Genomic DNA, 930300 nt, shown 5'->3' on the forward strand with positions numbered 1-930300 from the left:
AGAGAGGGATGGGGCCTCTTGGTCGAGAGACTAATGCAATCTTTGGGTATATAAATAGAAGAGTAGAGAGTTGATTTTACCTCTATGCAGTATGAGTGAGACTTGTACTGAAATACTGCATATAGTTCTGGTGTCCACATTTTGAAAAAGGATATTGAGAAACTGAAAAAGGTACATAAAAGAGCAAAATAATGATTCAAGGGCTAGCAACGATACCTTAGACTAGAGAGAATTAAAGAGCTTAGTCTGTTTAGTTTATCACAAAGAAGTTAGAAGTGATTTGGTTATACTGTATGAGCATCTTCATAGGAACTAAAAGGAATCTTTTTTCTGGTTGCAAAAACTAAAAACATAAATTAACCAATGGCTAGAAGGAGAAGCCAGGCAAATTCAGAATTAGAATTAAAGCACATGTTTTTAACAGTGGGGACAATTCATCATTGGAACAAACTACAAAGGGAACTGGTAGTTTCTCTATCTCTTGCCCAGACGAGAAAGAACTAGCTAGCTCACTGAAATCTAACTCAACAAGCTTAGCAAAAAATAAAGACATAAATCAACTGTGAACCCTGTGGCTCAGAACCTAAATTTTCAAGACACTCCTAAGATGGTAACATGAAAATCAATTTCCTCAGGAATGTACTTCTCAGTAAGGACTATTTCAATGCCAAATTTCAACATTCCAACTTCATTGGTTTCAGTGGTGCTGTTAAAACAAAGAAAGTAGCAAAAAAAAATTTTAAGAATGGGGAAAAAATATTTCCCTGATTCACCAAAGGGATGAATGGTTTTTACTCACATTTTTAAAAATAACCATCTTTAAGAAACAAAGCCTAGAACATTATAAACTAAAAGGTGAATGTTTCAGAAAGTTGAGTTCTAAAAACAGAGATTAATAGTATTAATGTAATAAAGTCTGGAACTACTCAAAAGAAGATCTATATGTTACAATTACACTTTTAAGTGTGATTCTAAAAAAGATCCTTCAGTTGGGTGAGGCCCCAGAAGCAAAACAAAGGGTGAGATTCTCACCCCCACTCTGACACCTTTACGCTGGGCTAAAGAGCCAAAGCAGAGGACAAAGACTCAATCTGGCTGTGGAAGATAGCCTGTATCCATCTTCCAAGGACCCCATCACAAGTCTTGAGGCATGGGGGGTTGCCATGGGTGGTGATGCAACGCACAGCACTGCAGAAATTCCTGGCAGAACTATGGCCAATTGGGCGGCAGAGTGATGCTGCCAACAGGCCATGCATAGCTGTCTAAATTATATCAGGGACAATTCCAGGATCAGGAGAGTTCAAGGATGGTTTAATACTAGCTTAGATCCTCTCTCGCTGGGCCACAAGTTCTGTGTCTCTGACGGTACATCTCCCTGGCTCACGTCTTTGGGCAGCGTCTAGCGTACATACCCAAATAGGTCCCCTAGCACCAGTATAAATAGCAGCATAGCCAGTGAGACACAGCTTAGGCAAGTAGAGTAAAGATAGGCCTGAAGGGCAGGTATGTATGCAAGTACATACCATACACGCTCTCTACTCACCCAAGCCGTGACTCCCCATCGACACTGCTATTTTTAGCACCATAGTGTCCCACTGCAACCCAGCTGTTGGAGCCTTTCCCCTCTGCAGGAAAAGACTTTCCAAGTGGGGAAAGGCTCTGGTATGGAGGAAAGGCTTGGGCAGATCCCTGCTATGGATCCTTCTCCTACCAAAGGGAAAGGCTCTGGCAGCGGAGGTGTGGGGGGCAGGAGGGAAAGGCAGCTCCCTGCCGCTGGACTCTTTCCCCACTCACTGCCTCCCCATGCCAAACCCTTTCCTCACTGCAGTGAACAGCTCCAGCAGAGGGGAGTTGCTGAAGTTGTTTCCCTGTTGCCTCCCCTCTGCCAAAGCCCTTCACTAACGTGTTGCTATGCATGCCAGTGTGGACGCAGCCTGCTTGTCACTGCAGCATGTAGCTACATGCACATTATACACCACCACCACTAGTGTGTAGGGTAGACATAGCCTTAGAGTCTGCAGCTAGTTGCCTGGGTACAAACCCACCTAGACCTCTTAGGTACATACTCAGACAGCTAACCTGAATGGCCACCCACATTACCCCATCAACCCTGCTATTTTAAGCAAGCAAAGCTAGTGCATATGTCTGGCTATGTGTTCCCAGCTGCTAATGTAGATGTACCCAAAGAGATGTGGTACTGATTCTCACCACCCCTGGTGAGAAACATTTTCTTTGTTTGTTTGGAATAGCAGGATAACAAAAGCAGCAAGGAAGGAAATAAAAGAAAGCAAGTAAGAGGGAAAGCAAAGGGCAGACAGGTAGATTTCACAAAAATCCCATGATTTTTTACTGTTCCTTAGCTTAAAATTTTTCAACCCTGGAGATAAGCTCAAAAAATTGACAGGACAGTTACAATTTATCACTCAAATTTGGAAATGCCAGGCTGTCATTTCTAAGATTTACATAAAAACAAAGCTTTCCCCTGGTTTTAATTTCTGTTAGTTGCAACTCATATTTCATTAGTAATCTATTTCTTTAAAAGCAGACAGAAAAGTCGACTCTCAGAGGCCATATCCATTGCCTGAGGCAAATTTGGTTCATCCCATTCCAAAGTATTCTAATAAACAAATCCATAAATCTATTTTGAGAGTGCCATCAGATTAAACAGTGGTTTTATGCATTTTTAGATCAAGAGCTGTCCTTAGAGGAACCATAGGGGTTTAAGTTAGAAAAAGGGGAAGATGGAAAGAAGAGTTGAAATGTTTGAGAAAGCCACTGACATTGCTCCGCTAAAAGCAGCAGAGTTTAATCTGAGGTGGTTACCACCTAGAGCAAATTCTTCCTCATTTCATATGGAAATATAAATTTCTTCTCAACTACAAAACTCTAATGGGTTTTAGTGTACCTGCCCCTTCAGAGAAAGCCCTGCTGGCAGGGAGCTTCTCATTTTCTCATACATACATGTATATGGGGGCAATCCCACAAATTACAGTTTCATCTCTGGGGTCGGGTTAGATGGGAACCTGGACCTCACCCCATGGGGGTTTCCCATAATGACAGCTATCATTCACAGTGCACAGTGATGCTGCATTGAATATTCTGTGCACATGAGTACTATGTGGGTTGCAAAAACGACAATGATGTTTTACTATTTTGGGGGGAGCTGCCTAACACTTTCCATTCTAAAAGATTTGTGCAACTTTTTTTCCTGAGAGATTCCAGCACCTCCATTGTTTGCAGCAGCCTTTTGTGATGCAGCAGGGGAAAGTCCTTGGGCTAGAGAAGAGCTTTTTCTTTGTGCCATGAAATTTCAGTCAGATTTATGTGAGATATGAACTTTTGACAGTCTGTATTCCCTTTCTCTCGTTTGCTTTCCTTTGGAAACTTGTGGCAGCATGACAAAACAGACTAACTAGAAACATTTTAAAGAGCTATGCCCAAACCACCATCAAAAAGGAGGAGAGACTGCTGAACAATGCTAGGCACAACTGGACCACCCTCAGACGCTGCATGTAGCTACAGTAGCTCCTGGTACTTCTGAGTCACAGTAGCTCCTTGAACTCCTGGAGAGAGAATGTGAGCAAGCACAGGTTTGCACCAGGCTGAGCTCCCCTCACCAGTCCTTAGGGCCCCAGCTGTCCATCTTGCCCCCCCACCGCCACCCCCCAACCTTCTTTGCCCTCTACTATAGTTATTCCTGTTACTCAGGTGGTAGAAGCTTCAGGTGGATGCTAAAGGTTCAGGGTTCCAATTCCACTAACAATACATGAAGGGGGAATTGTTACAGCTGTATAATAAAATTTGATTTTACCCTTTTCCTTTCAATAAAAAAACCTAGTTTTTGTACACAATTTCCTATGTTAAAAGAACATTATTTCACTTGTAGAGTGAATCGCTTGAGAGTTGCAGGATTTAAGGTTGCCTGTGCAAATAATATTCTGTATTACAAACATGGACACTAAAACTTCCTTCTTAATCAGTCTCTCCTTCCCTCTTAGATCTTTACTTTATAAAGCTACTTCCCACTGTATCTGTGGGAAGCAAATGGTATTATGCAGTGGCTAGCTAAAGAGTACACACCTGCCATAAATTTAAGAATAACTCAGAGGGGTGTATTATATTCTGTTCCCAATTTACCAAGAAAAGATAAAATGAAAAAATGAATTGTATGTCAACTACCAGATGTTTTCAAGCATCTCTAATTATGTAAAAAAATTAAACAACTGCTATATTGTTTTTATATATATTGTGCAGATGTGTAATTCACAAAAACATACAGAATCTGATTCCCATTTACATTAGGGCCCCTTTACATTGCTTTGGCAGTATAAACAGGCACAAGTTACATTTACACTCATTCCAAAGGGTCTTTTACACTGCCAGAACAGTCTAAAGCAGCCTTAGTGTAAGTGAGAATCATGCCCAAGGTATTTTGAGAGAGACTCCTGTAAGGTATAGAGAACAATTTATTTGCTCTTGCTCAATAGAAGGAAAGGAAAAAGTCCTTAAAGCAACATTTGCACTCTGCATAGAATAAGTCTGCAGATAACAGATTAGGTTCAGTTCATACAAACTATGCACCTTTAAGAATGTCATTGCATATTTAAATTGTGAGTATGGTTCATTTGCTCATGTGGAATGCAAAGTATTCAGTGATGTGTTCCTTATCCAACACCCCACCCCCTTGTCCCCACACACACACTCTAACCCCCAACAGTGAAAGTTTGAGAAAAACAGAGAGTGTTTTCTCTACTCATAGCAGCTGTAGTGTCTCATCCTCTGTGATCAGAGAAAAATATAATGAAAATAAGCATTCAGCTGTAAGAAGGTGGTACTCCAGTGAAGATAACTGGGAATGAAAATAGACAAAGGGCTGATCCTGGTCCCAATAAAGTCAAGAGTCCCCAGGGCTTGATTCTCAGATCCACTTGCAGAATTAAGCAGAGGGAAGCTGGCTTACATGAATCTAAGAATCATGCTTGCCTAAGGGGAATCTCTTGGTGGAAAAGGGATAAAACTGCCATAATGTGTTATTCCCCTCTTGGCCCCTGGTGGAGAGGGTGTTCTCAAGAAAAAGAAGCAGGAGGCCTCAGCAACCCCATACCCAATGGTCAACAGAACTGTGAGCATTCTGCATGGTGCTTATGAAGAGCAGCAGAAAATGTATTTAAGATCTCTGTATGCCCTACCCAAGCAAACTCCTTGCTACTATAGATCTGCAATGAATGCACCTGCCATGAATGCACAGTTCTAAGCCCAGTGAAGTACCATTTTCTAAAAGAAAGAATGTCAGTTTTACAAAGGGTAATAACATGACATCAGTCCTGAAATCTGCCCACAAGCAAGACTGACCTAGACTTCTAGAGGATTAGGTCCAAATACATGTTTAAAATAAGCTATTCCTTTTACAGGGCCAGGACTGTCTTTTTACTGTGTGTTTGTACAGTGCCCACACAACGGGGCCTCGATCCTGATTAGAGCTTCCAAATGCTACCTTATGACAAATAATATAGATTTACCCTGTGTTTTAAAAAGCTTGTACAAAAGATAGTGACAAATAGAATGAAGATTAGGTTTATGTCTAAAGATTTATAATTTTCCATTTTCTCAAACACAGATCCATTTAAGTACTAATTACCATTCACTATTTTCCCCCAAAGTTTCAAAACTTATTTTCTTTTCACCATCTGTACTAATTTTAGACTCTAAAGAGAGGAGCAAGTCTACTGGGTTCTTGGGATAATCATTAATTTTAGTAAAGTTTATTAGCATAAATATTATCTGTGTAAATGATACTATAACAGTTGGTGGGGTTTGCCTGTCCCCCCACCCCCATGTAAGCAAGTGATAAGCCAGCTAGAAACAGTGAAGGGGAGGAGAAGGAACGAGGTTCCTCCTCTGTGTTGCAAGTCATTTGCTACCTCGCCCAGATACAGGAGCAGAGAAGCTGTGAGTGTCACTCTAAAGCAGAGGTGGGCAAACTACTGCCCACAGGACCATCCTGCCCAGCCTGAGAGCTCCAGGCTGGGGAGGCTAGCCCCCAGCCTCACCCCTGCTGTCCCCTCTCCCCCGCAGTTTGGCCAATGTACATGGCAAAGGGGCATTGATGGCAAATGATGGCATGTATCACACTGGTAGATGTGCAGGTGAACGAGCCCCTGATGGTGAAGCTAATGTGATTAGATCCTATGATGCTGTCACTTGAATAAATATGTGGACAGAGTTGGCATCGGGCTTTGTTGCAAGGATAGGTTTCTGGGTTAGTGTTTTTGTTGTGTAGTGTTTGGTTGCTGGACAGTATTTGCTTCAGGTTGGGGGGCTGTCTGTAAGCGAGGACTGGTCTGTCTCCCAAGATCTGTGAGAGTGAGGGATCATTTTTCAGGACAGGTTGTTTGTGAGAAGAGAAAAGTCTTGTGAGCGACCTGATACAACCATCTCTTCCTCCAATGAGGTCATCTGCGCTCTAGTTGTCAAAGTAGTGCATAGCCTCGGGGTCCTTCTGAACACTTCACTGCTCCTGGATGCTCAAGCAGCTCCAGCAGAAAGGCGCTGTTTACAATCTGTGAGCATCTAGGACAGGGATCAGCAACCTTTGGCATGCAGCCCATCAGGGAAATCCGCTGGTGGGCAGGGATGGTTTGTTTACCTGCAGCGTCTGCAGGTTCGGCCAATCGCAGCTCCCACTGGCCGTGGTTTGCCATTCCAGGCCAATGGGGGCTGTGGGAAGCAGCAGCCAGCACATCCCTTGGCCCGCGCCGCTTCCCGCAGCCCCCATTGGCCGGAAATGACAAACCGCCATCTGTGGGAGCTGCGATCAGCCAAACCTGCGGATGGTGCAGGTAAACAAACCGTCCCGGCCCACCAGCAGATTTCCCGGATGGGCCGCGTGCCAAAGGTTGCCGATCCTTGATCTAGGTAGCTGATCGTGGCCAGACTTACCCTGTGAGCCACACATTGGGCACTTGCAGGCTTCACTGCTGCAATACTCTGTATTTGAAGAGGATTAAACTTACTACCACAGTGGAACTCCAGAGGGTGAAGTAAGCTGCAGTCTTTTCTCCTGAGCAACATGGGGTGATTAGAAAAGACCAGCCTCTTGCCTCACACATTGCACTGATTCCCCGTCCAAATTGGATCTAACGTTAAGTCTTGAACTTCAAACCATCAGTAAGCTGGAGCCTGGCTTTCTCAGCAATCACATCTTTCTCTTCATGACTATGATCTTCCATGGCAACTGTGATCATTAAGGAAGCTATTACAAACTATGCCTAAAGTTAGACTCACAAACACAGGGGGACTGGGCTATCTTGTCATTTGGTCCATGGTTGTGGATTCCTTACCATACTATGTTCCGAATGATATACAGAACCCATCTCTTTAGATTAACTTGCTCCGAGTACCAATTCTAGAGTTGGTAGGAGGAAAACAAACCTTTCCAAATGTCAGTTTCACAGCATTACTTGGGGAAAGCAACCACCTGACTGAATGGTTGCCTTAATTCAGCTCATTCAAATGGATATCAAAGAGATAGGCAGGTTAGAACTATCGATCATATAAGTGATCTATAAAATATTTACCAACAAGCAACATAGAAAATATCTTCTTCATGAAGTGTATCTAGTGTGTAACATTGTTGAGTGTAATGGCAACTCTGGTGTTGGTCCATAGTATGCTGTATTTAGTAGATAAAAACATAGAACTTATATAATGTTTTATGTGGGAGGGGGGAGGGAGAGAAAGCAAGCAACAATACTACAGTCTTCAGCAAATCAGTGGCAGAGTCAGGATTAGGACTCCGAAGGAGTTCCAACTCCCAAACTTGTATTTATTAATTAAGTGTAATACCTCATCAAAACTAAACTAGGCTAAGCTAGGGGCTGTAGTGGCATTAATTCAAATATTCCTTGCTATGGTCAATTTATTTCGTGCATAATGTCATTCAAAATAAGTTATATTTGTTTTACTTACAGCAGCTGAACTTGTATAGACATACATTTTGCCATCATAAAAGACGTCTCAAGAGATCTGCATTGACAGCTTCATGGGCTGACCATGATGATGCTACATGTCCTATCCAAGGGACTAGGGAAATGGTGAATTAACATTTTACAAGAAAGCTTATGAGGGGAAAAAAAGCGTCTTCCAATTACTTTTGCAACTTAAATATCTCCACTGTTTGAAAATATTTTTCAGTTTGCCAGACACACTAGTAAAACCAATTGCCTAACATTAAATCTTTAGTGGGTTAGCTATTTCAGCTTTTTTCATCGTTTCTCTCATCCTTCTCCCACTTTATTTTTAATTGTGTGAATTATTTTTAATAGACCGTGCACAAGTTATATGTGGCATGAAAAGAATGTTGGTTAAAGACCTGTTTTTCTTTGCGCATGATGGCTTGCATTATACTGAACTTTAATTTGCTGTATTTTTTTTTTCAAAAAAGAGAGACGGCATCAGAAAAAAAAGCCACTTTTTGGGTACACAATGATTTTACTAGAAAATGGCTTAATCTTTAAAGAATCGTTACATTCAGTCTAGTGAATTATAGTTTAAACTAAGGTCTTACAAAGAAAAAACCAAATAACGTATCCCTAGTAAATTCACAGACACAAAAAATTGTTAACTGAAATTAAAATGGCGAGACTACCATAGTTATAAAAAAAAACATGCATAATAAATCCTGAGTTAAGATTAAAATTTAAACAACTACTCTATGAAATAAAAGTACACAATCAAGACACGCAAATAGCCTTAATTCTGACCTGCAACAATTTCAGATTATAGTTTTATCATACCAAGGTGTAGTGGGGCAGTTACCCTGCTCCTGGGGAGAAAGGCTAGGCTGATTGGGGAAGTGGCCACAGCTGTGGCCACACCCAATCAGGCCACAGCTGGCCCTGATATAAGGGCTAAGGGAGGAGCTAGGTCAGTCTCACTCCAGTTTGGAGTGGGAAGGAATTAACTGCCTGGGAGGATAGGATACCTAGAGCGGAGCTGGGGAAGGGCAAGAGGAGCTGGGGAGCTCCAGCCTCGCAACTCCCCAGGCTGAGGCCTTGTTAAAGGCCTCAGGAGGCACTCGGGCTGCAGAGGTGCAGCGCAGAGATAGGCAGAGGCAGCTGGTCCAACCCCCTTGCCAATGATGAGTGGCCATTACAGACTGCAGTCTGCCCCAGGGAGAGGGGTCTAGATGATGACTGGTAGTAGCCATTAAGGCAAGGTGGGTATAGAAATTAGGGGGTTCCCTGGGAGGGGAGACCCAGAGTGAGGGGTGCACTGCTGCAAGGCAGCACCCCAAGGAAAGGGGCACTGGGTTGTGGGAGGGATTGGGGCCTGGCGCAGGAGGGACACTGGCCAGCAGGGGGTGCTCTGAGACTGGAAAGAGCTAATTCCTGAGGTAACCAGCAGAAGGCCCCATGCCTGTGAGTGCTCAACCTGCTACACAAGGGTTATTCTTGAAAACTCTTCTTCATGCAACTCATGGTTTGCATTCATGGCCTTATATTGTTGGATGTGTTATTTGTGGCTCAATGGATTTTTCTAGAAGTCTGAACTTTTTAGACCCGTGAGTATAAACATTCTTGCCAAAAAAGTGTAAGATTCCAGGAAAGAATTTAAAACATAATATTTAAGTAGCAAATAAACATCCTTATGTCCTGCACTTCCCAAATTATCAGGAAATTCTCTTCTACATTATTTGAAACTTCCCAATGTACAAACAGTTCGGTAATTCCACTCAGAAGTTTGGAGGAAGAAGTTGAAAATAGGGCTTAGAATGGAAGTCCATACTCAACGTGAGTTATGGAATCACAGCTGAATCTTCCATGGGATATTTTTCAATAATGAATTCATTTATATTAGAATACAGTTGCTAGCTCTGGTTTATTAATGTTTAACTCTTATATTTTGAAGTAGGACACCTTCATTCTGAAATATGAGTGGTCACATAAAGATCTGCACCAAAATAACAAAAAAGGTGAATGAATTAATTTAGTTATTTTGATACAAGCTCATGTGTAGACTAGCCCTTGCTTAATCTTTTAAAAGAGATTGTTAAGCAAGGTGCAGCATTTGATGACATCAGGTCAGTTTACTTTTGTTATACAGGATATAATTAACCTTTTTACAAAAATTGTGAGGTGTCCTGGCATTGAAAAGACACAACGATTATTAAAAAAATAATCATGGTGGTATCCTATTGCGTATCTACTGAATGCAGTAATGTGCTCTATCAATAGTGTATACACAGACACACATCAAGTTTCCCCATGCTTACTTCTAAGGAGCTCCTACAGGTAGGGCAACCTGAAAGTGATAAGTTAAAGGAGGGAAGTGATGAGTTAGTTATAATTTTACCTTACCTTGCACATTTAAATGTTTAACCATTTTCTATGAGATATTACCTCTTTGCTTAAGCTTGACATTGTCTAATTATATATTACATTTTCTATTTAGAGTGCTCAATAACTGGACATAAGGAAAGCTCTTTGTATTGTCCGAGCGTTCTACGTGGGAACTAAGAGCAGCTGAAGGAGAGGGAAAGCCAAGAAAGCAAGAGGGGTGGCAGGCACTGGAGCCTATGAGTTACAATACTGTTGTTTCAGAGTAGCAGCCGTGTTAGTCTGTATTCGCAAAAAGAAAAGGAGTACTTGTGGCACCTTAAAGATTAACAAATTTATTTGACCATAAGCTTTCGTGAGCTACAGCTCACTTCATCGGATGCATTTGATTGCCTCTTAGAACGGCTTGTTCTGGAGCATCCACAAATAGAAACTAATACCTGATTGTCCTGAATACCAGATAGGTTTTGGTCCACTCAAGAACAGTGACCACAACATAAATACAATTGACTGACTTTTCAGCAGTGTTCCCATGTACTTAAGTACAAATATACCAAAGTACACTCAAGTATTTCAAAGCCCTCTACACATCTGTACCTAAACACTTTAAATATTCTGTACTTAGTACTTGAATTTAAGTACATTTTAAAAGGTACATAAAGTAAAATACCTTCAAGTAAAATAATTTCTTGAAACTATCACATCCCTCCCAACTCTCCCAGAACCCACTGTCCCGACTTGTCAGGGCTTCAGGTCCTGACTTCTGGCTTTGAGGGCTTTTTCTATTAGCCCTACTGTTGCAGGACCAAGGCCATCTCCCCTTCACTACTGATTGGTCACTGCAACCGTCAGCCAGGAGACTCACTCCAGTCTGGCACAGCCAAGGGGTGAGAGAGAGAGTGTTTATCTCTCTCTCTCTCTCTCACACACACACACACACACACACACACACACACACACACACACACACAAAATGAAATTTATTTACAAGAGATTTTTTCATTGTTACTCCATGCCTATTTGTGTATATGAATAAAATGTCATTGTTGCTCTTTTTCTCTCTCTTCCAACATGGGCTTACATATTTACATAGTTGTCCGTATATTGACCAGACAATTGCACTGAATACTGGAGTTGAAAATACTTGTGCTTTAACTTATATATTTATAAGTGCTATTCCCACATCATGTGTTTAAGTACTTCTGCAATAGTGTACTTGTCATTTATACTTCAGTCCTTTTTATCAGTATTTATGGCAACACAGCTTTTCAGGGAGTAATCATAGCAAGGGTTAATATTGTGAATATTTCATTAGTCAGAGGAGGGGCAAACCCCAGAAAAAACAAGGAAATAAAAAGGCAAAAAACTAGTGCAAGACAATTGGTGTGGTTAAGTAGTAAGGTATTAGTCCTCTTTGCTCCTTTGAGTGCTTACTACTGTAAAGTTAATTGTTATTGATATTGGAAATATCAATCAAGATTTTATGTATGTTCATTATAAGAATCTAGCCATTCAACACATCAGTGGGTGGGGAAGGGCAATACAGACATTTTTATTAAACAAGTCTCAAAACTTTATAAACAAAAATACATAGTCTAGCCACAGGGCTACAAACATTAACATAAACGGGAACCAGGGGTCAGTGGAGAGCTAGAAACGGAGTGTTTGGCTTCTACAGCAAAAACATGAAGGAAAAAAATGTAATGGTACATTTCTCCTCATCTCATGAACCACTTAAAATGATAGCTGTGGTATTTAGTGAGAATAGGTCTGCACAAAAACACCAAAGGAATAATATTCAAAAGTCCTAGTTTCTCCTGTCAAGTTTTGTCTTGGGTAGATAGATTAAAGTCACTCACCCACCTCTCTAAACAAAGCAAGTTCAGAGCTGCAGTATTCTTTCTGAGTGACTAAAAAAACCACAATTTTCTCATTTGATTTTGAAGGGAGAGAAGATCTAATGGTCCAAAGTAGTAGGAGATCAGGTTGAGGGGGTAGAACAGCATGAATGGAAGGAGGAGGGGGGTGGTTTTGAAGCCATTCATGTTATAAATAAAAATAAGCAAGTATATTATTCAAGACATTTCCTGGGGTTCTGGAGGGAATAGGAAACCACAGGTTGCACTCAAGTGGTTTGCCATCAGAACTCCTTAGCAGATGTCTGACTCTATAACGTATGGTTTATAGTAATAGAGTGCACTGTATAGAAACTTCAAATTGGATGTTCCCATGCAAATACTGAAACCCACAAAGACAACTCTGAATTGAAGGATGGACACTATGAATTACAGAACTAGTTGGAACTAATTGACGATACCACCACTTCAGCAGACAGCACCAATTATTTGCCAGTTTACTAAAGGGATTAAGCCAGATACTCCAATCCAGCTGAACACTGGCTGGGGTGGAGGGAAGGTGTCTTTGTGACTCTCCAATCCTCAGACAGCATATGCCATTTAGGGCAGCAAGAAATTATTCCAGCAGGCAGGGTTGCTGTAGTTCTATGCCTGCTTTTCCTCACACATCCTGATTGCTGGGACCAGGAGGGGATGCGGTATATAAGTTTTGCCAAGGGAACTTGTCAGGGAAAAATACCTATTTAACAGGTGAATGCTGCTCCAGCTGCAGTGAAGAGAAACATGGCAGGCAGCCAGTAGGTTACAGTAGTTGTTGAAATGCAGGAGGGGACAGAAATGAGCCAAACTTTTGGGAGACTAAGATTCAGTATGAACATCTACATGCAAATTCAGGACAGAAATCAACGTACGTGGCAACATGGACACACACAAAAATCCTGGCACATACTGAAATCCAGGGTTATTCCAATATTATATGAACTCAAGTTTCATTCTTGTGATTTATAAGGCCTGAGCACTCCGTGGAAACCAGACCTACCGTGGCAGCCCACTGGAAAATGCTGCAGTACTGTGCACATTAGCTGGATTATGCCACTAAAATGATTATCAGTGAAACAATACTAGACATTTAATATTTAACATTTAATATGTCACCTAAGTTTCAGGCATCCACAACCCATTGAAATGAATGGAAAAGTTCACATCGTCCCAAATGATTGTTTCAGGCTGTATAACGAAACTGAGGCTGATGTCACTTCATCAGTTAACCTTGAAAACAAACTGAGTGCATCTTCACAACCTAAGGGCAAGGAGCCATTATTTTTCAAATGAAAGTGGAGATTCTGGAACACAATACCATGACAAATTCTGCAGCTGAGAAAACAGAGATTCCTGTTTATAAAAAAGTAGCTGAACTCAGATGGAGTACCACCTCATAATATTCATTGTTGTTTGTTTATTCTGTATGTTAAATAGGCTGCTTGCCTATTAAATATGTATTTTATTTTCCTCCTAAGAAAATATTTTAGCAATAGATTATCCTAGAAGGTATCACCCTTATGTTAAAAGGTTACAGGTATACTTTTTGCAGCCAAGAAGCCCCAATACTGATAGATTGTACAATTGGGGAAGACGGACTGTGGTTAGTGCACGAGCCTCGGCCTTGGGAGACCTGAGTTGAGGTCCCTGCTCCACCACAGACTTCCTGGGTGACCTTGAGCAAGTCACTTAGCTTCTCTGTGCCTCAGTTCCACATTGATAAAATGGGGATTAATGATACTTTCCTACCTCATGGGGGTATTGTGAGGATAAATACATTGAAGATTGTGAGGCACTCGGGTATTATGGTGATGGGTGTCACCAGGGAGAGAGAGAGAAAGGTAATAATCATGAATATGGGAAGGTAAACATCATGAAATACTTTTCAGGTTCAGAATTTACAAAACTAGTTTAAGCTCATAGAAACCCTTCTCCCCTGCCCCTTCATTCCCCTCCTCCCCAAAGGGGTTTCAACTTAAAAAGAAAATCTTTTTTCTAGTTGGACAGAAGACTGAGCTATACATTAGACAGAGATTAATCATGTATATCATAGTTTGGGCCAGCCACTAGTGCCTTGCTAGTTTTGGGGGGATTATATTCTATTTTTTCATTTTAATTTGTTCTTTCTCTCTCTGCCTGCTCATTTTTTCAATTTTCCTTCAATAGAAATGAAAACACACTGCTAGAATTTTACTCAAACTTTTGGTGTTCAAGTGGGTTCAAAATTAAGCAACTCAAGTTCATCCTCCTTTTTTACCCCAGCTTCCCTGCTGAGAAACTCAGTCACACTCAGTCTGTTTGCCCCTCATCTATCTTGATTATTTGCCTCTGGCCAGGCTCCTTCTGGGCTGTCCATCCTTGCAATGTGCCTTCCACTTAACTCAGGCTACCTGCCCTAGCAGCACACTTGATTGCAGCTCCACAGCTCTAGGAACACAGTTTCTACGTAATTCAGGCTCCCCACCTAGGGAACACAGTGTCTGCCTAACTCCAGTGCTCAGTCTAGACCTTTTATTAAGGTTCCATAGACCTTTTATTAAGCCCAGGTTCTTCCTTGTTTAATTGACTAACAACCTGCTCCCTTCCTACCTGCTCCCAGGTGTAGTTTACAGAGTCATCATGGGCCAAGTGGGCCCTTATTCTCCCTAAAGGACTACTAACCCCTTGAGAACCCCAAATATAGGATCTGATCAAATACTCATTGAGTACAGTGGGATTCTTTCCTTCAGTACTGGTCTTCTTGGTATCATCTGGTACTACTAACTTTTGTCCACCAGAGGTGCTCTGACTTTAGACATAGAATCTCACTTCGGATTATTCCTGCTGAATGCGTATTGCCATCTAAAATGTGGAAGGAAGTAAAAGATCCATGCAAGAATAATTCAGAACCATTGAACCATAACATGCAGAAACTCCTGAACCTCTGGTATATACAAAAGACAGTCACAGAGTCTGAATCTTGTTGGGAAACTTCCAGCTAGGGAATACTTCCTTAGACCCAGCTACTGTTTCCTGAAAGAAGAAACTCCATTAATCAACTCTAATAGCTGACATCTTGTCAGCGAGGGAAACAAGAGGAAGGCACATACTAAAGCAGAAATCTGTCCCTATATGTATATGAGCTATTTTCCTTTGCATGCCTAAAGGTTTACCACTAATACTGTAGTATTTGCAAGGGGCACATTAAATATTATAAAATTAAAGTTGGAATTATTGGAAACTAGAGCTGAACAAAAGTCAGAATTTCCATCCTGTGGGAAATTCTGATATTCTAACATTTGTTTTAGTCCCAAATCAAGATGAAAAATTTAAAACAATTTTATTTCATGGTATGAAAAGATTGACACAATCTGACATTAAATTGCATCTATCTAAAGTTCCATGGTGCCTCATGGGAGTAGTAGTTAGGATACCTTTTGCCCTCATTCTTCCCAATAAGTTGGGCTCTCTGGATAGACAACTCCCATGACGGATCTACATCTTGTATAATCTTTTTCTGGCTACCTAACTTACCACTGCAGTTTTAGGAATATCTTTCTCTGTCTTTTTTCTCTCCTAAACTATTGTGTTGCTATGTGCTGTAGAACAGGTACATCACACTGGAGTGTTAGGAAAATAAAAAATTGATTGAATGACCCGGTAAGGTCTAACTTCTATGACATAATTTGTGTATCAGTCTGTTGAATGCGTAAAGAACTTTGGGATTCTCAGGATTAAAGGTATTATTACAGATGCAAGCTATGCACTATTGAATAACTGCAGTCAAGTCTGGCACCAGAATCTAAGAATCCAACACTCTCATTCACTCTCAGGTGAGGAGGGGCTATGATCTCTTTGCAGATAACTTGGTAAGCCCCTGAGACAGCACGCCTCACATTTTTCTGTTGTTATCCCTCTGGCCATTGGAAGGCGGGCATGCAGTGAAAGGCCACAGAAAGTGACTGACCTAGCCCTCCTCAGTAGAAAGTTATCACATGTGGTATATGGACTTTGTGGATGGAAGGAAGGAAGTGAGAAAGTCGGAAGTAAGGTGGAAACTCTCTGAAAAGTAAATGGGATAAAAAAAAAGGAAAAAAAAATCCAGTGGAGAGGAAATATCTATTTTAGTACAATTACAACCATAATGGTTCAATATGAGGCCATGGAGAAAGCAATGGAATCAAAAATCCACTGTTAAGATTCATTTTCAGATTTGAAAAGAGAATTTTTCTACTTATTGCTCACTGATCTTCTGCATTTAGTTTAGTGGGTTTTCTTTTTTTCGAGGCATCTGAGGTTTCAAGCCTTATTTATTTAATAAAAAGTAAGAACCAAGATTTCAGATGTCTAAAATAAATATCTTCTAAACAGACTCTTTTAAAAAAAATTCCTATTCATATTTTTTGCTGTTCTCATGCGAATGCTAAAGGTTACTGATTTAGTTTAAACATAACATTTTCATGGTTCATAAGAAAATCTGTATTATTTTACATTTTTGGCAACTTTCATTATTCCCCAGTGCTTCCTAGAAGTACTTATTCTTTCCTGCTGGTGAGAGAGACTTTCCATAAAATAACATAGTATAAACATAGTAATTATTAATTGTGTTTTGTTTTGCTAATGTAGAGATAATATCCTAAAGGGAGTAAATCTATTCAACATGCAGCCCTGTGGCTATATTTTTCAATGTGAAATTGTTAAGTTACAAAGTGGAAATTTAAATAGGTATTAAAGGTCTGGCTTTATAAGAAAGAGTACTACTAGTTAACTGTAATGGCTCTTCATCTCTCACATCTGACAGAGAAGTCTGATTCAGCTACTTGGGACTCCAAGGGAGGTTGTTCATTAGAGTGTGGTTATGCTTTGAAAAATAACTCAAAATGGAACTGTGAACTTGAAGGGTCAAGGCTATGCTTTAGAGTACTGTAAATATCAGTATTTACATGAAGTATGTAGAGAGTGACAGTCACTATATATCTAGGTTCTAAGATTTACAATGTTTAGTCTCTTTCATCCCAAAATCTGTACAAAGCATAGACCCTAGTTTGCTAACTCCCACCCATGTGTGCAGTGCACTGTTTCAGGACTGGACCATAAACAAAGAGAGGGAGAAAACCATTCAAATGCAGCTTAGCGGCTGTGCAGAACAACATCTCATTGACACAGAACATGTTGCACAACAGTGGAGTGAAGGGCAAACGATTACTCTGACAAGTACCACCAATGTTTTCAACTCATGGGAGAAGCTGTCATGACCTCCTTTTATGGTCTTGATTGAATGGATCCCTACACCATAAAGAAATTATAGATATTTATTACTTCTCTATCTCAGAAGACTTGAATTGACCTCCTGAGATTTGAAGTGTGTAATGCAGGAAATCTAGAATTTAAAATGAACACTTTAGGCTTAATATACTTTGCCTTCTCCTATCGCAAGTGCCAAAGAGGTCACACAATTTCTTGATCTCATATTTAAAATAAAGCCTAAATTCCATGGCCCTTCATTGAACAAAACTCCCATTGCTGCCAATGTACGTTTTACTCAATTAAAGAGACCACAGAATTTGGCCCAAAGAAGCATTTAATATTTGCTCTAACAGTGGAGTAAAAGGTAAAAAAGTAACTGGACTTTTGCAACAGTGCTTCCTCTGAAAATAAGAAGTTGCTCTTTTGACTGACAGCTCACCAAAACAGTCAGTTTTTAGAAAGATGCTGTCAGGTTAAGAAACATATTAAAACAAAAAACTAATTTCCTTGTTTATTTCATTCTCTTATTTCTTTTATTATTTGCCAGGAGATCTGCTGAAGTCAATAGAGTCTGCCTGTGCCAATAATATTGCAAGACTGGGGCATAACATTGTGCACCGTCTGTTTGTGTAAGGACATGCATCAGAGTAATTTTGTCTGCCAGAATTTTGGGTGTTGGTGAGAAAGAGAATTGCATGTACAGCCAGATCTTTAGACAGGCCTCATCTCAACCACTATTTTTATCTGCACAAAAAATTACACCCACAATTTATCACTAGCACACAATAGTACTTAGATGTAAAATTACTGTCTTTGCAGATATAAAATTAAATACCTGTTTATGACAATTAACATTTTTCTCTAATATTTATTGCTAGGGAAAAAATTGTGGGGGAGCACACTCCCTAGATGTGGGCCCATTTGAAAATATGGGCTTTGAGTCTCAAAGCAAGGAAATGTATTTACATTTTAATTTTTGGTATGTCTAAGGAAGTCTAGCTCAGTCACAGTGGTTACTCTAGGAAATGCTCGGGATGCTAGACATTTATATCCTGAAGTACAACATTCACACAATTTAGTAGTCTACTTTTAACTTATTTCACAACATTCTGAAAGCCAGGTAATTGAACTAGGACATACTAATGGGATTGTTTACAAGACAGGAGGTATACAAAAAATGGTATAGAGAGAGTATTAATATGTAGAGATGGCCACTGGTGTGGCAGTGTGGCAATTCTTATGTTCCTTTTGCAAGTAATGAAATCCACTGTCTTTGGAAGGTATACAGAGTTCCACTTGCAACTAAGGGAGTGAAAGTCCATATAGAATAGGCCTCAGAATGTTTCACAGTGTATTTAGAAGTATTGAGAATAATCTGAAAGGAAGTTAACATTAGAAAAAGTTAGAAAAGGGTTAGCCATTTTTATGGCCAAGTTAAACAAGTCAGCTTGCTTTCCCACCCCAGAGTTCCTGGGGCTTTTGAGTCCTGGAATCTGGGTGAGAGAAGTCAGCTCTGATTATGTCTTGTTTGTGTTGGCCATTTAAAGTAACTATCACTTTTCAGATTGTTATAAAGCATAGAATTCACATCTTTACATAGTTGACCTTTTTTCTTCTTTGACATTTTTGTACATATTTTAAATATTTTATGATTAGATATCACTTATTTCCCTTGCTCTTTAATGTCTACCCATATCACACAAAGATAAACATTTTATTAATAAAAATATCTTAATGGAAACATGGGCAGTCTATATACAAATCAACTTTTTTTATTCATCTTCCTACATAGTGCTTAATCTAAAACAAGAGTAGTCAGTTGTTGCAAGGGAACTCATGTGCAATTGTCATGAAACAAAGATGTAGAAGAAACAATTATGTCTAACTGTTAAAAAAATTAAAAATTTCATATTTCCTGGGTTTTAGAAGTTTGAGTTTTTGCAGAGCCTGACATTCTGGAAGGGCATGAGCTATAACCGGGCAACCTTAACTCTGTATTAACAAAGTTTTTTTGCCATTCAATTTCTTAGGGTTTTTTTTAAACAGAAAGAAATGTTTATTGGTAGGAGTTAGTGGTCATTTAGATAGTTGTAATTCTCACCTAGGTTTGCAGTTGATATGCTAGTATGGCTAGGTAATAAACTAGAGACCTAGCTTTTATATAGTGCTTTTTAGAAGTAGCTCTGCTATAATACAAGAACCTTATCACTGTACTCTCTTCTGAAATGGAGGCCTCAGTCACTTTTTAAAGTAGGTCTTAGTCCTTACAGTTCTGAGCAGAACAATGCCTAAATACTTTTTAAAATCTGGGCCAAAATGATTTACCAAGTCCAAGATGGAAGTCATTCCATACATCTACACTGGAATAAAAGACTCATGGCAGAGCCAGGTCAACTGACTCAGGCTCATAGGGCTCGGAATGTAGGGTTAAAAATAGCCATATAGATGTTTGAGCCCAGGCTAGAGCCTGGGAGCCTGCAAGCCTACACTTCCACACAGCTATTTTTAGTCCTACATCCTGAGCCTCATGAGTCTAAGTCAACTGACCCAGGCCAGCCACGAGTGTTTAATTGCTGTGTGGATGCATGCACACTTTAAGGCCTGAAAGGAACAACAGATCATCCAGTCTGACCTTGTGTATGTCAGAGGCCACCAAACTACCCCTATGCCAACCCCAACAACCAGAAACAAACCAAATATTACAACTCTCAGGAGACTAAATGATCATGTTCCACAGGGAAAGAACAAAAGGAAAGGAACTGAATCCAGGTTCCCCAGCTATCATTTGAGTGACCTACTCAAAATATTGTAAATATTGTAAATATTGTCCAAGGCTTTCTTCAGACAAGCAACAGAAGTTTCCAGAAGGTTCTCATGGGGGACTTCTGCTGGGAGAGCAATACAGCAGTGCACAGACAATCCAGGAAGTTTTTGGAGCGTGTTGGGGACAACTTCCTGGTGCAAGTGCTGGAGGAACCAACTAGGAACTGTGCTCCTCTTGACCTGCTGCTCACAAACAGGGAAGAATTGGTAGGGGAAGTAGAAGTGGGCAGCTGTGTAACCTGGGCAGCAGTGACCATGAGATGGTTGAGTTCAGGATCCTGAAAAAAGGAAGAAAGGTGAGCAGCAGAATACGGACCCTTGGCTTCAGAAAAGCAGACTTTAACTCCCTCAGGGAAGAGGGGCAGGATCCACCGGCAGGCTAATATGAGGGGGAAAGAAGTCCAGGAGAGCTGGCTGTATTTTAAAGAAGCCTTATTGAGGGCACAGGAACAAACCATCCCAATGTGCAGAAAGAATAGTAAATATGGCAGGCAACCAGGTTGGCTTAACAGAGAAATCTTCAGTGAGCTTAAACATAAAAAGAAAGCTTACAAGAAGTGGAAACTTAGATAGATGACAAGGAAGGAGTATAAAAATATTGCTTAAGCATGAGGGGGTGTAATCTGGAAGGCCAAAGCTCAACTGGAATTGCAGCTAGCAAAAGATGTGAAGGAAAAGTTTCTACAGGTATATTAGCAACAAGAAGAAAGTCAGAGAAAGTGTGGGACCCTTACTGAATGGGGGAGGCAACCTAGTGACAGATGATGTGGAAAAAGCAGAAGTACTTAATGCTTTTTTTGCCTTGGTCTTCACAGACAAGATCAGCTACCAGAATGCTGTGCTGGGCAGCACATTATGGGAAGAGGGTGAGTAGCCCTCAGTGGTGAAAAAACAGGTTAAGGACTATTTAGAAAAGCTGGACATGCACAAGTCCAGGGGTCTGGATGCAATGCATCTGAGGGTGCTGAGTGAGTTGGCTGATGTGAATTCAGAGCCATTGGCCATTATCTCTGGAAACTTGTGGCGATTGGGGGGAGGTTCCGGATGATTGAAAAAAGGCAAATATAGAGCCCATCTTTAAAAAGGGAAGAAGGAGAATCTGGGGAACTACAGACTGATCAGCCTCACCTCAGTCCCTGGAAAAATCATGGAGCAGGTCCTCAGGGAATCCATTTTGAAGCACTTGGAGGAGAGGAAAGTGATCAGGAACAGTCAACATGGATTCACCAATGGCCAACCTGACCAACCTGATTGCCTTCTATGATGAGATAACTGGCTCTGTGGATATGGGGAAAGCAGTGAACATGATATACCTTGACTTTAGCAAAGCTTTTGATACAGTAGTCCACAGTATTCTTGCCAGCAAGTTAAAAAACTATGGATTGGATGAATGGACTAAAAGGTAGATAGAAAGCTGGTTAGATCATCGGGCTCAACGGGTAGTGATCAACAGCTCAATGTCTAGTTTGCAGCCAGTATCAAGCAGAGTGCCCTAGGAGTCTGTCCTGGGGCCGGTTTTGTTCAACATCTTCATTAATGATCTGGATGATGGGATGGATTGCACCCTCAGCAAATTCGTGGATAACACTAAGCTGGGGGGAGAGCTAGATACCCTGGAGGGTAGGGATAGGGTCCAGAATGACCTAGACAAATTGGAGGATTGGGCGAAAAGAAATCTGATGAGGTTCAACAAGGACAAGTGCGGAGTCCTGCACTTAGGATGGAAGAATCCCATGCACTCCTACCAGCTGGGGACTGACTGGCTAAGCAGAAGTTCTGCAGAAAAGGATCTCGGGATTACAGTGGATGAGAATCTGGATATGAGTCAACAGTGTGCCCTTGTTGTCAAGAAAGCTAACGGCATATTGGACTGCATTAGTAGGAGCATTGCCAGCAGATCAAGGGAAGTGATTATTCCCCTCCATTCAGCTCTGGTGAGGCCACACCTGTAGTATTGTGTCCAGTTTTGGGCCCCCCACTACAGAGAGGTAGTGCAAAAGTCCAGCAGAGGGCAACAAAAATGATTAAGGGGCTGGAGCACATGACTTATGAGGAGAGGCTGAGGGAACTGGGCTTATTTAGTCTGCAGAAGAGGCAAGTGGGGGGGGGATTTGATAGAAGCCTTCAACTACCTGAAAGGAGATTCCAAAGAGGATGAAGCTTAGCTGTTCTCAGTGGTGGCAGATGACAGAACAAGGAGCAATGGTCTCAAGTTGCAGTTGGGGAGGTCTAGGTTGGATAGTAGGAAAAGCTATTTCACTAGGAAGGTGGTGAAGCACTGGAATGGGTTATCTAGGGAAGAGGTGGAATCTCCATTCTTATTGGCTTTTAAAGCCCGGCTTGACAAAGCCCTGGGTGGGATGATTTCGTTGGGGTTGGTCCTGCTTAGAGCAGGGGGTTAACTAGATGACCTCCTGAGGTCTCTTCCAACCCTAATCTTCTATTATTCTATGATTCTAAATTGAAATAGAGAGCCTTCTTTCCTTCCTAAACTACAGTGTGTCACATTGTTTAAATGTGCTTTAATGTTTTACATTGACGTGTTGAAGCAATGTTTCCTACTCATTAATACAAATAGGAGTTTTGACATTGACCAGTATTGGAACAAGAGCAGGCTTGAAGTATTTTTTATCTGGAATAACAAAAAGAATTAATGCAGACCCATTTCTCTGGTCAAAAAAGATGAAAGAAAAACGTATGGATCTATTGAGATGTTCCAATACACAGTCTGTATTCTAGATTTCTGTTTGCTAGTTAAAATGTTTCCACTGCTCTTAATTTTCTATTGTTCCTTCTTTGGGGACCACTTTGTCAGGACATGTTGAACAAGTTATGCTTATTTATTGACTTTATTATTCATCCTATTAGGCAAATTCTGAATGTGCCAAAAAATTTCAAACAGGTTCATTTAGATATTGTTCCTGCTTCAACATTTTTCAGTGGATTAAAATCTCTCACACGTTATGCTTTAATTTTTGAGACCTATTTGATTTAATATAGAATCCAAACTGAAAGTTCTGCACCTCCCTCCAAAAATTATTTAATCTAATGATTGATCTTAATGTCAAATAGCTGGAGTGGAAAATCACTATTGCACATATTTTATATCATATTACAGTCAACTTCTTTAGCAATGTCACTAGGGAGAAATAAGGAAAAATCTTGGAAATAAAACAATTCAGAAACCTTACATGTTACATTCATAATGATTGCTGTAGCCTAGGTCATAGCACTGGTGAAAAGATAACCCTGTGTATTTAGCTTGAAATATGGTAAAAATGGAAAAGAACTTTGAATCTGTTAAAAATCAATTAAGCAGAAAGTAGTAAACGTGGAGGCCCCAAACATGCATATTACATTGCACAAGTGGACTCCCGCTGTAACCTTTTGTAACTTCTAGGTTGAAATGTTCCCAATTAATATTAAATTGTTAAGATAAGTGTGCAATAAAACCCAATTTCGTTTTCAGGTTCAAGCCTCTAGGTCAAAAATTTAGTTAGTAGAGGACCACTAGGCAACACTCTGAATGATGCGACCAAACTTTATTTTAAAAGAAAATGATTAGTTAAGCAAACAGGAATGCAACTATCACTTATACTATTTCATCTTTGAGCATATCAGTGGATGATCAGTCCACTGACAACAGACTGAAGTATAGTCTTATAATCATGAACCTAAACGTACCCTGCAGATTTTAATTGGAGCTCTCCCCCAATTTAGCAAGGCTACTTCTTTTATAGTCCATTTGTAATATTAGTTAATAATTAAACTGTCCTATGGCATAATTATATTTCCACCACTCCTTAGTGGTTCTTTACATTACACATTATTTAAATTTACATGTGCCCCAATGTCCTTCCCTACTATCAATAAAGATAGAATTTTAATAAAACATTCACAATTCCTTAAAAACACTCAAAAACCATGCTCAAAACAGGTAAAACCAAAACGTAATGGTAGCTTATTCATTTTTTTCTTGACGGTCTACTCATACTTCTGACAAAGCTTTCTTTTTTAATGCTATGAACATTGTTAGGAATGAAAAAAGATAATGGCATACATCAGCCTCAGCCCCCCTGAAGAATTCATCTTTGCTACACCTTTGTGTAGTGTTCCAGCTGAGGTCAGGTGAACTCCAGACATTGGAACCACTATGTTCATGCAATCTAAATGGAAATCAGACATGGAGAAATTGAACTGTGGTCCACTAGCACAAATTCTGCCCATAAAGGGAAGCATTGCAAGGATTGAGAGAAGCCTTCATCTGAACACACCCATGTTACAATTCTTCCTTATCCTCCCCACTGAAAGGTATCTCAGCCTCTCCAGAAACCGATTCCTCTCACATATCCCCAGTAAGAAATAACCCAGTTTGAATCCTGCCCCTGGAAATTCTTCCTCCCATTGGCCAGCTACCAAATAGTGTTGGTTTATTCACCCTTTATTTACCCCACTCCTCTGGATTTTCCCCTGCCTCTGTAGGGAGAGACTAAAAGAATAAGTGCTTCAATAAGGAACTTATTACTGAAATTCTGGACTCTGGGCCTGCATCTGTTAGACTGCAGTTTCTGGTGAGATCATTCAAGCAACTGAGCAGCAACCGAATACTGTCCTTACCAGTAAAAGCCCCTGGAAGCTATCGCACAAATGCTAATGTTCAGCTAACAGACCATCTTCAGCTCCTGTAAAACTGTTAAGTTATAAATCATTTCTCTGTGTGCTGTTATAAAAAGTGGTAATATATAATTAGCGTTACAGTTATAGAATTATTATGCTCCCTAAATTATAGAGCAGACCCTCCGACACACATCCCTACGGGGCTCCAGGGCAGCCAGCAGTTCCTCACTTCTAAAGAAGCAGATATCTCAGGGGAGATTAGAAAGCTTCTCCAAACACAAGATCTTGGGGGGGTTGATTGTGTGCAGCCCAGCTTGTTTGATCTTCTGAGACATCATCCACTGTAGAACGCACAAGTGGCGATATGATTAAGGGGTGAGTAAACGCAGTGAAGTTTAAGTGATGGGTGCAAAGTTCAGTGAGCCTGAACCTGGCTTGCATCTTGATGGGAGGATGTTTGTATTGATACAAGACCACCGGAGCCTGGACAACAGGCAAGAGCTTATCCCTAGAGTATGAGTATTAGAAAAAATGAGGTTCCTGGGGTGGCTGCAGGGCAGACCCCGGCTTTTCTTCATGATCCAATAATAGAACCCCCAGAGTGCAGACTCTTCTTGCTCATCTACTTCTGCTTGATCAGCCCTGTGAGGCAGAGACAGAAGTGATGGGACTTGCCCATGGTCATTGCCACAGCTAAGAAGAGAGTCTCTTGTCCTCTGAACTGTATATATGTCATATCCTATCTACTGGACCACTCTGATTCTTCTAAGGCAAGATGGTTACGTGATTGGCCCAAAGGGAGTCAGCATCAAAGTCAGAATTAGAACTCCGTTGCCCCATCCCATAGGTAGGTAGGCCTCTTCTAGTAAAGTTTACTTATACCTTATAAATTCATTACGTACCTGACAAAAGTACACAATGAGCAACCACTTCTGATCTAAGCAGAGACACTGACACACATAGACACAGTTTTAGAAACTCGATTTCCAGCAAAGCCAAACATGAGGGCGTGGGGATACCTTATACCAAAGGGACTCTTCTGCAAAAATTGACTAAGAAAGGGATGAGTCATTAGAAAGGAATGGGGTTCACCTGAATAAATCCACAAATCTAATATAAAATCTGCCACTCAGCAATGAGCCCCTAAGTGCAACTTTAATGTAGCAGTGAGTATTTCAGAAACAGGTCGCCTCTTACGCCCATCCTCTCATCATGGTATCTGGGGGGGAAATAGCAATCCAATATTCCTTTTTATTTTTTGCCTTTACATTGTTAGGTGGCTGCTGAAATTCATTCTCTAATAATAGACAATCACCACCGTGTTCTGTATTTTCCAACAGAAGCAACATAAAGGCAGACAACAGCTGCCACATCCCCAGCACATTCATAATTTTCCCTTTCCTGCCACAAAAGGTAACTTCTCCACATGTTGGTATCACTATCAAGAAAAAAGGAGGCTGAACAAAATATATTTCAATAATTTCTTACTAGAGTTCAGAAGAAATCAGGTTAAAATATAGAAGGAATGTTGCAGTGGATTATGGATTTACTTCTATCAGAAGGCTCTGTCTCACAGTCTGGAATCAGTTTACCATACAACTTTATACTACAATTACTCAGAGCTATGCACTTATTTTAACAAGTAGCGAAGCAACTGTTAGAGTTGATTAAAGCTCAGGTAAAATGTCAGCCCATAAATTATAGTGATAGTAGCTTGACTGTGCAGTTATAAGTCTTAAAGTGCTTTCTTCACAATTTGCTAGTTATAATTACATTATTTTGATAATTTTATATTACCCCTTTTTACAAGAGTACAAATAATTTTTAACTGAAGAGTTTTACTAGAGTTTAGGCAAAAAAACCATTCAGCACTCACACATTAGCTTCCACGGTGCATTACTATTAAGGACAGTACTCAATTGTTCATTTGCTTGACTGGTCAGACCAGAAGCTGTAGTCTTGCAGAAAGAAACATAGTCTTCCACACAAAACAAATTAAGTGAAGATAAAAAAACAAAGGAATAGAAATTCTTCAACAGCCCCTTTACTAAAAGAACGCATTTCTCCTTGCCATTCTTTGGTATCCTACTGGAAAAGGTGGCTGCCTCAGGTGAACCATCCTAATCTTCCATCAATGTAGTGCTATTTCTCCCCTCACAGTAAGTCCCATGTTATGGTGTAAGGGGTGAATGCTTCCCCATCAAACTATGAGTCTGACCATTGCCCACCCTGACACTGAAGTTTCCACTCTTTCCTCTGTTCTCCTAGGTAGATCCCAACCTCAGAGACAGTTATATGTGTAGTCCCAGGTAGGAAGGTAGATGGATTTCAGGGTCAATGATCTGCCATATAGCAATGATTACGGTGAGTTCAGCACAACTTCCCCTCTGAGGAGATTTCTTTAAACAAACCCTATCCGCATCCTTATGCATGGCCTAGACACTAGTACTGAGACTTTCTATTGAGCATTACCAGCATCCCAAATAGAATACACTGAGCATTACTAATGCTAGCACTTTAGCACTTTGTGGTGTTGAGCAGCTACCCCCATTAGTAGTGACTGATCAAAGCAGCAACCCAAACTTTCCCCAGTAAACAAATCTAAATAAATTGCACACACACTTCTGACACCCTAAGGCAGACGCTTGTTCTTGTTCTTTGCCTTTAAGGCACTCACAAGTTTGCCAAATTAATTTAAGATCGGTAGGATCCAGAGATGAAAGTAGGCCGGTATGCCCCGGTAAGAGCCGGTGCACCGAACTGGGGCAGCCCGGCTTCCCCAGGGGGCAATTTAAAGGGCCTGGGGCTCCCAGCAGTGGCTGGAGCCCCAGGCCCTTTAAATTGCCTCCAGATCCCCGCTGCTAGAGCCTGGGGTAGTGGCTGCAGGGCTCCAGGGGCTATTTAAAGGGCCTGGAGCTCCCCTGCTTCTACCACCCGAACCCTTTAAATAGCCGCTGGAGCCCCGCCACTTCCCCAGGGCTCTGGCGGCTATTTAAAGGGGCAGGGCAGTAGAAGAGGGGAGCTCTGGGCCCTTTAAATAGCCCCCGGACCCCTGGGCTGCTGCTGCTACGCCAGTGGGGGGGGCACTTACCTTACAGGGTGAGCTGGGGCTGGGTCTGACCCCCTCAACCCTGCCCCTTCTGCCCTAGGCCCCGCCCCTTCTGGGGGCCAGAGCTGGCCCCAGAGTACCGGTAAGTCACTCAACTTACTTCACCTCTGGTAGGATCCTAGTATAACATTTAGCATCTAGAACAAAAATAAACCACATCGGTGTATGTGTACAGGCCAAACAAACATAATTAGCTAATGCCTTCCTAATGAAACCACACCCAAAAGAAGTTGTGGAACTAACATGACATTTGCCACCACCACATTGTTCACTGCTCATATGTTTTATCACTTTCCTGTACCCTTTGGATGTCTTATCTATTTAGCTCTTCTGGGCATGGACTGTCTACTACCCCCTAGCACAACAGGGTCCCAATCTTGGCTGGTGTCGAGTCATTACCATAAAAAATATAAATAATAGTACTAATTGCTCAGTTCAGGCAACAAACGCTTCTGTGCCAGGGATCTTTCCGGTACAGCTGAATTTACATAGAGCCATTCGTTCATTCACTATATTCTCTGAAAGGTAATTAAGCCTCACAAGACCCATTGTGGAAGCAGATACCTATTATTATAACCCTTTTACAAAGTGGGTAAACACAGAGGGCTTTTATAGGCCATACCCACAGAAAAGGTGGGTACAGAGGGACACTAACAGCAAAAGTTCCTGGAATCATTCTGCCTTTGCTGAGGTGAGGCAGGAGGAATGTTTCCAGGACCTTGGAGGAAACATGCTCAGGAACTCCTCCTCCTTTTTGGAGCTGCAGTGTCTACAAAACAGAATAGGGTTCAGGACTCTGTCTTTCTGGGGGTGTCTAGAGTTGTAGGATGCACTACAATTTCCCTAATAAGTGTGAGAATCTAGGTAAGCAAGGTGGTGGCAAAGCAAAAAGGCTCACTCTGCTCTATGTCTCCTCTTGTGCACCCACAATCTGGTCCAGAGAGGGTGAAAGACTTACCTGTGTCATATACTGGGTTAATTTCAGAGATCTCAGGAGTCTTGGTATGGGCTTGATACACCCCATCACAAAAACATGCTAAACAGAGAACACACTAATATGTGAAATGAAAATGGATAGCAAAGATTAAAACTATTTACTCATTGGATTTCATGTTATGTTCTATAAGGTACTTCGTAACGTTTATTTAAGGTTAATTTTTTTAAAAAAACCTCTGCTCTTTTAAAAGGACAGATCAAAAATGTGAAAGTGAAGTGGCACATTAAGACATGACATTTTTCAAAAAATGTTGCATAGTAAAGCCCCTTCTGACTATCAAACATTTGAGAAAGATGCCCAATTAACTTAGGGCCAATTCTGTTATTGAATATTACCATATGAAATAGTAACTTACTTCACAAGCACCCCCTTTGCAATCAGCTGGACTATTTGTGGAGTAAGCTGCTATCAGAATCTGCCCCGTCATTACTGAAGCTATGTGGAAGCATGGCAATATCAGCTTGGGTAATCTGAGCCCTGTAAGTCAAGACAAATGGCAAATAGTTACCAGGAAAAATGATTACAATATACACACAGGGAGCTCAGGGTTATTAATAACCTATCAACTAAATCGATCAGCAGTCTTCCACATGGTCAACCATGAAGTACTGCTGGCTGATCTAGGAGGCCTACCAAGACTGAAAAGGTTACAATAAGGGTTTACTCCCCACTAAATGCAATATGACTACCGACATGATCAAAGTTAAGCACATGCTTAAGCACCTTGCTGGATCAGTGCTCAGCGCTTGGCAGAATAGAACCTTAATTTATTTTTGCTCATTTCTCTTGATATATCTTAGGCACTTACATAGCCCCCATCACCCATATTATCTGCGTGCTTTATGATCTTTAATGTATTTATCCTCACAACGCCCTTTGATGTAGGGCAGTACTATTATCCCCATTTTACGGATGGGGAATGGAGGCAGAGAGGCAAAATGACTTACCTAAGGTCAGACAGGAAGTCTGTGGTAGAGCAAGGACTTGATATCAGATGTCTCAATCTGGCTAATGCCCTAACCACTGGGCTATGTTTCCTTTCTTTAATAGGTCATGAAGGATCGTGATGGGAAGCAAGGATGCATCTGATGAAGTGAGCTGTAGCTCATGAAAGCTTATGCTCAAATAAATTTGTTAGTCTCTATGGTGCCACAAGTACTCCTTTTCTTTTTTGAAATAAGATAGCAGTCTTTGAGCAACCAGGACCTATATAACCCACCTCAATGGCTCCGCTCAGCGCAGATGTTGCACCTAACAGGCCAGAGGCTGGAACTCTCAGGAACCTAAGTCTGAGCAGGCCTTGGCAACTGACTTGATGATGCACAAATTTCTCCCACCAGACATAAGGATGGGACAGAGCGCTGCTACTGTCAGAGGGAAATGCAAGATAAACCTTTCCACAACCACCCTGACTACGGCACAGTCAACAAATAAGAAGCACCCTGCTTAGTAAGCAGACACATTATTGGAGGGAATAGAGCATATGAGCGTTTCTGAGGAAACTGAATTTATATGGAATCCATTCCTGAGCATCCTTCACACTCTTTGTCTTCAATAAAATTTGTGGGTACATAGCACCTCAACAGATGAGGCCTGTGATGCCACAGTGTTATCATAAAGAGTGCATTAAATATATAGATATAATTATGACCCACTTTTCTGATAATGCATGCATATTGCAACATAAAAGAACAGTTTCAAATTCAAGCAATAGTTTTGTCTGACTCATTTCTGAGATATTTGAGTGACATTATACATCCTTGTTACATCACTTCTTAGATCACAAGCTTTCAAGGGTGTAAACAACACGAATTGTTCAGGTTTGTAAAGCATCATGAGAAGTGTATTATTGGTATGTTACACATACACACACGAGCGTATTTTTATTGCAACTGCCATCTTAAAAAGTCACTCAGTATAGGGGTTTGAAGTTCACCATTCCAGTTAGGTATTTAAAGTTCTAATCCATGCAATAGTGCCCAATCTCTGAGCCAACACACAGCCCAAAAAGCTGATCTGGGTGCTGAGTAGCTCCAAGGCAGGGAAGTGGGGTGGGGGAAGGAATCCAATAGCTGTGGACTATCACATCCTTGTGGAGCACTTTCATGGTCTGACAATAGCCACTATGATCCTAACACACCCTTTCCATGGGGAGGTGAGAATAGAAATTATTAAGTCTCCCACTAAATCTTCCCTCCTCCCAGTGCAGCAGAACTACAAAGCTGCTCCTACCAGAGGACCCTAATGATTATGTAGGATCAGACAGGATTCACTGTGTATTAAATAACTAGAGGGATCCCAACAACTTAGCTCTCTGTTTAAGACAAAAAAGGGTATTACATTTGGGCCCAATCCTGTAGAAAATCAAAATTTCCATTTATATAAATGGGCACTAGAATAATTCCGGGCAAATCACAGTATAATGGGTTCTCGTTTTCAAAGTAGAAAAAGCATTTCCAATCCATATCAAGCCAGATTTTAAAAAAGTAAGTGGAGATGCATTAAGTTTACATTGAGAGCAGTTTATTTACATGTATTGGAATAAGCATCAGCATTACAACATTAAAAACAGTATATTGCTACAACTGCCTTCAGAGAAAATTTGGGGGTTAAATAACATTTGGCACTTATTATTCTAAATGCAAACTGAAAGAAGGTCAAGACAATGGTTAAAAAATGGGTTATTTTAATTTTTCTTTGGTATATCTCCCTCTGACGAGTGAAGTGATGTATTTTATTTGTAGGTTTATCTTTGTACATTTACTTCAAGGATTATGTATATAGTTTGCTTTTGTTAAATTATTCATGAATATAATTGATGAAGTGAAGACAATTTAAACAGGTATTTTTATGTATTGGAATTACAGAAATCCTGGGTTAATATAAATAAGACCTTTGCCTTAAAGCAGGGTTGGTGGGGTGACAATTAAGAAATGTAAAATAAAATGTAGAACATTTAATATGCAGAACAGCATAATATGACATCTTCAGGGTCTAATCCTGAAAGGTGAAGTGTACTTGTAATTTACTACTGTCAATGCTTCTCACCTCACAGAATCAAGACACTCTGATATTACTGTTTATCTCCTCACAACAATATGCTTTATAATGGGTTACTGTTTGAGTACCATTTTGCTCAGCTAGAAATTGATTTTATGTTTTTAAACCAGGAGAAGAGCTTTCTTTGGATTTACTGAGAAACTCTATTAACTGTCTTGGATTGACTTTTCATATGAGTGAGATTATAGAAGCAATTTGAAAAAACTCTGTGCTGTCATCCCAAAAGTGTAGTAATAGTTCATTAGATATACCATTGAGTACAGCTGCCTTTCCACATTTCAGGGTTTTCATGGCTTTTGTCAGTTCCTCAATATTAAGTTGCTTGTTGTGGACTAGCTGTTTTAGGAGTGACCACAGATCCTTCTTGGTGTTGTTCTGTTTTCTAGGTTGTTTTCAAGGTTGTTTTAGGAGGAGGAGTTGTATGTGACGTTGGGAGACAGTGTGTCTGGCCGTAGGAATCTTGAAGCTGGGTTTGTGGGGTCCTGGGAATCATCATACTACAATCCTTCATCTGGCAGCTCTCAGACAGTAGCTGGGACTGGGATTCATGAAGCCCAAATGGGGCACAATCCTCACCCATACACTTTGATTGGGAGAGCTCCAAGACTTCTGACTGGGCTGCCGCCCCTATTTGAGCCAGAAGAAGAAACAATGAAGTTGACCATACACTTGGGCTTCACTCTGCCAGAGATCACTGGTCTGGTGTTTACCTGTTTCTGCCTTCTTATCCTGATCTTCTGACTCATCCCAACCCTCAGTAACTGACTCTTCATCCCTGCCCTCTGGTTTCTCTCTTGACTGAGGTTCTGGCATTCCAATCCAGCCTGATTCCTGGTAACTGGCACCTGGACCAGAGGCCAACCACTAGGCAGGTCACCTTTGCCTCAGCCCCGACAGACTGGAGCAATGCACTTTGGTTGTTGTCCATCAGGGTTCAGCTTACAAATGGTGCCCCATGGTTTTTTGCTTTTATGGCACAGGTTTGTTGTTTTAATCTGCTCTCTCCAGTAGTTGTGCTGCTCCCTTCCAATCTCTCTCATAAGCATTTTCCCCAAGCCTAGTGGTTTCTTCACCAAAAGGGGCCAGGTCAAACAGTCGTAAATCTCTCTCGTTGTTAGCTGTCTGTTCTGAAAGCCAGGGAAGTGCTTTTGGGCAGTCTTCCACACCAGGGGTACAAATTCCCCCACAGGGCTCATGTGTTGGAGTGATAATACAGATGGATTCATCCAGTTCAAAAACTTAAACCTTCCCAGTCAGCCTTTCTAAAGTTGAATCTCTGCAGGTTCTTTGTTTTCCTGGCTTGTACTGCACCCTCTATTGGTACTTGCACTGGTCTCTGCTGTGATCTTTGGGATCTCTGCCTTGGCCTTCCTTCTCAAGTTGCCTGTATTTTCACAGCTGGCAAAGTGCTACCCCTTGACCAACTGTGCACTTTGGAAGGTACATTTGTCTTTGAAGTCATAAGGTCAAGTTGTTTATTGTTACCCATTCCTCGGCTACTTCCTTATTGTTGCCTTTATTGAGGCAACCCAGTTGGTAGTATGACTGGTAAAGTCACACATGACGGGACATAGTTTTTCTGGCAGAGGAAAGTCAGTTGGTCAAACAAACTGTCGACACTACACTGTACTATACATGACACTATAGCAGAAGCTACTGCTATTTTGATCCATTTCAACCCTGGTAAGTTCCATTGTAGCATGTTTTACAGAAGTGTTTTTCACCAGCCTTATGTCATGTACAAGTATCACACTGCCATAGATGTTGCTTTCAGTGTCTGCAGCAATATACATGACAGGGATGTTTGTGATAGAGAGACACAACAAAACCAACACATCTGCTTTCCTGCCAGATATGTCAGCCTTCTCTGCAGAAAATCCCTCCATACTGAAACCGATGATTGAATGCCCTCTTTGTCTGAAGCCCTGAAAGGAGCTGTTTATGTCAACATCTATGTCTGTCTTCTATTGTAGTCTCAATGCATATGGTCAGATTTGGTCTCTCCCAAGGTTAGTTGCAATGGAAGATTAACAGGAATGGCATTCTGCGCGTATCTACATGACCCATGAAAGTAAGTGCCTATTAAAGATCCTAGGCATTTGTTAGAAAGACTTCATCACCAAAGAGCAGCGTGTTTCCACCACAATCAGAAGGAAGCACTGGATATATTTGGTGCATGAATTCCAAATGCAAACACACAGACTTCCCCATGAAGCTATCAAATGGAAACCAACTCATGTGAGAAAATGAGGGAACCCAAGAGAAACCTTAACCCTCTGAAGGGGGGGGCAGAACAGTGAATCTCAATACTCAATAGAGCAAATAGAAGCAACATAGAGAGGAATGGAAGAATCTAGTTTGTCCTTGTGCACCAACATGGACGCAAGAAGGATGTAATGTCTCTTTTCTATTGCTGAATTCTTGGATTGTCCTCATGGATTTTCTTTGAATCCTCTGCAATATAAAAAGGTTTGTTCAAGAAGATGGGAGAAAGTTAGCGTGTACCCATTGTTGAAGAGGACATGATAGTTCCTAATGTGTCATGGTTAGTTCATCTTAACAAAAATATGAGCCCTGGCTAGTTGTGATGCAATGGCAGAGCCATTACCCATGGAACAAATGTGAAGTGTTTGTAGACAACTGCATACCAATTGTTGAAAGAAGTGTATTCACGGGTAATTTTTTTAAGATAAGTTATAAAAATGTAAGTTTAGATGTGGTGACAAATGAAGTCCATTAATAGTAAAGATGAACTTCCTTTATTGTAACTAGCAGAGCCCATCTTACTAAAATGTCTTTATAACCAGTATATATTACCTGGAGAATGGATCAAATCATAGGGAAACAGTTGTGAATATAGGAATAATTTACAGTTTATTAACAAAGAACAAACCTATTTTCTGTCTCTTCAATGAATCGTTCATTGTAAGTTATAGATTGCAATGCAAAATAAGTAGGAGCACCCCAACTAAATCTGTGAGCAATGGAATGACTACTATACACATAACAGATGGCCACTATGACAAGGGGCACATTAGTTCCACATTTATATTGAGAAAGAGGAGGAACTCAACTGTTTTATATGAGGGAGTTGTGGGAAAGATCTCGAAAAAAGGCTATGGAAAGGTGGGGGAATTGTAAATATTTGCAAGTGTTTATTCAGGTTCCAAGTACAGTACTTTGGTAAAATGTGGTAGAAATGGAAAAGGAAGGGAGGGGAGGGAGAAACACCTGATGTAAGCATTACTGGGTTCATTTCACTAGTACAAGTATTGATTCAGTTCATCTGACTTGACTGACAACAGCACCAACCCCAAAACTTGCATGTTCATTAGCATCAGTTGTACAGATGAGATTTCCTGATAAGAGGCCAGAGGAGGAAGATTACATATGCAATTCCATTCAAATTGTAAACAAAGGTGGCAGTTCGTCTTCGTAACAAGGATGATGAATTTCATGAATTTCATGAATAATTGGGACTAGGGGAGAGGCTGTCAGCAACATACTGTTACCTTTTACAATACATTTATATTTTTAAAACTCTGGCTATGTTTATACTGCAGAGTTAACCCAGGTGACTGGCACTCAGGTCTGACCACGTAGGTTACAGCTGAGCGTGGGTGAGCATCCTTATTGGAATGCCCCACCCAACTTAGTGTTGTTACTGTTTCTGCACTCACCCCTGTGGGCAAGGAGAAATGGCACTGAAGATTGCTTACCTGATAGGTAGACAGTAGATACCCGAGCTTGGCATGTCAAAGAAAAAGAAACTTCAAATAAGTGAAGGGTGAATGCTTAGTGCAGCCAGTAGACTCCCTTCTTTACATAAAATAAAAGGGGGAGAAACACTTCCCGTCTTTCATTTCTTTATCTTTTTCAGGCATTAGCAGTCATTAAAATCTAAAATAAATGTAAGTAATTACAATATGTTTATCTTTATTTTTATTTTAACTATTGCTGAATATGACCCAGGCCAAGTTGCAGGATATCAGATCAGGCCTGCCATATGAAATGAGTTTGACATCCCATCCTACGACAAAAGGGAGGGAGACATTGGTATGGCATTTGCCCTGATTTGAATTAACTGCTGCAGGGGTTTTATAAAAAGAAAAGGAGTACTTGTGGCACCTTAGAGACTAACAAATTTATTAGAGCATAAGCTTTCGTGAGCTACAGCTCACTTCATCGGATGCATCTCTGAAACCAGGGATTTTATACAAGTTCTTGTCACAACTGCCCGGGTCCTGCCTGCATCCCAATTGACATGTGCAATTATTTCTGGTCCTATAGACGTCTAAGTGGACAGCCAGAGGACACAAATTACAGCATTTTCACTCTAATGAGAGAGCCCCTATGTGAGACAAGATCGCTGATTGGCAGGGATCCTAGAAATCTGTTTGCCAAGGGGGGGGGGGGGGAAATGCATAATTTGTGTTTTTACAGAGAATCTTTCATTTTTACATTTTGTGAAAAAAACAATATATTAACTACATTTTATTGAAAGTAACAGTATCATTTATTCAGTGTGCACAACCTCTCCCTTGTGTGGTTGATTTTTTAATGCCCTTTATTGGAGTATGTTTAGCTATGTAAATTTAAACTGCTTCTGGCATACAGAGATTGCTCAATGGCATATAGGGATGCATGTTTTAAGGCATCTCAGATTTCACTTCAGCCTCCAGAGGGAAGTAAATAAAGTTATGAAAATATGCTGAAAACTTTAAAAATCACCCCTTAAGACCATGTCACTAACTTTGGTGAGGACAAATTTCACATTAATGGTAATGTGCTGTTCTGTATGCAGCAAGGCTGTAGAGTACGTTTGAAGACAGACAATTGTAGAACACAATGAAAGCGCTAAACACTGGTAGGCTTCGAACTTGCTTAAAACTGTAAATATGTGAATATATATTGTGGCTAGGGAAACTAAAGTTTAGCATTTCATTTTAATCGCGGAAAAACAGATTTTTATGTTTTATTGGATAATTTTGGGGGTCTTTAATCACAAAACTTGGATCCCTGCTGATCACATGCACCAATGTTATTGTCTGTTAAAATCAGATTCTCCTTTTTATTCCAAGTATATGCATCTGTTGACATCCAGGTGGACTGAAATTCTGGGGTTCCTCTCAAATGCATTCTTTAGCAACATCACATTAGAGCCGTGGTGTCTATTCTTTACAGGCTGAGGGCTGACCATATTTTAAAAAGTCAAGGAGTCACAGTCGATGCTTTGGGACAGTTCCTCTGCCCTATTTTGCTCTACACTGAGCTGCTCAGGTGGTAGAAAAAGGAGTGGAAATCATGAGTAGTTCCCTGCTGAGGATTTCCTTACTGTGGGGATTTCCCTACTGTATGCCCAGTGGGTAACAGTCCCTTGGGGGCCCACTACCAAATAGTGCAAATTAGAGCAGCCTGGGGATTGCTCTAACTTGCACCAGCACACAAAAAAACAAGTCAGAGAGCCATAATTGGTAGCCAGTTCTTAACTTGTCTCCCTCTCCCACCACCCCCTACCCCACCAGCATCAATCCTTCTATCTCCTGGATTGCTGGATGAAAAATGGGAGTCTTCCATTACTAGATGTTCCCCAAGGCTCATACAAAAAAAAGGTCAAGTTGTGATTTTACCTTTCCTGGTGCTGCCTGAGTAGATAGAACAATTTTCTCCTCTCTGTGTATTGCAGCAGACAGTGGGGGAGGGCTACAATTTATCCCCTCAAGGCTGACAAGTAGCCCCTAATCATATGTTGGTACTCACACACACTCTAATAGCACTGTCCATTACCTGTTTACTGGCTACAGATAGTTGATGAACTCTACTTTTCTTACCATAGGCAGTGGACCTTCCAATTTCATTTTAAAACCACAAATGGCTTACAGAAGAATTCACCAAGGAACTCTAAAATTTCACTGTCAGATGAATGAGACAGTAACATCCCAGCAGGGGGAAGAATTTTTGCTAAGAGTTTGTTGTCTGAGTGGCTCCAAATTAGGACAGCATAAATGTAAGTACAACACAAATCTGAGTACAAAAAAAGATTTGTATGTGAAAAAACTCATTGACTCTGACAGGAACACGTTCAGGCCTTTATATTTGACAGGCTAATTTCTAGCCCAAGTTACACTATGATAAACCAAGAGTAACTGCAGTCATTTCAAGGGAGTTACTGATATAAATCTGAAGAACAGTATTCAGCTCACTCTATATAAATGAAAACTGGACTACACAATGTACACATTGGACTTCCAGTAGTCAATGTTTGTCACTTCTCTCTTCCCTCTAAATATCCATGTCAACCAAAATCTGGAAGGTTTATGTACATGTAAGCAGTCTTAGATTATATGTGGCAGTGAAAGTGTATCAGAGTCAGAACAGAATGTATTAGTTTATTCCAAAAACTGCAAAACAGCAGTTAAAGAATTCTAAAACAACGTTTTCCCCTATAAAATCTGTGAAAGATACATTTAAAATCTGAAGCTAATCACACCTCGGCTTTGGTCCTCCAATGTCACAAGAGCAAAAATTAAAACTCATAATAGCAAAGATAATCTTCAAAGGGAGAAGGAGGAGACATATGCCAGCAGGAAGCCATCTTGCTCCATTTCCAGACTCTACACTCACCTCTTCATTTGAAGTTAAAATAATTTAAATGGGGCTCAAAAATCCCATCATAAATGCTAACTAACCTAAGGATGGGCCTCTTTGCTTTCCACAAGAATCCAAGCTAGCTGACTCAACTAAGTCAGAGGCTGAAGCAGCTGTAGTTCTGCAGAACACATCACAACACTGAAAGAATTCCTGAGACTTGAGTGACAGGGGGATTGGATACAATTTCAATACAGATTAGTGGCCTTTCTCGGCATCTACCGCGTTAAATTTCACTTAACAATTACAAAACTAATTACTAAATAAAACTCTCTTGAATCTAAGGAGTGAGGTTACCACTTTGAAAAACAGAACGGACAAATTCAAAGAGACAATCTGTTCCAATTCGTATTGAGCTCAGACACACTGCTTCCGCCATTACAGAAATTGGTCCAATAAAAAGATATTACTTCACCTACCTTGACCCTCAGATCCTGGGACCAACAAAGCTAAACCAAACATTGCAAATACAAAGAGCAGCAAGATAATCTGGAAAACAGATTTAGGAGACTGACTTTGGTATAAGAAACATCATGAAAATTCTTGTTGGGAAAAATATGACTACTTTTCTTCAGAAGTTCCCTCCTGACATACTTCACCCTTAGCTCCCTTTACTTGATCTAGAAAACTCAGCTGGTGTTAGGCTGAAAAGGGTTGGAAATGACAAACCTAGATGCATTGGGCCTAGTTCTCCATCACACTGAATCTTACACAGCCATTTACACCCATGCACATAGAGGCTGGAACTAGGGGCACAGAGGGTGCTGCAGCAAGCCCTGACTTGAAGTTGTTTCCATTATATACAAGATTTACAGTTTGGTTCAATGGCTTTCAGCCTCCTTCCCCCCCCCCCATATAAATTGTTCCAGTGCCCCTGCCCATGCAAAGTGGGTGCAAAATGCTGTTAAACCAGAGCAGTTATGTTTTACATCTATTCTTCGGAGGTATAAATAACTACACAAGCCACAAACCAACGCAGACTAAGGTCTGTTAAATTTCAGATGCTTAAATTAATGATAGAATTAAAAACAGTGCCAGGAAAGTAGGAGAAATTGCCATTAAATCTTGTATCTTCATTTTTGCTGTTTTTAATCTGAACTGTCTCCCCCATCCCAGAATGGAGGGAGGTGGGGAAAGGGATGTATTAAGAAGATAAAAGGAGATTCTCAGAGACACCAAAACTGGACACTGCCTCAAGTATCCAGCTATCATAGTTATTAACCAGGCAGGTTCTGCAAGGTACCAGGACAAGTTGGCTGTTACTTGAAACCGCAAAAACCAATTACACCATAAATAGTACATTTTTAAGTGACATTTAATATTCATCCACAATACTAAATATCTGGAAAATACCAGTGTCCTCATTAAAACCAGAGGCCAAGATTTAAAAGAAATCTTAAAATTTACCTCCCTGTATATGCTTATTTAGCTAATTGATGGATTTCTGGAAGTGCTGAGCATGCATAAGGACACATTCACTTCAATGGGAACCGCCAAACACTCAGAGATTTTAACAGGCATTTTGGTGCCCAACATTAAGGTCCTACAAATCTTAAACATAGGTCACTAGAGCTGTGGCAGATTGAGGCATAACAGAAAGGCCATGCACTAAAAGCCACACACACGTTGTACTCCACCAAAAAAAATTGACAGTAGAGAAAGTCTGCTGCCTCTGGAACTGCTCCAACTCTAACCAGCGCTAATGAGACAAGCCCCTCCCGCCTTCTCAAAAAGGAAGGTATTTTGCCCAGATTGACCACCATTCATGACCATATTTTGGGGTTCATTAATGCTCAAAGATGGAAAATTTACTGTCTTCCAGCATATCAAAAGCCAGTTGCATCCGAATCACCCTATTTAAAAATACATGCTCCACACTTGCAGAAAATGGTAGCGCCCCATTTACTCCACTGTATTCAGAGAATAATGGCAGATTCTTATTAAAAGTGAATTCACAGGACCAATATCCGCAGACGGCCTAAAGCAGGGATCCATTTGCTTTAGTGTAGCTTTCAGGAGTTTGATTGGTCTGTGCATCAAGATGTATTCTCAGTTTAATATTTGGGTATTTGTACATTATAATAAAATGGAGAGTGAGAATATTGCAACAGCAGACTAGACAAACTGCTAAAAGCAGTACCGAATCACAATTCTTAAGCAATAGAAAGCTTATAAAAACATTCCTAAATATATATTGCCAAACAATGGTTGACTATAGCCCAAGTGGTCCACACCCACTTGTGAAATAAACATTAAGAAGTTTTAGCAGCCACTAGGACTTGGAAGCAAATAATGATTCCCCCCCCTCGCCCCCCGGGGCAGTTTATTGAAAATACCCTTAATAGCAAAGGCTGGAGAACATAATGAGCTCAAGACGGGAGCTCACTTGCAGCTATAAAAAATGCTGTAGCTATAGTCAATGTGTTTTCTTCAAAACTACTTTCTACTCCTAACTTCCTAGCTGAATTCTCTCTCTGTACCCACAGGTTTTATTCTGCCACCATACTTTTGTCAAATCTAGAGAACCAGTTCAACACTTCAGAAAATATTTTCTACCCCAACCCATTTGTCTCAATACAATAATATTTTTGGCAAGAGCACAGACATGATTGTTTTCACTAGTCCTCCTTAAGAAGGTCTGTCCAACTTAGGAAAATAACTACAAGAACAAATCTTCACTTAACTGACAACATCTGTGCATTCTAATTTTGGGTTACTTGTTCTAGCATGTTTCATAGCGCAGCTGAAAATGAAGGAGCTCAAACTTATTGCAGCAGGACAACTTTTATATTTGCTATGCCTTAGAGTGGTAGCAATTCTTTGCATTCAAGTGCACAATGGATGGTTTTTTGCATGGTTAATATTTTTATATTTAAACTTTAGGAGCACTTGACTTTTCACACACTGAGAATAGTATGTCATTTAACTAGAGTTCAGAATGCTAAAAGTAAAGGGTTTTTACTGCAGCTGGTGATGACAATTTCAGGTAGTTAGTCTGACAAGTATGAAAAACACCAATTAAATCTAAACCACCTAAGGACACAGTCCTCTAGAGATGTTATCATGTCTTTTGCAGGTGTGACATCCTTTTCCCCAGGAGTCTTCTACACTGTAACATGAAGAATCAAATGTATTTTCTCTGTGGCATTCTGACAGTGAATGTCAAAAGTAGGGAAGGAACATACTCATGAGTGAACCTCAAAAGGTTCAGAGGTATTTCTGGTCTGGATAATCGTCCAAAAGTTTGGGGTCTTTATTCCCATATTGAGTCTACCTATGTGGCCTAAAAAGCTGCCAGATCAGACATGGAAGAGATGTCTGGCACTTTTAATTTCAGAGATGTAAGAAAGTGCAATTGAGGAGGGGAAAACACTTTATTTTTCAACCCTCAACATTTTTATGTAAGTTTTACCTGTTAATAAAGATATGGGATTTATTTTATCTAAACCCACTAACCTTTGCCTTCCATAGGTACTTGAGCATTTCAGATTTTTTTATTCCCATTCACGATAGCACAGTGGTCACTCCAGTGTTCAGAATGGATACCCTATCTAATGATAGAAAATACTTGTGTTTCAAGAAGTTCCTATAACCGTCTTCCACAGAAGCCAAATTCTGTCCTCAGTTATACAAGTACGACTCTATTCAGCAGTGTAAACAAGTGCAAGATTTGTTTCATCATAAAGATATAGGAACTTGTTCTGTTACATAAAGAACCCTCTTCCTCCCCACAATCCTTATCTTCCATACTGAATCTGTCCCAAATGTCTTTGAGGTTCTGAAATGTTTGGATAAGTTAGTCACCCCAGATGTGTGCTTTTTGCTGAACATGCTCACCTCATCATTCTTTGTATTGGTAGGAGATATACACCACTGCAGTGTGCATCTCTTTTTTAAAAAAATTAATAAATAATGCACAAGCACTTAATAGGCCTGATCATGTTTCCATTGGCTTCAACAGCAAGATCTGGCCCAAAGATTTGATTTAAACACTGAGGGTGTAACAAACTGGCTTTCTCTTCAGCTTCCAAAGGACCCCCTGCCACACCTACAGTCTCTTTGCAGATGTGTATTTCCCACAAGGGGGGGTGGAGGGAACCACTGTCCCCTAATCCATGGACTTGCAGTGTTTTTCACCCCTCTCCCTCAAAGGAACTGCCTCCTGCTCCATACAGCTCTCTGGCTCAGTTGCCCTCTTTAAAACCTAATTGGGATCAGCTGACCAGGCACAGGTGCTCTGGCCCTGAACCCTTTTAAAGGGCCAGTGTCATCCTTGTGATAGAAGGATACACCTCTACTTTACTTGGTGTGAAGAGAGAATAGGAGACTTAAACTGGCTTCAGTACACTGCAGGGATCAAGTGGAAGCAACAGTGTAATTTACACACCAACCAGTTAGAAGAGATGGGCTGTAACAGGAAAAAAAATCAACCTGAACAAAGGGCAGTTTAATTATACATCATTGTACAGCCTCTTGGTGGTTATTTTTTGTACCAGCTTCACCCTTCTGACCCCACAGCATGTAAGTTAAACTTTTAGGTGATATAAAAGTATCTTAATTGGGTGCAAAAATATTTTCTGGGGGTAGTGGGGAGAGTTAGGAGAGATACTTCATATTCACCTCTTACAAGTGATCCAGAGAGAGGGGGAAAGAAAATAGAAGTTTGGTATTTTTTCCCCCACTAAATTTGAGTCTAAGCTCTATTGCAGATGGACGCCAACATGAAATTTGACTTCCTCATTCCCTGTATGTGTACAAAGGAGTACAAAACTATGTGGGACTTCAAAGCAGAAGTCATACTACGTTTATTTAACAAATTAAATATAGATACTTAAATGAAATGAAATGATCAGCTCTTTGTTATTGCAGTAAATCCAAACCGCTGTAAGAATCCATAGAATAAATAATCTATATAATCCTCTGGATAAAGTAATTCAGCAGAATAACTTGCATCAACTCCAAGAATTTGCCTATGCTTCTGTGCACAACTAAGTCCTCATCTTTAACTTGAATGGCAAATACATAGGACATGCTGCCTTCTTCCATAGAGCTATGCAATGTCTCGTCAGGATTGTAGACCCAGAGGTCCGTGGCTTCTAAGGGGGTTGTTGCTGTCCCACAGTTCTGTTTACAATTTCAGTTCCCATTTTTAATTAATTGATTTCTTTGCATTAATACATTCAGGAGTTACTTAACCTTTATTCAGAACAGAACGTTTTCCTTGGTATTGTGGGTGCAATAAGTCCTATAAAGTCACATGGCAAATATGATTATTTGCTCCCCAGACATTTGTTAGTACTGGAGTTCAGCCCATTTAAAGCAATCCTGAGCCCCCATCTTTTAAAAAAAAGCTAACAACATTCCCCATTCACAGTTGTGTAGTTTGAGTTATGGACACTCAAATTAGTTGGAAAGTAACCTTTAAATTCACAATTCTGAGAGATGCCAAACACCAGCAACTCCCACTAAGGTCAAAGCAAGATGCTGAGCAGGAATGGGCTGGATCATATTCCTCCTGAAATCAATTGACGTTTTACTATCTGCTTCAGTGAGAACAAAAGCATGGTCATAGAAAGTTCAGAAACAAAAATAGTTTTGCTTTCATCTCTATTGTAACCAGCAACTTAGTTTGAAACAAGTTCCACCTCTCGATAGCCACCTCAACTGCTTGTGAAGAAAGGCAACAGGAACATGCCATCCCATGGATTAGCCATATATCTGAGCCAAGTAGTCTGATACCTAATTAAAAAAAAAAAACTACTGAACACTATGGGTCAGATTCCAGGTCCTGTTCCATTTATACCACATGCAAGTGTATTGCCTTCAGTGGATATGCAGAACCAGCATAGAATTTAGCTTTACAAGTGCATGTTGACAGAGATGTACTAATTCTCTCCAGTTAGCTTGTATCTATCCTTGCTCTTTTTGTTGTTACATGCAGATACCAGGAGATGCAGTACGTTTTAAGAAAAGTTGGCCTTGACTTTGGGGATTTTTTGTTTTGTTTTGTTTTTGAGGAGTGAGCTCATACAAGATGCTAATTTCATTTTCTGAGTTGGTTTATCAAGCTAGTATTCTGTGCTTCCTTCATATTTCTCCCCAGCTCAACATTTTCAAGTCAGTTACCGGCATTTAATGCATAAACTTACCAGACAGCAGTTTTGCTTTAGCATTGACTTAGCATTTGTGAGCTTTGACAGTCTCCTGGTGGACATATTGGGGCACTGACAGTTCTTAGTACTGTATGTACTACATACATAGTACAGTATGAAAGACAGAACACTTTAAATAAGGGACCCTTGTATATTCTGCCCTCACCTTTGATGCATTTTACACACACACACACACATATACACACACACACACAGAGCATTCTGTGTACATCACAGCTCATTAACAAAGTCTGGGAAAGAGTAATTATGTATTTCCCTGATCATGTATTTCCCTCAGTTTGCTCCATTTGCTGTGTGGTAACTCGAAAACCCATTTTTAGAGTGTTTGTCCCAGCTAAAGGGGTGGTTGTACCTGGCTCTGCAGAGTAGGAGAGATTGATAGAGGGTACAAGGAACATTTCCTTTCCTTGTGTCATACCCCTGTACAGGGACCAGGCACAGTCCCAATCTTTGCCCACTCTGCCCCTCACAGAATTGATGGGCAGAGGTGTGAGCATCATCAAGTCTCACTGAATTGTAGTTCTGGGTACTGATCTTTTAAGATGCTCAGGCAGCTTGAGCACAATCACCAAGGGTCTCTACCCACATTGCTAGAAACTCCAAGTTGTGTTGAGTGGTATAAGAAAAGGGGAACATGGCCCAGCCACAGGAGCTAGCCCAAAGCAGATGGAGCTGACACAACATTCTACAAAGTGTTATTAATCAGGTAACTAATGCCTGCGTTCCCCTGGGTACATACCACTTTTCTCAGCACTCCCCCAACTCTGTGCTTTAAGCCACAATTTAGCCGTAAGCAGGTATAGCAACCATAGCAGAGCTTTCTTCTAACACTCAGGGCTTGTCTACATTACTGGCTGGATCGATGGGCAACGACAACGATCGATTCAATGGGGGTCGATTTATCGTGTCTAGTCTAGATGCGATAGATCAACTGCCGAGCGCTCTCCCGTTGACTCCAGTACTCCACCAGGGCAAGAGGTGCAGGTGGAGTCAACAGGAGAGCGTCAGCCATTGACTTACCACAGTGAAGACACCGTGCTAAGTAGATCTAAGTAAGTCTACTAAGTTGCATAACTTAGATTGATCTCTCCCCCCTCCCCACCCCCAGTGTAGACCAGGCCTCAGTTTACACAGCAATTAAACACCCACAGCTGTCTCATGTCAGCTGACTCAGGCTTTTGGGGGTCAGGCTAAGGGGCTGTAATGTTGTGATGGGGGAGGGTCCCAAAACCCAGGCACCAGACCGAGACTGAATGTCTGCATCACTATTTTACAGCCCCACAGCCTGAGCCCTGTGAGCTTGAGTCAGCTAATATGCGTTAGCCACTGGTGTCTGATTGTTGGGTAGACATAACCTAAGTCAGTGGTTCTCAACCAGGTGTACGCATACCCCTGGGAGTACTCAGAGATTTTCCAGGGGGTACATCAACTCATCTAGACATTTGTCTAGTTTTACAACAGGCTATGGAAAAAGCACTAGTGAAGTTAGTACAAACTAAAATTTCATACAAACAATGACTTTTTTATAACCTATATACTGAAATGTAAGTTCAATATTTATATTCCAATTGATTCATTTTATAATTATATGGTAAAAATGAGAAAGTTAGCAAGTTTTCAGTAATAATATGCTGTGACATTTTGTATTTTTATGTCTGATTTTGTAAACAAGTAGTTTTTAAGTGAGGTGAAATTTGGAGGTATGCAAGACAAATCAGACTCTTGAAAGGGATACAGTAGTCTGGAAAGGTTGAGGGCCACTGCCCTAAGTGACTTCTATGCCATAGCCCCCGTTCCAAAATCCTGACAAAGGATAGAGACTTAGAGCCCAGAAGAGCTAGTCATCGACATGCCAGATGTATGCCAAAGCTTGTAGAAAATGACCTGGCTCAGCAAGTCTATGAAAGAGCTTGTCTGCATGCGGAGTGGAGGGCCATACATGGGCTGACAGTGGCAGCGTCCCGCAGTTGCCTTTGACCAAGGCCACAAAGACTCGCTTCTTCCCTCTCATACTAAGGCAACTCTCTGTGGGGATATGTTAGCCCACATCTCATCTGACCTCTTCCACAAAAGAGGAGTGTAGTATAGTGTTCACCCCAGTGGCCTGATGGCTAAGGCACTGGCCTCCTAAGCAAAGGATTGTGGGTTCAAGTCCCACCTGGGGTGCTCTTTTCTTAGATGCTTACAGCCCTTGGCTTGACAAGACAACAAAGTTGGCAACTCCTCTGGCTGCCATGGTTTGGTGGCTACTTGTCAGCCTGTAGGAAAGTGCGTGGCTTCTTGAGGCCCTAGGAGACCCTTGCAGGGAAAGCAGGGCTCTCTTCACAGACATCGCTCTTTTCTCGCTCTCCTGCCTCCACGGACTGCAGACAAGTTGGGCTTTCTGGCTCTCTTGAGTCTCAGGGAAAGATGACCCCGAAGCACAGCATAACCAGCAGAAAGACGAAAGAGCGACTACCACCGTCTTCTACTGCAGGAAGTCCTGCTAGGGAGGGCCAGATGGAACCAGGTAGGAGCACCAAAGGGCCCTTGCGAAGGTCTCTGATATCCGGAGGCCCATCCGCTACTTTTGGAAAACTCAAAGCCGGCAAAAGTCAAAGACGCATAGGGGAAAGAGTATAGTCAGCAAGATTCAAACCTGCACATGCAACAGCCAATGATTTCTGCTCCATCATCTTCACCTCCTGGCCACGACTACAAAAGTGCACTTGCGCTACAGCTTACCCAGGAGAATCTGGAAGGTCTGCCCCTTTGACTATGTTCTCCCTTGGGTATCTTCTCTGAGTTTCTCATTTGTTTTACTGCTCTTCCCTCAAAAAGACAAAGCGGCTTTCAAGCCCCCACTGCTGGCAACCTTTGACAGGCGCATGCTACCCCATTGGAAAGTTGTAGCCTGTCTGTGTCCCTCACATACCCTTCCTCCCTGGCCTCCACAGCTGAGCTGCAGAGAATTCCTTGTTGAGCATTCATTTGGAACAGTGATGGACTCCATGCTCAGGAGGAAGTGTTTAGACAAGACAAATGAAGAAGTCCTGGGCTGCTAGTGATTTACAGTGAGAGGGAGCTACAGTAGAAACGAAGATAGTAAACATTGTTCAAGTAAAACATGCCTTTTTAGTCAACACTCAGCAGGAGTAAAACACACTCTGCTCCCTCCTTGAGCTGTGGTTTTCTGTTACTGTGACCTGCCCTTACTTGTTGCTGCCCCAGCCTGATTCAATGGTTATTACAGAGAACAGAATAGGGAGCCTTCCTCTGATCCATTGCAATAATGCTCCATTCCCTGGCCAGCAAGGTGCACTCACACATCAGGGAATTGATACCGTTGTGGCAGACTGGCCCCAGATACTGAACACACCTTGGCTTTTCTTTTAAAAGACTTCCTATTCTGGGGTAGATACAATTTTCAGTTGTGCCCAGACAGATAAAAATACAGGCCATTTACTGAACAGGTGAAGAGACCAATAGGGAAATCTGCACTGGGTGCAGATCTGGATTTGGGCTGCTGGTGAGATATGCACTGGTGAGGAAATATGTCCCGTGACTTGTGCTTGTCGCATTCTGGGCTGTGACCCAATTCCTGACGCCCTTCTCTACGGTGAGATGTCCATCTAGCCACTATAACCATGACATTGGCATTGTCTCACACTGAAGCACAGCATAATCTGATTTCACAATCACCACAGCCATATACTTTCTTCTGTCTCCACACTTAGGTGTGTGGGGCCTTGCCTGGCCAGAAGTCAAAGGTCATAGAACCATAGGGTTAGAAGGGACCACAAGGGTCATCTAGTCTAACACCCTGCCAAGATGCAGGATGTGTCATGCCTCTTATCAGCTGTCATATCATAGCTTCCCCAACTGAATGTTACTTCCCACCTGGGTCTTATACAAACCAGCCATGCTGCTATAATTCTTCACCTTTAAGGGGGCATAATCACAATTTTCTTGGCAGGATTCAGCAGGAGAAATGATCAGGTATAATCCAATCATAATATTGTATCAGGAAGCAAACAATAATCAATACTTTTCTTAGAAAAATAAAAATCACAATGTAAAAGAGAAAAAACAGAAATCTTACAATCCATCCACCCCACTCCACCCCTCCCCACCCCAAAAAGGCTGTCTCCCTCATATAAAGGCCAGAGAAAGAGTGATTTCTGCTTATACAGAGTCAAATGCTATTGATAGTTCAACTGCTAGATAATCCACCTCCATGGTAAATTCATTCTTTGTTTATACTTGAGTCCTTTTATTCTACAATGTGTCAGTGTGAAAGGCAGCTGTTTATTCTAACCATAGTCTCACTGTGGAGTCATAGAAAAGCACCAGTATACTTTATAAAAAAACAGTAATCCAATTTTATGTCTTTCTGAATATGTTTCATTCTATTAAGTCATTGCAGTATCCATATTTATGTTACAATTATTTTCAGTCCATTTTTTTAAGGACTTATCAATGAGTTTACTTAAAGGTTATATAGGAGGATACTATAGGGATTTAAAGGATTGTGTGAAAATTAATGTGGCACCTACAAGAATCATACAATAGCGTCTATCGTCTATGCAATACCTATATGCAAAAATAAATGCATTATCATTACTCTGTAATATCCTAACTCATAGCAGCTAAAAAAAAAGGGTAGGGAGTGGAAATATGCTTGCTCACCCAGGGCGCTAAAATGCTCTGGTCAGAATGTGAAGACAACCAATTCTTTAGAAGGGAACTGCCCTGTGCATCTCTGTGGTCTACTAACAAGCTCCACTGTTTTAGGGAGCCCCCATCACACCACCCCAGCACATGATAGTTAGAAAGCGGAGACAAATGCAGTGACCCTGCCCCACTCACCCACCCAAGATACACCCAGTATGTTGGTACTACTAAGATAAAGAGTTGGAGGGGAACCGCTGTATTGCCCCTAATGAAGAGAATCCGCTGCTGGCACTTGATGGAAAAAGGGGATCCCCATGCCACTGCTCTGCCACTCTGGGACTGGGTGGGTTTCCTTGCCACCGCCACTCCAAGTTGGGAGAATGGCCCTGGTGTGGGAGCAAGGCCACAGGGGTCCCCCCATTTCATAAAGTGCATAGGGCTTTGCTTGGTCTTAATCTGGCCCAGAGTGCAAAAACTATAACAAATGTAGTGCAGTCGGTGACTGTGTTATTATTAATCATTATTGTTATTATTGCCTTCCCATGGAGCAGCTAGATTCCCTCAACACTGCACAGCACTCTCTGATGAGTGGAACCAGGGGGAGGGAGGAAACTGTGCTGGGGAAGCAGCCAACTTTCCCCTCTGTGTAGGTCACTGGTCCCCAAAATGTTGAGGGTTGTCCCCTCCCCCCCCATTCCCCTTGTCCATACCCCTTTGCACACACACACCCAGAGCCGGGGGCAGGAGCCGGGCCGCAGCTCCTGTGGGAGGTGGACAGGGGGAAGGGGACTGAGGCTGGGGTCGCAGCTAGGGGTGGGACTGGGGCTGGGGATGGAGCCACGGCCAGGCCACAATGTGGGCGGCTGCCGGGCCCAGGGGTGGCAATCAGGGCCCCAGCTGGGTCTGGAACCATGCCGAGGCTGGGGACAAGGTAAGGCACAGTGCCTGGGACCACAGCTGGGGGCAGGGATGGAGCAGAGCTAGGGACAGAGTGGGCTTAGGTGGTACCATAGGGGGGCGAGCCCTACAGTTTAGAGGCCTCTGGTGTAGATCATGAAAGACCCACACTGAGTTCTTTCAATGCTAGTTTTAAAAACATAGTTGTTAGCATCTGAATAGTACAGGAAACCCTCTAAAAGTGTTAGGGACAAAATACATACATTTTCACTAATAACAGTTTCTCTTGCATGCTTATGAGTTTCTATTGTAGGTGCTTTAAGTTATATCTAGGCACAATACAACCAAAGTCACCAATGGCCAGTGGATAAATCTTGATCACCCTGTTTTATGGAAGGACATGTTGCCTAACGCCCCCAGAAAGTGATGTTTAAAATGAAGCAGCCTTACTGTAATTGAAACCATATGCTCTAAGGTATGAATAGGAGCATTCTCGTGCCGTAATCAGGAGGGTAAAGGTAGTTAGCCATTGTATAAATACGGACATGTATTTATTGCCTGAGGAATGAGCAGGCCATTGTGCACTACTGCTCGCAATATGTACACTTGCTTTACCTGTTCCCTTCTGAAACCAGCAAGATTAAAAGTGATCAATATTTTGGCATTTGCTCAAGTGGCACTGTTAGAAGGCTTTCCCTCAACCCTCCCACTTCCCTGGTTCTTGTCACGCAGACAGCATGCAGCAAAAGACCAGAAGTCCAAAGCACAGACAATAGATGTTTATTGGGGTTAATTTCCAAGCAAGCATATTCCAAAGCCCTTCACACCAGTCAGAAATGATAGTGTCTGTTCCCCAGTGTTCCGTTCCCAGCTCTGAAGCTGCAGAGCCTTTACCCCGTGTCCCTGTTCCCCGTTCCCTATTCCCAGTTCCTGTTCCCCCCTTTAGCAAACATGATTCCACTTTCCCTTCCACTTCCTGTTTGACCCCAGTTTATATAGTAATATTCTCAGCTATACCTTAACCAATCATTTTACTAAATTTAACTAACCAATCCTAACATATTGTAACATAATTCTCTAACCAATTATATCCCACTACCCTAATTAACTTACACCTAGCAAAATTAATTATACAGCAGACAGAAACAATTAGAGAACCAGACAGATTAACAATAGAAAAGTGCAGGCCATAAAGATAAAACATACAAAAATGAGGGTTTCACAATCATTGATAAGTGATTTCTTGCCAGACAGGATGCTATCAAACTAAGTTTTCTTTAACCATCTTTCTCTGGTGGTGATGGGCATTATCAGGACAGGATTGTATTCCTAACGGCCCAATAGCACCTTGTTTCAATGTGACTAGTTTGGAATGTGAGGAGGTGACCGGTCGCTTCCCAGTTTATGGCTGCCCCTGCTGCTTAGCCAAAGGCCTTAGCCTAAGAACAAGGCCTCAACTATCCTAGTGAGAGAAGGCCCATACACAGGCAGACTTGTGATTTTGATTCTTTGTTTTATATCTCTATAATTAGCTAAGTGATAAAATACACCTAAGTTTTTAAAGTATAGGCCTTTGCAGGCAGGCCTGAATATCTATTCTAACAGGCACGCTCTCTCACATTTAATAAAATGAAACGGTCAACTTTAAGTGGGTTTGATCCAGCTACCAGTGACTTTTTAACTGCACTGTTATAATGTGAATAGGAAGCACTGCACAGAATGGAGAGCCTTTGGTCACACAATTCTTCAGTTTTCACTTCAGAGCATAGGCACCAACTCTTTGGGTGCTCTGGGGCTAAAGCACCCACACAGAAAAATTAGCGGGTGCTCAGCACCCACCAGCAGCCAAGCTCTCCCTGCCCCCATCTCACCTCCTCCTCCCTCCCAAGTGCATGGCATCCCTGCTCCTCCCCCTCCTTCCTGGCGCTTCCCAACCCCCTGCCGCCTAACAGCTGTTTGGCAGTGCTTAGGACTTTCCCGGAGGGAGCGGGAGGAGCGGGGATGCAGCGCGTTCAGGGGAGAAGGCGGAGAAGGGGGTGAACAAAGAAAAGTTATTTATTTGTTCCCATAATATAAGAACTAGGGGCCACCAAATGAAATTAATGGGTAGCAGGTTTAAAACAAATAAAAGGAAGTTCTTCTTCACTCAGCGCACAGTCAACCTGTGGAACTCCTTGCCAGAGGAGGTTTTGATGGCTAGGACTATAACGGTTTAAAAGAGAACTGGATACATTCAAAGAGGTTAAGTCCATTAATGGCTATTAGCCAGGATGGGTAAGGAATGGTGTCCCTAGCCTCTGTTTGTCAGAGGGTGGAGATGGATGGCAGGAAAGAGATCACTAGATCATTACCTGTTAGGTTCACTTCCTCTGGGATACCTGACATTGACCACTGTCGGTAGACAAGATACTAGGCTGGATGAACAGTATGGCCATTCTTATGTAAGGAGGTGGAATGCGGGAGGGAATGGGGGAATGGGGGTAGGGTGAGGGCGGTGCAGGGGTGGGAAGAGGCAGGCCAGGGGCGGGGCGAGGGGGGGTCGAGCACCCACTGGGCAGAGGGGAAGTCAGTGCCTATGCTTCAGAGCAGTACATATTTTAAACATGTAAACATGATGTCAACAGGTAGGACAATATTATTTAAAGTACTGAACCACAGCCTCTAATGCCTCTTAAATAAATATGTGTGTGTGTCGTTCCCCCCCCCCCGCCCCACAAAAGTCTAGTTTCACTCTTCTATCTCTTCAAGAGCATTATGTTCAAAGAACAAGAATGAAAGCTAAGCAACTAGATTCCCATGGACCTCTGGTCTATGAAACTTTTCATCTGGTAACCTCTTTGTTGAAGAAGTCCCGTACTTAAAAAAAAAAAGAGAGAGAGAGCAAAAGAGTTCACAAGTACTGACATGCAGCAAATTCTTGGATTTTAGATGACCTAGTTATGCAACCCGTGTCCTATTTTACCGAAAGTAACAATATGCTCCCAATTTCAAAGTTGAAATTCTCAATAAAAAGTCCATCTGGATATATTTAAGAAACCCACATAAAACAGATGGGTGGGAAAGTTGGCAGTATTTTTATTTTAGCCATATATAAAGAGCCATAGCAATTTTTGTTTGTTTATTCAATGTAATAATCAAGGCATTCAGCATAGTTCTTGTTGATCCAATTGGAATGGATCAACTTTATATTAACTTAATTGTGCTGTGAGCATAAAATTTTCTAAGTACCAAAAACTTCTCCTTCAGTTGGCAGGCTAGTGCCTTTTGATACTCCTGCCAAATGAACAATGCCTCATACTGGGGGACTGGAAGCAAGAGGAAGAAATTCCAGATACACCATGCTAATCTTTGCTAGATAGGTAATTTTATACTGTATAATCGTATTTCTGTTCTAAATTAACTTCTGCAAGTACCAGACTGTGCCTCCAGATCTAAACCCTCCCATATAGAAGTGGTTGGAAGGGGAGAAAGTCAACTGCCTCTGCAGCATTGTCCTTCTCTGCTTTCCAGGACACCACATAAGGTTGGGAAGTGCCTAGAGCTAAATTACCTTTCCCACAGATCCTCCACTGCAGCAGGGATCCTCCTTTTTAAGAGAAGTAACAGGGGTATCAGTGGCTTGGGGGTGGGGGGTGGGGTGCTTGGTGTTGCCATGGCATCAAGGGGAGGCGGAAGGCATGCTGAGGGGCCAGAGCTAGTGCAAAAGCATGATGCCCCTGTATGAAAGGCCTTCCCTGCCTATTGACCCCTAGCCTGCTACGGTGAACAAGTATACTCCTAATTCCTTATAAGATTTCTGAGGCACGAGACACAAATCAGAGGCCTACTGTGGGTTTGTTTTCAGACCTAAGCTCCAAACCCTAATCTAATTCTAAATTGGATCCAGGGCTGGCTCCAGCTTTTTTGCCACCCCAAGTGGTGAAGAAAAAAAAAAACAAAAAAACCCAGATTGAGTTGCCGCCGAATTGCTGCCGAAGAGGAAGAGAGGGAATGAAGGATTTGCCGCTGAAGACCTGGACATGCCGCCCTAATAACGCATGGAGTGCTGCCCCCTTTCTATTGGCCGCCCCAGGCACCTGCTTCCTTAGCTGGTGCCTGAAGCCGGCCCTGCCTGGATCTGAAGAGGACCATTTTTTAGTATAAATCACTGGAGGGACAAGCACCACTTGCCATCGATTTAGTAGATTATCGTACAAGTGGTTATTTTTAAACAATGGACTTTTTCAGGCTACATATCTATCTGCAATGGTGTGGCTCCCATCACCATAGTATCCCAGCACCTCACACTCTAATCTATTTATCCTATCAACCATGAAATAGGGAAGCATTATTATCCCCATTTTACAGATGGGAAACTGAGGCTAAGTGAGTTGCCCAAAGTCACACAGGGCTTCTGGGGCAGAGCAGGGACTTGAATTTCCATCTCTCAAACCCTAAGCTGGTGTCCTGACAACTGGACATCCTTTTTTGGCACAGCATTTATTTTTTAATTCCCATTTTAGACCTCTGTCATTTCCCTTTTAATCAGGTATTAATCTGATTTGTTGATGGTGGATGCAGAGGATTTTTGGCTCTTACCATTAAACAAAGCTGGGGAATGTGTTCGGTTTGTCTCCTCCTGCTCTCCCTTTTCCTGATGCTTGCTGTCCCGCTGCCATCTCCATCCCCTAACATTCCTTGGGCCTGAATTTAAAGTGATAATCCCCTCCCTCGTAGTCTGACAGAAGTGACAATTACATCTCCTCCCTATACACAGCCTAGGAGGAAAGGCAGGCAATTGTCTGAGGGGATTAAGATTTCTATTGAACAGGAGGGCTGCCTGACTTCCTCAGTCTCTTCACATGGGTCTGTTAGACTCCTGCCATCTCTTCCTTGTGTGGCACTGCTCTGAGCTGGAAGGGATACTGTATTAGTGTCAAGGCTGAGGACAGAATAAAGAAAGGCTTTGTTTTTAAAAAAGTCAAAAGGGCATCAAAGGCAAATCTGGCTGGAAAGTGCGTATCAGTTAAAGCTGGAGTGACACTGGGTCATATTCTGCACTCATTCATACTAGTGTGAATCTGGCATAACTATAGTGTCATATTAACCACAATGAGGTTTTTCAGATTTGTACCAGTGTAACAGAGAGCAGAGCTTTGGGAAGGTCTAAGTACAGAGCTAGTGCAAAAGTCCAGAGGTGGGAGGCACTCATAAAAGCTGAAAAGATGTGGGACTTTTAATGTTCAATTATCCTTTTAAAATACAGACCCTTAACAACAGGATGGGACTTCTGTTCATTGATACAGATACAGCCCCTTTGAGTGCAGTGGAAACTGCACTCCTCTACCCAGGTGAAGCATTTGATTCTGTGCCAGGATTTAAAAAAACAAAACAAAAAAATACATTTTAAAGGCCCATCCCATCATTTTTATCTTCATGTATCTTATAAGACAGGAATGTTATTCATGTACCAGTATTTATACAAAAACTTCTACTAACATAGGAAGGGTTTAAATTCTAGGTGTTATACTGGTACCTTGCTAGTGAGAATTATTCCAAGGAATAGCCTGCTGCCTTCAGCTCAGCTAGTGCTGAACTACTACTCTGTCCTTGCTTCAGGCTAACACAGGCAGCTATTCCCTACCCAGTTGAAGTACTTGTCTTCCCTTCCCTGTCAGTTATTCACAAAGTAATAGGCCAGGTTTGAACTTTGCTGCCCATTTCGCTGTGACCCGCTGACTGGAGAGACACAAAGTTTACTTTATTTAAACAAGAGTTGTCTAGAACTAATAGGGCTGCACTGACGTTTCACGTGTCAAATGTGTGCACCTGACTCCTTAGTTATTCAGGCTGTCTGGGGAGAGTTCTCCTTTTGTCCATGAAAGTGAATTTAGTGCCGATGGAAGGTGCCAGATTGACAGCCTTAAAGGCTGAAGACTCCAGTTCATGCACAGAACATACACTGCATGGGTGGCATCACTGCACGCTTTCCCACACTGCCATGTGCTTCAAGAGATTTATGTTCAAATGTCATGGTGACAAAGGCCATGTAAACCACTTGGCTGGGGAGTGACAACATCTGGGTGTGTGAAGCTAACTTACAGTAATCAGACCTATGATTCTCAAGTTACTCACCTCAAAGTATTCCAGCTTCTTTCATTACACAAAAGCTAAGATCATAGACTTCCAGTTGTCACATCAGGTGTCTGAGCAAGTTTCGCATCATGTCCACTGCTTTATCTAGTCAAATTCAATTCAAACCAGGGTAGAAATTATTCAAGACAATGAATAATTACTCTGGAAATCATTATTGTTTCCTTATTAGTGCTTGCGGTCATGGGGAATCATTTAGTACTCAACAAAGATGTGTGGTCAACATCTTTGAAAATCAGGCACAAGGGCCAGATTTTAAAGATATTTAGATGACTAAAGATGCAGATAAGGTGTCTGATGGAAGTGCTTTTGAAAGTCTCACTAGGTGCCTATCTGCATCTTTAGCCACTTAAATACCGTTTAAAAAAGTTGACCTTAGGTAGCCCAAGTTGGGCATCCAGAAGTGAAAGCACCCCTAAATAGTGAACACTTCTGGAAAATGTAGAGCCTCAACATCACTGGGCCCAAGTTGACCCTTAGTAAAATGGAGATCGCATTTCTTCTACCTCACAAAGCCATTGTGAGGCTTTATGCATTAGTGTTTGTAAAGTACTTTGGCCCGGATCCCCAAAGGTAGGGGCCTAATTACCTTTGGGGATCTGGGCTGCTAGACAAAGAATGAGAAGTGTAAATCATCTATTATCTTCCTGTCCTGACATAGCTTCCTTCTAGCTACCATATCCTAAATCCTCCTCTACAGTCCTTGTTTTGACACCATATTATGAACATGAACTGCATCTACCTCAACATTTCCTCCAGTGCATTTATAACCACATTGCAGCTGCTGTTTGCATTTGCACTCGTGCTTTCACTCTAGTGTGATCATAGCCAATTGTAATCCTATTGTATTTATAGAATTCCACTACTATTCAAGTTAGATTTTTTATATTATGGTGATGGGCGTGGTATAAGAACCTGCGTGAGACAGAGGACTAAAGAAGGTGGGTGGGGGTTTTTTTGGTGCATTTGTTTTGTTTTGGTAATTTCCTAATAGCTTAAATGTTTTGTCAAAGGTTGAAGTGAAACCGGTTGCTTTTGCACATGATCCTGTGAACTACCAGACAGGACTAACCTGCTACTACTATCCACTTTGTAGTGATAACAACAGTAAACTTTTATAAAGTGTTATTTATCAATAGAAAGTCCTAGCAGGATCAGGCCCAGTATTTCATAGCTCTGTTCTGTTTTTAACCTTACTTCGCTCTTTACAGCCTGCTAAGTTGATGGTAGCATTGGAGCCAGGACCATTAGGGTATGGTGGAGGGTCCCAGAGCTCAGGCTGCTGCCCAAGCCAGAACATCTACACTGCAATTAAACAGCCCCATAGCCAGAGCCCCGTGAGCACAAGCCAGCTGGCATGGGCTAAGAACGGGTGTCTAATTGCAGTGTAGACATAGCCGTAGTCTTTACAAAGATTACAAAAAAGTCTACTTACAGCTTTCCTCTGAGGTCCTGAACAGGCCCAATTTTTCCTACTGTCAGGAAACTCAGCCAACAGCTACATTATGGAGGTATACTTTTGCCAGCTGTGGAATCTGGCTGCTTGAATAATGCCTTGCCTGGGTATTTATTACTGGCTATGAAGTAGCCTTTGGGTGTAAAGCAGACTTGTCCTGCACTGAATAGAGTGTTTTTGTGTCAGTAACCCCACTTGGCAGACCATTGCACACATTTATTTTCTGCATGAAAAAGTGCTTTCCAATCCAAAATTATTTTCCCTTTACCTCTTTTGATGCGTCTCCACTGCTCATCTCTGCTAAGTTTAAAATAGTAACTCGGGCTGAGATGGTCTTTCCCTTTGATGAACTAAGGACTTTTTAAGTTTAAATTAAAGCTTCTTTCAAGCATCTTTTTTTAGCAGCAGGATGAATTTAGAATGTTATTAGCAAGACTTCCTATTCGCTGCTTTAAGTACTACAATAAGCTATGAAGGCTGGTACTCGGATAATTTGATAGTAAATAAGGTAGGCAGGAAGGAATTTGCTGTTAGCAACTGGGAATCAGGACTTCTGGGTTCAGTTGCCAGCTCCATCAATAACTCACTGCACAGCTTCACCAAAGACACTTAGCTTGACTGTGTCTCAGTTTCCCCCTCTGTAAAGTGAGCATATTGCCTACCTAACTGGTAGGGTGTGGACAGATTTGGCAATTTCCTGTATAATCTTGGGAGACCTTATTGAATTAAGATTGGGATCCATTATCTTAAATGCAAAGATGATGTATTATTACATTATTTGCATGTAACCTCTCTAGTGGGGAGATGTGATGTGAGGCCTGAGCGTTCAAAGGCTGACACTGAAAATGTGCCAGACATGAATGGACTTCTGGGACACTAAGTGTGAAGTGGATTTCCTGGAAAATACCTAGGGAGAGATTAATGCAAATCCCCCCCCCCAGTTATGAGAGACCCCAGCCTTTTTAAGCTACATCTTGGGAAGTATGTCATTGTCTCAGATTCAGACCCAGGGCATTTCAGTTGTTTCTTAATACAGCTCAGGCCTGTGATCTCATCTTCAGGAACTGGTAATCAGCAAACAAAGAATTTTTAACCATGAGGAAAACCCAACTGAGGATTGAGAAGGACTGACACCTATCAAGAGCATTAAAATTGGGGTGACCGCTGGTAAGATTTTTAGCATGCATGTATGTTCTTTTACTTTTAATATGTTTTCATTATAAAAATGTTTCACCGTAAGAATAAATGTACTTGCTTAAGCCTTGTCTACACTACAGAGTTTTGTCAACAAAAGTTATGCCATTTTAATTAAATCACTGTTGCATGTCCACACTACCTCCCTGTGCTGGCAGAGTGCATCGAAACCAGCAACTCTTGCATCAACACAGAGAGCAGTGCACTGTGGGTAGCTATCACACTATAAAATTGCTTCAGGATGTTTTGGGAAGGGTTTGCAATGCCTCATGGGCCAGGCACAGTATCACATGATGCAGGTTTCTGTGATTCCCTCTGAGTTCTCCCACAGCCTCCACAGCTGCCCGGAGTAGCATCCTCAACAGCTCTGTGAGCTCTCTAGGCTGAGGAATGTCAACACTTCTCACAGCTCTGAAAGGGGAGGGACGCATGCCTGCAGGGCAGCCAAGTTCAAAACCACGAGCAGAGCAGTGACAGTGAGCATTGTGGGATACTGGGGGAGGCCAGTTATGGCAACATAATGAATGGCAGTGTCTACACTGATGCTTTGTCGCTTTAACTTTGCCTTTTGCTGACAAAACCATATATTGTAGCCAAGGCCTTAGAAAGAGCTGGGTGGTAACTTATAACTGTGGACTATACACTGAACACAGGACCTTGGGATTATAGAGGACAAGAAGCTGGATATGAGTCAACAGTGGGCCCTTGTTGTCAAGAAGGCTAACAGCATATTGGGCTGCATTAGTAGGATCATTGCCAGCAGATCGAGGGAAGTGATTATTCCCCTCTATTCAGCATTGGTGAGGCCACATCTGGAGTATTGCATCCAGTTTTGGGCACCCCACTACAGAAAGGATGTGGACAAATTGGAGAGAGTCCACTGGAGGGCAACGAAAATGATTGGGGGCTGGAGCACATGACTTATGAGGAAAGGCTGAGGGAACTGGGCTTATTTAGTCTGCAGAAGAGAAGAGTGAGGGGGGATTTGATAGCAGCCTTCAACTATCTGAAGAGGGGGTCAAAGAGGATGGAGCTTGGCTGTTCTCAGTGGTGGCAGATGACAGAACAAGGAGCGATGGTCTCAAGTAGCAGTAGGCTTAGCTTGGATATTCAGAAAAACTATTTCACTAGGAGGGTGGTGAAGCACTGGAATGGGTTACCTAGGGAAGTGGTGGAATCTCCATCCTTAGAGGTTTTTAAGGCCCGGCTTGACAAAGCCCTGGCTGGATTGATTTAGTTGGGGTTGGTCCTGCTTTGAGCAGGGGGTTGGACTAGATGACCTCCTGAGGTCCCTTCCAACCCTAATCTTCTATGATTCTTTGATACTCCTTGGGTGCTTTGAGAGCGATAATCTGTCTGTGTTTGCAAAGTGCTTTGGATAGAAGATGCTAAACACAATTAACTTGTTAATGCCACGCTTGAGGCCTCCTGCAATGTGGGAGGTCAGTGATACCATGATCCAGTGTTAAAACACCCTGTAGCAACACACACATTTTCCTTTTGTTTCCTTAATCACAATATATGCCAGGAAACATTCTTGACAGCACAGCATGGCCTTCGCCAAATGGGAGAGGTGGAAGGGTGGTTCTCAGGCTGGCCACACTCTGCCCTATTCTTTCATTCTGGAGTGCAAACCTGGCTTAGCTCAGTGTGACAGGGCTAGACTTTCTTGAGCGGTTACAGCTTATTTGGACTCCGTCATTTTGTAGGTACAGTTTTGATTGTGTTTTCCAATGTGCATTACTTTGCACTTAGCATCATTGAATTTCGTCTGCCATTTTGACCCCCAGTTTTGTGAGATCCCTTTGTAAACTTTTGCAGTCAGCTTTGGACTTAAGTAGCCAGATCAGACCCACCTCTGCGAATCTCCCCCAGCTGCAGGAAGCTCTGCACTCCCACCCCACTTCCTGCCCACATCGCTACCCAGCCGCGGCGGGAAGGGTCACTACACAGGGAGCAGCTGCAGACTTTCTTGCAGCAGGGGGAGGTTTCCGGGATGGGTCTGACCCAGCCCCGGGAGCAGTCCCTGCAGGAGAAGAGGAAGTCCTGTCTCTCCCCAGCCCAACCAAGACTAGTAGCTGGAGCTCAGCAAACAGTAGGACCCCTCATCTAGGGCACCCCCAGCCAACAGCGCTGAACTGGGCAGGCCAGAGGGCCATACTCCCCCCCTTTTTAACATAGGCATAGTTATCAACTCCCCCACTGCAAAGCACAGCCCCTGCTGGTACCATTCTGCACTTGCCCGAGGCTTGCAGTCTGGAGGTGGGGGGCAACACCTCCACAAAGTGCAGCCCCTGACAGCTGCCCGAGGATTGCAGTTTGGATGAGCAACATCGCCCCTTTACCCCCCAACTATGCCCATGTTAAAAACTGGGGGGCATGACTCCCAGCTCTCCCCTGTTCCAGTGCTGGTGGCCCCTCACTTTTACATAGGTTCTGCCGTCCTTGTCCCCAACCAGGCCCAGCGCTTGGGGGTTAAAGGGGCCTTGGGCGGGCTGGCTGTGTGGGGGGGCATGACCACAGTGCCCCCTGACCATGGGGCCCTGGCATCAGACTGACCCTGCCCTCCCAAAATGATAATCCCCCCCATGCCATCCAACCCTGTACTGCTGCTCTCTGAGTGCCCAGCTCTGAAGGTAGTGCCTCCATCAGCAGCAGTGAAGTAAGGGTGGCAATACTGCAACACCCCCCCACAATAGCCTTGCAACCCCCCACTACCCTCTTTTGGGTTGGGACCCTCATGGTTATAACACCATGATATTTCAGATATCTGAAACCATGAACTTGACCATTTAAAAAATCCCATGACCATGAAATCGACCAAAATGAACCATGAATTTAGTAGAGCCCTATTTATGAATATGTTGAAGAGCACAAGTCCAAGTACAGATCCTTGTCAGACCCTGCTATCTCACTCCATTGTGAAAACTGACCATTTATTCCTATTCTTTTTTTTCTATCTTTTGATAATTACTGATCCATGAGAGGACTTTCCCTCTTAGTCCATGTTGCAGAGTAGCAGCCATGTTAGTCTGTATTCACAAAAAGAAAAGGAGTACTTGTGGCACCTTAGAGACTAACAAATTTATTTGAGCATAAGCTTTCATGAGCTACAGCTCACTTCATCGGATGCATTTGGTGGAAAATACAGAGGGGAGATTGATATACACACACAGAGAACATGAAACAATGGGTTTATCATACACACTGTAAGGAGAGTGATCACTTAAGATAAGCCATCACCAGCAGCGGGGGTGGGGGGGGGGAAGGAGGAAAACCTTTCATGGTGACAAGCAAGATAGGCTATTTCCAGCAGTTAACAAGAATATCTGAGGAACAGTGGGGGGCGGGGTGGGGGGGAGAAATAACATGGGGAAATAGTTTTACTTTGTGTAATGACTCATCCATTCCCAGTCTCTATTCAAGCCTAAGTTAATTGTATCCAGTTTTCAAATTAATTCCAATTCAGCAGTCTCTCGTTGGAGTCTGTTTTTGAAGTTTTTTTGTTGAAGGATAGCCACTCTCAGGTCTGTAATCGAGTGACCGGAGAGATTGAAGTGTTCTCCAACTGGTTTTTGAATGTTCTAATTCTTGACATCTGATTTGTGTCCATTCATTCTTTTACGTAGAGACTGTCCAGTTTGACCAATGTACATGGCAGAGGGGCATTGCTGGCACATGATGGCATATATCACATTGGTAGATGCGCAGGTGAACGAGCCTCTGATAGTGTGGCTGATGTGATTAGGCCCTATGATGGTGTCCCCTGAATAGCTATGTGGACAGAGTGGGCTTTGTTGCAAGGATAGGTTCCTGGGTTAGTGGTACTGTTGTGTGGTGTGTGGTTGCTGGTGAGTATTTGCTTCAGACTAGGGAGCTGTAAGCAAGGACTGGCCTGTCTCCCAAGATCTGTGAGAGTGATGGGTCATCCTTCAGGTTAGGTTGTAGATCCTTGATGATGCGTTGGAGAGGTTTTAGTTGGGGGTGAAGGTGATGGCTAGTGGCGTTCTGTAATTTTCTTTGTTGGGCCTGTCCTGTAGTAGGTGACTTCTGGGTACTCTTCTGGCTCTGTCAATCTGTTTTTTCACTTCAGCAGGTGGGTATTGTAGTTGTAGGAATTCATGATAGAGATCTTGTAGGTGTTTGTCTCTGTCTGAGGGGTTGGAGCAAATGCGGTTATATCGTAGAGCTTGGCTGTAGACAATGGATCGTGTGGTATGATCTGGATGAAAGCTAGAGGCATGTAGGTAGGAATAGCGGTCAGTAGGTTTCCGATATAGGGTGGTGTTTATGTGACCATCGCTTATTAGCACCGTAGTGTCCACGGCATGCCAACACTTTTATGGCTGACTTAGAACAACGCTTCTTCAGCTCTCGTCCCCTAATGCCCCTACTCTACTTGCGCTACATTGATGACATCTTCATCATCTGGACCCATGGAAAAGAAGCCCTTGAGGAATTCCACCATGATTTCAACAATTTCCATCCCACCATCAACCTCAGCCTGGACCAATCCACACATGAGCTCCACTTCCTGGACACTACGGTGCTAATAAGCGATGGTCACATAAACACCACCCTATATCGGAAACCTACTGACCGCTATTCCTACCTACATGCCTCTAGCTTTCATCCAGATCATACCACACGATCCATTGTCTACAGCCAAGCTCTACGATTTAACCGCATTTGCTCCAACCCCTCAGACAGAGACAAACACCTACAAGATCTCTATCATGCATTCCTACAACTACAATACCCACCTGCTGAAGTGAAGAAACAGATTGACAGAGCCAGAAGAGTACCCAGAAGTCACCTACTACAGGACAGGCCCAACAAAGAAAATAACAGAACGCCACTAGCCATCATCTTCACCCCCAACTAAAACCTCTCCAACGTATCATCAAGGATCTACAACCTATCCTGAAGGACGACCCATCACTCTCATAGATCTTGGGAGACAGGCCAGTCCTTGCTTCCAGACAGCCCCCCAATCTGTAGCAAATACTCACCAGCAACCACACACCACACAACAGAACCACTAACCCAGGAACCTATCCTTGCAACAAAGCCCGTTGCCAACTCTGTCCACATAACTATTCAGGGGACACCATCATAGGGCCTAATCACATCAGCCACACTATCAGAGGCTCGTTCACCTGCGCATCTACCAATGTGATATATGCCATCATGTGCCAGCAATGCCCCTCTGCCATGTACATTGGTCAAACTGGACAGTCTCTACGTAAAAGAATGAATGGACACAAATCAGATGTCAAGAATTAGAACATTCAAAAACCAGTTGGAGAACACTTCTATCTCTCTGGTCACTCGATCACAGACCTAAGAGTGGCTATCCTTCAACAAAAAACCTTCAGAAACAGACTCCAACGAGAGACTGCTGAAATGGAATTAATTTGCAAACTGGATACAATTAACTTAGGCTTGAATAGAGACTGGGAATGGATGAGTCATTACACAAAGTAAAACTATTTCCCCATGTTATTTCTCCCGCCCACCCCACCCCCCACTGTTCCTCAGATATTCTTGTTAACTGCTGGAATTAGCCTACCTTGCTTGTCACCATGAAAGGTTTTCCTCCTCCACCCCCCCCCCCCCGCTGCTGGTGATGGCTTATCTTAAGTGATCACTCTCCTTACAGTGTGTATGATAAACCCATTGTTTCATGTTCTCTGTGTGTGTATATCAATCTCCCCTCTGTATTTTCCACCAAATGCATCCGATGAAGTGAGCTGTAGCTCACGAAAGCTTATGCTCAAATAAATTTGTTAGTCTCTAAGGTGCCACAAGTACTCCTCCTCTTAGTCCATGACTACTTAATTTGCTTACAAGTAGTCAAAGGCTTTCTGAATGCCCAAGTACGCTATGTCAAGTGGATCACACTTGCCCACATGCTTGTGGACAGCCTCAAAGAATTCTAATAATAGAATCATAGGACTGGAAGGGACCTCAAGAAGGTCATCTAGTCCAGTCCGCTGTACTCAAGGCAAGACTAAGTATTATCTAGACCATTCCTGACAGGTGTTTGTCTAACCTGCTCTCCAATGATGGAGATTCCACAAACTCCCTAGGCAATTTATTCCAGTGCTTAACCACCCTGACAGTTAGGAAGTTTTTCCTAATGTTCAACTGTAATGATTCTGCCTCTGGTGGGCACAACTGAGCGTATCAATTCAGGATAAATTGCTTAGAGCAGGGCAGTTACAGCCCAAGGCTGGGGTTTCTCCACTTCTAAGGCACACCAAACCAGACAGACAGAGAGGACTTTGGTTTTATCCCACTGGCTAACCCTAAGTCATACAAGCAATTCCCTTAGACACTCCAGTATCCCAGTATCACCATCAGTGCCACTCGTTATGGGGACAAATGGTTATGAAAACCAATGCCCCAGTAAAAGAATAAAGGTTCTCCCGATCCCAAAGGACCAAGCCCCAGACCCAGGTCAATATACAAGTCAGATCTTACCCACAAATCACACTGTTGCCAATCCTTTAGAATCTAAAATCTAAAGGTTTATTCATAAAAGAAAAAAATATAGATGAGAGCTAAAATTGGTTAAATGGAATCAATTACATACAGTAAGGCGAAGTTCTTGGTTCAGGCTGCAGCAGTGATGGAATAAACTGCAGGTTCAAATAAAGTCTCTGGACTACATCCACAGCCGGGATGGGTCATTCAGTCCTCTGTTCAGAGCTTTAGTGTGTAGCAAGGTTCCTCCAGAAGTAAGAAGCAGGATTGAACACAAAATGTTTCCAGGCCTTTTATATCCTCTTCCATATGCCATGAGGCTTGTGCTTCCTTTGTCTCAAATACAAGCTGGCCAGCCATGGCTTGAAAGCCTTAGAGTTCGGTCCATAGGCATGTCCCTGCATGCCTTCCTGAGTCATAAGGTCTATCTGCCTTCTCTCAATGGGTCAATTGTATAGCTGATGGTCTTTAATGGGCCATCAAGCAGGCTAGGCAGCCAATATTTATAACTTTAAATACAAAAATGATACATGCATACAGATAGCATGATCATAACCAGCAAATCATAACCTCCTCATAGACACCTTACTTCATTCCTTTGTACAAGATTTGGTGCCACTACAGGATCTTGGTTGCAACAGTGGTCTATACGGTCACAGTTTGTGTCAATAACGTCACACCAACCTAAACTGTTCTTGCCCAATGTAAGCCCATTGCTTCTTGTCCTATCCTCAGAGGTTAAGGAAAACAATTTTTCTCCCTTCCCCTGGTAACAACCTTTTATTTATTTGAAAACTGTTATCATGTCCCCTCTCAATCTTCTCTTCTCCAGACTAAACAAACCCAATTTTTTCAATCTTCCATCAGAGGTCATGTTTTCTAGACCTTTAATCATTTTTGTTGCTCTTCTCTGGACTTTCTCCAGTTCGCCCACATCTTTCCTGAAATGTGGCACCCAGAACTGGACACAATACTCCAGTTGAGGCCTAATCAGCACAGAGTAGAGTGGAAGAATTACTTCTTGTGTCCTGCTTACAGTATGCCCACTAATACATCCCAGAATGATGTTTGCTTTTTTTTGCAACAGTGTTACACTGTTGACTCATATTTTGCTTGTAATCCACTATGACCCCCAGATCCCTTTCTGCAATACTCCTTCCTAGGCAGTCATTTCCCATTTTCTGTGTGTGCAACTGATTATTCCTTCCTAAATGGAGTACTTTGCATTTGTCCTTATTGAATTTCATCCTATTTACTTCAGACCATTTCGAATTTTAATCCTATCCTCCAAAGCACTTGCAACCCCTCCCAGCTTGATATCATCCACAAACTCTGTAAGTGTACTATCTGTGCCATTATCTAAATCATTGATGAAGATATTTAACAGAACCAGACCCAGAACTGATCCCTGCAGGACCCCACTCTATATGCCCTTCCAGCTTGACTGATAACCACTGATAACTACTCTCTGGGAACAGCTCTCAGACCAGTTATGCACCCACCTTATAGAAGCTCCATCTAGATTGTATTTCGCTAGTTTGCTTATGAGAAGGTCATGCAAGACAGTATCAAAAGCTTTACTAAAGTCAAGATATACCATATCTACTGCTTCCCCGCATCCACAAGGATTGTTAGCCGGTCAAAAAAAGCTATCTGGTTGGCTTGACATGATTTGTTCTTGACAAATCCATGATGTTACTTATCACCTTATTATCTTCTAGGTGTTCACAACTTGATTGCTTTATTATTTGCTCCATTATCTTTCCAAGTACTAATGTTAAGCTGACTGGTCTGTAATTCCCTGGCTTATCTTTATTTCCCTTTTTATAGACTGGCACTATATTTGCCCTTTTCCAGTCCTCTGGAATCTTTCCCGATTTTCATGACTTTTAAAATATAATTACTAAGGCTATGAGTTTGTTATGGCGGTCACGGAAGTCATGGATTCTATGACTTTCTGGGACCTCCGTGACTTCTGCAGCAGCAGGTGCAGCTGGCCCACGGGCCGCCTGAGGAGCTTGGGCAGGCCCTGGGACAACCACATCAGCCACTGCTGGGGCAGTCTCGGGCCACTGCCCCCGTCCCAGCAGCAGCAGGAGTTTGGGTGTGGGAGGGGGCTCAGGGCTGGGGGCTGAGGCACGGAGTGGGTGAAAGCTCTGGGTGGCGCTTACACTAAGGGGCTCCCTGGAAGCGGCAATATGTCCCTCCCTCTCAGCTATTAGCTCCACTTTGCCTCCACCCACAGGCACCACCCCCGCAGCTCCCATTGGCTAGGAACCACGGCCAATGGGAGCTGCGGAGCTGGTACTTGGGGTGGGGGCAGTGTGTGGAGCCAGGAGCCAAGGGAGGAACATATCACCTGCCAGCCCCACCAACCCTGCCTTAGCACCAGCAAGAGTCCCGGGCCATGTGCCGCCCCCTCCCCCACTCCCAGCATGGGTCCTGGACTGCTCCCCCCGAGCATCTGTGGTGCCCTTTGGCCACCACCCCCCATGAGCACCCACAGCATCCCCGGGCTGCCTCTTCCCCCCCCACCCAAGATTTAGTCTTGGACAGGTCATAGGCCTGGACAGGTCACAGGCCATGAATTTTTGTTTACTGCCCATGATCTGTCCATTACTTTTACTAAAAATACCCATGACTAAAACATAGCCTTAATAATCGCTAATGGCTTAGCTATCTCTGCAGTCAGCTCCTTGAGTATTCCAGGATGTATTTCATCAGGCCCTGGTGACTTGAAGACATCTAACTTGTCTAAGTAATTTTAACTAGTTCTTTCCCTAATTTAGCCTCTGATCCTACCTCATTTTCACTGGTATTCACTATGTTAGACATCCAATCGCTACTAATCTTTTTGGTGGAAACTGAAACAAAAATGTCATTTAGTACCTCTGCCATTTCCACATTTTCTGTTATTGTTTTACCCCCTCATTGAGTAACAGGCCTATCCTGTCCTTGGTCTTTCTCATGTATTTGTAGAATGTTTTCTTGTCTCAAATTAATATAATCTCTTTTTGTGCCTTGGTCTTTCTAATTTTGTCCCTACATTCTTGTGTTATTTTTTTATATTCATCCCCTATAATTTGACCTAGTTTCCACTTTTTGTAGGACTCTTTTTTTGCGTTTCAGATCATTGAAGATCTCCTGGTTAAGCCAGGATGGTCTCTTGCAATACTTCCTGCGCAGTGAGTTTGCTTGTCCTTGTGCCCTTAATAATGTCTCTCTGAAAAACTGCCAACTCTCTTAAACTTGTTTTCCCCTTAGACTTGCTTCCCATGGGATCATAACTACCAGCTCCCTGAATTTGCCTTCCCAAGACTGCCTTCTTGAAATCCATAGATTGGTGAGGCATGATTTCCCTTTACAAAAGCCATGTTGACTCTTCCCCAACAAATCATGTTCATCTATGTGTCTGATAATTCTGTTTTTTACTATAGTTTTCAACCAGTTTGCCAGGCACTGAAGTTAGGCTTGCTGGCCTGTAATTGCCTGTATTGCCTCTGGAGCCTTTAAAAAAAATCAGTGTTACTCTCTAATCATCTGATACAGAGGCTGATTTAAGTGATATGTTATGTTCCACAGCTAATAGTTAATCAATATCATATGTGAGTTTCTTCAGAACTCTTGGGTGAATCTCATCTGGCCCTAGTGACTTCTTCCTGTTTAACTTATCAAATCTCCTCTACTGAAACCTCAATCTGGGACAGTTCCTGATATTTGTCATCCAGAAAGAATGACTTGTGTGTAGGGATCTCCCCCACATCCTCTTCAGGCAAGACTGATGCAAAGAATTCATTTAGTTTCTCTGCAACCGACTTGTCTTCCTTGAATGCTTTTTTAGCACCTCAATTGTCCAGAGACTCCACTGGTTGTTTGTCAGATCTCCCCCACATCCTCTTCAGGCAAGACTGATGCAAAGAATTCATTTAGTTTCTCTGCAACCGACTTGTCTTCCTTGAATGCTTTTTTAGCACCTCAATTGTCCAGAGACTCCACTGGTTGTTTGTCAGATTTTCTGTTTCTGATGTATGTAAAAAAAACCATGCTGCTAGTTTTTGTGTGTTTAGCTAATTTCTCTTCAAATTCTTTCTTTGCCTGCCTTATGTTACACTTGATATGCCAAAGTTTATGCTCCTTTCTATTTTCCTTGCTAGGTTTGACTTCCAATTTTTCAAGGATGCCTTTTTGCCTCTAACCGCCTCCTTTACTCTGCTGTTTAGCCATTATGGCATTTTTGATCCTCTTACTGTTTTTTTTTGTTTTGTTTTGGGAAACACATTTAGTTTGAGCCTCTATTTTGGTCTTTGTAAATAGTTTTCATGCAGTTTCCAGGCATTTCACTCTTGTGACTGTTCCTTTTAATTTGCACTTAACTCATTTCTCATTTTTGTTTAGTTCTCCTTTTTAAGGTTAAATGCTATGTGGCAGGTTTCTTTGGCATTTCCACCCCTACAAGATCAGGCCAGATCCTGTGCTTCACTTAGGACTAAATCAAGAAGGGCCTCTCCTGCTGTAATTCCAGGACAAGCTACTCTAAGAAGCAGTCACTTATGGTGTCTAGAAATTTTATCTCTGTGTCACTTCATGAGGTTACATATTCCCAGTCAAGATGGGGTTAGTTGAAATCCTGTTATCGTTGTTTCCTGTTTTGTAGTCTCTCAAATCTCCCTGAGCATTTTACAATCACCATCATCATCCTGGTCAGGTGGTTGGTAGTATCTTCCTACCGCTATATTCTTATAATTCAAGCAAGAAATGTCTATCCATAGAGGTACTCTGGTACATTTTGATTCATTTTAGATTTTTACTTTATTTGACTCTGTGCTTTCCTTCACATATAGTGCCACTTCCCCACCAGTGTGACCTATTCTGTCATTCCGATGTATTTTATACCTTGTTTTTCCATGTCCCATTGATTATCTTCATTCCACCAAGTTATATGCCTGGAAACTGCATGGAAACTGTTTTAATCCCAGGCACCCATGTTCACCCATCTTAGCATTTAGACGTCTAAGATTTGTGTATAAGGGCACGTTCATTTTGTCTCTATTCCATTTCATGTATTATATTTAAATGGGACTCTTTTATGTTTGACTATTCCTCATTAGTTCTCACCTATAGTTTACCAATGTCTTTTCTATCCTTTTTCCTAAGATATAGAGTTTGCTTGTTAATAAATTCAGCCGTAAGGGATGTCTCCACTCAAACTGTGTTCTGCTCTGCACCTGTCAGTTCTCCCGCAGTGCTTAGTTTAAAAACTCCTCTACAACTGTCTCAATTTTACATGCCAGCAATTTGGTTCCATTTTTGGTTTAAGTGATGTCCAGATTTCCTGCATTGGCTCCTCCTTTCCCATAAGATTTCCCATTTCTAATAAACCTGAAACTCTCCTCCCTATCCCATCATCTCACCCATGCATTGAGACCTTGCAGTTCTGCCTGTCTAAAGGGCCCTGTGCGTGGAACTGGAAGCATAACAGATAAGGCTACCATGAAGGTTCTGGACTTTAATCTCTCACCTAGCAGCCTAAATTTGGCCTCCAGGACTCCTCTCCTATCTTTCCCTATGTCACTGGTACATACATGTACCATAACCATAGGCTCCTCCTCAGCATTGCACATAAGTTGGTTGAGATGTCTCATGAGATCCTCAGCCTTCACACCTGGCAGCCAATTTACCATGAGGTTCCCCAGGTCATCACCAACACATTGATCTATATTCCTAATAATTGAGTCCCTCATTATTATTACCTTGCTCTAGGGTGACCAGACAGCAAATGTGAAAAATCGGGATGGGGGTGGAGGATAATAGGAGCCTATAAAAGAAAAAGACCGAAAAATAGGGACTGTCCCTATAAAATTGGGACATCTGGTCACCCTACCTTGCTCTTTCTTGTAACGGGTTTCCCTCCCCTGGAGATGTGTCCTCAGTGTGATTCAGAGGATACCATGACATCATCTGGAAGGAGGGTCCCAACTATGGGATTGTTTCCCTCCACACCAGCTTGATGTTCTCCTTCCCTGAGATTTTCATCCTCCTCAACAGCACAGAGGCTGTCAGATGGAGGATGGGACTGTTCTACTGAGTTCCTGAAAGGCTTGTCTGTGTAACTCTCTGTCTCCCTTAGCTCTTCCTGTTCAGTCACTCTGGTCTCAGGAGCCCCTACATGGTCTCTGAGGGCCATGAGCTGCTTACACCACATGTTACACCATATGCTACCTTGCCCACAAGGCAGATTATCATACATGCTGTATTCTGTGCAATAAACTGGGTAGCTCCCACTCTGCTGCTGGATTTTTACCTGCATTAGTTTTCCTCTTGCAGGCTTTTTTTTTTTTTTTTTTTTTTGGTGCAGAAGTGCGGAGGGGAATGGAGAAGGAAGTGGATATTGGCCTAAGTTTAGAGTATGTTTGTTATGTATATCTGCTTCTCACACTCCCTCACTAAATTCCCCTGTTTGCTATTGCCTCTGGTTGCTGGTGAGCTGGCTTTTTAAACTCCCCATTCTCCATGAGTTAGCTCCCCCTTAGCTAAAAGGATAACTTGGGCCTAGATCTGCTTCTTAACCCCTTTCATCCCAGGGTGGGGATAATATACCCCATCACACTCAGACATACTGCCAGTTTGGTGGCCATATTCCATCAGAAAAACAAAATACAACAGAATTCAGAATTGGGCTAGGAAAGTCCCTCTCCATGCAAACTACGGGGACCCAGACAGCTCAGAATTGAGGTATTCTAGCAGAGCTACAAGGGGAGATGTGCACTAGGTCTGCCCTTTCTACAATACTTTTGATTTTTGTCCTTCACTTTCCCCAAGACTTGAATTCAGTCATTACCAAGAAGAACAAGGTGTTAAGCTGGCTCCCAGTTGCAGCAGCCGTATAATGAATGGCTGTTCTACCAATCCAGGCAGCAGGAGTCCAACAGTCATTCAGAACCTGGGGCTACCACGTCATGGCTTATGCTACAATCACAACATCAGGCTGACTTTTCCTTTTCCAGTGAAATTCATTGAAGGGTATGAGAGAGGGCGCCTTGCCTTAACTAGGAGCCTCTGCCTCTACTTCCCGTTCTCTTTTACTCGTCTCAACTTGTAGTTACTTGTTGAAATGTTACAATGTAACATTGGTTAGGCCAAGTTTCCCTATAGTTATCAACTCCCGTTTTCCCATCTTCTATTTTACCAATGAATTAGCCATACACTGAAGATGCCAATACTTTTGTAATGGATCCCTCTCTTTCAGGTGCCAATGCAGAGTGGAAGGTAGCCAACAGAGAAACAGATTCACTGTAGCATGGCCTGGATAATAAACTATTTCCCTTCAAAGAATTTTGGCACACCAGGAATTTAATACTTCTCCATAGTGCCTGTAAAAGGGCTGTTTGATGCCAAGCTACAAAACAGTTACCCACTTGTGTAACTGTTGTTCTTCGAGATGTGTTGCTCGTGTCCATCCCATTCTAGGTGTGCGCGCCCCCTTCAGTGCCACACCCATGTGCTAGTATATCAGATGCCGTCAGCCCTATGCCCTCTCAGTTCCTTCTTGCTGACAACTCCGACAGAGGGGCAGGATGGCCGGTAATGGGATGGACATGAGCAACACATCTCGAAGAACAAGTTACAAAAGCTGGGTAACCATTTTTTCTTCTTTGAGTGCTTGCACATTTTGATTCTATTCTAGGTGACACACAAGCAGAATCCTCGGAGGTGGGCTCGGAATTTACCATCTTGCAGTTTGAAGAACTGCTCTGCCAAAGCCAGCATCGTCTCAAGCTTGCTGAGTCAGCGCATAATGCGACGTGAACACGTGGATAGACAACCAGGTCGCAGCCCGACAGATTTCCTGGATCGGCACCTGCATCAGAAAGGCTGCCAATGACACCTGTGCCCTAGTCGAGTGAGCTGTCACTATCGCTGGTGGAGGCACTTTAGCCAGCTCATAGAAGTAGCAAATGCAGGCTGTGATCCAGGATGAAATTCTCAGAGCAGAAACTGGGCGACCTTTCATATCTCCGTCAGCCACGCACGTGGGTGTGCACACACCTAGAATGGAATAGACAGCAGAAAGCACTCAAAGAAGAATATTTAATGTGATGGAATCATTTGCTGTGCTTCTATATTACACAACAGGATGAGAGTTAAGGCATTACATGGAAACAAAGTTAGTCTTTAGTTCAGTTATTCTTTAGCTCCCGTTACAAGAATGGCTTCTGGCAGCTTTATTGTAATCTCCTACATAGGCCTAGTTTTCTCTACTGGCAGGAAAGTGTGCCAACGGCTACATCATGGAATCAAAGGAGCATGGTGGGAGAGAGACTAGAATCACAAATACTGGTCCATTTTCCAGAGGACAACAACAAACTACCAATCACACAATAAGCAGTTCTGGAGAGAAGAAAATCAGAAATTTTGCTTGTCTTCACAAACTCAAGTGCCTAAAATTAGATGCCCACTGTTAGCCTTAGGCATCTAAATAAATATCATGATGCACCTGCAGCCTCTAATGATCTCAATAGAAGCTGGGTTTCTAACATTAAGCACCCAGGGTGACAAATTTGGCTTCCCTCAACTATTGTCAAAGGCAGGGAGCTGTGGCTCCATGACAGGCTCCCCTTTGCTCACAAGAATGTCCAAACCCCACATCCATGGGTTCAGTCTACAGATTAGATGAGACTATATCTGGATGGGAAGAATCAGGAAGCAGCTGTATTCTACAATTATGCCCCCTCCAGGACAGGCATATATATGGAAACCCACAAAAGGATTAATGCTTCTCCAAGCGGTACTAGCCAGCAGAGAATCCCTTCCCTGTTTTATACTGCACAGCTATAAGTAAGATCTAAACAGAACCATGCAGCAGTGTGGGAAAAAGCTGTAGGGGATTGTGAAGAGCAGGTTGCCCTTCAGAGGTCCTGGGAGCAGAGTTCTCCTCACATGCCTTTGGGGGTCAAGTTCCATGCCCCTTCTGCAGCCTTCTGCTACTTCCAAGAAGAACATTCAGAGGAAATGCTTTGAGGTGACCCTCTGTCCCCATCCTGCTGACTTTGCCACAGGAGGTTATAGTAGGGATTTAAGAAAGCTCAGAGCCTAGAAAGAAAACATGAAAGAAATCTAAAGCATTAACAAAAAGATTTGGCAGATATTGATGCAGTAGTTTTATCAAAGGATCAAAGGAAGAACCAACACAGCTATGACTTTGACTTCCTATTGGGAAAGATACAAGAGACTAAAAGATAGAGATTGAATCAGTACGGAAAAAATGAGATTTTTTTTTAAATTATTTCAGGCTAAAATGGCAGCAACCATATCTGCTTCTCCACTGGACTTTGCTAGTGCTGGACCTAGGAAACCTCTATGCCCCAGACTCATTCACCTCTTCATATTGCTCCCTCCCTCCACCTTTGATACGCATTGTATATTTTAGATATTAATGTTGAAACATAACAATTGGTTAGATAGTTAAAATTATTCTAGATTTTGCTACAATCCACAAAAGCTCTGAACAATAGACTTCCATGTGGTAGAATCTGCACTTTGATTGAGTTAAATCAGGTTGATAAAAATTGAGTCTCTCTAGTTTATTTTTTTTCTAACATTGGAACAAGGCAACATGTTAAAGAAAACCAGTGTTTTAATGTTAGTTTTACTAGTTCCTGTAGGCACTTACACTTTATAGTCCTATCGCCACACAGTCTGACCACTTGTTTTAAAGTTGTTGAGATGATTTAGTAGTACCTTATCTGTCCATCACGTGAAGGTAGCTGTGCCTCAGATTTTCCTTTTGGTTTGGTAACTTAGTCCTGCAGCTGAAAATCTCCACCACTTTCAGGGGTAATTAAAGTCCATGCTCTTTACCCAGTCTCTTTCCCTGGTTCTCACCCCGCTCTCTGGAAATCTCAAAATCTTCTCCCTTCAAAGTACAACAGCAGCACCATCCTGTTCCGCTGGAGAATAAAAGGAGCTAGTGCCTTCCCAAGTTCCGGCATTTGGCCCTCAACATTGAAGCAGGTGTCAAGTTGGACTACCAGCTCCCCCTGCTAGTGACCCCTCCTACCTCCAAATACTTCTGGCTACAAACGCTTCTTTCGCAGGGCACCTCAACCAGCTCTTGTGCTTTTTTAGGTGTCTTCACAGGGCCTTTGTCTGGCTTTTTTCTGAAGTCCCTCCTGCAGGTTCTTTTTCGAAACACTTTGGCTAGAGAAACCTAGCCACTTTTACCCCTTTCCTAGTTCCCTTCCAAAGACTCAAAGCAGATCTTTCTCCTTCCCTGATCCCTCTTGGAGTGAGAGGAAAGGAATTCTTTCTAGCCCTGCCCTTTTCCCAGCAAGCATGTCTGTGAAGCCTACAGCTCCTAACCATCCCTGGGAACTAAAACACCCAAAACACATAGTGTGGGAACAGGATACTGTTGGATCTAGGTCTGCTTTTAAGGGAGCCAGCACAACCTGTTATAGCTCTAAACTGTCTCTGTTCATTTTATTCTGCCCCATCCAGCTGCAGTTAATACACAGAAATGAGGTGATCTTGGGCAAGAGTGTTACTTTAAGTCAACAAAATTTGTTCTATATTTATTTTCTGCCAAACAACTGAGTATTGAACTACATGACACCAATGATGTCTTCCAGATTTGGTTTGTGTTGCCATCAATTTGCATCAATTCCAAACACACACATGCAGTCTGTGTGTGTGTGTGTGTGTGTGTGTAAATAAATATATATTTACACACACAGACACACACAAAAGATGCAAAAGAAAAAGTATTTTCATGTGCTTGAATAACCACTGAATATCTTTCTCTGAAAAATTGTGTAAATGTATCTGCTTCTGTATTTGGAAAGGGATTCAAAATGGAGGACTGGATTTCTATAAAACAAATCCCTCTCACAGCATAGATTATGCTATTATTGGACCTGAGCTGAGGTTTCATCTATAGAATACAGCTGACAGCAGTTAAGTGGGGGATGGCTTTGGGCTATCTAGAATTCTTGAATTGGCTGGTTGAAGCCATTTTCCTATTGTGTCTCTGCGCCATATGTAGTCTCTTTTCATATTTCAATCTCTTTCCTATTATTTTTGGTTCACTTCTGCTCACAGTTCACATTTAACAACAAGCACGTGCCCTGTAGCTGCACCCAGTCTATAAGCAGGAATCTGTTTCTATGACCACCTGCTCACAGTTGCAATGCAGTTCGACAGATTGATGTTGTTTCAGAAGGCCTAGTTACTGGAAACTCAGATGTTTTATTTAAATGTAGTGTTCGTGAGAGGAGTCAGCCCGCCTGACAGCATCAGGGATTGCAGTCTTTTAGACATCGCCAATGGATCAAATCTTGCTCACCTTTATTCTGGTGGTGTTACTATTAATTTCATTGGGAATATGCACCTGAGTAAAGATGGGCACTTTGAAAACTACTAATAAAAAGTGCTATACAAGAGCTCGGTATTATTAGGATCAACAGTACAGGGATAGCCCCACACTACCTACGTGTCTTAACCCTGACCAGGTGGCTTCTCTGGGTCTGTTCACAAACTATCAACCCTTTTCCCAAAGAGCACCAACCTACCCATCAGATAACAACTTTGAGTTGCTAATGACCTGGGCTGGAGTCAAACTACTGACTCAGAAGTGAATATTACAGACACATTGGTGGCCTTGCTCCCTCGCACATTCATGGTTTTGTGCCATGTGTACACTAGTTGAGCACCCGCTGAAATACAAGATTCTAGAACCAAAAAAAAAAAAATCATGATTATCTTTTGCAATTTCAGCATCACAGGGTGTGCTTTGATTGGTCACTTAGTTTTACATACATGTGTAAGAAAAAGCCCAAAGTCAAGACCTAATGAAGACAATGGATGTTTTCCCATTGACTTGACTGAGACCAGGAGTGAACCCTCCCTTTATAGTAATGGCTCAAAGCTTTCAAACTTGGGTGCCTAAAGTTAGTACCTTAAAACCATAGTTAGACCTGATCAATATTAGAAAAGTTGCACTGCTTTAATGAAATCTTTTAAAATTGATCTTGTTATAATTATATAAACCTCATATATGGATGTACTTGAACCAGCTTAAACCTTGCATAGATCTGTTTAGTTACACTGAGTTAAGCCAGAGTTATGTGTCGGATTTAGCAGTCTAAAGGTATGTCTACATAGCAAAGAAATACCCATGGCTGGCCCATGCCGGGCGACTCAGGCTCTTAGAGCTTGGGCTGTGGGGCTGTTTCACAGCTGTATAGACTTCTGGACTTGGGCTGGAGCCCAAGCTCTAGGATGTTCTCACTTCACAGGATCCTAGAGCTCAGGCTCCAGCCAAAGCCCAGAAGTCTTAGCAATGAAACAGTCCTGCAGCCCAGGCACTGTGAGCCTGAGTCAGCCAGCATGGGCCAGCCACAGTGTCTAGTGGCTGTGTAGGCATACAAGAACCAAGTCCTATTGATTTTCAATGAGACTAAGTCACTTTTTAAAAGGCTCCTAAGTAACTTAGGTGCTTTTGAAATTTTTACCCAATAATGATGATAAAAATCACTGACATTTGTAGGGTTTTATTATAACCATTTTTATAACAAAAGAGCAAAAAATACTGCAATGCTTTTGCTTAGCTTTTTATTCCATCATTATGGCACAAGATAGAACTTCAAGACAACATCATTGAATAAGTCTTAGCTTCATTAAAATTAAGACTAACATGTTTTATAAAAATCTTTTTATATGATACATTTTCCCTTATATGAAAAAAAATCCTCTTAAAATACTGAAGTACATTGCCACCTGCTGGTCATAAACATTTTTACAGTTTAATAACACCAGAACTTGTGTAACAGCAACATTTAACAATGTAACATATAGTTATTGAAGAAAAAAAAAACATTTCCCCAAATTTTGGCACAATATTTATACACAAAGCTGTGAACTTCTCCAAACGTCATATTCATTTCTAAAACACTGCATGTGACTCCTTTATGAAAATACATGTAAATGCTTATTTCGATTGCTTTGTTTTTTTGTTGTTTAAAAGGAAAAGCCATATTTCTTTTTATTACATGCCTTATTTCATTTTTTTTTAAATTTTGGATTCCAGTTCATTGTTTAAAAATATATAAAATCATACACCTATAAATATATATTATATATTATATATTGTATATATAAGATTGTAGTTGATCTAGAATCGGAGGATGAATTTTTGCATTAGGTCTGTTAGTTTGCTTTAGGCACAACCTTACTCTTGATTGATTAGCTGAACTGCTTCCTAACAGGATCTAAAAAAATATTCTTTTATAACATTGTATCAAATTTTAATTTTGTTCACAAACTTATATTTATAAGAAAAAAATATTTGGTAAATAATTTCCCCTTTAGCTTACTACTATCCTTATAAAATATATGGCTTTTCAGGTTTCATTCTATTTTAGTGTTTTTTATAGGCAGTGAACAGAAGGACAATTCCCCCCATTAACAAGTTGTTTAAAAGCACAGAAACCAGCTTGTGCACTTTCTATAGAATTCCAACGCATATTATGGTAACATAAGTAAGTGCAGTGATTTTTTTTAAAAAAAGGCAGTCCTGATTGATTGTCATCTGTATACGAAAACATACTATATGATTATCATACATAACCCAGACTATACAATCATCAAAACTGCAGACATATAAATACACCTTAGCAACACCAAAGCAATAGTTTTATCTTACACATAGTTTATGCATACAGAATTGTTACACTGAAATGTTCATCTCATTTTTCTCTCTCAAAAGCTTGCTGTGAAACAGGAACATACTGTATTTGTAAATGGACTGCTTGACAGTGCTATTAAAGATTTAAAGTGAACAAAGTTTTTTTAAAAATTAAATGAAATGTATTTGGTATAAAACAAAAAGTTTTCTAACGTCACTAGTCTTTCCCTATTCAAGAGAAGCGTAGGCTTGGTGGCAGTTCTCTGTAAGAGTCTGATCATACAAGGGTTTCAGGCAGAGCATCTGGGTTATCAGCTGATAAAAGCTCCCAAATTTGCCACCGCTCTCTTTGCCAATCATGCCAGTCTGGCTCCGATACATTTTTATTGTTCTGATTATTGGCTGGAGTGGAATAGGTTTTACCCATTTTGTTCTCTGAGGGCTGCCATTGCTCACTGGAAGTGGATTGGTCAGTTGATTCAGCTGCTGATCCTCCTGCTGCTATGGTCCCCAAACTTTTTTCTGATCTTTGAAGTCTCCACAATGAATGCACTGTTGAAGAGACAGCTGGTCGCTGGGACAATGCAGAACTTTGTTTTTTTGGGCCAGGATAAGGGGGTGGTGGCCTCTCTTTTCTTGTTATATCTTCTTGTCTCAGGTACGAAGGTTTAGCTGTTCTTGGCAAACAACCCACATTTGAGTCATGCGCTGTAAGGTCCTCTGCGCTACTTAAAGTCAAATGCTGCTCAGACCTTGAATTGGACTGGTCTGAACTCCTCCTGCCACCTTCAATTTGTGGCGTACTGCAAACACGAGAAACTGGGGGATGAGGCCTACATTCAGGAATGGCAGCAGTAGTCTGACTCCTTCTGATTATTTGCTTTCCGTTGTCCAATTCTGTGGCACTACCCTGCCACCGAGGCCAATTCAGTGATAGGTTCCCTTGGGAAAGAGAGCACCGTCCTGGTCGTAATGAGCTGCTTTCATAAATGTTTCCATATGAACCTGAGGACCAGAATAAGACAGAGAACATCAATATGACACACTGACATTTTACAAGTTACCACTGACTTGTTGCACTATATTGGCAAGGTCGATGTTTGACCTGTATTATCTGAACTATACCTGTTATATAAAGCTGGTGACTTTAATACTTAGCACTGACATAATGCCATATAACTTCAAAGTGCTTTAAAAGCATGAATTATACAACATTCCTGTGAGGTAAGTAGGTGCAGATGGAAGAAAAACTGAGGACCGGGAGTTAAGTGATTTGCCCATGGTATATAGGGAGTGAGTTAGTGGAGTCAGGATTAGAATTCAGGTCCCCTGCCTCCAAGGGCTGTGCTTAAGCCCCTAGCACATACTGCCTTTCAATTCTATTGTTCTGCTTTAAAGGAGATGAATTTCTATTACCTTATCCTGTGACTCACTTTTAAATGCTGCCATATTTGTATAATTGTTGTGCCTCTCTTTACCTTTACCTTTATAGTTGTAAAATAATAGAGTAAAAAACAAAATGGGAAGTGAAGGAATTGTTAAAAAAAACCCTAAAGATGTGTCTAGAATGAAGATTCACCATTTAAAAATAAACAAATGAAAACCGTTGATCTTATAAACATGCATGCACATGTTTTAATTTTATGTACCATGAATAATCCTATTGGCTTCAGTTCATAGTGCATATGAAAGTGCTTAAGCCTTTGTCAGACTGGGGCCTAAAAAGTATCAAAGAAATGTCACACCTGTCATTCCTAGATCTTTGGAGCCACATTTCAGTGTTGAATGCCAGGTGCCCCAGATATTGAAATGATCCTCTGGAACATCTACAGAAGAAGTAAAAGAACATGAAATGATCCCTTATAAGCACTGAATGGAAACACATGAATGGAACAATAAATAAATTAAAGGTAAAACTTTATCCAGCAGCACAAGATGAAAGAGCAAACATATATGATATGGTGGATTTACTGTACATCAGAGACAAAGAGCCAAATCTTGTTCTTAATCATTTAGGCTCAAATTTTTCAATGAGCTCCCTATGGAGAAGACCCGTGAGCTTGTATGGAGCCCACTCTCGGATTGGGGCCTTCCTTAAGTGTGTAACAAAGCCCTCTCAGCAGCCAGGAGTTGGGGAGGCCTAAAGATGCAGATAGATGCCTAGTGGAATTTTTAAAAAGTACCTAAATGAATTAGGGGCATCAAACTCCCATTGATTTCAATGAGAGCTAGGCACCTAACCTGTTTAGGTGCATTTTGAAAATTCATCTGGCCACCTGTCTGCATTTGTAGGCGTCTAAAGACCTTTGAAAATCATTCCCCAGATCACTATATTTCCTCAATTTATCCATTAAGTACTCTGCAATTTTGATGTGAAGAGTCTTCTGGGGTGCTGGCAGCATACCACTATTGTAGCATGAACTGTAGACCTTCACAGAAATAATCAAGCAAATGCAATTTATAACTTGAAAGTATTTAATCGTTACAGCTGAGGGCACCATTTGGTTACAGAAACAAGCAGTAGGGCAAGGCCTGCACTGTAACGAAGTGTGGGGAACACCCCGGGGAAGATGGGAAGGACAGCGGCAGTGCAAGGTTCCCCCACGTTTTTCTGCTAGCATGGCAGGATTGAAGAGTGATGTGTGATGGGTTTTACTTTCCTAAATGGTGGCTTCAGCTTTCAAGAGTTTGGGAAATGCAATATTCTAATGAGCACAAATGCAGCATAATGGTAGGGGTCAGCCAGCAGAGCTCACAACATGGGTTGAGGAGCAGAGCCTTATGGCCCAACCTGGAAGGGAAGATGGCTACTGTTCATTGTAAGATCACTCTATTGCTCCATTATATTAATCTTGAAGCATAGCACTCTTTACCATTCTAGCCGCACAAATGCCATGCTCTCACATATCTAAAAGGCCAACAAATAGTGAATCTTCCATTATGTGGTGGGGAGAGATCCATAGGATCCTATATGGACCTATTTTTGATCACAGCTCAAGTACAGTGCAGAAAATCACATTGCTGGATAAGTAGGTCTGAAGAGGAGGAAGCGATTCTGCCACAAGGGGGAGAAACAATACACAACACGTCCTTATAAATAGCATGTGGAACAGACAGCATTCAGTGAGAAAAGTAAACATGTGCAGGTCCTACTTTACCTTTCCCAGCCCATGATCCAGGCAAATTCTCTCTTGATTTAGATTGCAAATGGCCAACCAACGTGTACTGTTCAGGCACCTTGTACAGCTTATCTGAACTAAGGGCAACATCTTCTTGCATTGCCATCAGCGACCGTTCAGACAATACCGGTGAGTTGTTGTCATAAGGGGAGACATCTCCGCTTGAGGCTTTGTTGGAGTCCGTGGAAGAATGTCTCCCTTCCATAGAGTATGAACCTTCTGATCGCAGCATCTCAGGGCTTCTGACAGAATTTGATAAACAAACATTTGTTCATGTACAGTGCTCTCAGTCCATTAGATAAAGCTGCATTTTGACAACATAAAGAAATGACATGATCACAGCTGCTGAAATGAAAACACTTTACAAGCAATATGGAGGAGACTTTTCCACAAATTTAGGGGATTAAAACTTGCCACAAAATGGCTAGCAGAGATCAATAAACTTCAATGGATGTTGCAATTTAAAATAAAAACAAAAAACTGTACAGCTCTGTCACCACTGGACAAGAAACACACTGAATAGATTCCTTATGTTACCTTGACTACTTTGCCTATAGTGACAGTGAATTTTGAGGGTGACTGACCTGTTCGATATTAGGCAATATGTCACAATCCTCCACCCCCTACCACTCTTAAGAGAAACAAAGAGCTATGTCTTAGGTGATCTCTCTCATGGCATGAGAAGAATTCCATTCTAAACAAATTAAGAGAAAAATAACCTACGCAGAAACACACATGATAACTAGCTCTTCTGATAATTTTTAAAGCTTCTTTCACTATTTTATCTTTATATCATATTGATACATTTTGTAATTTAATTTTGAGAAAAGGTAAAAAAGCACAGCTCAGATTCTCAGATAAACACCAATTTTACAAACATTTTGGGGACACTGAAACCCCAATTTTACGAAGGTTTTCAGTGTTATGATTTATTATTTGTGCTGTAGTAGCACCTGTGGGTCCCAATCAATATCAGTTACCCAATGGGCTAGGTACCACACAAATATTTACCAAGTGGCAATCCTTTCCTCAAAATGAATTTTGAATATGAGATTTTGAGCGTAATTTAGAAAATCAGGATTTAGATGTACAGAAGGGTGACCAGATAGCAAGAGTGAAAAATCGGGACAGGGTAAAGGGTAACAGGTGCCTACATAAGACAAAGCCCCATATATCGGGACTGTTCCCATAAAATTGGAACATCTGGTCACCCTAATGTACACAGGGGAGAGCCACTGAAGCCTCAAAGAAAACTCCAAGATGACCTTGTATACATTTTTGCCTACATACCCTATTTTTTGTAGTTCCCTTTCCTAATTTTTATTACCATTTACATTTACCTGAAAACTAGATCTTTATTCTTTAAAAGCTCATCTCTTGCTGTCTAGGGTTCTCTGTGTTACCCAAAATTGGGCCAGCTAGTAAGCTTAGGGAGGACTAATGACCCACAGAGTCTGGCAGAAAGCAGCACGTTTATTATACTGATAGCTAAGCTCAAAAGAAGGTGGTGGGGGGCAGGGGAGGGTGTCACTGCTGGGTGTCCTGTGCTAGCATTGGATCCAGAGAGAGAGGGGATACTACACTGGACAGGGTAAATGCCTTTTCCTCTTTTTACGTCCCCCATCTCCAACCAAATTATCAATCACATCCACCCCTGTCCAAAAGACTTTGGTCCCCAATGCATCAGATTTATTTTTTGTTAGGTTCTCTAATAATCATTTTGTTGTTGATTTTTGTTATTGATTCATTTGTATTGTTAGTTACATTTTCTTGTATTGTTAATTCCACTTTACAACTGTGGTACTCCTACAGATCATATTTGTTGTGTGTATTTATTGGTTAGGGTTAACTTTTATTGTTTGATGGCTATTGCAGCATCAAACTTGGGACTCATTTTGTTTGTAAGTGTACCCAATTATTGTAATGGTCATGGTTTTATTGTATTCCCAATTATTATGATTGTGATTGTTTGCATTTGTGTTTGTTATACCTGGTGTTTAGTCAATTGTAATGGTTTTAGTTATATTCACCCGGTTATGATTTTTTGGTTTGTTTGCAACAGATCACCTGTGCCCAACAACAACAACTACTGTAATGATCATAGATCAAGGGTTGGAGTGTTGTAGGAGCAGCAGTGATCTGTATGCTTTGTATGACTATGCTATGTATAACCTGTATGCTCAAAAGGTCTGTTACACTCCCTCCTCCCCCTTTTTGTCTCCTCTCCCTCTTTGAATACCTGTGAAGTGGCTTTCCCCCTACCCCTCCCTCCTGGAATGCTTGTGGGATGAATGGGCTGGTTGAACAGCTGGAAGAGCTCCCAGGTAGACACAGTGTCTGACACTCTGATTAGGCAGCGCTCACGCATCCAATACATGGACATTGTCCGAGGTGGAGTGTGACCACCCGATGTGGCCAAATCATCTCTAGTCATAGGCCATGAGAAGCAAAAAGGGAAGGGGCCATGTGCTCAGGAATGCACTCACAAGCTTGTATCTCCTGTGAAGGCCCTTTGCCTGGACTGCCTGGCCAGTGGTTCCCAGCGTTGCATTCCATCGTGCCTCGGGAAGACTTACCTTCATCACATCATCCATTGCTGTGCTGTGGGACACTTACCTTGAAGGTTCCTGACATCTCTAGTGCCGTGCCTGTCCTGGGAGCGTGAGTATGTAAGTGTGATACCCTCTCCCCCCTTCTTCTTTTGAGCTTAGCTATCAGTATAATAAACGTGCTGCTTTCTGCCAGACTCTGGTGGGTCATTAGTCCTCCCTATGCTTACTAGCTGGCCCTATTTCGGGTAACACACTGCTAGCTGCTTCTGTCTGGATCCCTTGTTTGGCCATATGACCTTCACTCCTGTCCCTGCTTTCTTATTTTTTGTCCTTCAAACTCAATTGTGGCTTGGAGTTTGTGGTTCCTCCCCCTTTTGGATGATGGGGAAGCCTTTAGTTTTGGGCAGGCTAGCCAGTACCTACAAAAGGTTCTACAAAGGTAGAAGCTCATCTGTCCCTGTTATTTTTTTTCCACCTGAGATCAAAGACTTTGTGACATCATATTCTTCTCCCCTATAATTAAACATGATGTGACATCAGCTCAATCTTGTGAGGTGCTGAGTTTGTTGAAAACGTTGAGCACCTCACAGGGTCATATCCAAAGAGAGGACCTTGGCTTCAACTGTATAGTAAGCATCAGGAGCACATTGTTTCCAATGAAACAATGATCCTCTTTCCAGACAAGTGACAAATGACAAACTGAAGAAGGAAAACAAAGAAAATACACAACATGCTTTTAGAATGGAAAGACTGCCAGACCATTTGAGACTCTGGATTAATACATAACTGAACGACTCCTATGTTCTGGGTTTATTTCAGGGGACCTGATCTACCGAAGTGATACAGACTTAGTAAAATTTCAGGCTAGATTCTTTTCATGCAGCTTTACAAGCACTAAACTCCAAAACACAAAATAGATACATTAAACAGAATAGATCTTATGTTTTATTCACATTCCATGTCTTTCTCACTATGGAAGCATCCAGAGAATGCTGAGCTTAAATAAATTCAGCTGAATCTAGAAATATTTCCCTGAGTTGATTCTGAACTCTAACTGGGAATTAACTCACACCCAGCCAATAGGGTTGCTATTGGGCTTGGTAGAGTTATCTTAGCACTACTTAGGCAGGGTTCTCCAAAAGATCTGTAAACCTTGCCACCAATACTTTCTAGGAAAACACGTATTACAGATGTACTAAGGAATTATGGGATCCGGAGTACATGGAGCCTGCACCATCAGTGGATACCAAATATTTTTCTTTTTCCTCTCTTTAAACTTTTCTTCCTTCCTTCCTCATGTCTACTTCTTTCTTTTTCAATTCTGAAAAACCTTTGGAGGTGGAGGTGAGAAATAGAATTAGAGAAGTAGCAGAGGATTAAGCAATATTTAAATTTCAGAAGAGGAATCAAAAAAAGCTGAGGGAAATGGGGAACAGCTTGGCTATATTTCCTATCATTGACAGTCTTTTTCTTCCTGCTTCCAGATAGATGGAAGTATAAAATGTATTGTAAGTCATCTAAGGCCCTGATTCTGAAACACTTATGCTTATGCTTAACATGAAGCCTGTGAGTATTATCACTGAAACCAGTGGGACCGTGCACATGTGTAAATGTTTGTTGGATCAGGGTCTAATTAAAGTAAGATATGGGGAAATAGGGGTTATACATCAAGCTAGCTATGGCAAGGTAACACAAGAAACAGCGAGGGGGAAAAGAAAGCAAAATGCTGTGAGAACATAACTTTAGTTATATGTAAGAGTCATATAATGTCTTACCTTGAATGATCTTTGTTATATTCTACCTCTTCTTGATAGTGCCCCTTATAAAGACTTACTTAAATGGAAACTGTTACATTTGGAAAGGTCCACATTTTCACTTCTTAAAAAAATCCCTTCTATAGTATCTGTTATTTACATTATGTAACTATTTACATGTGCTATTACTTTCCAAATTAATTCTTAAAGGATTATTTTTCAAAATTAAAAGAAAATGATTGTAGGCCAGAACAACCCTACACCAAACCAAAGGTATGGACAAATAGAGAATGCGGAACACTTTGGGGATGGAAATTTAATTTTCAGCTTCCAATGATTTATAAAAACAGTTTAAAAATATGATTTGTAAAATACTTTAAACCATGTTCTACATACTATGCTATAAACAAATAGCAAACTACTGCATATTCTTAAAAACAAAACTTCCAGATCTGTTTCACCTAAAATGATTCCATTAGTAAGTGGATGTTTACTGCACTCCAGTATTTACTTTCACTTAGGTAATTGTGGCAGGCTCTATTCTTAGATTGGAAAATGCGGTTATCTAGAACTGGGTGTTCTTTGAGATGTGTGGTCCCTATGTGTATTCCACTGAGGGTTTACACATGTACACCATGCATCTGGAACCGGAGATTTTCACAGTAGTAGTGTCTGCTGGTCCATGCATGCATCCTTTTCTTACCTCCTCGTTTTTTTGGAGGTGATAAAGGGCGGGGCAAACCGACCCCATGTCTCCAGTTCCTTCTCCACTGCGAATCGAAGAGTTCCGCAGCAGAGGGGAAGGGGGGCAGGAAGTGGAATACGGATAGGGACCACACATCATGGTGGGTGTCCATGGTCAAAGGCTGGGCTCTCATGGAATGGGCCCTCACCCGGCGGGGGAGGCACTCCTAACAACTGATCAAGTGCAATACACCCTGAAATTCACTTGAGGATTTTCTGTGTAGACACTTCTTGCCACCTAATACTCTCAGCTATTGCAATAGACAATTTAGAAAATTTCCTGATTGGTCTCCTTCACTGCAGGTGGAAGGCCAAGGCCCGACAGATGTCATGGGAGTGAAGTCAGCATTCCTCTTCCAAAGTGTGAGGCTTCGGAAAGAAAGCAGGTAAGTGGATGGGTTGATTCAGATGAAACTGGGATATGACCTTTGACAGAAACTTGGGATGCAGGCACAGGGAGACTTTATCCTTATGAAAAGTAGTGAAAGGAGGGTCCACCATCTTGGCCCCAAGTTCACCTACCCTTCTCGCTGAAGTGATAGTCACATGGAAGGTGACTTTCATGGAAAGGAGGGACATAGAACACAAAGCCAGTGGCTCAAAGGGAAGTTTCATTAGTATCAACAGAACTAGGTTAAGATCCCACTTGGGGGGTGATAGGTTGTATGGGTGGGAAGGTTCTGATGAGGTCTTTCTAAAACCAAGCAGTCAATAGGTGTGTAAACACAGAGTGTCCTCCCACAGTGAGGTGGAAGGTGCTAATAGCTGCTGCTAGGTGGACCTTGAGAGACTTGAGGGTGAGACCCGATGCCTTCATGGACAAGAGGTAATCCAAAAGAAGGGGAATCTCCACTTCTTCTGGGGAAAGCACTTTCTGTTGGGCCCAGAAGGCGAAGCAGTTCCACTTGGCATGGTAGAAACACCTAGTGGACTCTTTCCTGCTGCTCGAGAGGATGTCTTGCAATTTGGATGAAGTCTAGGGACCATGTGGGGTCCAAAGTTGATTTTCCAATGTTGATGCTGGAGCAGGGGTGAGTTCAAATGGCTAGACCCTGTACTGAAAGTGCTGAGGGACTACCGTGAACCTCAGGAACTGTCTGTGGGCCAGATGGATGTCTATGTGAAAATAAGTGTCCTGCATATTGAAAGCCATAAACCACATGCTTTCTTCTATTGACGGGATAATGGCTGCTAAGGTGACTATATGAAACTTGGGTTTACATATGAAGCTATTGAGATGATGGAGATCCTAGATTGGTCTCCACCCACCCTTCTTTTCTGGGGTATCAGGAAGTAAGTTGCATAGAACCCCCTTGATAGTCCGGAGGAACCCACGCTATTGCCCCTCTTTGTAATACGGAGTCCATCTCCAGGGTGAGGATGCTGTTGTGAGAGTGGTGCTTGAGGAGAGATTGGGGAAGGGGTTGTGGCAGCATAATGAACTTGATTGTATAGCCACAATGGATGACATTTAGCACCCGCTTGTCCATTGTTATTGCACTCAAAGCTGGTAAAAAGAGTGCTAGCCCATCCCCGAAGGAGGTGGTGTGGTGGTATGGCAGCAGACAAGGTCGTTGATGGGTCTCTAGGGTTCCTCAGAAATATCTCTTCTGTGGGAGTTGCATCTGGGAGGAGGAAGATTGTGAGGGTGGTCCTGGAGGATGAGACCTTTGAGTCTTCTGACTCTTCCTTGGTGGATTGTAAGGCCATTGATGGAAAAACTGGGAGGTTCTGTAATGCTGTGCGGGCTGTGAGCAGTGCAACTTATGTTTTGGTGCTGGTGTGTAAATACTTAAGGAACGGAATGTAGCTCTCAAATTCTTGAGGCTGTGGAGGGAATTGTCCGTTTTCTGGTTGAAAAGATGGGATTCATCAAAAGGGAAGTCTTCAATGGTATTTTGTGAGCCCTCTCCCTCCTCATGACAATATCCATGGCCACTGAGCATGATGAGGTATCTGCCACATCTACTGCTGATTGGACCAACATCCCCACTACCAGCTTCTCCTCCTTAAATTATTGACTAGAAACAGGCTCGGTTCTTTTGTGGGAGTTTCTCAGCAAAGTCCTCCAATTTGCTGTCGTTCAGGAAATTATATTTGACAAGTAATGCCAGATAATTCGAAATCCTGAATTGAAGGTTGACTAAAGAGAAGACTTTGTGGCCTAAAAGGTCCAGTTGCTTGCCCTTCCGGTCAGATGGGATGGAGCGTGGATGCTGATGCCTAGCCCATTCTATCACTGCCTGGACCACAAATGAATTGGAGGGGGGTGTAAGAACAGAAATTCAGATCCCTGGCCTGGTACACAGTATCTTTTTTTGCCCCCTTTGGGATAGGTGTACATATCGCCAGCATATGCTAAATCATGCAAGCTGGCTCTAGGATGGCATCGCTGATTGGTAGAGCGACTCTGCCTGGCACCGATGAGTGAAGTATATCCAGCAGCTTATGCTGAATGTCTTGGAGCTCCTCCAAGGGAGTGTGAATCTTTCCAGCCATTCTACGCAGGAGATCCTGGAATTGGTGGCAGTCAGTAGGAGACAGAGGGGACTTGAAACCACTACCACATCAGGTCAGGACAACAGGAATCTTTCCTGCTCCAATTCTCCTACTGGAGCCAGACTGGGTGGCTCACCTTCCATTACAGGACCTGAGCGTCTACTTGAAGGCACCCAAGATGGTGAAATAGGCAAAGCCTTCCCGATGGAACAGATGGGTTCCAAGGGAGAGTATTAGGGCCAGGATCCCCCATAGGGCCAGATTACAGATTATGGATCTGGAGGGTGCTGAGGAGGGTCCCACAGTGCAGGAAACAGTGGCTCCATGGTGGCTGAAGTGAAGGATACTGTCATGATGTAGAAGGCTTCCATTGGTACTTGTATTGGTGGGAAGGGATGGAAAATCCCTGACTCTCGTCCGAGTCCACTGAAGACGTAACTTGGAGACCAGATCCATCAGCAGTACTACTGAAGCCAGCGGAAGCATGTACGCTGCCAAAGCAGGGGTGTAAAGAGTGCCTCAGATGTAGCATGTCTTGTCCTGGAGATAATGTCTCCCTGAAAGTAGAGGCTCCGGAAGGCATGGGGAACTTGGCTCTCCCAGGGCAAATCCTTCCTGGGCTCTGGTGCTTTCCCAACTTTTCCGGAGTCAAGGGCACTTTTTCAGTCCCCGGAACCAGAATGGAAGCAATAGTCTTCCCAGGAGCAGATGACTCTCTAGTTCTGAGGGACGCCAATGTTGACTGTGTGTGCAGGTCTACACTCAGTACCAGTGGATCCATCAATTTGTGCTGATTCTTTTTGTGTTTGTGAGCTTTAGGGTGCGCTCCATCCCCATGACTGGAACTCACTGAAGGACTCTCTCCTTTCTTAGGCCACATCTACACTACCCTCAGGATCGGTGGGTAGTGATTGATCTATCGGGGATCGATTTACCGCGTCTAGTGTAGATGCGATAAATCGATCCCCAATCGCTCTGCTGTCGACTTCGGAACTCCACCAGGGTGAGAGGCGGAAGCGGAGTCGATGGGGGAGTGGCAGCTGTCGATCCCGCACCGCGAGGACACGACGTAAGTGATTCTAAGTCGATCTAAGATACGTCGATTTCAGCTACGCTATTCTTGTACCTGAAGTTGCGTATCTTAGATCGATCCCCTCTTCCCCCCCCAGTGTAGATCAGGCCTTAGGCTTAGAGGAAGACTTACTGCCATGCTACATGCACACTTCCTGACCTCCTGACTAGGCCCCAGAATTGGGTCCATAGTGGTGGTACTGCTGGTGCTGACCTTGGATTCCGTAGTTTAAGGCGCACTCCTGATGTATGATATTGGGCGGGGAGGGGAGGTTGCCCAGCCAGGGTCTGAATGAGATCTCATGGTGACTTCCATTAGGTGCTTCTGGAGATGGAGAGCCCAACCTTCTCGGGTATGGCTGGGGAAGAAGTGGCAGATACTGCACCTGGATGAAATGTGGGCTTCTCCCAAGCAGTAGAAGCAGGGTTGATGTTCATCACTGACTGAGAAGGAACACGGACACGAAGAACAGATTTTAGAGTTTGGGGTTTTCAGAATAATCCAGTATCCACACATGGGTACAGAGGGTAAAGTGTGTGTGGGGGGTGTTCATAGGGAACAAAACTCCCCAAAAAGGAACCCCCATCCTAATCCTAAAATAGCAAACTACTAAAACGTACCATAAAAACAGTAAAAACTTTAAAACAAACTGTACAATTGTATATTTTTAAAGTGCGTCACATGCAGAAGGACACTACTAATTCCAGCCTAGACCATGCAGTGGTGAGAAGGAACTGGAGATGCAGTCGGTCCGCTCTGACCTCTATCATCTTGGATGAAACCATGAGGCAAGCCAAGAGTGCACTACTTTAAAAATCTCTGGCTCCAGACGCATGGTGTGCATGCGTAATCCCTCAGTGGACTACAATAGGGACCATCAATCGAAGAAGAAACCATAAAATATTTTGATGAATTTAACTACTGCTAGTGGTAATTAGCAAAATTTTAATGGTCCCTGCTATATTAGCTTCTCTCCAACATTGCAATCCTGGATATATTACAGTTCCTAAAGTTAAATTAACAGGAAAAACACATTGTCACACACGATAAGTAATTAAACGATTATATGCTTTCATGCCTGATGTTTCAAAGATATTTTTTCTTTTCTTTGTTTCATTCTGAAGAAGGCTTTTAAAGAAAAACACGCAAAATAAGTACGACATAGGTACACTATATGAAAGAAAGGCAGATTATGGGGTATTAAAGAGATAGTAAGAAGAATCTGTATCATTAAAGGAGGATGGGTAATGGGAATCCTTGTAATAATATCCTCTATAGGTTATGAACTAGGTGAAGGAAAGATTAAGAAAAATTAATCATAACAAACCTTGCCATAAAGCACAATGTAGAAGATGTGCTAAAACAATGACACTACAGGCATCAGATTGCAAGCTTTGAAAATCCACTAAGCTTATCTATTACAGACTAGTTCAAAAATACCATTTCAGGTTCCAGAGCAAACATGAAATGCCATTAAGGAGCCTTGTTCATTGCCTTGAGAGAATTGATGTCCTTCTAAATTTATGTAATGCCACCCAGATACTGCTAGGATGGCTGCATTATAAATACTACTACTACTAATAATGAACCATTCTACTGAGGATCCATTCCTATCTTCCCACTGGAATCAAGGGCCATAAAAACATAAAAATCTAGACACCTTGCGGGTCTGAGCAAGGAGTCTCTCTCTCTCTTAATATTTTAAGGCTTCCAAAAAAGGATAATCATCATTCTCTCTTGCAAAAGGCAACACTTATATAGTGCAATGGTGTAGCACCATCTGAGACTGAAATGAACTCCCCCAAGAACTAAGAATCATCACAAACCTCACCATCTTCTGTTGCAAATGCAAGGCACAGTTCTTTGACCTTGTCTTTTCTAACATAAACACATAGCAACAGATATAAAGATACACATTATGAAAACAAGACACGCCACTGCACATGCATCTTTCTTTGGGGAGAGAATGGCAGAATAAACATCAGGCGACAGATGTGTAGTCACACGGCTACTTCAAGGCACTCAGATATTACAATGATGAGTGCAGTATAAAAACCTATATAGAATACAATAGAGAATACAATTGCTAAGTATTATAGGGAAATCTATATTCCAATTCCAGTTGGAGAGGGACTATATGACTTAACATGCAACCTTTCACCTCTGTGTCACAGATTAGTATTGATTAAAAACTAGGGCTGTCAAGCGATTAAAAAAATAAATCGTGATTAATCGTACTGTTAAACAATAATAGAATATCATTTAAGTATTTTTGGATGTTTTCTACATTTTCAAATATATTGATTTCAATTATAATACAGAATACAAAATGTACAGTGCTCACTTTATTTTTTATTACAAATATTTGCACTGTAAAAAACAAAAGAAATAATATTTTTCAATTCACCTAATACAAGTACTGTAGTGCAATTTCTTTATCATGAAAGTTGAACTTACAAATGTAGAATTATGTAAAAAAAACCTGCATTCAAAAAAAAACAAGGTAAAACTTTAGCGCCTGCAAGTCCACTCAGTCCTATTTCTTGTTCAGCCATTCACTCAGACAAACAAGTTTGTTTACATTTGCAGGAGATAATGTTGCCCGCTTCTTGTTCACAATGTCACCTGAAAGTGAGAACAGGAGTTCTCATGGCACTGTTGTTGGCACTGTCTCATGGCCGGCGTTGCAAGACATATATATGTCAGATGCGCTAAAGATTCATAAGTCACTTCATGCTTCAACCACCATTCCAGAGGACATGTGTCCATGCTGACGGGTTCTGCTTGATAACAATCCAAAGCAGTGTGGACCGCTGCCTGTTCATTTTCATCACCTGAGTCAGATGCCACCAGCAGAAGGACGATTTTCTTTTTTGGTGGTTAAGGTTCTGTAGTTTCCACATTGGAGTGTTGCTCTTTTAAGACTTCTGAAAGCATGCTCCACACCTCATCCCTCTCAGATTTTTGAAGGCACTTCAGATTCTTAAAGCTTGATTCGAGTGCTGTTGCTATCTTTAGAAATCTCACATTGGTACCTTCTTTGCGTTTTGTCAAATCTGCAGCGAAAGTGTTCTTAAAATGAACATGTGTTACGTCATCATCCGAGACTACTGTAACATGAAATATATGGCATAATGTGGGTAAAACAGAGCAGCAGACATACAATTCTCCCCCAAGGAGTTCAATCACAAATTTAATTAACGCATTATTTTTTTTAACGAGCGTCATCAGCATGGAAGCATGTCCTCTGGAATGAAGCATGAAGGGGCATACAAATTTTAGCATATCTGGCACGTAAATACCTTTCAATGTCAGCTACAAAAGTGCCATGCGAATGCCTATTCTCACTTTCTGGTGACATTGTAAAGAGAAGTGGGCAGCATTATATTCCGTAAATGTAAACAAACTTGCTTGTCTTAGCAATTGGCTGAATGAGAAGTAGGACTGAGTGGACTTGTAGGCTCTAAAGTTGTGCACTGTTTTGAGTGCAGTTATGTAAAAAAAAATCTACATTTGTAAGTTGCACTTTCATGATAAAGAGATTGCACATCAGTACTTGTATGAGGTGAATTGAAAAATACTGTTTCTTTAGTTTAGAATTTTTCCTCTGCAAAAATCTGTAATAAAAATAGTAATATAGAGTGAGCAGTATACACTTTGTATTCTGAGTTGTAATTGACATCAATATATTTGAAAATGTAGAAAAACATCCAAAAATATTTAATAAATTTCAGTTAGTATTCTATTGTTTAACAATGCGATTAAAACTGTGATTAATCACGATTAATTTTTTCAATCACGAATAATTTTTTTGAATTAATCGCGTGAGTTAGCTGTGATTAATCAATAGCCCTATTAAAACCATTATCTAAAGAGAACTTCAAACAAAAAATCTATCATTTTCAAATATTTTTACTCTATGATGACTACTTAAACATGATAAACCATAAATGGTCTTAAGGAACTATTTTTATTTAGAGATAATTTAGATTTGGTTCACTTTGCAGCTGGAGACCCCAAAATTTCATCATCATTAATGCAAAGTACAAAAATGTCAGGGAAATTATCCACAACATCCAATGTGATAAGTAGTGCAATGTTAATAGTAATTAGCACTTCTCAGTGCCCAACCCTATTACCTTTCCCTGATGTTTCATACAAGATACTCAATTCTTAAGAGAAGTGGAAAATGAGGCAAACTATGTTTTGTCTGCCTTTGAGGAGGAAAACAAAGAGATTGATATGTTATGGCTAAAACAGAGTCAAGAAATTTTTCAGTGGCATTAAAAGCATAGATGTGGAAGGCTGGTCCAGTGCACCAGTTGTAGTACCCTCAGGATAATTTGCATGAGAATAAAATATTGAAGTTGTTCTCACATACTATGCTATGAAACCAACTAATTTATTTGCAGATGAAGCTTGTCTATTTAATTATTGAGGGATGTGTAAAGTTTTCCATCTCAAAGGTCCAAACTGAAATCCATACTCAAGTACATGGTCAGCAAAATCCATTAAGGAATGTGGTTATATTTTGGAGGCTCATTTTGATTAAATCTATATAGACATTTCCCTTGTTCTCTACTGCCTCCTCCTTCTCACAGGAAAAATAACCAAGATATATGTGGCCAAAAAAATGCTCCCACGTCTTTAAATGGAAATTATTTTCTGCAACATACCCATCTCTTAAAAACAGCACATCCCTTGCATTAACACTGAGCCAATATTCCTTCTAATCTCTTAGCTAAATTCTTACCCAAAAGTTTCCAATCACAGCTGAAAACATACGTGCATCAACATATATAGCAAAGAAAAGAGAGTCTTTCATAAATCAGTTGGTAGCCAGGTAAAAGAAAAATGACAACAAATATTTCTATTCTCAGGGACATTTTAATATTCTATTTTTTAAAGTAGAACAAACAGGTAGTACTGCACCTATTGGCTCCTAATGTCACTGAAAATCTTTCCTTGAGGGGTGGGTAGAGGAACTTGTAATTTGCACAAGCTATCCACTGTTTCCTGCATGTGGGCATGTTGGCTGAAAAATAAGGAAGCTCAAGGAAAGATTAATATGCTTTGAGAGTATTCAGAGAAGGGTTTAAGAATAAACCTTCCTGTGCACAACTTTTTGTGACTTAAGTCTATGATAAATCATAACATGTATCCATATCATACATCTCTATATACCATAGATGGTGAGGTCTAACAAAGGTTTTTATTGGCATACATTTGAAATGATGTGACCGTATGATACCACATCCTCACATAGCTTGTATATATCATGATTTTTAACAATTTTGGAAATGATTTTAGAGAGAGTTTTTTAAGAAGTGTTAATGATACTGTTTCCTTGCATACCTCTGCTTATAAAGTCATGGACTCTTAGTACCATAAGTCCTGATGTACAGGCCTTGGAGGGACAGGAAAATCATTGCCGCTGGATTTTAGAAAAAGATGGTTACTCACCTTTGTAACTGTTGTTCTTCGAGATGTGTTGCTCATATCCATTCCAATTAGGTGTGTGCGCACCATGTGCACAATTATTGGAAGATTTTTACCCCAACAACACTTGGTGGGTCGGCTGAGGCGCACCCTGGAGTGGTGCCTTCATGGCGCCAGATATATGTCCCAGCCGACCCAGTGCCCCCTCAGTTCCTTCTTGCCGGCTACTCCAACAGAAGGGAAGGAGGGCAGGTTTGGAGTGGATATGAGCAACACATCTCGAAGAGCAACAGTTACAAAGGTGAGTAACCGTCTTTTCTTCTTCGAATGCTTGCTCATATCAATTCCAATTAGGTGATTCCCAAGCCTTACCTAGGCGGTGGAGTCGGAGTGAGATGTCATGGAGTGAAGGACTGCTGAACCAAATGCAGCATCACCCCTGGACTGCTGAATAATCACATAGTGGGTGGCGAAGGTATGCACTGATGACCAAGTCGCTGCCCTACATATCTCCTGCATGGGTACGTGTGCCAGGAAAGCAGAAGATGAGGTCTGAGCCCGCATGGAGTGGGCGGTAAGGTGTGTAGTTGGGACACCATCCATGTCATTGCAGGCATGGATGCATGATGTGATCCAAGACAAGATGCGCTGGGAGGAGACCGGAAGGCCCTTCATCTGGTCTGCACAGCATCAAACAGCTGCAATGTTTTCCTGAAAGGTTTCGTTCGCTCGATGTAGAAGGTGAGGACCCTGCGAACGTCCAGGGAGTGCAGTTGTTGTTCCCGTCGAGAGGCGTGCGGTAGAAGACGGGGAGGAAGATGTCCTGGTTGAGATGGAAGGCAGACACCACCTTAGGGAGGAAGGCCGGGTGGGGTCGCAGCTGTACCTTGTCCTTACGGAACACCATATACAGTGGCTCCGATGTGAGTGCCCTGAGCTCAGACACATGCCTCACCGAAGTGATAGCTACGATGAAGGCTGTCTTCCAGGAAAGATACAGGAGCAAGCAGGTAGCTACCGGTTCGAACGGGACAGCCATGAGTTTGAGGAGGACCAGGTTAAGATCCCACGTAAGGACCGGTTGTCGAATTCGTGGAAACAGGCGCTCCAACCCCTTGAGAAATCTGCTGACCATGGGATTGGAGAAGACAGAACGCCCATTTTCGCCCAGGTGGAAAGCCGAAATAGCTGCCAGGTGCACTCTGATGGATGATATTGCCAAGCCCTGCTGTTTTAAGGACAGGAGGTAGTCCAAGATGATAGGTACTGATGCCTGTAGTGAGGCCATATGAGTCTGAGCGCACCAGCAGGAAAAACACTTCCACTTGGCTAAGTACGTGGACCTGGAAGAGGGCTTTCTGCTACCCAAAAGGACCTGCTGTACCAAGCGAGAGCAGCACAGCTCAGATTGAGTTAACCATGCAGCATCCATGCTGTGAGGTGGAGAGACTGCAGGTCAGGATGACAGAGTCATCCATGGTCCTGAGTGATCAGGTCTGGCCACAGCGGGAGTGGAATTGGAGTGTCCACAAACAGCTCTAGGAGAGTGGTATACCAGTGCTGCCTGGGCCACGCCAGGGCAACCAAAATCAGACAGGCTCTGTCCCTGCGCAGCTTGAGCAGGACCCTGTGGACTAGTGGGAATGGAGGGAAGGTGTAGCACAGGTGATCCTTCCACTGTACAAGGAAGGCATCTGTCAGGGAACCCAGAGAGCGTCATTGTAGAGAGCAGGTTTCAGAGTAGCAGCCGTGTTAGTCTGTATTCGCAAAAAGAAAAGGAGTACTTGTGGCACCTTAGAGACTAACAAATTAATTAGAGCATAAGCTTTCGTGAGCTACAGCGCATCCAATGAAGTGAGCTGTAGCTCACGAAAGCTTATGCTCTAATAAATTTGTTAGTCTCTAAGGTGCCACAAGTACTCCTTTTCTTATTGTAGAGAGCAGAACACTTCGCATTTCCAATTCTCGCAACAGGTGAATAGATCTATCAGGGGAAAGCCCCACTTTTCAGGAAGACAGAGTGGATGACATCCAGGTGAACCAACCACTTGTGAGTCTGAAATGATCTGCTGAGGTGGTCCGCTAAGGAGTTCTGGACTCCTGGGAGAAACGACGCCACCAGATGGATCGAGTGGGCTATACAGAATTCCCACAGATGAGTGGCCTCCTGGCAGAGGGGGGATGACTGGGCTCCCCCTTGTTTATTGATGTAAAACATGGCCGTTGTGTTGTCTGTGAGGACTGCAACACAACGGCCTTGAATGAGCTCTCGGAATGCCTGACACGCCAGGCGCACAGCTCTGAGCTCCCGTACCTTGATGTGCAGGATAACTCTACTGCCGACCATAGCCCCTGTATATGGAGGACCCCGAGGTGGGCTCCCCATCCCAGGGATGACGCATCCGTGACTAGGGACACAGAGGGCTGCGGGGTGTGAAATGGCACCCCTTCGCACACTGATTTAGGGTCCAGCCACCAGTCTAGAGAGGCTAATATTCCTGGCAGGACTGTAACCACCGTGCTCAAGCTGTCCCGACCTGGGCGGTATACTGTTGATAGCCAGGCTTAGAGTGGACATAGCTGCAGCCTGGCGTGCATAGTCACATATGTGCAAGAGGTGTGACAAAGTTCCTTCTCTACCTTGGTGGGTCTTGCACTTATTGGTGGATTTGCTCGCCTTGGAGCTTCACGGTAGCCCTCAGTTTGGCCATTTTCGTGGACCCACAGTCCAGGTCAACTCCTTTTGTGTCTGACTAGGAGTTGGGAGATTTGGGGGGAACCCGGGCCTGCCTTCTACTCCAGATTCCAGCCCAGGGCCCTGTGGAATACAGCTGTCTAGAGTGCCTCCTGGAACAGCTGTGCAACAGCTTCAACTCCGTCGGCTACTTCCCCATGGCCTCCTCCCAACACCTTCTTTATCCTCACCATAGGACCTTCCTCCTGGTGACTGATAATACTTGTACTCCTCAGTCCTCCAACAGTATGCGTTCTCACTCTCAGCTCCTAGTGCCTCTTGCTCCCAGCTCCTTACACGTGCACCACAAACTGAAGTGAGCTCCTTTTTTAAACCCAAGTGCCCTGATTAGCCTGCCTTAAGTGATTCTAGCAGCTTCTTGATTGGCTGCAGGTGCTCTAATCAGCCTGTCTGTCTTGTCTCCAGAAGGTTCCTGATTGTTCTGGAACCTTCCCTGTTACCTTACCCAGGGAAAAGGGACCTACTTAATCTGGGGCTAATATATCTGCCTTCTATTACTCTCCTGTAGCCATCTGGCCCGACCCTGTCACTGAGTCCATATGTCCCAGGAGGCATAGGCATGTTTTCACGGTCGAGGTTGGAAAGTTTTGCAGGCTGTGGACGATGTTCACCAGGGATTGGAAGCGTGTTTCCAGCAGAAGTGCTCAGGCTAGGCCTGAGTCTAAGACTGCTCCTATGAATTCTATCCTCTGGGTTGGTACCAGAGTAGATTTCATGACACTGAGCAGGAGGTCCAGTCGATTGAACATGTTCATGGTGAGCTGGACATGAGACTGCACCTGATCCCTGGAGCGGCCCCGAATAAGCCAGTCGTCGAGATATGGGAACACTTGGTCAATGAAAGGAGGCAGCCACAACAGTCATGCACTTGGTAAATACCCTGGGGGCCGTAGATAGGCCAAAAGGAAGGACGGTGAATTGAAAGTGCTATTGATTGGCGACCACAAAGTGAAAGAAGTGTCTGTGCACTGGGTAGATCGCAATGGGGATCCTTCATATCGAGGGCAGCGTACCAATCTCCAGGATCTAAGGAAGGAATAACGGTCCCTAGAGAGACCATGCGGAACTTCAACTTTACCATGAATTTGTTGAGTCCGCATAGGTCCAGGTGAGCCGAAGCCCGCCCTTGAGTTTGGGGATTAGGAAATAGTGGGAGTAAAAACCCCTGCCCTTTGACTCTCTTGGAACCTCCTCTATCACCCCCACAGCTAGGAGCGATTGAAGGGAGTAACCCCTTTCCACCGTGCGAAGGACCCAACCGTCTGATGTTATGTGAGACCATGAACGGAGGAAATGGGAGAGATGATCTTGGAAAGGCAGGGAACGGATCCTGAATGGAGACTGATCCTCCATCCTCGGGCGCACCTTCAAAAGTTCTGCTTAGGCCGACAGCTTGGGAGGGCCCTGGCCTTGGTTGGCTTGGTGGCCAGTTTGTCTTCTTCTACCACCTCGGCCACGTCTTTTAAAGAAGTCCTGTCTTGTCCGAGGGGGAGGGTAGGACCTCTGAGGCTGCGGTCTGAAGGGCCTTCTCTGCGTTACTGGGGTATGCATTCCCAGAGCACTCAGAATAGTTCTCGAGTCCTTCAGACTCTGCTGCCTTGAGTCTGTTTTGTCTGAGAATAGGCCCTGGCCATCAAAGGGTAGGTCCTGGAAGGTCTATTGCAACTCTGGTGATAAGCCAGAGACCTGCAGCCATGAGATGCGGCGCATGGCTATGCCTGAGGCCAGAGTCCTAGCCGCCAAGTCTGCTGTGTCCAGAGAGGCTTGCAGGGAGGTTCTGGCCACCTTCTTGCCCTTCTCCACTAGAGCCCCAAATTCCTCTCTGGACTCCTGTGGAACCAATTCTTTGAATTTCTCCATAGAGTGCCATGAATTATATTTGTATCTGCTCAGGAGTGCCTGCTGGTTGGCCACCCTGAGCTGCAAGCCTCCGGCTGAGTACACCTTGTTCCCAAACAAGTCTAGGCATCTAGTATCCTTTGATTTGGATGCTAGGGCCTGCTGACTGTGCCGTTCCTTCTCGTTGACCGAAGCCACAACAAGGGAACATGGTTGGGGGTGCATGTAGAGGTACTCGTACTTCTTTGAGGGGACAAAGTACTTCCTTTCCACCCTCTTGGCCGTAAGTGGAATAGAGGCTGGCGCTTCCCAGATTGTCTTGGCATTGGCCTGTATAGTCCGTATGACTGGGAAGGCCACCCTGGATGGTGCCTCCGCAGACAGAATGTCGACCACTGGGTCCTCTACCTCCACCACCTCTTCTATCTGGAGATTCATATTGCGCGCCTTCGTACGGAGCAGCTCCTGGTGGGCGCGAAGGTCCATAGGAGGAGGGCCCAAAACCATAGTCCCTGCCACTGCCTCATCAGGCGAGGACAAGGAAGATACCCCCGGGACTAAGGGATCCTGTGTGGGGTCCTCATGTGGAGGAACTTGTTGCCCAAGGTCTACAATGCTAGGGGCGTGGGCCTGTGTTGGTGCTGGAGCAGTCCCCTCAGAACCCTCGGGGGGCGAGGAGGGGGAAGACACAGTGGCCTCCGGTACTTGGGGCTCCGAAAGAACCCCTTGGGCCTGATGATATGCCCGGGGTCCAAAAAAGACCACTGTGGAGGTCCTTCGCCTGGGTCCTGGCCATCGTCCAGCCACTGTCCTGCACTATCCTTGCCCTGGTCCTGGGCGTTGTGGTCACCTTGTGAGCATGATGACGTGGAGGCGGAGCGAGATGGCCAAGGTGGTGCCGAATCCGTTGGCCTAGAGTCCCCCGGTGCTGTACGGTACCGTGGACCAGTGGCGAGATGTAGAACGGTACCGAGATGTCGATTGGTGCCTGCGGTCATATCGGTCCCGAGAGCCTGATCTGGATCTCGATGCTGACCTTCGATGACATCGGCGCCAGGATCAGCTCCAGGTCGAGCGCCGCTCTGACCAGTACCGGGAGCAGTGCCGAGAGTCCAATCGGTACCGGCTGTACCGTGATTCGGATCTTCACGAGCCGGAGCGGTGTCGCGAGTATGACTGGCACCGAGAACGGGATCGGTTCCAGGACTGCGAGTGATGCCGTGAAAGTTGCCGGGACCAAGATCGGGACCGGGACCAGTGCTGTCCTGCTTCACTTGGCAATGGCAGTCGTATCAGGGACGGTTTTCCTTTTGACGGCACCGCCCGCACTGGAGGTGCTGCTGGCTGTAGGGGAGTCGGCTCTGTGAGCGCGATCAAGTCCCGCGCTGTAAAGAAGGTCTCCAGCGTGGAGGGCAGCCTTAGCTTGACTGCGGTGTGCACCGGGGAGCTAACATTGGACTTGACGGCCCTTGTGGTGCCGGAGTCAATGGTGTAGGAGCCATTACTTGTCCTGTGCGCTCCAGCAATGGATACGGCTCTGGCTGAGGTGCAGGAAGTGTCGTTGGCTGTTCAACCGACAAAGAAGAGGCAGTCAGCACCTGCTTGGACTGCTGCTTCTTCTTCTGGCCCGGAGACAGGGACCGGCGCCGCGGTGGTGGAGGTGCCGGGGGGGCCTGACGTTGCGAGTCTTTAGCAGAGTCCAAATGCGGTGTCAGACCAGTTGGTGCTGCAGGGGCACTCTGCTCCGAAGACGACGCCCAGTCCCGAAGCGTGGAGGAAGGGACTGGGCTAAGTGCTGCCTCCATAAGGAGCTGCTTGAGTCTGAAGTCCCGCTCCTTTTTGGTCCTCGACTTGAAGGCTTTGCAAATGTGGCACTTGTCCGCTTGGTGGGATTCCCCCAGACACCTCAGACAAGAGTTGTGGGGGTCTCCCGTTGGCATTGGCTTCAGGCAAGCCAAGCAGGGTTTGAAGTCCAGAGACCCCGGCATGGGTCCTGGTACCGGGATGGGGGAGAGGGGAGAAGACCTCGCTCCACCCTCCTAAGTACACTAATCTAACTACACTAACTATAAACAACTATTAACAGGTACTAAGAGAGGTAGCTAGGGAGAGTGGCGATCAGTTACACTGTGCTCCACAGTTCCAACGACCGTCATGGGTGTTAAGAAGGAGCTGAGGGGGCGCTGGGTCATCTGGGCCGGCATCATGAAGGTGCCACTCCAGGGGGTGCCTCAGCTGACCCACTGAGTGTTGCTGGGGTAAAAATCTTCCGACGATCATGCACGCAGCATGCACGCACCTAATTGGAATCGATATGAGCAAGCACTCGAAGAAGAACTTACTATTTATTCTGGAAGCAACCACAATGTGCTAGGCACTTTCCACACACACAGGAAGATATAGTCCAGCCTGTTCCAAATAGTTTTCAATCTAGGAAACTCTTAAAAAATTATCTTAAATAGCTTTACCATAAATAACAATGGTATGATTTTAAGGTCTGATATCCTGGTACCTACAAGGCTAGAAGGAATCCTATTAGAGAACAGGCAGTCTCACTATTCCAAATGTATAAAGGTATAGCATCAAGGCACATGGGTGTAGGTAGGCATAGATCATGTATTTAACAGAGAAGAATATGAATATTTTGCATACCACATTTGCTCTGCTGACTAGCAGGGTGTTTGTTTTTTTTCTTCCTCTTCATGCCTTTCATTAAACACACTGCTAGATCTTTCATCCATTGTCAATACACTTTCTATTATGACAATCAGAGTGTTAGCAATGTTGTATCTACTTTGGAAACTTATGAATGTGTATGATAGGAAGAGGGTAACAGACTGGCCAAACTGCTAGCCATGAATCTGTTAAGGCACTGCAGGGTATGTATCAATGATAGTGTAATATATGTGTTGTATTACCAAAAGCACAAGACCACAACAAACACAAGACATGTACCAGTGGATTAATAGGTTACAGTGCACTGAATATATTTATGTACACCTAATGATATGTTCTCTGCAGCAGTACACAAACCTTCTCAGAAACAGTAAACAAGTTTTGTCTTTAGAACAGAGGTGGATTTACAGTGAAACACAGGGTGCCCTGGCCTGGGGCCCCACAACGATGGGGGCCCCAGGTCTGGGCAGCTGTGGGGGCAGAAGCTTGGTCCTGTCAGCTTCTGGAGCTCCTGCTGCAGGCTCTGCCCGCACTGGCAGCCAAGCTCCCCTCCCCCGAGCGTGCCGCGTTCCCATCCCTCCCCTTCCCAGCGCTTCCCCTGCCGCCAAACAGCGGTTTGCCGGCGCACCTGGAAGGAGGGGGAGGAGCGGGGCTGCAGCGCACTTGGGGGAGGAGGCGGGGGTGGGGCTTTGGGGAAGGGGGTGGAATCGGGGCAGGGCGAAGCAAAGGCGGGGCCTCCACAGTCCCTCTATACATACCACCCCCCGCCCCCAGCCCTCTGCTGTGAGCCGCTCAGGACAAGGGGCTGGGAGCACCCCCATGACTCCAGCCCACACCCCGAGCCCTGACTACTGCACCCCCTCAAATCCCCCCATGACCCCAGCCCTGACTCCTGCACCCCCACACATACCCAGCCCCGCCATACCCCATGTCCTGACTCCTGCACCCCCACAGAACCCCACCCCCACCCTGAGCCCCAACGGGAGCTCCTGCACCCCCCCACATTCCCACCTGCACTCCTTGCACCAAATGGGAGCTGCCCCAAGCGCTCCACACCCCAACCTCCTGCCCCAAGCCTGAGCCCGCTCCCTCACCCTAACTCCTGGACAGACCCTGCACCCCAACCCCCAATCTGCTCCTGCACCCTAACTCCTCCCAAACCCTGCACCCCCAGCGCTGAGTCCCCTCCCACCCTATGTCCTTACCAGACCCTGCACCCCAATGTTTTTTTACTTTTTTTTTTATAAAGCGCTCTTATCCCAAGCGCTTTGCAATCGTTAGCTAACAGTACAAACAATATTTGGAAAGATCATTAAGTGGTCCGCCGAGAATCCAGTGATTTTCAAGTGGTCTGTGGAAAAATAAGATAGACTACAAGGTACCTCACTTTATTTTCATTTACTTGCTATTACTTATAGGACGAGGATGAAGAAAAAAAGTATGAAAAGCGGGGGTGGGAGGGAGATAAGAGAGAATGTTCTTTTTCTTGGCTGGGTCCCAAGGAGGGGACCCAAAAATGAAGCTGAGCACAGGACTCCACTAACTCTAAATCCGCCACTGCTTTAGAAAACAATGTTGAAGAGGCATAATTTCTTTGGCAGAGTCAATGTCATAGGGAGCACACTCTGACTCGTTCAGAGAATACACACAAGAACCTTTTGAACATTTCCAATGGAAAATGAAAATTCCCAGCAGGAACAGAGATAATAAAAAAACAGATTACTCACGATGACTGGGAAGCTTTCCTTCTCAGCAAATAGTCCACAACATCTGGGTCAGTCTCTAACAAACTAATTAGCACTTCATTCTGAAGGTCAGGGGGAACCTACAATGAAATCAACATTAAGAAGTTAGTTGCAGAAGAATAAGCTACAGTGTATTTTAATTTTTTATTATGCCCATTTTAAAACACTAGACTTGAGCATGAAAATAAAATTGTGCACAATTATGTAAAATACTGTGTATACATAAGTTGATATAATAACTATGCATATACACACTCATACATAACAGAAAGATATGTACAACACAGATGTATATAGGACTAAAAACCACCTTGTATGTCAGTGTTAAGTGACCACTATCAAGTATCCCATTGGTTTCCAGTACAGGTCTGGACAACACCTAGGGATTTCAAAGGAACTCCTTGTGGTTGTACAGCTCCAAAGCTCTGATTTAAAGAACTCACATTTCCACTGAAAAAGCCAGTGGAGCTTATAAAATCCCAAACTAAATAACTAGATTTCTTTTCTTTTAGAACCTGGAAAACTAAATGTGAAATTCTACGCTGAAAGGACAGAGTATTCTAGAATGTTTTTCTTATACTGTTCCAAATCCCCTTTTGTCTAGAAATTAGGGTGTGGTTGTTGTATCTCCACACTTGTCCAGGCTCACTCTCGCTCTCTTTCTCTCTCTCGCATGCATGCATGCATGCCATCTACAAAGCAACATTCTCTAGATGCAGTTCTAGGTCCATAAATCATTTCAAGGCCTCTTCTGTGACATTGTGTATTTGATCCAATTCACCTTTGAATCCCTATTTGGGACACTTAGGTTTGGATGTTCTTACCACAGTCACACAAAGGGGAGTCTTTGATTTTCCACTTCTGCATCAAGTGGCTGCGTCTTCTATGGTTTGTTTGGATGCGGTTCAGTGTGGTCCAAATTCTGCATGGCAGGTCAAAACCAGGAGGGCGGATCGTTGGATCAGTAGTAATGTGGTTGTTTAGAATGGTGGATGAGGTGCAGACACTTTGCCATTCCCTGGCCAGATCCAGAGACATGAGGTGAGCATATGGTCCATAGTGGTGTTTTTCAATTTCAGGCATTGTTAGGGTAATGTTATCCATAACCGTCTGGAGGGGAAGTGCTGGGTAATCTTTGGCAGGTTTAAGTTCTCGTGCTATGGCTATATCTCAGTGGATAGCTGGAGAGTCAACATTTGCTAATAGAGGTAGCCACAGTAGAGGTGTTGATTTTAATGTTCTCATGATGATTAGAATGATCCGATTCAGCTGCTTACCCACAAGATGGGTACGGCAGCTTCTTGCCCACCTGATGCACAGTATTCTGCAACTGAGTACAGCAGGGCCAAGACCAATGTTCATAGCACTGGGGCAGTTGATCCCCCACTTGTTCCGGCTAACTTTGGAATAATGTTGATGCGAGTCTTCACTTTAGAAAGGCTATTTTTTGAGGAAGTCATGAAAGGTCAAGAATGATACTGAGATAGACTGGCTTTGGGTCATAATGCAGTTTCATAACAAAACTCGACAGAGTGTTTTGTGCAATTCTGTTGTCTATGTGGAAAGCAGAGACTACTGATTTGCCTGAATTTAGTCTCAGATGCCACTTTTGGAAGTACTCCTCCATGATCTTAATGTCAGATGTAAGGGTCACTTCAAGTTCTTTACAGATATGGGGCAGTGCAAATCATCAGTGTATGCAAACTTCTACGCTATTGTTTCAGGCATACTGCTTGTGTATACATTAAAGAGCGTTGCAGCATGTACAGAACCTTGTGGTAGCCCATTTGACCTATGAGGTATATGAGCATCCTTCAGTTGCTAAGCATGCAGTTTAGCAGCCTGTGAATCCGCATGCAGCGGATCACTTTGGCCAATTTCAGTAACAGACTTTCCTTCCAGGCGGTGTCAAATGCTGCTGACTGATGGATGACGGCAGGACCAGTCTTGAGTTTCGCTGGAATCTTACCTTGATGTTTGTAGTGAGGGCCAGGACTTGGTTGCAGCACATTCTCTGCAGTCGAAAACCAGCTTGCTTCTTGGGTAGGCTGGCATCAAGTGGGCTCGATTCTGTTCAGTTATCCAATTACTTAATTTCAATGGGAGCTGCCGAGTGCTAAGTACTTTTGAAAATCAGGCCATTTATTTAGGAGCCTAAATCAGGATTATCAAAGGGGCCTAAGGTAATTAGGTGTCCAATTTCCACAGAATCCTGATTTACGCTCCTAAATAAATGGCCTGATTTTCAAAAGTACTTAGCACTCAGGGACACAAGTGCCACAGGGCAAAAGTGGGACTTAAGTGGTGCGTAGGCCTTGGAAATTGTGCACCTAACTCTGCCTTAGGTCTTTGAAAATCTCAGACTTTAAGTGTCCATTTTGTTATACAGTATCTTTTGGGTGCCTTTAATACAACTAAGAAAAGGAGTACTTGTGGCACCTTAGAGACTAACAAATTTATTTGAGCATAAGCTTTCATGAGCTACAGCTCACTTCATCGGATGCATTCAGTGGAAAATGCATCTGATGAAGTGAGCTGTAGCTCACGAAACCTTATGCTCAAATAAATTTGTTAGTTGCTAAGGTGCCACAAGTACTCCTTTCCTTTTTGCGAATACAGACTAACACGGCTGCTACTCTGAAACCTTTAATACAACTGACCATGAAGTGCTGCTGGAACTGCCACAGTTGTTAGCAGAGAGAGCTAAGAGTTGTTTTGGAATGGCTCTTGTTGAAATGATACACAGGATAATATTGTGAGCTGGCTTATCTGCCCACAAGGTCCTCCTACATGCAGTGCCATATGGCTCTCTTCTCTCCTTCTCTTCTGTTCAGCATTTGCAGGGGCAGATAGGGTGAGGATCTGAATATTTCTGTCTCATGTTTGTGAATGATAGCTGACTGTCTCTCCATTTCACCAGGGTAATTGTTGACCATCTTACGCAGAACATAACTAAGACTGTGGCTTGGATGACTGTGAGCTAGGTGACAGTCTATCTGGTCAAGACTGAGATTACAGAATTATAAAAACATAGAGCTGGAAAGAACCTTATATTGCCCCTGCACTGAGGCAAGACCAAGTAAACTTAGACCCCCTCTCACAGGTGTTTGTCCAAACTGTTCTTAAATCTCCAATGACAGGGACTCCATAACCTCCCTTGGAAGCCTATTCCAGAGCTTAACTCCCCTTCCAGTTAGAAAGATTTTCCTAATATCTAATTTAAATCTCCCTTTCTGAAGCCCATTACTTCTTGTCCTCCCTTCAGTGGACATGGGGAACAACTGATCATGGTCACCTTTATAACAGCTCTTAACATATCTGTTATCAGATCCGCACCTGCCCCCTCCCCCCGTCTTCTTTTCTCAAAACCAAGCATGCCTGGTATTTTTAACTGCTCCTCATAGGTCAGGGTTTCTAAACCTTTTATTACTTTTGTTGCTCTCCTCTGGACTATCTCCACTTTATCCACATCTTTCCTAAAGGCTTTTTACCCTTTAAGGCTAGTTAAGAGGCTGTGCCATCTTCTTTTGGGCTTGGACCTCGCCAGAGAGATCTATGACCTGTCCCCTCCCACCTGAATTACTGCAAAACACTCTACATGGAGCTAAACCTTAACACCACTTGGCAACTTCAACTGCTGCAGAATAGGACAACTTGTCTTGAGGCGATAGCAAGGGGTCGCTCACTGGGAGCATGTTGCACTAGTACTCGAGGAGCTGCACTGGCTGCCAGTGTGTTTTCCAGGTGCAATTTAACATACTGAAGTTTTATCTACCAAACGTTAAATGGGTTGGGTCCAAATTACATCAGAGAAGTCATCGCTCCCCAATGCTTTAACAGAGAAATCATCTGAGGAACCTGAACTAACCATGTCTGGTTTGTTTGTGATGGGTGGATCAGGAAGCAAAACAGTCTCGGGGGACGTCTACATTGCAATGAAAGCCCGGTAGCTGGCCTGTGCTAGTGGACTTGGGTTCGCGGAGCTTGGGCTAAAGGATTGTGAATTGTGGTGTAGACATTCAGACTCAGGCTGGAGCCTTGGCTCTAGGACCCGGCAGGGGTTTGGGGTGTCCCAGAGTTCAGATTGCACCCCATGCCTGAACATCTACATCTCTATTAAACAGTCCCTTAACCCTAGCCCTGCAAGCCCAAGTCAGCTGGCATGGGCCAGCTCTGGGTGTCAAATTGCAGTGTAAACATATCCTCAGTAAATGACACCGTCTGTTTCTGGCCTCAGTTTGTCAGAGTTGTCAAACGATGTTCAGGTCAAGCTGCACATTACATTTGTTCTCCCAGGCATTTACTGGGAAATACGAATAGGATTCCTAATAGATTCCTTGGGGATGAGAGGCTGTTTGGTGAAGTATTTGGAGAGACATCATTTGTATTTCTTTGGACTATGTAGTAATTATCATAAAACTTTAATATTTACAAATGCACTCAAGGCACAAAATGGGCACAAGCTTGAATAACAAAGGAAATAATTGAAAATAAATAAATGCTCATTAATTAAAATAGATATAAAATCTCTATGTTAATTGTGCATGTCCATGCACAATTTTCTCTTTTGCTTACATTTTGGGTATTTGTTTATCAGTCCTTAAATAATCAACCTTCTTTCTACAGGACTGCCTTTTTGGAATCCTACTACTATAACCTAGCCTTGTGATCTCTCAATTTATGTGGCCTTTGTGAACAATGGATTCGGTTCTAAAGAAAATTTGAAGGGAAAGCAGAGTTTGCTTCCTCCTGCATACTACATTGAGAAAGTAACATCAAGTTGCTACTCATAAAAGTATTCAGTAAACAGGACTTTGGCCAAAATAAAAAAAAGTTTAAAGTGTCAACATTTTCCCTTACAAATATAAAACTAAACAACTCCCTGAAAACTCTAATAGATTTAGCGGGGGGGAGGGGGGAATCTATAAAATGAAAACAGCCGGCTACATAATGTATGTAGAATTTTTAATAGGGTGAATGAAGCAACTTAAGCCTTGATCCTGCAACTGGATTTAGGCTCGTGGACGTCTCATAACAGCCAAGTTTTGTTTTGCTTCTTGTATAACATTTTATGTAAATGTAACTAATTTGCCAACAAGTGAATGATTTGCACACAACCTGCTGAGGGTAGGTCATAGAGCTGCACAAAACCTGGCAGTGGTGGTGGGAATGCACAGAGATGGAAACTGTGGGGTTGCTGGGGCTGTGGATAATGCTGGTGGCTGCTGGGAGGTAGGTGGGTGCTACGGTTCCGGGAAGGCAGGGTACTGTCAGAATAGAAGATACATGGTAGTAGGAGCCCTTCAGGTAACTAGGGATGGTGTAACTGAGGACGCATGGAGCTGTTATGAGGTCTCATCTTGTGCTGTCTCCCAGCTGCTCATTCCTGACTTAGATCTAGCAGGAGGATCATGGAACTGGCCAGTGGGAACGGGACAGGGGGAAAGGGGAGTGTGCCTGCAGGCGAGAGTCATGCAAAGCCACTTGCGGGCCTCCACTTAGGAGCTGGACCTGCTGCTGGCCGCTTCACCCTGGCTGCACCCCTGACCAGGAGCCGCCGTAGGTAAGTCCATGCCCCAACCCCATGTCCCAATCCCCTACCCCAGCCCTGAGCCCACCCCCCCAACCTGGAACCCCTTTCTGCACCCCAAACCCCTCATCCCCTGCCCCACCCCAGAACCTGCACCCCAGACCAGAGCCTGACCCCCTCCTGCATCCCAACCCCCTGCCCCAGCCCAGAGCCCCCTCCCACACCCTGAACCCCTCAGTCCCAGCCCCACCCCGCAGCCCTCACCCCCACATCCCAACCCTCTGCCCCAGCCCTGAGCCCCTCCCACACCCCAAACCCCTCATCCCCAGCTCTGTTAAGTCATGGGCATCAACAAATTTCTTCAGTTGGGTCCCCAGAAAAAAAGTTTGAAAACCACTGCCATGGAGAAATGGTGCCTGGCTACTTGCTCAGTAAGTGCCATAGTGGCCTCTAGCAATGAAAAGCTCTAGCTCACGGCAGCTGAGCTAGATGTGCGAGAATTCACCTGAGATGCAGGAATGCATAACGGGTGTGCTAAAAGCATAACACTTGGCAGCTTGGACTCCTGCACCCATGCAGAACTCCAATGGAGACAATGGGGCACGATGTGGGTCTATGAGTCCACCTACTGGGATCCATTTGCATGACTGGGGTCTTAGTTAGGGGTCTAGAGATCAGCAGTCTTTTATAGGACCCTATCCTATATAATTGCACCTCTAAATTCCACCGTAATCAAAGGGAATTTGGGAACCAAAATAAATGCACAATTGAGCCCGAAATGGTGGTAAGAATATCTCTACTATAGTAAATTCACTTTAAATTGCTGGTATTAATCTGAATTGCTAGAATCTATTTTAGAAATCTATGCAGTTCATAATTATCTGGGTTCCTTCTGACAAACAGAATCTTTTTGACCTAGAAATAACTCAAAACCATTCTGAAGTCTGTGGTCTGGGCCAAATATCACATTGTTTCTATTATTTCACAAACCTTGCTCCACTCTCAACGCTGAAGCCAGTCATAGTGTTAGAAAAAACAAAACAAACCAAAAAAATCACCCTGGCAGTAATGTACTCTATGTTAATACTGTGGCTGCATGCTCTAGTCCAGCTGTTTCTCAATTTGAAAGTAGTATAAATGTCAAACAATAATTATAAACAGCAGTCCTGGCATTCCCCCACTCCCTGGGGTTTGGCTAACAATTTGCTGCTGCCTGATTGGGAATCATCAGAGTTCTGCTACAAATAAATGTTCAGCTCGGTTCCCAGCAACCCATCAACTTTGCAAAGGATGCAGTGTGCTAATTTCACAGAGAACAAAAAAACATTTAATTGAACCCCAATAATGACATTAACAAGATGAATATAGACCCAGGGTGCTCCTATGAAACAATAAATACAAGAAGTTTGACACTACTGTACTTAAAAACAACTACTGACATGAAACGTAGTTTCATTCCTGAAAACAGGCAGAATAAAACAACAACCCACCCTGTGTGTTAAACCCTGGGAAGAGCAAAATCTCCAGAGATGCTTGTGTGCTGTACATTTCTGAATATTTCAAACCAATATACTTTAGTCATAAAAAGATCATTTTGTTAGATATAGTTTTCCCTTGCATCCAGCTATTCATTTAGTCTGGCATTCAGATGCACAGACTTTAATCTCACTCCAAAAACTGAAAAGCTACTCCAGAAAACAAAAGAAAATTATTTCTGTTTTCCCTGCACTGAGTTTAACCTTCAGATAAAAATGCTAGCACTGAAGAGATAAAGGAATAAAACTGTCACAATTAAAAGAGTCCATATGTAGGTTAGTCAATCCCTAAACCCCACCCTTTCCACATTAAAAATCTGAATGTGTGCCTAGAGTGTAATGTGCTGAGATGTGGCTGTTCCATAAAATGTTCGTACAGTGAAACAAAAATAATAATACTTCAACATTTGTTTTATGTAAACCTGCTGTAACAAAATCATTATTGCCAGCAGTGCTCCAAGCAAGCAGCAGCTCTCACAGGAGCACAGTTCCATCATTTTTTTCCCTAGAAGGAAAAATATACCAGAAATGTTCCTGAACTGTAAAAGCAAAAGAAAAACAAATTGCTTAATGTTTCACTGGAACAAGAATAAAAAATAAAGCCCAGGATGTAATGGAAGGAAATACAGTATGAAAGAGAGACAGAGCAGCTCATCTGATGCTGTTATTGGAGCTGGCAGGCCATGTTCATTCTTCCTTTCTCATGTCCTTCTCTCCCCAGCTGTGTCCTACACTGCAGTATGTTCCACATTGTGTTACGTTCCTCAAACCTATGTTACCACATTACAGATTTTCCTATCTTCTCCCCAGCTCCCAACTATGCTCTATCATTGCAGTTCCCTTTCTTTTGTCTTCCTGTTTTGAGAACTGATCACCAATAATACAATGCATGCTGCTACTTAGTTACAATGGAAAACAAAACTGAACAGAACACACAACTATTCTTACCTTCCTAAGACTTAAACTTTTCTTTTTCTTCGAGACATTTGTGTGAATTAGTCTCCGTAAAATGAAGAAAAGATACCACTGACAATTCAGACCTGCACTATCCTGTTATTCCAGTCCAGAGGCTCTCTTAAGCCAAAATCATAAATCATTCTAAACTGAGTGATAGTTTTGTAGACAATAGGAAGAAAGGGAAGACACCAGGAATGTGATTTAACTAGGCCACAACTTTATTAAGTAACACATCTGGGAACTATGCAGCAATAACTTGTCCAGTGCAGGTTGTTCGTTCTTTGTAAGCCAAGCTTTTCTTTACAGACCAGAATGGTGCCGTTGGGCAGAGTAAAAGGGCTTATAACTAAGGCTACATTTTAGTCATGGGTATTTTTAGTAAAAGTCACAGACAGATCTCGGGCAGTAAACGAAAACTCATGGTCCATGACCTGTCCATGACTTTTACTATATACTCCTGACTAAAACTGGGGGGGGGAGGGATAGTGCTCTGGGGGAGAGCAGCCCGGGTGCTGGGGGCATGGCAGTGCATGGCCCGGGAACCCCACTGGTGCTGGGGGAAGGAGAGTTGGTGGGGCGGGCAGGCTCCCTACCTGGCTCCGTGCCTCTCCCCCACAACAGAGTTTGAGTGTGGGAGCGGGTAGGGGCATAGGACAGGGTGAGGCGGGCTCTGGGCAGTGCTTACCTGGGCGGCTCCCCGGAAGCAGCAACATCCCCCTTGCTCAACTGCTAGGCGGAGGCATGGCCAGGCAGCTCTGCATGCTGCCTCTGCCCAGAGTGCTGGCTTTGCAGTTTCCATTGCCCGGGAATCGCAGCCAATGGGAGCTGTGGGGGTAGGGGTGGGGGGGTGCCTGCAGCCAGATGTGGCCATGTCTCCACCTAGCAGCAGAGCAAGGGGGATGTCATCGCTTCTGGGGAGGCCCCGAGTTAAGCACTGCCCAGAGCCCACCTTATCCTGTCTCATACCCCAACCCTGCTCCCTCCCATAGTTAAACTCTGCTGATGCTGGAATGGTATGGGATGTCTCAGGATGGCCCGAGACTGCCTGAGCAGCCCCTGAGAAAGGCTCACCGGCCACTGCAGAAGTCACGGAGGTCATGGAATCCGTGATTTCCATGACAAACCCACAGCCTTCCTTATAAGTTCTCCTTTTGGATGTCTAAGAACCAATAGGCTTATGCTGCATCCCTTCTGCCCAAACAGTCAGCCTACCAAGAGCACCCCCCACATGTGTCTCTCCTCAAGTCAGTGTGGGGTGAGGGGTTGGCACCAATCCTTGAAGGGGCTAAAGGTTTCTCTTTTCCCTCCTGGCTCAGACAAAGTGGGGGATTTTCATTAATTGGATTAGAATAGCGGTCTCCTCTAACCATTGAGTTGCACTGTTTAACTCACAACTTTATAAATAATTCAACCACACAGAAGCAGAAAAAATCATCTAGGAAATAACTTAGCATCTTTCTCTAGATATATAAATATTTTTGTGCAACTTAAGCAAGGTTCCTTCCTAAATCTTTGAGAGGACATGATCAGTCAGGATATATTTGCCCTTATGTACAAGAAGTTTTTAATCTACCCATTTTTAATGCTTAGCCCTCATTACAAAGCTCTTTTCCTAAAGTAAGAAGATGTAGCCTGCTTATAATTGCATTCAATCAATGCTAATCGTTCCTTCGTATAACCATGTTTGCATAATTTATTTGAACATAGTTCAATTCAACTTCTTGGTAACACCATCTAGGATATCCTGATTTGAAGAGTCAAATGCAAAATCAGTTGGTGTAATATTAAGAAACATTCACCTACCATGAAAAGGGTTTCATAGTTTTGAATCATCTTTTGTACAACAGCAATGATTGCAGTACTCTCCTCAGCTCGAGCTGAACTCTGAACTGTGAATTCTTTGTCTGTAGACTTCTGCTTGTGCAACAGGTTAGGTCCAAATATGGTGGCCAGGTTCAGAGATGTCATTTTGTTCCCAATAACCTAGAAGAAAAAGAATATAAATTAGGGACATGTTTTTTCTGGCTATCAATCATTAGTTGGTACTCTCTCTCTCACCTTAAAGAAGTTCATTGCTTTCGCAACATTCTCCTCCCACAAAGCCCGGAAGTAGAAGAATAGGACCTAACATCTAACCTCATAGCCCCAGCAAAGTACTGCCACTTTAGGCCAATAAACTGGTCCCCAGTGCTGCTCCTTTCAATAGGCGATGGTGCTTCCAGGTGGATAGAATAAATACAAGCCCTTATATCCCTCTGTACACAAGATCCTCAAGACACCTAAACAGCTAAGGAACATGCTTATTACTTTTATTAATCTTTCCCTTGTTTGGTTCTTGAACACGAAAATTATTTTTACTTCTACCCCTGTAGTCATCTGATCTTGGCTAAACTAGTAGATACAAAATAATAACAAGAATAGACTAAAAATTCTCTGAAAAAATGTGTCATATGGATTACTAAGGACAATTTTCCAGTGTCAAATTTGCAAGGAGCAGAGGTCATTCAGTTGATCTTCCTCTATGTGCCTCCACCTGGCTTCTATTTTGGGAATGCTGCAAAAGCTGTCAGGACTTCACTAAACAAGACTGCATGTAAATTCCAGATGTTGACCAACTTGGGTGAAGGAGGGGGAGATTTTGAGGTGTAAGAGGAGAAATGCACATATTCATTATTTTTTTCCCACATCTGAACTATATTCAACTAATTCATTAAAACAAGGGGGAAAGGTAAAAAATAGTCTGTAAAACTATTCCAGAAGACTTCTGGCATATAATCATTTTTTCAAATACCATTTTGAGTTTGTCCATTAGGTCACTTACTTTACGTACATGCTAAAGTTCTAAAGTTCTACTCTAAAGTTGAGTAGAATTCTGTTGCATGAACATCTTGGTTAAATATAAGCATTTTCTTTTATAAATAAGATATTTATGCTCCAATCTTGCAAAGACTTATGCACACAATTAACGTTATGCATACAAGCAGTCCTTTGGGATGAGTTGGTTGTATAAAATTAATCACCTGTGTAAGTCTTTGCAGGACTGGGGCTTTAATTAACTTAAATAATTGTTAGCAGAATAATATATTATCTATAACAGATGCCCAATTACATACACTATTCCTGACTCTTATAATACTGACAGGATGGTTTACATGAATTTGCTTTGTCATAGTACCTGCAGCTGAGCAAATGCATTACTAAGGAGAATTCAGACCTTTACCACAGCTACTCTACCAACTCTCTTAAGCAGCTTTGGGATCTAACCCTGCGATTAGTTTCACAAGGGCAGATTCTTGCACCAACACAGAACTCAGTGCAGGATCAGGGTCTCAGTGGTATAGCTCTACACCATTCTTAGCACAATAAATATTATTACACGCCAATTCTTTTTTAAAAACCCTCCATTATTAAGGGTCTACTTAAATCACAGAAAAATTACACAATTTTAGTAGGTTGGTCATGGCATAAATAGCAAATTTTGTGTCTGTGTTACAAAATGTGTTACACACATCCACAAAATTTGCTATTTATGCCGTGACCAACCCATGAAAAATGGTGATTTCTCTGCAGCGTTTCTCAACCTAGGGTCTGGCACCCAAAAGGGCACCGCAATCCCATGGGGGGGGGGGAATAGTATTGCTACCCTTACTTCTGTGCTGCTGCTGGCGGCGGCGCTGCCTTCAAAGCCGGGCGGCCGAAGACCAGATTTCACAGGTAAGACCAGCTTTCACAGTCTGTGACTCGATTTTCATGGCCGTGAATTTGGTAGATACCTAATTATTGTGTCTGTACTTTTCCACCAACTGCTAGCTGAGTGTGCAAATAGCAGTATTTTGGATGGGATTTTCAAAATGCTTAAGTGCTGTAGTACTATTGACTTTCAATATGATTTGTCCTCCAGTCATTTACATGTTCGTGAAAATTTCACCCGTAGTCATCCAGATATCTGACAGTATCAAAAATTATTTAGGGTTCCTCAAGAGGTAATGGCTAGAAGCCATAAATAATTAACAATAAATAATTACTGTGTTTTTCACACAAATGCCTCAAAGTGCTTTACAAAAGTAAGTGTGTCATGGAGTGGGATCCGTGAAGGTATTTGGCATCTAAATACCAGACCTAGGTGCCTAAATCCTGCTTTTGGCTCTACTTTGATGATCCATAAAATTCTCACCAAATGCTGTAGGCTCCTAAACTCACTCAGTACCAAAGTTTACAAAGTACAAGTTCTCTAGGTGCCTATGTTTCTGCCTCTGGACTTGTGCACAGCTGACTCCTTTTAGGTCCCTATATCCCACATAAGCCCCAGAGCAATTCACAAACCAGGGAAAGACAGGCATTCAGTCATATAAGTTGCATGCTGGACCTGATTCAGTACCTGGACCTGGCCTCTGAGCACACCTACTGGATTGGGTCTCATAGATTCATAGATACTAAGGTCAGAAGGGACCATTCTGATCATCTAGTCCGACCTCCTGCACAGCGCAGGCCACAGAATGTCACCCACCCACTCCTATGAAAAACCTCACCCATGTCTGAGCTATTTAAGTCCTTAAATCATGGTTCAAAACTTCAAGGAGCAGAGAAGCCTCCCTCCAGTCAACCATGCCCCATGCTACAGACGAAGGCAAAAAAGCCTCCAGGGCCTCTCCAATCTGCCCTGGAGGAAAATTCCTTCCCGACCCCAAATATGGCAATCAGCTAAACCCTGAGCACACGGGCAAGATTCACCAGCCAGATACCCAGGAAAGAATTTTCTATAGTAAATCAGATCCCATCCATCTAATATCCCATCTCAGGGGATTTGGCCTATTTACCCTGAATATTTAAAGATCAATTACTTACCAAAATCCCATTATCCCATCATACCATCTCCTCCATAAACTTATCGAGTAGAATCTTAAAACCAGATAGATCTTTTGCCCCCACTGCTTCCCTTGGAAGGTTATTCCAAAACTTCACTCCTCTGATGGATAAAAACCTTCGTCTGATTTCAAGTCTAAACTTCCTGGTGGCCAGTTTATACCCATTTGTTCTTGTGTCCACATTGGTGCTGAGCTTAAATAATTCCTCTCCCTCTCCTGTATTTATCCCTCTGATATATTTATAGAGAGCAATCATATCTCCCCTCAACCTTCTTTTAGTTAGGCTAAACAAGCCAAGCTCCTTAAGTCTCCTTTCATAAGACAAGTTTTCCATTCCTCGGATCATCCTAGTAGCCCTTCTCTGTACCTGCTCCAGTTTGAATTCATCCTTTTTAAACATGGGAGACCAGAACTGCACACAGTATTCTAGGTGAGGTCTCACCAGTGCCTTGTATAACGGTACTAAAACCTCCTTATCCCTACTGGAAATACCTCTCCTGATGCATCCCAAAACCGCATTAGCTTTTTTCACAGCCATATCACATTGGCAGCACATAGTCATCCTATGATCAACCAATACTCCAAGGTCCTTCTCCTCTTCCGTTACTTCTAATTGATGCGTCCCCAACTTATAACTAAAATTCTTGTTATTAATCCCTAAATGCATAACCTTATACTTCTCACTATTAAATTTCATCTTATTACTATTACTCCAGTTTACAAGGTCATCCAGATCCACCTGTATAATATCCTGATCCTTCTCCGAATTGGCAATACCTCCCAGCTTTGTATCATCTGCAAACTTTATTAGCACACTCCCACTTTTTGTGCCAAGGTCAGTAATAAAAAGATTAAATAAGATTGGTCCCAAAACCGATCCCTGAGGAACTCCACTGGTAACCTCCCTCCAACCTGACAGTTCGCCTTTCAGTAGGACCCGTTGCAGTCTCCCCTTTAACCGATTCCTTATCCACCTTTTGATGTTCATATTGATCCCCATCTTCTCCAATTTAACTAATAATTCCCCATGTGGCACGGTATCAAATGCCTTACTGAAATCTAGGTAAATTAGATCCACTGCATTTCCTTTATCTAAAAAATCTGTTACTTTTTCAAAAAAGGAGATTAGGTTGGTTTGGCACGATCTACCTTTTGTAAAACCATGTTGTATTTTGTCCCATTTACCATTGACTTCAATGTCCTTAACTAATTTCTCCTTCAAAATTTTTTCCAGGACCTTGCATACTACAGATGTCAAACTAACTGGCCTGTAGTTACCCGGATCACTTTTTTTTCCTTTCTTAAAAATAGGAACTATATTAGCAATTCTCCAATCATTCGGTACTATTCCTGAGTTTACAGATTCATTAAAAATTCTTGCTAATGGGCTTGCAATTTCAGGTGACAATTCCTTTAATATTCTTGGATGAAGATTATCTGGGCCCCCCGATTTAGTCCCATTAAGTTGTTTCAGTTTCGCTTCTACCTCTGATATGGTAATATCTACCTCTATATCCTCCTTCCCATTTGTCATGCTACCATTATCCCCAAGATCCTCTTTAGCCTTATTAAAGTCTGAGGCAAAGTATTTGTTTAGATATTGGGCCATGCCTAGATTATCTTTAACCTCCGCTCCATCCTCAGTGTTAAGCGGCCCCACTTCTTCCTTCTTAGTTTTCTTCTTATTTATATGGCTATAGAACCTTTTACTATTGGTTTTAATTCCCTTTGCAAGGTCCATCTCTACTCGACTTTTAGCCTGTCTCACTTTATCCGTACATGTTCTGACCTCAATTAGGTAGCTTTCCTTGCTGATCCCTCCCATCTTCCACTCCCTGTATGCTTTCTGCTTCTTCTTAATCACCTCTCTAAGATGCTTGCTCATCCAGCTTGGTCTACAACTCCTTCCTATGATTTTTTCCCCTTTCTTGGGATACAGGCTTCCGATAGCTTCTGCAGTTTTGATTTAAAGTAATCCCAGGCCTCCTCTACCTTTAGATCCATAAGTTCTTCAGTCCAATCCACTTCCCTAACTAATTTCCTTAATTTTTGAAAGTCAGCCTTTTTGAAATCAAAAACCCTAGTTGCAGATTTATTTTTGTTAATCCTTCCATTTAGTTTGAACTGAATTAGCTCATGATCACTTGAGCCAAGATTGTCCCCTACAACCATTTCTTCTATGAGGTCCTTGCTACTCACCAAAATTAAATCTAAAATGGCATCCCCTCTAGTCGGTTCAGCAACTACTTGATGAAGGAATCTATCAGCTATCGCATCTAGGAAAATCTGAGCCCTATTATTATTACTAGCACTGGTCCTCCAGTCTATATCTGGGAAGTTAAAGTCTCCCATGATCACGCAGTTTCCATTAGTATTTACTTGATTAAAGACATTAAAAAGGGCTCTATCCATATCCAAATTAGATCCCAGAGGTCTATAGCACACCCCAAGCACTATCGTAGGAGAGGCTTTACTAGTTTTCTTCCCCAATGTAATTTTTGCCCAGACGGACTCTGTCTTATCCATTGCATCGCTTCTTATTTCTTTACATTCTACCTCATCATTGATATACAATGCTACTCCACCCCCTTTACCTTTGTTTCTGTCTTTCCTAAACAGCACATACCCTTCAATACCTGTTGTCCAGTCATGACTACTATTCCACCATGTTTCTGTTATCCCTATAATATCTGGTTTCACTTCCTGCACCAGTAGCTCTAGTTCCTCCATTTTGTTACCTAGACTCCTCGCATTGGTGTACAAACATCTTAATTTTTGCTGTTTGGACTCGCTCACATTTTGTACCCTATTAGGCACAGTCATTCTACAGCCAGTATAACCTATTAGACTAGTATCCACACCGCCCTCGCTCCTTATATACATTCTCCTACCCACGTCTGTATCCTTTCTTACTTCATCTTCTTCCCTCTCAATGCTAAAATCTGGCGTGGAGATTTTCTGGACATCTCCCATCCATCTCCCCCCAATTGCTAGTTTAAAGCTCTCTTTATCAGTTGTGCCAGCCTCGATCCTAGAAGTCTATTTCCTTCCCTACTCAGATGAAGTCCATCCCAAGAGAACTGACCTCTGTCCATGAATGCCTCCCAGTGGCCATACATCCCAAAGCCCTCCTTATAGTACCACTGCCTAAGCCATCTGTTGACAGTCATAATCTTGTCAGACCTTTGTTGCCCTTCTCTAGGAACAGAAAGGATCCCGCTAAAGATCACCTGAGCCTCAATTTCCTTAAGTGTCTTCCCCAGCCTAGCATAGTCTCCCTTGATACTTTCCAGCGAGAATCTGGCGGTATCATTTGTTCCCACATGAAGGATAATTAGGGGATTCTTTCCCGCTCCCTTTAGGATCCTTTTCAGCCTCAGGTCTACATCCCGTATCTTAGCACCCGGAAGACAGCACACCCTTCAATTCTCAGGATCAGCTCTAGTTACAGGCCTGTCTATTCTTCTCAATAAAGAGTCCCCGATCACATAGACCTGCCTTTTCCTGGTGACAGTGCTATTCTCCAGTCTCTCCCCTGTTCCCTCTGGCTGCAAGTTCTTTCCAGTCCTATTTTCCCTTACAATCCTCTTCAACCCATCCTGTATCCTCCTGGGGCTCATATTTGGTGTAGTCTCCCTTGACTCTTCCCCTTTTTCTATAGGACTAGCCTCTCTTCTCTTCTTCCTTACCCTTCCACCTTCAACAAGTACCTGCTGAGCCCCTTCTTCATTTTCCAACTCTGCAAACCTGTTCCTAAGCTCTATTTCTCCTTCACTAGCCCGTCTTTTTCTCTGCCTGGTTCTTTGAGTCACATGTTTCCACTGACCACTTTCCTCATCCAGTCTCTCCTCAAAATTCCCCAGCCCTGCTTCCATCTGCGAGTCTGAGCTTTTCCCTTCAGATACCTCATATCTTTGCTCCATCATCTGCTCAAACCCCTTCCTAAACTCAACCAGACTTTCCACCTGCATCTCCAAACCTTGGATCTTTTCCTCCATCAGCTCTATCAGACGACATTTCATGCAGAAAAAACTCTTACCGGTTCCCCCCTCCAGGATCATGTACATACCACAGCTTCCACATCCAGTCATCCTCAATGTGTCTTTCACTACAGGAGTCACTCCCACAGCTGCCTCTGTATCTGTCATCTCCTTCCCACCTAAATCCTGTTAATCTGGGAAACACAAGCCACACCAAAAAGACCACAACCCCCCAGCAAATGCAAACCCCAAACAAGCACCACAATCCAAACTCCCCTTGCAAACTCCCACTCAAACTCCCCTGTTTAGAGCTCTGTTTGATAGCTCCTGTGCCGCTGCAGCTATCTGTCTCGTTCAAAATCTAGCTGGAGGAGGCGCCCACTTTATAACATTTATCCTAGTGGTTAGAGCACTCAACTGGGACGTGGGAGACCTGGATTTAAATTTCCTCCTCCGATAGAGGGAGAGGAAGGATTAGAACAGGGGTCTCCTCTAACCATTGAGCTAAAAAAATTAGTGGAGGCCCCTATTCCTTGGGCCATTTGATGTGGCAAGCCTAACTCCAGGAGAGTGGTTCAAGTTCATCGATCACTAGCAGAGATAGGCACCTAAGTTCAGACTGCAGGGAAGTGCTCCTCTCTGAGAGAGGTAAGAGGCTTAGCATACACGCCTCTCCTTAGCATCTCCCATTGGCTAGTTTAGGCAGCTCCCTGCATAGCATGCTGGCTTTTCTGGGTTGCACTCTTAGGCACCTATGTCTCCCCATTCATTGTATAAGGAGCCTGGGTGCTTAGCTCAGGCTTTTGGGATTGCAATGTTGCTCTGTGACTTTTCTAGGTGCCGTGACACTCAGCATTGCAACGTTTAAACCTCTTCATGGATCCCACTCATTATCCCTATTGTACATACGACAAACATGAGGCAGAGAGGTGAACTGACTTGCCCAATGTCTCACTGCAAGTCAGTGGCAAAGTCAGGAATAAAAAGCAGGTCCTTTGACTCACAACCTTTTGTTCCATATTATATAATGGGATGAAACTAAACTAGGAAAAAATTAGGCTAGATTGAATTAGCTATTTCTTAACAGTGAAGTCTATTAGGCTCTGAATCTCCCACAGGAAGTGGTGGATGCCTCATTGATTGAGTCATTTAAAAACTAGGTTTCAGAGTAGCAGCCGTGTTAGTCTGTATTCGCAAAAAGAAAAGGAGTACTTGTGGCACCTTAGAGACTAACAAATTTATTTGAGCATAAGCTTGAGCGTAGCTCACGAAAGCTTATGCTCAAATAAATTTGTTAGTCTCTAAGGTGCCACAAGTACTCCTTTTCTTTTTATTTAAAAACTACAATACAAAACAGTCTCAGGAATATACTGTTGTAAACAACTGGATGGCAAGAGGGAGGGCAATATTAAGTCTATTCCATCTTTAATGCTTATGATTCTAGGCTCTCTGTTTCTCATCTTTATAAATATGTCCTTAGAGCAGGGAATAATGGAAGTGAAGGAACATGAATGATCTGAACATACCTCCTGGCCATCTTTGTCTGTGCTGTCTTCTGCATGGCTAGCCACCGTAAAGAGGAACTGCAGGAGTCTGTGTAGGGTGTCGCAGTTACAGGAAGGTAGAAGATAAATAAGAAGCTGTAAGGTGCTTAGTTGTTCATCTGGCTCTAATACTAAGAGGGAAAAAGAAAAATCTAAGAAAAACACTGAAATTAACCTAATGCAATGCACATATACTCGGTAGTGCTCCAGCTAAAAGAATAATATAAGAAAATAATTGTTTAAGGAGTTTACTGATCATGTTTCCCATACATTTTCCAAGGTAGGTTGATACAACTTTAAATACATATCAGTTGCATAAAATATTTCTGTTTTATTCTGTGATCTTGTCTCAGCCAATAGTGGAGTTGTAGGATTAATTGTGTCTGCTATCTCAGATTTATATTTTGCTTACATTATTGGAAACAAACAAAAGTAGGGTTTGGCCTAATATGCCTTACCATCACTTTCTATATATGCTGGATATTGGTGGCTGCATGTTCTGGCATCCAGGAGAATTTTAGTTTTAAAGTATTCTATTTGTATTTATGCTTTAACCATTTTTAATTAGTTTTCTTACAACTTTCTTTCCTAGAGTGTGACTAGGAAACCTAAAAAGCCGCAAGAAAGAGGACATAAATTCTGCACTGTCTGTAGCCAGTTCATACTTCTAAATGCAATGTTAGTCAACAGTAGAGATGGGCCTGAGACAGGATCTCAAGTCTGAAACCCACAAATGGATCTGAGTACACATATGAGTTTGCGGCTGGAACATCTTTCTTATATGGGCTAAATTTAAACACTCAGAAATCTGGTAGAGCTTGAATTCAGATTTTCAGCTTGAGACCTCGACAGGCAGGAGTATTTTGAACAATTGTTCTGAGGCCCATGAATTGCCATGAAGTTTGAATCTGGGGGAAAGATTTGGATCTCGGGTTTCGGCCTGTGTGATGGGGTAGTGTCCAGTGGTCAGTCCAACCAATCACATGGCTTGGCTCTTTAAGGTTTGAAAGGTCCTTATATAGTAGGGGTTATTGATAGAGAGGAAGCATTCATGGGAATAAGTGGTGCTTGGGAGAAAATCTTAAGGAGCCTTGTGGAGGGGGAAAGGCAAGACTCCCCGCTCACTCAACCAACTGGGAATGAGCTAGGAAAAGGGGAGCATTAATGCAACCTCCTCCCTCACAGCAGGAGAAGGCTGCCAAACTCTCTGACTCTGAGCATTAGGTGGGGCCAACTGTGGGAGAAACCGGCTAAGCTCGTACAGCAAGTTTAACTACCGCCTGTCCAGGAGGACAGAGGAGGAGGATTCTTGGCTTAAGGAGAGAGTTGAATTACCCAGCTCCAGGAGGAGAGAGGAACAGGGCTGGCCTTACCATGAGGCGAACTGAGGCAGCCGCCTAAGGTGCCAGACTGGGCGGGAGGGCGCCACTAGGACCCAGAATGTAGAAAATTGTGTCTGCTGCTGGTGCACATGTATTCTCTGTGCTCTAGATGCACAGAGATGTTGGACTGCTGTGCTGGAGGAAGGAGGGCACAAGAGACATAACAGGCAGGCAGGAGAAAAGGTGAGAGGGAATAACAGAAAGCAGCAGAAGCTGCAGGGAGAGAGCAGGAGGAGACTCTTATGTACCTCTCTAGCACTCCCACGAGCCTGGACTGATTAACACCAGCTTCTCAGGGAGCTTCCTGTTTCCTGCTGCTTCCCTGAACCCACTTGAGGAGAACAGGAGCCAGTTAGGCCCTTAGGATGATGATATCTTCCCTCATTCAGGCCCTGCTACCAGCCTCCTTATTTGTCCCCTTCAATTCAGTGTTGAGATCCACTATAGCTGGCACAGAACAGCAGTCATGAGTGAAAGAAGAAAACGCCCCTCTGGGGCAACATTCAGAAAAAGAAAGAAAGCAAAGGAAGCTTTTCTATCTAAGCAGGAAGAAGCTCTCCTGAGATACATAAAACACAAATGTTTGTGGTGAGCCTTTCGGCCCCAGTGAGGATGTGAGTGGTGAGGAGATGCCTGATCTTCCAGTTAGTCAAATTGCAGTTGACCTGGCAGCTACTGCAGCATCCATATCTCCATCTGAAATGAATGAATCGATGCACATTCCTGAAGAAAAGCGTAGATCAGAAAAGAGTGTGGTGGAGGCACAAGAAACAGCTGCTGCTGAGTTTTGTTCCTTATGTCAAGATGATCCAGGACTGTGGACCCATGTGAGCAGTAGCCTGAGGGACTTCCTTGTACTGCATGGGCCACAGCAAGTGAAAAACTTCCCCAAAGACAATGAAAGTAGAAGTTTCCATCCAACACATTACTGGCATGAAATCCCCAATTGTGACAAAGTGGAGAGGCCATGGCTTATGTACTCAAAAATTCAGAATGCTGAATACTGTTTTTGTTGCAAACTCTTCCAGTCTAATGTTCCAGACACATTGTGTTCTACAGGAACAAAGGACTGGAAAAATTCTGGCTAGAAATCTGACATGCCATGAGAAGGCAGCAAATCACAGAGAGCATTCCATTGGTGGAAAGAGCTTAAGATGAGACTAAGGTTACGGGTCACCATAGATAATCAGCATCAAGAGAAGAGTGCATCAGAATCTCTTTACTGACAAAATGTTCTGAAAGGGCTCATTGCCATTGTGAGAATGCTTGCTACCCAAAACCTAGCACTGTGTGGCACTTCAGATCAGCTGTATGTGCCAAACAATGGAAACTTCCTTAAAATTGTGGAGCTGATGACCGAGTTTCATGCTGTACTCCAGGAGCATCTAAGAAGAGTCACCACCCAAGAAATGTACACACACCACTACCTTGGAAAAACTATTCAAAATGAGATAATACAGTTACTGGCAACAAAAGTCAAACAGAAGATTGTGGCAGATCTGAAGTCAGCAAGATATTACTCTGTTATTCTGGACTGCACACCTGACATCAGCCATACGGAACAAATGACTTTAATGGTGCGTTTTATAACAACAACAGAACCTAGTGAAAATGTCCCTGCAATGGTGACTGTCAGAGAGCATTTTCTAGAATTTATTGACATTGATGATACTACTGGAGCTGGTATGACAAATGTGCTTCTTAAAAAGCTGGAAGATACGGGAATTGCGATAGCTGACATGAGAGGTCAGGGCTACAATAATGGTGCCAACATGAGAGGAAAGAACAGAGAAGTGCAGACACGGATCCGACAGTTAAACCCTCAAGCTTTTTTTGTCCCATGCAGTTCTCATTCATTGAACTTGGTGGTCAGTGATGCAGCATCAGCTTCGAGTGAGGCTGCTGAATTTTTTATGTAATTCAAAGCATCTATGTATTTTTCTCTGCATCAACTCATCAATGGCAAATTTTTAAGCAACATCTGGGAACATCCTCTCTGACACTGAAACCACTGAGTGCCACATAATGGGAAAGTCAAGTGGAGGCGATAAAGCCTATCAAACACCAAACTGGGAAGCTAGATGGTGCCATAGTTGCCATTATGGAGGATAATGCTATGACAGGGAACTGTTCATGGGAGAAAGGTGGCAGAGGGAAATGGAATCACCAGAAACATACATAACTTCAAATTTCTGTGTGGCTTAGTGTTGTAGCATGACATACTGTTTGAAATAAATGTTGTAAGCAAGAGACTCCAAGGTGTTGACCTTGATATATCTAGAGCAATGGAACAACTGGACAAAGCAAAGTCATACTTACAGTCTTACCGGTCAAATTAGGGATTTCAAAACATTCTGAAGAGTGCACAGAAGTTGGCAGGTGAACTTCACACTGAAGATATTTTCCCACCCATTCAAGAATACAAGAGTCACCAAAGAAGACATTTTGATTATGAGGCACGGGATAATCCCATAAGAGACCCCAAACAACAATTCAAAGTTGAATTCTTTAACCAGGTGCTAGATTGTGCAATACAGTCAGCTGAAGAACGTTTCATTCAGCTCAAGGAACACAGTAGTATGCAGACAAGAAAAGTTACATTTGCTGTTCAGGAGTTTGAAAGTTAAGAGAACAGGAGGACTTGTGGCACCTTGGAGACTAACAAATTTATTTGAGCATAAGCTTTCGTGGGCTACAGCCCACTTCGTCGGATTACTTAAAATTTTTGAACAAGGCATTTTAAATTGTTAGTTCTCCTTTATTGGGGTACGTAGCAGAGCAGTACCATGAGAGGAGTAGAACAGGAAGAAGGCAGAATTGAGACCTTTCAAAGTTTTGGCCCAAGCAAGGGGGTTTGGGGGCATCATTTGAGCTCCCCGCTTCAGATGCCAAAATGTTGTGGGCTGGCCCCGGGGGAGGAGGTTCCTGTCTTATAGAGAAACAGTGACTTTTGAAGTACTCCCTGCTCCAGGAGGAGGGCTGCGGACTCCTGGCTTAAGGAGAGGAGTGATAACCACTTGCATTACCTAGGCTCCAAAGAAGCATTCCTGAGGCCCAATGCCACACCAGAGGAATAAAGAACTGTGAGCTGAGAAGGCGTGAAAGACTTTTTGTTTATGTTCATGTGGGACTATTGCTGAGGGGACTTTGAGGACCCCAGGAGGGGACTGAACTTTCAAGTGTGAAGGCCAGAGGCTAGGACATGGAAGACCCAGACAGAGGTGACCAACAGGAGGAGGCAACCGAGGGGAAGGCTTGCAATTAGGCACCCCACTGAGGGCACTGGACAGTGAGTTCCTTTTGGACATGTGGGGTTCACTCTGGGCGAGGGCCCCATGACAGTCTGGGTTAATTCCAATCAATAGCTGAAAAAGTTAAAAATCATTTATAATGCCTATAAGCCAAAAACTTCTGCAAGAGGAGGAAGGAGAAAAGGAACATTTCTTTGGCATGATTATTGTTTTAGAGAGGGGCTGTATGAAACTGCTCAGAGGTTTGCAACACTAGAAATAATCCAGGCATTAGTGGATTAGTGGGCAGAGTGGTACCAAGTCCATGAAAAATGTGGCATAATCACATGGCTCTGTCATTTATCTCATTACCCCATAAAGCCCCCAATCCAAAATTTGGATCTAATGAGGTAGACTCTTCCACCTGAGCAAGCCCCATTGATTTTCATGTGACTCTGCATGAGCATAACAATCTGCCTTTGCAGATCCAATTACAGAATCAGGGCTTAATATATTACACGTATACCACCACCATATGTACGGTGTGTGTATGCACGTGGATAGATAGAATGTGATTTTCTATATACACTGAATAACCTCCACGTTGCTGAGAATTTTTTTTCTGTGTTGTATCTATCCAGCACCAAAAGCAAGTAAAGCCCTTTGCAACATATGAGAAAATTTACAAATATTTGTAATGAACTGGAAGTAGAGGGAGCATTAAGGCTCTTAAATAAAATGTTATTAGTGGCCTTGTGGAGCATGTAGAACTGAGCACGTGGAAAAACACTAAAAGAAGAGGTTGTAAAGCTCACAGAGTGTGTTGATGAAGGCAGTGTAAAGTTCTTTGGTGAGAAGTGGATCTGGCATATCTCGTAGAAATTCCTTTAATAAAGCAGCAACGTCATGGATGCTGTGTTCTTCTTCTAGCACAACATCTACACCACGGTCAAACTCTTCCCGTAACTGGAAAAAATCAGGACAAAAGAATAGTCACATCACAGTATACTCATTAATATAGTACATTACCTAAGAGAACATATTTTTAGATATGGATTTACTCACATTAACATTTCATGTTTGCTGTTCCTGGGAAGGGCAGGCATACAACTCACATTTAGTTGCTGACTATTTCCATTATATACAGAATCCCTGGTATGTGCCAGATTCATTTTTTTTAAAAAAAGGGAGGGAGATCTTTTTGTTTTTCAATTAATTTACGATATTCTTTTATCAAAAATAGAGCACCAATGAATGTAATCGTCATGAGAATAAGAGAATAATACACTTTCTGGAATCAGTTATAATAAGAGTATGTAGTAGACACGGTTTCCCCATACAGCCTTGCTCCATTATCCCTACTATTCAGCTCCTGAACCCTTCAGGAGCAGAGAGAGACTATAAGTCATGCTGCATAGTGTAGCAATTTTCATAATAGGAATAAATAAATAAGAAGAGGCCAAAAGTCAAATTTCTCTTGTGACCGGAGATTGCATTGGAATCCAGGTTTCTAGAAGCAAGAAGCCAAGTTTGCGAACACATTGTGGCACTTTGCCCTGATATTTCCTGCTCCTCCTAACCATTTATTTATCTTCACAAAGTGATCACCATTAAAAAGTGAACAAACAGCCAAGTGACTTCATCACAGAATCTGAGTTCTACTGTTGTTTCTAGCCACAATTGCAGTCAAGAGCACAAGAAATGAGCAAGTCTAGCACTGTTAGCAGCAACAGACTTGCCAAAGGGGACATGGAGAGTCTAAGTCACTAGCCCTGCCTCCTACTTATACACTGCCAATTTTGCGTAGGGAATGCACACTGAAATGCACATTGTAAAAGGTTGTCACAGTCTCCTTTCCAGTATGTGTGCTATCCCAGCACTTACGGAATGGCTTCTCACTCACTCTGCACATGCCTTCTTCAAACTGAATGCTCCCCTTGTTAGTCTTGTATTCAAAGTTGAAATAATAATTTATGAAATTATGTTTTCTAGGAGTACAGTACTTCAAAGCTTTGCTAGTATGCAGGGGAATTTCAAATATTTAAATCACCCCAATGACTAATTATAGGTAAATGTGGCTCGGAAGAAAAAATGAGCCCCCCCCCCCCCCACTTGTAGTGGGACTGAGGAGTTTAAAGGCAAATCACAGACACAAGAGCAGGCAAATCACCAGGAAAGTATATGCCTACATTGATCTTAGTCTTGAGCAATGGGAAATCATGTAAATGTAGATGAGTGTGGAAAATGCCACATTTTCTAATGCAAACTTGGTCCCAAGGGTTGACACTTTGGGAGTGTTTAAGGGCCTGGTGTAAGAACTGGGGGTCCCCTTTTCACTGTGAGCCTTGCTATTAAGTGTGGGATTCCCACACTTGAACATGAAGCCTAGATCAGCCAGTTTGTTCTTACTCCATTATTACACTTCCCTGCCCATGAGACCCTGCTTTGTGGGTATTATTTTTTCCAGCTGAGGACTTCAAGGGATTCCATTCACAACCCAATGCCAATCCTCAGATTGGGTGGCAGAGTTACCATTGAACATCATGAATAGAGCTGAGCAAATAACTGATTTTTTTGGTTATATGGCCAAACCAAAAAAAAAAAATCGTCCTTGTTCTGCTTTATTTGAACTGACATTTTCAAAACAAAATATTGAATTGAAATGATATTTTCTAAACAAAATGGACCCCACATGGTGGGACAAAGCGTTACCACTACTTCTAATAATACCTAGCTCTTATATAATGCTTATGGATCTATAGATCACAAAAGGTCACCAGGATGGCCTCCAAAGGGATGTTATAATTAACAGAATATCAGACATACGTTGTCCATGGAATTATTTCAGTTTGAGATATATACAAGCAGTATAAAAAGGCAATATCTTTCCATTTCTCATTAAGAGATCTCTCAGACACATTGCTTTTAATTACAGTCTTTTCATCAGACTTTAGGAAGCATACTTGGTAAGCATTAAACAATGGCTTCCAATTGAGGTTTAAGAGATTACAAGTAAAATGGTTTATATATTTGCAATTGCTCTAATGCTTCCTTCCCCGCTCAACAACCCAAACAAATCCACTGGCACACACATTTCTTTGTTCTTTGCAAAGAAATTCACCTGAAATAGAAAACTCTCACTTCAGAAAACCCTTGTCCATCTTGCATGCAGCAAAGCCTGTGAACAGCTGTAGAAGCACAACTAAAGAAGTGTTTTGCAAAGCCTTCTATGGTACAGAAAATGGACAGATTTTTAATTGAAATCAGACTTTACATATCCCGCACTCTTATGTTCATGATGACAGCATTTATTATTGTTACTGCAAAAGGTCCAGACATTTCCATGTGGTTTAATACAATACATGAGTTAATTTAATTAAATAAATTAGTTAAATTTAATACAAAAATGCCAAACTGTTTTGCCTTGCTACATTTTTGAAAGCTCGGTAAAAGGAAAAACAGGTAGTAACGACTTTCAAAGTGGAGGTTAGCTCATTGCCTAGTTAATGACTGCCCAGCCTCTGGTTCTTTCCACAGGAATGATATGATTGTAGGTTTGCACTTGCCTTTGCTTAAACAACAGGTATTTTGTAGTTAAAGCCTGTAGCTCAAATGGTAACTTATTTTTCCATGATTTTCCCAATTTAGTGGGTGATCTGTAAGCTATCTTGGTAGAATAAAAATGTCTAACTTCTTGATACATAGCCCACGCAGTTGTCAGAACTGGCATACAGTAATCTACATCTCTAAGGGATATTGAATCCTACCTTCCAGAATGCAGAGAGCAGAGCTAGATTACCCATCAGAGTTCACTTTCAAGAGGACCAGCCCAGTGTCATGCAGGACCTCAGGTTTTCAGGATCTGGCTCATCCCGCTCCTTCTTTTTGCTCTTTTGTACCATATTGTTTACTCTGATACCTCCCTGTAACTACTCTACCTCCAAACTTAGTATAACTAGCAGATGTTACAAAGCTATCCTCTGTCACCCATCTTTTAGTGTATGTGGCTGCTGGGAGGGAGAGTGAGTGTTAACTCCCAGCTCTGTCTTTATCATTGGATCCCCATGGGGAAGAATCTTTGCTTTCTCAATGTTCGGCTGAGACTGGGACTTGGATGGGAGAGAACTATTTGAAATTAATAGGGGTAAGAGAGGTGACGCTTAGGAGAAGGAATTTGGGGGTTGATTTCTCCCTATATGAATTAACATCCCGCAACTTCTGTGTAAGAGATTTGTAATTTGGGTTTAATTTGTGATCATCAACTCTTTCTGGAATGTTAGATACAATTGGCAGCCAAAAGTACACCTCCTCCATTCAGTCCAGGTACTTGTCAACTTTTCTTTCAAACCTAAACCTTGTCACTGAAGTCTACTCAAATCTGATGCTTTACACTGCTTCTTCAGGTATGAGATGATCCAGACTATACTGAGATTGCTAACCTGCTGAGACCCTGATACGGATTTCACCAAAGGTGAAGGTGGGCAGTTAAAATTGGGCAGAGGGAGCAATTCTTATTTGATCATTTTTGAACTTGGAAAAATAACCTTATTTCAAGATTTAGGTTAGAATTCTTGTTTTCTTTGAACTGTTTTGCTCCTTCCTGACTGGAAGGGGACTGGAAACAGCCTACTTAGAGCTACCATAGATAATAACCAAATACCATAAAGTCACTTCCACAAAAAGCTCTACTTTCATCTACTGTGAGGTCGGGGAAATAATCACATTACTAGAAATTCTACAGGTGAATAGTCAAAAACAGTCAACTTCATGTAACTAAATGTCTGCTCACCTGTCTGACTCTCTTTTTTGAGCTTCCAACTCTGAATATTCCAACTGTCTGGAGACCTGAAAGCATAGCATATTAGTAGACTGTTTCACTGTTTAAAACTCGGTCAGAAACTGCGTTGAAACAAAAGCAATCTGAGCTATGTGCATTAGTACCACAGTAGAGAATAAAAGCATTTCTCTAAACACGTGTTTACCTAGCTCAGGAGACTTAAGGTGCCTTGGGACAAGGAAAGGAGTACTTGTGGCACCTTAGAGACTAACAAATTTATTAGAGCATAAGCTTTCGTGAGCTACAGCTCACTTCATCGGATGCATCCGATGAAGTGAGCTGTAGCTCACGAAAGCTTATGCTCTAATAAATTTGTTAGTCTCTAAGGTGCCACAAGTACTCCTTTTCTTTTTGCGAATACAGACTAACACGGCTGCTACTCTGAAACCCGGGACAAGGAGTTTCTCAATTTAATAAAACTTTTGGATTACCTAACCTGCCGAACTGCAGCTCAATGCCACTTTTTGTGCCATCTTTTCAATGCTACATCAACAGGCAGGCAGACAGGTGGATGTTGTGGTGGCAATTTTGCTTTAAGGGGCAGCACATCCAGGAGTGATATCACAGGAAGGAGAGAGGCAGGAGAAGTGTCCACAACTAACAGAGCTGGGACACTGGGTGGGGGGGGGGGGGAAAGGGAGTAGGCCGTAGGACACTTCTGGCAGTCTGGGGTTTTGGGATTTCCCCCCTGGTTTTGTGTCTCTCTCTGAAAACAAGGCTGAGTGTTTTCCTGCAGTGGCAGGAGAAAGAGGACATTTAGGTTGAGCAAGAGCTGTGAAGAACTTGAGCTGACAGGTAGACACAGCAGAGACTGGCTGCGGGGGAGGTTTTTATCAAAGGGGAAAATTAAAAGAAGTTGTATTTGTACTTTTGGCAGGTTGCTTTTTAGTTTTTAGTCAGTCTGGTCACTTAGACTGTAAGCACAATGGGTGGGGAGCCTTTATGTGCTACCAGAATACAAATAATTAATAATATTTTGCTGCTGTATGAATATTCATGAGATATTCACTTGCAAGCTAGCAAACATTAATAATCAAAGAACTTGTCAACAGGTCTCACTTTACAAGCAGGTTGTTGTGGAGTGATAAGAATTTGAGGTCATAATAATAGTTGGTCAAATGCCTAGGTAAATAATGCTATTACCATGAAGTGGTTTAAAATATACTATAAATGGGTTAAAAATGTACATCACACTAAACATTATAAGAACATGTATATGTATGCTTCTCTGAGTATATAATGTTTAGTTCTACATACATGAACCCTAATAAAAATGTATCTTTCTACCTAAAGCAAAATTAAATAAACTTACCATGTTTTTCTAAATGCTGGCAGCAGCTATCTACAAGCCGGGGAACCTGTCTATAAATAGGGTTCAGACTTAGTTTCTTATCCCTTGCCTTTTCTTTCTTGCTTTGAGCTTCAGCTGGCAAAGAGAGTTGTAGAGCTTCTAACAGTCGGGATTGATTGTCATCAAGATCTGTAATAGAGTCCACAGACATTGCGCCCTGTAAAGTACATATACATGTACAATCAGTAAGGATGGAATCAACTAAGCAGCTCCCTTCCCTTAAGAGCGTATCTAATGAAGTCTTTTGACCACTGATCTTATATATTAAACAACATACATACAAAGTGCCTCTGATTCTCCCCTTCTTGACACTGTTTTATTCCAATGGAGTTATACCAGTATAAAATCAGTGTTCTGGAGTGGAGAATCAGGCCCACTATATAAAAGAAGCCCAATTCTCTGTTATTCTGCACTTTGTGTAATCACCTATACTAGCGCAAAGAGGGTATAAAACAGTACCAAATGTACCAAAGTACACTTTATGCTTATTTTTACAAGTGTAATTGCATAAAGTGTAGGACAGTTGTAAATCAGGCCTAATGTGTGGGTGTGTGTGTACACATTATCTATATTAACATACATATGCATGTATGGGTATATTCATACTTTTTTATTGGGCCCACATCTTGTGTAATAACCCCAGTGAAAAGGAATGCAAAGTATATTATACACACACATACACACTTTATATACATATACACATCTACAGTACCTCAGATAACTCTGCATGACCCTGCAATGTATTTTTACTTTTGAGTTGTGAAGGACCAGGGATAGGCTCTACATGGAGCTCTTTTTTGACAATCTGTCTTTTCTGTTCTAAATATTTTTAAAACATTTAACATTGTAATAAAATCTTCAAATACATACATTTTTGAACTAAAGGAAGGCACAACCTCTCATGCACTGAAAAAGGAATAAAAGGTAAAACACTTCCAAAATTTGACATCTAAAAATGAAGGCCAGCTATTCCCAAACACAAAAATGATTAATATCCCTATGCAGTGTTGCTGTAGCACGTTGGTCCTGAGACATAAGAGAGAAAAGGTGTGTGAGGTAATATCTTTTACTCAATGTTGGTTCAACAAAAGATATTACCTCACCCACCTTGCCTCACTAATATTCCTATAACATTATTACATTCCATTGACTCATCCTGTTTAAATTCCTAGGCAAAAATCTTTTGGGGATACAGTTAAGCTTGTAGATCACAATTATATTTAAAAGATTTTTTTTTTAGTGTTTTAATTCCATTGACATTTATTGGCAATCTAAACTGTTTCTTAATGAAGGTTGGCATAGTAATTTCCTTTTTTATTTACAGATTTAAAAAACCTTGATATAAAAACATCTACTGTAAATTGTTATATTTCCTTCTATTACAGAGAAAATATTTATTATAACTAAAGATGTGGTGTGAAAGAATTCAGTACATGTTGTTCAAGGGAACATAAGCCACTGTAGAATTCAAATCCAATACTCTGCTGGAAACCCTGGTAACCTCTTTAAATGCAAGATGTTCTGCTGACAGAGTATACAAATTCCATAACCTGTGTTGGTGGAATATGTAAGCACATAGAACCTGAGCAGTTCAGATGACAGAAGTTACTAATTCTGCTGGTACAATTCTCTGTCAGCCCACAACTGAACTTTATAAATATTTCTAGCCCTTGTACAAACTTATAAAGTCCACTGGGAACTGACTGAAAATTAAAATCTTTCGTTAATAACATCTAAAATAACCATATGACCTTATCAAAAATAGTCTTGTTTCCTGGATCTCCTGGAAGACTTATGAATAAAACAACCTCCAAGTTGCTAGACCATTCTTTTTTGAGATTTAGTTTTACAAAAATAATTACAAGACCTTTCACAAAGTCAGCTTCACCTCAATTTTCAGTTTCATTCTCTCAAAAATGCTTTGTCTGACTCCCCTCAATTCCTCCCAAAGGAAAAAAAAAAGATACACTGGGCTAGAGACCACATATGTAAAACTTCACGTGAAAATTACATTTTTTTGAGGATTTTGGACACAGGGGGTTTCAAAACTGGGCTTACAGTGGAGAGCTTCTTTTAAAACACTAGTGATGTAGGATGAGATTTTCAAAACATTCAGATTTGGCTTAATTCTGCTCCTATTGAAGGGCATAATGGAATTCCCCTGGACTGCAATAGGAGCATATTTCAGTTAATGCTGAGAGCTACTGAAAAACCCCACCCACAGTCACTACTGTAGTTCCAGAAATAATACTTGACCCTGCCATCTCAGGAGAAAGTTTATTCCCCTTACACAACTTGATTAATAAAAGAGATGGGACTGTGCTCACATTATTTCAGCGCCTTTTGGCATAGATAACATATTAACGTAGGGCCAGAATAATCCCTGACATAAGCAGGTGAAAATCTATTGAAGGCAATGGAGTTGAACCACCTAATGACAATATCCCTTTTGGTCCACAGACATCTGTAGGATTTCATCGCAAAGTCCACGACCCATTGCCACCACAACAGGCACTAATTGGTGCCCTTGTTAGGAGCCTGAGCTGAGAGACCAAGGATTGACTATATAAAATTAATCACCCTCTCATTCCTTGCGATAGTCCCTCCAGGTCAGGGTTGAAGCACATTAACAGGTGATGTTGACAGGTTTGCACTGCTGCTTTTACCTTCAGTACACATTTGATCATTTTCTTTGATATATTTAATAGGAAAAGAAACTTTGGGACTCCCAGTATACACTGCCCAGGAGGTAAAATGTAAGAGGCAGAGTACCCAGAGTCAGTATTATGGAATGGGACAGTTTCCAATGCTTTCTCTTTTCATCTGTGATGCTGCTAAAATATCTTTTAGGAGAAAGAGTATGGGAGTAATAGGACAAGAACACCTCAAGTGCAAGTTTCCTTCTGCATCGGATCATGTATTTCAAAATCTGGAGTTGGGGGTGCAGCATAAAAACTACCAAACTTATCTGAAGGCCCAAAGAATCTCCAGCCAGAAGTAATATACAATATGTTTCTCTAGGGATGACCTGAAAAAGGGAACGGTAAGCTACTGCCAAATCTCAAGAAAGCAAAAGCACTTAACAAAATTTAAAATATGTCTGCAACATAAATAGATATTTCGAAACTTATTCAAGACTTGGCTAAAATCCAATATATAAATCAATCTATCCCACTTTAAAGGAGATTGAATAAAGAAGAGACAACATAAGGCAGTGTCTTTAGAACACAATCTGAAATATGGTAAACAAGAATACAATCTCAGCAACTTCACAAAAAAAAACCTCCCCAAATACTTCATAGGTTTCTTGATAGTATCTTTTTCATTTTCACTAAGCAGTGACTGAAAGAGGACACAATAGCCAACTGCAGATACCTGTAGACTGTTAACACCAAAGAGGGAAAGGAATTATTTATGTTAGAGGTCATGAGATAAAACTGAGAGGGGATATCTAGACTGAATATTAAGAAAAACTATCCGATAGCGGAAGACCAGAATGTGGAATAGTGTCTCACAGGAAGAGGTGGTAGTCCCATCAGTTGCAACATTTAAAAGTAGGTTAGAAAATGCACTGGAGAATATCCTGTAAGGAACACTCCAAGAATGGCTGGGGAATGGACTAGACTGACCTAATAAAGTGCAGAAGTTAAAGACAGAAGAGAAATGTCAGGTTGTTATAGTTAATAATTCAAACACATTCTAAATAGAAAATTATGTCTGCTTCTACCTCAACTGCTTGCCTTCAGCTTCACTTTTATTTATCTCTGAGGTGAACCATATGATATTATATCACCATGACTTGTACTGAAACTTCAGCCACAATACCCTGCAAGTGGAAGTACTGACTTCCATCTCTCTTGTTCATACCAACAAAGTGTCAAAAACACAGACTGCTAGGAACTTAGCACATCTTTTAGATGAAAGATTAAACCTAGATTTCTTCTGCTCATCCCTGATGGCTGTCCAAGTGGAAATTAAATATTTCACAGCACTTTTTGAAAAAGAATAGGGGATGGCTCCCATCTCCTGGTCAATAATTCTCTCTCTCTCACTAAAACAGATTCCTATACCTATGGCTGCATATAACATACTACTGAATTACTGTACCATTTACTGTAATTGTTTTGTACTACTAGAATCTAACTTATTGCTTGTTGTACTTTGGGATACACTGTATCAAATACTGCATACAATCAATTTTTATTTTGTTAACCCTATACTTTACAGAGTCCCCCACAGTACTTCCCCATAAAAGCTTTGATGCAGGGGAGGTGGAGAAGAGTGAATGTCGCTGAGGATTCCTCGGGAACATTTCTTTTTTCCTTAGCTCCTCTGGTATCCCCAACATTTAGATTAGTTATCAAGGTTTAATTTTTCTCCCCATTTTTCCACATAAAAAGGCAATGTGAGCAGCATTTACGACAGCTTGTTACAGTACCATCTGATTTTTTTTTTGTAAAGAGCTCAAATTGTGACATTATCCTACTGTTATTTTCACTAACTTTTATAGAATTGGTCCTGATTTACTCTGAGGTATGTGACATCTAAATCAGGCCATAGTGATTTTTACTAGTGGATGCTAATAATTAGATTAATTTCTGGTTTTTTGGACTCTAAATTAGAATATGAATACCTATGAACATCAGTCTCATATGTGTAGTCCATCTACCATCACCAGTTGAAAAAAATACACACAGTCAGATCCTGCAGAACTGGACAGGCCAATTTGAACCAAAGTGGAGGAAAACCGAAAGTCTCGTATCCCTTATGGTGTTGTAATAATCATGCAGTATCCATCTTGTTCTCTCCTATCTTGTTCCCAGTTGGGAAAGCAGGCTGACTATTAAGATTACAACTTCCACCATTAACCAGGGCTGGCTCGAACCACAACCAGCTTTATTTAAATGTGGTCAGAAACCATCATGCACAAGTTTAATTTTTGGTGCTGACCAGAGCCTGAGGCCCCAACAGATTCCCCAGTGTGCATTAAGCTGTTACAGGTAAACTTACCCTTCTCCTGGCACGTGGTGCTGGCTCTGGTGTGTTAGGGGAAGTGGATTCATTTGGTGTTTCCGAGGTCGAGCTAAGAGATGAGTTACTGCTTGAGAGTTCTTTGTTCTGTCTTTTAGTTCCAAATGGTAAGAGAGAGGCTACAAAGTCTGACACATCTTTCTGCTCTTCTCTCTGAGAATCCTGCTTAAGTTTGTAGGCCCGGTCATTAGCAATCACTTGGGACAAGGGCATTCCAAAAGCCTGGGGTACGAATTCTGCAACAAGAATAGAATTATTTATTTGTTAAGTTTGTTTCACTTTGTACCAAACTTGTAAAAATAGTGATCATCCTAAGACTCTTGTTGTCTTTGACAACTTTCAACTATATAACAATCTCATTAAGGTAACTGCTCCCTCTCAGTAATAACTCCCAGATAACTAAGTACTAGCTGCACAGTGTAGAGGAAGCATAGTCTGTGGTTAAGGCACTATAATAGGCTTGCTGGGAAACTGGATTCTGTTCCCAGCTCTGTCATGTACTCCCTAGGTGACCTTGGAAAAATCATTTCAGCCTAGTCTATACGCTTAACTATGCCGGTATAGATAAAGCAGTCTGACTGCCATGATGTGGACGCAGTTATACTAGTATAATGGTACTTTATGTTGCTATCGCCATTTCTATATGGAAAGAGGAATAAGCAATACTAGTATAAGGCATCTTTATACCAACATAACTGCCTCTGCACTGTGGGCTTTAACAGTGTGTGAGGGGAAAATATCATCCCCCTAACAAACATAGTCATACTGGTAGAAAAATGGCATAGACCAGGCCTTAGCATGAAATTTTCAAAAGTGCCTAAGATGTTTTGGCTAAAATGATCAGCAGTGAATTGGTTAATAACATTGTCATTTAAAGTGTCATTATTAAGCTTTAGAGCTACGAGCCATTTGAGATTAATGGAGTCAGTTCATTTGTCTATTAGAGCTATTGGTTCAGTCTGGTTTCTTAAGTTCTGTAAAACTGTGCATCTAAACAGAAAGTAAAATGTTTATTAAGTCTTTGAGACCAATTCATCCCTGGTGAAAGTGGGTGCAACTCCACTAAAGTCATTGGCTTTTACCCACATATATCAGAGTTGAATTTGGCACACAGACAACACAAACAGGGATGCAGAGGAAGCAATTCCAGCTTTAGAAACAAAGGACAAGCAGAAATTCGTATAAATGCATTTTCTGTCACATTTTTTAGAAATACCCTGCCTCTACCAGACTTCCTGTTGGGACCGAATGCCCAGCTGTATTTTGTAGAACACCTTTGTAAGTCTTAGCATTTTCACTGAGATTATAACAAGGCACTGGAAAAAAAAAGTGTACTGTCTGAATCTTGAATTGAAGCATTATTGTATTATCAGACCTAAGTAGACAGAGACTCTGTTTTGCTCCGGTTAGAGTCATCATCACTACCCTTTAGACGTAAAGCATGCTAAGACACAAATCAATTTAGTGGCCAGACTAAACCAAAATTGGGAAGCTGATGCACTCACATCAAGTGAGTTTGGAGGAGACCAGTATACTGAATGACATTTCAAAACAACTTGCTTTTAATTTAGAACAAGTAAAAATATCACAACAGAATATTTAAGGGTTAATCAAGCAGTATGTAATGTTACTAATTCTAAGAGATCAAAGAACCATAAGTCAGTCCATCCTTCACCCCTAGATGAATAATAATAAGATTTTAAAAATAAACACATGGTATTGTTTTGGGTTGTCTTCTGATTTTTTCTCATTTAGGGACCCCAATTTGGAGGCAATTATTTCAAGTTGGAAGTTCAACTTTAAAATGCACACACACTAACATGGACCTCCCTTCTGCTGTTTCATGGAGGACTTCATTTAGCCAATCATAACACCTATGGTCGTGGAGCTGCCATTCATTCTTTTCCCGGTTTCTATCCCTATCTCCTGTCTCCTCTTCATTTCCCCAACCCCTTTCCTGCTCCATCAGACTCCTGTCCCACACATTCTCCTTCCTCTCAGTACTCTGTCCTCCTGACTTTGCCACCATGCTGCCCGGGTTCCCTGCCTCCAAATTGTTCTCTCTGCTCCCACAGTGACCCTTACACTGTGTCATTCTACTGTATTTACAGTGTCCTCCTCCACCTTCCAATTGCCTCCTATATTCAACTGTCACTTTTCTGGGGAAGATCATTGAGAAATTGGTGTTAGACCAACTCCAGCAGCAAATGACACTTTCCAATTTGGGCTACCAGTCAGTTACACTTGGGATTGGGATGCAATATGGAAACAGCATTGATCTCTTGCCCAATGATCTCCTGGCTACGGAGGTCAGATGATACTACTAGCTCTACCTCGTCACTGTTGATTATGGAGTGCTACTAATATGAATTTGGGACCTTGGCTGGGCTGGAAAGAATTACCTTAAAATGGCTCCACTCTTTCCTGGTCACAAAAGGTACTCTGGGGCAACACTCTTCCTCCTCCAGGTCTGTCGATTGTTGAGTTTGATCGTCTCACCCCACCTGTTCAACATGTATGTGCAGCTACTAGGGGAGATTCTCAAGAGTTATGGCTATTGTGCCATCAATAAACTGATAGTAGTCTACCGTATGCCTTCCTCTCAGAAGATCTTAACCACTTATCTGATTTCTCAATGTGTGGCAGAGGTGGAGACCTGGATGAAAACCAGCTGGCTTGGGTTCAGGCTAGATAAGAGAAAAGTGATCCTGGCTGGCAGTTGGAATCACTTTAAAGAACCGGCAAAACCAGTAAGTTCACCCTCTTTTGAAGAAATTAACCTGCCTGTTATCAAACTGGCTCACAAGCTCAAGGTCTCATTAGAGCAGCAGTAGTCAGAATATATTTTTCTTTGCTAACCAAGAGATAGTGCCCATTACTCTCAGATGCAGACCCTGCAGTCATCCATGCCTGTGTTACATCCAGGCTAGACTAGTCTAGATAACATGGTCTACTGCAAAAAACTACCTTGAAGATCAATTGGAAACTTCAGCTAGTACAAAATGTGACTGTAGGGGAGGGGAGACTAATGAGAGCTTAGAACATCTGTGCTCTAGACCCTACGACAGCTGCTAATTCCACATTAGGAAGTCGAGAACAATCCAGTGGAACTGTGGGTTACATGTTTTACTCCTATTCTTTGTAGTCTGCACCACCTTCAAGTTTGTTTTCAGTTACAATTCCAAAAGTTTCAGAGTAGCAGCTGTGTCCGTCTGTATCTGCAAAAAGAACCGGAGTACTTGTGGCACCTTAGAGACTAATAAATTTATTAGAGCATAAGCTTTCGTGGGCTACAGCCCACTTATTCGGATGCATAGAATGAAATTCCGCCGTGATTTCAACAATTTCCATTCAACCATCAACCTCAGCCTAAACCAATCCACACAAGTGGTCCATTTCCTGGTCACTATTGTGCTAATAAGCAATGGTCACATAACCACCATCCTATACCGGAAACTTACTGACGGCTGTACTTATTTACATGCCTCCAGCTTCCATCCAGGACACATCACACGATCCATTGTCTACAGCCAAGCTCTAAGATACAACCGCATTTGCTCCAATCCCTCAGACAGAGACAAACACCTACAAGATCTCCATCAAGCATTCTTAAAACTACAATACCCACCTGCTGAAGTGAAAAAACAGATTGACAGAGCCAGAAGAATACCCAGAAGTCACCTACTACAGGACAGGCCCAACAAAGAAAATAACAGAACACCACTAGCTATCACCTTCAGCCCCAACTAAAACCTCTCCAGCGCATCATCAAGGATCTACAACCTATCCTGAAGGACAATTCCTCACTCTCACAGACCTTGGGAGACAGGCCAGTCCTTGCTTACAGACAGCCTCCCAACCTGAAGTAAAGACTCACCAGCAACCACACACCACACAAGAAAAACACTAATCCAGGAACCTATCCTTGCAACAAATCCCGATGCCAACTCTGTCCACATATTTATTCAAGCGACACCATCATAGGACCTAATCACATTAGCCGCACTATCAGAGGCTCATTCAGCTGCCCATCTACCAATGTGATATATGCCATCATGTGCCAGCAATGCACCTCTGCCATGTACATTGGCCAAACAGGACAGTCTCTATGCAAAAGAATAAATGGACACAAATCTGACATCAGGAATCATAACATTCCAAAACCAATAGGAGAACACTTCAACCTCTCTGGCCACTCAGTAAAAGATTTAAGGGTGGCAATTTTGCAACAGAAAAGCTTCAAAAACAGACTCCAAGGAGAAACTGCTGAGCTTGAATTAATATGCAAACTAGATGCTATTAACTTGAGTTTGAAAAGAGACTGGGAGTGGCTGGGTCATTACACATATTGAATCTATTTCCCTATGTTAAGTATCCTCACACCTTCTTGTCAACTGTCTAAATGAGTCTCTTGATTATCACTACAAAAGTTTTTTTCTCCTGCTCATAATAGATCATCTTAATTAATTAGCCTCTTACAGTTTGTCTGGCAACTTCCACCTTCTTTGTATGTGTATATATATATATATATATCTTCTTACTATATGTTCCATTCCATGCATCCGATGAAGTGGGCTGTAGCCCATGAAAGCTTATGCTCTGATAAATTTGTTAGTCTCTAAGGTGCCACAAGTACTCGAATTCCAAAAGTGCTGGTTTTGATCGAAGCAGCCCTATGGTTAAGATCTATTGAGATGCTTGAGCTATCAGATTTAAATACCAGGAATACAGGGCTCATAACAACATATGCTTAAAGATGAGTCTTCAGCTCAGTACTCACCACTTCAGTCAGTCAGCAATTGAGATTAGCTAATGTACTGAGATTTGTGATTTGTGTACTGAGACATACTGTGGTTTGAGTTGCGATTTGGTGTACTGAGATTTCATGTACTCTGGATTGAATCAGCAGTACATTAATGCAAACTAGGGAACTTTTAGTGCACATTTGCAGGGTCCACCAGACACTTATTGCCCAGCAGGCTGGAGTGCTACAGATACACTCCCTGGCTTTTTGCACAATATAGACATGTCCTAAACTGCTTGAACTAAAACATGGCTACCTACCATTCCGTAACTACAGTTCTTTGATATGTATTGCACATGTTCATATCACTAGAGGTATGTGTGCGCCTCATGCACAGTTGGAAATTTTCCCGTAAGTCGTACCTGTCAGGGAAGCATGAGCGCCCTCTAGTGCATTATGTCACTGCATGCAGGTATAAATGGCTATTCTGACCCTGACCCCCCTCAGTTCCTTCCTACTGGAAAAGACTCCAATATAGAGGGGAAGGAAGACAGATCATGGAATGAACATGTGCAACACATCTTGAACAACAACAGTTATGGAAAGGTAAATAACTATTTTTCTTCTCTGATGGCACATGTCCATTCCGCTATAGATGACTCACAAGCAGTTCAAACTGCAGGTGGGTTCAAATTTACTTGAACCGGGATTGAAGGACCACCTGCCGAAATCGGGCATCATCTCTAAATTGATGAGAGATAGCACAGTGAGAGTCAAATGACCAGCTTGGTGTCCTAGAACTGTTTTCTTGGAGTAGATGAGCCAGAATGGCCACAGAAGTTGCCTGAGATCTGTGCAATATCAGTCAATCAGTAGCATAAATGAATACAGCAAGAAATCCAGGAAGAGAGCCACTGGGTGAGTAGCCTTTTATTCTGTCTGAAACTGCAACAAAGAGCTAAGACAAAGACGTGAAAGGCCTAGTCCAATCCCGATAAAATGCCAAAGCTCTTCTAACACTTAGAGTATGGAGATTTTCTTCCCCTTTACTTGAATGAGGCTTTGGGAAGAAGTTGGTACTGCTTGATTAATATGCAAATTGAAAACCACTCTAGACAGGTATTTTGGGTGAGGTCAAAGGAAAACCTTGTCCCTACAGAAAAGTGTATAAGAACGCTCTGATACTGAAGCCCGCAGCACCCCTACTTTCCTGGCTGAGGTTATAGCAACAAAGAAAACCACCTTCATAGACATGCCTAACAGAGAACAAGTTGCTAGCAGCTCAAAGGGGGGACCCATCGACTTGGCCAGAACTAAATTTAAACACTGTGGTACCAGCCTGTGAACCTGGGGGGTATGATCTGAGCAAACCCTTTAGAAATCTGATGGACACAGGATTTGAAAAAACTGACTGGTTATCCATGGGAGGGTGGAAAGCTGAGATAGTTCCCTCAGAGTCCATTTGGCAGCTAAGAGCTAACCCTTGTTGTTTCAGAAACAAAGATAGTCCAAGATATGGTAAATCAGAGCCATAGCTGGGGAGATGCCTCTTTGTATGGGCCAAAAGGAGAAGCTCTTCCATTTAGCAAGGTAAGTGGACCTAGTTGAAGGCTTCCTACTATTTAGCCGAACTTCCTGCACTCCCTGAGACTCTAGAGCAAACTCATTCTGAGGTGTCAGCCTGGAAGCATCCACACTGTCAGATGGAGGACCTTACGGTCAGGATGAAGGAAGCAGACATGGTCCTGGGAGATCACATCCACATCTTTGAGGAGCAACAACAGAGGTCTGACTAATAGTGCTAGCAGAGTCGAAAACCAACCTTGACAGATTCATGCAGGGGCTATCAGAATAAGATAAGCAGAATCTTGCTTGATCTTGGACAAGACTTTGAGCAGGAGCAGAACTTGCAGGAAAGCATACAGCAGACCTTTTGACCAGGATAGTAGGAAGGTATCTGTCAGTGAAACTGCACTATGATTGGCTCAGGAATAAAAAAGATGACTTTTTTTTGTGTTGCTTTTGTTGCAAATAGGTCTACCTGGGGAGTTCCTCACAGATTTAAAATGGACCTGATCACATCTGGTTGAAGAGACCACTTGGGGTGACCTGCAACAACTTGCTCAGGAGATTTGCCAGAGTGTGTTCAACTCTTGGAAGGTAAGCAACTCTCAGGTTGATAGACCTGACAATGCAGGCATTCCAAAGGAGGATCGCCACTTGGCATAACTTTAACTAACGCCCCACCTCCAGCATCGTTTGTTTACACAGAACATGGTTGCTGTGCTGTTTGTGAGTACCAACAAATTCCATCCCTTGATATGTGGAAGGAACACTACACAAGCTGAACAAATGGCCTGAAGCTCCCTGCTATTTATTTGGAGACTTAGATCCTGAGAAGACCAAAGGCCCTGAGTGTGAAGCGGACCTAAACGAGCTCCCCAATCTAGATCCAATACATCTGTGACTAGAGTGGGTGACTGTTGTGGTGGGGCAAAAAGAACTCCCTCACAAACATTTGCAGGTTCTTTGAGGACACCAGTCCAGGGAGAACAAGACCTGAGCAGATGCCTGAACCACCATCTCCATGTGATGATGGACCTGTGAGCACCCCGAGCTGAGCCACCTGTAGTTCTCTGAGCTGTAGCCTGGCATGCTGCACCACGTAAGTGCATGCTTCCATGTGCCCTAGACGTTTGAGGCAATTCCAAACCATAGTGACAGGGCATGCCTTTACATCTTGAGCAATGACCCACATCGTTTGGAACCTCTGCTCCGGCAGGAAAGCCCTGGCCTCTGTAGAGTCCATGACTGCCCAAATGAACTCTATTCTTTGAACAGGTGTCAGAATAGATTCCTCTGTATTGATTAGGAGCCCCAGCATGTTGAAAGTGGACTGAATAGTGGCTATATTGGAGAGTTCCTGCGACCTGGACTAGTCTCTCACTAGCCAGTCATTCAGATAAGGGAACACATGGATTCCTGACCTTTGCAAGAAAGCTGCTACTATACGAATACAAAATGTCTGCTGACAGGTTGAAAGGTAGTACCGTGATCTGATAGTGGGATCCATTGACCATGAATCTGAGAAACTTTCAGTGGCTCTGGTGAATTGCCAAGTGAAAATAAATCGAGAGCAGCACAGCAGTCCCTGGGACCTAGGGAAGGGATAATGCTAGAGTAACAATCTGGAATTTTGTTTTCTTTAGGAACTTGCTTAGCTGCCTTAGAACTAAAATAGGCCTGCGATCCCTCTCTGCCTGGATTAGGATTAGGAAGTAACATGAATAAAATCCTTTCCCTCTGAATAACATGGGAACTTCCTATATGGCCCCCATGAGTAGAGACTGGATCTCCAGAAGTAGCAGACTCTTGTGAGAGTGGTCCTTGGAGAGGGACAGGGAAGAGAAGTGGGAAGGGGGGATAGAAATAAATTGAAGGGTGTATCCCAGTTTCACCATGCTTTAAGACCCACTGATCTGTGGTGATACAGGTCCACACACTTAGGAAGTGGTATAGGTGATTGGCAAAAATTGAGGTGGAGAAAGATGGAAAGATGGAGAAAGATGGTAAAAAGAAAAGGAGTACTTGTGGCACCTTAGAGACTAACAAATTTATTAGAGCATAAGCTTTCGTGAGCTACAGCTCACTTCATCGGATAGTCTGGTAAGTGGTTGACTGTCAACCAACAGGTCAAAATGATTGTTTCGAGGACCCAGTTTGCCTGAACTGACAGTTGCAGAAAAGTGGAGAGGTGGAGGATGTCTTTTATAATTTCTGCTCCTCCTTTTGGACAGATCTTGGGTATGCTGTGAGAAGGACTTCAATCATTGGGACTGCTGTGGGAGGAACTGTTTTCTTTATGTTTCCAGTGTATAAATCCCCAGAGACACAAGGGTCATGCTTGAATCCTTAAGGTTATGAAGTCTCTTATTTGTCATATCAGTAAAGAGTAGGGGGCCTTCAAATGGGATGTCTTGAATGGTTTGTTACACCTCCTGGGGAATACCTGTCCACTGCAGCCAAGATGAACATCACGTAGTGATGACGGAAGCTATACCTTGAGCCACACAGTCTACCACCAGGCTCACTAGCAATGTTGGTTTGGCAACTCAGTTGCCCTCCTCCACCATTGCAATGAACTCCTGATTTGTCTCACCAAGAACCTTGTCTTTGAACTTCAAGATTTATCCCAAAGGTTGAAATCATATTGACCCAGCAGAGCCTCTTGGTTCGCAATCCTAAACTGTAAACCTCCTGTGAAATAAAGCTTCCTGACAAACAGGTCTAGCCTTTGTGCTTCTTTCCCTTTCAAGGTAGAGGCCTGATGTCCCTGTCTCTTTTTTTCATTGGCAGCAGCATCTACCAGGGAGTCTGGAGGAGGATGGTTATAGAAATGCTCAAATCCCTCTGAAGGGACATAGTATCTTCTCTCCACACTTTTAGCACTGGGAGGTAGGAAAGATGGTGTTTGCCATAAAAACTTGACAGGTTCCAGGATAGCCTCATTAGTAGGGAGAGCTACCCTAGAATGTCCTGAACAAGCTAAAATGTCCACGAACCTGTGTCATCTTTCCTGTACCTCTTCTGGTTGAACAACTCCAGCTACAGCCACCCTCATCAGCAATGCTTGATGAGCTCTGGAATTATCAGGAGCAGGACTAGTAGACTCAGTCACTACCCTCTCATCAGGCGATGAAGAAGAGGCTAAGTGTTGTTGAGGAGGTCCCTTCTCCAATTTCTCCACAGGAGAGTCCCTGAGCACACTGTTCCCCCTGCACGGTCCCAGTATGGGGAAAGAGAACACAATGACCTTGATGTAGATGCTCCTAGCACCTAGACGATATAGAAGGGCGGGAAAGGGAGTGGAGAGACTTTAGAATGTGGAAAGAAGACCCAGAGGGCCACTGATATGGAGGCAGGACCCAGCTATGTGCAGGCCATGATCCTGGACATTACAGTGCAAATAAGCAATGGTCACATAAAAACCTACTGACCGCTATACTTACCTACATAACCCCAGCTTTCATCCAGACCACATCACACGATCCATTGTCTACAGCCAAGCCCTCAGATACAACCGCATTTGCTCCAATCCCTCAGACAGAGACAAACATCTACAGGATCCCTATCAAGCATTCTTAAAATTATAATACCCACCTGGGGAAGTGAAGAAACAGTTTGACAGAGCCAGAAGAGTACCCAGAAGTCACCTACTACAGAAAAGGCCCAACAATGAAAGTAACAGAACACCATGAGCCGTCACCTTCAGCCCTCAACTAAAACCTCTCCAGTGCATCATCAAGGATCTACAACCTATCCTGAAGGACGATTCCCCACTCTCACAGACCTTGGGAGACATGCCAGTCCTCGCTTACAGACAGCCCCCCAACCTGAAGCAAATACTCACCAGCAACTACACACCATACAACAAAAACACTAACCCAGGAACCTATCCTTGAAACAAAACCTGTTGTCAACTCTGTCCACATATCTATTCAAGGGACACCATTACAGGACCTAATCACATCAGTCACACCATCAGGGGCTTGTTCACCTGCACATCTACCAATGTGATATATGCCATCATGTGCCAGCAGTGCCCCCCTGCCATGTACATTGGCCAAACCGGACAGTCTCTATGCAAAAGAATAAATGGACACAAATCAGACATCAAGAATTATAACATTCAAAAACAGTCGGAGAACACTTCAACCTCCCTGGACACTCAATTACAGACTTAAAAGTGGCAATTCTTCAACAAAAAAACTTCAAAAACAGACTCAAACGAGAAACTGCAGAACTGGAATTAACTTGCAAACTGGACACCATCAAATTAGGCCTGAATAAAGACTGGAAATGGATGGGTCATTACACAAACTAAAAACTATTTCCCTATGATAATTTATCCCCCTACTGTTACTCACACCTTCTTGTAACTGGTTGAAATGGGCCACCCTGATTACCACTACAAAAGTGATTTTTCCCCTGCTGATAATAGCCCACTTTAATTGAATTGTCTTGTTAGAATTGGTAAGGCAACCCCCATCTTTTCATGTACTTCCACTGTATTTTCCACTCCATGCATCTGATGAAGTGGGTTTTAGCCTATGAAAGCTTATGCTCAAATAAATTTGTTAGTCTCTAAGGTGCCACAAGTACTCCTCGTTGTTTAAACAGCAGGGAAAGCCAGCACCATCAGGTTAAGCAACAATCTAGCTGCCTTGAAAGGCTTGGGTATAGAAGACACCAGAAAGGGCTCTGGGGTCTGTGGTATCAAAAAATGCACTTCAGGGATTGGACTCCACAGATCTTTCCTGGGCTCCAGAGTCAGTAATCTCTCTGGGTTACAGACTGCATCTGTGGATGTCTCCTCTGTGAACACATCTCCAAGTCCTTGCCTCCGCTTGTTGCCTTCACTGTAGACTTCAAAAGCCCTGGTACCAAGTCTTTGGGAGACTTATGCAGTCTCTTCTTAGGTACCAGCGATGAGGATCTGCCTCTAGGCTCAATTAGAAGAGGGAGAGCACTCTTAGCCAACTCATACTTGCTCGGTTCCCGTTCTGAGTGGGAAGGTTCCAACAGCGGGCAAAGCGCAGACTCCTTGAGGTGGTACTTTAGTTTGGCAGCATTGTTCTTTTTCTATTGGGCTTTGAACCCTCTACAAATGTTACTCACATGCACCTCTGTCAGACACTTAAGGAAGCTGAGGTGTGGGCAGCTCACTGGCATAGACTTATTACATGAGTGACAGTCTTTGAAGCCAGGAGAATGAGGTATTAGTCTAGAACCAAGCCCGATATCCAACTAGGAAACCACTCTAGAAAATTAATATCCTAAACTTATTCTTATATCTAAATATGTACAAACACACTACACGAGATCAAAAACTAACTCTAGAGGTACTATATACTGTGACGGGGCAAGGCCATGGATGGCTATGGAAGAGTAGAGTGGGAGATAGATATATTAGCTCCAGGCTAAACAAATCCCTGGTGAAAGTGAAATGGCAGCTGCTCCAGGTCAATTAAGACACCAGGGCCAATTAAGAACTTTCCAGAAGGCAGGGAGAAGGCTAGGTTGATTGGGACTCCTGAAGCCAATCAGGGGCTGGCTGAAACTAGTTAAAAGCCTCCCAGTTAGTCAGGTGGGTGTGCATGTCAGGAGCTGTGGGAAGAAGTTGTGCGATTGGAGAGGCTGAGTAGTACACACCATATCAGGCACAAGGAAGGAGGCCCTGAGGTAAGGGTGAAGTGGAGCTTGAGGAAATGCGGGCTGCTGTGGGGGAAATAGCCCAGGGAATTGTACATGTCATGTTTCTAAAAGGTCAGCTACCATACCTGATACTATTAGGGTCCCTGGGCTGGAGCCCGGAGTAGAGGGTGGGCCCACCTTTGGCCCCTGATTAATCACGAAGACTGGGAGACAACAGAGACTGTGCAAGAAAGGATAATTTCTCCTCACCTCCCTCGCTGGCTTATGATGAAAATGGCTCAGTAGACTGTGACCCTTGTCTCTAGAGAAAGAAGGGTTACGTGGAGGGGTACAGTGAGCCTCTGAGGCTAGCGAAATCTGCCAGGAAACACGGGACCCACAGAGACAAGGACAGAGTTTTGTCACAATACATTATAAGAGGGAAGACATGGAGATACAAAGATCAGAGCTCTAACAACCGTCACTGGTGGTAGAAAGTAACTGAGGGAGATTGGGGTCAGCGCAGCCCTTTATACATGTGTGTCGTGGTGCCAGAGATCAGAGGGCATTTATGCTGCCCGATGGATACTGCTCAGGGAAAAATCTCTGACAACTGTGCATGAGGTGCGCACACACCTACAGTGGAATGGGTATGTACGATCACTCGAAGAAGAATTAAATTAAAGTGTCTGAGGACTGGAGGCAGGTGAAACTCTGGCTTCACTGAAGTCAATAGCAAAACTCCCACTGAATTCAATGGAGTGAAGTGAAGATTTCACCCAAAGTGCTCTCAGTGAGGGATCTGCAACTGGAACTTTTCTTGCTGGTCTGAGATCATAAGGCCTTACACCATGATTTGATTTAGTCAGCCTTTTTCTGTGGGAAGGATTTTGATTTTTTTAAATGAAGAGTCCCTTAAGTTCTTAGTTGACATAAGTCCAAAAGTGACATAATGTGGTTTTTAAAATTGCTCAGATGCTTAGAGATCATAAGAGGCACATTTTAGAAATTTAATAAAACAAAACGTAATAGGGCACAGACAAGATCTGAAACAAAAATACTATAATGAAAAAGAAACTTTTTGTATTTATTATGGAACTCTTCTCTCCTAAGAATATGCCAAGGCATATTGACAACATTAGAGTGAATTATTACTGAAGCAGCTTAAGTGTAAACAGTAAGGAAATACTTTTACATTCACAGAAAATGGGTGGAAAACAAGCATGAAAGAAGGTTTCCAGAATTTCTGGCTGCAAAGACAAATCAAATATTTATTCACAGAAGTGCTTTTTCTCTAGAAATAACCAGCAATCCACCAGGTTCAGCCTCCTTGGGGTTGAGGTGGCTGAATTGGGCCCTAAATGTTTACATTCCACACAGAAACAAAGGCAAATTGGATAATTCTCAGTTGCTGAACAAACCAAGTTTAAAAGTTTCATGGTCCATCTCTAGAGTTTTCTGAAAGCATAAAATATTTAAAATAAAACAAAATGATCATATCATATTCCAGAGACTTAAACTCCTGCAATGATGTCACCATGCACGTACCTTCTGAATTTTATTATGTGGTTCTAGTTAGTGTTCAAGGAAAATACTTCACTATTTGTTTTTAAGAGGAGGCTGTGGGAGAGGGAGCAAGAAATCAGCTCACTGATAAAATCTTGCAGGAGAAATCCTTTCGAAGAGGCATCTATCTCTGGAATGTAAGGGTGCACAGTCAAAGAAGGGATGCTTAAACTAACACCTATATCACTGTCTAAAGACAGATGAACGGCTGTTTCTCCTGTCATCAAAATTAGAAGTGAATTTGTAAGGGAACAGGATCTCAGCTGTCAGCATGCCAGGCATCCCATTCAGATCAACGCTGACATTTTATTACTCCCCCAGACTGAGCACTCTCACGGTCAGCAGCAAAACAGAATGTTTGGAAAATGCTTAGATGGCCAGAGTGACTATAAATACAAGCAGGTGGAGAAGAGAAAGACGATGACATGGTAGAAGCTGAAAACACTGAGTACAATATTTGAGTGGGGTGCTTGCTCTAATGTTTAGTTTTTCACATCCGGCAAGATTTGTTGTACCCTGCTGTGATGAGTCACTCAAACAGTAAAAACAAAGAAAAAAGGTACTTAAGTTTTTGAACCTTTTCTCTTTTAATTAAATGATGACAGATGTAGCTATCAAAATGACAAAACACTGATATAAATCTGACTAAAGAGCATTCTTTTGCTACCTGTGATGACCTTAGAAAACACTGGGATTTATCTGGCTACTGATACTTTCACTTATGCAGAAGTGATAGATAGATAGATAGATAGATAGATAGATAGATAGATAGATAGATAGATAGATAGATAGATAGAATCTGCTGTTAAGTGAGTAAGAACAAGATCTGATCCTGAAATATCAGTGATTAAATCACACAATACCCCCTGTACAATGTGTATTATTATGCCCCTTTGATAGATGACGCTAGACTGTACCTCTAGGGTACAGCAATTTGTTGAGGATAGTGCAGGGATGCAATATCTGGGAGAAATTAAGGAGAGGATGCACCTCTTGGAAAAACAATCCTTCCCAAGCCTGCTTCCCACAGTGTGCCTGCCCTGCCCTGAGGGCTAGCCCAGAGGAAGAAGTACCGAAGGGCAGGGAGCAAGGCCCCCACCTTCTCCCTTCCATTCACTACTCCTTTTCAGTACTGTTCATCCCTGGGGAAACACAGAGGTAACTGTCCTGGGGCACCTCAAAGTGCAGGGTCTGCAACTGAGGCAGGCTCTGCACAGGGCATGCTCCAGGGAAGGGAAGGCTCTTTGCACCAACATAAAGGCCAGCCATAATCTAGCCCATAACGGGTGTTCTGGAAACCTTAACACATTGCTCTACCTTTGTTATTTCCTTACTTGCCCTAACTGTGACCCCTTCCCAGTCCTGAAGAACCGAGTTACTAGCCCAATCTCTTAGGCAAGCCAGCTGGGTCACTAGTCGTAGGAGAATTTGGGACAAGTAACCGTGAATGAGTGAGTGCTCGTGACCCGTTTGTGTGAGTATGCCCACATCCACAGAGCTGAGTGTTTGTTTTGAATCAGTTGCCCGGTACTGGAAGACATTCTCTTTATAAAATAAATGGAAGAAAGGCCTGTTAAAAAAACATCATGCAAGAGATGGGGATGGCTATTGTTCTTGTAGGCTGGGAGGGAGCTGCAGAGCAGTGCAGAGCAGAACCCTTCTGTTCAGGTGAACACACTCCAGAGCTGGGGACCAGGATCCTTATGGTCTCCTGGCCCTTTGCTCCCTTTTTCTACATTATTGCCTATCTATCTGCCACCTCCATCAATCCAGCAGCCTCTGAAGGAAGAAGGGAAAATAGGAACTCTGTGGCTCATGTAGAACAGGATATTTTCCCCACACGTTTGTTCCCCTGTATGTTATTTTTTGCAGGAGTGGAACATATAGGCTTCTGATATTAAACTTCAAGATGAGAGTATTTGGAGGGGTAAAGGGGTGTTAAGAGAGACAAGTTTGAAACATAAGTGCATAAGAATTGTTATACTGGGTCAGACCAAAGGTCCATCCAGCCCAGTATCCTGTCTACTGACAGTGGCCAATGCCAGGTGCCCCAGAGGGAGTGAACTTAACAGGTAATGATCTAGTGATCTCTCTCCTGCCATCCATCTCCAGCCTCTGACAAACAGAGCCTGGGGACACCCATCCTGGCTAATAGCCATTAATGGACTTAACCTCCATTAATTTTTCCAGTTCTCTTTTAAACCCTGTTATAGTCCTAGCCTTGAGCCCAAAGGGAAAAAATAAGAAATTAAAATCCATAGAATCAGCACAGAAACAGGTAAAAATGTGTAGTTAAAGTTATTATAAGTATTACAGAACACCAGGAAGTAAGTAAAAACAAGAAGGAATAAGCAGAAACAATATGTTGCCCTTTGCTTATGGTAATGATTCAGCCCTACATAGCAAGATGCATTCAAAAAAACACATCCAATAAAAAACGAAAATCCAGCCTAAGAGATGCTAACAGAATGGAAATTGTTGGCAGGTAACATGCTACAGCTAAGAAAAAAATCTTAAGAACAAATACCTTATAGATAGATAGATAGATAGATAGATAGATAGATAGATAGAAAAAATATTCGTAAGTATCTAAGCAGTACTGTAAGAGCCTGCCAGAGTCAGTGATTGGATGAAACAAACTTTTACACAATAAAGAAACATTTTATGAGGCTAGAGTGATGCAAAGAAACAAAATGATATTGTTTAAATAATCTTTTTCATAGTGAAATACGGGGGAAAGAGTTATCCTAGGGTAAGCATTTACATGTAACAAAAGTGAGAAGCTATCTTTTCATAATAAACATAAAGAAAGAAAAGAGGCATTGAAATAGCTCTGGAAGTAGAATTCTGGAAAACAAAAGTTTTTGATGGTACTATAGAAGTAATTGAACCATTATCAAAATAGATAATTCATATTTACAATCAGTTATTAAACTAGAGAATAGTACACCGACTAAAGGAGAACAAGTAGGTACAATTTATTTAGGGCTTGTTTAAATGGTGTGTTAATGTGCACTAACATGTCACACTGCTGGTCTACACTAAAAGTTCCCTACTGCACATTGACATAGTACTGTGACGTATATCAACACACACTAGGGAACTTTTAGTGTGCACCGGCAGGGTCCACACAGAAGTGTGCAGTGGAATTTGCATCCCAGCTGGTGCACACTAATGCACTATACAGACATAGACAAGTCCTTAGACTCTCAAAAAAGCTTGTAAATAAAGATTTTCTCAAAAGACTATTAAAGACACTCAAAACCCTAGGATGGAAGATAAAATCCTACCACACATTCAAAACCGGTTAAGAGACAGAAGACAGAGTTTAGGAACAAGTGGTCAGTTCCTTGTGCATAAGGAATTTATAGTAAAGCATGTCACCAATCAGTTCTAGAATCAGTGTTATTTACTATCTGTTTATTAACTAGCTTGAAAATGGGATGAATAGCAAATAGAATTTTCTCAAAAAACTAAATTATTTAGTTTACTAAAGACTAAAGAAGACTGTGGGGAAAAAGCTAGCAAGCTGAGCTACATGATGGATAGTTAAATTTACAGCAGTCAAGTGCAAGGTAGCACACACTGAAAGAAATAATTAAAAATATGGTTATTCTTTGTTCAAAAAGGAGTAAAGTATCAGAGTAAAATAAAATATAGGAGTAAAATATCAGAGTTATGAACACCTCAGGAATGGAGGTGTTTGTAACTCTGAAATGTTCGTAACTCTGAACAAAACATTATGGTTGTTCTTTAAAAAGCTTAAACTGAACATTGACTTAATATAGTTTTGAAACTTTATTATGCAGAAGAAAAATTCTGCTTTCCCTTTATTTTTTAGTAGTTTACATTTAACACAGTTCTATACTGTATTTCATCCCCTACCCCCGCCGCCTCTGTGTGTTCAGTGTTACATCTGTTCCCTTAGTGACAAATGTAAGGTTTTACTAATTTTCCTTCTCTTATCACTCCAGAGCAACACAGCTGCAGGAGAGTAAGCTGGATTCTATTCTGCCAAATGAATCGTCAACAGAATTTTTTTTTAAACCAAGTTCCAATTACAAGTAGTTAGCTCTCAAGAGCCTAAGGATGTTTGCAGGCAAGTAATCTAGTCTTAGGTTCATGCTGTTGAATGCAATAGTTTATAAAGCATCAACTATCCATGATTCAGTGGAATATGAGACCCCTCATTTTCCATGTACCACCAAGACCTTGTTGGATGATAGTCTTTTGGCGCAACTGCCTCCACCTGGGTGCTGTATTTAGTGTGTGTGCAGACTGCTTCTATATGGTGCTGAATAGTTCAATGAATAGAAGAACTCCAAGTCTGTGAAGAAGTCATAAGAAAAATAAAACTGAAATAAATTAATACTTCACTCTATTCTAGCATGTAATAGTCTCCATTGCACTATAATCTGTTCAATTGTATTTTAAAGCTGAATTTTGGTTTTAAGAAATTTCTGGAAAAGTATGGCAATTAAAAATATGGGTAAATAAATAAGGCCAAAAGCTGGAAATTTGATGTGAGATGAGGAAAATTAAGTGTATTTGTATTAACTTATTCAGCAAATAATGTTCATAATTTTGTTAGGCTATTGAATCACCTAAATCAATTGGAAAAACTATTACAAAAATATTTAAAAATAAACATGACCACAGGCATTTAATTTTTTTCCTGAAATATATCAGCAATCTTAATGTGATAAAGCTTAATTATAACATTTATTCACACACATTTCAGATCAACATGGAGCTTTATTGATGAATCATTAAAAAACGAACAAAACAAACTGAAAGAAACATGTGCCCTTTCTAGAAATGCACAAACAGTCAAAAAAATTACACTGGCTCAGTAGCTATATTAGTTACAGATGTCATTTCAAAACTCCATTCTTGCAGTTAATTAATATATCAACATTGGTGTCAGAATGCTAAATGCCATTAATGCTCGTTCATAACTATAGTTTTTGATTCCAGGCCAACTTTTCTGGAGCCTCTTCTAAAACGGTGACTACAATCTTTCTTTCTGATAATCTTAAAAACAAAACAAAAAATCCATTTTTGTTTTGTGCCCTGTCCACACCTAATGGCAAACTTGCATGCTTTGGGCTACAAAGCCTGTCCATCCTGTGATGGACTCATCCTGTTAGCTGCCAGCCACAGCTGGTCTTTTTTGCCTCAGGGAAATACATATACCTGGCCGGTGCTCAGTATGAATATGAAAATCCCATGATACCTGCCTCAAGTTTTACCTGCTGGAGAAATCCATGTGGATCATCTCCGTTCCAGAAGAGAGAGGATCTTCCTCTAGATTGAATCAGGCTCCCATGAAGTCATCCTCTGATAGTGCCCATACTTGCTGGCGCACCACTCCTATAACCACTGTGGACAAGAAGTTGATACCAGAGAGAGACTCCGCACTAGTGACCTCTGCATTTGTGACCCTGGTTTCAAATCCAGCACCAAGAGACGAGGGAAGTCGGAGCACAGAGGCAGACACGGATCCAGGAACCACTCGGTGTCCTTCCATAAGGAGAGGTGGAGACAAGGATCAGCCCTCCAGGGAGAAGACTACTAAGCTCTCTACAATTGCAAAGGCTAGTGAACCTCTCTCAGTCATAAGCTTGGCTCTGGAGAAACATGTCCCAGTACCGATCTTAACACCATCCATAGGACTGGTACTGACATCAGCAACACAGTTGTGAACGGAACCTGCGGGCTCCTTATTAGAGGAACCAGTACTGACGATGTCCCAGGTACCACTGCCTCAATTGGCACCAATGGATACTCCCAACACGGCACTGAAATAGCTGAACAAGTTGGCACCAATCATTGAGGACATTTCTTCATCATCCCTATCTCCAGGGCACTCATGCTTGCTGATCTCATAGAGAACCCTTTCCTCTGAAAACCAAGGAAGGCTCTATAGAATGGTCTAGAGGCTTGTCCCTCAAACCTCTCTATGGGTGGCACTAGACTGGCCAGCGACAAGCAAGCTAGCCATACTGATATAACATGCCACCATGGACATGTTGGGGACCCCTATCCCATGCCTCTGGGAGCTGTTCTTCCCACCCTACAAAGAGGAAATTAAGGTCCACCTGTGCACCCATAGTCAGATTGCTATCACCTTTCTTGGGAGAAAAGAAGCAAGGAGTTGAGGTGAGTGCATCTGAATGGGGGCACCCTCTCTTCATGTCCAGATGAAGCTGTCATCTCTGCCAACATCAGCTCTGGACAACTTCAGGGCTTTCCAGGAGCTGCTTTCCAGAATTGCAGAGACCCTGGATACAGAAATCTCTTTAGAGGTTTGACAACCTGTGCTCAGCTACACCAACCCGAGTCACCCTTCTGATTAACGAGAGTATCCTAATAGTCACAAAGTCACTGCGACAAACACCTGCCACCGTACCCCACCCACAGCCAAACAAGCAGAAAGGCATTGTGAGGTGCCACAAGAGGGTTTTGAACAGTACTTTACGCACCCAGTGCAGTGACCCGAGCCTCAGCAAGTCTATGCCTACTGTGAGGTAAGCGAGGCAAACCAACACACTGGAGGTTACCTTAAATTTTAAACTGTCTAACTGAAAAATCCCAGAAATTTGGCAGGAACAGTAATAGAATATAAATAATATAAATAATGTAAAGTAGCATCAAATACTTGCTCAGGAAAATAAGAAACATTAAATTACCATCACAATAAGTTTTTTTACAACATGCTGTGTCACCCCAAGAGGGAATTGATGACTCCTCTCCCTGGCGGCAAAGTCCAGCTTCACCCCAGCTATCCCATCTTTTCCTCTCTCTGGCTTTTGATGCTCCATTACTTGGATGCTACGGGGACTGCATTTCTTTCCAACAGATGCACCAGCGAACAACAGCTCCTCAGCTGGAGGGCCATACACCTTCCCAGGCACCCAAACAGTACTAATGTGGACACAAGAACAAATGGATACAAACTGGCCACCAGGAAGTTTAGACTTGAAATTAGATGAAGGTTTCTACCCATCAGAGGAGTGAAGTTTTGGAATAGCCTTCCAAGGGAAGCAGTGGGGGCAAAAGATCTATCTGGCTTTAAGATTAAACTCGATAAGTTTATGGAGGAGATGGTATGATGGGATAACGTGATTTTGGTAATTAATTGATCTTTAAATATTCATGGTAAATAGGCCTAATGACCTGTGATGTGATATTAGATGGGTGGGATCTGAGTTACCCAGGAAAGAATTTTCTGTAGTATCTGGCCGGTGAATCTTGCCCATATGCTCAGGATTTAGCTGATCGCCATATTTGGGGTCGGGAAGGAATTTTCCTCCAGGGCAGATTGGAAGAGGCCCTGGAGGTTTTTCGCCTTCCTCTGTAGCATGGGGCACGGGTCACTTGATGGAGGATTCCCTGCTCCTTGAAGTCTTTAAACCACGATTTGAGGACTTCAATAGCTCAGACATAGGTGAGAGTTGTTTTGCAGGAGTGGGTGGGTGAGATTCTGTGGCCTGCATTGTGCAGGAGGTCAGACTAGATGATCAGAATGGTCCCTTCTGATCTTAGTATCTATGTATCTATATTAGACACACAATTATCTAAAAGCACAAAACTGTGGGTGCAACTTGAGAGTCTGGTTTGAGGTGTCCTCAAAAATTTGGCCATACATGTGTCACCCTGAACTTATTTGAAACTGATTGTATAGTAGCAATGATAGTTTGCCATGTTTTAAAGAATAACAATAATTTCCATTTGCTAGGAAAAAAGGTTGCTTCAGTTAAAAAAGTTAATGTTGCACAGTGCAGCTTGATTATGGCAATGACAAAAAAAATACAATATAAAATATAGTATTTTTTTACATTGGGGAATAAATGACTAGGTAATGTATTAGTTTGGGTAACACAGTCCTATTGCAGAAGATACACATTTCAGAATACAAATCTCATAAAAATGTGCAGCTATTAGATAAATATGTACTTCTTTAATCTTCACTGTACCTTTATCTCTGTTTTTCTCCTTCCCTAATGAGTCCAGTTTCTTTCTTAAGGATTTTTTCCTCTTTTGTCCATCTATAAGAGAAAGAAAAAGAAATATGTGAGGAGAAAGAATAGTTAAAATAGCATTTTCCATAAACTAGAATATATAGGGTTAAATTGTCAATCGCACATGATTGGGCATACTGAGAAAGGAAAGGGTATAAGGAAGTGTAAGTGTGTGTGTGTGTGTGTGTGTGTGTGTGACAAATGCCAGGGACAGTCACAATCCTTGAGTTCAGGGGAGCACTGAGACTCTTTCCGTTCTGTGCTCCTAAGAGGGTCTATGGAGGAGGTGGGTCCATAGTATGCACATCCACCCACACACCAGTTTGCACAATGGAAAGATCACAAATGATACATAAGTATTAGGTTTCAGAGGGATAGCTGTGTTAGTCTGTGTCAGTAAAAACAAAAAGGAATCCTTGTGGCACCTTAGAGGCTAACACATTTATTTGGGCATAAGCTTTCGTGGGATATAACCCACTTCATCAGATGCATGGAGTGAAAAAAAGTAGGCAGGTATAAATATACAGCACATTAAAAGATGGGAGTTGCCTAACCAAATGGGGGGGCTGGGGGGTCAGTGCTAACGAGGCCAATTCAATTAGGGTGGATGTGGCCCATTCGCAACAGTTGACAAGAAGTGGTGAATATCAACAAAGGGAAAATTACTTTGTATAGCGCTAAAAAGGCCAATTCAATCATAGTGGATGTGGCCCATTCCCAGCAATTGACAGGAAGGTGTGAGTATCAACAGAGGAAAAATTATTTTTTGTAGTGACCCAGCCACTTCCAGTCTTTATTCAGGCCTAATTTGATGGTGTCAAGTTTGCAAATTAATTACAGCTCTGCAGTTTCTCTTTGAAGTTTGTTTTTGAAGTTTTTTTTGTTGAAGAATGGCCACTTTTAAATCTGTTATTGAGTGTCCAGGGAGACTGAGGTGCTCTCCAACTGGTTTTTGAATGTTACAGTTCTTGATATCTGATTTGTGTCCATTTATTCTTTTGCATGGAGCAGGGATCTCAAACTCAAATCACCACGAGGGCCACATGAGGTCTAGTATATTGGCCCAAGGGCCACATCATTGACACCGTTCCATACAAAGGTGCAAAAGCCCCCCCATCTGCCCCCGGCCCTGCCCCCACTCCACCCCTTCCATGAGGTCCCGCCCCTGCTCCACCTCTTCCCATCCCTTCCTGCCCCAATTCCAACCCCTTTCCCAAAGTCCCCACCCCAACTCCACCCCTCCCTGTCCCTATTCCAACCCCTTCCCCAAATCTCCACCCCTGCCCCGCCTCTTCTCCGCCTCCTCCCCTGGACACGCCACGTCCCCACTCCTCCCCCCTCCATCCTGGAAAGTCCTAAGCACCGCTAAACAGCTGTTTGGCTGCAGGAAGCGCTGAGAGGTAGGCGGAGGAGCAGGGATGTGGCACGCTTGGGGGGGCAGGAGATGAAGGGAGCTACGGCGGACCGCAGGAAATAACTCTGTGAGCTGCATGTCTGAGACCCCTGATGTAGAGACAATGTACATGGCAGAGGGGCACTGCTGGCATATGATTGCATATATCACATTGGTAGATGTGCAAGTGAACGAGCCCCCGGATGGCATGGCTAATGTGATTAGGTCCTATGATGGTGTGATTTGAATAAATATGTGGATGGATTTGGCATCGGGCTTTGTTGCAAGGATAGGTTCCTGGGTTAGTGTTTTTGTCATGTGGTGTGTGGTTGTTGGTGAGTCTTTGCTTCAAGTTGGGGGGCTGTCTGTAAGCGAGGACTGGTCTGTCTCCCAAGATCTGGATGAAAGCTGGAGGTATGTAAGTATAGCGGTCAGTAGGTTTCCGGTATAAGGTGGTGTTTATGTGACCATCGCTTATTTTTACTGTAGTGTCCAGGAAGTGGATCTCTTGTGTGGACTGGTCCATGGTGAGGTTGATGGTGGAATGGAAATTGTTGAAATCATGGTGGAATTCCTCAAGGGCCTCCTTCCCGTGGGTCCAGATGATGAAGATGTCATCAAAGTAGCGCAAGTAGAGTAGGGGTGCTAGGGGACGAGAGCTGAAAACATAAACATGTTGGCATATTGTGGGGCCATGCAGGTACCCATAGCAGTGCCGCTGACTTGAAGTATAAATCATCCCCAAATCTGAAATAGTTGTGGGTGAGGACAAAGTCACAAATCTCAACCTCCAGGTTTGCCCTGATATTATCAGGGATACTGTTTCTGACAGCTTGGAGTCCATTTTTGTGTGGAATATTGGTGTAGAGGGCTTCTACATCCATACTAACTAGGATGGTGTTTTCTGGAAGATCACCAATGGATTGTTGTTTCCTCAGGAAGTCAGTGGTATCTCAAAGATAGCTGGGTGTGCCGGTAGCGTAGGGCCTGAGGAGAGAGTTCACATAGCCAGACAATCCTGCTGTCAGGGTGCCAATGCCTGAGATGATTGGGCGTCCAGGATTCCCAGGTTTATGGATCTTGGGTAGCAGATAGAATACCCCTGGTCAGGATTCTAGGGGATGTGTCTGTGTAGATTTGTTCCTGTGCTTCTTCAGGGAGTTTCTTGAGCAGATGGTGCAGTTTCTTTTGGTACCCCTCAGTGGGATCAGAGGGTAATGGCCTGTAGAATGTGGTGTCAGAGAGTTGCCTAGTAGAGAGTTGCCTAAGTATTAGGTGTTACTGTTAGACAAGTGGAAAGCAGATTCCACAATCCTACTACTTATGCTTCACCTGTAGTCATGGGGCTATATTTCAGTTACACTGATATACAGCTAATATCTTGGGGACAGGTGGGGAGAAAAACAAGACTCAAGTAAGAATTCTGATAATCATGTCAGATGGTTGCTAATTGACCAACTTCAAAAACTGGATTCCTCAGACAACAAGCTTTCCATCTGTGTATGGCATGTCCAGATCAATTCAGATGGATAAGAATTTTAGAAAAACAATTGTTTCAACATAGTACATTTAAAAAAAAATCTATGGGGTATTAGGCACTGAAGAGTTCATGTAGCAGGGTAGGCAGGTTTCTTCTTGACTCAACTATTTCAAACGGTTGGCTGCCATTATTTTCTTAAGAATATAATGAAAAGTCAACAAAAATGACATTATAACAGGTATAAATTCAATACTCTAGGTTAAGTTATGCGCCTGCTTTAACATGTCACTTTTTGTTTTCTAATATCAAAGAAATATAATAGACTTATATTGAATGTATGAACTACCCTGCTTAGTGATTAATGCATGTTTATGCTTAATATGCTGTTTTTGTAATACACAAAAGAAAACTTATATTTGTTTCATTGTATGGTAGCAAGAGCAACAAATATCGCCTCAGCATGTTTTCTTATACAAAGCAATTTCACAAACAGGCTTTATGATTAGGGTTATTCAGCAGACATGTTACCATATAACAGTATTATTCATACTACCATTAGTTAGACAGAGCTATTTTTATACACTTTCAAATAAGTCTGAATACTGTTCCTGTTAAGAACAAAAAAGTATAACATATTTTAGAATAAAATGTAAAATTCTGCTCTCAATTACACTAGTGTAAATCAGAAATAATTCAACTCAGGTTCAGAATTTAGCCCAGATTTGAAGATATCCCCCATGTGCATTTCTTTTTTCTTTTATAAATGTCCACAGTTTTTAGTATCTCTACATTTTAGACATTCTATAATAGCATTGCAGACAACCTAAAGACACACTCCCCGCCCAAATAACATTATGAGCAATGCTGTTTAGAGCAATGCTGTTTTACTCCCAGTACACTCAACTGAAAGCAGTGTCAAGCATTGGCATAAGAAATATGAGCAAGATTCTAAAAAATGCACGAGTAACACCTGCTGCACACAAAAAATCAGGATTGAACACATGCAAATGTATGTATGCATGCAAAGCCCCAATTTACACAAGAGTGAGCCATAGCTTCTACATCTTTGTGCATGTCCCTTTGCAAGCTGGGACATAGTGCACAAGTTGTCAGGACCAGAAGAGGGGTTTGCAGCAGAATAAAGGACCAGTATGGCGGGGGAAAGAGAATACAGAGCAGAGTCCTTAGAAGACTGCATCCTTGGAGAACAGAAAGAAGCTTTAGAATACCAGGGGAAAGATACTCATCTGGTAGTGTTGGTCATAGGTCCATTCCTTTCCTTTGAACCTCAGCTTTGAATTGATGAGGGACAAAGGAAAACCCATGAAATGAAGAACAAGTGGTGGGAGATCAAAGAGAAGGAGATTCAACAACTCGCCCACACCCATGACATATGCGGATTCTTCAATGCTATCAAAGCTCTCTACAGATGCTGCACCCATGGGCTCTCTCTCCAGGGATAGAACCAACATTTTCAAGGACAACAAAATCAATCAATGGATGATGAAAGGAACACTTTGAAGACCTCCTGAATTGTAACTCCAATGTTGATGAAACATCTTCGATTTAATCCCTCAACATCCCATCAAGGAGAACCTTAGAACTCCATCAGTGCTGAACAAGATAAAGAAAGCCATCAAACAGATGAAAGGCATCTGGAGCTGACAGAATCCCGGCCGAAATCTTCAAAGGAGAAAAACTGGCTCGTCAGCTTCATACCGTAATCCTCAAGATCTGGAATTTAGAAGCAATCCCAGCCAACTTTAGGGATGCCATGATTGTGACCATCTTCAAGAAAGCAGACAAATCAGACTGTGGAAACTATAGAGAAATCATCCTGTTGTCCACCTCCAGAAAGATCCTTGCCAAAATTCTCCTCAACTGACAGTTCCCTGTTGCTGAGGAAATCAGCTTCCAGAATCACAATGTTGATTCAGACCATCTTGGAGTACCAGCAACATGATCTTCACTGCCCGCTAACTTCAGGAGAAGTGCTGTAAACAACACTGTCCTCTATCCCGGGCCTTCATCAGTCTCATGAAAGCATTTGATTCCACCAATCATGAGGTTCTGTGGAGAAGGCTCCTCAAATTTGGATGCCCGCCAAAATTTGTTGCCATCCCCCGACTCCTCCAAGACAACATGTCTGCAATGGTCATCAGCAATGGATCCAAAATGGACCCCTTCTTAGTTAAGACAGGAGTCAAGCAAGTCTGTCATCGCTCCAACCCTCCTCATCACAGACAAGCTTCCCTGCAGACTTGACATCCAGTATAGAATGGATGGCAAGCTCTTCAACCTCAATTGCCTCCAATCCTAGACAAAGATTTTCACTAAATCAGTCACTGAACTCCAATATGTGGATGACTGTGCTCTGTGCACCCACTCAGAAGATCTTCAAAAAAACAGTCAACATTCCCTCCGAGGCCTATAACCAATGAGGCCTTATACTCAACAAAACTAAAACAAAAAGGAGTCCGGTGGCACCTTAAAGACTAACAGATTTATTTGGTCATAAGCTTTTGTGGGTAAAAAACCCATTCTCACCGGACTCCTCGTTGTTTGTGTGGATACAGACTAACACGGTTACCCCTCTGATACTTAACAAAACTAAAGTGCTCCACCAACAAGCTCCAAATCACCATCAATGCTTCCACTATATCTTCTGACTTAAGAGGGATGACTCTTTGTCCCAAGTCAAAACCTCCAGCATTGAAGTTATGATCATTCGCCACAAACTCTGTTGGGCTGGTCATGTTCTTTGAATGCCAAACAATTGACTCTTGAAGCAGGTCATGTTCTCAAAACTGAGTCAAGGCCAATGGATGAGGAGAAGGCAAAAAAAGCACTTCAAAGACACCCTCAAAGCCAACATGAAGAAATGCAACATTGACATAAACTCATAGGAAACCCAAGCCTTCATCTGATAAAAATGGAGAAGGATCTTGAGAAAAGGATCCCAACATTTCGAGAGCCAACAAAGAGAACAGGAAACGGAGAAATGGGAAAGGAGGAAAGAACAGGCTGTAGCCCAATTTAGATCCTCAACAATCTAGATCCTCACCATCCACCAGGAAATGTCTGTTCCAACTTGGATAAGATCTGTGGATCCCAGAATGGCCTCATTAGTTACCTGCAGATCCACCAATCATAACTGGCTATCATTTTATGGAAGACAATCATCCTCAAATTTCGAGGGATCACTGACCATAGATCCATCATCGGACCTATGAACATGTACAATAGCTGAGGATCTGCCTCAAAGACAAGAAAATAAAATGTGAAAGTTCAAGTGAGACAGATGGAAAAGACACTTGAGAATCTTATTGAAGAATCTGATGCTAGTCGCTCTGTGCAACCAAGACGACGGAGAATCAGTTTTTCCCCACCAGAACACATGATTAAATCAAATCTATTTAATATGTAAATATTTTTGGTAGCGATTTCTGCTGCATGCATTTTGGTTATGTCAGGCATAAGGCATTCTGGAAATATTTGTAATTACTTAAGGACTCAGCACATTTAGGCAGCTTTGCAAATCTTAACCTTAAAATTTTCCAATCCAATAACAATAAATAAAAATGTTTTGCATTTATGTAGTACTTTGCTTATTTTCTGTATAGTGCTTTGAGAATAGAATTAATCCTCAAAGCACTCCTGAGAAATAGGCAAGTATTATTATCCTCAAGCAAAATTTACTCATTCTCCTCACTGTAATGCTTTGAAGATTAATTAGCTAATATTTGCAAGTGTAATGCTATGTATAATGAAAAATCATTTAGTATTCTAACCTGTGGTTAGAAGGTGCTTAAACCACAAAGCTAATCCCACCCTCACCCAGCCTTCAGCATATATAATCAACATTTTATTTCTATGCTCCCTTTGTCTATGATATATTAATTTAAATTAATTTAAAAAGCTAAATTAAAAGAATACTAGAGTTGCAAGGTGAAGTACTTAAAAAAGTCAAGAAATGACAAAATAAAGGATGCCTGCTTAATTTTATTTCCATGTGCTCTTGCATTATGAGAGTCATTAATTATACCACCACTTTTTTGCGGAATTCCTACCTCATATGCAGGTCAGAAAGTGCACACAAATGAATCATTTGTTCAATATTTGTTATTTTTCATCTTTCTGCTTCATTCACTACCCAATTCTATGTTGTTCACTGTCCAACATACATGCTAAGGCCACCATTTTGAAAAATAAGAGACTAAGCCAGGCTGACTAGTGCATATTGAAACATCTAAATAAGTTACCTCTTTATCAAAAGTGCTTTATCAAAAGCAGCTGCAATTATAGCCAATGGGTGCTGTGGGGTTCTTGGCATTTTTGAAAATCAGGTCACCTATGATTCTGAACCAAAGCCACTGCAGTGAACTGGAGTCTTTCCATTGAAGTCAATGGAATTTGGACTAGGCTGTAAATAAGGTTTTAGAAACCTAACTTCAGGCTCCTATTTTTGGAAACATGGGAAATTTATGCCTAAAAAGTGAATGTTAGACAAAATTATAAGCATCTGAAAAAATTGTAGACTACAAAGTTGCTTAAACAACTTTATCTCTGGGTATCTGTGACAGAGTGCATCAGCCCCACACTGGCGAGACAAGGGTTAAGGAGCTGCTCTGGACACAGGAAGACATGCCTCCTCAGCTCTGTTGGCAATGCTCCCACTAGAGGGAGCATTCAAAAGGGAGTGGCTCAGCTCAATCTGGGCTGACCAAGGAGGAGAAAGCTGTGTACAGCAGCCTCCTGTCGAGAAGCTGCCAGGACTCCAAATAGCCAGAACTGGGCCTCACAGCCAAGCCACTGAGAGCCAAGAGTGATGACTCGCTATTGCCAGGAGAAGGGGTTCCAGAGACAGACCAGAGAGGAACCCAGGAGGGATCCCAAGACCTATTTGTGGTGACGACAGAGACTGGAGAAAGGGTAGAAAGTGACCCAGGGAACACGCATGAGAGTACCAGAGGCCATACATAGATCTACTGTTTTGAATGGCCCTAGGTTGGAACCCAGTGAAATAGGGTGGTCCCAGGTTCCAGGATGTTTGGGCTGACACTGGCCAGCCATAGGTGTTTTATTACAATGTAGACATACCCTAACGTTCAGATTCTGCTACTCTTACTCAAATTGAGTAGTACTTTACTCTTGTTAGGGAAATCAATAGGCCTTTTTGAGAAGTAAGATAGAGTGGTTAGATGTTGATAGGTGTTTGGCTATGTGCGTGTGTTCCCTCTGCGAACCGCCCAATGACCACAAGATCTGTTAAGAGACAAAGGCACCCAGCCAGTTTATTGTCAACAAAGCATGGTACTAGTATCCCATAGACTGTGCTGGACCACTAAGACATGTATGCCCGTAACAATGGACCAGCTCAGTGAACAGCAGGACTTTCCGTTCCTCCCTAAGGCCAGACAAAGATACTCCGTCTGAGATACATCTTTATACCCCAGCACAAACAAGTTAGTACTGCCCCTTTGACATAGTTAGTTACTGCTCCCTGACATCACTAGTTATCACCCATCATCTTGGACATGTTGATTCGATCAAAACATCTCTATTATGTACTGTCATCCTGACCTTATCTTTTACGAAGGGTCAGTGCGTTCCGGTTATCCTTGGGGAAGGGACTTGCCCAGGATGATACAGCAAGTCAGTAGCATAGCTGGGGTTAAAATCCAGGAGGGCTTGGCTATTGGAGTTTAGGTCATTATACTATACAGCCTTAGCACAGCCCTCCATTATATGAAATTAATTTGTAATTAAAATAATATACAGTAAAATGATAACAGCATTAGTGCCTGCCATGTCATGTTACTGAGAAAACAAACTCACTACTATTGTATGATATTTCATATGATGGAATTATTCCCATCATAATAAGCTTTCTAAAACAAAAATATGATCCTACAACTCCTATTATTCTTATGCAAGGTCTGTATGAATAAGCCATATGACAAATCTTTCTCAGTAGGTCACATGCAAAGAACTTGCAGAAAAGGAAGAAGTGCATTTTTCCTTTATGAGCACAGAATGCGACAGAGCCTTTCAATTATTTTAATTCTTAGCTGTTTTCAACAAAGGAAATATTCTCTGTTCCTTATGGGGTTACTGAGTGAAGAAATAAACTCATTTATTTGGCATCTTTCTTTTTCTGTAAGACGTGTGTTTCTTGTCCATTTATGGAAGAAAACAAGGTCTGTTCTACAACAAAGAGTTATTTTCATACAGTGCAGAGGGGACTTATCTGGGAGATAAATATCATACCCATGGCTTATTCAAAACAGAAGATAATGATAAATCTGTAATTGAAGGATATGTGATTTTAAAAATATGGAAACTCAATTTAATATTTCTCTATAGGAGCTGTAAGCATCGTAATTTTCATTTAATGGAATATTACTAAACAAGTAAATTTATTTGTAAAAAAAAAAAATAGGGTGGATGTACTTAAAGTGCAGTCCTACTCTGAAAAATGACTACAAATGGTTTCATGAAGCAAGTTTGTTGTCTTATGGATTTCCATACCAAATTTGCTCATTAAAAATCATTCTGTTTCCATATGCCCGCCCTGAATACCCAGCCATGGACCAAAAGTCTTGTGGTTTGTGCATCATCACCTAGAATAAAGATTCTGAAATCGAAAGTTAATTAACAATTCTGTTGACAATGCATGAAAGAGAATAGAGACTGCCACACTTTCCCATAGCTGTAGTGTTTTTGGAGTGAGAAACTTTTCTGTTGGTCACTAAAAAAAAAAGCAGATTTGCTTCTGGCTACACACATGGATCTAATCTGATGAGTAAAATGGTGCAATTTTTACATTGTCATTTTTCTGACCTTAACTGCACTTTAATAAATCCTCCTTGTAATCTTTATTTAGATTAATACTGCTGAAATGCAAAGTCCCCATGTAGTAGTTTTCAAAGCTCTGCCAGCTGTAACACAGATGGAAGGTGAATATTTTCATCTAGAGGGCCCTGGGCTAAAGTTTTGGGGATGTGGGGTATAAAGTCATGAAAAAATCAAAGCTCTGAGCCGGATGTCCCCAGGCTGTTCCTCCTTCTTCCCTCCACCAACACAACCTCAGAACCTGAATTCGTTGCGTGGCCAACATAAATCTGCACACCCTTTTGGCCTGCATTGTTCTATGTTTACTTTGTGTTGAGTCTAGTCCCCCTCCTCTGTGCCTATTAACCTGGGGCAAAGGGAAACTGGTTCTTGCAAACTTTCCTTTTACAGTGTAAAACAGCTGTTAAGCAGATAACTGTATTTAATGCCTTTTGCTATGCTCTTACACATGTTCTGTTGAAATATTTAAAAAATCCTATAAAATCAAGCCGTGTTGAATACTGAAGGGCTGCATTAGGACCATGGGAGAGTCACAAGTGGATTTTCAGGGGAAGGGACAACTCAGTGGTTTGAGCATTGGCCTGACCCAGGGTTGTGAGTTCAATCCTTGAGGGGCCATTTAGGGATCTGGGGCAAAAACTGGGGATTGGTCCTGCTTTGAGCAGCCGGTTGGACTAGATGACCTCCTGAGGTCCCTTCCAATCCTGATATTCTATGATTTTTAATGCTTTGTGCCAGTCACTAAAGTCTGAGTTTGCACTCTTTAAGCAAGCAAAACTCCCGAAGTTTTCACATGGAATTTGGCTCATTAAGTATTGTAGGACTGAATCTTAAATTATTAAAAAGTTCCACTAAATACTAATACTGACTGGCAGAGTGACTAAATGCCAGATTTGTATACCTTTACTCATGCTTGTAGCACCTTATTCTACAAGTAGCCCTGTTGTAGTACTGCATAGTGGGCAGTAAAGGTATGGACAGAGGACCAAGTGGCTGCTCAGCAAATCTCCTGCCACGGGATGTCTGCAAGGAAAGTCAACATGGCAGCATGAACTTGCATGGAGTGTGTCATCACCAGGGCAGAAGGGAGGGAGACCATATCTGTTCACAATACAAGAGATCCAGTAAGCTAGATTTGTTAGTCTCTAAGGTGCCACAAGTACTCCTTTTCAGTAAGCTAGATGTTGCTAGGAGAGAGCTCAGCCTCGATTGCGGTCAGCGATAGTGAGGAAGAGATGAAGGGAGGCACAGAAGTCACAGGTGCACTGGAGGCAAAAGGCCAGTGCTCAGCAGACATTGAGGGAACGCAGTGTGCACTCTTTGGAAGAGGTGTATGGTTTAGGGTAGAAGGCGGGTAGGTGTATGCCCTGGTTGAGGTAGAACAAGGAGACCACTTTGGGAAAAAATTTGGGGGGAAAGCATAGGGAGACCTTGTCATGGTGGAAGACAGTGAAAGGCGGTTCCACCATCATGGCCACTAGTTCGTTGACCAACTGTACAGAGGTGATGGCCACCAAGAAGATCATCTTCATGGAGAGGTGGACGACAGAGCAGGTTGCCAGGGGTTCAAGGGGCAGCTTAGTGAGGGCAGAGAGGACAAGGTTGAGGTCCCAGGGGTGGGTAGGTTACCGCACAGACAGAAAGGCATTGGGAAGACAGTGAAGAAAGCAGGCAGTAGTTGGGTGAATGAAGATGGAGAAACCATCCACAGATGAAGGAGGTCTGGGAATCAATACTGGCAAGGCCGACCAGGGGTCACGACAAAAATCATCACCCGATCCTTCCAGATTTCGTGCAGGACCTGGAGAAGCAGGGGAATGGACAAGAAGACATAACAGAGCTCAGAGGTCCAGGCAATGAGAAAGATGGAATGGAGTGTGGGATCATGGAGTTCACACTCATGGCTGGTACGGAAGGAGAGACTGAGCTGATCCATGAGAAAATTCCTTGCCCCCGGGAAGTGTACAGTGTGGAGGGTGATGCCATGCCAGAGGCACCAATTCCAAAGGAAGATGACCTCCACACAGAAGGAGGGGGGGGACCAGGCCCTGCCCTACTTGTTGACATAGACGACCACTGCCATGTTATCAGACAGCACCTAGATGTGGCGGGAGTGGAGAAGTGACAGGAAGGCCAAGTAGTCAAGGTGAATGGCACATACTTCCAAGATGTTGATGTGCATCCTTGCCTCCTGGGGTGACCAGAGGCCCTGGGCCATACGGCTGTCCAAATGGTCTCCCCAGCCTGCAAGTCAGGCATCAGTGGTTAGAGTAGTGTAAGGCGTGAATGGGACACCTGTGAGGATCATGGAAAAGTTGTGCCACCAGGCCAGGGAGGCCAGGACGGATGGGGGAAATGAGAACAGGCTTGGTGAGAGTGTCCCTTTGTGGGTTGTAGGCCGAATGGAGCCACAGTTGGAGGTAACGCATATGCAAGTGAGCAGTGTGACCACAGTGCAGGTATTCATATGGCCAGGAGGGAGTGGCACTGATAGACATGCATGCATGGCTGGCGGCAAAACTGCGCGATAAGAGCATTGAGGGTGGCCAAGCGGTGCAAGGGAAGAAAGACACAGGCTACTACAGAATCCAGGCATGTCCCAATGAAGGTGAGGGTGCATGTGGGGACAAGCACCAATTTCTCCTCGTTGATACAGATACCTAGGTAGCCAAGCAGGGCATGCAGGGTCCGGATACTGGTGAGAAGGTGGGCACAGGGGTATGCAACGAGGAGTCAGTCGTCAAGATAGGAGAAGAGGGAACGCCCCAGTCAATGCATGCAAGCTGCCACAACCGCAAAAACCTTCATGAAGACACAGCGGGGGGCAGTGGTGATCCAAAAGGGAGGACACAGAACTGGTAATGGGAGGTGCCCACCATGAACCATAGGAATCTGTGATGAGCAGGGTGGATGTCTATGAAAGTAGGCATCTTTCATATCGACAGCCCTGAACCAGGTGCCATGGGGAAGGCCTGGAAGGATATGGGGAAGCATGACCACGCAAAAATGGAATTTGCAAATAAATTTGTTCAGGGACCGGAGGTCCAGAATGGGGCAGAAGCCACTCCCCTTCTTTGGCATGAAGAAATGTGGGGACGGAGGATAGAAGCCATGGCCATGATAGCACCATGGGTTGTGTTCTATGGCACTCTTCTGGAGGAGGGCATCTGCTTCCTGCTGGAGAATATGATACTGGGAGGGCTCAAGAGAGCGGCTTGGACAACAGTGGTAAGGAGGGAAAGAGGAATTCGATAAAGTAGCCATGATGAATGATGTCCAGTACCCAATGATCAGTGGTAATTTTGCCCCAGTGTGGGCGAACAGGGCAAGATGACCCCCAAAGGTGATGGGTAGCATAATCGGGAGAGTGAAGGAGGATTTGCAATTCTCATGGAAGGAGTCAAAAGTTCTGCCTGGAGGTGCATTAACGGAAGGTAGAGGCAGAGGAGGTGGAGGCAATAGAATGCCATAGATGTTGAGAGCAAGGATGGTGGCGAGACAGCTCAGGTTGGCGTTGTGAGTAGGGCTGGTAGGTTGTGCAGGGATAGAGTCGGAAAGAAGACCGATGCTACCTATGGGTTGGGACGGGGTATAGAGGCCCAGCAACCGGAGAATAGCATGAGAATCCTTAAGAGAATGGAGGGACTCATCAGCTTTGTCACTGAAGAGTTTCTGGTTATTGAAGGGGAGGTCCTCAAGCATGGTTTCGACTTCCTTTGGGAACTCACTGGACTGCAGCCAGGAGTCAGGATGGAGCACCAGTCTGGGAGCCAGGGAGCCTGAGGTGGTGTCAGCAGCATCGTCTGCAACTTGAAGGACCATCTTGGCGAATTATTTGCCCTTGTCCATGAAGTGCTGAAAGTCCTGCTGCTTAATCAGAGGTCAGGAAGGCCTAGAAATCGGTGAGCTCAGTATAGGAGAGTCATATTTTGTGAGGATAATATGATAACTTGCCCCATGCATCACCACTGCTGTGGAAATGGAACAGGGTATGGTATTGGCAGCATCCAGAGCTGCCTGAAGAGATGTCCTGGGCAGTAAAACTGCCCCTCAGCGATGCTAGCCTGAAATTGCTCCCTTTGGTCTGGAGAAAGGTGTTTAATAAAAGAACCAAATTTTGCATGATTTGTAAAATTATATTTGGCCATCAGTGCCTGGTAATTCACAATGTGGAATTGTGGGGTTGCCAATGAGTAAGATTTTCTCCAGAGAAGATCTAGGCACTTCTGGTGTCTATCAATCGGAGTGGACTTATATCATTGCTGTTTGCCCTGTTCATTCACTGCATGAACTACCAGAGAGTTGGGTATATGGTGAGAAAATAGGAAGTCAGAGTCCCTGGTGGGAGCATAATACTTTTCACTGGCTCTCTTACATTTAGAAGTTACTGTGGCCAGGGCTTGCCAAATGGTTGTCACAGGTTTCATCAGAGCCTCATTGATAGGAAGGGTAAGTTTGGATGGCGTCACAAAGTAAAGACAATCCAACAGTTTGTTGATTTCTTTTACATCCTCAAGAGATATCTCTAGGGAGTTTGCCATCTGTTTAATGAGGTTTTCCAATTGCCGAAAATCCATCGCCCGTAGATGGAAGAGGAGGCCTCATGCAGTGATGAGGATGACATGGTAGTCTGAGGGGTAGCTTTTGTCTGCCCTCATCTCCTGATCCTCAAATGTTTCCTCGTCTTGCTGGGGAGGAAAAGCTTGAGTCTCCCTAACATCTTGATGGAAGAGGGTTGGGGCCCTGGAGAACTCTAGGTGAGGTTGTGGTACAGTGGACCGATAAATTTGTCCCTGCATGACGGTACTGAGGGTTTTGAGCACTTCACAGCCAGTGCTGATGTAGATGAAGGCTTAGTCTTGCACAGTACTGAACAGCTAGACAGGAGTACTGAGAAAGGGGTTAAAACCGTTGGTACTGGTTTTCTCTGTTTGCTATGACCATCTCTGCAGGATGGTATTGGGGCCTTCTCACCTCACCACTACTGAAGGAGCTCTTAATCTCTATAGTACCGAGCCTCGTGGTCAAAGTCACTGGAGGCTGTTGACCTGCTCGGAGGTGTATTTTTGAGGTGGATTCCTTATGAGGTGAGTTAAAGCACCTCTTCTTGGACTCTTTAAAGGAGATCTCTGAGGCTTTCCTCTTTCTAGGAGATTATTGCACCGAGGTGCTGCAGAGTCTCAGACTGGTGTACAGGGAGTTAGCCTGACCTGGCTCCAAAATGGCCCAAAGGGAGCGTTTCATCATTAAGAGTCACGGCTTCATTCTCCAGCTTTTCCATGCCCTGGATTTGAAGGCTAAACTCAATTCTGTGGGAATGCAATTCCCCTAAGCAACAAATGCACTTAGTGTGTCCGTCGCTGAGCAGGATTGCCTGTCTATATGTGAAGCAGAGTTTAGATCCCGGTGAATCGTGTATGGCCCTCCCAGGTGGGATTTCCCTGGAGGAAATAAAAAGTCCAAATAGCCAGTAACTAACTACTACTAACTAAACACAAATAAACTAAGCTAGACTTAAGTCAGCATGCAGCCGAAGCACACACAATGTGGACCTGCTAAGCTCTGTCTCAGGCCGACGTGGTTGAGAAGGAACTGCAGGCAATTTGCCTGCGCAGCCTGATATAGCCTCACTGTGGGGCATGAGGAAATCAGCCGCGCATGAAGGTCAAACAGACACCGCTAATGAAAATCTCCCTTCAAAGGAATGTGAGGTGCACATGCACCTGAAGTGGAGCAGTCTAGGGACACTATTCAAAGAAGAACAGGTTTTTACAGATATTGAAACCAATGGGGGGATGTAATAAATGAAAGGGAAGTGAAGAGCTCCCTTTTATGGACCTAGCCAGCCAGTTAGCTATAAAATTCCTCTTAGTAACTGTTCTTTAATTGCTCTACCTGTAAAGGGTTAAAATAAGTGAGTGGGCACCTGGCCAAAAGAGCCAATGGGAAAGCTAGAACTTTTTAAAATTGAAACAAGACTCCTCTTTTGTCTGTCTGTGGTTGTTCTCAGAGAGAGGCAGACAGGGCTACAGTTATGCTGGAGGAAACTTGGGGCTAGGTATGAAAAAATTATGTGTATCATACATCATATCCGTGATCAGTGGCAATATAAAAACCCAGGGACAGATAGAACACCATCTTGTGCTTGCAGTGCTCTCGTAACCAGTAATATGAAATGTCAAAGCTGTGTACAGTACTGCATTAAGACAAATTGCTGTACAAGAAAATATTTCAGTTGTGTTCACAATAAGGAGGAGCCTTGCTTCTCCAGATGGATTTAAGAGGTATACAAATTACAATTCTAAAACAGCTCTCAGCTCTTTATAAACAAAAACTAAAACTCATAATTGTCTGCTGGTTGCCACCGACTGAATAATAATAAAAAAAAATTTACAAATCCTATCATGACTAGAAATTATATTATATTAAAATACAAATGAAAGCAGTGTTTAAAGTGACTCCCAGTTTGATCATAAGAAGGTACTTAAAATATATTGAACTGATGCAAACATTTATTATGTCTCCAAATTTCTTTCAGTTTTGTGGCTTCTAGAATGAGGCTGATCTGAATACAGTTTGCCCTCTCCCTTGGAAAATCCCACAGCAGAGGTTCAGGTGGAGAGGAAAACTCCATGAGGTTTCCCTTGCAGATTTTCCTCAAATTCTTCTCTTCATGAACAGGGTTTCCTGTCAGAGAGTCTCCAAACTCTCTGGATCTTGGGGGATCTGCCAGAGGTTAAAGATTGTCTGCGTCCAAGAGCAGTTCCAATCCTCCCTTTTCCCCCTGCCTGTGGCTTCAGAGTTTCATTGGCAGAGACTCCTCACCTGCTATTGCTTTTGGAATCTCCCCTTAAAGAAAGAGCTCTATAGGAAAGATAATGCAGCCTCAGGCTTGTTCCCTGCTGGTCTGATGTACATCCCACAAAACCCACCCTATTCTTTCCCAAGGTACAGATTCCTTCAGAGCTCCCTTGGGCATGGGGCCCAATGAGATAGTAGCACTTGCTGCAGGCAAGGGGGAGTCATGTACAGAAGGCCCCTTCTGTACACAGGTCTAGGGACACATTACAAACCCTGGCAATTTAGATATTATTTTTAAGGATGCTTGTTGGCATTTATTCTTTTTATCAGCATTTAATTTCAGTCCTCCGTAGCATCCATCATAATAAATAATGCGCTTGGAAGAGACCTCGAGAGATCATCTAGTCCAGTCCCCTGCACTAAAATATTACCTAGACCATCCCTGACAGGTGTTTGTCCAACCTGCTCTTAAAAATCCCCAATGATAGAGATTCCACAACCTCCCTAGGCAATTTATTCCAGTGCTTAACCGCCCTGACAGGAAGTTTTTCCTAATGTCCATCCTAAACTGCCCCTGCTGCAATTTAAGCCAATTGTTTCTTGTCCTATCCTCAGAGGTTAAGAAGAATAATTTTTCTCCCTCCTCCTTGTAACAACCTTTTAAGTACTTGAAAACTGTTATGTCCCCTCTCAGTCTTCTCTTCTCCAGACTAAACAAACCCAATTTTTTCAATCTTTCCTCATTGGTCATGTTTTCTAGACCTTTAATCATTTTTGTTGCTCTTCTCTGGACTTTCTCCAATTTGTCCACATCTTTCCTGAAATTGGACACAATACTCCAGTTAAGGCCTAATCAGCAAGGAGTAGAGAGGAAGACTTACTTCTCATGTCTTGCTTACAATACTCTTATTATCTCTTATAATTCTCACTTATGGGGCTTTTTTTGATACACAGAAATCTGTATATGGATGACACACACCTCATGAGCGCTTCCAAATCCTGGTGCATTTGCTATTGGAATTGCTGTGGGCCATTTTTATCCTGAGCCTTTCAACTGTACTTTCACTTTATAGTACTAAAATGTTTGTTGCAAAAATGATGGCACAGAGGCAATGCTAATTTCTGATTAGTTTGATAATACTGAAAAGGTTAATTCACAGAAAATGTCACTGACATACATAATTCAAAAATATTAAGAAAAAATGGTAACTCTTCTACCAGATCTCTTCAATCATCTTATCTTCACTAATCAGCATTTACAGTCTAAATTCAGACTTACGGCACCAACTAAAGCTCCTCCGCTAAAACTGCCCAATGAAGAAACTTCAGAAATTACTCATATACAAGGGATGCAAGAGAAATCCTCTCCAGGAATATTTAATTTATGTACTTAAGACAGATGTTTAGAAGTCACATATAAAGATAACAGAAATAAAATTGGTATTTCAACTAAATTACACTGCATAATACGCACTTCAAAGCGGGAGAACTTGGCCATCAGTAAAATAGAACATGTAGAAGAGTAGTCAAAACGCTTCTATAGATGGAGATGCCAGTGTTATTAATACAACTTCACAGGTCTCCAATGTGTAGTATATTTATTTTTGTTTTATTCTTTGGCTTTGAAGATAAAGAAGAGAACTATTACAAACAACAGTAATTGAATAAGGAGGTCACTAGAAAGATCACCACACCTTATATGGATTACTCTGCAAGGATTGAGTCCACAGAGATTAACGTGTCTATGATCTCAGTCCTTTCTCAGATTGTTAGCTTTATGCACGAGTAGTATCATTGATTACTGACAGACAGCATGTAAATATAAGCATGTGTGCAAATCTTTTTAGAATCAGGCCTACATCAAAAACAAAAGACATTTCCTCTGACTGCCTAAGTCTTGGAAGACAGGGAATGAAGAAACACAGATCTCTCATTTGCTGTACAGCCAACACCAAGGCTTTAAAAAAAATCACAGATCATGACTTAAAAAATAAATAAAAATCCCCAAACCATCCTTTGGAATCCTTGTAATTTGCCTTCTGCCTTTCGAATGCATTCAATTAATGTTTTCAAGCTTTTCTCCACAACCATAGAAACTTTTTTTTAAATGAAAGTTGAGATTCTCATGTAAAATTCTAATAATGAAATACTACATTTATTTTTGTTAACTTTTATAAAATGTAGATGTATAAAATCTACCTTAAGTGCATTATTAAGGAATGATGCTGGAGAGAATTTCCCGTGTTTACTACAAGAGACAATTTCTAAAGTCAGTGGGCTCCATGCAGTTATAAAAGCTTGGTGTCCAGAGATCACTTTGCAGGATTAGGATGTACATTTGCACTACTCCACAAAATCCAACCTCTAAATGAACAATAGGAAGATCCAGAATTCCCCTTGCCTCATGGTCATGATATAATCTCATGCAATTAGGTTTCACAAGACAGCGAATAAACCTTTTGTATGGAAACTTGGATCATCATACATCTATTATGTATATTTGGAGCATCAGTAAGATCTCTTCCTGCAGTAGCATGCCCACTGTAGGGTAGAAATATTTCATAAAAGTCATTTTTGAAAGCTGCCAGTCCCACTCTCACAGCATATCCCGTATTTTATCATCTACATGAATGTTCTCATGACCATGTTAAATAGTCCTCTGACATCTCTATCCATTCTGTATTTGTACAGTGCCTAGAGCAATACAGTCCTGGTCAATGACTGGTGCTCCTAGGCAATACCACAACACAAATAATAGATAATAATTAGAAAGACAAAGGTTCCCCTTCAGGTAATGAGGCAGAAGACATTTCTCATTGTGAACAGATAAACAGAAAGAGCTTTGGATCTAAAATGCTGAGTCTATCTCTAAGGCCTGAAGGCTTGACCCTGTATAGGGCTGGGAAAAGTGTTGCTTGCGTAAACACAAGGTTAAAAGTGATAAGTGGGACAGGGAGAGCTGGGGAAGTCAATCTGATGAGCACGGCAGACAGTGCTGCTGTCCAGCCTTCAAGTTAGACCTGCCTAGTAGTGGGAGTAAGACTTTAGCATGTAGCTAAACACCTCATTAGCATCATGAAGATAATGATGCCCATATCTCCTCAGACAAGCCCATGCTGCCCATCCCACCTTTAAAACACTGCACATTAGCAAGTAGAGCTGGCTGGAAAAAGGAAATCTAAATTTTCAAGGGAAGGAATTTCAAGGAAAATTCCAATTTAGCAGAACCAAAACTGAATTTTTAGCATTTCAGCCTGTCTGAAGGGCTCTTCTTAATTTCACTGTTCGCAGAAAGTGAAATTCACAGCCTTACAGGCAGGCTGCCAGAAGCTGAAAGCCCAGGCTCTCTGTGTCTCCCCAGACCAATTGCCAGAGAGACTGCCGGACATATGGACAGCCGGGGCGCTCACCCTCCCTGCCTCCCCTCAAGCTCAGCTGCAGCTCCCCAACTGCCCGCCTGTCAATTTTTCTCTCTCCCTAAAGGCAAAAAGGGAAGCTGACCAGAGCCTTCCAGGTGGGCAGCAGTTTCCTGACAGAAAAAAAATCAAAATTTTTCATCAGAATTTAAATTTCCCCCCAGAGAATTTAATTTTCTATCAAAAATAATTCTGACAGAAAATTCCCAACCAGCTCTGTTCACAAGTCTGACAGGTGAGGAGCAGATGTGAGCTAAATCTGGAGGACTATGCTTAGTTCTTAGCCTTGTGTCTCCGTGCATAGCTTCCATTAACACTTGCACTAGAGTGTAACAAGCTTACGTGCTGCACAAGGACTTACAAGACCTTGGTGCAGATATTTGTATAAGATACAAATAGGGGCAGACGGTAGCATTAATGAAAAGGTGGTCATAAGCATCTGCATTTACAGTGCATTGGTTATGCTATCACAAATGCATGAATGTCTTTAAAGCTGTTGTCAAATTTCAGAGTACAGTTTACTTAGATGCTTCCATTGTTTTAATATTTTAAAAATACATAATTCCGCAGTCAATGATTAGAACACAATGACCAAGTTGGAGCACTTACAAAAATGCAAGCAGAGATAAAAATCATGGTCACTCTCATGTTAAGGAAAATGTGTAATGAAATACAATGAACAGCAATGTAAACAAAAAATTGGTTCAAAAACCTACTCCTTGCCAAAATAAACAAAAAGCAGAGAACATATAATTCTGAATTCTTATTTTTATTCATAGCTGAACAGAAACATACTGGACACAAAATGAAGCACAGCACAATAAAAGTTCTGAAAGCTAATCTACCTTTGCTCCCTTTTAATGGCAGGGTCTTGCTTCAAAATTTATGTTTTATTCTTATAGTGCCTTTGATTCAAAGCAATCTAAAATACTCAGTCATTTCATAGCTGCCTTATTCCACCCTAATTAAAAAGTTCTATAAGACTCCATAGTACTGATTTTCTGTGAGAAGAGATGCAGCACCTCATAGCTTCTGAAATCAGTTAGCAAACATGCATGCAAAATTAAGGTTGTTTAATTTACAAGTTACTCAGCCATGTGCAGCTGCACATACAAGAGCAGGATACGCTACCGTCTCCCTCTCAGAAACGCAGAGGGGTTTTTCTTTAGATTTCCAAGACAACTTTAAATGCTTTCATTATGTCAAGGTTAATTTTAATGATGATTAATTTGGTGATCTGCAGACAATATTTTTGTAGGCGTTACTCAAAACATCAAACATGGTCAATTTTCATTAGCAACCAGGCTTGCTTCCCAATCTCCATGTCCACGGTATACTACTACAGTATCATGAGAAATTTGCTCAAAAACCTGGTATTATTTGCTGTAATTACTGAAGCTATTATACGCTGCACTAATTTTTGATCAAGTACATAATTAATGATGTTGATAAACATGCTTATCCTATGCAGTGGTGATACTGCAAAAATATATTGGTTGAGACAGTTTGTTTTTTTTGTCATCTTGATATTGACAGATAATTTGCAGTCAATTTTGGAAGCATAAGAAAATTCTACAGCTCACATTGGTACTATTCTTGCATTTTTGCCCCGCATATTTAAGATACACTGAAATGAACCCACAAGTACAAAGTAAACATATGGTACTATAAGTATAATGTAAATATACTTTGGAAAGCAGTGCATGTTACACAAACATAACATGAAGGTTCTGACACAAGCCAACAGAAGCAAGAATATTCATTGTTGAGACTGACATTCTGGTCTTAACCCAACCTGTTGCATCCAGGTATAGAAGAAATCCAAATATTGGGCTACCATACAGGGCTCAAAATTAAAAACTGGGTATATCAATCTCATATTTGAGTGATCAGATTGGTCCTTAAGTGTGCAACAGGTGGAATTAAACACCTAAATACTTGATTTGTTTGAAGACTCGGCCCTAAACATTTGCTGTAATGCTTCCCTTGTAAAAAGGAAATCTCCACATAATTATAATAATAATAATTTTTGTTGGCTTGTAATCTTAGAATGATATTGGGTTGTTAATAATAATAAATAATAATGCATTTCAATAACAACCTTCTGAAGGTCTTTTATTTTTATGAACTCTAAACTGAGTGAATCTAGTCCTTTAAAATACTACATTGTGCACAAAAACAAAATTGTTCTCAGGTAGACATCCTATGTTCCAGGTGTTTTGTGCCAGAATGCATTTTATAAATGCCTCTGCATTTAAAAGAAGGTGTTTAATGAAAACACTGACACAAGCTTAATGAAAACTATGCCACCCAAAAACTACATTTCTGTAGCTGATCCAAATTTTGGACTGTTCAAGGTAAATGTACATTTCCAAACAATCAGAAGAAATCAGGGGTCAGTAGTTGGTTTATCCATTCACTTCCCTCAAACTCCTATCGGGGACTCTTTCCCCTATCCTAGACTCCATGATCCTTCTTACCCACTACCCCTGGAAATCTTCATTACCTTAAAAATCTTCTAGGGGTTTTGCTTAGACAGCTGCAAATTGATTCCATATAGGGTGACCATATTTCTCTATGCTGAATACAGGACACCTGGTAAAATTACTCATATTCAAGTGAGTTCAACGGCAATCAAACAGAACTATGCAGTACAAACGTTCAAACTAACATGAAGTTGACTGAGCCCGTTAAAAAGAAATACTGCGTAGTTGGATTCTTTTTATTTACCTTCTTATCTTTAAGGTTTTAGGGTTCACACAGGGAGGGGTGACACACACACCCCTACCCTCCCACACACACACGGGGAAAGGTGACACACACACACTCCCGTACACCTCTCTCACACGAGGGGGGAGGTGACTGATCGAGCCAAGCTTCACTGCCCAGCGCTCTCTGCCCTCCATGCCTGGCTGGGCCCCGGGACAGACCCACCTCTCCTGGTACCTGGAGCCATGTCTTCTCAAGGCAACATGTAGGAGGGGGGACCCATGCAGGGTCACATGCCCCTCCTCCCCAGATATCTGCCAGGGTTCACACCAGAATGCGGCCAGCAGCAGCCTTTTGGCACTATGTGGGAGGGAAGGGACGGGACCTGTTTCCCACAGCGGGGGGAGAAGGGGCGAGGAAAGACCTGGCCTGTGTCTTTGCAGAGTTCCTCTCTTCTTCTCTACTCCCCTCCCCTCCCCTCCCCACCCCACCCCCTTGTGGCTGGAAGCAGCTTGTCCTTTCCTGCCCGCACAGTGTCGAAAGGCCGCTAACATGTCCAGGCTACTGCTGGCCACCAACATAACCCAGCCACCTTCCATCCCACTGCTACAGCGTGGACAGGAAAGGGTTAAAGCCCTAAGGATGCATTGTGCACCAGGACACCTGACTGTGGAGCTTCAGCAGCCTCAGAGCCTGGCCAGAGAGGTGGCTCAACAGGGAGGGGATGTCCAGGGGCCAGAGCAGCCCCATGCTCCCTGGGGGCAGGACCCAGGGCAGGAGAGAGGGCAAGTGAAGAGGGTGCTAAGCCCCTGCCCTGGGGGCTACTGTGGAGCCTGCAGGTTCAGGGCTTGTACAGGTTGGGAATCACTTCGGCCCTGCCATTCCAGAGTTTAGCTGAGGGGCGGAGAGGCTTCCCTGTGCCAGTGCTGTGCGGGACTTTGGCACATGCAGGTCTCAGCTCCTCCTGGTCAGCAGCCCCCGGCCAGAGGGTCTTGGGCTTTCCTGGGGCGCTAGCCCAGCCAGAGGCAGTGAGGAAAGGAAGGAGCCTGCCGGCCAGGCTGCTGATGAGCTGATTGCTCCGATCAGGGGCTGGTTCTCCGCACAGCTGTGGGAGTGGGATGCCCCCCCGTGGGGGGGTATATGGAGGAGTGACACGTAACCAACTCGCAGCCAGCGCCAGCCAGAAACAGAACGGAGGGCAGGGCCCTGCTGACCAGTCTTGCACACCCTCCCCTATTGTCAGCACACTCCCCAATGATGGGCGGGCGGCTGGCGAGCAGGGATCCGGCCAGCAGCAGGACCTGCCGGTACTTACGTGGGTGAGGCAGAATATACGGGACAATTTGCCTGTTTTTAAGAAAAAGTCGGGATACCTGCAGGAGGGCTTAAATATGGGACTGTTCCTTTAAAATGGGACATCTGGTCACCCTAGTTCCATATGCTTTGGGGCCTTCTCTTCTCTGACCTCCAAGGTTCATCAGCTGCGTATGGATGACTTTTGTCATGAGTGGCAGATATGATAGGCTGAGGGGGGCTGTGCCTCCCCAAGCAGCCTGGCACGGCCCCACTCATGCTCCACCCCCAGGCTCCCTCCTGCAGTTCCCAGTGCTCTGCCCTGGCCCAGGCTGGCTGGGGTGGGGCTGGCCGGCCTGCTGCGGGGACTCGGGGAGGCTGACGGGGGCCATACTGCCCACCCAGCCCTCGGACCGCGCCCCGGGGCTGGGGGCGCTGCTGTTGCGCCGCCTGGGGGCCGCCCAGCTATCCGCTGCTGCGGGGGGGGACATGGCTCTGGGCTCTTGTGGGGGAGGGGGCAAAAGGGGGAGGGGCGGGGCTTTGGGCAGGATGCCAGGGGCCGAGGTCTAACCTCCCCCAGTGGCCAGGTCTCCAGCTGCCCATGACTTTTGGGCAACAGGAGGCCTATACCCATATAGCAGGCTGATGTTACCTCAATGGCTCTGGGGATGCCAGGACCATACACGCCCTTGTGTTTAGTTGCTATGGAAACCTGAGGGTTTACCTAGCTACAGACTAAGCCACTTAGTGAATAACTCTTTTCACTGACAACTATGCACAAGAGTCCAGGGGGCATTTCCCATTCTCAATCCGAACCTCACTGGAATACGAGTTTCCTCTACAATAGATCTATTTCAAACAAGTTATTACAAAACTAATTATATGTGCTTTTCAAATAAACCTGATATGTTTAAAAAAAAAAAACATTTTACTTAAGGGATTGTATTTCCCTACTGAATGGGACTCCCATAAACATCCATAAAACCACCACCCACCTTAAACTCTCCCTTCCTGTGACGCTTACAAAAACGTTGACAAAAGCCACTGGCTACTGTGCTAGTTGGTATTGTTTTCTTGTACTCTCCCATCTGTGTGGCTGTGTCTATCTGTTGTCTCTTATATTTAGGTTGTAAAATGTTTGGTGTTGGGACCATCTTTTTCGTAATTTATTTGTACAGTGCATAGCACAATGGGGCCTTCATCCATCATTGGGTGTCCAATGTGCTACTACAATATAAATAATAATAATCAGAAGAAAAAATTGCCTACAACAATATAAAGCTTTAAATTCATTTAGAGCACAGAAGAATAATGAGCCTATCTGCTTATATTTTACTATCAACTTACAGATTTCTAGGACAAAGGCATTGTCCTAGACTTTCAGCAAGGTCATTTCAGCTGTGCTGCTATGAAAGCACATGGTATTACTCGCACGTTCAGCTGCAGATTTAAAGCAACAACCACTCTCTAGGCATATATAAAAAGAGAACTTATTTTTCAGTCTCAATGCAATAATCATAGGCTGCCTCAAACTGTCAAAACTAATCATAAATGAAACCAATATACAAAAAGCCATTAGCTTTTGTGTGCATTGTTGTTTTATTCTCAAGTGAGTTTTCAGCTTGTGAAATGTGCCAAACAGAACTGTAAAGCATGGACAAAAGCAGTATAAATGTCTCCACAGTGGCCTGCTCATACAGCTAAGTCCCCACACAGAAGGGCCACCTTTACAAGTGACAAAGCCATGTGCTCTTCATGCTCATTCAATTCTCAGGCTTTCTGCTCTGACTGTCACACAGCCAATGGTCTGCCCTACCAGGGATGGGTTGAAATACTAGTGTGATGCTTATTGATCATGTTCCAGTGCTGTGTGTTGTGGAGGAGTGCAAGCCGTTTCATGCTGCTGAAGAGATCGATGCTGATAGCCACTTAAGCTGTCCCTGGGGAGATCTGGATGTGGCAGCACTCCCTTGAGCAGCTGCAAATTCCTCTCTGCTCTTCAAAAGGAAGCTTCCCTCTGCTATTACCCTAAACTTCCTCTGCACTCAATTGTGGACTCAACCTGTATTTCCTCCCTCTGGCACTCCACCCAACCGCTCAAGGGCAAGAACTTCCAGATCTATCTAGTTTGCATAGTAATTTGAAGACGATGACGGGGAGAAGTCAGTCCTGGCTGCCATCAAGACTCCTAGATTCACAGAATTTAAAATAAGATGAGACCATTAAATTGTCCAGTCTGACCACTTGGTTAACACAGGACATTAAATTTCACCAAGACACTCATGTACTGAGATCAATTAGTTGTGTTTGACTAAAAAGTATCTTCCAGAAAGGCATCCAGTTGACATCAAAAGATGCAGAATCTACTACTTCCCTTGATAGTTTGTTCCAATGATTAATCACCATACTGTTACTGTTAAAAATGTATGCCTTATTTCTAATTTTGAATTTATCTGGCTTCTGCTTCCTGCCATTGGTTCTTGCTTTCCCTGCTAGATTTCAAGAGTGCTTTATAGTACCATATTATCTCCCCTCAATGGTGTCACTTCTCAATCGTCCTTTATATAAACTAAACAGACTGAGCTCTCCAAGTCTTTCACAGGAAGACATTTTCTCCAGCCCCTGATTAATTGTCATGGCTCTCTCTTGCACCTTCATTTTTTCAATATCGTTTTTAAAGGACAATAGAACAGTATGCAGTATTGGGGTCTCCAATGCTGTATAGAGAGGTAAAATCACCTCCCGACTCCTACTCACTACTCCCCTGTTTATACATCCAAGGATCGCATTAGCTTTTTTTGCTACAGCATCGCACTGGGAGCTCATGTTGAATTGCTCTGACTCCTAAGCCTTTTCAGAGTTGCAGCTTTCCAGGATACGGTCCCTCATTCTGTAGGTATGGCCTGTGTTCCTTGTTCCAAGATGCATAATATTGCACCTGGCTACATTAAAACGTATTTTATTAGAAAAGACCCAGCTTATCAAGAGATCCAGATCACTCTACATCTCCTTCAATCTTTATGTCATTCACAAAGCAACACTGATTTTATATTTACTTCCAAATAGATACTGATTTACTTGATAAAAATACTAACTATTGATCCCTGCAGAACCCCACTAGAAACACTCACTAGAATCAACTATGATTCCCCCCGATAACAACTTTTTGAGATCTGTCAGTTAGCAAGTTCTTAATTCATTTACCATGAGCTCTATAGATATTGTATAGTGCTAATATTTTAAATCAGAAAGTGAAACACCTTACCAAAGCAGTTTCAGGACTTTTGGTAGTGCTGTAGCAGTAGGTATCATAGATGATACTTCCTTTGTGCAACTGGAAAAGTGGTGTTGAAAGAGACTAGAGGAGCAAAAAGAGATGTGCCCTGTTCATATTCCTTTAATGGTAATAATAATGGTAAAGGAAGATGGCAACAGGACTGTCCAGAACTGCTTGAACTGGCTCTAGTGATCACTGCTTTGTTTCTACTGTGAAGCCCCTTGCTTTACGCTCTGCCTGGCAGAATCGTGGAATTCAAGGCCCTATTTGTATGCCATTGTTGATTTTTCAAACCACAAGCCAATAGTTGTATTAGTTCATCTCCAGAATACTGGAGGGAACACTGTATGTGATGGAAAGTATGATACACGGTTTACATTTTGCAGCACATACATACAGAGAGAGGGTGGTTTTTGTCTCCCAGGATCCCTCTTTCGTTTTGTAACATGAAATTTCAAAACTGACTACAATCAGCCGGATTGTAATCATGGTAATACTACTTGCCTAATTGCACTAAGTTGTTTACTCTGCTGTTATGTTGCCTATGTGATTATGGCATGCAGCCACATTATCAATAAGAAATATAATTGAGCAATTTTGGGGCAGGAAAGGGACTTATTCATCTGACTCTGCACACAATTCTGTGAAAATATCAACTATTTTTCATACCACAGTATTGTTTGTAGACTATAAACAAAACATTCCCTATTTGTGATGTCATAGATTTAGTTTAGGGGAGAATCAATGGCATAGAGGAAAAAGTATAAGATAAAATATTTTTGATACTATGCCATTTGCACATGGCCATTTCTCCAAAAAAAGCCGGATCCAATGCCATTGAAGTCAATGGAAAGACTCTCACTGACTACAGTGGGCACTGGATCAGACCCAAAGATGACAAGTTTATGCCTTGCTCTGAGTGATGCCTATAAAAAACCTAAGGCCTGAACCTAGTAGTCTCCAATTCGACCCTTCCCCCAACTCAATATATTGCCATATATCATAAGCCTTCATTTACAGGCCTTCAACTGGCATTCAATCCATGTGACAATGCACACATCCAAGCCAAATGGAATTCTTTATGTGATTTTTATGTGACTTTCAAATGTTTTACTAAAATTCAGCTAACTCACATTCTCTTCAGTTTTGAACGTTGTGACTACATGTAATTTTTTTCCATTCCTCTGGTAGGAATCTCCCCAATTCTCCATGACTTTTCACAAAAAAATTCAGAGAGTGTTTCAATACATTAAACAAACAATTTCCATAATGCCTCAGAATGCACATCATTCGGATTTGCTAGTATGCACACAGTATTCCATTTTTCCAGGATTCTCTCAGCTGAGGATTTTCCAGCAGCTGTATTTATGCAAGCTTCATTAGTTCCTAATTGTCCATATATTTCCTCCTTACTTATCTTGTTAAAGACAAATTACAAAAAGTATTTCAATAGCTTAGTCATTTGTGCTCAGATTGCACACTGATGGGTGCTTTATAAATATATAGATAGTTTTTAGAATTAGCATCAATTTCATCTTCTTAATGTATTAATGGGCTTGCTTTCTCTCCATTAATTATGACATGTTATCTCTATTGCTTTAGCTCCCAGATTCCCCTTTAAGTTTGGAGCCCCTTTGTGCAAGGACTACACAGTCACTGTCCCCAAGGAATTTACCATCTACCATAACATACTCAAGTGTTTCCATTCCCACTGATATTTGTAAAAGTCCTTTTTATTCACCTTAATCCACTTGACTATCATTTAATCATGTGGCTGTCTTGATGTACTCTTTAATCTGTGAGCCTGAACGGTCTTTGTATATTCTTGGTTAGCTCCCTCTCTCTTTTCTATTTGCACAACAGGTTTGTTTGGCTTTTTTAACTTCACATTTGACCAATGTCACATGAAGCCACCACATTGGCTGCTTCTTGTTTTTGCATTTTCCTTTTCACATGAATTGTTGATTACTGTGCACCAGTGATAGTTACTTTAAGACCATTCAAGATACCTTTCACACTCATGCACTTTAAAGTGATTTTATGCTTGTCTTTCTTCCCCTCCCCCCCATTGCATCCCTTCTCCCTCAGCATACAGGACATGGAGGGTCATTGCTCCCCACTGTGGCAATCAGACCATGGAGGTCCTTCATTGCCCCTCACATCTCAGGTATCTGTAAGGCCCCAGTTTAGGAAAACAGATAATCACATATTCAAGCCCATCCCTATTCACCAAAGCACTTATGGACAGGTTTAATTTTTACCACGTGTTAAGTGCACTGCTGAATAGAGATGATTTACTGCAGGCTTAGTCAATTATTTTTTGTCAAAGTCCAAATTTCTTGGACAAGGTATAGTCAAGGTCCAGACCCCAGAGAAACATTTTTCAACCTACAAGTGCCCCTATTCAACAAACATATACAATGCTGTGCAATGTACCCAGGGCCTATTGCTTATATTTTTAGTGCATTAAATGAAAAATAAAATCAAACCACTGTATAACCTAAAAATAACCTCCAAGAAAGATGTAATAAATTACATCTGAGACTTTGAGAAAGAACATATATAAATCATCAAATAGATGGAAATATTAGTATTAAAACACTTTCCTACAACTTTAAGCTTTGAATTTGTTTTGAGTTTACAAAAAGTATTAATTTTGATTTTGTCAAATAAAATTATTATAGGCACATTACCCCCCATGCAACTAAGGGTTACTATGTTTCAAGTTCCCCAATAAAGGACACTGTCGGCCGGGAGGAGAGTTGGGGAGGAGGGGAAGAGCTGAAGGGAGAGTACAGTTGGGGGAGGGAGGTGCTGGAGGGGATATTTGGGTGGTGCTGGAGGAGTGTGTATTGGGAAGGGTATTTGGGGGATGCAGGAGAGGTGTGTGTGTACTGGGAGGGGGCATTTGGTGGGCATTGGAAGGGTGTGTGTGTGTATTGTGAGGTGGCACTTGAGGGGTGCTAGCGGGAGTACATGCAGCCTCACTCTTGAGGTAGAGGGAAGTGTTCCTCCCTGTCATGGTGGCAAAGCGGTTGGTGCAGCCTGCGGTCTGCATCTCCCAGCAGGCCTCTCCCCCTCCCCAGGGCAGGGAGCCAAAGCCTGGCTCTGTCACCCCTCCCAGCCAAGCTCTGAGGCCCTGCAGCAGGGCAGGCAGACTGGCCAAGAGGCACTTGGCAACACTGCTTCCCTGATAGGCCAGGTGACCCAGCTCCCCCCAAACCACCGATCGCCCACCAGCTTCCCGCCACCTCACCAGCACCTGCGTGTTTGCCCACATGGCCTACTTGCTCCATCCCCGTGCTGCAGCCTGCAGGCCAGCGGATAATGGAGCTGATGGGGATTACCCCCGAGGGCATTCTGCACCAAAAAATTAAAAAGTCTGTGCCAAAACATTTAAAATTCTGCACAAAATATTTTAAAATTCGGTAAATTTTATCTGTCAAATAAATGTGGAGGCTCCAGCATGGCACTGGGGAGCACAGGCAACTGGCTGCACAGAGGTGGGAGATCACTCTGCAGCTCCCAGAGGGTCACAGACTCAGCAGTGGGGCTGCACCCAACCCTGACATAGTGCAAGGATTGGAGCTGCCCCAGAAACATCCAAGGGCCCTGCCCCTCTGTGTCAGGTGCACCAGTGTGGGCAGCCAGGCTCAGCCCGGCAGGATCCAAGTGTGGAGGGGCTTAGTGTGGGAGGATCCAGGTATGGGTTGAGAGAGTTCTGTGTGGGGCACCCTGGGTGCAGGCAGCTCAGTGGGAGGATCTGAATGGACAGGGTTTTGGGGGGGCGGTTCTAGGTGCAATGGTAATGGGACTTTGCAGGGGGCTCCAGGTGAAGGTGGCTGGCGGTCATGGGGAGAGGAGGTCTGTGTGTGGGAGGACAGAGCTCGGCGGGGGGGGTGTCTGGGCGGGGGGGGTTTACTGGGGGAGTAGGGCTCAGTGGGGTGGGGATCCAAGTGCAGCTGGTTGGGGTTTGGTGAAGGGTTAGTAGGGCTCGGTGGGTGCCACCAGACTCCTCATTGTTTTTGTGGATACAGACTAACACGGCTACCCCCTGATACTTGATAAACAAACTAGGGAAATAAAACCTAGATGGAGCTGGTGGGTGCATAACTGGTTGGAACACTGTTCCCAGAGAGTAGTTATCAGTGGTTCACAGTCATGCTGGAAGGGCATAATGAGTGGGGTCTTGCAGGTATCACTTCTGGGGTCTGGTTCTGTTCAATATCTTCATCAATGATTTAGATAACGGAATAGAGAGTATGCTTATAAAGTTTGCGGAAGATACCAAGCTGGGAGGGGTTGCAAGTGCTCTGGAGGAGAAGATTAAAATTCAGAATGATCTGGACAAACTGGAGACATGGTCTGAAGTAAATAGGATGAAATTCAATAAGGACAAATGCGAAGTACTCCACTTAGAAAGGAACAATCAGCTGCATACATACAATATGGGAAATGACTGCCTAGGAAGGAGTACTGCAGAAAGGGATCTGGGGGTCATAGGGGACCACAAGCTAAATATGAGTCAACAGTGTAACACGGTTGCAAAAAAAGAAAACACAATTCTGGGATGTATTAGCAGGAGTATTGTAAGCGAGACACGAGAAATAATTCTTCCACTCTACTCTGCGCTGATTAGGCCTCAACTGGAGTATTGTGTCCTGTTCTGGGTGCCACATTTCAGGAAAGATGTGGACAAATTGGAGAAAGTCCAGAGAAGAGCAACAAAAATGATTAAAGATCTAGAAAACATGACCTATAAGGGAAGATTGAAAAAAATGGGTTTGTTTAGTCCGGAAAAGAGAAAACTGAAAGGGGACATAACAGTTTTCAAGTATATAAAAGGTTGTTACAAGGAGGAAGGATAAAAATTGTTCTTCCTAACCTCTGAGGATAGGACAAGAAGCAATGGGCTTGAAATGCAGCAAGGGAGGTTTAGGTTGGAAATTAGGAAAAACTTCCTGTCAAGGCAGTTAAGCACTGGAATAAATTTCCTAAAGAGATTGTGGAATCTCCATTGTTGGAGATTTTTAAGAGCAGGTTACACAAACAGTTGTCAGGGATGGTCAGACTCTAGATGGTCTAGTACTGCCATGAGTGCACGGGACTGGACTAGATGACCCCTCAAGGTCCCTTCCAGTCCTATGATTCTGAAAACCAGGATCTTTTAAGGTCTCTCAGTTGGATATCCATAAACTCAAAATCAGTAGTTACTTTGAAAATCTTGATAATTTACAACAAGGTTATGATGATCAAGGAAAAATGTAATATATGATCATGCCAAGCAGTGACCAACATACTATATTTTTCTTCCCATGTTACTGTGACATGTAGTTTGTGGTTTACCAAACAGACGTTTAAACTTTCACCATTCTAAATAGAAATGGTTGATGGAACCTTACCTTTGGGAATAGTAATCTGACAACCTAGGTCACAGTCCTGCTGCAACTGATAAAAGGCCACTTCCTGTAGTCGGGCACGCTCCAACTCTGAAAGGCTTTGAACGGGAACTGACTTCAGCCGAACACTGCGCCCGGACATGCTGTTCCACGTGAAGTCACCCTACAGGAAATCAAGTGGAAAAACATGAAGCATCATATGCACAGTTTAAACAAACATACCCTTCTCTTTCATTGGTAAGAAAAACAACACAAGCCCCTTTCCTTAAAAATTCACTTCTTGGACAGTCCTGATCTTTGAAATGTCATCATTGTTTTCACGGAATCAATTAATCTATGCAAAAAACTAGGGCTGTAAAGCAATTTAAAAAAGTAATCGTGATTAATCGCACTGTTAAACAATAACAGAATACCATTTATTTAAATATTTTTGGATGTTTTCTATGTTTTCAAAATATATTGATTTAAATTACAATACAGAATACAAAGTGTACTGTGGTCACTTTACAGTTATTTTTTATTACAAGTATTTGCACTGTAAAAAACCAAAAGAAATAGTATTTTTCAATTCACCTAATACAAGTACTGTAGAGCAATCTCTTTATCATGAAAGTTGAACTTACAAATGTAGAATTATGCATCAAAAAAACTGCATTCAAAAATAAAACCGTGTAAAATTTAGAGCCTGCAAGTCCACTCACTCCTACTTCTTGTTCAGCCAGTTGCTCAGACAAACAAGGTTGTTTACATTTGCAGGAGATAATGCTGCCCACTTGTTGTTTACAATGTCCCCTGAAAGTGAGAACAAGCGTTCTCATGGCACTGTTGTAGCGGCGTGGCAAGGTATTTATGTGCCAGATGCACTAAAGATTCATATGTCATTTCATGCTTCAACCACCTTCCAGGGAACATGCTTCTCACTTTCTGGTGACATTGTAAATAAGAAGAGGGCAGCATTATCTCCAGTAAATTGAAACAAACTTGTTTGTCTTAGCGATTGGCTGAACAAGAAGTAGGACTGGATGGACTTGTAGACTCTGAAGTTTTACATGTTTTGTTTTTGAGTGCAGTTATGTAACAAAAAAAAATCTACATTTGTAAGTTACACTTTTACGATAAAGAGACTGCACTACAGTACTTGCATGGGGTGAATTGAAAAATACAATTTTTACAGTGCAAATATTTGTAATAAAAATAATATACATTTTGATTTCAATTACAACACAGAATACAATATATATGAAAATGTAGAAAATCATCCAAAATATTTAATAAATTTAAATTGGTATTTTAACAGTGTGATTAAAACTGCAATTAATCGTGATTAATTTTTTTAAGTTAATTGTGTGAGTTAACTGCAATTAATCGACAGCCCTATAAAAAATCCAAAACAAAACAAAAACCCGCCGCATCATTTCTACCCTGAAAACATTTACCTATTATTGTTGCAAAAACATTAGGATTCCTAAAGAACCGGGGGTGTGGGAGGGGGGAAGGATGATCTTCCCAAGTTTTGTTTCTTTGTGCATTTGACAGCACTTTTTGTATACTCAGTTTCACACAATTTTTCCTGTATAATCAATTTAACATACAGAGATTTTACTGGACTCTTTACAGTACACAGTTTATTTTCCATAAGTTCTGATCCCTTTTTGTGGGTCTGAAGAGGTTGTACCAACAAAACCCCAACTCTTCCCTACGTACCCCTCTCCTCCTCATGTATGTCATGCCTAGATTTATCCTGATTGAATGACAAGTTGCTAAACATTTGTCTAAACAGTCCTAATCAACATGTGTTAAAATAAATACAATATACAACATGAGATGCTATATATTCAATAAATACCCACTGAGTTAGGAAATCTAATCAACAGATTTAGCTATTCTGTCTCCCAGCTTTGGAGAGGAATATAAAATCTTACTCGGTAGGTCAATATTTCATTCTGATGAGATAAGTAATTTTTTCTGTCGATCAGTAATAGTGAAATATACATATTTGCTTCAAGGCTAGCCATGAAATTCAAACTAACATTTCACAATGGAAGCAAAATCTAAGTGGACGTTTTTGTGGCATTGGGGAAGAAAGAATTCCTTTGGTTCTTGAACAAATTCTGACCAAATTAAAAATAATGGTCCAGTTGCTTGAGCTGAGACGAGATGATCACAATGGTAATTTCTGGTTTTATAGTCTCTAAATCTTTGCAGGCATAATTTGAAGTACATCAAATTGGAGACAAAGGAGCTACTCCAGCTGACATGTAAAACAAAAGATACTACGCAACCATATCTTGTCACAACATGCTGAAAATAGAACTGTCATTACACAATTTTATTCTCATCATAAGATATTTTGCCCATTTTTAACATGAACGTAAGCATCACCATCCTTTCTTCTCCTTCATTTGTTAATGAGTCACTAGGATTCATCTACTTGGCTGTCCTTAAAAGTGAGATTCACAGACCTAAAGTGAGATTCAAGGCCAAAGAGTAAGACTTTCCAGGTGGTGTATTAGGTCATTGCTTAAGAGAAGGACTCTCATCTTTGGTCCTGGGCGACACCCAATAGTCCAGGTTTTTAATCCACGACTCATACCTGAGGTCCCGGATGTATTGTTGTCTCTAGCAGTGCCTGAGTAAAAATAGTTTAAATCTTTATATATTTACTCAAAGTGAGTGAGATAAGCTTAGGAATGTGTGTGAGAGTGAAATAGCATGCTAATGAGCGAGTCTCACCTCACAATGAGTGAGACTTGACATGTAAAAGACCTAAAGGATACTCAGTGAATTCAGGAGACATTGGATCAAGTCCCTTATGTAAAATATACAGTAAAGTATACAGTATACGTTCTGCACTGTGTTAGTGAGATACACATATATATTACATAAGAAAACTACATGAAAAGAACATTACAGTTGCAAAGTCAAGCACCCAGAAGTTAGGAAATGCCAGAATTAAAGTAGCCCGTGCAACCATATTTCATCGCCCTTGTCTGTATGCATTATGAGACATTTTTTTCATCACAAACTCTCATTTCCTTAGGACCCCTGGCTCATTCAGTGCACAAGATAGACAGTGCTCACTGAATGAGCAGCTGTTCATTATTTGATTTTCTCCCCCTTGTTCAATGTGAGGTCCAATGCCTTATTTACTGCACACTGCAAACTCTGTTTTGAAGACAGAATCATTTATTTCCTCACCAGTTTTTCTAGAATGCTCAAAACTATAGCTTTTGAGTTGTTCACAACATTAATTAATGTATCTCCATAACATCCCTGTGAGGTGATGGAATACTATTACTCGCATTTTACAGATGGGCAACCTAGACAGAGATTAAAGCGAAGTTATAAGCAACTAAAAATAGGGTCTTATAATAGGAAGTGTTGAGCAACCTCAATAACAGACGGTGCTACCAAACACAACCTATTACACACATACACACAGCATGCTGGTACTTATAAAGTTTATCTCCTTTGCATTAAATGTGCATTCATGGTGCATAAAAATTACATAATATGTCAGAGCTTATCAAAAGGCACTTCTTTACAATAATCTTTTATAATGGAAAGTGTTAGGCAACCTGGATACAGGGGAAACCACAAGCTCAACTATATGCTAAATACACATCTTGTAATATATTTACATAAATTACATTGCACGTATATAGATTATATACCATAGAATTATGGAAATGTAGAGCTGGAAGGGACCTTAACAAGTCATCAAGTCTGACCCCCTGCACTGAGGCAGAATCAAGTATACCTAGACCACAGCTGTCAGGATGGAGATTCCACAATCTCTCTTGGAAGCTTATTCCAAAGCGTAACTACCCTTAAGATTTTACTAATATCTAACCTAAATCTCCCTTCTGCAGATTATGTCTATTGCTTCTTGTCCTTAACTTTAGTGAACATGGAGAACAACTCATCACTGTCCTCTTTATAACAGCTCTTAATATATACGAAAACTTATGAGGTCCCCCTCATTCTTCGTTTCTCAAGTCTAAACAGTTTTTTATACTTTCCTCTTAGGTCAGGTCTTCTAAACCTTTTATCATTTTTGTTTCTTTCTGTTGGACCTCTCCAATTTGTGTGTGTAGTGTGGTGCCCAGATTTGGACCCAGTACTCCAGCTCAGGCGTCACCAGTGCCAACCAAGAGCGGGACAATTACCTCCATATCTTATAAACATCACTCTTGCTAATACAGCCCAAAATGAGATTAAACGTTTTTGCAACTGCATTGTATTGACTCACATTCAATTTGTGATTCAGCAGTATTAGCACCTAGCCAGTTAATCCCCATTTTGTAGCTGTGCCTTTGATTTTTCCTTCTTAAGTGAAGTACTTTCCACTTTTTTTACCGAATTTCATCTTATTGAATTCAGACCAATTCTCCAACTTGTCAAGGTTGTTTTAAATTCCAATCCTGGTCTCTAAAGTGCTTGCAACCCCTCCCAGACAGGTGTCACCCACAAATTTTATAGCCATACTCTCCACTCCATTATCCAAGTCATTAATGAAAAAATTGACTAATACCAGACCCAGGACTGACCCTTACAAGACAGCACTAGATACGTCTTCTCAGTTTGACAGCGAGCCATTAATAACTGCTCTAATTATAATCTTTCTACCAGTTATGCACCCACCTTATACTAATTTCATTTAGACTACATTTCTCTATTTTGCTTAGAGAATGTCACGTAGGATTGTGTTAAACCTTTACTAAATCAAGATAGATAATTTTTTCTGCTTCTCGCACTAATGTGTGCTAGAGGTTTGCACACTCCTGAACAGGAGACGCAGATCTCTGCATGAAAGGGACACCTGTCCGGTACCATGTGAGCTGCTTGAACACACTAGTGCGACCAGGGACAGCTGCCGGTGAGCTTGGTGCCCACCCCAGTTGGTAGGGCCGGGGGCAGTATAGGCACGCCAGAGGAGCTGCTTGAGCTGGGCGCTGGTTCCTGTGAGCAGCAGCCTGACATGCCATTGCTTTCGCCGCTGCGGTTCCTGGTAGATCCCTGCAACTCCACAGATATCCGCTTTATATCCATGGATATCCGCATCCACCGGTATACATTTTGTATCCATCCAGGGCTCTACTAATAATAATGAGAAGTACTGACCACTGTCTTCTCAGACTTCCTACAAGTCTATCAAATGTAATGGTCTCCTAGGACCAACTTCTGCCTCTGCAGAGACAGACCTTGGCAGGAGAACAAGAGCAGGTCTGCTGTGCAAGGAGGGGAATAAGATTCTTGGGGTTCACACTGTGCAAGGCACAACTCTGGAAGCAACTCCTGTGCTGCAGACAGGGGCCATGGAGGGGAGAGGCAATGGACAGGCCAGGAAAACTGCACATATAACCTATTTTACTCCCATCCATATGGGGAGGGCACACTTGAAGGGATCAACGGTCTACTCTAGCCATTGGGTGAAGTGCCTCCTTGGAGAGGCACCACAGCCAGCTACTGTGGACAATTCCTGTCCCCTTATCCTGAGCATCTTCCAAGCACTTAGCTCAGTTACTCGCTGTTGAATATGTATACCTTACACATACAGGTGGAGCAAAGACATGAGGTATCTGAAGGGAAAAGCTCAGACTTACAGATGGAAACAGGGCTGGGGAATTTTGAGGGGAGACTGGGTGAGGAAAGTTGTCATTGGAAGCATGTGACTAAAAGAACCAGGCAGAGAAAAAGACAGGCTAGTGAAGGAGAAATAGAGCTTAGGAACAGGTTTGCAGAGTTGGAAAATGAAGAAGGGGCTCAGCAGGTAGTCGCTGAAGGTGGAAGAGCAAGGAAGAAGAGAAGAGAGGCTAGTCCTATAGGAAAAGGGGAAGAGTCAAGGGAGACTACACCAAATATGAGCCCCAGGAGGATACAGGATGGGTTGAAGAGGATTATAAGTGAAAATAGGAATGGAAAGAACTTGCAGCCAGAGGGAACAGGGGAGAGACTGGAGAATAGCACTGGCACCAGGAAAAGTCAGGTTTATGTGATAGGGGACTCTTTACTGAGAAGAATAGACAGGACTGTAACTAGAGCTGATCCAGAGAATAGAAGGGCGTGCTGTCTTCCAGGTGCTAAGATACGGGATGTAGACCTGAGGTTGAAAAGGATCCTAAAGGGAGCAGGAAAGAATCCCCTAATTATCCTTCATGTGGGAACAAATGATACGGCTAGATTCTCGCTGGAAAGTATTAAGGGAGACTATGCTAGGCTGAGGAAGACGCTTAAGGAAATCGAGGCTCAGGTGATCTTTAGTGGGATCCTTCCTGTTCCTAGAGAAGGGCAACAAAGGTGTGACAAGATTATGACTGTCAACAGATGGCTTAGGCAGTGGTGCTATAAGGAGGGCTTTGGGATGTATGGCCACTGGGAGGCATTCATGGACAGAGGACAGTTCTCTCGGGATGGACTTCATCTGAGTAGAGAAGGAAATAGACTTCTAGGATGGAGGCTGGCACAACTGATAAAGAGAGCTTTAAACTAGGAATTTGGGAGAGATGGTTGGGAGATGTCCAGGTAATCTCCACGCCAGATTTTAGCATTGAGAGGGAAGAAGATGAAGTAAGAAAGGATACAGCCGTGGGTAGGAGAATGTATATAAGGAGCAAGGGCAGTGTGGATACCAGTCTAATAGGTTATACTGGCTGTAGAATGACTGTGCCTAATAGGGTACAAAATGTGAGCGAGGCCAAACAGCAAAAATTAAGATGTTTGTACACCAATGCGAGGAGCCTAGGTAACAAAATGGAAGAACTAGGTGCAGGAAGTGAAACCAGATATTATAGGGATAACAGAAACATGGTGGAATAGTAGTCATGACTGGACTACAGGTATTGAAGGGTATGTGCTGTTTAGGAAAGACAGAAATAAAGGTAAAGGTGGTGGAGTAGCATTGTATATCAATGATGAGGTAGAATGTAAAGAAATAAGTAGCGATGCAATAGATAAGACAGAGTCTGTCTGGGCAAAAATTACATTGGGGAAGATAACTAGTAAAGCCTCTCCTACAATAGTGCTTGGGGTGTGCTATAGACCTCCAGGATCTAATTTGGATATGGATAGAGCCCTTTTTAATGTTTTTAATAAAGTAAATACTAATGGAAACTGCGTGATCATGGGAGACTAACTTCCCAGATATAGACTGGAGGACCAGTGCTAGTAATAGGGCTCAGATTTTCCTAGATGCGATAGCTGATGGATTCCTTCATCAAGTAGTTGCTGAACTGACTAAAGGGGATGCCATTTAAGATTTAATTTTGGTGAGTAGCGAGGACCTCATAGAAGAAATGGTTGTAGGGGATAATCTTGGTTCAAGTGATCATGAGCTAATTCAGTTCAAACTGAACGAAAGGATTAACAAAAATAAATCTGCAACTAGAGTTTTGATTTCAAAAGGGCTGACTTTCAAAAATTAAGGAAATTAGTTAGGGAAGTGGATTGGACCGAAGAATTTATGGATCTAAAGGTAGAGGAGGCCTGGGATTACTTTAAATCAAAGCTGCAGAAGCTATCGGAAGCCTGTATCCCAAGAAAGGGGAAAAAATTCATAGGAAGGAATTGTAGACCAAGCTGGATGAGCAAGCATCTCAGAGAAGTAATTAAGAAGAAGCAGAAAGCATACAGGAAGTGGAAGATGGGAGGGATCAGCAAGGACAGCTACCTTATTGAGGTCAGAACATGTAGGGATAAAGTAAGACAGGCTAAAAGTCGAGTAGAGTTGGACCTTGCAAAGGGAATTAAAACCAATAGTAAAAGGTTCTATAGTCATATAAATAAGAAGAAAACTAAGAAAGAAGAAGTGGGGCCACTAAACACTGAGGATAGAGTGGAGGTTAAAGATAATCTAGGCATGGCCCAATATCTAAACAAATACTTTGCCTCAGTCTTTAATAAGGCTAAAGAGGATCTTAGGGAAAATGGTAGCATGACAAAAGCTAATGAGGATATGGAGGTAGATATTACCATATCTGAGGTAGAAGCGAAACTGAAACAGCTTAATGGGACTAAATCGGGGGGCCCAGATAATCTTCATCCAAGCATATTAAAGGAATTGGCACCTGAAATTGCAAGCCCATTAGCAAGAATTTTTAATGAATATGTAAACTCAGGAGTTGTACTGAACGATTGGAGAATTGCTAATATAGTTCCTATTTTTAAGAAAGGAAAAAAAAGTGATCCGGGTAACTACAGGCCAGCTAGTTTGACATCTGTAGTATGCAAGGTCCTGGAAAAAATTTTGAAGGAGAAATTAGTTAAGGACATTGAAGTCAATGGTAAATGGGACAAAATACAACATGGTTTTACAAAAGGTAGATCGTGCCAAACCAACCTGATCTCCTTCTTTGAGAAAGTAACAGATTTTTTAGATTAAGGAAATGCAGTAGATCTAATTTACCTAGATTTCAGTAAGGCGTTTGATACCATGCCACATGGGGAATTATTAGTTAAATTGGAAAAGATGGGGATCAATATGAACATCAAAAGGTGGATAAGGAATTGGTTAAAGGGGAGACTACAACGGGTCCTACTGAAAGGTGAACTGTCAGGCTGGAGGGAGGTTACCAGTGGAGTTCCTCAGGGATCAGTTTTGGGACCAATCTTATTTAATCATTTTATTACTGACCTTGGAACAAAAAGTGGGAGTGTGCTAATAAAGTTTGCAGATGATACAAAGCTGGGAGGTATTGCCAATTCAGAGAAGGATCGGGATATTATACAGGAGGATCTGGATGACCTTGTAAACTGGAGTAATAGTAATAGGATGACATTTAATAGTGAGAAGCGTAAGGTTATGCATTTAGGGATTAATAACAAGAATTTTAGTTATAAGCTGGGGACGCATCAATTAGAAGTAACGGAAGAGGAGAAGGACCTTGGAGTATTGGTTGATCATAGGATGACTATGAGCCACCAATGTGATATGGCTGTGAAAAAAGCTAATGCAGTTTTGGGATGCATCAGGAGAGGTATTTCCAGTAGGGATAAGGAGGTTTTAGTACCATTATACAAGGCACTGGGGAGACCTCACCTGCAATACTGTGCGCAGTTCTGGTCTCCCATGTTTAAGAAGGATGAATTCAAACTGGAACAGGTACAGAGAAGGGCTACTAGGATGAGGAATGGAAAACCTGTTTTATGAAAGGAGACTCAAGGAGCTTGGCTTGGTTAGCCTAACTAAAAGAAGGTTGAGGGGAGATATGATTGCTCTCTATAAATATATCAGAGGGATAAATACAGGAGAGGGAGAGGAATTATTTCAGCTCAGCACACCAATGTGGACACAAGAACAAATGGGTATAAACTGGCCACCAGGAAGTTTAGTCTTGAAATTAGACGAAGGTTTCTAACCCTCAGAGGAGTGAAGTTTTGGAATAGCCTTCCAAGGGAAACAATGGGGGCAAAAGATCTATCTGGCTTTAAGATTCTACTCGATAAGTTTATGGAGGAGATGGTATGATGGGATAATGTGATTTTGGTAAGTAATTGATCTTTAAATATTCAGGGTAAATAGGACTAATCTCCTGAGATGGGATATTAGATGGATGGGTCTGAGTTACCCAGGAAAGAATTTTCTGTAGTATCTGGCTGGTGAATCTTGCCCATATGCTCAGGGTTTAGCTGATCGCCATATTTGCCGTCGGGAAGGAATTTTCTTCCAGGGCAGATTGGAAGAGGCCCTGGAGGTTTTTCGCCTTCCTCTGTAGCATGGGGCACAGGTCACTTGAGGGAGGATTCTCTGCCCCTTGAAGTCTTTAAACCACAATTTGAGGACTTCAATAGCTCAGACATAGGTGAGGTTTTTCGTAGGAGTGGGTGGATGGGTGAGATTCTGTGGCCTGCGTTGTGCAGGAGGTCGGATTAGATGATCAGAATGGTCCCTTCTGACCTTAATATCTATGAATCTATATGCATGCACATGCACACTTTACTTAATTTGTTATAAAGAGTTTGTCTACATGGAGATGTTAGTGCACAGTGAGCTATGGTGTGAATTTAAAGCAAACTAGCTACTCCATACTAATGCCCCAAATGAACACTCTTCCGAACACTGAAAGTACCCTCAGATGGTTTAGCTTAGCACATTTCCAAGGTGCATTAAGCTGATACATACAAAGGGCACTCTTAGGGTATGTCTACAGAGTTGCAGAGTTTTGCGCTCTAAGTTTCACCGGTGATAGGGAACTGGTGAAAGTAAAGGGTTGGTTTTGTACTCATTTAATTTCTCAGGTGTCAGAGAGCGTTTACATTAGCAGCACTTATATCATGGATGAAAGTAGCACTCTAGGGTACCTATCCCACATGCAGCTCTCTCTATTTTGACTATGGGTCTTGTGGGAAGGGGCGGGGGGTGATCGCGGGGCATCCTGGGTCCCTGCACAGCCTCCTCTTCCCAAACGCTGATCAGCTCCAATAGCTCAGCAATGCTCCAAGCAGGGGATAGTTTGCTCCATGAAGCAGCCACTCTCACCTGGTCAGATAAGTGAGCATTTGCCAAGAAAACAGGAAGGGGAGTTTCAAAGTTCCCAGGGCTTTACAGTGGGAGGGGTGGATGTTTGTTTACCTGGCATCAGAGCAGCAGAGCTGCTGGCCAGAGTGGTCACCTAGGCATTATGGGATATCCTCAGGAAGCTAAAAGCTCTATAAACAGGAAGAATGTGTCTTTCATGCAAAAGCATCACCAGGAGGAGCTGTACGCCTCTCATGGAGGTGGTTTTCTTTTTGCAATGAAACTTCTCTGCAAAAAGTCATTGGCAAGTGTGGACACTCCCATGGTTTTTGCACAAAAAAGGGACTTTTTCTGCTTTAAATGGCAAGTGTAGACATGCCCTTAGGAGTTATGTGAAGTAGCTAGTGCACACTAGGTACTGAGGACTTTTTCTTTGCATAGACAAGCTCAATTGTAGTATTGCCCAAAGTGTGCTAGACATTTTCTAAATACAGAAGAGGACAAACTTAAAAGGCAAAGGATACAACATAGAAGGAAAGTGATCAGGGTGATGATAGGACATATCTTGTTAGTTGTAAAGTTTTTCTGTTGATTTTTTTAAATCTTAAGCACACTGAAACCCCATCTCTATATCCTCCACCCATTAATCACCTTCATTTCCTACCAGTCCCCAGCTTCAATTATATTTTCCATTTTGGCCCTTCAACCAACATTCAATCCATTTTGTCCTCATAAATGAGCAATTTGTCAGATAAATCAATAAATCAGAGTAGATGACTTACTTAGCATAAGGAAGACGTGCCTAATTCCACTTTCTGCTTTTCAAAATCTGCCATCCTTCCCAAGTTCATTGTAAATATTATCCCAACCTCGAGCATAGCCTTTTAACAGGAAACCAGTTTCCATTTTGCAAAGATGTTTTGAATAAATTTCTATTATGGGTAAAATTTCTGAAAGCACTTAACTGAAAAATCAATGGGACTTAGGAGACTGAGTGCCTACATTACTACTGAAAATTTTATCCTATATCTTTTAACCTCTCCTCCACAACCCCTGCCCTGTCCCCACAAGTCAATGTAGGCAATCATTAACCTAAGTCCTGATCCTTAGAGCCCTGTGCGGATGAAAAATTTGTATCTGCAGCAGATCTGTAAACATGGTCCGTGGATGTAAAGTGAATAACCGCAGATTTGCAGGGCTCTAGATATAAAATTTAGACCCACATCTATCCACGATCCACAAACCTGGTCTGCGGATAGCTGCATCCGCGGATGCAGATTTCTGCACATATAAAGTGGATATCTGCAGATTTGCAGGGCTCTAGTGATCCTGTTCATTCTCACTGACAAATTCTTCAAGGGATCCAGGATCAGGATTTAGGTTACTAATTACCTACAGCGACAGATTGAGGGTTTAAAACATGTAGCAGGTGCAACCATCAGGAATTTGAGGTGTGCACAGAGTGCAGGATATGGCCCCAGTCATATTAGAAACTGTAAATAATAATTTTGATATAAGATTGGAACGATGATTTTATACTACAGCATTATTTGTAATAGGGAATGGCTTTACTCCCTGCCATGTTTATGTTACAGGGTATACAACAAAGACTGTTACTATTAGCTGTACTTTTAATTAGTCATTTGTTCAAGTCCACTTGAGATACTTAAAATCAAAAGCCTGCTGGTTTGGTTTTTCTCCTGAACTAGCAATGCTTAGCCAAATGTAGTAGTGTTTAGAAGTGTATTCACTGTAAAAGAACTAAATATTTTTGCACATTATAAAAATTATACTGTGGAAAACATGGCACATACTAGTAGATATAGCGTTACATAGATTTAACTTTCTTTGCTTAATTACTTCTATAAACTTGGGAAACTAAGTATACAACTGCCACTTTGTAAACCTTTCACTTACATTGGTCATTTATTTCAAATCCTTCTAAAATTGTTTCCAGGCCTCTCTCAACCATAGGAACTTTAGATTTTGACAGTTTATATCGCCCCAACTCAGCTTTCACGTCTGAACATCTAATCCCTCTTTTCCTCACTTTCCAGTTGTTGCCATTTGTATGGACCAATAAAAATATGTAAAAGAAAGCTATTAATTCCAGTACAACTTTAGTCCTACCACATAAAATCAATACAGAGAATACTAGATGTAAAATAGGAACTGAATGAAGAATTAAGAAAAGGGAGGAGTAAATATCACTAAATGTCCATTATAGCACTAAATGAACATTAAGGACCAAATCCTCTGTCCCACTAGGTACTCAAAGCTATCATAATTTTTCCTTTTGGGATTCTCCAAGTGTGCAGGAATGACTGCATGGTGTAAAGGTGGTGTTCTTTTTTTAATCACTCTCTCTTACTTCCCCCTGCATAGGGGTCAAGGAGGAATGCTCAGAACTCTGGGTATCCCCGGGAGTTGTTACAAGCTGGTGCACCTTAGAGCACTGACGCTGCTCTCAATTGCACAGGGTGCCAAACTGGCCCCAGCATAGCGGGAGATCAAGAATGATGGAAACCCTTCTGAATGCTGAGACTGCATTATAATAATAAAATGTGGGAAACTAAGGGCTACTACATAGCCCAGAAACAGACCTGGTAAAAAGTATGAAAACCAGTACACTAAGCACTGGGATGCTTAATTATTATTCAATATGAAAGTCTGATTTTACTAATGACTTCAACACACAGGGTGAAATCCTGACCCCGTTGAAGTCAATAGCAAAAATCCTGTAAATTTCAATGGAGCCAGTGTTTCACCCACAAAATTTAACATTGTGTTATAAACATCCTAGTACAGAGTCTCCCATTATGATCAGAGTCTTTGCAGTCAATACCTTTCTTATGACATTATTACATTTTGAAGTTGTGTTGATATTGATTTATCTCACCTAATAGAGCTACATAAATACTTTATCTAAACACAATACACAGACTCCCATTCTGTACATTCAGCTAGGGAAATCTATTAGATTTGGCAAAAGATCACACTTTACAAACTATTGTTTTAGTTGTCAATAGTTTTCAAACAGTAATTAGTTTGAATGTGACAATTTTAAAATACACACACAGTTATCTTCCTCTCTTGCTAAATGCTCTGAACTGCCAATTGGAATCAGATGAACACGTTGCTAAGTTCTGCATAGCAAGACAACATGTGTAGAATACTGGAATGCTGACATCACCCACAGAGGACAATGAATTCACACCCACACCAGAAATACATCACTAAGTAAGACGATACAACCCAGCCCCAGGGAAGATAAATATCATAGTTGTTGGCTTTCAGTCATCAGGAAAAAAGTGCCCCACTAACATTAGTATAAGGATAAAGAAGGGATTTGGGAGCATACTCCCAGAGGTTAGTATTAGTAGCCCAGACAAAGTGGAAAGTGATTTGCCACCATCTTTGTCAATGATTTCCCGAAGTTGTCAGACTGCCCCGAATTGTTTCTTCAAGTTTATAAGTAAAAGCATTTTTATCACAGAGGGAAATTATGGGCTAAATGCATAATGGAGAAGTCTTCTGATATGGTCCTTTCATTTCCAGACAAAACTGTTTATCATGTAAAATAGATACAACCTGTATCTACTACTTAGCATAACGATCATAGGCTTCTGAAGACCCCATCTGAACTGTCCAAATATTTGTGACCCTCATTAGATCTAATATTTGTTTGTAATAATAAATTTCAAAACAATGAGTCAAATTCAACAAAGCTGGCTCAGCCAAAAAAGCCCATTGCAGTAGATGGAAGAATTCATCTGTCTGTAAGACAGCCCCCTGTTATGAATGGTTATTCATCATTATTATCTGAGTCACTTTTGTAACAACAGAATTGATGTTTTTCAATACATCAAAGTGATACATTATCTGATGTCCATTTTCTTATGCTTGAATCTGGTCCTATACAACTAAAGCACATGCTTTATTTTCAGAACAAGAGAGAGTGGTCACCATTATGAAAGTCAGTATTTACCTATCATCTCCAAACAGGGGTATCTGAGATACCATTGTTATGTCTTTATCTTTAAAACAGGAAAACAGCTGTAGTGTCTTAGGGCTAGTCTACATTACCACGGCACTCAGGGGTATGAAAAAACACCCCCCAAGTGACATAAGTTACATCGACAGAAGCGCCAGTTTAGACAGCGCTATATCAGTGGGAGAGTTTCTCCAGCTGACTTAGCTACTGCTGCTCATGGAGGTGATTAAGCTCTCTCCCATTGGCATAGAGCAGCTACATAAGCAATCTTACAGCAATACAGCTGCGCGCTGTACGCTCACTAGTTTAGACATGGCCTTAGATCCCCTCTGTTTAGAAGGTGTTGGCAAATATTGAATTTTTAATGGCACTCTTGTCTATATATAATTGGGTAATAGTTCTTTATTAAATGTAAAAGTGGTGAAGTTTCCATTTTAAAATGTTAGTAATGTGAACTCTTCAACCTCTGTGGGTCCTGGCTCATCATAAGAGCAGCCCTACTGGGTCCTCTAGCTCAGTATCCTGTTTTCCAACAGTGGCCAGTGCCAGGTGCCCCAAAGGGAATGAACAGAACAGGTAATCATCAAGTGATCCATCCCCTGTTGCCCACTCCCAGCTTCTGGCAAACAGAGGCTAGGGATACCATTCCAGCTCATTCTGGCTAATAGCCATTGATGGACCTATCCTCCGTGAATTTATCCAATACTTTTTTGAACCCTGTTATGGTCATGGCCTTCACAACATCCTCTGTGCATTGTGTGAAGAAATATTTCCTTTTATTTGTTTTAAACCTGCTGCCTATTAATTTCATTTGGTGACTCCTAGTTCTTGTGTTATGAGAAGTAGTAAATAAAACTTCCTTATCTACTTTCTCTACATCAGTCATGATTTTATAGACCTCAATCATATCTCCCCTTAGCCATCTCTTTTCCAAGCTGAAAAGTCCCAGTCTTATTAATCTCTCCTCATACTAAAGCCGTTCCATACCCCCTAATAATTTTTGTTGCCCTTTTCTGAATCTTTTCCAATTCCAATATATCTTTTTCAAGATGGGGCAACCATATCTGCACATAGTATTCAAGAAGTGGGAGTACCACGGATTTATATTGAGGCAATATACTGATATTTTCTGTCCTATTATCTATCCCTTTCTTAATTATTCCCAGCATTCTGTTCACTTTTTTGACTGCCACTGCACATATAGTGGATGTTTTCAGAGAACTATCCACAATGACGCCAAGATCTCTTTCTTGGAGCAAGAAGGTTAAGTATGATCTCCAATACTATTATATTCAGTGGGAAAGAATTGGCAACCCATACAAACAGGACCTAGCTAACCTGCTTTTATCATATGTGTGCACAATATTGCCAAAATCAAGTTTTAAAAGTCATGAGATTTTAAAATTAGTACAGGTTTCAGAGTAGCAGCCGTGTTAGTCTGTATTCGCAAAAAGAAAAGGAGTACTTGTGGCACCTTAGAGACTAACAAATTTATTAGAGCATAAGCTTTCGTGAGAAAATGCATCCGATGAAGTGAGCTGTAGCTCACGAAAGCTTATGCTCTAATAAATTTGTTAGTCTCTAAGGTGCCACAAGTACTCCTTTTCTTTTTAAAATTAGTACATTTAGAGTTCTTTATTTACTTTTAGGCTTTTGAGACTAAGGGTTCTTATTTTCAAGGTTTTATCTGAAATCACTTGGATTAGAAACTTAATTTAAAAAAAAATGAAAGCTGAGATTCTCATGTAATCTCACGACTCCAACTGTTGGGCCTTTATAAGAAAAACATCAAATATCACAAGACTCACAATAAGATTGGATGAGTTAGCAATGTGTGTGTACTTATATACAGGGATATCTGTGCACTGTTCATGCATCTCTATTTAGCAGAATAAATTTATAAATGAAAACAATCCGCATTTGCCAGTTTAATCCCTGCTATATCTCAGTTGCATTAAAATGATTATATCTACACTATTCATGTCCACTTTTTCTCTTACCTGATCCATTACAATAAAATGTTGGATCACTCAACTTTTTAGCAGCCTTTGAAGCCTATAATTCAATTTAAATCACTCTTTGTAGTGTATCAGTGACAGCTCCCCTGATTCAAAACAATACTTTATGTAAAATCTGCCATCGCCTAAAGAAAAGACCTTTGGACTTAAAATAAAAATTAATTTGTTGGTCAAATGAAAAAGCTATAGTGCTAATCTATATGTTAGGGATGGCTGGAAAACAACAATTCTGTTTCATGGGGGGTGGAAAAAAACAGATTCCAAAATTTGTATTTCTTCTAAGGCACAACAAAAATGAGACCTTCTGAAATTTTTTGCAAAAAAGCACAAGTGCAAGAGACCCACCCCAAGAGCTTGGTAGTTCAGGCATTTGCCTGGGATGTAGGGAACCCAGGTTCCTGCTATGATTCAGGAAGAACAGAGACTTGAACCTCCCACCTCTCAGGTAAATACCCTAGCAACCAGGCTATTCTGGTGTCTCTTGCATTCTCATCTGCAACCTGAGACCCCTTCCTGACAACCTTTGGTTGAAACCCGCATGTTTCACAAAATACATTGGTTTCAACAAAAGAGCATTTTTGGATGGGAAAAAGTTTCATCAATTTTTAACTAGATCTACTATACCCCAACATTACAGGTTACCCATTCCGTTGAGGCTGGATTTCTGCAATGCCCTGTAAATGTGGCCAATTTTCAAGATAACTGGAAACTTCAGCTTGCACAGTACATGGCTACTCACTTACACTACTTCTCACAAGGAGCATATTATATCAGTTGTTCTGCAGTTGACTAGTTTCCAGTTTTGTTTCCAGCTGCAACTGAACTCCGCAATTCCTCTCTGAAAGATTTTAAGTTTTGCTGACCTTCAGGCCTGTTGCAAGGTCTATCTATTGCATCAGGCTTTTCTCTGAGTTGTGGGGTGGAGGTGCTGAATTTTGTGGGAGGTTTTTATGGTAAGGAGAGTCTTCTTTGAGTCATTTGAGTTTGTGTTGTTATTCACTCATGTTGCAATTATTTTACAACAGGTGTACAGCATAGACACTTAGAACTGGTAACAGACATACTTCATATATTGAAAAATAAATAAATACCTCTTACGGATGAAGAATTTTTCAACTCATGTGCTACATAACTGCTCCACCCATTCATCTTTGTTTCACTGACTGTCCTCACACCTATGCTGCTCATGCGTTCTCTCTCTTTCTCTGGATAACAATTCAGAATTGTAACACTCTGAATAGTCAGTTGCAACCTTTTGACAAGGACCCAATGTATTCCAATATTTGGCAGAGTGATATCTTCTGTACTCCAATTCCCAACCACAACAAGCAGCTGCTTTAATGTTTACTCTACTCAAAAAAAAACCCTGCACAGTTCACTCTCAGAGCAGAACTTAAATTGAAAATCATAACAGTGGCCATTAGCTCAAATGTATGCAATATAGAGTGAAGGCTGATGGGCACTCACAAGTGCTCCCTTTTATCAGTTTGCCCTTGTTTACGCATTGAATTGGCGTGCTGGCTCCTTTGGGGCTGATTTCTCCTGCATTTGGGGATCATGAAGCACATATGAAAGGTCACCACTTTCATGCTACTTGGTGAAAACATGTTTACAAAATTGTATCTGCTTATTTGCAGTTATGGACACATGATGCTAAACTAGATTGATGGCTCACTGTACAAATATTTGCTCTGACACTAAAGCCGATATAGTATTCCTTGATTTTCTTTTCAGTAAATAGGTTATAGTTCCATAAAAACAACATGGAAAAATTAAAAATAAATAAAATTTAAAACATATACATCAGCAGGAAGTATCAAGAGAGGAATCTTTTATAAATTACCCACTAATCTCAGGTACCCCAAATTAAGACTGTATGCCTGCTAACTCGGCTGCAATTTCATTCTTTGCTTTAAGCAGCTCATTTATTTTGGACAGGAAGAGAGAAAACTAGCCCATAAGTTCCCAATGTTATGAAAAACAGAAACAATTGCTAGAGTTACAAGCTCCTCCAGGACTGAGCCAACAGGTGAAAAGCTCTTATTCTACACTACAAATCATTGCAACTAACTGGAATTTAGAGAGACGTGAAGGCAGTTTAGCTAGTCTATAAAACACAAGGCTTGCACGATATGGTGTTTTGCACAACTGAATCTATGCATTAATAATTGTATATTTTGGGGTTACACAGCCTTCACGCACACTTAGAAAAACAATAAACTTGCATAGATTTCAAAGCAGCTCAACATCTGATTAAGCCATTTAAACAAAATCAACCAAAACATACGCCACTGATCATTACATGGATTTTGCTCCTCTCAGTCTAGCTATGAAAACATGCAAGATCATGAAACTAGTCTAAAAATAAAAGGTCTTTGAGAGCCTTTAGTTTGTTGAGGGAATAGATTTCAGAGCCTGCTAAGTGGTAGGCACAAACTAAGCGCCAATTTTTTTCTTACTAAGCAAGAAGTGTTTGTTTTCTTAAAATTTAGCTAAAGCAAATAAAAATTAAAATGCAGTTAAGTTATAGTCATTGCACACACTCCATTACAGTTATCTCTAGCACATACATATATACAGATTTTGTTTGCTTACCCATTAACTAAATTCTGCTGCCTCTCCGGTGTCTTTTCTAATTTGATCAAACCACACTTGGAACAAGAACTCAATTTAGAATTTTTGTAAAAAATATAATGCAGTTTTCCTGAAACTATGTATCAAGTGTCTGAGAAATAGTCCAGCTGGAGCAACTATGACTCCCACAATACCTTTTGTTCCAGAGACTTCTACTATCATTAATCTTAAGAAACCAAAAATAAAATAAAATAAAACAATCTTTTCATTTGACTGCTTCTAAGTAAGCTCAGCAATTTCAGGGAGTTGTGTCATAAAGTGAGCATGTGTGTGAAAGCAAGTGACATAGGGAGAGAAGCAGACAAATTGCAACTGGATTCCCTGCTTCTTATTTCAATGGGATTGTTTTGAAGAAGTACAAGGAGTGGTTAAGAAGGGGCATGTTTCCCTCCTCTCCCTCCCACATTAAAAAAAACAAACCTTCTTCCACATGGCTGTACAAACTCAAAACTGGACTGTAACTGTGCAAGCTTTCCTTATTAGGAATAGACCAAAGAATGTTGGACGCATCTGGTAAAATCACTTTGAGCATGTTAAGATGCATTTGATGTTTTCTCTGTCCTTCCAAAAAATGTTTTCTAAACCTCCTCTGTCCTAACAAGCAAAACCTCCACCCCAAACATCTTTTAAACAAAAGCAACACAGAGGCTAAGTATTTTATGGTTTGCAAGGGGAAAAATTCCTTGATAAAGATTTTGCTTCCTAAATAAAGTCTGTTGTATTCACAGTCTATGAGTACTATACTACCATTTATAAAATGGAAGTGGGAGAAGGAGGAAGTCTAATTAAAAACAAACTCTGAATCACCAGTTATGTTAATTGCAGTTCTATTCCATGTGGCAACTTACCAAATCACCATGATAAATGACATCTTTGTTTCTCAGCTGATATGACTTTACCTCATAAAACTGCTCTCCCAACAAAAGGAAGACAAAGATTCCAGTTCACAGGGATTGACTGTATATCATCGTCAAGTTCACTGGTATTGAAATAAAAGGTTATTTGTATGGCTCCTAATCAAATTCAGAGCCCACCCTAGGCAAAGCCACACCGTTAAGACTGTTAATGCACATCAGCAATTTCAGGGAAAAAGAGATTAAAATAACACTGAAGGATAAAATGACATTTTAAAATTGGAAACCCAGGATACTTTAAAACTAAAGTAAAATATTTTAAAAATAAACAACATTGGAAAAGATGGAAATATACCCAAATGTGGTTAACCCTATCCTCCAACACTGCCTTGAGAACACTAGAAAATGTGAAATCACCTTATCCATACAGAAAAAATAGCTTCATATCATCAGTGAACTTGTAAAAATATATCCTTCTTTTTGCTGTAAAAGAACCATGCCCTTTCATGAAGGCAATTTGACAATTCAGACATTGAAAAGGCAGCGCAACAGAGGCAATAATGCCTCACTGTTTGCATAGGGTAAAATTCATCCCTGTGCAGCACGAGGCCTATGCACCACTCAAGTCTCACTTCAGTCCTGTGTTGTGAGGCCCAAGCACCAACATCCCACTTGAGCCCTTTGGGTATTATGCAACCAATGTTAATCTGTCATTATGCATGCAGTCATAATTCATATAAAACCTCAGACTGAGAGTATAAATCATTATATTAGAGCTGGCTCAAAATCTTCCAACAGAACGTTTTTCTGTCAGAAAATATCAATTTATTGAAACTGAAATGGTCCGAAAAAACCTAGCTATAGTGCTAGCATCCTTTACACCTTAGTTCTTAACTGGTTGTGCATCTTACATATTTCTTTTATTTAAAGGATATCAACATAAAGTTTGACTTAGGATAGGAGAGGAGGCTGTTTGAAAAATTAAGGAACTGATTACCTTAGAAAGATGCCTGACCTCTCTGCTCTACTATTAATGCCAGCTTCAATCACCTCATTCTCCACTTCTGCCCCAAGCATCTTCATGCATCCTTCCATGTTCCTCTGTATGTGTGGAACATTTCTCCCAAACTTATCAATAAAGACCTGTCCTCCTTCAGAAGGCCCAAGCTAGGTCAACATTTTCAAATCTGCCATGTGCTTTCCACTATAAACTGTTTTCCAGTAAATTACCTTTCAACTTCACTAAGTATTCTATTGTAACAGCCTACAGAGTCAGTTAGGACTGCATGGTTTTCACTATGCTGCATTCTATGGTAACTAATTCATGCTCATTAAACATTAAAGAGAGAAACAGATCCTTCCCTCCAAGAGCATGATCCAAAGCCCATTGAAGTTCATTGACTTCAAGGGCTTTCAGGCAAGCCCCAGAAGCATATGGTCCTACAACTTGGTTTAAAGGAGACTGTGCTATATCTATAGCTAAATGAAAGCCTTTGAAACACAGCTGAGCAGTTCAAAGACCATTCAGTAAAGGAGAGTAGTATATGTGTACACAAACTAGCCAAGCAACGACTTAATTCCACTGCAATTAAGGTTGAACACCAATCTTTTTGAAATATGCCCTAAAAGACTGTTTAAACCTCAAACTCAGCCAAAATCATGGAAGTTTCAACTAAACAATTTAGTCACTCCTTCAGATTATTTTCAGAGTAGCAGCCGTGTTAGTCTGTATTCGCAAAAAGAAAAGGAGTACTTGTGGCACCTTAGAGACTAACAAATTTATTAGAGCATAAGCTTTCGTGAGCTACAGCTCACTTCAAATGCATCTGATGAAGTGAGCTGTAGCTCACGAAAGCTTATGCTCTAATAAATTTGTTAGTCTCTAAGGTGCCACAAGTACTCCTTTTCTTTCTTCAGAGTATTGTAGTCAATGATCACAACCCCTGATTGTTATCATTTAGCTAAGCTATAAGTATTTAGTGTTTTAAATCTTTCAGAAAAAGCCTTCTCCATCTGATTCATCTTTTCTTGTTAGTCTTCGAATTTTCTCCAATTTCTATAATTCTGTTATTCAAATATCCAGAACTGGGCACAATATTCCAGCTAAGGTCATATATACTGGAACTATCATCTCTATGGTGCGTATTGTGGTGCCTCTACATACAGAGCCCAATAATTACACAAGATTTTTATGCTATCAACTTTTCTACAGTGATTGCAGAAAGATAAAAAACAGACTTGCAGTGAATCATTCAATTTTGCAACCCTTACTGAAGTAATTAACTATGAAAGCTATCATCTTCACCTTGAACCTGTAATCCAGTTACTGGTAGCTGGAAATAGATCTTAACAGCAAAAAAACCAAACAAACAAAAAAAACCCTCCTTCCTAATCACTCACGGGTTCCAATGTATTAATACCTTTTGGCTTAAATAAAGATCCCATCACACTCAATGGCTAGCAGTCTACATGTTGAGGCATTTTTTGAAGAATGTCACTATATTTAGATGAGTTTATCATTACATTCCTTATTTTAGACATCATATAAGGTTCTTCCACTTCAAACTGCTTTTTTTTTTTTTTTTTACAAGTGGTTCCCAGCTTCTGAAAAGTTTTCTATTTGGGGTGAAATTTTACCAGCACAGTCTAGCCCTAAAGTTTGAGCAAAATCCAACCAGTCATTTACGTGTTCTGTGAACAAGAAAGAAAATACACTTTCCCCACTATTTAGATTTGGTTCTTTTGCATTCAGACTCAAAATTATTTACCCTTAAGACTTGAAACTGAATATGTGGCTAGACTCAGTAAGTAAGTAATATCACTGTAAAATTATTAAACCAGTCTCATTAAAGTTCTAACAGTTGAAAACTTCATTTTTGTGAATGTGCTCTATATAATTTTTCCACTAATTTTGAATTGTGCAAAATTCCAAGAACCAGTCCAGACCCCCACTGTGGTTGCCAACTCTCCAGAATTGGCCTGGAATCAGCACTGATCTCCTGGTGAGTATTGAAAGAAATCTGGGAGATTTTAATAGGATATTTTAAGAAAATGACATGTCATGTTGGGGGGAAAAAATCTCCCAGAATAGCTTTAGTCAGAGTTGGCAACCTAATCCCCTCACCAGAGAAGTGAAGGAGATTATGCAAAGGGTCAACACACTCTCCAGTGGCCCTAGGGGAATAAAAGAACAGCTTTAGAGTTGTGCTGGTCTAAAAATTTCCATCAAAGTTGTTTTACAATGGGAAACTAGGTTTGCAACTTAAAAAAAAAAAGGGGTGTGAAAAGTGCCTGCTTTTCATGAAAAAAATTGGTATTTTGTTGAAGAAACAGACAGTTTTTGGTTGAAAACCAAATGTATTTTGATTCAAAATGGCTCTGCCATGCCTCATGGGACTTGAAGTTCAAACACCTGATGCTAGCATACTCCTGAATGAGCCTGGCTCTCCGACCAGCCTACTATTCCCATGATGAACCACAGGCAGGGATTCCTAGGACGTATCCCCATCCTTGACCAACAGGGGAAAGAGTGGTGCATCACTGAAGATGCAGCCTCGCCAGAAAGCCTGGCCCATAGGAAAGACCGGGAGCATAATGAACCCAAACTACAACTCCCATGAGGTATGACAGCACCATTTTGAACAAAAATATTTCAAATTGTGATTTAAAAAGCCACCATTTTCTGACCAGCTCTATTTTAGAGCTACCTTAGTGCTTAGTGAGTAGTGGTGAAGCTGAGGATCTGGCCTAAGGGTGCACAGGAAAACCATGATCACACTAAGTTATACACATTTAGTTCTGATGGAGCTCACAATTATTACATTCAGTCACTCATTCAAAAAAAAAATAAAAGCATTATTTGTGGGTGAAAATACAAGAGTGAAAGCAACTTGTGCATACAGCAGAAGCAATTTCAAATCCAGTTAATATAGCTAATCAGTTGAAATGTTTATCAATTACTTGCTTTCAGAATATATACTGACAAATTTATGAAAACTGTTAAGTAGTATAGTTACATATCTTTGTCAAAAAGAGAGCTTTTCTTTGAGTGTACCTCAATACACTTCAGTCAATTGATACAAAAAAGATGAATAATGTGTACAATGTTTGATTTAAACAAGTGCTGCAATGTCATCTTGGCATCAGTGAATTTGCATATGGTAGGCTGGCTTACTCTACAAGATAAAAGAATAATTTACTGAGTCATATAACTGCATACATTGCATAATAAAGCACTCACTTGTTTGTTTCAAAATCAGCAATTACTGGAAAATACCAACTACCCTAGATTAAATACTGAAAACACTGTATTTTTCATCTGTCCCAGGACACCTCTCAGTAGGAAATATTATGATTCAGTTGATAATGTTTAGTAAAATATTTTAAATTAATAAGTGAATTTGAGAGAAGTCTTTATCTCCTAAGTAAACCTCTGCTACACTTCAGGTTGCTACCTTTCTAATTGCAGAAAACTGAACAACCTTGCCCCAAGTTCCCACCCCTTCTCTGAGGCTCCGCCCCCCACTCACTCCATCGCTCGCTTTCCCCAACCCGCACTCACTTTCACTGGGCTAGGGCAGGGGTATGGGAAGGGCTGCAGGCTCCGGTAAAAAAGTCACAAAAATTAGCAATTGCTTATGTAAGACTCACAGAAAGGCAAAGTTTTGTGCTCTTGTACTCCTTTTGTCATTTCTGCAGTAACTGAGTAACATGTGCTAAAGTTCCTAAAAAATACTTATACACAGTGTTGCCAGCTCTCATGATACCTGATTTGTTCCTTAAAGTTTTAGCTTCTGGAGTCATGTGATTATGTGAGACTCTCAGCTCTGATTAAATGATATAATCTTCATGGCTGCTGAGAAAAATCTTGAAAACCTGACTCTGAAAGGCTCAAAAGAAAAGAAAAAAGGGAAAAAAAAAGGCAAATTAACCACACAGCCCAACAAAAAAGCTAATAATTTTTAAAACAAAGATTGATTTTTTAACTTTTGTAGTTGGGAATAGTGAAGACATGAATGACAGTGATACAGGTTCAATATAGCACACTGAAAAGTAATTAATTTCAAAGTCTAATGGAGATAAAGTTTATGGGGCAGGAGGAGCGAAGGAGAGAAATCTGCCCTTGCTAATTAGGGAGAAACATTAAATGTATGCATGGGTAACAGTGCTGTAGAAACTGTGGAGGGGAAATAGAATGGGATAACCGGAGAGTTAAAATTGAATAATCAGTTCTATAGTCAGTGAGCGCCTGGAGGAGGGGAGGTTCCAAAGAGGATGGAGCTAGGCTAGGGGTTCCCAAACTTGGTTCGCAGCTTGTTCAGGGTAAGCCCCTCGCAGGCTGTGAGACACTTTGTTTACCTGAGCGTCCGCGTGTACGGCCGCTCGCAGCTCCTGGTGGCCGCGATCCGCCGTCCCTGGTCAATGGGAGCTGCGGGAAGCAGCAGGGGGAAGGGGTGGTTGCATGGGGGAGGGGTCCCGGGGGAGCAGTCAGGAATGAGAGGAGAGGTTGGATGGGACAGCATGGGGCAGTCAGGGGTGGGGGTCCGGGGACAGAGAGCGAGGGGGTTGGGTGGATGGGGCAAGGGTTCCAGGGGGGCCGTCAGGGGCAAGAAGCAGGAGAGGTTGGATAGGGGGCCGGGGCTGTGCCACGCCTGGCTGTTTGAGGAGGCACAGCCCCCCCGAACTGGCCTGCCATACAATTTTGGAAACCCGATGCGGCCCTCAAGCCTAAAAGTTTGCCCACCCCTGCCTTAAAGTCAACACTGCTGAATGAAAGGATAAGCAAATAGGATGGCCATATTCACAAAGCATTTGAAGCAGAAAAATTATAGTCTCCAATATGCTCCCAGCATTGACACCAACATAAACTCGGGGCAGACTGAAAATTTGTTTTTGCATAAAACAGCATGAAAGCTTTCTGATGTTCTCTTCTCTCCCTTCTACAATTTGCTGTTGCTGGTGTGCCCACTAAGAGCCCTCTGCTCCTATTTAAACTCTCTAATAGCAAACTAACAGCTTTTTTTAATCCAATTATTTTAATCTGCGTGAGGCAGACACAGCAGCTGCTTTGCTCCTCTTGCCAATTTTATTAATACCCTAATTAAAACATGCATTCATCACCATTGAAACCTCTTTAAGTCTTACTTTCCATTATGGCTTTATTAAGGAAAGAGCTTAGTAAAAAGAAAAAAATCAACATCCTGGATTTTAAAAGTTTGAGAGTGTCTTGGGGCTCAAAATAGGCATGCAAGGACAGGAAGCTGAAGAGGTTTGTTGCAATAGCCTTGTAACAATTAATTTTCTGGAAGAAGAATACAATTTGTCTCCATGTCCTGCTGTGAGGACAGTAGAACCGGCACAACAACACAGCAAAGTGTGAAAACTGCTGTCAAAGCTCAATTGCATCAAAAAATATAATAGTTCAGTACAGCCCAATACTTCTCTTAAAATACAAGACTACAAAACGCTATCATTTTGGAGATTATAAAAGCTATATATTTCTCATCAGCATTATGTCCTTTACTAAGGAGATTAATTTATATACTTAATTGATGTAATATATTTTATTTAAGATAAACGAAGGTAGTAAAGTATTTAAAGTAGTATAATCATAATGCTGTCTATAGTTATGTAAAGTCACCATTGCTACATGCCTATAGTGCACCAGGAACGGTTATGCTGCTTTTAGGTCCCATGCAGCTATTTTGCATACACAGGACCACCATGGATTTCTGTGGGAGTTCCATGCATTGGAAGGCTTGCATCATTTGGCCTTCTGTCTATGTAAAGTATACTCATATTCCTTAGTGTGATTAGTATGCTAACATATGCAAAAAAGATCATTTAATTCCTGTCCAGAAATGTAGTTTCTGCAAAAACATATTGTAGGGCCAAATTCTCTGTTGGTGTAAACTGGCTTAGCTCTATTAGCTTTAATTGGCATAGCTCCATAGTTCCATTAGCTCCTCCTTCTGAGGAGAGTGTGGTGGCCCTGGGCTGGGTTGGGGGGATAGACTGATGGGCAGGAACACATGACCCCCACCACCAATTGATGGGGGGGTCACGTGACATCCCCTTTAGATCGTGCCCCCCCCAGTATGGGGAGGCACCAGTCAACTATGGTGGGGCATGCTTGGGGGAGGGGGCAGAATGGGACAGGAAGAGGTAGAGTGGGGGGGAATAGGCGAGGTGGGATCTTGGAAAGGGGTGGAGTGAGGGCAGGGCCTGAGATGGAGCAGGGTGGAACTCCCCTGGGAAATCAGAAAGTCGGTGCCTGTGGCCCTAAGTTTTATTTATTCACATTGTTCAAATCCTGCACTGAATAAAGAATGTCTTTAAAAAAAAATTCTGTCTCTCTTCTCACTATAATATAATATATATAATATAATATAATCAAAAAAGTTAATGAATTTTCCTCACAAAATCTCCATGAGGCTAGAAAGTTTTATTTCTTCCATTTAACAGACCCATGGCAGGGAGTAAGTAAGGTAAACATTTGCAAGTGTCCAATAATTCTGAGCTTCTCAGTTACTGGCTGACCAAATCGAGACACGGAGGACTTGATTTTTTAGAGCAGCTGAGCACCTACAGTTCCCTATGGGACTCTGAACTTCTGAGAAAAGAAAAGGAGTACTTGTGGCACCTTAGAGACTAACAAATTTATTAGAGCATAAGCTTTGGAAATGCCTTCTGAGGCGTCTCAAGCTGGGCACCAACAACATGAGAAAAATGCAATTAGCGGCCACCTCCAAACATTTCAGTTTAAATTCATTGCACAACATTAAACAGGAACTCTGTGACAGAGCCAGAAACATAACCCATTTCTCCTGGATTCCAACCCAGTTCTTTAAACAACATCCTCACTCTTTTTTGTTATTGTTGTTTGGTTGCTTTAAACAGACTCACACCTTTGTGCCTCATTCACACTTTTCAATTTGTGAAGCAAATGCAGCAGAGATTCAACCAGTGCATTCAATGCCACAACTCTGTCTCAATCAGAGTCCATCAAGCAGATAGAGAAATAGCCCTGAACTTTCCCCCCACAGGAATTTACTTAATTTTATTTCTGTTGCTGAAAATGTCAGTTGGAGAAGAATCTATCCTTGCTTAGTGCATCGCTTGGTATAATACCCTTAAATCTAATTGTCATCCATAGAAGTCAGGCTGCGTGGAGTCATGGACTCTATCCCTGAGAAGAAGGAAATTACAAACTGCATTCTTCAACGACTGCAGGATTATTCTCCCGTAACCACTGTGTGAAGACTCTACAGCTTCACATCCTAACAGGCTCATAATTTCCAGAAGTGAACAACTTTACAGGCTCATTTGGGCTGGATAAGCCTCTTAAATGATAAAGAAATATGCTAGGCTGTGTGTGTTTATCTCAATTTTTAATTATGCTAATACTTCTTCTCAACCTTGGTCTATTTTGGTGCCAATCTCTGGAAAGTAGTTCACAGCATCATTACAATTTAACCTTTAAACTGCTTCCTGGTGATCTCTGGTACTAGAAGCATACACTCGCTCCCACTGAAGTGAGTGGTATATTTGTCATTTATTTCAATGGGAGGACGATCAACAACAAGAGCCTTTGAAGTAATAACATGCAGCAAAAAATACTTTAACAAACATTAATAAGCTTCAGGCAGGGAACATGTGTTAATCTATTATTGTGAAGCACTGTGTTGTTAACAAATGACATTATTATCTTAAACTACTCTCTTGTCCTTTTCTGCCTTCCACTTTCCTCCCACCCAAAAATTATTCCTGAAGCAAAGCTTCTGTAACCCCAAATGGGAGAAGAGCCAGAGGCTGCTTTAAATCCTCTAGGGAGTATGCTATTGCCAATCTATATTTTGTGGAAGGGGCTTTGATACTATGGTGATGGGCAGCATACAGTACAAAACAGAATCAGATACCCCCTACAGAATGCAAAAAATATGGTCAATATTGCCCCATCCCCAAACAGAACATAAAACAATAATAAGAATAGCATACTTTCAAGAGCAAAATTAATGAATTTAAAAGAAATTATGCTTCTCAGGTCTTACTTACCATAATAAGTTCCATTTTTTTCAACTAGAAAACAGATTCTGCAGAATTTTCTCAATTTATTGGCGATGAGAAAGAGAAACTCAGTTCTAGCCTTATTTTCTTGTAATAGAAAAGTGAAATAACACTTTTTCCAGATTTCCACAGAGAAGTAAAGTTTAGTGGAAAAGTGCCCAGTATCCAGAAACATTCTCTCTTTGGAAATCAGTTTTACTCTTTCCCTCCCAAATAGGGTCTTCTGTAAATGTACAGAAAAGAATTGTTTGCTTTTAACAGTAGGGTGCACTCTTAAAATATTTATTAAGACATTCATTTCGAGGGTTTGAAATGTATATGTTTCAGGACAAAGTGTATAAATAAATCCATTATACAATATTCCAAGCTTGCACGAAAATCTCCATCAAATGAGAAAGTGTTTGGTATTTGACTCTCATGAAAATTAGAATCAATAAGGTGCAGTTCTGCTTGGTCACATGCTAGAAAAATAGAATGGATGAGCTCAGTATCCTATTTTTATTATGTATTATTTGTATTGTCCTATACACAGATTGACTGTAAACAAAGGGGCGGCGATCTGCAGGGGGAAAATTTCTGCTCCACAGAACCAGAGCTATGAAGTACATAAGAGACAAAGGTATCAGCTATGTGTAAACTTGCGGGTTCTAAGTATGAACGTTTGCCCCAAATTCCTGATTCTATTAAACTCTTCCAGCAATTACACAAGTACGCCTAAGCTCTGTACATCATGTTTCATGCATACTTTCCCTCCAGGATCTCTCTGAAAATGTGCATACTTTTGTCATTCTACCATAAGTGTGAGAGTAAGAAGCAATTCAGTCTGAAAAACAAACACTTTTAAAAAAAAAAACACTTCAGATTGGCCCGTTCATAAAACATTCTTGCACTATATATATATATATATATATATATATTTAAAAAAAACAGAAAAGCCACATAAAAGGAACTGGTCCAGCTAACTTACCCTACCAGGAAAAAAAGAAAATTGAGTGGGTTACAGATTAGTGGGTCTAATATTTAATACACAAATTGCATTGTTTTCTGCTCATTTAATCCAACAATCTGAACTAATTTAAGAGAAATGTTATTTAATTTAGCAGTGATTTCATGATCTTGTAAAACAAAATTCTAACATATTGTCAGTGTACCTTTAAGAAAGTGCCATTCCATAGATACAGGCCTCTCTGGCTGAAGTGAAGAGTTGAAAAAGGTTGTATTTCAGGCCAGAGTGCTTAGTTCAGGGAAGGCCTTTTTCTTAAAGGAACAGCAGTTTCCCACGTAACACGTCCTGGCTCATGAAATTATCAGCCAAACTCTTTCTGCAACCCATGCAGATTCACAGCCATATGTAGAGTGCTCTCTACTTAAAAAACTCTCATATGAGAGATGAACTGTAAATCATTGCTTCACGGGCTTGCTCTTAGCGTACTGTGATTGTATGACTTCACTTCAACTGCTTGAGTTTGTTAAGTTAGCCTTCCCAAGAACATGGAGTATGTTTAGATAATTTCCCCCTATCTTCCTGACCAAAATAGTTAATTTACTCATTGCCCATTTGCTAGTTACATTTTATATTCACCAGAGGCCTGCAATAATTTTACTGAAATAAACATATGTGGGTGTACATAACTTCTGGGAGAAGAGGGTTATTTTTGTTTGCTTTTGAATATACTCCATGTGTTCTCCATTTTCTCCTCAATCTTTTATCCTAGGAACTCAGAAATAAAATAAGGGGAATATGTTGAAAAGTTATTATCAACTTGAAATTTCATCACCTTGCAGGTACCAACCTGCCCTGAGGACTCAATTTTTGAGATTTTAACATTTTCCTATTGTTTTAAAATATTTTTCTTTATTCCTGTTGCTGTGTGCAAAACCCAACACAAACAGAAAGGGAAATTGACTGAGCATCCACAGCAAACAGTAAAACTGATTATTCTCAAAGACCTGCCAAACACACAGAAAAAAACAAAAGGGAAAAAATAGAAAAAAAGTTTTTTTTTAAATATCGCAGTTATTTGAGATGTTTCTTGTAACAATAGTTGGTAAAGGATTTCAGAGAGCATTATGATTTTTAAGATGACAGGGACCCTAGAAACAGTGCATGTTTTCTTTGACCCTGCAAATCTAAATCATGCTGTCATCTCTTTGTAAAGTGTTGGAGCATATTCTAGAGAATAAAACAGAAATATTAATTTTCAAACCCCACAAACTAGGAATATTTCATTCTTTTTTCATTACAAACAAAAGCTGCTCAGATAGCCTTGATTGTCTGTTAATCACTTTACAGCATACCTACAGCTGCTTCTGTTTACATTACCTTGGTATAAAATACACTCAGTTATTCTTGAAGTAAATATTGACTGAACAGCAAAGAATTTTAAAAACAGTGCTTGAAAGGTCAACTGATACATTACAGTTAAAGAGATCACGTTATTAATGAAGATGGTATTGAGCATTGCATTTGAGCATTTCATTCCATATTTTAGATATATGTTTCAAATTTACTATAAAAAAATATAGGGCTTTCATTTTCCATAGTTCTTATCCCAGATTTGATCTCAGTTATACTGGTTTGAATCCAGTGTAATTCTGTTTTAATAAATGAAGCTATTCTGGATTTGTGCCTGTGTGGCTGAGGTCAGAATTTAGTCCTTCATCTTCTGAGATACTGCAGAATATCTCAGAGCTGCCAGAATTGGTATAAACTCTATCAGGTAGACACCTACCTGGCCAAGAGCATTTATCTCAGGTTACGCCCAGTTCAAGAATTTATATACCCTGTTGACAAATACTATAGATTTTTAAGCTTCAAAAGCCAAACAACTTCTGCCAATATGTATATGTAAAACATCAGATACACTCCCGCCCTCCACAGATCACCATTGTGTCTGAGCTTTGGAATTCTATTTTGTAATTTTTGAGATTTTGTTTCCCCAATAAATTAGCCTTCTGGTTCCTGAGACTTTTGGATACATGCTTTCTGGCTTTTCTCCACAACCATGAGAGCTAAAGATTTTTTTTTTAATGGAAGTTAGGATTCTCACTTAATGACCTCTCTACAGGAACTGGGGATTTAAGGGAAAAACCACCAAATACCAAGCCCGCAACCCTGTGTTAGTATAATGTAAAGTCTGAAATATCAAATAGTCCAAAAAATAAGGTTGTTCCTGCAAAATTAACTTGGTCACTGTGAAAGTCTGTATCATTTTCTATTTTTGTATTCCTACTTAAATACAAACCTTGTTTGTATTATTAATGTGTGTGATGGAAGTGGAGCTGCTCTGTAATTATTTATCAATATTATACACTGATGTGGTTATTGAGCAGTTTACTGTATGACTATATTGGTTTAGTTTAATAGTGGTCTGTAAGGAAAAATAAGCAGGACAGAAAGCACAGCTCAAAACAATCTTCCCCTTAGTAAACATTCAAGGGTTGTTATGGGACAATGGAAGACCCACTGACTCCAAAGACTCTGGTCTGGCTGCTGCTGATCCTACCAAACTGGTTTTGACAAGCAGGACCAAAGCCCAGGAACTGACAAGAACAAAGAAACTCTGTTTGGATTAAAAGGGTTTCCACTCTTTCTCAAATAGTTGTTGGGGACCCATTCAGGGAAGTCAGACTGATACACAGGCAGTTCATTGGCCAACTTGGAACAATTACTCTCCCACATATGCAAAAAGAAAAGGAGTACTTGTGGCACCTTAGAGACTAACAAATTTATTTGAGCATAAGCTTTCCTGAGCTACAGTTCACTTCATCGGATGCATTCAGTGGAAAATACAGTGGGGAGATTTATGTAGACACAGAGAACATGAAACAATGGGTTTTATCATACACACTGTAAGGAGAGTGATCGCTTAAGATGAGCTATTACCAGCAGGAAGAGGGGGAGAAGGAGGAAAACCTTTTGTGGTGATAATCAAGGTGGGTCATTTCCAGCAATTAACAAGAACGTCTGAGGAACAGTGTGGGGTGGGACTGGCATCTTTGAGTTTAGTTCACTTGCTTAAGGCCTTAATGGACCCTCCTGTTGGGTTTGGTAGACCCAAGCCTACCCACTTCCTGGATCCCAGTGGTTGGCGCCAATCTCTCAAGTCCCAGCCTGTTTCCTATTATGCTCCTCTTGCAGGGCATTCCTCAGGTTCACTCTGTGATCCTCCAGAGGGTTTGGTTTCCTGGGCAACTTCTCACTGATCTGTTTCTGAGCCCCTGATTCCAGTAGCTCCTCAGCCTCTCTGGCACTCACGGGGCTAGGGTTGTGGTTGTGGATCTGGTGGTTAAGTGTCCCCAGTTCTCCTCCATGAAGCTGGGATTGTGGTTTAAGCCAACCATATCTTGGCCTTCAGCTGGGCCCTTCCCTCCCCACCCCCAATTAGTCATCTAACTTGGACAGTTCATCAGGCCAGCATTCTGCTGATATCTGCCCAGTTGAATATCTCTTGAGGAATAGAAGCCGCTGCTAGATACCCCTTTCTACCACCTGACAGGGGCAAAAGGATCAACCCGTCAAAACGATAAAATCTGAAAGTTCTGTATAAGTGATGCAGAATAGGCAGCTTGTGACATGTAAGGATTTTCTGAACTGTTTAGGAATGTTGGCCATTATTGCTGGTGATTTTGTTGTCAGTTAATGCAGATGAGCATTTTTCATTCCACGCTTTTACCATAGCTAATTACCATCTAACCAAATGACCATCCATCTACATCTAGTCTCACTTGCTTACTGGAGAAAACTATTCTCAACATCTAATTAGTGAATGCTTACAAAACTTTGAAATTACAAGCTACACAAAACCTCTGGTTTCATTTACATTACTATTGCATTTTCCAATGGTAACATGCATCAACATCTAGGCTTCAGGAATCTTTATGTGGTCTCTGTGAATGAAACTGCTCATATTGCACTTTCATATGATGAACAATACTATATCAGACAGATACATTTTTCTTCTGGTTTCCATATTTCCCCTCCCCACCGTAAAATTTGGCTCTGGCTCTGTGGGTGCCTAATAGCGTTGCCAAGCACAGAACTCAACTGTGTCAGATACTTGGAAATGGAAAGCTGTTTGGCCATGCACTGATATGTTGGGCCATCTGCTCTGGCCCTTCTGAATAGATTCCTTGGAACAATCTCCACTTGCGTAGCATACATACAGCTCAGCATATCCTCTTGTGCCATTTACAACCAGAGTGGGTAAAATGGCTGACTGATAACTAGGACTGTTCCATAAACCAGTGGTGACTCACTGTGATTATACTTGGGAAAGTAACAATCTTAAACTAGAACACTTTTAGTCAACCTTTTTGTTCAACAGAAATCCAATCCAGCTACCATTGAAGTCTATGGCAAAACTCATATGGACTTCAGCTGGAGTAGGATTGTCATCAAAACTATGTTGGAGTCATATCTGCTCTCTTTTCATAATCAAAGTCCACATACCATAATCACAATATTCAGTTTAATAATGTATTCTGACAGCTGAAATTTGATGACAGAAGGGATTTTTTTCTGAGTGCTGATTGGGTGCTTTAGATGTGAAAATGGTTTAAATTGTGCAGAAGTAGGAAGAGTTCTAAAGTATGAAGATCAGCAGAACCTGTACTGTACACAGAACTTATTCAGAGTATTCTAAAGGTAAGTTTGATCCATTCATATAATGTTATTTTATAGCAAATTTAAAACTTAAACCTTCTCATAGACCAATTTAAATCCGTTATCTCTTGTTCTGTATTTTTTTCTGTGGTCATACTGTTAAAATAGAGCAATAATAACAAAAGGAAAAATATTAGTATGTTAGTTCAGTGACATTTTGGGAACAATACCAACCCTGGATTCTGGTGTCTGACAAATTAGAAAGCACAGGTCAATGTCTTTGATTAGTAAGAAGGCCTGTGGGATGTATCTAAAATATTTTACAATTGAAGATTATTATCCTTATATTTCAAAATAAATTTTTAACTTAAGATCGTACAGTTTAATTTGGCAAAATGAATTATAATAATTATTCTCTTATGCATTTTTATTTGCCCATCGCTGTGGTATAAGCCTTTACATAGCCTAAATTGGGTTCTTTAATTATTTCAAATAAGAAGAGCGAAACACTGCTCCTCTGCAGCTGTTAACTGTAAAGGCAAGAATGAAGAAAGACCTAACCATTTAGCTAAGTGTCCAAGATTTCACAGTGGAGTTCACAGTGAATGTAGTCTGAGAAAGTAGATGCATCTTGCCATTCTTTTTAAATGTGGCCAAATTCATCCTTTAATGTATTTCATTCAGAACTGACTTTCATTGGAAAGTGTGAAATAGCTTAACTGGGGAAGAAATATTTTATTTGAAATCCCTATTATTAATGTATACATAATGTATAAAACACGTTCTAACATTGAAAACTTCTATCCTGGGGAAAAAAAAACAAAACTTTTCAGCATCTTAATTCTGCATAAGGAAATACTTTCAGCTCATGGAATTCTGAATGATTTGTGGTAGAGATGGCACAGAATCTAGTACAGGGGTCCACAATGCGGTTCCCACGGTGCCATGGCACCCGCTGTAGGACACCCCACCGCCAAAATGCTGCCGAGAAGCATCGCCATTTCTCAGAGGCATTTCAGCGGCGACGCTTCTTGCCGCTGCCGCTTCTGAGTGGCGGCATTTCGGTGGCAGGGTGTCGCCTGCCACAGTGTTCTAGGAATAGCAATATGCTATTCCCACAAGAAAGGTTGGGGACCACTGATGTAGTACTAACAGTAGAAATTGTTTTTAGGATAAATGGACATCAACAAATTCTAAAACAATGATTTGGCCAAAAGTTCTCTATTCTAGGATAAAACATAAATGAGAAGATTGAACAAAAATAAAATAAAACAACTAGAAACAACAGAAAAGATTCTAGTGAGGGAGCAGTCCCACAGGACAGCTCTTCAAGAGAAATAATTATATCATTTTTCCTCAAAAATCTCTTGAGGGGTTTGGAACAACACAGGAGCAAAAATTCAGAACAGCAAACATTCGACTTTAAAGCTTTTTGTACATTCTCCATTTGCTAAAACCTGCTTTGGTCTTTTGGGGGTTTTTTGTTTTGTTTTGTTTTTTATTTTTTTTAAGGCCTGACTACACCAGCACTCTTGTCTGAGAATCTTTTAAAACTGTGTTGGCAAGTTCTGTTACATTACTTTTGAATGACATTCAGCCCTTATGCCTTTAACTATCATGAATGAGCCTTCAAAGTTACCAGGAAGTGCCTTCAGAGATCACAGAAGTATTGCAGGAGACAAAAAAGGTTCAAAGAATCATGTTTTGTCTCAAAATGATATACAAGATCCAAAGGCATTATATCACTGAGAGACTGTTCCACCCAATGCTTAAAAATGATTGACTGTAGAAGACTTGCCCTTGATAGTTACTGATAGTTTAATGTAAAACAGATTCAGATGCTAATATGTTTGCACTGGTCTTTTCTAGAACTAACCAGGGCAAAACACTTTCCCTTCATATTTCAGGTACTGTACATTGAAAAAGATGGAGGGTTGCATCTTGGTCACTTGCCTCCTAGGTGCAACATTTGCTGTACTAGTGATCAATATCTTAATTCAGTGATCAATTCCAATAACCTTGACAACAAACAATATCTTGAACTTACAGACAATAAGTACAACATTAACACAAGTATAATTACATATGTACAGGCTTTATACCGACAAACTTCACAGAACTAAAGATTATTTAGTTAATTTTTTTAAAACATTTTGGAAAAAGTCTGAAGCACATAAGTCATACATATTATTATTACTACTACTACTACTGCTACTACTTCTGGAAGAAAATCCTGCTTTCCAGTGGATTACTCTATCAATCCTGATTGAACTGCTAGAAAGAGACTGGCATTGTAGTTAAAAATCCAACCTCAGAATGCCTGAAATACAGCACGGTGGTATGGAGTGTCATGGAGGTATGCTGAGGGAATTGGCAGCTACTCCAGGCCAAAGATTTGGATTCCTTCCACGTAAGCTCTCAAACCCCACTTCATGTGGTCTTTACATGTGAACGAAGGAGAGGTGGCAGCACTGAATTAAACCCTAATAGCAGGAGGGCTTGATGTAAAAATAAGCCATCTGAACATGATTGCTGATAGAAGGCAACTTTATAATTCAGCAAATCACTTACACACATGCTTAATGTGACTTGTTCCATTGATTTCCATGGGACAAGAACAAAAGAAAGAAAGACTGTCCTAGTAGTACAGAGTACTATTTTGCATGTCTGTGTATAGCAACATGTAACAAATTACTGAATACTTGAAAAGGAAGATCTATTCAAGAGAAAATTTGATCATGGTATTAGGAAAAGAGAATCACAACTTTGCAGTTTCCTATCTCTTCTTTTTCTTAAAAGTATACAAAGTATATTGCAATTCCTCTGAGACTCACTTTAAGTTTTAACCACAGATTGCAGCATAAAAATAGGAAGGCTGGGGACGCAGACTTAAATGATCTTCAGTATGCACAGTGTATTTAAATCTCTATCTGCAAGATGACCTCATCCTAAGTAATGGAACTAAACAGTGACACTACAGCATATTTAAGCAGAATTCTCAATGTTACTGTCTCTTGTTTCAGAGCAGTAGCCATGTTAATCTTTATCAGCAAAAACAACGAGGAGTCCTTGTGGCACCTTCGAGACTAACAAATTTATTTGGGCATAAGCTTTTGTGGGATATAACCCACTTCATCAGATGCATGGAGTGAAAAAATGTAGGCAGGTATAAATATACTGCATGCGAAAAGATGGGAGTTGCCTTACCATCTGGGGGGGGAGGGGGTGTCAGTACTTATGAGTCCAATTCAATTAGGGCGGATGTGTCCCATTCCCAACAGTTGACAAGAAGGGGTGAATATCAACAGAGGGAAAATTATTTTTTGTAGTCCTAACGAGGCCAATTCAATCATGGTGAATGTGGCCCATTCCCAACAGTTGACAATAAGGCGTGAGTATCAACAGAGGGGAAATTATTTTTTGTAGTGACCCAGCCACTCCCAGTCTTTATTCAGGCCTAATTTGATGGTGTCAAGTTTGCAAATTAATTCCAGTTCTGCAATTTCTCATCTGTTTTTCACGTTTTTTTTGTTGAAGAATGGCAACTTTTAAGTCTGTTATTGAGTGTCCAGGGAGCCTGAAGTGCTTTCCTACTGACTTTTATATGTTACCATTCCTGATGTCTGATTTGTGTCCACTTATACTTTTACATAGAGACTGTCCAGTTTGGCCAATGTACATAGCAGAAGGGCACTGCTGGCACATGATGGCATATATCACATTGGTAGATGTGCAGGTTTATGAGCCCCTCATGGTGTGGCTGATGTGGTTAGGTCCTATGATGGTGTCACAAGAGATCCACTTCCTGGACACTACAGTGAAAATAAGCGATGGTCACATAAACACCACCCTATACCGGAAACCTACTGACCGCTATACTTACCTACATGCCTCCAGCTTTCATCCAGACCACATCACATGATCAATTGTCTATTGTCTACAGCCAAGCCCTAAGATACATCCACATTTGCTCCAATTCCTCAAACAGAGACAAACACCTACAGAATCTCTATCAAGCGTTCTTAAAACTACAATACCAATCTGGGGAAGTGAAGAAACAGATTGACAGAGCCAGAAGGGTACCCAGAAGTTACCTACTACAGGACAGGCCCAACAAAGAAAGTAACAGAACGCCACTAGCCATCACCCAGAGCCCACAATTAAAGCCTCTCCAGCGCATCATCAAGGATCTACAACCTATCCTGAAGGAGAATCCCTCACTCTCACAGACCTTGGGAGACAGGCCAGTCCTCGCTTACAGACAGCCCCCCAACTGAAGCAAAGACTCACCAGCAACCACACACCAGAAACACTAACCCAGGAACCAATCCCTGCAACAAATCCTGTTGCCAACTCTGTCCACATATCTATTCAAGGGACACCATCATAGGATTTAACCACATCAGCCACACCATCAAGGGTTCGTTCACCTGCACATCAAACAACGTGATATATGCCATCATGTGCCAGCAATGCCCCCTTGCCAAATTCAGAATGAGGTCGAGCCTGTGGAACGTCGTCTGCACCAGGATCATGTGGTCCTCCACTTGGGCCTGGGAGCGGCTCTTGATTAGCCAGTTATCTAGGTATGGGAATATTTGTGCTTGCCGCTTCCGGAGGAAGGCTGCCACAACCGACATGCACTTGGTGAACACCCGAGGGGCCACCTAGAGGCCTAAGGGGAGGACCGTACATTGATAGCGGCTGTTGACTATAAAGCAGAGGAACAGTCTGTGGGACGAGATTATGGACATGTGAAAGGATACATCCTTCAAGTTGAGGGTAGCGTACCAGTCCCCCAGATTCAGGGAGGGAATAATGGAAGCCAGGGAGACCATGCTGAACTTCAACTTCTTCATTAAGGGACTCTCTTACCGAGGTCGGCGCACTCCAGACTGAAGTGCTGGGCTTGGGGTCAGACACCTGTGCTGGCTGAAGATGAAGGACTGACTCCATGAGGAGTAGTTTCAACCTAAGTCCCTCCCCTTCTTGGTCCTTGGGCAGAAGCCTCTGTAGATTTAACACTTATCCATTTGATGGGCTTCCCCAAAGATCTTCAAACAGGAGTCATGTAGGTCTCCCATTGGCATAGGCTTCAGACAGGACCTGCACAGTTTGAAACCCTGAGACCAAGGCATGCCCCAGTCCCCAGGACCTGGGGTAATTTTTGTGCTTGTGTGCATTTCCTCAATAAGCCATTAACATTGTTTGGCCTTTTTACTGTCATACTTGAAAGGCTGCTTGTAGGTGTTTTCAACCTCAGGACATGTTTCAGCAACACAAACAGCCAAACTTCACATACGACGATAGCACATACAATCCAACAAGATATTATTGTCTAGCAGATCAAGACTTTTAGAATGACACCTCACAAGGCATATTTTGTATAAGACATATCCCAATTACATGACAGTGGCGAATATTGTGGTGCCAGGGTGTTATGCCTATTAAAGGAATTGTGAAGGGAAATCTCTTGTTAATGGACAGAAGAACTGACCCACCAGAATTCAAAAACTATGAGCTAAATGTCTGTATAGCCTGCAGTGAACCACAATAGACTCTAATGTGAGACACCGGCCTTATGTCTGAACAGAAGCTGCACTGGTTTGAAGAACTTTAATTAGTTATTTAAGCCAATAGAAACCTCTATGTGGTCACATATATCAGTTTACAACTGGTTTACATTCATTTACCTTATATCAAGCTAGATCATTGTCAGTTTCCAAATAAATTTTAAATTAAATGAAGGCAGTTTGTATGAAAGACCAGATCATAGTGCCATAAGACACGCCATACCAGATAAGGCCACTCATCTAGCCTGCCCATGGCTGGTGACATTAATTGGTATTTCAGAGGAAGACCATGAAATCCCATCGTACATCTAGCAAATTGTGCAATACTGTACCAAGGGGAAGAATATATTTTCCAGGACCTTGTATCTTGGATGAAAATGTAAACAAACTGACAACACAAACTTTGCAACAGATACAGTTAATAACATGCTGTCCTAACATGTTTTAAAAGAATAAAATATCATCCAATACAGTATACTGCTTCAGAAGGACAAAAGAAGAGAGCAGTCACCACAGAGTTGTTTACAAATCTATCTATCTATAGATGATTGACATTCTAATTGTATAGCAGGTTTTTGCAATTTATACTTAGTTTAAAGTTGCATTAATTATTTTTTTCCAAATGTGAGAGTTCCACTCTTGTCATGCCTTAGAACCATTTCTAATCATTAGCATTAAAAAAAAAACCCTAAAAATAAAACAAACAAAAAACACGCACACACATAATCTACTACTACTGTGTTTATGTATGAAGCTGGTTTTAATTTAGTTATTTTCCCTTTTCTTTCAGGATTAAAGAGACCAGGAAATCAGAAAAAAGCAAAAGTATTCTAGGCATTTTCACTTGCTTTCAAGAATCCATCATTCCACTGCAGTCAATGATGCATGCTTCCATTAACTCTACTTCTTAGTGAATGCTATAGTCCCCCAAAAAACAAAGAAAAAAGTACAACTAGCAAACAATAAAATGTTTAAAAAAATATTAAAGTGCTTCTGTGTCTTTTTGTTGAAGCTGGAGCTTAAAAAGATGAGGCTCTTGACACACACTTATATCAAGAATAATGTAATTATTCAATGTCACTTTCTACAATTTATATAAAAAGAATGGAGTGCAGCATAAATATTAACACCTAGAAAAAAAATCTACCTCTGTTTTGCAAAAATAAGATACAGCGCTCCAAGTTACATAGAATGATCTGGTAAAGGGTAACTTATAACTTCAAATAAGATGCAGTTAAAACAGGGGTGTTTATCATATACACAGTAAATGTCCTTTATATGAATTTGAATTGCACAGAGTAATTTTATACAGAGAGAATTCAACACACACTGCTATGAGGCAGACTGCTTAGAATGCAATTATGATAAATGCAGCATGAGGGTTGAATCTTTGGAGACTGTTTTCATAGTTTTGTTTTTGCAAATGATTTTAACAACCAAGGCCAGATCACATGAATTCCCTTGAGAATAATATGCATTTCTGAATGCCTGTTTTCTGGAACAATCAAAACCGGAGGGAAGTAAAATCAGTGGGTTAAAACCACTGGCTTCACTCACTCTTTTTCACAAGAGACCGTGATTCCCATTGTGGTGATCTAAAGCTTAACGTATAAGTTGAATATTAAAGTAAAAGATGCAGTCACAAAATGGTTTAATGATTCTCCAAAAAGCCAATTAAGGTTCCTGCAGTATTGCCAACTCTTGTGATTTTATTGCGAGACTCATGGTATTTGGTGAGTTTCTTTAAGCCACAGCTCCAGGAGACAATGAGATTTAGCACTCATGGTTGCGGAGAAAAGCTTGAAAATGTGATCCCATCATACCCTTAAGGCTCAGAAATTAGAAGACATATCAAAAGAATCAAACCAGTTATTTTGTTTTTACATCTTTTGATTTTTAAGCCAATCTTGTGGTTTTTGGGACCTGACTTACTATTTTCAAAGGCTTGTGTTTGGCAATACTGTTTATTATCCTTTAGATATACATAATCACAGGTAGTTTTAAATACTGGTGTTGTAAGTGCCTTTCACTAATCATAGAAGGGTAGATTGTGGTCCTGTTTGCTAGCACAAGGGAGTAAGGAGACATAGCCCTTAAATCAGCTACCATTACTGCTGTGCTCAATGCAGAAAGGGAAGAACTGCTACATTCCCCCACAGAGGTGAATGGGGAGGTTCAGGGGATAGGAGGAGCCTTGGCTCTACCCCAACATGCCAAGCAGCATAACTGCTCAGCTGCTTTGATGCATTGGGCAACATATGCTACGCCATGTATAGACCCATCAGAATTTACTCCCTCCCAAGAGCAGCAAGAAAGCCAGGAGGAAGATTGCAACTCTGAAAGTTAAAATCACCCACCCAGGCAACTCCTGAGCAGTGCAACACCACTTGTCTCTTTACTCTAGGCTAGTAGCAAAATTATGACTGAGCTCTAAAGAGAGTGGACAACTAATGGGCAGCATCTGCCCTGACCAAGAGCCAAGAACTCTTTAGTTCTAATCCCAGCCCTGGCTTGGGCAATCTTAACCTCGCTATGCCTCAGATTCTCCTTTTATCAAATGAGGATTAAAACATTTACCCACAATATGGGGGAGTTTATGAAGATTAGTTACTCAGTAACAAATATTTAAAAGTACTCTCCCAATGTTATTTAATACGATGAATGCATTACTTAAGTGCTATCTTTTCTCCATCTTGGGGTGGAGGGAGCCAGCATTCATCAAAGTGAATGGAAAGGCCCCTGTTGACTTCAGTGGGGATCAGGCCAACCCAACTTTCCATTCCTATTTGCTAAAGGTTAGAAAAATTTCCTTTCATGTCGAAACTAACCCTTTGTACTTGCTTTTTTACCTGAAAAATGCCATGACAATTTCAAAATAATAGTTACCCTGAAAAAGAGTTAACTGCAGTTGCTTCAAAACAAGTCGTATTTTTCCTTATCTGACCAAGTGGACACATGATCTTTTTGTATGTTTTGAGAAAAAACAAAACATCCACCCCAAACATATTTTTTTTTGTTACTCATGATGATTTTTTCCCCTATACATTGAAAAAGTCTATCTGCACTGCAAAAAAAAAAAAAAAAGAGCAAGGAAACAATGTTCAACTGTTTTAAAAACAACTGCACCTACAATTACTCCTACTCATCAAGCTCAAAATTTACTAACAGAAGACAACGTACAGAGTCAAAGGTATCCTTTCAAAGCACAGGTGTATAAGCCGTACAAACGAAACAGAGTCAAGCTCTGTAAAATGCCAACATGATGTAGGAGCCTACGGCCCTTTGGAAAAAGTGATTTCGGCCCGATTTGTATAGGTATTGCTCTACTTAGCATTGCAGCACCTAAGTCTCATTTTCAAAAGTGACTTGTGCACTTGAGAGTTTAAGCCTCACTGAAGGTCAGTGGTCTGCAGGCTCTAACATGCTATGTCACTTTTGAAAATGAGCAACGTTGCAATGCTGAGGAAACTAAAACCTAAATACCTTTAAAAATCTGGTCCTTAGGCTCTTAAGTCACTTCAGGACTTTTGGAAAATGTTACTTTGTATCTTTTAGGAGCCTATGCCCTCCCATAAAGTAATTAATATACATATTCAAATCCTCAACATGCAATTCATACACAGTTATACAACCTAAGGTATGCAAGGTGCATATAGGACCGTATTTGCCAACTGTGCCCAATTTGGCCAGGTATGTCCTTGGTTTGGACATAACGAGGGAGCCAGAAAACACGACAGCCAATTGTGGCCACCATCCAAAGTTTACTTTTTTAAAAAAACTGTCCTGCTATCAGTAGGGAAGGTAAGTAAGAATCTAGAACTCTGCTTACTACCTCTACTGCTCTACACTCCTGTTGAAGTCTAAATACTGCACAAGATGGATACTGGCAAAGACTGTGGGGGAAGAGGGTGGAATCAATCAGCCATTGCCCTGCTCTCTAAATAGAGTGCATGAAGAGTTAAAAATCTTGAAATTTTCCTTTTGGTTGTCTCCAGGATACACTCTTCTCCCCCCAGCACTTTTAGAATAGGAAACAGAGGAAGACACAGAGGAACATAGGGCATAGGGTAGGGTGGGACAAAAAGCCACATCTTTCCCAGTTGGAGAAAAAGAGGGGGAAATCCCAGAGACTATCACTAAGAGAGGGAGAAGTGCCTCCTGAAGGGAACTGGAGAGGTGCCCGACTGGAAATCTATCCTCTACTGAAAGCCATCCGAGGGCAGAACAGGCCAGCTGAGGTGTCCTAGAGATGTGAGTGGGGTAACGAGCAGATCTGATGTCTTCTCTTACAGACACAATGAGGAACGGAGCCGGCAGTTGTCCATTGAACTATAGGGGTAGCAGAGTTGGGGCCTCTTTATAAAAGCAAACACAATAATGGGTGCTTTGGAAATGGGGGGTTGTGTGGCATTTCAGGACTGTTGGGCTTTGTGATGAACAGCCAAGCTTGAATGCTTTTCATCATATTGGATGAACTATACATCCTGGATGTTTCTCTGAGTCACAGTGTTTTTCGGACTCTTATTAAGGGATTCTTATTTATTCACAAAACAAAAAGCACTACTTTAATGTCAATTGAAGACACAACCTCCAGCAGCCAGGGACCTGTCCCTACCTTCTCAACACAGCTTACTTGCAAAATTGTCCCTGAAATTTTTTTAAAATGTTGGCAACTATGCCTGAAATTTTGTTTTGCTCAGGATGTCCCTGCTTCTTTTCATTCTCTGCTGTCCTCTTCCCTGCTGCTCTACTTCTGAGCAGCCTAGCAGGATGGTAAAAACCATCTAGAATCCTGATCCTGATTTGATCCTGTTTGGTGCCAGCATTCCAAGCTCATTTTTTTAGTTGAATTCATTTTGCTGCTGCTAGTCTATGTTGGATCTGAGATAAAGCCAACTGAAGATGTGGGAGGAGGCTTCCATTGACTCAAGGGAGAGAGCAAAACATGAGAAAGTAAAAGGGAGGACAATATATGTGGCATGTAGCACATTGTGCATAGAAGATACTTTCAATTTTCATAAGGACAGCTGCCAACTCCCAAGCAGAAAAAGTAGGGGCAGGTTTATAGACTTCAAGTGCAAAATATTAAACTTAGTTTGTTTTCAAAGTTTGACAAAGACATACTTCAGTTCAAGACATGCTCTAGTAAGTTCAAAGAGCTGAAAATGACGCATACTGGGCTGAGCTGAATTCAGTTTACAATTTATTTAAATAACTCACTCAAAATCAGTAAATCCTGGAAGATCTTTGAATCAAAAATAAATATTGGAGGGATATGAGAATCATTACATCTTTGGTCAGGAATTGATAATACAAATTGCAAACATGAAAGGAATTAGGTTTCTTGGAATTCAGGCTGGGTTAAATTGTGTAATGCAGAAAATTCAAATGATCAAGCTCTGGTTTAAAGGAACCGCTTCAACTTAACTATTATCTCTATCCAATTCCCTTCCTACTCCCTTGGTTTATCTGGGAGACCCTGGAGCACACAGCCTTCATTCCCCTGGGCTGGTCAGTGTGGAGTGGAGTGGAAGGAAGACCACAACTCTTTCATGTCCTGTTGGCAGAGGCTAGCACCACCATGTGGACCAAACCTGCAGAATCCTTGGACTCTCTGAGCACACAGAACCCCACTATGCTGGCCCTCACTACGGGTCACAAGGGAAAGGAGGTTACTTGCCTACAGAGCTATCCAACCCTTTCTTTTACTCACTACACTAGTCTAATAACCCACACACTGAAATTTTCATGCCAGCCTTTTACTTTAAGCAGAATGACAAGTCGAATTTCACCTAGCACGAAATATACAGACTGAATCTCTCCATTTGTTTTTGTCATCTAAAAATCACAGCAAGGCAAGATCTGAGTACTCTCAACTCCAAACTCTTCTCTTACCTTTGGTCAGCATCACCCAGATCAGTGAAATATGGCCAAAAAGCAGCGTGGATTATTTCTATATTTGTTTCAGAGCTTTCATTCTATAGTCAAAAAAATGTAAAACTGTATTCTTTAGCACTGGGAAAACAACTGACTTGAATATTTCTGTTAGCTCCAGATAGATTCCCAGTACTTCACATCTGGTTATGAAATACAATCACTGTGGGGTCCCTTCTTCATTACAAAACAGGAATGTTATGATACTGATTGGTTACAGCTAAAGCAACATGATTCTTAAACTGCAAGAAGGGATCAGATTAATAGGGATGTAATCTACGGATCAGAATACCAAAACATGGAAAGCCATGGAACAGTTTAGCTACATCTAGACTTTATTGTATATTCAATAGCTGCATTAAAGGAGAGTGAATATCTTCCATGGTGCTGTTAATAGAGTCTCCTGAAGCCAAAGAGCAGTTCCTACTTTACAATTAATCCTGCATTCCTTCCACCTGAACTCTTACTAATCAAGGCCTCCACGCTGTGGGTTGGGCCCTGTGCCTGCCTAGAACACCATGGAGGTCAGTGGCACTCCATGTAAGCTAAAAGGTCTCCCTGGGCAGAAACCAGGATCAGTGCCATGAAGACTTTTAGATTCAGAAGGACAGCAAGATCAGCACTGTGTGCATGTGTAAGAAAATGCTTATATAATGTTCATTATTAAGGGCCCTATCCCGCTCCCCCATAGTCAATGGAAATTTATATAACCGAAGCAAAACCATGCCTGTTATTATCAAAACCACACTCTTTCTCCTAACGGGACTGCGTCATCCATCTGCCAACCAGACCAGGAAACTCGAGAAGTGTGCTGCTTGCCCGGAGCTAGAATTCAGGATGTGACGGAAAGTCTGTCGAGATGATCAAATGCTCAGACCACTACCCCTTCCTACTTCTCCATCTGGACACCAATAAAACTACCAAGAATGACCTTGAATGGGTCACTGCAGACTATGTGGCTCTGAGAAGAAGGATAAAGGAATTTGAGGCTTAAGTCATCTTCTCGTCCATCTTCCCTGTTGAAGGAAAAGGCCCAGGTAGGGACCACCGAACTGTGGAGGCTAAATGTGTGGTTATGCAGGTGGTGTTGTTGTGAGGGCTTTGGAATAACAGAGACTTGGTTGGGTAACTCACAGGACTGGAGCACTGTCATGGATGGGTATAAACTGCTCAGGAAGGACAGGCGGGGGAGAAAAGGTGGAGAAGTTGCACTGTATGTAAGGAGCAATATGATTGCTCAGAGCTCCAGTATGAAACTGGAGAAAAGCCTGTTGAGAGTCTTTGGGTTAAGTTCAAAGGCGAGAGCAACAATGGTGATGTCGTGGTGGGCATCTGCTATAGACCACCAGATCAGGACGATGAGGTAGACAAGGCTTTCTTTGGACAACTAACAGAAGTTTCCAGATCACAAGCCCTGATTCTCACGGCGGACTTTAATTACCCTGACATCTGCTGGGAGAGCAATACAGCAGTGCACAGAAATCGAGGAAGTTTTTGGAGAGTGCTGGGGACAACTTCCTGGCACAAGTGCTGGAGGAACCAATTAGGGGCCGTGCTCCTCTTGACCTGCTGCTCACAAACAAGGAAGAATTGGTAAGGGAAGTGTAAGTGAGTGGCAACCTGGGCAGCAGTGACAATGAAATGGTCGAGGTCTGGATCCTGACAAAAGGAAGAAAGGAGAGCAGAAAAATACGGACACTGGACTTCAGAAAAGCAGACTTGACTCCCTCAGGGAATATGAGGGGGAAAGGAGTTCAGGAGAGCTGGCTATATTTTAGAGAAGCCTTATTGAAGGCGCAGGAACAAACCATCCCAATGTTCAGAAAGATTAGTAAATATGGGAGATGACCAGCTTGGTTTAACAGAGAAATCTTCGGTGAGCTTAAACACAAAAAGGAAGCTTACAAGAAGTGGAAACTTGGACAGATGACTAGGGAGGAGTAGAAAAATATTGCTCGAGCATGAAGGGGTGTAATCAGGAAGGCCAAAACACAACAGGAGTTGCATCTATCAAGAGATGTGAAGGGTAACAAGAAGGGTTTCTACAGGTATGTCAGTAACAAGAAAAAGGTAAGGGAAAGTGTAGGACCCTTATTGAATACGGGAGGTGACCTAGTGACAGACGATGTGGAAAAAGCTGAAGTACTCAATGCTTTTTTTTGCCTCGGTCTTCACAGACAAGGTCAGCTGCCAGACTGAGGAGGAGGAGGAGGAGGTGAGCAGAGCTCAGTAGTGAAAGAACAGGTTAAGGACTATTTAAAAAAGCTGGATATGCACAAGTCTATGAGGCCGGATCTAATGCATCTGAGGGTGCTGAGAGAGTTGGCTGATGTGATTGCAGATCCATTGGCCGTTATCTTTGAAAACTCGTGGCGATTGGAGGAAGTCCCGGATGATTGAAAAAAGGCAAATATAGTGCCCATCTTTAAAAAAGGGAAGGAGAATCTGGGGAACTATAGATTGGTCAGCCTCACCTCAGTCCCTGAAAAAATCATAGAACAGGTCCTCAATGAATCCATTTTGAATAATTTCCAACGGAAATTATTAGGGGGCTGGGGCACATGATTTATGAGGAGAGGCTGAGGGAACTAGGTTTATTTAGTCTGCAGAAGAGAAGAGTGAGAGGGATTTGATAGCAACCTTTAACTACCTGAAGAGGGGTTCTAAAGAGGATGGAGCTAGGCTGTTCTCGGTGGCAGACAACAGAACAAGGAGCAATGGTCTCAAGTTGCAGTGGGGGAGGTCTAGGTTGGATATTCAGAAAAACTATTTCACTAGGAGGGTGGTGAAGACTGGAATGGGTTACCTAAGGAAGTTGTGGAATCTCCATCCTTAGAGATTTTTAAGGTTCACCTTGACAAAGCCCTGGCTGGGATGATTTAATTGTGGTAAGTCCTGCTTTGAGCAGGGGTTCGGAGTAGATGACCTCCTGAGGTCTCTTTCAGCCCTAATCTGCTATGATTCTATGCTATGTCTCCTGAGAATTACCGTTTGCACAAATTCCATTGATTCTGATTAAAGTTAATATGCTCAGAATTCAGACCTATGGGTGTCTGAGTGCCTGAATAAGATATACAGGCCCAATCCTGCAGCTCAAGATTTTAAATTAATATCTATCTGCAATACTTTTAAATGGGGCTTAGTCTTTTTTTGAACTCTGTCCACATCATAGGTGGGAATTCTGACAAAGTTACAGACAACGTTGAAAATAAGATACACTTTTAATCGTGAATCCCGTAACAGGAGCTTTATGTGGTCTATTATGTCTTTAAAATGCATTGCTAGACTACATTTATTGGTCTGGAAATCATTTAAGTTCTATCTTCACTTTCTTCTGTTCTCAGTGTGAGTAGGGTCTAGGCAGCAGGTTTTCTCTCTCACCATAACTGCATAGATAGTATGACAGCTCTCCAGATTAAACACACACAAAGTCAGAATGAAAGAATTTTCTTAGTTCTCACTATTTAAAAAGCACAATACCTATTTTTAAAAAAAGCTTTGCTACAGAGAGGTTGACACTCACTGGAAATTCTATCTGCAAAACCAGATGACCAGAATTGGCAGGAAAAGATAATCTACAGTTACGCTTTGAAAACCTCTTGATAAACAAATCCAAGTCCTGCTACCCACATGTGAAAATGTTAATCATGTAGGGAGAAATAGTACGTAGCCATAATTAGCTCAGCCATTCTCAGATACCATGGAGCCTGTGTTTCCTTGCTCTCTCTTTCTGTGTTAACAAAGCTGCGTTCAATCAATCTCCACTTCCAAATACTCTTTTGTGAAGCCTTTCAAAACTGTTCATTGCTACTTTATTGCACACCATGAACTCATACTGATACCACTGTATTAAATATGTCTGAACTAGGTTGAAAGCTCTTCAAGGCAAGGACCAAACCTATTTTAATGGAGTATATTAGCTCTTTGAAGCTTGTGAAGGAACATCTGTGGGCCAGTACTACACTGTTTCAGATTTTGCTTCTTAAAATATACCCGGGGTCAGGAGGGTGTTGGCAGAAAACCATTACCGTTGACTCTACTTTTAGGCCCCCAGGGTTGGGGTTCCATGAGCAATGTAGACTGCAACTCCCCTTCTGTCATTGGTATGGGACAAGGCTAGCTCAAAGTCATTCCTGGTTGTCTCTTCTCTGGGAGCCAGGGGAGCACAGTTGCTGGGGACATGTAGTTTTCCCAGCAGCGAGGGTATAGAGACAAGAGAAGATATAAATCTTGTTCTCCTTTTCCCAGATGAGGAGGGACCTGGTCTTGCTGTTATTTTATTAAATCTATGTATGGACACACAGTTTTGGGTTTCTTTAAAACTGTTTTGAGGAGAGAACCTCTATGGAGGTTCTGAATCAATTTCTAAAACCAAAAAAGGATTGTAGTTATGAAGAACTGCCTTGTTCAGTGAATTGAAACAAGGATCACAGGAAGGAGAAAGTGTTTTCCTGTTTTAAAAAGTCCCCAGCTATGGTCCGTTTTTAATTTGACCTTCCTCAGATATTTACAGTTTTGTATGGCACAGAGCACTGTTTGTGTTAAATAAATAATAACTCCGGCTTACTCTGATGTCAACAGAAAAATAATTAAAATGATGGTTTAAGTTGATGATGGGAGTCTCTGCCACTCCTTTTGGATTTCTGTGACATGGAAAGTAGCACTTTCTTTATACCAGCCATCCTGTCTGGGCCTTTCCCTTCCTTAAAGCTTTTGGAGAGGACTCTCTCTGCCCTCACAATCATTTGGAGAGTTTCGGAGTATCTGGGCTGTTACTGTTTTTAATAATTTAATATGAAGGCTAATTATTTACAAAACATAGCACAAAAAGTTAACATGGTGTCTTACAAACCTTCTCTGCCTTGAGAAGCTTACTATCCAAGAAATGCAAGAGATATTGCAAATGCCCTTATTTGACAGGGTTTATATGGAAGGTTAAGGGTATATTCCTAGAAGCAGTGAGTGGTAGAAAGAAGCCTCTCTGTTACTTTGATTTGCTGGCTGAGTTAATTTTGTACCAATTTAATGATTATTTTATGTTATCTGTAAAAACCAGGCATGATCATACATGTGTGGGGAGTGTATTATTTACCTTGTGGTAAAAACTACAGGAGTCTTATTTCCACTAGGATTTTACAGTGAGATAACTATCGCAAGTTAGTGATCTTCCTGTAAAAAGTCACCTTGATATCAGTGAAGACAGAGCCTTTGTATTGAGATGGGGCCTCAGAGGTGGGTGAGTGAATTGCATCTCAGTCAGATAAGATATAGTATTGGTGGACTGAGGAAAGTAGCTAGAAAAGATGATGATATTGATAAACCCGACTGAAGGAATGTACTCATCACTTGCTATGCAGGTTGGCCGTCTGAACAGGATCTTCTTAGACACACGACTGCTTATGGATAATCAGGTAGCTGCAGTGGCCAAGGGCATTTTTTTGCCATATACATTTGTTAAGAAAATGGTGTCCTTTTCTTTTGCTTGCCTGTCTACAGGTATTTTTGCTGTTGTCACTTTTGAAACTAGACAAATGCCATGTGCTCTGCACAGAGCTACCCTTAAGACCATTAGGAAGCTGTAAATAGTGCAGAAGGCAGTTGTCCACTTATTAATTGGAGTTTTGAATTCAGAGGTCATTACAGCAGTGCTCTGTGATCTCATGTGGCTATCAGCTTGTAAGTGAAATTTTAGAGGTTAGGTTAAGAGCTAGCATATAAAGAACACTTACTGGTTTGGGACCTGGTTATCTGAGAGACCACTTCTTTCCTCATGCAGTATTGCTTAAGTGGAGCTGTTTGACTTGGAGCTTCCTCAGAATAAATGGAAGGAAGTATGATCCAGTGATTTGGACACCAGCTTGGGACTCAGGCGTCCTGGATTAAATTCCCTGCTCTGCACAGAGCTCCTGTGTGACTTGGAGGACTTAGTTTGGGAATAATACCTGCCTCACAGGAGTGTTGTAAAAACATATACATTAAAGATTGTTATGTGCTCAGATACTACAATAATAAGGGCCATATACTTATCATAGCCTGGATCTGCGAACCCTCGGGGTCTATGTCCCTAATTTACAAGTCCATTATGGCTCATGTACATGACTGTGGCAGCATAAAGGGGCTATAATTGACTGGTTTTGAGAAGTACCCTAGTGTAAGGGGGTTCCTTGGTTGACCCAGAGGTGGCTCTACTCCTCCCATCCCACACGATAGTTAGTGTACTTTGGAGAGGGATGGTTGAAGTGCTGTCCTGTTGCTCTTGCCTGCTACAGCAGAACCTCAGAGTTATGAACACCAGAGTTACAAACTGATCAGTCAACCACACACCTCATTCGGAAGTGGAAGTACACACAACAGGCAGCAGCAGAGATTAAAAAAAGAGCATTCTGCATAGTAAAGTTTCAAAGCTGTATTTAGTCAATGCTCAGTTATAAATTTTTGAAAGAACCACCATTATGTTAAGAGTTACAAACATTTCAGAGGTGTTTCCGAGGTGCTCACAACTCTGAGGTTCTACTGTATAAGGATTCTTTGGGGCTGGTGCAGCAGACTGAACTTCAGAGTTGCTTTAAAATAACACAGACTTGGTCAGAGTCCACATTTTTTTTTAAGCTTTATGTTTAATTCTGCTGTATGCCCAGTTCCTGGACTTACTTTGCCTGTTAAGCATGCAACAACTTCTCTCTGAAATACAGTAATGTCATGCTTTACCCAGAATAGATTCCAGAGAATTGTCTGTCTGTTGATGGGGTTTATAGCTAGAAGTTCTGGGAAAAGCCTGCATACCCTAAGCACTTTTGAAGCAGCTTTTTCCGCTGTCAAGCAGATTCTGGCTCTGGGTCAGTGGCTGCTTCCTGATTCTCCCCCAACATCGCCTTCAACCAGAGAGATGACATGACCTAGGGATAAAATTTTATTGAGTGGTAAAATCAAACATATAAATTAAACTCTTACTATGCACATTTTAATTTCCTGTATAATTCTGAAAACAATCCTATATTAGCATTCCCTTCTTTCTTTGTTCATTGATTAGCTAATGCTTGTACAGTGCTTTGAAGATGGCAAAGCTATGTAAATTCTTTTGATTAACTGATATAATACATACTGCTGGAAGCATTTCATGGTCAGTCTGTACATATTCTGCTAATAGAGATATACATTTATCACAAGAACAATGAAGCTTGGAAAAGTTGAGATTTGACAGTCAGTTGTGAGTGTTAACAGATGAGTTTTGCACGATGTTCTGGAAGAATTAAGATATTTACTCACCCTGCTCCCTTGGGCAGTGAGTTCTAGTATGAGGTGACTTTCCTCTTCCCCCACCTTTTCCCTAAAATCTCCATCTCCAGTTCTGGTGAACCATAGAATCATAGAAGATTAGGGTTGGAAGAGACCTCGGGAGGTCACCTAGTCCAATCCCCTGCTCAAAGCAGGACCAACCCCAACTAAATCATCCCAGCCAGGGCTTTGTCAAGTCAGACCTTAAAAACCTCTAAGGAAGGAGATTCCATCATCTCCCTAGGTAACCCATTCCAGTGCTTCACCACCCTCCTAGTGAAATAGTTTTTCCGAATATCCAAACTAGACCTCCCCCACTGCAACTTGAGACCATTGCTCCTTGTTCTGTCATCTGCCACTACTTTGAACAGTCTAGCTTCATCCTCTTTGGAATCCCAAAGTTGAAGGCTGCTATTAAATCCCCCACCCCCCACTCTTTTCTTCTGCAGACTAAATAAGCCCAGTTTTCTCAGCCTCTCTTCATGTGCCCCTGCCTCCCCTCTGCTGGACTCTCTCTCCAATTTGTCCACATCCTTTCTGTAGTGGGGGGCCCAAAACTGGACACAATACTCCAGATGTGGCCTCATCAATGCCAAATAGAGAGAAATAATCACTTCCTCGATCTGCTGGTAATGCTCGTACTAATGCAGTTCAATATGCTGTTAGTCTTCTTGGCAACAAGGGCACACTGTTGACTCATATCCAACTTCTCATCCACTATAGTCCCCAGGACTACAGTGCAGAACGCAGACAGAGGGAGGCAACTTCTGAAAATGTGGGCCATAATCTGCTTTCATAAATAACATTTTCTCTACCCTTAAAAATGCTGAAAAATAGAATGCTGCTTATTTATAAACCACTGTACTCCCCAGGTCCTTTTCTGCAGAACTGCTGCTTAGCCAGTCGGTCCCCAGCCTGTAGCAGCTCATGGGATTCCTCCGTCCTAAGTGCAGGGCTCTACACTTGTCCCTCATCAGATTTCTTTTGGCCCAATCCTCCAATTTGTCTAGGTCACTCTGGACCCTATCCCTCCCCTCCAGCATATCTACCTCTCTCCCCAGTTTAGTGTAATCTGCGAATTTGCTGAGCGTGCAATTCAGATCATTAATGAACATTTTGAACAAAACTGGCCAAAGCACCAACCCCTGGGACACGCCGCTTGATACCAGCTGCCAATTAGACATCGAGCCATTGATCACTACCCGTTGAGCCCAATGATCTAGACAGCTTTCTATCCACTGTGACAGGGTCGGGCCAGATGGCTACAGGAGAGTAATAGAAGGCAGATATATTAGCCCCAGATTAAGTAGGTCCCTTTTCCCTGGGTAAGGTAACAGGGAAGGTTCCAGAACAATCAGGAACCTTCTGGAGACAATTAAGACAGACAGGTTGATTAGAACACCTGCAGCCAATCAAGAAGCTGCTAGAATCAATTAAGGCAGGCTAATCAGGGCATCTGGGTTTAAAAAAAGAGCTCACTTCAGTTTGTGGTGCACGTGTAAGGAGCTGGGAGCAAGAGGCACTAGGAGCTGAGAGTGAAAACACATACTGTTGGAGGACTGAGGAGTACAAGCATTATCAGTCACCAGGAGGAAGGTCCTATGGTGAGGATAAAGAAGGTGTTGGGAGGAGGCCATGGGGAAGTAGCCGAGGGAGTTGTAGCAGTCGCACAGCTGTTCCAGGAGGCACTCTAGACAGCTGCATTCCACAGGGCCCTGGGCTGGAACCCGGGATCCCCGCAAACCTCCCAATTCCTGGTCAGACACAGGAGGAGTTGACCTGGACTGTGGGTTCACGAAAACGGCCAAACTGAGGGCTGCCGTGAATCTCCGATGTGAGCAGATCCGCCAATAAGCGCAAGACCCACCAAGGTAGAGGAGGAACTTTGTCACACCACCTTATCCAATCCATACTTTTTAAACTTGCTGGCAAGAATACTGTGGGAGACCATATAAAAAGCTTTGCTAAAGTCAAGATGTATCACGTCCACCACTTTCCCCATATCCACAGAGCCAGTTATCACATCATAGAAGGCAATCAGGTTGGTGGGGCATGACTTGCCCTCGTGAATCCATGTTGACTGTTCCTGATCACCTTCTTCTCCTTCAAGGGCTTCAAAATGGATTCATTGAGGACCTGTTCTATGATTTTTTCAGGGACTGAGGTGAGGCTGACCAATCTATAGTTCCCCAGATTCTCCTTCTTCCCTTTTTTAAATATGGGCACTATATTTGCCTTTTTCCAATCATCCGGGACCTCCCCCAATCCCCACGAGTTTTCAAAGATAATGGCCAATGGTTCTGCAATCACATCAGCCAACTCCCTAAGCACCATTGGGTGCATTGTATCTGACCCCATGGACTTGTGCATATCCAGCTTTTCTAAATAGTCCTTAACCTGTTCTTTCACCTCTGAGGGCTGCTCACCTCCTCCCCATACTGTGCTGCCCAGTGCAGCAGTCTGGCAGCTGACCTTATCTGTGAAGCCCGAGGCAAAAAAATAAAAAAAAGCATTGAGTACTTCAGCTTTTTCCACATCATCTGTCACTAGGTTGCTTCCCCCATTCAGTAAGGGTCCCACACTTTCCCTGACCTTCTTGCTGCTAACATACCTATAGAAACTCTTCTTGTTACCCTTCACACCTCTTGGTAGCTGCAACTCCAATTGTGCTTTGGCTTTCCTGATTACACGTCTGCATACTTTTTTATTTTCCTCCCAAGTCATGCCCAGAGCAATATTTTTATTCTCCTCCCCAGTCATCTGTTCAAGTTTCCACTTCTTGCAAGGTTCCTTTTTGTGCTTAAGCTCACCAGAGATTTCTCTGTTAAGCCAAACTGGTCACCTACCATATTTGCTATTCTTTCTGCACATCGGGACAGTTTGTTCATGCGCCCTCTATAAGGCTTCTTTAAAATACAGCCAGCTCGCTTGGAATCCTTTCGCCCTCATATTGGCTTCCCAGGTGATCCCGCCCATCACATCCGTGACGGAGTCAAAGTCTGCTTTTCTGAAGTCCAGGGTCCGTATTCTGCTCTCCTTTCTTCCTTTTGTCAGGATCCTGAAATTGACCATTTCATGGTCACTGCTGCCCAGGTTGCCACCCACTTCTACTGCCCCTACCAATTCTTCTCTGTTCATGAGCAGCAAGTCAAGAGGAGCACAGCCCCTAGTTGGTTTCTCCAGCACTTGCACCAGGAAGTTGTCCCCAATACTCTCCAAAGCTTCCTGGATTGTCTGTGCACTGCTGTATTGCTCTCCCAGCAGATGTCACTTGGTATCTGTAACAGGGTGCTGGCCAGGAGGTCCTGAGCCAGCTCTCTGTTAGCCCAGCTCCAATTAAGAAGCATTATTTGGGGCTGGCTGACTATGCCACACTTAATTGCTAGAAGAGATTCACCTGCGGGCCTCATTAGCCAGGGGGCTAGCAAGAAGGAAGTAAGGGGGGAGAAAGGAAAGGGAGGAGCAAAGGGCTCTGCATCCCTGCTGTCTGGAGAAGCTCGCTGTCCCCCAGGTTGCTAGTTTGCAGCGGTCTGTAAATAGAAGGTGGTGGGAGCTGACACTATAAATAAAAGGTACTGGTGATTGCACTCAGGAGAGGTCTCTGGCTGTTTTGTTGCAAGGACAAATGAACACCTTGCTATGGTATCTTGCAGGTTATCAAATTCATAGGGCCTGATTCCCCACTGCATTGTATCATATTCATCTGTGCAAAGCACATTTAAAATTCCACCACTCACCCACTTTGTATGTGAGTAAATGAGTACTGTACACCTACTGCAGGATACAGGAAAATATGGTCCATTTTATCACAATTAGCAAGTGCACCTCATTCCAGCTTCCCTTTGTATAAGCACAATGTTATACCTGCTAAAAATGGTGCTTGCAGAAATTGTGCCTACTGACCCTGCCATTAAGACAACTAAGCACATGGTTACACATGTAAATCAAATACTTGGTCATCTAGTGGTAGAATTTTGATTTGCAGAACGCAGACAGAGGGAGGCAACTTCTGAAAATGTGGGCCATAATCTGCTTTCATAAATAACATATTTTCTACCCTTAAAAATGCTGAAAAATAGAATGCTGCTTATTTTTAATCAAATAACATCAGCCTAGTAAATAAAGATTATTTACATTTTAAAATATGTAATTCAATCAGTATTAGAATAGTCAAACCCCTGTTTAGTGCTATTTTGAAAAAAGTCCTGCTAACTATATTAAGCCATTCAAGATGCATCAGTTTTTAAACACAACTGTAAATTTCTGCAATAATTTTGATCTGGAAAAAGGAGAAGAGCACCTCTCTTTTATATTCCCTATGACAACATGTGTATATAGTATTGATTATCTTAAATACTGTCAAGAGCTAGCCCTGGGTCACAAAGCGACTTGGGCAAATCCAGTCACTATATCCTTGTGATGAGATTCCCCCATCTCCTGTAGAGAATGGAAAGAAACCCATTAGAGACATGCTCCATGCCTATAGGGTGATTGACTGGCTGCCTCCCAGCCAGAGAGGGCAGAACTGTGTGATGATCCATTAGACATCTGGGCCTTATAAGCAGGCTCAGGAGCTCAGGGAGAGGAGAGACAGCAGAGAAAGGAGGACACTTTTGCAAGGAATCACAGGAAACAAGACAGGCTCTTATGAGGAATGTCCTGTGGGAGGACTGAGAGCAAGCCAGACTTGTGAGGGAAGAATTGAGAGGGAAGTTGGAGATCTGGATGTAGCCCTGCGAAGGGGCAGATGACCTCCTTGTTATGGTCACTGGAACTTATAAACATATTAGACTTTTGACACCCCAAAAGGAGATCGGGCTGGAAAAATAACCTAGCTGGAGGGTGAGGCCACAAAATGCAAATACAGCAGACAAACTGGTGCACTATATAGAAAGCAGCCAAAAGGGGGAGCCAGAGATGCAGACCAGTGCAATACCATATCCTGATTGAAGGAGGTGCTACACCTGAGCAGAAACAATGATAATCATCCTTTTTTAATCTCAGATTTCCAAAATTATCACCAACATCAGTATTTCCATCTGCTTCATTTGACGAGCTGCAAGTAACTTCCCTTTTTTTTAAGCTGTTGCAAGACTTCTTGACATGGACCTTCAAGCTAGAAGCCTCGGTGCATCCTGGGAGCAAAATAAAGTTGGACATGGATGGCTTAATTGGATACTGCAATACTAATAAGTTAAATAGTCCGCATTTTATTTATCTCAATGTTTGGCTATCCAGAATGTTTACAAACACATACCATATACCTGCAACTTCCTTAAATGTTGCTGCCAGCACACTATCATATGTCCAGCTGGCTCAATATATGCTTTGTTCAACTGATTCAATCAATGCTTTGGAATTCCATACAGTAGGGGTCACTGGACTTTTCATTATAATGAACTTGTTGATATGATTGAAGCCCAAGAGTCAAACCAAAGACTGGCATGGCTCATCAAACCCACCTTTGAAAGGGACCAAATATATCCCAAATTATCTAAAAGTTCTCCCCGATACGAGTATGCCCTACTCCAAAAACAGTATTAAAGATGTGGAAGGCTTTGTCTAAAAGACATGTCAGAGCAGTTGAGGAAAGTTTACATGCCTTCAAGGAAAAAAGTGCCCCTACTGTATTTGTAATCTTTATCTGATCATATTCCTTGCACAAATATTAGGGTAGCTCAAACAACCTATTCAAAGAAGCTTTTAAATTATAATTAAAAGGAGGTTGGTTTCACAAACACCTTTTACATTCTAGGTACCCTAAATTGCTTTCCAGGCAACAAAATATTTACTCTTCACCTTTAACCCAAGGACTAAGACTATTAGTTAAAGAGAAAAAAATATATTTAATGCAACTTGCTATTAGGGCAGGTTGAACAGAAGAAAAAATATTCATTGAATATATTCAGCAAATCCTGCTGGTATTCATCTAATAATACACTTGCCAAATAGTATTTGACTAACTATATGGCTGGTTAAATACTGCAAAGTAGTATTTGTCAGATGACTTACCTGATGACCTGTGAAGTTAATCAAAATGCTACATTCAATGACTGCTACTTGACAACTTCTATTTACACCTTTCCTGGTTTTATTACATACTTTCCCATTCTGGCTTGACTCCAATTTTTCTTTTTCTTTCAGTTCCTGAAAACAGAATGATCTTCAGTGTTGTTTAATATCCTCTTTCCCTTCCCCTCACTCTTTCTATCTGTTCTCTTTCTCCCTTTTCCTATTCTCCCCCACAAAATGTATCTGTTCATATTTCCCTTTTCTAATATCACATCATTTCTTCCTTTTCTCTTGCCTAAACACACACATCCACAGACCCACTCACACCTAGTGCTATGAAATTTTAACAGACACATAATAGTCAAATGAACAAATACACCAGCCACAGATGGATACGTAGGATTGGGGACTCTACTGTCCAAGGGCAATGTGAAAGGAGGCAACCTCCATTCCTTCCTAAGCTGCTGGAAAGGGATGGTGAAGTTCTGAAGAAGATGCTGTCCCTGGATCCTGTTTTGGATCAGCCTTTAGGTAGCAGATGTCTGAAAAAACTTGGACATCCCCAACCCAACTTCCTCTGGCTGCTGGAGAACAAAAGGAGCATTTCTCTCTAGCACTAATCACACTTCTGGACACTCAATGTTTTCTCTCATTATGCAGTATGGATCCAATCCTGCTTCCCACTGAAGTCATAGCTTGACTTTAATGGGAGCAGGATAGGAAACATCATGGATAAAACTAAAAGGTTCTAATCTTGCTGGGGCCTGGGTAGAGGTCTCTGCCTCAGACTCTCCTTGCTGATGGCTCTTCATTCCTTCCTCAGTGACTCATCCCCCCTCTTCTTCTTACTATATGTTTCATTCTATGCATCTGATGAAGTGGGTTTTAGCTCACGAAAGCTTATGCTCAAATAAATTTGTTAGTCTCTAAGGTGCCACAAGTACTCCTGTTTGCGGATACAGACTAACACGGCTGCTACTCTGAAATCTCTCCTTTAATAGTTAATTAATGTATAAAATTCCATTAATCACTTCTAATTCCTTAATTTTTTCCCACTCACACATTATAGATGACATTTACTCACATGTGAAGTTTGGAATTTTAAAGCACATTGGGCACCTTCATCATTTCTCCCTTCTATATATGTCTTCCTCTCTCCCTGCCCCAAGAGGTCACCTAAATCTATAACAGATTTTTCCTTTATATTTTACAAAACATCTCACTTTGTGGCTGAGCCCAAGCATAAACACTTTGAGCCCTAAAGGAGAATTTAAGAGAAGTCTCTCACAGAAGTTATCCTGCAGCTTTAACATGCTCCCTTTTGCAGAATTTTGGGCAATAAAAGAACAAACACAGCCTGCTAAGTTTCAGAGTAGCAGCCGTGTTAGTCTGTATTCGCTAAGTGAGGTTTCTGCTGCCTTAATCAATCTTTGGCAGATTAAATTATTTTACCAACACTTTTTTAAAAAATTTGCATTCAGATTTTAGGAAAAGTTACTATTATGGCCACAAAACACAAAGAATAAAATAGAGAATGGGAATTACTTTTCAATTGAAAAGTAATCCCTCTGGACCAGACAGATCTGGGACCCAAGTAAGGTTTTCAGTACCTTCCTTCAGAAGTTACGTTTATCTATAGAATAGTTCCACCTTACTGAATGTCGATGAAGTAAGTAGCTAGTCATCGGGAGTAAGGGAGCCTTAAAAATGCTTAAAATTGTAAATGAATGTTCCTTATTTTCTCATTCTTGGAAAAAAAATTGTATGCTTCATGAACTGTTTCACAGAAACCTGAGTTGGGGGGGACTTATTCTGGTCAAATACCAGTGTCCCTTACTTGAAAAGCTGGTCACATTTCAGTGATAATTGAAAGTTGGTCACTTTGGAATTATTTATATAAAAACCCCCAAAAGCATGCTAGCTGCTTTACATACATGTAAGGATGTAGGACCTGTCATGAAGAGCTTAGGCTGGGATTTTCAAAAGCATTAGGGTTGGCCTAACTCTGCCCCACTGAAATCAATGGCAAAACTCCCATTGAAATCATTGAGAGCAGAGATAGCCCAATGCTGAACACTACTGAAATCCCACCATTAAATTCTAAATACTCCACTATATGTTAGATATAGACAGGCCTGGTATTCATGTATTTATACTTAAAAAAATATAGTGGATTTACGTATATGGGACCTGATTCTGCAATTCCCACACTAGCAAAGCTGCTATGCTGAATAATTGTAACAGTTTTCATTGAGCAAGGTCAGATGTCAATTCAAAACATAAGGCTTTCAGAATTTCTGTGCCTGTCCATCCATTCAAGCCAGTGCTGACATACAACTTTTGTGAGCACACGGAACTTGGAAGGGCTTGCAATGCTCTAGTCCCAACCCAACTCTCTTCAAGTGGGGTTTCATTACTCCTCATTTGCCACATAATGAACAAGAAATGATACACAAAATGTTGTTTCACAGTAATAGAGAAGAGTTTCTAAAACTTGTGTAGAACACACACAAAGGGGAAAGGGAAAACAGGAAAAGGGAATCACATTTAAAAAAAAAACAAAAAAAAACCTTGGCCCACTTTCATTCAATTCTAACATAATTTACTCAGGCAGAGCAAGGAATGCATTTTTTCCTTGTAAAGTATGCTTTTTAGAGATGCTTGAATCCTAGCCTTTTGGTGTGTAAATAGATCCCACTCTGCTATATCCATAAAGATCGCACAACTTCACTGATATGGCTGAGTTGAACAAAAGAAGAGCCATTTCTAGGTTGATCTCAAATTATCTATTGTATTTAAAAAAATTGAAAAAGTGGCAAAAGGGGAAGGTGAACAACTTACATAGGCTTCTTACCATTATTTATCCTAGCATTCCATAAAAAGTGTAGTTGCCTTAGCAACTATTACATCATATTCTACATTCCCTATCTCTAAGACACAGAGCTTTCTCCTAAACATACACATGCAGATGCAGCAATCAGCCATTTGAATCACATGAAATTTGGTTCTTTTACAATGTTTAAAAGGAAAGACGTGTTAGAATAAACTGACAAATCCTCCTCCGTGCTGTTGCTCAGTTTATATCTTCAGAGAGATATATTTATTAAACTGTACATTTCAAACAGAAACAAGTATCTGAAACCCTAGCAACATGCAAGCTTTTGAATACTCAAAAAGCACTCAATTTCTTCTTGCCCTAGCTTTAAATTTCTTTCTCCATTACTCTTTTACTATCTTAGACTTTGTAGCAAATTCTAGTCTATATAGGTTCTTATACTGCATTCATAACTGTAGAATCTGAGCACCTTCCAGGAGTTCATTAAGTGCTATGCCTAACATCTGTCATGTGTTTGTTCTCTCATCCTTTTCCCATGAGAGAAGTGTGTGCAGTGGAGTATTTTGTTTTGAAATTTTATATCTATATACACACACAGACATATATACTTATGTTAGAGAAGGCCAGGTCAAAGAAATGTGCACTGCCCTTAGAGTAGAAGGCAGTGAAGTTTGCAGTGGTACCTAGCTCCTCCGGGTGTTCATTCCATAGTTTTAGGCTGGCTGCTGAGAAAGCTGAAAAAAAGCTATAGGGCAGATCACATTCTCACGAAGCAAGTCTCATGAGAGGATTAAAAGATATTCTTCTCCACTGTGTGACCCTCCAACACCACGGGTAACCTGAGATCCACTGGAAACTATTACATATGCCAGGACAGCACTAAAGGCTGCAGCATCAATGTTAAAATTCTGATCCCGCTCAGTACTCTAAGTAACCACGATTTCACCCAAAATATTTTAGCATGTTCCCCACCCCACCCACCATGGAGCCAAACTGGAGCTGATCAGTAGTATTACATCTTACTTCAGAAAAAAAAATAGAAGAGAAAAGCTGATAAGCTTCCTGTCTACGGAAATGGGTGAGACCATTTGGCCTGAAGGAAGGAGAAAAATTAAACTGTCTGAAGCTGGCAGATGGGCTATTTCTGGATACATATCAGGGCATAGCAAGTTCCTCCTCAGAAAGACAAAAAAAAGAAAAATGTTATGTGTCATTTGCTCAGGCATAAGCTTACAGGCTATTCTCGCTGGGTATTCTTTTAAATTGTTCCTGCAATAAGTGTGACAGCATTAAAAGAAGGGTTAATGACTTAGGTCTGAAGCAAGGAAATGTAAGAAAACCTCCCAAAGAAAGTTTCCCCTTCATGGCCACCTGAGCATAATTCAATTTTAAAAGCAATGAAAGCCAACTGCTTTCTCTTTATTTTGCTTCTTAAAATTTCAATTCCTCCAGTTTCATCAGAAGCAGCTGCTCCTCAAAGCTCATACACTGGAATTACACAAGTTCCTGATTCTCTGATAAGGTTCAGCTCTGAAGGAGACAAAAATATTAAAGGCACAACAGCAAACTATCCCGTTGCAAAGGAAAGATAGGAAGAATAGTAAGAGGTCAATATGGCTCCATCAGGAGCACTTGACTGACCCAAAAATCAAGAAGAAATCCTACAAATAGTGGAAACATAGATAAATTGCTACGGATGAGTATAAAAGAATAGCACATGCATGTAGGGACAAAAATCAGAAAGGCTAAAGCACCAAATGAGTTAGACCTAGCAAGGGACATACAAGGCAATACAAAGAGTCTATTAATATATTAAGAGCATGAGAAAGATGAAGGAAAATGTAGGTCTTCTACTTAGTGGCAAAGGACAGTTAATGGATGACATCAAGAAGGCTGAGGTGTTTAATGCCTATTTTGCTTCAGTCATTACTAAAAAGCTTAATTGTTTCCAGATACTAAACACAATTAATATTTACAACAAGGGGTAAGGAACACAATCAGAATAAGGAAAGAACAGTTAAAGAATATACGATTTCTCCAAGAATAAGTCTAAGATTGCTTTCATCAAGCCCTGCCGACTTGAATACATCTAACATGTTATAGCCAATATGGATTTGTTGAGAACAAACCATTCCTAACCAACACAATTTCTTTTTTGACAGGGTTACTGGCCAAGTGGATAGGAGAAACGCAGCGGAAGTGACATCTTGATTTTAGTAAGGCTTTTTGCACAGTCCCACATGACATTCTCATAAGTGAACTAGGGAAATGTGATCTAGATCAATTACTATAAGCTTGGTGCACAACTGATTGAAAGACTTACTCAAAGATTAATCATCAATGGTTCGCTGTCAAACTGGGACGATGTTTCCAGTGGGGTCCAGCAGGGCTCTATCCAGGATCCAGTACTATTCAGTATATTCATTAACACTTGGATAGTGGAACGGAGAGTATGCTTTATAAATATGCAGATAACCTCAAGCTGGAAGGGGTTGCAAACCTTTTGGAGGACAGAATTAGAATTCAAACTAACCTTCACAAATTGGGAGAATTGGTCTGAAATCAACAATTCAATACAGACATTAGAAAATGGGGAATAACTAGCTAGGCAGTAGTACTACAGAAGAGGATCTGAGGATTATAGCAGATCACAAACTGAATGAGTCAACAATGTCATGCAGCTGCAAAAAAAAAAGGGGGGGGGGAGGCAAACATAATTCTGGAAGGTATTAACAGCAATGCCGTATTTAAGACATGAGCGGTAATTGTCCTGCTCTACTTGGCACTGGTGAGGCCTCAACTAGAGTATTGTGTCCAGTTCTGGGTGCCACAGTTCAAGAAAGATGCATACAAATTGGAGAGAGTCCAGAGGAGAGAGACAAAAATGATAGGTTTAGCAACCCTAACTAATGAGGAAAAGGTTAAAACTGGGTATATTTTGTCTTGAGAAAAGGCAATTGAGGGGGGACCTGATAATAGTCTTCATATACGTTAAGTATTGTTATATAGAGGAGGAGGATCAATTGTTCTCTACTGAAGGTAGGACAAGGAATGATGGGCTTAATCTCCCTTGCTGAAGATTTAGGTTAGATATTAAGAAAAAAAATTATATGGATAGTTAAGCATTGCAATTCCAAGTAAGTCTGTGGAATCCCCATCATTGAAGGTTTTCAAGAACATATTGGACAAATCTGTCAGGGATGGTCTAGTTATACTTAGTCGTTCTTAAGTGCATGGTAGCCGGATTAGATCACATCTCAAGGTCCCTTCCAGCCCTACATTTCTTGTAAAACTGCCTTCCCCAGATTGTAATAAAAAGTTTACATTCAAACCAAAAAATTCTAATAATAAATACAATTTAGATTAAAAAGAGAGCACTTTTATAACTAAAAGCAAAGTAGAACATATTTTAAATTCTACAGATTTCCAGCTACAGGCATACACTGTCTATCAGAATATCTACAGAGTATTCCAGGAGCCTTCAAAATAAAGAATTAACTCAAAGTAATATTATATAACTTATATTTTTGTAATCAAAGAACATTATACTCATATTAATGGGAAATGCACTAAAACCATTATGTGGTAAATTTTTGTATAGTTATTGTAGCAATTAATATAAAAGAATATAAGCTTGCTTTGATCAAACTTTCTCTTAAAAAAATAAAAGGGGGTGTGGGGAAAATCTATTCTACTACCTATGAGCAGAATAGAACCATAGCTTCACTTAGAATTAATAGTGAATTTCCCAAGAAACACTACTATATGTTGATAGGAAAGCAGATGACTGTTGAGCACTGTGCATCATGGGATGCCGATGCAATGTTCCCATTCTCCCCTATGACAATGTTTTGGTCCCATGAGGCATTGCACAAACTTCCCAAAACACACTGCGGCAAGTTGCACTTTGGGATATCTACCCACGATGCACTGCTTTGTGCATCGATGCAGGCACTGCTAGTGCGGATGCACTCCATCGAGACAATGAGCATGCACAATCAATTAAATTAATTCAGAGGCTCAAGGTTGAATTAGATAAACTCGACTTAATTTTGTAGTGTAGAAAAACCCTAAGTCTGGGCTGGAAGGAAGCACCTGTCTGTGTTTGGGATCAACAGTGGGAACCCTCTCCTGCAGTCAGGCACCTAAACTGTTTATTTCAAGAATGGTGGCAGTGCATATCTAACTCTACTCAAAACAAGGGGGTGGGGAAAGAAAGGAAGGCAGAATGTTTTCTTGTTGCCACTAGCCCACTAGCTAGGACATAATGCTGCCACATAGTACAAGCCACACTGAGCACGAGACTGGGGCATGTGGACACCTCCCCGCTGTTGGGGGAGGGAAAAAAATGTAGCAACAGAAGGGACCTTGAGAAATCATTTTGCTCTCCTCTAGACTCTCCCCAATTTGTCCATATCTTTCCTAAAATGCAGCACCCAAAACTGAACACATTATTTCAGCTGAGGCCTCATCAGTGCCAAGTACAGTGGGACATTTTCCTCCCATGTCTTACATACCAGCACTCTTGTGAACACAACCCAGAATAATGATAGCCTTTTTTACAATTGCATCACATTGTTGACTCACATTCAATTTGTGTTCCACTATAATACCTCAATCCTTTCAGCCATACTACTGCCTAGCCAGTGATTTCCCCATTTTGTAGTTTTGCATTTGGCTATTTCTTTTATCATTTTTACAATGCAAATATTTGTAATAGAAAATATATACTGATTTCAATTACAACACAGAATACAATATATATATGAAAATGCAGAAACACACTGAAAATATTTAATACATTTCAATTGGTATTCTATTGTTTAACAGTGCAATTAAAACTGTGATTAATTGTGATTAATTTTTTTAATCAAGATTAATTTTTTTAGTTAATTGCATGGGTTAACTGCAATGAATCAACAGCCCTACTTCAACCAATTGTGCACCCTCTTACTGTAATTTCATCTAGACCACATTTCCTCAGTTTGCTTATGAGAATGTCATGTGGGACTGTGTCAAAAATCTTATTAAAACCAAGATCTATCATGTCTGCTCCTTTCCCGCATCCATCAAGCTAGTAACCCTGTCAAAGAAATTAGGTTGGTTTGGCATGATTTGTTCTTGACAAACCTATGCTGGCTATTCCTTATAACGCGATTATCCTCTAGGTGCTTACCAATTAACTGTTTAATAAATTTATTTCAGTATCTTCTCAGGTATCAAAGTTAGATCAACTGGTCTATAATTTCCTGGGTCCTCTTTGTTCCCTCTTCTAAAAGATAGTATAGTCCCACTGATGTTAATTGGACAACTCATATTGGGTAAAATTAGGTACATGCATGTGTCTTTGCAGGATTGGGAGCCTATGTTTGCATAGTGTTTGAATGGGCTCTTATCTGGTTGGCCTCTAGGTACTACTGTAATCCATGTCTACTTTGTGTGACACTCTGTCCCCCTCTAGCAGTAGCTACACCACCTAGATATTGATGAGTCTGCTGCAACCTTGGGTAAGAGCCAGGTATGACGAGTTGCTCCTCTCCCCACGGCGTACCACCCGATGTACTGATGTCCCACTGAACCCGCCCGGTCCACCCGCCTGGGCTTCTTCTCCCTGTCCTGCTGTGCCAGGCCCTCAAGCCTCCTCTAGCACATACACAAGTAGACACACACACAGCTGCAAAGGCACACAGACACTGAGATCAGCTCTGTGTGGGAAGACTCAGCTCGGGGATTGCCCAACATTCAAGTGCACTCCTCCTTTGGGATGCAAACCCAAAATTGCATGGTCTTGTGCTGCACAAAAAACTGTCTAGCATAAGCTCATGAAATTCGCTCCTTCCCTCAATGTGAAGGAAGATATGTACAGCTTCTCCCCATCCCCCACCCTGTTATGAATTACACACCCTGGTTTTAGAATGAACAAAAAACAAGGTTTATTAACTACAAAAGTTAGATTTTAAGTGATTATAATGGATAGCAAACAGATCAAAGCAGATTACTGAGCAAATAAAACAAACATGCAAACTAAGATTAATACACTAAAGAAACTGGCTACAAATAATAATTTCTCACCCTAAATGTTGTTTTAAGCAGGTTGCAGAATTTCTTTGGGGACAGACAACTCTTGCTTGCAGCTTAAAACTCCAGGTATATCCTTCACAGGCCAGACACCATTCCAAGCTCAGGTTCAGTACTTCCCTCCATTTCCTTTTGTATTTGTTTCTTAGATGTCTCCAGCAGTCATCCTGGGTGGGGATTCAGTGAAGCTAATCCCTGGTTAACTCACTCCCTGGCCTTAAATAGGATTTATATATGGGGGAATCCTTTTTTTCCCCAGTTTGACCCTAATCCCCTTCCAGTGGAAAAATACCAGCAGTCTAAGATGGTATCCCGTACCAGGTGACATTATCATATGACCCTGCAGTGTCAAAGCAGCATCACAGGAAGCTTCTCATGAAAGTGGGAGATTAGTATCTTCAAAGTCCTATTGCCCTTCCTAATGGCTCCTCCATGCTGATTGCCTACTGTCTGGTGGGCGTTCCCCAGGTGCAAACACTTTTGTAATTGATACATAGTCCATATTCCTAACTTCAGATACAGAAATGATACATCCATATAAATAGGATAATCACATTCAGTAAATCATAACCTTTCCAATGATATCTTACATAACCCATTTTACATAAAACTTATCTTAGTTATGCCATATTCATATCACAACAATAACACTATGAAAAGTATGGGGGTGTAGTGCCACACCAGGTCACTTTGAGTTCATGCAGTAGAGGCTCATACATTTAGCTCCAGAGGTCCCAGGTTCGATCCCACTCACCAATGACAGAGGTCTGTCAGCATTATACTACCACAACACAAATGTTCAATGATAGTTTACACCAATTTATCTGAGAGCAGCATTTGGCTCATAGAATTAATTACTACTGAAGTTACTTGAGAAATTCAAATACCAATAGGATTTATTAAACATAAAAGAGGGAAAGAAAGGGAAAAGTTCTACAGCTGTGCTACAATATATTTAATATCAAGTTATGATGTTGCTATAGCATCTCACTTGTGAGTGCATAGCAACATAACATTCTGCGATTTGGCTTGATAAGTTTTCTTTCACGGTTCAGAAAGGAAATGATCTCATCATAAGCCTCTGTAAATATTACTCAGACAGCCATAAATTCATTGTAAAACTGTATGTGACAAATATTAATTCTTATATATAAAAAACCACCTTCAATGGGGAATATGCTGTAAATGAATTTCAAAGAAAACAGTCTATTAGCAAGATATATGTACGTATACTTCTGTGTAATTCCAACAACACACACAAGAATATGTGCTTCTCCGTCCATTGGCACACATCAGAGGAATGAATGCTGGTAAAAAATAAATGAACTCATCTGTAGAGTTCTATAACTTTTTAACAAAAAAAAATTATTTTAATAGCTTGCCTGTAATGAAGCGACTCCAGATTTACACCAATGTAGCTCATAGCCGAATATCACTCTTTTAAAAAAGTCCTTTTTTAAACCATAATAGTTTTCTACATGTTGTATGTTAGACAAAAATAAGCCTGTGCATATTTAAGAAATATTGTGCTTCCCTGTTCTCCTCTAGAGCCTAAAATACTGCTGATGCTACTGCTCCTTCTTCCTTTTTGGGGAGGAAAAGAAGTGTGTTTGAGTAGCCAGAAGCCCAGTGCTGCTTCCCTCTTCTGCTTTGACTACTGCAAATTGAAACTTACAGTGCTCCCATTCTGGATGGGCCTTCATTGCTAACTTATTTCAATCAGGTCCTTGAATAGCCAGAGATTTGAACTGGCAAACTATTAGTGGAAAGGCTAAATGTCCCATTAGGAGATCAGTGAGTCATTCAGTCCCCATTCAGTGGTTGTGTTGTAACATTAGCTTGAATTGTTTCTGTAGAATAAAAGAAAAAGAGTACTTGTGGCACCTTAGAGACTAACAAATTTATTTGAGCATAAGCTTTCATGAGCTACAGTTCACTTCATCGGATGCATTCCTTTTCTTTTTTGCGAATACAGACTAACACGGCTGCTACTCTGAAACCAGTAGTAAGAAAAGCTGCGGTATCAGGAAAAGCCCTAAACCCAGTGTTAACAGCTGCATCTATGCCAACAGAAGGGTGTGGGTAGCTGCAAGTACTGTAGCTGCATCCTTTTGGCAGAGCTTCAGACACAAAGGCATGCTTTGAATCTTTAAATTCTTTGATCTACCAAGCAGCTCCCAATGTACCACTAAAGTGGAGAGGTTTCAGAGTAGCAGCCATGTTAGTCTGTATTCGCAAAAAGAAAAGGAGTACTTGTGGCACCTTAGAGACTAACAAATTTATTTAAGCTTATGCTCAAATAAATTTGTTAGTCTCTAAGGTGCCACAAGTACTCCTTTTCTTAAAGAGGAGAGGCTGACCTAACAGGCCTGGAAAATAAGAGCAAATGGACTGGAACATATTATGAATTGGAGCTTATTATACTTATTAGAAACTAAAAATTTCAAAGAGTTCAGCTATAATTGTTTTTATTTATTGGTGCCCATTTATAACAGTTCAACATTTTAGAAAAAAGTTTTAGACTTCACTTAACTCAGACTTATAAAAAAATGCAACATAAAAACCCATTTCTGGGTTGGGCTTCAAGTGTTAACTATGCCAAATTCAAATCATTTTGAAAATACACTGTCTAGATAGGATATATGCTTTTAGCAATATTATTTTTAAAAAGCTATTAGGGATCAGCATAAGAACAGATTCACAATGAATTTGATTACTCTGTTTATTCACTGTGACCAGTGCCCAGAAAAAAAGGAGAGACACATTTAGGAGGATTGTCTAGACAGTCAAAAAATAGCTCCAGTAAGTGACAGGTGCAGGGAAAACTGCAGAAATAGGAACAATGTTGTCATCATACTTAGTCAAAACAATAGCCTCCTTTTACTATCTTCCTTACCCCGGAAAAGAAAACCTCAACATAAATACTCATTGCTAAACAGACCCCAGATAGCCACAGTTCACACCAACTTTGTAGATCTCTATAATAATCTAGTTCCTGTAACACAGGAATTATGCCTGATTGTTTTCATAAAGTTTGAAGTCCTACAAATAAAGAAAAGGAGTACTTGTGGCACCTTAGAGACTAACAAATTTATTAGAGCATAAGCTTTCGTGAGCTACAGCTCACTTCATCGGATGCATTTGGTGGAAAAAACAGAGGAGAGATTTATATACACACACACAGAGAACATGAAACAATGGGTTTATCATACACACTGTAAGGAGAGTGATCACTTAAGATAAGCCATCACCAACAGCAGGGGGGGGAAGGAGGAAAACCTTTCATGGTGACAAGCAGGTAGGCTAATTCCAGCAGTTAACAAGAATATCAGAGGAACAGTGGGGGGTGGGGTGGGAGGGAGAAATACCATGGGGAAATAGTTTTACTTTGTGTAATGACTCATCCATTCCCAGTCTCTATTCAAGCCTAAGTTAATTGTATCCAGTTTGCAAATTAATTCCAATTCAGCAGTCTCTCGTTGGAGTCTGTTTTTGAAGCTTTTTTGTTGAAGTATAGCCACTCTTAGGTCTGTGATCGAGTGACCAGAGAGATTGAAGTGTTCTCCAACTGGTTTTTGAATGTTATAATTCTTGACGTCTGATTTGTGTCCATTCATTCTTTTACGTAGAGACTGTCCAGTTTGGCCAATGTACATGGCAGAGGGGCATTGCTGGCACATGATGGCATATATCACATTGGTAGATGCGCAGGTGAACGAGCCTCTGATAGTGTGGCTGATGTGATTAGGCCCTATGATGGTATCCCCTGAATAGATATGTGGACAGAGTTGGCAACGGGCTTTGTTGCAAGGATAGGTTCCTGGGTTAGTGGTTCTGTTGTGTGGTGTGTGGTTGCTGGTGAGTATTTGCTTCAGATTGGGGGGCTGTCTGTAAGCAAGGACTGGTCTGTCTCCCAAGATCTGAGAGAGCGATGGCTCGTCCTTCAGGATAGGTTGTAGTTCCTTGATGATGCGTTGGAGGGGTTTTAGTTGGGGGCTGAAGGTGATGGCTAGTGGCGTTCTGTTGTTTTCTTTGTTGGGCCTGTCCTGTAGTAGGTGACTTCTGGGTACTCTTCTGGCTCTGTCAATCTGTTTCTTCACTTCAGCAGGTGGGTACTGTAGTTGTAGGAATGCATGATAGAGATCTTGTAGGTGTTTGTCTCTGTCTGAGGGGTTGGAGCAAATGCGGTTATATCGTAGCGCTTGGCTGTAGACAATGGATCGAGTGGTATGATCTGGATGAAAGCTAGAGGCATGTAGGTAGGAATAGCGGTCAGTAGGTTTCCGATATAGGGTGGTGTTTATGTGACCATCGCTTATTAGCACCGTAGTGTCCAGGAAGTGGATCTCTTGTGTGGACTGGTCCAGGCTGAGGTTGATGGTTGCATCCCACCATCAACCTCAGCCTGGACCAGTCCACACAAGAGATCCACTTCCTGGACACTACGGTGCTAATAAGCGATGGTCACATAAACACCACCCTATATCGGAAACCTACTGACCGCTATTCCTACCTACATGCCTCTAGCTTTCATCCAGATCATACCACTCGATCCATTGTCTACAGCCAAGCGCTACGATATAACCGCATTTGCTCCAACCCCTCAGACAGAGACAAACACCTACAAGATCTCTATCATGCATTCCTACAACTACAGTACCCACCTGCTGAAGTGAAGAAACAGATTGACAGAGCCAGAAGAGTACCCAGAAGTCACCTACTACAGGACAGGCCCAACAAAGAAAACAACAGAACGCCACTAGCCATCACCTTCAGCCCCCAACTAAAACCCCTCCAACGCATCATCAAGGATCTACAACCTATCCTGAAGGACGAGCCATCGCTCTCTCAGATCTTGGGAGACAGACCAGTCCTTGCTTACAGACAGCCCCCCAATCTGAAGCAAATACTCACCAGCAACCACACACCACACAACAGAACCACTAACCCAGGAACCTATCCTTGCAACAAAGCCCGTTGCCAACTCTGTCCACATATCTATTCAGGGGATACCATCATAGGGCCTAATCACATCAGCCACACTATCAGAGGCTCGTTCACCTGCGCATCTACCAATGTGATATATGCCATCATGTGCCAGCAATGCCCCTCTGCCATGTACATTGGCCAAACTGGACAGTCTCTACGTAAAAGAATGAATGGACACAAATCAGACGTCAAGAATTATAACATTCAAAAACCAGTTGGAGAACACTTCAATCTCTCTGGTCACTCGATCACAGACCTAAGAGTGGCTATACTTCAACAAAAAAGCTTCAAAAACAGACTCCAACGAGAGACTGCTGAATTGGAATTAATTTGTAAACTGGATACAATTAACTTAGGCTTGAATAGAGACTGGGAATGGATGAGTCATTACACAAAGTAAAACTATTTCCCCATGGTATTTCTCCCTCCCACCCCACCCCCCACTGTTCCTCTGATATTCTTGTTAACTGCTGGAATTAGCCTACCTGCTTGTCACCATGAAAGGTTTTCCTCCTTTCCCCCCCCTGCTGTTGGTGATGGCTTATCTTAAGTGATCACTCTCCTTACAGTGTGTATGATAAACCCATTGTTTCATGTTCTCTGTGTGTGTGTATATAAATCTCTCCTCTGTTTTTTCCACCAAATGCATCCGATGAAGTGAGCTGTAGCTCACGAAAGCTTATGCTCTAATAAATTTGTTAGTCTCTAAGGTGCCACAAGTACTCCTTTTCTTTTTGCGAATACAGACTAACACGGCTGCTACTCTGAAACCTACAAATAAAGAGTATTCTCAATAAAAAGTGGTGAGATGTGTAAGAGTTAAGGAGAGGTCATCAGGGCTTAAAGTCCCTCTCCCCTCACATCACAAATCAGGAAATAAACCTCTTTAAAAAAAAAAAACCCTACGTTTATCTTTTTGTTCAATGCTTGAGTTGAAAAAACCCAACCCTAGGTCTCTTTGCATGTTACGTAATGGGATACGTGCTCAGTCCCTTATTCCTCCAGTTCTCAGAGAATATGGTAAGGAAGGAATGCTTATTCTTTCAAGTCAAGCTGTGTGTGTGGCTATGCACTCAAAACGACATTCCAATGGCGGAGACGTGCACAATTTGACAATATTCAATTATGTTAAATAATCTTAAAATAGAATGAGAAACATGCAGTGCTGTTTTTAGACTCGTTTGATAGTGCTTTTCCATATTATGGCATTTTTGTTTTTTGTTTTTTCAATGTGGGATGCATTAGTTCATGTTTTAATGGATCTGTGGTCATTTTTGGTTCCATAGCCAAGTTTACAAAAGAGTTGCAAACTCTATTCCCTGCCCCCTGGGTGGTCAGCTTCCCTTTAGCATCTGGGGCCAGCTGGGAGGCAGCGGTGACTGGTGTGGTAGAAGATGTTTATAACCTCCACTCTGCCAGGGAGCCTTCATAACCCATAAAATGGGTGCCACTAGCTGGGGTCCAGGCATGGCCTGGGTAGCCAAAAGAGGCACTATGAACCCCTCGACAACCTGCACTGTAATCTTAACAGAGCTGCTAAAAAAAAAAAAAAATGTTTTCACACACAAAAGAAGGTTTGCAAGTTTCAAAAATGAACTTTAAAAAAAAGACAAAAACAAATGAGGAATAGATTCAGGTTTTGGTTTTTCCTGCCTTCACCCTTCTCTCTCCCCCACACCCAAATACTTTCACTATTCTGCTTTCTCCTTGGGGGCGGCAAGAATGCAAAAACAAAATAAATAAAAAAAATACTTAGCATTCCAAAAAAAATGTAATAAAAATTAACAAAAAAAGAAATTAAATATTTAATGAAAAAAATCTGACACCTTTCTTCTCCAGTTAGTGTGAATCAGGCCTAATGACTATAAGTAGGCCATTAGAAAGTGAGTACCATGCATTTTCAGCAGCTAAACTGCCATTTATTTTTATAACAATGTGCTGAGTTATGGAACTACAGATAGGAACATATACAAGCATACGTATATCAAGACTTCCTCACAGTATGTAAGCTGGTGGAAATGGATCCTTCTCAAGCTTGCTCTACATGGATCATTCCCACATGCTAGCCAGCACTCCCATCATCTTCCCCTTCATTCAGCTTCCACTCTCCCCCACCTCATCCACCCTTAAATATCTTGTGTATTTGTCAAACAGTATACAATAAAAAAAACAAACGGTGTGGAACAATATAGAGGAGTAAAAGCATGTTTGAAACTGGTGATGTAATTGATCCACGAGAAACTGCAGAGGATTAAACTGGGTTGTTGACTTTCCTATTATAGTTCCCTATTTCAATATTTTTTTTCTAATAAAGGAGGAGAAATTTAAGCACAATAGATGTAACTACCATTTCACTTACACAAGGGAGCCACGAATCCTTAGGGCTGCCAGGAACAAGTTTTGATTCTTGCATTTAGGATTGCATTCTTCTGCTCATCACCTTCATATTTGAGCATCTTACTTCTACCATTGTATAAATACCCCCTCTTGGGCCTGTCCACTATCCTGAGATTGTTGAAACACAAAGAACTATGCCCACACCATCTCTTGCCACCCACATGCTCCCTACATTGGCTCTACATCAACTGTGTGTTCCAAAGGTTAGGATCTGGCTAAATCCAAATAGTGCAAATCAGGCCTGTTTGAGATTATTGGAGGTGGAGACATAATGGCAGATGGATAGGGTTTTCAGCCGGAAAGGCCGATCAAAAAGGGGACCTGGCAGTGTCTGGTCAGCAATGCTGATGGGACACTAAAAGTCTGGTTACCGGAGTAACCACAATCAGGCTCCCCACTGAGAGGGCAGGAAGAGCAGCAGCTGCTGCTGGAGTCTGGAGGAACTGCTTGCTCTCTCTTCAGCTGCTGAGGGAGAGAAGTGATTGGCTCCTAGACCCAGCTCCAGCCTCTTCAGCAGAGAGGTAGGTACCAGTGCTGTCACCGCCTGGATCCTGTCCACCCCACCCTGCTGAGCCCCCACCTCATTTTGGGGGGTCAACCCCCCCATGACCCCACTGTGCCTCCGCCCCCTCGCTCTGGGGACCAACTCCCTCCTCCATCCTGTGCCCCAATTGGGATGGCAGACAGGCAGGCTCTACCTCAGCTTCACCCAGCCCAGCTCTGCAGGCGAGTCCTGGGACAGGGAGGCGGTGAGTGATGGGGGTAGGAGGGAGTGATGGAGGGAGCTGGGGAGAGGAACGAGCAGGGGCAGGGCCTGGGGAAAGGGGCAGGGGTGTCCAGCGTTCAGCAATTAGAATGTTGGCAGCCCTACAGATGTAGTGATGATAGAACCATAAAACTTCACCTCAATGCTCACCAAATTTCTTCATCTTTTAATAAAAAACAGTGATAAACAGGAACTACTATGCTGTTCAAGAGACTGGAAGAACATACATATAATGCTAGAACATCGAGCAGATCCTCAGCTGGTGTAAATTGCCACACAATTTACATCAGCTGAAAATCTGCCTGCAACTGCTTTACTTTATATAATAATTCTGAGGCGTCACATGAAGTAGAAAAGGTTAATTAAATGCTATTGCCAAAGTGATTTGTTCTTTTCATGATTTGCTCAGTCTTGAAGTCTTACATTTCTGCTGCTAAAATATGATGCATTTAGCAAACAGCTGAAGAGGCTGTCCAAAAGGGAAGGAAACAGAATGATCAATTTAATCCATCTTCCTCTTTTCACCATACCCCTCAGAGGATGGGGTGTAAACAGAGTGCCACGGCTATAAATATACCTGTTTTATAAAATGAAAACACTCTTTTACTGCTTATGATGAAATTCCAACAAGAAAAGAGTTAGAGAGAGAAACAAAGCAGCAATGGAAAATTATTTTAGTAACAAAATATGTTCTGGTTCCTTAAAACAATATAAGAAACTATGATCTTTTATTAAATTACAATTGTGGTTGTATAAATGTTAATCCTGAGTTTTGATCTAATTAATGTAGTATTTTTATTTTCTCAATGTTAGGTTTTTATCAATTATATTTGCAAAAGGAAAGCAATATAATGAGTTTTCAGCTCAAGCTGATTTAACATCATATCCATCAGCTAGGCCAGATAAGTGGAAATAACTAACTTGCCAATTAATTTTTTCAAGTTGGCAACAAGCTATACAGCTAACTTTATTCTTAAATTACAAATCCTAGTATTGATAGAAGGTTTGTTCTTGATATAAGGCGCTATGTCATGGAAACAGTTTGATCTGTTTAGCTCATATAATAAAACCTGGGGCAACAGCATTTCCAGAAACAGAAACTTAGAGAACTTTAAAATAATGCAGCGAATTCTTTCCATAGCTAAAGTGAGGTAATAAAGTAGTGTAATGTTGAAAGGACTGAAGGTTTTAATCTTCTAAAAGAACCCTTTTCAGGTCAGTAAAACCCTACACTAGACCAGGGGTCCCCAATGTGCCATGGCACCCGCCGGGGCATTTTTGTGCGCCCGCAGAACATCCCACCGCTGAAATGCCACTGAGAAAAGCTGCCATTACTCGGCGGCATTTCGGCAGTGGCGCTTCTTCCCGCTGCTGCTTTTCGGCGGCGGCATTTCGGCAGCGGGGTGTCCGGCGCCCGCCACAGTCTTCTGGGAATAGCAATATGCAATTCCCACAAGGAAGACTGGGGACAACTGCACTAGACTAGTAATCTATTCCAGAAGCATTAAAACTTTCTTGAAAGGCTGACATTCATCATCTAGAGCTCACTTAGGCCAGAGAGAAACATACACTGTAAAATGAAAAGGAGTACTTGTGGCACCTTAGAGACTAACAAATTTATTAGAGCATAAGCTTTCGTGAGCTACAGCTCACTTCATCGGATGCATTTACTGCATCCGATGAAGTGAGCTGTAGCTCACGAAAGCTTATGCTCTAATAAATTTGTTAGTCTCTAAGTGTCACAAGTACTCCTTTTCTTTTTGCAAATACAGACTAACACGGCTGCTACTCTGAACACTGTAAAATGTAAATGTTCTGATGCCATTCCTGGAGAGAAAACAGTTTGTGTTTCTGAGACAAGAGAAATATACTGAAACAACGATTTCCCCATGATCCAGTTTAGTTATGAATTTTGCAAGGCACGGAATACAAGGATCTTAACTATTGCTACTGTATTTCCACTGGTAATTATTAGAGAGAGAGAGAGGTTGGTTTTGGCACTCTGTATGGAGAGCCACAACTGACATTCCTTTTTGCTTCACAGAATGAAAATGCCATTATGCAGGCTCTCTCTGCTTAAAGACAATACAGGCTCATTTGCAACCATAAACTGTTTTCCCTTCAGATATTATGCTGCAATACTAATTTGTAAGAATCACCAATGACAGAGGGCCTGATTTTACAACGCTTACTCACATAAATAATCCTTATGCGAGTAGTCCAATGGACATTAGTAGAGCCACTCACACAAGCCAGAATTAGAACTGGGCCCTAAAAATCTAACAAGGAGATCTGATAATTTGATAGATCTTACTTTAGTGCAATACACAGAATCAGAAGTCTTTGGCAATCCAACTGGCTCACTTTCAGTCAAGGTTAGCAGGCCACACTTGGAGCGGGGGATGAGGAAAGGCACAAAAAAGCTCCATTCAATGCACAAATCAGTTTCTGTGGAAGCAGCTGAAAAAGAACAGGAGTCAAAAGTAAAACACATATGGGGGGATGCTAGGAACAGAGAGAAAGCACTCCTTTTTCGGGGGGAGGGAGGGATTATTAAACACTCAGATATCACTGTGATTACGCTGTGGTGTAAAAATCTTGGTGGGCAGACAGAGGAAAAGCCTATTCTGATGGGATAGAATTCCTCTGCCTCTCTATTACTCTGTTTCCTCTTCTCCTTTCTTGTCTCTTACTATCCTCATTGTGCTCATCTTTCCTCTGCTTTTTACATAGTTTTTTCTCATATATAAGCATTTTCTCTTGTTTCTGCCAGTCCTGATAATGTGTTATCATGAAGAAATGAAGTACATCAGCTGGAAACAGTGCCCCCTTGAACTGGAGAATGCACTGCATCCAAATGACTACATAACACAGAGAAAGTTATGAAAATTGCCTGTTATCATGCTTCACTTTTCTAAGAATGATTTGCTCATAAGAAGCTCTAGCAAGGCCGTTGGAAAAGAGGTTATTTCTGGATGTGGTCCAGAAAAGGAAAATCCAACATATTGCAGGCATTATGCCCTGAGGTTTTTTTCCTCCTTTAAAAACTTTAGCAAGAAGTTCTTGAGATTTCAAGAAGCCCCAAGCTCCTGGCTCCCCCCACCAGCCTTTTAGATTTATTGCTGTTCTTTAAGTTTAGTTTTCTGCTCTCAAGGGCACATTTGCTGCAGGATACCAGGCTTTGGTAAGATATAAACTTTCCAGTATATGGACAGGTAGTTGATATTTTGTTTGATGTGAACTGCATGTTCTCAGAAACCATATTGCACACACCTGACAGTGTATATAGCACATCCAAAACGTTTGATAATGCTGCCTAGCTGAATGTACTTAAACATTTGTATTATACTGGTTCTACCTCCTTTCTTGTGTTTTTTTCAACCTCTTTTCTCTCTTCTTTTTCTTCTTATGTTTGTATATCTTCCTCCAGTCCTCTCCAATTCATAGATGACATGAAGGTAAAACAAACACTACAAAATCTGACAGCACAGGGGACTAGATTATGGCCCTTCCTGTGCAATGATAAAAGAAAGTAAAAGAGGAGGCATCCCCTTATTCCACTGAGGGAATGTACTATACCACCACTTCTTCACAGAACTGCCATGTCCCTCACCATACAGGGAAGGGGCAGGAGATTGGAAGTGGGGGACATGACCCTGTCCCCATGAAGCTGGTGGCATAATTACACCAGTGCATTGGAAAGGGTATGCTATAGCAGGTCTATACCAGACGTGGTTACTCTCTCCTCAGAGCAGCAGGAAGACTGGGAGGCTACTCTAGGACAGCATAACAACATACTACCTCTTATTCTAGGCTGCATCACAAACTAAAAACCTAGCCCTGGATTCTTAAACTGTGTGGCCAATTTTAGGATCTCAGCACTTAGTTTTTCTCTTATTGACACAGCGGCTTTGTCACCATGTCCACTTAAGACTACAGTACAGTAAATATGTAAAGGAGCACTCGTCTCTTGAGTTTCTCTCAGCAGCAGCATGCGATACCACTCTCCTTTTCTTGCCCTGGTGCCCCCTGCAGGCTGCTGGCCAACCTCGGTGGGTCTTGAGTGGTTGGCCCTCCAGCCAACTCAAGAAGTCCGAACAAACCCCTTCCAGGTATTAACGAGTCCTATAACTAACAATCTATTTGCCTTTGCTGGGATCTTCTGTCCTGGCTCTGGGCCCTTTAAACTCAGCTCTTTGTTCAGGCTTCCAAACAAGTTCTGTCTCCTTCTCGGGGGTTACACCACTTTGTCTATGGCCGGTGGGGGAACCCAGGCCCACACGCTACCTTGAGTTCCAACCCAGGTATCCGACACACAGCAGCCATGCACTGCTGACCCACAACCTGTTGCTGCTGGTTCTCTGGGCCTCTTCCTACTGGGCCCTTTTTATCTCCAGCCCTATCTCAGGGTCAGCATCATCAGGTCTCCTCTCTCTGCAATCCCAGTGTAAGTTCAGACAGCCATAAATTCGGGCTAATTTTCAGGCTCCTTTGGCCAGAAAGGAGACTCTACCTCCTCCACGCCCAACCATAAACTGTCCAGCTAGGCCCTGCAACTCCTTTTATCTGAGGCTGCTGAGCTCCGATTGGTTGTTACTAGATCCTCTAGTTGTTGGAGAACCAGATCTCTGTGATTTTTAAGATGGCTGCTCCAGAGAATCCTCTTTAAGCAAGCTTGGCAGACTCATGTTTGTTGCTCTTTTCCTCTCAGCTCAATGCTTCTTTGCGTGGGGTGAACTAGGATTGCGGGGCCCCCACCAGGGAGCTGCAAAAGCTGAATACCCCTGTCACAGCATTAAAATCTCTGTGATAGAAGTGGCCCAGACATTCCACTAACAATATTACGTAGCCAATTTTTTTTACAATTGTTAATTACAAGAATTTTTTTAAGATTATCCCAGTGAAGCTTCCTGATGCTCAGTAGCTTTACAATGGGTGCCAGCCTAACATCAGCTTACTTGCATTACATAAAATTATAATACAGACATGACACTACAACAATACATTATATGATGGATCCGTGTGCTCTTGTTAATAGTTCACAGGTTATTGGAAAGTACACATTTTGGCTGTAATACCTTTAATTATAGATTATGTACTATCCAAACATCACAAAATATTCCATGAGTATGGAAACAGCTATACCATGTTTGTCTTACTTTCACATCACATTTACCCCATCACTATTTTTTTTTTGATAGAAACAGGTTTGTGTGTACAGGAATATATCCTAGACCATAATCTTCCATCAGCTGTATGGTGTACAGGGTTGCCAACTTAATTTTATATTTTATGTTTTCCTTCAAGACTCATCTCCTCGAATCCTGTGACTATATATGAATCTCAGCTTCCATTTAAGGGGAAAAAAGGTTTCTAGCCCTCGTAATTGTGGAGAAAAGCTGTGACCTGAGTGCACTCTACAGGCACAGAAACCAAAGAGCAAATAAAAATAACCTCCAGAATATTTTTAAATCTCATGATCCTTATGTCAATCTCATGATTTTTTGAGGTCTGACTTGATTTTTGAACACGAGGTTGGCGGTCCTGGATATGGAGGTGAAAAGTTTATAGTAAATTACAACCAATAAATACTGCAGACCACCAGCATAGTTTAAGTGTACCTGTGTGCACACCTTCTGTTATTGCATAGGATGCATTATGTTCCCCTTGGTTTGAAAGGCTGCTGGCAAGGGTCTTCTCCCTAAGGAGTTATTAGTGGTGAAATTCATTCCCTAGCTTGGTTTCCCATATGTTCATCTTCTATGGATGCTACAAAGTCCATCTTTCCTACCAAGCATTGAGCGAGAAAGAAACTGAGGTTGACAGGCTTTTGTTATGACGACGACTAATATGGAGTTCTACCATATTATGTCTGCAAGTGGATATTTATGTATAAAATTAATTAGATACTTTTTTCTATGGATGTTACACAATGTAAAAGCAATCCAGATAACATGGGTTGGGTGCTTAGGTATCTTTTATAAACTGAAATACACATGTATGTATGTATGTATGTATGTAAGTAATCATATTATTTGAACAAAAAACCATATGCCTTTATCTACACATTTCTGAATGCTTATTAGGATTTGTTTACTCTAGAGACAGGGTTTACAGTATACCTGTTTGAAGTAAGATACTAAGGCCCTGATCCTGAAAACATTTACATATATACATATATAAATAAATAACTTCACTCATATGAGTACTCATGTTTATTTCAATAGGACTACTCTTGCATAGTTGTAAGTTTCTCCAGGATGGGGGCCTACATTCCCCGTTATAGATTTCAGAATATTTGTATTACAGGCACAAGGGTGTAATATAAGCCATTTTTACTTCAGAGCATTGTATACCAAGGCAAAGAATAGCAAAGAACTAAGAACATATTAATAAATTTTAAAATTCTGCATCTTCAGTTCTACACCAGCTCTGCCACTTATATTTTGTAATGGTGGGGAGCTAGGGGCAGTTCAGAATGCTTTAATACTCGGTCAAGTAGTTATTCATGAGTTCTGCTATGAATTACAATTATATACCATGGCTGCATTTGAGGAAAATATTGTCATAATGTCTTTAACTCTTGCAGTTAGAAATGCACAAATCTAGTATTATATACATATATAAAACAACAACTAATTCTCTCAAATAACTGCACAAGAAGCTTTCCATTTCTTTTACTGGCATAGGTTTCAGGATATTTGGAGGACCCTGATCCTCCTACACTTTCTCCCCAGTTGTGCATTCAAGGGTAAACGGATGCTCTTTTGGATTTCCAGATGCTCAAATAATATGGTAGTATACCTGGCAGAAATTAATAGATGGGATAGATGCACTTAGGATGAGATTCAGGCAATGCTGGATTCCACCCCTGGTTTATATTATACAAACTTCAAGCTTCAGGTCCCAAACAGAATTCTAGCTCAGGGTTCTCAAACTGTGGATCATAACCCCAAAGTGGGTCGCGACCCCATTTTAATGGGGTCACCAGTGCTGGTGTTAGACTTGGTGGGGTCCTAGGCTCAAAGCTGAAGCAGGGCTCAGGCTTCGCTTCAGCCCTAGGCAGCAGGGCTCAGGTTAAAGGCCTCAGGCTTCAGTCCCATTTCCCCCCCCCCGCCCTTCCCCCCGGTCCTAGGGTTGTGTAGTATTTTTTGTTGTCCAAAGGGGTCGCAGTACAATGAAGTTTGAGAACTGTTGTTCTGTTTCAAACTCAAGCTGTCCTCAGACAAGTTAAGTGTATCTTCTAACCACTCCTCTCTAAAAGCTGTTAGCTTCTAACTGGACAGCTTTCTAGCCCTTGAGGGGAACGATGGTTCAGTGGCAAGGATGCTAAGCTGGGTTCAATTCCTTGTTCTGCCACAGACTTCCTGAGAGTCAGTCATTATTCTCCCTGAGCATCAGCCCCACTCCCTTTCTCTCCCCCGCCCCCGTAAAATGAGGATAATAAATGCTGACCTCTACAAATGATAATAAATACATTCAAACATGCGAGTAGCTCACCTACCACGGTCATGGGGGCCATGGAAGTACTTAACATATAGACAGAACTCTCCTCTAAAAAGACATTAAAATCTGCATCCTGCAACTATTTGATACATTCTGAATGTACCAGGACTATATTTATTACTTCTGTCATAAGGATATTAACCTGTGTTTGTGCTGCTAAAATTCCTATTCTGGTTAATCGAGTCTACCTACCTACATTCTCCCATGGTTTCAACTCAATTAAATTATTTTTCACATCTCCCTATAAACCCCATTGTTGAATGTTATGACCTACTCCATCCAATACATGGGTAAAATAATCTTTGCATATGTTGGACCAAAGTAACGTGTGATGTAAATTCTTTGAAGCCCAAGATTAATTTAGCTCCTTAGAGTCTTAAGGTCATTCAAGAGAAAAGTTGCACTCTGTATAAATATATTGTATGATTATTATTGTGATTTCCCTTAGCAAAGAATGGAATCTAAATAAGCACATACAGTTCAATGAAAAGCTATTTCATAATAGCTAAAGCAAAATCTCCACATGTACTCTACAAATTACATTAGCTAATGAGAATCAAACTTATTATATTTCTCTGACAAAGGTCTCTGTGGCATACAACTGCTTTAAGCATTTTAGTAAATGCATACAATTTCTATTTCTAGTTATCAAAACCATTCATGCATCTCATAAAACATTAAATGATATTTTATGACAGCAGATGGCATCATTTAGTTATTTTTAACTGTGATGTTTGGTCTGTTTACAGTTCAGCATAATTTGTTTTTGGAAGGTTGGCAGATGTGATGTCGGCAAACAGTATTCTGTCCCAATAAAAAAAATATGCATCAAAAAAAGAAGAAAACAGTGATTAAATCATCTCATTGGCTTGCCTTTGGTTTAACTTCATAAAATCCTTACAATCAATATTATTTATCTCAGTCAACCTGACATTCCTTGAGGCATCCTAATTTTCTGATCCTGTAAGCAAGCCCCCTAGAAGCCACCAGCTGATTACATTCATATCTTGACATGATCAGTTTGAGTAATGTCTGTTTTACCGAAACATAGCAGACAAGACCGCATCTCAGTGGTAATTTATGGTTTCCTTTTGCCAACTGTTCCCACTGGGATCATTAACTATTAGAACCACATCAATCTAAATTGCTTTATACTACTACATTTAAACTGCCAGTTTCTAGGTAATTCTCTTTAGAAATATTCACAACATTTGGTCTGGTTATACACTAAGCAGAGCAAATAATGTGCTATTAAGACATGTTTAAGAAATTTGTACGCCCCAGCTGGAATAAAAACTTTAATCTTTGCTCACACACACAAAAAATAAAGCTTGTGAAACTTCGGGAATTAAAAATGACACTGATTCAGATTTAAAACAACAACTGCAATTCACATAATGGTAGGAAACTGTCTCAATTCTTTGTACTCATTCATCGTTAAGATGGAAAAACAACTTATGAAAATAGGGAACTGGAGACCACGGCAGCCTCACAAGTGGCTGAAAAACAAAATCTGTTATTCAACTTATCTTTTTATAACTTCTCTCTTGGTATCTGACCACAGTGATGTGAAAAAAGGCAAAAAAGATGAAACACATTTTTGTCTTTTCACGGCTAAAAAACTTTAAAAGGGGGAGCAATAAAAACAGAAATCTCTGCACAGTCTCAGACCGTTTTGGAAGAAACAGGGATTGAGACAAGGGAATGAACTGAGCTATTTTCCTTTTCAGAAGAATACTAAAAACATTATGATCCATCCCACGGTATCTCTAATGTGCCCATCACTGTGGTTTCCAGGATCTCTCTTTCTCTATACATAACATAGTTATATTTTTTCCAAAGGGTTCTGTTACTTTTTCTGCATAGTTATACAACAAAATGAATAGAGTGGTTAGTGGGTGCTTTCAGCATAGGATTGTTTTCAGGTAGCCCTGCAAGATTTGTAAGAGTTCTGAGACAACAGTCTTCGTAGGTGTTGCAGCGTAAGATACCACCCAGAAATTTCTGAATGTCCGGCTACTTATTTTGGTGTTGGTGACTCTTAGGCCAGGTCTACAGTACAGACCTATATCGGTATAACTATATCACATGGGGGCCTGAAGAATCCACACCCGTGAGTGACAGTTATACCAACCTAACCCTCTGTGTAGACAGTGCTGTGTTGATGGGAGGGGTGGTGGATTAACTATGCCAATGGGAGAAGCTCTCCCTTCGACATAGTAGCATCTTCACTAAGGTGCTATAGGTGGTCCAGCTGTACCACTGTACATGAAGAAAAGACCTTAATCCTTGCTCACCAGGGATACTTGGGATGTTACTGAAAGTTTCTGCCTTCTTCAGCCTGCATGCTAACAACTTGTCTGGCCTTCTTTCCTAGCTCTACATAATTCTGCTTTTAACTCAAGAGCAAATTCTCTTTCAACCATCAATCCTACAAACAGATATGTGAGTACACTCTATGACCCACATGGAGTCCCAATGAAATTAATAACGCTGCCTGGATGAGTGAGGATTCACACCCGTATAGCTGTTTGCAGCAGAGGAGCCTTCATAAACTCAAATTTATGATGAATTAGGCCATGTTTACACTACGAAAGTACTCCGATTTTACAGAAGTCGATTTTTGGGAACAGATTGTATAAAGTCAAGTGCATGTATCCACACTAAGCACATTAATTTGGCGCTATGTCCTCACAGTACCGTAGCAAGCGTCAACATTCCGAGCGGTGCGCTGTGGGTAGCCTTCCCACAGTCCCCGCTGCCCATTGGAATTCTGGGCTGAACTCCCAATGCCTGATGGGGCCAAAAATTTGTCACAGGTGGTTCTGGGTAAATGTCATCAGTCAACCCTCCCTCCCTCCGTGAAAGCAACAGCAATCATTTCGCACCCTTTTCCCTCGATTGCCCAAGCAGACGCCATAGCACAGCAAGCATGGAGCCCGTTCAGCTCACCGCAGCAGTTATGACCATTGTAAACACATCGTGCATTATTGTGCAGTTTATGCAGAACCAACACCTGAAAAACCAGGCGAGGAGGCGACAGCAGTGGGGTGATGAGGACATGAACACAGATTTCTCTAAAACCGCGGTCCCCAGTAATTTGGAGATCATGGTGTTACTGGGGCAGGCTCATGCCATGGAATGCAGATTCTGAGCCCGGGAAACAAGCACAGAGTGGTGGGACCACATAGTGTTGCAGGTTTGGGATGATTCCCAGTGGCTCCGAAACTTTCACATGCGTAAGGGCACTTTCATGGAACTTTGTGACTGCCCTGAAGTGCAATACTACCAAGATGAGAGCAGCCCTCACAGTTCAAAAGCGAGTGGCAATAGCCCTGTGGAAGCTTGCAATGCCAGACAGCTACCAGTTGGTCGGTAATCAATTTGGAGTGGGCAAATCTACTGTGGGGGTTGCTGTGATGCAAGTAGCCAATGTAATCATTGAGCTGCTGCTACAGGAATGGATCAAAGGAGTGACTCTGGGAAATGTGCAGGTCATACTAGATGGCTTTGCTGCAATGGGATTCCCTAACTGTGGTAGGGCTATCGACGGAACACATATCTCTATCTTGGGACCGGACCACCAGGGCAGCCAGTACATAAACCACAAGGAGTACTTTTCAATGGTGCTGCAAGCACTGGTGGATCACAAGGGACGTTTCACCAACATCAACGTGGGATGGCCAGGAAAGGTTCATGACACTCGCATCTTTAGGAACTCTGGTCTGTTTAAACGGCTGCAGGAAGGGATTTACTTCCCAGACCAGAAAATAACTGTTGGGGATGTTGAAATGCCTGTAGTTATCCTCGGGGATCCAGCCTACCCCTTAATGCCCTGGCTCATGAAGCCGTACACAGGCACCCTGGACAGTAGTAAGGAGCTGTTCAACTATAGGCTGAGCAAGTGCAGAATGGTGGAAGAGTGTGCATTTGGACACGTAAAGGGTCGCTGGCGCAGTTTACTGACTCACTCAGACCTCAGCGAAACCAATATTCCCATTGTTATTGCTGCTTGCTGTGTGCTCCACAATTTCTGTGAGAGTAAGAGGGAGACGTCTATGGTGGGGTAGGAGGTTGATGCAAACCTCCTGGCCGCTGAGTATGCGCAGCCAGACACCAGGGCAGTTTTAGAAGAGCACAGATGGAAGCACTGTGCATCAGAGAAGCTTTGAAAACCAGTTTCATGACTGGCCAGGGTACTGTGTAACACTTCTGTTTGTTTCTCCTTGATGAAAACCCACCCCTTTGGTTGCCTCTAAATTCCCTGTAAGCCACCCACCCTCCCCCCTTCGATGACAGCTTGCTTGCAAAGAAAATAAAGTCACTATCATTTAAAAAACATGTATTCTTTATTAATTGATTATAAAAATAGGGAGATAACTCACAAGGTAGCCCAGGTGGGGTGTGGGAGGAGGGTAGGAGGGAAGGAAAAGGCCACTTTAAAACTTCTTGAATGACAGCCTTCTGTTGCTTGGGCTGTCCACTGGAGTGGAGTGGGCTGCCCAGAGCCTCCACCACCCGCATTCTTGGGCATCTGGGTGAGGAGGCTATGGAACTTGAGGAGGAGGGAGGGCGGTTAAACAGGGGCTGCAGCAGCAGTCTGTGATCCTGCTGCCATTCATGAACCGCCACCAGATGCCGGAGCATAGAATCATAGAATCATAGAATATCAGGGTTGGAAGGGACCCCAGAAGGTCATCTAGTCCAACCCCCTGCTCAAAGCAGGACTAAGTCCCAGTTAAATCATCCCAGCCAGGGCTTTGTCAAGCCTGACCTTAAAAACCTCTAAGGAAGGAGATTCTACCACCTCCCTAGGTAACGCATTCCAGTGTTTCACCACCCTCTTAGTGAAAAAGTTTTTCCTAATATCCAATCTAAACCTCCCCCATTGTCCGGTTTGATCCCGCAGTAGCCCCAGCGTTGCCTCATGCCTCCTCTGATCTTCCTCCCACCACCTCTTCTCACGTTCATCGGCCACTTTCCTGTACTCTACCTATTGTGTCCCTCCACACATTCTGCTGAGCTCTGTCAGTGCCAGACGACTGCATGAGCTCAGAGAACGTCATCATGCATGCGTTTTTTCCGCCGCTTTATCTGACAGCCTTTGGGATGGAGGAGGGAGGCTTGAAACATTTGCAGCTGCTGGAGGAAAAAAAAGGAGTGAAGTATTTTAAAAGATACATTTTACAGAACAATGGCTATACTCTTTCACGGTGACCACCACTATTCACATTACATAGCACATGTGATTTTGGTACAAGGTCGCATTTTGTATCTTATATTGAGTGCCTGCGGCTTTGGTGTTAGAGATCACACATGCAGTGCCGGGCAACAGAATTCGGCTTGCAGGTGGCCATGGTAAGCCATAGTCTTTTGGTTTCTGCAACCTTCGTAACAGCAGCGCCCTCCTCTCCCATACCAAGAAAAGCACGCTGAGTTGGCCATTTAGTGCTGTGGTTTTCCTGTTAACATGCAGCAGCAGAAACCAAACTAACCCCTCCCCCCCATCCAATTCTCTGGGATGATTGCTTTACCCCTCACCCCACCACATGGCTGGTATCAAGGAAGATCCCTGCTAGCCAAATGCGAACAGCTCAGCGCCAATGGCCCCTCTCCCCCACCACATGGCTAACTGTGTGGAGGATTTCTTTTTAGCCACAGGCAAACAGCCCAGTAGGAACGGCCACCTCTGAATGTCCCCTTAGTTAAATTCCCTTATTTCAACCAGGTTACCATGAATGATATCACTCTCCTGAGGATAACACAGAGAGATAAAGAACGGTTGTTGCTTGAATGCCAGGAAACACCGGGACCATATGCTGCCAGGCTTTGTCATGCAATGATACCAGATTACTTGCTACTAGCATGACGTGGTAAAGTGTCCTACCCTGGAGGCCGGAATAAGGCTGCTCTCCCCAGAAACCTTCTGCAAAGGCTTTTAGAGTACCTCCAGGAGAGCTTCATGGAGACGTCCCTTGAGGATTTCTGCTCCATCCCCAGACATGTTAACTGACTTTTCCAGTAGCTATACTGGCCACGAATGCATCCCAAGTCCTCAGGGCTACTTAATCACTTGCTTTTATAACATGTATTATATTTAAAAAGGTACACTCACCAGAGGTCCCTTCTCCAGCTTTGTTGGGTTGGGAGGGTATTTCAGTCAGGGTGATAAAAAGATCCTGGTTGTCGGGGAGAATGGTGTGCTGTGTGCTCTCCTCAAGCTCCTCCTCCTCATCTTCCCCATCCGCAAACTCCTCAGGCATGGTGGAGAGCACCCCATCATCGGAGTCCACGGACAGGGGTGGGGTAGTGGTGGCAGCCCCCCCTAGAATTGCATGCAGCTCATCGTAGAAGCGGCATGTCTGGGGCTCTGTCCCGGAGCGTCCGTCTGATTATTTGGTTTTCTGGTGCGCTTGTCTGACCTCCTTAAGTTTCACGCAGCACTGTGTTGCATCCCTGCTGTACCCTCTGTCCCTCACGGCCTTAGAGATTTTTTGAAATGTTTTGGCATTTTGTCTTTTGGAACGTAGTTCTGATAGCACGGATTCCTCTCCGCATACAACAATCGGATCCAGTACCTCCCATTCGGTCCATGCTGGAGCTTCTGGGACTGCATGGTCACCTGTGCTGATGAGCTCGCCTGGCCAAACAGGAAATGAAATTCAAAAGTTCCCGGGGCTTTTCCTGTACGCCTGGCCAGTGCATCAGAGTTCAGAGTATTGTCCAGAGTGGTCATAATGGTGCACTGTGGGCTAGCTCCCGGAGGCCAATACCTTCAAATTGCAGCCACACTAACCCTAATTCGAAACGGCGATGTCGATTTCAGCACTAATCCCCTCGTTGGGGAGGAATACAGAAATCGGTTTTAAGAATTCTTTATGTCGAAAAAAATGGCTTCGTTGTGTGGACGGGTGCAGGGTTAATTCGATTTAACGCTGCTAAATCCGACACAAACTCGTAGTGTAGATCAGGCCTTAGTTTCTGCTCTGTAGATTTATAATTTGTCTTTTCAAATGTGCTGCCCCTCAGAGCTTTAATCTCTTATTCCCATAATTGAATGCTTTGGACTTGTTTCTCTCCCTCTCCCACCCCCCAAAATGAAGAGAGGCTAATAATTTTTCCCCAGTGTAGGACTTGAATGGCTCCCATATCACGGCCCAAGAACAGTCAGATTATAACCTGTATTTGGTATTCTGATATCATCTGTATATGCACAAGTGAAGACACTAGTTAAATGGTATGTACTTAATAGCAGCTGTATTCATTGGCTTACATATCTTCTGCCTATTATATGAGATCTTTAATAAAGATTTAATTATTAAAACCAACAAAGTAAAATAGCTTAGTTGCACAAGTTATGGATTTCAACAGAAGAGTGAAAACGACTGAAGAGAGTATCAAATACAAACATTTGAATTAAGAAAAAAAATTTAAAAAATCAAAAATTGTCTTAATTTTTTTTTTTTTCAAATCACAATGATAGCTTGAAGCTCACAACCAAAGCATTCATCCTTTATCTACTCAGAGCTGGACAGGAAATGTGCTTTTTCAGCCATTCTCAGAGCATACTGTTTTACTTCTTTCAGAGTAGCAGCCGTGTTAGTCTGTATTCTCAAAAAGAAAAGGAGTACTTGTGGCACCTTAGAGACTAACAAATTTATTAGAGCATAAGCTTTCGTGAGCTACAGCTCACTTCACATCCGATGAAGTGAGCTGTAGCTCACGAAAGCTTATGCTCTAATAAATTTGTTAGTCTCTAAGGTGCCACAAGTACTCCTTTTCTGTTTTACTTCTGAAAGACAAGCTAGGAAGTTTGAAAAAGAAAGAAAAAAAAAATCAATCTCTGGCATGCTTTATAGCCATACTAAATTACAGAACTCCCTTTTTTTTCTTTCCTGTTCAGGTTCGTCATTTTAAAAGGAGTATCAGCAATTTGTTTCTAATATTTCTTATTTGCTGGTCTGGTGACATATTCAGATTTTTTCCCTAAACTGGCAGAAATGGGAAGTGAACTCCCCTATTTATCCACAGCTCAATGAATGGTACTTCACCCCCACCATTATAGCAACATGTCTGAACCCAAAATTGGAGGGACCATTTCTAAGGTACAAGGTAGTGTTCTTTACCCATTTAAACCATGTATTTTCTGCTGAGTCAAGTTTAATGTGGCTACTGCTCCAAAAAATAATGGATAAAGATTATAAACTTAACTCACACAGCCAGTCCTCAGAGGTCATCCACATTGGGTATCACTACAATCATAACTGTAACCAAGCTAGACAGTTGGCATAGACAACTGTATCACTTTTCATCAGTTCTCAAACTGTGGGTCAGGACCCCAAAGTGGGTCACAACCCCATTTTAATGGGGTCACCAGGGCCAGCATTAGACTTGCTGGGACCTGGGGCTGAAGCTGAAGCACGAGCTCTACCCCCCACCCAGGGTGGGGGGGCTCAGACTCTTGCCCTCTCTCCCCAACTTGTTGTCAGAATGGGGTCGCAGTGCAATGAAGTTTGAGAACCACTGACGTAGGTGCTTTAGAAATTTTTACTTTTTGTCTCTAAGTTCCATAGAGTTTCACTGAGATATATGCTTATCTCACATTCTTGCCGAGTCTTACTTCAAGCTCTTATAGCTGGTTTATGAGGTGTCACTTGCAGCAGCTCCAGAAAAAGTAATTTTCTGCTCACCTCTTCTAGCACTTTGCCACAGTGACATTTTCTCCCTTCTCCCTGCTTTTAGACCTGGTGTGGGGAAAGGTGGAATGTCTCAGTATCCAGCTGTATCCGTACAAGCCAGAATCCAAACCAAAACCAGACTCAATGACATTAATCATACAAATCAAACTAAAGGGCCCAAGAACCTTTTGGCTGGAGCCAACCGCCAATTAAGCAAATCACAATAGAAAAGATGCTCAGCACAATCATATGTTTTTAGCTACTATATCTGCCCAACTTTCTAGTCTAAGGTCCCGATTTCCAGGACTAAACTTGTCTAGAGAAGTGCTTTGGAACTTTTGGTAAACACAAACGGCTGAAACAACAGTTTTAATGCAACTAGTCTCATTTTAAATCCCTGCAAATGCACCTTAAGGATATTTGTATGAAAAACATACGGCTGTACTTACCACTTGATCGGTTCATGAGAGTTACAGATTAATAAAATTCTTATTGCTTATACAAACAAATGGCATTTAAAATTCTTAGTAAACATATTACAGTACATTGCTATTTATAATAGGTGGGGTTACTATTTGCTTTTTACCACTGTACTTTTTATTAAATGGTATTAGCTCCAACGACCAAAACATAAAGGATATTATTACATTAAGATTAATCATGAAACCTCAACCTTAAAAAAAAATTGTACCTAAATCTGATCTTTTTAATGGTAATCTGGGAATTAGAAGAGATTTTTTATTGGGAGTAAATGGCAGACTAAATTACAAAAAAGTCATGTTTGAAAACAAAAACAGTGTTTTTCTAAGAGAATTTTCTCAGCCAGCTTACATATTCTATACTGTTCAATATTTGTCATATAAATATACACAGCTTTCTTGCTTTCAAATTTTCCTCATGATCTTCTTAACCTTATTTGACATTAATTTCACTGAATATTATAAACATATAGAGCAGAATATTTAACGTGGGGTTTTCCCTAGTAGCAGTAAAAAAAAAAAAAACTCCCCACTTGAAAAATGTAATTGACTACCCTTTGGTGTCTTGGCAAGCATCCTAATGTCCAAAGGCCAGACTAAGATCTGGTACAGTGCTGTAAATCCAATTTAAATTCATTTAGTCTGGATTTAAATAGGCGTAACAGAAATCAGAATCAGGCCGCAAAGCTAAGTGTTGAGCACATAATGGTTTCTGGTCCATTTGTCTATATTTTATTTCCAGAAGCTGATCCATGTTTGTAAAACCACTTGGGACACCTTGAGAAAAAAAAAAGCTGTTTTACAGTGCACACATTTTATTCATGTTGCAATGTAACTAACAGAAAACCTTTAAACATGATACTGACTGACAAGGAAGCTTTGACTTGGGTTTTTAATTTAGCTAGTCATTTACCTACCAGAAAATAACCAACCCAGCAATCACTACTGTTGCTATAAACTGTGAAAATATAAACAAAGTAAATCTTTTAGTATGTTATGAAGTTAAAAGTGGAATAGTCCAACCATATTTTGGGTAGATACTTAAATACCAAAGCTACAGACAGTAGATATACATTAGCTATGCTTTCTCCATTCTCACCTTACATAATTAAAATGTTTATGCAACTCCAAACAGCAGTCTGTTCTATTTCCTCTTCTCAAACATCAAAAGGCATGCTAGATTGTGTGTTGCATCTGACATTTTTCCATTAAAGTTTTAATAATGACAACTTCAGTGTTGAAAAAAAGTGATTAAAATGGTTAACTGTGATTAATGAGCCAGCACATGGCTCCTGTACACATAACTTTTCTTCAGATATACAGAAGTCTATGTATGAATTAGCTTTAAACTATTTGCACAATGAAGTTTATTTGAAATATATTATTCTGAGTTATTTAGAAATTACTGAGCATCCACACTCTAAAAATCAGGCCCCTTTAAAGTGAAGTGAAATTGGGCACTCAAAAATGGAGGTGCCTGAAATCCCTAGACACTTTTGAAAAATTTAGCCTTAATGCATACCACCCTGGCGTGGCTCCAGAGAGTAGAGAAAGACCCTGGCTATGGTACCACACTTTAAGGGTCCACCATCCGGTTTCTTGTGTGCCTGTAAAATTCTATGGCTGGTGTGGAGGGGTTGGGCAGGTTAGCCTCAATGCAGCCCTTGTGCTACCCAGCCATGAGATCCAGCTTCCACACACAGTGACATCTTATATTTTTTATCCCCAGTGTGAGAATTCTCCCCTTAGAGAATTCTGTGTATGCTACTTTCACTTAAAGGAAATGATGTTATCAGTGGCAGGACCAGCAGTACAACTCATTTGTTCTAGTTCCATGCTTTATTCACCACCAAGACTCATGGCCTTCTTAATTGGCTGGAGGGCTTGATGATGAGTGATGGGAAGAACTCCCTGCCAGAGCTAAACAGGCTTTCTTCAGGTTCACTGCTTTTCTTATATAGTCTGTGAAGGTATTTATATTGGAGAATCAACCAGCACTTCATAATGCCTCCAAAGAGCAACACATTTCCAGATTGCCTGTGGTCAGGTTCCTGGGTCTTTGTGCATTTACTAAGGCTGTCAAGCAATTAAAAAAATTAATTGCACAGTTAAACAATAAGAGAATACCATTTACTTAAATATATTTTGATGTTTTCTACATTTTCAAATATATTTATTTCAGTTACAACACAGTGCTCACTTTATATTTATTTTTCTTACAAATATTTGCACTGTAAAAAAACAAAATAAATAGTCATACAAGTACTGTAGTGCAATCTATCATAAAAGTTGAACTTACAAATGTAGAATTACACCTCTACCCCAATATAACGCAGTCCTCAGAAGACAAAAAAATCTCACCGCGTTATAGGCAAGACCGCATTATATCGAATTTGCTTTGCCCCCCCCTTCCTTGTTCCCCGACCGCCCCCTCCAGAGACCCTCTTCCCTAATCACCCCCAGGACCCCACCCCCCGCTCCCTGTACCCTGACTGCTCCAACCCATATCCACACACCCCGCCCCCTGACAGGCGCTCACCAGCAGCAGGAAGTGGAGCAACGCGGCCCCAGCCTGCTCCACTCCGCCACCTCCCAGCCGCGGCGCTCTGCTTCCCGCCGCCGGTGAGCGCAGGGAGGTTGGGGAAAGGACCCCCCCCACCCCGTACTCACCTGAGGCGGGAAGCGGAGCACCGCGGCTGGGAGCTGGAAGAGTGGAGCGGGCTGGGGCCGGGCTGCTCCGCTTCCTGCCGCCGGTGAGTGTGGGGAGGTTGGGGAAAGGATGCCCTCTGCACTCACCAGTGGCGGAAAGCAGAGCGACGTGGTCCCAGCCCACTCTGCTTTCCTTGCCCCGGCCCCAGCCATGTCGCTGGGGGCGAGGGAGGTTGGGGAAAGATCCTGCACTCACCTGCGGCGGAAAGCGGAGCGCTGCGGCTGGGAGCTGGTGGTGTGGAGCTGAGCTGCTCCGCTTCCGCCGCTGCCATTCAGTGCGGCGGGGGATCCCTTTCCCCAAGCCATCTCCTCCGAACAACACGGGCGGGGCCGCAGCGAGGGAAGCAGACTGGCCCCCCGCTAATCCCCTGGGCCACTCTGGGACTGCAGGGCCCCCAAAAGTGCCCCCCACAGCCCCTGACCGCCCCCGAGACCCTCTGCCCCTTATCCAACCCTTCGGCCCAGCCCGGCACACTCAACACGCTGCTCAGAGCTATGTGTCGGAGCTTTACCCCATTGTATGCGAACCCATGTTATATCAGGGTAGAGATGTATGTCCAAAAAAACCAATGTTCAAAAATAAAACAATGTAAAACTTTAAAGCCTACAGGTCCACTCAGTCCTACTTCTTGTTCAGCCTATCACACAGACAAACAAGTTTGCTTACAATTTGCAGGAGATAATGCTGCCCATTTCTTGTTTACAGTGTCACCTGAAAGTGAGAACAAGTGTTCGCATGGCACTGTTGTAGCCAGCGTCGCAAGATATTTACATGCCACATTCACTAAAGATTCATGCTTCAACCACCATTCCAGAGGACGTGTCCATACTGATGATGGGTTCTGCTTGATGACGATGCAAAGCAGAGTGGACCGACGCATATTCATTTTCATCATCTCAGTCAGATGCCACCAGCAGAAGGTTGATTTTCTTTTTTGGTGGTTCAAGTTCTGTAGTTTCCACATTGGAGTGTTGCTCTTTTAAGACATCTGAAAGCATGCTCCACACCTCATCCCTCTCAGATTTGGGAAGGCACTTCAGATTCTTAAAGCTTGGGTCGAGTCCTGTAGCTACTTTTAGAAATCTCACATTGGTACCTTCTTTGCATTTTTTCATATCTGCTGTGAAAGTATTCTTAATTAACATGTGCTGGGTCATAATCCAAGACTGCTATAACATGAAATATATGGCAGAATGTGGGTCAAACAAAACAGGAGACATACAATTCTACCCCAAGAAGTTCAGTCACAAATTTAATTAACGCATTATTTTTTTTAACGAGCATTATCAGCATGGAAGCAAGTCCTCTGGAATTGTGGCCGAAGTATGAAGGGGCATACAAATATTTAGCATATCTGGCATGTAAATACCTTGTAACGCAGGCTACAAAAGTGCCATGCGAAAACCTGATCTCACTTTCAGGTGACATTGTAAATAAGAAGCAGGTAGCAGTATCTCCTGTAAATGTAAACAAACTTGTTTATCTCCATGATTGGCTGAACAAGAAGTAGGTCTGAGTGGACTTGTAGGCTCTAAAGTTTTATATTGTTTTGTTTTTGAGCACAGTTATATAAACAAAAACATCTATACTTGTAAGTTACACTTTCATGATAAAGAGATTGCACTACAGTACTTGTATGAGGTGAACTGAAAAATACTATTTCTTTTATCATTTTTACAGTGAAAATATTTGTAATCAAAAATAATAATACAAAGCGAGCACTGTACACTTTGTATTCTGTGTTGCAATAGAAATCAATATATTTGAAAATATAGAAAAAACATCCAAAAATATTTAATAAATTTCAATTGGCATTCTATTGTTTAACAGTGCAATTAATAGTGATTATTTTTTTTTATCGCGATTACTTTTTTTTTTTTTTTTTGTGAGTTCATCGCATGAGCCATAGCATTTATCCTACAAATGTGACTCGACTCTAAAAAAAAATCCAGAACATTCAAAAATAGCTCCAGTCACAGGTGAGGGGGGATTATGAGCAATTCCAAGCAGGCACGGCCTCTTTTGGATAAAACCTTGAATTCTTACGATAAAGATAGTAAGTACCATACATCGGCACACAGTAAGTACTAAATGACAGGTACTATTCATGGGCCCAATGCCTTTATACTGTAGATGAGTCCACTGAAGAATGCAAGACCTTGAAAAGTCATATTAACAATGCAGAAAATAAGCTTAGACCAGGGGTGGGCAACCTACAGCCCGCAGGCCAGATTCAGCCCATCAGGGCTTTGGATCTGGCCCGCGGGATTGCCAGCCCCACTCCCAGAAGCAGCCAGCACCACGTCTCTGCAGCACCTGTGGGGGGGTGAGAGGGGGCAGAGGGCTCCACACTCTGCCCTCGCCTGCAGGCACCACCCCCCACAGCTCCCATTGGCTGGGAACAGGGAACCACAGCCGATGGGAGATTCGGGGGAGGTACCTGCAGGCGAGGGCAGTGCACGGAGCACTCTGCCACCCCCCATCTCCCCAGGGCCGCAGGGACATGGTGCCAGCTGCTTCTGGGAGGGGAGCAGGGTTACGGCAGGCAGGGAGCCTGCCTGAGCCCCGCTGTGCACCACTGCCACCCCAGAGCCACTCAAGGTGAACAGTACTGGGCCAGAGCCTGCACCCCGAATCCCTGCCCTGAGCTCCACACCCCAACCCCCTGCCTTGAGCCCCTGCTGCACCTGCACCCCTTCTGCACCCCAACCCCGAGCCCCCTGCTGCACCCCACACCCCTCCTGCAACCTAACCCCCTGCCTTGAGCCACCTCCTGCACCCCACACTCCTCCTGCACCCCAACCCCTTGCTCTGAGCCCCTTCCTGCTTACCGCACCCCTCCTACACTCCACGCTCCCTCCCACACCCCAACCCCGTGCCCCAGCCCTACATTCATGGCCCTAAATGCAATTTTCCTATGCAGATGTGGCCTTTGGGCCAAAAAGTTTGCCCAACCCTGGCTTAGACTAAGGAATGTCAGTTTGGTTAGGAGAAGCTAAAACAATCTTTTCTGAATAGATTTTTGAGGGTTTGGAGAATACATACGTTTGATTTTCCTTTAACAATGCATTTCTGCTGCTATTTGTGTAGGTATTAGAATCTCTCAGCTTTTGTGACATGAAAACATGTCTTCCACGTCTATTTTGAAGGCCAAATTATTAGTATAATATTTAGCATTTTTTATCTCCAAAGTGCTAATAAGATGTCACCTAATACACCAACCTGCCTACACACACCTGTGATGTAGCTTATTACCACCCTCAATTTACAGGTGAGGAAACTGAGGCAGAGAGGTTATGTAACTTGTTCAGTGTTCTAAAGAGGGTCAGTGTAAGAGCCAGGGCTAGAAGGCAGGAACCACTGACTACCAGTCCTATGCTCAGACAACACCTGCTTCTCGCTGCAGAAAAGGGAATGTGGTTTTCAGGGTTCAAGACTACATTCCTATTCTGCTCCTAATGCTTTTAAGCAACTTTTCAGACTTGTTGGGGTGAGCTACAATATGCTAGGTTATACAATATTTGTATAGGTTTTTTATGTTACGTTCAGGGTTCATTTAAGCGACCATATGATTATGATTCTTTCCCTCTTGGCTGCTTAGAAATGGATTGATGTTAGTAATGGCTACAACAAACAGAACAACAAATTTGTTTGAAGGCTCAAATGCTCAGGAAGCCTTTTGCTGTTTGTGGCTCAATCTGTTTCCTCTTGAGGTGTAGTCTAATATGCAGACTTCCTTGTTATAAACTTGGGTGCATATGGAGTTTGATATTTTCAATTAGCCTTACAAAGGTTTTGGGGGAAGGAGGGGAGGGAGAATATCTCCTTTCATGAAATGTGGAATTTATCAACGGGCAAGTCATGAGCTGCTTAATGCATACGCACAATGCAAGAAAACAGGAGACGATGTAAATAGGAATGGCCAGAAATAATAAGGTTTTGATATTTTATTCTGTTTCGCTTATAAAAGAAGTCACTAGAAAACTAGGGTGAACTTTATGCACAACTGAAGTCAATACGAGTTTTGCCATTGACTTTAATGGGACCATGATGGTATCCCATCATGTTATTTCTGTTATATTCTGTATATCCTGTTATTTCTTAATAATTTCTGGCATGGTTTGCAGATCACTGAAAAGTATATACCTTTGCCTTCCTTCCGAATTAAACAAGGACCTTGGGGAATTACTCTAATGAAAAAAAGTTGATTCCAATACAGCAGCATTTGTCAAACAGTTCCGTGGACCCCTGAGGGTCCCCGAGGGGACTCGATGGGGTCCGTAGGCCCTGCTGAGAAACTCCTACCCCTCCTTCCCAGGTGCGCCTCCAACATGCTGGGGAACAGGCTTGTGTGTCCTGGCTCCCCGGTGCTCCCAGAAGCAACGGGCATGTACCCTAGGGCCAGGGGATCTCCACACGCTGCCCCAGCCCCGAGCACTGACTACACAGCTCCCATTGGCCAGGAACTTCAGCCAATGGGAGCTGCAGGGGCGATCCCTGCAGGCAGGAGCAGGCACCCGAACTCCCTCCCAGAGCTCATACCCGCTTCCACACTCAGACTCCCTCCCAGAGCCTGTACCCCACAACCCTTCTGCACCCTGATTTCCTCCCAGATCCTGCATCCCACAACCCTCCTGCACCCAAACTCCCTCCCAGAGCCCGCTCCCCCTCCTGCACCCCAACCCCCTGCCCCAGCCTGGTGAAAGTGAGTGAGGGTGGGGAGCGCGAGTGAGCAGTGGCGGGGCCTTGGAGAAGGGGCAGGGCATGGATATAGCCCTGGGTAAGGGGCAGGAAAGAGGGCGGGGCAAAGGCTGAGCAGGGAGGTTTGGGGGTTCCTGAAAAATTTTAAATCAAAATTTGGGTCCTCATATTGCTAAAGTTTGAGAACCATTGCAATATAAATTTGAAAGAACTAAAAGAAAAAGCTTGGAGAAATGTAAAGTAGTGTGTGTTGGATGTATGCAGGAGGCCACAGAAATAACATAAGCAGACAGAAGATTAAAGAGGGAAAATATTAAAGATAGGGAATGGAGGAACAGCAGAGAACGGACGTGAGGTGTTAGCTGTGGAGAGAGAGGAAAAAAATAGGAGTTGAACATTATAAAAATAAGGAAGTGCTTCCACATAAGTGAATGACAACATAATATATAAACATCAATCCAAACTAGCCAAAATTTTATATATATGCTTTTTTTTGTTTTGCTGATTGGAATTAAAAACTTTGGCAATCCCTAACTGTGTAACAGCCTTTAGATCATACTTACCATAATTAGAGAAGCCCTGAAGCTGGTAAAACTTCCACTCGGTGTTGAATTGGCCTCTGGCTGACTCCAGGGCAGGAGAAGTGCAAGGGTGGTATACCGTGACTTCTCCACCTACATCCATTTAAGTTATGCACAGAGCATTACCTCTGCGCTATGCAGAAGAAATCTTTCACTTCTGTGTTGTTTGTTATGGCTTTGAACTACACTCTGTGTGTTGGATTTCAAAGAGAGATAAGAAACCATATTTTTACCTACGAAAACATGAACTCATATTTCTATGAAACATTGCCCTCACTGAAATTACACTCACAGGTTGCTGATAATATTGGGTGAGATTCTAAAACCTTTATCCTCAAAATCAACAAGCATATTTGTGAAGTAAGGTACTATTCAATGTGAGCAATGGTGTCAGAATCTGGCCCACTGTAAATTCATGAATATCAAAGGATCACAGGATGAGATTATAAATGCCTATTCTGGAGTAATTCTGGGAAGCATCTTCTCCATTCCCTATCCCCAATCCGATTGCTTGTTTTTACTCTTGTATGTACAAGCAAGTTCTCAGTATAAAAAGAGTTCCTTTGAATGGTCTCAAAGCTTAATTAGGGAGGAAGGCAGTTATCCAATTCCTTTACTGAACCCATCACTAAAAACAGAGGTCATTTCAGTACGGACACTGTAATATTCTACAGCAGGGGTTCTCAACCTTTTTCTTTCTGAGGCCCCCCCAACAGGTTATAAAAATTCCATGGCCCAGCTGTGCCAGGCACAGCGTTAGGAGGTAGCAAAGAGAGCAATTGCCTGGGGCCCCATGCACCGTTAAGCTGCATTACTCAGACTTTGGTTTCAGCCATGGGTGGTGAGCTCGAGGTCCCGGACTGCAGTCCCGCACGCTGGGGCTTCAGCTTTCTGCCCTGGGCCCCAGTGAGTCTAATGCCAGCCATGCTTGACGGATCCCCTGAAACCTGCTTATGGCCTCACCGCAGGAGGCCCTGGACCCCTGATTGAGAACCACTGCTCTACAGGTAATTAACACTTGGTTGCAGATGGACCAGATTCTATGTCCATTACATTGATATGTTATCAAGATAATGTCACTGAAGTTAAATGAAGTTATTCCAGATTTACACCATTGTAACTGAGAACACTATTAATTGCTATTTAAATTGCAGTAGTAGTAGTACCCTTTATGTGTGTACTCTTTTTTTTTTTTTAAATCACAGAGAGGCACCAAGTCTCAGAGACCAGGTTAGTTGAATAAGAGCTCACAGGGCTCTGGCTGCAGAGCTATAAAAATTGCAGTGTAGATTTTCAGGGTCCAGCCAGAGCCCAGGTTCTGAAACCCTGCAAGGGGAGAGGGTCTCAGAACCCAGGCCCCAGCTCAAACGACCCAAGCCAGCCACGGCTGTACCACAAAAGTCTTTTATTGCAACATAGACATATCCAAAATATTCTTGGAAACAAACACAGAAAAAGGCTCAGTCTCTTGCTCTGCAAAGCAGAGTCTAAAAAAAATGTTGATCTAGTGCTAACCACTAATAGGAGATTCTGGAGGAAAAATAAATAAATAAAAATCAGAATTTGCATCTATCTAATTTCCAATGAATACTAATAGTTCTGGAGCACCTGAACTTTTATTTGAAATAAGAGGAAGGTTCAAAGGAAGAACAATTTCCATTTCTGCAACAGTACAGAACACAGTGACAGAATTCATCTGGTGCATTAATCTTAACATTCCTTACAAGTGACTCAGGACTGCAGGAGAAAACATTCCCACTATCTGATCAGAGATACGTCATGTTTTTTAAACAGAATGGCCGACAAACGCGCTAGTTCCACAGTTTTACCATTCTCACTCTCTTGATACCTCTGTTTGCAGACCTCCAGCTGTTCAGAATCTCAAAACAGCCAAGGAAAATAATGTTCCATATACCAGGAAAATTAAACTAGCCTACAGACAAATAATTATTATAAGCCAGAGAACTCAAACAATTTAATGATTTATAATCATAATCCTGAGTAAAAGCTTTTTAGAGCCACAAATAGCAGCAAAGTAACAGAGAAAATGTTTTTTCTATAGCAATATTGGTTTAGACACTGAAAATCCATAAATATATGTTACATTGGGGCAGAGCTTGAAAAAGCCACTCAATAGAGAATAGGAAATTTCCCTGGTGATTGGGGGAACACAGAAGTACAAGAAGCCATCAATTTCTGCAGCAATTGAGTTTTCACAATTACTTGCATAAATGCTAAGTATTTTGAATTAAAGCTCAATTTTATAGAAGTGCTGAATATATGCAATTGTCATTAACTTTAATGGAAGCTGAAGGTGGGTATCAACTGTTAAAATAAGTTTCTAGCCCCTCTAAATACAAATGCAAGTTTGAAACATGAATGTGTGGCACTAAGATGAAACTGACAAAACTGGATCTGGTTTCACTGCAGCTAGTCATACCTCTAGGGGCAGCTCTGAAATTGACAGGAATCATATCAATTTCATGCTGCAGCTTGCAGAACCAATTAGCAGCAGTAAAGGGAGGGACCGGAGCTACATATGGTTCCTAAGTGCTCAAAAATTAGAGGCTGGGGGCAGGTTAAATATTCAGAGACCTTTCCCCAAGGCATTGCAGCAAAGAGAGGATGAGCAACAGTCAAAAGGCTGTGGAACGGCAGATAGAATGAGCGCTGTGGCTATGGCACTGACTAGGTCTCAATCCTGACTCTGCCACTAAGTCTCAATCCTGACTCTGCCACTAACTTCCTGCTGCCCATTCTGTAATATGGGGAGGAGATTTCCCTACTTCACAGGAGTGTTGTGAGAGTAAATCCACTGATGTCTGTACACAGATTAAGAGAAGAGCATCTATACATCTGGGTATAGTGCTTATATTATCCACAAATACCAAGTTTGTTTTAAAAATCATAAGATACATATAGCCCATAATCAGCAGTAAACCAAATCACAGGATGCAGATTACGAATGCTTATTCTGAAGTAATTCTGGGAAGCATCTTCTCCATGCCCTATCCCCAACCTGATTGCTTGTTTTTACTCTTGTATGTACAAACAAGTTCTCAGTGTAAAAAGAGTTCCTTTGAATGGTCTCAAAGCTTAATTAGGGAGGAAGGCAGTTTATCCAATTCCTTTACTGAACCCATCACTAAAAACAGAGGTCATTTCAGTACGGACACTGTAATATTCTACAGCAGGGGTTCTCAACCTTTTTCTTTCCGAGGCCCCCCCAACATGTTATAAAAATTCCATGGCCCAGCTGTGCCAGGCACAGTGTTGGGGGTAGCAAAGAGGGCAACTGCCTGGGGCCCCATGCCACAGGAGGCACCATGAAGCTGCATTACTCACACTTTTGCCTGGGGCCCCACACACCATGAAGCTGCATTACTCAGGCTTTGGCTTCAGCCATGGGTGGTGGGCTCAAGGCTCCAAACTGCAGTCCCGCACACTGGGGCTTCAGCTTTCTGCCCTGGGCCTCAGTGAGTCTAGTGCCAGCCATGCTTGGTAGATCCCCTGAAACAAGCAGTAACCCAAATTTATGTGCATAAATTTAACAATACAGTTTAGATATTAGTATCCAAGTATTCAGGTACATTTACTACAGTCAAAAGGCATCTAAGCAAGTAGTAATGGAACAGCCAGTTTACAAAGCATGTTCCCTTTAATAATGAGTGTAATTTACTCTAGAAAAACCTGCAGAAGGATCACATATGACAGGTGCACTCACCTAGGAGTGATTAGGAGAACTTCCTGTGAGTGCCTGAGGGAAACGTGGGCATTACAATAGTTGGACTAAGATCCAAAAGGTCTCCATTCCTTTTCCTATAGGCCAGCTCTCCTCTTACCATCTGGCTCTCCCTGGTATTTTCAGTTTTTATGATTACTATTATGTATTATTTGTATTACAGTTGCGACTAGGGATCCCTACTCTTGACAGGGGCCCCATTGTGAAGGGCACTGTACAAATGCTCAGGCTGAAATCCTAGCCCTCCTAAAGTCAATGATAAAACTTCCCTTCACTTCAGCTGGGCCAGGATTTCACTTTTAAACAGTGTCTCCTCCCCTCCCCCTGAGGTTTACAATCTCCGGGCAGAACACATAGATGTTCTGGAATGGAACACAATGGAAAGGTTACTGGGAGAATGGAAAAAATGGCTACAGCAATACACACACATGGTTACATAGACTAGCAACATGCAAAACGTACAGTTATACATTTGTTTAAGTTAATGAGAGAATAGAACTACTGCAATTGCCATAAATCACTTCAGCATTTAATATAGGTCTAGAACAGGAACTTGTGATTCTGAGATGCGATTTGAAGGGCAGGCTACTAGCACTAGCAAATAATTTGCGGGTGCATACCATGCCTAAGGAGTGCCATGGAAGTAGGCCCAAATAGGTGATGGCAACATTCAGCACTAGTAGGTCAGAGGGGACAGTTCACAAAGCAGTCAGAAATAGGCAGGGAGATGCTAAATTAAGAAGGGATTGAAAATAAGGGCAGTCTTGCAAACTTCAGATGGCAATTTAGTCACCTTAAAATATTCCACAATGCCATTATTTGAGTGAATGGCTCTGTTCTGGTTTTATTCTTCTGAAATGATAATTTTCAATTAAGAATGATTTCCTCTACTTTATATACATGGGTGGCATTTACAATTCATGTTATTCCCAGAACGTTTTTCTCCTCTATTGCAATCGGTGCCTGAATGGAATTTGTCATTTTCATCCAAACAGGATTTCTCTACAATCAATCTTTTCAGTACCACTTTTAACCATGGACCAACATTTACATCATGTAGTCTACTGAGACTACCAGATAAGGATGAATTTTATCAATAATTTTAATTGCTACCAAATAAGACAAATTATAAAAACTAAAAATCTTAAGAATCATAAAGCCAGTTCCTTCCACTATCAACATTATTCTTCTCTTTTGTATATGTCTAAGCATTTTGCCACTTAAAACTGCAACAGAACAGAAATGTTTACAAGCATACAGTGTTCTTTAATTGTTTCTCTTGCCCCGCACATCACACCAACAACTCCACTGCTCAAAATTTCTGCTCAAAATTTACACTCAAATCAACACACACCAAATTGAAAACACAACTCCAAGATGTGACACATTTTGCTATTCCAAGGAAACTCACACAGCTCTCGTGCCTGTTTCTCACACTACAGCTAATGACCTAAGACAAAAGGATGAAATTTGAGCAACTAACAATGTTTTTCATTTATCTTCAATCTGTCATTTTGGTTCACTACGCCTTTAATCTTTTTTTTTTTTTGGTTGTTGCTGTTGAGTTTGGCACAAGAAAAGATGAAGTATCCCCAAGCCATGGCTTATAAGCTTTCAAAGAAAACAAGAAAGCTGCCTTAAAAAAAAAAAAGATGGTATCTGAAGCAGACATTTAAATGAGAAAAGAAAATGCAGGTACCCAGCTGGTAGTCATGTTAATAATCTCCCTGTCAACAGATAAAAATGAGAGACAACATTATAAAGTACATCTGCATTAATTAGACTATGTAGTTGCCAAGGTGATTTTCAAAAAGGCTAATTAATGCCTTTTTTACACACAAATTATATCGATAAAAAAAGCTAGTGAGTAGGTATGTGTTAATGAATTAGTTATGATGAAGTTATTCCCAGGTAGAATGAAACAAATCAAGTATTGTCTAATGTTGTTCTAACAAAATTAAGGAAGATGAGGAGCAGAAACCTGAAGGCCTCACACACCTGCTCCTCTTCATGTTCTCTGTGTTCCCAACAATTTCACTGGAAAGAGAGGAGAAAGAGAGACTATCCTGCTCACTTTATTCATTCTACTGACCCCTTTTCTTCTCAGATCCACAACAAACAAAACACGACACTGATTCACTAGTATCCGGAATAAGGTAAGCCCTTATATAGAGGAAAGAAGTTCAAAATTTCAGCACAAGGGAAATTTGACTTTCACATCATGTCAATTTTAAGGAAAAGAAAGTATCTAACAAAATAAAGTGGTATGTATCCCCGATACAACTATTTTGTACTTTTAATTGCCTATCCTGAACACTGCTCATTAATCCATCCTACCCAGAGCTACTATTCATCTTTCAAATCTCTGAACAACTTTCATATATAGGATAGTAATGGTCAGACATGGAGACCGATTAAATAGAAACTCCCACAAATAAGATTTACTTCTTTCATCAAGGCTATGGCTACACTAGAGAGCTTACAGTGGCGCTGCTGTAAGATCTCTAGTTTAGCAGCTCTAAACTGAAGGGAGAGAGCTCTCCCATCAATTTAATTAATCCAACCCCAACAAGCAGCTCTGCCGCCAACATTGCAGTCTCAACACCGGTACCTAGGTTGGCGTAACTTATGTCGCTCAGGGGGGTTGCTTATTTGCACCCCTAAGCAACATAAGTTATACCAACATAAATGATAGTACAGACATAGCACAAAACATCACACTGTTCGGTTATTCAGAAAAGACAATATTCAATCCTGGACAAGTAATAATTTTAAAGTCAGATTGTACATAACCCATCACGGTAGAAACACAAACTGTACATCAATATAATGTTTGGAGTTCTCACTTTTCTAATTGTTTAAAGAATCTGTACTGCATTCTGGTGGTTGGCAAAGATACCTGAACTTCAAGTCCTCCTAACGTATCATATAGAACCATGGTCACCATCCCGTTGATCGCGATCGACTGGTCATTCCTGGAGCCTCTGCCATTCAATTGCTATCTCTGGGCTGCTAAAAGTCCAGCGATGCAGCAGGACTGAAGCAGGCTGGCTGTTAGCATGTCTCTGCAGCTCCTGGAACCGGCCAATGGGAGCTGCGGGAGTGGTGCTTGTGGGCGCAGGCAGCATATGGAGACCCGCTGCCACCACCCCAAGGGCCGTGATTTGCCAACAGCCAGCCGCTTCCAGGAGCGGCATGGGGCCACGGCAGGCAGGCAGCCTGCCTGAGCCCCGCTGACCAGGGGCTGCCTGTGGTAAGCGCCTCCCGGCAGGAGCCTACACTTTGCACCCCCGCCCGCACCCCAACCCCCTACCGCACCCAAACTCCCTCCCAGAGCCCAGACCCCTCACCCTCTCCTATACCCAGGGTGAAAGTAAGTCTAGGGACTTACTGGTATGGGGCTGAGCTGGGGCCGGCTCTGGCCCCTGGAAGGGGCGGTGCCTCGGGTGGAAGGGGCTGGGCTGGAGGTCAGAGCCAGCCCCAGCCCATCCTGTACCAGTGAATGCCTCCCCCGCCAGGGTAACAGCGGCAGCTGGGGGCTCTGGCAGCAGTTTAAAGGGCCTGGGGTGGTAGCGGTGGCCGGAACCCTGGGCCCTTTAAATCGTCCCCAGAACCCCACCGCTGCTTCTCCAGGACTCCGGCAGCAGGGCTCCGGCCACTGCTACCGCCCCAGGCCCTTTAAATCGCCGCCCCAGCCCCGCCACCGCTATCCCAAGGCTCTGGCAGAAATTTAAAGGGCCGGGGCTAGGAGCCGCACCCTGGCATGGTGTGCTGTACCGGGACATACCGGCTTACTTTCACCTCTGCCTGTACCCCAATCGCCTGCCCCAGCCCAGTGCCCCCTCCCGCACCTAAACTCCCTCCCAGAGCCCACACCCCTCACTCCTGCACCTCAACCCTGTGTCCCAGGCTCAACACATGCATACCCCATAGTGGAGAATGTTGCACTGATTTGTGACACTCCCTGAAGGATTTTGGGTCTATAAACCACAAATGACACTAATAAAAAGTAAAATTCATGAAATGTCCAGTGGATTCTATGAGATTAGGTGCAGTGTGACGACATGACCTCTGAACCCAAAGTCCCTCCCAGAGCTTGCACCCCTCACTCTTGCACTACAAACCCTTGCCCCAGGCTCAGCCCAGAGCCCCTCCCACACTCCAAACCCCTCAGCCCCAGGCCAGAGCCTGCATGCCCTCCCGCACCCCAATCTCCCGCCCCAGCCTGGTGAAAGTGAGTGAAGGTGCGGGAGAGCAAGCGACGGAGGGGGGATGGAGTGAGCAGGGGAAGGGCCTCGATGAAGGGGAGGGGTAGATCCTGGGTTGATCTTAAATTAAAAAAGTGATCTTGTGCGTAAAAAGGTTGCAGACCACTGATATAGAAGAATTGCTATAGATAATTTATGAAGATTTGTTTTTAATTTACTTTTTCCTGTCCCTCCATGTTTTTTTCATAGAAAATATAGAAACATAGCTTTCATTGGCTGAAGAAAATGAAAAAAAAATGCCAAATATTCTCGTCCTTAATTTAAAAGATAGGGGAAATTTTCAGCACTGAAAATTAGATGATGTGCCCACAGAAAGTCTGGGACGTTGCCAGAAAGAGAACTCTGGTCTCCTTACACCTCACCCTGGCTTCTCCACAAGACCCTCAGCCTTGAGCTGAAAGTAGTAAAACTTTGTATAGCTGCTACAGTTTTTTTCACTCTGAATTTAATTTTAAATTAACAGCTGTCAAGCAGCTGTTACTTATGCTGGAAAAGCTGCTTTTTCAATAAAAAATTTATTGACTGAATTGGAGCTCTGAGAACTTTAAATCTTAACTAACTGGCAGGTGTAGTCCTTTAAACATGACCTATTTTACATTCCCTCTCAAATCACAGCTCATCCAACATACATGCATTGTGCATGTTCCTATAATGGTAAAGAAGCACAAACTGAGGGTGAAATCTTGGCCACATTGAAATTAATGGGACTTTTGCTATTAACTTCAATGGGCCAGGATTTTACTCTTAAGATTCCCATTATACTCCAGATCACTTATAGTTTGGATTGCCCAGTATGATTACTTTCATGCAAAATAAATAGTATCGTCCTTTATCACCTTCATTGGCTTCCTCATCTCTTTGACTCCATTCCAGACTGCCTTCCTGCTTTTCAAACTCCTCCCAGAGTCGCTTTTCAAAGTGACTCAGAGACCCAACCCTAAACCTACTTGCTCCACTGCTTGCTCACTGTGCTACCCTGGGCTTCTTCTCTGTCATCTCCCAGTGATTCACTTGGGCTGACCAATTGGTCTAGAATGCTCTTTCTTTCTCCCTCATCCCTTCTTCATTCAAACCAAGCTATCTGCCTGCATGCCTCTTTTGTGTCCTTTTCCCACACCAACATCTGCATCTATCCTTTCCCTGGAACTCCCTTCCTAACCCTGTCCATGTCTGTCATGCCATCTCCCATATGTCATATAGGCCCTTATTAAAACCCACTAGAGGGTTCTTAAAAACTATAGCTTCTAATATATAGACATAAACATGGTTAGTTTCAAGATGCCTGCATTGCCTCCCAATTGCCCTCACTGTTATATTGCCCGTGTCCTTCCCCTCTCCTAACCAAGCATGTGTTTGTCATGGCCTCCATTCTCATCTTAACCCAGAATGTAAACTCTTCTAGGCCTCGTTCTCATTTACACTACGGACCCTTTTACACCACTCATGCAGTGTAAATTTTGTTCCGGTGGGAATTCTGTGACACTGCACATGCTCAGAATTTATGACTCCTGCAGATTTCTCTGCAGAAAAATGATTTTCAGATGGGGAAGCAAAAAGAAGCCACAAGAGCAGTAATGCATCCCTCCCCAGCCAGCAGAGACATAAATCACTGTGGGGCAGGAGGTAGGACTGTGGAAGATGCCGATGGTGGCTTCTACCCTGCGCCGGGCTCGGCTGCTAGTCCCGGCTAGTCTGGGGAGGACAGGACTTCCTCTTTCCCTGAACAGCACCCGGGGAATGGGGCCGTCAGACCCACCCCCAGATTTCTCCCCCAGCTGTAGGAAGCTCTGAAAATCCCCTTACCCGCATGCTTCCTGCGCCCATCACTCCTCAGCTGCAGGGGGAGGGATCCCTGTACAGGGAGCTGCTCCCCCATCCGCCAAACCCCATAGATCCAGATCCCATTGTACCGAGACCTTCCTGCCAAGCTTCACCCCCCCACACACACCCAGATCCCCCAAACAAGCCCGACTCCCCCTGCAACTGGACCACCCCAATGAGCCACCTCTACCCTGATCCCCACTCTACTGAGCCTCAACCAGCTGCACCTGGATCCCCACCCCTGCAGCATCTGGATCCCACACACACAGACCCCCTTCTGACCTCTATCTCCCATCACCCAGACCCCCCCCATTGAGCCCCAACCACCTTCACCTGGATCCCCCTACAGAGTCCCATTACCATTGCACCCAGAATCCTCCAACAAGCCCCTGTGCATCCAGATCCCTCCCACACCCAGATTCCCCCACTGAGTCACCTGCTTTCTCTCACCCCGCACCTGGATTCCCCCTGGATCTCCCTCCACATTTGGATTCTGCCTTGCTGAGCCAGCCTGCCCACAGCTGGTGCACCTGGCATGGAGGAGCAGGGCCCTCGGGTGTTTCTGGGGCAGGACTGGTCCTTGTGCTGTGTCAGGGTTGGGTACAGCCTTATCGCCAAGTCCATGTCCCAGGATAGGGGAGCTGCATAGTGCTCTCCCACCGCTGCGTAGCCAGTGGCCTTTGCTCCCCAATGCCATGTTGGAGACTCCACATTTATATGACAAATGAAATGTACAGAATTTTCAATATTGTGCATAGAATTTTTAATTTTCTGGCGCAGAATGCCCTCAGGAGTAAAATTTACATTCACTTTAAGGTCACTTCACACTGCCAGAGCAGTGTACGCTGCCAAAGTAACGTAAAGGAACCTTAGTGTAAATGAGAATTTATATGTATTCTAAAGTGCCACTCACCTATGTCACCACATAAGAAAATACATAAACAAACATCAATAATACTAATCTTCCCCCCTGAGCCAGATTACTTTCCTTCCTTTCCATCTCACATGAACACCTTTTTCCATTTAGCTTATAGCACCATTCTCACTCTTTGTGAAGTATTTATTTTTGCTTTGTAGGAAGGAGGCTACAGAATACTCTTTGTCCTGTAATAAATGACAATCCACTCCGACATTTATATTTATTTTATTTTACTAAGAGCGTCAGAGCTGTTTCTCTCTTTCCAAAATTCTCCTTTAAATTATGCTTTTAAAAGCAATACAATGCTACAAGAACAATAAATTAGTTTGAATGCAAACACACTGAACAATGAGGGGTAAAAAGCAGTTTCTGTGCTCCCAATAATTGCAATGAGAGCTACATAGCCCTAAAGAACTTTTAATAGAAAAACATTACTACTTTTGTTTATTATAAAGCAGACATTTCCACATGAAAATCCAGCCTCTGTCTGTCTTTGTAAAGGAGATAATAGCCTTCTTAGCAAGGAGATGCGAACAGAGCAAAAATGAGATTTCCCAAGGAACAAAGGCTCAATCTTGCAAGGTGCTGAGTGCCCAAAGGCTCCGAGTGCTGTGGTTGCTGAGCACCCAGCAAAAATTCTCAGTACCTCCCAGGACCACGCCCCAAAATAACTTTCTTTAGTGCCAGCATTTTTAGCATAATACTGTCTACTTGATTATGTGTTTTCTGGGAAGTGAGTGTGGTGTTCTGTCTTCGAATAAATCTTGTACCTTTCCAGTTCAAATAAAACTTTTCAGTCATAAACCTGAAGATTGCTTTTCATGAATAAAATGTAACTTTACAGTAAAAGCTAACTTGATCAAAAATAATTGACTAGAGTTAAATAAACTCCTCAAAACGTAAAGCCCAGAATTATATGGAATCTTTCAGTGATTGCTCCATCTCGCATTGGGACTGTGTCATCCTCACAGCCACAGCTGGTAATGCCTATCATTTTAAGAAACAAATGAGAAAATTCCAAGCAACTGACTAAAAAAATATTTTTAACATTATGTCCATATGGATGAATATAACAAAGATTTACACGATTGGGTATATTAACATGGTAAAAATTACCTGAAAATGTGTATGACTAACCAAAATGAACATTTTGGGCTAGATTCACAAGGGGGACACCAGGACAGAGAAAAAAAGCATGTGTTAATTTCTCCATAGCCTGGTGGTTCGAACACTCATCTGGGAGATGGGAAACCCAAGTTCAAGTCCTTGAGTCAGTGACTTTTATACAAAGTGGAACAGTTTCAACAGGAGGAATTCAGAGCCACCCACCCTAGAATACCCCATAGCCTAAGGCAGAGGTGGGCAAAATATGGCCCACAGGCCAGATCCAGCCCATATAACATTTCTGTCCGGCCTCCTCTGCTCGCTCGCGATCTCCGAGTCCAAGCTGCTAAAATCCCACAGCACAGCAGGGCACTCCTGCCATGGCCCCATGCTGCTCGTGGAAGGGGCCAGCTGCTGGCATGTGTCTACATGCCCCGGGGGGGGTGGGGGGGAGGACCTCCACAGAGAGGTAACAGGTAAATCTATGGAAACAGGCCAATAGGAGCTGCGGGGGCAGTGCTGGGGGCAGAGACCCGCTGCCCCCTCCCCACAAGGGACATGCCGAGACGTGCCAGGAGCAGCCGGCTCCACAGCCGCTTCCAGGAGCGGCGTGGGGCTATGGCAGGCAGGCAGCCACCTGTGGTAAGCACCTCCTGGCCAGAGCTTCCACCTCACACACCCTCCCGCACCCCAACCTCCTACCCCAGATCAGAACCCTCTCCTGTACCCAAACTCCCTCCCAGACCTTGTACCCCAATCCCCTGCCCCAGCCCAGAGCCTCCGCAGAGAGGTAACAAGTACCTCCTGTACCAAACTCCCTCCAAGAGCCCACACCCCTCACCCTCTCCTGTACCCGAACACTCTGTACCAGCTGGGAGCTCCCTCCTGCACCCCCTCCATTAATATAGCAGAAATGTGGGGCCTGTGACAACTTACCAAAATTCATGGAGTGGCCCCCCTGCAAAAATTATTGCCCACCCATGGCCTAAGGAATAGGACACTCACCTTGAAAGTGGAAAACCTGGGTTCCAGTCCCTGGTCCAAATCAGGCAGAGAGGTGTGATGTGAACCTGGATATCCCACATCCCAGGTGAGTGCTCTAATTACAGGGCTACTAGGTATAAAAGGACCAAACACCATCGTTTTTTTATGGGTTATGGCATACTCTGAGCATACCTACCAGATACGCTGAGGTAGGTGGGGAAATGCCTAGTTTGTGAATCCTGCTGGCATGAGTTAGGCACTGCTCTGCCCTGTCAGGCAGATTGTGCATGCCCACCAGCCGAAATGGAGGTGTCTAGGGACTGTAGAAGCCTACAGGGTTAGGCAGCAGCTGAAGCACGGGTTTTGTGAATGCCAGTGGCACTTAAATGTTGGACTTAAGCTCCGTTACTGGTATATAGCCTAATTTTCACAAGAGGTCTTATTTTGAGGTGCACACAAAAATGGAAGTACGGGCAGTTCCTCAATACATCTGAAAACTCTGGCTAAATTAACTGATAGTTGTGCCTCAGCTTTCCTCACAAACTGTATCAAAAGATGAAAATGTTTCTCTTGAGCAAGTGGAGCATCTTCAAACACCACCTCTCTCTCTCTCCCCATTTCCCACTTTCCATATCTATGAGCTTTCCTTTTCCTCCTGCACCTCACGTGAGTGTAAATATGCCTTTCACACTATTTCTATCATATCTCATCTCTACCTATGCTGAAACCCTCATCCCCTCTCTCCTTTTGAGGTTAACTGCAGAGCCACCACAAGTCTAAGCTTTTTAGCCTCCAGCAGGTACACAATAGTGCTTAGTAGCAGGAGAACTCATCTGCAGGATGGAAGGAGATCAAGGGTTTATAGGGAACAGTATCATCAAGGGACATTTGCAAAAGAAGATTCGGCAATGGTCTCTCTCAGTATGCTGGGAAACCAGCATATCTCATCTGTGTAAGTATTTACCAAGTCCAGGGCAGATAGTAAAGAACCCCCATGGGGAAGAATTTCTCTTGGGCTGGAAGGATTGTCAGCAGAGGATTTAAATGGTGCACTTCCCTTTGGTGCTGGGAGTCTGCCAACTCATAGGGCAGTCAGGATGTGACCTCAGTATCTGAGCCGTAGGATTAGTTGAGCTTCTTAACTTTTTGTACAAACGTAATTGTTTTCATTGTGGTTTATCGTGGTGCTGACCTTTAATAAAACTTAACCCCCCTCACACCCCAAATCCATAGCATCATCCTTCCAGTGTGACTTGAGGCTGTGTCTGCACTTTCCATGTGAGCTCTTGCTCTGCTGTGGCAGTTAACTAGCAAACAGACTTATTTTCTACTATGGAGAAACAACTAATATACTGTTAGTGCACAGACAGGTTCCCTGAAGCATATACTTTCTTGCCGATACCATCCATGATGATGCATCGACAGAAACAATCAAAAAGGCAAATATATTCTTACCCACAAGAAAGTTCAGTACAATAAAAACCTCAATCCCCTAGGCATACTAGGTTACATTTCAAAAGCACATAAGGGATTTGAGCTCCTAAGTCTTGTTTTCAAACACTCTTAAGGTTCCTAAAGTGACTTAGGTGTTTTTGAAAATGTTACCCGATATGCATAGAACTCTTCAATGAAGCCAATGACAGCTTTATGTGTGGAGTGGGCCGAGGACTAGGCTCTAGCACTTTTGCTAAAGAGAAGACAAAATAAACAAGTGAATGGTAGGGTGGGGAAAGCTACTTTGTAGTTTCAAGGGAGATTTTACACAGCAGATAGCAAAAACAGAATCAGAACTTGTAATGCTAACTGATGGAACGCATAAGATTTTGCATCTAAAGTAGTAATAGTTATAGCCAACTACTAACTCGTGTCACTTTCACAGTTAACTGAAGTGTCTGGTTTGGGCCCACTGGGGGAAGTTCTCCCAAAGTTGCTGGCTGCAGGCCACACAAGCGCTCCACTCCAGGTTATCACAAGACCCATGCTTTCTCACTGCAGGTTAGCACTTTACACATACCACCATCCAGTTACAATGAGTGCCCAGTCCCTTGTCCTCAAGACATCTGTAATGTACACCAATCTCCTGCCTCGGTGGAAGCAGTGCACCCATTTGCTGACTTCAGCAGAGTTCAACATTCTCCTTAGCACAGGGCACTTAGATGTGTCAATAGTAAAACCAAACTGAAGTTTATTTAGCAAAGCTTGAGTTAAAGATTCAAATAAAAGGATCTGGAAACAAGTTTCCAGGTAAAAAAACCATAAAGTGCAATCTATACCTACACTTAAGTTATTTTTCTGTCAATAAGGTAATTGACCCAACTGTCAATCTGAGTAGCGCTTGTCCAATCCAGAGAGCTTGGTTCTATTTCATGAGATACACTGGCAGAGTGTCCCCTCAATAATGAACAATAACTTGTGCCCTTTTCCCTTCTTTTATATAGTCCCAGGAATAGCCCATCCTTCATCTGTTGAGTTGGGCATGATCCATGTTAAAGCAATTTGTGCCCAGAAAGCACCACCACTTTGTTCACTAATCTGTAATGTTAATATTATTTAAATAGTGAGCTGTATTGTAATAAGATTTAGTATTTCAAAGCCTTCGGGTTTTTTGGAAATAAATCTCATTCTCAAGAAAAATGTAGCTGCATATTTATAAGCACCAACAGATCACTTGGGAACCTCTCTATTTTATTCCTCATCTATTTAATACAATGAAGGACTGCCAACTGTAGATGGAGAACATGGACTAAATTTGATTCTCAGCTCCACTGATGAAAATCTGGAATAAAACCTGTGTGTTTACTCTGAATTTTCACCAAACATAACAGAGCCAAGTTTGAACCCACATGTTCCCACCCAGTTCTTCAAAATTACACTATCACCTGGAGTCTAAAAGTGGCTAAACATTTTAAATACAGTACATCCTAATACAGAGGGCAAACTACAGCCTACAGGCCACATCCGGCCCACAGAACCGTCCTGCCTGGCCCCTGAGCTCCTGGCCCGGGAGGCTAGCCCGTGGTCCCTTCCCTGCTGTTTCACCTCCCTCTTACCATGCCACCAGGCTGGCACCGCTCTGGGTGGTGGGGCTGCTCGCTAAAGAGGCCGGGGGTTGGATAAGGGGCAAGGGATACCTGAGGAGCAGTCAGGGGACAGGGAGCGGTTGGATGGGGCGGAGGTTCTGGGGCAAGTGCCAGGGGATGGGGAATAGGGGGCAGTTGGACAGGGCGGGGGGGGGCAGTCAGGGGATGGGGAGTGGAGGGAAGGGTCCCTGGGGGCAGTTAGGGGATAAGGAGCAGGAAGGGGTTGGATGGATTGGGTGTTCTGAGGGGGGCAGTCAGGGGGCGGGAAGTGGGAAGGGGTAGATGGGGGCACGGACCAGGCTGTTTAGGGAGGCACAGCCTTCCCTACCCCCTCCATACAGTTTTTTCCCCAATGTGGCCCTCGGACCAAAAAGTTTGCCGACCCCTGTCCCGATAAGATACAAATATCTGATGGCATCAAGTCAGGGAATAAAGTTTCACACTGGACTTTTTAATACAAGACTCCTAATTTATTTGGCTCCTATACTGTTGTGCTATTAACCATTTTCATTACTGACACATGGGTATACACAAGGAAAATGGTACCAAATTTGGCTGTTCTCTTAGCATCTTCTGTCACTTCAAGCTTGGATTCAAGGTTTCAGTTTAGAAGTACTTTCATATCACAGTAATAAATTTTTTCATGTACCATCACTATATAAAAAACAAATTTTTTCCTCATCAAAAGGATGAAATCCAAAATATTCAGTGCATTTTCTGGACAGCCATGATATGATTGCGATAAATCCCTCCCCCGCCCATCTTTAGAAAAGATGGAACCACATAATTCCATTTGACAAAAAGGGAATATTTAATGCTCTTCTAAAAGCATTTTAGTGTAAAGCTCAAAAGGAAATGTCACAGAGAGCCTTTGATTTATTTGGTTTTGTTGCAGAACATCATTCCAATTTGATAAAGATTTCACAAACATTCATCTTTTGCATCTGCATGTAGGATTTGGTACTAATGAAGCACACTTAGCAAATATTTCATGTTTCTTTATTTCATAAACATGAAGTTCTTAAAGAAAATTGTTCTAAAACAACTTCTGTCCCCAAAGTGCAGTGTCTCGTAATAAGATTTTAAAAACACAGGAGTTCTCAAACTGGGGTTGGGACCCCTCAGGAGGTTGCAAGTTTATTATATCGGGAGTTGTGAACTGTCAGCCTCCACCCCAAACCCCACTTTGCATCCAGCATTTAGAATGGTGTTAAATATATTAAAAATACTTTTTAATTTATAAGGCTTGCTAGGTGAAAGGGATAACCAGTACAAAAGTTTGAGAACTACTGTTTTAAAGGGACTGTGTCAAACTGAAATCCAAATTACTCCAAAAAAATGAGTCAAAAATGCTCCTGAATGTTGTTAGTTTTCATGCTTTTACAGCCAAATTTTTGAGTTTTAAAATACGTCTTCTCCCCTATTGTGACTGAGAGGCCCACACAAACAAGGAAAAAAAAAGGGAGGTGACCTAGAGAATGAAACGGAGTATACACAAACTGCTGACAAACGCACAGATAGGAGGGAAAAAAAAAAAAAAGGATCCTCCAATCTCTTTCAGTTATAAGTCATCTTAGATACTACATGTAAGAGTGGTAGGTATATTTTATGCAAAATTGTGATTTTGAAGTTGTGCCCCTTATTGATGAGTTGTCCATTGCTTAATAGTAGAATATTATGCAAGTTATTATTTTTATTCTTTGCTCCTCTCGACTGAAGGAAAATAAAATGCTTCATACCTCTTCCCCCCCAAATCAGGCAAAGAGAAAATTTCATCTACCATATTCACTAACAGGCACAGAAAATACAAGTAGCAACTTTTCCTTCCGAAGAAATACATTAGTTTTTTATGCTACTTTTTCCAACTCTTCACTATTGTTGCTAGATTTTTAAAAGGCTATCAACATTCAGAACAATGTGTTTTTAAAAAAAAATGGTAAAACAATCATATCTTTATGATAAATAAATGCCCTGAGGGACTATTAAGGAAACAACTTTGAGATGTTCCAAATGATAGCATCTTTTTTCATTAAGTGTTCTTGCAACACAAGAAAATGCGCTGATCATTTTCAGCTATTATACCTCATTTGAGGTGTGGCCAATAAAAGATGCTGCCAAAAGCAAAAAAAGTCTCATTCGGCGGGTGAACAAAATATGAAAGACACTACATAATAATGTTGGTCTGGGCTCTGAAATCAGCTTAATATACTATATAAATCATTAAGTCTTAAGAAACTGCTCCCTCATATATAGAATATTTTCTTCTAAAGTTGGGTCCAGCTCATAAAACTGGGACTCAGATCTGAATATGAAGTTCCCTAAAATGTGTGGATAGGAGAGGATCCAAAGCTTTAGTTCACTTGGGTTACTTATTTCAGGAGGCGGCCCAACAGACTTTCAAGTTGTGGAATCTGGAGTTCTGGTTCAGGACCAAACCTAAATTTATTTATTTAAAAAAAGGAAGCTATTTTGGAAATACCAAAAGATCTTATACAATCATGAAATAAAAGTGAGCTAGACCATCTCATTAATGGATTCTCTGCATAGGTACAAAGAAATTACAGAAGATGGGGTTTGCTGTATTTCCTTGGAAATCTTCCACGGGGGGCTGGGTTTGTCTTCTAGTCTCTCAGTGTAACTAATAGGAGGCTTCACCCCCTACTCCTGGGAGGATTCTGTGCCACTGTGTGCATGCAGAATTCTTTGCTTCCTTGCAGAAAAATGACTGACAGGGAAGTAAAGGGAAGTCACAAGAGCAGTCATGTGCCCTTCCCAGCAGCGTGAGCATATCCTTTTGGGTGCCCGGAGTAGCCAGCAAAGAGGTAAATCACTGCAGGGGCAGAGGGCCTGGGACGCCCCAGCCAGTGCCAGGTCACACCCATCCCCACATCTGCCCAATTCCTGTGCATCCAGACCCCCTGACAAACCTCCTTCCGCCACATCCAGAAACCCCTACCACCAACTTCCCTGAACCCCATGCTGCCGAGCCACACCCCCTACATGTGGAGCTGCGCCCCCCCACACCCAGACTCGCCCAGAGGTTCCCCCATCCACCCACACACACACACGGCCCTCCCCAGCCCCACTCTGGCAAGTGGGTCCTACCCTGCGCCAGGCTTAGCTGCTAGTCCCGACTGGGCTAGGTTGGGCATGGGGGGAGGAGCGCACTTCCCCTGCACATAGCAGCTGGGAGGGGGCCAGGTCAGACCCACCACCAGACCCACCACCCCTGGCTCCACACCTCCCCACCCTGCTTCCTGCCCCCATTGCTCCTAAGCAACAGGGGGAAGGGTCACTGCTCCCCCACCCACCAACCCCAAAACATACGGACCCCTCATAGCCAGACCCCCCCCCGACCAAATCTCACCCCGTCGAGCCCCACCCCCTGCATTCCATGAATCCTCTACAACTAGACCCCCACCAACTGAGCCCCGACCAGCTGCACCCAAGCCCCCGCCCCCCACCAAGTCCCATTCTCCCAGCACCTGGACCTCCCCCCCACCCGCACTGAGCCACCCAGCCCCAGCCCAACTCAATCCTCCCCAGACCCAGACTCTCCCTGTGAGCATCCACCCCCCCCCTGCACCCAGAACCCCCCGAACAAGCTCTTGTGCATCCAGATTTCTACTCCCCTCCCCACCCCGCAGTTAAATGTAAAGATTCCAGCATGGCAATGGGGAGCACAGGCCACTGACTGCATGGAGGAGGTGGGAGATCACCCTGCAGCAGCCCCTCCCATAGACCTCTAGGGCAGGCCTGGCTCTTAGGTGCAGCCTCATTGCCAAGTCCCTGTCTCAGGCTGGGGCTGCAGGGTGATCTCCCACCTCCATGCAGCCAGTCGCTTGCGCTCCCCACTGCAATGCTGGAGCCGCCCACATTTATTGACAAAAATGTGCAGAGCTTAAAAATATTGTGCAAAGAACTTTTATTTTTTGGGAGCACAGCATTCCCTCAGGAGTAACCCCTAGAACTGCAGGCCACTGGGGAAGTGGCACCACTAAGGGACAGTGAAAGGGAAAAAGGAAAAAAAAAAAAAAAAAAGAGTACTTGTGGCACCTTAGAGGCTAACAAATTTGAGCATAATCTTTTGTGAGATAAGTGCATCCAATGCAGTGAGCTGTAGCTCACGAAAGCTTATGCTCAAATAAATTTGTTAGCCTCTAAGGTGCCACAAGTACTCCTTTTTCTTTTTGCAGATACAGACTAACACGGCTGCTTCTCTGAAACCAGCGAAAGGGAAGACTGCCTGGGACAAGTGGGTCCTGTGAGACTTTGACAAACGCATGCCCACATAAGAGAAATTACAGTGAAACGGCCAGAGGGTTGTGCCACAAAGTGGGAGCAGTTGAGTTCCAAAAGAGTGAAACAAAGAGACGGAGTGACTGCAGGAGGGGACATCAGAGTGGCAGAACTAATCCCAGATGCAACCAGAAGGAGGCAATCCAGCAGTCAGTAGAGACCCCATGACAATCATGCTTTTCAAAATCCACAGAAAGTGTCTAAAAGAATAAAACCCTTATTATATGTAGATTAAAAAAACACACCATTATTTTATAACATGGTCTGTTGTTCCAAGGCTTGATCCTGCAAGGTATCCTGTGCTACAGCCCCAGTCTGGCAAAGTATTAAACACATGCTTGCTGCTCTGTAACAAAGCCAAATGAACAGGAATGGTGCTAAACCTAGGCGATTCATTCTAGTTTTTCAATTCTTAAACCGAGAGCTTGCACTTAGTTTTCCTTCTGTTCTGTTGCCTACCGTATGGTCAAATGTCACAACTAGTGATGCAAATAACTGGCAGCTGGAAGGAGAGCTAAATGCAGGAGGGATAGGAAAGACAAGCTTGTAAAGCCCAGAGAAAAAAATTCAGCACATGCAAAACCAACAGCCAAACTTTTCAGTTTGTTCACTAGCTCAGACAATTTCACTGCTACAAAATAGCTGTGAGCTAAGAGAGCATTCTGTGTAATGACAGGCAAATGAGCATTATACTATGCTACACAATTATCAGTTATCAAATCATAGAAACAAATCTAAATAGCGTTAATGATTACTTTCCATTAATAATTCATGGTAGCCCATTAGTGCCTATAACACCTTCAGGTCTTTAAGTGACTGCCTTCCCAGCCTTGCACAAATGGGAATATATTCGACTGCTACTAGAACCCATTTTGAGGCAAAGAAACTATAATATGCCTCAGTTTTTCTGGCTGCTTTCCATGCTTTCTGGCGCTGTGCTTCTCTGCTCCCTTTCTGTTCTCCATTCCCCTCCAGTCCCTCTTGCATTATTCCATTTGTGTATTTAATGATTTAAATAGCACCTATAGTCTTAGAGCAATTCGTTATACTGCTTATATCGCCTTAAAAGGACGTGTTTACATTTGTTTTTTCCCCCGTGCTCACTATGTCAAGGTTGTAAGAAGCCAGCATTTCTTTCCCACCTGTTTTTTAAGTGTGAATGATTAAAAAAAAGTCCAAATGCAGTTTCTTATTTAATTCAGATATTACATTTGAAGTTGTGAGACAGAATACGAATTTGGTAAGACATAGCATGTGAACTATTCTATAATTTTCACTTAAAAGGATTTGGGGGAGGGGAGGGGAGGATTCGCTGGCTCCTTACAAACTTGACATATTCAGCACACATACAAAAATTTAAACAAGTCCTTTTAAGGCTGCATAGCTTCTGTCTTTAAAAAAAAAAAACTTGACATATTTGCTAAACTGGGTTGCTAGCGCTCTCCAGCACTCCTCGTCAAGAGTCAGGCTGTACTCAACACTCCCATGCATGGGGACAGAAATGCTCCACTCATTCCTCAGCCAGGGTGCCAGGGATGGCTCTCTGCTCGACTGACATTCCGTCTGCTCAGCAGGAGCCCTAAAACAAAATAAGTATGCTTTCAAACCACCATTTAAAAAACAGAAGAGGAAAGAGCGTGAACTGGATTAATTACAACAATGAAGGAAGACTATTTTCAGCCCATTTTCTTTTTAGTGCCAGTGACTCTCAAACTAAATTGTCTGGTGACCATCTCTCTCTCTTTTCTTTACACACAATGACTACCATCTAGTGGCAATCTAACCCCTGGATTGCCAGCATATATAGTACTCACTAAAACCCAGGACCCTGACTATAACATGCCTTGGTATTCTGTAAAGGAAACCGCTGTTAATGTGAACAAGCATGTAACAATTGCTGGAGGTGAAATACAGTTCCCTATTTTCCCTTTCTTGCCATATTTTTGTCTCCAAGGGACATAGAAGGCTTTACTTTCATGGGGTTCCCATTGATTTAGAGTGTACACAGAACTCTGGGTACTTACACAGCACAACACAATATCTATAAATATACCATACTTGAACTACTTAAATGCAAGACCAATTCTTTAGTATTTGTGTTTTTTCATAGCTTGTAAGCACTCATCACTTCCCAGTGTATGGTTGTTTTTATAAAGGAAGTTTTCAAAAATAATGTCTTTCCAGTATCTATCCCCAACCTATATATAGTCTCACTGCATATAACGTATAATGGGTAGGTATTGTAATGCAAATCCTTTCTAAGAATGAAGTCCAGTTTATCCTTTCTAAATTACCATGGACTCAAAAATAAATAAAATAAAACACATTGCATTATATTCTAGCACAACTGCCAGAATGGCACTATTTTTGTATAATTCCACCGACTACATTAGGCTACCATTACAGTACAAGACCAAAAAAAGCATCTAATGCTCTGAAAATGAGCAATAGTCTTGCAATTTGACAGAGTATTCCAAATCTAGTAAGTGCTGTAGAGATCAAATATGCAGCTAATTCGCTCTTCCTTTTGGCAGTTTGGCACCCTGCTAAAAGGTATAGAAAAAATGAACAAAAGAAAAAAAAATGCACAAATTGCATGTTCCCTACAAAGGGAGTGCTGCTGTTTGCTTTCTATGTTTGACTCAAAGAGGTGATGATGCCGTCCTGCAACAAAGATTATTATGACTTCACGAGAAAAACAGGAGCAGATGAATTCAAACAAAATGGTCCCCTCCCTTCATCATACTCCCCTTTCCTCTTGCAAATATCTTTAGTAAGAAGTTTTTAATCAAAAGTTTTCATAAGATTTCAGACATTTAAGTATCTACAAATCTTTACAACGTCTCTCTGAAGTTAGAGGATGAAATTCTGGTTCTGTTGAAGCCAATGGCAAAACTTGCGCTGAATTCAGTGGAGCTACAATTTCACCTCAAATCCTCACCAATCCCAGTAAGCATTAGCCCCATTTTAGAGACATGGAAATTGACGTAGATATATGTACCAGAATGGTCCCTTGTGACAGCTCTGGACAACACTCTCAACTCCGATGCACTAGCCAGGTAGGCAGTAAAAGCCCCAGGAACTTTTGAATTTCATTTCCTGTTTGAGAGTAGCAACCGTGTTAGTCTGTATTTGCAAAAAGAAAAGGAGGACTTGTGGCACCTTAGAGACTAACAAATTTATTTGAGCATAAGCTTTTGTGAGCTACAGCTCACTTCATCGGATGCATTCGGTGGGGAAAAAAAAAAACAAAAACAAAAAAAACCACACACCACACATTAACCCAGGAACCTATCCTTCCAACAAAACCCGATGCCAACTCTGTCCACATATCTATTCAAGTGACATCATAGGACCTAATCACATCAGCCACATCATCAGGGGCTCATTCACCCGCACATCTATCAATGTGATATATGCCATTATGTGCCAGCAATGCCCCTCTGCCATGTACATTGGCCAAACCAGACAGTCACTACGCAAAAGAATAAATGAACACAAATCTGACATTGGGAATCATAACATTCAAAAACTGGTAGGAGAACATTTCAACCTCTCTGGTCACTCAGTAAAAAAGATTTAAGGGTGGCAATTTTGCAACAGAAAAGCTTCAAAACCAGACTCCAAGGAGAAACTGCTGAACTGGAATTAATTTGCAAACTAGATACCATTAACATGGGCTTGAATAGAGACTGGGAGTGGCTGGGTCATTACACAAATTGAATCTATTTCCCCATGTTAAGTATCCTCACACCTTATCAACTGTCTAAAATGGGCCATCTTGATTATCACTAAAGTTTTTTTTTCCCTGCTGATAATAGCTCATCTTAATTAATTAGCCTCTTAGAGTTGGCAACTTCCACCTTTTCATGTTCTCTCTCTCTCTCTCTCTCTCTGCGCAATATACACACACACACACACACACACACACACACACACAAACCCCTTCTTACTACACGTTCCAGTCTATGCATCCGATGAAGCGGGCTGTAGCCCACGAAAGCTTATGCTCTAAGTTGTTAGTCTCTAAGGTGCCACATCATAGGGCCTAATCACATCAGCCTCACTATCAGAGGCTCGTTCACCTGCGCATCTACCAATGTGATATATGCCATCATGTGCCAGCAATGCCCCTCTGCCATGTACATTGGCCAAACTGGACAGTCTCTACGTAAAAGAATGAATGGACACAAATCAGACGTCAAGAATTATAACATTCAAAAACCAGTTGGCATATATCACATTGGTAGATGCGCAGGTGAACGAGCCTCTGATAGTGTGGCTGATGTGATTAGGCCCTATGATGGTATCCCCTGAATAGATATGTGGACAGAGTTGGCAACGGGCTTTGTTGCAAGGATAGGTTCCTGGGTTAGTGGTTCTGTTGTGTGGTGTGTGGTTGCTGGTGAGTATTTGCTTCAGATTGGGGGGCTGTCTGTAAGCAAGGACTGGTCTGTCTCCCAAGATCTGAGAGAGCGATGGCTCGTCCTTCAGGATAGGTTGTAGATCCTTGATGATGCGTTGGAGGTTTTAGTTGGGGGTGAAGGTGATGGCTAGTGGCGTTCTGTTATTTTCTTTGTTGGGCCTGTCCTGTAGTAGGTGACTTCTGGGTACTCTTCTGGCTCTGTCAATCTGTTTCTTCACTTCAGCAGGTGGGTATTGTAGTTGTGGAATGCATGATAGAGATCTTGTAGGTGTTTGTCTCTGTCTGAGGGGTTGGAGCAAATGCGGTTATATCGTAGCGCTTGGCTGTAGACAATGGATCGAGTGGTATGATCTGGATGAAAGCTAGAGGCATGTAGGTAGGCATAGCAGTCAGTAGGTTTCCGATATAGGGTGGTGTTTATGTGACCATCGCTTATTAGCACCGTAGTGTCCAGGAAGTGGATCTCTTGTGTGGACTGGTCCAGGCTGAGGTTGATGGTGGGATGGAAATTGTTGAAATCATGGTGGAATTCCTCAAGAGCTTCTTTTCCATGGGTCCAGATGATGAAGATGTCATCAATGTAGCGCAAGTAGAGTAGGGGCATTAGGGGACGAGAGCTGAGGAAGCGTTGTTCTAAGTCAGCCATAAAAATGTTGGCATACTGTGGGGCCATGTGGGTACCCATCGCAGTGCCGCTGATTTGAAGGTGTACATTGTCACCAAATGTGAAATAGTTATGGGTGAGGAAAAAGTCACAAAGTTCAGCCACCAGGTTAGCCGTGACAGTATCAGGGATACTGTTCCTGACAGCCTGTAGTCCATCTTTGTGTGGAATGTTGGTGTAGAGGTTTTTTCCACCAAATGCATCCGATGAAGTGAGCTGTAGCTCACGAAAGCTTATGCTCTAATAAATTTGTTAGTCTCTAAGGTGCCACAAGTACTCCTTTTCTTTTTGCGAATACAGACTAACACAGCTGCTACTCTGAAACTTGTCATTACACAAAGTAAAACTATTTCCCCATGTTATTTCTCCCCCACCCCACCCCCCACTGTTCCTCAGATATTCTTGTTAACTGCTGGAATTAGCCTACCTTGCTTGTCACCATGAAAGGTTTTCCTCCTTTCCCCCCCCCCCCCCCCCCGCTGCTGGTGATGGCTTATCTTAAGTGATCACTCTCCTTACAGTGTGTATGATAAACCCATTGTTTCATGTTCTCTGTGTGTGTATATAAATCTCCCCTCTGTTTTTTCCACCAAATGCATCCGATGAAGTGAGCTGTAGCTCACAAAAGCTTATGCTCAAATAAATTTGTTAGTCTCTAAGGTGCCACAAGTACTCCTGTTCTTTTTGCACATACAGACTAACATGGCTGCTACTCAAAAACACAAGTAGTAATTCTTCCGCTCTCCTCAGCACTGAAAAGGCCTTAGTTCGAGTATCACATCCAGTTCTGGGTGCCACGTTTTAGGAAAGATGTGGACAAATTGGAAAAAGTCCAGAGAGTAACAAAAATGGCTAAAGGTCTAGAAAACGTGACCTGTGAGGAAAGATTGGAAAAACTTGGGTTTTCTTAGTCTGGAGAAGAAAAGACCAAGGGGGGACATAAGTCTTCAAGTACGTAAAAGGTTATTATAAGGAGGAGGGTGATAAATTGTTCTCCTTAACCACTGAAGACAAAACAAGAAGCAATGGGCTTAAATTTCAGCAAGGGAGATTTAGGTTGAACATTAGGCAAAACTTCCTGGCTCCAAGGGTAGTTAAGCACTGGTACAAAATAACCTGGGGTTAGGATGGAATCTCCATCACTGGAGGTTTAAGAACAGGTTAGACAAATACTTTTCAGAGATGGTCATAATAGTTAGTCCTGCCTCAGTACAGGGGATTCAACTAAATGACCTGTTGAGGTCCCTTCCAGTTCTTCATTTCTGTGATTTCTATGATTTAAAGAGAGCGCTATCAGAAAATGGATTAATTTTAAAAAGTCATTAAAATATAAATTGATAGTGTCCCTTTAACATATACATCTGATATTAAGACATACAAATTATAACCATTATACTGTATAGTAATAGTGCTATGTACACACAGGAGGGATAAGTTTCAGTTACTGTGGGAACCATAACTTGTACACGTAAAATCTCAAGTAGGATATTGTTTAATATAATCTTATGCTTTTAATGAATCCAAACCGAAAACCAGGAACAGATCTATGCCTTATTGTTTAGAGTATTAGTATCTCTCTTTGCTATACCCTCTTCCCTTGGGCATTAGTTTTAGTACCACTTAGCATTTATTTCCTTTGCACATTTTGCTAACATGATTTCTGGATACAACATTGTAAGTATAGCATGAGCTATTTTGAAACAGTGACTCATGCAAAGTGTTAAACTTGTACAAAAATTGCTTGAAACTACTTTAGTTGAATTACAAAAGTGAAGAAAATTTCTTAAACGCTGGTTTCATTCAAATCAAGATTAAGTGGGTCTATAAACAGCTTATTCGTTTGTAAAAATCTCTTAAATAGCAATATACTTTCTATTAGGCCAGATTACCTGGTTGTGTATCAGTTTTCTGATGGTACAAACTACAAAAGACTTGAGTTTAACGACGAGTGTGAAGTTCGAATTTTACTTTTGCTAAGAAATTTTCAAAGTCATTGCTAATAGATTCTGAATTAATTATAAATCAAATGTGTTGTAAATTGTGTGGTGTTTCAGAATTTGTTTGCATGGAGCCAAAATGGCAGTTTTGGAGTATGGGAATTTTTTCCAGAATATGAATACACAAAACTGGTTTCAGATTAGCAGCCGTGTTAGTCTGTATTCGCAAAAAAGAAAAGGAGTACTTGTGGAGGCTGGAAGGCCTCTTGCTTAAGAGACAGGCCTGGGTGCCAAGAGACCTGAGTGCAATTCCTTACTCTATCAGATTTCCTGCATGATGTCAGGCAACCCACTCAGGCCTAATGTACAAAAATTTCCACTATTTTTGGAAAAAAGAAAAGGAATACTTGTGGCACCTTAGAGACTAACAAATTTATTTGAGCATCCGATGGAGAGTGTAGCTCACGAAAGCTTATGCTCAAATAAATTTGTTAGTCTCTAAGGTGCCACAAGTCCTCCTTTTCTTTTTGCGAATACAGACTAACACGGATGCTGCTCTGAAACCTATCACTATTTTTGGGCGCCTCTATTCATTAAGATGCCTTGAGCCTGATTTTGAGAGGTGCTGAACAGTCACAGTTCCCATTAACTTCATTTGTAATTGTGGGCACTCAACACCTCTCAAATCAGGCCCAGTGTGTCTGAATCAGGCCCAATGTGACCAAAGCTAGAGGCACCTAGAATTCTTTCCCTCGTTGTTTGGTAATGGGCCTATCCTGTCCCTTGTCTTCCTTTTGCTTCTCATGTATCTGTAAAATGCTCTAATTACCATATCTCTAGCTAGTTTAACCTCATTTTGTGCCTTGGCCTTTCTAATTTTGTCCCTATATGCTTGTGTTGTTTTTTTTAAATTATATATATTTTCATCCTTTGTAATTTGACCTAATTTCCACTATTTGTATTACTCTTTTTTGGAGTTTCAGATCACTGAAGATCTCCTGATAAAGCCAGGGTGGCATCTTAACATACTTCCAACCGTTTCTATGCTTTGATATAGTTTGCTCTTGGGCCCTTAATTTCTCTTTTAAAAACTGCCAACTCTCCTGTACTCTTTTTTCCCTTAGACTTGCTTCCCATTGCATTTTGTATACCAATTCTGACTTGTTAAGTTCGCCTTCTTTAAGTCTTTTTTTTTCTTTTTTTAAATCAGGGTGGATAAAAATCAATGATTTAAAAAAAACTGGATTTTTGATAAAAAGCTTTGTTTTAATTAAGATAGGATTTTTCCTCAAAGATATCTCATCATGGAATAGGGATTATAAATTCTAAAGTATGAGACAATATGTTCATGTAATGTTTAAAAAAATGTAAATTAATTCCAACAGTTCATGGATTAGGGACCCAATCTTATGGTGTTCCAGAGACTTCTGTATAGATTTAGGTTAATCTTTCTACCTACCCAAGGGACTTAGTGCTCAGTCTAGAAGATACCATCAGAGATGCTTAGCTTTGCAGTTCTCAGACTGAATCTGTGTCTCCAAAGATAACATGCTTATTAACAGCAAAAATGTTTTAAAACAAATTAAATAAATAAAGAGGTGAGAAACAGATCTCAACTGTATTGTCCCTCTGCAATTTTGTGTATACAGAGTCAATCCCTTACCTCTCTCTAAAAGTTCGAAGTTTCAAAGAAGAAGATTCAAATAGAATCTTCAAATAGAAGATTGTTGGGGTGGGGGGGAGAGAACAGATCTGGACAAAGAGAAGTCTGGAGATAAATATGAGAAGGGAGGGACAGGCAGTAGAAACAAAAGTAAAACTGTTTGAGCAGCATATTCCAGAAGTCTTGTGGTCTTTCTGCATGTAGCCTTCATTGATTTGAGATCTACCATACCTTTCTCTCACTAGAAGGGAAAACCTATGACAGCAGGCTATAAAAGAGACCCAGTTTGGGAATAAGAACCATTCAAGAAATACATGTTTGCTGATGATATTTTAAAGAAAGTCACACCAGTGAACTGGTTGAATCCATGTGATTAGGTGACTTCCGAGACTGCTAAAGTGATAATCTCATTTTAACAGCAGTAGCTTCTTCTGCCCGTCTAGAAAGAATATTTTCTTCCTTTGGACTAATTCATTCCAAACTGAGAAATTGTTTTGGGACCTGAAAAAGCAGGAAAGCCAGATTATGAACAAACAGGAAAATGAAGGTGAAGACAACCGAGTTATTTGCAAAAGCCAATATTTTAAGTTTTTCATGCTGATCTGGTTTACATAGTCTATTTAATTTCATTTAACTATTTCAGTAAAAACAATTTTAACAAAAACAAACCTGATTTTAAAAAGCTTTAATGTCTAAATTCAAAAATTCATATGCTTCTTCTGTTATATTATGTGTTTGCTGTTGAAGAAAAAAAAAAATCCAGAATACATAATGTTGTTTTAGTTAAATAAAACAATTTAAATGTCTGTTTGGTGATGTTCTCCTCCTAATACAGCATGGCAAGAAAATCCTCCAAATATTAATGATTAACCTGTTGAATTGGAGATGGTTCACCTCCCAATGACTTCATAAATATCTGCTTTGATTACCTTTGGTAAATTAAATAACCAAACAATCATTCATTTTCTGATATAGCTGTAAAACTGATCTGAAAAGTTTTCAAAATGAAACCTACATCTATTTCTGGAGTTGTGAAGAGTATGTATTAAGGTGATAAAAAAAAATGCACTTTTATGTAGAAATCCATGATTAAATTGAGTTTTCCTGACAAATTGATTTAAATCATTATTTAAATCACTAAATTTAAGTCAGATCCACCCTGGTTTTTATTCTGTTTCCCCTCCTGCAATTCCTTAGAATTATGAACTCGAATAATTTCAACGTCACTTTCATCCATGCTGCCTTCCACCCTCAGATTCTCAACTAGTTTCTCTGTTTGTCAGAATCAAATCCAAAATAGCCTCTCACCTAGCTGCTTTCTCCACCTTCTGTAATAAAAACTTGTCTCCAATACATTCCCAAGAACTTGGATAATCTATGCCTTGCTGTATTATTTTCCCAACAGATGTCTGGGTAGTTGAAGTCTCCCACCACCAAGTCCTGTGTTTGATGATTTCATTAGTTGTTTCAAAAGTCTCATCTACCCCTTCTTCCTAGTTAGATGGTCTACAGTGCACCCCTACCATGACATCACCCTTTTTTTTTTACCCCTTTTTTCCTTACTCAGGCTTTCAAAAGGTCTGCCCTCCCCCTTCTATCTCAACCTCAGTGCAAATGTATATATCTTTAATATACAAGGCAACCCTCCTCCCTCTTCCCCTGCCTGTTCTTCCTGGACAAGCTGTACCCTTCTACACCAATATTCCAGTAGCGTGACAAGTCCACATTTGTATGTTTATCTCCAGGATGGGTGTGTCTGCCTGGACCAGAAGATTCAATGAGATCACTATGTGCACACAACTCCTTCACCCTTACTCACAAAGCCCTGTAGTCATTTTTGATCTGCTCAGGGTCATACCTTGCAGCATCATGAGTGCCCACATGGATGAGCATTGTCAGCAGATCGAGGAAAGTGATTATTCCCCTCTATTCGGCACTGGTGAGGCCACACATGGAGTACCGAGTCCAGTTTTGGTCCCTCCACTGCAGAAAGGATGTGAACAAATTGGAAAAAAAAAAAAAAAAAAAGTCCAGCAGAGGGCAATGAAAATGATTAGGGGGCTGTGGCACATGATTTACGAGGAGAGGCTGAGGGAACTGGGGTTATTTCATCTGTAAAAGAGAAGAGTGAGGGGGGGATTTGATAGCAGCCTTCAACTACCTGAAGGGAGTCCCAAAGAGGATGGAGCTAGGCTGTTCTCAGTGGTGGCAGATGACAGAACAAGAAGCAATGGTCTCAAGTTGCAGTGGGATAGGTCTACCTTGGATATTAGGAAACACTATTTCACTAGGAAGGTGGTGAAGCACTGGAATGGGTTACATAGGGAAGTGGTGGAATCTCCATCCTTAGAGGTTTTAAGGCCTGGCTTGACAAAGCCCTGGTTGGGATGATTTAGTTGGTGTTGGTCCTGCTTTGAGGAGTGGATTGGACTAGATGACCTCCTGATGTCTCTTCCATTCCTAATGTTTTATGAGCAGCATGGAACAGCAGTCAGAGCACCAGCTGACCCTCTGTAATATCTCAGATATGAACCCGACAGGCCATACACCTCTCAAGATGCCAGGTCAGGCCTGCAGATGCATACCTCCATCCCACTTAAGTGGGAGCCACTGACTTCCAAGAAGAAATGAAGGCTGGTGGGAGTGCTGGATAAGATTCTCCAAACCTTAGCGGGTTCATGGCTGCTTCTCGTCCTCCACCTTTTGGGGGGAGATTCCTCATCCCTCGTTGCCTGGGCAGCATACCAGATTTTTCTCTCTATGAATGGTTGTGCAAAGATGGAGCACTGCCTGCTGCCAGAGGAAACCAGCAGCCAGGTTCCTCCCAGTGAAGGAGCAGTTTACTTCTTTCCTAGGGGTGCTACTACAATCCTCTCCAGCTGGATTTCTTCCTTAAACGTGGAGGTCTTCATATGCATATTTTCAATTAATTCCTCATATGCATGCTCTTCAGCCTACCACCTCCTCCTGAGAGATTCTACCAGTATGCACTTCTCACACTGCACGATCTCCCCCAACCCAGCTTCCTATGACAGGGAAATGCAGGCCACAGTTTCTGCAAATCCATATCAGGACCTGGGTAGAGAATGGTGGGTTCTCTGTCTGGACATAGAAGGAACCAGGAGCAAATTGGCATTGGTGATGCAGCCTTTCTGAACCATTCTGATTTCATTCTGTCTCTCTCCTTCAAACTGTTAGGTAGTATGTCCTGATTTAAATAAAAAAAAAAAAGCTACGTTTTTCTGCTCCACTGCCTATGTTTATAAGGGATGGTAAAGGGGAAACTGGGAAACTGACAAAACAAACAAATGGCGGTGGGAGAGCAGTGAAGTTTATGTAATTTCTTCCAGTTACAGTCTTCTTAGGTTGTACTTGTAAGTATGATGGGTACAAAACATAAGCCAGAACTGTGAATTTTATGTTGAACATGTTCCTTTTACAGTTGCTGAAGAAATTTTAAAATTCCTGACTTTCATACATACAACGTGCAGGATTTTAATTCAATTTTTGTTTGCTGTAGGGCAAAGAAGATGGGGGGAGGGGAAAATCTCTCCCACATGAGTGGAAGATTCCAAAATGTTAGAGTGTTGTTTTAAATTAAACATTTTTATTTCAATAAAAGACAAATATGTACCTGTTCCCTTAGGCTGAACACTCTGACTTCCCCAAAAGCAGTGGAGAATCACATCTGAGGTTCTGCTGCTCCTGCAATGACACTTTCTCCAAAGGAGCAGCAGGGTGACATGGATTTAGAGCTAAATTCCATCTAAGCTGCGTGGCCGAACAGCAGCCTATTAAGTGCTGTGCGGGCGCTCAGGGCTGTGGCAGGGAGAGATGCTACTCCCCCAGCCCCGGACCTGCCGCGGCCAGGAGAGGCAGCTCTCCCCACCGGCTCCAACCCAACCCAGCCCTGGACCTGCCACAGCTGGCGAAGAGGCGCCTATCCTGTGGCCCCAGCCCACGTGCTGCTGTGGGGAAGAGAGCGCTAGGGAGAGTCCTCTCTCTCCACTGTAATCCTGGGCAGCCTGAAACCCAAGCCCTGCATCCTCAGCTCCACCCCAGAGCCCGCACCCCCTGCTGGAGTTCTCACCTCTCCTCCCAACCTCCTGCCACCACCCACACTCTGAACCCCTAGGCCCTGCCACATGAATTTCCTGCATGGAAATGTCAAATGAGACGGGGTGACAGGGGGAAATGTGGAATATAATAAAATACTTAACACTACATTTTTCACAGCACTTTACAAAGATTAGGCTCAATCCTAGAGCTGTTCTGTACTTTTAAGTTCTTACTGAAATTAAGAGGCTGATTCTCCAGTGAAGCCGCACAACAACATTCATTGAACCTTCCCCATTTTACAGATGAAGAAATTGAAGAAAGGAAGTTAAGTGATTTATGAAAAGGTCAAAGTACCTTATAAAAATATTTTAGAAAGTATCACTCTTTGTGGAATTCTTCATAATCAAACGCAGGTATTTGAAGCCACGATTACATTAAAAATGTAATCACCTAAATACCTTTAGGAATATGGCCCTATGTTCACAGCGATTCTCAAGTTTTTAAAGGAAGTCATCCAAGCATAAAATAAATGACTGGATTTTATCCCCATCTCCAGGCTCTGATCTCTCATAAATATTGGTCAAATGGAATTTTGCTAACCTTTTCAAGGTAATGAACAACTGACTTTCATCCTTAGACCCAGTATGAAAAATTCCAGCTAAAAGTTTTTTCTGCCTTTTTTGAGGAAAAAACTGAGACATAACAGAAGTGCCTTCTGAAATCACTGGGAGCAGGACAGGCCCACTAATCTGCAAAACACATGAGTAATAATTGCACTAGTTTGTTTCCAGAGTATTATATTACTGTGTGCTACGGCCATTCTTCCCAAAGAGGAAAGAGATTCCCAGGAGAAATAATAAATACATCCAGTCAAGAGGTCACTTCCCTTGGTCTAAAGAGCCCTGCTAATAGCTGTAAACCTCCAAGAAACAGAGTAAGCTGCTAAATATGCTCCACACAGAGGTGCTTAAACTTTATAAACAAAATTCAGATAGGATGTGTAAAAAGGTGTAATTTAAAATCTACATACACCTACTTACATCGACTCACCAACATGTGAGCATGACAGCAGTTTAAACTAGTATCAGTAAAAGTGGGACAAAGATGTATATTAAAGCAAGGGCTGACTTACTGGAGAGTAATATGTTAATTGATTTTCTTGCTGTGCTTCACTCTGTGTCTGAGTTACACCAATTTAGACTCTAAGGGTATGTCTACACTTTGAGCTGGAGCTGTAAATTCCGACTCGAAGGAGACATCCACCGTAATTCTGACAGAGCTAGCATGCTACAAATAGCATCCACCTGCGGCACAATGAGTAGCAGAAAGGGGCTAGCCACCCCAAGTATGTAGCCAGTGTCTTGCAGAGGATCATACTCTGGTGTCTAGTGCTTCCTGCTGCTTGCGCCTATGTTGATACACTCTAGTCGTCGCATGCTGGCTCAACCAGAGCTAGTGCAGATACATCTCCTTGAGCTGGGAATTACAAGCCAAAATGGAGACATCCCCTAGAATCAATGGGCCAGATTCAAGGTGGTTTGGGAAAGACTGTAAATTCCCTAATGGTAAGTGGGTATAAACTTGTGTAAGCTAGGGGAGCCAATGAACATACAATGTTTGATATCCAAACATGCAGGTCCCTATGAAAGAACTAAACAAAGAGAAAGGGAGAAACTAGGAATTAACAGGAGTGAAATCCATGGGGTTGCAAATTACTGTAAAACCTACATTTAGTAGGCAGATTGATGTTTTTGTAGAGTTTTGAGCCATCCTTCAGAATTCTATTGCAAAGATGTATCTATTAAATTACAAATACTAATTGATGGGTGGATACAGAAAGATTATTGTTTACTATTATATTTTATAGGAATTTTCCTTAAGGGCTAGCAAACATTGTACAACCAATTCTATCCTCACTAACATCTTTGTAGAACTGACTGTAATGAAGCTGAATAATGCTGAGAACCCAATGTATAGTGAGTATTGTAATTATTATTATTTACGATTTGTATTACTGTAGCACCTAGGATCCCTAGTCATGGACCATTGTGCTAAGTGCTGTACATGCAATGGAGCTGACTGTTGATTTGATGCTTTGGGACCCGAAATAAGGCACTGTGCATCCATTCACCAGTGGAACAGTTGACGCAACACCTACTGTACCCCTACCAGTACATCTTACACCAGTTTTCTCCTGGGTGATTTACTTTGTCTGAGACTAGACAACGGTGTGTCCTTTTTAGCTTAACTACTTCTGCAGCTACCACCATTTTTTAATGGTTTAAATACACTATAAATGAGGTACTTGTTCTTAAAGGATTTTAGGGGAAAGAATTTCACAAAACCCAGAGCTGAGGTAAAATACTACATGTACCGAGTGTAGCATAACTTAGAAATTACAATCAGGCATTATACTGACAAATCTAGTTTTGTCTGAGCACGTCACAAGCTTCTATATTGTCAAATATAAGTAACTTAAGATAAACAGGAATTTCTCCCTCCATTGTCCTTTACAAGTTGTGATACAGGAGAACCAGGGAGCAGCGTTAGAGGGGAAATATATAAGCAGAAGGCTAATTAAGGTGTGGTTCTCTATAGACTAGGGAGGGTGGGCTACAGGTTAATTGGAGCACCTGCAGTCAATTAAGGCCCTGTCAGGAATCTAATAAAACCCCCCTGCTTCAGGCAGACAAGGAGAAGAAGACAGGAGAAAGGACTGGAGCATGGAGGTGTGCTGTAAGACTTGAAAGATCAGATAACTGAAGCAAGATACCCCACCCAAGGGGGAAGAGGGTAAGAACCTGCAGGGGTTGAGGCTCAGAGTAAGGAGCAAACCCAGACCCCTCCCCCCGCTTCCCACCTTTACCACCTTCCTGGGCCACTAGCGGGGCCCTTGATGCCCCAAAAGCAGGGGCAAGGGGTAGCATCTTAGCCCCCGCCAAGAAAAGTGCAGGACCCACCATACTAACATCGGCCATTTTGTCACAAAGAAGAATGCTGCAAAATTACACAATTTGCTCTCAACAAGATAATTTAAATACCTTCTGACAAGAGCTTTTTAACTGTTATACAGTCAAGGAACCATTCAGCCTCATCTCTCTCAGATGTGGTGGTAGCTATGTAGCTGCCATTACTTACAGACCAACCATAATGTGGTCATTGGGTAATCTTGTGGATAACCTCAAGAGAAATATTTCCAAACAAACAAGAAAAAGGCACAGCACATAAACATGCATCAAAATGAACACAAAATCTATTACAGTGCATTACATATACATAAGCTGTAAAAAAAAAAAAAACCACACACACAACTTCTTAGCATGGGTCCTAACTAGCAAGAAATTTGTAATCACATAGACAATAGGGATATAAGGAATAGCCAGCATGCATTTGTCAAGAACTAATCATACCAAACCAATCTAATTTCCTTCTTTGACAGGGTTATTGTAGATGTGATAGATCTTGATTTCAGGAAGGCTTTTGACACAGTCCCATATGACACTCATAAGGAAAACTACGGAAGTGTCTAAATGAAATTAGTATAAGGTGGGTGCTGTTTAAATCTGTTTAAAGATCATACCAAGAAATTTATCAACTATTCACTGTCAAACTGGGTAGATGCACCTAGTGGAGTCCTAGTGGTCTGTATGGGGTCCAGTACTAATCAATATTTTCATTATTGAAGTGGAGAGTACTCTTATGAAATTTGTGGATGACACCAAGCTGGAAGGGGTTTCAAGCACTTTAGTGGACAGGATTAGAATTCAAAATGACATTGACAAATTGGAGAATTGGTCTGAAATCAACAAAGTTAAATTCAGTAAAGACAAATGCAAATTACTACACTGAGAAAGGGGAAAAAAAACAAAACGAACTACAAAATGGGGAATAACTGTCCCTCAGATGTTCTTGTCAACTGCTGGAAATGGCCCACCTTGATTATCACTACAAAAGATTCCCCTCTTCCCCCCCCCCCCCCCCCCCCGGTAATAGCTCACCTTAAGTGATCACTCTCCTTACAGTGTATATGGTAACACCCATTGTTTCATGTTCTCTGTGTATATAAATCTCACCACGTATTTTCCATGGAATGCATCCGATGAAGTGAGCTGTAGCTCACGAAAGCTTACCTCAAATAAATTTGTTTGTCTAAGGTGCCACAAGTACTCCTTTTCTTTTTGCGAATACAGACCGACATGGCTGCTACTCTGAAACCTGTCTAGTCAGTAGTACTGTTGAAAAGGATCCGGGAATTTTGTTGGATCACAAATTGAATACAAGTCAACAATGTGATGCAGTTGTGAAAAAGGCTAATATTATTCTGTGGCATATTAACATCAGTGTCTAAGACAGACATAGGAGGCAATTGTCCTACTCTACTTGGCACTGTGGGGCCTCAGCTGAAAATGATACAAGGTTCAGAAAACATGACCTATGAGGAAAGGTGGGGGAGGGGGAAGAACTGGGCTTGTTTAATCTTTAGAAAAGACGACTGAGAAGGGACCTTATAATAGTCTTCAAATAGGTTAAGGGTTCTTATAAAGAGGACAGTAGGACAAGTAGTAATAGGCTTACTCCACAATAAGGGACATTAGATATTAGGAAAAACTTTAACTATAAGGATAGCTGAGTTCTGGAATAGGCTTCCAAGAAAGGCTATGGAATCCCTATTATTGGAGTTTAGGAACAGCTTGGCCAAACACCTGTCAGGGATGGTCTAGGTTTACTTCGTCCTGCGTCAGCTCAGGGAATGGGATTTAATGACCTCTCAAGGTCCCTTTCAGCCCTACATTTCTATGATACCATGCTGCTATGAAGGTAGCCCTACATTCTGGCCTGGTTTCCCTTTAGGGCAGAATGCAACTTCCAATAGGCTTTTCTTTGAGTCATGCAATATAGGCCAATACAAATCAACATAGGGGATCTAGAGTTTAAGAACTGCCCAAAGTGTGTGTGTGTGGGGGGGGGGGCAATGCAAAGTACAAGTGTTGCATGACACTACATTCTGTACTGAAAGAAGCTTCCAGGTGTTTTTTGTGGGTAGGGCCAAGCAGGCAGCACTGCAGCAATTTAGCCTTGAGATTACAAGGGCATAGATCGATGAAGAAAGGTCTCTATTAGAAAGGAATGATTGCTGCTTTTAAGCCAAAAAGTGGCAAGATGGACTGCATGACTCAGCTCTGATAAGAATCTAGGAGCAGGAATTAATCCAAAGTTATCCTGATACTGCAAACCAGGTTGACAAATATGCCTTCATTGAAGTGGTATACTTGGTAGCCACGTACTTCTGTGTTCTCTGTATCTGAGCAGGTCAGAACCCTTGTTCAGTCTTCTAGATACTTCCTATTTAGAATAGCTTCCTTCTTATTTGGCTTGAACCTAAGCCTATTTTTTGCTAGGCATGGGGAAGAGCACAAGAACTGTGATATTCATAAGTTGTAACTCTGACATATATACATACTGGTGACAGTGCAGGCCAAATCACATCAGTCTCCCCTAGCATCTATTTGTATTCACTTAATAGGGGGTGATGACAAGCAGGAATCCTATGGAAGCGTGATATGAAAGCCCTCAATGAGAAAAAATACCACACTTTGGTATGTTCCTTCCTCTCTGACATAACTAGTGAAGGGGCTTCCCCAACCACTCACACCAAACTCTGCTAGCAAACATACAAAACCTCATTAAATTATGTGGCCACTTCCCCAGTACTTACACTTTTTAATCTAAAATAAATCATTCATTTATTATTTAAACCTAGTTTTTGCAGGAAAGCTTCCAAAGCTCAAAATGAAGTATCCATTAAAGGGAAATTTAATTATACAAATACTAATGCCAGTGTGATAGGATATACAAGGTGAACCATTTACCATAGAGAAAACAAGGAAATATCTACGGTCATGGTATAAATGAAAGGCAAGAAGTCAGGTTGTTTCATCCAGAGGGTCACTGGACACGAGATAATTTGCCAAAAGGAAGAGGGAGTGGCAAGCATTACAGAATTTAAAAGTTGGCCTGAATACCCATTTGAAGACCTACAACATACCTTGGCAAGACAAGGGATGGACTCTATGGGGCTATAGTTCTCAAGGTCCCAATGGGCTGTTTTTCCATGTACATGCATTAATATATCCCCAGTGCTTTAATCAGCTTAATATTTCTCTCAACTTTTCATCTTCACATTTTTACTTTAAAATGCGTTTAAATATGAAATTACTATGCACAATTTACAAAATGGACTGGAAACAAAAAAAAAGACTGCTCTGTTCAGGTAAAAAAGGGTCCAGCCTGCATTGACATGGAGATGTACAATACACACTTTATACTCATCCCTCAGTACGTGATCAGGGATTTGTATACACTGATGGGGGGGAAAAAAAAATTTTACTCTATTCAGTTTTATTCAGGCTTAACAATGTATCCTGATAACTCTTCATGATGTGCTGTTTAAATAGAAACTTGAATAATATTACATTTCCATGTATTACAAAATAATACATGTCAGGGTTTGTGTTGTTCTGCAAGAATACTGCATGCTTCCAGAAATGTAAACATTCAAGCCAAAATTTTCAAACTTGGGTGCCAGAAGTTTGGTGCCTCAATCCATATTTACACATTTATTAAAGTGCTTAATTTCAGAAGTTCTAATCAACTGCCACTGATGTCAATATTCATGATAGTTTGTATTACAAGTTGATCAGTAAAATTATACTAGATTGAGATGTTATGCCTATGTAAAAATCTTAGTCCTGCAGTATATCAGGTATGACATGGATTCAGGCACATAACTTCAGGTGCCTGAATTCTGTAAATATTTAGGCACCAACTGAACCAGCCTGCTTTTCAGAGATACTGAAGTCAGAGCTAATCTGGTTTTACACCAAAGTAACTGACACATTAATCAGGCTCAGACTCTACAAAGTTAGCACATTCCAAAACAAACAAAGCAACATACAAAATCTTTGACAAACAAATCAAGGTGGTCATGAAGTGGCAGATACCATAGGCTCCTGGTATCACTTCTAAGTAGGACTCAGACATGTATTACAAAAATGCAAAGACACACACTTTTGGAGCAACACCAAACTCCATTTTGTATAGTTATGACACTTACACTTCTCATACAACTGCAATAAACTTAATTCACATTGCAGTACTGTAGAATTGTTACAGGCAATCTATAAAAAAAAAGCTGCTTTAGTATCCATTTTCTCATCAGCACTTTCTGAACACCCTCTTTTTTGATTTAGTACAAAATATATGCAGGAAATCCTTTACTGTGTAGAGTCGATAAAGTTTTACATAGCAATCATTACTAAGGAAAACAGTTCTTATTTTTCTTTTTTAAACCAGTTAATCCTGATAAGGCACAGGCTATTCCCCATGGGAGCTTCTGGAGGAGACACTCCCATACAGCTAGTGAACACGAACATGGATGTGTCAGCCTGACTTCACTTATAAAGGATTTTTTATTCCTTTTGTGATGAGTACATTGCGTGTGCACCTTCTGTATTCCCTGGATAGATGAAGCACTTTTATTTCCATTCTTGTATCCTTAAATACCGTTAGAAAATGATGAACATGACCAAACATGAACTCTAAATGTACCTCATCGACCCAATAAAAGTTCAGCTGGCCATCACTATGGAAACAGGTATTGCATTCAAACACAAGAACAGAACTGTATTTCCACAGAGGACACTAAGCAATGAACAACCAGAGGTGTATATTGGTAGTCAAAACTGAGGAAACCCAAACTATGAAATTAAAGTTTTCAAGAGACTTAGCTAAGCATATCAAATAGAACTGCTTTGTTTCTTAAGGGGACAGTATCAGGTCAATTTTGAGTCAAAATTAAGATTTTGTATCAATAAGCTTTTTCAAAAGCTGCAACAAAAGAAATACATCCTGACTTTACATATGTTTGTTGGAATTTATAAAAATATTCTCCTGCAGTCTATGCATTGCAGTATTGTGTTAATAAAGCATGAGATTAGGGGCTTGTCTACATTTAGGTTGTGTCTACACCGGCACTTTCATCACTAAAACTTTTGTCACTCAGGAGTGTGAAGAAGAAAAAAAAAAAAAAAAAAAAAAACACCCCTGAACGACAAAAGTTTCAGTGGCGAAAAGCACCGGTGTGGACAGTGTCTTGTCGGTGGGAGCCATGCTCCCGGGGAAGAAGCTACTGCCCCTCATTGGAGATGGTTTTATTTTCTCACCAGGAGTGCTCTCTCCTCACAATAGAGCATGGCTACACAGTGCACCTTACAATGGCGCAGCTACAGTGGCACAGCCATGCTGTTGTAAGGTGCATAGTGCAGATGTAGCCTCACAAAGCTGCAAGAGCATAGCTGCACTGCAGAGCTTAGTGAAGATGCTACCTATGCCGACAACAGGAGAGTTTCTCCCATTGCCGTAAGTGTAGGTTCTTTACCTCCCTGAGAGGTGGTAGCAATGTCTACATGGGGGATTAGGTCAGTATATCTATGTCGCTCAGGTGTGTGGATTTTCCACACCCTTAAGAGACTAATTATACCAACATTAAAGTATAGAGTAGACCAGGGCTCAGAAACTGAAAATAACCAGCAACTAACAAAGAAAAATTGCACTGACTATCTAAATACTTCTATCAGAGTAGCAGCTGTGTTAGTCTGTATTCGTGGGGCCATGCGGGTACCCATCGCAGTGCCACTGATTTGAAGGTATACATTGTCCCCAAATGTGAAATAGTTATGGGTGAGGACAAAGTCAAAGTTCAGCCACCAGGTTAGCCGTGAAAAGGAGTACTTGTGGCACCTTAGAGACTAACAAATTTATTTGAGCATAAGCTTTCGTGAGCTACAGCATAGTCTCTAAGGTGCCACAAGTACTCCTTTTCACAGCTAATCTGGTGGCTGAACTTTGTGACTTTGTCCTCACCCATAACTATTTCACATTTGGGGACAATGTATACCTTCAAATACTTCTATGGCACTGATAGTCATAAGAGTGACTAACTTCATTCTCCAGGCTGAAAGAAATGTAAAAACTAAACAAAAAGGTCGCAGCTCATGCTGACCCAGATGCAGATTTAAAAAGTTTGAGTTCCAGAGGAAAAACAACCTGAAACACAGGACCATCAAATCATTAGATAAAACACACCAACCCCACAGATTCTATTATTTTTATTTCTGTTACATCACCTTAGTATCTGAGCACCTACCAAGCATTAATGAGTTAATCCACAAAAACAATTCCCTGAGACAGGGAAGTATGTTCACAGGAAAACTGAGGCACAGAAAGGTGAAGTGACTTGTCCAGAGTTGCATGCGGAATGTGTGGCAGAGCCTGGAATAGAACCCAGATTTCTCAGCATTACCTGTGCATTATCTACAAGGCAAACTTTCCTTCCAGGACTAAGCCTGCTACTGACCAACTGCGTGAGAATCTGCTACTTGCACAGACTTCCACAATATTGTGCTATAAAGTTCATTCACAGAGCAGCTGTGTTAATGCAGGTTGGCCAAATCTCCTATTAGAGATGAACTATACTGGAGTTTCCTTATCACACCGTCTGGAGTGGCCCATGACTGAGTTAGGGTGACCAGAAAGCAAGTGTGAAAAATCAGGACAGGGAATGGGGGTGAAAAACACCTGTATAAGAAAAAGGCCTGGATATCAGGACTGTCCCTACAAAAGTCAGGACATCTAGTCACCCTACTGTAAGTGCCCACCTCAGGGCAGACTGCCAGAAAACAGGGCAGATATCCCAAACAGGTGGTGTGTTCCATAATTAGATTTCACTAACTAACTCATGGATCACTGTACCAGTTCACCATGGAGTCACAGACAATCGCCCTCGACTCTCCAGTCCATCCTATCACCCTTACAAACTGGACCTCACGATAAAAAAGGTCATTCAAACCAAACATCACACACACCAGGCGGTTCCCAGTCCCAAGAAACCAGTCACTCACCCCAGATTAACTGGCACTCTAGATCCCACACCAAAGACAATGCTGATAGCCAATTCCACAGTAAACCAACCAAAAGTTCGCTAGCCAAGAAAAGGATACAAGAGTCACTGAGAGGTTAAAGCAGGCAAAACACATGCACAGATGAGTCACCGTTTACAATTCCAAATGGTGGCAGCGATGCAACAAACAGCCAGTTTCCCAAAAGTCCCCTCAGGGTACCCAGATTGTCTCTGGGGAACTTCAACTTGCATCTGGTACACTTCTTTATAAGAGTCCAAACAGTCCAGAGATGCCAAATCTTTCCTTGAATCCATACTTATAGCTTCTCACAGAGAACAAGTAGACAACACCACTACCCACCTGGGCATTTCCTTTGATGACAGAGTGAGGAATGCATTTTGAGTCTGTGACCTCCGATCATCACACACAACGACCACTTGTTTTGAAATTAGCACTTTCTGTTAAAGTTCTTCATTTGCATTACACAAGGCTTCTTTCTCATTTGATGGGTTATTTAGTTACAGGGGTATACACAGTGTAAATGTTTGCTATTACTTTATAACAGGATACAGATAAGTGAAAACAATGCAAACATCCCATTTGTTTTCATGAAATTTAACCACCAAATATACTCTTAAACATTTTTTTAAAAAAATTAAATTACTTTGACCTATACAGTCAAACCTCAGAGTTACAAACTCCAGATTTATGAAATGACTGGTCAGCCACACACCATTTAGAACTAGAAGTATGCAATCAGGCAGCAGAGACAACAAAAACATACAGTACAGCACTGTGTTTAAGCATAAACTACTAAAAAATAAACAAAGGTTAAAAAAAAGATTTGACAAGGGAAGGAACAGTTTCTGTGCTTGTTTCATTTAAATTAAGATGGTTAAAAGCAGCATTTTTCTTTGGCATAGTAAAGTTCCAAAGCTGCATTAAGTCAATGTTTAGTTGTAAACTTTGAAAGAACCACCATAACGTTTTTGTACAGAGTTATGTACAACCTCCATTCCTGAGGCGTTTGTAACTCAGGTTCTACTGTACTAATACACAAGTGAATTGACTTGGGGCTTCAGCATTTTACTAAAGTCCTAGACGGTTACATTAAAGTTAAGAACTCCTGTGCCTATTTGAATTAATATCCTCAAGCTCAGCTCAGAAACAGATTTATTAAGCAGTACCTCAGTAAGGACAATTCTTCAATCACAAAGATTATAAATCCCACTGCAATGATAAATTATCCAGTATAAGGGCAAGAAAAATCAGTGAGTTGTGTCTCCTAATATCTATACCACCAAGAGGTACAAAATTCATACACAGGCATATGCAGAGCCAAGACTATTTAGCATTTTTACCACATGGTACAAATATTAACTCATTTGAACTGAATTGTACTTTCACTCTGCAACTTTCTAAGAGCTTGTGACATAGTAGAATAAAATCTTGTGTCTTTACAATAGAGGAGACCTCTTCTTCTTTCAACCTGGCTTCTTAATGGTCAGAGTCACTGAAACTTTCCATTGTTGATGAAACATGAACAGACTTCAGTGTCCATAAACATCATTCTAAGCTTGACATAGGGTTCATTGCTGAGTGGGACAAAGTTCTCATTTCCTCACTTTAAAAAAAAATAAATAAATACCCCATAAAGTTTAGCAGAAAAGCCACTTCCCAAATTCTTATGATTTTATTTTGTGAATCACTGCTGTCAATGGGAATTCTGCCCCCAAGTAAAGAATGCAAGATTGGGCTCAATAATCTCAAATCATGATCTATCATTTTTCTCCAGAAAAAAAACAACCCACATTTTTGCAGACAATAAGATTTGTTAAATTGGTAAAAACTAGAAGCTCAGGCCCAGAAAAACTGTTGCTAATTGGGCTAGCTAATTTGCTCATGCAATGTAGCTGAAAATATTCCTTGTATCCTGAAATTCTATTAAATTTGAAATAGCAACATGAAAACAGTTGAATACACCTTTGATTATTTGAGTAATTGAAAAAATTATCTTTTTTTAAAAAAAAGTTATCATTCCACTAAAATAAATTACACTTGGGATCTACCATAACCATTGAAATAAAAGGGAGATGTCTGTAGCACACAGTTCTATTGTTTCAATCTGTGAAGGGCTTCAGACACAAGACATCAGATAGCATACTTTCAAACCAGAAGTACAAGCAACTCTGTTTAAAAAATAAGTCTAGGATTCTGCAAAAAAAATTAAGTACTTCAATTTTCCTCAACCATGGATTTTTACTGTCCTAGCTTAGTTTTAAAGAACCCTTCTAACTTAAATATCACACTTTTTTTTGGAAAGCACTATGTGCATAGTCATTCTCCCCTGTGCACGGCAACAGGAGAGAGAAATATTTAAAAGTACAAAAGTTAGAGAGTCTGTGAAAGTGCCACAGCAATTGAGTGTCAATTGACCAAAGACTGGGCCGGAAAGAATGTCCCTGACTATTGCTGGGGGAACCACCTTCTTTTCCTCAAAAAAAAAAAAAATGCAATGAAATAACTAGACCTTCTCTTTTCCTCAGGTTGAGAGAGTATGCTCCCTCGCTCTCTCCCTCCTAGCTAGTTGAACAGTGGGAGTTTTGCTGATCAGGGAAGCCACCTCCAAGGCCTGCCTGCCCCTTTTATCTCTTGTCCCTCCTGATAACTCCAACCTCTCCCTCCAGGCTGGCCACTTCTGGCATATGTCTCAGGGCAGGGCTGAGTTAAGTCACTATCTTCAGGCTAGACCCTGGCCCATTGGAGGGATTTATGCTCACCACCACGGGAACTTAACAGGTGTAGTGCCTAAAACTACTTTTAAATCTTCAATTGACTCAATTTCAAGTTGGCAATGACCTTTTAAAAATAATGTAAATATTATAATGCTGCTTAATAAGTATTTAAGATAAAAAACATGGAGCTGTAGCATTTTTAAAAATTGCTATTAAAGATTTCAAAAGTGAATATAAATTTAAGAATGAGTAGGCAGAGGCTTCCCATCCCAGATCAGGTAGGTGACAATCCCCCTTTATTCTGCTCTTGTGAAACAGCACCTGGAACACTGTATTCAGCTCTAAACCTCCTCAATACCAGAAAGAAATTAAATAAGAGGATTCCGCAGAGAACAACAAAGATGATTAACAGGCTAATGGGATTGGCTTCGGAGGAAAGATTACAGCGTCCTACTTGGCTAGATAGCAACTGGCAAGGCGAAATAAGCATCTTCAAGTATTTACAATACTGCAATGATGTAAACACCAACTAGGGAGAGGAATTATTTGGGGTGGTCCAAATCATATAGTTAGGAGGTAATAATGGAATTAAGTTGAAACAAGAAAACAGGCTGAAAGAACAATTGTAGAAAAAACATCAAAATTTCCCATTAGCTGACTTTTAAAAAATAGATTTCAAAATGGAAAGATGTTCCAACTAGTTGATAAGAATAAACTGTTCACCAGTTGAAGTGTTTTTTCAGTAAAAAGGCTCCACCATTCAGTTCAAAGCACAGCTGTGAAATAAGAAAATAGTTGGTAATCTTGCTCCCACAGAAATCCCCACCAATGTCAAAAGGAGAAGGATCAAACCCAATGACAGTCATGTGATCCCAGAAGGCAATCCCACTTTCCATATTATAATATTAATTTCAACTAAATACAGTAGTTACACCTGATTCTTTATGGACAACAGCACTTTGGTTACATTTTTATACCTAGCACATGCTTAGAAATATATCATCAACTTTGTGAGTTACAATGATATTCTGTGTGTTATTTTATTCTCTTATTTTTTAAAGAATGGCACGCAAGTAAACAGTCCTAATAAAAAACAGAAATATTGTTATATAGTCCTAATATAAATATTTGTGGCTAAATACTGTAAGAGCACAATTTTTATTTTGCATCATCATTAAGACAGTCCAAGAACATGTTTTTTTTATTTAGTCCACACAACTATTTAAAATTAAAAATATCAATAAGTGACATTCAAATAGCAGTGACTAAGCCCTCAATCCAACAAAATACTTATGCTTGTGCTTAAATGTTAAACTCCTGAAGTCAACTATTATTCACAGGCTTAAAATTAAGCACATGCATATGTGCTTTGCTGGATCAGGATCTAAATCTTGCTCTCAAACTGTTATCCCTCCTTTGCATTTTTCATACAGACAATATAGCTCAATTAGGTCTTTTAAAAGGGAAATTAGATTTATTGATAACTTTATTTTTATAATTAAATTTTCTCCTCTACCATGATGCAGAATAATTCAAACAAAACACCACAATTACAACAGTTGTCATTCTTGCCACTTTTCTGATGTAGCTGATCCTGGAGCCTGATTCTTTGCAGGACAGCAGACTTGAACTTCATGGCAGCAGTCCGCAGACATAAAAAGGAACTAGTGGCAAACCAAGAGCAACAACATGGTTGTTGCTGGTAGCTTCATGGTGGGCTTACAAACATGATCACAGGAAGCAACAGAAGTTCTAGTATGAGACAAATTTTATGCATACAGTGTTGTAGCTGTGTTAGTTCCAGGATATTAGAGAGACAAGGTGGGCTGAGCTAATCTCTTCTTTTATACAGAAGTTGGCCCAATACAAAATATTAGCTCACCCACCTAGTCTCTATAAATTGTGTCTGTTTGAGAAACTTCTCAATATTACTGGGGCAATTGTCCTACCAAACCAATAGGATTCTGTATGTATCATGGTAAACAGGTACTGTATATACAGTTCTCAACCAAAGATGGAAAAGCAAAGAAAAGAGTGGAATATCAGATTTTCAAAGGGATTGCTCATTTACTGACAGTACCGAATAGTTCACCAGATTTATTACCACTACAGAAAGCCGGGATAGATTTAAAGTATCCCTATAGAAGAAACCAGCTTTTAGAATCTTCTTCATTAGCTGAGTCTACTATCTGTGGTGGAGCAATACTGTGATTGAGTGGTTATGAAAATATTTTCAGAACCCCACACTCAGTATAAAAGTACATACTGAAGAAAGTTGCAAACACTACTTCACTCCTGAATGTTCACTTAAACAAGTGTGCAACATAAAAGTTGTATAATGACAACTGCTGAAATAACGTGGAGGTTGAGCCCTAATAGTTCAAGGTGCCACATTCTGTCTCACGATTGGACATCAGACTACATGGAAGAGGGTGTCCCTAGTTTTCCTAGCAGCTGAATTCCAACACTGATAAAAGTTACAGGCCCAATGCTGCTGTCAGTTGTACATGATTTACATCTATGTGATTCTACTGAGGGCAATAGAATTATTCCTGATTTACACCAATGTAAATATGAGCATGTTCTTAATTCTAACTTTTGCATATGGCTTCAGGCAATAAACAGTGGTGACAGTAGCTTTTTTCACCCAAACAGAGAAAATGCTCCTAATAAGGCTAGTAAAAAGGAAGCGTTTTCTCAAGAGCTCAGCTCTTGTGAAGTAAATGATACAATATGGTCTTATCACATAAAATGCCAGAGAAGCAGGAAAAGAATCAGTAACTGAAAATGACTTCAAGTACTGGCAATTCATTCTTTCATTCAACTTGTTAGGAAAAAAGGACAAAATGCCAACGTGACTGTGAGGAAGAGTCGCATCACTTCTTTAAAGTACATTATATAAGAACAGCCCAGTTCTAAAAGTTGCCTTACAAAAAGAAATGAACTGGTTATGGCTTGTATTATACTAACAGTTTGTACTAACACAGCTAGCTTTTAAAAATGTCCTGGTGTTATTTAAAAATAACCAAATCTCACCCTCTCCTCAAAAAAGGCAGCGTTACCCCTCCCGCAAAGAAAAAAATCCCTAGTATTTTAATCTATTTAAGCTCTTATGCCGTACACCATCATCATGCTATCTGAGTGCATGTTATGGTACAGCATATTTACATAATTCTCACCACCAAGTCCCTTAGTAAGTAATGCTTTCTGCTGGTTTCCATTCTACGGAAAGAGCCAGGCTAGTTGTAAGGCGATGCATCCTCCCTCCCCTGCACTTTAGTCTCGGCAGACAGGAGAGCTGACAAAGTCCAGTGCTGTTGCATACAGTGCCGGCCTCTCAGCGGGGAGGAAAGAAAGAGGGAACCGGGAGGGATCCCATGGAATCCCACACCACAACCCCCTTCTTAAGTGCGTTCATATGAAAAGTGGCGCCTGGAAAAAACAAAAACACCACCACCAGCCCCCTCCCTGACTACCCACTGTCCAAGCAAACGCTGGCCCCGCTTCCTGACCCCTCGCAGATCCTGAGGAACTGGGGAGTTTTCTTCCCGTTCTTCCAGCCTGCCTGACCCAAGGCAGGCAGCGGATTAAGGAGGTAAAGGGACCGGTCCCCCACGCGCAGCCCCTGGGCGCTCAGCCGAGGAGCCTCATCCCCACTCTGGCTCCAGACGCTGCTCTTGCAGCCCGCGTGGGCAAGCTCGCGGCGCTGTTTGAGCCGGGGGGGGGCGCCCTGCAGAGAGCCCCACGGGGGGCACTGGCGGGCCGGGACCGAGCAGGGTGCCTGGCTGCTCCGCGACCGCTGGCGCTGGCGGGGGAGTCGGTGCCTCCCTCTTCCCCCGCCCGCAGCTGCGCCGGCCACCCACCCACCCACCCAGGCAGGCAGGCAGCGACCGGCGGGAAAGGGGCCAAGTCCCTGCCGGGGGAAGGGGGGCGGCGCCCTACGGGCGGGAAGCCCTCCGCGCATCCCCGGAACGGGCCCTGCCAGCCCCTGTGCCCCGCCCGGCTGCAGCCCCGGGCGTCCACTCACCGCGTAGCGCAGCGCCGGCTTCTCGCGAAACACCGAGTCTCCCATGGCGGGGGACAGTCCCCCCCAGCCCGGCAGCAGCGCCCGCGGGCTCCAACCCCGCCGCCTCTGGCACCATCCTACGCCCAGAGCCGCCCGCAACGCCTCGCCTCGCCCCGCCCCCGCCTGCTCCCAGCGCAGCCCGAGCGGGGCGGGGGTTGACTCCTTCCGGGCTCGGCCACACAGCGGCTCGCCCGCTCCGAGCCGGCCGCCGGGCCTGCCCCTGGCGCTGGGCGGGAGCGGGCGGGGCTGCGCCCGCCTCCACCTGAGAAAGGGGGGGAGGGGCAAGAGACCGTCACTTGCCCGAGCCCGGGACTCCCAGCCAGCGGGAGCCCATTAAGCCACGGTGCAAGAAGCGCCCGACAGAGCCCTTTGCCTGCAGCAGCCGCTGCTCCCAGCCTGTCTCCCTCCCTCCCGAAGGCTCAGTCCTAGCAGGTCCTGCTACCTTGGGGAGGCCGGGAAAAGAGGCTCCTTGCTGCAACGGGGAGGGGGCAAGAGAAAGGGTTTGGCGACGCAGGATTCAGCAGACCCAAGAAAAGGCACGTTAGAAGGGGGGGAAACCAGCCAGGGGAGACCCAGCTCAGACACCCAGACACCAAAAGCATCTGCTCTCAGTTCAACTTACATTTGCATGAGGCCTGAACTCCATCCATCCAGCAGTGTTTAAAGGAGAGTGACCATCTGACTTTCTGCTAGAAAGCGGGACTCTGGAAATCCCAACTGGGGGCTACTCTAAAACTCTGGAAGTATTAGTTTTAAGAGCCACTCACCCACAATTTTCAGAGTGGTAGCTATGTTAGTCTGTACCAGCAAAAACAAGGAGGAGTCCTTGTGGCATCTTCAAGACTAACAAATGTACTTGGGCATAAGCTTTTGTGGGCTATAACCCTCATCAGGTTGCATCTGATGAAGTGGGTTATAGCCCACAAAAGCTTATGCCCAAATACGTTTGCTAGGGTATGTCTACACTGCCCACATTACGGTGCAGCCGCACCAGTGCTGTGACATGGGCAGTGTAGTCACACTTTATCGCTGGGAGAGACCTCTCAATTTAAAAAACCCAGCCCGAACCAGTGGTGGTAGTTTTAATCGCTGAGAGTCTAAGGTGCCACAAGGACTCCTTGTTGTTTTTGCTGATGCAGACTAACAGTGCTACCCCTCTGAAAGCTTACAAAGAGCTCTTCTTCAGGTCTGGGAAAGGTAGGTACCCACTGTCATTGCTCAATACAAGAGGGAAAGGATTGTTTAACATAAGTAATTCACATATTTCAATAGACAATTCAAGGTGAAATAGCTAGTTAACAGCCTTCCAGTCATAGGGAGAAAAGGATGGGGGTGGAGCTACTAGGAAACTGTTAATGGGTTACAAATTGTTGTAATAAGCCATACTTATTACAACCTACTTCCTCTACAAACATTCTTGCCATGTCACCTCCCTCTACAGCAATCCTCAAAATGACAGCTTAGCTGCCTGCCTCAAATATTTGCAATAAAATGGACAACCATCAGATATCCACCCCAAACACATTGCCAAACTCAGCCATTTCATCCTCACCCATAACAATTTTACATTCAACACCACACACTTTGTCCAAACCGTAAATACTAGGATGGCTCCTCAATATGCCAACCTCTTCATGGACCACCTTGCAGGAGAATTTCTGGACAAATGCATCATGGAAGCCAGTGAGATACCCGAGATACATAGATGATATTTTCATCCTCTGGACAGACTACTTAAACTCCCTCAGACTGACACCACAAGTTCAACCACCACCACCCATCCATTAAACTCCCTATAAAACACTCCCACACCAGCATCAATTTTCTGGACACCACAATCAGCTTCAACAATGGAGCCCTACAGGCAACTATATACAGGAAACCTACAGATCACCATACATATCTTCATAGATCCAGTAACCACCCAAAACACACCAAGAAATCTGTTATCTACAGCCAGGCACTCAGATACCACAGAATATGCTCTGAGGAGAAGGTCTGGATATAAGCTTAACACACAAAACCACTATCACTTTACCAGAGAAATAGATCATATCCTGGAATGGGCCACCCAAATACCCCAAGAGACCCTGCTTCAATACAGAAACCACCCACCCGAGCTTGTCACCTACACCCCGGACTGGAAACCATATGGGGTATCATCAAACAACTAAAACCTATACTCAATTAGGGTTGCCACCCATCCGAGTTTTACCCAGTAGTCCGTGTTTTGGCTTCTGTGTCCAGGTGCCATTTAGGGTTGCCAGATTCCCATTTTTGACACCCAGAGTCCGTTATTGTGGGGCAGGGGGAGGCATGGGATCATTAACCTGTGACAGCCCCTGCTCAGCTGGGGCCACCTCCTACCTGCTCCTACTTGGCTACAGCAGCTCCTGTCCCGGCTCCAGAGCAGAGGGAGCCCAGCTGGAAGAGGAGAGGGAGACTATACAGCAAGTAGCAGGGAGGGAAAGGAGCAAGAGATGGGGGTGGGGCCTTGGGAAGAAGAGACTGAGCAAGAGCAGGGCCTCAAGGGAAGAGGTGGAGAAGGGGTGGGGCCTTGGGGGAAGCAGGGTACAGGGCAGAGCCTCAGGGGTCCAGCTAATAGCAATTAGAAAGGTAGCAACCCAGTATTCAGTAGGGACCCTATCCTGAAAGAAATCTTTCCTGAACCTCCTCTTCTGGCCTTACATCAACCCTGACCTGTCCAAGCTCATCATCAGAAGCAAGCTCCCCACAGACCAGGACACACCAACTCAAAGCAGCACCAGACCCTTCCAGAACAGATACAAAACCTCCACACATCTCCACTGCAATAGAGCAACAACCCCCACAACACACCTTTCAAGATCCATGGGTCCTACACAACATGTGGTGTACCTCATCCAGTGCACTAAATGCCCCAATAGCCACTATGTGGGTGAAACCAGACACTGACTATGCTCTCTAATGAACTCAGACAGAAAAGTGATAAGACAGAAACACCCCATCACCTGTGGGGGAACACTTTTCACAAAGTGATCACTCTACATCTTCTCAGCCCTCATCCTCAAAGGAAACCTGCATGCCACCTTCAAAAGATGAGTTTGGGAGCTTAAATTCATAACTTTCCTAGACACTAAAAATCATGGACTGAATAGAGACATTGGATTTATGGCTTATTGCAACAATCTGTAACCCATTAAGAACTCCTCACAGCTGCTCCTCCCTCCCTGCTTCCTTCCCATGACTGCAGAGGTGTTAATGGGCCACTTATGCTCTAATAAATTTGTTAGTCTCTAAAGTGCCACAAGTACTCCTTTTTTCTTTTTGTGAATACAGACTAACACGGCTGCTACTCTGAAATCTCCATCCTTCATTGTCCTTCTGACTAAGGTGCATACCTCCTCTAGGCAGTCAGAGGCTCAGGGCTTAAGAGGCCATACTAAATGAGGTCAGAGGGTAGTTCTCAGACCAACTCTATCTTTCTATTGTGGAGGTGATATGGTTTAGTCCTCAGAATAGTAAACAGGGCTCAGAACTTCTTGGTTCTTCTCCCAACTCTCACTGTGTGACTTTGAGCAAATCTATTAGGCTTACTCAATAACTTTTTTTGCTCCATCTGTAAAATATGGGTTGTAACACTCAGTAGTGGGATCCTCAGGTGAAAGGCACCCAACAAGTGTAAAGCATTATATGCAATTTTCTCCTTGTACAATCCCTTCACTTCGCTGGCTATATACCTCTCCTGTGTCATCAAAAAACTAACTCCATATCTTGGAGGGTGAACAGAAGCTTCCTTTTTGCCTGCTGGACAGTGCTCAAGAGCGATATTGTCTGCTTATTCCTTCCTCAGGGCATTGGCACATTTCTCTTCTAACCAAACTTTCATACTCTTAGTTACAGTGTATGTACATTCCACAAAAGGAAGAGAGCTCAAAGATAATGGTTATGTAACTCAAAAACAAAGAGTTAAAATGCAATTTTATCAAGTTAGAGATCAATATTTATGGGTAATGCTGCAGAAATCCTTTGTTTTTAACAATCTTTCTTTTTGAAAAGTTACAGTTTATGTGCTGGCCTTTGTGAAATGGATTGATGGTCTCCATCTAGTTCTTAATAAACATGTACCTACACCACCGAATCCACCAATACTATTCAGATGCCAAGGACTCAACAATTATGGAGAGAAAGCATCATCTCATCCCTGGAGGTGTTCTCTCACAGCGTTGAGGAACATTTTATTAGTGAAATAAAACTCCCCCATGAAAAGGAAGTTCCTGCCCACGGTAGTTCCCCTACAGAAGTCCTTGCTCCTTGATCTGGTGCACAGGGAGAGAATACCATTGCCACACATAGACATTGTGTGAGTCTTTCAAGATCACTAGAAGTGGGGGGGGCACCAGTACCCAAACCGTGGCCCCCATCACAAGGCCCCAGCCCCGCTTGGCTTCTTTCCCCAAGACCCCACCCTTGCTCCACCTCTTCCCCTGAAGCTCTGCCCACCACTTACTCCTCTCTGCCCCCTCCCCTCACCTTAAGGCGGGAAAAAAGTGGGAGGGTATAGTGTGTGTGTGTAGGTGGGTTGTTCATCAGGGTATAGTATGCGCGCATGTGTAGTTGTGCAGGGGGTATAGTGTGTGTGTGTGTGTGTGTGTGTGTGTGTAGGTAGGTGGGTTGTGCAGGGGGGCATAGTGTGGGGGAGTGAGTGCTAGCTAGACAGTCACGTAATCTGATACCCTCTCCAACCCACCTCCATTTATGTCCCTGCAGAGTCTGGCTTGGGGAAGTGCACAGCCTCGCAGGTGCCCATCCAAGAGTTCTGCACTGGGGCACAGAACAAAGGCTGCCATTCTCCCCCCCCCCAACCCTCCGGGGCACTGCACGGGGGGAACAATCCACTGGTTTGTTGGGTTCATGTTGCCTGGGGGCTGTGGCTTATGCATCCCAAACATGCCCAGTGCCCCTGTTCTGTGCAGCCTGCCCAAACAGAGACGGAGAGAGGGCAGGGCCTCAGGGCTAACCAAAGGCAGAGTGCAGGCAGGGGTAAAGTCTGGGCACCAGTGGTCCCCGCCACGTCTGGGGAGTTTCCAGTGCACCTGCACAGGGTGCAAAGGTGGCAGGCAGGCACACCTCCAAAGGAAGGTGTCCCATGCCTCATCCAGCATTTGCCCACTGCATGGCCAGCCTCCCCAAGCCTCTTATACATGCTGCCCATGTTGCCACACCATCTGAGGGAGTACAATTTATTTCAGCACTGCACAGGTTCTGGAGCAGTGCACAGAAGGGCAGCACCGAGCTTCCCCAGGTAAACAGATTTGGAACTAATTTGCAAACTGGATACAATTAATTTAGGCTTGAATAAAGACTGGGAGTGGATGGGTCATTACACAAAGTAAAACTATTTCCCCATGTTTATTTCCCCCCCTACTGTTCCTCACAGGTTCTTGTGAACTGCTGGAAATGGCCCACCTTGATTATTACCACAAAAGGTCCCTCCCCCTCCCCCCCGCTCTCCTGCTGGTAATAGCTCACCTTACCTGATCACTCTCGTCACAGTATGTATGGTAACACCCATTGTTTCATGTTCTCTGTGTATATAAAATCTCCCCACTGTATTTTCCACTGCATGCATCCAATGAAGTGAGCTGTAGCTCACGAAAGCTTATGCTCAAATAAATTTTTTAGTCTCTAAGATGCCATAAGTACTCCTTTTCTTTTTGAGAAATGGAGCAAGCTCTATGCATCCTCAAATACAAACACGAATATTGTAACCTGGTCATTACTTGGTCCATGTACAAAGTGCAGGACAAAAGGCACTTCGCACCCTTTGCACACCTGTAGAAAGTACACATAGATTCATAGATTCATAGATACTAAGGTCAGAAGGGACCATTCTGATCATCTAGTCCGACCTCCTGCACAGCGCAGGCCACAGAATCTCACCCACCCACTCCTACGAAAAACCTCACCTATGTCTGAGCTATTGAAGTCCTCAAATCATGGTTCAAAGACTTCAAGGAGCAGAGAAGCTTCCCTCAAGTCACCCATGCCCCATGCTACAGAGGAAGGCGAAAAACCTCCAGGGCCTCTCCAATCTGCCTTGGAGGAAAATTCCTTCCTGACCCCAAATATGGTGATCAGCTAAACCCTGAGCATATGGGCAAGATTCACCAGACAGATACTACAGAAAATTCTTTCCTGGGTAACTCAGATCCCATCCATCTAATATCCCATCTCAGGGGATTAGTCCTATTTACCCTGAATATTTAAAGATCAATTACTTACCAAAATCACATTATCCCATCATACCATCTCCTCCATAAACTTATCGAGTAGAATCTTAAAACCAGATAGATCTTTTGCCCCCACTGCTTCCCTTGGAAGGCTATTCCAAAACTTCACTCCTCTGATGGTTAGAAACCTTCGTCTAATTTCAAGTCTAAACTTCCTGGTGGCCATTTGTTCCTGTGTCCACATAGGCGCTGAGCTGAAATAATTCCTCTCCCTCTCCTGTATTTATCCCTCTGAAATATTTATAGAGAGCAATCATATCTCCCCTCAACCTTCTTTTAGTTAGGCTAAACAAGCCAAGTTCCTTAAGTCTCCTTTCATAAGACAAGTTTTCCATTCCTTGGATCATCCTAGTAGCCCTTCTCTGTACCTGCTCCAGTTTGAATTCATCCTTTTTAAACATGGGAGACCAGAACTGCACACAGTATTCCAGGTGAGATCTCACCAGTGCCTTGTATAATGGTACTAAAACCTCCTTATCCCTACTGGAAATGCCTCTCCTGATGCATCCCAAAACCGCATTAGCTTTTTTCACAGCCATATCACATTGGCAGCTCATAGTCATCCTATGATCAACCAATACTCCAAGGTCCTTCTCCTCCTCCATTACTTCTAATTGATGTGTCCCCAACTTATAACTAAAATTCTTGTTATTAATCCCTAAATGCATAACCTTGCACTTCTCACTATTAAATGTCATCCTATTACTATTACTCCAGTTTACAAGGTCATCCAGATCCTCCTGTATAATATCCCGATCCTTCTCTGAATTGGCAATACCTCCCAGCTTTGTATCATCTGCAAACTTTATTAGCACACTCCCACTTTTTGTGCCAAGGTCAGTAATAAAGAAATTAAATAAGATTGGTCCCAAAACCGATCCCTGAGGAACTCCACTGGTAACTTCCCTCCAACCTGACAGTTCGCCTTTCAGTAGGACCCATTGCAGTCTCCCCTTTAACCAATTCCTTATCCACCTTTTGATGGTCATATTGATCCCCATCTTCTCCAATTTAACTAATAATTCCCCATGTGGCACGGTATCAAATGCCTTACTGAAATCTAGGTAAATTAGATCCACTTGCATTTCCTTTATCTAAAAAATCTGTTACTTTTTCAAAAAAGGAGATTAGGTTGGTTTGGCACGATCTACCTTTTGTAAAACCATGTTGTATTTTGTCCCATTTACCATTGACTTCAATGTCCTTAACTAATTTCTCCTTCAAAATTTTTTCCAGGACCTTGCATACTACAGATGTCAAACTAACTGGCCTGTAGTTACCCGGATCACTTTTTTTTCCTTTCTTAAAAATAGGAACTATATTAGCAATTCTCCAATCATTCGGTACTACTCCTGAGTTTACAGATTCATTAAAAATTCTTGCTAATGGGCTTGCAATTTCAGGTGCCAATTCCTTTAATATTCTTGGATGAAGATTTTCTGGGCCCCCCGATTTAGTCCCATTAAGCTGTTTCAGTTTTGCTTCTACCTCAGATATGGTAATATCTACCTCCATATCCTCATTCCCATTTGTCATGCTACCATTATCCCTAAAATCCTCTTTAGCCTTATTAAAGACTGAGGCAAAGTATTTGTTTAGATATTGGGCCATGCCTAGATTATCTTTAACCTCCACTCCATCCTCAGTGTTTAGCAGCCCCACTTCTTCTTTCTTAGTTTTCTTCTTATTTATATGGCTATAGAACCTTTTACTATTGGTTTTAATTCCCTTTGCAAGGTCCAACTCTACTCGACTTTTAGCCTGTCTTACTTTATCCCTACATGTTCTGACCTCAATAAGGTAGCTTTCCTTGCTGATCCCTCCCATCTTCCACTCCTTGTATGCTTTCTGCTTCTTCTTAATCACCTCTCCAAGATGCTTGCTCATCCAGCTTGGTCTACAACTCCTTCCTATGAACTTTTTCCCCTTTCTTGGGATACAGGCTTCCGATAGCTTCTGCAGCTTTGTTTTAAAGTAATCCCAGGCCTCCTCTACCTTTAGATCCAGAAGTTCTTCAGTCCAATCCACTTCCCTAACTAATTTCCTTAATTTTTGAAAGTCAGCCCTTTTGAAATCAAAAACCCTAGTTGCAGATTTATTTTTGTTAATCCTTCCATTTAGTTTGAACTGAATTAGCTCATGATCACTTGAGCCAAGATTGTCCCCTACAACCATTTCTTCTATGAGGTCCTCGCTACTCACCAAAATTAAATCTAAAATGGCATCCCCTCTAGTCGGTTCAGCAACTACTTGATGAAGGAATCCATCAGCTATCGCATCTAGGAAAATCTGAGCCCTATTATTATCACTAGCACTGATCCTCCAGTCTGGGAAGTTAAAGTCTCCCATGATCACGCAGTTTCCATTAGTATTTACTTTATTAAAAACATTAAAAAGGGCTCTATCCATATCCAAATTAGATCCTGGAGGTCTATAGCACACCCCAAGCACTATCGTAGGAGAGGCTTTACTAGTTATCTTCCCCAATGTAATTTTTGCCCAGACAGATTCTGTCTTATCCATTGCATCGCTTCTTATTTCTTTACATTCGACCTCATCATTGATATTCAATGCTACTCCACCACCTTTACCTTTGTTTCTGTCTTTCCTAAACAGCACATATCCTTCAATACCTGTAGTCCAGTCATGACTACTATTCCACCATGTTTCTGTTATCCCTATAATATCTGGTTTCACTTCCTGCACCAGTAGCTCTAGTTCCTCCATTTTGTTACCTAGGCTCCTCGCATTGGTGTACAAACATCTTAATTTTTGCTGTTTGGCCTCGCTCACATTTTGTAACCTATTAGGCACAGTCATTCTACAGCCAGTATAACCTATTAGACTAGTATTCACACCGCCCTCACTCCTTATATACATTCTCCTACCCACAGCTGTATCCTTTCTTACTTCATCTTCTTCCCTCTCAATGCTAAAATCTGGCATGGAGATTACCTGGACATCTCCCATCCATCTCCCCCCAATTCCTAGTTTAAAGCTCTCTTTATCAGTTGTGCCAGCCTCGATCCTAGAAGTCTATTTCCTTCCCTACTCAGATGAAGTCCATCCCGAGAGAACTGTCCTCTGTCCGTGAATGCCTCCCAGTGGCCATACATCCCAAAACCCTCCTTATAGCACCACTGCCTAAGCCATCTGTTGACAGTCATAATCTTGTCACACCTTTGTTGCCCTTCTCTAGGAACAGGAAGGATCCCGCTAAAGATCACCTGAGCCTCAATTTCCTTAAGCGTCTTCCCCAGCCTAGCATAGTCTCCCTTAATACTTTCCAGCGAGAATCTAGCCGTATCATTTGTTCCCACATGAAGGATAATTAGGGGATTCTTTCCCGCTCCCTTTAGGATCCTTTTCAACCTCAGGTCTACATCCCGTCTCTTAGCACCCGGAAGACAGCACACCCTTCTATTCTCTGGATCAGCTCTAGTTACAGGCCACATATAAAGGCCAAGCAGTCTGGTCATATGTGAGCAAAGTGTGCAAGACCCCAAATTGCTAATTTAAGTCTACAACCATTCAGCATAAAGAACAGTCAAAATATGAGAACACCACAGGTAAAATCCTAGCCCTAATATAGTGAATGGGAGTATTCCCACTGAATTCAATAGCACTAGAATTTCACTCCCATATATGTACATTCAGTAACTATATCCCTATTTTTCCATCTTACAAATACAAGAGTTTTATGGTCTGTTAGTCAGTGTATGTTGCCCTCTGTGTGATGATAAAAATTGTCATCAGTAGGTTTGGCAAAGAAATTTAATTTTGCAGGCTTGTATTACAAAGTAAAGTTAAATTACTTCACATTCCTATTTGTTTGCATAATGTTCCCTGTCTCCTGAATCTGTGAAATGTCACTATAAAAATCTTTAAACTCAAACTTCTAAATATCTTCCGAGTCAAGAAATCACACTACCACGCATTTTGTGCATTGCATTCTAACTTAAATTTAGCTTTTATCTTGTGAATTACTATAAATTTTTCATTTTTGAAAACTGAAAAGAAACATAGATTAACAAGAAAATTAAACAGGGTTGATGCACATGCATGTGTGTACTTCAATTCCTTTTTGTTTCTGGAATAATCAAGGAATTGATTTTCACTAATTTACAGCCTACTTGCAAAAATCCAGGGTTTGGAGAGCGCTTTTTGTTTTGTTTTGTGTTTTGCCTTCTAGTGGCTTTTTTTTTTTTTTTTTAGTTTTTAACTCTTTGAATAACATCTCAATGAGAATTTGTGAAATATTTCAGATTCACTTTGACAATATGACAAAGGTTTCCAGTCAAAATTCTCTCTCTCATATTTTCAATTAGTTCCAAACCATCCTTGATTATACCAAGGACAGATGTTATGAGTAGAGCTAAAGGGATTTTCTTAGAGTGCTAATTACATTAGCCAAGTTTCATTTGATAATGAAAAAAATCTTGAATACAGCAATGCAAATATTAAGCCTGAATTTGCCATCTTTGCATTGAGGCATACTTTACTCCACGAAAGGTCCCATTGACATTAATGACACTACTCACGGAGGAAAGTACTGCTCCATAAGAGTATCAATGGCAGAATCAGGCCCTCAGCTTTTTCCTTTTAGGTTTTCCTTTTGGATTCTTTACTTCAGTTTGGTCACTGAGGGAATCAATCTAAAATGCAACATTTAAGTCAGGAAGAAGCTGAGAACGACGAACAAATAAATAATAAACTAACAGTGCATGAAGTGTATGGAAGCAAAAGCAGCTGAGGCCAAGAAGTAACTTCCAGACAGACTTTCAAAGCTGCCTAGGGGATATGGACACACATTCAAATATCCTAGATAGTTTTGAAAATCTCAGCCCTACTTCATTTGCAGAAGTGAGATTTAATTGTGAAAAAGCAACTCTTCCCAAGGTTTCCTCTAGAGCCCTAAGGGGTCAGAGCTCTCTCATGTATTTCCTTTCCTGATTTCCTCCTCACACCTTTGCTGTTACCTTATTCTAATGCAGTGCCTAAGTACCTTATTCTGCCAACACTGGTACATGAGCAGGCTGTAAATAAATACTGTGATCTTTTTTGTGTTAAATCTCCAAATTGTCCCCACTTTGGAAACCATTGGATGACTTTCCTTGCACTGTCCTACCAGAAAAGGGAAACCCTGTTATAAATTCAAGGGATGTGTAGGACCCTTCCATGTGTAAACAAATATAACAATTTCAGAGTAGCAGCCGTGTTAGTCTGTATTCACAAAAAGAAAAGGAGTACTTGTGGCACCTTAGAGACTAACAAATTTATTTGAGCATAAGCTTTCGTGAGCTACAGCTCACTTCATCGGATGCATCCGATGAAGTGAGCTGTAGCTCACGAAAGCTTATGCTCAAATAAATTTGTTAGTCTCTAAGGTGCCACAAGTACTCCTTTTCTTTTTGCGAATATAACAATAATACTGTTTCCCGGTGAAGAATGTACAAACAGATTTCTCAGGGAGAAAATATTGAGATAAATATCACCTGTTGTTAGGAGCGCTGTGAATAGAATGTCAAATAAGGTCTTTCCAATTCAGAGAAACAAATCACACTTTCTGATGTGAAGATTACAACAAATTTAGGCCCCACCATGAAAAGAACAATGGCGGGTGGGACTACCGCACTCACAAAGTGCCCCTTCAACAGCAACCTGGCTCCATGCAGCCAAAGAACTCAAGTGCTGTTAATTGTAGGATGAGAGCCTATTACCAATTACTTTATTACTTAAAGTAAGGTTTGGGGAGGTGAGGAGAGAACCACAATGTTGTTTCACTCAACTGATACTGAAAGAAATCACAGATGCATAACAAGCAATACAACCTTAAAATGAAACCTTCAATTGGCTACAGAAATGTGATTTGTAATCCTTTCTGAATAGGAGAATGCCTACCTAAACAGAAGGACTGCATGATCAACAGCTAATTGATGTCTTGAACTATTGACAATATTTGGACCAGCATCTTAACCTACTATGTGGATGTTTAACAAGGACTTGTTTTTGGTTTTTTATTTATTTAATGTTAAATCAAGATTAACACTACTGTAACAATACTATGTCGTTCAGAAAATAAACTGTTGTATCATCAGAGAACAAGATAAGTAATGAATGTTTAATGCAATGGAGCAATTCATATTCAATTTTGTATTAAGTAATGAACAGGGTAAAGTATGTGGTGACCAATAGTAGTCTTATTCCTATGTAAATAACTCACAAACGATGTCATTTTTAATCAGTATGGCTTGTGTAGGCAGTGGCTGTAAATGTATAGTTCTCATAAGATTTGGGATAACGTAAAACAACTGAAACATTGTCCTTGTATTCTAGAAGTTAACTGAAAATTAGGTGCAGAATGTTACTCTTGGTATTCATGGCAATTAAAACTTCCACCCTTATTTTATTTAAAAAAAACAGATTCACATGTCAACAATTTTCTAACATATACTGCATATATTCCTCATGAACTCTCTTACATTTCTCAGTCTTTGCCACTTGTCCAAGAGCTATATATTGGCCTTCCTGCCACTGGAAGTTGTGTGCACAGATCTAGGGCAATGTCCAATTACTGAGCATTTGCCTGTTTTACTTCCTTGTTGTGTTACACTAATGAAACAGTAGATTCTTGGCCATGTTTTGCCCTCGGACCACAACTCCAATTGCGAGCAGTTAGACTTGCACAAGTAGACTGAGGGAATGATATGACTCTCTTTTTGTAATTTGGAAACTAAAGGGACATTTTATTTACTTATATACTTTTTGGTATTTTACAGTATATGTGCACTGTTAAGTACTAAGATTCACGTGACTGGGTCCTACACAAATGCCCGAGATGTCTGGCTTTATTCACTCAGGTAGTCCCACTGAACTTAGTGGGACTACTTTTGGGAGGAAGGAAGATTTCCATGAGCGAGGGTTGCAGGACCGGCTACTATATTTACTATATTAGTAAATTATTAAAGGACAAAATTTCCTCCCATGGCAATTGTGAGTGGGGTTACATGATTATAAGTGATGGCATACACTATGTCACTTACAATAATTTTCTTTCTGTAAGTCATGTTATGCTATTTACCCAGCAAAGCAGGATATCAAAGAAGTGAATCAAATATGGAAAGAAATGCTATTTTTTTAACCTACTGGATCATCCTGTAGGGCCCCTAAAACGGGAGGATAGTGGATTTGAGTCTCTCTTCTCCTCACACAGACCTAATACTTAGTTACTGATGTGAACAGGAACCAAGCCATCAGGAATCAAGCCCTAATATTCCTTGGAGGGATTTCACATTGTATCAGTTAGGGATTCAAGTTATATACGGATTAATTTATAACACTGTGTCTATTGTAACCTTTAAGCACATGAAGCAATAAAACCCTGTAAAACTACATTTACGTCAAAAAGGAAAAGGAGTTCAGTTACTACAGGAGCAATTCTTTTTCTTATGTGCTCCAACAGCAGAACCTGAAAATCTGCCAAATCATATGTCCAACAGCTTCTTTAGATTAATACATTAATTCACAAAACTTGTGTATGACCCAATACTGCTTTTATTAAATCATTGGTAAACATCATGAAAAGAAAATACATTTGCAGAACACTCGTTGTCTCCTACAAAAGTCATGGTAACAGTCCCTGAAAACTGCATCAGCCCTGACTAATGCTCAATACAGATGGCTGTGACAGATATGGCAATTTCCTGAAATATCCTTAGGAGACCTTATTGAATTAAATGTAATTATCTTTGGAGTTCATTGTATTAAATGCAAAGTTTCTGTATTATTGTGGGCTGGGATTGCATATAATCTTTTAAGGGGCGAGATGTGGTGGTTTGAATAATGTGACAGTCAGGAATGGACTTTTGGAACAAAGAATGTGACATGGTTTTCCTATGGAATATCTAGGAACACAAATTCCCCACCTCAAGTTATGAAAAATACAGCCTTTTGAAACTACACCAAGAAGAATGATGAGCTATTGTCTGCTGATCACCTGTTATAGGAGTCCCAAACTGTATAAAGGAAAGACTCAAATATTTCTGGTTGTTCTGATTCTGAATCTGAGTCAGTTATGAACTTGTAACCATGGGGGAAACCCAGTGATAAGTTTTGAAGGACTGAAACCTACAAGAGCCGGAGGTTGGAGTTGAGCTGGCCTGTGGTAAGCTTTTTATTATGTGTATAGGTTCCTTTATTTGTTTTGATATGTTTTATCTGTAATGTTTACATCTTAAGAATAAATGTACTTGCTTACAAAGAACTGTGTGGTAAATTTAACTGCTGGCAATTACAATGTTCATAATCTCTGGAGAGAAAGTAAAGTGCTAATCTTTTAAATGGTCTGGTTTGCTGGGGATATCACAGTGTGGGCAGGGAACAGTGCAGCCTGGAAAGCCCCTGGTCCAGAGAGAGAGATGTGGGTCTCTGCCCAAGCATAAAAGTTGGTGCCCTGAGTCAACTAGGGAGAGGGAATGCAGGTGCAGTTGCCCGGAACTGTGACAATAGCCACTTCACTCCCACAGACTTTGGCCAGAGCTAATGGAGGATGAGGGATTTGGGGTGCAGGAGGGTGCTCCAGACTGGAATCAAGGGGTTCAGAGGCTGGAAGGGGGAATCAGGGCTGGGGAGAGGATCAGGGGTACAGGCTCCAGGTGGCACTTACCTCAAGCGCCTCCCAGAAGAAGCAGCATGTCCCTTCTCTGGCTTGTACAGAGAGGCATAGTCAGGCAGCTCTGCCTGCTGCCCCGTCCGCAGGCACCACCCCTGCAGCTTCCATTGGAGCACTGGAGGGGGTAATTGGAGCAGGGCTACTGGAGCATGTAGGAGCTGGAGGGGGGGCCATGCTGCTGCTTCCAGGAGCTTCATGCAACAATCCCCGACCCTGCTCCCTTGCTGGAGTGCCAGAGAGGGGCCATGCCATGGTTTCTGGGAGCCACATGGAGTGGCTCCTGACCCTCTACCCCCACTGGAGCTCCAGAGTGGGGCAAGCCCCAGACCCTGCTCTCCAGCAGAGCTCAGGGGGCTTAAAACAGCTGGCAGGCCAGATCTCACCTGCAGGCCATAGTTTGCCCACCCCTGTTCTAAATTTACATATAAACTTAAAACATGGCTTTAATTGGTATTTGTATATTTTTTCTTCATATATGAACTAGATACAGTGCCCTTGTCAGCTAATTTCTAAGTTACCTGCAAAAAAACTAGAGTTTTCAGGCACCTAAGAATCATGGTTAGAGTCCCCCCTCACCCTCACAAATCTGAAATGGCATCTCTGGTGTAATTTCATTGATATCAGTGAATTTATACAAGCATAAAGCTGGTATAATGCAGTGGTAAATTAGGCCTCTTCTGTTTTTTTTTCATCCTTCTTCCTGGTGTGACAAAGCTGTGCCCATCTCTCCGTGGGTCCCATGTTTCCTGGCAGATTTCACTAGCCTCAGAGGCTCACTGTGACTCTCCACGTAACCCTTCTTTCTCTAGAGACAAGGGTCACCATCTACTGAGCCATTTTCATCATAAACCAGCAAGGAAGGTGAGGAGAAGTTTTCCTTCCTTGCACAGTCTCTGTTGTCTCCCAGTCTCAGTAATTAAACAGGGGGCAAAGATCGGGGCAGGGGAAGAGCCCAGGCCCACCCTCTACTCTGGGCTCCAGCCCAGGGACCCTAATTGTATCAGCTATGGTAACTGACCTTTTAGAAACATGACATGTACAATTCACTGGGCTACTTCCCCCACAGCAGCCCTCACTTCCTCAAGCTCCACTTCACCCTTACCTCAGGGCCTCCTTCCTTCTGCCTGATATGGTGTGTACTACTCAGCCTCTCCAACAGCACAACTTCCTCCCACAGCTCCTTACATCCACATCAACCTGACTAACTGGGAGGCTTTTAACTAGTTTCAGCCAGCCCCTGAGTGGATTCAGCTGTCCCAATCAACCTAGCCTTCTCCCTGCCTTCTGGAAAGTTCTTAATTGGCCCCAGGTGTCTTAATTAACCTGGAGCAGCTGCCATTTAACTTATCCTGGTCCCAGGGATTTCTTTAGCCTAGAGCGAATCTCTCTCTCTCTCTGCTCTCCCATAGCCTTCTAGCTTGGAGGGAGATGGGAAGCTGCTACTCCTGCTGCTACTAGGCCCTAAGCTCTCCCTGCTGCTCCCCTGGCTGGGCCAGACAACCCCCATTCTCTGCTACTTGGCTGCTGGACCCCCCACTCTTGGGTGCTGCTACTGCTGCAACTGCAGCCCCGGGGGGGGGCTGCTAGCCCACTCCCCAGAGAGGAGAAGTGAGGGACCCCAGCCACTGCTGTTGTGGATACCACCACCAGCACCACCACCTGAGAGGGGTCCTCTCTGCCTGCCTGGATCACCACCTGGAGTTCCTGGAGCTGCTGCTGCTGCAGAGGCCGCTGCCTGGAGCTGCTGAAGCCCGAGGAGGAGACGAAGAGGATCATATGCCAGTGGGGCAGCACCTAGAGACTTTGCAGACCACCGTGGAGGGGGCCCTAAGACTGAGTAATTTTCAAACTGTGCTCTTGTGATGGGGGTTTTGACTGTGTTTGTAGGGACACCGGGGGTGTGGTGTGGAGCTGCCCCCGATCCATCTGTGTGTCCCCCCCAACCCCCACCACTATTACTACCACCGCTGCCCCCTCCCCCACCCCCACTGGCTGTATACCATCTGCCTCAGCTCCTGCCTCTGGACTCAGCTGCTTGCTTGGCTTGCCACGCCCTATTTCCACCCTTTGGGCCAGAAGCAGCAGCAAGCTAAAAAAGACTTGTGCAAGTGCACATGGGCACATGTGCCCCCCCTGGACTGCCTACCCCCCAGCTTTGCCCTTTACTACCTGCCCCATTTGCCACTTGCTTTGCCTCCTCTTTTGCTCCAGCCCCCCTTACTAGCTTCAGTTTGTTTGCCTGCCCCGCCCATTTCCTTCTGCAGCCTTTGTTTGTTTGCCCCGCCCCAGCCTCTTAAGCTAGCCCCTTGGTTTCCCTGTTCTACCCCCAGACCGCTTAGCCCCTCGCTCCGTGTGCCCATGCCCCCTCCCAGGCGCTTGTGCAATTCCCCATTTTAGTTGCAACCCTCTTCACTGCACCCGCAATGTTGTTATATCCCCCCTCCCCTAGTACACCAAGAGGAGCCGGAATTCCACCTTGTGTCGGTGACTGACCCCTAACCCCTGATTGCCCCCCGTCCAACCCACCCCTTTTGGCGCCCTCCTCCCCTGCCTGCAGCCTAGCGGGGAGGAGTGGTCGACCTGCTTCCCCTCTCCCCTCCTCCTTTTGGTGTCCCCCTTTCCTCCTTGTTCATGATGGCGGGGGATGAGACGGGTGAGACCTCTCCAGTAGCCCGAGCTCCCCCTCCTCCGCCTGCCCCTCTGTCACCCCCCCAAGCTTCTACCTCCGCTGCCAAACCATCTGCCATCGCCCCCGCTGGGGCACCAGCAGTGACGGGCACCGGGGTGACCTCCACTGCTGCCACGTCTATCACCCCCTCAGATTTGGGGGGAGTCCCCCCAGCCGGCGGGAAGGGCCAGGGGAAGAAGAAGGGGAAGGGCCCCGCTAGGGGCTGCCCCCAATGTCCTGGCCCCATCTCCAGCTGGGGCGCCCCTCCCCGCTGTTCCCTCCACCAGCTCTGCAGGTGACCCTCCCCCGGCCCCCAGAGCATACGCCCAGGTGGCGGCAGCCCCCCCGCCTGCCGCTACGTCATTTCTCCAGCCCACCGCCTCCGCTACCATCTATAGCGGCCGGGGCCCCTTTCCCACCATGATCAGGAAGCACGGCGTCCGTTGCCTCCTGGTGCCCGCCTCACCCCACGTGGAAACCTATGTGCGGGCATTGGCGAGGGTGGTGGGGCCCACGGCCATTGTGGCGGCCTCCAAAATGTATGGCAAGGTCGTCTTCTTCTTAGCATCGGAGGCCGCCGCCCAGGAGGCGGTGGAGAAGGGCCTGGCGGTGGGGGGCGTGTTCGTCCCCTTAGAGCCGCTAGAGGACCTGGGCGTCCGCCTGGTCCTGACCTCCGTCCCTCCCTTTCTCCCCAATGCCGCCCTGTTACCCGCCCTTTCTACCTTGGGGAAGCCCATCTCTGTCATCAGCCCTCTCCCGTTGGGCTGCAAAGACCCCACCCTCCGTCACGTCCTCTCCTTCTGCCGGCAAGTGCAGCTTCAACTGCCGCCGGCGGCACGCGACGGAGAGGCACTGGAGGGGTCCTTCCTAGTCACCTACCAGGGGACCCCTTACAGGGTGCATTATTCCACGGGGGAGGCCCGGTGCTACCTCTGCCGGGCGATGGGGCACGTCCGGAGGGACTGCCCCCTGGCCCGGGAAGAAGGGGCATCCGGGACCCCCGAGCCCCGGCAGGGCACCGGCCCCATCATCGCTGACGCCCCTGGCTGCCCGGCGCCCGAAACCGCCCCTCCTCCTTCCCAGTCCACCATTGTTCCCGCTCGGGCCCAAGGGGCACCTCCCCAACTATGCCCAGACGAGCGGGAGAACCCCGCCCCCGCTGCTTGCAATCTAGCGGGGCCTGTGGAGGAGGGTGCGGCAGGGACACCGCCAAGCATGGGAGAGGGCCCGCCCCAAGGGGAATCTTCCTTCCCTTGTGCTGCCCCACCGTTACCCCCTCGAGTCCCTGAGCCATCGCCTCTGCCCCCTGACACAACCCCTGCTAGCCAGCCCCCGGATGATGCCATGGAGGGCTGGGCCCTAGTCCAGGGGAAGCGGGGTAAGCGGAAGGCTCGAGCTCCGCTCCTCCCATCTGACGCGGAGGCCCCCCGGAAGACCAGGAAGGGGGGCACTGATGCCGAGCCTTCCCTTCTACCCATGGGTGTGTTCCACCCACCAGAGCCGGCTGGGGAAGACATGGCAGGACTGGAAGATGGTATCTCCCCTCCACGGGAGTCCCTCCCCTCCAAGACCCCCGAGGCACCATTTGAAACCCCAGTGTGCCCCGAAGTAACCATCGCGTCAGGTGCCGGCGGGGAGAATCCCGGGGTAGCGGAAAACAATTTCCCCTCTATGTATGAGGAGATCGAGGCCCTGGGTCTGACCCCGGTCACCCAAGAGGAGGACGATCCTATGCCAGCGGGCCTCGATCTGGGCGACTTCTTTCCAGCCCCCTTTTCCCAATACTCCCTCCCCGTAACCGTTGCTTCTGCTCCCACCTCCGAGGAGCCCCTGGACTCCTCCATCAACCCGGCTGCAGAGGGCACCCTGCTGAGAGCCACCGAGCCAGTTGAGGCGACGGCCAGTGCCACGCGGCTGGAACCTGAGCCACCAGGGGCATCCCTTGCTGGTGAGGAGCATTCGACCTCCTTTCCGGGAGAGGACCCTACAGAAGAAAGTCCACCTCCTGATGCCGTGGCTGCCAAATCCACCAGAGAGCTTGCGCCCGGCATCAGTGAGAGCCCTCTCCCGACCCAGACTCTCACCTCTACCCCTGCCCCTGCCCTTATCCCGCCCACCTCCCGAGATATTATTGCCACCCCTGGGACAGTCTCCTTCGCCTTTTCAACAGATGACTCCCAGGGAATGGCCTTTGTGTTTGCCCGTCCCGACCCACCAGGAGCTGCTATTCTCCCTCCGCCGCCCCCTATCGCCCCAGCATTCAGGTCAACCCATGAAGAGCCCCGTCGGGGGTCCGCACCCTGTCTGCCCATCTCGCTGGGCCAGGGGGCTGTACCAAGGGCCCCATCGGGGAGCAACCAGACCATAACCCCAGCCCCCCATGCGCTGCGAGAGGAGTTGCGGGAGTTCCTAGAAGACGTCCGTGGCTCCCGCAACAAAGTCCAGCTTGCCCTCCAGCGATGGGGGGACTTTAATCAAATCCTCCGGGCCGCAAGGGCCCTCATGGGGGAGGGGAAAAGGACCGGGAGACAGGGCGCCGCGGCCTACCAGCAGGTCCGCCACTTCCGTGACTCCTTACTCACCTACGGGGTGGGTCACGGACTGCTGCGCGGCCCGCCGGGAGCCACCAGCATCCCTGCCGGCGAGGATCCCCCCCAGCCCTCCTCATGGCACCCTTTACCATTGCAACATTGAACACCCGTGGCTGTAAGATGGGTCTCCGCAGGTCCCAGGTGCTCTCCTTCCTTCGAGAGGGGAGGTACTCTGTGGTTTTCCTGCAGGAGACCCATACGGATCCGACCGCCGAAGACAGCTGGCGGCTGGATTGGGGGGACAGGGTCTACTTTAGCCACCTCACAGTTCATACGGGTGGAGTGGCAACCCTGTTCTCCCCCGACCTACGGCCCGAGGTGCTGGGGGTCGCCGAGGCTGTGCCGGGTCGCCTGCTGCACCTCCGGGTCCAAATGGAGGGGCTCGTAGTCAACCTCGTCAACATCTATGCCCCAGCAGCGAGCCCGGAGCGGCTGCAATTCTATCAGCAGGCATCCGCCTTCCTCGGCACCTTGGATCCTCAGGAGTGCCTGGTCCTGGGAGGGGACTTTAACATCACCCTTGAGGAACGGGACCGCTCGGGAACCGAGCAGAGCCCGGCCGCCGTCGCCGTCCTCCAGGAGATAGTCGAACACCACTCCCTGGTGGACGTCTGGCGCGACCACCACCCGGATGACACTTCCACGTTCACCTTTGTCCGGGTGGAGGCCCATCGGTCATGCCACTCCCAGTTGGACCGCATTTATTTATCACGCTTTCATCTTACACGAGCCCACTCCTCCAGCATCCGGCCGGCCCCATTTTCTGACCATCACATAGCCACCGTGACAGCCTCCCTCTGCGCGGAGAGGCCGGGGCCGGCCTATTGGCATTTTAACAACAGCTTGCTGGAGGATGCGGGCTTCGTGGCGTCCTTCCGGGAGTTCTGGCTGGCCTGGCGAGGGCAGCGGCGTGCCTTTCCCTCGGCACGGCGGTGGTGGGACGTAGGGAAGGTGCGCGCCCGGCTCTTCTGCCGTGACTACACCCGGGGCACCAGCCGACGGAGGGATGCAGCGATAGAGCAGTTGGAACGGGAGGTCTTAGAGCTGGAGAGGCGTCTGGCCGCCAGCCCCGAGGATCCACCCCTCTGCGGAGCATGCCGGGAGAAGCGGGAGGAGCTCCGGAGCCTCGAGGACCATCGGGCCCGGGGTGCCTTTGTTCGATCCCGCATCCGTCTCCTTCGGGAGATGGATTGCGGCTCCCGCTTCTTCTACGCCCTGGAAAAAAAGAGGGGGGCTAAGAAACATATCATCTGCCTACTGGCAGAAGATGGCACCCCCCTCACGGATCCGGTGGAGATGTGCGAGAGGGCGAGAGCCTTCTACGCAAGCCTTTTCTCCCCGGAGCCGACCGATCCTAACGCTTGCAGAGTGCTGTGGGAGAAGCTCCCGACGGTCAGCGTGGGCGACCGAGACCAGCTAGAGCTGCCTCTCACTCTGGCCAAGTTCTCGGAAGCCCTCCGTCGCATGCCCACCAATAAATCTCCGGGCATGGACGGGCTGACCGTGGAGTTCTACCGCGTGTTCTGGGACATCCTGGGCCCAGACCTAGTCACCGTCTGGGCCGAGTCTTTGCAGAGCGGGGTCCTCCCTCTTTCGTGCAGGCGAGCCGTGCTCGCCTTATTGCCGAAGAAGGGGGACCTCCGCGATTTACGAAATTGGCGTCCCGTCTCGCTCCTCAGCACGGACTACAAAATTGTGGCAAAAGCCATCTCCCTGAGGCTAGGGTCCGTGCTCGCGGACGTGGTCCACCCAGACCAGACCTACACCGTCTCGGGCCACAGTATCTTCGACAACCTATATCTGGTCCGGGACCTATTGGAACTTGGGTGTAGGGATGGTCTGTCGTTCGCCCTCCTGTCCTTAGATCAAGAGAAGGCGTTCGACAGGATGGATCACGGGTATCTCCTGAGCACTCTGCAGGCGTTTGGTTTCGGACCCATGTTTGTGAACTTTCTCCGGGTGCTGTACGCTTCCGCAGAGTGTCTGGTAAGGCTCAACTGGACCCTGACCGAACCGGTCAACTTCGGGCGAGGAGTACGGCAGGGGTGCCCCCTCTCAGGCCAGCTGTACGCTCTGGCGATCGAGCCCTTCCTCTGTCTCCTCCGAAGAAGGTTGACAGGGTTGGTGCTGAGGGAGCCGGAGCTGCGGCTGGTCCTGTCGGCGTACGCTGATGACGTGCTCCTCATGGTCCAGGACCCGGGCGACTTGGTGCGAGTGGAGGCTTGCCAGGCCATCTATTCAGCAGCCTCCTCTGCGCGGGTCAACTGGGTCAAGAGCTCTGGCTTGGTGGTAGGGGACTGGCGGCAGGCGAGCCCCCGCCCACCCGCGCTTCAAGCCATCCGGTGGAGCACGGGTCCGCTGCTCTATCTGGGCGTTTACCTTTCTGCCACGCATCCCTCTCCGCCAGAGAACTGGCAGAATTTAGAGGGCGGGGTGATAGAGCGGCTCCGGAAATGGACAGGACTACTCCGGTGCCTCTCCCTTCGAGGGAGAGCGTTAGTGCTTAATCAACTAGTCCTGTCCATGCTTTGGTACCGGCTCAACACCCTGGTCCCGGCCCCGGCTTTCCTGACCAACCTGCGGACATCGATTTTGGAGTTCTTTTGGTCAGGACTGCACTGGGTCCCTGCAGGGGTTCTCCATCTACCTGTGGAGGAGGGAGGGCAGGGCCTAAAATGTCTGCTTACTCAGGTCCATGTCTTCCACCTCCAGACCCTGCAGAGGCTCCTTTATGGTGCAGGTAGTCCGGCGTGGAGCATACTGGCGCACGCCTTCCTGCGCCGCTTCCGAGGGCTCCGATACGACCGGCAGCTCCTTTATCTCCATCCGAGAGGTCTTCCGCGAGACCTCTCCGGGCTGCCGGTCTTCTACCAGGACCTCCTCCGGCCCCTCCCCGCTGTTCCCTCCACCAGCTCTGCAGGTGACCCTCCCCCGGCCCCCAGAGCATACGCCCAGGTGGCGGCAGCCCCCCCGCCTGCCGCTACGTCATTTCTCCAGCCCACTGCCTCCGCTACCATCTATAGCGGCCGGGGCCCCTTTGCCACCATGACCAGGAAGCACAGCGTCCGTTCCTGGTGCCCGCCTCACCCCACGTGGAGACCTATGTGCGGGCATTGGCGAGGGTGGTGGGGCCCACGGCCATTGTGGCGGCCTACAAAATGTATGGCAAGGTTGTCTTCTTCCTAGCATCGGAGGCCGCCGCCCAGGAGGCGGTGAAGAAGGGCCTGGCTGTGGGGGGCGTGTTCGTCCCCTTAGAGCCGCTAGAGGACCTGGGCGTCCGCCTGGTCCTGACCTCCGTCCCTCCCTTTCTCCCCAGTGCCGCCCTGTTACCCGCCCTTTCTACCTTGGAAAAGCCCATCTCTGTCATCAGCCCTCTCCCGTTGGGCTGCAAAGACCCCGCCGTCCGTCACGTCCTCTCCTTCCGCCGGCAAGTGCAGCTTCAACTGCCGCCAGCGGCGCGCGACGGAGAGGCACTGGAGGGGTCCTTCCTAGTCCCCTACCAGGGGGCCCAATACTGGGTGCATTATTCCACGGGGGAGGCCCGGTGCTACCTCTGCCGGGAGATGGGGCACGTCCGGAGGGACTGCCCCCTGGCCCGGGAAGAAGGGGCATCCAGGACCCCCGAGCCCCGGCAGGGCACCGGCCCCGTCATCGCCGACGCCCCTGGCTGCCCGGCGCCCGAAACCGCCCCTCCTCCTTCCCAGTCCACCATTGCTCCCGCTCAGGCCCCAGGGGCATCTCCCCCACTATGCCCAGGCGAGCGGGAGAACCCCGCCCCCACCGTTTGCAATCTGGCGGGGCCTGTGGAGGAGGGTGCGGCAGGGACACCGCCAAGCATGGGAGAGGGCCCGCCCCAAGGGGAATCTTCCCTCCCTTGTGCTGCCCCACCGTTACCCCCTCGAGTCCCTGAGCCATCGCCTCTGCCCCCTGACACAACTCCTGCTAGCCAGCCCCCGGATGATGCCATGGAGGGCTGGGCCCTAGTCCAGGGGAAGCGGGGCAAGCGGAAGGCTCGAGCTCCACTCCTCCCATGTGACGCGGAGGCCCCCCGGAAGACCAGGAAGGGGGGCACCGATGCCGAGCCTTCCGCTCTACCCACGGGTGTGTTCCATCCACCAGAGCCGGCTGGGGAAGACGTGGCAGCACTGGAAGGTGGCATCTCCCCTCCACGGGAGTCCCTCCCCTCCAAGACCCCCGAGGTACCATCTGAAACCCCAGTGTGCCCCAAAGTAACCATTGCGTCAGGTGCCGGCGGGGAGAATCCCGGGGTAGCGGAAAACAATTTCCCCTCTATATATGAGGAGATCGAGGCCCTGGGTCTGACCCCAGTCACCCAGGTTGAGGACGATCCTATGCCAGCGGGCCTCGATCTGGGCGACTTCATTCCAGCCCTCCTTTCCCCATACTCCCTCCCCCTAACCGTTGCTTCTGCTCCCACCTCCGAGGAGCCCCTGGACTCCTCCATCAACCCGGCTGCAGAGGGCACCCCGCTGAGAGCCGCCGAGCCAGTTGAGGCGACGGCCAGTGCCACGCGGCTGGAACCTGAGCCACCAGGGGCATCCCTCGCTGGTGAGGAGCATTCGACGGCTTTTCTATAGCCATCTGGCCTTGCCCTGTCACACTGGATTGAAAAGTTAAGGGGGCAAATCCTGGAAATGGCTCTGTGTATAATTTGTGTCCACAAGCAAAGCCAGAATGCAGACAGCAGAGTGCCAGAATCTTGAGAGTTGTACTGTTTATACTGAAGCCTGTATTCTCTGGCTGCAGCGTTTCGGGAGTCCTTTCCACACAACAGCTGTAAAGTATCAAGGCTCTTGCAAGCTATCCGCCTATTCATCTCCAGTTAGACCAACTAGCTACAAATGCTAAAACACCACAAAGCGTTAAGGGAAGACTTTCTTCACATTAGTGCAAAGAATGCAAGCTGTTTACAAGTTTCTGGTCTCTGCCTAGCAGTACTGCCCCCATCCTTGGTATCTTGTGGTGATAGAGTTAATGAAAATCCAAGAAGCATTCCAAAGATAGCCATGCAGAAGGAGAGTAACCTTAGCATTGTTTTCTTAAAATCTCAACTTGCCAATGAGGCAAAATGAAGTAATGCACTCTGTCAACATGTAGCAAGCAGCATAAATGGGATCACTTGTCCTTCTGTTAGTGAAATGTGTAAAAAGCAGCTATTTGATCAATGTAAGATAAAATACAATTCAGGCACAATCAGCTTGACTTTTTTTTAATATAGTTCTTTACATTTATTTCAACCAAGAAACTATTTTGAGATTACTGATGAAAAAAATCCAAGTGAGTAAAAATTGCAATTTAATGCAACTCATTTATATATCACCATCTCTTTACATAGTCAGTCTTGGATTAATGTCACTCTTGATGGAATTAAAATACTGGTGAGCTAACGCTTTGAATGGTGAAAAAAATTCATTTCCTTATGCTACTTCTTGTTTCAGTCAATAATATATTCTTTTTCTTTTATAGTCAGAGGTGTCTGGATTAGCTAACCTGGTACAGATCAGACAGGTGGTAACAAATTTACTGACAGCTTCCAAATTGAATTTTGTTGATCCGGACTTGTTAGACAAAGTTTATGGAGCCAGACTGGTTATATGAGTTACTTCTACAAGCCTCAGATAAATATTCACAGGATTCATTTTGTTTGACAAAGTGCTTTTCCTTTTCTAAAGAATTTTAAATTAATCTTGAACAAAAACAAAAGTTCATTCAGTACATTTCACGTTTGTTGTTTCTGATCCCTTTTGAGAAGCATTTTCCTTCCACTGCTCTGCACTGCCCCTCCCTCTTCTCAACCCTCTCATCTCCTTTTTTCCACACTCTTCTTCACGCCTTCTATATATACTGTCTCCTGTACCCATAACAGTCTCTTTTCTTGTCCTCTAAGGACCATCTCCCTGTCAAATCTCTCCTTAAAACCCAAATCTTCGAGCATTTTGCCTCCCTTCCTCCCATCAGTATTAATCCTCACACCTCTGTTATCCTATATTTGGTGTTGTGACTATCTAATTTAGGCCTGGTTTACACTTAAAATTTGTACCAAAATAATAACTACATCAATTAAGGGTGTGTGGGGGTTTTGTATTGTCCTACTGAAACAGTTTTATAATGATTGCTATTGTACTGCTGCACAATTCCTTATGCCAGTATAGCTTATTTCTCCTTCCTGTATGGGAACAACCATATCTGTATAAGGCACCTTTATAACACTATAACTGCATCAACAGTAGGATCTTTGTACTGCGTTAACTATTGAAAACCTACAACTTTCTAATAAATTTGTTAGTCTCTAAGGTGCCACGGGTACTCCTTTTCTTTTTGCGAACTTTCTAGTGTAAACTGTAAATTCCTCAGGACAAGGATCAGAGTAGCAGCCGTGTTAGTCTGTATTCGCAAAAAGAAAAGGAGTACGTGTGGCACCTTAGAGACTAACAAATTTATTAGAGCATAAGCTTTCGTGAGCTACAGCTCACTTCATCAGATGCATTTGGTGGAAAAAACAGAGGAGAGATTTATATACTCACACAGAGAACATGAAACAATGGGTTTATCATACACACTGTAACTTCAGCTATGTTATTCAAGTAGCTGAAGCTGCGTAACTTAGATCGATCCCCTCCCCTTCTCCCCGTAACATAGACCAGCCCTAAGGCTTAACCATACCCCAGTCTTCAGCACAGTGAACATAAAGGTCTGCCTATGCAAATCAGGTTGCAGGATTGACACCTATGTTTGTAAAGCACCACAAACATTTCCAGATTATCACAGGTTTCAGAGTAGCAGCCACGTTAGTCTGTATCCACAAAAAGAAAAGGAGTACTTGTGGCACCTTAGAGACTCATATTTACATGTAAATGTTTGTTACTAATGGTACTATACATTACAACAACATCTTTATTTTGCATAGCATCTTTCAAACAAGAATAACAAAGCTTTACACAGTTAAATAGCAACAAAATAAAAACAATAGCTGGGAGAGAAGTTAAAATATATTCAAGGAAATAGTAAGATGTTTTCAGATGAGAGTTGAAAATTGATGGCGATTTGAAAGGGAGAAAGATGCAGCTGAGCTGATCCAAATGGCAGGAGAAACAGAAAAGATAGCTATGGTTGCAGTGGTGGTCAGAATGTTTGAACAGACAGATAAAAAGCCAGTGTGGATAAATAAAGGGGAGTGGGGCGCATACAGTAATATAAGGTCTAGGAGACTGACTGTGACAAGTTCGTAGAAAGCTCGTGTGCCCCTGATTTAAGAGAAGGATCAAGCCCTGAATGTACCAGTTGTCTTGTAATGTCATAGTGTCCATTTACTAAATATTAAAACAAGCATTGTTTGTTCTTCTGTGCCTCCAATCTCTCACCTATAAAACTAGACAAAATTACTAAAAATAGCCATAGGGTATCTGTCATAGACTCTTGGAAAAGCAATTCAAGTTTACTAGTCTAAGGTCTTGTCCACACACAGTTGTACCAGTAAAACTGAATGTACAATTTTATACTGACTTAGTTAAACTGACAACTGGGGCAGGAGGGAGAGGGGAGGCAGAGTAGACATGGCTGAAGTGTGTGTTACTGGATTTTTTCCCAGTCTGGTCCTTTGTGAAATACTAAGGCACAGTGGTTAGTCTCACACTGAGAAGTGAAAATGGTGATACTAGGACTCCTTCTGCTCTCCTATCTCCCCAGAGCCTTGAGCTGAGAAAGCTCTACATTTATCTGTTCCTCAGAGCTATACCTGCATGCTTTAAATAGTGTTTTGTCAGATAGTCCCAGCTGCAGTTGTGGGTCCTGGAAGAAGCTGAGATGGTGTAGGCATATCCCATATTCTTTGTATTGTAAATCTTTCTCTTTATCTCTGTGTAATGTCCCTTTTATCAGTTACTTCCTGTTCAGTCCCTATTATTTCAGCACTGAAGTACCATCCAAGGGCAAAGTGCTTTGCTCCTTCTCCATGCACTACATAATTACACTGCATTTGTGCAATATCAGATGTTACAGCGAGTGACAAAAGTAGCATGAAGCAAGATAACCACTTAATACAGGGGTCAGCAATCTTTCAGAAGTGGTATGTCAAGTCTTCATTTATTCACTCTAATTTAAGGCTTCATGTGCCAGTAATACATTTTAACGTTTTTAGAAGATCTCTTTCTATAAGTCTATAATATATAACTAAATTATTGTTGTATGTAAAGCAAATAAGGTTTTTAAAATGTTTAAGAAGCTTCATTTAAAATTAAATTAAAATGCAGAGCCTCCTGGACCGGTGGCCAGGACCCGGGCAGTGTGAGTGCCACTGAAAATCAGCTCGCATGCCACCTTTGGCACGCGTGCCATAGGTTGCCTACCTCTGACTTAATATAATCTAACAGTAACTTGGCAGCTGTGCTCCTGAAGGGTGGTAGTGACACACAGACCTACACTCCTGCATGTTTGGTAGGAAACTAACCAAAACAAAGGAGGGATTCTAGGATGAAGAGGGGGGGGAGTGATCTCTGCACAATGTAAACAAACAACTGGAGCCATCAGTGTTGTCTTACAGCTTAGATTGTAGCTAGACCATAACATTCCACAGGAGTATATGCATTACTCAGACCATTTTCTGTTTATTTTCTTAACAAAGGTTAGAAGGTTTTAAAGAACTTTTATAATGTTCTGGCAGGGAAGTGGAGGCAGGTCAGATCTCTAGTTATTAATCTTTCTAGTTTTAAAATGCTATAATATGAAGTTGTAAACAGAATAATTAAAAATCTCTATTCAGAACATGTCCATTTCTTATTCCATTAATTATTTAAAACACTATTCAGAAGCTTTAACTTTTTTTAACCTTTTGGTGCCAGAAACAATTTAGTTAAATAATACCATAGAATCGTAGAAGATTAGAGTTGGAAGAGACCTTAGGTCAGGGGTTCTCAAACTGGAGGTCGGGACCCCTCAGGGGGTTGTGAGGTTATTATGTGGGGGGTCACAAGCTGTCAGCTTCCACCCCAAACCCCGCTTTGCCTCGAGCATTTATAATGATGTTAAATATATAAAAAAGTGTTTTTCATTCATAAGGGGGGAGGGGCACTCAGAGGCTTGCTATGCGAAAGGGGTCATCACCAGTGCAAAAGTTTGAGAATCACTGCCTTAGGAGGTCATCTAGTTCAACCCACTGCTCAAAGCAGGACCAACCCAACTAAATCATCCCAGCCAGGGCTTTTTCAAGTTGGGTCTTAGAAACCTCTAAGGATGGAGATTCCACCACCTAGGTAACCCATTCCAGTGCTTCACCACCCTCCTAGTGAAATAGTGTTGCCTAAAATCCAACATAGACCTCCCCCACTGCAACTTGAGACCATTGCTCATTGCTCTTTCATCTGCCTAGCTCCATCCTTTTTGGAAACCCCCTTCAGATAGTTGAAGGCTGCTATCAAATCCCCCCTCACTCTTCTCTTCTGCAGACTAAATTAAGCCCATTTCCCTCAGCCTCTCCTCATAAATCATGTGCCCCAGACCCCTAAGCATTTTCAATCAATTCATATAAATTAATTCAATCAATTAATTCAACTGATTTAATTAATATCAATTAATTTTCAATCAATCATATCAATTCATTACATATGATCAAAGGTGAAAAATATGCCACAAAGGAAATATTCTGAAGTATGTGCTGTTTTGCTGTACATTCGGAGGCTAATTCTTGTTTCTGAATCAAGTTGACAGTAGCTGCCACCTCATTTGTAAGTAAAATCTTATTTCTTTTTCAATACTGAAACATAATTTGTTAGTCTCTAAGGTGCCATAAGTACTCCTTTTCTTATAACAATGCGGTAGCACACATGTAAGTGCTCTGCACTGTACATCGGAGCAAAACATCAGTACATCAGTGCCTTTCCTACTGGTGTAATGGAAAATCTAAATCAAGGAGATGAACAGAGGTAGGAAAGGGGAGGAAAAGTGCAGCTACTGTTTATGACGCGCTCTCTCTCGCTCTCTCCTCTTTCCACTGAGGTCAGGACCAGGCATTGAACAAACAAATGTCTACTCACAAAGATCCTTTCTACTATCCAAGTGCAGGAGATTTATGCCCATAAGTCTCATTAGTGTTACTGGTGCCACTAAAATTAGACTAATCAAACATTTCACTTAGTATGTTAATGCCATACTTTAAACCCCATTCTCCAGGGATGAAAGGTGAATTGCTGCACATTTTTTAACCCATATAGCTGCCTAATTTCTAAAAGCCCATGAAGCTGAACTAAAAATCTTGCTCTTTTTCTTTAATGCTAGTTTTGTTCTGCCGAAGGACTAAGATGCAAAGATGACTTACCATTGCATCACTACAGCTTTTCGCCTTATTGTCCTATTACCTCGCTCCCAACTTCCCAAAAACCCAGATTTCAGAGTAGCAACCGTGTTAGTCTGTATTCGCAAAAAGAAAAGGAGTACTTGTGGCACCTTAGAGACTAACAAATTTATTTGAGCATAAGCTTTCGTGAGCTACAGCTCACTTCATCGGAGCATTTGGTGGAAAATACAGAGGGGAGATTGATATACACACACAGAGAACATGAAACAATGGGTTTATCATACACACTGTAAGGAGAGTGATCACTTAAGATAAGCCATCACCAGCAGCAGGGGGGGAAAGGAGGAAAACCTTTCATGGTGACAAGCAAGGTAGGCTATTTCCAGCAGTTAACAAGAATATCTGAGGAACAGATGGGTGGGGGGGAGAAATAACATGGGGAAATAGTTTTACTTTGTGTAATGACTCATCCATTCCCAGTCTCTATTCAAGCCTAAGTTAATTGTATCCAGTTTGCAAATTAATTCCAATTCAGCAGTCTCTTGTTGGAGTCTGTTTCTGAAGTTTTTTTGTTGAAGAATAGCCACCCTCAGGTCTGTAATCAAGTGACCAGAGAGATTGAAGTGTTCTCCAACTGGTTTTTGAATGTTATAATTCTTGACGTCTGATTTGTGTCCATTTATTCTTTTACGTAGAGACTGTCCAGTTTGAGCAATGTACATGGCAGAGGGGCATTGCTGGCACATGATGGCATATATCACATTGGTAGATGTGCAGGTGAACGAGCCTCTGATAGTGTGGCTGATGTGATTAGGCCCTATGATGGTGTCCCCTGAATAGATATGTGGACAGAGTTGGCAACGGGCTTTGTTGCAAGGATAGGTTCCTGGGTTAGTGGTTCTGTTGTGTGGTGTGTGGTTGCTGGTGAGTATTTGCTTCAGATTGGGGGGCTATCTGTAAGCAAGGACTGGTCTGTCTCCCAAGATCTGTGAGAGTGATGGGTCGTCCTTCAGGATAGGTTGTAGATCCTTGATGATGCGTTGGAGAGGTTTTAGTTGGGGGCTGAAGGTGATGGCTAGTGGCGTTCTGTTGTTTTCTTTGTTGGGCCTGTCCTGTAGTAGGTGACTTCTGGGTACTCTTCTGGCTCTGTCAATCTGTTTCTTCACTTCAGCAGGTGGGTATTGTAGTTGTAGGAATGCATGATAGAGATCTTGTAGGTGTTTGTCTCTGTCTGAGGGGTTGGAGCAAATGCGGTTATAGCGTAGAGCTTGGCTGTAGACAATGGATCGTGTGGTATGATCTGGATGAAAGCTAGAGGTGTGTAGGTAGGAATAGCGGTCAGTAGGTTTCCGATATAGGGTGGTGTTTATGTGACCATCGCTTATTAGCACCGTAGTGCTTTGATGGTGGTAAGGGGTGGCACCCCATGAGCTTCCCATAGGCTTTTTATGGTCCCTGCCAGGAAATTAGTTTCTGAATCTGTAAGGATGTTGGAGAGCCAACCTACCCTGGCAAAAATGACTGTTAATGCCTGGCACACACTTTTAGCCCTGGTGTTGCTTAGAGCTACTGCTTTCAGCCATCGGGTGGAAAAATCCATGAAAGTCAGTATGTACTACTTTCCTCTGGGTGTCTTTTTCAGAAAAGGACCCAGAATATCCACAGCTACTCGCTGAAAGGAAACCTCAATGATGGGGAGTGGCTGGAGAGGGGCTTTGACCTGGTCTTGGGGTTTTCCCACTCGTTGGCACACCTCACAAGACCAGACATAAGTAAAAATGTCCTTGCCCATTCCCTCCCAGTGGAATGACTTCCCCAAACGGTCTTTAGTCCTGTTTACCACAGCATGGCCACTAGGATGATCGTGGACTAAGCTCAAGAGCTTTACCCAGTACTTAGTTGGAACTAAGTGTCTTTGAGGATACCAGTTCTCCTGTATAAAAGTCCTCTTTCTCCAACAAACCAGGATCGATTAGAAGACCTGAGAGGTGGTGCGTTGCTTCGTGCCACCGTCCAAGCTCCCTGGAGGCTTTCATCTGTTTCCTGCTCAGTCTGGAACTGTTCCCTTGATGCTAGAGACATCAGTTCCTCATTGGATTGTGGACTTGGGCTTAGTCCCTCTGGAAGCGATGCAGGTGATGGGGTTGTTTCCATTGACTGTGAACTGCTCTTTGCTGGTGCACTATGAGGTATTTCAGGCTCTGGCTGAGCCTCTTGTGTAAGGTCATCTGCTGCTGCTGCCACTGCAGACTTGGTGGTGCCCTCTGGTATTGGGGTTGCAGATGGGATTGAGCGCTGGACTCAGTGCTGGCACTGGTTCTGGTGTTGGTTGCTCTGCCAGTTCCAGTTCTGGGCCTGGCTCTGGCTGGGTCTCTGCGATTGGATCCACTACTGCTGTTGCAGATGTTGGGATGGGGTCCAGTTCCACCACCTCAGTCTGGATCTCCGGTAACATAGACGGGGCCCTTGTAGAAGGCTCAGGGACGGAGCTAGGTGTGAAGGCTTGCTTAGCCTGGCTGCGGGTGACCATTCCCACCTTCTTGGCTAGCTTCACATGGTTGGCCAAGTCTTCCCCCAGCAGCATGGGAATGGAATAATCATCATAGACTGCAAAAGTCCACATTCCTGACCAGCCCTTGTACTGGCAACTTGGCTGTAGGCAAGTCAAAAGAGTATGACTTGAAGGGTTAAGTTGTCACTTGGACCTCTGGGCTGATTAAGTTGGGGTCCACTAAGGATTGATGGATAGCCATAACTTGTGCTCCAGTGTCCCTCCACGCAATAACCTTCTTCCCGCCCACACGCACACTTTCCTTTTGCTCTAAGGGTATCTGCGAGGCATCTGGGCCTGAGGACCTTTGGTGTGACCCCGGTGCAATGAACTGTAATCTATTGCAGTTTCAGGGGCAGCTGGCCTTTACATGCCACAGCTCGATGCATTTAAAACTTCAACATTTTAGGGTGATTTTAGGAGAATGAGTTTTCTGACCTGATGCTTCTCTGCTTCTCTGCTTCCCCAGAGAACACACAAACAAAGAGCACAAACAAAGCCTTCTCCCCTGCCCCTCCCAGATTTGAAAGTATCTTCTTTCTCCATTGGTTCCTTTGATCAGGTGCCAACCAGGTTATTTGGGCTGCTTACCCCCTTTCAGGTAAGGATGAATTCTAGGCTACCCTTAGCTGTATGGTTATGACACCAGTTTTCTATTGGGGGGGGGAAAGTTGACGGAAACATTTTGACCAGTCCTAGTGCTAAATTCAGTTTTCTCTGACCATATCTTGAGGAGGGGCTCAACAACTTCCCTAGGTACTGTTGATTATTTCATTTACTGACTGGTCCCATATAATTTTCCTAATATGCAGCTAGACTTTCTCTGTTTCTCTCAACTAGTTTTCATTGACTACCCTGAGCAAGTCGCTCCCTTTCGTTTTTGTTACCATCTTAAAAAATATGATACAGTGATAATATTTTTAAAGTGTATTGTGGCCCTTCTCCAAATCTGTAAATACCCACTTCTACCTGTCTTTCCTATTAGAATATGCTTGCTTTAGGCTCTTCGAGTTATCTTCATCCTTTCAGAACTATGCAGTACAAAACAGAATGCAGTATTCATGGTCTTATTAATGGGGTGTAAATAGGAATTATCACCTTCCTGGTTTTACAAGGGATATAAACCTATCAATATACCTCAGAATTATACGTGCCTCACTCTGAATGTGAAACCCTGAAACAGGGAAACTAATAGTGCACACAACTTAAAACAACATGTGATTACTTTAACCCACATTATTTATAACATGCTTCTGCATTCCTAATGTAAATAATAGACAATAATGTTAGAGTAGGTCCCTGTGGAACAGAATTTGAGGTAATCCTGGATCAAAAATGAGGAAAAGTTGGGGACCAGGCCCAGAATGGCATTTTCTATTTTTGCAAATGGATCACTCTGAGTTGCTGATATTTAATTTATCTATTACTGTCCAGATCCTGTTCACACTGCTGCTATCTAACCATTCTTCTCTGGGTTTTGATTGATGTTAGTTTGGCTTGAGATTTATTTTCCTCTTGATTTTATTACCTTATATTTAATGACATTGAATTTCCTCTTGGACATCGCACAACTTGCTAGAACTCTTCATGTCCTTTGGCAGTTTCACTGCACCATAGTCACAATCTTCCGTAATTTGGAATCATCGTCTAGTTTAAAATTCCAAATCATCCATGAAAAGAGATAAAATATAGGATTGTCCTTCATACATATATTTGTATAAACATTGCTTGATACCTCAACACTGAACCAATTTGATCTTCATGAGAATCAACTCTGAACTTCATTCCATTTTCTTTGTTTTTTGTTTTGACAAAAAATGTGTCAATGTATCAACAGAAAAGATTTGCCTGGCATGGTCGATTTTCTAACAACCCATGCCTCCCACAGAACATCAGCCAGATATTATCTGAATGTTTACAAAACAATTTCTTTATTTGCCATTGAATTGCAGAAGATTTTGAAGTTAGGCGAACAGGTCAGCAGCTCCTTGAGTTATCTATTTTATCATTTATGAAGAATGGAGCTCCATTTACTTTTCTCCAGTCCTCTGAAATTTCTTTTTATCATAGCAGTTTAATGGCTCCCCATCTCTTTACAGAACCCCTGAGTGCAAATCAATCATTAGGTGTAGCTGATTTAAATGATTTGGTTATTCAAACATTCTGTAGCTTACTTCTTAATAATAATGACATGCAATATAGTTCTTTAACTCTTCAAAACGCTGTACAAACACTAGCTTGATTTGAACTTTGGGGAATGGAAGCAGAGAGTGTTTCTGGTTGGGTGTCCTTCAGGAAACTGATTTCTCTATTGTCCAGGCAAAGCCCAATTTTATTGACTTCAGGGCTCACTGCAAGGCCCCTGTATGCACATCAACCCCTCCTGAGTAAGTGGTGAGAGAAAAAGGCTTCTTTAGTGAGTTGGGGGTGTGTGTGTGTTCTATTTTCAGTTGACTTTTGTACATTTTTTCATTTTTATTGTATGGTTTGAATACTGTCAAACATGCCCAGAAATTACTGAGCACATTGTTTACCAATAACATACAGTAAAATCTGTGTTAAGTAGCTACTCAAGGACAGACATAATTGCTTAATGTAGGTGGCCTTTTAATAAAGGTGGAACAGAACCGAATATGTTTGGGGACATAATCTGGGGCAGTCTCGCAAAACAGAAAGTTATCTAACAGTGATGTTCTCTTCTACAGGCTTCATTATAAATACATCATTCTATTTAGTGTTAGATCAGCTTTATGCCTCATCTATGCCACTCAGTTCTCTGTGCTCGCTCATTAGAGACTGAGGCAACGTATTTGTTAAATAATTCAGCCACCATAAACTTCATTTTAAGTAATAAAAATACTAATAATTTGCATTTATGCAGTACCTATTCTACTAGGTTCTCAAAGCACTTTACCAACATTACTTAAGCTTCACGACATCCCTGGGATATACTAGGTAATCCTAGTTAGATATTAGAAGCGGTATTATTGAGACGGGTATGTCTTCACAACAAACTTAACTCAAGTTAGCGACATTCAATTTACTCTTACCAGTTTAGCCTAGTTCAAGTGAGTGGCCACACTACAAAATAACACTGGAGCTTCTATGTCCACACTGGTGCTGCATTCACTCATGTATGGTGCTAAGGTTTATAAGGGGCATACCCCATGATTTATTCATTGTGCTGCAGTAAGATGAGTCCGCTCTATGACTTCTTTCCCAGTGAATTGTGGAGAACTTGTCTCTCCTTTCTGAGCACACTGGGGGAATTGTGGAAAGGCACTGGAGGACTAGCACCACCCCTAGATCCACAATGTAGAGTGGTCACATCAGGAGCTGACAAGTTGTGCTAACTTGAGCTTTAGCCTATAGCTCCTGATGGGCAAGCCAACCCAACATAAAAGCACTACCACACTTGAGGCAAGGAGTTTTGCATGTGGATAGGACTCAAGTTAGGGACAACAGAGTTAATCAACATTACCATTTGCAATGAAAACAAACCGACAGCATTGGGAATACAACTTCTGACTCCCTGTTCTAACCATTATACCATATTTTCTCAGGGGCCCTTTCTACTTCTGGGATGGCCTGACCTTCCACCTACTTTTCTTCTTGCCTGTGAAATGTTTTTTCACAGGCAAGACAATTTAGTGCAGCTATTGAAAAATGCCCAAAATTTCAACCCAGTTCTTAAGACTCTCAGAAGAGTCAATTGTTAAACTGGAACAGTATTAATAAATGAGCGTTCTTTATCAATAAAGCAGATTATTTTTGTGTATACACAGTAAAGGAACAAAGCAAACAGTCATCATGCAAATTTCCCCTCTCACTTGACAGTGAGATTGAATGTAGTGTCAATAATTCTTTCCCATTTCCAAGGGGCAAAAGAATGATTGATTGCATTTGGAAGCTACTCTGACTTCCTTAAAACAGGAACAATAGAACGGAGTTTCTTTTAACACTTTTCATATTCAAGCTATTCCAAAGCACTTTACAAAGCACAGTAGGCTAGATACTAGTTGGGCGGTGATTGCATGGGCAAACGCAACAGCCATTGTACACTAAGCATATGCTCAGCCACAGCCTTGGAGATTAATTTTAAGGGGACTTTAGCCAAGACCACTGAGCAACACTGAGGGCTCTGGGCAGGGCATTAGAGCCCTGCACCTTTGCAAGTCTCTGCCTGTCCATTGTCTGTAACAGCTCATTTGTTAATGTCCCGGGCGCTTCCTCCCACTGTACACCCCAGCCCTTTCTTGCATTAACCCTGCTGTCCTCCCCAAGGGAATGTGGGACAGTGGGTCACATATGGGCCGAGTCAGTGACCTTTGTTGCTTCTGCCTGGCACCAATAGAAAATAAAACTGAACTGTTAAAGTAAGAAAACACACTTCAGGATGCCTAAGACCCAGACCATCATGTTCCTTGGACCTACACATTAAGGTCCTTTTCACCAGGGGATATCGGGCCTTCCTCCACAAACCAGAAAAAACAGTCCCAACAGCTTCATCATAATTCGGTCCGAGGGTGAAAGCAGCCCCAAATGCAAGAAGAGAAGAAGCAGGTACTGATGTAAAACTTCTACATTTTGGAAGATGGTGGGAACTCACCACCCATTCTATTTTTCTACAGCCTACTCTTCCATCTGCCAGTTCCAGCTCCTTGTCACGTCCCCCTTTACAGAAGTCCAACCCTAATATTTTAAGCTTCCTCTCCTCCACCACCTTCTGCAGTCTTTGTAAACAGGGAAAGGCTGGCCCACCCTACCTGGCCTGCCACATTGCCTTGCTCTTCTGAAAGTTGAATTGAATCCCCCTGTCCTTGAGGCTCTCTCAATAAGTGTGTAAGCAGAAGCAAAGTCTCTCATTGTCTTCTGCAATTGTAATGATCCCTGAAATAAGAAAAGAAGGACTTGTGGCACCTTAGAGACTAACAAATTTACTTAAGCATAAACTTTCATGAGCTACAGCTCACTTCATCGGATGCATTCAGTGGAAAATACAGTGGGGAGATACCTGAAACGTCATCCACAAAAGCCATTACATAGGGGAAGAGTTCACTGTTTTTTTGATGGCCTGAAGATGGGGCTCTTCAGTCTGAAAGGACTCCCCATTGTCACCTGAGCCCAAGTTAGCATTCTAGCAAACAGGTTTGGAAAGGAGGGGTACAGCTCACTTGTTGGACCATATATTCCTGGAGAAACTCTTTTCTTCAAAGCTAAATTGCCTCCATTACTTCTGCGCATGTGATTGGGGCCCTCAGACTGTTCTCCTGATCTGGAGTGACCCTTGACAGTAGTAGAGACTCTAAAATAAAGTTAGTCTCTCCTCATCTCTTTTGCTTACTTTCTTACCCTTAGAACCCCTTTGACCTTCCTCCCCACCCCCATGTTCCCTTGAGGGCCTCCTTCGAGTTCTGAAAAAGATCTGAGTAATACTAGAAAATGACTTTGAACATCCCTTCAGGGTCTGTCCTTAAGTGCCCCTTTTAATCTCTCAAGCCCAACATATCTCGGGCTACCAGACTTTCCTTAGTGTAGACAAAAAGGTCATACCTAGCAACCCTCCACCACTTTTCCCTGTTCAGCCATTGATTTTCCATATTTGCCAGCCCCCCTCCCGTAACGCAGACTCTGTCCCTTTGTCACTGGACTTTCTCACATATTTTCTTATCTGTTTTCTCAGCAGCCTTTGGATCATCTGTTGAATGCTTCCACTCTTTTCAGCTGACACCATTTTGTTAGTTAATTTTCCAAAGAATAAAGTAGTAGACATTTGACTACAAATAACATTTCAACTGTTAGCTCCTCCATTGTCTGTTTTCATAAGGAATTCTGTTCTCTAATTCAAATTAGTGATACTTTATTAAATCTAGGTGGGAAAAGAAAATGAGGAGTTTTAAATTCAGCTAAAGATGTTTCTTGGAAGCATGATTAGAAACATGGTTTATTCTTTGCTGCGCTGTTCAAGTTGATATTTCTTTTCTTCCACACAAATTATAAAATCAATCTGTGGGGGAGAAGGGGAAATCAAAAAAGTTCATAAAATAGAGAACATGTTTTGTTTAAAATAGGGGGAGAATGTTTGTCTTTGTAAGACTGGACAAACATTGATGACTTACACAGCCCATACCATCTGTATATTAGGATGTGGAACTTCAACTAAATTAACCTTTTGATTCCAATACAAAATGGACATTATAGAGGAATAGGTGAGGAAACAACAGTCACTGAAATGGCTCAGTTCCAGCTGACCCCAGATTTGCTTTAGCTAACAATATATCACTTACACAGAGATTGGAGGCCTTTCCATCATCAGAGTTTAAAGACTGAAAGACGACAGTTCTGATTTGAGACATGTCATTAAAAGATTACCACTGCTGTACAGGAGCAATGCATTCTTAAGAGTCTTTAGTCTCTTGCTTTTCTTAGATGTCCTACCTATATATGTGACCCCAATCATAGCAGTATATGAAGACCTCCCAAGTATTTACAGATAGACATAACAGCAGCACGTCTATATATGCAGGGAAAGAAATGGGGTGGGGAAAAGAAATAGCTTAATTAGATAATAAGGGTTTTTTTATTTGGTTGTTTGGTGGTTTTTGTTGTGTTTGTGTGTGAGAAAGAAAGTGCATGTGTATGTCAATTTATGAGGCTATGCTAAATCAAATATACAATATGCAGATGATACAAAGCTGGGAGGTATTGCCAATTCAGAGAAGGATCGGGATATTATATAGGAGGATCTGGATGGCCTTGTAAACTGGAGTAATAGTAATAGGATGAAATTTAATAGTGAGAAGTGTAAGGTTATGCATTTAGGGATTAATAACAAGAATTTTAGTTATAAGTTGGGGACGCATCAATTAGAAGTAACAGAAGAGGAGAAGGACCTTGGAGTATTGGTTGATCATAGGATGACTATGAGCTGCCAATGTGATATGGCTGTGAAAAAAGCTAATGCGGTTTTGGGATGCATCAGGAGAGGCATTTCCAGTAGGGATAAGGAGGTTTTAGTACCATTATACAAGGCACTGGTGAGACCTCACCTAGAATACTGTGTGCAGTTCTGGTCTCCCATGTTTAAAAAGGATGAATTCAAACTGGAGCAGGTACAGAAAAGGGCTACTAGGATGATCCGAGGAATGGAAAACTTGTCTTATGAAAGGAGACTTAAGGAGCTTGGCTTGTTTAGCCTAGCTAAAAGAAGGTTGAGGGGAGATATGATTGCTCTCTATAAATATATCAGAGGGATAAATACAGGAGAAGGAGAGGAATTATTTCAGCTCAGCGCCAATGTGGACACAAGAACAAATGGGTATAAACTGGCCACCAGGAAGTTTAGAAATTAGACGAAGGTTTCTAACCATCAGAGGAGTGAAGTTTTGGAATAGCCTTCCAAGGGAAACAATGGGGGCAAAAGATCTATCTGGCTTTAAGATTCTACTCGATAAGTTTATGGAGGAGATGGTATGATGGGATAATGTGATTTTGGTAAGTAATTGATCTTTAAATATTCAGGGTAAATAGGACTAATCCCCTGAGATGGGATATTAGATGGATGGGATCTGAGTTACCCAGGAAAGAATTTTCTGTAGTATCTGGCTGGTGAATCTTGCCCATATGCTCAGGGTTTAGCTGATTGCCATATTTGGGGTCGGGAAGGAATTTTCCTCCAGGGCAGATTGGAGAGGCCCTCGAGGTTTTTCGCCTTCCTCTGTAGCATGGGGCATGAGTCACTTGAGGGAGGCTTCTCTGCTCCTTGAAGTCTTTAAACCACGATTTGAGGACTTCAATAGTTCAGACATAGGTGAGGTTTTTCGTAGGAGTGGGTGGGTGAGATTCTGTGGCCTGCACTGTGCAGGAGGTCGGACTAGATGATCAGAATGGTCCCTTCTGACCTTAGTATCTATCTAAATAAATAAACTTTGCATTAGTTCTGAAACTGGTGAGGACTGTGGTCATTCTTCTCTCTTTTGGAAGTGAGTTTAATGGTCTAGGTCCAACTCCCCTGAAGTAATGTTTTTTATACTCATCAGGCTCTCCTTATTGAAAACATCAAGTAAAGTTTTATGTCATTATGGAGTTGTTCCTCCTTTTTCTTTCTGGGTTAAGCACACCAAATGGATGGCATTTTCTGTTCCTTTTCTGCAAAGGCCCCTGAGACATCCTGGAATAGTTGCAACTTCCATCCTTCAATTCAGAATTGGCCAAAAGCAATTTGTAATCAACCTTAATTTTTGCCTAAGGTTGAAATTGCAGGACTTTATCAAACCCTGTTTGCAAAAATGAAGAATGGTGTTCTCTCTATTCTTTACAGCTCCATTCACAGCATCAAACCCAAGAACCCACTTTTGAAAGAAACAGCTCAAAACATGCTTTTCCTTCCCTCAGTATGGCATATATATTCTTCCAGGGCTTTCTCTTTGTCAAGTAGCTGAAACCAATCAGTTTGAACACTGAGTTCAGTCACAACCATGCTCACCCCACACATGCTCTGTATTTAAAGAACCTATCTTCTATTATTGGCAAATAGATAACATAATCATGGGGCCTGTTAGTAAATGTTTGACTTATTAAATTTCACCTCCATATATAAAGTGATACTTACATTATTTTGGCAGTATTGACATCAACTTCATTTTTTTTTACTGAGAAGCTTGCTTCACATGCCCTTTTTCTGTTGCCTCTGGGCTTAATGAAGTTGACCAGTCTGACTTCAATGGCACTACTCTGCACTTACACTGATGCCACAGAAAGAGAAAAATGGCACCTTGTCTCACTATTTTTGTTATTTGTATTGCAGTAGTGCTTAGTGGCCCCAATTGAGATTTAGGGACCCTTTGTGTCAGGATGCTGTACCAAACACATAAGAGAGCTTACAGTCTAACCAGACCAGACAAAGGAAAAGAGAGGCACTCAGATGAGAAATAATTGTCATGGTGACAGTGACACAGTAGGTCAGTGGCAGAGGGAGAAACAGAACCCAAATCTCTTGACTCCCAGTCCAGTGCACTATCTGCTAGCCCAGTGGTTTTCAAACTTTTTTTCTCATGACCCAGTGGAAGAAACACTTATCCCCACAACCCAAAATAATAATCTCTTCTGACTAGATAGTTTTCATAAAATCACAATAAAGGGCAATACATGCTAGCTTTAACCACTGCAAGTCATAACTAAAATAAGACATCGACAAGTCTTGTAAAACATTTTTAAATACAGTATAAATACAGTAAAAAGACTATCAGGTTGAGCTTCACTTATTTAATGCAATGGATGGGTCTGCCTGTTGTTCAAGATTTCATTCCAATCTAGATCACAAGATGAAAGCACTACCTGCGTATCAGGTGTGCTGTTGAGACGGTTTCTTTCTTTTGTTTGTAACCTTGCCGAAGTCGAAAATCCCAGTTCACACATGTAGGTTGTTGTGAACCGTAGCAACAAGGGAACACTAATCTTACTTAACCATGGATATTCTTTGAAAACACTTATTCAAAATGATGACAAATTTAATTACTTATGTTTTGAGTATGCAACAGGTGAGTTGGAGGAGCTCTTTTTCTTGCTCAGGCATCAAGTTTAGCTCCATTATTGATTCCGGATTTTCAAAAGCAAAAGAATCTTTTACCCAACACTTTTCTTTCAAATTTTCAAACCCCTCTGCAGGGAAGCAGTGACTAAAATTGTCAGACAGAGCAATGAGATGTAACTGTAGGATACTTTTCATTTCATTCACTTTTTCTTCACTGATGCTGTTCTCCTCAGTGTGTTGTAATGGGGTTGGGAACATATAGTAGCTCGGACGATTACTTTTTAGTCACGCTTGTCATAGTGCTAATGACTTTTGCTATGCTTGTATCTGTTCACAGTGTTGAAACAAATCATTGCCTTTTCCTTGTAATTTCAAATTCAGTTAGTTTAAAATTGGGAAAGTGTCAGCTAGATATGACAACTTTACTAACCAACTGACGTTGTCAAACAAATTTGCCAAGTTAGACTGTTTCTCTACCAGAAAAATTTGAATCTCATTCCTGATTTCGTACACCATTGTAAGCAACCTGTCTCATGACAGCTACCGTACTTCAGTGTGAAAAGGTAAATTAGTATGATCTGCTCCCTTCAAAAAGCCTGCTGTTCAGTGAGCTTCCTTTAATGAAATTAACCATTTTCACTATCTCCTTCAGTACTACCATAGGATCAGGGGAAATACCCTTGGACGCCAGAGCTTCACAGTGAATGAAACAGTGATTCCAAACAACATAATTACCAGCTGCCTCACATATTTTTTTCACAACTCTTCTGTTTCTACCTGTCATAATTGCTGCACCATCATTTGTAATTTCTTTGCAATTAGCCCAGTCCAATTTGTATTTTCCAACTACGCAGTCACACAGTGCTTCTGTTGTATTTGTTGACAAAGTCAGATAACACAGCAAATCTCCCATAAAGTCATCTTGCCATACATACCTCACGTAAACTACCAATATTGCACAATTTGAAATATCAGTACTCTTGTCAAGTTGGATAGCAAAATCTTTGGCTGACTGTAACCGAGTAATAAGCTAGGCTTCCAAATGCTCTGCAATATCATATATTCACCAGGATATTGTGTTATCACTGAAAGGAATACGTCTCAACTTTTCAGCAGACTTCTCATCAAAAATTGTACATACTCATGTCCAGAGATGCTGGAAGAATAATTTTTTCAGCAACTGTATGGGCCATTTTCTCTTTTGCCACATGGTATGGAACCAAATATGATGCTACTTGTGCCTTATCATTCAAAGTCGTTGACTGACTAAAAACTTGCACTGATAACTAATTCCCATTGCTTCCTTTGAAAATATTCAATAGTCTTATCAATGAGTTCCTCATGTTTTGTTTCTAAATGTCTTTTTAACTATGACATTTTTAAACTCTTGTTTTGCAAGCACTTCACTGCAAACACCACACTGGGGCTTTGGATCTTGGTTTCTGTTAGAACAATTGATGAAACCATATTTCAAAAAAGTATCATTACACTGTCTTGTCCATGATTTGGTTTTCTTTTTAGTAGGTGGTTCAGGCAAGGTCAACATGGCAAAAGTCTGTCTGTTATTACTAGAACTTTCTGTTGCAGATGCCGTACCTCTATTTGTAGTTTCATTTTCAGATGTAGATGGATTTGATGACTCTTTATGAACTTCGTATTTTTATTACAAAACTGTCCATTTTTCAGGATGAAGATTTGTTGATTAAAGCCTCGCAACTCAAGTCTCCTCAGCATTAACAAAACTGACTGTGTGGAAAGCAGTCTAGTTAGGTTATTATATTCAAAATAAGCTATCTTATGTACATGAGTAGCGCATAAGAAACTCTCTGCAAATGAATACATCTTACTGAAAATAAATAAAATGTCCACATTTAAATGATTGTACTGTTATTTTAAAACTGTAATGAAAGACATTTTCAGAGATCATGACATTTTAAATTTGCAAGCAACCCAATGCCTAATATTCCACAACCTAGTACTTTGAAAACAATTGCACTAGACCAAGGGTCTCAAACTCAGTTTACCTTTGGGCCAGTGCCAGTTTTCAAATCCTCCCAGCCGGCCAATAATGTCACTGAAGATGGTGTTCAGAAAAGAAAATGTTTATATTCTACTTTTTATTTTGAATTTCTTAGAAATAATAAAACTGTCATACAACTTTATACAATTCTTCGCCTGCCAGAGAGTTTTTAGTGTTTGCCAGACACCTGGCAATGCTTCAGTTCTATCAGTTTGTTGATGTTTGGCCTCAGTGACTGAGCAGTCGAAACCTTCAGGATTCCAGCACGGAGCGCATCAGACAGGTGTGTTCAGTATTTTGACTTGTTTATATTCATTGTGGAAAAAAGTGATGCTGCCGCCACGGTTGACTCTGCCCAGCAATTAATGACGCTGCCTCCATGGCTGACTCTGCCCAGCGACTAGTGATGATATCTCTGCCCCTCTCCCCTAGCCAATAGGAGCTGTGGTGGGGGGCTGGCGCCTGCAGCAATATTGCAGGCAGCATGGCTGCTTGCGTCTCTCCTCCGCGGGCTGCAGTAGGGAGGTTCTTGGGTCGCAGATGGCCCATGGGCTGGGACTTTGAGACCCCTGCACTAGAGCATGTTGCAGACATTTTACTAAAGGAAGTAGAAGACATAGATATAATGAGATGCACATTTCCATAAATCTTCATTTTAGGAAAAGACTTATTTAGTGGGGGGGAAATCTGCTTGGATCACAGAATGACAATATCTTAATAGAATATAGCACTGCATCATTCATGAAAAAGATCACCTACATCCCAGTTACTTTTTAAAAGAAGATTAGTCTTCTCTTTACGGTTAAATTAAAACATCATAATAATACTTGCATTTCTATAGCACCCTTCATCCTAGGATCTCAAAGTCCTTCACAGACATTAAGATTCAACACACCTCTGAAAGAGGTAAATGCATATCAGGTTGGTGGGAGGGCTGGAAACAGAACCTTAAATTTGTGGCTTCCATTTCTCTGTTTTGCTCCAATCACTAGCCCACAGACCCTGTCTATGTAGCAGTTACATCACAGTACCTAAACTATCCCATTCAGTGCCCTACATAATACAAGGAATATCTTATGCACTGATTGCTCTGTGTATATAAATTACACTGGTGGTCTCAAACTGACTACAGACGGGTTCACAGAAGACATAAAGAAGCTTCCTAAGAAGCCCATTAACATGATTACACAGCTGCAATTATTCACTGCTACTACACTGAATTGTCCAGAATACTGCATTAACCATACCACCACTATGGTTATCCCCAACAGACAAATAAAATGCCATGTCTGTTAAACCTCTAATAAATAGCATTTTTTTCTAAATTGGGCTGCTGTCTAACAAAGATTGCTCCAAAGGGACATAATATATATCATGACCAGGGACATAGTGATATTCAGAGTGGCTCCTGAGGAAAAATCCAAGGAGTTGAGGGGGTGATACAACACTGAACCCTAACCTTCCACTATCCCTTTTGGAACCAATGCAAGATATTTATATCCCCACCTACCCCAGTCTCTGGTGAGTCTGTCCCTCTCCTTGGTTCCCCTTGCCAGTCCACTCCTTAGTGGCTCTGCCTCTTTCCTCTCTTTCCTCTTCTCATCTAAGTCATTGGTGGCTCTGCCTGAATCCTCACTTCTTTCCACTCAAAGTTCTACCTATCTTCCCAGAGGGCCAGCAGGGATCAACTAGACTCCCGACTGCACAGATTCTCTGCTCTCCCTCCTGCTTCTCCCCTGGAGAAGTAGAAAAGGGAGGTAGGGCACCTCCTGAAACCTGACTCCTACCCGAGACAGCAGTAGCTCCTGCAGGACTTACTGTAGGCCTCATGAGTCCCTGGCACTGCTGAGATAGCATCTAAAGTAATCCCATGAATATTACCAAGATATTTAGTAGGAGCTGAGTTTTATTCCTTTGCAGTTATTGCCATCTCTTGAAACAGTCACAGATTCAAAACACTAATCATGCTTTGTTTTCTACTCGTTTTATAAACCTTTTAAGTAATGACAAACTCAGCTTGAATGAGCACAATTTGGTCTGTTCAGCTTACTGAAGAGGATGGATTCTCCGTGTAGACTGATTGTGTGTGTTTACACACAGACACACACACAAATGAAAGACAGTGTGCATGCATGTGTGGGATTTCTTTACGTTAATTTTTTCCTAGCTTGCTACTTTGTTCTAATGACACAGCAGTGAGCTTCCATGGAATCCAGACCCTTTTGAAGACCCTGGACTAAATTATTACTAAAATATAACAAAACAGCCTTTAGCAAGCACAAAGGATTTGCTTTATCAAAGCTGATATAAACTAAACATCTAGGTTACAGGACCGATCAGCGTGTGGCAAAATAAGGAGTAAGCATTCCATGTTCTCAGTGTGCTGTTGACAGAGCCAACTGATGTCATTTAGGTTTAGGCTTCCTGCTAGCAGTGAAATTTCAAAGCTGGAGGCTCCTTAGACTGGAGCTAGGGGCTTCTGGAAACGGGAAACAAAACCTCCTCGGCCTCAGCAACTAGTCAGCCAACAAAGGCTTATGAAGCCACGACCTTGATGACTGACAGCAAAAAATGAAGAAAAAGTCTAGCGCAGTAGACAATAGGGCCCTGGGAATTACCAAGACAAGGATAAATATTTTCTTTTATATGGTTGCCAAGTTTTGTTGAACTAAATTACAGGAAAACGGCTTTGTATATGATGTCCAAGAAGGAACAGACTCCAGTTCAGATTATCCTAGCTTTGCTGGATCAGCATGGCCAACAGAAATAAAAAGCATTAAAAACTTATTTTTTTGTCATTAAGACAAGTAGTGGCTAGAAGCAAGTAGCAACCACTAAAAAGTAATTCTGAACACAAGATACAAGAATTAGATCTGTTGAGAAGGTGATATCTTTACACAGTGACTTTTCAAAGAACAGTACTGTGAAATGCTATGGAAAAACTGCTCCTGTTTTCTTTAGTGCAATGGAGCACCATGTTGTTTTGTTTCCTGTTCCACCAACTCTCCTACAATGGTTTCCAAATTTATTTCAGCACTGATCAGACAGAATAATGGGTACATTTCAATAGCCAACATGACAGGATTTCTGCCATTGTATTGACTCTGAACCCTGCTTACATGTTCTGTTTTTCATATCACCTCAGAGACTAGCATGGATCCCATAAACTTGACTCTTTTCATAAGGATTATCAGTGGTGTTGGCAGGGAGGGGCTATGAATTTAAAATGAATTAGTTAAAGCACATTAAACCCATGTGTGGAAGCTCTCATTCAGAAGTAAAGTGACCTCATTTTGCTTTAGTTTAGCTCATCAGGAATAGCTAATAGTCAGTGAACACACGGAGTTTTTTCAAGATCTGTACAAGATCTGTACTTTGATACACATTTAGTCCATGGCAGATGTAGAAATGGAACCCACATCTTCCGAGTCCTTCAAGTGACCTTTCCACTGAATCATGCCACCTCCTGACAGATCATGGGCTACGTACCAGCCACTGCCTGCGGCACAGGTACTCCATGACCAGGGGTGAGGGGAGATTTGATGCCACTGAAATCCATGAAGTTCCCATAGACGGACCTTACAGACTTTGTGCAAAGTGAAAGGATTTGGTTGGGATTTTTGAAAGGATCCCCTAAGTCCCTAGTTGGAAAAGTACTTTGGGATCCTATGAGATTAAATATTTCATGTAAGTTTGAAGGTACTAATATTTTTTTCCTTGGTACATTATTCTTGATTTTTATAAATTCTACAATAATATTTGAGGAAAAGAGCAAAATCAGGGACAGTCTTGTCAGCCTTCTGCCACGCGGGGAGTGCAAAGTAAGATCCTGAAATCCTCTCCCTGGGCTAGCAGTACTTAAGAATATTGTGGAGAGAGCAGAGCCAGTCTTTAGGTCGGGGTAGTCAATAGGCAACCGTGGGCCAAATCCAGACCGCCAGCTGCTTTTGAACAGACCCTGAAATCTTTTTGCTTACTTATTATCATCATTATAATTATTGTTTGACTATACCTTGACCAAGAAATTTGGACTTTGACAAAAAATAATAGACTACCTCTGCTTTAGGGAAAGAAGAAGCACAAACACCCTACATTGCTAATGAGTGTTTCAATCAGTCACTACCTGAAGTGATAGTTTAATGGACACCTGGAAAGAGCAGTATGTCCTCTATAATAGTATCTATATTGATTGCACCTCTGCCTGTCTCCCCCCAACCAGTGCAGACACTGTATTGATAAACCCTAACTTTTGATGCTGCAACCTTTGCATTATTTTAGAATATATATTTAATGTCAGTTCATATTATATAACCATATGATTTCTTTTTAAAATGTAAAAAAACCCAAAATACTCTATAAACAAAGAACAAACATGATGGGTGGTACAGAGGGTACCAATGGAAAAAGAGGGGATGGGAGGGCACCATTGTGTTAGATTCTCAGCAGCTCTTGGGCTGATCTAATTTACAGCAGTTTGCTGCTGACAATGGCTGGAGGACTTTGACCACTCCCACCCCCACCCTTAACAGATGCCCATAATTTCAGGGCTGCAGGGCCATGTACACTGCCCTCACGCCATGTCTGCACTGGGGGAATTCTTTGTGGACCAGTTGCACCCTCTTACATCACTAAAGTAGCATTAAGGAGACACAGTGGGTGACAGAATCTGCCCTTGTGACTTTCACTGAGCCTTATTGCTTCAAGACTTGGTAAAATCTTTATAGGATAAATATTGGTGTTATTGTCTGTCCAATTATAAAAGAAGAAATAAAATTACTGGGCAGGCAGTTTGACACTCAGAATTAGGTCAGATTGCTTCCCAAAACAAAGTGCGCTGGACAGCATGAGTTTCACAATGGGATACCTATCCATGGTGCATCGCACTCTGTATTAGTACAAGAGCGCCTAGTACGTATGCATTCCACAAATAGAAGGACCCAAGCATGCATCAACACAAATGATGTACTAACTGCGGCGGATGTATGCCAATGTAACTTGAGTAGACATAAATTTGTTGTGTAGACGTGGTCTGGGATTATGCTGCTTGGGAACACAGACAAATTATGAAATACCATTTAGAGCTCCTCCACTGTAATTGTTTTATAAGGTCACCAGAGAACAGTTTCATTGCAGAAGAACAACTTTGCATCAAGTTTCAGAACTTCCCCTATCCTTTTCATGGATTCATAGATTCCAAGTTCAAAAGGGACCATTCTGATCACCTACTCTGACTTCCTAAATAACACAGGCCATAGAACTTCCCCAAAATAATTCCTGGAGTATATCTTTTAGAAATAACATCCAATCTTGATTTTAAAATAGTCAGTGATGGAAAATCACTTCCAAGTACAAGTACTACCTACTATTAAAAATTAACCTGCCATTTCACTGGATATTACTTTAAGAATGTCAGCATAAAATGGGAAAAATTATAATTAATATGGATTCTATTAAAATATCATAAAATTATATCTTTGACAGTTTCCAAATGCATTTTTGTGGATCTGATTTGTTTATATACTAGGCTTTTAAAAGAAATATTTAAAATATAAATTTTAAAAAATCAAATTTTTATTAATATTTGCTTATATGTTTTTAAGCTATGCGGTGGCTCCTCTTCCCTCTCACTCTGTTAAGATAAGGGCTTGATCCTGCATGCCTTACTCATTAAGTTATTGAACTACTGACATGAGTAAAACATGCAGGGCTTGTCCCAAAGATTTTATTAATTAGGGACCCACTTCTATAATCTTATCCATAAGAGTAATTTATGAGTAGCCCCAATGATGTCTGATGTTACTGCCTGAGCAAGGAGTACTCACGTTGGTTAATTTTTAGATTGAGGTATAAGGTAGGAGAATCTAGTATATGACAGAAGTCAGGAGCTTCTGAATTCTGACACTAGCTTTGAATACTGAGGCCTGGTTTACATCCAAAACTTAGGTCAACCTAGCTACATCACTGAGGACTGTGAAAAATTTCACGACCTGCAGACACAGCTAGCTCTCACCTCTCCAGGCTGTGGATTTACCCTTCCATCACTGTAATAAGTGTCTACGCTACAGTGGCACAGCTGTAACGCCTGTAGCATACAGATATCCTGACTTTCTTAGCTGTCTTGTTGATAGTGACTTATTTTCATTTTATAGAAAGAGATAGAGGTTAATATTTGTCTACATCACAGGAGAACAAGTTTAATGCTCTGTAGGCACCTTTACCAGTATTGCTAAGTCTTATAAAAATTATTTGTATTTCATTTTAAAACAAAACAAAGGTTACTGAATTTTTACAGTTTAAATGGTTGATATCATGGTTTTAATTAACTGTCTTTGACCACGGTCCCATCTAGGAGATTCTTCATTCTTTAATCCACAGGGATTATTTTACATTTGTGCAGAACCCAGCCCAAGCCTGAATGACTACACTGCAAATTTATAGTCTCGCAGTCCAAGCCCCATGAGCCTTAGTCAGCCCACACAGGCCAGCCATAGTTGTTTTTACTGTAGTGTAGACATACTCTTAGAGACCAAGATAAGACCTAGGGTGACCAGGTGTCTGGTTTTCTATTGGAATGCCTGGTCGAAAAGGGATCCTGGCATCTCTGGTCAGCACCGCTGATCGGACCATTGACTGTCTGGTTGGTGGCACCGCACAGAGGGGCTGGCAGGTTCCCTGCTAGCCTCTGCGCCACACGGCTCCCAGGAAACAGCAGGCATATCTTCCTTCCGGCACCTGCGGATGGGGCTGCGTGTGGAGCCGCCTGGTTGTGCCTCCACGTAGGAGCTGGAGAGGGGACATGCCACTGCTTCTGGGAGCTGCTTGAGTTAAACGCCACCCAGAGCCTGCACTCCTGACACTCTCCTGGGCCTGAACGCCCTGCCACAGCCCTGATCCCCCTCCCATCCTCTGAACCCCTTGGTCCCAGGCCAGAGCACCCTTCCACAACCCAAACCCATCATCCCTAGCCCCACCCTAGAGCCCGCACCCTCAGCCGGATCCCTTGCCCCCTCTTGCATCTCAACCCACTGCCTCAGCCTGGAGCTCTCTCCCACACTCTGAACTCCTCATTTCTGGCTCCACCTTGAAAGCTGCACCCCAGCCGGAGACCTCACCCCCTCCCACACCCCAGCCCCCTGAGCCAGCCTGGTGAAAATGAGCCAGTGCATGTGGGTGGGGAGAGCACACGGCAGGTATGGGAGGGGAAGGAGTGAGTCGGGGCGGGCCTGGGAGAAGGGGCGGGGTAGGGGTGGGGCACAGGTGTTCGATTTTGTGTGAGTATACAGTTGGCAACTCTAATAAGACCTAGTGTGGGGGGTGTGGGAGGAGGCACAGATTACCCACATCTGCAGGGTTCTTATACATTCATTTGAAGCATCTAGAGATGGCCAATGTCAGAGACACAATACTGGACTAGACGGACCTTGGGTCTGATCCAGTTTGGCAATTCCTGTGTGCACTCCTCAAAGTATGCCAATTCTGAGGCCCCAAAACCTTGACTCTCACTCTGAATCTCACCCCCAATAGAAAGCTTATGTTTATCCTGGACATACAGCAGATAAAACAGGAATTAAAGCCACAAATCCACTGACAGTTCAATAAACTATTAGCAAGTAGAACAGGGTGGGCAAACTTTTTGGCCTGAGGACCACATCTGGGTGGGGAAATTGTATGCAGGGCCATAAATTTAGGGCTGGGGCAGGGGGTGGGGTGAGAGAGGGGGTGCAGAGTATGGGAGGCAAGGGGTTGGGGTGCAGGAGGGTGCTCTGGGCAGAGGGTTGGGATGTGGGGTGAAGGAGGGGTACGGGGTGTGGCAGGGGGCTCAGGGCAGAGGGTTCGGGGCTCAGGGAGGGGGTTGGGGTGTGGGAGGGGGTGCAGAGTATGGAGGCAAGGGGTTGGGTGCAGGAAGGGGCTCAGGGCAGGGGGTTGGGATGCAGGGTGAAGGAGGGGTGTGGGGTGTGGCAGGGGGCTCAGGGCAGGGGGTTCAGGGCTCCGGGCAGGGGTTGAGTGCAGGAGGGGTGCAGCAGGGGGCTCAAGGCAGGGGGTTAGGGTGTGGGGTGCAGGAGGGGTTCAGGGTGCGGGCTCTGGCCCGGTGCCGCTTACCTTGAGTGGCTCCAGGGTGGCAGTGGCATGCAGAGGGGCTAAGGCAGGCTGCCTGCCTGCCCTGGCCTCGCACCACTCTCGAAAGTGGCCAGCATGTCCGGCAGTGGCTCCTGGGGTTGGGGTGGGGCAGGTGGCTCCGCCGCGCACTGCCCTCACCTGTGGGTACCATCCCTGAAGCTCCCATTGGCCGCGGTTCCCTGTTCCCGGCCAATGGGAGCAGTGGGGGGCCTGCAAGCGAGGGCTGTGCACAGAGCCTTCTGCTCCTCTCCTCCCCCAGGTCTGCAGGGACATAGTGCCGGCCACTTCTGGGAGGAGCGCGGGGTCAGGGTAGGCAGGGAGCATGCCTCAGCCCTGCTGCGCCATGGGGGTGGCAATCCCGTGGGCCAGATTGAAAGCCCTGATGGGCTGGATCCAGCCCGCAGGCCGTAGTTTGCCCTCCCCTGAAGTAAAATAAGCCTCACTCTTTTTATTACTTCAGAAAGATAAATATGTTGCTATAATATTAGTATTTTTGTCCCTCCTGCATCAATTATGAGGCCAGATATTTATTTTGCACAAACAGCCCCACTTCTGTCTTCTGAGAGCAGTGTCACAAACAGTTTATTTTGAAGAGTTTAAAAGTTGCAGAAAAAAAAAATCAAAGAAAGCCAAAGCAATTTAATAAGCTTGTAACTATAGTAACTGTGAAGGGGACACAAGAAAAGCCTAAGGCTATCCCAACTAAGCCCTTTCTTCACTGAAAATGAAGAGCTCAAGGGAGGTCACTTCCTTTGAACAAAGTGTTTCTTCTGTGATAAGGTCACTGATAAAGAAAAACACCACTAAAACACAAACAATGTCTGTTAAACTAATGGACCCATCCTGACCCCATAAAGTCTGAATAGTGGCTATTATACCCAACCTGGTCACACTTTGTCTCCTCTTAGATTTACTTCACATCTTGGAAGGGTGATGGAAGAACATGATTCCTCAATAGCCCATAATAAAACAGATCATGCAGGCAGGAAGGGGTGCAAAAATTTCTTGAATGATTACTGCAATAACGGACTGGATACAACAGTTGGTTTTACCTGTAAAATGAAGATAGTTGCTGACAGACAATGTAAAGTAGTAGAATTTTCCAGGAAATTTCAGAATTTCCAGAAACATTCCATTAGGGACCAGGTCCTGCTGGTTTTATTCCATTGTAGCCTACTCCATAAATGGACAAACTGATACAAATGGGATGATTGTAGAGAAAGATGTTGCTCAGCATAAGTAAGGGTACCAGTATTGGGCCCTATATATGGCTGCATGGAGCAAAAAACAGCATGGAATGAAGCTGGATTAAATCAAACCAGTTGGCTACAGCAGACTGGGGCGGGTAGGGTGGGAGGAAGAGGTTTCAGACTAATCCAAAAATATACATTTTAAATAAAAAAATACTATTAAAAGCTTTTTAAAAAAACCTATATTTTTCACTGTTCTATGATCTTTTCATTCTGACCACAATTTTATTTCACACCACATCAACTTCATATACTTTTTTTCATGTTAATCCCAACATTAGAGAAGAAAAAAATCTGTACATTTACCTAAACCGTATTATATTTGCATGGGATTTTGAGACATTAACTGTGTTTCATAAAATGCATTAGTATTACACAACAGATACACATAAAATGCATTAATAAATATTACACAATAACCCAGCTGAGTCTAGAAACTGAGCTGGTTAGGTACATGTTAGAGGGGTTTTGATTTCCTGGGCTCAGCAAAATCTTACCCAATACAGTACTTTCCTCTTCTATATATAGATTTTCAAAGGATCACAAGAAAAATGTTCTTCACCCAGTTAAGAGCCGTATGGTCATCAGAATTTCTATCCCTCAGAACGTTTTACATTTCTGATTGCTTTTTCCCATTCCAAAATGGAACAAAATGTTAAAAATGAAAACTTTTCTGTGGAATGGAAATTTTGGAAAAATTCTGGGCTAGATAGCAGGAACCAACCTGATTTGCATCTGAAGTTCTGATAGTATTGACATTGTGTGTATCGTCAATGTGTCAATTTAAATCTGTCAATTCGATGGAATCTGTATTTTCCAACAGAAAACTGTTCCATCAGAAATTTTTTTATGAGGTTTAACCCATGTCTCTTTCACACATGCCGCTATTTAACCAAACAGAGGTTTTGAGGGGCTTTTTTGGGAGGTGGAGAGTAGGAGAGGAAGCATTTCTACATGTTGCAGATGAGAGGAGCAGACCATATAAATGTGAAGCTTTTTCCAAGAGGAACATGTTTAAGATAGGAATCTCTTCAGAAGGAGACTTTTACTGAAGACACTGAGGCTATGTCTATACTGCACTTTTGTCGGTAAAACTTTTGTTGGTCAGGGGTGTGAAAAAAACACCGACAAAAGTTCTACTGATGGACAGCACTTTGTTGGCAAAGGGGATGCATATGTGAAGGCATCTGCAAAAGGAGATTGTGGTTGATTAGTGATATACAGCAGATTCTGGAAAGCCCTAAGGATCCTGCTGAGCCAGAGATCTAGGACTCATGAAGCCTTACATGGGAAACCATGACTGCAGCAAGGAGTGCATCAACAAGCTCAGCAAGAGCAGAATGGCCACTGAATGTGCCTTTGGCAGATTAAAGGGTCACTGGTGCTGTCCTTTTGGCAGGTTGGACCTCAAGGAGGAAAATATTCCCATGGTCATAGTAGTCTGCTGTGCTCTGCATAACATTTGTGAAGCTAAGGGGGGAAAGTTTCTGCAGGGGTGGAGCATTGAGGTGGATTTGCTGGTCGCTGCTTTTAAGCAGTCAGATGCCACGGCAGTTAGAAGGGCTCAACAGGGGGCTAGTCGAATCAGGAAGGCTTTAAAGGAGCATTTTGACAGTGAGCCCCAGTAATATGTCTTCCTATAATGCACTGAGACAGGCATTGTTTTCCAGCACGTTGAATGACCCTTGTAATGATTGTTGTGTGAGTATTAGTTTTACTCTGCAGGTGTACCGGTTACCATCGTATGAATTTCAGTAGCATTGTGTGTAGGAGATCATAACAATTTACTTATAGAAATAAAATTAATCTTTATTTAACAGCTATTCAGTCATTACTTTTTCCTACAACGGACATACCAATGAAGAACACTTTTCAAAATGAGGTTCTGACAGCTGGTTGTATGTCCAGCTGTCATTGTGAAACATGTCCCTAAGGGTGGAATGCATAGGGTACTGCAATGGCCTGGGAACATGTGAGGAATCTGTGGGAGGAGTTTGGGGAGCGCATGGAAAGCAGTTCTCTATGGGCTGCAGAGGGAGGCAAGCACAGATGTGTTCCGTCTGTGCGTAATCAGGGACCTCAGTATGTCAGTTTGGTTCTTGAGAAGCTGTATCATCTGCTCCTGCCCTGTTTCCTCTCCTGGCTCTCCATTCTCAGTTTTTCATTGATTGTCTCTCTGCTCTCAATCAGCTGCAACAGATGATTGCAGCACCTCCCTAAACATATCTTCCTTATTTCCCCTGGTTCGTCTCCTTATCAGACTGAGCTGCTCAGCTGACGTGCAGGAGACCCTCAAGGGCACAGCTGCAGAAGCTAAAAAAAAATAGACATAGGCAGCATTGTGAGTGCACTCACAGCCTTGATTCATACAAGTTAGGACACCACTTTCTCACTTTCCTTTGGCAGGCACACCACATGGTGAGAGCCCTAAACATGGTGATTTTGGCCCAGGGGGGAATGGGCAAGATGGGACAAATAGTGGGGTGGTTTCCTAGGGGGATTGCTACAAGTGCCTAGGGACACTATTGTGAATACTGGCACAATTTTTGACAAGCGGAGGTGATAGAAATGGATATCTTGTTCCTGAGGGTAACCAAGAATGCAAGGGTGCAGCACCTGTATGCATTCAGTTTCAGACTGGGTCCGTATGCTGCTCGCCTGCAGAAGTAATTGCAGATTAGGGGAAGAAACAAGGCAGCACTCCCAAGGAACCTTTGGCAGAGGATTGTAAAGTACATCCAGGAAACTTTCCTAGAGATATCTATGGAAGATTCCCAGGATATTCCAATGTGCATTAACAAACTTTTCCAGAAAGGCCCCTCTGCCTAGCTGCACAGAGGAATGAGATGCAGATGCAAACAGTGCTAGTCTTGGTCATTTCTATCCCTTATCCCTCTTCTACCCTGTTTAAAAAAAAAAGACCGGTCTCATATCTCCTTGCAGTATAGAACCACAAGTACTTACTGAAGCTCCCCTCTCCTTCATCAATTTGACCTCCTCATCCACCACTTCATCCTTAGGGTTCACTCTGCTGGCCACTGCCTCCAGACCCCCTGAAGTATCCACCATGGGGCACTTGGTGGTGAAGGTAGGGTTGCCACGTAGGATGATGTGCAACTCCTTGTAGAAGCGGCATGTCTTTGGTGATGAAACAGACCAATGATTAGCCTTCTGGTATGCCTGCCTCAGCTCCTCGATCTTAGCATGGCTGTGTTTCGTGTCCCTTTTGTGCCCCTTCTCCTCCATGCCACAAGCAATCTGCTTGTAGATATCTAAGTTCCTATGGCTGGAGTGGAGCTGCAATTACACAGCCTCCTCTCCCCACAGACACAGCTCTGGTGTACTCCATGCAGGAGTGTGTTTGCTGCCGGGAACTGGCATAGTCAGCTGGATAGATGCTATGTGAGCTGTCCACATGGAGCGAACAGGAAGAGAAATTTCAAAAGTTTCCAGGGCTTTAAATGGGGAGGGATGCATGCCTATGTACCTGCCTGCAGGGCAGCTGGAGTTCAAACTGGCAACCAGAGCAGTCATGAAGGGCATTGTGGAACATCTCTTGGAGGCCACTTAGGGTACAGTGATTACACTGACACTGAATCGCTTTAACTTTGTTGCAAAAAGCTATATGCCTCTCGTCAAGGTGGTTTTATTATGTCAGCGTAGCAGGAGAGTTAAATCAGTGGGAGGAACATAGTAGTGTGTAAACCTCCAGTGTTTGGTCAACGAACGCTGCCTTTTGTTGACAAAACTGCGTAGCTTAGACATGGCCTACTTCAGAAACTAAAGTTAACATTAACCACCCAGTTCAGAAACACTGGTGAAGTTCTTTGGCTGAGAAAGCTTAAACAAATTTCCAGCTATTTTTCACCCCATCTATCAGTTTGATCATTAATTTCCTCACCACTGCAGTAGTTTAGTATGATTTCATTTGTGTTTTTAGGATGACATTATTCCTTTATAAAGTGTTAAAAAAATTAGGATCAGATTCTGACACTCAGTCGTTTATTTCCCTAGTAGTCCCATTTGCAATCAGTGGGACCACTCACAGGGTAAGGTCCTAATCAACAGGCGTCAGGTTGGCAGAAACTGGTCCTAAATAAGCAAAAGTCAAATGTTATCCTCTCCAGGAGCCACTGTGTACTAAGGCAAGCACATTACCAGCATGCAAATTTGTGATCGTTCTGTTGGAAGCCCCTCAGAACAAACATGCTGTTTTGTTTGAGTTTCAGCAAAGAAATTAAGACTGAGCTAATCCAAATGTTATTTTAGCTCTAGCTATTCTCACTATTTCACTATAATTGATAGCACCCTGTTCAGTTTGAATAGCTTTGGACTTAATTTCACAAATCTCTATGAGTTAACAACTACAGTTGGAAAATTTCAGCCGTGATCTTGTCAACTCTGACAAGCTAAGCACTTGGGGTCATATTGGACCAGTCACATTACTTCTGGCACTTCGTTCCTGGAGGCTGCTATCTTGATCTCAAACATCTAATTTTTTTTTTTGAAGGAGAGGGTGGGAGAGGTGACATGCTGTTGTTTTTTTTATTTTTTAATATAAGTGTCTAGCCTTCATGGCTGCACAGAAAATCTTAACAATATGATCTCCTGTAAACTGCTGGTGCAGTGATGTTCTGAACACAACCTGAAACAACACCTCAGAGAGATGTGACCTTCCTTTGGTCTTAACAAAGAGTTATTAATTTGTAAGTCAGATGATGTTAATTTGAAAACACTGGTAGCTCTAGCTGGGTCTGTGGATACTGTTGCATCCACAGAAATCAGGTCCAGATGTGCACTGTCACACACGTATCTCATTTGGCTGAGAGTGCAGCTGGCACCTAGGACCATTCCGCCTGCCAGAACCCACAGCAGCCTCTCTGAGCACCAGGCACAGACAACAAGCTTTTGTGCTAGCTGGGAGGAGTAAGGAATTAGATTGGGGGTGGGGGTATGGGTAGGGGGATGTAAGATTGGCAGGGAGCTGTGACACAGTGGGAGGGATGCAGGAGGATTGCCTGAACCTCCTCTTCTTGGACAGGGTTGCCTGATCTGTGAACTCCTGCTCACACCAGACTGCAGTGGCAACATCATCCTGAGGAATCCTGGGGAGGGAAGGCATCCAGCAAGGCTGGATGTGGGGCCCAGAGTGAGAGAGAAGGAGCAGTGCTGGACACTGGGCAGAGAGAGAGAGCAGAGGGGAGTAGTGTTGGACATGCGGCAGAGAGGGGAAGACCCTAAAATCCCTACTCCACAAAAGCCTTGGACTAGTAGGGAGGGTAAGGAGAGATGGGGGGAGGCAGGGGCTGCTGGGAGGGGAATGTAAGGGAGCTCGGGGGGTGGGTGGGGAGGGCAGACACTCCTCCTTTCCTGGGTTTCACCATCATAATAATCGTAAGTCTTCTGACACTGCACTAACTTGCTGCTGTGCTGCTACAACTGAAGAGTGGCATAATCCGTCTTTTGCACAGCGCATGTATTCAGTTATAGCAGAGACTTAGTTTAGTCAGCATAAGAAGAACTTAAGTATGATTGTTATTAGTCTCTACCTGACTACTATGGTGGCCACTGGCACATCCCCAGAATACAGGACATCCGTCCTCTGTTGGCCAGGGACCACCTGTGTCATCACTTCACATGGAGGCTCTGCCCTCACCTGTGCCCCTGCTGGTATCCTTCTGCATCCAGAGTCTTGCTCATTTTCACTGGACAAAGCCATATCCAGGTCCTACTGAACAAGAACACCGCTCCACAAAAGGAGAACTGTCTGGCTTTGAACTGGATGAATGCCCCTACTACTGACTTCACAGTAAAAATGTCATAGCTGCTTTAAGTGTTCTTAACTAATGTGAATTTATGGTGATTACCTGCTGAAAATACCCTGGGGGTACCAGCCTGGGCCCTCTCTGACCCCATCCCTTTTGGGAAGGCCGTGACCCCACTGACTGAAACTTTCTCTCCCTTCCCCCCATCTCTCTCAATTGTTCATTAAGAAGATAGACCTACATTACAGAATCTACATGTCATTATCTAGTGGTACGTAACTTTGAAGTGCCATATCTTAAATAATAGAAGAACTCTTTGCTCGTGAAGGCAGAGTCCTCTTCCTTACTAAATAAAGTTGGGACATACAATGGACTTTGAAGTCAACATACCCTCCCCATCATATCCTCTGTGCTGGATTAGCAGTCATCAAGTAATAGCGTTCATACCTAGACTTTACTGGAAGTGAGTGTATGTATACATGAGGGACCCTTGGAGAAGGGATTGGAATAGAGTCTCACTCACAGTTATGACTTCAGGCATTAGGATGTTGGTATAAAGGCAGAGCTCATGATAGCTGAGGGGAGAGAGAAAGAGAAAGAGAGACACTGTAATCACCAATTTACCAGAACTATAACTATTAGATTTAATCTACCTAGATCGGCTGTTGCCTACCCCATAGACTATGATATTATTTCATTTACCTTGGATTTAGTTGATTTAGTAATACATTTTGTTTTAAGATTTTTTTCTTTTATTTTGTACGGTGTCCAAGTATGCTGGGATAATCATTGTGGACCATTCTTGAAAGAAAACTTCTGACCTTTAGCAAGATACAAGAGGAGGTTAACAGGTACCTGGCCTGCAGCATTCATTACAAGACAAAGGGTAAAAGACCACTCCATCCCCAAGAAGTTGTGTAAACAGACTGACTGCAGTCAGTAAGGAATATGGGGAAAGACTAGTGACAAAGTGGAGCAGGGAAATGCAATTACATTAGTATACATAAAAAGAAAAAGAGGACTTGTGGCAGCTTAGAGACTAACAAATTTATTTGAGCATAAGCTTTCGTGAGCTACAGTTCACTTCATCGGATGCATTCCTATTAACCAAGATTTTCCCCTCAAAGCATTTGGGTTGTTTCTCTGGCAGAGTGAATTGCTCACCATGGCTTCCAAATGGTCAGGAAGATTTGGACTCCAAAGACTTAACTATTTATTATAAAGTTACAAATCAGTACTAGACTATAACTCAAAATCATGTCCAAGATTACATCCAATTTCTCTGGGAAGTGAAAAGTTCCTGAGGATGATCTACCACCTACTACTCAGCTTGAGAAGCGTATAAGAGAACGTGAAGAACCACAAGGAAACATTCCAAGGACAAGTGCTGCTGCAATTCTGTCAATTGTTTCACAAATCTCAACTCTTATTGAGTGGATCTATCTGCTGGTAAGGATGAGAAAAAATGTCAACCAGTTCTGACAGATGTATGCACTCAAATGCACCCAAGATGACTAATGTTATAACAGGCTGTTAAAAAGATGGAAAATGACAGAGCTGTGAATACAGAGTATTTATTGTATTATGCAATGTTATGCATCACATCTTTGTTATTACTAGTTGAGTATCATAACTAATAAGATTAAACTTGTTGAAATAATAAATGTTAACAATAAATGTTGATAAATGATACATGCTCTTTGTATTTTTCGTTGGTTAAGCTCACTCCTAAAATATCTGATACTTTCTGTTTTTGACAACGACAAAAACACTTTCAGAAAAGCCTTGCTACCAATATTCTGCTCCTTCAGCTTCCAGCCAGCATCATAAAACTGAAACCACAGGGGTAAAAAATAATAGCTAATCAAACACTACTCCAAAAAAAGTTTTGAGTTTGCATTTTCATCTTGATTCTTACTGATTTTGAATGGTTCAGTTTTCTGAACATTTAAAAGATATAGTGTGTCAATGGTAGTAATTCATTACCTATGACAAAAATCCTCAGTACAGAGAGAACTTTTGCAGCACGTGACCTTGTATTTCTTCTCTGAGACATGTGCTCCAAAAAACCCAACAGGATTCTGAACATCTTGGAGACTCAAACCTTTGAACCTTCAAGATGAAAAAATTCTAAATTAGGAATCAAAACATTTTCTGTTTCCTAGCAGAACTTTAAAAGCACACAAAACACTCCACGCAATCGGTGAGCTAGCTGAAAACTGGATTTTATCATCCAAGATGTCATAAAATGCCATTCCAAATGAGATATATTAACATTTTAAATTAATGGAGCTTTGTCCTAAAGATACTTTTAAGAGCAAAATGTGAACACTGTTGCCATAATAAGGCTGACTTGTGGCATGTTTTGGGGGGATTTTTATATGTCTTTGGATGAGTGAATTTAACCACCCAAGAAGCATAATAATCCCCCAGCATGCATTCATTGTTCAGCATTTTATTGATACAATGAAATGGAAGTTACGTAAAAGAAAGACATATGTGAGGGAGGTCAGGCCTGTGCATTTAGCGTGTATTCTTGATACCATTATGACATAACAGACAGGCAATCAGGAAGTTCCACTTACAATACATTCAAAGACATTTTCAACAAACTTGATACAGTAAATCCCCATTGACTGCAATCCCTCTCCTCTTCTGCAATGAATCACACCACTATATGCATCCGATGAAGTGAGCTGTAGCTCACGAAAGCTTATGCCCAAATAAATTTGTTAGTCTCTAAGGTGCCACAAGTACTCCTTTTCTTTTTACAAAATGCCAAGGGCTCCAGAATAGAAATGGGGAGGAGGCGACAAACATAGAGTTGCAAGACAGCAACAGGACCACGGCAGTAGCCACTGAATGACAACATTTGAAAATAATAAGAAACAGAACTTTACATTTATACCAGATAACAAGTTACACTTGTAATGAACCTCCACTGTGGACTTGTCTACACTTACAGCCATGGGTGGCATGCATATGAGGCTGGGGGAGGCTAAGCCTCCACAGACAAGGCTGACCATGGATATGGTTCCCAACTTTCTACTCGCACAAAACCAAACACCCTTGCCCCGCCCTTCCTCCAAGGCCACTCCCCTTCTCCAAGGCCCTACCTCCGCTCACTCCATCCCCCTCTCCCTCTGTTGCTCGCTCTCTCAACACTCACTCACTCACTCATTTTCACCGGACTAACTCGGGGGTTGGGGTGTGGGAGGGGGTGAGGGCTCCGACTGGGGGGTGCAGGCTATGGAGTGGGGCCAGAGATGAGGGGTTTGGAGTGTAGGAGGGGGCTCTGGGCTGGAGGGGTGGAGCCAAGGGGTTCAGATTATGGGAGGAGGCTCTGGGCTGAGACTGGGGGGTGGAAGAGGGTTTGGAGGGCAAGAAGGAGATCAGGGCTGCGGCAGGGGGTGGGAGGTCTCCAGCTGGGGATGCAGACTCTGGGGTGGGCTCAAGGATGAGGGGCTTGGGGTGCAGGAGGGGGCTCCAGGTTTGGGGGGGCTCAGGGCTAGGGCAGAGGATTGGGGCTCAGGGTTGAGGTGCGGGCTTACCTCAGGCGGCTTCTGGTCAGCAGCGCAGCAGGGCTAAGGCAGGCTCCCTACCTGTCCTGGCTCTGCGCTGCGCCCCGGCCAGCAGGTCCGGCTCTTAGGCAGGGGGGCAGGAGGCTCTGCGTGCTGCTCTCCCCCGCAGGCACCGCCCCCCTCCCCCAGCTCCCATTGGCCACGGTTCCTGGCCAATGGGAGCATGGAGCCGGTGATTGGCGCAGGGGCAGCATGTGGAGTCCCATGGCCCCCCCCCCGTCTAGGAGCTGGATCTGCTGGCCGCTTCCGGGGCGCAGCACGTGCCAGGATAGGTAGGAACTAGCCTGCCTTAGGCCCACAGCACCCCTAACCGGGAGCTGCCTGAGGTAAGCGTCATATGCCCTATTCATGAACAAAGTTGCCTCCAGGTTTTTTGGTGTGGGGTTGGGTTTTTTTTGAGATAATCAATCATGCTTACACATTGCAGTAGTGTCCTACTTTAGAATTTTCTTTACATTTCTAAATGGAATAATGCAGCCTTCCTTCCAGCCATTACAATGTATCTGCCACACCCATTATTTTACAGTGCTCAAGAAAACTAGATGCCTTACAATAAGGGTAAATTTAACGAGGTCCCTTCCTTAAAACATTTACAATCTAGAGGGGTAATAAACTAGGAGTTCACAGGTTTGTACTCCTCCTTTAGCACCTGATCCAAAGCCTATTGGTCCTCAGTGGGCTTTTGGTACTCAGACTGGTGAACACTGGCATGTTTTGATAGATGAGAGAAGCAAAATTAGCTAAGGGTCATAAGCCATGTGGTGTTGGAAACCTTTCCAGTAGCAGAGGTTTATGTGAAATTAATTTTTGGGAAGAAATTTAAAGGATTATTGTTGTATGTTTGATCTTTGTGGTATGTGGATTGGGGGTCCTGCATTTTTGTTAGAAACAGATTGAAGCATGTGGAAACTTCGTGATGAGTGGAGATGTTATTTTTTTATTGAGAAATTTACCCAGTAGAAGGGTAAAATGAATCTTGTGCATGGTTGATTTACTCTAATATATACAATGTATTGGTTCATTTTGTGCTGTTAATGAAACTCTGGATTTTCACACTAACTACAGTGTTGGGTCAAAGGGAGGGGGAGAAAACAAGCCAATGGAACATGCTTTTTACATAGCTGAGGGTAGGGGAGGTTTTTGAGTCTTTTCCACTCCTGGGGCACTCCAGTAACTCTTTCAATAATTGTGTTGCCAATTAAAATGCTTCTGACATTCCTGTGTGAGGTCACTTAATGAAAACTGTATGTTAGGAATTTATTGCTAAAAGAGCAGTCATCAGCTCCATATTGCAGAGCACTCACTTCTCTCTCACCTGCCCCTCCCACTACCTCTCCAAAACTCCTGGACGGCATACTTGGAGGTAGTAATCCTCAAGTACCTTCCCTTCTAGATAAACATGAGTCCACAAACTGTGATCTCAAACAATACTTCACATAGGTAGCCCATATAACCATGTGTGCTTGGTTTTCAGAAAGAATGTAATGATAAATAACTATATCCATGGGTTTGCACATCTCTCATTGATGCTAGGGCCCCAACTACGCCATGCAGTTACAACCAAGTCAGGGGCCCAGGGTACAACATGCTCACCACCTGACCCAGTTACAATACGGTTAAAAGTTTATATTGTAGACAGGATCCTCATAACTGGGTTTAAAGCCCAGACACGCTAAGGTTCTAATCCATTTGCAGGGATAATCTTACACTACAAATTTCACCTGTATTGTGAATAGGTCACAAAATGTCCTGAATCTGTTATAGTTGTGGTATAAACCGAGCCTACTTCCTGCTTTTAGAATTAAATTCATGGTATCTGTGTCACATTATGTTGACATGGTTTCATTACCTCAGAACACATCGAGTCAGATACTTATAAGATTTAATAGCTCATTCCTTTTTACTTACATGGTCACAACTGCAAACATCCTATTGCAAATAGAAAAGTCACTTATGCATGCAAAGCAAAGGAATTTGAACTTAACTTGCAGATGTTTGATCATTCACACATCATTGTGTTTTTATTTGGGATTTGAAATGGCTTCCTCTACCATTGCTACAGTTTTCATATGACTGTATTATTCTATATATTTAGAAATAGCCAACCTCGCAGAAAACCATCTCCTGCTGTCCAAAAGGGCACAATGTAGACATAATTATTAACATCTAGCTTCAGTTATCACATTCATCCATAACAATTCTGACTGATGCTTATTTGCTTCTGTCTAGTTTAGCCAGGACTGAGAGATATGACCATGATAATAAAATTATAAACTTCATGGGAATTAAAGCACGAGGAAAACAACCATAAAAAACACTCATGGAGAATCACTGTATGTATGTTGTGCTGTAGAAGAGATCACACTACAGCCAAAGGAAGTTAGTGAGTGTTGTGTGTCATATCTTTTTGTCAGAGGAAAAAAAGACAAAAAACAAGTGATGGCCACTTAACACTGCTTAAACAGAATCAACGAGGTGACAATCAAAAGGAAATTCTGTTGCCAAAGGCTTTATTCTTACTTCAATCTGTAAAAAATGGGAGGGTGTGGGGTGGAGTAGCAAATTGGTTGTCTTTGACCTGGAAATGATTTTGGCTCTTCACCAACAAAGGGCCTGATCCAGCCAGATGATGAGCGCTCCCTGGAAGAAGCTGAGTGGAGGATTTAATTCCATTGACTTAACTATGTGCTCAGGGTACTCAACACCTGCTAAAAAGCTCTTGGCACCTCAGAGGCTCATAGCTGCTCCCCAACAGAAACTGGTGTGCAGTAGTGTCTCCTCAGAAGACCAGGGATAAAAACTAAGCTAAAATCACAAGTCAAATTCAATCTGGTGCCAATTTGTGTACATCTTAAAACTACCACGCACCTTGCAATTTATACTCCATAATCTTTGAGGATATAACTGCACACTAGCATAAACAATACTGGCAAAATACTTTGGGCAAGTTTTGCCTAGAGCCTGCTTACATTAGGCCAGTTTACACTATTAGTTCCTAGTTCTTGAACTCTAAGGCCATGCCTACACTACCCGCCGGATCGGCGGGTAGTGATCTATCTATCAGGGATCAATTTATCGCATCTAGTGTAGACTCCTTAGTTTATTCTCACAAATTTTAATAAAAAAGAACTGTGGTTTACCTTTAAGCAGTGAGTATTTATTACAAAGACATTTAAAAAAAATCTGGATGTAGTTTTTAATTAAGTGAATTACAATCATTTTACACACACACTACCCAATTTACTTGAAAAATATTGCACTCAGAACAATAATGATATTAACTGGTAGTCAGTTAATGTACACCTAGAATTAACCTATCTTCAATGTTTGCCTTCCACAATTCATGCAGTCAGTGGCCTCTGTTTTAAAAGCATAATATTCTTGTATCTCTTGTCAGTACCAATTAACAATGGCAAAAATACTTTCGTTGATGCATTTTTATTAGTGTAATAACTTGTTTACGAAATTGTTTTAGATTTAAAAATTCCTTTATTTTGTCTTTCTGTTGTTCATGGATTTTAGGGGCAGAGGGGATCATTATGATCATCTCATCTGACTTCTTGCATAAACTGGCCATTGGGAAGTTTAGACTTGAAATTAGACGAAGGTTTCTAACCATCAGAGGAGTGAAGTTTTGGAATAGCCTTCCAAGGGAAGTAGTGGGGGAAAAAGATCTATCTGGCTTTAAGATTAAACTCGATAAGTTTATGGAGGAGATGGTATGATGGGAGAACATGATTTTGGTAATTAATTGATCTTTAAATATTCAGGGTAAATAGGCCTAATCCCCTGAGATGGGATGTTAGATGAGGTGGGATCTGAGTTACCGAGGAAAGAATTTTCTGTAGTATCTGGCTGATGAATCTTGCCCATATGCTCAGGGTTTAGCTGATCGCCATATTTGGGGTCAGGAAGGAATTTTCCTCCCGGGCAGACTGGAAGAGGCTCTGGAGGTTTTTTGCCTTGGGTCACTTGCTGGAGGATTCTCTGCTCCGTGAAGTCTTTAAACCATGATTTGAGGACTTCAATAGCTCAGACATAGGAGAGAGGTTTTTCGCAGGAGTGGGTGGGTGAGATTCTGTGGCCTGCATTGTTTAGGAGGTCGGACTAGATGATCATAATGGTCCCTTCTGACCTTAGTATCTATGAATCTATGAAAACATTGGTGATATTTTTTTCATCCAGTTATTCAACTACGTGTTTTGGATTTGGTGCAGGAAGTACAAGATGTCTCAGGCCTGGTCTACAAAGAAAAAGTAAGTCAACCAGATATGTCGCTCAGGGGTATGAAAAATTCTTCTGTCAACCTAGTTACTGCCTCAAGAGGGTGGATTTACTACAGAAAAACGATTCCATCACTGTAATAGGTGTGTACAGTACAAGACTACAGCACCATAGTCGCAGCACTACAGCTGTAGTACTTGTAATGTAGACTAATGTCTATCTTTTCTTGTTACCTTGTTTTCTACGTTCTACCGGTCTAATTCTTATTGTCAGCTCCTTAAGGCCTGGACTGTCTTCTTACATTTATGTAAAATCCCATGCATGCAAGTGAAACTACGTGAATAAGAAATAGGAATAAAATAACCTAAATTTGGCCAAATTTAGCCTGTTCTAATGCCGGGAGATAAAGGGAGACAAAAATTGTGAACTCCAGTAACATAGCTTGCTCCTTAGTTTTCCATGGCTTAGCCTTGATGACTAACTTTTAATCTACATTCTCCAAAAAAAAAAAAAGATCAACAGTGTTAACTTAAGTAAAAAGGCAGCAAAAACTTTTTGGTCACTAAAATCAGTAGAAATGATTCTGAATACGCCCTGGGAGCAGATTTATTGAGTTAAGATGCCTCTTTTATACTTGCTTTTCAAATTAAAACTGCACTTTGGCCTCAAATTAATTCAAGTCAGTCCGTCTTCAGTGCACAAAAAGGTTTGCCCTAGACAGGCAGTCAATCATAATTTTTCTTTAGCTTCTAGTTATTAAAAACAGACAAGGTCAAGTGCAATAGAGGTCAAGTTATTTTAATAGATGTCAATCTTTCTCTAACTCCTCTCTAAAGAAGGAAAACTGAAAATAGAATATTATTGGCAAATTGGTTTTGTTCTTCTTTCTGAAAATATGTATAAGAGCCCTGTGCTGAATTAGAAAGAGATTTTAATTAGGGCTGTCAATAAATTAAAAAAATTAATTGCGATTAATCTCATGATTAAAAAAATTAGTTGCAGTTAATCGCACTGTTAAACAATAATAGAGTACCATTTATTTAAATATTTTTGGATGTTTTCTACATTTTCACATATATTGATTTCAATTACGACACAGAATACAAAGTATACAGTGCTCGCTGTATGTTATTTTTATGACAAATATTCTACTGTAAAAATGATAAAATAGTATTTTTCAGTGAGAACAGACATTTGCGTGGCACTTTTGTATCCGGCATTGCCGTAGCTATCTTTAGAAATCTCACATTGGTACCTTCTTTGCATTTTGTCAAATATGCAGTGAAAGTGTTCTTAAAACAAACAACATGTGCTGGGTCATCATCCGAGACTGCTATAACATGAAATATACAGTAGAAGGTGGGTAAAACACAGAGCAGGAGACACGTAATTCTTCCCCAAAAAGTTCAGTCACAAATTTAATTAACACATTATTATTTTAACGAGCATCATCAGCATGGAAGCATGTCCTCTGGAATGTTGGCCGAAGCATGAAGGAGTATACAAATGTTTAGCATACCTAGCACATAAATACTTTGCAATGCCGGCTACAAAAGTGTGAACACCTGTTCTCACATTCAGGGTGACATTGTAAATAATAAGATCACAATTGGCTGAACAAGAAGTAGGACTGGGTGGATTTGTAGGCTCTAAAATTTTACATTGTTTGCTTTTGACTGCAGTTATGTAACAAAAAAAAAAATCTACATTTGTAAGTTGCACTTTCACCATAAAGAGATTGCACTGCAGTACTTGTGTGAGGTGAATTGAAAAATACTTTTTCTTTTGTATATCATTTTAGAATGCAAATATTAGTAATCAATAATAATAATATAAAGTGAGCACTGTACCCTTCATATTCTGTGTTGTAACTAAAATAAATATATTTGAAAACGTAGAAAAACATCCCAAAATATTTAATAAATTTCAACTGGTATTCTATTGCTTAACAGTGCAATTAAAACTGTGTTTGTGATTAATATTTTTTAATCACAATTAATTTTTTTGAGTTAATCGCGTGAGTTAACGGCGATTAATTGACAGCCCTAGTTTTGATTTTATCATCCTGAAGGCTCCATATACATGTATCTGCACACATACATAAAAAGCCTTACATTTTTTAAGATGCAGCTCTTCCTGAGCCTCATTTATTCAGTATGGCCAACCTTGAAAAGCAATTTAAATTCTGTATCTCAGCAAATGCATTACTGTCAAATTGAGAAGCAGAAGTGATACATTTCATTTTCTTCTATTATATTAATCTTTGGCAAGAAACTGGAATAAAACTACTTCCAGAAAAATCTGCTACCATTCAGATACAACATAAAACTATTCACAATAGGTGCCAAGAAGGCCATTTATGTTGTGATGGGTTTGAAAGAGCTTTTTCCAAGACTTTGTTTCAAAATAAGTTAAAGAAGCTATCGGTGCATGATGAACTCCAATATGCATTTTCTCCTTGGTCTTTGCTACATTCACCTCACTTCATTTTTAAAATGATTGTCAAGCTAGCAATTTATTTACATGGTCATGTAGAGAAATCAGCTGTAACAATGGAATAGCTAGTTTACTATCTGATTAACAAATAAACTTTCCAATGACCAGATCCTGAATAATGCACCTTCTTAACTTTATGTATCTAAGTAGTTCGATTGATTTCGCTAGGAATACTTGTGTATAAAGTTAAGCTGGTGCATAAATGTTTATAGAACTGAGGTGTAAAGTGGGAAATTGAATCTCTTTAAAACATACTTTGGACTGAAGTCTGAAAGGTTAAAGAAAATAATTTGTTCTGAACTACTTATTTCAATAACAAACCCATAAGAGGAAAGAATGAGACCAAAGACAGAAAAGCTATGTTAAACAGTCTTCAGCTAATGACGTATGTTCAATCTAAAACAGAAAAGAGTTTATTAATTTTACAAAAAGAAAAGGAGTACTTGTGGCACCTTAGAGACTAACAAATTTATTTGAGAATAAGCTTTCGTGAGCTACAGCTCACTTCATCAGATGCATTCAGTGGAAAATAAATTTGTTAGTCTCTAAAGTGCCACAAGTACTCCTTTTCTTTTTGCGAATACAGACTAACACAGCTGCTACTCTGAAACCTGTCATTAATTTTACAGGCCTCCTTTCTAGTAATACACCCACTAACCTTCCTAAGTACTTAACCAAAGTCATTCTAGAGTACCTCTTGTGTTACATAGAACCATATAGTTCCAAACAGGGTGTCATTCACAGACAACTACTGGACTGGTTTTCTTAAGAAACATCAAATTGGTGCCAACGTTTTCAGTACCATTTTTCAGAGTAGCAGCCCAGAAGCAGTTACAACCCTTACCGGGGAGAGCTGAGGAGCCAAGAACTGGGACTAGAGACTTGCAGCTATTGGAACCGCAGGGAGTGTTGGGTGCTGAGGATCCTGGAGACCCGGATGCCACAGGGGCTACGGTGACTGGAAGACTGGTGGAAAGTAACCCAGGGAAGGTAAGGGAGTGGTACTTCCCACCACTGTGAGGTCAGTGTGTTTCGGTAGGATTCCCCGCTGACCCAGTGGCGGATCCACCCCCACCACTGACAGGGCCCTGGGTCGGAGCCCGGTGGGCCTGGGCTCCCCCACCAGGGGTTTAACGTCTCCCTTTGCAATGACATAGTCACTCAATCCCTCTCTTACCCCAAAGGAGATAGTATATGGACTCCAGCCACTAGGCTGTGCTATCCTACTTGGGGAAGAGAATTTAGAGGGACTCTGGCCATTAGGCCACACGATACTGACTATCGGAGGGGTAGTAGAACCGACGTAGATGCAGATACCCCTGGCCCCTCTGAACCAAAGGGATTGACGAGGTACAAAACCCGCCACAGGCTGCCACCAGCAGAAGTCACTGCTTTGTTTACTGTGGCGTCTCTGCTTGTACAGCTAATCAAGGGCATGAAGACCTCTGCTATTTCTCACCCCTACTTGTGTTATATTGGACTCAGGTAAAAGAGCCAAGGTGAGCAATGTGCGCCAGAGGAGCTGGGAAGGAGGAAAGAGTCCCAGAAGTGTATGCTTCATCTTCTCCAGCCTACAGGGAACCAGCTCCAGGATGGTTGCACTTTGTCCATCATGCTCCACTGCTTCTGAGCTGTAGAGCGGGAAACTGGGCACAGATATGATCAGGCAACAACTGAAGGAGTAGGGCAGGGTCATGTAGGAAGAGCAGAGGCCGTTGAATAGAATTGCAGGGGGCAGGGCACATAGTCTAGAGCTGAGGACAGTGCTTGGTTACGGTAAAGTTGAACAACTGGAATTTTATTAAACCGTATGCATGGCTCTGTCCATGTGACTGAGTTGCTTCCACCCTAACTCTTCACAGTCCCTATTCTATTGGTGTCCCCGAAATAAAGCAAGTCTCTGAGATCTCTGACTCCAGTTTCACGGATTATACATCTTCCCTATTTTAATACAAAAAACATAGAAGACAAATAATTGACACCCAGACCCCACATTTGTACAAGTCTGACAATCTTTCTGAGAACTTCCTCTGCTCTTCCACACACCTCTCAAATGTAGATCAGCTTGCTACATTCCTTGCAAAATAGTGTCCTAGAGCGGGGCACTTCTCCTTTACCCACTTACACTCACTATGGGTATGGAACCCTGGTCACCTGCTCTCCTTTGCTGATGTATCACTGCACGTACTACTGGGATGTTGTGCCTCCTAGGGCTTCCATCCCCTCTCTTGAGTCTTCAGCAGCATGCCCCAGTCTAAGCATCTGTCTGTGAGATTGGCTTCCCAGAGCAACTGCAGGTTGTGATCCCAAGTGCCACAAACTATCGTGTTGCAAATCAGGAAATCTGTCATATCCCCAAAATTGCATGTAGCAGCCAATGTATGTAAGGCAGTTACACAGGAGTCTATCCTCCCCCCAACCCTTTGGATTGGTCTCTAGTAAAAAACCTGTGTGTCTCCACAGTTTCTTCTGCTTTGGGGAGCAATAGTTCTCCAGGGCTCCTAGGACTGCTGTTAGGCATAGGGTGGTGGAAAGCTTCAGAGTGCTCCAGACCCCTCTGCCTTGTTCCCCAATAAGGTAAAGTAAACATAGGCGCCGACTCCCTGGGTGCTCTGGGGTTCAAGCACCCACCGAAAAAAGCCACAGCTGTTTGGCAGGGCCGCCGATCAGCTGTTTGACAGCTGGTGGGAGGCACTGTGGGAGGGCGGAGAGCAGCAAGTGGCAGGTGGGCAGGGTGCCTTGTGGGAAGGAAGGAGCAGGGGTGGGAAGAGGTGGAGGGAGGGCGTGGTCCAGGGGAAGGGGCAGAGTGGGGGCAGGGTCTCAGGGCAGAGCAGGGATGGAGCACCCACCAGGAAAAATAAGTCAGAGCCTGTGAAAGTAACAGTTTTACTTCCCTGCTGTTGTCATCCTACTGCACGGCCAGATGTGTATACAGCTCAAACTCCTCTTTCCACCAGGTCCATCGCTGGGCTAGGTTTGTGTCTGCAATATCCAGGGCTCTAGGGGGCTCCAGACTGAGTTCCATGGGTCACACTGCCAGAGAACTCAGAGATCAGATGCTGTTTCATTTGAAAAGAGTGATGCTCAATGCAGGTTAAGTTGAACTAGTGGAACATGTCCATGTGGCTGAGCTAACTCCCAGTATTCCCTTTTCTACAGTTCTACGTTGTACTATTTTACATCTGTAACAGTCCCTCAGGGAACATGGGCCTTCTGACACCAGTTCCACTGATCATAATATAAGATGGGGTCCAAGAAAGGTGCTGAAGTGGGGTGGGTGGTGGGTGTTTATTGCTTTCTCGCATTTCCTGTGGAGTTTCCTGAAATAAGTGCACAAAAAGGGCTGATTTTCCCTAGGAGTTCAAAAAGCAAAGACAGACCGAAGAGAAGAGTGAGTTTAAAAAGAAAAAAGAAATCCAAGATTTTTAAGCCACTCATGATTTTCAAACTCATGGGCTTGGCAGTAGTGTAAAACATCTATTTTCTTTTATTAAATAAGAAATTGATTGTATTGCCTGTGCTTGATTCTATATCACATGCTTGAGCATGGTGGTAGAAATATACTACATCTAGCATCAGCCATAATTTCCTGCTTTGAAATTTGGTCTCCTAGATTCTTTCAGCTTTGAACTCTCAATGACCTACATATTGTACTGTGTCCTCATTTACCTTGCAAAAGCATTTCAAATATGTGCTTCCCAAACATGAAACCACAAAGAGCTCTAAGTAGCATTCAGTAGGAAACTTCCTTCTGTGGATTAAATCTTCAAGCCAAGTCTGTTGAAGATGCTGTGAAAAAGCACTCACACAAAGTGGTTCTAGACTTCCCGTCTGCCTCCTTGTCCCATATGTTATTATATTTGTACTGGAGACTGCAAGAAGGAAACACACATGGAGTTACAACATTCAAAGGAGTCATGGTTTAATCCTATGAAAAGTGAATTTCTGCTTCTGAAATTACAGCACATACACCCAAGTGCATCCAGTTCTATGGCAGCTAACATTAAGGCGTTTGCATTTTTAAAATATCTTCTCATCTAAGGGCCCCAGGCCTAGATTTTCCAAAGGTGACTAATAATTTTAGGTGAATAACTTGAGATCTCTTAAAGGGGCCAGATTTTCAGATGGTGCTGAGTACCCACTCTTTGAAATTCGAGCCTCTTTAAAGGGGTTTCAAGTCAGGTACCAAAGCTTGAGGGACCCAAAATCACTAGTTACTTTTACAAAATGTAGACCTTGAAGCACTTGTCTAACTCATAAAGAAGTTGTACTTCTGTATGTATTAGCCCCATTTTACACATGGGGAAACTGAGGCACAAAGTAATTCAGGTTTTTCTAACAACAACTAAAAAGAATTTCTCACAAGTGGTAGCAATCTTGAGACTTAATGTAGACAAGGTGCTGGTGGCCACCAGAGTTTTAACTGCTATGTCATCTAGATGTGCTCCTACCTTCTGCTCTGTCTACACAGATTTGAAGATCTTCAGTTAGACACCCCAGTGCAGTCTATTTACAGTTTCAGTTTCTCCTCAGTTGTCTGCCAAAGAGAGAAGAGGGAAGAGATCTCTCTACAAGAGATCTCTCTCTCTTCCTGGTTCTGGCTCTGCTAGCTTGTCTCTGCACTTCTTTCTTGTGCTTCTTATACCTCCTAAGCCTTCTATGCAAGCCTTTTCTCCCTGGATCCGACCAATCCTAACGCTTGCAGAGTGCTCTGGGGAGGAGCTCCCTACGGTCAGCATGGGCGACCGAGACCGGCTAGAGCTGCCTCTCACTCTGGCCAAGTTCTTGGAAGCCCTCCGTCGCATGCCCACCAATAAATCTCCAGGCATGGACGGGCTGACCATGGAGTTCTACCGCGTGTTCTGGGATGTCCTCGGCCCAGACCTAGTCACCGTCTGGGCCAAGTCTTTGCAGAGCGGGGTCCTCCCACTTTCATGCAGGCAAGCTGTGCTCGCCTTATTGCCAAAGAAGGGGGACCTCCGCGATTTACGAAATTGGCATCCCATCTCACTCCTCAGCACGGACTACAAAGTTGTGGCAAAAGCACTCTCGCTGCGGCTAGGGTCCGTGCTGGCAGATGTGGTCCACCCAGACCAGACCTACACCGTCCTGGGCCACAGCATCTTCAACAACCTATATCTGGTCTGGGACCTTTTGGAACTTGGGTGTAGGGATGGTCTGTCATTCACCCTCCTGTCCTTAGATCAGGAGAAGGCGTTCGACAGGGTGGATCATGGATATCTCCTGAGCAATCTGCAAGCGTTTGGCTTTGGACCCCAGTTTGTGGGTTTTCTCCGGGCGCTGTACGCCTCCGCAGAGTGTCTGGTCAGGCTCAACTGGACCCTGACTGAACCGGTCAGCTTCGGGCAAGGAGTACGGCAGGGGTGGCCCCTCTGGGCCAGCTGTATGCTCTGGCGATTGAGCCCTTCCTCTGTCTCCTCCAAAGGAGGTTTACAGCGTTGGTGCTGCGGGAGCCGGAGCTGCGGCTGGTCCTGTCGGTGTATGCTAATGACGTGCTCCTCGTGGTCCAGGACCCGGGCGACTTGGCACCAGTGGAGGCTTGCCTGGCCATCTATTCAGCAGCATCCTCCTCGCGGGTCAACTGGGTCTAGAGCTCTGGCTTGGTGGTAGGGGACTGGTGGCAGGTGAGCTCCCTCCCACCCGTGCTTCAGGCTATCTGGTGGAGCACGGGTCCGCTGTTCTATCTCGGCGTTTACCTTTCTGCCACGCATCCCTCTCTGCTGGAGAACTGGCAGAATTTAGAGGGCGGGATGATAGAGTGGCTCCGGAAATGGACAGGACTACTCCAGTGCCTCTCTCTTCGAGGGAGAGAGCTGGTGCTTAATCAACTAGTCCTGTCCATGCTCTAGTACCAGCTCAACACCCTGGTCCCGGCCCCGGGTTTCCTGGCCAACCTCTGGACATCGATTCTGGAGTTCTTTTGGTCAGGACTGCACTGGGTCCCTGTAGGGGTTCTCCATCTATCCCTGGAGGAGGGAGGGCAGGGCCTGAAATGTCCGCTTACTCAGGTCCATGTCTTCCACCTCCAGGCCCTGCAGAGGCTCCTTTATGGTGCAGGTAGTCCAGCGTGGAGCATACTGGCGCACGCCTTCCTGCGCCACTTCTGAGGGCTCCAATATGACCGGCAGCTCCTTTATCTCCATCTGAGAGGTCTTCCGCGAGACCTCTCTGGGCTGCTGGTCTTCTACCAGGACCTCCTCCAGCCCTGGAAACTCTTTTCAATGACCAGGTCCATGGCGGCCACCGAGGAGGCAGATCTCCTCGCAGAGCCCCTGCTACACAACCCCCAGCTCCGTATGTAGGTGGCAGAGGTTGATCCTGGCAGAAGTCACAAGAGTCGGAGACCTCCTGGACTATGACCAGAGAGACTGGCTGGATCCCGTGATGCTTGCTCAGCGCATGGGGCTCTCCAGACCTTGTACTCCCCAGCACATACTTCAGGAGGTGAAGGCCGCTCTGCCGCCCGCTGCTTGGGTTTATCTTGACCGGGTCCTGCACGAGGGAACGCCCCGCCCACCCTATACGCCAGGCCCACCGGACCTTTTAATTGGACCCCTCCCCTGTGGACCCAACTGACCCCCTCACCCCTTCACTGTAAGCCAGCTGCATGAGATGCAGCCGGTCTGCTTTCAAACCGTGCCAAGAAAACATCTACATACGCTCGTGCTCCACACCCTTCATGCCCTCACCCTCGTGTCCCGCCCCGGTACAAAATGGCGGGACCTCCTGCCACCTTTGGAAGCCCCGGTGGGCCAGCCTATATTCCACCTTAGTCCCGAGGTCCTCCGGGGACATCAGTTGGCGGCTCCTTCATGGAGCTGTAAGCACGGGCATGTTCTTGGCGTGGTTCACCTCAATCCCAGACACCTGCCCCTTTTGCGGGAAACCCTGGCACACACATACCTGGAGTGTGCCAGGCTGCAGTCCCTATTCCGGCTCCTCACCAATATCTTATTACGCTTTTGGTTGCACTTTTCCCCTCACCTTCTTATCTATGCACTCCCTATCCATGGCCCCACAAAGTCATGGGATCTCCTGGTCAACCTCCTCCTGGCCCTAGCTAAAATGGCCATCTATAAAACCAGAGTGAGGAGGTTGGCCGATGGAGTCTCCTGTGACTGTGGGGCCTATTTCCGATCCTCGGTCCATTCACGTATCCAGGCAGAGTTCCTCTGGGCGGCATCCTCTGATTCCTTTGACACCTTTGAGGAGCAGTAGGTGCTGTCCAGGGTTCTCTGCTCAGTGTCCCCGTCCGGTTCCCTTCGTTTGACCCTTTGACCACACTCCTGTCCCTGTTATTTCATTGGTTGTCCCCTGGAATTTTTTGGTATCTAGGTCCTGTGGATCCCCCTTTTAGGCTGGGGGGGATCCTTTAGCAGTGGACGGGCTTCGCCCGCCCACTTCCCGGATCCCAATAGGATTAATGGGTCAATTTGCTCACTCGTCCTCCCCCAGCTCATTCAAATCCATTAATTAGGCCTCATCAGGTCAACCCTGGAAGGGAATTAATTGGTGTTTAAGTGACCAGAGTACTGGCCCAGCTGTTGATTCCCAGCACTTTGTCACAATACTCCAGAATTAAGAGGAGAAGACAAGTAGGCAGAATTTGTCCTTATTATTCCAAGCATCACTAGTTACTCATCAAATAGCTTAATGCTGTAAATCCAGAGCCCATTACTATCGTACAGTACCTACAAACAAAATTAGGTCAGCATTTTTGTGCCCATCAGATGCAAACTACATTGCAGGCTCCTCCATTCATATAAGCAGCCATGCCCTCTACCTTACAATTAAATGGGCACTGAACATTGCCTGCTCATTTCAGTAGCCAAATGGCAATAAATTGCAATTCTTCACAAACCAGTCCTTATGAATAACCAAAGTAGACTGTGAACTTTTTTGCCCTTTCATAAACACAACAACATCTATTTACAATTCTTAGTTTTATTTCTCTTGCACCTATCCCTGCTCCAGGGACCTCACAAAACCTTAAACTCATCATTACATTAAACCAAACATTCAATCAGTAAAGTACAAGGTTTAACACACTGTGAAGCTCTACTCCCCATGGAACTCTGACCTCCACAGCCCAGGTTGACCTAAACCAGTGCTTCTCAACCTGCGGCCTGTGGGCCACTTGCGGCCAATCCGCACATAGCTGCGGCCCATGTGACATCCTCAGGACCACACCTGTAGTATATATATTGTGTGGATGCAGCCCAGATAACACATAAAGAGCTGTATATGTGGTCAGCAATGGTAAATACGTTGAGAACCACTGACCTAAACACATGTTTAAAAAATCCTGAATCCTTTGTATTCAAACCTGCCTGCTCTATCAATGCTAGTCCTCCCGGTCATCTATTCAAACTTTACCATTAATCATAATCATCCTGCAATATCTTACCCACTTATCTAAAATGGCAATATTTACCCATTCACAACTTACTTCATGTAACACCCAACATCAAAGAACCCTCCTCAAAATTTGCAGAACTCTACAAAAATTACAGTGGAGCAACATGTATCAATCAAAAGACTATGAACATATTCCTAGGTTAGTACATTGGTCAGAAATTATGGTGTTGCCTTTACAAAATGTGGCCCTGCACATACACTGTGGCCATGCAAAGTTGTTAACCACTTTTGTCAAGTTCTGTATATTTATTTAAATAAAATAAAAACAAATTGTAAATGTAACAGAAATGCATATTCTGGTGCAGGGCTGGATTAATCTTTTGTGGGCCTGGTGCCAAACATATTTGTGGGCCCCCAAGGAGGCGATGGAGCATAGTGTGGGGAGGTCAGTCCTCAAAGTGAGGGGCAAGCCAGGGGCAATGGGGCATGGCAGCAGGGCTGACTACCTATGGTGGTGCCCTACGCAGCCTGAGCACCTGTACCCACCCTGCGGGGGGAGCAGCTGCCCCACTGGGGGGCCGGCCCCTCTGTGGGCGGGGGGAGCTGCGCTCAAGGGCTGCAGGGCTGAGGGGGCAGGAGCTGTGGGGGGCAGCAGCGGGGCAGGGAGGCCCAGGGCAGTGTGGGGGATTAGTGGGAGGCCTGGCGGTGGCAGCAGGAGTCGGGCCTACCCCCCGCACTCACTGGTGGCAGTGGGAAGCAGAGCTCCCAGCCCTGTTGCTTGGGGGAGGGGGCTTGGAGGAAGGGGTCAGGTCCACCCCCGCACTCACTGGTGGCGGGAAGCGGAGCAACACTGTTGGGAGCTGGCTGAGTGGAGCGGGCTGGGGCCGGGTCACTCTGCTTCCCGCCACCGCCACTGGTGAGTGCGAGGGTGAGCCTGACCCCTTCTGCCGGCTCCAGTACCTCCGCCAATCGCACGGGCTGCATTGCTCAAGGGAGGGGGCTTGGGGGAAGGGGTGGAATGGAGGTGGTGGGGGGCAGAGCAGGGGCTTGGGGGAAGGGGTCGAATGGGGGCAGGGCAGGGGATGGGGCCCAACACCCCACAGGCACTGAATCCATGTGTGCGCCGGAGCTGGAGGCAGAGAGGAGCCCTCGGCCGGCCAAGAGGAGCAAATGGTGGCTGGGGGGGAAGCCAGTGGGCTGGTGGGGTCACAGGGCTCAGTGCAAGTGGAATAGGCCAGGGCCCCTTCTGAGCACGGGCCTGGCTCCCTGGCGCCACTGGCACCATTGTAAACTCGGCACTGCTCTGGTGGAGTATGAATTAACCTCTAGGACAGTTTAATACAAGTTGTAATGATGTAGGCCAGCTGCAGAGCTAGTATCCAGTGTCTGCAGATATTATGCCATAAAGTATACATACAATTCCACTGAAAATGTTTCAGTTTCTTGAAAAAAGAACAGGAGTACTTGTGGCACCTTAAAGACTAACACATTTATTTGAGCATAAGCTTTGTGGGCTAAAACCCACTTCATCGGATGCATGCAGTGGAAAATACAGTAGGAAGATAGATAGATAGATAGATAGATAGATAGATAGATAGATAGATAGAGAACATGAAACAATGGGTGTTACCATACACACTGTAAGGAGAGTGATCAGGTAAGGTGAGCTATTACCAGCAGGAGAGAAAAAAAAAACTTTTTGTAGTGATAATCAAGATGGGCCATTTCTAGCAGTTGACAAGAACATGTGAGGAACAGTAGCGGGAGAAAGAAAGATTCTGGGTGGACTCCTCCTGAAGGTCGAAACAACAGACTGGACTTCTACATAGAGTGCTTCCGCCAATGTGTATGGGCTGAAATTGTGGAAAAGCAGCATCACTTGCCCCATAACCTCAGCCGTGCAGAACACAATGCCATCCACAGCCTCAGAAACAACTCTGACATCATAATCAAAAAAGCTGGCAAAGGAGGTGCTGTCGTCACCATGAATAGGTCAGAATATGAAAAAAGAGGCTGCTAGGTAGCTCTCCAACACCACATTCTACAAGCCATTATCCTCTGATCCCATTGAGGGTTACCAAAAGAAACTACATTATCTGCTCAAGAAACTCCCTGAAAAAGCACAAGAGCAAATCCGCACAGACACACCCCTAGAACTCCGAGCAGGGGTATTCTATCTGCTACCCAAGATCCATAAACCTGGAACTCCTGGATGCCCCATCATCTCAGGCATTGGCCCCCTGACAGCAGGATTGTCTGGCTATGTAGACTCCCTCCTCAGATCCATTGCTACCAGCACTCCCAGCTATCTTTGAGACACAACTGACTTCCTGAGGAAACTACAATCCATCGGTGATCTTCCTGAAAACACCATGCTAGCCACTATGGATGTAGAAGCCCTCTACACCAACATTCCACACAAAGATGGACTACAAGCCATCAGGAACAGTATCCCCGATAATGTCACGGCAAACCTGGTGGCTGAACTTTGTGACTTTGTCCTCACCCATAACTATTTCACATTTGGGGACAACGTATACCTTTAAATCAGCGGCACTGCTATTGGTATCCGCAGGTACCCACAGTATGCCAACATTTTTATGGCTGACTTAGAACAACAGTGCCTCAGCTCTCATCTCCTAATGCCCCTACTCTACTTGCGCTACACTGATGACATCTTCATCATCTGGACCCATGGAAAAGAAGCCCTTGAGGAATTCCACCATGATTTCAACAATTTCCATCCCACCATCAACCTCAGCCTGGACCAGTCCACACAAGAGATCCATTTCCTGGACACTACGGTGCTAATAAGCGATGGTCACATAAACACCACCCTATACCGGAAACCTACTGACCGCTATTCCTACCTACATGCCTCCAGCTTTCATCCAGACCACACCACACGATCCATTGTCTACAGCCAAGCTCTACGATACAACCGCATTTGCTCCAACCCCTCAGACAGAAACAAACACTTACAAGATCTCTATCAAGCATTCTTACAACTACACTACCCACCTGCTGAAGTGAAGAAACAGATTGACAGAGCCAGAAGAGTACCCAGAAGTCACCTACTACAGGACAGGCCCAACAAAGAAAGTAACAGAACGCCACTAGCCATCACCTTCAGCCCCCAACTAAAACCTCTCCTGCGCATCATCAAGGATCTACAACTATCCTGAAGGACGATTCCCGACTCTCACAGACCTTGGGAGACATTCCAGTCCTCGCTTACAGACAGCCCTCCAACCTGAAGCAAATACTCACCAGCAACCACACAACAAAAGCATTAACCCAGGAACCTATCCTTGCAACAAAGCCTATTGCCAACTCTGTCCACATATCTATTCAGGGGACACCATCATAGGGCCTAATCACATCAGCCACACTATCAGAGGCTGTTCACCTGCACATCTACCAATGTGATATATGCCATCAGGTGCCAGCAATGCCCCTCTGCCATGTACATTGGCCAAACCGGACAGTCTCTACGTAAAAGAATAAATGGACAAAAATCAGACGTCAAGAATTATAACATTCAAAAACCAGTCGGAGAACACTTCAATCTCCCTGGTCACTCGATTACAAACTTAAAAGTCGCAATATTACAACAAAAAAGCTTCAAAAACAGACTCCAACAAGAAACTGCTGAATTGGAATTAATTTGCAAACTGGACACCATTAAATTAGGCTTGAATAAAGACTGGGAGTGGATGTGTCATTACACAAAGTAAAACTATTTCCCCAAGTTCCCCCCCCCCCGCCCCTACTGTTCCTCACACATTCTTGTCAACTGCTAGAAATGGCTCATCTTGATTATCACTACAAAAGGTTTTTTTTTCTCTCCTGCTGGTAGTAGGTCACCTTAACTGATCACTTTTGATATAGTGTGTATGAAACCACCCATTGTTTCATGTTCTGTGTGTGTGTGTGTGTATATATATATCTTCCTACTGTATTTTCCACTGCATGCATCCGATGAAGTGAGTTTTAGCCCACGAAAGCTTATGCTCAAATTTGTTAGTCTCTAAGGTGCCACAAGTACTCCTGTTCTTTTTGCGGATACAGAATAACAAAGCTGCTACTCTGAAATCAGTTTCTTGAGAGGCTATTTGATACTGTACAAATAGCAAACTGATAAGAAAAATCTTGTTTTGTTTTTAAGGGTGGAAATGAAAACTCAAAATGTTCTATGCTAGTAAGTAATCTGCTTGCAGCTAGATAAATGGAACAAGACTCCTTCAAGTGGTCCTTGAGATATAGCTCTCATCTACTCAATAGTTAGATCAGCTCCCCCGCCACTAAACCAGAAACTAGGTACAAAAAATCTATTTTTAAACCAACTAAAAACATCAAATAATGGAAATAGGGAACCACTGAATATTAAAACATAACAGATTGTCATGGGTTCACTCATGAGAAACGGGTACTAAAAGAGATACCATTCCTCTGTGACTAATGCCCAATTTGCCTTTCTCTTTATAAAGCAGAGAGGCACAAAGTGAGCTACAATGCAGTTCCAAGACAGCTTTCTGTTAGTCTCCATCAGTTTCTGCAGAAGCTGTTCATAGTAGGTTTATAAATACCCTGCATTTCACTAAATACTGCTCTTTAGCTCTTGTATTGTGTGTGCTTCATTTTTTGCTTAAAAATGAAAGTTGTCTCCTCCACCCTCCCCCAGTGCAGTTAATCTCTTTAAATCCATAAATATAGCAAATTGGATTCATTCAATCGGTTGAGAGGCAGAAAATAAAATGAATTGTTTGAAATTGGCAAGTTGGGTGGAAATTGGAATAGTGACTATATGGAGTCCTATGCATATTGTGTGTGTGATTTGGGGAGTCTAATAAAAATTTGTAATCAGTGACAAACAGAAAATGGAACTAGTGTCACTGTTTTTTATTAGATTAGTTGAAGGTTTGTTTTTGTTTTTATTAGGAAGGGAGGTTTAGTGAGTGACAATTGTTCTCCCCCAACCGCCATATGAGAAATCTGGTTTTACACATGTCGGTACTTAAAGAGAAACAAATTGTTGTGTTTTACATCAAATAATCTGCTTCCGGTTATTATTGAAAGTGATTGAAATGTGTATTACCATCAAAACGTCATGGTACAATTTGTTTTACAAACGTGAAATGTAAATTTGTCTTGTCCAAGGTACAGAATGAATGAATGAAGAGGAAGTTTGGGTATTTTAGGAATGATTAGTCCTGTAGTGTTTATTTGAGTATTGTTTAACAAATGGAAAGAGAGCTGTATAAATAATTCCATTGTAGTATAGTATACTTTGAGAAGGGCTTTATCAAAACATTTTCTGTTTCCTACATAAAAAAATCTTACTTTACATCCTAAGATATTTTAGGGTTTTTTGTTTTCATATATAACAAAAAAAGTTAAGAGGATTTGATTATACCCTTTTTGTCAATTAATATTTGTACGGGCTGCTTTGAGATCGCTAGTTCTATTTAAAATAATTTGAAACTTAAAGACAAATAAACATTTTTTAATAGGGAGAGAAGTGCTTCAGAAGGATCTTAAAATTAGAAAAACAACTTAGTATGGAGGGGGAAAAACTCAATACCTCTCTGCAGCGTTGATCAGGAGGGTGGATTCTATATATATACAAAAAAAAAAAACGGGGACTATTTTCTAACACAAAGTTTGGAACCCTAGCCTAGTGTGAGGCTGCAGTACACATATGTAGAGGCAGAAATGAAGATACCTGGAGAACTTATACTGCAAAAATTTAGGTGTTTAGTCACCCACAGGGTTTTGTGGCAGCTGAGCAGGGATTTTGTGAATCCCAATGGGGCCTGATTTAGGAGTTAGTCACTTAAAGTCCTTTTGATTGTAGCCTGAGTCTTTAGCTAAGGTGTTATAATTGCAAAGAAAACTTTGAAAATATGACTTGAGTGAAACTGATGCAGAGATACCTGATGCAATAGCTCTGAAATTTTAAGTGCTCCATTCATTTCAATGGGTGTTAACTCAGATGCCAATGATGTTTCTTTAAATGTCAACATTGTTATTTAATAAGTCACTGTCAATTAATCAGTTACTAGGAAAAAGTAAGCTGACCAGAGCCCCACAAAAAAACTTTTATAACAAGACTTTACAGTGAACAGAGATGGAGTTACGGGATTGGGTGGAAACCATGCAAAAGTGGGTGGTTTCACATGGCTTGCACCCAAAACCAAGTAAAATTTGAAAATTTTGAATTAGTTTCACTTTGAGTTTTGGGTGTGGCCAAACCTGAAAGTCAAAGCAAACCTCAGCAGATATGAATCCATTTGAACAGAAATGGAGAAAAGGTTACAATGAACAGGGCTGGATTAATTTTTTGTGGGCCCAGCCCCAAACATATTTGTGGGCCTCCCCGGGGAATGAAGGAGCCAGGGGCAAGAGCACAACAGGGTGGATTTGATTTAAGTCATAATTTAAATCACTAGTCAGGAAGACTTGATTTAATCATGATTTTCTACATAAAAGTGCATTCTTGTTGGTTGTTATAACCTTAATACATATTCTTCACAACTCAGAGATAGATATAGGTTTCACACTATACATTTTTAAACAGTGATTTATTTTGAAAACTTTTCAGATTAGTTTTACAACTATATCAGAAAATGAATGATTGCTTGGTTTGGAGGATTTTCCTGCCAGGCTGTATTAGGAGGAGAACATCACCAGATAGACATTTAAATTGTTTTATTTAACTGAAACAACAACATTAAGTATTCTGGATTTTTTTTCTGTAACAGCAAACATAAAATTTTAACAAAAAAACATATGTCCCTTGCTTCTCATATTTATCTCCAGACTTCTTCTCCTTGTCCAGATCTATTCCGCCCTCAACAATCTTCTATTCATTGAACTTTTTGAAACTTTTCACTCTGAAAGAGAGGTAAGGGATTGACTCTGTGTACACAAATTTGCAGAGAGACAATAGGGTTATTTCTCACCTCTATATATTATTGTTTATTTTAAAACATTTTTGCTGTTAACAAGTATGTTACCTCTGGAGACACAAATCCACAGTTTGAGAACTACAAAACTAAGCATCTCTGATGGTATCTTCTAGACTGAGCACTGAGTCCCACTGGGTAGATAGAAAGATTAACCTAAATAATCTATACAGAAGCCTGTGGAACCGCATGAAATTGGGTCCCTAATCCATGAACTATTAGAACTCATTTACAAAACTCTTTTTAAATGTTACATGAATATATTCTCACACTATAGGATTAGAATTTATAATCCCTATTCCATGATGAGATAGTTTTAATTAAGATACATTATATCTTTAGTTAGGTTTTTTCCTCAAAGATCCGATTTAAATAAAAAAAATCAATTTTTTTGATTTTTTAGAAGAAGTCATTGATTTTTATCCACCTGACAGTGGGGCATGGTCGGGGGGAAGGATTGGTCCCCAGCTGGAGTGAGGCAGGGGCCAGGGGCAAGAGCACAGTGGTGCATGGCGGGAGGATTAGTCCCTGCTGACTGGAGCAAGGCAGGGGCAAAAACACAGCGGGCGGGAGCTAGGGTTGGTCCCTGGAGCAAGGGAGGGGCTGGGCGTAAACTGCAAGCTGGGGAGGGGGTAAGGGTACCTACCTTTGGGTTCTAGCCCATTCTCTTCATCTCTCAGTGCACTGAGATGAGGGTAGGGGGTGCACTGAGCACAGAGTTGGGGGTGCAGCATCTGGGAGGAGTTAGGGTGTAGGAGCAGGCTGGGGGTTGGAGTGCAGGGTCTGGCCAGGAGCTAGGGTGAGGGAGCGGGCACAGGATTGGGGCAGGAGGTTGGAGTGTGAAGCTCTTACCTGGGGCAGCTCCCATTTGGTGCAAGGGGTGCAGGTGGGAATGTGGGGTGTGTGTGCAGGAGCTCCCATTTGGTGCTCAGGGTGAGGGTGGGGATGTCGGGGAGTGCAGGAGTCAGGACAGAGGGCTGGGGTCGTGGGGTTCTCCCAGCACCCTTCCCTGAGTGGCTCATGGCAGGGGGCTGGAGGGGGTATGCCCCAATTCCACCACCTTCCCCAAGGCCCCGCCCCCCCTCTTCTCTGCCTCATCCCCCAGGTGGTGAGCGCGCTGCGGCTCCATTCCTCCCCCTCCCTTGTGCCAGCAAACAGCTGTTTTGGCGGTGGGGCAAGCACTGGGAGGGGGAGGGAGAGGGGCAAGAACGCGGCACACTCCGGGGGAAGCAGTGGGGGAGGGGGGCACTTGGCTGTTGGCGGAGCCTGCCCTGCAGTAGAAGCCGGCACGACCAAGCTTCTGCCCACTGCCCCCACAGGAGAGAGTGGTGGGTGGGAGGCAGAGAAGAGTGGGCCTGGCCGGGGCCCCTTTGAAGCATGGGCCCAGCGCCATGGTAAATCCGGTACTGCCAATGAATGTGTAAATTGAAGCCACTAATTTCAGCACAGCCCTCTCTGTCAGTTACTAAGGGCTTGTCTACACTACAGGTTATTCTGGTGTGAATAAGTCACCCCCTGAGCGTCATAAATTACACCGACCTAAGCACTGGTGTGGACAGTGATAAGTCGGTGGGGGGGCTTCCTCCCGCTGACTTAGCTACCGCCTCTCAGGGAGATGGTTTTAGTCTTCTCCAGACGTGCCACAAGGGTGCAGTGTAGACCAGCCATAAGCTTCTGTTTCAAGAGCCCTCATTGGAACAAGTGACAGTTTCATTTTGCTATCTAACAGACACCCTACAATAATAACTTATATCATCGTGGACTGTGTACTGTTCCCAGGAACATTTTAAATCCTGTGTCATCAGTGCTGCTGGTAGAATTTTACAGCAATCTGTGCAGCCTGGGCTGAGGAACTTTTTCAAAATGTATTTTTATCATTAACAAAGTGTGCTTATGAAATTTCAGAAACAACAATATTTTTACGTAAATACTACTGAGCAAAAATAGCTCATTTTGTTATAATTACAGGGCAATAATTGTTCTGCTGATTTTAAATCATATGCCCTCCTCACTGAAATTACCTTAAAAACTATTAGCTAGATCTGGGTTGAAAAATTTCAATCTGAGTATTTTTCCATCAGAAAATACTATTTTTTTCAAAAATGAAACTTTCTGTGATCACGTGTTGACTTTGATACAACTGTGTTTAGGAACAAAAATCAAAATGAAATATTTTAACAACATCAAAATGGCATTTGGAACAGGACATTTTGATTTTTTTTATTTTGAAATGAATTAGTTTCTAAATGTTATAGTTATAATAAAAAATAAATTTAACAAGTCAAAAATTAAACAGTTTGATTTTATCAAAAACAAAACATTTTGACTGACTCCACATTAATTCATTTTTCAAAAATTTTGTTGTGGGAAATTTTGAAAGTCTGTTTTTGTTCCAAAAACAAATTGTGGAATTGCCTGTGAAACAGAAATTCCAGTTCTTGCACAGCCCTACTGATGGCATATTATCACTCTGACTATTATTAGTCTATGTTGTATTATAGACAAAATCATAAGATTGAGGAAAAAACAAAAAAAAATAAATTTAAGTTCAGATTCTCTTTTGGAATAGTAAATCCAGTAAGTGAGAGGACTACTGAATATTTTCCTTACTAGCAAAAAGTTTCTACATCCACTTTTCTTTTCTTTTTCTCTTTTTATTTATTTTTCAGGTGCAGTCTGAGGCTCTGCCATACTCCTCATCTCCACATGGTGGCATTTCAGAGCTGCTGGCTATTTAACTACAGTAGCTGGTGTGAAAAAATAAAGTTCTCATTCCACATATTATTTCTGAATTACAGAACTCTATCAAATCAAATTTCCTGAAAGATTCACCTAAACCATGCAAGCTTTTTTCTGGCTCCTGTCATATAATACTGCCACTTTTGTTATCTAGATCATTTTTATCTAACATACGTTTTCAGGATGAATACCTTTACCCTGAAATACTCTTACCTTTCAACGCATGTTAATGTTTTGTTAATATTAACGAACATCATACACACAGACTCAGGCTTGGCAGAATTAACTTTTTTTAATTTCAGTGTATAATATCCATGCTTATTTTAAAGCACTTTTAAAATTTGTAGCTATTTAAATTTTCCCAGTTGTGCAAAATTATGGGTTTTAAGCATTTTTTCCTGATTTTTATCTATTTAAATTCTCAGAGTTGCAGGAAATTACAGGGGAGGTTCAGATGATAATTATTTAATGACAGTAGATATTGAGATTCAAAAAGTATTAAACACAAACTGTCAACATTACTCTTCAAAATATACAGAGTTAATATCCTTAAACTCTAGTAAGTTCTCAAGCAGCATTTTTCTTATTTTGCCTGTCTGTACATTTCAATTACTATTGATGGAAATATTTTTGTATTTACAGTGAAATCGATGTTTACTGACATTTACTGATAACAATCTAATCCTTCCAAGCCTACTCATAAAGTGGAAAGATTAAAATAGCCAAAGCGTGAAACAGGGGGATCCCAAACAAAATTCAGTATGAAAACTCACTCAAACTTTCAGATCTGACTCTGAACCAGATAAAGCGAGGTACTTTAGCACATGAGTAGCCCCACTAAAGTTAGGCACACACTTAATACCTTCTTGAATCAGTATCTGTAACTTGAGGTTACCTCTAGCATGAAACACAAAAGGATATTTACATTTTTTTCCTTTTACAAAAGAGAGACCAAGGTTCAAAAATAGAAATAGGATTTTTCTTTTTATAAAGAGGTAAAGACCAAAATCATTATAAATATTTATAAACAGGCAGAGTTAAAATATCAAAATGATTTTACTATATGCTTAAACTCTCACTTCCAACTGGCATTGGTTAGGCAAGTGGTGAGCTGACACATTTTCCTGCTAAGGCCTTTTTGTTCTCATCCTCATGCTCACCTGTGGCATCCTGTCTGAGACCTTCACTGTAAGCTCTCGGGGTTGACACTGTCTTTGTTATTTTTCTGCACAGTGCCCAACACAAGTGGGCATTGATCCTTGAGGGGAGTCCTTAGGCACTACTGCAGTACAATGAGTAACTTTCAAGTTGTTGCACACAGCTGAACTATTTAATTGTATAATTTTATTCTCCTCCCCTCTCCATTATGCTCACATGTTGCCTCCTGTTTTCATGTAGATCATAAGACCTTCAGGGTTGGGACTGTGGCATACATTTGTATAGTGCTTAGCACAATGGGTTCCTGATTCTGACTGTACTCTCTAGAGTACTAGAATAAAAATAATTTCATATTTCCAAGAAATGTTGTAAGACTAAACTTCTTGGGTCATAGGCTCTGTCTGCCTTGTACAGTACAGAGGACGCTGTCACTTCTCAGTTAATAAGATTGGTCCAATCTCGCCTAAGGTTATGGCCTCTGATGTTAAAGTACTTATTGCTTTCTACTTTGACTTCTGCTCCAGACTGAAGCAAAATCAGTTTGAACGAGAGTGTTTTATAGATTTAAAGACAGGCCCAGTCAGGAGCAGCCCTAGCCATTTTCCTGGCCCAGGCAGAAGAAAATGTTTTTACCCCACCTCCCTTCCCAGGTGGCTGAGCCCAAAAAACTCCACACGCACCATCTAGAAAAAGCTGAGCAGCACAGCAGTTCAGTACCCCCTGGAAGTTGGCACCCAGGGCCATCACCCTGCTCGTCCGGCCCTAGTACCAGCCCTAAACCCAATCTTAACTAAGCTCCTAACGTGCACATGCAAAATGCCCAGCGTGTGCACCAGTCCTAGCTTGGGTGTGAGCATGAGTGGCAGGACTGCACATGGTACATCTCTGTGCACGCACTGCTGAAGATTTTGGTCACAATTTAAAGTTCTCTAAATTTCCTAACTATGTAAACATTTATAAAGAGCAAATTCTCTCTCCAAAGTTAGTTAGCAAGACTAACCCTCTCTTCCTGCTTCTTGCTTTGCTCTGGTATTATCTGCATTAGCACATTCATTCCAAGAAAGAACTTTATTTAAAAACCCTCTATGTCTCACTTGACTGACTTGTGCTTAAAACCCACTTATATGGACAGAATCATTCCTTTTCCTTTTCTACCTCTCAGCTGCTGCATATTTAATTACAACAGATTTCAGCATAATAGTTTTTGTCCCTTACTCAGTCAGAATTCTCCACTCTTCCCCTGTGAGCTAAGGTCCACGTACGGTGCTCTTCTTTGTCCGCTGAGGCACTGGAATGGGGTGGAATTAGAGCATTCCATCCACAAGGGCTGTCCATTTAGCGCTCAGCAAGCAAAACATTTTGCTGATGCCATTGAAGTGAAGTCCTGGCCTCTTTCATGGTGTGAGTGACTGGGCTTTCAGTGATAGCCAGTAAATCACTAAGGTCCTGATCCAAAGCCAATTTAACCAACTTTCTGTGTACTTAAATGAGCTTTCATTCCGGCCGCGGGGCAAACACTTCCACTGTGTCTACACTACAAACTAGGTTTCAGAGTAGCAGCCGTGTTAGTCTGTATTCGCAAAAAGAAAAGGAGTACTTGTGGCACCTTAGAGACTAACAAATTTATTAGAGCATAAGCTTTCGTGAGCTACAGCTCACTTCATCGGATGGGGGTGTGATTCCCAGTTTGCATAGACATACTCGCACGAGCTCTCATCTGAGCTAACATGCTAAAAATAGTAAGTGTAACCATAGGGAGTGGCCGCGGCACTGTGGGCTAGCTGCCCTGAGTACAAACTCGCTTGTACCCCATGGATGTACGCTCAGGGTGGCTAGCCTGTGCAGCCGCTGCCCAGGCTACCACAACTACATTACTATTATTAGCATGCTAGTTCAGATGAGAGCTAGCACAGGTATGTCTATGCAAGCTGGGAATCACACACCCCAGCTCATAATGAAATTTGTAAGGGTAAGATTAAATTTACACACATAAATAGTCATATTGCAGTCCACAGGGCTACTCACGTGAGGAAAGTTAAACATGTGCATAAATGTTTGCTGAATTGGGACCTATAATGTTTTTATCTGTATTTTTACCTCTGAGAGGGCATCAGCAACCCACAACAATAGTGGCATAATAAAATAAAGAGTAGCATCTGGAACTCCAGCATCTGTTATCGCAACTCAGACATGGTCAATTCAGGATCCAGTGATTCTTTCCATGGTAGCAATCAATGGTATGTCTAAGTGCATTTTGCTTTTCAGTTATGTCACTTGTCCAGTTGTCTAGGGCTGTGCGTGGTGTACACACACATAAAATGTACAGAAAATACCAGACATGTTTATGAAGTTGCAGGTTTGTATTTTGTTTGTTCCTGTAAATCAGATTATATTATTTTGGCAGTGGCAGCAAGAAGCAGTTGGTTCAATGCTACCCAGTCTGCTTAGCTTTGTCATTTTGGGTTTCATTTTTGCTGATCAGTACTGTCTCATTGTTTCCTTGTACTGCCCTGTCTGCCCTATCTGTTGTCTCATCTTATGCTTATATTGTCACCTGTCTTGGGCAAGAACTTTTTGCTCTGTATTTATAGAGCACCTAGCACAACAGAGACCTGGTTCATGTCTGAGGCTCCTAGGTACAACAGTAATAATTAATAATAATTTAAGAGTATCAAGTACAATGGTGGCGTCTCTACTGCAGGGTTCAGGGAAAGTGCTTCTTTCACAGCCAAACTGTACCAAATAAAAGGAATTTTAAATAGTTGAAAATATAAATAAATGCACACTGCCAGCTATTTGGGCCACAGTGATTTCAGTGAAACTACTCCTGCACTTAAAATTAAACACGTTTAAGCACCTTGCTGAATTAGGCTCTGTATGCTCTCACTTTTCTCTGTGACTTCCATTCTTCTTCCAAGGGATGGGCAGCAGTTTGTAGACCTCATGTTGGAGTATTTTGCAAGACATTCAGGGCCACCGGCCAAGAAAACTCAACTGTTAACCACTCCTTATCTTCGGTAATCTCTACAATTGACAGAGGGGTAGTTTTCTCTCTTCCCAGACCCTCACTCTAATCAGTTTGGGCTAGGATGCTTTCACCAGAGACGAATTGTGTGAACCCAAAGGGTTAGCACAGTCGCCAACAATGATATATTTGCAGAAGACAGTATTTCTGGCCACATGAATGTTAAGATTCTCTCCCATGTCTGGTAAGATGTCATTAATCATTGTAATAAGAACACAGAATAAGCTATTTAGAATTCCCTGTCTCACAGTGTATATAAATTAGCAAATGCAAAAAAAAAAGAAAAGATTCCTAATGTGGCAGACAGCTATATTTGCCTTTTCGTATGCAATTATGTGTATACTATGGCCAGACCTTGTTCCCTTAGAGTGCATTTTTTATTCTCAAGAAAATGATTAAATTAATGATTAGCCCATGAAATAGTTCTGTTTTCTTCTTTTCACCTGAGACATATGTAAATAATTGTAGCCAATATACTACTGTTTCAATCAGCATATGTGGCATGTAATGCGATCTACATACCTGAGGGATTTGCACATCTCTTCATTACTGTAGTGTCTGACCATCTTGTATGTAAAATAAATTGGCAATAGCAAAGTCCATAGTAGACGTCAGAGTCTTTGGCTCTTTTCTCTTTTCAGGTTATAAAAAATTCTGATGGCAATTTTTGTTTGGTTTTAAATATGGAAGAGATGATATGGTCAATAGTGTGAATAAAAATAAGTTGGCAGTCACTATAGGATATTTCAAATTTTAACATCAGACCCATCTTTTTTCCCCCCATCCCTTTAACTTTTAAGATACCCAAAAGCATACATTTGGGGGTCTGTCTTCACTGCAGAGTTAGCCCAGGTTCTTATTCCATTGTTGCAACCAACTGCTCTCCCATCCCCATGTAAAACCCTCTCACTTGAGTTAATTGGTGCTTTCAACCTGAGCTAGGAAATTTGACTGGAAAGTTCTGCTTTCACTCAGGCTGGTAACCCAGCCACTTAGCAATGAGGACACAGGCTAAGTCACTAAAGCACTAATAGTCCTCCAATGCCTTCTCATAATTCCCCCCCAAGAGCCCAGGACAGAAATTCTCCCACAATTCACTGGGAAAGAATCAGAGCAGTTTTGCTTACTGCAGCACAGAGCACCATGGGGCCTGCCCCCAGAAAGCCTAGTGACACACAGGGGAGTGCAGCACCACTACTAGTGAGGACACAGTAACTCTGAAGCAGCTTTGCAGTGTGGTTGCTCCTACTGGGGCTAGTCTAACCTGGGTGCTGACACCAGATGCAATACACCAGGCTAACTCTTCAGCAAAGACATTACCTTGGAGATAGATCCTGCATTCCTTGCATGTCAATGGGAACTTTTGGTGCACATGCAGTGTCGTACCAGGCCCAACAAAACTTAAGGGAAAATACTACCCAGTAATGAAGTTGACAAGATTTTTTTCTTTTGTGGTTTCATGTGAGAGTCTGCCAGATTCTGTACAGCCACACTTAAGTATAAACGCAACACAATTCCATTAGTTGAGGGTGAGTGCTTGATATTCATCAGTGTTTTTCCTTAAAAAATGTGTGAACACAGTTATGTTAAAATCTGAGGGCAAAGACTGTTTGAAAATATATTTCTTAAGGGCAAGATTCGATCAACCTTATTCATCTTTTACTTCATAGTGTCCCTCTGATTTCATTGGGGCTACCTATGTGGATCAAAGTACTACTAGCTTAGAAAGGGTGGCAGATTTCGGCCCCAATATTCCTACTGAAATATTAATCATCATGTCATGTCTGAACAATCAAGTCAATGTTGCACTGCTGTAAGTGAGAAGAACTGAGCCCTACTGACCAAATTGGAACCAGTGCATCAGTTATACTTGCACAGGGGTCGTCAACCTTCGGCACGCGGCCTATCAGGGTCATCCACTGGTGGGCCGCGAGACATTTTGGCCAGCGGATTACCATGATGGCGAGCATGTCCGGCAGTGGCTCCTGGGTGTGGGGTGGGGCAGGCAGCTCCACTGCACGGCTGCCCTCGCCTGCAGGTACCACTCCTGAAGCTCCCATTGGCCACGGTTCCCTGTTCCCAGCCAATGGGAGCTGCAGAGGGCCGTACCAGCAGGCAAGGACAACTCACGGAGCTCTCTGCCCCACCCCTCCCTCAGAGGCTCAAGGGACTTGGTGCTGGCTGCTTCCGGGAGCGGGGCCAGGGCAGGCAGGGCGCATGCCTTAGCCCCACTGCGCTAGGGGCTGGCAATCCCGTGGGCCAGACTGAATGCCCCGATGGGCCGGATCCAGCTCTTGGGCTGTAGTTTGCCCTCACCTGCTCTAGCCTTTAGTGGGTTTCCATAAACACTCATATACATTACTAGAGCTGCCAGAAACTAAAAAGTACAATTACCCTAGGCACAATGATTAAGTTACAACCACAATTAAGATCAAAACAATGGTTCCAAACCCAGCCCTACTGGACAACCCACTATAGGGGCAGGAAGACTAAAGAATGTCATTGGAGTTTCCTCTTCATTGTCATCTAGCTACGCACATGCAGTTGCTCCCATGACTCCTGCTTGCCACCTACTACACCGTACCATCCTGCTGTGTCTACTGGTGGCACCTGCCAGCACCAGACTACTTTCATACCCTACTCTCAGCATTTCAGTCCCAACTCAGAGGCTACCAGCCACCTGGCCGCCCCTTCACAGCCAGTAAGCAGGCTGCTGCCTCCAGCCCTGCTCATATGCAACTATTATTTTCCCTGGAGCTTTGGCCCTTCTGAATCTGACCTCAGAACTAGAAATGGTCAAAAGCTGGAATTTCCATTGCACAAGAAATTCCAAAATTCTAGGGAAAATTTTTCTTCCATTTCAGAAGCAGAATTTTCTAAATTTCTCACAGAAGGGAAAATTTTAAAAAAACATTTTGAAATAATCAAAACATTTTGTTTCAAAAACTGAAAAACCAAAATTGAGCCTGGGAGCTGAAGTGCCAAGGCTCCTGGTTCAGCTATGATATTTCCAGGGCTTCTAGGTGCCCAGCCCTAAGTCAGTTGAACTGATGGAGAGCCAGGAGCCTAGAAGATCTTGGATCCAGAGTTCGTAGGCTCTCAGCTCTGTGGCAAGGAACCTGTAAGTCCTGAGAGCCTTGGCTTAAGCCAGGATTCTCAGGGCTTCCAAGCCTCCTGCTGCAGAACCAGAAGCCAAGCCCTGGCTAGAACCAAGTTCCATAGCAGGGGGCCTGGGAGCCCTGAGATCATCCAGGGCTTTCAGACTTATGGCTCTGTATCAAGGAGACCTGGAAACACAGGGGTCCGTGTTCCTGGGGTGGTTTATATGTCAGGGCTGCCTGGGAACCAGGCAGGTTTCCAATGAAAACCTGTTTGTGGTTCGTTGAAAGTTCATCAAACCTGATAAGTTTACATGAAGGTTCAACAAATAGGCATTTTTCTGACCAGCTCTGCTCAGGATGTTACTTGTTTTCCTTTCCTTTATGATGTGGATTATACTCTCCTTGCTAAGAGTGCCCTCCAGTGGCTAGATCCTTCCTCTCCAGCTCAGTTAGGGTACAGAGAAGGTACCTCGTAATGAGGCAGCAGATTCACAGCTATACTTTATTAGCATGGCACAACTGTGTTTTGAATAAAGTCAGTCTTAATTCACTCACTCCTCAAATGGTCGTGAGCAAGAAAGAATGGAATATTAGAATAAAATATTTTACCATAAATTGCACATTTGCTATGAGCTTCATTTCTTAGTATCCCTAAAAGCCAGCATTAGGCACTGAGATTAATTTCAAGAAGATATCTGGCTTCTCCGAGTAATGCTGTTCTCGTGTCCCATGTGAGAATACCTCTTGTATGGGATGTGAAAGTTAGGGAATTTTAACTGACAACATTTCCATGACATTCTCCTGTCACTGGCAAGGTCCCAGAGATTTCAACACCTAAAAAACCACAGCTCAGGAAATGTACTCCCACCAACCTACTACAGCCTATGGACCACAACCACTGCATAAGAGGAGAGGCAGCATGGTCTGCAATGACTGGGACTCAAGAAACTTGGGTTTATTCTAGCTCGTCCACAGAGCTGCTGTGTAACCCTGGACAAGTCAAGTCACCACTTTTTTTCCTGTTTCCCTTCCACCCTTTATATTCTCTATTCAAATGGTAAACTTTCCAAGGCAGGGGTGGTCTCCTACTCTGTATAATGTACAGTCCCTAGCACAATGGCACTCCAATCTCAGTTGGGGCCTTTAGACATTACTGTAGTATAAATGATAAACAGCATGAGCCATAAAGTACCTCAGGATCCCTGCCAGCCCTTGAAATAGTCCAGTCCTCATGATAGGCATAAAGCTGTACTAGACACACTGACTTTACTCATTTGTGTGTGTATGTGTGTGTGTATGGCGGGGATTGGGGAGGTAATCCAGCAGAGGCCTTGGGGCTTCACCAAATTTGCAAAACTCTAAACCTGTGAGGTTGGAAGACAGTAAGAGCATGATGTGGAGGCAGCACTCGCTCTCCCTTCGTCATCGGCAGGGTCCTTTGTTGATAGCTTTTATGTAGTAATAACAAAAAATTATGTTAAGTATTGAAATTTTTCTAAAATTACAAGTATTAAGAAGCCTTGGATACATTTTGAAACATAGAACTCCTTCTGTAAGTGATTTTAAGAGTTCTTCTAAGGCTTTTTCTGAAGCTATGCAAGAATTCTGGAGTTTGCAATTCTATTTTTGGAAGTTACCCACTTGGGATCATTTTCAAGATATAAAGGAATCTACTGTAAGCACTGAGTCTCACCCTTCACACAACCTCCTCATTCTGTCAAAGTCCCTTTCTCAAAGCAGATGAGGACACACCACAAAGGAATCCCCCAGGAGCCTTTATGACTCTTCAGACTGAAATGCCTTCTCTGTGAGACAGTTCTACTGCAAAATATCTCCATTTCAAGGAAATGTGCAACCTGAAAAGCAGATTCTTTTCTTTGTCCTCATTATTTGCCTTTTTGGCTGTCCCTGGAAGTATGATTTGTCTCTTTGCCATTGCTATAAATTATTGAGCTATTGAGGATGTTATCTTTAAAGTATATATTCCAAGATGCTGGAAAACATACTCCCTTACTCTGTCCACTTACCCAAGTCATTAAGGGTTTTTTAAAATGCCCCTAGTACTGTGGCATCTATATACTGATAATACAAACACATGCGCTCTAAATGGCAGTATCTTTACTCCATTGCTCACGGTATGCTTCCCCCTTCTCTGCCCTGCTTTTCTCTTGTTTCCAGTATTCTATTTTCTCTCCCACAATCTCTAGAACTATGGTCTGGTATTGAGACTGTGACGGGTTGGACCCCGTTGTGGAATGCCACCAGATGTGCTGGTGTCCCACTGATCTCCCCAGTCCTACCAGTCTGGGTTTCCCTTGCAGTGGGTTGCTGGGCCAGGCTCTCAAGCCCCTTTCCAGCACACACCCAGGCAAGGTCACACCCAGCTGCACACACAGACTGAAATCAGTTCTGTGTAGGAGGATTCAGCGAGGGGAATGGCCAGCACTCTAGTGCACACACCATCTGGAATGTAAACCTCAAAATAATATTGTCTTGCGCTGTATAGAGAGATTTGTACGACTCAAGCTAATAAAAATCGCCTCCTCCCTCAATGTGGAGGGAGATATGCACAACTTTTTGCCCCTCCCCAGGTATGAATTGCACCAACTGGGTTTTGAAATAAACAAGAAATAAGTTTATTAACTACAAAAGATAAATTTTGAGTGATTATAAGGGATAGCAAACAGAACAAAGCAGATTACTGAGCAAATAAAACAAAACAGGCAACTTAAGCTTAATTCACTAAAGAAACAGGTCATAAAATGTACTTTTTCACCCTAAATGTTGTTTTTGGCAGGTTGCAGAGTTCCTGCAGCTTAGAGTTCCACTTATGTCTCTTTACAGACTCCTGGCTGAGACAGTGGTCTACTCAGCCCTTGCCTTTCCCCAGCTTAGTTCCTTTGTCTCCTCAAGTGCTTTCAGCAGTCTTCCTTCTTCAGCAGGAAGGCAACAGAGAAGAGCTCTGATTGACTTACTTCTCAGCCTTAAGTAGGATTTACATGAGGAGGGAATCCTTTGTTTCCAGTGGAAAAATACCAACAGTGTCCAATGTGGTACTCTGTACCAGGTGACATCATCAGATGACCCTGCAGTGTCAAAGCTCCTCAGGAAGGTGGGAGATTAATATCTTTGAAGTCTTATTATTCCTCCTAATGGCCCATTGAGGCTGACTGCCTACTGTCTGGTGGGTGTTCCCCCAAGTACACACACAGTTGTAATTGTTACATAGTCAATATTCCTAACTTTAGATACAGAAATGATACTTGCATACAAATTGGATAAACGCATTCAGTAGATCATAACCTTTTCAATGATATCTCACATGACACATCTTGTGTAAAACATATCTTAGTTATGTCATATTCATATCATAACAATATTTATATGATGAATATGGGGTGTAACTCCATTTCTAAGAGGTGGGGTTTATATTTGACCATGGTCAGGGTTGGATAAGGTGCTCCACAGCTTGAATCTAATGTACCAGAAAATCTTATTCTCAACCAGTCTAGCTGAAACAGCACTGTGGAGCATAGCTGCCTTTGAAGATTATGAATGGAGATAGTTCAGAGTGAGTCAATTTATACACCTTGTTGATCAGGACCAGGACTTTAAAGTTAGTCTAAGAAAGACTGGGCAGCCAGTGGAGCTCATGGATTATTGGTGTCATGTGTCTATACCCTGTCTGGCTCATAGGCATTCCTGGAGGAATAACACTCTTTGTAGGAGCTTCAGTTTCCTGGTGGCAACTACCTTCCCCCTCCAGACAGCGTGAGACACAGCATTCTAAACTGGAGGTGACAAATACCCTGTCAACATGGCAAAGATCCTCATAAGAGAGGAAAAACTTTAGTCTTATGGCCAACAGGAGATGTGTTCCTTGACACCAATTAATTCAATATGTCCGAGAGTGGTGAAGATTCAAATAAGACCCCAAGAGCTTCCCATTACCGTGACAATCAGTAGTCACAGACCTTCCATTGCGGGTAGTTGCACTCTATCCAACTTGAGAGAATACAGTATTTGCATTTTTTAAAATATGAATTACATTGTTTTATTCAGGGGAATTGAGAAAACGTTTAGACAGATTTTGTTGTAGAGATCATTCGTTTACAAGACTTTCTACTTGTATTATTTATTTAGATTAATGCCCAAACTAGGATAGGTTCTTGGACAAGATCCAATGATGGCCAACTTGTAGCTAGTCTACAAGGAAAGGGAAACAGTACAAGACACCCTATGCCTCTCTCCAGAGGAGCCAGCCAACCCTGCAAGGACTGAGAGAAAGTACTAAGTAAGTGCCCTATTCCTTCTCACACAGTATAGAGGAGTACTTGAACTCCTAAAGATGTGTGTAAGGTGGTCAGAATTGTCCCTCCATCCATCTGGGAGGGAGGCCACATCCCCTCACTACAAGTCCTCTGGAAGAGCACAGTTCATGGGGCGAATTAGCATTGGGGTCTCCACCACTCGGCCGGGTAACCCACTACTGAGTCTAGGAGCCCCAGTCCCCCGACCGGACAGGGCACTAAACAGTTAAGGGGCTCTAGCCTACAGCCAGTTTAGAGTAGCAGTGTCCATAAGCTCCAGCCCTCTGGCAGGGCAAGGCAGCAAGCAGTTAGGTGGTCGAGCCTGTACTCAGGACAGAGCAGTAAGGAGTCTCTAAGGTCAGGCCCTCAAACAGGGCAGGGCAACAAACAGTCGGGGGTTCTGGCTCCAGCAGACCACCAACAAGCAAAGGCCTCTTGGCCTACGGTGGGGAGGCTGCCACCTCAGGGGTGAGGTGGCAGAGGTAGGGGGACACAGGCCCACCCGACTCCACTGTGTCCCAGCCCAGAGCCCTAACCGGGGCAGAGTGGTCTGCTGCTGGGTCAGTGTGGAAATCCGTACGCAACATACTGGCCGACAGTCAGTCAGCAACACAGCCAAATGATATTTGGTTCCCCTGAGCTACTTCCTACACTCCAGTTCGAGGGGGTTCCTGGGTCCCGGGGCCATCGTCAGTCTCACTGGGGTAAACAGCTAATGGCAGCCCCAGCAACTCCTTGATGTCTCCGGCAATCAACAGCTCTGGCAGTCCCTCCAAATCTCAGGTGAGGCAGTGATTGCTGTCAGGGTCCGAGCTCCAGCAGCGGGCGAGAGTCATCCTTCTCCTCCGGTAGCTCCTTTCCAACTGAGCTGGGGACGGAGGCGCCGTGCGCCGGCCTTTTATACTTCCGGTTCCTGTCCTACCCCTAGGCTTTCAGCAGGACAGGCCTGGGTGACCCAGCTTTGCCCACGGGGAGAGGGGGGTCCATCTCTGAGGGAGGCCACACACTCCTGAAACAGTGTGGTAGATGCCACATGTGGACCAGTTCCTTAAGGCACAATTGAGTCCTATGGAAAATATCTAGGCATACACATTGGAGTGAAGTGCTATCACCAATGCTGAAGGTGTTTTGCTACCTTCTCTCCCATTCAAATGTTATTTATGGGAGGTAATAAACTTTTAAGCAACTCATCCTTCGATGTGTGGCTCACAGTTTCCCAGAGGAATCATACATACTATGGAAACGAGGATAGATAATTTGTTTTTAAAAAGTGCATCTGTTTCTTACACAAAGCTTCTGGCACAAAACCTTACTTGCTTGCTTAACAGATGGGTCCTTCTCGTATGGGATCACTTTGTAGATAACTTCCCTCCCAGATGGCCTCAAATGCTTTTTAATTTTCCATGAGAAAACCACTGTTTACATTCATGCTTGCCCAAGTTAATGTGATTCTTATTAGGAGACAAAAAGTGCAACATTTTAGATGTTTGATAAGTAATGTGTGGAAATGCAGTTTTCCAAGGGGTCAGTGACACCACCATCTGCAGTCAAATGAATGCCAATTCACCTGGGAGTGTGATAGAAAAATTAAGATCTGCTACTCAGCAGGGAGAGTACCATTTTGGGCAATGCTTATTTTTAAATGTGGTATCCTGGGGTATAGCTCCGATCATGCTAACCTGGCCTTTTAACAGTAACATAAGAAGGAGGAAGCTGACCAGACTGTCATTACAGCTGAGTTTGAATCAATGTCAGATCTTCTCTGTCTTTTTCAGGCACTCACTGGAACAAAGTATTGCTTGCCAGATGCCTTGAAATCCTATTTACATGGATTACGTGGGAAGCTCATCCTCCCAAGTCTTGTGCATAAACTACATTCAGTGAAAGAAACACATCTAAACCTGGAAATCTTCCAAATAGGTCTCTCTGATATCCTTTCAATTCCTTCCTTTGATATACACAAAAATGATCTATTTCCAGTCCAATGAATGAAATAAATTAATAGCATCCTGCACTAGCCTGGCTCAGTAGATCAATGAGAATTAATCACTTCTGGCACAAAGTTAATGTGAGGTCAGTGTTTTCAAATGGCATCCTGCCATCATTACGGTAATGACATACGATATTCTCCTGGTAAGTAGTTGAACTTACAAAATACGTATTGACAAAAGAACAGAACTTTCTTAAGCTTTCAACATTTTCAATTCCTAAAAATATAGGGACTGTATCAGGTTTTTGTCTTTTAAAAGAACCAGTTTTCCTATAAATACTTGGTTCCAGCTATGGTGACTGGGAGGGAAAAGGTGGTCCTCTATTTGGTAGAGTGTTTTATATTGTCAGCTACTTTTGGGCAGTTCAGCCTCATGGTCATCTAAAACACTATTAATAACAAATTTTCCTAGCTGAAAAACTTGAGCCATGTGAGAAAAGATCTATTTCTGATCATAATGGCAATGGCATGATTGTTATATGATCAACTGAACTAAGCAGAGTCATACAGCCTAATCTGGAAAAAGGCCAGTGCAGAAGTTGTAATGTGCTATTCCACGATTGTCAAAGGGGAGGGAAGGATTTCAAAATGTATCTCTGGAAATTCTGTAGGACTGTTTGGTTTTTAAATACAACTAGTCTTAAGACAATAAAAGCAAGTGTGCCCACTTAGCAAGGAATAAAGGATCAGGTAGTAGTTTTAAATGTTAGTTCTATGAATCAATTCAATGGTACAATGACATCAAAAGATAAAAATGGCTCATTTATCAGTCCAATTGTTTCAACATCTCAAACAACCAGCTACACTGCGTTTTTTGACTTTACTATCAAAAAGTCAACACTTAGTGTTTACTTTAGAAACACAAAATATGGAATCTAAAAACAGTTTCAGATTTGTGGGATTCTATATTTTTTTTTAAAAAACTTCATTTTGATTAAGAAGTTAAGGCTACTAAACTGTCTAAAAAGTGATCAGAGCAGGATTATTATTATTAAAAAAAAAGTCGGGGCACACTAACGTGGTGCTCTAATATCTAAAAGATTGCCCAGAAGTCCTGTGATGAAATACAAAGGAGGAGAAAATTACAAGCAACAAATGGCCAACTCTAAATTCATGCACTGTAATGCTGTATGATTACGAAGAGAAATCAAATACACAGGGTTTAGAAAATGCCTCTTGTACAAATAGCATCTCAAAAGATGGAATTTACACAGGGTCTAAGGGTTTACTTAGTTTCATTTTGCATTTTTGCTGCAGAGGGGGTTTCTTGCACCTGATCTGAACTTTCTTTAAGTCCTTCCACAGACCATATGCCAATGGGGATCTCCCTCCCCCAAGCCCCAGGAAATACTAAACCCATTTAAAGGGGATGTGGGAGAAGAAAGCAGTAAGGCTTCCAAACCATCTTCTATCAGGACTATCTTAAGAACCCCATCTGAGCACACAAGCAGTATTTCATCCCGTTTCTCCATTACTCAAGCCCTTGAAACCTTGACCAAGGTTTTGTAACCCATTTCTACCTCCCATACCCCAAAATGAACAGTAGTTCCTTGGGCAATTTTGCAGTTTTTGCTGTCCTTTCTTTCTAGAAACACCCTTGCCACATATCCAGCATAACAAGGCAAGCATTACAATTCTTCTCTGGGAGAAGGCAAAAAAACTTGCCTTGCTACCAAGCCTGGCAGGATAGCCCTCATAATGAGAGCTTGCATACATATATTGCTTTAGTGCACACCAGCAGGGATGTAAGTTCTGATGCATACTAGCATGTTGTACACTAACTGGCCTGTGTGGACTCTGCTGGCACGCGCTAAAAGTTCCCCAGTGCACATTAGTACTGTTTGAAATGAGGCCATGTTAACATGCACTAGGGAACTTTTAAATGAGCACCAGCAGGGTCAACACAGGCCAGTTGGTACACAACACATCAGTGTGCACTAAAATTTATACCCTGGCTGATAATCAAGGCACCATGTAGGCAAGCCAAGAGAGTAAGAAAAGATGGCTTTAAGATAGCTATCTTCTGAAGAAAGACAAGGATCTCTTTATTGACCGAGAGATGGCTCAGCATGTCAGGCCTGAATCCAAGGGTCAGATCACAACCTGAACCTATCACAGGTGAAATAGTTTATTTATTCATCCTAGCCTGATTATGGACCAACTTTGTTGATCTTCTCCCAGAGAAGAGGGACAGCTCTGTATATATTCCAAAATAAAGGGACAAGCTTTATTTATTTTTGCCATTCTACAGGAAGAGTTTATTTTATTATCCCAAAGCTTGGGGACTAGGTTAAAGTTTCTGTACCAGAGACAGGACAAAAGTTTGTTCAATACTCTAAGGATAGAGAAAAAACGGTCTATGCTGACCTTTTCCCAATCTGTTAACCTAGGGTTACCATACGTTCGTATTTTCCTGGACGTGTCTGGCTTTTTGGTTCTTAAATCACCAGCCAGGAGGAATTTTTAAATAACTAAAAACATCCGGGATTTTGCCATTATTATTTTCCCCAAAGAAGAGTTAATCATTCAAGAAAGAGAGTGAATGTTGATCATTCAAGAAAGAAAGTGAATGTTGATAACTCGAGAGAGTGCCCGCTTTTTCCCCCTAGCTCCCAGTGCTTGCGCCGCAAAACAGCTGTTTCACGCGGCTTGGAGGGAGGGGGAAGAGGGGGAACGCGGCACGCTCAGGGGAGGAGGAAGGGCTGGGGTGGGGATTTGGGGAAGGGGTCCAATGGGACAGAGTTGGGGCGAGAACTTTGGGGAAGGGGTTGGAAAGGGGGTGGGGAAGGGGCGGGTAAGGGGTAGAGTTGGGGCGGGGCGGGGGGGCACAAGCAAATCTCCCCCCCCCACATGGAGTGTCCTCTTTTTTGAATGTTCAAATATGGTAACCCTAGTTAACCCCTTTTACTGTCTGGTATTCAGCTGTTTCTTGGGACACAAAGCCAGCCAGAATCAGATAGCACCTGTTGACACATCCACACCCTACTTCGTTTCATAATAACAGTCTAGAATAAAACCAGAGAGAATGAGCAATTCACTTTTTATTTTAAATCAAAGCCTAGCTTTATAACAATCTAAATTCCAAATCTTTGATGTATTAGTGGAAACAGAAACAGGTGTGTATCTTATATCCCACTTATACGTCAAACATTTTTTCTGGCCATATTCATCAGTTATTTCATAGGATTTCAAATAAATAAAATAGTTATCTCCATGCTTAATAAGAAAAGCATGTCCTAAATTCCTCATGATCTATGTGCCCCCCTGCTCAAAATTTTTTTAAAATGTGGGAATAAGTCTCCATTCAAAGGTGCCTTGGAGCCAAAACTTTTACCACTCTTTAGGCAACTCTGGCAATATTAATAGAAATGTATCTTTTGAATATATTGTCCAGTGGGGAAATGTTTTACTTTGTAGTATTGTAGCATATAGTCCAGTGTTGCCTACCTCAGCAATTCTCAGGTGTGGCTGAAAAGTAGTAAAAATGAGTAATGGAACTTTACTAACACCATAAAAATGTGTTTGTGACCTACCATTGTGGAAAAAATGCTTGTTTAACTTTTGCTTCTGAATGATAAGATTATAATAAGGTTACTATTGAACATTAGGCTGCTGTTCTAGACAAATTTTACCTTTTTCTGCATTTGTAATATGTTTCCTGTAAAATAAAATTTATATAATTGAGAGACACTCTGTCTCTCACTGATGCTTCTAAATATTCTATAGTCTTGTATCACATATAGTGTATCCTGACAACTTTAATGTGGATGATTGATGCATTAGAAAGACATCGGAGACAAAGGCAGGATTGAGATATTTAATGTAGAGGAGAGGGGAAGAGAAACAACCAACAAGGGGGAGTGGGGAACCTCTAGCATTAACAAAGACAAACAAACAAACAAACAAAGAGACACAACCCAAGTCTTCCAACTCCCTTAGACTCATGTCTGAAACCTTTCCTATACATAGTTCATCCATACATCTTCTTTGCCTCCTTGTTCTGGATCCCTTTCGCATAGGTCTGCAATTTCCCCAGTATTCTTATCTCTCTCCTCTAGGGGGAAAAGTTAAGTTGCTCCATTTGTCCAGCCACACTGCTGAGGCTAAATAGGAGATCCCATTTCTATAGTCTTTCTTTCTGACGAGCACAGCAAGTCATGAGTCAATATCTTTGCACTGTTGTCTGCTAGTCTCTTTGAAAGTGGACAGGATGCCAAGCCAAGGGCAAACCACACTGGTCATGAAGGGGGAGGAGGGGAGGAAGAGGAAGTAGAAGCATCAGAGACATAGTGGCAAAGCAGCATTGTACCATAGCATACCGATGAGCAGATTCAGGCTCATGACTGTGTGGTTTCTGTACTGGGAGTTTTTTGCAAATGTCTAATCTCAATGTTCAAATTTGACTAATTTATAATAAAATAAATAATAATAAATAGCTTTAATCACAAAATGAGCCATCTGGTTTTACCAGTTAGTTAATGGAAATATTCAGATAAATAATAATCTGTGTTATCCCCCTGCACCCCAATAATCCCAAAAATAATTTGGCATTATCTGAAATTTCTAATGTAGCTTTAAATTCAGTTGAAGTTTGAAAGCGTAGGGGTTGGAAGAGAGGAGGAGAAATTTTAAAATGTGTTTTCACTGAAAGAAAATTAATTGAATCTGTGTGAAGCAAACAGATTTAAACCATAGCATAAGAGATACAAAAGACAGAATAAGTATTTTATCGCTTATTGTATTAAACTACAAATAAAAATACAAGTATCTGACAAAATGAGAATAGAAAGTTCACCCAGTCAGGGATAAGGCCCACTGAGCCTTGGAAACCACCCATTCTTTGCTGATCTCTGCAAGGCACATAAAGGGTATGTCTCGACTGCAATCACAGGGTGATTTTGAAGCTTGATCTGACATACCTGAGCAATCTTTAATCTAACTAGCTTGGGTCCTGGAGCAGTGAAACTACAACAGTGAGAGCTTCAGCATGGGCTGTACAAACCTGCCTGCAGCCCTGGGTAATTACTTGCAGAGTTAGCCTGCACTGAAGCCCACGCTGCCACAGCTTCACTATTCCAGGACCCAAGATAGTTAGATTATAGCTAGCTGGGGTATGGTAGCTCAATCACACCCCACCATTACAATGTGGACAGACATTAAGTGAAGCAATTGAAGCGGGAAGTTGTCCATTGGTAAGCTGGTGTAAGCCAAAGTAAGCTCGAATCTTATCTCACCCCCGCGATACAAGGCAGTGAAAATTGCACCCTCCTGCCTCAGGAAGAAGTGCTGTGCCCTAGAGAGAGCCGGCAGAGTTTGCATTGCTGCCCTCCCTCAGGAGTTCTGCTTGGGGAGGCTGTTTAATGCTGAGACTCAAGCTCAGTTAGAGCTTCTAGTGGATACCGATGTACTAAATGAACACTGCCTCCCTGGCCAGTGCCACACTGAGTGGGGACTACTTTGGCTCTCTGCAGGCCATGGGCAGAGAAGAAATTACTTGTGTCACTCTATAACCCACTTCTGAGCAAAATTCCTGCAGCCGGGTGCTCTCTGCCCTTCATTGTACCAGCAAAGGCAGGCATACAACAAAGGCTGAATCTTACATTGTCTTATCAACATGTCACTTATACCAAGTATGTTATTTCTGACTTTATCAGCATCTCTACTTTGACTCTGAATCTCATTGGTTTAGTTATCATTTAAATATAAAGATTAGAAAATGTTTGTGTTGTAATATTTTATTATTTAGATATAGAAAGATCAAGCAACATCATGGATTAATACAGTCTCCTCTGGATGCAGAGTGCAACTTTAAACCTCACTTGGGTCACAAAAATTAGTTTGATGGTTTCAGTCAACCCTCCTGGAAATTCAGATCACAAAAGTCAACAGCAGCCTGTACTACTCTATCCAGTGATAATGGTTTCTGTTTCTTGTGCATTAGAATCCTGTGTAGAACTGATTGAAAATTTTTTAATTTTTTTTCTTCTCAGCAAAGGACAAACTTTTCATGAAAATTTTCACACACAAAAAGTCCTGCTTCCCAATCAGCTCTAAGCATATCTGTGCCAATAGGGATGAAGTTAAGCACATGCTTAACTGCCTTGAGGAATCAGGGCCACAGGGAGGAACTTTTGAATAAATGAGCAGTCAGAGTCTGATCCTTTACAATGTTGAGTGCCCTCAGTTTCCACTGATATTAATGGGAGTCAAAGGAATGCAGAATCTTAGGAGACCAAGACCCCAATTTGTGTCAGCGAGAAGGTTTTTGTTTTGCTACTGGACATTTGTTGCTTAGAGCACCCATCTTTGTTGACATGTATTTAACATCATTTCGGCCCCAACTGTAACCAAAGTCATGTAAACAAAGACTGGATTAAAACTGTACTGAAAAGAGGCTCCTAAGAATTTATACCTCAAGTTATCGGGCTCAATATAGAAGTGGCTGAGTGCAATTTAATGGCCTGTGCTATACAGGAAGTCAGACTAGATGAGATAATGGTCCATTCTGGCCTTAAACTAGATGACACTATAATGTCTCTTTAGTGCAAGAGCTCTGTTTCCCCTCATTTTCTAGTTTCTTTTACCTGAAATCTGTCCTCTCAAGTGAATGAATTTCTGGCTGGAAGCTGATCAAAAGATCTGAAATTAAACATTCAGGACTTGTATGGGAGTCTAAGAATAGCATACAGAACTAAAGCCAGCCTGTCCTCAATGAAAAGTGAGAAGGTATGGTGCAACAGAAATGAAATACCTGTCCAGGATCACAGTATCAAAGGACTGTAAAGCACAAGCACTGAAACCACAAAGTTCTTTTAACTGTTTCTTCCTGACAACAAGGGCGTTATTAAAAAATTTAAAAAGCTAACAGCAGCCAAAACTGGGAGGAAGGACAGTCTAGGAATTGGGTCAAAAGCCAAGATTCTTGAGTCTGATTCCTGCCAGAAGTAGTGCGAGGATAAAATACAGTAATAACTCTGAGGCACTCAGGTTATGTAGTGGCCATATAGGTACCTGGATTGATAAATCTGCAAAGACACAAGCAAAGTGTTTGGGGGGGGGGGCGGAGGGTGTTAATTCTAAAAAGCAAATGGAGATGACAATGGAAATGATTTGTATTGTGGTAACACTTAGGAGCCGCAGTCATGAACCAGAATCCCATTGTGTTAGGTGCTGTACAAATACAGAACAAAAAGTTGGTCCAGTTTCCTTGTCTGGGAAGCATGGTACTGTGGCTACTGCTCCAAATTAGGATTTAGGAGACTTGTATTCTATTGTTCACTCCTCCAATGCCTTGTTGGCTGACCCTAAGCAGCTCTCTTACCTTCTGTGCCTCAGTTTCCCAACTGTGTAAAATGGAGCTTTATGTAAGAAAAGCACTATATGCATTATTGAAATTCTACCTTCTCCAGACAAGCCCTTCTCTGTTCAGTTGCCTTCTTGAAAGGACAGAGAAATATCTTTCAGAAGGCCTCTCTATGGTTCAGTGTCAACCCCTGGCTTAGCATGCTACATTACTAAGGTTTACTTTTCTATGGAACTTTCTACCTAGGAACGCTTTGACTGTTTTTATTCATTTGTTTACCTAGAAAAGGTCAGATAGCTGCATCTGTTCTTCTTCCATTGACCTCTGCTTGTGCTTGATGCTACTGATGAATAGGACAAATGAAAGCACTTAACCAGTTTTGGAACATTTTAATGATTTGACAGAATGGCACCCTGTCTTTCAAATAAAAACCCTTTAGAACGTACAATGGAAGTCTGATTTGTGCTTTCCTTCTCAAGGATTATTCGCTACCTTATGAAAATAAAATCTTGAAGCATGCTTCTGCTATGGCCCTGAAAACTTCACTGTCTTTTAGAAATATATTGCTGTTATGTTTTTAACTAACAACATTCAGCAGTTAAGCAAAAAGGTTTACTACAGCTATAAGTGGTTGAGTAGTAAAAATGTTAGCACACTTCATTATAGCTTAATTTAAACAAAATATATTCCTTTATCCGTATTTTTAAAAACATACACGCCCAGGGCATGAACAATGAAAGAACACTCACATATCCCAGAAGATTCATTTACACGTCTTCAGTCTTGCCCCATTTTGTACTTAGTTAATCTGATGATCAAAATCACTTAAAGGTAAATAATTCAAGAAGATACCCACACATGCAATAAGTTGCTACGCTTTCCCATCAACAAGATGTCAGCATTCAGATCAACTGTCCATATGTTTCCCAGCATAAGCATAGCCATGCATACAAATTCATATTTTATTCCTAGTGCTCATGACCGGAGAGAAAAAACTAGTAAAATAAAGAGAAAATCTGAGTGTCTCATACAGTTACTTGCCTCAGATACTTGTGGTTTGTGGAGAAGGATTAAGGTAGAGGTGAGCAAACTACGGCCCGTAGGCCACATCCGGCCCCCGGGACTGTCCTGTCTGGCCCTTGAGCTCCCGGCCGGGGAGGCTAGCCGCTGCTCCGTAGTAGGTATTACACCCTGTGATGTAGGGAAAGATGGCCAATGAAACAGGCTGGGCAGGGGAGGCAGGATAGCCAGTGAAGCGAGCCACATGGATGGAAGGTGGGGTGGGATGAGACAGGGCCATGTGTCCCAATGGAGCAGGGGGCAACATGCCTCCAGCAATGAAATCCTTACTACAGGATCAACGGTGGAGCTAGCTTGATTTTGGATCCCCTTTACTCTTTCCCCTGGCTTGGCCTGGAGTTAGTTGCCCAGCTGTTTTCAGAGATGAAACCCTGGAAGCAGGTGGAGAGAGAGGGGAATGGGTCTGGCTAGCAGATTTTTGTTTTTAAATCTATTGGGCCCCCTGCAGCGCCAAACTCAGGTCAAGTGAATGCCCTCTTCCCCCTGCTGCTGGGCTCTCCCTTTCACGAACCTGTCGACTCAAATCCAGGCTGGCAAGAAAGGGAGGCTCAGCTGAAATTAACCAGCCAACCTGGGCTGCAGTGTACAGAGCTCCCTTCCCAATGAGCAGAGGGCAGTGTTGACATTCTCCAAGTATGAGGAAGAGAACTGCTGAGTCCAAGGGGCCTGTTAGGTGCACATCCAGTGCTGAGAAGGATTAGTTTTATTTAACATTGTAATATTTATATACTACTGTGCTAAAAATCGTAAGTATCATCATTAATAAAATGATACTGACAGTCCACTAAAAACTTGGCTGTTAGAGGTCTCCAAGCCCTCGCACCACTGCCCTGTTCCTCCTGGTGTCTGACAGTCTGACATGAGCCTGTTTTTCACACACACTGAGCACCCAGAGTGCCAAGCAGAGCCAATGGGAGATACAGGAGCTCAGCACCTCTGAAAACTCCGGCTGCTACTATTCATGAAGTAGCACCTGCTTTCTATTCAAGACAGATATTAAACTACTCATAAAAGGGACGTTTTAGTAAATAACCATGCTGAGGAGCAGGTTGGAGGTGTCCAGCCTCTCACTGGAGAACTGTTAGGTCTCAAATTTATTTATATGTATGATTTTGCTGCTCGATGCCTATTTCAGTTTATTCTAGCTAGACTAACATTTATTCTTCCCTTAGCAACACGTTTGGCTGTGAGAGGTGAATCTGACGAGGGGCATTGTATAAAAACTTGCAGGTCCAGAAGCATTGACCACCATGACAATTCTCCCACATTTACAGATGTTAACTCAAGAATCCAGCACAATTTTAGTTTTTATGATGAGACAGCATGAAAGTATCTTAATTTTGTAATATCAGGAAAGAATAAATGAAAATTATTATGTTCTTGACCCTCTTTTGTTTTATTTTAAAGTTACAGGCACTTCAATTTACAAATTAAGGTTCAGATCCTGCAAGCAAGTAGACAAGTGTGTAACTTTACTCCCATGAGTAATCCTATTGACTTCAGTGGAGTAGTACATGAATAAAGTTAAGCACAAATGTAACTATTTTCAGGATTGGGGCCTTAATACATACTCCAGGATTGAAATAATAGGGTTGCTGTAGGTCATGATTTGGGTTAATTGGCAGAGCTGCAATCTGCGGAAGGAGACTGTAAATTACATAACCTGCCTGCACTACAGACAGCTCACACTAGTGCTATTTAGTCCCTCACCTCCATGAGCACCAAGATACACTACTAGAGAATGAAGCAACTAAAGACTGTCATGCCAAAATGCAGCTCCTACTTGCACATGAACACACACTGACACACCCACAGTACTACAGCAGCAGTAACAAATTCCACACTAGAGTGGTTGACGTTGTTGAACATTTTCCCTCCAAATTTGGTGCTAACATTTTCATCCTATCATTTTTCATGGGTTTTGAGTCCTCCCTCAATTTGGCTTTCTGAGAAATTTTGAGGCCTCCCACATTTTTCCTCAGACATATTTACATGCCCCGTTTTATACCTTCACAAGTAGCATAGGAATCTGTTCCACATTTTGCATCCTCATTAAACTGAGCTACCCAGGCAGAGACGTGACGTGACCAAGGCAACAACAGTCCCACAGAGGGAAGTTAAGGGAAGGTGGGGGTGACATTACAGGCAGACCATTTTTAGAGAGGGAGCAGGGCAGTGGTGAACATTCTCTTTCCCATTGCTTTGGGGCTGTTCTTACTTAGCAAGACAGGGACCTGAAAAGTCAGGATTCAGCCTTGGATGACAGAAAGCACTGAAATCTCTACAACGGACACTAAACCACACCACCACCATACAGCTAGCGACATATATTTCAGAGTTGATGCAGACAGCCAGAGTGCCTATGAAGGGGCAGGCTGTCAATGCAGGCACTTTCTCAACTGAAGCATAAATCAGACCTCTCCTCAGCATGATGTACTGAAAACTGTAAAAATTACAGGCAGTCACTTTAAATCCTGTCATGCTTGTAGGATAGGGGGCTCTAGAGGGAAACCTGTGATTCCGGGCCTAGCAGAGTCATTTTGCAGTCAGCCAGGTAGACCAAGGCAGAGGCAGGGTGGTGGTGTGTGTGAGTTGTTCATCTATTTTAGGGAGCAGCCTGTTTTGTTTCTCTGTTTTTGGGTTCTTGTGTGTTCTGAATTTTAAGAAATAAAGAGGCATTAGGTTGCAACCTCCCTGTCAAAAATTTACACACCTTATGTCCAGTTTGAATTTGTCTAGCTTTAACTTCTAGCCCTTGGATTGTGTTATAGTTTTGTCTACTAGATTGAAAATCCCATTTGTTCTCCAGTAGGTAGACTGTGATCAAGAGACCCATTAAACTCTCTCTCTCTGATAAGCTAAATAGATTGAGCTCCTTGAATCTATAACTAAGGCAAGTTTTCTAAACTTTTTATCATTCTCAAGGCTCTCCTCTGAACTCTCTCCAATTTATCAACATCTTTCTTGCAGTGTGGACACCAGAACTGGCCACAGTATTCCAGCAGCAGTTGCACCAGTGCAGAATAGAGAGGTAATATAACCTCTCTAGTCCTACTCAAGATTTCCACTTATGCATCCAAGGATCACTCTGGGAGCTCATGTTTAGCTGATTATCCACCATTACCCTAATTTTTTTTTTTAAAGACACTGCTTCCTAGGACAAAGTCCCTCAGTTTGTAATTATGACTTACAGTCTTTATTTCTAGATGTATACATTTACATTTAGCCATAGTAAAACACATACTGTTTGCTTGCGCCCATTTTACCAAGCGATCATGATTGCTCTGTATCAGGTACCTGTCATCTTCATTATTTACCAGTCCCCCAATGTTTGGGTCATCTGCAAACTTTATCAATGGATTATTTTATGTTTTCTTCCAGGTCCACAAAGGGGGGGCCAGTTGAGGAAGCATTTGACTTTAAACCAAAATTTTGGATAGCAGGAGCGAGGTGAGTGAGCTGAGACTGAAGCACAGTGGTTACTATTGTTATGGTCTGCCCAGGGCCGCCCCGGGGCGGGGGGCAAGTGGGGCAATTTGCCCTAGGCCTCGGGCCCCGCAGGGGCCCCCACGAGAGTTTTCAGGGGCACTTCAGCTGTGGGAGGTCCTTCTGCTTCAAGTCTTCGGTGAAGTGCCCCGAAGACCCGGAGCAGAAGGACCTCCACCACCGAAGACCCCAGGCCCCCTGAATCCTCTGGGCAGCCCTGGGTCTGCCAGCAGATAATCCACCACCCTTCCAACAGGACCCCACAGAATACCAAAATCATTACTGAATCTGGTCAACTGCACACTGACAACCCCTGCAAGAACACAGCAACTATGTATCAACGCATGCTATAAGCCAGTCTGACTGTGGCCAAATTGCACATAAAACATGCTATATGCCAGCCTCAACATAGCCAATAGCATAACGGCAGAACCTAAAAAATTTCAGAGTTCAGATGCTCATGTGATCATCTGGAGGACCCATATGATAGGGTCCTCTACTCACTACTGGACCATGATGTCTCCTGGAGGTTCTGGGGATTAGCTCTCCCCACTCCTCTGATTTGCCAGCCCCAAACTCCCTCCTCTCAAGGAGTAGCCACAGGCTACCTACTTCTGTTACCCCAACCACACCTCCCTTCTCCCAGGAGTGACTGCAGACGACTTCCATGCAGCCTCCTTTTGTTTCCAGCTTCCTAGTTTTATAAATCCAGCCCAGCTCCTCCCACAGCAGGGCTTCATCAGCCAATTAGGCTTGAGCACTCCCTGGCTTTCCTCCAGGTGCAGCCTATAGGTTAAATTGACTAATTTACACCTTAAGGCCTCATGTGAGGTGGTCAGCCCACCACAGACCCTTAGCCCTGACACAATTCCCCACCAACCCAACAGGATGGGTTTTTTTCTTCAGGCAGGGAGGTATGAACAAGCAGGCAACTTGCTATTCTTTGCAGTATCTTTGGTGGGTAGATGTCTCTCCTTGTTGATGTTTTCACATGGCTGCCAGGAAAAACCTTTGACCTCCTAACGAGGTCTTTTTGTGAGGGCCAATAAGCCCCGTTGCCATTACCACCTGTTTCTGGCTGGATTAAAAATAGAGCCAAAAATTATGTCCCCTGGCCCCCTTTGAGAAAATGTGTCAATGAGTTCTGACCACGTAGAGTTGTCTTAGCCATCCATGGAACTAATACCACGTGTCTTTTGGGATAAGTCACAACAAACCTAACATGAAATTCAAAAAAGTTATGCCAAAAGTTCCACACAAATACTGCATCAGTCTTTCCATTTTTAATACAATTGCTGCTATTCTGTAGACATTTTGCAAAATAATAATGAGCAATTTCAATTTCTGATGCAAAAATATTACAAGTAACTCATCCAGCTCTATTCTGCACTGCTATAAAAACATTCTGACTGACTTTATATTTGTTATTAAGATGTCAGTGTGCAGGCAGAGAAAAAAATGGACAAATAAATGATCATAATCATTGAAGAAATGATATCTTATTTTCAAGCTTCTTTGGAATTATCACAAACAATGGAGAGTAACCAGAAACTCTATGAAGAGCTGTTCACTCTGAAAGCAGTTCTTCCAAAAAAGAACCTAACTAGCTGGGAAAGCAAGGAGGGCATGGAATAACCTTGTAATTCTGGTCTTTTTATGTATTTATTTTTACTGTTTTCACAGCTCAGCAAAATAATTTAATTGATACCAGTCCTGGCCTTTCAGTTAGTCATCTCCCAGTGAGGGAAGTCCAGGCTGATAGTGCTGCTCTGCTGTAATGGGATTCCGCTTCAAAGGATTCACTTTGACCAGGCCAGAGGCTCATATTGAACTGACCTTCTCCATCACTCTTCACTGTCAGCATTAGGAGCTGTGTCAACAGCTGGAGCAGCAGCAGAAGCAGTATCTTGAAAATGAAAAATTCTCATTGTTTGCTTTCTTTAAGATGTTAGTTCTACATTCAACATGCTGAGATTTATTTCTTCTTCAGTATCACTTCCAGCTGATGCATTTCGACTAACCAGCCAGAGGACAGTGTACATCTGAAATAATGTCTGTGAAGTGTTCAGTGAATGCTTTTCCAGAGCCCAGTGTATATACAGAGATTCTCCAATCACTGTTAGTGATTTACTTTCCTCTCATCTTTCATAAAGGTTTCTGCCACAGAAAAAGCTGGCATGTTTTTATCATTTGTGTAAAATTAGCCTACTTATAAAATCTCAAAGGGACATGTACAAGAATCAAAAGATAAAAGATGCAATTTCTTTGTTCTACAAATAATTAACAAAGTAAAAAGGACTTTCCCAGAAAATCACACCAAATGCCAATCCACCGCCTAATCTCTTCAGGTAAAAGCTGAGAGAGGAGCTGGGTCCTGCATCATATTCTAAGATTCAACCAACTCACTTAGGCTCTAAAGAAAAAAGCAATTTTTCTCCATTTATTATGAATATACAAAAATAGTACTTAGTGTATCAACTACGGTGTATCAACTACATATGACATATCCAATAAAAAAACATAAATCAAGGAAATGAAAAGTTTATCAAACATTACAACGTTTTTCCTCTACATAGAAACACACACCTCACCATTGGATCAATCACCATATGTTATAGACAATTCACTACAATTTTAAGTCTGTCCCAGTAGAATCATAGAATAGAATATCAGAGTTGGAAGGGACCTCAGGAGGTCATTTAGTCCAACCCCCTGCTCAAAGCAGGACCAATCCCCAATTTTTGCCCTGGGTCCCTAACTGGCCCGCTCAAGGATTGAACTCACAACCCTGGGTTTAGCAGGCCAATGCTCAAACCACTGAGTTAGAATGCTCACCTTCCAACCTCCTCTGTTTCCAAGTGGACCAGACTTCCTCTCTACTGTCCTTTCTATACAGTTCTGGGGGAAAAATTGTACTGGTTCTAGTTTAGGAAAATGTGCTGAAAGGCCACCATCCCTACTGGGGCAGAGTTATGATCTCTAATATAGTAAACTACTTGCACAAAACCCCAAACCTTTATAAAAGTACACACCCAGCTCAGCAATGCTACTGTCATGATTTCAAAAAGATCCTGTTCTTTGTGAAAGGAGCACATTGTTTTGTTGAAGATCTTTCTTTATGAAGAAACACAAATGCTGCTGGGACTGGAAAAAATCATTCTCCTTCAACATGTGATCCCCTAATTTCAAACAGACAGACATGGAGCACATTCCTGAGGGCACATGACAATAGTCAACATTGCACTTCTCTCCTGAAGTGTTAAAAAATAAAGATGGTTCAAGAGAATTTCATGTTTTTTTAAACAAATTAACTTTTTTTCAAAAGTGAAATTTTTAAAGAAAATATTTTGATTTTTCCCACCAAGTATTTTAGTTTTTGACCAAAAAAAAATCATTCTCCAATTTTTTTCTGTTTTCCAGGTTTTGTTTTTTTCCTACTGAAATTCAGAAGTTACATGGTGAGGATTTCAAAATCAAAAGTTGTTTTTGAAAGTTTCTAGTTTTGATTCAAAAGTCTTCCAGATGCTGTGTTGCAGAATGAAAGCATTATCCATCAGCTACTTGTTATGCATAAGTTTTCATTCTGTATTTTTTCATTAGTTAATAAAAAGCATAATTTTCAATGAATCAACAACTGCTAGTATCTTTGTGAGAAGTCCTTTGGTCACCCTGATTAATGTGAGATATAATGAAATACGTAGGTATGTTACTCCAACAGAAAAGCATTTCCTCTACCCTCTTTCCTCCTAAGTGCCTAAATCCAGCGAAGCACTTAAGCACATGCTTAACTTTAAATACAGATTTAAGTCCTACATGCTTAAGTGCTTTGCTGAATCAGAGCCCAGGAATCTAGCCTTTCCCCAGCTGGTCAGAGATACAGATATGAAATGTAAAAGGTCATATTACACTGTGGAAAGAAAAGGAGTACTTGTGGCACCTTAGAGACTAACAAATTTATTTGAGCATAAGCTTTAGTGAGCTACAGCTCACTTCATTGGATGCATGCAGTGGAAAATACAGTGGGGAGATTTTATATACACAGAGAACATGAAACAATGGGTGTTACCATACACACTGTAACGAGAAAAGGAGTACTTGTGGCACCTTAGAGACTAACACATTTATTTGAGCATAAGCTTTCGTGAGCTACAGCTCATTTCATTAGATGCATTCACTGTAACAAGAGTGACTGTTCCTCACACGTTCTTGTCAACTGCCAGAAATGGCCCACCTTGATTACCACTACCACTTTTTTACTTTCTTGCTGGTAATAGCTCACCTTACCTGATCACTCTCGTTACAGTGTGTACGGTAACACCCATTGTTTCATGTTCTCTGTGTATATAAAATCTCCCCACTGAATTTTCCATTGCATGCATTCAATGAAGTGAGCTGTAGCTCACGAAAGATTATGCTCAAATAAATTTGTTAGTCTCTAAAGTGCCACAGGTACTCCTTTTCTTTTTGTGGATACAGACTAACACGGCTGCTACTCTGAAACCCATTACACTGTGGGTTTCACCACTGATTTCAATGTGATGTCCTGCTTTTCAAAAATAAATAAATATAGTTCATTAACCCTAAGAAGATAAAACATTCAAAATGCAATTATCTTCTCTTCTCAGTGTCTTTCATGTTTCTTATGAAAAAGGATATAATATTCACTCTATAAACTGAAGTCGCCATTTGTATGTACTTTTCTACTATTCTCGCAATCTTTCACTGCACAGTTATAATCCTGGATTAAACACCATTTTTAAAAGTAGGGTGACCAGACAGCAAATGTGAAAAATCGGGACAGAGGGGGAGGTAATAGGTGCCTATAAGAAAAAGTCCCAAATACCGGGACTGTCCTATAAAATCGGGACATCTGGTCATGCTATTCAAAAGGAACCTGTTGTTCTCCCTGTAAAATGTAATGCATACTTGTGGTGTTACATACAAATGTTAAGCAATGAAAACTATCCCTTATCCCTCCCTCATGATGGGTACTTTGAAAAGTTAGTGCTATGAAAGAAAGGCAATTTAGCACATACTGAAAAAACATTTTCCCATTCATAGATTTTAAGGCCAGGTGGGACCAGGAGTTAGGGGGTGCAGGTGGTATTCTCGCCCATCTTTCCAGTGCATCCTGGAGATGAATGTAAGGTTGTACAGCTGGTGTCGGTGGGAGGGCTTTGGTTTCCTCAACCATGGGATGCTGTTCTGGGAAGAAGGACTGCTGGGAAAGAGATGGGGTCCACCTAACCAAGAAGTTACTGATACGTACTCTCAACCTTAATTCCAGCTTAACTCAATTTATTTTATGGCTATTTGATAATATTTAATGTCTATAGCAAAACAAACTGCAATATCACCAAGGACATTTTCAATGCTAGGGATCTGTCTGACTGTAAATAAGGAAATCTCATTATAAAGAGCTGTTGCAAACGCATACCAGCCAGACAATGACACGAAAGTCATGTCTTTCATGTTAATTTGATTCGTATTCTATTTGTAGAGTGTATTACCCTCATAAAATACTCCAGTTACCATGATTTTATTCTTGTATATGCTGTACTGTAGAAAAAGGCTTAGGAAGGCTCTAAACTTGCTTCTAAGCAACAAAACAAACTAAGCAACTTGCTTCTAAGCAACTCACCTCAGTCCCTGGAAAAATCATGGAGCAGGTCCTCAAAGAATCAATCCTGAAGCACTTAGAGGAGAGGAAAGTGATCAGGAACAGTCAGCATGGATTCACCAAGGGAAGGTCATGCCTGACTAATCTAATCGCCTTTTATGATGAGATTACTGGTTCTGTGGATGAAGGGAAAGCAGTGGATGTATTGTTTCTTGACTTTAGCAAAGCTTTTGACACGGTCTCCCACAGCATTCTTGTCAGCAAGTTAAGGAAGTATGGGCTGGATGAATGCACTATAAGGTGGGTAGAAAGCTGGCTAGATTGTCGGGCTCAACGGGTAGTGATCAATGGCTCCATGTCTAGTTGGCAGCCGGTGTCAAGTGGAGTGCCCCAGGGGTCGGTCCTGGGGCCCGTTTTGTTCAATATCTTCATAAATGATCTGGAGGATGGTGTGGATTGCACTCTCAGCAAATTTGCGGATGATACTAAACTGGGAGGAGTGGTAGATACGCTGGAGGGGAGGGATAGGATACAGAAGGACCTAGACAAACTGGAGGATTGGGCCAAAAGAAATCTAATGAGGTTCAATAAGGATAAATGCAGGGTCCTGCACTTAGGATGGAAGAATCCAATGCACCGCTACAGACTAGGGACCGAATGGCTCGGCAGCAGTTCTGCGGAAAAGGACCTAGGGGTGACAGTGGACGAGAAGCTGGATATGAGTCAGCAGTGTGCCCTTGTTGCCAAGAAGGCCAATGGCATTTGGGTTGTATAAGTAGGGGCATAGCGAGCAGATCGAGGGACGTGATCGTTCCCCTCTATTCGACACTGGTGAGGCCTCATCTGGAGTACTGTGTCCAGTTTTGGGCCCCACACTACAGGAAGGATGTGGATAAATTGGAAAGAGTACAACGAAGGGCAACGAAAATGATTAGGGGTCTAGAGCACATGACTTATGAGGAGAGGCTGAGGGAGCTGGGATTGTTTAGTCTGGAGAAGAGAAGAATGAGGGGGGATTTGATAGCTGCTTTCAACTACCTGAAAGGGGGTTTCAAAGAGGATGGCTCTAGACTGTTCTCAATGGTAGCAGATGACAGAACGAGGAGTAATGGTCTCAAGTTGCAATGGGGGAGGTTTAGATTGGATATTAGGAAAAACTTTTTCACTAAGAGGGTGGTGAAACACTGGAATGCGTTACCTAGGGAGGTGGTAGAATCTCCTTCCTTAGAGGTTTTTAAGGTCAGGCTTGACAAAGCCCTAACTGGGATGATTTAACTGGGACTTGGTCCTGCTTTGAGCAGGGGGTTGGACTAGATGACCTTCTGGGGTCCCTTCCAACCCTGATATTCTATGATTCTATGATTCTATGATTCTATGAAATGATGCAGAATGGGAAAGAAGGGAATGACATATGTTAAGATTATTAAAGCAAAACTACCCTTAAGTGCCAGAGGTAACTGCCAAAAAACAACAATGTAGTTTGAAAGCTGGTTTTAAAGGCTACATTCACCACCCCATTATGAAACTGAATATTTTCCTTTCTGATGGATAAAGGGATAGCGGTAAGAAAGTTATATTACTTGTATATTAGAGCATGTCAGTCAACAGCAAAGTGGCTCATGAAGTGTTGGTAGCCCTACAAGCCTGGACAAAGCACACCTGCCAAAGTTATTTGAATAACAACTTGCTTGCCCATCAGCAAATACACACATACGTTACATTTGCACAATTCTGTTGTCTCCTTGAGGACTATGACTGCATAAGAGGCAAAACTATAGGGAAAAGCTGTCCGTTCCAACAGACACATCAGATTTCTGTTGCATATTTTGCATTTAATTCATACTATGCACAGAATTTCCATTGACAGAAATGGAAGTTCAGCACATGAATATTCACTAGAAATCGTCATTGTAGATTTGTTGCCAACACTCATTTTCATACCGAGTCTCACAATATTTGGTGTTATTCTTAGCCCTCCCACTCCGGCCATCCCTACCCCATCATTCCTGGAGTGATGTGAATACTTGAGAATCTTAGCGTTTCATTAAAAAAAAAGGGGTTTAGCCCTTATTATTTGATAGAAAAGTTTGAAGAAAAATGTACCCTAAAGGCTCAAAAATCAGAAGGCAAAGAAAAAACACAAAATGTATTATTTAAAAAAACTTGATTTTTTTAAGCCTGATTCATGATGTTTAAATAATTGAGGGTGGCAATGTGTTGAGAAGCTATAATATCTCCATGCTTTGGAGCAGGGACTTGCAATTTGACAGGGCGGGTAGTGGTGCTAGGAATGTTCCTTTTACTGGTCCCATGAAAATTCACCCAAATTTGGCCAATTTCTGAGCCGCTGAAAATCTCAAGTTCACACATGCTTAACAAAGACTTCTTAGAGTTTGCCAGCTATAGTCCCTGAATAGCCTGTCTGCATGCTGACAAGACTGTACATGTGCCTCCCACAGAGCAACTGAGTATGCTCCATCCTGGGGGTGCAAAGGCTGAGCAGGACCCTTCCTGCAATTGCTCCTCGTGTCTGTCAGGAGGCCACTGTGGCTTTCGTTGCCTGAACTGAGAGCTCAGAGACTCTCCTATACTCTCAGTGCTCTCACTGCTAGTACACATGCAGAGTGGTGGAAGAGTAAACAAGTAGCTTAATTTGAACGCAAAAGGTTGAGGAAGTAGGGGCCAACTGGGTGGGGTCACATGTGGAGAGGGTAAAATGGTGGCAGGACCACAGGTGGAAGGTGTGGGGAGGGTCCCCCACTTCCTCAGGGCCCCAGGAAACCTTATATCCGCCTCTGACAGTAATACACAGGACTTGTGTGACTCTTCCAGTGGCTACACAGGAGATCCAATCAGCAAGAAAATCTGTAATGTAACAGCATTGTTGTAATTCAGGATATGTTAACACTGGTCTACACTAGGTGTTGAGATCGAATTTTACAGCGTTAAATCGATTTAACCCTGCACCCGTCCACATGACGAAGCCCTTTTTTTCGACTTAAAGGCTCTTAAAATCGATTTCCTTACTCCACCCCCGACAAGGGGATTAGCACTGAAATCGGTTTTGCTGGGTCGAATTTGGGGTACTGTGGACGCAATTAGATGGTATTGGCCTCCGGGAGCTATCCCAGAGTGCTCCATTGTGACCGCTCTGGACAGCACTCTCAACTCAGATGCACTGACCAGGTAGATAGGAAAAGGCCTGCGAACTTTTGAATTTCAATTTCCTGTTTGGCTAGTGTGGCAAGCTGCAGGTGACCATGAAGAGCTCATCAGCAGAGGTGATGGAGGCCCAGAATCACAAAAGAACTACAGCATGGACCAAACTGGAGGTACGGGATCTGATTGCTGTATAGGGAGAGGAATCCATGCTATCAGAATTACGTTTCAGTTTTCGAAATGCCAAAACATTTGTGAAAATCTCCCAGGGCATGAAGGACAGAGACCATAACAGGGACCCGAAGCAGTGCCGCGTGAAACGTAAGGAGCTGAGGCAAGCCTACCAGAAAACCAGAGAGGCCAATGGCCGCTCCGGGTCAGAGCCCCAAACATGCCGCTTCTATGATGAGCTGCATGCCATTTTAGGGGCTTCAGCCACCACTACCCCAGCCATGTTGTTTGACTCCTTCAGTGGAGATGGAGGCAACACGGAAGCAGGTTTTGGGGATGAGGAAGACGATGATGAGGAGGTTGTAGATAGCTCACAGCAAACAAGCGGAGAAACCAGTTTTCCCGACAGCGAGGAACTGTTTCTCACCTTGGACCTGGAGCCAGTACCCGCTGAACCCACCCAAGGCTGCATCCCAGACCTGCCAGGTGGAGAAGGGACCTCTGGTGAGTGTACCTTTTAAAATACTATACAAGGTTTAAAAGCCAGCATGTTTAATGATTAATTTGCCATGGCATTTGTGGCTCTCCTGGATATACTCCCAAAGCCTTTACAAAAGGTTTCTGGGGAGGGCAGCCTTATTCCATCCACCATGGTAGGACACTTTACTACTCCAGGCCAGTAGCACATACTCGGGAATCACTGCAGACCAAAGCACTGCAGTGTATATTTGCTGGCGTTCAAACAACATCTGTTCTTTATCTCTCTGTGTTATCCTCAGGAGAGTGATATCATTCATGGTCACCTGATTGAAATAGGGTGCTTTTCTTAAGGGGATATTCAGAGGTGCCCATTCCTGCTGGGCTGTTTGCCTATGGCTGAACAGAAATGTTCCCCGCTGTTAGCCACGCGGTGGGGGGAGGCAAAATGCGACCTTGTAACGAAACCACATGTGCTATGTATATAATGTTAACAGCAAGGTTTACCGTGAAAGAGTGTACCCATTGTTCTATAAAATGTGTCTATTTAAATACCACTGTCCCTTTTTTTTTCTCCACCAGCTGCATGTGTTTCAAGGATCACAGGATCTTCTTCTTCCCAGAGGCTAGCGAAGATTAGAAGGCGAAAAAAACACACTCGCAATGAAATGTTCTCTGAGCTCATGCTGTCCTCCCACACTGACAGAGCACAGATGAGTGCGTGGAGGCAGACAATGTCAGAGTGCAGGAAAGCACAAAATGACCGGGAGGAGAGGTGACGGGCTGCAGAGAGTAAGTGGCGGGCTGAAGAGAGTGCTGAAGCTGAAAGGTGGCGGCAGCATAATGAGAGGAGGCAGGATTCAATGCTGAGGCTGCTGGAGGATCAAACTAATATGCTCCAGCATATGGTTGAGCTGCAGAAAAGGCAGCAGGAGAACAGACCACCGTTACAGCCCCTGTGTAACCAACCGCCCTCCTCCCCAAGTTCCATAGCCTCCTCAACCAGACGCCAGACCAGAATGCGGGGGGGGCCTCCAGCCACCTAGCCACTCCACCCCAGAGGATTGCCCAAGTAACAGAAGGCTGGCGTTCAATAAGTTTTAAACTTTTAAACTTTTACAGTGCTGTGTGGCCTTGTCCTTCCCTCCTCCACCACCCCTCCTGGGCTACCCTAGTAATTATCCCCCTATTTGTGTGATGAATTAATAAAGAATGCATGAATGTGAAGCAACAATGACTTTATTGCCTCTGCAAGCGGTGATCGAAGGGAGGTGGGTAGGGTAGTTAGCTTACAGGGAAGTAGAGTGAACAAGGGGTGGGGGGTTTCATCAAGGAGAAACAAACAAAACTTTCACACCATAGCCTGGCCAGTCATGAAACTGGTTTTCAAAGCTTCTCTGATGCGCACCGCACCCTCCTGTGCTCTTCTAACCGCCCTGGTGTCTGGCTGTGAGTAACCAGCAGCCAGGCGATTTGCCTCAACCTCCCACCCCACCATAAATGTCTCCCCTTTACTCTCACAAATATTGTGGAGCGCACAGCAAGCAGTAATAACAGTGGGAATATTGGTTTCGTTGAGGTCTAACCGAGTCAGTAAACTGCGCCAGCACACTTTTAAACGTCCAAATGCACATTCTACCACCATTCTGCAATTGCTCAGCCTGTAGTTGAACAACTCCTGACTACTCTCAGGCTACCTATGTATGGCTTCATGAGCCATGGCATTAAGGGGTAGGCTGGGTCCCCAAGGATAACGATAGGTATTTCAACATCCCCAGTGGTTATTTTCTGGTCTGGGAAGAAAGTCCCTTCCTGCAGCTTTTGAAACAGACCAGAGTTCCTGAAGATGCGAGCGTCATGTACCTTTCCCGGCCATCCCATGTTGATGGGAGCCCTCTGTAGAGATAGAGGTGGTCAGGGACTATTTAGAAAAGCTGGACGTGCACAAGTCCATGGGGCCGGACGAATTGCATCCGAGAGTGCTGAAGGAATTGGCGGCTGTGATTGCAGAGCCCTTGGCCATTATCTTTGAGAACTCGTGGCGAACGGGGGAAGTCCCGGATGACTGGAAAAAGGCTAATGTAGTGCCCATCTTTAAAAAAGGGAAGAAGGAGGATCCTGGGAACTACAGGCCAGTCAGCCTCACCTCAGTCCCTGGAAAAATCATGGAGCAGGTCCTCAAAGAATCAATCCTGAAGCACTTAGAGGAGAGGAAAGTGATCAGGAACAGTCAGCATGGATTCACCAAGGGAAGGTCATGCCTGACTAATCTAATCGCCTTTTATGATGAGATTACTGGTTCTGTGGATGAAGGGAAAGCAGTGGATGTATTGTTTCTTGACTTTAGCAAAGCTTTTGACACGGTCTCCCACAGCATTCTTGTCAGCAAGTTAAGGAAGTATGGGCCGGATGAATGCACTATAAGGTGGGTAGAAAGCTGGCTAGATTGTCGGGCTCAACGGGTAGTGATCAATGGCTCCATGTCTAGTTGGCAGCCGGTGTCAAGTGGAGTGCCCCAGGGGTCGGTCCTGGGGCCCGTTTTGTTCAATATCTTCATAAATGATCTGGAGGATGGTGTGGATTGCACTCTCAGCAAATTTGCGGATGATACTAAACTGGGAGGAGTGGTAGATACGCTGGAGGGGAGGGATAGGATACAGAAGGACCTAGACAAATTGGAGGATTGGGCCAAAAGAAATCTAATGAGGTTCAATAAGGATAAGTGCAGGGTCCTGCACTTAGGATGGAAGAATCCAATGCACCGCTACAGACTAGGGACCGAATGGCTCGGCAGCAGTTCTGCGGAAAAGGACCTAGGGGTGACAGTGGACGAGAAGCTGGATATGAGTCAGCAGTGTGCCCTTGTTGCCAAGAAGGCCAATGGCATTTTGGGATGTATAAGTAGGGGCATAGCGAGCAGATCGAGGGACGTGATCGTTCCCCTCTATTCGACACTGGTGAGGCCTCATCTGGAGTACTGTGTCCAGTTTTGGGCCCCACACTACAAGAAGGATGTGGATAAATTGGAAAGAGTACAGCGAAGGGCAACAAAAATGATTAGGGGTCTAGAGCACATGACTTATGAGGAGAGGCTGAGGGAGCTGGGATTGTTTAGTCTGCAGAAGAGAAGAATGAGGGGGGATTTGATAGCTGCTTTCAACTACCTGAAAGGGGGTTTCAAAGAGGATGGCTCTAGACTGTTCTCAATGGTAGCAGATGACAGAACGAGGAGTAATGGTCTCAAGTTGCAATGGGGGAGGTTTAGATTGGATATTAGGAAAAACTTTTTCACTAAGAGGGTGGTGAAACACTGGAATGCGTTACCTAGGGAGATGGTAGAATCTCCTTCCTTAGAGGTTTTTAAGGTCAGGCTTGACAAAGCCCTGGCTAGGATGATTTAACTGGGACTTGGTCCTGCTTTGAGCAGGGGGTTGGACTAGATGACCTTCTGGGGTCCCTTCCAACCCTGATATTCTATGATTCTATGATTCTATGTTGGTGAAACGTCCCTTGTGATCCACCAGTGCTTGCAGCACTATTGAAAAGTACCCCTTGTGGTTTATGTACTCGCTGGCTTGGTGCTCCGGTGCCAAGAGAGGGATATGGGTTCCGTCTATGGCCCCCACCACAGTTAGGGAATTCCATTGCAGCAAAGCCATCTACTATGACCTGCACATTTCCCAGGAGTCACTACCCTTGATATCAGCAGATCTTTGATTGCATTGGCTACTTGCATCACAGCAGCCCCCACAGTAGATTTTCCCACTCCAAATTGATTCCCGACTGACCGGTAGCTGTCTGACGTTGCAAGCTTCCACAGGGCTATTGCCACTCGCTTCTTAAATGTGAGGGCTGCTCTCATCTTGGTATTCTTGTGCCTCAGGGCAGGGGAAAGCAAGTCACAAAGTTCCATGGAAGTGCCCTTATGCATGCGAAAGTTTTGCAGCCACTGGGAATCGTCCCAGACCTGCAACACTATGCAGTCCCACCAGTCTGTGTTTGTTTCCCGGGCCCAGAATCGGCCTTCCACCACATGAGCCTGCCCCATTAGCACAATGATGCCCACATTGCCAGGGTACGTGCTTTGAGAGAAGTCTGCGTCCATGTCCTCATCACTCTCGTAACCGCGTTGACGTCGCCTACTCACCCGGTTTCGTTTTGCCAGGTTCTGGTGCTGCATATACTGCTGGATAATGAGTGTGGTGTTTAATGTGCTCTTAATTGCAAAAGTGATCTGAGTGGGCTCCATGCTTGCCGTGGTATGGCGTCTGCACAGAAAAAAGGCGCGGAACGATGGTCTGCTGTTGCCCTGACGGAGGGAGGGGCGACTGATGACATGGCTTACAGGGTTGGCTTACAGGGAATTAAAATCAACAAAGGGGGTGGCTTTGCAAGAAACTGAATGGCCGCCTCAAGGATAGAATTCAAAACTGGGTTTAGCAGGCCGTTGATTTCACAGAGGGAGGGAGGTAGGAGAAAATGAATACAAAACAAATCTGGTCTATTTCTTGTTTTGAGCCAATTCATCTATCTTTATACATCTTGCTGGCAGCAGACTGTGCAGTACGACCACTAGCCATCGTCACCTCCTGGGTGCTCGGCAGAAGACGGCGCAGTATGACGGCTGGCCATCATCTTCCGCTGGCTGCAGATTAAAAGACAGTAGGACTCAATCACCATGAGATGAAACAAGGGAAATGACCTGGCTGAGTCACTCCCATGTTTGCCCAGGCGCCTGGTTAAAAGAGCACCAGGACTACGTCGACGATGGCTACCAGTCATACTGCACTGTCTGCTGCCAAAAGGCAATAAACTGCTGCTATGTAGCAATGCAGTACCACGTCTGCCAGCACCCAGGAGACATACAGTGACGGTTAGCTGAGCGGGCTTCATGCTTGCCGTGGTACGGCGTCTGCACAGGTAACTCACAAAAAAAGGCGCAAAACAATTGTCTGCCCTTGCTTTTACGGCGAGAGGGAGGGAACGAGGGCCCGACGATATGTACTCAGAACTACCCGCAACACTGTTTTAGCCCCATCAGGCACTGGGATTTCTACCCAGAATTCAAATGGGCGGTGGAGACTGCGGGAACTGTGGGATAGCTACCCATAGTGCAAAGCTCCGGAAGTCGACGGTTGCCTTGGTACTGTGGACACAGTCCGCCGACTACATGCACTTAGAGCATTTGTGTGGGGACACACACACTCGACTGTATAAAAACGCTTTCTACAAAACCGACTTCTATAAATTCGACCTAATTTCGTAGTGTAGACATACCCTTAGGAGTTAAATATAAGGGCCCATGTCTGTGAGTCTATAAAACACATTTTATATGTAAGATTAAAAATGCCATTTTTAGACTGGTTTCAGAGTAGCAGCCGTGTTAGTCTGTATTCGCAAAAAGAAAAGGAGTACTTGTGGCACCTTAGAGACCAACAAATTTATTTGAGCATAAGCTTTCGTGAGCTACAGCTTACTTCATCTTTTTGCATTTTTAGACTGCACACCTATTAGCAAATGCATTATATTCATAAAAAGTTATGAAAAAAAATCTCATGAAGTGACCAAAACATGTCCTTACTCTAATAATAGAAGATATTAGAAGATAAAACTACAGCTGGCAAATTTAGAGACAATTAAGTCAGTTTTACACAACTCCAAATCACTGCCAAAATAAATATTCAGATAAAAGAACCCAGCTTCTACTCTGTGCTTCCTTAATTGTGTTTTCTTTATTTGCTTATTACAAATAATTTTGAAAAATAGATTACAAAAAAAAATCTACAAATGTTTCTGTTGTATATTTGCACTGGATCACTCTTTTAGAGGTGGCTACAAATTGCCAAAGAAAAGACTCCAGCATTCTTCTTCCACAAACAGTGTGTTAAAAATAAAGGCCACTGTATGCACAGGTCACATGAAGAAAAGATGGTAAATTCCACGATATATGGGACTACCAGGCTCACAAGCTGCCTTCCAAATGCCTGATATTTACAAAGTTCTATTGACTGATTAACAAGATGTGTGGCAATTCACCATAGTTATCAGTGTCCTTCTATTTTCACTTGTTGCTTACACACCTATGCCATATGAAGACATTACTTTGTGGCTGAAGAGTAAATCATCTTCCCACATGTACAGGGATATAAGCCACACTGGGCCACATTAGATCCTGACCCTGTCCAGATGCACGAGAGTGGGTAAGGGAAATGAGAGGGAAGAGGCACAAGCAGCCTCTCCCACCCATGCTTCATGGAAGCCAGGTCTAGTTGCAGTCCTGGTGCTCTCTTGGGGTATATATATACACTGCAGTTGGGAGCATGCCTCCTGCCTAGGGTTGCCAACCCTCCAGGATTGCCCTGGAATCTCCAGGAATTAAAAATTAATCTTTCATTCAAGATTATGTCATGTGATGAAACCTCCAGGAATAAGGATAGCTCAGTGACTTGAGCATTGGCCTGCTAAACCCAGGGTTGTGAGTTCAGCCCTTGAAGGGGCCATTTAGGGATCTGGAGCAAAAAATTGGGGGTTGGTCCTGCTTTGAGCAGGGGGTTGGACTAGATGACCTCCTGAGGTCCCTTCCAACCCTGATATTCTATGATTCTAATACGTCCAATCAAAATTGGCAACCCTATGAGTCCCACCTGGGTAGACAGACTCACGCTATCGCCGCTCAAGCTAGCACGCTAAGAACAGCAGCGTGGACATTGCAGCACGTGTGCAGCTCAGGTTAGCCACCCAAGCTTGGACCCAGGAGTCAGACAGGCTTAGACTTGGACAGCTAGCCCAAGCCATGGCCTATGCTGTAACATCCACACAGCTATTTCCAGTGAGCTAGCTCATGCAGCGATAACATGAGTCTGTCTACCCAGGCTGGGAGGCATGGTCCCACCTGCAGTATAGACATACCCTTGAGCACAAGGGCTGTGACTCTCGGGCCCACACTGGTACTAGCCTTCCAGAAGGTGGCTAGAGGGGCCACGAGAGCTGGGGGTCTCTGCAAAGATTGTGAACACAGCACCCTCTGACAAGCTAGTTCAGGAACTATACTCCCTAGAGCACTCGTAGGCACTGTGCCACCTGAGCTTTTAGCACAGCATCTCTAATTATCTAGGTTTTATAGGATTCCCACCACTGAACATCTGTATTCCAGAGGATTCAGTATACAATAACTTTGCAGAGACCCCGCCAGACTATATTATATAAATATAAACACTCGCTAACACCCCTGTCTTCCCCTTCTCAGGCTACAGAAGTCAATTGGCTTATTACTTTATAGAAGGGTGGATTAATTTAAATCAAAGCTTTTTAAATCACCAATTTTAATCATGATTTAAATCATCAAGCAGGAAACCTTGATTTAAATAATCAGTTTTAACTGTGTTTGCATTTTTAGTTATTCTCCTAAAGACAGGCTGACTCTTATCAGTCAGTAAACAGCAAAACATGTTGATTTGCAACTAAACATAGTTTAAAGGCTAAACTTGGTGCTCTTTTTGCTAACCAGGAGGATACACTATATCTATACACTTATTTAAGCAATTATATAGCTTAACTTACATTTATTCAGATTCTTAATTTTTACATTTTTATTATGGTAGAAAATGGTGAATGATGCATTTCTTATTTATTAAATGATTTTTTTCCTTGTCAAGCTCTATTTAGACAGAAATTCAAATACAGTTAAAATGCATAAAAACAGCATTTAACTATTTCCCCATGTTTATCTTCCCCCTGTACTGTTCCTCACACGTTCTTGTCAACTGCCGGAAATGGCTCACCTTGATTATCACTACAAAAGGTTTTTTTTTTCTCTCGTGCTGGTAATAGCTCACCTTACCTGATCGCTCTCGTTACAGTGTGCACCCATTGTTTCATGTTCTCTGTGTATATAAAATCTCCCCACTGTATTTTCCACTGCATGCATCTGATGAAGTGAGCTGTAGCTCACGAAAGCTTATGCTCAAATAAATTTGATAGTCTCTAAGATGCCACAAGTATTCCTTTTCTTTTTGCGGATACAGACTAACATGGCTGCTACTCAGAAACCTAGAGTTTTTAAAGTTATTATTAAATAAAATTATCTTAGATGTGCTGTATATATAAGAAAAAAAGTTTATCAAAACATGTTTTGCATTTAAAACTAACTGATTTATTAAATAAAGGAAGTATATCTGTACTTAGTGAATTGAACAACTGATTGTTTTTGATCACCACGCTCTTCAAGATTTTAGAACTAGTATATCTCACCCTCTCATACCTAGTTTTTCTTCATAGATTGGAAGAGGAAAAATCCCAATTGTCTTTTTAACTTTGAATGAACTGGTTGAATAAACAGAAATGTAGAAAATATTCTCTCTGCACCTACAGAAAAGGCTACTGCCGTCAAAACCTGGTTTAGCCCTTCAAACAGTTAGATGTTTAGCCAGTGACTTCCCCCAGTTCAATGGTTTTGCTTTCTTTAAAACTTGGCAGCAAAAATGTCCATCTTAATATTGTTTTTGTACTTAATTTAAATGATTTTAATAGATTATATGAAGTTTATGCCTAAACATAGGTTGTCGGTTTCAAATTTAATTTTAAATAGATTTTTTTAAAATAAACCCATATTTGAATTTAAATAAAAAACCTTGATTTTTGTTTTTAAATCATTGATTTTTATCCACCCTGCTTTAATTTGTGTATGAAAAAAGAGTTTGGCATTTAATCCAGAATACAGTGAAGTCTGTGGCCAGTCTTACCTTTTACAGGAGTGAGATCCATAGTCTAGACTGAGCTCCCATGAAAGTTCTGTCTCCTATGCTCCCAAGGCTCTCCGTTTTGGTCCACAGTTTCTTTGTCCTGGTCACATGGAAAATACCTGTCATGAGAGGTCATGCTCACAGGGGGAGAGGGGATCTCTCAGGAAGCTAGGCCCACTCCTGTGGGGGCCTGTGAATATCAGCACAGAGACCTTGCACTGGGTTCTGTATTCAAAGAGTAGCCATTGCAGAAAATAAAGTATTGGGGTGATGTGACCACGACAACGTGTGTTGCTAAGCAGATGGGCTGCTGTATTCTATATTAGACAAAGATTTTTCAGAGTGCATGTCTTTAGTCCTAAATATCAATTGAAATATTCAAGCCTGAAGGTAATAAATGCATATGTTGCAGTGACCAAGTCTGAGCTCAGTAGGAAAGGGTGCAGTGTCCTGGCTAGCTGCAGATAGGAGCATGAATTCTTTCTATTGGGTCATTCAATTTGTAGCTTTGAGGTTCTTTTGGAATATTTAATGCTATTGAACAACATGAGGGCTAAACCATATGCCTTTGGGGAATGTTATAAAGAAGATAATTTCTTCAGAGTGCTTCCTTCTTCTGCCATACTCACTTTCATTCCACTTGGACCCAGCTCCAGCCAGTTGCCCTTCTCTTGGCTAGGCACTGAGAAAACTGGGAGATAGTGCCATTGATGTTTTATGTAAAGGAGATGCAGAGCTGGATGTCATCCACATAGTGACAGGTTATCTCAGCAGCTCCCCTAATAGAGGGAATGGCCTTAACTACCTGGGAGATCCCTTCTCCCTCTGCAAGCATGAACTTTCATGACAGCTACTTATGATGTTAAGTAAGATGGGGGAAGAGGATGAAGTCTTGTGGGACTCCACAGATGATGACTGTGAAAAGGTATAAACCGTTGCCCTTCCAGATTTGGTCTGAGGGGAAGGATTCAAGTCATTACAGGGCAGATCTGTCCACTCAAGACCCATTTGAGTCCATTAACACCAACATCAACTTCCAGTTAACAATTAAACTTAAAGCTAAGTTTTATGCTAACTTAGTTTAAAAAGAATTTCTCAGCTGACCTGCACATTACGTGTCATTTGACCAAACACAATTCATTATTGCATATCCTGTGTGCCATTTATGGGTCTTTAATGATTATTTATATTAATCTATTTAACTATATGTTTAGTGTTAATGTCAATACTATGCAGTGTTTAATGGCACCTTTCTTATATGTCAAATCAACATTAAAAATGAATGGATAGTAATGTGAAAGATGCATGTGGAGTAATTTACACAAAGCAAACAGATTGGTGGAATTTCACAAGAAATGTTATCTGATTCTGTGATAGCCGATACTAAATAAGAGGAGAAATAACTGAAGCCAACAGGAAACAGCACTAATAACAATTCTCAAAATAAAATCTCATTTACTTAGCACTGGCCTGTGTTGGATTATTTTCTTAACATAAAGATCAAAATGACCTTTTCCACAGTAATTAATAGAGTAAAGGAAGCAATCAGAGGAGCAGAAAATAATAAGTGAAGTGGATAGATGTGTGTGAAACTGAACAGTTATTCCACATTGACATTTTTGGAATATAAGAGAAAAATGTCATCCTGTTGCTAGCTTTATCTGTTATTGTGTCTTCCTGAGGAAGAAGGGTGGGAGGTATACAGTGTCTCTAGGGAAAAGGGAAACATTTTTTTCCAGTGAGACTCACAACACTCTTTATTTCAGTTTTTAGGCAATTCCTAGGCAATTCCTGCAATTTCCATCATTTTTTTTTGACCTATATATTAATTTATTTTCAGCACCTCCACTCTACATAGTAGATGAAGCTAGTTCAGTGAGACTCTTGGGAGCACAAAGAGCTTCTTGTTGACAACCCCTTAAAACACGGGTGGGCAAACTACGGCCCGGGGCCGCATCTGGCCCTTCAGACATTTTAATCTGGCCCTCAAGCTCCAGCTGGGGAGCAGGTCTGGGGCTTGCCCTGCTCCAGCCAGGGAGTGGGGTGTGGGGCTTGCCCCACTCTGCGCTTGTCAGGGCTCCATGCAGATCCCGGAAGCAGCAGCATGTCCCCCCCATGCCTCCTCCACGTAGGGACAGCCAGGGGGCTCCGCACATTGCCTCTTCAGTTCCCATTGGCGGGCAAGCATGAGTCAGGCCCCCAGAATCAGGATATTTTAAGAACTAAACAACCTTTGGGTTCTTTTGTCTTTTAGTTTTTGAGCCTTTAGGGTGCACTTGAGTCATGTTTTCGAGCTTATATTTGCAATCATGAGGACTAGAAACTTACTTTTTATACATGAATGACAGCTGCTATTCCCACATTACTCAGAGAGCTGGAGCTTTAAGACAAACAACAGGTACTGCAAGATTCATGATAAAATCATGACAGGTGGCAACACCGGTGGAAAGGAGAAGGAGGAGAACACCACTTCTGGATGCCCTGTTTCAGTTGCAAAAGTTTGGGGTGGGGAATATGTGCATGTCTATTGTAGCATTAAATGTATAGCAGAGGAGGCAATAGAAAATGCTATCCTGTGCAAGACAGCTCATCTGTTTCGGTCTACTGATAGATTTGGAGTAAAAGTGGGAGGTACTTTCACACCCAAAACCTCCCACAAATCAACATTCTGAACTGTAACAAAACCACCAGATGGAGCCCAGGTTGACTTTGCCAGTTTAAGTGACATTTGTATGATGTGACATTGTTTCTGAATACTCAGGAATGGGCACAAGTATGCAAACCATTCAAAATATAAACACAGAGGGAAATCTAAATATATTTTACAGCAAGTGTCAGCCAAAAGTAGAAAAAGCAAATTTGTAAAGGGCTTAATGACAAAGAGGCATAGGCCAAGGGGAGATGGATAGCAGTATTTTCTAAGTCAAGCTGAGCATGGTGAAAAATGAACTACTACCTCTTATAGCAAATTGAATGGATTTGCACTCAGAGCCAGATCCTCCTCACATACATCAGTGAGAATCAGGAGTAACTCTACTAAAGTCAATAGAATTCCAGTACTCTGAGTTCCCCAGTCTGAGATGGTCCAGCTCAAAGTTCTGTAATTGTTTATCTAATGCTCATAAATTATCTGGAATTTGTTTTTCCAATGGGCCAGAGACAGGTCAACCTAAAAATAAGTTCTGTGAACAAAGCTACATAATTATATAGAGGTCTCAGGAACCTGACAGCTTTTAGGTTGTGTTCCAAAGAGATCTTTTTCTTCTACATAAAAAAGTAATAAAATATTTCCCAAGGGGCTGTTTAGTAGAACTATGTGCATATTCCTACATGTATATGTCTTGCTGTACTACATTATCAAGACTTCACCACTCTCTTATTTCTTGAAAATGCTCACGAGTGTCTGTTGGCTGCACAATTGTGGAAGCAAAGGAGAAAGTAAACTGTATCAAGCCAGTGAGAATTGAAAACTAAACAGTGATAATTTAACATTAGGTTTTAAGCCATGTTTGGAATAATAACAGAATGCTTCATTTTCAAAACAAATCCTAAATGAAGGAAGTGGCAAAACATCATTACTCATAGTCCAAGATTCCTTCTCCTCACTCCGCCCCTTAACTTAAGCAAATATATTTAGTTTTACCTTCCTACAGAGTACAATAAAAATTGAAAAGCAATAGCAAAAAGTCTATTTTCTGTCAATGCAGAAGTCAACCTAAACCATATATTTTAATGCATATTGTTTTGTTAACACTTTCTAAAACAGAATGTAGCCATCCTATATAATGACAATTTTTATGTAGCACTGGGAATCAGCTACTGTGGCTCAGAATGCTTGCTGTTACGCCCTTTAAGTTATAGTAGAGAAACTATTTTTTGTTTGCTGGAATTGCTATTCTGAATCTTTCAATCATAAGCAACCAGAAAAATTTCTAAACTTTAATGTCACTGGTTATAAGATTACTCAATGAACAACTTATCCTTTAAGAACCCAACTCCATCTGCCATTCCCACCCCGCAGCCCTGTTATTATTATTACATCCCAAAGGGTGCTAGGCACAACACAAATGCATAAGACATGTCCTAGCCCCACAGAGTTTACAGCCTTAAACTAGACAAGATACAAAGATTTGGGAGAAGACAGAATTTGTGCTGAATCCCAAGTGTTTCCTCTTTTTTACTTTTATTATTATTACCAATGACTTAGCCTTATCTTCTAAATCTTTGCCTCTAAAGTTCAGTTTACTGTAAACGTTTATCTAATTAAAACACCACATGGCCATTAAAAAAAAAAGCATATGTAAACATACCCATATACACGATGTAATCCTGGCTCCACTCAAATCAATGGGAATTTTCCCATTGACTTTATGGGGACAGGATTTTGCAATTTGTGTGTCACACGTACACCCAGAGATTACATATGTAGTTTGGACCTAGTAAATGGAAAATAGCTGTATACCCCTTCCATTTGACAACTGCCTCTCTTCAAGACCTCTAAACCCCACTACAAACATCTTCCTCTTACTCCACACTGACACAAACTCCAGTTTGACTCCCAATCTGAGTTACGAACACCCTGTCCCATTGTCACCCTGCATGTGGGCACCCTATTTTAGTTTTTAAAATACCATATTTGAAAGGGTTATTTTTAGGGCTGTCGATTAATCGCAGTTAACTCACATGATTAATTTATTTGAGTTAATCGAGATTAAAAAATTAATTGCAATTAATCACACTGTTGAACAATAGAATACCAGTTGAAATTTATTAAATATTTTTGGATGTTTTTCTACATTTTCAAATATATTGATTTCTATTACAACACAGACTACAAAGTGTACAGTGCTCACTTTATATTATTACTTTTGATTACAAATATTTGCATTGTAAACATGATAAATAAAATAAATAGTATTCAATTCACCTCATACAAGTACTGTAGTGCAATCTCTTTATCGTGAAAGTGTAACTTATAAATGTAGATTTTTTTCTGTTACATAACTGCACTCAAAACTAACTTTAGAGCCTACAAGTCCACTCAGTCCTACTTCTTGTTCAGCCAACCGCTAAGACAAACAAGTTTGTTCACAATTAGCCAATGAACATTTCTTCTAAAGAAGAGACCTTTCTTATTTGGCATTTCATTGACTGTGAGGGTTCTCTCACTCAGTATTGTGCTCAAGAGTTCGAGGGCGGACTTCGGCAAAAGCTTAGAAGATTCCCTCCATCCCAGTTAACTTTTTTAAAAATCAAACAATGTCTTTTCAACTTGCCTCTGGACTCTAATATTGCTCCAAACAACAAAAAAGCCATTACTCTTAAAATTACCCTTCCTGATACTACAGGTGAGCAGAAGCGTCTACTTTTGTATGTAAATGAAGCCTTTAGAAAGACAGTAACCTCTTCTTTCAGATAGCACACAAATAAACCATGCTCTTGTAGGAGCAAAATGTTTCATCAAAGGAATTTTACAGATGTAAAATAAACACACTTAATGAACAAAGAGGCTAAATACCTCCATGTTTATGAATAAATTAAAGTGCTAAAGCCTTCTGTCACACAGAGATAAGAGGAGAATCCCCATGTTATATGCCAAGGTACGTGAAGCAACTACGATTTTAGCCAAATTGAAAATGAACAAGAACCTCTCAGATTTATCCAAAGAAACAAACCAAACCAAAAGATCAGTATTTATGACATTTCAAGGTAATTTATGCAGCTATATTACTATAAAGTACTAACACTAATGTGCATTTGTAGCTAAAAGGATAATTTAATGGAATAATTAAGTTATTAATTCAGCTCATTTACGGAAAGAATGAGAGCTCTATGTCAGACATATCTGTAAACCATACCTGTGCTTTTTGTTTTGTGGTTGTGGCATTTTTGTACTTCTTTAATTTAATATTGTACAATAGTATCATAGTAGTAGTACACCCATAAATATTGAAGTATCATTTTCATTCTAAAGTCTCTTGTTGCTGAAAATTCTCACATCTGCTCTCAGTCCAAAATTGATTATTTTTAAAGTAAATAAAAAATATATTGTTGGAGTTATCTGAATGTGAAAATAAAAGTGCTTATGTGACTGGGGTCCCAGTGGGGGCCAGCTGTGGTCACTCAATTAGGGTGAACTGCAAAGAATGGGGCAGAGAATCCCCAAAAAGCTGGTGGATATTCCAATGCTTAGATTTACCAAACCAGCCTAAAACAGCTTCTTTATTACCCTTCTGCTTACTCAGAAGTCCAAAACACACAGTTCCCTTAAAGTGATCCAGTCTCAGGCCTCCATCCAGGTACCCAAGTCAAATACGATGATTTTTGAAAATCTTATTTCACCATATAAAAGAAAAGGTTCTACCAATCCCAAAGGATCGGGCATGTTACCTCCTAGATTCTTGAATATTTCAGATCTTACCCAAATACACAATACAGCCAATTCTTATTAACTAAATTAAAATTTATTAAAAAATAAAAGAGAGAGAGTATGGTTAGAAGATCAATATACATATAGGCATGAGTTCAATCCATTGAGGTTCAGATTCATAGCAGAGATGGTAGCTTTGTAGTTGCAAAGAGTTTCTTTAGAATTTAGTTCAGAGGTTATGGTCCAATGTCCAATACTATTTCAGGGCGTTCCAGCTTAGGACTGAGATCTCAGTCTTTATGCCTTTAACTCCCCACGATGAAGCTTAAGCAGATCTGAGATGATAGAATCAGGACCTGAGGGTCTTTTATACAGTGTTCTAGCATCCACTTGACCATACAGACCTGGGTAAACATTATGCTTTTGATGTAACCTTCTGTTTTCTAAACACCACCAGTAATTAGTTACACAAATTTAAACTGGGCAATTTATCCATTAGACAGTCTACCACAAACTTTAAAGAGACATATAGACAATGATATTACTTCACCCAAGATTCATCTAAATGTTAATATTCCCTTTTGATCTCTGAATTAATAGCTATAGTAACAGACAGGAACTGTCTGTTTACATGCTAGCATCCAAGATACATGCAATTAGTATCACTTCTAACAATACAGGTTTGCATTTCAAAGTTCTAGCCTCCCTAGCCATAGAATGGCCCCTAATTACCATTTCTAACATGTCTTTAAAGGTCGGCTTTGGGTCATCCAGCCTGCAAGCTGTTTAACCCTTTCTGGCCATGAGTTATATTTTGTATAAGATTTGCTGCAATTATATAATAGTGGTAGCAATAATGATTTGCATGGTTATATTTTAATTAGACAACATCATAGCTTAGTTTAGTTGCCTTTGTGTGCTTAGACTAATGAAAACAAGCTATGATATGTATAGTATGTATGTTAAAAGAGACGGGGTACTGTGTGAGAAATTTTTTTGGAGAAATTTGGTTTTGAAATAAACTTTTGGGGGCTTAAAAATAGCTCACTGAATATAAATGGTATGTCACAATAAACTCAAATGGTATACTGAGATTTGCCTGGGTGGCTATTTGAATTTGCGATAATTCAAATGCAGGAAAAGGTGAAAGTAGTGGGGAGGGAGACCAAGGCCAATGAAATTTACATAAACTCTACTGAGTTTGGATTATCTGCTCATCTCCCTTTTCCTACAAGCATTAGCCATATTTTTCCCCCAATTTATCTCCTACACACTGGTTTATAAAATTTTAACATGAAATTTAAAGTAAAAAAAACAAAACCTCAGATAGTGACAAAGCAATTGAGCAACCGCATCATGAAATAAACTTCAGTCATAAAAATTTGCAACTGTGGCGGGGTATGCAGTTCATGTGCTCTTTGGTGCATAAATATGTCTAATTATTCTACTCCATCACAATGGTATCTGAGGACTATAAAGTCTATGAGCCAGATTCTCAAGTGTGATGCAGCCACTTTGCATAGACCACAAATGTAATCTAGCCCTAAACACAATTTAACTGATGCACAAAGTACGGGAAAACATACGGTAGTGTAGAGCTAATGTAGCAGCACATATACCACACTCTTTTCCTAGTGCAGGAGGGGAAAGGGATCCCACTGCATTTAGCTGCATTGTCACTTTGTGGTGGTACTTCTGTGTGTTGTATCTGCAGCTGCTGCCATTGTGGCCTTCAGGGTATCCCCCTCCACACCCACGGAACACCTGAGCCAGAGGAGAAGAAAGAAGAGGATTTGGGATGACGCACTCCAGGAGATCCTACAAGCCTATGCTGCATTAGAGAATGAGACCAGGGCCTGGAGGATCACCCCTGCAGAAAGCATGGAGAAGGAAAGAGTCGAGAGGAGAAAGGCCCAGGAGTCCCAGCAGGAGAAGGAGAGGGAGATGCAACAGCATATAATGGGGCTTCTCAGGCAGGATACAAAGATGCTGCAAACTCTGATAGACCTGCAGGTTCAACAATCCCATGCTCAACTCCCTCTGCAGCCCATTGAGAACTCAATATAGGGTCTTCCCTACACCACCTCTCAACATTCCACGTGGCATCAGGGGTCACTGCACCAGGGGTCACTGCATCAGGGGTCACTGCATCAGGGGCCCCTGCCACTCCACCCCAGGAGACATTAAAGACAGTCACAGCTGCACATATACTGATCTGTGAAAACCGCAGTTGGTGTATGTGTACATGAAAAGGAAATGTGTGTTCTTTTCCCTTTGTAAGTTCTGTTCCCTTAATTTATTAAGTTTTAAATGTTTTTTTTAATTTCCCGGTTTATGTTTCCCAATAAAATTCTATTTTTTTGGATCAAAATTCATTTTTATTAGTTCACAACACATGCTGTCTAGTGCTGAGCAGCACTGACACAGCAATTTCCTGCAACTTCATTTTGTCACAGAACCCATAACATCATTCATAGACAATATTAATTGGTGCATTGACAATTCCTACATTACAGCAAATCACTACAAGAATCATATCGAGCTGCAAAGGAGCAAAGCTGGTAATGCACACTACAGCAACATACACTATTGAAATGTTCTTTCACAGCCTCCCTGAGCCATATAGCTCTGTGCTGAGCTCTTCTGATAGCCCTTGTATCTGGTTATTCAAATTCAGCAAAGAGCTATAGAAATTTTTCCCTCTTTCCTTCACAGATATTATGCAGGGTACAGTAGGCAGCTATAACCATTGGGATATTTTTTTTTCACTGAGATCCAATCTCGTAAGTAAATGCCAGCATCCCTTCAAAGGGCCAAAGGCACATTTAACTGTCATTCTCCACCTTCTGATCCTGTAATTGAAGTGCTCTTTGGTGCTGTTCAGGTAGCTGGTGTATGGCTTTATAAGCCAGGGGAGTAAGCGGCAGCTGGGTCTCCCAGGATCGCTATTGGCATTGCAACATTCCCAATGGCAATCTGCTGGTCAAGAAAGAAAGTTCTTGCTTGTAGCTTTCTGAACAGTCCTGTGTTCTTAAACATGCACGCATCATACACCTTCCCTGACCAGCCCACACTGATTTTGGTAAAGTGTCCTCCGTGATCCACCATCGCTTGCATTACGATAGAAAAGTAGCCCATTCTGTTGATGTTCTCTGTGACAAGGTGGTCTGGTGCTAAAATAGGGATATGTGTGCCATCTATTGCCCCACCGCAGTTCGAGTACCCCACTGCTGCAAAACCATCCACTATGTCTTGAACATTGCCCAGAGTCACAGTCTTGCATAGGAGGAGGCAATTTAGGGTGACCAGGTGTCCCGAATTTATAGGGACAGTCCTGATTTTTGGGTCTTTTTCTTATATAGGCTTCTATTACCCCCCCCCCCCATCACAATTTTTCACACTTGTTATCTGGTCACCTTAAGGCAATTAGTGGCTTTGCACACTTGCTACACAATGGCCCCTGCAGAGGATTTCCTGACTCCAAATTGATATGTAACTGACCAGTAACAATCTGGTGTTGCAAGTTTCTACAGTGCAATCACCACTCGCTTCTGAACTGTCAGTAGGGCTCTGATTTTTGTGTCCCTGCACCGGAGGACTGGGGCCAGTTCAGCACACAGATGACTTTCCTTCAAAAGTTCTGCAGCCACTGCTCATCATCCCAAACCTGCATGACAATGTGATCTCTCTAGTCAATGTTTCCTTCTTGAGCCCAGAATCAGCCCTCCACCATTTCCAGCTGCTCTGTGAATGCCACCAATAACTTGAATTGTTTCTTTCTATGTCCCACAGCAATTTAGTCTCCAAGGAATCATCATGTTCCCCACAGCTCACTTTGCAGCTCTACAAACACTGCAGGGTCATGCTCCCTGTGCCTGCAACATTCATGACAATAGTGCAGAGTTGTGCAGGCTCTATGTTTCTGTCAGACAGCGGACAGCGAGGAGGGATGTGCGAGTTGGTGGGGATTTTTGAAAAGTAGCCATGAAATATTATGGCATGCAGATGAAATTATGGGATGGAGAACACCCTATTATGGGAAATTGACCCCATGCTTCCAGTCCCCGCTGTGCAACTCATTTCAGTCCCAGCATTGCAAAAACTTCCCCAAACACCCTGTCCTGGATGGTGGTGAGTTGCACAGTGGAATACCTATCTACGGTGCACTGTTTTCTGCATCCACACAAGCACTCCTGGTGAGGGTGCACACCATCATCACAAGGAGCATAGCATGCACAAGCACAAGTGATGTAATAACTGTGGTGGCTCTATGCAGACATAACTTAGGTTGACATAATTTTGTAGTGTAGACATGGCACTGACTTCTAATGGCACCAGTGGGTGCTCGACCCCCCTCTTCCCCCGCCCTGACTCCACCCCTGCCCCGCCCCCATTCCAACCCCTTCCCCAAAGTCCCCACCCCAACTCCGATCCCTCCCTGCCCCTATTCAACTCCTTCCCCAAATCCCCGCCCCGGCTCTGCCTCTTCCCTGCCTCCTCCCCTGAGCATGCCACGTTCCCAATCCTCCCCCCTCTCTCCCAGAGCTTGCTACAGCTGTTTGGTGGTGGCAAGCGCTGGGAGGGAGGGTGGAGGAGCGGGGATGTGGTATGCTCGCGGAGGAGGTGAGGTGGGGCAGGGGAACGGGGGAGGGGGCGGGGAGCTTGGCTGCTGGTGGGTGCAGAGCACCCACTAATTTTTTCCCATGGGTGCTCTAGCCCTGGAGCACCCATGGAGTCAGCGCCTATGTGGCCTATGTTCAACAGGCTATTTTGTTCGAGGAACAGCAAGAAAGCTCACCTCATAGAATGATGGTTTATAAATCGTTATGGCTTGTTAGGTCAGCTCTAGCTCTAATAAATTGTCTGTAAGAGGACAAGCTATAATTTATGCAAAGGATGACTCTGTGGGTTTAAATATTTTACTGTAAAAGGTGCTAATCTACACATTTTCAACTGTTTCCTCTAAACTAGGTCATGATGAATAAAATGTTATATTGGGAGGGAAACAAAGCTGACAAATCCAAATGACCTCGGACTAACCATGTTTGAAGGCCAGAAGGCGACATACCATAGGTCATGTTTTGCATTCTAATGTGGAGCCAACTAAGCATATTAACATCTGCAAGTCACACCACTGATGCCTGTACCCATACATTAACTACTGTTAAAACTTGTTAGAGTCATAAACAGCTGCTTATCAGAAATAAACCGATTTGTCAAGAATGGTTGAAATGCATGTCTGAGCAGCTGAGTTAGACAGAATGGTTTCTGGTGGGAGAGTTCCGTTGCAACGGAAAAATCCTTTTGTGAAACCAACTCCCTACCTACCACCTCCTATTTCCCCCTCTCTTCTGAAGCTGTTCCTATAAAAGTGATAAATAAAGCATTTGGCACTCATTTCTGCATCTAATCTGCTGCTGCTTTCCCCCCTCTTTTTTAAAATGGGCCTAGTCAAGTTAATTTTTTAAACCCAGAGATGGTGATGGTAGAACTGGATATTTTGGAAACAAACACAAGACAAAAAGGAAGTTGCTTTTGTAAAGAGACAGAGAATGCGATAGTGCTTGCAGTAGTAAACAGAGCATGATATTAATTGGCAGAAAACACTAAACAAAAATAACGTGTTCTTCAAGAAATACCTAATTAACTGTGTAGTGTTCCAGATATGTGAGAATCTCAAACCTTTACAGTTATTCACCCGTAGGGTGACCAGATGTCCCGATAAAATCGGGACTGTCCTGATATTTTGTTGTTTGTCCCGCATCCTGACTCATGTCCAGTCGGGACACTATTTGTCCCAATATTTTGCTTCGGCAGCACTCCGGCTTTTTTTTTTTTGTTTGGGGCAGCAAAAAACTTAGAGCCAGCCCTGGTTGGGGGGTGAGCCTGTGGCTGCCTCCCATGTGTCCCGATATTTTGTTCGTCATGTGATCACCCTATTCATCCATAAAGTCTCCTCTATTGCATTTCCTGCTTGCACAGTTATGGAAACCTCCCTTAGAACATATATATTCGAATGTCCCAGATTCTGAATCAAACATACTTCAGGATTAGGAGCCAACTTTAAAAAAATACATTTTAAAAAAAGAACTCTAATCCTTTTAAAAAATATAATCAATTTCTAAACTGAGAAATTTGGACATGGCTGCCACCGAACAAAGAACAAAATATGAAATGCCAATATTCTTCTTTCCCAGCCAATTGCCTCCTAAGAAACAGTGGGTCCAGTTGTGCTTCTTTTTATGTAACATCTTATATCTATGAAGGAAGAGGTAGCAAGGAGATTTGTTCCTCTCTTTGGGGGAATCTTAATAACTTTTTAAAAAAATCTTACTGTCACCCAGATGACCACCTTTTTATGTATATGAAAATAATTTCACAAAGTCATGTTTTAAAAAGCCACAATCCAAATGAAACAATAACTAGCTTGCCATGTAGATTTATATTCTGTTCTGTTCCTTTACTAGGAATGTGGCTGAACTTTATGCAAACATTGCCAAAGCAAGGTTTACATTCCTGTTCTACATAGCTGGATGCCCATGCGGCTGCTGCCAGGATTGAGAAAGGGGAAAACCAACAAAAGCTTGGGTTGCCATCCGTGCAGCAGTCAGCATAACTCCATGGCATCAGTTCCATGAGAGGAATGCTAATGAGCATAACTGGCAGCATAAACCTGTTCCTAGGAAGCAAACTAACAACAGGGAAGGAGAAGGACTGAATGCTCACCCTTGAAGTCTGGCTATAGAGTATGAACAGCAATGTTTAGGGTTGATTTTTAATACCCAAATATAGTTAAATTCAGAGTGGAATAACATAAGCACTTTAAGGAATCTTAATATTACAGACAAACAAAAATGCCATCAACCTTACTGTATGGCCTTGCTTTGCTCGGCCAAACAAAACAGCAAGAAAGGGTGGGATTGTCTATGCTACAGATGCTTCAGTGGTATAGCTACGGTGCTGCAGCTGTGCCACTGTAACGCCATAGTGTAGACACTTGCTAAAGGGATTTTTCCTGTCACTGTAGTTAATCCACCCATTGAGAGGGCATAGGTAGGTCAATGGAAGAATTCTTCTATCAGCTCAGCAGTGTCTATACCAGGGCATAGATCAGCTTAACTTTGTCTCTCAGGGATGCAAATTTTTCCTCACCCCTGAGTAATGTAGCTAGATTGACCTAAGTTTTAGGTGTAGACAAAGCCTGTGTGAGTGAATGAGTGAGATGGCAAGGTGATCTTGCAATCAGACCCACGTGTCCACAGTGAAGCTCACCAGAATTCAAGTACAGGGACAAGTGCCTACATAGATCTGAATGCAGAATTCCAGTTCTATGTAAGTTCTCTTGGCTGAACAGAGCTAGGAAACTCCCCAAGGTACTGTGCTAAGATTTGAGCAGCAAGATTTCCTAGACAGGAAAGACTTGCAACCAGGAGATGGATTTAGTTCCCAGCTGTGACACAGATTTACTGTGTTGCTTTGGTCAAGTCACTTAGGGCCAGATATTTAAAAAGATATTTAAGGCACCTAAAGATAAAGATAAGAACTTTTGCAATCCTAGTAGGTGCCTAGGTCTCTAACCCTCAATGATTGTTCGGCACTTTTGAAAAATCTAGTTTCCCATCTGTAAAATTGAGATAATAGTTCTTTTGACTATCTTATCTATTTGACTACAAATTATTCAGGACAGGAACTGTCTTTTGTTATGCATTCAGAAGACACCTAGTACAGTCTCAATTGGGTCCTAATAAGTGCTACCATAATACAAATAGATAATAATGGGACACTAACTCTGAATGGATAGTAGGACAAGGGTTGGCAGGTTCTAGCAGAAACTGTAAACAGACATGGCAATGGTGGGTTCTCTCTTAATATGTAATCTTTCGACCAAGCTAGAATAAATATGGTATGATTCTGATGACACTACATTAGATATGCACTTAACTTTACACAATATGAGAAGTGTGATGGAAGTTGCTGGGGCTAATGTTAGTTAAGTTATGCATGTACATAAGTCCATATTAGATTGTATCCTAACTTTCTAAAGAAAAAAATGACACACATTCCGTTATGGAGCGGAATATAAAAATGAAACCTAGATATTAAACATATGAAGTAATTTCTCTTTATACTTAAGGAATAACAATTATTTTTACAATACATATGAAGTTCTACACTTGTGTACCTAAGATAGTATAAAATGGTATGATTCTGATATTATATTGTGTTATTTAAGAACCAGTATATGATCATGTGAAAACACTGATTGCTAATGCACGTGCAAAAGAGGGCCCAGTTGTACAATCTACCTTGACTTGTCATTTCCACATTTTTGATTCTTTGCTTTGAAACCTTCGTGTTCTTTTAACATAGTTTGTGCATAAGAATAAATAAAGACACCGTTTAACTCATGGCAAGTGCAGAACTATGTCCAGAATTACTACCTTATATGCAGGCATCATCCCCCATCAAGTTGAGGGCTGTGAAAGGGAAAATAAATGAAGATTATGTTTAAAAATAATAATAAAAGGGAGTGTCTGATACTAGATAAATAAGGTGTCTGATACTAGAAAAGAGCAAAAACCATCTAGAGATTGTAAAGATATGGAAATAGTCAAATGAAACTAGACTTATGTGTTAAACTAGTTATATGTTTGCTGTACAAGCTATTCTAGTTATGGCAAGCACTTCCCTTCCCCGTCTACGGACCCGGTCTACAGCCAGATATGTGCAGGAGCTGTTCCCTTTCAGCCTCTATTACTCTCAGAAGAGAGATATCAGCTAAAATCACTACCACCTGTGGAAAATGGTTCCAGTATTCAGTTCAGTTGCCCTATCTGCATATAATCATGCCTGTGAGCTACTCCCCACAAACTTATTACCCCAACTTAGCCCATCTCCCCGCCTCTCCCTCCCCTGAGCCATACTCACGTCTGGGACTGCCACCCTGCTCTATAAATCCCCAGGAGAAGTGAGAAAGTAGTGCTTGCAACTTGTGTGGCTCAAGAGGAGTGAGTTCAGTATACCAAGTTTCCATTTATCTTGTGAAAACACTCACAAGAGTACCACTGTGCATTGTATCTTTTGCAACTGGAAATGTGGCCTTGAGGGTCTCTCCATCCACACCAGTAGAGCGGCTCAGCCAGCTAAGGAGGAGAAGAAAGAGGACAGAGGATGACATGTTTCAAGAGATCCTGCAAGCCTCTGGTGCTTCAGATACCAAGCACAGGGCTTGGAGGATTACCCTCGCGGACAGAATGGACAGGGATAGAATGGAGAGTCAAAAGGAAAAGGAAAAGGAGAGAGATGTGCCACAGGAGATACTAGCACTTCTCAAGCAGCAAAAAAACACGCTGGAGACTTTTGTTGACCTTCAGGTTCAAGAGACCCGTGATCGCCTCCCTCTGCAGTCCATAGAGAACTGCACTCCAGGACCTCCCCTATTCACCCTGCCAACCAACATTCCACGTGGAGGCTGGGGCCACTGCACTAACCTAAGCACTGCACTTCAGAGGACTGTACGGGCAATCACAGATGCACATACACTTACCTGAGGGAGGCACAGTTAGTGTATGTGTTTGTGAAATTAAAATGACTGTTCTGTCCCCTTAAAAGGTGCTTTCCCCTTTATTTATAAAGATTCATTCAGTTATAAATATGTCTGTTTGCATGGGTTTGGAACAAAAGTTTATTTATTGAAACTTAATTCATCTTTATTAGTTCACAGCATATGCTGGCTGGGTCTGATATCATTCACAGATAATAACAATAGGTAAGACTACCTTTTAGTCATGGGTATTTTTAGTAAAAGTCATGGACAGGTCATAGGCAGTAAACAAAAATTCAGGGCCCATGGCTTGTCCATGACTAGTACTATATACCCCTAACTAAAACTTGGTCCAGGGGGCCATGGGTGCTCTGTGGGGGCGGCTCAGGGGCATGCCATAGGTGCTGGGGGAAGGTGGCTAGGGGGAGAAAGGGGCGCTGAGGGTCCTGGAGAGGGGCGGGGCAGCGATGCGCAGCTTAGAACTCCCACTGGTGCTGGGTGGGGAGCATTGGCGGGGCTGGCCCACCTAGCTCTGCGCAGCTCCCCAGAAGCAGCCAGCATGTCCCTGCAGCTCCTATGGGGAGGGAAGGCGAGGGAGGCTTTGCACACTGCCCCTGCCACAAGCACCAGCTCTGCAGGTCCCATTGGCTGTGATTCCTGGTCTGCAGGCAGGGGCAGCACCCAGAGCCCCCTGCCCCTTTCTCATAGGAGCTGCAGGGACATGCCAGCCCCTTCCCCGAGGTAAGTGCCACCCCGCACCCCAACCCCCAGCTCTGAGCCCCCTCCCACACCTAAACAACTCCTGCTGCTGGTCGGGGAGGGCATGGTGGCCCGAGACTGCCCCAGCAGCGGCTGATGCGGCTGGCCCAGGGGCTGCCGAAGCTGCTCAGGCAGCACCGGAGCCACCACACCGGCTGCTGCAGAAGTCATGGAGATCATGGAAAGTCACGGAATCCATGACCTCCGTGACAAGCACACAGCCTTAACAATAGGTGCATTTGCAATGTTATATTATTACACATACGGCACTCATTACAAGTTCATACTGGAATGCAAAACAACTATGGCAGACAGAGCACACTATGGCAACATGCTCTACCGGGGCTCACTATTAAAAAGTTCTTTCCAAGCCTCCCTGAGCCATATAGCTCCCCATTGAGTTCTTCTTATAGCCCTGGTATCTGGTTGCTCAAAATCAGCAGACAGTCATTCCGTCTCCACTCTTCACCCCAGCGGAAACTTTCCCCCCTGTGCTTCACAGATATTATGAAGCACATAGCAGGCAGCTATAGCCATTGGGATATTTTTTTCACTGAGGTCTAATCATGTGAGTAGACAGTGCCAGTGGCCTTTCAAATGGCCAAAGGCACATTCAACTGCCATTCTGCACTCGCTGAGCCTGTAACTGAAACGCTCCTTGCTGGTGTCAAGGTAGCAGGTGTATAGCTTCATGAGCCAGGGGAATAAGGCTGGCTCTCCCAGGATGACTACTGGCATTTCAATATCACCAATGGTAATCCTCTGATCCGGAAAGAAAGTCCCTGCTTGCAGGTTTCTGAACTGGCCCGTGTCTTAAAGATGGGTGCATCATGCACCTTTCCTGGCCATCTTACACTGATGTCAGTAACAGTTGTTCCATTAATGTACTCTGTGGCAAGATGGTATGGTGCTAAAATAGGGATATGTATGCGTGCCATCTATCACCCGACCGTAGTCCAGGAACCCCATTGCTGCAACACCATCTACTATGTCTTGCACATTGCCCAAGTCACAGTCTTTGCAGCAGAATGCTATTAATGGCTCTGCACACTTGCATGATGGCAACCCCAACAATGGATTTTCCATCTCCAAATTGATTCCCAGTTAATCGGAAGCAATCTTCCATTTCAAGTTTTCACACAGTGATTACCACTTGCTTCTCCACTCTCAGTGCAGTTCTCATTTTGGTGTTGTTGCGCTGGATGGCTGAGGCAAGCTCCACACACTCTTCCAGGAATGTGGTGTTGCACATCCAATAGTTCTGCAGCCACTGCTCATCATCCCAAACCGACATAAGGATGTGATCCCACCCCTCAGTGCTTGGTTCTTGGGCGCAGAACCAGTGCTCCACCATCTGCAGCTCCTCCAAGAATGCCAACAACTACCTTGAATTGTTTCCTTCTATGTCCCCCAGCAAGCCAGCTTCAAGGAATCATCTTGTTCCCCGCAGCTCTGCAAATACTGCAAGATCAGGCGCATTGTGCTTTTAACTCTCATCACAATTGTGCAGATCTGGGCAGGATCCATTCTTCTCATAGAGATGGTGGACACACAGGTTTGTGAGGTTTTTGAAAAGAGATGCAAAGCATTATGGGATACAGATAAAATTATGGGATGGAGAAAATTGCATCATGGGATGTTGAAACTATGTTCCCAGTCACCCCTGTGCGACTCATCTGCCCCCAGGAGGCATTGCAAACCTTTCCCAAAACAGTATCTACCCACATAGCTACCCACGGTGCACTGCCCTCTGCATTGATGCAAGCGCTGCTAGTGAGGATGTACACCACCAACACAAGGAGCATAATGTGGACATGCAAAAACGATTTAATTACTGTGGCGGCTGTATGTCGATGTAATTTAGGTCAACTTAATTTTGTAGTAAGAAAAGGAGTACTTGTGGCACCTTAGAGACTAACATATTTATTTGAGCATAAGCTTTCGTGAGCTACAGCTCCCTTCATCGGATGCTGTAGCTCATGAAAGCTTATGCTCAAATAAATTTGTTAGTCTCTAAGGTGCCACAAATACTCCTTTTCTCTTTGCGAATACAGACTAACATGGCTGCTACTCTGAAAGTGTAATTTTGTAGTGTAGACTTGCCCAAGACTCTAAACTAGAACCTAATTAAATAATTAGCATAATTGTTTGGGAAAAAACAGCATCTCTATTTACGTTGATAAAAGAGAAATTCATATCTCCTCTTCACAACAGATGCCAAGACCTCACAAATAGGAAAAACAATATCTAAAGTTGAGTCCCCTTAAGAGTATGTGCAAAGTCAAAGCCTTAATGTTCTTCAGCTCTTGAATCCAGTTCTTCACTTTTATATAAGAAAAGTTAGACCCTTCACTCTAGTCCCTCTGTTGTAACTACATCTCAGTTTGATACTTGTTAGTCTTTTCTGAGACATATAAATAACAAAATCTGCAAGATTCCTGTACTTATCCATGAGAGGCTTTTTCTTTTACCTCCATTTCTCCTTTTTCGTTTACTGTTGGGTTGTTTTTGTTTTTTTGTTTCTTTTTCATTTGGTCAGTTTTCTGAAGATCAAGTGGGAGAGGCAGTGCTTCATTACAATTGTACTGTCTTCCTTTTAAACTTTATTTAAAAAAAAATTTAGAAATGAGAGACATTTACATTCCCAATTATCCACTTGCATTAGATATTCCACTCTCTCTGTATCCATAAGCCTTTATGATCCTGGAGTGTTACAAGTCTTAAAACTATGTTTTTATAGTAAGTGTAATTATAATGGGGATTTGTGTAGTTGGGAGTTAGGTCACAATAGCCTTCCTTCAGAAATAAAGCAAGAAGCGAAAGAGCAAGTAGGAATTTTTGGAAACCAATTATTTTAGGCCTACTCAAGAAGATGTACTATTACTAAAAGAGCATATTAAGAACTATTCACAGTAATACACTATGTAAGGCTTTTTTCTCCCCCATAGCATTTCTGAAAGCTATTTTGACGTTGGAATTTGATCGTTGTCTTGGCTTTGCATGGCTATGCTACAGCAATGCTATTATGAAAAGTACCGAATTTGAATTCACAAGTGATCTCAAAGAACTTCTAAAGTTACTCCTAATAGGAAATTCAAAATATGGGATGATTTTAATACCTAGTACTACTATAACTATCAGATTAATGAACTTCAAACCTTCACAGGAATCAGAATCAGTATTAATGTAAAAAGAAAAGGAGTACTTATGGCACCTTAGAGACTAACAGCTCTCTTCATCGGATGCATTCAGTGGAAAATACAGTGGGAAGATTTATATACACAAAGAACAGGAAACCATGGGTGTTATCATACACACTGTAAGGATAGTGATCACTTAAGATGAGCTATTACCAGCAACAGGGGTCGGGGGAAGGAAGAAAACCTTTAGTAGTAATAATCAAGGTGGGCCATTTCCAGCAGTTGACAAGAACATCTGAGGAACAGTGGGGGGGAGGGGGGAAATAACATAGGGAAATAGTTTTACTTTGTGTAATGACCCATCCACTCCCAGTCTCTATTCAAGCCTAAGTTAATTGTATCCAGTTTGCAAATTAATTTCAATTCAGCATTCTCTCGCTGGAGTCTGTTTTTGAAGTTTTTTTGTTGAAGAATAGCCACTCTCTTAGGTCTGTAATCAAGTGACCAGAGAGATTGAAGTGTTCTCTGACTGGTTTTTGAATGTTATAATTCTTGACGTTTGATTTGTGTCCATTTATTCTTTTACGTAGAGACTGTCCAGTTTGACCAATGTACATGGCAGAGGGGCATTGCTGGCACATGATGGCATATATCATATTGGTAGATGCGCCAGTGAACGAGCCTCTGATAGTGTGACTGATGTGATTAGGCCCTATGATGATGTCCCCTGAATAGATATGTGGACACAGTAGGCAACGGGCTTTGTTGCAAGGATAGGTTCCTGGGTTAGTGTTTTGGTTGTGTGGTGTGTGGTTGCTGGTGAGCATTTGCTTCAGGTTGGGGGGCTGTCTGTAAGCAAGGACTGGCCTGTCTCCCAAGATCTGTGAGAATGATGGATTGTCCTTCAGGATAAATTGTAGATCCTTGATGATGCGTTGGAGAGGTTTTAGTTGGGGGCTGAAGGTGATGGCTAGTGGCGTTCTGTTATTTTCTTTGTTGGGCCTGTCCTGTAGAAGGTGACTTCTGGGTACTCTTCTGGCTCTGCCAGTCTGTTTCTTCACTTCAGCAGGTGGGTATTGTAGTTGTAAGAATGCATGATAGAGATCTTGTAGGTGTTTGTCTCTGTCTGAGGGGTTGGAGCAAATGCGGTTGTATCGTAGAGCTTGGCTGTAGACAATGGATCTTGTGGTGTGATCTGGGTGAAACCTGGAGGCATGTAGGTAGGAAAAGCGGTCAATAGGTTTCCAGTATGGTGTTTATGTGACCATCGCTTATTAGCACCACTGTGTCCAGGAAGTGGATCTCTTGTGTGGACTGGTCCAGGCTGAGGTTGATGGTGGGATGGAAATTGTTGAAATCATGGTGGAATTCCTCAAGGGCTTCTTTTCCATGGGTCCAGATGATGAAGATGTCATCAATGTAGGGCAAGTAGAGTAGGGGCATTAGGGGACGAGAGCTGAGGAAGTGTTGTTCTAAGTCAGCCATAAAAATGTTGGCATACTGTGGGGCCATGCGGGTACCCATCGCAGTGCCGCTGACTTGAAGGTATACATTGTCCCCAAATGTGAAATAGTTATGGGTGAGGACAAAGTCACGATGTTCAGCCATCAGGTTAGCCGTGACATTATCGGGGATACTGTTCTTGACAGCTTGTAGTCCATCTTTGTGTGGAATGTTTGTGTGGAAGGTTTTCTTCCTCCATCTCCCCCCTCCTGCAGGTAATAGCTCATCTTAAGTGATCACTCTCCTTACAGTGTGTATGATAACACCCATTGTTTCATGTTCTCCGTGTGTGTATATAAATCTCCCCACTGTATTGTCCTCTGAATGTATCCGATGAAGTGACCTGTAGCTCACGAAAGCTTATGCTCAAATAAATTTGTTAGTCTCTAAGGTGCCACAAGTACTCCTTTTCTTTTTGCGAATACAGACTAACACAGCTGCTACTCTGAACCCCGTATTAATGTAGTATCTGAGAACAAAGTTGTAGTTTTTCCCTCTACTGCTAGCCTTTAGCTACCAATCTGACCTGTCATACACAGGCCAATTGCCTTTTTCCTCATGCCATAATAAGAGCTGTCAGCTAGTGCTGGTACATTCCCATTTCATTCTTCCACATAAAGATGGTATATTATTTGTAAGAACAACTGCTTGACTAGAACTGTAACAGGGCTGGAGTAAAACATCTAAAGAGAAAATTCATTCACACTAAAGACACATTTGAACTCTCTCTGGATTGGGTTTTATTGCAGTGGTTCTGGTTTAATCCATATTGACACTCATTTGTCAAGAGTCTGTGGCTGCACTTCCTTCTAGACAATTCTATTAGGAGTAAACTCAAATACACTAGAACAAAAAAAGTGCAAGCCATACAAGTAGCTCCTCTAATTCCCCAGAGCATCCCTTCCTTGGCTTCTGGTCAACACATTCCCTTCTCTCTGCTTTTAGGTGAGGATACTAAATAGGCTCCAAGGCACTTAATTACTGACAATCTAGTAATCCTCCCTTAGCTACCTCTCATTCCTGGCTGGGAATCAATGCTCACAAGCCTCAGGCCATGGTCTGGCTTGGTGGAACATTTCCCTAGGGATGCCACTGGGACAGGACTTCAGAGTGTGTAGAGATTATGGGGGTTACCCTGTCACAGAATGCTTAAACATGATGTGAACATGTTGATCCCAGATGTTCTCTCTGCTGAGGATGACAGGAATATTGAACTATTTCGCCACAGCATAATATACTGGAAAATCAGTTTTGTGATGCAAGTTATAAGAAGTGTGAAGCAGCAACCACATGTTTGATACATTCCAATTCTGATAAACTCACATCTGGATTAAACCATGCTGTAGTTTGCCCCTGGGGATGGTGGCTCACTTTCACATCTGAAACCATAAGGGTCTGTCTTTGCAACGGGCTGCCCTATTCTGAATAATAACAACTTCAGATCAATCTTTCCTTTTCAGAGGTATAATATTTGGAAAATAAAATGAGCTATAGTAGCACATATTTTTCAGTTTCTGGACTCTTAGTTAGCTTTGATGCCCAACAACGTCAAATAAAAAACCTTTTGTAAAATTATAAATCAATAATTTTGAAAATCCATTTTCCCCCTGAGTGTTAATGTGACCTACAAGTCTAAAGAAGTTTCTTTCTTTAAGATTTACTGACAGGCAAATTACTGTATGTTGATACCAAATGTTTAAGCCTGACCAGGGAGAAGCAGTTGAAGGGTTTGTACCTCACTGTTAATGACACATGTTTTAGTCCATGTTATGAGCTGCAAAGAGAACACTGCAATGTTTTCTATTGCGGTCTATGGGGTAACGATTAATACAAGAGTTCAAACAAATAATGACTCACAGGGTTAGACAGCGGTCCTGGGAACAATCTCCATGAAGTAAAGAATGACGGTAGTACTTTCTTGCTACTTCCTGAAGTACGCATACAGAGGAAGTTAAAATGTAAAATGAATGGATGTGTTCTGTTCAAAATGAGCAGCCAGATTATTTATGGGTTTTACCATGTACTACAATTCTTACTACTTAAATTACGATTATTATATATTGGAAAGCACTAGCATGAGGAAGTGCTTACAGAAGTAAGTTGTTCTGCTTTTCCAATTTTTTTAAGATAACAACTCTTATTGCATTATTGTGTACACATTTAGTGAACTCTAAAGGGTTCCTAACTTTCTCTGGCTGCATGCACGGTGCCACTCTTGTCAAATTCACATTCAACTATGCCAAATTCAGCCATCTACTAATGCAAGAATCAGCCTAGCCCAAGGAAAATGAGGTGCTGTCAAGATGGATTAAACCAGGGCTTCTCGAACTGGGGGTCACGAGGTTATTATATGGGGGGTCGCGAGCTGTCAGCCTCTTCCCCAAACCCTGCTTTGCATCCAACATTTATAATGTTATAATGTTAAATATATAAAAAAGTGTTTTTAATTCATGGGGGGGGGTCGCACTCAGAGGCTTGCTATGTGAAAGGGGTCACTAGTACAAAAGTTTAAGAACTGCTGGATTAAACAGTAGTGGATTCAAGCTAGTTATCCTAGAACGCTCTGTTAACGCCTTTCACTGTGAAAACCTGGGCTTCTCACTAACGCTGTTTATGGGAGGGAAGGTATCAGCTAATATAATTGTTTTTAAAAACAAAAGAAAACACATTTTAAAATAAAATGTTACTGAATTTTCAGGGTGAAATCCTGGTCCCATTAAAGTTATTGGGAAAACTCTCACTGATTTCAAAGGAGCCAAGATTTCACCCACACAATTTTAGCAAAACAAAACCCCCAGTGTGATGAATTTACAGGCAGTACGGGGTTCACAATGGTAGGGGCTGTCAACTTGGCCACACACCATTATCAGCCCCCATCTCCTCCACCAACCATGTAAATGGTGCAAGGATGTTTTCACAGTAGTGTAGCACTAACCTAACCTAAATGCAGATAAAGCTTACTCACTTCTCATTTCCAGAATATGGAGTTTAGGTTAGGTTACTTTACCCCTCCCTTAAAAAAAACCATCACAACAGTCTTCAGACCTTCGGACCAGAAAGTACTGGAGGAGATTTGTTTAAAATTGGTGTTACTTCCTAGGAGGAGTGGGGAGGAGAGATTTCTGCTTTTGCTGAGGGAAAGCAGCTTTCAAGCCCCCTTAAAATCCTAGCAAGTGAAACATATAAAAAGGGTCATCTATCTTTAGATAAAGATAGGGCCAGAAAAACTGCTCTCAGGAGACTCTTCGGGTATGCATACACTGAAAAAAAAATATTAAAAAACCCCCTGCAGCAGCGAGTCTCAGAACTTGGATCAGCTATGGGGCTTAAAATAGCAATGCAGACATTTGCACTCCACTCTGGCTGGAGTTCGGGCTCTGAGATCTTTCCCTCTCAATGGGTTTCAGAGCGCAGGCTCCAGTCCGAATGGGAATGTCTACATTGTTATTTTGATCCTCATAGCGCGAGCCCCACGACCCTGAATCAGTTGACCTGGGCTCTGAGACTCATTGCTGTGGGGGTGGGGGTTGCAGTATTGATGTACCCTTCCTGAACAAAAGTCTAAACAGGAAGCTTGTGAGAGAAGAGATTGGTTATATTTGTTTTACTTTTGAGTCAAAATGTTGTTAAACCATATGATAGGGAATAAAGCCTGTGATTCAGTCACCTTGATTTTTAGTTTTCTACAGCACTATGAAAGCTGTAAGCAAACCTGAAACCCGAGATTAGGTATTTCTTCACTTGGATTTTTGGTTAGTGTTTGTTGAACTGTCCCTGAGCTGCAACATTATAGAATACCCATATGAATACTTTTCAGAATAGCAGCCGTGTTAGACTGTATTCCAAAAAGAAAAGGAGTTCTTGTGGCACCTTAAAGACTAACAAATTTATTTGAGCATAACCTTTCATGAGCTACAGCTCACTTCATCAGATGCATTCAGTGGAAAATACAGTGGGGAGATTTATATACACACACAGCGAACATGAAACAATGGGTTTTATCATACACACTGTAAGGAGAGCGATCACTTAAGATGAGCTATTACCAGCAGGAAGAGGGGGAGAAGGAGGAAAACCTTTTGTGGTGATAATCAAGGTGGGCCATTTCCAGCAGTTAACAAGAACATTTGAGGAACAATGGGGGGGGGGGAGGGAGAAATAACATGGGGAAATAGTTTTACTTTGTGTAATGACCCATCCACTCCCAGTCTCTATTCCAGCCTAAGTTAATTGTATCCAGTTTGCAAATTAATTCCAATTCAGCAGTCTCTTGTTGGAGTCTGTTTCTGAAGTTTTTTTTGTTGAAGAATAGCCACTCTCAGATCTGTAATCGAGTGCCCAGAGAGACTGAAGTGTTCTCTGACTGGTTTTTGAATATTATAATTCTTGACGTCTGATTTGTGTCCATTTATTCTTTTACGTAGAGACTGTCCAGTTTGACCAATGTACATGGCAGAGGGGCATTGCTGGCACATGATGGCATATATCACATAGGTAGATGAGTAAGTGAACGAGCCTCTGATAATGTGGCTGATGTGATTAGGCCCTATGATGGTGTCCCCTGAATAGATATGTGGACAGAGTTGGCATAACCCATAACTATTTCAAATTTGGGGACAATGTATACCTTCAAATCAGAGGCACTGCGATGGGTACCCGCATGGCCCCACAGTATGCCAACATTTTTATGGCTGACTTAGAACAATGCTTCCTCAGCTCTCGTCCCCTAATGCCCCTGCTCTACTTGCCCTACATTGATGACATCTTCATCATCTGGACCCATGGAAAAGAACCCCTTGAGGAATTCCACCATGATTTCAACTATTTCCATCCCACCATCAACTCAATGACCAGTCCACACAAGAGATCCACTTCCTGGACACAGTGGTGCTAATAAGCGATGGTCACATAAACACCACCCTATACTGGAAACCTACTGACCGCTTTTCCTACCTACATGCCTCCAGGTTTCGCCCAGATTACACCACAAGATCCATTGTCTACAGCCAAGCTCTACGATATAACCGCATTTGCTCCAACCCCTCAGACAGAGACAAACACCTACAAGATCTCTATCATGCATTCTTACAACTACAATACCCACCTGCTGAAGTGAGGAAACAGATTGACAGAGCCAGAAGAGTACCCAGAAGTCACCTACTACAGGACAGGCCCAACAAAGAAAATAACAGAACGCCACTAGTCATCACCTTCAGCCCCAACTAAAACCTCTCCAACGCACCATCAAGGATCTACAACCTATCCTGAAGGATGACCCATCACTCTCATAGATCTTGGGAGACAGGCCAGTCCTTGTTTACAGACAACCCCCCAACCTGAAGCAAATACTCACCAGCAACCACACACCACACAACCAAAACACTAACCCAGGAACCTATCCTTGCAACAAAGCCCGTTGCCTACTGTGTCCACATATCTATTCAGGGGACACCATCATAGGGCCTAATCACATCAGCCACACTATCAGAGGCTTGTTCACCTGCACATCTACCAATGTGATATATGCCATCATGTGCCAGCAATGCCCCTCTGCCATGTATATTGGCCAAACTGGACAGTCTCTACGTAAAAGAATAAATGGACACAAATCAGACATCAAGAATTATAGCGTTCAGAAACCAGTTGGAGAACACTTCAATCTCTCTGGTCACTTGATTACAGACCTGAGCGTGGCTATTCTTCAACAAAAAAACTTCAAAAACAGACTCCAACAAGAGACTGCTGAATTGGAATTAATTTGCAAACTGGATACAATTAAGTTAGGCTTGAATAGAGACTGGGAGTGGATGGGTCACTGTACAAAGTAAAACTATTTCCCCATGTTATTTCTCCCCCCCACCCCACTCCCCACTGTTCCTCAGACGTTCTTGTTAACTGCTGGAAATGGCCCACCTTGATTATCACCACAAAAGGTTTTCCTCCTTCTCCCTCTCTTCCTGCTGGTAATAACTCATCTTAAGTGATCACTCTCCTTACAGTGTGTATAATAAAACCCATTGTTTCATGTTCTCTGTGTGTGTCTATAAATCTCCCCACTGTATTTTCCACTGAATGCATCCGATGAAGTGAGCTGTATCTCACGAAAGCTTATGCTCAAATAAATTTGTTAGTCTCTAAGGTGTCACAAGTACTTCTTTTCTTCATATGAACACTGTTACACTGGAGCTAAGGTTAAGTACATATCAGTCACTTAAAGGCAGGAACATTACAGTGGCATTGTAATTATCCCAAAAACAAGCATTACAAACACAGGAAATTCAGAGTTAAACTTACACTTAAAAGAAACCCAAACATATTAAAATACAGAATTCCATAATTAAGGAACCCAATCTTTATGGCATTCGGTAATGACACCATGCAATAACCACACTTTAGTGCCCCATAGTTTTTGTGGTGACAGACTACACCAAGACTGCTGTTTAAAGCCACAATACACTTTCTCTTTTCTTCTTTTTCCCTCGTGGGCCCTATTTTGATGAGAAGAAAGTATGTGGTTTTTCAATCATGTTAATTTAATGTGACAAAAATGCCCTGTTAAAATGCAGATTATAACGTGTTAGCAGACAGCATTGCAGTCTAGAGGAAAGACTAGACTAGAACATAGCCAACTAACATGGCTTCAAACCTCAGATCCATCCATGTCCACACTGGGCTTTATGAAATCCAAAGGTGGATCCCGGGACCGAATCTTAGCATCTTCCCCAATCCCAGCAGCAGGGCAGAAACTATGCTTTTCATCAGAGTTTCTAGGAACCTCACTAGTGAGTGTTTGCACACTTTTTTCACCATTGGGTAATAGATCTTTAGTAGAATGTATAAAGTGCAATTAAAAAGAAGACAATGCCTATAGGAAGATTATGATGATGGACAGAAAAAGGGATTGCACTAGCACAACAATATCATGGAGGTGGTAACAGTCATACATCAAGTAAGGTTACAGGTTTTATTACAAGCCCAATTCCTTCCTCACCTCCCCCCACCATTAAAATCTTGCAAAAAGATAAAAAGGGAACGTTGGTTAAAAAATTGGTAGGTAAAGGTCCGTGGCAGCAAATATCTTTTCCACTAATTCAGAGATTAATCAGACAAGCTCTTTTTAAAATGACACATTTAAAAAATGACATTTTAAAAAAAGTTAACTTCATAAAACTTGAAAAATAATCTTTTTTTTATTGCTATCACATAGGTGAATCCAGGTATATGTAACTTTATTTGCCTGCCAGTTCCTGTTTTCAAGCTGTTATAGTTGTGTTGTAGTCTACTGTACCACATTTCTGAAATTTAGTCAAAATTATAAGTAATCAGAGGATGAATTAGGAACATCATGATGACAGGACAACTTTTACAAGGTGGTTCAGACCCATGTATAAATTTACCATGGTAAATGTGCTTTAACAAGATTGGCAAAATAGTCTCACCTGCGGGTTATACCTCAACTAATATCATAGGCAATACATCTGAACTTCAGGAATTAACTTATTCAGCATGCAAAGGATTCCTTAGTAGTTACAGATTCATACCAGTCACCTAGATATCCAAGTCACATTCCTCTATTGACGAATGGGGGTAACTCCATGCTGAATATAACTATGCTGGGAGGAGTTATCATTGCACTAGCCAGCAAATGGCATGTATGACTAAGTTGCAACCCTAGTTAGTTCTATTCTATATGCTAAATAGATTTTAGTTGGAGTTCCTTCATGAATCCTAAAAAAGGTAGCCAATTTAACTAGATGAAGTGGTTAGATTAGCAGGTAGTTGGATCTTAAGAAATTATTTGCTTTATTATTATATTTGGTACTTTAGAAGGCAATGAAGAAGTATGTTTACTGCAAACTCCACTTTAGTGACACTTTTTAGTTCTACCTTGTGAGTATCTACTACTCCATTGCACTTTTTCTAACACACAATCAGTAAAGAAGTTGTTCTACTGAATCAAGTGAAAGTTACAAGGGAAGTGACTAATAAACGTCAGTGAAACTTGCCCTCACATCAGAAGTGACCTTTCCTTATATCAAGATTGGCAGCAAGAGCCCATATTACTTATATAGTACTATTAAAAGACACAAGACCAACAGTAGAACAAGCTGCCAATAGGATTTGTGGAATTACCAATTCAAGAGTAGCTGGACAATTCACTATTATGGATGCTTCAAAGAAACAACAAATATTTCAGCTAGTTGACACCCAAATACACTTTCCATGGATAGAATGACTATGGATAGAAGCTCTCAAGTATCAGTTTTCAATTTTGTTATTTTGGGAGCAAGAAGAGTTCCATTAAACATTTACTCCAGTGAAATTTTGTCCGATAAAATCTTTAAATTTTCTTCATAGAACCCACTAATATGTACATTATAATAAGCTATATACAGCCTGACTTGGATTTAGTCAGAAGTTTTATGAAAGAATGTTATTAAAATCTGCTTGCAAAACAATTGCACTACAAGAAGACTAGTAGCGCACACCCTTTGAAAAGCTGGTTGGTCGGAGAGGCAAGTTACAAGGCAAGTGACCCATCTTCTCACATGTGTGTGAAATGCCATGCACTCTTATGATCCAATAAAAATATTAAAGCTTGTTTGCTTGAAAAGGCCAATATTCAAAATGGACTCCATTTCAATGAAATGGAGAAGAGAGTAATGGCAATGTAATAACACAGCTTTTCAATAGAGTCTTATCATGCAAGTACTCAGGATGAGGATAACAGGAATCTGCCTTGAGTGTGGAGATGATATACACAGGGCACCCTCCTCCAGAACTTTTTAAAATACATATAGTATGTCGACTAGCAAGCATCTGTACTGGCACCTGAGAAACCCTGATCCTGCAACTTCATTCATATTAATTATTGGTTCCATTCATGTCAATGGGACTATGCATGTAGAGTTAAACACATGCATGAAAGTCTGTAGGAAGAAAGTGGGGGTAAATTGACCCCTTCCTGCAAAGGGATCTGCAAGTCATTAGAACTCTTTGCGGAGTAAGGGTCTGTGCTCGCAGATTCCTTTGCAAAATCAGGCCCAATGTGTGTAAACTCTGGTCCTTGATAAGACAGGGCAGCAGGCACGCGGGCAGGAGGTGGGGGAGGAAGAGGAGATGGATAGTGATCAGGTAGGTAATATGACCTTTCCGGACAAAAGATTTTGCTTTCTAGGTTGTTTGCTGCTTCACTTATATGTTTGCTGCTGCTACCTTTCTTTTTTTTTTTTAAACACCTAAAAGTGTGCTACCACTGCTCTTTACAAAGTATTCAGCTGTGAGTTTCAGATAAAGGTTCAAAATCTTGGTTATTTTCCTTAACCTGTGAATATCATTTGAGAAGTTCCGTGATAGGAATTTTTCAGATTTTATTTTATTTTGTAAAGGACGAAGAGTAAAAGCAGTGAAAATGAGAAAAGGTGTTAAACAAGAGGGTGTATTTATTCATTCTGTTCTTATAACCACGTCTGCTGTTCTGAAGTTGCTTTAGAATAGAGCTCAGAATGTCACAGGGAAATGCTGCATCAATAGGAAGAAACAAAATAATTATTTAATATTTATATTATTGTAGTACCCAGAGGTCCCATTGTGCTTTCTGCAATTCAAACTCATACACTAGATTCAAGACCAGTCTGCTCACAGTTATTCCAGATTTACTGATGTAACTCAAGCTAAAAGGGATCAGAACTTGTCCTTACAGAGGCTAAGCAGGTGGGACAGTTATGTAATTAGGAAGAGTGAAAGTCACAGTTCCAAAACCTTTGTTTCTGGGTTACTGTAAGCTAACACCCTGTCCTAGGTTACTATGTTTCAGTATGTGATAAAAATAACTAAAAATGTTTTAGTCCACCAATGGCATTTTGGAATGGTAGGACATGGGCAGCTTCTATTTCCATATGCAATGGAATGTCTTCATAAGATCTGAAATTGTGACTCATAAAGGTAAAAAAGTCAGTTTCTTTTTAATTAATTTGCAGAAGACAGAGAGAAGCACACGAGCAAAAGAAATTAAGTAATCCAGAAATGCTCTCCATTGCAAAAATTCAATTCAATTAAGAATTTAAGGAACAAACCATTTTTAGCTGCTTGGCAGATTCTTCTAAGTATCTGTTCAGAAGCAAAGTTTCTCCAGATACCTTTGAAGGTTAACTGGAGTCTAGTGAGAGCTAGTTTTTCTATAGCTCTTTGTGAAATATAAAGGTGAATTTATGTTTTCAACAATGATTTTGTATGTGTTGCATTTTATTACTATCTTTCTGAGGTCTAGAGGGCAGAGTAACAAAAGCCCACAATACCCAACCGCATCCATGAATATATTCCAGTTTCACAAAAGGAGCAGCATTCATTTCTACCACAAACAGCTCTTCAAAGGCCACAGAGACCCCTCTATGGAAAATTACTGTTGCAGGCCCAGGAAACTCTGCTAGATCCAGCAGCAGAGTTTTCTCCTGATTGTCCCATGGGGATTGGTAGGAAGGACTTTTCCTTCCCCTTATAATTGCAAGGGCAGCAATGCCCTCTTCATCCGCAGATGGATCAGTTCTGTGGTGAAATCCTGTGGATCTCACAATACCAGCAGAGTGCAATGCAGAGCCATGCCTCAACTTCCACCACAGCATAGTGCCTCCTACCCAATTACTCTGTGTAGCTCATAAGTTTCTCTCTTTCACCAACAGAATTTGGTCGAATAAAATATATTATCTCACTCATCTTGTCTGTCTTTTATCACCCAAGTTAGTTCAAATGTGTGGAGGGGGAAGAAATTTAATATAATGTTGATAAGATCTCTACGGCTCTGAGAGCAGATAGTGCTGCAAACAGCAGCCTAGTCCTGGCATATACCCCAAACTGCTTATCCTTGACCCCTGCAATGCAACTGAACAGGGGTTTCCCTGTGATTGTGACTGGTGAGGATGTCCCTATTCCCTCTATTTGCATGCTTTATGCAACAGGCAAGTTACTAACCAGTAGTTAACCAGCATTTTAAACACAATCAAAAGGAGACAAAATAGATATTACTGACTTCTCCATCTGATGTTCTGCTTTTAATCTGAATCTAATTTTAAAAATTCATCGTTCATTCCCATTTGTCACATCAATAAATGTATTCCAATATTACAAATATTCAATTTCTGTTCCCTTCCCAGGATGAACACCAGCCTCTGTGGTAAAGCTAAGAGAAGGCTGATTTTTTTTGTTTTTGTTTAAGAATACTGGCATCCTATTTGTTACTTTTCTAACTGCCACTGCAATTTGTAATGTAATGTTCAGGATTATTTTGCCAAGGATTGTGTATCATATGCTGTATAACCCCCAATAAGAAGCTTTTATTAAACACATATAAAAAGTAAAATGAAACAGTCAAAGCATTTAAAATTTTGTTTTAAAAAAATCAACTAAATCTTTTAACTAATTTCCTTTATTCCAGTCTCTGTCTGTTATGAGAGGATCTTTTGAAAGATAAAAACCCCTGCCTTGAAATTCTTAAAATGAGTCAGTTTAAGTGTTAGCTCAGCTCCCAGATTCTCTTACAAACGCACTAAGGGGTCAAGAAAATAACAGCACAACCAAGGAAAATACATCTTCTGTCTCTACTGCTTGCAGCTTAGTTACTGGAGGTGAAATCCTGATCTCACTATGTGGATGGCAAAACTCCCATTGACTTCAGTGAAGCCAGGATTTCACCCTGGAAGTCTTCAGACATGGCACACAATCCAATTAACTCACTCCTGGACCCCCATTTCACCCTTCCGGCACATACTTGGGAATTGTTTTTGTTTTTCAAGCTGATCAGCCAGGAAAAATATAACCTTGCAACATCTGGCTGCGGCCAGACTTTTAAACAGAAGACAAAAACCAAGATAGACAAGAAGTAGAAACTGATACACTGGGAGGGGGAAAAGAGAGAAGGGAAAGAGTATAACAGAAACATTATGTTCACAATTCAGGAGTTGATCATGGACACTCAGGGTGAGGAGTCATCTGCCTCCTTCTTATCATCTAGTTGGGTTAGAACATCTTCCAGAAAAAGAAGGCCCAACTATGTGTTAGTAAATCCCTGGATTTCAACATATGGTGTTGGCTGCCCATGACAGCAACACTGATCAGGTTGGTGAATATGCTGCTTCCTGAACACCCTTCCACACTAAGTAAATTCTCAAGTGTCCAACACACTGACAACCTTGTCCCATCAAAACAATTTTCCAGCTATCTATATGGATAGTTCCTCTCATTGTGAGAAGAGTCTGTTCTGTTGCTATTAACCGCACCAAAAGTCTTGAAGACCCCTTGTCAATATTTCGTGCAGTCCAGACAAACACAGTAGCCACGATTTCTTTGACTTCCTTCCATACGCCCTTTTAACAACTTTACATAATACACATATTATCATAGCTTTTCCTGATATCTTTCATGCACTTTGGACAATATGTGTGTCAGTTAAGGGAAGAGGATTGGCACAAGATTGCCTGCTACAAAACGTGAATTAATGTAGCATTTCTCAGGAGTGTGAAATACAGTCTCAGGGTTACTAATTTACCAGGTAACATCAGGAAAGCCTTAACAACAGTAAACTCCTACTAGTATATTAACATATTGTACTGGAATGCAGTATAGGTTCAAAGAAACAATTTGAAATCAATAAATGCACCTGCTTTCCATCCCAAATGAGTCTATTTCTTCTTTTATGGGAACATTTGCTGAGGGAAGGAGGATTTAGCCTTTCAGAGTGGTTTTTTTAGTCAGTGCAAACACTTCTTACTTGGCATATGCTGGAATAATGTTGACTGGTGACTGCTTTATAAATAGAAATGGAAAGGAAATGAAAAATGAAATAACTCATGATTATGAAGCAATTTTTTTAATTACAGTAATGGAAAATTAGCTATTTGTGATACTTCAATTCCAATACTGAAAAGATATATAGAGAAAAAAAAGTTGGGCAGATTTTCACCCCATGTAAGTACTACATTTACACTGAGCTATTGAAAGCTGAAATATTATTATTTTACAGATAAAGTTGTTCAGGTGTGATTTTCCAACACTTGTATTTAGTTTGGAAATAGACACTTTTACCAAAAGTGATAAAGAAAGAACTATTTAAGACTGTGCTGTTTTCATTTTAATTTATTTTCAAATGAACAACATATAAATTTAAACCATAAATCAGTAAGCTGGAAGTATTCCTGAATTACTAATTAAGAAGCAGTAATAGTTTACAATTTCATTCTTTTCATCCATAATAAAGTGATACGAAACACTAAAGCCAATTATATATTTATTTCCTTTTTGACGCGTTTTATTTATGCTAATGGAAGTTACACACCAAGCATATGTCAAGAGGATAATACACCCCAATTAACCACCCTTGCTCGTACCTCTTCATTTTTAAAGCAATCCAGACTGCATGCATCTGTTTTTTAAAAGTTCCTAGCCCTGGCAGATGGAAAGATTATACTCTGGTTACATTTTGAAGACAATTGATGCAGTGATGTCTGCCTATGTCTGCAGACAGTCTGAAACAATAAATATGTCAGAGAGGAGTGAACTGCCCCTACTCATTTCAGTAGGTTAATTGTGAAGTCTATTAATGGACAAATTAAATTTCAACTTTGAAATTTCACTCGGATGAAAGCATACAAAGAGAGAAAATTTATGAAGAGGCCAATCTTGCTTTGGCATCTTAAATGGATGGGACTTGTGAAAATAACATTTTTTTTTCAGTTTGACTTCTAGGTCTGCAAGATTAAATCATATGACTGTCCCCTTGATGTGACCTGACCAGCTACATGCTGTGTGCAGTGCAAAGCAGATAGCGCAGACTTCTTTAATTAGAAAGGTGTGAAGAATGTTCCTGAACTCTTTTGCACTATCTTGTCAATGGTACAAAGAAATCAAATTTTGCAACAACTACTCACTTAAGAAGCCAATTAGTTGGGAAGTAATCTTGTCTAGGCAAAACTATTAAAGAGGTTTACAGAAAGTCTGCACAAAATCTGTATTTCTTACCATTAGCGATCAGTGTACTTGACAAATACTCCATGAGATAGGAACGATTTTGTTAGAAAACACGTAAACTTTTGATTTCAGAAATATTGCTATTGTGCAGCAACTTACAAAGATGAAATTTGGAGTTGGAAGAGAAAGAAGAAGAGGGTGGACTTATCACAATCATCTAAGTTCCTTTCATGCTTGTTCTCAATCCTCTCAGGCAAAACACTCATCTCCATTTAGAAAGAAATGTGTTTTCTGTAAAACAAATTGAGATTTTTGCCTAATCAGGGCAAGTCTACACTTATAATGCTGCAGCCACTACTTCTCCCATCAGCGTAGTTATTCCACCTCCACAAGAGGTGGTAGTTGTCGATGGAAGAAGCCCTCCTGTCAACATAGCACTATTTATACTGGGGGTTTCGCTCGGGGTGGATTTCATACCCCTGAGCGACGTAGTTACACCGATGTATGTTAATAGTATAGACCTGGCCTAAAAGTGTGGAAGAAGATCCTGTGAAGTACTTCTTCTAACATCTCAAAAAGGCAATGGTATAAGGACATAGTAATCCATAGAATGAGGGTAAGTTTAAAGACACAGCTATCAGACTTCAGAGTAGCAGCCGTGTTAGTCTGTATTCGCAAAAAGAAAAGGAGTACTTGTGGCACCTTAGAGACTAACAAATTTATTTGAGCATAAGCTTTCGTGAGCTACAGTTCACTTCATCGGATGCATTTGGTGGAAAAAACAGAGGCTATCAGACTGTTGCCTATGTCCAGTCATAATTATCTTCGGTTTAAAGTCTATGTCCCTGCTAAAAGGGCTAAAAATAGTGCTACAACTAGGGACAAAGATGCTGTAAAGGTAAACAATTTATAAATTGGTGTTATTTCGTAACAGCTATGCATCTTCAGCATAGGCACTTATACACAATGGAATGTTAGTGCCATGCAGAAACTCCATGTGAACTGTAGGACACCTTCCTTAGTTTGCTTAATTACTCCAGAAAGAGGGGAGATATTGTTTATGTTATTCCTTTCTATGTCTAAAGTACCATCAGATTGCTTTCTGGATAATTTCCAGGAATTTAAACTCCCCTTTATGACCAAATATATATTTTCTTAGGGTGGAACTAGAGTTAGGACAATGTGGAGTGCTTCTAAATATCCTAACTTTAAACAATAAACAATGAACTACAAGTAAGGGTATGTCTACACTGCAATTAAAAACCTGTGGCTGGCCCATGCCAGCTGACTCGGGCTCCTGGGGCTCAGGCTAAGGGCCTGTTTAAATGCAGAGTAGACATTCAGGTTTGGGCTGGAGCCCAGACTCTAACACCCTATAAGGCATCTACACCACAATTAAACAGCCCCTTAGCCTAAGCCTGAATCAGCTGTCATAAGCCAGCCGCAAGTGTCTAACTGCAGTGCAGACATACTTTAAGAGACCCATCATGGTTTCTTTCCAGAAGTGTATAGCAGCGATTCCTGGAGTAGCCTGTGTAGAACTGACTGACAGACTGGTTTTTGTGATATAGTCTAACACTACAAGAAAGGAAATTCAAGTTTCAAATTCACAGAATGCCAAACAACTTCAATTTTTTGGTCAGTTTTCCAGCTTGTCATAACTAGATTAGGGACTTATAAACATCATTTATAAAGAGTGGTCAGCTAGCCTCTGCAGGCAGTAAAGCAGAAGAAATGTATGGTTTGTGGTTCTTGTCTATGTCATATCTGAGACATATTAAATCCACAACTAAAACCCAATTTGGTCAGATTAAATTACCAATGTAAAACCAGTCAGAGAAATGATACTGTGTGTGTGCATGCATGAAAAGTTCTGCAAACCTTCCCTCCACCCCACGCACATCCACACACAATATAAAATCCAACACTACATTGTGGGCAAATGTCTGTCTTATTATGGATAGGTGTGTTGTTTTCTCATCCAAGTGTTGCTCTCTTGAAAGTTCTGAATTAATAAGACTGAACTTTCAATTGGGCCCATCACCATTCTGATTCTAACCCATTTCTAGGTAACAGGTTAAATGGCATGATACAGTGACCCTATGACTGTCAGGGGACAAATAATAATCCTAGTGAATAAGAGGGATATTTTCAAAAGCACATGGGGCAGTTTGGCATGCAACTCCTACTAAAAACTGATGGGAATTGGGAACCTAACTCCCATTTATGCTTCTTAAGATCTCCTCCTAATTCACTGTGACATTCTGTTTAGCCATGAGATTAAATGTATGAAATAACTGTTCTCAAAGATCATATGACATTCTGGAGCCAAAGGTTAATGCGGGGAATTAAAAGTGGGATTATATCAATGTGTCTACTTCCAGGAAAATTATATTAATTAGTGTATATTACAGAGGAGAAATTATTAAAGATGGATTGACGCAGAGGCTCACATATGAAAGCAAAGGCTGTTTTTATTCATTCTTAAACTTGAATTATTTGACTATCATATCAATAATCCTGTTAATCTTTTAGATTTTTACTTTTTTTTTTAGAACACCAAAATTAGGCCCAATTCTGCCCTCATTGACATTGGTGCCACTCATATATATATGTCCTTGTATCTGAAGGTATGATTTGGACCTTGCTTTTTGTAAAACATTATATTGGCAGCTGCAAGAGACTAAGCATATTATCTTGTGCATGATTGGGTCAGATGTCACCAGTTTACCAGGGTCAGACCTGGTCAGTACCTGTATGGAAGACCTCTAAAAAACCCTCAGGTGCTACCGGAGGAAGTGTTAGTGGTTCAGTAGGTAGCTTTTCTTTTTAAGTAAACACAAACAAAACTCCAGTGTAATGTTTGAAGGGCACTGTGCTGCTTGAGTGCAGCCTTTCAGATAAAATGTAAAACCACATGGTGACTAATGACTCCATGCTAGTGATATACTTTTAAATATATAAAAGAGTGTGTATGTGTGTGTGTAAAAAATGCTGCTATTCTATTTCCAGCTCTGGTAATTATATTCTGCTTACTTAAGTCCGATCGCATTACAACTGGTTATGGTTTTTAATTTAATTTTGTCAAGGTCCAAATTTCTTGGTCAAGGTATAGTCAAGGTTCAGACTCCAGAGAAAATAATACAAAAATAATAACTATTATGGTAATAAATAAATAAAAAGATATTGGGGTTTGTTCAAAAGCATCTGGCAGTTCGGATTTGGCCTGTGGTGTGCCTACTGACTACCCCAAACCTTTATGTTGCTGTGGGCTGTTCCACAGTTGCTATGTTTTACCAAGCAATGACAAAGGCACTCTGTTTAGCCACAGCACATACATAGAGGCAATGCATGCTTCACTGTCAGTGCACCTCATTCCTGACCTGAAGGACTCACGTTTACGAGTGTGAGGATAATTTTACTGTGAGCGTTCCCAATGTGGACACACATATCCATTATGAATTGGACTGAGACCACCAATTGATTTCTCATAGGTTCATTTTTAAATTATTTTGACATAATTACTTTTAACCTGTCTTGTCAAACCTTACTAATTCCTTTCTGGGTGCTGATGTTCCCTGCCAGCACAAAACAACTGCAGTTCCATTCTACAGGTTGGAGGAGGATAGTGGGAGCGGATTTCAGGAGACTGCATGTTGTGCAATCTAGTTCTCTAGGGTTTTATACACTGCTGGGTACAGAGGTTTTTATGGGAGTGGAACAGACCTAGTGGATCCCCTGCTACATGACTGGATTCAGGACCGGGGTGGTAATGCAGCAAAGCCTAAAGTGCTAAGGCTGAAGTAGTAGCAATAGACTTAATCAATCGCTGCTTGTGGCCTGGGAAACATAGAAGATAGCTTCCATCCCCACTCCCATTTCAGAAGATATCCCTGTGCATTTCCTCTGGCTGGGTGGGGGAACCAAAATTTGTCCCATAACATAGCACTGGCTTAAACACAACCGGATAGCTGTACATCATTACTGTTTACAAGAGAATGGCCAACTTCAGTTCCTCAACCATAAAGAAAATTAGGTAAAAGTGGGAGCAAAGGAAAGAACCACATTTCCAAAGGTTACAGAAAGGACTGATTTCTAAACTTCTAGCGATATCATATGGCATCAACAGTCAACTACTTTCCAAGTGTCACTCATTTTGAGTGACAGTCACTCTTTCCCCTGCTGTCACTCTCTCACACCAGCTGAAGTGTCACTCACCAGAAAGGCTGCAGGCAGTGAGCAAGCTTTCCCCTTCAGTTCCTTCTTCCTGCTACTAGAACCTACCAAGCAGACATCCAAGGCTTTGTCCTTTACCATTTCAACTTCTCTTTACTGTTTCTGGTAGCTCCCTCATACCCCCTCTGCTCGTCAGTGCAACACACTGACGCAGCAAGTAGGGAGCAACAGACTGGCAGCACTGCTGCTTTCTGGCCTGGACCAGAAGCATTTTCCACACGCAGGAGACAGTCATGGTGTGAGACAGGGCCACAATGTCATAGACAAATTCAGAGAGCAAAGGACTGCAGCAAAGGATGAAGAAATAGGGCCAATAGAGGAAAAAGACCAGTGGCATGGCAGGGAAGGGACATGGCCAGGTGATGGACAAAGAGAGAACCAATCTCAAAAACAGAAGGGAAATTGGAACGGAGAGACGGAAAGAGAGGAAATGAGACACTGAAGGGATAAATTAGGGAATGATGGTCTTGTGGCTCATGCACAGGACTGAGAGTTCATTCCTAGCACCTTGATCATATCACCTTTTACAGCTTTAGTTGACCCCTCTGTAAAGTGAAGATAATACTGATGAAGCCCAGAGTTAGGTAAGAGCCCATTAAGTAAGAGGGCTAATTCAAACACTTCAGTACAAAACATTCTGGGTTCTGTTCAGGGAACACATTTTCATTTCATAATCGAACACCTTCCCCCTCCCACCCCCGAATACAGTTGCTCTCAGAGGTCAAAAGTAGGCCATAGCCTGGTCATCAATGAGATTGGGAAAGATGTGGCCAATAAAAAAAAGTTACTGAAGAAGCTACTTACGGCTTGGCAGCTGTGCAGAAAAAAACTGAAAGAGCTGTCCTTTCTTTATGTTTTTACATTTTCTTTCCTGACTTATCTAGCAACTAAGTCTCCTAATTTGGTAGCAAACTTCTCATTGTGTTTGTTTCTTTGATTACAATCCAAACAAACTGCTGTCATGCAAGGAACTGTGTCAGCACAGTAGAGCCACCATCTGCATATTTCTGAGACGATTCAACCTGCATCCCAGATGTCTTCGATGTGTGCACTGGAACAGAAGATTACACAAGCAGAAAAAGGCAAAGGATTAGGAGCTGGCCAGCAAACAAGAATTCTGTTTCATGAAAATATTTGAGGTTTTGAAATTTGTTTTTGTTCTGCATTGAAACAAAAACAAGGCCTTTTGACAATTTTCATGAAAAAAACATGAGAGGGAGAAAAAACCCAGATTCAGAGCAAGGACTTGATCCTGGGTCCTCCACACTGCACATGGGTGCCCTAACTAATCAAGTTATCAAGTTACTAATCAAGCTATTATTTATTTTTGCTTTCTCTCCTTTTGAACAGAAATTCCATCCTAGACCTAAGAATCTTTCCCAACTAAAGTTTCATTGACACAGACATATTTCCACAAAATTGTTTTAGTTTCAATGAACTGGCATTTTCTGATGGAAAAACCTTCAATCAAAAAATTCTTGACCAGCTCTACAAAGGATAGTCACTTTGGATTCACAGTCACAATGCACACACAGTAAGTGCAGCTGGCATCAATATCAGGATGTGGGTTGATTTCAGGCCAGGGCACTGACTACTACAGGGAAAACACACACTCTCTCTCTCTCTCTCTCTCTCTCTTTCCTTCTTTTAGCTGTGAATATCCACAGATATTGAGAAGTGACTGAAGAGAATCTTATTACCCCAGGAGATGGAAATATAGAAATTCCAAAGAACTTAAGACGAATCAAAGGAAAATGGCATCCAAAGAGATAAAAAGTTCCAGCTGCCTGCTGACCACATGAAAAATCCAGAACAGCTCCAAAGGTGCCAAAACAACTGTTCAAAGGAGTGTGCCAAGCATCCAGATGCTGGCAGAGCAAACATATCTTCCATAGTCCGATAGTATATGGGCCTGGGGGCAGATATCCAAGAGCTTAAGTGTAAGGGAATAAGTGGCAGCTCATCACCCAATTTGTGTCCTTTCCTATAAATAGACATTTAGAAATTATTTTTAAAATCTTTAAATTCTTTTGGAAATGGCACCTTTTAAATATTAAAATAAAAAGATGTCTGAACTCATAGTTTCATTGCAATTGATAAAGGTCTGAATAGCAGAGACTAATCATGCCAGTGCCTGCAAAACGTCACTCGTGTCAGCAGGCCCACTGCAGGGAGCTGATCCTTTAAAAAATAATTATTTTGATGTACTGGTGACCCAGGAATGAGTTTTCCCCTTGTCCTCTCTGACTGGTGGAGCCCTCAGTGCCTTGAGAGAGGAACTCAAAAACAGGTTAAGTTAAAAACAGTGTTAGTTATGAGCTTTGCACCCATCTGCCTTCACTCTAAACAGTTTTCTACGCTCTGCTGGTTCCCAATACCGTCCCTTCTATAAGTCACAGCAGGCCCTGCTCTAGAAGGGAGCTGGTACAATTTAAGCAGAGTAATGCCACTAAATATCAAGAGAGAAGGAACTCATAATGCAATTATATATTAATTGAGTAACCAAAGATTGCTAAAAACTGTAGAGACATTTAATATGAGAAGTCTCCACCCCAAAGGGGTCAGATTTTCTCCTCTGGGGCAAGGCGTTATGAGATGCAATGGAATCATACTATCAGATGGTTTCGCTTAGCTATGTATAGCTAAAATTTATAATCGGTAATATAATTGATTAAGTTGAGCTGGAGCATCATTCAGAGGCACGAACTAAGATCTAAGAGAGTTTCTGGAGGGAAAACCCTAGGAATAGCCAAGCATGGGGAGGAAGTTCAGGCTAAGGTTTATATTTTCATAACTCTTATTTGAATTGCAATACCAGTAAACAGGGCCGCCAGGGAGGGGGGGCAAGTGGGGCAATTTGCCCCAGGCTCCGGGCCCCACAGGGGTCCCCACGAGAGTTTTAAGGGGACCCCACGATAGTTTTCAGCGGCCCTTCGGCGGCGGGAGGTCCTTCAGTGCCGCCGAACACACCCGGAATGAAGGATCCGCCGCCGCTACTTCTGTTCCAGGTCTTCGGCGGCAATTCGGCGGTGGGGAGGTCCTTCTGCTCCATGTCTTCAGCAAAGTGCCCCGAAGACCCAGAGGGGAAGGATCCCTGCCACCTGAATTGCCCCCAGGCCCCCTGAATCCTTCGGGTGGCCATGCCAGTAAAGCCAAATCTCAGGACAGAGATATTGTAGCAGAAAGTTCAAGTGACCAGCTGGCCTAGTGGTCAAGTCATGGCCTTATAGAGCCTGTCAACCTAGTTACCCCAAAGGGGGCCTCTGCTGTGGCCTCAATCTTCCCCATGTGTTCCGACTGTTTTTCCAGAGGTTTGTCATTACAAGGGAGAAACAGGCAACACAAGTTAAGAAGAACCAGACCCAAGCGCTCCACTAGGTCCCAATCCAAGGCTTAGTAGTTTGTCAAAGCATCCAGCCCAGTTACTGAGCTACCCCAAATTATGTTTTCCCCTGAATCACTTCCTATCTGTCTGGATCTCCTCAATTTGGGGCACGGTCACTGACTTAGCAGACTCCCCTTGGTCACGTAGTGTCCTGCTCAGTCAATCTCTTCTAGGGCTTTCAGCTTATAAAGCGTCTAAAGGAGGAATCCACGTCCCTGCTGCTTGAGCAGTCTTCAGAAAGATGTTGCCACTCCTCACATCTCTTAGCGTTACCCTTGGTTCCTAGCACTACATGCAGCTCATTCCTCCCTTTTCCTGTGCTGTCAATGTTTTTAAACTGTTCTTTCACTGACAACATGCCTTGCACCTGTTGAGGGGCAGGGCCTCCCTTGCCCAGCACTGCTCTACTCCCAGCCACGGTTTAGTGTGAGGCTTGTAGACCCCATCACAGATATATTTGGACTATATGTAAGGGGACTGTTGCCTCCTTACTAACATTCAGTGGGGGTGTTTTAGTTGCTAGCTCCAAGTACTAAAAAGGGAAAGGGTCAATGGAGAATCAGGACCCTGAGACTGACAGCCCCCAGGAACAATGGGGAGAGGCCAATGCTCCAGGTCAGCCTGAATGACAGGTGGGCAGGCTAATCAGGAGTCAGGAGGCCAGGGAGGTCCCATCCTCCATGTGAGCTGGATTTGCCTGGATCAGACAGAGTGGGGCCGAGCTAAGGAGAAAGCAGGGGCCAAGCTGAGCTGGGCCAGATCCAGAGGGACCAGAAAAGCAGCCCAGAGAGAGCAGACCCTGTCCTGGGAGCAGAGCTGCAGCCCCAAAGCCAGAGGCACAGCCCAGAGAGAGCAGACTTGCCCTGGGAACAGAGCTGCAGCAACCAGAGCCAGAGGGGCCAGAAAAACAGCTCAGGAAGCAGGTCAGTGCTGGGAGCAGAGTCAAAGAAGCAGCAACCAGAGAGGCCAAGGAAGCAGCTCAGGGAGCTGGAGGCAGAGCAGCAGCAGCAGTGCGGAGACAGAGTGGTGGAGCTGGGGCTGGAGCAGTCCGGAGCTGGGTGCGGTGAGCAGCTGGGAAGACTGAGGGGGACCCTGGGCAGTGGGCCCAGCACAGGGAGATGCCTCAGCCAAGAGGCTCTGCAGGCCAAGCTTGGATCTAACCCTGACAGGGTGGGGGCGACACTGGGAAGAAGGGTCCTGCCACTTAGAGCACGTGGCCACTACCAGAGCAAGTGTCCAACCCACAGCATCCCTGCAGCCCAGCCAGGGCCTGAGAAGAAGGGCTGGGACTGCCCGGACATTCCAGAGACACTGTTTGTGATGTTCCCTGCCACAGAGCGGGGTATTGTGTTTCCTTTAACCTTTCCCATTTTTCCTTATTCTTTTTAAAATTAATTGTTGATTAAATAACTTGCATTTGCTTTAACTTGTATGCAATGGTCAGTGGGTCAGAGAAGTGCACAGTGCAGAGAGAGTACCCCAGAGTGGGGACACCCTAGCCCATGTCCTAGGTGACTAGGCCTAGGAATCCTGGGCCCAGGATTTTGTTGGGGTTATGAGGATTCTGCCAGACAGGAGAGTGGAAGGGGAGTCCTCAAGGGCAGGGAGGACTCAGATCCTTTCGCTAGCCCACTTCACCGGGGTAGTACAGAAGCCAGGAAAGTTTCCCACAATAGCGGGACTATTACCCCGCTTACATATACACAAGAGTGTCTAACTGTATTAGGAGCAGGATGGGCACTCCTTCTGCTTACACCACACAGAAAGGGATACAATCAGTTTATTTTTCTTTATAAACTCCTCATCTGCCTACTAATCCCTCTCACTGGGGTTTATTCGTAAAACATTTAATCTAGGCAGCTTCCAATAGCCACTTTTAAAATCAACCCATGTCAGAGAAAGATTTCCTCCTCTGTCCCTTCACAAAAGAAAAAATGTATATACCTGGTGAAGGCACAGGATAGATTAGACTCAGCCCTAGGACAGTAACAGCTTTGCTATATATAAATGTCACAAAATTAAAAGTATGACATCTGGCAGCTTTGCCGGATTAGAAGTTAGAAGCAGAAGCTTTTTATCCCACAGGAAAAAAAGATTTCCAACTTCAAATGAGGCTGAACAATCTAGCCTTGGAAGGGCTCAAGATATTGGTCCTTCAAAATAATGGCTTCAGATGTTTTCATGGCTGTCACTGAGCCCTTAGCTTTGATCCCATGAGTTCACTACCTGGCTCTACCTGGAAGGATATGAAAAATAGTCCTAATAGAATTTTAAAATTCTCTAAGATATTCCTAAAAATAGTTTTCAGAGTAGCAGCCGTGTTAGTCTGTATTCGCAAAAAGAAAAGGAGTACTTGTGGCACCTTAGAGACTAACAAATTTATCAGAGCAAGCTTATGCTCTAATAAATTTGTTAGTCTCTAAGGTGCCACAAGTACTCCTTTTCTTTTTAAAAATAGTTTGTGACCTATGGGATGCATATATTACAGGGAAACATTTTATAATGATTCTTACTCTCATTTAGAATGTCTTGCATAAGTCATTCATGTCCTTTACCCATAAGCAATGCAGCTATCTCAAGGTAATGCTGCTAAATCTTTCACTATGCCATCTTGTGTTTCATTTTTTTCCTCTCACGCTCGAGACACAGACAAAGAAGTTTTTAAAATAGGCTAAATGAAGGAACTAAGATGAAACAGGAAATGGGTTTTATGCAACTTTTAATAATAGAAATAAATATGCTGTCATAAATACAAAGGGAAGGGTAACAACTTTCCTGTATACAGTACTATTAAAATCCCTGCTGGCCAGAGGCACAAAATCCTTTTACCTGTAAAGGTTAAGAAACTCAGGTAACCTGGCTGGCACCTGACCAATAAGGGGACAAGATACTTTAAGATCTGGGGAGTGGGAGAAAAGGTTTTGGTCTGTCTGTTCTGTGTGCTTGCTGGACACAGATCAAGGAAGCAAGCAATCCAACTCCATTAGAATTAGTAAGTACTAGCAAGGGAATGCATTAGCTTATTTTTGTTTTGGCTTGTGATTTTCTCTGTGCTGAGAGGAAGGTGTATTCCTGGTTTTCTTTTTGTAACTTTAAAGTTTGGCCCAGAGGGAAATTCTCTGTTTTTTTTAATCTGATTGCCCTGTAAGATTATCTTCTATTCTAATTTTACAGAGGTGCTTCTTGTACCTTTTTCTTTATAATAAAGTTCTGTTTCTTTTAGAGTATGAATGGGGTTTTTTTTAGTGTCCTAAAAATCCCCAAGGTTGGTCTGTGCTCATCTTGTTTATTCTCAAGCCTCCCCAGGAAAGGGGGTGTGGGGCTTGGGGGGATATTGGAGGGAGTAGGAACTTCAAGTGGTCCTTTCCCTGAGTTTGTCTAAATCACTTGGTGGTGGCAGCGTTACCTAATCCAAGGTACAAGGGAGAATTTGTGCCTTGGGCAGTTTTTAACTTAAGCTGGTAGAAATAAGCTTAGGGGGTCTCTCACGTGAGTCCCCATGTCTGTACCCTAGAGTTCAGAGTGGGGAGGGAACCCTGACATATGCTAACATCTAAGCAGGGTCCAGAGCAAAAAAAAAAGAGGGTCAGAGAAGCCTTATATGTAAATTCAACTGTACATAAGAGGTTCAGATTCCATCTAGGGGTCAAGACTTAAATGTGGTTTCAGAGGAGGGCCATGAAACTTCTAAAGCCCAATGAGGGTGAAGGGTGGCTATTAATGCAAATTAAAAGCACCTAGTGTAATCTCTGGAGTATAAAGAGTATACCAAAGATTTCTGAATGAACCCTACTTTCAGTAGGAAATATCTACAGAAACAGACCAGAGACAATTAGAAGTTTTGATGAACTGGTATATGTCTGTATAAGTTTATACCAATCATCATCAGTCCATTCCATTTTGTGAACACCATTTTGATAGTAAACTGCCATGTGCTCTTCAGTTTTGCACTGTAACCTTCATCTTGGGTTAAGACACCTAGGAGATGTTAGGATAAATCCTTGATGGGAAAGCCGTCAAGAGTCCTCAGTCTTGAGGATCCTTCATTCAAAAGGGTCCACCCTAGAACCATAGTCCAGGGGAAATATTTTTCCCAGTTTAGATCCCTGGATAGGAGGCTGGAGTTAAGCAATGACTACCTGACAGGGGATTTTGAATCTACTTAGACGGTCACCTAACTGAAGGGCCAGAACTCTATTTAAGGGATGGATCTTGTGAGCAAAAGTGCTTTCTCTCCAGTCAGTCGTTGGTGGCCAACAGGAAGACTGAGCAGGAGGACTCTGAAAGGACACACACCAAAATCCAAAAAAGCATTGGAGTGGTGAGGACATTAGAGGGAGGGGTTTTGCATGCACATTTGTTATTTTTCCCTATAGTTATAACTCTTGTGCTCTGTCTATGAGTAAAGTGTGTCTGGTTTAGAAGTTCCTTTTGCATGATCTCTGTGTTCCCTTGTTTAACTGTCCTATGGTCCCCAAAGGATTAAACAATAAACCAAAGTACCTACAAGCATGGAGATGTCGGGAGGGTGTGCTTAAACTATTGGAGGCTTAGGGCAGCCGGACCAGGGTATCCCATATCCCAGGAAAGGATGTATTGTCCAAGAGTATGTCAAAGAGGCAGACTAAGATAGTATCTGGATGGTGTTCAGACCCAGTAGGCTTAAAGGCACATGGGATCCAATGGTTGAGACCATTGCAGCAGCCTAGTGTCCAACCATAAGGGGAGCTCAACCAGGGCTGTATCGGAAGTAAAAATTATTTTGAAATGTCGTAATATTCCAGATACAGTCACAATTATTCATGAGTGTATGCTCTTTGGTTAGAGTCCTGATTGTCATATATGACATGAGGAAGATAATTTCAGTGAGCACAAGTTCATCATATCTTAAACCCTTCTGCAAACATAGGCTCAATAATTATACATATGTTCCTAACCAGATGATAGGATAATGTATATAAAAAGTAAATCACTAAAACACACAGATGTCCTGAGCCTTTTTCAATAAATAAGCAGTCTGATGATGTTTTCCAGATTTTGACTCTACTTTTTTTTAATCTTATGTTCTGTTACAAGTAGCCATTTGCTACATGTTAAATGATGTCACCTCATTTTAGATAAGTAATTTTTGTTCACATTGGCACATCTGCTTTCAGTTCAGAGGCTGAAAGTCCAGTCTGATGATTTGGCAGACAAAAATGGAGCCAATCCCAGGACAAGCGGGTGGTTTTTCTTAATTCACACTACTTCACAATGGTAGCATTCCCTACCTGAATAACCTTTGATACTATTCAAAGTTTGAACAAAAGAAAACAGAATGAAGATATTACCTGATACTATTTATTTTTACAATTAAGGCAGTACTTGTTTAATTTCAAGGGCCAAATGGGTTTGAACAGGATAGCAATCAGGAGTATGGGATTTATTAATCAGTTTGTCATTAATACTGGCTTAAAAGTCATGGGAGTGTTACTATTTAAATATTTAAGCCAATTGTGTTATTTTTAACAGTGAGCCTTCTGATTACATTTTGATATGTTTCACTGCCAAATTTTCAAAATTTGTTTTCTATATTGCACCTGTTAAGTACTCAGAGACGCAAATCAGTAATTATGTATGGAAATTGGTCACATGAAGTGTAATTTGCATTTGCAATTAAATATTTGCATATGTACACTTATAGTTTAGGGAGCAACACAGAGGTATAGTTTGAAAAAGATTAAGATTTCCAACTAAACTATGTAATTTTCACCAGCTGAGGATCTGGCTCCATGTGTTCAAAGGAAGACAGGGCAAACTGATGTGTTAACTTTACATTTGCTATTAATACATTTTATTTTTGTGCTTGAAAACAAGAATCACAAATTGCTCTAAATCAACCACAAGTGGTTGGGCTAGACACGGGAATCACTTGGTGAAATTATACGTCTCTGCTATGCAGGAGGTCAGACGAGATGGCCATAAAGGTCCCTTCTGATCTCAAATTCTATTATTTTGTCATAGAACACAGATGAACTAGAAAAACACACAGGGAAGGTTTCATTGTGATCGATGTTGGAAAATGATAAATGGTCTAAAAACCTTAAATACTTGCTACCAGAACAATAAAATGCTGGTTTTAAATGTTCACTTTAGTTTTCAGTAGTCTCATAACAGCAGATCTGAGCCAGGACGGGTACTGGCATAAATCTGTGAATTTGTAAAACAGTTTATTTAGTGGTTAAGGACTTGATGTCTCCATTGTGCTTTTAGTATGTACTGTTGACATGGATTATAAAAATAGCTTTATTTTCTTTGGTTATAAACTCTTTGGATGATGAAGACCAAGCTACAGATAATGTCGCAGCTAAATTTTCTCCCATTACTACCTCAATGTTAAATACCCAAAAGGATGTGGTAAAACACAGATTAAAACTATCAGATATTTTAAATGAATGAACAAAATTGGAAGGAGAGGGGAGGCAAAGGAGAGGGGATTCCAGCATAGGCACTGTTTTCACCACATATTCTGGCAAAAACTTTCACCTGTTTCCATATTCTAGTAAACCCTATAGGAACTGCCCCCATTACTTTCAAACAGCCACAAACAAATACTGCCTGCCCCTTATGTTTGTTGTTCTCATTACAAGCCCAGCTATTCAGAAAGCCTGCCTACTGCAGTCCAAAATACAGCTTTAATAAAATCCACTCTCTTAGGAAAAAATGTTGCTTTCTAGGGGATACCTAGCAACAGAGCATACAAAGGTTTAACACATCAGCAGAGAAACTATCAGACCTGTTGCATTCCAGCAGGTCAGCTGTTCATTAAAAATGGCTCTTGCTGGTGATAGTCTTAGAGATAGTGGAACGGAAAATAGAGTACTCTCCTCATCTCCCCCACAGAAGAACTCTTGACTGAAGTAAGAATGCCATCACCTGTTACCAGATTATCAATGGTCTGAGATGAGAGTGGTCCATTTCATTGGAGAGAAGCAGCCCTCCAGTGCTAATGGAGTGTTGAAGGGACGGAAACTACACACCAGAAACGGGGAGCTTCAAAAAATTCAGATTCAAGATAGGAATGATCTGCAAACCAGAAAATAATCCAGTTTGCTATCTCATAGCTGTTAGCTCTGTAATGCCAGCACAGAAGTAAAAGCTAGCAGAGATTTGTTTTCATATCTAATGTCAGCAGATATCCCTGTGAATACAGACATAGAGACCAGATTTGCTGAGTAAGAAGATGTTATCTACATAGTCCTTTTTGGAACCACCCTCTAAAAATCCATTGTTCTCACTACATTCTTGCTTTCTCCTCCTGCCCTTCTCAATTCCAGCATTATTGTAGAGCCCAGTATTCTCAGCAACACCTAGAGTTAAATATTAATACATTACCCCATGTGACATTATCTCATTAAAATGTCACCATGCAAACCATCGTTGCTACCACTGTTATATAATTGCAACGGATCTTATACAAAGTATGACACATGGCCAGAAAGAGTTAAGAGCTTGCAGGCTAAATAACCCAAAGCCAACCTTTAGAGACATGTTAGAAGAGTATGCAAATTGTAATTAGGGCCATTCCATGCTAGATAGGCTAGAACTTTGAAATCCAAACCTATGTTGTTAGAAATTAAAGGTGATACTAATTGTAGGTGTTTACTTATATCTTGTATGTTAGTCATGTAAACAGACAGTTCCTGGCTATCACTATAGCTATTGATTCAGAGATCAAAAGGGAATATTAACATTTAGATAAATCTGGAGTGAAATAATGTCATTGTCTATATGTCACTTGAAAGTTTGTGATAGGCTGCCTAATGGGTAAATTGCCTTATGTAAATCCATGTAGCTAATTACCGGTGATGCTTAAGAAATAGGTCCACTTCAAAGTATCCGTGATTGCCTATTGTTCACCTAAGGACTCTGAACTGTATAAAGATGCATTGGGTCCCAATCCTTTTTATCTCAGATCTGCTTGATGCTTCATGCAGGGGAAGCTTAAGACACAAGGATAAGATCCAAGTCCTGACTGGAGCACCCTGAATATAAACATTGGACTATAACCTATGAACTAATTCTGAAAGAACTCTTTGCAACTACAAAGCTCACTACCTCTGCTATGTTTCAGAATGCTAGCCGTGTTAGTCTGTATCAGCAAAAAGAAGGAGGAGTACTTGTGGCACCTTAAAAACTTAGGGCATAAGCTTTCGTGGGCTACAACCCACTTCATCGGATGCATGGAGTGGGAAATACAGAAGGAAGATATATATACACACAGAGAATATGAAAAAATGGGGGTTGCCATACCAACTCTAACGAGAGTAATCGATTAAGGTGGGCTATTATCAGCAGGAGAAAAAAAACTTTTGTAGTGATAATCAGGATGGCCCATTTCAAACAGTTGACAAGAAGATGTGAGTAACAGTAGGGGAAAAATTAGCATGGGGAAATAGTTTTTAATTTGTTTAATGATTCATCCACTCCCAGTCTTTATTCAAGCCTAATTTAATGGTGTCCGGTTTGCAAATTAATTCCAGTTCTGCAGTTTCTTGTTGGAGTCTGTTTTTGAGGTTTATTTGTTGAAGGATTAAGACTTTTAGGTGTGTAATTGAGTGTCCAGGGAGGTTGAAGTATTCTTCGACAGGTTTTTGAATGTTATAAATTCTTGACATCTGATTTGTGTCCATTTATTCTTTTATGTAGAGACTGTCCAGTTTGGCCAATGTACATGGCAGAGGGGCATTGCTGGCACATGATGGCAAATATCACATTGGTAGATGTGCAGGTGAATGAACCTCTGATGATGTGGCTGATTTGATTAGATCCTATGATAGTGTCCCTTGAATAGATATGTGGACAGAGTTGGCAACGGGCTTTGTTGCAAGGATAGGTTCCTGGGTTAGTGTTTTGGTTGTGTGGTGTATGGTTGCTGGTGAGTATTTGCTTCAGGTTGGGGGGCTGTCTGTAAGTGAGGACTGGCCTGTCTCCCAAGATCTGTGAGAGTGAGGGTTCATAGTTCAGGATAGGTTGTAGATCCTTGATGATGCTCTGGAAAGATTTTAGGTGGGGGCTGAAGGTGACGGCTAGTGGCATTCTGTTACTTTCTTTGTTGGGCCTGTCCTGTAGTAGTAACTCCTGGGTACTCTTCTGGCTCTGTCAATCTGTTTCTTCACTTCAGTAGATGGGTATTGTAGTTTTAAGAATGATATATGCCATCATGTGCCAGCAATGCCCCTCTGTCATGTACATTGGCCAAACCGGACAGTCTCTACATAAAAGAATAAATTGACAGAAATCAGACGTCAAGAATTGTAACATTCAAAAACCAGTTGGAGAACACTTCAACATCCCTGGATACTCAATTACAGACTGGAATTAATTTGCAAACTAGACACCATTAAATTAGGCTTGAATAAAGACTGGGAGTGGATGAGTCATTACACAAACTAAAAACTATTTCCCCATGTTAATTTTTCTCCTACTGTTACTCACACCTTCTTGTCAACTGTTTGAAATGGGCCATCCTGATTATCACTACAAAAGTTTTTTTTTCTCATGCTGATAATAGCCCTATAGACTTAATTGATGAGTCTCATTAAAGTTGGTACGGCAACACCCATTTTTTCATGTTTTCTGTGTGTGTGTATATATATATAATCTTCCTATTGTATTTTCCACTGCATGCATCCAATGAAGTGGGTTTTAGCCCACGAAAACTTATGATCTAATAAAGTTGTTAGTCTCTAAGGTGCCACAACTCCTCGTTCATCTCTGCTATGAATCTGAATCTCAGGAATTGTACTCATGTTTGTATGTATACTGATCTTTTAACCAATACTCACTCTCTTTTTTCTTTTTAAATAAATTTTAGTTGAGTTAAATAAGAATTGGCTGTAGCGTGTATTTAGGTAAGATCTGGAATATTCAATAACCTCAGAGGTAATGCTTCCAATCCTTTGGGATTGGTAAAACTTTCTTATATGATGAATAAGATTTTCAGTAATTCTGATCATATTTTACTTGAGTGTCTGGGTGGAGGCCTTAGGCTGGGTTACTTTAAGGGAACTATGTTGTTGGCTTCTGGATAACCAGTGAGGTATTATAGAAGCTGTTTTGTGCTGGCTTGGTAAATCTAAGTATTGGAATATCCACCAGCTTTGGGTATTTTCTGCCCCATTCTTTGCAGTTCATCCTAATTGAGTGACCTCAGTTGGATCCCCTGGGACTCCGGTCACACCCTATTTAAAAGTGGAGGTTCCAAGCTTTCAGTTAGCATACAGCATTTTAGTTCTAGCTCTAGCAACCCTAAATTAGTCTCAGAATTGAAGCTGAACTGACCCATACTTACACAGTGTAGTGCTATGTCCACCGCAAGTGGCTGGGCCACATAAAGGATTATCACTCTGCACAGTCATTCTGCTAACAAACCCAGGCCTCTAAGTTCAGGTAGATGCCCATTCTCTTGATCCAGAGGTTTGATCCTCATCATCAATGACCCATCCAAGGGCCCGATGTAACAAAAATATTGCGTTAATCAGATCACAAGATGCTGGCCATTGAAATGGTTACTCATCCCTCAGATCAGCCATGCTAGGTTGGCACTTTCCAACGCTCAAAATACCAGGTAGGTCCTCATAACCCTAGCTTGCAGCTTTAGTGTTATTTGACTCCTTCTTCTACTTATCACCACACAACTAGGCAGTCACCATGTCCTGCTGCCTTGTTCTCTGTCTCTCTTTACCATCTCAAAACTCCATCCCTTCCTTTCTGATCCCATGGCTAAAAAGTCTGTCCTGAGTATCTTTCACCTGTATCACTGCAACCTCTCCCACCTCCTCAATTCCTATTTTGTTCCCTTCCAGCCCACTTAAACACCAGCTAAACTTCTCCCTCCCCATTTGGGCAATGTTTCTTCATTCACTGATGCCCTCTACTCCCTCACTTATAAAGGTCAAGCTTAATTACTCATCCTTGTCGTTAAGTCTCTGCATAACTCTGTCTAATGCCTACATCTATGCTCCCATTTCAGAGCACTTCCAACTCTCCCCTGATCCTAATTAATTCCACCTCACTCCTCCCTTTGCTTCTGTTACTTGAAGTTCTCTCCCTCATACTGCAAGCACACTTCTTTGAGATCCCTCATCAAAACACGTCTTGCACAAAGCCCACATTTACTAAACCATCTCAGTGAAAGATGCTCTCATCTTTTTATAGCTGAAAAACCAAAACCACACATTTTTCTATGAATACTACTTCTCTAGCAATAGTTTTCTAGTTGATTTGACAGTATTGCAAGGATTTTAGAATTAAGGCTAAAGAGGAAAATTAACCTGCATTTAACACACATTCCCTCCAGAAGAAGGGAAACTGACCTCCATTATTCCTTTTTACAGATTTTTGATTCAGTTTAACGGAGATTTCTGGAAATTGGACTGTTTATTATTGATTGTGTTGCAGTAGCACCTAGGAGCCTCAGCTGTGGACCAGCACCCTACTGTGCTAGGCACTCTACAACCAGAACAAAAACAGTCTCTGCCTCCAAAGAACTTACAGCATCTCTTGAGATAAGCCAGGTAATTTTTTTTTCATAAAACTATTGGAATTACTCAGGTCCTAGTGCCTGGTTGGACTTCAGTGAGTGTGTTGCATCAAGAATTTCCTGATACATTTGGAAGACTGTCTTTTTGGGAAGTTTTTCAAGGAGTCAGTAGCATCTACAGAAGGTCTTTGCTAAGTAACCTTTACAATAGTTAATTTTAGGACTTCTTATTTCTTCACAATTTGTAATATTCTTAAGTTTTAAAATATTTTTTGTGTTTCTAATTATTTTGAATTGTGTGTATATGTGTATGTTTGGGAAGCTATTGATTTCCATCCCCATTATCAAAGCATGACTATAAAGCATGTCAACAAGTCTACGAATTGGCACTATGATCCAGGGGTGAAAGTAACTTCAAGGATGTACCAGTACTCCGGAGTCCTGAGCAGGGGGGCATGGCCTCAACTGCAAAAGGTGGGGCTGGGCCCTTTAAATCAAGATTTAAAAGCCCCAGGGCTCCGGCTGCGACTGGGAGCCCCAGGGCCTTTAAATCACCCCCAGAGCTACCAGCTACAGTGGCGACCGGGAGCCCTGGGGCTCAGGGGTGATTGAAAGGGCCCCGGGCTTCGGCCGCTGCTACTGCAGTGGAGCTCCAAGCCCTTTAAATCACCGCCGGAGCGCTGCCGCTGCTACCCCGGGGCTCCGGCAGTAGGGCTCGGGGGGCACTTTAAAGCCCTACAGGAGGAAGTTGGTCCAATCCTGGCAAGGCATACTGGCTCTTGCTGGTACGCCGGACCGGACCGGCTTACTTTCACCTCTGCTGTGATCCTTCTAGCGGCTGACTAGTACTTGGAGCTGTAACGATGCTGCCTCTGGGGGGACACAACTGAGAGCATCAATTCAAGACAAATTGCTTAGAGCAGGGTAGTTGCAGCCCAAGGCTGGGTTTCCTTTACTATTAAGGCACACCAAACCAGCTAAACAGAGAGGACTTTGGTCTCACCCCCCTGGCTAACCATAAGTCATACAAGCAATTCCCTTAATTTCCCAGTATCACCACCAGTGCCACTCATTATGGGGATGAATGGTTATGAAAACCACTACCCCAGTAAAAGAAAAAAAGGTTCTCCTGATCCCAAAAGACCAAGTCCCAGATCCAAGTCAATATACAAGTGAGATCTTACCCACAAATCATGCTGTTGACAATCCTTTAGAATCTGAAATCTAAAGGTTTATTCATAAAAAGAAAGAAATATAGATGAGAGTTATAATTGGTTAAATGGAATCAATTACATACAGTAATGGCAAAGTTCTTGGTTCAGGCTTGTATCAGTGATGGAATAAACTGCAGGTTCAAATCAAGTCTCTGGAGTACATCCACAGCTTGGATGGGTCATTCAGTCCTTTGATCAGAGCTTCAATGTAGCAAAGTCCCTCCAGAGGTAAGAAGCAGGACTGAAGACAAAATAGAGGGGTTTCCAGGGCCTTTTATATTCTTTCTTTTGGGGGAAGAAACCCCTTTGTTCTCCTGTGCAAAATCACAGCAACAAGATGGAGTTTGTAGCCACCTGGGCAAGTCACACGTTCATGCATGACTCAGTTTGCAGGCGGCAGCCATTGCTCACATGCTACCTTGAATGTCTCAGGAAGACTTTTCATGTGGATTGGAGTCTCCAAAGGTTAAGTGTTTCTTGATTGGGCACTTAATCTGCAAATTCTTTTCTCAAGAAGCTGATCAAATGTTTCACTAATGCTACTTAGAATCAAACACATTGAGATACGAGTACATAGCCAATATTCATATCTTCAACTACAAAAATGATAAACAAATACAGATAGCATAATCATAACCAGCAAATAATATCCTTTTCATAGACACCTCACATGACAACTTTTGTACAATATTTGCTACGAATATATAACAGCGGTTGCAAGAATGATCTATACGGTCACAGTTTATGTCAATAACGTCACAGGAGCAACAGAAGAAAAAATATTGTAAGGTCATTTAAAACAAACAAACAGTTTTTTAACATCAGCAGCAAAGCATGGGGTTTATTTAATATTCAGAAAATGGAAAAATCCCTGCTACATAACAAAATTACAGTTTAAAGGCAGGTTAAATGTCAGGTGTTCAGTGCACTGTTCGGCAGTGTCCTTTTAATTCTGTCAATTTAGGATCCTGTAATAATATTGCATTTTTCTGCTTGTCTATTTAGACTGTAAGCTCTTTGAGACTGCTTTAGCCAAAAGTTACCTGATCTGGGAGTATATCCAGGACAATTAAAAGCCAGGGTGTGAGCTCCTCTTAAAGGTCTAGCAACTTTTCCTGTGAGAGGGTCTCAGTTAGTTAATAAAAGCTGATTCCTGTAGCATATGATCTTGAGAAAACTAAATATGCCAGATAATGTGTGGTATACACAACAACCTTTTGAGATGAGATACAAGTATTTACAGCTTTATATCTAATTTCCTTTTATTAAATTGGGTATTTTACTTAGAAACCAAAAACATTACTAAGTACGGTATTTGTGAAGTAGTAAAAAATATTGCTGTGTTTGGAAAGCACTCTAACCACAGAATGGTTTAAAGATTAATTACAATTGTACTGAGAACATTTTTCACCTCTCCTATTGTTCAACGAAAAATATCCTCTTCAATGAAAACCTTTTAAAATAACGTTTAACATCCTTTTAAAAATGAGTTGTTTATTTATGAGAGACATTTGTGTATATGAAGTCATTACATTTGTTATCCCTTCTTGGAATTACTTTGCTTTGATCCTATTTCTCATAGCATTATTAGCATCCAAGTTAGTGTATGCTCATTGAGAGAGGGAATGAGACTTGACTTAAGGTTTTTCTAAATCACCACCAGAAACTAAGCTTAATAAATTGTAATATTGCAAATTAGATACATTAAAGGGATTTATCACCTCTACATGCATTATTTTTAATGATGTGACAAAAACAGAAGAATGCATAGTATAACCAAAGGATCATGTAAGACCTGCTTTCAAGAGATTTCAAAGGCAGAGATTTCAAAGGCAACTAGGAAAGTTTATGTAGATTTCCTCCATTTATGGCATATTACTATATTGTAAGGATAAAAGAAAAGGGAAAAGTTTTGGAAGGAAAATAAACCCTCAAGCTAAGTTTAGGTAACCTCTAACTTAATTTTTCCTTTGGGCAGGTTATTCAGTTAATCACCGTCTTCAAAGTTTCTTCATCCTCTGAAACATGGTGCTGACCACTGTTAGAGATAGTATTCTGGACTAGATGGAACACAGGTCTGATCTAGCCATAACCAGAAAGGGTTAAGCAACCGGCAGGCTAAAGTGATCCAATTGCAACCTTTAAGAACATATTAGAGAAGTATTGAAATGACAAGCAGAGCCATATCTTGTAGATCGTTATCAAAGCCATGTTAAATGGTTGAGGGTCCTTTACTCTTAGAGAATTATAAGTAAAAAATAATTGTGTTTGCCTGTGTTTACCTATATCTTGTTAGACGTTAACAATGTGATCTAATCAGCTTGTAAATGCTAAATTTCTTTTCCTATCTGTTACTATGTTCTATTGATTCAGAGATCAAAAGGGGATATTAGCCATTAGGTGAAACGTGTGGTATAATAACATCATTGTCTTTCAGAGTAGCAGCCATGTTAGTCTGTATTCGCAAAAAGAAAAGGAGGACTTGTGGCACCTTAGAGACTAACAAAATTTATCTGAGCATAAGCTTTCATGAGCTACAGCTCACTACATCGGATGCAACATACATCTGATGAAGTGAGCTGTAGCTCACGAAAGCTTATGCTCAAATAAATTTTAGTCTCTAAGGTGCCACAAGTACTCCTTATCATTGTCTTTATTTCTCTCTGAAGTTTGTAGTAAATTACCTGTGAACCTTTGAATGGTGAATTCCCTTATGCTAATCAATGCAACTAATTACCTGGAAATAGGAAGTGAATTCTTTGCTTCAGTCTTCACGGCTGAAGATGTTAGGGAGATTCCCAAACCTGAGCCATCTTTTGTAGGTGACAAATCTGAGGAATTGTCACAGATTGAAGTGTCACTAGAGGAGGTTTTGGAATTAATTGAGAAACTTAACAGTAATAAGTCACCAGGACCAGATAGCATTCACCCAAGAGTTCTGAAAGAACTCAAATGTGAAATTTTGGAACTATTAACTATGGTTTGTAACCTGTCCTTTAAATCAGCTACTGTACTGAATGACTGGAAGATAGCTAATGTAACACCAATATTTAAGAAGGGCTCTAGAGGTGATCCTGGCAATTACAGACTGGTAAATCTACTGTCAGTACTGGGCAAATTAGTTGAAACAATAGTAAAGAATAAAATTGTCAGGCACACAGAAGAACATAAATTGTTGCGCAAAAGTCAACATGGTTTCTGTAAAGGGAGATCATGTCTTACTAATCTATTAGAGTTCTTTGAGGGGATCAACAAACAGGTGGACAAGGGGGATCCAGTGGACATAGTGTACTTAGATTTCCAGAAAGCCTTTGACAAGGTCCCTCACCAAAGGCTCTTCCGTAAATTAAGTAGTCATGGATAGGAGGGAAGAGCCTTTCATGGATTGAGAACTGGTTAAAAGATAGGAACAAAGGGCAGAATAAATGGTAAATTTTCAGAATGCAGAGGGGTAACCAGTGGTGAGCTGGAGCCAGTTCGCACCGGTTCGCGCGAACCGGTTGTTAAATTTTGAAGCAGTTTTAGAACCGGTTGTTAACCCGCTTCCCTGCAGAGGGTGCTGAGGCTTGGATGGGCTCCGGCCAAGAAGTGATGTAATTCCTCCTCCGGCCGCCGGGGGCGCTGCACTACGGGACCCATGTGAGCTGCCGCCTGGCCCTGGGCACGAGCCCTGTTGCTGCTGCTGCTCCCCTGGCCCTGGGATTCCCGCTGCTGCCTGGTGGGACCCTGGCTGCTCTGCTGGGCCTGGGTTGCATCCTGCTGCTTGGGCTGCTCCAAGCTACTCTCCCCATGAGCACCCACCACCCCGCCTGCAGCCAGCCCCTGCCTCCAGCCACCCCCACGCCCCCTGCCTGCAGCCAGCCCCTGCCCCACTCCCTGCCCTGCCCACACCAGCCCCTGACGCACCCCCTGCCTGCAGCCAGCCCGTCTCCAGCCACCCTTGCCCTGCCCCACCCCCTGCCCTGCCAGCAGCCAACCCTGTCGCAACCCCTGCCCTGCCTGCAGCCAGCTCTGTCTCCAGCCACCCCCTGACCTACCCGCACCACTCCCGCACCACCTGCCCTGCTCGCAGTCAGTCCCTGTCGCACCCCCTGCCCTGCCCGCAGCCAGCCTGTCTCCAGCCACCCTCTCCCCTGTCTGCACCACCCCTGCCCTGCCCACAGCCAGCCCTGTCTCCAGCCACCCCCGCACCCCCTGCCTGCAGCCAGCCCCTGCCGCATGCACCCCTTGCCCTGTCTCTAGCCACCCCCACACCCCCTGCCCACAGCCAGCCCCTGCCACATCCCCTGTCCTGCCCACAGCCAGCCACCCCAGCACCCCCTGCCCTGTCGCCAGTCACCCCTGCACCCCCTGCCCTGCCCGCACTAGCCTCTGCCGCACCCCCTGCCCTGTATCCAGCCAACCCCTGCCGCACGCACCCCCTGCCCTGTCTCCAGCCAGCCCCGCACCCCTTGCCCACAGCCAGCCCCTGCCGCACCCCTGCCCTGTCTCCAGCCAACCCCTGCCACATGCACCCCCCTGCCCGGAGCTAGCTAGCCCCACACCCCCTGTCTCCAGCCAACCCCTGCCGCACCCCCCCTACAGTCCTGCCCGAAGCCAGCCAGCCCCACACCCCCTGTCTCCAGCCAGCCCCGCACCCCCCTGCCCTGCCTGCAGCCAGCCACTACCTCCAGTCAGCCCCTGCCCTGCCTCCAGCCAGCTCCACATCCCCTTGCCTCCAGCCAACCCCGCACCCTCCTGTCTCCAGCCAGTTCCGCACCCTCTGCCCTGCCCGCATCCATCCCCGCACCCCCTGCCTCCAGCTAGCCCTGCCCCACACCCCTGTCTGCAGCTGGCCCCACATCCACTGGTGCCCTGCAGTTCCCAGGGCAGTAACCCAGCATACCTGCTTCAATGAGGGGGGCAGGGAGCAGCTGGGACTCACACATGTGCACACCCTAGGGTGACCAGACCGCAAGTGTGAAAAATCAGGACGGGGGTGGGGGATAATAGGAGCCTATATAAGAAAAAGACCACAAAATCGGGACTGTCCCTATAAAATCGGGACATCTGATCACCCTAGCACACCCCCAGGGAGTGGCAGGGACCCACACATGTGAAATGGAGCTCATTTCTAGTTCAGGCCCATCTTTTTAAAAAAGAACTTTAGGTAGGGTTAACATACATCCGTATTTTCCCGGACATGTCAAGCTTTTTGGTTCTTAAATCACTGTCTGGGAGGAATTTTTGAATTTTAAAAATTCCTCCTGGGAAAATACGGACATATGGTAACCCTGTTGGTACAAAAAATACATACTGTGGCACATCTCTTAAATCAGAACTTTTTATAGGGACCCAGTTGTTAAGATTTTGGCAGCTCATCACTGGGGGTAACTAGTGGTGTTCCCCAAGGGTCAGTCCTAGGACCAATCCTATTCAACTTATTCATAAATGATCTGGAGAAAGGGGTAAAAGTTTGCAGATGACACTAAACTGCTCAAGATAGTTAAGACCAAAGCAGACTGTGAAGAACTTCAAAAAGATCTCACAAAACTAAGTCATTGGGCAACAAAATGGCAAATGAAATTTAATGTGGATAAATGCAAAGTAATGCACATTGGAAAAAATAACACCAACTATACATACAATATGATGAGGGCTAATTTAGCTACAACTAATCAGGAGAAAGATCTTGGAGTCATCGTGGATAGCTCTCTGAAGACGTCCACACAGTGCAGTGGCAGTCAAAAAAGCAAATGGGATGTTAGGAATCATTAAAAAAGGGATAGAGAATAAGACGGAGAGTATCTTATTGCCCTTATATAAATCCATGGTACGCCCACATCTTGAATACTGTGTACAGATGTGGTCCCCTCATCTCAAAAAAGATATACTGGCATTAGAAAAGGTTCAGAAAAGGGCAACTACAATTATTAGGGGTTTGGAACGGATCCCGTATGAGGAGACATTAAAGAGGCTAGGACTTTTCAGCTTGGAAAAGAGGAGACTAAGGGGGAATATGATAGAGGTATATAAAATCATGACTGGTGTGGAGAAAGTGAATAAGGAAAAGTTATTTACTTGTTCCCATAATATAAGAACTAGGGGCCACCAAATGAAATTAATGGGTAGCAGGTTTAAAACAAATAAAAGGAAGTTCTTCTTCACTCACAGCACAGTCAAGCTGTGGAACAACTTGCCTGAGGAGGTTGTGGAGGCTAGGACTATAACAGGATTTAAAGAGAACTGGATAAATTCATGGAGGTTAAGTCCATCAATGGCTATTAGCCAGGATGGGTAAGGAATGGTGTCCCTAGCCTCTGTTTGTCAGAGGGTGGAGATGGATGGCAGGAGAAAGATCACTTGATCATTACCTGTTAAGTTCACTCCCTCTGGCACACCTGGCATTGGCCACTGTCGGTAGACAGGATACTGGGCTAGATGGACCTTTGGTCTGACCCAGTATGGCCATTCTTATGTTCTTCTCATGTTCTTATGAAGTGACTTCAAAGCAGCAATGTATGTTACCTGTTCTTCATCGAAGGAATGCCCACTGTATTATCTGTGTCAAGAGCCTATTGTAGCCTGCCAGAGATCTACAAAAGAACTCTAGGGCCTGATCCTGTCATCTCAAGTCTGCTTGAACCTTGTTAGGGTTTGAATCGCAAGACTGTGGTCTCCAGCTCTAGTCTGGATTACCCTGCTGCTTTTAATGGAACAGTTTAAACAGACTTTGCACATGGACTGGCTATTTGGACTATAACTTAATGAACTGATTCTGGAAGGATTTTTTTACAACTCAGCAGCACACCATCTCTGCTATGAAACTGACCTAAGAACTTTATGCATATCTGTATGTATAATGATCATTTAACCACAGTACTCTCTTTCTTCTCTTTTTTAATAAATCTTAGATTAGTTAATAAGAATTGGCTGTAAGCAGGTATTTGGATAAAATCTGAAATATTCATTGACCTGATGGGCAATGTATCTGATCTCTTAGGATTGGAAGAACTTTATATATAGTGAATAAGATTTTAAGTAATCCTTACCATATTTGACTTGATGTCTAGTTGGGAGCCCAGGGCTGAATTGCTTTTGCGGGAGCTGTATTTTTGGCTTCTGGATAACCAGTAAGGTACAGTATTGTAGAAGCTGTTTTGTTGCTGTCTTGGTGAATCTAATTATTAGAATAAACCACCTGTTTTGGGGAATTGTCTACCCCATTCTTTGCAGTTTGCTCTGATTGCGCAATCTCAATGTGGCCCCTCCAGTAACTGCGGTCATGGCCATAATTTAGATTACGAAGTTATACATTTTGAATCACTAGAAGTAATTTCCCCATTGGAAATCTGGGAATGTTTTGGTTTCCAGTGTTATAATACTTCCTTTCATAGCCTTATTAATTCACGGGGCCTTAAACCTGTCATTATTCTAGGACTGTATTTTGCCTATTCTGCACCTCAAGCCAACATAATTTTTCAGTCTTGGGTGTGTAATTCCCCATTTGGAAGAAAAAGGAACATTCTTCCTGAACAAAGGGTAAAAAGGATTTTTTTCAGTAATTAAACAGATTCTTTGTTAAAAACAAGAGTGTCATTTGACAGATAAGAAATATCCACTGGTTTATTTCACTGTAAGTGTATCCTGTAGCATTTGCTGTAAATATTTATGCACACTTGGCCATACAAATAAGGGAGAAGGAAAAAAACATATGAGATATATTGTTACTTCTTTTAGCCCAAGTGGCTAGCCAAAAGTTCAGAGTCTTGCTGGTTGTTCCAGTTAGGAGAAATGTGGTCAGATACCTTTGATACAAATATGTTTATTTATAAGGAATGTATAAAGTCCTGTTTCCCAGAACACAAAAAGAATCAAACAGAAGCCAGTTTCCTAGCTTGCAGCCCCAAACCTCTTTTAGCCAGAACCTCTCAAAAGCCTATGTCTGTCACTTCCCTTACACACACTCACACAAAGCTCTCTGTCCACATAGTTCTAATTCCTGGGCAGACTTGCATATGCTTTTTATTTTAGGTGGGAGCTGTTATAATGTATCTGAGATGTTTCTTACAACTATCTTAAATGAAGGGTGGCAGTTACACCCAAGAGCTTCAATGACATTTTGACCAACCCACATCAATATTTTGTGAATCTTTGGTGGTCCTCAAATTTTTATGAAATGTCTGATTTTTTAAAGGAGCAATTCTTTTGTTTTATATTTATTATTTCTTTGTTAATTTGTGTAATATGCCTCTTTCACTGCCCCATTTGTCTTGTCTTCTTTTTTTTTAATGTACCGATTTTATGTTTAATATACCATGGTAAAAGAAAGGTAAGTAAAATAGGCATAATATCCAAAGTGAAGTTTGCTAGGTTTTTAGTGTGATCTGCATTTTGTCTATGGAAATGCTTTGGAAAACTTCAAATAACTGAAGAGTAACTCATTAAAGAATCAACTTCTTCCCTCTCTTCAGTCCCATGATAAAGTTTACTTAATGTGACCATTTCAAAATTCAGCAACTCCTGTCTCCTCTACATTCATGTGGGAGAAAAGTCAAGACTCAAAGGCACTTTAGAAAGGAATAGGAAACATACAGAACAATTTTTTAAAAACATGGAAAACGAAGGGAACTATTGTTCTTTTCAATGTCCTACAGTTCCAAACGTATGTTCTTGTTGTGAAATTATGTTTCCTTAAATCATTTATAACCTAAAGTAGTACTATTATCTCTTCCAAACAGAGGAATGGTTCCTATGATCAACCCCCCAAAATCCTTGGCATAGTGGAGAATCAAGACCTAAAAGTGTAATCATAGTATCCATTCCTCTGTTTGGAAGAGATTGGGCCCTCAAAAAGTGGAGATTGAAGAGGCCAAGGCTGAGATAGAGCAGATCCACATCTTGAGTTTGGAGTTGTCTTACAATCCATGCCAAATATAACAATGTTTTAACTCCAAACAAAAGCTAATAATAGTTTCTGATCTTAATTTACAAATCAGTGTTTTTAAACACATTTTTGAAACCTTATCAGGTTTGAAAGATTTATCTACAGAACCTAATCATTGACCATAAGGCTGTACAAATAAATTCTTCTGCTACTTATACCAAAATGGATTTAGCAGTTACTGTCCCAAGAAAAGAATCACTCTGCAGTCCTGTAAAGAGTAACAACAATGTTCAAGCGGTAAAGAGTCCTGTGGCACCTTATAGACTAAAGAGACGTATTGGAGGATAAGCTTTCGCATCCAACAAAGTGGGTATTCACCCACAAAAGCTTATGCTCCAGTACGTCTGTTAGTCTATAAAGTGCCACAGGAGTCTTTGCCATTTTTACAGATCCAGACTAACAAGGCTACCCCTCTGATTCTTAACAATGTTCAAGAGGTCCTAACTATTAACTACCAGCTGCCAGCAGCCTTGATTGTGTATATATAGGAAGAAATCAATAAATGGCCTCTGAAAAGGGCAAGTTAGCCCCCCACACACATATACCGCTATTTTCTATGGTTTAAAACACACACACACACACAAGACTTTTGCTGAACTTGTATATAGGATTTTTGAAAGCACTCAGCATTGAAATCAATGGTAAAACTCCCTTTGACTTTAATAGGAGCACTGAATGTTTTTAAAAACCCCACCTGGGCATCAGAGCTTATGGTTCAATTTGATAATGGGTGGCTACAACTTGACTCTAAGGGTATGTTTATACTATCCGTCGAATCGGGGGGCAGCGATCGATCCAGCAGGGATCAATTTATCACGTTTAGTCTAGACACGATAAATCGACCCGAGCGCTCTCCCGTCAACTCCTATACTCCACCGGCATGCATGGCGCAGGCAGAGTTGACGGGGGAGCGGCAGCAGTTGACTCACCACAGTGAAGACACCGTGGTGAGTAGGTCCAAGTACGTTGACTTCAGCTACATTATTCATGTAGATGAAGTTGCGTAACTTAGATAGATACCCCCCACATATACACAGTGTAGACCAGGCCTAAGAGTGACAAAAAGAATTCCTGAGTAAAATGCCTCTACCCAAGAGCCTGATTCTGATCTCACTAGTGGAATTCCAATGTCAATGGTCTTCCAGTTTACACCTGTATAGGTGATCAGAATCAGACTCCAAATTGTTTTTAGCATATGAACAGAGAATTCTTTTAAAAAATAATTTAGCACCAAGTTAACCCAGCAACTAATGGACAAATATAACAGCAGTATGCTATTGTTAGGTCCTCCTTATATAAATAGCTACAACATGAGATCCTGATGGATCAACCTATTAGAATCCAGTAAATATTCCTCAATAGATTGCCATTAACATTTAAATAGGTTAAATTTGAGGGGTAAACTTAGTGTCATGTACTTAAAGGGACACTATCAGTGCAGTAAAGTTTTGTTATTTCAGAGATAAAAGCATATTTATATGCACTCCCAACATTACACATGAAAGCTATTTAAATTTCAATATAATTTCACTATTTTAGGCTGTCTGCAGATATGGAATATCATTCAGTTTAACAATTCCCATTTTAAGATAATTGTTTGTGGACTGGGTAAAACATCATTGAAGCTGGTTTCAGAGTAGCAGCCGTGTTAGTCTGTATTCGCAAAAAGAAAAGGAGTACTTGTGGCACCTTAGAGACTAACAAATTTATTTAAACATAAGCTTTCGTGAGCTACAGCTCACTTCATCGGAAACAGTTAAGGTTCCTTTATAGTAGTCCCCACCTCACACAAAAGGCACGTGCATGTCCACACAAGAATTAAAACTGTGTGGGCAAAGGGCTTTGCTGGGTATTATTTTGGGTAAGGATGTGGGTGGGGTGGGGAGAACACAAAGAAAAAAGCCAGGAGCAGCCTGGAGAAGCACCTTGTGGGTCTGGCTAAAAAAAGGATTGAGGCTGTAAGCAAAGAAACAGTCTCCTGCATTTTCAGTTCCTCCTGTGGTCAAGGATGCAGGACTTTCTGTATTCTTTGCAAATAAACAACAGTGCCTCAGGAGTACATGGTGGTTATTAATTAAATGGCGGGATGGAGAACATATTAAAATTGACTTGAACTTGTTTTCAGAATTAGAAATGCTTTTTACTAGAATCAGTCCATTTCTTTACTCTCTCTCCTAAGCTCTCTAGGGCTATGTCTACACTGGCAACTGAACAAAACTTTTGTCTTTCAGTGGTGTTAAAGAAACACATCCCCAAAAGACAAAAGTTTTGCCGACAACAAGCATAGGTGTGAACAGTGCATTGTTGGCAGGAGCTAACACCACTTGTTTGGGGTGGAAGATTTTTGTTGGCAGAAGAGCCGACAAACAGCGGCTACACTGCATGCCTTTTGCAGCATGGCTGTGGCGACACATTTGTAGTGTAGACGTAGCTTAGAACCCGACAGTTACATACATCAAATGTGTGCGGGGTGGTAAAACTGTATTTGCACAGAAAAAATTGTTGAAAGAAATCAAATATGATTCGGTTAGCTTTGTGTGGGCATCCAAAAGAGTGGAGTGCAAGGCTTCCAAAACTTTCTAGATCAATAAAATAAACCAGCATAGTCTTCAGGTCTACAAATTGTTTAGTAAAGAAACCCACATACTCATTCACTCCCCTAAGCAGTTAGGTCTTGCTCAACCAGGCACAGGGCTACTTCATAGTCAGAGCAGAACAGAACATTTTAGGATGAAATTTGCCATATAGCAATTTGGTCTTTAGTAGAGCTGGCTGGAAATTTTCTGACTGAATGTTTCTGATCCATGAAAAATGCAGTGTTTGGAAATTTAAACATTTTGTGGAAGTGAGTGGATTTCAACAAAATTTCATTTAGAGAAATTAACTGATATGGAGCATAGTTTCACTGGAACACAGCTGTGGATATGTCAGAGAGACAGAGAGATGATCTTGGAAATGGCCCAGAACAGTTCCATGGAAGTCTTTGAATATTAAAATGGAGACCACAGTTGGACTGCATTTGAATGAAAGAACATTCAAAGAGCAGAGCATCAGAATGATATGTTCACAGTTACATGCGGTACTGAGAAGGCAGCTGCAGCACTCTGTACCTCTTGGAGCTTTTTTCAGGATGTGAGACCTTAATTCCTAGATAAGAGCTGGAAACTGAAACAGTAATCCAAGAATTCAGGATTCCAATAACTAGATCAGTTTCTGATAGGATGAAGCACAGTTTAGTGGAAGTGGGTATTTTTCACAGCTGCAGATATTTCAGCATCCAAATATACTGAGAAGTGTAATATAAGGCAGAAATTATATAGTTAGGCTAAAGAAACACAACCAGAAGAGCTGAGGCTATTTCAGAATCCTAGACTGAAGATATCAGAGGGGTAACCATGTATCCACAAAAACGACTAGTAGTCCGATGGCACCTTAAAGACTAACAGATTTTATGTGGGCATAAGCTTTCGTGTGTTTTTGTAGAGTGAAGATGTTCACTTGTTTGGCAGCTCTGCAACCTTTGGCCTTGTCGAATCCCTGGATGCTTCCAGATGTTCAGGTACCACCAAGTGGCCAAGTGAGCTCCCGTCCTTGTAACCTGTACTTGGAAAGGGTTTATCAATTTTTCTTCCAGAAGCAGACTTCTCTACAGTTATTGCCACTTCCAGATCAGATTACTATGATGTAGACTGTATGAAGCTATATCTGAAGACAATTTGGAAACTGGCTAGTGCAAAAAAGTTCATCTGTTCACTTGCCTAATAGTGCTTCTCACAAGAAGCACTTTACATCTGGTTCAACACAGCCCAACTCTGTTCTTGACAGCACACTGCAAACCATATCCATTCTCCCAGCCCTTCAGAAAGAAGAGATGGGTTAAGGAGGATATAAGTGCCTTTCAAGGAGGTGGAATTTATTAGCTCTGAGAGAGTAGGTGGACAAAGAAGAGTTTGTTATTGGTATTAGTTTGTTTTGTATGTGTATTTTATAAGTGTTGTGATGGGGCAAGGCCAGATGGCTATAGAAAAGTAGTGGAAGATAGATAGATTAGCTCCAGGCTAAACAAATCCCTGGTACCAGGTTAAGTGAAATGGAAGCTGCTCCAGATCAATTAAGACACCTGGAGCCAATTAAGAACTTTCCAGAAGGCAGGGAGAAGGCTATGTTGATTGGGACACCTGAAGCCAATCAGGGGCTGGCTGAAACTAGTTAAAAACCTTCCAGTTAGTCAGGTGGGTGTGCATGTCAGGAGCTATGGGAAGAAGTTGTGCTGTTGGAGAGGCTGAGTAGTACACACAATATCAGGCACAAGGAAAGAGGCCCTGGGGTAAGGGTGAAGTGGAGCTTGAGGAAGTGAGGGCTGCTATGGGGGAAGTAGCCCAGGGAATTGTACATGTCATGTTTCTAAAACGTCAGTTACCATAGCTGATACTATTAGGGTCCCTGGGCTGGAGCCCGGAGTAAAGGGTAGGCCTGGGCTCCCCCTGTTTAATCACTGAGACTGGGAGACAACAGAGACTGTGCAAGGAAGGATAACTTCTCCTCACCTCCCTCGCTGGCTTATGATGAAAATGGCTCAGTAGACTGTGACCCTTGTCTCTAGAGAAAGAAGGGGTTACGTGGAGGGTCGCAGTGAGCCTCTGAGGCTAGCGAAATCCACCAGGAAACACGGGACCCACGGAGGCAAGGACAGAGCCTTGTCACAACTGGTGTCAGAAGTGGGATTTCGTTCACAGCATGGCGGAAGAAAGAGGTTTTAAAAAAAAAAGTGCACTGGGGTTTTGGATTTTTTTTTGTTTTGGTTTTTGTTTGTTTGCTTTATACCACAATGGAGGAGGTGGTAAGAGCTCTGGTACAAGCCACGGCAGCCCAGCAGGAGGCCACCCGGGTTCAGGCAATGGCACAACAGGAGTCTATGCGACTACAGCAGGAAACCAATCAATTATTGATGAGCCAGGCGACCCAAGATCGAGCCCTCTTGAGAGCGGTGGTGGACCAGCTGAAAATCCTCACCACCCAGGCCCGGGGGTCCGACAGGACGCGAACCGAGGGCCACTGGTTGTCTGCCAAAGATGACATCAGGAGATGACATAGAGGCATATCTCCTCTCATTCGAAAGGACTGCTCAGCGTGAGGCGTGGCCCCAGAAGCAGTGGGCCAGCATTCTCGCCCCTTTTTTGTGTGGAGAGGCCCAGAAGGCCTACTTTGACTTGCCTGCCACTGATGCCACTGACTATACCCATCTGAAGGCAGAGATCCTAGCACGATCAGAGGTAACGACAGCGGTAAGGGCCCAGAGGTTCTATGAGTGGAAATACCAGGAGAACAAACCGCCGAGGTCCCAGCTATTCAACCTCATACACTGCGCACGGAAGTGGTTACAGCCCGAGGTGTGCAGGCCGGAGATTCTGGAGACCCTGGTCATAGACCATTACATGCGGGGACTGCTTCCAGATCTCCACAAATGGGTAGGCCAGAACGATCCATCCACGTATGGCGAGATGATCACACGGGTAGAAAGACGGATGACAGCCAGGGAACTGACCCAACTACCCAAGGAAAGCCCCTTTCGAAGCAAGCACCTGACGCCAACCCTGGAAGGTTGGGCAGCCAAACCCCTGGGGAGTCCTAGGTGGAAGAAGGGGGGGGCTGAAAACCAGCAGGGACCCCAGAAGGAAGGCATTGGCCTGAGTGCGGGGAGCCCCGGGCCTAAACCCCCTAACCCCCAGGATAGGGGAGTGATTAAAAGCAATTATAGATGTTATGCATGTGGGGAGTGGGGACACATAGCAGCACAGTGTCCCAGCATCGAGGAGCCTATGCAATGTAACTTGGGGGATTGGGAGGTCCCTTGCTCCCTTATCCACCTCGTGGGGGTCGCATTAGCCCCGCATAATTACACCAGGCCAGTGAGAATAAATGGAGCAGAGACTACAGCACTTGTGGACTCTGGGAATGCTATCACCCTCATATCAGGTAAGCTGATAAAAAATAGTCAGCTGCTACAAGCCAAACACGTAGCAGTGACGTGCGTGCATGGGGCCATGAGCCATTACCCCACCATCCAGTGGAGATAGAGGTTCAGGGAAACCCCATTGAGGTGACTGTGGGCGTAGTTCCTAAACTCCCATATCCTGTAGTCATTGGAAGGGACTATCCAGGGTTTGATAATTTACTCCCCCCGGAGAGGCTGGAGGGAGATGGGGACCCTGAGGACAGCGACTTGTCACCGGGGGAATGTCAACCCCCCATGTTCGCTGAGATTTCTCAGGATCTGTTCTCAGCCCCCCAAATGATCCGGAAAACAAAAAAAGAGAGGAAGGCTGCGAAGGCCTTGGGAACCCGGATCCTGACCCAGGGCCAGAAGACCTCCCTAGTAGGCAGATGGATGCAAGCAGCCAACAGAGAAACTTCTACCACAGAAGGTGAGCCAGAAGCTCGCCCCAGCCATGATGGCAGCGAGCCATTGGAAGAAGCAGAAGCCAGCCCCTGGGAGCTTGGGCAGGTTAGTCCCGGGAGAGAGACTTTTGGGCGGGACCAGGCGGAGGATCCCAGATATGATAACGCCAGGAAAGAGGTGGACGAGATCGATGGGATACCCGTGGATGGGAAGGTCCAGGGTCCCGGACCTTACTTTATAGTGAAGAAAGATCTCCTGTACCGTGTGGTGCAAATGCAGGAGCAAGAGATACAACTTCTGGTGCCACAAAAACATCAAAAAGCCATATTGAGTCTCGCCCACAGTCACCTGTTTGGAGGACACCTAGGGCTAGAGAAAACCCAGGCACGGATCCTGTGGAGGTTCTTCTGGCCAGGAGTACATGAAGATGTCCGGCGATACTGCACCTCTTGTCCGGAGTGTCAGTTACATAGCCCTCGCCCGCACTTGCGGGCTCCTTTGATACCTCTTCCAATAATAGAGGTTCCTTTTGAACAGATAGCTATGGATCTGGTAGGGCCCCTAGAGAAGACAGCTCGAGGCCACCAACACGTGCTTGTTGTACTGGACTATGCAACCCGGTACCCGGAAGCTGTTCCTCTGCACAACACAGCTTCCAAGACAATAGCTAAGGAGCTAGTACAGATCTTTGCCCAGGTTGGGCTACCCAAGGAGATATTGACTGATCAAGGGACACCTTTCATGTCCAAGTTGATGAAAGATCTCTGTTCATTGCTCCATGTACAAGCCCTACGGACCTCTGTATACCACCCGCAAACAGATGGCCTTGTGGAAAGGTTCAACAGGACCCTCAAGGCCATGATCAGGAAAGTGGTGAGCCGGGATGGGAAAGACTGGGATACCCTATTGCCTTACCTCATGTTCGCCGTCCGGGAGGTTCCACAAGCCTCCACGGGTTTCTCTCCTTTTCAACTACTATATGGGCGCCACCCTCAGGGCATATTGGATATAGCCAGAGAAGCCTGGGAAAAGAAGCCAAATCCCGGAAGGAACATAGTTGAGCATGTACTGCAGATGAGAGAACACTTGAAGAGAGCACAGGAGACCCAACGAACCCATTATAACCACCAATCGAAGCTTTGACAATTCCAACCAGGGGATCAGGTGATGGTACTGGTGCCCACAGCAGAAAGTAAACTGTTGGCCCAGTGGCAGGGACCCTACGAAATAATCGAAGCCGTGGGAGAGGTGAACTATAAGGTGCGGCAGGCAGGCCGCCGGAAATCGGAGCAAATTTACCACATCAATCTTCTAAAACCTTGGCACGATCGAGAGACATGCTTAGTCATGCAGGAGACCCTTCCCCAGGAGGATAACTTATACGAGCAAGTGAGGATATCATCCGCCTTGACACCGATCCAAAAGATCGAGGCAGCCGATATGATTAATCGCAACAGAGATGTGTTCTCTACAAAACCAGGGCAGACGACTGAGACCTATCACCATATCCGCACGATCCCCGGAGCCAAGGTAACATTGAGACCCTACCGAATCCCAGTAGCCAAAAGAAAGAAAACCAAGGCCGAAGTAAAGAAAATGTTAGAATTAGGGGTTATTGAAGAATCTTACAGTCAGTGGTCCAGTCCAATTGTTCTAGTGCCTAAACCTGACAGTACCATGAGATTCTGTAATGACTTTTGCCGACTGAATGAAATATCCCAGTTTGATGCATACCCCATACCACGCATTGATGAACTGGTTGACCGACTGATTAGTGTCCGATTCTTCATTACACTGGATCTGACAAAAGGGTACTGGCAGATTCCTCTGACCAAAGAAGCTAAAGAAAAGACAGCATTCTCCACCCCGGATGGGCTATTCCAGTACACCCTCCTCCCTTTTGGGCTACATGGGGCCCCAGCCACATTCCAGCGCCTCATGGATAAGCTACTGCTCCCTCATTCTAGTTATGCAGCTGCATACCTAGAAGATGTCATCATCCATAAGCCAGGCTGGGGAACCCACTTGGAGAAAGTTGAGGCAGTACTGCGCACCTTAAGGCGGGCTGGCCTCACTGCTAATCCCGCTAAATATGCCATAGGGCTAGCAGAGGCTAGGTACCTAGGATATATTGTGGGAAGGGGCATAGTGAAGCCCCAAACGAATAAGCTAGAGGCAATTCAAAACTGGCCCCGGCCGATTCAAAAGAAGCAGGTTCGTGCATTCCCAGGCGTGCTAGGCTACTACCGACGGTTTATTCCCCACTTCACCACTAGAGCAAGTCCCCTAACAGACCTGGTGAAGGCCCAAGGTACAGACATGGTAAAGTGCACCGACACAGCAGAGGGGGCATTTACAGACCTTCGGACGGCCCTCTATAATGACCCCATACTCGTAGTCCCGGACTTTAACAGGGAATTTGTTTTACAAACAGACGCTTCCAAGGTGGGGTTGGGAGCAGTTCTGTCGCAAATGGTGGAAGAAGAGGAACACCCAATCCTCTACCTAAGCAGAAAGCTTCTCCCAAGAGAACAGAAATACGCAGTAGAATCATAGAATCATAGAATATCAGGGTTGGAAGGGACCTCAGGAGATCATCTAGTCCAACCCCCTGCTCAAAGCAGGACCAATCCCCAATTTTTGCCCCAAATCCCTAAATGGCCCCCTCAAGGATTGAACTCACAACCCTGGGTTTAGCAAGCCAATGCTCAAACTACTGAGCTATCCCTCCCTCAAAAATAATTATCCCCACCACAAACCATCAAACGACCAGTCTAGGCCGGAATCCGACTGATGACCTTGAGATAGAGGACCAGATTGTCACCTGTGTATAGAATATCAGAGTTGGAAGGACCTCAGGAGATTATCTAGTCCAAGCCCCTGCTCAAAGCAGGACCAATCCCCAATTTTTTTTTTGCCCCAGATCCCTAAATGGCCCCCTCAAGGATTGAACTTCCAACCCTGGGTTTAGCAGGTCAATGCTCAAACCACTGAGCTATCCCTCCCCCCTTAGTCGAAAGAGAATGCCTTACTGTCAAATGGGCTATGGAGACACTGCGTTATTACCTCTTAGGACGGCAATTTACTTTTGTGATGGACCATGCACCCCTCCAGTGGATGCAGTGGAATAAGGAAAAGAATGCAAGGGTCACCAGGTGGTTTTTATCCCTCCAACCATTCCAGTTCCACATATGGCATAGGGCTGGATGCCAACATGGCAACGCTGATGATCTGTCACGAGCATACTGCCTGGCATCCCAAGTTGCCCAACTCTATGGTGTTGAGCAGAGGTGAGGGATATGTGACGGGGCAAGGCCAGATGGCTATAGAAAAGTAGTGGGAGATAGATAGATTAGCTCCAGGCTAAACAAATCCCTGGTACCAGGTTAAGTGAAATGGAAGCTGCTCCAGGTCAATTAAGACACCTGGGGCCAATTAAGAACTTTCCAGATGGCAGGGAGAATGCTATGTTGATTGGGACACCTGAAGCCAATCAGGGGCTGGTTGAAACTAGTTAAAAGCCTCCCAGTCAGTCAGGTGGGTGTGCATGTCAGGAGCTGTGGGAAGAAGTTGCGCGGTTGGAGAGGCTGAGTAGTACACACGAATTCAGGCACAAGGAAGGAGGCCCTGGGGTAAGGGTGAAGTGGAGCTTGAGGAAGTGTGGGCTGCTATGGAAGAAGTAGCCCAGGGAATTGTACATGTCATGTTTCTAAAACGTCAGCTACTAGGGTCCCTAGGCTAGAGCCTGGAGTAGAGGGTGGGCCCGGGCTCCTCCCCCCTCCACCTTTGCCCCCTGTTTAATCACTGAGACTGGGAGACAACAGAGACTGTGCAAGGAAGGATAACTTCTCCTCACCTCCCTCGCTGGCTTATGATGAAAATGGCTCATTAGACTGTGACCCTTGTCTCTAGAGAAAGAAGGGTTACATGGAGGGTCACAGTGAGCCTCTGAGGCTAGCAAAATCTTCCAGGAACCACGGGACCCAAGGAGGCAAGGACAGAGCTTTGTCACAGTGTATACAAATTTTTAATTTCAAGATTAATCCAATGTCTCTGTTTTTTCACCAGCACCTTAGCCTGTCTGAGAAACAGACATATAGATAGCATGAGGCAGTGGTGTTGCGTTTTAACAACCAATCCCTCTGCAAAAAGGGAACAATTGCATTCTGCATTAGGAGAAGCTTATAGATGCATTTTGAGGGTCGTACCAAGAATAATGATCTGCAGTAGTTTAGTTTTGGAAGTTAAAAATAAAAGCTAAGATTTTCACCATTTATGGTGTGTGGATATCTGTTTATACTGCACTCTATTTTTGCAGAAATTAGTCTAATCAAATTCAATGTTCCCATTGTTGTACACTAGCACAATGTTGTACTGCATAGGTTTCCAGTCCTACAAGGAAGTTTTGTATCCAAAAGAAAACAGTTCTAACTGAAATTAAGAAAGAGAATTCAAGTTCACAGTAGACTCTAGACCCTGTTTAAATAAAAGAAAGTACATCTAAATTTGCACCCTAAGCTACATGATACTATCCCTTTAAGTAAGCCCTGGTCTACACTAGTCATTGAGGTCGAATTTAGCCGCATTAAATTGATGTAACCCTGCACCCATCCACATGATGAAGCCCTTTTTTCGACTTAAAGAGCTCTTAAAATCGATTTCCTTACTCCACCCTCGACAAGGGGATTGGCGCTGAAATCGGTTTTGCTGGGTCGAATTTGGGGTACTGTGGACGCAATTAGATGGAATTGGCCTTCGAGAGCTATCTCAGAGTGCTCCATTGACTGCTCTGGACAGCACTCTCAACTCAGATGCACTGACCAGGTAGACAGGAAAAGGCCCGCAAACTTTTGAATTTCAATTTCCTGTTTGGCCAGTATGGCAAGCTGCAGGTGACCATGCAGAGCTCATCAGCAGAGGTGACCATGCAGAGCTCATCAGCAGAAGTGACCATGATGGAGTCCCAAAATCGCAAAAGAGCTCCAGCATGGACCGAACGGGAGGTATGGGATCTGATCGCTGTATGGGGAGAGGAATCCATGCTATCAGAACTACGTTCCAGTTTTTGAAATGCCAAAATATTTGTGAAAATCTCCCAGGGCATGAACAGAGGCCAAAACAGGGACCCGAAGCAGTGCCGCCTGCAACTTAAGGAGCTGAGGCAAGCCTACCAGAGAGGCCAACGGCCACTCCGGGTCAGAGCCCCAAACATGCTGCTTCTATGATGAGCTGCATGCCATTTTAGGGGCTTCAGCCACCACTACCCCAGCCATGTAGTTTGACTCCTTCAATGGAGATGGAGGCAACATGGAAGCAGGTTTTGGGGACGAGGAAGACGATGAGGAGGAGGTTGTAGATAGCTCACAGCAAACAAGCGGAGAAACCGGTTTTCCCGACAGCCAGGAACTGTTTCTCACCCTGGACCTGGAGCCAGTACCCCCCGAACCTACCCAAGGCTGCCTCCCAGACCCACCAGGAGGAGAAGGGACCTCTGGTGAGTGTACCTTTTAAAATACTATACAAGGTTTAAAAGCCAGCATGTTTAATGATTAATTTGCCCTAGCATTCGTGGCTCTCCTGGATATACTCCCAAAGCCTTTGCAAAAGGTTTCTGGGGAGGGCAGCCTTATTCCATCCACCATGGTAGGACACTTTACTACTCCACGCCAATATCACGTACTCGGGAATCATTGTAGAACAAAGCATTGCAGTGTATGTTTGCTGGCATTCAAACAAAATCCGTTCTTTATCTCTCTGTGTTATCCTCAGGAGAGTGATATCATTCATGGTCACCTGGTTGAAATAGGGTGCTTTTCTTAAGGGGACATTCAGAGTTGCCCGTTCCTGCTGGGCTGTTTGCCTATGGCTGAACAGAAATATTCCCCGCTGTTAGCCACGCGATGGGGGGAGGCAAAATGCGACCTTGTAACGAAACCACATGTGCTATGTATGTAATGTTAACAGCAAGGTTTACCATCAAAGGGTGTACCCATTGTTCTATAAAATGTGTCTTTTCAAATACCACTGTCCCTTTTTTTTTTCTCCACCAGCTGCATGTGTTTCAAGGATCACAGGATCTTCTCCTTCCCAGAGGCTAGCAAAGATTAGAAGGCGAAAAAAACGCACTCGCGATGAAATGTTCTCTGAGCTCATGCTGTCCTCCCACACTGACAGAGCACAGACGAATGCATGGAGGCAGACAATGTCAGAGTGCAGCAAAGCACAAAATGACCGGGAGGAGAGGTGGCGGGCTAAAGAGAGTAAGTGGCAGGCTGAAGAGAAGGCTGAAGCTGAAAGGTGGCAGCAGTGTGATGAGAGGAGGCAGGATTCAATGCTGAGGCTGCTGGAGGATCAAACTAATATGCTCCAGCGTATGGTTGAGCTGCAGGAAAGGCAGCAGGAGCACAGACCGCCGCTACAGCCCCTGTGTAATCATCCGCCCTCCTCCCCAAGTTCCATAGCCTCCTCAAACAGACGCCAAAGAATGCGGGGGGGGGCCTCCGGCCACCCAGCCACTCCACCCCAGAGGATTGCCCAAGTAACAGAAGGCTGGCATTCAATAAGTTTTAAACTTTTAAAGTTCTGTGTGGCCTTGTCCTTCCCTCCTCCACCACCCCTCCTGGGCTACCTTGGTAATTATCCCCCTATTTGTGTGATGAATTAATAAAGAATGAATGAATGTGAAGCAACAATGACTTTATTGCCTCTGCAAGCGGTGATCGAAGGGAGGTGGGGAGGGTGGTTAGCTTACAGGGAAGTAGAGTGAACCAAGGGCGGGGGATTTCATCAAGGAGAAACAAACAGAACTTTCACACCATAGCCTGGCCAATCATGAAACTGGTTTTCAAAGCTTCTCTGATGCGCACCGCACCCTCCTGTGCTCTTCTAACTGACCTGGTGTCTGGCTGTGCATAATCAGCAGCCAGGCGATTTGCCTCAACCTCCCGCCCCGCCACAAACGTCTCCCCCCTATTCTCACAGATATTGTGGAGCGCACAGCAAGCAGTAATAACAGTGGGAATACTGGTTTCGCTGAGGTCTAACCGAGTCAGTAAACTGCACCAGCGTGCTTTTAAACGTCCAAATGCACATTCTACCACCATTCTGCACTTGCTCAGCCTGTAGTTGAACAACTCCTGACTACTCTCCAGGCTGCCTATGTATGGCTTCATGAGCCATGGTATTAAGGGGTAGGCTGGTTCCCCAAGGATAACTATAGGCATTTCAACATCCCCAGTGGTTATTTTCTGGTCTGGGAAGAAAGTCCCTTCCTGCAGCTTTTGAAACAGACCAGAGTTCCTGAAGATGCGAGCGTCATGTACCTTTCCCGGCCATCCCATGTTGATGTTGGTGAAATGTGCCTTGTGATCCACCAGCGCTTGCAGCACTATTGAAAAGTACCCCTTGTGGTTTATGTACTAGCTGGCTTGGTGCTCTGGTGCCAAGATAGGGATATGGGTTCTGTCTATGGCCCCACCACAGTTAGGGAATCCCATTGCAGCAAAGCCATCCACTATGACCTGCACATTTCCCATGGTCACTACCCTTGATATCAGCAGATCTTTGATTGCGTTGGCTACTTGCATCACAGCAGCCCCTACAGTAGATTTTTCCACTTCAAATTGATTCCCAACTGACGGTAGCTGTCTGGCGTTGCAAGCTTCCACAGGGCTATTGCCACTCGCTTCTCAACTGTGAGGGCTGCTCTCATCTTGGTATTCTTGTGCCTCAGGGCAGGGGAAAGCAAGTCACAAAGTTCCATGAAAGTGCCCTTACGCATGCGAAAGTTTTGCAGCCACTGGGAATCGTCCCAGACCTGCAACACTATGTGGTCCCACCAGTCTGTGCTTTTATCCCGAGCCCAGAATCGGCGTTCCACCACATGAACCTGCCCCATTAGCACCATGATGCCCACATTGGCAGGGCCATGCTTTGAGAGAAGTCTGTGTCCATGTCCTCATCACTCTCGTCACCGCACTGATGTCGCCTACTCGCCTGGTTTCGCTTTGCCAGGTTCCGGTGCTGCATATACTGCTGGATAATGAGTGTGGTGTTTAATGTGCTCCTAATTGCCAAAGTGATCTGAGCAGGCTCCATGCTTGCTGTAGTATGGCATCTGCACAGAAAAAAGGCATGGAACGATTGTCTGCTGTTGCCCTGATGGAGGAAAGGGCGACTGACGACATGGCTTACAGGGTTGGCTTACAGGGAATTAAAATCAACAAAGGGGGTGGCTTTGTGAGAAACTGAATGGCCCTCTCAAGGATAGAACTCAAAACCTCAAGGATAGAACTCAAAACTGCATTTAGCAGGCGGTTGATTTCACAGAGGGAGGGAGGTAGGAGAAAATGAATACAAAACAAATCTGGTCTATTTCTTGTTTTGAGCCACTTCATCTATCTTTATGCATCGTGCTGGCAGCAGACTGTGCAGTATGACCGCTAGCCATCGTCACCTCCTGGGTGCTCGGCAGAAGACGGTGCAGTATGATTACTGGCCATCGTCTTCTGCTAGCTGCAGATTAAAAGACAGTGCACTGCCGGTAGGACTCAATCGCCATGAGATGAAAAAAGGGAAATGACCTGGCTGAGTCACTCCCATGTTTGCCCAGGCGCCCGGTTAAAAGAGCACCCAGGACTACGTCGACGACGGCTACCAGTCATACTGCACTGTCTGCTGCCAAAAAGCAATAAACTGCTGCTGTGTAGCAATGCAGTACCATGTCCGCCAGCACCCAGGAGACATACGGTGATGGTTAGCTGAGCGGGCTTCATGCTTGCCGTGGTATGGCATCTGCGCAGGTAATTCAAGAAAAAAGGCGCAAAACGATAGTCTGCCCTTGCTTTTACAGAGGGAGGGAGGGAACGGGGGCCTGACAATATGAACCCAGAACCACCCGCGACAATGTTTTAGCCCCATCAGGCACTGGGATTTCTACCCAGAATTCAAATGGGCGGTGGAGACTGAGGGAACTGTGGGATAGCTACCCACAGTGCAAAGCTCCAGAAGTCGACTGTTGCTTCGGTACTGTGGACACAGTCCGCCGACTACATGCACTTAGAGCATTTGTGTGGGGACACACATACTCGACTGTATAAAAACGCTTTCTACAAAACCAACTTCTATAAATTCGACTTAATTTCGTAGTGTAGACATATCCTTAGTTTTGCTTGACAAATGCAATAGCAAATATAAACAAAAGCACACATTGTCTCTATTAGCTACATTTTGACAGTTTTAATGGTAAAAATGTAAAATCTTATGTTGTTCAACAGCAAATGATTAACTTTTCACACTTTCAAAACAGGACCCATGGAAAAGAAGCTCTTGAGGAATTCCACCATGATTTCAACAATTTCCATCCCACCATCAACCTCAGCCTGGACCAGTCCACACAAGAGATCCACTTCCTGGACACTACAGTGCTACTAAGCGATGGTCACATAAACACCACCCTATATCGGAAACCTACTAACCGCTATTCCTACCTACATGCCTCTAGCTTTCATCCAGATCATACCACTCGATCCATTGTCTACAGCCAAGCGTTTCGATATAACCGCATTTGCTCCAACCCCTCAGACAGAGACAAACACCTACAAGATCTCTATCATGCATTCCTACAACTACAATACCCACCTGCTGAAGTGAAGAAACAGATTGACAGAGCCAGAAGAGTACCCAGAAGTCACCTACTACAGGACAGGCCCAACAAAGAAAACAACAGAACGCCACTAGCCATCACCTTCAGCCCCCAACTAAAACCTCTCCAACGCATCATCAGGGATCTACAACCTATCCTGAAGGATGACCCATCACTCTCACAGATCTTGGGAGACAGACCAGTCCTTGCTTACAGACAGCCTCCCAATCTGAAGCAAATACTCACCAGCAACCACACACCACACAACAGAACCACTAACCCAGGAACCTATCCTTGCAACAAAGCCCGTTGCCAACTCTGTCTACATATCTATTCAGGGGATACCATCATAGGGCCTAATCACATCAGCCACACTATCAGAGGCTCGTTCACCTGCGCATCTACCAATGTGATATATGCCATCATGTGCTAGCAATGCCCCTCTGCCATGTACATTGGCCAAACTGGACAGTCTCTACGTAAAAGAATGAATGGACACAAATCAGACGTCAAGAATTATAACATTCAAAAACCAGTTGGAGAACACTTCAATCTCTCTGGTCACTCAATCACAGACCTAAGAGTGGCTATACTTCAACAAAAAAGCTTCAAAAACAGACTCCAACGAGAGACTGCTGAATTGGAATTAATTTGCAAACTGGATACAATTAACTTAGGCTTGAATAGAGACTGGGAATGGATGAGTCATTACACAAAGTAAAACTATTTCCCCATGTTATTTCACCCCCCCACCCCACCCCACCCCACACCCCACTGTTCCTCAGATATTTTTGTTAACTGCTGGAAATAGCCTACCTTGCTTGTCACCATGAAAGGTTTTCCTCCTTCCCCCGGCTGCTGCTGGTGATGGCTTATCTTAAGTGATCACTCTCCTTACAGTGTGTATGATAAACCCATTGTTTCATGTTCTCTGTGTGTGTGTATATAAATCTCTCCTCTGTTTTTTCCACCAAATGCATCCGATGAAGTGAGCTGTAGCTCACGAAAGCTTATGCTCTAATAAATTTTTTAGTCTCTAAGGTGCCACAAGTACTCCTTTTCTTTTTGCGAATACAGACTAACACGGCTGCTACTCTGAAACCTATTCTTTGTTGTACTCCTTGCTAATGTACTTCAGGAAAGTTAGGTGGTGTGATACCTGCAAACTGAACTGTCGTTTGATTTTTATTTTAAATATTGGTGTTCTGGCTTAGCCCTCCAAATAAAACAAAATAATTCTTTTGCCCTTCAGGGGCTTCTCTTCAGCCCAACCTCTGTGTCCTGTTTTCAGCACCTTTCTGTGCTCATAGATTCATAGATATTAAAGTCAGAAGGACCATTTTGATCATCTAGTCCGACCTCCTGCACCATGCAGGCCACAGAATCTCACCCACCCACTCCTGCGATAAACCTATCACCTATGTCTGAGCTATTCAAGTCTTCAAATCATGGTTTAAAGACTTCAAGGAGCAGAGAATCCTCCAGAAAGCAACCCGTGCCCCATGCTACAGAGGAAGGCGAAAAACCTCCAGGGCCTCTTCCAATCTGCCCTGGAGGAAAATTCCTTCCCGACCCCAAATATGGCGATCAGCTGAACCCTGAGCGTATGGGCAAGATTCACCAGCCAGATACCCAGGAAAGAATTCTCTGTAGTAACTCAGATCCCACCCCCATTTAACATCCCATCACAAGCCATTGGGCCTATTTACCATGAATATTTAAAGATCAATTAATAGCCAAATTCATGTTATCCCATCATACAATCTCCTCCATAAATTTATCGCGTTTAATCTTAAAGCCAGATAGGTCTTTTGCCTCCACTGCTTCCCTTGGAAGGCTATTCCAAAACATCACTCCTCTGATGGTTAGAAACCTTTGTCTAATTTCAAGTCTAAACTTCCCGATGACCAGTTTATATCCATTTGTTCTTGTGTCCACATTGATACTAAGCTTAAATAATTCCTCTCCCTCTTTGGTATTTATCCCTCTGATATATTTATAGAGAGCAATCATATCTCCCCTCAACCTTCTTTTGGTTAGGCTAAACTAGCCAAGCTCCTTGAGTCTCCTTTCATAAGACAGGTTTTCCATTCCTCGGATCATCCTAGTAGCCCTTCTCTGTACCTGTTCCAGTTTGAATTCATCCTTCTTAAACATGGGAGACCAGAACTGCACACAGTATTCTAGGTTTCAGAGTAGCAGCCGTGTTAGTCTGTATTCGCAAAAAGAAAAGGAGTACTTGTGGCACCTTAGAGACTAACAAATTTATTAGAGCATAAGCTTTCGTGAGCTACAGCTCACTTCTCACGAAAGCTTATGCTCTAATAAATTTGTTAGTCTCTAAGGTGCCACAAGTACTCCTTTTCTTTTTACAGTATTCTAGGTGAGGTCTCACCACTCTAATGGTACTAACACCTCCTTATCTCTACTGGAATCTTGGAGAGTCTTTCCCCTGCTCCTGTAAATAGCACTCATCCCCCAGGCTGGTTCCCCTGAGTACATAGCCTCCTGCAGGCCCTGGCTCAGGGCCTCCCACAGGAGCCTACCCACTCCCTATAGTTCCATTCCCCAGACTAATCTCTCTCAGCCCTTCTGTGAAGTCCAGATGTCCATTAAGCTTTCACCTGACATGCTTAGTTCTACCCCCTTAGTCTGGGAGGCAGCTAATTAATTATGGTACAGGTGGGACTCGTCCATTCTCCCTTTGTAGGGACCAGTCACCTTGTGATAGGTCAACTAACCAGCTTCTGTTAAATCAGTGGTGGTTTCTTTTACCTGTGAGGAATAGTCTCTTTCCCGTCTCCAAGTTGCCACAGAAAAGTAATTACAATTTTTTTGAAGTATCCGGTATGATTACAACTGTTCGATTGTACAAAATGGCTGACTGGGACATTCAAAATGCAAATAAATGCCTCTTTTTTGATCAATGGTTGGATGAAAATTAACAAATCATTCAGATAACTATAAATTAAGATTTTTAGAAGGCCACTAGCCAGACTGTGGCACATTTCCCTACACACTTTCAGGATTTGAAATATCTATCTAATATCTAGCACTTCCAGCTGCTGGGAATGGGGTGAGTGCCAAGATTCTTATCAGGGCTCTGCCCTATATCCTGTTGGGAGGGTTCATCTTTCATGCCCGCCTCTGTCTAGTGGGTGGGATAAGTATGAAGCTCTCTTAACCCCATCTGGCTGCAGGAAAGAAAAAAGACCTCGCTCTCTGCACCCACAACCTGTGAGCCTCCTAGCTCATGTGGGATGATGGGTCTCCACTACTCTACCTGGGCCTTTCATTTTTCTGGTGCTCTTCCCCCATGAATACTTCAGTACTAGTTCTCACTTCTGCTCCTGCCCTCTCAGAGGGGATAACAAAGTTAAAATTGACAAGATTTTTGATGGCTGTCATAGGGCTCTAAACAGTAGCAGGGAATTACAGGGTAAATCTACTGCTCATATCTTTCCCAAGCAGCAGAAGACCCTGGAGTTGTCTGACTGCAGAAATAAGAAGACAGCACTGCCTCAGTTCACACTTGGATTATCATTGCAATCAAAAGGGCTAGAAACTTTTGTTTTTGAATGAACACTTAAAATTCTTCCAAAAACTGGTGGTGTAATCTCTTCACTCATTAGGGGAAAGCGTGCAATCAAATCTTTTTTTTAATCTTGGTTACATTTTTTCCAAATAACAGACTGAAAAACATCAGAATAACATTGATTAATAATGGAACAATGTGAAAAGAAGGAATCCTCCCATTTTGCTCAGCAGCAGTGAAGATAACCAGATCTAATCTCAGGATATTTAAGCACTGCTATAAGCTATATATGATTCATAACATGCCTGTCATCGAAAACTGTTTAAAATACAGCCTGGGTTAAATAAACAAAGACTGCTCATGACTGTAAGCAGCAGCGTTCAGCTGGGTTCAGTTGCTGCATGGCCAAAGGTCTTGTTGGATGAATATTCAAACAATGCATTTAGCCCCATGACCTTGGACTCTGTTAAAGAAAATTCCATGAGACCTCAGAGGACTGATCTTCCACAACTTCCCTGGAAAGAACAATTTTTTTAAAGAACAATATAAATAGACAGTAAGGGAAACTGAAAATTTTTAAAGCCAGGTTGAAGAAAAGTTGTAAAATTAATAAAACTGGAAAACATTGAGGGAGAAACATCAATAAACAGTGAAATCACAGTATGCTTATGGGGTGGGGGGGGGAAACAATTGCAGAATCAAAATGAAGTCCATTATGTGTGCCCATTAGGAAAACTTGTTAAACCTAGATGTAAAATGCCATGCAGATGATGTAGACTCGTGCTGCACTAACCTAAATGGAGACCAATATATACCACAAAATGTGTATACTGTACTTCTATTTAGGATATATGTTTCACAGGGGGGCTTGTGAGAAAATGAATGTTTTAAACTCAGTTGTGATCCTAAAATAAAAGGTGCTACAGAAATGCAAGATGAGAACAAGCACAATTTCCTTCACTGCTATAAAGCTCAAACTGTGACAAGTCTTTGTTAAGAACAATGACAGAAGCAAATCCTGCGAGTACTTAAAGTAGATCTAGTACAGAGAAACACTAGCAAGGGAGAAGTCCCCTTGATGCTGCACCTACCTTTTTTTTTTATAACCATGGATTCAATCATTGCAAACATCAATCCTGGGGATCTGGTGACCACAAGAACTGTTTATTGACTGGCCTCTTAAGTATGAAGATTTTGGCTCTCACAGGAAATCTAGACAAACTTCAAGAGAGTGATAAGGAGCTGTCTGTGGTCATATTCATATTAATGATACAGAGGAGGTGTAATGCAGAAAAAAGGGAGAAATTGAGGTTGAGGACACAGAAAGCTAAATTACTGCTTTGCATCAAGTCTTCACTACAGGGGATCTTGGCGAGGAGAACTGTGACAAAACTACTCTTTTTAGACAATAAAGATAGTGTACTGTTGCAGGCTCCTGGAACAAATATGTAATGTTGGGTACTACACTGCAATTAACAACCTGCAGCTGGCCCGTGACAGCTGACTTGGGCTCACGGGGCCCAGGCTAAGGGGTTGTTTAATTGCAGTGTAGAGTTCAGACTCAGGCTGGTGCTCAGGCTCTAGGACCCTGTGAGGTGGGAAGGTCCCAGAGATCAGGCTGCAGCCCAAGCCAGAACATATACTCTGCAATTGAACAGCTCCTTAGCCTGAGCCCCACAAGCCCGTGTCAGCTGGCACAGCCAGCTGTGGGTTTTTAATTGCAATGAAGACATGCCCTTAAAGAACAGGACCAGAAGGTATGCAATCAAGAGTTCTGAAAAATTTAGGAATAAGTGACTGAGCTTCAAACACAAATATGATTAAAACAAAACTACTGTATTGGAGAATTGGAGCGCAGTAAGTGCACCTGTCTTCTGAAGGCGCTGGTTAGATCTTAGAAATAAAGGCCAATGTAAGACTTCCTTCAGTATCTGGAGAATTGGCTGAAACCAATTCATAACTGAATAATAAAACAACCAAATGAATGCAATACAAAGTGGACAAACTCACACAGCAGTAACAGAAAATCATGCTTCTAATTTACTAGAATTCCTTCTTAGGTTTTTTGAGCAGCATCCTTCACTTTAGTATGTAGGCACTTCGTACATTATATCTGCAGAGTGAGATCCCTAGAGGACTTCATGAAGTTTTCTGCTCTTCTTCCCCTGGTTAGAGGAAGCTCTGCTTTGTTTGGGAGGATGCTGAGGAATTTTTTGCTATTTTTTGTTCTCTATCCAGTATTGGTGAAAGAGCTTTCCTGCAGCATACTCTAGAAGTCAGCAGCTGCAGAGCACCATTTAAAGTGTGGGGTCATATATTTATCACTCCACCACCTGTGCTTCCCTTCTCAGGCACCACTACCATCAGCAGTAGGGTAACCAGGTGTCCGGTTTTGGACTGGAACACCCAGTCGAAAATGAATCCTGACAGCTCCGGTCAGCAGTGCTGACTGGGCTGTTGAATGACTGATTTGCGGCGCCGCAGCAGTGCTGGCAGGGTCCCTGCTAGTGCCGCGCAGTGGCCTGCTTGGCTCCCTGGTCTGGAAGCGGCTGGTAGGTCCAGATCCTAGCTTTAGGGGCTGCCAGGGGATTCTGCGTGCTGCCCCCCACCTCCAGGCACAGCTCCCATGGGCTGGGTCAGAGCAGGGGAGGAACTAGCGCCACTCGCGAGCGCTCAGCAGGCGGCTGTTGAGGGGTCGTGTGGTGTGTGCCTCTCCCGCTGCTGCCCGGCCCTCTTCTCCTTATGTGGCTGGGCTGGAGCTGTGGCCCGTGTCCTGCTGCGAACCACGGTCTGTCACCCCATTGCCAGCACCAGGAGTTGGAAGTATATGTATCCCCATCTCCGAGTGCTGAGAACGGGGCTCCATCCCCCTCACTGCATCCCTCCATGCCCCAACCCCCCTGCACTCCCATCCCCCCCATCATTGCATCCCTCCCCATCTAACCCTCCTGCACCTCATTCCCCCCATCATTGCATCCCTCCCCCGTCCCATCCCACCCTGTCCCCCGCACCTACCCATCCAGCCCTGTACTCCTTACAGTGCTCTCCCATGCATCCTCTCCACCTCCCAGAGCCGCTATCCCATATCCCTCACCCCCCCACTCCTGCACCCCATTCACCTCCATAAACTGCTGCACTCCCATTATGTCCCTATACACCCACATCCTGAAGCACCTGTAGCCTTCTGCCTCCCCCTGCATCCCCATCCATCCCACATACCCCTCCACCCCCTCCTCTCTCCTTCACTGACCCCTCTCACCCTCACCCTGTTCTCGTCCTTGGCCTCTTTCCCTCTGCATCCTCTCTCTTCCACCCCCACTCCCCCATCTTTTCCCCTCCAGCCCATCCTCCTCCCTTCCCAGCTGGGTGATTTAGGCAGCTCCTGGAAAAGTGTATGAAAACATGTCTCTATGTAGGCAAGTATGTGCATGCATCATTGTATGTGTGAAAGAGACTGTGTGTCTTTGTGTAGGGAGGTGCGAGTATTGCCGCATGTGTGTATACCTGCGTGAATAAACTTTGCAGCCTAACTCTTTGATTTTTATTCCTTTTGCTGGCTTGCACACAAAAAAATTGATGACCCAAAATATGTGTGTATTCATTTCATAACAAGTTTTTAAAAGAGAAGGGCATACTAAAAGAAATGTATTATTTTTAAAAAAGTGAATGTTATTGACTAGTAACTGCAGAACAGCCAATGTATCATATATTTCTTTCCACCTTTGTCTCTACATTATAAACTCTTTGTTGCAGACTCTGTCTTTTTATTTGTATGTCCAGCACCTACCACCCTGGAGCCCTGATCTTAGTTTGAGTCTCTAGGCACTAAGCAACAATTGTAATAATAAATAATGTGGAAATATATGTGTTAGCACATGCTAGATGTGTACACTTGAATACACATGTGTAACTGCATGTAGGTGTGGGAGTCAGTTTCTACAGATTTATTTTTATAGGTATCTGGACAGGTGTGCATTTCTGTGGTTGTGCTCTATGGATTTGTATCTGGGCTTCGGGAGTGGGCCATTAATGGAGCCACTGCAGCAGTGATAACGTGTGGTCCTAATTTCACACACAAAATTACAATAACTTTAGTGAACAAAAAACATGGAGCTGGTTACAAAAAACGGGAAGAGGGGAGGGAAAAAAAATCACGAAAACCTTTGTGAAATTTCATTTTTTTTAAATTACCCTTTTTGAATATTTTGCTGCCAGCTTTAGCATCCTGTAACAAATATCATCTGAATTTAGTATAATACATGTATCAAAACAATAAATATGCTTGTTTGGGCCTTGCAGTGTAAATGAGCATGAGAGAGAGGGTGGGGGAGAGCAAGCGACGGAGGGAGGGGGGATGGAGTGAGTGGGGGGCAGGGACTCAGGCAGGGGTGGGGCCTCAGGGAAGGGGTGGGGCAGTGGGCAGGGCAAGAGTGTTCGGGTTTCTGGAATTAGAAAGTTGGCAACCCTAACCAGCAGCCTGCCCCCATGGCCCATGAGCCCTTACATCCATTCCCTCCCAGGAGCCTCAGGCCTCAAGGGAGCCCCCCAAACAACCCTTCCCAGGAGGGAGCCCTTACCTACCCCTTCCTGCTCCTTATGCACATTGGGTGACAGAGTCCATCCTGCTTCCTGGCCAGTCCCCAGTGCTGAGATGAGCCACCGCAGTTTCTGCAGCCAGCGGGTAAGGCCTGGCCCACAGCACAGTCCATGCTATGCATGCAGAGTGGGATCCAGTTACTGGCCACGGTACACTCCCACCTGCAACATGCGTGGCCGATAGTTACAAGAACATTGGGAACACGGCCAAATGGTTGTGCAGCAAAACACCTGGCAATTTACAATTCTTGACCAGCAACTGACAAGACAGTAGAAAAAAACCCAGCCAAGCTGGTCAAAAATTGGCCAGATGGCAGCCCTATTTTCTACGTACGTGCTTAAAAGTGGTTGAGCCATGGCTCAGGTGGCTCCCCCAGCTCTGCGACTTATGCTAGAAGTGCTTAAAGAAGTTAGTCCATGTCTCTCTGGGAGATCACTCCATAACCAGTGAGTTAAGAACACTTTTTCCAGCTCTCAGTATAAAGTGTATTTTATAAGAGAAGTGAAGCTGTGTTTGAGATTCATTGATGAAAGTGTAGTCAAAAATATAGCTGGGCCCCGATTCACTGATGGTCTCAAACTGGTGCTGGAAGCCAACTGAGAGCCTAGCAGGAAACTGAGGACAAGGAATAATCTGCATATTATATCTGACCTACCCTAATAGTTGTCTCTGTGCTTCCCTGGAATACTGTGCGTCACCAGTTTATTATATTCTGGACCACCATATTAGAACAGAAGCCAGTGATCAGAACCAGCTGAAAGTATCATGTTCTGAAGGCAAATGGGGAAAAAGACACTAGAAGGAAGCTAGTTTAAACTAAGCCCTTGCTGAATGCCCCCTGGAAGCCTGGCTAATGGAGACATTTAATCACATACTGCTGAAGTAGGTGAAATTTTAATGATTTCATTTGCAATTCACCAGTAACAAAGCCAAACAAAACAAAAGTAATTACAAAAGATACCACATGCACTTTCAATTATCTATATTTACATACTAATGTATATAAATTAACAAAGTAATGCAATTGGTTCATGGCCAGTCATTACCTCTTCAGGATTTCCAACAGAACATTCACACATGTGAACTAAGCAAAAAAAAAGGCAAGAATGAGAAAGTCCTCTTACTGCTAGCATTTTGACTATTTAAAATGGCATTTGATATAATATATTTGATATAATAAGCTACATTAAGATAACACTAATGTTACATGGTTAAGCACTCTAAAATCAGGATATGCTGTTGAAGTTGGATGTGCAACCTTCATGCTGATCTCATTATGAGGCAATCTTTAATTACATGGTCACATTGAATTTCTCAAATAAAATATTACACTTTTTACCTACAACTTTAAATATTTAAGTATAGCATCTTGTACTATTGGAGTACACAGAGTATTACAGATCAACCAGAGTCTATGAAAGGCATTTGCAAAAAGTACATAGTAAAACCAGTTACCCAGCATTTTCTACATACTAAATCTTCACTAGTACTGTCACAATTATTGACATACATAGCCAACCTAACTCTGCAGTTAAATTACCTTCACAGAGAATGGCTTCATTCACCAATTTGTACCCAAGGAAGGCTGAACTGTGGTCGAAGAGGATTATAATTCCTATGTTATAGTACCATTGCATCAGAAGTTTTGAAACCAGCTTAATAAACATAAGTTAATGAGGACTTTGAGAGAAAACTTGCACTTTTGAGCCTCCTTGAATGTGCAGTCAGTAGTGAGTTTCCATTTTTATACATCTTTCATACATATCACTGAGCTGCCAAAGGTCAACTGTGAGACATAATGTGGAACAAAGCTTGCCAAATGAAGGACATACAGAAAGTATTCATGCAAGAAACTCAAAATTATGTGGGATTTACTCCTTGAGTTTAAATAATTTTTATAACTTCAGGTTATAAAAGGTTCTTTATTTCTGATGCAAATAATTTTCAACATTAAAAGTGAGAGGACATCAAATTTATGTAGTAAGCAGGTAACAGACTAAAACGAGTGATGTCTCTTGAAATGAGGGACAATTAAGAGAGATGCTTCCAGACAAATAAGATTAAACAGCAAAAATTTAGAGTGTAAAGATCATAGAATCATAGAATATCAGGGTTGGAAGGGATCTCAGGAGGTCATCTAATCCAACCCCCTGCTCAAAGCAGAACCAATCCCAACTAAATCATCCCAGCCAGACCCTAAAAATCAATTGTCAAGCCTGACCCTAAAAATCTCTAAGGAAGGAGATTCCATCACCTCCCTAGGTAACCCATTCCAGGGCTTCACACCTTCCTAGCAAAAAAGTTTTTCCTAATATCCAACCTAAACCTCCCCCACTGCAACTTGAGACTTGTTCCGTCATTACTCCTTGTTCCGTCATCTGCCACCACTGAGAACAGTCTAGATCCATGCTCTTTGGAACCCCCTTTCAGGTAGTTGAAAGCAGCTATCAAATACCCCCTCATTCTTCTCTTCTGTGCAGACTAAATAATCCCTGTTCCCTCAGCCTCTCCTCATAAGTCATGTGCTCCAGCCCCTTAATCATTTTTGTTGCCCTTCGCTGGACTCTTTCCAATTTTTCCACATCCTTCTTGTAGTGTGGGGTCCAAAACTGGACACAGTACTCCAGATGAGGCCTCACCAATGCCGAATAGAGGGGAGTGATCACGTCCCTCGATCTGCTGGCAATGCTCCTATTTATACAGCCCAAAATGCCATTAGCCTTCTTGGCAACAAGGGCACACTGTTGACTCATATCCAGCTTCTTGTCCACTGTAACCCCTAGATCCTTTTCTGCAGAACTGCTGCCTAGCCACTCGGTCCCTAGTCTGTAGCAGTGCATGGGATTCTTCCGTCCTAAGTGCAGGACTCTGCACTTGTCCTTGTTGAACCTCATCAGATTTCTTTTGGCCCAATCCTCTAATTTGTCTAGGTCCCTCTGTATCCTATCCCTACCCTCCAGCGTATCTATCTCTCCTCCCAGTTTAGTGTCATCTGCAAACTTGCTGAGGGTGCAATCTATGCCATCCTCCAGATGATTAATGAAGATATTGAACAAAACCAGCTCCAGGACTTGGGGCACTCCGCTTGATACCGCCTGCCAACTAGACTCCATATCTGAAAATTTACACATTTTTTAGAAATATTTGTCACTGTTTCACTTTTACTGTAAATGTGAATAGGTTTTTTATCTTTCTACAGCAACTGTCATTATACTAGTACTTCCCAGCAGGAGTTCCCATTAGAGTTTGCAGATTAAGACCAAAGAAATACAGCTCCCTCAACTGTATGAAGAAATAAGATAAACTGCTTTAAAAAAAATTAAAAAACAAAACAACATACCTTAAAACAAGTGTTCATAATTCACATAGTCTAATGGAAACCATATCAGAGTCCTAATCTACATCATTGCATTGTCTAGCTAGCTTCTTATTTGATTGGTCAGTTACTTTGTTTTAACTTTTATAAATAAAAAAGCTCAGTAAAAATATTATCCTTTGTATTTTAGAATAAATAAAACGTATTGTTTATATTATTGTCCCCCTTAATGATAAAATATATTGCTATTAGTATTCCTTGTATTTCTGTAGACCCCCCCCCCCTTCCTCCAAGTCCCAGTCACGGACCCTGCCTCAGTGATATCACAATCTTGTTTTATAGAATCCCAAAGGGTTTATACTTTTTATAGAAGTTGCTACACAAAACACTAAAGAAGACACAATCCTTGCTCTTACAACCTGCAGTTGAAGATCTCATTCCTGCAAACACTTCAGTGAATGCTTAGCTTTACTCATGGGAGGAATGTTATGCACATGTTGAAGAGTTTGCAGGATCAGGGTCTAAATAAAGACAAGTCATAACAAATGGATAAAAGAATAGGGATGGGAATGGTGAAAGAAGGACAAGAGTTACAAGATTTGTGTGGCTGCTTAAAGAGTAATGTTACCATCTTACTAAGTTTGTAAACTGTGATTTTTGGCAAGGGATTGTTTTCTTTAAGCTAATGTTTATTTATATTATAAAAGCTTAAAATATTGTTTGTGGGCACACACTAATATTGAAATGGGGAAGGAGAAGAAAGGGGGATGGGTAAAGGCAGTAGGGAGCTGATGGGAGATAGGAATAAATGTAGGGAAAGGATAGGCCAGGAAGAACAGTTGAGGTCAGGGAGATGAAATGTGCAGTGGTAAGAGAAGGCAGGATTAAGACAACATAATCAAATGTAGTACAAAAATGATAGAGTATCCAGATTCCAAATTTTAGGACTAAGTGGACTGATGCCATAAGACTGCCAAAGGACCCTCTGAATCTTGGAAGTAAAAGAGGAGGAGCAGAAACACCGTGACTTATCCTCACACGCTCAGCTATATCTCGTGCTGCCTGGTGCAAAGAAAGAGCCTTCAGGGTCTGAAGCAATCAACTGGGAACTCAGCCACACCAAGAAAAAAAAAAAGAGTGAAGGGGAACATGGTGAGATTGAAGGGGAATCCTGAGTCAAATAACCAGGCCAGACTCGATCTACTACTCGTATGTTACTAGGGTGGCCAGGTGCCTGGTTTTCAACTGGAAAGTCTGGTTGAAAAGGGGACCTGACAGGGTCAGGTCAGATCTACTGACCAGACACCCAAACTCCCGTTACTGTGGGTGGGGAAGGCAGAGAGGCACCAGATCATCACCCATGCCAGCCCCTAATCTGCCGGTGCTGCCTTCTACCTGCATTGCGTGGTTGCAGCTCCCAGCCCTGGCTCAGCAGGTGAGTCCTTCCTGCCCCGGGCAGAGGGAAGGTGGGGGGAGAGGGGAAAAGCAACAAGCAATAGGGGAAAAAGAAAAGGAGTACTTGTGGCACCTTAGAGACTAACAAATTTATTAGAGCATAAGCTTTCGTGAGCTACAGCTCACTTCATCGGATGCATTTGGTGGAAAAAACAGAGGAGAGATTTATATACACACACACAGAGAACATGAAACAATGGGTTTATCATACACACTGTAAGGAGAGTGATCACTTAAGATAAGCCATCACCAGCAGCAGAGGGGGGAAAGGAGGAAAACCTTTCATGGTGACAAGCAAGCAATAGGGGGTGGGGGAAGAGGCGTGAACAGTGGTCGGGGCCTGGGGGGAAGGGACGAGGCAGGGGTGGGACCTCGGCGAAGGCACCGGGCCTTGGGATGGGGTGGGGTAGGGCCTCATAAAGGAAAAGGCAGGGCCAGGGAGGTTCTGGCACTCTGGTGGAGTATTCGGGTTTTAAGTATTACAAAATTGGCAACCCTATATGTTACCCCTTCTGTTTAAGGTGTTAATAAGGTCAAAAGGAGGGATGGGAAGGACACATGGGCTGTGATGTCTTCAGTGTGCTTATTAATTATCATCACTAGTACAGTTGTACATAGAAGCTCCAACCAAGTTCAGGCCCCCTTATGCTAGGGACTGTACATATACATAGTAAGAGAGAGTCCCTGCCCAAAGCAGCTTACAGTCTAAATAAACAAGACAGTCAGTGCGTGAGAGATAGGAAGTATTGTTTCTATTTTTCAGAAGGGAACTGAGGAATGTAGAAATTAAATCTCTTGTCCAAGATCACCTAGATTTCTGTGACAGACCAAGAAGCTGAATCCAGGTCTCCTGGGTCCCATTCTCATGCCTTTACTACAATTCCATCCATGATCTCTACATGTTAACCTTTTGGGCACATTTGAAAGCCCTTTCTCCCCCTCCTGGGCACTAAATCATTGGATCAAGAGATAGAGGACAGTCCTATGTTGGGTTCATTATCACCTTTTTTCTATAATGGGTAATAGCACTCAAAAGAAAAAGGATTTCAGGAAGAACACTGTGCCATCAGCCTTCTAGCTCAAACCAAGGGAGATCTACCTCAGCCACTTCCACTGATCTCATTATGGCATAGCATGGGGAAAGAGACATTCTTTCAGTTGTAAGGCTCCAAGCCATTAGGGCTTTACTGGTTATACTAAGAAACAAAAAACAAACACTTAAATACCTCCCAGGAGCCAAAAGACAGCCAGTGTGGATCCCAGATCACTGGTGTCACATGGTCACAACAAGACACCTCACCTAACAGGGTACATTCTGCACTAGCCTCACGTTCTGAATGGATTTAAGATTTAATCCAATGTAGAGCACGCTGCAGTGATCCAACCTAGGAATAGCAAAGGCATGAGCCACAGTGACAAAGTCTGCATCTGAAAGAAAAGGCTGCAGCCTCATGACTTGACACAGATGTTAAAAAGAAGCAGCCATGGTCACAGCTGCTATTTGACCATTCAAAGGCAGCTGAGAGGGTAACTGTACCATTCTCAAATGTTGGAAATACAGAGGGGCAGATGTAGCTTGCCAATTCAGTGGGTACACTTTGATTCTCCATCACTTGTTTGACAAAGAGACAGACTGATATGGAGATGCACACACAGTGACAGACAGACAAACACGCAAACGCTGTATGCTAGGACTTTGGGTGGAATCTCAGCCCCTCCCCCACCTTGACCTGCCAGGGTGGATCTCAAATCTGAGGAGATGGTCCAGTGAGGTGGCAGCCCCAGTTACTCATGGAGGTGGGAGAGACCCTGCCTGTGACCCTGGACACAGTGTGGGAGGCAGCTCTGCTCAGCATCCAGACCTGGCTACTCAGAGCAGGGAGAGACCCTGCCATGAGTGCAGAACCCTGCCCCTGAGTCCATGCTGCCTGGAGTCTGGGACACAGGGGTATCCCACCCACGCACCCCAGTGCCACCTCTGGCAGATTTTGCCATTCGGACCTCTGTGGCAGCACATGACTCTGACATCATCATGAAGTGATGTGGCCGGGAGTGGCACAATCATGTGCTGCAAGTGGAATTGCACACAACGTGTTTTTGCACCTTTGGTTTAATTATATCTGTGGGTGCAACTAAACCCATACATACCCACTAGAGCTGCCCCTGCACATAAATCCTTAGCAGCAAGATGTTCTATCACCCCTCTAACTCTTTTACTTGCTTTCCCCAGAGCATGGTCACCACTTCAGTCTTCCAAGGATTCCGTTTGAACATACTCACTCTCATCTGTGTCCAGTCACACCCAGTGTGACACTTTGGGGCTCAAACCGGATGAGTGAGAGCTTATGCCATCACTTGCCCTGCAACTCTGGGTGTCTTAAATGTTATACTGCTGTGGCTCACAGCCCTGACACCAACAGCCAGCATACAAGCATGCAGGTCACCTCTGGCTTCCACCACCCAGTTTGCAGAGTGACCCTAACACCTTCTCAGTCTCAAATTTCCCCAAAACCATCTGCCAATGTGACAATCTGCTGAGGTTCCCAGAATTGCAAGTTACTGTGTTACCCTGCTCAGCCTGAGCAAGTGAGAGTTTTGCTATTGTGAAGCTGTGTGGCAGTTCCCTGACACACCAGGTTGTCTACTTTGCCAGCAAACTCTTCGGGACTTCGCCAGTCCAAACTATGCCTTGCAGGTAACAGACAGTGAACCCCAACTCCTGAGTTCCCCAGAGACATGTCCAGCCCTCTCCTAGAGCATTCAAAGAAGTTAAGTTTGTAGCTCCTTTAACGGGACAATATATTGCAGATCATTAATTTAACTGGAGTCTGACAAACACTCTTATTTCAATCACAGCACTGATTTGGTTTACAGTAAAAGTAAAACAAGTTTATTTAACAAAAGGAGATATATTTGACATGACTTAGTCCTAAGGAATAAGGATAGAAATGATTAGAAAACAGCCAAAAATAAAAACACGTTTCTAACACTAAAACTTAGTTTCCGCAAATTACAATCTTTGCCTAAGCAGGTTTCTCATCTATAGTCAGTTCCTAAGCGACTTCAGCCCCCTTAGTTGAAGGACCCAACAGTCTGTGATTTCAAGAGCTCTGGCCCCTTGAATCCCCTTTGAGATGTATTTTTTGAAAAATAAGCCCAGACAAAGTTTCTATCCTCTGTTGGGGTGTAGATGCCATGATGTCTTGTCCCCCGCTTGTTAACTTTATAGCTTTGTTTACCTTGCATGATAGTGTACCTACTTTGTCTTTGCCTGACCCCATACTGGTCAGACAAGCAAATACACATTCCTTTGTCTAGGGCAGACTGGGCTTATGCATTGCTTGCCAAACACATTTTAAGAACATAATTCTATCACATATTTATAACTCTTAGTACACACCCCGTAAATACCTACACAAGAATATTCATGATCAGTGAGTTATTAATTTTCCAATGATGTGTATTACACGCCATCTTTTGGGTATATATCATGGCAACAGTGTATTAGGTGCAGTGAGTACATCAGGCCTCAAAAGAGTTGCTGACACAGAGTAGTAACCCACCAATGGCCTCTGTGTAACATCCCGGTTTCATTTGGCCTCTAACTGATTGATTTCCTAGCAGAATGTGTATGTGTTTCCAGGCCACCTTCCTTGTTCTAGAATTCCCCACTCACAAGTATCTAAGGAATTCAGCAGTGATATCCAATTCTACCTGAATTGTGCGTCAAGCTCACAGATGTGAGCATGGAATTAGTATGTTATTTGCTCATTTCTGAATAGGAAATTATGTTACAGTGGATTTGCTACACTGAAAACTTAGAAGTTAAGATATTTGCAAGGAAGCTGAACGTCACCCATTTTTGGCCAATTCAATCATGCTTCATTTCACTTTTGAAACAGATTGGCACTTTTTATGTTGCAGGAAACACCTCTTTCTCTTCTGCTTTGAGTGATAACTTGACACAGGAGACAGCCAAAGACAGACAAGAAAATCAAACCTTACTGGTAAACAAGTACCTTACTAGGAAAAAAAAAGCATATTATGCAGATTTTTTTCCTGGCATGGCACATGGAAATTTTATAAACATGATGTAACTTTTTAATGGACTTGGACTTCACCTTTATTTAGATTGTTGCTAAACATGTAAGGTGACATTTTTCTACATAGAAATGCTTCAAAGAAAAGAAAACCCCCAGAACTGACTCTATTTAATTATTCAAGCAATGAATAAGATGTCCAACATAGTTTACATTAAGTTTTAAAACATTCTTATTGGTTTCTCAAAGAATGAAAAGACGTTTTGTCACATAGATTAACTATCTCTGTTGGAGCTATATGGTTATATGCCTTCATCTGAAACAAAAGAGCACATTTTATAATCCCTGAAGGAAGCCAAAAATAATCTTACTATTTGCAGAAGACTATTGCTTTCAATAATTATAACTCAGAGTGGCAAATTACCTGAGATTGCTGGAACCACTGTCCTCGGTTCCAGATAAATGTATAGAGCTAAATTCCATTCCATGTGCCAAGCCACACTAGGTGCACTTAGTCCAGAGCATTCTTCAGGAGCCCACAGATAGGGGAAAGGAATCCAATCCCCTCAGGCCATGGAAAGGCAGTGTAGCCACTGCAACTGCCATTGTAACCCTGGGAGTGGAATGATGTAGTCCCACTGCTCTTGTGTCTCTGTCTCCATTCAGCAGTGGATTTAGCCAGCCACCTGCAAAGCCTTCTGCACATAAAGCACCATAAATATTAGATTATATTGTGCAAATAGTCCACTCTATATGAGGTCCCAAATTCTGCCTCTCTCTCATGTAGTGGAAATTCTCTGTTTCTGCTGCGTCTGGAGCCCTCTACAGCTGTGGAGGGGCAGGCAAGCTCTCATCAGCAGAAAGCAAGACAATATTGTGGTTTGAAGCGAGTTTTCATTTTGAAGCCCTCTTTATCAGGATTCCAAATGAGCCACCCTTCATGCTCAGCTCAATGTCACATTCCACATTGCTTGGTTTTCAAAATATTTTATTCTACAGACAACCAGTAATGGCTTCTTGAAACAGTTTGAAAAACATAGAACTACAGCATAACACATCACTGAGCTATAACATCACACTGAGTTACCATAAACAGAATGAGATTTCAAAGAACAGAGCTAGAAAGACAAACAATTGCTTTTTTGGTCAGAATTACAAAATTAGGCCAAGCACTGCACTCTTCACTCAGTTAAAATTCTCATTCACCTTCAGGGATAGAGTATGAGTCTCTTAGTGGGTAAAACAAATACAGTAGATATATTTACAATTTAGTGCTACATTAATACTGTCTCAGGAAGTATTTCTTGAAAAATAATTTCCTATTGGCTCAGATAGGAACATTGTCAGAAACTGAAAACTGACTGAAAATAAATAGTGATGATAATGAGCAATTTAATGTAACAAGTTGTGGTAAAATTTCTCATGCCAACAAGAATGACCGTTAGACCCAGCCTTAACATTCTCAATAATAATCAGCAAGAGGGAGCAAACAATACATTACTGACATCTGCAAAGGATAAAAAACAAGAAGAAGATGAAGTCAGAACAATGCAAAAGGAACTAGGAATTATGGGCAAAAAATAAGATTCTTCTGGGAAAAATGAAAATGAATACACCCAAAAATAAACAAATAACTTAAAACAATGCTACTTTCCAGGCTGATTGGAATTTCTATAAGGTTGTAAGAGACCTAAGGTAAGATTTTCAAAAGTGACTTAGGAGCCTAAGTTCCATTTTCAAAAGTGACCTAAGAGCTTATGTTATTTATGTGCTTTTGGAAACCTTACCCCTAGATATGACTGTGACAGATATAAAGCCAGGATGATTAAAGGATTGTGTAATAATGTGCCAGTCAAGAATGGACTTTGGGGAAAATAAGTGTGAAGTGGTTTTCCTGGGGAATATGTAGGAGGAGGTAAATGCAAATTCCCTACCTCTGCTTATCCCAAAATCCAGTCTTTTGAAGCTATGCCCTGAGGGGACCCTTGCCTGCTGATCACCAGTTACATGAGGCCAAGACCAGGGACTCAAACTGTATAAAGAAGAGACTGAACTGCCCAGCTGGTTGCTCTGGTTCTGAATTTGAGAGAATTATGAATTTGTAAGCATACAGAAAACCGAGTTGTGGGTTTTGTCGGACTAATCCTTCCAAAGCCTGATAATGGAGCTGGAGTGATCTCTGATAAGCTTTTTAGCATGCATGTAGGTTCTTTTATTGTTTTAATGTTTTCTCTGTAATACTTTCTCCTTAAAAATAAACGTGCTTGCTTAGAAAGGACTATGTGGTAACTTATAACTGCTGGCAATTACACTGTTTATAACTTCTGAAAAGAAAAGTATAGACACTAGCCTGTTTCGGCAGTCTGGCTTGCTGAGGATATCACAGTGTAGACAGGGAACTGTGCAGCTGAAAAAAACTACAGTCAGGTCTGTTTGCAGCAGTAAGCTGGGATCTGCCTGATTGTACAGACAGCCTTTGGGTGTATCCCCTAAGCCTTAAATAACATGCCCGGGGCAATCAGGGAATGTGGTAGGCTCTCCCAGCAGGGGCCTCTGTGGGTGTGACATACAGCAGTGCTTGAACCTGTAGAACTTGCAGGCTGCTATTCCACACTTCACCAGAGCTGCCTGGTGGCGGTGTGGACAAAGCAGCTGCCCAGGAGCCAGCAGACCTGGGTCCCACAAATTGTCACAAAAAGAGGAGATGGAGAAACTGAGTAATAAGGACTGAGGAGATCAGGCTTGGGAACTTCTCTCTACAAATACTTGAAGGGTGTCAACACCAAGCAGGCAGAGGGGTTGTTTAATATGGTATTAAGAGTAACGGAATAAAATTAGGATCAGGAAAATGTAAACTAGATGGTCAGAAAAATTGCCTTAGAGCAAAACATATTAAAGTATGGTACATTGTCTCAAGGACCTGATGGAAACCTCATCAAATGAGACATTTAGAATTAGATAGGAGAAGACACTAGAAATTTACTGTAGGGAACATGCTTACATTTGCAGAGAGAGAGATAGGATGACTTAATAGGTCTTTTCCATCTCTAACTTTAGGATTTCATGAATGGATACAAAAGCAAGCAGAGAGGAACAGAGGCCTATACACCATGACTGTATAGCTAAGATGAAAGGAAATGGGGAGAAGGAAAAAACAAAACAGGAAATAAGCAGCTAAGCAAAGTAATCCTAAGGTTGAGAAATATAAATGTCTATGATCCTGGCAATTAAGATTTTGCTTTAATATAGGCAAGATCTTTTGTCAGATCAATTTCATACACTATGTTGGAAGCCACACTTAACTCATTTTATAGAATTTTTCCCGAAGAATGCAGACTTGCTGAGATCATTACTGAAGAGGGGGGGAAAGGCATAGAAAACACCGTTGTCTACAAAACATATTTTGGAAGCTCAAAACAAAACAGTGGTAAATCATGAACGGCTCTACTTTTAGATAGAACTGTGGAAGCACATGCTTCAGCAAGTCAATTTGGTTCTTGTTCTCTCTAGGCTGTGTGACCGATATCTCCCAAATTCTGTTTAGTTTAACTTTAGCTGTTCCCAATTAAGTAACTGTCCCCATTAGCTTGTAAATTTCAAGGTCAATCTGAGGTTAAATGTTGCTGTGTAATATAAAATAGACACCTCTATGCATTGTCATATTATCTTTTCTCCCTTTTATACCTGCTGAAATTCTCAATTCAAATCTCGGCTGAAGAGATCTTTTCTCCCTTTCACACACCTTTGAATTTCTTTTCCCCTCCCTGTGCTGTTTCTCTCCAATTTTATTTTTTGCCTCTCTAAAACATTTTGGATGACTGTTTGAATGAAAGTCACACAAAATGAATCTGCCATTATACACCTAGAGTTTAGTTACGTTGGGTGTTTAGGAACACTCTCTCCAAATAATACTTTGTACCTCTTGAAAAAAGGTGGTTTTGGCACTTTGTTGATTAGACCTGCCCTGAGCACAAGGAGACAAGGTAACCAAACAAACGAACAAAAAACACAAGAGCTGCGCGGAGCATGGTAATTCCATTTTGTGGTGCATTTCAATATTTGGTTTAGTTCTGGTGAGAAACAAACTCCAACAATTTGAAGATTCTCTGACAAAGGAAATGGAGTCCTGGCTCCAAGGCAGGCTGCCCTAGAATCATGGACCCTGGATGCCCAAGGGTCCCTGACTCTGATGCAGTCTAGTAGGTGGGCTGCTGAGGAGCCAGGCAAGTGAGCTAGCAGGAAACCAGGCAGGTTTTGAAACCTACCCAGCATGCAGAGTTCAATCAGACCCCTGCCTGGGTTCCATCAGAACTTTGCTTAAATTGAAGTCTCCATAAAATATTTCAATTTTGACAAATCAGAAAATGTGGAAGAAGAAAAAAAGGAGTCATCAGATTTTTTCCAGACAGCTCTAAAAACACCCATATTCTTTTTACATTTGTGCTACCACCAGTGCAGTTGCAAAGCAACAATGGGAGATTTCCCAAAAAAATGCTAGCACAGAAGCCTCTAAGAACAATGAGATGAGAGACATCTTGTTAGTCTCTAAGGTGCCACAAGTACTCCTTTTCTTTTTCCGAATACAGACTAACATGGCTGCTATTCTGAAATCTCTCAACATAGGCCTTCCTCAGATAAGCATCATTTCTCCTGCACTGCAGTCGTTCAGACATATGCAGTTTGAGATGTGACTGAAATGAGGGGAGAGTTGTAATCCCACAGTGGCAGAAATGAGGTTTCCTTTTATTTATACACAAATTATATATATTTCACCATTCATTATTATGTATAGCTGCCAAATATGAGGGACCTGATTTTCTCCTTCCCTGTACCTACTGGAGTCATTTATTCTGGTGCAACTTGGGTGTAAAAAATTACCAAGTTAGCATTTGTGTGTAAGCTTTTTATACCCATTTTACTCAAACAAGGGGCAATTCAGGGAGAATAAAGACCAAGGATGATTAAAATTAATACCATCCTAGTCAGATTATATTCTCTATAGCACCCTAAGAGGGACTGTCTTTCACTAGTGTCTCTCCATTTCTCTGTCCCCTTGGGGAGTTATCTATGGGAGTGTCTAATATAGAAAAAACTGTTTTCAAACACTAGTGTAGCTGCACCTATATTAACACTACTATAGATCAAGCTTTAGGCATTCTGGTCTTTATGACGTAACGCTGAAAATGCCTGAGCCTGGATACTAATGTCAGTGTAGTTGCACTGGTGATGGAAAACAGGTAGGAAGTTCTGTTGTGCAGGCCATCATTAGAAAGGAGAGGAAGCTCATCAGCCAGATTGTCACTGTTGAGAGAAGATTTGTTGAGGGAAGATTTGTGCAAACAGAGGAGTATTACATTGTGCTTTGAAGGAATCAAAACATGGTCTTCATGCTGACCTTCTCCAGCAGAGTTGCACAACAAGGTACCCTTCAACATGAACACATTGTCACCAGCAAGCCTCATCTTCAGCCCTGCCAGATACATCCTGCCTGTTGGTCCCCATATTTTTGAACTTGAGGAGAAGGAGAAGAAGCACTGAGGTAGTCAAGTCTCAGCTCATTAAGAACTTTGAAGATGAGTGCCAGGACCTTGTACTAGATTCAGTATTCAGTTGGAAACCAGTGCATAGCATCATAACATCTGTACAGGATCCCAGAGACTTTGCGTTGCCAGCTATAAGAATTAAGGAATAATGACAGTACAATACACATCTTAATGATTTTGTATTAAAATTATAGATAAAGCACTTGCTGATGTTTTGCTAGTTGTGTCATGTTACCTTAAGGAATATACAATATTACAAAACATTAGCTAAGCTGAGTCACATTCAGGAAAAAAAAAATCAGACCAAGGATCAAAGTGGTTGGTTGCTTTAGCACCACAGGGTGACAGTGGAAAGAAGGGCACAATTTTCCCCATTTTTGATGGGGAAGAAATTTATAGGGGAAAAGTTACCTAAACTGTACCTACAATATCTGTATAGAAATGTGGTTGTTATCATAATTCCATTCTTATTTACTTATCATCTGGTGTTATTATGATAAGGATATTATAATAGAGACCCATGCCCCCTGATTATGCACAAGGCTAAAAACTGCATCACTTCCTGCTCTCTGAAAACTACTTTTAGGCCCTGTCTGTGCTACTATTTTCACCAAGTGTGTAACCAGTTCCTGGCATGGTTAAATCTGTTACATTGGAGGGTGTTGGTGGCTGCCACCAAGCAGTCTTTGATCTATGAGCAATCACAGACCTCGTTGAAGCTTCTAGGTGCACTAGCCACCTTTCAATAAGGCTAAATGAGGGAGAAATTAAATGTCCCTTTGTTTAGAGACAACTGAAACAACAGAAGCCACCGCATAAGTCACTGGATCCTATGGGAAGATTGGAACAAGAACTAAAGTAGGGATAATAAGAAGGGTTTCCCTGGGTGAGTGCAAATGCAGGGGTTGGGGCACTGATTGGTGAAGTTGTCTGTGTGTCCATAGGCGCCGACTCCATTGGTACTCCCCTGAGCAGGGATGGAGCATCCCCAGGAAAGCTGAAAGTCAGCAGCTGTGTGTGAGTATCAGAAGCAGACAGGAGAAAGCCAGAGAACTGTGAGTGTGGCCCTTGAAGGAAGCCAAGAGAGATTCTTTGGGGCATGAGATTAGTTGGAAAGCAGGCTTGGGTTTCTGAACAAGGAAACTATCTCCCGATGTTTGATTCTTATTATGTTCAGAAAAACAGTAATTTGTGTACATTCTTTGTAAATCAACAGGACTGCACCAAAGAAACATCTGACTCAAATCAATTTCTCCTTTTAAAAGAAACAACCCAGCAAATTAGCCAAATATTGGTTAACCACTCAGACCAATGGGCAGCAATACACAGTAAGCATGGTAACCTTAGCTTTTCACCGGAGGTCGGCAAATGGTTGCGTGACTGTAACTAGTTCAAAACTCTGTTTTTTTCCCTCTTTGTGCAATGTAGATGGGATTTCCCAGTGAGTTGTGGGCAACCAGACCTCGTAGTCAGAGCCAGAGTTCACAGTCACGAGACAGGAGTCAAGAGTTGGCTGGGTCAGGATACCGGAAGATCAGAAGCGGGAGACAAACTGGAGATCAGAACCATGAGTCAGGAACCTCAGTCAGGCTGGTCAGGATACCAGAGCGTCAGAGGTGGGAGACAAAGAGGTTGGGAACCACAATGCAGATGCTATGAGTCAAGCCAAGGAAGCAGGAATAGAAGCTTCTAGTCTAACCACACCTATGAAATCCATTTGGCCAGGTTTCCTTCCTCCCAACTATGTGAGTGCATTATTAGGACATCACAGAATGCAGGTGCAGGTATCTGCCTGTTCTTCAGGTACCCTACCCCATGCTGAGAAGTGAGAGAGAGTTGTCTAAATATTCCCATAATGTACTGGTACAAAGCCTGGTTAAGCAGCATGTTAGACCTTACCTATACTTGCTGTGGCGTGGAGGGTACATGAAGCTACACATGGCAGTGAAAGGCATTGGCAGGAGGGGAAGCAGAGGGAAAGGCTCAGAAAGTGGGGAGCTGCCAGAGCATTCCTCTCACCAGTTTTTCCCAGCTGCCAGAGCCTTTCCCTATGCTAAGGATGGATCCAGCAGCTCCCTGTGGCAAAGACAGGCTCTAGGAGTTGGGAGCTGCTGGAGTTTTTCCCTGCTGCCTTCCCCTTGCCAGAGCCTTTCCCCGCTGTTGCAGTCTTTCACTGTGGTAGGGAAAGGCTCTGGCAGCGCAACACTACACTGTTATAAATAGCAGAGTAGACACGGGAGGCACTGCTTGGGTGCATAGAGAACCATGTGGATTATATACCCTAAGGTTCTAGTGCAGGGGTGGGCAAACTTTTTGGCCCGAGGGCCACATCTGGGTGGGGAAATTGCATGCAGGGCCATGGACGTAGGGCTGAGGCAGGGGGTTGGGGTGCAGGAGGGAGTGCGGGATGTGGGAGGGGTGCGGTGTGCAGGAAGGGGCTCAGGGCAAGGGGTTGGGGCTGAGGAGGGGTGTGGGGTTTACGAGGGGGATCAGAGCAGGGGGTTGGGGTGCAGGGGGGTGCAGGGTGTACAAGGGGGCTATGGGTAGGGTTGGAGTGCAGGGTTGAGATGCAAGAGGGGATGCGGAGTGCGGGAGAGGGCTCAGGGCAGGAGGTTGGGGGTGCAGGGTGCGGCAGCGGGCTCAGGGCAGGGGTTGAGGTGCAGGAGGGGTGCGGGAGGGGGCTCAGGGAAGTGGGTTGGGGGCTGAGGGCAGGGGATTGAGGTGCGGGGTGCAGGAGGGGTTCGGGGTACTGGCTCCGGCCCAGCGCTGCTTACCTGGAGCGGCTCCGGGGTGGCAGCGGCATGCAGCGGTGCTCAGGCAGGCTGCCTGCCTGCCCTGGCCCTGCGCTGCTCCAGGAAGCGGCCGGCACCACGTCCCCGTGGCCCCAGGATGGGTGCAGAGGGCTCTGCGTGCTGCCCTCGCCTGCAGGTACTTCCCCCGAAGCTCCCATTGGCCACGGTTCCCTGTTTCCAGCCAATGGGAGCTGTGGGGGGCAGTGCCTGCAGGCAAGGGCGATAGTTTGCCCACCACTGTTCTAGCGTGTCTGTACCCTACTCATCTAAGCAGTGTCTCACGGTCTACACTGCCATTTATATCCACACTAGGGGTGTATGCGGTGTCTATAGTGTACTCATCACCATAAGAGTAGACATATCCTAAGATGCAAACACACAAACATGGTCAATCCATGTATTTTGTCAGATAAAAATCACAAAATTAACCTGTAATGATTGCACAGTTGTACCATAGTGTAGTGTAGAATAGGGTATTTATTTGCGTCATAAGAGTATCAACCCCAAGACACACATACACCCACCCACACACTCTCATATTAAAACAACCAAACATACTTAACTTCCAAACAGGATGTTATTATGAGGGTTAAGTCTTCCCATTTATACATACATACACGCTTTCAAAAGAAATTACATTAATTAGATTATGGTCCAAAACTTGGCCAGAATTCATTTAAAACAGTAAAAAAATAAAAAATAAAAATAAAAAAAATCTCTTCTTCATAGTGTAGGAAAGAACAAAAACATATTTCTTAAATATTACAAAATTTAAGAAATTACTGAAGATTTGTTAATATTCAAGGAACCATACACAATTTGATTTTCCTCGTGATCTTTAAACTTTCATATATCCTGTGAGCATCAGCTTTTCCCAATTCTTAAAGTCACTGTAAAACGGATTACATCTCTTCTAAAAACAAGTGAAGGTGAGATATCTTGGATAGCATATCCAAAAAAGTATATAGTGAATAAGCTCTTATGAGAACACAATTCCGAAAGATTTATTCAATAAATCAGAAGTACAATCTCCTATGGGAAACAAAAGACGTAACAGAATGAGAAATCTTTTCTGTAGGAAAAATATTTTTAGCTCTTTCAGAGAGAGAGAAAGACAGGCAAATAAAAACTGCGGAGAACACTGCCAACTCATTTCTCACCAAATTACTCTCAAAAAGGGGCAACTAAATTGAAATAATCTTTCAGAGACATAGAAGGCCAGTGCTGCAAACCACTGTTTAATACAATAATGGCTTAACACACACTGATAGCTAGAAATTAAAAACTGAAAATAGCATAGGAAAAGTGGTTTGAAACGTTGCAACCTCTCTCTTTTACAGCAATGTTTATGAAGGTTCAGTCATTGTGACATCACTGTGGACCACATTCAACAAATCAGTTGCATGTTTTGGAGTTGCATGATCTTTGTATGCAAATTCAAGATTATATTGTTTTAAATCAAATTTAATCCATATTTACAAATGTACTTTACACTTTTGGCATATATTCTCAACTTCTGTACGAATGTGCATCAATGAGTTGCTCACTTAAATCACACACTGAGCTGACATTCAAGTGTACCCCCTTGTGACAGTCTAGGAAATCTGTCTATGTAAAACTTAATAGACAAGGTGGGTGAGGTAATATCTTTTATTGGGCCAACTTCTGTTAGAGAGAGATACACACTTTCAAGCTCCACAGAGCTTTCCCAGACCTGAAAAAGAGCTTTATGGAGCTTGAAAGCCTGTCTCTTTCACCAACAGAAGTTAGTCCAATAGAAAATATTACTTCACCTAGTTTGTCTATCTCATATCCTGAAGCCAACACAGCTACAAAACTTAAAAACATATGTAAAACTTACAAATTTTGATTGATTTTATTATTTACTCCCTGAATCATGTACATTGAACAAGCTAACACATGTGACGCTAACACATGTAACCTATCTTGACAGATGTTACAGGAACATCAAGACTCACTAACATTTGACTGGGTCTACCTTCACCATACAACGAGTTGGCTACAGAAGGTAGCAGAGCTAAGATAAACTATTTTTTTCATTCTGAACTTCAGGTGTGTGATAACCAAGAAACAGATCACCTGATAGGGGACCCTGATCACCTGAAGGGGCTTGTAGGCTGGCCAGGTGGATCACATGGAGAGAACTGGGAAAAACTAGTTTCAGGGTCTAGGCAATAGGACTGCAGGTTCCCAGGGTTGAGTGGTCTCAAACATGAGTCAGCCCCTTGAGCATGTGCCTACGTGCCTAAACTTTGCTCTGCCCTAGGAAGTCAAGAGCCCATGGGGATTCACTATTTGGGACCAGTACAATCATCCAGTGGATGTCCAGCAGGGGAAGCTCAGCAGAGTTCCAAAATCTCTCAAAGGGACCATTATCTGTCAATTATTTAATGCTGCTTGCTCTCAGCCACAATGAAACATACACCTACCTTGCAGTAGATGTTGTAGGTAATGCAAGGAAAGGTTAAAGTCAAATGAAAAAGCAGGCCAGGTATTTGTATAGACATTAATCATTGTTAAGGTGAAAAAACAGACAGAAGACCAAAAATAATGGCTTTGAAGATCTATGATTGAAAGAAATTAACCCCAAAAAAACCATGTATTTTTCCAAATATCTTTGTCTTCAGTGGGACTTCTCACTTAAAGTAAAGCATATCCTTAAATGTTTTGCTAGTTTAAGATCAGAGTGCTCTATGTCTTGCAGGACTGAGCCCTGAATATCAGCTTCTGGCTAATAAGCGTCTTGTAATTTGAATCCCAGTTTACCTCCCCTGCCCCTCTTTTAGTTGCTGTTAAGCAGGAGTAGCATTTGGCTTCTTTTCCACCCATCCCAACGTCTTGGTTCAGTTAAAAAAGAATGTAATTCAGGAAGTGCACGAGTTACATTTCAAAATAGCAGTGTTGTTCCAGCCACAACACACATCCTTTATGTTCTAGGATATTACACTACACATTAAAGGGAACCTGGAAAAGTAAAAAAAAAAAAAAAATGTGGACTTGTGCTTTTATTGTACCAACTTTTTAATAATTAGAGGAAAATCTGAAAAACTTGTGACAAAAGTGTTTGTTTTTTTCAGGTTTTTTTACAATAGGAATTCAAGTCTTCTAAACTGTGGCAACAGAAAAATGATTAATACTGTGACACCACAAGAGACTGAAAGTTGAGGAGCTGGGGAAGGTCTCTTCAAATTGTTTAAATGTATTCATTGTTAATGTAATTCATTGGTAAGCACAGATGCTGACTCCATGGGTGCTCCAGGGCTGGAGTACCCACACAAAAAAATAGTGGGTGCTCAGCACCCACCGGCAGCCCTGTGGATCAGCTCCTCCCCCTTTCCCCCACCCCTCCCACCCGCCGGTGGGGCTGCCAATCAACTCCTCCCCCTCCCTCCCAGTGCCTCCAGCCCGCTGCGATCAGCTGTTCAGTAGCATGCAGGAGGCGCTGGGGAGCGGGGAAGGGGGGATGAGGAGCAGGGGAGGAAGAGACAGGGCAGGAGAGTGGCTTGGGGGAAGGGTGGAGCACCCCCCGGGAACTGGGGAAGTCAGCACCTCTGCTGGTGAGCATGTCATGTGTTTCAGATTCCCTTCTGTGGTAACCTACAGAAGATATAAATTGCTATAGCAGCCACCTAGGGAGCATTGCATCTTCAGCTCCAGCTGTAGCCAACTATGCTTGTAGATCTGAAGATCCCCAGTTCAATCCTCAATGTGGCTACCAAGAGGGAGGCTGTCACATTAACACCTTTCTAATTCTAATGGCTGATGAAAACTTTAGAGAAAGAATGCCTTTGATACAGATTCAATAATCCATCTTTGATTTTTCAAAATAAGGAAGCTACAGAATATTTAAGACACAAACATATCCCTTTCAGGCCTTCTTTATAAATGATCAAAGAATACAAAACAAGAATTCTCCATGCTTCTCTTTTTGCAGATAAACTATAAAAAAGAAGCTTCTTTATTTAGAAATTTTGCACAGAAGCTGTCACACAGGAGGTAGAAAAACTATTGCTTTTAAAATATTAAGGGATTGATTTTCAATTGTGCAGAGCTCCCACTAATGTCTTCTGAAAATCATGTCTTAAGTTATCAGCCCTTATGATTTCGAAGATGAATTGTGAAATAATTAAACTAAAGCAGCGTTGTCCCCCCAAGTGTATAGGCAGGCAGCTCCAGTGCCCCTGCTTTTGTTCATAGTTTTGCCAACCAGCAACTTACAGTGACATTAATGAGCCCCTAGTTTATTGCTCTGCTTCTTTTCAGAACCCTACCCAGGCAGAAGAGAAACTGACAAAAATAATGCCAGTTTTCACTTTGTTGCAGCTTGAAAAAGCTCTAAGCAGCAGTAGAGTATATTGGAGCTATTCATGACAGAGGGCCATCCAAACTGAGCAAGAGTGTCGAATGAAGTGTCTCTCACAACACCCAGAAGGAAGGGTCGGCGAGCTAACTCTCCAGCTTGCTACAGTACTCCAGAGCCTTTGGAAAAGGAGTGGGAAAAAGAGTTCCTTTTCCTTCCCAACATCCAGAAGGCAAAATGGAAGGGCGTCAGATGTAAGAAGCATGCACTGATGTGTTGCCATTACTTTAACAAGAGCTTTTACAAAACAGTGCGTTGGCTTAGGATGTTTACACTGTTTATTCCTGAGCAATAGACACAGTACATTACCAGAAAGAACAGGAGTACTTGTGGCACCTTAGAGACTAAAATTTATTAGAGCATAAGCTTTTGTGGGCTACAGCCCGCTTCATTGGATGCATAGAATGGAACCTATCGTAAGAAGATATATATATATATATATATATATATATATATATATATATACAGAGAAGGTGGAATTTGCCATACAAACTGTAAGAGGCTAATTAATTAAGATGAGCTATTATCAGCAGGAGAAAAAAACTTTTAGAGTGATAATCAAGATGGCCCATTTAGACAGTTGACAAGAAGGTGTGAGGATTCTTAACTTAAGGAAATAGATTCAATATGTGTAATGACCCAGCCACTCCCAGTCTCTATTCAAACCTTAATGGTATCTAGTTTTCATATTAATTCAAGCTTAGCAGTTTCTGGTGGGAGTCTGTTTTTGAAGCTTTTCTGTTGCAAAATTGCCACCCTTAAATCTTTTATTGAGTGACCAGAGAGGTTGAAGTGTTCTCCTACCGATTTTGATCAGGCTGTAATTTGAATTGTGTAGATCTTTTAGGAGAATCCTGGGCTATCCTCCCATCCAGCTCTTCACAGCAAACATACACACTAGAAAGACACAGGTATGAAAAATGGAAGCTTCTCCACCACAGCATAACAAAACAGATACCGTTCATACTGTGGTTTTCTATTCTAATGTCAAGGGCAGAAGAATAAGCAGCAGACTTTACATAAGTTGACAGTTAAAACTAATATTTCAGTTCTGAATACTGCTAGACTTTTCAGTTTGCAAATGTATTTCCATCATTAAAAAGATATATACCTTCTGAAGCCATGATCTTCAGCAAACACATACATCCTTAACTTCTATGGGACTAGTCACATGCTTAAAGTAAAGTTTTTGCGGAATTGGGGCTTTACGTAATCATCCAAGTATTTATACAACCTTTTCAAAAATGTTCAGTTTACTTAAAAACAAATGTAATTTACATGTAAAATATTTAATAAATAGAAAAGAATAATTAAAAACAAGACTTTTTTTGGCAAATGAAAAACAGGAATTTTTCTTGAAGAAAATTTCTAAAAAGCAGAGCTGGCATCTGAAAGGAAACTGAGGAACACCTTTGGATTTTTTCCACTGTCTTCAGTACAACCAGAATGAAGCCCTTATTTAAATAGATCACATATGAGCAAGGAAAGACTTCTTGTTGTGGTTTTACAGTAATACAAATAATACATAATAAATGCACTACTTAAAAATATTCTCTTAATTATAAAACTTTCTTATTCATACAGTTACCATCAATGCACCTAAAAAGCAAGAGTTGAGAAGTAAAAAGAGATAAAGCACCTAGAGCACAGGTGGGCAAACTACAGGGGCCCGTGGGACCCTCTTGCCTGGCCCCTGAGCTCCTGGCCCGGGAGGCTAGCCGTTCTGTTCCTCTTCCCTTGTTCCCCTGCTGTTCCTCTTCCCCCACTGCTTCAGCTCACTGTGCCATCAGCACAAAGCTCTGGATGGCGGGGCTGCAAGCTCTTGCCGAGCAGCATAGCTGCAGAGCCGCGGCCTGACCCTGTTCTCTGTGCTGCACGGTGGCGTGGCTGGCTCCAGCTGGGCGGCACGGCTGCCTGTCCTGGTGCTCTGAGCGGCGCGGCTGTAGCGCCGCCAGCCACCGGTGCTCCAGGCAGCGCGGTAAGGGGGCAGGGAGCAGGGCGGGTTGGATAGAAGGCGGGGAGTGTGGGGTGATGGTCAGAGGGCGGGGGTCTGGATACAGGTCGAGGCGGTCAGAGGGTGGGGAACAGAGGGGTTGAATGGGGGTAGGGATCCTGGGGGGGGATTCAGGAAGAAGGGGGGTTGGATATGGCAGTGGGGGGCAATCAGGGATGGGGGAGTCCGGGGACGGTCAGGGGACAGGGAGAGATGGATGGGGTAGGGGTCCCGGGGGGGGCATCAGGGGACAGGGAATGGGGAATTGGATGGGGCAGGAGCCCTGGGGGGGGCCGTCAGGGGGCGAGAAGCCAGGGGGGTCAGATAGGGGGCAGGGGCCGAGCCACCCTTGGCCGTTTGGTGAGGCACAGTCTCTTCTAATTGGCCCTCCATACAATTTCAGAAACCAATGTGGCCCTCAGGCCAAAATGTTTGCCCACTGATGCCCTAGAGAGTTGCAGAAATCGTCTTTACACCATTCCTTCAGGTCCATTAGAATCTTGTAGCAGAATCAAGACCATTTAAACCCTAATAACTTTACATGATTTGGTTAGCATGGTTTACTACTGAAGCTTGTAATCCCACACGTAACTTTAAGTGAGCTGTAGCTCACGAAAGCTTATGCTCTAATAAATTTGTTAGTCTCTAAGGTGCCACAAGTACTCCTTTTCTTTTTGCGAAAGTCATTAGTGAATGTCAAATCGTGCAAAGCTACATGTCAACCTTCAGAAATCATTCCAAAGAGGGTCTATTTATAAAATGCCAAAGCCAAATAACTGAAATAAAAAGGTAACACTATCCTTAGCTCAGCCTCACATGCATAATTATGACACAGATCTTTGAACAGTGGGTGATTCACATATAGCACGTTCTGTAAAGTCTGAATAGAATTGGGCAAGTCATTCTTATCCAGCTGTCCAAGTGACAGGAGGATATGAAGTTCTGACACATGTGTTTCCACACATACTATATACCATGGCAGCCTAGTTCCATGGGGGCTCTCTGCACATCAGTGCACAGCTGGGATTTGGGGCAGATGCAGAGTATCCTTCTCCAGGTTTTTGGGGTTTTTTTAATACCTACCATTTGATTTGAAGACAGAGCCTCTAATTGCCCATCCACTTCTCTTTCCCCACCTGGCAGCAAGAGTCATGGAAACTGGAGCAAACAGCTATAGGAACTGCTTGGCCAAAGATAGGAAGAAAAAGAGACCCTACCTACCTATTTCTCCTCAGGCGCAGCGCTGTGGGGGGTAGGGGAGGGGCTTGTGGAGCTATAGCCACCCCAAAATTTGTCTTAGCTCCCCCTGTAGCAGCCACCACTCTCCTGCCACCCAGCTCTGAAGGCAGCGTGGGAAGAGAGGGGGCTCCTGGCTGGGTACCCAGCTGTGAAGGTGGCAGTGCTGCCGCCAGCAGCAGCACAGGAATAAGCCCAAGCGAGAGGCAGGGGGCCCGAGAGCAGCTGCCTGGCCCAGGTCCCTGCCCGTTGGGGCACACCACGCAGGGCAGATGGTGGGTCTGGGGCTCCCCACAGCTGCCCAGACTGACCAGATCTGGCCCGGATGCGTGGGCCCCATCCCCCACGGTCACTGCTCCCCAAGGGCTCTGCTGGCCCTGGAGACAGCTCCCCCCTCCCCCCCCGCGGCAAGAGTTACTAACTGTTGAAAGGCAACAGGGAGCTGAGGAGCAGCTACAGCCCCAGCCAGGGTGCTGGAACAATTTTTATAGTGGGGATACTAATGATGGAAACCATGTACTTGGTTTTTGTTATTACTACTTCAAGCCAGTGGGTACAGCAGCACTTCCAGCACCCTAGTTCCAGCACCACTGGGCCCGGCCGGGGGAGGGGGCCTCGGGAAGAAAAGAGGAGGAGACAAGGCCAGAACTTAGCAAGAGCAGGGGCAGGACCATGGAGAGGGGCAGAACCTCATGGCAAGGGGGGGTACAGCCCCCCCAATTTTCTGTCTAGCCACCTCAGCCTCCCCACCAGGAAGAGGCTGGCACCACCTCTGCTTCTCCTCTAGAAATGCTTCAGTGTGTAGCCCAGCTGTTTTCACTGTGCACATGGGGAAATATTTGGACCTCTATCTCAGGTACTTACATGGCCCTCATCATCATAGTATCAGAGCACTTCACCATCTTTAATGTCTTTGTCCTTACAACTCTCATGCGAGGTAGGGCAGTGTTGTTAGCCCTAATTTACAGATGGGAAACTGAGGCACAGAGAGGCTAAGTAACTTGCTCAACGCTGCACAGGAAATCTGTAGAGGTGGAGCAGGTCTTCCAAGTCCCAGGTTACTGCCCTAACCACTAGATCATTATTTCCCTCTGACCACTTATCAATAAGTATAATTATATCAAAAGATGTAGGAGTAAAATTAATATAAGAAGTATTTGTAATTCGTTTTATAATTCTAAAACTAATAAATTGGAAGTTATATGTATATGTAAAGCTGTTTATGGAGATAGATAGATAGATAGATAGATAGATAGATAGATAGATAGATAGATAGATAGATAGATAGATAGATAGATATAAAGCCTTCATATATAGTTTTAACCTATAGTAGAGTTTTTAACAGCTGAGTAAACTCTTATCCATTATGAACTTCCTTTTTCCATCTGCCATAACTATAGATGCGCTACACAGGATGTGATAATTTAGATTTTGTACCTTTTAAAGTTACAGTATTATAAATAATTACCTCATGTTCACCCATTCAGATCATTCTACTCTAACACATCAACCAACTCATTTTGCCACAATGATGGTGTTGCACTGTAAAAGCAGAATTCTTTATTTCCCAGCCTAGGAATAAGGCTTTAATTAATAAAGAATGGATATGAAATAATTAAATAGGTTGTTTATAAACATGATTTTCTGATGGTACTAGGTCAAATACTCATTACAAGAGCTGAAATAGAATTAATGCCTGTAAATAGAAGTTTTACTAATGTATTCAATGGGAAGACTGCTTGCATACATTTTTTAAAGATTAGTTATTTACATTTGTAATGATTGCTGACTATATGGGTGAGTAATTAACATTTGCACAGCACCTTGCCAATATAAAGTGCTTTATAACTGCCAAGTATAGTATTACTATATTACTATGTGAAGGATCTTCACATAACCTTGCCACCTTATTCACTTCAGTTTTCATATTCAAACTCCACACCAACATGCTTGTTAGAGACAACATATCATATCTCTACATTTCCAGCATTCATCCGTAGCAAATGCTATGGCTATGGTTGAAAAGAAACTTTCATTCCAAGTCATGCAAGGGGCTTCACATAGACTAACCCTTGCAGTCTCACAGAGCTGTAGTAAGCCTCAGAAGAGTCTGCTCAGGGGGCCGGACACATGTATTTAAAAGGGTTGGGGCCTAAACTTGTATTTTGAACTGCTGGAAGTTTCCTCAAATCTCTTCCTTTGCACTGAAATTTCAGCCTTAAGGCGAATTAAATAAAAAAAGCATATAAAGTGTATCATTAAACACATATGTATCTGTTTCTCTAAAAATCTGTCCTTGCCAAAATGACTTCCTCGAAGTGTAAGAGATTATTTATCAACATACTCATTTTCTTAACCTTATAAATGATAGTTATAAATACAAACTGTTCAAATTTCATGGAATAAAATAAAAACCTGAAAAAGAACAGCATTGTAACGAACAACATATGAAACCATTGAGTTTAAATTCAACTAAGGGTCCCATGTTGTAAAATTCCACATGGTAAAGAGCTATAACACAACTAATGAATGAAAAAAGGATTATTTACCTAAGAATGCTAGATACACACCCACACTGTCAATCCCCCTTGCTCTTTAGTTTGCAGACTGAGGAACACATCCAGTGCTGTATAGTTTCACCACACATTGCTTCGATCCTGCAAAGAACTCCATACAGACATCCCTCCAGCCACAAACACTGATTTCACTAGGGATTGGTGGGGAAGGATGCAAGGATCTATCTATGTAGAGCTCCTTGCAGGATGGAGGACCATGGGCTGCCTAAATCCTGGACTAGATTAAGCAATCATCGAATGAAAACCACACGCCTTAATTATCCTAGGAAGTGTTATTTACCAGTTCTGAATTAATCATGACAGGGCACATGCATTCCTACCCTTAATTTATGCTGACATTAAATTCCAGATTACTTTGTCCAGTGTTTCACTATGCGTATCTTTGCTACTAAAGCTCCTACTCCCATAAATTTTCTTTGACGTCTACTTAATATAACTCCTAAATTATTTAAAATGTGTTTACATCTAGAAAATTCTGAATAACTTCTGATCAAAACTTTCAATGTTTCTATTTTCCGAACCATGTATAAAATCTCCAGTCTCCTTTACATCCTAGTACACAGCTCTTTGTCACCATACAGCGTTGATAGATGTTGAGAGCTTTTATGTTTAGTGTTATATTTTGCTCTTACAATTATCTTCTATTCCTCTATCATGATAGTTTTCAGCTTCATTTTGAACCAAAAATCATACTCATATTAAGCATTTTACTTAAGACTTCTACATCAGTACTGGAATGATGGATGAGATTTCATTAACTGCTATAGAAATGGTTATAGATAATGGAAGAATGTTTATTAGAGAAACGAGGTGAATGAGGTAGTATCTTTTATTGGACTAACTTCTGTTGGTGACAGAGACAAGCTTTCCATCTTACACAAAGCTCTTCTTAAGGAGTGGCCAATGTACCTTATATCTCTACCTTATTGTCCTTATGGAAGAAAGTTACCTTCTAATTGCAGTTTGAATGCATCAAAAATAGTTAACAAAAATAGTTAACAAAATAAAAACTATGTACCAAAAATAGAAGAGAGAACTTGTGCCCCATCTAAATTTAAGTAGTTTACAGCTACATTTTATCTTCAAACCAATTACAATCAACTAACAATGTCACATTATTTTAATAGCTTTGTCAACCAGCTATGATAAGCACATAAGATATAAACTAACCCAATAAATATTTGCATTGTTAAATTAGATTAGTTTTGGAATGCAGTGGCTCCTCATGTGGCTCCAACACATGTATGTGGTCAGATAAACTGAGATCACTGGGTGTGCACATTAAAAATAATGTGCCTATCTTTTTAGAAGCCATTACATATTCAAGTTTATGAGGTGTTAGAGTGGGAGGGGAGAGTTTTACATGCCCAATACAACTATATATGGAATTAAGCTTAGAAACATAAAATACAAAAGTTTACCCTGCCAACAAAACAGATCAACGAGTTTAACTTTAAAACCCCTGTATGTTCTTTAAAGAAATATCTGTGAAAAAGTGTAGGTGTTTGGTTTTTTTTGAAGAGTGCACAACAGTTAATAGCTACAGTTATCCATAAACATTTATAATTCTGTGTGAGTGCCTATGCTTGATTCTTGTTTGTTTCTACTACAAACGCGAAGAATGAAAGAATTTCTAGGATCGGACTTCAGACAGTGCGGCGGATCACATATTTCCGTTCTTAACGAACCTACAGCAAGACCCATGGACAGGTCCCCTCGCCCAGTCGAGCTTTCCCCGACTCAGCCCAGGCTGGCAACGCAGCGTACAGACACTCAACGCTCTCCTTAAGTGCTCTAGGTGCACTCTACCGGCCAAACCTGTCAAGTGCTCTCCCGTCCTCACTGACAGATCAAGGCACCTGCTACAGCCCTGGGAGTCTCCTCGTTCGCACAACTCCTCCTTTCACCTCTAACAACAGCAGCGGCACAAGCCGACTGCCCCTGGCATCTGACTAACGCAGGCCTGGTGCTCGTGGACAGCTCAGCAAGCTGGGAAGAGAGAGATGAGCAGGGACCCTTTCCCAGTACGTAGAAGGGGGGAGACCCGCCCCCGCGGGGCCAAGGGAGCCTGTCCTCAGGGCAGAAGGCCCCGGAGGAAGTTGGGGATTTCCGGGCGCCCTATCCCGAGGGGAGGGTCCATGCTGCCGGCCTGGGTGGCGGGACTCTCGCGCCGAAGGGGAGTCCTACCTCGGATTTCCACACGATGTAGGAGGAGGGCTGGCTGCTGGGCGCCTGCTGCCCCTTCCTCTGCTGGAGCCACTTCCTCGGGGAGGAGAAGATGCTGTTGGGGCCGGCGCCGGGGCCGCTGAGGGCGGAGGCGGAGGGCGTGCGCGCCAGGAAGGGCAGCTCCCAGGCCGTGTTCCTCTTGCCCCGGGGGCTAGCCTCGTACTCGAAGTGGAAGCTGCCCGAGGGGGACTTCTCCAGCGGGGTGCTGGGGGTGGAGAGCGAGCCGCAGAGCGGGCCGGCCCCCGGGCGCAGCAGGGCGCGGGAGGAGAAGGTGGCCAGGCACTCCGCCGAGGGGCCGCCGGCCGCCCTGGCCCGGGGCGTCCTGGCCGGGCCGTCGCCCTCCTCCCGGCTGTAGCTGCCGATGATGGCTGGGTCCAGGCTGCGGGTCTGGCGGAGCCGCCGCTTGGAGAGGCTCTTGGAGGAGGCGGCGGCGGCCGGGGAGGAGCAGGAGAAGACGCTGTTCAGCAGGCTCTGGGCGGACATGGTGGCGGCCGCCGCCGCCGCCGCGGGCAATGTGTGTGTGTGTGAGCCGGGGCAGGAGGGTGCGTGTCCTCCCCGCTCAGCCGCCCCGCGGAGCGCGCGACCCCTCCGGCTCCCGGAGCGGGGCGGTCAGCGGGTGCCCGCGCCGCCCGGGGCTGCTGCTGCTGCAGAGGTGGAGCCCGCCGGGGCCGGGGCCGGGCCGGGCGCGGGCAGCGGGAGGCTCATGCTGGCCGCTGGGCGCCCTGTGCGCGCGCTGGGGCTTCGCAGCCGCCGCGGTCACTGCACGGGGGGGGCGCGGGGTTAGGGGAGGGAAGGAGGCAGCCGCCGCGGTCACTGCACGGGGGGGGCGCGGGGTTAGGGGAGGGAAGGGGAGGGAAGGAGGCAGCCGCCGCGGTCACTGCACGGGGGGGGGGGGGGTTAGGGGAGGGAAGGAGGCAGCCGCCGCGGTCACTGCACGGGGGGGGCGCGGGGTTAGGGGAGGGAAGGAGGCAGCCGCCGCGGTCACTGCACGGGGGGGGCGCGGGGTTAGGGGAGGGAAGGGGAGGGAAGGAGGCAGCCGCCGCGGTCACTGCACGGGGGGGGCGCGGGGTTAGGGGAGGGAAGGAGGCAGCCGCCGCGGTCACTGCACGGGGGGGCGCGGGGTTAGGGGAGGGAAGGGGAGGGAAGGAGGCAGCCGCCGCGGTCACTGCACGGGGGGGGGGCGCGGGGTTAGGGGAGGGAAGGGGAGGGAAGGAGGCAGCCGCCGCGGTCACTGCACGGGGGGGGCGCGGGGTTAGGGGAGGGAAGGAAGCAGCCGCCGCGGTCACTGCACGGGGGGGAGGGGGGGGCGCGGGGTTAGGGGAGGGAAGGAGGCAGCCGCCGCGGTCACTGCACGGGGGGGGGCGCGGGGTTAGGGGAGGGAAGGGGAGGGAAGGAGGCAGCCGCCGCGGTCACTGCACGGGGGGGGCGCGGGGTTTGGGGAGGGAAGGGGAGGGAAGGAGGCAGCCGCCGCGGTCACTGCACGGGGGGGGCGCGGGGTTAGGGGAGGGAAGGAGGCAGCCGCCGCGGTCACTGCACGGGGGGGGGCGCGGGGTTAGGGGAGGGAAGGGGAGGGAAGGAGGCAGCCGCCGCGGTCACTGCACGGGGGGGGGGCGGGGTTAGGGGAGGGAAGGGGAGGGAAGGAGGCAGCCGCCGCGGTCACTGCACGGGGGGGGCGCGGGGTTAGGGGAGGGAAGGAGGCAGCCGCCGCGGTCACTGCACGGGGGGGGGCGCGGGGTTAGGGGAGGGAAGGGGAGGGAAGGAGGCAGCCGCCGCGGTCACTGCACGGGGGGGGCGCGGGGAGGGGAGGGAAGGGGAGGGAAGGAGGCAGCCGCCGCGGTCACTGCACGGGGGGGCGCGGGGTTAGGGGAGGAAGGAGGCAGCCGCCGCGGTCACTGCACGGGGGGGGCGCGGGGTTAGGGGAGGGAAGGGGAGGGAAGGAGGCAGCCGCCGCGGTCACTGCACGGGGGGGGCGCGGGGTTAGGGGAGGGAAGGGGAGGGAAGGAGGCAGCCGCCGCGGTCACTGCACGGGGGGGGCGCGGGGTTAGGGGAGGGAAGGGGAGGGAAGGAGGCAGCCGCCGCGGTCACTGCACGGGGGGGGCGCGGGGTTAGGGGAGGGAAGGAGGCAGCCGCCGCGGTCACTGCACGGGGGGGGCGCGGGGTTAGGGGAGGGAAGGGGAGGGAAGGAGGCAGCCGCCGCGGTCACTGCACGGGGGGGGCGCGGGTTAGGGAGGGAAGGGAGGGAAGGAGGCAGCCGCCGCGGTCACTGCACGGGGGGGGCGCGGGGTTAGGGGAGGGAAGGAGGCAGCCGCCGCGGTCACTGCACGGGGGGGAGGGGGGGGTGCGGGGTTAGGGGAGGGAAGGAGGCAGCCGCCGCGGTCACTGCACGGGGGGGGCGCGGGGTTAGGGGAGGGAAGGGGAGGGAAGGAGGCAGCCGCCGCGGTCACTGCACGGGGGGGGCGCGGGGTTAGGGGAGGGAAGGGGAGGGAAGGAGGCAGCCGCCGCGGTCACTGCACGGGGGGGCGCGGGGTTAGGGGAGGGAAGGAGGCAGCCGCCGCGGTCACTGCACGGGGGGGGGCGCGGGGTTAGGGGAGGGAAGGGGAGGGAAGGAGGCAGCCGCCGCGGTCACTGCACGGGGGGGGCGCGGGGTTAGGGGAGGGAAGGGGAGGGAAGGAGGCAGCCGCCGCGGTCACTGCACGGGGGGGGCGCGGGGTTAGGGGAGGGAAGGAGGCAGCCGCCGCGGTCACTGCACGGGGGGGGCGCGGGGTTAGGGGAGGGAAGGGGAGGGAAGGAGGCAGCCGCCGCGGTCACTGCACGGGGGGGGGCGCGGGGTTAGGGGAGGGAAGGGGAGGGAAGGAGGCAGCCGCCGCGGTCACTGCACGGGGGGGGCGCGGGGTTAGGGGAGGGAAGGAGGCAGCCGCCGCGGTCACTGCACGGGGGGGGGCGCGGGGTTAGGGGAGGGAAGGGGAGGGAAGGAGGCAGCCGCCGCGGTCACTGCACGGGGGGGGCGCGGGGTTAGGGGAGGGAAGGGGAGGGAAGGAGGCAGCCGCCGCGGTCACTGCACGGGGGGGGCGCGGGGTTAGGGGAGGGAAGGGGAGGGAAGGAGGCAGCCGCCGCGGTCACTGCACGGGGGGGGCGCGGGGTTAGGGGAGGGAAGGAGGCAGCCGCCGCGGTCACTGCACGGGGGGGGCGCGGGGTTAGGGGAGGGAAGGGGAGGGAAGGAGGCAGCCGCCGCGGTCACTGCACGGGGGGGGCGCGGGGTTAGGGGAGGGAAGGGGAGGGAAGGAGGCAGCCGCCGCGGTCACTGCACGGGGGGGGCGCGGGGTTAGGGGAGGGAAGGAGGCAGCCGCCGCGGTCACTGCACGGGGGGGGCGCGGGGTTAGGGGAGGGAAGGGGAGGGAAGGAGGCAGCCGCCGCGGTCACTGCACGGGGGGGGCGCGGGGTTAGGGGAGGGAAGGGGAGGGAAGGAGGCAGCCGCCGCGGTCACTGCACGGGGGGGGCGCGGGGTTAGGGGAGGGAAGGGGAGGGAAGGAGGCAGCCGCCGCGGTCACTGCACGGGGGGGAGGGGGGGGCGCGGGGTTAGGGGAGGGAAGGAGGCAGCCGCCGCGGGAGTTTGTATCGCAGCGCTCTGGAGCCTGCCAGAGTCCCTCCCCCCGCGGCAGCGATGCGCACGGGATCTGCCCAGTCCCCTCCGTACGCGGCGGGAGGGGAGGGCAGCCGGGTGCCCTGGGGCGGCCTCCCGCAGCCGGCCGCTCCCCGCATCCCCACGCGCCGCTCGGAGCGCAGCCGGGTGAACGACGGGCGGGCGAAACGGGGGTGGGGGGACATCCAAAGGCGGCTGACACGTCCCCCGGCATGTGACCACCAGAGAGGTACACGAAGAGGACCCCTCCCCCGCTTGCTGCCTGTCTGAGACGGGGAAGGAGGTGTTACTAAAGGGCCACCCTCGCCCTGGGGGCAAGAGCCCCTCCCGGGGTGTTGTTTCGCTGGTTTTGGTCCCTTGTGAGCTATCCCACAGCTATTGGGTTGCACGGCAGGATGTTGACGCATATTGGCGCAGGGCTTGAGCCGACCCAGGATTTCATTACACGTGTTACGTGTTTTCCCTCTTCGGGGTGAGCACAGCTCGCGTTCCGCCTTCGGCCGTTATGCAGGTGGGTGAATGATGGTTCTTGCTCCCGAGCCTCGGGGACAAACTCAATGGCGGGGGGCCAGGTCTGACGGAGCCGCCGCTCGCCCCACAGCGGTTCCTGCCGGGGCCTCCCGAGAGCGGGGTCTGCCCGCAGCGCCGGTGGAGCGGGTGGATCTCGCCCTCTTGGGATGCCCACGGCCTGGCGCAGGATGACGTCTGGGGTGTTGGATTTGTCACTTAGCGTCGGCTGAACCTACTGCTACCTCGGGGGAGTAAAATGAAGTCCCCGTAAACAGCACGCGATTTTAAACTTATTTCCCAGTATTTTGCTAGGATTATTTTTTTATAGTGGAAAGTGCATTTGCTTCAAAAAAGGTTTTGGTGGATGTTCAAAAACTTTCTTCTTTTTTTCGGCCGTATTGTCTCAAATGCCTGGTTGTATAAAGCCCAGTAAATCATCCATATCAAATCACTTGGCGCATTCCGGTCTGATTATAAGCTGTCATAAATACTATAGAGCATAATTTTGCAGAATAAGTGGGATATCTGCCCTCTGTTCCCCTTGCTTATATAACTATACATTTCCGTTATAGGTTTCAGAGTAGCAGAGTAGCGTGTTAGTCTGTATTCGCAAAAAGAAAAGGAGGACTTGTGGCACCTTAGAGACTGTCTCTAAGGTGCCACAAGTCCTCCTTTTCTATTTCCGTTATAGTGCTGTTCCTTCAGCCTGATGTTTTCAGAGAAAGCCAACGGCCTCAGAGAATGGCTACAGTAATAAGCAAATTGCCTTCTATTTATATGGGTCAGATCCTCAAGTGGTGTAAATTAGTGTAAATCCTCTGCTTTTCCCCCATCCTGTACCAGCTGAGAAGATTCTTCTGTTTTGTTTAACCAATAAGAAAAAATACTATATTAAGTTCAGACTCTGCTTCCTCTTGCTCACAACGTCCAGCGGAATAACAGCACTTAGAAGAGGCATCTGACAAGAGTCCATGGGGTGGCATGGGTAACAGCAATAAGACTGAAAACATTATTATAGTAATCAAAAAGACATATATGTGTTTTACTGCGTGGTTAATAGCAGCAAAAAAAAAAAAGCCGTGTTCAATATATCTAGGGGTCACTCTTGATAAATAACTAATCCAAACAAATAACTGACCCAACCCAAAACCCTATGAAAACCAAACACTCCTTTCACAGGCAGGACTTCTCCACTCCCATACACACTCCCAGACTGTGTACAAACAAGGACATCTTTATTAAGGGAAATAGAACACAGTCATAAGCTTGGAAAAACATATCAACATAACATAAATAGATAGATACACACACACACACACATAGGTATGCAAATAAAGAGTAAAATAAACTTCCCCTTCCAGCAATCCATCTAATGCCCATCCCACCCAACAGTGAGAATGTTTCACAGGTATTAAAAGTGCCTGACCATACCTCCTCACTCATCCACCAAACCCCACTCATAGCTGGGATCAGGGATTAGTAGTAGAGTGTCTGACTATTTCTCTCTAGTCCTAAGAAAGCTACTTGTCCGGAACCACAACTGCCTACCCCAGTTTAGTGATTCAGCTTTATTAAGGTGCTGGAAAAGCAGGACCTCATGATAGTACACTCATTTCTCCTGCTGTTCCTACATCATCTTTCAACATTGTAATCAGCATGCATTGCCTCTTTCAGCAAGCCCCCAAAAGCGGGGAGCCAAGAGCACTTAGGACCTCAGCGTAGAATCTTGACTGCTTGAAAATCAGCTCTTTGCCCTCTCAAGCTTCTCTGGGAGCCCACATCCTATGAAATCTAAGTTCATGTATAATTATGCTGTATAATTATGGTGACCAGAGGAATTTTTTCCTTTTCAGCAATAGCGGGAGTAGAGAGCTCTTTCCCCTCTGAAGCTTTTGGCCATTGGACTTACAGAGAGAAGAGGCATATTCAGCCATCCACCTTCAAATTAAGGATTCTCTCCACACTGACAGGTTTCAGAGTAGCAGCCCTATTAGTCTGTATCCGCAAAAAGAAAAGGAATATTTGTGGCACCTTAGAGACTAACAAATTTATTTGAGCATAAGTTTGTTAGTCTCTAAGGTGCCACAAGTACTCCTTTTCTCTCTACACTATGTTTTTCAAGTGCTTTGCCCAGTGTTTTGTTTTTTTTTAATCGTAAAATGTAGCTTCTCCCACTTCTCAGGAGAGACTGTTCCACTGCTTAATTACTGGATTATGCTAGTTACCCCCAGATGACATTGCAGTAAAGGTTCTATTTAAAGCTAAATTTTGCATTGTGACTAATACTTTCAGTGAGGTCTCATGCAGGTACAAGCCAACATCTGAATGAGCTCTCCCTTGCCACCTAGTGATGAACTGGAGTGTGGCAGATTGACAATTTCCTGCAATATACTACTACTAAATGAAGTTTACTGAATTATACTTGATTGAATTATATTAATAGATTTGGAGTCCATTGTATTAAAATACAATTGTGTATGTATTATTGTATGTATTTTCATGGGAAGGGTAAATAGGAGAACAGCAACCGGTGATTAGGCAAATTCACTCTCCAGAGAAACTACCCCCATGGAAATGTATACATGTACTTGTTCAAACTGGTTTCTCCAGGGACCAACAAAAAAAGCAAAGACTTTTTGGATAAATAACTTAGTTTTAAACTGGCTCATAGCCTTCTTCCTGATGCAGCAAACAGACAGACCCTCAATCCTTAAAGTAGGGGGGTTGGAAGGACTGGGCCTGCCAGAATCCCTATTAGGATTGGGGTTAATTCTGGTAAGCTTTTTGGTATGGGGGTAAGTTCTTTTATTGTTTTTCATGTTTTCTCTGTAATGTTTTTTACCTTAATAATAAATTAGGCTTGCATAGAAAGAGCTGTGTTGTAACCTATAACTGTAGCAATTCTCCATCTCTGAGGAGAAAACAACCAGGTGTCCTTGGGCAACATGTCTGTGCTGGGAAATACACAGTGAAGCTAGGGAACTGTGCAGCCTGGAAATACCCTGGTCAAAAGGGAGAGAGGTGTGGGTCTCTCCGCCCAAGAGAGGTGATAGCCGGGGAGCCGGAAGCCTGAGAATGGGGGCCCTTGCTGGATCACGGAGGGAAAATACACAGTGCTTAATTTGTAATGAAAGAGTGCCAGGCTCAAGCAATTGTTTTACTTTCATAATTCATGTGGCATGCCCAGAGGTGCTGGGTCTCTGAACTGCCAAGCCTGGAGCTTCTGGAGCTCAGTCTTGGCAAGCCGTGGCACAAATTAAGCATTGGAAATACAGGTGCAGTTGCCTTGCACTGTGACATGGGAGAAAAGACTTCAAGAGCATACCTTATTTGCATAGACACACCTACCTTGCCTAGGTGATCATCAGACAGACCTGCTTTGTCAAAGTGATCTCTTTTGGCTGTTTTGGGTTAAAATTCACTTTGGTCTTGAACACATGGTTAATTAAATGTTGTTATCCTTATTTAATGAGAAAAGGATAGCAGAACTGTACTTAATATGCCCTAGTTTGGTGGGGAGAGTCACCCTAACTTTAACCTCACTCACTAAGCAGGGGGTAGTGATGACAAATTCACATGAAAGTCAAAAGGGGCGAGTACCTGGTGTTAAAGTCTTTGTTTAAAGAACCCTAGTTACAAAGATTTGATTTTTTTCCTTCCTATGTTTAAAGACAGATTATCAGATTCAATTTAGAGTCCTTGTATCTACTCAGTGGTTATTAGAGCTGAAATCACTGATGAGCTGTGGGGATAGTTTTGCGATGAAAGACAACGTGAAGGATGTAGCAGTGAGCTTCCTCACTACCTGCTGAAATCACTAAGAAATGGGCTAAGTGAAGGAACCTCAGAACATGATACTGCAGCTAGAGGCAGAGACAGCAGTGAGCAGTGGCAAATGCAGCAATGAGTGGCAGCAGAGACAGCAATGAGAAGCGACAAAGTTTGTGGCAACAAATAGTGACAAAGACAATGGTGACAGTGGTGAGCAGCAGCAAAGGTGTTAGTCAATCCCCTCTTCATGGGTGGGAGTGAACCCATGCAAATGTACCATTGAATTCTCTGACTTTGTTGACTGCTAATAGCTAGCTGTACAATGGCGTGAAAGGGAGTGGTGTATTAAAAGGACATTCGTCCATCAGACATGGGTGCTCCGGGGCTGGAGTACCCACGGGGAAAAATTAGTAGGTGCTCTGCACACACTGGCAACCAAGCTCAACTCAACCCCTGCCCCACCTCCTCCTCCGCCCGAATGCGCTGCATCGCTGCTCCTCCACCTACCTCCCAGTGCTTCCCACCCAGCTGCCGCCAAACAGCTGTTTGGTGGCATTAGCAAGCTCCGGTAGGGAGCGGGAGAAGCGGGAACGTGGCATGCTCAGGGGAGGAGGCAGGGCCAGGACGGGGATTTGGGGAAGGAGTTGGAATAGAGGCAGGGAGGGGCAGAGTTGGGACGGGGACTTTGGGGAAGGGGTTAGAATGGGAGCAGGGATGGGAAGAGGCGGGGCAGGTGTGGGGCCTCATGGAAGGGATGGAGGGGGGGCGGGGCTGGAGGCAGATGGAGGGTCGAGCACCCAGGGGAAAGTGGGGAAGTCGGTTTCTATATATCTGGGTGAAGGGTGGTGCTGGTTAGGTTTTGTAATGTTAAGAGGAAACCTTAGATATTGAACCCAGCCCTTGTTGCTGTCAGCGTCACCTGGCTGAAGGGTTACACCTGGTACCAAAAAGAAGGTATAAAATGTAAAATATGAATAGTTATTTGACCTTGGGTTTGGAGCTGCATGACAGAGTGTTAGCAATATTGGAACCCACTTGCGATGTGCAAACTTTTTTGCAGAGCTGTTAGCTGCATGCCTGATAGAACTGCAGCAATCAGCTCTCTTCCTCTCCTCCTCCTCCAGACTTATCAAGGAACATTATGGGGACAAGAAAAGTGTGAGAAGATGCTAGGAACTGAAGCTGTGTCATGCTTGCCCCGGTTATCCTGCGGGAAATGCATCTGGACATCATCATCCAGAGAATCCAGTTGTAAGATGCAGCCTGAAGCCCTCTCATACCCTCCCAAATACTCCGTCACAGGGGAAGGGCTAGGTTACTGTTCCAAGGGGGAGAGAGAGGCACAAGTTGTTTCATAGATTCATAGATACTAAGGTCAGAAGGGACCATTCTGATCATCTAGTCTGACCTCCTGCACAGTGCAGGCCACAGAATCTCACCCACCCACTCCTATGAAAAACCTCACCCATGTCTGAGCTATTGAAGTCCTTAAATCATGGTTTAAAGACTTCAAGGAGCAGAGAAGCCTCCCTCAAGTCAACCATGCCCCATGCTACAGAGGAAGGCGAAAAACCTCCAGGGCCTCTCCAATCTGCCCTGGAGGAAAATTCCTTCCCGACCCCAAATATGGCGATCCGCTAAACCCTGAGCATATGGGCAAGATTCACCAGCCAGATACTACAGAAAATTCTTTCCTGGGTAACTCAGATCCCATCCATCTAATATCCCATCTCATGGGATTTGGCCTATTTACCCTGAATATTAAAAGATATTTAAAGTTTCCCTTTGCACTTGTCCACAAAGTGGGGAAGGGATCCTATGGTTTCACTTCCCCTATTCAAGGCTGCCCTGTATACTATCTGCCTGTCTTCAGCGAGTGATCCAACTCTGGATTGCCAGTCGCAAGTGCTGGTTTAGCAATTCACAGATGGATCATCAGATTCATAGGCCATGTCTACTCTACAAAATGATGTTGACTTAACTTATGTCGGCATATAGCCACCACAATTATTAAATCACTTGTGTGTGTTCACACATGACTCCTTTTGTCAGTAGTGCGCATTCTCACCAGGAACAATTGTATTAATTGTATTGTCAGTGGAGCCAGATTATGACATTCTGAGGCCCTAACTATGTCAAGGGTAAGAGAACCCATACCATTAAATATATATATATATATATATATATATATATATATATATATATATATATATAATTTTCACAGAAAGGACACTGAATATATAAACACAAAAGCTTTATTTCTGCATATATATAAAGGTGAAGTAAAAATAGAATAACAATCTAAAACACATATTTTACCATATGCCTATTTGCATTATAAAATAATTCCAAATTAACATATTTTGTCTATGATTTCTTAATTAGTAGATATGAAAAGTTTATTTCTACAGCAACACAAAAGCAGTTACAATTACACAGACCAGCTTAGTTAATGGAAGCAGTACAACCTGCAGTATATCTGTTTGCACGTCACATTAATTTTAACACTGAAATGTAAAACATTTTCTTTCATGATTTTTGGAGAGCATAGTCATTGATGATGTCCTCAAATAATAAGCTACGGAGTTTCTCACTTTCAATGCACAGAATACTTAGGGCAGATAGCTTTTCTTGCAGCATTTTCTAGGCAGACATCTATCTTCGCGCTCACTTTTCTATCCTTTATCTCCCCCAGGACCACTAATTAATCTCAAGTAAACACATCAGACACAAAGAGTGACAACAAGCTATATGCGTGAAAGAGAAAGAAAGAATTTACCAGAAAAAACCCTGGTAATCTCTAGACAGGCATTGAGAAAGTGAGAAAAACTAGCCTGTATTCAAGCAAATATAATGAATATTATAAGCATTAATAGCCTATAAATCATGTATGCACATAGTTTGAAATAACTTGCTCACCAAGTACTCAGAATATTTTGATATATATGTATATTTTTCTTCACTTCTCTCAAAACCCTTTATTTATCCTTTTGTTAGCACTCTCTGATATTTACTGTGCAGGTTCCCAAAACTGATGGAGGGAAGCCAACACATATTTATCCTCCTTAAGATCCACTTGACCCAAGTCCATAAGACGATCACTTGCAAACTCAATCACGTGAAGCATGGATAGCGCATGAAGCAGAAAGTGGCATGCACACTAAAATACACAATTGTACATATGTACAGATCAAAGGAAGAAAGAACACACTAACACTTAAGAAAACCAGTAGTGAAGGCATTATATGACTGAGCGTGTGGGACCATAAACAAAAGAGGGCAGCCATCTAGTTATTACCAGCCAAGGGGGATGCTATACATGATTACATGCTATACATGGGTTATCAAAAGAAACGACATCATCTGGTCGAGAAACTCCTTGAAAAAGCACAAGAACAAATCTGCACAGACACACCCTTAGAATCCCAACCAGAGGGTATTCTATCTGCTACCCAAGAAACATAAATATGGACATCCTGGATGCCACATCATCTCAGGCATTGGCACCCTGACAGCAGGATTGTCTGGCTATGTAGACTCCCTCTTCAGGCCCTATGCTAGCAGCACCCCCAGCTATCTTAGAGACACCACTGACTTCCTGAGGAAACTACAATCCATTGGTGAACTTCCAGAAAACACCATCCTGGCCACTATGGATGTAGAAGCCCTCTACACCAACATTCCACACAAAGATAGACTACAAGCCGTCAGGAACAGTATTCCCGACAATGTCATGGCAAACCTGTTGGCTGAACTTTGTGACTTTGTCCTCACCTACAACTATTTCACATTTGGGGACAATGTATACCTTCAAGTCAGCAGCACTGCTATGGGTACCAGCATGGACCCACAGTATGCCAACATTTTTATGGCTGACTTAGAACAACGCTTCATCAGCTCTCGTCCCCTAGTGCCCCTACTCTACTTGCGCTACATTGATGACATCTTCATCATCTGGACCCATGGAAAAGAAGCCCTTGAGGAATTCCACCATGATTTCAACAATTTCCATCCCACCATCAACCTCAGCCTGGACCAGTCCACACAACAGATCCACTTCCTGGACACTACAGTGCTAATAAGCGATGGTCACATAAATACCACCCTATACCGGAAACCTACTGACCGCTATTCTTACCTACATGCCTCCAGCTTTCATCCAGACCACACCACATGAGATCCATTGTCTACAGCCAAGCTCTAAGATAGACCGCATTTGCTCCAACCCCTCAGACAGAGACAAACACCTACAAGATTTCTATCAAGCGTTCTTACAACTACAATACCCACCTGCTCAAGTGAAGAAACACATTGACAGAGCCAGAAGAGTAGCCAGAAGTCACCTACTACAGGACAGGCCTAACAAAGAAAGTAACAGAACGCTACTAGCCGTCACCTTCAGCCTCCAAATAAAACCTCTCCAACGTATCATCAAGAATCTACAACCTATCCTGAAGGACGACCCATCACTCTCACAGATCTAGGGAGACAGACCAGTCCTCGCTTACAGACAGCCCCCAAACCTGAAGCAAATACTCTCCAGCAACCACACACCACACAACAAAAAAACTAACCCAGGAACCTATCCTGGAAACAAAGCCCTTTGCCAACTGTGTCCACATATCTATTCAAGGGATACCGTCATAGGACCTAATCACATCAGCCACACTATCAGAGGCTCATTCACCTGCACATCTACCAATGTGATATTTGCCATCATGTGCCAGCAATGCCCCTCTGCCATGTACTTTGGTCAAACTGGACAGTCTCTACACAAAAGAATTAATGGACACAAATCAGACATCAAGAATTATAACATTCAAAAACCAGTCGGAGAACACTTCAATCTCCCTGGACACTTAATTACAGACCTAAAATTATTTATTCAATTATTCAACAAAAAAACTTCAAAAACAGACTCCAAAGAGAAACTGCAGAACTGGAATTAATTTGCAAACGGGACACCATTAAATGAGGCTTGAATAAAGATTGGGAGTGGGTGAGTCATTACACAAACTAAAAATTATTTCCCTATGCTAAGTTTTCCCCTACTGTTACTCACACCTTCTTTTCAACTATTTGCAATGGGCCATCCTGATTATCACTACAAAAATTTTTTTTCTCCTGCTGATAATAGCCCACCTTAATAGATTACTCTTGTTAGAGTTGGTATGGCAACCCCCATTTTTTCATGTTCTCTGTATATATATATATATATATATATATATATATGTATATATATCTTCTTACTGTATTTTCCACTGCATGCATCTGATGAAGCGGGCTTTAGCCCACGAAAGCTTATGCTCAAATAAATTTGTTAGTCTCTAAAGTGCCACAACTACTCCTCATTCTTTTTGCTGATACAGACTAACACAGCTGCTACTCTGAAACCTGTCGCTATACATGATATCACTCCTAGGATGAGTCCCATGTGAATATGAGCATGGCAGGATTGCTTCACAAAACTGCCATCTCCGACCTCACATTTTTCCCGATTTTATTGGCAGTGAGATTATTTATTTATTTAAATAAGTTAGGAAGACGCGGTCAAAATTTGACCAGTAGCAACTGGCCAACAAAATGCTGCTTTAGAAGACAGATAGCAAACTTACTCATAGAAATACTAAGTTTACAAGTGAAATTATCATTTTTTTCTCAGCTCTGGCCTCCCACCTGTCAATAATGAACAATTAATGAAGGGCAAGGGTAGGGTAAGATTATTTGTGTAGCCAGATGTGTATATTTTTGTCACAGTTGAACAAAAATGTCTATATTTAGAGAGAATCTTCTTTTTCCCATATCTCCTTTATCAACTGATTTTAATAAAATTTGAAATTGAGTCAGTTTTTTCTTTTTTAGAGGCCCCTTATATAGCGAGGCCCTAAACTGTGGCTTAGTTAGCTTATGCCTTAATCCAACACTGATTGTCAGTGTGGGGCTTTTGGGATGGCTCCTGAAAGCCAGTAACAGTTGATATAAGCAACACAGTGTCTACACTGATATTGCATCTAATTTTGTTGACCATGACTCTATGTTCTCAGGGACGTGGTGTTACCAAATCAGTGTAAAGAGGCACTGACATTGGCAGGAGTCAAATTTATGTGAAGACACTTCCACAACTAGGCCAACGCAAGGCAGTTTACATCGACCAAACTCTGTAGTGCAGACCAGGCCATAGTTGCAACCAGTGCTTTAAACTCAGCTCAGCAAGTAAGGTTTAAACACAATTAGCTACCACAAATCTGAACATGATTCATCCCGATCTATGTTGACTGCTACATCATGTCCTGCATTTTATCATCACAAATCAAAAACGTCGCAACGTTTTGTAATGGAGACGAAGCCTGAGACTTCAGCTGATGTGCATGCCTCTCTCCAATCGAATACAAATTGCACTACGTGTATCCTTCATTGTCTTCAATCGTAAACAGGAATCTTGTATGTTTCACATCCAGACTCCTTGGATCTTTCATTACCACTCTTTATTTCAGTTTTTGCTTCATTTTTTAGCCCATCTCCTCACTCGTTACAACCTGCTAATGTCATGACATTACAGCACCCATTATTTCCCTTTTTGCTGTCTGCTGTTTACTGCATGACTAAAATTTTGAATGTGCTGTACTTATTAACTCCTTCCTCTGCTAGCTACTCTTTGAGTTTACCACTCAGCACTAACCTCCATTCAGCTCAAACTCCATTACTGCAGAGTATGAAAAATTTACCAGACACCTATTAGTTAATAACAGTTTTTTCCCCCCACTAGCACTTGTAAGTTGCTGAGAAGTCCAGCTGGAAAGGTACTGAGATTCCTATCAGGTTGCTGTTTCTGGCCACTGCTCTTTTGCATGACTGTCTTGTAGTAGATATCTGATAAATTTGAAGACCAGCTCCCTTTTACCTGCTTGGTGAATGAACTATTTTATTTTATTTTCATCCCACCCAGACCCTCCTGGTAGTTGAATGTCATTATTATTCCTATCCTTCCCCTAGCCCATTGGCAAATAAGGCAGGTTTCTCTGATATTCTATCTTTCTCTCACTTCCAGTATATTTATCCTTCTGCACCACTATTATTAATTATATTATTATTATTTATTATTTATGTTGCACTAGTGCACAGAGCCCCAATCAGGATCAGAACACTGTTGTGCTAGGTGCTGAATAAACATACACAAGGATGCATTTCTTGCTCAGAAGAGCTTGCATTCTTAGGCCCAGACCCTGATACTGCTTCCATAGGGGCAAAGCCCTGCATGCATGAGGCACGACCTTGACTTCAACAGAAAAGGGGTTCCATGAGTAAAGGGCAGTGTGCGAAAAGATGCGTGGAGGTTTGCGTGAGAAGCAAGCAGATAAAGCTGGTATTGTCAGAACAGAGGGTCTGGAGGCAACACAATAAGAAACCAATGCGAACAATTTTAGTGTCTGTCTTTGCTGCTGCTTATAGCTTTCTCAAAAAACATTAATATGACAGTGATTGCTGGTTATGCTGATAATATGGCATGATTGCTGGTTATGTTGCTGCCCACGGGGTTTTCAGTGGCAGCCTAGGACTATGTCTGCACTGGGGGTTTTGTTGGCATAACTATGATGCTAGGGGGTGTGGTTTTTCACACCTCTGACCAACATAGCTATGCCACTATAAATGTAGAGTAGGCCTAAGTCTACTGTCTTTAGTAAATTATTAACAGCAGCACAGGCAATGGAGCTCCAATTAACATTTGGAAGGTTATCTTAACATTTGTAAAATGAAAGCTTAAATTCTGCAAGAACTATTACTTGGGTCCCCTGCTCCAGAAGGAATGTTTACTATTTGCCCTATCTTAATCTTAATGTCTGAACTCATCATGTTCCTATCTTATTCAATAATTGACCAGCCACTCTTGAGTCTGAAGATACTGCCTTCAAGTTTTAAAAAGTATATTTAAAAAAAATTAGTAGTAGCATTAATATGGATTACTAAAGCAATGGGATCGCGGAGAGAGAAATTCTGAGGAACGAATGAAGTTGATTGTTATGACTTCTTCCTTTCCACTCATCAGTTTCATTCTGAATCAGCTTCAGTCCCCACAAATGGAGTTTTGCCCTGGGCCAGGCTGCGGACAGACCTAAGAAACCACCGTCCTCCTGCTTAACTAAAGATATATTTTCTCAAGGCCCTTTGGCTACCATAATTCCAGCCTGCATGTGCCACTGGATCCCAGAATTTGCCAATTGTTATTTTTTCAAGTCAAAGCCATATTTGAGTTCTGTCAACACAAAATGATATCTTAAGCCAGTTAATTACTATTTTTTAAAACTCATATAACCCAGAGCCAGCCAAACCTAACATATAATGTATTACTTTAATAATGTATTACTTAAAGCTGTCAGAACTGAAAAATCTTTACTGTGTATTGGCACATGCATGGCATTTGCAAAAGGAGTTAACCAAATATGAATGAGAAAAGATCTGGACTAAAGCTAAGAAAACCCCAATCTTCGGAAACCTTTAAAGAGTCAGTATGAATACTGTATAGATCCTACTACACTCTCTGTTGTGCTAGCAGGCTGCTCAGGCAAATTTTAGAGGAATTATTGTACTGTACAAAACTTTCAACAAATTCTGATACAACTAATGGCCCAGTTTGATGAATTCAGAGTTAGTAAGAGGTTGAGTTTTTAGGGGTTTTTTTTAAAGTTACTTGAGAGGAATTTCAAAACAAAATGTTTAAAAACTCATCAATAGAAATGCACTTACTTATGCCAGCAGTAATTTTTGCTCATAGTCACTACAGAAAATGAATGAAAAGTTGCTACAAAATATGAATTTTTCCATTTCACAAATTGAACACAGAGCCTCCTGCTACTGTGACTAAAACCTTGTTAAACTTAAGTTAAAAGTGAATTGGAAAGGAAAAGAAAAAGGGTTTGTATCCTTTCATTACTGCTGTACTATTTATTAAAATGGGCTCAAGTATAATTAAAAATATGTAGTTAACTTATTTTTTCCTGCTTCTTTCTTACATTAGACACTCCAAGTCTTGAATTAATGTGTTTTGTCAGAGGACCAATTGGAGGACTGGAGATTTTAAATAAAACAGTGATGTCACAATAGGCTGATACCTAAGATGCCGCTTTCCTAGTCCTCAGTTGAAGAAGGAAGGGTGGTTAAGTCTGTAACAGAGGCCTTATCTACACCATGGTGTAAGTGGTAGCATACACCACCAGCATATCAGTGTTTTTACCACCATATTGTCTAACCTTGCCGGTTCAGAGCTGCCATTCGTCATGCGTGTGCTCTGAAAGCAAGACTGCAGAAGTCTGTTCCAGTTGGCAAGTGGGCGAACATAATGTCCATGCAGGGTAGTAACCATGTCCCAGGCCTCAAAGGTGTTTAGGCTCCTCATTCCCATTGAAATTAATGGAGTTATATGTCTAAATACCTTTGAGCATCTAGGCTCAAATATCTTCAGTTTTGTTAATGACCTCAATGGGAACAGGACTGGGCCATCCCAATACCAAAAGGCCTGGCTATGACTGGAAATGAAGCTGATTGCAGGACCCTGGCTCCCTCCATAGTTCTTGCATTTACTCAGTTCTGACCTGGACCATCTAATGTCAGCAGACTTCACACAAACCAGCAGCTCCTTATCTGCTTGAGCCTGATCCATACGGACATTACATTTAAAAACATAAATTAATTATATTAGCTACACCCTAATTAATATTTAAATGAGATAAATAAGGAGCTGGAATGATTCTGGGCCCCCACATAATATTTTTTATTATAGATTAGATATAGCCTTTCAGTAATCTGCTTTACACTCCAAATCAAACACTCCCAACATATTACATTATTCAGCCAAGAGGTTCAGATGAACACATAACTCCACCAGGAAATGAAGTCTTACTAACCAAGGAAAAGAGGTTTCAGAGTAGCAGCCGTGTTAGTCTGTATTCGCAAAAAGAAAAGGAGTACTTGTGGCACCTTAGAGACTAACAAATTTATTAGAGCACAAGGAAAAGAGCTAAATGACACTGCAAATACAATGTTTCTCTCAAATGCATTTACTGTGATGTGTTCCCTGAATCACTGGCAGCACATGCCAAAACCATGGGGAAAAAACAGAAATTGGGCTTGTTTTTGGATTACTTGGTTTATGAGCTGCTTGTTGGCTAGTTTTTGCTTGTAGCTTGTTTGCCTTATAGCTTATTGCAAGCAAGGGGAAGGGGTTAAGCAGGGACAAGGGGGGGGGAGAGTCGGGGTGCACAGCGGGCCTACCACAGTCCCACACTGCACACCAAGGGGATCTAGTCACATAGAGTGTTGGGGTTCTTAGGGATTGGCTTGTTTTGGCCTTGTTTTGAAATGGGATTAGCTTGATTTTTGATTTATTGTGAAAGTGATTTACCATGTGAAAGTTGGCAACAGTGGCACACACACTTGTGTATCACACACATGAAACTCTTTGGCTATAAGCCACCATGTCATGGGGTGAACGGTCCCCTCTCAGGATCTGTTTCCACAGCCCCTCTCCTTAAACTGCCAACATTGTCTCAGTAGAACAGAGCTGTCTGTCACTAAGGCCCTATCTAAACCTGATCCTAGTTTTTAGCTAAATTAGACCCTCGCCTATATAGAGCAAACAACCATGTTTAACAACTGTATTTAGTTATAACAGAATTTGCTGGATAGTGTAGCAGGAGGAGTCAAACTGTGTTATAGCCCATTTTTAAAAAGATGTATTACCCCAGGTACGGACCTAGCTGGCACTGGCCATATCCATCCTGACTAACCAAACCATGCTTTTGCCCAGATTAGCCACAATCATAAACTGAATGCATCCGATGAAGTGAGCTGTCGCTCACGAAAGCTTATGCTCAAATAAAGTTGTTAGTCTCTAAGGTGCCACGAATCCTCCTTTTCTTTAATCATAAACTATGTTACCACATAGCTGCTTTGTGTACCCCTTGGTTCCTTGGCTTGTGACACGATTTGGGAATTTGGTCAGTCTGCCCATAGCTATATTGACAGGTTTCAGAGCAGCAGCCGGGTTAGTCTGTATTCGCAAAAAGAAAAGGAGGACTTGGGGCACCTTAGAGACTCACAACTTTATTTGAGCATAAGCTTTCCTGAGCTACAGCTCCCTTCATCGGATGCATTATATTGTGTTTAAACTGAGTTCAGCCGGCACGTGCTTGCCTAAGCGGGGCCTTAGAGACAGCCCCTGACTGCAACAATAGCCTTGGGGACCGGCTTACACCGCCAGGGCAACGCCGGAGCTGCGGCCCCGCTTTCCCTTCCGGGTTACCGAAAGCGATGGGCGTGAAGCGGGGGACCGCGTCCAGGGCAACTGCCTTGCGACGGGACCCCGGGACACAGGTGGGGGGGGGTGGGTGTGTGCACGCGGGCGGGCACGTTGTCTGGGGGGGGGGGTGTGTGTAAAACTGGGGGAGGGCGAATCCCAGCTCGGGCCGGAGGACGGCGGCGAGTCCCGGTCACGGGGGCGGGGCCCGGGTTCCGGGGAGCAGAGACAGAGCGCGCTGGCCTGGGCGGCTGGAGGGCCCTGGAAGCACCGACCCGCCCCACCCCGGCGGCCCTGCGTGGGGCTGTGGGCTGGCTCCTGCCGCCCCGCCTCCCCACTGGGGCCGGAGCCGGAGCCGCCGCCGCCGCCTCCCGCGGCGCCTCCGCCCCAGCCGCGCCGATGCCACGTGGGAGGCGGAGGAGCCGCCGCCGGCGCCGGCCTGGAGCCCCGGGGCCCCCCCAGGCGCAGGGGGCGCCGCTGGCCGGGCGCCGAGAGGCGGGGGGCTCCCGGGAGCGGGCGGGGGCCGGCCTGCCCCGCTGGGCCCCGCGGGAGGAGGTGCTCGGCGGCGCCCAGGGAGAGCTGGGCCTAGCGGGGCTGCTCCCGGCCCCGCCCGGTAGCGCGGCGGGGCCTGCCGGGGTCTCCCACCCGTGGGCCGCCCCCGTCCCGCTCCTGGCCCCGCTCCTGGCCCCGCCTGCCCCCCGAGCGCAGGGCAGCGGCCTGCCCGTCGCGCTGGGCATCTTCCGGGAGCTGGCCGGGCTGGCGCGGGAGCCGGGGCCCGGGGGCAGCAGGGCGGGGGCGGCGCCGCGGCTGAGGACCGTGTACGTGAACCCCCGGTGGCTGGAGCGGCAGGCGGCCTTGGCGGCGGCCCCGGAAGGCCCGGCCGGGCCGCAGGGCCCGGAGGCTGCGAGCGGCTCGCCGGGGCCTCCGGCCGCCGCCCAGGGGGAGCCCTGCCCGGAGGCAGCGAGTCCCTACGTGGGGCTGCGGAGACCCCTGGGCTACCAGCTGGCGAAGGCCACCAAGGAGCGGATCTGGAGGGGGGAGTTCATTGACCTGTTCTCCTTGCTCCACACAGAGCTGGCCCCGGAGCACGAGCCTGGCCAGGGGCTGGGGGACACGCTGGACCACTGGGTCTCCGCCTTCCTGGTGTACGCCAGCGTGCTGTGCGAGAAGCACCCCCAGAGGTGTGGGGCCATGTTCAAATACCTGGATGTCATCCGCAAATTCCATGCCACCTACGGCGGCACTTCTTGGCTGCACTATGACGAGGACTTCAGGCGGCTGGCGGCCAAGGACCCCACCATGGCCTGGGGGGATGTGGACTTGAATCTCTGGATGAAGTGGATGGCCCCGTTGAAGCCATCCACAACCAGGCAGCTGCAGGCTGCGGGTGACCAGCAGGCTCCACTGCGGCCTCAAAATCCCAGGACGGATGATAAAAGTCAGGTGTGCCGGGCTTGCAACAGTGGCACATGCTCCCACACTGTCTGTGCTTTAAAGCAGAAATGTACAAGGTGCCAGGGGCATCAGGGTGCTGCCAATGCATGCTGTGCATCCAAAGGGGAAGAGGAAGGAGGGCAGATTGAAAGACCACAGAAAGCAGAAGAGCAGCAATGCTCAGAATGTCACTCGAGTTGAGACAGGGCCTCACTCCTAATAGTCTTGAGATTTTCACACACATACAGATTTTTTTGGCTAAAAGTCAACTAAGAATCTGTAGTTGACTGGTGCACCATGGTTTAGGGTGTAAACAAAGCTCCAGCAGGTTAGAACAGAACGCATTATTAAAAAAATGTGTTCCTTACTTGTATCTTTTTTTTTTTTTTTTTTTTGGGGATGTTCTGCTGCCCAACAGAAATTAGTTATTGATACTGTTGTAATGTTAAGGCCCCCCAGCAATCTGTTTTTCCTCTTTGTAAAGAATGTTGCTTTCCAAGAAATCACAGGTGGGCGGGAAAGAAAACCAGGAGAATTTACCTCTAATTGTCTTAAATATGTTCCTAATGATAGTTGTTCATATACAAAACAGAATGTGCATGAGATTTTGCTGTTGTCATTTAGGGAGGATTTGTCATCTACAGGCAAAATGAAAGATAAAAGCTGGACAAGGATGCACATCAATGCAAGTGAGATAAACCAGAGTTTTGGTGGACACAGTTTGCACCACTTCTAACAAATCGAGGATTCAAGTCAAACTCAGGATTCAATAGATTAAATCCACAAGAGTTTTAGACAGCCTTGTGCAAAAACACAAGAAGAAGGCCTTGTCTACATTAAGGATTTGCCATTATTACAGTCTTCAGTGTAACTGGACTGGTGCAACCCTGAAGGTACACCTGGTTGAGCTTATTCCATTTGAGGCAGGGAGGAGCTCTTCCACCAGTATATATAGCAGCTCTGTCTGTACATGAGGGGAAGCACCTATCCAGTTATAATAATAATAATGACTATAATAAAAGCAAATTCCCCTATATATACAAGATCAAAGACTGAATATTGAGTCTTAGGTCAAATGTATGCTAGTTGAAAGGTTTTGTTAATGCATTCGCTATTCTTATTTTTTTAATTGTTTTGAGGACCCTAGGAGGCAAACTAATTTTTAATGCATCCTTTTGGATTCTTGCTATTCTATATTATATTTTATAGTGACTGGCACAGAGCTGTTAAAGCATTGGACTGTACTAGCATGATCTGGAAATAGATAACTTTTCTAGGAGAATTGCAAGTATTTAATAAGTCACACTAAGTCCTGTGTTTTGTACCATATCAAAACTGGTTTGTCTGAGCCAACTGCAAAAACAGTGGAAATGAGTTCCATAGAATGTGTACCAAATAATACATACTATAATAGCTCCCAGTGAAGCTCTTGTGGCATTCATACATTTTTTGTAATGATAATACTCTATGCTTATGCAATTTGTTCTGACATCTCTCTTTAGACTTCTCATTTCTGAGATGTAGCAGATCAGTTTTTACTTCACTGCAGATCTTACCATGTGAGTACTCTAAATATAACATGTGAGACATATTTTTCATCCTGTTAGAGATTGGATTTGCAGTTTGTAATCTTAATCAGACTCTTAATTCTGTTAGAGATTATTCTAATTATTAGTACTGGGTATGGAACGGCTGTTATGTTAAGCACCAGAGGGCTTGATCCTCTTCCTATTGAAGTCAGTGGCAAAACTCCCTCTGATTTCAACAGGAATAGGATTGGGCTCAAATTTGCAGTTTTCCTAAGAATTTGAGGAAGCTGTCAGAACTTACTAGCATATACAGAAGTGTTAAATGTGTGTGGGAGGGTTCTCTTAAATGGGTTCAGATGAACAGTTTGTATTTTACAGTAAGGGCTTGTCTAAAATAAAAATTGTATTCACCTTAACTATAATGGTTGTTAACTCTACCAGTGTAGTTAAAGCAGTATAGCTGCCCTAGTATGGATGCAGTTGTATTGGTATAAAAGCTTATACCAGTGTAGTTTCCCCATGCAAATAATCTCTCGTACCGCTATAACTGCATCCAGACTGGAGCACATACAGGTATAACTATTTCAGTTTATTTAAAAAAAAAAAATAGCATTCCTAACTGAAATAGCTATGCCAGGATATCTGTTATAGACCAGACTTAAGTTAAAGTGTGAGGCTTCCATGGCAGGGCACCGATGGAGACACACAAGTGTGGTGGTGTTGCTTTCCTTATGAGTGACCTGCAAAGGAAGACATTTCTTTTCATGAGCTATTTATTGCTCCTTTATGATGTGTAAAGATGGTCTCCAAGAAATAAAAGTTGTGTTGTCTGTTCGTGCTGGAAGACTATAGAACTAAATGGAATAGTAACATCACATTAAGCTTAAATCTTCCTCATTCTTGAATGAGAGAAGGGGATGCTGTCTTCACACAGGGAACTTTTCTCCCAGCTGTTTGAATATTGAATATTTCTTTGAATATCTTTTCATTTTTTTTTCATAAAAACAAAACAATAAAAAATTCAGTTTTAAGCAGTGTGACTAAACATTCTTTCCTTTCACAATCAAAGGTTGTGAAAACTACATCTTAGATTTCAGTCTCTTATAATGTTTTACCCTCCCCCCCCCATTCTCCTGTTCTACAGAATGTTGATTACAGCTAGAACAAAATCAAGGCTTGTTCTAATTTTTACATTAGAAATATCTTTTAAAAAACAAAAACCAACCCACTTGAGGCACTCTTTTTACTTCATAAAGAAGCAATCAAGAAACAATTTTTAAGGGCTGGGGTGAGAAACGATATTTTGGTTTTGGACTTGATAGTTGACATCAGTGCATCATCTGAGATAAATTCTTAACTTTTATGTCTAGATAAATTTTAGGTAATTCTCAATTTTTTTTATACCACATTCAAGGAGAAAGCTAGTTAGAAGGGCAGTCCGATTAAATTGGTGAGTTACATGCTATAACTGACTAACTCTAAATTTTAAATGCGTGTGTGTGCATTTGTTAAATACAGAATTTTTTATAGGTACCAACAGCCTGACTCCATTGTTGTCTAAGTGGGGCTCAGGTATTGTAATGCATCCATTTACCTCTGCTTTTGCTGCATTGCATGCTCTGCTAAAGAAGACATAGGAGACTCATTTTACCCAACCAGCAGTTGTAGCAATGGACTACAATCAAGCCAGTTTGTTGGACAGTAGGAATACTTGCAGTGCAGCATCTGGCACAGACTATCCAAAGAGGGCAAAGATTCAGGAGGGTGAATGAGTTGAACCGCCTTTGAATGAAGTCTGAAACAACTTCCAGAAGGGGAACCCTACTCTAAAATACTACACAGAAAATATAAGTTAAAGTGAATATTGTAATTACCAGATTGTCCCTTCTCATTCAAACAAACTATTTTGTGCTGTTCTGGGTCCTTAAAAGATCCCACCTGAATATTTCAAAATCTATGTACTAATTTAAAAAAGATTTCAAATCTTTGTTTTTATTAACTTTTCCATTTCATGAAGAATATCTGCAACAACATGTACTGAATTGAAATATATCCTACATTCAATAGATCAGAGGCTGTTGACAGTTGTCTTATAAGATTCACACATTTCCTCTCTTTCCTCTGGGGGGAAAAAACATTAACTTCCATTGGCACCTTCAAAAAAGCCATAGGGCAGTCATACATACCTATCTTCTTCACCATACATAGAGATGACAAATTATTTTTCCATTCATACTGATAGCGTATCTAGCATTGTAAATATCAGGTTATGAATGGTTGTCTGGTGCCAATGAAAGTTAGATTAGATGGATCATGGCTTTATTTTTTTTTTTCCCCCCCAGTGTTCTGTTTTCTTTCCCCCTCACCTCACACACCAGGGCGTATGATCAAGGTGATAGTATTAGGTATCAGAAAATCAAGCATTATCTGTTCTGTTTTCCCATTCTTGGTTGTCACAATATTGTGCACTAACTTGAAATGTTTGTAAATTCATATTAAAAATGTTTGAGACCTCATCTAAATAAATTTTTTTTTTAAATGTTGTGCTTAGCTTTTAGCCTTACTCATTTTTTGTTCTCCCTTGCACTGCCATGTCCCCTTGAATTACCTTCTTGCTTCCATGTCCCTTTACCTGGTCTTGCATTGTGCCTCTTGGACCCTTTATGTTTTTGGTTTTTAAGTGTGATGGTGCAGCAGAACCTTTTTGTTCATGGAAGAAAATTTTACTAGGATCATCTACAGAAAATACTTCGGGCATGGAGCTATTTGTTTCTTTGGAAATTGGCTGTTTTACAAGGGTTTCCTGAGTGCAGTAACTGTTCTGGGGACAAATTCTTAGCTGGGGGTAAATTCACCTAATTTCATTGACTTTAGTGGAGCAGTGATTGTTTATGCCACCTGTTGATCTACCTCCTATTGTCCAGAAGTTGGTACAGCTTATAGTTGTGCTTGGATAATTCATGCTGTTCTTGAGACAATAATACTTTGAAAGTCCCAAAAAAGGGCTTCCACGAGTACTCCAGTAGTCAGTGGACCACCTAGTACTGTAAAATGCAATTGGTAATTTTATAGCTCAGACTGAAAAGGCTTGTTTTAATTAAATGCATTGTCCAGCTGCTGAGGATTGCTATATTTGAATGTCATATTTTCCTGTTCCTTACCCTTCTTTTCTTCCCACTTGTTTAAAATTCCTCTATTTAGCAATCATGTTGTCTCCTACCCGTTGCTACTGCTGCAGGTGCTGACTGGGAAATGGTTGTTAACATTGTGATGGAATCCCTGGGGTGCAGCCTGGGATTGTGGGACTGTGCCCCCTTAACTCTCCCGCCTGGGCTGTCTCTCGCACTACCTTGCTAGTGACCAGCCGCAAACCTCTCCAGGCACTGTGTTCACTCAGCACAAATGCATGTGGAGCCCCAAACCCAGCTCTATGGCATGAATGCTCCCAGAGCCACTCATGAATCACACACAGAAGGCATCATAGCCAAATCCCTCCCAGCACTGAACACCAGGAATATACCGTCTTGCTCAAGATGAGTAGTGCAAATTTATTAATTGGTTTACAACTTCAATGTAAAGTGAATATACACTAGCCTTTGCAAAATCTGAGCAGATTTGCCACACACTTCATAAAAACTCACTGGTAGAGATACGCAGTTAAATTTATTGACTATAAAAGATAGATTTTAAGTGATAGGCAAAAAGTCAGTTAGTTACCAAGAGAAATAAAATATAAGTGCACAGTCTAAACTCTCAACCCTATTGGACTGGGCAGCAACTAGATGAAGCAGTTTTTCTCACCCCACTGGATATTGCAGTCCTTAATATACAGATGTGTCCCTTAAATCTGGGCCAGTCTCCTCAGTTGGAATCTTCAGTCTTCTCACTGTCTTTGGTGCTTGCAGCATAGCTGGGAGCAGGAGAAAAAGCCAAGCATGTGGCCACTGTATCTGTTTTATACCCTCAGTCTATGTGCTTGGACAACACAAGGCATGTCTGTGTGGCATTGCTGAGTCTCCAGGCAAGGTTAAGCAATTGCCCTGGTGTGGCCTCATGTGGGTGAGTCATTGAATTGCAGGTCCCTTGCTGGACAATGGCTGTTGATGGGTTGTTTCACATCCTGCCTGAGTGTTGGTTACTTTCCTTGTTGTTGCCTCTGGGGAGCTAATATCTGACTGAATCCCCAACTTACAGTATGTTTTAGTGACAACCATACAACATAATTCTCATAACTTCATATGTATTAATGATATGGATAGAGAAATGACTTTCAGCAGATCATAACCTTTCCCCTGATACCTTACAAGGCATGCTGTATATGCAAGATCACAGTCATATATAAATGAGAAATATGTGGGTGACTGGGTGCTCCCCCAAGATATAGAACATCACAGCTATCATCAGTGGCACTTTTCTTCTGCTGGAGAAGCACTGTGTAAGAGCAGCCCAGGTGTTCCTCCAGGGGTTATGGAAAACACATAGCCTTACTACTACCTCTGAACTTAACTGTCTCCAGTATTTGTTTTCCCCTGAACTTGCTTAATTCAGCCCTCACAGCCTCCTACTATCCTCAACAGTTAGTTACTTATATTGCTCACCTTGAGGAGCCTGGTCAGTTCTTCTTTGGTGGACTGGCAGGTAAGGACAGGCACTTCTCTAGTAACTCCCATTCTGTACATGGGAATGACTGGCCTTTTTTTCCCCTGTAAACATTGAAGTCACCATGCCTTTGGTTAGTAATCATCGTCCTCCCCCCCCCAGTTGTGTGCAAGCATTTTTTTTTCTTTGCCAAGTTTCACCAGATATGATGGAATCTCTAGTTGGAAATGCTTTAAAATGCTTGGGACCTGAGTTTGCAGTAACTGACTGACTTGGGAGAATCAGCAGCGTTACGAGATTCTGAAGTAGTCAAGCAGGCCCAAGGATATGTACTGCTTGAGATAACTCCAAATAGTTTTTCGGATTTTTAGCAAGATAGAGAACTTGTTTTCACAGATGTGCTTTTCAGGGTCCTGGTGTGACATTGATTGTTGTTGCAAAGGGCAAATTAAAAACACTGAAAATAGCAAAAGTGCCAGATGCAACATGACTGTGACAACACCAAGCCTCTTGTGTCTCTTCTGCAGCATGCGATAGAGGAGAATTAAGATAGCCAAAGGGATTTTTCTTCAAGCTAGCTGATAGTGTCAATTGGCTAAAAGAGTGAAGTTACAGTAAAGGCAGCATCAATTTAATGGAGTTTCTTCACTGTAAAAACACCTCTAATCACTTCTACCCCAAGTATTTGAAATTAATTTTGAGCATTTGAAAAATGAAATTATATTGACATCCTGACCTGACCGTTAAGGTGACTTGTCTTATCATCCTCTCTTTAGCTGAATGATCTGTATCTGGAGAAACCTCTGCTTGCCAAACACTTGACTCTAGCAAAGTGATAACCTTTGAGCTCTAATATGCGGGCACGGGGAGAGGACCATATATGATTTAGATATGGGTTCTACTGCTACTCTAAAGTGCTCTTTTCCCCCTCCCCCTTTCTTTCACACTGGAGCATTTGGCTTGTTTTGTGCCAGGGCCAGCAGTTCAGATGTCAGCTGAAAAGGTGCCGAGTCTAAGCTTTGCTATCCCTGCTTTTGGGCAAGTAGTACTTTGAGATAGCTCAACTGTGAGTGATGTTTTATGGTGCTCTTCTTTCCTGTAAGGGATCTAGATCTTGTATAATATGTTTTTGCCACTCAGGGTAGAAATATATATATAGGGCTAGATTCTATTCCTCCTTGCATGAGTAAGTATTTATAGGTTTGGACCTTAGTAAAGCAAAGCATCACAAAGCCTGAAAAGCATTAGTCAAGCCAAATAAAACATCCTTCTTTAGTGTATGTACTGGCATCAGACTAATCTTTTGGAGCATAACCTATTTCCATTTGGTATTCATTTTTTTTTCTTCCTGGAAAATACTGTTTATCACAGAACTAATAACATCTTGCTGTCCTGCATGTTAGTGGGCATTTAGCAAAGGCACAGATGAGATTTTTAAAAATGGGACTTCTTTAATAATTAAAACTGAATATTTTTTAAATTGGGCTGTTTTCTATTTTTGATCTTTGTTTAATAAACACTTTCTGCATCTCATGCCCCAGCACAATATTGCCGTGTTAGAGTTTCTAGCATAGCAGGGGACTGTTTACATCCAAACAGAATCTGTTTTTTGGTTTTTTTTTTCCAATTGCAAACAGTTGCACTGCAGGCATTCTCTGCTTCAGTTTCATTCCCCAAAGTAGGTCTACTCTATTCTCCACCCACCTGTGTGTTGGAGATGTGCCTGAGCCCTAGGGCCAAGTAACAAACAAAACTTAAGCCCTTCTACAGTAGCAAAAATCCAAACAAGCAAAAGATTCTTCTCACCTTTGGGACATCTCTTCAGCCCACCTTCTGAGCCCACTTCTTAGCCCCTTTCTAGGCTACTATTAAGAGTCTCTCTGACTCTGGGCTAGAGAATTCAGCCCCCAGGCTGGTTTCACTAGTGCACTCTGTTCCATGTCACCTTCCTTGCTCTAGTAAAGGGCATTGGGCCCCAAGCTGATTCCCCGGAGTACCCTCCTGCAGACCATAGCTCAGTATCTCCCACAAGAGCCTACCCACTGCCTCTGCTTCTAACCCCTGACTGAGCGCTCTCTTGTTTTTTAAAGCCTAGGTTTCCATTGAACTATCACCAGACCCCCTTAGCTCTACCTCTCAGGCTGGGAAGTAGTAGCTAATTAATTATAGGACAGGAGTGCCTGGCCTCTTCTTCCCTTAAAGGGACTGGTCACCCTGAGACAATGTTATGAGTTCTAACCATCAGCTATTCCCGTTGTGAGATGCATCAGCTGCTCATGAACAAAAAATGGTTAATCTTGTATTTTAATCAAAAGTTCACCTAGTAGTGAAATCTTGGGGATAAACTTCCAAGGATCCGCTTGAGGAATTCATCCCTTACAGATCTCTCTGTAGAAAAAGCCATACGGCCTGTCCCAAATTTGGAGGGCTCTGTAGATCTGTGTGGGGGCTTACTGTCTTTACACTGGACGTAGGCCATGGTACTACCCCCTCTAGCTTTGTGGCGGTATGTCTACATTGGACTTCACTATTTCTTGCCCATAGTTACCCTTGGGGAGGAGAAGCCTTCATGGAATGGATAATACAGTCCAAGTCTACTTGTAAGAGCATAAACATAAGAATGTAAGAATGGACATATTGAGTCAAACCAATGGTCCATATAGCCCAGTATCCTGTCTTTTGACAATGTCTGATGCCAGAGGCTTCACAGGGAATGACTAGAAAAGGGCATTTATTAAGTGATCTGATCCCAATCATCAAGTTCTGGTAGTCAGAGGTTTAGAGACGCCAAGAGCATGGGGTTGCATCCCTGACCACCTAGACTAATAGCATTGATGGATTTATCTTCCATGAACTTATCTAAGCCTTATGTCTACGCTACAGACCTTACAGCAGCACAGCTGTAACATTGCAGCTGCGCCCCTGTAAGGGCTCATGTGTAGCCGCTCTATGCTGGTGGGGGAGAGGTCTTCTGCCAGCATAATTAAACCACCCCCAATGAGCAGCAGTAGCTATGTTGGCAGGAGAGTGTTCCCTGCGTTGACACTGAACTGGGAGGAGTGGTAGATATGCTGGAGGGTAGGATACAGAGAGACCTAGACAAATTAGAGGATTGGGCCGAAAGAAATCTGATGAGGTTCAACAAGGACAAGTGCAGAGTCCTGCACTTAGGACGGAAGAATCCCATGCACTGCTACAGACTAGGGACCGAGTGGCTAGGCAGCAGTTCTGCAGAAAAGGACCTGGGGGTTACAGTGGACGAGAAGCTGGATATGAGTCAACAGTGGGCCCTTGTTGCCAAGAAGGCTAACGGCATTTTGGGATGAATAAGTAGGATCATTGCCAGCAGATTGAGGGACGTGATTGTTCCCCTCTATTCGGCATTGGTGAGGCCTCATCTGGAGTACTGTGTCCAGTTTTGGGCCCCACACTACAAAAAGGATATGGAAAATTGGAAAGTGTCCAGCAGAGGGCAACAAAAATGATTAGGGGACTGGAACACATGACTTATGAGGAGAGGCTGAGGGAAATGGGATTGTTTAGTCTGCGGAAGAGAAGAATGAGGGGGTATTTGATAGCTGCTTTCAACTACCTGAAAGGGGGTTCCAAAGAGGATGGATCTAGACTGTTCTCAGTGGTAGCAGATGACAGAATGAGGAGTAATGGTCTCAAGTTGCAGTGGGGGAGGTTTAGGTTGGATATTAGGAAAAACTTTTTCACTAGGAGGGTGGTGAAGTACTGGAATGTGTTACCTAGGGAGGTGGTGGAATCTCCTTCTTTTGAGGTTTTTAAGGCCAGGCTTGACAAAGTCCTGGCTGGGATGATTTAGCTGGGGATTGGTGCTGCTTTGAGCAGGGGGTTGGACTAGATGACCTCCTGAGGTCCCTTCCAAGCTTAATCTTCTATGATTCTATGATAGCGCTGTGCACACCAGCACTTTTGTTGGGGAAATTTATGTCGGTCAGGGATGTACTTTTTTCACACCCCCGACAGACAAAAGTTTTACCGACAAAAGTACTAGTTTAGACAAAGCCTAATTCTTTTTCAAATCCAGTTCTACTGTTGGCCTTTGCAACATTCCCTGGCAATGAGTTCTACAGGTTGACTGTATGTTGTGTGAAGAAGTACTTCCTTATCTTTGTTTTTCACCTGATTCCTATACATTTCATTGGGTAACCGCCTAGTTCTGGTGTTATGTGAATGGGTAACGAAATTTTTTTCTCTCATGATTTTATAGACCTCTCTCATATGCTCCTTCATTGACTCTTTTCTAAGATGAATAGTCCCAGTTTTAATATCTCCTCATATGGAAGTTCTTTCATACCCCTAATTTTTTTTTCCTCCCCCTTCTCTGTATCTTTTCCAATTCTGGTGTATCCTTAAGGCCCTGATCCTGCAAATACTTACCCACATGCATAACTTTATGCACTGAGAGTCCAGTTGGCTTTGGTGGATAAAATTAAGAATATGCATAAGTCTTTGCAGGATCAGGACCTAAATATTACCAGCCTCCTATGCTGCTAAGAGCATTATTGAAAGCGTTTGATAAAGGAGTCGGCAAGTTTTTGGAATAAAGTTGTAAGAGGTTGTCAGGAAGTATGGGATCTATCGTCTATAATATATCATTGAATTAAATGTACAACATCTAAACCCGTGGAATGACAGAGCAGAAACAAAACACAGCAACAGGCAGCAAGGTCTCTTAAGGAGGAGAGGATCTTTATAAAGACCCTCTCCTGCTTTTGTGTTTATAAATACAAAAGAATAACATCATAAAAAAGAATAACAAACAACTGGGGGACCAATCCAGTCCTCATGCCTCCAGGCATAGAAACACAGGAATGCCATACTGGGTTAGACCTGTGTTCCATCTAGTCAGTATCCTGTTTCCAGCAGAGGTTCAGTACCGAGTGCTTCAAAAGAAGGGGCAAGAAACCATGCAACAGGCAGATGTGGGGTTATCAACTCCCCATTATACTCTTGTACTAACTCTAAATATGCAGAGATTGATTTAAAACCTAAAGTGGGAATTTTTATCCCTTTCAAAACTTTATTCTTATTGTGCAATTGTAAATATCCAATCTGTCTTTGAAGCTTACTAGGTTCTTGGCCTTAACAACATCCTGTGGCAGTGAGTCCCACAGTCTAGCTATGTGTTGTGTGAAAGTAAAAATGCAAAAAGTTTTGTTTTTTTGTTGCCTGATATCTTTTTCCATAGAGATGTTTTCAATCCTTGGAAGGAAAATCGATTAATGTAGAAATTATCAACAGAAAATTCAAAAAGTAACTATGACATTCCCAGTTACAATCCAGACCAGTGAGGGGTTGTGTCACCACTTGTCCTTTAAACTGGGGTGCCTCACAATGCTTTGCTGCTGTAGCTCCCACCTGGCCGCCTCACAAAAAGCATGCAAGTCACATGGGTGAATAGCACACAAATGGGCTAGGGAAAGACTGATCCTGTGGGTAAAATACAAGCTGGGGAATCAGGAGATCTGAGGTCTGCTCCTGACTCTACATCAAACCTTCCTGTGTGGCGCAAGGAAGTCGTTTAAGTCTCACTGTTGTGGTCAGCAAACACCAGCTGCACTGTGGCTTCCACCCGCCTTGGTTACTACTTGCAGAGTGACCCCAACACACTCCCAGTCCTGGATTTTTTTCCCAAAAAAGTGTGTTCCGCACTGTCCAGCCCTCTCCCGGACAGTCCAGATGTAATAGGTTTGTTGTCCCTATGAGGGGATCAACATACAACAGTATTGTACCTTATATGAAGTTATTCAAACAATTCACAACACTGGATAGTTTCAATTAAAGAATAAAGTACGTTTATTTAACTACAAAATAAGATTTTAAGTGAGTACAAGTAATGAGGCATTAAAGTCAGAAATAGTTACAAGAATAATAAACATGAAACACTTTCTAAACTTAATAAAATAGACTTGGTTTAAGGTGAAGTTCTTACCACATGTTTTCATTACATTACTGACCAAACTCTCAGGCTGGGATCTGCAACCAAAGTCCAAAGACTGTTTCCCTTGTCGTCTTAGGTGAAAAGAGAAAGATGGATAGGGAGAGATAACTTGGGGTGTTTTTGCCCCTCATTTTTATAGTTCAGTCACCCTTTGAAAAGCATTTTCCTGAGTGTGACCTCTAGTTAAAGTTCTTTCCAGATGAGAGCAAGGAAACATGGACTCTGGTGGAGGATGGAGGTTTGCAAAGTTGTTTGCTAAGATGCAGCTCTGTTTGTTCATGCCCCCCTTCTTTGCCAAAAAATGGTCACTTGATAGGGAATGGCCCATCAGCTTTGATGACACATGGCTAGAGGTGTCAACATATCCTTTGTTTAAGACCTGCCTGACCAGTTTTGCCTAATCTGGGTTACATGGTTTTAAACATGTGCCACCAACATCATCCCAGGGCGAATTCATAACTCTTCATATAATGTTGCTACATACACTTTACTATGATATTATTGACCAGAAAGTTGTTAGTTTTCAAATGAAACTTCACAAGCCATATTTGTACAAAGATTACTACACTAGTGTGTAGGGTGTGAATACAGGTGTACATTCCATCACAATAATATTTTGCACATTTTACAATGCACAGGAAAATATATTAGGGCTTTTCTATGCTTACAGTGCTACAGTGCTGCACTGGTGCAGCTGCGTCACTCTAGCACAGGGCTTCTCCTTTCGGCATAGGAACCCCACCCACTCGAGAGATGGTTGCTTTGTTGATGGGAGAAGCCCTCCTGTCAACACAGCACTGTCTACACTAGGAGTTAGGTTGGTATAACTGTCTTGCTCAGGGGTGTGGATTTTCCAGACCCCTGAGTGATGTAGTTATACTGACATAAGTTGGTAGTGTAGACCAGGGCTTAATGTTGTTCTCTGAAAGTTACTCAGACTTTATTAACTCTGTGTAAATAGTGTATGCATGTGCTATATGTGTAATAGTAAGGTGCTTGAAAATAAATAGGCTTTTACGTTAACTACTAAGATGCCTATATGATACAACTAGGATTTTTTAAATTGTATTAAATCAGAAGTCAAAATAATTCCTTCATCTTCATTTGTTACTGGATAACCATAAGAATATGAACTGATTTAACTGACTATGTTCTTAGCACTATCTTTAATTTCTATTTTGATGGCCCCATTGGAGCCAGACTTCCTTTTGTTAAATTAAAGCTTTTTTGGCACAGTGCAGAATAGCTTTGTTTTATTATTTATTTATTAATTTTGTAAAGTCTCCCTTCTAAGCAAACATTTGTCAGTTAACCAATGCTCATGCAATCCTTTAGTGTTTCTTACAAACCATGGCAGTTGGTAGCTGGATTTGCAAATCTCGAGTTCTGCCTTAAATTTGAATGTTATCAGGTTTTAAAATAGGGAAACTCTTGCCTCAGGTTTCTTTTGGGCCATTTTTCCATTCCTAGCAACCCCAAACCTCCAACTGTTGTCAGGGAGAGTTTGAGGTGCAAATGGAATGCAGGCTCTGGCAGTTGGGGGTTAGAAACAAAGACCCCAATGCTGCAGGTGATTCCCTTTGGGCTAGATTTTTACTGAGCAAGAGGTGGGGTGAAGTCCTAACCCTATTGAAATAAATGGGAGCTCTCTAAAATGACTTCAATAAGATCAGGATTTCACCCATGGTATGTAAACTGCACCTCACCATGAATAGCATCAGGAAACATTGTAGTTAAGGCTATGTCTACACTACCCAGCTTTTAGCGATATGGCTGTCGGCACAACAGTGTCACTAAAAGTCACGCAGTGTAGCTGCTGTTTGTTGGCTCTTGTGCCGACAAAAAACTTCTACCCCCAATGAGCGGCTTTGCATTGTCGGCAGGAGCGCTCTCCTGCTGACAATGTGCTGTTCACACTGGCACTTGTCATGGCAAAACTTTTGTCTTTTGGAGGGGGAGGGGGGTTAACATCTCTGAAAGACAAAAGTTTTGTCGTTCAATTACCAATGTAGACATAGCTTCAGAGAGACACCGCTCTGAGTCACAGTTCCTCCCAGGGTGGGGGGGTGTGGTTTTAAATTACTTACAGGGTAAACTCTTTGGGGTAGGAACAGGCTTTTTGTGCTATGTTTTTACACACTTAACATAGTGGAGTCCTGGTCCATGACTTGGGCTCCTAGGCACTACGGTAACCAAACAGACTGAAACGTTAAGGAGAATTTTTGTTGCAGGAAAAGGGTGTGGCTCATTCTGAATAAAAAGACATAGCATTTTAGGCCCGAGTTTTGCAGTTTACAACATGCAGGCATACTACTGTATCCGTGCACTGCCCTGTTGGAGCTTTCCATTGTAAATTGCAGGAGTGGGGTCTTATTGTCTGATATCCAGGAATCTGTCTCGATATGAAAGATCAGTGGGCTTAACTAACCTTTGCCCTAACTGTGATGATGACTAAAATCACTGGTGGTTGTAAGAAATTACAGTCTGTAGTTGTGAGGAATTGAGAACATTCCATTTTGGTATGTTCCTTTCCCTCTCACAAATATATAGGACTATACATGAAGTTTAAATAAATAATTTTTTTTAAATTATCTGAGCAAAAAAAAGTTCTTAATATCCAAACAACTGTTTTTCATGTGTCTGTAATTTAGAAATGTTCCAAAAGTTTCCTCATGTTTCCCATACTTTATTTCTACAGTAATATCAGAGCTAAATGCCATTTAGAAGTTCTATCCAAAAAGCAGCCTCCCTTGATGTCAGACTCTTAGTGGACCAGGATGTGTTGTGTGTGCTGGTTGCATCACTAGTGACAGGTCTTCACAGTCTTAAATTACATTTTGGGCAAGTGCCAACCGAACTGCATTGTGTGCCATAGATTTAGCATCACTACTGTAGATACGTTTGCCGTAAATTGCTTAAGCTTCTGGGATTTGTTATGCTAAACTAGATAATTTGAAAGTGGATGACAAAATAGATCATAGACAGTTTCTAAGAGCGGGAATCGTTTGAATACTCTCTTGCTGCACATAATCCTAGTATCCTAGAAAGACTTTCCACTGCCAGAAAAATGTTTATTGCATTTTAAAACAGGATACATCTTTCTAACTGTATGTGTTCACGTTGGTATCAATTAGTTTTCTACATACTAAATATAAATCTTTCTCACTTGGGTAGCAAAAGTCATCATATCCTGCTGAGACAATAATGTAACTTCTCTTTGCCACTCTTAGATCTCATAATGCACTGTAGCTCAAAATTAATACTTTTATTGTGCAGAATTGTAATAGATAATTTTTGTGTTAGGAAAACATATCAGCATGTTAAATAGATTGTAGTTCTAGGCAAAAAAATTAGTTGGAACTTGCTGCAGTTTTGAATTGTGAGAATTCTATCTGAGAATAGCCATCTTCCCTGGGAAAAAGACAGGAAGGGATAAATGAAATAAATAAGAGAATTGGAATGGAAATCTTGAGTTATCAGCAACCCAAAGTGGAAAGTGGAATGCAGCTCTTTATCTTAGAATGCGTGCATGCAGTAGACATACATTTCAAATCTAGAGAGAGCATACGTACAATCTGTCCATTCTTTATATCAGCTATCTTTATGCCATTATCTAACTAAAACAATTAATATTTGTATTTTCAGCTAGAACAAATACTTTAATAGGATGATATATTTTGTACCGTATAACTAATGTGAGATAAACTGTAGTGATATATTAGGTGGTTAAATTTGATGGATTGCTAATTTTGATCCCCCGCCTTAAATTACACCTTGTATGCTGACTAGCTGGTTATTTTGTTGTCTAGTGGAAAATATACAAACTTGGTAATTTTGCTGTTTGATTTATTCTCTAATTTAATAAACTCACTGTTATAATTAATCAATACATGGACAGCTTCTGATACTTGTGAAAAATAGGCATGAGGGATTCTGAGTGTAAGCGAAGAAGAGTTAGATATTTAGGACCAGATCCTGGTCCAAGAAAAGTCTCCTTTGTGCTGTTCAGAGGTTGGATAAGGATTAATTTGGGGCTTGTCTACACTTACAGCACTGCACTGGTGCAGTTGCACTACTGTAGTGCTTAGTGAAGACGCTGCCTGCACCGATGGAAGAGCATCTGCCATTGACGTTGGCACTCCACCTCCCTGAGAGGCAGTAGCTACATCGAGGAGAGCAGCCCTCCCGTTGACACAGCGCGATCTACACTGGGAGTTAGGTTGGTATAACTGCATCGCTCAGGGGGGTGGATTTTCCACACCCCTGAGCTGCACAGTTATACCAACATAAGTGTAGTGTAGTCCAGGGCTTAGTGTGGGAGACATCTTGGTTGGTGTGAGTCATTGCACCTGGCTTTACCCAGTTCTCTCATGGCTCCTCTCCAACATAAGCAATATACTAGAGTGAAGAGAACATGGCGAGAGCATAATCTAATGATCACTTTTGGCAAAAGGCCCAGTTTCAAGCTAGCATAATTTAGAACAGCCCTGAGGATCAGGGTGGGGTCAGAAATGTGGTACGTCACTCTTTCCCAGGTGTGCTGAGCTCAGCTAAAGTACTCCTGTAGCTTTCTGTAGACTTTTGCCTCTTAGAGCCACACAGTGGAGAAGGGGGGAGATATGCTACAATGGTCGTGCCTGGAGACCTTACACTTTTGATGGCCAAAAGGAGGTGCAGTAACTACTCCTGACATGCTTTGGGGGAAGAAACTCAGCAGCAGCCCTTGTACAGCTTTGGAAAAAGCATGACATGCACTTCCCAAGCACAGCCCTCTAGCTGCAAACTGCCACATGAGATGGATGGAGACATTGCCACATACCTACACTATCAAAGCAAGCCCTCTCCGGGATAGCACTGCAGTCAATGGAACTCCCTCACCCCCACTCCACACCCAAGAACAGAAGTGCAGGTATTATAGAGCAGGGGGCCACATACTTTTTTACTTCTGTAGGCTGAGCTTACTCCACATACCAGGGGCTCCTTCCATCCCACATCACTAGATCCCTTTGTTGCTCCTCCTGTCCCCCTCTATTTCAGGGACTCACTGCAACCCCACCAACTTCCTCCTTCATGCCAAGAGGTCTTAATACCCTCCTTATCCCCCTTTTCACCAAAATCAATAGGATTCTGCCCACTGATACCTTGAACATTCCCTGAAATTTTGGAATTGATCAGATGCAGCATTCAAAAGTAATATTACGAACAGACAGACAGAACAAAGAGAGCAATGCGGACCTATGAGTTGAATGTAGGATCTCACTTCACTCAGCCAATTATTAAAGCTGGATGAAAAACTGGACAACATTTTGGCAAAAAATTTGACCTTTTTTTTTGGTCAAAATTCCAGATTTTGGAAATTTTCAACCAGTCCAACATATTGTAGCTGCTCCCTGCACAAGAGAGTCAGCCATAATTTAGCTCTTGGACATGGGCTTCACAGAAATCTCAAAGGTAAGGTGAATAACAGGAGTGAAGATGGTCAGGTGACGCTAAGGGTATTTAATATTGTAGCTAGTCTTTGTTTCCTCAGCCTGGACTAACAAATCATTAAATAAGCTCCTTGCCCAGCTCTGACTGCGTGCTACAATTGCTGAGAACCATTCCAATTTTGCCAACCTGCACACACTCTTACGCTTTACGGGCCTTGGCTTGAAGGCTACCTAGGCCTTATGGCCAAGGAAAAATAGACAGGATTCCCTTTTTGAGCAAATCAGTTGTGCTCCATTACTGTGGCTGCTGTTGAGTAATATGAGGCATGCCTTCTTTCAACAGCTGGGCCTTTCTTCTACAGCGCTGAAGGTTGATACAATGGTCTTGTCTACCCTAGAGAAATGTGGCATGTGATATTACTGTTTGGTCCCTTAACCTGCTTGTAACACCACAGGCCCACATGCAGAAGTGCTTTCTGTGGTGCACAGTGTCAGGATCACACCTTTGGATTCAATTTGCTTTGAGCAAAGCTAGCCCCCATGTGGTCCTTCACTGGCTAATCTCAGCCAGTACAGTGTGGGAATGAATTATTGTCACAATAATCCCACTTGCACAAACTGCCCTCCCATTACCTATCCATAGTGCATTGGTCACTGCTTAGCTACTACTGCCAAAGAGCTTCAGACATGGACCAGGACCCCACAGTGCTAGACACTGTACAAACAGAGAACAAAAAGTCAGCCCCTGCCTCAAAGAGTTTACAATCTAATCTTAGACAGCCTACCATTGGGGGACAGTCAGGATCTTGTGTCTGCATTGTACCATAGAGGGCCAGCACTTGCTGGAACACACTTACTTGTACAAATAGCGCTTGCAAACTTTGCCTGATATTTTATCAGCATCAGTTTCTTCCACAATAATTTTCTAATAAATTTGTAGTAACTTAACCATGTCTCAGAAGAATACTTCCTATGAGTTTATTGCCAGGAGCATGTGTGTGGGCACTGGTGACTATATGGAATGATGAGGTAATGCAATCTTATCTGAACACTCTCATATGGAACACCCTGGTCTACATGAGCACTTTGATAAGTAGGGCCCCACCTGGTCTGGCAAGCTCTTACATTTCAGAAGGCAATCTAGAGAAACTCACACCAAGAACAACAAGAAGAAAAAAAGAAGCATGCAGCAACTTTGTGAAGGGTTTTATTTTTTGTTTTAAATGAACATTGTCAGATATGAATCTCTGAAGTACATCATTGAGATACAAAGTAAGACAATATTCAGATCTGAAACTATACAAAAAAGTCTATGATGGTGGGTCCAATATGTCACAGTAATGATACGGGAACAAAACAAAACCCAGCTGCAAACACCACCTCCCCCCTGTATTTTGAAGAATTTGATATCCATAATCTAGGAATCATCTCTACCAATAATGTATTAGACATTTACTTTACACCAGGCTCTCCTTAGGGGCTAGGTGTTGGTCGATTAAAGGTATCACATCTTTCTTCTGTATTCTTTCAAGAACTAATACAGGAACAAAAGCATAATCCTGTTGAATTGCTCTTTATAAAGAAAGCATTATTAAATAAATCTCATTTTAAGGTTCATTTAAAATCTGACACTTTTAAAATCCCAGTCCTAATGTCTGATTTATGATGTTTCATTGCAGGATCAGTTAGTTGCATAACATTTTACTTGTGAAAATAAAGTTAATATAGTTTGCTTAATAAATGCTGAAGCACTTCACTATTTGTACTTTAAAAGCTACTTAAATTACCAAATCTATTGCTGAATAATTTTGAACTACAACTATTTTTTAAATAAAATGGGTAGCTCTTCAGCTGAGGTATGATCCAAAGCCCAGTGAAGTTAATGGGAGTTTTTCCATTGACTTTAGTGTGCATTGGATCAGGTCCTCAGTATAAACTGGCATAGCTCCACTGCCTGAGTATCTGGCCTTTTTCTTTAGCAACTAATGCAATAAACAGCACTTTTCCAAGAACCCAAAGAGCGAGTTCATCAACCTTGTCATTACCAGGTTACGGTCAGATGATTAAAAGGGTTATTTGTCATTGGGAAGATGTTAACCAGACCTTTCAGGAACCTTTGGTTGGTGGGATAACTGAAAATGATAAAACTATTCACTAACAAACACTGAAATGGCAGACAAATGCATCTTGAAAGAATAAGAGGAGAGACTGAAATTCTTTTAGTCCAAATAATTAGTCCAAAACGGATGATAAGGGAACAAGATTAGAGACAGATAGAAAATGTATGGTCAGCAGATAACTATTTCTGAAGAAAGAAAAGGAGTACTTGTGGCACCTTAGCCACAAGCCATATATCCGATGAAGTGAGCTGTAGCTCACAAAAGCTTATGCTCAAATAAATTTGTTAGTCTCTAAGGTGCCACAAGTACTCCTTTTCTTTTTGCGAATACAGACTAACACGGCTGCTACTCTGAAACCTGTCATTATTTCTGAAGGTAACCACAAGCCAGTGGGCTAGTATATCAGCCCCTGTGCCAAAGAACATGCTCCAGCAATAGAATGTCAGTATCCTTTGTTTCAGGGCTTCAGTTTTAGTTCTTCAAAGTAAAAGTTTTTAACACAAGTTCAAAATCTCAGTCATGTCTTTTCCCACCTGACCCAGGGGTCTTTTACAGGAGCTTATTTACTCCCTGCAGCTCTTGCATTCCTTCCTAAACTACTCCAAGGCCATCTAGATTTAAGCTAGGAGCTAAGGTAAGCCTCCCTGCTCCCTTCTTCTCTCTAGCCTGGTTCTTACACCAACCAAACTATCCACCTGAGAGGTGCATATGAACTGAATTCTTTCTTCTGATCCATGGAAAAACCTGCAAAAACCTTCCAACTTCCTCCAGTTCAAATGAGCTACTTGCTGACTTTTATGAGGACCAGATGATATGCAAGCTATCACCTGATCCCTTGCCTCACAGTATGAGATGGAAGGCTGATGGTTTGTGGTAAGGCCAGGTTAGACCCAACTACCTTAAAGGGCCAGTCACCCTACAACAGTAACATTGCAGCATAGATGGCTTTCTATACTACAGCATAAACTTTTGTACTTCTGCAGCGCTTGAATGTCAGAAGTAGTTACTGTTACATAAATGGCATGTCAGCCTTCACTAACATGGATGGGCATGGTTCACACCACTTAAATGGGTCCTTCTTATCTTATCTTTGGTATCTTGATTGGCCCTGACCAAAAAGGTTAGAGAAGTTGGTCCAGATAAAAATTAAGTGTGGAATGGCTCAAACTACCCAACGCTTACTAAATAAGGCATTGTTGCTCCTGCAAACACTTAGATAGATGCTTATCCTTAAACATGTGAGTAGTTCCCATGAAGCCATAGGAACTACTTGTGTGCTTTAGGTTAAGAAGTTACTTAAGTGTTTGCAGAAGAGGTATGTAATTAATTACCAATATAATACAACCTAACTATAAAAACTAGGGTGATGGACAGTTGCATATAATCTCTGAAATCACCCTAGGCATGGAAAAAAGGTCCTTATACCTTTAACTAGCTATGGAAACAGCTGACATGGATGAGGCCACAAGTCCCTTTTATAACCAGGACTCCAAATATGTCTCCACTACAAACTTTGGTTGACACAAGCTATGTCAGTGTAAAGCTGTCACAGTTAGTGTGTTGCTTGTGTGCAAGCATACTTGACTGCTTCCATGTGCTTTGCGTACTCACTAGGAGTGCTTGTGTTGATGCAAAGTGCAGTCATCATGGGTAGGTGTCCCAGTGTGTCACATGCCACCCTTCAGCTCAATGCCTTGTGGGGAATTTTTGCAATGTGTTGCAGGGCACACACAAGTCTGGCAGAGGGGGCTGGGAGCAAGGGGTCAATATCTCCATCCCATACTGCCATCCATGCCTGCATGATACTCACATCTTTAAGAACACAGGACTGTTCAGAAAGCTGCAAGCTAGGACGTTTTTTTCTGATTGTCAGATTACCATTCGTGATGTTGAAATGCCAATAGTGATCCTGGGGGACCCAGCCTACCCCTTCCTCTCCTGTTTTATGAAGCTGTTCACCAGCCACCTTGACAGCACTAAGGAAAGATTCAATTACCAAGTCAGCAGTTGAAGAATGACAGTTAAATATGCTTTCAGCAGACTGAATGAATGTTGTTGGTGTTTCCTCACTAAATTGGATCCCAGTGAGAAAAATATCCTAGTTGTTATAGCCGCCTGTTGAGTGCTGCATAATATCTGTGAGGCAAAAGTTGCCACGGGGATGGAGAGCAGAGGTGGAGTGGCTCTCTGCTGAGTTTGAACAGCCAGACACAAAGGCCATTATAAGATCTCAGTGTGGAACTATGTGACTGAGGGAGGCCTTTAAATAGCACTTTAATGGTCAGCAAGAACAATGTGCTGTGCTGGACTGTGCTCTGTCTAGCCTTGAAGTTTTGGGGGCTGTGAGGAATTGTGTAGTGCTTGGTGTACATGTATGAATATCACACTGTCTTTTAATGAATCCATGAATTATGTGGTGCTTGCTGTACATGTATAATTAATACACTGTGTTTTTCACTGAACCTATGAGCTCTGAGGTCCTGTTCTACTACAAGTAAAGTGTACTGTAAGGAATGCTAGGTAAATTTATTTCCAAAAAATAAAAATTTATTGTGTACCAAAAAGAGGGCAAAATTGTGCAGTTAAAAAAACACAGTGTAAACTCAAACTCAATTACCCAAACAGAACTTTAAAATAGTAGGGTAGAAAATGTTCCTGTCCATTTCATTCCATTTCTGCCTAACATACCCCAGTTATGGCTCTCACAGGTCAGTGTATGTGAAGCTGTGATTGTCCTAACTGTCCCCCAATGGTAGGGGTAGGGATGTGACCCATGATATCTCATTAAATGTTGCATTGGAGGGTGGAGGAAGCTGCTGAAATGGTATTCTCCATGGACTGCAAAGTGAGGCGAGCCCATTACTGTTGAACCTGTAGGTCAAGAAGAGTCAGCAGCATTTGTGTTTTCGGCCTGGGAATCCCCATCCTGTTGTATCTGCCTCTTCTTTTTCTGCTGGGACTCCTGGGCCTTTCTTTTGTCTGTTCTTTCCTTCTCCAGGCTGTCTGCTATATTCACCCTCCAGACCTCCTTCACGGTCCAGTGCAGCCCTTGCTTTAGATTCATAGATTCTAAGGTCAGAAGGGACCATTCTGATCATCTAGTCTGATCTCCTGCACAGCGCAGGCCACAGAATCTCACCCACCCACTCCTATGAAAAACCTCACCCATGTCTGAGCTATTGAAGTCCTTAAATCATGGTTTAAAGACTTCAAGGAGCAGAGAAGCCTCCCTCAAGTCAACCATGCCCCATGCTACAGAGGAAGGCGAAAAACCTCCAGGGCCTCTCCAATCTGCCCTGGAGGAAAATTCCTTCCCGACCCCAAATATGGCAATCAGCTAAACCCTGAGCATATGGGCAAGATTCACCAGCCAGATACTACAGAAAATTCTTTCCTGGGTAACTCAGATCCCATCCATCTAATATCCCATCTCAGGGGATTAGTCCTATTTACCCTGAATATTTAAAGATCAATTACTTACCAAAATCACATTATCCCATCATACCATCTCCTCCATAAACTTATCGAGTAGAATCTTAAAACCAGATAGATTTTTTGCCCCCACTGCTTCCCTTGGAAGGCTATTCCAAAACTTCACTCCTCTGATGGTTAGAAACCTTCGTCTAATTTCAAGTCTAAACTTCCTGGTGGCCAGTTTATACCCATTTGTTTTGTGTCCACATTGGTACTGAGCTTAAATAATTCCTCTCCCTCTCCTGTATTTATCTCTCTGATATATTTATAGAGAGCAATCATATCTCCCCTCAACCTTCTTTAAGTTAGGCTAAACAAGCCAAGCTCCTTAAGTCTCCTTTCATAAGACAAGTTTTCCATTCCTCGGATCTTCCTAGTAGCCCTTCTCTGTACCTGCTCCAGTTTGAATTCATCCTTTTTAAACATGGGAGACCAGAACTGCACACAGTATTCTAGGTGAGGTCTCACCAGTGCCTTGTATAATGGTACTAAAACCTCCTTATCCCTCCTGGAAATGCCTCTCCTGATGCATCTCAAAACCGCATTAGCTTTTTTCACAGCCATATCACATTGGCAGCTCATAGTCATCCTATGATCAACCAATACTCCAAGGTCCTTCTCCTCTTCTGTTACTTCTAATTGATGCGTCCCCAACTTATAACTAAAATTCTTGTTATTAATCCCTAAATGAATAACCTTACACTTCTCACTATTAAATTTCATCCTATTACTATTACTCCAGTTTACAAGGTCATCCAGATCCTCCTGTATAATATCCCGATCCTTCTCTGAATTGGCAATACCTCCCAGCTTTGTATCATCTGCAAACTATATTAGCACACTCCCATTTGGTCCCAAAACCGATCCCTGAGGAACTCCACTGGTAACCTCCCTCCAACCTGACAGTTCGCCTTTCAGTAGGACCCGTTGCAGCAGGATATATAATATATATATAAATCCTGCTTGCAGGATCTTGGTGAACATGTCCTCCCTAGTCCACTTCTTTCTCCTCCTCATTAGGGTCAGGCATCTGCAGGTGTGGGGAGGGTAACCCTCAAGATCTCAATGGCAGCAGCTACCGATAAAACAGACAGATGTATTATTGTATGTACAGTCACAATGGAAAGTACAAAATAAGTTTCAGAACCTCCCTTCTTTTATTCCCATATGAGTTTTGAATAAGACATGTTTATTGACATTTCAGCAAAATGCCACTCTCCCCGCCCAATGGTGAGTATGGCCTACCAGGGGCAAGATGGGAGCGGTAATGAGCGGGGAATTGTTCAGTGTGTAAATCAATAACATTTCGGCCCCTGTTTCCATGGATATGAACAGGGCAATGGCACTGAGCACTGGCACTGTTTTCCACAGGTGGTGGTGATTTTAGCAGTCCTGAGGGTCTCACTCCTGAGGGTCACAAAGGCACAGAGTACACAACTGCTACTGGCATCCTGAAGCTGCCTGGGCCCATATGTCACTAGCCTGTTCAAGGAAATGGTGCCTGCTGAAGTGATTGCAGAATGGTGTGGGAAAAGGTCAGAAGAAATCAGACAGCTGTCCCTAGAAATCTTAGGGAAAAGATTGCAGAGGATCTCTCAGGAGGACACAAGGGACATCCCTCTATACATATTCAAACTGCTCTACATGACACTCTGTGCCTAACCCTACAGGGGTATGAAAAGCAGATAATAACTTTACCTCTGTTTGTTGTACTGTTGCCTCTTCTCATACTTGTAAAACAATAAACAGTTGATACCTGTGTCCTGCTAACCTGGGGTTGAGCTGCGTGCCATCTTCACATTTAAACACTGTAAGTGAGAATGCATGCGCACACACTTACTTGAAGTTCCTTCCCTTGCATCAAGCTTATCCAGGCTCCTGGCTCACAGCATAGTAGGCCTCCCCCACCCCTGCACTGCATCAACAGTATATCAACCATGGCTTAACGCAGTTTGGAGAGGTGGTGTTACTGTGCTGCCATAAATAGGCACTTACATCAGTGGGAGACAAATCTGAGTGTAGACAGGTGCACAAATAGGTTGATACAATGCAACTTACCTCAAACTAACTTTATAGTGTAGACCAGGCCTCTGTGTCATTTGATCATACTTGTACAGATCCTATGGGCACCACTTCCAAAAAGTTTCCTGCAGTTCAGTAGCATCAGAGGCATACTTGGAAATATACAGAGGCCACCATATAGAAGAACATTCTTTGTTGTGAAAAAAAGAGCCACCGTCAATTCCTCTACTAGCAGGTCTTTTAATGTAAGAAGCCAAATGTCAGGAATAATGTTTGTTGGCATATGCCTCTACAAAATAAAGGTCTCCTTGCAAATTATTTTCACAAGAAATCAAATACTGGCAAAATAAATGCTATCTTAGTTACAGTAACATCAGTTATACAGAGACAGTCTCAGTTTCTGGGAACCTTATTGCATGTTTACACGGCACCCTAAAAGCAACCCAGTGCATTGTATGAGGGTGAATAAATATACTGGCAAATGATAATTGTGGCAGATATTGTGCTCACTGCTGAAAAGTAAGTGGGATAATTAGTGTCTTATAGGTAGTTTGATTATCCTTCTACACTCATTTGAAACAGCTTCAGAGGAAACACAGGGCAATGATTCAGCCACGACAACTCATGCTATAAATCAGATATTAAAACTCTTTGAAAAAGTCAAGGAATCCTGAAGATGAGGAGAGACTCATTTTCATAACAGTGGCAAAATACTTGACTGTCAGACCCTGGAAAGGCTTTAGAACAAATATTCTGCAATCAGTTTATATTCACATTGAAGCAGGAGAGGAAAGCATCCACTGGTAGACAGGCAATCTGGGTCCACTGCTTGTTTCTGCCACAGCCTTCTTTCCTGATCTTGGAGAAGCTACCTCTCAGAATAATAATTCTGGGTGAGAACCTCATCGCTGCTCTGGCCCCTGTACACCAGGTAGAAATGCCAGAGCAGTGAAAAAGGGCTCTTAAAGTCTTGGATCTGGCCAGGAGAGGATTCCCCTGGCACAGAAACTGAGCAAGACACATAAGTCTGCCTTCTGAGAATCCCCTTTCAAGCCTTGGAATAGAAACAGAGCTGATGGTGGGTGGCGGATGTCAGGTGTGAGGCCACATCATGTAATGCTGTGTAGATTCTTGGCAGTCCTACTGCCCATAGCCAGCTAGGTACAGGTTGCTATGACTTAAATAGGCCTATAGGGTTGTCCATGGTGTGCTGGACAACCAGAGCAGAGCAGTTCAGAATTGGGAGTGTGCAAAGCTGGCTTAATGCTGCTGTAGTTTTGTTCCTCATCCCTGTGTTGCAAAGTCAGTGCTGTGCTTCTAACTTCACTCTTTGGGTGCATTTATACTAGCGGGAATAAAAGGTATGTTCTTACCTCATGTTAGCTAACACACTTGGTAGCTAACATGATTAAAATCCTAGTGAAGACAAGGCAGTTTGTAGTTTTCACATGTGTTAGCTCCAGTTGAGGTAACTGTTACGGGGGAGCTTTTAGGTGAGCAAAAGAATATTCTCAGGACAACAAAACAGCTGCAGAGAAGAGCCTTTAAAAAGAGGAAAAAGTTGTTAATTCTCATAAATCTTATTTCCCAAGTTGTCTGTTTAGTATGCCTAACTTGCAGTGTATGAAGTAAATAATTGAGGATCATGTTATGCTACTGCTGAATGGATTAAGTAGCCAGACCACCTTGAGGAAAATGAAGGCAGTAACAGCTTTTCCTGACTGTTCTTTGTGAAAGGGAGATCGAATGTAGTATGTACCGAGTAGTCAGACTCTAATATCTAAACTGTATGGTTAAATCTATTCACCTAAATTTGGGTTATTGCTGATTATGTTCTCTATGTATTATATGACTTTTACAAACTAACTTTATATTTGTGGATAATCTAAGCACTATACCCAGATGTACAGACACTCTTTTCCCAACCTACGTATTATATAATATATTTTTTTATCATTTCGCTGTGTGTTACTGTTCCTTTGTTCTATCACAATTCAGGTTCATTTACCATGAGTTATATTTTTTATCTGCAGAGAATGTTAGCACACTAATCAACTGCTACATTCTCTACTTCAGGTTAGTGCCATCTTGGAGAACACTTTCAGACAAAATTCACATTCTGAATCCTGTTATAATTCAGGCCAGTTGGCAGCCTTTTTTGTGAAGAAATAAGGAAGAAGACCATATTGAGAAGGAAGTTGCAGTATGACCTAACAATGGTTTGGTTGTAGCTATGGTAACTGAGAGGGCAGTAGAAGGAAGCTCCCCTCACTTTACCCATTTATAGATGAGCAGGCTTCAATGTCTACAGTTCTGAAGACCAAACCTTCAAACTACAAAGCAGTTAATAAAAGAAACCCTAATACATCATAATATTATTTATTATTGTTATTTCCTATGTTAAAAGCAAAGTTTAAAGTTTTCTTAAATCACACTAAGCAGATTTATCAATAAACATGTTAGAGACGAGGGTATGAAATAATCAAAGTGTTTGGCTGGCCTCACGCCATTCTCAGTGTTTGAAATCACACATTCGGTTATGTGGCTGTGAGGTGTTGATTGGCTTTGGTAATTCATTGGTAAGTGTTCAGAGTCTGGTGGTATTTCTGTTCAGTTTCCAACTTTTAAATCATCACAGAAATCATATATTTGCCTCTCATTTGGTTTTCCTAGACTCTAGCTACTGGAAAACTTCAGTCTCCTTTTCAAGCATGTTCCTGCCCTGCTAATGGGAGTGAAGCAGTGCCAGGTTTTGTAAATATCCTTCTCAAAAGTGTGACAAAGACAGACCTGACAGCTATAAGAGAGTGATGGAAGCCAGATATATCAGTCCTAGAAAGTCCTTTCCCCTTATGAACTTAAAAGAGTTTACTTCAGGTTAATTGGAGACACCTGCGTCCAATTAAGGGCTGCCAATGACCTTTAACCCCTCCACCCCCTTCTCCTGAGAGGAAGGGGGGATGAGAAACGAGCTGTAGCAATAAGAAGAGGGTCCTCTTAGGTGGACAGCTGTTCTTCTCCCTATAAGGAAACAATCAACCTTACTTCCGTTTGGGGAAGGGCTGGCAACCAGAAGCCAGCATAAGTCGAGGCCCCAGGGCGGGAGCAAGAAAATGTATTTCTTATGTGTTGTGAGTTTGATTTTTTTGCTTAAGAGAATTACTTGGGCCTACCCGGAGACATACTGTGTAAATATCTGGGAAAAAACCCAAAACCAAAGTGAAGAATTGATTTACTCCAGCTTCCCACTGCCAGAGGGAAGAAACTCTGAGATTGACAAGCCCAAAGAGATGCCTTGTCACAATGAGTATTTTAATTCTTCTTCAGACCCCTTGTTTTTATTCCTTGTTATTTCTGGATATGTACAATACATAAATCCAGTCCTTGTACTCAATAGCCAAGCCTAGTCTACTGAAGAACAGTGTGGTCTATACGGGGCCAAACAAACCTGAACACCTTTAGGCTATTTGTCTGACATAAACAACTGACTTCAATAAATAAAACTGACAATATAAACAAAATGTTATGATTAAATTTTTTTAACATAAAAATTAGTAAAATATAAATGCTAAGGCCATCATTTGGATACCAGCTATTGTTTTAATATGCATGAGGAACTAACCACTTAGCTTCTACTAACATCACTGATCACATAGCCCACCTTCCCAGTATATAGGTTAGAAAAATATTTTCTGGGAGTGTAGAAAATGATTTACATTTTTTCTAGAAAATCCTTGTTGATTTTTCAGATCTGATCCCATATAACAGACAGACAATTTTTCCTAGTGAAAGCATAATAATAATAATAGTAAACTACAAATATGTACTTTTCTAGCAACTGCTAATTATGGATTTCTATGTGCTTTACAGACATTAAACAATTAAACCTCAGAATAACTGTGTGAGGTATTTAGGTATTATCAATATTTTACATATGGGGAAATGGAGACAGAAATGTAGGTTGGTTTGCTCAAGTTTGATGCAGAAACCAGACTAGTAAACAGAGGTGAAATCCTGATCTTACTGATATTAACAGAAGTTTTGCTCTTCATTGGCATTGGGATTTCACCCCATATTTCTTGATGCTATGTTCTATGTCTGATGGGTTCCCCGGGGTGCAACTTAGAACTGGGGTACCACTAAGCCTTCTGTCTTACCAACTTGGGCTCCCTCTCACACTGTGATGCTGTGACAAGCTGCAAACCTCTCTAGGTCCTGTACTTATACAACCATCCACAAGCAGGGTCACACCCAGCTGAGTTACACGAATGCTTCTCCTAGCCACTCATGAACTAACAATAGAGAGGCTCCAGCCAATTACCCCAGCTCCCCAGACTAGGACCCCCAGAGCTGTACTGTCATGCCCTGGTCAGAAGCCTGACCTGTATAAATTTATTACCCAGTCTGCCACTTCTACAAAGGAAAGTAGATGTGTACCAGCTTTTGAACACTGAGCAGACTCACCAATAACTTCAAGCAAAACACACGGTTTTAGATAAAATATAAAACAGATTTATTAACTACAGAAAGATAGCTCTTAAGTGATTATAAGTAATAAGTGTACAGATCAAAGTTGGTTACTTAAGAAATAAAACAAATTTGCAGTCTTAGTTTTATAAACCAAACAGTGTTTTAATCAAGCAGTGTTTCATCCTGATGGTGTCATTCCTTAGTACACAGGCGGGGACTCGCCTTTCCATCCTGGGACCACCTCCTCGTTCAAAGACTTTGTCCTTCATACTTGTTTCCAGGTGTTAAGTTGTGTGGGGAGTGAGGCCAAATTTCACTTCCCCTCCTTTATAGGTTCCTCCAGTTTGCTGGAAACATCATTTGCTATGATACAAGACAAGCAGTCTCCATTGTCTATGTGCTCTCTCTGAGAGGTCTCTGTTGTATACAGTTCCTGGGGTAGTCCTTGTGAGTGTGTATTCCCCTTAATGGGCCATCATCAGTATCTGGTTGCCCCATTGTTGTACCTGAAAGTCTGGTTGTGGGTGTTTTCAGCTTCACAACATATTTCAGTAACATACACACAGCAAAACTTCATAACTCCACATACAAGGATAGCACACACAATTCAACAGGATATTAATGTTTATCAGAACAAGACTTTAAAATAATACTTCACAAGGCATACTTTGTACAATACATATCACAATTATATGATAGTAGTGAATATAGGGCTACCAGGGTGTTGCTTTGGGGTACAGAGTGTCACACTGTGCTTTAACAACTAGTAATTCTCTAACTTCTTCATTTATTTATTGGACAAGTTTAAAAAAGAAAGATCCTCTCTCAGCCCACCTTCCCTCCATACCTCCAATCCCTCACTGCTTGGTTTTCATGATATTTTTGTCTGTGGACTACCAGGGAGGGCTTCATAATTTACTGGTAAGCAGCCATGGCAATCTGATGGAAGAAGGCTGTCTTTCGAACGGAGACCAGTTTGAACAGCGTTTGAGAGAGAACCAGAGAAACAATCTGTCCCACACTAGAGATCAGGTTTCAGATGCAGTTTTCTCCCATGTCTACATCAAGTACTACATCATTGCAGTTGCACTGCTTTTTGTGCACTTATCTTATGGTTCCCAGCACATATCTCCTGTGGGAGATTTCAGAAGGCCTGGGAACCAAAAGGAAATATGGAAGAAGAGGTCCAATTCCCATAATTGTCTGAGAAACTCCCATAATTCCCCAAAAGCCAGCACCTTTTCCAAGTCTTTTTCTCAGAATGGAAGCTAGGATGAATGCCTCAGCAGTCTTTGTTCAGCAAGAAAGGCTGTCGCTTTTGAATAGTAGTCACAAGGTATCTTTGTGGCTCCAACGAGGTAGTGGGGTTTATTCCAGCAGTACCTGCAAAGAGCAGAGACCAAGACCAGCACAGAGTTGTTGCTGTGATGCCAACGTCAATCTCTGGCATAGCTGCATATGGGCATTTTTAAATGATGATGTTCATTAGATGGAGTGCTGCTTTTGGGTCAGGGTCCCAACCAGAAACTGATAGACCAAATGCTTTGAGACCCAGGATGAACATTAGTATCTGCATAGCTACTGACTGAGGAATTGACAATTGCCCTTAGAATTGGCTATCTTGCATAGTTACTAGTCTGTAGGGCACTAGTATGGGACTGGAGAGCCCAAACATTATGCAAAAATAATCATTTGCATGAATGTTTGTAAATAGTGAATAAAACACTATATTTGCGGTATTCAGTCTGTTCTACTATCAACCATTATTGTGTATTTGGAGTATATGTTCAGTGTAGCTGGTTGCATAGTTACAGGATTCCGTATAGGGTAATCAGTGCACAGTGCTTAACTGTTTGAAATGAATCTTGAAAATTTCCCAGGGTATGCATTTGCCTTTCTAATACACCTCAGATGATGAGAATGAACAGGGAGGCACTCAGGACAATAAACAACTATTTTATTTCTGTAGAATAACTTTCTCCTGCATATACGTATGAGCACCTCCCTCCCAATCTGGCATATGCTGAATCAAGCATCTGTATGCCACATATACACAGATGAGTTTGAGTTGCTGGTAAACCATCTGCAGAACACAACACAAGCTAGTTGTTTGACTTGGGGTGAAATAGGAGAAGAGGTTACTGAGAGGGAGTGGGAGGAATGGGGGGAAAAAAGTTCACAGCTCAGTTAAGAAATCTTTGAGTGAAAATTCTTTTCACTGCTCTTATCTCCCTCCTTCTCAAGTTTCTGTGTTTTTCCCCCAGATTTAACATAAAAGTTGTGCCAAATGGTAATGAGAAGACTTGGTTGCAATCCCAGACAGTCATTTTTCAAGCAATTTTTCTTGTTTTTAGTTTCACATCACCTCATACTTATATTTTAAAGGTTGATTACTTTGGAGTATTTTGATGGATCAGGCATTTAAATTCTTGCACATTTTTAGAGGTCTATACAGATAATATTTACAGATAGAAATATGATTTAAAGTGGAAGTTGTCCCTTTAAACCTTCTGGCCAGATTTTATGCTGATTTATGCTAACGCACTGATTTGAATGGGATTGCAGGAGTTTGTAAATCAGTGCAAGCTTAATAGTTATAGTTCAGCTTTCTCTTTCTAGTTCATAGCCATTAATATAAGCAAAATAAAAGTACAGGTAAAAGGACTGAGCTCTACAGGGACACTATTCAGTGGTTCTCTCTCCACTATGTTGGGCAAAACTCCATCTTCTCTGTTTTGTTCTGTTGCCAATTTTTTATTCTTTCCCATGGTCCAAGCAGGATCCCTGCTGCCTTTAATTTAACTGGTGCATTAAATAGAACCATATCAAAGCCTTCCTGAAAATCTAGATCAGCCATGTTGTATGCATTTCCCGTTACCCAATTCATCTGTAAATTCCTCCAAAATATAAATATGCATTTAAAGACAAGGAGATTAGTTAGATTGACTCTATTTAATTTGCATATTTTCCCTAATACTAAGGCTTTAGGCCCGGATTAAGTAATGCACTTAAGCAGATTCTAAACTTTCAGGATGTGCTTAAGTGCTTTGCTGAATAGGGATATAGTTAAGCATATGTTTAACTTTAAAAAAAGTTAACTTAAATATGCTCAAGTACTTTGCTGAATTCTTGGGGCCTTATTGTCTTCCAGCAAAGCAACTCTTGGAAATCTCTGAATCTGTCTTTAAAAGAAGTCTTATTACTTTCTGTTTACAGGGTCCATTAGCCTTCTTAGTAGTAGCTGCAAATGGTAAAACAAATGCTTTGCATGGTGTTTCCTTTTCTTAAGCTAAGGAGTAACAGTAATACTCTTACATTGGTTTAAGGCCCTGCACTAGAGAGGATGCAGAGATTTAACTAAATCATTTTCTATACCTGTTTAGTTAAATTGGTACATATTGAGCGAATAGAAGGCTTTAGAGCAGGGATGTCAAACTCATTTGGAGGAGAGGCCAAGAGGCCATATTTAAATGCGATCCAGGAAGTGAGATATAATTTCTCGACTTCATAGTTCCATCACTCCACAGTAAATCTCCCACTCATATCAATAAATTTGCTCTGAGATTAAGGGGACAATATAGTCTTTATGAAGTAACTAAACTTTTCTTTATGATTTTTTCAATGACATTTCATTCAGTGTCACTCTCTAAAATAAAATCAAATCTCACTTTTAGGCCACTACTGCTTCTGCCTTTTGTTTCTTTCCCCTTTTGTTTTTGTTGATAGGGATATCGGGGGTGGGGGGAGAGGGGATGGTATGGGAGAATGAAGAAAGGCAGCTGGGAGAAGAAAAGGAGTAGATTGAGGAGAAAATGTCACATTTTGAAACTTTCCCTTCCCTCGCCAAGTGCCAAGCCACAAAGTGAGGACCTGAAACATTTTTTAAACCCACTTTTTATGGTATAAGCCATGCTGGAAACTGCAATATTTTTGGCATTTTTTCTGCAATAGCAATTGAGTTGACAGTGAATGGTGGATCCACATATTGGCCTTTCCAGTCCCTTTCTACTTCTCTGTCAGAAGGACAAAGCGGGAGGGGCTCCACTCTGCAGACTTGTAGCTTCTTGCTCTTTGTGAACACAGAGTATCTTCCACATGGGGGTCTGCTATTCACCACATCAGCTCCTTGCCTCCCTTGAGTAGCATGGCCCCTGCAGGAACCATGGTGCCAGGGCTACTCTGACTTACGTTTGCCCCAGAATCACCTTCACATTGTGGGGTTCTATGGTCTAGGAGGATGAAGTAAGTGTTAAGATATTAATGACTCTTTGTCTGCAGTAACTTGCCCCAGCTTCTCCCACAGCTTTGGATGGAGTTGAAGAGAAAGTGGTGCTCCGGGAAGATTTGAAACCAATTGTATTAAGCCTATGATGTTGCCTACAAATGCTGCTATTAATTTAATACCTTTATTTTTAATGTATTTGTACAAGTAATTAAGATTGTGGCCTGCCCTAAAGGAGGTTCTAGGGGATGCCGTGGCTAGCTAACTTTCCCTTGAAAGGATACGGATACAGCCCGCCAATCAGGAATAGATAGTCAAGCAGTAAATCTTTGAAAACAAAAGTAATATTTATTTAAAAGTGAGTGGTTACAGATTAATCTTTAATTTTTGGAGACTCCAGGTCAATCCTGGAGGGTTGGCAACCCTTTCACAGTGGTGGAGACTTACCAGCCCTCAACACTTCTCTGCACCCTGCTCTGTCCCTTCCAAACCATAAAACCAGAATCCCCTGGGGTCCCAATGGAGGGGCTTTCTGTGGATTTGTGGGGAGGAGGGTATTTGCTAAGGAAGTGGCACTCTCATTCCAAGCTTGGATCCATTCTGCACTTATATGATGGAGACCACAGGGTGATAGCCTTTCTTATTTCAAAACCAAATTTTTATTGACCAATTAAAGGAGCATTTTCCCATTCACAACTAAGTGCATGCCAAGTTTCAGTGTTTAAAACCAAAATTAGTGTGGGGTTAGCCAAGACAGAAAGAGGAGGGTAAATCTGAAAACAAACGAGTTTTTTTTAATGTTTAGACAACTCAGAAGAGGCCTAGCAGGCATTTGTGAAACTTTCCAAAAGGAAAAAAAAATCACTTAATCATGAATGGGCTCAATTAAGCATGCAAAATGTCAAACCCTTTAGGTGAAAATTATAAGCCACTGAAAATGGGGATTTAGAATGAGTGTCATCTTAACCTTAACTATAACATTGCTTCTCCAATGCTGTAATAAAAATAGATGAAGTTAAAGAATAGTCTCAGTGTGAGCTTTTGCCCATTCAATTTGTGTAGAAGTGATTCAGAGTTAATCACATCATGTGAGAAGAAAGATTGTCAAGAGTACTGCTTGAAAAGATACCTTCATTACATCTGGCATTGTAAGGGATTTTTCGCTAAGGTTTGCTTTGATAGCCCTGTTACATAGTCTTCCCAGAGATTGCACAAGTCAAGGACCCCCTGTATTGGAGACATCCAAACTTTCTTTTTAAAATTCTAAAGTATATTTCAGTGGCACTGTATATCATGATTTTTTTAGAGCCTCATTTTGTCTGATTTGTTCAGTATACATGTATTGAAGCCAAAAGAAGAATGGAATGCACTGATTGGGTGACCTTACAACGTAAAAGTAAACATACAATAAAATACGATCTTTGGATTTTAAAACGATCTTTGGATGGTCTTTTCTACTCTGGATTAAGCAGTTGGCTATGTGGTGTGGAGCCCACGGTCTCAGTAGGAATCAGACAACAAGTAAGTCCCAGGTTCAGTGTCTAAGTTAAAACTGCCCAGTGATGATTTGATCATATGCCTCCCAGCAGAAATGTAGGCGACTTTATCAGTGGACACTTGGTTGCCTAGGGACTTCAGGTGCCTACAGAGTTAGGCAGCAGCTGAACAGGGGTTTTGTGAATGTCAGTGGCACCAGTATGTGGGACTTGGATGCCTAAAGGGGCAGCTAGGTGCCTATGTCCCCATTGTGAATCCAGCCCTCAGACACTAAAATAATAATAATAGTGGTACCTAGCTCTTATATAGCATGTTTCATAGGTAGATCTCAAAGCTCCTTACAAAGGGAGTTAAGTATTGCCCCATTTTACAGAGAACTGGTATACAAGGGTGAAGTGCCTTGCCTAAGGTGTGACAGTTCTGAGGGTGTCCAGGACTGTAAGTCATCTTGTTAGTTCCCCTGCCACCAGTGTGAGTGAGACTCAAGTTCAGTACTTTGTTTAATACTGCAACACTAAGATATAATTATAGTGAAAACAAGAATAAGTTTATTATCAAAGATTCAAGAGATAGTGAATAAGGATAATGAAAACGAAGGGGTTACATATAAGACAAAATCATAATATGCCTTCTAGAGACTGAATTTAACTGAACAGGCTAACCTGTTAGCAGTTTATCTCACCCCAGATGTCTTCTGCTGCGTTTACAACCAAGCCTAGTTGAGATCCCATTTTCATTAATGTAAATGTACTGCCCGTTTACTTCTTAGGCCCAGGATGAAGGGGTATCTTCCTTGCATTCTACTTATAACTCCCAAAATTCATTGTCTGTTCTCAAAAACAGTATAACCCCTGTGGCTTGCTCTCTTGTGTGCTGCTGCCTCATTGACTTCACATTCCTTTGATAATTTAGTATGTAAATGTGCAACCATTGTGTTAGTTTATAGGTTTCAGATTAAGTGAGCTGTAGCTCACGAAGCTTATGTGCTAATAAATTTGTTAGTCTTTAAGGTGCCACAAGTCCTCCTTTTCTTTTTGTTAGTTTATAGTTCTTAATTTACATCCAACAAAGAGATGGGTGAATAAACATCCCTTGTCTGACAGAAAACCTGTTTCTCCGCATCTGTTGTGATACAGAATCTAAGAACATATTTTTAGTATACATACATAACTCCTAACATAGTACTAGTACATATATTTCACAATGATATCAATGTCCAGAGTGACCCTGGCTTTCATTTAGGACCTCACATGGTTTTCTTTGGCAAACCGCAATTATGATATTCTTGTAGCCCACTTGACAGTTAGCACTCAGGGCTTCTTAGGGTCATACAAGTTCTGTTCCCAACGGAGCTGGGATCAGAACTCAGGCCTCCTAAATCCTAGTCTGGTGCTTGGTCCTTTTAGCCACACTACCTTCCTCAGTGATGAGTGCCACAGAAAAGCCTATGAGGAAATTAATACTTCTGTCTTCAGAGCAGGGTTTGAATAGTGTGCCGTAAATAAAGTCTGGGGCCATACATTGAACAATAAGGAGAAAACAAAATATTGAATAGCTGCTCATTAATGCAGCACCATCTGTCTTGTGCACTGAGTGAAGCAGAGGTCTGGTAGGGAAAAAATAGTATGTAGTTAGAGACGGCAGCATAATACATACATATATGGGGGTTAAATTAAGATTACACAGGCAATCTTAATTCTGGCATTTCCTGACTTTTGAGTGTTTGATTTTGCAACCTTAATAAAGTTCTTTCAGGATTTTTGTGTTCAATTTCCCTGTTTTTTAGAAAAACAAAATGAAAAAACAGAAATTCTGTCATGGGGCATCACATGAGTCATTAACAAAGTTAGAACCTTCAGCTCCACCACAAAGACCTCTACAACTTGATAACAACTTATTACTGCTTATCAGTTAGCTTCTCTTTGTGGACTAGCACTCGAAGGGGAAAGGACACTTTGCCAGTGGGTTTCACAGATATTTGCTGACAACAGAGGAATGGTGAGACTCAGGAATCTTGGGTTCTATTGGCTCTGGTGTGCTCTACTGGGCACAGACTCTTCTGCCCTTTCCACTCAGGCTTCACCCCTTCAGCCCAGACCCTTCCAACCTGTCCCAGTCCTGTCTCTTCTCCTTGTTCCAGTCCCAGTCTCTGCTCCTCAGGCTTCTCATCCTAGGCCCAGTCTCCTTGCGCAGCCAATCCGAGTCTCCCTCTTCAGGTTTTTCTGTCGGAGTCCCAATCTCCCTCCCTCCGCATTCTCAGTTTCCCCTTCTCCCCACTCTCCCCAGTCTCACTCTTTTTGCCCAGCTAGTTCCAGTTCTCCCCCGCCCCCGACCCCTCATATGACCGGTATCTCCCCCCAATGGCTCCCAGTCCCAATCTCCATCCCAGGCTCCTCATCCAATCTCATCCTGTGCCCCAACTCTGGACCTTTGTCGCAGCCAGTTCCAGTTCTTTCTCTGCACCTCAGCCACTTGTCAGATACATCTCCCTCCCAATCCTCCTTCTTCCCCATACTGCTTGCTAGTCTCAATCTTATTGTCCAACCTGTACCAATTTCAACCCTCCCCTCAGGTTTTCACCGAATCTCAGTGTCCTGTCCTCACCTCCAGTCAATTGGCTACCAGTCTTTCCCCCAACTCCACTTCACTCACTAGCTTCCAGTCTCTTCTGGGTCTCAGTCTTCTTGTCCACCCAGTCCCAGTCTTCCCCCAATTCTGAGTCACAGTTTTTCTCCCTCAGTGTCCCAGTCTCACCAGACTGCTTGTCCCAACCTACTCCTTTCCATCTCCCTCTGGTCTGGGTTTTGTCTCTTCTGCATTCAAGTCAGGCAGCTTTCTCCTCCATGCAACCTGGATCCCAGAAGGGGGGTTATTGAGAACACAGGAGACACAGGGTCCTTGTTCTCAGTTCCAGTGTCCTGCCTCATCCTCAGAAACAGCAATTACAGGGAAAGTCCTATTAGCCTTGGGCTGGAGCATGCTCAGTCACTCAGTTTGGATTGTGCATGAGTAGCCCAGTCAGCACCAGGAGCTGTAAGAGGCTTGACCGTGCACACTGAAGATGGAATCTTCAGACATTTTACCTGCTAAAATGAAGACGTCTTTACCGAATATGTGCACACTGCAATTTTTCAAATGCTTATAACTTGGCCAAATGTGGGCAGATGTTTTCACAGGGATGGCAAAAGGCGCATCCCTGACACAACAGTCACCCCCTTGCTGCCAAATTTCAAGTCCCTGCTCTAAAGCATGGGTGCACTAGAGCAGTTGTTGAAAGAAAATGTCACCCAAGCCTAGCCTTCTTCTCAGAAGCAACTGAACTATTTTGTCTGAATTTTTCCAAAACAATTCAGCCTGAGGCAGACACCCAGAATATAAAATTTCAGACCAAATTGTTCAAGTTAGGCAAAGTTATATGTAACTGAAAACAGGGTCTTATAATGGGTAATGTCAGGAAACCTTAAAATAGGCAGAGATACCATACACACTCCTGTTACCTCACCCCATTATAATAAATGGAAATAGAGCCCTTACTTCCAGAGTTTTCCATGACTTTATGTATGATAGAATAGTGACTGTCCTTTTCATCTCTCTTAAATAAATTATGGAAAAGCAAGAAGTACACTTTGTATAAGTAATGTCAGGATCTCTCTGTAGAGCTGTATCCTGAAAAGAATAACTGCCTCACCTTCTTGGGTAAAGTTTTATGGAGCCATTGTAAACAGATGAAATGAATGTAATTACCAGGGTTTACCCTGAAGGAGATTTGAAAAGAGCAAATTTCCCCTTAATAAAATGAATTAGTTTTTATGTAGTCAAGGAAGATTGCAGAAGCAAAAAAGAGTTTCCCCTATTAAATTCCCCCTATTACTGTCTGAGCCTTGCTAATGATCGTCTCAAAGAATTTAGAAGTTGATTCTCTCCTCCCATTCAAGTTAATGGCAACATTTTTATAGGCTTCAGTGGGAGCAAGATTAGCTCTTTATTTGCTTATACATGGGGATATAAATTTCCTCATATATGATATTGCAAATCAGCACGATATTAAATAGTACCAGTCATGTAATATTTCTGAAAAACTGTACAATATTGTCAAAGGGAAGTTTTTTTATAAGTTGTGCTTTGATTCTCTCTACAGAGTCTGCTACTCTGACAGCGTGATGCCTCTGTCCAGTGACCTAACTGAGAGGGTACATAAGTATTGAAAGCATGAGCTATTATACTAGTGGGAAGACTTGCATGATTGGAATGTTAAAATCACTGGTTATGAAGGATTTAGTTTTTATTTATGAAGGATTAAGGGGGTGAAAAGAGCTGGGGAATGCGACTCTGTCAAAAATGATATACCTGTTTCTGAGTTTCTGATGGAAGCAAATGATCTTGATTTCTTATGGATAAAATCTCTTACAGGTAAAGCACAAGATGATGTAGTAGTTGATGTCTGCTACAGATCACTAAATCACACCAGAGAACAGGATGAACAGATCTGTAAGCACTTATCATTAAGGGGTAGGAAAAAAACTTCTGTAATATTGGGGGACTTCAATCTGAGCAATATGCCAGAGGTCTTCCAGTACTACATTGTCCCTGGAATTATCATGCACAATTCTGCCATTCCCATCAAGTAGTGGATCAACACCATTGTTTGAGTTCCTTTGCTCCTGATGTACTTAAAGAACTCTTTATTGTCTTTAATTCAGCGGGCCATGGAGGGCTCCTTTTGTCCTTCGATTTCCCTTATCAATTTTCTACAATTCCTATCTTCTAATTTATATTCATGCTATCAACCTCCCACTTTTTTTTCATCTGTTATATATTGCGTTTATTTTTTACAGCTGCTTTCACTTCCCTACTAAGCCAAACTGTTTTTGTTTGTTTGTTTGTTTTGTTTTGGTTTGGTTTTTTAAACCATTGTAGTCTTCTTTCTTGATTATAGGATTGTGGCTTCTTGGGCATCTAGTAAATTGTTCTTAAACCATTCCAAATTATCCTCACTTTTTTCAGTTTAAATTCTATTTCTCAGTGGATTTGGCTCATAATTGTTTCAGCTTTGTGAATTGGCCCCTTTAAAGCACAAAGTATTTATATTACTGCTTGACACTTTATTACATTTGCACATAACAGATATAATCAGGCAACAGTCATTTTCCCCCAAGGAACTACTAATTTTAGTTCTGTGATCAGTTTTTCTTGATCTGTCTCCGGCAAAAGGAGGCAGTGGAGGAATCCTGCTGGGGAAGAAGCAGAGGTAAGAGAAGCTTTGCAGGGTCCAGGAAAAGGAGCCCAGAAGCAGATGACAAGAGGCAAAGCATAAGAAGTTATTAGTTTGGAGATTTATTTACTGAACTTTCATTTGGACCTTTCTGTTGCCCTGGAAGGGGCATGAATTTTATGTGACTTGGCTGGAGGGCTGAGCCACAAAAGACATAGTGAGAAGCAGTTGGCTTGCAACAGGCATGGGAGCCGAGGATAATGGCAATCTCATGTACTGACAGAATTATGGTGAAAAGCCCAACCTATCACAACCTATGTTAAATCGATTAAAAACTGGCTTACTGATAGGCCTCAAAATGAGGAATCATTAAGTGGGTGTGTTTCTAGTGGGGTCCTCCAGGGATTGGTTCATGGCCCTATATGAACCATATAATATTTTTAGCAATGACCTGCACAAAAATATAAAAGCATGCTGATAAATATAGATGAAGCAGAGATTTTGGGATTGATAAATAATGAAGAGGACAGGTCACTAATACAGCGTGATCGGGATCACTTTGTAAGCTGGGTATAAGCAAACAATATGTGTTTCAATAAGGATAAATTCAAATGTATTCATCTAGGAACAAAGAAAGTAGGCCATACTTACATGATGGGAGACACTATCCTAGGAAACAGTGACTACAAAAGACATGGTGCATAATCAGCTGAACCTGAGCTCCCAGTGCAATGCTGTGGCTAAAACGGCTAAAGTGATCCTTGGATGCATAAACAGGGAATATTGAATAGGAGAAGAGAAAGCATAAGAATGCTCCAGACAGCCTGTAAGTAAAGGCTGCTATTACTCAGCAGGGCATGTGACCAGACCACATGACACTGATCTCCATTTTGGGTACCTGCATTTTTCCTGTATTTTTCCACAAATATGTGGAAAAACATATGTGCCATATGTTAAAGCTACACAAGGTGGGTTGTGACATCATCAAGGGGCCTCACTCCACACAGATGAGAACTCCTGAAAACACCTGAGGAACAGGTTGGAGAACTGGGGGAAGTGCTGGTCTCAGGCTAAAAAACATTTCTAACTTGTGTATGGAAACCTGGTCAACTGCTTCTACCATCAGCCAGGGTGAGAAATTGCTAATTCATACCCAATCTATCTAGATTTTTAAATTTGGTTTATGGTTTTGTTTATTTGCTAGATAATCTGCTTTGATCTGTTTGCTATCACTTATATTCACTTAAAATCTATCTTTTTTGTAGTTCATAAACTTGTCTTCTGTTTTAATCTAAACCAGAGTGCCTTTGATGGAAGTGTCTGGGGAAAATGTCAGCTTGGTTTAAAACAAGCGTACTGTGCATATTTCCTCTCCACATTGAGGGAGAGGTGAACTGGGTAATAAATTCATACTGGTCAGGGTTTTAATCAGGGCAGGATGGTACAGCTCTGGGATCCCAGGCTGCGGGACTGGGGGTTATTTTGACTTCAGCCTCTCTATTGTTGCTTCATGCTGTGGCTGGCCAAAGCCTGCATGCAACTGCAGCTGGGTGTGTCCCTGCCTGTGTGAATGCTGGTAGGAGTGTGAGAGCAGTCTATAGCCTGTCACAGAAGCACAGTGCTGCGAGGGGTCCCAAGCTTGTGAGTCAGAGGGCTCAGAGGTAACCCAGTTCCAGGTGGCACACCAGGAGAAACCAGTGGGGCTATCTCTCCATGTTTCTCCCAGAATCCCATCAATGACAGCTCGATTTTCCCTTTTGTTGCTTATATTCTTCCCAAACCCTTTACTCTCTGTCTCTTCCCATTATGTATGCAGTGTTGATGTAGCCATGTTGGTTCCAGGATATTAGAGAGGCCAGGTGGGTGAGGTAATATCTTTTATTGAGACAACTTGTACTAGGGAGAGAGACACACAGAGCTCTTCTTTTTCCTTTCCCTGGCCTGAAGAAGAGCTCACTGTCACTTGAAAGCTTACCTTTTCTCATTATTGGCTTTATTAATTCCATTGTTACTATCACACCTAGTACTGTGACACTGTGCCTGAAATAATGTCACTGGTCTCATTTACCAGCCTCCCTTTCCTCTGTTAAATTCCTCTTTAAAACTCTGTTCTCTGAACAATTCCTCCTCCCTCACATCTTCAATAATCCCCCTGTAGCGGGGTAGTCACCCCGCTCTGGCCCTGAAGGGGTTAAAATAGCCCTGGGAGAGGGCTTCCCTGGGGAGCCAATAGTAAAAGCAGCCCTGGAGAGGGCTGCGGAAAAGGAGTGAAAGCAGCAAACCTAGGCTGTTTGGGGGAAGTGGCCACAGCGGGGGCTATGCCCCAATCATGCCACAGCTGACCCTATAAAAGGGCTGTGGGCCAGAAGCAAGGGAGTCTCACTTTAGCCCTAGAGTGGGAAGGGCTAGCTGCCTGGGAGCAAGGTACCTGAAGTGGAGTAGTGCTGGTGAAGGGAAAAGAGAGCTGGAGAGCTCCAGCCTGATAAACTCCCAGGCTACAGGCCTTGTTTACGGCCAAAAGGTACTGGGGCTGCAGAGCTGCAGCCTGGGGATAGGCATAGGCAGCTGGTCCAACCCCCTTGCCAGTGATGAGTGGCCATTACAGACTGAAGTCTGCTCCAGTGAGTGGGGACTAGCTGATGACTGGCAGTAACCAGTAAGGCAAGGTGGGTTTAGAGGGTTGTGGGCCCCCCTGGAGGGGAGACCCAGAGTGTGGGGGTGCTGCAGGGGGCAGAACCCCAAGGTAAAAGAACTGGGGTTTGTGAGGGACATGGGGCCAGTGGCAGGTAAGACAATGGCCTGCAGAGGGTGCTCTGGGCAGGAAGAGCTAATTCCCAGGATGACCAGCAGGAGGTGCCATGCTGTGAGTTGTCGCTTTGCTATGCCCCTATTTGTTGTCCTATTTTATTTGTGAAATCCCTTCAACTGGGAAGTAAAGTAAAATAAAAGTAAATAATGTCATCAACAGAGGTCCTAAGAACAACCTCAGTTCTTTAAATATAAGTTATTTAAATATCATTTGATAATCTAGGTTTCAGATAAATTAGGGAATTGAACTCACAGAAGACATGGGACAAGACACTTTCAGATAAGAGGGAGCTTCAAATGACTGGGGGCTAAGGATAATTAAAGTTGCATTTGAAAAAACCAGGAGAAAAATTGAAGAAGAAGCTATGGAAGGAGAGATGGAGATTATTTTCAGGAGTGGCTTCAAATCATCTGTTTAGAACTGTTCTAAATGGAAAAATAAACATGATTTACAAGTAACTTAGGCATCATGGGTGAAATTCTGGCCCCACTGAAGTAAGTGAGGACCAGGATATTGCCCTATGTTTCTAAAGTTTAAGTTTGATATAATGCAGTCCTCGGGAACCAAAAAATCTTACCATCTTACAGATGAGACCGTGTAAAATTGGGGTAAGGAGAGGAACTGTTCCCCGCCCCAGCTCACCTCTGCTCTGCCTCCTCCCCTGAGCATGTTACTGCCATTCCATTTCTCCCCCCGCCACCTTCCGGGCTTGCTGCGCCAATCAGCTGTTTGGTGCAGGAAGCCTGGATGGAAGGGAGGTGGGGAGAGAAGCAGAGCAGCAGCGGCACGCTCAGGGGAGGATGCGGAGCAGAGGTGAGCTGGGGCAGGGAGTGGTTCCTCTGGCACCTCCCCCCGTTTCTTGCTGCAGCCCTCCCTGGGCCACCTCCGCCTCCTCCCTTGAGTGCTCCACCGCCACTTTGTTTCTCCCCGCCTCCCTCCCAGGCTTGCCGCGAATCAGCTGTTTGGCGCGGCAAGCCTGGGAGGGAGAAGCAGAGCGGCAGCATGCTCGTGGGAGAAGGCGGAGCAGAGGTGAGCTGGGGCAGGGGGACCGTAGCAAGTAAGGGGGGCAGCGCAAAGGAACCGCTTGTGGTAACATGAATTTAGATATAACGAGATAAAGCAGCCCCAGTCCGTGGAGCGCTGCTTTACCGCGTTATATCCCAATTCGCCTTATATCAGACCACATTATATCGGGGTAGAGGTGTATTTGCACTGTAAAAAACAAAAGAAATAGTATTTTTCAATTCACTTAATACAAGTACTGTAGTACAATCTCTTTAATCATGGAAGTTGAACTTACAAACATAGAAGTATGTACAAAAAACTGCATTTCAAAAATAAAACAATGTAAAACTTTAGAGCCTGCAAGTCCACTCAGTCCTACTTTTTGTTCAGCCAATTGCTCACGTAAACAAACTTGTTTGTATTTGCAGGAGATAATGCTGCCTGCTTCTTGTTTACAATGTCACCTGAAAGTGAGAACAGGTGTTCTCATGGCACTGCTGTAGCCGGCATTGCGAGACATTTACGTGCCAGATGTGATAAAGATTCATATGTCCCTTCATGCATCAACCAGCATTCTAGGGGACATGTGTCCATCCTGATGACAAGTTCTGCTCGATAACAATCCAAAGCAGTGCAGATCGACGCATGTTCACTTTCATCATCTGAGTCAGATGCCACCAGCAGAAGGTTGATTTTCTTTTTTGGTGGTTCGGGTTCTGTAGTTTCTGCATCTGAGTGTTTCTCTTTTAAGACTTCTGAAAACATGCTCCACACCTTATCCCTCTTAGATTTTGGAAGGCACTTCAGATTCTTAAACCTTGGGTCGAGTGCTATAGCTATCTTTAGAAATCTCACATTGGTACCTTCTTTGCATTTTGCTAAATCTGTAGTGAAAGTGTTCTTAAAATGAACATCATGTGCTGGGTCAACATCCGAGACTGCTATAATAAAAAATATATGGCAGAATGTGGGTAAAACAGAGCAAGGGACATACAGTTTTTCCCCAAGGAGTTCAGTCACAAATTTATTAACATGTTGTTTTTTTTTTAATGAGCATCATCAGAATGGAAGCATGTCCTCTGAAATGGTGGCTGAAGCATGAAGGGGCATACTAATGTTTAGCATATCTGGCACATAAGTATCTGGCAATGCCAGCTATAAAAGGGCCATGCAAATGCCTGTTCTCACTTTCTGGTGACATTGTAAATAAGAAGCGGGCAGCATTATCTCCTGTAAATGTAAACAAACTTGTTTGTCTGAGTGTCTGACTGAACAAGAAGTAGGACTGAGTGGACTTGTAGGCTCTAAAGTTTTACATTGTTTTGTTTTTGAATGAAGTTACATAACAAAAGTCTACATTTGTAAATTGCACTTTCATGGCAAAGATTGCACTACAGTGCTTGTATGAGGTCAGTTGAAAAATACTATTTCTTTTATCAACTTTATAGTGCACATATTTGTAATAAAAAATAATATACACTTTGATTTCGATTACAACACAGACTACTATATATTTGAAAATGTAGAAAAAACATCCAAACTATTTAATACATCTCAATTGGTATTCTATTATTTAACAGTGTGATTAAACCTGCTATTAGTCATGATTGGTTTTTTTTTTAATCGTGATTAATTTTTTTAAGTTGCTTATTTGAGTTAACTGTGATTAATCAACAGCCCAAGTTCATTTACAAATATGTTCTTTAAGTCACTGCCTCACACATTTGTTTTCTCTTTGTGGGATATTTTAGTGCAATATCTAGAGGGACAAACATTCATCTCTGGTTTATGCTGTGCAGAGTGAAACTAGCCGCATAGTGAGGGGGAAGCTTTGCCAGGATTGGTGTCCATGTTTCTTATTAGGTTCATGAAGCAATTAGATATACTGAGCAATCCATTTTGTGCACACACAAACATATACCTTTGTTTTCATGTATCTCAGATGATTTTGACCTTTCTAACCATGGGGATCTCAGCAGGGAGAAAACATTTTTCCAAATGATTGAGACACAGATCACAAATCGCTGACTGGCATATGAGCACTTTCCTAGTTCAGGAAAAAAGCCATTTTCAGAATGAGGTAATGACAAAATGTGTGCTACAGGGGAACAGTGCTTGATAGTAAGGAATTAGCAAATGTATGATCAAGGTTTTTATGAAGTGCTTACTACTTACAGCACAATGTGTTACTATCAGATCAGTTGAAGTAAAAAGACATGATGTGCAAGTTGTGGGGAGATTGTGCTGCAGAAGCTCCAAAATTGCAAACTGGAACACATACATGTAATAAAATGCTAATGTAAATATTTCAATAACATTAACCTGGTCACGTTTCACATGAGTAGAATTTTCAGTTGTTGGCTAGAGTGTAAAATGTGAATTATATGCACTGTGTCTCTAGTTAATGGACATTAAATTCTGGAAATTTAATTTTGTGGGTTAGTTTTTTTTCAGGTTTTCTTTATAGAGTTATTTGTAAGACTGTTGTCTTTGGTCATATACCATTATATATTTCATGAAAGCTTATTTTAATTTATTATCTTAACATTGTTTTCATTTTTGTTTAGGGTTGTGGATTCCTCCTATGATGACCTTCACATTACAGGTCTAATTTGGATAATTAGATGCTGATTTGTTTGAATTTTTTGACACTACAGATGAAAATGACTAAATTGCCTAAGGTACAGATTGCAGATACAACAGTGAAGTTAGCACTAGGGTCACAGGCTGGCCGGCCTTTTAAGGCTAGCTAGGTTCAGCCACACCCCTGAGGGATTAGGGGCCTGTTTCCCCAATTCCCGATCAGCTGGGTGATTTGTGTACAAAGGGCTGAGACCATGGGTGGAGGGGAGACCCGCCAAGGCAGAGAGAGGTAGCTGGTGGGTCTGCAGGAGACTGAGGGGTGAGACTCCAGGGAAGGAGCCAGGGACTGAAAGGCAGCCCAGGAGGGACGGGGACCCAAGGGGAAACAGGGGCGCAACTGGGCCATAACCTCCAATGGATGGTGATGGGCACATTATAGGCAAAAAGAAAAGGAGGACTTGTGGCACCTTAGAGACTAACAAATTTATTAGAGCATAAGCTTTCGTGAGCTACAGCTCACTTCATCGGATGCATTTGGTGGAAAAAACAGAAATGCATCCGATGAAGTGAGCTGTAGCTCACGAAAGCTTATGCTCTAATAAATTTGTTAGTCTCTAAGGTGCCACAAGTCCTCCTTTTCTTTTTGCGGATACAGACTAACACGGCTGCTGCTCTGAAACCTGTCATTATAGGCAAAAAAGCTCACTAAGTAATTTGCACCACGCGCCAATCGTGCAGCTCCCTAGCACGGGCCAGCTACAGCCGCTCCTTGGCGTCACCCCCCGTGCCCACGTGGCGGGGTCCCTCCTCCGGGAAAATCTCCGCGCCTCGGCTTCCCGCCCCGCATCGAGGTCCCCGGCCTGGGGGGCGGGGCTAGCTCAGGCCCCACCCCCGCAGGGGGCGGGGTTTCCTCCCCTCTTCGCCATGACGAACAAATGACCGCGCGGGGAATGAGATTGAAGTTCCAGCGAGGCGAGCGCGTTCTCTGCTTCGAGCCCGACCCGACCAAGGCCCAAGTGCTCTATGATGCCAAGGTGAGCCACCGGCCGGCCGCGCGCGCGCCGCGCCCCCAGCTCCGCCCCCCCCACGCCGCGGCCTCCCTCGCGCCGGGCCCGCGGTCGGCAGAAGCGGCTGCTCCGCCCGGCCGCGGTGGTGGGGGAGGGGGGTGGGTGGGTGTGTGAGTGTGACGGAGAGAGACAGGCCCCGCCCCGCCCCGCCCGGGGCTCCTGGTCCGCCCCCAGTTTCTCGCTGCCTCCAGCCGGGCGCCCTGGTCTCTCCCGCCGCCGCCGCCGCCTCGGGCCGGGCCGGCTCCGCTTTCAAGTCCGCCGCATCCGCCCCGCCCCGCCCCGCCCCTGGCGCAGCGTCCCACGGGAGCCTGGCGGCTGCTGCCCGACCCCGCCGCCGCCGCGCTGGGGCTCCCGTTCCCCGCCTGGATCCCGCGCGGGAGTCAGCGGCCCCGGTCCGGAGCCTCAGGGGTGACCGGGCGCCCAGTTCCCCTGGGCCTCAGGCGGGGTCAGGCACCGCGGTACCTTGGAGCCTCCGGGCCTGAGGCCGCCAGCGAAGCGCTTCGCCCGCTCCGGGCTGGGCCCCTGGCTTGGTTCCCCCGGCGGTTTTGTGCTCGGCGTGGGAGTCGGTGGCCGCGGTGTGTGTGGGCTGCCGGTCACGGGCTCGCCCGTGGTCATAAAAGCTGTGAGCGAGGGGACCTGCCATCGGAGCAGGGCTCTGCACATCCTAGGAACAGGGAACGGGGCTGCGCCAGACACATGCCCGCCCGCAATTGCGTGTGCACCTGCCAAACGCTCTCCACTGTGGAGTTCAGTCCCGTGCGCCTTTCATAGGTACGGTTCTGTTAGGGAGCCCTCCCCGGTAAAAGCCTATTCAATGGGGACTTCGCCTCAAAGGTCCCCTTGGATTAAGCAGAAGCAGAGTGGGAAACAGTGGCGGTGTGTGATGAATTACCTCGTGTTGGCTAAGTGCTTAATTTCCAGGCATTCGGACTTTTTTTTAAAAAAAAAAACAAAAAAAAAAAACAAGTGTAGAGTTTTTAGAAAAAGAAATGTAATATTGGTGTTGGGTGTTCGCTAAAAATAACAATGAAAAACCCTTTAAATTAAATCTTCTCAGGCTGTGTAATGGTGCAAATGATTGTCTTTCCAGTTTCAGGGATTTCAGCAACTTTGATTTTTTTTTTTTTCATCACGTCCAAAGGATAGTCTGAAACCTCTAAGCCCAGTTTTCTGTGATCAAGGACTTAGCAGTTTCTCTCTTTGAAGACCGCCCTGTTAGTTGCTATAAGAACATCCAGGCTTGTATTGCTGACCTGCTCCTTTTAGTGTTCCACCGAGAGAGTTGCCTGTAGGAGCTCCTTAAAATGGGTGTTGTAGAGTTGTATATTATTTAGTTTGCAAAAGAGATAGGAAAAACAAAAAGACCCATTCTCTGCTGTGGTCCTGGCTCCTTAGCTGGATCACAACTCCTACGATGGACTGCATTGATTCAACTGGTGAAGACTGCAGTGCATTACAGGAGATGTGTTATAGGTGTAGTGAGGGAGCCAGGGCTATGGAAGAGAATGTGGGCATGAAGCATCTGAACTACATGAGGCACTGCAACAGCACAGGTGGATACAAATTAATGTTGACCTGAAACAAAATGTTTTGGTTCAGTTCTGCAAACCAAAATATTTCAAGGAAACTGAATATTTAGTTTCTGTTTTCCAGTGTAAAATAGAAAAAAATCAGTAACATTGAAATTGTGGAAGCTGCATTTTGTGCCAAACCCCCCCAACAGAAAATTCCAGGCCATCTCTAGTTTAATGTTTGACTTGATTTTTGTGAGCATTGTGGAAGAGATGAGGTTTCTAAAGGGATTTTCTAAGAGGCACTATACAACACTCCTGATATGTGTGGTGTGTATGTTGAGTGCGTATTTAAGTTTATATGTGGCACAGTTGTCCAGACTAGATTTTAAGTTATTTGGCAAGATTAAGGCAATCCTTCAATCTTCTGGATTGTTTAGTTTTTTGGGAAATATCAAAGTGAAAGTACTTTGAATTCAAGTCTGTTTATATGAGTAGGTGGACTTATTGTACTAGAGGGAATAAAAACACACTCTGAGACGGGCTGGCAGTATTAGCTTTTAGTATCAAGAATATCTCCATTCTCAAAATCTGTTGTGCTATCTTACTTGGAGTTCAGTTCAAACATTCGCAAATAATTGTTCTCTTAATTCTGCAGTTTGGCCAGGGGTGAAAATAAGTTAAAGGACTTACTGGTATGCCGGAGTCCTGAGCGGGGGCGTGGCCTCAACCAGAAGAGGTGGGGCCTTTAAAGATTTAAAGGCCCGGGGCTCTGGCTCAGCTGGGAGCCCCAGGGCCTTTAAATCACCCCCGGAGCTCCCAGCTGCAGAGGCTGGGTTTTAAAGGGCCCGGAGCTCCAGCTACCACAGCAGAGCTCCAGGCCCTTTAAATCGCTGCCGGAGCCCCAGGGCAGCGGTAGCAGGGCTCCGGCGGTGATTTAAAGGGCCCAGGCTCTGGCCACTGTGGGGAACCCTGGGCCCTTTAAATCACTGCTGGAGCCCTGCCACCGCTACCCTGGGGCTCCGGCAGCCAGGCTCGGGCAGCGATTTAAAGGGCTCGGAGCTCTGCCGCTGCAGGGAGCCCCGGGCACTTTAAATGGTCAGCCTGGGGAAGCCAGTCAGGCACGGCGTACTTTCACCTCTGCGTTTGGCCCTACATGCTGTTAACAAGAAGAGTGTTCAGTAGTTTTAACTAAGCATTTGGTCTTCTTTCTGTATCATGATGTTACTGGTTAGTCTCCTGTATTGAGGGTCTGCAGAAGCACTCATAAAGGCTACTTGTCAAAATATGATACCTCTGCAAATCCACACTGTTCCATCCCTTTTCTTCGGAGCACTTTTTGGGATGGATAGGAAATAAGGACAGGGCAGTACCTATTAGTAGTCTCTTCAATGTTTAGATCTTAGGTGAGTACACAAACATTTTCTGTCATCTTTGCAGCTCTTAGTAGCTCCATGGGCTTAGGAGAAGGTGCATGATTTCCTACAGTATGGATGTTCAAAGGCAGTTCATTAGGTTTCCATTTACTCATAAGTATCCATTCCTTTCTTGCACCCACAATCCCATTCTCTAAACACTCATTTCTATAGAAAGTGCACTGTAATCTTTATATTAGGCCACATTCTTCGTTTTCTTTTTCAGATTGTTGATATTGTTGTTGGAAAAGATGAGAAGGGCAGAAAGATTCCAGAATATCTGATCCATTTTAATGGTTGGAACAGAAGGTGAGACTATACAGTGTACCATTTTATTTAAAAAGTTTTTGTATTGACAAAATCTTGTCAATGGCGTGCTGTAGCCTACAGGATGGTGTAGGGTAAGAGATAAGTAGAAGTTAGGTTTTTGGCCTAAATTAGCCTAAGGGTAGAGGAGTATGGGAAATGGAAGTTGCCAGTGTAAGAAAATTGGAAATAGTGTTATGGGTAGAACCCTACCAGTTTCATGGTTGTGAAAAACATGTCACAGACCGTGAAATAAGCCCTTCCCTGTGGAATCTGATCTCCCCAAAATCAGCTGGGCTGGGGAGGGACAGGACATCGGCTCTGAAGGCGACACAGAAGTGAGTTTGGCAATCCTGCAACCCCCCTACAACAGCTTTGGCCCTGCCCCCCATCCCCTTTTGGATCAGGGCCTCCAGGGTTACAACATAGTGAAATTTCAAATATAAACATCTGAAATTGTGAAATTGACCAACCTTGAGACCCTGCGGGCGTGAAATTGACTAAAGGGAATTTTGAATTTGGTAGGACCTTAGTTATTGGAAAATAAAAGTTAGGAAGGACATGGACCAGTGTTACGTTACCATTGTGTTTTGGGTTGTAACTGGTTTGAGCAAGGTTTTTTAAGAAGTACTTTTAAAAGTTGTGAATGTTTTATTAAAATGCTATCTATATTGATAGCTTGGGAAAGATGTTGACGCATATGTTAATTTAAATGATGTGTAATATAAAGTGCCAGAAGGTAGTGGGAATATGATTATGGAAAAGGGCAGTTTAAAGTTACTTAGTATTATATAATTGAGTATAAAAGGAGTAGCCTTGCTAAATTTCAGGAGATCTCCAATTAACATAAAAAGGGTACTGTTGGGTTCCAGGATTATAAGGCTGTATTTCTCTCTGTTGTTGCACTGATTACCCATTTATAATTTGAGTATAATTATAATTGGAGTATTGTGTAAATGGTAATGGCATGCCTGTTTGCTTAACTAATTATTTTCCTTTTAAATTTTGGTTTTATCGTTCAAAATGTCATCTAGTAGTCCTCTGCTAAATAAATGTTCTGAAACTGATCTAGAGGCTCGAACCTGAAAACAAAGTTGGGTTTTATTGCACACTTCTCCAACAATTTTATATTAATTGGGAACATTTCAACATAAAGATTCCTATGCCTTTATAGGAAGAAATAATACGATAATGAAAAAGGAGGACTTCAGTAATTTTTATTTTGTGAATACCTTTAATAAATGCTTTTTATGAGACTAATTCATTTATGTTGACATATTGGTGTGAGGCCTCTGTGTGGGTGGAAACTCAAACTCTATCTCTGTCATAATCTGAGTTGCTTGATGGTGAAGTCTGGAACATTCTGATGTTGACAGGACATTCCTTAACATTATCTTGTTGCTTCAAGTACTTCAACTTGTAAAGTTAAGGAAAAAGTCTTTATTTTTCCTAAAAAAAAAAAAAAAAGCCAAAGGATGGTGCAAAAAGATGCAAGTCTACATCATAGTACCACTTAATTCCAGATTTTGCTTCTAAAGAGCACTAAAATATTACTTTGTAGATGACTGTAAATCTACATTTGTCATTCAGTATTTATTGGTAAAGTCAGTTTCTATTATTTTTTCTTTTGCCCCATATTTAGCTGGGATAGATGGGCAGCTGAAGATCATGTTCTTCGTGATACAGACGAAAACCGCAGATTACAACGTAAATTGGCAAGAAAAGCTGTAGCTCGCATGTAAGGAATATGTTTATCTCGACTTCATATGGCTTTCGTTCAAAATAACTATATACCAGTTTTTAAAGAGAAGACTTGTTATAAAATTCCTATGTACTGGATCCACATCCTTCTGAAGAAACATCACTGACAAGTACCTTGGGGAGACTTGAAGCAGGACTCTTTCCCCAAAAACAAATATCTGTCTATAATACTTGCTAGCCTTTTATGGCTGCAGAGAAGAACAGGGTGGCAGGAGTATAGAAAAATGTAAAAACATTGATGTATCCACCACCAAATATTGTCCCTCAAGTAAATTATTTTTGAAATAATAAATACAATCACAAACATTCATTGCCTATGTATATTTTATTCTTGCTTTTGCATATAGCACTGCTTCTTATGCTTTGACAGCAGTAGTAAACAAGTGGAGTAATGACAGATTGAACAATTCACTCAAATTCTTCTTTAGGAGAAGAAAGGGAAGGAAGAAGAGATGTTGTCGATTGCCTGGTGTTGATTCTGTGTTAAAAAGCCTTCCTACTGAGGAAAATGATGAAAGTAGTGAAAATAGTAAGTTGTCTTCTCTTTGATTTGATGACTACACTTGCATCATGCTAATTACAAAATTGTTAACTTATTAAACTACTGTAGCATCTCAATTTTACAAACTCCAATCTTATGAACAACCAGTTCTATAAACAATTTTTCCTGAGGGGGGGGGAACATAACGAAAGCAATGTTGATGACGAACAAGTTGACATCCCTTCACATTCTGATGCCTTCATTGTGTTGGTAATCACTTTGCAGTGATTTGAAGGACAAGAAGAAAATGATGCATGGCACCATCCTGCAACATATCCTGTATCTACTGTAAATTAAGATACTCATTTTTATGAACTCCATTCTCAATTCATTTATAAAACAAGTTTTACTGTAATTGTGCAAATTGAACAGTCTGAGTTGCTACTGGGTTTGGTGTTACAGGCATGTAATAGCACTGGCTAGAATGTTAATATAACTATATGAAATATATTAATATGTATAAAAAATGAGCAGATGTTACACCAAGATATCCTTCTCCTCTCCCTACCCTTGAGGCAGACAATACTCTTTGCTTTACCCTCATTCAGCTCTTCTGGGCACTCTGGCCCAGATTTTTAAAGCTATTTTGGTGTTGCTGCTCTCACCGTGTCAACGCCTAACTGATTTAGGAGCTTAAATATCGTATTCAAAAGGGGATTTTAGGCATGTAGTTGCAATGCTGAGAACAGCAACTCTTAAATATCTTTAAAAATCTGGCCTCTACCCTTTGATCTGAGAGTAGTGTTGCTCTGTCTGGCCCCAGCCTCCCCCAAGGACTCTGACGCTTGCTCATTTACCATTTTGGCTTGTCCTGATCTTTTGGGCAACAGGATTTTTCCCTACCTGCATGGTAAAGAGATCTGTTCCTTGCCTCCAGCATTCTGGTGGTTGTTCCTGGCCCCTTTCTTCTATCGGCCATCTATCCAAGGGCATTTTTCTAGCAACTTTAAGGTCTGTTTGTATTGTTTTGCAGTGTCAACACTTCATTAGCATGCTGGCCATTGTCATTCCTCTGATTCAGACATCTTTACACCATTACTATTTACCACTTTTTCATTTCAACATTTGGTATAATTTGCTCACAACTTGCATTTGGGCATATTGTGATATTTATTTAAAAGCTTTTTCTTCTTTTTGCCTTTTTAAGCTGAATACTTTGTTTGCTTACAACTAGAGTCCAGTGAAAATTAAAAAGAGCTACTGGTTGTTGAAAAGTTTTGTGAATTTGCATATACTGATGAATGTTCATGAATTCAAGTTGATATATGAACATTGTTTGAGCTTCCTAACTATTGCACGCTAAAATACTTAAACTAGAAATGCTGAAGAAATATTTTCTCATTACAAAAAAACCCAAACCAAACAGCCTTGAATTAAATGTTACAAAGTGAAAAATTGTTGGGTATGAATCTATGTCCAATGTGATATGCAGAATACATTTGTGAAATATCAAAAATAACTCATTTCTCTCTTAAACAGCTATAAGTAGTTCTTCTGATGACAGTGATGAAGGAACAGATGAAGAAATAAAAAGTGAAGAAAGTGACATTGAAGAGAGAACAGACATGGTATATTCCTATGAGCTCCCTTAATTTTAATAATACTTGGTACTTTACATGGTTGAACCTGTCTCAATTTTCCCAGTTAAGTGAATTAATTACTCAAGGCCATGCAGCATGTAGTTATAGGGACAGGACTAGAACTCATGATTGTTGACCTTAATAGAGGTCTTATTGTGGTAGAGTTATTCAAACCCATAGAAGATGTTTTAGTCCCTTAAATGGCATTGATCTCAATACAAAATGTATTAAACTAGACTTGTTCTTCTCATAATGTTTCCACTTTTAAGGTCTGCCAGCAAACAGCACTACCCAGATTTATAGTTCTTGTAAAATGTTACTAGTCTCTGCAGGTGAAGCAGAGTCTAATGTCAACGGGATTTTAATGGCTGATGTACACAGTATCTTTAAAGAGGGTCTGCCAACTCATATTAGTTTAAAATTCAGACCTATTTGTAAGAATCTAAGACCAGTAGAAATATTTCCACTGTACAAAAAAGTCAGTAGAAACAGGTGCGTGAAAGCTGTTTATAATCTAAACACTGCAGGAGAGATCATTTGAAAGTGAAATTGTTTAAAAACGAATGGAAAAAGTGACCCAATTGATGATTTAATTATTATTAAATTAAATGTAATGTGAGGGAGCAAAAAGCAAACAAGAAAACCAGTGAAAAAATGAATAGAATTTTTAAAACAGGATTCTTAAATAAATTGAAGGTATTTCTGGTAAGAAACTACATTGTGTACTGTCCATCTACATTCACAAACTACACTCTTATATGTATTTTATCATACAAGTAATTAGATTCAGTTTCTGTTTTGCAGAAATTTTAATATTTGATCAAGTTTTGCCTAACATGCTACAATAACTAGTAACACTAATCATTTTTTCTGATATTGATTTGTGCTGTTGCAGAAAGAAGAACAAGAGATTCACACTAAAAGGGATATGGAAGAAAGAGCAATAAGCATAGAAATTCCTGAAATTTTGAAAAAAAAGCTTGAAGAAGACTGTTATTATATTAACAGGAGAAAACGGGTATGATTGGTTAAATGAGGGAGAGTATATTAAAAAAAAAACCTGAAGGCAGTCAAAAGTCGCACTTGCATGTAGAGCTAACTTGCTTTTACAGCAAAACTTCTAAGATTTCAGGGGATAAGGCTTCTAAACGATTAGAGTTCTGAATTACCAATATATTAATTTGTAAAATTGGGATTCACATCTATATCTGGTTTTGTTTTAAGAAACTTGGAATAGAACACTGAGCTAATCTGCTTTTGCTATCATATGTTCCCCAAAACTGGACACACAAGGGATTGAGTAAAAGTATAATTTAAGGGGCAAATTTGAAATATATGTATAAAATAGACTAGTTAGGCTACCTGTGGGTCAAAAATTAATGTTGTGGCTCATTGCTTAAATCCATAATTGTATTATTGACAGTCATCAAATTGTCTCTTCAGCTAGTGAAACTGCCTTGTCAGAGAAATATAATAACTATCTTGGAGTCGTATGTGAAGCATTTTGCCATAAATGCAGCATTTTCAGCTAATGAAAGATCTCGACACCATCAAATGACTTCACATGTCAACATGAACCTTCATTACGTCCCCCCAGAAAAGAAGTAAGTAATGTCTACCATTTGTTTGGGTGTAGAGGAAGTGCAGGTTTGAATTTCAAGCCCAGGTTTTAGTGTGCTTTTTGTGTCCATCCATATACCGTGGACTGATACCCTGATGTGTAAGACAGCATAACGATATCAGGACAACTTGATGTTTAGAGATGAGAAAATTACTATTATCCAAAGAGGTGATGTTGGAATTGCTAATAATAATACAAGAATATTACCACAATACTAATTTAACCATAAATTCCTTTATTAAGTCTAAAGGCCAAATGGTATTTTATACAATTGCTCTAAACATGCCTAACAGCTCAAAGAATGAGCGGTCACTACACCCAATACAGCAACAAAGCATTAATAAGCATGTGATCAACATACTTACGAATAGTTCCCCTCCATTTGACCTTCTCATCCTGGCGTTCTCCAGCATGATCAGATAGGGTCTGACAAAGAACTTCCAAATTCATAACTTCTTTTTTATACCCTTCAACAAACAAATGATGTCATAGCTATTACTACTTTTGAGACAGTTCACCCTTATTTATAGTCTTAATTCAGACAAGATTTACAACATCCTTTTTCCCCAAGGCTTCATTATTCTTGCTGACTAATAGCTTTTTTTTTGTTGCCCCTGAGTTCACATGGGCTTTACTTTTTAAAATAATACTGGTATGTGGGATGGGAAGCTCCATCCTGGCTCCTTTTTTTGGACAGATTCTCTCATTTAAAACCATCTTCAGTCACCCCTTTTGTTCAGAGGCCTCCTTTTTAGAGACTTCACGTACCTTATTAGTTATTCTTTGAGCCAACATCCTCCCTAGTTAATTTCTTTTGGCCTTAGATTATTACTTTCAAGACCTTCTTTCTACTTGCCAGTTAGGGCCTTTCTTTACAACACATAATTTCCTTAACTGAATTTAAGATAACTAATTCTTTAATTTCATATTTATTCTACACTTGCATTACAATAAAGCGTCACTCTCTCCTTCTGTCACATAAGTCGAGGCTTCTATTTTAGCCATTTTAAGAATTTCTGTATATATGGGACATTTTCACCTTTGCATGACAGGAATCTAATGTTGAGCACTAAGAGGTACCCATCTTCCACTGCAGGGGCTGGTGTGAGATGCCCGCTGCTAAAGTAAAGTTAAACTTTGAGCTTGTCAGGTTATAGTAGCCCAAACTCCAAAAGTCCAGGAGTATCAAAAATGCCTTCAGAGGACACCAGTTACAGGCAAGTCACTTTTTTGTGTGATTAGGCTGCCGAATGCTCTTGATCTCAAGCATCGCTATGCAGTGAAGATAAATGTGTGTAGTGATAAAACCATCCATACATGGCATGTTTGTGATTCTTTGAAGCATATGATCTCTTCTGCTCAGGAGTTACTTTAAAAGGAGTTAACAGTCTAAATGGATGGGCTGTCCTATTTCAGATTAACATTGGGGTGGAGTCTTTCTTTTTCTTTTTTTTTTTTTTTTTTTTAAAGGATTAAACTTTAATTTGTCTTGTCACATTCTGTTTCAGTGATTCAGAATTGTCTTATTCCCTGCAGTGCATCAGTTTGTACTATGATGTATTAGTCACTATTTTGACAGGATAATGATACTTAGATTCTTTTTGCAGTACAATATCCCAAACCAATGTTTATCATGAGACATCAGAAATAGGAATAGAGAACTTAATGTACTTTTTTATTTATTTAAACTAGTGTATGTGTACTAATTGAGACTATAAAAAAGCTAAAAATCTATTAGATTTCTAAATGTTGATTAAAATAAAACAAATTACAGCCAATGGGAAGCGGTGAGCCACTATGTCCCTGTGGCCCAGCACTTCCCACAGCTCCCATTGGCTGGGAGCTGCTGGGGGCAATGCCTGCAGATGGTCAACGTCAGCAAAATGTCTCGCGGACTGCAATCGGATTACCCTGGTGGGCCGCAGGTTGCCCACCACTGCTGTAATTGGTAACTTCAAAGCAACAATTCCAGGACTCTTTGTCACTTAGAAGCAAACTAAGGTCAAGGGATTATCTGCCACCTAAATCAGAGAAATTTCATCCTCCTCACTGTTCACAAAGAGTCAACTAAATAATGAAATGGTTTGCGCTCTTAGAAAAACAGTGCTTTCCCATAAGCTGTATTCCTTTGTCCTTTCTCTCCCATACTTTTGCACACCATTCTGTGGTCTGTTTGTGAATTTACAGGTATTTCCTTTGGTGTTTTATTAATGGGGGGTGTCCCAGCTTTTCACCCATATTAACAGCACCCATGTGAGATAAGAGTTGCCGTATTTTGTAGACGGAGAGGGTAAATGGATGTGTAGCAGGAAATTAATGCACAGAGGTAGACACTTGCCCACAGTATCTCAGGAAGATTGTTGGTATGGCTAGGAATAGAACTCGTTTGATTCCTAACACCCCAGAATCATAGAAATGTAGGGGGCCTGGAAGGGACCTTGAGAAGTCAAAGGCCAGCTCCCTATATGCTGTGGCAGGACCAAGTAAATCTAGATCATTCGTGACAAATGTTTGTCCAACCTGTCTCTATAAACCTTCAATGGTGGGAATCCCAGTCTCCCATGGAAGCCTATTCCAGAGCTTAACTATCCATATGTCTAAGCTAAATCTTCCTTGCTGCAAATTAAGCCCATTTCCAGTGTCCTACCTTTTACTGCATATGTATGGAGTACAATTAATCACTATTCTTTTTTATAACAGCCCTTAATGTATTTGAAGACTGTTATCGAGTCCCTAATAGATATGCCCTCCCAGTTTGACAGTGAACCATTGATAACTACTCTGAGTACAGTCTTTAACTAGTTGTGCACCCACCTTGTAGTAATTTCATATAGACCTCATTTACTTCTGAGACTGTCATGTGGGACTGTGTCAAATGACTTACTAAAATAAGGATATATCATGTTTGACTTTTCCTCTTTCTGCTAGGCCAGTACCCGGGTTGAGGAAGTAAATTAGGTTGGTTTGGCATGATTTGTTCTTGTCAAATCCATGCTGGCTATTCTTTATAATCCTGTGATCATCGAGGTGCTCACAAATGGTTTTAATAATTTGTTTCAGTATCTGTCTAGGTATCAAACTTAGGCTGACTGTTCTGTAATTCCCTAGATCCTCTTTGTTCCTATTCTTAAAGATAGAGGTGCTATGTTTACCCTTCTCCAGTCATCTGGGACCTCACCTGTTTTCCATGAGATCTCAAAGATAATTGCTAACAGTTTCAAGATTGCTTCAGCTAGTTCCTTAAGTAAATTCATAGATACTAAGGTCAGAAGGGACCATTATGATCATCTAGTCTGACCTCTTGCACAACGCAGGCCACAGAATCTCACCCACCCACTCCTGTGAAAAACCTCTCATCCATGTCTGAGCTATTGAAGTCCTCAAATCATGGCTTAAAGACTTCAAGGAGCAGAGAATCCTTCAGCAAGTGACCCGTGCCCCATGCTACAGAGGAAGGTGAAAAAACTCCAGGGCCTCTTCCAATCTGCCCTGTAGGAAAATTCCTTCCTGACCCCAAATATGGCGATCAACTAAACTCTGAGCATATGGGCAAGATTCACCAGCCAGGTACTACAGAAAATTCTTTCCTGGACTCAGATGAATCTCATCAGGTTTGCTGACTTGAATACATCTAACTTTGTTAAATAATCTTTAAGCTGTTCATTCCCTATTTTGGCTTGCATTCCTTCCCCCCTTATTGTTACTTGTGTTGAGTGTCTGTCACCATTAACATTTCTAATGAAGATAGAAGCAAAATAGGTATTAAATACCTCACTTTTCTTGATGTCATTTGTTATTGGCTCTCCTTCCCTGCTAAGTAGAGGACCTACACTTTCACTTTCTCTTGGTCCGAATGTATTTAAATAACCTTTTTTTACTGCATAGGTCCCTTGCTAAGTGTAACTCATTATGTGCCTTAGCCTTTTTGATTTTCTTCCTATACTTATGCTATTCTGTTGTATTTCTCCATAGTAATCTGTACACGTTTCCACTTGTCGAATTCCCTTTTAATTTTCAGGTCATTAAGGGGCTCCTAATGGAGCTGTATTGGCCTCTTACAATTTTTCCTATCTGTCCTTTACAACAGGATAGTTTGCAGTTGTGACTTTAATATTGTCCCCTTGAGAAACTGCCAGCTTTTCTGAACTTTTTTTTTTCCCTTGGATTTTCTTCCCATAGGACCTTTACCTACCAGTTCTGAGTTTGTTAGTCTGCCATCATGTGCCAGCAATGCCCCTCTGCCATGTACATTGGTCAAACTGGACAGTCTCTACATAAAAGAATAAATGGACACAAATCGGACGTCAAGAATTATAACATTCAAAAACCAGTCAGAGAACACTTCAATCTCTCTGGTGACTCGATTACAGACCTAAAAGTTCTAATTCTTCAACAAAAAAACTTCAAAAAAGACTCCAATGAGAGACTGCTGAATTGGAATTAATTTGCAAACTGGATACAATTAAGTTAGGCTTGAATAGAGACTGGGAGTGGATGTGTCATTACATAAAATAAAAATTTCCCCATGTTTATTCCCCACCCCCCACTGTTCCTCAGACGTTCTTGTCAACTGCTGGAAATGGCCCACCATGATTATCACTACAAAAGGTTTCCCCCCTACCCCCACTCTCCTGCTGGTAATAGCTCATCTTAAGTGATCACTCTCCTTACAGTGTGTATGGTAACACCCATTGTTTCCTGTTCTCTATGTATATAAATCTCCCCACTGTATTTTCCAGTAAATGCATCTGATGAAGTGAGCTGTATCTCACGAAAGCTTATGCTCAAATAAATTTGATAGTCTCTAAGGTGCCACAAATACTCCTTTTCTTTTTGTGGATACAGACTAACATGGCTGCTGCTCTGAAACCTCTTCTATAGCTGTCTCTCTTGACTATTTATAAGAGATCTTTTTAAGCAGAGGTAAAAATTGGTGAATTTTTTTCCATAGTGGGGTTTTATGACACACACACCATTCTGTACGGACTATAGAGATACTTTCAAAAGTTCCTGGTGCAAGCTAATTACAAAGTAGGTTCTCTTTTCATCTGGCAAGCATGTAATCTTTTTTCTTATGGAGTTATCTTGTTTACTACTCTGCTTGGTCACAAACATAATCTTTAAACTGAATGGGATTTTCAAAAGGACTGACTGCTGTCATAATTCTCTTCTCATTGAACTCTATGGTAAAACTCCCATTGACTTCAGTGAGAATAGTTAAGCCATTGCTGAGCACTGCTGAAATCCCACCCCACCCTATGTGTAGTGTATAATTGCTGAGGCAGAGTTCTCTCTGGTGGTATTGTGCTCTGTTTCGGGAAATGCTGACTAAAGTTTGTATTTTAACTTATCAGCAACAATTGTTGGTTTTTAAACTTTAAAATTCAGATGTCATTTTTGCCTTTGTGACAAACTAGATTGAATTTTGGGATGTATACTAGTTTAATCTCTTCATGGTCTGTTTTTAAAGGGGATTTCCTATAATTACATCATGAAATCTTAATAACATGCAACTTCAGGGTGCGTAACCTAGAACTGAATCCTCTCCCTCCTTTTCAATCTTTAGTGTTGAGTTATGTAAAGAAATGGTGGATGGACTGAGGATAACCTTTGACTTCATTCTTCCATTGATCTTGCTCTATCCCTATGAGCAAGCACAGTTTAAGAAGGTGACTTCATCCAAATTCTTTCTTCCAATCAAAGAAAATGCAGCAAACACTAACAGGTAAGTTGGATAGACTCTGAATTGTCACTTTGCTCAGGAAACAGCAAACACATTTTGTTGAGCACTGAAATACATTTTGAAATAGATAGGGTGAATAATCATAACATGTTGCTTTTGTATTTCAAAATTGCTTTTTATAAAATCTTGAACTCTTTCTTCCAACAATTGTTTTTGTGGGCTTTTTTTTGTTCTGGTTTGGAATTTTTGTTGCAACCAAAAGGTTAACTTAACCTTTGAAAGAAATTAAGGTAGAACTAAGTGGTATAGAAGGAAACTGAAATTTTGGGAATAGAGTAGGATTTACATTTCTGTTTAATTGGTGTGAAGGGCTTCAATATTTGAAAAATAAATACTTCTATTTGGGGAAATAAAGCTTTTTAAATAAGCCACATTGTCCCCCAGTTTTCAAAAGGAGACTTTAACCCTAATTTGAACAATTATTTAGCTAGATCCATGAACACAGGATTTTTTTTTTTTTTTTAAAATCTGGAAAGCTGTTCTCTTTTATAATTATATGAGAAGCTTTCTCATTTCCTAGAAATCAGGAGGAGCTATCCCCGAGTCCACCTCTGCTGAATCCACCAACTCCTCAATCCACAGACAGTCAGCCTACAACAGGAGAGCCAGCAACACCCAAGAGGCGAAAAGCTGAGCCTGAAATGCTACAGTCTCTGAGGCGTTCTACACGTCATACATCAAACTGTGACAGGTTGTCAGAAAGTAGTGCATCTCCGCAACCTAAACGGCGGCATCTCGATACGCCTGCTTCAATGCCAAAACTGTTTTTGCATCTGGAAAAGAGTAGGTTGCAGTTTTATGATATTACTGTAGCTCACCTTTTGTGGGCTGCAAAACAAATACGTTCGTCTTGAGTACTTCCTTATTGTCCTATTAACCTTTTTGCCTCTCATTTTTTGTGCAAAAAGGGGAAATCTGTAGCAACTGTGGGAGAGTTTTAAGCAAGTAATGGAAACTGGGCAGAGGATGCCTTCCGGGAGAATCATGGGAAAGAAGTAGGAACCAGTGGAAGTAGGTAGGACCAGTAGTGGAGAGGTGAGATTGTGGTAAAGGGAGAGCCAGCTAAGTGAGAGGACCCTGAGTGGTGACTGGCCTAGTGTCACACAGAAGCTGCAGCTGTGACGCATGGCAGAGGAGAGGAGGTGGAGCTGCATTCTGGGGTTGTGAAGAGGTAACTTTTTAGGGAGTGAAGGGAGAAGAGCTGGTCAGGATGTTCCATTTGTTTAGTTAAGGGGTAAAGCACTTCTGAAGTACTGGAATGTTTTTGTTAGCCAGCTATTTCCAATGTGTTGAATTATACCTACTCTTTCCAGTATAACTGCTTTATTCACAGAATAGTTTCTGTTCTGAAACTTCTTACATTTCCAACACATTATACAGAATCCATTGCCCTGTATGAAGGATCCTGCCTTACTCTTGTCCCTCCCAGCCTCCCCTTTAAAAATAAAAAAATATCCATGATGCTTTGGTATCAGAAATAGGAATTGTAAATTGAGTTGGAAGAAAAACTTTTTTTATTCTCCTCTCTGTCCTGTTCACTAATAAATTTTGTCCTTCTTAGCTAAAATCTTCTATATTCTTTATGGCTTCTAAACTAATAGTAGGCACACTTCATTTTATGCCCCTTTGTGGGCAACAATGAAACTTTTTTACTTATTCACACTTGCACTAGTAGAGGCCATCTCATAGCTCATTACACTTGATAGACGTATTACTGTTCTTGTAGGCTGTCCCCGGTGATGTGTGGGGGCCACTGGGACCCAGTGGTGTTGGCAGATTTTGACTAGTCTGGGTACTTTGGGATAAAAGAGTTGCAGAACAATACTTGTTCAGTGTTCTGGTGTTTCTGCTGGCTGGCCGTAGGGTGAGGTGGTCTGGGATCTGTAATAGGCAGCTACAAATGGCTCTGTGCCCACCAGATGGGAGGCCACTGGGATTGTTCTACAAGACATTCCAGATGAATAGGTTTACAAGGATTTGTCTGAAGTGGTTCAATTAAAAACTGGTTGCCAGGCTTTCACGTGATGATCAGCAGCTCTGACAATCAGGCCAAAGGTTTACAGTTGAGCTTTCTGATGGTTGAGTGGCACTCGCAGAATCGGCTCTTTTTAGTTCAAGTCTGCACAAACTGTCTCATTCACATTGTTCACAAGCATGTGTGACTTTTCTGACCTTTATAATTCGTTTAATTCAGACATTTTAAGTGAGATTTCATCATCTGGAAAAATTACTCTAAAAATGGTTTCCATGTTGTCTGTCCCAAAGCAAAATCAGGGAACAGGGTCATAAAGTCATGGTTTTTCAGAAGAAAAATAATGTGGTTTTAAAAAAAAAAAATTAAAGGAGCAGATTTATAGAGTTCTTGTAGATATTCAGTCATATAAGTAGGGCTCTACTAAATTCACAGCCATGAAAAATGCATAGTGGACCATGAAATCTGGTCTTTGTGTGCTTTTACCAATTGCATGGGGGAGTCCAGAGTTTCTCAAATTGGGGGTCCTGACCCAAAAGGGAATTGCAGGGCAGTCAAAAGGTTATTTTAGTGGGGGATCATGGTATTGCCACTCTTACTTCTGCACTGCCTTCAGAGCTGGGTGGCTGGAAAGCAGTGGCTATCAACTGGGTGCCCTGCTCTGAGGGCAGCGCCCTGCCAGCAGCAGCACATAAGTAAGAGTGGCAATGCCATACCTTGCCACCTTACTTCTGCACTGCTGTCTTCAGAGCTGAGTGGCTGGAGAGTGGCAGCTGCCGACTGAGGGCCTACCTCTGCAGGCAGCAGCGCAGAAGTAAGGGTGGCAATACAATACCATACCATCCTTTCTTCTGTGCTGCTGCTGGTGGTAGACTGCATTCAGAGCAGGGCTCCTGTCAAGCAGTCGCTGCTCTTTGGCCACCCAGTTCTGAAGGCAGCGCTGCCACCTGCAGCAGTGCAGAAGTAAGGGTAGCAGTACTGCAACAACCCCCCCTTCCCCCAACCAATAACCTTGCAGACCCCCACTCTCCCAACAGCTCCTTTTTGGGTCTGGACCCCTACGATTAGAACACAGTGAAATTTCAGATTTATATAGCTGAAATCATGAAATTTACTATTTTTAAACATCCTATGACACTGAAATTGACCAAAATGGACCGTGAATTTGATAGGGCCCATAAATAGGCATACTTTATTTTTATCCCTGGTGAATCAACACAGCTGTGGGAGTGAACTGGATAATTTTATGGTTCGTACATAACCAGAATTGTTGTTAATTCCAGTGGTAGGATGATCTGTGCAAAAGCCGTTGTCTTCTAATTATTTCTCCTGTTAGACCACTGCCTCTCCAGTAAAGGCAGCTTTTTAGTCTTAGCAGTGATGATGTATGAACCAGAAAGAAGACATCTGGACTTTAACATCTCAATTGAATTTGCAATGCTGTCTATTAGAAAACACTTATAAACCCAAACAGATTTGATCTGGAAATTTATTTGGACACGATGCTTTCACAACTCTCCAATATCAGTTTTACAAAGTAATTTTGTTTTTCTAGCAGTGACCCTCTTCTAAATTATTGCAAGAGTGTTTCAGGGCTGAAAAGCCAATGGGTGGGCTGGGGGATTGAACCAAGCTCGGGAAATCCTCTTTCTTAAACCCCACTTGCCCTCCCCCTTGATAACTTTACACAAAAGCTGCAGACTTTACTGATTGGTGCAGGTTAGAACTGAAGGGGCAATAGTGTTTTTGGTTTTGTTTTTTGTAGGCAGATTTGATAAACTCGTGAGAGGTACATTGGATATTCAGTTTGTTCCTATGTTTAAAGTTTTAAAGGTTTTAGCAGCAGGCTTTGACTGTTTAATAGCTGCATAAGAAAACTGACCTTTCTAGCTGAATGAAATAAACGCCACATTTAATGGATCTTTGTGTAAAGTATTTTTCTGTGTACTTTTTGAAGAAACGCCGGTCCATAGTGGGTCGTCATCACCTATCACTCTGACCCCTAGCAAAGAAGGGAGTGCAGTATTTGCTGGCTTTGAAGGTAGAAGAAATAATGAATTGAATGAGGTAACAGCTATGCTGAAGAGTTATCTCCACAATTGGTGCTCCAAACTGATGTTAGATTTATGTGGAAAAACTTAGGACCCTGTAAAATGCAACACTTTTTTTTAAGCAGGGTAGTAGCATCTCTATAGTTCAGAGTAAAATAGTAGTTTCATTACTTATTGGTTTATATGCTTGGTTTCCAGTCCACCCGTCACCCTGAAGACTTCTTTTCCGTTCTGTGGCCAAATGGCTTTTTTTGTCTGTCCAACACTTATTTTAAAAATGAAGCCACTTCGACATGTTTATGTATAAACACAGTAAAACCTTTAAGCAAAATACTTAGTTTAAAATTACTACTCTGAGAAATTAGTGTGACTGGGAAAAATGGAGCTACTGTACTTCCCTTTTTCCCCCCCTCCCCCCAGGTTCTGATGAAAAAACAGTATTCTGTGTTTCCGTTAATTCTGTAGGACTAGTTAGATAACAAAATTCTTATTCATAGAACTGTGCTGGCATTGACAGCTAATTGACAGTCAGGAGTGTATTTGCATTTAGGAGGCACAGACTCTGCGTTTAACACAGTATTATAGTGTGTACAGCGAAGCTTTGAATGGTGTTAAACAGCCTTTTTAATATCAAACAAGGAAGTTAAATAAAAGGCAGAATGTAAGACGATATTTTAAAAAATCTGATTGTCCTCTAATCCAGATCTCTGTGTGAATTAAGTCAGGCTAAAGGCTATACTATTCTTGATCATACCTTGATATATTTTTCTAAACAATGTTGTATTTAGGTGTTGTCTTGGAAACTGATGCCAGAGAATTATCCCCAAAGCGATCAGCCACCTCCTCCTTCTTACATCTATGGATCTCAGCATTTGCTACGGATGTTTGGTAAAACATAACTCTTGTTTTATGAAACACAATCTTGTATGCTGTACATCTGAATTAATTGTATTATATTTGTGTTTTATTTTTTTTCCAATAATGGCCTCAGGTAAATTTGGCTCATAATTTAAAACTATTAGGTCCCAGGTGCACTTACAGAACAGCCATTTAAAAAAACTTGGTATAGCTCAAACAGACAGCTGCAGCGGCACAGGAGCTAGCAAACAGAGCTCTAAACAGGGGAGTTTGAGTGGGAGTTCTGTTGGAGGAGAAGGTAGTTGTACTTGGTTTTGTATTTTTAGTATTTGTATTTGTATTTGTGTGTGTGTAGGGGTTTTGTGCTGGGAGAGCAGCTGAGCCTGATTAGGGGGTGGGGCTTTGTGCTGAGAGAGCAGCTGAGCCCTGCCTAGGGGGTGGGGCTTCTGACTAGGGGCCCTATAAAGGTAGCCAGCCAGTCAGGCAGCGGCACAGACAGCTGCAGCGGCACAGGAGCTATCAAACAGAGCTCTAAACAGGGGAGTTTGAGTGGGAGTTGGCAAGGGGAGTTTGGATTGTGGTGCTTGTTTGCGGTTTGCTTTTGCTGGGGGGGGTGGTCTTTTTGGTGTGGCTTGTTTCCCAGATTAACAGGATTTAGGTGGGAAGGAGATGACAGATACAGAGGAAGCTGTGGGAGTGACTCCTGCAGTGAAAGACACATTGAGGATGACTGGATGTGGAAGCTGTGGTATGTACATGATCCTGGAGGGGGGAACCGGTAAGAGTTTTGTCTGCATGAAATGCCGTCTGATAGAGCTGATGGAGGAAAAGATCCGAGGTTTGGAGATGCAGGTGGAAAGTCTGGTTGAGTTTAGGAAGGGGTTTGAGCAGATGATGGAGCAAAGATATGAGGTATCTGAAGGGAAAAGCTCAGACTCACGGATGGAAGCAGGGCTGGGGAATTTTGAGGAGAGACTGGATGAGGAAAGTGGTCAGTGGAAACATGTGACTCAAAGAACCAGGCAGAGAAAAAGACGGGCTACTGAAGGAGAAATAGAGCTTAGGAACAGGTTTGCAGAGTTGGAAAATGAAGGGGCTCAGCAGGTAGTCGCTGAAGGTGGAAGGGTAAGGAAGAAGAGAAGAGAGGCTAGCCCTATAGAAAAAGGGGAAGAGTCAAGGGAGACTACACCAAATATGATCCCCAGGAGGATACAGGATGGGTTGAAGAGAATTGTAAGGGAAAATAGGACTGGAAAGAACTTGCAGCCAGAGGGAACAGGGGAGAGACTGGAGAATAGCACTGTCACCAGGAAAAGGCAGGTCTATGTGATCGGGGACTCTTTATTGAGAAGAATAGACAGGCCTGTAACTAGAGCTGATCCTGAGAATAGAAGGGTGTGCTGTCTTCCGGGTGCTAAGATACGGGATGTAGACCTGAGGTTGAAAAGGATCCTCAAGGGAGCGGGAAAGAATCCCCTAATTATCCTTCATGTGGGAACAAATGATACAGCCAGATTCTCGCTGGAAAGTATCAAGGGAGACTATGCTAGGCTGGGGAAGACGCTTAAGGAAATTGAGGCTCAGGTGATCTTTAGCGGGATCCTTCCTGTTCCTAGAGAAGGGCAACAAAGGTGTGACAAGATTATGACTGTCAACAGATGGCTTAGGCAGTGGTGCTATAAGGAGGGCTTTGGGATGTATGGCCACTGGGAGGCATTCACGGACAGAGGTCAGTTCTCTCGGGATGGACTTCATCTGAGTAGGGAAGGAAATAGACTTCTAGGATCGAGGCTGGCACAACTGATAAAGAGAGCTTTAAACTAGGAATTGGGGGGAGATGGATGGGAGATGTCCAGAAAATCTCCACGCCAGATTTTAGCATTGAGAGGGAAGAAGATGAAGTAAGAAAGGATACAGCCATGGGTAGGAGAATGTATATAAGGAGCGAGGGCGGTGTGGATACTAGTCTAATAGGTTATACTGGCTGTAGAATGACTGTGCCTAATAGGGTACAAAATGTGAGCGAGTCCAAACAGCAAAAATTAAGATGTTTGTACACCAATGCGAGGAGCCTAGGTAACAAAATGGAAGAACTAGGTGCAGGAAGTGAAACCAGATATTATAGGGATAACAGAAACATGGTGGAATAGTAGTCATGACTGGACTACAGGTATTGAAGGGTATGTGCTGTTTAGGAAAGACAGAAACAAAGGTAAAGGGGGTGGAGTAGCATTGTATATCAACGATGAGTTAGAATGTAAAGAAATAAGAAGCGATGCAATGGATAAGACAGAGTCTGTCTGGGCAAAAATTACATTGGGGAAGATAACTAGTAAAGCCTCTCCTACAATAGTGCTTGGGGTGTGCTATAGACCTCCAGGATCTAATTTGGATATGGATAGAGCCCTTTTTAATGTTTTTAATAAAGTAAATACTAATGGAAACTGCGTGATCATGGGAGACTTTAACTTCCCAGATATAGACTGGAGGACCAGTGCTAGTAATAATAATAGGGCTCAGATTTTCCTAGATGCGATAGCTGATGGATTCCTTCATCAAGTAGTTGCTGAACCGACTAGAGGGGATGCCATTTTAGATTTAATTTTGGTGAGTAGCGAGGACCTCATAGAAGAAATGGTTGTAGGGGACAATCTTGGCTCAAGTGATCATGAGCTAATTCAGTTCAAACTAAATGGAAGGATTAACAAAAATAAATCTGCAACTAGGGTTTTTGATTTCAAAAGGGCTGACTTTCAAAAATTAAGGAAATTAGTTAGGGAAGTGGATTGGACTGAAGAACTTATGGATCTAAAGGCAGTTGAGGCCTGGGATTACTTTAAATCAAAACTGCAGAAGCTATCGGAAGCCTGTATCCCAAGAAAGGGGAAAAAATTCATAGGAAGGAGTTGTAGACCAAGCTGGATGAGCAAGCATCTTAGAGAGGTGATTATGAAGAAGCAGAAAGCATACAGGGAGTGGAAGATGGGAGGGATCAGCAAGGAAAGCTACCTAATTGAGGTCAGAAGATGTAGGGATAAAGTCAGAGAGGCTAAAAGTCGAATAGAGTTGGACCTTGCAAAGGGAATTAAAACCAATAGTAAAAGGTTCTATAGCTATATAAATAAGAAGAAAACTAAGAAGGAAGAAGTGGGGACGCTTAACACTGAGGATGGAGCGGAGGTTAAAGATAATCTAGGCATGGCCCAATATCTAAACAAATACTTTGCCTCAGTCTTTAATAAGGCTAAAGAGGATCTTGGAGATAATGGTAGCATGACAAATGGGAAGGAGGATATAGAGGTAGATATTACCATATCAGAGGTAGAAGCGAAACTGAAACAGCTTAATGGGACTAAATCGGGGGGCCCAGATAATCTTCATCCAAGCATATTAAAGGAATTGGCACCTGAAATTGCAAGCCCATTAGCAAGAATTTTTAATGAATCTGTAAACTCAGGAATAGTACCGAATGATTGGAGAATTGCTAATATAGTTCCTATTTTTAAGAAAGGAAAAAAAAGTGATCCGGGTAACTACAGGCCAGTTAGTTTGACATCTGTAGTATGCAAGGTCCTGGAAAAAATTTTGAAGGAGAAATTAGTTAAGGACATTGAAGTCAATGGTAAATGGGACAAAATACAACATGGTTTTACAAAAGGTAGATCGTGCCAAACCAACCTAATCTCCTTTTTTGAAAAAGTAACAGATTTTTTAGATAAAGGAAATGCAGTGGATCTAATTTACCTAGATTTCAGTAAGGCATTTGATACCGTGCCACATGGGGAATTATTAGTTAAATTGGAGAAGATGGGGATCAATATGAACATCAGAAGGTGGATAAGGAATTGGTTAAAGGGGAGACTGCAACGGGTCCTACTGAATGGCGAACTGTCAGGTTGGAGGGAGGTTACCAGTGGAGTTCCTCAGGGATCGGTTTTGGGACCAATCTTATTTAATCTTTTTGTTACTGACCTTGGCACAAAAAGTGGGAGTATGCTACTAAAGTTTGCAGATGATACAAAGCTGGGAGGTATTGCCAATTCGGAGAAGGATCGGGATATTATACAGGAGGATCTGGATGACCTTGTAAACTGGAGTAATAGTAATAGGATGAAATTTAATAGTGAGAAGTGTAAGGTTATGCATTTAGGGATTAATAACAAGAATTTTAGTTATAAGTTGGGGACGCATCAATTAGAAGTAACGGAAGAGGAGAAGGACCTTGGAGTATTGGTTGATCATAGGATGACTATGAGCTGCCAATGTGATATGGCTGTGAAAAAAGCTAATGCGGTTTTGGGATGCATCAGGAGAGGCATTTCCAGTAGGGATAAGGAGGTTTTAGTACCGTTATACAAGGCACTGGTGAGACCTCACCTAGAATACTGTGTGCAGTTCTGGTCTCCCATGTTTAGAAAGGATGAATTCAAACTGGAGCAGGTACAGAGAAGGGCTACTAGGATGATCCGAGGAATGGAAAACTTGTCTTATGAAAGGAGACTTAAGGAGCTTGGCTTGTTTAGCCTAACTAAAAGAAGGTTGAGGGGAGATATGATTGCTCTCTATAAATATATCAGAGGGATAAATATAGGAGAGGGAGAGGAATTATTTAAGCTCAGCACCAATGTGGACACAAGAACAAATGGGTATAAACTGGCCACCAGGAAGTTTAGACTTGAAATCAGACGAAGGTTTTTAACCATCAGAGGAGTGAAGTTTTGGAATAACCTTCCAAGGGAAGCAGTGGGGGCAAAAGATCTATCTGGTTTTAAGATTCTACTCGATAAGTTTATGGAGGAGATGGTATGATGGGATAATGGGATTTTGGTAAGTAATTGATCTTTAAATATTCAGGGTAAATAGGACTAATCCCCTGAGATGGGATATTAGATGGATGGGATCTGATTTACTATAGAAAATTCTTTCCTGGGTATCTGGCTGGTGAATCTTGCCCATGTGCTCAGGGTTTGGCTGATTGCCATGTTTGGGGTCGGGAGGGAGTTTTCCTCCAGGGCAGATTGGAGAGGCCCTGGAGGTTTTTTTGCCCTCCTCTGTAGCATGGGGATGGTTGACTGGAGGGAGGCTTCTCTGCTCCTTGAAGTTTTGAACCATGATTTGAGGACTTCAATAGCTCAGACATGGGTGAGGTTTTTCATAGGAGTGGTGGGTGACATTCTGTGGCCTGCGCTGTGCAGGAGGTCAGACTAGATGATCAGAGTGGTCCCTTCTGACCTTAGTATCTATGAATCTATGAATCTATGGTATCAGAGCATTGCAAAATGGAAATGTTTAACGCAGTTGTCTAGTTGCAGTAAAATATTTTGAAAAAGTGCATTAAATTTTAAATACATTTTAAAAAGTGTTCTTTATATGAGCATTTACAATCTGCCTGTTGAGTGCTGAAGCCACAGACAGAGTTCTGAGCTCACTTTGCTCTGTAGCAGTTATATATCGAGAGATAGATATCCAGTGCATGTCAAGAAACCGAAGTAACAGTATTAACTTCCTCATTATATTTCTAATGGACATTAAGTGCTTGGTGGTGGTGATAAATACTTTCTAAAGAGAAGCTGCTCGGGGAAAAATTTTTATATTCCTCTTTTATGAGTATTAAGTCAAATATTGGGTAAAAGCAATTAAACTGTAGACTAAGTGTTTTTGTTTGTTTCTGTTTATTTACAGTTAAACTTCCAGAGATACTGGGGAAGATGTGCTTTCCTGACAAAAATCTAAAAGCTTTGGTAAAACATTTTGAACTGTTCTTGAGGTAATTTGACGACATATACTACATGTAAAAATGATGAGGTAATATTGGCCTAAACTTTCAAGGATAACTAGTGATTCTGGATGCCTTGATTTTTGGGTGCCTGATGCAATATCCTAAAAGGCCTGACCTTCCTTCCCCCCCCAGCTCTGAGTGCCATTGAAAATCAGACTCCTGTAAGGCATGTGATTGGGAATGCAAAAATCACTTGTCATTCTTGACAATTTAGGTCACTGAGTCCATCTGGTGTAACTGCCAGAGCAAATTATCGTCCTTAAACTTTGTCATATCTTTTGTTAAGGTACTTCCATAATTGATAGGCTCAAGGGGGAAGCAGAACTTTCATCTATAGTCTGTGATGGGCATACAGTGGTTCAGAATTATAGCACATAAAACTTTTATTGTTGACCACCAGACATCTATCATCCCATCTGTCTTGGCCTGGAGATAAATTTTATAAATGAACGTTAATGTACATCTGCACAGCTTGCATTGAGGTCATAACCTGAAGACAGTGAAAGTTACACAGATAGAACTGAGGGAAGATATTTGGTGCCCAGTATCTTTCATAAAGATGTTAACTTATTAAAAGGAAAGAACCAGCCTGTATTTTAGGTCCCAACACAAGTTTCCCAAGGTTGAAGCTATAAAAATCTTGTAAACTGAATGTACTTGGTCAGGAAGGCATTGAAAGAACATGAATAAACCTCTTTTAATGTCACTTCGTGTGTGTCTTCAAAGTAGTCACACACATTAGTTCCACATAACCACTTTTCAGTATCAGAAGGTATGTAAGATTATTATGTCTATATAGTTTATGAACATATGAGATGACTTGCTGTGTTGATTATTGAAAACAAAACAAATCCTAATTATTAGTTTACCACAGTATAACTTTAAAGTGTATAAATTTACAGTTGTGGTGAGAACTGTACAGGTTTTTGATCACTTATTTTTATTTGATAACTCCTTCCAATAGTAGTCAACATTTACTCACCATAATATGCTTGTAACAGGATCACCGTTATTCAGCAGTTGGATATTGTTTTTGCTTGGATTGAATATTATCACCTTGCTGTACCTGAGTTACCTGTGTCTGGATGACAACTCCTCACTTCCATAATATGTACAATCTGCATTTTGTTAGATAGTAGCCTTGAAAGATTATCACAAATACTTATCAGGCAAGGCAATATCTCTTTGCATATCCTTGCCATTGGGCAAAAAATTTAAAGGTATTTTACAAACCAGTTACAGAGAGGGAAAAAATTACCTTTTACAAGTGGTGTCTAGAATTTTGCCAGACACTTTAGTCCATATCTGTCTGACTTCCATCACATTATCATGCTGAAATTTCTACTCTTAATCACTAACATACCATCTAATTATGGATGTTGCTGAACTATATCATGTTTTAACTTATAAAAATAAACTTTTTGTTGGTTCGTAGTGATGGTTGAATAGAGCTTCTAGCGTAGTGTTTCTTTGATCTCTCTCTTTTATATTGCATAGTTTCTGTGCCTCTGTTCCACTGTCTTCCATATATGGTCTCAGTCATGGAAGTGTCTAAGCACCTCCTGACTATTTTTAAAGATGAAAAATAATGTCTTTGACCCTATACCCTTATTTGAAAAGTTTAGGTACTATATTGATATCAAACGTGTATTTGTGTCTTGTAGTGAGAGCGTCTTTCTGCCATCCCTAGACTACTGGTGGTCTGAAACATTTGCTTAACAAATCTGGCATCACTAAAAAGTGCTTTCATTTTTCAAGGCTTACCTTTTATCATTCTGCTTTTAGAGGCACTCCCAATTTTATATATTGAGGGTGCAGTAGTCTATATTTTTAAAGCTATTCAATTGACTTAATACATTGTTCCTGGAAATCCTTTCATTTGGCTCTCAATCCAACTCCATTTTAACTTGTTTTATTATATTTTAAGGCACTAAATGATTATGGCCTTCATATGTGGTGGAGCTTTTATCACAATGTATCTTAGTCTATGTGTTGAGGTTAGAATCAGCAAGCCGCTGGCACATTCAAATTGTAACTCAAAATCTTAGAAAAAGGCCTCCAACTATCTTTCTATAAAACTCTATTCTTATTACTGTAGTCAGTACTCGGTTACAAGTTTTTAAAGAAAACTAATTGTTTCATAGTGCTTCCTAAACAATTTTTGTGAAGTGCTTTCAAACGAAGGAGACTGATACCTTTTTAATTCTATCCCTCTCTTATGCTGAATTACTATTTTTATAATCTGTAGACTGTTGGAAATATTGTCTTTTAATTTGTGGACCCCTCTAAAGGAAAGTTTCCTAAATGTAGCTCTTGCTATAGGAGGTTCTTACTCCTGTTTTATGTGAATTTCTGACAACTTTTGTAAAATAGATTTTGAATTTTTGCTGTAATTGTCCTACTAGGAAGGACCTTTATCTTTATTAGCCAGCTATTAAACTGCTTTTCTTAGCAGGTATACTAGCATCTATTCAGCAAGGATATTTAGAATCCAACTAGTTTAATGGATTTTTCTCCCTAGAGCAGTGGTCACCAACCAGTCAGTTGTGGTCGACAGGTCGATCCTAGAGGATTTCCCAGTCGATCACAATCTCCAGTGGTGCAGGGGGGCTGCAGCTAAGGCAGGGGCCCCACGCCACTCCTGGAAGCGGCCAGCATGCCCCCAGGGGTGGGGGGTCAAGAGTCTCCTTCCACATGCTGCTTCTGCCTGAAAGCACCAACCCTGAGCCCCCTCCCTGAACCGTCACCCCATATCCCCTCCTGCACCCAGAACCCCTTCTTATACCCCAAGCCTCAGCTCTGATCCCCCTCTCAGGGTGCAGGAGGTGGTACAGGGTGGTTGCTCTAACACTCAACCACAGCCAGGAGCCCCTCCTGCACCCAAACTCCCTCCCAGAACTTGCACCCTTCACCCCCTCCTGCACCCCAACTCCCTGCCCCAGGCTCAACCCAGAGCTCCCTCCTACACTGCGAACCCCTTGGCCCCAGCCCAGAGCCAGCACCCCCCAACCCCCAACGCAGCCCAGTGAAAGTGAATGAGGGTGGGAGAGAGCGAGCGGTGGGGGGGGGAAGAGGAGAGGAGTGAGAGGGGCAGGGCTTTGAGGAAGGAGAGGGGCCTCAGGGAAGGGGCAGAGGCGGGGTAGATCCTGGGTTGCCCTCAAGTGATCTTGGGCGTAAAAAGATTAGAGACTACTGCCCTAGAGAATATAATTTGCAAAAACTCAACTTCAGAACCTTAATTTTAAAGGTAAAAATAACTATTTTTAAAATTGTCAAATTAGTCCTTAACAAAGGAGAAATTGAGTGAAGAGAACTTAACTCTTCACATTGGCTTGCTAGCATATGCAATATGAGGAGAAGTCTTCCACATTTGGAGAGGAAGATGACTAGAGAATGTTTAGTATTGAGTCTCTTTTCCCTCTCCCCTGCACTTTGAGATTTATTTCCCCTTTAATAAATAGGTGCTGAGTTTGTTAGAGACAAGCAGCCTACTCACCTGAGGACAGTTCAGTGAACATCTTGGTGAAAAGTTGGACAGTTCAGAATGGCAGGCTGAAGTTCTCTCATTTTTTCTTTAAATTGTGGCTGATCGAAGGGAAGAGGTCTACGCTGTCCATATCAGTATAACAGTGTTCTTAAACCCCTTTTTAACTAACCAGTATAGCTCAGGCATAAGTAGTTTGCTATTGCACTATTGGCATGAACCATGTTTAAATTTTATTTAAGAAAAAATCGGTTAAACATTTTGATCTCTAGTGTAGACAGATTAAATCTCTGAATTTTAGAAATATGAATTTAGTGTTTAAATTTATAGTTTCACTTAAGTCTTTGGGCTATTGCAGTCTATCCTGAATTGAGAAACTTTCTTTGATATACCACTTTTGTCTGGAAGCTCATTTCACACTACATTTGCTCACAGCCCGGTGAATGTTTTAAATGAGATACTGCTCTGTAATGCTTCTCAGTCAAATGTCAGATTGTTTCTGGACATAATTGATTTCAATTTTCCAGAATAAATATATTGTAGGAAGAAATATAGAAAATATACACTGTGTTTTCATTAAATGAACAGTGTACCCATTGTGCTCAGCAGAGCAGTCTTACAGACTATAGTGAGCATTTCTTCATGTACTGTTGAGAAATGAATTTTAAGTACAATACTCTTTTTCCAAATTAAAACTGGCACTTGAGAGAACACTAACCCTGAGTCCTAAACAGCTCAAAACACTTGCTGTAAGAAGGTAAAACTGGGTTGCCATTGAGGCTAGTGCCTAACTTGCCATTTCTTGGTTGTGATAATAGAGAGTATTCTATCAGTAATCTGTTCCAGTCCTACACTTCTGTGATTCTAGGCAGCTTGGGTTAAAGTGATCATGAAACGGTAGAGTTCATGATTCTAAAGAATGGTAGGAGGGAAAACAACACAACAAAGATAATAGATTTCAAGAAGGCAAACTTTAGCAAACTCAGGGATTTGGTAGGTCAGATCCCCTGGGAAACAAGTATAAGAGGAAAAGCAGTTTGAGAGAGTTGGCAGTTTTTCAAAGACATTATTACTGACACACGAGCAAACTATCCGACTGCATAGGAAAGACAGGAAGTATGGTGAGAGAAGGAGATCTTCAATGATTTGAAACTCAAAAACAGGTCCTTCAAAAAGTGGAAACTAGGTCAAATTATGAAGAATGAATATGGGAAAAAAAACAATGCAAGCATGTAGGGACAAAAGTAGAAAGGCCAAGCCACAGAATGAGATTATACTAGCTAGAGACATAAAGGCTAACAAGAAAACATTCTACAAATACATTAGAAGCAAGAGGAAGACCAAAGGCAGGGTAGGCACATTACTCAATGAGGGGGAGAAAGACGACAACAGAAAATGTGGAAATGGTGGAAGTGCTAAATACCTTTTTTTTTTTTTTTTTTTGTTAGTAGCAATTGGATATCTAATATAGTGAATGCCAGTGAAAATTAAGTAGGATCTGAGGTTAAAATAGGCAAAAACAAGTTAAAAATTACTTAGATAAGTTAGATGTCTTCAAGTCACCCAGGCCTGATGAATTACATCCTAAAATACTCAAGGAGCTCAGGATACTCGAGGAGATATCTGACCCGTTAATAGTTATCTTAGAAAAGTCATGGTGGATGGGGGAGATTCCAGAGGACTGAAAGAGGGCCAATATAGTGCCAATCTATAAGAAGGGGAATAAGGAAAACCCAGGGAGTTACTGAAGTTAAGCTGACTGGTCTGTACCAGGAAAGATAATGGAGCAAATAATTAACCAATCAATTTTGCAGACACCTACAATAGAATAAGGTGGTAAGTATCAGTCTGGATTTGTCAAGAACAAACCATGTCAAACCAGCCTAATAGATTTTTTTGACAGAGTAACAAGCCTTATCAATGTGGGGAAGTGGAAGATATGGTATATTTTTACTTTTGATACTGTCTTGCATGACCTTATGAACAAACTAGGGAAATACAGCTTAGCTATAGCTACTATACGGTGGATGCATGACTGTTTGGAAAATCATTCCCAGAGAGTAGTTTTCAGTGGTTATCAGATAAGCTGGAAGGGCACATAGTATGAGGTCCTGCAGAGATCTGTCCTAGGTCTGGTTCTGTTCAATATTCTCATAAATTTAGATAATGGCATAGAGAGTACAGTTATAAAGTTTGAGAACGATACCGAGCTGGGAGGGGTTGCAAGTGCTGTTCAAATTCAAAATGATCTGGACAAACTGGAGAAATCGTCTGGAGTAAATAGGATGAAATTCAATAAGGACAAATGCTAAGTATTCCACTTAAGAACAGTCAGTTGTACACATATAAAATGGGAAATGACTGCCTGGGATGGAGTACTGCAGAAAGGTATCTGGAGGTCATAGTGGATCACAAACTAAATAAAAGTCAACACTATTGCTCAAAAAGAAAAGGCAAACATCATTCTGGGATGTGTCTGCAGGAGTATTGTAAGCAAGACACAAGAAATAATTCTTCCACTGTACTCTGTGCTAAGGCCGCAGTTGGAGTATCATGTTCACTTCTTGGTGCCACATTTCAGGAAAGATGTGGACAAATTGGAGAAAATCCAGAGAGCAACAGGAATGATTAAAGGCATAGAAAACATGACCTGTGAGGAAGGACTGAAAAAGATGGATTTGTTTAGTCTTGAGACTGAGGGGGGAGGGACAAGTTTTCAAGTACATAAAAGGTTGGTACAAAGAGGAGGGTGAAAAATTGATCTTAACCTCTGAGGATAGGACAAGAAACAAGGGGCTTAAATTGCAGCAGTTGAAGCTGAGGTGGTATATTAGGAAAATCTTACTGTTAGGGTAGTTAAGCATTGGAAAAAAATTGTCTAGGGAGGCTATGGAATTTCCATCATTGGATGTTTTTAAGAACAGGTTAAACAAACACCTGTAAGGAATGGTCTGTTTATTACTTAGTTCTGCCTTAAATGCAGGGGACTGGACTAGATTATGTATTGAGGTCCCATCGAGTCCTATACTGACTGGTATGATTTTACCACTAGGCTCATAGAGGTACATGCATATTTGGTGACACTGACATTAGGTCTGTAAGATTGGTCGTGTCATACACAGCACCAGGAGAAGAGGTGATTTGAGAGAGATGAGATTATTTACTATAAGACTTTATTTTTCCATAACCATCTGAAGGGTAGCATAAAAAAAAGCATGTGAAATAAGCTAATGCGGTTTTGGGATGCATCAGGAGAGGCATTTCCAGTAGGGATAAGGAGGTTTTAGTACTGTTATACAAGGCACTGGTGAGACCTCACCTAGAATACTGTGTGCAGTTCTGGTCTCCCATGTTTAAAAAGGATGAATTCAAACTGGAGCAGGTACAGAGAAGGGCTACTAGGATGATCCAAGGAATGGAAAACTTGTCTTATGAAAGGAGACTTAAGGAGCTTGGCTTGTTTAGCCTAACTAAAAGAAGGTTGAGGGGAGATATGATTGCTCTCTATAAATATATCAGAGGGATAAATACAGGAGAGGGAGAGGAATTATTTAAGCTCAGCACACCAATGTGGACACAAGAACAAATGGGTATAAACTGGCCACCAGGAAGTTTAGACTTGAAATTAGACGAAGGTTTCTAACCCTCAGAGGAGTGAAGTTTTGGAATAGCCTTCCAAGGGAAACAATGGGGGCAAAAGATCTATCTGGCTTTAAGATTCTACTCTAAGTTTATGGAGGAGATGGTATGATGGGATAATGTGATTTTGGTAAGTAATTGATCTTTAAATATTCAGGGTAAATAGGACTAATCTCCTGAGATGGGATATTAGATGGATGGGTCTGAGTTACCCAGGAAAGAATTTTCTGTAGTATCTGGCTGGTGAATCTTGCCCATATGCTCAGGGTTTAGCTGATTGCCATATTTGGGGTCAGGAAGGAATATTCCTCCAGGGCAGATTGGAGAGGCCCTGGAGGTATTTTGCCTTCCTCTGTAGCATGGGGCATGGTTGACTTGAGGGAGGCTTCTCTGCTCCTTGAAGTCTTTAAACCATGATTTAAGGACTTCAATAGCTCAGACATGGGTGAGGTTTTTCATAGGAGTGGGTGGGTGAGATTCTGTGGCCTGCACTGTGCAGGAGGTCAGACTAGATGATCAGAATGGTCCCTTCTGACCTTAGTATCTATGAATCTATAACCTATGAAAGGCAGATATTATGGGATTATTTTGCTTAACATTGTTCTGACATGTGAAGGCTGTTGCCACATAAGTACAATTATTGAGGGGAAATTTTAATTTCTCTAGTAGATCCATATGTCTAGGAATTCTCACTCTTGGGACTTTCGTAGTTCTGGAATGGCACTGGGTATAACTTCCCCCAGCTAAAAGCTTTTCTGGCCTAATGAGTTTAAGATGGTAGGTGCTGTTACAAGAACTCCTTTTACTCACAATGTACAATAGGACGCACCACCTACGACAGCTACCTCAAACCTTCCTGCCAGACACCACGGGTACAGTGTAAGAATTTGTTTTTTCCCCATTATGTAATTCATCTATTTTTAATAAAATGTGCTATTGGGCTGTAAACTCTTTGGAGCAGATGTCACAGATTTGTGTGTCGTATGAGGCACCTAGCCTACCTCGATCTGCTGCTTAAATAATAAAAGATGGTACTTATTAGTGTGAACTACCGCACCCATTTGCCATAATTCTGATTGAGAGCAGCCACCTCTCAGTGAAAAGGGTAAGTTCACATTCTTTCCTCCTACATCCTTGGTATCTGTCAGCCAAGGGTGCCAGTTGTAATTAGTCTTCCATGTTGTGGACCCCTCTCTACTGGAAATGGTCTTTCAGTCAAATCTGTGTTTCATGCAGGTCCTTGAACAGCTTCCAGAAGGCTACCGCTATTCACCATTGCTCTTATTCACTACTTTTCTTCTATTTATTCATTAGGATTTAGAGAAAATTATGTTAGTTCCTAAAATGACACTTCTAAAAAAATTTATCTTTGCGAGTCCACCATGTGGCTTTTCAGATTATAGGAAAGTGCTTTTCTAGTAGTCAATAGCTTTTTTCCATTAGAAGCTAATATTCTTATTAAAACTCAGTAAATCCTGTAGGCAGCTATTTCATGCATCCCTTAAAACATTTTCTTTTAAAAATATTTTATAGCAGCCCACCTCCTGTACTGCTGGTCTCAAACCTTTTGCATTATGTCAGTAAAGAATTTTATTTCTTTTCATACTTTTGAATATTTTCCATAGGGAGTCAGATCAATATTTGACAGAAGTATACAGGAGTTTAATCTGATGAGACAATGAGATTTTCTGTTGAAAATCAAAGTTGTTGCAGAAGATGTGACTTTACGAAAAAATGTCCACTGGATTCTGCATCCATACTATTTCTGGGAGTAATAAGTAATTTTGTTACTGATTGTAGTAGTCAATTGTGTCCACTAGTCTGTGCTAATGTGCAATTAATGTTAAGCGGTTGTGCTACTAGAAACTTCATGCAAGTGTGATAAGGTTACAGATTTTAGATACTTAGATGATAAATGTTTAACAGAATATTTTTTATATTTTAAGAAAAGATATTTGCTACTGAGCTGGAAAGATGAGGTGAGTTGAAACATTCTGAGATAAGAGCTGGTTAAAAGTTATCTAACAAATGTGAACCCTGTCAGGAGCCTGGTTCTGTTGCCATTTCTCATGTTGAGTAGTGCTTTATTCTTGTGAATAATCTCTCTAATTTCAGTGTAAAAATTCTGATTCAGGAAAGTATACCTATTTAGGACTGTAATTAATCACATGCTTAAGAGCTTTACTGAATCAGGACCTAAATGTGGCAGAATCAGTTATTCACGTAGCTGGAGTTGCATAGCGTAGGTTGACTTACCGCGGTAGTGTAGACAGCCTAAATTTACCCTCTGGAACATTTCAACCAAGCTGATGCTCCTCACAGATGCTCCCATTTTATTAATGTAATTTAAAATGACTTCATCCTAGGATCCACCTGTTGGTGCTGGAATCGAAGAGAATGTCACTTACATTAGAAATGTGTTCACCTGTTTTGTTTGTGGACTGCAAACTTAATTGCTGTTTCATAACTTCAGAATTAGAGTTAATGAGGGACTCTTGTTAGCTCAATTCCGCTTAAGTGCTTCATTCCAACTCTTTATTCAACCCACCTATCCCAGGGACAGAGACAAAGCTTAGCCAAGTCCAGTAGTATTTTATAGTTCAGCATTCCTTGTTTTAAAAAAAAAACTACTATATTTATGGTAGGCTTTTTGTAGCGTTTTCGTAAAGTAAAACAGGTGCATAGTACATATGACAAACAGTTTCTGTGGGAGTAAGGAGAGTTTTTCGTTTATCTTCAAATTTTTTTTTTTTAAGGAGTGCCATCATATGTCCTGTGTTACGTGTTGCATAAAGTCTTTGACTGGTTGTGCAGCCTGGTAAACTTAGCAGAGCGGCACTACATTGTCTAGTGATCAACTAAGGTGTGTAGTGGAGACAGATTACTCAAATCTTGATTACTGCATCGAATTCTGGTTCTGTATTAGTTTTTATTCAGCAATAAAAGTTTTTCCAGTCTTTTTATTCATCTTGGCAACTGCCAAAATACTGTACTATAAAACACTTTATAGTGAATATAAATGGATCTTCAGTTTCTTTGATTGTGAAGTCGCCTCTTATTCTTTTAGGACCAGATACATAAGGAACCATGGTCATTTCTGTGAACAGAAGGCTGTAATAATACATCTATAACTATGCTGAACCACTAAATACAATTTTTTAACCCCAGTTGAGGGTAATTTTCATAGAAGTCTTCAATCCTATCTGTCTGCTCCCTCAAATCATATGTGCCTTTCTGCTTTGTGCTAGCCTGTTAGGTACTGAGCAAAATCTCTTGATAGCTTTTGCAGGAACCAGTGTGAAACCAGTAGAATGTGCATATTATATTGCATATAAAAAGCTAAGTTAAAAACAGAGTGCACAGTATTCATAAGTTAGGAAATGCCAGAATGAAGATTGCCCTTCAATTTGACCTTTATACACATGCATTATGATAGTCTTGCTCAGCATCAGATCCTGTGACAGAGCCTGTGGAATCCTTGCTTTAAACACAAAGGAACATCCTTTCCCCCTCACCCCCCTGTAACCCTCTTGCTCAAATACATAATGCAAGAAATAAGTTAACTTCGTAGCTTGAGTTCTTCTAATGTAGTTTTCTGTATGTAGCTTCCTAAGCAACTCAATTCCCCCCTCTACCTGTCCCAAAGGCACAATTCTATCACATTCCTTCCCTACCAATGCACAAATGTGCGAAGTATGGTTAATAGTTGGAAATACTAAGCGATATAAAACTTATTTATTTTCTACAAGGATTATTTTTGAGGAGGAGAGGTTTTGTTTTTTTTGGTTTTTTTACTAAACTCCTCTGTTCCCAAACCCTGGTTTCACATGTATGTCTCCCAGAGAAGGGAGAGCTTGTCAGTTTTAGCAGCCCTCTCCCCAAGCGTTGGTGGCTGCATCATTGCTTCTTGGGCTCAGCTCTTCAGCCTACGCTGCTTAGGCTTCCCTCACATTTCTGTATCAAAGCTGGGCTCCAGCTGTGGCTCTCAACCCCCTTTTTTGCATGGCTTCATGGAAGAGTGAAGGGAATGTGCACTGTAAGTTAAATTCCCCTTATGGGGAAAGCTGGAGAACAAGAGGCAGATCACAGCAGAACGAGGAGACAACAAAATGTCACCCCGCTGCAATAAAATGATGCATTTTGTGGCATCTTGGAAAAATACCAAATTATGTGGCTGTGGAACTGCAGTGTCTACAAAGGAACAAGTGTGTGTGGAATCAGGGCCTGCCCTAGACCAAGTGGCACCCCAAGCAAGGAACATCTTCGGTGCCCCCCTCTTTTTTGTTAAACTTTTGAGTACCTTCTTTATTGTTGCAGTTGTAGCCCATTTCATGACTTTGATGCACTATTTTGCATGCATGATTTATCCCTATCATTTAAGATGATAAAATTTGCATGCTAGGATCTGTAAATCTGTATTTAATCATGCAATGTATAAGCAAATAAAAAAAAAGGTTTCCTCTAAGCTTATAGAAACTTTTAAATTTAAGAATAACTGAAATGCACTAACGTCAAGAAATTGAACAGTGCACCAACATTGGGTGGACCCCAGTATTAAATAGTGTTACAGTGGGGCTTAGAATGTTAACCCTAGTCCTTTAGTTCAAAAGGTTGTTTTTTCACCTTTGCCCTCACAAACTGAAGCACAGTGTCAGAGAGATCCAAAGACTGGCCAGTGGCATTTTCAAGCGGTAAAATAGCAAATGATGTCAGTCTCTCACAGCAATCGTCGATCGAAGATATGTTTTAATGTTTCGAAAAGCTGCGCTCGCCACTCAAACTCTGACTGGCAGCATGAGCAGAATCCTCAGAGCTATTCACACATTAGGAAAAGTGTCCTTCAGCTCTGCATCATGGATGAATTGGAGAACTTGGAGTGGAGAGTGCTTCCTCTGTGGCAAAATGTGACAGATGATATCCAGTTTGACATAGAGGTCTTTATCATTCATGTCCGAATATTCCCCATGTGTCAGCGTCTGGTGAAGGTCCATACAATTGTTAAAGAGTGTTTTACGGTCTGCTGGAGCTTACTAAGGTCATACAAAACCCCTGAAGTCATTTTGTGGCGTTTCATTTGTCTGAACCTTTCTTCGATAGACGCTTGAGCAGTGTCAATGAGCAAGCAAGCAAAAAAAAAAAAAAACTCCCTCTTGAATTTTTCTTCTGAGATTCCCATCACCTCATCTCTTCCCTCATAACCAAACTATCTCTTCTTCTGATGAATACGAGTTTGCTTGAAGACAGAGTGAACTCCTAAGTTTTCCCCCATTTCTTTGGCAGCAGTGATGGCATTTTCAAATCCAATGTCTCTGTAGGTCACAACAAAATCAAGTCAACTTCTCACCAAAATAGTAGCAGTCATCATGTCCATTGATGGAGTTTGTAATGCCTTGCTTAGAACGTTTACTTGGAACAGGATAGCATCCAAACCACAATTGAGACCAGAAATTTGATGTCCGTCATCTGGTCCAGTTTGGTCAGCAATGCCCCTCTGCCATGTACATTGGCCAAACTGGACAGTCTCTACATAAAAGAATAAATGGAATCAAATCAGACGTCAAGAATTATAACTTTCAAAAACCAGTCGGTCACTTGATTTACAGTCCTAAAAGTAGCAATACTTCAAAAAAGATTCCAACGAGAGACTGCTGAATTGGAATTAATTTGCAAACTGGATACAATTAACTTAGCCTTGAATAAAGACTGAGAGTGGATGTGTCATTACACAAAGTAAAACTATTTCCCATTGTTTGTTTTTCCCCTCCTACTGTTCTTGTAAAGTGCTGGAAATGGCCCACTTTGATTATCACTTCAAAAGGTTTTTTCCTTGACCCCCCCCCCCCCATTCTCCTGCTGGTAATAGCTTAGCTTTCCTGATCACTCTTGTTATAGTCTGTATGGTAACACCCATTGTTTCATGTTCTCTGTGCATATAAAATCTCCCCACTATATTTTCCAGTGTTTTCATCCGATGAAGTGAGCTGTAGCTCACAAAAGCTTATGCTCTAATAAATTTGTTATTCTCTAAGGTGCCACAAGTACTCCTTTTCTTTTTATGGATAAAGACTAACACGGCTGCTACTCTGAAACCTAACATTGTCTGTGAGGATCTTCCACCTGATAGTTGATGCTGAAAACAGGATGTTTATCCTTTGCAGTACTCTGAAGAGAGATGATGACGCTACATCTGACGCCACCAGGCTGAAAGAATGGCAGCCACAAGGCACGAAAGCTCTTGGATTCAGCACAAGGATCCTTGCCTGGACGCCACTGTTTCTTCCTTTCACGTTCATGCCATTGTTGTAACCTTGGTCACGGCAGTCCTGAAGCTTTTATTTTATTCTCATTCAAAACATTCATAAACAGTTCTGCTAGGTCTTTTCCAGTAGAGTCATCCACACAGTGGAAACAGATAAGCATTCATTTACTTGGCTACAGCCTTTCTCATCAACAAATCTTATTATAAACATCTTTTCACTGGGTCTAATATCAGGAATGCAGACCATTTTTACAGCGTAGTACTTTGTTTTGCTGAGCTGCATCAATATGTTATCAAACACCTTCCTTTCTATAAGGTCAGTCAATTTTGTTTTGAATAATTTTGCTGCAGTAATGGTCCATGGCTTCTTTACAAACTACTCTAGGTACGTGCTCACGCATGACATCATCGTATTTCCCCAGGAGCTCTACGGAACTGAGGAAATTACCATTATGCTCAGTGAACAATTTATCTGGCGAGCCCTGGAAAGCCAGATTATTCTTTGCCAGGAAGAGGATAATTGAGATCAGATGCTTGAGCACATTCCTCCAGTGCTGAGTTTCTGCATTAATGTTGCACTAGTTTTCTGCATATGTGCATTTATTCAGCTTGAGTCTGGACTCGACCTCCATTTGTAGTAAGATGTAAAATGGCTGGGTAACTTTTCATGTTGCTTCAGAGAATCCGCTAAATAATGGCAGTGATTGTAACCGGAAAGTGCAAGCAGTGACTTGGCATTCTTGTTAATTTTGTAACAAAAACAGAATGTGTTGTCCACTGACTTTTGAGTAGCTAACACCGATTCAGTTTTTCACCATTCTCAAGCACTCTTTCGCAGTGTGACTTAGAGAAGTGTTGCTTCTGCTCATTTGCTGGAAATGTTATATTCTCAATTTTTTTCCTGGCCCATTCAAAATTGTACTAATTATCAGCAGAGTTTAGGATCACTGGCCATAAAGCAGCGTCTGATGTATTGATTTGTGGTGTGAATGTTTTTCTCACTGCTGTTTCTGTCATCACTGAGACTGATTCTTTGTTTCTCTCCTTTTCATGTAAACCAGATTTTTCTTTATCATCACTCTCCTTTACAATGCCAGGAAAACCGGACGATTCTCTATCACTTTCCTCATCTTTCATTTCTTATTTTCAGGTAACTCTGTTAATTCCTTAGTAATAGGACTTCGCTCCTCAATTTCTTCTGCACTGGGACAATCGGTATTGCTTAAAGCCTGGTCTATGTTCTGCTTCAGATGTTTTCCCATCAAATTTGCCCCTTGCTGCAAACCGGATTGCAGTTGAGTTTTTCCCTTCCTATACTGAGCTCCTCAAGGCTTCTTCAGAGGCATCTTTTATTTCCTACAGGGGAAAACAGACCATATTAGGGAGAGCAAAAGTCTAAGTTCTGCAGTCTTAGGAAGTCATCAAACATTACGTGTTAAGTATGGCAAAAGAAGTAATAGTATTTCTGTTATGTTGTTGCATAGATAGGAGTTTGATGTCTCTGGCATTTCAGTAGATGTGTCCTTTATTAACCACTACTTACACTCTTCAAGTCTTAAAACACAAGTACACTTTCACAATTACACAACAAAATAAGGTTCGCAGTATTGCAGTTGGGCTCTCACTTCACTTCAGTTTGTTCTTTATATCTCGCTGACTGACTGGCGAATCCCCACCCTTCTATACTCAAGGGCCCCGCTGACGACTTTGTAGGAGGTTTGAGGAAAATATAGTTCTCAGGAAGTCTGGAAGGTTCCATGAGATTCTACAAAGGCCCAGAACACTGTGAAAAACGAATCCACATATGGAATGCCTGAAATGTTTTACTTCAAACATTGTTTTCCCTTTTGTCGCTAACAACAAAAACAGCACCCCTAGCCCAGCAACCCAGGTGATTGCCTGGCTCACCTGGCCCTAAATACATTCCTGTGTGGGATTGGTGGAACTCTGTGAGTGAGTGTGAGAATTAAGAATCCATGAAAGAAGGAGGGCACTGAATGCTCACAGGAGGACAGAAATGGGATTATACTTACTTTTTAAGGGCATAAGATGACTATTAGCTTTTATTGGATATCCAATCTGTGTAGAGCTACAGATTCCATTTTAAATAAATAGGGGTGAAAGTACATAGTAGGCTCAGATGTCTGCTACAGGTAAAGTTGCAAAAACATTTCTACAGTATCCCCTTGTTTACATATGCTTATTTCCTGAAACTTTTGTTTTGCACTGAAATTTTCCATACATAGCCTCTATCCCAGCTTTTTTATTTTATTTTTTTTTTTGGTGATGCTTGAGCAAAGTCCTTCCATCTCCTTTAGATTTGAAAGTATGAGGGGAAAGGCTATGTTCTTCACTGTGTGTGTGAGACTTTAGCACCTTTTACACTTTGAAACTTGTGCAGGAAGGACTATGTATGTCAGCATATGCTTTGTTAAGCTTAAACGCTTTGAGAATTGTAAAGCCTATTTTACTGCATCTTTAAACCCAAGTTATTTTTGTTCTTTGTCTGATTTTAATCTATTGTGTGCTTTCTTCCCAGGTTTCTAGCAGAATACCATGATGACTTCTTCCCAGAATCTGCTTATGTAGCTGCATGTGAGGCTTACTATAGCACCAAGAATCCTCGGGCAATCTACTGAAGCTTTTAGTGAACAATAAATCCTACTGTACGTAGCCCATGGTTATTGCTACTTTGCCACATAGCTACGAGATGAAGATGAAATGGAATTTGAATGGCCTTTTTCAGATAAAAAAGGAGTCGCTTCTATGACTACTGGATTTGTTAGCAGAGATGGACCACGTCTTGTTTCAGAGCTGTGCAAAGATTACATTCTGAATTTTTTCAAGTGTTGCATGTAAGCTGCACTGCTAGAAGAAGCCCTGTACTGATTTCTAATGCATAGGACTGCATGTAGTTCTTATTAAGAAGGGTGGGGGGGAAAGCAGGTGCATTAGCAATGGGACGTTTTCATGAAAACAAATACCACATGCTGTCTTTCATTTTAACATGAACTGTTTTCAGCATGAAAAGTAGAACTGGCTTCACTCTCGTGTAAGGAGAATGCATAACTGGCATCCAGTGGATTTCGTTTCACACACAGAACCCATACTTCATTTTGTGAAACGGTCACGGCAGGAAAGAGTGCTGCATATAGAGGAAGAATTGCATAGCTATTTTATTGTCATGGTCTCTGAGTCAAGGAATTAGTTTTCTGTGGCTTAAGTAAAAAATGTTGCTTGCTTTTTCTTTTTAAAAGGTATCTGTTTTTTACCCATAGTAGGTTGCCACTGTTACGAGTGCAGACCTTGCCCGTGATTCATCTTATCCATGTCTGAATGATTCCTAAAGGTATCAAAGAATAGGATGTTCTAACTTCTTCTCACAGGGGAAGCATAGAATGAATAAAGTGACAGCAATTACTTTTGACAAACTTTTTTCTTAATAAAGAACTGGTTGGTAACTGAAGGTGTGATATTTGGGTGGATGATCTCAAAAATGGAGTTTTGTTTGGGTTTTCATTGTATATTTTCACTAAATATTACTATGTAGAGAATGAGGGGTGGGAGTAGTGACTATAAAAATGGCACCTTTTTATTGTACAATTCTTCTGTCTGTCATTTAAATCGGGCACATTTTAGATTTATACTGACAAATTTTACTCTCTTTAACACTGCAAAACTCATGCAGCTGTGTGAGAATGAGCTGGATTCTGTTATCCCTCTGACAATACTTACTTGGCAGAATTAACTAAACCAATTCTGTTTATCTTGGGTACTTCCATTACTGTGAGTGCCTCACAATCATTAACATATTTATCCTTACAACACCCTTGTGAGGTAGAGAAGTGCTGTTATCCCCATCTTGGAGATGGGGAATCTGAAGCACAGAGAGGCAAGTGACTTGCCCAAAAACACAAGAAACCTGAGCACAAAATTGACCCAAGGTCTCCCGAGTCCTAGGCTAGTGCACCAATCACTGGTCAGTCCTCATTCCCTTGAAGTACCTCAATAACAGAACGATTGCCTGTGATTCTGGAGCCAAAAAGAACCCACTTGAATTTGCAGGTCTTGGAGTAAGTAAAACCATCTCTTTACATGTAAAACACAAATATATTCTGTAAGGAGTACCGCAGGTCTGAAGAAAGAGCTCGGTGTAAACTTGAAAGCTGCTTTCTCACCCCAACAGAAGTTGGGCCAATTAAAGATATTACCTCATCCTCCTTGTGCATCCAGTATCCTGGGACGAACACAGCTACAACAGCACTGCATTACCAATTAATGTCACTTGTCAAGAGTGGAATGGTATGTTAAAGCGTTTGAACTGAAAAGCTAGAGATGACCTTTGGTTTTAGTGAATGAGACTCTGCAAAAGGAAAAACTTCTACAGAGACTTAATGTCAGCGTAGCTACGCTCATTTTGGATCCATACCAAAATGAGATTTGGAGACCCTTATTTCTAAAGATTCATTTATTGGTGCTATTTTTTAATTGTATTCCTGTACTACCAAGTTTCCCAGGCTATAGTCTCCATTCCAAAACTGTAGAGATTCTGAATCTACAGTTTAAGCTGAGAAGCTCACAATCATCTTTAATATGGGACACTCCTGTCATAAAGTTGATAAAGCTGGTAAATACCATTCAAATATTAATTAATGTCTAACAAGATATTAAGCTTAGAATATTGCTGAAACTCCATCCTTAATCCTTTCCATTGTGGCAGAGTATTGCAATGCATATGATGGGTCAAATCTTTTTTCCCTATCAATGCCGACGAATAAGAGGGCAGATTGAGAGTAGAATTTAAATCTTATTGCATGGTTATGTTTTAACTGTAACTGTGACATTTTGTGCATGCCATAATTATTTATTAATGTCTGTATTCAATTTGCTCAGATTTGAGAAGCAGCATAGGCAGTATCTGCATGCATTGTGCCTGGTTCAAACCAGTTGTATGAGCAACTCATTTTCATGAGTAGCCACTTCTTTTGCGTCCTATAAATCTGCTGCAACATGTGAGAGCCTGGTCGAAGTATTCATTGATTTTGTGTTGAGTATAACGCTAAAGGCAACGTGCAAATCTTCCTACAAAATGTCTTCATCTGGAGTAATATGTGACTTGTCCATTTATGAGGACTATTTGCCACATTACCAGATTCCTCAAAGGGAGCAGAGAGACTTGCAGGCTATCTTTTCATACCTATGGTTTAATTATAGTGGTACTGAAGAAGCTGCTATAGGTGAAGGTTAGAGAGCATTTTGGTTACATGTAATATGTTTTGTAGGCTGCTTCTTTTTAAAAAGAAAATCTTCCCAACAGAAATACTTTGGTTATGTTTAGATCTCACATGTGTGGCTGAGTAGGAGGTAGTTTTTACTAATTGTTTGTTTTTAATCAGAGTTTAATATGGATTTTTATACTTCTTACTGTGAGTAAGTTACTAGTGCACAGTTATCTAATTACTCTGGCATTAAATCTGCTGTTTTTTAATTTTTTTGAGATGTACAATTGATATAAACAGCAACTAATAGGATTTTTTTGTAAGGATTTTAATCACTGAGGGATATGACACATACAGTATATATGCAGGTTTCAGAGTAGCAGCCGTGTTAGTCTGTATTCGCAAAAAGAAAAGGAGTACTTGTGGCACCTTAGAGACTAACAAATTTATTTGAGCATAAGCTTTCGTGAGCTACAGCTCATTTCATCGGATGCATTTGGTGGAAAATACAGAGGGGAGATGGATATACACACACAGAGAACATGAAACAATGGGTTTATCATACACACTGTAAGGAGAGTGATCACTTAAGATAAGCCATCACCAGCAGCAGGGGGGGGGAAAGGAGGAAAACCTTTCATGGTGACAAGCAAGCGGGGGGAAAGGAGGAAAACCTTTCATGGTGACAAGCAAGGTAGGCTAATTCCAGCAGTTAACAAGAATATAAGAGGAACAGTGGGGAGTGGGGCGGGAGGGAGAAATACCATGGGGAAATAGTTTTACTTTGTGTAATGACTCATCCATTCCCAGTCTCTATTCAAGCCTAAATTAATTGTATCCAGTTTGCAAATTAATTCCAATTCAGCAGTCTCTCGTTGGAGTCTGTTTTTGAAGCTTTTTTGTTGAAGGATAGCCACTCTTAGGTCTGTGATCGAGTGACCAGAGAGATTGAAGTGTTTCCCAACTGGTTTTTGAATGTTATAATTCTTGACGTCTGATTTGTGTCCATTCATTCTTTTATGTAGAGACTGTCCAGTTTGGCCAATGTACATGGCAGAGGGGCATTGCTGGCACATGATGTCATATATCACATTGGTAGATGCGCAGGTGAACGAGCCTCTGATAGTGTGGCTGATGTGATTAGGCCCTATGATGGTATCCCCTGAATAGATATGTGGACAGAGTTGGCAACGGGCTTTGTTGCAAGGATAGGTTCCTGGGTTAGTGGTTCTGTTGTGTGGTGTGTGGTTGCTGGTGAGTATTTGCTTCAGATTGGGGGGCTGTCTGTAAGCAAGGACTGGTCTGTCTCCCAAGATCTGAGAGAGCGATGGCTCGTCCTTCAGGATAGGTTGTAGATCCTTGATGATGTGTTGGAGAGGTTTTAGTTGGGGGCTGAAGGTGATGGCTAGTGGCGTTCTGTTGTTTTCTTTGTTGGGCCTGTCCTGTAGTAGGTGACTTCTGGGTACTCTTCTGGCTCTGTCAATCTGTTTCTTCACTTCAGCAGGTGGGTATTGTAGTTGTAGGAATGCATGATAGAGATCTTGTAGGTGTTTGTCTCTGTCTGAGGGGTTGGAGCAAATGCGGTTATATTGTAGCGCTTGGCTGTAGACAATGGATCGAGTGGTATGATCTGGATGAAAGCTAGAGGCATGTAGGTAGGAATAGCAGTCAGTAGGTTTCCAATATAGGGTGGTGGTTATGTGACCATCGCTTATTAGCACCGTAGTGTCCAGGAAGTGGATCTCTTGTGTGGACTGGTCCAGGCTGAGGTTGATGGTGGGATGGAAATTGTTGAAATCATGGTGGAATTCCTCAAGGGCTTCTTTTCCATGGGTCCAGATGATGAAGATGTCATCAATGTAGCGCAAGTGGAGCAGGGGCATTAGGGGACGAGAGCTGAGGAAGCATTGTTCTAAGTCAGCCATAAAAATGTTGGCATACTGTGGGGCCATGCGGGTACCCATCGCAGTGCCGCTGATTTGAAGGTATACATTGTCACCAAATGTGAAATAGTTATGGGTCAGGACAAAGTCACAAAGTTCAGCCACCAGGTTAGCCGTGACAGTATCGGGAATACTGTTCCTGATGGCTCTGATCCCACTGAGAGTTACCAAAAGAAACTACAGCATTTGCTCAAGAAACTCCCTGAAAAAGCACAAGAACAAATCCACACAGACACACCCCTGGAGCCCCGACCTGGGGTATTCTATCTGCTACCCAAGATCCATAAACCTGGAAATCCGGGATGCCCCATCATCTCAGGCATTGGCACCCTGACAGCAGGATTGTATGGCTATGTAGACTCCCTCCTCAGGCCCTTCGTTACCAGCACTCCCAGCTATCTTCGAGACACCACCGATTTCCTGAGGAAACTAGTTCATTGGTGATCTTCCTAAAAACACCATCCTAGCCACTATGGATGTAGAAGCCCTCTACACCAACATTCCACACAAAAATGGACTACAAGCAGTCAGGAACAGTATCCCCGATACTGTCACGGCTAACCTGGTGGCTGAACTTTGTGACTTTGTCCTGACCCATAACTATTTCACATTTGGTGACAATGTATACCTTCAAATCAGCGGCACTGCGATGGGTACCCGCATGGCCCCACAGTATGCCAACATTTTTATGGCTGACTTAGAACAACGCTTCCTCAGCTCTCGTCCCCTAATGCCCCTGCTCTACTTGCGCTACATTGATATCTTCATCATCTGGACCCATGGAAAAGAAGCTCTTGAGGAATTCCACCATGATTTCAACAATTTCCATCCCACCATCAACCTCAGCCTGGACCAGTCCACACAAGAGATCCACTTCCTGGACACTACGGTGCTACTAAGTGATGGTCACATAAACACCACCCTATATCGGAAACCTACTGACCGCTATTCCTACCTACATGCCTCTAGCTTTCATCCAGATCATACCACTCGATCCATTGTCTACAGCCAAGCGCTACGATATAACCGCATTTGCTCCAACCCCTCAGAGACAAACACCTACAAGATCTCTATCATGCATTCCTACAACTACACTACCCACCTGCTGAAGTGAAGAAACAGATTGACAGAGCCAGAAGAGTACCCAGAAGTCACCTACTACAGGACAGGCCCAACAAAGAAAACAGAACGCCACTAGCCATCACCTTCAGCCCCCAACTAAAACCTCTCCAACGCATCATCAAGGATCTACAACCTATCCTGAAGGACGATCCATCACTCTCACAGATCTTGGGAGACAGACCAGTCCTTGCTTACAGACAGCCCCCCAATCTGAAGCAAATACTCACCAGCAACCACACACCACACAACAGAACCACTAAGCCAGGAACCTATCCTTGCAACAAAGCCCGTTGCCATCTCTGTCCACATATCTATTCAGGGGATACCATCATAGGGCCTAATCACATCAGCCACACTATCAGAGGCTCGTTCACCTGCGCATCTACCAATGTGATATATGACATCATGTGCCAGCAATGCCCCTCTGCCATGTACATTGGCCAAACTGGACAGTCTCTACGTAAAAGAATGAATGGACACAAATCAGACGTCAAGAATTATAACATTCAAAAACCAGTTGGAGAACACTTCAATCTCTCTGGTCACTCGATCACAGACCTAAGAGTGGCTATCCTTCAACAAAAAAGCTTCAAAACCAGACTCCAACGAGAGACTGCTGAATTGGAATTAATTTGCAAACTGGATACAATTAACTTAGGCTTGAATAGAGACTGGGAATGGATGAGTCATTACACAAAGTAAAACTATTTCCCCATGGTATTTCTCTCCCCCGCCCCACTCCCCACTGTTCCTCTGATATTCTTGTTAACTGCTGGAATTAGCCTACCTTGCTTGTCACCATGAAAGGTTTTCCTCCTTCCCCCCCCCCCTGCTGCTGGTGATGGCTTATCTTAAGTGATCACTCTCCTTACACTGTGTATGATAAACCCATTGTTTCATGTTCTCTGTGTGTGTATATCAATCTCCCCTCTGTATTTTCCCCCAAATGCATCCGATGAAGTGAGCTGTAGCTCACGAAAGCTTATGCTCTAATAAATTTGTTAGTCTCTAAGGTGCCACAAGTATATATGCAGTATTGCCAACCCCAGTTATTCTGAAATCATAAGTTATGCCCCCAAAAGTCATGAGTGGCTTACAAATCATGTATACCTTCTGTGTTTTGGGTCTCTAAGGCATACATGGGTCAAGTTTTTTTTTATGCTTTTCTCTGCAACTGAGTGTTTGAAACCCTATTTTAAATAAGAGTTGAGATTTTCGGCTAATCACAGGCCTCCAAGAGCTGGGACTTTAGGAAAGTATCAGAAGATGGGCAATAAAATTGTGAGTTGTCAACACTGCATTGTTGGATGCAGGATGCCATTAAATTCAGCACACACTTGGCAGTTTTTTTTTTTGACGCAAACGGATGCGAGACATAACTTCACTTCCAATAGGAGTGTGTTTCAGGTAAGAAGTAGTTGCTTAAACAAAATTGTACTGTATAAACTGGCCTACCTTTGCCAAAAGGATATATCTATAGTTTATGGAGCAAATAATACATTTTTATGACTTTAAGTTTGCTTGCAATGTCTAGAGGCAAATGTCTAGGTAAATAGTGTATCAGCATGAAATTACACTTCTTTAGAAAGAAAGAAACAAGATGACATTGTGACACTCTTGAATCACTGATATCGTGGTGATGTTGTTCATATTGCTACTGACCCCCCTCCTGAATGTTTCAATTTCTTTTGCTTATCATAAGAAAAAGGGGAAAATAAGTTACCGACTGATATTGTCTTAATCCTCTTTATTACTGAACCCAGAAGAGACAGGAACTAACTTGTTCTTATTATCACTGATCAAGCACACACTATGTATTGGCAACAGTTCAAGCTGACTTGAGGCACTATAATTGCTTGTGACTAACAATATTTGGATCCTCTGTTAGAGCCCCATTAAGTATAAATCCCTCCTCTGCCCTTGCACCAAACTTATTACAGATGTCCATGTGCATCACTATATTACTAAACAAGAACAACCAAAAAGACTGTCTCAAAATGGAGAACAAAGGCTAAAACGAAAAGAAAAAACAATGCCCAGAACATGGAAGAAGCATATTTGCCAATTTTGTCTATGCAAAAAACTTTGGGTAATTTGTTTGGGTAACTTATTGTTTGCAGGAAGAAGTGGCTCTGTGTGGCTTTAAAGCTTGTCTGGAAGCATTTTGGCCAGATGGCAAGTATAAATGTCTTCAAAGATGCTGGGTAGAGGAGTATGCTGTATGGCAGCTCCTTCCAAACCATTAGGAAAGATGTAGGTAGTAATTCCTTCCCCACATCCAGTTTCATTGTTCTTGCCAATGTGGGAGATTCTATGTCTCCAGCCAATCCAGATCTACCTTCTGTGGCACTGTTAAGCACTGGCAGTAGTATCCCCTTGTGCTTAGGGAGTGGACGCAGCGACATTGCCTTCTATGCGAAAACATTGGAGGATGGGAAAGGGGCTACTCTGCTGTCTTTTTTTTTTCCCCCCCACGTACCCCTATGCACCAATAATAGTGGCCCTAATTTTAGCACAAAAGGGGTGAAGGCCAACTATTGGACCCAATATAGCCAACAGCACCTAAATTCAGACAAATGTATTAAATGCTAATCAGTGAGTAGTGGAAAGGGTTAAGATGCTAGTGAGAAAAATACCAAGACTATTATCATCAGCTGGGATAGAAGATACAGCTAAGGGTTCATATGATTCAAAAACTATTGAAGACTGCTGTACAACGAATGGGCATTTTTATTAAGCACAAATAACATCAGTGATTTGGGGAAGGACAAATGTAGTTCCAGTCTTTATGAAGGTGAAAAGGGACTCATCACCATATTCACATTGTGCTGAAATTCATGTGAAATTCACACTTTGTACCGGTTTCAGAGTAGCAGCTGTATTAGTCTGTATTTGCAAAAAAGAAAAGGAGGACTTGTGGCACCTTAGAGACTAACAAATTTATTTGAGCATAAGCTTTCATGAGCTACAGCATCTGATGAAGTGAGCTGTAGCTCACGAAAGCTTATGCTCAAATAAATTTGTTAGTCTCTAAGGTGCCACAAGTACTCTTCTTTTTATACTTTGTACCAAAGATCTTGAACCCCCCCCCCCCCTTTTTAAGATGGTCCCTGTCCCTAAATAATGCTTTCTGTTTTAAAGATTTTTTTAAAAAAAATTGGGATTGAAACTGCTGCGAGTAACAGTAAGAAGTAGTCAGTGCCAGCAAATGTCAAAACCCCACTACAGCTTTCTTAGGGTATGTCTACACTGCAGCTGGGAGAAGCCTCCCAGCCCTGGTAGGTTGACTTGCGCTAGCAGGGTTCAAGCTAGCATACTGAAAAATAGCAGTGTGGACATTATGGCTTGGGCTGTGAAGCCTGGGGAAGAGGTGGGCTTGGGAGCCCAAGCTCTGGCCCGAGCTGCAACATTGAAGCACTGTTTACATAAACTGCTGTTCTGGACTGGGGGGCTTCCTCCCAGATGTAGTGTAGACGTGCCCTTAGAGGCCAAGTTCATTCAGTGCTTGTATGTCAGCTGGAGAAGATGAGGAAATGGTGGCAGCCAAGATGAGGAAACTGAACAAGTGAGTCAAAAGGAAGTGTAAATTATATCTCTGTGTGAGGGGGAAGAAAGATTGATGAAGACTTCACTAACTATGCCTGCAAAAATGCTGGGGGAGGGGCCCTGCACTGTTCAGTAAGGCAGTGACCACATCTGCAAACCCCACACGTAAAAGATGTGGAGATGCTGGAGGTATCCCTGCTGCTTCTGACAAAATGTAAGAATCACCCATTAGAACAAGATATTTTTCTGGGATGGGAAAACTGCTGTTCTAACAAAAGTGCAGAGGGAAATTAGAGTTTCCACCTGAGATTTGGGCTCCTAAATAGAGGATTAATTTGAACACCAAATGGTGTTCGATATGTGTGCTTGTGTCAATAATTAAAGAGTACTTCCTCTTTCATAGGTAATAAATTTGGGGTTCAGTAAAGGGAAGTGAATTCCAAGTCCCATCAAACTGGTGGATGTTTTTATTACTGTGGAAATGGAGATGAAGGATTCAAACTGTAAATGAAGGAAGATTGTTTCCAAAGGGGCTGTTCAAGCATTGAAAAGGAAATGGTTTAACCTAGTTTTTTAAACAATAATAGTTTAACATGGGGGTTCTCAAACTTCATTGAATCACAACCCCCTTATGACAACAAAATTACCACATGACCCTGGGTTGTGGGGAGGGGGCTGGAGCCTGAGCTCCGGGTCGGGGTGGAGCTCAGGCTTCAGCTTCAGCCCTCGGTCCCATTAAGTAATGCTGGTCCTAGCAACCCCATTAAAATATGGTCATGACCATTTTGTGGTCCTGACCCACAATTTGAGAACCACTGCATGTAAAGATTTGAAAACCAAAACAACTTTTGGACTTCTCATTTCCTTGTCTTTGTTTTAAGGCAGAATTGGGAGGGAGCTCAGATTCTCCATATGTATTGCAACACCACAAGCTGTGCTAATTTCTAGAGTGTGAAGCATAAGAGAGAGGCTGGAAATCTGGTCAAGGTTATAATACGGTTTCCCTCTCACCAGTCTGAGAACCCCATTTTCATGTATTTTGGGGTAATTTTTTTCAAGTCACATAACATGGAGTGTTTTTTTCTACTTTAGTTGAAGAACGTAAGGGTGTATGATCAATGGCTCGATGTCTAGTTGGCAGCCAGTATCAAGCGGAGTACCCCAGGGGTCAGTCTTGGGGCCGGTTTTGTTCAACATCTTTATTAATGATCTGGATGATGGAATGAATTGCACCCTCAGCAAATTTGCAGATGACTCTAAGCTGAGGGGAGAGGTAGATACACTGGAGGGTAGGGATAGGGTCCAGAGTGACCTAGACAAATTGGAGGATTGGGCCAAAAGTAGTCTGATGAGGACAAGTGCAGAGTCCTGCACTTAGGATGGAAGAATCTCTGCTGCACTGCTACAGGCTGGGGACCGAATGGCTAAGCAGCAGTTTCGCAGAAAAGGACCTGGGGATTACAGTGGATGAGAAACTGGATACGAGTCAGCAGTGTGCCCTTGTTGCCAAGAAGGTTAATGGCATATTGGAGAGTGTCCAGTGGAGGGCAACGAAAATGATCAGGGGCCTGGGACACATGACTTATGAGGAGAGGCTGAGGGAACTGGGCTTATTTAGTCTGCAGAAAAGAGTGAGGGGGGATTTGATGGCAGCCTTTAATTACTTGAAGGGGGGTTCCAAAGAGGATGGAGCTTGGCTGTTCTCAGTGGTGGCAGATGACAGAACAAGGAGCAATGGTCTCAAGTTGCAGTGGGGGGAGGTCTAGGTTGGATATCAGAGACATTATTTCACTGGGAGGGTGGTGAAGCACTGGAATGGCTTACCCAGGGAGGTGGTGGAAGCTCCATCTTTAGAGGTTTTTAAGGCCCGGCTTGACAAAGCCCTGGCTGGGATGATTTAGTTGGGGTTGGTCCTGCTTTGAGCAGGGGGTTGGACTAGATGACCTCCTGAGGTCTCTTCCAACCTTAATCTTCTATGATTCTATGAAGCTGACTAGCCCAAGCCTACATTAAAAACATAGGTTGACTTAGCTGTGTCACTGAGGGCTGTGCTATATCCACACTGCTGACTCAGATAGTTAAGCTGATCTAACCCCGGTGTAGGTTGACAGAATAATTCTGTCAGCCTAGCTACCACCTGCTAGCTAGGTGCATTAACTATAGCAATGGGAGAACCTTCCCCTGTTCTGTAGGGAGAGTCTGTACTGAAGCACTATAGCCGGCAGTGTTTTTGTTGCTGGCAAGTAGCTTGACAGTTATAAGTACAGGAGTCATTTGGACAAGAGAAAATGCAGTAGCCAATCAGAAAAGAAATACTTGCAAAATATGCAAATCCAAGTATTCTGACTCTAATGGTTATCCAGTTAGAGTACAGATATTTACATACTGTGTGGTTATTGAGAAATAACAGCATAATGATGAACACAAATAGACTAGTTGTATTATAAGATATTGCCTAATTGATTTGTGCAGTCACACATTAGTAATTATATGGCATCCCTGCACCTTGACAGAGACCAAAATTCTATTTTGATATAATATTTGAATGGAAAAAAGATATCTGGTCACCCATGGTGTACAGCTTAATGTTGATATCTTAATGTCTGTCAGTGCTATGATAGGAATCCTTTTTATGTTTAGAATAACTGAGGGCAGATGTCTGGCCAGAAGCTTTGAGGTGAAGTGAATTTGTTTTATTACTTTTAAGAGCTGTCGATAAGTTACTACTTCTGTTTCAAGCTTTTATAATGTATCATGAACATGCAGGTGCTGACATTTCTCTCTCCTTCCTAATTTGGAAACAGATAAGATGAGAAATAAAGTACAAGGTTTCTTCTGTTAGTAAAATTGATCTGTGTGCATATTTGTTTAAATATGCAAAAGCATGCAGCTGTCATTATCGTGAGTCAATAATTAAAACATGTTGTCATGCTGTACCTGAGCTCTGTCATTGTTTTTAATTAAAATATTTATTTAGAAGACTAATTTGGGAGCTCAAAAATATTTCCAACCAATGAGACTAAGCTCTCATTACTGTGTCAAATGCTTAAATAAGTAGTAAGGTAGTCATAGTATAGGTACTTGGAGGCACATAAGTTAATGAGTTGTAGGCAACATGAGTTCATAAACAGTATGTGCCAACTTAATTGCTTTCTTTACAATTTCAGTAGATAATGGACATAACCTAGCTAGATTTCTGTAAAGGTTCAATGGGTTACCACATGAGTCTAATTAATTAAGTTAAAATGATATTGTTTGAATAAACATAATTTTGGTGTTAATACAAAATTGGCTGAACAACAATAAATAGAGAACAACTATAAATGGTAAAATAGTAAAGTGGGGCTCAGCAGGGATTTGTATTGGAACTAGTATTGTTAAATTTCTTCTTACGTGATCTGGAATAATAACAGAAGTAAAAACTGTACATTAATCAGATTCACAGATGCTACCATATAGCAAGTGATTTAAAAGAAAGTGCTTGTTAAAGACAAACTACGGAACGTGTTAATCAAACTTAGAGAAATAAGAAACACGGAGATGATTTTTGAGAAATGCAAGGCAATTTTGTAACCGAAGATGACACTAATGTAAGTAGCCACTGGAATCGATAGATTACTGCTTTTTCCAGCTGACAAGAATATATTTTCTATAACTCTGCCTCATGTCATATAATAGGCCAGACAATTCAGCTCAGGCTTTAACAGCAATCTTGTATGTCACGCTCTTTTTTCCTCAGAAGTAGAGCTGGCTGGAGGACAACAATTAAAGTAAGTGACAACTTTTGTAATTTGTTTCCATGCTACATTGGAGTGAAAGACAAATCTTTTCAATATTTTCACAAAACAGAATTGTGTTGAAATGTCCATTTTCATATGGCCAGGTCAGGTTTTCAATTTGTATCTTGGTGTTTCTTTGTCACTCTCTCCGGAAGTGATCAAGGAGTCCACTCTATACCTCAAACCTTCCCGTTGAAAACTGCATCAAAATCAATGCAAGTCTGGCAAGAGAAGTAAATGGAACAACCTGAATCCCTCATTTTGTGCAAAGTCCTTTCCCACAATCAGAGGAGAAGGTTGCTGTGCTTCCAAATTTTCTGAAAACAAGTGATATTGCAGATAAATATGAGAAGGAGAAATCCTCCTCATTGATGTATGTGGCAGATGTTAGGGGCTTAGGAATGTACAATAGATTGTGCACAAAGAGTAGATCAAGCTGCTAAACAAAGCCATCTAAAGCTTTTGAGATTATTGTGATCCATGAAATATTGTCACTTTACAAGAAACCATCTTACAGGGAAAACCACTGACTATTATTTGTGCCCTTGGGCAAGTCACTCAATCTCTCTGTGCCTCAGTCCAACTGTAAACGGGGGATAACTACACTTCACTTCCCTACCTCACGGGGTATTTCTAAAAATTGTGAAGTGCTTGGTCACTGTGATGTGGTTGTGTTGGGGGGTGATGTGGGTACAATAGATATCTAGATATTTTTTCCAAATGAAACTGGTAGCAAGCAGTGAAAGAACTGAAGTGCATGTACAAAACTGTGTGGCAAGGCATTAAGACCAAAAAAAAGCACCCTTCCCCCCCCCCCCCCAAACCCTACTTGATAGTCCAAGCATGGAGGCCAAGAACTGATTTGGCACAGAATGAGTTACCCCCTGAAACTGGTCCCTTTCAGTGCTGGAGTGGGAACATATTGATGGATGAGACAAAGAAGCTTGCGGTATCTTTCTTTAAAGAAATAGAGGGTGTTATAATATGAAATAAAAATTGCTCCTGCAACACACTCCTCTATTTTCAGAGGGGGGAAAAGGTGAGTGCACACACTGCTGCTCCCGCTGACATGGCAATTGCATTATATGGGTTGGGGTGGTATTACATAATGTGCCCTGGACACAAATTCAAAAGGTTCTCCTTAAACACCTTAAACCTGAACTATTAAAACATGGTCTGTTTATTTTTTATGCAAAGCACTGTTTTGGGGAGATTTTGTTCGGTCTCTCATTAGCATAATATTTTCTTTTCCACTTCCTGTTTCTATGTTATGGTCATTTTTTACATATTTTCCCCATGACTTTCTAATCCTTTCTAATGAGGAAAATCATTAGGATCAGAAGAAAGCTACATCACTTTAGAAGTCCATGTACATTTTTTCAAAACGACTGAGCAGTTTTCTGTTTGACTATTGGCTTGTTTCACATCTCTTGGTGAATGTGGCATGCAGATTAACCATGCTGCACCTGGGGTGGGGAATTCACTCAGGATCCCTGGGGAAGGAGCAGTTTGCTGGGTATGCAAAATTTCTGAAAATCAGGCTCTTTATTTAAGGTTTCTAAATGCAGAGTTAGAGGCCAAATTTAGCTCCCTCCCCTTCCTGTTTTTGAAAATATCTCCCAATAAACTTATATGTAGTTTTGTTTATTATTGAATGCACAACCCACAATATAATGGTAGAATACTCTTTAATCAGTTGCCTGTAAAAATTTAAAGAAAAATGTTAGATGGAAAATGTTACATGGGCATGTGCAGTTGTAATTGTTCTCTTTGTTCTATGCAGGAGCATGGGTTGGCTGTGAGCACACATGACTACCTAAATCTGAGCAGGGTGTAGTACTGCTAGGTGTAGCTATTGCTAATAGTTAAGCAGTAGCGATTTTCAACAAAGTGGATGACCAGCTGTCTGCCGTGGAGAAAGAATGGACTTTATTTTGTGATTCTACCACAGAGATTCCTGGAGAACAACTGGGACTAAAGAGAATTAAAAAAATGCTGGATTACAGATGATAACTTTAAATTATGGGGGAGGAATAAAAAGGTGTAGTGCTGATGGGAAGGTCAGAGGCAAGTCAATGAAGGGAGGAGGAAATGGGTAGTAGAGGCAAAGAAGCGTGTTGAAAAAGCAGTCAAGAAGTCTAGTAAAATGATCGTAATCAATAGTGAAATAATATGGCACTGTGCATTGAGGAAGCCTTTGAAAGACATGACCAGAAATGTGAATCTGAGACTTTGAAGGCCTCAATTGGATATCTGTTCTCATGGCTTCTGCCAGTTAAGGACAAAAACAGAGAACACTGCCAGGATATTGATGCACAACTTAAGCATTGGGGTGAGCATTTTTGTAAAGTAATGAATGGATACCTACGAGAATGTAAACTACAACTTCATCCAAAATGAACCTCGCAGAAAGAAGCTTGGTGTCACTGTCAACAGCATCACTTCCTCTCAACATTTTCTGAAATAATAACTCACCCGGTCTTCAAAATATTTCATCTGAATTGCTTAAGAGTGGAGATCTGGACTTGGTTCAATGGCTTCATAGAGTTGTCTTAAAAGTTTGAGAAATGGGTCACATTTTAGAAGATTGGGAAGGGGGGGGGCTGTGTCTTCCCTTTTTTAAAAAAATGAGAGAGAGCAGCTTGCTCAGATCATAGGGAATTAATGCTGCTGACAGTCCCAGGGAAGATGTTTATGATCATATCATTGAAGCAACTGAAATATTGTCTCAACCGAAAAATGAGAGACAACCAGTGTGGTTTCTGCACAGGCTGATCTACAATCCATGCAATTTATGTTGTACGAAATGTTACTGAAAAACAAGTATAGCAACAAAAGGGAATTAATAGACTTTGTTTATAGACTTTGCAGCTGCTTTTGACTTACTGCGTCAAACAATACTACAAATACTTCTACAGCAATATGGGGTGCCTGAGCACTTAGTATGCCTATTGCAGGAAAGGTATCACACAGTATATTTAGCTGTATGCAGGCCAATGGATGAATTAGGCTGGTTTTCAGTATCAGCAGGAGTACACCAGGGATGTTTCTCTCACCTACCTTAGTTAATAGTTTCATAGACTATCTGATGACAAAGCTGATGTGAAATTTTGAGATTTGTCTTTAGAGGATCTCAAGTATGTGGATGATATTACCTGATTCTGAGAGGCTACTGACCAAGTACAGCTAATGCTGAAACAGCTGTGAAAAAGTGCAGAATCTATGGGACTTAAAATCAGTAGTGATAAAACCCATCTTCCATAAAACAGAAATTAATGATCTGCCAGCACTGCATTTGGATGGTAATGACACTGAATGGATGAATAGTTGTATCTATCTGGGTAGTCAGTTGACAGAAGGAGGTTCTATAACTGAAGTAATCATGTCAGATTGGTCTTGCATCAGTTGCATTTCAGCATCTTCAAAGGCCTCTATTTAGATGGTGGGATGTCTGTGTGACAACTAAGATATAAGTATTCAACACGGTAGTAATGACAGCTCTGTTACATGGAGCAGAAACGTAGCTGTAAAAATAGCTGAGGAGAGAGAACTAAACAGTTTTCACTGTCCAAAGTTATGGTGTGTTTTTAACATCCATTGGTTTGATTTCCTCACAAATGAAGAGCTTCTTAGACACTTCCAGCAAGTTGCAGTCTTGCATCAGTTGAGAGATGACTGCAATGATAGGGTTATGTCCAATGTGCAGAAGAAGGTACGCTTGACAGAAGGCTTATAGAGCTGAAATTGAAGGAAGTAGAGCATGAGCCAACCACAAATGAGGTTGGAAGATGCAATTTTGAGGAATTTAAGAAGCCTAAATCCTCCCATACTGACTCTTGCTGAAGGAAGAAAACTTTCAAGGGATCATTCAAGCTGATAGTCAATTCTACATGCCACCATGGCTACATTGTAGCAACATGAATATGCTGCTGCTGTAGTACTTCCAGGTACTCCTGAGCATTACTCAGGCACCTGAAATCCAGGATGGATTGACACTTTGGCACATCAGAAACTATGCTCCAGCAGCTCTGACGTGTCATTTTGATCCACCCTGTGCATGTGCCTAGTTTGGCAAGTGAAGCCTCACATCCAACGGCACCATGGCCAGAAAGAGGGCAGGGTGCGGTGTCATGGCCCCACCTGTGTGCAGAAAGACGAGTCACGTGCTGCTGTGGTGGGCTCCTCCAACTTGGTGAGTGGTGAGAGCCAAATGGTTGGAGCTGGGAGCTAGGCCCAGCCCCTGGGGACAGAAGTACTGCTACTGGGTGAATACCTGGTGCTTGCTGTCCAATTCCCCTCCCCCAAGGACCTTCCTTCCACAATGGCTTCACATTCTCTCTTCCCCACCCCCACCCCCACCCAGAGAGAGGGCTTGTCCTCACGCACACAGCAGAGGGGGGGAAGTGCCTATCCACCCTGTGCACCTGGAGAGCTCTTTCCCACAGAGCTGGGATCCTGGTTGCTCCCCCCACCCTGCTACAGAACCACCCTCCATAGAGAGCCGACACAGACCTTCCTCCTCCCTGTGTGGGTGTTGGGGCAGCTCCTCTGCCTCATGGGTCCCACACCTTATTTCGCACTCCCAGAGGCAGTTGGGCAGGTTTTGACTCGGGTGGCTAGTCTGTGCTGCAGCATCCACACTGCTATTTTTAGTGTGCAAGTTTGAGCACAGCTAGTGCGAGTCTGTCATTTACCATCCACCATATGTTAGGGCCCAAGTTTCCATTCCTTGCTATGCCACTGGTTCTATGTGGTTTGTATTGTTTTACAGCCCATTTTAAAAAGGAATCCAAAGCAATCACTATATTTTTGGCCTGCCACAACATATATTAACATTTTGCACCCCGTCTATATATATCTTAAAAGTATGTGTAACAGGATCATGTATTTTGTTTTCATAGAACAAAGCTGGTTTGTTTCGTGGTGATGGGTTTTTTTTAAATATTTAGGGTTGAGTGAACTGAAAGGGGAAAAGGACACTAAGATATAAGTATTCAACATGGTATTAATGACAGCTCTGTTACATGGAGCAGAAACGTTGTAGGAGTTGTAGACCAAACTGGATGAGCAAGCATCTCAGAGAAGTGATTAAGAGAAAGCAGAAAGCATACAGGGAGTGGAAGATGGGAGGGATCAGCAAGGAAAGCTACCTTACTGAAGTCGAACATGTAGGGATAAAATAAGAAAGGCCAAAAGCCATATAGAGTTGGACCTTGCAAAGGGAATTAAAACCAATAGTAAAAGGTTCTATAAATAAGAAAAAAACAAAGAAGTGGGACCGCTAAATACTGAGGATGGAGTGGAGTTAAGGATAATCTAGGCATGGCCCAATATCTAAACAAATACTTTGCCTCAGTCTTTAATGAGGAGCTTAGGGATAATGGTAGGATGACAAATGGGAATGAGGATATGGAGGTAGATATTACCACATCCGAGGTAGAAGCCAAACTCGAACAGCTTAATGGGACTAAATCGGGGGGGGGGGAGGGGCCCAGATAATCTTCATCCAAGAATATTAAAGGAACTGGCACATGAAATTGCAAGCCCATTAGCAAGAATTTTTAATAAATCTGTAAACTCAGGGGTTGTACTGTATGACTGGAGAATTGCTAACATAGTTCCTATTTTTAAAAAAGGGAAAAAACGTGATCTAGGTAACTACAGGCCTGTTAATTTGACATCTGTAGTATACAAGGTCTTGGAAAAAATTTTGAAGGAGAAAGTAGTTAAGGACATTGAGGTCAATGGTAATTGGGACAAAATACAGCCTGGTTTTACAAAAGGTAGATCGTGCCAAACCAGCCTGATCTCCTCCTTCTTTGAAAAGGTTACAGAATTTTTAGACCAAGGAAACGCAGTGGATCTAATTTTACCTCAATTTCAGTAAGGCATTTGATACAGTTCCACATGGGGAATTATTAACTAAATTGGAAAAGATGGGGATCAACATGAAAATTGATCAGTGAATAAGGAACTGGTGAAAGGGGAGACTACAACTGGTCACACTGAAAGGTGAACTGTCAGGCTGGAAGTTATTAGTGGAGTTCCTCAGGGATCGGTTTTGGGACCAATCTTATTTAATCTTTTTATTACTGACCTTGGCACAAAAAGTGGGAATGTGCTAATAAAGTTTGTGGATAACACAAAGCTGGGAGGTATTGCCAATACAGAGAAGGATTGGGATATCATACAGGAGGATCTGGATGACCTTGTAAACTGGAGTAATAGTAATAGGATGACATTTAATAGTGAGAAGTGTAAGGTTATGCATTTAGGGATTAATAACAAGAATTTTAGTTATAAGTTGGGGACGCATCAATTAGAAGTAACGGAAGAGGAGAAGGACCTTGGAGTATTGGTTGATCATAGGATGACTATGAGCTGCCAATGTGATATGGCTGTGAAAAAAGCTAATGCGGTTTTGGGATGCATCAGGAGAGGCATTTCCAGTAGGGATAAGGAGGTTTTAGTACCGTTATACAAGGCACTGGTGAGACCTCACCTGGAATACTGTGTGCAGTTCTGGTCTCCCATATTTAAAAAGGATGAATTCAAACTGGAACAGGAACAGAGAAGGGCTACTAGGATGATCCAAGGAATGGAAAGCCTGTCTTATGAAAGGAGACTTAAAGAGCTTGCTTGTTTAGCCTAACCAAAAGAAGGCTTGGGGGGGAGATATGTTGCTCTCTAATAAATATATCAGAGGGATAAATACGAGGGAGGGAGAGGAATTATTTAAGCTCAGTACCAATGTGGACACAAGAACAAATGGATATAAACTGACCATCAGGAAGTTTAAACTTGAAATTAGACAAAGTTTCTAACCATCAGAGGAGTGAAGTTCTAGAACAGCCTCCCAAGGGGAATAGTGGGGGCAAAAGACATATCTGGCTTCAAGAATAAGCCTAATAAGTTTATGGAGGGGATGGTATGATGGGATAGCCTAATTGTGGCAATTAATTCATCTTTGACTATCAGCAGTACATATGCCCAATGGCCTATGATGGGATGTTAGATGGGATGGAATCTGAGTTACTACAGAGAATTCTTTCCTGGGTATCTGGCTGGTGAGTCTTGCCCACATGCTCAAGGTTTCGCTGATCATATTTGGAGTCGGGAAGGAATTTTCCTCCGGGGCAGATTGGCAGAGGCCTGGGGGTTTTTTGCCTTCCTCTGCAGCGTGGGGCATGGGTCACTTGCTGGAGGATTCTCTGCACCTTGAAGTCTTTTAAACCGTGATTTGGACTTCAATAGCTCAGATATAGATTAGGGGTTTGTTACAGGAGTGGGTGGATGAGATTCTGTGGCCTGCGTTGTGCAGAAGGTCAGACTAGACTATCATAATGGTCCCTTCTGACTTTAAGGTCTATGATTCTATTAACTGTATTTAAGATAGCTTGTTAATGTTATAGAAAAGTTTTGGTGCTGACTAACTGCAGTCAATAAGGATCTTTTAATGTAACTTCTGGTGTCTTGCTTGAATTGCAGTTTCACCTCTAGTTATAAAAGATTGCTGCTGGGACTGTCAGTTTGAGTAATTCCACGTGCTTTTTAGGCCTGCAACTGTTAATGGACTTCAAGATCACCAGTTTGATAAATAATTTAGCCTTGAGCCATTTTTATTGTAGCTTCATTTTTCATATTTTGCTTCTCTGTACTGATTGTATCAAATCTAAGTCTGCTTTAAATTTAAGTGTCTGGGTTTGTCAGGGGAACATGGTTTCCTAACCTCTAGGAGTCTTACAATACAGCGAAGAAGCTAATTCATACACTTGCTCTGAAAAATCAGATTTCTTTAAGTTGATATGACAGGCTTTCACATTTAAGACAAGTTTTAAATGGCTGACTTAAAAGTTTAACCATATTGTGTGAATAAGGAAACTATAAGTGTCCAATTACTTTATCAGCACTGTGAAATGTACTTCACATTTTGTAAATCATTTTGCTAATTTATTGGATTCTTATCTAAAATAGCAGTTAAAATGGGTTGATGACCAGATGAATGCTTAATACATTTTAGTTAATATGATCTGTATTCTTCAAAAGAACTACAGTATTACATTTTTTTAAATGATAAATTGTGGCCTAATCTTCAGACAACCACATCCTTCCATTCCAAGCCTTCCCATCTTGCCATAACTCTTGAACCATATTGTGAAAGTGGGCCTTCTATTTTTCACATAGACTGCATTGGTGTTTTAGTTTCCAATTATGTTGCTGCATTAAACCAGTTGAAGCCAAAAACTGTGTATAATTTTAGATGTAAGCCGTGTCTACAGCGTTAAGTCGATGAAAGTTATGTTGAGGATCATAAACTGTTGTAATTACATTGCTTATGCATGTCTACACAACGCTGCTTGTGGCGGTAGAGTGTGTCCGCAGTTGGTGCTGTAGCACTGACAGAGAGACCAGTGCACTGTAGGTAGCTATGCCACTGTGCAAATTGCCACCACCTCCTTCTAGGAGTTCTGGGAATGGATTGCAGTGTATCACGGAGGTGGGATCACAACCCCAGGATGTAGTTTTTTCTGTCCTATAATTCCAAGGGCTTCCAACTACATTTCATGTCATTTTTCAACTGCTTCTGTAAACTTTGCACACGCCATCTCTGCCTGAAAGCATGGATCCTGCACTGCTCACCAGTCTTGTGATAAGTGTTATGAACACAATGTGGATGATCCTGCAGTATTTCATTAGCTGGGAATCTGAACAGGAATCCATGGTGCCTGCCCTTCTGTGTGCCATGGAAAGAAAAAATTCAGATTGATGTTGGCATTCATCGAGCAGCTGCACATGGTGGACCATTGCTATTAGGCTCAGGAAACAAGCACTGAGTGATGGGATTGGATTGTGATGCAGGTATGGGATGATGAGAAATAGCTACAGTACTTTCATATGCACAAAGCCACCTTCCCTGAACTGTGAGCAGCGTTTATCCTTGCCCTGCAGTGCAAGGACACCACCATGAGCGCTGTCCTCGCAGAGGAAAAGCATGTGGCCATCGCTGTGTGGAAGCTGCAACTCCAGACTGCTACCAGTCAGTCGCAAATCAGTTTGGAATTGGGAAATCCAGTGTGGGGGTTGCAGTGATGCAAGTATGCAGGGCCATTAATCGCCTCCTGCTATGAAGGACTGTGACTCTGGGCAATGTGCAATGTGCAAATAGTGGATGGTTTTATGGCAATGGGATTCCTTAACTACTTTGCCATGATATTCCCTAACTACTTCTCTATGCTATTGCAGGCACTGGTGCATCACTGGGGTCATTTCACTGACATCAGTGTGGGGTGGATAGGGAAGGTGCATGAGGAACACATCTTTAGGAACACTAGCCTGTATAGAAAGCAGCCTGCAGGGACTTTCTTTCCGGACCGGAAATGCCCATGGTGATCCTGGGAGACCCAGCCCACCGCTTACCCCCATGGCTCATGAAGCCTTATACTGGAAACCTTGACAGCAGCAAGGAGCACTTCAATCACAGGCTCAGCAGGTGCAGAACGTGCATTTGACAGATTAAAGGATCGGTGGTGCTGCCTTTTTGTCAGGTTAGACCTCAATGAGGAAAAGATTCCCATGATTGAGGAAGTCTGCTGTGCTCTGCATAACATTTGTGAAGCCAAGTGGGAAAAGTTTCCCAAGGGGTGGAGTGTTGAGGTGGATTGCCTGGCAGTTGATTTTGAGCAGGCAGATACCAGGGCTATTAGGGAGCTATTTAAATCAAGGAGGCTTTAAAGCAGCATTTTGACAATGAGCCACAGTAATGTTTTTCTCTAATGCATTCAGGCAGGCATTGTTTACTTGCCACCTTGAATGACACTTGTAATGATTCCTGCCTGAATGTTAATTGTAGTATGCAAATGTGCTGATTGCCACTGTGAATGAATTTCTGCTGCAACTACCATGTATAGGTCACAAATAAGAATCATTATCTTTGTAAGACTAAAATTTTATTAAACAGCAATACACAGAGTAACACTTCTTACAAGGGATATGCTTTTGAGCAGCACTCTCTGAAATGAGGATCTCACAGCTGTGTTTAAATGCAGCTGTCATTATGGAAAATGTCTCTGGGGTACTGTGATAGGCTGGGAATGTCCATGGGGAGTTTGGGGAGGGCATGGAACACAGGAGGAGTTGAGCACAGATGTGTTCCGACTGCAGCACAATCAGAGACCTGAGCATCTCTGACTGGTCCTCTATGAGCTTTATCATCTGCTTTTGACCCTCTATTATTCACTCCTGTCTCCTCCCCTGGCTATCTATTTCTAGTTTTTCATTTATTGTCTCTCTCTACACTGAAGTGATGATCAGACGATTGCCGCACTTCTCGAAACATGTCCTCCTTGTTCCTCTTCATTCCCCTCCTTATTTACCAGAGGTGATCTGCTGGTGTGTAGGAGCTGGCCCACAAGGGCTCATCTAGAGAAGCAAAAGAAATAATACACAGAATCAGTATTATGTGTGCATTTACAGTCTTGAATCATAAAAGTTACATACACCTCCTTCCCCCTTTCCCTTGGCAAGCATGGAGCACATCGAGAGCACTAAGCATGGTGAGTTTGGCCTGAAGGTTGGGGCAGAGAGGTGCAAGATGGGACAAAGGGTCTGGGTGGTTTCAGAAGGGCATCATTACAAGCGCCTAGGGCACTATTCTGAATCCTGGTATGGTTTTCCACAGGAGGGGGTGATCTAAGCTGATATCTCACTATTGAGGGTAACCGAGGATGCAAGGCTGCATCTCCTGCCTGCATGTGGCTTCAGACTGGGTCCATATGCTGCTGGCCTGTGTACTGGTTTGGTTCCTGCAGAAGCAATTGCCAATTGATGCAGCAAAGTTTCCTATAGCGGGGGAAGAAACAAAGCAGCTTTGCCAAGGACATTTTCCTAGAGATCTCTATGAAGGATTTCCAGGAGATCTCTGTGTGCATTAACAAACTTTTCCACAGGGTCTTCACTGCATAGCTGTACAGGGGCATGAGAAACATGCAAACATTACCTAGTGTTGTTAATTTCAGTCCCTTCTCCCACGTGCACAATGTAACCAAGTACAGGACACCTCTACCTCATGTAGCAGTACAGTATCAAAGCAAAATAATTAGTTTCCAGAGCTCCCTGCTTCTGCTTTAGGCACACCGGAGCCATAATGCTGGGACTTGCTAAACCACTCTGGGGTCCAAAAGAGGTCCTGGGTCACCGGGCCATCGGATGAGCCTCTAGCATATCCACCTCCAACTCGACCCCCTACTTCATCCTCTGGGTTGACTCTGCTGGCCGCTGCCTCCAGCCCCCTCCCCCCCCCCAAAATATCCATAGAGTTCTTGTCGTGGAGGTGGGAGTCACCACCAAGGATGGCATGCAGCTCCTTGTGGAAGCAGCATGTTTTCAGCACTGCACCAGAGTGACAGTTGGACTCCCTTGCCTTCTGGTATCCCTGCCTGCCTCAGCTCCTTGAATTTAGCACAGCACTGCTGTGTATCCCTTTCGTGCCCATTCTGATCAATGCCACACGCAATCTGCCTCCTCTCCCCACAGATCCAAGAACTCCAGTGTACTACAGGTGGGACACGTTTGCTGTGGAAAGCTGGCATGGTCATCTGGGAAGATCAATGTGAGCTGTCCACGCCAAGCAAACAGGAAGTGGAATTTCAAAAATTCTGGGGCTTTAAAGTGGGAGGGGCTCATATCTGTGTACCTGACTGCAGGGCAGCGGCGTAGAAACTGCTGACCGGAGCAGTCACAAGGGGCATTGTGAGACACATCCTGGAGGACACTTAGGGTGACATAAAGCAAGCGCATTGTTTACGCTGACACTGTGTTGCTCTAACTTTGTCGCAAAAAGCTCTATACTTTTCATCAAGGTAGTTTTATTATGTCAGCTGAGCAGGATTGTTAAATTGGCCCAAGGAGCATTATTGTGTGTACACTTCCACTGGTTTGGTTGATGAAACCTGACTTTTTTTGACAAAACTGTAGTGTAGGTAAGGCCTTACAGTCATGATTTCTCAAGTATGAGCACTACTTCCTTTCCATTTCAGAATTTTTTTTTCACTTGTGTTTGTGAGATAACTATACTACCCAGAATGTATGATCAGAAATAAAACACTAAGCATGTGCATAAAAAAGACAGCAAGCCAATGTAGTCTGTCCTATCTCATCTTTATCCTTTTAGCCCCAGCAAGATGAAAGTTACATAATAGCACTGTTAGCATAATTCTCTTGGACTAAACATAGTCACAGATGTCCTGTCAAGACACCCAGCTTTGTCTCTTTGCTTTAGTAACAAACACAATAAGATTTGTTAATCACCATTGGTTTCCATTCTATGATGGTTATGGGCCTTTTTTCTTCTTTTGCTATACTGATAGCATGTTGACTCTTCATCTTCCTTAAAGTCATAAAGATGCCATATATTTGTTTTTCTCTCTCCTTGAAAGATCCAATATATGGGTATGTCTTTACTGTAGACTTAACTCTAGTTATCTACACTCAGATTCTCTTCTTGAGTTAGCCTAGCATAAGTGAGAGCACAAAGCACCCACAGCCACACTGTGAAATAACACTTGTTGGTGTGTCCACTTTGGCTCTGTTTTCAGTTGTTTGTGCATTGCTTAGACTTCTAGAGGCATATTCCATGGTTCTTACTGTAGATGCCACCAGCTCATCTGAGACTGTGAGATGACCTATTACAGAGAAATATAAAAGATTAGCCAGAAGAACACAGTGGGTTGACATTGTCTCTTTCTTGTAGTAGAATGGTTTGCCATTAAAATGTGTAGGAGAATGGAATGGTGCCAAAGTGGTATCTTTGGCACAAGCAACAAGTTTTTAAACAAACTTTCATACTATGGAGGCGCACTAAGCATTTTCTCTTTTAATGGAATGTAGGCATGGATTTCCAGCTTCCACTAACTGCAAACGCTGAACAAAAAGATAATCCCAAACGATGCAGTCATACACAAAGATGTGCTTCTAAATTTAAATCCATAAATATTCATTTATAAGAACAAGATACATAAGACAGGAAGAAATTGATTTGAAAGATGGGAATTGGCAGAACTGTTCTGTAAAGTACCATAATGAATAAGAACAGCCACTCAAAACAGAGAGTGAGTAACCACATATTTACTGCCCACTTTACTTCTGATTTTTTAAGTCCGGTGGGCAGTAGCTTTTGCTTTTCACTTTCACACAATGCTAAAATGTTTAATACCACACGTTAAGTGCTTTCCCCAGATGCTACGGCGACTCCTAAGAAGTGAAAAGAATTTGTCCTCTTTGCAGAACTTGTCTTACACACTTGCGTCTCTGAGAAATCATTTTGTACATACACAGTTTTGCAAAAGGAAGTTATGCAGGGTCAGAGTTTAGTTTAGCTACAAGAAAGGGGAGTTGTATTTATGAGAGTTTATCTACATGCTCTCAGCCATCTTCACTGCAAGCAAAAGCTTTTATTTTAGACCCACATTTGCATAATATAATTGTGATGGGCTCAGTCACAGAGACTCCCCTCAAGACTGTCACTCAGTGAGCTGGGATACCACTGAGAACAACCCTCCTGCCGGAACTGGAGCCCCTCCACTCCTGTCTTGCTGAGTTAGACACTCCAGTCAGCTCCAGCACAGACTCAGAGACTGGGCCACACCTCTCTGCAGTTCACTTAGCCCAGGGGCTTCTCAGTTAACAAGGACTTTCCCAGCACCCACTGTTCAGCCTAACCCCTGATAAATCTGTTTTACACTGTATGGAGCTTATACAGGGTAAATTAATAAATTGTCTGCACTCTATAACACTGATACAAAGATATGCACAGTTGTTTGCTCCCCCAGGTATTAATCACTTACTCTGGGTTTATGAACAAACAAAAGTGATTTTATTAAGTATAAAAAGTAGGATTTAAGTGGTTTCAAATAACAGACAGAACAAAACAAAACATGCAATACATTAAGAAACTGATAACATAATATCTCACCCTCAGAGATTTCCAATAAGCTTCTTTCACAGACTGGACTCTTTCCTAGTCTGGGCCTAATCCTTTCCCCTCGTACAGTCCTTGTTAGTTCCAGCAGACATCTCAGGTGGTAAGCAGGGGTTTTCTCATGACTGGCAGCTCCTTTTGTCCTGCTCCCCCCTTTTATAGCTTTGGCATAAGGTGGAAATCTTTTGTCTCTCTGGGTCCCCACCCCTCCTTCTAAATAGAAAAGTACCAGACTTAAGATGGATTTCATTATCAGGTGTCATGGTCACATGTCACTGTAAGACCCCTAGTCTCCATTCCTTATGGGCTGGCCCACATGTACACAGGAAGGCTTTAAAGTAACTAAGGCCATTTACAACTGATCGTTTCTGGAGCACTGTTAATGGCCTCCACTTAATATGTTTACATCAGTGATGCAAGTTTATATCTTATTCTCCTAACTCCAGACATATAAATAATACATGCAAACAAATAGGATGAACACACTCAGATTATAAGCTTTGTAATGATACCTTACAAGAGACCTTTTGCATAAAGTATATTCCAATTACATCATATTCACATTCATAAGCATATTTTCATAAAGCATATGGAGTGAAAATCACAATAATAATGTATTGTCGCATCCTGTTGTCATTCCATTTTTATTTATGTAATATTTTCACCTTAGAAAATGCCACATCATGAAAGGTAAGCTAGAAAGAAATGATCTCAACATTATAGCAAAATCCTTCTGCCTGTGTCTTTTGTTTGGTCGTACATTTCCAAAACCTGTGTTTTGCAAGTAAATTCATGGCAAGTTGAGAACATCAGATTTTATTTTTAAACGTGTTTTGTTTCATCCCTTTGTATTTGTGTGTGTGTGACCTACAAAGTGGTTTGAAGCTCTCTTGCCTGCCTTTATTTTTAGAAAAGCCAGGAACAAGCTTTATCCCCACATTTTTATTTCCTTTGTGACTCCAAGTCTTGGGCTATGTATATATTGACCATTTTGGTGAAATCTCCCATTGTTGCACAATATCAGTGCAGCTCCACTGGTGATGGGAATGTTGGGAACTCTAGTGTAGATAGGGTTTGGGCATTCTTGCCACTTGATCTGAGTCTGGCTTTGACTAGGGTTAGACAATACAGTAATAACAGCCGACTCCTGTCCACTCTAATGCACCTGCTGTTGCTACTGCCAGTGGAGCTGTACAAGTGGTAATGCCATGGTGGGAGATTTCCCAGAATATGCCAGTGTAGTGGCAGCCTTACAGGCGTACACGATGGCTCTCAGGGTTCCCAGCACCGTGAGACACCTTGTTACCACCTGCCTCCAATATGAGGGAGTCTTGCCTATGCTCCCTAACAGGACCAGCCTTTCAGCCACTCAAGCACTCTCCTCTGGGCAATGCCGGCCCAGCCCGACACTGGCTTCTCAGAAATCCCAGATCCTCTGCTCCCAAAGAAGCAGTGTGCCCCAGTTTACCAGATTTATGTTAAATCACCACATCTGTAGACTGCACAGCACTTGTGAGCACTTATAATAAAACAAAAATAGATTCATTTAAGAAAGGTTAAAGGTATAACTAGAAATGAGAGAAACTGGTGGAAATAAAGAGTTACAATACAAACCAAAATTACAAACCACAAATCTGGGTCTCCGCTTATGAATAATTGACTTTCCTATCTAATAAAGTAGGTCCCCTCTGCCCCAAGGTCAGTCTGTTGCCGGGTTGGCTGGTTTCACAAAAACCAGGATCCAAATCTTTATGAAAAGATCTCTGCTCCACAAGGGTTTCCTCAGTGAATGGATTCAGAGGATCTCTCCTCTGTGTTATATTGAAACAGTCTTTTGTGACTATTTGTATAGAGGGGGAACCTGTCTATGTTCCTTTCTTCCCTTTCAGTGGTTTCAGTTGTTTGCAGTTTCCTTTGATGGTTTTCCATGGGAAATCTTAGTATTATGCAAGGCTTAATTAATTGAGCACTGCATTGCCTCACTGGCTAAACAGGGTGAGATGACAACTTGCTCTTGCCTCAGTGGGCTATTACTGAGAAACAGTACCCCTGGTGACTAACCTTTTCTCCACATCTATAAAACATACTTTCAATATAAACACATTTATTCCTTAAATAGTACCCATACATGCATCTTACAATGACTATGCATCTTGACAAGCTATGAGCTTCCCATAGATACTTGATGTAAGCAGAGTCTGAATGAGCTCTCCCTGACATCTAATGGTGAGCTGTGGAAAAAGACTTCAGAAGCTGATTTTGTTTGCATCGACACACCCACCCTGCCTAGATGCTCAGCATGATGTGATTGCTTGCCCAAATGATCACTTGTGGCTGGTGTTGGATCCCAATCTCCTTGTTATTGGGGGTAGGAGTAATAAAGGGTTGTTATCCTTGTTGTGTGAACTGAGGGCACCAGAACTATATCTGGCATACCCCAATAGAGGCACTCACCCTCAACTAAACAGCACTTGCTAGGCAGGGGACATGGCCCAACGAGTAAAGAGAGGTACTTGTACCTGGTGGTGTGAGCCCAAGATGGTATTTGACCTTCCCTTCTCTATGGTATAATAAAAGAGTTAATTTAGACTCAAGTGAGAGTCTTGTTACATGCTGCAGAGCTGAAATCACTGATACCTAGATCTAAGTATTAGACCTACTTTGGGATAGTGTCTCTAGTGCAAGAGACTGCCCAGTAGTGCGGCTCCCACTGAGAGCTGTGTTAAGTGTGGAGGGGCTTGGTGAGTGTGGGCAGCTGGTGGAGAGGTGTGGCAAGTAGCCAGCAGAGAAGCTGATGGAGAGAGCCAGAGCAGAGCCCTGCAGAGGCGTGGCAATCGGCTGTTGGGGTGATGAGTGAGTGCCCGAGCAGTGCAGCGTGTAAGGTACCTCCCTACCCCCCACCTTCCACATGTGGTGGAAGGTGAATTTTGAAGATGAACCTCTGAACTCTGGGGCTGCAGTGGCCAAGGACAGCAACTGTGAGTGGAGTACAGAAAAGGGATGGGCCCCTTAAAGGGACATTTGGGTTGAATAGGCATAAGACCCTGAGGGGAAAAGGACACTGCCCAACTTACTTGGAGGTGGGTCTTTTGCTCATGGTTCATGTTTATGAACCCTAGTTGCGGTGTTTTTCCAAACTAATGCTGAGTTAATTCCCTCCTTTTATTAAAATTTTTTGCTACACTCAGACTCTGTGCTTGCGAGAGCAGAAGTGGTACTCAGGGGGTAGTGTGTAATTGTCCCACGTCACTAGGTGGGGGCTTGAGCTGGTTTTGTGTTGTATTGTTGAAAAGGAACCCCTAGATACTGAAGGAACCCCTAGATACTGAACCCAGCCCTTGTTGCTGCTGGCTCCAGCTGGCAGAAGGGTTATGCTTAGGGGGGAGGGATAGCTCAGTGGTTTGAACATTGGCCTGCTAAACCCAGGGCTGTGAGTTCAATCCTTGAGGGGGCCATTTAGGGATCTGGGGTAAAAATTGGGGATTGGTCCTGCTTTGAGCAAGGGGTTGGACTAGATGATCTCCTGAGGTCCCTTCCAACCCTGATATTCTATGATTCTATGACTTACATGTTACTCTTTATGGATAAATATCCTCTAAGATGAGTTTGGTGTAGTGAGTTTGTAAGGTCTGAGAAGATTTGTTCGCAAAGAACAGCGGACCCTCTGCTAAGGATCTTTTCTGTTACAGCCTATCATTTTCTCCTATCTTGAGAGGTGTTCAGGAATTTCAATCAGAAGCTATCCAGATCCAAAGGACAAGAGAGGGAATGACTGTCTTTTTGTTTGATGGGAACAAAGGAACGGCAAATTGGAATTGTTTCTTGAAGGCCAAGCAGTGTGGATAGCAAATTACATCAATAGTTTCTCCTATCTCATGTGATGGAACATGGCTCATGTAAATTACAACTAGAGACATTAAAGGTAGATTTGTGACAATTACTATTATGACTTGAGTTTTATGATAGGGCCTGGTAGACGCCTGTTCGGTTTAGGATCCCATTGTGCTACACAAAGACACAGGAAAGCAGGGACCTGAGTCTAAAAGATAATGGGCTACTGGTCTGATTGACTGGTATGGCAATTCCTATGCTTCTATAGAACTTTTTTAGGAAGTTCAGGTCAGCAGAGTTTGAAAGTGACTATAAAATAATAGTTTTAGAAAAACAGGGACAGAGAAAATGGATTGTGCCTATTTTTACCCTTTTATGCCATCTTTAGTACAGAGACCTGTTTTATTACATTTGTTGCAATGGAGCCTTTGTGTAACTTTATATAGGTTTGGGGGGGTAGTTGGCACACATGGCATAGTGCTAGTTAATAATGACATGGTTTTTCTTCAACATAAATTGTTCCGGTCCCAACAGACTTCCCATTTGGATCAAACACACAGCATTTGAGAGTTTGAATATAACTTCAATATATTCCATTTTAAGCCCCCAACTGCTGCGAAGTGTACCTTGAGGACTAAACAGGCTAACAGGGCCTCTTTAGCCTGTCAGGTCAGTACACATACAAATAATTCTTCCCAAAGTTTTTGTAAACAAATGGAAAAAAGTATTGGAAAGTTGAATTTTAGAGAAGCCAGGAAGCTGTATTCCAGTTTGTTTGGCCTTCTGCTAGATTCCTAATGTAGTCAGTGCTTCATCTGTGAAATTCCCAGTGGGTCAAGAGGAGAGCTATATGCATCATGAAGACATCAGACAAGGTAAATGACTTGTCACATTAACAAATGGATCATGAAAACCACAGAAAAACATACAGAGCAAGGGAAAGTACATTCTGTGGCTGGGAAGTTATTGAAGATTTAGTGCCATGGAACAAGTAGCTTAGAAAAGAGATTTCCCAGGCTTTGCCACACACAAAAAAAGGTCAGTGCATTAGGTTTTATTTTAAGGGGTTACCAGTATTGTTTCTTGATTCTTTATAGTCCATTCTCCATGGTGGAACAGCTAAGAAGTGTATCCTCCTTACTTTCAGCTGGGACAGCACAGGGTTTTTCCTTTAAAATCAGGTATTTCCCATGATCTAAGTCAAATACAAACTTTTAGTTAATGAAAATGATAGTAAACTAATTAGAAGGGGAAACAAAGACCAATATTTTCAAAAGCGACTGATGACTTTGGGTGCCTCTATTTTTGCAGTGCCGAAATGAAAAATCCTAAAGGGAGCTATTAAGAAAGAGAGAAAGAAAAAGAAAAGCTGGGTACCTGAAAATCAGCTTGGGAAGTGTCTCAGTTTGGGCAACCACAAATGGAGGCACTCAAAATCACTGTTGCTTTTTGAAATCTTAGTATGTACTTCTGCAATTCTGTAGGAATATTGCAACCAGAGCCAAGGAATGGAAGAATTAAACCATCTGCTACACAAATATAGCTTCAAATGACAATGAAAAAGTCTCTCTTTAACTGTGTTCCTTTCTTTGGCCGCCTTAAGATTAAAAAAAAAAAAAAAAAAGACTTGCATTGGCTGTAAAATGCATTGCTACTGTAACTCCATCATGACAGAGGTTAGACCCGGGGATGTTTAGAAATGTAAAAGCCTCAGTTTTGATAAAGCTGCACTTACACACAACAATACTTACAACAATAATGCTATTTGAAAATGATAGCAAACACTTAGGGAAAGATACAGTTTTATGAAGTGTATGAATCATTGGTCTTTTGGGGAGCTAGCTTGTAGCATCCTTCTGCTGATTCTGTTCTAATATCCTGATTTAATTTCTGTCCCATCCTCTGGAGAGAGGGCTTAATAATCAGAACCTTGAGAAGACAATGTCAGTGTTTCAGAAGGCCGAGAGTAACCAGAGTTCTGGAGGGGAGAACAGACTGTTTCCCATCACTACAAGCACCCTCTGTAGTTGATCTGGGAATAGTAGAACTGCCAGCCATGTTGGTGACTAGACTGGATCTGCAAAAGTAGACATGGCAAGGAGTTTTGTTTGGGGAAACTGGTGGCCCAGGAGGAAGTAGTAGGCGAACACCCCATGACTAATTTTGATATTTTAGTCCGTCCTTTGGAAAGGTTCTTGGCACACAATTCTGTCTGTATATGGATATGAGAGAGCACAATTTTGGATGTTATCTAATTGGCTAAAGGTCCCTTACGTGCTTCATGATATTATGAATAGAGTACCTTCTAACTGCTACAACTATCCTAACAATTGATTTTTATCTGTAGACAGGGTAGTACTGCTAAGGAACTTTCTTGGCCCAGCTGAAATTTTGTCAGCTGTTTCTTAGTCAGGCTTATCTGCATCTCTTTGGTCCATCTATCTCTTGGTGTGACATCTGTTTAGATTACTGTGATTAGATTTCTTATGGGTTTTTTGGTCCTCTGCTTTCATTCCTGACTGCACGCAGGCCATGTTGAATTCCCTCTGAGGTTGAATCATATTTAAAGACATATCTGTTTCTTTCCCAATGATGTTGTAAAAAGTCAATTTGATATTAAAAGTTATTTCATATTTTATCATTTACATATACTGTTTGTTTACCATTTTGCTTAGTTTGGACAATGAAAACTGCTCAATTGCTTTCACTTTCTGGTTCTCAAGTCCTGCAATGTTTGGCCAGCACATGCTGTGGAGGGAATAATTAAATCTTAACATTGCTGGCACTTTGAAAAATAAAATTAAGGAATGCAATAAAAATCTCTCTTGATAAACTTTATAAATGTTTTAAAATAAAATTTAAATGTGGGGTTTCAGATTTCAGAAGGCATTTGGATTTACTTTGAATTTTTAGGCCCTTATCCAAAGTTTAAAATAAATAGTATTCTTTACCTTGACTTCAGTGGGCTTTGAATAAGGCACTTCATGGAGATTTTTGTTTGGTTGAGCATAGAAAACAATCTCCCTACATCCAGTTTTCTGTCCTGGTCTGTCTGGTGCCTCTCTTCGCTTTCTTTCTAAACAACTTCAGTTATTTAAGAAGCTTTTCCCTTTTAGAGAAGGGAAGAACCAAAAGTGAGCAATTGTGCGTCTAGCATCCTGTTGAGATGCAAGGAAAAGAGACAGAATTCTAAAATCTACTGATGAAAGCCTAAGGGCTGATCTACACTGAAAAGCTAGCCCAGCATAGCTATATTTTTCAGAAGCATGAAAAATCCACATCCATGAGTGACGTAGTTAAGCCAACTTAACCCCAGATGTAGCTAGCACTAAGCTGATGGAAGAATTTTTCTAGATACTGTCTCTCAGGAAGGTGGATACCTACAGTGACAGGAGAGCCCTTCTTGTTGCTGATGTAAATGTGTACACTGAAGCACTATAGGTCTGGAGAAGGAAACCGGAGTGTTTAAGCTAAATACAAGGTGGGACAGATTGTTAAGCAGAAGTGATTCACACGTTGAAGTGGGCAATAAACAACCCGACAGTGGTCCGACAATGGAGGATTAGTAGGCAGCAGAGTGTGTTACAGGTTGTTGGAATTAGCCATAAAACAAGTGTCTCTGTTAAGTTCATAGTTGTTACTGTCCAGCGGAGTTATGAATGTAAGCTGTCTTTTGAAGGTGTTGTGCAGGTTTTCTTTGAGAACAAGGACTGATAGGTCAGATATGGAGTGATCATTCCGTGAAAAGTATTCACCCACAGGTAATAGTGTTTGGGGTTTTTTTAATATTGTTCTGTGTGAGTTTATTCAAGAGTGTTTATTCTTCTGGCCTTCAGATCCTCCCCCACCCAATCTCACAGAGCTCATCCTCAGAAGCAAGCTCCCCACAGAGCAGGACACACCAACTCAAAGTGCCACCAGACCCTGCCAAAATAACAGATGCCAAACCTGTAGACACATCTCCGCTCTACAATGATCAATATCCCACCCAACACACCTTTCCAAGGATCCTACACACGCCTGTCGCAACATGTGATGTACCTCATCCAGTGCACCATATACCCAAATTACTATGTGAATGAAACTAGACAATCACTATGCGCTGCAAGGGGAACTATGTCTACAAAGAGAGTTTCATTTGTGTAAGCTTTCTTCTCGAATTCCTCCAGTGACACTTTAGGAGACACGGTAATTAAATACAATCTCAGAATTGGTTGGGTAGTGGAACCTGAAATGAAAGAAGAAAAAGGGCTCTTATCTGGTAGCAAAGAGTGCATTCCCAGTGGCAAGGACTCTGTTCAGGGTCCTATAGGCTGTTAGTTCTCCTCCAGTGAAGAACCTGCACCAGTGGCAGGGCTTTTTGCTGAAGCCATAGAGGACAGCAGCAAATCTGAGTAAACTTTCTGGTGAGGCTCCTTCTAGCCAGCTGCTAAATAAAGCTGAAATCACCATGGCTGACCTAGGTTGTGAAGATTGAGAATAGGACCAGGCAGCACTCCCCAGCGGACTGGAACCAGACCTCCCCAGTGCACCTCTGGACTCTAGGAATATACTACCCACTGACATCCATTTACGAGTGTTGGGTTTAGTGCATGGCAAAGGGAGAAGAGAAGTGGGAAAGGGACAGTTGCATATTGGAAGCAGAGTTAATGGACTACTGCCAGAGTCACTGTGGGAAATGATTTATTTGTCGTTCAAATACATATATTGTTGCTGTGTTCAATTTCCCTGTAATAAAATGTTCAAAAGAACAGCCATACTGGGACAGACCAAAGGTCCATTTAGCCCAGTATCCTGTCTTCTGACAGTGGCCAATGCCAGATGCTCCAGAGGGAATGAACGGAATGAGTAATCATCAAGTGATCCATCCCCTGTTGCCCATTCTCAGCTTCTGGCAAACAGAAGCTAGGGACATCATCCTGCCTAAGAGCCATTGATGGACCAACACGCCATGAATTTATCTAGTTCTTTTTTGAACACTGTTATAGTCTTGGCCTTCACAACATCTCTGGCAAAGATTTTCCACAGGTTGACTGTGTTGTGTGAAGAAATACTTCCTTTTATTTGTTTTAAAACTGCTGCCTATTTTTTGTTTGGTGATCCCTAGTTCTTATGTGATAGGAAGGAGTAAATAACACATCCTTATTTACTTTCTCCATACCAGTCATGATTTTACAGACCTCTGTCATATCCCCCCTTAGTCATCTCTTTTCCAAGCTGAAAAGTCCCAATCTTATTATTCTCTCCTCATACAAAAACTGTTCCATACCCCAATCGTTTTTGTTGCCCCTTTTCAGTACCTTTTCCAATTCCAGTATATCTTTTTTGAGATGGGGCAACCAGATCTGCACACAGTATTCAAGATGTGGGTGTACAAGGGATGTATAGAGAGGCAATATGATATTTTCTGTTGTATTATCTATCCCTTTCCTAATGATTCCCAATGTTCTGTTAGCTTTTTTGACTACTGCTGCACAACTATCCATGAATCCAAGATCTCTTTCTTCAATGGTAAAACCTAATTTAGACCCAATCATTTTATATGTTGTGACAAAGCTCTGTCCTTGCCTCTGCGGGTTCCATGTTTCCTGGCAGATTTCGCTAGTCTCAGAGGCTCACTGTGACCCTCCAAGTAACCCTTCTTTTTCTAGAGACAAGGGTCACAGTCTACTGAGCCATTTTCATCATAAGCCAGCGAGGGAGGTGAGGAGAAGTTATCCTTCCTTGCACAGTCTCTGTTGTCTCCCAGTCTCAGTGATTAAACAGGGGGAAAAGGTGTGTGTGTGGGGGGGAGCCCAGGCCCACCCTCTACTCCAGGCTCCAGCCCAGGGAACCTAATAGTGTCAGCTATGGTAGCTGACCTTTTAGAAACATGGTATGTACAATTCCCTGGACAGCAGCCCCCACTTCCTCAAGCTCCACTTCACCCTTACCTCAGGGCCTCATTCCTTGTGCCTGATATGGTGTGTACTACTCAGCCTCTCCAACAGCACAACTTCCTCCCACAGCTCCTGACATGCACACCCACCTGACTGGCTGGGAGGCTTTTAACTAGTTTCAGCCAGCCCCTGATTGGCTTCAGGTGTCCCAATCAACATAGCCTTCTCCCTGCCTTCTGGAAAGTTCTTAATTGACCTGGAGCAGCTTCCATTTCACTTGTCCTGGTACCAGGGATTGGTATAGCCTGGAGCGAATCTCTCTCTCTCTCTCTCTCCCCCTCCCCCTCCCACTGCTCTCCCATAGCCTTCTAGCTTGGAGGGAGGTGGGAAGCTGCTACTCCTGCTGTTAGGCGCTAAGCTCTCCCTGCTGCTCCAGCTGCTCCCCTGGCTGGGCCAGACACCACCCCGCCCCCCTCCCCCTCCGGTTCTCTGCTACCTGGTTGCTGGACCCCCCACACTTGGGTGCTGCTACTGCTGCAACTGCAGCCCCGGGGGGGGGCTGCTAACACACTCCCCAGAGAGGAGGAGTGAGGGACCCCAGCCACTGCTGTTGTGGACACCACCACCACCACCTGAGAGGCGTCCATTCTGCCTGCCTGGACCACCACCTGGAGCTCCTGGAGCTGCTGCTGCTGCAGAGGCCGCTGCCTGGAGCTGCTGAAGCCCGAGGAGGAGAAGAAGAGGATCATCTGCCAGTGGGGCAGCACCTAGAGACTTTGCAGACCACCGTGGAGGGGGCCCTAAGACTGAGTAATTTTCAAACTGTGCTCTTGCGGTGGGGGTTTTGACTGTGTTTGTAGGGACACGGGGGGTGTGGCGTGGAGCTGCCCCCCGATCCATCTGTGTGTCCCCCACAACCCCCACCACTATTACCACCACCGCTGCCCCCTCCACCACCCCCACTGGCTGTATACCATCTGCCTCTGGACTCAGCTGCTTGCTTGGCTTGCCACGCCCTATTTCCACCCTTTGGGCCAGAAGCAGCAGCCAGCTAAAAAAAAAGACTTGTGCAAGTGCATATGGGCACATGTGCCCCCCCTGGACTGCCTACCCCCCAGCTTTGCCCTTTACTACCTGCCCCATTTGCCACTTGCTTTGCCTCCTCTTTTGCTCCAGCCCCCCTTACTAGCTTCAGTTTGTTTGCCTGCCCCGCCCATTTCCTTCTGCAGCCTTTGTTTGTTTGCCCCGCCCCAGCCTCTGAAGCTAGCTCCTTGGTTTCCCTGTTCTACCCCCAGACCGCTTAGCCCCTCGCTCCGTGTGCCCATGCCCCCTCCCATGCGCTTGTGCAATTCCCCTTTTTAGTTGCAACCCTCTTCACTGCACCCGCAATGTTGTTGAATCCCCCCCCCCCGTAGTGCACCAAGAGGAGCCGGAATTTCCACCTTGTGTCGGTGACTGACCCCTAACCCCTGATTGCCCCCTGTCCAACCCACCCCTTTTGGCGCCCTCCTCCCCTGCCTGCAGCCTAGCGGGGAGGAGTGGTCGACCTGCTTCCCCTCTCCCCTCCTCCTTTTGGTGTCCCCCCTTTTCTCCTTGCTCATGATGGCGGGGGATGAGACGGGTGAGACCCCTCCAGCAGCCCGAGCTCCCCTTCCCCCGCCTGCCCCTCTGTCACCCCCCCAAGCTTCTACGTCCGCTGCCAAACCATCTGCCATCGCCCCCGCTGGGGCACCAGCAGCGACGGGCACCGGGGTGACCTCCACTGCTGCCACGTCTATCACCCCCTCAGATTTGGGGGGAGTCCTCCCAGCCGGCGGGAAGGGCCAGGGGAAGAAGAAGGGGAAGGGCCCCGCTAAAAAGACCAGGCCCTCCATGGCAGGGGCTGCCCCCAATGCGCCGGCCCCATCTCCAGCTGGGGCGCCCCTCCCCGCTGTTCCCTCCACCAGCTCTGCAGGTGTCCCTCCCCCGGCCCCCAGAGCATACGCCCAGGTGGTGGCAGCCCCCCCGCCTGCCGCTACATCATTTCTCCAGCCCACCGCCTCCGCTACCATCTATAGCGGCCGGGGCCCCTTTCCCACCATGACCAGGAAGCACGGCGTCCGTTGCCTCCTGGTGCCCGCCTCACCCCACGTGGAGACCTATGTGCGGGCGTTGGCGAGGGTGGTGGGGCCCACGGCCATTGTGGCGGCCTCCAAAATGTATGGCAAGGTCGTCTTCTTCTTAGCATCGGAGGCCGCCGCCCAGGAGGCGGTGGAGAAGGGCCTGGCAGTTGGGGGAGTGTTCGTCCCCTTAGAGCCGCTAGAGGACCTGGGCGTCCGCCTGGTCCTGACCTCCGTCCCTCCCTTTCTCACCAATGCCGCCCTGTTACCCGCCCTTTCTACCTTGGGGAAGCCCATCTCTGTCATCAGCCCTCTCCCGTTGGGCTGCAAAGACCCCGCCCTCCGTCACGTCCTCTCCTTCTGCCGGCAAGTGCAGCTTCAACTGCCGCCGGCGGCGCGCGACGGAGAGGCACTAGAGGGCTCCTTCCTAGTCCCCTACCAGGGGACCCATTACAGGGTGCATTATTCCACGGGGGAGGCCCGGTGCTACCTCTGCCGGGCGATGGGGCACGTCCGGAGGGACTGCCCCCTGGCCCGGGAAGGAGGGGCATCCAGGACACCCGAGCCCCGGCAGGACACCAGCCCCGTCATCGCCGACGCCCCTGGCTGCCCGGCACCCGAAACCGCCCCTCCTCCTTCCCAGTCCACCATTGCTCCCGCTCGGGCCCAAGGGGTACCTCCCCCACTATGCCCAAACGAGCGGGAGAACCCCTCCCCCGCTGTTTGCAATCTGGCGAGGCCTGTGGAGGAGGGTGCGGCTGGGACACCGCCAAGCATGGGAGAGGGCCTGCCCCAAGGGGAATCTTCCCTCCCTTGTGCTGCCCCACCGTTACCCCCTCGAGTCCCTGAGCCATCGCCTCTGCCCCCTGACACAACCCCTGCTAGCCAGCCCCCGGATGATGCCATGGAGGGCTGGGCCCTAGTCCAGGGGAAGCGGGGCAAGCGGAAGGCTCGAGCTCCGCTCCTCCCATCTGACGCGGAGGCCCCCCGGAAGACTAGGAAGGGGGGCACCGATGCCGAGCCTTCCGCTCTACCCACGGGTGTGTTCCACCCACCAGAGCCGGCTGGGGAAGACGTGGCAGCACTGGAAGATGGTATCTCCCCTCCACGGGAGTCCCTCCCCTCCAAGACCCCCGAGGCACCATTTGAAACCCCAGTGTGCCCCGAAGTAACCATCACGTCAGGTGCCGCCGGGGAGAATCCCGGGGTAGCGGAAAACAATTTCCCCTCTATATATGAGGAGATCGAGGCCCTGGGTCTGACCCCGGTCACCCAAGGGGAGAACGATCCTATGCCAGCGGGCCTCGATCTGGGCGACTTCTTTCCAGCCCCCTTTTCCCCATACTCCCTCCCCGTAACTGTTGCTTCTGCTCCCACCTCCGAGGAGCCCCTGGACTCCTCCATCAACCCGGCTGCAGAGGGCACCCTGCTGAGAGCCACCGAGCCAGTTGAGGCGACGGCCAGTGCCACGCGGCTGGAACCTGAGCCACCAGGGGCATCCCTTGCTGGTGAGGAGCATTCGACCTCCTTTCCGGGAGAGGACCCTACAGAAGAAAGTCCACCTCCTGATGCCGTGACTGCCAAATCCACCAGAGAGCTTGCGCCCGGCATCAGTGAGAGCCCTCTCCCGACCCAGACTCTCACCTCTACCCCTGCCCCTGCCCTTATCCCGCCCACCTCCCGAGATATTATTGCCACCCCTGGGACAGTCTCCTTCCCCTTTCCAACAGATGACTCCCAGGGAATGGCCTTTGTGATTGCCCGTCCCGACCCACCAGGGGCTGCTATTCTCCCTCCGCCGCCCCCTATCGCCCCAGCATTCAGGTCAACCCATCAAGAGCCCCGTCGGGGGTCCGCACCCTGTCTGCCCATCTCGCTGGGCCAGGGGGCTGTACCAAGGGCCCCATCGGGGAGCAACCAGACCATAACCCCAGCCCCCCATGCGCTGCGAGAGGAGTTGCGGGAGTTCCTAGAAGACGTCCGTGGCTCCCGCAACAAAGTCCAGCTTGCCCTCCAGCGATGAGGGGACTTTAATCAAATCCTCCGGGCCGCAAGGGCCCTCATGGGGGAGGGGAAAAGGACCGGGAGACAGGGCGCCGCGGCCTACCAGCGGGTCAGCCACTTCCGTGACTCCTTACTCACCTACGGGGTGGGTCACGGACTGCTGCGCGGCCCGCCGGGAGCCACGAGCATCCCTGCCGGCGAGGATCCCCCCCAGCCCTCCTCATGGCACCCTTTACCATCGCAACATTGAACACCCGTGGCTGTAAGATGGGTCTCCGCAGGTCCCAGGTGCTCTCCTTCCTTCGAGAGGGGAGGTACTCTGTGGTTTTCCTGCAGGAGACCCATACGGATCCGACCGCCGAAGACAGCTGGCGGCTGGATTGGGGGGTCAGGGTCTACTTTAGCCACCTCACAGTTCATACGGGTGGAGTGGCGACCCTGTTCTCCCCCGACCTACAGCCCGAGGTGCTGGGGGTCGCCGAGGCTGTGCCGGGTCGCCTGCTGCACCTCCGGGTCCAAATGGAGGGGCTCGTAGTCAACCTCGTCAACATATATGTCCCAGCAGCGAGCCCAGAGCGGCTGCAATTCTATCAGCAGGCATCCGCCTTCCTCGGCACCTTGGATCCTCAGGAGTGCCTGGTCCTGGGAGGGGACTTTAACATCACCCTTGAGGAATGGGACCGCTCGGGGACCGAGCAGAGCCCGGCCGCCGTCGCTGTCCTCCAGGAGATAGTCGAACACCACTCCCTGGTGGACGTCTGGCGCGACCACCACCCGGATTACACTTCCACGTTCACCTTTGTCCGGGTGGAGGCCCATCGGTCGCACCACTCCCGGTTGGACCGCATTTATTTATTACGCTTTCATCTTTCACGAGCCCACTCCTCCAGCATCCGGCCGGCCCCATTTTCTGACCATCACATAGCCACCGTGACAGCCTCCCTATGCGCGGAGAGGCCGGGGCCAGCCTATTGGCATTTTAACAACAGCTTGCTGGAGGATGCGGGCTTCGTGGCGTCCTTCCGGGAGTTCTGGCTGGCCTGGCGAGGGCAGCGGCGTGCCTTTCCCTCGGCACGGCGGTGGTGGGACGTAGGGAAGGTGCGCGCCCGGCTCTTCTGCCGTGACTCCACCCGGGGCGCCAGCCGACGGAGGGATGCAGCGATAGAGCAGTTGGAACGGGAGGTCTTAAAGCTGGAGAGGCGTCTGGCCGCCAGCCCCGAGGATCCACCCCTCTGCGGAGCGTGCCGGGAGAAGCGGGAGGAGCTCCGGACCCTCGAGGACCATCGGGCCCGGGGTGCCTTTGTTCGATCCCGCATCCGTCTCCTTCGGGAGATGGATTGTGGCTCCCGCTTCTTCTACACCCTGGAAAAAAAGAGGGGGGCTAAGAAACATATCATCTGCCTACTGGCAGAAGATGGCACCCCCCTCACGGATCCGGTGGAGATGTGCGAGAGGGCGAGAGCCTTCTACGCAAGCCTATTCTCCCCAGAGTCGACCGATCCTAACGCTTGCAGAGTGCTGTGGGAGGAGCTCCCGACGGTCAGCGTGGGCGACCGAGACCAGCTAGAGCTGCCCCTCACTCTGGCCGAGTTCTCGGAAGCCCTCCGTCGCATGCCCACCAATAAATCTCCGGGCATGGACGGGCTGACCGTGGAGTTCTACCGCGTGTTCTGGGACATCCTGGGCCCAGACCTAGTCACCGTCTGGGCCGAGTCTTTGCAGAGCGGGGTCCTCCCTCTTTCGTGCAGGCGAGCCGTGCTGGCCTTATTGCCGAAGAAGGGGGACCTCCGCGATTTACGAAATTGGCGTCCCGTCTCGCTCCTCAGCACGGACTACAAAATCGTGACTAGGGTCCGTGCTGGCGGACGTGGTCCACCCAGACCAGACCTACACCGTCCCGGGCCGCAGCATCTTCGACAACCTATATCTGGTCCGGGACCTATTGGAACTTGGGTGTAGGGATGGTCTGTCGTTCGCCCTCCTGTCCTTAGATCAGGAGAAGGCGTTCGACAGGATGGATCACGGGTATCTCCTGAACGCTCTGCAGGCGTTTGGCTTCGGACCCAGGTTTGTGAACTTTCTCCGGGTGCTGTACGCTTCCGCAGAGTGTCTGGTAAGGCTCAACTGGACCCTGACCGAACCGGTCAACTTCGGGCGAGGAGTACGGCAGGGGTGCCCCCTCTCAGGCCAGCTGTACGCTCTGGCGATCGAGCCCTTCCTCTGTCTCCTCCGAAGAAGGTTGACAGGGTTGGTGCTGAGGGAGCCGGAGCTGCGGCTGGTCCTGTCGGCGTACGCTGATGACGTGCTCCTCATGGTCCAGGACCCGGGCGACTTGGTGCGAGTGGAGGCTTGCCAGGCCCTCTATTCAGCAGCCTCCTCTGCGCGGGTCAACTGGGTCAAGAGCTCTGGCTTGGTGGTAGGGGACTGGCGGCAGGCGAGCTCCCTCCCACCTGCGCTTCAGGCCATCCGGTGGAGCACGGGTCCGCTGCTCTATCTGGGCGTTTACCTTTCTGCCACGCATCCCTCTCCGCCGGAGAACTGGCAGAATTTAGAGGGCGGGGTGATAGAGCGGCTACGGAAATGGACAGGACTACTCCGGTGCCTCTCCCTTCGAGGGAAGGCGTTAGTGCTTAATCAACTAGTCCTGTCCATGCTTTGGTGCCGGCTCAACACCCTGGTCCCGGCCCCGGCTTTCCTGACCAACCTGCGGACATCGATTCTGGAGTTCTTTTGGTCAGGACTGCACTGGGTCCCTGCAGGGGTTCTCCATCTACCTGTGGAGGAGGGAGGGCAGGGCCTAAAATGTCTGCTTACTCAGGTCCATGTCTTCCGCCTCCAGACCCTGCAGAGGCTCCTTTATGGTGCAGGTAGTCCGGCATGGAGCATACTGGCGCACGCCTTCCTGCGCCGCTTCCGAGGGCTCCGATACGACCGGCAGCTCCTTTATCTCCATCCGAGAGGTCTTCCGCGAGACCTCTCCGGGCTGCCGGTCTTCTACCAGGACCTCCTCCGGACCTGGAAACTCTTTACAACGAGCAGGTCCGTGGCGGCCACCGAGGGGGCAGATCTCCTCGCGGAGCCCCTGCTACAGAACCCCCAGCTCCGTTTGCAGGTGGCGGAGTCCCGCTCGGTGCGCCAGAGGTTGGTCCTGGCAGAGGTCACAAGAGTCGGAGACCTCCTGGACTATGACCGGGGAGACTGGCTGGATCCCCTAACCTTCGCTCAGCGCATGGGGCTTTCCAGACCTTGTACTCCCCGACGCATACTTCAGGAGGTGAAGGCCGCTTTGCCGCCCGCTGCTCGGGTTTATCTCGACCGGGTCCTGCACGAGGGCACGCCCCGCCCACCCACTACCCCAGGCCCGCCGGACCTTTTAATTGGACCCCTGCCCCGTGGACCCAACCGATCCCTTCACCCCTTCACTAGAAGCCGGCTGCACGAGATGCAGCCGGTCTGTTTTCAAACCGCGCCAAGAAAACATCTCTACACGCTCGTGCTCCACACCCTTCACGCCCGTACCCTCGTATCCCGCCCCGATACAAAATGGCGGGACCTCCTGCCACCTTTGGAGAGTGAGGAGCCCCGGTGGGCCAGCCTATATTCCATCTTAGTCCCAAAGCCCACCGGGGATGTCAGTTGGCGGCTCCTTCACGGAGCCGTGAGCACGGGCGTGTACTTGGCGCGTTTCACCACAATCCCAGACACCTGCCCCTTTTGCGGCGTGAGGGATACCCTGGCACATGTCTACCTGGAGTGTGCCAGGCTGCAGCCCCTATTCCGGCTCCTCACCAATATCTTATTACGTTTTTGGTTGCACTTCTCCCCTCACCTTCTCATTTATGCACTCCCTATCCGTGGCCCCACAAAGTCACGGGATCTCCTGGTTAACCTCCTCCTGGCCCTAGCTAAAATGACTATCTACAAAACCAGAGTGAGGAGGTTGGCCGATGGAGTCTCCTGTGACTGTAGGGCCTATTTCCGATCCTCGGTCCGTTCACGTATCCGGGCAGAGTTCCTCTGGGCGGCGTCCTCTGACTCCCTTGACGCCTTTGAGGAGCAGTGGGCGCTGTCCGGGGTTCTCTGCTCGGTGTCCCCGTCCGGTTCCCTTCTTTTGACCCTTTGACCGCACTCCTGTCCCTGTTATTTTATTAGTTGTCCCCTGGAATTTTTTGGGTATCTAGGTCCTGTGGATCCCCCTTTTAGGCTGGGGGGGATCCTTTAGCAGTGGACAGGCTTCGCCCGCCCACTTCCCGGATCCCAATAAGACTACTTTTCTATAGCCATCTGGCTTTGCCCCGTCACAAGTATAGTTGGGATTGTTTTCTAATGTGCATTATTTTGTAGTTATCAACATTGAATTTCATCTGCCATTTTGTTGCCCTGTCTCCCAGTTTTGTTAGATCTCTTTGTAACTCCTCTCAATCTGCTTTGGACGTAACTATCTTGAGTAGTTTTGTATCATTTGCAAATTTTGCCACCTCATTGTTTACCCCTTTTTCCAGATCATCTATGAATATGTTGAACAGTACTGGTCCTAGTACAGATCCCTGGGGGACACCACTGTTTACCGCTCTTCATTCTGAGAACTGAGCTTTTATTCCTACCCTTTGTTTCCTATTTTTAACCAGTTACTGATCCATGAGAGGACCTTCCCTCTTATTCTATGACAGCTCACTTTGCTTAAGAGCCTTTGGTGAGGGAACTTGTCAAAGGCTTCCTGAAAATCTAAGTACACTATGTTCACCTTGTCCACATGCTTGTTGACCCTTTCAAAGAAATCTAATAGTTTGGTGAGGCATGATTTCCTTTTACAAAAACCATGCTGACTCTTCCCCAACAAATCATTTTCATCTATGTGTCTGATAATTCGGGTCTTTAGTATAGTTTCAACCAATTTTCCCAGTACTGAAGTTAGGCCTGTAATTGCTTGGATCGCCTCTGGAGCCTTTTTTAAAAAAATTGGGGTTACATTAAGTATCCTCCAGTCATCTGGTACAGAAGCTGATTTAAATGATAGGTTACATACGACAGTTGGTGGTTGCACAATTTCACATTAGAGTTCCTTCAGAACTCTTGGGTGTATGACTTATTACTGTTTATCAATTTGTTCCAAAACCTCCTCTAATGACACCTTAATCTGGGACAGGTTCCTCAGAATTGTCACCTAATGGTTCAGGTTTGGGAATCTCCCTCATCCTCAATTGTGAAGACTGATGCAAATAATTCATTTAGTTTCTCTCCAATGGCCTTATTCTCCTTGAGTGCTCCTTTAGCATCTTGATCGTCCAGTGGCCCCGCTGGTTGTTTAGCAGGCTTTCTGCTTCTGATGTACTTGTGACACTACACCCCATATTCGTCATAGTGATGATATTATGATATGATTATGGCATAATTATGATGCATTTTGTACAAAATGGGTAATGTAAGGTGTCATAGCAAATTATAACTTTTCCAGAATATGATTATCCTATTTGTATGCATGTATCATTTTTGTATCTGAAGGTATGAATATTGACTATGTATTTGTATTTCAAATGTGCTTACTCTGGAAAACACCCTCAGCTAGCCTTTTAGGTACAATAATGAAGAAGTTAGACAGTGCTGATGGCCCCATCAGCAAAGACAATGGACCATGGAAGAATTTAGCCTTCCTGAGAATGCTCCATCCAGCCTGTAAGTAATGGTTGCTATGACTCAGCAGGGCATGCAAGGGTATGTGACCAGATCACATGATACCGAACTCCACTTGGATACCTGCATTTTCCACAAACTGGTCTGGAAACTGAGTTTGGAACAAAGGGTTCCTGCCATATGGTAAAGCTATATAAGGTGAGGTGTGACATCATCTAGTATCCTCATTCCCCATGCAAGGATACTCCTGGAAACACCTGAGGAACAATGACTGAACTGGGGAAGTGCTGGTCCCAGGCTAAAAGGATTTATAGCCTGTATATGGAAACATGGTGGGCAGCTTGTATCATCAGTCAGAATGGATATGAATTAGCAGGTTCTCACCTTATCTAGTATATTAGGCTTAGTTTACATTTTTGTTTACTAGTTAATCTGCTCTAATTTGTTTGCTATCACTTATAATCACTTAAAATCTATCTTTCTATAGTTAATAAACTTGTTTTTTTGCTTTATGTAAACCACTTTGCCTTTGAATGAAGTGCGCGGGGGGGAAAAATCTCAGCTTGGTTAACACAGGCTTGTTGCATATCCTTCCCACATCAAGGGGAAGGTGAACTTTATTAATGAGCTTACCTTGTCAGATCCCTGTGCAGTGTAAGATGGTATAATTTGGGGTTTATACTCCAGTGTGGGATGTGAGCCTCGGGAACTGGGAAATTGGCTGTCTGTCTTTGAGTAGCTTAGGTAAGCACTCATGTAGCTCAGTTTGGGTGTGTGGCCCACCTGTCAGAGTTTATGGTCCTTTCTATTTTCCTCAATAGGATTTAACTTCCACTTTTTAAAGGATACCTTTTTGCCTCTAACTGCTTCTTTTACTTTGTTTAGCCCCAGTGGTACATTTTTGGTTCTCTTACTATTTTTTTTAAAATTTGGGGTATACATTTAAATTAAGCCTCTATTATGGTTTCTTTAAAGAGTTTCCATGCAGTTTGCAGGAATTTCGCTTTTGGCACTGTACCTTTTTAATTTCTGTTTTTGTGTAGGGTCCCCTTTCTGAAATTAAATGCTACTGTGGTGTCCCCCTGCCCCAACAGGATACTATACTTTATTATGTTATGGTCACTATACCAAGCAGTCCAGCTATATTCACCTCTTGGACCAGATTCTGTGCTCCACTTAGGACTAAATCAAGAATTGCCTCTCCTTTTGTGGGTTCCAGGACTAGCTGCTCCAAGATGCAGTCATTTAAGATATCAAGAAACTTTCTCTGTATCCTGTCCTGAGGTGCATATGAGGATAGTTGAAATCCCTCATTATTACTGAGTTGTTTATTTTTATAGCCTCTTTAATCTCCCGGAGCATTTCACAGTCACTGTCACCCTCCTGGTCAGGTGGTTGGTGGTACAGTAACTCCTCACTTAATGTTATAGTTATGTTCCTGAAAAATGGATTCACTTAACATTGTTTCACTTAAAGTTGCAATTTCATATATATATATATATATATATATATATATATATATATATATATATATATATATATATGTGTGTGTGTGTGTGTGTGTATATATATATATAAATAAAAATATACACACCCACCCACCCACACACACTGTATCAGTTTTAGACAAACAATTTAATACTGTACACAGCAATGATGATTGTGAAGCTTGGTTGAGGTGGTGAAGTTAGAGGGTGGAAGAGGGTGGGATATTTCCCAGAGAACGCCTTCCTGTTAAATGATGAACTAGCATTCGGCTGAGCCCTCAAGGGTTAACACATTGTTAATGTAGAGTGTGAGGCTACAAGGCAGCATGAATGGAGGGAGGGGAGATAGCAAGACAGACACGCACACCCTGTGTGAGAGAGAGAGAGATGTGCATTGCCCCTTTAAGTATGCTGACAGCACTCTAAGAACATTGCCTTTTTAAGTAGATCAAGAAGTTGAGACAGCAGCTGCAGCCAGCAAGCTCCCTCTGTCCTGAGCCCTGTCTTGTCCCTACCCTGCTCTATATGGAGAAGGGGTAAGAAGGGGGCAGGAGTAGCGGGGAGGAGGACACCCTGACATTAGCCCCCCTCTCCCCCACCCCCTGCACAGGAAGCAGGAGGCTCCCAGGAGCAGCTCCAAAGCAGAGGGCAGGAGCAACACATGGCAGTGGGGGGAGGGACAGCTGAACTGCCAGCAATTGGTAACCTGCTGGGTGGCTGCCGCACAGGGAACTGAGGGGAGCGGGGAGCTGATTGGGGGACTGCCGGTCCACCCTGGTTCCAAGCCCCCACCAGCTAGCTGCAATGGGCTGCTCTTCCTGCAAGCAGTGGACAAAGCAGGTGGCTGTGAAACAACATTATAAGGGTTTCAGAGTAGCAGCCGTGTTAGTCTGTATTCGCAAAAAGAAAAGGAGTACTTGTGGCACCTTAGAGACTAACAAATTTATTAGAGCATAAGCTTTCGTGAGCTACAGCTCACTTCATCGGATGCATTTGGTGGAAAAAACAGAGGAGAGATTTATATACACACACACAGAGAACATGAAACAATGGGTTTATCATACACACTGTAAGGAGAGTGATCACTTAAGATAAGCCATCACCAACAGCAGGGGGGGGATGCATTGCGCAACTTTAAAAGAGCATGTTCCATAATTGATCAGCAACATAACGAAATAAATTAACTGCAATGACTTTAAGTAAGGAGTTACTGTATATCCCTACTGCTATATACTTATTATTCAAGCATGGAATTTCTATCCATAGAGATTCCGTGGTAAAGTTTGGTTCATTTAAGATTTTTACTTCATTTGTCTCTATGCTTTTTTTCACAATTAGTACCACTCCCACATCAACACAACCTATTCTGTCCTTCTGATACATATTGTACCCTGGTATTATTGTGTCTCATTTTGTTATCCTCATTCCACCAACTTTCTGTGATGCCTATTATATCAATATTCTCATTTATTATGAGGCACTCAAGTTCACATATCTTATTATTTAGACTTTCTAACATTTGTATACAAGCACTTAAAAATTCATACACACTCAGACAATATTTCCCTACTGCAAGCACTATTTCAGAGTGTGATGGAATATACTCCTGTATTCACACCCTACATACTATTATAACAATCTTTGTACAAGATGTGCCTTGTAAGGTATCATTTGAAAACCATAATTTGCTAGTCAATGTTGTCCTGATAAACTGTCTGGCACCACTGTATATCAAGTTATAAGATTCCTTGTATGATGTTGATTGCATGTACAAAACTCATGTAGCATCAAACTGATCAAACAGGCTTATCTTGAACAAAGGAGTGTATGTTTGCCTTCATTTGCATTTAACAGAGTCATCAAGCAGGAAAGGAAAACAATGGAGTCTCAAATAGGTGGGAAAACACAGCAGGGAATATCCTTCTACACAGACTCTTTGTCTCCTAGTCCCCAGCTGGAAATGTTTTTTTCAAAAAGGGGACTGAAACTATGAAAAGAAAGGGAAACATCCCAGAAAGCTCTCTGCCCCCCGGTCTGTCTCTGGCTTCACACCTAAAGAATACAGAGGGGAAAAAATTGCATTTTTGGAGGAAAGGTTCTGACCTGAAGATGTTTGGTCAGTAGCCTTACTGGAAAAATGTGATCAGAATTTTTGCTTGAATCTGATATAGTTTGTTAGGCACTAGTAAGCATTTTACCTTTATTTTTATTGTAACCATTTCTGACTTTTGTGTCTCGTTATTTATACTCACTTAACATCTATCTCTTTGTAGTTAATAAACTTGTTTTATTGTTTTATCTAATCCAGTGTGTTCAAATTGAACTGTCTGGGTAACTCCATTTAAAATAATCTGGCATATTATCCTCTTAAAGGAATAATGGACTTAATATATTTGCACTGTCCTAGAGAGGGCTTGTCAGTATAGGACATACATTTCTGGAGGAAATCTGGGACTGGAGTTGTGTTAGGTGTCTCCCTGCAGTATAACAAAGGCTGGTGAGAGCTAGGATGTGACTGGCAGGCTGCAGTTACACAATGACACTCAGAGTGTGGCTTGCATGCTGGAAGTCTGTTTGTGAGCGGCCTAGGTGGGAGCTACTTCAGCACAGCATTGTAAGACACTCAAGGTTGCAGGACAGGGATGGCGCAGCCCCACAGTAGTCTGGATTGTACCACAGTTTGTCAAATTTAGGGAAAGTATTTGGCCATCTCAGAAGTTCTGGGTGAGGTTTAAACCATTTGTTTTAATTTTAAAGCAAGTCCTAGCTCTTTGAACCTGGCCTCTGTTGTTGCCAGCATCCCCTTGCAGAAGGATTACACTTACGTCAGGTATTACATCTTCAAAATACCATACAAATATGAATTAATCTAACTTTTCCCCGCCTGTAGAGGGATGTTGTGAGGACTATATGTTTTGCCCATGATAAAGAATGAGCCAGTGGCAGAGGCAGGGGTTATTTTTTGGGAGTGCTTGGATCTCAGTCTGTGTGTCCAATCTACAAGAGCCATACTGCCTGTTATATGCAAGATTCTTTTACTGACAAAGCTGGCAGATTTACCTTGGCAGGAGAGGACAAAAAAGGCCTTTATCAATTCATTCTTTCTGCAATAACAAAGGAAGTTGTGGATTCCATCAACTGAATCATTCCACAAAGAAAAATTGGTCTCTTCATTCCTGCCAGCTACTTACTAAAAATAAACTATTCATAGTTGTTTATTAAAATGCAAGTGCTGCCTTCTGTTCTGTGCTTCCACATTAATAAGCAAGATATTTACTAAATCATCAACTGCCTTTCTACATTGTGAGAGCTTGCTAATAAATGTGAAATTCTCTTTGCAACAAAATGTGGAAGATTATCAAAAATAGTGAATATCATTAGAGAACAATGGAACAAAGCTGTTTATTCCAGCATTTCGTTGGCACAGATGTAGTTTGCAATTTGTAAAAATTCTTTATCAGTTCTTCATCTTTGGAAATGGGTTCTTTAGAAATTTGCTCAAGGGCTTGCACACAGAGTGTAGTAATTTCTTTTTAAAATGGTGTTACATAATTTTGTTTAAGTAGAATTCACACTCCACAACATGTCAATGGGTGTTTTAGAAACGTCTAAGTAGATTGAGGTCCCAAATGAGGAAAGCATCCAACGAACTGCATCTTCAAACCTCCCCCCGACTTTTTCTGCCTCTATGCTCTGTCTCTGGGAGATCTCATTCATAAATATAACTTGAACTATCATCTCCATTGTAATGACTTGCAGATTTATCTCCCTTGGAGATTTACCTGTGGACCTGTCTCCTGCTGCTCAAACTAAAATCTCAGCTTGCCTTCTCAACATCTCCTCATGGATGTCCAGCCATCAGGTAAGCTAGACATGGCCAGAACAGAATTCTTAATATTTCCATGCTCCATACTTTGTCAGTCACTGTGGACAACACCACCAACTTCACTCTCATTAGGCTTATAACCTGGATATCTCTCTTGATTCAGTTTTCTCTCTAGATTCTCACATCCAGGCTATGTCTACATCTTGCTGCTATTTTCTGTGTAACATTTCTGAGACTGGCCTTTCTTCCCCATCTACACGCTAAATCTTTTTTTCCAGGTCTACTCATCTTGTATCTCAACTACTGCAACCTCCTCCTCTTTGATCTTGATAAATAGTCCATTTTTATACTATTTATATCCATTCAAAGTGCAGCAACAAAGATCATTTTCATAAATTCCAAGGCCAGAAGGGACTGCTGTGATGATCTAGTTTGATTTCCCATATAACACAGGCCATAGGATTTGACTGAAATAATTTCTAGAGCACAGCTTTCAGGAAAACATCCAATCCTGATTTAAAAACAGTTGTAATGGAGAATCCACCATGACTCTTGGTAAATTGTTCCAAAGGTTAATTACCCTCACCATTATATAATTATACCTTATTTCCAATCTGAATTTGTCTATCTTCAATTTAAAGCCATTGGATTATGTTATATGTTTCACTGCCATGTTGAAGAGCCCATTATTAAATATTTGTTCCCCATGTAGATATTTAAAGACTGTAATCAAGTCAAATCATCCCTTAACCTTCTCTTTAAATAGATTGAGCTCCTTAAGTCTATCACTGTAAGGCATGTTTTCTAAGTCTTTAATTCTCATGGCTCTTTTCTGAACTGTCTCCAGTTTATCAACATCCTTGAATTGAGGGATTCCAAAACAGGACACAATATTCCAGTAGCAGTTGCACCAGTGCCAAATATAGAAGTAAAATAACTTCTCTACTACTCCTCAAGATTCCCTTGTTTATTCATCCCAGGATCGCATTCACTCTTTTGGTCACAGAGTCTCATTGGGTGCTCATGTTCTGCTGATTATCCACCATTACCCCCATGTTTTTTCAGAATCACTGCTTCCTGGTATAGAGCTCACCATCCTATATGTATGGCCTACGTTCTTTGTTCCTAGATGTATATATTTACATTTAGCCATATTAAAACACACATTGTTTGCCTGTGCCCAGTTTACTAGATCTAGATCGCTCTGTATCAGTGACCTGTCCTCTTCATTATTTACCACACCCCAAATTTATGTAATCTACAAACTTGATCAGGGATGATTTTGTTTTCTTCCAAGTCATTGATAAAAATGTTAAATGCCAGAGGGCCAAGAACCAATTCCCATGGGACCCCGCTGGAAACACATCCGCTCAATGACAATTCCCCATTTACAGTTACATTTTGAGACCTATCAGTTAGCCAGTTTTACATCCATTTAATGCGTGCCAGGTTAATTTTATATCATTCCAGTTTTTTAATCAAAATGTTTGGTACCAAGTCAAACGCCTTACGGAAGTCTAAGTATATTATGTCAACATTATTACCTTTATCAACCAAACTTATAATCTCATCAAAACCAGATACAAGTTAGTTTGACAGGATCTATTTTCCATAAACCCAATTTTATTTGCATTAATTATATTACCCTTCTTTTAATTCTTTAATAATTGAGTACCATACCAACCACTCCATTATCTTGCCCAGGATCTATGTTAGGCTGACAGACCTATAATTATCTGGATCATCCTGTTTATGCTTTTTAAATATTGAAACATTAACTTTCTTCCAGTCATCTGGAACTTCCCCAGTACTCCAAGACCTACTGAAAATAAACATTAAGAGTTCAGATTGCACCACTTCATCTTCTCTTTGCATCCCCCCACGGGCTACCTATTCTTTACTGCATCAATAACAAATGACTTGTCTTCACTTTTCAGGTCCTTTCATGGTCTATTCCTGTGCTAGCTGTCATCTCTTACACAGTAGCGAGATGCTGAGTCTGTCTGCGTTCTGCATATGATGCCAATTTTGATATTTTTCCAACAAGCACCTTTGCATTTTCTCTCCAGCTGCCCCTTTTTGTCTGGCAGAAATGTCCTTTAAATAGTTGCAAGACCACCTCATTCTCCTCTCTTAAATCTTTCTTTTAAACTCTTCCCTTCCGTGATGCCTGTGGAAAAAATCTCAACAATGGATAAGCAGCTGGTGTGCTGTGACCACTTCTTATCATGCTGACCTGCATTGACTCCTAGTTCCCTTGTGCTGCTTCTCCCCCACCTCCCACCAAATTTGTTTGTTTGCATCCACCTATTGCACATAGTCTTATCCTCAGATTGTACACTCTGTAGGGCAGGCACTGTTTCTTTGTTTTGTATTTGTACAACACCTAGCACAGTGGGGCCCTGGCCTCTAGTGGCTACCACAATGCAATAGTCATAATTAATCCCTGTTCAGGAAAGCATTCAAACACATCCTTAACTTTTTAAACATGTGTTTAATTCCCACTGAAGTCAGTGGTACTTAATCACATACTTAAAGCTAAGCATGTGCTTTCCTGAATCTGGACCTTAGATTGTAGCCTCACAATCTAACGAGCTGATCAGATGATGAATGTCTCTGTGTGCATCAGGATAGCATAGATTACACAATATAATCAAGAGTATTACTATTCGATTACTATTGACATTTCTATGGCACCTGTTGTGATTGCCCACAATAATTCTTTTCATTTCTATAGCATCTTCTATCCTACAATCTCAAAGTGCTTTACAGACATAAAAGACCATGTTCTATGAGAGGCTGAGAATTTTGGGAGCTGCAGGATTAAGCTCTAAATAATTACTTACCTTTTTTAAAAAAAAGTCTTTGCTTGCCTGTTAACAGAGTTAAATTTGAGTTGGGAAGGAGGTTTCAGGTTTGTTCCATTTATGCAATTTATGATAATTTTTTGTTGTTCCTCATTTCTGAAAATAGCAGTAGTTTGGTTGGCATCCTGATACTGCCTGGGTCACATACCCCAGCACTGTGACTTCATGACAAGGAGGCACTGCTTTGGAAGCTCATTCCTTCTCATTTGTGAACAGCACTTGATACAGCTGACTAGCTGCTACAGATAGAGCAACATTATCACACTGGTATGTAATTGTACTGCAGTATTTCTAAGGCTACAGTGATAGGTGCCATGCAGATGCACAGTAACAGACCATTCTTGCTCTTTTACAAATATACTTCCTTTGTCTGTCCTGTCTATCTCTGTTTTATAGTTGAGGAACTGAGACCCAGAGACTTAGGCTATGTCTACTCTGCCCCACTGTTTGCACTACAGGTGTGTGCACCAAAGGGCTGCACTGTAACTCCCCCTTGTGGACACTGCAGATGTGAACTAAAAGGGTCTTGGACTAGTTCACATTAACATGGCACTATTTGAAGGGGATTATGTGAATGCAAACTAGGAACCTTTTAGTTCATGCCTGCACAGGGAAGTTATAGCACAACACTTTAGGGTGCACTGCTATTCACACCTCTGTAGTCTGACCTGTGGGGCAGTGTACACAAGCCCTAAGTAATTTGCCCAATGTCTCATAGGAGTTCTGCAGCAGAGCTGATGATTGAACCTAGATCTCCTGAGTCCTAATGCAATGCTTTAGCCACAAGATGATTCTTTTTCTCACATATGTTCCCTTTGCTTCCCAGCCTTGATAATTAATCATTTTCAGTGGAGAAAATGTTGGGAAACCCAGTATCAACACTCACCCTGCCCTTTTCTTTTGTTCAGCAATCTGTATTTGGGAGAATCTAGAAGTAGTCTCCTTATGGTGACAATAATGATAGGTTGAGAATTCTACCTGATGATATTCCTTTATACTGAAGATGTTTTCACCACAACCATATTCAGGCAATAGAACCAGAAAGAGAGTAGCCGCGAAGTCTGAATCTTTACTGCTGGAGCACCTAGATCATCCATCTCATTCAGGCTCTTATGCAGCAAAGTATTTGAGTGCACATATTTAGTTTGTACCTCCAACTGACATCAATGGGACTAATCATATGACTAAAATTGGGCCAATACCGTGCTGAATCATGACCTAAAGCAGGAGTAGAAGAAGTCAGTGTGGCCACTTGTGTACTCAAAGGTATCTTATTTGAGACATTGAGTATACAGGGATTGATTTAAGAATCTGGAAAGAATTGTCTTGTTAAAAATGTCATTCATATCTTTTTTTTTTTTTAAAAAAAAAAGGGTGGTAACTGTTGGCAATGAAAACTGTTCTATTCTTTCCTCAGGGACCAATCAATTCCACAATTTATATTTTAAAATGCTTGTCAATTTCTGTGAGGCGATTAGCAGACTTTTCTATTGGCCTTTAAAACGTTTCACAGTTGGAAGGCTATGCAATGCAGATATGTGAAAGTGACATCCTGGGCTTCCTGATGCAGGGTTTGTGGGATAAACATATTTTGCTTTTGAATGGAAGTACTTTTATCCTTCTAAAGAAGCCAATACCAGAACTAGAATGTCTTTGGTTTAATTTTTTAAAATTCATACCTTGTATAATTTCTCCAAAGGGAAATGTACTGCAGTGTATGTTCCACTGCATTAGAGGGGAAAAAGGGCACTTACAGTATGAAAGAAACTGAAAGGAAAGTTATTGGCTAAGCAGTTTATCCCCTATCCATCAATTCTTTTCATTGTCAAATGTTTTCAGATCTGTTCATTTGTTCTTTGCTTCAATACCATTTTCTATCATTTTTCAGTGTGGCTCAAATAGTTTGTGAATTACCCATTTACATGTGCTAACCTTACACTGAGAAAAAGCAGTTTATTAAATGTTCCTTAGATATAGATTTTGTTTAACCTTTATCTTAAGAAAAGGTGAAAAATCAATGTTAGAGGGAAAAGGACAGCAGTCATCTAACTTTCATTTGAAAAAAGCTCTTTTTCTTTTATCTCAAAAGGCGTATGGAGCTTTGATAGATTAGAGGTTGAAATGTGTTTATTACCTCCTTTTTGCTTGATCAGACTACCTTGATCTGCTTATCTCCTCTTTTACAACAATTTTTTCATGAACAGATGAAATGCTTGAAAAAATTAATATGTGAGTTGAAATAACTTTGTAGAACACTTTATTTAGGAACTGCTTTCTATATATTTTCTTGTGCTGAAGAGAAGGGGCATTGCTGCTGATTAAGGGTCAGATTCTGGACTCCTTATTTACTTTGAGTAAAACATTGATTGAATAGTCATATTTTTTTCAATAGGGCTACATAAGGAGTAAACTATTACTCAACGTAAGTGAGGGGAGCTCAATCTGTCCTTTGTAGGGACACTTTTTATACAAACTATCTTTGTTATTTAGGAATCCATCTTTTCAGTCCTCACCTGAACATGGTTGCATACTCTTTATCTGTATGGAACCTATTATCTCAATAACAATCAACAGTGTTATAAGCAGAGGATAACAACTTCAGCTGAGGAGAAAGTGTCAGTCTGATAAATTCTTCTGAAACTAAGATCTAGTTTTGTGAGTGTCCATGTTCATACAAAATTGGGTGAAGAGATACAGAAAATACAATGTAGTAACAGGAATTAGAGTATAATCTCACTAATTACCACTTTGCTACACCTGAACACTTCATAACATGCACAAAAGGGCTAGTGGCCTATCCCCACTTCTCAAAGATTTAGTAGAACATGCTCTAATGTGGTCCTGTGTTACTAAGATCCCATTATTGTTACAAAATATACTACATTACATTTACTGGTAAACTTTTATTCAAACTAAACTAAGTTGAGCAAAGTACACTTATGATGTATCCTGCTTAGCCAGTGAGGGGTGCAGTTCTGTCCCCCATTATATGAAGTGTGGTGCATTGCTTTCAGAGTAATCAACCTGAGTGAGGATGACCAAGCTAGGCACTGAGTCATGAATTCAGTACTTGGCAATGGATCTGCCAGTCTGTCATTACTGCAAATTAGCCAGGTGCTTTGATATTTCTAAAAATAAGAGTCTAGGTTTTCCACTGTGTTTTTAGTGAATCATTATGGAAAAAGTACTCTTCTGCTTTATTGACCCAAAGATGCTAATTTAGGGCTAGGCTGGGACTTTGCCACAAGCCCTGAGTGGGGGTAGCATGCTGCTGTGCTATCCCATGAACAGGTTAGGAACTAGATCATGACTCAGACAACAGTCTGGTCTCTGCTCCTCCGTTTGTTCTGGGATTAGGAAGGGGCTGAGACGGGCTAGAATATACCACATCTGGCACAGATTACCTCCTCCTCCAACCAGCTAACCTACATATGCGGTGCAGAGTCAAGGCTTTATCCACTTCTTGCCAGCTGCTTGGAAGGTCGGGAACAGACACTACACAGTGCTGCTTTTTCTACAGCATTTTGATCCCTGATATGAGTAGCCCATGAAGAAGAATAAAAGGTAACACTTGTGAATGTCCACATTTTAAATACCACAGTGTGCTGTCCATGGTGCTATAGCTAAAGCTGTGCTAATATTTCCACGATAAACTCTGGTTTATACATGTTCAGGCTTGGCTCTCTCATACTATTCTGGGCACAGACTTGGCATGCAAAGTCTTAATCTGTCATGCAGATTTTTTTAATGCTAGATGTGGGAATTTTCTTTTAAAATTATGAAATTGTCAAATATAAGTTTTTTCCCCACTCACAAAATTCAAAGTAAGGGAAGGACTAAAACCACCATACTCTCATGGATGTAATTTGACCATGTAGTCCAATAACAGAAATTTAACCTCAATTCCAGCACAGTTATATGTAAAATTTGTGTGCAGAGTCAATGGAATCATGTATCCCTTAGTTACTTCATTGATTTTTCTCAACATTGTGTACTCTATAGCCTCTCCTAGATCAGGAAAATTAGTGTCTTCTGTCAACAATGCTATTGAGAAACTCAGGCAGTAGTTCAAACTGGAGGAACACTTTTTAGTTCCTTGGAGATGTCCTGTGAGATTTGCAACTGAACTCATGTAAACTGTAAGTGATTGATTGTTTGTTTGTTTTTTACTGCTGAGATAAGAGCGATCTGGGTTCTAGTTCTGGGCCTTGCTTTGTGATTTTGGGCAAATCATTGCTCCTCTCTGTCTCATTTCTCTTCCCACCCCTTTCTTTCTGGTCAATTTAGATAGCAGACTCTTTGGGGCATAGACTGTCTCTTAATGTTTGTACAGTGTCTACCCCAATAGCAGTACTGTAATTTAAATGCCAAACAATAAAAAAGAACTCAAAAGGCATTGAACAACTTTTTTTTTCAACAGACTAGCAGAGTTAAAAAGATGGAAATACAAAGTTGTATATCACTAGCATAATGATGATGCTCTGACCTGCACCTCATCAGTAACTCCCCTGAGAACCCATGCTTATGAGGAACAGGATGAGTGACTGTGACCCTAAGAATCCCTAAATGCCAACTGGCAAAAGGTCACTGTTCTGCAACAGCAACTCCTACCAGGCCTGACAAAGTCACAATTGCACAAACACACTGCTTTCAGAATATTTACCCTAAAGAGTCATGTGAGTGTCTAATGAAAGCTTAAGTCATACCAATCCTCCTGATTATCGCATGATAGATGTACACGTGATATTTAAGAAGGGGTGTGTGTGTGTGTGTGTGTTTGTTTAGGATCTGTATCCCAGGCAGATTTGGCAAGCTGGTTTTGCCAAACAAAGGGATGTGAGATTACCTGCCTTGGTTAATGTGTAAACTAAGCATCATAAAGCCAGAACAAAGAGAACTCCCGTTTACATGTGAAAGTCAACAGGAAAAACAGATTGATGGGGGGATGTGAAACAGAGGAGTATGGGAGACATTTTGGATCCAGAACCCCAGGAAAGAAACCACAGGGGTCATCCTGATTGGGAACAAAAACATCACAGGCTGAAATGTAAGCAGAGAAGACCCTGGGCATAAGAATGTGCTTTCTGGAAAATGCTTTATTGATCTCTCTTAATTTAGAAAGAGAGAACTTTACTTTCCACTTTTTTAATAACCACGCACAATACAGCCACTTTCTTAAATTCTCTGTAACCAAGCTTTTGAAGGCTACCTGTGAATTAAAAACTCATTAATTTAGTGGCGACCTTGTAAATCCTGTCAGGAAAGCATTTCAATGCATAAAAATAATTTCTTTGAGAAACATTTCCCATTTGATTTATATTTTTAAAAGAAAATTGGAAAACCAATTTGACTAATTAAAAAGGTATTTTCTTTTCTTTATCTGTGAGGAAAAAATAAGGGTTCTTTCTGTGTTTTGTTCCATGTTGTTACATAATATGAAAGCTACAAGGTTATTCTGATGTCAGGTATATGATACCTTTTGTTTCCCCCTTTCTTTCACAAACTGTATTCTTCTTTTGTTCACAAAAGATAACAGAAATAAAGATAAGAGTGCAGATAAAGGAAATTGTACCAGAAGTAACTTCAAATTTATTCTTTTAAAGGCTGTATCCACCGACACCAACTTTAATTTTTTTAAAATAAAAGAAATCTCAACACTACATAGTTATCTGAGTTAATTGACATTTCTGTGGGGCACATTACCTTAGTGTTTGTGATGCTCAGTATTAAAAGTACTTCATTTACTTCTTGATACAACTCTTCTGTCTTCTTTTGAAAGAGACGTTGGAAGAGTGTTGATGGATGATGTCATCAATGCAGTTTAGACAGGAGTATTTGTTTCCACAGTTCCTTCGATTGGTGAAGAGGTGAGTTCAGTCTGATATCCTGGAGGATTTGTTCCATAGGTGTGTACTCTGACTTTGGTTATAATGAAACCTTGTTTCTGTTCCTACTGAGTGCACTGGTAGGGAGAAGAGAATGTTACGGAGATAATCAATCTTTAGTCCTTCTGGGGCTTTGAAGAAAAGGCTTAAGATTTTGAAATGGATCCAGAATTTGAATGGTAGCCAATACAGAATAAGAAGCTCTGGCCCATGTGTCAGTCCCAAGGATAGTGAATTGTTGTAGTCTAGTCTGAAGGTGAAAATTATATGAATTGGTGTTACTGGGTTAAGAAGAAAAAGCAAAAGAAATCATGTCTAGTAGGTCATCACATCTTCCTGATTATCCAGGAGTACGGTAAAAACTCTCACCACTGGTGGGATGAGAATTCTTCCATGAATGGTGAAGTCAAGTTTACATCTCATTCTTCAGTGCTGTTTGCCTCCCAGCCAGTATCACTTTTGTCTGCTACGATAGCTATACAGTTATTCTGGTGTGTCAGGTGTATATGATACCTTTTTGCTTCCCCCTTTCATTCACAAGCTGAACTCTTCTTTCGTTCACAAAAGATAATGGGTTGAGCTAGGCGGCATTTCATCCAGTCCCTACTATACTCAGATGTTCTGTCATTAGGGGAATCGCATTGTCCATGCTGATTAAGAAGGTGATGCAAAGGTGAATGTTGTCCATGTGCTATTAGCACCCAGGGCAGTAGTTGCACCACATAATGTGCCTTAGGGTATGTCTGCTCTACAAGTGGGAGATGATTACATCACATTAGGCATATCCAAACTAGCTTTGATCAAGCTAGTACACTAAAAATAGCAGTAAAACCTCAGCAGCAGCATAGGCTAGATCCCCAAGTACCCACCCAGGTTCCCAGATAGGATTATACTCTTGGCAGGTAGCCAGTGCTGTTATTTGTGTTGCTGTGGCTTCAGTGAAGTAGTTCAAGCTCAAGCAAGCAAGCTCGTGTCCTCTCTATGTGCTGCAATCACACCTCCTGACTCCAGTGTGGACATACCCTCAAAGACCTCATTTAGATGCTGAAGAGAAAAGCTTATAAGATTGACCCATGCAGGTCTCCAAGGGCTCTTGGAGTGGATTGGCCCTGGGTATTGTATTTTCTCCACTGTAATTATTTTACATACATGATATTGCTGCAGTTGCAATCAGCAGAGATGCTTGACTTGGTGCTTAAATGAAAAGGAGGCTTTGTCAGGGTATCCTGTGAGAGCTCTGAAACTCAATCCTGCCCAGTCTGAAACAGCCTGAAGTTGCTGACCTTATAGATATCCTTCAAAGCCAAAATTTTATCAAGCTTCTTGGGAAGAGAAGGGATATGGGTGAGGGTTGGTAGGCTCAGGGAGGATGGAGTATTTTAATGCCTCATTTGGTTGGATATTTTGCTATGTGGTAGGGCAGGAGGGATGAATAATGAGCTGAACTGGTATTTATTGTGTTATGTAAGGTTTTGCAAAAGGTTTCTATAACGTGGAAGAGCTATATTTTTCTTGTCAGATATTCATCAAAATACATAAATCATTTGTTTACTGTTGTTTTTCTTGTATTAGCACAATGTATGAAAAATACACAAAGGATCTGATCTGGTAGCCACTCTGCATGTAGAAATCCCAGTAACTTTAATTGGAAATTCACAAGTAGTACAGCTGCAGGAGAAGGCCTCCACTCCTCCATGAATGCTGGCCAATTAAAATATATGCAGATTTACAAAGAATGAGCCCAGTTTCACAAACTGAAGCATGTGTGTAACTTTACTCTTATGAGTACTCCCATGGATTTCAGTGGGATTACTCATGTAAGTAAAATCATACACACACACATGCTTTTTCAAGATTGGGTCTTGTGTATATTTCACAGCAGTTATTAGGTGTCATGACTATATTAGAGAAATTGCTCATTACCTAAAATCATTTGTACTGGATTGTTAACAGCAATCTACTATATTTGTAAGTAGGGGAGAGATTTTGTAAGGCACAAAGGGGAGGTAGGTACCAACTCTTTTTTGTGCCTTTGAAAATATTCTAAGTCATCTAACATAGATCTACTGCTTCTTTCTTTGTGCAGAAAAATCCAAACTCCACTAAATAAAGAACCCAATCCTACTCCAATTAAAGTTAATGGGAGTTTCATTATTTATCTCCATGGAGGTAAGACTGGCTCAAAAGGAGAAGTTCATCTGAGAAATGTGTCTGTAGAGAAATCATAAGTTTTCTCATAAATTTCAAACTAAATGGGCTTTATCTAGAGACTCTTACATGTGTGTGCCACCAGACCTCATTTAAGTAAGTTCTTTCCAAAATGGTATGGTCTTATTTTATATCATTTATCCAAATACATAAGACCCTAAGCGGGAGGGAGGTTTAAGTACATTGAAAATGGAATGAATTCTTTGTTTTTCCTTTGACTTCTTCCATTTGTAATACAGATAGGCAAGTGCAGCTTTTTGTACGTTAGTCAGACTCTGGTGTTCACCAGTCACTTACTAAAGACCAAAAACACCGGTCACTTAAATGGCTGACCATACAATACCATGCATCCCGAATTATTTCCAATTCAATAGGAGTCGTGGGTACCGTGGAAGTGCCTCATTAGCACTAGAGGTGAGACAGAAAGAGTAGCTTGGTTGCACTCTTGGTGCCCTCAGATCCCATCAGTGACCTGCTGCAATTAACTCCAGTTCTCAATGGGATAATAGATCATTTTGAATAATGTATGGAGCCTGTAACAAGCTGGCCTTCTCCCCAGCTCATAGAGGACCCACTGCCACACTCAGAAACTCTTTCCAGGCAGTTTTATTTCTCCAAACATAGGCAAATACAACAAAACAGTTTTTCTGCCCATCCTGGGCTACAGCTTGAGGGGTTTCCATCTTTATCTTTCAGTCCTTCCATGCTCTGTTCACTGAGCACTGCCACGCAGGGCTTTTCTCCCTGGAGGTCCTTTTTTCTCTAGCTGGTTCCCGCTGTCTCCCCTCCCAGAGGACTGTGGCAGTCACTCCCAGGGAATTTCCTGCTTTTGGCCTGTTTCCCTATTCCCAGGGAGCCAACACCGAGAACCCCATGTCTGCTTTCTCTGCCTCTTTCCCGACTAACTCTTAGATGTGATTCACCCAGGCTTCTTCCCCCTAGAACCCAGGGGGCTTTTTCTTATGGCCCAATCGGGTGTGACCAGACACAGATATGCTGCCCCTGCTGTCTCTTAAAGGCCCAGTGCCACCCTGTGACAGAGCTCCTTGTTCCTAGCTAAATAGATAATATAAGAAACAGTTCTTGATAAGAGATTCAATTAAATGAGACAACTAGTGGATGTTTTATTCCAGATAATTTTTCTAAATTGGCTTTGCCAACTTGAATCTATCCAAGATAGGGTTTTCTGTAGGATCTATGACTGTAGATTGAAGTATTCCATGAATGGAATGACTACACCTTTAAGGGGGAGGTGTGGAGTTTGGGGAGGAGTAGAATTATTAAAAGTAAGTCTGAATATTGTATTCCCATCTGTTCCTGCTTGATACTATTTATATTAAAGCAAAGCTGGATGTATAATATTTTCATAAATAATAGAAGAGACATAATTCCTTAAAGTGCTTTCTGAAATGCACTCATATTTATTTTGACTTTCAATATAAAAAATGTCAAAAATGATGCAGTGTGCTTATTTTGGATGTGGTCTGAAGAGAGAACACCAAGTGCAGGCCTGCTAGAGAGAGAGAGAGAGAGAGAGAGGAATTTCTTCAGACAGCAGAGAATCTGGGACACTTTCATTTTTGGCTGAAGTGGTGAAGGACAGGACTTTAGATCAGGAATGGGGGAATAGGAAGGAGGATAAAGATGACTTTACATCATTTTTATATATCCAGACTCTGGGGATGAGAACAGCCTTCAGTGTAACTTATAGTAGGCCCTGTGGCTTCTGTAATTTACACTCTGCTGCAAGAGTTCTCTGTCAGCATAGAATAGCCGGAGCACAGGGGTCACTGATCACTCCCTTATTATTTGTGTTTCCTAGGTGCTATGGTAGCCAAGTCATGGATTGGGACCCCACAAAAACGCAGTAGCTACCCCCAGGAGTTTACAATCTGAGTTTAAGACTAGAAACAACAGCTGGATATAAACAGGCTGATAGGGTGTACAAGGAAACAATGAGCCATCAGTCAGCATGATAGGCTTTGTACTACTTTGAATAACGTATGGAGCCCCTTACTCCTGGATAGTCAGATTACAAAAGAAAAGGCTTTGCAGCAGGTCATTTTCCATCTGGGAAAGAAATATTGATGAGACAGACTTAGGATAATTTCCAGTGTAATTTATTTACAAAATATACACAGGGCCTGTTTACCTTGGAGCGCAGGTTACACTTTCATTTGCAGAAACCCCAGCTGAAGCACTACTGAGTCATGCCTTGTTGGCCAAGAAGCAGATCTCCCATGATCTCCGCCTCCTTTCTTTTTGCACACTCTATTCCTTTCTCCTGCCTGTGCTCTACTGTCCTGAGAAACCACTTAGATGATCTGGTGGTTCCTTATGCTTTAAGTTCTGTGTCTCTATGACACTTAGCTCCAAGTCACTAGCCATGGATCACATGTACTACTGTTGGTAGGCCTGGTGCTAACCCTTCTTTTTACAACTGCTCTATAACACAAAGAAATTTGAGAGGTTTTACTATACCCAGTGTCCACTGGTTCATCTGCTAGGACCCGTCTAGACAACAGAGGATGCATAACCCACACAATTTGCACCACCACTGTTCCTCACAAGTTCTTGTCAACTGCTGGAAATGGCCCACCTTGATTATCACTACAAAAGGTTTCCTCCCTTCCCACCCGCCCCCTCCCCACTCTCCTGCTGGTAATAGCTCACCTTACCTGATCACTCTTGTTACAGTCTGAATGGTAACACCCATTGTTTCATGTTCTGTGTATATAAAATCTCCCCACTGTATTTTCCACTGCATGCATCTGATGAAGCGAGCTGTAGCTCACGAAAGCTTATGCTCAAATAAATTTGTTAGTCTCTAAGGTGCCACAAGTACTCCTTTTCTTTTTGCAGATACAGATTAACCTGGCTGCTACTCTGAAACCACATATTCTAAGGGACCATTCAAGGTGAAGTGGCCTGTTAACACCTCTGCAGTCACAGGAGGGGAAAAAAACGGGGGGGATTAATGGTTTACAGATTGTTGTAATAAGCCATCAACCCAGTGTCTGTATTAAGACCATGATTTTTAGTGTCTAGCTTATGAATTTAAGCTCCTAGGCTTGTCTTTTGAAGGTGTTCAGGTTTCCTTTGAGGATGAGGACTGAGAGATCAGATCATTCTGGACTGATCATTCTGTGCAAAGTGTTCACCTACAGGTGATATGTTGGTTTTGTCTTTTATCATTTTTCTGTGTGAGTTCATTTGAGAACACAGTGATTGTCTGGTTTTATCCACAGTTTTTCTTGGGACATTTAGTGCACTGGATGAGGTACATCACATATTGTGCTAGGCCTGTGTAGGATCCATAGATCTTGAAAGTTGTGTTATAGTGGGTGTTGATTGCCATAGCAGTAGAGATGTACCTGCAGGTTTCACATCTGTTGTTATGACAAAGGTCTGTTATTGCTTTGATATGTTTTGGTGTGTTGGGAGCTTGCTTCTGATGATAAGCTTGATGAATTAGGGGGTTGCTTGAAGGCCAGAAAAGGGGGTTCAGGAAAGATTTCTTTTAGCATGTGTTTAGCATTGAGTATGGGTTGTAATTGTTTAATGATACCCTGTATGGCTTCCAATGGTAGGTGACAACTAGGAGTTTGTGGTCAAAGAGGAGATGGTTTCTGTATTGAAGCAGGTTCTGTTTGGGTATTTGGTTGATGCATTCCATGACATGATCTACTTCTCTGGTGGAGTGTCCTTTTTTGGTCCATTTCCTGAACATTACTAATAAGCAATGATCACACAAACACCACCCTATACCGGAAACCTACTGACCTACATGCCTCCAGCTTCCATCCAGGACACACCACACAATCCATTGTCTACAGCCAAGCTGATTCAGGACTCTCCCAGTACAGAATAGATAACAGCATATATTTAATGCATTGTTGGTCTATTTTCTATACTGGCCAGTCCTCGCTTACAGACAGCCCCTCAACCTGAAGCAAATACTCACCAACAACCACACAACAAAAACACTAATCCAGGAACCTATCCTTGCAACAAAGCCCGATGCCAACTCTGTCCACATATTTATTCAAGTGACACCATCATAGGACCTAGTCATACAAAGCCACGACTCGTTCACCTGCTCATCTACCAATGTGATATATGCCATCATGTGCCAGCAATGCCCCTCTGCCATGTACATTGGCCAAACTGGACAGTCTCTATGCAAAAGAACAAATGGACACAAATCTGACATCAGGAATCATAACATTCAAAAACCGATAGAGGATAACACTTCAACCTCTCTGGTCACTCAGTAAAAGATTTAAGGGTGGCAATTTTGCAACAGAAAAGCTTCAAAAACAGACTCCAACGAGAAACTACTGAGCTTGAATTAATATGCAAACTAGATACCATTAACTTTGGTTTGAATAGAGACTGGGAATGGCTAGGTCATTACACATATTGAATCTATTTCCCTAAGTTAAGTATCCTCAGACCTTCTCGTCAACTGTCTAAATGGGCCATCTTGATTAGCACTACAAAAGTTTTTTTTTTCTCCTGCTGATAATAGCTCATCTTAACTAACTAGCCTCTTACAGTTTGTATGGCAACTTCCACCTTGTGTGTGTGTGCGTGTGCGTGTATATGTATGTATGTATGTAATATAAAAAAAATCTTCTTACTATATATTCCATTCTATGCATCCAATGAAGTGGGCTGTAACCCACGAAAGCTTATGCTCTAATAAATTTGTTAGTCGCTAAGGTGCCACAAGTATGCCTGTTCTTTTTGTGGATACAGACTAACATGGCTGCTACTCTGAAACTTGTTTGGTGAAAGAGGCTTTAAGTATGTTAATGTGTGTATGTATTCTGGACTTTCTTCTTAGAGCATATTTAGCTGTGACACCCTGAGTACCTTTCCCAGACTCGGAGAAGAGTTCAGTGTAGCTTGAAAACTTGTCTCTTTCATCAACAGAAACTTGTCCAGTAAAAGATATTACTTCACCCACTTTGTCTCTGTAAAGAAATATATATGTTTTGTTTCCTATGTTGTGTAATATTTCCCCATTGTGATGTGCAGTTGAACTCCACATAGAGCTGAAGGCTGCTACTGCTGTTGCACCTTTCTTGGGAGGAGACTCTTGAAAATACAACATATAAATGCCATGTGCCCTTTCCTTATCCTGTAGTAAGTTGGTCTTGCCCAGAAAAGAGAGTATTTTCCTTATCTGGTGTGAGTATTAGACTGGGGTTCTACTAACTGCTTTGGAGAGGCTTCAAGGATGCTACAGAAAGAGATAAATCCTAAGCTTTGCTAACAGATTTGAAAAAAAAAGTAACCTCTTGTGGCTTTTAAAAATATGTTTATATATATTTATGTGGCTCAACATTTTTGATACCGTCCTGGATATTTGATGGGACGTCTATAAGCCTGAATGTCAGGCTGAATATCAATACAAATCCTGCTTCTGTTAAAGAGAGAACCTCATACAGCTTCTCTGATAGTCATTGCCTCTGTAAATCATTCAGGGCACATGACCTCTTAAGCATATCTTGTTTCTAACTAGCAGAATGATAAAATGTGATTGGCCTCCAAGCACTTACTGCCACTCTCCTCCCAGTCTCTTACACAAACACACAACTCCTTTTCTAGCTCCTCCACCCCACCCCTCCTGCTGTTGCACTGACAAAGTAACTCTAGCTTGCACCATCATTTTCCTTCTGAAAAGAACCAAAAGCAGGACTGCATTCTTGGGAAGAGCAAGAATAGTTCTACCCTTGGAAAGAACAAGTTTATTCCTGTTCTTTATCATGGAGAGGGACTTCGGTGAAGAGAGAAATCAGCAGACCCTCTGCATTTCCTGGGACATCAGCAAGGTCAGATATGAAGAAGAGGAGGAGCAGTTTTGCCCGTGAGTAATAACAATGAATTCTGTAGCTTCCTTTTTATGATTTTCACAGGATTCACAACATACTGAAGACATGTTAGCAGATCTGAGACCCATTCCTGAGTTACATAAGTGAGCATCAAAGCACATTTGACACTTTGCATTCATATATGTAAGAGTATTAAATGGTCAAGAACACAGTTAGAGGATGATCTTGGCAGAGGAGAACAATGGACCATGTATATCTCTGATGGTTCCTTCATTTGTACACATGCAGACTTTCCAAAGAAATATAAAATGTTTAAAAGTAATTTAGAATGAAGGAAGATAAAGCTAGATACTACAGCTATTAAAATAGCAGATAGAGCCGCTACAGGCTATGTTATTGTCTGAATACAGATTTTTTTTTTAAAGGATTGGATGAAAGTCTATATTTTCAAAAGATCCACACACCCATGCGATATAGGCTAGTTAAGAATAATTATTATTACCTAAATATTGTATCTTTCAATATTAAAGACCAGAATATAAATTTATTTGTGTGTGTGTGTGTGTGTGTGTGTGTGAGAGAGAGAGAGAGAATGTTGACAGTATGATATCTGATGCAATGGCAAAGACAAGTGTTTTCTCATGTTTTAATCTTGATTAAAAAGAGCAATCTTAGACTTTCAGTTATAATTCGTGATGTCTCTTTTAATCAGTACTGGACTCAAGCAAACTCTTCTAAAGCTGCTTGACAGTACACAATCATATTTAAATGCTCTTTCAAATCAATAATGCATATATTAATGGATGCAATTTTTAAATATAGTGGACATCTTTCAGATATAGAAGTTGTCCCATGAAATCGGTTATTTCACAGCTCTGCTAATGGTGCCGTCTATTTTCTAGAGGTATGTCCAGCCCTCCCTCACCCCTGATGGGCACTGGAGTCCTGGAACAAAGCAGAACTACTGCAGCTTCACTTAGAGTAATGAGGTTTGGGGAGTAGGGAACCTGTGCAAGGGACCTGCTCCACCTATAGGATCTGGGACAGAGCTTGGCAGGGTCTCCCTGTGACTTAGAGGGAGTGATTGGGCTAGCTGATCTCCTGTTATGCATATCCAGCAGCCAATGCCCTCACCGTTTCAGAGGAGAGGGATACTGCAGCCCTGAGGCTTCCCGTATTCTCTGCAAAGCAGCACTGTGATGATTCAACCACCTTTGTGGAAGAGACATTTTTCTTCTGTCATTCAGTGTGGTCCCTTGTGACAAGATCGTGTATGTAAGCTGGACATCAGAACGAGAATGTACCCTTCTGCATTTATGACTGCAAAGGATCAGTCCCCTGATCCTTGGCACTGATTTGGTCCCAATTTGCTCCTAGTGCAGCTGCAGAGTTCTAAGTTGCACCATTTGCAAGGAATCTTTCCAGTAATGGATCACCAGAGCTTGAGTTCTTCAGCCATGCCCCTTTTCCCCCCACCACACCCTCTGTGCAAGGAGCTGTGAGAGAGGGTGGTGTGGACCTGCCCAATTTCTGCCCCCTTTCCCCACCCCACGGGAGGAATTCTCAACTGGCTGGATAAGATAGCTCTAAGGCAGCTTTTCATTGTTCAACAGGGCTAAGTCTCTGTCCCTTTTGGATTAAGAATATTGAGTACTGAAAGCTCCCAGAAAACCAGTCACCATCAACCCATATTGTATGTTTAAAAAAAAGAACTTGAGAATATCACTCTTTGCTGTGGACATTACACCAACAGAAAAAGAAGCTGAACTCACTGAGTAAATAATTTGTTCATATTATTCACTCAGGTGTCTCATACTGTTTAGTGTATATTGTTCAGTCATTTACTTTAGAAGAAAGAGAAGGGGAAGTAATAACAGAAACAGGAACAAATTTCAAATTCAAACAATCATAATACAGTAAAAGCTTTTTTTATCTGGCATGTTGGGGGAATCGGGGATGCTGGTAAGTGAAAAATTCCAGTTAAAGAGGGAGGGATTTTGGGTGCGGGGCTCGGGGCTGGGATTCAGGAGGGGGTGCGGGGCATGGGCTCTGGGAGGGAGTTTAAGTGCAGGAGAGGGCTCTGTGCAGGGGGTTGAGGCACAGGAGAGGGTGCAGGGTGCCGGATCCAGGCAGCACTCACCTCGGGTGGCTCCCTGTAAGCGGCTGTTACCTGTCCCTGCTGCTTCTAGGTGGAGGTGCGGCTAGGCAGCTCTGAGCGCTCCGAGCCTCCGCCAACAGGTGCCACCCCGCAGCTCCCATTGGCCGGGGGAGGGGGAGCAGCGCACAGAGCTGCCTAGCCAGGCCTCTGCCTAGGAGCAGCAGGGACAGGTCGCCACTTTATATGAAATGCTGGTTTATAGAGCTTTCCGGTTGGTAAAGTGCCAATGACACCTCTTTTACTCTACCAAATTTCTGTCTCATTATATTTTCTCTAAACACAGAGCAAAACACGAACCTTCCATCTAGATGACTTTAGACGTAGAAAAAGACAGGACAGCAAAAAAAAGGAAGAAAAAATGTAAAATCTCAAGCAGTGTCTCTTACTCCATAAGATCCTCTATCTCAAATATTTTTACAGCCCAGCAGGAACACTTTGTAAATTTAGAAGGTGTATTACACATGCACCAATACACACGTATCATAGCCACAGAGACCACACTTCCCTCCAAGGTTCTTCAAAACAGTTACTAATGATCTAGTGAGGTAAAGGACCTTCATGGGTTATGTAATAACCCATTGATGCACCTGGCACATAACTGTGAAATGTGCTAATGTATATGTTGTTGACGTGGGGTTCTCCTTTGATTTAGAATTATAGGTCTACCCATATTGGGTCAACCTTATCATGTTTAGAAGCCCAGATTAGAAAGAAAGTTGAGGTTAGAAAGGATTTAGTAGATCATTTGCACATTCCTCCTCTTAAAGTGAGCTTTTATATGGTGCACCTGAATTACCTAGAATGGAGTTTTTGTCCCCCTATTCCACAGAATATGCACCTTACAAGATAAATAACTTAATGTTTTAAAGGAGATTTTTATGCTTCCTTTTACTCTATTGTATTTTTGAGGTGAATTTTTGACATGAATATTTCCATGACTTAGTGAGGACACTACTTGTAAGATTAATTCCAGTCATTTTGTGGGGGTTTTGTATTTTCCAGTTAATCTTGATTTGACTCACTTTGTACATGGATGGAAATTCAGTAGCTGCCTGAGCTTCACAGATTATTTATACACAATTTAACTACTCAGACTGATTATAAGTGATTTATGTACATGGTAAAGATGTAATTTTTGCTTCACACATGTTTATAGTTTCCCATAAATATATTCTATTTAGAAAAATTGTAGGTTGCTTTCATCTTGTTTTTGATGTAGGTATCTACTTTATTGAAGGGATGGGCCTTAGGTGCATTGGGCCAAATCCAAAGAAGTGCAAAGCACCTTCAACTTCCACTGAAATGAATGGGAATTGAAGGTACCCTGCACATTTCAGTATCTAGCCTATAGTTTGAATCCGGATATGACCTCTCCCAGAATTCATTAAGGTGTTTATTCCATATGTTTGCATTGGGCTAATTTCTATTATGAAGCAATTTCAAAATAAAAGTATCTTAATTGAATGTCTTCAAAATGTGATCACATCTCCTGTATAGTCAGGTTCGCAATATGGAATTACTAAGAAGCATTTAAAAGATTTTACCTCTCTTTAGGGGCAAGGACTGTCATTTTACTACAAGTTTGTACAATGATCAAGAAAAATGGGGCCTGATGGAGTCCTCTACTATTATAGTTAATAACAATAGATTAGACAAAAATAATAATTGATTAAAAGTATATTTACAGGCAATAATCATTCAAAAGATGCTTTTGTACAGTTGAGACAACATTGTACAAAAGAACATTGTGCTGGTGTTGCATTATACATCAAGGATAAATACACTTATTCTGAGGTCCACAAGGAGGTGAGATGCAGACTAGTTGAAAGTCTCTGTTTAAAGATAATAGGGATGACATCATGGTATGGCTTGTGATGGGTTTGGTCACAGAAACCCCCTTGGGACTGTTACCCCGATGTGCTGAAACTACCTCTGAGCCCATTTTCCACTGCCAGCTTGGGACTCCAGAACCCTGCCTTGTTGAGCCAGACAGGCTAGTAACCTCTTGCAACCCAGACCCAGGTCCCAAAGTTGCAGACTTTAACCAAAAACTGCTCAGCAAGTCACCTATCTCCAGCACCCAGACACAAAGCTCCCAATGGGATCCAAACCCCAAATAAATCTGTTTTACTCTGTATAAAGCTTATACAGCATAAACTTATAAATTGTCCATCCTCTATAACATTGATAGAGAGAAATGCACAGCTGTTTGCTCGCCCAGGTATTAATCACTTACTCTGGGTTAATTAATAAACAAAAGTGATTTTATTAAGTATAAAATGTAGGATTTGAGTGGTTTCAAGTAATAACAGACAGAACAAAGTAAGTCACCAAGCAAAAAGAAGCAAAACCATGCAAGTTTAAGCCTAATACATTAAGAAACTGAATACAGGTAAATATCACCTTCAGAGATGTTCCAATAAACTTCTTTCACAGACTAGACTCCTTCCTAGTCTGGGTCCAATCTTTTCCCCTGGTACAGTTCTTGTTAGTTCCAGCTCAGGTGGTAACTAGGGGATTTCTCATGACTGGTAGCTCCCTTTGTTCTGTTCCACCCCCTTTTATAGCTTTGGCACAAGGCAGGAATCTTTTGTCTTTCTGAGTCCCCACCCGTCTTCCTAAATGGAAAAGCACCAGCTTTAAGATGGATTCCAGTACCAGGTGGCATGTCCAGATGTCTTGTGAGACCCCAAATTTGGAGAGAATCCAGAGAGCAGAAAAAATTATAAAAGAAAACCTGACCAGTGAGGAAAGGTTAAAAAACCTGGCATGTTTAGTCTTGACAAAAGAAGACTCCGGGGTGACCTGATAATAGTCTTAATATATGTTAAGTGTTATAAAGAGGCTGATGATCAGTTGTTCTCCGTGTCCACTGAAGACAGGGCATGAAGTAATGGGCTTAATCTGCAGCAAGGGAGATTTAGGTTAAGTATTAGGGAAACCTTCTAATTATAAGTGTAGCTAAACTCTGGGGTAGGGTTCCAAAGGATGTTGTGGAATCCCCAACATTGGATGTTTTTAAGAATAGGTTGGGGATACCTGTCAGGGATGGTCTAAGTTTACTTGCTCCTGCCTCAGTGCAGGGGGCTGAACTTTGACTTCTTGAGGTTCCTTCCAACCCTTTCTATGGTTCTATGATTTTTAAGGCTGCTGTCCCCTTAAAAATGAGGTTTGATCACTATTTGTCATAGGGTTGTCTTTTCTTTCCTTAAAATGTGGTTGGTTACCTTATTCACCACACTGGTTTTGTCTGACAAATTGAATTTTGCTAGAAGTCTGTGCTTGATCCTGTGAGGTATTGTGCACACTATGAAATCAGTGGGAGTAAAGGGCTCTCAAAAACTTTCAGGATTGGGGTTCTGGTACAAAATTTGTTTTGAAGACCAACTCAGGCACAAAACATAGCCTTTGTCTGCTTTTGTTTATCCAAAAAAGTGATTGCTATTTAATTTTTGTTTAAACTTTGCTTCTGAAAGGTGTCAGATTAACAACAGAAAGAGTGAAGTCATTTATAGATCAACAGAACACATACAGTGAAGGGGAGATCATCTTTAGGAGGGAAGAGTATGCTTATACAAATTAATTTAATCCAGCACTTGGTCTCTGTAATGAAATCACCATTTGTGATTGGGGACAAGGTGGTTTAAGGAACTTGTGATGTGGTTATTTGTTCACTAGGAGAAGTGTTGAGATAATTTTTGTTACTGTTTAAGAATGAGAAAATTCGTGTAAGTCACCAAGAAATTTTCATTCTCTTAGGGAGATAGGTTCATAAATTCAGTAGCACAGAAGTTGTTTGTCTTGTCATTAGAGCCAGAAGTGAAGAGATCCTATATTGGTTTCCCAAAAGTCCAGACTATGCTGTCAAACACCCTCTGATGGAGACACACCACCTACTGATCCACACTTTAGCAGCTAAGCCAAACTGTGTGGTATTCAGTTTCCCTTTGATATGCATGGATTGAACTGACATAATGTTTATCGTGATCCACCTGAACAAGATTGTAGCTTCCACTTGTTATGAGCTCAACTGTGTGCTCCCTTGTCTGTTTGTGTATTTCATGGCAGTAGCGTTGTCTGTGAACACAAGTATGTTTCTGGCATTTAAGGTAAGGAGGAGTGCCTGAAGGGCTAGGCAAATTGCTCTTAGGTTCAGAATGATTTATAGTGTTGTAAGATTCCAGCCATGACCACTGACTTTGTATCATGTATCCAAGTGTGAGCTCCCCGTCCCTCCAAACCGGAACCTGTCATTATGGTGTCTCTGTGGCTGTGCTAATTGAATATGCATGAAACGAACGTGCCTAGAAGACCCAGTAAGTCCTTCATGCAGGAGTGTGGATGGTGAAGGATTTTATATATTTGCTCCAGAATACATGCCTGCCAGTCTCTGGAGAGAGAGAGAGACCCTGTGGAATGTGGTGTCCAGCTAACCCCACACATTTTCTATTGCCTATGTAGGGACCAGCTGGCTATTCTTGATTGATTTATATACCCATATTATTGAAGGGTGTGTACTGTCAGTTGTGTGTCCCTGACTGAAGGGGCTGTTTGTCAGAATGTTGTAAAGAAAAGGGTACAGATGTTCCTGTTTCTTACATAGGAATGTCGCTCTTGCCATCAAGACGTTTGTGAATACAACTGCAGAAATTGGCAATGCCAAAAGGGAGGGCTTTGTACTGCATAGGATGAGTGCTGTATGCAAACTTCAGGTACTGTCTGTGGGCTGGAAGGAGAAGGATATAGAAACATGCCTCCTTTAGGTCCACTGAAGTTAGGAAATCTCCCTGGGTGGGAGGAAATAGCTGCCATGGTGGACTAAGTGGTCTCTGTTTTGAACTTGTGGGAGTGAATCGACTTGTTGAGTGTATTTAAACCCAGGACTCAGCCCTGATAGCTATCCTGGTATGGGACATGCAGTTTGGAGGAGGTAATCAATTTGCCTGAACTTAGCCTTCCTCTTGGATGGGTTGAGGGAGAGGGGAGACTTCTGGGGCATGCAATCTTTTTGAATTCTAGGGCATAGCCCTAGCAAATGATGTCTCACCCATTTGTTCATTGTAGTGGTAAATCAGGTGTGAATAAATAAGAGATGTGCTGCCTGAGGGGAATGTTGGAAGGAGCGTGGAAGAGGTTGCTTTTAGGGGAGATCCTGGACAAGGAGTCACCTCTTTTGTACCTGACTTTGCCTCATATATTCTTAGAGAATCTGTCACCTCTCTTACCAAATCTGCATGAAGCTCCATATCCCTGAAAGGGCTCCTAGGGCAGAAAGACAGCTTCAAAACTCTCTTCCGAGTTTTGTTTATCATTAACAGAGGAGAGAGATTTTTTGTTTTTGTTTGGTGCTTCAGAAGTGGCTTTTTCTTAGTCCCCAAAAAAGTTTCTTTCCCAAATATGGGTTGCTACCAAAACCTCTTTGGCAGAAATATCTGCCTTCCATCCCCATAGTCATAATATCTACTTGTTACAGCACTGGACACCATCCATCTGACCTGAAAGCATTAAGGCAGGCGTTGGAAACTAGAGCAGATGTTTGGGAAATTTTCTTTAAGGAGGATCCCAACCTCTTGGCTTTTTTCACCTTTGTGGGGATGTCAGAGAGCAGGGGCTTTGCCTCAGCAAATACTGCTCTGGTGAAAAAAGTGGCCACTGTTGAAGTTCTGAGGGCTGCTGTGGCCCCTTCATAGCCTTTGTGGAGGGCTGAGTCCACCCTTTCATCACTGATAACTTTGGATAGGAAGTCCCCTTCGATGACTGTGTCCTCAATGAGGATTGACAAGACTGCATCCATTTTAGGTAGAGCTATCAAGAATGCTTTCGACTGGTGGACATTATAGAATTTTTGCTCAGATGCTTTGCCTGCACTGGGTTTTCCCATTCCACATTTGGAACCTTAAGCAGGGCGGCTGGGATGAAAATGTAAGGGCCAGTTTTATAGTCTGTTTGAAAATATTTTCAAGTATTTTCTGTGTCTTTGATCTTCTCATACTTGTCCTTTCTTGCCAAATACTCAGGGAAGATACCAAGAAAAACAATTGCCTCTCTCAGAATAGATTAAAAAAAGTGTGCAGGGAACAAGAGTTCCTGGGGATCTTCTTGGGTTTCCTCTGATAGTTTATCCTCTTCTGAGAAGGAGTGACTAGACTTAGAGGATTTTGTTGCTTTATGTCTGTGTTTGTGAGCTTTACTCTTCTTAGAGGGAAGACTACCAGGAGAGAGGGCTGAGGATTTGTAGTTATAAGAGTCCAAGGAAGAATATCTATGCCTTATGTCTTTTGGTGCATATGATCATCTCCTGGGGCTTGGGGGAAGGAAGAAGAGACAGATCCTTGGATAAGCAGTCTCTCCTATGACCACTTAGGGATTTGTTCCTGCACTTTTTGGATCCTTTTTTTTTCTCCCACCTGAGCTCCAGGGAGAAGGGGGAAGTGGATGAGGAATGGCTTCCTGTACCCCATTTTTTCCATTTGATGCCACTGGGCTGGGATGACTAATATGGCCATTGAGGAGGCAGTGCCAGGAGCCTGTTCTAAAATGGCTACCTGTGGAATGTGAGCTCCTTATGCCAAAATGGCTTCTGTAACCCTGCTGCAAAGGGAAGAGAGGGCACTGATGGGAAACAGAAGAATGGAGAGGGTGACCTGACTGCAGCACACCCAGGGTGTGTGTGTCCCCTGGCAACACATGTAAGCCCCTGTTATGGTACTTTGGCTGGTAGAGGGGAGGAGGGAAGGGAAGGTAACCAAGGCCTCTGGGGATTTACCCTGCACTGGATCTATTGACTGGAGCTACTGGGGCCTCCACGTTACACCTTCCTGGGGTGGGACACCCAGTGATGGGGTCTAGTCCATGTCAGTGGCCAGAGATTGAGCCCTCCAGGCCCTTCAGCACCTTGCCTTTCTGGGACTCTTCCTTTGTCTATAACTGCTGCTGTGCTGTGCTGTCCTGTTGGCAGCCTGGTATGGTAGCAAGACTGGAGAAGCAGAAGGAACACTTTTCCCACTTCAATACACTTTTGCCAAGGGTGCTGAGCACAGGCTACAGACCCTGCCCTTTCTCTTCTTTTTCAACCATTATCAGCTACTAGTTTGGAGGGGAGAGCATGGTAAAAGGCCTCAATTGCCTACAACTCTATAGGGTATATTGAAATGGCCAATAACCCCAACCTTAAAAAAAAAAATAAATGGAGAGCTGAGGAAAACAGGACCTGGAAAAAGAAGAAAAAAGTAATTGGGTGATGGACATCATACAGCAGAACAGTTTCTTAGCCTGCTTCACCTTTGGTGGCAGAGAAAATTCTGGAGAGGCTCTTCAGCTGTAGCAGGTATCTGGCAAGTCCACCTAGCCAATCAAAAGCATTTGACTGTGCCTCCTATGGTATGGGAGAACAGAAGAACCTATCACTATTGAAATTTTGGACCCATCTGAGAATGTTTAACAATAAAAATAATTAAATATATATATATCTTTCTTGATGCTAAAGGTGTTGGCGGATGTGATTGCAGAGCCATTGGCCATAATTTTTGAAAACTCATGGCAATCCAGGGAAGTCCCAGATGACTGGAAAAAGGCTAATGTAGTGCCCATCCTTAAAAAAGGGAAGGAGGAGGATCTGGGGAACTACAGGCCAGTCAGTCTCACCTCAGTCCCTGGAAAAATCATGGAGCAGATCCTCAAGAATCAATTTTGAAGCACTTAGAGGACAGGAAAGTGATAAGGAACAGTCAGCATGGATTCACCAAGGGCAAATCATGCCTGACTAACCTAATTATCTTCTATGACAAGATAACTGGCTCTGTGGATGAGGGGAAAGCAGTGGACGTATTATTCCTTGACTTTAGCAAAGCTTTTGATATGGTCTCCCACAGTATTCTTGCCAGCAAGTTAAAGAAGTATGGGCTGAATGGACTATAAGGTGGATAGAAAGCTGGCCAGATCTCGGGCTCCACAAGTAGTGATAAATGGCACCATGTCTAGTTGGCAGCCGGTATCAAGCGGAGTGCTCCAAGGGTCGGTCCTGGGGCTAGTTTTATTCAATATCTTCATTAATGATCTGGAAGATGCAATGAAGGTGCAATCCACGACAAGTTTGCAGATGACACTAAACTGGGAGGAGTGGTAGATACGCTGGAGGGTAGGGATAGGATACAGAGGAACCTAGACAAATTAGAGGATTGGGCCAAAAGAAACCTGATGAGGTTCAACAAAGACAAGTGCAGAGTCCTGCACTTAGGATGGAAGAAACCCATGCACTGCTACAGACTAAGGACCGAGCAGCTAGGTAGCAGTTCTGCAGAAAAGGACCTAGGGGTTATAGTGGACGAGAAGCTGGATATGAGTCAACAGTATGCCCTTGTTGCCAAGAAGGCTAATGGCATTTTGGACTGTGTAAGTAGGAGCATTGCCAGCAGATAGAGGGACGTGATCGTTCCCCTCTATTCAGCATTGGTGAGGCCTCATCTGGAGTAGTGTGTCCAGTTTTGGGCCCCACACTACAAGAAGGATGTGAAAATTGGAAAGAGTCCAGCGGAGGGCAACAAAAATGATTAGGGGGCTGGAGCACATGACTTATGAGGAGAGGCTGAGGGAACTGGGATTATTTAGTCTGCAGAAGAGAAGAACGAGGGGGTATTGATAGCTGCTTTCAACTACCTGAAAGGGGGTTCCAAAGAGGATAGATCTAGACTGTTCTCAGTGGTGGCAGATGACAGAACAAGGAGTAATGGTCTCAAGTTGCAGTGGGGGAGGTTTAGGTTGGATATTAGGAAAAACTTTCAGTAGGAGGGTGGTGAAGCACTGGAATGGGTTACCAGGAGGTGGTGGAATCTCCTTCCTTAGAGATTTTTAAAGTCAGGCTTGACAAAGCCCTGGCTGGGATGATTTAGTTGGGGATTGGTCTTGCTTTGAGCAGGGGTTGGACTAGATGACCTCCTGAGGTCCCTTCCAACCCTGATATTCTATGATTCTCTGAATTTCTTGAGGATCCATAGCTCAAATATGGCATCAACTATGCTCCTCCCCAGCTTGAATCCATACTGACCATTCCAAACTTCAGCCATTCCAAGTAGATGCTTTTCAATAATCTTCCCCCATACTTTCATAGTCTGGGACAATCAGCTTTTTTGAGCAAAAATTAGCACACACTGTAACATCTGCTTTGTTTAAAAATAGGCAATCAATGCCCTTTTATGCCATTCATCTGGCATTTTCTCTTGCTTAAGAATATCGTTGAACAAACTTGTCAGATACTTGATGCCTTCACTTTCCAATGACTTCACCCCGCTCACTGATACTTCATTTTTCCTTTTCCTTAGTGCCTCTGCAACCTCCTCCTCCTGTATGGAATCTATCCCATCTTGGATAGGTTTACATATATTAGTTCCTCCCTTGCGATCTTCTCATTCATTAGCCTTTCAAAATAATCACTCTAAACTATGTTGGTTGATTCACCATTTCTGTGCAGAATATTATATTCATTTCTAATATAAACAAACTCATTCATATCCCTTGCCATTTTCTCTCTTTCCTTGGCGAGTCTATAGCTAGTTTTCTTCATGCCTTTGTAATCAATTATATAAATCATCATAAGCCATACTTTTAGCTGTTGCAATACTTCTTTTGACCTCTTTTTTGGCCTCTGTATATGACATCTAACACTGTTCAAGCTACTGGCCTGTTTTTTTTTGTAAGGTTACCTCTTTTTCCCTCAGCAGATTCTTGAGGATTTCAGCATTAAGTCTCCTTTCTTATGCTTTTTGGCAGTGGTTTCCTCAGTCCTAGGATTTCATGTGCCGTTTCCAGCAACGTTAACTTTAGTTTGAACCAGTAGTCCTCCGCACATCCCTGTCTACACATTATTCCTTGTTTGACAGTTTTTGCATTCCCATCTTTAAGTTTCCATCACTTAGGCTTTTCCAGTGTCTATGGATTCAAATGCTTTGGCAGTCTCTGCATTCTGAAGTCCATAAGAAGAAATCTGTGCTAGCTCACAATGACTTTCCAATTCACTATTTGTGCCTGATGGCAGTTGATCATTCCTACGCAGGTACATATATGCATGTCTAATTCTTTTAAACAACTTTTTTTTCTGTTGCATTTCACAGAGCTTACTATTTGCAATAAATAAACTGTTGAGATGCCTGCTAGTATCATTCATCAGAAATGTGTTTCATCAAGAGATTAACTTATTCTTTTGGTATGAGAATAAAGTTCTGCTAATGAATTTTATCTGCCAACTCTTTCTTCAAAATCCAGTGAGAAGATTTTGTTTAACCAAAAAGAAATTCAATCTTATTTATGGAATTAGAGCCATTTCACTTCCAAAGTTGAAAAGCAGAAAATGAGATGTTTGTAAATCCAATGGCCTTAAAAAAAAGTGACATTTTGAATGGTCTAATTTTGGAAAAGGCATATCCTGAGGGATAGAACAAGAGTTTGTATTTTTTGGCCTGGTCTCATCCAGATCTAGCAAAAACAATCAAAGTATGGTGAAGCTGCCAACCCCCCCAAACTGTTCTACTCTGACTGTGGATTTTCTGCTTACCCGATTCCTCTTCTGAAAAGCTAACTCTTGTCTCACCAGAATCATGTGAGCTTCTGGGAGTAGTCATGTGAGAGCTGGAATCCTTCATGTCTGCCACCTTGGAGAATTGCTCTAGGACATGAATACTAGGATGTATTTGGGAATGAAAGCCAAACACAACTGAGCTAAAATGGGGACACCCTTTAGAAGAAGAGTTGGCATATAGGACTGAGTTGGACGTTGAGCTCTGTGGATCAGTTGGCTTAAAGCTGAAGGGGACAATTCTGCAAACGGGCATGAAATTCCATCAGAGTGTAAGGTGCCAATGCTTCTGGGCCCAGCCCTAATCATGGCACGACAACTACAATCTGAATATACTTTAAATTAGAAGTGTTCTTGACTCTCACGTGCAATTTGAATTGCCCACTGATTTGCTGGCATGATTTCCCATTTCTCCCTGTTTTGTTTTGCACTCTTGTGCTTGATCATACAAGGCCATGATAAAGATGGAATTTACCAGGTGATGAATAATGGTAAACTCATATTAAAACAAATGTAGAGGGTCTTGGTCATTGCTGTATCCATAACTCTGCCAGATAGACTGATAGAACAATATGGTTTTATAGTTTACACTCCACGTCTACAGCTGCCTTTCAGTTATTACTTTACCCCAACTGCCTAACATACATTAAAAAGACCCCTCAGCTACAGTGATTATATTCTGACCTTTTAAAGCTTACTTTCAGAGTAAAGATTTTTATCCTGTATTACACATAATTGCTGACTGATCTTAATACAATCCTCCCAGTGCACTGAAACTGAAGGGTCTGTGATTTCTGTGATTTAATAGATCAAGTATCTTGACTGGTAAAAGAGGGGGGAAAGCCTACGGTACCTGGATCTTTGCTATTTGGTGGATTTTAGGTTTCCTACCTAGGTGCAGTTTGTAGTCTCTGCTCACAAGCCTTGATAGACTGGTTTGGATTGTAGTTGTGTCTGTAATGTATGCTAAGAGACCTTAGCCTAAGAATTCTATGCTAAGAGACCTAAGAATTCAAGGGCAGATTTAGGATTTTAGGGACAAAAACGCTATCTGCTACTAAGTTTCTCAATCAATGAGGTTAGAGAAGGAATAGAAGGTGCATTAACCCCATGCACCAATCTCCATCTAATAACCTATTTTCCAGTAGCCATACCATGTATATGGCTCAGTAGTGTTTCAAATGGAAAAGAAATTTGATAGAAACTATGGCACATTGATCTGTCTACTACAAGATTATTGGAGCAGTGTAAGGTAATGAACTCACCACCCGCAGTACCCCCTTCTTGAACCTTCCTTTTTCTTTTACACTCTTGGCTTAAACAGCTTTTCCACCCCCTCCAACTATAAGCTTAGGGTCTCCTTGTTCCCCTGCCTAGTACTATAATATTCCCCAATCAACCTGAGTGTTTATGACTTGAACCCAGAGGCCATCTCCCTCCATAGCCACCCTCTGTTGGGGTCTCCATTCAGGAACTTATCTCCCTTATTACAGCACTGCCCACTGTCTCCTAGACCTTATGTCACCCACTGTTCCATTATGGAAGGAGAGTGCCCCCCAATTGTGAGGGGAGTCCTCTTTTATCAGGGTTTTTCTTTCAAGATCCCTGTTACCTGACAGGCACCCTCCTACTCCTTAACTAGATTGTACAAGGAGATAGTCCCTCCTGGGTTTCTTCTTTCATCCAGCTTGCATAGTCATTGTAGCTCCTTACACTGTCCAGAAAAGTCATGATGGGGAGACCACATCTGCATGTTCTGGAGCTCTTGCTAAACTCACTTTATCATCTCAGTCATCAACAGTAGGTCAGCCATGGTATCCACCTCCCTCATGGTTATCACCTTCGGCTGCTCTAACATCACTGCTCTTGTTACAGGATATGCATGACTTCCTCCATGTCCAAATTACTCCCCCATTCCAATTCCCAGGGGGCAATCCTGTCTCTAATCGGTTTCTCTTCCTCAATGCATGATGGGAAACCCTGTCCTCTTTCATTGTTGGGCAGGGACCCAGATCCCACTACTGGTACCACTTTGTTACAAGCCCATGCCTTGGGCCATGCCTCAGTTACCCTTTTGGCTATATAAATAAGTCTTGATTCAGACTTTACCTTCAAAAACCCCTTGTTTGGGGGGGAGTTTATTCATTAATACCCAATAAACTAGCAAAAAAAATTGTCCCAGGCATCAGTTTCCTCTTCACAGGAGTCATCATTGTCTTGTTGTCTTCTCTCATAGGTAAATTGCCAGCAGCCCCCACTTACCTGCCATAGCTACTCTGCTTCCATCCACACTGGGGTTCGGTCTCTGGTTTGCTATTCTTCACTGGAGAGCTAGCCTCTTAGTTAATTGCTCCCTCTCTGGGGGTGTGTCTCTTTGTCAGCATGCTTCACCTTCCTACTCTCTTTACAAAAGTCAGGATCAAACTATAGGCTCTCTGGTCTAGAGACAGATATCTGCTCTCTTCCTGGAGCTTACTGACAGGAGCTCCCCACTGTCTCCTTTCCTCGGGGACACTGACAGTTTTCTTGGGCCTCTCACTGTTCCCACAGAGGCCTACTCCTCCTCTTCCTCCTCTTGTGGGTTCCTCCAGCCAGCAACAGCCACAGGGTTTCTTTAGAGAGCACTTCTCCCCTCTACTGGGCAACTTCCTCTTTATACTGTTCTAGCAGTCTCCTAACTCAGCGTCTCCATTTCTAATTAGCCAAAGGGGCACCACCTGGAGCATCTGATTGCTCCCAGGTATTATGCACAGGGACAGTTAGATCCTGATCCTTCCTGAAGGGGTACTGGCCCCATGACAAGCACATATCCTGTATGTACTAGTGCTGGGCAGTGCTACCATCCAATGATCATTTAGTACTGGGATGAGGGTCGGTGGGATGGACAATGGTAAGGGACAAGGGACATATAAATACTATTCCAGAGTCAAAATTAGAGCATCTGGGGCCTAAACAACAGTGTTCTTCATCTTTTGCCACCATTTCCTCTTAACCTATTACTTTTCATTAGCTCAAAATATTAACTCAAAACACTTGTATTTTTAGTATTTGTTTTTATTCCTATAGGGCCCAAAGGTTGCAGCTATGATCGCAGCCCCATTGTGCTATGAGCTGCATAAACTTCTAGTAAGAAGCAGTTCCGGCTGCAAAGACCTAGCATTCTAAACAGAAGAGGCAGAGAAAGGAAGTCATATTACCACCTCCATTTTCAGATGGGGAGCTAAGGCACAGAGAAATTAAGTTACCTTCCCAAGGTCACACAGGAAGTCAATGGCTGAGGCTGGAACTGAATGCAGATCTTCCAAATCCCAATCCAGGGCCTTCCCCATGAGACTAACCTTCTTCTCTTAAAAAAAGAAAAGGAGGACTTAGAGACTAACAAATTTATTTGAGCATAAGTTTTCATGATGCATCTGATGAAGTGAGCTGTAGCTCACAAAAGCTTGTGCTCAAATAAATTTGCTCGTCTCTAAGGTGCCACAAGTACTCCTTTTCTTTTTGCGGATACAGACTAACATGGCTGCCACTCTGAAACCTTCTTCTTAGTTTAATATTCAAATGCTGATACAGCACATACAGAGAGTGTACTCACTTTTACTGACAGACTACATAAATTCAAGGGATATAAAACATGTAGCAACCAAAATGTTAGTTATCCTTTTATTATGAGCAAAATCCATGCTAGAAGCCAAATGAGTATTTAGAAGCCTAATTTCGCAAAGTATTATTCCCAAATACCAGATGGCGTATGGTAACACAGGCTTTGCACACCCAGAACTTGTAAACACCATTGTAGTGGCTACTTTTGAAAACCTGATACAAAATGAATGGGGTTAAAAAGCATGTGATTTAGTGTATACCAACAAAAGCCAGCAAACCCAGAGTTAAAATCTGAGATAGCAAGGTTGTGAAACATAGATTTTTTTTTTAGATTGTCTTGTTTATTTCCTTTCCACTTTATTATAAAGGGCTTCTGCATAAAAATATTCTTGATAGATCATCTGCTTGGGCTGATGATTCCTGTCCCTGCCAGCCAAGGAAGGGGAACAGAGATGTTAATTGATTTATTCTCTCTACAGAAATCTGGCCGGTATTGCTCAGAGGGGCTGATAAGGGAGGCACATTCTGGAGCACACCTTGCTGGTACTCTGAACAGGAAGAATGTGCACCTTGGCTATTGACTGGGATATACTTACTGGTTGGCTAGAAGTCAGGAAAGCTCCTTTCTCCCACATGCCCACACACAAAACCACAGTCCAGGCTCCATTTGACATGTGGGTCTTATGCACTATGTAGTGATCCTTTCTTGGTGCTTATGCCAGGGGAAAATGGCTTCTATAGCTTCTCTTCCTTTGTAGTGCCCTAGCACAAAAGGATTTATCTCTGTGACATCACATGAGGAATAAGTAGATGAATTTAAAAAAATTGTGATGTCATGCTAGCATTGCTGGTAACTAGGCTGAGCCAGATCAGCTGAATTATAAAATACAAACCTTCAGCCAAGAAAAACTGATCCCAACATTTTTGAAATTCAAAGAGTTTGATTTTTTTTTGTTCCTTTAATTTTTGCATTTCTTGAGCAAGGGGAGGGCGAAATGGGATGAGTGTGAAGAGGCAGGGAAGTCAGTTTCTCAGGAAATTTTAGTGCTCAGGGAAGGTGCTGTATTGAAAGCCCTTGAGAGGGAAGCCCTGTGTTACTCTGTGGCTGTGGCTGTTCAGTGGATTAAGTGTCCCTGCACCATTCCATCAACACACCTGTCCTGTGTCCAAGTACCCACCTCAAGGAATCAGGTGGTAGTTTGGTTTCTTTGCTCACTCTTTGCTGGGATTACTACCATGCATGATTTTGAAATGTGGACCTGTGACTAGGCAGACAGCTGATTTCGTAAGATCACCAACTAGCCATCACATGGTAACAACCCTTATTTGCTACCAGCCTGGGCTGGATTTGTACTAACAACTGAGAGTTGAAAGGCTGTGTATCCTGTGCCTCACCAGTCCCCTCAGTTCCTGGGCAATCTTTTTTTTTTCACTGGATGGCTTGAGTCAGACCCTCAATATTTGTTTTAATAATTTTTTGTCTTTAATTTACATTTGCTCCTGGCATCCATCCTTCCCATGTAGTCTCTAAAAGAACACTAGCCAGCTGAATGTTAAAATCAAACATTTTAGTGGCACACCCCCACAGGTTTCAGAGACTGAATTTTTGTTTCATCTGTGATGTTATACAACCCCTATTTCCATGGCAAATGTACAGCCACAGGCTTTTCAAAATGCATGGTCTATTTAGCAAAATTGTTGAGACACATAAATGGCATATGCAATCTCCTATACTCTATAAAAATGTTTTAAAAACTGTGTTTTCCTGCTCTGATTAGGTCTGTCTTTTGAGCACTTCAGTGGATGTATTCGGCATCAAAGACTGATTCCAGCCTGGCTCTCCATAAATAAGAATACATAATTCAAAAACAATCACTGTACCCTTTTATGATTTTTCCCTATCTTTTATAATCCTCCATTATATATGGTATTTGTTCCCTTCCACCCACCCACCCTTATTTATCATGTATGCAGAAGCTTTTTCTAGTGGAATGTATAAGGTGCCTGTGATTCACACACCTGTTTGCACTTGAAGGTAGAATAATAATCATTTGAATCTCTAACACATTTTATCAGTGGGTCTCAAGTACCTGTGTAACCATCAGCTACCAAAGCCCCTCAACTCTGCAGTAGCCAATATGACAGGCAAGTGCCCACATAGTCATTGTACAGGTGGGGCTACAGAAACAGAGGGATGTGTCGAAGGGAAGGGAAGGGAAGGAGACTGCCTCCCTGATGAAGAAGTGGCAGAGAGTCAAGAGAAGGCATGTACCAATGAAGTCTTGGCTCCATCCCTAGAACTTGAAAGGATGGATTAGGCATAGGTACCATAGGCCCATGCCTAGGATCCCAGCTCTGAGTCAAATGATGAGTAGAGCTGATCAAAAAAATGGTTTGTTTTTCCCCTGTGGAAAACTTCAACTTTTGGCAGAAACAAATATTTCAATGTGGAAATACTGCCACATCAGTGGTCACAGGCCCCTGGTTCTGTGCCTGTCAGTGGTGGCGTTAGGCACCTGCAACCCTTGCAATCACGGGGGCCTGAGGCAATGAGGGGCCCCCATGACAGCCAGATCTGGCCCACAAAGGCCTTCCTTTTGGCCCGCCACGTGTCAGTTGCTCCATCCTGCTCCCCGCCAGCGTCCCAGTGGGAGCTCTGCTATATGGATGGCCCTGGCTCCTGCTCCACCCAGCCTCGTGGCGGCTCCAGCACCTCCGCTTCCCTGCCTGTCCTGGGTGCAGTGGTCCCATGCTGACTTGCCTCTGAGCATCTCCCCACCCCCTGCCAATTTGAGATACACACTGCAGCTGAGAGGAAAAGGGGCCACCTGGCAGCCTGGGAGCACAAGGACCAGAGCTGCTAGGAGCTTAGAGCCAGGGAGCAGAAGCCCCCAGTGGGGACCAGAAATGAACAGCTGGCATCCACCAGGCCAAGCAGCAGCCCCCGAGCCTTTAGCCCCTGTAGACCATCATCCAAGCCAGCAGGTGCCAGTGCCAGGCCTGGGAGGGAGAGGGAGCTGCTTAGAGATGGGTCTCCACAAGCTGCTGCACGCTGGGACTGGGCAGGGGAGTGCAAGCGCTGGAGCTACTGGAAGCCAGGACTAGTGTGGATTCAGGGACAGAGCCAGAGCTGGAGTAGCACAGCTGCCCAGACAGCAGAGCCCCCGTCTAGGAGCAAGAGCTGGGCGAAAGCATGGGGAGGTGGGAATGGGATGAGCTCTGGGCAGGGAGGGGGCATCATTCCCTGCTTCCCTGGGCCTCTTCCCATTGCACCCATCTTCTTCCCAATCCTGTCTCTCCCCCATTCCATCGCTGTGCCTCAACCCAGTGAACCCTGCCCGCCCCAGAGCCGCATCCCAGCTTCAGCACTCGGCTCCTTGTTCCAGTCTCCTTGCCCAGTCAGTCCCAGTCCCATCTACAGTCTCAGTCATTTTCCCTGGCTCATAGTCCACCTCTATGCCCATTTACGCCCCACAACTAGCTCCCAGTCATAGTCTCCTTTCCCAGCCAGTTCCAGTCTTCTCCTGCCATCCTGACTTCTCATTTGATGTCAGTCTTACCCCCTGCCCTGCAATGGTGCCACATCCTCACCCATTTCTACCGGTCTCCCCTTCTCACATTCCTTATCCTAATGTACTCCCTTCACAACCCACTCCTTCCTCCAGTCTAGCTCTTGTCTCCTCTGCTTTCAGGTCAGGTGGCCAGGCCTCCTCTTCCACACTGCCTGGGCTGGGCACCAGCAGGGAAGCATTGAGAGTACAGAAGAGACAGGATCCCTGCTCTCACTTACGGTGCCTGGTGCCAGAGCGGCCTGTACTGGCCAACTGGAGCAGCTGTAGTGAAAGTCCTGCTCAGCCTCTGAATCCCTGTGCTGGAGCATGCTCAGTACAGATAGACTCTTTGGAGAACTCACGCGCCAACTTCTAATAAATCTATACTGATCTTGTCCAAACGAAGATTCTACATGTCTAGTAATTTGACCGCATTTTGATGCTTTTTTCATGGAAGAGCAAAGGGCATATCTGACATCATGGCAAACACTCTACCAAATTTCAAGTCCTTGCTCTAAAGGCACTAGAGCTTCTCAATGAAATGGTTTTTTCACATTTTTTTTCAGCATGGACACAATAACATATTTTTTCCCTAATATCATTCTCAGAAATAGTTGAATGGTTTTAGCTGAAACTTTCAAGCAAAATTCTGAAGGCAGATACCCAATATGGAAAATTTCCTCTGAGCAGTTAAAGTTTGGCAAAGTTATAAACAACTGAAAGGAGTCTTATAACAACTGTTCAGCACTGAGGAGTCCAATTCTTGAGCCACAGGCTCGTTAGCAGACATTGCAATTGGTGTTGGAAGACACGGTTGGGCCATAATTACTGTGTGACAGTTGTCTTTCCTTTCTTTTCTGGTGTTTTTCTGTGACCAGGGGAAGGTAATTTTCCTCAAAAGTGGACATTCCCTCTCTGAAAAGTCTTTGCCAGTTATCCCTATCCTTGGCTGCTGTCTCTCAGTGTGTGGTGTCAATGCCATATACCTTGATGATTGTCATGCAGGTGTCTTTAAAGTGTTTCTTTTGGCCTCCCCATTTTCTTTCTCCTTTGGTGAGTTGGGCGTACAGCAATTGGTTTAGTAAACATATATCAGGCATTCGCACACAGTGCCTGCTCCACCTCAGCTGGTGCTGGATAATCAGGGCCTCAACACTGAAGATGTTGGCCTCTGTGAGGACACAGACAGCAAACTAGTGATAGAGCAAGGAATAGATATAAGGAGTCCTGACTCCAAGTTTCTTACTCTGATGACTAGATTGCACCAAATGACACAGACATGCTTACAAAATTTGGGGGTGGGGGTGGGGGTAGGGGGGCATTGTTTAAAGATACATAAAAAATTAGAGGTTGGTCTGAACTGGAATTTTGGATCTGAACTCCCCCACCTCATGAATGTGATGAAATTTCCACTTAGAACCAAAGCCAAACTTCACCGCTTGGGCCTTTCTCTAGCAAAATAAAAAATTAGCTGGCTGATGTTGGAACATGCACAAAGCCAGGGCAGAAAATATATAAAGAAAAATCTAAGAGAAAGTGGCAATTAAAGTAGAGCAGGGAGGCAGGAAAGTTTCTTAATATTGCCATAAGTATAGACTTTCTAGCTAATAATCTTCCTCTCAACTTACCAGAAGTGGAGCTACTGGCATGCGGTGCTCTGAAGATGGCTATACTGCAGTGGCATTTGTACAGCTGTACACATTGTAAGGGGTGGACAGCTGTTCAAGGTATTGTTTTGCCAGCTAGCTAGACATCTTTGGGGAATCTCCAATTGTTGTTATGCAGAGAGAGAGAGAGAGAAAATAGTTTAATAATTGTCCTCACTTCTTCACTGCTAAGCTTTGTTCTCTGAGACAGTCAACCAATGATCTTTATGTACCCTTTGTTATCTGCTCTGATAGGCAGTCCTCAAACATTGCCTGACTCATGGGGGGCTGCATGAATACTGGGGGGAGAAAGAAGCTGGGAAAAAGTCACAAATACTTCATGAATTCTAACGTGCCATTTGATGTGACCGTGTTTTATATAAAATTCCTTTTTATTTATGTTCCCACAAGCTTTTATATAATACAGCTTTATTTGTATGAATGTTTCTGGAAAATTAATTTAGGGTGCATAGCTGACCCAAAAATATTAATTTGCTTTGCATACTGTCTATTCCAGACTGGTGGATCTATGTGTGAGCGTACATACAGACACACATAACTAATTGAAATCAAATGGTTTTTGGAAAAGGATAACCTATGTCCTTTCTGGAAATAAGTCAGTGACGGACAATCAAGTTACAGAGAAGAAACATATTAGTTCTCAAAGAATTCATCCATATTATGCTCCTGCTCCAGCTCTGTGTCCTGTTCTTTCCCACCATTATTAGCCATGTGTTCTGGCATTTGGTAATCAAGGAGGAGTTCATTTATTTAAATGACAAGCATCCTCCCAGAATCATATCATATTTATAGAGAGGCAGATAAGTCTGAAGGTAGAAACCCTAATGTATAATTTCAAACTCTGCCTGAAGATTTAGTAGTGTGACTCCCCATTAACATTAATGGGACTGAAATCTCTCATAAGCTTTTGAAAATGTAGAGATCAGTATTCACCTCCATACTGAAGCCCTTTGTGGAGTAGGATATGTGTAAGAAATGGCCATCATGTACAGTAACTCCTCACTTAACATTGTAGTTATGTTCCTGAAAAGTGCAACTTTAAGTGGAACAATGTTAAACTAATCCTATTTTCCCGTAAGATAATGTAAATATAGGAGGTTAGGTTCCAAGGAAATTTTTTTGGGGAAGACAAAAGGCATTATGTACTGTACTGTACTGTGGTTGGGAAGTGCCCCTGGCTTACCCCACACAGGCACAGCCCATTGCAGGCAAGGACGCTAGGAGGCACCTTCGCAGCAGCAGTGGCAGCTTACCCGGAGAAGAACAGGCACCGACTTTGCTGGGGGATGCTCCAGGCCCACCTCTTCCTGTCCCCGCTCCACTCCAGGCCCGCCTCTTCCCATCCCCACTCCACCTCCTCTCCGGAGCACGCCGCATCCCAGCTCCTTCCCTGCTCCCAGAAAGTCCTAAGCACTGCCAAAAAGCGGTTTGGCTGCGCTTAGGACTTTCTGGGAGGGAGGGGGAGGAGTGGAGATGCAGTGATTCCCCACTCCTCCCCGTCTCTCCCAGAAAGTCCTAAGCGCTACCAAACAACTGTTTGGCAGTGGGGGAAGCATTGGGACGGAGGGAGAAGAGGAACTTGTGCAATGCTCCCTTGTAAAGTCGCTGCTCTTCCACCAAATCTTACATGCAGTGTAAGACCAGGCAGCCAAATGACATTATAAAGGGGCACTGCACAACTTTAAACAAGCATGATCCCTAATCGAGCAGTGATGTAACTTTGAAACAACGTTAAGAAGGAGCACGTTAAGTGAGGAATTACTGTACTGCCTTCCTCACATTTTAACTGTTGCCTTAGGCCATAACTGGGGAAGAAATAAGAACTCCAAGTTCCAGCACTTATGCCTCGGGGAGAGGATCAGCAAACTGGTTTCAGGGGGTCTGCAGCTGAATCCCACAGCCCCAAGCCCTGGCACACCCCACAGGCTCCAGTAGGGCTCAAGCTCCACGCCTTAGCATGCCCTGCGGAACTCAAGCCCAGAGCCCAGGTGCCCCTCCTATAGAGCCCCACCTCACACCTGAAGCCCGGAGCCCTGAATGGGGGGGAAGTTATTGGGACTTCAGAAAATACACTATGAGAATCTAGTTCAGCCATTATGTTGGTGGCTTGCTTCCTTCTCTTGCTTCCTTCTCTCATCATTCGAGACTGGTATAACAGAATGCAGGTAAAACAGAGCTGGAGACATACAATTCTCCCCCAAGGAGTTCAGTCACAAATTTAATTAATGCATTTTTTTAACAAGCTTTATCAGCATGGAAGCACGTCCTCTGGAATGGTGGCCAAAGCATGAAGGGGCATATGAATGGTTACCATATCTGGCGCACAAATACCTTGCAATGCCGGCTACAAATGTGCCATGCAAATGCCTGTTCTCACTTTCAGATGATATTGTAAATAAGAAACAGGCAGCATTATCTCCTGCAAATGTGAACAAACTTGTTTGTCTGAGTGACTGACTGAACAAGTAGGACTGAGTGGACTTGTAGGCTCTAAAGTTTTACATTATTTTGTTTTTGAGTGCAGTTATGTAACAAAAAAAATCTACATTTGTAAGTTGCACTTTCACAATAGAGAGATTGCACTACAGTATTTTATGAGGTTAATTGAAAAATACTGTTTCTTTTGTTTATCATTTTTACAATGCAAATATTTGTAATAAAAATAAAGTGATCACTATACACTTTGTATTCTGTGTTGTAGTTGAAATCAATATATTTGAAAATGTAGAAAAACAACCAAAATATTTAATAAATTTCAATTGGTATTCTATTGTTTAGCAGTGTGATTAAAACCACGATTAATCGCAATTAATTTTTTTAATCACGATTTATTTTTTAAAGTTAATTGTGTGAGTTAACTGCGCTTAATTGACAGCCCTAGTAATAATGGATATTTCCTATAAGGAAACAATTTAGTTTTTCCAAAGTTTATAAGAACTTGTGGCCATTTTTAAGAACAGGTGCCAAAAGTTAGGGTCCAAAATCCTTACTTATGTGGGAAATAAGTGGTCTAGTTTTCAAAAGGGCTGGGCAGCCAGTAACTCCCACTGAAGTCAGAGCTCAGCACTTCTGAAAATCAGGCCACTGTGAAAATTTTGACTTTGATATTCAGGACAGTAGCACACAACTATGGTTTTGTTAATCCAGTGGAGGACTGAGAACAGAATTAAGTGAGGGGCTTAGTGATTTATCTGGAAGACTCACTGCCACAGGATTTATAGAGGCAAACAGTTTATGAAGGTGTGTGCTACACACAAAGTTGCCATGGTTTCACTGTAGATATTGTAATAGAGTCCGTGGTGGGTTAGATAGCCCAGTGTTTAGCACACCTAGCACTCCCTCATGGTTGGTCAGGCTTACAGTCATGATCCTTCTCTACTCAGAGGTAGAACGAAGAGTACAGGTGGTTCAAGTCTTTCCTGTAGTGGAGGGAGAGGTAGAGGAGTGTGGGCCTACTAAGCTCCAAACCAGGGCTCTAGGAGGGTCAACAGTGTCGGGCCCCCAAAGATGTCTTCTGAGTTACCCTCCCTGGGTCACTTCCTACCACTGCATTCCTCTCCCAGCTTTTAGCCACAGCTATGGTGAATAGAAAAGGTAAACAAACCATCAGCCCCTACCAGGCTCAGCATACAGTCTTATTGCTCACAGAGGCTTCTCCAGCACTCTTGTCAGGCCCCTTCAAGGTAAGGCTGTCCTCCTTCCCATCCTCTCCTTTCTGAGCTGGGCTGCTCCCTTTACAACCCCTTCTCCAGGTGGAGCATGCTCTGTAGGGCTGGAGGGACTGGGCTACTGGGCCCAGTACCATCCTTTAACCCCTTCCAGCCCTGTGTGGGGTCTGTGCACCCCATCACAGGTGTGATTTTAAACTAATTTAATTAAACCAAAGCAACTCTGTGTGAACACCCTTACACTGATTTAAACTTGACTTGTACTGGTTTGGCTGGCACCTGCACATTTATCAGTGCAAGATAAAGTAATAAATATAAAACCTATATATAAACACCCAAAATAGTACCAATTTAACTAAATCAGTTTTTAATCTGATTCAAGTTAAATCAGTGCAACTTGTATGTGTAGACATGGCCTATGTTTCAAAAAAGGAGATATATATACATGCACAAGAATAGCACATGTAGTTTTAAATTATTTTAGCTAATGTAAAGGCTATCAATCTTAATGCTGCAGGGTATAAACTAATCACCTGCTATTGTAAGGAAATACTCTTTCCATATTTAGGTCTTTTATAGGTGTTTAATGCCTTCTAAAATAGCCTGTATCACCAAATGCCAAAGAGAGGCTACTGAATTAAATGGATCATTGGTCTCTTTCAATAAGACATGGTCTTATGTAAAACATAACAATATTACCATGATACTGGGACCAAAACAAAACTAATGGAAAGAGAAGAACAAGTAATCCCATTCCACCTGACCAGATTCTTTTCTTGTCATTAATGGAATGGGGGTCACCAGTAGAGCTAGGGTGGTTAACTAAATGAATTGTATTACAGAAGTTTCTTATGTCATATGTGCCAAATCTTGATTTAATCAATCTGATGTATAAAGGATCTAAAAGATCATTTTTAATCCCCAAAGTCAGAATTTTGGCAAGGATTTCTGAATCTAAATCCATCAAAGAAATCTGATGATACTTAGAACAGGAGATCAGGTCATGTTCAGCTTTGGAATCATAACATCAGGAAAACATCCTTGTGAGCTGTTATTGGATTCTTACTGAAATAAGAACTTACATTTGGGAATTATGATGACTTTATAGATTTTTTTTAAAATGAGGCAGCAAAATCCAGCTGTCCTATATACTTTTTAGGGTTTATTGAATTAAACTGCCTATATTGCTTTATTTGACCTGGTCTACACTACCGCTTAAGTCAATGTAATTTACATCACTCAGGGTGTGAAAAAATACTCCCCCATCCTCCCTTGAGCAACTTAAGTTACATTGACTCAAATGCTGTCCACACCACTGACATAGCTTTCACCTCTCGCCGTGGTGGAGTAATTATGCCAAAGGGAGAGCGTTCTCCTGTTCGTATAGCACGTCTTCACCAGACATGCTACACCAGCACAGCTGCACCAGTGCAACTGTGCCAGTGTAACATGGTAATCTAGACTTGCTCTTTGTTTGTGAGTAGCAAATTCATGATGGAACCAGAGATTTTGAATTTCCCGATTGCCATGTATTTAAAGTCTCATCCATAAAGCTGCATTCAGTGTGAATTTTAGTGCTGAATTATAAAGTGTAGCTTAATGAATTAGTCCTGAGAACCCCTGAGGCACTTAAACTGAAAAATGGGAGCCAAGTCCTGTTATAAATGCTCCTTACTTCTCCACATCATGTGCTGTAGTAAACTGGCCATCGTGGGGTTAACTGGATTACCCAGAGAATTAGGGATGGAGCCACCTTCCTTCCACTTTCCCCTTCTTCTGGTTTGTCAGTGGGTGTTCTCTCTCCCGCCACCCTCCCCCAGTTGTCCATGAGGCTGTTGAATAAAGCAGGAATTTGCAGCTTGTAATCATGTGGATACACTGTTATTTTGGTTGCACTGAATGATCCTTTGACAATATTAGCTAACCTTCACTGCACTGCTGCCTGTTTCCCAAGCCCCAGCAAGATCCCTACTACCACTTTAACTCTTCCCGGCTCTTTTGAGCAGGCAGGAGCCCTTATGCTCCCCTCCCACCTTGAATGAACTGCAGGCTACTATTCTGTTGCTCCCCCCAGGGGCATGAAATGCTTGCACGTTACTTGCTAGCAATGCGTTAATGTTTATAATGCAATCAGAGGTGTGACTGAAGCATGTATCCACATATGCAAGCTAGCTTTGAACTAGCCAGCTCAGGCAACAATGTCAGCAAAGCTACAGCAGCACGGGCTGCACGATCCCATGACCCTGGGTAAGTCCTGGAGTGGCTAGCCTGTGCTGCTGTCCGTGCTGCTGTAGCTTTAATGCTATCATTATTCCAGCTAGCTAGATCAAAACTATCTCAGGTACATCAGCACATGCTGCAGTCACACCTCGGATTGCAGTGTAAATGTACCCTAAAATGCACTACTAGCAAGTACGAAGGGCAAACGTCTCTAGATCAAATTAAGCAAAGATTACTAGTGTTAGTTCCTCTTCCACTCAGCAACTGTTGTCTGCCATTTCCTCTACTTGTTTTATGGGAAGGGTTGGGTCATAACAGGCATGCAGTTAGTGGGGGGTGGGGTCAGGTTATAAATCCTAACAGCCCTTCCTCCATACCCTCACTCCCTCTTCCTCACCAAAAGCTTCTTAGCCCTGGTCTACACTAGGCGTTGAGGTCGAATTTAGCAGCGTTAAATCGATGTAACCCTGCACCCGTCCACATGATGAAGCCCTTTTTTTCAACTTAAAGGGCTCTTAAAATCGATTTCCTTATTCCACCCCCGACAAGGGGATTAGCGCTGAAATCGGTTTTGCTGGGTCGAAGTTGGGGTACTGTGGACGCAATTAGATGGTATTGGCCTCCGGGAGCTATCCCAGAGTGCTCCATTGTGACCGCTCTGGACAGCACTCTCAACTCAGATGCACTGACCAGGTAGACAGGAAAAGGCCCACGAACTTTTGAATTTCAATTTCCTGTTTGGCCAGTGTGGCAAGCTGCAGGTGACCATGCAGAGCTCATCAGCAGAGGTGACCATGCAGAGCTCATCAGCAGAAGTGACCATGATGGAGTCCCAAAATCGCAAAAGAGCCCCAGCATGGACCGAATGGGAGGTACAGGATCTGATCGCTGTATGGGGAGAGGAATCCATGCTATCAGAACTACGTTCCAGTTTTTGAAATGCCAAAACATTTTTGAAAATCTCCCAGGGCATGAAGGACAGAGACCATAACAGGGACCCGAAGCAGTGCCACGTGAAACTTAAGGAGTTGAGGCAAGCCTACCAGAAAACCAGAGAGGCCAACGGCCGCTCCGGGTCAGAGCCCCAAACATGCCACTTCTATGATGAGCTGCATGCCATTTTAGGGGCTTCACTACCCCAGCCATGTTGTTTGACTCCTTCAATGGAGATGGAGGCAACATGGAAGCAGGTTTTGGGGACGAGGAAGACGATGATGAGGAGGTTGTAGATAGCTCACAGCAAACAAGCGGAGAAACTGGTTTTCCCGACAGCCAGGAACTGTTTCTCATGCTGCACCTGGAGCCAGTACCCCACGAACCCACCCAAGGCTGCCTCCCGGACCCACCAGGAGGAGAAGAGACCTCTGGTGAGTGTACCTTTTAAAATACTATACAAGGTTTAAAAGCCAGCATGTTTAATGATTAATTTGCCCTGTCATTTGTGGCTCTCCTGGATATACTCCCAAAGCCTTTGCAAAAGGTTTCTGGGGAGGGCAGCCTTATTCCATCCACCATGGTAGGATACTTTACCACTCCAGGCCAGTAGCACGTACTCGGGAATCATTGTAGAACAAAGCATTGCAGTGTACGTTTGCTGGCATTCAAACAACATCCGTTCTTTATCTCTCTGTGTTATCCTCAGGAGAGTGATATCATTCATGGTCACCTGGTTGAAATAGGGTGCTTTTCTTAAGGGGACATTCAGATGTGCCCATTCCTGCTGGGCTGTTTGCCTATGGCTGAACAGAAATGTTCCCCGCAGTTAGCCACACGGTGGGGGGAGGCAAAATGTGACCTTGTAACGAAAGCACATGTGCTATGTATGTAATGTTAACAGCAAGGTTTACCGTCAAAGAGTGTACCCATTGTTCTATAAAATGTGTCTTTTCAAATACACTGTCCCTTTTTTTTTTCTCCACCAGCTGCATGTGTTTCAAGGATCACAGGATCTTCTCCTTCCCAGAGGCTAGCAAAGATTAGAAGGCGAAAAAAATGCACTCGCGATGAAATGTTCTCTGAGTTCATGCTGTCCTCTCACACTGACAGAGCACAGACGAATGCATGGAGGCAGACAATGTCAGAGTGCAGCAAAGCACAAAATGACCGGGAGGAGAGGTGGCGGGCTGAAGAGAGTAAGTGGCGGGCTGAAGAGAGGGCTGAAGCTGAAAGCTGGCAGCAGTGTGATGAGAGGAGGCAGGATTCAATGCTGAGGCTGCTGGAGGATCAAACTAATATGCTCCAGCGTATGGTTGAGCTGCAGGAAAGGCAGCAGGAGCACAGACCGCCGCTACAGCCCCTGTGTAACCAACCGCCCTCCTCCCCAAGTTCCATAGCCTCCTCACCCAGATGCCCAAGAACGCAGTGGGGGGGCCTCCGGCCACCCAGCCACTCCACCCCAGAGGATTGCCCAAGTAACAGAAGGTTGGCATTCAATAAGTTTTAAACTTTTAAAGTTCTGTGTGGCCTTGTCCTTCCCTTCTCCACCTATGATTAAGTACCACCCCTCCTGGGCTACCTTGGTAATTATCCCCCTATTTGTGTGATGAATTAATAAAGAATGCATGAATGTGAAGCAACAATGACTTTATTGCCTCTGGAAGCGGTGATCCAAGGGAGGAGGGAGAAGTAGAATGAACCAAGGGGCGGGGGGGGGGTTCATCAAGGAGAAACAAACAGAACTTTCACACCGTAGCCTGGCCAGTCATGAAACTGGTTTTCAAAGCTTCTCTGATGCGCACCGCACCCTCCTGTGCTCTTCTAACCACCCTGGTGTCTGGCTGTGCGTAACCAGCAGCCAGGCGATTTGCCTCAACCTCCCACCCCACCATAAACGTCTCCCCCTTATTCTCACAGATATTGTGGAGCTCACAGCAAGCAGTAATAACAGTGGGAATACTGGTTTCGCTGAGGTCTAACCGAGTCAGTAAACTGTGCCAGCGCGCTTTTAAACGTCCAAATGCACATTCTACCACCATTCTGCACTTGCTCAGCCTGTAGTTGAACAACTCCTGACTACTCTCCAGGCTACCTATGTATGGCTTCATGAGCCATGGCATTAAGGGGTAGGCTGGGTCCCCAAGGATAACTATAGGCATTTCAACATCCCCAATGGTTATTTTCTGGTCTGGGAAGAAAGTCCCTTCCTGCAGCTTTTGAAACAGACTAGAGTTCCTGAAGATGTGAGCGTCATGTATCTTTCCCGTCCATCCCATGCTGATGTTGGTGAACGTGCCTTGTGATCCACCAGCACTTGCAGCACTATTGAAAAATACCCCTTGCTGTTTATGTACTTGCTGGCTTGGTGCTCCGGTGCCAAGATAGGGATATGGGTTCTGTCTATGGCCCCACCACAGTTAGGGAATCCCATTGCAGCAAAGCCATCCACTATGACCTGAACATTTCCCATGGTCACTACCCTTGATAGCAGCAGATCTTTGATTACGTTGGCTACTTGCATCACAGCAGCCCCCACAGTAGATTTTCCCACTTCAAATTGATTCCCGACTGACCGGTACTTGTCTGGCATTGCAAGCTTCCACAGGGCTATTGCCACTCGCTTCTCAACTGTGAGGGCTGCTCTCATCTTGGTATTCTTGTGCCTCAGGGCAGGGGAAAGCAAGTCACAAAGTTCCATGAAAGTGCCCTTATGCATGCAAAAGTTTCGCAGGCACTGGGAATTGTCCCAGACCTGCAACACTATGTGGTCCCATCAGTCTGTGCTTGTATCCCGAGCCCAGAATCGGCGTTCCACCACATGAACCTGCCCCATTAGCATCATGATGCCCACATTGGCAGGGCCCATGCTTTGAGAGAAGTCTGTGTCCATGTCCTTATCACTCTCGTCACTGTGCTGATGTCACCTACTCGCCCGGTTTCACTTTGCCAGGTTCTGGTGCTGCATATACTGCTGGATAATGCGTGTGGTGTTTAATGTGCTCCTAATTGCCAAAGTGATCTGAGCGGGCTCCATGCTTGCCGTGGTATGGCATCTGCACAGAAAAAAGGCACGGAACGATTGTCTGCTGTTGCCCTGATGGAGGGAGGGGCGACTGACAACATAGCTTACAGGGTTGGCTTACAGGGAATTAAAATCAACAAAGGGGGTGGCTTTGTGAGAAATTGAATGGCTGCCTCAAGGATAGAACTCAAAACCTCCAGGATAGAACTCGAAACTGGGTTTAGCAAGCCGTTGATTTCACAGAGGGAGGGAGGTAGGAGAAAATGAATACAAAACAAATCTGGTCTATTTCTTGTTTTGAGCCACTTCATCTATCTTTATACATCGTGCTGGCAGCAGACTGTGCAGTACGACCGCTAGCCATCGTCACCTCCTGGGTGCTCGGCAGAAGACGGTGCAGTATGATTACTGGCCATCGTCTTCTGCTAGCTGCAGATTAAAAGAGAGTGCACTGCCGGTAGGACTCAATTGCCATGAGACGAAAAAAGGGAAATGACCTGGCTGAGTCACTCCCCTGTTTGCCCAGGCGTCCGGTTAAAAGAGCACCCAGGACTACGTCGAAGACGGCTACTAGTCATACTGCACTGTCTACTGCCAAAAGACAATAAACTGCTGCTGTGTAGCAATGCAGTACCATGTCCGCCAGCACCCAGGAGACATACGGTGACGGTTAGCTGAGCGGGCTCCATGTTTGCAGTGGTATGGCGTCTGCAGAGGTAACTCAAGAAAAAAGGCGCAAAATGATTGTCTGCCCTTGCTTTTACAGAGGGAGGGAGGGAACGGGGGCCTGACAATATGTACCCAGAACCACCTGCAACAATGTTTTAGCCCCATCAGGCACTGGGATTTCTACCCAGAATTCAAATGGGCCGTGGAGACTGAGGGAACTGTGGGACAGCTACCCACAGTGCAAAGCTCCGGAAGTCGACTGTTGCCTCGGTACTGTGGACACAGTCCGCCGACTGTGTGGGGACACACACTCGACTGTATAAAAACGCTTTCTACAAAACCGACTTCTATAAATTTGACCTAATTTCGTAGTGTAGACATAGCCTTAGAAGCCAGTTCTAGTGCCCCAAACTAGTTTGTGTTTAAAGTGTGTAATCTAAGATTAAAAGCAAATTTTACTACCAGATGATTGTTTTGAGCTCCCTTTCACTAACCAGAGATGCACATCAGGGGAAAATAATTATTTTGCTCTGTAGTATCAGTTCCACAACTCTTCACTGGTTTCTTCCTCTATTTCTCACATATTTAATCATTTTAGCCAGAAGCATTCCTCACTCCCAAAATCTGAGCAAAACAACCTAAGCCCTATGTACTGAAGCTCACAAGCTTTGCAGGGCCAGTTTAGTTCTGCTTGCCAGTGATTAATTGGAGCTCTGCAATACAGTTACAGCTGATTGGACTTTACTTGTCATAATATCCCAGACATTTAAGTAAAAAATGTTAACATTAATCATCAGTTGCCTGACTCATTAGACTATATAAAAATGTTAGTGTCTAAGGTTTTGGGGTTTTTTTTGTATTGGTTGAATTACCTCCACCTGTATAAAGTAAGTCTATGTTCCAGTAGCACTTGCGGACCTAGGGCCAAAGTTATTTTATTAGAAACTAAACGGGTGCATTCAGACTTGTTTTAATCATATTGAGAAAGAAACATTTCTTTTATTCAAGCATTATATTTCAAAGAAGGAATATATATCCCCTAATAAACTTCTCCTTTCTTTAGTTCTCATTTTCTTCCTTTTCTCAATACTAATAGATGAAAAGTAGTTTAATAGTTCCCCAAATGAGAGTATTCTTTCCCAAGCTGTTTGCTGTGTATAAACTGAAATCTTTGGAAAGGGAAATATGCTTTCAGATCATTAAAAATGGTTATGTAATTGCTTTTTCAGTAACCAAGAGACCACGCTGTTAAGATATATGTATATCTGAATATATTTAAAGTCTGATTGTAGAATACTAGAGATCATTCCAAAACAAAACCAGTCAAGAAACAAGATGAGGAGCTCTCTGACACACTGATGTGAATTTTTAACAAATCTGGGAAATTCTAAAAGATTGGAGGACCATCAGTGTAGTTCCTACATTTAAAAGGGTAAAGGTGAGATCACTCAGGGAACTATAGACAGATTAGCCTGAAGCTGAGCCCAGGTAAAATAATGGAATAGTTAGTTCAGAACTCTGCCAACAAAAATATATTTTGTGTGAGTCAGCATGGTTTCACAGAAGGTAGTTCATGTCAAACAAACCTGTTCTGTTCTTTTTATTGACAAGATTACAGATCTGGTTGCTAAAGGCAAGTGTGTTGATATAGTGTACTTGGATTTCTCCAAGGCTTTTACCTTTGTACCACATGACACTTTGATTAAAAAACTTGCTTTATATGGAATTAACAGGGCACTCTAGCTCACTGGCAGCTCTCCAAATGTAGCTATTAATGGGGAGATATCACTGAGTGGGGCCATTTCTAGCCAGATAGTGCAGGGCTTGGTTCTTGGTCCAATGCTATTTAATATTTTTATCAACAATCTAAATGATGATATAAAATCTTTACTGGTAAAGTTTAGAGGTGACACAAAGATTGGTGGTATAGTAAATAATGGTCAGGGCAGGTTACCATTACAGAGTGATCTGAATCACCTGGTTAAATGGTCACACTCTAACAAAGTGCATTTTAATATAGCCACATGCAAGGTAATACATCTGGAAACAAAGACCGCAGATTATACCTACATGCTGGGAGATTATGCCTCAGAAATCAGTGGCTCAGAGAAGGATTTAGGGTGCATTGTAGATAAGCATCTCAAAAGGAGCTCTCAATGCAATAAATCATAAAGGGCTAATCCAGGGATGTATAAATAGAGGACTGTCAGTGATCTTGCCTTTGAATGCAGCTTTGGTAAGATTGCTACTAGAATATCATGTCTAGTTCTGGTGTCTGCACTTCAAGAAAGGAAGTGGAAGTACTGGAAAGAGTTCAGAGGAGGCCACAGAAACGATCCAGAGGTTGGAAAACAAGGCTTATGGTGTGAGGTGTACGATAAGGTGACTTGATCACTGTGTCTAGGTGCTTACACATGGAGAAGATAGCTGATAGTGGGGGCAGTTTTCAGCTTTGCTGACCGGCATAACGAGATCCAGTGTTTGGAAGTTGAAGCTATATAAATTCAACCTTAGAATAAGCTGCAATTTCCTAGCTGTGAGAATAATTCACATTGGAACAGTTTAGCAGCAGAGGCACTGGGCTCACAATCATTTGGAGCCTTTAAAATAAGATTATATGTTTTTCTAGAAGACATACTTTAATTTAGCTTCTGGGAGAATTTCTGTGTGCGGGGGAGGGTGGTAGTAGTGGGTGTTAGGCTGGATGGTCATCGTGGTCCCTTTTGGTTTTGTAATCTGTGATTACAACCCCCGTTCATTCCCTTCCTTCATGGGCCTTGGGGAGAACAGGATGCCTGCTTTTCCCTCACTATTCTCAAAATGCATGCAGTGCTGCATTAAGACAATGACTAACGTCAAATCCCATGCTTCGGGCTGTAACTAGTTGCCTGCAGGGATCAGCAAGGATTTCCCCCCACTCCATGCACAATTACCCAGATGTATTCTGGGTTTGTGGGGGGGGATTGTTTGTTTCATTTGTTTTTTTGCCTTCCTCTGGAGCAACAGAGATTTGGCCATAGCTGGAGATGGGACACCAGATGGGGAAGACCAGCACCCAGCGGAGATCGATTTATCGCATCTAGACGCGATACATCGATCCCTGAGCACTCTCCCGTTGACCCCAACAGGGGAGCAGCAGCAGTCGACTCACCACGGTGAAGACACCATGGTAAGTCGATCTAAGTAGTCGACTTCAGCTACGTTATTCTCATAGCTGAAGTTGCGTAACTTAAATCGATTCCCCCCCACCCAGTTTAGATCAGGGCTTAGATAGTGTAAGTAATCCTGTTTCTTAGATGCCTGCCTGGTGTGTCTTCCTCACGTGCTCAGGATCAAACTGATCACAAGATTTGGTGTCAGGAAGGAATTTTTCCCCAGGTCAGACTGACAGGGACACTGGGGTGTTTTGCCTTCTTCTGAAGCAGAAGGTATGGATTGCTTTTTGGGATCATCTGGGCATGTCTCACCTAGTTAATTCCCTGCATTGAGGTGGCCCCAGACACTGGTGAATCCTTAGTCTCTCCTATTCTCTGCCTGTGGTATACCTAACAGTTTAGTCTCCTGAGGACTGAAAAGCTTTAGTCTAACTAAAGTTATTGGGCTCAGTATCATGGTGCATGGGTGGAATGTAATGGCCTATGTTATACAGGAGTTCACACTACGTGATTCAGCGGTGCCTTCTGGCCTTAAACTCTATGAAGTCTATGAAAAGCTCAAGATGAGAGCACTCCTTTGGGAAAGTCCAGCTCCTGAATACACATTATGAGGGTAATTAACCACTGGAATATACTACCAGCAGATGTGGTAGATTCTTCATCATTTGGAATCTGTATATCAGAATTGGCAGTTTTGCCACTGACTTTAGTTAGATTAGGAGTTCACCCTGGCTGTTTTCTGAAAGATATGCTCTAGTTCATCCACAAGTTATTGGATCCTATGCAGGAACTACTAAGTGAAGTTTTATGGCCTTTTTTATGCAGGAAGTCAGACTAAATGAGCATGATCAACCCTCTGCACCCTTAAAATCTCTAACCTCTTAACACTGCAGTTTGTGGCTATTCTGCAGTGTGTTTTTGCACTTCCATCTGAGGAGATCAGCGTGGCTTACAAACAATGAAATTAGTTTCAACAGTGGTGTAAGCTCATTAGGCATCTGCATTATGCAGATGGGGAAACTGAGGTACAGAAAGGTTAAGTGACTTTCCATAGGTCACACAGAGACTGTGGCACAACAAAGAACAGAAATTAGGGCTAGATTCTCTGATGTGTTGTGACCAGTGCAAGCCTACCCTATAACTGGCATATCCATTTGACCATATTCATTTGATCACAATTAGGCCACTGGTGTGCTACCACTGCCTGTCATGCTGACCAAAATTGTCGTCTTGTTGCTTGTGTGATGGTGTATCCACCCAACACAATGCAGAGGAGGTTAAATTAGGTCAATTAACCTGATAGGCTGCACCTGGGGAGTGTGAGCTATTGAAAGGCTAATTGATGATCAAGCCCATCTGGGCAAAGGCAGGCTGAGCTTGTGTGACATTGTCTGATTAAAATATAACCATGCAAATCATTATTGCTACCACTGTTATATAATTGCAACAAATCTTATACAAAATATAACTCATGGCTAGAAAGGGTTAAACAGCTTGCAGGATGGATAACCCAAAGCCAACCTTTAAAATTATGTTGAAAAGGTATGCAAATGGTAATTAGGGCCATTCATGCTAAATAAGCTAGAACTTTGAAATACAAACCTATGTTGTTAAAAGTTAGAGGTAATATTAATTATGTGTATCTTAGATGCTACCTGTCTAGCTAGTAATTCAGAGATCAATGGGGATAATTACTAATTATAGCTAGTAATTCAGAGATCAAAAGGGTATATTAATGAATCTTGGGTGAAGTAATGTCATTGTCTATATGCCTCTTTGAAGTTTGTGATAAATTGCCCTATGTTAATTTGTGTAATACTGGTGGTGGTTAAAAACAGAAGGTTACATCAAAAGCATATTGTTTACCCAGGTCTGTGTGGTCAAGTGGATGCTAGAACACTGTATAAAAGACCGTCGGGTCCTGATTCTGTCATCTCAGATCTGCTTAAGCTTCATTGGGGGAAGTTTAAGCCAGAAAGACTGAGATCCCAGTCCTAAACTGGAATGCCCTGAAATGATATTGGACATTGGACCATAACCTATGAACTAAATTCTAAAAGAACTCTTTGCAACTACAAAGCTCACTATCTCTGCTATGAATCTGAATCTTAAAAATTGAATTCATGTCTGTATGTATATTGATCTTTTAACAATACTCTCTCTCTCGTTTTTTAATAAAGTTTAGTTTAGTTAATAAGAATTAGCTATATGTGTGCATTTGGGTAAAATCTGAAATATTCCTTAATCGGTGAGGTAATGTGTCCGATCCTTTGGGATTGGTAGAACCTTTTCTTTTATATGATGAAATAAGATTTTTAGAAATCTTCATCATATTTGTCTTTGTTACCTGGATGGAGGCCTGAGGCTGGGTACTTTAAGGGAACTGTGTTACTGACTCCTGAATAACCAGTGATGTAATTAAGAAGTTGTTATGCACTGGCTTGGTAAATCTAAGTACTGAAATATCCACCAGCTTTGGGAATTGCTTGCCATATCCTTTGCAGTTCACCCTAATTGAGTGACCACAGCTGGCCCCCACTAGGACCCTGGTCACAGCTTGTCTAAAGCCAGCAAGCTGAGAACAGCAGGGGCAGTAGTCTGCAGTCACTTCCTGTGAGGAGGGAGTTTGGGCTGGTAAACCCAGGGGAGCAGAAGATTGTGTAGAGAAGTAGGAAAGAGTCCAGAGAAATAGCAATAGGGTGTGGGAGCAAGTGGACTGGAGTTGTTAGACATAGGGTCCCTGGACTGGAACTCAACAGTGGGGAGGCCCAGGTTCCCCTACCAGCCACGGGAAAAGCAGCAAGGACCTGGCCTTGGTTTGGAAGACAGTTTGGCAGAGATGAGGACAGCTGATACCCCAGAAGGGGAAAAAGCTATAGTGACCTGGTCGGAGGGCCAAGGCATGAAGATGGAGCAACCGAGTCACAAAGAGAGAGTGCGCACCCTGAGTCGCAGAGAGAGAGGATATGGGATGTGTGAACGAGAGTGGAAGGGGAGTCAGATTGGGTGGAGCTAATCTCCAGAGCAGCCCATGACACCTTGCCACCGCAATACAAATAACTAATAAAATAATAATAAAGGAATGCTCCACTGCTGTAAATTGTTTCACAATGGCAGGATTTGGTTACTGGCTCACCATAGTATGTAAATCCCCAGTCACACAGTCCCCTGTTCTTTAGAGAAGCCTGTCCACTTTCCCTAATCTTTGCTGTATCAACTATTCATAACAAGAAGTTTCATCAGCAGGAGGCAGATCCTCAGTTGGTGTAAATAGCCAAAGCTCCATGAACCAGCTGCCCCCAGATTAACAAATCACTGTTGGGCAAGGCAGTAGAGAAAGGACAAAAATAAGCCTAGAAGCAATGCTATTTTGGCAGATAGAGGATAGGTTAGAGGGGATGATATTTGAGAACTTTGTTTAAGCAAAAGCTCCCATCACAAGAAAGGAGTTAACACAATAATGTAATGTTGGAAAGGCTGCATTGGTGTCACTTTCCATAGTCAGACTTCAGAGAGAAAGAGAGAGGAAGGTGTTGCAGGAAAAAAGTGTGAAAATGGCTCTGAAACATAAGCTATGAATTGATCTTTAGCAATATTTTAAAACTAAAATGGACATCTCAAGTTCCATAAAGATGCTTTAATTCAAACAGAACAGCAATTCATTGCTTTATATTTTGCCTTTTCTTATCAGTACACATGGTGCCACCTGGCCCCAGAGATCTATTTCATAGTCATATGCTTGACTTGATGCACAATTAATATAGAGAGAGAGTGTGTTCTGCAGCTGACCTGCATAATCTTCTTGCTAAGGACTCACAGGTCAGGATGACCTTCTGAATTGCCGGTTTATATAACACCACTGATTGGGGCTTTTAAAGGCTTTTAAAATTCATTTTACAGTTTAGGAATGAGTCATATTGCTTCTTCATTTCATGACTTCCTTTGGGATATTATGTTCCGAGGGAGGAACTCTAAAATGTATTCATGCTGATGGCGCATATGTGTTTTCTGATCTTCTTACTTTGGGGTAAACATAAAATCCCACTGGAGGGCAGTGAATATTCTTCCATACCCACAGCAGCCATGGGAGAGCCATTCCTCTAAAACTGTTACTAGAAAAGGAAACATCCAATCTGTTAGAAAAAGAAGACCCGGACATATATAGCCTTGTATATAACAATACTGCTCCAAACTAACATTTCTATTAGAGTAGACATTGATATAGCAAACACCCATAAATGTTAAACCAATTACTTGTGTACATGTACATATATAACAGTGCTAAGCCAATTTCTGTGTATTTATTGGCACAACATTACTACACCGGAAACACTGATTTTACCTGCTATTGGGTAACCATTTCTTTTCTTAGACTCATAGACTTTAAAGTCAGAAGGGGCCATCATGATCATCTAGTCTGACCTCCTGCATATTGCAGGCCACAGAATCTCACCCACCCGCTCCTGTAATAGACCCCTAACCTCTGGCTGAGTTTCTGAAGTCTTCAATTCATGATTTAAAGACTTCAAGTTACAGAGAATTCACCATTTATACTCCTTTAAACCTGCAAGTGACCCATGCTGCAGAGGAAGGTGAAAACCCCCCAGGGTCTCTACCAATCTGACCCGAGGAAACTTCCTTCCTGACCCCACATATAGTAATCAGCTACACCCTGAGCATGTGGGCAAGAGCTCAATATCCAGGTTTCGTAAACTCTGCATCAAGAGAGACGAGGCATTGCAAACTGCCCTCCAGATGTCTAATTAGGCACTCTTCCAGCATGAGTTATTGTCTGCAATGCTGCCCCACAGTTGCAGTGTGGAGAAGAAACCAGGCCAAGCTGGTGCTTAGTGGCAGCAACTCTGGACAAGCCAGAAAGTCACCTGATGAGTCAGGTCTGTTACCCGGGGTTCTTTTAACTCAAAGCTCTTGGTAACTTTTACTCTGTGCAAGGTGGTGTCAGGAAATAAATCAGCGGAGACACGGCCACCTGACCGATAGATGGCTGGCACAAACAGGACAACACAAGAGTGCTTTCACTTAAAGCTAAACTTTCCTTAGTCTCAAGGACTTCCACATGTCCACAACAGGTTAGTAAAACATCCCCAACCTTTGATAATTACCAAAGCTGAGTGTGGCTCGTGAATGGCCCAGCGGCAGCCCGTCTGCCGGTGGGGAACACAAGATGCATCCAGAGGGAGGGTCCAGTCCTGAAGAGTCCCACTACCTCAAACTTTCCCCCTTATTTATACATTACATTTAGTAATAGAATGACATGTGTCTTAAAGAAAACTTGTTAAGCAAGTAGTTCCAATGGTCAAGCGAGTGGTTCCTTCTGATTATCGATTAACCAGATATGGGTTTTTCCAGAGTTTGCAGCCTTGAGACCCCAATAGACATTCCTGGAGCACATCCTGCTCTTCTAAAATGCATGTATCAGCAACTTCAACACAATTCTTATCAGGAAGGATGCAGGGTCAAGCTGCCCTTTCTGTGGCACTCAAAACCCTCTCCCCTCCTGCCTGGGTCAAGATGTGTTTGCTACATGGCCACTTTATGGCCTGCTGACTTGGCTGCTTTTAGCAATAAGCCATAGTGGTTTCAGGCACTTTACTGGTTTGCTAACATCTCCCCGTACTGGTCCAGGATCTGTGATCAAGTGGACAAGGAGCAGGTGCAGCAATGGACGCCCAAATGTAGTTTTTAGTGAGATTTTCTTTCCCACAAATGCTTCTACTTTATAAGAATATAGTTTTCAGCTCCCTGGTGGTGCTGATCATCCATTTTAATGCAAAGGCCAGTAGCATTCTTTGCTATGGGAGCGCATGCTCTCCTGGACAAGGGGTGTTAAGAGATCAGCCATGGTGTCACACTCCTGTCTGCAGAAGTAGGATCTTTCTCCTGAATATAAGCAGACCTTCAAACTGATGCTGAGTATTGTTTCCTGTCTGAAAATGGTGCATAGATCAACCAGCGATGTAGCAGCTTGGTAGATGTAACAGTACTGGCATCTTGTCAAAGCTCTGGCACATACAAACTGGAAGTTGGTATCTAATTCGAGCAGCCACTAATAACAAAAGTAGCTGAGTTAAATAAGCTAAGTGTGGCAGCTGCGGCCCCCATACTGCAAAGCAGTAATCAGCTGAAGCAAACATCAGGACCAATACAGCTGTATAAAGGCCTCAAGGATCTGCTTCCCAGGAGGCTCTCAATAGTTTTCATATCAAGGCAATACGGAAAGAGATCTTCATTTTCAGGTGCTCTAGTTGAGGTCAATATGCCAGGCTATGGTGAAGTTTTACTCTCAAATATATGCCAACTGGTTGAAATAGCAGTAATGGTCCTTGTACACAGATTGAGATGCGTTGATTTAGCAAGGCAGTTGTTTAGATGGAAAGTAGTTGCCACTGTCTTGATTTCATTAAGAATTAGTCTCCATTGCGGTAAGTAAGTGGTGAAAATGTCCACAGCTTGGCTGAGATTAGGGTGACCAGATGTCCTGATTTTATAGGGACAGTCCCGATATTTGGGGCTTTTTCTTATATAGGTACGTATTACCCTCCACCTCCCAGTAGCGTAGCCAAGGGGGGAGCGGCCACTCCCTCTCTGAGCCCAAGCGGTGCCTTTTTAATTTATAGGCGACTTTTTAAATTTTTACTCACCAGGTGTTGCTCCGGCTCTTTGGCGGTGGGGGCCTTCACGCGCTCCGGGTCCTTGGCAGCATTTCGGCGGCAGGGGCCTTCAGTGCCACAAAGGACCCAGGGCGCTGCCTGGTACAAGCGAGTGACACCTTTATGTCTGCTGCCCCTGTTTGCTCCACTTAGCTACGCCACTGCCATCCCCTTCCCGATTTTTCACACTTGCTATCTGGTCACTCTAGCTGAGATTCTCTTCAATCCTATGGATATCGTTTCCAAAGTCAGCAGTACAGATATCAGCATACACATACTTCTCAGCCAGTTTCAAGAAGGTCATATGTGTGTATATTGAACAAAACAGGAGCTAAAACTGACCCCAGTGAAAGGTCATTGAGGAGATGTTTAAGGCAACTAATTTTTCTCCTGAACTTGCAGGATGAGGCTTTGGTTGCTAATCATTCCTTGGATGAACTGCACCATCAACCTACAAGGGATAACTTGCAGCAGGTTGGCATAAGCCTGACATGCAACACACTGTCGTAGTCTGCTGTCAGATCAATAAGGACAGCACCAACTTTCTTTCCCGACTCATGCGTTTTTTTTATATTTTGAATCAGACAAATTATCTGATCTTGGGTGCATCATTCCCCCCTCTTGAATCCAGCCTAAGGCAGCTGGGGAACAACTACCTCATTAATCCACATCAGGATTCATCTCTCTATCAGCTTATAAGTAACACTCAGCAGAGAGATCCACGGTTAGCTCTTTGGTCTCTCAACAGTTTCCCTGGCTTGGGAACAGCTACACTTGCTCTGTGCCAGGCTTTTGGAATGCTGCAATCCTGGGAACAGTGATTCAGAAATCAAAGCAGCCAGCTTTTGGTGACTGGCCCAAAGTGAGAGAAAAACTGATTGTGGATGTTGTTTAGACCTGGAGTCTTGTTATGCTGCAATTGATGTATAACCACCTTGAGCTCCTGATCAGTAAAGGAGCCACCAGGTTCACGTCCCCACTTGGAGCCTGCCAACTTTCAGAAGCCATCATTTTAACTATATGACTGAAAACTTTACCTGGACTAGGAGCCCTGCCATTGGCCCCCAGCAGGGATGCAGTGGAGTTTGCTGTGACTGGGTATGCCCTCTTGTCCAGACTAGAATCTCCTCTGTCTATTAATATCTTGCCAGGTATTGTGGCTGGATTGTGTGAAGTTCAATTTGGAAACAGATTCTTTCAGTTGCTCTTGTGTGGTTTGATGTAGAAGGTAGAAATGGTCTCTACTGCTAACAAAAACCTCCTGTTTGTTCTTGGTGGATATGAAGACCTCCTGACAACCATGAAGAAGTGCAAGTTGAAGTGGTATGGCCATGTAACAAGATAATCTGGCCTATCCAAGATCATCTTCCAAGGGACAGTACAGGGGAAGAGAACAAGAGGTAGACAGAAGAAGAAGAGATAGATTGACAACATAAAAGAGTGGACAGGAATGGACTTCGCGGAGACTCAAGCACTGACACACAATTGTCAGGGGTTGAGACAACTGGTTGATTGCTCATCAATGATGGTGCCCCAACGACCAATGTGGTTATGGAAGTGCTGATGATGATAGTCTGGTTGTATCGGATGATCACCCAGAAATTAGTTGTTGATGAAATACCCAAGGTATTGTTTTCTTTGCAGCAGCCAGAACTTTATCACAGAAAAGTTGGTAGATGGAACTGTTCCAAATATCTGATTCCAGGCATTTACCCACAAGAGACTCCAACTCAGAATGGAACAGACACCACCATTCTGCAGAATTTTTTGGAGGCCATATGTAGTTGGAATTTGGATGCCCATTGTGATCAGCATAGCTGATGCTGGGGTCTAGGAAATAGATCAAGCACTTCATGATTTATGACCACCAAAAGGGGGTTGCCCAGTTTTAGAATAGGTGAAGTCAGGAGACGAAACTGAGGTCTGCCTTTTGCCATAGGAAGGGGGTGTCTGCTTAGGATTATATAGAAGCTGCAGGTTGACTGTCACTGCCCATTCCTTTGGCCTTGTTCCATCCACATCATCATCAGGGTATCCCCAGGGGAATAGTGTGAATTAAAATGGCAGAAGACTAAGGGTACTGAGAAGATGGTAAGAAAGGAGTTTGCCAGTTGTAGACATTGATAAGAGTCAGGTTTTTCACTATTACAGCCTATCATTCAATAATCATGTGGATCTGATGCTGCTGCTGAAGTTTCTGGAATGCTTTCCCTAACATAGGATGCTATCCCATATTGCCTGTGATGGAGATGAGGCACAACAGCAAAGCCAGGAATTGGCAGTTGAGTGTCCGTAGTAGAATGTGTTTCCTGAAGCAGGAAGATGTGTGCTTCATGGTCTATGGCCACCTGGAAGAAGATATGGAGGAAGTGGCCCTCTTGGCCACTGAGGGTGGGTCTACACTGGAAGTGATACATTGGCACAGCTGCACTGATGCAGCTGTGCTGCTGTAGCACCTCTAGTGAAGGCATTGTATGCCGACAGGACAGCGCTCTCCCTTGGCATAATTACTCCACCTCTGCGCTCGGGGGTGAGGGTGGTGGTAGTGTATCTTTTTCACACCCCTGAGAGATATAAGTTAGATCAACTTAAGCGGTAGTGTAGACCTGCCCTGAGATTCCCTCAATATTGAGATGCAAACCTTGAGAGCAGACCCCAGTGACAGGTTTGTAATGCTAATGGGACCAATTGGATGATGATTCCATCAGGCTGTATTTGTCTTTCACTTTTTACAATGAGAACTTGAGCTTATGTTTTGCATTTAGTTTACTTTAGCTTTGCTTTTCGCTGCTTGCAGGGGATCCCATGTGAAGGCAGTAGATTTTCAATTGATGTACAACAAAGAAACCCTGTGCAGCACTTATATGTAAATAACCTATACTTGCTGTTTGGAACACAAACAAATTATTATTTTTTAAAAGGGTAAACAACAAAGGAAGAAAAACTGTGATGTATGCATTTCTTGATTCAACTCCTTACCTCACATTTATTTTTATTTTTTAAAGAAAAAGATTTAAGCAGAGATGGGTTTAATATCAAAGTGCTATAGCCACAATCTAAAAATTTTGAAAGTTCAGTATAAAGCTAAACTACCTGGAGGCTAGATGGTTTTGTGATAAAGGTACTAGTTTGAGATGCAGGAGGACTGGCTTCTATTCTTGACTCTGCCACAGACTTCCTGCATGATCTCAGGCAAATTACTTAATCTCTCTCTCAGACACTCTCTCCCCCCCATTACCCATCTGTAAAATGGGGATCATGATTTTGTCTTGTCTACTGACATTGTAAGCACTTTATGGCAGGGAGTGTTTTCTTTCCATGTGCCTGCAAAATCACAATGATCCCCCAAATTTGTTTGAAAACCTCTACACTATAGTGCAATATGAATTAAAAATAATAATTCAGAATTGTTTGAAGTAGTAGCAGTTTTTGAGCATACAGCTTTTAAAATGATATATTCATATTCCAAATTCATACCACGCTAGTGAGATGCTTACTGAGGTAATAATCAAAAACCAATAACCAAAAGTATATTTTGTATTTGCAATCTTGAGAAAAAATATTTACACATATTCATCATCTGTGTTTATAACTATTGTATGAGAGATTTTATTACCCTCCATACCCAAGAAAAAAGCTTGAGAAGAGACCACATTATCAGGGCAGAGTTGCAAGTTATTTGACCCCATGTGAAACAAGATGCCATGTATGCTTACACTGGGACTGGAAATAAAATTGGGGGTATGCTATATTCTCTGCTTTTGAAAAAAATGCAGTGTGAGAGTGACCATATTAAGCATAAGGACACAGCAGGTTATTCAAGCTATTCTCACTGAAACTATGCCTTATTATTTGCAATCAAAGAAATGGCATTTTCCAGCTTTCTATAGTTAGAGCCAATTTTTTTTCTTCTATGATCTCATATTTTGCAGCCACTGTGTGTATGTTTTTTCCATGTGCAGGTATTTGCAATTGAAAATTAGGTAGCTGAGTGTGCAGATATCCAAACTATGTTTTCAGCTTTGGGGTTTTGTAGAGTCAAATAGGCACTCAGGAAAAATTAGAAACTGGTTTGAATTATTGATTGATTATTACATTCTGGAAGTGTATGAAGTCAACTGTCTCTGCCTTAAACCACAATAAGTACCATTAGAAAATATATAACACAGAGCCTAATGAACTTTAAAGTAGAACATACTAAGGCCATTTTATTGCTGGAGTTGCCATACCAATTTGCAGAGTGTCTTTCTGAAGACTACTTAAGTTTTAGATTAATTCTATCAATGGTGATAGCATAGTTCATGCACTCAGGGATGCTGGTTGCACACAAATACTACGGGTTAAACAGTTGTATCATCAGTAATTTCCTTCATGATAGGAAAACAATCAAACCAAATTTTGGAAAGAGGCATAGACCATAAACTGGGCTGAGTTATTCTGGTACAAAATAAGGCAGTCATTTAGACTGTTGTGTTCAAGAATGACTGTCAAAAGGGGCAGAAGAGGCAACTAAATTATTCAGGGCTTTGGGAGTAACTAAAAAGTGACATCTCAATTGCTTCCCCCCCAAAAAAAAAACAGATGGAGTTGCTCAAACTAGGGTGACCAGATGTCCCGATTGTATAAGGACAGTCCCGATATTTGAGGCTTTGTTTTATGTAGGTGCCTGTTACCACTCACCCCCCATCCCCATCCTGATTTTTCAACATTTCTATCTGGTCACCCTAGCTCAAACTCATATGGAGGATACAGCAAGAGACTGGAGCCAGATCCTCAGAAGCCTAACTACCTTTGAGAATCTGATCCTTAGTACATACAGATAAAGATAATGGGCCTTATTCTCTCTTGCTCTGCACCATATGTAGTCATTTATTTCAGTGCATTGTGGGTAGGAAACACTATCATTCTGACTTTGTCCTGATGTAATTGATTGCACAAGGTGCAGGGCAATAGAGATTCAGGCCCAATATATGCAATTTATTACTAATCCAAATTCAGGAGGAAAGGACTGGTGTTGAACAGAGCACTGCCACACATTATAGACTGAACAATTTAATAATATGAAAGGTTGCTGGAATAAAAAACAAATAGCCAAATTAAACAAAAGGGGAAAAAATAAGGTCAACCAGAGGGATTTAGACAGCACTTCAGATAAATAATTCAAATATAATGCTGCCAGTAAGTATCCATATTAAAGTGTCCTTAAATCTATGGCTAAGCAATTCTGACAAAGTCTGAAAAACTGACCTACCAGCAGAAAAAGCTTCTTTAAACTAAAATTCTATATGTTACATGAATGAAAGCCTTCTGGAAACAACAAAGCATGCTGGACATGAATATGTTAGGCAGGAGGATGTTGGCTAATATAAGATGGAATGGAAAAAGTCTTCACTGGAATCTTATTACCAATGTGGTTAGTATCTCTTGTCCCCTTGAATTAAATATTTTTGAAAGTTAATGTGCTATTAAAAGATTGGGAGGCTGACACTAAATATGTGTGTCTTGTTTAAATACTGCATACAAAGAATGAACTCTAAAGCAAGGAAAACAGTGAACTGATCTATGTTTCTTTTTGTGGAAGGCTATATCCATGATTAAAGTCTATAAGTATCCCAGAAGAGCCTTTGATTTATTCTAAGATTAAGAAACTTGATTTGGCAAATATTTCTAGTTTTTATCCAACTTACCTATCCTCTAGTACGTATTACTAATGAATCAAGCCCCAGCTACATCAAAGACTACGTTTCAAATCTGTGAACCATACAACAGCTGCGAGCCTCTGGGATGATGCAGATCCCAAAGCCCAGGCTGAAGCATGTGAGAGCTAGGGACAAAGCATTCTCTGTCAAGGGGATCCAGCTAGGGAACAATCTCCCAGACAAGTTCAAGCAAATCCAGAGTCTGACCATCTTTAGGAGACATTGCAAAGCCTTCCTTTTTGAGAAAGCCTTCCCATCATTGGTGACACTCATAACACCCTTTTATTCCCACACTCCTTACTGCTCCCCTCTACCCCCCCAAACAAGAAAGAGAACTTACCCAAAGCAAAATTTTCACCCTGAAAAGGGAGAAGTGCCAGAGTCTCCATGAAGTTCACTAGGGACTTTGCTATTACTTTTGATTTTTATATGGAATGCGCTCAGATACTATGGTGATGGGTGTTAGTATAAAACCCTAAGATAGCCAGATGTATTAAACATGCTAATGGTGGCAAGGGGAAAAGTCAAAGTTCTCCACCTAATCCAGGCAGTGTTTGTGGGGGGGGGGGGGTTATGTAAAGCTGGCAACATTCTCAAATTTGACATCTGCCACTCTGATTTACATGTTAAAATAGCAGCACTCGGTTTTCTGCACATGCAAAGCCTCTTTCTCCTGAGAGAGTCACAAAACAATCTTGTAAAGAATCATACTGAAATGTCATGACAATGCTTGAATTGTGACATTGCTTCATTATTTGATGTGGCATTGTTGCCCCTTCTTGAGGTAACATCATGCACTGCTGATAGTCTTTCTTCCCTATATGGTAGCTGAGAGAAGAGGTCTCTCCTGAGACCTCTTTGAAGGAGAAGAGAGAGCTCCCCTTCTCCTGGCTACTGGGAGAGAAGGAAGCAAGCCAGCAACACAATGGCTGAACTAGATTCTCATAGTGTATTTCCTGAAGCCAGATGATAACCCAGAACATGTTTGTTTTAAGAACGCTTTTACTGCAGGTTTGACAAAATGCAAAGAAGGTACTGATGTGAGATTTCTAAAGATAGATACAGCACTCGACCCAAGGTTTAAGAATCTGAAGCGCCTTCCAAAAATCCGAGAGGGACGAGGTGTGGAGCATGCTTTCAGAAGTCTTAAAAGAGCAACACTCCAATGCAGAAACTACAGAACCCAAACCACCAAAAAAGAAAATCAACCTTCTGCTGGTAGCATATGACTCAAACGATGAAAGTGAACATGCGTCGGTCTGTACTGCTTTGGATCATTATCGGGCAGAACCCATCATTAGTGTGGATACATGTCCTCTGGAATGGTGGCTGAAACATGAAGGGACATATGAATCTTTAACGCATCTGGCACATAAATATCTTGCGATGCCAGCTACAACAGTGCCATGTGAACACCTGTTCTTACTTTCAGGTGACATTGCAAACAAGAAATGGGCAGCATTATCTCCTGCAAATGTAAACAAACTTGTTTGTCTGATTTCAGAGTAGCAGCCGTGTTAGTCTGTATTCGCAAAAAGAAAAGGAATACTTGTGGCACCTTAGAATCTAACAAATTTATTAGAGCATAAGCTTTCGTGAGCTACAGCTCACTTCATTGGATGCATCCGATGAAGTGAGCTGTAGCTCACGAAAGCTTATGCTCTAATAAATTTGTTAGTCTCTAAGGTGCCACAAGTACTCCTTTTCTTTTTGTTTGTCTGAGTGACTGGCTGAACAAGAAGTAAGACTGAGTGGACTTGTAGACTCTAAAGTTTTACATTGTTTTATTTTTGAATACAGTTTTTTAACATAATTCTACATTTGTAAGTTCAACTTTCATGATAAAGAGATTGTGGTACAGTACTTGTGTGAAGTGAAGTGAAAAAATACTATTTCTTTTGTTTTTTACAGATTACAGATTACAAATATTCATAATCAAAAATATGAAATGAGCACTGTACACTTTGTGTTCTGTGTTGTAATTGAAATCAATATATTTCAAAAAGTAGAAAACATCCACAAATATTTAAATAAATAGTATTCTATTATTGTTTAACAGGGTGATTAATCGCACAATTAATCAAACTTAATTTTTTTAATCACTTGACAGCCCTAATTAGTACCTCTAAATTACTGCCTTCCAGTGTCTAAGAAAATGGTCAACAAACTGGCATCACAGTCTAACCCTTATAATTAGGACCCTACCAAACTCATGGCCATGAAATGGGTCTCCACCCGTGAAATCTGGTCTTGTGTGCTTTTACCCTATACTATACAGATTTCACGGAGGAAACCAACGTTTCTCAAATTGGTGGTCCTTACCCAAAAGGGTGTTGCAGGGTTACTTTAGGGGGGATTGTGATATTGCCACCCTTAGTTCTGTGCTGCCTTCAGAGCTGGGTGGGCTGAGAGCAGCAGCTGATGGCCAGGTTCTCCCAGCAGCAGCACAGAAGTAAGGATGGCAATACTATATCTTCAAAGCTGGGCTCTCGGCCAGCAGCCACTGTTCTCTGGCCATCCCATTCTGAAGGCAGCACCACCACCTGCAGCAGCACAGAAGTAAGGGTAGCACTACTGCAACCCGCCCCCATACAATAACTCTGACACCTCCCCGCCAACTCCTTTTTGGGTCAGGACCCCCTACAATTACAACATCTTGAAATTTCAGCTTTAAATAGCTGAAATCATGAAATTTACTATTTTTGAAATCCTGTGACCAAGAAATTGACCAAAATGGACCATGAATTTGGTAGACCCTACTTATAATAAATTGAAATAGTTATCTTGAAGCACAACCACCAGTCAGTTTCCCTTGTGCCCCAATGGTGGATGATCCACTGCATCTACCTCACCAACTTATTTAATCAGGTATCAGTTGTACTATCGTTAGAATGATTAGATGAATATTCCATTGAAAAAATGAGGTTTATAGTGTTTACCTATCACAATTATGTAAACACTTAATTTCTGCTTTATTTTTATGCTATTTTTTTAAAGACCCAATCCTTGCATTTTTTTCCCCCATAACCCATTTGGCTGTGGAACACGAAGAAAAAATATGCCCATCTCTTTCTCTCTTTGCAATGAATTAGTGACTAATTTATTCATCTTTAAGGCCTATTTGCACACCTATGCCATATTTCATATGTGTACAATGAGATAAAGTGTATTGTTTTCTGAATTTGTGATTTAATTAAACCCACTGAATTTCAGCTTGTAGGTTACAGGGAGAGTCACAGGATCACTCACACTTCTGTGGGTTGTGTTTTGTTGTTAAAAAACTCTGAACAATTTCAACAGTTGTTTTTGAAATTAACATCCAACCTTTGAAAACAGAGGTTACTTACTGCATCAGTCTGGTAAAATACTCCATAGAAAGTAAATTGTTTCCTTTCAATTTTTTCCTTCAGTCATACAGACAGGCTTCACAGCTGAGTATTATGACAAATACCATATGTTCACCTTTAGGCCACTGCATTATTTGCTGGTAATTGCATTTCCTGATGCTGTAGTTATGCTGTGAAATGTAGATGTGCTACTTTCTCCGTGCAGTGGGCTACCTTATGTCAGTTTATATTTATAGGCAACTTTCTAAAGTCAATGCCCCATGAAATGGGTAGAAATGCATGTAGATACATTGTTCAAAATAGCAAAACATGAGGAATATTTGAATTGTTTAAAGAAATGACAAATAGCTAATACAGAAAATTGCCTGCTAAAAGTTCAATACCTCTGTCATTATTCATTCATTTCAGACTATAGTGCTTATGAGGCTAGTGTGCCACTAAGCAAGAGTTTCATTTCAGTATGAAATGGATCACTGGAATGGACCACATGTCCAACATCATGAGAAATTTATAGCAATGCCATAGAGGATGTTGCTTGATTTGTTCATCCATTGGTCTGTAATGTACACATATTGTGCATGAATTATATTTTGAGTCTGGGAGGATAGAAAGTTTGCTATGGACATTCGTGCAAGTGAACTGTTCTAAATTTTCAGTTTTTAGATGCGCATCCTTCCGCCCCCGCCCCCCTTGGACTTATTGGGTCTGACTGTTTTTATGTCCTCATTTGTTAATGATATTTGTTGTGTTCTGTTTCTGATATCAGAATACTAAAGTGCACATTATATGATAGCTATGGACCTTAATCCTTTATTGCACACACAACACAGTTGATTCCAATAGAAGTTTAGCATGCAACCTTAGATATGATAGCTATGGACCTTAATCCTTTATTGTACACACACCACAGTTGATTCCAATAGAAGGTTAGCGTGCAACAGAATTGGGCCTTACACTTGCTCTTCCTCATTCTGACAGTACAATCTATAGAATCCTGATCTTCTTGGGAAAAGATGCCATCCAGAAAGAGCTGATGAGAATTTCATGGCTCACATTACTAAGTACATTGGATTGCAGAAGGGTACCTTTACTAAAGATTTGGAGGAAATCTTATAGAGCCTTCCCACCTTTAATTTTTTAATAGATTGTGTGGGCCGTTGCTCTACACAAACAAACCCTGAGCTTTCTTTTCGATTACTGAATTATACTTTGTCATATGCCAAATGGGCCTTTCACTTGCCCTAGTGTCTGCAGTCAGGATTATGGTCTGGTCCTTGTTCTACCATGGAGGGCTTTAGCTCCCTTGTCTTATCTTTCTCCACTGCTGCTGACTCAGTTCTCTCCTGTATTGCTATCCTTTAGCGGCTTCAGCATCCTAAGGCTTGCTCACTTACAGACACCTGGAGGAAGTGGCTTGCTAGTTAACAGATGGCTCCAGAATTGCCATATTAGCATGAAGTTTTCTTGGGGTTCCCAGAACCAAGGATGAACTTGTTACTTTTATGGATTAGCAAAAGAGAGTCTTTCCAAGGCTAAGTCGGTGACAGTTCCCAGTTACCCAAGTCTGATAGCTACTCTAGGACTGCCAGCCTTTACTTTGCCTTGCAGGTAACATTCGGTGCACCCCAGTCCTCAAACCTCCTTGAAGAGTGTTCCCTTGTGGTATCTATCCCCTCTCATTGGATCTTCACAGTAATTGCAGAATATATTTTAAATTTTGTTATTAAAGCTAATGTTAAAATTATCTAATACACAGGCTAAGGAAAGAGTGTCTATACATCTGGGTATAATGCATACGTTATCCAAAAGTATAAAGTTTAAAAGTCATAACATTCATATAGTACATAATCTGCAATAGTCCAAATTAAGGTTAATAAATTTAACAATATGGTTAAAATATTAGCATCTAAATATCCACATAGAATCACTCAAAAAGTTAATATAGCTTTTGGAAAGCAAATAGCAATTATTGTAAATTATCACTCAGTAACTGAAAATTTAGGATAGGTTGTCCTTCAGTAAATACAATCCATCAGAGAAGTATTTCAGTTACTTTCCCAACTTCGCTTCTCAATGGCACTCCAGCTCATAACTCCTGGTATTGCCGATATCTGGTGATATGTTCTAAATAGATGTCCCTTGATCACCTGATGGCGTCTGACACCATGAGTTGGCGTATCAGCTGAGCGCAGCACTGACCAATTAAGCTTTCCTGCAGCACTTGCTTGTTATTGGGGTCTCATGTGCCCAGGACTCTGACAATCAGCTTGTATGTTTGAACCTCATAACACCTAGCTCTCAAGGCATCAGCTAAAGGGGCATATTTCTGCACCTTTTGAGCTTGAGCGTTGCGGAAGACCGGGGTCCTGTTCTCAAAAGGCACTGTGACGTCCACCATGATGATCTTATTCTGTACCTCTTTAGCGATGATGATGTCTGGTCGCAGTTGGCTGTCTGTTCCAGAGTTCAAGGCAAGCTTCCCTGTAGGTGATGGGAAGGCTTTGACTAGGTGTTCTTGGTTGGCATTGTGGCACAGTTGCCGGGCTCTGGAGTGGGGCTTGCAGCTGCACAAGATGTGGAGTACTGTCTCATTGGCATAGCCACACTTTCTGCATCGTTTGTCCCGATTCCCGTGGCAGACAGCTCTGTTTAGTGGGACACAACTGAGCCGAGGTCTCTGGATGAACCTCCAGTCAGCAAATCAGGTGAAACTGCCCCTGGGGAGGAAGTGGTTGATGATGTCTCAATTGCACATCACTTTGAAGACCTTGCACTGCTCGGGCTTCTGTCTCAGGTTTTCCATGTAGTGCCAATAGATGGCATCCGTCAGCATCCTCTCCAACAAAGTTCTAGCTCTCAGAGTGATGACTGTAGGCTCTGTATTCTTGACCTGTGGCAAGACTCCTAGTTCCTGACATTCCTTGTACCATGTCCAATGGCAGCCGATAAGCTTCTCCGGGTGTCATGTAGCATGGCAGGCATGAGTCCAAAGTGAAGCAAAGACTCCCCTGTCTCTTCCAAATTTGCCTACCAAGGAGCCACTAAAGTAGGTAGTGACATCTTGGTTGGAGGGGATCCTGGCGATTCGCTTCCTGATATCATGCATAGCACTCACTGTGATGTTCCTCGTGATGGTGTCCGGGCACATCAGAAGGCGGAAAGCGTGAGTGATCACCACAGCATCATACAGATCATGCATTCAAGGGACATTGGCACCACCCTGCCTGTGTGAGATGTACACCAGCTCATTACTGCCCCATCCACTTCTTCACTAACTGCCTTATGATGTTGTCCACCTTGTTGAAGGGTACCTTTGCCACAGCAGAAGCCCTCAGGCAAATAAAATACAGGGGATCAAAGTTGTTCAAGGTGTTGATCTTCTGCCCTGGTGACAGTAGGGAGGAGTCGATCTTGGCCACATCCCATAGGATCTCAGCAATGGTATCCTCAGGTGTCTGCTGGACACAAAAACCTGTGGGCACACTGAGATGTTGGTAGTCTTGCCCATCCTCAAGTAAGATCATGGATTCACCCTGGATCTGAAACAGGATCGCTGTACCGAGTCCCTTCTACTGCCATCAATATGCATGGATGCACACTTCCTAGCATTGAAGCTGAGTCCCATCCAGTTGGCAGCCTGGCTGGTGACATCAAGCATTTGTTGGAAACTCTCATGGTTGTCTGCTCTGCATGTCCCTAAACCTGTGACTGATGGAAGCTGGGAATGGAGGACAGGGGATGAATCACTCAATTTCCCTGTTTTGGTCATTCCCTCTGAATCATCTGGCACAACCCACTGTTGGAAGACAGGATACTGGGTTAGAAAGACCATTGGTTTGATCAGATATGACCAGTCTTGTGTTCTAATTGCCAAGTCTGCTGCCTCCAAAAAGGTAGAATACACACCAACTTACTTGATTCAACTAAGAATTCAGTTATGATAAAACAAAGAGATGTTTTTTAACAAAGAGAGATTCAAGTGATATTGAGTAAGGGTAGTAGAAACAGATATGGTTACAAATGAAATAGATGTGTAACACACTGCTAAGACACTAAACATAATCTTAACAGGCTAAAACCTTTGTCTCAGATAAGTATCTCATCTACAGTAACTTCTCAGCATCACCAATCCTCCGAGCCAGGAGCCAGCTTTCATGGACACATTCCCCTTTGTTCCCTCAGTGAAGGCCCCCAAAGGAGTACTCTTGCCTCCTTTTTATAGTCCAGAAAACCTTTGCAATGTATTCTTTAGAAGCATACCACCAGACAAAGTTGTCCCTTGCTGATTGCAGATGCCAGGCTGTCCATGCTGTTTTTCCTCACCCTTCTGTTAATTTGCTTTTCCTGTTGACAATATGCAAATGAAGCTTGCTTTGTGTTTGCTTTTCCCATGCTCTATTTGCATTAGAGACCAGGGCAGACAGGAAAATCAACATTTCTTTGTCAAAGAAAACCTTGTTCCTCAATGCTGCCTGGTTTACATATATTTTCAGTATAAACATACAACTTCTTAATTGTTACCTGTACATATATCACACAATGATTATGATGACCTGTATGATATAAGTTTTCATTTGATACCTTAAATGACATTCTTCATAGATAAATACCGTGACATCAAAGTGTTAGGTGTAGTGAGTTTGTCAGGCGCTGCTGTTCCATGGCAGTGAACGCTTTGCTAGTTGGCACTGAGGGGTTCTTAGGGTCACAATTAGGCATGCGCGCTTCCAGCTCAGCATAGACCGCTTCCAACAAAGTCAAAATATATTCATGCCCAACAAAAAAGACTGTGAAAAGAAAAAATGTGCATCACGGATGCGAAGGAAAAAAACCCCATCTTGATTTATAATCTTCCTGGGATTGTGTGTGTGTCTGGGGGTGAGGCGGGGGGTAGCTAAAGAGGTACAGCTGGGTGAAGTCCAAAAGTCTACATACTATTCAATGGTGCTGTCTGCATTTATACACTGTCTGGAAGTCCCTGGAGTCATTTCAATATTGCTCCCTCACAAGAAGACGTGCTGTAGGAGGTACACGTTCAGCATTGTGCTCTTTAGGAGTGACAGTGGCACGGTACGCATTCCCGAGCAGTTGTAAGTTAACATTTCCAGCAATAGAAACAAGCATACACCCTTAAAAACGAGTAAGGGTCAGATTCTGCTACCCGTACTCTTGCTAAATACCACCTTACTCCACAAGTAGTTCCATTACTTTTCAATAGGGCAAGTCATGGAGTAAGTTACTGCTCAACACGAGTAAGACTGGCAGAAATCCAGCCCAAGAAATAAACTTGGGGTGAAATCCTAGCGCTATTGAACTCTCTTGGAGTTTTGCTATTGACTTCAGTGAGGCCAGGATTTCGACACTTCTTTATATTGCTGCTTATTGAAGGTACTGTACAGTCCTGAAAACCCTGAAATCCTGGCTTTACTGAAGTCAGTGAAAAATTTCCCATTGACTTCAATAGGGCCAGAATTTCACCCTTGATGTTTGGATCAACTGGCATCTTTTAAAGGAATGCTCATCTTATTCCTTAGCCTTTTTTGTTTCTCTGTACCATGTGCTCTGCTGTGTCTCAAGATACTTTACGTCCCTCATCACCTGAGCTACAGGGGGAAAAAATTTAAAAAGCTAATATTTGAAAGGCTTGTAATTAGGTTCATTTTGATGCCTGGCAACGTTGGAAGTATCCAAGTTTATCTATCTAAGGTACTTACCTAGCCCTCATTACCATAGGACCTGAACACCTCCATTTTTTAATACATTTGTCCACAAAGCAGCCCTTTGAGGAAGGGAAGTGCTATTATCCCATTTTACACATGGGATACAGAGAGACTGAGTGACTTGCCCAAGGTCAACAGTGACAAGTGATTTTAGATGGCTCAATTTTTCAAGTCCTTGACTTGAGGCAACTAAAAAAGGCCTGATTTTCAGATGGTGCTGAGCACTCCCCCTCTGAAAAATCGGACTGCTTTAAGGTGTTAGGCAGGCACCCAAAATCACTAGCCACTTATGAAAATTATGTCCTAAGGGACTTGCCCAAGGTCACACAGGAAGTCTGTGGGAGAGGAAGGAACTGAACACAGATTTCCCATATCCTAGGCTCAAATTTCCTAACCACTGAACCGTTCTATTTTTCAAGCAAACTTTTACCTAATGACAAGAACCCTTAAAATTAATTGGACTCCAGCCTAAATGAAACCAATAGCAATTAACATAAACTATAGCAAGTAAAATGGAAGCTGGAGGGCTGAAAAATTTGAAGAGCAGATAGAGAATTTTTTATAATTTTTTTTATTTTAGGCTAAGTGTATCAAAAGTGGTAACTGTGATAGAATCAGTGGGGTTGCATTAGAGAGTCAAGGGAACAAAAAGGGAGGCTAAAGACATTGCAGAGAAGCTAAATTATTTCTTTGCATTAATTTTCACCTGAGATGATGTTGAGAGATGGCTCATTTTTCCTGCTAATAAAGATGAATCACTGTGAGATTGAAGTGTCCAGAGATGACATGCTGGAACCAATTGCTATATTAAGCAATAATAAATTTAAAAGGCAGACTGGATAGTATTTACTCAAGAGTGTTTTAAATCCTTACTTCTTCCATCATAGTACTAGAACACCTCCATCCCTGATCTGACTCCAACCTCTACTTACCCGTACAGCAAGGTTTTTTAGGAACTTTGACATGAAGTCGATGAGTTACTAACAAAAACATACAATATTATTAAATCAGTTGACTGTACAGTAGCAAATATAGGATATCGGTAAGAGAAGTGCTGGAGCGCGATTGTGGAAATTAAAGACTAGCAAGTCTTACTTCAGTCCCAGGTAAATAGGTTGAAATGATAATTAAAGGCCATTATAAAACAAGAAGATGAAGACATGACAGGCACAAATCAGCACGGCCTCTGTAAAGGAAAATCATGCCCCCCATCTACTAATATTTTTTGAATGTGTCAAAGAATTGGCTGACATAATTTATTTGGACTTTTAAAAACACTTTTGACAAGTCCCATACCTGAGGCTATTAAGGAAATTAAGTAGTCACAGGGTGAGTTAAAATCACTGCAAAGGATTGGAAACTAGCCAAGGATTAGAAAACAAGAAGTAGAAATAAATGCTCAGTTTTCATCATGGCAAAAGGTGGGATGATTCGATTCAAGGATCCATAGGAAGAATGGTGGTTCACACATTTATTATGGCTGGCAAAATTTGCAGATGACAGAAAATTACTTAAATTAGTCCAAACTGGAATATCATCAATTAATGGTATGCCTTCACCTTGAATATTGTACCCAAAATTTGTGGGTGGGTGTGTGGTGACAGTGGCAGCAAGGGATCCCTTTTGTTGCCTCAGCATTTCTCCCTCCAGGGTGGGGATGGAAGAAAGGTGCTCAAGTAAATCAGTCTGATTTACAAGGTGGACATCAGGATAGGCTCAAGTAGTTCTTTTAAGGAAAAAACAAAGAACCCAACTCCCTTCCCCACCCAGGGAGGTACATCTATTTGTCCACAGTGGAGCACTGACTTATTATGCTGGCTTCCAGTTACCAGCGCTTCCCCAACAGAAGAAATCTTAATGTTTCCCCTATAGGGAAGCGAACAGCCTGCCACCTAGAAGAAGCCTTTTCTCCTTGCTGCCCTGGGTGGGAGGCTGGGAGGTCCAAAAGCAGCCCCTGGCCTGTCCCTGCCCCCTGTGGCACGCTGTCCAGGGTAGGTGGAAGGTCCAGGGCTCCCCACAGCAGCAGGGCTCCCTGGGTGGCTCTTACTAAGGCCTGGCTCCAGCTTCTGGCCTGGCCAGAGGACAGGGCCATGTGGCGGGGGGGGGGGGGGAAGGAGGAAAGAGAAATAGAGCAGGGAGCAGAGCCCCATGGCAAAGGCAGCTAAGGCTCACCTCAGCCCTGCACCCGGAAGAGGCTGGTGCCACTAGTAGGGTCTGTGCTTTGCAACAGGAGAGCTGATCACCTTAACTCCCTGCTGAGAAGCGCAGCCCCCATTGCTGCTGCACCACACCTGCCCAAGGCTACTTCGCCCATGTTAAAAAGTGGCGGGGGGGGGAAATGTTTTTGTGCCCAGGACCCCAATAAATCTTAATCTGCCTCTGGACGTGCTATTGTCCTCATTTTATATATGGGAAACTGAAGCACAGCGACCCAGATCCTCAAAGGTATTTAGGCTCCTCATTTACATTGATTTCAGTGTAAGTGAGGAGCCTAAATACCTTTGAGGATCTGAACCAGAGAAGCTAAGGCCCAGATCCACAAAGGGACTTAAGTGTAGTGATGCTGGGCATTGCAATGCCTAACCTTCAGGCACCTAGATAATCACAGGAACAACACTGCAATCCACAAAGCCCAAGGGAGGTGCCTTGGTTCCTAGACAATGCACAGGGAGAGAGATTTCAGAGTAGCAGCCGTGTTAGTCTGTATTCGCAAAAAGAAAAGGAGTACTTGTGGCACCTTAGAGACTAACAAATTTATTTGAGCATAAGCTTTCGTGAGCTACAGCTCACTTCATCGGATGCATGAGAGAGAGGCACCTAAGAATGGGATCCTCAAAAGCCAGCATGCTAAATGGAGAGCTGCTTAAGCTAGCCAACAGGAGATGAGAAGGATGTGTGTCCTAAGCCCCTCCCCTCTCATAGAGAGAGGTGCCTAAGTGTAGGCTGCAGGAAGGCACCTATGTCTGCTAGTGATCCATGAATGGGAATTCTTCTCCTGTAGTCAGGTGGCTTAGACAACTAAGCCATTTCTTGTGAGAATGAGTTAGGTGCCTGCCTCAGTCCTCACAAAACACCTGGAGGAGGAGCTGCTCACCTTAAAATTTTTAGTCTACTAGAGCACTCACCTGGGATGCAGGAGACTGAGATTCAATCCCCCCCTCTACTTGAGTGTGGTACAGGATTTGAACAAGAGTTTAATCTTTTAGCAGCTTGCTCAAACCACTGATCTACGGGATAGTCTGACATAGGGAGTCCCTTAATTTTTTCCTGTTGAAGCTGTTCCACTTTGAATTAAAGAATGATTAGGCCAGCGAGAAACAGAGTGAGACTGACTCTGTAGCCTGGTAGTTTGGGCATCTATTTAGGAGGTGGGAGAGACAGGCTCTAGTCCCCCTGCTCCAATGATTAACTTGCAATGAAAGAGGTGCTGGGGCTCAAGCAATATTTTACATTCACATCTGATTCAGCAAGCCCAGAAGTGCTGGGGCTATGAACAGTCAGGTGCCAGTGCTCAGCCCTGGAAAGCCCCAGGACAAATTAAGCACTGCCTTGCTCTAATGGCTCTTTAATTATTTAGTCACAATGGAAGGGCTTCAACAGGAGAGACCAGGGAGCCCCCACATCAGAATATCCCATACCTCATTGGTTTGAGTATGCCCTTGAGAGGGATGAGAGCTCTAACGATGGGCTAAAAGTTTAAGGTGGGCAGTGGCATGACTGCTGGCTGGATTTTGAATATGAAGTTGTCCAGCAAGTGGCCTCTGGATACACCTACTGGATTGGGTGCAACAGGCGAGCAACCAGCACTCTTTCGCTGCCTCTCTCCCCCAGTTAATAGATTGCTCTGGGAGATAGTCACCTGGACGCCTAGAGTGAAGCAGTAGTGCACATGCCCAGAGATAGAAACATAGGTGCCTAGGGAGCTTGTACAGCAAAAATTTAGGTGCTGAGTGAATTCAGCCACCTACATTGCTAGATTGCAGCTGAGTGAGGGTTTTGTGGATCACAGTGGAGCCTAAACCTGGACTGCCTAAGTCTGATATTTAAGTACCTAAGTCTCTTTGTGTCAGGTCAGAATTGAAAACCTGCTACTGTTATGACCATAAGTGGTACAACCTGTAGAGGTCAATGCCGAGTTCTGGGCAGTGGTTAATTAATCCATAAACCTCAGGAAGTGCCAATGGCTTCAGGCAGATGAGTGCCTGAGGAGGGCAGTAGAACCCTTGATGGAGGAAATGCCATCAAAAGTCTGATGAGCAAATTCACTCAGTGTTTTTGCCAATGACATCCACACAGGACAGATTGGTCCCTTCAGCTGTAGCTGATAACCAATCTAGGACTGGAGCCCCAAAGGCAGACAGATGGAAGATCCATCTGGTTCCAAATGTATCGACGGGCATCCTTCCTTTGGTCCAAACCAGTGAAGTCAAGAGGGGGATGTTGACTCATGGGCAAAGCAATACCTCCATATCAACCACCCAGGCTATTGCAGCCACATCACGTGGAGAGGACACTCCATCCTTGTTGGTAACATGGACACAACACAGAAGATGGCAGTTACAGGTTATAAGTTCACTTGTCTGGCATAGAGGAGGGCGCCATGGGTCATTTTCAATGGTGGGAGGAATCACTGCATTCCATTGGTTAGCCACCCCCCCGCCAGAAAGCTGGGCAGCTCCCAGACTATTAGGTGCTGACCTGCCACAGTTGTGTGCCTCATGGGGTGCATGGAGCTAGACCAAAAGTTGAAAGGCAGACAGAAACCTCTCACCTGGCAAAAATAAGAAACTAAGAACTTTCTGGCTTGGAAGCTAGAATGTCAGGACCACGTGTCCAGGATTGACAGACAATGACGACCTACAATATACAAGCAGCAGATGGAAGTCAGCTTTGATAGACTGTCAGCTCTACAAACTTAGTGTTGATATTGCAGCACTTCAGGAAACAAGACTTGCAGATGCTGGTTCTGTCCAAGAGGCCAATTACGCCTTCTTTTGGCAAGGTAAAAACAGCAAAAAAATTCTGCAGAGTTTCGGTTTTGCTGTGAGAAACAAGTGGGTAAAGTTCCTAGAAATACGTATTGGGAAGTCAGAGCGTATCATCTCACTTAAACTTCAGATAGCCATTGGCTCTGTGAACATTAGTCCTTATGCACCAACACTCAATCTAGCCTGGAGGAGAAGGATATACTTTACAGCTCTTTGCATCAAGTCATCCAACTGAGCAACTCTTCCTCCTCGGGACTTCAATGCAGACAACAACTCATGGTCAGATTGTCTAGGACATTTTGGCACTGGCAAGATGAATGGCCAAGGACTTCTTGAATTCTGTGTCCAAAACCAAATGTGCATTACCAATTCATATTTTACAGGAAAAGATTGTCAAAGTGTCATGGAGTCATCCATGATCAGGCCACTGGCACCAATTAAATGTTATCGTCAGGAGGAAAGACCTACCCCTAGTGCAAAACACTTGCATGTTTCACAGTGCTGATTGTGAAACTGATCACTCCTTGATTATTAACAAAGTGAAGATTACAGCCAAGAAACAGAGCATAACCCAGGAGCAAGCAGTACTATTAACACCAAAAACCAGAATGACAGACTGACAATGTCCTGGACAAAACTTATGGAATTAAGATAAGCTTTACTGAATTAAGTTAAATCTCATTGCATTAGGTTAATACCTTTGGGGTCCACAGTGTTAAAATGTGGTTACATGAAATTCCACAAGAACATACATGCAACTTCTCTAGGAGGAAGTGGGTACTAATGTAATTTGTTTGGTTATCAGCCCTTTCAAGTCATCCCCTGGTGAGGTCTACATATACCAGTTCAAACTGGATTCTCCAGGGACAAACAGCTAGAAAGAGAGTTTTGAATAAATAGCCTGGTTTTAAACTGACTCAGGGCCTTCTTCCTGATTCAACAAACAGACAGGACCCCTGATCCCTGGAGGGCCCAATCCTTACAGAAGGGTTGGAAGGATTGGGCCTACTGAGGCCCCATAAAAGTAGGTGCTTGTTCTGAGGTGAAGCTATGATGAACTTGACACCACAAGGAAACTCCTTGGAGTGGTGTTGGAGGCACTGTTCGAGCCTATGTTAGGGTTGAGGTGATGTCTGGTCTGCTTATTAGCAAGCGTGTATATCCTTTTATTGTTTTGAATATGTTTTCTCTGTAGTGCTTTTGCCTTAAGAATAAAATAGGCTTGCAAAAAAAGCTGTGTGGTAACTATACCTGAGGGCAGTCGCACTGTTAGTGTTAACCATCTCTGAAGAGAAAGTAAGTGGGCCTGCTTGGGCAGCCTGTCTCTGCTGGAAATAACATAGTGAAGGCAGGAAGCTGTTCAGCCTGGAGATAGGTGTCTCTCTCCCTTCTGACTAGGGGGTCTCATCTCCAGAGAGATGATGGTGGGGGGAGCTGAAAGCCTGAGGGTGGGTGCCCTGGCTGGCACACTGAGGGGAAATACAGGTGCAGATGCCTTGAACTATGATAGACAAAAAAGTTTAACACCACAGTGCATGTTATAAGAGTGGACTGCTTTGCCTACTGCATACTAGAGTATGAATTGATTCCACCAAATGGCTTTTACTTTGTAAACTCTGGTTAGGCTCTGATAATGGTGCCAGAGAGGAAATGTCAGTGATTTGAATTGACCAACCTCCCCCAGACCATTAGTGAGGGAGATATAAAGCCATTCTCCTCTCTAACTGGGAGAGCAAAGAACACTAGTCTTGAACACTTCAGTAAAGCAATACAAAGGGAGCTGTGGGGTTCTTGAGGCCTTTTTCTGCTGAAACCTATAGCTGTGACTACATTAGGATTTCCCACTCTTGCCACCACTGGCTCAGCTCCACCTGTTGTAGCAATTGTGGAAGTGTTAGCGTGGGATATGTTTTTTAGGAACACAAATCCCAGCGGAGGCAAGGATTGTCAGCATATTTTAATCAGGGGCAGGAGAGCTATTTTAATATATTTCAGCTTTAAAAAATATTTTACAAATAGTATTTTGGGGCCAGGTTAAGGAATTACAGAGCGCTGGGTCCAGATGGATTTAAAGACCTCTAAAGGCCATGATGAAACAACCAGTGTGTGACATTGCTATTTCAGATGATAATATGAGAAGTTAGACCACCTACTGCTTGCAGATTGGCTCTGCTGTAACCCAAATCCTGCAAAAAACCCACACAGAGCTTAGTAAAGTAAGAACTCTGCTTTTGTACTGGTTTGTTTTTGAATGATGCAACTGTATTTGAAGTTTTGCCAAGTGCAGGTGATGGTGTTGGTATTCAGCAACACAGAGTTAGATGCACATGGGACTTAGTTTTCAGAGAAGTATAAAGTCAATTTAACTATTTCACTATTGAACAAAACATACAAGGAAGTAGAAGGACGATCATCTTCTGTTCTGCACACTCTACCGTGGGCTGGTCTAAGTAACAAAATGTCCTCATGTTCAAACACAATCATGAAGAGGTGAGTTAGCTGACATGATAGTGGCTACAGCAGCTGGCACAATGTAGAACAGGACAAAATATTGACAGGCTCCCATCAGCTAACTTGATTCTTATCAATTGTATTCGGTCATGATAAAAATCCCTAGTAGAGATGAGCCCACAATTGCCATCTCATTTTGTTGTCATGAGTGGGTGGCACTAAGCACCACCAATTCCCCCTCCCCAAATCTGCCCGTTGAGTACAGGAGACCCAGAAATGAGGCATTTGATGGCTCCTCCAAGCATTTTAGCTTGCTTGTTTCCCCTTCTGAGAAAGGAGAGCTCAGACTGATTTACCTTCCCTATATCAAGGGACTGGCGTTTTGTTTTCCCTTAACAAAGGTAGTACTGAATCAGACCATACTGATTCAGCTGGGTGTTAGTACTACAAGCAAGAGAGTGCAGGCCTGAGAACTGTGGTCTAGAGACATTGCAACTCCAGGTCAGAAACTTATGCCCAGGGGTTGAACAAGGGGCAGAGCTCCCCCAGTAAATATCTATTTAATCCTTAAAATGGGTCTCCAGGCTTTGGAGAGTAGACCAGATCCTATTAACGGTCATGCAGCTCATTCGTTTTTCACAAAGATTTGCTGGTTTCATTTCCAAGTTTGAACCCCAAACTAGGAGAGCTTTGCCTGTTTGGGGGCTTCAATGCAAAAGGTTCATAGAACTCTATTTTCTAAATAATTGCTTCTTCCAAATCATGGGACAAATTCTTCCCTGGTGCAGCTTCTTTGTACTAAGTGGAGTTGTACCAGGGAAGAAGTCAGACCTTTTAAATTACAACAAAGGCCCATGGCAGAATGTTACAGTGTATCTTTAATTTTCATTACAAAGCACTTTGAGATTTCCAAACAATTAAATCAATGGCCGCATTGCACATAAAATTTAGGGCACGAAAATGAATACCATATTAATACAGACTACTAGAGTTGTGCAAGGGGGCCAAGTTACAGTTGCTATGGGAACCATAACTTTGAATTACATTACTTTTGTGCACTTAAAATCTTAGTATTAACATTGCATTATGGTTTCTTGCTCTGAATGCAGAATTTATTTTAAAGATACCCCACTAGCTTTTTTGGTGAGAATTTTGGTCAGAAAAGTGCTGTAGATGTGTACATTTGCAAACAGAAGCTTTTAATAGTCTTTGAATTTTTCATAGTAATTTTTTTCTACTTTCTTTCCCCTAGCAGCAGTAACCTTCCCAAAATGACCTTTATTGTTAACAATAAGAACAACATGACTTTCATGGTTGGTGGTCATTCAATGGCAGAAAATCATGTAAAATATTGAATAGAAGGTGTCACCAGATTATTCTCCTCAGTTTGCAAGTAAATGGTCAATCTTAGGAAGACATGCTGTATTGTTGTTTTTTGCTTATGCAAAGTCCTGGTAGAAGCAGATTGTGGGTTGAGGGGGCTGTGTGAGCAACAGAAGAGCTTGTTCTCTGCCTTGGTCTCTGCCTGGAGTCAGTTTTTGAGGAAGCGTTGCTCTCTGGGAACCATGCATTGGGTGAGTTGAAATGTCTGAAAGGAAGGATTGCCTGCTCAGTCCCAGGACTGCATTTTACATGTAACCAAAATAAGTTACTTAGAATCTACCCAGACTCCATGTCACGGATTTCTGCTCCACTGGGAAGCAGACCTGCAAGGCCTTAAATGTGCTACCATTCAGCAGAAGGGTAATGCTGGCTTCAGACTGAGACATTGCTGTCAGAAGAAGGGATAACCATATGATACACTGGTAGGCAACATAATCTAGTGCAGGGGACCAAAAGTTAGGAAACATTCTGGTTATGGTTCTACTGACTCATTGAGTGACCTTGGGCAAGTAATTTCCTCTTTGCTTCCATTTCCCCATCTTTCTGTGTATGTATAATATTTATGTATGTCACAGCACTGGGATTTTGAAAATGTGGGCTATTCTGCTATGTTGTCTACTCTTCCTTCTCTTGCATCTGTAGTTCATAGTGAGTTGGATTGTGTTGTGGGACTGAATGGTCAAATAGTGGCCATCCAATTGTCTGGAGTTACAGTAGATGGCATGTTATGGTTTCCTAGGAGTGTGCTAATGGAGAGATGTAGACCCTGCTGCTGGAAATCAACAGGTACAAAGTTATGTACTTTGCTCACATCAGGCGTAGAGAGGGAAGTAACCTTGAGAAAGTTATAATGGAAAGAATGGTGGTGGGTCATTGTAGCAGGAACAACTAGTGAGGAAATGGGTGGATGGTGGTGTGTAGCAGATCACTGAGAGGTCATCTGCTGAGTGCTCAAGACTAGTGAGAAGGCATCTGAAAATTCTGCTGTGATGTCACCAATATTCAGACAGGAATGAATGGATTTTACTTAGGATAGTGCTATGCTAAAGTAAATGGTCATTTTGTATCTTTTAAATCAAATAAGGATAGTCACTCCCCTCCCCTTGCTGTTACATAGGTATGTCTAATGAACATTAACATACATAAATGGACCTTACGTGAACACTGCCACATGTGGCAGGCTGAAAAAGTAGGGTAAGACTGCCCAAACTATCAATATGGCATTCTCTGCTGCTTGTGGCTGTGCTGACCCTACTGGCCAGAAAGGGATCGTTCCCAAAGGAAAACCCAGGTTCTCCAGTGAAGTGGTGACTCCAAACACAGTCTTGATTTACAAGCCAAGGCTCTTGGGTGGCCACTCCCTTGAGAAGATGTGGGAAGGATCAATACTGAGTGGAGAACAACTGTGGATGGAATAGTGTGAACACAAAATACAAGCTGGCAACCAAACAGGTGGGTAGAGAAAGACCATCTCATTGCACCTGATTTCAGGAGGAGATGTGGGCAGCTCAGTCTCTCTTGTTTGAAATGGGAATGGCTATCTGGACACCATTTTCATGAAGTGCCAGTGGCATGCTAAGTGAACATGCAGCTTATGTACAAACATGCCTCAACTGCTGTTTCTTATCTTCTGCTCTCTTGGGAGTCCACCAGTATTAGTACGTCTTGGCTTGCACCTGCCAGATCCTTGGTAAGATTGTGGTCCCCTAAACCAGCCTGAGTTGCCCTCACCAAATCTGAAAATAGGCTGTGGATGCTGATCCTTCATGCCATTCTCATGCCCCATCCTTTTCTGTGTGCTCCCTTCCTTTGGTACTTACACTCTGTACTCATTCAACCCAACTCATTTGAAAATCTCATTCACACCTTACTCAAATCTCACTTCTACCCTGGAACAAGCACTCATGCTTATTTCCCCACATACAAGCTATAGAAAACAGAGCCCTCTGTGTCCAAATCAACTTATATTATTGTTGGCTGTAAGTAAGGTTTCAATACTGTAATATTAATGGATGCCAGAAGCTGGAATACACTCTTTTCCAGGCAAAGATGCAGTTTTCAAGGAGAATTCAGCATCTAAAAGTTTTCCAATGATACTATGTAAAGTCAAATGAGTCATTTCAAAGAGTATCTTTTGATCCAATATGCTTTTTCCATGAAGGTATGATCAAGTTAACTGGTTGCATGAATTGTTACTCATTGTAGGAAGAGGTACTAAAAACTTCTGCCTATCAATTCATGCAGATATACAGCATAATCTAAAAAAGCGTGTGCAGTAACTGACAGCAATGAATACTGAAACAGATGAAAATCATGAATAATTCAATAAAGTGAGAAAATCACAACTGAGAGGTAGTTCACAGGTTGTCCTATTCGCACTTCCTATAAAGGAGGAGAATTAATTAAAGCTGGAACTTCTTCTGTGAGCTTCCACTTAATTAGGGAAAAGCAAAGGATGATGGTGAGATCACAAGTGCCTAAGCGCAATTGTACTTTTGAAATCTTTAAATATAAAATCCAGTGACTGGGAAGGAAAACCCACTAAAGTGACATCTCTGTAACTGAAAGGCAACTATTTGTTTTCTCTGAAGTATAAAGTAAACTTGACAGAATGATTGGTTTGCCACAGAAGCTGAAATGCAAAACAGATGTTACTGCACAGCCTAAACTGTCTGGTTAGCTCAGCAAGGGCCTGGTGCAAAGGTAACTAAAGTCCAGTGTAGAGAGTCCCACTAACTTCAGTGGATGACAGATCATGCTACAGCCTTGTTCTTTGTGCATTTCTTATTACTGGTAATATTATGGAGAGGAAAGATCCACTCCATAATTCAGGTTTAAGCCAATGTCCATAATATAGCCCTATATTAGTCCCCTTATCACTTTGGCTTGGAAAATCAATTTGGCCAGAAAGTCATTCTTTTAGTTTGTATAAAGCTTGAAGAGAATTTGTCAAATTGGTTTTGAATTGCGGGTTATCAAAAATTTACCCTGATTTGAATTTTTCATGTGTGTAATTTCTGTCTCTCAAGCATACAAACAGCTACTCACTGTCCCTTCAAACTTTTCAAATAGTAAAATCTCCTTGAAAACGTAGGTACCAGCTATAGATGTGAAAGCAGGTTTCAAAATTAATCTTGTATTTTTGCTCTGGATAGGCTGGGGCCCAATCCTGTTCTTATTGATATCAATGACAGTTTGGGGCTAGTTACTTCAGGGTTTTCAGGCTCTGGCACTGTGTGTGTAAGTGTGTGAGTGTACATGTTGTCCTTTGTCATCTGGTTGCAATTTAGGAACAGTTCAGAGAACTGACAACACTGCCTGCAGCTCCCTCCTCTTCAACTTTGCTGGGGCAGGCGTCATTAAGGCAGTGTGCTGGCATAGGTCTGTACCCAACAGAGACAAATGCAAGTCTGACGTATCAGCCCAATCTCCTAGCCATCCTGTCCTCCATAAGACCTGGTCAGATTCAGAAACCCAGCTTTTAAATCAGACAGGAAAATAAAATGAACAAAATGACCTTGGAACTAGCGTCTTGTGAAGTAATGGACAAAGCTTTGGAAAGCTTTAATTAGGAAAAAGGCGTCAGATTCTGCAATCCTTACTCCTACAAGCAGTCCTCCTTTATTTATCTGAGTAGTTCCAGCAGTTTCAGTGGGACGTGTCCAATGAGGAGGGACAACTTGCCTGAGAAAAGGGTGGAGGAGTCCTGGCAGTGTAGATTACTTTGCTGGGAGATGCAATCAATGATAGAATATGACGACCAAAAGAATGCTACAACTGTACTTATTTCAGAGAGATTTTCATACAGTAATTGGTCTCAGTTGCACCCTACTTAATACTGAAAGGGAACAAATCATTACTATTGTATAAAATTGTAGGCTGCTAAGATAAGGCTGATGTGACTATCTTAGGGCCATATTGATACACTTACTCATACAGAACAGTACCTTACTCCTAAACTACCACCACTGACATCAATAAGACTGCTCACTCTTAGCCTGAGTAAAAAGTCTCATAATCTAGTCCCCAGAGCCAGCACTAGACATAAGCAGCCTAAGCAAATACTTATGGCCCCATGCAGCTCCAGGCCCCCCCCCCATTAATTATTAGTATGTGCTGGGAGAAATATTCCTGCTTTGGGCCCCCAATGGGTTAGCACTGCCCTGCTAATCCCTAATATTTTGGCACAAACTGAACAGGATCCTTTTAGTGGGTTCCTTAATGGAAAAAAACAGAAGAATCTTCATTTTGGAAAGAGTAATTGTGCAACTCTTTTGAGGTGACTTTTTAACATGAAGTAAGAGCTGAAATGTAACCAAGGGAATAAATAAGATGGTGACCAATAAGAACACAATAGATGGTTGGAACAGGGTCTTGCTGCTCAGCCCACCAGTGTCAGTTGCAAAGAACAAAGATATTGCCTTTGGCAGCTGATGAATTGACACTATTGTGACGCTCTATACCTCGGGGGAACACCCTACACCCCCATGTTCATCTTTATAAAATGATTGTGTGGTATCCAATGCAAAGTTTGTCATGTTGGGTGTCTTTGGAAGGTTCATGATGCATTGAGCATGATTGTTATAGTGATATTATAGTAATCTTATGGGTTATAAATTTCATTTATATAGTTATAAGGCTGAAAATGTATCCTCATGGCTTAAAATAAGCCCAGGCAAAAACTCTCCAAGAGCAATTCACACCTCATTAGGGCAGGTATGGGACAAACCCAGCCCAGCCTCATAGGAACAAAGAACGCTGGCCTAGGCAGCAACAAAAGAATCTGTTGGACTCTTGAGGGAGTCACCCCCCTTCCTTTGGTCAGTTTGGGACTGCGATGAGGTAATGCTCACCTGACTATGAAGGGGGTGAGGACAAAGCCAAGAGGGAATAAAGGACATGATAAAAGGGAGAGACATTTGCCATGCTCTTCCTCTCTCTTCCACCTACATCTACAGGCACCACACCAAGCGACTGAAGCACTGAAAAAAGGGGAGAGCCTGGCTGAAGAGCAACCAGCCAGCCTGTGGTGAGAAGCATCTAAGTTTGTAAGGGCACTGAAAGTGTTAAGATCAGCTTAGAATGCATTTTACTTTTATTTCCTTTGACCAAATCTGACTTATAATCACTTAAAATCTATCTTTATAGTTAATAAATCTGTTTTTTTATTCTACTTGAAGCAGTGCATTTGGTCTGAAGCATGTCAGACTCCCCTTGGGATAACAAACCTGATACATATCAATTTCTTTGTTAAATTAATTAACTCATATAAGCTTGAAGCATAACTGGACAGTGCAAGATGGAGGTTCCTAGGGTTGTGTCTGGGACTGGAGATATTGGCTTGTGTCATTGGATTGCACAATCCAAGGAACAATTTACATGCCAGAGGCTATGCATGAACAGCCCAGGAGTGGGGGTTCTCACAGCAGACCAGAGTAAGGCTGGCTCCCAGAACCAAGAACTGGAGTGACCTAGCAGATCACCGGTCCAGATAATACCAGAGGGGAACATCACAACTATGAATGATGCAATTGAGGTAGGCAAAGGGATCAATCATGCTGGAGCTCCAGTTTATGAGGAAGCTGTAGATAATCTTCAGAGATTTCAAACTGAGGCTTCTTTTAAGATTTTTTTTCAGCCCCTAGCTGAAGATTAATTAGAGATGTTCTTATAATACAGTTTCCATTTCCTGATATGCAGTCTTGACTGTACTTGGCCTAAATGGTACAAATTATCCATTAATACGAGAGATTTTGCCCATAAAATGTACTTTCCACAAGCATTTGTTAACCAAATGAGCTATTTCACAGACATAGAAAAACACCTGATTGACACACACTGTGCAGTTGAAAGACTCATCCTCGGAAGCTTTCAGTAATGTGGCATTGAACACTGCGCTGTAGAAAGTTCAAGGAACAGAAATAAGGCTTCATCAGAAGAATACAGAGTACCTCGATCATTGCAATGAAACGAACAGCTCAAGATATCTAGATGGAGTGATGATTTTTTTCTTGTTCACATAGCATTGCTGGCAGTTGTGTTCTAGGCTTCAGAGGTATTGCCTCCATAATGTAACAGGAAAACAAGCTTTAAAAGGCTGACACCGAGATACTGCCCATGAAGGCTCTTTAGATATTGCCCTACCTCCCTCCACTTCCCTCACAACCACTCTCGATAGACCTCTTCTCCAACTGACCTTGCGTGTGCAAATTCACATGTTAATGCTCGAAAGAGCTGCTGTGCTGCCTTTAGCTTTGTTGCAGCAATGTACTGCCTCCTTCGCTAATGTGTGTCATTGTGTATGTGCTGTCATGGAACAGGCTATGACTCACTGCTGTGAAGAGAATAGAAGTGGCACTCTAATATTATGGTGCACTGAGCTAGAGCAAGGAGTTCTCTTTTTAATTAAAATTCAGCACATCATGATTAACATAATTACCTAAGCATCTCCACATCCATGATTTTTTTTTGGCTCTTCCATATATTCATAAATCTTTGTGTAACTTCTAATTCTGAAAATATCAAAGATTTTTAAATATATATATATGTATTTATAATCCTTTCTGAGCACAAATAAGTTAACGCTCTGTAAACCCAAAGGGAATGCAGCTTAACAAGGTATGTAGGGTAGGATTTGTTTCAGTATAGTCTTCAACCAGTGAATCTGCACTTTCATTTCAGTAGAGAAAGAAAAGCTGTTATTTTGGCAAAACTACTAACATAAGCAAATGAATGCTGCAAACGCTCTTCTAGAGGTTTAATCATTTTCTGGATACAAAGTAAAAAAAACAACAACACACACACAACTATTGCTGACAGTAATTCACTTTAAAGTCAGTTGCTCCAGATAGCTCATCCTTTTGAGTACTTTCATTCCATTTATTTCTATATACAAATCTGGTACATTTACTTAGTGTAGCTGAATTTTAGATGATTGGACAATATCTCCCCTAATTAGCCCCTTTCAAAATTAGTTACTGTTCTATTATAAAAGAAGATTCATCTTCTATAAAATAAATCATTACAGTTTTCTTAGTGTGACAAAGCTCTATCCTTGTCTCTGTAGGTCCCACATTTCCTGGTGGATTTCACTAGCCTCAGAGGCTCACTGTGACCCTCCACATAACCCTTCTCTCTCTAGAGACAAGGGCCAGTCTATTGAGCCATTTTCATCATAAGCCAGCGAGGGAGGTGAGGAGAAGCTATCCTCCCTTGCACAGTCTCTGTTGTCTCCCAGCCACAGTGATTAATCAGGGGTGGGGGGGCAAAGAGGGGGAGCCCAGGCCCACCCTCTACTCCAGGCTCCAGCTCAGGGACTCTAATAGTATCAGCTATGGTAGCTGAACTTTTAGAAACATGACACATACAATTCCCTGGGCTACTTCCCCACAGGAGCCCCCACTTCCTCAAGCTCCACTTCACCCTTACCTCAGAGCCTCCTTCCTTCTGCCTGATATGGTGTGTGGTGTGTACTACTCAATCTCTCCAACAGCACAACTTCCTCCCACAGCTCCTAATATCCACACCTACCTGACAAACTGGGAGGCTTTTAACTAGTTTCAGCCAACCCCTGATTGGCTTCAGGTGTCCCAATCAACCTAGCCTTCTCCCTGCCTTCTGGAAAGTTCTTAATTGGCCCCAGGTGTCTTAATTGAACTGGAGCAACTGCCATTTAATTTTTCCTGGTACCAGGGATTTGTTTAGCCTGGAGCTAATATATCTATCTCCCACTACTTTTCTATAGCCATCTGGCCTTGCCCCGTCACATTAGTTACAGTATATCTAATGGTTTACAATTTAAAAAAACCTTAGTTTATGCTGCCAGGATTCCCTTGAGTTATAGGGAGAAAAAGGACATTACAAAATCATTTTACTGTGTTATCTGCTAGATATGCATCTTATTTGGCAGTTAGCACTTTAGCTTTTTTCCCTCCCCACTCATTATTTGACCTCTTAGCCAGCCTCTGGTTTTTCCATCTTAAGTTTGAGAGCTAGTGACAAATTAAAAAGAATCTGAAAATGCTAAGTGATTTCCATTTTAGTAATTTTAAATTTAGAAAATTAATTGAAATTTTTTTGTATCGCTAGACCCTTTATACCTCTTAGATAAGCTGGAAATGTTAACATGTCCCATATTTCCTACCCTCCAAGAATCTGATCAGTAGCTTTTCCATCTCTGCATCTGGGATCTTTAGAGATTTCCCTCCACCCTGTCATTTTGCAGTAGTCATTTAAGTACAGTTTCCTCCCACTCTTTTGATTTGAAGTACATGAAACATTCCGGTATCCATTGAAAGGTTATTACTGTAACTCTGTACAAGTTCTCTTCCTCCTCCTGTAAAACACAATTGATGTTGCTCTGTGAAATGCCTGGCAGATGTGTCATCTCTCTCACACATCTTGTCTATTTTGAACCATAACTTCCATGTTTAATCAGAAAGAGGCCCAGAGCAGAAAACAGCAAGGGAGACCAGTCTGCCAGTGTTCTCTTGTTAGTCATAAGGACATACATTTTTTATTTGGATAGAAATGAATGCAATTGGCTTAGATGTAATTCCTTGGATATATAAAAATATTATTTTAAACAGTGGGCAGTTCATCTAAGACACTTGCATGGACCTTAGAAACTCCATCCAAACAAAAAAATGTATGTCCTTATGACTGACAAGAGGGTTCGTGGGGTTACAGCAAGAGAAAGGAGCTAGGGTTCTAATCATGGCTTTGGCTATGCCAGTATTTTCAGATGTGGTCTATGACTTTGGGTGCCTCGTTTTGAGACACCTGGAGCCTGATTTTTCAGAGTTGCTGAGCACCTGCATGTCCCATTGATATGGACTTTGTGGTTGGCCTCTTAACACTAGGCTCTACTTGCCTCAAGCTAGCCATCCAAAATCAGAGATTATTTTAGGTAGGATGGCCATATTTTCTCAAAGGGAAAATGGGACAACCACAGGCTGGCCCAAACCCGCCACGCTCAAGCACTCCCTGCCTTTCACTGGTGCAGGGTTGGGCTGAGGTCCCCCCCGCACCTGAGACCGCCCGGGTCCTCCCTGCATCCCACTCATGAAGGGCCAACCTGAGGTCCCTCTCCCCACTGGCGCCCAGGGCCAGCCCAAGTCTCCCCACCACCAAACCTCAACCTGCCTTCCCCCTATGTCAGGGGCTGGTCCTCCGAGCTCCCCCCACTGCCTTCCCATGCACAGGGCTGGTCCTCTGAGCCCCCTGCCACCCACCCACATCTCCCCCTCCCACTGCCCCCTTCCTCTCTTGCGTGGGGCTGGTCCTCCAACTCTCCCACTGCCTGCTTGCGAGCGGGGCTAGTCCTCCGAGCTCCCCCACTGCAAGCCCACACGCAGCGCTGTCTGAGGCCCCCCGCTAACCCTTTTGTGCGGTGCCACCTGAGGCCCCCCTCTTTCTCTATGCACAAAGTGTGGACTGGTGGGCCTGAGCCACTCTCCCTAGCCCTCCCCCCAGTGCAGAGCTGGCATTGCCTCTCCCCCCAGCCCCCGGCCACATTCCTCCATCAGAAAGACGGTTGCCTGTTTGCTGGCCAGCTTATGGAGATTGGATTCATACAGCCTGAAAAGTATTTCCATATGTGGTTGCTTAGGCCCCAAGCCTAGAAGTTATCATGCGTGCAGCAGTCCACCTGTGAACTCAGTATAAATGGCAGGATTAGAGGCTTTATTAGCTACCTAATTTGAAAAAAATGCTCTAAAAATGGTAGATGTAATAAATTATAAATTACAATGAAAATGTTTAGATAACACTTCTCAGTTAATATCTAGTATGTTCATATCTTCCTCATTAAACAATCACTAATAACTGGCCACTTAATTAAAAATGTTAACCCTGTGTAATGGAACCTAAAAATAGCTGGGTCTGATTGCCATCAGTAGCAATGATTTGTTCTTAGTGATTCACCCACATCCAATGCAGTTATTTCTGTGGTGAGATTCATATTGTTAAATGACCTTCCTTACACATATTAGTCAGGGTTTTCTTTATTCAGTGCAGTATGGCTTTACTTAAAAAAAACAAAAACAAAACCTAAAAACAACCGTATTAGTATGTGTCTTTGTGAGCAAAGGTGACCACTAAGCAAATCCCTGCTCACTTCTTATGATAAGAAAAGAAAGCAAAGTTAGCAATTAAGGTAATGAGCAATACTATTACTGTCATTAAAACCTGCTGCAGTTTAAACAGGCCTAACAAAATGGCTGCTATTTCATTTATTTTGGTAAATATAATATGGTGCCTTTTGTATCGCTTAAAAGGAACTACAGTTGACAAAAGCTATTTTCTGCACTTATGTGGCATTTAGTGAACATCTAGACTACAGTGCTGTTTGAAAAGTGCTGACTGTAAATGAGAGAAGTTTTTAAATATCTGATCTCCTGTGTGCTTTGCTTTTCTTGTAATATACAGCACTGCATTTTTGAGACTTCTTTTAAAATACCAATACTAGTAAAAAACTTTTCGTTTCAGACTAGATACAGTGTTGATATATATAAAATAATATAAAAGACAAGTTTCAGAGTAGCAGCCGTGTTAGTCTGTATTCGCAAAAAGAAAAGGAGTACTTGTGGCACCTTAGAGACTAACAAATTTATTAGAGCATAAGCTTTCGTGAGCTACAGCTCACTTCGTCGGATGCAAGTGTCTTTTTTGTGGAAAGAAACTCAAAAAAAGTCCCCATTTCCCAATGATGAAAATATCTCACTTTCTGGCACTTTGCCAGAGATGTAGGGTAACGGCTGGGACAACCGTTCACCCACATAAGCCTCCTAGTCCTTCTGATATTTTAGAAAAACAGTTGATCTTCAGACATTTATGAATATGATTAATAAGGGAGAAGGAATTCCCTGGGATTGTGACCTTACATTCCTGTAAATAGATGTCAGTACATGCCAATAAATATTTGCCTGAAACCATCATTCACAGAAGGTCAGCTCTTTGGCTCTGGCTTCAGGGGAGGAGCCACTGGACCCAACCAGTGGATCGGAAATAGGCCCCACAGTCACAGAACACCCCCTCCATCCAACTTCCTCCTCATGGTATGGTGGATGGCCACTTTGGCCTGCAGCTTGGCCAGCACCAGGAGGAAGCTGACAAGGAGGTTTTGCAACTTAGTGGCGCCATGAACGGGGTGTGCATAAATCAGGAGTTGTAGGGAAAAGTACAGCCAGAATCTCAGGAGGAGGTTCTGGAGGAGCCAGAAGAGGGGCTGCAATCCGGCTCACCCAATATCAATGTGTGCCAGGGTCTCCCTCTTGCCACAAAAGGGGTAGGTGTTGGGGAAGGTGGTGAAGCATGCCAGGTACACACCCATGCTCACAGATCCATGAAGGAGCCTCTAACTAATATCCCCAGTGGGCCGTGGGACCAGAGTGGAATATGGACTGGCCCACTGTGGTTCCTTGCCCTCCTAGGGTGGTAGGATGTCCTGCCACTTGGAGTCAGGGCATGACACAAGGGCAAGGAAATGGACAATGTGGAGCACAAGCATATACAGATGTTTCCTGGGCACAGTTTGGAGATGTCATGCAGCCAGCTCAGTTATGTGTCAGGAATGGCTGGGGAGGTTCGTGGGCAGGGGCCCAATGGCAATGTTCAGAAGGCCAGGGGTGATAGGTGGGCAGGGAGCACCATCCCTCAGGACTCTATTGGAAGAGCAGGTGAACAAGCAGCCCTGGTTTGGCTGTGGGTTTGCCTCACAGATTCAAACAAAACAAAGGTTCACCGAAATTTTCACTAGAAACTCAAACTAAACCCAAACTTATTCTTCAAGAGTAAAAAAAAAAAGAGGGGGGGGTGACCTTGACTTTATTTTGATGAAAGGTGGAGCTTGGAGACCAAGGGCTAGATCTGATATGGCTCCTTTGTGCCAAATAGAGGATGTGCCGGGGCATATTATGGGCCGAAGAGTTAGTCAGAGCATTTTGGCCTCTGATCTTTGACTGCATAATGGCCTCTTGGAGATTATCAACCCCCAAATTTCCCCCAAATTTATGACACTTATATTATTTAATATGCAATTATTAAGTAACAAAATAATGAGTCATTGTTCTTATTGCAATGTAACTAATAGGAATGTTAGGATATGTATAGATGCCTTCATAACAGGAAGCTATTTTTACAAAACTGGAAAACCCTTTGTCAGCTACATATTGATCACTCACTACATGTCATCCTTAGGATGTACATATTTGAGGGGATTTATTTTTCCAAACATAACAGGATGGAACCTTTCCCTGGTATTGGAAGCTTAGCAAATACTTTAGTTTAAATGAATAGTGAATGTTTGGTAGCGTACACACAGCATGAAATAACTTCAGATATATACTTCCTTATAACTTGCGTGATTTTGCTTTTAATGATAAAGGTATCCTCATCTGTAAATAGTCATGACCTTTCCAGCCAACACCCAGTCTTTATAATAATGGTTCAGATTAAGATATGCCACATGAAAACAACATTAATCATGGTGTTCTACAACAAATAGATGCCAACCTGATATTAATATCCATGTTGATATTACTGGATCTGTCTGCAGTAGAACTGGTTTCATTGAAAATTTGATTGTTTTTTCATTGGGGGAACCACAGAAATTTTAAACAGAAATTTAGGTGGAGTGTGAGGAGGTACAAGCTTCAGTCAGCAATATGCTCTACATCTCATTTTTAACAAACCCAGACAGAGCCTTTTCCCAGTGCCTGGCAGAGGTAGGGAACTGGATGAAAGCCATCTGGCTCAGTCCTGGAAAACAGAAATGATTCTGCTTGGAAGAGGAAAGCAGAGTGAAGACTGTCAAAGGCAAAGTCTGCTCCATCAGTTGAAGGTGTCTACCCTTCTATCATTAAAGTAGTTTGCAACATTGAAGTTTATTGGACTACCCACTGCTCCTGGGTCACCAAGACTACAGTAGTGGATAGCAAAGCCTTCTTTCATCTCTCACTTGCCAGAAGGTTGGGAAAATTCCTTTTAGATGTGGAGTCCTGATATGAAAATCCACAGCTCTGTTACCTCAAGACTGGACTATTCCATTGTACAGTATCTGAGGCTAATCTTGACAGCCATTCAGAAGTTTCATCTGGTATAGCATGTGACTGCCCACCTTTTAGGCTTAACTTTAAGCACATGCTTAAGTGATTTTCTGAACAGGAATCCCTTCTGAACCGAGGCTTTGGTAGGCTGCATTCTTCTAAATGAGGGTTGCGCCAATGTCCAAGTATGGTGTTGGGGCACATTGCAGACCCTTTTCGGATGAGAAATTTAAAAATCAAGATGCTGATCACTTGCCAGTGGCCGTGTTTTTGGAAGATGTAGGGGTGGCATTCTGGCCACATTACTATTTGGGTAACTGTTGTGGGTTGTTAGCTGCTGTCGCTCTCCAAAAGAGGCTGCTCTTTGTGACTGAGTGAAGTGATTCCTGATTGTAAAGCACTTAGGGCTTCTTCAGAATTAAAGGAGTTATTATTATTATTGCAGACATTGTTATAAAGGAAATGGACATAAAATGCTGCAGACAAAATTGAGGTTGAACTAGGACTTTGATTGTTCTAGACACTTCTCATTGATGATTTTATCTTGTTTGAATTTAGCAGTGCTATAATGGATTAGACTCATATAAACCTCTTTAAGGCCTGATCCTTGTCCCAATGATATCAAAGACAAAACTTGACTGTAATTAATGAAAGTAGGATCATGCCTTAGTGACTGTCAGGTAGCAAAACCCTCTTTGGCTAAAGAAATGACTTCCACTGAGGTGACTGTAAATATAATATTGCTTATAAAGCATTGGCTCACCGTGGGGAGATAGGCAGGGATTGCCAATAAGAAAACTTGAATTTTTCCTGCTTGCCGGAAAATGTGGTATACTTTTCCCTAAACTCACTTATTTAGTGCTGCTGTTAGAAATTACAGCGCCCTTTGTAGCTCTGCTTTGGACAGATATACGTAGTGAGTGTTTCAATAGTCAGCACACACACAGGTCTACTTAAATCAAAGATTCTGCAAACAGAGAGTCCAATCAGCCCGCCCACAGGTTCCCCTTGTGGACTTTTCTGTAAATTGTCCCTTCATGGATAAGGGAATTGGCAAGCTATGATATTGGAGGAAAGGCTAATATCACCCAACACCACAGAGCCTAGAGGCCCTCAGAAGGATTCCCCTTTCCTTCCTCCAACAGAGAAAGAGCTGTCCCCAGATGGATAGCCTCAGCATTTCCAGTGCATCATGCAGCCCGGCTCCTATGTTAGCAGCATGGCTTTTGTAGAAACTGCACTGCCATTGGGTGGAACCCTTCTTTGAAGCTTGTTAATGGAGATTACTCATTAATACAGTTAATACAGTGCCATATATTTTATATTCAGATTCAATACAGATTGTAACTTAAGATTCCTTCTACTCTTAGTTTTCAAAGCAGGGTTTTTCTGATGAAATTGGAAAGTCTGTATGAGACTTCATAGCTTACATCCAGATTCCTAATTAAGGAAAAAACTCCCTTTTTAAAATAAACTGGGAATCATCAAAAATACCGTTTTGATTCTCATAAATATTGTATGAGCAACAGTGAAATTTTATCAATCTTGTGTTCTTTTCCAAAAGAATCATGTCTGAAACTACTTAACAGCTCAGAGAACCAGAAGGATTGAAGCTTAACATTCTTACCTATCAGATAAAATCACAGCATTTTTGTTTCACTTTTATACAGTCAGAGAAGTAAGTGCCCTTCCAATAACTAATGAGGGATACGCACAAATAATCACATTATATTTCTAAACTCTCTGTTGGGTTAGTTATGCACCCAAGTAACTTTACTTATGTGAGTAGTTCGAGAGAACTTGATGCATATGTGTTTGCAGAATATGGCTTCTAGGCAGTTACCAAACAGGGATCACCATGCTGAAGTCCACATTGTTTTCAACAAGAACACTCTAGCCTTATATACTCATTGGTACTATAGTCCTTACTCTGGTAAAACTCCTTTGATTTTGTTCCTTTATTATGAGTCTCAAAACAACTGTACCCAGACTTTCCATACTAACCTAAAGAGATAGACCAAAGTTTTCATGTCTGGGTGCCTAAAGATAGGGTCCCATTTATTAGATGTCTAAAATAAATTTAAGAGTTTAACTCTAGTAACTCTTGTTCAAACATTTTGGCCATAAAGAACACATCTCTTCACAGAATAATAGTAAGTTTCAGAGAAAAGGTGAAGGTTTAATTCAAATATGGCCTTCGTTTGCAAGAACCCAATAAACTGTACTCACAATTTTGCATCTGCAGTGAATTGTCAGGAAAAACCACGACTGAGTTGCTTTTACAAAAATGTGCCTACAAAAATGGAGGACCAGTCTGAATATTGGTTCCTGAATTCCAGTAATAAGAGCTACTGGGAAGAATAATCTAGTTAGAGGCAGGGGTAGATTTATCTATTTTTAGATTTTAAGATTTTAAAAATAAAGACACCTATCCAAATCTTTAGGTGACCAACTATAATTAATAATCATAGAATCATAGGACTGGTTGGACATCAAGAGTTCTTCTAGTCCAATCCCCTGCATTCAAGGCAGGACTAAGTATTATCTAGACCATCCCTGACAGGTGTTTGTCTATCCTGCTCTTAAAAATCTTCAGTGATGGAGATTCCACAACCTCCCTAGGCAATTTATTCCAGTGCTTAACCACCCTAACAGTTAGGAAGTTTTTCCTAATGTCTAATTTAAACTGATCTTGCTGCAATTTAAGCCCACTGCTTCTTGTCGTATCCTCGAAGGTTAACGAGAACAATTGTTCATCCTCCTCCTTTTATGTACTTATGTACTATGTTATCATACCCCCCCCAAGTCTTCTCTTCTTTTATCCATACTAAATAAACCCAATTTTTCAGTCTTTCTTCATAAGTCACGTTTTCTAGACTTTTAGTCATTTTTGTTGCTCTCCTGAGTACTTTCTCCAATTTGTCCACATCTTTTCTGAAACGTGCCCAGAACCAGACACAATACTCCAGTTGAGGCCTTATCAGGGCAGAGTAGAAGGGAAGAATTACTTCTCGTGTCTTGCTAACAACACTCCCCCAATACATCCCAGAATGATTGCTCTTTTTTTTTGCAACTGTGTTACATTGTTGACTCATATTTAGATTTTGATCCACTATGACCTCTCAGATCTCTTTCTGCAGTACTCCCTCTTAGGCAGTTATTTCCCATGTAGTATGTGTGCAATTGATTGTTCTTTCCTAAGTGTAGTACTTTGCATTTGTCCTTATTGAATTTTATCCTATTTACTTCAGACCATTTCTCCAGTTTGTCCAGATCATTTTGAATTTTAATCCTATCCTCTAAAACACTTGCAACCCCTCCCAGCAAACTTTACATGTGTGCTCTCTATGCCATTATCTAAATCACTGATGAAGTTATTGAACAGAACCAGACCCAGAACAAAAAGAAAAGGAGTACTTGTGGCACCTTAGAGACTAACAAATAAATGTGTTAGTCTCTAAGGTGCCACAAGTACTCCTTTTCTTTTTGTGAATACAGACTAACACGGCTGCTACTCTGAGACCCAGAACAGATCCCTATGGGACCCCACTTGATATGCCCTTCCAGCATGACTCTTAACCACTGATAACTACTCTCTGGGAATGGTTTTCCAATCAGTTATGCACTCACCTTATAGTAGCTCCATCTAAATTGTATTTCCCTAGTTTGTTTATGAGAAGATAATGTGAGATTGTATCAAAAGCCTTACTAAAGTCAAGATATACCAAATCTACCACTTCCCCCCTATTCAAATATCTTGTTATCCTGTCAAAGAAAACTATTAGGTTGGTTTGACATTATTTGTTTTTGATAAATCCATGCTGATTGTTACTTATCACCTTATTATCTTCTAGGTGTTTTCAAATTGATTGCTTAATTATTTGCTCCTTCCGGGTACTGAAGTTAAGCTGACTGGTCTGTAATTCCTGGGATGTCCTTATTCCCCTTTTTATAGATTGGCACTATATTTGCCCTTTTCCAGTCCTCTGGAATCTCTCCTGTCTTCCATGATTTTTTGAAGATAATCACTAATGGCTCAGATACCTCCTCAGTCAGCTCTTTGAGAATTCTAGGATGTATTTCATCAGGCCCTGGTGACTTGAAGACATCTAACGTGTCTAAGGCTTGTCTATACTACAGGGAAATTTGATCTAAGCTACACAATTTGAGTTATGTTAATTGTGTAATTCAAATTGACATAGCTTAGATATTTCCTATCTTTCCTATGCAGTGGGATTATTTGCTCTTATGCCCTTAATAATGTCTCCTTGAAAAACTGCCAAATCTCTTGAACTATTTATCCTCTTAGACTTGGGATTTTACCTACCAACTCCCTGAGTTTATTAAAGTCTGCCTTCTTGAAATACATTATCCTTATTGTGCTGTTTTTCTACCACCATTCCTTAGAACCATGAACTCTATCGTTTCATGATCACTTTCACCCACGCTACCTTTCATAGAATCATAGAATATCACGGTTGGAAGGGACCAAAGGAGGTCATCTAGTCCAACCCCTTGCTCAAAGCAGGACCAATCCCCAACTAAATCATCCCAGCCAGAGCTTTCCCTTTCAAATTTTCAACCATTTCCTCCCTATTTGTCAAAATCAAATCTAGAACAGCCTCTCCCTTAGTAGCTTTCTCCACCATCTGAAATAAATACATTCCAAGAACTTGTTGGATAATCTGTGCCCTGGCTGTATTATTTTCCCAACAGATGTCTGGCTAGTTGAAGTCCTCCATCACCACCATGTCCCGTGTGTTGGATGATTTTGTTAGTTGTTTAAAAAAACTCTCATCCCCCTCTTCTTTCTGGTTAGGTGGTCTGTTTTAAACTCCTACCATGACATCACCCTTGTTTACCCCTTTTATCCTTAATGCAATAAATAAAAACCCAGAAGTACTAAAGTAATCACTTCAACAGGAACTCAGTCAGACAGCCACATATAGATACTCCTGAAGGATATATGAAGATGTAAAATAAGATATATTGTTCATCCTCTAAAGACCTGTAAAATCTGCTTTCAAAATGGTATATGGCTCCCATTTCTAATCCTCATGGATAGAAAGATACTGTACCAGCTATATAAATCTATTACTGCTGAAAGATTGAACATTGCCTGGCCCAATCTATAGATCAGTGTTACTTAGGATGGCAAAGAGTGGAGAATTCTGCATTGGGTAGGAAAAAGAAAGTATTCTCAGGCAGGTTGAATTTTTTTAAAACTGTGTGATTGAAGGTAAAGGGTTTGTGGTGCAGAGTTTATGGAATGCTAGAGTAAGGCCCAATGGAGATGAACCAGTGGGCAGATGCTTTCAAAGGGACATAGTAAATGCCACTGTTGACGTATATGGATGGTACATTCATATGATGACTTGCATTTATTATATACTTTTTTCATGTGTGTGTAAATATATATGGAGTTAGACACAGGCTACTGTTCCAGATGTACATGTAATGTAATATATATAATATAAATAACATATTTAACATATTAATGGTTCATCTGGTACAGTATCCTGTATCCAGAGTGAGCTACTGCTGAATATTTCAGAAGGAAAATGTCAACTCCATACACAGTTAGCTGTGCAGTGCTGTACCGGGGGGGAAAATTCTACGTGACCACAGTTGGTGATCAATGTATGTCATTAAATATGACTAATGTAGTTTACAGTTACCAGACAAAACATTCCATTTTTCAGTTATTTTGCCATTTAGTTCCACATAGCCACTTACAGGAAAATAGGAAAACAGAACGTAAACAAAACTGTTGTTCTCAGTTGTCTATGTAACAAAAATCCAAATGCAAAGGCTTTTGGTTTGTTTTTTACAAAATATTTATAAAGAAACCTCTGAGTTAATGGAAGGAAATGGATACAGCTATGAAATAATTATCAAGACTATGACACAAAATCTAAACTTTTGACAAGTTTCCTTAAAGGCTTTTTACAAGGGAAAACCTCTAACATACATATATTAATAGGTTTTTTTAAACTTATACAAAACTAATAGACAAAGCCTTTGTGGGAAAGCAGTTTTTGCATTGTAATTCTCCATTCATCTTACTCTGTACTCCCACTCAGACATTAATTAAAATTTTATAGCCATTCAAACTAACATCTAAACATCCCAAGCCCAGAGTGGCTTAAGTATAGCCTCAGGCTATATCTGGCATAAATCCATGAGAATGACTCTATGCCTAATCTTCTGTTCCAGCTATTGACTGTTCTCAACCCCTTTTTCCTTCACTTTTATCATCCATTATCCTACATGAACTTACTGAGTTTGTCCCACTTCAGTTTTGTCCATTGATGCAACTGATGTTTTTTGTTTACGTTCTGTTTTCCTGTAGTCAATTTTACTAGTTATTTCAATAGTAACGTTTTCAAGCAACTTGCTGCATCTAGACAGTTAGACTTCAGTGCAGGTACACTAGCAATGAGTTTGGACCTTTGACTTGTGGTTCCATGTCGCCTGTGATCAACGGATGGGTTGTGAACATGTAGCCGACCTTTGAAGCTAGATTTGTAGTTATCTTCAAAGGGGTTGCAAATCCTATTTATTTTGACTTATGCACTCTAAAAATGTATGCTAGTATCCAGACAGGAACAGATACAAACCTTCAGAAGAGAGGTTTCAGAGTAGCAGCTGTGTTAGTCTGTATTCGCAAAAAGAAAAGGAGTACTTGTGGCACCTTAGAGACTAACAAATTTATTTGAGCATAAGCTTTCGTGAGCTACAGCTCACTTCATCAGAAGAGAGGAAGTTCTGAGCTAAGACTGCTATTGCATGCTTAAAGGCATTTAGGATCCAAGGGTTGGGCCCATTACATCAGCTTGGTGTCTGACACAAGTGGGAGCTTAGCCAGTGCTGAAACAATTTATATTTTAAAAAAAAATATTTTAAATTTCCATTTATCTGAATGAGTCTTATGGTAGTGAAATGTTATACAGAGGTTAGCGATATTAAATGAATCTTTGTGACCTGAATTCAGTTTGATCATTTTGAGTCAGAGTGAGATAAGGCAAATAGTTTCAAATGCAGATAAGAAATGAAACAGCCAGTTAACAAACCCTTGATTGGCAGATACTCTACATCACTTTAATATAGTTAACTGTAATTATTATATATTATATATACACATTTCAGAGTAAGCTTATTCAATCATTAACACTCTTTTGTTATTCAGCCCAAGTAAAGCTGTACTGCTAATAGCCGACAATAATAATGCTGGTGATCAGCATACATTATTCGTGATAAAAAACTTTTATGCTCTATTCTTTGCAGAATGTCATTAGCCCTACCATCTATTTTAAACTGATCTTTTTACCAATAAGAAAAGGAGTACTTGTGGCACCTTAGAGACTAACAAATTTATTAGAGCATAAGCTTTCGTGAGCTACAGCTCACTTCATCGGATGCATCCGATGAAGTGAGCTGTAGCTCACGAAAGCTTATGCTCTAATAAATTTGTTAGTCTCTAAGGTGCCACAAGTACTCCTTTTCTTTTTGCGAATACAGACTAACACGGCTGCTACTCTGAAACCTTTTTACCAATAGTAACTTTAGAGCCAAAAAACTTCAGATTTACTGTTTTGCAGTTATAGACTAACTACAAGAAGTGTCAAGTGATTCCAAATTATGTTTTTAATATAATACAGCAAAATCTTTATACATAAACTTTATCATCAATATTAGTTTTATCTTTCAATCTGTGCTTAACAAAATTTGGAGAAAAGAAGAGAGTGAGTATTGGGAGACCTATTAGCCAAAAGCTATTAGTAGCCGTATTTTAAAAACTTGTTATTGAATCCTATTTCCTAATCAAGAACATAACATTAAATTTACACAGTAAGTGTCCTGAAACATAAACAGCTGATTATTTTGATCTGCTCTGTTTGGAGTGGGGGAGAAATCAGATGGTGTACCTAGAAAATTCAATATTTATGACAGTGTGGGCATTAATTCTGGAATCTGACACACTGCAGTTTTGATATATTACAAAGGCAGTTGTATAAATCTGTCAGTTGACACAGCAAGTTAATGAAGAAAGCAAATTTATAATATTTTGCTTACTTCTGGTAAGTTGCATGAAGTTATCAATAGCAGAATGTGGAGGGATATTTTCCCCTCTTGTCCTCATTCATTTCTGTAAAGATTAATGATGAAGGATTTAATAGAGCCTCATGAAGTGCCAAAAGAAATGACATATATTTTAACATCCTTTTGGGATCTGTGGCTTTGACTCCAAGAAATTAATTTATAACTCATTTTAATATGTTTGAGACTACTTAATGCTTTTTCTTGCATGTTACAAGAAGGGTACTAGATATAAAATCTTGCAAAGAAATACAATAAATATCAAACTGTTCCTTACATCCTATAGTACAGATGCTTTGTTTTTTTTCTTCTCTCGTTTCTTCTGTCACTTTCATCTTGCTTAAAATACACAGCAACAGGCTTTGCCAATTCGGGTATACAGTGCCCTCTTGATTGTAGCATATAATTAAAACTGGATTTCTATTGTTTCTCCACACTAATTTATAAAGTATTTCTTTGAATTTGAGGAGGGAAAAAGGCATCTGGCTTCTATGGCTTTATGTGGACTACTGCAACACAGAAACTAGTTATTTTTTTAACTGAATCAAGTCTAAAATAATTAACGTTTCTTATTCATTATCATAGTCTGCCTTTTGTGAAGAAGGTCACAAAAATCATACAATGACACCTCCCCACCAAACACTGCAGTATCATAATTGTTCATTGTACTATTCGGGTCCATTCCTGAGGACCCAAATAGCAATTTTTTATTAAAAGCAGAAGCTTTTTTTTTCCATTCCAGTTTGTGTGACTTTAATTAAAAAGCAAAACAACATAATGACTTCCACGCTCAGTATACGTGGGAGACATATTTTATAATAAAACCCCATCTGACTTTCCTAGAGTATGTAGGAGCTATATATATATATAAAAACTGAAGACATTTGTGCTGGGTCAACATCACCACCACAATGTATTTATACAGTGTCCTTGACCAGATCCACAAGGGTGTTATACAATAAAACTCATTAAAAATTATCAATATTTAAGAACTGTTAAAAGCAGTCACAAATGTATTTCTTTAATGTAGTTCTAAATGGTGAAACAGACTGAGCAGTTTTAAAGTAGAGATAGAAAGTAAGTTTAACAATTGACCAGCATAATTAGAAAAAGCGCTGGCTCTAAATATCACAAGGTTATAAGTAGGACAAACTAAGTAGCCATCTGATTCTGACCTCAATGAGCAGCTGCAAAACACATGCTAGTAAGCAGTTGGTCAGGTAAACGGGTCTATATCAATTAAAGATCAAATCCTCATTTCAATGCACAGCTGAGTAAAACAGATTGTCTGCAGGTAGAAATGAAGAAGTCCTCTCTCTCAGGTTGAGGAGCAGTGATGTAGCTGCACTGTGGCTACTGTGCAACTTCCCCTGTCCTGATCTCAAAAAGCTCCTGCAGAATACAACTATAGTGCACAGTGGTTGTGGACCTGCCTCCCACAGTTTGCCCTCCCCCAAAACACACCCAAACAATGTGTTTCACCATACAGTGAAACAGCAGTACCAGGTTACAGCATTAAAGGCCTTCTGTGGTTGAGAGATTACTCCAAGAGTCTTGTAGGTTAATAAAATATTGTCTACATCCATAAGAAATTTTACAGGACGCTAATGTACAAGTTTGGAAGTGGGAGTAATATGATGGGCCAAAAATAAGCATCAGGGGACAAATTGTTGGTTGAGGCTGAGATCCATTCAGTGTTCTTAGGCAGCACTAAGTCACACCAGCTGGCAATGGTCACCAAGGAACCATCTACCATTCGAAACCATAGAAATCTGGGGAGTGATGTGCTCCAATGCCCCCTATGCTGGAGCTGCAGTGGGGGAGTGGTGTAGGAGCTGAGCATAATGACTCTGCTCACTGGGAGCTCCCCCATATTGGGAGAAATCATCTTCTCAGGAGATAAGGAGGGATTTCTGTCTTTGCACCACCAGAGCCCCACGATGAGTTTTTTCGCTTAATGCAGAGCTGGGTTAGATTAGGAGGCCTGTTATTAGTTGATATCCACAGACACTGGATACATATTTAAAATTTCAGCACTTGCAACAGTTAGTTATGGCACTACTTCAGCGTCCCAGAGCATACAATGGTGTCTGTCTCTGATTAGTGAAGTATGCAGAAATGAGCCTAGAGTCTCAGCCCTCTGTATTTTTGGTACTACGATGTGATTCCAAAGTGCATCACATTCAAGGGGCAGTATTAATTCCTTTGATAGATTCTCACATAGGGCAGAAACTTTTATTTCCCAGAGGGCAAGCCAGTATGCCAGCCCTGTCCATGTCCTTTGTAAACACACAGCATCAGAGCTCATTCTTATTTAGCCCTCATCTCATCATATTGTCTAAAAACAAATAATAGAAAAGTAACACATGTTCATTACAGTTGTAAAACATAACCCTTTGTCACCTGGAAGAGACATGCAGAGGAGAGAAAAGGTTACCCTTTTCTAATGAGTAAACTAAACTGAAAGACCCAGAGAATGCATCTTCTAGAGTACAGTTATTCCGAATGGCAGAAAGTAAATCCCAAAGAATTATGAGTGAATGTTGATATTTGGGTCCTTCTGTACAGTAACAGCACACACTCTCACTTCACACTCACTCAACACACTCAACTTCAGTATAGACAGGGAGTACAAATATGAAAAGAATATTTTTTAAAAATGCCTCCTGAACCTGTTGAAAATACCTTAGGTCAGTGGTTCTCAACCAAGGATATGTGTATCACAGGGGTATGCAGAGGTTTTCCATGGGTACCTCAACTGATCTAAATATTGGCCTAGTTTTAAAACAGGCTACATAAAAAGCATTAGCGAAGTCAGTAGAAACTAATATTTCATACAGACAATGACTTGTTTATACTGCTCTATATACTATACACTGAAATGTAAGTACAATATTTATATTCCAGTGGATTTCTTTTATAATTATATGGTAAAAATGAGAAAGTAAGTAGTTTTTCAGTAATAGTGTGCTGTGACACTTTTGTATTTTTATGTCTGACTTTGTAAGCAAGTAGTTTTTAAGTGAGGTGAAACTTGGGGGTACATAAGACAAATCAGACTCTGGAACGGGGTACAGTAGCCTGGAAAGGTTGAGAGCCACTGCCTTAGGTGCATGTTGTCAAAGGATACCTTGGGCGGGTTATTTTCAGTCCTTATAGTTTGCCACATACAGTACAGCTATAAATAACTGTGCTACCTACAGTTTTCAGGCATACAAAATCATCTCATTTTTTACAGAGGTTTGGGCCTTTCCCAAACACATGCTGCTATCAGATGGGAATTCAGTGTGTTAAAGCTGAGATACTTTTGGGGAAGATTTGAAAAGACAGTTTTTTTTCAGGCCTGTTATCCAGCAGTTCTGACTGCTGTATCCTGCAGTGTGACTGACCGTTTGTGTATGGCAGGGCGCAGATGGAGTGGGAAAGGGAAACAGGAGTCCTATTATCAATTTCAGTATATGTACACATGTGCATGTCTCCTCTGCAAACAGTGGGAAGTGGATTTATACTTGATGTGTAAGTGGCTACATTTGCAGAGTGTTTCTACTTGAAAAGTGAATACATAAAAATATACCCTTTCTAAACAAAAAATACCCACTCCCTATGTGTATTCAGTCCTGCTCCTTTTCGTGACAAGCAGAAGTTTAAATATAGTGAGAGAAAGAATGCATGCGTATGCTCACTGGCCAGAAAACAACATTTCCGTTTAATGAAAAAATTCAGTTTAGAAATTTTGTTTTCATTCTGCATCGGACAGAAAATGAGTCTTTGAGAGAGCAAGAGAGAAATTCCGACCCCATAATAGTCATTAGCCCAGTAGTTAGAGCACTCACTTGGGACGTGAGGCCGAAGCTCAAGTCCCTGCACTCCCTGATTCTCTCTTGTTTTGACCAGAAATTGCATCCTGGATCTAAGAAACTTTCCCAACCAAATTGTCATGGAAACATATTTAGATTTTGATAAAATAGTATTTTTCAATAGAAACAAGTTTGTCAATTTTTAACTCCTCCTAGTCCTGCAGAATAAACAAAGCTGAGAGTGAGCATGGGTATCATCAGGAGAACTGTTTACTAAGTTCTAGAGCTGGTCAAAATTGATTTTTTTTATTCTGAATTTTTTTTGAGCTTTTGGTGAAAAATCAAAACCCAAAATATTCCAAAATCAAAATACATTGATTCTGAAATGCTGCTGCAGAGCGTTATGGGTGTTTTAGTTAGAGTGTCCTTTGCTTCAATTCTCCTCTATAGAGCAGGTTCCCTGATCATGCTACATTTTCCATGATGTACTATAGGTGATGGGAGGCAGCACAGTGGAGATTAAATCTTATTGGGGAATCTGGCATTTCAGAATCAAAATGGTCTGATTTTCAGCATTCCGTTTCAGTGTTCAGTTTTTTGATGAAAATGGAATTTTTCTGCAGAAAGCCGACTTTTTAAAAAATGTGTTTAGTCAAAAACCCAATTTTTTGTGAAAAACAGTTTTAACTGAAAATTTGACCAGCCCTACTAAGTTCCAATCAGCTGTGGAAACCTATTGAAGAGAGGGAGGATGGTCGTGTGATTAAGTCACTGGACTAGGACTTATGAGATGTGAATTTTATTCCACAAACTTTCCCTTTGAGTCATTTACTTATTCTCACTGTGTTTCTGCCACACTTACTCATATTGAGTGGGCTAATTCCCTCCAATGGGACTGCTCATGTGGGTAAATGACTACTTACTGTCATTCATGTGTGCGAATAGTCCATTTAAGGAGGCTTCAACACTGCCCGCATGTCAGAAATCAGGCCCTGCAGCAAAGCCAGTCTCCAAACAACCTAATGAGCACAGCTGGTCTGTTGTAGGCAGCCTGATTGGCTACACTGCCTGATTGGCTGGAAGAGTCAGCAACCAGCTGTTAGGCCCTGCATCAGCAGTAGTTTGGTGACTGCTCAAAGCATTTGCCCATAGCTGTGATAGCTTCCATGTATGCTTGTTCTCAGCCTTGCTCCTGCCTTGTTCAAGCCCTGCTCCTGCCTTGGCCCCAGCCTTCTCTTGCTCCAGGTAACCTAGTCCTGACTCTCAGTTCTGATTCCTGTCTTCAGGCTTTGGCTCTGACCCTTGACTCTGGCACCTGGCCCATGACCCTGGGCTTCAATCCCTGGCTTTCTACTTCTGCTCAATAAATGATGCCTAACCTCTGCTTTAACCACGAGGCACAACGGCCCATATCCTGGTCACTGACATCACATCCGCTAGCCCTACAGAGCGGGGAAGGGATAGGAATCCCAGTCATATTGTGCAATCTTCTTGTATGGTCTGCACCATGGATCCACCCCTGTGGTCCTCTCTTAATTCCTACCCCAGTCTGTGCAGTGGCTCATTATCCCAAGAAGAAGGAAACTCAGGCGCACACTTGTTCAATGCTGGCCATGCCCATGTGCCCAGTGTCTTTAGTGTTTATTGAAGACGGTCAGTGGAGTTCCTCATGGATGAATCTGGCCCATTGTATCCCAAAGGGACTGTAACCCTGGGATCTTGGTACATGGTAACATCTGGTAACCTCTGGAGAAGTGTTCTTGTTGAACTCTAATAGCTCTAAACTTAAAGATAGGTCATATAATAGCCATACAACGGTGACTTTTTTTGTTTTTTAAATTAACTCTGATTTCTTTGTATTCCAGGCAATTAGTTTGTTATGCACTAGCAATTTATGGTGTTTGTTAAAGCACAATTAAAACAAGACTAAAAAGAGAAGCTAGAAGAATAAACAAGGAGAAATCATTTACTCTCTGATCCAAAATAAATCTATTTTACACCCTGGAAGTAGTTTCTTTATGCTCTTGTGTTATTATTTGCATACTTGCCATATCACATTGCATATAGACACTCTCCTAAACAAAAAAAATATGAACCAAGATCTAAGCATTAATCTGTCCTGAACACATGAGTCCAAGCTTCTGCCAAATTTCTGGCCATCAAGCATAGAAAGAATTGCAAAGATGACTTAGTTTATAACTAAATATAAAGACTCTTGAGGCCACTACTTTCCTGTTCACTTCAGCAGGAACAAGATCAGATTCATGAATAATGCATAACACAGTAATTAATTATGAATCACTCTGGTCCTGATCCAAAGATGGTAGAAATCAATAGAAAGACAGCCATTGACTTTTAATGGACTTTGGATCAAACCCACTTTGCAGAAAAAATGCATTGTGTGAGTGAAAAAAATGAACACTACATTTGCATCATCTATTCATCAGCTGTTAAAAAGTAAATCCCTTCACAAATGATGTCCCAGAGAGGAAGGCTATTGTTATGTATATGCATGGGTACTTCTGCTTTCATGATTGTTCCTCTTTGTTTTTATTAAAATCATGGATGTGAATCTTTTGCAAGTGGTTTTGTCATTCACTCTCTAATACTGTAGGTGATACACTTTAACTGCTGTTTTATGTGACACTATTAATGTTATCTAAATTATATTGAGGATATCAGTGGCGACAACTGTGCTTTTTGTTCCCATAATTTTGGCAATATCCTTGCTAAAAGAAAAGTTAATGCAGTGTGCATCACTTTTAACAAACATTTGATAAAACCTAGTTTATCATTGAACCTTTATAGATTGCAAGCATTTAGGGCCTTATTCAAAGCCCATTTAAGTCATTTTTAACTTTTCCGTTACCTTAAATGTTTTTTGGATCAGACAATTACAATAACACACCTGCAATTTGAAAAATAGTTGCAATATTTGCATTTATCTGCATTATATGGAGAATTTTGAAGAGGTGACAAATACTTTTCACTTACATGCACCGTTTAACAAAAGTCTTCAAAGAGCTTATGAAGTGAGCTGTAGCTCACGAAAGCTTATGCTCTAATAAATTTGTTAGTCTCTAAGGTGCCACAAGTACTCCTTTTCTTTTTACAAATAATTTACTAAGCTATAAAATACCTTTGTGCTATACAATAGGTGAATATTATTTCCATTTTACAGATAAGTAAGTTAATGCTCAGAGAGAATCTGACGAGTCCCAAATTAACACAGAGCATCATTGGGAGAGCTGAGACTAGAAACTAGCAGTCTGTCTGGTCTAATTCACTAGACAACAACATCCTTCTTGGCAGTGTTATATCATTCTGGTGCTGAGTTGTTTGAGGAACCTACATAGAAGGTTTTCTATCTGTATTATTTGATAATTATCTGTGATTTTTTAAAACATATAGATAATTCATGTGATTTTTATGTTTGAAAAATACATAATGAGAGGGCTGAAAAGATTAGTTTTAAAAAATGGTAAAACAAATTACAGTATTCAAGTATATTGATATTTTGATTTAAAATGTTAGTCAGGTGCTGAGACAGATGTAGAAGAGGAAACATGCAACCTTATATTGTATATACAAACCTAAATTTTGAAAAGCTCTATGATAAATGCCACTTGACTGAAGGTTTCTGCCCACATTACAGTAGGTGCTAGGAGAAATGCAATGCAACAAATAAAAAAGACGATAAATAACTTTAAAAACATGATTCACCTGCAAGAGAGGTTTGTCACACTTAGTAGAAATATTAAGTGAAATCCCATTTACTGTTGGTCAGCACTTGAATCTGTGACGTTCCTAATTTATATGAATGACTCCAAGGAAAGCACTAACTGCGAACTGGTTCAACTTGCTGACAGCACAGAAACAAGAGGGCTAATGAGATTCAGGTAGAATGCAAAGAGATTTAAAGCAGACATATAACCAGGCTGACATATATCTCCTGTCATTTAACACTTACAGATTGAAGTGATAAAAATATTGGTCCGTAGAAAATTGCAAGTGCTGTATAAAATGGGCTCAAATGAAAACTGGAAGGTTTTGCGACAGACCTTGCAATAGAATACACAATATGTCTTAAAAAGTCCTATGCCTTCTCCTTCCCACCTAAAGCATTAGCTTTTCCTGAGCTCAAACTAGAGCAACTTGGATGCACTAGAATGCAAACCAACAATCCGATGTCAGACTGAAATAATCTATTCTTAACTTATGTGCACAACACAGTGAGATGAGGTCTGTGGTTTACTAGATGAATTTAATTATTTCTGGTTTGTTTTTTGCCCTGGGGCTACTTTTTGGTGGAAGAAATTCAATATTAGTACTTGGATGACTTGCAATATACAAACAACACTGCTGAGAGCATACCAAAAGCTATGTTCAATTTAGCTCAGCTAAAACAGTAAGGACAATGAGGTTACATCTGTTATTCACAACCTTCAGCAGAGAAAACTAGGTTACACATAAACTAGGAATAATGAAGATGTTGAGATTAAGTATACTTACATGGCTCTTTGGAGATCCACAACCTAGGAGTGGTGTTCTCATAGAATCATCTTGGGAAAAGGTTAAAGGCTTAAATTTTCAAAAGAGACTAGTAGTGATTTTAAACCATGTTGAAGTGCCTGATTTTTCAGAAAGTAGCCACTATAATTTTTTTTCAAAGTCAGACCCAAAAATTAAAGTTCCCTAAAGTACTGGTCACTTCTGCAAATTTACCTTGAAAAAATTACTGGAATGATAAGCATGCAATGGAGTCACTATAAGGTTTTGGGTCTAGCTCAGTAGCTCAGACAGGGAAGCAAAGTAAGAATTCCTGTGACAGTATTTTTACCCAAGAGTCATTGTGCTATATTTTTTTTACCATAAAACTATTAGAGGAAGACAGCAAAATTTATACAGACTGGTTCTGTCAAGTAAGTTATCCCTCAGTGTAAGTGGAGGATTTTCCCCACAGTAGTAGGGAAATTTCTCTATGTACACAGTACCCCAACTGAACTGAGTGATGAAAGGATCACAGTCCCTGCTGCAATTCACTTAACCCCAGTACCAGTCTGTCTTGACTTTCCTTCCAGGCCCACCGGGGAAACAGGACATGCACTACACAGGGAGGACTGAGCCCAGGGGCTACTGGGTGCTTACATCAGTCTCTCCGTGGCAACTCTGGGCAGGGCTGAGGGTGCCCCAACTCCAGGATACTCCTAACGCCCTTGTTACTGTTTTAACCCATGATCACTGCCATTCATTCCAACTTACACCATTTGTTTACATTCAAAACTGTTTCCTGGGGGACTGAGGAGCACAGCGTGGCATGGGGAGAGTCAATGCAGCCATCTCTAAAGCCCAATAAACTCTCCAGTTATCACAAATTGACAAGGGTGATAACAGGCCTGGATGTGGTGCTGCAGGGGGCTCTCCCCCAGGTGGCGTTCGGCTCTGTGCACAGGGACCTCTTCTCCACCTGCGGTTCTGGCCTCCCATCAGGCCATGTCCACTTCTGGGGCCAGCACTTAAGGCCTCCCTGGCTGCTTGGAGAGTGGGACCCATCTCTCCCTAGGCCAACAAGTGTAGCCCCTCTGGGTGAGCAGGAGACTCACCCCACCACTATCACCCTGGCACCCCCTTGCACTCCAGCTGCCACCTTGCCAACCAGCTCCTAGCAGCCCCTCCCCACACAGCCTCCTCTCTGGCCTCTACCTGTTACCCTGTGGGTGGGGACCCTGCTGAGCTGTGCCATTCAGTGGGAGTGGGGGAAGGAGGACAGAGGGACTCAGGCAGCTGGAGGGGCCTGTGGCAGAGGGACCACGCTGCTGGGGGTATGGGGTGGGGGCTGTGGCAGCTGGAGGGGCCATTGGGCCACACACAGAGATGAATGGTTAGAAGGGGAGCTCGTCTGGACTCACCTTAGGCTTTCCCTGCACCTTTAAGTCATTACATTGTCACTCAGGTGCCTGTGCCCAGCTCTGCACATATACTTCTGACCCAGGGCCCAATTTTAAAAAGTTTCAGTTTTTATCAGATGTGCTCGCCCACTTGCAGCCCACAGGAAAATAACTAAATAAAAACATAGCGTATTCAGTAGTTCATACCCAGGGAGACTTGCCTTTTGGAAGTGTGTATGCTGCTTGAAATTGTGACTTGTTTTTCCACCATTTGCACTGGAGGTGTGATGCTTGTCACTGCTGATGTAGCACCTCAGCATTCAAGCACCACAAGCAAACATTTAACAAGGTGTATCCTCTTCCTGTGTGATGCTGCTGTGCCACATCAGCCTTTCACCTCCACAATGCAGTGACTCTTTATATTGCATTGTAGATGCTTCTACAACTCAATCCTCAAAAGAAATCAGTGTCCACTAAAAATGACAGATTGAGTGAATGATTGCCTCCCACTTTTTATTCTGAAGGAATTTGGCTTGCCACTCACTAGGAAACTATGTGTGAGCAGTTTAACCTTGACCATCATTTGTTTCTCTTGGTTGCCAGGGCATCTCTGTGTCAGAGTGACAAGTTAGAACTGATATCAATCTGCAGTTGGCACAAGTCTTCCTGTGTCACAGTTCTATGAACCCATAGCATTCACCCACAATAAGCGTCACTTTCTATTTGGTAGATGAAGTAAGGACTACAATCCTGCTAATTTTGCTTGAGCATTTGCATACATCTTATTTTATAAGAGAAAAAAGCAGTGTTTACTCATGCTTAGGTTTTTTTCTCTGGGTACATCGGCACTGCAGCTGGGAAGTGTTTATGTAGACATACACATGCTAGCTTTGATCAAGCTAGTACTCTAAAAATAGCAGTTTGGTCGCTGTGGTATGAGTGGCGGTTTGTACTGCCTAAGTACAATCCCATCTAAGATCTTAGGTACACTGGTCATGCTGCTATTTTTTGCCTGCTCGCTTGATCAAAGCTACCAAGTGTATATCTACCCAAACTGCGAATTACACCCCCTCTACCATTCTGTCTATTATTCATTCCACTAATTAAGGAGCAGATTCTGCCAACTTTACTCCCCAGGAGTAGTACCTTACTCTGGGAGTAGTCCCAGAATGGTAGTACTTAGCATGAGGAAGGGTAGATGAATATGATTCTTAATGTTTGAAGGAAAATTGCTATACTTATTTTCCATTGCCCACTAATCTAAAAATGCATGTGGTAATAACCCGTTACAAATGTGCAATATATCTGAAAATCAGGGTTATTTTTTAAATATTCTATTTATTGATTTTAAGATAACAGATGGTAATATATTTCTAAGCATGTCAATAACTTTTACATAACTTTGCAGTGGTAAAATCAGTGGATGGATATATATATATTACCATAAACTTCAATAAACAGGAAGTTAACATAAGGTTAATTCTAAATAAATACAACTAATACTAATCAAAGCTAACAGAGGCTCCACTGGGAGAGAGCTTGAGCTCTGCTACAGACCACACTGGATATGGATAGAGACCTCTTTTATATTTTTAATGAAATAAATACTACTGGGAATTGTGTGATTATGGGATTTTTAATTTCCCAGCAATAGATTGGAAGACAAGTGCTACCGATAATGATAGGACCCAGATATTCCTGAATATGATAGCTGATAGATTTCTTCACCAAATGATCACTGAACCAACAACACTTAATGTCATTTTACACTTTGCATTGGTGGGTAGTGAGGACCTCATAGAAAAACTGGTTGTAGAGGACAATCTTGGGTCAAGCAATCATGAGCTAATTCAGTTTAAACTAAATGGAGGGATAAACAAATTTTCTAATATAATGCCATGTATTGTAGCATTCTTTGCATCAAGCCATAGATCCATGATTTAACATTTAGTGTGTCTGTGTGTGAGGGTCTTTTGGGGGTTGGTTGTTTATTTGTTTTGCTCAGATCCATTGATTGTCAATGTATCTTTTTTGACATTGCTGCTAAGAATATAAACACTAATAACAAATGGTCCCCATTCTGTTAACAGGAACGACTCACAACAGTAAGCATTACTTTCACTAGTGTTTCCATAAATTGTAGTACTGACAGCAGGGAAGGCCAGTGTAAGACTGTAAACCAATGTCTATCTTGCTTTAATGGTAGTTTAACATAATAGCACAAGTGAGGTTCCCAGAGGTACAGCTACATTTGAAGGTGTAAAGTTCAATATAAAACTCTAGACAGAGTGGACATTGTCTGGAGGCGTTATTTATAAATTATATCTATGTACTGTACCATACACTGAATACTCTATCATCCATATAACACAAATGATAAACACACTAACTCTCTGAACTACAGTACATCCCTAAGAAATGTGGAGATCAAATACAGTTTGTAAATTGTGACTTGGTTTAGATAAACTGCTGTACAGCAACATGCAGCCATTCACTGTTCTCCTAACTAGCTTTGAATATAGCAGCATGAAGTTATTTTTCTAAACAGTGTTTTCCCAACAAACTGCTTAAAAATTGCCCTAGCTACCATACATGATCAAACTATTTCTGAAAGGAAATGACTGTCTATGGGAATGCTCGATGGTCTGTGTCATTAATACTGTAAACTAAAGCTTTGTTTCCTTATTATTTTCTATAAAGCAGTGGTGTGCATGCTTTACAGCTCCAAAGGCCACGCTGGCAACTTACCAGCAGCCAGAGGGATGCAACTAATTTACATACAACTTTAATCAGAGCTCACTTCTGCTACTATTTTATTTACTTTTATTCATACAGAGTTCTGTAAGTGTACACATTGCTTTAAAATTATAGGGAATCCTTATCCTTAGAAGCTTTATTGAAGCCAGTGGAGTCAAACTGGTATAAAACTTGTGCAAGTGAAAAGAGGATCAAGCCCATAGTTTATGGGAATTAAACACTACTAGGCTGGAGCAAAGGAAACTTAAAGCTGCCCTAAAAGGGTACCCGAGGAAGCCCCTAGGCTAGTGTAGGGCTAGTACAGGTGGGCCTGCATCATCCCTTGCCAGCTTTCTCAGGGTAGGGATTGGGAGAGGCCATGTCAGATGCAGGAGAGGGTATGGCCAGTGTGTGCTGTACTCTGGTGATTCCTGCCAGCGTAAACTAACCTAGCGGGTCATGACAAGCCAGTACAATTTAGAGCAGCTCTGACACTATTCTAACTGAATTAAGGATGAGCCAGCGTCTAACTGCCCCCAGGATCAGTAGAAGGATAAAGTGGCAGAAAACCACTTATTTCCTCTCTCTCTCTCTCTCCAGGTTAGGGTGACCAGATAGCAAGGGTGAAAAATCAGGACGGGGGGGGGGAAATAAGATTCTATAGAAGACAAAGCCCCTAATATTGGGACAGTCCTGATAAAATTGGGATGTTTGGTCACCCTACTGCAGGTGTGCCAATCATTGAGTGAGCAAATGTGAGGATTTAGCATATGGAATGCATCTACAAGTCAGGTACATAAAAAGCTAAAGGACTTTGTTTTCCTCTCTTTGACACTGGTTTTATACCATTGTAACTGCTTTGGCTCCAGTAGAATTCATTGCAATGTCTTCTAGCATAAGTGAGAGAGCCTAGTATTAGCCTGTTGTGTGGAACTGAGGAAATCTGAAGTCAAGAGAAGGCAAGGGTCTAGCTGGAGAAATATGATAGGGAGAAGACCTGAAAGTTTAGATAATCAGAATATTCAGGGCTTAATTGAAGGGGGCTTTGGGTGGCTCAGGAGACTGTATGGATGCTGAATAATAATATTCAGCATCTTTCAAACCATTGTACAACAGCTACCTAATTAATCTTTGAGGTAGGCAAGTATTATCCCTATTTTGCAGATGAGGAAACTGAAACACAGAAAGGTTAAAACCTAAATGACTGAGCCAATGTCTACTGAAGTCAGTGGAAAGATACTGTTTGCTGTCAATGGTCTTTAAATAAAGCCCTAAGTTTTCAGATGTGGTCACTGATTTCAGGTGTCTAACTTGAGATATATTGTGTCTGATTTTTAAAGGTTCTGAGCATCCACATCTCCCCTTATCTTCATGCTCTGCCCTTTTGAAAATCCAGCCCAACGTTTCTCAAGTTGAGCTCCAAAAATTCAAGCCACTCTTAAATAACTATCTGTTCATGATTTGCCCAAGGCCACACATCAAGTCGGTATAAGAGCTAGGATTAGAATTCAGGTATTGCTATTGTCCAGTCTCATATTTAGTCCATACTGCCTCTCTGATGTGGAATCATTCACTCTTACATCACTGGTTCAAACCAAATTCAGGTGGATAGCAACTGAAATGGTGACAGGATATTTAACCTATATGCAATGAATTGTTCCTAGTGGAGGGCTGTCTGTATGAAAAAAATACCACCCGTATTTGCATCAACACTTTTGTGGCAGTCTCAACAGAGAGGCAAAGAACTAAACTGGTACAGAGACCAAACTACCTCCACATGCCATGATGGTCCCTCCAGGCCATTGCATTTTGAGGAAACTTTCACTGCTGAAGCTTGCACACATGTCCTATAAATTAAGTCTCTAGTGCTCTTAGTCTGGCATTAGATTTACATTTTTAAAGAATCCAGACCATTCTGGATCTTTACTTTCTCCATTTAGGGAATTTATGAGATTCTTAATATAATAACAATCCAGCAGGATGTCAACATGGCATTTTTAATGAGCCTTCCTCATAGCGGTTGCACAGATTTTTCCATTAACTTTCCCTCACCTTTCCAGCCATGTACTCCTTCTTCCATGGTGTTGCTCCCACTTGAGGTCTGTGTCAATAAAGTTTCTTTGGCCTGGTCCACAATGCTTGTGTTGAATTACGCTTTACTAAAGCTTATTTTCAACATTTGCAGCACAACAGTAACTACACTACAGCTAAAAGAAAAGGAGTACTTGTGGCTCCTTAGAGACTAACATATTTATTTGAGCATAAGCTTTCGTGAGCTACAGCTCACTTCATCGGATGCAGTGAGCTGTAGCTCACGAAAGCTTATGCTCAAATAAATTTGTTAGTCTCTAAGGTGCCACAAGTACTCCTTTTCTTTTTGCGAATACAGACTAACACGGCTGCTACTCTGAAACCTACACTACAGCTGTTTGCAGCAATCTGGTTCCATTATTGGGATAAATGACTCAGACTTGTAGTTTAGCCACTCAAGTTCATGATTATACTTCCTTGTAAAATCGCATGGTGGTATTTCTTTTCAGAAGCATTTGATTCCCTGATGTATTCTGTTATCAGAGTTGTTTCATTGGAGTTCACTTTTTATATGGCATCACCAAGGGAATGACTGGCTCTTCTTTCAGCCATATTACTCTTATTGCAGTATGTTTAAAAGTGAATATCACTGTATCAATTCAATCAGGTAGGAAATAGCGGCAAGTTTTAAATTTGATCTATTTAGCCTAGGTAATTGTAAATGTTACTTACTATGTAGGCCAAGATTTTAAAAACTGACTAGTGATTTTGGGTCAGCACCCACGCTCTGAAAATCAAGCCTCTTTGTGGACGGAGGCACCCCAAAGCACTAATAACTTTTGAAAATCTTGCTAATTCCTGAGTACTGGTTCATTTGACAAACATTCCATGTCCTACAGTGTGGCCTGTTTTGTACAATCACGGAAAACACTTTTCTTCGATGAATACAGAGGGTAACTTTTTTTATATGTAACCATTAATCCAATCAGAAGGAGGGAAAATCCCCCAAAATTACATTGTTCCATTATTACGACCACCACACACCAATAATGCATCATTAATATTAGTCTGAAAGCACAATGAAAATGACTATTGCTGTTTTATCATAAAGTGTTGCCTTATATACTGTGCTCATAGTAATGCATGTTATAACTACATTTATTCAGGTTAATCTCAGGGCATGTTTCAAGGTTAAGCTCCAAAATAGTTTTTAAATTGTCACTAAATCATTATGGCATGGGACAGCGGTTTTCACATTGATCCCCCTATGCCTGTTTTATCGACATGGGATGTAATGTATGTGTGTCACCATAGTAGAAAAAGCAGTAGTTGCTTTGACTCTTAAGTAACAAATGCAACATTAACAGTTTAGTTGTTAATGTGGTTTGCAGCGCTGAACAGGGTAAATCCTGAGCAAGAGATACTTAACACAATTCTGTGAGACAGAGAGAGACAAAAGACAAAGATTTCCAGCCGAGGACTGCTGAGTTCCCGGGGCAGTTCTCTTTCCTGACAGCTTCAATCTACTTTAAATACAATGGACATTTATGATAATCCACTGGGAATCTTTACTGTGATTCAGTGAGTAATCTAATACATTTGTACTTCATATTTTAAGTTAATGAGAACATAAATATTTAAATATATGCATACTTTGCAAGGGCAATATGTTTTAAAATATCCACACTTCTGTGCACTTACTAATAAAACATGTTTTGAAATGAGTTAGTTAAACATTGAGAAAGGTTTGACCTTTGAATTGAGCTATTCTAAGCAGAGGTTCACCAAAATTGTAGTATGGACAGACTGGCTAACTTGATGAAAATGTTGTAGCACTGCAGAAAACTTCTGAGTTTCTTTTTTCACTGTGCATATATTAGAAATTTGTTCTAATGCTACTCTTGGTGTGCACTATGTTTCTCTTTCTTAATAAATCTGACCCAAAAAGAAGTATTCTTTAGCTATTCTATCAATATATTTCAATTTTGTACCTGGAAAATTCGTTGGAAAAATCTGTTCCTTTAAAAAATGATTTCCTATGCACTAAGAGATTTGTTTGTGTGAAGGGATAAATAAATAAATAAATTCTCTATTCACTTTCTCCATGTCACTGATGATTTTATAGACCTCTATATCATATTCTTTCTCCGTCATCTCTTTTCTAAAATGAACAGTGCCAGTCTTTTTAATCTCTCCTCATGTGGAAGTTGTTCCATACCCCTAATCATTTTTGTTGCCCTTCTCTGTACCGTACCATGGATTTATATAATGGCATTATATGTTCTGTTTTATTATTTATTCCTTTCCTAATGTTTCCTAACATTCAGTTAGCTTTTTTGACTGCCGCTGCACATTGAGTGGATGTTTTCAGAGAACTATCCAAATGATTCCAAGATCTCTTTCTTGAGTGATAACAACTAACTTAAACCCAATCATTTTATATGTATAGTTGGAATTATGTTTTCCAATGTACATTACTTTGCATTTATCAACATTGAATGTCATCTGCCATTTTGTTGCCCAGTCGTCCAGCTTTGTGAAATCTCTTTGTAACTCTTCGCAATCAGCTTTGGACTTAATTATCTTGAGCAATTTTGTATCATCTTCAAACTACACCTCCTCACTGTTTACTTCTTTTTCTAGATCATTTATGAATATGTTGAACAGCACTGATCCCAGTACAGATCCTTTCAGGACCCCACTATTTACCTGACTCCATGTGAAAACTGACCATTTATTCTTACCCTTTGTTTCCTATTTTTTAACTCACTACTGATCCATGAGAGAACCTTCCCTCTAATCCCATGACTACTTACTTAATGTTTATGTTACCCTGTTCCACTCTAGAGCAGTTGTAAGACTACTGAGTTTTCAAATGGCTCTGTGCTCCAAAGATTATTTCCCTGTTGGACTGAACTGCAGCCAATACATTTTTTGAGTCTTTTATTAATGTTTTTATTAATTACTTAACCATTTTGTGCATCAGTTTACCCAACCATAAAATAGTTATTAAACAGCAAGCAGTGCAATATGTATATGCCTTTACTGAGTAACTGTATGATCACAAATTTTGAGTAACTTTGTCCTTCCACAACCTATCTCCTCCCTATTGTTTGTCACTTCCACTTGTCAAGCCATGTCTTAAATTTAGATTGTAAACTCTTTGGGCACAGCCTTGTCTTTCTAGGTCTTCTCTGAAGTGTCTTGCATATTTTGGGTACACTAAAGTAATAAACAGTATAGGACTGAATTGTCATTTTTTCAACCCAGGCCCATCTTCTAAGGGCAGATCTCCCCACTCTCAGATAGAAGTGACCAGTCCCCCTCTCCTATTTCATCATCTCTCTTCTTTTGGATCCTTCAGAGGATAATCCGGGCTAGGAGGAGGAGTGGCAGGTCAGGGATAGGAAGGGGAACCATTCATAGATTCATATCTGCCCCTGGTCCCAGAAAAATCCTGAAATAAATAACAGAGCTGGTGACTCCTCCATTCTCCCAGGGGTGGTGAGAGAGAGGGACTGCTGCAGCCAAAGGGAGTAATTGATAATGTGGCTCTGGTGAGGGAAGGCAGCCTGTTGAGGTGACGATGGCCATGGCCTCCCATAGATCACTAGGGATCTCCTAGGTTTGGGGACCCGTGGTCTGTTATGCAAAGCAAGGCAAACCCTGCCCCTGTGAGGAAACAATGTGATGGAAACTCTATAAGGAGATCCCTGCAGAAATGTATTATGGGAGGGGATGATCCGAATCGTACACATTTACACATCACAGTGATATTAAGTGTAAGTCTTTTTAAATGACTATTTTGTAAAATGTTTTGCGACATCCCTCCCCCCAGATGATAAGTACTATATACAATAAGGGTAGGTTATTATTACACTCTTTGTCCTAAGGTGTAGGTATGACTGGGCAAGAAATGTTTGTTAAATGTCTTTTTAGGTGTCATTCTTTTAATGCAGAACAAAAGATGCACAGACTCCCTAAGCATTGGTTATAGGGGCTCTGCAGTGCAGGTGGGACTGTGCCGGAAAGCATGCTTATCATGCAAGTTCTTCTCCAGACACTAAATAAGCTTGCAAATCTTGCACAAGCTTAATTGAAGCCAACAAGGAATTTAGGAGAGACTCAAAAAAGAAAAGGAGGACTTGTGGCACCTTAGAGACTAACACATTTATTTGAGCATAAGCTTTCGTGAGCTACAGATCACTTCATCGGATGCACAGCACATGAGACTGGAAAGAAATACATTATTCAGAAATAATATCGTGAAGCCCTATAAGTTGCTGGAGGGACATGACACTTGTGATCAGTGGTCAGGAAATGGGGCATGTCAAGGATAGAGAATGGATAGGGAAACGAGGCCTCTTTAGAGGACCGGATGTCCTTGTGCCACTTACTGTACAGAACTGAGTCATTAGAGATGTAGGATGAGATTTTCAAAAGCTCTCAGCACTGGCCTAACTCTCTTCCCACTGAAGCCTGTGTCAATATCAGCATCCAACTCTGCATCAGCGTGTTGTTCAGGTTTCATTTTGGCACACTCTTCACTGCGTGCTCAACAGGCTGGCTGTGAAGTGAGTTTACAGGGGAGGTCGAAGTCTGTTTCACTAGAAAATAACACTTGTGGCTTCTGGGCAGCCATTAACATCTCCCCTGCCCAATCACAAAGTGCTGTTTCAAGTGTTTCAAGTGTTCCACTCCTAACTCTTCCAGTACCATAAAAGCACCATTCCCCCAACCATCATGCAAGGAAGATGACAAACATCAATGATGATGGACAGCACTGAATGTGCTTTGGGAGCCAATTAGTAACCCTCTGTGGCAAGAAAGACTCTCCGAAACAAGCCAGCTTCGGAGGGAATTAAAAATCAACTATTGGTTCTGCTAATTTTTTAACTTTTGAAAAATTCAAAGAAGCAAGTTGCCCACATTAAACTAAGAAAGACCCATCTGATAGGCCTGGCATTGTAGCAAAAAGGGGGTGTATTTTTCTTATAGTTCACAACACAAGAGAAAAACAAACATACAAAAGACCTTATCACTATGATTCAACTGGTCAGGGGCTCTGTCCTCAGTTTGACATGTTGTAATTAAACTCTCTAGGTAGGAGTAAAGTGGTAAAGAGTTAATGATGTGCTGGTTAATTCCACAATCAAAAACTTGTTCCCAGCAAAGCTCCAATGACTTGCTAGGGCCTAGGCCAACCATGAAACAGTGAAAGGCACTCCAAACTTACAAAAGTGGAGTCAAAGCTAGGCTGGGTTTCAGCAAGGTCAGCAATTTACTTGCCAGTCTTTGTTTAACTTGCATTGTGTTTACTGTGATCAGGTGCCTACCTGGCAAGCTGTGATGGCAATACAGTAACACGTTTAATGCAGTTTTTGCCCAGTTTAATACTAGGTTTCCAAAAATGTGCCCTGCTTGTCATAGAGCCTATTTTTGCTGCTAGTTAATATTTCACCTATTTAGGCTTTTATATTGTGCTCATCACCAATATGTGGAAGGCAGTGCAGAGAGTGGAATGACATTTGCTCTAATAGGCGCAGTTCAGCTCTCCATCACAGGCCATACACATAGATGTGGTTGCACAGCTGGCACAAGTACTAAAAGTGCTCTGCCAGAGAGTTCATTTAGGTGATGTAGTTGGATCTGTGACCTTCTCAAACTTGTGAATCTTGTCTGCTCAATAGGCAACTTAAATAGCTGACATCTGTCTAGAGTTAAATAAGCCACTTGTAAGTAATTTGTCATGTTTATTGGGACTAATTGATTGATTCTGTCACCAGTATTGAAAATCTTCTCAGGCCTTTAATTCAATAGTATGGTCACGGTCCTTAAACTTTGATCTCTGCTGTTTTCTCGTCTCTTGTATAATGATGTTAACTAAACATTTGAAATCATTATTTTTCTAAAATCTATACAAATTGTCAAAAGGAAACTTGGAAAACAGGCAAGCAAGTTAGGTCTGAACAATTCTAGCAAATTGTGCTACAAGGAAAAAACATGAGTAAGACAACAGCAGGTGAGAATTTGAGATTCAGATTGAATTTGCTGCAAACATTAGACTGTAAAATGAACTGGTGATCTTAAACATAGGCCACCAAACTCCTGTTAGATGGTAACATCATGGTGACCTTTGAATTGGTGACCTGGATGTGAAAGTCTCAAAGTGAACACAAAAAGACTATTACAGTTGGTACTAATCTCAACAGAGGCCAAGGAGTGAATAGCCTATGGTGAAGCCCTTCCATCATTAGAGGTAGTTCCTCCAGGTGTCTGGGTTGAGACATACTGGCAAGGTAATGGAGGGTAAGTATTCTCTACATCTCCTGTGGACAAAAAGATTTGTAGTATCCTTACCTGTCAAATCTAGGAACTTTCAGAAGCATTAAGTTAACTTGAATATATTTCTAAAATGCAAAAGATAAGGTTGACTAAATTTTAGACTGATTCACCAATCCATTGAAATAAGCTGAATTACACCATTGAAAAAGTTCAATATTATGATAGTGAATCAGGTCCCTTGTTAGATTGGCAAACACTTTCTAGCACACTCTTTCCATCTAGAGTGTCTTCCTCCCTGCTCTTTCCCCAGTCCTCAGCACTGGCCATAAGACAAAGCATAGAGAATCTAACTGGCAACATCAGTCTTGAAAGTATTTAAACTCAGTACTAACAGGGGCATAAAAACCCCAAGTGGGGGTTTTGTTTTGTTTTACAAAAAGGGCCACTGATTTCGGGTGTCTCAAATTAGGTGCCCAAATTCAGACACTTTGGATCTATTTTCAATGGTATTTAGATACCTAAAGAAGCAGGTAGGCACCTAGTAAGATTTTCAAGAGCATCTATGCAGGTTACTTGCCTAACTACAATCTAACCTGTTTAAGTGCTTTTGAAAATCCCACAAGGTGCCTATCTGAATCTTTAGGCACCCGAAATCAGAGGCCATTTTTGAAAATGTTGGCATATGTTTCTCTGACTTTGTGAATGTTTTCAGTGGCTAGGAGGGAAGGCATTCTTTTGGTCTGCTGCACTGGCAAAGACAAAGAGCCAATCCTATGCTGTTACAGTATCTGATCTCTGTAAGGTAAGCATCCTTCTGAAAGGAACTAATGTTACTGCCTAGTCTACTCTGTGTTCAACACTTTGTTTACTCAGATACAGGGGAAAAGATATTTAACTGTGGTTTCTCTCCTTCCTCTGATTTTCTTGCCAAGATTAAGTGAAGAAATTACTGCCTTGTGTTACAGTCCTTTTTTTTTTTTTTGGTTTACATAAATTTTCTGTTATTTTTGCTACCAGTGTCTTGAGTCTCAAGTATTTCAATAAATTTCATGTTGCAATTGTCGGTTTCTTGCAGTGAAAGACACTCATGTTGCATAAGATATAGTGTACCATACACTGCACGTGTTGTAAAGTGAACCACTGTACAATGAAATATTCACATAAATACACAGTACCAGAGATCTTTGCTTCTCAGGTAACACTTAAGCAATATTATAAAGAGGAGTGTACAAAAAAATCATGAGTTTTATTATGAATTTTACCTTTTCCTCTGTTTATGAAGACCATAATATTAAATGTATCCATTATTTGAATTCTGTCAATAATTCTTGGTTTGTAGCTCATATGTAAGCTATTAATTGTAAGCGTTTGATAATTGAAATTCAAGCTTTGTTTGGATTCACAAGTCATATGGTATTGTTTCTGTTTTCTGAGTGGAGGCTTCTGGTATGAACACAAATTTGAAATTAATTCTCCATAAATATTGTGCAATAGTCAATTCAAATTTACTGTTGCATGGACTTTCCTGCCAATAAATTCAATTGATAGAAAATTCCTAGAAAGCAAGCACTGTGGAACAAATTCATTTAAAAATGTAATCACTTCTGGAAAATGCTTTTTTGTATTTGCCCAGCTGTAATGATTAAAAGAAATCTGGCATTTATTTGCACATATGCTAATGGATATCACAGTCTGCTTATGGTTTTCTCTAAGATAACTGTTAGCCTCTGCAGCTGTAGTGACCTTGAGGCCCACCTAGTTTCCCAGATAGACAGAAACAGAGGCTAATTATCCTTGAACTGATCTTCGGGTTTAAGCCTTGGTAGCAGTTTAGAGACACAATACAACACTTCCCCCATTTAAATTGACCTCTGTTTAAGCAAAACACATAGTTCACTGATGTGCTGATAACTTCCACTGATTGATGCATATTATATATTTCTCCTCCATTTAAATGAACCTATTTATCCAAAGGCTTTGGGTTACAGCTATGAAATATGTGCATAGTGTGGTTCAAATGCATTGCTTGATTTGGGCTTTTATTACGAATTTGGACAGGTTTGCAGGTGTTCTTCAGCGACTCCGGCTGCATTTGGACAAACCCAGGCAGAGTTTAAAATAAAATGCTGCTTTGTCTTGGGATACCCCCCTTCCTTCCAAAGGATCCCTCAGTTCTCCCTGCAGGGTTAAGGGCTCTTCTTACTCCCACCCACATAGGTCAGCTAGCAATACTTAGTGGAGTTTACCCCATTCCTCACTTCGCTTACTTTTGGTGACAGCTGGCTAGCTCTCTCTCTTGGCTCTTAAGAAGGAGGCTATGTTACCAGCTCCTTTGTACAGGGCAGGCGCAAGCAAAACATTTTTTGCCGCCCCCCCTCCCCATTTTTGGCTGGAATGCAGCCCCTGGAAATGTGCCGCCCCAAGCACATGCTTGCTTTGCTGGTGCCTAGAGCCGGTCCTGCTCTTGTATAATCTTCAGTGAGACATCATGGAGGTGAGCAGCCTGCCTGCCTCAGTTCCACAGTAACTGGACACAGAAGTTTCCACTTGGTCCAGCTGCTGCTATACTGCCGGTTTAGTTCATTCTGGGGCCTGATGTGCCCAATACTACACTATTACCAGTGCACTCCATCTGTGGTAGCTTCAGTCAAAGTGCTATTATACACAAGCATTTACCACCATGTCATCTAGTTCCTGTTTGAGGTAGGTCTAGATGGCAGGGACTTAAAAACATCAGGGGTTGGTCCTACACCTCCTGTTATCACCAGTCAGATATGCACTCATGCTTGTGAAGCAGGGAGAGATTTTTTTTAAAAATGCCAATGTAGACAAGGCCTTCGTGAGAGTGGGAGTGAAGTTTCTCTTAATGTTGTAAGTATATAGCTCAGAAGACACATAGGGCCAAATGGAGCTATACTTATTTACACCTGCTGAGGATCTGGCCATTGGTGGCTTGAACTGAGAGATAGCTCAGGCCTGGGGAGAAAGATAAATATTGATAGAAACAGTTATTTAAAAGGAAGAAATACAAAATGAGCTTGGAGAGATTTGTTTCGATTGTATTTGTATTTGGAAGGATGAGGAAAATGTATTTTAGTATATTTCAAAATATTTCTGTTCCCCAAATGGCATTTTGGCCTTAACTGTATGGGTGAGATTCAGTGCTGTACTGAAAAACCCTGTATATTTTTTTCTTAACACATGCTGAATCTGGAGCATCACAGCTTAATAGATGCTGATGACCTATGGAGAAAAAGCACAGGAACAACTGAGGTCTGCCCCACCTACTCACTTCCTCCTGCTGTTGCAGAAAGAAGTGGGATACATCTACCAGATGCTAATAGGTGATCCCTGCCCAGTAATCTAGAGCAAGAAAACACACTGATTACCCTGCTAAGAACCCTGCTTATCTGAGACAGAAAAAAATTCCCTCAAAGGCCAACGTTTCAAACCTTTAGCATCAGAAAAAATTGCTACAGTGTATTGTCATAATGATGACACATTATTAGTTTAATAGTATCTAAGTGCCCTTTACAAGCAAATCATTAATTTGAATAGATGTATGTAATTTGTTGAAGTGGATAAATTGGATGCTACGAGGAATTTGGTAACCTTATTCTGTATAAGGGAAATGTTATGCAGTCTGGCACTGCCACCAGGAAGAGGAATATCATGTGTGTTTTGTATTAGTTGCTACCTCTTACACTAATCCAAATACCTAAATTCGGAACAGGCCTGTCTTTTTTGTTTGTTCGCTTTGTTTTATTTGTTTATTTTAAGGACAATAATTAAGGAATCAATTGATTCAAAAAGAGCTATGGTTCTCATTGCTGAAGGTCATGCATTTTGACTCTGCACCCAGTTGACCTGGTCAGTGAAGCCTTTTAAAAAAATTCTTTGGTAGATTTAAAAAATTCTGGACATTCATACAGAAGTGAAGGCTTCATATAAATTAATTTCCTTGTCCCTGAGAAGCTTTCTTTCTGATTCATAAGGGTAAAAAAAGAGAAACAAAAAGAAAATAATTTAGAAAATTCAAAGGTAATCCAATTCTAGGCTCTGTGCAATCCAAATGCCTGTACCCAGCAGGAAAAAAAAAATCTCCTTAATCCTTTATTGTTTTTATAAGTACTTGTTTGCCAGGGGCCCTCCTCTTTTTTACTGAAGGCACTGCATCTTATTTAAACTTTTTATTTTCCCCTTACTTTGAAAATATTCATTTCTCTCAGGTATCTCTTAACTGTAAAGTTCACTTGATTAATCTCTGAGATTTTTCCTCATCCCCAGCAATGGCAGCCATAGATTTTGCCATAAGGTACATATTCTTTATATATCTTTTGCCCTTAGATAAATCTATCTGAGGGCAGTGTGAGATGGGGCAGAGTGGGCCACATGAATATCTATTTTAGTGTGGTAAATGTTATAGCATTTTAGAGACGGGATTACTTGCATGTTCTGAATCAGGAAGCTTTTCAAGCTGAACTTCTCATGAGCAAGTTCCCAGAACATCACTTCTTTTGCAACAGTGGCTGATAGGGAAGGCATATCTTAGCAGTTAATAACCAGCTAGTCATTGACCCAGCTGGCCAGTTAGTAACTGGAAATATCTGACCCGAAAGTCATTTCTTCTTATACAATCTTCTGTTTAATTAATTATCATTTTTATTTACTCAATGTGTTACATCTCAATTTATTGCAATTTATTTTACTATATTATATTGGACCTTTTGCTAGATAGTACCTGGCTGGTATTGAAACCAATGGGAAAGCAGAATTATTACATTTATAGTATCTTAATGGTTGCTTTTGTCCTTGTTTACTTGTCCTGGAGGTGTTAGAATGGGCAGAATTTGTTCCATAGAATGTAAACTTAGACAAACAAGAGACGTCAAATAAACTAACTGATAACAGAAAGCACTTCCACAGGTAGGTTTTAATTTTTCCAGTTAACCCTTTAGTACCCCATTCTCAGATAACCCAAGTGTATTGAGCCAAATTCTAGCTGAAAAGAACACTTGGGAAAGTTAATTTTTTCATATGCACTAATCTCTTAATGAAACATAACTTTTCATTTCCATTGGGTACAGAATCTATGTATTCTGCTCATGTGTGACACTTCAGACAGATTTCAGAGTAGCAGCCGTGTTAGTCTGTATTCGCAAAAAGAAAAGGAGTACTTGTGGCACTTTAGAGACTAACAAATTTATTAGAGCATAAGCTTTCGTGAGCTACAGCTCACTTCATCGGATGCATTTGGTGGAAAAAACAGTGAATTATAGATAGGTATTATTTCATCATTGCCACACTTCAGTGCTTCATTACATTAGTGCTTATTATAATTGACAATCCAAGATATCTGAGGTACACAATATTTTTCCCTATTTAGACTAAGACAATATTGCTATCTCCCAGCACCATTCAATAACTGCTAATAAACAGGTAGCTATAAATAAGGCTTTCTTCATAATATCACCCAATTTGGCCATCAGGATTACAAAAAGAATGGTAAAGAGACAGTGAATTAATTTGAATCTTGTAATGCACTAATTGTGAAGCAAGTATAAACATGAATTTACATTAGGCTGCTAATACCATCTGTAAGCAACCTGCTAGCTTGCTCTTTTACTAACAGAGGCTGTATCAACATGGGTGGGTGGTTTGAGTTTATTAATATTTAATCACACTTTTAAAGTGACCTTTTCTGGTTATATGGATTAGAATTGCTATTATCACTTCTTTGCTAATATATTATACCACCTTCCTGCTAAATGGTCAAAGACAGTTTAGTCTTTTGTGAGCATCGTGTCAGGATTTTTACAAATTTTATATTTAGATGTTTCTCCCTCTGCTATTGGGGCAGAAGGAAAGACTGAACAAAACAGACAGAAATGTACCTGTCTCTAGACATATAAAAGTAGTGTTTATTGCAATGCTGACTACTGCATTTTATGACTCTTTTTGTAATACTTATAATTTTTTTCTTTTAATATTGGGAATCAGTTTTAAAAAATTGACTAGCCCTTCGGCTGACCTCTGAACATGTCTTGGATCCTTCTGAACAATTTACACTCAAATCATAATTCCTGCTGCTGTATATTCCATATATTGGACTGGTGATGCAATGGATGCCCACAGCTGGGGCACTGTAAAGACAATGCTAATGTGTAGAAAAGTTTATATGCATATATTCTTAGTATGGTAAGTAACATATGCACATATATTCTAATAGCAGTATTTTTAACCAAATCTGTACTGCAGATTGTACCTAAGTGTGTTTAGAATAAAAAAGTTAAATATATAAGGTAGTGTATGTTACAATAGGGTTGTTGATAGTTTTATCAAAATATTTGAATCACACATACTTTCTGAACATTAGTATGCTTTACCCAGGCTATTTTAAAAATAAGATTCAATATAATAGAGGAGGAGTATGGCGTTTATGGAGTGGAAGAAGATGGATCGCCATGAACAAAAAGGTTGTGGAGGGAGGATTATGGCTGTGATACAGAAACTAAAGAACTACGGCATAGGACAAAGCAAATTACAATTTACTGGAAATAAGGGTAGTGTTCAAGAGGGATTAAATGGATGGGGAATTGGTAATGTGATAAAGAGCATTTCACCACAAGGTCACCTTTTAAATTCAACTCAAATCAGCACTGACAAAGCTGTTTCCATCTGATGGCTTTTGGGTGGGGTGTTATGGTATAGCCACCCCCCACAAGCCCTGAGTGGTTTAATGTGTGCCAGAGGGGACACATTACATGCTGCACCTGGAGGGGAACCAGAGCTTGATAAGGCAGATGAAGCCCAGATGGAACAGGATTATAAATCAGCAAGTGAGAGAAGGAAGGGGCTGAAGGAGGAGGCTGGCATTCATTCCTTAGTGGGAATGAGAGGAGATCCAGGACAGGACCCCAGCCTTGGGGTCCTGACTCAGACTGGGGAGTTTAGTAATAGGCCAAGAAGGATGAAGTAGCTATGGGGAGTAGAGGAATCTCTGGTGGCAAACCCAGAGATAGGCCAGGAGATAGAGGTGGGGTAGAAAGGAGGCAGAGAAACAGCAAAACGATCTGAAACTGAGCAGACTTAGATTGCTAGCCATAGAGTCTATAGGCTGGAACTTCGAGTACGGGGTAGGCCTGCGTTCCCCTACAAGCCACTGGAAAACTGGCATAGGACCTGGAGACTTGGAATGGAAGACAGCTTGAGACAATGTCTGGACAGCTTGTCCAGTGGGACTTTGTCACCCTGGAATTGGAAGGGGTAGTGGGGGGACTATATAGTCCTGGAGAGCTGAGTCCCAAAGAGGGAGCATCCCAAGTCACAGAGAGAGGGACCGTGCTATGAGCAACTGATGGAGGAGAGTGTCGGGTGGGTTAGGGCTGATTCCCATCTGCAGCAAGTGGCCCCCTTCACAAGGGGTTTATGAGAAACAAATTGGTCTTTACTCAGTGTATGGATATTTACATTGTAAAACCCACTACTATATCTGGCATTCATTACTCACCCTGTTAGCAATCTCGGGAGGCCCGGGAGAGAATGGGCATGGGAACTGAGACCAGTCCTGCAACTGGTCTCCATGGAAGGGCAGTGGAAGAAAGAGGACCAGGTGGCTGATAATGGCCACAAAAAAGTCATTGGCCAATCTACTCCTAAATAAAGAAAAAGTGAACCCTTGGATCTACATTATAATTAAACCAAATACTGTCCAGGCTTTGAAAAGTCAACAAACAGTTAACATTGCTTATCCAGTGTCATCCAATTATAAATAAACATTTTCAAATCTGAGTGCTTAAAGTTAGGTACCTGGATCTGTATCTAAATTAAAGCGGCTTAGTGTTCAGAGAGTCTTGCAGCTCCCGTTGATGTTACTGGTGGGTTGAAGTTGATGGAACCTGTGGCTGAGCAAGACCTTGGAACATCGCGCCACTTCTGGAGGTGCCTAACTTCAGGCAGATAAGTTTGAAAATGGTTTCAGAATAGCAGCCGTGTTTGTCTGTATTCGCAAAAAGAAAAGGAGTACTTGAGGCACCTTAGAGACTAATAAATTTATTTGAGCATAAGCTTTCGTGAGCTACGGCTCACTTCATGAAAATGTTAGTTAAAGTAAGGAGTAAAGAGGATCAAATGAACTGTAAAATAGGCCCAGATCCAGCAAAGCAATTAGGCATCTGTTTAAATTTAAGCTTGTGAGCACTTTGTTTCCCAACAACTCAACAAAACCTGTATAAGTGTTTTACTGGATTTGAGCCTTAGGGTATAGTTTTCAAAATGGGCTTAAGTGGAATTTGTGCTCCTAAGTCACGTAGGCTCTCTTGAAAATATCCCTATTACCTTCCAACCAGCAGTCCTTATTCATGTAAAACTTCTGATTGGACTCAATGGGAAGCTTAGTCCAAGTTTTTTCCACTGTGATGTAATGGCAGAATTTTTTTAAAAAAATTCATCCTGAAGAATGTTTAGCTAGTGGACTAGAAAATACTAAAGCAGTTTCAGCAGCAAAAGCAAGAGAACTTAGTAATCAAAAAGAAGTGATATAAATTATACAGAAATGTGCTTGGATTCTCTTAATTCCTATTATTTAGGCAGTATTGTCTAGCAGATGGTGCACTGGACTGGGAATCAGAGCAGTTGGGTTCTGTTCCTGATGCTGCTGATGACCTTGGGTAAGTGATTTACCTTTTCTGTGCCTCCATTTCTTCATCTGTAAAATGGGATAATGACACTGACCTCCTTTGTAAAACTTTTTAAGATCTATGGATGAAATGCTCTATACAAGGTATTATTACTATTATTATTCATAATTGCATTTACACTACTGCAAGTGGGCAGGATATCTCCAGGGAGAGAGGAATACTGTGATAGTAGGGAGCAAACAGGACTTGACAAATCATCTAATTAAACATTAATACAAAAATTCTTTCAGAAAAAGAGCTTGCTTCACACTTGTTAGGGGATGATCCATTTTGTAAATGTTTATATTCCCCATTTTAGCTCTTTAATGTAATTATTCAGTTTTCTAGCCTTGCTAATATAAGTGATGATAAAATGTAAAGGGTTAAAAAAGAAAGTCTCTGAATAGTATTTTGGCAGTCCGTTAGGAGATGTAATATGTATATATTACCCCATAAATCCAATTATTTGCACGTGAAAAAGATTATTTCCATTTATTTTGTTTTGTTGTATAATATGTTGTTGTGAAGGCAACAATAGTGTTAACTTGTGATGGTTCTAAAGTTCAGTAGATGATTAGATCATTTGCTTTATACATTTCTAGGGTCAAATCCTAGGAGGTACTAAGCATCTCAGATTCCCACTGAAGTCCAGAGTGGTCTCAGATGCCCAGCATCTCCTAGGATTTTACACCTGTATTCTTGGATAACACCCCCCCCCACACACACTTTATTTTATTTCATTATTGGAAACATTAACTGGAATTTATTTTTCTATGTAAGTGTTATAATAGAGGAAAGATTTATGAATGTATATCTACCACATAAGATGGTTTTGCACATAAACCTAATTCATACCAAGAATTTAATGGTGGGAAGAAACCCTCTGGATATAAAAGTAATCCATTCACTTTATAGATGCTGTTTGGACCTCTTATAATTAAAATGGGTTATCTTTATTAAAGTTAATTCACTGCCGTTTTATGATTTTAGCCATTTGTGTGCTTATTTAAAAATATAGCTCTGTTAGCATGATAACTAGGTAGTGGTGGCTGGATGGTCTTGTGATTTGAGACAGGGATGGAATTCAAGAAATATGGTCTTGCAGTTCATTCTCAGGCAAGTCAAAACAAGTTTTGTCTGCATTAGTCCCCTTGAGGGGTGTGAATTCTAGTGCACACTAGGGTGTTGCATGCTAACTAATTTGTGTGGACCCTCCTGGTGCTCATTAAAATTCCCTAGCATGTTTTAATGTAGTACTGTTTGAAATGGGATTACATTTATGTGCACTAGGGAACTCCTAGTACATGCCAGCAGGGCCCATATGGGCCAATTAGTGCATGATATTCTAGTGTGCACTAGAAATTACACCCCTCTAGTGCAGACTAATACACAATGTAGACAAACCCTCAAGTAAGTTTCCCATCTGTAAAAGCAGATGACATGTACTGTGCAGGGTGCTAAAGTAGGGTTTTTTAAATATCTGCTTTAATGGGAGTTAAAAGATTCTGAGTTGCATGATTTTTAAAAAATCCTTACATTTCTGCCAGTTGATTATGTTGCTTGTGAGTGTGGATGGTTGAACAGACTTCACTGAGAGCCTTGAAAGCTGCAAAGTCTAATCCTGGGTTCTATGATGGATGCGGGGAGAGAGGGAACAAGTAGGAGCTCAACTATAGGCCATGAAGATGCTTGTTGAATAGGTTGAACAGAGCTGATTAATATAAATTGTACATCTATACTATCTTCCATCCAAGGATCTAAGTCTTTTATACATATCTGTGTGAGGGAGGTGAGGATTATTGTTTCCATTTTACAGGTGGGAAAATGGAAGCACAGAGTGTGGGTAATAATATTTTCAATTACTTACTGCATGGGGTGTGGTTAAGATAAACTTAACATTTTAATAAGAGCTTTGAGACTGTAAAGAGCCACAACATCTATACATTAAGTTATTGACATAAATTCTCTCAAAGTCAGTGGCAGTGCTGAATTAGAACCCAGAATTCCTGGCTCCCATTCCTATATTTAAGCAAAAGACTGAGCATTCTCCCCAAAAGACGCATCACAGAACACAGCTAAATTGTTTTTTCTTGCTGTTTATTGTCTATTTTGGGTTCTTTTAATCTATTTTGGGTGTTTGGACCATTAGTTTGTTTTTTAAAAGGTTTGACTGATATTTGCATAATTACTTATAAAACTGAATTAAAATAGTTATTTAGAAAAATAAGTAAATAAAGCACCAGACCAGTAGACTGCCATCAGGAGTTTTAATTCCTTGAGGCTCTCTACCAACTTGTTTTAAAAATGGGTGATTGGCGTGCTCAGCAGCTCTTCTCTGTCTACTAGGGAGGGCTTTGTGAATTTAATGAACACGGGCAGTGATTTGCATGGAAATTTAAATAGCAGTTACAGATGAGATTTGAACTACTCATCTCTGCTTTCCCCTAGGCAGTATGGGTATTTAAGAAGATAATCTCTCTCCCGAAGTGAGTAATCATATTCGTTTTGTTTTGACAAGTTTGTTTTCAGATTACAATTCACTGGGCTCACCTGGGTGCGCACATTCTCCAATATGTGAGAGTAAACAGCTACAGAATAAGAGTTACAAAACACTTTATAGACAAACACTCCCTACGTATGACTGAGATTTCAGGAATCAGCACACGAGGAGTCACTGTGGCCAAAGGAGAGGGCCCAGAATGTTTTAGATTTCTTGCAAAAGGGGCACAGAGAAAAGTAATGCAATCCAGTGAAAAATTGCCAATAGTGATTTTTAGATTCTTATTATTCTGTCTGTATCAATTTTTTTAAATCAAATCTCGTGAAAAATTCAAATACAACCCAAAATTTAGTTCTGTGTTTTGGTTTTTGCCACTTCAATGAGATTTTTACAAAGTAAAGGTTTAAGGCTTCTGTTAAAACAGAACTCTGTAACACAACCTTATCTATGGACCTATTATTTTACCACAATATCCCAAAGCACACCAACTTCAGCAATATTAAATGTACAAAGTTCTTCATAGCATTAGTTAGTTCGTTTAACTAACATTTTTCGTGGAAGCTATTGCTTCTGTGCCTCTTCCTCAAGTACAGTTAATCTCTCTCTTCTGGCCCACAACAAAAGTGATTCGTGATTTTAGTTGTCCCAGTTTTTGGGTGTCCAATTTGAGACACTTAGAAGGGGCCTGACTCTTAGAAGATGGGTGCTTAGCACAAGCCCCCAAACCACAAGTCACTTTTGAAAATCTTGGCCAGTGTTTTGGTTTTTTTTAAACCTTTCTTTCTGCTCCTTCTGGTAAGAATATTCTTAATGGCTGCTTGCAAGAAAATTAGCCAAAGGAAACCTTTGATTGCTGGCATTGTTGCTCATTAGCACACATTCTCTCTTATACTTAATCTCCTTATAGAATAGTGTGGTTGAGGTTAATAGTGAGAACACTTAACTCAGCTATACTCTCACCATTAAGCTAATGGTGAGAGTTGTTCATCTAATTTGTTCTAGATGGTGAAAATAGGAGGACAACGGTATAGTTGCATCCCCTTGTCTTTTATAGGAGACCTATAATATCTTTAACTCTTTGGGAAAAGTTTTTTGGGGGAGGAGGTGTGAAAAAATTATGTATTTAGGTGGTGTGATTTATAGCTCTGTAGCAGAAGAGCTCACTTCTTTGATTTCTTTTCTCATTCTGATTTATACTTCTTGAATGCCCCTTATACACACCATACAAACTAGCATCTGTGTGGCCTTCTGGCTGCATGATTCACAGCCTTGTGTTCTAGACAAATGCACCAGCACAGCTCATGACTATGCATTGTTGGCCAGCGTTGTAACAGCGGCTTTCTGTGCACTTGGACATACCATTTTACTTATTTCTGTAGGGAAGGGGTGCTCTGAATATTATGTTTCAAGTCTTTACTTTGACTAATTGTGGAACCAGAAAAGATCCATAACCTATTTTCACATCCCTCTGAATTCCTTGATTTTCTTAGAGATAAGAAAGAGTAGGAGAGGTAATATCTTTTATTTCACCAACTTCTGTTGGTGAAAGAGACAAGCTTTTGAGCTACATAGAGCTCTTCAGGTCTTGCTCATTTTTTTACAGAGACATCAAAGGCTTAAGTGTCTTAATATTGCATTAACACTTTCCACAGGGAACTGCATAAGACTGGGAATTTATCTTGTACTTCCCATTTTTCCCCAGTTAGAAACAAATCAAATTTCTCTCTCGGGATTTAGAACACTGCTTTTGGCATTCAGACATCATGGTGCAATATAAGAATTTAAATAAGAAAAAAAGGTAGTATTTTGGCAGAAAGCCAGATGCAGAATTATGATCAATTATTTAGAAACAGCAGGATTTTAGGTTAGCCATGTCTTCTCTTTTTTATTGTTTAATTTAGTATCAGAGGGTGACTCTCAGGAGTGGCAGAAGTGCCCTAAAAGTGAGGGGGGCTCACAGGCTCCTGAATCATGGTTTCACCCTCCCACCACCCCTTCCCACCAAGGCTCCGCTCCTGCACCACCTCTCAAGACCCCACCCACTGCTCCACTTTTCAAAGTGGGGGAGACTGCCCCCCCTTATTCTGGCATCCCTGGTGGCTCTCCTTTTAAGAGGTGATAGGCTCCAGTCCACCTGTGACAAGTGTAAGGGGACTGTTGCCCCCTTACTAACATTCAGTGGGGGTGTTTTAGTTGCTGGCTCCCAGTACTAAGGTCGATGGAGAATCAGGACCCTGAGACTGACAGCCCCCAGGAACAATGGGGAGAGGCCAATGCTCCAGGTCAGCCTGAATGACAGGGTGGGCAGGCTAATCAGGAGTCAGGAGGCCAGGGAAGTCCCGTCCTCCATGTGAGCTGGATTTGCCTGGGTCAGACAGAGTGGGGCTGAGCTAAGGAGAAATCAGGGCCCCAAGCTGAGCTGGGGAGCAGAGCTGTGCCAGATCCAGAAGGACCACAAAAGCAGCCCAGAGAGAGCAGACTTGCCCTGGGAGCAGAGCTGCAGCAACCAGAGCCAGATGGGCTAGAAAATCAGCTCAGGAAGCAGGTCAGTGCTGGGAGCAGAGTCACAGAAGCAGCAACCAGAGAGGCCAAGGAAGCAGCTCAGGGAGCTGTAGGCAGAGCAGCAGCAGCAGTGCGGAGACAGAGTGGTGGAGCTGGGGCTGGAGCAGTCCGGAGCTGGGTGCGGTGAGCAGCTGGGAAGACCGAGGGGGACCCTGGGCAGTGAGCCCAGCACAGGGAGATGCCTCAGCCAAGAGGCTCTGCAGGCCAGGCTTGGATCTAACCCTGACAGGGTGGGGGCGACACTGGGAAGAAGGGTCCTACCATTTAGAGCCTGAGAGCATGTGGCCACCACCAGAGCAAGTGTCCAACCCACAGCATCCCTGCAGCCCAGCCAGAGCCTGAGAAGAAGGCCTGGGACTTACAAGGAACAGACTGTGAACTGCCCTGACATTCCAGAGACACTGTTTGTGATGTTCCCTGCCACAGAGCGGGTTGATGTGTTTCCTTTAACCGTTCCCATTTTTCCTTATTCCTTTTAAAATTAATTGTTGATTAAATAACTTACATTTGCTTTAACTTGTATGCAATGGTCACTGGGTCAGAGAAGGGCCCAGTGCAGAGAGAGTACCCCAGAGTGGGGACACCCTAGCCCATGTCCTAGGTGACTACAGCAAGGTTGGGGGTCAAGACCCACAGGAATCCTGGGCCCAGCCTTGTTGGGGTTACGAGGACTCTGCCAGACAGGAGAGTGGAAGGGGAGTCCTCAAGGGCAGGGAGGCCACTGGATAAAGGAAGTGGGAGCGAGGACCCAGATCCTTTCGCTAGCCCACTTCACCAGGGTAGTGCAGAAGCCAGGAAAGTTCCCCACAATAGCGGGACTATTCCCTCGCTTACACAAGCTTAACTTGCTGCCTCAGGTGGGAAAATGATTAGTCACATGACCTTCCTGTCATATGACAAAACAGGCCAAGCTGAGGGCTAAAAGGAAGAGGACTGAGGGCAACTAAAAAGCTGCTGAAGCTAGCTGCTGGAGGAGTTTCTGGGGGAAAGAAGGAAACCAATCACAGGAAGGAGGACTGTGAGACCCTAGACTTGAAGGGCAAGCTATGGGGCAGGGAGGCTGGGAAAATGATATAGAATAAATTAGACACCAAGAAAAGGGGAATATTGTTTTTAAAGACCTGGCTGTGACTGAATTATTCTGGGAGGTTTCAGAATGAAATTGAGGTAGGGTGCTTGCAAGGCTACTCCAGGCCATGAACGGGGTGCCCTGGGAAAGCTCCTGTCTACATTTAGCTATTTTTGAAGAGTCATTTTTAAAATGGTCTAACTGTATCATAGTACTAGGCAGGTTAAGATATTGGAAATGTTAATCTCTTTCTTGTGAATACAGACCTAAAATACTCCTTTATCAGAACCAAGACTGCATTCTCACATGGACAAGTACTGTAAATGAAGATTGACAGACTTTTTTTTTTAAAAAAAAGGACAAAAAATGAGGAATTCAGCATAGGGAAACCTTCATATAGCAGGATGCTTAACACAATAAGCCAGTATTATTCATCAAAGCATACTCAGTGCTCTTCAAAATACAGTTTGTATGCTTTGATGGGGTCTTTCTAACGCTGTCACAACAGCAGCTTTCTTAAGAAAAGCCAAGTGAGAACATGAAAACATTTTTACAGAGTAAGAGACCCCAGTGGATGCAGGTGTTGTATAACCTACATTTACAATACTACCACACTGGGTTGTAATCTTGTCAGATCTCATAAAATAAGATAAGATGGGCCTCATTGGTACTTAGATGGCAATCCTCCAAGGAACACCTAGGTGCTGTAAGTAGTAGTGATGATTAAAAAGGTGCCCCTCTTGCCCTCTGAGTCAGTACAATGCTAATGTGTAATGCCCCCGAATTATGCTGTGCTAATGGAGGTGTCAGTTTATGGGCAGAATAGAAGTCCTGTCCACATGTGGTTGTTAAAGAGCCCTTGAAAATCTTGGAGAAAGTAGAGTGCTATAACCCCATTGTCCTGGAGAATTCTAGTTTGGATCATTACATTCTGCCTCCCTACATTCTCTCTGTAGTTTCAACTGAATCTGATATTACTATTCACTGTGGACTGCATGTCCACAGCTGTTGTGCCATTCTGAACAGCAGACATGTTCCATCTCATATATAATTGTGTTTCAAGGTCAAGTTGTGTATCCATATATTATCATAGCAGTGTGCGTGTGTGTGCATGTAAGTACAGAAAGGATGCATAATGATGTAGCATGGGTTACAGACTTTAACAGTGTGAATACGGGTTAGCCTCATTATTAGAGTGGCCATCCCAAACTTATGCTTATAAAAATGTCATGCCACTCAACTCCATAATGTGTTCACCATTTGCTACACTTTACAGAATAATTATTTTAGTAATGTTTCAGAGAATTTATTAAACATTTTGAAGCTAATTCTCCACTGCCCTACCTCTTGTGTAGTTATTTACATCAGTGCAAAATGGATATAAAATGCTACACATCAGAATGGTAACGCTATACACTTGCTTTCGCTAATGCAAATAACTACACAAGGTGCAGAGTAATAGAGAATCAAATCTTTTGTATCCCTTTGTCTGCAAAGCTACGTAAAGCTGGCCAAAACTTGGATTTTCTGATTAATTAGAGATTTTGATATTTTAAAATTTGGTTTCGTTTTAACTCAGACAAACCATATTTTCCTAAATTTCTTGTGAATTGGAAAGCCTGGAAAAAAAATTGGAACCACCAATACATGGTGTTTCCAAAACAAAATATGCTCCCAGGACATGCAGCTGCTAACAGAAATTGACACTGTTTCGCTACTGCTACAGTCAATTTCAGTCAACAGCTGCTGGGACTCCAAGGGTTTTGGCTCTCAAGCAGTCCTGCCATGTGGACTGCTTCTCGGCTGAGGACCCCCCAGGTCAGTTCAGGAATCAGCAGCATAGTGAGCCAGCTGGCCCGAGAGTCTGGAAGCCCGAACCTGGAAACCCATCCCAGGACATCCCAGCTCCACGGCAAGGAGCCTGGAAGCCCTGGCATGGCAGCATTGAACCAGAGCCACAGACACTGGTTTGCCTGGCCCCCAGGAAGTCTATGTGGCAGGGCTCCCCCAGAGCAGTATGCTTTGGAAGTCTGGGCTTACCAGCAGCCCACCAGCCTGGCAGAAAGGTTCCACTGGAATCCTGGCAGCCAGGATTTGGTCAGAGCCCTGCTTACAATTTGACAAAAGTTTGTCAAACCTTGCTTGCTTTCACAAGAAATTTTAGGTCCAATGCACCTGGCATTTTCCAGCGAAACTCTGTTTTACTGGAAAGTTTCCAACCAGTTCTAAAGCTAAGTACTTTAATCATATAAGCCCAATTGTATAGGTCTTGAATAGGGTGAAACATTATAACTGATAAATGTTTGAAACCTCTAAAAATGTCCTAAAATAGCCCTTCCATATGTTATAATGTCATCATTATGCGATCTGACATCATGGAACCTACGGACACACACAAAAAAAACTCTATGTATCCCATTGGAAAACTGGGACTCACCCATTTTCAATGCAATAAAACCCTTATTTCTGGCTCTGCTGGGTTGTGAGATAAGACAATCAACCCACCATTAATCCAGGCATATATATATTACCTATTCCAACTCTGAGGTCAGTGTACTTCAGGGAGAACAAAATAAAACTTTTTGGACAGGCTGTACTTGAAAAAAAAATCTTTAAAATAGAAGCACTGGCAACTCACACAAGTGTCTGGAATGTTACAATAAATTATGAGGGAGATGGAGCAGGGGGAGAGTGCAGCTGAAATGGTCAAAGGTGCACAAAAAATTCATTTTATCACCTGGATATGCAATATATCAAATAGATACCACCATATACGTGGCTTGTAGCAGCTCCAGGAGTGAAGCGCTGAATAAAAAAGTTAAGTGAAGGCTTGGGTTTGAACACAAATAACCTTCTGTAACTAACATTTTATTGCAGAGGTTAACTTGGCAAAAATCCCCAGACACGTTTCGTTCCGTGCAGTCTTACAAGCAATGAACTCAAAAATAGAAAAACAAAATACAAACTAAGCAGGGTAGAGCCTTTGTTACCAGAGCTTGCTGCCCTGGATCCTGGTGATTACAAGTTTGATTTCTCTAAACTCTAGGAGTCAACCCACTTCTCCTACATATCCTCATTCTGTGTGTACTCTGTTTCACAACTTTAATGTTCCATTACCAACATTTCTGCAATACAGAGAGAGTTAGGAAATGTAGAGTGAAGGCTAAAAGCTCAACATTTATCCTTTCCCCTTTTGCTTTGTGATTTAAAATGGTCTCTCTTTAGAACAAATTATTTATCAGCTAATAAAATATATTGCACACACTGTAATTTCATAGCATTGAATGCAATACAGTACAATGAAAGTATTAATTGGAAATGGCTTAAGTCACAGCGTGATCTATGAAACAAGTTAAGTTTGAAGAAGAAATATTTTTTCTGCTTTCAGCATACTAGAAATGCTGAAGTACTGTAAGAAGAGCTATTCTGACTATATTTTCAACCTTGATTGAAAGCAAAAATATCTGAAATAATGAAATACACTGCACTTGTCAAGTTTTCAGTTCTGTTCAAGAAATTCAAAAGTGTTTGTGTAGTCCACAGACATTTTTGAAAAAAGAAAAGAAGTACTTGTGGCACCTTAGAGACTAACAAATTTATTAGAGCATAAGCTTTCGTGAGCTACAGCTCACTTCATCGGATGCATCCGATGAAGTGAGCTGTAGCTCACGAAAGCTTATGCTCTAATAAATTTGTTAGTCTCTAAGGTGCCACAAGTACTCCCATCCGATGAAGTGAGCTGTAGCTCACGAAAGCTTATGCTCTAATAAATTTGTTAGTCTCTAAGGTGCCACAAGTACTCCTTTTCTTTTTGCGAATACAGACTAACACGGCTGCTACTCTGAAACCAGACATTTTTGAGAATCATCTGAACTTTTCTATGCTTATCCAAACTGAATCCAAATTTGAGCTTTGTGAGATTCATCTGTCACTGATGATAACACTATGAATCACAATTCAAAAGAAAAATGCCTAAGTATTCTGCTACAGATGAAATGTTGAGGGGAAATGTGTTATAAGAATTTACTGAAGTCCAAGATGTGAGCTAGCAGAGAGGTGAACAAAGAATTTAGAGTACCTTTCCCATTATTCTTCTATGCTTCTTGCTGAATATACATCCTTTTGTACTGTATGCAGAAAGAAACAATTGTGTTTCTTTCACCCCCAAACAATTGTGTATCAGTTCAAATTATTCGTAGAATAGCGATACCTCATTTCATGCTTCTTACCCCTTTCTCTCTATCACTGTTTTGTTGTGACTCTTTCTGTCAGATGTTGGCTTTATAGCCAGTATGGGATTAATCACATAATACTCCCCTTTCACGCTTGCCTTCTCTTTATATACATACAGCCAAACTCAACACCAGAACTCTCCAACCCTCCGTGGTGGATGGGCATATGCTCACTGTGACCTGGTTATGTAAGAGTTCACTTCTCCCAATTCTGACGCAAAGTAATAAGAAGAGGGGAAACATTGTTTCCAGAAATAAAACAGATTACTTTAATCCCAGCCCAATGCAATGTCAATCATAATTCTTTTTTATTATTATATGTTTAACCATTTCTGAAGGGAAACTAAACAGCTAGTCATTTGTTTAAATACAATTACTGTTTAACCTTAGGGAACAATCCTCCATTGTGTATATTTGTTTCTCCCCCGCCCTGCCCATTTTCTATTTGTAACTCATATGTTCAGATACAGCATGAGACCTCCTGCAACTACTTACTATACATATTCAAATGTTTTGTCTTATAGCAAAGTCTTGTCTATATGTAACTAATCTAGACAGCTATTACGGCAAGGTAAGTCTGCCTACTTGCACAAATTTATGATTATTGCACTTTTCCAGGAAGATCTGTATTTTCTTCCTCTTTTTCCCCCTTCTCAATATCAGGCTAATTAAGTGTCATGCTAAAGGAAAACTTTTTTCCATTATGTATATATTTTATTTTTATTCTCTGCTTAGTACAGTGTCTCAGTCACATCTCAGATTTCTTTCTTTGAACTACACTGTAATACAACTCTAGAGTATCACTTCATTAAAATAAAATAAGATTCAATCACAGTTGCTATTGACATGCTGTCCTCTTCACACAAGGCCTGAAGGAATAAATTATGCCAATTAAACTATCGGCTGCACCTGTAGGAAAGCCAGGGAATGCTAAGGCCTAATTTGCTAATGAAGTCCAGCAGGGGGAGGAGCTGGGCCAGGTTTATAAAGCCAGGAAGCTGCTAACAGAAAGGGGCTGCAGGGAAGTAGTCTGCAGTCACTCTCTGAAAGAAGAGAAGTATGTTAGGCCTATTGAGAGCAGCCTACAGTTATTCCTGGCAAGGAGGGAGTTTGAGTTGGTACACCCAGGGAAGGGGGGAAGCAGAAGCTGTAGGAAGGAATACAGGGAAGGAACAACAAGGGTTGAGGGAAAACAACCATAGTTGCCATGTACAGGATCCCCATACTGGAACCTGGAATAATGGGTGGGCCCAGGTTTCTTTACTGGCCGTCGGGGAACCAGCAACATCAGTGCACTGCCAGAGAAGACTGCCTGAGACTGTTTGTGTGGAAGGACTTTAGGTAACCCCTGCAAGGGGAAACCATGTAGTGACAGACAGAAGGCTGCGGTTCCTGGAGTGAAAGGGGTCTGCAGCGCAAGAGGACCATGGGAGGGACACTGCCAGAGGAGGGTGCAACATCTGGCAGAGCTAATCCCCGGAGCAATCAGGAGGAGGCACCACCTGTGGTGAGTGGACCCTGTCACAAGACTAAATATTAAGATCCTGCACTCTAAAAACTACTACCCCGGTGTGATTACTTCCAATAATCTTTAAATGCAATGAGGAGTGTCAATGGGGATTTTCATATTTTTAAATGGTTATTTTATTATTAATACATATAAAGGTAGTCCAATAATAAAATCCCAATACTTACAAAATTCTGCTGGCATTTTCATTGTCTGCTTGGCAAAACAGCTGGTCAAACACTGTAAGGCTTGTTGTTGGTAGTAGTTTTGATCTTATGACACAGATACAATTCATCCCACAACAATAAATGATTTATGGTGGTGAAGCGATGGCACAAGTTTCCGCGTCATGGACTCTCTTGACCATCAGAGGAGTCTGGCGTAGTTCTCATCCCCAGGAACCAGGATGAATACAATCATGGATTACTGTTTTTATAAAAATCCAACTTTTTACATACATTTTCATTTTTCCAGAATTCACATTTAAAAAATAATTTTCTGAAAGTCGGAAATCATCAGCATTTGATGACAGATGTATCACCTGATATATGTAGAAATCTCAAAATGCTTGACCAATATTAATTAATCTCATAACACTCTCTGAAGGATTAATATGTCTGTTACAGAGGGAAGAACTAAATCACAGGAAAGATAAGTGACTTGCCTTCATTTGCAACATTCAGTTAATGACTGAGCCTGGAATAAAACCCAAGAAAGACTCCCATGCTCTAGTTCTAGCCAAAAGACTACACTCCAGTACTGTTATAAAAGACAATATTTTCTTAAAAGAAACAAGGGAAATCAGTGCTCTATAACTTTGTTGCACTTAGTCCCCTTATCTAAAAGAAACTAAGTACTTATCTATCTATCTTGGTTCTTATCAAGTGTTTTTCACCACAGTATCTGAGTGCCTCACACAAACAGAACTAACATACTATAGTGCACTCAGGTCCAACACATGCATTATATTTCCCCCTCTTCCTTAGAGGGTGGCTGGAAAACTCCCCCCACCATTTTTTCTTAATATATATGTGTGAGAGAGAGTTCTCCTCTTCTCCCTTCTATCTTCTTTTCCGTATTAGTAGAAGGTGTTGCTGGTTTTTGGGACATCTAAGCTAAAGAAGTGTCTTGCATTTAGTTCTGAAGGCAGTAAGATCTGTGTGTGTTCTTACCTGCCTTTGGAAGGGAGTCCCATCCTCTTAGGCCAGTTGCAGAAAGAGCCCTTTCCTGCCATTTGCATGGGTTTGATCCTTGAGTTTGAGGGTCTCATTGTTCATGTGGTACATAACTGCTGAGGAAGCTTTTGCTTCTCTAGTGAAGAGCTGTTTTAGGTAACTTGCCCAATAACATGCATGGATGGTCTTAAAGATGAGGAAATCTATCTTGAAATTAACTTGGTGTTCTATGGGGAGCCAATATAGAAGCCCAAGGGTGATGTGCACCTATTGTTGCTCAAGAAGCAGGTTCTGCATTTTGGGCAAGTGGCTGCTCTTTTTAAGGTCAGCACACTCACTCCCTGTACAATGAATAGCAGTAACTCAGCTTGGAAGTCATAAAGGCATAGATCATGTGGTCAGGTCATTATCCAAGAGTACAAAGCTCAGACTTTCTGCCAGGTACAGATGAAGGAGAGCATCTGTTTCTGTGTGCGTGACCAGAAACCATGAGAAATAAGAACACAGACTGACTTGCTTATGTTGAAAACAGAGTCTCTTAATAATGGTAGATACTATGGTGGTGCAGCTACTCTTCCAGATGTTTTGTGTTCCCATTAGCATTGCTTCTATCTTGGTTAGCTTAGTTGCAGTCATCTGCCTTTCACCCATATTCTGACCTTGGTCAGAAATGGAGATTGTTGGGTAACAATGCTATTAGCCCTGGACGTGAGTGAGCAAGAATGCCTACTGTTGGTATTTGAGAGCATGATGTCTTGTGATTTCCTCTGTCTTTAAATGGATGTTGAACAGGATAAGTGATGGTATAGAACCTTTGATGGTCCTCACAGGCCTGGTAGCAAAGGAGAAGCTGACCACCAACACTCTCTGATTGCAAGCCACGGGAGGATCTCTTCCAGCTCAGTGCTTAACCATTAACTCCTGCTGCTCTTTCAAGGCAAGATAATGGTATTCTGTAGTGATTGGTACTGAATGCTGCAGAAAAGTCTAATAATCTGTCGATGGACAAGAGGAGGTCATCCATCAGTGCAACCAATGTTGTTTCTCATCCATGTTCTATACCCTCAAGGCTCTACACAGTCACTCATCTTGTTTGACATCTATTTAAAGGTATTGGGGGGGGAATCGTGGAAATCATGGTCTCATATGAACAGTATGCTGGGGAAAAGCCCACAGGTGCAAAGGAGCATGTGGTTTGGGTGGAGACATCCCTTGGGGATGAGTTTTTTTTAATTAAAAGGGACACTCTATATCCTAGTAAACAGTTGGTAAAGTACAGGCAGGAGCTAATGAGGAACAGTCATGGAAAAGAGTGCCATTTAAATATAATACATGAAGGCAAGCAACTGAATATTGACAAAATGTACATGGACTTATATACAAATGCTAAAAGTATAAATCCTAAAATGGGTGAACTAGAGTGCCTGGAATTAAATGTGGATATATTGATATAATGGGCATCACAGAAACTTTGTGAATGAAGCTAATCAATTGTACACAGTAATACCAGAGTACAAATATATAGGAATGACAGAGTAGGTTATGCTGGTGGTGAAGTGGCTCTATGAGCATGGAGTCAAAGTAAAAATCCTAAATGAATCAAACTATACCATAGAATCTATATGGATAGAAATGTCATGCTTGAACAATAAGGTGTAGCAGTAAGAATATACTACCAACCACCTGACCAGGATGGTGATTATGAAATCCTCAGAGATTAGAGAGGCTACAAAGTCAGAAAATCCAATAATATTGGGAGATTTCAACTATCGTCATGTTTACTGGGTATATGTCACCTCAGGAAGGAACGTAGAAATACAATTTCTAGACACCATCAATGACTACTGCTGGGAGCAGCTTGTCTTGGAACCCATAAGGGGAGAGGCAATTCTAGATTTAATCTTAAGTGGGGCACAGGATCTGGTCCAAGAGGTAAATATTGCTGAACCACTCAGTGATCATAATATAATTAAATTTAACATCCTTGGGGGGAGGGGATGCTAAAACCCCCCTACTATGGTAGCATTTCAAAAAGGGGAACTAAACAAAAATGAGGAAGCTAGTTAAACAGAAATTAAAAGGAACAATCACAAGGGTGAAATGCCTGAAAACTGCATGGCAACTACTTAAAGACGCCATAATAAAGGCTAAGACTAAATGTATACCACCAAATTTTTAAAAAAAGAGAACAAAAAATGCCACATTGGCTAACCAGCAGATAAAAGAGGTGGTTAGAGGCAAAAAGGCATCCTTTTGAAATTGGAAGTCAAATCCTAGTGAGGAAAATAGAAAGGAACATAAACTCTGGCAAGTCAAGAGTACAACACAGCAGGCCAAGAAACAATTTGAAGAGCAACTACCTAAAGACACACAAACTAACAGCAACACTTTTTTAAAAGTACATCAGAAGCAGGAAGCCTGCCAAACAGTCAGTGGGGCCATTAGATGATCCATTTGCTAAAGGAAGACAGGGCTGTTGCAGAGATGCTAAATGAAATCTTTGCATCAATCTTCACTGCAGAGGACGTGAGGGAGATTCCCACACCCAAGTCATTCTTTTTAGGTAACACATCTGAGTAACTGTCCCAGATTGAGATGTCTGTAGAGGAGACTTTGGAACAAATTGATTAAACAGTAATAAGTCACCAGGACCAGATGGTAATCACCCAAGAGTTCCGAGGGAACTCGCATATGAAATTGCAGAACTAATAACCGTGGAATGTAATTTATAGCTTAAATCACTCTGTACCAGATGACTAGAAGATATCTAATGTAACACCAATTTTTAAAAAAGGCTCCAGAGGCGATCTTGGCAATTACAGGTAAATCTAACTTCAGTGCCAGGCAAATTGGTTGAAACTATAGTAAAGAACAGAATTATCAGATATATAGATGAATATGTTATGCTGGGGAAGAGTCAACATAGCTCTTGGAAAAGGAAATCATGCCTCACCTACGTGTTAGCATTCCTTCAGGAGGTCAAAAAACATATGGAGAAAGATGATCTACTGAATATAGTGTACTTGGACTTTCAGAAAGCCTTTGACGAGATCCCTCACCAAAGACTTCTAAGCAAACTAAGCAGTCACAGGATAAGATGGAAGGTGCTCTCATGGATTGGTAATTGGTTAAAAGATAAGAAACAAAAGGTAGGAATAAATGGTCAGTTTTCACAATGGAGAGAGGAAAATAGTGGGGTCTTCCAAAGATCTGTACTGGGGCCTGTGCTGTTCAGCATATTCATAAATGATCTGGAAAAACAGAGTGAACAGTGAGGTGGCTAAATTTGGAAACAATACAAAATTACTCAAGATAGTTAAGTCCACAGCTGACTGCGAAGAGTTACAAAGGGATAGCACTAAACTGGGTGACAAAATGGCAGATGAAATTCAATGTTGATAAATGCAAAGTAATGCACAGTGGAAAAAATAATCTCAATTATACATACAAAATGATGGGGCATTAATTAGCTGTTACCACTCAAGAAAGAGTTATTGGAGTCATTGTGAATAGGTCTCTGAAAATAAATCTCAGTGTGCAATGGCAGTCAAATTAAGCTAGCAGATTGTTAGGAACCATTAGGAAAGTGATGGATAATTAGACAGAAAATATCACAATGCCACTATAAAAATCTATGGTATGCTCAGACCTTGAATACTGCATGCAGTTTCGGTCACCCCATCTTAAAAAAAAAAACAGAGAAGGGCAACAAAAATTATTAGGGATATGGAAGAGCTTCCATATGAGGAGAGATTATAAAGAGATATAGAGGTCTATAAAATCACGAATGGTGTGGAGAAAGTACATAAGGAATTGTTAATTACCCCTTCACATAACACAGAACTAGGGATCACCAATGAAATTAATAGGCAGCAGGTATAAAACAAATATAGGGAAGTACTCCTCCATACAGTGCACAGCCAATTTGTGGAACTCATTGCCATGGGATGTTGTGAAGGCCAAACATATAACTGAATTCAAAAAAGCATTAGATAAATTCATGGAGGATATGTCCATCAATGGCTATTAGCTAAGCTAGTTAGGGATGCTACTTTTGCTCCAGGTGTCCCTAAACCTCCAACTGCCAGAAGCTAAGACTGGAAGCCAGGGATGCCCTGTTCTGTTTATTCCCTCTGAAGCATCTGGCACTGGCCACTGTCAGAATACAGGATACTGTGGTAGGTGAACCATTGGTCTGACCCACTATGGCTAAGCTAATGTTCTTGTGTCCTAGCCTGAAATTTGATTGGGAAGGGTCCATGATTTTTGTGCTGGACAGACACAAATCAAAATTTGAGGAAATGGAATTTTCTAGATCACATTTAAAATCTCCGCTAAAGAAAAGTAAAACAGTTCTACATCCCCAAACTGTCTAGTTCCTTTAATATGCTTCATAGTACACCAAATGGTCCATTCTTGGAGCCAGTTAATGGAACTACATTGACTCACGTTAGTTGAGGATCTGGTTCCCAGGATTTAAGAAAGATGTATGTCTTGGTTTCACAAATTTCCAAATAGACACAGCAGTAAATAACAAATATCTAATCCCAAATAAATGCAGTAGCGTCATAATGGCCCACATGAGGATTTGAGCAGTTGTGCAATTGAAGGGTGTCTGAGATATATTTTGATTCATATAGACCTACAAAGCGGGTGTGTATAAGTTTGATTATTTGCTGTAATGATAATCCTTCCTGATGCATATGGGTCCACAAACAGACTTTCTGAAGGCGAGACTGTTGGGAGAAGCAGTGACCAACTTTGCAACATAAGGGGCTACAAGGGTACTTTATTGTGAGTTGATTTCTTGTTAAAAGAAACGCAAATTGCAGTATCAAATTCAATATAGCTAGTCAGTCAGGCTGATATTTCAATTTGTTATATCAATACAGTACTAATGCAAGGCAAAAACGATGCAAAACATTCAATAAATGGTGCTTGGAGTGTAAGCTTCTTGGATCAGGGACCATCTATTTAGTTTGATTGTACAGCACCTAGCCTGACTTTGCTCTAGTGTAGGTATAACAATGCAGCTACTCCAGTGATTCAAACCCAATACAGGCTTGTCTGTATTGGGTTTGAATCACTGGAGTAGCTGCACTGATATACCTACACTAAAGCAAAGTCAGGCTACCACTGGTACATTGTGATTTGCACTTCTACAGTTTACCTAGATTTGAAACACACAACCTTATAGTACACAAAAAAAATCTTAAACAAGTATTGTTCTGTTCTTTTAACCAGTGCATCATATTCCTGGAAGACATATTTATTTAAGGAGTTGAATAATCAATATGGAGGGAAAGAACTTATTCAAGACATTCACAATGTATAGTCTCTTATAATACAACCATCTTTTAATGTCTGTCATCATTTGGTGCATTTCACATTTCTTAATATTATTGTAATAGTATTCCTTTAATACGCTTTGCCTTGTTATCATTTAGTTAAAATTCTCTCAGTATTGTAATTCTGAACAGCTATGTCCTGCAGGGTATTTTTTGGGTATTTTTAAATTACGTTGGTCTGAAACAAATCTGCAATGAAACATCTGTCTAGTCATTTTTCTTGTTAGAGAGGAAAAATAAAAACAATCCCTATGGTTTCACTTGCTTTTCTAACAAGATGTCACAAATGAAAATTTAAAATAATTAAACTTTAAAGGCAGTCTTTAATGGGAATTACTCACTTTTTATATTTTGTTTTCATTATTGGTTAAAACACTTGACTTTCAAAGGCAGCTGCTGAACATGTGCACTAGTTACTGTTCAAAAAGTTTTTTTCATTCATATCTTCTCTTTGAAGAGATATGGACAAACATCAACTATGGAAACATTATTTCAGTGCAAGTCTAGGGGGATGCTATTACAAAGTCCAAACAAAATATCTTCCCTGCAAATTATGCTGCCATGAAAATAATGATTATGATTAAAAAGTGAACTGAAATTTTACTAGTGTAGACCAGAGTCCAGGGTTCTCTGCTTCTGTTGTAACATTTCATGACCGCAGCATCAGCTATGTCATCTCTTTGATGAGCATGCAAGTCCTCTAGAGCCCTGTGCAATTACAGGTTACCCACCAAAGCACCAGATAGTCACCTGTGATACTTGCAGTCTAGGCAGACCTATTTAGGAGGCAAGTTGGCTTGGATGATAAGGTACAAAAGGTTCAAGGAAGAATAAAGGTGGACACTAGGGAGTCAGACGGAGAGGAGGTATGGCAGTTTGTAACCACCCGGGACAATAGGTTATGGAAGCATTCTACATGTCTGGATATAGATGAGGATGGGTAGGCTGTTGCCACTAGAAAGAAAGAGGATCTGGAAGGATTCCTCACAGCTAGAAGTTTTCAGTCAAGACCAGATCCTCAACATGGAAACTGTGGAAGATCTCTCTTCAGATCCAGCTGATCCACGGGAACAGAGAGATTGGCAAAACTTTAAGAAAATCAAGCTTGCCCACAAAGAGTTCTCCAATCATCCAAGGAAGACCGACAGTCATTAGTCAATACTCAGAAGAATTGAAAGAACAATCTACAAGAGACAGGTAGATGACAGGACATTGTGCCGCCTTGCCAGAGCCAAGACATGAGACATCACTCTTAGATTGGGTAGGCTTTTGGAGTAAATGGGAAAGGATCCATTGGTGATGGCTCATATTGGCACTAATGACACTGTGTCGCAGAATTTATCACAGATAATAGATGACTTCAGCAAACTTGGAAGCATGCTGAAGAAGGATGAACAAGTGATCTTCTGAGGTCCTTCAGTTTCACAAATGAAGAAAGACAGAAGGCAGATTTTGGAATTGAACAGCTGGCTAAATTTTGTGGAACAATAGTCCATTTTATAGAGGGAGCAGGAGAGGTATAACTTGTACTGCCTCCATTTCAGTAGAAGGGGGACCAATCTTCTTGGGGACAGGCTGGCTAAAGTAGTCAGACAACATTAAATTAATAACAGAAGAAGAAGGTAAAAAGAGGAAAGATAGGAGAATTCAGCACACAATTGAGATCTTGAGAACAAAATTATTCAAGGAACCAAAGAACATTTTTTGGTGAGAACAAAAAGAAGAGAAGAGATTCTTTTATGGCTTACACAGCAATGCTAGGACCCTGGGTAACAACCAGGAGCAACTGGAATTGCTCATTTATGAGCATGAATTTGATCTAGTTGGTAGTACTGAAACCTGGTGGGATGATTCCCATGATGGGAATCTTATAACCTATTTAGGAAGGATCAAGTGGGTAAAAGGAGAGGAGGAGGAGTGGCATTCTATGTCAAAAATGGCATTACCTGTTTCTGAGTCTTTGATAAGCATTCCAGATCACTTTCTTTCAAGTTATGGATCAATCGTCTAATAGATAAAGCACAAGATGGGGGTATTAGATGTCTGCTACAGACCACCAAATCACACTGGAGAACAGGATGACCACCTCCTTACGTATCTATTTATAATGTCTCGGAAAAAGCTGTGTAATCATGGGGAGGACTTCAATTTGAGAGACATGCTGCCAATATCAAAACAAATTTCTACGTGTTAGAAATGACAAATTCCTAACACACAATGTTGCCTCATCTTGGCAGATATAGAGGAACTGATCACAGAACTAACAATTAAAATGAGCATGACACAATTGCATTTATAATGTGCAAACAGAATAAAATCTAGACCAGTGAACTACATACCTGGTGCTTTAAAAGGGCCAATTTCACAAATTGGGGGGAGGGATAGCTAAGTGGTTTGAACATTGGCCTGCTAAACCTAGGGTTGTGAGTTCAATCCTGAGGGGGCCATTTAGGGATCTGGGGCAAAAATTGGGGATTGGTCCTGCAGCAGGTTGGATTAGATGACTTCCTGAGGTCCCTTCCAACCCTGATATTCTATTATGAGCCAAATCATCTAGGAAAGTGTCTAATCATAAAAATATGAACAATAATTGAGTAGTTTAAGAACACTTTACTAGATGCCCCAAAAGCAGTTGAGGAAGAAGACCATATTGGTTAAAAGAACAACCTGATCTAGACAGGAAGAGCAGGCAGGTATAAAAATTATATGTATAACAAATGAAAGAGAGGAAGTTGATAGTAATGAATACAAATTAGAAGCTAGGAATTGTACAAAATTGAAAAGGAAAGCAAAGCAAAGCAACACAAGAAGTAATCTGTGGCCAGCACAGTTAAGGACAATAAGGAGAAGGTTTTTTTAAATATAGTGAGAACAAAAAGAATCCTAACAATGGTATTTGTCCATTATTAGATGGAAATGGAAGACTTGGCAATAATGCAAAAAAGGCAGAAATGTCCAATAAATATTTCTTTTCTGTATTTGGAACAATATAGATAGTCCTAATATCTCAGAAGGATATTAAACAGCAGCTACTAAATTTAGACATTTTTAAACCAGGTCTGGATGTTCAATTTTCTGTTCAGGTTAGTGACCTGAAATCCATGACTGATCAGTTTCAGACTATGATTAGTAGAAGTTTAAAGTCTGATATAACATGAATCATTTAGTGCTAGAAGCAGATGCCACATTCCAAATGAGGTGTAGAATAATGTAAAACATTTGTTTCTAGCTCTGGTAAATCATGAGATCAGACTATAAGCTTGAATCGCCCTGATTTATAGAAAACCTATTGTAGATATTTTTAGTGGTTTTAAAAATTTATAAACACTACTTTTTCTGTCATTTCAAGGGTAACTAAGGCAACCAGTGTTGAAGAAATAGTCCCAATAAAAATCTTTAAAACTTCTGCACAAAAATTTTAGAATAATTATTCTGTAAAGTATTGGTGTTCAACATTTCCAATCATGCCGCCACCCCCTTTCCCAGTAATGGAATCTCTCAGACCCCACCCTCCCTTCATTACTGCACAGTCAAGGCTTCCTCAGCAGTGGAGCTGGGGCTGAAGGCAGAGCTGGGAGTGAAACTGGGGATGGAAATGGAGCTGGGGCTAGAGCAGAATGCAGAGTGGAGCTGCGACTGGGATCAGAGCTGATATGGGGGTGGAGAAGGCATGAGGGCAGAGCTGGGCCTGGAGGCGGAGCAGGACTAGGAGTGGAGAGGGAGGGAGGGTAGAGCTGGGCCTGGAGGTGGAGCAGAATTGAGGGCTGAATTTGCGTTGGAGGTGGAGATCGTCTGGGGGCAGAAGTGTAGAACTCCTTTCCTGCCCCCTGTGGGGGCTGGCCCAGCCTCACTGTGTACCCTCTAAATGTTCGTCTGCACTCCCCTAGAGGGCATGCCCACAGTTTGAGAACCACTGTTCTAAAGGGTAGCATAAACAAACTACTTAAAGGTTTGTGCATTTGGTATAAGGGACTTATTTACACGTGTTTTGCATTACCTGCATAACTCACTTATGCCTTCAATACTCAGGAATTAGCAGCAATCCCTTTTTTCCTTCTGTGAATGGATCCAATGAAGAACAGTAGTGGGTGATTGTTCTTCTGCCCTAATGATTCTCTTGCATGGGGTACTGTGAAGTTCTGTTCTGTCATCACACCCTTTTCATTGTGTAGGTGAGGTTGCTGTGAGTGTTCATGGGGCAATTTGGGTTGTAGTGCTATCATTTTGTTGATGACACTCGGCTCTGTCTTCTTTTCATCTGATCTAGACACTGCTGTCTTTCAGCACTGGCCAAGATTAGGACTGGGATGAGGACTAGCTACGTCAAACTCATTGCAAACAAGAGGGAGGAGAAGATACTGGCAGGCTGTTGGAAGCTCTCAGAGGGGACGGCAGAACTGATATCTGCCCCTTGATCGGCCTCACAAATTTCACAATATAGTGGTAAAATAAGATTCCCAAATACTTTTTAATGATGATCAGCTGCTGCAGCCAAGTGGTTTTGTTTGGCTGGTTGGTTTTAGTCTGTGTTTGGTGAGGAGTTTAATGGTCTAAAGTTGCAGTGGGGGAGGTTTAGGTTGGATATTAGGAAACACTGTTTCTCTAGGAGGGTGGTGAAGCACTGGAGTGGGTTACCTAGGGAAGTGGTGGATTCTCCTTCCTTAGAAGCATTTAAGGTCAGGCTTGACAAAGCCCTGGCTGGGATGATTTAGTTGGGGATTAGGTCCTGCTTTGAGCAGAGGGTTGGACTAGATAACCTCTTGAGGTCCCTTCCAACCTAGATAGTCTATGATTCTAGGAGATTGCAGTGCAAAGTGAATGAGAATCCCTTTGTAGTTACCTTTGATTTTGTCACCTCTAGTTTGGAGTACTGGAAGATGTAGTTCCTAGAGATACACCTGTTGTCCACCCAGAAACTTCAGCTGGTGCAGAATTTAGCTGGCTGCACACCTTCTTCAGTGGCATGACAGGGAGCATAGGACACCTCTGCTCTGCACTATGCATCCAGTTTGTTGCTGCTAGCAGGCTGGCTTACAGGACAACTGAAACAGTTGCTGGTAAAAAGCACTTTATTTCTCTTCCCACAGCCATATATATACAGCACTTGTTTATTCCTTTTCTGTTTATCACCCAATGTTCCCAACGTTCTTATCTTTGGGTTCCGTTATCTTGTTATAGTGAAGAGACTCAGACACTGCTTAGATCATCAGTCCTCAGTTCAGCCAAAGTTTTCTGGCCTTGTCCTTTATCTCTTGTTACCCGCAGCCCCGCCTCTTGTTCTGCTCTTTTCCACTATTTGGTACACATTTCTAAAACATCTGATACTCAGTATTTCCCATACCAGTTCATTCCTAGATTAAATTTAAGGTGTTGGCTTTGACCTAGAAAGCCCTGCTACCTTAAGCTTTGCATTCTCTCAGCTTTTTATTCTGTATGACTGGCTGTTGAGAACATTTAGATTTATCATAGTTGATGACAAGAAAAATGTTGGAAGGGATATTAAACCTTGTGCTTCTGGGTTTAAGACAATCTAACTATTATAGACCATGATGACTATGACCTATAGGGGGAGCAGATTATCTGCCTACTGTGGGGTTCTTACACCTTCCTCTGAAGCATCTGGGACTGGCCACTGTCTCAGACAAAATGCTGGACTAGAGGATCCATAGGTCTGATCTTATGTGGCAACTTCAATGTTTTTAAAGCAGGAATAGTAGGCAATGGTGGGAGTGTTGGTATGAATGGGACACTAGTGTTTTTACCACCATGTTTTCTAATTTTTGCTCAGTGCAGATTTAGATAGAATGGTGGTAAAAAGTCTGATGGCTATCTGACTTTAGTCTCTGCTAAATTTTCCAACATTGCTACCACTGGTAGAACTGTCCTATTTGCAGTATTAGTGGACAATTTTTGTTTAAGTCTAGTGTAGACAAGGCTTTGAAGACTTTTTTTTGGTCTTTTACCCATTACACAATAATAATAATGTGAAGAAACCACATGAGCACAGTGGGGTCCAAACAACCATATTTACTAAATATGCAGAGCACACAAGGCCTAGTCACATACACAGACTGCTGCTTTTGGTTTTGGTTTCTAAAACATAGAACACAGTTTTCAGAGTAGCAGCCGTGTTAGTCTGTATTCGCAAAAAGAAAAGGAGTACTTGTGGCACCTTAGTCTCTAAGGTGCCACAAGTACTCCATAGAACACAGTGAGACCCCTAGAGGGCGCCTAAACTATTTAAAGGGATATTATCCACTTCCTATACATTACAACCTCTTCTTCTTTGTGTCTATCCTGACAGTAGCCATCAGCTTGGAGCCCCCAGATTTATATGTCATGGGGTTGATGAAAGGGTTTGGTAAAGAGTCTATAACTATGCAGTTCACTCCCCACACTGGTCCCACAGAGGCAGAGAGTCTGATTTTCATTTAGATTAAGGATTCTTTGCACCACTCTGGAAGTATAAAAGGGCCTTAAAGTGATTGTAAATATAACTAACACCCACAGTGACATTTACACCCAGCTTAATGCTACAGAAATATACAGGGGGGTTAATGTGAATGAGGTTAAGGCTCAGAATTTGTTAATCTTCAGGCAAAACTTTGCGCAAATAGGTAGCGTGGAGGGAGGGTGTGCGTGTGTATGAGTGTGTGAATTTTAATGAATGCATTAACTGGATTTGTTTGAGCTGTTTAACTGAGATTTTTTTAGGGCTGTTTAATGTGGCTTCCATTTTAATTTGCACTTAAAGATGTGTTGTAAGTGCATTTTATAAAATTAAAAAATAGCCCATTGTATCAGTTCCCCCAGAAAAGGGGAATGATGTTAATACTTACTTCCTAACCCTAGAAGAGTGTTGTGAAAATTAATTAGTTCACATTTGTCAAGTGCTTGACAAATATTAAGTTTATATATATATATATATATATATATATATATATATATATATATATATATATATATATATAGCTAAATCTAAGGTTGCTGACTGTGATTTTATTTTGAGTCACGCAATATTAGGTGTCTTTTCTTTAAGACCCCAACTCCTACATTAATGTGTTTACATGAGAATCTCACTTTCTTTAAATGGAAGCAAAGTTTCTAAACTTTTTGGTTGCAGGGTAGGGTTACCAGACAGCAAGTGTGAAAAATCGGGATGGGGGTGGGGTTATAAGGCACCTATATAAGACACAGCCCCAAATATCGGGCCTGTTCTTATAAAATCAATAGTGCTCAGCATCAACTAGCAGCACAATAACCACTTATTTAGCTTACCATTTTGCGTTTTGGTTTGATTCTTTTAAAACTCCATTGGCCCAGCAGCATGTTACTTCCATTTCCAGTATCTTGCATTAAATAAAGCAGGCAATTCAGCAGCAATCTGAAGATAGTAAAATACTTGGCCATATCATAAGGGTATCGCTCACAATGCACTGAGATGAAGTGAGCTGTAGCTCACGAAAGCTTATGCTCAAATAAATTTGTTAGTCTCTAAGGTGCCACAAGTACTCCTTTTCTTTTTGCGAACCTTTTCTAGCTCATTTTTATGAATTGCTTTGTTTTGCTTTGCTTCATCATAGAGGTTATGCTGTAGATTATATGTACATCTTCAAAACGAGAATAGTTATAATGGACAGAACCTCAAAGTTAAGTTAGAAATATAGCAATTGCCTTACAGGATCAGATACCGGTTAGAAGTTGGCTTAAGCCCTGAAACGTAAGGGCTTATAACTTTTCCAAAAGTCAAGGTTACTTAGCATTTAATATTTATAGTATAACCTTGGATTTTCTCATTAGCTATTTAATTAGGTAATGGACCAATATATGGACAAATACCCAAAGGATGTGTACAGTTTAGGGGTCTGCTCACATAAGTTAGGAAAGTACAAATATATGCACATCCCTAACTTTGAACGACTAACCTTAAAAAAAAAAATAACAGCACATTGCTGGTATAGTACACACACAAATAACTGTACTAGTCTCTGTACAGAAAGTGAAGAAGACATTTATAACATCTTATAACCATTTATACTGCACTCTTGGGGTTCATTCAAACCCACAGTCTCTGTAATGTATTCCATTCACTGTACAGGGAAAATAAGAGAATAGCTCCCTTTTTCCTTACCCTTTGCCCTTCTGCAGGAGAAGAGAAAAATCTCATTTAGAACCATGTTCTCTACTGCAAGTAGCAGTGACCTTCTTGGCAGCTTCAGTGATATATTTTGGCTGATAAACTTGAAAGAGCCCTGAACCTCAGTCATTTTTGAAAACTAGAAGTGAACTGAAAATACCAATGCTCTCAGACTGCCAGAGCCAAGTACTGACCTCTTGGACCCTACTGAAAACCTTCTCTCTCTTAACCATTGGAATGTGCCAGACACAATGCAGTCATGGGCTCAGTGATTGATGTTACACCATCTATTCCAAACCATTACAGTGGTGTAATAAGGTTAAAAAAATATTTTCTGGTTTGGACTCAGGTTATGGAGTATTTCATTCTCAGTTGCAATGGATTCACTAGAATTGTGAATACTTTTTCCAAGAAGATTGTGTTTGCCTTGATTTCCATTTGTGGTTTTGGGCTTCCATCAGTCTTTCCTACACTCCCTGGCTGCGATGCTCCATCTGCTTTTTTTGTTCCACATTATAGTGCTTGATTTCTCCTCTAGAAACATTGTATTAGCCCAATTGAAATTAAAATCCCCAGTGCATCTTACCAGTGGTCACTTGAATAATCAGAAGTGCCTCGAGCTGCAACCCGCTGAGGATTCCTTATCGTATTACTCAGTATGCAGAACAAGTAACTATCGTACTGTATTTATTACTGCATTGAGATTTGTAGTCCAGTCCAACACCTGGAAGAAACAACATTCTTGATGCAGGTGCTACAACACATTGCACACCATTTACACGCACTGTTCCAGCCAAACCTGGACCCTGATTCACAGAACTGACTTTTCAGATTGTTACATGGGCAAGAAGAGCACCTGAAGCACAATATTACTTTCCCAAGCTAAAAATAACTGTCAATCTTTGTGAGACCTCATATATAATTCATGTTTAGAGATTTATTAATCCGGCTATTGAGAACAAGATTGGCATTTTTAGTGGACAAAAAACTGACTTGCATTATCCTTAGAGATGTGAGCCAAAATTTGCAAATGTAGGTTCCTAAAGTTAGACTCTTAAATCCACATTTAGGCAGCTAAAGAGAAGTGGCCTGACTTTTTTTTCAAAAGTTGCTGAACACCCAGCAGTTTCTGTCAACACAAGTGGAATTTGTGGGTACTTAACACTTCTGAGACTCTGGTCACTTATATTTAAGTGCCTAAATATGGATTGAGGAGCCTAGCTTTAAGCACTCAGGTTTGAAAACAATGGCTGTGAGATTTTTAATTAATTTTGGAAAACCTCGGTGTGTGTGTATGTGTATGTATGTATGCACATATTTTTTACCTTGGGTCATTGGTGGTTATTTTTGTTCTTTATCATGAAATCCTTATCCATTCCTTACTCCCTCGCCTCAGACCTGACATATATCTCTTATTAAGTCTACAAAGAGCAAAAAGCTTACAGCATTTCTTGTATACCATGGTAGTGTCCTATTATGACAGTGAAAATGAAAGACCATACGTTTGTTAGATTGACAAATTAAAGAATTTACAAGCCACATCTAAATGTGTGCTATGATGCTGTAGGGAATAAACAGTACTGAATATTCCTGGAGATATTTAAATTTAGTAATAAACAACCCCCCTTTTTCCAGTAACTGGAAAATCTCCCTTGTTGTCTTTCACCTCAAATGGTCTCCTACTCCAAAGTAGAATATTCCTTTTTTTATTTTAAAATCTCTCCTTGGATTTGATCATTTTAGAAGAAACATCGACCCATTGTGCCTGTTCCACAATCCTGAGTCCTCTCCCATGCCTTCCTGTGGACCAAAAATTCCAGCTAACCTTTAGTCATTTGCCAGTATGTCTAGCTTCCCTACTGGACAACATTTATAGTATGCTTAAACATTGGCAGTGCAAGAATCTGAGGCACAATGAAAACGGAGGGCCATAGTAAAACAACGGAAATTAAATACTAAAATAAAGAAGACAAGAATGTACTGATGGTATTATTCTTTCACACTTAATTAGTTAAAAAAACCCCTTTTTTTTAATCTTACCTGATGCTGCCGCAGAACTTTCAGGCTGCTACACTATTGTGATGAAGAAACCATAGGATCAGGTTACAAGATCTGTCATTTTTCAAGCAGAATATATGGAGCCCTGCCTATTATTGCATCCTTCTGTTTTTCTCTCATTGTGACTAAAAAATAAAACAATGTAAAACTTTAGAGCCTAGAAAGTTCACTCAGTCCTACTTCTTGTTCAGTCAATTGGTCAAACAAACAAGTTCGTTTATGTATGCAGGAGATAATGCTGCTCGCTTCTTATTTACAATGTCACCTGAAAGTCAGAACAGGCATTCACATGGCACTTTTGTAGCCAGCATTGCAAGGTATTTACATGCCAGATATGCTAAACATTAATATGCCCCGTCATGTTTCAGCCACCATTCCAGAGGACATGCTTCCACACTGATGCTCGTTTTAAAAAAAAAAAATGCGTTCATTAAATTTGTGACTGAACTCCAGTGGGAGCATTGTATGTCTCCTGTGTTTTACTCACATTCTCCCATATAGTTCATGTTATAGCAGTCTCAGATGATGACCTAGCACATGTTGTTAATTTTAAGAACACTTTCACTGGAGATTTGACAGAAAACACAATGTGAGATTTCTAAAGATAGCTACAACACTTGACCCAAGCTTTAAGAATCTGAAGTGCCTTCCAAAATCTGATTGGGACGGGGTGTAGAGCATGCTTTCAGATGTCTTAAAAGAGCAACTCTCCGATGCGGAAAGTACAGAATCTGAACCACCACCAAAAAAAAAAAAATCAACCTTCTGCTGGTGGCATCTGACTCAGATGATGAAAATGAACATGCATCGTTTTGCGATGCTTTGGATTGTTATCAAGCAGAAGCCATCATCAGCATGGACGCATGCCCTCTGGAATGGTGGTCGAAGCATGAAGGGACATATGAATCTTTATCATATCTGGCATGTAAATGTCTTGCTATGCCAGCTACAACAGTGCCATGTGAATGCCTGTTCTCACTTTCAGGTGACATTGTAAACAAGAAGCGGGTAGCATTATCTCCCGCAAATGTAAACACATTTGTTTGTCTGAGTGACTGAACAAGAAGTAGGACTGCGTAGACTTTCTAGGTGCTAAAGTTTTACATTGTTTTTTATTTTTGAGTGCAGTTTTTTTGGACATAATTCTACATTTGTAAGCTCAACTTTCATGATGAGGAGTTTGCACTCCAGTATGTGTATTACGTGAATTGAAATACTATTTATTTTTTCTTTTCTACAGTGCAAATATTTGTAATCAAAAATTATAACATGAGCACCGTACGCTTTGTGTTCTGAGTTGTAATTCAAATCAATTTATTTGAAAATGTGGAAAACATTCAAAAATATTTAAATAAATGGTATTCTATTTTTTAACAGCACAATTAATCGCTATTTTAATTGCTTGACAGCCCTATTTATTTATATTATTGTAGTGCCTAGAAGCCTTATTCATGGGTAAGTGGGGGAATGGTCCTGCTATTGTGGGGAACCTTCCCGGCTTCTGCACTACCCCGGTGAAGTGGGCTAGCGAAAGGATCCGAGTCCTCGCTCCCACTTCCTTTATTTTGAGGCCTCTCTGCCCTTGAGGACTCCCCTTCCACGCTCCTGTCTACCAGAGTCCTCATGACCCTGACAAGGCTCGGCCCAGGATTGCTAGGGGGCTTGACCCCAACCCTTGTGCAGTCACCTAGGACAGGGGCTAGAGTGTCCCCACTCTGGGGTACTCTCTCTGCATGGGGCACTTCCCTGACCCACTGATCATTTCATACAATTTAAACATACAAGTTGTTTAACAATTAATATAAAAAAAAATAAGGAAAAGTGGGAAAGGTTAAAGGAAAACACATCATCCCACTCTGTATCAGGGAATATTACAAACAGTGTCTCTGGAATGTCAGGGCAGTTCAGTCTGTTCCTTGTAGGTCCCAGGCCACCTTCTCAGGCCCTGGCTGTGCTGCAGGGATGCTGCGGGTTGGACACTCGCAATGGTGGTGGCCACACCCCTCCAGGCTTTGAGTGGTGGGACCCTTCTTCCCAGAGTCAGCCCCTCAGATCCCCCTCCCAGTCTGGCCTGCAAGGACCCTGGACTGGGGTGTCTTTCTGCACTGGGTCCTTTGCCCAAGGTCCCCCCTTGGCTGACCCCAATTGCTCACTGCATCTGGCTCTGTGGCTGCAGCTCTGCTCCCAGCACAGGATCTGCTCTCCCTAGGCTGCTTCTGTGACTGCTCCCAACTCTGACCTTATTCCTGGGCTGCTTTTCTGGCCCCTCTGGATCTGGCATGGCTCTGCTCCCCAGCTCAGCTTGCACCCCTACTTTTTTTTTAGCTCGGCCCTTCTCTATCTGACCCAGGCAATTCCAGCTCACATGGAGGACGGGACCTCCCTGGCCTCCTGATTAGCTTGCCCACCCTGTCATTCAGACTGACCTGGAGCATTGGCCTCTCCCCGTTGTTCCTGGGGGCTGTCGGTCTCAGGGTCCTGATTTCCCATCGACCCTTCCCCTTTTTAGTACTGGGAGCTAGCCAACCAAAACACCCCTGCTGAATGTAGTAAGGGGGCAACAGTCCCCTTACACATGGACAAGGACCACGTTATGCCAGGCACTGCACACAGAACCAAAGACTATCCCTGCCGCAAGGAACCTACATGAGGACAAGAGACAACACTTGGGTCCAGACAGGGGAGTACATGGGGACAATGACATGCTATTGGTGATAGGCAATGGTCACAGCACAACAGCAGCATACAGGGCTGTCCATGCCCTATGCAATGTATGCAGCTGCGTAGGGCACCAGGAAATTTGTGGCACCAAATTTCCTGGTGCCCTGCGCAGCTGTGTGCTGCTCCAGCCTCTGCCCCACCTTTTCCCCATGGCCATGCCCCCACTTTACCCCAGCTCCGCCTCTTCCTGCCCCTGCTCTGACCCAGCCCTGGCTCCACTCCCGAGGACTGCAGCAGGGTCGGGCCCGCACTCACCAGCGATGGGAAGTGCAGTGGCCTGGCCCCAGCCGCACTGCCGCTGAGTCCTGGGGGGTGGTTCCCCCGCATTCCACCAAGCCAGCCCCCCTGCAGAAGCCTGCCCCCCCATGGGGGGACTGCATAGGGCCCTAAAATAGCTAGGGACGGCCCTGGCAGCATAGGCGCTAGAACTAGCGGTGCTGGGGTTGCTGTAGCACCCCTTGGCTTGAAGTGGATTCCATTATATACAGGGTTTACAGTTTGGTTCAATGGCTCTCAGCACCCCCACTACAAAAATTGTTCCAGCGCCTCTGAACAGCAGCCTCACTCTTGTCAGGCCTTTCGTAAGCATCACATCAAAGGAGAGTTATTAGGAGGGATTTGAACGTGGATAATGAAGTAGCTTTGGAGATGTTTATATGCTAAATGCTTTCCTGAATCAGGGCCTTTGCCACTAAGAGAGCTATTGGCTCTAATAATCATTCTTTATTCCACCTCTCTCTATTGTGTGCTGTTAATATTTCATACATATCCATTATAAAAAAAGGTAATTCTACCTTAAGTAGAAGATCATCTTATATTAAAAAGAACAAATGCATAGGAGATTTCTCATACTTCCTTGCCATTTCTTTGTAAACATCACTGCTTAGCACTATAATACCTTATTTATTGCAAGATTTTATCATACTTTGTGACTGAGTTCCTGCTCATTATCTCCATCTCATCTGTCTGTCTGCTCCAACTTGTGACCTCTTTTTTTTTTAAAGTAAGACTCGTACAGCTTATGAATTTTCAGTTCATAAAAGTAACCTATATCTTCTGTGCACCATTTCTTTTAATCAACCAGCTTGTTTTGCATCTAATTATGAAACTCTGGCTTCAGCAAAATTGTTGCACTTATTAGAGTGCCTGCTTACAGTGGGCAATCAAATACTGCGTGCTTTTAGGGCTGTTCATCAACCAGAGTAAAATTAAAATGTGTGAACATATCCCTCTCTGGATTTTTTGGTTTCATAACTCACCCTAGTATTTTTTTCTTGGATCTGTGCTTACTCAATTCTGTACCACTCTTGGCTTAATTTTGGGTATTGTGACACATCACTTCCACCCAGTTTGAAATCTCTTAGATTGTGTGGCAGAACTGAAACATCATTTCTTGTTAGTGATTTAAGAGTTTGCAGGGGCCAAAGACCAACTCATGCCTGTTTAAAAATTCTGTTCAAGAATTTAAAAAACAGTATTTAAAAATAGTATTTAAAAAGACATATGTACTAGCTGGTGTTTAGCTTCAAGGAGAGTGAAGGAATTTCTTGACTACATTGGTCAATTTCTTCACCAACGACAGGGTAGGCCCATTACTTAATGGGGGGGGGGGAATAATAACAGACACTGGGGAAATGACAGAGGTGCTTCATGACTTATTTGTTTCGGTTTTCACCAAGCAGGTTGGTGGTGATTGGATGTCTAACATAGTGAATGCCAGTGAAAATGAGCTAGGCTCAGAGGCTAAAATATAAAAAGAAAAAGTTAAAAATTATTTAGACAAATTCAATGTCTTCAAGTCACCAGGGCTTGATGAAATGCATCCTAGAATACTCAAGGAGCTGACTGAGGAGATATCTGAGCCATTAGTGATTATCTCTGAAAAGTCATGGAAGACAGGAGAGATTCCAGAAGACTGGAAAAGGGCAAATATAGTGCCAATTTATAGTGCCAGGGAATTACAGACGAGTCAGTTTAACTCCTCTACCTGGAAAGATAACGGAGCAAATAATTAAGCAATCAGTTTGCAAATATCTAGACGATAATAAGATAAGTAACAGTCAGCATGGATTTGTCAAAAACAAATAGTGTCAAACCAACCCGATAGCTTTCTTTGACAGGATAACAAGCCTTGTGGATAGCGGGGAAGTGGTAGATATGGTGTATCTTGACTTTAGTAAAGCTTTTGATATTGTCCCGCATGACCTTCTCATAAACAAACTAGGGAAACACAACCTAGATGGAGCTACTATAAGGTGCAAAGCTGTTGGGAAAACTGTGTTCCCAGAGTAGTTATCAGTGGTTCACAGTCATGCTGGAAGGGCATAATGAGCGGGGTCTCGCAGGGATCAGTTCTGGGTCCAGTTCTATTCTTCATCATGATTCTTCATCATTCTTATCAATGATTTAGATAATGGCATAGAGAGTACACTTATAAAGTTTGCGGACGATACCAAGCTGGGAGGAGTTGCAAGTGCTTTGGAGGAGAAGATTAAAATTCAGAATGATCTGGACAAACTGGAGACATGGCCTGAAGTAAACAGGATGAAATTCAATAAGGACAAAGGCAAAGTACTCTATTTAGGAAGGAACAATCAGTTGCACACATACAAAATGGGAAATGACTGCCTAGGAAGAAGTACTGTGGAGAGGGATTTGGGAGTCATAGTGGACCATAAACTAAATGAGTCAACAGTGTAACACTGTTGCAAAAAAGGCGAACATCATTCTAGGATGTATTAGCAGGAGTGTTTAAGCAAGACACAAGAAGTAATTCTTCCGTTCTACTCCATGCTGATTAGGCCTCAACTGGAGTATTTTGTCCAGTTCTGTGCGCCACATTTCAGGAAAGACATGGACAAATTGGAGAAAGTCCAGAGAAGAACAACAAAAATGATTAAAGGTCTAGAAAAGATGACCTATGAGGGAAGATTGAAAAAATTGGGTTTCTTTAGTCTGGAGAAGAGAAAACCGAGAGGGGACATAAGTTTTCAAACAGGTAAAGGCTGTTACAAGAGGGAGGTAGAAGAATTGTTTTTCTTACCCTCAGAGGATAGGACAAGAAGCAATAGGCTTAAATTGCAGCATGGGAGGGTTTGGTTGGACATTAGGAAAAACTTCCTGTCATTGTGGCTAAACACTGGAATAAATTGCCTTAGGGAGGTTGTGGAATCTCCATCATTGGAGATTTTTAAGAGCATGTTAGACAAACACCTGTCAGAAATGGTCTAGATAATACTTTGTCCTCTCATGAGTGCAGGGGACTGGACTAGCTGGCCTCTCGAGGTCCCTTCCGTTCCTATGATTCTATGGTTGTGTATATATATGGACATGGAGGAAATCTGTCATAACACCTCACATACAGTTATGTGTTTTGAGAAAGATAAACAAATGGATTCTGAAACACATGCACAGTACACTCTAAAGATTCAAGGCTGACTAAAATGAATATAAAAGTTTGAAATATAAGAAGTGCTAGATAATTCTTGATGAGTTAATATACTATAAAAGCACGATCAACCATCACTGCCTGTGAACTTGGTAAGAACAAGATTCTTCTGATGAAATTGTATCATTGCCATCAATGCAGCAATATCATATTGGTTCACTGGCTTTAATACCTCTCTTGTCTAAATACACAATCACCATAAGATCCTTTTTATTAGTGATATCATCACCTATTGTTGGAGAAGCACAGAACCTTTAAGCTCCCCTGTATTTCAATTTTAAAAATCTCTCATCGTAATTTTTACAGACTACACATTTTCCTTTAATGATTTAGAATTTCAAACAATTTACTTAAAACAATTGTAGTTCACTTTTAAGATGGTTTTCAACTCATCTGCTGAAAAAATCATAAGTGAGACTTAAAAGTTACTTACAATGGAAATTGATGTTAGCCTGGATCACAGCCTCTTCAAGAGGTTTCAAATAGTATCTTCGCAATGGGCAGGAATTCACCTGACTTATAAATTGTCTGGGATAAAGTTGTATTCATTATGTAGATAAAATAATGAATATAATGATCCATTTGCAATGCTGATATAACTTGTACCTAGTCTCCCTCGCAGCCCAACTCATGTAATACTACCTCTCACTGTTTCTAGCTTAGGCTCACCATGCCTCAAAAGAAAAAAACACGCACAAGTATTTTGATAGCAACAAATAAAAAAAGCTCATTTATAAAGATAATTACACTGCACCTTCACACCAGCATCCCTAGAACCAGTGCAATATAGATGTTATGAAGAGGTAGTATTATTCATAGAAATTTAATTTAGTTTTCATTTACTCTTAAGTTAAGGTGCAGAAGCATTATTATATGCTGTCTGTTACAACAACATGCTTTGTAATGAGGTTAAACTGTTGAATCTCTTCTCTTTACAAATGCATCTAAAACCAGGACACAGATCTAGTCTCTGAAATGAGGGTTTTTAAAAACCACATATAGGACATTTCACTATAGAATAATACAAAACATTGGAACACAGTGTTATGGTTAAAATTATTATATAAATAACTCTTCTTTTAAAAAGTAGCATACACCAAAAAAAATTCTTAAAAGAATATTCTTTGCTATTCTGATGTATAAAGAAAAATACAGAGAAATGCAGTCAATGAGTGATGTCGACTTCCTAAACAATTAGAAATTTTGTCTTTGGCTGATTATTTTTTGTTACATAAGTATTATGTATATTATGCTACTTTTGGTTGTCTGTTCTTATGCAATATTTACATAAATCTTTGAACTCGCATATACTCACCTGATATTTTAGTCATTTGCGGTAATCGTGTCATATTCTGGTGACTACAACTTGTAAATGATAACACCATATGCAGAACATCTAATATTAATGAATAAGCTACATGGATGACTTCTATTAAATAGCCCAAACCGCATCTATTGTAGTGTACTCTGTGTTCATGCTGCTTCTGTGGCTGGAACCGGTATGTATAATAATATGCAGATTCGCTCTGAGAAATGATTGCTGGGATTTATATTGTATTGTATTGACATAGATGCAAAATGTTCTAAAATGAAATTACTTTACAAACCATTACCAAAAAATGATGATTTGTGATTTTGGTAGGGTTTTACATTCCCCTTTGTGCGTAAGTCAATCAAGTTCCATAACTGTCAATGGACAAAATACTCAAGGAGAAGGTTCAACGATAGTACTGAGACCACTGGTAAATTTAACTTCTTCTGGAAACTGTGCTCTGAGCCTTTCCTTAGGGTTGCAGTAAAGTAACTCTGCCTGTTCTGTAACTCATACTTTGGAATAAATTCATCCTGTCTGGCACAAGAATTTATAACTTAGGGAACTGGTGACATGCATCAGCGGATTCTCATGGTATGAATTGTTAAACTCTTGTTAAAATACCGTCACACCACATACTTTGTTTGTTCTCTATACATGATGGATCACTTTCTTCCAAAGTTTCTCCTGCCTTGTTTCACTGGGTAGGTGAAGTCTTCCCTGCTTCCCTCTGACTGAGGTGTAGTTTCACCCCCAATCCTCATAGATCCCAGAAGCATTACAGGAGGCCAAGTCCATATATGCAGAAGCCTTGTACTTACGCACTGACTCTGGAGCCCCAGTCTCCTCTTCAACCCGCATGACCCACTCCCTAGTAACACGGAGCTAAAATGTGGCCCTCATTTTGTGCACTTCAGACAAGAACACATGGTCTGATTGCTTGTTCATGTCTCTGTGTATGTCTGGAATAGGGATTCCATGATTTTGCTGAACCTCAGCTACATCAGTTGTTCCACATTTGTCTCCCCACCTGGTCTGAAACACTTGTACTGCTGCAGTGGTCACTACACTGGAAAAGAAAAAGATGATGGTTAATAACTGTAGCAATATCCCATCCATCCATTCAGAATACTAAGGAATGAGATAACATTTTGAATTTATTTTCAAATTCCAGTAATTTCTTCCAAGGCACTTTCACCTTGGACCAGAGATAGCAAGGGATAGCAATATAATTAGGATCCACCCACAATAATGCAACTGGGTAGAAATATTAGATTATTGCCAGAATAGCACTAGTGAAATGGTGAGGGAGAGAAAGAAGAGAGCTGTATGTGGTCAGTGTAACTGGACTAACAATCATTATTTGTTGCAGTCAAAGACAAACTTTAGACATAGTTTAAATGAAACTGGATACAATTAACTTAGGCTTGAATAGAGACTGGGAATGGATGAGTCATTACACAAAGTAAAACTATTTCCCCATGGTATTTCTCCCTCCCACCCCACCCCCCACTGTTCCTCTGTTCTTGTTGGCTGCTGGAATTGGCCTACCTTGCTTGTCACCATGAAAGGTTTTCCTCCTTTTTCCCCCCCCCTGCTGCTGGTGATGGCTTATCTTAAGTGATCACTCTCCTTACAGTGTGTATGATAAACCCATTGTTTCATGTTCTCTGTGTGTGTGTGTGTGTGTGTGTGTGTGTGTGTGTATAAATCTCTCCTCTGCTTTTTTCCACCAAATGCATCCGATGAAGTGAGCTGTAGCTCACGAAAGCTTATGCTCTAATAAATTTGTTAGTCTCTAAGGTGCCACGGGTACTCCTTTTCTTTTTGGAAAAATTTGGTGGGTGCAGAGCACCCACCGGCAGCTCCCCACCCTACGCCCGGCCCCAGATCACCTCACCTCCACTCCGTTTCCTCCCCTGAATGCGCTGCCCCACTCTGCTTCTCCGCTCCCCCCCCCCCACCTCGGCTTCCTGGGAATCAGCTGTTCGGCGGGAAGCCTGGGAGGGCTGAGAAGCAGGCCGGGGCTTCCCGCTCAGGCCGAGGGTGGCAAAGGTGAGCTGGGGTGGGGAGCAGGAAGCTTTCCTGTGCTCCCTCCTGCCCCGGGTTACTTGCTGCGGTGCAGGTGGCCCTTCTCGCGCCCCGGCTCCCCTCCGTCTCCCTGGACCTGAGCGGGAAGCCGCGGCCTGCTTCTCAGCCTGCCCCAGCTTCCAGTGCTGATATGTGGGAAGCTTGGGGAGGGGGCGCAGAGAAGCAGAGCGGGGTGGCGCCTTCCGGGGAGGAGGTGGAGCAGAGGTGAGGTGAGCTGGGGCTGGGCGCGGGGTGGGGAGCTGCTGGTGGGTGCTCTGCACTCATCAAATTTCCCCCTTGGGTGCTCCAAGGCTGGAGCACCCATGGAGTCGGTGCTTAAGACGCCACTTTTGGCAGGTTAAATTTAGAAGCCCTTTTAAAACCGGTTGTCCCTCCCTTCTTAAATTTAACAACCGGTTCTAGCGAACCGGTGCGAACCGGCTCCAGTTCACCACTGGGGGTGAGTGACACAAGGACTTGACAGCTGCCACTTAGGCTGCAGAAAAGGGAAAGGAGTGAAAGGAGGAGCCAGGGTGAACACTTTCACCTCCTTTGAATCTATAAAAACGTATCAATTACGGCTATTGAAATAGCTTTCCTGGCCATAAGCCTGCAAAATCAGTCCCCATCAATACTTGTAACAATAAGAAGCTGCATAACTGGTGTAGATGGCTTCTTATCAGATGATTCCTTCTCCTGACCAGTTTGTTAATCTGCCATCTCCCCTGTAGCATCTACATCCTGGTTCCTCACAAGCAGATCATGAGACACCAGGCATTTCAGTACTTGCATCCGACGAAGTGGGTACTCACCCACGAAAGCTTATGCTCCAATACATCTGTTAGTCTATAAGGTGCCACAGGACTCTTTGCTGCTTTTACAGATCCAGACCAACACGGCTACCCCTCTGATACTAGGCATTTCAGTATCTGGTTCTTCATCCCTGGGTCTGCCTGGTTCATGGTTCTCTTTGTCCCTCACCACTATGCTGTAAAAGCCCCCTTTGTGTTAGGCTTCAGATTTGTAAAATAGTCATTTGATAATTTGGCTCTGATCCTGAAAAAAATGTATGCATGTGCTTAACTTTACATACTGTGAGTAGTTCCATCAGCTTCCTTAGGACTATTTGGGACTTGCAATGTGTAAAGTTAAGCACATACTTAAGCCTTGCAAGATCTGGGCCTTTGTTTGTAATACCTTGCTTCTTACTATTTGCCTAGCATGCTTTGAGGTTATATAAATACCTTTAAAAACTGTTTTCTAACCACCTGAAATTGCATTATCTTTGTAACATTTGCCAATCAATAGAGCAGTGTGACTGGCAGGCACAGATTCTTCAATTACTAAAGTTTGGTATAATTCTAAATGGATGTAAGTAGCATGCAGGAAAGCAATAAATGTTTTGATATGCTTAGCATAAAATACTTTACACATTTTAAAATGTGGAGATATCACGCACATATATGGTAGATCAGCAAGATTTTGTGCCAGTTGTTCAGTGTTCTCACAATGTAAACAGACAATCAATCATTCTTTGTTTCTGTTTTAAAAGAAAAGAATAGTTTGAAACCTGAGTCACAATGCGTGTTCGTACTGCCTGTTCCTTTTTGTACTAGTACCAGTAAAGGTTAATATAAAAAATGGTGTCTTGTTTTTTTTTCTGGCTTTTAGAGTCTACCTGTTGTGCTTTTTGTCACTTGTGAAATTCCTGGTTAGTGTGTGGGGATGAGGGAAAGCTGCCCAAAAAGACTTGGACTCTGTGGGGTAAAGAGCATATCAATCTATTTAATGATTGAAATTGTGAAGCAGAGAAAAATACTGGAGGAGAAGAAAACACATTCCCATGGTGGGAAATTATCGAAATATGGAGCCAGGAAGCATGGCTTTATGTACATTTGTGGGTGAATTTTCCCAGCTCCCTGTTTTCCTCCCACACTAGAAGCCAAAGCCTTGATCCTGCAAATGCCTCTGAGAGGTTGGACCCTTACACCCATTGGAAGCCACTTGCAGGACCAGGGAGCAAGGCTGTGTCTCTTCTATGTGGGCTTCTGATATGCTATAACACAAGAATCAGTTGTCCCATTTCCCAAATGCTTTAACAGGGAATTTAATTTAATTTAAACTAAATCCATGAAACTGCTTTGCAATGTTTTATCTTAACCAGCGTGACCCCTTTTCTTAAATTGTCATTTGTGTGGCTGATGCAAAAAGCATATCACAGTAGTGTGTGAGCAACTGATTACTGCCCATGTTCACCCCTTATCCCCCCAGCATCAGAATGGGAGGGCCATGCTCTTGAGCATACTAAAGAACATAAGAACAGCCATACTGGGTCAGACCTAAGGTCCATCTAGCCCAGTATTCTGTCTTCTGACAGCAGCCAAGGCCGGGGCCCCAGAGGGAATGAACAAAACAGACAATCACCAAGTGATCCATTCCCTGCTGCCCACTCCCACCCTCTGGCAAACAGAGGCTAATAGCCATTGATGGACCTATCCTTCATGAATGTATCTAGTTCTTTTTTTTTAACCCTGTTATAGTCTTGACCTTCACAACATCGTCTTGCAAAGAATTCCATAGGTTGACTGTGCGTTGTGTGAAGAAATACTTCCTTTTGTTGGTTTTAAACCTGCTGCCGATTAATTTCATTTGGTGACCTCTAGTTTTTGTGTTAGAGGAGTAAATAACACTTCCTTGTTTACTTTCTCCACATCTCTCTATGATTTTATAGACCTCTATCATATCCCTCCTTAGTCGTCTCTTTTCCAAGCTGAAAAGTCCCAGTCTTATTCATCTCTCCTCATATAGAAGCTGCTAAACACCCCTAATCATTTTTATTACCCTGTTCTGTAACTTTTCCAAT

The 930300-nt window shown here is 42.5% G+C and overlaps 3 protein-coding genes and 1 long non-coding RNA gene across 14 annotated transcripts; 3 read left to right on the plus strand and 1 right to left on the minus strand.

The window, feature by feature from the left end:
• Nucleotides 1-78775: 78775 nt before the first annotated feature.
• On the minus strand, nt 78776-595712 carry ARHGAP6 (Rho GTPase activating protein 6). 3 transcript variants are annotated; one of them, XM_038375009.2, is made up of 13 exons: nt 594912-595712; nt 194038-194197; nt 161367-161438; nt 139863-140119; nt 134814-135009; nt 133454-133509; nt 129480-129630; nt 124035-124183; nt 115467-115646; nt 105624-105721; nt 82546-82808; nt 81133-81213; nt 78776-80392 (listed from the first exon to the last, which is right to left on the minus strand). In XM_038375009.2, the coding sequence occupies exons 1-13, from the start codon at nt 595431-595433 to the stop codon at nt 79665-79667; spliced, it is 2913 nt and encodes a 970-aa protein (XP_038230937.1). In that variant the 5' UTR covers nt 595434-595712; the 3' UTR covers nt 78776-79664. The 3 variants fall into 3 exon arrangements, with proteins under 3 accessions (XP_038230937.1, XP_038230961.1, XP_038230970.1); XM_038375033.2 differs by lacking the exon at nt 594912-595712 and adding an exon at nt 344864-345086; XM_038375042.2 differs by lacking the exon at nt 594912-595712 and adding an exon at nt 213098-213742.
• An 18591-nt stretch (nt 595713-614303) lies between these two features.
• LOC119848642 (collagen alpha-1(I) chain-like) lies at nt 614304-619667 on the plus strand. The gene is made up of 2 exons (XM_038384711.2): nt 614304-615604; nt 617098-619667. Exons 1-2 carry the CDS (start codon nt 614561-614563, stop codon nt 617110-617112), a joined length of 1059 nt encoding a protein of 352 aa, XP_038240639.1. The 5' UTR covers nt 614304-614560; the 3' UTR covers nt 617113-619667.
• A 43719-nt stretch (nt 619668-663386) lies between these two features.
• On the plus strand, nt 663387-707627 carry MSL3 (MSL complex subunit 3). 9 transcript variants are annotated; one of them, XM_038369946.2, is made up of 14 exons: nt 663413-663571; nt 666757-666839; nt 668479-668574; nt 669026-669126; nt 670618-670706; nt 671614-671736; nt 672162-672322; nt 677906-678064; nt 678603-678865; nt 682012-682121; nt 682894-682993; nt 688646-688730; nt 697812-697844; nt 704664-707627. In XM_038369946.2, exons 1-13 carry the CDS (start codon nt 663473-663475, stop codon nt 697828-697830), a joined length of 1488 nt encoding a protein of 495 aa, XP_038225874.1. In that variant the 5' UTR covers nt 663413-663472; the 3' UTR covers nt 697831-697844; nt 704664-707627. The 9 variants fall into 9 exon arrangements, 8 of the variants coding, with proteins under 8 accessions (XP_038225867.1, XP_038225874.1, XP_043358068.1 ...); XM_043502133.1 differs by lacking the exon at nt 697812-697844 and adding an exon at nt 703186-703274; XM_043502179.1 differs by lacking the exon at nt 697812-697844 and adding an exon at nt 703216-703274.
• Nucleotides 707628-823048: 115421 nt separating this feature from the next.
• LOC122457692 lies at nt 823049-847646 on the plus strand. The gene is made up of 4 exons (XR_006277368.1): nt 823049-823188; nt 829079-829085; nt 833417-833422; nt 847634-847646. It is a non-coding gene; the product is annotated as an uncharacterized LOC122457692 (long non-coding RNA).
• Nucleotides 847647-930300: the final 82654 nt, after the last annotated feature.

This window comes from Dermochelys coriacea, chromosome 1, assembly GCF_009764565.3.
Source record: "Dermochelys coriacea isolate rDerCor1 chromosome 1, rDerCor1.pri.v4, whole genome shotgun sequence".
Classification (NCBI taxonomy): domain Eukaryota; kingdom Metazoa; phylum Chordata; order Testudines; family Dermochelyidae; genus Dermochelys; species Dermochelys coriacea.

Excerpts from the sequence above, each read along its gene's own strand:
- ARHGAP6 (XM_038375009.2), bottom strand. The coding sequence starts at position 595,433 with ATGTCCGCCCAGAGCCTGCTGAACAGCGTCTTCTCCTGCTCCTCCCCG. Across the intron at positions 194,198-594,911 it reads ACATCGTGTGGAAATCCGAG|GGTGACTTCACGTGGAACAG; the intron begins GTAGGACTCCCC and ends GATTTCCTGTAG. Across the intron at positions 129,631-133,453 it reads CAAAAAAGAGAGTCAGACAG|TTACGGGAAGAGTTTGACCG; the intron begins GTGAGCAGACAT and ends GATTTTTTCCAG.
- LOC119848642 (XM_038384711.2), top strand. The coding sequence starts at position 614,561 with ATGCCACGTGGGAGGCGGAGGAGCCGCCGCCGGCGCCGGCCTGGAGCC.
- MSL3 (XM_038369939.2), top strand. The coding sequence starts at position 663,473 with ATGACCGCGCGGGGAATGAGATTGAAGTTCCAGCGAGGCGAGCGCGTT. Across the intron at positions 670,707-671,613 it reads TTGAAGAGAGAACAGACATG|AAAGAAGAACAAGAGATTCA; the intron begins GTATATTCCTAT and ends GTGCTGTTGCAG. Across the intron at positions 682,994-688,645 it reads GCATTTGCTACGGATGTTTG|TTAAACTTCCAGAGATACTG; the intron begins GTAAAACATAAC and ends GTTTATTTACAG.